The sequence below is a fragment of the Carcharhinus amblyrhynchos genome, chromosome 7, assembly GCF_965287045.1.
Source record: "Carcharhinus amblyrhynchos chromosome 7, sCarAmb.v2.hapA, whole genome shotgun sequence".
In the NCBI taxonomy this organism is placed as follows: Eukaryota; Metazoa; Chordata; class Chondrichthyes; order Carcharhiniformes; family Carcharhinidae; genus Carcharhinus; species Carcharhinus amblyrhynchos.
The window spans coordinates 19,290,776-20,275,153 of NC_137330.1; the positions used below are offsets into that span (position 1 = coordinate 19,290,776).

Here is a 984,378-nt window from a genome sequence, read left to right on the forward strand (position 1 = left end):
TGGCTGGGCACTGTTACATCTGGATTTATGGCGAATTCCTTGCGTCAGTCTGGAAGTCGGCCAGAGCCGCCAGACCGGTGATAACCCTGATTCTTGGCGATATGAGTACATGCCTTCATCAAATATAATCACCAACCTGGATCTGAAAATCACCCGCGTGGATGCCACACACCTCCCGCGCTCAAATCAATCCCGCCCCCTTCACAAAATAAATCATCGTCGAATCTGAAACTTCAGGAAGGGGAATGACACCGACTGTCCGCCCAACGCCCGCTGTTCCATCCCTCCTTTTGCCCACAAAATAAAACCACCGATCCTAATATGAAATCCCACACCGGCCGCAACTCCACCCCACAGCTTATAGAAAATAAAATCACCGACCCGAAGTTCAAAGCTCACGATAGTGGAAGTGCGATTCTATTCCGTTCCTTCACAAAATAACTTCCCGGCCCGACCCCGGAGATAGCACCAGGAACCTGGCCACAGCGCGCAACTCCAACCCACTGCCTTCAGGAAATAACATAAACGACCCGATTCTGAGAGCTCAGGCTTCGGGAAGAGACGCAGACTCGGAAGCGCCAGTAAATCCATCGCAGACGTTATCGTTTTCTTTCAATTTAGGGTTAGTGATTTTATATTGAGAGATGATGGGATGAATTTGAGAGATGATGGGAAGAAAGTCTTGGAAATTGTTAATTTCGACGAGATAAGCATTTACTCAAAAGTAAATCCATATCAATTTTGAAAGTCTTGCTCAGTCATTGAGTATTTTGTTTCCAAGAGTCCAGTCAAATCTTTGTCGCCACGAGGCTGATATTGTAGCACAGTGAATTATTGATCAGTGCATTTTAAGTTCATTCGAATTTGTTTTCGCCCACTTGGCGGTTCTGAACAATTTCCAGAGGGATACAAGGAAATCGCCTTCCGTGCCCGCTGGGCACCGCAGGGGCTGGAGTTTGTTATAGACCCTTACAATCACATTTTGATTTAATGTTTTAAGTTTCCTTTTGACTTCGGTTTCTGTTTGGGCCGTCCCCCCTTCCTTTTTGCGGGGGCTTCCCCTCTTAATTTGTCTCTAAGTTAATTTGAGTTTGTTTTACTTCTTGGGTGCATGAAAGAACTACAAGGAAATCGCCACACCTCTGTTTAAGAGTGTCCAGACGTAGACGCAGGGTCTTCTTCGCGGGTTTGTGAAGAAGGGTTGGTACTTTCAAAGCTCAAAAAAGTTCTGAAGGACGTGTTCCCGAAGATGTCCATGCAACCGCCAACCTGCAATACTCAAAAATGCAAATAGCGTGAGCTCTCAGACGAAGGTGGGTGTTTGTTATTTTGTGAAGGCACCGGGCTGGATTTGAAAGCTGTGGTTCCTGTTGAGAGATTTCACACTCGGGTCCATCAGTTATTTGCTGAAGGGGATGTTTGTGCGGCACTGATTGCGTTGCGGGTGTGTCGACTGTGTCGATCACTTATTTTGTGACGGGGGCGGATGGTGGACAGGCGTCAGCTTTCAGATTAGCGTCGGTGTTTTTACTTTGTGAAGGCAATGGGGGTGGATTCACAAACCGCTGGTAGAATTCCGGGTGCCTACCTCGGGTGTGGGATTTCATATTAGGATCGGTGGTATTTTGTGGGCAAGGGAAGGGATGGAACAGCGGGTATTGGGCGAGCAGGCCGTGCTTGTTCCAAGACATTTCTTGGCGCTGCCAAAGTGACACCACTAGCCACAAATATTCTAAAAAATGTTCTCCCGAAAATCTCGGGCACCTTGCCAAACTACGATGCTCAGAAATGCACGTGGCCACTTCGTCGGTAGTCATGAAGCCCTTGCTCTTCAATGGGCTTTGGCCGGGCAATGCCGGCTGCCACTTGGCCACCGGCAGAACAACTCGAAGCAAGGCCAAAAATACGAAACATTCTTGACCGATCGGACCAGACGATCGTCCAACAGGCAGCGCGGATGGATCTCCACAGTCCTGAAGGCTCGAACAGCCTTCTATAACAAAATGCCAATTTTCGATTTTCCACCAATTCTGCAGATTTGTACAGATATTCTGCAACCTATTGTGCTCATGTGGGTGGCCACTTCGGCGGGAAGTTATGGATCCGAATCTGAAAGATCGCGCTGGGAGAAGGCATCCAGAACATGTGCAGTGTCCACAAATCCAACCAGCTCCCTTGGGTCACGGGCTCGAATCTGGATGCCTGAATCCGGCCACAGCCCGCAAACCCACCACGCCCCCCTCACAAAATAAATCTAAAAGGTCACCAGGGAACGCACCCGGAACCCAGAACCATAACTCAGCAAACCAGATCCCTGGCTTCACAGAACAGAATCACTGAACCGAATCTGGAATGTCAGGATCAAAGGCAGCCAGCATTGCGGAATGTCAACCGCCAAGCGTCAACAACCAGACCTGCATTACTTGTGTGTTCTGAACCTTCAACACTTTTTTTTAAACATATATGTGTCGGGGTGGATTTGCGGGCGGTGATCGTTGTCCGCATGTCCTTCCGTGTCATTGAGGTGCCAGATATTAGACACAGGATCTTCGGCCCACCTTTTGTCCGTTTTGTTTAAACCCCGAAGCCAGCCAGTCCCAATTGCCCATATGGCCCATATCTCTCCAAAGCCAGTGAAGCATTTTAAAAAGCATTGAATTTGCTTTTGCACTTTCTATGTTGTATAAGTCTATCTACATTTATTTCAAAATTTGCGTCTCGCCAAAAATACTAAGTGGCATTGATGCGAAAATTTTCACCAAAATGCCGCAATATTGGCTTTTTGCAATTGACGAAAATTTTGTGCATTGACTACACTGAGTATGAAATCAAATTTGGACGCACTTAAAATGCTTCATTCATTATGATCTGCACCTTTTCACAATACCGGTCTCTTGGCATAAATAATCAATGATATTGGGCGAAACTTTCGAAACGAATGTGAATGTGCTCAAAATGCTTATGTTATCCCGATAGCAACTCTGGTGTTATTACGGCGTTGACGGAAGGTGTGAAAACAAACGAAAACATACAATGTTTCATTCATCGAGATAACCTGGCGACAAAATCAGATTCTTCGAAAAAAGGTGCCTTGCCAAACGACACTCAATGGCATTGAGGGAAACTGACCAACTTTCCAAATTCGCACTGAGCTATCAACTTTGACACAATGTCAGCATCTTGGCAAAGAGGATTGAGTGGTATGGACCGAAAGGTTCGAAACTAAGAACATAAGAAATAGGAGCAGGAGTAGGCCATCTAAATCTTCGAGCCTGCTCTGCCATTCAATAAGATCATGGCTGATCTGATCAGTTCCACTTTCCCGCCAGAACATAGAACATAGAACATTACAGCGCAGAACAGGCCCTTCGGCCCACGATGTTGCGCCGACCAGTTACAAAACAATGACCCACTAACCTAAACCAATCCCTTCTCGTCCATAAACCTATCCACGGATCTCTTAAACGCCCCCAAACTAGGCGCATTTACAACTGCAGCAGGCAGGGCATTCCAATCCCTCACCACCCTCTGGGTAAAGAACCTACCCCTGACATCTGTCCTATAACTACCACCCCTTAATTTAAAGCCCCTCGTGCTAGATTTCTCCATCAGAGGAAAAAGGCTATTACTATCCACCCTATCTAAACCTCTAATCATCTTATATGTTTCAATAAGATCCCCTCTTAGCCGCCTTCTTTCCAGCGAAAACAACCCCAAATCCCTCAGCCTCTCCTCATAAGACCTCCCCTCCATACCAGGCAACATCCTGGTAAACCTCCTCTGCACCCTCTCCAAAGCCTCCACATCCTTCCTGTAATGTGGGGACCAGAACTGCACACAGTACTCCAAGTGCGGCCGCACCAGAGTTGTGTACAGTTACAACATGATGCTGCGACTCCTAAATTCAATCCCCCTACCAATAAACGCCAAGACACCGTATGCCTTCTTAACAACCTTATCTACTTGACTCCCAACTTTCAGGGATCTATGTACACATACACCTAGATCCCTCTGCTCATCCACACTATTCAAAGTCCTCCCGTTAGCCCTATACTCGACACATCTGTTATTCCTACCAAAGTGAATTACCTCACACTTCTCCGCATTAAACTCCATCCGCCACCTCTCGGCCCAGCTCTGCAACCTGTCTAAGTCTTCCTGCAAACTATGACACCCTTCATCACTATCTACCACACCTCCGACTTTGGTGTCATCAGCAAACTTACTAATCCACCCAACTATACCCTCATCCAGATCATTAATAAAAATTACAAACAGCAGTGGCCCCAAAACAGATCCCTGAGGCACACCACTCGAAACCGAACTCCATGATGAATGCTCCCCATAACCCTTAATTCCCTTGTCTATCAGAAATCTATCTATCCGTGACTTAAATATATTCAACAGGTAGCCTCCACCATTTCAATGGGCAGAGAATTCCAGAGATTCACCACCCTTTGAGTGAAGAAGTTCCTCAACTCTGTTCTAAACTGTCCCCCTCCCCATTTGGTCTTGGCTGGTGCCCCACTTTAAGTTTTATGGGTCCACCAGGGTTGTGTTGCGCGCACGTCATGCATCAGTGACAGTGTCGGGCTATATCTCTTCCCATCCCTTTCCACCACCTTTCCTTTCCTGTACTAGTTATCATGGCCTCTCTACCCACGTGAGAGTCCATGGTGTAGTTCCAACAGGGTGTTTTGTATGCACTCTGGTGCTTTATCTTTCCGTCTCCAAATGTTGTCAGTTCCTTTGACTGCTGTCTGTGCTTCCCATCTCTCCTTTTCCTTTTTCGAGACATCCTGATGCAAGTCTCGGATATTTATCTCATCCCTTGCCTGTTCTATCACTGATATTGGTAGCTCGTCAATTGTCTCCTGTTCTAAGGCTAACTGGGCTACCGTATCTGCGGCTTGGTTTCCTTTGAAATTTAACCAGTCCAGGTTTTAACCAAGTTATCTCTTGGCTTTTTCTGGTGTGCTTTAATTTTAATTACTGCAGCTTCTCTAGGCTTCTTGCTGGCTGTCATCAATGCCTCAATCTTATGCTTAATAGGGGCTCCTCCCGTGGTTATGAACCCTGTTCCTCCCCAAGCTGTCATATAGTCATGTATGACCCCGAACGCAATAGTGACTATCTGAATAGATGTTTACTGTTTTGCCTTTGGCTAACTCTAGTGCCTGTGTGAGTGTCACTAATTCTGCTACTTGTGCGGATAGAATCTCGTCAAATCTTCCTGACCTTACTGTTTCTAATTTGTCATTCACTACTGCCCTGTTCGGGGTGATCCTTCCACATATTTGCGTGACCCATCTACAAAAAGTGTCTCCTCAGTTGTCCTACCCTCTCCTTCATCCATATCTACATCCTCACAATTGTGTGGCTCTCCCGCATCTAAAATCTCTTCTGCTGGGTTATCCCCTGTATCCGTTATTATTGTTACAGACTTGCTTGGAGGTAGGAGGGCAGCTTCCCACTTAGCCCTTTTCATGTTTGAGACTGACCTTAGTTTTTCCGTGTTCACCATCTCCACCAGGGTGTGTTTTGTGTGAAGGATTATATTCCCTGTTATGATTACTGGCTCGCTAACCTTTACAGCCCAGGCAGCGCAGTCCAAGGCAGCTATGCACCTTGGCAGTCCAGTGACTGCCCTTCTGCTGTGGAATAATACCCTATGGGTCTCTTTCTGTCGCCATGGTCCTGTGTTACCACTGCGGAATAGAATCCTCCCTCACTGCTACAATAGATATGGAAATCCTTATTAGAATCGGGTAATCCTAGTCCAGGGGCTGATATTAATACCGTTTTTAGTTTACTGTAAACCTCTTCCTGCTCAGGTCCCCATCTAAAGTTGGTTTTCCCCCTTTGACTAATCTCTGTTTGGGTTCTGCTAGTTTTGCGAACCCTGGGATGAAACTCTGGCTATAGTTGAATAATCTTAGCACCTTTCTGACCTCTCTTACGGGGATGGGTCGCGGCATTTGTTGTATTGCCTTCTTTTGGTCCGTTGGCATTTCTTTAAGTCCTTGGGATATAAGGTGTCCTAGGTACAGGACCTGTGTCTTCCCGATTTGTGCCTCTTTGGGGCTCACCTTTAACCCTGCGGTTTTTAATTCGCTCAGTACCGAGTACAAGGCTTCTTGATGTCCCGACTTGGACTCCGAAGCTATTAGGATGTCGTCGACATATTGTAGAATTGTACTACCCTCTGGCAGTTCTACCCTGTTCAGGATGTCACTCATTGCTCTGTGCAAGATAACGGGGCTGATGTCAAATCCTTGTGGTAAACCAATCCAAAAGTACTGTCTGTCTCCCACGGTAAAGGCAAATTTGTCTTGGGATTCGGGATCTAATGGCCAGGACCAGAATCCATTGGCTATGTCCAATACTGTGAATATTTTGTGCTCCTGTGACAGTGTTTGCTGGAGCAGAGAGACAGATAAGAAATTACCTGTTAAAAACCTGTTTAAATAAGTTTAAAGCACTTTGTAGTAAGAACTTACCTTGTAGAACTGTTTAAATCATTTAAAAGCATTTTTGCAGGCTTTTTGTATTTACCACTTTAAGAATTCTGAGGGAGTGGTTAGAAGGAGTTGTGGGGGAGCAGGCTTTAAAACAGCGCCAGGATTAAAAGGAGGCCTGGTGTAGACAGCGGGCAGCGTTGGAGCGGGCAGCGGAGTGAGAGGGAAGCAGAGTGAGCTACTAGGGCTTAAGATCAAAAGGGCTGGTGAGAAAAAGGGCCAGGTAAGTTCGTGTGGAAATTTTCAATACTACTAACAGTGAATAATGGAGGGGCATGTGATGTGTTGTTTCTGCATGATGTGGGAACTGGTGGACCCCAGGGTCCTTCCCGGTGACCATGTCTGCAGTAAGTGCAGGTTGCTGGAGGAGCTTCAGCTCAAGGTAGATGAGCTGGCCTCTGAGGCTCATCAGGGGGAGACAGGGTGCCATTGTCAATGGGGTGCAAGTGACATCCACCCCCCCTGGACTGGCTAACTCTAAGGGTCAGGAACAAGAGGGGGCTGCTGAGAGGAGGAAGGGGGGTGGGGAGCGGAGGCCTCAGCCTCTCAATCTGCATAACAGGTTTGAGGTTCTTGCTTCCAGTGTGGACGAGGATGAGGGAGGTGTGGTCGGTGAGCAAACTGCACACGGTACAGTGACGCAGCAGGACATAGGCAAAGAGAAGGTGAAAAGGAACGTGGTAGTGATTGGGGATAGTGGGGTGAAGGGTATTGACACTGTCCTTTGTTGCAATAACGAAGTGCACAGAAAGGTGTGTTGTCTGCCTGGTGCTCGGGTCCGGGATGTCGCATCTGGGCTGCAGAGGAACCTGGAGTGGGAGGGTGAGAATCCGGTCGTTGTGGTACATGTGGGTGCCAACGACGTAGGCAAAATGCGAAGTGAGGATCTGGGGAGGGAGTATGAAAAGCTGGGAATGGAATTAAAAAGTAGAACCGACAAGGTGGTTATCTCTGGGCTACTGCCTGAACCGAGTGCAGACGGGCGTAGGGTTGATAGGATTAAGGAAGTGAATGGGTGGCTCAGGGATTGGTGTGGGAGGAATGAGTTTGAATTTATGGGGCGTTGGCATCAGTATTGGGGTAGGTGGGACCTGTTCGGGTGGGATGGGGTTGGTCTGAACCGTGCTGGGACCAGAGTCCTGGCGAATCATGTAAAGAGGACTGTAGACAGGGCTTTAAACTAATTGGGGGGGGGGGGGGGGCGGCGCGGCAGGGAGGGTGTGAGGGTAAGTGACATTACGAGGCCTAAAGTAAAGGAGAGGGTACAGGTAAGGGTGGAGGCCGAGGATGTCCGAGTAATAAAGGGAGTAGGGGGCGTGGGTGTGGTTGGTGGCGTTCCGGCAAATAGGGTCCAGGTGAAGGCTGGGATGAAGGCACTTTATCTGAATGCACGAAGCATTCGGAATAAAAAGTGGATGAGCTGGTGGCGCAGATCAGCACAAATGGATATGATCTGGTGGCCATTACAGAGACGTGGCTGCAAGGTGACAGGGACTGGGAGCTGAATGTCCAGGGGTATCAAGTATTTAGGAAGGATAGGCGGGAGGAAAAAGGGGGGGGGGGGGGCGTAGCTCTGCTGATTAAGGATAGCATCAGGGTGGTAGCAAGGGATGATATTGGAGCCAAGGAGCAGAAAGCGGAATCATTGTGGGAAGAGATTAGGAGCAGCAAAGGGAGGAAGACGCTGGTGGGTGTCGTCTATAGGCCCCCGAATAATGATCTGGAGGTGGGGCGGGCTGTTAACGCGCAAATAAGTGCGGCGTGCAGGAATGGGACGGCCGAAATTATGGGGGATTTCAATCTACATATTGATTGGTCGACCCATGTTGGACGCGGTGGGCTCGAGGAGGAGTTCTTGGAATGCTGCCGGGATAGTTTCCTTGAACAGTGTGTGTTGGAGCCAACGAGGGAGTGAGCTATCTTGGATCTGGTGTTATGTAATGAGGCGGGTAGAATTAGGGACCTTGCGGTGAAGGATCCTCTTGGGGAGAGTGATCATTGTATGGTGGAGATTCTGGTGCAGATGGAGGAGGAGAAAGTGGGTTCCCGGACACGCGTCCTTTGTTTGAACAGAGGGGAGTACGGTAGGATGAGAGAAGAATTGGCGAATGTGGACTGGGGGAGCGCGTTGGAAGGTAGGTCTGCTGAGGAGCAGTGGAGGATCTTTAAGGAGATCTTTCTTGGTGCTCAGCAGAAATTTATTCCGATGGTCAAAAAGGACCGTAGGAGGAGAGGTAATAAGCCGTGGATAACGAAGGAGGTGAAGGAAAGTGTTAAATTAAAAGCGGAGGCGTTTAGAGTAGCTAAGAGTAGTGGGCGAGAAGAGGATTGGGAGAGGTTTAAATGTCAACAAAGATTGACAAAGAAGTTGATAAAGAAGGGTAGGAGAAACTATGAAGCTGGGCTAGCGCTTAATATAAAAAAGGATAGCAAGAGTTTTTATAAATATATAAAAGGAAGAGGCTGGCTAGAGTGAACGTTGGACCCTTAGAGGATGAGAAGGGGGACTTAGTGGTAAGGGATGGGGAAATGGCTGAGGTCTTGAATAACTTTTTTGTTTCGGTCTTCACGGAGGAGGATGTGAATAATTTGCTGGGTGTTAGAGATGGAAAGGTGGTAGGACTGGAAGGTCTCAATGACATTATTGTTACTAGAGAGGCGGTGCTCGACAGACTGGAGGGACTGATTGTGGACAAGTCCCCAGGACCGGATGGAATGCATCCGAGGGTTCTGAAAGAAATGGCAGAGGTGATAGTGAATGCCTTGGTGGTTATTTTCCAAACATCGCTGGATTCCGGGGAAGTGCCGGAAGATTGGAAAGCGGCTAATGTTACGCCGTTGTTTAAGAAGGGTGCCAGGCAAAAGGCAGGGAATTATAGGCCGGTTAGTTTAACGTCTGTTGTAGGTAAAATGTTAGAATCCGTCATCAAGGAGGAAATAGCGAGGCATCTTGAGGGGAATTGCTTGATAGAGCAGACGCAGCACGGTTTCGTTAAGGGGAAGTCGTGTCTGACAAATTTACTGGAGTTCTATGAGGATGTGTCTAGGGCGGTGGATAGAGGAGAGCCGGTGGATGTGGTCTTTCTTGATTTTCAGAAGGCGTTTGACAAGGTACCTCACAAGAGGTTATTGCAGAAGGTCAGGAGACATGGAGTTGGGAGTAGGGTGTTAGCGTGGATAGAGGATTGGTTGTCAAATAGGAGGCAGAGAGTGGGGGTCAATGGATGCTATTCGGATTGGTGGTTGGTGACTAGTGGAGTGCCCCAGGGGGGTCGGTGCTGGGGCCTCAGCTATTTACCATTTATATAGATGATCTGGAGGAGGGAACCGAGTGTATGGTGTCGAAATTTGCTGATGACACCAAGATTGGTGGAACGGCAAATTGCGCGGAGGGTGTGGAGAGTCTACAGAAGGATCTAGATAGGCTGGGCGAATGGGCCAGGAACTGGCAAATGGAATTTAATGTTGGCAAGTGCGAGGTGGTCCACTTTAGTAGGAATAATGGTAGGAAGGATTATTACTTACGTGGCGAAAAACTGCAGCAGGCGACGGTGCAGAGGGACCTCGGGGTCCTTGTGCATGAGTCGCAAGAACCCAGCTTGCAGGTGCAGCAGGTGGTCAGGAAGGCGAATGGGATGCTGGCCTTCATCGCGAGGGGGATTGAATATAAAAGTAGGGAGGTCTTGCTGCGGCAATATAGGGCATTGGTGAGGCCGCAGCTGGAGTATTGTGTGCAGTTTTGGGCGCCGTACTTACGCAAGGATATTTTGGCCTTGGAGGGAGTGCAGAGGAGGTTTACTAGGCTGATGCCGGAGTTGAAAGGGTTGAGCTATGAGGAGAGGCTGAATAAACTAGGCTTGTACTTGTTAGAGTTTAGAAGAATGAGGGGAGATCTCATTGAGACATACAAGATGATGAATGGGATGGATAGGATAGAGGTGGAGAGACTCTTCCCGCTCAGAAAGGACAGTAGGTTTAGGGGGCACAGCCTCAAGATAAAGGGGGGGGGGGGCGGTTTAGAACGGAGTTGAGGAAGAACTTCTTCACTCAAAGGGTGGTGAATTTCTGGAATTCTCTGCCCATTGAAGTGGTGGAAGCTACCTCGCTAAATATTTTTAAGACGCGGGTTGATGGGTTTTTGATAAGAGTTGATTAAGGGTTATGGGGAGAGGGCGGGAATGTGGAACTGAGCCACGACAGATCAGCCATGATCTTATTGAATGGCGGGGCAGGCTTGAAGGGCTAGATGGCCTACTCCTGCTCCTATTTCTTATGTTCTTATGATTGTTGAAGGGTGCAACTTGGGTGTCATATTAAAGTCATATTGAGTCCGGTGTAATCTATCCTGACCTGAGAGCTTTCATCAGGCTTGCTCACTGGCCATGTTGGGGAATTAGTGGTGCTTGTGGTTTATCTCAGAATCCCCCTTTCCACTAACCCTTTCACTATCTCCACTACAGCTTTCTCTGCTTCTGGTTTTATTGGGTATTGTCGGTATGGTTTATGCTCCTGTCCCGGTACCTTTATCGGGTCCGTTTTAGTGAAGCCGCTATCTAACTTGGTTTCAGCCCACACTGTGGAAGCACAGATGGCTCCGAACCCTCCTGTCTCTAATTCCCAATTTCTAGTGGTGACTTGTAGCCACCTTAATGGTTTCGAGGTGACTTGAGAGTTTCCCTATTCTAGTTTTCCAACCGTCTTTTGCGGGTTTTATGGGCGTCTTTTCCGGGCGTGAACCTTCAGATTCGGGTCGGTGATTTACTTTGTGGGAGGGGGGTGGGGATGCAGAATAAATTTGCGGACGTGAACGATTTGAGGGCGTCTTCCCCGGGCTTTCAGGCTCCTGTCTGTGATTAATTTAGTGACAAGGGTGGGATATGTTTTCCGTGGGCTTGAGCGGTCAGATTCAGGTCGATGATTTCATTTCGTGAAGGGGTGGGGAGGATTTTCGGGAGGTAGTCGGGTTCTGGGGACTTCCCACGGGCGAAAGCCCGTTGAGGTCGGTGCTTTTATTCTGTTAAGGGTCGGGGTGGATTTACTCACAGCCTTCACGAAACACAGACACCGACTTCAATGCTCAAGCCCCGAGAAGGCGCTCGGAAGCCAGACAGTGCCTGCAAATCAATCCCGCCCCCTTCATAAATTAATTCACTGATCCTGTTCTGAAGACCTTTGGCCAGAGAAGTCATCTGGGACCTGGCCAGAATCCAGAAATGCACCCCGCTGCCTTCACAAAATAGAAACACCGACCCGCAACCCGGCCACCGTCCACAAATCCACCCCACGGTCTTCACAAAATAAAATCAAACCGAATTGAAAACTCTCACGCCCAGTCAACACACTCCGGTCACCGCTCAGAACTACATCCCGCCCACTTCACAAAAATCACCAATCTGAAGGCCTATACTCAGACAAGGCGGCACGGTAGCACCGTGGTTAGCACTGCTGCTGCACAGCTCCAGAGTCCTGGGTTCGATTCTCGGCTCGGGTCACTGTCTGTGTGGAGTTTGCAAGTTCTCCTCGTGTGTGCGTGGGTTTCCTCCAGATGCTTCCGGTTTCCTCCCACAGTCCAAAAATGCGCGGGTTAGGTTGATTGGCCATGCCAAGTGTCCTTAGTGTCCAGGGATGCATAGGTTAGAGGGATTATTGGGTATAATATGTAGGGATATTGGGGGTAGGGCCTGGATGGGATTGTGTTCGGCAGACTCGATGGGCCGAAGGGTCTCTTTCTGCACTGTAGGATTCTATGACTCTATAAGGCATGCAGCTGGCGGCCACTGTTTGCAGTTCCAACACACGTTCACAAAATATCTCATGCCCCCGAATCTGATAGCTCTTGCCCCGGGAACGGCACCCGGCCACAGCCGACAACTCCATCCCACTGCATTGACAAAATGAAATCAATGACCCGAACTTGAGCGCTGACGCCGTGGGAAGACGTTCAAAGCAATATCCCGCCCCCTGCTCACAAACGTATATCACCGACCCGAACATAAAGGCTCATGCCCGGAGAAGGCACCCTGAACCCGTACAGCATCCGCAAAGCCATCTTGCGACCGTCTGAAAATAAAATCAACGACCCGAGAAGGTCCCCGGAACCTGGCCACTGCTCGAATCTACAGTCCGGCCCCTTCCCAAAATGAATCATCGACATGAATCTGGAAGTTCACGCCTTGGGAAGGCATGCAGATCACGACCCCACCCCATGAACCACCGACACGAATCCTGGCAATTAATTTTGTGATGGGATGGAATGTAGTTTGGAGCTCTAGCGGGTTCTGGCTGTCCTCCCTGGGCGTGAGCTCTCAGATTCGGGTTGGTGATTTTATTTTGGGAAGGGATGGATTTGCGGACGCTAGCAGATGCCATTCCTGGACGTGATCATTCGTATTCGTGTCGGTGGTTCATTTTGTGAAGGGTGATGGAACTATAGGGTCGTAGCGGCGATCTGCATGTCTTCCGCGGGCATGACCTTTCAGACTCGGGTCCCTGATTTTTGGGGAGCCAGTGGGGTGGATTTGCGGGTTGTAGCCGTGTTTCTGGAAACCATTTCTGGGCGAGAGCTTCCAGATTCGGGTCGGCGACTTAACTTTGTGAGCTTCCAGCCCGCTGCTCAACCCAAATCAACCCAACTCTCTTCAGCAAATAAAACCGTATCTGAGACCTCATGCCCAGAATTCGGCCACCACTCCAAACTGCATCCCGCCTTCTTCACTAAACCAATCACCAGCATGAACCAGAATGCTGATTCCTGTGAAAAGCACCCGGAATACATCCCGCTGTCTTCACAACATAAAATCACCGACCCGAATTCAAAAGCTCACGGCCAATAATAACATCCGCTGCGGCCAGTGAATGCATCCCGCCCCTTGCTCACAAAATAAAATCACCGAACGTAATTTGAAATCATATAACGAAGGTAGGTATTCGCAACTCTTCGCAAATCCACCCCGCTGCCTTCAGAAAATAAAATGAACGACCCGAATCTGAAGGCTCAAGACCAGAACCAAGGAGAGCGCCCGCAAATCCACCCCACTGGTTTCACCCACTCGAATCGAAGAGGTCACACCCAGGGACACTGACACGGTCCGCAATTCCACATCGCCAATTCACAGAATAAAATCACCGACCAGAATCTGGAAACTGGCGCTCGCGGAAGGCACCCGCAAATCGGCCACTGTCCGCAAATCCACCCGGCCCCCTGCTGACAAAGTAAATCATCCACCCGAATCTGAAAGCTCTCGCCCGGAGACGGCAACAGAAACCAGGCCACAACTTCACCCCACAAAATTAATGAATGTTGACGCCCGGGGGAAGCAGCTGCAAATCCTTCCCGCCACCTGCTCACAAAGTATATCACCGGCACGAATTTAAAGGGTCACGCCCGGAGAAGGCACTCGGAACCCGGTCGCAGCTCCACCCCACTGCCTTCACAAAATTAAAACACTGACCCGATCTGAAAGCTGGCACAGCTCACACTGCCATCAGAAAATAAAATCACCCACCCGAATCTGAGAGCTCACCCAGAAATAACCACCGCTCGAAACTACATCCCGCCCCCTGGACAGAGTTTATCATCGACATGAACCCTGAAGGCTCACGCCCGGTAAAGGCACTCGGAATATGGCCACAGGCCGCAAATCCCCGCTGGTTTCACAAAATAAAAATCATCGACCGATTCTGCGAGCTCACACCCAGATAAGGGGCAAGAAACACGGCCACAGCCCGCAACTCCACCCTTCACAAAATTAACCACCGACATATACCTGGAATCAGACACAAAGCACCGACCCAAATCTGAGAGCTCACGCTCTGGAAGGCACCCGGAACACGGGTACCACCCGGACTCCCATCCCACTTCTTAAAATAAAATCACCAATCCGAATCGGCCATGGTCCACAAATGCATCCAGTGCCTGCTGACCCGAATCTGAATACTCCTGGCCGGGGAGTCACAGAATGAACCATCGATACGAATCTGAAAACTCACGCCCAGGGATGGCATCTGGCCGCCGCCGCCGGCGATTGCATCCCGCCCCCTGTTTATAAAATAAAATCACAGAACCTAATTTGAAACAACACACCCAAGGAATGCACTAAAAACTCTGCCATCGTCGGCAAATCCACCCGGCTCCATTCACAAAACCCCTCCACCGACCCGAATCTGAAATCTGTTGCCCAGGGACGGCATCCGGAACCCGGCCATCGTCCGCAAATCCTTACCACCGCCTTCAAAAATAAAATCAACGACCCGAATCTGAAGGCTGATGCCCGGAAAAGGCACCCGGGCTCGGCCACCGCTCGAAACTACATTCCGGCCCGTTCATAAAATTAATCATCGGTATGAACCCGAAATCTGATGCCCGGGAAGGCTCCCACAAAACTACCACTATCCACAAATCCATCCCGCCCACTGCTCACCAAACACCGACCTGAACCTGAAAGCTCAGCCCTTGGGAAGGTTTGCAGATCACAGCCCCCTCATCAAATAAGACAGCGACATGAATCCGGTGATGAGTTTTGTGAAGGGGAGGGATGTAGTGTTGAGTGGTGACTGGGTGTCTCTCCTGGGAGTTAGTTCTCAGATTCTGGTCTGTGTTTTGATTTTCTGAATGAAGCGGGTGGATTTTCGGGTCTTGTTCCGACCGCCTTCCTTGGGTGTGTGATTTCAAGTTAGTGTTGGTGATTTTACTTTGTGAGCAAGGGGCGGGATCAGTTCGCTGGCAGTGTCTCCTGATCATTCGGATTCGTCTGGGTGGTTTATTTTAAGGGGGGAGGAAGGTGATGGAAATGCGGGCGGTGGTCGCGATCAAACGCCTTGCGCTCCGATTCAGGTCGGTGATTTTGTTGTGAAACCAGTGGGGTGGATTTGCGGGCGGTGGCCGTATTCCGGGTGCTTTCTCCGGGCGTGAGCTTCAGATTCGGGTCGGTGATTTACTTTGTGAGCAGGGGGCAGAATGGATTTGCAGACGGTGGATGATTTGAGGGTGTCTTCCCCGGGCGATAGCTTTCAGGCTCCTGTCGATAATTAATGAAGAGGGCGGGATGAATTTTCTAGCAGTGGCCGGACCTGGGTGTCTTCCGTGGGCTTCAGCCCTCAGATTCGGGTCAATGATTCCGTGCAGGAGACGGGGAGGATTTTCGGGCGGTGGTCGGGTTTGGGGAATTTTCACGGGCCTCAGCTTTCAGATTGGGGTCGGTGCTTTTATTCTGAGTGGCGGGGTGGATTTGCTCTCTGCCTTCATAAAACAAGTATAAATCCTCACGCCCCGAGGAGGCGCCCACAAATCAATCCTGCCCCTTCACATTAATTCACAGTTCCTATTCTGAAAACCTTTGGCCAGAGACGTCACCCGAGACCCGGCCAGAGTCTGCAACTGCACCCCGCTGCCTTCACAAAATAATACCGACCCGAATTTGAAAGCTGACGTTCGCGGAATGCACCCGAAAAACATCCACCGTCCGCTAATCCATCCCACCCCCTGCCCACAATGTAAATCACCGACCCTAATCTGATAGCCGACGCCCGGGGAAGGCATCCGCAACTCCTCCACACTTGCATCAGAAAACTAAATCACTTCCAGATTGGGATGGTGATTTTATATTGTGAAGGGGTCGGGGCGGATTTGCGGGCGGTTGTCGGGTTCTGAGCTCTCAGATGCAGGTTCAGTGCTTTTCTGTTCAGTGGTGGGGTGGATTTGTCCTCCAGCTCGCAGCCTTCACAAATTACAAACACCGATTACAAATTACAAACACCGATAGGAATCTGAAAGTTGAGGGCCGGGAAAGGAATCTGCAATTCAGCCACTGTCCGCAAATCCATCCCGCCCCCGGAACAAATCACTGACCCGAGTCTGGAAGCTGATACCCGAGGAAAACACTCCAAAATCGGCCACCGTTCGCAACTCCTTCCCGCCAACTGCTCCCAAAGTATCCAACCGACCCGAATCTGAAAGGCTCATGCCCGGGGAAGGCACACGGACAGCTCCACTCTGTAACTCCACCTACACAAAATAAAAACACCGACCCCAATCTGAACACTGACGCTCGCAGAAGGCCACTGTTCAAATTCCAACCCTGTTCACAAAATTAATCACCGACCGAAACTTGACTGCTGACGCTCGGGTATCGGAAATTCACACCGCTGCTTTCACAAAATAAAATCACCGAATCTGAACGTAGACTCCTGGAGAAGGCACCCGCAGGCTCCACAATATATACACACCGACCCGAATCCGAGAGCTCACACCCAGAGAAGGAACACAGTCACCGCCCGCCAATCAAAAACTCCGCTGCCTTCACAAAATAAAAATACCGACCCGAATCTGAAAGCTGACTCTCGCTAAAGGCACTCGCAGAACGTCCACAAATCTAATTCGCTCCCTCGGGGCCCACTTCTGGAGAAGGCAGTCGGAACCCGGCCACTGCCCGCAAATCCACCCCACTGCCTTCAGAAACTAGTCACCGATCCGAATCACTGACAACCCTGCCACCGCGCGAAACTACATCCCGTCCTTCACAAAATGAATCATCGCGAGGAACCTGAAAGCTGACGCCCCGAGAAGGCACCCAGAACCCGGACACCGCCTGCAAATCCACCCTACTGCATTCAGAAAATAAAACCACCGATTGAATCTGCAAGCTCAATGCCAGTGAAGACAGCCAGAACCCAGTCACCGTTCGCAAATCTATCCCACCCCGTTCATAAAATCACCGGCCTGAGGTAAGCACTTTGCTGCAATATCAGCCTTTTGGGGAAAAAATAAATCTCAGGCATTCAAGGCACTTTTGAATCAAAATGCTGAAGTTATCGAGGTAAGTACTTTGTTGCAATATCAGTCAGGCCAAAAGGCATTTTAATTGACTCCACAGTGCTTCCAAAGATGCACACGAAAAGAAAATTTTATTAAACATGTTTACAAATGAGTCTGAAGTTCATTTAAAAGCACAGGGGAATGTTCAGACAACTGCTGCAGTTGGGAAAGTACAACCCAAATCATGGCAATTTTTGTGGCATTTGGCCACAATAAATGGAATGGGACCTATCTGAACCAAAACTTCAATTATTCGTGCCCAAGTTAGGCAGTCTTATTCAATCAGGAGGACAACAGATGATCTGGTCAAAGATGCGCTCAATGCTTTAACTGATACTTCAATTGACCTTTTGAGCACTTTTTGCCAGAGAATCATTACTTTTAGCAAAGTCACATTTGTGTTTAGCAAATTACTTTGAATCGGTGCCCTATTGTTTTACAAAGAGGAATATTTTCTGTCTGGAAAAATACTTCCTACCCACTGAAGGAGGTGTTTAAAAAGTCTTTATTTAATTTTCAATTGTTTATAAATATCTACCATCTCGACCCAGTCCCAACTTCTCCAATCTATCCTCATAACTAAAATTCTCATCCCGAAACTTTTCTTGTCAGCCTCTTCTGCAATTTTTCCAATGCATTCACATCCTTCAATGCATTAACACCCTCTGCTTCTGGAGCTCTTTAAGAATTTTACACATTTCCTATTGTTTTTCTACCAAAAGGCATCACCTTACCCTTTTACACATCTGCCACTTCATCTGCCAACTACCTGCCCATTCCACCAACTTGTCCTTCTGAACTTTTCTCTTTGCTCTCTTTCCTGTTTTATTCAATTTCCTCTGTACTTTCCACATAGAACTTGATTAATGAAAAAAGAAAACGTCTAAAGCTGACATGAAAAGTAAATTTTATTAAACATGTTTACATAATATGAGTCTGAAGTTCATTTAAAAGCACAGGGGAATGTTCAGATAACTGTTGCAGTTAGGAAGATACAACCCAAATCAGCTGCATTTGGCCACAATAAATGGAATGGGACCTATTTAAACCATTTCTTCAATTATTCCTGCTCAGCAGGTCAGGCAGTAATCAATCTTATCCACCCTGGAGGACAACAGATGAATTAAAGATCTGGTCAATTCACTCTATGCAGGCAGAGTACCTAAAGGTCCATTTTTTGTGTATACATAATGCTTCTAACATCTGTTAGTGAGAGCTTACACCAAAATCCAAATAGGGTTATTTTTCTGTACTACATCAGCAATTATTTTTCAGAGAGGGTACAAAAAATTATTTCAATAAACATTCATACCAGACCTGAGCCTAGTCCAAATCAGCAAAACTTTGTTAACATAAATTAATGGCTTTGATTTCTTAATTATTTCTTTATATTAATAACAAGCAAACTGTACAAGTACATGCAACATACAAGCTGGCCTATGTGGAACTAACATACATATTAATTAACTCCTGTGTTGTTTCCCCCCTACAAAACATGCATGCAGTAATTGAACAGTTCCAGAGTCATGCTGTTCCACATCAGTGATCCGAAAATCAAAATGGCCCATGAGAGCAGGAGGAAGAAGGAAGAGAATTACCATCTGCATCAACGGGATTTCAAGGCTAATGGGACTTAAGGAAAAATGATTTTTTTTAAAAAAAGCAAATCGAAAGTTTGCTTTTCTTTCAAAAAATAATACATCTCACTGTAAAAAAATCAAGCACTGTGCTTGCAGTAATTCTGAAATAATGTAAACTGAAGTCAGATTAAAAAACACTAACATGTGCAGGAAACTTCAACTGTAATTTCCAGCAATTATCAAACTACTTGCATCATGCTCTAACTGGGGCAAATCAGAGTGCCTTGTGACACGTGATCAGGAAAATTCCCAGGTACAGCTCAAACAGCTTATCCATTATTGATCAACACTTTGGGAAGTCAAATATACAATTTTATACAGAGGTTATCTCGACTGCTTGTAATTATAGGAAAAGAATTGCATTACAAGAAACATCTTAGTGCCACAATCTCTGCAGAATATCAAGTCTGAAGCTGTTTTTAAACAGTCCCCAGCACTGATCGCAGTTTCAAAACTTGTATTTTCATGCAAAAACATCAGAAAACATAAAAATATTAATTCATAATGCAAACATGTACCTGTTTTACAAAGAGAAAACCAATGGCAATTATGTGGCAAATGGCAAACAACAATTTGAGAATCTTTGCTTACAAGTATAATTGGTGCTGATCAAATTTGAATTTTTGAGTTTTCTGTAGTAACTCAAAATAAATCAATATTAACTGAGAGTCAGTGATATCTAGACACCGGCATTTTTTGCACTGTTCTGTTGAACATCTTTTGTGAGGCTCACATAACTATGCACCCTTTAATAAAGGGGCAATAGAAAGGGACCCTGCCAGCATTGGAGTGGGGGAACAGTTGCAGAAGTTTGGCAAGGTTGTCAGTTATATCTAGATACTGACATTTTTTTGCACTGTTCTGCTGAACATCTTTTGTGAGGCTCACATAACTATGCACCCTTTAATAAAGGGACAACAGGAAGGGACCCTGCCAGCATTGGAGTGGGGGAACAGTTGCAGAAGTTTGGCGAGGTTTCAATACAACAGACAGCAGTGGACAAAGTGTGCGCAGAGAAACAAAATGTAACACCGTGAGGGTAACACTGTTTAAAGTTTCGACAGAAACATCAATGAACAATTCATTTTTTCTGATTCTTATTATCTTTCCAGTTTGCTGTTATCTAATTGAAAACATTTAACATTTTTAAGGTCAGAGTTCTGGTCTCAATCATTTCGCCTCTTACGGTTCCATTCAGTATTTAATGTAATGTGTGTTTGCCAATTCATGCCAGCATACATAAATACATACACAGATACCTATGTACCTTTTAGGAGTTATGAAGCCCTATTTTTGTTTTTGAAACAGTACTATTGGCAAAACAAGAGTGATTGTCTGGCATCAGCAGTGACTTGATCATATCTATAGTCAGCTTGTGATTTTTGTCCTGTTTGTGATCAGTTCACTATGATCTAACACAAGGAGGTCCACCTGAACTCTCAAGAGATGACTGGGAAGCTCTACGTGTGAGGGGAGTCAAGGTGGGGTCCACCAATGAAGATGTTGGAAACAGTTTGTACCAACCAATCACCATGCTGGATAGATCTAACTCTTCCAACAGGATCTGTGCCACTCCCATAAAACATTTGTGGTCCATACGGCCATAATCTCCCCAGACTATCACCTGTAAAATAATGAAGAAACAAAGTGAGGATACTCAAATAACTTTCCAATATTCATTTATTCACAGACCTATATATTTTGGTTGCTGTGCAATCTTACATGATTATAAATAAGATGTAACAATTTCAAGTACTCCAATAATAAGGATGTCATTTAAATTTACTACTGGCAATGGCCAACATCTGCAAATAAAGGGACATTGGATTCAAGATATGTCAAAGGGTACAAAAAACCCTTTGCTTCCATAGCCCATTCAAATTACTGAAAATGCCCAACAACAGCTACATATCAGTTAAAAATAATTTGTTAGAATGGATTTGTCTGAATATAGGCAACAGAGCCTTCAAAATGTCAGAAAGTGAGAGTAGTGAAAAGCAGGGAAACATGGTTTTTACAAAAAACAAAAATGGCGTTGGCAACTTTTTCTACTTGACAGCTGAGAAAGATGCAGCATTTAGGAATGTAAATGTTCTCTCTGGTGGTAATTACAGAGAATTTTATCTGATGGTATAGAGAAAACAAGGATAAAAGTCAAAGAGGGTGTGAAAGGAAACAATTCAGAAAATATATAGGATGGGTATGTTGCCAGTTATGTTTAATAAGAATATTGCTGTTAGCCTGAGTGGCATGCATAGCCATTTTAGAGTGAAACACATTGCTGCGGATGTGATTTTCCAAAAAAAACTGATTTGCCCAACGGGCAGAGGAACGGGAGATATTACTGCCTCAGGCCCCACCCTTGAACCACTGCCTGGTGCGCACTGGAGTGTCAGGATGCCAGGCTGGCAGTGCCAGGGTGGCACTGCTCAGGGGCACAGCCCACCGCACCCACTGACCACCCAAGGGGCCTCAATGGTCTCTACCCCCACCAGTGAGGCCAACATGCCTGGCTCCCCCTAAATGCTTTAACCCCCAGTGGTGGGAACCTCCCTTAGCAGGATCAGAAACATGAGCGAGCCCAGATGATACAGACCTGAGCTTGGGTACGATAGGTATAGAGGGATATGGGCCAAATGCAAACAATTGGGATTAGTTTAGGGGTTTTTAAAAAAATGGCAGCATGGAAGTTGGGCTGAAGGGCCTGTTACCATGCTGTAAACCTCTATGACTCTATTAATGTATGGAAGCAAGCCAACCTGAGGAAGACTCAATTAGCGTTCCTGCAGGAACTGACAAATTAACAAGCATAGGTGTACCTTAAGATGAGAGTCCAATTTCTGAAAATCAAACTGAAACCACTTCTGCTGTGAAGACACCACTTATATCACTCCCAGAGGAAGAGAAAGACCTTTGACAGATTGAACTAGTTACGATGGACTGTGTTAAAGAACTCGTTTATTGTTGTTTTATTGTAAATAAACTTTTGTTTGTATGTGGACTTGAGGGGCAGGGATGTGAGCCTCTTTTAAGGAGTGAGGTTTGGGTTTGTCATGTGACTTTCCCAGCCAGTCTGTGGTTGCATGTGGTTTGTATCACGTCTTGCACACTGTACATAGTTTATTTGTTACAATAAGTAGTTTGTTCAGTTACATAAGAAACATAAGAAATAGGAGCAGGAGTAGGCCATCTAGCCCTTCGAGCCTGCCCCACCATTCAATAAGATCATGGCTGATCTGTCGTGGCTCAGTTCCACATTCCCGCCCTCTCCCCATAACCCTTAATCCCCTCGCTTATCAAAAACCCATCAACCCGCGTCTTAAAAATATTTAGCGAGGTAGCCTCCACCACTTCAACGGGCAGAGAATTCCAGAGATTCACCACCCTTTGAGTGAAGAAGTTCCTCCTCAACTCCGTTCTAAACCGCCCCCTTTATCTTGAGGCTGTGCCCCCTAGTCCTACTGTCCTTTCTGAGCGGGAAGAGTCTCTCCACCTCTATCCTATCCATCCCATTCATCATCTTATACATCTCAATGAGATCGCCCCTCATTCTTCTAAACTCTAACGAGCACAAGCCTAGTTTATTCAGCCTCTCCTCATAGCTCAACCCCCTTAACTCCGGTATCAGCCTAGTAAACCTCCTCTGCATTCCCTCCAAGGCCAAAATATCCTTGCGTAAGTATGGCGACCAAAACTGCACACAGTTACTAAACTTGGTGATTGCCAATCCCTTGAGATATCACTGCTGCATCACTGGAGGTGACAAAACCTACTGTTCAGATGAACATAAAAGATATCAACACCACCAAAAACAAAACTTGTTGTTTATCTAATTTTTGTTGAACATTGCCAGTTATCCATATGTCTGGCCACAAAACAACTTAAGTAGTAATACTTTGTGAAGTAATTTGACTTGCCCTCGCTCGTCAAGTTGACAAGGGGGGAGCTAGTCAATGAGGTCTCTTTGGACTTTCAGAAAACGTTTGGCAAAGTCCCTCATAAGAGATTGTCACGTAAGATTAAAGTAAGATGAAAGGGTTGGGGGAAGTGTATTGAGATGGATAGAAAACTGGTTGGCAGAGAGGAAACAAAGAGTAGGAATGAATGGGTGCTTTTCAAATTGGCAGGCAGTAACTAGTGGGGTGCCACAGGGATTGGAGCTGAGACCCCAGCTAGTCACAATATGTATTAATGATTTGGATGAAGGAACAAAATGTAACGTCTCAAAGTTTGCAGATGATACCAAGTTGGATAGGAGGGTGATCTGTTTCTATGTTTCTCACAGCAAGAACAGTGCCAAGTAAACGTTACAGCACGAAACAAACCCTTCGGCCCAACTTGTCCATGCCGCCCCCTTTTTAATCATTAAGGTAGTCCCAATTGCCCACATTTGGCCCATATCCCTCTATACCTATCTTACCCACATAACTGTCTGGATTCTTTACTTAGAGAGTGATTGGGGTGTGGAATACACTGCCTGCTGTGATAGTGGAGTTGGACACTTTAGGAACTTTCAAGCGGTTATTGGATAGGTGCATGGAGCACACCAGAATGATAAGGAGTAAGATAGCTTGATCTTGGGTTTGGACATAGCTCGGCACAACATTGAGGGCCGAAGGGCCTGTACTGTTCTATGTTTTTATGTAACTCATCAATTTAATCCGGAGTTTATACTTGTTCCTGCAGCAGGTTTGCTGTTGTCGTCAGAAATGGAATGGAATGTTGTGAAACACAGAGAATTGAATGAAGAATTGAATGATTTCATTAAATCTTACTCTCTATAAAAAAAATTCTAGAATACTGAAGTTGCTTTTTAGATGCAAGTTTCTTCTTTAAAGAAAAAACCATGTGGCCATGTAAAGATGATTGGTGATCAGATTTCCAAGTTGAGTTCATATATTGTTACCTACATATCCATCCCAAAGTGTTCTTTAAGATTTTAAATCCAGTGGATTGGAACTATCCAAGACTTACTGTGACTTTCAGGAAGACATTTAAAATGAACATAATTTTGAGGGTTGAGTATTCACTGACTTTGGGTAATAGTGGCCAAAGCATATCAACAAAATACTGACCTGCAACACTTTACCCTGTGGACTTTCTTCAAACAGTAATGACTGTTGATAGAGTGGATCAAGTGTTTTCCGTGCGATTTTTGTCTTCTTTTTGGCTATGCACACACCATTCTCCAGCAGGTATACTTTGACATAAGGAGCTGTAAAATAATTAAATATATATTTTAAAAATGCCCCATTTAATAGCCAAAACCAAATCAATGGTGACATGGCCCTGTTATCACCAGGGGAAAGCGGTGAACTGGCTCCCTTCTGCACAAATTTCTGAAAAATGGCCACTGAACCATGCTTTCAGGATTTATGTGTAAACAAAAGAGTGAGGAGCAAGAATAGGCCATCATCCTCTCACACCTGCTCCATCATTTAATAAGATCATAACTTGTCTGATATACTAACACTGCAGCTGCATTCTGCCTATCCTCGATTACCTATTAAATTATTAATTATTAGTTGTAAATGCGCCTAGTTTGGGGGCGTTTAAGAGATCTGTGGATAGGTTTATGGACGAAATGGGATTGGTTTAGATTAGTGGGTTAGTGTTTTTTTTTAAAAAAGCTGGTCGGCGCAACATCGTGGGCTGAAGGGCCTGTTCTGCGCTGTAATGTTCTATGTTCTATTACCCCCTTGCTTACCAAGAACCTACCCACCTCTGCCTTAAAAATATTCTAAGACTCTGCTTTCACCATCTTTCCAGATAATGTTACAGACACTCACATCCCTCAGAGAAAAGATTTAATCTCATTTCCACTTTAAATGGGTGACCACTTTGTTCAGTCTGGGAGGTGTTTTGTCAATGCCAGTTTTTCTCTTTGTGGTCAATTTAAATAGCCACAAACAAATAGGTTGTTTATCCTCCTTCTGGTTGAGCTTTGCATTAGATTTGCTACCTAAAAATATAGTTTGTTTGTAGCTATTTAAATTGACCACAAAGAGAAAAACTGGCATTGATAAAACACCTCCCCTGGCCACAGAATGTCAGTAGCACTTTAGTCAACATACACTTTAGCAATGCAATTGTAGCTGTAAAGTTTATTTGATACAGCTCTCCAACATCAAACCTGTGCGTTCATAGAAAACAAAGTAAGATTCTAAATCTTGTTTACTTTCTGATGATTATCTCAGAGCAGAATTCCCAATATACTTGATAAGTACCCAAGTCCACCCCGACATTGGAGAGAATATAGAGGAGATTTACAAGGATAGAATTGGGGATTAGAGATTTCAATTAAGAACAAAAGAAATAGGAGCAGGAGTAGGCCATTTAGCCCTTCAAGTCTGCCCCGCCATTCAATAAGATCATGGTTGATCTGAAGTGGATCAGTTCCACTTTCCTGCTCTCTCCCCATAACCCTTAATTCCCTTGTCTATCAAAAACTTCTCTACCCGTGACTTAAATATATTTAGCGAGGTAGCCGCCACCACTTCAACGGGCAGAGAATTCCAGAGATTCACCATCCTTTGAGTGAAGAAGTTCCTCCTCAACTCCGATCTAAACTGCACCCCCCTTATCTTGAGGCTGTGCCCTCTAGTTCTGCTATCCTTTCTAAGCAGGAAGAATCTCTCTACCTCCACCCTATCCATCCCCTTCATTATCTTATACGTCTCTATAAGATCCCCCCTCATCCTTCTAAACTCCAATGAGTACAGACCTAGTCTATTTAGTCTCTCTTCATAGTCCAACCCCCTCATCTCCGGTATCAGCCTAGTGAACCTCCTCTGCACTCCCTCCAAGGCCAATATATCCTTCCTCAAGTGCGGCAACCAAAACTGCACACAGTACTCCAGCTGCGGCCTCACCAGTACCCTGTACAGTTGCAGCAAGACCTCCCTGCTTTTATATTCTATCCCCCTCGCTATAAAGGCCAACATTCCATTCGCCTTCTTGATCACCTGCTGCACCTGCAGACTGGGTTTTTGCGACTTGTGCACAAGGACCCCCAGGTCCCCCTGCACCGTCGCATGCTGCAGCTTTTCGCCTTTTAAATAATAATCCCTCCTACTATTATTTCTGCCAAAGTGGATAACCTCACACTTGCCAACATTATACTCCATCTGCCAGGTCCTCGCCCACTCGCTTAACCTATCCAGATCCCTCTGCAGACTTTCCACACCCTCCACGCAATTTGCTTTTCCACTCATCTTTGTGTCACCAGCAAATTTCGTCACCCTACACTCAGCCCCCTCCTCCAGATCATCTATATAAATGGTAAATAGCTGTGGCCCCAGCACTGATCCCTGCGGCACTCCACGAGTCATCAACCGCCAATCAGAATAGAACCCATTGATACCAACTCTCTGCTTCCTATTAGGCAGCCAATCCTCTATCCACGCTAATACCTTACCCCCAACTCCGTGCACCCTTTTATGAGGCACCTTGTCAAATGTCTTTTGGAAATTTAAAAACACCACATCCACTGGTTCCCCTCTGTCTACCGCACTAGTCACATCCTCATAGAAATCCAATAAATTCATCAAACACGACTTCCCCTTAATGAATCCGTGCTGCGTCTGCTCTATCAAACCATTCTTTTCTAGGTGCCTTGCTATTTCTTCTTTGATGACGGATTCAAGCATTTTTCCAACCACAGATGTTAAACTAACTGGCCTATAATTCCCTGCCTTTTGTCTGCTACCTTTTTTAAACAGCGGCGTTACATTAGCCGTTTTCCAATCTTCCGGCACTTCCCCGGAATCCAGCAAATTTTGGTAAATAATTACTAAGGCATCCACTATCACCTCTGCCATTTCTTTCAGAACCCTGGGATGCATTCCATCCGGTCCTGGGGACTTGTCCACCTTCAGTCCCATTAATCTATCAAGCACTACCTCTCTAGTGACAGTAATCGCATTCAGGCCCTCAACTCCTACCATCCTTCTATCTTTAAGATCCAGCAAACTATTTGTGTCCTCCTCCGTGAAGACCGAGGCAAAAAACTTATTTAAAGCCTCATCTCCCACCAATAAATCCCCCTTCTCATCCTCTAAAGATCCAACATTCACTCTCGCCAGCCTCCTCTTCTTTATATATTTGTAAAAACTTTTACTGTCCTTTTTTATATTTAGCGCTAGTTTAGCTTCATAGACTATCTTTCCTTTCTTTATGAAAAGGAGAAAAGCTGGAATTGTTCTCCTATCACAAAATTCAATTATGATTATTGTGCACAGTTTTAAACAGAAATTGAAATCATTGAAAGAATATGGAAGAGATTTTCGAGGGAATGATTTGATAGTGGTGTTCAAAATTATCAAGGATTTTGCCAGGGTAAAATAACTGTTTCCACTCACAGAACAATCAACTGAACACAGATTTAACATAATTGGTAAAAGAAGCCAGCAATTTGTTAGGATCTGGAATTCACAGACTGAGAGGCTTAGGGAAGAAAATCTGCCATCCCTATCTGGTCTGGCCCACATGTGATTCCAGACCACATTAATGTGGCTGATTCTCAAATGCCCTCTGAATAAGGACAATTAGGGATGGGCAGGAAATTCAAGCCTAGCTGTGACACCCATATGCTATAAACAAATAGAAAGGATGTTCAACAGAAAAATTCAAAATGGATCAAAATGAAGGGGGAATATCTCAAGCACATAGTGAAAGAATGAGAGAAATCAGAAGCTCTGTCAGGACCAAGAGATTCTATGATTCAAATGTTGAACTGAAGAAAGGAAGTTGTACAGTGGAGTAATGGACAATGGTAAAGTTGTATGATAGTTGTTGCATTATATTTTATAGAAAACGCACCTACTCTCTTAGGAGACTAGGGAAATCTGGCAAGTCTGCTACATCTCTCACAAACCTTTACACAGGCACCATAGAAAGCATTCGTTTTGGATGTATTACAGCTTGGTATGACTCTTGCTCCGACCAAGACTGCAAGAAACTACAAACGGTTGTGAACAAAGCCCAGCCTCCCATCGTGCAAACCAGCCTCCCATCCATTGTCTATGTCCACTCTTTCCACTGCCTCAGAAAAGCAATCAGCATAACCAAGGACCCCACACCACCCCAGACATACTATTTTCCATCTTCTTTCACTGGGAAAAAGATATAAAAGTTTGAGGTCACATAACAACCAACTCAGGAACAGCTTCTTCCCTGCTGCCATCTTATATTAAGTTCATCTTTCTCTACATTAGCTATGAATGCAACTCTACATTCTGCACCCTCTTCTTTCCTTCTGTGTAGCTTTGTGGTGGTGTTCCCTGGGGGTTGGTTTTGGGAGCCTTTGCTTTTACTGATAGCTTTAATGATCTAGATCTTTTTTTTCTTAATTTGTGGGATATGGGCATTACTGGCTGGCCAGCATTTATTGCCCATTCCTAATTGTCCAAGGGCAATTGAGAGTCAACAACATTGTTGAGGCTCTGGACAAACATGTAGGACAGACCACGTAAGAATGACAAAATGGGGACAGAAAACAAAAGGCAGTAAGGGGAAAAGTGGAAGGCAGAGAAACCAAAGACAAAAATCAAAGAGGGCCACATTACATCACAATTCTAAGAAGACTGAAAATGCCAAAAGAGCAAACCTGAAGGCTCTGTATCACAATCCAAATGATTTGTAATAAAGTGGATTTTTAATTTGAGAAAATATTCCAAAATATATATCCCCCCAGCCATATTTTGGAATATTTGCCCAAATTTTTAACTGTCGGGTTTTTAGTTCCTGCGATTTTAATTTTGACATTATCTTCCAAAGGGAGTTCCTCTAATTTTGTGCAATGTTCAGATGAAAACAAGATGAAAGAAAGGATCCAAGGCTACTCCAGAGGCAGATTAGCTGCACCCAACGTTGTCCATGCAAATCACATTCGTAAGTAGGGGCACATCTGCCATGGAATGTGAGAGAAGAGTTGCCAATACAAACTCCTTTTCACTATGGCTGACTTCCCAGATTTAGTAATCTCCTTGAATCTTATTTCCAACCAAGTTCCACCACGGGGACAAATCTTCCAAGTTCACCACATGACTCTGAATATTTGAGCACCTGGCTCATAACTACAGGGATATACAGGTCACTAATTGCTCACTAGGACACTGCAGTTTATTTACCTTTCCCATAGATAATTAGGCAGCACAAAGAAGATGCTACATTATTTTCAGTTTGCGAGACTCTCCCAAGTCCATCCTCTCCCCACCCTCCACTACCCCCCCCACAAACCAGAGATCCATCTGAGCGCTCCCCGCACCCCCCCCCTCCCCCCCCCCCCGCCGCCGCCCCCACCACCTCCTCTGGCAGATGCCAGCAGAAGGCCAGGAAGGTGCTGCAGGCTCTCGAAGGACTGTAGGTCGGAAGGATGGTGGAGGGAGAGCAGCGATCTGCTGATGGGCGCCTACCTCCCACGGAGGTCTGATCCGGGGGAGGGGGGTGGGTTTGCCAGCGAAGGATGTTCGAGGAGGATGGGCTTCAGAGTTTCCCCTCCAGAATAAAAATCAGCTTTGGATTTTTATTTTGCAGATTGTTTACAGCTTGGATCTGGAACGGATCTGAAGATGGTAAAGTGGGATTTGGCAGTAGAGTTGGGTGTATGGTTCACTAAGTTGACTTAAATTCATGCTAATGCATTCAAATCGTCGAGCCACCTGATTCGGGCGCGGACTGGACCCTTGCTGAATCGGCTGTTGGTAAAGTCACGATCTGATCGGATTCGGATGCAGATCGTGTTAAAGACCCGATGCCTAAATTTACTGTGATTTTGCGCAAATTTTTGGTAAAATCAGGCCCAATAAGTCTACATTTGGAAAGCAATGACAGGATCGGTCCAAGCCAGCATGGATTCACTAAAGGAAAATCTTCTGGAATTTTTTGAGGATGTGACCAGTAGAGCGGACAAGGGTGAACCAGTGGATATTGTGTGTCTGGACTTTCAAAAGGCAAGGGCCCACACAAGAGATTAGTGAGCAAAATTAAAGCTCATGGTATGGGGGTAATGAATTGACATGGATCGAGAACGAGTTGGCAGACAAGAAGCAGAGAGTGGGAATAAATGGGACCTGTGGTACCGCAGGGTTCAGTGCTGAGACCCCAGCTATTCACTATCCATTAACGATTTGGACAAAGGAATTGAGTGCAATGTCTCCAAATTTGCAGACAACATTAAGCTAGGTGACAGCGTGTGCTGTGAGGAGGATGCTAAGAAGCTGCAGGGTGACTTGGACAGACTGGCTGAGCGGGCAAATACCTGGCAAATGCAATATAATGTGGCTAAATGTGAGGTTATCCATTTTTGTTGCAAAAATAGGAAGAAAGCTAAAGGCATGGTGGCCTTCATAGCACGAGGGTTGAGTATAGGGGTAGGGATGGCTACTGCAGTTAGGCCACACCTTATTGTGTGCAGTTTTGGTCTCCTAGTCTGAGGAAGGACATTCTTGCTACTGAGGGAGTCCAGAAAAGGTTCACAAGACTGATTCCCAGAATGGCAGGACTGACATATGGAGAAAGACTGGATCGACCTGTGTTCACTGAAATTTAAAGGAATGAGAGGGAATCTTATCGAAGCACATAAAATCATGAAGGGACTGCATTTGCTAGTTGTGAGAAGAATGTTCTCGATGTTTGGGAAGTGCAAAACTAAGAATAAGTGATAAGCCAGTCTCTACCACTGTTGGGCCAGTTCATTCAATATGTTCAAGGGGAAGCTGGACAGGGATCTTGTGGCTAAAGGGATTAAGGGGTATGAAGGGAAAGTGGAAATGGGGTATTGAAAGTGTATGATCAGCCATGATCATATTGAATGGTGGTGCAGGTTCAAGAGGCCTATTCTTGCACCTATTTTCTACATTCTATGTTTCTAATGGACCAGATGGGTTTTGCCGTCAATTGACAATGATTTAATGGTCATTGGTAGATTCTTAATTCCAGATTTTAAAAGAATTCAAATTCCACCATCTGGCTTCGCATGATTTGAACCCAGTCCCTAGAACATTAACTGAGTTTCTGGATTAATGGTCAATGATAATATCACGAGTGAGTGAGGGCTCACTTTGGAACCAGTGACCATAATTCCATTATTTTAAGATAGCTATGGAGAATGATAGGTCTGGCACAAAAGTTAAAATTCTAAATTGGGGTGAATATTGATCTTATGAGAACTTTCAAAAGTTGATTGGGAGAGTCTGTTGGCAGGCAAAGGGACATTTGGTAAGTGGGAGGCTTTCTAAGTTGTATTAACCACGGTTCAGGGTAAGCACATTTCTTATAGAGTGAAGGGCAAGGCTGGTAGAAATAGGCAACACTGGTTGACTTAGGATATTGAGGCCCTGGTCAAAAAGAAGAGACATGCATAGGCAGCTGGAATCAAGCGGATCCCTTGAAGAAATCATAGAAACCCTATTGTGCAGCAAAAGGCCATTCAGCCCATCAAGTCTGCACTGACAACAATCCCACGTAGGCTTACCCGTAACCCCACATATTTATCCCCCCAATCCCTCTAACCTACACATCCTATAATTACCCGAGTTATCCTTGCTATCCTTCTTAAATAATGGGACCACATTTGCAATCCTCCAATCCTTGGGACTGAAGTTGAGGAGTAGATATGTAAGGAGATTCTGGACAGGTATAGAAAAAATAGTGTTGTTGCAGTGGGAGACTTTAATTTCCCTCATATGGACTGGAAATCCCTTAGGGCAGGGGGTCTGGACAGGAAGGAATTTATAAAATGTGGCCAGGAAGGTTCTTTGGAACAATATGTTGATAGTCCAACGAGAGAGGGAGCTATACTGGACCTAGTACTGGGAAAAAAGCCCGGTCATGTCATCAAAGTTTCAGTGGGGGAACATGTGGTGAAAAGTGACCACAATTCTGTAAACTTTCGAATAGTCATGGAAAAGGATGAGTGTTGTCCTGTGGGTAAGGTGCTGAATTGGGGGAAGGCAGATTAGGCAGGATTTGGTTCCTGTTGATTGGGAAAGGCTGTTTGAGGGTAAATCCACATCTGGCATGTGGGAGTCTTTTAAGGAGCAGTTGATAGGAGTGCAGGACAGTCATGTGCCCGTAAAAAAGGAAGGATAGGAAAGGTAGGATTCAAAAGCCGTGGATAACCAGGGAAATTGTGGGTCTAATCAAAAAGAAAAAAGAAGCATACATAAGATCCTGGTAGCTAAAAACAGATGAAGCAATGGAGGAATACAGAGGGAGTAGAAAAGAACTTAAACAGGGAGTTAGAAGGGCAAAAAGGGGTCATGAAATGTCCTTGGGAGACAGGATTAAAGAGAATCCTAAGGCATTTTATACAAACGTTAGGAACAAGAGGGTTGTCAGAGAAAGAGTTGGACTTCTCAAGAGCAAAGGAGGGGAATTATGCTTAGAACCCAAGGAAATAGGTGAGATCCTAAATGAATACTTCGTATCAGTATTCATAAAGGATAGGGACACGTTGATTGGTAGTGTCTCAGAGGGATGTGTAGACCCGTTAGAACAAATCGCAATTACAAGAGAGGAAGTGTTAGGTGTTTTAGGAAGCATGAAGGTAGAAAAATCCCCAGGGTCAGATGGCATCTGTCCTAGATTACTGAGAGAGACAAGAGATGAAATTGCTGGGCCTCTAACAGAAATCTTTGTTTCTTCACTGAACACAGGTGAGGTCCCAGAGGACTGGAGGATAGAAAATGTTATTTAAGAAGGGTAGCAAGGATAACCTGGATAATTATAGGCCAGTGATCTTGACGTCCGTGGTAGGGAAATTGTTGGAGAAGATTCTTAGAAATAGGATCTATACACATTTCGAACTGAATAGTCCTTTTAGTGATAGAGAACATGATTTTGTACGAGGGAGGTCATGCTGCACAAATTTGGTTGAGTTTTTTGAGGTGACAAAAATGATTGACGAGGGAAGGGCCGTGGATGTCGTCTACATGGATTTTATTAAAGCATTTGACAAGGTCCCTCATGGCAGGCTGGTGCAAAAGGTTAAGTCTCATGGGATCAAAGGTGAACTAGCTAGATGGCTACAGAACTGGCTTGGTCATAGAAGACAGAGGGTAGCAGTGGAAGGGTCTTTTTCTGATTGGAGGTCTGTACTGGGACCTCTGCTGTTTGTGATATATATCAATGATTTGGAAGAAGATGTAGCTGGTCTGATTAATAAGTTTGTGGATGACACAAAGATGGCTGGAGTTGCGGACAGTGATGAACATTGTCAGAGAATACAGCAGGATATAGATAGGCTTGAAAATTGGGTGGAGAAATGGCAGATGGAATTTAATCCAGATAAATGCGAAGCGATGCATTTTGGTAGATCTAATGCAGGGGGGAGCTATACAATATATGGCAGAAGCATCAGGAGTATGGACACACAGAGGGATGTTGGATGTGCAAGTCCACAGATCCTTAAAGGTGGCAGCACAGGTGGAAAAGGTGGTGAAGAAGGCATATGGCATGCTTGCCTTTATTGAATGGGGCAGAGAGTATAAAAGTTGGTATGTGATGTTGCAGTTATATAGAACGTTGGTTAGGCCACATCTGGAATACTGCATCCAGTTCTGGTCGCCACACTACTGGAAGAATGTGGAAGCTTTGGAGAGAGTGCAGAAAAGGTTTATTAGGATGTTGCCTGGTATGGAGGGTGTTAGCTATGAGGTGAGATTGAGTAAACTAGGGTTGTTCTCCCCGGAAAGACGGAGGTTGAGGGGTGACCTAATAGAAGTTTATAAAATTATGAAGGGCATAGATAGGGTGAACAGTTGAAACCTTTTTCCCAGGTCAGAAATGACAAACACAAGGGGTCACAAGTTCAAGGTAAGGGTGGGCAAGGTTCAATACAGATATGTGGGAGACATACTTTACACAGAGGGTGGTGGGAGCCTGAAATGCACTACCAGGTAAGGTGGTTGAGGCAGACACGTTAGGATCATTTAAGACTTATTTAGATAGCCACATGAACAGACTGGGAATACAGGGATACAAACGGATGATCCAATTAGGAACACATGATCGGTGCATGCCTGGAGGGCTGAAGGGCCTGTTCCAGTGCTTATTGTTCTTTGTTCTTTTATCCTAGGACACTAAGGGGCAACTTAGCATGGCCAATGCACCTAAATGGCACATCTTTGGACTGTGGGAAGAAACCGGAACACCCAGAGGAAACCCATGTAAACATGGGGAGACCATGCAAACTTGATAGTGACCCAAGCCAGGAATCATCACTGTGCCTCACCCGTGAGTATAAAGGGTGTCGGAGTAGAGTTAAGAGAGAAATCAGGAGGTCAAAAAGGGGAAACAAAATTGCTTTGGCAGATAAGGCAAAGGAGAATCCAAAGAGCTTCTACATAAAGGGCAAAAGAGTAACTAGGGAAAGAATTGGGCCGCTAAGGCTCAACAAGTGCAACCCACAAGAGATGGGTGAGGTCCTAAATGAATATTTCTCATCAGTATTCACTATTGAGAAAGGCATGGATGTTCGAGGAGGAGGTGTTGGAAGTCTTCTAGTGTATCAAGATAGATAAATCCCCAGGACCTGATGAAGTGTATCCCAGGCCATTGTGGGAGGCTAGGGAGGAAATTGTGGGTCCTCAGCAGAGGTATTTGAATTATCGACAGCCACAGGTGATGTGCCCAAAAATCGACAGGTGGCAAATGTTGTGCCTTTGTTTAAGAACGGCTGCATGGAAAACCCTGGGAACTACAGGTCAGTGAGCCTAATATCTGTACTGAGTAACTTAGAATAGAATTGAATCTCTACAATACAGAAGGAGGTCATTTGACCCATCGAGTCTGTACCCACCATAATCCTACCCAGGCCCTAACCCCATGACCCCACACATTTACCCTGCTAATCCCCCTGACACTGGGATAAATTTAGCATGGCCAATCCACCCAACCCACACATCTTTTGGACTTGTTGTTAGAAGGTATTCTGAGAGACAGGATCTATAGGAATTTAGAGGGGCAAAAACTGATTAGAGACAATCAGCGTGACTTTGTAAGCGGAAGATGATGTCTCACTGAACTTGAGTGAATTTTTTGAAAGGATAATCAAGAAGGTAGATGAGAGAAGTGCAGCTGACGTTGCCTACTTGGACTTTTTTGACAAGGTACCGCATTAGGTTAAACCTCATGGGGTCCATACTGATGTAGCCAATTGGGAATTGGCTTCATGACGGAAGACAGAGGATTGTTGTAGACGGTTGTTTTTCAAATTGGAGGATTGTGATCAATGGTGTGCCTCGGTGCTGGGTCCACTGTTATTTGTGATTTATATTAATGATTTGGATGGGAATTTAGGAGGCATAATTAGTAAGTTTATAGATGACATCAAGATTGGTGGCATAGTGGACAGTGAAGAAGGTTATCTAGGATTGCAATGGGACCTTTACAAATTGGGCCAGTGGGCTGATGAATGGCAGATGGAGTTTAATTTAGATAAGTGCAAGGTGATGCATTTTGGTACAGTGAACCAGAGCAGGATTTACTCAGTTATTGCTCGGGCATTGAAGAGAGTTGTAGAACAAAGAGATCTAGGGACTTAGGTTCATAGTTCCTTGAAAATGGAGTCAGGAGTGGATAGGTTAGTGAAAAAGGCACTCAGCATGCTTGGTTTCATTGGTCAGAACATTGAATACAGGAGTTAAGACATCTTGTTGAAGTTGTACAAAGACATTGGTAAGCGCACACTTGGAATACTGTGTACATTTCCAGTCAGCCTATTATAGAAATGATATTACTAAACTAGAAAGAGTGCAGAAAAAAACTACTAGGATGTCACTGGGATTTGATGGTTTGAATAATAAGGAGAGGCTGGATAGACTGGGACTATTCCTCTGGAGCATAGGAGACTTAGGGGTGATCTTATAGAGGTCTAGAAAATAATGAGGGGCATAGATAAGGTAGATAGTCAACATGTGTTCCCAACAATAGGGGAGTCTAAAACTAGACAGCATAGGTTTAAGGTGAGAGGGAAGAGATACAAAAGGGTCCAGAGGGGCAAGTATTTTACACAGAGGGTTGCGAGAATCTGAGACGAGTTGCCAGATGTAGTAGTAGGAGGAGGCACAATTTTGTATTTTTAAAAAGCATTTAGACGGTTACAGTTGGTGGAGAGGGATATTGGCCAAACATGGACAATTGGGACTAGCGTAATGGTAAAAACTGGGTAGCATGAATATGTTAGGCCAGAAGACCTGTTCCCATGCTGTAAACATCTATGACTCTAGGCCATCCCCTCTCCTTACAGTCTTGGTGTGTAGGGGACAATTTCAAAGTCTGTGGAGGATACAAAACTTGGAAGTATTGTAAAATCATGAGGAAGACAGACTGGAACTTCAAAAGGACATAGATAGGCTGATGGCAGATAAAGCTCTATCCAGAGAAGTGTGAGGTGATATTTTGATAGGAAGAACATGGAGAGACCATACAAGATAAGTGAGCGAATGTATTTGGGAATTTGGATAAAATGGTGCTTATTTGGTTTCTAACTACTTCACTCTTCAGAAAACAGTCTTGTCCTGCTGCAGGAATTAGCAGTTTAGCATACATGTATCTAATAAGTTTTTCAGATTTCATAGAATCCATATAATCATTTAAATCTCTGGAGTTCAGAAGTAGGTCATTCAGCCCACAGAGTCTGCACTGACTCTCTGACAATATCTTATCTGGGTCCTGTCCTTACCCCATCCCTATAGCCCCATGCATTTATGATGCCTAATCCATAGGCATTCTATGGATTGTGTGAGGAAAACTGGAGGAAACCCACACAGACATAGGGAGATTATGCACACTTCATAAAGACAGTCAAGCAAGCCAGAATCAAACCCGGGTCCCTGGTGCTAACTGCTCTGCCACCAAGCCGCCCTTTCCGTTTCTAAAATTTAAAATAGTACTGAAACTGTTCGTTTGTAAGTTGAAAATATATAAAAAGCACCATAAAGAATTTAAGAATTAAATTCAGTAACTATTTAAAACACATTTAGGATGGCAGGATAGGTGGTGTGTCAGATGTGATCCAGGACATACATGTCTGCAGTATGATTCTAAGCTGAAGCTCCTCAAGCCTCAGGCACTTACTGCAGAATGAATACTTCATATCATTCTTCACCCAGGTGAATGAGGATAATGGTGTGGGATTCAGGGAGAGGGACTGAGAGATTCTTGAGCAAATTAACATAGGCAGCACGGTGGCACAGTGGTTAGCACTGCTGCCTCAGGCGCCGGATTGTGGTGACTATGGGGATTTCACAGTAACTTCATTGCAGTGTTAATGTGAGCCTTACAATCACATCCTTCCGATAGTGAGATGACCAGAACTGCACTTAGTAATCCATCTGTGCCTGAACCAATGTTCTGCATAGTTCATTATTCTCTTCATGCTCTCATTTTCCATGCTGCAACTGATAAAAGCAACTACTCCGTATGACTTCTTAACTATTCCGTTCAGCTGATCTGTTGCCATCAGGGATCTGTGAATAAGTTTACCCACTCAGATATGTGGTGGGTAAATTGCTGGAAGGCATTTTATAAGAACATAAGAACATAAGAAATAGGAGCAGGAGTAGGCCATCTAGCCCTTCGAGCCTGCCCCGCCATTCAATAAGATCATGGCTGATCTGTCGTGGCTCAGTTCCACATTCCCGCCATCTCCCCATAACCCTTAATCCCCTCTCTTATCAAGAACCCATCAACCCGCTTCTTAAAAATATTTAGCGAGGTAGCCTCCACCACTTCAATGGGCAGAGAATTCCAGAGATTCACCACCCTTTGAGTGAAGAAGTTCTTCCTCAACTTCGTTCTAAACCGCCCCCCCCTTTATCTTGAGGCTGTGCCCCCTAGTCCTACTGTCCTTTCTGAGCGGGAAGAGTCTCTCCACCTCTATCCTATCCATCCCATTCATCATCTTATACGTCTCAATGAGATCTCCCCTCATTCTTCTAAACTCTAACGAGTACAAGCCTAGTTTATTCAGCCTCTCCTCATAGCTCAACCCCTTCAACTCCGGCATCACCCTAGTAAACCTCCTCTGCACTCCCTCCAAGGCCAAAATATCCTTGCGTAAGTACGGCGCCCAAAACTGCACACAGTACTCCAGTTGCGGCCTCACCAATGCCCTATACAGCCGCAGCAAGACCTCCCTACTTTTATATTCAATCCCCCTCGCTATGAAGGCCAGCATCCCATTAGCCTTCCTGACCACCTGCTGCACCTGCAGGCTGGGTTTTTGCGACTCATGCACAAGGACCCCGAGGTCCCTCTGCACCGTCGCCTGCTGAAGTTTTTTGCCATGTAAGTAATAATCCTTCCTACCATTATTCCTACCAAAGTGGACCACCTCGCACTTGCCAACATTAAATTCCATTTGCCAGTTCCTGGCCCATTCGCCCAGCCTATCTAGATCCTTCTGTAGACTCTCCACACCCTCCGCGCAATTTGCCATTCCACCAATCTTGGTGTCATCAGCAAATTTCGACACCATACACTTGGTTCCCTCCTCCAGATCATCATTTTGAGAGACAGGATCTACAGGCATTTAGAGATGCAAGGACTAATTAGGGACAGTCAGCATGGGTTTGTGAGTGGAAAGTCATGTCTCAAATTTGATTGAGTTTTTTGAGGGGGTAACAAAGAAGGTAGTTGAGGGCAGTGCAGTTGATGCTGTCTACATGGACTTTAGCAAGGCCTTTGACAAGATACTGCATAGTAGGTTGTTGCATGAAGTTAAATCTTACGGGATCCAGGGTGAGGTATCTTAATGGATACAAAATTGGCTTCTTGGTTGTAGAGGGTTATTTTTCAAACTGGAGGTCTGTGACCAGCGGTGTGCCTCAGGGATCACTGCTGGTTCCACTGTTATTTGTCATTTATATTTATGATTTGGATGAGAATATAGGAGGAAAAATTAGTAAGTTTGCAGATGACACAAAGATTGGTGGCACAATGGACAGTGAAGAACGTTATCTCCAATTGCAACAGGATCTTGATCAATTAAGCCAGTGGACTGACAAATGGAAGATGGAGTTTAATTTAGACAAATGCGAGGTGATGCATTTTGGTAAATCGAACCAGGGCAGGATTTACTTAGTTAATGGTAGGGTGTTGGGGAGAGTTACAGAACAAAGAGATCTAGGGGTACATGTTCATAGCTGGTGGACAGAGTGGTGAAGAACGCATTTGGCATGCTCGGTTTCATCAGTCAGAATATTGAATTCAGGAGTTGGAACATCTTGTAGAAGTTGTACAAGACATTGGTAAGGCCACACTTGGAATACCGTGTATGATTCTGGTCACCCAATTATAGAATGGATATTATTAAACTAGAAAGAGTGCAGAAAAGATTTACGATGGTGCTACTGGGACTTGATAGATTGAATTATAAGGAGAGGATGGATAGACTGGGACTTTTTTCTCTGGAGCGTAGAAGATTGAGGGGTGATCTTATAGAAGTCTATAAAATAATAAGGGGCAGAGATCAGCTAGATAGTCAATATCTTTTCCCAAAGGTAGGGGAGTCTAAAACTAGAGGGCATATGTTTAAGGTGATACAACAAGTGTCCAGAGGGGCAATTTTTTCACACAGAGGGTGGTGAGTGTCTGGAACAAGCTGCCAGAGGTAGTAGTAGGTACAGTAGTAGGCAGGTACAATTTTGTCTTTTAAAAAGCATTTAGATAATTACATGGGTACAATGGGTATAGAGGGATATGGACCAAATGGGGGCAACTGTGATGAGCTTAGGGGTTTTAAAAAAAAAAGGGTGGCACGGACAAGTTGGGCCAAAGGGCCTGTTTCCCTGCTGTAACTCTCTATGACTCTAATAAATAAACTTTAAATTTTACTTTAACAGAAGGAAGGACAAGATATTGGAGGTGTTGGCAACCTTAAAAGTGGACAGATCTCCAGATCCAAATGAATTGCACCCCAGGCTGCTCTGGGAGGCAAGGGAAGAGATTGCATGTGCTCTGACCCAAATTTTCAATTCCTCTCTAGCTACAGGAAAGGTGCCAGATGACTGGAGAATAGCTATTATGGTTCTGCTATTTCAGAAGGGTTGTAGATATAAACCAGACAACTTCAGACCAGTAAGTCTCATATCAATGATAGGGAAGCTATTAGAGAAATGTCTAAAGGAGAGCATCTACCTCCACTTGAGAGGCAAATCTCAATCAGGGATAGTCAGCATGGCTTCATCAGATGGAGGTCATGCCTAACAAATATAATTAAACTTTTTGAGGAGGTGACCAGGTGTGTAGACGAGGGTAGTGCAGCCAATATAGTTTAGAGGATTTCAGCAAAGCCTTTGACAAGGTTCCACGTGGGATACTTGTAAAAAACGTATGTTCACATGGGATAAGGGTAATTTGATCAAGTGTGAGGTGATACACTTTGGAAAGATTAATTTTACAAGGAAGTATTCAATGAATGGTAGGGCACAATGACCTTGTTGTCTTTTTCCACAGATCTCTGAAAGTGGAAGGACATGTTAGTAGGGAGGTGAAAAGGACACATGGGGTATTTGCTTTTATCAGTTGAGGCATAGATTGAGGCCACAGCTAGAGTACTGTATGCTGTTCTGGTTGCCATATTATAGGAAAGATGTGATTGCACTGGAAGGGGTCCAAAGGCAATTCACCAGGATAGAACATTTAAGTTAGGAAGAGATGTTGCATAGGCTTGGTTTGTTTTCACTGGAGCAGAGATGACTAAGGGGTAACGTGATTGAGGTGTACAAGATTATGAGAGACATGGACAGAGTGGATAAGGAGCAGTTGAAGGGTAAATCATGAAGGGACTTAGGTTCAAGGCGAGGGGTAAAGGTGTTTCAGGGGGAATGTTAGGAAAAACATTTTTACTCAGAGGGTGATGATGGTCTGGAAATGCGCTGGCTGGCAGATTGGTAGAGGTGGGTTACCTCACATCCTTTAAAAAGTACCTGGATGAGCAGTTGGGATATTCAGGGCTATGTGCCAAGTGCTGGCAGATGGGATTAGGTGGGAGTTCAGGTGTTCCTAATGTGTCAGTGTGGACTCGATAGGCTGAAAGATCTCTTCTGTGCTATAAGATTCTATGATGGAAGGTTGTGATGAGAAGCCTGTGACCAGTGATGCACCACAGAGATCGGTGCTGGACCTTTGCTGTTTGTTATATATATTCATGATTTGGATATGATTGTAGAAGGTATAATTTGTCAGCTTGCAGATGACATGAAAATTAATGGTCTTGTTGATAATGGTCTTGGGCTACAGACTTATATTGATCAGCTGGTAAGTTGAGCATAGTAATGGCAGATGAAATTTAATCCTGATTAAGTTTGAAGTGATGTATTTTGGGAGGCTTAATATGGATAGGATATACACAATGAACTGTAGGTCCCAAGGGAATGTTGAGGAGCAAAGGGATCTTGGTGCACAAGTCCATAGATTCCTGAAGAAGGCAGCATCTTCAGGAGTGGTGAAGAAGTCATATGCACTGCTTGCCTTCATTAGCCAGGGCATAGAATATGGGAGAAAGGAGATTGTGGTACAATTGGTTAGGCAATAGCTGGAATATCATGTCTGGTTCAGGGCATCACACTTCGCAATGCCATGATGGTATTGGAGAGAGTGAAGAGGATGCTGCATGGGATAGAACGTTTCAGCTATAAGCTGGATAGGCTGTGTTTGTTTTCCCTGATGCTGGCGTTGGACTGGGGTAAGCATAATAAGAAGTCTCACAACACCAGGTTAAAGTCCAACAGGTTTATTTGGCAGCACAAGCTTTCAGAGTCTCAGACTCCTAAAGAAGAGTAGGGCAATGGATATTGTCTACATGGACTTCAGCAAGGCCTTTGACAAGGTCCTCCATGGCAGACTGGTGCAGAATGTGAAGTCACATGGGATCAGAGGTGAGCTGGCAAGGTGGATACAAAACTGGCTCGGTCAAAGAAAATAGAGTGCAGTGGAAGGATGCATTTCTGAATGGAGGGCTGTGACAAGTGGTGTTCCTCAGGGATCAGTGCTGGCATCTTTGCTGTTTGTAATATAGATATATAGATATATTCTATATATATAAATGATTTGGAGGAAAATGTAACTGGATTGGTTAGTAAGTTTTGGGTGACACAAAGGTTGGTGGATTTGTGGATAGCAATGAGGACCATCAGAAGATACAGCAGGATATAGATCGGTTGAAGATTTGGGCGGAGAGATGGCAGATGGCGTTTAATCCGGACAAATATGAGGTAATGCATTTTGGAAGGTCTAACACAGATAGGAAATATACAGAAAATGGCAGAACCCTTAAGAGTATTGATAGACAAAGGGGTGTACAGGTACACAGGTCACTGAAAGTGGCAATGCAGGTGGAGAAGGTAGTCAAGAAGGCATATGGTGTGCTTGCCTTCATAGGCTGGGATATTGAGTTTAAAAATTGGCAAGTCATGTTGCAGTTTTATAGAACCTTAGTGAGGCTGCACTTGGAATATATTGTTCAATTCTGGTCGCCACACTACCAGAAAGATGTGGAGGCTTTGGAGAGGATACAAACAAGATTTACCAGGATGTTGCCTGGTATGGAGAACATTAGCTATGAGGAGAGGTTGGAGAAACTTGATTTGTTCTCATTGGAGCAACGGAGGTTAAGGGGAGACCTGATAGAAGTCTACAAGATTATGAGAGGCATGGACAGAGTGGATAGTCAGAAGCTTTTTCCCAGGGTGGAAGAGTCAATTACTGGGGGCACAGGTTTAAGGTATGAAGGGCAAGGTTTAAAGGAGATGTACGAAACAGATTTTTTACACAGAGAGTGGTATGGGGGGGAGGAGGGGGGAATGGGGGTGAATGAGGGGGGAGGAATGAGGGGGTGTTGGACGGTGGGGTGGGATGGGGGGTGGAGGGGGAGGGGTACCGGGGAGGTGCCGGGGGAGGTAGTGAAGGTCATGACTTTTAAAGGGTGTCTTGACAAGTACATGAATAGGATGGGATTAGAGGGATATGGTCCCTGGATGGGTTTTAGTTAAGTCGGGCAGCGTGGTCGGAAGGCTTGGAGGGCTGAAGGCCTGTTGCTGTGCTGTAATTTTCTTTGTTCACTTGTTGTCCCCATGTCTGTGTGGATTTCCTCGAGATGCTCCAGTTTCCTCCCACAGTCCAAAGATGTGCGGGTTTGGTGGATTGGCCACGTTAAATTGCCCTTTAGTTTCAGGGGTACTAGCTAGGATGAATGCATGAGATAGGGCCTGGGTGGGATTGTGGTCAGTGCAGTATCGGTGGGCCGAATGTCCTCCTTCCACACTGCAGGATTGTACTATTCTATACATCTCGCAGCAGAAGTCCTGGAAGAGTAATCAGCAGTAAAATTCCTGACTATTTCCTTTACATGTCATCCCTATTAATTACTAAATATCTCAGTTATCTGCACTGTGTTTTCATAAAGAACCATTATTCCAAGCATTATTTTGTAAATTGAGTTTGTGTCTATATATGCCCTGTTTGTGAACAGAACTCCCGCTTACCTGATGAAGGAGCAATGCTCCGAAAGCTAGTGGCTTTTGCTACCAAATAAACCTGTTGGACTTTCACCTGGTGTTGTGAGACTTCTTACTGTGTTTTCATGAAGAAACCCTCCCCCTCCACTAGATTTCAAGAACAGGGTTAACATGTACATCATTGCATTTGTGTTTAGCCTTTCAACATCTACAGCAAAGGTCAAACTGGTTATTTACCTGGGAGTGATTTAGAACCTGTTTTTTGATTGAGGCCTCGGGCTCGAATTACTTCAACTTCCAGCTGCCCTTTCCGATCTACCATTCCAATCTGAATGTCACCTGGGGAGATAAAGGAAATTTAAAATTTAAATAGATATATTCTTTGGCTTCATTCACCTATACCAAACACAGGAAAATGGAACTGTTTCCAGACAGTCTGAGGGACACCAAAATTTACAGCAGGCATTACAGCCAATTTTCCCAACTTTGTTATATATAAAATTGATCATATATAAAATATTGATGCAGGATAAATCACATGAGTGTTCTCAACAATGAAAATTTACTTGCTATCAGAGGATACCGATAATACAATGACACCAGCATAAATGATTATCACAGTTATTCTAGAGATGTGTCTCCAGTTACGTAAGCAAAAGATTTAACTTTGCGGTCTCTGACTGCTTCAGGGAGCAGAATACTGAGTATAAAAACTAACTTGCCTCGGGGTTTTGTGGCCTAGTCTCCAGGAAGTAGTTGGAGGGTGGATCAGCAGAACATTGAGTAAAAAACTAAAAGAAAACCTGAACAGGTCAGAGGCTGGAAATACTATGTCGAGTAACTCACCTCTTGACTCCCCACAGCCTATCCACCATCTATAAAGCACAAGTCAGAAGTGTGATGGAATATTCCCCACTGGCCTGGATGAGCTCCAACAAAACTCAAAAAGCTTGACACCATGCAGACAAAGCAGCCTGCACCATATCTACAAACATTCAATCCCTTCATCACTGACGCAAAGTATAGCAATGTGTACTATCTACAAGATGCACTGCAGCAATTCACCAAAAATCCTTCAACAGCACTTTCCAAACCATGACCACTTCCATCTAGAAGGACTAGGGCAGCAGAACATGAGAACACCGCAAGTTCCCCTCCAAACCTCTCACCATCCTGACTTGGAAATATATCGCTGCCATTCCTTCGCTGGGTCAAAATCCTGTAATTCCCTCCCTCACAGCATTGTGGGTCAACGATTCAAGAAGGCAGCTCACCAATACCTTCTCAAGGGCAACTTGGAATGGGCAATAAATGGTGGCCAGCCAGTGACACCCATGTCCCACGAATAAATAAAAAAAAAGACCTTCTGCAGTGATGTAGGGGTGCTAAATTAGGCTAACAGAAAACACATAATCTTGGTTAGAAAACATTAACGCAACACTGATTGAAGAGTGAATGATCTTAGAAAATGGACAGCGCTGACAAAAGCAGTCATTATAAAAGACAGCTAGTAACAAGTATTCTTCATTTAAAACATGTATTTTGAATTTATAAAATTAATGCAGTTTGCTTTTAGAATACATTTTGTGAAACTTCAGCCAACAGCAAGATAGAGCAGGGTTTGATGGGATGAGTTAGTAGATGGAGCCTGCATTCCGAGGGACAATAGTTTTACTGTGTGCAGCTACTTTATCAGCAGTTGTCAGGAACAAAATGGCTACCAACGTCAGTTTGATATAGCTCAAAACTGATAATGCAGGTGCAAGGCAGACGTTAGGATTTTCTCACAGTTGGACTCGTGTCACATGGGTTTAAGTCTGCAGGAATCATTTTTCCATTTCATAGTCCAGTGTGTTGCTGGGCAACACAGGAAGGTACATCTAAAATTAAGGACATGAGCCCAGAATGTAAATTGTTACTGGTCGAAGATGGTGACAGAGCTGATTATTGACTGATTTGTATTAATGTTTATTGGATAATGCCTATCGGAAAGGTGGGAAAAATGATTTTGAAAATGTATAATTGCCCTCATTGAGGCATTGTTCTTCACAGTGATATTGGGCCGTCCGTATTCTCTACCTGGAGTGCTGAGCTACTTTACATCATTCTCCTTTTGGTTAACAAAGTCGTGTTTTAAAATCTGAATTTCATGAATCTCTGTATTTGGTTTAAGTTTAGCAATGCATTACTTTAAAAGTAAACCCTTGTCAACATGCAGGTTGATGATGCATGCACGATCAAGAAGGAAAAAAGTAGAGATCTCTGCATAACAAGAAACTAGGCTCATTCAAAGTGGACTGCTTAAAAAGAAGCACTAAAATATTCCTCTGGCAGTAAAATGACTGAGGCAACATATCAACATTGTGTGGATTTGACAGTAAAAGAAACTCCACCTTTGCATCCCTCTCTTCCTCCGCAACACTCCCACCTCAGGGAGGTTATTCTGTGGGTCAAATTGTGGGAAACAGAGAAGTTACACACAAGTTCTAACGATGGACTTCATACGCTAAATGGCAGAATTGGGAGATGGTGATGCTGTGGTAATGTCACTTGACTAATGATCCAGAGATCTAAAGTAATGGTCTCAGGTTTGAATCCATGGCAGATGGTGAAATCTGAATTCTGTAAAATTCTGGAATTAAAGATCTAACGATCACTATGAAACCATTATCATTTATCATAAAAACCCCTTTGGTTCACTAGTGTCCTTTAGGGAAGGAAATCTGCTGTCCTTACCAGGTCTGACTTAGAAATCAAAGAAATCATATCATAGAAATCCCACAGTACAGAAAAAGGCCATTTGGCCCATCGAGTCTGCACCGATTACAATCCCACCCGGGCCCCACCCCCATATCCTTACATATTTAACCCATTGATCCCTCTAACCTACACATCTCAGGATACTAAGGGGCAATTTTAACATGGCCAGTCAACCTAACCCACACGTCTTTGGACTGTGGGAGGAAACCGGAACACCCAGAGGAAATCCACGCAGATACAAGACTACTGTGCAAACTCCACACAGACAGTGACCCAAGCCGGGAATCGAACCCAGGTCTCTGGAGCTGTGAAGCAGCAGTGCTAACCACTGTGCTACTGTGCCGCCTGTGTGGTACAACAACGTAGTTGACTCTTTTTCAGAGTTAAAGTTTATTTATCTGTCACAAGTAGGCTTACATTCACATTGCAATGAAGTTTCTGTGAAGATCCCCTTGTCACCACACTCCAGAACCTATTTGGCTACATGGGAGAATTTTAGCATGATCAATTCACCTAACCTGCACATCTTGGACTGTGGGAGGAAACCAGAGCACCCGGAGGAAACCCACGCAGACAGTGACCCAAGCCAGGAATCGAACCCGGGTCCCTGGGGCTGTGAGGCAGCTGTGCTAAGCACAGTGCCACTGTGCCACCCCGCCACCCCTTATATGCCTTCAGGAATGGGCAATAAATGTTGGCCCAGCCAGTGATGTCCACATCCTATAAATGAATAAAGGGAAAAAAAAAGTTTTGAATCAGAATGGTCATCACAAAAGAGATTCAGGATAGATCAAAGTGCCTGAGTACCAATTCCTTCTGCACAAACAATGTTGCACACTATTGAGGAATGCCCCTTCTGCATTCTGAGGACTTAAAACTCAATAAATGAGGAGGATATAGTTACTGTGAAAATCTCTGAGTCATCACATTCTGACACCTGTTTGGCTACACTGAGAGAATGTTAGCATGATCAATTCACTTAACCTGCACATCTTTGGACTGAAGGAGGAAACCAGTGCACATGGAGGAAACCCACACAGTGACTGTATAAAGAGGATGTAGAGGTTTGTTTCTCAAACTGGAGGCCTGTGACAAGCGGTATGCCTCAGGGATCAGCATTGGGTCCACTGTTACATGTCAGTTATCTTAATGATTTGGATGAGAATATTGGGGGCATGGTTAGTAAGTTTGCAGATGACACCAAGATTGGTAGCATAGTAGATAGTCAAGAAAGTTATCTCCGATTGCAACAGGATCTTGATCAATTGGGCCAGTGGGCTGACGAATGGCAGATGGAGTTTAATTTAGATAAATGAAATGTGATGTATTTTGATAGATTGAGTCAGGGCAGTATGTAGTTAATGGTAGGGAATTGAGGAGAGTTACAGAACAAAGAGATCTAGGGGTACATGTTCATAGCTCCTTGAAAGTGGAGTCATGGTGGACAAAGTGGTGAAGAAGGCATTCAGTATGCTTAGTTTCATTGCTCGGAATATTAAATACAGATGTTGGGATGTCTTGTTGAAGTTGTACAAGACATTGGTAAGGTCACATTTGGAGTACTGTGTACAGTTCTCGTCACCCTATTACAGAAAGGATATTATTAAACTAGAAAAAGTGCGGAAGAGATTTACTAGGATGCTACTGGGACTTGATGGATTGAGTTATAAGGAGAGGCTGGATAGACTGGGACTTTTTTCTCTGGAGCGTAGAAAGTTGAGGGGTGATCTTACAGAGCTCTATAAAATAATGAGGGGCATAGAGTAGCTAGATAGTTAGTATCTTTTTCCAAAGATAGGGGTGTCTAAAACTAGAGGGCAACGGTTTAAGATGAGAGGGGAAAGATACAAAAGTGTCCAGAGGGGCAATTTTTTCACACAGAGGGTGGTGAGTATCTGGAACAAGCTGCCCAGAAGTAGTAGTGGGGTTGGGTACAATTTTGTCCTTTAAAAAGCATTTAGACAGTTACATGGGTAAGATGGGTACAGAGGGATATGGGCCAAATGCAGGCAAGTGGGATTACCTTAGGAGTTTAAAAAGGGCGGCATGGACAAGTTGGGCCCAAGGGTCTGCTTCCATTGCTGTAAACGTCTATGACTCAGTATCACTTGGCTTCAGGGATTTTCATTCATTAAGTAAATAAATCAAAGTTTGTTAGAATTGAGAAGGTTTATCAAGTTTTATCCATGTTGTAAGTTTATTAGCAAGTAGTAAGATTTACTAGCAAGGCTATTAACTGATGCAGGGCTCTAACAACCTCCATGCGCCAAATGCAAACTCCAGATGCATCCCATGACCTGGACTTTTATGCAGGAAGTGGCAACAGTTGCAGCCACTTGAATTTCAGGTTTTGGAATTTCAGCAGCAGCTGACATCACTGTGATGTATCTATGAAGTTGAGAGCATGGATAGCATAATTATAAATCTGGTCACCCCTCATCTTAAGCGGTTGCAATGAAAGGGTGAACAACAGATAGTCAAATAGAAACTGACAGATAGTGCATCCATTCTCTGACCAGTATTCAGTTCTGAAAATTGATGAGTGATGGTTCATCTGGGAAGTGAAACCAGATCCATGTCCATGGAACTTGGTACAAGGAATAGCGTGAAAGACCAATGGAGATGATTTGGCAGTTAGAGAAATAGACAGTTAGGGGAATAGAACATACAGATAAGGGAATAAACAGTTAGGGGAATTCAAAAACCTTCAGAGTACTCCCAGTCCCACAGCACAAGTGAATATAGAAATAGAAGGGTAAAGCAAATGGTTATGTGGCTAGAAAGATGGTGCAGGAGGGAGGGCTTTCGATGCTCAGGACATTGGGATCTGCTTTGTGGGAGATTCAACTTGTACATTACTTAAATAGGACCAGGAATAATAACCAGAAAGGAAAGCCAAGGATGCACAGAACACTGAAGAAGACAAACAGCACTGATGGCCCCAGCTTCCTCGGTTAGTTTTGGATATCATGTTTCATTTCCTGATGCACAATCAACAACGGGTTAAAGCAGGGCTGCTTAGTGCCACTTCACTTTGACAGATGCTTCTATTGTATGCTTTAGTCAACTCAAATGAGGGTGTCTGCATCCTATAGCTGAGGGAAAGCTGTTCAACTTGGCAAGGCTGCACGCCAAGGCCAAAGTGCCTAATGTGCCAGTCTGTAAGTTGCTTTTTGTTGATTTTTTTTGTTCATTTATGGGATGTGGGCATTCTTTGGCTGGGTTAGAATTTATTGCCCATCCATAATTGCCCTTGATCTGTGTGGTTTGCTAGGCCATTTCAGAGGGCTGTTAAGATTCAACCACATTGTTGTGGGTCTGGAGTTACATATGGGTCAGACCAGGTAATGACAGCAGATTTCCTTCTTTAAAGGAGATTAATGAGCACAGTTGGGTTCAATCAATAATGATTTGATCATCATAGATTTTAAATTTCTACTGAATTAAAATTTCATCATCTGCTATGGTAGGATTGGAAACTGGGTTCCCAGAGCATTATGCTAGATTTAGGCTACTATTCCAGTGACAATACCATTACACCACTGCCCTCCCGTAAATGAATTGGATGCCATTATGGAGTCTGGACTGACAATCAGTGTCAGGAAGACCAAAGTTGTGCACCAAGACTTTGATCAATATTGATAACCTCACTCTAGATGCCACCAACAGTTTCACATACCTTGGATGAACAATTGCTAGTAATCTGTCCCTTGATGCTGAAATCAGCAGCAGGATTGCCAAGCCCACAGCTATCCTGATAAATTTGAAAAGTTGAGTGTGGACCAACTACAAATTACTTCGTATATTCTTGTGTTTATTGCCTTGTGTTCTCAGTAGCAAGTCATGGTTAACCAAGAAAAGCAGCTAAACACCTTCACCCTTCAATATCTCAGGCACCTCTTGGTGAATATGGAAGTACATCAGCATTTTTGCTTTTCTGAGTCTGTGATGATTCCATTGACGACCTATTGGTTGAAGATTTTAACTTCCCCTATATTGACTGGGACTCACTTAGTGCTAGGGGCATGGATGGGGCAGTGTGTAATGGTTTGTAAGGAGCTTCCAGCTTCTTGAAACAGTATGCAGATAGTCCAAGTAGGGAAGGGGCCGTACTGGACATGGTATTGGGGAATGAGTCTGGCCAGATGGTCAACGCTTTAGTAGGGGAGCAATTTGGGAACAATGACCACAATTCAGTCAGCTTTAACGTACTGGTAGATAAAGATAAGTGAAGTGCTAAATTGCGGGAAGGCTTTATAATATGAGGCAGGAACTGAAGAATTGGGGGCAGATGTTTGAGGGCAAGTTAATATCTGGCATGTGGGAGGTTTTCAAGTCTAAGCTGATAGGAATTCAGGACCGGCACATTCCTGTAAAGATAATGGATCAGTATGGCAATTTTTGGGAACTTTAGATAACAAAAGATATTGTGAGCCTAGTCAAAGAGAAAAAGGAAGCATTTGTCAAGACTAGGAGGATGGGAACACATGAAGCAAGTGTGGAATACAAGGAAAGTAGAAAGAAACTTAAGCAAGGAGTAAGGAGGGCTAAAAGGGGTAACGAAAAGTCATTGGCTAGCAGAATCAAGGAAAATTCCCAGGCTTTTTATACATATATAAAGAGCAAGGCCCACTCAAGGTTAGGGAAGTGATCTATGCATGGAGCCAGAGAAAATGGGCAAGGTATTAAACGAGAAGGACTTGGTGGATGATGATTCTGGGGAAGGTTGCGTAGATAGTTTGGGTCATGTTGAGATCAAAAAGGAGGAGGTACTAGGGTTCTTGAGAAGCATTAAAGTAGACAAGTCCCCAGGGCCTGATGGGATATACCCCAGAATACGGAGAGAGGCAAGGGAGGAAATTGCTGGGGCCTTGAGAGAAATATTTGTATCCTCACTGGCTTCAGGGGATGTCATGATGTGGAGATGCTGGTTTTGGACTGCAGTAAACACAGTAACCTGGTGTTGTGAGACTCCTTCAAGTCCAGCAGGTTTATTTAGGCCATTCCCACCCCCTCACTTCTTGCCTTCAACCAACCACACAATCTCAAACAGACTATTGTCCGCAGCAAACTACCCAGCCATCAGGAGAACAGTGACCACACAACCCTGCCACAGCAACCTCTGCAAGATGTGCTGGATCATCGACATGGATGCCATCATCTCACGTGAGAACACCATCCACAAGGTACACGGTACAGATTCTTGCACTCGGCCAACGTTGTCTATCTAATAAGCTGCAGGAAAGGATGTCCCAAGGCATGATACATTGGGGAGACCATACTGATGCTACGACAGTGGACGAGTGAACACCGCTCGACAATCACCAGGCAAGAATGTTCTCTTCCTGTTGGGGAACACATCAGCGGTCACAGGCATTCGGCCTCTGATCGTTGGATAAGCGTTTTCCAAGGCAGCCTTCACAACACACGACAGCGCAGAGTTGCTGAGCAGAGACTGATAGCCAAGTTCCGCACACATGAGGACGGTCTCAACTGGGATCTTGGGTTCATGTCACACTATCTGTAACCCCCACAACTTGCCTGGACTTGCAAAATCTCACTAACTGTCCTGTCTGGAGACAATACACATCTCTTTAACCTGAGCTTAAACCTCTCTCCACTCACATTGTCTATATCTTTGAGATTTGACTACGTGTGAAGACTCGCATTCCAACCATTATTCTGTAAATTGAGTTTGTGTCTTTATATGCCCTGTTTGTGAATAGAACTCCCACTCACCTGATGAAGGAGCAGCAAGCGCTCCGAAAACTAGTGGCTTTTGCTACCAAATAAACCTGGTGTTGTGAGACTTCTTAAAGGGGATGTCCTAGAGGATTGGAGAATAGCCAATGTTGTTCCGTTGTTTAATAAGAGTAGCTAGGATATTCCAGGTAATTACAGGCTTGGGGGACCTATTGGTTTTCTCTTGTTCCTATTCCTTCTCGTATACCGGCTTGTAAAAAAACTAACAACACTGGAATGAGACAGAAAAGCAAAATGCTGGAACCACTTAGCATCTGTGGACTGTTCAACCATATAGCTTCCTATCAGAATAGGGGAAAGAATCAAAGGTAAGCAACTGATTTAGTAGAATGAGCAGCGAGTCTTCCATCAGTGGTGGGAAAATTATTGGAGAGGATTCTTTGAGACAGGATTTACTCCCACTTGGAAACAAGTGGACATATTAGTGAGAGGCAACATGGTTTTGTAAAGGGAAGGTCGTATCTCACTAACTTGATTGAGTTTTTTGGGAATTGACAAAGACAATTGATGGGGGATGTTGTTTTCAGCATGGCCTTTGTTCCCTCATGGCAAACTGATACAGAAGGTGAAGTCACACAGGATTAGAAGTGAGGTGGCAAGATGGTCATAGAAGACAGAGGGTAGCAGTGAAAGGGTGCGTTTCTGAATGGAGGGCTGTGACAGATGGCGTTCCTCAGGAATCAGGGACCTTTGCCATTTGTCATGTATATAAATAATTTGGAGGAAAATGTAACTGGTTTGATTAGTAAGTTTGCTGACAACACAGGTTGGTGGAATTGTAGATAGTGATGAGGACCATCAGAGGATACAGTAGGATATAGATTGGTTGGAGACTTGGGCGGAGACGTGGCAGATGGAGATTAATCCAGACAAATGTGAGGTAATGCATTTTGGAAGCTCTAATACAGATATGAAATATACAGTTAATGACAGAATCCTTAAGAGTATTGATAGGCAGAGGGATCTGGATGTACAGGCACACAAGTCACCGAAAATGGAAACTAGGTGGAAAAAGTAGTCAACTGGCAAATGGCATGCTTGCCTTCATCGGCTAGGCACTGAGTTTAAAAATTGGCAAGTCATGTTGCAGCTTTATGAAACTTAGTTAGGCTGACTTAGAACATAGTGATCAATTCTGGTTACCATACTACCAAAAGGATGTGGAAGCTTTGCAGAGGATACATAAAACATTTACCAGGGATGTTGCCTGAAATGGAAGGTATTAGCTATGAGGAGATGTTGGAGAAATTTGGTTTGTTCTTACTGGAATGCGACAGAGATTGCGGGCCAACCTGACAGAAGTCTACAAGTTTATGAGGGACATGGACAGAGTGGATCATCAGAAGCTTTTTCCCAGGGTGGAAGAGTCAATTACTAGGGGTTTAAGATGTGAGGGCAAGGTATAAAGAAGATGTATGAGGGAAGTTTTTTTACGCTAAGGATGATGGGTGCCTGGAATTTGTGCCGGGAGAGGTACTGGAAGCAGATAGGTCAGTGAGTTTTAAGGGGCATCCGGACAAATACATGAATATGATGGGAATAGAGGGATATGGTCCTCAGAAGAGTTTTAGTTCAGTTGGGAAGCATGGCTGGCACAGGCTTGGAGGGCCTGTTCCTGTGTTGTAACTTTCTTTGTTCTTTGTTCTAATGTGAGCTGAGTGGATGACAGCAACATCCTCTGGTGAGCTTGTGTAAGAGCAATAGGATACCTAGGTCTACAATGACAAGGATATCTGTCAGTGAGATTTCAAGTTTCTGGGGCTTTATGGACAGTCAGTAAGGGCATGGAAAAAGCAGATAAAAGAAATGGCCAAATGGCAGAAAAAAGAGTCCACATCTATCAAAAATATAATTCAACTTCGGACCTACGCTATTCATCTGTGCCAGCAGCAGAAGGGACTGCCTTTAAAAAACTGGCCTCAATAGCCACAATAAATGATGTTCAATCTTGGAGTGACATATACTGTGACAGACATCTGTCCTGGGACAGATGTATGCCATTACCTAGAGGCCAAACATTTATGTCTGAAAGATATGACTGAAAGAATGTCTCAACAATAGAAGCCCCTATTAAATTAAATATCAAAAACATTGGAAAAGAAAGAAAAATATTGCAAATGCTAGAAATCTGAAATTAAAATAAACAAAATCTGGGAAACACGACATCACATATGGGAAAGAAACCAGGAACAGATTGAATTCTGGATTTGTAGATGGTACAGCACATTAGAAGCTGCAAGAGTAATTCAGCTGGCCCAATTCCTCTAACCTAACTTGTAGCCCTATAATATTTTTTACATCTAATTCCCTTCTGAAATCATGATTGAATCTCCCTCCATCACACTCCGAAGCAGTGCATTAATTATTTGCTGCATAAAAGGTTTCCCTCATATTGCCTCCAGCTCTCCTCTGGTTCTCAATGGGAACAGCTTCTATGTCCTGTGTTCAGACCCTTCGTATTTTGAACATAGATCTCCTTTCAACCTTCTCTTTGTGAAGGAGAAAGTTACAACTTCTCCAATCTACCATTTAGAAAGGCACAGATTAATCAAAGATGGATTTGTGAAAGGCTGTGTCTGAAGAACATCATTTAATATTTATGAGGTCACAACCTATGGTTGATGAAGGTCATGTATTTGATGTAGCCTATATGAATATTACCAAAGCATTTCATAAAATATGGCTTACCTTTTCTCTATTTTCAATAGACCCCAGCATATTTTGTGAATTTATCCAATTTATCAGACTTGATAATGTCTCCAATATTGCCAATTTTCTGTAGGGATCACATCAGCTCAAACTGCCTCAGCTTTTCACCAGTTCATTGTCATCTTTACTTTATTTAGTTTCTTTCTGTTCTCAAATTTAAAGATCCACCATTGTTTGTTTTCATTTTACAGCAGGTTATTACATGGTATTTCTTGTATTATTCTCCTGCTGCTCATTCTACTAAATCGCTTGCTTACCTTTGATTCTTTCCCCTATTCTGATAGGAAGCCATATGGTTGAACAGTCCAAGGATGCTAAGTGGTCCCAGCATTTTGCTTTTCTCATTCCAGTGTTGGTAGCTTTTATATAAGTCAGTATACGAGAAGGAAAAGGAGCAAGAGAAGACCAATAGGTCCCCCAAGCCTGTTGCACCATTCAATACAATCATGCTGATCTTCTATTTTTACCTTCTCCCTATATCTATTAATCCCCTTAGTGTGCAAAAATAAAGATTTTTTGCAATGTGCAGGGGTGTGGGGTAAGGGCAGGGGAATGGCACAAAATCACGATGCTCAATTAGAGAGCTGATGTGTAATGAGCCAAATGGCCTCTTTCTGCGCCGTAACAATTCTATAAATTGGAGCAAAGTGTTTGAAGGGGGCATCAAGAGTGCTATCAGCACTTGCTTAGTATTGATGCTCAGTTTAGATTTCACCAGATTTCATTGCAGCCTTGGCCCAAATATAGACAAAATAGCTGAATGCGAGACGTGAGGTGAGAGTGACTGCCCTTGACATCAAGATAGCATTTGATCAAGTGTGACATCAATGAGCCTTTGAAAAACTATTGTCAATGAGAATCAGGCAAAAACTCTCCACCGGTTTGAATCATGCCTGGCACAAAGGAAGATGCTTGTGTGGTTGGAGGTCAATCATCTCAGGTTTAAGACATCACTGTAGGAGTTCCTCAGGGTAGTGTCCGAGGCCCAACCATCTTCACCTGCTTCATCAATAACCTTCCTTCCATCATAAGGTCAGAAGTGAGATGTTCGCTGATGACTGCACAATGTTCAGCATCATTTGTGATTCCACAGATACTGAAGCAGGGAGGTCTTGCTGCAACTGTACAGGGCACTGGTGAGGCCGCAGCTGGAGTACTGTCTGCAGTTTTGGTCACCGCACTTGCGCAAGGATATTTTGGCATTGGAGGGAGTGCAGAGGAGGTTCACTAGGCTGATACCGGAGATGAGGGGGTTAGACTATGAAGAGAGACTAAATAGACTGGGTCTGTACTCGTTGAAGTTTAGAAGGATGAGGGGGGATCTCATAGAGACGTATAAGATAATGAAAGGGATGGATAGGGTAGAGGTAGAGAGATTCTTCCCGCTCAGAAAGGACAGCAGGACTCAAGGGCACAGCCTCAAGATGAGGTGGGGGACAGTTTAGAACGGAGTTGAGGAGGAACTTCTTCACTCAAAGGGTGGTGAATCTCTGGAATTCTCTGCCCGTTTAAGTGGTGGAGGCTACCTCGCTAAATATATTTAAGACACTGGTAGATAGGTTTTTGACAGACAAGGGAATTAAGGGTTATGGGGAGAAAGCGGGAGAGTGGAACTGAGCCACTTCAGATCGGCCATGATCTTATTGAATGGCGGGGCAGGCTCGAAGGGCTAGATGGCCTACTCCTGTTCCTATTTCTTATGTTCTTATGAAGCAGTCCATGTCCAAATGCAGCAAGATGTGGACAATATCTAGATTTGGGCTGACGAGTGGCAAGTAACAATTGCATCACACAAGTGCCAGGCAATGGTCATCTCCAACAACAGAGAATCTAACCATCGTTTCTTGTCATTCAATAGCAGTACTATCGCTGAATCCCTCGCTACCAACATCCTGGGGGTTACCATTTACCATAAACTGAACTGGACTAGCCACATAAGTACTGTGGTTGCTGTTGTTGTTCGTCCATTGTCATTGATGAGGACCTCGACAACATTAGTCATTTTGAGGCTGGTTGCAGTGTGTCCGAAGATGACTGATCAAGCCAATTTGGGCACGGAATGTCCTGGCACATGTGGTTGCAACAGCAGGTCAGAGGCTGGAAATCCTGACTCCCCAAACCCAATCCACAAGGCATTTGCCTGGATGAGTGCAGATCCAGCAACATTCAAGAAGCTCAACACCATCTTGCTTGACTGGCACCCCATCCACAAACATTTATTCCCTCCACTAGCTACATGTACCATCTGCACGTTCTGCCCTAAGTCACTCATCAACAAGGATGTGACTGCACTAGAAAGGGTGCAAAGGAGGTTTAAATGAGTGTTTCAGCTATGAAGAGTTAGAATCGTAGAATCCCCACTGTACATTCGGCCCATCCAGTTTGCACTGACTCTCCCAAAGAGCATTTCACCCAGGCCCACCCTAAGAAGGCAAATGTGAACCTAGCCAGAAATGCCCACATCCCATAAATTATATTTTAAAATATTTAAAATTTTTGCACACAATGGATGCTACAGAACTTCTCGCTAAATTCTGTGTTGAGTGTGGGTGGCCAAAGATAAAAACTAGGGGTGGAATTTTCCCAACCCACCTGCCATAGGAATCGTAGCAGATGGCACAGAAAGCAAGAGCGTTCACCTCAGGTTGCGAAATTCTAGTCTTGAAACTCACGTGGCCAGAAAATCCTGCCCTGGGACTTTTTAACTTGGGAAAAATTGCTTTGTAAAAGGTTTCTGAGGGAGACCACGCCATATTATGAAGAACTTTCTTTCATTCTGTGCTAAGCCTGTATTTAACAACTTTGCAATATTCATCTAGTTAATCTCTTCTTCAATTATCAGGACATTCAATTTTAAATACAAAAATTATGAACAAGAAAAAAGAACTTTCATTTTAAAATAACATTAAAAATAGTATCATTGAAAAAGATTAAACAAAACATGGAAAGACTTGCAGAGTTAAATTAAACACTTAGCTCTTCCATATGTGCTCTATTTTGGCTAAGAGATATTCAGAGATATTCAATGTAATTCTGATAACTCTTCACTTACCCATGGCAGGTGTTGCTAATGTCTGTCTCCCAACAAGTTGTGCTGGTCCCAGCCCATCAAGGAAGTCGCTGAACTGATTGTCAGCTCCCAGTCTCATCCCAGGAAATAAACTGAAGCAGACAACAGGACAATTAGAGCTGATGAAAATATTCTGGTAAATGGCAGCTTAAAATTAATTGAGCACTCTACACATGGGCAACACTCACAAGTACGAGTTGGGAAATTGCAACTTCCTGGGCGAAAACCATTGGCAACATTCTCCAGTATCCTGAGCTGCCTTCTCTGGAATCAGGCCATTAGTTCAGGATACCTTTCATTGTCTCAGTTATTCTCCTTTTACCCCTTCAAATTTTCCTTCCCACCTCTCTCGAGGATACCAGTTAGAATTCAACACCAAACCACATTGGAGCTTACATTCAACTGTATCTTTAATGTTGAAAAATAACTCAAGACAAGTGCAAGGAAAAGAGACAAAAGAAGAGTATGGTGATCAAAGTCTTGGACAAAGGTGAGATGGAGAGTCAGAAAGATAGGGCAAGGGACAGGAAGAAGGAGGTGCGAGTGATAGGAACAGAAAATCCAGCTAGACAGTTAGGTATTGTCTGTCTCCCAACAAGTTGTGCTGGTTCCAGCCCATCAAGGAAGTCACTGAACTGACTGTCAACTGCCAGTCTCATCCCAGGGAATAAACAGAAGCGGTCAACAGAATAATTACAAATACTGGAATTATTGGAAATATTCTACTAAATGGCTGCTTAGAATTTCTTGTTAGCAAAGTCAACATGGTTTTGAATGTGGGAGGTCATGTCTCAATAATGTAATTGAGGTTTTTGAAGAGGTGACAAAATGATTGACAAGGAAAGGGCAGTGAACGTTGTTTATGTGGACTTTAGTAAGACATTTGACAAGGTCCCTCATGGCAGCCTGGTGCAAAAGATTAAATTGCACAGGTTCAGGGATGAACTAGCTAGATGAATTCAGAACTGGTCTGGCCATAGAAGACAGAGGATAGTGGTGGAAGGGTGTTTTCCTGAATGAAGGTCTGTAACTCATGGTGTCCTGCAGGGATCAGTACTGGGACCTCTGCTGTTTGTAATATATATAAATAACTTGGAAGAAAATGTAGCTGGTCTGATTAGCAAGTTTGCGGATGATCCTAAGATTGACAGTTGCGGAGAGTGATGAAGATTGTCAGAGAATACAGCAGGATATAGATAAGATGGAAAATTGGGCGGAGAAATGGCAGATTGAATTTAATCCAGACAAATGAGAGTGATGCATTTTGGTAGAGTCACTTCAGGTGGGAGCTATAAAGTAAATGACAGAACAATCAGGAGTCAAGACACATAGAGAGATCTAGGAGTATAAGTCCACAGTTCCTTAAAAATGGGAGCACAGATGGATAAGGTGGTGAAGAAAGCATATGGCATGCTGGTCTTCATCGGATGGGGCACTGAGTATAAAAGTTGGCAAATTATGTTACAGTTGTATAAAATATTGGTTAGGCCACATTTGGCGTATTGTGTCCAATTCTGGTAACTACACTACTAGAAGGACATGGAGGTTTTGGAGAGAGTGCAGTAAAGGTTTACCAGGATGTTGCCCGGTATGGAGGGTATTAGCTATGGGGAGAGATTGAATAAATTGGGATTGTTCTCCCTGGAAGGACGGAGGCTGAGAGACAACTTGATAGAAATTTATAAAATTATGAAAGGCATAGATAGGTTGAACAGTTGGAAGCTTTTTCCCAGGCAGAAATGACAATTACAAGGGGGCACAAGTTCAAGATAAGGGGGGAAAGGTTCAGTGGAGATGTGCAGGGTAAGTTTCTAACACAGAAGGTAACAGGGGTCTGGAATGCATTGCCAAGTGAGATGGTTGAGGCCACATTTAAGACTTATTGCGATAGGCACATGAACAAATGGGGAATAGAAGAATATAAGCGGTAGGTCTAGAAACCAGGCGGCACAGTGGTTAGCACTGCTGCCTCACCGCGCCAGGCACCGAGGTTCAATTCCTGGCTTGGATCACTGCCTGTGTGGAGTTTGCACGTTCCCCATGTCTGTGTGTGTTTCCTCTGGGCGCTCCGGTTTCCTCCCATAGTCTGAAAGATGTACTGTATAGGTGTGTTGACCCGAACAGTTGCTGGAGTGTGGCGACTACGGGAGTTTCACAATAACTTCATTGCATTGTTAATGTGAGCCTTACTTTGACTAATAAATAAACTTTACTTTTATTTTAGATAGGACAATGTGATCGGCACAGGCTTGGAGGGCCGAAAGGCCTGTTCCTGTGCTGTACTGTTCTTTGTCCCTGTTATGAATAGATCTGAGAGAGGTGACAGAGGTAGAGAAGTTCAAGGTGATTAAGGGATTTAAAGGGATTGGAAGTCAATACAATAAGTGATTGGTGATGTAGATCTGAATAAGGATATAAAGGCCTGAGATGAGAATGGGCTAAAGGGTGGCACAGTAGCACAGTGATTAGCACTGCTGCCTTACAGCGTCAGGGACCCCAGTTCAGTTCCTGGCTTGGGTCACTGTCTGTGTGGAGTTTGCAATTCTCCCTGTGTCTACGTAGATTTCTTCAGGGTGCTCCATTTTCCCTCCCACAGTCCAAAGATGTGCGGGTTAAGTGGATTGGCCATGCTAAATTGCCTTTTAGTGTCAGGGTAAGTGCATGGGTTATGGGGATAGCACCTATGTGGGATTGTGGTCGGTGCAGACTCAATGGGCCAAATGGCCTCCTCCTGCACTGTAGGATTCTATGAAGCTTATGGAGCATGGAAGAGAACTGGAATAATCAAGGCCTAGAGATGACAAAGATACGTGAGAGGATCTCAGTTGCAGATTGCATTTTACACAGAATTCAACAGCACAAAAACAGGTCACTGTGATCCACACAAAGCTCCTCCCTCTTTGCTTAATGTCTCAATGCCTCTATTCTCTTTTCGATAGAGACAGCACAGCTGAATGTCAAACAGTCTGAGCCTGGCACAGGTTGCTGCAGTCTTGAACCAAGGTATGAGGACTTCATGGTGGCCAGTGGTTAGCACCGCTATCTCACAGCGCCAGGGACCTGGGTTCGGGTCACGGTCTGTGTAGAGTTTGCACGTTGCCTGCATGGGTTTCCTCCGAGTACTCAGGTTTCCACAGTCCGGAAGATGTGCTGATTAGGTGCACTGGCCATGCTAAATTCTCCCCCAGTTTTCCTGAACAGGTGCCAGTGTGTGGCTACAAGGGGATTTTCACAGTAACTTCATTGCAGTTTTAATGTAAGCCTATTTGTGACACTTTAAAACATACTCTAACTATAGGTGATGACATAGTCCAGTTCTAATCAACTTTTTCATCTGGGTTTTATCATTTGGCTTTCATTGCTCAAAGACACTATTTGCTCTTTTTTAATGTGAGATGTTCTCTTACTGATTTCTACAGCTCAGTTTAGCCATATTTTCTCCAGCTAATTTTTCCCATCAGGCTTTTTTTGCTCCAACGACTACAAATGGCAAATAATAGATACATCATCATATTCCACTTTTGCACTGGGATACTGTTATTGGAATAAGTAGTTAGTTTCAGAGACCTGGATTTTTGCTTCAAGATCAAATGTGCAGAGTTTTGGCATTTCCTGGCTCTGTGAACCTCATGCAGGGAAAAGGGGAAATTTGGGACTGGTGTTCCGTGGGGGTTTGGAGATCGGAGAATGAGCTGTATTGGAAGTTGGGCCCTCTGCCTCTGAGTGTGAAGATGGGCAGGCATAAAGGCTGGCCTCTTTTCAGGCACTGTGTGAAAAATTTTAAAGAATGAAACAAAAAAATCCCTTTAGACCTCACCACCTCAACGGCCCACACCTCCCCTTTGACAGCATTGTTACTGGACTAGTAATCTAGAGATCCAGGGTAACGTTCTGCGGACCCGAATTCAATTCCAGTCATAGCTGACGATGGCATTTAAATTTAATAAAAATATGGAATTAAAAGTATAATGATGACGATGAAAACATTGTTGATTGTTGTAAAATTTTTCAGGTTCACTAATGTCTTTTAGGGTGGGGGAGGCAATGGCAATAGTAACATTGTTGCTGGACTAGTAATCCACAGACCCAAGGTTCAGACAGAATCCAGGTTCAAACTCCACAACATCAGAGGGTGAAATCTGTCAGCTCAGTGGTACCAAGATGGCTGGGTCTTAAAGGACATAGTTGCTAAACTGAGACTGTGGTAAGCGATGAGGGAATCAGTGACAAGAAAAGGCATTGTCCTAAACAACCTGTCTGTCACAGGTGCATCTGTTCGTGACAGTAAGAGTTACCACCGCACAGGTCTTGTCTTCACATTAAGGATACCCTTTAATTGTGCTGTGTGGCACTACCACCGCTAAATGGGATAGATTTCAAACTGGTATAGAAACATAGAACTGGACATCCATGAGGTGTGATGGGTCACCAACAGCAAAATTGTATTCAAACACAATCTGTAATCTCATGGCCCCGCATATCCCCTACTCTACCATTACCACCAAGCCAGGGGATCAACCCTGGTTCATTGAAGAGTGCAGGAAGGCAAGAAGAAACACTAGACTTTGTGGTACTATTGTGATACCTGGTCTACAAAGGTTAGAAAACATGTAGTGATGTCTGGAGAGGTCGTATTGGACAATACACTTACACTGTTAAAACTGGTAGATTAATGACAGTCTCAACAGGCTGACAAGGGATAAATCAGAACAGTTGGTTCCAATATTGTGGAAGGTATTATGGACAGTGAGGACGCACATGAATGTGAGGAAATTGTCACTTCAGAAGACCCCAGCAGGATCCACAAGGAGACCCTGGAAGATGCTGACCTAACCCTGTTTATGGATGGGTGAGAGCCCTGGGTCAGGACAGGCAATGGTAGACAATGGGAGCAAATTGTTGTTGATCAAAGTTTCTAGGAGGAGGTTGCTGAACTTACGCTCCACGCTGAAGCCTTCAAATTAGCTGAAGACTGCACCTTGAATATCGATAGTGACAGAAGGTATGCTTTTGTGGTCGCTCATGACGATGTAACTGCTTGGTGAGGGAATATGACCTCTTGTGAGCAACACACATAGCATAGGCTGCACAATTACCCTGACAAACCATGGTAATAAAAGTTAAGGCACACCAGAAGGTCTATCCAATAGGGAAACAGTGGGCAGATAAAACAGCAAATGAGTGCAGAAGTAGGGACCTTGGAGCTAGTGGCAGCCTACATCACAGGTCCAGAGAAAGTAGATATGAAAAGAATACAAAATGAGATGACACCCCCCCACCTCAAAAAAAGGAAGAGTGGGAAAAAAGGGGATTAAGTAAAGATGAGTATGGAATCTGGAGGAAGGGTGGATGAGTAGTAGCCCCTGAGTCTATGAGACAAAACCTGCACAAGATGAATCATGGGAATCATCATACTGGAAGGAAGAGCATGTCTGGGTATTTGAAGTGGTAATAATGGTAGCAGGAATGGGCAGGTAAAGCAATGCCAGCGACCTGTCAACTGTATCCAGTTTAACATTGGTGAGGCTATAAAAATGAAAATGCCTCACTGGCCTCAATCTAAGGGGCCTTAGAAGAATGAGGGGTGATTTCGTTGTCGCATATCAAATTCTCATACAGCTTGACATAATGGCTGCAGGAACATTCTGCTGGATGGGAAACAGGAATCCATAACCAGGGGTCTCAGGATAAGGGGTATGCTATTTAGTAAGTAAAATTCATGCCACATAAATGCCAGACAAGGACAATCTGCAAGAAGATAGGATCTAATCTTTATTCCTTGAATTCAATGACATTATAATTGCTGACTCCCCCAGTATCAACATCCTAGGAGCTACTATTGGCCAGAAACTGAACTGGACTAGCCATATAAGTACCTTGGCTACCAGCGTCAGTCAAAGGCTAGGAATCCTGTGGCGAGCAACACCTCCTCGTTTGGCACCCTTTCCACAAATATTTAATCCCTTCACCAACAATATGCAGTAGCAGCCATGTGTACCATCTGCAAGATGCACTGCAGGAATTCAACAAGTTTTCACAGGCAGCACCTGTCAAACTCACAACCATCTCGAAAGACAAGAGCAGCAGATACCTGAGAATATTTTAGCCTGGAGGTTTCCCTCCAAGTCACTCACTATCCTGACTTGGAAATATATCACCATTGGAAATATATCACCATTCCTGCATTGTCAGATTCCTAGAACTTTCTTCCTAACAGCACTGTGGTGTACCTACATCTGAGGAACTGCAGCAGTTCCAGAAGACAGCTCATCACCACCTTCTGAAGGTTAATTAAGAATGGGCAATAAATGCTGATGCCAATGGTCCCCATATCCCATAAATGAATAAAACAAAATTTAGGACTGAGGTGAATTCACCTGCACAATTCTCCTAAACTTGCACATGGCACTGGAAGCAATCCATACATTACAACCTTTGAGGTCCTGCCTTTTAATCTACTGCCTAGCTCCATGAATTCTTGATGCAAGACCTTATTTTTCAGTTTATCAATACCGTTAGTACCAACGATGTTGAACAAAGAACAAAGAAAATTAGAAAATTGGAGGGTTCTTCGGCCCTCCAAGTCTGCACCAACCATGCTACCTGACTTAACTAAAACCCCCTACCCTTTAGGGGACCATATCCCTCTATTCCCATCCCATTCATGTACGTGTCTAGATGCCCCTTACAAGTCACTATCGTATCTTTTTCCACCACCTCCTCTGGCAACGATTTCCAGGCACCCACCATCCTCTGTGTAAAAAATCTGCCTCGTACATCTCCTTTAAACGTTGCCCCGTGCACCTTCAACCTGTGTCCCATAGTAATTGACTCTTCCACCCTGGAAAAAAGCTTCTCTGTCCATGCCTCTCATAATCTTGTAGACTTCTATCAGGTCACCCCTCAACCTCCACCTTCCAGTGAGAACAAACCAAGTTTCTCCAACCTCTCCTCATACCTGATGCCCTCCATACCAGGCAACATCTGGTAAATCTTTTTTGCACTCTTTCCAAAGCTTTCACATCCTTCCTGTAGTACGGTGACCAGAATTGAACACTATATTCCAAGTGCGGCCCAAGTTCTTTTACCAACCAACTCAACATGTCCCTTACTGATACTTATCTGATACTTCTGCTATTGTAAAGCAGTTCCTCCACAAAGAAGCATGGTGTTAAAAGCAGCTCCTGGGGAACATCACTGTACATATTACCTTCCTGCTTGTAGGTCAACTACCCAGTACTATTCTTTTTGATCTATCCCTGAGCCAATCTTGTCTCACTGTCCTAGGAATCCTTTGGGCTTCTCTATTTTGTTAAGTCTATTGCGTGGTACTTCATCAAAGAAGTTCAGAAAGTCCATATAAACATCAACTACATGAACTGTTGCTTAAAGTCATTGGACTGTTTGTAATAGTTCCAGCACATTTGGCCTGCAATGTCTGTCCCGGCTTTTTGGAGTAATCCATCTGACTTCCCCATCCTTTCCCCACAGACCTGCATGGTTTTTCTCTTCAGATAACAATCCAATTCCGATTGACTCTACTCTTACCACACACTCAGACAGATCCTAACTACGCCCTGCAATCAAAAACCTCATGTGGTAATTTCTTCTTTGCAAAGCACCATTAACCAGGGTCTTTTGTCAAAGAATTCAGTCAAGTTAGCCAAACATCTTTAATATGCCCACACTAACTCATTATTGTCCATTTTTATTTTTCAAATGCCAGTTAATTTTTGTCTTTAATTATTGTTTTTTAAAAGTTTCCTCTGACATAAGAGTAACATTAGTTCCAGGTTTATCATATTGTTAAATCATATTCCTCGGTTATTCAGAAACTGGAAATTTTGGTGATAATTATATCCTATAACCCAGGATCAATGATTACGGATTTCAATTCTCTTGGAGCTTACCCAGCAGTGTACTTACTTTCCCTCTGAACTGTAGCTGTTCATGCTACCGTCAGTGGATTCACGGCTAGCTTGTCGTGTCATGCGTCGCATTTCTACTGCCATGCCAGTCTCTGTGCTTCTTTGGATGACATTTTTGGATTTCCTCCCTCCAGCTTCTGTGAACAAATAGAACTTTGAAATAACTGAGCAATGTTTTAGTATCTGCTTCATCCAATAACAGCACAGGAATAAAAACAAAGTCTAGAAAGATCTTTGATGAGCCAATTGCTGCTTTGGTACAAAGTTACCAGACTGTGAAATTTCAAGCCAGGTTAAAGCAGCCTCCTGCAAATATTCAAGTTAAAATACTGATAGCTGATACCCTACTTGGATTACTACTCTCTCTTTAACCTTATTTTTATAACTACAATTTCAGTCTATTTTTGAGGTGCTGTGGTACAGTCTCTACTGGTACTTTGGCCACATCCTGCTACTTTACTACTGAGTGACAATTTCCTGCTCTCAAACTGCACTTACTAGAACAAAGAACAAAGAAAATTACAGCATAGGAACAGGCCCTTCGGCCCTCCAAGCCTGCACCGACCATGCCGCCCAAATTAACTGAAACCCCCTACCCTTTCGGGGACCATATCCCTCTATTCCCATCCCATTCATGTGCTTGTCTAGATGCCCCTTACAAGTCACTATCGTATCCTCTTCCACTACCTCCCCCCTGTAATGAGTTCCAGGCACCCACCACTCTCTGTGTAAAAAATCTGCCTCGTACATCTCCTTTAAACCTTGCCCCTCGCACCTTAAACCTGTGCCCCTTAGTATTTGACTCTTCCACCCTGGAAAAAAGCTTCTCACTATCCACTCTGTCCATGCTTCTCAGTCTTGTAGACTTCTATCAGGTGTCCTGTCAACCTCCATCCCTCCAGTGAGAACAAGCCAAGTTTCTCCAACCTCTTCCCAGAGCTAATGCTCTCCATACCAGGCAACATCCTGGTAAATCTTTTCTGTACCCTCTCCAAAGCTTCCACATCCTTCTGGTAGTGTGGAGACCAGAATTGAACACTATATTCCAAGTGCGGCCTTACAAGCTTCTATAAAGCTTCAACATGGCTTGCCAATTTTTAAATTCAATACCCCGACTGATGAAGGCAAGCATGCCATATGCCTTCTTGAGTACCTTCTCCATCTGCATTGCCACTTTCAGTGACCTGTGTACCTGTACACCCAGATCCATTTACTTATCAATACTCTTAGGGGTTCTGCCATTTACTGTATATTTCCTATCTGTATTAGACCTTCCAAAATGCATTACTTCACATTTGTCCGGATTAAACTCCATCTGTCACCTCTCTGCCCAAGTCTCCTGCTATGTCCTTTAATAGTCCTCATCGCTATCCACAAATCCACCAACCTTTGTGTCATCTGCAAACTTACTAATCAATCCAGTTACATTTTCCTCCAAATCATTTACATATATTACAAACTAATCACTAACTCCAGCAATACAGTGTAATATCTGTGTGTATCTGTTGGTATGTATGCAATACCAAACCAACTACAGCAGATGATTGAGGTAATTTCAATGAAAGCAGCTTATGGCTAAAACTACTTTGATTAATGTTATAGCCTGGTTCAATTCGCCAAATCATGGCCTGTCACACGAGTCATATCCCAAGTTCACAGAACCATAGAATCCCCACAGAAAGAGGCCATTTGGCCCATCAGGTCTTTACTGACTCTCCGAAAGAGTATCTCACCCATCCCCCATCCTAACCCTGAACCCCATGCATTTACTATGGTTAATCTACCAAATCTGCATATCTTGGACTGTGGGAGGAAACCAGATCAACTGGGGGAAAACTATGCAGACACAGGGAAAATGTGCAAACTCCACACAGATAATCGCCCAATGCTGGAATTGAACCTGGATCTGTGAGGCAGCAGTGCTCACCTGTGCCACCATGCCACCCTTACATTGTGAGATTCTGCTGGTTCTGATAGGCTCTTCAAATTCCTCAAGTAGTCCCAAATCTCCACTTGTTATCCATAGACCTATAAGTTCTTCATTATCAAGTATCCTCATCAACTTCCTTTAAAAATTATTTATGGAATCAGCTTCCACCACCTTTCCAGGTAAATCATTCGAGACTACTTAAATGAATAAAAGTTTCTCACCCCCATTCTAAATCACTTACTAATGATTTTCAATCTAATGATCTATGACTGTTGATCCAACTAGCAGAGAGAATTGTCTCATCTATTCTCGCACCTTAAACCTGTGCCCCTAGTAGTTGACTCTTTCACCCTGGGAAAAAGCTTCTGACTAACCACTCTATCCATGCCTGTCATAATCTAGTAGACTTCTATCAGGTCTCTCCTCAACGTCCGTCACTCCAGTGAGAACAAACCAAATTTCTCCAACCTTTCCTCATAGCAAAGCTCTCCATACCAGGCAACATCCTGGTAAATCTTTTCTGTAACCTCTCCAAAGCCTCCACATCCTTCTGGCAGTGTGGCGACCAGAATTGAACACGGTATTCCAAGGAACTGGAATGAATAGTGAATCTGGGATCGTTGGAACGAGTAATCACCAGTGAATGGGCCATCCAATTATTCCAGAGATAGTGAAAAACAGATGGTACTGTGAGGATTTGTGGTGAATTTAAAGCCATTCATATCAGCCCCGTGAATGGATCAATACCCACTTGTCCTCATTGAAGATCTATTTAGTAGACTAGCAGAGGAAAGCAATTCACAAAAATGGATCTGTTGCAGGCTGATTTACAGATGGGGGTCGTAAAGCATGATGATAGTGACACACTTTTCCGTTACAAGTGACTTATTTTGGCATCACGTCACCACCAACTGGCCATGGACCGATATTAAAGTTTTTAAAAAAGTTTATTTATTAGTGTCACACATTCATGGCTTACATTAACACAGCAATGAAGTTACTGTGAAAATCCTGTTCAGGAACACCAAGGGAGCATTTTAGCATGCCATAGATGTATATTGGACCGTGGGAGGGAACTGGAGCATCCAGAGGAAACCCATGTAAACATGGGGAGAATGTGTAGACTCCACACAGACAGTGACGCAAGCCAAGAATTGAACCTGGAACCCTGGCACTATGAGGCAGCAGTGCACCACTGTGCCATAGTAAGTGGGTTGTCAGGAATCCACTGCTATCTGGATGATATTTTGGTTACTGGCTCCACCAAAGAGGAGAATTTGAGGAACCTAGGAGAAACCCTCAAGAGCTTACAGGAGCATGGTCTATAAGTATAAAGAGAGAAATGCAAGTTCTTTAGGGACTCAATCGAGTCACTGGGCATTATAATTGATGGTGATGGACTACACAAGGCGCCCAAGAAGATGGAGGCCATCATGAAGGCTCCTAGACCATATAATGTGTCTCAACTGAGATTCTTCCTGGGACTTATCCTGGATCTGGCAACCATGTTAAAACCCCTGCATCGGTTGCTGGGTAAAGGGCAGCCAAGGGAATGGATCTTGGGTCATGAAAAGATTACTGGGAGGTGAAGCATGTTAACTTGCTTCATGTTAAAGCATGTTAAATGTTAACTCATTTAATTCAGTTGCCATTACATTTAGCACGTGACATCTTGCCTTATGGGGTCGGATCTGTACTGTCACACATCTTGCTCAATAGAGAGGAAAGGCTCATCACTTTCACATTGAGGCCACTGATGAAGACAGAGGAGAATTATGCCTAAATTGAAAAAGAAGGATTGGGCATTGTTTTTGGTGTCAAGAAATTCACCAATTTCCTTTATGGCAGATGAATCGTCTGACGATTCACCACAAACTTCCATTTTTGGCCCGTATCTGGGAATACCTCCCATGCTGGCTGCACACCTGCAGAGAGGGGCACTGGCTCTGTCAGTCTACTTATATGAAATCAGATACTGACAGTCAGAGAATTATGGCAAGGCTGCCTCTGGAGCATGAAGATGTTCCTGGCTGGAATCTGAAAATTATGTACTTCTTCTAGGAAGTCAAGATACCAATATCATGAAGCAGTCACAGAACACTACCTGAAACGACTCAACTTTGAGCCAAGTGGTGGAATTAATCCTGAGAAGGAGGACCAGTCACAGAAACCAACCAGAATTAGGCTGTACCTGACCTGGGGTTGTCTGTATCGGACAGTATTTAATGTGGGGGATGAAAGTTATTATTCCTTCCCCATTAAGAGGAAAGGTGCTGCACTGCCAGATTGAGGAGAAAGTGGAATCATGCGAATAAGGAAGGTGTTACTGTAGTTGCCCCTTCATCCGTGGGAATGGCCCAATGTCTGTGCCAGCAGATTCAGGTTGATTTCACAGATCCAGAAAGAAGGACAGTGCTCATAGATGCCCATTTCAAGTGACCCGAGGTGGCAGCTATGAAGTTGATATCAGCAGAAGCAACAATAAACCAACTGGGTGAAATATTTGCCAAGGCTCTCAACAAGTCGAGACAATGGGCTACAGTTGGTAGTGAAAGAATTCTGGGAGTTTCTGGAATACCACTGAGTCAGACAGGTGTGATTGGCTCTGTACCACCTGGTTACAAATGGCCAGGCAGAAAGATTTGTGAATTGAAGCAAGCCATAAGAGCTTCACAATGGGAGGGTTCATGAGGATGGCGAATCAACAAGTTCCTCAGCATTTACTGTAACATGCCACATGCAACTATCTGGTGTTTGCTGGCATCCTTAATGTTTAACCGTCAGCTTGGAACCATGCTGCGACCAGAAGAGACCAAAAGAGGTGGTAGGAAGAAACCAAGAAAGACAGATGGCCAGAAGGGCTGGAACCTGCAGGTTGAGAACATTTCAAAGCGGAGAGACATTCTTGGCCAGAAATTATACATCTGGGGAAAAGCAGATTCCAGCAATAATAGTGGCTCAAACAGACCATTATTGTATTCACTAGTCTGGAGGAGGCATGTGGACTTGCCAGGAGTAGAGGGGACGGGGAGGGGGGACAAAGATGGCCGGGGGTGGGGGGTGGAAACGGAGACACGGAGGGGACGAGGATGGGTGGGGAGGATGAGGATGGGGGGACAAAGACAGGCGGAGGGAGGATAAGAACGGGTGGAGGGGGGGCGAGGATGGGTGAGGGGGATGAGGACGGGGGGAACGAGGGCGGGGGGATGATGATGATGGGGGGAACGAGGACGGGGGGAACGAGGACGGGGGGGAACGAGGGCGGGGGGATGAGGATGGGGGAATGAGAACGGGGAGGAATGAAGACGGGGAGGCGGACGAGGATGGGGGGCGCAGATGAGGGTGGGGGGCACGGATGAGGATGGGGGGGGGAATGAGATGGGGTGTGGTATGGGATGGGGGAACGGGACAGGGTGGGACAGGGAGAGCTGAGGGGGGAGATGGTGAGGGGCCGGGGGTGGATGGGGGCAGGGACAGGAAGCAATGGGGATAACGCCCGCAAAATTCAGGGCCAGTCCAGATTGAACCAGGGTGTCAGCCAAGTCACGTTTATCCGAGAGGCTGTTCACTCCTGGGCAGCATCACGGGACAACAGCAACCAGTCTGAAAGGGTAGCATCCACTAAACATCAGGAGTTCCCGGATGTTTGGAAGACTACACCAGCAAAAGGCTCCTGAGATGAGGTGATGATTTTCGAAATGCCGCGATCTCCCGGAGAAACTGATCAGATCGAAGTAAGTTGTTAATTGGATGTCTTGCTTCAGGTGGGGTGGGGGGAGAGGGGTTATTCTTCTGTGTTTTTCCACATTTTTCCATGTTTCTGTGTAAAAAGTCCTCTGTACATATGTTGGCAACAATGCCTGTATAATTGTTGCACAGAATTTGTTTGTAAATGGGAGTTTAGAAATAAAAGGGGAGAGGTCTTATGGAGGGATAATTTGGAAGTGGGTACTACACCTTTAATTCTTTGAGAACATTACATGTGCAATGGACAATAGGGATGTGGTGCATCTGGATTTCCAGAAGGCATTTGACAAGGTGCCACACCAAAGACTGCTACATAAGATAAAGGTGCACAGTGTTACAGGTAATGTATTAGCATGGATAGAGGATTGGTTAACTAACAGAAAGCAAACAGTGGGGTAAATGGGTGTTTTTCTGGTTGGCAATCAGTGACTAGTGTGCTTCAGTGATCAGTGTTGGGATCACAATTGTTTACGATTTACAAAGATGATTTGGAATTGGAGACCAAGTGTAATGTATCAAAGTTCGCAGACCACACTAAGATGGGTGGCAGAGCAAAGTGTGCAGAGGACGCTAAAAGTCTGCAAAGTCTAAGTGGGAGGGCAAAGGTCTGGCAGATGGAGTACAATGTTGGTAAATGTGAGGTCATCCGTTTTGGTAGGAATAACAGCAAAATGGACTATTATTTAAATGGTAAAAAATTGCAGCATGCTGTTGTGCAGAGGGACCTGGGTGTCCTTGAGCAGGAATCTCAAGGAGTTGGTTTGCATTTGCAGCAGGTATTAAGGCGGCAAATTTTGTCCTTCATTGCTAAAGGGATGGAGTTTAAAGACACGACGTTCTGTTGCAACTATATAAGGTGCTGGTGAAGCCACACCTAGAGTACTGTCTACAGTTTTGGTCTCCTTACTTGAGAAAGGATATATTGGCACTTGTGGGGGTGCAGAGGAGATTCACTAGATTGATTCCGGAGTTAAGAGGATTGGCTTATGAGGAAAGACTAAGTGGTCTGGGGCTATACTCATTGGAATTCAGAAGAATGAGGGGAGATCTGATAGAAAGATATAAGATTATGTTGGGAATACATAAGATAGAAGCAGGGAAGTTGTTTCCACTGGCGGGTGAAATAGCCTCAAAGTAAAGGGAAGCAGATTTAGGACTGAGTTGAGGAGGAACTTCTTCAAACAAAGGGTTGTGAAACTGTGGAATTTCTTGCCCAGTGAAGCAGTTGAGGCTACCTCTTTGAATGTTTTTAAAGCAAGGATAGATAAATTTTTGAACAGGAAAGGAATTAAGGGTTCTGTTGAGCGGGCAAGTAAGTGGAGCTGAGTCCACAAAAAGATCAACCGTGATCTTACTGAATGCGGAGTAGGCTTGAGGGCCCAGATGGCCTACTCCTGCTCCGAGTTCTTATGCTTCACCCAGGGTGAAGCTGGGGAGTTAGCCTAGACTGAGTGTAAAGATCTAAAAAAAATTAAGTTATATAGACCTACCTTGATCATTTATAATTAGACCCAAACAGAATTGGAGGTTGTGCCTAACAAATTTGATACTGAATCACTTTTTTGAAATATTATAAATGGATGAGAGAAGTGCAATTCATGTAGTTTATATGGATTTTGACAAGGTCCTACATGGGCAACTGACTGAGAAGGCTGAAGTACAAGGAGTTTAGGGAAACTTGGTGAGATGGATCCGAAACTGACTTAGCAATAGGACACAAAGAGTGCTGGTAGAAGGCTATCTGAGTGACTGTAGGCCAGTTTCCAGTGATGTACAACAAGGTTCAGTACTGAGTTCTTTTTGTTTGTTATGTACATAAATGATATGGAAGAGAATGTGGGGGAATAATAAATAAGTTTGCAGATCATACCAGGATAAGTAGTGTGGTTAATAGTGAAGAAGGTGGTCGTAGTTTACAGGCAGATACAGACAGATTGGTCAGATGGGCAGAGCGTGGCAGATCGTATTCAATCCTGATAAGCATCTTGGAAGACAAAGAATAAAGAAAAGGACAAAATACAGCACTGGAACAAGCCCTTCAGCACTTCAGCACATACCAATCACAATGCCCTAACTAAAAACTTTCTGCCCTTACTCAATCCATATCCCCCAATTCCCTCCCTATGTACCCATCCAGATGCCTCTTAAGTGTTGTTAATATACCTTCTTCCACCACCTCCTCTAGCAGCACGTTCTGGGCATCCACTACTTTCTGCATGAAAAACTTCCTCCGCACATCTCCCTTAAATTTTCTCCCTCTCACCTTGAACCTGTATCCCCTTGTAAGTGACACTTCCATCCAGGGAAAAAAAAATCTCTGACTATCCATCCTATCTATGCTCTCTATCAGGTCTCCCCTCAGCTTCCATGTTTCCAATGAAAACAAACTGAATTTATTCAACTTCTCCTCATAGTCAACACCCTTGAGACCAGGCAACATCCTGATGAACTTCTTTACACCCTTTGCAAAGTCCTTCCGGTAGTTTGGCGACCAGAACTACACACAATCCTCCAAATGCAGCCTAACTATATATAATTGCAATATGATTTGCCAACTCTTGTACTCAATGCCCCAGCTGATGAAGGCAAGCATGCCATATACCTTCTTAATCACCTTGGCCACCTCTGTTGCCACTTTTGGGGAACTGTGGACCTGCATATCCAGATCTTTCTGTATGATAATGTTCCTAAGGATTCTGCCAGTGTCCTTAAGTATACTTAAATTTGATCCTCCAAAATGCATCACTCGCATTTGTCCGGATTAAACTCCATCTGCCATTTCTATGCCCAAGTCTCAAATCTATCTATATCCTGTTGTGTCCTCTGACAATCTGTGGCACTATCAGCAACCCCACCAATCTTCGTGTTATCCAGAAACTTACTAATCGGACCATCCACATTTTCTTGCACATCATTTATATATACTATAAATAAGAGGTCTCAGCACTGCTGCATGCAAAACACCACTAGCTACAGATCTCCATTCTGAAAAACAACTTTCCACTGTTATTTTCTGTCTTCTGTGAACAAGCTAGTTCTGTATCCATCTAGCCATTTCACCTGTGTGATTTTAATTTTTGTACCAGTCTGCCATGTGGGACCTTGTCAAATGCCTTGCTAAAGTCCATATAAACTACATCCACAGTCCTTCCCTCATCAATTATCTTTGTCACCTCTTCACAGGACTCAATCAATTTGGTGACACGTGACCTTCCTGATACAAAACCATGCTGCCTGTCACTAACTAGTCCATTTTCTTCCAAATGTGCATATATCCTGTCCCTAAACATCTTCTCCAACAGCTTCCCTACCACTGACATGAGGCTCACCAGCCTCTGATCTTCTGGACTATTCCTGCTTCCTTTCTTAAACAAGGGAACAACATTGGCTATTCTCTGTTCTCTGGAACCTGACTTGTGGTCAAAGAAGACGCGAAGATATCTGTTCCGGCCCCAGCTATTTCTTCCCTTGCCTCCTGCAGTAACTTGGGATAGATCCCATTCAGCCCTGGGGATTTGTCTACTTTAATGCAATTAAGGATATCCAACACTTCCTCCTTTGCAATATTGACATACTCCAGAACATTCACACATCTGTCCCTGACCTTAACATTCCTTCTCCTTGGTGAACACTGGTCCCACATAGCAGACTGGTACAAAAATTAAAATCATACGGGATTCAGAGGTGAGCTGGCTAGATGGACACAGAACTACCTTGGTCACAGAAGACAAAGAGTAATAGTGGAAAGATGTTTTTCAGAATGGAGATCTGTAACTAGTGGTGTTCTGCATGCAGCAGTGCTGAGACCTCTTGTTTGTAGTGTATATAAATGATTGTAGTATATGTAAATGATCCAGTAAGGATCTCACCCACTTCCTGCGGCTCCATGGATAACTTCCCTCCATTGTCTTTGAGTGGGCCTACTCTTTCTCTTGCTACCCTCTTGCATAAAGAGCCTTAGGATTTCTCCTTGATCAAGTTTGCTAAAGACATTTCATGGCCCCATGACAGTTATTTCATGAATGGCAGGACACTCGGAAGCTCAGAGGAACAAATGGATTTTGGGTACTTACCGACAGATCTCCAAAGGCGACAGAGCAGGTGAATAGATTAGTTAAAAAGGCATATGGGGCCTTTATTCGTCAAGGCATAGAATATAAGAGCAATGAGGTAATGTTGGAATTGCACCGAATGTTTGTTAGGCTACAGCTGGAGTATTGAGTGCAGTTCTGGTCACCTTGTGATTGCATTGGAGGGGGTACAGAGGAGATTCACCAGTATGTTGTCTGGGATGGAGCATCTGAGCTTCAAGGAGAGACTGAATAGGCTTGGATTGTTTTCTTTAGAGCAGAGAAAGCTGAGGGAGGGACATAAGGATATGGACAGTGTGAATAGGAAACAGCTATTCCCCTTGGCTGAGGGGTCAATCATGTGGGGCCATAGTTTTAGGGTGAGGAGCAGGAGATTCAGAGGGGACTTGAGAAAAAAAATCAGAGGGTGTTGTCTGGGAATCTAGTGGAGTCCACAAACCTTACAAATTTAAAAAAGTATTTTGATAAGCACTTGAAATATTCAAGGATTCAAGGATATTGGACAAGTGCTGGAAAATGGGATTAGTGTGACTTAAGTGGTAGTTATTGTTGGTGCAGACTTGATCAGCCAAACAGCCTTTCCTGTGCTGGTCAAAGTGTCATGCCTCACACATCTCTGTATAAAATTCTTCTGCTACTGGTCTGCCCATTCTGCGAGCCTACTCACATCATACTGGTATCATTTTCACTGCCCAGCACACCTTTAAGGGTATCACTGATGGATTTTGAAATTTTACTTGTATGGGGAAAGGAAATGTAGACTTAATGGCACATTTCTTAAAAATGTACAGGAACAGTGGGATGGCGGTACATATGCATCAATCTTTGAAGGTGGCAGGACATATTGAGATAGCTGAGTACAAAAGCAGTAAAGTTGTGCCTCAATTAGAGTATTATGGCCTTAGGAAGGATATGTGGGTGGAGAAGAGATCTACCAGGATAGTTCCAAGGATGAGGGATTTTAGTTACCCTCATCCTAACTAAATGAGAATGGCTGGAATTGTTCCTCTGGGAGCAAAGGAGATTGAGGGGAGATTTGATAGAAGTGTACAAGATTTTGATAGGTACAGATCGGGTAGATAAAGAAAAAACTGTTCCCATTGGCTGATGGATGACAGATTTAGGGTATTGGTGTGCAGGGAAATAACAAAAAACATTTATTTTATATAGTGAACTCATTGCCTGCAAGTATGTTTTGCCCTGGATAAATCCCCTCTCATACTACTGAAGTCAACCCATATCCTAGAAATAGTTCCTTCCTCTTAGAATCATAGAATCTCTACAAAGCAGGAGGAGGCCATTCAGCCCATTGAGCCTGCACTGGCAACAATGCACCCGGTCCCATCCCCATAACACTACATATCTACCTTACTAATCTCCCTGATACCAAGGAACAATTTAGCATGGCCAATCAACCTAACCTGCACATGTTTGGAGTGTGGGAGGAAACTAGAGCGCCCAGAGGAAACCCATGTAGACATGGGACAATGTGCAAACTTAACACAGTCACCCAAAGGCAGAATTGAACCTGGATCTCTGGCACTGTTAGGCAGCAGTGTTAATCATTGTCCCACCCCTACTGCTGTATTGCCTCAGCTCCCTGCCTTTTCTCAAATCTTTGTATCCTTGAATATTAAATATCCACTCCTCACCATTTTAACCTGTTTTCATTTTTTGCCTTATCATAAGCATTCCCCCGACCCAGAAAATCCAGTAACAATACTGAAATCTGACTGACAATATGGAAAATTGTCCAGGTATGTCCTGTTCATGAGCAAGGACAAATCCAATACAGCTAATTCCCACCTCCAGTCTAGACGCAGTCTGGAAAGTGATGGAAGGTGACATTGTCAGCGTGATCAAGCGGCAATAACCTGCTCACTGATGTTCAATTTGAATTCTGCCAGGGTCACTCTTTGTTTGACCAATGCCTTGGTTCAAATATGGATGAAAGAGCTGAAGTCCAGGCATCAATTAAGAGTGACTGCTCTTGACATCAAGGTGGCATTTGGCTAAATCCAGCATCAAGGAGCCCTAGCAAAATTAAACTCAATGAGAATCAGGGGAAAACTCTCCACTGGCTGGAGTCATACCTGGCACAAATGAGGATAGTTGTGATTGTTGGAGGCCAATCATCTCAGTTCAAGAGCATCACTGCAGGACGTTTTCAGGGTAGTATCTGAATATTAACTAATAATCTCAGCTGCTTTACCAAATCCTTCCCTCTATCATAAGGTCAGAAGTATGAATGTTCACGAATAATTGTGCAGTATTTAGTACCTTTTGCAACTGCTCAACACTGAATTCAAGAACACAAGAAATAGGAGCAGGACATCTGGTATGTTTAAGCCTGCTCCATCATTCCACACAATCATGCCAGACCAAAAATCTGCCCATCCTAACCTTAACTGTATTCAACAATGGAGTTTCCACAACCCTCTGGGATACAGTTACAAAGACTTTCAACTCTTTTTGTGAAGAAATTTATCCTCATCTCAGTTCCCTTATCTTGAGACAGTGCCTCTGCTTTTTAAATTTTCTAAGCTGCCTATCAAACCCCTTTAGAATCTTGTAGGTTTCAGTGAGATCACCACTCATCTTAACTTCAGAGAATATGAGCTCAATTTACTCAGCCTCTCATCACATGAAAAATCTCCTCATCCCAGGGATCAATCGCCTGAACCTTCACTGTATCATCTCCAATGCAAGTATATCCTTTCTTAAAATTGGCAACTAAAATTGCACTCAGTAATCCAGATGTGGTCTCATCAAAACCCTTACTGTAGCAAGAATACTTTATTCTTGTACTCCAATCCTCCTGCAATGAAAGCCAATATGCCATTTGCCTTCCGAATTGCTTATTGCACGACTACTAATTTTCTGCATTCCTAGAATAGGCAAATCCAAGTTTCTTTGCGCATCAACACACTGTAGGCAGGATTTTACGACATCGCTCGGGCGAGGCTGGTAAAATCCGAGGGCAATGGAAAATTCTGTTCTGCGAGTCTTGCTGTCCTATTTCCAGGGTGGGTGAGTTGGTAAAATTCCGGCCTTATAAGTTTCACACCTTTTAAAAATACTTTGCTTTTCAATTCTTATGACCAAAGTGAATAACTTCACATTACCCTCCATTATAGAACATGGAACAATACAGCACAGTACAGGCCCTTTGGCCCTCAACGTTGTGCCGAGCTATGTCTGAACCCAAGATCAAGCTATTCCACTCCCTATCATTCTGGTGTGCTCCATGTGCCTATGCAATAACCGCTTGAAAGTTCCTAAAGTGTCTGACTCCACTATCACAGCAGGCAGTGTATTCCACACCCCAACCATTCTCTGAGTGAAGAATCTACCTCGGACATCCCTCCTATATCTCCCACCATGAACCTTAAAGTTATGCCGCCGAGTAACAGCTACATCCACCTGAGGAAATAGTCTCTATCCCCCTCATCATCTTATAAACCTCTATTAAGTTGCCTCTCTTCCTCCTCCGCTCTAAAGAGAAAAGCCCCAGCTCCCTTAACCTTTCCTCATGAGACCTATCTTCCAAACCAGGCAGCATCCTGGTAAATCTCCTCTGCATTCTTTCCAATGCTTCCACATCCTTCTTTATAGTGAGGTGACCAGAACTGCATGCAATATTCCAAATGTGGTCTCACCAAGGTCCTGTATAGTTACAGCATTGCCCCACGGCTCTTAAACTCAAACCCCCTGTTAATAAACGCTAACACACTATAAGCCTTCTTCACGGCTCTATCCACTTGAGTGGCAAGCTTCAGAGATCTTTGGATATGAACCCCAAGATCTCTCTGTTCCTCCATATTCCTCAGAACCCTGCCGTTGACCCTGTAATCCACATTCAAGTTTGTCCTACCAAAATGAATCACCTCGCACTTATCAGGGTTAAACTCCATCTGCCACCTTTCTGCCCAGCTTTGCATCCTATCAATGTCTCTTTGCAGCCTACAAGAGCTCTCCATCTCATCCACTACTCCAGCAATCTTGGTGTCATCAGCAAATTTACTAACCCATCCTTCAGCCCCCTCTTCTAAATCATTGATAAAAATCACAAATAGCAGAGGATATTTATTCCATTTACCATTTTGTTTCCACTCACCAAACCCATATTTTTCTCTTTGCAGCCTCTCTGTATCCACCCCAAACTAACTTTCTCACCCAGCTTTGTATCATCAACAAACTTACGTACATTATTCTTCATCTAAGTCATTAATATAGATTGTAAATAGAGACCTCCAACACTGATCCTTGCGGCATTCCACTTTTCAAACTCTACCAACTTGAAAAGTCCTCACTTATGGCCACCTTCTATCCATTAATCAATCCTTCACCTTCATGTGGCTTTATCTTGACTGATAGTCAAGTTCCACAGACATGAAGGCAGCCACAACTGGGATCTTGGATTCATGTCACACTGTCTGTAAAGCCCCACAACTTGACTGGGCTTGCAAAATCTCACTAACTGTCCTGGATGGAGACAATACACAACTCTTGTCCTGACTGGAGACAATACACATCCCTTTAACCTGTGCTTAACCCTCTCTCCACTCACATTGTCTGTACCTTTATGACTTGATTACCTGTAAAGACTTGCATTCCAACCATTATTTTGTAAATTGAGTTTGTGTCTTTATATGTCTTGTTGTGAACACAACTTCCACTCACCTGATGAAGGGGCAGTGCTCTGAAAGCTAGTGGCTTGTGCTACCAAATAAACCTGTTGGACTTTAACATGGTGTTGTGAGATTTCTTACGGTATTTCCTCAGTCCCCATAATAATATCTCTTGTCTAAAGGGCGAACAGGGAGGCGGTGGCTTAGTGATATTGTCATTGGACTAGAAAGCCAGAGACCCAGCATAATGGGAACCTATGTTTGAATCATGCCATGGCAGATGGTGAAATTTGAATTCAGCAAAAATCTGGAATTAAATGTTAATGATGACCACGAAACCATTGTCAATTGTCTTAAAAACACTGGTTCACTTTAGGGAAGAAAATCTGTAGTCCTTACCTGGTCTGGCCTGTATATGACCCACAGAAATGCGGTTGACTCCTAAATGCCCTCTGAAATGGCCAAGCAACTCACTCAGTCCATGGGCAATAAATGCTGTCCTAGTCAACGACACCCACATCCCATGTGAGAATGAGAAAAACATTTACATCAGCTACTCTCTCTCTCTTTATATACCAGAGTCTATTATAAAATATTGTGGGGTGCACAGTGGCACAGTGGTTAGCAATGCTGCCTCTCAGTGCCAGGGACCTGGGTTCAATTTTGGCTTGGGTCAGTATCTGTGCGGAGTATGCATGTTCTCCCCATTTCCCCTTGGTGCTCTGCTTTCCTCCCACAGTCACAAAAATGTGCTGAAGCCAAAAGGCAGGTAGCTATAGATTGGTTAGCTTAACTTCTGTAGTGGGAAAAGGGGTTGAATCTATTAACAAGGTAAAAATAGCGAAGCATCTGGATAGAAATTGTCCCCATTGGGAAGACGCAGCATGGGTTCAGAAAAGGCAGGTGAATTCTTTGAGGACATTACAAGTACGGTGGGCAATGGATTTCCAGAAGGCATGTGACAAGGTGCTATTCAAAGGTTGTTGTGTAAGATAAAGATGCATGGTGTGAAGGTGCTGTATTACCACGGATAGAAGATTGGTTAACTAACAGAAAACAAAAAGTAGCAGTAAATGGGTGTTTTTATGGTTAGTGATCAGTGATTAGTGGTGTGTCTGTTGGGACCGCAATTGTTTACAATTTACATAGATGATTTGGAGATGAGGATCAAATGTAGTGTGTCAAAGTTTGCAGATAACACTGAGATGAGTGGTAGAGCAAAGTGTGCAGAGGACACTGAAAGTCTGCAGCGAGATATAGATAGTTTAAGTGAATTGGCAAGGATCTGGTAGATGGAGTACAAAGTTGGTTAACGTGAGGTCTTCCATTACGGTAGGAATAACAGCAAAATAGATGGTTATTTAAATACAAATTGCAGTATGCTGCTGTGCAGAGGGACCTGACTGTCCTTGTGCATGACTTGCAAAAAGTTAGGCTGCAGGTACAGCAGGTAATTAAGAACGCAAATGGAATTTTGTCCTTCATTGCTAGAGTTTAAAAACAAGGAGGTTACATTGCTGCTATAAAAGGTGCTGGTGAAGCCACACCTGAAGTGTTGCTTAAAGTTTTGATCTCCTTACTTGAGAAAGGATGTACTGGCACTGGAGGGGACTGCAGAGGAGATTCACTAAATTGATTCCGGAGTTCAGAAGATTGGCTAATGAGGAGAGACTGAGTAGATTGGGACTATACTCATTGGAATTTAGAAGAATGGCGGCATCTTATAGAAACAAATAAAATTATGAAGGGAATAGGTAAGCCAGAAGCAGGAGGTTGTTTCCACTGCTGGGTGAAACTAGAATAACTGGCCATGGCCTCAAAATAAGGGGAAGCAGATTTAGGACTGAGTTGAAGGAAATTTCTTCACCCAAAGAGTTGTGACTCTGTGGAATTCCTGCCCAGTGAAGCAATTGAGGCTATCTTCTTGAATGTTTTAAAGCAAACACAGATCTTTAAATAGTTAAAAAATTAAGGGTTATTGGTGAGTGGTGGGTAAGTGGAGTGAGTTGACAAAAAGATCAGCCATGACCTTATTGAATGGTGGAGTAGCCTTCAGGGGCCAGAAGGCCTACCTGTGATCCAAATTCTAATGTTCTTATTTGACAAGGTCCCTTATGGCAGGCTGATACAAAAGGTAGAGTCTCATGGAATCCAGGTTAGATGGATGCTGAACTGGCTTGGTCATAGAAGACAGAGAGTAGCAATGGAAGGGTGCTTTTTAAAATAGAGATCAGTAACTAGTGGTGTTCCGTAGGGATCAGTGCTGAGATCTTTGTTATTTGCACTGTATATATAAATGATCTTGAGAAAAATGTAGATGGTCTTATTAGTAAGTTTGCAGATGACACAAAAATTGGTGGAGTGCCAATAGTGACGAAGATTGTCAAAGGATACAGCAGGGTATAGGTAGATTGCAGATTTGAACAGAGAAATGGTAGATGGAGACAAATGCAAGGTGATGCATTTTGAAAGATCAAATTCAGGTATGAATTATACAGTAAATGCCAGAACCCTTTGGAGCACTGATATAGTGAGGGATCTAGGCATAGAGGTCTACAGATCCCTGAAAATGGCAACATAGGTGGATAAGGTGATTAAGAAGGCATATGGCATGCTTTCTTTCATCGGCTGGGGTATCGGATATAAAAGTTGGCATGTTACAGACATGTAAAAATTTAGTTAGGCCACATTTGGAATATAGCATGTAGTTCTGGTCAGCACACTACCAGAAGAACGTGGATGCTTTAGAGAGGGTGGAAGAAAGGCTTACCAGGATGTTGCCTTGTCTGGAGGCTTTAAGGTATGAGGAGAGGTTGGATAAACTCCAATTGTTTTCACTAGAAAAACAGAGGCTGAGGGGTGATCTGATAGACGTCTACAAAATTACAAGAAGCACAGATAGGGTGGAAGCTTTGTCCCAGGGTAGAAAGGTCAACTACAAGAGGGCACACGTTCAAGCTGAGAGGGGAAAGGTTTAGGGGAGACATGTGGGAAAAGTTTTTTTACACAGAAGTGGATGCGCGGAATGCATTGCCAGTGGAGGTGGTGGAAGCAGGCATGTCAGCAATGTTCAAGACTTACCTTGATAGACACATGAATAGGAGGCGAATAGAGTGATAGAAACCACATATGGACAATAAGGCGTGGATCTAAATAAGGATTAAGAATCAGCGCAGGCTTGGTGGGCTGAAGTGCATGTTCCTGTGCTGTATTGTTCTTTGTCTTTCTTACTTAGATTTGATGTGGAGATGCTGGTGTTGGACTGGGGTAAACACAGTAAGAAGTCTGACAACACCAGGTTTAAGTCCAACCGATTTATTTGATCAAATAAATCGGTTGGACTTAAACCTGGATGTTGTCAGACTTCTTACTTAGATTTGCCATTTCTTGGCCCACTTCCCCAGCTAACAAGACCCTGCTACAATTTTTGTATTCTATTTGTTGAATTTTTGGTGGTGTGGGAACCCTTGTGTCACAGTGGTTAGCACTGCTGCCTCACAATGCCAGGGACCCGGGTTCGATTTCTGGCTTGGGTCACCGACTATGTGGAGTTTGCACATTCTCTCTATGTCTATGTGAGTTTCCTCTGGGTGGCCCGGTTTCCTTCCACAGTCCAAAGATGTGCAGGTTAGGTAGATTGGCCATACTAAATTGCCCCTTAGTGTCAAGGAAATTGGCTAGGGTAAATGCATGGGGTTATGTGGATAGTGCCTGGGTGGGATTGTGGTCAGTGCAGACTGGATGGGCTAAATAGCCTCCTTCTGCACTGTAGGAATCTATGATCCATGAAATCACACCCATTCCTCAAATTTGCTACATCTGCTTTTACAGCATCATATGCCTTTTTTTTAACTTAATACTATCCTTAACTTCCTGAGCCACAAATAGGTCTTTAGATTTCTTGTTGATTGCTTGGTTTTAAATGGAACGTATTCTTATTTAAGGTTTTGAAGTGTTCAATATTTTTCACACTGTTTTCAATATCTTTTAACCAACTAACCTCAGCCAGCTTTCCCCTCATACTGATGTATATCCAAGAATACTGTGTGAGGTGAGAGAAGAAATTGCCTGAGATATGTGCATCGTTGTTGGCCATGGGTGAGGTAGCAGAAGACTGGAGGGGAGCAAATGTTGTGCCCTTATTTAAGAAGGGCTGCGAAGAAAAACCTGGAAATTACAGACTCATGAGGCTAACATCTGTTGTGGGTAAGCTAATAAAGACGATTCTGAGGGACAGATATTTGGAAACACAGGGTTTGGTTAGGAGAAGTCAGCATAGCTTTGTGCATTGGAGATCATGCATTACAAACTTGTTAAGAGTTCTTTGAAGAAGTGGCCAGGAGGGATGATGAGGGCAGGGTGGTAGAATAGTTTATACGGACTTCAGTAAGACCTTTGATAAAGTTCCACATTGTAGGCTGCTTTGGAAAGTTTGATCTCATGGAATCCCAGGGAGAGCTGGCAAATTGGATATGCAGCTGGCTTAATGGTAGAAAGTAGAGGGTAATGTTGGAACGATGCTTGTCAGACTAGAGGTCATGGCTGGGAGTGTGCCTCAGGCATCAGTGCTTAGCTGGTGCTGTTCACTATGTATATCAACGATTTGGATGAGAATGTACAAGGCATAATCAGCAAGTTTGCAGATGGCGCTAAAATAGGTGGTATTGTAGACAGTGAGGAAGGTTACCAAAAATTGCAGTAGGATTTTTGTAGGGAAATATGTAGGGATATGGGGGTAGGGCGTATGGGATTGTGGTCGGTGCAGACTCGATGGGCCAAATGGCCTCTTTCTGTACTGTAGGGATTCTATGATTCTATGATTTGATCAGCTGGGGAAGTGGGCCGAGGAATGATGAATGGAGTTCAATACAGATAAGTGTGAGGTGTTGCATTTTGGAAAGTCAAATCGAGTGTTATAAAGTGAAGTTGGATCCCTCCCTCTGAGAAGTAACACTGAAACACCCAAAGAGAAGTACTTCACCCTATAATCTGTAAGAAGTGTATGAAGTGCTGTGACCTGCTCTTCAGCAACTTCTAACAGTTAAAAAAAATCCCTGACACTCTCTCTAAAATCAATACAATTTATCTTATCTAATTAACCAAGAGCAAATTAACTAAGCTATTAACAAACTGAATAAATCCCTTTGATTAACTATTCCCAAATAAAACAAGATTCAATGGTATGCTATTCAAATAAATACAATTCCCGCTCATTGACAAAATAGAATTTAGTCACTCTTTATATTACAACCAGGTTTTGTGTCTTCCGGAATATTCAGGGCCTTCTCTGTTGATTCTATCTAGAAATACTTTCTTCCTTGATACCTTTGCGATCTAGATGGTGCTTTCTATAAAACTTTGATGAAACTATGAGATTCAGCAATTCTCTCTCTCTCTCTTTCGAGAGAGCTGAGAGCTGTTAGCTCTAGCAAGTGGCAGTTTCTCTTCCTCTTTGTGCCACAGCCTCCTTTTTTTATACCCGTGATGACATATCAATATTTCCCTCAATAAGATTGTTTTGACAACCTAGAACCAATCAGATTTAAATTTAATAGGTTTTTGGTATCTAAGTGCCTGATTCAAATTGATTGACTAAATTCAAACTCATGTTGTCTTGGTAAAAACTGCTGCTTGGCCTTTTGCTACTAATGTTTCAATCTGGGCTCTCTATGTGCTTGCATTTTAAATCTCTAAGCACAGAAAAAGCACCACCTTTTAACGGGACCATGTAATGTCTTCCCCTTAGCATTTTACAATTTTCCAAACACCAAATTCTAAATTCCTACCTCCCAATTTACAACTACTCTCCCCAACTTTGCCACACAAGTTAGGGCTTTCATGGTGAATGGTAGGACCTTAGCGGGTATAATGGAACAGAGGGTTCTTGGAATTCAGGTGCACTGTTCTCTACACGTGGAGTCATAGCTAGATAGGGCAATGAAGGAGGTTTTTGGCTTGCTGGCCTTCTTCAGTCAAGGCATTGAGTATAGAAATTGAGAAGTTATGTTGCAGTTGTACGGGACGTTGGTGAAGCCGTATCTGGAGTATTGTGTTAATTTTTGTCACTTTGCTATAGGAAAGATGTTATTAAACTGAAGAAAGTGCAGAAGAGATTTACAAGGATGTTGCCAGGACTCAAGGGACTGAGTTTGAGAGAGGTCAGACAAGCTTGAATTTTTTTCATGAGGTGTATAAGATCATGAGAGGCATGATAGGGTGAATGCATTCAGTCTTTTTCCCAGGGTTGGGGAATTGAGAACTAGAGGGCATAGTTTTATGTTAAGAAGGGAAAGAATTAATGGGAACTTGAGCAATGTTTTACTCAGAGAGTGGTACATATGTGGAATGAGCTACCAGAGGAAGTGTTTGAGGAAAGGGCATTGGCAACATTTAAAAGTCATTTGGGCAGACACATAGATAGGAAAATTTAGAGGGTCTAATCTAAATACATGGGTCTAATGCAGGCAAATGGGGTTAACTTTGATGGGCATTTTGATCAGCATGGACCAGTTTGGAGCCAAAGGGCCTGTCTCCGTGCCATAGATTCTATGATAATTGACTTTGTTTAAGCTTAAGATTCTTGATTGCGATTGCAATATGTCACTTTCAACCTTAACGTGGAACTCAATAGTATTATTTCCCAGAGAACCTTTTACCATGAGATCACAAATCAGTGCTGCTTTGTTGCATAGTATTAGGTCTAAGATAGCTGTATCCCTTGTCAGTTCCACATGTTGCTCCAAGAAACTGTCACAAAAAATTCGACAATATTGAAGTCCCCACAATTATTACATTTCCTTAGTTGCAAGCTTCAATAGGGTGGGACAGTGGCATAGTGATTAGCACTGCTGCCTCACAGCGCCAGGGACCTGGATTCGATTCCCAGCTTGGGTCGCTGATTCTGCAGAGTCTGCATGTTCTCCCCGTGTCTGCATGAGTTTTCTCCAGGTGCTCCAGTTTCCTCCAACTGTCCGGAAGACTGCAGATTAGGCGGATTGGCCACGTTAAATTTTCCCTCAGTGTACCCGAACAGGTGCTGGAGTGTGGTGATGAGGGATTTTCACAGTAACTTCATTACAGTGTTAATGTAAGCCAATGTGACACTAATAAGCTTAAAAAAACTTAAACTTAAAAGCTTAAAATCAATAATTTTTTTGTTTAACAACTTTAGGGAGTCTATAAATTATTCCCACCAGTATCTTCCTAATTTCTGCCATATTGATCTACTGAGGCCAGATTCTTTTCACTAATATCCCAAAGTCATCTTTTACTACCAGGGCTATTGCTCCTCCTTTACCATTCTTTTGTCATTTGAAATATTGGGGGTGATTCATTGGGGCCAGTAGTCCAAGGTGGGATTCGTGATTGGCCCTTTGATTTGGGCATGAGAGCCAAATCAATATTCTTGATAGGCGTGATACCCATTGCAAGTTGGCCCCAATCAGGTTATTGGCCACTGATCACCACACATTAACATTCATTTTAATATCATTACCAATTCGAGGCCAGATGTTCTGGACTCCTGCTATGCTTGCTCCCCCCACCCACCCCCTGTCCCAGTGGGAAGTGGCACAGGTCCTGACAAGTGGGGACCTCAATGCCTTAGACTCTAAGGGGGGGCAAGGAAGTAAGTACTGTGCCAATGGGCTCCTCCACCACTTCAAGGGCCCTGGGTTTGGGGAATACTTGGGCTTGGGGTAAATTATTGACCTTGGGACTCTCCTAGGATGGTGGCCTTGGCTGGATTTAACATAGACACATAGAAAATGGAAGCAGGAGTAGGTCATTCAGCCCTTTGAGCCTGCCCTGCCATTCATTTTGATCATGGCTGATCATCAAATTCAATATCCTGATACCGCCTTCCCCCCCACATCTCATGATCCCTATAGCCACAATAACTACATCTAATTTCTTGTTGAATTCACACAATGTTTTAGAAACATAGAAAAACTACAGCAGAATACAGGCCCTTTGGCCCACAAAGTTGTGCCGAACATGACCCTACCTTAGAGATTACTAGGCTATAGAACTACTATGTATGTTATATACTATTATATATATAGAACTATTATTTTCTGTGGTAGTGAATTCCACAGATTTACCACTCTCTGGGTGAAGAGATTTCGCCTCACTTTAGTCCTAAAATGTATATCCCTTATCCTAAAACTGTGACCCATAGTTCTGGACTCCCCCCACCATCAGAGCATTTTTTTTAAATCTACTGTGTCCAATCATGTTAGAATTGTATAAGTTTCTATGAGATCCCCCTCTCACTCTTCTAAACAATGAATACAATCCTATCTGACTTAGTGTCTATTCATATGACAGACATGCCATCCCAGAAATCAGCCTGGTAAACCTTTGCTGCACTCCATCCATAGCAAGGACATTCTTCCTCAGATAAGGACCCCAGAACTGCACATAATACTCCAGGTGTGGGCTCAATAATGATGTGTACAAGTGAGGTAAAACAACCTTATTCCGATGCTCAAATCCTCTTGCTTTGTACCTCTTAAGAGCCTCTTGATTGACAAGTCCAGACTATTTCATGATAGCTTTGTTTTTATTTCCCTTCATGGTCGATTAAATCTGGCGTACTTCCTCTTTTCAGCTGCTGCTGTTTCTAACTGCAGTTTTTTAAATAGACTTTTTGTTTGATCAGTTTTTAGAAAGGTCAGGTGAACAGTCTGACTGTTTTTCTTTCATAGAGGGTATTTTTCAACATTTAATGCAAGTCCGAATAGAAGGTTGTTTTCAGTCACAGAAGAAGCTGGCACAACTCTCCCTGCCACCCTGGCAATAACACTTTGTAACAGTGTCACAGTGATACCCTGACAACCAGGGTGGCCCTGTCAGAGTGTCACTGCCAGGGTATTACTGGCAGGGAGATTTATCAGGATGTTGCCTGGTATGGTGGGAAGGTCTTATGAGGAAAGGCTGAGGGACTTGAGGTTGTTTTCGTTAGAGAGAAGAAGGTTAATTGAGGCATACAAGATGATCAGAGGATTAGATAGGGTAGACAGTGAGACCCTTTTTCCTCAGATGGTGATGGCTAACACGAGGGGGCATGGCTTTAAACTGAGGGGTGATAAATATAGGACAGATGTCAGAGGTAGGTTCTTTACTCAGAGGGTAGTTAGGGCATGGAATGCCCTGCCTGAAGCAGTAGTGCACTCACCAACTTTAAGGGCATTTAAATGGTCATTGGATTGGCATATGGATAATATTGGAATAGTTTAGGTTAGAGGGTCATTAGATTGGTTCCACTGGTCAGCGCAACACTGAGGGCCGAAGGGCCTGTACTGTGCTGTAATGTTCTATAAAGACTGGTTGCCACCAATGGGCAAGAATGGATATTTGAATAGGAATGAATGATGAAAAGTTCAACATAACATTCAACATAATAACTGGTTGCCATCAATGGGCAAGAATGGGTCTTTGTGGCCTCTCATGTGTCTCTTATTGGAGTGGGGTGAACCCTATAATTGGCAGAGGTGGGTGTGAGGCCATTGACTGGCATGTGGTGGTGTTGAGGTCCCTGATTGGAAGGGGTGGAGGTGGGGCCTCTGATTGGGGGAGGTGAGAGTGAGGCTTCTGACTGGGGAGGTGAGAACAATATCACTGACTGAGGGTAGTGGTGAAAGTTAGGTACCTGATTGGTGGAGGTGAGGCCTCTGATGAGGGAGTGGTGGAGGTGAGGTCATTGACTGGGGGAGTTGGGAACAAGGCTTCTGATTGGAGGAAGTGGGCATGAGGCCTTTGACTGAGGGTTGTGGAGGTGAGGTCCCTGGTGGGAAGGGGGTAGAGGGAGGCCTCTGACTAGTAGTGCACACTGAGATCATCGTGCAGTTTAAAAAGGGTGTTCCAATCTCCATGAAGCCGGGCTTGATGCCGTGTTTTTCATTGGGGAATTTTTTTGCTACAAAGGGTGGTTGAATCCCACCTGGCTGGCACTGCAGCACCAATGGAAATAACTCCCATCTCCTCACTGGCAGCAGCACTTAGTTTCTCATCTGGAGAATCGCAGACAGTCCATACCCTGGAATATTTATTTCCTAACCTTGATCACCTTGTAACATGCCTGTGTAATGACAGATCTAAACAATTTACCTTTATTTGTTCCATTGGTACATCTATCTTATTGTGATAGCTTTGTGCATTCAAATAACAAAACTTTAATTTCACTTTTAAAAATTTTTATTCCATGCAATTTCAGTCCATATTGGCTGGTGACAATTTTATTTAAGTTCTGATCTTTCCTGTCCTGCTTGTCTTTATCCCTATACTGTTCTTTGAATTTCTAAATCTCCCTTCACTTGAGCCATCCCCACCCCTCTATCAGTTTAAAGCTCAGTCCACAATCTGTCCCAGATCAGTTCAAGTGAAGCCCATCCCAGATTTAATTCTTTAAACCCCATGCCAATTAGCATGTGGCTCAGGTAACAATCTAGAGATAGTTACATAGAAACTAGGAGCAAAAATAGGCCATTTGCTCCTTTGAGCCTGCGGTGCCATTCAACATAATCATGGCTGATCTCCGATATCTATCTCCTTTTCAAAATACATTCAGTAATTTGGCCTCCACAACCTTCTGTTGTAGACAATTCCACAGCTTCACCACACTTTAGGACAAAGAACAGCACAGGCTCCTCAGCCAATCAAGCCTGCAAAGAACCTTTTGCCTCTACATGGTCCGTATTTCTTTATTCCCCGCATATCTGCCAAGATGCCATTGCATCTGCTTCTACCACCTCCTTTGGCAGTGCATTCCAGGCACTTACCACCTTCTGTGTAAAAAAACTTGCCTCTCACATATCAGAATAGAATCACAGAATCCCACACTGTAGAAGAGGCCCTTTGGCCCATTGAGTCTGCATCTATGTATGAAATGCTCTGAACTGCCCACCTAATCCCACTTACCAGCACTTGGCCCATAGTCTTAAATGTTATGGCATGGCATGTACTCATCCAGGTACTTTTTAAAGGATGTGAGGCATCCCACCTCCACCATCCTCCCAGGCAGTGCATTCCAGACTGTCACCACCCTCTGAGTAAAAATATTTTCCTTCAAATCCCCCCTAAACCTCCCATCCTCACTTGTATTCTCTCATAACTGACCCTTCAACTAAGGGGAACAGCTGCTTTAAACTTTAAATCCCCTTTAAACTTTCCCCCTTTTACCCTAAACCATTGACATTTCTGTGCCGCTTGAAGAGCAGTGTGAGAAAGAAGGTGTTTCGATTTACAAGATGCTGGCATCACTACTCTGGGAAAAGTGTGTTTTAACTGTTGGGATGGGCTTCACTAAAACTGGTCTGGGACAGAATACGGACTCAGCTTTAAGCTGACAGAGGGGTGGGGAATGGCTCAGGTGAAGGGAGATTTAGAAACCCAAAGAAAAAGGCCAAGCTGGGAAAAAGACTCTGACCATCCATTCTATCCATGCTTCTCATAGTTTTGTAAATTTCAATCAGGTTGCCCCATCAGCCTCTGACATTCAAGTGAAATTAAAACAAGATTGTCCAATCTCTCCTTGTAGCTAATATTCTCTAACCAGGCAACATTGTGGTAAACCTTTTCTGTACCAGTAGTGCGGTGCATATTACCTATATGCAGTATTCCAAATGTGGTCAAACTAAAGGTCTATTCAGCTGCACATGCCTTGCCAATTCTTATACTCTATGCCCAGCTGATGAAGGCAAACATGCCATATGCATTCATGACCACTTTATCCACTTTTGCTGCTACTTTCAGGAAACTGTGGACCTGCACGCCCATATTCCTCCATATGTTAATGCTTTTAAGGATTCTGCCATTTACTGTATACTTCCCTCCTGCACTAGATCTTCCAAAATACATCACTTCACATTTGTTCAGATTAAATTCCATCTGCCATTTCTTCGCTTAAGTCTCCAGCCTATCTATATTCTGCTATATTCTCTGGCAATTCTCCTCACTATCCGCAGCTCCCCCAATCCTTGGGTCATCTACAAACTTACTAATCACATCACCTAAATTCTCCTCCAAATCATTTAGATACATCATAAACAACAGGGGTCCCATCATTGATTCCTGTGGAATACCACTGGTCACAGATTTCCAGTCAAAAAAGCTCTCTTCCACTGCCACGCTCATCACAGATGCCATTCACCTTCTGTATCAGCTTGGCATGAGAGACATTACTAAAATCTATGTAGACAACATCCACTGCCCTGCTCTCATCAATCATCTTTGTCACTTCCTCAAGAAACTCAATCCAGCTTGTGAGATACAATATTCCCTGCACAAAGCCAAGCTGTATTTTGCTAATAAATCCATATTTTTCCACATGAGTAAATCCTGTTCCTAAGAGTCCTCTCCAATAATTTCCTTATCATGATGTAAATGTTTTCTCATCTCAGTCCTAAATGGACTACCTTGTTTCCTGAAACTGTGTACCCTGGTTCTAGATTCTAGATTTTTAAATAGTATTTGCCATCCTCCAATCTGTAGGAACTGCTCCAGAGCCTTTGGAATTTTGGAAGATGACACCAGTGCATCCAATATTTCCAAGGCTACTTCTTTTAATAATCTGGGATGTAGATTATCAGACGCAGGTGATTTGCAAGGCCTCCCAATAGCCCACGGGAAGTTGAAGAATGGATATGTAAGCAGATTTTGGACAGATGTATAATAGGGTTGTTACAGTGGGAGACTTTAATTTTCCTCATATTGACTGGAAATCCCTGAGACATCGTGGCCTGGATGGTGGGTGAGGAATTTGTTAAGTGTGTCCAGGAAAGTTTTTTGGAACAATATGTAGATTGCCTGACTAGAGAGGGTGCTAGGGAATGAACCCAGCCAAGTTATCAAAGTTGCAGTGGGGGAACATGTGATGAACAATGACAATAATTCTGTAAGTTTTCACATACTCATGAAAAGAGACAAATGTTTTCTTAGGGTTAGTGTGCTAAACTGGGGAAAGGCAATCCTGCCAGATTAGGCAGGATCTGGAGGTTGTTGCTTGGGAGAAGCTATTTGAGTATAAATCCGTATCTGGCTTGTTGGACTCTTTTAAAGAGCAGTTGATTGGAGTGCAGGACAGGCATGTACGTCTGAAAAGGAAGGATCAAGAACCATGGATGACCAGGGAAATTGAGAGTCTAGTCAAAAAGAGAAAGGATGTATACATAAGGTTTAGGCAACAAAAAACAGATGAAGCACTTGAAGAATACAGGGAAAGTAGAAGAGAACTCAAAAAGGGAGTTAGGAGGGCAAAAAGAATCATGAAATGTCCTTGACAGGCAGGATTAAGAAGAATCCCAAGGCATTTTACCATATGTTAGGAACAAGAGGGTAGCGAGAGAAAGAGTTGGTCCACTCAAAGACAAAGGAGGGAAATTATGGGTAGAACCAAAGTGAGTGAGATCCTTAATGAATATTTTGCATCAGTATTCACAAAGCAGATGGAGACATTGATTGATGGTGTCTCGGAGGGGTATATAAACCCTTTACAGCAAGTCACCATTACAAGGGGGGGAAGTGTTAGGTGTATTAAAAAGCATTAAGGTAGACAAATCTCCAGGGCCAGATGACATCTTCCCAGAATACTGAGGGAGACAAGCGAGGAAATTGCTGGGTGTCCAACAGAAATCTTTGTTTCCTCATTGGTCACAGGTGAGGTCCCAGAGGATTACAGGATAGCTAATGTTGTCCCGTTATTTAAGAAAGTAAAGTTTATTTATTAGACACATGTAAGGCTTACGTTAACACTGCAATGAAGTTACTGTGAAATTGCCCTAGTTGCCACAGTCCGGAGCCTTTTCAGGTCAATGCACCTAATCAGGGTAGCAAGGATAATCGGGGAAACTATAGGCCAGTGAGTTTCATGTCAGTGATAGTGAAATTGTTGGAGAAGATTCTTAGGGATAGGATCTATACAAATTTGGAACTGAAGATCTTATTAGTGACAGCGGCACAGTGGTATAGTCGTTAGCACTGCTGCCTCACAGCACCAAGGACCCGGGTTCAATTCTGGCCTTGCGTCGCTGTCTATGTGGAGACTGCACGTTCTTCCCATATCTGTGTGGGTTTCCTCTGAGTTAGCACTCAAAGGAAAGTGTGTTTCCTCCCACACTTCAAAGATGTGCGGGTTAGGTTCATTGGCAATGCTAAATTGCCCCTTAGTATCAGGAGAACTGGCAGCGTAAATATGTGGGGTTGCAGGAATAGGGCCAGGGTGGGATTGTGGTCAATGCAGAATGGCCTTCTTCAGCAATGTAGGGGTTCTATGACAGATAGCATGATTTTGTACGAGGGAGGTCATGTCTCACTAATGTTATTGAGCGTTTTGAGGATGTTGTGGATGTTGTCTATATGAACTTTGGTAAAGCATATGTTAAGGTCCCTCATGGTACACTGTTACAAAAGGTTAAATCACAAAGGATCAAGGGTGAACAAGTTAAATGGATTCAGAACTGGCTTGGCCTTAGAAGGCAGAGGATAACAGTCGAAGGGTGTTTTTCTGAATGGAGGTCTGTAATAGTGATGTACTGCAGGGATCAGTGCTGGGACCTCTGTTGTTTGTAATATGTATAAATGACTTGGAAGAAACTGTAACTCATCTGATTACAAGTTTGCGGATGATCCAAAGATTGCTGAAATTGTGGCTAGTGATGAAGACTGCCAGAGAATATAGCAGATATACATAGGCTGGAAAATCGGGCAGAGAAATGGCAGATGGAATTTAATCTGGATAAATGCGAGGTGATGCATTTTGGTAGATTCAATTGAGGTGGGAGCTATAAATAAATGGCACAGCCATCAAGAGCACAGGGACACAGAGAGATCTGGGAGTACAGATCCACACATCCTTAAAAATGGCAGTACAGATGGAAGAGAAAGTGAAGAAAACATATGGCATGCTTGCCTTCATTGGCCGGGGCTTCAAGTATAAAAGTTGGCAAATTATGTAACAATAACATAAAATGTCGGTTCGGCTATATTTGGGATATTGTGTCCATTCTGGTCACCACACAACCAGAAGGATGTGGACGCATAAGAGGGAATACAGAAAAGGTTTACCAAAATGAATTAGCCATGAGGAGAGATTGAATAAACTGGGATTGTTCTCCCTGGAAGGACGAGGTTGAGGGGTGACCTGACAGAAGTTTATAAAATTATGAGGGGCATAGACACAGTTAGAAGCTTTTTTCCCAGGGCAGAAATGACAATCACAAGGGGGCACAAGTTCAAGGCAAAGGGGGAAAGGTTCAGTAGAGATGTGTAGGGGAACTTTTTACACAGAGGGTGGTGGGAGTCTGGAATACACTGCCGAGTGAGGTGGTTGAAGCAGATAAGTTAAGAGACATTTAAGGCTTATCTGGATAGGCACATGAACAGATGGGGTAGAAGGATACAGGCTGTTAGTCTAGGTACGACAACATGAATGGTGCAGGCTTGATGGGTCGAAGGTCCTGTTCCTGTGCTTGTACTGTTCTTTGTTCTTTAAACCCACTCTTTTCCCCAGCATTATTTTCTTACTGACACCTATTTCCTTCAATTCACCTTGGTTCCCTAAAATCTCTGGGAGGTTATTTGTGCCTTCTTTGTGAAGACAGAAGCAAAGTATGTGTTCTTCTGCCATTTCTTTTTTTCCCATTATAATTACCCCAGCTTCTGACTGACATTATCTTTACCAAAGTTTTTCTCTTTACTTCTTTATTTATAGAGGCTTTTATGTTTCAAGTTCCCTGCAATTTTACTCTATTTTCTATGAATAATTGTTGTAATTCATTCACACTCTCTTTACATACGCACCATTACCTATCCACCATCAATCCCTTTATTAGGCTTCCCCAATGGAGTTGGGGGTAGGGTGTTAGCGTGGATAGAGGATTGGTTGTCAAATAGGAGGCAGAGAGTGGGGGTCAACAGGTGCTATTCGGATTGGCGGATGGTGACTAGTGGAGTGCCCCAGGGGTCGGAGCTGGGGCCTCAGCTTTTTACCATTTATATAGATGATCTGGAGGAGGGAACCGAGTGTAGGGTGTCGAAATTTGCTGATGACACCAAGATTGGGGGAACGGCAAATTGTGCGGAGGGTGTGGAGAGTCTGCAGAAGGATCTAGATAGGCTGGGCGAATGGGCCAGGAAATGGCAAATGGAATTTAATGTTGGCAAGTGTGAGGTGGTCCACTTTGGTAGGAATAATGGTAAGAAGGACTATTACTTACGTGGCGAAAAACTGCAGCAGACGACGGTGCAGAGGGACCTTGGGGTCCTTGTGCATGAGTCGCAAAAACCCAGCTTGCAGGTGCAGCATGTGGTCAGGAAGGCGAATGGGATGCTGGCCTTCATAGCGAGGGGGATTGAATATAAAAGTAGGGAGGTCTTGCTGCAGCTGTATAGGGCATTGGTGAGGCCGCAGCTGGAGTACTGTGTGCAGTTTTGGGCGCCGCACCTGCGCAAAGATATTTTGGCCTTGGAGGGAGTGCAGAGGAGGTTTACTAGGCTGATACCGGAGTTGAGGGGGTTGAGCTATGAGGAGAGGCTGAATAAACTAGGCTTGTACTCGTTGGAGTTTAGAAGAATGAGGGGAGATCTCATTGAGACGTATAAGATGATGAATGGGATGGATAGGATAGAGATGGAGAGACTCTTCCCGCTCAAAAAAGACAGTAGGACTAGGGGGCACAGCCTCAAGATAAAGGGGGGCGCGGTTTAGAACGGAGTTGAGGAGGAACTTCTTCACTCAAAGGGTGGTGAATCTCTGGAATTCTCTGCCCGTTGAAGTGGTGGAGGCTGCCTCGCTAAATATTTTTAAGACGCGGGTTGATGGGTTTTTGATAAGAGAGGGGATTATGGGTTAGGGGGAGAGGGCGGGAAAGTGGAACTGAGCCACGACAGATCAGCCATGATCTTACTGAATGGCGGGGCAGGCTCGAAGGGCTAGATGGCCTACTCCTGCTCCTATTTCTTATGTTCTTATGTTCTTAATCTCTCCTTGCCAATTCACACCTTCCCTTTATTCAGATTCAATTACTTACTCTCCATCCTAAGGAAGCATTCTATCATATTATGATTGCTCTTCACCAAGGGAAGATTGTTAATTAATCCTTTCTTGTTGCATAGTACTCAGTCTGGAATAGCCTTTTTTGGGGTGTTTTTTCTGTTGGCTATTCAATGTATTGGTTTAAAAAAGTAATTAAGTATACGGTCTAAGAACTCCTCCTCAACTATAGCTAGGGGATCTCATGGAAACTTAGAAAACTTTAACAGGGTAGATTCAGAAAGAATTTTCTCAATGGTGGGGGAGTCCAGAACTAGGGGTCATAGTTTGAGGATAAGGGGTAAACCTTTTAGAACTGAGGTGAGGAGAAATTTCTTCACCCAGAGAATGGCAAATGTGTGGACTCCCAAAGAACATCCTACCTATGGCCTTTCCCATAATCTCTTGCATTTACCTTACTAATCTTGGGACTGTAAAGGGTAATTTTACCATGGCCAACCCACCTAATCTGCACATCTTTGGACTGTGGGAGGAAACCAGAGCACCCAGAGGAAACCCATGCAGAAATGGGGAGAATGTGCAAAGTCCACACAGACAGTTAAGTCAGAACCCAGATCACTGGCTCTGCAAGGCAGCAGTGCTAATCACTGTTACACCATGTTGCCCTGGTCCTGCCCAGACGCAATCCATTATCCTGCTTGTACCAGTCCCATCTTCCCCAGGAGTCTCATCTTCCCCAAGACTGGAATCTGAATCCCTCCCTCTTACACCATTTCTCCAGCCGTGCATTAATTTGCATATCCTGTTATTTTCACTCTCGCTAGCATGTGGCACTGGTATTAATCCTGAGATTACTATCTTTGAATCATAGAATCATAGAACCCTACAGTGCATAAAGAGGCTCTTCAGCCCATCGAGTCTGCACCGCCACAATCCTACCCCCATATCCCCACATATTTTACCTGCTAATCCCTCTAACATATGCATCTCAGGACACTACGGGGAAATTTTAGCATGGCCAATCAATCTAACCCCCAGATCTTTGAACTGTGGGAGGAAACCCACGTAGACCTGAGGAGAATGTGCAAACTCCACACAGGCAGTGACCTGAGCCGGGAGTTAAACCCAGGTCCTTGGAGTTGTGAAGCAGCAGTGCTAACCACTGTGCTAACAGGCCGTCCCCCCATATTGGGTGTTACATTTTACTTTACATCTGAACTCTCTATATTATGCTTGTAGGACCTCATCCCTTTTTAATCTATGTTGTTGGTACCAATACATACAATGAAGATGTTGACAGTGGGGGATTCAGCAATGGTAATGCCATTGAATGTCAAAGCAGTGAAAGTTTGATTATCCCTTCTTGAAGATGGCTACTTATAAATATTGCTTGCCACTTGTCAGCTCAAGACTGAATTGATGGCACACACTGAAGTAAATCAGATCAGATAGTCATTATGAAGACATGGCTACAGGAGGACAACGATTGGGTCCTGAATATTGACAGGGATATGACATTCAAGAACAATAGGAGACTAGCTTAAAGTAGAGGGGTAACACTCTTGATCTTGGTAATCGTAAGACCATTAAAAATAGGAGCAGGAGTGGGCCATTTGGCCCTTGAGCCCTCTCCACCATTCAATAGGATCTGCCACCACAAATCGCTGTGGCAAGGAGTTCATAAAGACTCACAACTTTCTGAGAGGAGAAATTCCTCGTTATGTCAGTTTGAAATTGGCACCCCTTAATTCTGAGACGATGTCCTCTGGTCCAAAAGGAAAAACATTCTCTCAGAATTTATGTTGTGAAGTCGCCCAAGAATCCTATATGTTTCAATCAGATCACCTTTCAGTCTTTTAAATTCCAATGAGTAGAGTAGCAACCTTTTTAAACTTTTCTCATAACATGATCCCTCCGTTCCGGGGACTTTTCTGAACTGTCTCCAATGAAATATCTTTCCTTAAATAAGGTGACCAGAACTGCTCACAGTATTCCAGATGTGATCTCACGTGTACTTTGTACAGTTGCAGTAAGACTTTACTACTCTTATACTCCAACCCCTTTGAACTAAAAGCCAACATTACATTAGCCTTCTTGATGGCCTGCTGTACCTGTGTGCTGGCTTTCTGTGTTTTGCGCACAGGTACCCCCATATTTCTTTGTGTTGCAATTTTCTGCAGTTTTTCTCCAGTTAAATAATACTGTTCTCCCTTCTAAAATGAACAGCTTCACATTTTCACACATTATATTCCATTTGTCAACATTTTGCCCACTTACTGAATCTATAATATCTTCTTGCAAACTGTTTGTATTCCTCTCACAACTTGCCTTTCCATCTACTATAGGTGTAAATAATGCAGCTATATAGACAAAATTGTTAGCTAAATCAAAATTAACTTTTACAAAAGCATTCGAAATGGAATCAGCCATGGAGGGCACCAAGAAGAGTGCCCAGAAGCTACAAAGTGCAAACAGTGATGAGGGCAGGAAGCTGTGAGCAGTGGTAGCACTAGGAGTGAAGGCACTGGTCTCAGATAAACACAGAAACCAAAAATTGTCACAAATTATATACAATTTAAACAACAGGCTTGGAATAATACAGTTTTATCGAAGCCACTCCCCAAAAACATTTAGAGAAACCTAGTGCTTCACCTGCAAGGAAAATGACATTTGAAACACCTTTAATAACAAGCAGGGCTTGCCAAGAATCAACAAAGTAAATAATCCAGCCCCCAGGCATAGTATAGAGAACATTTTGTTGCTAAGTAATGTGAAAACAGGCGAAGTAGGCATTGGTGGCATTGTTAGTGAATGGTACAGTGGCACAGCAGTGGTTAGCGCTGCTGCCTCACAACACCAAGGACCCGGGTTCAATTACAGCCTTGGGTGACTGTCTATGTGGAATTTGCACATTCTCCCTTATGTCTGCATGGGTTTCCTCTGGGTGCTCTGGTTTCTTCCCACAGTCCAAAGGTGTGCAGGTTAGGTGCATGTTAAATTAGCCTTTCGTGTGCCAAAATGTGTAGGCTAAGGGGATTAGCAAGTTAAATAGATGGGGTTATGGGGGGAGAGGGGGTAGGCCGGTAAGGTGCTCCGTTGGAGAGTCAATGCAGCCACAATAGGCTGAAAGCCTCCTTCTGTCTATAGGAATTCTATGAATGGCAGTCACTGGAGACGGAAGTAGACATAGGGACATCAGCTGTTGTTGTGAACAAGCCTATATCTCCAAGAAGGAGATCAACCCCTGAAATTGAACAACACAGCAGCCAGAATTGCCACATTTACCAGAGAGGGCATCAAAATAGTCAGGATGACCATCACCATAGTTGGCACAGGTACCTTTGATAGTGGTGTTGGGCAAAGGACCGAGTTTAATAGGGCAAGACTGGCTCCAGGAAATCAAGTTGAACTGTTTGGAAATTTTTTAACTAAAAGAGGGGTCCTACACAAGGCCATTATGAAGTACCAAGAATTATACCAAGAGGAACTTGGAAAAATTAAAAGATTGCAAACCAGGATCCATGTGAATCCTGAAGCCACACCAAGATTTTTTAGAGCTAGACCTGTGCCCTGTGCAGGAGGAGAAGAAAAACGAGACAGAGCTAAAATGATTGGAAAGCTTGGACTTCAACAGGTCTGAACAATTTGCAGAGTGGTCAGCACCCATTGTGCTGCTAATTAAATCAGGCATGACCATCTGTATCTGCAGGAACTACAAATTGATAGTAAACCAGGCTATGAAACTGGATAGGTACCTATCCCCAAAATAGATGCTCGGTATGTAAAATTGGCTGGCATTTGACATATACCAAATTGGACATAAACCATGCTTGCCAACAGCTAGAACGAGATGACACATAAAGATATCTCACCATAAATACACATAAAGAGCTGTATCAATGTACATGTCTGCCATTTAGGATTTTGTCAATTTGTGCCACCTTTCAGTAAACTATGGAAAGTTTGCTGCACAGTTTGCCCAGAATTGCTGTTTATTTGGATGATGTCCTATTAACAGGGTCCACTGAGGAGGAATATTGGGAAAATTTGGATGAAGTTTTAAAGAGATTCCAGAAGGCAGGAGTATGACTAAAAAGAAAATAAGTGCACCTACTAAGTGGGTTGTACACAATGGAGGACAAAATCATGGAGTCATATGACTTTGTCCTCCATTGTGTATAACAATGGACAAGAGTCCATTGGGCCTTCAGCACAACTTGTTCATGCTGCCCTTTTTTTTAAACCCCAAAGCTTGTCCCAGTTGCCCGCATTTGGCCCATATCCCTCTATATCCATCTTACCCATGTAACTGTCTAAATGCTTTTTAAAAAACAAAATTGTACCTGCCTCTACTACTACTTCTGGCAGCTTGTTCCAGACACTCACCACCTTCTGTGTGAAGAACTGCCCCTCTGGACACTTCTGTATCTCTTCCCTCTCATCCTAAACCTATGCCCTCTAGTTTTAGACTCCCCTATTACAAAGTGAAAATTATTAGGGAGGCATTGGCCCTTAGAAGCATCACAGAACTCAGATCCTTCCTTGGGAAGGTCAACTATTATGGGCAGTTCCTCTCAAACCTACTCATATTACTAGCACTGTTGCATTTGTTGGTAAAAGAAACGCCAGTGGTGTTGGAAAAAAAGAGGCACTTTACATGCTTATTAGTACATTCCCACCCCTTTAAGAAGATAGTACATGTGTGTGATGCATCATCGTATGGAGTTGGGCTGTGTTATCCCATACAGTGGATGATGGGTCTGAGAGACACATATCAAAAAACCCTATTAGACATGGAAAGGAGATTTTCCCACATAGATAAAGAAGGCCTAGCTGTTATCTATGGCATCAAGAAGTTTTATTAATACATATATAGGAGACATTTTACTCTCTTCACAGACACAAGCCAATTTTAGGGCTTTTCCGGGAAGACAAAACAACTCCACCAATTGCTTCTGCTAGAATACAACTTGTTAGCCTTTGAACATCATCCAGGGGCTCACATAGTCAATGCAGACTCTTTAAATTGTCCTCTGTTACCAGAGTGCACACCAGCCCCTCTAGCACCACAAGAGATTGTAATGGCCCTAAAAATTCTGGACTCTGCCTGTCACAGTCAAGTACTGGACTAACAGGGACTCTTTGTTGTCAAAGACTAAGTGTATGGATATTACATGGTTGGCACAATGAGAAAGCTTCGGAAAAAATGACATTTTATTAACTCGGAAAAGATGAGTTTAGTTGTGACCATGGTGTCAACCTTTGAGGAGCTAGAGTGGTTATCCCCAAACCAGGAAGAGGGTTTTTGCTAGAAGAATTACAGAGTGCCCATCCAGGCATAGCGAAGATGAAAATGCTAACGAAAAGCTATGTTTGGTGGCCTGGCATTGATGCTGATATAGAAAGTATCGTTAAAAACTGTGACCAGTGCCATTTACAGCAGGAGCCACCTGCCACTGCTTCCTTGCACCCATGGCCATGGGTGAGAGTTCATGTAGATTATTAAAATCTATGAGTATGTTGGCCCATTTATGGGAATGATGCTCCTTTTGCTCATGGATGTCTATTCAAAATGGATGGAGGTATTCAAAAGTAGGTCCACAACTTCATACTGTTACTTAAGAAACTGCACCACTCATGGCGTATCAGAAGTACTGGTCTCAAACAATGGAATGTCATTCACAAGTGTCCAGAGTTCATGGCCTTCAATGGAATAAAACATATTTATGTGGCACTTTACCACCCCTCATCAAATGGGCTGGCTGAATGTATGGTTTAGACTTTCAAGGCTGGTATGAAGAGGGGAAAATCTGCTTCATTTGAAACTAAAGTGGTACATTTCCTGCTAGCTTATAGAAGCACGCCACATGTTATTAGTGGAATAGCTCAAGTAGTGCTGCTCCCAATGAAACAGGAAAATGAGACACAGATTCCACAAGAGAATCCTCGTAAAACAAATTCAACCAAAACTATCTTTACAGTCGAATCTCAACCAGTTGAGTTACATCGTTCCCAGAGAAAATCCCTGACGGATTCAATTTCTGTAAACTGTTTGAAGTGTTTCTTCATACTAATGTGAAAATTTTATAAATTATTTATGTATTGTATAAGAAGGGACTTAAAGGTAGAGGGACGTAGTAGCTGGCCCCTTTCAGGGGTGTGTACGAGGAGGATCATGCGACCTGACTGTCCAATGAGGAACGAGTGTGGGAGATTTTGGTGCAGAGTGCAGACTTTTTCAGCCAGAGTTGATCCAAGAGTTGGAAATGATAACATCATGAAAGTATGTCTGTTTGTAAATAAACCATTATAGTTTGTTCTGCACTAACTGGTGGTTGCCAATCCTTTCAATAACTACAAATGTGTAGATCATCTGCAGAGATGGGAACCCTTCCAAAAGATGAAGTGGCTGATTAGCTAGTGGCCAAAGTGCTGCTCCCAATGAAACAAATCATGTTGAAGAGCTACTGCTTTCTCTGGAGCGTGTGAGAATCAGGGGTGACTTTACAGACGTTTATAACATCATGAGTGGGTGATATTGTTGAACAATATCAGGTCACAAATATTCTGATATGATAACCTGTTTGCCTTTAAAAATGACTTACCGAATAGAATCCCTACTGTGCAGAAGGATCCTATTTGTCCCATTGTGTCTGCATTGACCACAATCCCACACTGACTCTATTCCCATAACCCCTTATATTTACCTTGCTAATCCCCCTGACATGGGGGTTAATGTAGCATGGCCAATCAACCGAACATGCACATCTTTGGACTGTGGAAGGAAACTGGGGCACCCTGAGCAGACACAGGGAGAATGTGTAAACTCCACACAGTGACCCGAGACCCGAATTGAACCCAGGTCCTTGGTGCTGTGAGATAGCAGTGCTAGCCACTGTTCACCCCAAGTAATGACTAGCTCATCCCAATAAGACCAAAAATAGTCTCAGCTGTTGATGGAATGGAATCAGACATCCATGAGTGACGGTTTTCCATGGTTTCTGTTAGGTAGAATCTTTTGCCATTTCTGTGGTGAAGAGCCAAGATCTTTTTGCCAAGGTAGGGGAGTCCAAAACTAGAGGGTGTAGGTTTAAGGTAAGAGGGGAAAGATCTAAAAGGGACCTGAGGGGGCCTTTTCACACGGAGGGCGGTGTATATATGGAATGAGCTGCCAGAGGACACAGTAGAGATGGGTACAATTACAACATTTAAAAGACATTTAGACAGGTACATGGATAGGAAAGATTTAGAGGGATGTGGCCAAGTTCGGTTCAGGAAACCAGATGAGTTGGGCCAAAGGGCCTGCTTCCGTGCTGTATATTTCTTTGACTCTATACAAGGATAGATGTGAGCACGAAGTGATTCTCAGGTTGATGACAATCTGACCTGAGATATCTGACACTCCAACTGTTGACGCACTCACAAAAGAACTCAAACCCAGAAAGTTATGTGACCTTCTCCATGCACTGAAGAAATGCCCAGCTTGTCCTGTCAGAAATATATACGCAAGGTGACTGACAAACTGACAAGATCCTGATGGGTCTTGACCAAGTGGATATGGAGAGAATGCTTCCTTCCTATTGTGGAAGAATCTAGAATTAGGATGGCACTGTTTAAGAATAAGTGAATGCTGATTTAAGACAGAGATGAGAATTTTTGTTTTATCTTGAATCTATGTTACCTGGTTCTAGAATTCTCCACCAAGGGAAACAATTTTATCCTGTTCACTCTATCTCTTAGAGTATCCATGACATAGGTAGAACAGGGATGAGGTCTTGCATAAAGAATTCAGGGAGCTAGGCGGTAGACCTGTCTGGTTGTAATCTCTGGATTACTGCCAGTGCCATGTGCCAGTGAGCAGAGAAATAGGAGAATAGTATGGTTTAAGAGCAGGTGCAGGAGAGAGGGTTTCTGGATCACTGAGACCGTTTCTGGAGATGGTGGATCCTGTGCAAGTGGGACTGTCTATATCTGAACCAGAGTGGGATGAACATCCTTGCAGGTGGGTTTGTTGGTGCTGCTGGGAGGGGTTCAAATTAATTCAGCAGGGGGAATGGGCACAAACTCTTATAGGGACACAGTATAATACATTAAAACAATCAAGTCAGTGGGAATACAGCTGAATTAAGTTTCAAGGGAGTAAGGTAAGGCTAGGTTGTTTCTACTTTAATGCCAGGAGTATTGCAGGCAAAACAGATGAATTAAGAGCAATGATTGACACATGGAATGTGACACAGCATATATCACAGGTGGATGAAGGAGCAGCACTCCAAAAGCTCGTGATACCAAATAAACTGTTGGATTTTAACCTGGTGTTGTGAGACTTCTTACTGTGTCCAACCCAGTCCAATACCATCATCTCCACATCATCACAGACTTGTGGTTGAGATGATGGGTATGATTGGCAGCTCAATATTCCAGAACATAAAATTTTCAGGCGAGACAGAAGGGGAAAAAGGAGAAGGAGGCATTGCATTATTTGTGAAGGAGTTAATTACTGCAGTAAGGAGAGATGATATTGTGGCAGGGGGCATCATATTAAGCTTTGTGGGTAGATAAGGACAGCCACATTGCTAGGTATTTATTATAGACCCCCCAAATAGTCAGCAGGAAATTGAAAGCAAATGTGTGCATAACTTACGGAGGAATATAAAAAACAGAGACTATTGGGTGATTTCAACTTTCCCAACATAATTGGGATAGACATACTGTTAAGGGCTTGGATGGAGTGGATTTCTTGAAATACATACAGGAGAACTTTTTCCGTAGTATGTAGAGGGTCCAAGGGAAGGCGCTGTGCTGGACCTAATTCTAGGTAATGAAGCTGGTAGTGGGGGAGCATTTTAGTGTAAGTGATCACAACACTTAAACTATCTATCAAGATAGATAAGTCTCTGGGACTGGATGGGATGTACCCCAGGTTACTGTGGGACGTGAGGGAAGAGATTGCAGAGCCTCTGGCGATGATCTTTGCGTTGTTGATGGAGACGGGAGAGGTTCCGGAGGATTACGGATGTGGTTCCTATTTTCAAGAAAGGGAACAGGGATAGCCTGGGAAATTACCGACCGGTGAGTCTGACCTCAGTGGTTGGTAAGTTGATGGAGAGGATACTGAGGGATGAACATTTAGAGAAGTTTAGTATGATCAAAAGTAGTCAGTACAGCTTTGTCAAGGGCAGGTCGTGCCTTATGAGCCTAGTTGAGTTCTTTGAAAATGTGACTAAACACATTGACGAAGGAAGAGCGGTGGATGTGGTTTATATGGACTTCAGCAAGGCATTTGATAAGGTCCCCCATGCAAGACTTCTTGAAAAAGTGAGAGGGCTTGGGATCTAAGGGGCTGTTGCCTTGTGGATCCAGAACTGGCTTCTCTGCAGATGGCAGAGAATAAGTGGTTGTGGATGGGTCTTTCTCTGCACGGAGGTCGGTCACCAGTGGAGTGCCCCAGGATTTGTTCTAGGACCCTTGCTGTTTGTCATTTTCATAAATGACCTGGATGAGGAAGTGGAGGGATGGGTTGGTAAGTTTGCCGATGACACGAAGGTTGGTGGTGTTGTGGATAGTCTGGAGGGATGTCAGGAGTTGCAGCGAGGCATAGATAGGATGCAAGACTGGGCGGAGAAGTGGCAGATGGACTTCAACGCGGATAAATGTGTCATGGTCCATTTTGGCAGGTCCAATGGGATGAAGGAGTACAATATCAAGGGTAGAACTCTTAGCAGGGTTGAGGAGCAGAAGGACCTTGGCGTCCAGGTCCACAGGACTCTTAAATCGGCCACACAGGTGGAGGATGTGGTCAAGAAGGCGTATGGTGTACTAGCCTTCATTAATCGAGGGATTGAGATTAGGAGTCGGGAGAGAACGCTGCAACTTTATAAGGCCCTTGTCAGACCCCACTTGGCGTACTGTGCACAGTTCTGGTTGCCTCACTACAAGAAGGATGTGGAAGCTATTGAAAGGGTGCAGAGGAGATTTACAAGGATGTTGCCTGGATTGGGTGGCATGCCTTATGAGGATAGGTTGAGGGAGCTAGGTCTTCTCTCCCTGGAGAAACGAAGGATGAGAAGCGACCTGATAGAGGTTTATAAGATGTTGAGAGGTATAGGTAGAGTGGGTTCTCAGAGGCTATTTCCCAGAGCTGAAATGGTCACTATGAGAGAACACAGGTTTAAGGTGCTGGGGAGATGTCAGGGGTAAGTTTTTCACTCAGAGGGTGGTGAATGAGTGGAATCAGCTGCCATTGGTGGTGGTGGAGGCGAACTTGTTGGGGTCTTTTAAGAGACTTTTGGATGAGTACATGGGATTTGATGGGATTGAGGGTTATAGATAGGCCTGGTAGGTATGGATATGATCGGCGCAACTTGTGGGCCGAAGGGCCTGTTTATGCTGTAGTTTTCTATGTTCTAACATGGTACAACTTAAGCTTGTTATGGACAAAGAAACAGATATGTTGCAAAAAGGTTTTGGATTAAGGGGGAGTGGAGCTTAGTAAAATAAGGCATTTATTTTTGGTTAAATAAATTAGGATTGTTTTCACTGGAAAGACTGACACTGAGGGAGACCTGATAGTGGTGGACAAAATGATGAGAGAGTGGATAGTCAAAGGCTTTTTCCAAGGGTGAAAGTGTCAATTACAAGGTGAGAGCAGGGAAAGTGGGGAGAAGTGCCGGGAAAGTTTTTCACGCAGTGTGTGCTGGGTGCTGGAATGTGCTGCCAAAGGAGATGGTGAAAGCAGGCACATTAGCAACACTTAAGAGTCATCTGGATAGGTAGATAATAGGGAAAGAGTAGAAGGATGTGGACTGAGTAACGGCAGATTTTTTTTGTAGTATGGTTAGGGCATCATGATTGGCACAGGCTTGGAAGGCCGAAGGGTTTGTTCCTGTGCTGCACTTTGTTCTTTTCTAATGCAGGATCTGGTCAAGGTAGAAGGGGAACAGCTGCTAATCTACAGAAGATCAGTGGCGGGAAGGGAGAGGCATTCAAAAAGGAAATGGAGGGGGTACAAGCCCAGCATATTCCCTCTATGGCAATACGAAGGAATGACAAGCCCAGCGAACCATGGATAACCATATTCAGGGTACAATGAGAAGGAAAAGAAAGGCTTTTAGCATGGGGCACAAATCAGCGTAGAAAGTGCAAGGTGAAGTTTAAGAAAGCAATTAGGAGAGTAAAGAAGGATATGAAAATACTCTGACTGATAAAAGTAGGGAAAATCCCAAGATACTCTATAAGGATAATCAGTGAAATATAGAAAGTGCAGGGTGCAGTTTAAGAAAGCAATCAGGAGTGAAAAAAGAGAGGATATGAGAAAGCTCTAGCTGGCAAAAGTAGAGAAAATCCCAAGATATTCTATAAGTATATTAATGGAAAGAAGATAACCAGGGATAGAGTAGGGCCCATGAGAGGCCAAGGGGGCAATCTGTGGGTGGAGACAGAGGATATTGGTCGGGTGTTGAATGAATACTTCATATCGGTCTTCACCCAAGAGAATGGGGACAATGGTATGGAATTCAGGGAGAGGATTGTGAGAGTCTTGAGCAAATTGACATAGGGAAGGACAAGGTATTGGCAGTCTTAACTGGCAGTGGATAAATCCCCAAGTCCAGATGAATTGTGCTCCAGGCTGTTGTGGGAGGCAAGGGGGGAGATTGCAGGGCTCTGACCCAAATTTTCAATTCCTTTCTGGCCACTGCGGACCTATGATGTGGGGTGCCGGCATTGGACTCGGGTAAGCACAGTGGGAAGTCTCACAACATTAGGTTAAAGTTTAACAGGTTTATTTGGTAGCATAAGTTTTTGGAGCACTGCCCCATCATCAGGTGAGTGGGAGTTGCGTTCACAAGTAGGGCATAAGCTCAATTTACGAGATAATGGTTGGAATGCGAGTCTTTACAGGTAATCAAGACATAAAGGAACAGACAATATGAGTGGATAAGAGGGAGCTGCCAGATGATTGCAGCACAGCTAATGTGGTTTCGCTATTTAAGAAGGGTTGTAGAGGGTACTACAGACCAGTGAATCTCATGTCAGTAGCAGGGAAAATATTAGGGAAACCTCTGAAAGAGAGCATCTTGTCTCCATTTGGAGAGGCAAGACTATCAGTGATAGTCAACATGACTTCGTTGGAGGGAGGTCACGCCTAACAGATTTGATTGATTCTTCTAAGGAGGGGACCAGGTGTGTAATCGACAGTAGTGCAGTCAATGTAGTTTATTTGGATTTCAGCAAAACCTCTGACAAGGTCCCACATGGGTTACTTGTAAAGACGGTAGATTCATGTGGGATAGAGGGTAATTTGACAAAGTGGATTCAAAACTGGCTCAGCTGTAGGACACAAAGGGTGATGACAAAGTTGCTTTGGTGACTGGAAGCCAATGTTCAGTGGCATACCATGTTGTGGGTCTGTGCTGGGTCCCCTATTATTCATGATTTTTATAAATGTCACAGATAACTACGTGGGGAGGAGGGGCAGGGTGTGTAATGTCGAATTAGTAAGTATGCAGATGACACAAAGATTGGCTTGATGATTAACAGTGTCTTGGATTACAAAAAGATATAGACAGGGTGGTCAAATGGGCAGGTTAGTGGCAGATGGAATTTAACCCTGAAACGTGTGAGGTAATACAGTTTGGAAGGAATAATTTGACAAGAAAGTATTCAATGAAAGTACGATGTTCTGTGGAGCAAAGGGACCTTGGCGTGCTTGTCCACAGATCTCTGAAGGTCCAAGGGCATGTAAAAAGGCATATGAGGCACTTGCTTTTATCAACTGAAGTAGTCATGATGTGGATATGCTGGCGTTGGACTGGGGTAAACACAGTAAAAAGTCTGACAACACCAGGTTTAAGTCCAACCGATTTATTTGATAGTAAACTCACTAGCTTTCGAGGTTACCCCCTTTGTCAGGTGAATGGAGAGTTCTGGCCTCAGACAGAGCATATAAAGCACCGACAGTTTACAGATTACTGATTAGAATGCGAATACTGATTCGCATTCTAATTAGATGCTGAAAGATGCCCTCATAAGAACAGGATATGGCGCTCGACTCATAGATCGACAGTTCTGATGCGCCACAGCGAAAAACCGCACCGATCTCCTCAGAAGACAAACACAGGACACAGTGGACAGAGTACCCTTCGTCGTCCAGTACTTCCCCAGAGCGGAGAAGCTATGACATCTTCTCCAGAGTCTTCAACATATCATTGATGAAGACGAACATCTCGCCAGGGCCACCCCCACACCCCCACTTCTTGCCTTCAGACAGCCACGCAACCTCAAACAGACCACTGTTCGCAGCAAACTAGCCAGCCTTCAGGAGAACAGTGACCACAATACCACACAACCCTGCCACAGCAACCTCTGCAAGACATGCCGGATCATCGACATGGATACCATCATCACACGTGAGAATACCATCCACCAGGTGCACGGTAAATACTCTTGCAACTCGGCCAACATTGTCTACCTGATACGTTGCAAGAAAGGATGTCCCGAAGCATGGTACGTTGGGGGGACCGTGCAGACGCTACGACAACGGATGAATGAACATCGCTCGACAATCACCAGGCAAGACTGTTCCCTTCCTGTTGGCGAACACTTCAGTGGTCATGGGCATTCAGCCTCTGACCTTCGGGTAAGCATTCTCCAAGGCAGCCTTCATGACACACGACAGCGCAGAGTCGCTGAGCAGAGACTGATAGCCAAGTTCCGCACACATGAGGACAGTCTCAACAGGGATCTTGGGTTCATGTCACACTATCTGTAACCTCCGTGACTTGCCTGGGTTTGCAAAACCTCACTTACTGTACTGTCTGGAGACAATACACATCTCTTTAACCTGTGATCAGTGCTCCTTCCACTCACATTGTTAGCTACTTTAAGACTTGAACAGCAGGTTAGGTGTAAAGATTTGCATTCTAATCAGTAATCTGTAAACTGTCTGTGCTTTATATGCTCTGTCTGAGGCCAGAACTCTCCATTCACCTGACGAAGGGGGTAACCTCGAAAGCTAGTGAGTTTACTATCAAATAAATTGGTCGGACTTAAACCTGGTGTTGTCAGTCTTTTTACTTTATCAACTGAGGCATAGATTACAAAAGCAGGGAAGTCAAATTCAAGTTTTATTGAACTTTAGTGAGGCCACAGCTAGAGTACTGTGTGCTGTTCTGGTTGCCACATTACTGGAGGGGGTGCAGAGAAGATTCACCAGGATGCTGCCTGAGATGGAACATTGAAATTATGAAGAGAGGTTGGAGCAGAGAAGACTGAGGGGTGACCCGTTTGAGCTGTACAAGATTATGAGGGGCATGGACAGGTTGGGTAGTTGTTTTTCTTATCTGGAGGGTCATTCATGAGGGGACACAAGTTTACAGTGAGGGGCAGATAGTTTAGGGGCGATGTAAGGAAAAACCTTTTTACCCAGGGGGTGGTGATGACCTGGAATATGCTGTTTGGGAAGGTCATGGAGGGAAGTTGCTTCACAACTTCTAACAAGTACCTGGACAAGAAGCACTTGGCACATCATAACATTCATGGCTCTGGGCCAAATACTGGTAAATGGGATTGGGTTGGAGGTCAGACGTTTCTCATGTGTTGGTACAGACTCAATGAGCTGAAGGGCTCCTTCTGCATTCTGTGATTCTATGATTTCACATGAACTTTCTACACCATCCTTGGCCAAAATTGCATCCAAGCTTTTTCATGTCCAAGGCATTGACTTCATCAACCCTTTTCCAAATACTCCATTTTTTGTCAATTGCACAGTGCATCATTCACGACTATTGCACACACTCAAAGTCCTATTTTCAGCTTATTTTGTATGACTAGAGAGATCATTATGGAGAACATTTCAATGTTACATTGGAGAGCACTTCTGTCAGACATAATTTATCATCCAAAAAATAAGGAGAGAGATGGTCAGATGGCTAAAAGTTTGGCCAGAGAAATTGATTTTAAGAAGTATTTTAAAGAAGGAAGATGGTAAAGGGAGGGAATCCCAGAGTTTAGGGCAGCTGAAAGCAAGGTGGGGTGGATGCTTAAGAACTTAGGAATGTAGGAATGCAGAGACCTCAGAGGATTGGAGGTGATTATAGAGGTATGGAAGAATGTGGTGATGGAAAGATTTGAAAACAAAGATTAGAATTTTTAAAAAATAAGTTGTTGGAACTGAATCCATAGTAAGAACAAAGAAAATTACAGCACAGGAACAGGCCCTTCAACCCTCCAAGCCTGCACCAATCATGCTGCCTGACTGAACTAAAACCCCCTACTCTTCTGGGGAGATCTCCTTTCATTCCCATCCCATTCACATATTTATCAAGATGGCCTTTAAAAGTCACTGTCGTATCCACTTCCACGACTTCCACCCTCTGTGTAAAACAAACTTGCCTTGTACACCTCCTTTAAACCTTGCCCCTCGCACCTTAAACTTATGCTCCTTTGTAATTGACTCTTTCACCCTGGGGAAAAGCTTCTGACTATCCACTCTGTCCATGCCCCTAATAATCTTGTAGACTTCTATCAGGTCGCCCCTCAACCACTGTCATTCCAGTGAGAACAAACCAAATTTCTCCAACCTCTCCTCATAGCTAATTTCCTCTATACCAGCCAACATCCTAGTAAATCTTTTCTGTATCCTCTTCAAAGCCTCTACATCTTTCTGGTAGTGTTGCAACCAAAATTGAACACTATATTCCAAGTGCGGTCTAACTAAGATTCTATAAAACAGCAACATGACTATTTAAACTCAGTTACCCAGCAGATGAAGCCAAGCATGCCATATACCTTTTTGACTACCTTCTCCACTTGCATTGCCACTTTCAGTGACCTGTGTACCTGTATCCCCAGATCCCTCTGTCTATCAATATTCTTAAGGGTTCTGCCATTTACAGAATACTTCATATCTTTATTAGACTTTTCAAAATGTATTACCTCACATTTGTCTGGATTAAACTCCATCTGCCATCTCTCCGCCCAAATCTCCAACCGATCTATATCCTGCTGTATCCTCTGATGATCCTCATCGCTATTCACAATTCCACCATCCTGTGTCATCAGCAAACTTACAAATGAAAACAGTTTCGTAACTTTGTGGATGACATATAAATTGGTGGATTGTTAAAGGATACAGCATGACATAGATAGTTTGCAGACTTGGGCAGAGAAATGGCAGATTGAATTTAATCTGGACAAATGTGAGGTGATGCATTTTGGAAGGTCAAATTCAGGTGCAAATTATACAGTAAATGGCGGAACCCTTGGGGTATTGACATACAAGCGGTCTGGGTGTATAGGTCCACAGTTCCATAAGAATGGCAACACAGGTAGTTAAGGTTATGACGAAGGTACATGGCATGCTTGCCTTCATTGGCAGGGGCATCAAGCATAAAAGTTGACAAGTTATGTTATAACTGTATAAAACTTTAGTTCGGGCACATTTGGAATATAGCCTGCAGTTCTGGTCACCACACTAACAGAAAGACATGCATGTTTTGGAAAGGTATAAGGAAGGTTTACCAGGGTGTTGCTCAGTCTGGAGAGTTTTAGGTATGAGGAGAGATTGGATGAACTCCAATTGTTTTCACTGGAAATACAAATATTGAGGGATGACCTGATAAAGTCTACAAAATTATGAGAGGCATAGATGGGGGGATAGTCACAGGTGTTTTCCCAGGCTGAAAAGGTCAATTACAAGAGGGCACAGATTTAATATAAGAGGGGGCAGGTTTAGGGGAGATGTGCAGGTAAAATTTTTCAAACAAAGCGTTGTGGGTGCCTGGAATGCACTGTCAGTGGAGGTAGTGGAAGCAGGCATATGAACAAAGTTCAAGATGGATCTTGATAGACACATGAATGGGAGACAAACAGAGGGATAGAAATCCTGTATCGGCACAAGCTTGGTGGGCTGAAGGGCTTGTTCCTGTGCTGTAATGTTCTTTGTTCTCTTCGTTTATGATCATATTGAATGACAGAGCAGGCTTGAAGGGCTAAATGACCTAATCCTGCTCCTAGTTTCCATGTTTGTATGTTTCTAACCCACTAGCATGCCATTCTCAAGCATTCATTCCCTCTACCAGTGAGTACCATAAGATGCACTGCAGCAACTCACCAGGGTTCCTCAGACACACCTTCCAAATCTATGGTCTCTACCATCTAAAAGGGCAAGGGAACACCACCACCACCTCACCACACTGACTTGGAACTTTATTGCCGTTACTTCGCTGTCATTAGGTCAAAATCCTCGAGCTCCTTCCCAAATAGTAATGTGGGTGTACTACACCACATGGACTGCAGCAGTTCAAGGAGGCAGCTCATCACCACCTTCTCAAGGGCAATAAGGATGGGCAATAAATGCTGGCCATGCCAGTAATGCCCACCCCAAGAATGAATAAAGATTTGCTAAATCTTTATTCAGCTCATGTGGAAATGGTGTCTCTGTCACGAATTAAATGCTGGAGCGGTTGAGATATGGCCCCTAATTTACAAGTTAAATGATTTGAATTGACTGTCTGTCACCATGTCACTGAGAATAATCCTGTAGCTATAAGACGATGTCGCTTTCCCCACCATTTTCTCCAATGAATGGCAGAGCCTTTAGAATTATTAGCATGCAGAGGGATCTGGACATGCAGATCCACAGTTCCCTGAAGGTGGCAAAGGCTTGTTCAATCCAAGTTTGTTCAGCCTTTCTTCATAGTCAACATCCTCCAAAGCAGGCAACATCCTGGTAAATCTCTTCTGCACCCTTTCCAATGCATCAACATCCTTCCGGTAGTGTGGTGACCAGAACTGTTCACAATACTCCAAATGCAGCCTGATGCAGCTGGATTGATGAAGGTCAGCATGCCATATGTATTCTTGACCACTTTTCTACCAAGTTGCCACACATTAGTGCCTGTTGGGTATACTGAGGGTGAATTTAGCATGCCAATACACCTGAACAGCTCAAAAGTTAAAATTCTACATTGGAGTAAGGCCAATTTCGATGGTATCAGACAGGAACTTTCAAAAGTTAACTAGGGGAGTCTGTTGGCAGGCAAAGGGACGTTGGGTAAGTGGGAGACTTTCAAAAGTGCATTAACGAGAGTCCAGGGTCAGCACATTCCTCTACAAGTGAAAGACAAGAATGACTCAAGATATTGAGACCCTGGTCAAGAAGAATGAGGCACATGACATGCAAAGGAAGCTGGAATCAAGTGGATCCCTTGAAGAGTACAGAGGGTGTAGAAATAGAGTTAAGAGAGAAATCAAAAGGGTAAAAAGGGGACATGAGATTGCTTTGGCAGATAAGGCAAAGGAGAATCCAAAGAGCTTCTACAAATACATAAACGACAAAAGAATAATTAGGGAGAGTGTAGGGCTCTTAAAGATCAACAAGGTCATCTATGAGTGGATCCATAAGAGATGGGTGAGATTCTAAATGAATATTTCTCAACAGTATTTACTGTTGAGAAAAGCATAGATGTTTGGGAACTTGGGGAAATAAATAGTCTTGAAGAGTGTACATATTACAAAGGATGAGGTGCTGGAAGTCTTAAAGCGTATCAAGGTAGATAAATCCCTGGGACCTGATGAAGCATATCCCAGGACATTGTGGGAGGCTAAGGAGGAAATTGCGGGCGCCCGAGCAGAGATATTTGAATCATCGACAAACGCAGGTGAGGTGCCTGAAGATTGGAGGGTGGCAAATGTTGTGCCTTTGTTTAAGAAAGGTTGCAAAGAAAAGCCTGGAAACTACACACTGGTGAGCCTCACATCTGGTGGGTAAATTGTTGGAAGATATTCTGAGAGACAGGATCTACAGAGATTTAGAGACGCAAGGACTGATGATGGACAGTGAGTGGCTTTGTGAGTGGAAAATAGTGTCTCACAAATTTGATTGAGTTTTTTGCAGGGGTAATCAAGAAGGTTGCTGAGGGCAATGCAATTCATGTTGTGTACATGTCTGCAAGGCCTGTTACAAGGTACCCCATGGTTGCATAAGATTAAATCTCATGGAATCTAGGGTGAGGTAGCCAAATGGATACAAAATTGACTTAGTAAGGGTGGTTGTAGAGGGTTGTTTTTCAAACTGGAGGCCTGTGACCAGCAATGTGCATCAGGGATCTGTGTTGGGTCAGCTGTTATTTGCCATTTATGTTAATGATTTGGATGAGAATTTAGGAGGCATGGTAAGTATGTTTGCAGATGACACCAAGATTGGTGGCATAGTGGACAATGAAGAAGGTTATCTTGGATTGCAACAGGATCTTTATCAATTGGGCCAGTGGGCTGACGAATGGCAGATGGAGTTTAATTTAGATAAATACAAGATGATGCATTTTGGTAGGTTGAACCATGGCAGGGCATACTCAGTTAATGGGGAGAGTTATAGAACAAGGAGGTCGAGAAATGCATGTTCATAGTTCATTGAAAGTGGAGTCAGAGGTGGACAGAGTGATGAAGCAGGCATTTGGCATGCTTGGCTTCATTGGTCAGAACATTGAATACAGGAGTTGGGGCACCTTGTTGAAACATAGAAGATAGGAGCAGGAGAAGACAATTTGGCCCATCAATCCTGCTCCGCCATTCATCACGATCACGGTAAGTAGTTTCACAACACCAGGTTAAAGTCTTACAGGTTTATTTGGTAGCATGAGCTTTCAGAGCGTTGCCCCTTCCTCAGGTGAGTCACTCACTGGATGAAGGGGCAATGTCTGAAATCCTGTGCTACCAAATAAACCCATTGGACTTTAACCTGGTGTTGTGAGACTATTTACTGTGACTACCCCAGTCCAACGCCGGCAACTCCACATCATCATGATCATGGCTGATCATCCAATTCAGTAGTCGAATCCTGCTTTTTCCCCATAACCTTTGATCCCATTCGCCCCCAAGTGCTATTTCCAGCCACCCCTTGAATACATTCAATGTTTTGGCATCAACTACTTCCTGTGGTAATGAATTCCACAGGCCTACCACTCTTTGGGTGAAGAAATGCCTCCTCACCTCTGTCCTAAATGGTCTCCCCTGAACCCTCAGACTTTAACCCTGGTTCTGGACTCCCCCACCATCCTCCTTGTCTAGTCCTGTTAGAATTTTATAAGTGTCTATGAGATTCTCACCCCCACCTTCATTCGTTTGAGCTCCAGCAAAAACAATCCTAACCTAGTCAATCTCTCCTCATACATCAGTCCCACCATCCTTGGAATCAGTCTGGTAAACCTTCGCTGCACTCCCTCGAGAGCAAAAACATCCTTCCTCAGAAAAGGAAATTGTACAAGACATGGGTAAGTTCTGGTCACCCTATTACAGAAAGGATATTAAGATCGCTGTAAAGATTTACTAGGATGCCACCGAGACTTGATGGTTTGAGTTATAAGGAGAGGCTGGATAGACTAGGACTTTTTTCTCTAGAGTGTCGAAGGCTTATGGGATGATCGTATAAAGGTCTATTAAATAACGAGGGGCATAGATCAGCTAGATGGTCACTATCTTTTCCCAAAGGTAGGGAAGTCTAAAACTAGAGGGTATAGGTTTGAGGTGAGAGGGGAGAGATACAGAAGGGTCCAGAGAGAGGATGGCCACACAGAGGGTGGTGAGTGTCTGGAACAAGATGCCAGAGGTGGAAGTAGAGGCAGGTACATATCGAAGGATATGGGCCAAGCGCATGCAATTGGGACTAGCTTGGTTGCTAAAAAAAAGGGTGGCATGGGCAAGTTGGATTGAAGACCTGTTTCCATGTTATAAACCCCTATGATTCAATGACTAAATAGCATGCCTTTTGGACCGTGGGAGGAAACTGCAACACCCAGAAGAAACCCACGCAGACATGGGGAAAATGTACAGACTCTGCACAGACAGTGACCCAAACCAGGGAGCAAATGTGGGTCCGAGGCGCTGGTGAGGCAGCAATTCTAATCATTGTGCTGGACATAGCCTGTAATCCCACGTATTAACATAGAAACTAAAAACAGGGGTTTCGATCATGGTTGATCATCAATAGGTGGAATTTTACGACCGCATTACACCCAATTGGTGGGGAAGGATGGGAGGGCTTGCTGCCACTCTGCAGCGGTTGGGGGAGGACAGTGGGGCCATGATCGTAGGGGGTCCATGATTAGTCTGGGTGTGGGGGGCTGCATCTTGGGCTGAGGGGCTGCATCTTGGGCCAAGGACCCCTGTGGGGGTTGGGGTGGTGTGGGGGTGTTTGAGGCAGCCTGCACTCGGAGCCTGACAGTGCTTCTGTTAATGTGCATGTGCAGCATCAAAGGTCTGCACATGCGCAATACCTCCCTCTACAGGCTGTCGGCTGCATTAAGCCCCACCCACAGACTTTTGCAGCGAGCAACAGACTCGCTCAAAATTTTGCAGCCAGAGTGAGTTGGGTGAGGGGGGCCTGAGAACACGTCCAAACAATGGATCTCGAACTCTCACAGTTCCACGCTCATCTGACACTTAGACAAGACCTGAGTTCAATTCCAGCTTTGTCTATGTGGAGTTTATATGCTTTCCCTGTGCCTGCCTGGGTTTCCTCCGGGTGTTCCATTTTCATCCCATACTCCAAAAATGTGAAGATTAGGTGGATTAAGCCATGCTAAATTGCCACTTTATGTCCCAAGATGTGTAGGCTAGTGGGAATGCTAAAGGGATCAAGGATATGGGGGTGGACGAGGGGGAATCAGGATTCTCTATCTTTCCTGTCACCTTTACTGCTATACAGATATATACCCAGGTCTCTACTGAAGAATTTTTGTCCTTATTTTATATTGTCTCTCCATGTTCTTCCTACCAAAATGCATCACCTCATATTTCATAAGAACATAAGAACATAAGAAATAGGAGCAGGAGTAGGCCATCTAGCCCTTCGAGCCTGCCCCGCCATTCAGTAAGATCATGGCTGATCTGTCGTGGCTCAGTTCCACTTTCCCGCCCTCTCCCCATAACCCTTAATCCCCTCGCTTATCAAAAACCCATCAACCCGCGTCTTAAAAATATTTAGCGAGGCAGCCTCCACCACTTCAACGGGCAGAGAATTCCAGAGATTCACCACCCTTTGAGTGAAGAAGTTCCTCCTTAACTCCGTTCTAAACTGCCCCCCTTTTATCTTGAGGCTGTGCCCTCTAGTCCTACTGTCCTTTCTGAGCGGGAAAAGTCTCTCCACCTCTATCCTATCCATCCCATTCATCATCTTATACGTCTCAATGAGATCTCCCCTCATTCTTCTAAACTCTAACGAGTACAAGCCTAGTTTATTCAGCCTCTCCTCATAGCTCAATTCCCTCAACTCCGGTATCAGCCTAGTAAACCTCCTCTGCACTCCCTCCAGGACCAAAATATCCTTGCGCAGGTGCGGCGCCCAAAACTGCACACAGTACTCCAGCTGCGGCCTCACCAATGCCCTATACAGCTGCAGCAAGACCTCCCTACTTTTATATTCAATCCCCCTCGCTATGAAGGCCAGCATCCCATTCGCCTTCCTGACCACCTGCTGCACCTGCAAGCTGGGTTTTTGCGACTCATGCACAAGGACCCCGAGGTCCCTCTGCACCGTCGCCTGCTGCAGTTTTTCGCCACGTAAGTAATAGTCCTTCCTACCATTCTTCCTACCAAAGTGGACCACCTCACACTTGCCAACATTAAATTCCATTTGCCATTTCCTGGCCCATTCACCCAGCCTATCTAGATCCTTCTGCAGACTCTCCACACCCTCCGCACAATTTGCCTTTCCCCCAATCTTGGTGTCATCAGCAAATTTCGACACCCTGCACTTGGTTCCCTCCTCCAGATCATCTATATAAATGGTAAATAGCTGAGGCCCCAGCACCGACCCCTGGGGCACCCCACTAGTCACCAACCGCCACTTCATCTGCCACCTATCTGCCCATGCAATCAACATGTCTATAGAGTCACAGAGCAATACAACCCTTTGGTCCAACCAGTCCATGCTGACCACAGTGCCTTCCCAGCTAGTCCCAATTGTCCACATTTTGCCCATATCCCTGTACTCCTTTCCCATCCATATATTTATCCAAGTATTTATCCAAATACTTTATAGAGTTCTCTTCACAGTTTACAATGTTTCCAAGTTTTGTATCATTCACAAACTTGGAACTGCACACCAAGATCTAGATCATTAAGGGTCCCAATAAAGAACTGTAGTCCTTTTGGTAATAAAGAACCCAGGGAAACACCACTACAAGTATAATTACCTATGTATCTTGGAATACTCAACTTTGCTAGAGATGTGAATGTAGCTTTCCAATGTTCTTGCATTAAAACAGCTGTTGAAGGGAACTCTGTGATTTGTTTGGCTATTTGAAGGGTAAAGTTATAATCAATTAAAAGGCTGACATCAAAACTCGCAACAAGGGTGGAACATGTGCAATTCTCCAGTCCTCTGATACATTCCCTGAGTTTATTGAAGACGGGAAGATTACAGCCAGTACCCAAATTTCCATTCCCATTTTCTTCAATATTCTTGAATGTACCTCACCAAATCCTGGTGCCTTGCCAACAGTTCAATCAATATTTCCTCCTTATCAAGTTTGAGGACAGAGTTTCCTTGTTTGTCACCATGTTCAGGGTAGCATCTACCTCCTTGGTGAAGACAGATGCAAAATATTCATTAATACCTTAGCTATGCCCTGGCCTCCATGTGTAATCCCCTTGTAGGTCCCTAATCAATCCTACTCCTTTTTACACTCTTTTACTATTTATATGTCGATAGCAGACTTCAGAATTCCCCTTTATGTTGGCTGCCTGTCTTTTCTCATAATCCCTCTTCGCTTCTCTATTTTGCTTTTTCACTTCCCTTCTGAACCTTCTGTATTCATAGAACATAGAACATAGAACATTACAGCGCGGAACAGGCCCTTCGGCCCACAATGTTGCGCCGACCAGTCTTATTTTTAAAAAAAAACATTGACCCACTAATCTAAACCACTCCTTTTTCGTCCATAAACCTATCCACCAATCTCTTAAACGCCCCCAAACTAGGCGCATTTACAACTGCAGCAGGCAGGGCATTCCAGTCCCTCACCACCCTCTGGGTAAAGAACCTGCCCCTGACATCCGTCCTATAACTACCCCCCCTTAATTTAAAGCCATGCCCCCTCGTGCTAGATTTCTCCATCCGAGGAAACAGGCTATCACCATCCACCCTATCTAAACCTCTAATTCCTCTTGGTTCTCTGCTTCATTATCTACCTGACACCTGTCAAAAGCAAGCTTTGTTTTCCTTATCTTAATTTCTACCTCCCTTTTCATCCAAGAACTCTGGATTTATTTAATAAGAACAAAAGAACTAGGAGCAGGGTAAACAATTTAGACCCTCAAGCCTGCTCTGCCATTCAATACGATCATGGCTGATCTCATCTCGGTCTCATCTCCACCTTCTTGCCTGATCCCCCTTACCCTTCATCCTACTTCTAATTAAAAACATATCTATCCTCCTCCTCAAATTTGTTTTGTACAGCAGTGTTCACTGAACTCGGGTTAGACAGTTTCACAGATCTTGACTCTTTGAGTGAAATAATTCCTGTTTATTTCTGTTTTAAATCTGCAACAACTTATCCTGAAACAATGAACAGTGTTCTACGATGTCCAACAAGTGGAAACATCCAGTCTCGTCTCCATTGTTAAGCCCATTTAGCATCTTATATATCTCAATTAGGACTCCACTCATTGTTCTAAACTCCAGTGAGTATAGGCCTGAACTGCTAAATCTCTCTTCATAAGATAGATCCTTCATTCCTGGAATCAATCTAGTGAGACTTCTTTGCATTGCCTTGTGATATCTCAGAGAATTGGTGACCACCAGTTTGGACGGCATGATGGCAGAGTGCTTAGCACTGCTGCCTCATAGTGCTAGGGACCCGGGTTCAATTCCAGTCTCGGTTCACTGTCTGTGTGGAGTTTGCACGTTCTCCCTCTGTATGTGTGGATTTCTTCTGGGTGCTCTGGTTTCCTCCTGCACTCCAAAGATGTGCAGGTTAGGTTGATTGGCCATATAATTGCCTCTTAGTGTCAGGGGAACTAGCTGGGTAAATATGTGGGTTAAGGGGATAGGGTCTGAGTGGGATTGTGGTTGGTGCAGACTTGAAGGACAAAATGGCCTCCTTCTGCACTGCAGATATTCTATGATTCTAAACTATTTATTGTAACAAATAAACTTTGTGCAGAGTGCAAGAAATGTGTTAACAGCATTTCAACTCTAGTCCCAGACTGACTGGAAAGGCCACGCTCAGCTCCAGGTTTTGCATACTTCACCCTGCTTTATCATCTCATCCCCTAAAACCTCGCCCGTAAAAGGGGCACGTTGCTGCATGCCTCTAATTAATTTACATCCTTCCTCAAGTCAGGGGAACAAAACTATACGCAGGTTTCGTTCCAGGTACAGTCTCACCAATGTCCTATACAGTTACAACAGTACTTCCCTACTTTTATACTCTATTCCATGAGCAATGAAAGCCAAAATTCAATTTGTCTTCCTTATTACCTGCTGACTTGCATACTAACTTTCTGTGATTTATGCATGAGGACACCCAGATTCTAGCATGGAAAGATTTTGATTTTTCCTTCCATTTAGATAATAAGTTAAATTTTTATTCCTCCAACCTTCTTCCGACAAGCTTGTCCACTGAAGTCATAGTGGTAGTGGCAGGGTATTTTTCTGGCTTGGAGGTCTGTAACTAGTGATGTTCCACAGGGATCTGTACTGAGACCTCTGCTGTTTGTGGTATATCATAGAACCATAGCTGCCCCATATACATAAATGACGTGGATAAAAATGTACATGGGTGGGTTAGTAAGTTTGCAGGCGACAGAAACATAGGTAGAGTTGTGGATAATGTAGAAGGTTGTCAAAGGATATAGATCAGTTGCAGTTATGGGTAGAGAAATGGCAGATGGAGTTTAATCCCTGTAAGTATGAGAAGCTGCACATTTGAAGATCAAATGTTAAAGGTATGTGTACAGTTACTCTAACCTTCACGGCCACCGGGAGTGGGTGTCCCCTTTTCCTCGATAAAAGAAAATCATCATAAAAGGCCTGTAACAGATTTGGCGATGAAGTTGAGATTTTGCTTTGGACAGCTGTGAATAGGGGTGAGTATGAATAATCCTTGATTAATAGTCTCAGCTGAGTGCTATCGTCAAACTTGCAGCTGATTTAACGAGTGAATTCTGAACCAAAAGTAAAGTGGATCAGACAAGGGGAGTGAAAGGGTGATGCAGCTCCCCCAAGTTTTTTAAAAAAATATGTGAGCATTCGATGGTCAACAAGACCACGGGCCGCGGCCAATGCCAACAAGGCAAATACCAACAAGATGGCAACCGAAAAGCCGGAATTTGAATTTATTATTGAATAGGGAGGAGATGCAGTAAAAATACTCAAAACTGCTTTTTAGGATCAAATCTGAGAAAGACAAGCTCCCTCTTAAATCAAGTACCAATTAATATCTATCTAAAGGAAAGGTTGAAGCCTTAAAGTAAGGAGTTCTGCTTGGCTTACCTGAACATTCACATATTTGTTTATTTTCCATCTGGGGAGATAACTTCAAGGGTTTTAATAACAGGAATTTAAGAGGTTAAAAACATAACAAAGAACAAGAACAGTACAACACAGGAAACAGACCCTTCGGCCCTCCAAGCCTGTGCTGCTGATTGGTCCAACTAGACCATTCGTTTGTATCCCTCATTCCGAGGCTGCTCATGTGACTATCCAGGTAATTCTTAAACGATGAAACCATGAGAATTCTTACAGAAATGATTGTTGCTTTAATGTGGGTGACAAGTTTCTCTGCTTTAATGTTTTCTGCACGATTTTCTGATCATAGTTTGTGATTTAAGTCGAATAGATTAAAAAAGAGGAAGTGTAATTGATGAAGTTTATTTTCATAGATTACCTGGATTCATGTTTCAATAGCCATGATTCCAGGATATTTTGAGAAACATGGGAATTTTAAACTGGGTACAAATTGACATGTGAGATTGAGGTAGTTTTAATTGTATTGGTTGATTAAAATTTGGGATGTATGAAATGATTATGACAAATCCTGTGTTGGATTGGTCTCGAATTAAAACTTCTTGTCAGGTTGATAGATTTACTCATGACGCAATTAAAACCATGAAAAGGACAATTTTGAATTGAGATACTGGGGAATAAAAAGAGAGAGAGTGTTGAATAGAAATAATTCCTGGACCATAGATGATGATGTAATGATGTCCTTTGAGAACATTACTCCACCCCTTCTGAAACTAGCAGAGAATTAACCCTTGACTGTTAACAACTGAAGATTTTTTTTAAGCAGGAAATGTCACTTGCAAAACTTTAAAGTTTTGAATTGTCAGATGTGTTCAGACTAATTAACCCAAGCAAGATGGATCTTTGTGCTTTTGTTTTGCAGGTAACTGCAAATAAAACAAAATTTGCAGCAGCTTCAGGATATTTGAGAATTTATTTGCAGGTTTTCAATATAGCAGCAACTATCAGCCTGAATCGAAATCTGATAAAAGGGGGAGGGCATCTACTGAGGAGTTACAAAGGACAGAATGAGTGAGAGAGTACAAGGCTGCATTCACTACGACTGAACAACTTTTAGCAACGGCACCAGCTTTAGGACTGTCAGATAATGATTTGAATTATTACACTGTCATAATGACCCAACAACATTCTAGTTGGATGTATGGTGTGGGTGTTCAAAATTAGTGTCCGATCACGATGGGAGAAATGGTTCTAAACACAGAGCACACCCTAGTGAAAATTTTGAATATAGGAAGGTTGAAAACTGTATCAAGAAGCGAGGCGAGCTCAATGGGAAAGTCTCTCTTGTCACCAACTGTCAGATTATTATAGTTAGGGATGTAGGAAATAACCCAGTGGGATAGATGAACATTCAAGGAAAAGACCATGAATGGGATGTGGAGGTGAGATGTGAGGAAGTGAACAGGGTATCAGAAGAGCCATTTTAGGGGAGCTGATAGGAGAACAGGGCAGGACAGAATTAAAGGTGGGATTTATTTGATGGGTAACAAGAACGACAATGGTGAAAAAAAGGGACATTTAAAAGAATTCTAAGAAAAAAATAAAAACACAGTTTGGGGGTAGCTATGGATGTAGGAACAAAGTTTTTTTTTAAAAGAAGAGATAAACTGGGCACTCCATGAAATTTGAAAGCCCACAATGCTGTTGTCTGAATTTGGGATAATTCTGTGCTGCTTAAAAATGATACTATTTAACACAAAGAACAAGCAATCAAAATAGGTTACTTGCCTGGATTCAGATAGAAAGGTGTGATTTCTGTTTTAAAGATGTCATGAAGAAACTGAATGGAATTAAGTCATTCAGAATATAAAGACTGGAACTTAAACAACAAAAGGGGAGTTCTGATGTTGAGTGTAATTCAATTAACTGGAATATTTTGACTTGGCACTGACGTATATTCTAGCAAAAGAAAAGTATAAATGAGCTAGTAAATCAATAGCTTTGTCTTGGTAATATTTGTGTCCTTTTCTATGTTTTTAAGGGAGCAGAATTTGATACTCTGATCAGCACACAAGGCATCTGGATCATATGTGGAAAGATGGGCAAAAACTTCAAAATCTTTTGACAAGATTGCCTGAGGATCAAGAAGGAGTTGGCATGATACTGAGATACTGTATGAAGTATGCAAATAGGTTATATGAGAAGTAACTAATACGTAGAAAATCAATCCAAATTAGAGACCTTTTTAAGGGTTTGGAAGAGCTTGCATTATACATTGACAAGCAGGTCTCACACTACTTGACAGACAACATGGCATGAAATGGTTAATGGGGCCAGTACCGTCAAACAGCACCATTAAACGATCATGGCACTGACACATACTCCATAGAGAAAATAACTTCAAAACATTTGGGACAGAATTCGACACAAAAAATGTCAACGAAAAGGTAAAATTGCAAAAACAGTAAATAATTTTGGTTGGAACAATTTAAGGGCCCAGTATCCAGGAAACCTGGTAAGGAATATCCGTAAGATGGATGCAGATAAATGAAGAACTGGGGAATATTTTAAGTCCATGCATGATGTTATTTTGAATGATATTGATTGAGGTGATCTGTATGTGGGGAGTGTCAGTAGAAAGGAGTATCAATCTAATCATTCAAAAGTACGACAAATGGGCAACAGGGTAAAGATGGGACTGGAGCATAGCGGTCTCAAACCACGGTGGCATGAATCATATGTGGTAGTTGTGACAGGTGATACATGAGCACTTGTATAGTCAGGAAGTCAGTGGAAACAGTTAAATATGTCTGAGGACCCTAACAAACCTGACAACCGCCCGATTGGTGGGGGCCAGCATTAATATTTTCACAGGTTCCAGTTTACTCTGATGAACGTCTATGACTCTATGACTATTGTGGAATCATGTATGTTCTGCTACCCAGTGGAGGATCAGAAGAGTGAATAAAGAAACCAAAAATCTGGATATCAGATCAAGTGACCCCCCCCCCTCCAGTCATCAGACATAAGTAACTATCGCATCATGGGGAGGACCTGAGACAGAGCACAAGGTTTTTGTGCCCCTAAAAAGATCAGGCATACCAATCCAAATCATTGATCTAGATTCTGGATTGTCTGAGTAAGGATGGGACAACAGAATGGGGAACCTGATACTATAGCCTCCTTATAGGATGCTGATTCAAATGGGAAATAAAAGTGTTAGCCTGTTCATAACACCCTCTGAGATGGGACTCAGAGATGAAAAAGACTCAGAGGGCAATTTGGATATTGAAAGAATGTACAATTCAAATTCTGGGTATGTGAAAATATTTATTCAATGTCATGGATCGTGGCCTTGAGGATCAGTATTGTCAAGAACTATGTAAACATGTAAAAGGTAAGACTTGATAGTTGAGATATGAGATGTTACCACCTTAATACCTGTGGATTTGTTAGTAGGGCAACGGAAAAGGCACATAAGACACTTGTCTTTATCAATCGAGCTTACAAAAACAGGGAAATCATGTTGGATTTGTATAGAACTTTGGTGAGGCCACAGCAAGAGTACTGTGTGCAGTTCTGGTCACCACATGATGGAAAGGATGTGATTACACTGAAGGGGATAGACAGGAGATTCACCAGGATGCTGCCTGGGATGGAACATTTAAGTTATGAAGAGAGGTTGGATAAGCTTGGGTTGTTTTCGTTGGAGCACAGAAGATTGAGGAGTGACCTAATCAAGGTATACAAGATTATGAGAGATATGGACGGAGTGGATATAAGGAGCAGCTGTTCCCTAGTTGAAGGGTCAGTCATGAGGGGACATAGGTTCATGGTGAGGGGTAGGAGGTTTACCGGGGATGTGAGGAAAAACTTCTTTAACCAGAAGCTGGTGACAGTCTGGGATGCGCTGCCTGGGAGGGTGGTAGAGGCAGGTTGCCTCACATCCTTTAAGAAGTTTTTGGATGAGCACTTGGCACATCGTAACATTCAGGGCTATGGGCCAAGTGCTGCCAGATGGGATTAAGTGGAAGTTCAGGTGTTTCTAATGTGTCGGTGTAGACAAGATGGTCCAAATGGTCTCTTCTGCATTGTATATGATATCAAAAACCTACCCAATGTCCAAAAATGGTACAGCCTCCCCCAGGTGGGTTAGTTAAGATTGAGAAAGCTACAACTTAACTTCAAGATATGACAATGATGTCCCTAGAGGTAACCTACAATGTTTCGGGCCTATTAACAATGCTACATTCAATATGCCACAATCAGCCAAATGCTATTAAATAGGCTGAGGTTCAATTGCAGAGAACAGCGATGATAATAATTACAGAATTGCTCTGAATCATGGATATGAGATAAAAGAAGTATACCAGAAGATATCAGGGGATTGATTGGGAGTGCAAACTCAGTAGTTAATTCAGTATAACTGCCTGAACTGAATAGCTATTTGTCCTGGGTTGCCGCAAAAGTTGGAAAGGAACTACACTATGGAGCCAAGAATGCACTCACCGCTGTCGATCTACAGGGTGAGAGACTCCTAGATAAATTAGTCATGTAGCCAAAGGATCAATACCACTGAGGCCCAGGTCAAAGGATGGGAAGGTGACAATCTTGCCAGAGATCTGATAGACGAGGTTAGATCCAACTTTGAAGATTTGAGATTTGGAGCCATTTCCTGACATGTATTTATCTCCCAGTACAAATTAAACTTTCTTAACATTCACTGGAACAGTCATTTGGGCAAGAGGAAGTGCAGTGAAGAGGGCTATAAAATTCATTATGGTGGTACCACAGGAAAGTACGTCCAATGAGAGCTTTAAGGATAGAACAAAGAACAAAGAAAATTACAGCATAGGAACAGGCCCTTCGGTCCTCAAAGCCTACATCAACCATGCTGCCTGACTTAATTAAAACCCTCTATACTTCTGAGACCATATCCCTCCATTCCCTTCTCATTCGTGTACTTGTCAAGACGCCCCTTAGAAGTCACTACCATATCCACTTCCACTACCTCCCCCGGCAATGATTTCCAGGCACCCACCACTCTCTGTGTAAAAAATCTGCCCTGTACTTCTCGTTTAAAACTTGCCCCTCACACCTTAAACCTATGCCCTCTAATAATTGACTCTTCCACCCTGGGAAAAAGCTTCTGACTATCCACTCTGTCCATGCCTCTCATAATCTTGTAGACTTCTATCAGGTCTCCTCTCAACCTCTGTTGCTCCAGTGAGAACAAACCAAGTTTCTCCAACCTCTCCTCATAGCTCATGCTCTCCATACCAGGCAACATCCTGGTAAATCTTTTCTGTAGCCTTTCCAAAGCATCCACATCCTTCTGTTAGTGTGCGACCAGAACTGAACACTATATTCCAAATGCAGCCTCACTAAGATTCTATAAAGCGTCAACATGACTTGCCAATTTTTAAATTCAATGCCCCGGCTGATGAAGGCAAGCATGCCATATGCCTTCTTGACTACCTTCTCCATCTGCATTGCCACTTCCAGTGACCTGTGTACCTGTACACCCAGATCCCTTTGCCTATCAATATTCTTCAGGGTTCTGCCATTTACTGTATACTGTATATTTACTGACCTTCCAAAATGCATTACTTCACATTTGTCCAGATAAAACTCCATTTGCCATCTCTCCGCCCAAGTCTCCAACTGATCTATATCGTGCTGTATCCTCTGATGGTCCTCACTGCTATCCGCAAATCCACCAACTTTTGTGTCGTCTGCAAACTTACCATCAATTCAGTTATATTTTCCTCCAAGTCATTTATATATATTACAAAGAGCAAAGGTCCCAGCACTGATCCCTGAGGAACACCACTTGTCACAGCCCTCCATTCAGAAATGCACTCTTGCACTGCTACCCTCTGTCTTTTTTGACCGAGCCAGTTCTGTATCTACCTTGCTAACTCACCTCTGATCCCATGTAACTTCACCTTCTACACCAGTCTGCCATGAGGGACCTTGTTAAAGGTCTTACTGAAGTCCATGTAGACAACATTCACTGCCCTATCCTCATCAATCATCTTCGTCACTTCCTTGAAAAATTTGATCAAGTTCATGAGGCATGACCTCCCCTTCACAAAACCATGTTGTCTCTCACTAATACGTCCACTTATTTCCAAGTGGGAATAAATCCTGTCTCAAAGAATCCTCTCCAATAATTTCCCTACCACTGATGTAAGTAAGGCTCACCATCCTATAATTACCTGGATTATTCTTGCTACCCTTCTTAAACAAAGGAACAACACTGGCTATTCTTCAATCCTCTGGGACCTCCCCTGTAGCCAGTGAGGATGCAAAGATTTCTCTCAAGGCCCCAGCAATTTCCTCTCTTGCTTCTCTTGGTATTCAGGCCCTGGAGACTTGTCTACCTTGATGTTTCTCAAAAACCCCAATACCTTCTCCTTTTGATCTCAACATGACTCAAAGTATCTATGCATCCTTTCCCACTCATCATCCACCAAGTCCTTCTCTTTGGTGAATACTGACACAAAGTACTCATTAATACCGTGCCCGTTTCCTCTGGCTCCACATATAAATTCCCTCCCTTGTCCTTGAGTGGGCCAACCCTCTCCCTGACTACTGTCTTGCTCTTTATGTATTTGTAAAAAGCCTTGGGATTTTCCTTAATCCTGCTGGCCAATGCTTTTTCATGACTCCTTTTAGCTCTTTTTACTCCTTGCTTAAGTTCCTTTCTACTTTCCTTGTATTCCACACTTGCCTCGTATGTTTCCAGCCTCCTAGCTTTGACAAAAGCTTCCTTTTTCTCTGACTAGGCTCACAACATCTCTCGTAACACAAGGTTCCCAAAGCTTGCCATACTTATTCTTCATCCTTACCGGAATGTGCCGGTCCTGAATCCCTGTCAACTAACACTTGAAAGCCTCTCACATGCCAGATATTGAGTTGCCCTCAGAAATCTGCCCCCAATCTACATTCTTCAGTTCCTGCCGAATATTGTTGTAATTAACCTTCCCCCAATTTAGCACCTTAGCTTGAGGACTACACTTATCTTTATCCATCAGTACTTTAAAACGTACTGAATTGTGGTCACTGTACCTGAACTATTCCCCTACTGAAACATCCACCACCCGGCTGGGTTCATTCCCCAATACCAGGTCCAGTATGGCCCCTTCCCTAGTTGGACTACATACTGTTTCAGAAAGCCCTCCTGGATGCTCCTTACAAACTCTGCCCCATCCACGCTCCAGGACTAAGTGAGTCCCAGTCAAATTAAATTCTCCCATCACAACAACTCTGTTACTTTTACACCTTGCCAAAATCTGCCTAAACATGTTTTTTTATATGTACAATATAAATATATATATTGTATTTATATCTTTATCTGTTACAGAGAGGTCATGCCTCACAAATTTGATTGAGTTTTTCGAGGATTTGACAAAAATGATTGATGAGGGAAAGACCGTGGATGTTGTCTACACAGGTTTGAGGTGGTAGGGATTGAATAGACTGGGTCAGTACTCGTTAGAGTTTAGAAGGCTGAGGGGGGATCTTATAGAGACTTACAAGATAATGAAGGGGCTCGATAGGGTAGAGGTAGAGAGATTCTTCCCGCTTAGAAAGGATAGCAGAACTAGAGGGCACAGCCTCAAAATAAGGGGGGGACAGTTTAGAACGGAGTTGAGGAGGAACTTCTTCAATCAAAGGGTGGTGAATCTCTGGAATTCTCTGCCCAGTGAAGTGGTGGAGGCTACCTTGCTGAATAAATTTAAGTCATGGGTAGATAGATTTCTGATAGACAAGGGAATTAAGGGTTATGGGGAGAAAGCAGGAAAGTGGAACTGATCCACTTCAGATCAGCTATGATCTTACTGAATGGCGGGGGTGGCTCGAAGGGCTAGATGGCCTACTCCTGCTCGTATTTCTTATGTTCTTATGTGTGCAGGTTGGGGGAACTGGGATCTATTGTGTTATAAAACAGCACAGTTTATTCAGTTAAAAAGAGGCCAGCAAATTATGTATCTTCTCAGCCACTGTTTTCCTCTGCAATAAATGAGGCAGAGAGACTGCATGCCAGAGTGAGGTTCCTGAGCCACACCAGGTGACATTTGACACAGGGTTGCTCATCATGGCACAAACCTTTGTCTTACGAGACAGAAAGCTGCTACAGGCCCATCCTACAATGTAATACAAAGAACAAAGAACAACCCAGCACGGGAAACAGGCCCTTCGGCCCAATGAGCTCACGCCGCCATCTTAGTATGAGTATGGTACCCCCATTTGAAACCAATGTGTTTACAAAGGCTTTGTGAAACTTTTAACATAACTACGGATGGCCATATGATAGAAGATATTGTGAAGGCATATAAATTGTGAATAAAAGTACTGTTCATACCAGTTCAAATTTTGAAGTTTGAACATATTTGCCATCTTTTAAGAACAAAAGGACAAAGAAAATTACACTGCAGGAACAGGCCTTTCAGCCCTCCAAGCCTGCACCGACCACGCTACCCGACTGAACAAAAACCCCCTACCCTTCTGGGGACCATATTTTGCAACACATTATTCACTTTGAGTTTCCAACAATTCACCTGCTCATCTTCTGTAATCATTTTCAATCAGTATCAACATTTCAATAATGTTAGCATGAAAAAATCTTGATGAATTATGTTCTCAGATGCCATTTACAGTCAGCTATCATATGAACGTCCACACTTATTAATGTTTAAAGTTACGTAATGTTGTTACAAACACTGTGCATTCAATAAATTTCACTTTGCAGACCCATGATGCTCACTTGTCATAACTGCTCATACTATTATGATGCTTCAAGAAGGACAGACCCATTTACTTCCTGCTTTTTATTTCCTCACCTTCTCTCCTTAAGATGCTGACTCCTGTTTCAGTACAGGTTGCAGGGTACTGGGCACCCTCCGGTACCTCGCCCAAATGGCTATTCTTCATGTGTGACCCTAGGCAGTGAGCACAGACAGTCAGTGTTGGCAAACGAATTGAATGTGGAAGGCACCACAGCCAATTACCACCCTCTTCTCACTTACATCCATGCAGATGAATCTTTCAGCAAGGGCCACTGGATAGTGCTGAACAGCAGTACTCCTTTTTAATCTTTCCCTTGCTCAAGCTCAGGGGCATTCAGCTTGAAGTCAGGGAGCAGATTATTGGATTTTCTAGATCCATAGTCTTGGTATCAGGCTGATACAGGAGGGACAATGGAAGTATGGATACAGAATTGGCTGAGTGACAGAAAAGATACTAAAAGTGAAGGTTTGTTTCCCAGACTGGAGGAAGGCATACTGGGATTCCCCAGAGATCAGTATTAGCACCCCAACTTTCCTTAATCTATATTAATGACTGAAACTTGGGTGTACAAATTTCAGATGACAAAAAACTTGAAACTGTAATGAACTGAGGAGGAGGGTAGTGATAGACTTCAGGAGCACATCGACAGGCTAGTAGATGGATAGATACATGACAGATGAAATACAATCCAGAGAAGAACGAGATGGTAAATTTTGGTAGGAAGAATGAGGAAAGGCAATACAATTCTAAAGAGGATGTAGGAATAAGGGGACCTGCAGGAATATGTGCACAAATCACTTTAAGAAAGCAAAGCATTTGGGATCCTGGGCTTTATAAATGCCCTCCTGAAATCTGTTGCTATCCTCCTTATTGTTTACGAGATTTCCCAATTCTGTGTCATTGGCAAACTTTGAAATAATGTCCTGGATACCTCAAGCCCAGATCATTTGTTTATATCCGAATACTGACCCTGAGGAACATCACTGCACATTCTCCAATCTGAAAAACAACTCTTGAAAAACAACCATTCTGTGACTCCTTTCTGTTTTCATCTGGTGATTAAGCCTTCAGTTTCCCAAACGCTCCAAAAGCTAGTGGCTTTTGCTACCAAATAAACCTGTTGGACTTTAAACTGGTGTTGTGAGACTTCTTACTGTGTTTACCCCAGTCCAACGCCGGCATCTCCACTTCAGTTTCCCAACCAGATCTGGAATATGCTCCCTGAGGGTATTATGTTTCGACCAGTTCACCACTCTACTCTTTGACCTTGTATTTCCTTACTTGGCTCAGTGATTTGGTTTTTCTGATGAACCTGTCAAATGCCTTGCAATACTTTGTTATGTTAACGGGCTATTAAATATCAGTTGTTATTGCAGTATCAATTTCAAATCCATGCTGTTACATGTGATCCTATAGTTTCAATTTTGCTGACAAGTCTATTATGTTATACTTTATGACAAGCCTTTTGAGAGTTCATGTACAAAACATCTAATCTCATCAATCTCTGTTACCACATTAAAGAACTCAATTAAATTAGTTAAACATAATGTGCCTTTAATAAATCCACTGACTTAAATTAATTATCCCATATTTTTCCATATACCAATTGATTTTGTCCTGGATTACTATCTCTCAAAATTTCCTCATCATTAATATTAGGCTATAGTTTTGGGGCTATTTCCCATCTTCTTTAATAAGAATGAATCCCAGAAACATTTTATTATCTTATGTGAACATGGCAGCATTTAAACCATTATTAATAACTGCAATCTTTATCATGCAAAGTGGTCTTGTGGATCAGTGGGGAGTGTTCCGATCTCTGGGCTAAAGGCTTCAGATTACAGGAGTTGATGATATTGGAAGGTGCATTCATAATATAGCCAAACAGAATGATTGTAAAAGCTTGTAAAAACTTCTGGGAGCAGGTCATAAGAATGAGAACATTTCAAAGAACAAAGAACAAAACAGCCCAGGAAACAGGCCCTTCGGCCCAACGAGCCCGCGCCACCATTTTAACATTATGAGTCCCCTCTCCACCCATGACCCTTGTCTATGCTTCTATATTTCCCGGTCAATCATACTGTGGAAGACAATGGCAAACCAAGCTTAATAATGGACCAATCCAAAAAAAGTCCATGGGGCTCAATCCTCTCTTAGGACATGATATCTGAAGGAGGAGGAATCTTAATCACTCCTTAACCTGTCTCCGATGACAAATAGGACAAATATCCTAAGATATTCTTATAGATCATAGAACCGTACAGTGCAGAAAGAGGCCCTTCGGCCCATCAAGGCTGCACCGAACACAATCCCACCCAGGCCCTACCCCCATATCCCTACATATTATGTCCACTAATCCCCTCTAACCTACACATCCCTGGACACTAAGGGGCAATTTCTTAGCATAGCCAATCAACCTAACCTGCACATCTTTGGCCTGTGGGAGGAAACCGGAGCACCCGGAGGAAACCCACACAGACACGAGGAGAATGTGCAAACTCCACACAGACAGTGACCCGAGCTGGGAATTGAACCCAGGACCCTGGAGCTGTGTAGCAGCAGTGCTAACCACTGTGCTGCCATGCCGCCCCACATAAATGTATGAAGGGAAGGAGGTTCACCAGGGAAACAGAAGGGCCCATTAGAGGCCAATCTGTTTGTGAAGTTGCAGAATATCGGAAGGGTGTTAAATGACTACTTCTCATTGGCCTTCACTCGGGCAAAGGGGAACTTTGGCACAAAATTCAGGAGAAGGGACTTTGAGGAACTTTACAGATAAAATCGAACAAAGGCCCTCCAAGCCTGCACCGACCATACTGCTCGATTGAACTTACACTCCCTACCCTTCTGGGGATGATATCCCTTCATTCCCATCCTATACATGTATTTGTCCAATTGCCCCTTAAAAGTCACTATTGTACCTGCTTCCACTATCTCCCTGACAGCAAGTTCCAGGCATCCACTATCCTCTGTATAAAAAAACTTGCCTCATACATCTCCTTTAAAACTTGTCCCTCACACCTTAAACCTATGCCCCCAAGTAATTGACTCTTCCACCCTGGGAAAAAGCTTCTGATTATCCATTCTGTCCATGTCTCCCATAACTTGGTAGACTTCTATTAGGTCGCCTCTCAACCTCCGTCGTTCCAATGAGAAGAAACCAAATTTCTCCAACCTCTCCTTATAACTAATGCCCTCCATACCAGGCAACATTCTGGCAAATCTTTTCTGTATCCTCTCCAAAGCCTCCACATCCTTCTGGCACTGTGGAGACCAGAATTGAACATATATTCCAAATGCAGCCTAACAAAGGTTCTATAAAGCTGCAACATGACTTGCCAATCTTTAAACTCAGTGCCCCGGCAGGTGAAGCCAAGCATGCCATATGCCTTCTTGACTACCTTCTCCACCTGTGTTGCCACTTTCGGTGACATGTGTAGCAGTACACTCAGATCCCTCTGCCTATCAATATTATTAAGGGATCTGCGGTTTACTATATCTTTATTACACCTTCCAAAATGCATTACTCATATTTGTCCAGATTAAACTTTATCTGCCATCTCTCCGCCCAAGTCTCCAATTGATCTGTATCCTGCTGTATCCTCTGACGGTCGTCATCACCATCCACAAATCCTCCAACCTTTGTGTCATCTGCAAAATTACTAATCAAACCAGTTACATTTTCCTCCAAATTATTTATATATACCACAAACAGCAAAGGATCCAATACTCATCCCTGAGGAATGCCACTTATCACAGCCCTCCATTCAGAAATGCATCCTTCCACTGCTACCCTCTGTCTTCCATGAGTGAGCCGGTTCTGTATCCAGCTTGCCAGCTCACCTCTGATCCCACGTGAATTCACCTTCTGGACCATTCTGCCATGAGGGACATTGTCAAAGGCCTTACTGAAGTCCATGTAGACAATATCTACTGCCCTCCCCATATCAATCATCCTCGCCATTTCCTTGAAAAACTCGATCAAGTTAGTGAGACAAATGATGTAATGGAGGCTCTAACGGGCATGAAAGTGGACAAGTACCCAAGCCTGGATGAATTGCGTCCCAGGCTGCTGTGAGAGGCGAGGCAGGAAGTTTCAGGGGCTCTGACACAAATTTTCAATTCATCCCTGGCCACAGGGCAAGTCATGATGCCAAGGAGACAGTCATAAGCCAAGTTCCGCATACATGAGGATGGCTTCAACCGGGATCTTGGGTTCATGTCACACTATTTGTAATCCCCATGATTTGCCTGGGCTTGCAAAATCTCACTTACTGTCCTGTCCGGAGACAATACACATCTCTTTAACCTATGCTTAATGCTATCTCCACTCACATTGTCTGCACCTTTAAGACTTGATTAGCTGTAAAAACTTGCATTCTAATCAGTATTCTGTAAACTGAGTGTGTGTCTTTACGTCCACTGTTTGTGATCAAAACTCTCCACTCACCTGATGAAGGGTCAGAGGCCTGAAAGCTGGTGGCTTTTGCTACCAAATAAACCTGTTAGACTTTAACCTGATGTTGTGGGACTTCTCACGGGAGAAGTACCAGAGGACATAGGACAACTAATTAGTTCCACTTTTCAAGAAAGGTGATAAAGATGAGCCAGGAAATTACGGACGTCAGTGATCAGGAAACTATTGGAGAAAATTCTAAAGGAAAGAATTAATATCCACTCGAAAAGTCATGGATTAATTAGGGATGGTCAGCATTTTGTTGGACGGAGGTCATGCCTAACGAATATGTTCAAATTTTTTGAAAATGTGATCAAGTGTGTAGATGAGGGAAGTTCAGTTGATGCAGTTTACATGGATTTTAGCAAAGCTTTTGACAAGGTCCCAATGGGAGACTGATTGAGAAGATGAAAGCGAGGTGATGCACTTTGGAAGAAGAAACAATACAAGGGTGTATTTAATGAATGGCAGGACACTGGGTCGTTCAAAGGAATAGATCGATCTTGGAGTACTTATTCACAGATTTCTGAAGGCGGCCGAACACGTGAATAGGATAGTTAATAAGGCATATGGGACACTTGCTTCTCTTGGAAGGATATGATAGCACTAGAGGGGATCCAGAGGAGGTTCATCAGAATGTGGCCTGGGCTGGAGCATTTAATCTAACAGGAGAAACTGGATAGACTTGGATTGTTTTCTTTAGAACAGAGAATGCTAAGTGATATGGTGGAGGTGTATAAAATTATGAGGGAGGTGTATAAAATTATGAGGGATATGGACAAAGTGAGCCAGGAGAAACTGTTCCCCTTGGTTGAGATCTCAATCACAAAGGGGCATAGTTTTAGGGTAAGGGGCAGGAGATTCAGAGGGGATATATTCCTATGTAAAAATGATACAACAATTAACATGGGGGATTTCAATCTACATATCAATTGGTCAAACCAGGTCGGTCAAGGCAGCCTTGAGGAGGACTTCATAGGATGTATCCGCGATAGCTTCCTTGAACAGCATGTAATGGAACTGACAAGGGAGCAAGCTATCCTCGAACTGGTCCTGTGTAATTAGATGGGAATAATTAATGATCTTAAAGTTAGGGATCCTCTTGGAAGAAGTGATCACAATATGGTAAAATCCAATACCAGTGTCTTGCACTTAAACAAAGGAGACTATGAAGGGATGAGGGAGGAGTTGACTAAGGTAGACTGGGAGCAAAAACTTTATGGGGGGACAACTGAGGAACAACAGAGGACTTTCAAAGCGATCTTTCACAGTGCTCAGCAAAAGTATATACACCTGTGATAAGGAACGACTGTAGAAAAAGAGATAATCAACCATGGATATCTAAGGAAATAAAGGAGGGTATCAAAGTAAGATGGATTATGAGAGTAAACTAGCTCAGAATATAAAAACAGATAGCAAATGTTTCTACAAATATATAAAACGAAAAACAGTGGCTAAACTAAACATTGGTCCTTTACAGGATGAGAAGCGGGATTTAGTAAATGGAAATGAGAAAATGGCTGAGGGACTGAACACGTACTTTGTGTCGGTCTTCACAGTGGAAGACACAAATAACATGCCAAAATTTGATAACAGGAAGGCTGTGGCAGGTGAGAATCTAGAAACTATCATTATCACGAAAGAAGTGGTATTGGGGCAAGTTAATGGGGCCAAAGGTAGACAAGTCTCCTGGTCCTGATGGAATGCATCCCAGGGTACTAAAAGAGATGGTGGGAGAAATAGCAAATACATTAGCGGTAATTTAGTAAAATTGCTGGACTCTGGGGTGGTTGCCGCAGATTGGAAAATAGCAAATGTGACGCCACTGTTTAAAGAGGGGGGTAGACAAAAGGTGGGTAATTATAGGCTGGTTAGCTTAATTTCTGTAGTAAGGAAAATGTCTGAATCTATCATCAAGGAAGAAATAGTGAGACATCTGGATATAAATTGTCCCATTGGTAAGACGCAGCATGGGTTCATAAACGGAAGGTCGTTTTTGACTAATCTGGTAGGATTCTTTAAGAACATTACATGTGCAGTGGACAATGGGGAACGTGTGGATGTGATGTATCTGGATTTCTAGAAACCATTTGACAAGGTGCCGCACCAAAGACTGCTACATAAGATAAAGGTGCATGGTGTTATGGGTAATGTATTAGCAGAGATAGAGGATTGATTAACTAACAGAAAGAAAAGAGTGGGGGTAAATGAGTGTTTTTCTGGTTGTCGATCATTGACTAGTGGTGTGCCTCAGGGATCAGTGTTGGGACCGCAATTGTTTACAATTTACAAAGAACAAAGAAAATGACAGCACAGGAACAGGCCCTTCGGCCCTCCAAGCGTGCACCAACCATGCTGCCTGACTTAATTAAAACCCCCTACCCTTCTGGGATCTCTATTCCTGCCCTCTATTCCAATCCTATTCATGTATTTGTCAAGATGCCCCTTAAAAATTACTACCGTATCCACTTCCACTACCTCCCCCGCCAATAAGTTCCAGGCATCCACCTGGAACTCTCTGTGTAAAAAATCTGCCTCGTACATCTCCTTTAAACCTTGCCCCTCACACCTTAAACCTATGCCCCTGAGTAATTGACTCTTCCACTCTGGGAAAAAGCTTCTGACTATCCACGCTGTCCATGCCTCTCATAATCTTGTAGACTTCTATCAGGTCTCCCCTCAACCTCCATTGCTCCAGTGAGAACAAACCAAGTTTCTCCAACCTCACCTCATAGCTAATGCCCTCCATACCAGGCAACATCCTGGTAAATCTTTTCTGCACGCACTCCAGAGTCTCCACATCCTTCTAGTAGTGTGGCAACCAGAATTGAACACTACATTCCAAGTGTGGCCTCACTAAGGTTCTATAAAGCTGCAACATGACTTGCCAATTTTTAAACTCAATACCCCGGCTGATAAAGGCAAGCATTCCATATGCCTTCTTGACCATCTTCTCCCCCTGCATTCTCACTTTCAGTGACCTGTGTATCTGTACACCCAGATCCCTTTGCCTATCAATACTCGTAAGGGTTCTGCCATTTACTGTGTATTTCCTATCTGTGTTAGACCTTCCAAAATGCATTACCTCATAGGTGATTTAGAGTTGGGGACAAAGTATAATGTGTCAAAATTCACAGATGACACTAAGATGGGTGGCAGAGCAAAACGTGCAGAGGACGTTGAAAGTCTGCAAAGGGATATAGATAGTCTAAATGAGTGTGCGAGGGTCTGGCAGATGTACTACAATGTTGGTAAATGTGAGGTCATCCATTTTGGTAGGAATAACAGCAAAATGGACAATTATTTAAATGGTAAAAAATTGCAGCATGCTGTCGTGCAGAGGGACCTGGCTGTCCTTGTGCAAGAAACTCAAGGAATTGGTTTGCAGGTGCAGCAGGTAATTAAGAAGGCAAATGGAATTTTGTCCTTCATTGCTAGAGGGATGGAGTTTAAAAACAGCAAGGTTATGTTGCAGCTGTATAAGGTGAGGCCATACCTGGAGTACTGTGTACAGTTTTGGTCTCCTTACTTAAGAAAGGATATACTGGCACTGGAGGGGATGCAAAGGAGATTCACTAGGTTGATTCCGGACTTGAGAGGGTTGGTTCAGGAGAGACTGAGTAAACTGGGGCTTTACTCATTGCAATTCAGAAGAATGAGGGAGATCTTATAGAAACAGACAAGATTATGAAGGGAATAGATAGGAAGATAGATAGGAGCAGGAAAGTTATTTCCACTGACGGGTGAAACTAGAACTAGGGGGCATAGCCTCAAAATAAGGGGAGGCAGATTAGGACTGAGTTAAGGATGAACTTCTTCACACAAAGGGTTGTGAATCTGTGGAATTCCCTGCCCGATGAAGCAGTTGAGGCTACCTCGTTGAATGTTTTTAAGGCAAGGATAGATAAATCTTTGAACAATAAAGGAATTAAGGGTTACGGTGAGCGGGCAGGTAAGTGGAGCTGAGTCCACAAAAAAGATCAGTCATGATCTTATTGAATAGCTGAGCAGGCTTGAGGGGCCAGGTGGCCTACTCCTGCTCCTATTTCTTATGCTCTTATGTTCTGATATTCTGTGTCCCAAATGATAAAAGCAAGTGTCCCAAATGCCTTCTAAACTATCCTATTCATCTGTTCTGCTGCCTTTTGGGGTCATTGATTAAGTACTCCAAGTACCCCAAGCAGGGTAGGATTAATAAGTTTGTGGATGATACAAAGATTGGCCAGGTGGTTAATGGTTGAATATCTTGGGCGACAGGAAGATATAGATGGGATGATCAAATGGGCAGGCAAATGGCAAATTGAATTTACTTTGAAAAACGTGAGGTGATACACTTTGGAAGGAGTAATTTGACATGGAAGTGGTCAATGAATGGCATGACACTAGGAAGTTCTATGGAACAAAGGGACTTTGGCATGTTTGTCCATCGATCTCTGAACAACTAATGGCGCGTTAGTAGGGTGTTGAAACATGCATATGGGACACTTGCCAATATCAATTAAGACATAAATTACAAAAGCAAGGAAGTCATGTTGGAGTTGTATAGAACTTTGATGAGGCCACAGCTGAGGTACTGTCTGTAGTTCTGGTTGCCACATTTTAGGAAGGATGTGATTGCACTGGAGGGGTGCAGAGGGGATTCACCAAGACGCTGCCTGGGATGAAACATTTAAGTTCTGAAGAGAGTTGGGTAGTCTTGGGTTGTTTTCGTTGGAGCAGAGAAGGCTGAAGGGTGACTTGATCGAGGTGTACAAGAATATGAGTGAAATGGACAGAATGGATGGGGAGTGGATGCCTTTCCCCTTAGTTGATGGGTCAGACACGAGTCGACACAAGTTCAAGGTGAGGGACAGGTGGTTTGGAGGGCAAGTGAGGGAAAGTTTTTTTACCCAGAATATGGTGATGGTTTGGAATGTGCTGCTGGGATGGCCCCTCTCCTTAGTGAACACTGAAGAAAAGTATTCATTCAACGCCTCACCTATCTCTTCCGACTCCATGCACAAGTTCCCACTCCTATCCTTGATCGGCCCTAACCTCACTCCGGTCATTCTTTTATTTCTCACATTTCTCACGTAACAGCCTTGGGGTTTTCCTTGATCTGACCTGCCAAGGACTTCTCATGCCCCCTCCTAGCTCTCCTAAGCCCTTTTTTAAAATTTATTCCTTGCTATCTTTTAATTCTCAAGCAACCCAACCTTATTTATTCATCCTTACATATACTTTTTCCTCTTGACAAGACATTCAACCTCCTTTATGAACCATGGTTCCCCCACCCGGCCATTTCCTCCCTCCCTGACAGGGACATATCTATCAAGGACACGCAGTATTTGTTCCTTGAACAAGCTCCACTTTTCACTTGTGCCTTTACCTGACAGTTTCTGTCCCTATCTTATGCTCCCTAATTCTTGCCTAATCGCATCATAATTACCCCCATCCCAATTATAAACCTTGCCCTGCCATGTGACCATATCCCTCTCATTGCAATAATGAAAGGCACCGAATTGTGGTCACTATCTCCAAAGTGCTCTCCCACAAACAAAGCTAGCACCTGGCCCGGTTCATTATCCAGTACCAAGTCCAATGTGGCCCCACCTCTTGTCGGCTTATCCACATACTGTGTCAGGAAACCCTTCTGCACACACTGTACAAAAAGTGCACCATTCAAGCTATTCAACTTATAAAGGTTCCAATCAATATTTGGAAAGTTAAAGTCACCCATGAGAACTACCTTGTGACCTCCACACCTATCCAGAAATCTGTTTTGCCATTTCCTCCTCCACATCTCTATTACTATTTGGGGGCCTATAGAAAACTCCTAACAACGTGACTGCTCCTTTCCTATTTCTAACTTGAGCCCATATTATCCCCTCGAAATGCCTTTCAGCAGCCATTATACTATCCTTGATTAACAATGCTATTAACCACCTCTTTTACCACCTTCCCTACTCTTACTGAAACATCTATACCCCGGAACTGCCAACAACCATTCCTATCCCTGTTCTAACCATGTCTCTGTAATGGCCGCAACATCATAGTCCCAAATATGAGAGTTTACGAGAATACGGCCTGGGTGGGATTGTGGTCAGTGCTAACTTGATGGGCCAAATGGGCCTCCATCTGCACTGTAGGGATTCTATGATTCTAACACTTCCCCACATTAAACTTTATTGGCCAGGTTTTTGCCCAGTCACCCAATTTATTGTTGCAAAATCACAATATCCTCGTCACAACATGCCCTTCCACCTATCTTCATTTCATCAGCCAATTTGGAATCCTTACATTCTGTAATGACTTACCTTCCACAAAACCATGTTGACTAGATTTGATCATATTCAGCTTTCCTTAAATGGTTAGCTATTTCCACTTTGATTATAGACTCCACCATCTTGCCAATAATAGATATTAAACTAACTGGCCTATCATAGAGGTATACGGCACAGAAAAAGGCGCCTCAGCCCATTTCATCTGCGTAGGTTAAAGACAAACCAGCCACTGATCCAATTCAATTTTCCAGCACTTGGCCCATAGTCCGGTATAATTTACCATCACAAGTACATTTCCAAATACTTCCCAAATGTTTAATGGTCTCCACCTCCACCACCACCTCATTTGAGTGTCAGATGCCCAGCACCCTCTGCACGAAAAAGTTCTTCCTCCCATCCCCTCAAACCTTATCTCAAATCCATTCCCCCAGTCCCTATTGTTATGTCCTCATATCATCGCTAGTCTTCTCCCTTTTTGAACAAAGACATCACATTGACTGTTTTCCAATCTTCTGGTAGAAGAATTCAGCGAGTTATGAAAAATTTCAACCAATGGGTCCACAATCTCTGCAGCCACTTCCACTAAAACCCTTGCATGCAATTCATGGAGTCCTGGCGATTTGTCCACCTTTCATCACTTGAGTTTCTCCAACACTCTATCCCCTGTGATTGGGATTTTTGTAAGTTCTACCACGTTATTGAAATCAGCCCAACTGATATCTCATGGATATTTGCAATGTCTTCTACACTGAAGACTGATGCAAAAAATTTTTATCCACCTTTTTCTGTGTGCTGTTATCAATTCACCTGCCTCGTTCAGTTGGGGTCCGACATTTACCTTAGCTGCCTGCTTCTTATTTATATATCCATATTATGTTGTATTTATGCTGTATGGAAGTTTTGTCTCAAAATTCATTTTCTCTGTTATGAGTTTTTTTAGTCTTTTGTTGCTGGATCCTAAAAGCTTCCCAATCTACCACTATCACTTGCCATTTTGTTTGGCATTTCAACTTAACATTATCCTTGACCTCCTTTGTTAATCATGGATTTTGCCTCTTTCTCGTAGAATCCCTCTTTTTGATTGGGATAAAGTCCTGTTGAGCATTTTGGATCAGCTGTTTGAATGTCTGCCGCTGCGCATCTAATGACCTGTAACTTAGCTTGTTTACAGTTCACTTTCGGCAACTCCTTTCTCATACCATTATAATTGCCCTTACTTAAGTCAAAGACACTGGTTATAGACCTATGGCATTCACCCACAAACTGCATCGGGAAATTTATCATGTTATGGTCACTACCCCCTAGGGAATAATTAACCACAAAATCCGTTATTCATCCTTCTTCATTATACAAAACCAAATCTAAAATAGCCGTTTCCTAGGTGGGTTCCACAGCATACTGCTCTAAAAAACAATCCCTGATGCACTCCACAAATTCCTGTTTTACACACCCTTGCTGGTTTGGTTTGTCCAATAATATGAAAGTTAAAATCTCCTATGATAATTGCAGTTTCCTTCAGGTATGCCATTTACGGTCAGATTTTTCAAGGGGTTGCATTTTGGGATCTAGAGATTATCTCCACCCTTGATTTCCTTTCCCTGCTGTTTTTGATATCAATCCAAACCAAATATACATCATTATCCTTTAAAGAATCAGAAAGAATCGGAGTCGAATGGTGCAGGAAAGGCCCTTTGGCATCGACACCCACCACTGAAATAATGCTAATCTAATTTTCCAGCATTTGTCGCATATCCATGAATGTTACATTCATCCAAATGCTTTTTAAAAGTTGTAAGGTTTCCGGCCTCCACTAACTTCCCAGGCAGTGCAGTCCAGATTCCCACCACTCTCTGAGTGAAAATACTTCTCTCAAATCCCCTCTGAATCTCCTGCCACTGACTCTAAACTTTGCCCCTTTGTCATTGACCCCTCAACCAGCGTGAACAGCTGCTTCCTAATCACCCTGCCCATACCTCTCATAATCTTATACACCTAAATAATGTTCCCCTCAGCCTTTTCCATTCTAAATAAAACAATTCCAGCCTATCCAGTCTCTCTTCATAGCTCAAATGCTTCATAGCACATAGAACATTACAGCGCAGAACAGGCCCTTCGGCCCACGATGTTGCGCCGACCAGTTAAAAAACAATGACCCACTAACCTAAACCAATCCCTTTTCGTCCATAAACCTATCCATGGATCTCTTAAATGCCCCCAAACTAGGCGCATTTACAACTGCAGCAGGCAGGGCATTCCAATCCCTCACCACCCTCTGGGTAAATAACCTACCTCTGACATCCGTCCTTAATTTAAAGCCATGCCCCCTCAGGCAATATCCTGGTGAACCTCATCTATATTCCCTCTAGTGCGTGCAATCTTATCTTTCCTATAGTGAGGTGACCAGAACTGCACACTGTATTCCAGCTGTGACCGAACCAACATTCTGTACATTACCTCATTGCTCCTAACTCTATGCTATGACTGATACAAGTCCCAAGTACTTTCTTAACTTCCATGAATGTGCTTTGCTGCCTTTAGAGGTCTTTGAATAAGTACCCTGAGATCTTCTGCTCCTCTGAGCACTCACGACTCAGCACTGCTTTGAATCATTCCTTGATTAACAACACTACCCCACCTCCTTTCCCTCTGGCTTGTTCTTTTGGCACGTTGCATATCCAAGAATGTTGAGCATCCAGTCCTGGTCACCCTGCAACTTCATTTCTCTTAACAGCTCATACATCAGACCCATCTGTTACAAACTGTATTATCAACTCATTTACCTTGTTGCAAATGTTTCATGAATTCAGATAAAGACTATTTAGCTTTGATTTTTTACAGTTGTTTACAACTCTGGATTGGCTCTGCGTTGCATATTTTTGTTTGTTTCCTGTTCCAGCCTGTCACAATACGACAGTCATGTTCCCCCTCACTATCCTGTGCCACCTCTCCCTCAGATACCCCTGATTTTTTTAAACCTTTCATTTTTGGAACCCTCCTAGTTAGGCCTCATGTCTGAGCCCTTGATGTAATATCATGTTCATATGATCTGTCCCTACCTGTAGTTTTCCGTTGATATTCAGTGTGTGAGTGTATGTAATGTTTGTGTTTGGGTGTGTGTATTTGAGTGCCTTCTTGATTCCTTTCCAAACCTGTTCATGACATATTAATGATTTGTGAACCTTGTTTTCACTGTTCCTAGCTTTTAACCATGTAAATATGAACAAGGGATTATTGCGGGCCCTGTTCATGTCCCAGACATGATGCAAGACAGAAAATATTATTGTGAGAGGAAGTTCAAAAGGTACCAATCTGAAAATTCTTTCAAGCATACTTATTGTGAAAAATGATAAATGGGTTTAGTTGCATGAATGCTATCATTAGTTAAAATGCTTGCTTATTTTATAGAAATATTTTGCTGTGCTCCATTCCTGATTTGTATCCTCATCACTCTTTTCTGCAACATGTATTCCAATCTAATGAGGCTGCATCACAACATATCACCTTTCTGATTTCAAATCTTGAGGCACAACATTTCTTTTGAAGTCAATCAATTTTGCTGTTAAATGCACAAGAGGACAGTTCACTGCCAAACTAAGGAACTATTCATTAAAACTAGAAAGGCCTCACACACTGTCAGACAGATGAGGAGTTGGGGTTATAAAGATCAGAACTCATTTCAGCTTTACTGTATCAGACCATGGCAGGTGTTCCAATTTAGATTCTAGTGCTTGTTGAGTTTGTTAATTAAAGCAGGGCAACAGTGGAAATTCTATACAATGACTTTCACTTTAAACCCAAAGAGAAAATGCTGGAGAAGCTCAGTGGGTCTGGCAGCATCTGTAAGGAGAGAAAACAACTGACGTTTCGAGTCCAGGTGACTCTTTGTCAAAGGTGGACTTTCATCTGGACTCGAAAGGTCAGTTTTGACAAAGGGTCATTTGGACTCAAAACATCAGCTCTTTTCTCTCCTTACAGATGCTACCAGACTTGCTAAGATTTTCCAGCATTTTCTCTTTTGGTTTCAGATTCCAGTATCTGCAGTAGTTTGCTTTTATCCAGACTTTCATCTTAACATGCCCTAAAGATGTGATTTGATGAAATTTTCACTTTATTTCTATTGCAATAAATAGACAGGACAGTTCAGGTACACATTTCAGATATAAACATAAAATTAACACTGTCCTATGCAAATATCACTTTGCTTCCATGTCACTCAGTCAGCTCAATATTTTTACTGGGAGTCTTGTTCAACGTTATGCACAAGCTCTGCTAAAACTGAGGCATAGCTTTGCCATCAAAAGTGTACCCAAATGAATAAAACATTGTAATTTACATTTAACTATTTTCAACTGTCATTTTCCAACTTGTAAAATGGGAATTGATGATTTGTGACCACAAAATTGAACACTCACCAGTCTGGCTGAGCTGAGATGTACTTCTGCTCCTTCTTGTCAATCCAACAATGGCCACCATCTTGGCACCTAGACTTGATCTTCGTTTCTTGCCTCCTGATCCTATTGTTCCCACGGCAGTATCCGACTGACTGCCGTCGTTATTTTCCAGACTATACATCTCCTCACTTACACTTGTGCTCTTCATAATATTTCGCCCTGACGTTCCCATTTGTCTGCTTTGCATTTTGGAGGTAAATGCACTTTTATCCACAACCAATTCATCATGGGAAAACATGAAAAGGGAAGAAAACAGATTGAAAATAAATTGGTACACTTGCACAATCCTGCTGATTGAAAAGAAATAAAGATTTTACACTGAAAATTTCTGAGGATCTTGGTTGTGTATGATCAGATTTGCTGAGACATCTTATAAACACAGTTTGATGGAGAACTTGATGCTCAATTTATAGATTGATGATCAAACTGAAAGAGACATTTCAAGGTATCTATATGAAAGGGTATTGCTCACTTTGGGAAGAAGCCACACTATTGAGGCTGTTTCTAGATCCTGTTCAAAGTCTGCGCTGAGTTATTTAGTTACTTTCAGCTGATTAGGAGTGTTAATTAGATTAGGGAGGGAAAACAATGTCAAGGTTCCTGCACAAGCTCCAGTATTGATCCCTCCAACAGGAATCTCGGACAGTAGGTACGGCTGTGATGTTCCATCACACTGAATTCACTGCCTAGGTATAGAGGCTGGCAACAGTGGACATATGGGAACCATACCCAGTATGACTGAACTCCCTCAGGAGAGTAAAGAACAATTTCACAGTGGCACATTTAGACATAACACTCACAACTCACCAACATCTTGAAAATACATGAATTCTAGGGTTTCAATTAGATTTTGTAGAAATTGGTGATGAGAAAAGCTAAATCCAAACTAGATTGATAAGGGATTGGGAGCCAGAGCAGCAGGTCAGCAAGAGAGGGATTGAGGAGAAGGCAGATGTTAGGACCAGTAAGGAAGGAACTACAGGCAGGTGCATATTAATAAACACGATGGGGCTGATGGGCTGAATTTGATTTGATTTGATTTATTATTGTCATATGTAATAGTGTACAGTGAAGAGCATTGTTTCTTCATGCTATACAGACAAAGCATACTGTACATAGAGAAGGAAAGGAAAGAGTGTAGAATGTAGTGTTACAGTCAAAGCTAGGATATAGAGAAAGATCGACTTAATGTGAGGTAGGTCCATTCAAAAATGCTATGGCAGCAGGGAAGAAGCTGTCTTTGAGTCAGTTGGTATGTGTCCTCAGACTTTTGTATCTTTTTCCTCATGGAAGAAGATGGAAGCGAGCATTCCTGGAGTGTGTGGGAAGTGTAGACAACATCAATGGACAGGAGGCCAGTTTGAGTCATGGACTGGGTTTCATTCACGACCCTTTGTAGTTTATTGTAGTCTTGGACTGAGCAGGAACCATACCAAGCTGTGATACAACTGGAAAGGATACTTTCTATAGTGCATCTGTAGAAGTTGGTGAGACTTGTAGCAAATATGCCAAATTTCCTTATTTTCCTGAGGAAGTAGAGGCATTGGTGAGCTTTCTCTGCATGGAAGGGTCAGGATAGATTGTTGGTGATCTGGACACCTAAAAACTTGAAGCTCTCAACAGGGAAGTTGAAGTGCAGATAGGCAAACAGATTCTGGAGAGATGTATTAATAACAGAGTTGTCGTGATGGGAGACTTCAATTTCCCAAACATCGACTGGAATATCCCTAGGGTAAGGGGTTTGGATGGGGAGGAGTTTGTTAGGTGTGTTCAGGAAGGTTTCCTGACACAGTATGTGGATAAGCCTACGAGGGGAGAGGCTGTACTTGACCTGGTACTGGCGAATGAACCAGGGCAGGTGATGGATCTCTCGGTAGGAGAGCATCTTGGGAATGGTGACCATAATTCTATCTCCTTCACAATTGCATTGGAACGAGATAGGATCAGGCAGGCTAGGAAGGTGTTTGTCTGGAGTAAGGGGAGATACGAAGAAGTCAGGAAGTTACTTGGACAAATAAACTGGAAGGAGGCGTTCTTAGGGAAAAGTACCGAAGGAAGGTGGTGGATATTCAAGGAATGTTTGTCTGGAGCTATGCATGACAACGTTCCGATGAGACAAGGGGGTTTTGGTAGGTCGCGTGAACCGTGGTGCACGAAGGCTGTGTTGAACCTAGTCAGGAGGAAAGGGAAGGTGTACAAAAGGTTCAGGGAACTAGGAGAGGTTAAGGATCTTGAGGAGTATAAGGACTGTAGAAAGGAGCTTAAAAGGGAAATTAGGAGAGCCAGAAGGGGTCATGAGAAGACCTTGGCGGGTAAGATTAAGGAGAATCCCAAGGCCTTCTATAAATATGTGAAAGGTAAAAGGATGAGAAGAGAAGGGATAGGACCCATAAAAGGTGAAGGGGGAAAGGTCTGTGTGGAACCGGAAGAAATGGCAGAGGTGCTTAATGAGTACTTTGCCTCAGTATTCACGGTGGAAGCTGATCTGGGAGATTTTGCTACGGATTTGTAGCAGATGGAAAAGATTGAGTTTGTGGATATTAAGGTGGAGGATGTGTTAGAACTTTTGAATTCTATCAAGATAGATAAGTCGCCGGGACCAGATGGGATGTACCCCAGGATACTGTGGGAGGCGAGGGAAGTGATTGCAGAGCCCCTGGCGATGATCTTTGCGTCGTCAATGGAGACGGGAGAGGTTCCGGAAGATTGGAGGATTGTGGATGTAGTCCCTAGTTTCAAGAAAGGGAACAGAGATAGCCCGGGAAATTACCGACCGGTGAGTCTGACCTCAGTGGTTGGTAAGCTGATGGAGAGGCTTCTGAGGGACAAGATTTACGAGCATTTGGAGAGGTTTGACATGATCAGGAATAGTCAGCATGGATTTGTCAAGGGCAGGTCGTGCCTTACGAGCCTAGTTGAGTTCTTCGATAATGTGACTGAGCACATTGACGAAGGAAGTGCCGTGGACGTGGTGTACATGGACTTCAGCAAGGCGTTTGATAAGGTCCCCCATGCAAGACTTCTTGAGAAGGTGAGAGGGCATGGGATCCAAGGGCCTTTGGCCTTGTGGATCCAGAACTGGCTTGCCTGCAGAAGGCAGAGAGTGGTTGTGGATGGGTCTTTTTCTGAATGGAGGTCAGTCACCAGTGGAGTGCCCCAGGGATCTGTTCTAGGACCCTTGCTGTTTGTCATTTTCATAAATGACCTGGATGAGGAAGTGGAGGGATGGGTAAGTAAGTTCGCTGATGACACGAAGGTCGGTGGTGTTGTGGATGGTCTGGAAGGATGTCAAAAGTTGCAGCAGGACATAAATAGGATGCAGGACTGGGTGGAGAAGTGGCAGATGGACTTCAACGCGGATAAATGCGTAGTCGTCCATTTTGGCAGAACCAACGGGATGAACGAGTACACTATCAAGGGCAGGAGTCTTAGTAGTGTTGAAGAGCAGAAGGATCTTGGGGTCTGGGTCCACAGGACTCTTAAATCGGCCTCGCAGGTGGAAGAGGTGGTCAAGAAGGCGTATGGTGTACTGGCCTTCATTAATCGAGGGATTGAGTTTAGGAGTCGGGAGGTAATGCTGCAACTTTATAAGACCCTTGTCAGGCCTCATTTGGAGTACTGTGCGCAGTTCTGGTCGCCTCACTATAGGAAAGACGTAGAAGCTATTGAAAGGGTACAGAGGAGATTTACAAGGATGTTGCCTGGACTGGGAGGCATGCCATATGAAGTTAGGTTGAGGGAGCTGGGTCTCTTTTCCCTGGAGAGACGAAGGTTGAGAGGCGACCTGATAGAAGTTTATAAAATGTTGAGAGGAATAGATAGGGTGGATTCTCAGAGGCTATTTCCCCGGGTTGAAATGGTCGCTACGAGAGGACACAGATTTAAGGTGCGGGGAGGAAAGTACAGAAGTGATGTTAGGGGTAAGTTTTTCACTCAGAGGGTGGTGAGTGAATGGAATCGGCTGCCGTCAGTGGTGGTGGAGGTGAACTCGCTGGGGTCTTTTAAAAGACTTCTGGATGAGTATATGGGGTTTTATGGGATTGGGGGTTATAGATAGGTCTATGGATTGGTAGGTGTTGATGTGATCGGCGCAACTCGTGGGTCGAAGGGCCTGTTTGTGCTGTGGTGTTCTATGTTCTAACCATTTATACCACCATGGGTGCACAGTGGTTAACTGCTCCACAGTGCCAGGGACCTGGGTTCAATTCCCGGCTTGGGTCACTATCTGTGTGAACTTTCTCCATGTGTCCGCGTGGATTTTCTCCAGGTATTCCAGTTTCCCCCCACCGTCCGAAAATGTGCGGGTTAGGTGGATTGGCCACACTAAAATTGTCTCTTAATGTCAGGGGGACTAGCTAGGGGAAATGAATGATTATGGGGGATAAGGCCTGGGTGGGATTGTGCTCAGTGCAGACTCGATAGGCCGAATGCATATGATTTTGTGATTGTTACTTTGTCCTCATTGATGTAGAAAGAACATTCTCCTCGTGTCTGTGTGGATTTCCTCCAGGTGCTCCAGTTTCCTCCCACAGTCCAAAGGTGTGAGGGTTAGGTTGATTGGCCATGCTAAAATTGCCCCTTAGTGTCCTGATATGCTTAGTTTAGCGGGATTAGTGGGTAAAATATGTAGGGATATGGGAGTAGGGCCTGGGTGGGATTGTAGTCGGTGCAGACTTGATGAGCCAAATGGCCTCTTTTTGTACTGTAAGGATTCTATGATTCTGTGACATGCTCTCCACTACACGATAAAGTCTTTGTCCCAGTGATCATCAGCTATGCATTCCTTTGTTACTGGCCTGCAAAGTCCAGCTATCCTGTGGCAAGATGATACAATTAACCCTGGCATGGCACAAAAGGGTTTCAGAATTCTTTAAAAAAGCTGTTTTTTAGTAAGCAATTTAAATGTTATTATAGAACTGTGGAGACAGTGAAATCTAAAAAGCTTTTACTTTACAATGTCTTTTGAGTAACGTTTTTTTAACCCTTCTTTTCTGAAATGGCATCACTGCATGTACTTGTGATGCAAACAGGTTCTATGCTTCCAAATTTCACTGAGAGGACACTGGGAGACACAACTCTTCAATGTCAGAGGTGGAATAATCATTGCCCTCCTTCTCAATGGTCTTAGGCACTGGCCATTTGTCTTTAATTACAGTGTTTGGTTAGGTAGGTTTTGGATTTCACAGGCTTATCTTTCGGTCTCTGTTCCTCCCCATTCAGACAGCTGACACAAAGAAATGGATGATGAACTAAAACACAAACAGGAAGTAAAAGAAAATCCAAATGATGTGGAAAGGAAAATTAATGAAAATGCAAAATACATAAACAGGCTAATGAAGGGACAGGAATAAATGAAAATCATGCTTATATGCAAATAAGACTAGTAGGACAAAACCAATATGAACCGGAATTATTCTGGAAACTAAACATAATTTTGAAAGAGTTAATCTGCCTTTATCTGGTTTAATATTCAGTATTTAAAGAAACCAAGCTGAGCTTGAGAAAGTGATATTCACCTTAGCAAATTTTATGTGACTTCGCTACAGTGATGGGTGGAGATGAGTTCAAAGGTTCCGTGCAGCATAGCATATGAGAAATGTTTGTGAAACATTCAGTTCAATAAGCAGCAACCAGATAGGCAAAAGGACACAAAGTACTTATCTGCGAGAGTCAATTGACATGGGAGGATGTTCTCACTTGTAGCAGGACAGAGACCTATTATCAACAGTTTCTGGGTTGTTTAATGCCTTTATTAGTACACCTTTAACAGAGTAAAACACCCAAGGCATTTCACAGGATTGTTACCAAATCAAGTATGACACTGAGTCACAAATGAGGTCAGATAATCAAAAACCTGGTCAATGGTGTAGATTTTTAAAGGTAGAAAGTGAAGTAGAGAGGCCAAGAGATTCAGGAGGGGATTCAAAAGCTTAGGGCCAAAGCAACTGAATGCACAACCACCAGCCATGGAGCGATTAAAGCTAGGGATGCAGAAGAGGCAGCATTAGGTAAGCACAGAGACCTCAGAGGGTTGTGGGGTTAGAGGAAAATATAGTGATAGAAAGGTTTTAGATAGATTGCAAAACAAGATGAGACTTTTAAAAGTTGAGGCATTGTTTGACTGGAAGGTGATGTAATATTGGAGCACCCGGAGGAAACCCATGCAGACACGAGGATAATGTGCAAACTCCACACAGACAGTGACCCAAGCTGGGAATCGAACCCAGGTCCCTGAAGCAGCAGTGCTAACCACTGTGCTACCCACTGTTCTTGAGTTGATTGGTACCTGACCTCAGACTTTTGTATCTTTTTCCCGGAGGATGAAAGTGGAGGAGAGAATGTCCGGGGTGCCTGGGGGCCTTAATTATGCTGCCTGTTTTGCCAAGGCAGCGGGAAATGTAGGTAGAGTCAATGGATGGAAGGCTGGATTGGGCTATATTCACTAATTTTTGTAGTTCCTTGCAATCTCGGCAGAACAGGAGCCACACCAAGCAGTGATGCAACCAGAAAGAATGCTTTCTATGGTGCATCTGTGAAAGTTGGTGAGAGTCGTAGCTGACATGCCAAATTTTCTTCATCTTTTGAGAACGTAGAGGCGGTGGTGAGCTTTCTTAACTATAGTGTCAGCACAGGGGAACCAGGACGGGTTGCCAGTGATTTGGACACCGAAAAACTTGAAGCTCCCGACCCTTTCTACTTCTTGTCCATTGGTGACGACAGGGGCATATTCTCCTTTACGCTTCCTGAAGTCAATGACAATCTCCTTCGTTTTGTTGACATTGAGGGAGAGATTATTGTTGCCGCACAGTTCACCAAATTCTCTATCTCATTCTTGTACTCTTCTCATCATTGTTTGAGATCCTACCCAATACGGTAGTGTTGTCAGCAAACTTGAAAATTGAATTGGAGGGGAATTTGGCCATATAGTCATAGGTGTAGAAGGAGTATAGTAAGGGGCTGAGAACACAACCTTATGGGGCACCAGTGTTGAGGATGATTGTGAAGGAAGTGTTGTTGCCTATTCTTACTGATTGTGGTCTGAGAGTTAGGAAGTTGAGGATCCAGTCACAGAGGGAGGTGTCGATTATTCTTGAAATTTGTAATGTTTCAACCATTGAAGATTTCAAAAGAAGCCAAGATATATAAATTGCCTTTGTAAAATTCCCTTGGAATTTGTGAACAGATTGTGGAAGAAGTGAATACCTCATTATATCAAATGACTACAGAAGCCAAATTCCAAGGGAATTCTACAAAGGCAATTTATATGGCTTAGCCAGTGGAATCAATCAATCTGTTAGAACAAAAGACTATGAAACCTCTTTTGAAATCTTCAATGATTGAAATATTACAAATTTCAAGAATAATCTCAGACTAGATAATATACGTTGCAAACCAAAGTGGAGAGGTCCCCAGTGGAAAATATAATGCTGCCTTGTGGACTGCTGTGTTCTATTTAGTCTGAATGCTTCGCCCATTTCACACTACTCCTACCGGAACATTTGTATCAACGCCGAATTTGGTGCATCAACTAATTTGGTGCATTAGCTAATTTGCCTCTGCATGCCCATCTCATTGTGGAACTCGTCTGTATTAGAAAAATAAATTATCCAGCAAAAGTCTTCACCCTGCTGTCACTATGATAGAATACACCCTTGGATTTTGATTCAGGACTCTGGACACGTGAAATCATAATTCCTTACTCTCTGGTTTTACTCTATGGTTTTTGTCCTATAAACCTATTACTTGCTATTCCCCCTTTGTTTTACTGTATGAGTGAAAAAGGAGCTTATGTTGCAACACCTTCTTTTGTGTTTGATTGGTGCAAATAAACTACACCTCTGAATTTACCCTATCTTGCATGTGTTGTGGAGTTGTTAATATAAATTGGATCACACCAAAACAGAGGGGTTGTGAAATATACTTATAAAGAGGGATATGAAAATCGAAGCACCCTTTTGTTCATGCACAGATGGTGAAATGACAAATCCATGTTTTTAAAATTAAACCCCTTCCCCAGAGGAAAAAAAAGATAAGAATTCCAAATCTTAAAGGATAGAATTGATCATGCAGTATAATATGTTGTTCTGTTTAAAATTTGGTATTCTTTCACCTGTCCTGCTGAGTACAAGATGAAAAATTTTGACAGGATGTCTCTTTTTACAATTACTTCAATTCTTTATTACATATTTATAATAAATTTGTTTATTACTTGGGATTTGAAACATTTCATGTTTCAGTTGAAACCTGTCAGTTTCAAATAAATGAGACAATGAGATTTTTGAAAGAATTGCCTGGAAATTTCTCAAATGCAAACTAAAAAGTATTTCTTTAGTTTTGGAACTGTAAACTAATTTCTTCCATCTGTTTTTGTACTATCAGTTACCAGGTATAATGCCTATAACTTAATTAGGTATGGGATGTTTCCAGAAGTTTCCCTTGGAGTGGGAGTTGTTTGGATGATTGTATGTAATTTATTTGAAAAACTGACCAACAACATAGGCACGTCAGGAATAAAAGAACTACAAGGGTAAAATTAGAGCCAGTCAAGGACAGTAGTGGGAAGTTGTGCGTGGAGTCCGAAGAGATAGGGAAGGCGCTACATGAACATTTTTCATCAGTATTCACACAGGAAAAAGACAATGTTGTCGAAGAGAATACTGAGATACAGGCTATTAGACTAGATGGAATGGAGGTTCAAAAGGCGGAGTTGTTAGCAATTCTGGAAAGTGTGAAAATAGATAAGTCCCCTGGGCCGTATGGGATTAATCCTAGGATTCTCTGGGAAGCTAGGGAGGACATTGCAGAACCTTTGGCTTTGATCTTTATGTCATCATTGTCTACAGGAATAGTGCCAGAAGACTGGAGGATAGCAAATGTTCAAGAAAGGGCGTAGAGGCAACCCTGGTAATTATTGACCAGTGAGCCTTACTTCTGTTGTGGGCAAAGTTTTGGAAAGCATTACAAGAAATAGGATTTATAATCATCTAGAAAGGAACAATTTGATTAAGGATAGTTTTGTGAAGGAGTTCTTTGAGAAGGTGACCAAAGAGGTAGATGAGGGTAAAGCAGTTGATGTGGTGTATTTGGATTTCAGTAAAGTGTTTGATAAGGTTCCCCATGGTAGGCTGTTTCAGAAAATACAGAGGCATGGGATTGAGGGTGATTTTGCGGTTTGGATCAGGAATTGGTTAGCTGAAAGAAGACAGAGGGTGGTGGTTGATGGAAAGTGTTCATCCTGGAGTTCAGTTACTAGTGGATCTGTTTTGGGGCCACTGCTGTTCGTCATTTTTATAAATGACCTGGATGAGGGTTTAGAAGAATGGATTAGTAAATTTGCGGATGACACTAAAGTCGGTGGAGTTGTGGACAGTGTGGAAGGATGTTGCAGGTTACAGAGAGATATAGATAAACTGCAGTCTGGGCTGAGAGGTGGCAAATGGAGTTTAATGCGGGAAAGTGTGAGGTGATTCACTTTGGAAGGAGTAACAGGAATACAGAGTACAGGGCTGACGATAAAGATACTTGGTAGTGTGGATGAGCAGAGAGATCTCGGTGTCCATGTGCATAGATTCCCGAAAGATGGCATCTGGGATGATAGGTGTAGTGTGTTAGCTTTTATTGGTAGAGGGATTGAGTTTTGGAGTATAAAACTCTGGTGCGGCCGCATTTGGAGTATTGCATTCTATTCTGGTCACTGCATTATAGGGAAGATGTGGAAGCATTGGAAAGGGTGCAGAGGAGATTACCAGAATGTTGCCTGGTATGGTGGGAAGATCTTATGAGGAAAGGCTGAGTGACTTGAGGCTATTTTTGTTAGAGAGATGAAGGTTAAGAGGTGACTTAATAGAGACATACAAGATGATCAGAGGATTAGATAGGGTGGACAGTGTGAACCTTTCTCCTTGGATGGTGATGGCTAGTACGAGGGGGCATAGCTTTAAATTGAGGGGTGATAGATATAGGACAGATGTCAGAGGTAGGTTCTTTACTCAGAGAGTAGTAAGGGCATGGAATGCCCTTCCTGCAATAGTAGTGGACTTGTCAATATTAAGGGCATTTAAATGGTCACTGGATAACCATATGGATGATATTGGAATAGTGTAGGTTAGATGGGCTTTCGTTTCGCAGGTTGGTGCAACATTGAGGGCTGAAGGGCCTGTACTGCACTGTAATGTTCTATGTTCTATTAACACTGACTTGACCCCTTTGTTTCAGTCAGGTTATTTATTTGGGTGAAGTGCACACCTGCAGTATTAACCCGGTAACTGGGACACATATCTCACAAAATATCCATGGTGCCTTGTTATAGGCTAAAGGCAATTACCTGAAGATGTTGAGCTGTTTTCTGTACTGAAATGATCATAATTATGCTATCTAATTTGCACTCAATTTGCTTAGACTGCATAATCTTTTCTTCCACCCTCTAGTGGAAGGAAAGGTTGATCGATTAGCGCTAAATAAAGAATGGCAAACAGGTAAAAACAGCCTAAATATTAAACTCTGAATATCAACAAACTTAAAAGGGGTGGGAACCCATTGAATTGTGTCCAGCCTTAATTCCCAATTCTACCCATCTGTACTAAATTTAGATGGAGAGTCAGATCCAACATGTTTTGAAGCTCTCAAAATCTTCACTAGTTCATTTTAGCAAGGCAAATTAATAATGAACACAACAAAGGCCATTATTCTCATAATAAAATCCAAAGACAGCCAGATAAATCTCAGAACTGGAGTACTGATTGCCAATCTTGTTAGCTACATCTGAAGAGATACCACCACCTGAACACCCAATGAATTATCAATTGCATTTCTGTACAAATTAACTAACCTCTTCGCCAAATATTATTTACTTTTAAAAATCTTTTTACTCTGGTCACCATCTCCTCAAATTTCCATACAATTAATTTGTTTTCTTTTTGACACCAAGCTCTTCTTTTCACTTAAACAATTCTTAACTTTTTAGATATGTTAGTTTCTTTACATGTACCAAACCTCTTCATTCAACCCCTGTGCTGGCAACCAGTTAAGCAATGCTTCTCAGGATAGGGGCACCCCTGAGGAAAGGCAGATCCTGTATGGTCTTCCGATTTGATCAGTGGTCAGGGACTGGCAGTAAGGTAGTTATGGGACAGAGAAAGTTAAAGTGGAGGAACCTCAGCCTTTGCAATTATCCAACAGTTTTCTAGAGTCAAGATGGAAGTCCAGTTGTCTGCCCAGTGTGAGGGTTTAGGACATCTGTTGTGGGCTGGAGAGAAAATTGCAATAAGAGGGAGAGGATAGATTGAAGAAAGAAATCCTGCTGATGGAGTATGTCCATTTAGGGCTTTAATTAAAAAGCAAAGCTTTAAAGATAATAATTTCTGAATTCCACAGGCTCACCACTCATTGTCTCCTCATCTCCACCCTAAATGGTCTACCCTGAATCCGCAGACTGTGACCCCGGTTCTGGACTCTTCCACCATCGGGAACATTCTCCCTGCATCTACCCTGTCTAATCTCCTCTGCACCCCTGCAAATCCTTCTGATAATATTGTGACAAAACTGTACATTGTACAGCTGTGGTCTCACCAAAGTTCTATACAATTCCAACATGTCTTCTCTGTTGTTGTAATCTATGCCTTGATTGATAAAGGTAAGTGATCCATATGCCTTTTTCACTATCCGACCAACATGCCCCTCCATCTTCAGAGGTCTGTGGGCAAATACACCAAGGTCCCTTTGCTCCACAGAACTTCCAAGTGTCATGCTGTTCATTGATTACTTTCTTGTCAAATTACTCCTTCCAAACAGTATCACCTCACACTTTTCATGGTTAAATTCCAACTGCCACTTATTTGGCCATTTGATCATTCTGTCTATAATACTCTTGTAGCCCAAGACACTCAGCCTCACTGTTAACCACCTGGCCAATCTTTGTGCCATCCGCAAACTTACTAATGTTATTTGCCACATAGTCATCAATGTTATTTATAAAACGATATATACGGCAATCAACAATGATATTCATGACTGTAACAAATAATATGATCAATTAAATCAAATAAGATTTGCTTTGAATAAATCTGTGCTTGCTGTGGCTGTTTTATTGGTACTATGGTCACTGAGATCTGCTGCTTCTTATTAACAGGTTTCGTTTATACACAATTTTGCGTAATTCTGACTCTCTGCAATTAGCAACACTCACAGAGATAATATCTGACCAATGATTTCCTAAAAGGATTCTGCCAAAAAAAGAACAATGACAGAATCTTGGCTATTATCCCCAGAGCAACTCCAGGATCATGATTCTCATCCACTAAACTACGGCAGAGTTGTTGCACATCAGTTCGTCCAAAAGTGCACGTATCTCTCACACAAAGGCATTCATGTGCAGAAAATTATCTGCATTGGGATAAGTGAAGGCTGTGTGACCATTTTGTTTCCACGTTCTTGGGTTATCTGGAGCTTCTAAATCCCATAGGCTATTATTATAACAGGATACATAGCATCAAGGAAGAGCAGGAAGTACTACATGTGAAGGATGTGGGCCAATGTTGAGTAGTAAGGATATTAGGGAAAAGGCAACAGGGTAAGGCAGCTGAGCTTTACCTCAAGTCACCAGAAGCTGAATGGCGTCTCCTTTTCAGTTCTTCTTTTCCTGGCTTCTTTTCAGTATTATTCTCTCCCTTGTCTACTAACACCCACGATATCCTCCTTTCCTTTTTATTTGCCACATCCCTGTTGTTTTCTAAGGATTTCGACCTTATCCACAATCACAGCATGCAAAATAAAATCGAAACAACTTAAATGGAACCTAAATAATTAAACAGAATGGTGACAGAAAGCTCAGTTGACAAGCTGATGATAAAAGAACTTCTTTGCTTACTTATTCTAAACGGTGAATGCACATGCCAATTTTATTCAAAAAAATGAAAAATCAACAAGGTTCAACACAATTTGGTGCCTCTACAGATGGAACTGAAGTTATTGGTCACATTGCTTAGACAACAGCTCTAATCAGAGAAATGTTCCCACTGGTCCTCAAACATGAAGTAAAAAATAAAAATTCAACCATCAGAACTGTACTGGAACACTGGAATCACAAAATATAAGATTGTTAGGGTTAAGTAACGTTTATTAAACACAACAAACAAGTCAAATTGATTTTCACATTTTCAAAATGTGCTTCTTAAATTTTATCTGCTGAATAATCTTCTTTGTCCGACTGATTGCCCAAAATATACTTATTTTCAGGACACTGCAGCTTATTTTGAATGAGACTGTGCATGAAATGTAAAGCTGCATAAAGCGAATTGTACATTGTTCAGAGGTGAAACTCACCTGATCTTGCGACTGCCTCTTGGCCTCTCTGACTGTACTGACATGTAGCTTGTGCTGCTGAGGCGTGAAGCGCTGCTGGTTCGAGAGATGGCTGAAACATCACTGGCATCACTGTCCGAAGATTTGATTGAAACATTATCAATGCTTCTATTCTGATCTTTGTATGGTAGATGCTGGAAGTGAGGGAAGTGTTCGAACATCATTAACCCTTTCTAACAAAGTATCAACAGACATTCTGTCTACTACATAACTGGATAAAATTGTGCATTAATTCCAGTGGTAGTGTGGTACTGGGTGTGTAGGCCACACATCCCAAGATCTAACTAATCAAATCAAAAAACATGTTCGTAATAGGCAGAATACAGACTGTACTCAACCAGTCTGTGCTAGCAACACACAAGACATTGACTGTTAGATGTGAGTCCATTATTGGGCAGCACTTTCTTCGTGCGCTTATAGCGAATCCAGCTTGTAACATGGTTCATTTATGCTTGCCAGAAGTGAATTCTCCATGGCAACGCCTTGGTGAATCAGTTCACTAGACAGATTCCTGGAATGGCAGAAGTGACAAAGGAAGAGAGACTGAATCGAGTGGGCTTGTGCTCACTGGAATTTAGAAGAATGAGAGGGGATCTCATAGAAACATGTAAATCCTGATAGGACTGGACAGGCTAGATATGGGAAGAATGTTTCCAACGTTGGGAAAGTCCAGAACGAGGTGTCACAGTCGAAAAATAAAGTCATTCAGGACTGAGATGAGAAAGAACTTCTTCACTCAGAGCATTGTGAATCTGTGGCATGCTCTCCCACGGAAAGCTGTTGGGGCCAGTTCATTAGATAAGTTCAAGAAGGAGGTGGACATGGCCCTTGTGGCTAAAGGGATCAAGTTATGGAATGAAAGCAGGAGTGGGATACTAAAAGTGCATGATCAGCCATGATCATATTGAATGGTGCAGGATCAAAGGTCCTACACTTGCACCTGTTTTCTATGTTTCAATGTTGATTGTCACTTCCCAAAATTCTGGAGTCCTGGCAGATTGGAAGGCAGCAAATTAATTCCCACTATTTAAAAAAAGGAGGGAGAGTGGTTAGCTTAACATCAGTAGTAGGGATAATGTTTGCTGACTAAAGTTGAAGTGAGTAAATGTGAGTGGTTTAAAAGTACTAGTGTCACAAGTAGGCTTACATTAACACTGCAACGAAGTTACTATGCAAATCCCCTAGTCACCACACTCTGGGGCCTGTTTGAGTATTCTGAGGGAGAATTCAGCATGGCTAATGCACTGTGGGAAGAAACTGGAGCACCTGAAGGAAACCCTCGTAGGCACCTTTCCAGAATATAGGGATGTTGGAATATAGGGATGACAACCACTGTCTGCGCAGATAGGAGCCACAGCTGTCGGTAGAAGTTGAGAAAGGCAGAAATATCAATACAGGAAGTCAGTTGCCATCTACACATCTGTTGCAGGACAAGCTCAGAAATTAGTTTTCTGCCTTCTTGGATAGTTTTGTGTGGAATAAAATTTTAACAATCTCAAAACAGGGTGCCAGATTGGCACTGCCAGGATCCTACCCAGAGGTTTCAATAGCTCCTGGTCTCATCAGTGAGGTCATCACGTTAGGTCCCCATTAACAGGGACCATTTGTATTCCACTTACCAGCATTCAACCTGTCCACACCGGAGCATGGTCTTGATTTTTTTATTCATTTATTAGTCACAAGTAAACTTACATTAAAATTACAATGAAGTCACTGTGAGAATCCCCTATTTGATCCCCTACACATTACGGCGCCTGAGGGAGAATTTAGCATGGCAAATACACCTAACCAGCACATCTTTTAAATGGTTTTGTCAGAGGGAGGTCATGCCAAAAAAATTTGATTGAATTTTTTGAGCATGGAACCAAGTATGTGGATGAGGGTAGTGTGGTTAATGTAGGTTACATGGATTTCAGCAAAGCTTTTGACGAAGTCCCACATCAGAGACTTACTACTCATAGAGTCATAAAGGTTTACAGCATGGAAACAGGCCCTTCAGCCCAATTTGTCTATGCCCATCCTTTTTTAATCTCTAAGCCAGGCCCAATTGCCCTCATTTGGCCCATACCCCACAATAGCCATCTTACCCATGTAACTATCTAAACACTATTTAAAAGACAAAATTGTATTCAGCCTCTCGTTATAACTCAAACCATCAAGTGCTGGTAGCATTCTCGTAACTCTTTTCTGCACTCTTTCTAGTTTAGCAATATCCTTTCTATAATAGGGTGACCAGAACTGTGCACAGTATTCCAAGTGTGCCCTTATCAATGTCTTGTACAACTTTAATAAGACGTTCCAACTTCTGTATTCAATGTTCTGACCAATGAAACCAAGCATGCCGATTACCTTCTTCACTACTCTGTTCACCTGTGACTCCACTTTCAATAAGCAATGAACCTGTATCCCTAGATCTCTTTTTTCTATAACTTTCCCCAGCACTCTACCTGGTTTGATCTACCAAAATGCATCACCTTACAGTTATCTAAATTAAACTCCATCTGCCAGTTGTCAGCCCACTGGCCCAGTTGATCAAGATCCTGTTGCAATAACCTTCTTCACCGTCCACTATGCCACCAATCTTGGTGTCATCTGCAAACTTACTAGCCATGTCTACTATTATTAAGAAGACTAATGCTAATGGAATACAGGGTGATCTGACAAACTGGATTCATAATTGGCTTAGCAATAGGAGACGCAGGGTGGTGACAGACAGCTGCTTCAGTAATTGAAGGCCAGAAGCCAGTAGTGTACCACAGGGATCCATGCGTTTAGAGTAGCTAAGAGTAGTGGGCGAGAAGAGGATTGGGAGAGGTTTAAATGTCAACAAAGATTGACAAAGAAATTGATAAAGAAGGGTAGGATAAACTATGAAGCTGGGCTATAGTTATCTGGAGAGTAATGAATTGATTAGAGACAGTCAGCATGGTTTTGTAGCAGGTAGGTCGTGCCTTACTAACCTTATTGAGTTCTTTGAGAAAGTGACCAAAGAGGTGGATAGGGGTAAGGCAGTTGACGTGGTATATATGGATTTTAGTAAGGCGTTTGATAAGGTTCACCATGGTGGGCTTCTGCAGAAATTGCAGATGTATGGGATTGGGGGTAATCTAGGTACTTGGATCAGGAATTGGCTGGCAGATAGGAGACAGAGGGTGGTGGTTGATGGTGAATATTCGTCATGGAGTTCGGTTACGAGCGGTGTGCCTCAGGGATCTGTTTTGGGGCCACTGCTGTTTGTAATTTTTATTAATGATCTGGATGAGGGTATAGTTGGGTGGATCAGTAAGTTTGCTGATGACACCAAAGTCGGTGGTGTGGTAGATTGTGAGGAAGGGTGTCATAGTTTGCAGGGTGACTTAGACAGGTTGCAGAGCTGGGCCGCGAGGTGGAGTTTAATGTGGAGAAGTGTGAGGTAATTCATTTCGGTAGGAGTAACAGATGTGTTCAGTATAGGGCTAACGGGAGGACTTTGAATAGTGTGGAGGAGCAGAGGGATCTAGGTGTATGTGTACATAGATCCCTGAAAGTTGGGAATCAAGTAGATAAGATAGTTAAGAAGGCATACGGTGTCTTGGCGTTTATTGGTAGGGGGATTGAATTTAGGAGTCGCAGCGTCATGTTGCAACTGTACACAACTCTGGTGCGGCCGCACTTGGAGTACTGTGTGCAGTTCTGGTCCCCACATTACAGGAAGGACGTTGAGGCTTTGGAGAGGGTGCAGAGGAGGTTTACCAGGATGTTGCCTGATATGGAGGGGAGGTCCTATGAGGAGAGACTGAGGGATTTGGGGTTGTTTTCGCTGGAAAGAAGGAGGCTAAGAGGGGATCTTATTGAAACATATAAGATGATTAGAGGTTTAGATAGGGTGGATAGTGATAGCCTTTTTCCTCGGATGGAGAATGCTAGCACGAGGGGGCATGGCTTTAAATTAAGGGGTGGTAGTTATAGGACGGATGTCAGGGGTAGGTTCTTTACCCAGAGGGTGGTGAGGGATTGGAATGCCCTGCCTGCTGCGGTTGTATATGCGCCTAGTTTGGGGGCGTTTAAGAGATCTATGGATAGGTTTATGGACGAAAAGGGATTGGTTCAGATTAGTGGGTCAGTGTTTTTTTTTAAAAAACTGGTCGGCGCAACATCGTGGGCTGAAGGGCCTGTTCTGCGCTGTAATGTTCTACGTTCTAGCGCTTAATATAAAAAAGGATAGCAAGAGTTTTTATAAGTATATAAAAAGGAAGAGGCTGGCTAGGGTGAACGTTGGACCCTTAGAGGATGAGAAGGGGGACTTAGTGGTAGGGGATGGGGATATGGCTGAGGTCTTGAATAACTTTTTTGTTTCTGTCTTCACGGAGGAGGACGTGAATAATTTGCCGGGTGTTAGAGATGGAAAGGTGGTAGGACTGGAGGGTCTAGATGACATTACTGTTACTAGAGAGGTGGTGCTAGACAGACTGGAGGGGCTGATTGTGGACAAGTCCCCAGGACCAGATGGAATGCGTCCGTGGGTTCTGAAAGAAATGGCGGAGGTGATAGTGGATGCCTTGGTGGTTATTTTCCAGACGTCGCTGGATTCCAGGGAAGTGCTGGAAGATTGGAAAGTGGCTAATGTTACGCCGTTGTTTAAGAAGGGTGCCAGGCAAAAGGCGGGGAATTATAGGCCGGTTAGTTTAACGTCTGTTGTAGGTAAAATGTTAGAATCCGTCATCAAGGAGGAAATAGCGAGGCATCTTGAGGGGAATTGCTTGATAGAGCAGACGCAGCACGGTTTCATTAAGGGGAAGTCGTGTCTGACAAATTTACTGGAGTTCTATGAGGATGTGTCTAGGGCGGTGGATAGAGGAGAGCCGGTGGATGTGGTCTTTCTTGATTTTCAGAAGGCGTTTGACAAGGTACCTCACAAGAGGTTATTGCAGAAGGTCAGGAGACATGGAGTTGGGAGTAGGGTGTTAGCGTGGATAGAGGATTGGTTGTCAAATAGGAGGCAGAGAGTGGGGGTCAATGGATGCTATTCGGATTGGTGGTTGGTGACTAGTGGAGTGCCCCAGGGGGGTCGGTGCTGGGGCCTCAGCAATGTACCATTTATATAGATGATCTGGAGGAGGGAACCGAGTGTATGGTGTCGAAATTTGCTGATGACACCAAGATTGGTGGAACGGCAAATTGCGCGGAGGGTGTGGAGAGTCTACAGAAGGATCTAGATAGGCTGGGCGAATGGGCCAGGAACTGGCAAATGGAATTTAATGTTGGCAAGGGCGAGGTGGTCCACTTTGGTAGGAATAATGGTAGGAAGGATTATTACTTACGTGGAGAAAAACTGCAGCAGGCGACGGTGCAGAGGGACCTCGGGGTCCTTGTGCATGAGTCGCAAAAACCCAGCTTGCAGGTGCAGCAGGTGGTCAGGAAGGCAAATGGGATGCTGGCCTTCATAGCAAGGGGGATTGAATATAAAAGTAGGGAGGTCTTGCTGCGGCTATATAGGGCATTGGTGAGGCCGCAGCTGGAGTACTGTGTGCAGTTTTGGGCGCCGTACTTACGCAAGGATATTTTGGCCTTGGAGGGAGTGCAGAGGAGGTTTACTAGGCTGATGCCGGAGTTGAGGGGGTTGAGCTATGAGGAGAGGCTGAATAAACTAGGCTTGTACTCGTTAGAGTTTAGAAGAATGAGGGGAGATCTCATTGAGATGTATAAGATGATGAATGGGATGGATAGGATAGAGGTGGAGAGACTCTTCCCACTCAGAAAGGACAGTAGGACTAGGGGGCACAGCCTCAAGATAAAGGGGGGGCGGTTTAGAACGGAGTTGAGGAGGAACTGCTAGCTGTGCAGATACATGGATTTGGGCCTGTATCTGTGGGAGTTTGCGCATTCTCCCTGTGGTTGCGTGGGTTTCCTCCGGGCGCTCCGGTTTCCTCCCACACCCCAAAGATGTGCTCTTAGGCTGATTGGTTTTACCAAATTGACACTATTCTCCCCTGAATCTGGCTAAGTCAGGGGTTCTAATTGTAGATACGCAGGGTAGAATAGGTGTAGGGTGATGCGGCAGCGCGGGCTTGTTGGGCCGAAGGGCCTGTTTCCCGTGCTGGATTGTTCTTTGTTCTTTGAACTTCTTCACTCAAAGGGTGGTGAATCTCTGGAATTCTCTGCCCGTTGAAGTGGTGGAGGCTGCCTCGCTAAATGTTTTTACGACGCGGGTTGATGGGTTTTTGATAAGAGAGGGGATTAAGGGTTATGGGGAGAGGGCGGGAATGTGGAGCTGAGCCACAACAGATCAGCCATGATCTTATTGAATGGCAGGGCAGGCTCGAGGGGCCAGATGGCCACTCCTGCTCCTATTTCTTATGTTCTTCTGCTGGGTTCCCTATTGTTCGTCATTTGTATCGATTTGTAAGTTTGCTGATGACACAAAGATTGGCTGGATGGTCATCAGTGAGGTTGAGTGCCTTGGGTTATAGGAAGATATAGATGAGATGTTCAAATGGGCGGATTGTTGGCAGATGGAATTTAACCTGAAAAGTTTGGAAGGAGTAATTTGACCAGGAAGTATGCGGTGAAAGGGCTGACACTGGGAAGTTCCAAAGAACAAGAGCATGTTGTCCAGAGATCTCAGAAAGCAGAAAGGCAGGTTAATAGTGTGTTGAAAAAGGCATATGGCAAGCTCGCCTTTATCAGTTGGGGTATAGATTACAAAAGCAGAGACGTCATGATGGAGTTGTATAGAACTTTGGGGAAGCTACAGCTGGAGTACAAAGAACAAAGAAAATTACAGCGCAGGACCAGGCTCTTCGGCTCTCCAAGCCTGCACCGACCATACTGCCCGACTTAAATAAAACCCCCAACTCTTCCGGGGACCATTTCCGTCTATTCTCATCCTATTCATGTACTTATCAAGATGCCCCTTAGAAGTCACTACCTCCCCGGCAGTGAGTTCCAGGCACCCACTACTCTCTGTGTAAAAAATCTGCCTCATACATCTCCTTTAAACCTTGCCCCTTGCACCGTAAACCTATGCCCTATGTCACTGACTCTTCCACCCTGGGAAAAAGCTTCTGATTATCCACTCTGTCCATGCCTCTCATAATCTTGTAGATTTCTATCAGGTCTCCCCCAACCTCCATTGCTCCAGTGAGAACAAATCAAGTTTTCCCAACCTCTCCTCATAGCTAATGCACTCCATACCAGGCAACATCCTGGTAAATCTCTTCTTTACCCTCACCAAAGCCTCCTCATCCTTCAGGTAGTGTGGCAACCGGAATTGCATACACTACTTTGTAGAACCTTACTTAGGCCGCACTTGGAATATAGTGTTCAATTCTGGTTGCCACATTATCGGAAGGATGTGAACGCACTGGAGGGGATGCAGAGAAGATTTATCTGGGATGGAACATTTATGTAATGAAAAGAGGTTGGATAGGCTTCGGTTATTTTCATTGGAGCAGAGAGAGGGGCGACCTGATACATTGTTCAAGATTATGAGGGGTATGGACCAGGTGGATAAAAAACAGCTATTCCCCTTAGCTGAAGGGGAGGGGACGCAAGTTAAAAGTGAGGGGTGGGAGGTTAGGGGGGATTTGAGGAAAATCATTTTTATTCAGAGGGTGGTGACGGTCTGGGATGCATTGCCTGGGAGGGTGAGGGAGGCGGTATGCCTCATATCCCTTTAAAAAGTACCTTGATGAGTACTTGGAATACCATAACACTCAAGGCCAAATGCTGGGGAAGTGGGATTAGGTGGACAGGTCAGGCCATTTCATGCATCGGTGCAGACTCGATGGGCCTGTTCTATATTGTATAAATATGTGATCTTTCAGACTGCGGGAGTAAACCAGAGCACCTGGAGGAAATCGACACTAGCACAGGGAAAACATGCAAACTCCACACAGACAGTAATCAGGATCCATAAGGGCAGTGTTTCACACAGAGGCTGGTGAGTGTCAGGAACAAGCTGCCAGAGGTAGTAGTAGGGTAGTAGTATAATTTTGTCTTTAAAAAGCATTCAGACAGTTATATGGGTAAGATTGGTATAGAGGGATATGCGGGCAATTGGTAAAAACTGGGTTGCATGGACAAGTTGGGCCAAAGGGCCTGTTTCCATGCTGTAAGCCTCTATGACTCTATGATGTGCCCATTGTTAATGCAACTAAGCACTCCTTGTTAAACACAACAGCACGATCCTTGTTAAAAACACTGTCTTCACCTTAATAAAACAATGCTTTTCTTCTGAATTAGAACAATGCATTCCAATTGTTAACACCACAACATACTCCTTGATAAATACAAGAATGTGCTCCCCTTGTTAATGCAATCACACACTCGTAGTTGAATGCATCAACACACTCCTCGTTAAAAGCAACAACGCATTCCTCGTTAAAAGCAACAATGCACTCCCTCGTTAAAAGCAACAACACACTCCTTGTTAAAAGCAACAACACTCTGCTCCACTTGTTAATACAACAATGTGCTCCTTGTTATAAAAAAAGCTATGCAGGAAGTTTTTTAAAATATTTAATGACGAGATATGGAAGTCACTGGCTAGGCCAGCATTCATTCTGCATTTCTACTCAACCCTGTGAATGTGGTAGTGAATGAAGGATGTCTTTCAGACTATGAAAGAATTTTCTAAGGTACATGCAGAAAAAAATGGGTCCACTTGTGGAAGAGACTAAAATGAAGGCTCTAATATATAAAGCTGTCATCAATAAATCAATGACAAAAGGGAAGTATAGAGGTCCAGAGGGATCTTGGGTGCATGTCCAAAGATTGCTGAAGGCAGCAGGACAGGTAGATAAGATGGTTAAAAAGACGAGCGCATAGAATGTAAGAGTAGGGTGGTTATGATGGAGCTGCATAAAATGTTCATTAGGCCACAGCTATCATATGATACACAGGTCTGGTCACCACACTAAAAAATCATAGGAATCATAGAAATGCCACAGCACGGAAAGAGGCCGTTTGGCCCATCAAGTCTGTACTGACCATAATCCCACCCAGGCCCCATATCCCTACATATTTACCCACTAATCCCTCTAACCTAAGCATCTCGGGCATTAACGGCAATTTTAGCATGGCCAATCAACCTAACCCACACATCTTTGGACTGTGGGAGGAAACCGGGGCACCCAGAGGAAACTCACGCAAACACAAGGAGAATGTGCAAACTCCACACTGACAGTGACCCAAGCCGGGAATCGGCTGGAGCTGTGAAGCAGCAGCACTAACCACTGTGTTACTGCACTGCCCAAAGGAAGCATGTAATTGCACTTGAGAGAGTACAGAGGAGATTCAGTAGGATGTTGTCAGGGCTGGAGTGCTTCAGCTACAAATAGAGGCTGGGGTTGTTTTTCTGTAGAGCTGGAGGGCTGAGGGGGATCTGATCGAGGTGTACAAAATTATGAGGGACAAAGGGAGAATGGATAGGAAGAAATGGTTCTTCTTTGTAGAGGGGTCAACAACCAGGGGGCAGAGATTTTAGCAAAGGGGTCGGTGATTTAGAAGGGATTTGAGATTTGAGAAATCCTTTCTTACCCAGACGGTGCTGAGAATCTGGAACTCATTGCCTGAAAGAGGGGTACAGGCAGGAACCTTCACAACATTTAAAAAACATTTAGATGATTACTTGAAACATCATAGCATACAAGGCTACAGATCAAGTGCTGGAAAATGGGATTAGAATAGATAGATGTTTGATGGCTGGTGCAGATACAATGAGCTGAAGGGTCTCTTTCTGCGCTGCAAAACTCTTGTCACTAAAATCAGGAGAAATGTATTTACCCAGGGAGTGGCTAAAGCTTTGAACTTGGTTGGAGTGTGAGGTGAACATTATATTTGCAGTTAAGGAGAACTTAGAAAATGACACGGTGGGGAAAGGATCCAAAGCAGATGTTGATAGGATTGAATGAAGTGTGGGAGGAGGATCATGTGCTGCATGTTTGATGTCATTCTTACCTTTGTATATTGCTCACATTCTTGTTCCATCGGGTGCATTTTTCCCTTCATCTGTTTTGTTCGCTCTTCTACCACTCGGTTTCCTGTAGAAACAAGGTGTTTTTGATTGTTCAAAGAAACTGTTGCATGGAATAAAATTAAAGCTGTCTTAAAAATACATTTTTTTGTTATTTGATTGCAGAATTAAAGAAGCTCACAACACAGGAGGGGCTATCTGACCATTCAAATCTCAATGAACAACAAGTCATTTTCAGTCCCATATCTCTACTTTTTGTTCAGAAGCCTGCAAGTTCCTCTAAAACCTGCCCAGCTCACTTCAAAATTATTTCTGGTATTAGCTTCCATCATCTTTTCATGTCAACCAATCATGGATAAGGTGAGATTGAGATTTAAGATTGAGATAAGAAGAAATTTATTCATGCAAAAGATTAGAAATCTTTGGAATTCTCTTCTCAGAGGATTGTGGATGCTCCATCACTGGATATATTTAAGACTGGGATAATTAAGTTTTTGATCTCTTAGAGAATGAAGAAATATGGGGACTGGGCAAGCAATTGGAATGGACATTACGAATCAGCCACCATCTTACTAAATGTTCGATGGGCCATATGGTCTATTCCTGCCCCTATTTCTTATGTTCTTACCTTCTTACTCACCAGCGAGTTTTGGAGATTTGCTATTCATGACTGAACACTTTTTTCCCTCAAACTTGCAGGTCAGTTTGTGCATTAATGATACCATGGGCAAGCTTTTCCAGTTCCACCCACTGCTACGATTGACTGCTCCTGCTGAAAGCCAATGGAATTTTGGCTGTCCTGCAGTGGGTGGGTCCTGCTACAGAGGCGGAAAATCCCAGCTCTCATCTTGTAAGCTCACCATTCGTTCCAAGGGGATTCAATCCATTATTACCCTGCAATCATGGTCAATTATTGCATTTTGCCATATCACTTCGTCACTTAGTTATCATTAAGGTTCAGTTTTAATCCATTGTGGTAAGGCACGGCACGGTGGCACAGTGTACTTCTGCCTCACTGTGCCAGGGACCTGGGTCCGATTCCTAGCTTCCACACACAATCTGTGTGGAGTTTACACATTCTCCAGTGCCTGCATGAGTTTTCTCTGGGTGCTCCGGTTTCAAAGAACAAAGAATAAAGAAAATTACAGCACAGGAACAGGCCTTTCGGCCCTTCAGGCCTGCACCAACCACGCTACCTGACTGAACTAAAACCCTCTATTCTCCCAGGGAGCATATCCCTCTACTCCCATCCTATACATCTGTTTGTAATGACACTATCTGCTTCCACTTCCTCCCCTGGCTGTGAGTTCCAGGCAGTGAGTTTCCTTCCACAGTCCAAAGATGTGTGGGTTAGGTGGATTGGCCTTGCTAAATTGCCCCTTAGTGTCAAGGAGACTAACTGGGGGTTTTGGCGATAGGGCCTGGGTGGGACTGTGGTCGATGCAGACTCGACAGGCCAAATGGCCTCCTTCTGCACTGTAAGGTTCTATGACACAGGCAGTCAAATATAGTTTCAAAGTTCCAATATGAAATACTTAGACAATTAACAGACAAGTCAAAACATTTCAGAATATGGAACTAATCTCTTTTAGAGGCACAGATATGAAAGCAGCTCATGATGGGCATAGTGGTTCACTCCAGGGGCTTGGGTTCGATCCCTGGCTTGGGTCCCTGTCTGTGTGGAGTTTGTACGTTCTCATCCTGTCAGTGCGGGTTTCCTCTGGGTACTCTGGTCCCTCCCACACTCCAAAGATGTGTGCGTTAGGTGCATTGGCCATGATAAATTGCCCCTTAATGTCCCTGGGGTGCGAAGGTAAAAGTGATAAATAAACATGTGGAGTTACGGGGATAGGGCCGGTGTGGGATTGTTATCAGTGGAGCCTCGATAGACTGAATACCCTCCTTCTGCACTGTAGGGTTTCTATGATTTCTATGATTACCTGCCACTAATGGAATAGAAATGTTCTTTCCTGATGGTGTTCAAGGCAAGCAGCAACACAGGTATTAGGCAATGATACAGTTATTACCTTGTTCCACACAGTAGCTTTTAACTGGGACTTGCGGGAGCTGTCTGACCCTCCGAGCAGACAGTGGTACTCCTGATGTTGATGACTGAATTGGGCTTCCCTGTTGGTGCACTCTGTGAAAATAGAACACAAGTTACTGAACACTGTAATGACTTTAATGAGGCTCATGATATGGACCTCTTAGAATTAGTGCTTTTTGATTAAGATGTGGATATGCCAGTGTTGGACTGGGGTAAACACAGTAAAAAGTCTGACAACACCAGGTTTCAGTCCAACCGATTTATTTGATAGTAAACTCACTAGCTTTCGGGCACTGCTCCTTCGTCAGGTAAGTGGGAGTTCTGTTCAGAAACAGTTCTGTTCATAAACAGAACTCCCACTTACCTGAAGAAGAAGCAGCGCTCCGAAAGCTAGTGGCTTTTGCTACCAAATAAACCTGTTGGACTTTAACCTGGTGTTGTGAGACTTCTTACGTGTTTACCCCAGTCCAACACCAGCATCTCCACATTATAATGTGGAATGTCAGGGTTACTGGCACTCCACATTATAACACATCCAACCCTCCATCTACAAGCCTGCCCACACCAAAAACGCTCCCATGAATTCTTCTTCGACATCCAAGCTTGTTCACTCACTGGCTATGTCTATCTCCTCCTTTGAAAGCAATTCTCTCTCTCAGCAAATGTGACTCAAATTGCCACAACTGCTGACTGACCCGATTCTAAATGAGATCATTTGAGAGGTTTTCCAGGAATGCACAATCTGTTTGACACTCTTTCCTGGCACAACCAGGAGTCTATCCATCAGAAATCCTTAATTTAATGATTTCTTGCACATCTTTTGACAAGTTCCCCTTGGAAATTGTCAGGTATTGTTACAGAATATAGCAAACCCCTCCACTGCCCCGCAGACCTGCCCCTATCCAGCCATGAATCTCTCCCCATCCCCCCACTGACCCATCCCCATTCCCCTGCAGACCTTCCCCCGCCCTAAAACAGATCACATTTATGAAGGATTTGTCATACTTTTAGAACTAAATTTTCCTGAAATATTTAAATATTTGTAAATTCAAGAAGTTGCATTACTATGGTAATGACAAGTGCACTAAAACCTATCATGAAGAAAGCTTCTTGACTGCATTGTTTACTTACTTGGAAAACTATACTTTTAAAAATATTTTAATAAATATTTTAGGTCGGGTGGCATGTGGTTAGCACTGCTGCCTCACAGCACCAGAGACCCAGGTTCAATTCCAACCTTGAATGTGTGTCTGTGTGGAGTTTGCACATTCTCCCCATGTATGTGTAGGTTTCCTCTGGGTACTCCAGTTTCCTCCCACACTCCAAAGATGTGCGGGTTAGGTTGATTGCCCATGTTAAATTACTCCTCAATGTTGGGGGATTAGGAGGGTAAATATGTGGGGTTAGGGGGATAGGGACTGGATGGGATTGTTGTTGGTGCAGGCTCAGTGGGCTAAACAGCCTCCTTCTGCATTGTAGGGATTCTATAACAAAAAGTTAAAAATAAATCCTTAATATCATTCAGCCAGAAATTTCTTCTTTGAGAAAACAACCAGAATCCATTTTTCTCGATTAACCAGTGACTATGCAAGTTCGAAACAGGTAATTCTCATAATATAAAATGGAGAACAGAAATACATTGATCACCAAAATGTTATGAGAGCCGAAAGGGTTAATTGTGACAGATTGATTAGAATAGGCTTGAATATTCAAGAACATCTAATAATATTCAAGGTGATCTAATTGAGGTGTTTAAAATGATTAAAGCATTTCATAAGGTAGACGGAGAGAAATTATTTCCCATGGCCGCAGAGCCCAAGCAACCTTAACATTCGAATTGGACTGTTCAAGCTGATGTCAGTAACACTTCTTCATATAAAGGCCAGCTGAAATCTGGAACTCTCCCCATTAAAAAGCTACTGAGGCTCAACTGAAAATTTCCAAACTGAACTACTATTCAGCAAGGCAATGAAGACTGCAAGAAAAACAGCAGGTTGATAGAGTTGAAATACAGATCAGCAACTATCTCCTTGAATGATACACGCTGAATGATCTCAGTACACACTGAAAATAAGAAGGACTAACTCTGCATTACCTTGATGTTTGCTGTCCAGCTTTCCTGTCCCAGATTCCAGTGCGGCTTAGTTCTGGCATACTGTGATAAACAGAACACAGAGAAAGCAGGTTAAAGATCACAAATTACAGCCTCCACTTGGATTAGGGTAAGGGGAGGATTGGGAGGGGTGATTAAGTTGACAAATTGATTCAGTAAAGCGAGTATTCACTGATGACTGAGTGAAAACAAATTAATTGTCGCAACTCATATTATAATTGTTCTTTACATGATATGAACCAATAATGAAAATTACTACACTGTTCTATCTGATGTCATTTCCTGTTGCTCCTCTCCACATCTGTATTAATGATATCATTTGGTACCATTCAGGAATTATGGATTGCCAGAGAATTACCAAATGGCATCTTTGGAATTGGAGGAGTTGAATTTAAAAATAAACTTTCGTCTCTTGCTAATTAATAGAAATGCCCTGTTGAATATCTTGGAGACAGTTGCCAATGATAGTCTGTGATTCACTGTTGCAAACGCTCTTAAACCAGGGCAGAAAAATTGATCAGATTCTCTCACCCCCAAACCCAAATTATATTCTTGGAGGGACACTGACACATATCTAAAACTAGTCATTCCACTGTTGGGTAGTTGTTCCAGGTCTCAGATTAGGTGATAAATGGACAGGGCTTCCATCTTCCTACATCGTACAACAAATAAGTGATTACAGCCAGGTTAAAAACAACATCTTTTCACAAAATGACCATTTTGCAACATTATTACTTAAATCCATGACAAAACCTGAAGAAAAAGCACAGAAGGCAAAAGGCAACAAGTCTGACTTACATGATCACAACCACAAAGTATTTTTAAAAGCATTGTTTTCCAAGTAAATAAACAATGCAGTCAAGGATGACCAAACTATAATCCTCCCCATCTCGGCTTTCTTCATGAAAAATCAAAGAAACCTTGATTGGTTTTAATGTATTTGTCATTTGCCTCATTTAAAAGCAAACTTTAAAGCCATTAGTACAAACCCAATCCTTCGCTCTCCATGGTTTACCAGCGGTTTTACTTCCACTAGGGTTACTTACAGTCTCAATGCGCTTTCCACATGCTACATAAAAGCTGACAATGCAAACTAACAGTGACCCAAGAAAAAATAATTAGTTGAGCAACCATGGGCTCCAATAACCCCACCTGGCTGAACCTGACTCACTGCGCAAGGGTCTGTCCAGCCCACACTGTCTTTCTAATGATCTGAGGCATCTCCTGTTATGGATTGGCCGAGTGACAGGAGGAACAAGAATTTAACAAGGTATGATGGAATGTGATCTGCCCAGCAACAGGTAGAAATCTGCCTACTGATTGTGGTACTCATCATTCAAATGATTTTCCCAGTTAGCAGGCATCCAGACAAAACCAGGTGTAAAACGCCCTATTAGCAGAAAACAGTTTACCTAGACAAGAGATTATCCCTTAGTATCCAAAGATGCGGAGGTTAGGTGGATTGGCCATGCTAAATGTGCAAGGTTACAGGAACAGAGCGGGTTAGGGCGGGTTGGATAAGATGTTCTTTCAAAGAGTCAGTGCAGACTTGATGAGCTGAACGCACTGTAGGGATTCATTGGTTTTATTTAATTCCAGTTTTATTCTAGCTGCACCAGAATTTGTTTCCCCTTGCTGATTTCAGTTTACCTCACCCACTAAATTGTCCCATCCACATGCCGATCTTCCATGAATAGTTTTTGACCGGATTGCTAATAGGGCACTTGAGCCAAATCTGGATACTGTTCTCATCTAACATCCACACGCATGAACTTCCAGTTGGAATAAGTGGATTATGGTAAGAATTGGGAAATCTGCAGATTGCCTTCTTTATGATGCGCCAAAATTGAGAACAGCTAATCTAACAGAGACCTTATAGAAACATAGAACAGTACAGCGCAGTACAGGCCCTTCAGCCCTCAATGTTGTACCAAGCTATATCCAAACCCAGGATCAAGCTATCCCACTCCCTGTCATTCTGGTGTGCTCCATGTGCCTATCCAATAACTGCTTGAAAGTTCCTAAAGTGTCCGACTCCACTATCACAGCAGGCAGTGTATTCCAAATCCCAACCACTCTGAGTGAAGAATCTACCTCGGACATCTTTCCTATATCTCCCACCATGAACCTTATAGTTATGCCCCCGAGTAACAGCTACATCCACCCGAGGAAACAGTCTCTGCACATCCACTCTATCTATGCCCTCATCATCTTTAAACCTCTAAACCTCTATTAAATCACCTCTCATCCCCCTCCGCTCTAAAGAGAAAAGCTCCAGCTCCCTCAACCTTTCCTCATAAGACCTACCCTCCAAACCAGGCAGCATCCTGGTAAATTTCTTCTGCACTCTCTCCAATGCTTCCACATCCTTCTTATAGTGAGGTGACCAGAACTGCACACAATATTCCAAATGTGGTCTCACCAAGGTCCGGTATAGTTGCAGCATAACCCCCACGGCTCTTAAACTCAAACTCCATTGATAAACGCTAACACGCCTTCTTCATGGCTCTATCCACTTGAGTGGCAACCTTCAGAGTTATGAACCTCAAGATCTCTCTGTTCCTCCGCATTCCTCACTGGCCTGCCATTGACCCTGTAATCAGCATTCAAATTTGTCCTACCATAATGAATCACCTCGCACTTATCAGGTTTAAGCTCTTTCTGCCACTTTTCAGCCCAGCTCTGCATCCTACCAATGTCTCTCTGCAGCCTGCAAGAGCCCTCCACCTCATCCACTACTCCACCAATTTTGGTGTCATCAGCAAATTTACTAAACCACCCTTCAGCCCCCTCTTCCAAGTCATTGATAAAAATCACAAATAGCAGAGGACCCAGCACTGACCCCTGTGGTACACCGCTGGTAACTGGCCTCCAGTCTGAAAATTTTCCTTCAACCACCTCCCTCTGTCTTCTTTGAGACAGCCAGTTACTTATCCAATTGGCTAAATTTCCTTCTATCACACACCTCCTTACCTTTCTTGTGAGCCTACCACGGGGAACCTTATCAAACACCTTACTAAAATCCATGTATACGATATCAACTGCTCTACCTTCATCTACACACTGAGTTCCTCCTCAAAGAATTCAATCAGATTTGTGAGACAGGACTTACCTCTCACGAAACCGTGGTGACTATCCCAGATTAAACTGCATCTTTCCAAATGGTCATAAATCCTATCTCTCAGGACCCTTTCCATTAACTTACTGACCACCGAAGTAAGACTAACTGGCCAATAATTACCGGGGTCATTCCCATTTCCTTTCTTGAAGAGAGGAACAACATTTGCCACTCTCCAGTACTCTGGCACAATCCCTGTGGACAGTGACGACCCAAAGATCAAAGCTAAAGGCGCCACAATCTCATCCCTTGCCTCCCAAGGAATCCTAGGATGTATCCCATCTGGCCCAGGAGACTTATCCACCCTCACGTTTTTCAAAATTGCTAATACATCTTCCCTCAGAACATCTACCTCCTCTAACCTATCAGTCTGTATCATGCACTCATCCTCAAAAACACAGCTCCTCCTTAGTGAACTTTGGAGAAAAGTATTCATTCAATGCCTCGCCTATCTCTTCTGACTCCATGCACAAGTTCCCACTACTATCCTTGACTGGCCCTAACCTCACCCTGGTCATTCTTTTATTTCTCACATAAGAATAAAAAGCCTTTGGGTTTTCCTTTATCTGACCCGCCAAGGCCAGTTGATAGTTTGTTATTGTTAAATTAACATTATGTCAAATGGATCCCTTGAAGAGTATAGACGGTGTAGGAGTAGAGTTAAGAGAGAAATGAAGAGAGCAAAAAGGAACACGAGATTGTTTTGGCAGATAAGGCAAAGGAGAATCCGAAGAGCTTTTACAAATACATAAAGGGCAAAAAAGTGACTAGGGAGAGAGTAGGAATTTTTAGGATCAACAAGGTCATCTATGTGTGGATCCACAAAGATGAGTGAGATGATAAATGAATATTTCTTATCAGTATTCACTGTTGAGAAAAGCATGGATGTTAGGGAAGTTAGGGAAATAAATAGTGATGTCTTGAGGAGTGTACGTATTACAGAGAAGGAGATGCTGGAAGTCTTAAAGCACATCAAGGTAGATAAATCCATGGGAACTAATGAAGTGTATCCCAGAACATTGTGGGAGGAAATTGCGGGTCCCCTAAGAGAGGGGGTGGTGAGGGGAGAAGGGGGCGATGGGGGGAGAGGAGAGGGCGGTGGGGGGAGGAAGGGGGTGGTAGGGGGAGGTGGGGTGGCGGGCGGGGGCAGTGGGGAAGGAAGGAGTAGTGGCAGCGGGAGGAGGGAGTGGTGGTGGGGGAGGAGGGAGTGGTGGCGGGGGTAGGAGGGAGTAGTGGCAGAGGGAGAGGGGAGTAGTGGCAGGGGAAGAAAGCAGTATTGATGGGGGAGGGAGCAGTGAAGGGGGGAGGGAGCAGCGACGGGGGAGGCATAGCGATGGGGGGAGGGGGTAGCGACGGGGGGGAGGGAGTAGCGACGGGGGGGGAGGGAGTAGCGACGGGGGGGAGGGAGTAGCGACGGGGGGGAGTAGCGACGGGGGGGGGGAGGGAGTAGCGATGGGGGAGGGAGTACCAATAGGGGGAAGGGGAAGGGGGAGGTGGCAATGGGTAGAGCAGTGATAGGAAAGAGGAGGAGTGGTGGGTGGGAGGGTGGAGTGGCATGGGAGCGGCAGGGGTGGGGGCAAGCAGCGGGGGTAGGGGACCAGTAGGGGAGAGAGGAGCAGTGAGGGAAGGGGGGAGCGGGAAGCAGAGGGATGGGGGAACAGAGGGGGAGGAAGAGCAGGGGGGAGAGGGAGCAAAAGGGAAGGGGCAGCACAGGGGGAGAGCAGCAGTGGGGGAGGGGAGCAGAAGGGAGCAGAGAGGGAGGGGGAGCAGATGGGGTGGGGGAGCAGAGCAAGAGAGGGAGCAGAGGGGGGAGCAGAGGGGAAGGGGGATCAGAGAAGGAGGGAGTAGGAGGGGAAGCAGGAGCGGAAGGGGGAGCAAAGCGAGAAGGGGAGCAAAGGGGGAGAGGTAGCAAAAGGGGGAGGGGGATCAAGAGGGGGGAGGCAGCAGAGGGGGAGGGGGAGCAGAAGACGAAGAGGAGCAGAAGGGGAGGTGCAACAGAGGGTAGGGGGAGCAGCAGGGGAGGAGGAGCAGAGGAAGGGGGTGCAGAGGAAGGGGGAGCAGTGAGGAGCAGGGGGGAGGGGGAAAGAAAGCAGAAGGGGAAAGGGAGCAGTGGGGAGGAGGAGCGTCGGGGAGCAGAGGAGGAGCGGGGAGGAGGAGCAGGGGGGAGCAGGAGCAGAAGAGGGAGAGGAGAACAAGGGGGAGTGCAGCAAGTGGGGGGAGGGGGAGCAAGATGTGCGGGTTAGGTTGATTGGCCATGCTAAGAAATTGCCCCTTAGTATCCAGGGATAAATAGGTTTGAAGGATTAGTGGGTACAATATGTAGGGATACGGGGGTGGGGCCTGGGTGGGATTGTGTTCGGTGCAGGCTCGATGGGCTGAAGGGCCTCTTTCTAAACTGTAGGATTCTATGAGTAAATGGGAGGGGTAGCAAGAGGGGGAGGGGGAGCAGAGGGGGAGGGGAACAGGAGGAAGGGGGAGTAAAGGGGGGAGGGGGAGCAGAGTGGGGAGGGGGAGTGGGAGCAGAAGGGTGCAGAGAGCAAGGGGGAGCAGAGGGGTTGGGGAGAGCAGAGGGGGAGGATGAGCAGAGGGGGAGAGGGAGCAGAGGAGGAGGGTAGCAGTAGGGGGTTGGGGAGCAAGAGGGAGGGGGAGTGCAGCAAAAGGGGAAGGGGAGCAAGAGAGGGAGGGGTAGCAAAAGGCAGAGGGGGAGCAAGAGGGGGAGGGGGAGCAGAGGGGAAGGGAGCAGAGGAGGAAGCATGGGGGGGAGGGGAGAAGAGGGGAGGGTGAGCAGAAGAGAGCAGAGAGAGAGGGGGTTGGGGAGCCAAGTGGGAGGAGGAGCAGAGGGGGAGTGGAGCAGAGGGGGGAGGGGGAGCAGAGGAGGAAGACGAACAGAGGGGCGCGGGAGCAGGAGGGGGAGCAAGGGGGAAGGGGAGTGCAGCAAAAGGGGGAGCAAGAGAGGGAGGGGTAGCAAGAGGGGGAGTGGGAGCAAGAGGGGAAGGGGGAGCAGAAAGGGAGGGGGACCTGAGGTGAAGGGGTAGCAGAGGGGAAGGGACCAGGGGGAAGGGGAGAAGAGGGGAAGGGGAGCAGAAGGGAGCAGAGAGGGAGGGGGCAGAGGGGAGTCGGGGAGCAGAGGGGGAGGGAGAGCAGACGGGTGGAGGTGCAGAGGGGGAGATGGGGCAGAGGGGGAGGGAGAGCGGAGGGGGAGGGGGATAAGAGGGATAGGGGGAGCAGAAGGGCAAGGAGCGGGGGGATCGAGGGTGAGGGGGAGCAGAAGGGGAGGGGTAGAAGAAGGGAGGGAGCAGAGGGGGGCAGGGGGAGGGGCAGAAGAGGGGAGGGGGCAGAGGGGGGCAGGGGGAGGGAGAGCAGAGGGGGAGAGGGAGCAAAGGCAGTAGGGGAGCTGAAGCAGAAGAGAGCAGAGGGGGAAGGGGAAGCAAAAGGGCAGGGGAACAGAGGGGGAGGGGTACAGAGGGGGAAGGGGAGCAGAGGACGGAGCAGAGGGGTGGAGGGGAGGGGGAGCAAGGGGGAGGGTAACATAGGGGGAGTGGGAGTAGAGGGGGAGGGGGATGTAGCTATTACTAGGGGGCATAACTATAAGGTTCATGGTGGGAGATATAGGAGGGATGTCTGAGGTAGCTTCTTCACCCAGAGAGTGGTTGGAATACACTGCCTGCTGTGATAGTGGACTTGGACACTTTAGGAACTTTCAAGCGGTTATTGGATAGACACATGGAGCACTCCAGAATGATAGGGAATGGGATAGCTTGATCTTGGATTTCGACATAGCTCAGCACAACATCGAGGGCCAAAGGGCCTGTACTGTGCTATACTGTTCCATGTTCGATGTAATCCTGATGAAACGTATCCCAGGACGTTATGGGAGGCTAGGGAGAAAATTGCGGGTCCCCTAACAGAGATATTTGAATCAGGCAACATCCTGGTAAATCTTTTCTGTACCCTCTCCAAAGCCTCCACATCCTTCTGGTAGCGATCAGAATTGAACACTATATTCCAAGTGCGGCCCAACTAAGGTTCTACAAAGCTGCAACATGACTTGCTAATTTTTAAACTCAATACCCCAGCCAATGAAGGCAAGCATGCTGTGTGCCTTCTTAGCAACCTTCTCCACCTGCATTGCCAGTTTCAGTGACCTGTGTACCTGTACACCCAGATCCCTTTGCCTATCAATACTCTAAAGGGATCTGCCATTTACTTTATATTTCCTATCTGTGTTATACTTCCAAAATACATTACCTTACATTTGTCCGGATTAAACTCCATCTGCCACTTCTCTGCCCAAGTCTCCAACTGATCTATATCATGCTGTATCCTCTGATGGTCCTCATCACCATCCGCAAATCCACCAAACTTTGTGTCATCCACAAACTTACTAATCAATCCAATTACATTTTCTTCCAAATCATTTATATACATTACAAACAGCAAAGGTCTCAGCACTGATCCCTCAAGAATACCACTTGTCACAGCCCTCCATTTAGAAACACACCCTTCCACTGCTACCTCTGCTTTTTTGACTGAGCCAGTTTTGCATCCACCTTGCCAGCTAACCTCTGATCCCATGCAACTTCACCTTCTTCTCCAGTCTGCCATGAGGGGCCTTGTCAAAGGCCTTACTAAAGTCCATGTTGACACATCCACTGTCCTTCCCTCTTCAATCATCTTCGTCATTCCCTTGAAAAACTCGATCAAGTTTGAGAGACACAACCTCCCCTTCACAAAATCATGTTGCCTTTCACTAATGCATCCACATATCTCCAAGTGGAAATAAATCCTAGCTCGAAGAATCCTCTCCAAAAATTTTGCTACCACTGATGTAAGGCTCACCGGCCTGTAATTACCTGGATTATTCTTCTCTACCCATGCATGAAGTAAAATACTATATAGAATTTTGCAGAGGAGAAAACATTGGAAGAGAACCAAATAGAAAACAAAGAGAAGCATCCCAAGTTATGGACCACCAAAAGACAAACTACACAAAGAGAAATGGACAATGGAGTAAATTTTTCTTTGGTGATAAGCGTCAGATAATGAAGCTCCATCACTCAGGTACTGGGACACTGAATACAAATCAGCTCTTACTTTCTCATCACCTTCTTCAATTACCCGCTACAAGAATGATTTTCTCCATTGTTGCAGCATGGCAGCACAGTAGTTAGTACTGCTGTCTCACAGCGCCAGGGATCTGGGTTCGATTCCCAGTTTGGATCACTGTCTGTGTGGAGTTTGCATGTTCGCCTCATGTCTGCATGAGTTTCCTCCGGATGCTCCGATTTCCTCCCACAGTCTGAAAGATGTGCTGGTTAGTTGCATTGTCAATGCTAAATTCTCCGTTAGTATACCCAAACAGGCGCGGAGCACGGCGACTAGGGGATTTTCCCAATAACTTCACTGCAGTGCTAACGTAAACCTACTTGTGACACTAATAAACTTAAAACTTCAGATATTTTGGCCTGATTAAATTTCATTTTGATTTTACAGTAGGTCAGAACTAATATTAGCCTTGAGAATGTGTTATTTAAAATTGTTTGATGCATAGCACAAAAATCAGATTCGAGGTACATAAAATCAGGTTACTAAAAAAAACATTTACAGGAATCTGAGATTAAAGGCCACTGCATAGGCCACAGTTCCCATTGAGAAAGGTGCCAGAAAACATTTCATTGAGAGGTGAAGGGGAGCTGTGCTTATTCCTCATGTGGTGAAGCAAAGATGGATTTCATGTTTTGGATTGATTTTTGGAACGTGCAGCAAAATAAAACAAAGTCTGGACAATTTTGTCATGGACACTCTGACCCCTCCTAGAAAAAACAAATGGTCAGATTTCATTACTAATATTGGGACTGGTCGTGTGTACTGGTCAATTTAATTTAATGCTTTTTTTAAAAAATTTGGGTCGACGCACATGATGAAATCACAGGGTACACTGATTTGATTTAATGGCTGTGCCCTATGCGATGAAATTAATTAATATAGAACCTTTGATTAAAATATTGATAACAGAATAGGTGGTAAGCATCAGATAATGAAGCTATGTCACCTCGGTACTGGGACTCTTAAGATAGACCAGCTTTTACATCAGTCCTCACTTCCCCATCACCTGCTTCAAGAGGTTTAATTATGTTTTTGCTTTTTGGATTCTATGATAATCTGCATTCAATATTCAAATCAGCAGAAACGAAAAGGAAGTCAATATCAGAAAGGTGTGAAATTTAATTTTCAAACTGGGTCTGATGGTGAAATTCCCTTTTTATATCATAAAATGGGACATTTAAAAAGCTGTATGTAAACTGGGAGCATTATTGCTATGGTTCATTCTGAAAGTATTGGAAATATCTTGGAACATACTATTCCAACTAAATACATGTAACTGTTCCAATTGAGCCTGCGTACACTGTTTTACATAAACTTTCACAGACCTTTTCATTAACCAGTACCTGTCATCCTCTGGAGGGGCATGCTAGATGTGAATCCTGGGCTAGCAAGTCGCTTGCTATCTATGGCGTGAAACCAATGAAACAGGAAGATACATAGACAGGTTAAGCAGAGACTGGGAGACAGGAGCTGCTATAAGTGGCTTAGCAGTAGATGGCTGACCAGGAGTGTACCCCAGTGTCTAAACAGATGGAACAGGTAGACTAATTTAATGTAGCTCTCAGAATGATAATGCTTCACATGTGAGAATGATCCAGAGCTGGAGAATGGTGATGGCAAATCAACAGTCAAAGTTTCAGTACATAGTTGGGGGGAAACCTTGTAAGTTATATATATCTGATGCTGTTTCTCTAATCTGTGTTATCCCTTCCTATGTGCGAAATGACTTACCTTGATCGATCTGTGTGTTTCCCACTGCACAGGCACAATGTTGCTTGTCTCATATATGGTGAGGCCACCTATTAAACTCCTTCTATGGCCTTGTCTCTTTACAGACCAAGCATAAAGCATGTTAGCATTCTGGTCTAATGAACACAGAATCATGTAGGTTGGTGCATCCTACCAGTCAGCAATTAAGGAGACCTGTGCATTTTTTTTTGAAGGTTTTACTAGTGTTATCTGAGGTGGAATTAACATCCCACACCTGTTCAGTGGCACACGTCACACTTGAGAGTTTCTAATCTTTTAAGTCCAAAGATGTGCAGAATTAGGTGGATTGGTCATGTTAAATTGATCCTAGTGTTGAGGGATTAGCAGGGAAAATGTGTGGAGATACAGGAATACGGCCTGGATGGGATTGTTGTCGATACAGGCTTGATAGACCAAATGTGTCCTTCTGTACAGTAGGGATTCTATGAAATCAATTTGTCAGCACATCCTCAGGATAATCTCATTTCAGATAAATGATCTGTGCATATGCCATTGCTGTCACCATTGCAAATCAGTTCTGTGATGCTGGTGAACTCAAAAGAAACGAAGTGAGTTTGAAATGTGGTAAGGAAATGTTGAAATCTTTCTGAATATAGACATTTAAATGGAGTAACAAATTGACAATGAATATTTTTCTTTATCAGAAGCAAGCAAGTTAGATAGGTGAGTTTAAGAAGCTGTGCTTATAGACAGAGCATGCAACAAAGAGAGTGGCAGTTTGGCAAGTGGGGGATTTTGGTAAGTGGGGGACTTAGGTGAACTGAGGGAGGGAGGTAGGTGTGCTTTTCTTTTTCAGAAGAAGAGATTAAGTGAAAAATAACACAAAGATTTTGTGTGTGGCAGATATTAGGTGTGGCAGCACCCGATTGGGCTTAATCGATCAGGGTGATCAAGTCCTGATCTATTGATTGGCAATGGCCAAAAGGAGCATGAAACCCAACGGGGTATAAAGGATGCTGCGCAACCAAGAATCTCTCTCTCTCTGACCCCATGAATGAGCTACAACGATGGTGAACATTGCCAGCGACGACCAGCACGAGGAAAGCCACCACATCTAAGAAGAAAGGAAGGAAGACCAGAGCCAGAGTGCCAGACCAGACTACGCAGAAGACGACCGAGACCAATGCACAGATAAAGGCCAATATCTGCTTTGGTACTTACCAGTCATGCAAAGTTAGGTTAAGGTCTTATATTGGACTTTGTAGGATAACTTATTGTTGGTTGGGTGGATGATTATTGATTGTGTGTCTTAAATAAATATTGGTTGTACTAACAAGACGTCTACTCGCAGTTATTTGTCCATCTTATAAGGATTAAAACAGCCTATGCGGCAGGCACAACATCTCGTAGTACTTGACTTTTCTACCCTAGGAAGGAGTATCTGACTATTCACTCTGTCCAGGCCACTCGTAATCTTGTAAACCTCTATCAAGTCACTCCTCAACCTTGATCGTTCCAGTGAGGACAAACTGAGTTTATCCAAGCTCTCCTCATAGCTAATACCTTTCAGACCAGACAACATCCTGGTAATCCTCTCCTGTACACTCTCCAAAGCACCCACATCCCTCTGGCAGTGTAGCAATGAGAATTGGACACAATATTCTAAATGAGATATAACTAAGGTTCTGTACAGCTGCAGCATGACCTGCCAATGTTTATACTCAATGCCCCGATCAATGAAGGCAAGCATGCTATACGGTTTCTTGACTATCTTAGCCACCTGCGTTGCCATTTTCAGTGATTGGTGGACAGGTACATCTAGATCACTTTGCCTATCAATACTCCTAAGATTTTCCCACTTACTGTACAATTCCTTCATGCATTGAATGGGCGGCATGGTAGCACAGTAGTTAGCACTGCTGCTTCACAGCTCCAGGGTCCTGGGTTCAATTCCTGGCTTGGGTCACTGTCTGTGTGGAGTTTGCACATTGTCTGTGTGGGCTTCCTCTGGGTGCTCTGGTTTCCTCCCACAGTCCAAAGATGCGTGGGTTAGGTTGACTGGCCATGCTAAAATTGCCCCTTAGTGTCCTGGGATGCTTAGGTTAGAGGGATTAGTGGGTAAAATATTTGGGGATGTGGGGTAGGGCCTGGGTGGGATTGTGGTCAATGCAGACTCAATGGGCTGAAGGGCCTCTTTTTGCACGGTAGGGATTTACGAATCTTCCAAAATGCATGATCTCATATTTGTCTGGATTAAATTCCATTTGAAATTTCATCGCCCAAGTCTCCAACCGAACTGTCTCCTCCTACAACCCTCTTCACTTTCCACAACTCCACCAATTTTTGTGTCATCTGCGAATTTATTAATCAGACCAGCCACATTTTCCTCCAAATCATTTATATATACAATAAACAATAAAGTTCCAGAACCAATCCTTGTGGAACACCACAGCATGTAGTAATCTCTGGATTCACTCCAGCGTCACATGCCAGTGAATACAGAAAGGGGAGGTTAGTTCAGATGAATATATGACTGGGCAGATGGTGCAAGAGCGAGATTTCTGGGACATTGGGACCATTTTTGTGGATGGTAGAACCTGTACAATGGATGCGGGATGCACCTGAACCAAAATGGAACAGATACCCTTGCAGGGAGGTTTGAGAGTGTTGTTGGAGAGGGTTTAAACTAACTTGGGAAAGGGGGTGGGATCATAGAATCCTTACAGTACAGAAAGAGGCCATTCAACCCATCATGTGGGTTTCCTCCAGGTGCTCTGGTTTCCTCCCACGGTCGAAAGATATGCCATGCTAAATTGCCCCTTAGTATCCCAGGATGTGCAGGTTAGAGGTATTAGTGGGATAAATGTGTGGGGTAAAGAGTATAGGGCCTGGGATTGTTGTTAATGTAGACTTGATGGGCCGAATGGCCTCCTCCTGCACTGTAGGGTTTCTATGATTCTATGTCTGCACCAACAACAATCCCTCCCAGAGCCTATTCCCATCACCTCCACCCTGACTTCACATAGATCTTGCAAGAAGGTTTGGCAGGAGAAGACGCACAGCAAAAATTAGAAGTGACTGCAAGTAAGTCAGGAAGACATTGAGGTAATAGGCCAATTAAGGCATGAAGCATTTTGGCAAGAATGGATGGTATTTATTTTAATGCAAGAAGTTTGATGAACAAGACAGATGAGCTGAGGGCACAAATTAAAACATGATCTGAGGATATCCTTGCTACATAGGGAGTACAGCGAAAGTTTACCAGTCTGATTCCTGGAAAGACTAAATTGGTTAGGATTATATTCACTGGAATTTAGATGAATGAGAGGGATAGGAACCTATAAAATTCAAACAGGGTTAGACAGGGTAGTTTCAGGAAGAATGTTCCCAATGCGGGATAGTCCAGAACTGGGGGTCATAGTTTGAGGATAAGTTTTAGAACTGAGGTGAGGAGAAATTTCTTCACCTGGAGGGTGGTGGAAGTGTGGAATTCATGACCACAGAAAGTAGTTGAGTGAGGTGTTGACATGTGTTGCATACAGCAGGTTGCAGAAAAGGCAAATGGTATGTTGGCCTTCATGGCAAGTACAGGAGCAGGGATATCTTGATGCAACTATTGGCATTTGGAATACTGTGTGCAGTTTTGGTCTCTTTATCTGAGGAACGATGTTCTTGCTCAAGAGGGAGTGCAGCAAAGGTTTACCAGACTGAATCCTGGGATGGCAGGATTGATGTAAGAGGGCAGATTAAGATTGTATTCATTGGAGTTCAGAAGAATGAGGGGGATCACACAGAAACATTGTCTGATTGGCTCTTGGGACTAAACGGGTCAAGGGATATGGGGGGAAAGGGGGAATCAGGAGATTGAATTTGATGATCAGCCATGATCAAAATGAATGGTGGGGCAGAGTCAAAGAGCTGAATGGCCTACTCTTGCTTCTTGTTTCTAAATCTATAAAATTCTAATTGGACTAAACAGGGATATGTGCAAAAGGATGTTCGTGATGGTGGGAGGTGTCCAGACCAGGTTTCTCAGTCTGAGAATACAGGGTTGACAGATTAACACAGAGATAAGGAGAAATTTCTTCACCCAAAGGGCGGTCAGCTATGGAATTTGCTCCCATAGAAATTGCTGAGGCCAAAACATCCCAGGGATCAAAGGTAAACTTGCTCGACAGATACAGAACTGGCTTGACCATTGAAGGCATATGATAGCAGTGGAGGGGTCTTTTTCTGATTGGAGGTCGGTGACTAGTGGTGTTCGACAGGGCTCAGTATGGGACCTCTGCTGTTTGTGATATATGTATATAAATGATTTGGAAGAAATGTAACTGGTCTGGTTAGTAAGTTTGTGGATGACACAAAGGTGGCTGGAGTTGCAGCTGGTGATGAACATTGTCAGAGAACACAGCAGGATATAGATATGCTGGAAAATTGGGCAGAGAAATGGCAGATGGAATTTAATCCAGATAAATGCGAAATGATGCATTTTGGTAGATCTAATGCAGGGGGGAGCTATACAATAAATGGCAGAACCACCAGGAGTATAGACACACAAAGGGATCTGGGTGTGCAAGTCCACAGATCCTTAAAGGTGGCAACACTGGTGGAAAAGGTGGTGAAGAAGGCATATGGCATGCTTGCCTTTATTGGACAGGGCATAGAGTAGAAAAGTTGGCATATGATGTTGCAGTTATATAGAACGTTGGTTAGGCCACATTTGGAACACTGCGTCCAGTTCTGGTCGCCACATTACCAGAAGAACGTGCAGGCTTTGGAGAGAGTGCAGAAAAGGTTTACCAGGATGTTGCCTGGTAATGAGGGTTTTAGCTGTGGGGTGAGATTGAGTAAACTAGGGTTGTTCTCCCTAGAAAGACGGACGTTGAAAGGTGACCTAATAGAAGTTTATAAAATTATGAAGGGCATAGATAGGGTAAACAGTTGGAAGCTTTTTCCCAGGTTGAAAATGACAAACACAAAGGGTCACAAGGTCAAGGTAAGGTTGGGGGGGGGGGACAAGGTTCAATATAGATATGCGGGGGGCGTATTTTACAGGGAGGGTGGTGGGGGCCTGGAATGCACTACCAAGCAAAGTAGTTGAGGCAGACACGCTAGGAACATTTAAGACTTATCTAGATAGCTACATGAACAGACTGGGAATAGAGGGATACAAACAGATAGTCTAGTTCGGAACATTTGATCAGTGCAGGCTTAGAGGGCTGAAGTGCCTGTTCCTGTGCTGTATTGTTCTTTGTTCTGTGTTCAAAAAGCAGTTACATATAGCACTTAGGCAAAGAATCAAAGGATATAATTTTTTAAAAGTTTATTAGTATCACAAGTAGGTTTTACATTAACACTGCAATGAAGTTACTGGGAAAATTTCCTGGTTGCCAGATTCTGGTGCTGTTTGGGTACATGAAGGGAGAATTTTGCATGGCCAATGCACCTAACCTGCATATCTTTCAGACTGTGGGAGGAAACCTAAGCATCCGGAGAAAATTCATGCAGATACTGGGATATGTGCAGACTCTCCACAGAGTGACCCAAGCCAGAAATCGAACCCAGGTCTCAGGCGCTGTGAAGCAGCAGTGCAACCATGCCCCCTATATGGGTGGGTGGGGGGGAGAAGGTGGGATCAGACTGTTGCATTGGCTGATCAGCAATGACCATAATGAATGGAACATAATGAATGGAAAGGTGTCCAGGAGAACTTCTGAAGCCAATATGTAGAAGGACCTACAGAGGACTTATATTTAGTAATGAAGCCAGGCAAGTTGTTGAAGCATCTTGCACACAGCGTTCAGCAGGGAAGATGCTGTTACCAATGTCAATGTGTTCCAATAAAGAAAAAGGGTGGAACCAACAAATCCAATGAACCCGGAATATTGAGGGGCTTGCAGGAATCAGTCCTTGCTGTTTGTGGTTTATATAAATGATTTAGACTTGAACGTAGGAGGATGATCAGTAAATTTGTGGATGATATGAAAATTGGTTGAATGGTAAATAACAAGGAGGGTAGTGTTTGATTACAGGGGGCCGGTAAGAGGGGCTGATCAATGGCAATCTGAATTCAACTCAGATAAGTGTGAGGTAATGTACTTGGGAAGGACAAACAAGGCAAGGCAATAGATGAATGCGAAGCACTGAGAATCAAATGGACTTTGGTGTGCACATATATTGGTTCCTTAAGTTAGCAGGACAGGTGAATAATTTGGTTAACCAAATTAGGTGGAGAGATGGCAGATGGACTTTAATCTGGACAAATGTGAGATAATGCATTTTGGAAGGTCTAATATAGATGGAAATATACAGTAAATGGCAGTATCCTTCAGAGTATTGATAGGCAGAGGGATCTGGGTGTACGAGTACATAGGTCACTGAAAGTGGCAACGCAGATGGAGAAGGTAATCAACAAGGCATATGGCATGCTTGCCTTCATTGGCTGGGCACTGAGTTTAAAAATTGGCAAGTCATGTTGCAACTTTATAGAACCTTGGTTAGGCCACACTTGGAGTATAGTGTTCAATTTTGGTCGCCACACTACCAGAAGAACATGGAGGCTTTGGAGAGGGCACAGAAAAGATCTACCAGGATGTTGCCTGTTATGGACAGCATTAGCTGTGAGGGCAGGTTGGAAAAACTTGGTTTATTCTCACTGGAATGACAGAAGTTGAGGGGTGACCTGATAGAAGTCTACAAGATTATTAGGGGCATAGACAGAGTGGAGAGTCAGAAGCTTTTTCCCAGGGTGGAAGAGTCAATTACTAGGGGGCATAGATTTAAGGTGCAGGGGGCAAGGTTTAAAGGAGATGTACAAGGCATGTTTTTCACATAGAAGGTGGTGACCGCCTGGAACTTGCTCCGGGGAGGTAGTGGAAGCAGATACGATAGTGACTTTTAAGGGGCATCTTAACAAATACATGAATAGGATGGGAATAAAGGATATGGTCTCTGGAAGAGTCGAGGGTTTTAGTTCAGTCCGGCAGCATGGTCAGTGTAGGCTTGGTGGGCCGAAGGGCCTGTTCTTTGTTCTATCATGGAAGTACTGAGAGGGGATATATCCAATGGTTCGCCCACCGAGTCTGTATAGGTAGCTATCATATGGAGATGCCGGTGTTGGACTGGGATGAGAACAGTAACAAGTCTCACCTGAGGAAAGACCAGACTCCGAAAGCTTGTGATTCCAAATAAACCTGTTGGCCTTTAACTTGGTGTTGCAAGACTTTTTTCTATATGGCTAGAACTGAGAAATATGAAGGAGAGATCACTTTGATAGGATTGTCCTACAGGCCCCTGAATAGCGGGAAATTGAGGAGCAAATATGTAAGGAGATTACAGATAGCTCCAAGAAAAACAGGCTGGTAATAGTAGGGGACTTTAACTTTCCCAACATTGACTGGGACAGCCATAGTATCTGGAGCTTTGATGGAGAGAAATTTGTTGCATGTATTCAGGAGGAATTTCTCATTCAATAGGTGAATGGCCTGACTGGAGAGGGGCAAAACTTGGCCTCCTCTTGGGAAATAAGGAAAGGCAAGTGACAGAATTGAGGGATCACTTTGGGACAAGTGACCATAATTCCATTAGCTTTAAGATAGCTATAGAAAATGATTGGTCTGGCCCAAAAATTGGCAAGGCTAATTTTGATGATATTAGTCAGAAACTTTCAAAAGTTGATTAGGGAAGTCTGTTAACAGGCAGAAGGATCTCTGGTAAGTCGGAGGCTTTGAAAAGTATGTTAACCAGGGTGCAGGGTAAGCACATTCCTTTTAGAATGAAGGCCAAAGCTTGTTGAAGTAGTGAACCACGGATGACTCGGGATATTGAGGCCCTGGTCAAAAAGGAATAGGAGGCCTTTGACAGTCATAGGCAGTTGGGATCAGGTGAATCACTTTAAGAATATGGAGGTTGTCCGAGTTGAGTTAAGAGAGAAATCAGGAGGGCAAAAGGGGACATGAGATTGCTTTGGCAGATAAGGCAAAGGAAAATCCAAAGAGCTTCTACAAATACATAATGGACAAAAGAGTAATTAAGGAGAGCGTAGGGCCTCTTAAGAATCACCAAGGTCATCTGTGTGTGAATCCACAAGAAATGGCTGAGATCCTAACTGAATATTTTTCATTAGTTGAGAAAGGTATAGATGTTAGGGAACTTGGGGTAATAAACAGTGATATCTTGAGGAGAGTACATATTATAGAGGTGGTGGTGCTGAAAGTCTTAAAGCACATTAAGATAGATAAATCCCTGGGACCTGATGAAATGTATCCCAGAATGCTGTGGGAGGCTAGTGAGTAAATCACAGGACCCCTAATAGAGATATTTGAATCACTGAAAGCCACAAGTGAGGTGCCTGAAGATTGGAGGGTAGCAAATGTTGTGCCTTTGTTTAAGAAGAACTGCAGGGAACTACAGACTGGTGAGCCTAATGTGTGTAATGGGTAAGTTGTTAAAAGATATTCTGAGAGACAGATTACAGGCATTCAGAGTGGCAAGGACTGATTAGGGGCAGTCAGCATAGCTTTGTGAGTGGAAAATTATGTCACAGGAATTTGATTGAGTATTTTGACAGGGTAACCAAGAAGTTAAATGAATCATTGTGTCATAGAGGTTTACAGCATGGAAACAGACTCTTGGGCCCAACTTGTCTATGCAGCCCCCCTTTTTTTAAACCACTAAGCTGGTTCCAATTGCCCACATTTGTCCCATATTTGTCTATACCCATTTTAACTATGTAACTGTCTAAATTCTGTTCAAAGACCAAATTGTACCTGCCTCTACTACTACCTCTGTAGCTTGTTCCAGCCACTCATCACCTTCTCTGTGAACAAAAGTGCCCCTCTGGACTCTTTTGTATTACTCCCCTTTCACCTTAAACCTATGCCCTCTAGTTTTAGTAACCCCAGCTTTGGGAAAAGATGCTGATTATCTAGCTGATCTGTGCTCCTCATTATTTTATAGGCTTCTAAGAACCCCTAAGGTTCCTACACTTCAGGGAAAAGAAGTCCCAGTCTATCTAGTCTCTCCTTATAACTCAAACCATCAAGCCGGTGGCATCCTAGTAAATCCTTTCTGCACTCTTTCCAATTTAATAATATCCTTCCTACAACAATAGGATGACCAGGAGTGCACACAATATTCCAAATGTGGTCTTACCAATATCTTATACAACTTCAACACGACGTCCCAACTACTATATTCAATGTTCTGACTAATGAAACCAAGAATGCCGATGAGGGCAGTGTAGTCGGTGTTGTCTACATAGCCTTTCACAAGGTATCACATGGTAGGTTGTTGCACAAGGTGAAATCTCACGGGGTCCAGGATGAGTAGCCAATTGGATACAAAACTGGCTTGATGACAAAAATACAGAAGGTGGTTGTAGAGTGTTGTTTTTCAAATTGGAGGCCTGTGACCTCAGCAGTGTGCCTCAGGGATCAGTGCTGTATCCAGTTATTGATCATTTATATTCATGATTTGGATGAAAATTTAGGAGGCATAGTTAGTAAGTTCGCAGATGACACCTAGACTGGTGGCACGGTGGACAGTAAAGAAGGTTATCTAGGATTGCAACAGGATCTTGATCACTTGGGCCAGTGGGCTGAAGAATGGCAGATGGAGTTTAATTTAGGTAAATGCAAAGTCATACATTTTGGTAGATTGAACCAGGGCTGGACTTACTCAGTTAATGGTAGGGCACTGGGGAGAGTTACAGAACAAAGCGATCTAGGGGTACAGGTTCATTGATCCTTGAAAGTGGAGTCAGAGTGGTGAAGAAGGCATTCCAGCATGGTTTCATTGGTCAGAACATTGAATACAGGAGTTGGGAAGTCTTGTTGAGTCATACAAAACATTGGTAAGGCCACACTTGGAATACTGGGTACAGTTCTGGTTACCCTATTATCAAAAGGATATTATTAAACTAAAAAGAATGCAGAAAAGATTTACTAGGATGCTACCGGGACTTGATGGTTTGAGCTATAACGACATGCTGGACAGACTGGGACTTTTTCCCCTGGTGCACAGGAGGCTCAAGGGTGGTCTTATGGAAGTCTACAAAACAATGAAGGGCATAGATAAGGTAGATAGTCAACATCTTTTCCCAAAGGTTGCGGATTCTAAAACTAGAGGCCACAGGTTTAAGGTGAGAGGGGAGAGATACAAAAGGGTCCAGAGGGACAGTTTTTTTCAGAGTGGTGAGTGTCTGGAACAAGCTGTCAGAGGTAATAGTAGAGGTAGGTACGATTTTGCCTTTTAAAACGCATTCAGGCAGTTACATGGGTAAGATGGGTAAAGAGAGATATGGGCCAAAAGGGGGCAATGGGGAATAGCTTGGGGGTTAAAAACTGGGCAGCATGGACAAGTTGGGCTGATGTGCTTGTTACCACATTGTAAACCTGTATGAAATGAAATCTGTCTATGCAGATGTATCAGATAGGGTTATAAGTTTTTGGGACATGCAGAATCATTGCAAAGCTGAAAGCCGTACTCATTGCAACTGGTGGAATTTATGTTTAATTAACATATCTAGAATATAGAGCTAGTTAATAACATCAATTGTTGTAAAAACCCATCTGGTTCACTGATATCCTTTCGGGAAGGAAATTTGCCCTTCTTACCTGGTCTGACTCCTGACCCACTGCCCTCTGAAATGGCCAAATGAGACACTCAGTTCAAGGACAATTAGGGATGGGCAACAAATGTTGGCCTTGCCAGTGACATCCCATGAATGAATATAAAGCAAATTAATTTTGGAATGTGGCCTTTGAAATAAAAGTCTGCATGTCTCTGATATATATATATAAAAATAAATAATAAAAGCAAATTACTATGGATGTTGGAATCTGAAACCAAAACAGAAAATCTCACCAGGTCTGAGATGTCCCAAAAACTTATAACCCTACCTGATTCATCTGCATAGACAGATTTCATAGAGGTTTACAACATGGAACCAAGCCCTTCAGCCCAAATTGTCCATGCTGCCCAGTTTTTAACCCCCAAGTTACTCCCAATTGCTCGTGTTTGGTCAAAGCTTTGACAAAGGGTCATCTGGACTCAAAACATCAGCTCTTTTCTCTCCTTACAGGTATTGCCAGACCTGCTGAGACTTTCCTGTGTTTTTCCTTTTGGTCATCTGTAAACGACTTGGATGAAAACATAGATGGGTGGATTAGTAAGTTTGAGGTGACACAAAGATAGGTGGAGCTGTGGATGGTGTAGAAAGTTATCAAAGGATACAGTGGGATATAGATTAGTTGCAGAAATGGGTGGAGAAATGGCAGATGGAGTTAAATCTGGGCAAGGGTGAGGTGTTGCACTTTGGAGATCAAATGTTAAGGGTAAGTATACACCCTGAACACATTGGTATACAGAGGGATCTTGGGGTTCAAGTCCATAGCTCCCTGAAAGTAGCCACACAAGTGTTTAAGGTGGTAAGGAAGGCGAATGGCATACTTGGCTTTATTAGTTGGGAAGTGAATACTAAAGTCAGGATGTCATGTTGCAGCTTTTATAAAACTTTGGTTAGGTCGCACTTATTGCGTTCAATTTCTGGTCACCACATTACAGGAAGGATGGGGAAGCTTTGGTGGGAATCAGAAAAAGTTTACCAAGTTGCTGCCTGGATTAGAGTGTGTGAGCTATAAGGAAATGCTGGACAAACTAGGGTTGTTTTCTCTGGAATGGCAGAGGCTGAGGGGAGACCTGATGGAAGTCTACAAAACTATGAGAGGCATAGATAGGGTTGATGTTCAGAATCTTTTTCCCAGAGTTGAAATATCTCATACCAGGAGGCACTTATGGTGAGAAGGGCAAAGTTCAAAGAGATTTGAGGGGCAAGTTTTTTTTTACAGAGTGGTGGATGTCAGGAATGTGCCGCCAAAGCAAGGACTTTTAGATAAACAGCTGTATATCATAGGAATAGAGGGATACGGACCAAGGGCAGGCAGAAGAAATTATAGAGTCATAGAATCACAGTCATAATTTGGCATCATGTTCAGCACAATGTTGTGGACCAAAGGGCCTGTTCTTCTGCCGTACTGTTTTGTGTTCTCTGTTTTATTTCTCTCCATTGTGTCAAAAACTCCTTCCCGTAATATGTGGTCAGTTTAAATCAATTCAAATGAAAATTAATTTAAAGCTGTGTCTTCTTATGACATCTTGTGGCACCTGTTAGGAGGCAAACAGACGCTGCAACTTCTTCTGGTTCCATTCTGAAGTGCCAGAAGGTGTAAAACTTCTGTCCTTGCCAGGACATTTTTCATCTCATTCTCTCAGGGATAAAGGAAATTCAGGGTGATTGATTCCTTGCTGGGGAGCAGTCCCTCAATACGGGACAGTTGGTTAGTGATGCAAAGTGATACGAACAACGTGGGTTCAATTCCCTGAGGATATTTTTGATGGCTCCGCCTTCTCAGCCTTGCCCCTCACCTGAGAAGAGGTGATCTCAGGTTAAACCACCACCAGTCAGTTATCCTCCTCAAAGGAGAAAGTAGCATATGGTCATCCGGGACTGTGGCAACTTTAGCTTTTTAATTCCACACAAATTGTGGTCCTTCATGATATCCAGATACGAATGTTTGTAGCTTTTCTAATACATGAGCATCATTTGTTCAACTTGATCCTGTTGCTCTACTGCAATTCAGTTACACATTGACATAATTTCACACACATTTATATACCTCACACACCCCTTCACACACACACACCTTTACATACATGCATCCAAATCTAAATATAAACTCTCGCACATGCATGCATGCCCACACACACACTTAGATGCACAAACACACACACCTTTGCAAACATACACACATACATCTTTGTGTGCACGCACGCACACACACACACCCCTTCACACACACCTCTACACATGCAAACACACCCCTTCACACACACATCTTTACACATGTAGACACACAGCCATAGCTTTACACATGTAGGCATACACACACCTTCTCACACATACACACATGTTGCCACACATACACACACTTTCACACACATACAGGCATCCACACAAACATGCATGCCTCGACATACTCACAGACACATTTACACACTCACAGATACACATGCACACACACCTCTTCTCACACACACACACGTTTAGACACTTTTGCAAACCTTTAAACGCGTACACACACAACACATACATTCACACATAAACACACCACTTCACACATACACCTTCGCACACGTTAACACACATAACGACATGGCAAGACTCCACATACATACAAGCCCACATACACACTTACACATGTTCACAAACATGCATACACATACACACTCCTTCACACATGTACCTTTGCACATATACATACACAGAACATAGAACACAGCACAAACAGGCCCTTCAGCCCACAAGTTGCGCCAATCACATCTATACCTACCAAGCCATAGAACTATCTGTAACTCCCAATCCCATTAGATCCCATATACTCATCCAGAAGTCTTTTAAAAGACTCCAGCGAGTTCGCCTCTACCACCACCGATGGCAGCCGATTCCACTCACTCACCACCCTCTGAGTGAAAAACTTACCCCTAACGTCTCCTCTGTACTTGCTTCCCAGCACCTTAAACCTGTGTCCTCTCGTTGAAAACATTTCAGCCCTGGGAAATAGCCTCCGAGAATCCACCCTATCTATTCCTCTCAACATTTCATAAACCTCTATCAGGTCGCCTCTAAACCTTCGTCTCTCCAGGGAGAAGAGACCTAGCTCCCTCGACCTATCTTCATAAAGCATGCCTCCCAATCCAGGCAACATCCTTGTAAATCTCCTCTGCACCCTCTCAATAGCTCCACATCCTTCCTGTAATGAGGCGACCAGAACTGCACACAGTACTCCAGGTGGGGTCTGACAAGAGTCTTATAAATTTGCAGCATTACCTCCCGACTCCTAAACTCAATCTCTCGATTAATGAAGGCCAGTACACCATACGCCTTTTCGACCACATCCTCCACCTGCGAGGCCAATTTAAGAGTCCTCTGGACCCGGACCCCATGATCCTTCTGTTCTTCAATACAGCTAAGACTCCTACCCTTGATATTGTACTCCTGCATCCCATTGGTCCTGCCAAAATGGACCACTACACGTTTATCCGCGTTGAAGTCCATCTGCCACTTCGCCGCCCAGTCTTGCATCCTATCTATGTCACGCTGCAACTTCTGACATCCCTCCAGACTATCCACAACACCACCAACCTTCGTATCATTGGCAAACTTACTAACCCATCCCTCCACTTCCTCATCCAGGTCATTTATGAAAATGACAAACAGCAAGGGTCCTAGAACAGATCCCTGGGGCACTCCACTGGTGACCGACCTCCATGCAGAAAAAGACCTATCCACAACCACTCTCTGCCTTCTGCAGGCAAGCCAGTTCTGGATCCACAAGGCCAAAGCCCCTTGGATCCCATGCCCTCTCACCTTCTCAAGAAGTCTTGCATGGGGGACCTTATCAAACGCCTTGCTGAAGTCCATGTAAACCACGTCCTCCGCTCTTCCTTCGTCAATGTGTTCAGTCACATTTTCAAAGAACTCAACTAGGCTCGTAAGGCACGACCTGCCCTTGACAAAGCCGTGCTGACTATTTCTGATCATTCTAAACTTCTCTAAATGCTCATAAATCTTTACGCGTACTTTCACACACAGTCTCACATACATGCATGCCTACCACATACACGCACACTCAGACACAATTATACACACAAATTTGCAAACACACACACACACACACACACACAGAATCATACACTCATAGGAACATAGGAATTAGGAGCAGAAGTAGGGAAATTCAGCCCTTTGAGCCCACTCCGTCATTCAATCAAATCATGGCTGATTTTTCCTGGTTTCAAATCCATCTCTCCAACCATTCCCATATCCCTATTTTTTATTAGAAATATATCTATCTCCTTCTTGAAACCATTCAACAATTCAGACTCCACTGCGCTATGGGAGTGAGTTACTCAAATTCACCACCCTCTGTGAGACGTAGTTCCTCCTCATCTCAGTTTCAAATCTACCACCACTCAACTCATACCTGTGCCCCCTCTTGTTCTAGATTGCCCCATAAGAGGAAATATTTGTTCTACATTTACTTTATCAATCCCTTTTAAAATTTAATAAACTTCATGCAGATCCCTTCTCTTCCTTCTAAACTCTAGTGAGTATAAGTCCAAACTGTTTAATCTATCCTCATACATCAACCGTTTCATTCCCAGCATCAATCTGGTGAACCACCTCTGGACTGCCTCCAATGCTATCACATCCTTCCTCAAATAAGGAGACCAAAACTGGACACAATACTCCAGATGTGAGCTCATCAATACCCTTTCTGATTGCAACAATGTTTCTCTTTGACACTCCAGTCCCTTTGCAATAAATGCCAACACCTCATTTGAGTGTCACACACACTCACACACACACACACACACACACACACACACACTCTCTCTCTCTCTCTCTCTCTCTCAAGAATCCTAAACCTCACTGAAGAACGTTTACTAATAACCCAATAACAACCCTGAATTATCCGCATAGATGACATATCAATATATCTGGCTTCATATGATTCAACTATTCACTGCCTTACCTGCCGCAAGAAAACTGTTGATAAACCACATCGCTGCTTGGAATTTTGATTCCAATATTGTGATTCTAGTTAAAGCTCTGGTAATAAAGGAAGGGACAGCACAATTACCTACTGGTTTTCTAAAGCTTTTTATTCTGAAATTTGATCAAGGATGCCAATGATGAAGGATGGGGCATATTTTATCACCACCACTCAGTGTCAGAAATGAGTCTAGTTAGATCCAGAGTAAGGATTCCACCACTCTGCCACAACCTCAGAACCACCCATCAGTCTTAATAAATTTAGTTATGGCATGTTTCTCTACTGGATGATGATTTTAGTGTAATGATAATGTAATTGGGCGAGTAATTCAGAGACCCAAGCCTCTTATTCCTTCTTGTCTTGTGGACAAGGGTTCAAATCCCATCACAGCAACTGGTAGAATATAAATTCAGTTAATAAGCTGGAATAAAATGTTTGTCTCAGTAATGATTAACATGAATTGATTGCCATAAAAACCCATTTAGTTCTTGTCAACCTTATCTGGTTTGGCCTACATGTGACTCGAGACCAGCTGTTGACTCTTAACTGCCCTCTAAAATAGAATGGCAAGCCACTGGGTTCAAGGGCAATTATGGATGGACAATAAATGCTGTGATAAAGGCAAAATACTGAGGATACTGGAATCTGAAAGAAAAACAGAAAGTGCTGGAAAATCTCAGCAGGCCTGACAGCATCTGTGGAAAGAGAATAGGGCCAATATTTCGAGTTAGGATGAGCCCAGCTCTGATTAAGGATCATGCAGACTCAAAATGTTGGCTCTGTTCTCTCCATAGATGCTGTCAGGCCTGCTGAGATTCTCTAACATTTTCTGTTTTTGTGCAATTAATGCTGGCCTCGCAGATTCTTTTTTTTCAAATACTAGTGTTATTGTCATTTCTTCAAATAAATGTATTTGAACGTATGATGTGTAGGTACTTGTCGATCTGAAAGATTGTAACTCTGATTGTTCATTGGATGAATGAGTCAGTGGGAATTTAGTCTTGTGAACTGTCACTACTCGATAAGAATATAAATATTAAAGGAGACTATGGATTATGCAATAGAAACAGTCTCAGAAAATTTGGGTCTACTTGTAACCGATCTGAGCAAGTCAAGGTCCTGGATTAGGTCAGACTAGTAACAAAAAAAGGCTCCAAAACAATAGTTGATTAAAGGTGACAGAGAACACAGTTAAGTAACAAGGAAAATGTTGAAAAGGAAAATGTTGAAAAGGAAATTACTAGCTTGACATTGTTTGACATGGAGTTGTTCTTTTCAGTAGATAGACTGCGTCTGAACAGGTCACCATCATATTTTACAAAACCACTCCCTCAGTGGGGCATTGTTCCAGTTGGTTGTTTTCTACTGAGCAATAAAAGAAAGTATTAAAGCCCTGTCTACCTTGCAAAGCATCAGAAAAGTGATCAATTGAAAATAGCTGAGAGCGAGGGGGAAAAAGCTGCCACGGTGCCTGTACATTGATCAGGTGCTGGGTGGCTTCCATGCATTCCATCTATTCAGATTAAAGCCAAATGTTGCCTTTGAAAGGAAATCACACATCTCTTCACACAAGCTCATTGCTTCTGAATTGCTCTGTTCAAGAATGAAGCACAGCCCAACGTAGAATAAAAACTCCACAGAACATGGAGGAAGTGAAGCCTTCATTATGGTGACAGACTGCAATTAGTCCAATAATAGAGACTGACATGTTTTCAAATGCATATCTTGTTTACCTCCTGTGAAATTATTCTCCTGTACTAGGAGATTAGAGTTTATTATTTTTGGAATATAGTGCTGGACAAAGTAATGTCACAAAGTAAATATCCATTTGAATTTCTCCTTGCTAATTACTTTTCCTTGTCTCTTGAAGTTGTTGAGCACAGTATGTTGCTAATGATGCTCCAGTGCCTCAGCCAAGAAGCTGTTCTTGCTTTTTACAATGAATGTCAGCAAGTTTTCACTGTGAAGTCTGATGCTGCTTGGTGTAATGGGTAGGATCTTCTTGATTCTTCCACCAACCCTTTCATATAATTATTCTGGATCATTGATTATTTTACTAGTTACCTATCTGGTCTTAATTTTCATTTGGCATCATGATGCAAGATATGGATACAAAATAAACGTGTGTATCATTATATATGAATCTGGCAGATTACACATGATCTATGAGTCAGAGTCGTAGAGGTTTACAGCATGGAATCAAGCCCTTCAGCTCAACTTTCCCAACCCCTTTTTTTAACCTCTAAGCTAGTCCCAATTGCCCATGTTTGGCCCATATCCAAAACTGCCCCCTGGACCCTTTTGTATCTCTGCCCTCTCTCCTTAAACCTATGCCCTTTAGTTTTAGACTCCCCTCCCTTTGGGAAAGATATTGACTATCTAGTTGATCATTATTTTATCGACCTTTAATAACATCACCCCAAAGCCTCCTATGCTCCAGAGAAAAAAGTGCGAGTCTATCCAGCCTCTCCTTATAACTCAAACCATCACGACCTGGTAGCATCCTAGTAAATCTCTTCTGCACTTTTTCTAGTTTAATAATATTCTTTCTATAATAGAGTGACCAGAACAGTACAAGTTCCAAGTGTGCCCTTATCAATGTCTTGTACAACTTCAACAAGACGTCCCAACTCCTGTATTCAATGCTCTGACTAATGAGACCAAACATGCTGAATCCCTTCTTTCACCACTCTGTCCACCTGTGACTCCACTTTCAAGGAGCTATGAACGTGTTCCCCAAGATCTCTTTGTTCCATAACCCTCCCCAGTGCCCTACCACTAACTGAGTAAGTCCTGCCCTGGTTTGATCTACAAAATGTATCACCTCGTATTTATCTAAATCAAACTTCATCTGCCATTTGACAGCCCATCGGCCCAATTATCAAGATCCCATTGCAATCCTAGATAATCTTCTTCACTGTCCACTATATTAGAATACAACCTACCCAGACCTCTGGGGCTGAACCTTTGCTTTGTGGTGGGGAAGGATTTAGGAGTTGGGAATCTTTCCGGATCTCAAACTCACCCCTAGGGGGAAACAGTCACTGGCCTGGAATTCTGACTGGGGTGTCCAATCAATTGTCAGAGGCAGGTTCTCTGTCCAATTACGAATGGTGGATAGGCTCTGGAAGGTGGAGGGTCATTCAGAAACCTCCCTTGAGGAAAATTAGTTGAAGCCAGTTGGGAAAATTAACTGGTCGTGCAGAAAAAGCAGTTCACAGTTGGTTTTAACTGAATTCAACTGGAATAACTGGATCTCTGCTCATCCCACTGGCTTGAATCATAGAATCCCTACAGTGCAGAAGAAGGCCATTTGGCCCATCAAGCCTGCACTTATGACAATCCTATCCCCACAGTACCAGCGAGGCAACATGCCATCCTTGTGGCCACAGAAATGTCTATCTATTCCCCTAACATTTGAATCCCCTATTACTCTTGCAAATCTCCTCCTTTTGCTTCTCCCCTGTGAAGCAGAGCCAAACATGGTGCTACAAGCGCGGCTGTTGTTATTTTCCCCTGAGAGGTCATTCCCCTTAACAGTATCCAAAGTGATTTTCAGGGGAATGGCCACAAGGAATTCCTACACAGCCTGCCTAGTCCTCTTGCTCTGTCTGGTGGTCACCCATTTCCTTCCAGCCCGTGGAGTCTTAGCCTGCAGTGTGACCACCTCTTTATATGTGCTATCCATGATACTTTCTGTCTTGCGAATACTCCACAGTGGCTCAAGCTCCAAAACTCAGGCTTCCAAGAGTTGCATGTGTTGTACCTGTCCTGATAAAGGCAGTGTCATAGAATCAGAGAATTTGTAGTGTGCAGAAGGAGGTCATTTGGCCCAACAATTCTGCACTGATTTACAGTTAGAGCATCTTAACAGTACCACCCCCCCATCCTTTCCCCATAGCCCCAGTGTATTTATCTCACTAACCTTCCTAACCTACACATCTTGGGACACGAAGGGGCAATTTAACATGGGCAGTCTACTAAGCTGCACTTCTTTGAACTGTGTTAGGGAACATATTTACCCACGAATCCCTCTAACTTACGCATCCTTGGACACTAAGGAGCAATTTAGCATAGCCAATCCACCTAACCCGCACATCTTTGGACTTTGGGACGAAACTGGAGCACCCAGAGGAAACCCATGCAGACACAGGGAGAATGTGCAAACTCCACACAGACAGTGACTGAAGCCAGGAGTCGAACACAGGTCCCTGGAGCTGTGAGGCAGCAGTGCTAACGACTGTGCCACCATCCCATCCGAGCGGGGACATTGGAGTCTTAGTGGAATTAATTGACTTGTTTCTGGTCCAACTGAAATTAACTGGAAATAACTGAAAATTTCACAAAGGAATTAAATACAGCTCTTAGGGCTAAAGGGATTAAGGGCTATGGGGGAAGACAGGATCAGGATATTGAATTTGATAATCAGCCAGGATCATAATGAATGGCAGAGCAAACTTAAAGGGCCAAATGGCTTACTCCTGCTTCTGTTTGCTATGTATGTTTCCATATAGATAGAGCGTAACACCCCCCACCCCGCCCCCCAAACCCCCACACACTGTCCTCATCAAACACTCTCAGAACAAATACAGCACAGGGTTAGATACAGAATTAAGTTCTTTCCGAACTGTTCCCATCAAACACTCTAAGGACAGATACAGCATGGGTTTAGATACAGAATAAAGCTCCTTCTACACTGACCCCATCAAATGTTCCTCGACAGAACAGCACAGGATTAGATTCAGAGCAAAGCTCCCTCCACACTGTCCCCATCAAATACTACCAGAACAGGTACAGCATGGGATTATATACAGAGGTAAGCTCCTTCCACACTGTTCCCCCCAAACACTCTCAGGGCAGGTACAGCATGGGGTTAGATACAGAATAAAGCATCTTGTATACTGTCATCCAGCCTGACAGGAGCAGTTGGCTGTGATAAATAGTATCGTCGAATCATAGAACTCTACAGTGCAGAAAGAGGCCCTTTGGCCCATCGAGTCGGCACCGACCACAATCCCACCCAGGCCCTACCCCCAAATCCCCACATATTTTATCCGCTAATCCCTCTAACCTAAGCATCTCAGGACACTAAGGGGCAATTTTACCATGGCCAATCAACCTAACCTGCGCATCTTTGGACCGTGGGAGGAAACCGGAGCACCCAGAGGAAACCCACGCAGGCACAAGGAGAATGTGCAAACTCCACACAGACAGTGACCTGAGCTGGGAATCGAACCCAGGTCCCTGGAGCTGTGAAGCAGCAGTGCTAACCACTTGTGCTACTGTGCCGCCCGTAACATGTCCTTCAACATGTCCTTTCAGCAACTTCTTAAAAGTAGTTAATTTAAAAAATACATAAAACACCCACAACTGTGGAGCAGATGGGAAAAGTGTGAAATTGCTCACATTGGTACGAGTAAAAAATCAGAGTATTACTTAAATAGAGATCGACTGTAGAATGCTGATGTGCAGAGGGATTTGGGCGTTCTCATATGTGAGTTGCAAAGTTAACATGCAGGTACAGAAAGTAATAAGAAGGCAATTAGAACACTATATTTTATTCCAAGATGAATTGAACGTAAAAGGATGTTATGTTTCAATTATGCATGGCATTGGTGAGACCGCATCTCGAATACTGTGTGCAGCTTCTGTCTCCTTATTTAAGGAAAGGTGTAAATACATTTACAGAAGGTTTAATGGATTGATACCTGGAATAAGTGGATTGTTTTATGAGGAATGGTTAGACAGACTGAGATTGTGTCCACAGAAGTTTAGAAGAGTGAAGGGTGACTTCATTGAAGTGTATAACATCCTGAACGATCTTGAAAAGGTGATTGTGGAAAGCATATTTCCTGTTATGGTGAGATCAGAACTAGGGGGCATGATTTTAAAATGAAGGGATGCTCTATAGCACAGAAACAAAGAGAATTTCTTTCTCTCAGAGGGTGTGCAACTTTGGAATTTTCTGCCTCAGAAGGTAGTAGAGGCAGGTCACTGCATATTTTTAAGGTGGAAGTAGATAGATTCTTGTTAGGTAAGGGAATCATAGGTTGTGGGTGGTAGATGGAAAATTTGAAACATAAACAATTCAGAGATGATTGTATTGAATGACAGAGCATGCTTGAAGGGCCAAATGGCCTATGCCGATTTTATATATTTGTAAGCCCTTTACAGGAAGGCTTTGGAAACATCTTACCCAGGCAGGCAGAGAGAGCCTAAAAACTTGACAAGAATATGACCTCCTCCCCATTCCAGGCTGCCACAGATTGTCCACCTCCAAATGGTTGCCCTATACTGCATTGGGAAACTGGAGGGAAATTATAAAAATCCATTTAACAAGGCCCTTAACAGGCTTCATTGCCCAGCCTGTTAGGGTCAAGAAACCGATAGGCTGGCTAATATATAAAGAAAGACACAATTGCAAGATAATGTTGGAATCCATTATCTTGCCAATCATGTCTTTGTCTATATATGCCATTTTTGTGAAACCAACCTCTTCACTCACCTGAAGGAGCAATGCTCTGAACCTGTTGGACATTAACCTGGCGTTGTGAGACTTCTTACTGTGTCCATTCAGTAAGATTGCCTATTTTCAGGATTCTTATCCGGCCAGAGGAATTAGATTCATCTCTTAAACAACATCTTTTGAGACAATGACATTTTAAGAACATTTATGTTCAAATAAAAATGTTACAGATGAGACATTCCCGGGTTATCCTAGTAGCTAAGGAAGTATTTATTTGCATTCCAATTGAAATGTGACCGTGGAACACCATGAGGATGGAGATGCAAAGCCATCAATGGCAGGAGTGCAGGGGCAGGACAGTGGGAGATTATGTGATAAAACCTCTCAGAATGCATCCAACAAGAGTTTGGAATCCTACCTATAATTGGGACACCGAGCCAATCAAATCAGTGAGCTTTGTTGGTGTTTCTGCAGGGGTTTGTGCTTCAATTATATTGGGAGTTGATGGGTGTAGTGCCCTGTGGAAACTGTCTGTCACTGAATCTCACTCGGCCATAGTTACTGCATTAAAACACACACTGTTGAGATAACTAAATGGCTGTTTAGAATTTGTGAGGCTAGACAGTCACCTACTAGACAGTAGTTGTGAAATATTGAACTTGAAAGTTTATTTATTAGTCACAAGTAGACTTATACTAACACTGCAATGAAATTGCTGTGAAAATCCCCTAATTGCCACACTCCAACACCTGTTCAGGTACACTGAGAGAGAATTTAGCATTTTTTTCTGGATATTATACTCCCACTCTGTTTTCACCTGGCACTCAGACGTACACTTTCTAGCATAGGTGAACAGGAGTTGTCAGGAGCAGAAAACCTGACTAGCTATTCCACTCTATTGCCTCATCTGAGGTCAGCTAAGTTCAGACCAAGAATAGTGGCTGGGACTTCGGCTGAAATTCTCTGACCTCACCTGTGGCTGGGATTCTCCAGTCCTGTTGCAGTAAATGGAGTTTGACTGAACACTAAATTCTCTGTTCTTACTGGCAGTGATGGTGGGTCAAATTTGGCGTTTATTGGTAGGGGGATTGAATTTAGGAGTCGCAGCGTCATGATGCAACTGTACACAACTCTGGTGCGGCCGAACTTGGAGTATTGTGTGCAGTTCTGGTCCCCACATTACAGGAAGGATGTAGAGGCTTTGGAGAGGGTGCAGAGGAGGTTTACCAGGATGTTGCCTGGAATGGAGGGGAGATCCTATGAGGAGAGACTGAGAGATTTGGGGTTGTTTTCGCTGGAAAGAAGGCGGCTAAGAGGGGACCTTATTGAAACATATAAGATGATTAGAGGTTTAGACAGGGTGGATAGTGATAGCCTTTTTCCTAGGATGGAGAAAGCTAGCACGAGGGGGCACGGGGTTAAATTAAGGGGGGGTAGTTATAGGACTGATGTCAGGGGTAGGTTCTTTACCCAGAGGGTGGTGAGGGACTGGAATGCCCTGCCAGCTGCAGTTGTAAATGCGCCTAGTTTGGGGGCATTTAAAAGATCTGTGGATAGGTTTATGGACGAAATGGGATTGGTTTAGATTAGTGGGTTAGTGTTGTTTTTTTTTAAAAGCTGGTCGGCGCAACATCGTGGGCCGAAGGGCCTGTTCTGCGCTGTAATGTTCTAAATGAGATTGGAGAATCCCAGCCTTTGTCTTGCTCAGTAGAACAGTAAATGCTTAATGTCATGAGCTCAAGAACTGTTATATATCAAATCTTTTTAAAACATATCTTGCAAAGTCAGTTAAATATGCTGGGGCAGAAACAGGAAGCATTTAATTTTTCTTTTAAGAGAACTGTCAGGGCAATAAGATGATAGAAAACGTTTCAAAAAAGGTTAAATTTCCAATTCCTATTTTCTGGAATTATAGTCACTGAGATTTGTTAATCAGTGTCACTGTCAACATATGAAAGGCTCTCAATGAAGCACGATCACAAAACTGGAAGAAGACAGGAAAGTCAAAACTGCTGGAATGATAAGCACTCAATGCAAACAACGGCAAGAGGTTAAATGGTTCAGGCCTGACGATTGGTTTAAGCAAAAAGGCAGAAAACATTGCAAATACTGTTTTAGTGTGAACATGACACAAATCCAAGAGTCCTGCAGGGTCTTGCGAAAGAAACATGGAATCATCGTCACAGATGACAAGGATAATAAAGGGTTGGATATACCTGTCTCGTTCTCGTGACTGTAAGCTAGAGTCTGGTCTCAAACAGTTGGTGCTAGCACTCCTAGCCCTGTCAAGAGAGTGCTGTATTTCACTAATGCCAGTACATGGTATCCAATGGTGGAAGAGAAAGAGGATAGAAGAGGAAAACAAAGAAAGAATATAATGTTAGATTGTAAATCATAAAGGCAATGCACTCTTAAAAACATGAATCAGAAAACAGTTAATGATTGCAACCATTCAGTAATACTGAAAAGTTGGCTGGATGAATGTTAAAACAATTCATTCAAAAACAAAATCATTGTATAGTTAAATATTAAATATTTGACAATTATTTACTAATGCTATATACAGAACAATAAACTATTTCATTAGCACAGATCAATATAACAATCAGGAGTTGGTTTGTGTGTTGTGGAGTGAGAGTGTTGACACGGTTACATGGTTTACAACTGACATGCTGATGATTTTTGAATGGGACTGGACAAACTGCAGAAGGAATTCATGGAAGGTGACAGTTTGATTTTGGTGATTTTAATGTTGAAAAATATCAGTCTTTGTTCTAGCCCTATTTCAAGACCTGCTGAGTGTTAGGCTGCTGACTTTTTGGGAGTTAGCTGCTGAAAGGGCAGAGGACATTCCTGCAAAGATTTTGGAAAGTTAAAGTTAATTTGTTCAACAATGTATTAATTTAAGATTATTGTGAGCACTGTAACAAATCAAGGATCAGGACTTAAACAGGGCGGAATGGTGGCACAGTGGTTAGCACTGCTGCCTCACAGCTCCAGGGACCTAGGTTTGATTCCCAGCTTGGTTCACTGTCTGTGTGGAGTTTGCACATTTTCCCCATGTCTGCATGGGTTTCCTCCGGGTGCTCTGGTTTCCCCCCACAGTCCAAAGGTGTGCAGGTTAAGCTGATTAGTCATGCCAAACTGCTCTTTAATTTCCCAGGATGCATAACTTAGAGGGATTAGCAGGGAACAGTGGGGTAACAGGGATAGGGTCTGGGTGGGATTGTCATTGGTGCAGGCTCCATGGGCCAAATAGCCTCATTCAGTGGATTCTACATCCAAATCCCTTTCAGTAGATTCTGTGATCCTAAGCAGATAGATAAAATCTTTATGCTAAGAGCATTACAGGCTTCAAGCAACTTGATTTCCCTAGAGTGTCTGTTATGTAATCTATGGTGATGTACCTAAATTTACATTCATATTTCATCGAGCTATTGTTTCATAATTTATTTCAAGGTAAATCTTCCAGACACAATAGTTAATGAGTTCCCATTTAAATATTGTTAACATGTTTACTTTAATACAGGCTTCAGTTTCACTGTAATACAGCAGACAATGGTTAACAACAGTGCACGAAGATGAACAAACAATCTGAAGCCTCTTCTTTCAAAAGCAGCTATTTTACAACATAATGAAACATCCCAAGGCACTTCAGGGGAACATGAAAAAACAAAAAATTACACTGAGTCACATTAGGACACAGGGCAGGTGACAAAAAGCTTGATGAAACAAGTAGGTCTTGAAGGAAGAAGGTTAGATAGAGAGGTGGAGAGATGTACAGAGATTATTCCAGAGTTTGGGAACTATGCAGCTGAAGGCACAGTCAATTTTGGAGGACTGATTAAAATTGGGGAGCTCAAGAGACCAGAATCAGAGAAATCATAGAATCCCTACAGTGCAGAAGGAAGCCATTCAGCCCATCAAGTCCACACCGACAACAATCCCACCCAAGCTCTATCCCCGTAACCCCACATATTTACCCCGCAAACTCCTCCAATCTTTGCATCCCGGGACACTAAAGAGCAATTTAGCAAGTCCAATAAACCTAACCTGCACATCTTCGGGAGGAAATCGGAGCACCCAGAGGAAACCCACACAGACATGGGGAGAATATGCAAACTCCACACAGACAGTGACCCAAGCCAGGAATCGAACCTTGGAGCTGTGAGGCAGCAGTGCTAACCACCGTGCCGCCAAACGTGGAAATCCGAGAGGATCGTGGGGACAAAGAGATTATAAAGGGCGGGGCAAAGACATGGAGGGATATGAAAACAAGGATTTAAAATTCAAGACATTTCTAAGAGGTGCTAATATGTCACTGAGCACAGAGGTGATAGTTGAATGGGACTCATTGTGAGCAAAGACACAGACAGAAGAGTTTTGGACGATCTCAAGATTACAAATAGTAGAATGGGGAAGACCAGCCAGGAGTGCATGGAAATATTCAGATCTAAAGGATGAGGGTTGAAGGGTGCACAGTCAGTCAGTCAGATACAGAGGTCAGGGCAAGCGGAGTTATGGAAGTGGAAATGGACGGTCTTAGAGATGACATGTATATGAGGTCTGAAACTCAAGACACAAAGTGAAACCAAGTTTGCAAGTAGTTTGGTGGAATTACAGGCTGTTGCCAGGGAGAGGGACCGAGTCAATGGCTTGGAACAGAGCTGGTGATTTGGACTAAGAATACCTAAAGTTTTCCAAATATTTATCTGGAGGAAATTTCAGGTCTGCAGATTAACAATTGTATTTTGGATATTATACCAATATTCTTCTCTAATGAAACACTGCAATGGCAGAATAACTCAACAAAATGACTGACAGCAAAAAAAGCAACAACTGTCAGATCTCAAAATGACTTTCAAATATTTTTTCAAGCTGTTTACAAACAAGTTTCTAATCTACTGATTGCGAGTTTCAACAAAACACATATTCACTAGTGACTGTGTCACTCCAACCAGGTATAGCACTCCAAACCTGACAGTAACTCTCTAACCCTGGCTGCAACACTGGTGCACAGCCAGTGTTGGAAACTGTACAGTCAGAGATGGAGGTTTAACAGCCAGTATTGGAAAGTATACAGCCCAGAGTTAGAAAGTGTACAGTCAGAGATTAAAAATGTACAGAGACGCAAAGTGTACAGAAATGGAAAGTGTGCAGTCAGAGATTGAGGGTGCAGGGTCAGAGATGGAAGGTGTACATTTAGAAATAGATGGTGTACAGTCAAAAGTAAGTGGTGTACAGTCAGTGTTTGAGAGTGTAACGTCAGAGGTGCGTGCAGAGTCAAAGATGGAGGGTGTACAGAGATAGATGGTGTACAGTCAGAGGTGGAGGGTGCACAGTCAGAGGTGGAGGGTGTACAGTCAGAGATGGAGGGTATACAATTAGAGACAGAAGGCGTATAGTCAGTGTTTGAGAATATACAGTCAGAAATGGAGGGTGTGCATCAGAGATGGAGAGTGTACAATCAGAGTTGAGAGTGTACAGTCGGTATTTGAGAGAGTAAAGTCAGAAGTGGAGAGTGTACAGTTAAAAATAGTGGCTATACAGTCAGTGTTGGAGAATGTACAGTTAGAAATAGGGGGTATACAGTCAGATGTGGAGGGTGTACAGTCGGATGTGGAAGGTGTACAGTCGGATGTGGAAGGTGTACAGAGACGGAGGGTGTACAGTCAAAGATGTGGGGTGTAAAGTCAGAGATAGAGGGTGTACAGATAGACAGAGGGTGCACAGGCACAGATAGAGAACATGCAGTCAGTATTGAAGAGTGTACAGGGACAGAGGGCATACAGTCAGTGCTCGAGAATGTAGTCAGAGATGTGGATCTATACTCAGTTTTGGAGGGTGTATAGTCAGAGTTGGAGAGTTTACAGTCTGAAACAGTTGATATATAGCCCATGTTCGAGAGAGTACAGTCAGAAATGGAGGCTGTACAGTCAGAGATGGAAGGTATGCAGGCAGACGTGGATAGTGTACAGTCAGAGCATGTAAAGATGGAGGGTGTGCAGTCACAGATGGAGGCTGTGCATTCAGATAGGGAGGGTGTACAGTCAGTGTTTGAGAATGCAAAGTCAGACATGGAGGATATGCAGTCATAGATGGGAGGTGCACGTTCAGATAAGAAGGGTGTACATTCAGATATGGAATGTGCATAGTCAGAGATAGAGTGTGTACAGAGGAGGAGGATGTACAGTCAGAGATGGAGGGTGTACAGTCAGAGATGGAGGGTGTACAGTCAGTGTTTGAGAGTGTAAAGTCAGAAGTGGAGAATTTCCACAGTACAGCTAGAAATAGAAGGTATACAGTCAGTGTTGGATAATGCACAATTAAAAATGGGCGGACAATTAAAGATGGGCGGACGCAACACGGTTTCATTAAAGGGAAGTCGTGTCTGACAAATTTACTGGAGTTCTATGAGGATGTGTCTAGGGCAGTGGATAGAGGAGAGCCGGTGGATGTGGTCTTTCTGGATTTTCAGAAGGCGTTTGACAAGGTACCTCACAAGAGGTTATTGCAGAAGGTCAGGGGGCATGGAGTTGGGGGTAGGGTGTTAGCATGGATAGAGGATTGGTTGTCAAATAGGAGGCAGAGAGTGGGGGTCAATGGGTGCTATTCGGATTGGCGGTTGGTGACTAGTGGGGTGCCCCAGGGGTCGGTGCTGGGGCCTCTGCTATTTACCATTTATATAGATGATCTGGAGGAGGGAACCGAGTGCAGGGTGTCGAAATTTGCTGATGACACCAAGATTGGGGGAAAGGCAAATTGTGCGGAGGGTGTGGAGAGTCTGCAGAAGGATCTAGATAGGCTGGGCGAATGGGCCAGGAAATGGCAAATGGAATTTAATGTTGGCAAGTGTGAGGTGGTCCACTTTGGTAGGAAGAATGGTAGGAAGGACTATTACTTACGTGGCGAAAAACTGCAGCAGGCGACGGTGCAGAGGGACCTCGGGGTCCTTGTGCATGAGTCGCAAAAACCCAGCTTGCAGGTGCAGCAGGTGGTCAGGAAGGCGAATGGGATGCTGGCCTTCACAGCGAGGGGGATTGAATATAAAAGTAGGGAGGTCTTGCTGCAGCTGTATAGGGCATTGGTGAGGCCGCAGCTGGAGTACTGTGTGCAGTTTTGGGCGCCGCACCTGCGCAAGGATATTTTGGCCCTGGAGGGAGTGCAGAGGAGGTTTACTAGGCTGATACCGGAGTTGAGGGGATTGAGCTATGAGGAGAGGCTGAATAAACTAGGCTTGTACTCGTTAGAGTTTAGAAGAATGAGGGGAGATCTCATTGAGACGTATAAGATGATGAATGGGATGGATAGGATAGAGGTGGAGAGACTCTTCCCGCTCAAAAAAGACAGTAGGACTAGGGGGCACAGCCTCAAGATAAAGGGGAGGTGGTTTAGAACGGAGTTGAGGAGGAACTTCTTCACTCAAAGGGTGGTGAATCTCTGGAATTCTCTGCCCGTTGAAGTGGTGGAGGCTGCCTCGCTAAATATTTTTAAGAAGCGGGTTGATGGGTTCTTGATAAGAGAGGGGATTAAGGGTTATGGGGAGAGGGCGGGAAAGTGGAACTGAGCCACAACAGATCAGCCATGATCTTATTGAATGGCGGGGCAGGCTCGAAGGGCTAGATGGCCTACTCCTGCTCCTATTTCTTATGTTCTTATGTTCACAATGAGAGATGGAGGGAGTATAGTTAGAAATGAATGGTGCACAATCAGAGATGGATGGTGTACAGTCAGTGTTTGAGACTGCAAAGTCAGAGATGGAGAGTGTACAGTCAGAGATGGAGGATGTAAAATACAATGAGAGTTGGAGGGTGTTTAGTCAGTGTTTGAGAGTTTAAAGTCAGAAATGGAGAGTGTACAGTAAGAAATAGAGGGTGTGCAGTCAGTTTTGGAGAATGTACAGTTAGAAATAGAAGATGTACAGTCAGAGATAGTGGATGAGCAATTAGAGTTGGAGAGTGTACATTCAGTGTTTGAGAGTGTAAAGTCAGAAATGGAGAATTTCCACAGTATAGTTAGAAATAGAAGGTACACAGTCAGTGTTGGATAGTGCACGATGAGAGATGGAGGGGGGATAGTTAGAAATGGATGTGCACAGTCAGAGATGGATGGTGTACAGTCAGTGTTTGAGGCGACAAAGTCAGAGATGGAGGTTGTACAGTCAGAGATGGAACGTATATATTCCGTGATGGAGTGTGTACAGTCAGAGAGGAAAGGTATGAAAGATATATTTTCAGGTATGGAGGCTGTACATTCAGATAAGGAGTGTGCACTATAAGAGTGGGAGGGTGTATATTCAGAGATGAGGCTGTACTGTCAGATATAGGATGTACAGCTAGAGATGGGAGTGTAATTGGAGATGGAGGGTGTATGGTCAGAAGTAGAGGGTATATAGTCAGAGGTAGATGGTGTTGTATAGTATATTGTCAGAGATGGAGGTGGTATAGCTGTAAATGGATGGTGTACAGTGTTTGAGGGTGCCAAGTCAGAAATGGAGGGTGTACAGTCAGAGATGAAAGGTTTACAGTCAGAGATGAAGGGTCTACAATCAGAAAGAAGGATCTACAGTCAGATGTGGAGTGTGTACAGTCAGAGATGGACTATGTACAGTCAGAAATGGAGTGTAGACAGTCAGAAATGAAGTGTAGACAGTCAGAAATGGAGTATGAACAGTCAGAATTGGAGTGCACATAGTCAGAGATGGAGTGCGTACAGTCAGAGAAGGAAGGTGTACATTCAGATATGGAGGGTGTACATTCAGATAGAGATGCAGGGTGTACAGCTGGAGATGGGAGTACACAGTCAGAGATGGAGGGTGTACAGTCAGAGATGGAGGGTGTACAGTGAGGGGTGGAGGAGTGGAGATGGATGGCATACAGAGAGATGAAAGATGTACAGAACTGAAGGGTGCAGAGTCAGTGTTTGAGAGTGTAAAGTAGGAATTGGGGAGTATACAGTTAGAAATAGAGGGTATTCAGTTAGTGTTGGAGAATGTAGTTAGAAATACATGGTGTACAGTCAGAAATATAGGGTATGCTGTCAGTGTTTAAAAGTGCAAAGTCAGAAATGGAGAATGTACAGTTAGAAATAGAGTCAGTCTTGGAAAGTTTATGGTCAGAAATGGAGGTTGTACAGTCAGAGATGGCGGGTGCAGTCAGAAATAGATGGTATACAGTCAGAGATGGATGGTGTACAATCCGAGATGGAGAGTATACAGTCACAGATTGGGTGTAGAGTCAGTATCGTAAAGTCTACAGTGACACAGGATGTACAGTCAGTGATGAAGAGTGTACAGTCAGAGATAGAGGTTGTGCAGTCAGAGATGGATGACATACATCCATCTCTAGAGGTTGCACAGTCAGTGTTTAAGAATGCAAAATCAGAAATGGAGAGTGTACAGTTAGAAATAGAAACGTTGGATAGTCAGTGTTGAAAAATGTATAGGCAGAGATGGAGGGTGTACAGTCAGAGATGGAGGTGGAGAGTCAGAGATGTTGGGTGTAGAGTAAGTTGACCAGCTCTTTCCTTGAAATGCTCCAATACTGGCTGTTCCTTCCATTGCTAACTTTTAACTGTTCAGAAGTTGCACTGCTATGTCTGAGACAAAATGCTGTGGGTCACAGTCACACAGCAAGGACCTCAACACATGAACTAGGTGCCATTTCATTGTGGGACTAGAGGGTGCTGCATTGTTGGCAATACTCTCTTTTGGATGTAATGTTAAACTGAGCATCTCCTCATGTGGATGTAAAAGATATTGCTGTAGAATTCAAAAAGAGCTAAACCTCCCTCAACCAACAACGCTTAGAAACAGATAAGCTGGTCGATGTACCAAAGCCATTAAGAAAAAGATTATTGAAATAGAACAAAAGAAGAATGAAGGATCTTGCATTTATATAATGCCTTTCCCAATCTTAGGCCATCCCAAAACCTTTTCAGACAAATCATTAGTTTAGGAAGAATAATTTGTGCTGTGATGTCAGAACTGCAGAATACAATTTGAGCTCAGCAAATAGTAATGAAATGATGGGCCCAGAAGTTCCATCCTCTGGAAGGTCGCACTTTGATGGTACCCCAGAAAATGTGGTCGGGGCCCACCGGATGTCCCTTTGCAAGGACTGCAGGGAGTTGCCTGGGATATTTCAACTTCCACTGGGCAATTACCATGTACCCAGAACCATTCAACATTCCTCATCAACACCCTATACAATTGCAGTAAAACATCTCTATTCCGGTACTCAAATCCTCTCACAGGCCAACATGCCATTTGCCTTCTGTACTGCCTGCTTACCTGTGCGCTTACTTCCAGCATCTGATGCATGAGGACACCAAGGTCTCGCTGAGAATCCAACTCTCTCAACTTACAGCCTTTCAAGTAATAATCTGTCTTTCTATTATTGCTACCAAAGTGGATAACCTCACATTTATCCACATTATACTGCATCTGCCATGCATTTGCCCACACATAAAGCCTGTTCAAATCATGCTGAAACATCTCTGCATCCTCCTCACGGCTCACTCTCCCCCCACCCAACTATGTAGCATCTCCAAATTTGGAGATAATGCATTTAGTTCTCTTGTAAGGGTCCTTGCACAGATCCCTGTGGAACCCCTCCAGTCACTGATTGCCAATCAGAAAAAGACTCTTTGTTTCCTATCTGTTAACCAGCTTTCTATCTATTTCAAGGTGTTTCCTGCAGTTCCATGTGCTTTAACTTTATATGCTAGTCTGTCACGTGAGGCCTTATCAAAAGCTTTCTGAAAGTCTAAATAAGCCACATGCACTGCTTCTCCTCGGTCAACTCGACTAATTACCTCCTCAAAGAATGACAATATATTCGTTTAACGTGATTTCCCTTCTGTAAATCCATGCTGGCTTTGTCTGATTATACCATTACCTTCCAAATGCTGAGATATGAAATCTTTGATAATGGATTCTAGCATTTTCCCAGTACCAACATTAGGCTCATTGGTCCCTATTTTCTCTCTACCTCCCTTTTGAATCACAGGCTTACATTAGCTACCCTCCAGTCCAGAGTTCAAAGAATTTTGGAAAATAACCACCAATGAATGGATCTACTATTTCCAAAGGGACTTTTGGGGAAATTGATAGGGATGAAGATTATCAGAACCTGGAGACTTATTCATCTTTAATCCTATCAATTTCCCCAAAACACTTTCTCTCCTAATGCTGATTTCTTTTAGCTTCTCACTAAAACATGTTTCTCTTTCAAACTTATACACTTAAATAGTTTTTCAAGAGAGTTACAAGAATTATAACCACTTCTAACTCCTGTGTAAGTATACCTGACTACCCCACCCTGCCCTCACTCCCCTGACCACATGACTAAACTCTCTATCCCCTGAATACCTAACATACCGCTCCACTGTCCTGATCTCCTGACACACCTCACTTTCCCTCACCCTGATCACCGTATCTTCTCACCTTTTCTACTATCAAAGTAGCTGGAACCTTTGAACTTATTGCTTTATAGTAGTTCATGTTATTAACACCCTATGATCCTGCATTAAAGAACTCTGGGTGCAGCTGTACTACATACAGATCTCGTAGATCTTTATTTTACTCTATTTCAACAAGGACTGTGCATAGTGGATATTGGATGAGTTGGTACGAAGGGCATAAGGAAAAAAGGAAGTAGTGGGGGCATGGGTAGGCATGAATTGCCATGGATGGGGGCATGGAGAGTCTGTTGGGGATGATTGTGTGTGATGAGTGAGATGTTAGGGTCTGATGCTTCACAAAACAACTGGGACAAAGTCCCAGAGAACCGATTCGGTAAGAACAGCTCATCTTGGCACTTCGCATCCTCTATGGCCACTTCAGATCTTTCAGTAAGGACAGCTGGCCCGAGCCTATCCTGCACCTATCTGCCCAGAATGAAAATTGGGTCTGACTGTGCACTTTTTCTCATGGTGGATAGGCAATTCAGGAAATTCTCAAATTGAGCTATCTGTCTTGGGAATGAAAATTTGGCCCATTCACATTGTATCTCTCCACAGATGTTATCAGACCTGCTGAGTATTAACAGAATTTCCTGTTATGCATCTTGACCCATCAGCATTTCTCAACTAGAGACACCAGTGAGGCAATGAAAATCAAGATTTCTGTCTGATTTCACTCTCTTGCTGGAAAACCAGCAATAGAATCAACATTCAGAAAATAGCGAAATCAACAGACAGACAATAGGATTTTCCCAATCCTTCAAATGGGCAGGATCTTCAGGTCATGCTGAAGGAAGCCCCTGCATCAGTTTCCCTGGCACCAGGGCTGGTGAGCCATGCATAATTCCATAGACTTTGATTGGACTGGAAGATCCTCCAGTGGCTAATGGCAAGCTGTCTCAGCTGTGGTAAAACGCATCATGGAAAGGCTGGAAAATCCTGGCCTTCTGGTTATTGGTGAGGAGGATATGCAGAAATGCTTAGGGGCCAAAGTACAGAATCACTAAAAATTAGTACAGGTGTGGAAAAATGTTTAAAATTCTAATAAATTGTTAGCCTCCATCTTATAGACATTGGAATCTGGAGATTACGCTATTTTGACACGACCCCACCTGGACACTGTTCAGTTCTGGGTACTGATCTTAGAAACAATATATTGGTTTTCAAGAGGGTGCAGCACAGATTCACCAGAATGATATAGTTACTAAAAATGTTAAAGTATAATGCAAGGTTGCAAAAATTCAAATGATTACAAAGATGGCACAGTGGTTAGCACTGCTGCCTCATGGCGCCAGAGACCCAGGTTCAATTCATGCCTTGGGTGATTGCCTCCATGTGGAGTTTGCACGTTCTCCCCATATTTGCGTGGGTTTCCTCCCGGTGCTCCTGTTTCCTGCCACACTCCAAAGATGCGCAGGTTAGGTGGATTGGCCATGCTAATTTGTCCCTTGCTGTCAGGGGGATTTGTACAGTTTACATGGGTTACGGGATAGGGCCTGGGATTGCAGACTTGATGGGCCGAACTGCATTCTTCTACATTATAGCCATTCTATGGATTCTGTGATTAAGTTTGCAATCCCCTAAGTATTGATGATTAAGGAGTTAATATAATTGAGGTGTAAGTGACTAAAAAAGCTGAAAGGGTGAGTAAGCAACTGTTTCCTATGGCCGCGTTGGGGGAAAGGGGGTGTTTAGACAAGTGGACAAAATTTTAAAACTAAAGTCAAGATTCAGGGACCAAGCACTTCTTCACAAAGTATCACAGAAATCTGGAACTCACTCTCCCAAAACGTTATTGAGGCTGGGCGTCAATTGAAAATTTCAAAACTGGGAGGACTAGGGTTTTTGTTGGGTAAGGTTTAAGGGTTACAGAACTAATGCATAGAAATTATGCTGAGACACAATTAAGCCATGATCCAGGAATGAATAGCATATTCCCTGTTCCCATGGAGAGCTTCTCGGTCTGTGTAGTTAAGTGACATGCAATTATATGATTGCTTGCTGTTTACATACATGATGGTTATGTTGCTTTGAGAAGGCATCTTACAATTAAACCCAGCTGAGAAGCCTAACAAAGTTCTGTTTTTCATCCTGCAGCACCAGGAAAGTGACTGGACAGATAGATATCCATGCATTTTGCACCCCTTCTTACCTAACCAAGAGTTCTGTAAATGACAATGTCCGTGATTCCCGTGTCTGAGAACTGTCCTGTGTAATGCTGGATGTAATGCATGCAGGCAAAATAAAACTTCAGAGGCAGTTTAAAAATTAAATATTACCAACAAATTATTAATTCATGCAGCTATATTTAATAATATTACATGATAAATTAAAATCAAATTAATTGAAATAATTAACAATTATTATGAATTCTGACACCATCTAGAAAAGTAATAAAAAAAAGTTAAACATAATTCAGTGGAAAACACATCAACAAGTTAAAATAACCAAATATCATTTGAATCCTGAACTCAGAGGATAAAACCAGTGCCTCATTCCAACTAGAAATGCATATAAAATGTTATTAATAAAAAAATGACAAAAGTGGAGCATAAAATAAAAATGGGCTGAGTGTATTTTTTCTTAAATTATAAATAAATCTGATTGAAGGAACAATGTTCATTAAGCAAGGCAGGCTTAATGATACTTTGAAATGATCTGTTTCAACGGAAAGCATAGATCGAGGAAGCAAAGAGCTGGAGAAAGATGAGCAATAATGTTGTCCATTGTTTAATGCTGTTGTTTCGAGGCTTCCATGGTCTGTCCCAAGTTCTATGACCAACATGTGTGCTATATCCTTCCCCACCCTTTCCCTTTTAAGAAACCTGTAGATAGTACAAAAAATACTATGTGGGTGACAGTGAGGAAGAAACTTGTAGACGTTAGGGAGATAGCAATGGAATTATAAATTGTGCAGAAAAAAGCAAATTGAGTTGAACCTGGAGAAGTGTGAGGTAAAACATTTGGGGAAGACTAATAAGAGAATACACAATAAAGAGTGAGACACTGAAAAGTATTCACCTCTCATACTAACTTAAGGGTCTGCAGAACCTCCAGATCTACAGTCCTGTAAGCTAGTATGAGAGTGGATAAATTAAAATCATAAGCTTGGATTTTCAGAGTCGGAAAGGTTCATGAGCTATTTAAAAATGATGGGGGCAGGACCCAATTCCGGGATTCCCACCCCCTAATCTTTGCTGGATGTGAGAAGTGTTTGGGTATTTTGCTTGCCCTTGCATTCCAGATCTGGCTGGCCCAAGGCAGGGAGAGGCATTTCCTGCTTCTTGCAATTTTTGTGGCACCACTCTAGTTTCTGGATGATTGATAGTTCACTGCCTCTTAGACATGCCATGAACCAAAATCTTGATACAGTAACCTTTTTAACGGTAAGGTCAAAAGATCTTAGCCGGGAACTCATATCCCTTTTGTGCTCCCCATGAACTGACAAGGGGGCAAAGGTTATGGTTGTGGCTGTAGGCCTGAAATAGCTATGGGGAGTGGTTGAACAGTGTGGAGGCACATAAGGGGGGAATGCTAAAAGGGCCATCAACCTTGAATATAACCGAGAGTAAGTCCCACAGAACTGAGCGGTCTGCAAACCAGCCCAACTTGGCGTTTGGCTGCCTCTTTGGCTGCTTATGCTTTGCTGACAGGTTTGACAACTGCCTCCCAACCTCTTTCTCTCACAGCCTTATCTCACACCCACACCTGTTTCTCTGGCATTGTTTTTTGAAAGGCACCGTTGAATATGCCTCAACCACACTTGCACTGTAAATTGCATGAAAAGGTTTTCCTCATTTATTTTTATCCCATTTAATTTCTATACTACCTGTTGCTTTGCAATGAGATCCTTAGATTAGGGAGCATGGTGGCAAAGTGACTAGCACTGCTGCCTCTCAATTCCACTGTCGGGTTACTGTCTGTGTGGGATTTTCATGTTCTCCCTGTTTCTGCATGGATTTCCTCCGGGTGCTCCGATTTCCTCCCACACTCCAAAGATATGCGGGTTAGGTTGATTGGCCGTGATAGTGTCAGAGGTCTAGGAGGGTAAATGTGGTATTACGGGGATAAGACCTGTGTTGGATTGTTGTCGGTGCAGACTCAATGGGTTGAATGGCCTCTTCTGCACAGTAGATTCTACGATTCTTAGATTTATTTTGATTTCTGGAATGCAAAATCCTCATTTATTAACTTCGTCATGTGCTCTTTCTCTATAGTTTTATTTCATTTTTGGTCCTTAAATGGCTCCACACCTTTCCCTTAACAATACTCTAAGTAATTATATATTTACAAAGATATGTAAATATATTTTTTTCTTGTTACTTGTTCATTTTTTGCCATGCACTCTCTTTGCCCCTTTTATATCCTGACTCAACTGTCCTTTGCCTTTCCTTGTTGCTTGTTTTCCTGTTGTATTATGGACCCAATTTATCATACATCTTTTTTTGATTCAATTTAATCTCAATATGCTTAGTCTTCTATGGAGTTTCTGGTGATTTTCCTTTTCCCTTCACAGGATATGTTCAGAATTATTAGCATATCTGGGATTATTATATCTGGAATTGACAAGGATAGGCGGAATTAACATGAATAACAATAAACCAACCACTGTTTATTTATTCCTTTCCTCTGTCTCAGAGCAATCTTACCTGTAGAGATCCTGGTGAAAACCATTTACTAGTAATGGCATCTTGGGTGGCAAAGTTTTACTGTTGTTAATTGAGCTTCTGGTGCAGATAGAATATAGCAATGGACAGAAACAAACAGAAAGTGTAAAGAGAAACAAAAACCCTATCAAACATATAACAAAAACGAGAACAATGTGAGTTCAGTAAGTTCCTTTTGTGAGCGATTCAATAATTCCTTTATCAAGAGGAATAGCAGAGAAGTTTGGATTATTGCAAACAGAATTTCATCACAAAACCAGAATGGGAATATTGATCCTGGTGAAATAGAACATAGAACATAGAACATTACAGCGCAGAACAGGCCCTTCGGCCCACGATGTTGCGCCGACCAGTTACAAAAACAATGACCCACTAGCCTATACCAATCCCATTTCGTCCATAAACCTATCCAGAGATCTCTTAAACGCCCCCAAACTAGACGCATTTACAACTGCAGCAGGCAGGGCATTCCAATCCCTCACCACCCGCTGGGTAAAGAACCTACCCCTGACATCCGTCCTGTAGCTACCCCCCCTTAATTTAAAGCCATGCCCCCTCGTGCTAGCTTTCTCCATCCGAGGAAAAAGGCTATCACTATCCACCCTATCTAAACCTCTAATCATCTTATATGTTTCAATAAGATCCCCTCTTAGCCGCCTTCTTTCCAACGAAAACAACCCTAGATCCCTCAGTCTCTCCTCATAGGACCTCCCCTCCATACCAGGCAACATCCTAGTAAACCTCCTCTGCACCCTCTCCAACGCCTCCACATCCTTCTTGTAATGCGGGGACCAGAACTGCACACAGTACTCCAAGTGCGGCCGCACTAGAGTAGTGTACAGTTGCAACATTACACTGCGACTCCTAAATTCAATCCCCCTACCAATAAACGCCAAGACACCGTACGCCTTCTTGACAACCTTATCTACTTGATTCCCAACTTTCAGGGATCTATGTACACACACACCTAGATCCCTCTGTTCATCCACACTATTCAAAGTCCTCCCGTTAGCCCTATACTCGACACATCTGTTGCTCCTACCAAAGTGAATTACCTCACACTTCTCCGCATTAAATTCCATCCGCCACCTCTCGGCCCAGCTCTGCAACCTATCTAAGTCTCCCTGCAGACTATGACACCCTTCCTCACAATCTACCACACCTCCAATTTTGGTGTCATCAGCAAATTTACTAATCCACCCAACTATACCCTCATCCAGATCATTAATAAAAATTACAAACAACAGTGGCCCCAAAACAGATCCCTGAGGCACACCACTCGTAACTGCACTCCATGATGAATATTTACCATCCACCACCACCCTCTGTCTCCTATCTGATAGCCAATTCCTGATCCAACTTCCTAGATTACCCACAATCCCATACATCTGCATTTTCTGCAGATTAAATCCTGATTAAATTGAGAATATTGTTCCTGGTGAAATATCTTGATCAGATTGGAAATATTGTTTTCCAAGTGGAGGTAGTGGAAGCAGATATGACAGTGACTTTTGAGAGGTGTCTTGACAAATACATGAATAGGGATGGGAATAGAGGGATATGGTCCCTGGAAGAATAGAGGGTTTTAGTTCAGTTAGTCTGCATGGTCAGTGCAGGCTTGGAGGGCTGAACGGCCTGTTCCTGCGCTGTAATTTTCTTTGTTTATTGTTCTATATAAAATGTGTTTGGTGCCCTCACAACCCCGTGTCATAGCTCCTTCATCATAGCCCCCACTCAGGCCCCATCCTCTTGACACTGCCCTGGCATACTGGCAGTCATGATGTGCAGATGCCGGCGTTGGACTGGGGCAAACACAGTAAGAAGTCTGACAACACCAGGTTTAAGTCCAACGGATTTATTTGATCGTAAGTTCACAAGCTTGTGAGTTTACTGTCAAATAAATCGGTTGGACTTAAACCTGGTGTTGTCAGACTCCATACTGGCAGTGCCCAACTGCCACTGCCAGGATGCCAGGTGAATGCTTCCCAGCCATATCTCTGACTACCCAGGGGCTTCAATGGTCTCTGAGCTCCTCAGTGTGGCCATCATGCCTGGTCTCTACTGGTGGAGACCAGTAATGATTCTCGCCAGACTTGCCTGAGAGTCAGAAGGTCGCGGGTACTGGGATAATCCGGCGTCAACTGGGCTAAGCATACTTAAATGCTACTTTCAATATGATAATCAACCTTTTTGGAAATGATCCAGTTTGCACCAGTAGAAAGTGTTTGATGCTGCATGGAGCTGTTTTTCAGAATTGGTGCGATCTGCACCAGGCACAGCAAAGCTGGAAAATCATCTCCCTGACTCTATTTTGCCCCTTAATACATGCAGCTTGGATGGAGAACTTAGAAACACGTGATGGCGCTACAAGAATAAAATTAATAAAATATTGATTCATGACATTTACATAAGGAAGCCCCAAGGGAGTATTACAGATAAACCATAGAGCTACAATGTGGCAAAACAATGTTGGCAGTTTAATCTGATTGCTACAACCTACTTGGAGCTGGTGAGAAAGAGTAACCTCTGCAGCAGGTAATACAACTGCTTGATGACATATTTGCTTTGGTTTGTCTCCTTCTCAGTCAGCAACATTCTGATTGGAAAGGATGGTTTAAGAACTGGGGAAAAATATTTCCTTATAGACATGAAATAATAATAGTTCTACTGTATATGCTAATTGAAATCATGCTGAAAATGTAGATGCAAATTGGGGCATGGTACAGGCATAGAATAAATTTCATTTGTTTAATAATGTTCTCTTTTCAGGAAATTAGGCAAAAGTCTGTTTATTGACGTAGTTTACAAAGATTAGCGAAGTCACAGTAGTACAGAGATTGGGGTTGTTTTTGTTGACACTGCAGCTGTTGGCAAGGTCTTCCACTTGTTAGTAATCTCAGTCATGGAAAAACCAAATCAATTTACCTCAGATATTAGGTTAAAATCAATGAAAATTGCTTCAGAACATAGAAAAAGTGTGGGACACATGTAAACATAAGGAGAGTCTTGGTTGTTAGAATTACCTAAAACATTATCCACAGTGATTAGTACTGTGCCTCTCAGCGCCAAGGATCTGGGTTCAATTCTGGTCTCGGGTGACTGTGGAGTTTGCACATTCTTCCCATGTCTGCCTTGGTTTACTCTGGGTGCTCCAGTTTCCTCCCACAGACCAAACATGTGTGAGGTTGGTGTATTGGCCATGCTAAATTGCCCCTTAGTGTTTCAAGATGTGTACGTTAAGAGGATTAGCAGCATAAATACTTGAGGTTCCAGGAATTGAATATGGGTGGGATGCCTTGTCAGAGAGTTGGTGCAGACTCTGTGGGCCGAATGGCCACCTTCTGCAATGTAGGGATTCTATGATTCTATGAATATGTGTTGGAGATTAATGGGGTAAATATGTGTCATTACGGGGATAGGGCCTGAATAAGATGTTCCGTTAAAGGGTCAGTGCAGACTCTATGGGCCAAATGGCCTCCTTCAGCACTGCAGGATTCTATAAAACAGAAGAACATTATGAAAGGTATAGAAAGAGAACAAGTCAGATTTGAAATAGCCAGGATATTCAAATTACGTTGTAATGTCATGAGGGAGAGAGAGGGGGAATAAACCAAGGAAGCAAAGTCAATTTCAAAAGTACAATCAACATATTTACTGCTCTTATGTTTAATGCAAAAACCCACACAAAGCAGAATGATTTGACATCAGTGGAGGACTCAGCCATGGAAAAATCCATTGTAAAAGAGGTGGATATAAATGATTTATTCAGTGGAAATAGATTGGAGGACACAGACCCAGAAACAGGCAAGGTATGAAGAACTAGTAGTGTATTATGCAGGATAAATTTTGAAAACTCAAAGCATTATGTAAATTTCCACCCACCTTTGCAGATTTTGGGTCAAGGTGAGGTATCATCCTAGATTCATCATTGTGGGCCCCATTCACCATGAAGAGCTTAACATTGCTCTCCAATACTAATTAATCAATATCAGGGACAATAACAAGGAAAGTCCCGAATGTAAACTGTATATTGTAATGCCCACTGAAAGCTTGTCTCAAGTACCACCTCTTCCCCTGATTCCATCATTGACTACCCAACTCTCCTTCCTGATCCTGATGCTCGTTGACTATTCCAACATTTAGCTCGACTTTCCATCATCTGAAACTTTGTTACCTGAGGCTCGAATCATACCAAATATACCCTACATTGGTTCTTGGTTAAACAATAGATCAACTTAAAAATTCTCATTCTTGTTTTCAATTCTCTGCATGGCCTTTTCCCTCCCTATTTCTGTAATCTCCTCCAGCCCCACTCTGAAATATCAGTGCTTCTTCAGCTATAACCCTGTGAGCATTATTGCTGTGTCATTGATGGTCATGCTTTCGTGGCCTTGGCTCCAAGCTCTGAAATTCTCTTTTGAAATCTTTCCTCCTTTCAAAATGTTCCTTAAAACCTATCTCTTTGAGCACATTTTTGACCATCTCCTTTCATGGACCAATAACAAACTTTGTGTGATAATGCTCCTGGGGCACCTTAAAGGTACTATATAAATACAATTACTGTTGTTGATATTGTATATAATTCCTGCCCTCAGTCACTTTTATGCATCTTTCACCATTCTCGTTGGAGTCTTCTCCTCAATTGTCCAGCTCAACAGCCTTTTCCACTCTTACCAAATCACCAACCACACCAAAACATTTCCATTGATGGCTTCTCTTAAACTAAAACCTGCACCAACATCTTCAAAGTCTTGGAGTCACTTCTCCTTGAGTTTCCTCATCAGTTGTACCTTGGCAATGTCATTTGCAAAAACACAGCCAGCTTCTACATGGTGCTGATGACACCCAGTCCTCACCACTCTTTATCATTCTGCTGCATTGTTATAGTGGAGGAAGAGGTCAGCAAAGCAGCAAGAAAACTGATATTGGGAGGATATATTGACATTGGAGGAGTGCAGCATAGAAATAGTATCTGGATTTCAAAGCTTAAAAATACAAGGGAACAATCTGTGAGAGGCAGATTCTGCCAGAAGTATCATATATGAGGTGTCATTGTGTGTTATCATTTTAGGTGTTGACACTGACGTCAATCAGTTGTAATAGTCTGATATTAAAACTCAATCTCCTGACTTAGTATCAAAATAAGATTATGAGAAAATACTTTAGCATCAATTCTTAAATACAATAGTGTAAACTAAGAACATTCAAGTCATATCCATTGCTTTGTGGATCTGACCAGGATCATCCTTGATGTTCATAAAGATACTTTACAGCCCAGCAATTTTCCAGATACATTTCTAGTTTGTACAGATAGAGCACAAATTGAACACAGCCAGGTCAGACCAAAAAAAGGAGAATAAAAGGGACAGTGCTTGGAGAGGCTGTGAACTGAGGCCCTGTGATGTGGGTTTACTCTGCGATATAGACTGAAAATCTAATTTTTTTCTTGCACATTTTAGAAACAGTTTTGGTTTAATGGGAATCAATCTTCTGGATGCTTTTAAATGGTAATCTATCTTCTAGATGCTTTTAAAATGGTTACAATAGGGGTACCATTAGTATACACACGGGGCAAGGTAGGTGTAGGAAAATGTTTTGTTAAGATGGCGGCATGGGCTCATTGGGCCGAAGGGCCTGTTTCCCGTGCTGGGTTGTTCTTTGTTCTTTGTAAAAGGAAATAATTAAGGGAAAAGTGATTACCTTTGAGACCAACACTTTGACAAAAACACTTTGAGACCAACATCATTTTTTGTAATTTGAACATAAATGCAGTTTTCAGCACAATCCAACTGATTTTGTATTAAAGAAAATATAATTAACAATGAATTAAATGCAACAGCACACAGTATGCCATGGTATGTTTATTAAGTGATTTTATAAAGGTTTACCTGCAGATGTCTAACACTTTACAAGGATATGCTTTAAATGTGAAGCGATGTTAGGAAGGTGGTTACAGGTGCATGTTGTGATAAACTAACAGCTGATAAGGGTATATCATTGAGTTCAAATTCTGTTTTCATAAATTTATATCTTAATAGTATTGTCGAAAGCACACAAATACAATCGATGAAAATGATTGCTGCTTAATACGATTCGTCATGAAAATGGAAGACAAATAGCAAAAACACAATGTGCAAGTGCTTTCACAAGATAACAACATGTCTGGCAAACTACATATTTTGCAACTAAAAACCATTATTTCAGGAAGAATACTAAAGCAATGTTTTAGAAAAAGCTCATTCACAGATTACCTTCATTTACAGAATGAGAAAGATTTCTTGAATGTTATTAGGCTGCTATATTTACCTGGCAGTATACAGGCACTCTGCACTCCTTCCGCGTTTTGCTCTGGGCAGCATTAGGAACTCACTGCACAGACAGGATGAATGGGGAGCAATGCAGTGAGGAGAAAAGATGGAGCAATGAAAAAGAAAGTGAGATCTGATGAAGATGCCACTGATAGTGAACAAATCAAAACCTTTTCACTTTACGTTTAAATAATACAGGCACTTAAAATCTGCAAACTAAATGGCCAACATTTATTCATGCTGCAGGGAGAATGCACTTCAATGCACCATAGCACTAAATAAAGAACAGCCAATGAATTAATATTCTGTTTAAATCAATTGTTTATCTAAAGCTATTCCATTCTCCAAGGAAAGGAATCAAACATTATCATCCCAGGTCAGATCGCAAGGGATAAATAAAAGGATGTTGCACCTTCAAAATCATGTCCCATTAGGTTCAGAATTGTGCAAGTCAACTTGTTACCTAATATAAGTAATTTTTTAAATAAGAATAACCTGCAGAGTGCAGTAGTCTAAGCATGGAAACAGCAGGGGGTTCATCTGCAGATCAACATTTATATCAGTCCATTTCCTCAATAGGAGCACAGTATAAATATTCAATATTGTCACCAAGACAATAAAACAGCTACCACACATGGTTTGCCCATGGTTTGTTGAGATAGTGGGTTGTAGCATAATTTCAATTTACCAGCAATAATAAAATATTAATTAGCAAATAAGTGTTACTCATAAAATTTGATCTTTATGTTTTCTATTTGCAAAAAAGAAACAAGGATATTAAAAGTGAAACTTGAAAGGACAGCATTTATTCAGACACAACACTAAAATGATCAATTATAAAGTTGAGCTATAAATTGGAACTCAGCCTTTAAAAAAAGCAGTTCCTACTTTTGTTTGAAATAAACCTGGTGACAACAAGATTATATTTCAAGGAACCTGTCAAATCCAGTCTATATGCTATTTGAATTACATCATGGGTTTTCAGTCACTTTGCTTGGTTAACTAACTTGTTAAAACCTAAAAAGCATTCTCTGTGCCAAATTTGAAACTTTGCAACACTAACAGCAGCACAGTGGTCATCAAACATAGCCAGCGAATCTGAAACCAAACCTTCCCCAAGAGGAATTTCAGTGACTCACAGATCATTCTCTTCTGCCCCCTTCATTAATGTTAAGAACAAAATATTAATAGAGGTGAAAATGGACTGAGTTGATGGAGGGATGTGTGAACCTGATGATGTTCTGTTATTAATTTTGAATTTATATGGCTATCGGAAAAATCTCAGCATATAAACTAACCATTGTAATACTGTTCCTTCGCCCACACACTCTAAATGGGAGACCTCAATGATTCTAAGGAGAAGTATTAGCACAAACAATTGGCATAAACTGTTGTTTACAGACCTCAATACTGTTGCATTGTAATACTTTACAAAACAAATATATATGGAGCCCAAAAGGAGGCTCATCAGCCTATTGTGTCTGTGTTGGTGATTAGATCCTGTTATTTCCCCCAGAAGTCCAGAAACTACTTTTATTTTCAATTATCTTGTTACAATATAATAAATTATTGCACATTTCCTTTTGAAAGTTGCACTTAAGCAAAGTATTTTAAGTTATAACAACAGTAAAATGAATTCTCCACATATACATTTCTTCACAACACTATCAACTCAGAATAAATCTGTACCAGAAATTCAGAAAAGGCTCGCAGATCCAAATAAGCCATACAATTCAAATGATGATACACTGAGATTTTGTTCTGATTCAATGAACAGTGGTATCAACTTTAGGCAATGTCTTTGTCATTCACATTGCTTTAGACAAGTTTAAGAATAAGTGTTTCCCCAGCAGGTTAAAATTTTTACCTTCATTACTTTAAGAAACAAGATGACACGAATTAGTGGCTGCATTTGACCACTTTCACTCATGAACTTACTAAACTTGAAAAGAACAATTTAACGTATGTTCTTAAATCTCTCCATGTATTTGGAATCCCTTCTTTGACAGTCATTGATCTCACAAGATTTTCAATGATCACTGCAGGTGTAAACTTCATGCCAGTCGATGCAGTGTAATGCTGACCTACGTGAATCTTTGAGAGCAGTGCTTACCACACAAAGTTCCACCTGAGATCTATCAGCCTGGGTAGACTCAAAGGTGAAATTTCCAGTTCTACACCAGCTCTTAAAAAGGAAGGGAGATATTTTACTTTGCACTCACATAATTTGGGAAAGTTTTTCCTTATTCTGAACTCTTACAGAATTAAGAAAAGAATGAAGTCATTCAGCCCATTGTACCTATGTCAACCCTTTGAATGTAATCTCTAATTTTGTACTCTGGCTTTTCCTCCATAACCCGATAAATTAGATCTCTTCAAGTAGATGTCCAATGGCCTTTTAAAAATTACTGTGAAATCTGGTTTCTCTAGCCTTATAGATTGTGCATGCCAGGCCTTAATAACTCTTTTGAATTGATGTTCATCTTCCAACATTCTTTGCATGTCATGTGCCTCTTTCTTCTTCTTGACCAGGGCCTCAATATCCCGGATCATCCAGGGTTCCCTGCTTTTACCAGCCTTGCCCTTCACTCAAAGATGAATGTGCATCAGTATTCACAAAGGAAAGCGACGTGTTCACTGGGAGTGTCTCAGAGGGAGGTGTTGACCCATTAGAGAGAATCTCCATTACAAGGGAGGAAGTGTTAAGTTTTTTAGGGAACATTAAAACTGACAAATTCCCAGGGCCTGATGGCATCTATCCTAGACTGCTCAGGGAGACAAGAGATGAAATTGCTGGGCCTCTGATGGAAATCTTTGTCTCTTCACTGGACACAGGTGAGGTCCCTGAGGATTGGAGGATAGCAAATGTGTTACCGTTATTTAAGAAGGGTAGCAGGGATAACCTGGGTAATTATAGGCCAGTGAGCTTGATGTCCGTGGTCGGGAGGTTGTTGGAGAGGATTCTTAGAGATAGGATGTATGCGCATTTAGAACAGAACAATCTCATTAGTGACAGACAGCATGGTTTCGTAAGAGGGAGGTCGTGCCTTACAAATTTGGTGGAGTTTTTTGAGGAGGTGACAAAAACGGTTGACGAAGGTAGGGCCATGGATGTCGTCTATATGGATTTCAGTAAAGCGTTTGACAAAGTCCCTCATGGCAGATTGGTTAAGAAGGTTAAGGCTCATGGGATACAATGAGAGGTGGCTAGATGGATAGAGAACTGGCTTGGCTACAGCAGACAGAGGATAACAGTCGAAGGGTCTTTTTCCGGCTGGAGGTCTGTGATCAGTGGTGCTTCTTCTTCTTGACCAGGGCCTCAATATCCCGGGTCATCCAGGGTTTCCTGCTTCTACCAGCCTTGCCCTTCACTCAAAGGGTACTCTAGTTAACACACTTTTGAAAGCTTCCCACTTACCAGATGTCCCTTTGCCTTCCCACAGACTCCCCCAATTAACTTTTGAAAGTTCCTGCCTGATATCATCAAAATTGACCTTGCCCCAATTTAGAATTTTAACTTTTGGGCAAGACCTATCATTCATCATAGCTATCTTAAAACTAATGGAATTATGGAAATTGATCCCAAAGTGATCCCTCACTAACACTTCTGTCACCTGCCCTTCCTTATTTCCCAAGAGGAGGTCCATCCACATTGTCGGACCATCCACGTAGTGAATGAGAAATTCCTCCTAACCCTAACCCTCAACAAATTTCTCCCTATCCAATCCTCTAATACTATAGCTGTCCCAATCAATGTTGGGAAAGTTAAAATCCCTGATTATGACCACTCTATATTTCTTGGAGCTTTCTGTAATCTTATATATTTGCTCCTCAATTCCCTGCTGACTATTTGGGCCAATAGTACAACCCTATCAAAGTGATTTCCCTTTTCTTATTCTCAGTTCTATCCATATAGACTCAGTAGGCGAACACTCAGATATATACCTTCTCAGTACTGCTCAGATTGAGTTGGTTAGGATTATATTCACTGGAGATTAGAAGAATGAGAGGGGAATTGCATAGAAACCTATAAAATTCCAACACAACTAGACAGAGTAAATGACGGAAGGATGTTCTTGATCATAGAATCCTTAAAATTCAGAAAGAGGCCATTCAGCCCATCAAGTCTGCACTGATAACAACCCCCCCAGGTCCTATCCTCGTAACTCCGTTTATTTACCCTACTAATCCCCGTGACACTAAGTGACAATTTAGTATGGTCAATCCACCTAACCCGCATACCTCTGGAGTGTGGGAGGAAACTGGAACATCTAGAGGAAATCCACACAGATATGGGGAAGACGTGCAAACTCCACACACACCTGAGGCTGGAAGTGAACCTGGGTCCCTGGCACTGCGAGGTAATTGTGCTAACCATTGTGCAACCGTGCTGTCAAAAAAGTTGGGTCACAGACTGAGGATATGGGATAAATCTTCTCAGACTGATATGGGGAGAAATCTCTTCAGCCAGAGTAGTCGGCTTTGGAATTTGCTACCACAGAAAGCAATTGAGGCAAAACATTGTACGTTGTCAAGAAGGAGTTATGTATAGCTCTTGGGGCGAAGGAGGGTCAAAGGCTATGGAAGGGAAAGTGGAATCATGATATTGAGTTGGATGATCAGTTATGATCATAATGAATGGTAGAATAGGCTCATTTTCTATGTTTTGGGTGGAGCAATGTATTCTAATTTCCTCCATAGTTATTTCAACAATTATGATAAACTTGTGACCTCTGAATTCTGATACACGTATAAGACAGTCTCTTTTCACTGACTTTATGACAACCCCCCAATTTTCAGCATCTCATTTAAATTTCCTCTTCTCTATTCGAAGGAAAACAATTTAACTTCTCCACTCAAACCTAGCTTCATCCTGGTTAAACCTCCACTCTACCCTTTTGAAAAACCCTCCTAAATGGGGTGCCCAGAATTGTACACAACACCCTAATTTGTAGAGCTTAGCCTGATTTTTCTTGACTTAGCATTCCATGCCATATACTTCCTTAATGTCAAATGCAACTTAGTCTGGCACCTTCAAAAGTTTATGAATAGGCAACCCCAAGTTTCCTCAACATAAGACAGACCCAATGTTGAATGGGAGACTGCTTTGTGGAAGACACTGTCCAGTCTGCAAGCATGATCCCAAGCCCCAGTTGCCTGCCATCTTAATTCTCCATCTTGCTCATAATCTGAGCTTTCTTTCCTTCATCTATTTCATTTTCTGCACATAGTGGTGCACCAGGCAGACTTTCATCTGGAACAGGCCTGTTGCCAGAGGCTTATATGTCACTCCACATCAAAAATGGCTGACCAGAAGTCTCTCCTGCATTGTGAATGCACCTTCCTTGGCCATTAAGCCCTGGGGTGGCACTCAAATTCTCTGGCTACTGTGCTCTCTGGTCATTGATCCCTCCACCAAGGGGAAATGCTTATTCCTGTCTACAATTTTATACATCTCAATCACTTCCCCCCTCATTCCTCTCTGTGCCAAGGAAAATAACCCAGTTGATCCAATTTCTCTTGATAACTAAAACTCCCAGCCCAAGCGATATCCTGATAAATCTCCTCTGCACTCTTTCCAATGCTATCACATCCCTCATGTAATGTGGATTCGAAAACTGCACACAATGCTAGTTGTGGTCTAACCAAAATTCTATACAGTTCTAATAAAACCTTGCTGCTCTTAAATTCAATGCCTCATCTAATAAAGGCCAGAATACCTAATGTCTTCTTATAGCCACTTTATCCACCTGTCCTACTACCTTAAGGGACCGATGTACAGGCACACCAAGGTCTCTCTGACTTTCGGTGCTTCGCAGGGACCTGCCATTCATCACACATTCCCTTACTTTGTTTGTCCTGCCCAAGAGCATTATCTCACACTTAACTGGATTGAATTCCATTTTCTACTGATCAGCCCATCTGACTAGCCCGCTTAGATCCTCCAGTAATCTGAGGCGATCTTCCTCACTATTTACGATATATATGTGCCTTTAAGAGAGTGGGTCAGATGACTCGGGGCACAAACTCCACCCTGGGTGGAACTTGCTAGGTCAGACGTGTACTGACTGTGCTACTGTTGCAACAATGAATAAACTGTACCTGTTTGATTTGCAGCTACTTAAATCATGATTTCTTTGAAGCCCATAGTTAGACCTCAAAAATAATAACTGGCGCCAAGGCTGAGTCACGGCCCATGGACTGCACGTCACCGCCAGTTTTTTGGAAGAAGGGAGAAAGATCAGACATTGCCCAGGCTTTGAAAATGGAGGGAAGTGGTTGCGAGGTGTCCTGAGATACATTCAATGCAGTGAGAAACCTACTTGCCAAGAAATGGGCCAAAGGCAGTGGGGTCGTGAGACGACTCAGGCTACGGTCATGGCCAGAATAAGTCAGTTCTAAACTAGGAGCACTGAGATTGTCATGGGGAAGCAGTCATGAAGGGACTCGGACTGCATTCGACGGGAAGTGTAGTGACAGCACAGTCAGTGAGGGAATGACTGAAGCAAAACCATGAAATGAGGGGATTCGGGCTACGAGCAGTGACTAAAATGTAAGTGGCAAGAAAAGTTCCCACTGGCGGGAACAGAGAATGGCAGGCCAATTTGGACCAATGTGACCATTCAATGAAGAATCAGAGAACTGGACGTTATATCCAGAGCATCTTCATTCATATTCAAAAGCCACTAAGGTTTCCATGGAAGCCTTAGCGCCAGTTATTATTTCTGAGGTCTAATTAGGGGCTTCAAAGAAATCATGACGTAAGTAGGTGTATTTCAAACAGGTACAGTTTATTCACTGTCGCAACAGCAGCACAGTCAGTACAAGTCTGGCCTAGCAAGTTCCATCCAGGGCGGAGTTTGTGCCCTGACCCACTCTCTTAAAGGCACGTATGCCCAACTATATACATCATAGTGAGGAAGATAGCCTCAGAGGATCCAAATGGGCTAGTCAGATGGGCTGATCAGTAGCAAATGGAATTCAATGTCTTCCTGAGCATCATAGGGAGTAAACTTTTTGCTGTGCTAAGAAGTCTGGTGCAGCCTAAAAGACTGTAGACAAAGTCCTTGTGAATTTGTGCGAGGTGTTAGGGAACCATTTTGCACCAAAGCCACGATTGATAGTGGAACGTTTCTGATTTTACAAAAGGGTACAGCTGGAATGAGGGTCCATTGCTCAATGCGGGGAAGATTTGCATCAGGCAATCAGTGTTTCCGGAAAGTGGACCTCAGCAAGACATTCTCCATGTTTGAGTGAAGGCGAGCGTCAGGCAGAGACCAGCACAGCAGTGACACTGATTGGCTGTTACGGGGAAGATTTGCATTGGCAGTCAGTGTTTCCAGAAAGTAGTTTGTGGATGAGCTGTTGTCGGGGGACATGATAGGCAAAAGCACACCAGGGAGTGGATTAAATTGCATCTATTTCAATGCAAAAGGGCTGACAGGTAAGTCTGATGAACTCATTGCTTGGATAGGTACGTGGGACTGAGATACTATAGCTGTAACTGAAACATGGCTAAGGGAGGGACAGAACTGGCAACTTAATGTTCCAGGGTACAGGTGTTTTAGGCAGGACAGAGGTGGAGGAAAGAGAGGGGAAGAGTTGCATTTTTGATTAAGGGGAGCGTCACAGCAGTAGTCAGAGATAAAATAACCAAGGGATCATCCAGCGAGGCTTTGCAAGTGGAACTAAGAAATAAGAAGGGGAGGTGACCTTGCTGGAGTTGTACAACAGGCCCCCAAATAGTCAACGGAAATTAGAAGAAATATGCAGGGAGACTTGCATAAGTCATAAGGCTATCATAGTAGAGGATTTTAATTTTCCTAACATAGACAGGGAATGCCATAGCGTTAAGGGCTTAGACGGGGTAGAATTTGTTAAGTGTGTACAGGAAAGTTTCTTCAGGCAGTATGTGGGGGTCCTACTCAGGAAAAGGCAAAACTTGACCTACTCTTGGGAAATAGGGCAGAGAAAGTGACTAAAGTGATGATGCGGGACAACTTTGGACCAGTGACCATAGTTATGTTAATTTTAAAATAGTTACGGAAAGGGACAAAACTGGTCCACAGGTGCAAGTTCTAAATTGGGGCAAGGCAAATTCTGGCAGAATTAGACAGGTGCTTGCAAGGTTGATTGGAGCAGCTTGTTTGAGGGCAAAGGGACCTCCAGCAAGTGGGAGACCTATAAAAGTGAAATAGTTAAAATTCAGAGTCTCTATGTTCCTGTTAGGGTGAAGGGTAAGCAAGACTGGCAGGAGTAGGGAACCGTGGATGAATAGAAAATAGAAAAACTACAGCACAATACAGGCCCTTTGGCCCACAAAGTTGTGCCGAACATGTCCCTACCATAGAGATTACTAGGCTTACCTATAACCCTCTATCTTACCAAGTTCCATGTACTTATCTAAAAGTCTCTATCGAATCCGCCTCCACCACTGTTGCCGGCAGCCCATTCCACGCACCCTACACGCTCTGAGTAAAAAACTTACCCTTGACATCTCCTCTGTACCTACTCCCCAGCACCTTAAACCTGTGTCCTCTTGTGGCAACCATTTTAGCCCTGGGAAAAAGCCTCTGACTATCCACTCGATCAATACCTCTCAACATCTTATACACTTCTGTCAGGTCACCCCTCATCCTTCGTCTCTCCAAGGAGAAAAGGCCGAGCTCCCTCAATCTATGTTCACATGGCATGCTCCCCGATCCAGGCAATATCCTTGTAAGTCTCCTCTGCATCTTTTCTATGGCTTCCACATCCTTCCTGTAATGAGATGACCAGAACTGAGCACAGTACTCCAAGTGGAGTCTGGCCAAGGTCCTATATAGCTGCAATATTATCTCTCAACTCCCAATCTCAATTCCTCGATTGATGAAGGTCAGTACACCATACGCCTTCTTAACCACAGCTTCAGCCTGTGCAGCTGCTTTGAGTGTCCTATGAACTCGGACCCCGAGGCCCTTCTGATCTTCCACATTGCCAAGAGACCTACCATTAATATTATATTCTGCCATCCTATTTGACCTGAACCACTTCACACTTATCTGGGTTGAACTCCATCTGCCACTTCTCTGCCCAGCCTTGCATCCTATCAATGTCTCGCTGCAACTTCTGACATCCTGCCACACTATCCACAACACCTCCAACCTTTGTGTCATCAGCAAACTTATCAACCCATCCCTCCACTTCCTCATCCAGGTCATTTATAAAATTCATAAAGAGCAAGGGTCCCAGAACAGATCCCTGGGGCACTCCACTGGTGACCGACCTCCATACAGAATATGACCCAACTATAACCACTCTGCCTTCTGTGGGCAAGCCAGTTCTGGATCCACAAAGCAATATCCACGTCCCCTCACTTTCTCGATAAGCCTTGCACGGGGCACCTTACCAAATGCCTTGCTGAAGTCAATGTGTTTAGTCACATTTTCAAAAAATTCAATCAGGCTCGTAAGGCATGATCTGCCTTTGACAAAGCCATGCTGACTATTCTTAATCATATTGTACCTCTCCAAATGTTCATAAATCCTGCCTCTCAGGATCTTCTCCATCAACTTACCAACCAATGAGGTTAGACTCACTGGTCTATAATTTCCAGGGCTATCTCTACTCCCTTTCTTGAATAAAGGAACAACATCCGCAATCCTCCAATCCTCCGAAACCTCTCCCGTCTCCATTGATGATGCAAAGAGGCTCAGAAATCTCCTTCCTTGCCTCCCAGAGTAGCCTGGGGTACATCCCATCCGGTCCCGGCGACTTATCTAACTTGATGCTTTTCAAAAGCTCCAACAATATCTCTTTCTTAATTGATATCTACATGCTCAAGCTTTTCAGTCCGCTGCAAGTCTGCACTACAACCACCAAGATCCTTTTCCATAGTGAATACTGAAGTGAAGTATTCATTAACTGCCTCTGCTATTTCTTTCGGTTCCATACAAATTTTCCCACCATCACACTTGATAGGTCCTATTCTTTCATGTCTTATCCTCTTGCTCTTCACATACTTGTAGAATGCCTTGGGGTTTTCCTTAATCCTGCCTGCCAAGGCCTTCTCATGACCTCTTCTGGCTCTCCTAATTTCCTTCTTAAGATGCTTCCTATTAGCTGTATACTCTTCTAGATCTCTAACATTACCTAGCTCTCTGACCTTTTGTAAGCTTTTTTTCTTGACCAGATTTATTACAGCCTTTGTACACCACAGTTCCTGTAACCATAACTTCCCTGTCTCATTGGAACATTGCTATGCAGAACTCCAGATAAATATTCCCTGAAAATTTGTCACATTTCTTCCGTACATTTCGCTGAGAAAATCTCTTTCCAATTTAAGCCTCCAATTTCCTGCCTGATAGCCTCATACTTCCCCTTACTCCAATTAAACACTTTTTTAAGTTGTCTGATTCTATCTCTCTCCAATGCTATTGTAAAGGAGATAGAATTATGATCACTATCTCCAAAATGCTCTCCCATTGAGAGATCTGACACCTGACCAGGTTCATTTCCCAATACCAAATCAAGTACAGCCTCTCTTCTTGTAGCCTTTTCCACAGACTGTGTCAAGAAACCCTCCTGAACATACCTAACAAACTCCTCCCCATCTAAACCTCTTACCCTAGGGAGATTCCAATCAATATTTGGGAAATTAAAATCTCCTATCATGACAACTCTTATTATTACACCTTTCCAGGATCTGCTTCCCAATCTGCTCCTTAACATCCCTGTTATGATTGGGCGGCCTATAGAAAACACGCAGTAAAGTTATTGACCCCTTCCTGTTCCTAAATTCTAACCCACAGAGACTCCGTAGACAATCCCTCCATGGCGTCCATCTTTTCTGCAGCTGTGACACTATCTCTGTTCAACAGTGCCACTCCCTCACCTCTTTTGCCTCCTTCCCTGTCCCTTCTGAAACATCTGAATCCCGGCACCTTAAGTATCCAGTCCTGTCCCTGAGTCATCCAAGTCTCTGTAATGGCCACCACATCACATTTCCAAGTCGTGATCCATGCTCTAAGCTCATCTACTTTGTTCACAACACTCCTTGCGTTAAAATAGACACATCTCAAATCTTCGGTCTGAGCGCTCCCCTTCTCTATTACCTGCCTATCCTCCCTCTCACACTATCGACAAGCTTTCTCTGTTTGTGAGCTAACCTCCTCTCTCCTAGTCACTTCAATTTGATTCCCAGCCCCCAATTTTTCTAGTTTAAACTCTCCCCAGCAGACTTCGCAAACTTCTCTGCCAGGATATTGGTCCCCCTTGGGATTCAAGTGCAACCTGTCCTTTTTGAACAGGTCACACCTGACAAAATATATTGAGGTTTTAGCCTGGAAAAAGGAGGCCTGGATCAGGTACAAGCAGCTGGAATCAAGGGATTCCTTGGAGGTACAGAGGGGATAAGGGGGTATACTCAAGAAGAGAATTAGGAGGGCAAAAAGGGGACATGAGATAGCTTTGGCTGAGAAGATGAAGGGGTTCTTTAAGTATATTAAAGGAAAGAGAGAGAGAGAGAGGACCCCTCAAGGACCAAAGTGGATACATATGTTTGGAACCATAGGAGATGGTTGAGGTTCTCAATGAATATTTTTCCTCTGTTTACCATTAAGAAGGACATGAAGACTTGGGAACCTGAAAAACTTAGTGGTGATATATTGGAGACAGTGCACATTGCAGTAGAGGAGGTGATGGATTTATTAAAATGTATGAAGGTGAATAATCTTCTGGCTCTGACCAGATATATCCAAGAACAGTGCATGAGGCTAGAGAAGAAATTGTGGGAGCCCTGGCTAAGATATTTGCATCATCATTAGCCACGGGTGAGGTACCAGAAGACTGGAAAGGGCAAATGTTGTGTCCTTATTTAATTAGGGACGTAAAGAAAAACCTGGGAATTATAGACCTAACATCTGTGGTGAGTAAGTTACTAGAGAGGATTCTGAAGGATAAGATATACAGCATTTGGAAAGACAGGGTTTGATTCGGATAGTCAGCATGGATTTGTGCATCGGAGATCATGTCTTACAAATTTGTTAGCGTTCTTTGATTAAGTGACCAGGAAGGTTAATGAGGGCAGAGCGGTAGATATAGTTTATATGGATTTCAGTAAGGCCTTTGATAAAGTTCCACATGGTAGGCTGCTCTGGAAGGTTAAATCACATGGAATCCAGGGAGAGCTGTCAAAATGAATATACAGTTGATTGATGGTAGGAGGCAGAGGATAATGGTGGAAGGGTGCTTGTTGGGCTGGAGGCCTGTTATGAGTTGTGTGCCTCAGGAATCAGTGCTGGGCTCATTGCTGTCTGTTATCTATAACAACGATTTGGATGAGAATGTATAAGGCATGATCAGTAAGTTTGCAGATGACACTAAAATAGGTGGTATTGTAGATAGTGGGCTAGGTTATCAAAAATTGCAGCAGGATCTTGGTCAGCTGGGAAGTGAACTGAGAAATGGCAAAGAGAGTTCAATTCAGATAAGTGTGGGGTGTTGCATTTTGGAAAGTCAAATCAAGGTCGGACTTTCATGATGAATGGTAGGTCCTTAGGGAGTTTTGTGGAACAGAGGGACCTTAGAGATCAGGTACACGGTTCTCTAAAGGTGGAGTGACAGACAGATAGAGCAGTGAAGAAGTCTTTTGGCATGCTAGCCTTCATCAGTCAGGGCACAGTATAGAAGTTGGGAAGTTATGTTGCAGTTGTTGGTGAAGCCACAGTTGGAGTATTGTGTTCAGTTTTGGTCACCTTGCTATAGGAAATATATTGTTAAACTGGAGAGGGTGCAGAAGAGATTAACTAGGATGTTGCCAGGACTCAAGGGACTGAGTTATGGGGAGAGATTGGACAGGCTAGGACTTTTTCTTTGGAGTGTATGAGATTGAGAGATGATCTTATACAGGTATATAAGATAATAAGAGGCATGGATAGCATGCACTCAGTTTTTTTCCCAGAATTGGGGAATTGAGAACTAGAGGGCATATGCTTAAGTTAAGAGGGGAAAGAATTAATGGGAACCTGAGGAACAACGTTTTTTACACAGACAGTGGTACAAAGAACAAAGAAAACTCCAGCACAGGAACAGGCCCTTCAGCCATCCAAGCCTGCCCAGCTTAACTAAAACTCCCGACCCTTCCTGGGACTATATCCTCTATTCCTATCCTATTCATGTATTTGTCAAGATGCCCCTTAAAAGTCACTACCGTATCCACTTCCACTACCTCCCCTGGCAATGAGTTCCAGGCACCCACTATTCTCTGTGTAAAAAATCTGTCTCGTAGATCTCCTTTAAACCTTCCCCCTCACACCTTAAACCTGTACCCCCTAGTAACTGACTTTTCCATCCTGGGGGAAAACTTCTGACTATCCATTCTGTCCATGCCTCTCATAATCTTGTAGACTTCTAACAGGTTGTCCTCAATCTCCGTCATTCCAGTGAAAACAAACCATGTTTCTCCAATTTCTCCTCATAGCTAATGCTCTCCATACCAGGCAACATCCTGGTAAATCTTTTCTGTACCCTCTCCAAAGCCTCCACATCCTTCTGGAAGTGTGGTGACCAGAATTGAACACTATCTTCCAAGTGCAGCCTAACTAAGGTTCCATAAAGCTGCAACAGGACTTGTCAATTTTTAAATTCAATACTCCGACCAATGAAGGCAAGCATGAAGCCTTCTTGATTACCTTCTCTACCTGCATTGCCACTTTCAGTGCCCTGCGTAAGAACATAAGGAATAGGAGCAGGAGTAGGCCATGTAGCCCCTCAAGCCTGCCCTGCCATTCAATAAGGTTATGGCTGATCTGATAGTGGTTCAGTTCCACTTACCCGCCTGCTCCCCATAACCCTTAGTTCCCTTATTGACCAGAAATCTATCTACCTGTGACTTAAACATATTTAACGAGGTAGCCTTCGCTGCTTCAATGGGCAGAGAATTCCAAAGATTCACTACCCTCTGAGAGAAGTTCCTCCTCAACTCTGTTCTAAATTAACTCCCCTTTATTTTGAGGCTGTGCCCTCTAGTTCTTGTTTCCTTTCTAAGTGGAAAAAATCTGCCTCTACCCCGTCTAGCCTGTTCATTATCTTATATGTCTCTAAAGATCTCCCCTCAGCCTTCTAAACTCCAACGAGTACTGGCCCAATCTACTCCTCATAAGCTAACCCCCTCATCTCCAGTATCAACCTGGTAAACCTCTGCACTCCCTCCAAGGCCAATATATCCTTTCGCAAAAAAGGGGACTGGAATTGCACACAGTACTCCAGTTGTGGCCTCACCAGTACCTTGTATAATTGCAGCAAGACCTTCCTGCTTTTATATTCTAACCCCCTTGCAATAAAGGCCAACATTCCATTTGCCTTCTTGATCACCTGCTGCACCTGCAAACTGAGTTTTTGTGATTCATGCGCAAGGACCCACAGGTCCCTCTGCATGTTGTAATTTTTCACCATTTAAATAATAGTCCATTTTACTATTATTCCTTCCAAAGTGGATAGCCTCACACTTGCCAACGTTATACTCCATCTGCCAGATCCTCGCCCACTCACTTAGCCTATCCAAACCTCTCTGCAGACTTTCCGCATCCTCCACGCAATCTGCTTTCCCACTCATCTTTGTGTACCTGTACACCCAGATCCCTTTGCTTATCAATACTCTTAAGGGTTCTGTCATTTTCTGTATATTTCCTATCTGTATTAGACCTTCCAATATGCATTACCTTACATTTGTCTGGATTAAACTCAATCTGCCATCTGTTCGCCCAAGTCTCCAACCGATCTATATCCTGCTGTATTCTCTGATGGTCCTCACTGCTATCCGCAAATCCACCAACCTTTCTGTCGCCCACAAACTCATTAATCAAACCAGTTATATTTTCCTCCAAATCATTTATATATTATAAATAGCAAAGGTCCCAGCACTGATCCCTGAGGAACATCATTTGTCACAGCCCTCCATTCATAAATGCACCCTTCCACTGCTACCCTCTGTCTTCTTTGATCGAGCCAGTTTTGTATCCACCTTGCCAGCTCACCTCTGATCCCATGCGACTTCACCTTTTGCACCAGTCTGCCACGATGGACCTTGTCAAAGGCCTCACTGAAGTCCATGTAGACAACATCCATTGCCTCACCCTTATTAATCATTTTCATCACTTCCTCGAAAAACTCAATCAAGATTGTGAGACACGACCTCCCCTTCACAAAACCATGTTGTCTCTCACTAACATGTCCACTTATTTCCAAGTGGGAATAAATCCTGAATCGAAGAATCCTTTCTAATAATTTCCCTACCACTGATGTAAGGCTCACCAGCCTGTAATTACCTGAATTATTCTTGCTACCCTTCTTAAACAAAGGAACAACATGGCTATTCTCCAATCCTCTGGGAACTCCCCTGTAGCCAGTGAGGGTACAAAGATTTCTCTCAAGGCCCCAGCAATTTCCTCCCTTGCCTCCCTCAGTATTCTGCAGTATATCCCATCAGGCCTTGGAGACTTGGCTACTTCAATGTTTCTCAAGAACCCCAATACTTCCTCTTTTATGATCTCAACATGACTCAAACTATCTACACATCTTTTCTCAGACTCATCATCCACCAAGTCCTTCTCTTTGGTGAATATTGACGTAAAGTACTTAGTTAATACCTCGCCCATTTCCTCTGGCTCCACACATAGATTCCCTCCCTTGTCCTTGAGTGGGCCAACCCTCTTCCTGGCTACCCTCTTGCTCTTTATATATGTATAAAAAGCCTTGGGATTTTCCTTAATCCTGTTGGCCAATGCTTTCTCATGATCCCTTTTAGCCCTCCTTACTCCTTGCTTAGGTTTCTTTCTACTTTCCTTGTATTCCACACTTGCTTCGTGTGTTCCCAGCCTCTTAGCTTTGACAAATGCTGCCCTTTTCTCTTTGACTAGGCTCACAATATCCTTTGTTATCTAATGTTCCCAAAACTTGCCATACTTAGCCTTCATCCTTATTGGAATGTGCTGGTCCTGAATTCCTGTCAACTTACACTTGAAAGATCTCACATGCCAGATATTGATTTACCCTCAAACATCTGTTCCCAATCTACATTCTTCAGTTCCTGCCTAATATTGTTGTAATTAGTCTTCCCCAGTTTAGCATCTTAACTTGATGACTGCACTTATCTTTATCCATCGGTAACTTAAAGCTTACTGAATTGTGGTCACTGTTCCTGAACTGCTCCCCTATGAAACATCGACCACCTGGCTGGTCTCATTCCCCAGGTCCCGTACAGCTCCTTCCCTAGTTGGACTATCTACACACTGTTTCAAGAAGCCCTCCTGGATGCTCCTTACAAACACTGCCCCATCCACGCCCCTAGCATTAAATGAGTCCCAGTCAATAAGGGAAGTTAAAATCTCCCACCACAACCCTGTTACTTTTACACCTTACCAAAATCTGCCTACATATCTGTTCCTCTATCTCCCGCTTTCAGTTGGATGGCCTATAGTAAACCCCCAACATTGTGACTATACTTTACCTATTCCTGAGCTTTACCCATATTGCCTCACTGTATGAGCCCTCCGAGATGTCCTCCTGGAATACAGCTATGATATTCTCCTTAACTAGTAGTGCAACTCCCCCGCCCCTCGTATGTATGTGGAATAAGCTGCTGGAGGAAGTGGTTGAAGCGGAGACATTGACAGCATTTAAAAGGCATTTAGATAAGACACATGGGTAGGGAAGATTTAGAGGGATATGAGCCAAATGGGGTTAACTTAGATGGGCATTTTGATTGGCATGGACTAGTTTGGGCCAAAGGGTTGTCTCTGTGCCATAAGTTCTATGATTCTATGAATTTGTGGCCTTTTAAAACAATTGGCTAAGCACTGTAAATTTGGTGGGTTTCTTCAAGATGCTCTATGGGACCATTTAGGTTGTGGCCTTTGTGACAAAGCTATCCAATGAAAACTTTCATAACAAAAAGGCTTTTAGACTTCAAAGTAGCCAAAGCTCAGCAGAACACAATGCCAACCGCAGAATGCTGCTGGTGTAGCAAGTCTGGTCATAAAAATTCAACATGCTGGACTTGTGAAGAAAAATGCCACGGATGTAAGCGGGTGAGGCACAGAAACATTGAAACTAGAAGCAGGAGTAGGCCATTCGAGGTGAGGTGACAGTGACAGCCCTTGACATCAAGGCCACATTTGACCGAATATGCCATCAAGGAGTCCTAGCAAAACAGGAATCAATGGAAATTAGGAGGCAAACACTTTGCTGGTTGAAGTCATATCTGGTACATAGGAAGATGGTTGTGGTTGTGGAAAGTCAGTCATCTCAGCTCCAGGACATCTCTGCAGGAGTCCCTCAGGGTAGTGTTCTAGGCCCAATAATCTTCAGCTGCTTCATCAATGACCTTGCCTCCATCATAAGGTTAGAAATGGGAATGTTTGCCAATGATTGCACAATGTTCAGCACCATTCGTGACTCCTCAGATACAAGCAGTCCCTGTTCAAATGCACCAGGATCTGAACAATATCCAGGCTTGGATTGACAAGTGGCAAGTAACGTTCGCACCACACAAATGCCAGGCAATAACCATCACCAATAATAGACACTCTAACCACTGCCCCTTAACTTTCAATGATATTACCATCACTGAATCCCCTAGTGTCAATATCATTGGGGTTAACATTGGTCAGAAATTCAATCGGACTAACCATGTTAACACAGTGGCTACAAGAGCGGGCCAGAGGCTAGAAATACTGTAGTGAGTAACTCACCTCCTGACTCCACAAAGCCTAATCTTTACTCAGAGGGTAGTAAGGGCATGGAACACCCTGCCTGCAGCAGTTGTGGGCTTGCCAACTTTAACAGCGTTCAAATAGTCATTGGATAGGCATATGGATAATATTGGAATAGTTTAGGTTAGAGGGTCATTAGATTGGTTCCACTGGTCGGTGCAACATCAAGGGCCGAAGGGCCTGTACTGCGCTGTAATGTTCTAAGTTCTATGTTCTAATCACCATCTATAAGGCAAATATCAGGAGTGTGATGACACTTGCTGATGACACCAAGATTGGGGGAAAGGCAAATTGTGCGGAGGGTGTGGAGAGTCTGCAGAAGGATCTAGATAGGCTGGGCGAATGGGCCAGGAAATGGCAAATGGAATTTAATGTTGGCAAGTGTGAGGTGGTCCACTTTGGTAGGAAGGACTATTACTTACGTGGCGAAAAACTGCAGCAGGCGACGGTGCAGAGGGACCTCGGGGTCCTTGTGCATGAGTCGCAAAAACCCAGCTTGCAGGTGCAGCAGGTGGTCAGGAAGGCGAATGGGATGCTGGCCTTCATAGCGAGGGGGATTGAATATAAAAGTAGTGAGATCTTGCTGCAGCTGTATAGGGCATTGGTGAGGCCGCAGCTGGAGTACTGTGTGCAGTTTTGGGCGCCGCACCTGCGCAAGGATATTTTGGCCCTGGAGGGAGTGCAGAGGAGGTTTACTAGGCTGATACCGGAGTTGAGGGGATTGAGCTATGAGGAGAGGCTGAATAAACTAGGCTTGTACTCGTTAGAGTTTAGAAGAATGAGGGGAGATCTCATTGAGACGTATAAGATGATGAATGGGATGGATAGGATAGAGGTGGAGAGACTCTTCCCGCTCAAAAAAGACAGTAGGACTAGGGGGCACAGCCTCAAGATAAAGGGGAGGCGGTTTAGAACGGAGTTGAGGAGGAACTTCTTCACTCAAAGGGTGGTGAATCTCTGGAATTCTCTGCCCGTTGAAGTGGTGGAGGCTGCCTCGCTAAATATTTTTAAGAAGCGGGTTGATGGGTTCTTGATAAGAGAGGGGATTAAGGGTTATGGGGAGAGGGTGGGAAAGTGGAACTGAGCCACGACAGATCAGCCATGATCTTATTGAATGGCGGGGCAGGCTCGAAGGGCTAGATGGCCTACTCCTGCTCCTATTTCTTATGTTCTTATGTGATGGAATACTCCCCACTTGCCTGGATGGGTGCAGCTCCAACAACACTCAAGAAGCTTGACACCAGCTAGGACAAAGCGGCACACGTGATTGGCACCACATCTACAAACATTCAATCCCTCCACCACTGCTGCTCAGTAGCAGCAGTGTGCTATCTACCTGATGCACAGAAGCAATTCACCAAAGATCCTTAGCCAGCACCTTCCAAACCCATGACCACTTTCGTCTCAAAGGGTAAGGGCAGCAGACAAATAGGAACACCTCCAAGTCACTCACCATCTTGACTTGAAATTACATCGCAGTTCCTTTGCAGTCGCTGGGTCAAAATCCTGGAATTCCCTCCCCAACGACATTATGGGTCAACCCACAGAACATGGACTGCAGCAATTCAAGAAGGAAGCTCATCACCACCTTCTCAAGGGCAACTCTGGATGGGCAATAAATGCCGGCCAACTTGTGACACCCACGAATAAAAAAAATTTGACTATTCAAGCCTACTCCGCTATTTATTTTGGTCATGGTTCATCATCAAATTCAATATCCTGATTCTGCCTCCCCGCTAAATCCCTTGTTTGCTTTAGCCCCATGAGCTACATCTAATTCCTTCTTGAAGTCACACAACCTTTTGGCCTCAACTAATTTATGTGGTAGTGAATTCCACACGTTCACCACTCTCTGGGTGAAGATATTTCTCCTCACCTCAGTTCTAAAAGGTTTACCCTAATCCTCAAATTATGACCCCCAGTATCCACCGTTCTCAATTAACAATCATTCAAATAATAATCTGTCTTCCTATTTTTGTTACCGAAGTGGATAACCTCACATTTATCAATATTATACTGCATCTGTCATCATATGCTCACTCACTCAGCCTGTCCAAATCATGCTGAAGCATCTCTGCATCCTCGTCACAGCTCACCTTCCCATCCAACTTTGTATGATTTGAAAATTTGGGGGTAATACATTGAGTTCCCTCTTCCAAATCATTAATATATAATGTGAGCAGTTGGGGTTCTAGCACATATCCTTGTGGTTCCCCATTAGTCACTGCCTGCCAATTGGAAAAAGACCCATTGATAGCAAGCCTTTGCTTCCTACCTGCTAACGAGCTTTTTATTCACTATTTCTTGAAATTGTAGGGTGTAACTTAAAAAGGAAAGAGGAGTCACAGAGTGACTAACTTGGAGACAAGACATGCTGCCAGCCAGGAAAGGGACAATGAGTCAGTCAAATCTGTGGAGTAAGCAGAAGAGCCTAACTCTATGGAATTTCACCTAAATATCTTCTCAGTCCAAGGAGAAACCGACCGGTTCAAGCTCCTTCTCAAGACAGAAGGGAAGACAATCAAAATGGAGATGGATAGGACACAGCAGTGTCACTGATTGCTGACTGAGTGTACAAAGATAAATTAAAAGCACTGTTGTTGAAGGCTGCCAAGATTACTCGATGTACCTAGACAGAACAAGTGGTGCCACTGAAAGGGTATGCACTGATGAAGGGACAGCTAAGGGATCAGTGCGCGGAATTACCATTGAACATGGTCAAGAGCAACTGCCCTGCTTTATTTGGATGTTCCTGGTTGCAGAAACTGAAACTAAATTGGGGTGCAGTGTATAGGCTGACATGATGTCCTACAGAAGTATAAGGACGTGTTCAAGGGAATCCTAGGAGAGATGAAAGAGATCAAAATTAAAATTCAGTTGAAGCCAGCGTCTCAGTCAAGGAATGTGAAGGTATACCCGGTAATGTATGCCATCTGGCTGAAAATGTAGTAAAAAGTCTGACAACACCAGGTTTTAGTCCAACCTATTTATTTGATAATATTCTCACTAGCTTTCGAGGGGACAGCCTCTTCGTCAGGTGAATGGAGAGTTCCAACTCTCCATTCACCTGACGAAGAGGCTGTCCCCTCGAAAGCTAGTGAGAATATTATCAAATAAATAGGTTGGACTAAAACCTGGTGTTGTCAGACTTTTTACTGTGTTTACGCCAGTCCAACGCCGGCATACCCACATGCTGAAAATGTAAGCAGAACTAGAATAGCTTGTGAGCATGGGAACATTGGAACCAGTAACCACTAGCGAATGCCCATCGTTCCAGTTTTAAAAACTGATGGCATAGTTAGAATCTGTGGGGACCTCAAATTCACCGTCAATCCAGCATGAACCAGTGGATCAATCCCTACTTCCTCTCATTGTGAATCTATTTACCAGATTGCAGGAGGGAAGAAATTTTCAAAGGTGGACTTGTCACAGGCCTATCTTCAAATGGGTTTCGAGGAAGAGTCCCATCAACCACTGATGATAAGAGCTCATTGGGGACTTTTCTGCTTTCTGATTTGACATCGCCTCAGTGGCAGCCCTTTTCCAAAATGAAATGGATCAAATATTTACTGGGTTACTGGGTGTCCAGTACAACCTGGACAATATCTTGGTGGCAGATTCCACTGAAAAGAAGCATTTCAAGAACCTAGAAGACATCCTTGAAAAAAATTACAGGTGCATAGCCTGCAAGTAAAGAAAGAAAACTGCCAATTATTTAGAAATTCAATTGAATACCTGGGCCATGTCATCAATAGGGAAGGACTTCACAAGACACCAAATAAAATGGATGTCATTATGATGGCTCCTAGATCAGAGAATGTATTGCAATTATGATCATTCCTGGGATTGGTAAACTATGATGGCAAGTTTGCGCAAGATCTGGCAACCATATTAAAGCCTTTCCTCCAGCCGCTTGGGAAAGGCTGGCCATGGAGATGGACCCATGGTTGTGAGGAGGCTTATTGGGAAGTAAAACAAGCCTTATGGAGAACAGAAGTGCTAATGTATTTCAACCTGAAGTTGCCATTGTAATTAGCCTACGATGCCTCACCTTATGGGGTTGGCACTGTATTGTTGCATAGCTTATCTAACTATCAGTCACTCCTATGACACACAGTATTGACATTCAGAGAAGCATGGCAATGCAGATGCTTTTTCAAGACTACCTCTTCCTGGAGGAATGGATGTTCCTGATTGGAATTTAAAAATCATGTATTTTAATCAACAAAATAAAGTACCAGTGTTTGCAGCCCAGATGCACAGTGCTATTTGTAATGACCCAATCTTCTGTCAAGTCATGGATTTAGTCCTGAGATGGAGGACCAGCCATAGAAATCAGCCAGGTTTATGTCCTTATCTACCCAGGAGGAGGGAGTTGTACGTATTGGACGGATGTCTGTTATGGAGGCTGAGAATGGCCATTCCTCCCATGTTAAGAGGAAAGGTGCTGGAACAAGTGCACCAAGAGCACCCAAGAACGATGCAAATGTTGGAGATTGCCAGGAGCTATTTTTGGAGGCCTACTGTAGAACCCCAGATCGAGGAGAAGGCAGGTTCTTGTGAATCATGTGCGCTCGTGCAAAAGGCGGTGCCATTATTGCTCCTTCATCCATGGGAACGGCCTTAAGTTCCTTAGCAAAAGAGCCACAAAGACTTTGGTTATAATTAACTATACAGGGACTATATAGCTAATCATAACCTAAATTTTTAAGTGTTTTATTTGTAAATAAATTCATTTATGGTATAAATGTCAGTCAGTGGGGTAAAGTGCTTCATCTGTGAAATGATCTATGAGGCTTAGTGCGTTCCGGACAACTACATCTGGAGGAAGTGCACCTAATTGCAGCTTCCACCCAGACTGCATGGATCGGTTGGAACAGCAATTGGATGACTGAGGAGCATGGAAATGGTAGAAAGCGTCATTGACAGGAGCTACAGAAACCTGATCACACCCAAGGTGCAGGCAGATAGGTGGGTGACTGCTAGAAAGGGCAGGCAGTCAGTGCAGGAATCGCCTGTAACTATCCCCCTCTCTAACATGTATACTGTTTTGGATATTGTTGAGGAGGGTGGCCGATCAGAGGAAAACAGCAGCAGCCAAGACACAGGGACCACGACTGATTCTGTTGTTCATCAGGGAGGGTCAAGGCACAGAAGAACGATAGTTACAGGAGTTTCTATATTCAGGGGCACAGATGGGTGTTTCTATGATCAGGAAAGAGACTCCAGGATGGCATGTTGCCTCCCTGGTGCCCAGGACCAAGGATGTCTCTGAACGAGCATGGGACATTCTGAAAGGGGAAGGTAAGCACCCAGAGGTTGTGGTACACATTGATACTAACGACATAGGCAGAAAGAGCGATAAGGTCCTGCAAGGGGTGTTTAGAGAGCTACGTAGTAAGTTAAAAAAGCAGACCTCCAGGGTTGTAATCTCAGGATTACTTCCTGTGCCATGTACCAGTGAGACTAGGAATAGGAAGATAGTGCAACTAAACAAGTGGCTACAGAGCTGTTGTAGGAAGGAGGGGCTCAGATATCTTGATCATTGGGATTTCTTCCGGGACAGGTGTCCAGTACAAGAAGGACCTGTTACACCTTAACTGAAGAGGCACCAATATCCTGACAGGTAGATTTGCTAGAGTCGCTCAGGAGAGTTTAAACTAGTATGGCAGGGAGGTGGGAACCAGGGCAGGAGAAATAACTGAGAGAGCTACAGAGTAAGGCCAGCAAGATTAAGAAGAGCAGTCAGGGAGTAGAGATTGAACACAACGGGATTGGTGGTCTGAAGTCCATTAATTTCAACGTAAGGAGAATAACAGGTAGAACAGATGAGCTTAAGGGCTTGGATTAGCACTTGGAACTATGTTGTTGGTGCTATTACAGAGACTTGGCTGGAAGCAGGAGAGGATTGGCAGCTAAACATTCAGGATTTAGATGCTTCAGGCAGGATAGAGGGGGTTGTAAAAAGGGTGGGGGAGTTGCATTACAGGTTAAGGAGAATATCACAACTGTACTGAGGGAGGATACCTTGAAGGGTTCAGGCAGCGAGGCAATATGAGTCGAGCTTAGGGATAGGAAGGGTGTAGTCGCAATGTTGGGGGTTTATCATCTCCCAACAGCCAGCAGGAGATTTGGGAAGATGCAAAAGCAACAGTGTTGTTGTGGTGGGTGATTTTAATTTTCCCTATATTGACTAGACTCATCCACTGCTAGAGGTTTGGATGGGGCAGAATTTGTAAAAAGTGTCCAGGAGAATTTCTTGAAACAGTATATAAATAGCCCAACTCAGCAAGGAGCCATATTAGACTTGGTATTGGGGATGAGCTGACCAAGTGATTGAAATTTTAGTAAGAGAGCATTTCAGGAACAGTGATCATGCTTATGGATAAGGACAAGAGTGGTCCTCGGGCAAAAGTATTAAATTGGGGGAAGACTAATTACAACAACATTAGGCAGGATCTGGAGAATGTAGACTGGGAAGGCTGTTTGAGTGTAAATCAATATCCAACATGTGGGAATCTTTCAAATGTCAGTTGATTGGGATTCAGGACTGGCATGTATCTGTGAGGATGAAGGATAAGTGTGACAAGTATTAAGAACCCTGGATAACAAGGGATATTATGAGCCTTGTCAAAAAGAAAAAGCATTCATAAGATCTAAAATGTTTCGGACAGCTGAAGCCATTGAAGAATATACAGAAAGTAGAAAGGAACTTAAGGAAGGAATTAGGAGGGCTAAAAAGGTTCACTGGATAGAAAGATCACAATGTGTGGAACTAGGCTCTTCATTCACTGGACAGCAAGAGGGAGAGATCATTGCATTTGGAACTGGACTCTGTTTTCACTTGAGGAAGAGAGAGATCAGGGAGTGGAACTGAGCTCTGTATTCGCTGCAGAGTGAGAGGGAGAGATCACAGTTACTGGAATTGCATTATTCGATGGGGAGAGATATCACTCTGTGCAACTGTGTTCAGTATTTACTGGAGAGGGAGACCACAGTTTCTGGAACTGAGCTTTGTATTCTGGAACTGGAACTGAGCTTTGTATTCACTGCAGAATGAGAGGAGACGGAGAGGTCACAGCAATTGAAACTGGGCTCTACATTCATTGGCGAGAAAGAGATGGTCTGGGCAGTATGGTAGCACAGTGATTAGCATTGCTGCTTCACAGCTCCAGGGACCAGGATTCGATTCCCAGTTCAGGTCACTGTCTATGTGGAGTTTGCACATTTTCCTCGTGTCTGCGTGGGTTCCTTCCAGGTGCTCCGGTTTCCTTCCACAGTCTAAAGATGTGCAGGTTAGGTTGATTGGCCACGCTAAAAAAGAATTTCCTCTTAGTATCCAGAGATGCGTAGATGAGGAGGGATTAGTGGGTAAAATATGTAGGGATATGGGGTAGGGCCTGGGTGGGATTGTGGTCGATGCAGACTTAATGGACTGAATGGCCTCTTTCTGCACTGAAGTGTTTCTATGATTCCTATGAGATCACAGTGTGTGTCACTGACCACTATTCAGTAGAAAGTGCGATCACAGTGTGTGGAACTGGGTTCAGTATTCACCAGCGAGAGATCACAGTGTGTGTGCAGAGAGTGAGATTACAGTATGTGGAACTGGATCAGTATAACTGGGGAGAGGGAGACATCACAGTCTGTGGAATTGGACTACTCCTGCTCCTACTTCTTATGTTCTTATATTAGGTGATTTCAACTTTCCCAACATTAATCACAGAATACAGAAGGAGATCATTTGGCCCATCAAGTCTGTACCGACCACAATCCCATCCAAGCCCTATTCCTGTAACCTCACACACTTACCCTGCTAATCCCCACCCCGACTAGGGTCAATTTAGCATGGCCAATCAACCTAACCCACACATCTTTGGACTTGGAGGGAAACTGGAGCACTCGGAGGAAATCCAGTGAGTCTCACGTCAGTGGTCGGGAAACTATTAGAGAAACCTCTGAAAGAGTGAATCTATCACCACTCGGAGAGGCAAAGCCTGATCAGAGATAGTCAGCATGGCTTCATCAGAGGGAGATCAAGCCGATCAAATTTGATTGAATTTTTTGAGGTGACCAGGTGTGTAGATGAGGATCGTGCAGTCGATGTAGTTTATACGGATTACAACAAAGCCTTTGACAAGGTCCCACATGGGAGACTTGTAAAGCGGGTAAATTCACATGGGATGCAGGGTATTTTGATGAAGTGGATTCAAAACTGGCTCGGTTATAGGAGACAGAGGGTGATGACAGAAGGCTGCTTTAGTGACTGGAAGCCGGTGTCTAGTTGGGTACCAAAGGATCTGTGTTGGGCTCCCTATTATTCATCAGTTATATAAATTACATTGATTACTGTGTCTGCGGATGACACAAAAATTGGACAGGTGATTAACAGTGAGGCAGAAAGTGTCATGGGCTACAAGAAGTTAGAAGGGTCAAATTGGCAGATAAGTGGCAGATGGAATTAAATCTTGAAAACTGTGAGAGAGTAATTTAACAAGAAAGTACTCAATGAATGGTAGGACACTTGGAAGTTCTGTGGAACAAAAGGGCTTTGGCATGTTTGTCCACAGATCTCTGAAAGCGGAAAGGCATGTTAGTATAAACATTTGCCTTTATCAGTTGGTGTAAAGATTACAAAAACGGGAAAGTCATGTTGGGAGTTGTATAGAACTTTGGTGAGGCCACAGCTAGAATCCTCTATGAAGTTCTGGTCGCCACATTATCGTAAGGATGTGATTGCACTGGAGGAGGTGCAGAGGAGATTCATCAGGATGCTGCCTGGGGTGGAACATTTAAGTTATGAAGAGCAGTTGCGTAGACTTGAGTTGTTTTCTTTGGAGCAGAGAAGACTGAGGGGCGACCTCATCGAGGTGCACAGGATTATGAAAAACTTGGACAGAATAGATAAGGAGCAACTGTTCCCCTTAGTTGAAGGGTCAATTGTGAGGGGGCATAGGTTCAAGGTGAGGATTAGGAGGTTGAGGGGGGAGTGTGAGGAAAAGGTTTTTTATCCAAAGGGTAACCATGATGTGGAGATGCCATGATGTGGACTGTGGTGGGCACAGTAAGAAGTCTCATAACACCAGGTTAAAGTCCAACAGGTTTATTTGGTAGCATGAGCTGTCAGAGTGTTGCTAATGAAGGAACAGCACTCCAAAAGCTCGTGCTACCAAAATAAATCTGTGTTGTGAGACTTCTTACTGTGGCTACTCAGAGGGTAGTGATGGTCTGGAATGTGCTTCCTGGGAGGTTGGAGAGGCAGGTTGCCTCACATCCTTTAAAAGGTACCTGAATGAGTACTTGGCATATCATAACATTCAGGGCTATGGCCAAGTGCTGGCAGATGGGATTAGATGGGAGTTCAGGTGTTTATGTGTCGATGCGGACTTGATGGGCCGAAGGGTGTCTTCCGTGCTGCATGATTTATGATTCACTGCAGAGACAGAGAGATCACAGTGTGTGGAAATTTGCTGTGTATATGGAGGGGATAGATCACTGTATGTGGGACTGGGCACAGGATTCACTGGAGAGGGAGAGGTCACAGTGTGTGTATCTGGGCTCAGTGTTCACTGGAGAGGGAGACAGCACAGTGTGTGGATCCAGAATTTGGTTTTTCATCTTTGTGTTCATTAGGCCAGGACTTTCTGGGGCTGTAAATTGATAATTTTTAACAGATCTTGGGATGTACATCATTTATCTCACAAATGTGAAGTCAACAGGAAATTGGGATGTTGTTAACTATTCAAAGCATCTGCTTATTTCCTGAGGCAATGAAAATGAAGATGGAGAAACAAATTGGTGTAATGGAGGGGATCCGGTCAGTTGGAATCAAACTCAATCTATGAAGAGGAGAGTGGGAGAGCACAATACGATTAAGGGAGAATGGAAAAAGAGAGAAATGCTGGAAAATATTTTTTAAAATGCCTCTTGGAGCAATGACTACCTGCAGGCATGCAATTGCAGTTAGAAGTGATCCCAATGTTATTAAAAAGCTGTCCTAATTCTTTGGGGCGTCGTTAATTTGTAGTTATAATTGTTATATGAACCTTAGTTCTGGAGGCTGATGGTGTTTCACTGACTCGTCCCGTAGCAATTGAACAGCTTTTAAATAGTTTATGGCAAAACCTCTACCCTCACCTGAGCAGGTAGTACTGCCTCCGATAGCTGCCAGCCTATCAAATTTCCAGCAGCTCCTGCTTCCAGTAGTGCCATTAGAGTGGTGATCATCCTTGGGAATGATGAGGAACCATGAGGTAAATTGCAGTTAACTGAGAGACGATTTCACAAGAAGACCCAGGTAAAGGAGATGGGGGCTCAGATAGACAGGCTTCAGGAGAGGCAAGCCAAGGAGGGAGGGAAAGCCTAAAAGCTCGATGTTAAGTAGATTCCTTCCTCGCTGCCTACCACCAGCTAGTTGTGTAACAGTTATCAGGCTTGAATGTTTGGCTTGGACTTCTCCCACTGTTAGTTTAGTTCCAGCAGCAGTAGGATATGGTCCTTAAAGGCCTTTTAGCTAGAAGGCCTCTACAGATGGACAAGGTCTCTTGATGCGTCCCATTCCACTGGACATGTCCATGATATGGTGCCCAACTTTATGGGTCCTCCTGCCTGCCAACCCATACTCAGGCAGTTGTGAAATACAGCCCATAATGTTGTGTTCATTCAAATCACTGTTATTTTACCAGCAGATTCTTAATTGTGTGTTGAATCTTGATTTAACAGGATAATTGGAGAATTGGAAAGTACGTCAAATGGTGCATTGGAGCTTACAGCAAACTGACACCAAAGTACAGATTTGAAATGATCATTGGAAAATTCAGCTACCAAATGATTCACAAACATTATGACCTTATCATTTTGCAAAATATTATTGCAGGAATGGAAGATTAGATCGGTGGGATTATTTTCAAACACTAAAAAGAAAGTAACATTGATAATTTTGCATTTAAAGTTTGCATCAAGAAACCAAACAGAGACAAGAGGAGACTAGAATAATTTTGCTTAACACTGTACCTGTCTCTTTCATATGTGTAATAACTGTCTATGTGCTTAGGCCTATGTTCGACTGGACTGCGAGACACATCTTGGTAACGGGTAGGAGAACGAGATCGTCGACTTTGATGGATTTCATCCAAACTCCTGTTGAATAGAGAAAGTTGCCAAAACTATATTACATGTGGAAATTCTGTCTCGAAAATGACTCATCTCGATGGAAAACTGTTTAATACAAGAAATTTATACACCTAATATAGATGAACATATTTTGCCATTTCCCCCAAAGTTCCTTTAATTCCGTGCAGGTAACAGCCTGTTTTCAATCAAAACAAATCTTTAACTGACATACAAAAGAAGTGAAGATAAAACATGAATAAAGTTCTGCCCAAAATTTAATAAACTAAAACAAGTATTGTGAAGAATGAAAACACACCTCTGTAGTGGGACATTGGGTAAACGTGACCGGGTCCTGCCCTGGTCGTCACCACGGTGAGGGGAGACAGAACGAGAACGATGCTGTGGGCTTCTCTGCTGATCTGGAACAGTTAGTGTGCTTGATCTACTTTCTCTACTGCTAGTCCTATAATCTGTTGGTATAAATGCCAAAAATAACAATAAAATGTTTGCTTCTAAGAACATTAGTCAATAATAGCACTTGCAACTACAAAGCTGAACTTTAATGTAACAAGAACTTAAAAGTGTGATTCCATTCAACTTCCCTTTTTGGTCATCACTTTTATGTCTTTTAATTATGAGGCACTCCTTGAAATGCATGCAAACCATGAGCATTAAAACAGCCTATAACAAAAATGAAGTGTTATGGGACTATTATAGTTGTATGATATAAAATTATTATCAAAAACAATGGGAAAGGCACCAACTTTCGCTTCACACATGGACAAGTTCAGAGGCCATGCAAACATCTACGTTAGGTAAAGCAAAGCCATGCAGGTTGCAATCACTCAGAAATCGTGTTTCTAAGGGTGTGTGCTCTACAGCAGTTCACCTGTGGAGCTCAAGCAGGAAGGCAGTTAGGGAGTAAGTATGTGTTGAAAACTATCTAAGTGTCACTTCCTTCATAAAGAATATGATTACTACTAGTTACTGTGTGACAATGTTATTTGAGCAAGCAATGCTGTATTAAATGTAAGTACAGGAACAGTATTATTAAACAATATAGTATTTGAAACTACAGTTAACTCATGCGAGAGATTTCATCACAAACTCATCTTTCTGTTGTCTGAGTGAAGTCCTAAGCAGCCATATAATGCAATTTATTTTAAGAAGTTTGATTTATTTTACATAGCGCATGATGCATTTAGTGAACGTAAAAGTAGTATATTAAAGGGGCTGTTTAAGATCAGAAAGCAGTGGGATGGACCAGTTTTGAGTCCCAAGACAACGGGAGTGTCAATGAAAACAACAGGCAGAATTCTTCCATTTTGAGATGTGTGGTGGAGGGCAGCTCGGTGGTGCCTGAACTGCTGGTCAGACTAACGGGATCCTGCACCAGATCCTGTGCTTGGAAATAATTATGTACAGGCCAGGTGGACCTCCTGACGTGTGGCAGCTGATTTGTCTGCCTGCCCTTAGCTGGCAGGTTTGAAGGTCTCAATGCCATATTTAAATACTAATCCAGAACATTCGTATGACTTTCTCCAGCCCAGCTGTCTTCACCAGGCCCTGCAGGATATCAGCAGCTCAGAGGGAAAAGGCAGCACCAGCTTTCACCACGAGGGCTTTCATTTGGGAAACCTGGGCCCACTGGCATTTGCTCTGCCCCAGGTACAGTGCAAAGACAAACATCAACCTCATGTCTCTGGCCTGAAGTCAGTGTGGCTGTAACATGCTCGTGAAATGTCATTTAGTGCAGGAAGCAGAATGATCTCATCCATTCTGCCAGAATAAGCCCCCTCTCAGTTCATGCCACTATCAAACTCTCAGCATGGCATCATGTACTCAAATGGCCGCTCCCTTTATGGATTTCATACATTCAATGTCGGGGGCACATAATCAACAGTCAGTCTCTCAACAAGACTTTCACAACATCACCATCCCATCTTTCTTGTTGCTCCCACTCCAATCTGTCCATTCTGGACAGGGTTCACCACACACACACAAACATGCATTTCACCCAACCTCTGCTCCATCCCGTTACCATATTTCTTCCTTTTGTCCCCTTAAAGGCCAAACCTGGGGGGCCCTTTGGTGTCCAAAGATGTGTAGCTTAGGTGAATTGGCCATGGTAAATGTGTGGGTTTACAGGTAAGATGTTCTTTCTGAATCAGTGCAGACACAATAGACCAAATGACCTCCTTCTGCATTGTAGGGTTTGTATGGATTCTTATATGGACTAAGAGCATTCGTTTGCTCAAGAATGGCATTAATTGTTAACACATGACTTCCCTGGAAGTTTGATGTAAGAATTGATGCAGCTATGCCCCCTTCACTCCCCAAACCTTCTTTCCTGTCTTCCACTGCATAGCTTTTCAAGTTGTGACCTGAAGCTATTGAGTTGTGTTGATTCCCTTCAAAGGCTAAATTAAAAATTTGGCTTTCTATAGCTTCCTGGACAATGAGGCATGCATCCCGTATAATAAATCTGAACCCTGTCTGCCGTCGCAGCACCAACAAGTGAGCATACATTCCGAGGAGCCCCAGAACCCAGCTTAGCGTGCCTCCCACACTTCATTATACCCCTCCAATACAGAACTGATCTTACTCTCAGTTTTGAAAGATTCCAACTTACCTGCACGTCAAAGTGGTTGTGCTGCACCTGTCTTACAGCTCAGAGTTCAACCCTTCCTCACTGTATGCATGTTTCTGAGGTGTCTCTTGTTATTCTTAAGCCTCCCCCACCAAACTAGATGGTCATTGTGATGGCGGACTCCTCACCACAACCATCACCTGTGAGGTGTCCGTGCCTCACTTAGACCAGCACCCATCCCCTCTAGGGGCTGTGTGCACCATCACTTCCAGAGGTTTCCATTGTTCATCATTGTTCGAATAGCCAATGTTGTTCCATTATTTAAGAAGGGTAGCAAGAATAAACCAGGTAATTACAGGCCTACGAGCTCTCATCAGTGTTGGGAAATTATTAGAGAGGATTCTTCAATTCAGGATTTATTCCCACTTGGAAATAAGTGGACGTATTAGTGGGAGGCAAATTGGTTTTGTGAAGAGAAAGTCGTGTCTTACGAACTTAATCGAGTTTTTCGAGGAAGTGACGAAGATGATTGGTGAGGATAGGCAGTGGATGTTGTCTACATGGACTTCAGTAAGGTCTCTGACAGGGTCCCTCGTGGCAGACTGGTGCAGAAGATGAAGTCGCATGGGATCAGAGGTGAGCTGGCAAGGTGGATACAAAACTGGCTCGGTCAAAGAGGACAGAAGGTAGCAGCGGAAGGGTGCATTTCTGAATGGAGGGCTGTGACAAGTGGTGTTCCTCAGGGATAGTGCTGGAACCTTTTCTGTTTGTAATATATATAAATGATTTGGAGGAAAATGTAACTGATTTGATTAGTAAGTTTGCGGACGACACAAAGATTGGTGGATTTGCAGTTAGCGATGAGGAACATCAGGGGATACAGCAGGATGTAGATCGGTTGGAGACTTGGGAAGAGAGATGGCAGATTGAGTTTAATCCAGACAAATATGAGGTAATGCATTTTGGAAAGTCTAATATAGATAGGAAATATACAGTAAGTGGCAGAATCCTTAAGAGTATTGATAAGCAAAGGGATCTGGGTGTAGAGGTACACAGGTCACTGGAAGTGGCAATGCAGGAGGAGAAGTTAGTTGAGAAGGGATATGGCATGCTTGCCTTCATTGGCTGGGGCATTGAGTTTAAAAATTGGCAAGTCATGTTGCAGCTTTAAAGAATCTTAGTTAGGCCGCACTTGGAATATAGTGTTCAATTTCGGTCGCCACACTACCAGAAGGATTCGGAGGCTTTGGAAAGGGTACAGAAAAGATTTACCGGATGTTGCCTGGTATGGGGGGCATTAGTTATGAGGAGAAGTTGAAGAAACTTGGTTTGTTCTCACTGGAACGATGGAGGTTGAGGAGTGAACTGAATGAAGTCTACAAGATTATAAAAGACATGGACAGAGTGGATAGTCAGAAACTTTTTCCAAGGGTGGAAGAGTCAATTACTCAGGGGGCACAGGTTTAAGTGTGAGGGGCAAGGTTTAAAGGAAATGTACGAGGCAGATTTTTTACACAGAGAATAGTGGGTGCCTGGAACTCGTCATCAGGGAAGTTAGTGGAAGCGGATACGATAGTGACTTTTAAGGGGCGTCTTGACAAATACATGAATGGAATAGGAATAGAGGGATATGGTCCAACAAGGGGCGTACACGCGATGGATCGTACGAGGGCTGCTCTTGGTTGTTTTAAGAATAGCCTAGTACTTCACGTCATTAGTGTACGCTTAAACTGGACCAGATGCTGGGCAACACGACAGCTCAGTGACTATCACTGTTTGCTGTGCAGATACATGGATTTGGGCCAGTGTCTGTGGGAGTTTACGCATTCTCCCCGTGCTTGCGTGGGTTTTCTCCGGGTGCTCCGGCTTCCTCCCACACCCCAAAGATGTGCTATTAGGCTAATTGGTGTAACAAATTGTTCCATAGCGTCACTGGCTGGCCAGCATTTATTGCCCATTTCTAATTGCCTGCGAGTAGTTAAGAGTCAACCACATTGCTGTGGCTCTGGAATCACATCTAGGCCAGACCGGGTAAGGATGGCAGATTTCCTTCCCTAAAGAGCATTGGTGAACCAGATGGGTTTTTTTTGACAATTGACAATAGTTTCATGACCATCAGTAGATTTTTAATTCCAGATATTTTTTATTGAATTCAAATTTTACCATCTCGCATGATGGGATTCAAACCAAGGCCCTCAGAACAATAGCTGGATCTCTGAATTAATTGCCTAGTGATAATACCATTAGGCCATCGCCTCCACACCACCTGCCAGTGGGAAGACCGTCCCATAATTAACCCTTCTTTGGGAGAATTGCAATGGGACTTTACACCAGCAGATTTGTGATTTTTTTCACTCCCGCTAAGATTCTCTGCTTCCACCCAGCACCAAAGCCACTGTGGGTGGGATGGGAGAATTCTGCCCATTTATCCAGGCCAAGTCAAAACTCTCCAGCCCTGTCAGGCTGATTATCAATAGGAGAACATGCCTGGGTGTGTTGCAAAGCAACTTCTACAACAGTCAAAATCAAAGGTTTCATGAATGGTTTCTTCTCTTTCTAAATTACTCTTTAATGTTTGAGTATTGGATTTTTTAACCCATTCCTGATATTCAATATTTTACAATTAACTGACCTTAGTTCTCTGTTATAATCATTGAATTGTGGCAGTAGGAGGCCAATAGGCCCACAATGCTGGCTATCCTAGGGAGGAATTCAAGTACTGCTATTCTCCTACCCATCTACTCACATTCTGTATATTGCTCCTTCTCAAAGATTTAGAAAAGTTAGAAGTGTAGAAAACCTCATGGCACAGAAAGAGGCCACTCTGCCCTTAAGTCTCTAACAGCTGAGAAAGAAGTCTTCTAGTGTAAACCCATTTTCTGACTCTTGGTCAGTTGTCCTGACATTACAGGACTTGAGGTGCACACCCAGGCATCTTTTGAAGGAGTGAGAGTTTCTGCCTCCACTCCAGGCAGTGAGTTCCAGGCCCCCATAATCTTCTCGGTGAAAAATGTTTCCATACTAATCCTTCTCCCAATCACTTTCAATCTATGCTCTTGAGTCACTGATCTTTCACCAACGGTGAAAGATTTTCCTTTCCATCACTCTACCAAGCCTCTTAATCAGTCATAGAATTCTTACAGTGCAGAAAAAGGACATTCAGCCCATCAGAAACACACTGACAACAATCCCACCTAGACTCTATCCCCATAACCACACATATTTACTCTGCTAATCTCTCTGACACTAAGGGGCAATTTAGCATAGCCAATCAACCTAACCCACTTTGGACTCTGGGAGGAAACCAGAGCACCTGGAGGAAACCAACACAGATAAGGAGAGAATATGCAAATCCCGCACAGACAGTTACCCATGGCTGGAATTGAACCTGACGCTGTGAGGCAACAATGCCATCATGCTGCCCTTTCTATCCACTCTATCCTTTCCATCCACTCTATCTTAGCCCCTTACAATTTGGACATTAAAATTAAACCTCCTCTCAGTCTTCTCTATTCTGAGGAGAATAACCCAAGCCTATCTAATCTCATAGCTGCCACTTTCCAGTTCTGGCAACATCCTTGTCGGTTTGCTCTGTACCCTCTCTGGTGCAAGTACAACCTTTTATAAAGAGGTGACCAGAACTGCACACAGTACTCAAGTTGTGGCTGATCTAATGGTTATACAGTTCCAGCTTAATTTCCCTGCTCTTATTCTATACCTCGGCTAATAATGAAATGATTCCAGACACTTTCTTAACTATGTCAACTTGTTCTGCTACCTTCAGGGATCTATGGGTATTCATAGAATCCCTACAGTGCAGAAAAAACCATTTGGTCCAACGAATCTGCAGCAACTCTACAAGTGTATCTTTCCCAGGCCCTCTCCCACACCCTATCTCAGTAACCCCACAAATTTACCAGGATGAACCCATCTAATCGACACATCTTGGGACATGAAGGAGATAGTCATCAGCTTTAGGAAGCATAGGGGAGAACATACTTCCGTCTACATCAATGGGGACTAAGTAGAAATGGTGAAGAGCTTCAAGTTTTTATATGTCCAGATCACCAATAACCGATTCTGGTATCCGCCCCCTGGCCAACACTATAGTTAAGAAAGAAGACTTCTACTTTCTCAGAAGACTAAGGAAATTTGGCATGCCAGTGATGGTTTTCATCAAGTTTTACAGATGCATCATAGAAAGCATTCTTTCTGGTTGTATCACAGCTTGGTATGGCTCCTGCTCTGCCCAAGATTGCAAGAAACTGCAAAGGATCATGAATGAAGTCCAGTCCATTACACAAACCAGCCTCCCATCCATTGACTCTGTCTACAGCTCGCGCTACCTTGGAAAAACAGCCAGCATTATTACGGTCCCCACGCACTCCAGATATACTCTCTTCCACTTTCTTCCATCGGGAGAAAGATACAAAAGTCTGAGAACACATACCAACCGACTCAAGAACAGCTTCTTCTCTGCTGCCATCAGACTTTTGAATGGACCTGCCTCGCATAAATTGATCTTTCTCTACACCCTAGCTAAAACAAAATCAAATTGAATTAAATCAGCTTCCTGTTGCACGAGTTCTCAAGTATCTGACATAAGCTTTCTGTTTCCACTTTACCCTCCTCAGTCAGCTCTTAGATATCCAGAAGGCTCTAGATTTGGCTATGCCACCATTTTTCTTGTTGGAAACATGTTTACATTAAACCCTGTAAATCTCCCTTTTTAATTTCTCTCACTGATTTACCTTTAAATAGCTGTTTCCAGTCCACTTTTGCTCCTCAGTTTAGTAAAGTTGCCCTTGGCTCAATTTACAACTTTAACTTTGTTTTATCTTTGAACTTTTCATAATTATGTAAAAACTGACTGAATTATGATCACTACCAACAAAATTCTCTCCATGGACACTCCACTATTTGCCCGGCTTCATTTAAATGAACGATGCCCAAGTCAGCAAATCTCACATCCTATGAATGAATAATTTTAAATAATCCTAAAATGAAGACTGTTTATAATACATATAAATGACTTGGAGGAAAACGTAACTTGGAATGATTAGTAAGTTTGCGGACGACACAAAGGTTGGTGGATTTGTAGATAACGATGAGGACCATCAGAGGATGCAGCAGGATACAGACCGGATAGATGCAGATGGAGGTTAATCAGACAAATGTGAGGCAATGCATTTTGGAAGGTCTAATACAGATAGGAAATTTACAGTAAATGACAAAACTCTTAAGAGTATTGACAGGCAAAGGGATCTGGGTGTACAGGTACACAGGTCACTGAAAGTGGCAATGCAGGTGGAAAAGGTAGTCAAGAAAGCATATGGCATGCTTGCCTTCATCGCTGGGATATTGAGTTTAAAAATTGGCAAGTCATGGTGCAGCTTTATAGAACCTTAGTTAAGGCCGCACTTGGAATATAGTGTTTAATTCTGGTCACCACACTACCAGAAGGATGTGGACGCTTTGAAAAGGGTACAGAAAAGATTTACCAGGATGTCGCCTAGTATGGAGGCCATGAGCTATGAGGAGAGGTTGGAGAAACTTTGTTTGTTCTCACTGGAACAATGGAGGTTGAGGGAGACCTGATAGAAGTCTACAAGATTATGAGGGGCATGGACAGAGTGGATAGTCAGAAGCTTTTTCCCAGGGTGGAAGAGTCAATTACTAGGGAGCGTAGATTTAAGGTGCAAGGGGCAAGGTTTATAGGAGATGTATGAGGCAAGTTTTTACACAGAGGGAGGTGGGTGCCTGGAATTCGCTGCCATGGGCGGTAGTGGAAGTAGATACGATAGTGACTCTTAAGGAGCGTTTGGACAAATACATGAGTAGGATGGGAATAAAGGGATACGGTACCCCGAAGGATAGGGGGTTTTAGTTCAGTCGGGCAGCATGGTTGGTGCAAGCTTGGAGGGCCGAAGAGCCTGTTTCTGTGCTGTAATTTTCTTTGTTCTTTGTTAAGTCCAGAACCCATGCCCTTCCTTGGTGCTACTCACTGGCCAAAGAGGTTCTCCTGAATGCACCTTAAGAAATTTGATTCCTCATTGCTTTCACACTAAAATTATCCCAGTTAATATTGGAGTTGATAAAATCCCTGCATATTGCTGTTCCACTGTCTTTGCATTTCTCAGCGATTTATGCAGCGAATGGGATGCTGGCCTTCATAGCGAGGGGCATTGAATATAAAAGTAGGGAGGTCTTGCTGCGGCTGTATAGGGCATTGGTGAGGCCGCAGCTGGAGTACTGTGTGCAGTTTTGGGCGCCGCACCTGCGCAAAGATATTTTGGCCTTGGAGGGAGTGCAGAGGAGGTTTACTAGGCTGATACCGGAGTTGAGGGGGTTGAGCTATGAGGAGAGGCTGAATAAACTAGGCTTGTACTCGTTAGAGTTTAGAAGAATGAGGGGAGATCTCATTGAGACGTATAAGATGATGAATGGGATGGATAGGATAGAGGTGGAGAGACTCTTCCTGCTCAAAAAAGACGGTAGGACTAGGGGGCACAGCCTCAAGATAAAGGGGGGGCGGTTTAGAACGGAGTTGAGGAGGAACTTCTTCACTCAAAGGGTGGTGAATCTCTGGAATTCTCTGCCCGTTGAAGTGGTGGAGGCTGCCTCGCTAAATATTTTTAAGTCGCGGGTTGATGGGTTTTTGATAAGAGAGGGGATTAAGGGTTATGGGGAGAGGGCGGGAAAGTGGAACTGAGCCACGACAGATCAGCCATGATCTTATTGAATGGCGGGGCAGACTCGAAGGGCTAGATGGCCTACTCCTGCTCCTATTTCTTATGTTCTTATGTCTCTATATTTGCTCTTCTATCTCCTTCTGACTATTTGAAGGTCTCTCAGTCGTGTGACTGCACCTTTATTGTTCCTTAGTTCAAACCATATGGCCTCATCTGTTGATCATTCCAACATATTATCTCTTCTCACAGTTAAAACTGTATCTTCAACCAGATTTTTATCCCCCTCTCTATCTTGTCAGAAAACCCTGCAACTGGGAATGTCAAGTGGCCATTCCTGTCCCTCTGTAAGCCATGTTTCTGTAATAGCTATGATATCATCTGTGCCCTCTGCTCATCTGTTTTATTTGCTTTACTCCTTGTTCTGAAGTGCTTACTCTTGAGCACTGTCAAACACTCTTTTGTTCTAATTTTTGTTTCCTTTGTCTTTCAGACTCATGCACTCACCTTTAACCTTCCCTTTGAAATCTGTGCTTACGCTTACATCATGTAACATAAAGTTCCAGGCTTGTTTTCTTCTTGGCAAAGAGAAGGTCTTGAGGTTTTCAGAATGATAACAGAAATGTAAAAAGTTGATCCAAGAAAGCTGTTGGGAATGCTAAAGGCTTCCTATGACAAGCAGCTCAAGTCAGAAAGATGTATAAACTAATGTCAGACGGGTATTTAAAATTTTCAGCTGGTTTTATTCTTAAGTCAACTACCATTGGTTAAACATATTGGGAATTAGAAAATCTGTGTCAATATTTTGACAAATTGAAAAACAAGTTGTCAAGAAAGGCCATGGAACAAGACTGCATACGAGTTCAAAAGCATTTCAATAGTTTCTAGAGATTGCAAGAAGGGATATGGTGAGAAGCTTACATTTTCATGTCATTAAGTTTAATTCCTTTTCAATGCAAACTTTTATGTGATGAATCTTTAATCTGCTCTCTATTATACAGTGAGGTTCCGATCACAATCAAAGTCCTTTGCCACTGGAGTGGCAGAGAAACAGAATCTGCTGTAGTGCACTGCCCAATGACGACCTACCTAGACAGAGGGATGGCAGGGTGAAACCAAAAGATTCCTCAAATTGGAATTAATGATAAAAAGAAACAGACAACGAGAAACGATTTGTTATGGGTAATCTTTGTGTTCTTTAATCCAAAACTCATTGCTTTGTATAGGATGTAATTCTTAAATTGCAGGTAGGCATCATGATTTTAAGCTTTAACCAAATAAAGTACATCCGATTGATAATCCTAAAGTTATCCAGAAATTTCAACATAATTGTTTTTGTTTGATGCATGTAACTATTTTCTCTTCAGATCCTGGTAGGTCCCATCATTGTTCTAATCTGTATCATGCACAAATGATTGAATGAATTTTGTAACAAAATTTGTTTTTATTTTCTTCAATTTCTTTCCAATCAGAAAGTCTAATCAATTATATCTCTTTAAAGTTCAGAACTTGTTTAACAATATCAATTTAACTGCACCTAACAAACTCAGTTATTTCAGATCACTGTGTTCAGCGGCATTTTTATTTTGCAAGGTCATTTTGCAGGGCTTTGCTCCAGATGTGGATTCTCACAGAGTAGTAGTGTAAACCACAAAAATCCATGCTATAGCCGCATTTCCAAAGCATACCCCTTGCTAGCAAGTTGCCACATCTCAAGCGCAGCCTTGCAAACTTACAACTAAATTCTATATGATGAGTGACATGTCAACAAAGAACAACAAGTATTCTCGCACATAAACCTCACTAACAGTTTACGTGTGGGAAAGAGACTGTGTTAACCATTGTATTTACAGTTTTGAGATAGTTTAGTTGAACTTGTATCACAATCTCTCTGTGCCTATTGATAGTGCCAGTTTATTATATGGTATGGTATTCTTTTATCAATCCAAGCTAAATCAAAAAACCCTGGACTGAAATATTGTATGCTTGGTTTTGCTTTGATTTTTAGTAATCCAAAATGCAAATCTTAAATGTGTTCAGCAAAATTCTGCATTATGCATGATTTGTACATCTTTAAATGTGTCTTGAAACAGTGAAATACTCTTCATCTTCAAAGATTCAAATAACTTGTGAAAAAGTATGATTTGCGGAATGAATGTATTTGTTAATAACTATTAGTAAATCTCATCCAACTAAAATGTGCCTTTATATAACTAATTTTAAAATGTATGATAGCTGGCAGATGGATGGTATTTGCTCTTGGAACTATTTCTGACATCCTGCTAGAGCCCCACATCAAAAGCAATTTCTAAATGTGAATAGCATTCATAAATTAGAGTATGTTCCACCACCCCACCCACCTGACAAGACCACTCCAATACCATCATCAACATCATAATCTGAGATGTCACTATCACTGATTCGATGGGATCCTAGGTAATGATGGAACAAACAGACAAAACAGCTATGCATGTGGTCTCATTAACACTTATGGTAAAATCTTTAATCAGAAATGTTTTATTTATAACATATAAATGAGTTAGAAAAATAGCAACCTAGAAAATTAAAATTGGTGAATGAATCTATATTTTCAATAATGCAATTTTTATTGCTTTCTCTGTAATCAAAACGGTAGATCAGGTTTTGCAGAGTGGAAAAGCCATTATCCAATTCACTTAAAGAGTGGACATGTGATGAACTAATGTTTGTATGGAGTGAACATGTCATTTTCTGAAGGTTATATGGAATGGGTGCATCATTATCCAATGTACACATGGAATGGATATGTCATTAACTAATATATATATAGAGTGGGACACATCCATAAGTAATATTTAAAGAAAGCAGACAATCTATTAATTATTTTGGTAGCAGACTGGCACAGTAGTTAGCACTGCTGCCTCACAGCACCAGGGACCCGGTTCGATTCCTGGCTTGGGTGACCATCTGTGTGGAATTTGCGCATTATAGAACATAGAACATAGAACATAGAACATTACAGCGCGGAACAGGCCCTTCGGCCCACAATGTTGCGCCGACCAGTCTTATTTTTAAAAAAAAACATTGACCCACTAATCTAAACCACTCCTTTTTCGTCCATAAACCTATCCACCAATCTCTTAAACGCCCCCAAACTAGGCGCATTTACAACTGCAGCAGGCAGGGCATTCCAGTCCCTCACCACCCTCTGGGTAAAGAACCTGCCCCTGACATCCGTCCTATAACTACCCCCCCTTAATTTAAAGCCATGCCCCCTCGTGCTAGATTTCTCCATCCGAGGAAACAGGCTATCACCATCCACCCTATCTAAACCTCTAATCATCTTATATGTTTCTATAAGATCCCCTCTTAGCCGCCTTCTTTCCAGTGAAAACAACCCCAAATCCCTCAGTCTCTCCTCATAGGACCTCCCCTGCATACCAGGCAACATCCTGGTAAACCTCCTCTGCACCCTCTCCAAAGCCTCCACATCCTTCCTGTAATGTGGGGACCAGAACTGCACACAGTACTCCAAGTGCATTCTCTCCATGTCTGCGTGGGTTTCCTCCAGGTGCTCTGGTTTCCTTCCTACAGTCCAAAGTAGCGCAGGTTACGTGGATTGGCCTTGCTAAATTGCCCCTTAGTGTTGGGGGGCTAGCGAGAGTAAATATGTGGGGTTTTGGGAATAGGGCCTGAGGAGGATTGTGGTTGGTGCAGACTTGATGGGCTGAATGGCCTCCTTATACACTATAGGATTCCATGATTAAGTAATGTATATGTGAGCAAAAATGACATGAACTAATGTTGACATGGAGTGAACACATCATCATCTAATGTACATATGGAATGGACACATGATTAACTAATGCTTATATGGCACGGACACGTCATTAGCTAATGTGCAGATGGAGTAGATACATCATGAACTGATGTTTATATGGTGTGGAGTGTACATGCCATTAACTGATGTTATATGGAGTGGACACGTCATGAACTCTTGCATATAGAGAGTGCACATATAATTAACTAATGTTTGTATGGAGTGCACATCATTAACTAATTTTTATAGAAAGTAGGCAATCCATTAAATAATTTAGAGGCAGAGTCGACAAGTCATTTATGAATCTTTATATGGAGTGGACACATCATTAGCTAATGTATATAATGAGTTGACACGTCATTATCTAATGTTTTATGGAGTGGAATGGACATATCATTAACTAATATTGATTTTGAATGGACATGCCATTAACTAATGTTTATATGGAGTGGACACTTCATTAATTAATGTATATACAGAATTGACATGTCACTATCTAATGTTTATATGAAATGCATGTCATTAACTAGTGTTTATTTCGTTAATGATGTGTCCATTCTAATGCTTATATGGAATGGACAAGTCACGAACTAATGTTTATATAGAGTGGATGCATCATTGAATGTTTATACCAAGTGGACAGGTCAATAACAAATGTACATAGTGAGGGGACACATCATTACCTAATGTTTATACAGAATGGATAATCGACAGCCATGAACTAATCATGGTATTTTCCTTTCAGTTTACAAAATAATAACAAGAATTAAATTATGAACATAATAAACAAACTACACCTAAACCACACATGGTGTAGACCTTAAACCTCTGGGAGGGTATGCTGGAAAGTTGCACACACATTATAATCACCTAATGTGATAATTTGATAATCTACTGAAACGTGTGGAGGAAGTACTCAATTACTTGCATCTGCAACAAACAAAGCTCTTTGGCAGGACACCACATGTTAAATTCACCCAAACATCTTTAATATCTTTTGATTTTTTGTACTAATTCCAACTGACTGATGGTTAACAATGTCAGGTCGAGAACATGTTGGCACTAGCACTGAATGAGTTAAACCTAAAAGGATAAGACAGTTCAGACCAGTATTCTGATTTCCCAGTTTATGGTGTTCATTTTAAGGTATCAGTTTGGACCACATTTTTACTTACCCATTTCCTTTTTGCTTTGTTTGAATCATCAATATTATTTTATAGTGCTTGCAATTCTACTGCTACTTGCACTAAGGTAAATTGATTAATGCCTTGAAGTAAATCATGCATTTAAAAAAAATACAATACATAAAATCATAGAATCCCTACACTACAGAAGGAGGCCATTCAGCCCATCGACCCTGCATTGTCAACAATCCCACCCAGGCCCTAGCCCCACAGCTCCCTGTATTAACCCTGTTAATCCCCTTAACACTCAGGGGCAATTGTGCATGCCAATCAACCTTACCTGCACATCTTTGGAATGTGGGAGGAAACCAGGGCACCCAGAAGAAACCATGCAGACACAGGGAGAACATGCAAACTCCACACAGATAGTCATCCAAGGCTGGAATTGAACCCAGGTCCCTGGTGCTGTGAGACAGCTAACCACTGTGCTTTCATTTAGTTTGTGGTGCTTTCATTTAGTTGGTATCAGTCAGAGTAACCCATGTGAAAACAAATAGAAAGCACAAAGCAAGTCAGACATTGATAGAACAGAGGTTCATGCTATGGGAGGTGACCGTTGAAAATTTATCTTCCATTCTTCCGTTGTTGTGCATTTTTAACACCTTTCTGTTTGTATTTTCAATTAATTAGCATTTTCTCCCAGAGACCAGGAGAACTTTTCCTTGGTTGGTTTCTTATGGGAATTGTGAATGATTTCTATGTGCCCAGAGCCACAATTTTGATGCAAATGGAATACATGGACACCTAATCCATTTCATTTGAGCAATTTTCCATTCTGGACCTTGGATACTGACAAACAAACTTCAGGCAACTGTCTTCTGACAAACTCACTCACATCCAGCAGTATAGAATAGGGATGTATTTCTGCCCTAACATGCAGAAAAATGCATTTTAGTACTGATATGGTCAAATAATTTGCTACATCAACACTTCAATTCCAACTGTGTAGTGCACTGTGAAGTCCAGTCTGCTTTCTATTTTTCAATGTGAGTGCTAATAGGTGGATTGGCCATGCTAAATTGCCTTTCCGTGTCCAAAGATGTGCAGATTAGGTGGATTATGAACACTATAGCTATCTTAAACAAAAGTAATTTATATAATTCCTACAGTGCAGCATTTTGTATTACAGCCTGGATTATGGTTTAAGACAGTAATTTATCTTAATGATGACAATGAAGTTAACAGCTCAGGCATACCAAAGGAAGGGCGATATTAATGGGTATAAAACGATCAGATAGTCCCAGCAACTTGCATCCACCAATCTTAATGAAGATGAGGGCTAAAATCAGAATCAACTTTTTTTTTAAGTAAACTGCTCAGCCAAACTAATGCCTCAAAGTAAAAAACAAACTCTTCTGGTGCTGTAGCTCATAGGGGACAGCTAATTAAGACAACCAGTTAAATCTGGTTCTTGAAGGAGGACAGGCCAAAGGGACATAAGTCCAAAGATGCAACCAGCAGAGTGCAAGCTGCAGAAAGTGAAAACTGAAAGTTGAGTTAAGTATGGGAGGGAGGTGTTGTGTCTTGTGTCATTTACTACCTCCACTGGTCCACGGATCAGATATTGCAGTTCAAAAAGTGAGGTGGAACCAATAGAAGCAGCTGATTGGTGACTAAGTCCTGATGGGTATTTCCAAACCATATTAAAATGCGAGTCACTTTTTTAAGAAAGGGTAGTGAGTTATTTAATTAATTAATTTTTTATACAGGTCCTTTACAGTTTTTAAACTTAAAAGGGTTTATTCATGGCAAGAGGGCTTGAAGCTGCTCTTGCACTATGTGAGAGGTCAGGCACACGTGTGGTGCAGCATGTGTGCAGGAAGTGTCAGTAGCTCCTGGAAGCTTGAATTTTGGAGCTGGAACAGCACTGGGGATACTGTGGGGCATCTGCAAGTCTCAGAGCATTGTGAATAGCATGTTTAAAGAGGGAGTAACACCACAGTTGAAGGAACTTGAGAAAGGAAGGGAATGGGTGACTACCAGGCAGTCCAAGAGATACAGGCAGGGAGTTGAGGAGTTTCCTAGGGTCTCACTCGCAAATCGGTATTCCATCTGAATAGGTAGAAAGGGGGATGAGGTCTTGCATCAATAAATCAGGGCGCTTGGCAATATACTAAAAAGCAGAATCTGGAGGCTGCTGAGGGTGCTGGTACCTCCAAGGAATACAGACAGAGCCAAGCTTCTGCCACCACTAGTAGTCTGTCAGTCCATGGGGAGAGGAAGACAGGCAGGGCATCTTGAAGGGGGAGTGTGATAAGGCAAAGGCAAATGACATAGGTAGAAAGGGGGAATGAGGTCTTGCAACAACAACTTAGAGCTGGGCAGTATGCTAAAAGCAGGACCTCATGGTTTGTAATCTTACAGATTTAGGTGAATAGTGCAGATGAATGTACAGTTTAAGACTTGGTGCAAGTGGGAGGGTTTAAGATTTCTGGATCATTGGGACAATTTCTGAGAAAGTGAGACATGTACAAGTGGGATGGTCTACATCTGAACCAGAGTGGGACTAATGTCTTTGCAGGACATTTTGCTAGTGCTGTTGGGAGGAATTCAAACTAATTTGGCAGTGGGAAAGGACATGGATTGTCAGCAGAATAAGAACACAGAATCAAACACAGTAAAACAATCAAGTCAGAGGGAGTACAGCTGTATCAAGCTTCAAGGGATTAAGGCAAGGCTGGATGGCCTCAACTTTAATGCCAAGAGTATCGCAGATAAAACAGAGTGAAGGGCGGTGATTGACACATGGAAGTGTAATATAGTAGCCATCACAGATATGGTTGAGGTAGGATTAGCAATTCAACATTCCGGGATGTAGAATCTTCAGGCAAGACAGAGGAGGAGGGAAAAGAGGCGGCGGCATTGCATTATTAGTTAAGGAGTGATGATATTTTGAGGGAACATCGAATGACAGTCCCCTCACCTTGCCAAATTAGTTTGAATTCCTCCCATCAGGGACAGCATGGTGACACAGTGGTTAGCACTGCTGCCTCACAGCGTCAGGGAGCCCAGTTCGATTCCTGGCCTGGATCACTGACTGTGTGGAGTTTGCACATTCTGCCTGCGTCTGCATGGGTTTCCTCTGGGAACTCCGGCTTTCTCCCACTGTCTGAAAGACATGCTGGTGAGGTGGATTGACTCACACAGATGTCGGTGTGTAGAATTTCACAGCAACTTAATTGCAGTGTTAATGTAAGCCTCATTTGTGACCAATAAATAAACTTTCCTTTATGAAATCTTTGTGGGTCCAGCTTAGGAGCAAACAAGGAGCAGCCACATTGTTAGGTGTTTGTTATAGACCCTCAGGTAATCAGTAGGATATTGAGAAGCAATGTGTGCACAAATCGCAGAATTGTGTAAAAACAATGTGGTTATTATATGAAGTGATTTCAACTTTTCCAACATTAACTGGGATATACATAGTGTTAAGGGCTTGGCTGAAGCAGCTTTCTTGAAATGTGTACAGGAGAACATTTTAGGTCAATATATATGTATAACATGCTACGCTGGGCCAAATGAAGCCAGACAGATGGTTGAGGTGATGGTGGGGGAGCCTTTTAGTGACAGCAATCACAACATGATATAATTTAAGCTTGTTATAGGTAAGGAAATAGGCAAGTTGCAAAAAAAGTTTTGGATTAGGGGAGAGCAGAATATTGAAAAATAAAGCAGGAGCTGGCCAAGGTGGACTGGGAACAGCTACTAATGAGAAAATCTACAGAAGAGCAGTGGAGTGGGTGGTGACATTTAGAAAGGAAATGGGGAAAGTACAAGCCCAGCATATTTTACTAGGATGCTATCAGGACTTGACGGATTGAGTTGTAAGGAGAGGCAGAATTGACTGGGACTTTTCTCTCTGCAGCGTAGGAGGCTAAGGGGTGACCTTATAGAGGTCTATAAAATAATGAGGGGCATAAACAAGGTAGATTGTTAATATCTTTTCCCAAAGGTAGAGGAGTCTAAAACTAGAGGGCATAGGTTTAAGGTGAGAGGGGAGAGATACAAAAGTATCCAGAGAGGCAATTTTTTCACACAGAGGGTGGTGAGTGTCTGGAACAAGCTGCCAGAGGTAGTAGTAAAGGTGGGTACAATTTTATCTTTTAAAAAGCATTTAGATAGTTACATAGGTAAGTTGTGTATAGAGGGATATGGGCCAAATGAGGCAACTGGGATTAGCTTAGGGGTTTTAAAAAAAAATAAGGGCGGCTTGGACAAGTTGGGCCAAAGGGCCTGTTTCCATGCTGTAAACCTCTATGGCTCTATTCCCTCTAGAGTGATAGGAAGGACTAACAAGCCCAAAGAACCACGAATGACCAGAGATATTCAGGATAAAATGAAAAGGAAAAGAAAAGCTTTTAGCAGGTGCAAGGGGAGCAAATCAGCAAAGGCATTAGAGAAGTATAGAAAATGCAAGGTGGAGCTGAAGGAAGCCACTAGAAAAGCAAAGAGGGGAAATGAGAAAGCTCTGGCTGGTAAGGAAAATCCCAAGATGTTCTACAGGTAATCAAGAAGATGGGTGATTGTAGGGCAGTAGATGTTGTCTTCAGCAAGGCCTTTGACAAGGTCCCGCGTGGCAGGCGAGTGTGGAAGGTTAGGTTGCATGGGATCCAGGGACAGCTAGCTAATTGGATTCAAAAATTGGCTCAATGGTAGGAAGCAGATGATGATGCTCTATGTTTGTTTCTTGGCTAGTGGTGTGCCTTAGGGGTCACTTTTGGCACCCTTGTTTTCTGTTATTTATACAATTGACTTGGATGCGAATATACAAGGCACAGTTAATAAGTTTGCAGGTGATATTAATTTAGGAAGTATTATTCATAGTGAACAAAGCAAATTGCAGCACAGGAACAGGCTCTTCAGCCCTCTAAGCCTGCACTGGCCATGCTGCCCAACTGAACTAAAACCCCTACTCTTCCAGGGACCATAGCCCTCTATTCCCATCCTATTCATGTATTTCTCCAGACGCCCCTTAAAAGTCATTATTGTGTCTGCTTCCACTACTCCCCCAGCAGCGATTTCCAAGCACCCACCACCCTCAGTAAAATCTTGCCTCGTACATCTCCTTTAAACCTTGCCCCTTAAACTGATGCCCCCAAATAACTGATTCTTCCACTCTGGGAAAAAGTTTTTGTCCATGCCCTACATAATTGTGTAATCTTCTATCAGGTCGCTCCTCAACCTCTGTCGTTTCAGTGAGAACAAACCAAATTTCTTCAACCTCTCCCAATAGCTAATGCCCTCATACCAGCTAACATCCTGGTAAATCTTTTCTGTACCCTCTCCAAAGCCTCCATATCATTCTGATAGTGTGGCAACCAGAATTGGAATACTATATTCCAAGTGCGACCTAAGGTTCTATAAAGCTGCAACATGACTTGCCAATTTTTAAATTTAATGCCCCGGCTGATGTATGTCGTATACCTTCTTGACTACCTTCTCCACCTGCGTTATCACTTTCAATGATTTGTGTACCTGTACACCTAGATCCCTCTGCTAATCAGTACTCCTAAGGGTTCTGCCATTTACTGTATGCTTCCCATCTGTATTAGACCTTCCAAAATGCATTACCTCACATTTGTCTGGATTAAATTCCGTCTGCCATCTATCCACCCAAGTCTCCAACTGATTCTGCTGTATCAATAACTCAATAACTGGCTAAACAGCAGGTTTAAGATGAAAGGTTTCAATATCTGTACCATTGGGATCTCTTCCGGGGCAGGTGGGACCTGCTCAAGAAGGATGGGTTGTACCTAAACTGGAGGGGCATAAATATTCTGGCCGGGAGGTTTGCGAGTGCAACACAGGAGGATTTAAACTAGTTTTTCAGGGAACCAAAGTAAGGTGAATTAACTGAAGGGGAACTAGAGAGTAGGGCCAGTAAGACAGAACAGGAAGAGCAAGCAGGGTGTGGTTACAAATCAAAGAGGCACTGGTGAACAGAAGTGCATCTGTTTTCAATGTGAGAAGTGTAACAGGTAAGGCAGATGAGCTTGGATTAGTACTTGGAACTATGATATTGTTGCCATTACAAAGACTTGGTTGAGGGAAGGACAGGATTAGCATCTTTATATTCTAGGATGCAGATGTTTCAGGCGGGAAAGAGGAGGATGTAAAAGGAGTGGGGGAATTGCGCCACTGGTTAAGGAGGATATTACAGCTGTACTGCAGAAGGACATCTCGGAGGGCTCAGAGTGAGTCAACATGGGTAGAGCTCAGGAACGGTGTAGTCATAATGTTGGGGGTTTACTATAGGCCTCCCAACAACCAGCGTGAGATAAAGGAACAGACATATAGGCAGATTTTGACAATGTGTAAAAGTAACAGGGTTGTTGAGACTGGAGATTTTAACTTCCCCAATGTTGACAGGGACTCACTTAGGGCTAGGGGAATGGGTGGGGCAGAGTCTGTAAGCAGCATCCAGGAGGGCTTCTTGAAACAGTATATAGATAGTCCAACTCGTGCTCAATTCTGGTCATCAAACTACCAGAAGGGTGTGGAGGTTTTGGAGAGGGTACAGAAAAGATTTACTAGGATGTTGCGTGGTATGGAGGGCATTAGCTATAAGGAGGGGTTGCAGAAACTTGGTTTGTTCTCACTGGAACGATGGAGGTTGAGGGGCAACCTGATAAAAGTCTACAAGATTATGAGGGAAATGGATAGACTGGAGAGTAAGAAGCTTTTTCCCAGGGTGGAGGAGTCAATTACTAGGGGGCATGGGTTTAAGGTTCGAGGGGCATGTTTTAAAGGAGATGTTTAAGGCAAGTTTTTTTTTAAAAAAGGGTGCCTGGAACTTGCTGCTGGGTGAGGTGGTGGAAGCACATACAATAGTGACTTTGAAGTGGGCGTCTTGACAAATATATAAATTGGCTGAGAATAGGGGGAAATGGTCCTTGGAAAGGTCACGGGTTTTAGTTCAATCGGTGCAGGCTTGGAGGGTCAAAGGGCCTGTTGCTGTGCTGTAATTTTCTTTGTTCTTTGTATCCTCTGACAGTCATCATCGCTATCTGCACTTCCACCAACCTTTGTGTCATCCACAAACTTACTAATCAAACCAGTTAGGTTTTCCTCCAAATCACTTATACATATTACAAACAGCAAAGGTCCCAGCCTTGATCCCTGAGGAACGCCACTTGTCATAGCCCTCCATTCAGAAGCGCACCCTTCCATTGCTGCCCTATGTCTTTTACGACCTAGCCAGTATCTATCTATCTTGCCAGCTCACCTTGGATCCTGTGCGACTTCACCTTCTCAATCTGCCATGAGGGATTTTGTCAAAGACCTTACTGAAGTCCATGTAGACAATATCCATTGCCTTACCCTCATAAATCATCTTCGTCGCTTCTTCAAAAAACTCAATCAAGTTAGTGAGACACGACCTCCCCTTCACAAAACCATGTTGTCTCTCATTGACATGTCAACTTATTTTCAAGCGGGAATAAATCCTGCCTCGAAGAATCCTCTCCAATAATTTCCCTACATAAGGCTCACCGGCCTGTAATTACCTGGATTATTCTTTCTACCCTTCTTAAACAAAGGAACAACATTGGCTATTCTCTAATCCTCATCCCCTGTAGCCAATGAGGGTACAAAGATTTCTCTCAAGGTGCCAGCTTCTCTCAGTATTCTGGGGTAAATCCCATCAGGCCCTGGGGATTGTCTACCTTAGTGTTTCTCAAGAACCCCAAAACCTCCTTTTTGATCTCAACATGACCCAAACTATCTACACACCCTTTCCCAGACTCATCATCCACCAAGTCCTTTTCTTTGGCAAATATTGACACAAAGTACTCACCCATTTCCCCAGGCTCCACGCAAAGACTCCCTCACTTGTCCTCGGGTGGGCCAACCTGCTCCCTGACCGTCTTGCTCTTTTTTTATATATGTATATATACAGCCTTGGGATTTTCCTTAATCCTTCTGACCAATGACTTTGTGACTCCATTTAGTCCTCCTCACTCCTTGCTCAAGTTTCTTTCTCCTTTCCTTATATTACACACATGCTTTATGTGCTCCTAGCCTCCAAGCCATGACAAATGCTTCCTTTTCCTCTTTGACTAGGCTCTCAATATCTCTTGTTATCCAAGATTCCCAAAACTTGCCATACTTATCCTTCATCCTTACAGGAATATACTGGTCCTGAATTCCCATCAATTTACAACTGAGAGCCTCCCACATGCCAGATGTTCATTTGCTCTCAAATATCTGCTCCAATTCATATTCTTTAGTTCCTGCCTAATATTCTTCTAATTAGCCTTTCCCCAATTCAGGACTACACATCTTTATCCATCAGTACCTTGAAGCTTATGTTCCCTGTTCCCGAACTGCTCCCCTGCTGAAATGTCAACCACCTGGCAAGAATTGCCTCTCTAGACACTTCTGTATCTCTCCCCTCTCACCTAAACCTAGTTTTAGACTCCCCTACCTTTGGGAAAAGATATTGACGATCAAACTGATCTCTGCCCCTCATTATTTCATAGACCTCGATACGATTACCCCTCAGCCTTCTGTGCTCCAGAGAAAAAAGTCCCAGTCTATCCAGCCTGGCCTTATAACTGAAACCATCAAGTCCCGATAGCATCCCAGTAAATCTTTTCAGAATTCTTTCTAGTTTAATAATATCCTTTCCATAATAGGGTGACCAGAACTGTACACAGTATTCCAAGTGGGACCTTACCAATGTCTTGCACAATTTCAACAAGACGTCCCAACTCCTGTATTCAATGTTCTGACCAATGAAATCATGCCAAATGCCTTCTTCACATTAGAACATTCAAGGTTCATAGAATCATAAGGGCAGCACGGTGACACAGTGGTTGGGCGGCACAGTGGTTTACATTGCTGCCTCACAGCGCCAGGGACCCAGCCTTGGGTCACTGTCTGTGTGGAGTTTGCACTTTCTCCCTGTATTTGCGTGGGTTTCCTCCAGGTGGTTCGGTTTCCTCCCACAGTCCAAAGACGTGCAGGCTAGGTTGACTGGCTATGCTAAATTGACTGCTACATAAGATAAAGGTGCACAGTGTTATGGGTAATGTCTTAGCATGGATAGAGGACAGAGGGTAACAGAAAGCAAAGTATGGGGGTAAATAGGTGTTTTTCTGGCAATCGCCTCAGGGATCAGTGTCGGGGCTGCAATTGTTAACGATTTGCATAGATGATTTGGAGTTGGGGATCAAGTGTGGTGTGTCAAAATTTGCAGATGACACTAAGATGGGTGGAAGACCAAAGTGTGCAGAGGCCGCTGAAAGTCTACAAAGGGATATAAATAGTCTAAGTGAGTGGGCGAGGGTCTGGCAGATGGAGTATAATGTTGGTAAATGTGAGGTCATCCATTTTGGTAGGAATAACAGCAAAATGGATTGTTATTTCAATGGTAAAAAATTGCAGCATGCCGCTGTGCAGAGGGACCCGGGTGTCCTTGTGCAGGAATCTCAAGGAGTTGGTTTGCTGGTGCAGCAGGTAATTTAGAAGGCAAATGGAATTTTGACCTTCATTGCTAGAGGGATGGAGTTTAAAAACAGTGAGATTATGTTGCAGCTGTATGAAGTGCTGGTGAAGCCACACCTGGAGTATTGTGTACAGTTTCCCTCTCCTTACTTGAGAAAGGTTGTACTGGCACTGGAGGGGGTGTGGAGGAGATTCACTAGGTTGATTCCGGAGTTGAGAGGGTTGGCTTACAAGGAGAGACTGAGTAGACTGGGGCTATACTCATTGGAATTCAGAAGAATGAGGGGAGATCTTATAGAAACATATAAGATTATGAAGGGAATAGATAAGATAGAAGCTGGGAAGTTGTTTCCACTGGCGGGTGAAACTAGAACTAGAGGGCATAGCCTCAAAATAAGGGGAAGCAGATTTAGGACTGAGTTGAAGAAGAACTTCTTCACACAAAGGGTTGTGAACCTGTGGAATTCCTTGCCCAGTGAAGCAGTTGAGGCTATCTCATTGAATGTTTTTAAGGCAAGGATAGATAAATTTTTGAACAGTAAAGGAATAACGGTTATGGTGGGCGGCAGGTAAGTGGAGCTGAGTCCACAAAAAAGATCAGCCATGATCTTATTGAATGGTGGAGCAGACTTGAGGGGCCAGATGGCTACTCTTGCTCCGAGTTCTTATGTTCTTATGTTCCTTCGGCCTTCCAAGCCTACTCTAACCATGCTGCCTGAATTAACTAAAACGCCCTACCCTTCCAGGGACCATATCCCTCTACTCCCATCCTATTCATATTTTTGTTCAGACACCTCTTAAAAATCACTATTATATCTACTCCCAATACATCCCCTGGCAGCAAGTTTCAGGCACGAACAACCCTGTTTGTACATCTCCTTTAAAGCTTGCCCCTTGCTCCTTAAACGTATGCCCCCTAGTAACTGACTCTTCCACTCTGGGAAAAAGCCTCCGGATATCCACTTCGTCCCCTCATATCCTTGTCGCCTTCTATCAGGTCACCCCTCAACCTCCATCATTCCAGTGAGAACAAACCGAGCTTCTCCAACCTCTCCTCATAGCTAATGCCCTCCGTACCAGGCAACATCCTGGTAAATCGTCTCTGTACCCTCTCCAAAGCCTCCAAATCCTTCTGGTAGTATGACCACCAGAACGGAACAAAGAACTTGGTTCTTTAACTTTAGCCCAACTTTAACCCAATTATTTTGAAGAGATTAGAACCTCACTGTTAAAATAGCCAAGAGAGGAATCTGCAGATGAACGTATGAAGTGTGTGGATACTGTTACCCAATTGTATTATTTTAAAGGTTAAATATCTTCTCACGAGTCCCCTAATTTAAAACTTTGCAAAAATGAATTAAAGCAATCCTCCTGATGAGGAAAGAGAGCTCATTTTGAGGACACTGTATAAACTGTAAATGACACCCTATTTTGAATGGTGATTTCAAACATACATTACAGTTAACTTAATTCACAATCCATATGTATAGGTCTTTGTTATGCTGTGAATTTAGTTCAGAATTTAGCCTGATAGCTGAAAATACTAAAATGACCAATGACTTACTTTGTAGCCTTTTACTGGGACTTTCTCCATGAACATGTCGGCGTGGCATGTAGGGTGATGGTTGAGGCAGAGGTAGAGATGATACATCATGTGTCTGAAGTTTGTACCAGTGAGGCTCATCATCAAGCAATGCCGTCTCCAGCTCGATAAGGATCTGAAAAAGTACAAAGTCATCTATATTCAACAACAAAACAACAAAGTACAGCAAACAAACCTTTAGCCCTCCAAACCTGTGCCAATGATGATGCCCTAGATAAATTAAAAAAAATTTCCGCTCTTATTCAAACCATAGCCCTCTATTCCCTCCCTATTCATGTATCCATCCACGGGACTCTTAAATGTTGCTAGTGTGCCTGCTTCCATCACCTCCTCTGGCAGCCGGTTGTAGGCACCCAACACTCTGTGCAAAAGCCTTCCCCCGCATATCTCAATTAAACTTCCTCCCCCTCACCTTAAACTTGTGCCCCTTGTAATTGACACTTCCACTCTTGGAAAAAACCTCTGGTTGCCCACCGTGTCTATGCCCCTCAATTTTATAGACCTCTATAAGGACTCCCCTCAGCTTCCGTCTTTCCACTGAAAACAATCAGTTTATTCAACCTCTTCTCAGTCAATACCCTTGAAACCAGGCAACATCCTTGTAAACCTTCTTAGCACTGTCTCCAAAGCTTCCATGTCCTGGTACTGTGGTGACCAGAGCTGCACCCGACATGCGGCCTAACCAAGGTTTTATATAGCTGCAACATAATTCCCATTTCCTGTACTCAATGTCCTGGCTGGCAAAGGCAAGCATGCCATATGTCTTCTTAATCACTTTGGCCACCTGTCTTGCCACTTTTAGGGAACTCAGATCTGCATGCCCAGATCCCTGTGTTTGTTAATGTTTCTAAGGGTTGTGCCATTTGCAGTATAATTCACACCTAAATTTGTACCTCCTAATGCATCACCTCCCATTTGTCTGGATTAAACTCCATCTACCATTTCTGCACCCATGTCTCCAATCTATCTATCCTGTTGTGTCCTCTGACAATCCCTGGCACTATCAGCAACTCCACCAATCTTCATGTCATCTGCATACTTACTAATAAGACCACCCACATGTTGCTCCAGATCATTTATATGTACTACAAACAGAGGTCCTAGCACTGATCCCTGTGGAACACCATGAGATATAGATCTCCATTCTGAAAAACACTCTTCCACTGCTACTCTGTCTTCTATAACCAAACCAGTTCTGTATCCATCTAACCAACCCACCCCGAATCCCATGTGATTTTAGTTTTTGTATCTGTCTGCCATGTGAGACCCTGTCAAATGCCTTACTGAAGTCCATATAAACTAAACACACAGCTCTCCTCTCACCTCTTATCTTTGTCACCTCTTCAAAAAACTCAATCAAGTCAGTAAGACATGATCTTCCCCATACAAAACCATGCTGCCTGTCACTAACCAGTCCATTTTCTTCAAAATGTGCTTATATCCTGTCCCTCAGTATCTTCTCCAAAAGTTTACTCATCACTGACGTCAAGCCCACCGGTCTATAATTTCCTGGATTATCCTCGCTTCCTTTCTTAAACAAGTGAACAACATTTGTTATTCTCCAGTCCACTGGAACCTCGCCTGTGGTCAAAGAGGATGTGAAGATATTTGCTAAGCCCCAGCTATTTCCCCCCGCTTACGTCTTGCAGTAACCTGAGACAGATCCCATCTGGCCTTGGGAACTTGTCTACCTGAATGCAATTTAGGATATCCAATACTTTCACCTTCAATATACTGACATTCTTGAGAGCATTCAGACACCTATACCTGACTTCAACAACCGTCATGTCCTTCTCCTTGGTGAAAGCCGATACAAAATACTCATTAAGGATCTCACCCGCTTCCTGTGACTCCATGCATAACTTCCTTCCATTGTCCCTGAGTGGACCTACTCTTTCTCTTGCTATCTCTTGCTCCTAATATATGCATAAAAAGCCTTGGGATTCTCCTTGATCTGGTTTGCTAAAGACTATGTTCATCTAAAATTGCAGATAAACAACTGGCAATCAGGATAGTTCTCCAATTTGGAGTAGGACAGAGGAAAAGATGCAAGACAATCTAGGAAAGTTATTTAATTGTTGATTTTGACAACATCCAATGGCTGACAAAATTGCCAAAAAGGTGACTTAGCCTTTTACCAGTACGTTGTTTGTATAGCATAGGTAGAGGTCAGGGATAGGAAGGGTGTAGTCAAAATGTTGGGGGGTTATTACAGACCTTCCAACAGCCAGCTAGAAAAGATAGAGGAACAGATATGTTATTTTATCTTGATCTCTATAATAAATAATTAGAACCTTTTCTTTTCACAGCTCCTGAAGTCTGCCCATCACAGATACTAGGTAAGCTGGCATTGAGGCAGTAACGGCAAAAGGTGGTAGATGGAAAGTACTCATTGGCACTAAGTCGGCATAGGTGCTATAAAGGGCCATGAGGGTAGTTGTGGGCATGTGTTCACATGGGTTGCATGAACAGGCAGGGGAAGTGGGTGGGATGAGGGCGAGTGAGGGTTGGGACCCAAAGAGTCAAATCAGAGGATCAAGTCCGAGAACCAAGGCAGGCATTTTAACCAGCCCTCCATGGCAACCCTGACTGCCACCTCCAATCAGTGTCAGGGGTGTGGTGGGCCCAGCTCCATCCTGCTGTTGCCCTCCTGAAGTGAAGATCCTGCCATCTGGGATAATTTCTCCGAGATGTGCATAGCAAGCTGGGAAATTTCCTTTGTGTACTCACCTTGGGAATGAAATCCAGGCCTATGTTCAAACTGAATTTCTTTGAAAGGCTGAGGATAGTTATGTCAAAATTTACATAATCAGAAATTGATCCTCAATCTTCACATCCAAGAAGTTGTAAATTAAAGTTGCTCAAAAACTAGTGGTCTTATCTCCGAGGACCCACACTTGCTTTATGGATGATAATATCTCCTCAAGAAAAGCCTTGCTCATATTTACACAGGATAGATGTATGGAAGGATCTCTAATTTATTCTTGTTGTAAGATCTGAAGGGCATCACCCAATATCTGATTCCCAATGTTTGGATGAAGGCCTGGCCTTGTAAATATTATGAAGTTGGATATTAATTTCTATTCAATACTCTGCAATCAGATAGTTTTCTGAATGCCTGGAGTATTTTTATAGCAAAAATGGTAACATGTTAAGGTGTATTTTTACCTCACCAAGGAATTCACTTTCTTCTTCCTGTACTCGAGGTTGATCCCACAAGGTGATTTCCAACATCCGTTCTCGAAAGTCTCTCCGATGTACATGAGAATAGACGAATGTTTGATTCCATTTTGGCTCTAAACTTCTCTTGATTGTTCTGGTCCTTCGTTTACTCTTGTCACTGACCGTTAAAACATACAGTTCAATTACTTCACACTCTAGTTGACTTTTTTAAATGAATAGTCTTAACTTCACCTTCATTGAATAACAGAAGTTTAAAACAAGTCAAAACAACAGATAACAGTTTTTCTTATTTTAGTAACGTTTTACGGCACAGCACGGTGGCACAGTGGTTCGCACTGCTGCCTCACAGCGCCCGAGACCTGGGCCCGATTCCAAGCTTGGGTCACTGTCTACGTGGAGTTTGCACATTCTCCCCATGTCTGCATGGGTTTCTTCCGGGTGCTCTGATTTCTCTCCCACAGCCCAAGGATGTGCAGGACAGATGGACTGGACATGCTAAATTGATTCTTAATGTCAGGTGGACTAGCTAGGGTAAATGCACAGGGTTATGGGTGTAGGGCCTGGTTGGGTTGAGATGGGTGCAGACTCGATCGGTTGATGTCATAGCGGACAGTGAAGAAGGTAATCTCGGATTGCAATAGGATCTTGATCAATTGGGCCAATGGGAGATGAATGTCAGAGGGAGTTTAATTTAGATAAATGCAAGGTGGTGAGGACCAACTTAGTTAATGGTAAGGCATAGGGGAGAGTTACAGAACAAAGAGATGTAGGGATACAAGTTTATAGTGCTTCGGAAGTGGAGTCACAGGTGGACAGGGTGGTGAAGAAGGCATTCGGTATGCTTGGTTTCATAGAACATAGAACAATACAGCGCAGTACGGGCCCTTCAGCCCTCGATGTTGCGCCAACCAGTGGAACCAATCTAATGTTCACCCTATCCAATCTTTTGATCATCTTGTATGCCTCAATCAGGTCACCTCGTAACCTTCTTCTCTCCAATGAAAATAACCTCAGCCTTTCCTCATAAGACCTTCCCACCATACCAGGCAACATCCTGGTAAACCTCCTCTGCACCCTTTCCAATGCCTCCACATCTTTCTTATAATGCGGCGACCAGAACTGTACGCAATACTCCAAGTGCGGCCGCATCAGAGTTTTGTACAGTTGTAACATGACCTCACGGCTCCGAAATTCAATCCCTCTACCAATAAAAGCTAACACACCGTACGCCTTCTTAACAACCTCATCAACCTGGGTGCCAACTTTCAGGGATCTATGCACATGTACACCGAGATCTCTCTGCTCGTCGACACTACCGAGAGTCCTTCCATTTGCCCTATATTCTGTACTCCTGTTATTCTTACCAAAGTGAATCACCTCACACTTTTCCGTATTAAACTCCATTTGCCACCTCTCAGCCCAGCCCTGCAGCTTATCTATGTCCCTCTGCAAACTGTAACATCCATCCTCACTGTCTACAACTCCTCCAACTTTGGTGTTGTCAGCAAATTTACTAATCCATCCTTCTACACCCTCATCTAGGTCATTTATAAAAATGACAAACAGCAGTGGCCCCAAAACAGATCCTTGAGGTACACCACTTGTAACTGAACTCCAGGTTGAATATTTCCCATCAACCACTGCCCCCTGTCTTCTATCAGCTAGCCAATTCCTGATCCAAACTGCTAAATCACCCTCAATCCCATGCATCTGCATTTTCTGCAATAGCCTACCATGGGGAACCTTATCAAACGCTTTGCTAAAATCCATATACAACACGTCAACTGCCTTACCCTTATCCATCTCGTTGGTCACCTTTTCAAAAAACTCGATAAGGTTTGTGAGGCACGACCTACCCTTCACAAAACTGTGTTGACTATCCCTAATCAATTTATTTCCCTCTAGATGATTATAAATCCTATCCCTTATAATTCTTTCCAAAACTTTGCCCACAACAGAAGTAAGGCTCACCGGTCTATAATTCCCAGGATGGTCTCTACTTCCCTTCTTGAACAAGGGGACAACATTTGCTATCCTCCAGTCTTCCGGAACTATACCTGAAGCCAATGACGATATGAAGATCAAAGCCAAAGGCTCTGCAATCTCCTCCCTAGCCTCCCAGAGAATCCTAGGGTAAATCCCATCCGGCCCAGGGGACTTATCTATTTTCACACTCTCAAGAATTGCCAACACCTCTTCCTTATGTACCTCAATCCCGTCTAGTCTACTACCTAGTATCGCAGTATTCTCTTTGACTACACTGACATTTCCTGCGTGAATACTGATGAAAAATACTCATTCAGTGCCTCTCCTATTTCTTCAGGCACAACTTCCCACTGCTGTCTCTGACTGGCCCTAATCTTGCCCTAACCAATCTTTTATTCCGTAGAAAGCTTTAGGATTTTCCTTGATCCTATCCGCCAAAGTCTTCTCATGTCCTCTTCTAGCTCTTCTTAACTCTCTCTTCAGTTCCTTCCTGGCTAATTTATAACGCTCCAGTGTCCTAACTGAGCCTTCACGTCTCATCTTTACATAAGCCTCCTTCTTCCTCTTCACCAGAGATTCAACTTCCTTAGTACACCACGGTTCCCTCGCTCGACCACTTCCTCCCTGCCTGACAGGTACATATTTATCAAGGACTCGCAGTAGCTGCTCCTTGAATAAGCTCCACATTTCAGATGTTCCCAGCCCCTGCAATTTCCTACTCCACCCTATGTATCCTAACTTTCGCCTAATAGCCTCATAATTACCTTTCCCCCAGCTTTAACTTCTGCCCTTTGGTATATGCCTATCCCTTTCCGTCACTAAGGTAAACGTAACCGAATTGTGGTCACTATCACCAAAGTGCTCACCTACTTTCAAGTCTAACACCTGGTCTGGTTCATTACCCAGTACCAAATCCAATGTAGCCTCACCTCTTGTTGGCCTATCTACATACTGTGTCATGAAACCTTCCTGCACACATTGGACAAAAACTGACCCCTCTAACGTACTTGAACTATAGCTTTTCCAATCGATATTTGTAAAGTTAAAGCCCCCATAACAATTACTCTGTTACTTTCGCACCTATCCAGGATCATCATTGGTCAGAACATTGAACTCAGGAGTTTGGACGCCTTGTTGAAATTGTACAAGACATTGGTAAGGCCCCACTTGGAATACTGTGTACACTTCTATTATAGAAAGGATATTATTGAATTAGAAAGAGTGCAGAAAAGATTTCCTGGGATGCTACCGGGACTCGATGATTTGAGCTATAAGGAGAGGGTAGATGGACTGAGATTTTTTTTCTACAGCTAGAAGGCTGAGGGGTGATCTTACAGAAGTCTATAAAATAATGAGGGACATAGATATTCAACACCTTTTCTCAAAGGTAAGGGAGTTTAAAACTCCTACAGGGCATAAGTTTAAGATGAGAGGGGAAGAGACACAGAAGTGTCCAGAAGAGCAATTTTTTCACACAGACGGTGGTGAGTGTCTGGAATGAGTTGCCAGAGGCAGTAGGTGGGTACAATTTTGAGGGATATGGACCAAATGTGGGCAGTTGGGACTAATGGTTAAAAACTGGGTGACATGGACAGGCTGAGCCAAAGGGCCTATTTCTGTGCTGTAAACCTCCATGACTCTTATTATTGAGGCTTCCATGGCGGATGACATCCTCTTGCTCAAAATGAGTATCCAGTGCATTGAGCTCATTGGGCAGGGGTGCACTGTTGTCGGTGATTCTGCCCCTCTTCATCTTGTAACGTGTAATGTCATGTTGACCTTGCCATAATCAGTGATTGTTTGTGAGGATAGCCTGGGACTCTAGCTGGGGTCAGTATTGTCTCTTGGCATCTTGATGGTTCTCTGGAGGTTGTACTTGGATTCGTTGTATTGGTCAGGGTCAGCCTCAGCTCTGGACTTCAGTAGGCAGTGGGTATCAATGTTCATTCATGGCTTCCAGTTGGGAAACATTTGGGTTGGCTTTGGCTCACAGTGTTCATGGCAGGTTTGAATAAAATAGACAAGGTAAATCTGCTCTCTTTGGTAGTAGAAGGAAGGCAGGGGTACAATTTTTTGGTTTCAGACATGGGGATGAAGAAGAACTTTTTTGCACAGCGAATGATAATGATCCAAAACTTTCTGCCACAAGACTGGTGGATGCAGACACAAAAAATGATCGCAAAATGAAATTGATGGGCACCAGACAGAAATAAAGTTGCAGGGCTACATAGATAGGGCATGCTGGCAGTGCTACTGACCGCATTGATCCATGGAAGGTCAGCACAAATTCAATGAAACAAATGGCCTCGTACAACAAATGACTGGTAAGTTACTCTATGGTTCTATAAATAACTGCAGACCTAACATGCTGAGCACTGAGACGAAATTCATTGCAGAGAACTGTGAAGTGATACATTTTGGTAAAAGGAACATAATGAGACAGTACAAAATAAGAAACAGAATTCTTAAGTGGACACAGGAGCAGAGGGACCCTGGTATACTTGTGCACAGGTCATTGAAACTGGCAGGATAAAGAGCAATTAATAAAGCTGATGGCATTCTGGGCTTTATTAATAGGAGCATGAACATAAGAACTAGGAGCAGGAGTAGGCCATTTGGCCCCTCAAGCCTGCTCTGCCATTCAATAAGATCATGCTGATCTTTTCGTGGACTCAGCTCCACTTACCCTCCCACTCACCATTACCATTCAAAAATCTATCTATCTTTGCCTTAAAAACATTCAACAAGGTAGCCTTAACTGCTTCACTGGGCAGGGAATTCCACAGATTCACAACCCTTTGAGTGAAAAAGTTCCTCCTTGAGTCAATCCTAAATCTGCTCCCTCTTATTTTGAAGCTATGCCTCCTAACTTTGGCTTCACCTGTGAAAGGAAATAAGCTCCCTGCTTCTATCTTATCTGTTCCCTTCATCATTTTATATGTTTCTATAAGATCCCTTCTCATTCCGCTAAATTCCAATGAGGATAGTCCCAGTCTACTCAGTCTCTCCTCATAAACCAACCCTCTCATGTTGGGAATCAACCTAACCAATCTCTTTTGCACCCCACCCAGTGCCAGTATATCCTTTCTCAAGTAAGGAGACCAAAACTGTGCACAGTACTCCAGGTGCGGCCTCACTAGCACCTTATACAACTGCAAGATAACCTCCCTGTTTTTAAACTCCATCCCTCTAGCAATGAAGGACAAAATTTCATTTGGGGGAGGACCCACTTTACTTAGACTCTTGCCCACACACCTAAACTATCTATATCCCTCTGCACAAGTTCAGTGTCCTCTGCACACTTTGCTCGACCATTCACCTTGGTGTCATCTGTGAACTTTGACACACTACACTTGGCCCCCAACTCCAAATCATCTTTGTAAGTTGTAAACAATTGCGGTCCCAACACTCATCCCTGAGCACACCACAACTCACTGATCGCCAACCAGAAAAACACCCATTTATTCCCACTCTTTGCTTTCTGTGAGTTAACAAATCCTCTATCTATGCTAATACATTACCTGTAATGGCATGCACCTTTGCCTTATGCAGCATCCAGATACATCACATCCACTGGTTCTCTGTTGTCCTCCATGCTCGTAACTTCCTCAAAGAATTCTTCTAAATTAGTTAAACATGACCTGCGTTTCATGAACCATGCTGTGCCTTTCCAATGGGACAATTTCTATACAAATGTCTTGCTATTTCTTCCTTGATGATAGATTCAAGCATTTTTCCCACTATAGAAGCTAAGCAAACAGGCCTACTTATTCATAGAAGACTTCAGCTAGAATGCTGGGCACAGTTTTGGGTGCCACACTACAGTAAGGATGCAACCGCATTGGAGTGAGTGTAGAAGAATGGTTTCAGGGATGAGAAACTTCAGTTACAAGTACAGATTGGAAAGGTTGGGACAGTTCCCCTTGGTGAGAAGAATGTTAAGAGGAGATTTGACAGAGATGTTCAAAATCATGAAGGAGCTTGACAATGTAAACTTTTGTTTCCACGCAGCGAATGGTTTGGGTCTGGAATGCACTGCCTGGAAGTCTGGTGGAGGTGGTTCAATCAAGGCATTCAAGAGGACATTAGATGATTAGTTGAATAGAAACAATGTGCAGGGGTACTGGGAAAAGGTAGGGGAATAGTACTAATTCTTGTTGCTCATGTGGAGTGCTGGTGCAGACACAATGGGCTGAATGGTCTCCTTCTGCACCGTAACAATTCTGAGATTCTGAGTTAGTGGTGATAAATGTTTCCAAGAGCTCGATTGAATATGCACATGTCTAATTACCTCATGATCCATCACAAATACTTGTTTGATGTTGCACCCATTAATTTTTGTTCGGGTTTAGTTCAGGAGGGGATTTGGTCTTGTCTAAAATTGTAAAGACATTCATTCCTATTGCTCAGCAAAACCAAGAGATATGAAATTAAAAGATGAAATTGCTAAAACTTGATTTTGATGTTCACCTTCGATCTGGAAGGAAGTACATTTTTACATAGGGATTCCTGGGTCGTCCATCTCTTCGGGAAGGCAGTTCCGTGGCTTGTAACACATTAACTATCAGCTGGTGGCCGACTTTATCATACCAGAGCTTCACCTGTGAAAAGAATGCATTATATAAACCCCAGGCATATTGTGGAAATCGTAGTATTTAAGTAACATCAAAATGAAGACACAATACTTGAATGAATGGCAGACTACTTGTGGCAACAGAAGCTGTGCTTTCAAGGTTAAAAAGGAGGGAAAATTCTATTGATGCCACGTGGACCTTACCTCTAAATATGTAACTAATTAAAACCTAACTTCAAGCATCAGTTGAAATTCAGGTTTACAATAAGAAAGTCATCTTAGTCCCCGGTGACCAACTGCTGCTCTCCCCTTCAAAAGGGGAGAAGTTCATATCATCACAGGTGAGAGCCAAGGTTGAGAAGGCAGGGCAAGATTAAGAAGATTAATAACCTCAGCCAGTGTGAGAATTGAACCAATGCTGTTGGCGTTGTTCTGCACTATTAACCAGCAGGCCAGACAATTGAGTTAACTGATCCCCTTCAAGAAGAAAATAAATTATCCAAAGACATTTTCTCATTTCACTCAAAGAACGTGTTTAATTACAATTCCAAAAGTGTTCCATTATTCAGAATTTAAAATATACTCATCAAAGAGAAGAAAAGCTACATGGGGGCAGCACAATGGTTAGCATAGCTGTCTCACAGTTCCAGGGACCCAGGTTCAAGTCCAGCCTTGGGTGACTGCCTGTGTGGATTTTGCACATTCTCCCCATATCTGCATGGGTTCCTTCCACAGTGCTGCACTTTCCTCCTACAATTCAAAGATGTGCACAGTAGGTTGACTGGCCATACTAGATTGCCCCTTAGTGTCCTAATATGTATAGGTTTTGAGAATTACTGGGGTAAGTATGTAAGATTATGGGGATTGGCACTGGGTAAGACTCAATGGTCTGAATAACCTGCTTCAGAGCTATAGGGATTCAATGTCTATGCTTTCAATTATGGATGATCATCTAATATCTGATCTAGCAATCACAATAGATCATCCAATTTCAGATCCATTACTACTAACATCAAATATCAGACTCAGTACTAAACATGGATCAAATATCATAATAGATCATCCAATTTCAGATCCATTACTACTAACATCAAATATCAGACTCAGTACTAAACATGGATCAAATATCAGACCCAGTACTAATAATGGATCAGAAGATAGCAGACCCAGTACTGAAAATAGATCATAAAATATCAGACTCAGCACTAATAATAGATCATCAAAAATCAGATTCGTACCAATAATAGATCAAATATCCAATATCAGACAGCACACACATAATAGATCATCAAATACAGGGCCAGCGTAGAAAGATAGAAAAGGACTACGATTAGACTGGCAGACTCTGCTAGGATTTTTATTTTATCAACTTAAATGTAGAATTCACTTTATCAATGGGGGATAAGTTGGTTAGTAATTGTAATGAGGTATTTTAAATACTTTGTCGCTTTAAAGGTGCATGTAATACCTTTAATTAGTCCATACATACAAATATATCTTCTATACATTTTTAGAAATTAAACAAAGAAACTTAGATGCAGTTACAGAGTGCCCCTCTGATACTAAACATACGTTAGGTACATTCCTTTAAAGCACCCAACTGTTGGAATCACAAGACCACAAAGGAGACTTAATTGCCTCACCAGACACCTTATCAGAAACAACTGATACAAGAGTGAGTGTTAATGAAGCTGCCTTCACAGTTTCTCATCAAAACAGTCAGAGATATTTATGTCTTAGCTAACAAAAGTTATGTTAGGGGACTTAGTGGGAACTGACAAGGATTAATGGTAACATGATGATACCTTTGAAACTGTAGATAACAATAAAATGCTCAATCATTGAATTGATAAGCAATATATACATATGTTTCATTATGTTGGCAATAAACAAAACTTAACAGGGCTATAATCAGGGAATATCCTGAAGGCAAGTTGAGTTGACCACATCCCTTAGAGATTCAGTCAACTTCACTGACAAGGACGTAAAATACTAATGGCTTTTGTAAGGCTTTATCAATTAAAGATGCCGATGTGAGACTGTTTTAGTGAAGATGCTTTGTAAGGCTGCTATCAAAAATAGGCATGATGTCTGACTAAGAGACTAGAGGATAGGCTTATGGATGATATATTGGGGTAAGCCTCGAGGTATCATAGATCAGGATGGTTCAGTATTTTTTTCTGTTGGATCAATACATAAAGTACGTCATTTGTAACACTTTTGATTGGATTGTGTTCAACAGACCGAGTTGCTGAATTGTATAAACCAGGATTATTTTCTTTGTTTGGTGGAGTGGTGTCTTGGCCGTGTTGGGAACTGGCCCCCTTGCTAGTAAGTAAAATAAAGTCAATCTGTAGGTTAAGTATCTTGTGTTAATGCATGTTTGTGTTAAAGTCAAACTTGGAAGTCGAGATTTCAACATCAATGCTAAAAATAGATCAAATATCAGATCTAGTCCTAATAATTGATCAAATTTCAGATCCAGTCCTAATAATGGATCATAAAATTTCTGTCCCAGTACTATTAATAGATCATCAAATATCAGATGCAGTACTAATAAATCAGCAAATATCAGAATCAGCACGAATAAGACATCATCATAAATCTGACCCAGCATAAACACCGGATCATCAAATATCAGACTCAAAACTAATAGCAGATCATCAAATATGAGACCCAGTGCTCATACTAGATAATCAAGTATCAGACTTCCTACTAAATATAGATCGTTATCAGACCCAGCACTAATAAATCATCAAATATCAGAACAAGCACAAATATGACATCATCATAAATCTGACCAAGTTCTAATAATAGATAATCAATTATTAGACTCAGTACAATTAACAGATCATCAAATATCAGCCCCAGTATTAATAACAGATCACCAAAAATCAGACATCAGAACTAATAAAAGACCAAACACCAGACCTTGTACCCAAAATAAATCAAATAACACACAGCACTAATAAATCAAATATCCCACTCAACACAAATAATAGTTCAAGTGCCAGACACATTACTAATAATAGATCAAATATCAGATCCAGATGTAATAATAGATCATCAAATGTCAGACCAATTAAAGGTCAAATATCAGACTCAGCCTTTATAATAGATCATCAAATATCAGACTCAGTACTAATAACAGATCAATCATCACACCAAGCATTAATATTAGATCAAGTGTTTGACAAATACTAATAATAGGTCAAATATCACACTCAGAACGAATAACAGATCAAATTTCACACTCAGCACCTAATAATAGATGAAATGTCAGACTGAGCACGAACAATTGATTATCCAATATCAGACAAAGCACTCATAGTAGATCAAATATCAGATCCAGCAGTAATAATGGATTATCAAATGTCAGACCTAGCACTAATAATAGATAATCAAATATCAAACTCAGCACTAATAATAGATCATCAAATATCAGACCCAGTACTAATAACAGAGCAAATATTGTATGAAGAATTAATAATAGATCTAGTATCAGACTCAGCAATAATTATAGATGATCAAACATCAAGCGATAGTGTACAAATGAAGCAGTGGCATGATGGGAAAAATGGTCAAGTATTTGGTCTAAAATAAAGGAAAGCTGACCAACCTATTCCAAAAGGCCAGACCCCCTGCAAAACTGACTCTGAATAACCTAAGACATGACTAACACCAGAGAAGGCCAAATGCCTGACTTCAGTCTGTCTTGATATGGTTGACTCTGTATACCCTGAGGTAACATACAGGAAATTAGATAAGATTGGATGAGGGAATCACAGAAATTTTTATTCCATCGGGAAACAAGACATGATCAGAGATCACAGAACCTTCTCATCCCCTCAAGGGACAAGATAATGATATTATTGATGAGACAAAGAGGTCTCAGAGGTCACTGAATCCTAAAACAATTGATGATGTACTACTGTTTGTATTACTAATTGACCTCCTGAGGTCATGTAAGCTGATAAGAAAAAGGTATAACTATTGAACTGATTCTTGTAGTTGGCGCGGTCTTGGGATAGAATCAGCAGTTTGTACGGACTGCTCTCTGTTTCCAAGATTCTGCCATATACTGCATGCAGTTTTGTGATAATAAAAGCTAGCTGTTTTTTCCAAAGCAAACTTTGTTGAGTCTTACTACCACAGCTCGGAAAACAAGAAATTTTCCAGGACGCTTCGACAACATTTGGCACTGTGAGAGCAGAAACCAATATAAGAACATAAGAAATAGGAGCAGGAGTAGGCCATCTAGCCCTTTGAGCCTGCCCCGCCATTCAATAAGGTCATGGCTGATCTGAAGTGGATCAGCTCCTGGGTGAACAAGGGATCGAGCCACGACCCAGAGGACAGAGGTGGACACCGGCACAAGGTAAGATTCACCTTGGTCTCTCTCTCGGATCGGTGCTACAGCCCCTTGTCCCTAACGGAGGACACTGACAGGTGACGGTGTTTGAATCTAAATTATACTGTGAGTAGAGGTTAGGATCTGGGACCCAGTTGTTGTCGGCCTACAATCAGGGACCCCTTGATCTTGTTTTGGATCTGGATCAGGGTTATACAGGCTTCATTTGGGTCAGGGACCTGTGATTTGATTTCGGTACCAGGAAATTTTTTTAACCGTTTTGCCGGGGCACAGTATACTGATGTTATGGGACAAATTTTAGACAAGACAGAGAACAACTCTCCTTTGTTTTTTACGTGTTCTGAGTTTCCTGATCAGGAACGTAATTTACGTCAATTATCTGCTGCTTTGAATAGTAAATTGGGTAAAGATATTTGGCCACTAGGCGGCACATGGAACCTAGAAAATTGCACTACCGGGGAAATAGCTATTTGGATGAAGAAGGCGAGTTCTAAATGGAAGACATTAATTTCAAATTGGGAAAAAGAATCAGCAAGGTGCCACGAAAAATCACTATTGATGAGTTGGAGGGATAATGCACATAGAAGAGGGATTGATGTATGTGTAGATGGAAAGTCGAAGGATTGGGAAACTTTGAAATTGGAATGTGAAATTTGGGAAAGGAAACATGATAAGACAAAAAGACAGGTTAAGGGTATGAAGCCATTGGCTGATAGGCAGATTGGGCTAGCCCATCAGGTAAAACAACTGGAGGATCCTCCCAGTTGCTCTGGCATGCCGATGCTTCCCTATTCAGGTGATACGGAGGAACAGGAGGGGTTAACCCCTGGACCCTCCCTTTACCCACCGCTCCCTCCTGCTCCAGCACAACCGTCTCAATCCCAGCCTCCCCCTTATGACCCCACTGCCACTGATTCTGCTGCTGATTCCGTAGCATTGCGTACCCGTTCACGAATGCAAGTGCACTTCGTGGGACAGCCTGTCACCTCTCTCAATCAGGCTCTTCGTGGTTTATCTCTCCAACCTAAGGAGGAAGAGGCTTTTCCTCCGCAATCACCCCCCGCCAATTACCCTACTGGGAGTGTCGTTAACCCCCGAGCTGGTACTGCTGAAGACCAATTCATTGAAGTTTGGCAGGCCTTTAAGCCCCAGGAACTATGTCTGATCATGGCCCACTGTCCATCCTATAAAGATGACCCAGAAGGATTTATTGAATATTTGAGACGCACTGCCACCATGTACAGTGCTACCGCTCGAGATCAGTATTCATTGATTTAATACCTCACTTCCCCCGGAGTTAGGTGAGAAGTGGAAGCTTGAGTTGGGAATTCATGGGTCCACGTGGCCAGCATTTAGCGCAGCACATCAGGCGGAGGCAGACCAGCACACGTTAATGTTCCCTGCGCTGAAATGGGCTCTTCGTAAGTCTGTTGACATCTCTAAACTCCTTGACTGTATGCCCGCTCCTAAGGAGGACAGTGCGGACTTTTTTGACCGCTTCTGTGGCCTCTACACTCTCTATTCCGGTGATGATGCTTTGAATGCTGGAGAGAAGTCGCCCCAATTTAATGCGTTTTTAATGCAGGTTTTGCCCGAACGTATAGCGTCCAGTATCAAAACGAATAACATGGACTGGTCTGACAGTTCTAAGTCTCAGATGCAATGTGCTGTTTCTTATTACTGGAGCAATGGCCGCAACTGTGAGGCCAGTCCTAAAGATAGTACACCTAGAATTAAGTCCAAATTAGTCCAAAGACCCTCTCAGAGGAGACCTCCTGAACATTCAGCAGATGCATATTCTCATCTAGATCTGCACCACTGTCGCCCTGGTCGTGCAGACCCTCCGGACTACGGCTGTCACTGTAATCACTCCTGCAATTCACGCTCTGAGCGTTTTGATTGCGCCCCGCCTCCTCGTTTTGAAGCTAATAATAATGTTTTAACTGCCAACGCACAGGTCACTACGCTAGAGATTGTCCGGCTCCCTGCCGAAACGGCAGATCTTGTCCCCATCGGCGAACTCTCTTCACTACCTCTCAACCCTATTGACTAGCTCACTTGAACTTTCCAGTCCTCTCGGGGGACTGCTCTGACGAACCTGTGGCCACTATTCATGTCGAAGGCATCCCTATCAACTTCCCGACTGACACTGGGGCAACTTACTCTACATTAGATTTGTCATTAATTCAGAGGCATCGATTTCCCCTTTCTAATAGGCATGTGGAACTTGCTGGTTTCATGGGGGAGGGTGCTGGTTATCCCCTTACGGAACCTCTCTCTTGTCAATTTGAGGGCCGGGGATGTTGCATCCCTTTTACGGTCACCCGTTCCCTCGGTGTTAACCTGGCGGACCGCGATTTACTGTGTCTCCTGCAGGTGGAAATTGTTTGCCTTGACACTATCGATTTGCATTACACTATCAATTCTCCCGCATGCCCAGCCTCAGAATCTCTCCATTTTCACTACTCCACAGTGGTGGTCGATTGACTTTGATCCCTCCCATTTTTCCCCTCCCTTAGATATTCGTTGTCCACATGTGACTCTTTGCTATGATCACACGGGATGCTCAGCTGAGTTGGAGGACATTTACCGGCACACCCTTGGAACTAAACTAACTGTTCCCTTTGTTGGCCGGACTGAGGGAAAGGAAGGTTCTGCCTTCCTTGTTGATGTACCCAAGACACTCTGGCATCAGTTGGGACTCGTGTCACCCCACGTAACTCTTACTATTAATGAGGGTTACAGTGCTAAATTCCTGGGATTTTTGGTCGCAGCCCTATGAGGAAAGGCTGATCCTTTCTTCACTGGACAGCAAGCCTTCCCCGAAGGACGTTTACAATATTTTGTCAATCCATTGTGTCTCATTGGTACATTGAACCACCAAAGAATGGCCCAGTCTCTGGTGCCGGAGATCCCCACAGATTTATGGGCAGCTACTAAGCACGAAGTCGGTCTTACCAATGTGTCTCCCATGTTTATTAAAATCAAGCCTAATATGCCCTTGCCCTCCATTAAACAATACCCTTTATGCCCCGAGGCTGAGGAAGGGGTCTCGACCATGATCCAATCTTTCCTTCAGCAAGGGATTTTGGTGCCTTGCCAATCGCCCTGTAACACCCCGATTCTTCTGGTTCTGAAACCTGGGCGACTGTCCGAATGGCGTTTGGTCCAAGACCTTCGCCGAATCAATCAGATCGTGGAGCCCTTACACCCTATTGTCGCAAACCCGACTACAATCCTTAGTAATAAGAACATAAGAACATAAGAAATAGGAGCAGGAGTAGGCCATCTAGCCCTTCGAGCCTGCCCCGCCATTCAATAAGATCATGGCTGATCTGTTGTAGCTCAGTTCCACTTTCCCGCCCTCTCCCCATAACCCTTAATCCCCTCTCTTATCAAGAACCCATCAACTCGCTTCTTAAAAATATTTAGCGAGGCAGCCTCCACCACTTCAACGGGCAGAGAATTCCAGAGATTCACCACCCTTTGAGTGAAGAAGTTCCTCCTCAACTCCGTTCTAAACCGCCTCCCCTTTATCTTGACGCTGTGCCCCCTAGTCCTACTGTCTTTTTTGAGCGGGAAGAGTCTCTCCACCTCTATCCTATCCATCCCATTCATCATCTTATACGTAATGTTCCACCTGATGCGACTGTTTTTACCCTTGTGGATTTACAACATACCTTTTTTGTGATATCCCTCACATCTGAATCACAGTATTTGTTTGCCTTTAGGTTTAGGGGCAAGCAGTAAGTATACTTGGACTAGGCTCCCCCAGGTCTATTTTCACAAGCACTGCACTCAGTTAGAGACATTAACGCCTCCGGGGGTGTCTACTGTCATTCAATACGTTGATGATTTACTCCTCACTAGCCTTACCCTCGTCACTAAACAAGAACGACACTGTATCTACATGCCCATCTCCATTCATGGGGATATGTGATCCTGTCCACTAAAGTCCATGAAGGCCAATGGCAGGTTAAAGTTCTGGGTGTCTTAATAAGTGCTACTGATCGTTCCCTTACGCAGGAACGTATTACTTCCATATTGCAGACCCCAGCTCCTACCTCGCCGAAACGGATGAGGGCTTTCCTAGGACTGGTGAACTTCTGCAGACAATGGATTCCGAATGTCACTGCCCATACTAAAGAACTGACTCCTTACTCCTCTCAAAATGCTCCTCTTAAGTTTGAGCTATCCGATTCGGCAAAACAATCTTTTGATGCCCTCAAGGATGCCTTGGCTGCCACCCTGGCGCTAGGACGACCTCTGTATGACAGGCCCTTTCAGTTATATGTTAATATTCTTGACGAATGTGCCACTGGTGTTCTGATGCAAGAGCACGGTGACCGGCGTCACCCAGTATTCCATTAAATTGGATCCTGTAGCTTGAGGCCTGCCTCCCTGCACCCAAATTCTTACAGCAGTCCATTTGTTAACACAGGCAGCCCCTAATTTAACCCTTCATCAGCCAGTACAAGCATATACCTCGCACTCGATTGTGGCTCTCCTGACGTCTTGGCAGACCCAGCATCTATGAGGTGTCACTGCTGCAGAATCCCTCCCTATCTTTTCATTACTGTTTGACTTTGAATCCTGCTGTATCTCTTGAACAGCCCCCGATGACCTTGCTGACCCACCACATGACTGTTTGCTTAGGAATCACTTCTTTACTGTGCTCTGTCCGGACTTGACGGACTGGCCTATTGATAATCCAGATCTCGTCTTTTATGTTGATGGCAGTTCCTCCGTTTCCTTAACGGGTATCCCACAGTCGGGATACGCCGTCGTCACGGACACTGAAGTCCGGGAAGCAGCCGCTTTCCATACCCCTGTCTCTGCGCAAAAAGCTGAGCTGTTCGCCCTTACCAGGGCTTGTATTCTGGCCACGGGTAAACGCGCCAATGTGTACATTGATTATGTCTTTGGCGTGGCCCACAATTTTGGCCACCTCTGGCAACAATGAGGTTTTCTCACCTCTGCAGGGACTCCCATTCAGAACACCCTTTGGGTTAAGAATCTCCTCGATGATGTTCAACTTCCTCATCAATTGGCTATTATCAAATGTGCTGCGCACACAAAGGGGGACACTCCTGTACAATTAGGGAATGCCCGTGCTGATTCGGCTGCTAAGGCAGCAGCCAAAACGGCCGCTACGATTGATCCCACTGGGGGTAATCAGTTTCTAAATCGGGTACCTGCATTGGGGACGGAGGGCATGCCAGAGAAAACTGAGGTACAACAATTACAGAGGGCCGCCTCTGAGTCTGAGCACAAACTATGGAAGTCAACGGGGTGTTCGTACTCCTTGGCAAGGGACCTCTGGCTGACACCAGTTGGTCAAGTTTGTATTCCGGATTCTTTATTACTGATACTTACTGATTATTTGCATTCTTGTATGCGTTTTGACAAAGAGGGAATGGTACAGCTACTTCTAAAGATTTGGTCGCATCCAGGTTTGAATACAGCAGCACAAACGTGGCTAGATCGATGCCTCATGTGCATGAAAAATAATAAGGGTAAAGGTATTAAATGCCCCCCTGGAACCACTCCCTTGCCAGATGGTCCTTTTGCCTGTATACAGCTTGATTTTATTGAATTACCAAAAGTACAGTGCTATAAATATTGTCTAGTAGTAATTGATGTGTGTAGTAAATGGATTGAAGCCTTCCCCACCACAAATTGTACTGCACATACGGTGCTGAAGTTATTGTTGACAGAAGATATTCCCCGTTTCGGGGTACCCAAAATGGCGAGCTCAGATAATGGACCACATTTTGTGGCTCAGATTAACATTGCATTATGCGAAGCACTCGCAATTAAACAACAGCTGCACTGCGTGTATCATCCGCAGGCAGCAGGAATTGTGGAAAGAGCTAATGGGACCTTAAAAGAGAAATTATCTAAATTGACTGAAGAAACTGGATTAAATTAGCTAAAGGTATTGCCCTTGGCATTGCTTCACATGCGAGTGACTCCCCATTCGCGGACTGGACTGTTAGCTGCAGAGATAGTCTATGGTCGGCCAATGAGGACTCCCTGGGATGCCCATGAAAAGCCCCTGGAGGGCGTAGACCTCCATGTGATGGGGGAACAGATGCAGGATTACTTGAAGCAATTAACCCTCTCTCTGAAGTTTCTCCACTCACAGATGAAACAGGCACATCTTCCAGAGACAGCAGGGACAGCCACCTCTCGATACCCAGTGATCGAACCTGGAGACTACGTATTGGTAAAGAACTGGGATAGAAAGAAATTAGGACAGTGCTGGAGCGGTCCTTTTCAAGTGCTACTGACAACACCGACTTCCGTCAAGATTGAAGGACGTTCAAGTTGGGTGCACTTGTCCAGTTGTAAGAAGATTATGTCCAACCCAGATACAAATAGAAGATGAAGATTCTCATCATACTTTTCGAACTTTGTGGACTATTTGGACTTAATGGACATGTAGTAGTAAAAAAAAGAGTTACCCAAAGACTGCATGCTAATACCTATTTACCTATGTCATACATTCTTTCTTTCAGCATAAATGTAAGTAACTGTTGGGTTTGTACCCATATCCCCGTCCATTCAAAAGAAGGAATACCTCTCCAATCCCACCCATTCCATTTAGCAGAGACCGTGGAGTAGATTTTATGTCAAAATCAAACAGGAATTGGGGGAGATATGATAGAATAGGAATTGGCTGGCTACAAAATGAGAAGGTTTTCAACCTGGTACCAGCCTGCATATGAACCTTCTCTCCACCCTCCCTTGTCATCCCCTCAAGTGACATGCAAGGTTCCCCATGTTTTAGTAAATCAGGGACAGGAAGGAGGGTGGGACAAAGTAAATGCAACTTTACAACTGAATGGCAGAGACCAGTAGCAGGCTTATCTGACAAGGGTATGTTTGTCCTTGATTTTTCCAGGGTATGGAATATCACCTCTAATAGCTCTTGGGCACATAACACCTCCGTACCCTGGATGACATTGGCTAATGATTTTACGGCCTATAATGGGGCATATTTTATACGTGGCACTAAAGCCTACCTGTGGCTTCCTACCAATTGGATAGGATCCTGTTACCTGGGATATGTCGCACCTTACATGCACCACCTACCCTCCCTTCAGCATCATCCCTTGTGAGCCAGAAGGTCCATTAGCGGAACTGAATGGTTCTTTATGCTAGCCTTTCCACCATATGGAAGAGCCAAGGCTGCAAACGAATTGATTGTTATGGCCTCAGCATTGGAACAACTGGCAAATGTAACAGCGGCAGAAGCTAAGGCGACTGGACAGGCACTAGCTGAGGCCTCGGCTGAGCTGGCGGATGTCCGGACCATGGCATTACAAAACTGAATGGCTTTGGACTATCTATTCACCTCACAGGGAGGAACGTGTGCTATTGTAGGTCAGGAGTGCTGCACTTGTATCCCAAATGCCCCTGAAAATATCACTAACCTGGCCGGCTACATCAAGAGGTAGGCTGATCAGCTTCAAGAATTTGGCCAGGAATTTCATGATTATAACCCACCGGGTTGGTTAGGATGGTTGGGTCACAAATTATTCGATTGGATCTTTAAGGCTTTTATTTTACTACTATTACTGTTACTTGGGATAGGATTGCTTGGTTGCTTGTGTAGATGCATTATTAATTGAGTCATGGATATACCTATTTAGTTAGTTGTCATGATATGACAAAAGGTGGGAATGTGATAGTGTACAAATGAAGCAGTGGCATGATGGGAAAAATGGTCAAGTATTTGCTCTAAAATAAAAGAAAGCCGACCAACCTATTCCAAAAGGCCAGACACCTGTAAAACTGACTCTGAATAACCTAAGGCATGACTAACACCCGAGAAGGCCAAATGCTTGACCTCAGTCTGTTTTGATAAGGTTTACTTTGCATTGCCTAAGACATGACTAACACCAGAGAAGGCCAAATGCCTAACCTCAGCCTGTCTTGATACGGTTGACTCCATATACCCTGAGATAACATACAGGGAATTAGATAAGGTCGGATGAGGGAGTCACAGAAATTTTTATTCCATCGGGAAACAAGACATGATCAGAGATCACAGAACCTTCTTGTCTCCTCAAGGGACAAGATAATGATATTATTGATGAGACAAAGAGGTCTCAGAGGTCACCGAATCCTAAAACAATTGATGATGTACTACTGCTTGTAATACTAATGGACCTCCTGAGGTCATGTAAGCTGATAAGAAAAAGGTATAACTATTGAACTGATTCTTGTAGTTGGCGTGACCTTGGGATAGAATCAGCAGTTTGTACGGACTGCTCTCTGTTTCCAAGATTCTGCCATATACTGCATGCAGTTTTGTGATAATAAAAGCTAGTTTTTTTTTCAAAGCAAACTTTGTTGAGTTTTACTATCACAGTTTGGAAAACAAGAAATTCTCCACTACAACAATCAGGCCCAGCACTAATAATACACCATCAAATATCTGATCCAGAATGAAGTTTAGATCAAACATGAAACCCAGTAAGAATAATAGACCATCAAATATCAGGTCAAGGACTAAGCAAATATCAGTTCCAGTACGAACAAGTGATCATCAATTATCAGATCCATTGAAGAAATAGATTAAATATCAGATCCAGCACTAATAACAGGTCATAAAATAACAGTTCCAATCCAAATAACAGATTATCAACATCAGACCCAGCACTAACAGCAGATCACCAAATATCAGACTCAGCGCTAAGAACAGATCATCAAACATCAGACCCAGTACTAAGAATAGTTCAAATTCAGACCCAGTACTAATGATAAATCAAATATTAGATCCACAAGTAATAACAGATCCACAAATGTCAGACCCAGCACTAATAACAGGTCAAATGTCAGACCCAGCAATAATAATAGATCAGATATTTGACCCAATACTAATAATAGATCAAATATTATACTCAGCATGAAAAATGTATCAAATATCTGATCCAGTACTAACAAAAGGTTATCAAATATCAGATCCAGAACTAAATATAGATCAAACATTAAATTCAATAAGAATAATAGATCATCAAATATCAGGCCAATGACAAATTATAAATCATCAAATATCAGATCCAGTATAATAAATGATCATCAAATATCAATCCTAGTTCTAAGAATAGATCTTCAAATTTCAGACCCAGCACTAATAACAGATGAACAAATATCAGACCCAATGCTAAGAACAGTTCATCAAATATCAGACTCACCACTAACAAAAGATCAAATATCACACCTAGCTTTAGTAATGGATCAAATGTTTGACCTAGTACTAATAATAAATCAAATATCACACTTAGCATTAATAACAGATTAAATATCACACTCAGCACTAATAATAAATCAAACTTTACACTCAGCACTAATAATAGATCAAACATTACACTTAGCACTGATAACTGATCAAACCTCACACTCAGCACTGATAAAATGTTAGACCCAGCACTAATAATAGATCATCAAGTATCAGAGCCAGTACTACTAATAGAGCAAATATCACACCAAGCATTAATAATAGATCAAATACAAGACCCAGCAATAACAACAGATGATCAAACAACAGACCCAGCACTAATAATAGATCATCAAGTATCTGATCCAATACTAATAAGAGATCATCAAATATCAGGTCCAGAACTAAATATAGATCAAAGATCAGACCCACTAAGAATAATAGATCAAATGTCAGGTAAAGGGTTAATAATAAATATCAGACCCAGTGAAGAAACAGATCAAATATCAGATCCAGCACTAATAACAGATCAAATGGCAGTTCCAGTCCTTATACTAGAACATTAAACATCAGGCCCAGCATTTACAACAGATCATCAAATATCAGATCTAATTCTGATAACAGATCTTCAAATATCAGGCCCAGTGCTAAGAACAGATCATCAAATAAAGAACCCAGTACTAATAGATCATCAAGAATCAGACACAGCATTAAAAATAGATCAACAAACATCAGACTCGGTACTAAAAACAGATCAGATCCAGTCCTAATAATAGATCAAATATCAGATCCAGATCATCAAATGTCAGACCCAGCACTAATTATTGCTGGGCAGCACAGTAGCACAGTGGTTAGCACTGCTGCTTCACAGCTTCAGGGACCTGGGTTCAACTCCTGGCTTGGGTCACTGACTGTGTGGAGTTTGTACATTCTCCTCGTGTCTGTGTGGGTTTCCTCTGGGTGCTCCGGTTTCCTCCCACAGTCCAAAGATGTGCAGGTTAGGTTAATTGGCCATGCTAAAATTATGTCCTGAGATGGGTAGGTGAGAGGGATTAGCGAGTGGATATGGGGGTAGGGCTTGGGTGAGATTGTGGTTGGTTCAGACTCGATGGGCCAAATGGCCTCTTCTGCACTGTAGGGTTTTTGTGATTCTGTGATAATAATAGATCAGCAAATATCTGAATCAGCATTAATAATGGATCATCAAGTATCAGATTCTGTACTAATAATAGATCACGCATCACACTCAGCATTGATAACATAAAATTTTAGACCCCGCAATAATAACAGATCAAATGTTTGACCCAGGACTAATAATACATCAAATATCACACTGCACTAATAATAGATCAAATATCAGATTCGGCACTAGTAATAGATCATCCAATAATAAACACAGTGCACACAATAGATCATCAAATATCAGATCCAGTAAAGAAATAGATTAAATATCAGATCCAGCACTAATAACAGGTAATCAAATTTAAGTTCCAGTCTCAATAATAAAACATCAAACAGCAGACTCCTCACTAACAACAGATCATCAAATATCAGACCTAGTTCTAATAACGTATCATCAAATATCGGACACAACACTCATAATAGGTCATCAAATATCTGATCCAGGACTAATAAGAGATCATCGACAGTGAAACAGTAATGTCAGGAGTTTTTGTGGGTTATTCGGGAGGCACAACAGAAATTCATCCCAAGGAGGAGGAAACATCCTAAGGGGAAGACGAGGCATTCGTGGCTGACAAGGGAAGTCAAGGACAGCATAAAAGCAAAAGAAAAAATATATAAAGTGGCAAGGATTAGTGGGAAGCCAGAGGATTGGGGAGCCTTTCAAAGTGAGCACAGGACACCTGAAAAAGCAATAAGGGGGGAGAAGGTGAAATATGAGTGCAGGCAAGCTAATTACATAAAAGAAAATAGGAAGAGGTTTTTCAATATATAAAGGGTAAGACAGGGGCAAAAATAGACATTGGACCACTGAAAAATGAGGCTGGAGAAGTAATAATAGGAAACAAAGACATGGCAGAGGAACTGAATAGTTACTTTACATCAGTCTTCACGGTGGAAGACACCAGTGGGATACCAGAGCTCCAGGAGAATCAGGGGGCATCAGACTCAGCACTAACAATAGATCACGTATCAGACCCAGCATTAATTAAAGATCAAATATAAGGCCAGTGATAAAAATAGATCAAATATCAGATTCAGCACTAAAAGCAGATCATTAAATATTAGACCCAGTACTAATAATAGATCAAATATCAGACCCAGTAGTAACACATGCCGTGTTTGTGAACTAATGTTCTTATGTTCATCTGATGAAGGAGCAGCGCTCCGAAAGCTTGTGATTTCAAATAACCTGTTGGATTTTAACCTGGTGTTCTGAGACTTCTTACTGTGCCCATCCCAGTCCACTGCCTGTATCTCCATATAATAATAGATAAAATATCAGACCCAGTGCTAATAATAAATAATAAGAATATAAGAACTAGAATCAGGAGTAGGTCCCTCGAGCCCGCTCTGCTATTCACTAGGATCATGGCTGATCTTTTCGTGGATTCAGCTCCATTTACTCATCCGCTCACCAAAACTCTTGACTCCTTCACTGTTCAAAAATCTATCTATCCTTGCCTCAAAAACATTCAATGAGGTAGCTTCAACTGCTTCTTTGGACAGGTAATTCCACAGACTCACAACCCTTTCCGTGAAGAAGTTCCTCCTCAACTCAGTCCTAAATCTGTGTCCCCTTATTTCAAGGCCATGCCCCTAGATCTAGTTTCACCTGCCAGTTCAAACAACCGCCCTGCTCCTATCTTATCTAGTCGCTTCATTATCTTACATGTTTCAATCAGATCTCCCCTCATTCTTCCGAATTCCAATGAATACAGTCCCAGTCTACACAGTCTGTCCTCATAAGCCAACCCTCTCAAATCTGGAATCAACCCAGTGAATCTCCTCTGCATGTCCGCACCTGCCATTACCTTCTTCTCATCAATTTTTGGCATGATATTTGGGTCTTCCACTGTGAAGACAGGCACAAAATACCAATTCAATGTCTTGGCTATTTCCTCATTTTCAGTTATTTAATCAAATATCAGGCAGAGTAGTAAATATAGATCAAAAATCAGAGCCAACACTCATAAATCATCAAATGTCAGAACCAGCACAAATAAGATATTATCATAAATCTGACTCAGTACTAATAAATCATCAAATATCAGACCCAGTACTAATAATAGATCATCAAATACCACACTCAGCACTAAGAACAGATCATATATCTGATCAAGAACTAATAAAAGATCATAAAGTATAAGACCCAATAATAAAAATACATCATCAAATATCAGATCCAGTAATAATAGATCAACTATCAGACACAGCACTAATAATAGATCATCAAAAATCTGACCTATTCATAATATGACCATCAAAAATCAGACCCAGCACTAATAATAGATCATCAGATATCAGACGCAGCACTAAAAATAATTGATCAAATAACAGACTTGGCACGAATAACAGATCACCAAATAACACACCCTGCCCTAATAAGAGATCATCAAATATTAGACCCAGCACCAAAAATACATCAAGTACCATACCCAGTACTAAAAATAGATTGTCAAATATCAGACCCAGTACTAATAATAGGTCAAATATCAGATCCAGACCCTTTGCTAACAACACATCATCAAACATCAGACTCAGCACTTTTAATGGACCATCGAATATCAGACGACTAAATATGAATCAAACATCAGACCCAGTAGCAATGATCACTCATCAAACCTTTTAAATACTTCATTCCTGTCTATTCAGTGAGTTGTGTTTAGGCAGGGGCAGAGTCACATGATTGCAGCAAGCCAGTTAATTCACATAGAATTGCATTTCCAAAGCTCAAAAAGCAGTTAACAAATGAGTTTATTCCTTTTTTTTCAAATTCACTCACTGAAAGCTGTCCAGGTAGAACTTGAGGTGCATCTTTCAATGCCCCAGGGCTTGTCGGAGAAATCACAGAAATGCAAGGCCGTTCCATCTTCTGTGACTCAAAAGAACTGGAACCTGTAAATAATAAAAGACCAAACACTGTTATTACATGCAGGTATCTGTCATTCATAAAAATATTGCATTGTTAATGTAAGTATAAATATATTTTATATTACGTCAAATATTTAGTAAATTCTATATTTCAAAGCCTGACAAAGATTGTGACTAATCTGTGGAATAATAAGGTGGAATCCTCCCAAAAAAATTCTAAGAGCCGAATGTGTGTGAAAACTGGAGTAAATCCCATCTTGCTTTTCAGCAGGACTTGTGAAATGAATCTCTCATGCACACATCAGCGGGTAGGGTTTATTCCCACTGGAAAGGCCAGCAGCATAGTGCTAGCGGGCCACTGTGCATGTGCTGATTTGTCAGAGCGGAGATTGGCAAATGTGCAATAGCCCCACACTGCTGGCCTCCAGATCGCTGGCCAACCTCTCTACCCCACAACACTGCCCCTCTGAACCCCACCATGTCCCGATTGCTGGACTCCCGGATGTGTTCCCCCTCCCCATCTGCTGCCCCGACCCCTCTGGCAGGCCGACCACCTCAACCCCCATGACCAACCCCGATTGCTGGCCTCACTCTCTCTGTCACGGACCCAAAGTGCAGAGTGGCAGCAGGACTCCCTCCACGCCTACCAATCTCCCTCCCAAAGGCCCTGCGCTCCCAATAGGCCCCACCCCTTCTGGCCCTATCCCTTGGCACTGCCCAGTAGGAAGTGCCAAGGTGCTCCCTGAGCATTGCCACTTTGCCCCTTGAGCAATGCCAATGGACCAGGCTGGTACTGTCAAGCTGGAAATGCCTGGGGAATGTCTCCTTACCCCGCAGTCTTCTGGGGGTCCTCCATAGTCCATAGTGGAGAGCTGTTGTAAACTCTGCTGGAGTGAAACACTCCTGGGGAGGAGGGAAGAAGGGGTGGGGTGCAGACACCAGCAGGCCCAGAGACTTCAGTTCTGGGCCCTAATGGATGCAAATGCTCAGTTCAATAATTTATTCAGCTCTGCGCCAGAAGAATGGCACTGGAAATCCGGAGATGTGTGAAGGCCATGACACCCATCCGGAAACCCACTAAACGGCCTCCACTTGAGTCTCCTGGCTGGGAGAATTGCCTCCATAAGCTTCTGTTAAGCTTCCAGAAATAAGTGCATTAATTGAGTGCCAGGAAATAAATTAATTAATGTCTTTACTTTGCAAGCGAGCTCTGATTTGCCTCTCAGAATGTCATTTATAGTGAGTCATCTATATTTTGTATAACAGGTAAAATACATCTTGGAAACTTGATGACACGACAGGTTAGACAATCTTTCACCTCTCGGATCTGAAATTACATTCGTCCCAGAATAATGGGATGGAAGTCTCCCTTATCTGTTTGCTGTATGGGTCCTATGAATGTGAAATGAATCTGGGACAGATTTTTTCAACATTGCCAATGTAACAATTATTTTCATGTAACATTTGAATTCAATATTGTTCCCAAAGAAATGTTTAAAAAGTTCTCAGGCTACACCAGGTTCTTACCATCCTTCCTCACTGTTTTGCATTCATTAAAGAACTAGCTCTTGCTCACCTACTCATTCTTAAATAGGTTCTCAATGCTGTTTTTATCTTTCAATAGCCTTGACCCATTTGCCTCTATCATTCTTGCACCTTTTGAATTCCACCCCTGAACTCTTTCATTCCTTTGAGTGCAGCCTCTTGTGCACCCCAGTCCTTCCTGGGGCCAACATTGCTGGTTGCACCTTCACTCACCCAGGGCATAAAGCTTTCCATGTAATCTCCTCCATCTCTCAACCTGCTTCCCTAACGTGAAAGAGTTTTGGGAAAAATCTTTGTTCAAATATTTAACCATCCTTCCCATGGCCTTTCTTTGCCTTAAGGTCTATTTTTCGTCCTATCTTTGAGCTGAATGAGGGGCTGGGGGCAGGCATCAACGTGGGGAGGGCAGGGTGAAGAGCGATTTTGGGATAGGCTGAGTGGAGTGGGGTTATGAGGCAGAGATTGGTGAGGCATTTTGGGACAAGAATGGTGTTGTTCAGTGGGCATAGTTAAGTGGAATTTTCAAGTCGGGAACCAGCAAGAGTTATAAGATGGAAATTGGTGTGGAGTTATGGCGTGAGGTAGTGTGTGGTTAGTGGTGCAGTAGCTGTCAGGGAAGAGGGGTAATTCATGGGATGGGGTGGGGTAGTTTTTGGGGTGGGAGCAGGATAGAATGTGGGTGAGAGCTGGCTAGCTGTGAGGGCAGAGAGCTAGTTTATGGGGTAGTTTGTGGGGAGGGGTGGTAGTTCTTTGGGTGGGAGTGGGGTAGTTTGTCAGGTAGGAGTGAGGTGATTTATGGGGTGGGAACGGGGTAGTTTTTGGGGTGGGAGTGGGATAGTTTTGGGTGGGACTGGCGTAGGTTTTGGGGTGTGAACGGAGTAGTTCATGGGATGGGCAGTGGGGCGGGGGGAGTGGTGTAGTTTGTTGGGGGGATGCAGAAGGTAGTTGGTGGGGTGGGAAAAGGTTAGTTTGTGGAATGGGAGCAGGGTAGTCTATAGGGAGGGACAGGGTAGTATGTGGGGTGTGAATGGGGTAGTTCCTGGTGTGGGAGTGGGGTAGTTTGTGGTGGGGAAGGGGTAGTTTGTGGCCGGGGGGGTGGGGGTGGGCGATATTTTGTGGGGTGGGAGCAGTGTACTTTATGGAGTGGGGCCGGGTGGTGTGTACGGCACAGTTTTTGGTGTGGGAGTTGGGTAACTTGTAGGGTGAGTGCGGGGTAGTTTGTTGGGTGAGAGCGGGATAGTTTGTGGGTTGGGAGTGGATAGTTTGCGGGGTGGGAGCGAGTGAGTTATTGGGATGGGAATGAGTCAGTTTGTGGGCTGAGAGTGGAGTAGTATGTGGGGTGGGGCGCGTCTGTTTGTGGGGTGGGAGCCAGGTAATGTGTGGGGTGGCAACGGGGTAATGTGTGAGGTGGAAGTGGGGTAGTTTCTGGGGGGGTGCGGAGGAATTTCTGGGGTGGGAGCAGTGTTGTTTATGGAGTGGGAGTGTGGTAGTTAATGGGGTGGGAGCGGGGTAGTTTGTGTGGGTAGTTTACGCAAACTTAGGCCACAATCAATTCACATAAATGGGGGATCAATTCCTGAACCAAACTCTAATAACCCATCTTCACTAACATAAGGCAGCATTTCGTACTCAAACAATTATGGACAAGTAACATAACAACATTGTGTGATATAGAAATGCAATATGATATTAAATACTATATGGTACTGTACATTGTATAATACCTACCAATGACATTAAAAACAGACAAAATGAAAAATGTTTCGTTATCATCCCTGAGCTCATATGTGCATGTGACTGGGTTTGATTTGATTTTATTTATTCTTGTCACATGTATTGGTATAAAGCGCAAAGTGTGGGTTCTTACGCGCTGTACAAACAAAGCATACCATTCACAGAGTGCATGGGGAGAAGGAAAGGAGAGGGTGCATGATATAAGGTTACAGTCATAGCTAGGTTACAAGGAAAGATCAACTTAATACACCTTTGGTCCATCTTCAAGCAGGATGTGGACCTTCCTGTCGCTTGTAACTTCAACACACCATCCTACTCTCCTGCCCACATGTCCATCCTTAGCCTGTTTGTGGAGTTCTAGTGAACCCCACAAACTGCAAATAGCAAACTGGAGGAACAGAATCTCATCTTTCAATACGGCACTTTACAGCCTTCTGGACTGAACATTGAATTCAACTGCTTCACAGCATGAACTCTCCCCTCCACCCCATTTTTATTTCATTTCATCTCATTCTCCATTTTATTGCTCTTTTTTTCCACCCTCTCACCCCTCCCCCCTATTCAGGCCAATTGCCACATTTCTCAGACAGTCCTTTAACTAACCCTCTAACTCTACCTTTGTTTTGCTATTAACATATTGTGAGCATTTTTTGGACACTTTCAACATACTCAGTCTTCTGCATGCTCATTTACACTCCCTTTGTCCAATTCCATTATCCCTCTCTACCCTCATGGTATAAATCACTGCTGGCTCTCTTTCCCCTCAGCTCTGACTCGAAACTTTGGCTCTACTCTCTCTCCAGAGATGCTATCAGGCCTGCTGGGATTTTCCAGCATTTTTCCATTTTTCTTTCAGATTCCAGCATCCACGTTATTTAGTGTTTATCTTAATATAAGGTAGGGCCATTCAAAAGTCTGATGGCAGCAGGAAAGAAGCTGTTCTTGAGTCAGTTGCCACATGGTTTCAGACTTCTGTGTTTTTTTCCCCAGCGGAAAAAGGTGGAAGAGACTGGCTGGGATGCGCGTGGTCCTTGATTATGCTGGCTGCTTTTCTGAGGCAGTGGGAAGTGTAAAGAGAGTCATAGAGTGATAGAGGTTTACAGTATGGAAATAGGTCCTAAGGCCCAACTTGTCCTTTTTTTAACCACTAAGCTAGACCCACTTGCCCGCATTTAGACCACATCTCTCTATATCCATCTTACCCATGTAACTGTCTAAATGTTTTTTAAAGACAAAATTGTTCCCACCTCTACTACTACCTCTGGCAGCTTGTTCCAGACACTCACCACCCTCTGTGCGAAAAAACTCCCCCTCTGGACACTTTTGTATTTCTCCCCTCTTACCTTAAACCTATGCCCTCTAGTTTTAGACTCCCCTAGCTTTGGGAAAAGATGCTGATTATCTAACTGATCTATGCCCTTCATTATTTTATAGACCCCTATAAGATCACCCTTAGCCCCCTATGCTCTAGGGAAAAGAGTTTCAATTTATCCAGCCTCTCCTTATAACACTAACCATCAAATCCCGGAAGCATCCTTGTAAATCTTTTCTGCAATCTTTCTAGTTTAATAATATCCTTTCTATAAGAGGGCAACCAGAACTAGATGCAGTATTCCAAGTGAGGCCAACTTCAACATGACATCCCAACTCCTGTATTCAATGTTCTGATCAATGAAACCAAGCATGTCAAACGCCTTCTTCTCCAAAAATAAAGCAGGCAGCTATCTGGCCCATCAAGCCTGCGCTGGCAGCAAAGTAGCTTCAAATCCAGCCACTGCTTTTAAGACTAAGACATATTGCAGGTACAGGGAAAACACATCCCATCCAGGTTCGAGCCCCCATATCCCTTTGACACTAAGGGGCAATTTAGCATAGCCGATCAACCTAATCAAACTATTCAATTTATGTCCAGTCAAAAGAATCCTTAAATTAACATGATTTTTCAACTAATCCTTGAGCTACTTCAGGCATAATTGCAAAGAAATATCAAAACAGCAATATTAAAATTACAGTCTAGAGGTTGGGAAGCAGAGTTTGATCGGAATATTCCTGCAAATGATGAGTAGTATCTTATCTGTCGATGTGATGGACATAGATGAACCATAGCCTGGTATGGTGGGGAGGTCCTATGAGGAGAGACTGAGGGATTTAGGGTTGTTTTCGTTGGAAAGAAGGCGGCTAAGAGGGGATCTTATTGAAACATATAAGATGGTTAGAGGTTTAGATAGGGTGGATAGTGATAGCCTTTTTCCTCGGATGGAGAAAGCTAGCACGAGGGGGCATGGCTTTAAATTAAGGGGGGGGTAGCTACAGGACGGATGTCAGGGGTAGGTTCTTTACCCAGCGGGTGGTGAGGGATTGGAATGCCCTGCCTGCTGCAGTTGTAAATGTGTCTAGTTTGGGGGCGTTTAAGAGATCTCTGGATAGGTTTATGGACGAAGGGATTGGTATAGGCTAGTGGGTCATTGTTTTTGTAACTGGTCAGCGCAACATCGTGGGCCGAAGGGCCTGTTCTGCGCTGTAATGTTCTATGTTCTATTTGATGTAAATTATGTGCAGGCTATTACTTTGTGTACCTCTGTTCCTATCAATTCTACCAACATCAAACTCATAAACTGCACACCAGTTTTCATCAATTAATATTCACATAGAACATCGTTTCTGTTAACCAAGTGAAGCCTTAGGACAATTCAAACTCATAAAATGTCAAATTTGCCTCTCTTACTAACATTAATCCCTGTTCTACAAGGACATAAGCCTGAAAAAAGTAGCCCTTGAGAATGAGAACTATTTTGTCAAACATCTTGTTCCACTGAAGTCTTTGAGCTTCTGCATGGCTCACCCACCCTCCAAGCAGGGACCTGCTGTGATGTGTCAATTTTGGCAGGTCCAGTAGGAAGAGCCCCAGAAAAAGAGGATATTTCTATTTTGATGTGGAGATGTGCCAGTGTTGGACTGGGAGCATAGTAAGAAGTCTCACAACACCAGGTTAAAGTCCAACAGGTTTATTTGGAATCACGAGCCTTCGGAGCGCTGGTTCTTCATCAGGTGAGTAAAGAGGTAGGTTTCACAAACATGGTATATATAAACAAACAAGCTAATAATTGGAATACGAGTCTTTACAGGAAATCAAGTCTGATGGTGCGAGTGGCAAGAGGGATAATCACAGATTAAAGGTGAATTATCTTAAGCCAGGACAGTTAGTAGGGTTTTCTAAGCACAGGCCAAGTGGTGGGGGTTACAAGTAGTGTGACATGAACCTAAGATCCTGGTTCAGGCCATCCTCATCCATGCGTAACTTGGCTATCAGTCTTCGCTCGGCGATTCTGCGTTAGAGAACGCTAACCTGAAGATCGGAGGCTGAATGCCCTTGACTGCTGAAGTGTTCCCCGACTGGAAGGGAGCACTCCTGAGTGGCGATTGTCATGCGGTATCCGTTCATCTGTTGTCGTAGCATCTGTATGGTCTCGCCGATGTACCATGCCTCGGGGCATCCTTTCCTTCAGCATACGCTGCAGACAATGTTAGCTGAGTTGCATGAGTATATACCATGTACCTGGTGGACAGTCACCTCAGTACTTCACTCTACCACAAGCCCGCGAATAGCCTCACGACGCTTGCTTCTCCAGCTTCCATCCTGAACACTTCAAAGAAGCCATCGCTTATGGACAAGCCCTCAGTATACATAGGATTTGCTTAGATGAGGAGGAACACAATAGACATCTACAGAAGCTGAAAGACTCCCTCATAGGAACAGGATATGGCACTCGTATCATCGATCAACAGTTCCGATGTGCCATAGCGGAAAACCGCTCCGACCTCCTCAGAAGACAAATACGGGATGTGACTTACAGAGTCCCCTTCGTCATCCAGCATTTTCCCGGACTAAAGAAACTACATTTTCTTGGCCAATGTTGTCTACCTCATACGCTGCAGGAAAGGATGAACCATGTATGCCAATGGATGAATGGACACTGCGCAATGGGGAACACTTCAGCAGTCAAGGGCATTCGGCCTCCAATCTTCAGGTAAGCGTTCTCCAAGGTGGCTTTCAAGACACACGACAACGGAAAATCACCAAGCAGATAGCCAAGTTCCGCACGCATGAGGATGGCCTCAATCAGGATCTTGGGTTCATCTCACAATGCATGTAACCCCCATGCCTGGGCTTGCAGAACTGTCCTGCTTTGAGACAATTCATACCTCTTTAACCTCTGATCATTCCTCTCCCCATGCGCATTGTCTGTACCTGTAAAGACTTGATTACCTGTAAAGACTCGTATTCCAACCATTATCTTGCAATTGTGTCTCTGTCCATATATTCCATATTTGTGAAACCTATCTCTTCACTCACCTGATGAAGGAGCAGCACTCCGTAAGCTCATGATTCCAAATTAACCTGTTGGACTTTATCCTGGTTTTGTGAGATTTCTATTTTGTTCATTCCTTCACCTGAACTTGAAGGAAAATAATTTATCAGCATGTATATATAATTGAAGTGAAATTGTTCTTATATGCAGCAGGAGTTATCCAGAGATAATAAAGAAAGGCAACAAAATTCAAAAACTCAAGTAAAAATCCAAGCTTTTCCTTTTTTGCAAGTACTTACTAGACTCCAAAGGAGGATGAGAACTCTCTGGAATTCTAGGTATATCTCTGTAAACAGAAAAATAATAATTTTATTTAAACAAGCAATATGACGCTTTATTTAAAAATAATCCAGTTAAAATACACTAAACATTTCATATTAACATTAACCATAAGCGAATTACTGTGTCTCATACACATGCTCTAAAGATATTTCAACAGGAAATTGAAATTGTAAAGGAATTAAATAAAATGCCAAATTCAGACAGTTTAATATTCTGCTGTCTACCTGATGTTTACACATTTTTCTAAATTGCTTCTAACATGAATATTCCTACTTCAAACAGAAATTCTGACAAGGAGAAACACTGAGATTCACTTTGATACTGCTTACATTTGATTCTGTCACTTCTACTATATTTGTCGTAATATTTTGTTTGAACGATACATCAAGAGAAGATTTTGGTACATTTATGAGTCAATTTCATGACAAGTGGAGTTTTGTGGTTCACAGGAAATTATGCTGGAAAATTAATGATGGGAAAATATCTTAATCTATTTGGCCTCATCCATAACACACAGTATTTCTTGCTGTCCTCCATACTATAGTGGACAGACAGTGATTTAAAGTTAAAATTTTTCAAGAATGTATGTTGTCTGAGATTTTCATTTTTTGAAATACATTTTATTTCGGCTTGGTCTGTTCTGCTGTTAACAACAATTGATTTCCACTCACAAGCCAGTTTCTCAATGATTATATAAATGATTAAATTATATAATTGAAGCAACACCTGAAAATCTACATCTCCAAAGATTAAAAACAGCATATAGCTTATTTGCCTGGTCTTGTAATTAAAAATTCCTCACCATCAATTGAACTGAAATTCCTGCAAACATTTCCAAGCCAAGGCTTGTCTTTGACTTTTGGAGCTGGATTTTGACAGAAGACACTGCAGACCTTTATTGAGGAAGTATTTAGAAAGGACCAGCAAAGTGGAAAAGTGGACTGTATTACTGGTTAAAGAGAAAGTTAACGCAATAGAAGTAAAGATATTAGCTCCATGATGTGTGGAATCTGTATGAGGAGGGCTGAGAAACATTAAGTGACATAAAACTTGAGTGGGGGTTGAATGTTGATGTTGAGAATGGCAGTAAACAGGAAGTCAAAGACGCATGTGGTAAAGGATCATCTGTAATTATGGGTGACTTTAATCTGCACATCAACTGAGTAAATCAAATTAGTCACAATACTGTAGAGGAAGAATTCCTGGAGTGTATATGGGATGGTTTTCTTGACCAATACATTGAGGAACCAACTAGAGAACAGCCCATCCTAGATTGGGTATTGGGTGATGAGAAAAGGATAACTGGCAATCTAGTGGTGCAACACTCCTTAGGGATGAGCGACCATAACATGACAGAATTCATCATCAAGGTGGAGAGTGATGTAGATGATTCTGAGATGAGGGTCCTGAATCTTAATAAAGAAAACTATGATGGTATGAGGCATGAGTTGATAATAATTGATTGAGAAATGTTACTTAAAGAGATGATGGTGGATAGGCAACAACAAACATTCAAACAGCACATGGCTGAACAAAAACAATTGTTCATTCCAGTCTGGCATAAAAATAAAACTGTAAAAGGTGCAAGCCATGGATAACAAGGGAAATCAGAGATAGTGTTACACTCAAAGAGGTTTACAACTTAATCAGAAAAAAAAAGCAGACCTGAGAAATGGGAGCAGTTTAGAGTTCAGCAGAGGAGGACAAAGGGGAAGAAGGTGAGAAGTACCATAAGGGTCAGTGCAGGGACCCCAGCTATTCACTATATATATTGATTCAGATGAAGGAACAAAATAAAGGTGAAGATAGAGTATGAGAGTAAACATAAAAACTGACTGTGTGAAGAGAAAAAAAGTTGGAGGAGAGAAACGTGGAACCCTTACAGTCAGGAACAGGGAAATTCATAGCTGGGAACAAAGAAATGACTGACCAGCTATATTTATACTTCGGTTTTGTCTTCACAACGAAGGACACAAATAACATGCCAAAGATGTTAGGGAACGCAGAATTTAGTGAGAAGAAGGAATTGAAGGAAATCAGTACAAGTAAGGAAATGGTGTTAGGAAAATTGATGGGATTGAAGGCTGAACTGTCCCCAGGGCTTCATAATCTGTATTCCAGAATACTGAAGGAAGTTGCTCTTGCAATAGTGGATGCATTGATGGTCAACTATGAAGTTTCTTTCAACCCTGGAACAAATCCTACAGATTGGAGTACAGTTAATGTAACCTTTTCAATACAGAGAAAACAGGGAATGATAGACCAGTCAGCCTAACACTGGTATCGGGGAAAATTCTAGAGTCTATTATCAAAGATTTTATGGTACGGCACCTTTTTTTAAACAGTGAGAGCATCAGGCAGAGTCAGCATGAAATTATCAATCATACTTGACAAATCTACTGGAATTTTTTTGAGGATGTAACTGGTAGAATTGATGAGGGGAAATCAATGGATGTGGTTTATTTGGGCTTTCAGGAGGCTTTCGGTAAAGTCCCACCTAAGAGATTAGTGTGTTAAGTAAGTGCATAGAAATACACATGATGTATTTAGATAGATAGAAAACTGGTTGGCAGACAGGAAACATAAATAAACAGGAAACATAATGAATAGGTCTTTTTCTGAATTGTAGGCAGATTACATGGACCAAATGGCCTCATTCTGCTCTGTCAGGATTCTATGATGTGGAGATGCCAGCGCTGGACTAGGGTAAGCACAGTAAGAAGTCTCACAACACCAGGTTAAAGTCCAACATGTTTATTTGGTAGCCCAAGCCACAAGGATTCTATAAAGTCCTGTACACCAAGCTGTGCATTCTTTTGAAGCACCCAGCCCTTGCCCCTCCCTGCAGTTGGGGGTACACCATGCTCCCAATGATTGCTCCTGCTGCATAGCTGTGCTTTGCAATGTCTTTTACTGCTGACTTCAGACTGTGTGGTACACGTAGCCCCTGGATTGCCTGTTATCTGTGACTCCTTTCCATTTCACAGCAGGAATGTCTACTCTCTCTGACTCCTATCTGCCAGCTCCTTGAGGTTGGTCCTGTTTCCAAAGAGGACTATTGACAACAGTAACCTTCACAAAACACTACCTGTTTAATCATCTTTAATGTGCCACACTAGCAGGTCTCCACTCCATAATCTGCAATCTGTGTGCATTCAACTTCAGTAATAAATGTGCTAGCGCTTAGACTGTCTTCCTTGTGAGCTGTTCAGGCAGCCTTGTTATGGTCCAGCTTCCCTTCGGTCCGTCTTTCCTCTAGCATCCACTGTTCATCATCTTCATTCATCTTCTCGTCCCTCTGCCTGCTATTGTGAGACTTTGCCCTCCCTCCTCCGCTTTGCACAGCCATCCTTCCAATTGATCCCCTTTGTCTTTGTCAGTCCCCTCTCTGCACATCATTCTTTAGCAATCGGATTTCAGAATGATATAATTTACTGCTGACATGACAGCAGATTGAAAGGACTGATGGACAGCTGTTTAAATAAGATGCAAATAAATGCAAATGACCTTCACACCACCCGCCTTTGGGAGACTTGCAACTGAACTTTACGCCAGCAGGTTTCTGACTGTTTCACTCTCATTAAATTCTCTGCTCCCACTCAGCACCAAACCCGCCATGGGTGGGTTAGGAGAATTCCACCTGATGATCTCCTTGTGCTGGCAGTCTGAAACCTTGAAACAGGAGGGAAAAACAAGAAATAGAGACTTTTAAACAAAAGGCTCCAAGCACAGGTTTTCGCCAGCATATCTAAAAAAATCCAGTGAGGTAAGTGGATGCTAGTTTAATTTGAGCAAGTTGATTCACTGAGGTGGGGAAGCAATAACATGTTTATTATTTTGTATTGAAGACAAGTTAAACTGATTGAATTAGTCATGTAAATCTGATCAAACTGATCAATTTTTGCCTCTGAAATAACATAGTTTAAAATCATTCTCATTTCACTTGGTGCCACTTCCAAACATTTTCGGAAAGTATCAGTTTTCCAGCAGATTCCAGTTGCATGTGAAAGAGATAAGAACATAAGAACTAGAAGCAGGAGTAGGCCATCTGGCCCCTTGAGTGTGTTCCGCCATTCAAAAGGATCATGGCTGATCTTTTTGTGGACTTAGTTTCATTTACCTGCCTGCTCACTAATTCCTTTACTGTTCAAAAATTTATCTATCCTTGCCTTAAAAACATTCAAGGAGGTAGCCTCAACTGCTTCACTGGGCAGGAAATTCCACAGATTCACAACCCTTTGTGTGAAAAAGTTCCTCCTCAGCTCAGTCCTAAATCTACTTCCCTTTATTTTGAGGCAATGCCCCCTAATTCCAGTTTCATCTGCCAGTGGAAACAACTTCCCTGCTTCAATCTTATCTATTCCCTTCATAATCTTATATGTTTTTATAAGATTTATTATTATTAAGAATTATTCCTACCAAAATGGATGACCTAACATTTACCAACATTGTAATCCATCTGCCAGACCTTCGCCCACGCACTTAGACTTTGCAGACTTCCAGCGTCCTCTGCACACTTTGCTCTGCCACCCATCTTAGTTTCATCTGTGAATTTTGACACACTACACTTGATCCCCAACTCCAAATCATCCATATAAATCATAAACAATTGCGGTCCCAAGACTGATCCCTGAGGCACACCACTGGTCACTGATCGCCAACCGGAAAAACACCCATTTACCCTCACTCTTTGCTTTCTGTTAGTTAACCAATCCTCTATCTACGCTAAGACATTACCTGTAACACCGTGCACCTTTACTTTATGTAGCAGTCCTTGGTCCTTGTCAAATGCCTTCTGGAGATCCAGATATACCACATCCACAGGTTCCCCATTGTCCACAGCAATATGCAATGTTCTCAAAGAATTCCATCAAATTAGTCATACATGGCCTTTCACTCATGAACCCATGCTGCATCGTACCAATGGGACAACTTATATCTGGATGCCTTGCTATTTCTTCCTTGATGATAGATTCAAGCATGCTAACCGGCCTATAGTTACTTGCCTTTTATTTACCTCCTTTTTTTAAACAGTAGTGTCACATTTGCTGTTTTCTAATCTGCAGGAACCACCCCAAAGTCCAGCGAGTCTTGGTAAATTACCACTTGTGCATTTGCGATTTCTCCCGCCATCTCTTTTAGTACCCTGGGATGCATTCCATCAGGACCAGGAGACTTGTCGACCTTTAGCCACATTAATTTGCCCAACACTACCTCTTTCGCGATGATGATAGTTTCTACGTCTCACCGGTAGACCGAGGGAAACCGGTGGATATGGTGTTTTTAGATTTCCAAAAGGTGTTTGATAAGGTGCCTCACAAAAGGTTGCTACAGAAAGTTAGGGTGCACTGAGTTGGGGGTAAGGTGTTAGCGTGGATAGAGGATTGGCTGTCTAATAGGAAGGAGAGAGTTGGTATCAATGGGTGCTATTCTGGTTGGCAGTTGGTGACTAGTGGAGTGCCGCAGGGATCAGTGCTGGGGCCTCAACTATTTACCATTTATATAGATGATCTGGAGGAGAGGGCTGAGTGTAAGGTGACGAAATTTGCTGATGACACGAAGATGAGTGGAAAAGCAAATTGCATAGAGGGTGTGGAAAGTCTGCAGAGAGATCTGGAGAGGCTGAGCGAGTGGTCTCCCACAGAATTGGGAGCCTGCGACCAGTGGTATACTGCAGGGTTGGTGCCAGGTTCACTGTTGTTGCCATTTATACAAATGATTTGGATAAGAATATACAAGGCATGGTTAGTATGTTTGGAGATGACACCAATCTTGGTAGTGTAATGGACAGTGAAGAAGGTTACCTAAGACTACAATGGGATCTTGATCAACTGGGCCAGTTGGGGAAGAAATGGCAGATGGAGTTTAATTCAGATAAATGCAAGGTGTTGCATTTTGGAAAGACAAACCAGGGCAGGACTTCTATAATTAATGACAAGGCCCTGGTGAGTGATGTTGAACTGAGAGACCTAGAGGTGCAGGCAACTAGTTCCTTGAAAGTGGCGTCACAGGTATATAGGGTATCCCCTCTGTCCCCGTCCCTCATAATTTTGCACAACTCAATCAGATCACCCCTGCTCTAAAGAAAACAAGTCAATGCAAACTCTCTTCATGACTTAAATGTTCCATCCCAGGCAGCATCCTAGTGAATCTCCTCTGCACCCCACCCAGTGCAATCAGATCCTGTCTATAATGTGGTAACCAGAACTGCACACAGTACTCCAGCTATGTCTTCACCAAAGTTCTACACAACTCCAACATGCCTTCCCTGCTTTGATAATCTATGCCTCAACTGATAAAGGCAAGTTTCCCATATGCCTTTTCCACCACCCTATTAACATTCCCTTCCGCCTTCAGAGATCTGTGGACAAACACACCAAGGTCCCTTTGATCCATAGAACTTTCTAATGTCCAACCATTCACTGAAGACTTCCTTGTCAAATTCCTACTCCCAAAGTGTATCACCTCACATTTTTCAGGGTTAAATTCTGTCGCTTATCTACCCATTTGACCATTCCATCTAAGTTTTCTCTGCCTCACTGTTAATCACACGGCCAATCGTTGTATCACAGTTCACTTTACGAAACCTGGTCGGCAATCTTTGTGCTATAGTTCAGTTTAGGAAACCAGGTGGGAATGGATGAGTTAGGCCGAAGAGTCTGTTTCCATGCTGTACATCTCTATGATTTTATGAGGATGAGGATCCACAAATATCTCTGTTCCCAATGATGGAGGAGTGCAGCACATCAGTACAAAAGATAAGGCGCAGGCATCTGCAGTAATCTTGAGCCAGAAGTGCGAAGCGGGTGATCCATCTTGCCTCCTCCGGAGGCCCCCAAAATCCCAGATATCATTCTTCAGTCAATTTGATTCATTCTACGTGATATCAAGAAGATCTGAAGGCACAGAATATTGCTATCAAACTTAACATATTTGCCATTTATACAAATGATTCAACACTGAAGTCATGAGCTACAGGACTTGTTGAGCCCCTAGCCAAGCTGTTCCAGTTCACCCACACACTGCCATTGACTTGACAATGTGGAAAATTGCCCAGGTATGTCCTTTACAGAAGAAAGAGGACAAATTCAACCTGGCCAATTACCACCCCATTGAGACAATTACTCTCAATCACCTTGATGGGAAGCATGATCAACAGCATTATCAAGCAACACCTAAGCACCTAAGTAATTTACTCACTGATGCTCTGTTGCGTTCTGCCAAGGTCATTCAGCGCCTGGCTTTATTCCATCCTTGGTCCAAATACAGAAAAGAGCTGAATGCCGGAAGTGAGTTGAATGTGACTATTCTTGAGATCTTGATTTGATTTGATTTATTAGTGTCACATGTATTAGTATACAGTGAAAAGTATTGTTTCTTGCTCGCTATACGGACAAAGCATGCCTGTTCATAGAGAAGGAAACGAGAGAGTGCAGGATGCACTGTTACAGTCATAACTAGGCTGTGGAGAAAGATCAACTTAATGCGAGATAGGTCCATTTAAAAGTCTGATGGCAGCCAGGAAGACCTCAGACTTTTGTATCTTTTTCCCGACAGAAGAAGTTAAAAGAGAATATGCCAGGGGTGCGTGGCTGCCCTGTTTTCAACCATTTCTACGTCGTCCCCATTTATGTAGACAGGGACATGTTATCCACTTCGCTTACTGAAGTTGAAGACAATCTCCTTTGTTTTGCTGACATTGAGGGAGAGATTATTTTCATTGCATCAATTCACTAAATTCTCTATTTCATTTCTGTATTCTGTCTCATCATTGTTTGAGATTTGACCCACTATGGTGGGGTCATCCGCAAACTTGAAAATCGAGTCAGAGGGAAGTTAGGCCACACAGTCATAGGTGCAAAAGAAATATCATAGGGGGCTGAGAATGCAGCCTTGTGAGGCACCGGTGTTGAGGATGATCGTGGAGGAGATGTTGTTGCCTACCCTTACTGATTGTGGTCTCTGAGTTAGGAAGCTGAGGATCCAGTCACAGAGAGAGGAGCGAAGCCCAGACCACAGAGTTTGGAGATGAGTTTCGCAGGAATAATGATGTTGAAGGCTGAGTTATCATCAATAAATAGGAGTCTGATATAGATGTCTTGGTTATCTAGGTGTTCCAGAATTAAGTACAGGGCCAGGGAGATGGTGTCTGCTGTGGACCTGTTGCGGTGGTAGGCAAACTGTATGGATCCAGGCAATCCGGGAGCCTGGAATTGATTTGTGCCAGTACTAACCTTTCAAAACACTTCATAATGATGGATGTCAGAGGCACCAGACAATAGTCATTAAGACACTTCCTTCATAATAGCACTGTGGACATACTCACACCACATGGACTGCAGTTATTCAAGAAGGCAGTTCACCAAATAGCAATTATGGCTGTATAACATTTGGTGTCCTCAGGAACACCCACATCATGACACCCACATAAAATAATATTTGTCCTTGAAGGGAGTCACAGAAATCATAGAAACCTTGCAGTGCAGAAAGAGGCCATTCAGCGCATCAAGTCTGCACCGACCACAATCCTACCCAGGTCCTATCCCCATATCCCTACATATTTACCCGCTAATCCATCTAAGCAATGCATCTCGGGACACTAAGGGCAATTCAGCATAGCCAATCAACCTAACCCGCACATCTTTGGACTTTGGGAGGCAACCGGAACACCCAGAGGAAACCCACACAGATACAGGGAGAATGTGCAAACTCCACACAGACAGTGACCTAAGCCGGGAATTGAACCCGAATCCCAGGAGCGGTGAAGCAGCAGTGCTAACCATTGTGCTACCGAGCCCACAGGAATGCAGCACAGATTTATCAAAATGAGACCTCAGCTCCCAGAGTTAAATTCTACAGAGAAATTATGCAAACTCAGGTTGTACTCCCAGCAATTTACCAAGTTGAGAGGTAATTTGATCCAAGTTTTAAAGATATGAAGGGGACTGATCGTACAGGGAGAAACATTTTTGCTGGATGGAGATTTTAGGACTGGGGGCAGACACATAAAAAATCAGAGCCAGACTTCAGGAGTGAAATTAGGAAATACGTCTGCATAAAAATCTATTCCACAAATACTAACTGATGATGTTGTTCAAATGCGACTTAGTTCTGAGGTTGATGAATTTTTATTAATCAAAGGTATTAAGGGATATGGGACAAAGATAAGGAGGTGGAGTTGCATCACAGATCAACTATAATCTCATTAAATGGATGAATGGATTCAAGGGACTTAACACTCCATTCCTATCCTGATGTTCCTCATTCAAATTACACGCATTGCTCCTCTGATTTCCTTTATCTTTTATATTCAGTCTGGCTCTCCATTGAAATAAACCTGACATTTATCATAAACTGGAAATAACCCCGGAAAAGCTGATAGGAAATCTGAGAATAAAACCTTCACTTTCAATTAGGCACTTGCAGTGTTCCAAATTCAACAACTGAGTCCAACAATTTCAGACTGCAAACTGTGTTTCATTTTCTTTGCACATTTCAGTATTTTTCTTGTGTTTTGGTTTCTTACAGAGGCACACCCTCTCTGCAGCTCCATTGTTCCTATTTTTGCCCCATCTTCATTTGGCTCTGGAAGAATGCCTTTGGTCATTTAATCTCTCCTGTCTTTCACTCCAGCAGAGATTGTCCTGATCCCACCCACCTTCAACTCAAAACCTGTTACATCTCAAGCTCTTTCCAGTTTGGACAAGGTTATCATCCTGGAATGTGAATTCTGTTTCTTTCCACAGATACTGCCTGAGCTGTTGAGAATTTTTACATCATTTGGGTGAGATCCTAAATGAATATTTCTCATCAGTATTTACTGTTTAGAAAAGCATGGATGTTAGGGAACTTGGGGAAATAAATAGTGATGTTTTGAGGAGTGTACATATAATAGAGGAGGAGGTGATGAAAGTCTTAAAGCACATTAAGGTAGATAAATCCCTGGGACCTGATGAAGTTTTTCCCAGGACAGTGGGAAGCTAGGGAGGAAATTGAGGCTCCCCTAGCAGAGATATTTGAATCATCGGTAGTCACAGGTGAGGTGCCTGAAGACTGGAGGATGGCAAATGTTGTGCCTTTGTTTAAGAAGGGCTGTAGGGAAAAGCCTGGCCAGTGAACTTCACATTTATAGTAGGTAAGTTACGTAGAACATAGAACAGCACGGCACAGTACAGGCCCTTGGGCTCTCGAAGCTGTGCTGAGCTATGTCCGAACCCAAGATCGAGCTGTCCCACTCCCTGTCAATCTGGTGTGCTCCATGTGCCTATACAATAACCGCTTGAAAGTTCCTAAAGTGTCCGATTCCACTATCACAGCAGGCAATGCATTCCGCACCCCAACTGCTCTCTGAGTAAAGAACCTACCTTGGACATCCCTCCTAAATCTCCCACCACGAACCTTACAGTTATGCCCCCTAGTAACGGCTACATCCACCCAAGGAAATAGACTCTGCACATCCACTTTATCTATCCCCCTCATCATCTTATAAACCTCTATTAAGTCGCCTCTCATCCACCCCAGTTCCCTCAATCTTTCTTCATAAGACCTACCCTCCAAACCAGGCAGCATCCTGGTAAATCTCCTCTGCACTCTCTCCAATGCTTCCACATCCTTCTTACAGTGATGTGACCAGAACTGCACACAATATTCCAAATGTAGTCTCACCAAAGTCCTGTATTGTTGCAGCATAACCCCATGGCTCTTAAACTCAAACCCTCTGTTAATAAACGCTAACACAATATAAGCCTTCTTCACTTGAGTGGCAACCTTCAGAGATCTGTGGATATGAACCCCAGTTCCTCCACATTCCTCAGAATGTTGACCCTGTAATCCGCATTCAAGTTTGTCCTACCAAAATGAATCAAAATGAACCAAAATGAAGTTGTTAGAAGGTATTTTGAGAGACAGGATCTACAGGTATTTAGAGATGCAAGGACTGATTAGGGACAGTCAGCATGGCTTTACGAGTGAAAAATCATATCTCACAAACTTGATTGAGTTTTTTGAAGGAGTAACCAAGAAGGTAGATGAGGGCAAAGCAGTTGATGTTGTCTACATGAACTTTAGCAAGGCCTTTGACAAGGTACCACATGGTAGGTTATTGCACAGGGTTAAATCTCATGGGATCCAGGGTGAAGTAGCCAAATGGATACAAAATTGGCTTGATGACAGAAGACAGAGTGTGATTGTGGAGGGTTGTTTTTCAAGCTGGAGGCCTGTGACCAGCAGATACAATTTTGTCTTTTAAAAAGCGTTTAGACAGTTTCATGTGTAAGATGGGTATAGAGGGATACGGGCCACTGGGACTAGCTTTGGGTTAATAAAAGGGGTGCCATGGACAAGTTGGGCTGAAGGACCTGTTTCCATGGAGTAAACCTCTATGACTCTATGATTTCCTGTCTTTACTTCAGATTTCCAGCATCAACAGTATTCTGCTTTTAAGTTTATCATAAGCTTTGTTTCATTGTTTTCTTTCCACTCTGTGTCCATGAACATTAAGGGAACTCTAGATTGTTATTATTTACCCCTATAGGTTCACTGACCTTATTTACCATGCTACATTCAGGTACATGCAGTCCAAACCCATTCTTGACTGCCTTGTAATTCCTCTGTGGTCAGGTGACCTATGACCTCCAGGAACCTAACTGGGCTGTGCCATTTGCAAGCTGCAGAGTTGGAACAGATAGTATTCATGCAGCCAGGCCTGGAACTGCCTTGCCAAGTGTGAATGGCAACATTGTTCACACCTCTAGTGGACCTACTTTGTTAGAAGAATGCTATTTTCATTCGCAGGTTTTAAGTCGGTCTGCCTTGTTGTCCAACGAGGGGCATACATGCGATGGGTCGTACTTGGGCTGCTCTTGGTTGTTCGAGATTGGCCTAGTGCTTCATGTCGTTAGTGTGTGCTTAAACTGGACCAGATGCTGGGCAAGATGACAGCTCAGTGCCTATCACTGTTTGCTGTGCAGACACATGGATTTGGGCCAGTGTCTGTGGGAGTTTGCGCGTTCTCCCCGTGCTTGCGTGGGTTTTCTCCAGGTGCTCCGGTTTCCCCCCACACCCCAAAGATGTGCTATTAGGCTGATTGGCAGTAATAAATTGTCCCTAAATTAGTTTCCCTCAATGTGGATGGCCATAAAACAATAGGTAAGGGTCATGGGTGGAGGGGGGGACTGGTGGTGTTAAAATGGCGGCGCGGGCTCGTTGGGCCGAAGGGCCTGTTTCTTGGGATGTTTTGTTCTTTGTTCTATAGACTTGGTGGCACCCAGTTCAGTAGGAGGCCAGAAAAACAGCTTTACAAGGACAGCTCTTGACAGTTGAAGGTTCAAAACCTTGTTCTGTAACCTCCAAACATGGGAAGTAATTATCTCATTGGATCTTTCTGCCCCGCCCGGTATTAGTATTGGAAAAAAGGCTACAGAATCTAAGAAGAATACCAAGAGGGGGAATAAAGGGTGTAACCTGGAGGCCTAGCTCTCCCTACTTTTGCACCTTCTCCAACAGCATCTCCAGAGAGCACCTTCAATTGGCAGCTGAGCAGCACAGCACCTCCAGCTCCTTATACCTTGTTTTGAGCATCATCAGATTGATCAGACCCAGAAAACAACCCCGATGAGATATCCCGAAGGCCAGATTTAGCCCTAAACAATAGGTGAAGTCCAAATTGACAAATGCAGATCCTGAAACATCAGCCAACCCAAAGACCAAGGAACAAGTTTTGGCCTTACTGAATAGGTATTACCAGTCTTTTCAGACAAACAGTTCACATGTATTATCGGGATCTGTGAATAGAGTGTAGCAAATCCTTGGAAGCGTGTGTCAGAAGTAGCTAGCTAGTACAAGTTAGAAACTGTTTACTTAGAGATTTCAGACTGTTTACTAAAGAGTCCTGTGAAGAGCTTGATAGAGTTTAATTAAAGTACAATAGTGGAGTCTGTTGTCTTTTTTCCTTGATAAATTGTTCTTATCTATTGGCTCTTATCGCCTTTGTCTATCCTCTTTGCTGTTTGTCTCTCCCAGTCCTCTTTGTACATTATTTTTATTCTGTAATGCAGGGGTTCCCAAACTGAAAGCTCCAATAACCTTGTGACAAGAAGATGTTTTTTTAAAATCTGGAAATAAATAGTGCATGATCTAAAGTGTATGCATGAGTCTGATGAAAAAGCAAAGGTTTGAGAAACAGCAGCAGCCACAAATCAAAGAAAACTTAAGAATAAAATTGACCAATCAGAGCCCACCTTCTCTGGGCTTATCAGTAACCAACGCTCAGAGAAGCAATTTTGGCATTCTTACTCAGTAAGAGAAATAGTTAGCTTGGTAGTGTCAACCATATCCTGAGAAGACATTAAATCTTGGCAAAAAACTAAATACAATGTGAAGGGGACCATGGGAAGGGGAATTTGGGAGGGGACTTATTGGGGGACTTCAGTAGGTGACTCATGTGAAGGGGGCGATGGAAGGGGGTTCATGGGAGGAGGGAGTTGAAACAAGTCATCAACATGATAAGCATATTTGAGGTTCCCCAAAGCTCTTGGAAGGTCATGGGGGATTCTGTGACTCAAAGCCCTGCCCTATTATTTCAGACTAGAACCCCACCCTCTGCCAACTTAGTTTTCACCCTCCCCTAAATAATCCCAGCTCTGCCCAAGTGCACCTTGTCCACCTTGTCCACCTTGCACCCTTGACCTCACAATTGGCTACCCTCCCTCCTGCACCATTTCTTCAGCTGGATGTTAACTGTCGTATTTCATTGCTACTGCGTTCATAAGCATAAGGCATGGAGTGATTCAGAAATTATTACCTTTGAGGTCCATCTGTAACTTGCTCCCAGTCTACAGGAGTCTTGGCATGGGATTTTCCTGCCGGTTCTGCAGGCGGAATCTTCCAGTCTCGCTGATGCAACCCCTCCCACCTTGGGTTCACCAGTGATGGAGGGCGAGAACAATGGGCAACCACATTTATAGCACTGGGGCCAGAGGACCTCACGGCCTGCCAATTGTGGGCACCTCCGCAAAACACAGAGGGGCTGTTGGGATAGGAAATCCTGCCTGATTTCCATAAGGACCACAACTTCTGACTGTTCCCCTTCCCCCCCCAAAATGTTCTCCTTACCTTTATCCTTTCCGGGACCAGCACCTATCTATGGAATTCTATTACAATTTCATTTCTGTACTTCACCGTAATCCCCTGTTGTAATTTACCTCAGTGTTGTAGATGTGCTGTCAACTGCATTCCTCCAAGACATTGTCACCATACTGAAAACCAAAAAGCTCTCATGGAAGGTCACAGACTTGAATAACAAGTGCTTTTCCTTCCACAGATGCTGCCTGACCAGCTGAGTATTTCCAGCATTTTATTTTCTATTTATATTTCTTCAATTTTCTAACTTCCTTCTCTAAAATGTGTGCCTTCATAAATGCAAAATCAGGAGGCCATGGTAATTAGGAGGACAATTTAAATGTAAAAACACTTTCACCAATTGCCCTGATACTTATAACATTGGACTCCATTTCTTCCTTCTCTTCTAGGTCCAATGGCGCATGAAATGGTTTTCCTGGGACAGGTCACCAGCCTGTTGCTTGAGGCTACAGCTTGATGGGTGCCATTCCAATCTTATTGCCTGCCACAGGTATGTTGGAAAGGCTTAAATTTGGTCACATCATGAATTTTCCTTGGCAATTAAATTTTGGGATAAACTTGAACAAGCAGCTTCTGGCTCAGAGACATCACAAGCTCTCCTATATTCTAAACAGTGCTTCAATAAATACAGGCATACATTTATCACTGATCATGGTGCAGAGCTCTAAGGTGTGCACGGTAGTTTTGCTGGATCTTAAATGACAATATAGCTACATCAAAGAATCTAACTAAATATTGCAGCATGATGTTTCCTCAACTCAAGGGAATTGTGCAGAATTGCATGATGATAATCTCAATCTTCTTTCATTCTGCATTCCTTTTCCACAGTTGTGGTTTTGAATTAAAAAGATTCACACATTATGGATGTGAAATGGACACACGTGTCCTGTCATCAAGATTCCTAGAAAGCATGACCACTGTTGTACATCAACTAGCTCCTTGCTTCATAAGTAGCATTAGACAAGATTTCAAATCTTACCCAATTGGCCTTGAAACAACTATTTCAACCTGAAGTTCTGATTTTGATTCCAAAATGATATTGTACACTTCTTCATTTGTAGCTCCTGGTAATGGTTTACCATTCCATTCAAGAACCTCATCACCTAGAAAAAAGATTGCACAATTATTATATCTTTTCTAAATTTGCAACTTTTATACATTTTCATACTGAGAAAAAACTGCAATATAAATAACCCATTCTGATATTTTACATTTTTCACAGAACACTAGTAATAGTCAATACACTTCTTTAAAGTTTATTTATTAGTAGAAATCATAGAATCCCTACTGTGCAGAAGGAGGCCATTCAGTCCATTGAGCCTCACCAACAACAATCTCACCCCAGGCCCTATCCCGACAACCCCACACATTTACTCTGCTGATCCCTCTAATCTACACATCCCAGGACACTAAGGCACAATTTAGCATGGCCAATCAACCTAACCTGCGCATCTTTGGAGTGTGGGAAGAAACCGGAGCACCCGGAGGAAATCCATGCAGACACGGGGAGAACATGCAAACTCCACACAGGCAGCAACCGAAGCCAGGAATCGAATCTGGTTCTCTGGAGCTGTGAGGCAGCAGTGTTAACCACTGCGTCACCATGCCACTGTGTCACAAGTAGGCTTACATTAACACTGCAATTACTGTGAAAATCCCTTAATTGCCACACTCTGGCGCCTGTTCGTGTACACTGAAGGAGAATTTAGCTTGGCCAATGCATCTAAGCAGCACATCTTTCTGACTGTGGGAGGAAACTGGAGCACTCAGAGGAAACCCACCATACGCGGGGAGAATGTTCAGACACTGCACAGTCACCCAAGCTAGGAATCAAACCCAGGTCCTTGATGTTATGAGGCAGCAGTGTGTCACTGTGCCGCCCACAACAGATATCTAACAGCATGCACTAACTCTGATATTGTTGTGCATGCAAGCACGCTGGAAGTACATGAAATAATGTGATGATTTCTGTGCTGTGATTGGAAAAACAAAAATCAAAAGATAAAAAGTTAGATATTTGTGACTGACTGAGGCTGAGCAGTGAAATGCTATTTGTGCATCATTTAAAAATACTGCCATAGGAATATACCTTATTTAGCCTAACATCCAGATGGATGAGCCACTCACATTTATCCCTCTTGATATGACTGCTAGAAAGTATGTATATGTTCTTCGGAGAATCATTGCTTGACACATCATCCACTGTGGCCTAATTTGGATTTGAGTAGTCCATCATTTTCGTGGCCAGTTTCCCACAGTCTGAGAACCTGAAGTCATCGAAAACTCTCCTCTTTTTGCCCTTAATCATGCCAAAACCTTAGCGGTAGGAGACAGTGGATGATGACAGATGGCTGCTTCAATGACGGGAGGCCAGTGACCTGTGGCGTATCACATGGCCCATGCTGGGCCCCCTACGGTTCATCATTTATATAAATGACATAGATGACTGTGGGACTAGGATCAGTTTGCTGATGACATAAAGATTGGGCAGATGGTTAACAGTGAGGTTGAATGTCTTGGGCTACAGAAAGATACTCCAAAGATGTGCGGGTTAGGTTGATTGGCCATGCTAATTGTCCCTTAGTGTCCCAGTTAGAGGGATTAGTGGGGTAAATATGTGGGGAGACAGAGATAGGGCCTGGGTGGGATTGTTCTTGCTACAGACCAGATGGGTAAAATAGCCTCCTTCTGCACTGCAGGGTTTCTATGATATAAATGGGATAGTCAAACGGGTGGATAAACAGCAGATGGAATTTAACCCTGAAAAGTCTGAGGTAATACACTTTGGAAGGAGTAATTTGACAAGGACGTATACAATGAAAGGTCTGATACTGGGAAGTTCTGAAGAACAAAGTGACTTTTGTCCATAGATCTCTGAAGGTGGAAAGGCAGGTTAATAGCGTGGTAAAAAAGTCATATGGCCCACTTGCCTTTATCAGTCAGGGTACAGATTACAAAAGCAGAGAAGTCATGATGGAGTTGTATAGAACTTTGTTGAGGCCACAGGTGGAGTTCTGTGTGCAATTCTGGTCACTACATAAGAGGAAGGATGTGATCGCACTGGAAGGGGTGCTGAGGAGATTCACCAGGATGGTGCTTGGGATGGAACAGTTATGTTATAAAGAGAGGTTGGATAGGTTTGGGTTGTTTTCTCTAACCTGGTGTTGTGAGACTTCTTATGTTGTTTTCTCCTGAGCAGAGAAGACTGAAGGACAACCTGATTGAGATGTTCAAGATTTTGAGGGGCATGGACAGGGTGAATAAGGAGCCGCTGTTCCTCTTCGTTGAAGGGTCAGTTACAAGGCGACCCAAGTTAAAAGTGAGGGGTGGGAGGTTTAGGGGGGATTTGAGGAAAAGCCTTTTTACCCAGAGGGTAGCATCGGTCTGAAATGTGCTGCTTGGGAAGGTGGTGGTGGAAACAGTATGCCTGACATCCTTTAAAAAGTACCTAGATGATGCTTGCACATTATTCAAGGCTATGAGCCCCAAGTGCTGGCAAGTGGGATTAGGTGAGCATGTCAGGACCTATCATGTGCTGGTGCAGACTCGATGGGCCGAAGGGCTTCTTCTGCACTGTGGTGAAAATCTGTTCATTCAGCACACAGACTTAAAATAGCTCCCAGTTAAGGAATGTTTCATTTTTAAAATTCTGAAGCTTGTTTTCAAATCACTCCATCGCCTCTCTGCCAGTTCCATGCCCCTCTGAGATCACTGCACTCATCTCATTCTGGCCTCTTGTGTAACTTCAATCCTAATCGCTCCACCACTGGAAACTGTGTGTTCAGTTGCCTGAGCCCTAAGCTCAAACCTCTCCATCTCATATTTCTTCTTTACGATGCTCCTTAAAATCTCCCTCTGAGACAGAATTTTTGGTTATTTCCAAATGTAGCTTGGTGTCATTTTTTTTAATGAGGCTCCAGTGAAGTAACTTGGGATGACGTTAACATTGGGAGGAAAGGCAGACTTGTAGGGCCCATACATTCCTGAATCAGGTGAGAGACTGGGAAACTCATGGATGGCATTTCCCAATTGGAGGACAATGAATGGAAACTTAAGGGCCTCATGCTTTCACCATTTTCCACCATGTGGGACAGCTCAGTAAAATCTAACCACCTCCTAGCTGGCTCGGGGGTGAGGGGACTCCTCCTGATCAGGTATTCTGTGGCTTATGAAGGGTACCAAAGGCATCGGGTCACCCCCTCCCCCCACCCCCTCCATCCCCTTCAATCCCCAACACCCTCAGCAACATTTCCCTCATTCCTTCTTACTTGCATTCCAGGGCATCCTCTCTGGTCACCAATCCAATCCAGCTGAAATACTAGCAGTGACACTGCTCCCAGTGGCACATCTGGGACCGAAGAGCTGAAGAGTCTCTTCTAGACTGGCCCTCATCATTCTCTGTGACTTCCTCTTGTCCTATAGCTCCCCGCTAGCTTAGCCTTCTGCCATCTATGCCTCAAATTAGAATTATTTTCACTAGAAAGACAGAGGCTGAGGGGAGACCTGATAGACATCTACAAAATTATGAGGAGCATACGCAGGGTGGATCGTCAAAGGCTTTTTCATCGAGTGGAAGTGTCAATTACAAGGGGGCACAGATTCAAGGTGAGTGGGGGGGAAGTTTAAAGGAGATGTGCAGGGGAAGATTTTCACACAGAGAGTGGTGGGTGCTTGGAACATGCTGCCAGAGGAGGTGGTGAAAGCAAGCACATTAGCAACATTTACCAGGCATCAGGATGGGTACGTGAATAGGGAAGCAATAGAGGCATCTGGCCCAAGAAGGTTTTTTTTAGTTTAGTGAGGGCATTATGGTCAGTGCAGGCTCGGAGGGTTGAAGGATCTGTTCCTATGCTGTATTGTTCTTTGTTCACCATCTGGAATTTTCCATAAAGATCACAAGACGTAGGAGCACAAGTAGGGCATTCGGCCCATCAGATCTGCTCTGCTATTTAACGAGAACATAACTGATCTGATAATCCTCAACTCCATTTTTCCACCTTATCACCACAACTTTTGATTCCCTTACTGATTAAAAATCTGTCCATCTCACATGGAACTCACATAATGAGTCAGTCTCTATAGGTTTCTGTGGTAAACAATTCCAAAGATTAACTTTGGGAGTCAGTTAGTTTAGCTGTCTGGGTGGCTGATTTGTGATGTGAAACAGTGCCAACACTGTGGGTTCAAATCCGATACTGGCTGAAGTTATTTATGTAGGCCCTATGTTCTGAACCTTGCTCCTCGCCTGAGGTGTGGTGATCCTCAGGTTAAATCACCACCAGTCAGCTCTGGTCATCTGGGATTATGGTGACTTTACCTTTACCCTCAGACAAGAAATTCCTCCTGATCTCTGTCTTAAACGGGTGACCTGTCACTCTGATATTATGCTCTCAGGTTCTTGACTCTCCCACAAGAGGAAACATCCTCTCCATTTCCTCCATTAAAGTATCCTTGAAAATTAATCTTTCTGATCAAGCAGTTTGCTACTATTCCAAATATCTCCTCTGTATATATCCTCCTTTGTACATGGGATTTAATGGGATTAAGAGTTATAGATAGGCCTGGTAGGTAGGGATATGATCGGCGCAACTTGTGGGCTGAAGGGCCTGTTTGAGCTGTAGTGTTCTATGTTCTTCCTTGGAATTTTCACAGTAACTTTTTGTTTAACATGACTTTTTGTATGCCACAATGAAGCACCTTGTAACTTTTGTAAAGTTAATGAACCATTTACGAACGTGTTACTGTGATAAGCGCTGCATCCAGAAACAATAGAACATAGCACGGCACAGTGGTCAGCAATGCTGCTTCACAGCATCACGGACCCCAGTTCAAATCTGGAGTGGCTGTGTGGAGTTTGTAAGTCCTATCCATAACTGCGTAGGTTTACTCTGGGTGCTCTGGTTTCCTCCCACAGTCCAAAGATGTGCAGCTTAGGTGGATTAACCATGTTAAATTGTTCCTTAGTGTTCAAAATTGTGTAAATTAGGTGGATTGGGCATGGTAAATGCTAGAGGTCATGGGAATAAGGCAGGGCTGTGAGCCTGGGTAAGGTGCTGTTCCAGGGAGTCAGTGCACTTTTGATGGGGCTACACTGTTGGGATTCCAAGATTCCATAGTATCAATCATGCTCTACATCCTCTGCCAACTAGGTTTATGGCATTTTGCCTTCATTTAGTTGGGAAATCAGTAACAAGCTTTTACTGTTAATAAAAATTTCATATAACAGCGCCTGATTCAAGTGCCATGTCATAAGGAACATGTTCTAATAAACATCAGTATAAAAACATTTCTTCTTCCTGCGCACCACCATTTAAAGCAGCATGGAGACAAGGATGGAGAGTGGGAATATGGAAGACAGCAAGGGCGAGGGAACGAGTAAGAGGGGGGAGAGAAAGTGGAGGTGAGCGGGGGGGAGGTGACAGAGCGATGGGGGGGACAAAGCGAGAGGAAGATAAATGGAATTTTGGTATTTATTGCAAGAAGAATGGAGTGTAAAAGTAGGAATGTTTTATTGCAGCTGTATAGGACTTGTCCATCTGGAAAACTGTCTATGTTTTGGTCTCTTTATTTGAGTTCAGAGAGGGTTCACTCAACTCATTCCTGGGACGAAGGGATTTAGCAAAGAACGGTTGAACAGGTTGGGCCAATACCCAGAAGAATTAGAGGTGATCTTATTGAAACAGTTAAGGTCTTGAGGGAATTTGATTGGGTGGATGCTTATTTGGGAACATACAGTAAAAATACGAGGTCACCCTTTTAGGATGAAAATGAGCATTTTTTTCTCTCAGAGGTTTGTTAATCTATGAAATTCACCCAGAGAAAACAATGAAGGCTGGGTCATTGAGTGTATTCAAAGTTGAACTAGATAGAGTTTTCATTAACAAGGGAGTAAAGTGTTATTGGGATAGACAGGAAAGTGAAGTTGAGACCATAACCAGATCAGTCATGACCATATCAAACTGCAGAGGAGGCTCAATAGGCTGAATGGCCTACTCCTGTTCCTAATTCCAGTGTCATTATCTCCCTCTTGATAACAGTTTAGAATACTTTATTGGCTGTAAAGCACTTTTCCAAATCCTGAGGTCATGACTCTCTTGCCTTTCTCCTAATGATAATGCTCAATCTCACCCACTTTGTATCAATTTGTGAATCATATCCTCTGACAATAAGAAATTGATGAGAAGGGAGGATTTCCTCTGGACACTGTAATCCCATCATTAATCATGTACATTTTTGCAATTTTTACACTTAGGAATTTGGGAAAGTCCAAACAGGAAACCTCTCCAAGTTTCCTTTATTTATATAATCGACAAGTATGTGTTCTACACAAACAAAGCTTATAAAGCTATTAGATTGCTATGCATTTACTGGACAGCGAGAGATAATAGGGAATGTCACAACATAGAAAAAATAATTTTACAGAGCTAGCCATGAAGATAGATGTGCAGAACATTTACTTACCAGCTCTTAAATGGCCAACAACATCAGCTAAGCTGCCTTTTTTAACTTTAGTGATGAAGGCCCCGAGTTGCCCTGTTTCTGTTATCTTTCCTCCAACCACCTGGGTGATAAGAATATCAAATTAACTCCACCAGAAATCAATCACTGTTTAAATGTGATTGAAGGAAGCATTATTCATACTCAGTAGCCATTCTCAATAATCACACTACTGTACACAGTAAGGAGTTAAATAGGTGATGCATTGTAAATGACACCAAAGCCACATCTTAGTCACTGCCCCATTATATAACTGTAGGACAAGATCTCCAGTTTAGTTTATTCATTCACAATCTGGAGTGAAACGGAGACATTCAAACCGGTGGAGGTCTGGATTTGATTCCCAATCTATATTGAGCTGATTGGCCACGCTAATTTGGTATGGAAACTTTTTTGCTTTTGTCCCTTTGTGTTTAGTAAGGTAGGACCTGGAGAAATCGTAACATTTAGAGCACAGGATTCTTATCATCTTGTCTAATAACAAGGGTAGGAGCAGTTGCGTTGAAGTTCAAGGTCAACGAAGAGCAGTTCAAAGGTCAGGTTTTAGTCAGACAGAGTCAGAAGCAGGAGAAGGTGACTGAGGTCTGCTGTCATCTCTGAGGGGTGGACTGGCAAGCTCCTGGCTGTAAGGGATTTGGAGAAGCCATGAGATCTGAAAAGGCATCAGAAGGTAAATAAGGTGGTTAAGGAGACCTATGGGGTACTTGCCTTTATTAACTGAAACATAGAATATAAGAGCAGGGAGGTTATGATGGAGCTGTATGAAGCACTGGGTAGGCCACAGGTAGAGCACCTCGTGCAGTTCTGGTCACCACGCTGTAGGAAGGTAGTGATTACACTAGGGAGGATGCAGAGGAGAACCACCAGGATGAGGGGCACAAATCAGCTAGAAAAATCAATATCTTTTCCCAAAGGTAGGGGAATCTAAAATAAGAGGGCATAGGTTTAAGATGAGAGGGGGGGAGATACAAAAGGGTACAGAAGGGTATTTTTTTCACACAGAGGGTGGTGAGTGTCTGAAACAAGCTGCCAGAGGTAGTACTAAGGCGGGTACAATTTTGTCTTTTAAAAAGTGTTTACACAGTTATATGGGTAAGATGAGTATAGAGGGATACGGGCCAAATGCAGGCAACTGGGACTAACTTAGGGGTTAAAAAAAGGGCAGAATGGACAAGTTAGGCCAAAGGGCCTGTCTTCATGCTGTAAATTTCTATGACTCTATGTTGCCTGGGCTGTAGTGCTTCAGGTATCAGGAGAGGCCGGATAGAGTGGTGTTGTTTTCCTTAGAGCAACGAAAGTTGAGGGAACACCTGGTTGAAGTGTGAGGGGCATAGATAGGATGGATAGGAAGAATCTTTTCCCTTTAGAGAGGGGTCAATAATCAAGGGGCATAGATTTAAGTTAAGGGGGCAACGGTTTTTAGAAAATATGAGGAAAACCTTTTTTCACCCAAAGGGGTGGCAATACAGAACTCACTCCTAAAAGGGTGGTAGAGGCAGAACCCTCATAACATTTAAAAAATATTTAGATAAGCACTTGAAAGTTATATAGCATACAAGGCTATGGACCAAGTGCTGGAAAGTGGGATTAAAATAGATAGTTGCTTGATGGCTGGCATGGACATGATGGGCCAAAGAGCCTCCTTCTATGTTGTGAAACTCTAGGAGAGGCAATCTCATCAAAAAAAATCAAACAACTGTGAAAACCCATTTTTCGGTGAGCTCTCACTCACAATTTTATGCCACCCAGTAGAAAAGAAAGGCAAAGCATGATTCCCTCCAGTAGGCGGAATCTGTTCTCACCAGGAAGCCAGCTGATGAAAATTAGTGGGCACCATTGTATATGCACCAATCTCAGAGAGATGTCACTCCCCCCAACCTCCTGGATATTGTCCCCTCCAATCCTGGATATCACCCCCCTGACCACTCCCCACCATCGCTGGCCTCCCTATGTGATCAATGGCCTGATGCACTCCACCAGCTGATCACCAACCTGATCCCCAACCCACTGGTCGATCGCCACCCCAGCTGATCCCCAAGTGCAAAGTTATCAGCTGCCTCCCTCCTGCCTCCCCTTAGGACACGTCTTCAGGTCCGCCTCTTCATCTTAGGCCTCACACCTTGGCACGGGGCTCAATATGCTGGGGATTATATGTGATCCTCGCCAGTGAGGACTTCTAACAGTAAGGCCATTACGGCAAGTGAGCCTGGACAATTCCATCCTGAGCTCTCTATGAGAAACAAACATAAAGAAAAATACAGCACAGTAACAGACCCTTCAGCCCACCAGCCCCGTGCCCATCATGATGCCCTAATTAAACTGAAAAACTAATAACATTTAAATTCTGATTTTAATATTTAAATCAACTTTACATCCTTTCTGGGTGCAAAGCTGAATTATGTTGGCTTCACAGGATCAGCGGTATTGCGAGAGGCAAATTGCCTCTCTCACAATCTTACCGGCTCATCCCGTGGTTGCCAGTAAGATCGACCACTATGACTCCAGGTTGGTGAATCCATGTTAGGCAAACTCAACACTTTGAAGCAGTGGCACTCTTCTGTTTATGGCTAAAGAGCTGGTTTTGCCTGTGAGTCAATGACGGAGTGCAGACTTGGGAAATAAGGGGAAAATTGCTTCAGGGGCCTCTAGAGGTGAGCAGTTATCAAGGCTGATTTGGAGCTACTTTTGGAAGAAATTCCAAGAATAGACCTTCAAAAGGAAAGAATGAAGAATTGCAATCTCTCATGAGGGAAGCAGGTTTTTAACAAGATTTTTTATTCATAGTAAACATTCAGGTCTGGGTAGTTTGCTGAGAAATCTGTGGAATCCGCCTAAATTGCATCTTGACAAAGGAGCAGCGAGCTCTCCAAATGCTACTGGCGTTTGCTAACCAAATAAACCTGTTGGCCTTTAACCCAGTGTTGTGAGACTTCTTACTGTGTTTACCCTAGCCCAACGCTGGCATCTCCACATCACATCACACACGCCATTTATGGTACTAAGAATTGTGTTTGACCAGTTTGCCTGTGTTTTCAAATTGATCCCATATTAATTTTGAATATTAGAATATAAGATAGATAATGTAAATTGCTTTACTTTTCTGACCTTGTATGGGAAATTCTATTTTGCTTGTTCAAAACCATGGAATTTCATTGCTTCATTGTCTTAGCAAGCATCAAACCTTGTCTGCTTAACACAAAAAATGATTAGTCCCTAGCCAGATCATAACATAAATTTGAGGGTGTGGTTCAGCTTCATTACAAAATGAAGTTGGGAAGGAAAAAATGAGGCAGAGTTTTCACTGAAAGTGGCATGCTTTCTGCTTTCGTATCTCAGGAGAGGTAATGTCCTAACTTTGAGATTATTAACACAAATGTTCTACAGCACAAAGCGCAGGTTTTCTGTTGGAAGAAATCTTTCATCACAGTGAAATTACTAAAGAAGTCATAACTTGACCAATTCCAATGTATCCCTGAGAATGCCAATATAACTTAATTAACAGGGATCAAGCTCGAATCGTTGGGCTCTATTTTACCATTTTGATTCTGAGTGTTGGGCAGACTTGAAATTGGGAGTGTTTCAGATCTGATTTTAGGACCTGTTTTCAGGCTCAATTTGGAACTGAATTGTCTTACATGCTCTGCCTGCAAAAAATATCAGCAATTCCAAATCTGGCGTTCCAATCAGTGCCTCCAACTGCGCATGAGCAGAGAAAAAAAGATAGAATGCTGCTCCCCTGCCACATTTCTCCCGGGCCGAATAATGCAATGTCAGTTTTTCTGAGATGACTGTTCATCATTTAAAACAAAACTTCATTTTACTGGTGGATTTTACACAGATACCATTTTCAAGAACTCACTTTCAAGCGAAGGAGAGTTCCCAACTCTTTGGGCATACTTGTTCTCTTGTTTGAAATAATACATCTACATCCTTCCCGGGCCAGATAATACCTCCCCCGGCCCCCACAGACATTGCCCCACCTCCACAACATTGTTGACCCCCTTATCCTGCCGCCACCCAGACCTATAGCTGGCCCCTCCCCCTTTCCCACCACTGATCTCAAGCACAGTGGCAGAGGACCCACCCCCCTGCTCCATGTCTGATTTTACCAAGTTTTCGCACCCAAAAACGGGCACAACGCAATGGTAAAATCGGGCCTATAGTGTCATGCAGTGCAGAAAAGGCCCGTCAGCCCACCGAGTCTGCACCAACAGTAACTACCACCAAAGTGATGCAAATCATCATTTCTAACACTTGTTCTATATCCTTGAATGTTACGATATTTCAAGTGCTCATCCAAATACCTTTTCCTCAATACAATTTGGAACTGAACTGTCCTAAATTGAAATTTGTATCCAGGAGTAAACTGTGTATGACACATGGTAAAACCTACAATATTGAATGGTTCATTGCTCATCTATGATGCCTGTGTCACACCTTTTGCAATGCAGAATTGAAACAAGATGTGTGCTTCGAGTAACCTCAGCTGATGACAAGGCTGATGTTATTTCGCTCACATTGTGCTTTCAGTCACCAGCACATTTCTTAGATTTAACAAGTAACGTGTAGCATGAAAGTTGATGGAACCCAGCAAATACTTTGCACAGACTTCAGTACATATTTACAGGAATGCTAGTTTTTCCTAAAGAGATGACTGTTCATCATTTTAAACCCAACTTCATTTTACTGGTGGGTTTTACACAGATACCATTTTCAAGAACTCACTTTCAAGCCAAGCAGAGCTCCCGACTCTTTTGGCATACTTGTTCTCTTGTTTAAAATAATACGTCCAATAAGACGATCTCCTTCTTTGGATGGTTGCCATGTAACAGGATGCTGTCAATTAGAAAGCACTGATTAAATCATATTAACCAGAAACCAGACATGCAGTGGCTCAAATCATCTAATCTCCAGATATTTGAAAATGGGACGCAGGTTGGTTGGGAGACATAGGACCCTACGGTTATCCTGATTCTCAGGATCGCTGTAGTAATGTAGGAAGTTTAAAATTCCAAGGAGCTGATTTTCACTGTCTGGGGTCCTCGTAATAGTTTCTATCACTAAGATCAGGGTCAGTCACTTGGGCCAGATATGTGGGACTTACCCACATACTTACTCAGCAAATGTAACATTGGTAAATATCTGGTCTAACTCAGGGATCAGGCTGCATATCATGACAGATCACCACAAATTATAGAAATGTAGAGGTTTACAGCATGGAAACAGGCCCTTCAGCCCAACCTGTCCATGCCAACCAGTTTTTAACCTTAAGTTAGCCCCAACTGCCTGTGTTTGGCCCATATCCCCCTATGTAACTGTCCTTACCCATGTAACTGTCTAAAAATACTTTTTAGAAGACAAAATTGTACCCGCCTCTACTACTACAATGTATGCTATTGGAGATGATCCCCTCAATCATCCTTACCCACCACCAGACAACCCTGCCTGATCCAGCCCAATGAACCACATTAATCCCAGACTATTCAATTATACCCCACAACCACCTAATTACACCCTGATCAGAGCCAATGATCCCATGACCAGATGACTACCCAGCCACCCACTCATTGTCACCCAACCACTGCCCACTCACTCATTTGCCTGCCCACTCACTCAATTAGCCATTCACCAATTCGCTAACGTATTCACTCATGCACCCAAGCACTTAAACGCTCGCTCGGCTGAACTCCTAGTTCGCTTGCCCACTCACCCACTTACTCACTCACTCCCCGCTCGCTCACCCACCCACTCCCTCACTCACTCATCCATGCACTCGCTCCCTCACTTACCCATGTCGAGAGAGACAGAGGGACGGAGAGGGAGAGGGTGAGTGAGTGAGAGTGAGTGAGTGCACATAGGCAGGCAAGGGGAAAGCGAGCGGGCGGAGGGCGGGCAGGAGAATGAGAGGGCGGGCGGGTGAACAGATAGGAGAGCGGGTGGGAGGGAGAGCAGACGAGAAAGCAGGAGGTAGGCAGGAGAACGGGTGAGAGAGCGGGCGAGCGGGCGGGCAGGCGAGAGAGTGAGCGGGCGGGTGAGAGAGCGGGCGGGCGGGCGAGAGAGTGAGCGGGCGGGTGAGAGAGCGGGCGGGCGGGCGGGGAGGGAGGGCAGGCGGGCGGGCGAGCAGTCGGGCGAGCAGTCGGGCGGGCAGCGGGGAGAGCGGGTAGGCAGCAGGATGGCAGGGTGAGCTGTTGGATAAGTGGATGGGCAATGGGGCGAGCGCAGTGGGACGAGTGGGCGGGCAGCTGGCCGGTAGGGCGGGCGTATGGGCAGCGGGGCAGGCACAGTCACCCACTCACTCACTCACCGGTTCGTTCACCCACCCTCTCACTCATCCAACTGCCTGATCACCCACCCGTGTGCTCGCTCATTCACCCGCCAGTGCATTTGCTCACCCACTCACTCGGGCGCTCTCTCACTCGCTCACCCACACGCTCCCCTGCCTGTGTATCCTTTCGCTGCTTACCCTCCTGCTGGCCTGCCCCCTCACTCACTCGCCCGCCCCCTCACTCACTCACTCGCCCACTCGCAGTGATCACAGGATCTGCACTGACCTTCTTTCTACACCTGCTGCTCCAGGAAGCGGCACAGGGCATCTTTAATAGGATTGCACAGGACATGGCTGTATGATCCAATCAGCCCATGCTGGAAACCCATGCTCAACCCGAGCCACCTTCTATCTTTCTTCATCTAAATCAATCCTTGCAACTATCAACTCTCTTCTCCTTCATATACCTAACAAGTTTCATTTCAACCACTCACATTTTCTCTGGATGAAGAAGTTTCTGTTCTGAATTCCCCCTTTGGATTTCTTGGGACGAACTGATATGAGTTCTGCTCTTCCCCACAAAAAAAACATTCTTCCTTTATCCATTGCTTTATCCAAAACCTCTCACCATTTTAAAGATCTCACTTCCATCACCCCTCAAGAGAATAGAATCTTTGTCTCCCCCTTCTCCTATTAAGTATCTTACTCCAATTTGCCTGCTGTAAACAGAGTAGTTTGGGGTTGGAAATCAGTTTTACATGCCACCTGATAGACCCAAAAAAAGACCCAAATCATGGCATGTGTGAAACAGGCATCCAACTCAAATCCAGCCAGTGCTTGCTGGGTAAAACAGGTTAAACATCAAGGTTAAAATTTCTTGCAGCAGCACTGATGCTAATTCAATTCACTCCACATGACATCCAGAAACAGCTGTACTTCAACCCAAACAACTAAAATGACATGCTGACTGTGTAGTACAAAAGATATGAATTCAAAAACTAGCCATGCCTCTGGCCAAGCTGGTCCATTACAGCTGCAACACCTGCATCTACCCAGTAAAATGGAAAATTGCCTAGATATATTCTAGCCACAAAAAGACAGACAAATCCAAATGGACTAATTAGTGTCCCGTCAGTCTACTCTCAATCATTCGGGAGTGATTGAAGATGTCGTCAATAATGCTATCAAGCGGCATTTGCTTAGCAATAATCTGCTCATCAATGCTCAATCTGGATTCAGCCAGGTCACATCGTCCGATAAATTATTTCACCCTTGGTCCAAACATGGGCAAAACAGCTAAAATTAACAGTTGAGAGTGACTGCCCTTAACATCGAGGCAACACATTTGTGACATCAGTAGCCTTAACAAAATTGAAGGCGTGAGGCATTCGTTCAAAAACACCCCACTGGTTTGACTCATACCTAGCACAAACAAAGATAGCTCTGGTTGCTTCAGGCCAACCATCTCAATCCCAGGGCATCACTGTAGGACATCACTGTCTTAGGCACAACATGTCCAGCTGTTTCATCTATGATCTTCCTTTCACCATAAGGGCAGAAGTGGGGATGATTGTGCAACAATTTTCCATTTTACTGGGTAGATGCAGGTGTTGGAGATGATTGTGCAACATTCAGCACCATTTGCAACTTCTCAGATTCTGAAGCAGTTCATGTCCATCTGTAGCAAGATGCGGACAATGATCAAGCAAGTGACATGTTTTAGAAAAAATTATTAGGGATAGGATTTATAGTTATTTGGAGAGTAATGAATTGATTGGAGATAGTCAGCATGGTTTTGTAGCGGGTAGGTCGTGCCTTACTAACCTTATTGAGTTTTTTGAAAAAGTGACCAAAGAGGTGGATGGGGTTAAGGCAGTTGACGTGGTATATATGGATTTTAGTAAGGCGTTTGATAAGGTTCACCGTGGTAGGCTTCTGCAGAAAATGCAGATGTATGGGATTGAGGGAAATCTAGGAAATTGGATCAGGAATTGGCTAGCAGATAGGAGACAGAGGGTGGTGGTTGATGGTAAATATTCGTCATGGAGTTCGGTTACGAGTGGTGTGCCTCAGGGATCTGTTTTGGGGCCACTGCTGTTTGTAATTTTTATCAATGATCTGGATGAGGGTATAGTTGGGTGGATTAGTAAATTTGCTGATGACACCAAAGTCGGAGGTGTGGTAGATTGTGAGGAAGGGTGTCATAGTTTGCAGGAAGACTTGGACAGGTTGCAGAGCTGGGCCGAGAGGTGGCGGATGGAGTTTAATGCGGAGAAGTGTGAGGTAATTCACTTTGGTAGGAATAACAGATGTGTTGAGTATAGGGCTAACGGGAGGACTTTGAATAGTGTGGATGAACAGAGGGATCTAGATGTATGTGTACATAGATCCCTGAAAGTAGGGAATCAAGTAGATAGGGTTGTTAAGAAGGCATACGGTGTCTTGGCGTTTATTGGTAGGGGGATTGAATTTAGGAGTCGCAGCGTCATGTTGCAACTGTACACAACTCTGGTGCGGCCGCACTTGGGAGTACTGTGTGCAGTTCTGGTCCCCACATTACAGGAAGGATGTGGAGGCTTTGGAAAGGGTGCAGAGGAGGTTTACCAGGATGTTGCCTGGTATGGAGGGGAGGTCCTATGAGGAGAGACTGAGGGATTTGGGGTTGTTTTCGCTGGAAAGAAGGCGGCTAAGAGGGGATCTTATTGAAACATATAAGATGATTAGAGGTTTAGATAGGGTGGACAGTGATAGCCTTTTTCCTCGGATGGAGAAAGCTAGCACGAGGGGGCATGGCTTTAAATTAAGGGGGGGTAGTTATAGGACGGATGTCAGGGGTAGGTTCTTTACCCAGAGGGTGGTGAGGGATTGGAATGCCCTGCCTGCTGCGGTTGTAAATGCGCCTAGTTTGGGGGTGTTTAAGAGATCCGTGGATAGGTTTATGGACGAAAAGGGATTGGTTTAGGTTAGAGGGTCATTGTTTTTTAATTGGTCGGCGCAACATCGTGGGCCGAAGGGCCTGTTCTGCGCTGTAATGTTCTATGTTCTATGTATGCCACACAAGTATCACCGACAAGATGCACTGCTGCAACTCACCAAAGCTCCTTTGACAACACCCCGTGATCTCCATCACCAGAAGGACAAAGGCAGCTGATACGTGGAACACCACCACCTGCGTAGTTCCTTCCAAGCAACTCACCACCCTGACTTGGAAATATATCACCATTCCTTCACTGTTGCTAGGTTAAAAATCCTGGAACTCCCTGCCTAACAACACTATGGGTTTACCTACACCACATGAACTGTAGCAGTTCAAGAAGGCAGCTCACCACCTCTCTTGCAATGCCACATCCCATGAATGTGCAAAATATTTATCTCAATATCCATACACACACTGTTCAATTTCACAATTGTGGGCGTACAATCATCATACAATCTTAAAATCCTTACAAATGCAGAAAGAGTCCATCTGGCCCATCGAGTCTGCACTGATTCTCCAAGACAGCACCCCCCACCCATGCCCTCCCCTCTGCCCTATCTCTATAACCAATGCATTTATGTTGGCTAATCCATCTAACCTACAGACACACACCCACAGGCACACACACACACAGACACACACATACACACAGACACACACACATAGGCACACACACACACAGACACACACATACACACAGACACACACACACAGGCACACACACACACAGACACACACACATACACACAGACACACACACACAGCTCAATCTTAGCACATTACTGACTGTAATAACACCAACTATATTCAGATCACATTGCACTGTTGGCTGTTGTATCTCGTGCATTCCTGACTTTATATAACTATCTGTAAATTAATCCTGATTCAACACCTTGTTAAAAATTAGAATCTGCTCTAAGTGCTGCATTATTTAATATTAACTGTACTGTCTTTGTTAGTAACAGCATTTTAACTGTACATCTACAACAACTGAGAAAGAATTTGATGTTAAAAAAAATGTTTCTTACCGAGCTGACAGGTAATGTCTCACTGCTGTGCCATGTGACTGGGTCCAACCAATAGTAATCTAAATCACCTTAGAAGGGAAAGAACACAGCTGTAAAGTACATATAGCCAGAACATCAACAAAAGCATCCCTGTCTCAATAAGCCTGAAATTCTTTAATAAATCAACTGTACCCAATTGTGTATGCAGCATGCTTTCCAAACCATACTCTCTGAAAAAACAGCTGATTCATTCTTCAACGCAATTCTTTCTTCCATTTTCTTGCACTCTGATGAAACATCCCTTTTCTGGCTCACCATTTTACTCACCAATTTAGACAGTTTAACTTCTGCCCTCAATCTTTATAATCTTTTATCTTGGTGGGAAATTTTATTTATTTTGCCAATGCTTTTACTGATCTTGAAAATTGCAAGCTGTTCACCCCAGCCTGTATATTCCGTGCCAACAGATGTGCCAGGGTAAAATCTCATTCTGCCAACTGATGCTTCTGTTTCTTGAGGTCAGCCTCAATCAAATGTTTCAATGAGTCAACAGCAGTTGAAAGTCTCCAAACCAGATGCTCGAACTGAACAATGTAGAAGCTGAGGTATCTGAATTTACACATGAATTTGAAGCTTTCAAGGACTAAGGATTATTGTCAGCTAGGTCCATACCTGCTGACTCCACACTTGTCACCAACTTCCAGTTGTCAGCCAATAATCGTATATCATTGATCATGTTACTTAGTAATGCTGGATTCCTGTTTAGCATGAATGTTAAGTGATGTCCAGCGCTACATAGAAGTTAACAATCAAAATAATTACACATGAATTAACTCCTCATTATCATGCTACTTAAACATGTTCTTGGGGAGCAAAGACTTTTGAATCCATGGCTTAGTAATGTACCATGTCACACCCTTCAAATTTAATTTGCCTCCATTTGGGAACTTCCCAGCATTTACTAGTTTTAAAGTCTTTGTGACAATTCTTCTACTGAATCTGTTTCAACCCTGGTCCCTGGCTCAATGGCACAGTTCCTTCTTGTCCAAGCAGTGTCCCAGGAAATACAGCTCTCTCCCATACCACTCTTTCAACCGCAAACTCAACCCCAGAATGTTTTTCTTTACGTCAATTTGCACATTATGTGGCGAATGATCTGGAGATTATAACCCTGAATGCCCTCTGAGATTGCCCAGTAACTCATTCGGTTGTATCAAATCAATGCAGAAATGATAACTAAGAAAATGACGAGACAGAATGTCTGGCATTGACATCAGCTCTGTGACAATACTGTACCTTTAAGAAATGTTTTTCAAGTCTTTTTTACACAGAGGGTGGTGGTTGCCTGGAACTTGCTGCCAGGGGAGGTTGTGGAAGCAGATACAACAGTGACTTTTAAGGGGCGTCTAGATAAATACATGAATAGGATAGGAATGGAGGGATATGGTCCCCAGAAGGGTAAGGGGTTTTAGTTCAGTCGGGCAGCATGATCAGTGCAGGCTTGGAGGGTTGAAGGGACTGTTCCTGTGTTATAATTCTTTTTGTTCTTTGAGTCATGTTTTTGTGTAGGATTTTCTCTTAAACAGTCCATCCAAACACCAATGCCACTGGGATTGTATCGGACAGCCCTATATTGTTACTACAACAGCATAATTGCTCCCAGTTGCTCGAATGTTTGCTTTAATTTATGATATTCTGTTGTTTTCAGTGTTTTCTCCTGGGGTTTGGCGAAGTAGAACTTGATTAGATTGATTGACAGAAAAATCAGGTGACTCGGCTTATACAGAAATATCAAACTCAGTCTGCTACTTGGGAATCTTTAGACAGAACACCCAGAGGAAACTCACACAGACAAGGGGAGACTGTGCAACCTCCACATAGTCACTGAAGGCTGGAATCAAACCTGATTCCCTGGCACTGTGAGGCAGCAGTGTTAACCACTGTGCCACTGTTTCTGGACTGCTTCACTCTGATATTACATAGAACATAGAACATAGAACACTACAGCACAAACAGGCCCTTCGGCCCACGAGTTGCGCCGATCACATCAACACCTATCTATAACCCCCAATCCCATAAAACCCCATATACTCATCCAGAAGTCTTTTAAAAGACCCCAGCGAGTTCGCCTCCACCACCACTGACGGCAGCCGATTCCATTCACTCACCACCCTCTGAGTGAAAAACTTACCCCGAACATCACTTCTGTACTTTCCTCCGTGCACCTTAAACCTGTGTCCTCTCGTAGCGACCATTTCAACCCGGGGAAATAGCCTCTGAGAATCCACCCTATCTATTCCTCTCAACATTTTATAAACCTCTATCAGGTCGCCTCTCAACCTACGTCTCTCCAGGGAAAAGAGACCCAGTTCCCTCAACCTAACTTCAAAAGGCATGCCTCCCAGTCCAGGCAACATCCTTGTAAATCTCCTCTGTACCCTTTCAATAGCTTCTACGTCGTTCCTAGAGGTGACCAGAACTGCGCACAGTACTCCAAATGAGGCCTGACAAGGGTCTTATAAAGTTGCAGCATTACCTCCCGACTCCTAAACTCAATCCCTTGATTAATGAAGGCCAGTACACCATACGCCTTCTTGACCACCTCTTCCACCTGCGAGGCCGATTTAAGAGTCCTGTGGACCCGGACCCCAAGATCCTTCTGCTCCTCAACACTACCAAGACTCCTGCCCTTGATAGTGTACTCATTCATCCCGTTGGTTCTGCCAAAATGGACGACTACGCATTTATCCGCGTTGAAGTCCATCTGCCACTTCTCCGCCCAGTCCTGCATCCTATTTATGTCCTGCTGCAACTTTTGACATCCTTCCAGACCATCCACAACACCACCGACCTTCGTGTCATCAGCGAACTTACTTACCCATCCTTCCACTTCCTCATCCAGGTCATTTATGAAAATGACAAACAGCAAGGGTCCTAGAACAGATCCCTGGGGCACTCCACTGGTGACTGACCTCCATTCAGAAAAAGACCCATCCACAACCACTCTCTGCCTTCTGCAGGCAAGCCAGTTCTTGATCCACAAGGCCAAAGGCCCTCGGATCCCATGCCCTCTCACCTTCTCAAGAAGTCTTGCATGGGGGACCTTATCAAACGCCTTGCTGAAGTCCATGTACACCACATCCACGGCACTTCCTTCGTCAATGTGTTCAGTCACATTATCGAAGAACTCAACTAGGCTCGTAAGGCACGACCTGCCCTTGACAAATCCATGCTGACTATTCCTGATCATGTCAAACGTCTCCAAATGGTCGTAAGTCTTGTCCCTCAGAAGCCTTTCCATCAGCTTACCAACCACTGAGGTCAGACTCACCGGTCGGTAATTTCCCGGGCTATCTCTGTTCCCTTTCTTGAAAATAGGGACTACATTCGCAATCCTCCAATCTTCCGGAACCTCTCCCGTCTCCATTGACGACGCAAAGATCATCGCCAGGGGCTCTGCAATCACTTCCCTCGCCTCCCACAGTATCCTGGGGTATATCCCATCTGGTCCCGGCGACTTATCAATCTTGATAGAATTCAAAAGTTCTAATACATCCTCCACCTTAATATCCACAAACTCAATCTTTTCCATCTGCTGCAAATCCATAGCAAAATCTCCCAGATCAGCTTCCACCGTGAATACTGAGGCAAAGTACTCATCCTTTTACCTTTCACATATTTATAAAAGGCCTTGGGATTCTCCTTAATCTTACCCGCCAAGGTCTTCTCATGACCCCTTCTGGCTCTCCTAATTTCCCTTTTAAGCTCCTATTGACAGCTTTGTCCTCTTTACTAACAAGGTGCTCATTCAATATCTCAGCCCTGTCCTTTGTTTTCGTGTAGAATGGCACACTTTGCTGCTAACCACCTTTTCACCATTTATATGTTTATAAAATACTTTTGGTGCTCACTTCCATGTCAAATCATTGTTGAAAATAGGGCAGAGATAATCAGATCAGTCAGACCAGTGAGTTCTGGAAAAGCCTTCAGAGACAATAATCTGAGCAGAACTAATTGGTAGTTGGGAAAGTATGGGTAGATGAATGAAACCATGTTTGAAAAAGGTCTTTGACGGGGTATTGGAGAGAGCTAATAAGGAAGGAGGACAGATGTTATCTATTTGGTTTATCAAAAGACATTTGACAGACTCAGTAGCAAAATTAAAGCTCAAAGTAATAGTGTGAAAGAAAAAAAACTGGTGAAGCAGAAAGCGGCCAGCTTGGTGGCATACTGGTTAGCACAGTCCCAGGGACCCAGGTTCAATTTTGGCCTCAAGTTACTGTATAGGGTTTGCACATTCTCCCCATGACTGTGTGGGTTTCCTTTGGGTGCTTTGGTTTCCTTCCACATTCCAAAGATATACAGATTAGATTGACTGACATGGTAATTGTCCCCTTGGCATCAGAAGGATGGGCAGGATAAATATTTGGGGTTAGGGGATAGGGCCTAGGTAGGATTTTTGTCAGTGCAGGCTTGATGGGCCAAATGGCCTCTTGGGCACTGTAGGGATTCTACGATTCAAAAACAAAAAGCACGGTGAGTGTTCAATTTTCCCACTGATGTAAGACATGCAGTGGCATCCTGCCAAGAGAACACCAATCCATATATACCAAAAGCATGAACTTAGGCATCCAGGGCATAATTTAAAAGCTGGCAGATGACACAAAATCATACCTGCATCCCAGACAAGGGGAAGCAATGGCTCAGTGGTGCTATTGCTAGACTATTAATCCAGAAACTCAGCGAATGTTCTCGGAACCTGGATTCGAATCCCGCCACAGCAAATGGTGGAATTTAAAATCAATTTAAAAAATTGGAATTAAGAATCGACTGAATTAAGAATCGACTGATGACTATGGAACCATTGTCGATTGTTGGAAAAACCCATCTGGTTCACTCATGTCCTTTAGGGAAGGAAATCTGCCATCCTTACCTTGTCTGGCCAACATGTGACTCTAGAGCCACAGCAATGGGGTTGACTCTTGGGCAACTAGAAATGGGCAATAAGTGCTGGCCAACTAGCAACGCCCATGACCCACAAATGAATAAAAAAAACGCAAAAAAGGAATTTAAAAATTCAGGAGAATAAAGGAGATGCAGATGTATGGCAGCTGAAATTTGATAGAATGAAGTATGAAATTATACATTTTGGAAGGAAAAATGTGGGGAGGAAGAAACTAATTTTAAGGTTGGGTGAAGGAATGAACAGAGAGGCACTGGATGCACTGCAGGGAACTCATTAAGTCCCCTCAGACAGCACACTCCAAACTCATGAGTGTTATCATCCAGAAGGAAGTCTCACAACACCAGGTTAAAGTCCAGGAGGACAAGGGCAGCAGACACGTGAACACCACCACCTTGAGGTTCCCCTCCGTGCGATTGACTTGGAAATATATCACCATTCCTTCACTGTCACTGGGTCAAAATCCTGGAACTCTGTCTCTAACAGCATTGTGGGTGTACCAATGCCACATGCATTGCAGTAGTTCAAAAAGGCAGTTCACAACCAATTTCTCAAGGGAAATTAAGGATGGTCAATACAGTGATGTCCTCATCCCACGAATGAATGAAAGTAATGCATGTACGGAAGTCATGAAATATGGCTGAACAAAGCTATTAAAGGCATATCGGATACATGATAGAGACACTGAAACCAACTCTGGGCACTGCACTTTAGCAAGAATGTCAAGTGCTTTACTAGGTTGATGACAGGACAGCAGTAATGCAGACAAGGTGAAAGAAGTAATCTTCTTTAAGAAAAGTTTAGGAGATTTCACAATCATGAAAAGTTTAAGCAAACTAAATAAAGAGAAACTGCTTCCAGTGGCAGACTGTGATAAAAATAAAATATTGCAGATGCTGGAATCTGAAACAGAAGTAGAAAATGCTGGAAAATCTCAGCAGGTCTGACAACATTTGTAGAGAAGGAAAAAAGCAAACGTTTCGAGTCAGGATGACCCTTTGTCAGAGCTGGGTTTATCCTGACTCGAAACACTGATTCTATTCTCTCCCCAGTGGCAGATTGCTCAGTGACTAGAGGACACAGATTGGTGTATACAAATCGCTCTATAACAGGACACAGGTTATTGTGTACAGACCGTTCAGTAACTATTTTATTTACTAGGTTTCTATGAGATCCTCCCTTATTCTTCTAAACTCCAGTGAATATAATCCTAACCAACTCAATCTCTCCTACGTCAGTCCCGCCATTTCTGGAAACAGTCTGTTAAACCTTCTCTGCACTTCCTCTGGAACAAGAACATCCTTCCTCAGGAAGGAGACCAAAACCGCACACAACATTCCAATTGTGGTCTCACTAAGGCCATGTATAATTTCAACAAGACATACCTACTCCGGTACTTGAATCCTCTCGCTTGAAGGCCAACATACCATTTGCCTTCTTAACTGCTTACTTACAGCGATTGGTGCATATCATGCGTCGGCCCACCTACTCAACTTGTCCAAATCACTCAGAAGCCTCTCTGCATCCATTCCACAGTTCACCCTTCCTCTCACCCAGCTCTTACATTCCTGATTACATCGGAAGAATATGGAGTAACCCTTGTTCTGCAACTTGGCTTAATATGGAGGTATGTTGTTCCAGATAAATTAAAATAATATCCTAAATGACCTTAAATTGAGTTCCAGATTTCCGACAAGTGATTGAATAGACTTTAATCAGACAGTAGAGATAAGTGAAATCAGAAGTGACATTTATTCACCTCTGACAATTCAGCAATGCTAAAGATTTGTAGCAAGTAATTTATCTACAGATCAACTAAAAAAGTGCATGGCACTTACAGATCCAAAGAGTAGAAACAATCATAATTAAAGAGCAGCGAACACAAGTATTATTTTATCTTGATCATGTTACATGATGGAACATATTTTCCAATATAGTTATATGACTTAGTTTAATTTTAAATCACAAATCCAAATTTACCATCTTATGTTAGGCCCATCCTGTCCCAGCTATTGACAATATGAGGATTTCAACAAAGGCTAGATGAAGTATTCGTTTAGTATATTTAATAGAACATAGAACATAGAAAAGCTACAGGACAAACAGGTCCTTCGGCCCACAAGTTGCACCAATCATATCTCTACCTACTAGGCTTACCTATAACCCTCAATCCTATTAAGTTCCATGTACTCGTCCAGAAGTCTCTTAAAAGACCATACTGAATTTGCTTCCACCACCACCGACAGCGGCTGATTCCACTCATCCACCACTCCCAGAGAAAAACTTATCCCTGACATCTCCTCTGTACCTACTCCCCAGCATCTTAAACCTGTGTCCTCTTGTGGCAGCCACTTCAGCCCTGGGAAAAAGCCTCAGAGAATCCACCCAATCAATACTCTCAACATCTTATACACCACTATCAGGTCACCTCTCATCCTTTGTCTCTCCAAGGAGAGAAGACCAAGCTCTCTCAACCTATCCTCATAAGGCATGCCACCCAATCCTTGTAAATCTCCTCTGCGCCCTTTCAATGGCTTCCCCATCCTTCATGTAATGAGGTGACCAGAACTGAGCACAGTACTCCAAGTGGGGTCTGACCAGGGTCTCATACAGCTGCAGCATTATCTCCCAACTCCTAAACTCAATTCCTCGATTATGAAGGCCAGTACACCATATGCCTTCTTAACCACGTCCTCTACCTGCAAAGCCAATTTGAGAGTCCTATGAAACCCGGACCCCAAGATCCTTCTGATCTTCCACACTGCTAAGAGTCTTACCCTTAATATTATATTCCGTCATCGCATTTGACCTGCCAAAATGTACCACTACACATTTATCCGGAGAAGTCCATCTGTCACTTCTCCGCCCAGTCTTGCATCCTATCTATGTCATGCTGCAACTTCTGACATTCCTCCAAACTATCCACAACACCACCAACCTTCGTGTTGTTGGCAAACTTACCAACCCATCCCTCCACTTCCTCATCCAGGTCATTTATGAAAATCACAAACAGCAAGGGTCCCAGAACAGATCCCTGGGCCACTCCACTGGTGGCCGATCTCCATGCAGAAAAAGACCCACACACAACCACTCTCTGCCTTCTGTGGGCAAGCCAGTTCTGGATCCACAAAGCAACGTCCCCTTGGATCCCATGCCCCCTCACTTTTTCAAGAAGTCTTGCATGGGGGACCTTATCGAAGCCTTGCTGAAGTCCATATAAACCACATCTACTGCTCTTCCTTCGTCAATGTGTTTAGTCACATCTTCAAAAAACTCAACCAGGCTCGTAAGGCACAAACTGCCTTTGACAAAACTGTGCTGACTACTTTTGATCATACTATACTTCTCTAAATGTTCATATTTCCTGTCCTTCAGGATCTTTTCCATCAACTTACCAACCAATGAGTTTAGACTCACTGGTTGGTAATTTCCTGGGTTACCTCTAATCCCTTTCTTGAATATAGGAACCACATCCGCAATACTCCAATGCTCCGGAACCTCTCCTGTCTCCATCGATGACGCAAAGATCATCGCCAGAGGCTCTGCAATCTCTTCCCTCGCCTCCCACAGTAACCTGGGGTTAATCATCATGAAATATGATACTTAAGGCACAGATGAGCATCATTTACTATCTGAGAGTTGAATTTGCAGCTCAGCAATTGAGCTTTCAAATTAAACTAGGTCCTTTTAGGGATAATAGTAAAGTCAGATCACTCAAGAATTTTTATCTGAAAACTGTATATGAAGGAATACTATAGGATTACCAGAGTTACTACACAGCATGATACAGGGGAAGCAGGGCACATCAACTGTCTTCTCTCGAATAGAGCTTCTGTAAATAACCTAGAAACATCAACAATTGCTAATTCTTCCTAAAAAAAAAACAAACTTCATACTTTAGATCAATAATGGAAGATGACTCGTGACATTACCAACTATCTCAAACAAAGCAAGTTTTTAAAAAATCATGAACGAGGAAGGTCAGTTACCATCAACACTTTTAGATCCTCAACTTGAGTTTTAATTCACATACAAATGATAAAAAGTTTTGGAAAAAAAAAGTGCAAACCATCTGCATTCAGGACTTTGCCACACTATTAATTTTTATCTGTCCCTGAGTGTGAAGTTTTATGAAGAATCTGCAGAAATCCAGCAAACATATCATCTCACACAATCGCAGCTGAGCGCTGAACCCCATCAACAGTACTCACTGTGCAACCTGATCTCCAAAGTTCTGTTACTACCGGAATTATGGCAATGGAAATCTCTGCCATTTTTTGTGAAAAGCACAGTCTGCATTCACAAGCTACAGTCCTGAATTGCCAAAGCAGCAGCATCACATGACAAAGTCGAAAATGCTCTAATCATCAGTTTAAGATTCTGCAGGATGTTAGTCATTAGTTACATTTGCTAACTACAACCTCAACTGAACAAACTGGGATTGATTTGATGAGTCCTATTATTAACTGCCTGAAGAAACAGAAAGTTGTAAATTCTGTCCCAGCAAGACAGGTGATTAATAGCCTGAAACTGGTGCAATAAGATTGACTAGAAAGCCTACACAAAATCAGTCCAGTCAACAGCATTGCTGAGGCTATTCCTACCATTTACCAGTGCAATTCATAGTTTGTGTATATGCAACATATTATGTTTTAAAACAAAAAGATCAAACAAAATTCACTATATCATACCATCTGCACACGCACATTAGAGAAAATATAATCTTCTTCCAAAAATGTATTCTATTTACAAGATTAATAAAAACATTATATGATTGTTCAGAGTCAACATCACAAAATATGAAGTGAAAATATTTTCTTCTAATGTTGCATGTACTCACTTCATTTACCAATATTTATTCATATTCAATTCCATGTCAAATATTCAGCCCATGAGGTTTACAGTTTCCAGTCCCTTGAAACACTTAGACAATGACCACTGTGGTTTGCAATGGCTGGCCCAAGCTTTAATGCATTCCTCAGCACGCAATCCTGGACCGTGCAATGCACTGGTCTGCAACACACAGTTGTCAAAACTGTATTCGCTGGAAAACTAACACTAACACTAACACTAACTAACACTAACACTGGTCGCCTCACTATAGGAAAGATGTAGAAGCTATTGAGAGAGTACAAAGGAGATTTACAAGGATGTTGCCTGGACTGGGAGGCATGCCTTATGAAGTTAGGTTGAGGGAGCTGGGACTCTTTTCCCTGGAGAGACGAAGGTTGAGAGGCGACCTGATAGAAGTTTACAAAATGTTGAGAGGAATAGATAGGGTGGACTCTCAGAGGCTATTTCCCCGGGTTGAAATGGTTGCTACGAGAGGACACAGATTTAAGGTGCAAGGAGGGAAGTTCAGAAGTGATGTTAGGGGTAAGTTTTTCACTCAGAGGGTGGTGAGTGAATGGAATCGGCTGCCGTCAGTGGTGGTGGAGGCGAACTCGCTGGGGTCTTTTAAAAGACTTCTGGATGAGTATATGGGGTTTAATGAGATTGAGGGTTATAGGTAGGTCTGTAGGTTGGTAGGTGTTGACGTGATCGGCGCAACTCGTGGGCCGAAGGGCCTGTTTGTGCTGTAGTGTTCTATGTTCTATGTTTCAGGTTGACCAAATAGCATCTTCCACTGAGTCGATGATCTTTCAACAGCAGTTGATATTTGTTGTTTGAGGGTGTAATGGGTAGAGTTGATCAAGGAGAACCAGTGGAAGTGGTTTATTTAGACTTTCAGAAAGCTTTCGACAAGGTTTCACATAGCAGACCACCATGTAAAGTTAAACTGCACAAGATTGCGGGTAGGGTCTTGAGATGGATAGAAAGCTGGTTAGTAGGTCAGAAGCAAAGAGTTGGCACAAATGGGTTTTTTTCTGATTAGCAGACAGTGATAGTGGAGTAGTGCAGAGAGATGTGCTCACATTATATATTAATAATTGGAAGGAGGAACTAAATGTATTATCTCCAAGTTTGCAGACGATACAAAGTTGGTGAAGAGGATGCAGGGATGCTTCAGCATGATTTGGACAGATTGGGCATATGCATGGCAGGTAATATCATGTGGATAAATGTGAGGTTATCCACTTTGGTAGCAATAATAGGAAGGCACATTATTATTTGAAAGGTATAAATTGGGACAGGTGGACACTCAGTGCAGGTACATCAGATAGTAAAGAAGGCAAATAGTATGTTGGCCTTCATAGTGAGAGGATTTGAGCATAGGAACAGGGATGCTTTACTGCAATTGTATAAACCACACCTGGATTATTGTGTGTAGTTTTGGTGTCCTTATCTGAGGAAAGATGCCCTTGCTATAGAGTGAGTACAGCGAAGGCTTACTAGGCTGATTCCTGGGATGGCAGGTCTGTCATATGAAGAGAAAACAAGTCCATTTGGATTATACTTATTGGAACTTATATGAATGAGAAGGGTTCTCATAGAAAAATCTAACAGGAGTTGACAGGGTAGATTCAGAAAGAATGTTCCTGATGGTGAGGGAGTCTAGAACTCGGGGTCATAGTTTGAGGATAAGGGGTAAACCTTTTAGAACTGGGGTGAGGAGAAATTTCTTCTGGTGAATTTCTTATGGAGAGTGGTGAATCTGTGGAATTCACTACCACAGGAAGTAGTTGAGGTCAAAACATTGTGTGATTTCAAGAAGAAAATAGATATAGCGGAGAGCTAAAGGAATCAAGGGATATGGGGGGATCAGGATATTGAATTTGATGATCAGCTATGATCAAAATAAATGGTGGAGTATGTTTGCAGGGCTGAATGGCTACTGCTTCTATTTTCTATGTTTCTTTGTCTCCGTGTGCGTCCCTGGGAACAGCCCATAGAGCACAGAATCCTATGATACGGAGCTGCATTGTAACAAAGTGAGATTCTTTACCAACAGAATGCTACCATCAAGCCAAAAAGATAAACTTCTTACCACAACAATGAGTAATGTGGAACATGAATTTCAATGTCGGTGATGCGATGCAGGTCATATATGCTGAAGACTGGTGTCTCATGTCAAACAGCACATCCCTTCGGCTGTTGGCAACAGGCAAATAGTGACCATATACAAGCAGCTGTGTATGCAAAACTCAAACACCACTGTCCACATTAACTGTGATTCCACAATTGGACGGAATTTACTAAATAATCCTAAGTGTGCTAAGAATTGCATTCGCAATCAATTTAATGTTATCAGTGGGACTCTCAGTGTGGTTCACTTACTCCTGTCAGAAGTAACATATAATCTTCACACACATAGCCCTGTCATCTGTGGATGCCTGTGCATTGCATCATTTTCAACTGAACAAAATCAAGAGTAGCAACTTTCCCTGGTACCTTGCTCAGAGTTATAGAATTATAGAATCTAAGGCAATGGAGACAGGCCCTTTGCCCAAACTGGTCAAAATGCCCATCTAAGCTAATCCCCATTTGCCTGCATTTGGCCCATTTCCCTCTAAACCTTTCCTATCCATGTATCTGTCTAAATGCCTTTTGAATGTTGTCAATGTCCCTGCCTCAACCACCTCCTCAGGCAGCTCATTGTACATACGTACTACCAATTGTGTAAAAATGTTGCTCCTCAGGTTCCCATTAATTCTTTCCCCTCTTAACTTTAACCTTTGCCCTCTAATTCTCAATTCCCCAACCCTGGGAAAAAGACTAAGTGTCCCATCCTTATCCATGCCTCTCATGATCTTATACACCTCTAAAAGATTATGCCTCAGTCTCCTACAATCCAAAGAAAGAAAGCCTAGCCTGTCCAATTTCTCTCTAAAAATCAGTCCCTTGAGTCCTGGCAACATCTTTGTCAATCTCTTCCGCACTTTCTCCAGTTTAACAACATCTTTCCTACAGCAAGGCGATCAAAACTGAACACAATACTCCAGATGCGGCTTCACCAACATCCTGTCCAACTGCAACATAACTTCCCAACTTCTACAGTCAATGCTCTGACTGATGTAGGCCAGCATGCCAAAAGCCTTCTTCACTGCCCTATCTACCTTTGATTCCACCTTTTGAGAACCATGCACCTGAACTCCAAGATCCCTCTGTTCCACGATACTTTCTAAGGTCCTATCATTCACCGTGAATCTACTTTGATTTGACTTTTCAAAATGCAACACCTCATACTTGTGTATTGACCTCCATTTGCCATTTCTTGGCCACTTCCCCAGCTAATCAAGATCCTGCTGCAATTTTTGATAATCTTCCTCATTGTCTACAATACCATTTTTTTTGTCATCTGCAAACTTACTGATCAGACCTTGTACATTTCTATCCAAATCACTGATATAGATAACAAATGCAATGGGCCCAGCACTGACTCCTCAGGCACACCAGGAGTCACAGGCCTCCAGTCGACAAGCATTCTTCCACCATTACCCTCTGCTTCCTACCACCAAGTCAATTGCATATCCAATTTGCCAGCTCTCCCTGGATTCCACGTAATCTAACCTTCCAGAGCAGCCTACGATGCAGAACTTTATCAAAAGTCTTACTGAAGTACAGATATACTCCTTCTACCACCGTGCCCACATCAACCTTCCTGGTCACTTCTTCAAAGAACTCTAAAAAATTTGTAAGGCATAATCACCCATGCACAAAGCCATGTTGACTACTTCCAGTGTACATCTTATCACTCAGAATCCTCTCCAGTAACTTACCCACCACAGATATTAGGCTTACTGGTCTATAATTCCCAGGTTTTTCTTTGCAACCCTTCTTAAATAAGGGCATGATATTTGTTACCCTCCAGTTTTCTGGTACCTCACCCACAGCTAACGATGATGCAAATATTTCAGTCAAATTTCTTCTCAAGCCTCACACAGTGATTTTGGATATACCCAGCCAGGGCCAGAAGACTTGTCCACCTTCATACATTTTAATGCATCCATCACCTCCTCTACTGTAAAGTGAACTGTCGCCACTAACTTTCCCAGGTTCCCAAGGGTTCATGTCTTTTTCTATGGTAAACACAGGAGAAATATTAATTGAGAACCTCGACCATTTCTTGCGGTCCCACACATGTCCACTTTTGTCCTTGAGGGATCATATTCTCTCTCTAGTTATTCTTTTTCCATTCATGTACTAAAAGAATCCCTTCGGATTCACCTTAATCTTCTCAGTCAAAGCTACCTCATGCCCATTTTTGCCCACCTAATTTCCTTCTTGAGTATACTCCCGTATGCCCTCCAGGGAATCCCTTGATTCTAGCTGCTTGTACCTGAGCCAGGCCTTTTTCCTGGCCAAAACCTCAATATGTTTTGTCATCCAGGGTTCTCTACTCCTGCCAGCCTTGCCCTTCACCCTAACAGAAACATATAGACCCTGAACTCTAGCTATTTCACTTTTAAAGGTCTCCCAGTTGCTGGAGGTCCCTTTGCTCTCAAACAAGCTACTCCAATCAACCCTTGCAAGCTCCTGTCTAATTCCATCAAAATTAGCCTTGCCCCAATTTAGAACTTGCACCTGTGGACAAGTTTTGTCCCTTTCCATAACTATTTAGAAATTAACAGAACTATGGTCACTGTCTCAAAGTGGTCCCCCACAATCATCTCAGTCACTTGCTCTGCCCTATTTCTGCATCAATAATGGGTCAAATGGCCTTCTTCTATGCTGTAATCATTCTGTGATTCTATGATAAAATGTGCAAGCTGAAAGATGAGGGGAAAGGTGTAAGTAATGTGGTACACCGCAAGATACCCTGTTCAACTAAAATCTGGGTCAATGTTTGCCAAAAGTACAGAACTTTCAGGGGAATCTTTAACCAGCAAAACACAATTTACAGACAGCCTCCTTGCATCCTCCTTATAGCTTATGTTCTCATCAGTTTGGTGTAATCAGCAAATTTGGAAATATTACAATCTATTCCCACATCTAAATCCTTTATATGGACTGAACAGTTGTTGACCTAGCACTGATCCCTGTGGTATTCCACTATTAAGAAGTCTCACAACACCAGGTTAAAGTCTAACAGGTTTATTTGGTAGTAAACGCCACTAGCTTTCAGAGCGCTGCTCCTTTGTCAGGTGAATGGGGGTTCTGTTCACAAACAGGGCATATAAGGACACAAACTCAATTTGCTGAATAATTATTGGAATGCGAGTCCTTACAGGTAATCAAGTCTTAAAGATACAAACAATGTGAGTGAAGAGAGCGTTAACCACAGGTTAGAGATGTGTATTGTCTCCAGACAGGAAAGGTAGTGAGATTTTGCAAGCCCAGGCAAGTCGTGGAGGTAACATAGTGTGGTCTCTGCAGAGACTGATAACCAAGTTCTGCACATGTGAGGACAGCCTCAACCGGGATCTTGGGTTCATGTCACACTATCTGTAACCCCCACGACTTGCCTGGGTTTGCAAAATCTCACTAACTATCTTGTCTGGAGACAATACACATCTCTTTAACCTGTGTTTAATGCTCTCACCACTCACATTGTCTGTACCTTTAAGACTTGATTACCTGTAAAGACTCGCATTCCAACCATTATTTTGAAAAGTGAGTTTATGTCTTCATGTGCCCTGTTTGTGAACAGAATTCCCACTTACCCGACGGAGGAACAGCACTCCGAAAGCTAGTGGCTTTTATTACCAAATAAACCTGTTGGACTTTAACCTGGTGTTGTGAGACTTCTGACTGTGTTTACCCCAGTCCAAGGCCGGCATCTCCACATCATGCATTCCACTAGTGACAGCCTAGCATCCTGAGAATGATCTGTTTATTACCATTCTCTGCTCTCTAACTGATAATCATTTCTCAATCCATACCAGAATGATGAGCTTAATGGCTTTCTCCTGTGCTGTAACAATTCTGTGATTCTGATGGTCTGATAATGAAATGTCCCATGGTACTTCTATAACTTTAAACTGAGCTATCAAAGGAAATATGAGGCCAGACGCTCAACTGCATTGTCGAAAGGCATATTTTAAGAATTTAATTAAAGGGGAAATCAAGTTAGTGAGGTGGAGAATTTTAAGGAGGGAATTCCAAAGCTTCGAGTCCAGGTTGCTGAAAGTATCTCCACCAATGATGCAGTGATTAAAATTAAAGAGGACAGAATTGGTGGGGCGCGATGATCTCAGAGGGCTGGAAGAGGTTACAAATATTTGGAGGGGTGAGGCCTCAGAGTAATTTGAAAGCAAGGATAAAACAATATTAAAATTGTGTGATTTTAACTGGGAGTCAGTGTAGGGGTCCAAGCACAGGTATGTGTCACTTAGGCAGCAGTGTTTAGAGATGACCTCAAATTTACAAAGAGCAGCCAGAAAAGCCTCTTCAAGTTTGGACGTTAAAAAAGGCAGGATAAGAATTTCAGATGACCTGAGGTGCAGTCAGGTGATGTTATGGAAGTGGAAATAGGCCTCCTAGTGCAGTTAATGGCGAACAAGTGCAGTTGGTGGCAAACAGAGTTTGTAGCAAAAACAATGGTTTCAGTCTTCCCAATTTTTCTGTCTATTTGACACCTCATGTTGGATAAACATTCTCACAATTTCAAACCAGTGGATGGGATGAGAAAGCTGGAGGTGGGTGTCACCATATACATGTGAAAAGTAAAAATGTACATTTGAATGATGTGAAACAGGAGGTAGCCAACGACCACAAGTTGGTGACACAAAAGAGCGGAAAGAGAAGCCATTGATGGCAATTCTTGGTGTACAATTTCACTTTACTTTCATTCTTTGTTATTGTGCTGTATGTTGATTCATGATGTCATTCCAGCAGGTACCATTTCACTTGCCTCCCCATATTCAGGGAAAGGAAATAAATATGATAATTAAGTTTTCTGTTTAAATACAATATGTACCTGTGAAATGCACTAAACATCAAACTAATCTCCACACAATTCTATGGAAAGCGGTTTCTGTTCAGCATAATAATAGAGCAATTATCTGTCATCTACATAAATGAACAATAGATTTGTCTTCTGTAAATGCACATTAAGATAATGTATAATGGATATAATCGTATCTTCTATAAGAATAACGTGGCAATTTTCTAATGTTGCATAAAAGAGGGTAATTTTCTCTCAGGGTATAATTGAGTACCATTTGAAAACATATAAAATTGTAATTCCTCATAAATATATAATCATCTATCAATGAATAAAAGTATCCACCTCCTTTCACTGTATCTTGATGACAAGAATTTGTGGTTCCTTCGATGCTGTATGCCACCGTGCCTTAGAGAAAACACGTAAACATATCAAAGTAGCAACTCATAATCAAGTCAATGATTCTCTGTTGGTCTTTATACTCCACCCTGTTAGGTTCTGACCACATTTCTACATGCCAGCAATTCATGGATTTCACAGTATTCAGAGTCTCTGGGTTTCACTGGGATTTTTTCTTCACTTCTCTAATGGTACAGGACGTTTTACAAATATTTATTTTAGTTTGAGATTTTACGATGCTATTGTCTGTCACTAAAAATGGCCTGCATGAATATTGTATAAAACTGTGTTCCAGTTAGAGTTTCAGAACTATGAGATTGCTCCACATTTGTTGCTGATTTACTGAAATGTGCAGGAAGCCATTTCAGTACAGAATGGCTTAAAATAAAAGATTAATTGTCTGGAAGGGTCAACCCAATTGCAAATGCTGTGTAGAAGGGAGTGAACGTCTGAAAAAAGCAGGCACATTCCCCAGAAATTTCTACTCATTTTAACAAAATAATGTCCTTTATTTGCAGAAGCTCATTTCCCTGAAGACCTGTTACAGGACACATTTGTAACTGTGGTAACCCTATGGTGTAACATAGAGACCATAACCAGGACATCTAACATCTTGGTAAGCCTCTTTTCACCCTGTCCAAAGAATCCATGTGGTGTGGCAGAACGGCATGCTATCCTCCAAATATGGCTTGACTAAAGTTTTATACAACTGTAATTTAAATTGTCAAATTTTATATCTGTTGCCCTGGCTGATGAAGGTAGGCATGCTGTATGATCGTCACCTTAAGCATCTGCATTGTCACTTTCAGGGATTCGTGGGCCTGTAAGGCCAGATCACACTTTATTTCAATGCTCCTAAGGATTCTACCACTCACAGTATAATTCACACTCGAATTTGATATTCCAAAATGCATAACCTCGCATTTGTCCGGATTAAACTCCATCTGCCATTTCGCTGACAAAGTTACCAGTCCAACTATATCCTGCTGCATTCCTTGACAATCCAAGGATTGTCTGCAATTCCACCAATTTTTCTGTCCATTTCATTACGGATCCTAATCTCCTCCATTTCCATTCCTAATCCCCTCGCAAGATAGGCCAAAATTTCTTTCATCCATTTACAAACCCTATTCTCCTTTTACAGACACTTAACTCCACCCACTGCGAGCCTAATCTCCTCCCTTTACAGACCCTAATCTCCTCCATCCACGGACTCAAATGCTCTCCATCCACTGACCCGAATGTCCTCTCTTTGCAGATCATAATCTCCACATGTGACAGACTCTAATCTCTACCCTACGCAAACACAAATCTCCCTTTATGAACCCTAACCTCCTTGATTTACCGACCCTAATCTCCTCCCTTTATGGATTCCAATCTGCTCCCCTTGTGGATAATAATATTGGGGGCTCTGGTCTCTTGTCTTCATTAACCCTAATCTCATTTCTTTGGGGACTCCTTTTTCCTGCATGGAGGTCGGTCACCAGTGGACTGCCCCAGGGATCTGTTCTGGGACGCTTGCTGTTTGTCATTTTCATAAATGGCCTGGATGAGGAAGTGGAGGGATGGGTTGGTAAGTTTGCTGATGACATGAAGGTTGGAGGTGTTATGGATTGTTTGGAGGGATGTCAGAACTTGCAGCGTGATGTAGATAGGATGCAAGACTGGGTGGAGAAGTGGCAGATGGACTTCAGCCCGGATAAATGTGTAGTGGTCCATTTTGGAAGGTCCAATGGGATGAAGGAGTATAATATTAAGGGTAAGACTCTTAGCAGTGTGGAAGATCAGAAGGATCTTGCGGTTCGGGTTCATAGGACTCTCAAATCGGCTTTGCAGGTAGAGGATGTGGTTAAGAAGGCGTATGGGGTACTGGCCTTCATCAGTCAAGGAATTGAGTTTCGGAGTCGGGAGATAATGCTGCAGCTTTATAAAACCCTGGTCAGACCCCACTTGGGGTACTGTGCACAGTTCTGGTCACCTCATTACAAGAAAGATGTGGAAGCTATTGAATGGGTGCAGAGGAGATTTACAAGGATGTTGCCTGGGGTGGGTGGCATGTCTTATGAGGATAGGTTGAAGAAGCTCGGTTTTTTCTCAGAGGTGACCTGATAGAGGTTTATAAGATGTTGAGATATAGATAGGGTGGATTCTCAGAGACTTTTTCCCAGGGCTGAAATGGTCGCTACAAGAGGACACAGGTTTAAGGTGCTGGGGAGTAGGTACAGACGAGATATCAGGGGTAAGTTTTTCACTCAGAGGGTGGTGGGTGAGTGGAATCGGCTGTCATCGGTGGTGGTGGAGACGAACTCGTTGGGGTCTTTTAAGAGACTTCTGGATGAGTACATGGGATTTAATGGGATTAGGGTTATCGGTAGTGCTAGTAGGTAGGGATATGATCAGCGCAACTTGTGGGCCGAAGGGCCTGTTTGTGCTGTAGTTTTCCATGTTCTATGTACTCCATTCTCATCTATTTGCAAACTCTAATCTCCTCCCATTACATTTCCTTTTCTCCTCCCTTAGTGATCTCATCACTAAGCTTTATGGTCCCTAATCATCACCTGTCTTTGCACACCCTCATCTCCCTGCTTTGCGCATCCTCATCTTCCCCCTTTAGAACATAGAACATAGAACATTACAGCGCAGAACAGGCCCTTCGGCCCACGATGTTGTGCCGACCAATTAAAAAAGCAATGACCCTCTAACCTAAACCAATCCCTTTCCATCCATAAACCTATCCACAGATCTCTTAAACGCCCCCAAACTAGGCGCATCTACAACTGCAGCAGGCAGGGCATTCCAATCCCTCACCACCCTCTGGGTAAAGAACCTACCCCTGACATCCGTCCTATAACTACCACCCCTTAATTTAAAGCTATGCCTCCTCGTGCTAGCTTTCTCCATCCGAGGAAAAAGGCTATCACTGTCCACCCTATCTAAACCTCTAATCATCTTGTATGTTTCAATAAGGTCCCCTTTTAGCTGCCTTCTTTCCACACCTATCTCTACCTTTTCTGGACCCTCATCACCTCCCTTTATGGAACATCACCTCTACCCCTTACGGACCCTCATCATCTTTAATGCATCCTCATTTCCTCTCCTTACTGACATCAATCACTCCTCCTGAAGTGCAACAATCTCCACACTTTGTGGAACATCACTTTCTTCCTTTGACGAAATTAATCTCTTCGAGGTCACTGATCTCCCCTGTTCAAGGACTCTAATCTCTTCCCTAATGTTCTCTCTTTTTGAACCATGAAGTCCTCCCTTTAGGATCCTTAATCTCCTACCTTTGCAACTCCAATCTTTATAGGCATGAACCTTCTTCCTTGACGCACACGAACCCCCTCGCTTGACGGACATGAACCTCCTCCGTCCTTGATGGACACAAACATCCGCCACCCTTGACCGATGCGAATATGCTTTCTTGACGGACATGAACATGCTCCCGTGATGGACACTAATCTGCTCCCTTGACGGACAAAAATCTCCACTGATTGTAGACGATCATCACCTGTCTTTGCGCACCCTCATCTCCCTGCTTTGTGCATCCTCATCTTCCCCCTTTGCACACCCTCATCTCCTCCCTTAATAGACCTTAAAAGCCTCAATCTGCAGATCCTAACCTCCTCCCTCTGTGGATCTTAAACTCACCCTCTGGGGACCCAAGTCTCCTGTCTTTCTGAGCCCATAACCTCCAGTCTTTATGGGCACAGTCTCCTCCCTTTATCGAACATAATCACCAACCTTTATGGTCGCAGATCTCTGTCACTAATGTCCTCCCTTTATGGACCATCATTGCCTTGTTTTATGCACTGTAATCTCTTCCCTTCACAGATAACAATCTTCTCTCTTTGCAGACCAGAATCTCCTCCATTTCTGTTCCAAATCTGCTCTATTTTTGGACCCTAATCTCTTCCTGCAGATTCTAATCTCTTTCATTTGAGTACACTATTCTCCTCCCTTGACGGACTTTATGGAGCCTAATCATTTCCCTTTGTGGACTATAATGTCTTTTTAGACACAAATCGCCTTTCTTCTATATCCTAATCTTCTGCATTCACAGAATCTAATTATCTCCCTTTATGGCCCTGAATGTCCTGAGTCCGCGGAACCGAACGTCCGCCGTCCACGGAACTGAATGCCTTTCATTCACACACCCAAATGTCCTCTTTGTGGATCATAATCTTCACATGTGACAGGCCCTAATTTCTTCCCTATGTGAACCCTAACCTCCTTGATTTACGGACCCTAATCTCCTCCCTTTATGGTTTCTAATCTGCTCCCCTTGTGGATTATAATATTGTCAACTTGTGGGTTCTGGTCTCGTCTTTATTGACCCTAAACTCATTTCTCTGGGTACTTCATTCTCCTCTGTTTGCAGTCCCTAATCACCTCCCATTACATATCCTTAAGTCCTACCTTAGTGACCGAATCACCAAGCTTTATGTTCCCTAATCTCCTCCCTTTCCACACCTATCTCCATCTTTTCCTGACCCTCATCACCTTTTCCCATTATGGACCCGCATCTCCTTCTTTAACAGACCCTCATCTCTTCTCCTTACTCCATCAATCACTCCTCCTGATGTGCAAAAATCTCCACACTTTGTGGAACAGCACTTTCTTCCTTTGACAACAGTAATCTCTTGGTGGTCACTGATCACCCCTGTTTAAGGATCCTAATCTCTTCCCGAATAGCCTCCCTTTTTGAACCATGAAGTCCTCCTGCCTCTAGGATCCTTAATCTCTTCCCTTTGTGACTCCAATTTACACTCTCTATAGACACGAACTTCCTTCCTTAACGGACAGGAACCTCCTCCTCCTTTGACGGGCACAAACCTCCTTCTCCCTTGACAGACACCAACCTCTATCCTTGACGGACACCAGCCTCCTCTCTTAATGGACATGAACCTGCTCCCTTGACGGACACAAGCCTGCTCCTGTGACGGACACTAATCTGCTCCCTTTACGGAATTAGTCTGCTTTCTTGATCGGCATGAACCTCCTCCCTTGACCGGACATCAATTTCCTCCCTTGATGGCCACAAATCTCCTGCCTTTAAAGTTTATTTATTAGTGCCACCAGTAGGCTTACATTAACACTGCAATGAAGTTACTGTGAAAATCCCCGAGTCACCACACTCCAGTTCCTATTCAGGTACACTGAAGAAGACTTTTAGCATGGCCAAAGTATCTAACCAGCACATCCAGTCAGACTGTGGGAGGAGACCGGAGCACCTGAAGGAAACCCATGTCCGACATGGCGAGAATGTGCAAACTCCCCACGGACAGTGAGTTAAGCAGGAATTGATCCCAGGTCGCTGGCGCTGTGAGGCAGCAGTACTAATCACTGTGTTGTCCCATAGAGTCACAGACATAGAGTTGTAGGGTCATAAAATGCAAAAAATGCCCTTCAGTCCATCAAGTCCGCACCTTCAACAACTATCACAAACACGCATTAATCCCATTTTCCTGCACTTTCTCCACATCCTTGATTGTAATGATGTTTCAAATGCTCATCCAATAAATTTTTCAAGGTTGTATGGTTTGCATCATTAGTACCTCTGCAGGTAGTGGATTCCAGATCCCCACCACACTGAGTGAAAATGTTTTTGCTCAAATCCCCCAACTCTAAAACTATGTTCCCTTGTCATTGACCCATCAACCAAGGGGAACAGCTGCTCTCTATTTATCCTGTCCATACCCCTCATAATCTTATACACCTCAATTGTGTCCCCCCAAAGTCTTCTCTGCTCTAAAGAATACAACCCAAGCCTATCCAGTCTCTCTTTAGAGCTCAAATGCTCCATGCTAGGCATCATGGTGAACTTTTTCTGTACCCCTCCAGCGCTATCACATACTTCCTACAGATGACCAGAACTGCACACAGTCCTCCTGCAGGGACCTAACCAATGTCCTGCACTGCAACATTACCTCCTTGGTCTTATAGTCCATACTACTGATGAAAGCAAGTGTCCTATATGCCTTCTAAACTACCCTATTCATCTGCTCTGTCACCTTCCATGATCTGTGAATCATTACTCAGTACAGCGGCCTCAGGCAAGGCCAGGGGAGGTGGGCCTACCTTCTAAACAACACCTCTTGCTCAGACATATCAACTCTAGCAAATTTCTGCTCCCCAGCTGAAATGCTACCCCTACTGCCTTCTGCTTATTCTGATAGCAGTTTACATCCCACCTCATGAGAACATAACAACCACGCTGGACGAAATATATACCACCACAAATAGCTTCGAGATGAAACATCCCAAAGCCTTGTTCATTGTAGCCGGGGACCTCAACCATCCAAGCTCAAGACTGTCCATCCAAAATACTACCAACACACCTCCTGTGCTATCAGGGGCCTTAACATGCTCGACCTATGCTAAAAGAACATCAAACATGCTTATCACTCTATCCGCCATCCACATTTTGGCAAATCAGACCACAAGGCTGTGCTCCTACTCCCAGTTTACAAACAAAAACGGAAGCTGGAGAATCCAATAAAGAAAGTCGTACAATGCTGATCTGAGGAATCGGATGATCTCCTACTTGATGGGCCGAATGGCCTCCTCCTGCACTGTAGGGATTCTAAGACGTGCTTTGAAAGGTTAGTCACGGCACAGATCAACTTTGGTCTCCCAGATTGGTGAACTGTGCTTGATTCAGACAATCACCACAACAGGTCCATAGCAGATGCTATCTCCCTGGCCCTACACTCAACTCTGGAACATCTGGATAACAAAGACTTGGATAATATCAGACTCCTGTTTATTGACTACAGCTCACTTTCAACACCATTATTCCTACAACAACTCATCTCCAAACTCTGTGACTTAGGGCTCAACTCCTCCCTCTGTGACTGGATCATAGACTTCCTAATCCACAGATCACATTCAGTAAGGATAGGCAATGACACCTTCTCCACAATCATCCTTAACACTAGTGCCACACTAGACTATCTCCTCAGCTCCTTACTATACTCATACGACTCCACTCCAACTTCATTTTCAGGTTTGTTGATAATACCACTGCAGTGGTACAAAAGACTGGCATTCCAATCATTATCTTGTAAATTGAGTTTGTGTCTGTATGTGCCCCGTTTGTGAACACAACTCCCACTCACCTGATGCAGGGGCAGTGCTCCGAAAGCTTGTGGCTTGTGCTACCAAATAAACCTGTTGGACTTTAACCTGGTGTTGTGAGGCATCTGACAGTATTTGTTGCCCATCCCTAGGAGGGCAGTTGAGAGTCAACCACATTTCTGTAGCTCTGGAGTCACACAGAGGCCAGATTAGGTAAAGATGGCAGATTTCCTTCCCTAAAGGACAGTGGTGAACCAGATGGGTTTTTCCGACAATTGATAGTGGTTTCCTGGTCATCAGTAGATTCATAATACAGATGCTTTTTATTGAATTCAAATGGGATTTGAACCTGGGTCCCCAGAACATGAGCTGAGTTTCTGGATTAATAGTCCAGCAATAATACCACGAGACCATTGCCTCCAATATCTCTCTGATTGCTATGTCAAACTGCAATTTCCTCACAGTCCCATTTCCTGAATTCCATACTTACATTCTCTTGTTCCAGAGTGAAAGTTGAAGAGAGGTATTCAATTAACACTTTTTTAATATCCTGTAGGCCCTAGTGAGCTTCACTCTTTCCCTGGTTAATGTTTTCCTTTTAATGTATTTACAAAATATCTTAGGACTTTCCCTAATCCTGTTTGCAAGTCATTTTTCATGTCCCCTTTTAGCTCTTCCAATTGCTTTCTCAAGTTCCCTTTTGCACTTCCTGTATTCCTCTAGGGCCACAGTTGAATTGCTTCCTTTGGATTTTCTAAAAGCCTTTCTCTTCTTATTCATCCAGTCTTGAATTGTCCTAGACATCCAGGGTTCCCTGAACTTATTGCCCCTGCATTATCCCTAAAAGCGAGGTGATACATTTTGATTGATTGAACCAGGGCAGGTCTTACTCAGTTAATGGTAGGGCATTGGGGAGAGTTACAGAACAAAGAGATCATGGGGTACATGTTCATCACTCCTTGAAAGTGGAGTCACAGATGGACAGAGTGGTGAAAAAGGCATTCAGCATGCTTGGTTTCATTGGTCAGAATATCAAATACAGGAGTTGGGACATCTTATTGAAGTTGTACAAGACATTGGTAAGGCCACACTTGGAATACTGTGTACAGTTCTGGTCACCCTATTATAGAAAGGATATTATTAAACTAGAGAGAATGCAGAAAAGATTTACTAGGATGCTACCTGGACTTGATGGTTTGAGTTAAAAGGAGAGGCTGGATAGACTGGGACTTTTTTCTCTGGAGTGTAGAAGGCTGAGGGGTGATCTTATAGAGGTGTATAAAATAATGAGGGGCACAGATCAGCTAGGTAGTTAATATATTTTCCCAAAGGTAGAGGAGTCGAAAACTCGATGGCATAGGTTTAAAGTGAGAGAGGGGAGATACATAAGTGTCCAGTGGGATAACTTTTTTCACACAGAGGGTGGTGAGTGCTTGGAACAAGCTGCCAGAGGTAGTAATAGGTACAATTTTGTCTTTTAAAAAGCATTTAGACAGTTACATGGGTAAGACGCGTAGAGAGGGAAATGGGCCAGATGCGGGCAAGTGGGATTAGGTTAGGGGTTTAACAAAAAAAAGGGGCGGCATGGGTAAGTTGGGCTGAAAGGCCTGTTTCCATACTGTTAACCTCCATCCCCCTAAAGAACAAAGAACAACACAGCACGGGAAACAGGCCCTTCAGCCCAACGAGCCCGCGCCGCCATCTTAACAATGTGTTTTTCCTCCTCCACCCTTGACCCGTGTCTACGCTTATGGTACCACTGGAAACCAGTAAAGGTACATGTTGGGCCTGTACTCCTCCCAGTTCCTTTCTGAATGCCCGCTGGGGCATTCCCAGTCAATTTTGGCAAGATCCTGCCTTATTTTAATAAAATCTGCCTTCCCCCAATCCAAAACCATCTTCTGCAAGTCACCTTTCTCTTTGTCCGTAATAAACTTGAACCATACCATGTTGTGGATGCTATCACTAAAATGCTCCCCCATTACCACATTGAACACTTGCCTGGCATCATTCCCCTTTATGGACCCTAACTTTTCTTTGATGTGATCGGTACTTGGACCCCAGCTGTTCATAATATACATCAATGAATTAGATAACAGATGCAAGTGTAATATTTTCACTATAAATAGAAAGCAAATCATTGCGGATGACGGATTCTGAAACAAAAGACAAAAATACTGGAAAATCTCAGCAGGTCTGACAGCATCACTGGAGGGAGGACAGAGCTAAGGTTTTGATCAATGTGTTTTAATATTTCTAGGAGGATGTTAAAAGGCTTAAGTTTAAAGTTTATTTATTAGAGTCACAAGTAGGTTTAGATTAACAATTCAATGAAGTTATTGTGAAAATCCCCTAGTTGCCACACACTAGCACCTACTTGGTACGCTGAAGGAGGATTCGGCATGGCCAATGCACCTAACCAGTATGTCTTTCAGACTGTGGAAGGAAACCGGAGCACCCGGAGGAAAACCATGCAGACATGGGGAGAATGTGCAAACTCCGCAGAAGGCCAGAATTGAACCTGGGTCTCTGACACTGAGAGAGCAGCGCTATCCACTGTACTGCCCTCTTTTCAACGTGATTTAGACAATTTGATGGGAAATGTTGACTTACAAAGGGACCTAGGTGTCCAAATACAACAGTCAGTAAAAGCAAACATGGAGGTAGCAGCTAGCTTACTTGCAAGAGGATTTGAGTACAAGAACAAGGATGTCTCACTGCAGTGGCACAGGGTTTTGATGAGACCACACCTGGAGCACTGAGTGTAGTTTTGGTCTGATTATCTAAAAATACATTTGCCATGCAGAGTGTGCAGTGGAAGTTCACCAGAATGACTTCTGGGATTGCAGGATTGTCATATGAGGAGGGATTAGGTTAACTAGGCCTGTATTCACTGGAGTTCTGAAAAATGAGAGGGGATCTCTAATTGAAACATATAAAATACTGACAGAGGTGGACAGATTGGTTGCAGGAATGTTGTTTCCACTGGTTGGAGGGTCCAGATCAAGGGGTGATAGGGGGTAGGACTTTAGGAATGAGACGATGAGCAATTTCTTCACGGGGAGTGGTGGACCTTTGGAACTCTCTACCACAGAGGATATAGAGGGAAAATCACTGAAAATATTTCAGAAGGAAATAGACAGATTTCTAAACTCTAAAGGTGTGAAAGAGGAGTAGGTCAGTTACCATGAACCTTGAGTCTCTGGTTCTTTCAACAGTGACCTTAAATCGGTGTCTTCTGATTACTGGCCTTTCTGCACTGGAAACATCTCTATTTTCACAATTAAAATGCTTCATGAATTTGAACACCTCTATCAAATCTCTTAACATCTCTGCTCGAAGGGGAACAACAGCAATTCCACTCAAGTCTCTGCTTAGCTGAAGTCCTGATCCCTGAAAAATCTTGTAATTATACAGAGCCTTGTTGAAATTATACTGGGTCTTGGTGAGGCCACATCTTGAGTACTGTGTGCAGTTTTGGTCTCCTTTTCTGAGGAAAGATGTTCTTGCTTTCAAGGGGATGCAGGAAGGTTTACCAGGCTGATTCCAGGGATGCCGGAAGTGATGTATGAAGAGAGATTGATTTGGTTAGGATTGTTTTCGCTGGAGTTCAGACAAATGAGGGAGGATCTCACAGACACCAATAAAATTCTAACAGGATGAGACAGGACAGATGCAAGGAGGCGATTCCTGATGGTGGGGGAGTCCAGAACCAGAAGTCACAAGTCTGAGGATTCAGAGTAGACCATTTAGGGCGGAAGTAAGGAGACATTTTTTCACCCAAAGAGCGGTGAGCCTGTAGAATTCATGACCATGGGAAGTAGTTGATGCCAAAACATTTAATGTATTCCAGAGGCAGATGGATATAACACTTGGGGCAAATGGGATCCAAACTTATGGGGAAAAAGCAGGATTAAGCTACGGAGTTGGATGATCAGCCATGATCATAATAAATGGCAGAGCAGACTTGAAGAGCCAAATGGCCTCCTCCTGCTCCTGACTTCTATGTTTCTACATTTCTAAGTTCACTACACTCCCCTCTAAGGTCTTGACACACCTCCCAATGTGATTTGTAGAACTCAATTATTCCAGCTGAGGTCAAACCAATGATATCTATAAACTGTACCAAAACTTGTAGAACATAGAATATAGAATCCTACAATGCAGAAACAGGCCCTTCGGCCCATCGAGTCTGCACTGACCACAATCCCACCCAGGCCCTACCCTCCATATCCCTACACATTTACCCGCTAATCCCTCTAACCTACACATCCCAGGACACTAAGGGGCAATTTTAGCATGGCCAATCAACCTAACGCCAACATCTTTGGACTGTGGGAGGAAATGGAGCACCTGGAGGAAACACACGCAGACACGAGGAGAATGTGCGAACTCCACACAGACAGTGACCTGAGCCAGGAATCGAACCCAGGATCCTGGAGCTGTGAAGCAGCAGCGCTAACCACTGTGCTACCGTGCCGCCCATTTGTCTGCTTTTGGAGTTTGCCTGTGTAATAAAGCTATGGTTGAATCTGCCCTAACACCTTCAAACAGCTTGTCAGTATGTAGCCAATGCTGCATAACAATCCACTGTGTCCCATTGGGACTTCCTACCTGGGAGCTACACTCAAAGAATTCTGCCAGTCCTTCAGGGAGTAGGTCATTGGTTTATTCTTTTATCCATGATGTTAAATTAATTTTAGCAGAAAGCATATCAGATTTATTTAACAGTTGTTAATAATATGACAGCTGCTTCATTTCAAATATCATCGAAAGAACAATAAGCCCTTTCCATTTCCGGTATCACAACTATTGCAGTATTAGTTTGATATGCAAAGACTCATATGAACTATGAGTGAGAAAACTATCAAATGCTTGACTGAAAAACTACAAGATGCTATTTTATTATAATCTCTCAATCATTTCTCCCAATTCATATTTATTATTCTTACTTATTGCAACATATTGTTCATATTACATACAAATACTTGGTCATCTAAGAATGACAATTCAGGAGGAATAGAAACACTGCATCATAGAAAATGCAGCAAACACAAAGATTATCTTGGACTCAAAATATTCTTCATGAAGGAGAAAAATAGTTGCGTCAGATAGTGTTCAATAAATGGGATGTATGAGTACAATATCAAGGGTAGGACTCTTAGCAGGGTTGAGGAGCAGAAGGACCTTGGGGTCCGGGTCCATAGGACTCTTAAATTGGCCTCACAGGTGGAGGATGTGGTCAAGAAGGCATATGGTGTGCTAGCCTTCATTAATTGAGGGATTGAGTTTAGGAGGCGGGAGGTAATGCTGCAACTTTATAAGACCCTTGTCAGACCCCACTTGGAGTACTGTGCGCAGTTCTGGTCGCCTCACTACAAGAAGGATGTGGAAGCTATTGAGAGGGTGCAGAGGAGATTTACAAGGATGTTGCCTGGACTGGGAGGCATGCCTAATGAGGATAGGTTGAGGGAGCTAGGTCTCTTCTCCCTGAAGAGACGAAGATTGAGAGGCGACCTGATAGAGGTTTATAAAATGTTGAGAGGTATAGATAAGTGGATTCTTGGAGGCTATTTCCCAGGGCTGAAATGGTCACTATGAGAGGACACAGGTTTAAGGTGCTGGGGAGCAGGTACAGAGGAGATGTCAGGGGTAAGTTTTTCACTCAGAGGGTGGTGAGTGGAATCAGCTGCCGTCGGTGGTGGTAGAGGCGAACTCGCTGGGGTCTTTTAAGCGATTTCTGGATGAGTACATGGGATTAAATGGGCTTGAGAGTTATAGATAGGCCTGGTAGGTATGGATATGATCGGTGCAACTTATGGACCGAAGGGCCTGTTTGTGCTGTAGTGTTCTGTGTTGTATATTAGGGTCTCCCATTCATTAATTATCCAGGATATAGTCCCTGTGTCAGTCCCAGTGCATCTGTCAGACACTTTTCCTGCTATGTCTGTCCCCCACGTTTCATGTTGCATAATCAGAGGCTTTTTCCAATTATGTGTGCCAGCGTTTTTCCCCAATTCATGTATCCCAGTGTTTTTCCAGTGTACATATCCCAGTGTATCCAACTGCATGGGTCCCAGTGTTTCCCCAGTGCATGGGTCCCAGTGTTTTGATGTGGAGATGCTGGCGTTGGACTGGGTTAAGCACAGTAAGAAGTCTCACACCAGGTTAAAGTTGAACAGGTTTATTTGGCAGCACAAGCCACAAGCTTTCGGAGCATTGCCCCTTCTTGAGGTGAGTGGGAATCATGCCCACAAACAGGGCATATATAGACAGAAACTCAATTTACAAAATAATGGTTGGAATGTGAGTCTTTACAGGTAATCAAGTCTTAAAGGTACAGATGATGTGTGTGGAGAGAGGGTTAAGCACAGGTTAAAGAGATGTGTATTGTCTCCAGACAGGACAGTTAGTGAGATTTTGCAAGCCCAGGCAAGTTGAGGGGGTTACAGATAGTGTGATACGAACCCAAGATCCCAGGTGCGGCCATCCTCATGTGTGCGGAACTTGGCTATCAGTTTCTGCTCAGCGACTCTGCATTGTCGTGTGTCATGAAGGCACCTTGGAGAACGCTAACCTGAACATCAGAGGCCAAATGCCCGTGACCGCTGAAGTATTCCCCAACAGGAACAGAACACTCCTGCCTGGTGATTGAGAGCTGTTTTCATTCATCCGTGTTGTGGATATGCCAGCGTTGGACTGGGGTAAACACAGTAAAAAGTCTGATAACACCAGGTTTAAGTCCAACCAATTTATTTGATAGTAAACTCACGAGCTTTCGAGGTTACCCCCTTCGTCAGGTGAATGGAGAGTTCTGGCCTTAGAGCATATAAAGCACAGACAGTTTACAGATTACTGATTAGAATGCAAATGTTTACACCTAACCTGCTGTTCAAGTCTTAAAGTGGCTGACAATGTGAGTGGAAGGAGCACTGATCGCAGGTTAGAGATGTGTATTGTCTCCAGACAGTACAGTAAGTGAGGTTTTGCAAACCCAGGCAATTCACGGGGGTAACAGATAGTGTGACATGAACCCAAGATCCCTGTTGAGACCGTCCTCATGTGTGCGGAACTTGGCTATCAGTCTCTGCTCAGCGACTCTGCGCTGTCGTGTGTTGTGAAAGCCACCTTGGAGAATTCTTACCCGAAGGTCAGAGGCTGAATGCCCGTGACCACAGAACATAGAACATAGAACATTACAGCGCAGAACAGGCCCTACGGCCCACGATGTTGCGCCGACCAGTTAAAAAACAATGACCCTCTAACCTAAACCAATTCCTTTTCCTCCATAAACCTATCCACGGATCTCTTAAACGCCCCCAAACTAGGCGCATTTACAACTGCAGCAGGCAGGGCATTCCAATCCCTCACCACCCTCTGGGTAAAGAACCTACCCCTGACATCCGTCCTATATCTACCACCCCTTAATTTAAAGCCATGCCCCCTCGTGCTAGCTTTCTCCATCCGAGGAAAAAGGCTATCACTATCCACTCTAAATCTCTAATCATCTTATATGTTTCAATAAGATCCCCTCTTAGCCGCCTTCTTTCTAGCGAAAACAACCCCAAATCCCTCAGTCTCTCCTCATAGGACCTCCCCTCCATACCAGGCAACATCCTGGTAAACCTCCTCTGCACCCTCTCCAAAGCCTCCACATCCTTCCTGTAATGTGGGGACCAGAACTGCACACAATACTCCAAGTGCGGCCGCACCAGAGTTGTGTACAGTTGCAACATGACGCTGCGACTCCTAAATTCAATCCCCCTACCAATAAACGCCAAGACACCGTATGCCTTCTTAACAACCTTATCTACTTGATTCCCTACTTTCAGGGATCTATGTACACATACACCTAGATCCCTCTGTTCACCCACACTATTCAGAGTCCTCCCGTTAGCCCTATACTCGACACATCTGTTATTCCCACCAAAGTGAATTACCTCACACTTCTCCGCATTAAACTCCATCCGCCACCTCTCGGCCCAGCTCTGCAACCTGTCTAAGTCACCATGCAAACTATGACACCCTTTCTCACAATCTACCACACCTCCGACTTTGGTGTCATCAGCAAATTTACTAATCCACCCAACTATACAACTGTATATATATATAAATTATAAAAATTAAATTATACCCTCATCCAGATCATTAATAAAAATTACAAACAGCAGTGGCCCCAAAACAGATCCCTGAGGCACACCACTCGTAACCGAACTCCATGACGAATATTTACCATCAACCACCACCCTCTGTCTCCTATCTGCTAGCCAATTCCTGATCCAATTTCCTAGATTACCCTCAATCCCATACATCTGCATTTTCTGCAGAAGCCTACCATGGTGAACCTTATCAAACGCCTTACTAAAATCCATATATACCACGTCAACTGCCTTACCCCCATCCACCTCTTTGGTCACTTTCTCAAAAAACTCAATAAGGTTAGTAAGGCACGACCTACCCGCTACAAAACCATGCTATCTCCAATCAATTCATTACTCTCCAAATAACTATAAATCCTATCCCTAATAATTTTTTCTAAAACCTTGCCCACAACAGAAGTAAGACTCACCGGTCTATAATTCCCGGGGAAGTCTCTGTTCCCCGTCTTAAACAATGGGACAACATTCACTATCCTCCAATCTTCCGGTACTATACCTGAGACCAACGACGACCTGAAGATCAGAGCCAGAGGCTCTGCAATCACCTCTCTTGCCTCCCAGAGAATCCTAGGGTAAATCCCGTCTGGACCAGGGGACTTATCTATTTTCAAACCCTCAAGAATATCCAGCACATCCCCCTTATCAACTGCAATACTGTCTAGTTTACACCCCTGCAACCCAGTGTTCTCCTCAGCTACATTCATGTCCCCCTGCGTGAACACTGAAGAGAAATATTGGTTCAATGCCTCACCAATCTCTTCCGGTTCCACACACAACTTCCCTCTGCTGTCTGTAACTGGCCCTAATCTTGCCCTAACCAACCTTCTGTTCTTAACGTACCTATAGAACGCCTTAGGATTCTCCTTAATCCTATCAGCACTGAAGTGTTCACCAACAGGAAGGGAACAGTTTTGCTTGGTGATTGTCGAGCGATGTTCATTCATCCGTTGTCGTAGCGTCTGCATGGTCACCTCAGCACCTCACTGTACTGCAAGCCCACAGACAACCTCTCAATGCTCCACTTCTCCAGCTTCCACCCTAAACATGTTAAAGAAGCCATCCCCTATGGGCAAGCCCTCCGTATACACAGGATTTGCTCAGATGAGGAGGATCGTGACAGACACCTCCAGATGCTGAAAGATGCCCTCATAAGAACAGGATATGGCGCTCGACTCATAGATCGACAGTTCCGATGCGCCACAGCGAAAAACCGCACCGATCTCCTCAGAAGACAAACACAGGACACAGTGGACAGAGTACCCTTCGTCGTCCAGTACCTCCCTGGAGCGGAGAAGCTATGACATCTTCTCCGGAGTCTTCAACATATCATTGATGAAGACGAACATCTCGCCAGGGCCATCCCCACACCCCCACTTCTTGCCTTCAGACAACCACGCAACCTCAAACAGACCATTGTTCACAGCAAACTATCCAGCCTTCAGGAGAACAGTGACCACAATAACACACAACCCTGCCACAGCAACCTCTGCAAGACATGCCGGATCATCGACATGGATGACATCATCTCACGCGAGAATACCATCCACCAGGTACACGGTAAATACTCTTGCAACTCGGCCAACATTGTCTACCTGATACGTTGCAAGAAAGGATGTCCCGAAGCATGGTACATTGGGGAGACCATGCAGACACTACGACAACGGATGAATGAACATCGCTCGACAGTCACCAGGCAAGACTGTTCCCTTCCTGGTGGCGAACACTTCAGTGGTCACGGGCATTCAGCCTCTGACCTGCGGGTAAGAATGCTCCAAGGCGGCCTTCACAACACACGACAGCGCAGAGTCGCTGAGCAGAGACTGATAGCCAAGTTCCGCACACATGAGGACGGTCTCAACAGGGATCTTGGGTTCATGTCGCACTATCTGTAACCCCCGTGACTTGCCTGGGTTTGCAAAACCTCACTTAATGTACTTTCTGGAGACAATACACATCTCTTTAACCTGTGATCAGTGCTCCTTCCACTCACATTGTCAGCCACTTTAAGACTTGAACAGCAGGTTAGGTGTAAACATTCGCATTCTAATCAGTAATCTGTAAACTGTCTGTGCTTTATATGCTCTGTCTAAGGCCAGAACTCTCCATTCACCTGATGAAGGGGGTAACCTCGAAAGCTAATGAGTTCACTATCAAATAAATTGGTTGGACTTAAACCTGGTGTTATCAGACTTTTTACTTCATTCATCCGTACACTGGGGAGACCATGCAGACTCTATGACAATGGATGAATGAACACCGCTCAACTATCACCAGGCAGGAGTGTTCCCTTCCTATTAGGTAACATAAGAACATAAGAACATAAGAACATAAGAAATAGGAGCAGGAGTAGGCCATCTGGCCCTTCGAGCCTGCCCCGCCATTCAATAAGATCATGGCTGATCTGTCGTGGCTCAGTTCCACTTTCCCGCCCTCTCCCCATAACCCTTAATCCCCTCTCTTATCAAAAACCCATCAACCCGCTTCTTAAAAATATTTAGCGAGGCAGCCTCCACCACTTCAACGGGCAGAGAATTCCAGAGATTCACCACCCTTTGAGTGAAGAAGTTCCTCCTCAACTCCGTTCTGAACCGCCCCCCCTTTATCTTGAGGCTGTGCCCCCTAGTCCTACTGTCTTTTTTGAGCGGGAAGAGTCTTTCCACCTCTATCCTATCCATCCCATTCATCATCTTATACGTCTCAATGAGATCTCCCCTCATTCTTCTAAACTCTAACGAGTACAAGCCTAGTTTATTCAGCCTCTCCTCATAGCTCAACCCCCTCAACTCCGGTATCAGCCTAGTAAACCTCCTCTGCACTCCCTCCAAGGCCAAAATATCCTTGCGCAGGTGCGGCGCCCAAAACTGCACACAGTACTCCAGCTGCGGCCTCACCAATGCCCTATACAGCTGCAGCAAGACCTCCCTACTTTTATATTCAATCCCCCTCGCTATGAAGGCCAGCATCCCATTCGCCTTCCTGACCACCTGCTGCACCTGATGTAACACATCAGCAGTCACAGGCATTCAGCCTCTGATGCTTGGGTAAGTGTTTTCCAAGGCAGCCTTCACGACACACAGCAACAGAGAATCACTGGGCAGAAACTGACAGCCAAGTTCCGTCCACATGAGGACAGCCTCAACTGAGATCTTGGGTTCATGTCACACTTACTAACGTTCCTGTCAATCTTACTAACTGTCCTGGCTAGAGACAATACACATCCTTTTAACCTGTGCTTAACCCTCTGTCCACTCATATTTTCTGTATCTTGAAGACTTGATTACCTGTAAAGGCTCGCATTCCAACCATTACCTTGTAAATTGAGCTCGTGACTATATATGCCCTGTTCATGAACACAACTCCCACTCACCTGATGAAGGGGCAGTGCTCTGAAAACTTGTGGCTTGTGCTACCAAATCAACCTGTTGGATTTTAACCTGGTCTTGTGAGACTTCTTCCAGTGTTTCCCCAGTGCACGTGTCCCAGTGTTTCCCCAGTGCACGTGTCCCAGTGTTTCCCCAGTGCACGTGTCCCAGTGTTTCCCACGTGTGCTCATGTTTTCCCAGTCCATGTGTCCCAATGTTTTCCACAATGCTTGTGTCCCAATGTTTTCCCTGTACTTGCGTCCCAGCTTTTTCCCCAGTGCGTGTCTCAGCGTTTTCCCCAGAGTGTGTGTCCCAGTGTTTCCCCAGTGCGTGTCCCAGTGAACAAAAAAATTACAGCAAAGGAACAGGCCCTTCGGCCTTCCAAGATTGCACTGAACGTGCTGCCTGACTGAACTAAAAACCCCTACCGTTCCAGGGACCAAATCCCTCTATTCCAATCAAATTCATGTATTCGTCCAGATACCCCTTAAAACTCACTTATCGAATCTGCTTCTGCTACCTCCCTCTGCAGCGAGTTCCAGGCACCCACTGTGTAAATCTCATACATCTCCTTTAAACCTTGCCCCTTGCACCTTAAACTATGCTCCCTAGTAATTGACTCTTCCATCCTGGGAAAAAGCTTCTGAATATCCATTCTATCCATGCTCCTCATAATCTTGTAGACTTGTATCAGGTCACCCCTCAGCCTTGTTGTTCCAGTGTGAACAAACCAAGTTTCTCCAATCTTTCCTCATTGCTAATGCCTTCCATATCAGGCAACATCCTGGTAAATCTTTTCTGTACCCTCTCCAAAGCCTCCACATCTTTCTGGAAGTGTAGTGACCAGAATTGAACACTATATTCCAAGTGCATCCTTATTAAGGGTCTATAAAGCTGCAACATGGCTTGCCAATTTTTAAACTCAATGCCCTGGCTGATGAAGGCAAGCATGCAGTATACCTTCTTGACTACCTTCTCCACCTGCATTGCCACTTTCAGTGACCTGTGTATCTGTACCCCAAGCCCTTTGCCTATCAATACTCTTAATGGTTTTGCCATTTACTGTATATTTTCTATCTGTATTAGACCTTCCAAAATGCATTACCTTACATTTGTCAGGAATGTGATTCCCACATGTATGTGTCCCAGCGTTTCCCCCAGTGCATGTGTCCCAGCGTTTCCCCCAGTGCACGTGTCCCAGTGTTTCCCCCAGTGCACGTGTCCCAGCGTTTCCCCCAGTGCACGTGTCCCAGCGTTTCCCCCAGTGCACGTGTCCCAGCGTTTCCCCCAGTGCACGTGTCCCAGCGTTTCCCCCAGTGCACGTGTCCCAGCGTTTCCCCCAGTGCACGTGTCCCAGCGTTTCCCCCAGTGCACGTGTCCCAGCGTTTCCCCCAGTGCACGTGTCCCAGCGTTTCCCCCAGTGCACGTGTCCCAGCGTTTCCCCCAGTGCACGTGTCCCAGCGTTTCCCCCAGTGCACGTGTCCCAGCGTTTCCCCCAGTGCACGTGTCCCAGCGTTTCCCCCAGTGCACGTGTCCCAGTGTTTCCCCCAGTGCACGTGTCCCAGTGTTTCCCCCAGTGCACGTGTCCCAGTGTTTCCTCCAGTGCACGTGTCCCAGTGTTTCCCCCAGTGCACGTGTCCCAGTGTTTCCCCCAGTGCACGTGTCCCAGTGTTTCCCCCAGTGCACGTGTCCCAGTGTTTTCCCCAGTGTGTCCCAATATTTTCTCAGCTGTGTCCCCCCCCATTTGTTTCCCGAGTGCCTATCCCAGTATATTTGTCTCAGTGTTTTCCCCAGTGGGTCTGTCCCAATCTTTTTTCAAACAAAGTACAGTATAACAAAAGGCCCTTCAGACCTCCTAGCCTGTACCAACCACTTTGCCTGAGCTAAATTAAAAATTCCATCTGCCCTTACTCGGTCTGTATCCCTCTATTACCATCTTAACAATGTTGCCATCCGGATGCCTCTTAAATGTTGCTAATGTGCCTGCTTCCACCACCTCCTCTGGCAGCATATTCCAGGCACCCACTGCTCGGCATGAAAAACTTCTGCCGCACATCTCATTTAAACTTTCCTCCTCACATCTCCCTTAAATTTTCCCTCTCTCACCCTGAACCTGTGCCCTCTTGTAATTGACATTTCCTTCCTGGAAAAAAGCCTTTGACTATCCATTCTGAATATGTCTCTCTGTCGGGTCTCCCCTAAACCTCCAACTTTCCAGTGAAAACGATCCTTGTTTATTCAACCTCTCTTCATAGTCAACACCCTCGAGACCAGGCAACATCCTGGTGAACTTTCTTTGCACTCTCTCCAAAGCTTCCATGTCCTTATGGTAGTGTGGTGACCAGAACTGTGTACAATATGGGCAGCACCGTTTTCGTTGGAGTGGAGAAGACTTGAGGGGTGACCTGATCAAGGTGTACAAGATTATGAGGGATGTGGACAAAGTGGGTAAGGGCCATCTGTTCCGCTTACTTGAAGGGTCAGTCACAAGGGGACATAGGTTCAAGGTGTGGGGCAGGAGGTTTAGGGGAGATGTGAGGAAAAACACTTTGTTACCCAGACGGTGGTGACAGTCTGGAATGAGCTGCCTGGAAGGGTGGTAGAGGCGGGTTGCCTCACATCCTTTAAAAAGTACCCGGAAAAGCACATCATAACATTCAGGGTTATGGGCCAAGTGCTGGCATTTGGGATTGGTGGGAGTTCAGGTGTTTCTGATGTGTCTGTGCGGACATGATGAGCTGAAGGGCCTCTTCTGCGCTGTATGATTCGCTGTTCTATCCAATTGGGTAGTTCTCCCTGGATCCCATATGTTCCAACCTTAACAATCCACCATGTGATACCTTGTTGAAGGCCTTGTTAATGTCCATATAGACAACACCTACAGCATTGCCCTCATCTATTTTCTTGGTCACTCCTTCAAAATACTCTATCAATGTGTTGGCTATCCCTAATCAGTATTTGCCTTCGATCCTGTCTCTCAGAATCCCATCCATCAACTTACCCACCACTGATGTTAAGCTCACCGGTCTGTAGTTCCCTAGCTTCTCCCTGCCACCTTTAGAAACATAGAAACTAGAAGCAGGAGTAGGCCATTTGGCCCTTCGAGCCTGCTCCATCATGCATTTTGATCATAGCTGATCGTTGAATTCAATGTCTTGATCCCCCTTTTCCTGCAAATCCCTTGATCCCTTTTGCCTCAAGAAATCAGGCATTTTGGCCATTCACCACCCGCTGGGCAAAGAAATTTCGCCACACCTCTGTTCTAATTATCCCTAGTTATATTCTAGTTACCCCCTTATCCTCAGATTCTGACCCTTAGTTCTAGAATCCCTCACCGTTGGGAACATTATTTTTGAATCTACTCTGTCTACTCTATTAGAATTTTGTAAGTTTCTGTAAGATTTCCTCTCACCATTCGAAACTCCTGTGAATATAATCCTAACCAATTTAGTGTCTCCTCATATGACAGACCTGCCAGTCCAGGGATCAGTCTGCTAAACTTTCTCTGTACTCCTTCTATAGCAAGGGTATTCTTCCTCAGATAAGGACACCAAAACTAAACACAATACTCCAGGTGTAGCCTCACCAATGACCAATACAACTGCAGACACTCAAATCTTCTTGCTATGAAGGCCAAAATACCATTTGTCTTCTTTATTGTCTGTTACACAAATGCCTAATTTCAGTGACTGATGCACAAGGACTCCACAGTCTTGCTGAGTAACCACTTCTCTCAATTTACATCCATTCAAGTAAAAATCTGTCTTCCTACCAAAGTGGATAACCTCACATTTATCCATTTAACACTGCATCTACCATGCATATGTCCACATACTCAACTATCCAAATTAAACTGAAGCACCTCTGCATCCTTCACTCAGTTCACCCTCCCACACAACACTGTATCATCTGCAAATCTGGAGATAATACATTCCAAGTTCCTGCTTGACTGCCGATCAGAAAACCCTTCCTTAAATAACAGCATAGCATTTGCTTCCCTCTAGTCTTCCTGCATCTCACCTGTGGCTGTCAATGATACAAATATCTCTGCTGGAGGCCTCACAACTTCTTCCCTAGCTTCCCACAATGTCCTGGGATACATTTGGTCAGGTCTCGGGGCTTTATCAATCTTTATGCATTTTAAGAATTCCAACACCACCTCTTCTATAATGTGGAAGCTTTTCAAGACATCATTATTTACTTCCCTGAGTTCCATAGCTTCCATGTCTTTCTCCACAGTAAATACTGATGAGAAATATTCATTTAAGATCTCATTCATCTCTTGTGGCTCCACATATAGATGACCTTTTTGATCTTTATGGGGCCCTATTCACTCCCTAGTTATTCTTTTGCCCTTAATATACTTGCAGAATCTCTTTGGATTTTCCTTTACTTTATCTGCCAAAGCTATCTCATGTCCCCCTTTTGCCCTCCTGATTTCCCTTTTCAGTGTACTCCTACATCCCCACTATTTTTCTAATGCGTCTGTCTCTCCTTGTGCCTATCCCAGTGATTTTCCCAGTGTGATGATCTCAGTGTATATGACCCAGTGTTTTCCCCAGGAGTCTGTCCCTGTGCTTTCTAATGTTTCATTCCCATGGTCTTTCTAGTGTATTTGTCCCAGTGCATCTTTTTTTCCCCAGCATGTCTACCCTAATATGTCTATAGATGTGTTTTCTTAGTGTGTAGTCCCAAGCTGTGTCCCAGTGCTTTCCACAGTGTGTCAGTCCCAGTGTTTTCCCCAGTGTGTCCTTCCCAATGTTCTCCTAGAGTGCCTTTCCTAATGTTTTCACAGTCTGTCTGTCCCAGTTTTTCCATAGTGTGCATCTCTCCCAGTGATTTCCCAATGTATGTATCCCAGTTTATTAAAATGCGTTTAAATCACATCTATATTCAGAGAGAGGCATTGTTAATATAGTAGAAAATTATAGTGCTTACCCTTCTCACTGACACTTTCGCTTTCAATTTCCACATCTTCACAGCTGGTATATTCTGGTGTTGATGCCCCCTCTTCCTCAGAACTACTGACTGACATTTGTCTTTTCTTTCCAACTTTTTTCATTCGATGCGGTTTTGGTGGAGGCGGTCTGATGGATTCTGACTGGTCAGAACTAAGCGAATCATTCCGTAGCATCGTTTCATTTCTCTCTCGCTTTGTTCGAACTGCAGCAGAACTAGGATCCAGGTGCTTTTGGTAATTGTCGTAATCCTTTACTTCTAAGTGTTCTGGGCTCCGTCTAGATGTTGGTGGGCTTTGACTGCTCAAATGCTGCTGCCTAGAAACAGCCATTTGCACATCTGCAGCTTTTTCAACAGGGGACTTCCGCTCTTGTACCCCCTGTTGCCGAGTCCTTCTTGACGATAGGTCTTCTGTCACCTGACCTTCCTCAACCTCGGTGTGAGGCATGGAGACATCGCTATGCCTTCTTTCATGCCGTGCTCTAGACACTTTAGCATGAATGCGCATCTGTTGTTCCTCAGGCTGGGGTTTAACAGGATATCTTGCAAGGTTAGGGTCACTTTTGTACAGATTCTGATAATCCTCTTCAGTCCTTTGTTTTTCCTCATCTGCAACTTTGTCAACTTCTGATTTTTCAACCATATCCTGATAGCCCTGTGAACGACCTTTCTCTAAACGTCGGCTTTCTCGCCGTTCTCTATGAGCCCTTTCATCAGCTAACCTCTCACCTTGCTGAAGGGATGCCTTTGGTACAAATTTCCTTTCACCTTTCTGTCCTTTTCCATTCAGTTCTGAAACTGATGAACTTTTCTTCCTACAAAGAGAATCATTATTAACATGTAACTATTTTGCATCCAATATTTTAGTTGAAGATTTCAATAAAATTGAGATGTTAAAAGGCAAAGGAAAGAATATTAGCAAGTAAAGGTAGCTGGTGCTGACAGATGCAAAATCATGAAATAACAGTATGAATGTGAGAAACCAAGTCAAGTTCACATTTAAAAATCTATAAAATAAATCTGAAATGAACAAGGTTCATAGATTTCTCTGTAGCAATAGCACATGTAAGTTGACATACCTTACCTAATGTAAAATCTAACAATTCAAGGCAGAACCAACCAGGATGGCAGAATTTTATAGTCTCACTCATGGAGGTCGTGAGGGGATTTAACCTTATTTCACCAAAATTTAATTCAGGGCAGGATGGCTTGATGTCAGAAATCCAGACCTGCCACCAACTGACCCTTGGTGACCCTTCAGTGGCCAATTAATGACCACTTACAGGCCTCATCAGATGTTAGGCATGGCAAGAAAACCATTGCAGCCTGCTTCTCATCTTGTAAGCTAGCCTCCCTCCTTCAAAGCACTTGGTGCCAGATCAAAGGTCTTGACAGCAGGCCCTTTTCCTGAGAAGATGGCCCGCTGAGAGCCACACAGTACCTTTGCTGTTGATCTTTCCCCCTCTCCTGTACTGTCACTCTGTGAATTCCCTCCCACCACTTGGACTGATCAGAATCCTGGTCCTCTGGTGGGTGTATTTTCTGCAGCAGCTGCCACAGAGCTTGTGACGCTGCTAAATAAAGAGCTGTGGTTTCTGATTGGCTATCATCTCTCGGTGGTTAGGGTCCTCAATCCCAGAAAAATTCCACTGTTGATAGCCTGAGGTGTCTGATTGGGTAAGGCAATCCGGGATTCTGATTGGTTGTCTAATCAGCAGGCAAAAACCATAAAACATCACCAACAGAAATCTGATGTTAAATTAGAAGAAAGCTAAAATTAACTTGGAATCAAGTAAGGTATCGTTTAAGGAAGCAGGTTTGTGGGGTAAATGATATTTCTCTGCTCCTATGTACCCAGAGTTGGGAAATTGGGCAATAATCACCTTGGTTTGTATTCAGTGAAGTCTAGAACACTCAATCCTATCAGATCTCAATTACCTTGCAGGAGCCCACTTCTTGAGTCCTCAGTAATCACAACATCACTGTCTTCTACTTGGACTTACTGTCACTGTGCAGGTTGATGACTGGCCTGGCCAGCTAAATTGCAAAGGACGAGGTCATGCTCTTGGGGAACTGGGTCAATTGATCCTCTATCCCCTTCATGGTCAGGTCAGCCTGCCTGAAAGTGCTGAGGACATGGTTCAGACGGGTGGGATGCGCACAAAAAAAAACTGCAAGTAGCATGTAGCCATGGAAAAATAAAAATGTGCAACCTTCCTTCTCCATTGCCATTCAGAACCTGGTCATCAGATATGAAGCACTCTGGGTACAGGTCTACCCCATACTCTACATCGGCTCTGACAATTACCTGAGCCATTTCCACTTTGTCTGGAGATTGCAAATGGATTGTGTTCACAGGGACACAACTCTAAATCTCTAAATTTAAATTTTAAATGCAAATCTCTAAATAAGAGGGAAATGCACCCAACATCACCCTCACCCCAATGGCCATCTTTGTGTGTGGTTGTAACAAGCTGTGCACAGATCCTTGATACACAAACACCAAGTGTCATTTCATAATGAGTTTCTACCTGTCCCTGGTGTTGTGAAGGATGGGTCTAGCCATGCTGACACAGAATGCTTCATCCAGCTGGACTGTGCTGTACCACCTGTCCCTTGTAGAAATGTTTAGACAGAAAACACCATTCACCACAAGTCTATCAGGCAGTGGTGCACACACAACATCCTCCAGACTGTGCAGAAAAATGGGACGATGGTTTCTGCCACATGATTCTCTGAGCAGACTGTGAAGGTCATTTGGCAGAACACTTTATTGCTATAACTTCTAAACAGCACCAAGATATAGCCTGGCTTGTGTGTCGGATCCTTCCGACACACTTGGAGTCTTAATCTTTCCACACATGGTGTGGAAGTTAAAATGCTCAGATTAGAAAAAAATCATGTCTTCTCTAAAACAGCTTGAGAGAATGTTATTAGTTGCAGACCTTCAAGGGAGCCTGTCCGCTTTAGTCTAATCTTTTCCTTGCCTACACATCAAAACATTCTGCTTTTTGACCTTCATCAGAGGGCGAACAAGACCAGATATTTTCCATAACAAATACCAAAGGCAAGATATGGAGAAATGCTATGCAAATGAAGGATTAGCAGAAGCGAATTTTTCATTGAATGAGAAAGGTAAAAGCCAGGATTTGATTGGCAAATATGTATGTCAATGAAAGATGTGAAAAATCTCTCCTTCCTGGTTTGCTGTAATTGACTGTAACTGCTGAGTTGTTTCTCTGTAACGGCAGAACTACTCCAGCCATATGATGGAGGGAGGGGAGTTCTCCTTGTGCACAAGTAATTAAATTGAATGCATAGTGGCCAGCCCTGTTTGCATTGAGAGCCGACTAAGTGTGCCTAAGGTTACTGGTACCCAAGGATCCCTGACAATGGCTGTCATGGTGCCTGCAGTGTGGAAGAGTACATCATCCGCCTCCTTCTGATATGTGGGTTTGGAAAGAAAGGCTTTTGTTGAGGTTTATCCTGAGCAGGACTCAGTGTTTGATGGGCTGTTTCCACAAATTCAACACATTAAACATCAACTGTGGCTCAGGGACAATAAGCTTGGCAAAATATAGTTTATGGTCTGTTTGAAACAAGTTACATTTCCAATGCTCCTATATCTTATGAACTTATGAAGTATGATTTTCCCTCTTGTTGATTCACTCACCACCTGCCGTAGTCTCAGTTTAGCAGCTATGGTTTTTAGGTCTTCAAGGCCAGGCCAGCTTGGTCTGTGGTTGTATTACCAAGCCATTCTTGGTAATGGATATTGAAGTCCCCCACCCAGAATACAACATGTGCTCTTGCAATCTTTTGTACTTCCTTTAGGTGGTGTTCAACATGGAGGAGTACTGATTCTTCAGCTGAGGGGGAACAGTGCATGGTAATCAGCAGGAGATTTACTTGTCCATGTTTGATCTGATGCCCTAAAGACTTCTTGTGGTCTGGAGACGATGTTAAGGATTCCCAAGGAAACTCCTCCTGATGGTATACCATTGTGCCACCTCCTCTGCTGGATCATAAGAACATAAGAACTAGGAGCAGGAGTAGGCTATTTGGCCCCTCGAGCCTGCTCTGCCATTCAGTAAGACCATGGCTGATCTTTTCATCGACTCAGTTCCACTTATCCACCCACTCACCATAACCCTTAATTCCTTTGCTGTTCAAAAATGTATCTATCCTTGCCTTAAAAACATTCAATGAGATAGCCTCAACTGCCTCACTAGGCAGGGGATTCCACAGATTCACAATCCTTTCTGTGAAAAAGTTCCTCCCCAACTCGGTCCTAAATCTGCTTCCTCTTATTTTGAGGCTATGTCCCCTAGTTCTAGATTCACCCGCTACAGGAAACAACTTCCCAGCTTCTATCTTATCTATTCCCTTCAAAACCTTATATGTTTCTGTAAGATCTCCTCTCATTCTTCTGAATTCCAATGAGTATAGCTCCAGTCTACTCAGTCTCTCCTCAGAAGCCAACCCTCTCAACTCCACAATCAACCTAGTGAACCTCCTTTGCACCCCCTCCAGTGCCAGTACATCCTTTCTCAAGTAAGGAGAGCAAAACTGTACACAGTACTCCAGGTGTGGTCTTACCAGCACTTTATACAGCTGTTACATAACCTTGCTGTTTTTAAACTCCATCCCTCTAGCAATGAAGGACAAAATTCCATTTGCCTTCTTAATTACCTGCTGCACCTGGTCTTTGAAATTCCTGCAAAAGGACACCCAGCTCCCTCTGCACAGCAGCATGTTGCAATTTTGTACCATTTAAATAGTAGTCCATTTTGCTGTTATTCCTACCAAAATGGATGGCCTCACATTTACTAACATTGTACTCCATCTTCCAGACCCTCGCCCACTCACTTAGATTATATATATATCCCTTTGCAAACTTTCAGCATCCTCTGCATACTTTGCTCCGCCACTCATCTTAGTGTCATCTGCGAATTTTGACACACTATACTTGGTCCTCAACTCCAAATTATCTATGTAAATCATAAACAATTGCGGTCCCAACACATCATTAGTCACTGATCGCCAACCAGAAAAACACCCATTTACCCTGCTTTCTGTTAGTTAACCAATCCTCTATCCATGCTAATACGTTACTTCTAACACTGTGCACCTTTATCTTATGTAGCAATCTTTGGTGTGGCACCTTGTCGAACTCCTTCTGGAAATCCAGATACGCCATATTCACAGGTTCCCCACTGTCCACTGGACGTGTAATGTTCTTAAAGAATTCCACCAAATTAGTCAAACATGACCTTCCCTTCCTGAACTCGTGCTGCATCTTACCAATGGTTCAATTTATATCCAGAGTCTCACTATTTATGGATTCAAGCATTTTCCCTACTACAGAAGTCAAGCTAACCTGTCTTTGTCTACCTCTTTTTTTAAACAATGGCATCACATTTGCTGTTTTCCAATCCGTGGGAACCACCCTAGAGTCCAGCGAATTTGCATTTGCTATTTTTCCCACCATCTCTTTTAGTACCCTGGGATGCATTCCATCAGGATCAGAAGACTTGTCTACCTTTAGCCCCATTAGCTTGCCCAACAACACCTCTTTCATGATAATAATAGCTTGTAGATCCTCACCTGTCATAGCCTTCCTGTCACCAATTTTTAGCATGTTATTTGTGTCTTCCACTGTGAAGACCGACACAAGATACCTGTTCAATGCCTCAGCCATTTTCTCATTTCCAGTTATTACATCCCCCTTCTCATCCTCTAAAGGACCAATGTTTATTACATGCAACAAGGGACTCAGTACTGATACCTGCAGTACATTACTGGACCAGGCTTCCAATCACAAAAACAGTCTTTGAACAAAACACTCTGCCTCCAGCCAGAGTCAATTTTGGATCCAATTTGTCAAATTGCCTTGGATCTAATGGGCTCTTACTTTTTTTGATCAGTCTCCAATGTGGGACTTTGTCAGAAGTCTTACTGAACTCCAAGTAGAGTATTGTAGATGCAGTATAATGTGGATAAATCTGACATCATCCACTTGGTTAGCAATAATAGGAAGGCAGATTATCATTTGAATTGATGTAAACTGAGGGAGGTAGATATTCAGAGAGACCTTGATGTCTTCATGCAACAGCTGCTGAAAATAAGTGCACAGGTATAGCAGGTAGTTAAATAAAGCAAATGTTGGCTCGATAGCATAAGGATTTGAGTATAGGAATAAGGATTGTAAGGGCGTTGGTGAGGCCACACCTGGAGTACTGTTTGCAGTTTTGATGTCCCTATTTGAGGAAGGATATTTTGGCTGTAGAGGAAGGAGTGCAGCAAAGGTTTACCAGGCTGATTCCTGGGATGGCAGGTCTGTCATATGAGTAGAGACTAAGTCAGTTAGGATTACATTCATTGGAGTTCAGATGAATGAGAGAAGATTTCATAAAAACTCATAAAATTCTAACAGGATTAGAAAGGGTAGATTCAGAAAAGATGTTCCCAATGGTGGGAAATCCAGAATTAGGCATCTTGGTTTGAAGATAAGAGGTCAATCTTTTAGGACCAAGATGAGGAGAGAGTGGTAAATACGTGGAACACACTACTCCGGAAAGTAGTTGAGGTCAAAACATTGTGTGATTTCAAGAAGAAATTGGATATAGCTGTTGAGGCTAAAGGGATTAAAGGAAATGTGGGGTGGGGAAAGGCAGGATCAGATACTGAACTTGATGATCAAAATGAATGGCGGAGCAAACTCAAAGGGCCAAGTGACCTACATTTGCTTCTATTTTCTGTGTTTCCATGTTTCAATAATAAATGTTAAACTAAATGGCCTATAATTCCCTGCCTTCTGCCTTTCTTCCTTTTTGAACAAGGGTGTCACATTGGTTGCTTTCCGATCTTCTGGTACTCTCCCAGAATTTAGAGAGTTATGAGAAATTTCAACCAATTGGTAGGCTAACCACATGGCAGGCTAATCTGCAAGGTTAGGTTGCATCGGATCCATGGAGAGCTAGCTAATTGGATTCAAAATTGGTTCTATGATAGGATGCAGAGGGTGACACTCGATGGTTGCTACTCGGACTGGAGACCTGTCAGTAGTGGTGTGCCTCAGGGGTTGGTGTTGGGACTCCTGTTATTCATTATCTGTATAAATGATTTGGATGTGAACGTACAAGCATGGTTAGTAAGTTTGCGGATGATATTAAATTAGGAAGTATCATTGATAGCAATGAAGGTTATCAAAAATTACAGGAGAATCTTGATCCGTTCAGGAATAGACCAAGGACTGGCAATTGGATTTCAATGCAGATAAGTGCACGGTGTGGAATTTCGGTAAGTCAAACTAAGGTAAGACTTGTACAATGAATGGGCAGGCTCTGGGGGGTGTTGAGGAACGGAGGGACTTCGGAGTACAAGAACATAGTTTGTTAAAAGTGGAGTCAGAGACAGACAAGGTCATGAAGAAGGCATTTAGAACACTGGCCTTCATCAGTCAGGGCACTGAGCATTGGAGTTCGGCAATCATTTTCCAGTTGTATCAATTGTTGGTGAGGCCGCACTTGGAGTATTTTGTATGGCTTTGGTTACCCTGTTACAGAAATGACATTGATAAACTGGAAAGAGCACAAAGACGACTTACGAGGATGTTGTTAGGACTAGAGGGCCTGAGTTATAGGGAGAGATTGGCCAAGCTAGGGCTTTAATCCTTGGAACCTCGGAGAATTAAGGGTGACCTTATTGAGGTGCATAAAACTATGAGGGGCACAGATAGAATGAACATACATAGTCTTTTTCCCAGGGAAGGGGAATTGAAAACTGAAGGTTTAAGGTGAGAGGGGAAAGATTTAAAAGGGACTTGAGGGGCAATTTCTTCATGCAGAGGGTGGTGCGTACATGGAATGAGTTACCAGAGAAAACAGTTGAGGGAGGTTCAATAGCAACATTTTAAAAGCATTTGGATAACAACATGGATGGGAATGGTTTGAAGGGATATGGGCCAAACATGGGCAACTGGGATGAACTGGAAGGGCACCATGGTCAGCATGAACCATTTGGACCAAAGGGTTTGTTTCTGTGCTGTCTTGGTCTAGGACTCTATGGTTCTTCCTTTGTTAATCACACTATCTATAATCTCTGAAATTGCAAGCTCTTGTCATTTCATTAAAACTTCTTGATGTATCTCACCTCTGTCTGAATTTATCGTGTCTTGATGGTCTCCTTCAGAATAAGGTTTGTTCTCTTTTCTTAATTAAAATAAACACAAAGTAAGCACGCAAGTAGAGTAGGCAGTAAAGAAAGCAAATGATATGTTGGTATTCATAGCAAGAGGATTTGAGTAAAGGAATAGGGATATTATCCTTCAATTGTACAGAGCCTTGGTGAGGCCACACCTGGAATATTACGTGCAGTTTTGATGTCCTTATCTGAGGAAGGATGTCCTTGCTATAGAAGGAGTACAGCGAAGGTTTACCAGTCTGATTCCTGGGATAGTAGGTTTGTCATATGAGGAGAGACCATGTTGGTTAGGATTTTATTCCCTGGAATGTAGAAATTTATCATAGAAACTTATAAAATTCCAACATGATTAAACAGAGTAGATTCAAAAAGAATGTTCCCAATGAAGGGGGAGTCCAGAACTAGGAATCATAATTTGAGGACGGGGATAAATTTCTTAAAACTGAGGTGAGGAAAATTTCTTCATCCAGAGGGTGATGAATGTATGGAATTCACTACAGCAAAAAGTAGTTGAGGTCAATAAGTTGTGTGATTTCAAGAAGAAATTAGATATAGCTCTTGTGGTTAAAGGGATCATGGGCTGAGGGAGGAAAGTGGGATCATGGCATTGAATCTGACGACTACCTATGATCGTAATGAATGGCGATGGCGGTGCAGGCTCGAAGGACCAAAAGGCTTACTCCTGCTTTTAGTTTGTATGTTTCTAGTAGGGAATAAAAGGATGATATATGTTTACAACCGCAGGGCAAAGTGAACACGTTTAAGTGCTTTGTATTAATATTTATAAAGAAAGATGATATTAACAACATATCAGAAAAAGACATTGTAGAGGTAATGGATGAGATGAAAATTGATATGGGAAGGTTGGAAAGGTTGGCAGGTGTTAGAATTGGAAAGTTACCTGCTCTTGGTGGTTTGCATAGCAGGTTACTAAGAGAAATAGGGTTGGAAATAGAGGAAATGTTTGTCTTAACCTTCTGATGTTCCCATAGGTAGCGTAGGATTGGAGAATGGCAAAGGACCACTCTATTGACGAAAAGATGAAACGACAGCCCGAGTAACTCCAAACCAGTCAGTTTAACAGCAGTGGTGGGTAGGATCATGTACAATTCTAGTCATCACATTTTTGAAAGGATGTTAGGGTTCTCGAAAATGTGCACAGACTGAATGTGCCATATTGTCTCCTCCAGTGCCTTAATGATTGAAAAACACAATAACCTCGTGCATTCTCTGGTGTTCACAGTACATCCTACTGAATTATGTTTCATGATTAATTAGTATTCTTGAATCAATGAAGCTGAGTTAGAAAATCTCAGGGATAAAATTGATCTTTAAGGTTTACATTGTCATATCTTGTTTAGTCTACAAGAACTATTAATATTACAGTTCCTCGAAGGGATAGAACCAACAGTGCAGATGGAGGACATTCAGCCCATCGAGTTAGCACCAACTCTCCTATAGAGCATCTCACCAAGGCCCACCCCATTTATTTCACTAATCCCCCTGACCTTACACATCTTTGGACACTAAAGAGGAATTTAGCATGGCTAATTCACCTAACCTACGCATCTTTTGACTTTGGATATATGAAATCAAACACTATAAATTGAGTCATAAATAGTATATTTTTCGAAACATAGAACATTACAGCACAGTACAGGCCCTTTGGCGCTCAATGTTGTGCCCAGCTACGTCCAATCCCAAGATCAAGCTATCCCACTCCTTATAATTCTGGTGTGCTCCATGTGCCTATCCAATAACCACTTGAAAGTGCCTAAAGTGTCCAACTCCACTATCACAGCAGACAGCCTATTCCACACCCCAACCACTCTCTGAGTAAAGAATCTACATCGGACATCCTTCCTGTATCTCCCACCATAAACCTTACAGTTATGCCCCCTAATAACAGTTACATCCATCCGAGGAAATAGTCTCTGCACACCCACTCTATCTATCCCCCTCATCATCTTATAAACCTCTATTAAGTCGTCTCTCATCCTCCTCCACTCCAAAGAGAAAAACTCCAGCACCCTCAATCTTTCCTCATAAGATCTTCCCTCCAAACCAGGCAGCATCCTGGTAAATCTCCTCTGCACTCTCTCCATTGCTTCCACATCCTTCTTATAATGTGGTGACCAGAACTGAACGCAATATTGCAAATGTGGTCTCTCCAGCGTATGGTGTGGTTGCAGCATAACCCCACGGCTCTTAAACTCAAACCCCCTGTTAATAAATGCTAACACACTATAAGCCTTCTTCACAGCTCTATCCACTTGAGTGGCAACCTTTAGAGATCTGTGGATATGAACCACAAGATCTCTCTGTTCCTCCACATTCCTCAGAACCCTGCCGTTGACCCTGTAATCTGCATTCAAGTTTGTCCTCCCAAAATAAATCACCTCACACATATCAGGGTTAAACTCCATCTGCCACTTTTCGGCCCAGCTCTGCATCCTATCAATGTCTCTTTGAAGCCTGCAAGAGCCCTCCACCTCATCCACTACTCCACCAATCTTGTGTCGTCAGCAAATTTACTAACCCACCTTTCCAAGTCATTGATAAAAATCACAAAAAGCACAGGACCCAGCACTGACCCCTGTGGTACACCGCTGGTAACTGGCCTCCAGTCTGAAAATTTTCCCTCCACTACCACCCTCTGTTTTCTATGATACAGTAAAAAGTCTGACAACACCAGGTTTTAGTCCAACCGATTTATTTGATAATACTCACAAGCTTTCGAGGGGACTGCCTCTTCGTCAGGTGAATGGAGGGTTCTGGCCTCAGACAGAGCATATAAAGCACAGACAGACAGTTTAGAGATTACTGATTAGAATGCGAATCCTTACACCTAACCTGCTGTTCAAGACCTGAAGTGGCCGACAGTGTGAGTGGAAGGAGCACTGATCACAGGTTACAGAGATGTGTATTGTCTCCAGACAGTACAGTAAGTGAGGTTTTGCAAACCCAGGCAAGTCATGGGGGTTACAGATAGTGCGACATGAACCCAAGATCCCTGTTGAGACCGTCCTCATGTCCTCATGCGCAGAGTCGCTGAACAGAGACTGATAGCCAAGTTCCGCACACATGAGGACGGTCTCAACAGGGATCTTGGGTTCATGTCGCACTATCTGTAACCCCCATGACTTGCCTGGGTTTGCAAAACCTCACTTACTGTACTGTCTGGAGACAATACACATCTCTGTAACCTGTGATCAGTGCTCCTTCCACTCACACTGTCGGCCACTTCAGGTCTTGAACAGCAGGTTAGGTGTAAGGATTCGCATTCTAATCAGTAATCTCTAAACTGTGCTTTATATGCTCTGTCTGAGGCCAGAACCCTCCATTCACCTGACGAAGAGGCAGTCCCCACGAAAGTTTGTGAGTATTATCAAATAAATCGGTTGGACTAAAACCTGGTGTTGTCAGACTTTTTACTGTGTTTATGCCAGTCCAACGCCGGCATTCCCACATCATGACTTCTATGATACAGCCAGTTATTTATCCAATTGGCCAAATTTCCTTCTACCCCATACCTCCTTATCTTCTTCATGAGCCTACCATGGAGAACCTTATCAAACGCCTTACTAAAATCCATGTATACGACATCAACTGCTCTACCTTCATCCGCACACTTAGTTACCTCCTCAAAGAATTCAATCAAATTTGTCAGGCAGGACTTACCCCTCACAAAACCATGCTGGCTATCCCGGATTAAACTGAATCTTTCCAAATGGTCATAAATCCTATCTCTCAGGACCCTTTCCATTAACTGAAGTAAGACTAACTGGCCTATAATACCAGGGTCATTTCTATCTCCTTTCTTGAAGAGAGGAACAACATTTGCCACTCTCCAGTCATCTGGCACTATCCCTGTGGACAGTGAGGATCCAAAGATCAAAGCTAAAGGCTCCACAATCTCATACCTTGCATCCCAAAGTACCCTAGGACGTATCCCATCTGGCCCAGGGGACTTATCCACCCTCAGGTTTTTCAAAATTGCTAATATATCTTCCCTCAGAACATCCACCTCCACCATCCTATCAGCCTGTATCACACACTCATCGTCAAAAACATGGCCCCTCTCCTTAGTGAACACTGAAGAAAAGTATTCATTCAATGCCTCACCTATCTCTTCGGACTCCATGCACAAGTTCCCACTACTATCCTTGACTGGCCTTAATCTCACCCTGGTAATTCATTTATTTCTCACATAAGAGTAAAAAGCCTTGGGGTTTTCTTTTATCTGACCCACCAAGGACTTCTCATGCCCCCTCCTAGCTCTCCTAAGCCCTTTCTTTAACTCATTCCTAGCTATCTTGTAACACACAAGCGACCCAACTGAACCTAGTTTTTTCATCCTTACATATGCTTCCTTTTTCCTCTTGACAAGACATGCAACGTCCTTTGTGAACCATGGTTCCCTCCCTTCCTGCCAGCGACATATTATCAAGGACATGCAGCATTTGTTCCTTGAAAAAGCTCCACTTTTCATTTGTCCTCATACCTGTATACTAGCTCTAGCTCTCGCTCTCTCCCCCCCCCGCTCTCTCTCTCTTTCCCTCTACCCCCTGCTCTCTCTCTCCCCCTCACATTCGCTCACTCTCCCCCCTCACTCGCTCACTCTCTCCTCACTCACTTGCTCACTCTCTCCCCCCTCACTCACTCTCTCCCCTCACTCACTCGCTCACTCTCTCTCCCCTCACTCACTCTCTCCCCTCACTCACTCGCTCACTCACTCTCCCCTCACTCACTCACTCTCCCTTCACTCACTCGCTCACTCTCCCGCTCACTCTCCCCCCTCACTCGCTCACTCTCTCCTCACTCACTTGCTCACTCTCTCCCCCCTCACTCACTCTCTCCCCTCACTCACTCGCTCACTCTCTCTCCCCTCACTCACTCGCTCACTCTCTCTCCCCTCACTCACTCGCTCTCTCTCCCCTCACTCACTCACTCTCCCCTCACTCACTCGCTCACTCACTCTCCCTTCACTCACTCGCTCACTCTCCCGCTCACTCTCCCCCTCACTCGCTCACTCTCTCCTCACTCACTCGCTCTCTCCCCTCACTCACTCGCTCACTCACCCTCCCCTCACTCACTCGCTCACTCTCTCTCCCCTCACTCACACGCTCACTCTCTGTCCCCCTCCCTCGCTCACTCTCTCCCCCTCCCTCACTCGCTCACTCTCTCCCCCCTCCCTCGCTCGCTCTCTCCCCCTCCCTCGCTCGCTCACTCTCTCCCCCTCCCTCGCTCGCTCTCTCCCCCCCCTCGTTCGCTCACTCTCTCTCCCCCCTTGCTCGTTCACGCTCTCCCCCTCCCTCGCTCGCTCACTCTCTCCTCCTCCCTCCCTCGCTCGTTCACTCTCTCCCTCCCTCTCTCTCCCCCCCCCCCTCGCTCTCTCTCCCCCTCCCTCCCTCGCTCTCTCTCCCCCTCCCTCCCTCGCTCACTCTCTCCCCCTCCCTCCCTCACTCACTCTCTCTCCCCCTCCCTCCCTCGCTTGCTCTCTCCCCCTCCCTCGCTCGCTGTCTCTCCCCCCTCCCTCGTTCGCTCACTCTCTCCCCCTCCCTCGCTCGCTCTCTCTCTCCCCCTCCCTCGCTCGTTCACTCTCTCCCCCTCCCTCCCTCGCTCTCTCTCCCCCTCCCTCCCTCGCTCTCTCTCCCCCTCCCTCCCTCGCTCTCTCTCCCCCTCCCTCCCTCGCTCTCTCTCCCCCTCCCTCCCTCGCTCTCTCTCCCCCTCCCTCCCTCGCTCTCTCCCCCTCCCTCCCTCGCTCGCTCTCTCTCCCCCCTCCCTCGTTCACTCACTCTCTCCCCCTCCCTCGCTCGCTCACTCTCTCCTCCTCCCTCGCTCGCTCTCTCTCCCCCCTCCCTCGCTCGTTCACTCTCTCCCCCTCCCTCCCTCGCTCTCTCTCCCCCTCCCTCCCTCGCTCTCTCTCCCCCCCTCCCTCGCTCTCTCTCCCCCTCCCTCCCTCGCTCGCTCACTCTCTCTCCCCCTCCCTCCCTCGCTCGCTCACTCTCTCTCCCTCCCTCCCTCGCTCGCTCACTCTCTCTCCCTCCCTCCCTCACTCACTCTCTCTCTCTCTCCCTCCCTCACTCTCTCTCTCTCTCCCCCTCCCTCACTCTCTCTCTCTCTCCCCCTCCCTCACTCTCTCTCTCCCTCCCTCACTCTCTCTCTCTCCCTCCCTCACTCTCTCTCTCTCCCCCTCCCTCACTCTCTCTCTCTCCCCCTCCCTCACTCTCTCTCTCTCCCCCTCCCTCACTCTCTCTCTCTCCCCCTCCCTCACTCTCTCTCTCTCTCCCTCCCTCACTCTCTCTCTCTCCCTCCCTCACTCTCTCTCTCTCTCCCTCCCTCTCTCTCTCCCTCCCTCACTCTCTCTCTCTCTCTCCCTCACTCTCTCTCTCTCTCCCTCACTCTCTCTCTCCCTCCCTCCCTCTCTCTCTCTCTCCCTCCCTCACTCTCTCTCTCTCCCTCCCTCACTCTCTCTCTCTCTGCCCCCTCGCTCTTTCTCTTTACCCCCTCTCACTCTCTCTCTCCCCCTCCCTTTCTCTTTCTCCTCTGCGCACTCTCTCCCACCCCCCACCTCTTTCTCTCTTCCCCCCCCTCCACTCTCTCTTCTATTGCTTTATTTATTTTTGAAAGCCCATATTTGCACGAGTTCAAGTCATGTTCCTCTTCGCAAATGGTCTAAAATCTCAAGGCAAACCTTGAAGTTCATAAAGATGAAGACATTTTGGTTGTAATGAAGGGCAAAGAAGAGAGTGGAAGTTAAAAACATATTTTAAGGACTAGCAATTTGACATAGAGAGACAAAGGTTTGAAACATCTGATCAGTTGCAACATTTAACATGATTTGGTATCATACGAGCATAAAGAAAAGTCGATTTTCAAGTGTTCAATTTACCTGTCTCTCGGAGGTTCACTCTTCGATCTTGCTGAAGATTGCTTTTGTTCAAAACCCATTTCTTGCCGAGTAAGTTCAGACACTCGAGTCTTGTCAGATGGTGTCGCCTCGTTTGTTGCTACTGCCGTACTTAAAGGGGTCTGGGATCGTGAACGCTCTTGCAGCCTTGCTTTCTTTTCCCTGGGTGCATCAAAACCAGCCCCTGTTGCCGTGTCACTCAGTGTTCCATCCTGATTGGGCAGCTGTGATGTCCCACTTCCAAAGAACCACGCTCCTGATTTTGTGAGAATTTCTTGTTGTTTACGACATAAATTGCATACCCACATTACCTGGTCAAAAACAAAAAAAGAAATTAATTCAATTGCCTCTGATTCTTCAATCCAAAATCTTCAATGTCTGCTTATCCTTTTACATAACAAAATATCGTAACTCTAAATCTGCATGCAAGCCTAGTTGTCAGGTTCAACTTGAGTTTTTGTTAACATAATGGTGATCCATGTATTATTTTAATCTCACATCTTTCACAACTCAAAATGAGTTACAAATGATTATTACAAAAGATCATGGGTTTTTTTTTCATTTCAGTATTTGAGCAAAAGTAGCTATTGATGACAACAGAATTGGCTCACTGTGAAGTCTAAATAGACACCAGTTTCATTTCTGGTCTGCCTGTAGTAGCTGGATTCAACTGCAGCAGCAATTAGGGAGCTCCAGTTAACCTCAACCCCTTGGCTTGGGGAGTAGTTAAAACAAAAGGCTATCGAACAAGACCTGCCATAAACAGCACATTTGCGGATCTTGCATGAGAACAGAATCATGTTCAGCAATCATTCACTATTCACTTGATTAGCTTGGTAACACTCCCTGCCTATGCTTACACACTAAAGGACTGGTGCTGGTAAGACACTAGACAGCTCAAACATACGCAGAGGCATTCAAGAGGTTAGAAAGTGGCAAAATCCACAGATAAAGCTGAGGACAACAGGCCTATAATTTAAAGATTTATATTCAGTTATGAGGGCTGGGCAATGTAGCTCTTCTACCAACGAAATTAAAATGACACCTCTCCCATAAAAGCATTCCATTGATGATGATGTGGCTGTAGACTCCAAAAGCTAGTGCCAAATAAACCTGTTGGACTTTAACCTAGTGTTGTGAGACTTCTTACTGGACTTAAATAATTCCATAAACTGAATACGACCCAGGTACAAGTCAATGGTGAGTGCAATATATGCTGGAATTACTCAACCCAATAGAAATCAGCAACTTCCCTCCAACTAAATAACACAGTATGGCTGGATGATCTCACTCAGGTTAGAATTGAGTTGGCAAGTTACTTATCTGCTTCACTCTGCAGGAACTGTTTTATTATTAGTTACCATTGGTTAATACATCAAATGTTAACATTCCTTCAGCAGCATAAATTGAAATTGTAAACACTTCACCATCAGTGTCAGGCCATCCATGATCTAAATTAATATCCCAAGTCTTATGAGAGTAAACTGAAAACACTCAGTAAAGAAAAACCTACATTTATATAGTGCCTTTTGTAATTCTCAAAGTGCTTTCAACCTCATGAGTATTTTTGTATTATTACTATTGTGATGTTGGAAAGACAACAAAGAACAAAAGAACAAAATCAGCCCGGGAAACAGGCCCTTCGGCCCAACGAGCCCGCGCCGCCATCTCAACACCACCAGTCTACCTCTCTACCCATGACACCTATCTAATGTTTTATGGCCATCCAGATTGAGGGAAACTGATTTAAGCACAATTTATTCCTGCCAATCAAACAAGTTGCACCCAGCAAACTCATACAAACAGCCAACGTGACAATGATTTTATAGTGAAATGAGAAATATTGGCAGGGACAATAACTTCAGCAGTTTATTAGCATCAAGCTGAGTGCTTTGGTTCAATATCCCATCTGAAACATAGCACTGCTGATAGCACAGCTTTCCCTCAGAACTGCATTGCAGTGTTTGAATCCTGCAAATCATGCTTGACAAATCTACTGGAATTCTTTGAGGATGTAACTTGTAGAGTTGATGAAGGGGAGCTAGTTGGACCTTCAGAAGGCTTTTGACTAAGTCCCACATAAAAGACTAGCATGGAAAATAAAGCATGTGGGATTGGGGATAGTGTATTGAGATGGATAAAAAAAGGTTGGCACACAGAAAAAAAAGAGTAGAAATAAATGGGTCTCTTTCCAAATGGCAGGCAGTGACTTGTGAGTTACCACAGCGATTAAAGCTGGGATCTCAGCTATTCCCAGCAAAGGCATAAATTACTCCTTTGTATCCAAAGATACGTAGATTAGCAGCATTAGCCCTGGTAAATGGTTTGGCCATAGAAAACAGAGGGTAGCAAAAGAGGGGTGCTTCTCTGAATGGAAGATTGTTACGACCAGTGTTCCACAGGGATCAGTTCTGCGACCTCTGTTATCCGCAGTATTTATAAATGATTTGAACAAAGAAAATTACAGCACAGGAACAGGCCCTTCAGCCCTCCAAACCTGCACCAACCATATTGCCCGACTGAACTAAAACCCTCTACCCTTCCGGGGACCATATCCCTCTATTCCCATTCTATTCACATCTTTGTCAAGACAACCCTTAAAAGTCACTACTGTGTCTGTTCCACTATCTCCCCAAGCAACGAATTCCAGGCACCCATTACTCTCTGTGTAAAAAAATCTGCCTCATACACCTCCTTTAACCTTGTCCCTCGCACTTTAAACCTGTGCCCTCTAGTAATTGATCCTTCGACCCTGGGAAAAAGCTTCTGACTATCCACTCTGTCCATGCCCTCTTTATCTTGTAGACTTCTATCAAGTCACCTCTCAACTTCTGTCGTTCCAATGAGAACAACCCAAGTTTCTCCAACCTCTCCTCATAGTTAGTGCCCTCCATACCAGGCGACATCCTGGTAAATCTATTCTGTACCCTCTCCAAAGCCACCACATCCTTTTGATAGTGGTGACCAGGACTGAACACTATATTCCAAGTGTGGCCTAACTAAGGTTCTATAAAGCTGCAACATGACTTGCCAATTTTTAAGCTCAGTGCCCCAGTCGATGAAGGCAAGCATGCCGTATGCCTTCTTGACTACCTTCTCCAACTGCATTGCCACTTTTAGTGACCTGTGTATCTGTACACCTGGATCCCTTTGCCCATCAATAGTCTTAAGGGTTCTGCCATTTATTGTATATTTCCTATCTGACCTTCAAAGTGCATTACTTCACATTTGTCTGGATTAAACTCATCTGCCATCTCTCCACCCAAGTCTCCAACTGATCTATATCCTGCTGTATCCTCTGATGATCCTCATCACTATCCACAAATCCACCAACCTTTGTGTCGTCCACAAACTTACTAATCAAATCAGTTACATTTTCCTCCAAACCATATACATATATATTACAAACAGCAAAAGTCCCAGTACTGATCCCTGAGGAACACCACTTGTCACAGTCCTCCATTCAGAAATACACCCTTCCACTGCTACCCTCTGTCTTCTTTGACTGAGCCCAGTTTTGTATCCACCTTGCCAGCTCACCTCCAATCCCATGCGACTTCATCTTCTGCAACAGCCTGCTATAAGGGACCTTGTCCAAAGGCCTTACTGAAGTCCATGTAAACAACATCCACTGCCCTACCGTCATCAATCAATCTTTGTCACTTCCTCGAAAAACTCAATCAAATTCATGAGATACGACCTCCCCTTCACAAACCAACTAATACGTCCAGTTACTTCCAAGTGGGAATAAATCTTGTCTCGAAGAATCCTCTCCAATAATTTCCCTACCACTGATGTAAGGCTCACCGGCCTGTAATTATCAGATTATTCTTGCTACCCTTCTTAAACAAAAGAACAACATTGGCTATTTTCCAATCTGCGACCTCCCCTGTAACCAGTGAGGATACAAAGATTTCTCTCAAGGCCCGAGCAATTTCCTCCCTTACCTCTCTCTGTATTCAGGGGTATATCCCATCAGGTCCTGGCAACTTGTTTACCTTAATGTATCTCATCATCCATCAAATCCTTCTCTCTGGTGAATACTGACGCAAAGTGTTCATTTAATACCTCGCCCATTTCCTCTGGCTCCACGCATAGATTCGCTCCCTTGTCCCTGAATGGGCCAACCCTCCCCCGGCCAATTTCTTGCTCTTTACGTATATATAAAAAGCCTTGGGATTTTTCTTAATCCTGCTGGCCAATGCTTTTTCGTGACCCCTTTTAGCCCTTCTTACTCCTTGCTTAAGCTTCTTTCTTTGGAGGAAAATGCAGCTGGTCTGATTAGTAAGTTCACAGACGACACAGAAATTGGTGGACGTAAGAGCATAAGAAATAGGAGTAGGCCATCTAGCCCTTCGAGCCTGCCCCGCCATTCAATAAGATCATGGCTGATCTACCCACAACTGGTGGCGTTGCAGACAGTGAAGAGGATTATCAGAGGATACAGCAAGACATAGTCCAGTTGGAAACTTGGGTGGAGAAATGGCAGATGGATTTAATCCATACAAGTGTGAGATAATGCATTTTGGAAGGTCCAATGGATGTAGGAACTATACAGTAAATGGTAGCACCCTTTGGAGTATTGACAGGCAAAGAGATCTGGGTGGACACGTCCACCGATCACTGAAAGTAGCAACGCAGCTGAATAAGGTAGTCAAGAAGGCATACCTTCATGCTTGCCTTCATCGGTTGGGGCACTGAGTATAAAAATTCGCAGGTCATGCTGCAGCCATACAGAACCTTAATTAGGCCTCATTTGGAATATTGCGAACAATTCTGGCCACCACACTACCAGAAGGATGTGGAGCATTGGAGAAGGTACAGAAGAGCTTCACCAGGATGTTGTCTGGTCTGGAGGGTATTAGCTATGAGGAGAGGTTGGATAAACTTTGTTTGTTCTCACTGGAACGACAGAGGTTGAGGGGGTGACCTGATAGAGGTTTACAAAATTATGAGTGGCATGGACAGAGTGGATAGTCAGATGCTCTTTCCTAGGGTAGAAAAATCAAGTACTAGGGAATGTAGTTTAAGCTTGTTGGGGAAAAGTTTAGAGGAGATGTGCGAGGCACGTTTTTTACACACAGAGTGGTGAACGTCTGAACAGACTGTCTGGGGAGGTGGTGGGAACAGGTACAATAGTGGTATTTAAGGGGCAACTAGATGAATACATGAATAGGATGGGAATGAAAGGATGTGGATTCTAAGTGCACATGGTTTTAGTTTAGGACGGCATCATGATTGATACCAGCTTGGAGGGTCGAAGGGCCTGTTCCTGAGCTTTACTTTTCTTTGTTATTTTGATTCTTTGTTTGAAATGCATGGAGTTATGGGGATCATGCTCTTTCAGAGAGTTGCTGCAGGCTTAATGGGCCAAATGGCCTCCTTCTGCACTGTAAGATTCTATGGTTCTATGGTTGATTCTACATTCTGGCAGCATCTGTGAAGTTCATATGACTCTTGATGGAGTTGGTGGCATAGACTGAAAATTTTAGCTCAATAATCTGGAGCTGGAGGAAATAATAAGCTAATAAGCTGGAGGAAATTTCTGCTCATCCAGTATGAAGTGCTGGATAATTCAGAGACAGTGCATAAAATTATGAGGGATATACATAGAATAGATAGGTAGAAACATTTCCCCCTAGCATCCACAACATTCAAAGCTGGTAAATGGGATCAGGTAGGTAGGTTAGGTGTTTCTCACATATTGTTGCAGACTTGATGTGCTAAAGGGTCTCCTCTACACTGTGTGATTCTGTGATTCTTAGGAAAGGGGTCAATAACAAGGGGGCATAGCATAGATTTAAAGTCAGGGCAGGAAATTTAGAAGGAATTTGAGAAAAAATGTTTTCATTCAGAAGGTGATGGGAATGTGGAACTCACTGCCTAAAAGTGTGGTAGAGACAGGAAGCCCCACAACATTTTCGAAGCATTTAGACGAGCACTTGAAACACCATAGCATACAAGGCTACGGACCAAGTGCTAAAAGATGAGATTGCAACACACACACACACACACACACACACACACACACACACACACACACACACACACACACACACACACACGGGTGGGGTTATGATCCAAGTGAATAACTGAAAATTTCCCCACATTATACTCCATCTGCAATCTTGTTGCCCACTCACTTAAGCTGCCCATGTCCATTTGTGTTTTCTTTACAGCTCACATTAACCTGAGCTAATGACAAAAATCTGAGCTCCACATGAACGCACTGAGGTCCACATGAACTCATCCATTGACGATGTTAATATTATTCTTCAGCATTTTCACCAATCACTATATATCCAGGATGTTTCTGAATTAATGATTGTACTTCAGGGCAAAGCCCACAGAAAAGTAGCAAGTTTCAGTTCCACTCAACATTTTGTGTCTTTTTCAATGCATTCCCTTTGGCATTACAAATCTTTACTTTTTCAGTAGTGCCAATCTCCAGGGATTTGGGTTCGATTCCCAGCTTAGGTCACTGCCTGTGTGGAGTTTGTACATTCTCCCTGTGTCTGCATGGGTTTCCTCCAGGTGTTCCGATTTCCTCCCACAGTCCAAAGATATGGGTTAGGTTGATTGGCTATGCTAAAGTTGACTCTAGTGTCAGGGGGATCAGCAGCGTAAATGTGTTATGGGAATAAGGCCTGGGTGGGATTATCGTCTCAATGGACTCAATGGACCTAATGGCTTCCTTCTGTACTGTAGAAATTCTATAATTCTTATAACTGTTCTTATTCTGACCTACAAATGTTAGGTCACAGTAGTGCAGGTTTCAAATGTGGTATATTTATTAAAATCAACATTAACCCTTGGACAGAAGCTTGATTGCTGATCAAGATTTAAGCAAAATGTAAAAACAAAATATGAAGTCATTTACCCAAAATTTCTCTGTGGAGAAATTATTAAACCTGTGCAGGTTTAATAGGGCAGATTTTGCTGCAGTGGGGCGTTGGGCTATTGCAGAGTGTGGTACACGGAATTTTGTAAAAGGAATGCTTCGTAAACAGTATGCTACAGCCCAGAATTTAGTGTAAATGGTCTCACCGATGACTATTCCTGAAACTGAAATTTATTTAATATTTACAATTGAAGTTTATAAATGAAACTACAAACTAGTTAAAGCTACTTAGTTATCAGAAACAGTCATTTAACTGTGAATCAGCTGGATGTGTGTACCACAGAAAGGAATTTGGTGAAAGTGGGAACTTGATGCCGAGGTGAAGGAAGCCTACTTTTCATTTTTTTTAACTTCAAGTAGATGGGAAGTGTTTTCCTTGGTATTTAGCTTCCCCCTGGAATGGTTCAATTTCAGTGCTCGCGGTTGATTGGCAAGTTACTGACAATTATTACATTATTAAGTTTTGTCATTATGAGCCCTAAATAACTGCAGCTGGTAAATACAGCAACTTCATAACATTCAATGCATGACAATGGCAAGGCACTTCACAAAACTCGAGGTAGGGGCAGACATTTTCCTGAATTGTGAATCTACTTGTCACCTGAAGTTGCGATGGCATTTATGCATTCACACACCATTAGCTTCATTGTTATTTTGACAGCAACATTCTTTTGATTCCTTTTAGATAAATCCAAATCAATGCAGAATACTGCAACTCTCATTCAAGTTGGTCCATTTTAGTTAAAGTAAAGCAAGATAATCAGCAGTGATTGATTAGCTTTACAGATTAGCAAAACCCAAACTAACTGCCAGTTTTTAAAGTCATTGCCAGTCTGAAACTGAAGATCTCTTCAGATAATATCTGAGGCTGGAGTAAACAGCAGTTGTAGAAGAATGAATTAAAAGGAAATAAATGGCTTCCAACCAAAGAGAAGGAATAATTGTCTCAGTTACCTTCAACCCAGCACCAGTACAAAAAATAATGAAGCATGAACACAGATTTGCAACATTCATATTCATGCTTATTAACATATTTCCGGCATCGTAACTTATCTTTTTATTTTCAAATTTTAAATTTTCTTCTTACCCCATCATGAAAAACTTGAGCTCCCTCTTCACAACACACTTATGAAGTTGTTAGAATCAAAGGCCATTCAGACAAATAGATTCCTGATCTCTGATCAGGTTGTTAGCTAGCTATCGGTCACGATGTACAAAGACAGATTCTGAAGTAAATTTCTTTCCAGAATATCTTCAATACAGAAATATATTCTCTCTTCTTCTGGGGAGGCTGATCTTAGGAATTCTCGACTTGACGTCAAGAAATATACTTAATCCTCCTAAGAAGTTCTATTATTTAAGGTAGAAATTGTATCCCTGACTAGCAATATCAATAACAAAAGCTAATTTAAAGTTAATTAACATAAATATTGCCATTCAGCAGTTTTACTTAGTCAGCAATCACAGTTTTCTCCTTACACATTAAGGTGGCAAAATTGTTCTTCTTGTAAGCACTTGAAATCTGCAGCACAATCAAAGGATATCTGCACCCACATTACGCGACACTAATAATTACATCCACACTTATACACACACAGCAACTCCAAATAATACCATAATTTAACCTTTCATCCTCATGATTCAAAGTGACTCGTTCAGCAGTAAAATTCTGTCGAATTAAAAATCAATTCAAAAACATTCAGCATAAACTGACCCTCAGACACAAAGAAAAGGTTCATTTCTGAGAGCTTGACATACATCCAACGACCTGAGCACGATTGCAAGGATTCGGATTCAGTCCAAACTAATCCAAACTCAGTGTAACAATCCACAGATGTCAGGCTACCAACAAAAATGCTCTGCTGAGGATTAAGAGAATCAAATTTGGCATGAAGCATCATCCAAATGCAGCACAATGAACAATGAAAACATTTTCACAAATCCTTATCCCTAGAGGATTATTAAATGCTTTCTCCCAAGCTGATCTGTGTAATATAAAATGCACCATTATTAGAAAAAAGCAAATGAAAAGCACTGAGGCTTAGAAGTTTATGTTAAACTGCATTTGCGTACAGTCTCTTGGTGAATTAATTTAATGAGGAGCTTACACATATAGATCAGAAAGGTTCCACAAATGACCCTTGTGCTGTGTGTCACTTAGGCAGTAATGTGAACACGAAGTCATCGCATCATAGAATTATCCAGTCATAAAGCACATAAAAGGACCTTTGGCCCATCAAGTCTGAACCGAAAATAATTATCACTTTCCTGCATTGTCACATATTCTTCAAAGTTATGATATTTCAAGTGCTCATCAAATAACTTCTAAATGTTGTAAGGCTTCTGGCCTTCACAACCTTGATCTGGAGATGCCAGTGTTGGACTGGGGTAAACATAGTAAGAAGTCTCACAACACCAGATTAAAGTCCAAAAGGTTTATTTGGTGGCACAAGCCACTAGCTTTCAGACCACTGCTCCTTCATCAGGAAGTGATGAAATCCCAGTTCACAAACTCAAGACACAAACTCAATTTACAAAATAATGGTTGGAATGCAAGTCTTTACAGGTAATCAAGTCTTAAAGATACAGATAATGTGAGTGGAGAGAGGGTTAAGCACTCGTGATGGACTCCACAACAGCTGCTTAGTACTCACATCATCCATACCTCTCATAATCTTATACACCTCAATCAAGTTGTCCCCTTGGGCTTCTCAGCTCTAAAGAAAAGAATCCAAGCCTATCTAATCTCTCTTTCTTGCTCAAGTGCTCCATCCTAAACAATATCCTGACAAATCTCCTCTGTGCCCCTTCTAGTACAGTCACATCCTTCCTATAGTGGGATTATCAGAACTGCACACAGTACGCCAGCTGTGGCATAACCCACATGGGAGACTTATTAAGAAGGTTAATGCACGTGGGACACAAGGTGATCTGACAAGGTGGATAATTTGCTTCGCGGTAGGAGACAGAAGGTGGTGATAGACAGCTGCTTTAGTGATTGGAGGCCAGTGCCTAGTGGCGTACCACAGTGGTCCACGCTAGGCCCCCAATTGTTCGTCATTTATATGACTGACACAGATGACTATTGGGGGCAGGGGGCGGGGGGCGCGAGGGAGGAGGAGGAGGAGGGGGCAAGGAAGTATATATAAAAGGTCTGACACTGGGATGTTCAGGATGCATTTGTCCATCGATCTCTGAAGGCAGAAAGGCAGGTTAATAGAGTGATGAATAAGGCGTATGACATGTTCAATGGCCTTTATCAATTGGGGTATAGATTACAAAAGCAGAGAGGTCATGATGAATGTGTACAGAACTTTGATGAGTCCACAGCTGGAATATTGTGTGCAATTCTGGTTGCCACATTATAGGAAGGACATGAATGCACTGGAGGGGATGCAGAGGTGATTCACCAGGATGCTGCCTGGGATGGAACATTTAAGTTATGAAAAGAGGTAGTGGAGCAGAGAAGACTGAGGGGCAACCTGATTGAGGTGTTCAAGATTATGAAGGGCATGGACAGGGTGGATAGGGAGCAGCTGTTCCCCTTAGTTGAAGGGTAAGTTACGAGGGGACACAAGTTAAAAGTGAGGGATGGGAGGTTTAGGAGGGATTGACGAAAAATGTTTTTACTCAGAAGGTGGTGACGATCTGGAATGCATTGCCTGGGAGGGTGGTGGAGGCAAGATGCCTCATGTCCCTTAAAAAGTACCTGGATGAGTACTTGGCATGCCATAACATTCACGGCTATGGGCCAAGTACTGGCAAATGGGATTAGATGGGCAGGTCAGGGCATTTCATGTGTCAGTGCAGACTTGATGGGCCAAAGGCCCTCTTCGGTTCTGTAGTAATCTGTGATTCTGTGGAAACCAACACTCTGCACTGCAACATTACCTCCGATCCTATTCACTACTCTGTGCTGTTTCCTTCAGTGATCTGTGAATAAATACTCTGTTACTTATTCACTACTCTGTGCTGTTTCCTTCAGTGATCTGTGAATAAATACTCTGTTACTCTGAGCTACCCAGTGTCCTGCCATTCATTAAATACATCCTGTTCTTCTTACAAAGAGTATCACCTCACACTTATCAGAGCTAAATACTATCTGCCACTGCTCTGCCCATCTGACCAGCCCAACCATATATTCCTGTAACCGACAACCATCTTCTTCACTATTAACCACCTGACCAATCTTGGTGTTGTTTGCAAACCTGCTTATCATTTATGCATATAACAAACAATAAAGGTCCCAATATCGATCCTTGTGGTAAATTGGCCTCCAGTCACTCAAACAGCCTTCTATCACTCCCCTTTGTGTATTTTATTAAACTAGTTTCTGATCCATCTCGCCAAGTTTCCCTTAATTGCACGTGCTTAACCTTCTAAATCAGTCCCCTATGTGGGAGTATGTCAAAAGCCTTGCTAAAATCCATATAAAACACATCAACTGAACTTCCCTCATCCAGATGCTTGATCACATTTTCAAAAAAACTAACAATTTTTTTAAGGTATGGTCTCTCTCTGACAAGCCATGATGACAATTCTTAATTAACCTGTGTCTTTCTAAGTAGTTGTTAATTTTTTCCTTCAGAATTTTCTCCAATAGTTTAGTTACCAGTGACATGAGACTCACCAATCTGTAACTTCCTGCTTCATCTCTACCACCCTTCTTGAAAAGTGGAATCACATTCGCTGTCCTCCAACACTTCTCTTTTGGCCAAAGATGAATTCAAAATTCGTGTAAAAGCCCCTGCAATTTTCTGCCTTGCCTCCCACAGCAGCTTGGTATGCAGTTCATCCAGGCCAAAGGATTTGTCTGTTTATAAGCCTGTCAGAGCGTCCTCAGAGTACCTTCACATTTCCGCTGTCAAACAGTGCAATTTCTTCACAGTCCCTTTCCCTGAATTCCGAACCTACATTCTTCTTTTCCAGAGTGAAGACTAAAGAGAAGTAATTATTTAACACCCTTCCAATATCCAGCGGCTTCACACATAAAATTGCCCCCGGGTCCAGATTGGCCCTGCTCTTTCCCTGGTTAACCTCTTTCTATTAATGTATTTATAAAATATTTTAGAATTCTCCCTAATCCTGTTCACATGTCCTTTTTTATGATCCTTTTTTCTCTTCTAATTGCTTTCTTAAGTTCCCTTTGCACTTCCAATATTTTTCTGAGGCTACAGCTGAATTGCTCCTTTTGAACTTGCGAAAGGCCTTTCTCTTCTTTCTCATCCAGTCCCTATCGGCCAGTGGCTCTGACATCCATCATTATGAAGTGCTTTGAAAGGTTAGTCATGGCATGAATCAATTTCAGCCTCCTGGACTACTTGGATCCATTACAGTTCGCCTATCGCCACAACAGGTCCACAGCAGACGCCATCTCCCTGGCCCTGCACTCAACCCTGAAACACCTAGGTAACAAGAACACCTACATCTGACTCCTATTTATTGATTACAGCTCAACCTTCAACACCATTATTCCCACAAAAACCATCTCCAAACTCCTTGGCCTTGGCCACGGCACCACCCTGTGACTGGATTCTGAACTTCTTAACTCACAGACCACAATCAGTAAGGACAGGCAACAATACCTCCTCCACGATCACCCTCAACACCGATGCCCCACAAGGCTGTGTTCTCAGCCCCCTGCTATACTCCACATACACCCATGACTGTGTGGCCAAATTCTCCTCATTCAATTTTCAAGTTTGCTGACAACACCATCATAGTGGGTTAGGTCTCAAACGATGACAAGACAGAGTACAGGAATGAGATGGAGAATCTGGTGAACTGGTGCGGCAATAATAGAACATAAAATATTACAGTGCAGTATAAGCCCTTTGGCCCTTGATGTTGTGCCGTGTGAAACCAATCTAAAGCCCATCTAACCTTCACTATTCCAATATTATCCATACGGTTATCCAATGACCATTTAATCTCTCCCTCAATGTCAACAAAATCATAGAATCATAGAACCTCACAGTGCAGAAAGAGGCCCTTCAGCCCATCAAGTCAACACCGACCATAATCCCACCCAGACCCTACCCCTATATCCTTACATATTTTACCCGCTAATCCCTCGAACCTGTGCATCTTAGGACACTAAGGGGCAATTTTAGCATGGCCAATCAACCTAACCCACACATCTTTGGACTGTGGGAAGAAACCAAAGCACCCGGAGGAAACCCATGCAGACACGAGGAGACTGTGCAAACTCCACACAGTAAAAAGTCTGACAACACCAGGTTTCAGTCCAACCAATTTATTTGATAGTAGACTCACTAGCTTTTGGGTTAGCCCCTTCGTCAGGTGAATGGACAGTTCTGGCCTCAGACAAAGCATATAAAGCACAGACAGTTTACAAGATTACTGATTAGAATGCGAATCTTTACACCTAACCTGCTGTTCAAGTCTTAAAGTGGCCGACAATGTGAGTGGAAGGAGCACTGATCACAGGTTAAAGAGATGTGTATTGTCTCCAGACAGTACAGTAAGTGAGGTTTTGCAAACCCAAGCAAGTCACGGGGGTTACAGATAGTGCGACATGAACCCAAGATCCCTGTTGAGACAGTCCTCATGTGTGCGGAACTTGGCTATCAGTCTCTGCTCAGCGACTCTGCACTGTCGTGTGTCACGAAGGCCGCCTTGGAGAATGCTTACCCGAAGGAATGACCTTCCAATGACCTGGTTTACCCCAGTCCAACGCCGGCATATCCACATCAAACTCCACACAGACAGTGACCCGAGCCAGGAATCGAACCCAGGTCCCTGGAACTGTGAAGCAGCAGTGCTAACCACTGTGCTACCATGCCGCCCCATGGTAACACAGTGGTTAGCTATGAAGGAGCTTGTCACTGACTTCAGGAAGCATAAAAGGGAACATGCCCCTGTCTACATCAATGGAGACAAAGTCAAAAGGGTCGAGAGCTTTAGTTTTGAGGTGTCCAGATCACCAACAATCTGTCCTGGTCCCCCCTATGCTGACACCATAGTTAAGAAAGCCCACCAACGTCTCTACTTTCTCAGAAGACTAAGGAAATTTGGCATGTCAGCTACGACTCTCACCAACTTTTACAGATGTATCATATAAAGCATTCTTTCTGGTTATATCACAGCTTGGTATGGCTCCTGCTCTGCCCAAGATCGCAAGGCACTACAAATGGTTGTCAATGTAACCCAATTCATTACGCAAACCAGCCTCCCATCTGTTGACTCTGTCTGCACTTCCCGTTCCCTCAGCAAAGCAGCCAGCATAATTAATGACCCCAAGCACCCCAGACATTCCCTCTTCTATCTTCTTCCATTGGGAAAAAGATACATAAGTCTGAGGTCATGTACTAACTGATTCAAGGACAGCTTCTTCCCTGCTGCCATCAGACTTTTGAATGGACCTACCTTGCATTAAATTGATCTTTCTCTGCACCCTAGCTATGACTGTAACACTACATTCTGCACTCTCTCGTTTCTTTCTCAATGAACAGTATGCTTTGGCTGTATAATGCGCAAGAACAGTACTTTTCACTGTATGCTAATACAGGTGACAATAATTAATCAAATAAAATGAAATCAAAATGTAAAATTAACTGAGTGTGCTGCTTGAACAGAAGCCTCATCTCCATGCTCTCCTTTACCCCCACATGTCCCCCTGTTCTTTATCCTCTCACCGTCCCCATGTTCTCCTTTATCTTCTCCTCGTCCCTGCACTCTCTTTTATCCTCTCCCCATCCCTGCACTCTTCTTTACCCTCTCCCCATCCCCGCGTTCCCCTTTATCCTCTCCTGACGCTGAGTTCCTTGCAGGTCTGGTTTGTGGAGGCCTCGTCCCCATGCTCTCCTTCATTCTCTCCCAATGATGGTTGTTAAAAACTTAAGATCATCAGATATGGGAGCAGAATTCGGCCATCAGCCTATCGAGTCTACTCTGCCATTCAATATGGCTGATAAGTTTCTCAACCCAATTCTCCTGCATTTTCCCCATAACCTTCGATCTCCTTACCAATCAAGAACCTCTCTATCTCTGTCTGAAATGTATTTAATAACCTGGCCCCCACAGTCTTCTGTAGGAATGAATTCCATAGATTCAACACCCTCTGGCTAAAGAAATTACTCCTCCTCTCAGTTCTAAAGGTACCCTTTACTCTGAGGCTGTTTCCCCATATTCTAGTCCTACTAATGGAAACATCTTCCCCATGTCCACTCTACCAAGTCTTTCATTATTTTTTCAGTTTAAATGAGATTTCCCCCTCTTTCTTCTATACTCCACTGAGTACAGACCCAGAACCCTCAGAAGCTCCTCATTCATCAAGCTTTTCATTCCCGAGATTATTCTCATGACCCTCTTGTGGACCCTCTCCAAGGTCAGCACGTCCTTCCTTATATACAGGGCCCAAAATTGTTCGCAATATTCTAAATGTGGTCTCACCAGAGTCTTATAAAATCTCAGCAGTACATCCCTGCTTTTGTATTCTAGTCCTCTTTGAAATAAGTGATAACATTGCATTTGCTTTTCTAACTACCAAATCAATCTGCAAGTTAATGCAAACAGAATCCTAAACTAAGACTCCAAGTCCCTGAATTCGCTCCCCATTTAGAAAGTAGTCTACACTTCTATTCTTCCCACCAAAATGCATAACCTCACACTTTCCCACATTGTATTCCATCTACCTCTTCTTTGTCCACTCTCCTAACCTATCCAAGTCTTTCTGCAGTCTCCTTATTTCTTCAATACAACCTGTCCCTCTACCTGTCTTTGTATCATGTGAACTTAATGACAATACCCTCAATTTCTTCATCTAGATCATTTATGTATATCTTGAAAAGTTGTAGTCCCAACATGGAGCCCTATGGAATGCAACTCGTAACTGGCTACCATCCTGAAAAGGACCCCTTTGTCCTCACTCTCTGCCTTCCACCAGTCACCCAATCTTCTATCCATGCTAGTACCTTGCCTGTTACACCATGGCTCCTATACAGCACCTTAGCAAAAGCTTTCTGGAAATCAAAATAGATAAAACCACTGATTCCCCGGTGTCGAACTTCCTCATTATTTCCTCAAAGAATTCAAATCGTTTTGTCAGACATGACCTCTCGTTGATGTAGACATGCTGACTCAGCCCTATTTTACCATGCATTTCCAAGGACTCCGCAATTTTATCCTTAATAATGGGCTCCAAGATCTTACCCACAACTGAGGTCAGCCTAACCGGCCTAATATTTACCATCTTCTGCCCTCCTTCCTTTTTAAACAGGGGTATTACATTATCCTTTTTCTAGACCTCTGGGACCTTCACTGATTCCAGTGATTCTGAAACGATCACTTCTAATGCCTGCATTCTCTCTTCAGTATCTCCTTTGGAAGTCAGGGGTGTAGTCCATCTGGCCCAGGCGATTTATCCACCTTCAATTTCCTTAGCATCTTCTCTTTTGTTATGGCCACCATACTTATCTCTGCCCCCAGGCGGCACGGTAGCACAGTCATTAGCACTGCCGCTTCACAGCTCCAGTGACCTGGGTTTAATTCCTGGCTTGGGTCACTGTCTGTGTGGAGTTTGCACTTTCTCCTCATGTCTGCGTGGGTTTCCTTTGTGCTCTGGTTTCCTCCTACAGTCCAAAGATGTGCAGGTTAGGTTGATTGGTCATGTTAAAATTGCCCCTTAGTGTTCTGAGATGTGTAGGTTAAAGGGATTAATGGGTAAATGTGTAGGGATGTGGGGGTTGTGCCTGGATGGGACTGTGGTCAATGCAGACTCGATGCAGTGCCAGATGGCCTCTTTCTGCACTGTAGGGTTTCTATGATTCTATGATTCAGACTGGCTGGAATTTTTGGTATGTACCTGGTGTCTTCCACAATGAAGACTGATACAATGTACCTATTCAGTTCCTCCGCCACTTCTTTGTTCCCCAGCTTCTACTCCTACCGGATCTACTTCTCCAGCATCATTTTCCAGTGGCCCAAGGTCCATTTTTGCCTCTCTCTTACCCTTTATATATCGAAAAAAAATCCTGGCTAGCTTACCCTCATATTTCTGCTTCGCCCACCTTATTTAGTTTTTCATTGTCTTCTGTTAGTTTTTAAAAGCTTCCCAATCCTCTAGCTTCCTACTAATCTTCACTACGTTGTATGTTTTTTATTTTGCTTTTATGCTGTCCTTGACTTCTTTTGTCAACTATGTTGCCTCATCTACCCTTAGAACAGTTAGTCCCGAGGGGGCACAAGTTCAAGGTGAGGGGCAAGAGGTTTGTGGGGGATGTGAGAAAAATGGTGGTGATGGTCTGGAATGCGCTGTCTGGGAGGGGCGGTAGAGGCTCACATCCTTTAAAAAGTACCTGTATGAGCGCTTCCACATCATAAAATCAAGGCTATGAGTCAAGTGCTGGTAAACGGGATTAAATGGGAGGTCAGGTCACATGTCCGTGCAGACTCAATTAGCCGAAAGGCCTCTTCTGCACTTTATGATTCTAGTTAAACTGGGAAAACAGTATAGGTCACACTTGAACATCAACTGTCCATTCAATCCTCCCAGTCTGCTCCACCACTCAATTAGCTGACAGTTTATTTGTTTCTTAATTCCACCTCTCCCTGCCTTCATAGAATCCCGAAGGAGGACATTCAGCCCATCAAGTCTGCACTGACAACAATCCCATCCAGACCCTATCCCCATAACTCCACATATTTATCCTGCTAATTCCCCTAACACTAAGGGACCATTTAACATGGCAAATTAACCTGACCCTCAAATCTTTGGACTGTGGAAGGAAACTGGAGCATCCAGAGGAAACCCATGCAGACACAGGGAAAATGTGTAAACTCCACACAGACAGGGACCGAGGTTGGAATTGAACCTGGGTCCTTGGCGCTGTGACGCAGCAGTGCTAACTACTGTGCTATCTTGGATCCATAATGCTCAATGCCCTTCACTGAATCACAGAACTTAGCATGCAGAGAGAGGACATTCAGCACATCACAACTGTGCTGGATATTAAAGAGAAAAATTCTCCCAGTCTTGTCAATGGTGGGAGGGAGGGAGAGGCGATACTTAAGACAGGGCTAGTGTTGGGACCAGGAGAAATACTAAAGTCAGGACAGTGGATTGAAGTATTTATTTTTCTGGTGTCTCTCGCAATAGCCAATATCTAATTTGGACAATTGCTGCCCATAGGTCAGTTGACTCCAACCAGGATCTTCACAGCAGTGGATGGACCTTCCACTGAGGCTAAATCCAGCAGGCTGCTTGCAGATCCCCTACTCTCACTTCCCTCTCCGTGCTGCAGCCAACACCAGATTATAATGTTGGCTTCCTATGGAAAGGATTCCTCTTCACAGCAGCAGCCGGGCAGCTGTGGCCAGAGTTTATATAAATTTTAAATCAATCCAACTCAGAGGCCACCATCTGTTGGGACTGTCATATTCCTAATGCTGCAAGATCGCCAAACGGGCTAAAAGGGGTCATGAAAAAGCATTGGCCAGCAGGATTAGGGAAAATCTCAAAGCTTTTTATCCATATATAAAGAGCAAGAGGGTAGCCAGGGAGAGGGTTGACCCACTTAAGGACATCTATACACTGAGCCACAGGAAATGGGCAAGGTATTAAATGAGCACTTTGCGTCAGTATTCACCAAAGAGAAGGACTTGGTGGATGATGAGTCTGGAAAAGGTTGTGTAGATAGTTTGAGTCATATTGAGATCAAAAAGGAGGAAGTATTGGTGCTCTTGGGAAAACACTGAGGAAGACAAATCCCCAGGGACTGACAGGATATACCCCAAAATACTGAGATAGGCAAGGGAGGAAATTGCTCGGGCCTTGAGAGAAATCTTTGTATCCTCACTGGCTATAGGAGAGGTCCCAGAGGATTGGAGAATAGCCAATGTTGTTCCTTTGTTTAAGAAGGGTAGTAAGAATAATCCAGATAATTACAGGACAGTGAGCCTTACATCAATGACAGGGAAATTATTGGAGAGGATTTTTTGCGACAGGATTTATTCCCACTTGGAATAAGTGGGCATATTAGCGAGAGGCAACATGGTTTTGTGAAGGGGAGATCATGTCTCACTAACTTGATTGAGTTTTTTGAGGAAGTGACAAAGATGATTGATGAGGGTAGGGCTACATGTCTACATGGACTTCAGTAAGGCCTTTGACAAGGTCCCTCATGGCAGACTGGTGCAGCACGTGAAGTCACATGGGGTCAGAGGTGAGCTGGTAAGATGGATACAAAACTGGCTCAGTCAAAGAAGACAGAGGCGAGCAGTGGAAGGATGTGTTTCTGAATGGAGGGCTATGACAAGTGATCTTCCTCCAGGATCCGTGCTGGGACCTTTGCTGTTTGTAACGTATATAAATATAAAGAACAAAGAACAAAATCAGCCCAGGAAACAGGCCCTTTGGCCCAACGAGCCCGCGCCGCCATCTCAACACCACCAGTCTCCACCCACGACCCCTATCTAATGTTTTATGGCCATCCAGATTGAGGGAATCTGATTTAGGGACAATTTATTCCTGCCAATCAGCCTAACAGCACATCTTTGGGGTGTGGGAGGAAACCGGAGCACCCGGAGAAAACCCACACAAGCACGGGGAGAATGCGCAAACTCCCACAGACACCGGCCCAAATCCATGTGTCTGCACAGCAAACAGTGATAGTCACTGAGCTGTCGTCCTGCCCAGTATCTGGTCCAGTTTAGGCACACACTAACGACATGAAGCACTAGGCCAATCTCGAACAACCAAGAGCAGCCCCAGTACGACCCATCGCATATATGCCCCTCGTCGGACACGAGGCGGACCAACTTAAAACCTGTGCATGAAAAGAGAAATAAGTTGGAGGAAAATGTAACTGGATTGATTAGTAACTTTGCGGATACATAAAGGTTGGTGGATTTGCAGATAGCGATGAGGATCATCAGACGATACAGCAAGATATAGGTTAGTTGGAAACTTGGGCAGGGAGGTGGCAGATGGAGGGTAATTCGGACAAATTTGAGGTAATGCATTTTAACTCTTAAGGTTCTGCCATTTACTGTATATTTCCTATCTGTATTAGACCTCCCAGAGTATTGATAGGCAAAGGGATCTGGGTGTACAGGTACACAGGTCACTGAAAGTGGCAATGCAGGTGGAAAAGGTAGTCAAGAAAGCATATGGCATGCTTGCCTTTGTCGGCCAAGGCATTGAGTTTAAAATTTGGCAAGTCATGTTGCAGCTTTATAGAAATTTAATTAGGCCACACTTGGAATATAGAGTTCAATTCTGGTCGCCATACTACCAGAAGGATGTGGAGGCTTTGGAGAGGGTACAGAAAAGATTTACCAGGATATTGCCTGGCATGAAGATCATCAGCTCTGAGGAGCGTTGGAGAAACTTGGTTTGTTCTCACTGGAACGACGGAGGTTGATAGAAGTCTACAAGATTATGAGAGGCATGGACAGAGCGGACAGTCAGAAGCTTTTTCCCAGAGTGGAACAGTCAATTACTAGGGGGCACAGATTTAAGATGCGAAGGGCAACGTTTAAAGGAGATGTACGAGGCAGATTTTTTTACACAGAAAGTAGTGGGTGTCTGGAACTCATGGCTGGGGAAGGTAGTGGAAGCATGTATGACAGTGACTTTTAAGGGGCATCTTGACAAATACACGAATGGGATGGGAATAGAGGGATACGGTCCCCGGAAGGGTAGGGGATTTTAATTAAGTCGGGCAACATGGTCGGTGCAGACTTGAAGGGCCAAAGAGCCTGTTCCTGTGCCGTAATTTTCTTTTGTTGCTTGTTCTAACCCACCACCTGTACATAACAGGCTGTGGAAACTTGTCAACAGCCTTTTAGTAGCTGCCACCAAGAAAATCGTGGCCTGACAACCAGGCAGAGCCTGGAATGATCTTGGCCCTCAATTCGATTTAAAGAGATCATGATTTTGCCCAGAAATACAGGTCATTTTTAGACCCACTCCCACAAACTGTCCAACTTCATTTTAAAATAATTAATGAAAATAAAACACTATAACCATCTTCCTTTGTGACAGGCATTAGGTTCAGAGTTAATGAGGGTTCTCTCAGGGTAATCTGGTGTTTGGTGGTTTACGTTGGCCGTGTCCAGTCATTGAAACAGGATACAACCAGGGATGATGATAGTGGCATTTTTTTATAATTCATTCATGAGACCTGGGCGTTGCTGGCTGGCCAGCACAAATTCCCATCCCTAAATGCTCTTGGAGGGCAGTTCAGAGTCATTGCTGTGGCTCTGGAATCACATGTAGGCCAGACCAGGCAGATTTCCTTCCTGAAAGGACATTAGTGAACTAGATGGGTGGCACAGTGGTTAGCTCAGCTGCCTCATAGCACCAGGGACCCAGGCTCGAATCTGCCTTGGGTGACTGTCAGTGTGGAGTTTGGCTGCGTGAGTTTCCTCAGGATGCTTCAGTTTCCTCCCACAGTCTAAAGACGTGCAAATTAGGTGGATGGCCATACTAAGCTGTCACTTAGTGTCCAAAAGTGTGCAGGTTAAATGGATTGGCCCCAGGAAATGCACAGGGTTACAGGAATAGAGTGGAGAGGAGGGCACGGAGACCCTGCTCTTTCAGAGAGTCAATTCATGCTCAAGAGGCTGATGCCCTATTTCTGCACTGTGGGGATTCGATGGTTCTATGGGTTTTACAACAATCAACAATATTTTTATAGTCGCCATTATTGACGCTAGCTTTTACTTCTAGATTTATTAACCAAATTTAAATACCATTAATTGCTTTGATGGAATTTGAACTTCTGTCCCCACAGTACTCACCTGGCACTCTGAATTACTAGTTCAGTGTGCACCACTATGCCAGACCCTCCCACACCCAAGTCTGGGTCATTTATGAAAGATTGAAGAGTAATGGATAAAAAACTGAAACTTGACCTTGCAAACATCTTGACTCCTGCAATACATTCACTACACTTCTTTACTGAGCCAATTCCACATCCATACTGCCACTTCCATTGTGCTTCTAGAGGAATACTGGATTAGCCTTCCTATGAAACTTGAATGTTATCCAAAAATCCAAATAGTACAACATCCAGTGCACAACCTTGATAAACCTTCTCTGGTACCTCATCACATGATTCAATTAAGTGGGGCTCTAACACACTCTTCCGAATGGTCGGTTACAAATTCACTCATGGTGATCTATCTCCTCAACAACAAAGATTTGGTTTACTTGGAGACTTCTTGAATTGCAAAAACTTTGTTTTCTGTTTAGTTGGCTGCTAATTCCAATTTCACATTTTATTTTGGAATTATGGAAAACAAAATATTTCACATCTGACCGTCACTAAACCATTAACAATAGATCACCATTAGGTCATTACTCATGATCCACAATGTTTTCAACAAATGTCTAAAAACATTTATGAATCTGAAGACTTAAATTGTTTCTTCCAGTCTGCATTATTATTGTCACAATAAGTATAAGCATCTCAATAAATTGTGCTCTCCACAGGTGACCAAATAGGGCTGGATAACAGATGGGTATGTTAGTCTCCCAGTCTCTGAGATATTACATGCCTCTGCTGTTTATTGCTCTTGCTCCCTTCAAGATAGGAATACAAAGATCAGCAGCTCTGCTAACATTCACGCTACAATTCTGAAAAAAACTATAAGCTAAACATGGTGCCAGTTAAACTTATTGTTTTGGAAAAATGTTATGATAGTTTTGGCACCAAAACTACTTTTAAAAGCATCACTCTGTGTGCTGTGAAACGTACAGGCCAAGTACTGTACCATCAGATTGTATGAGAGCATATCATACACTCCCTACAAGTATTCTTAATTTTATCCTTTTGCTGAGCTTACGGCTCATATTATCAGTATTTACAAAATAGACCTCGACATTTTTCTGTAGGGTTATTAGAACACGTGGAAGAGGCATTCATTTTCCACCAACAGGACAGATATCTTATGGATAGAACAATACTTTACAGATAATGTCCCAGACACCACCATCACCTTTCCTACACAGCCCACATTGTGGGCTTCACTCCTCCATGTTGAACACCACATAATAAGAACATAATAATAAGAACATAATAAGAAATAGGAGCAGGAGTAGGCCATCCAGCCCTTCGAGCCTGCCCCGCCCCCAATCTTGGTGTCATCAGCAAATTTCGACACTCTACACTCGGTTCCCTCCTCCAGATCATCTATATAAATGGTAAAAAGCTGAGGCCCCAGCACCGACCCCTGGGGCACTCCACTAGTCACCATCCGCCAATCCGAATAGCACCCGTTGACCCCCACTCTCTGCCTCCTATTTGACAACCAATCCTCTATCCACGCTAACACCCTACCCCCAACTCCATGTCCCTCGACCTTCTGCAATAACCTCTTGTGAGGCACTTTGTCAAACGCCTTCTGAAAATCTAGAAAGACCACATCCACCATCATGTTGGAGGAAACACTGAGGATGGCAAGGGCAGGAAATCTATGAGTGAGGAACTTAATGTCCATCACAAAGAGTGGCTCAGTAGCACTGTTATTGACTGAGTGGACTAAGACCTAAATCACAGAGCTGCTAGATTGAGTCTGCAGAAGATGATGAGGGAACCAACAAGAGGAATCAATAGCAAGAAGAGATCAAGCAGCTTCAAACTGATCATTCATGAAGTGCTGTGGGCCATCAGCAACAGGACTGCATGCAACTCCAATCTGTAACTTCCTGATCCACACAGCATATCCCCCACGCTAACATCACCATCAAACCGCAGAACAACCCCAGTTCAGTGAAAAGTGCAGGAGGGCATTGCCAGCAGCAGCACCAAGCATACCAAAAAATTAGGGGCTCAGCAACTGCCCAACAGTAAAAACATCCCTTTGAAAATTTCCCAGCACCAGGAACCATCTGAAAACGTATTTTAAATATTAAACTTCAGAGGATTTCGACAGGGTTACCTCAATAGTTATCCAGAAAATGTTGGAAGAATAAAAAACTCTCCAAACTTCTGAGCAGCATCATGGCTAGCACTACTGCCTCACAGCATCAGGGACCAGGATTCAATTCCCACCTTGGGTGACTGTCTGTGTGGAGTTTGCATATTCTCCCCGTGCTTGGGTTTTCTCCAGGTGCTCCAGTTTCCACAGTCCAAAGATGTGCACATCAAGATAATCATTCTGGGAGTCAGTGCAGACTTGATGTGTTGAATGGCCTCCTTCTGTAATGTAGGGATTCAACGCGATTCCATGTAAATAATGCAGAAACTGACACTGACCCGCACCCACCATCTCTCCCTGATATCCTAAAGTGCAGGGGACTCTCCTCAACCCTGAATACACCTCCACAGGATTCCCACCACACCACCGAATCCCGAGGTAACTCCCCTTACTCTCCCCAACATTCAGGAGACTATGTAGACACTACGATAACAGATGAATGAACACCGCTCAACTATCACCAGGCAAGACTATTCTCTTCCTGTTGGGGAACATTTCAGCAGTCATGGGCATTCGGCCTCCGATCTTCAGATAAGCGTTCTCCAAGGCGGCCTTCACGACACATGACAGCGCAGAGTCGCTGAGCAGAGACTGATAGCCAAGTTCCACGCACATGAGGATGGCCTCAACTGGGATCTTGGGTTCATGTCACGCTATCTGTAACTCCCATGACTTGCCTGGACTTGTGAAATCTCACCAACTGTCCTGTCTAGAGACAATACACATCTCTTTAACATCTCTCCACTCACTGTGTCTGTAACTTAAAGACTTGATTACCTGTAAAGACTCGCGTTCCAATCATTATCCTATAAATTGAGATTGTGTCTTTCCCAGGGAAGGGGAATTAAAAACTAGAGGGCATCATTTTAAGGTGAGAGGGGAAAGATTTAAAAGGGATCTGAGGGGCAACTTCTTCATGTGGAGGGTGGTGCATGTACGGAATGAGCTGGAATGGTTGGAGCAAGCATAATAACAACATTTAAAAAGTATTTGGACAAGTACGTGGATGGGAAAGGATTAAAGAGATATGGGTGAAAAATGGGCAAATGGGACTGGCTGGGAAGGCACCAGGATCATCTGAAAGGATTTGAAAGGATTTGAAAGTGGATCTGAAAGTTTCTGTGCTGTATTGCTCTATGTCTCGATGACTCTAAGAATAATGATTTTGTTTGGTTTATTGTCACACATATTAATACACAGTGAAAAGTATTGTTTCTTGCGCGCTATACAGACATATACCATACATAGGAAAGTAAAGGAGATGGTGCAGAATGTAGTGCTACAGTCACAGCTAGGGTGCAAAGAAAGATCAGCTTAGTATATGATATGTCCATTCAAAAGTCTGACAGCAGCAAAGAAGAGGCTGTTCCCCAGTCGGTTGGTATGTGATCTTTTTGTAACTTTCTCCTGATGTAAGAAGATGGAAGAGAGAATTTTTGAAGTCTGTGAGGTCCTGGATTATGCTGGCTGTCTTTCCAAGGCAGCAAGACGGATTGGGCTTCGTTCACAACCCTTTGTAGTTTCTTGCAGTCTTGGACAGAGCAAGAGCCATAGCTGTGATACAACCAGATAAAACCAGAATGAATTCTTTCTTTGGTGTATCTGTAATAACTGGTGAGAGTCATGCTGGACATGCAAAATTTCCTCAGCCTTCTGAGGAAGCAGAGGCATTGGTGGGCTTTCTTAACTTTGCATTGGGTTGGGAGAACTGAGAAAGGTTGTTGGTGATATGGACACTGAGAAATTTGAAGATCTCGACTATTTCCACTTCATCACTGTTGAAGTAAACAGGGACACGTCCTCCACTACATTTCCTGAAGTTGATGACCAGCTCTTTCATTTTACTGATATTGAAGGGGAGATTATTGTCATTGCACCAGTTCACCAGACTCTCTACTTCTTTCCTGTACTCTGTCTAATCATTGTTTGAGATCCGACCCACTATGGTGGTGTAATCAGTAAACTGGAAAATTGAGTTGCAGCAGGATTTGGTCACTAAGGGGCTGAGTACACAGCCTAGCGGGGCACCGATGTAAACGATAATCATGGAGGAGGTGTCATTGCCTATCCTCACTGATTGTGGCCTATGGATGAGGAAGTCGAGAATCCAGTCACAGAGGGAGGAGCAGAGTCCGAGACCATTGAGTTTGAAAATGAGCTTTGTTGGAATAGTGGTGTTGAAGGCTGAGTTGCAGTCAATAAATAGAAGTTTGACATAAGTGTCTTTGTTATCTAGGTATTCCAGGGTTGAGTTAGGACCAGGGAGCTGGCCTCTGCCAGATATGTTGGGATGATAGGTGAAGCGTGGTGGATCAAAGCAATCTGGGAGACTGAAGTCAAAATGTGCCATGTCTAACCTTTCAAAGCACTTCATCATGATAGATGCCAGAGCCACTAGAAAGCAATCATTCAAGCACGCTGCTTGGCTTTGCTTTGATACTGCGATGATGGTCATCTCCTTGATGCAGGTAGAGACCTCAGATCGGAATAAGGTGAGGTTAAAGATGTCTGTGAATACCCTCACCAGTTGGTCTGCGTAGGGTGCAAGTGCTCAGCCAGGGTCCCCATCCGGGCCAGTCACTTTCCATGGGTTAACTTTCAAGAAGGCCAATCTGACATCTGCAATGGTGACCCGAGTACCATTGGGACTGAGGCTGTTGGTGCGGATAACATCCTTTTGCTGACCCCTGACTCAAAACAAGCACAGAATATATTGAGGTCATCGAGCATTGTTGCCAGCAACTCTACCCACCTTCACCGTGTAGCCTATTATATCGTGTAGACCTTGCCACAATTGATGAGTGTTTGTGTGGTTAGTTTGGGACTGTAGCTCAGTTCAGTATAGTCTTTTGGAGTTTCTGTTGGTTCCTCGTAGATCGTATCTGGATTTATTGGGTAGGTCAGGGTCACCCGACTTCAGTGCCTCAACCCGGACTTCAGCAGGCAGAGGTATCCCTGTCCATCCATGATTTCTGGTTGGGAAACACTCATATTAGCTTCTTTGGCACACAGCCTTCTACACCTTACTAACGAAATCTGTTTCTCTACTGACATAGTCACTCAGGTTGGTCAGTGAGTTCTTGAATATTGACCAGTCCACCAAATCGAAGCAGTCCCGTCGGAGATCATCTATTGCCTCAAACCAACATTGCACAACTTTCTTTACTGAATTCCCCCATTTCAATTTCTGCTATAAGCTGGGAGCAGAAGCACAGCTTGTGGCCTGATTTACCAAAGTGCAAGTGGGGATAGAGAGGTAGGCATGTTTAATGTTTGTGCAGCAGAGGTCAAGAATGTTTGGATGTCTGGTGGGACATTTCTTCTACAAATACATAAAGGCCAAAAGAGTAACAAGGGAGAGAGTAAGGCCTCTTAAGGATCAACAAGGTAATCTATGTGCGGATTCACAAGAGATGGGTGAGATCCGAAATGAATATTTCTCATCAGTCCTTACTGTTGAGAAAAGCATGGATGTTAGGGAACTTGGGGAATAAATATTGATGTCTTGAGGAGTGTACATATTATAGAGAAGGAGATGCTGGAAGTCTTAAAGCGCATCAAGGTAGATAAATCTGCGGGACCTGATGAGGTATATCCCAGAATGTGGTGGGAGGCTAGAGAGATGGTAGATGGAGTTTAATCTGGACAGATGTGAGGTAATGCATTTTGGAAGGTCTAATACAAATAGGAGATATATAGTAAATTACGGGTCCCCCAGCCAAGATATTTGAATCATCAATAGTCACGGGTGAGGCGCTTGAAGATTGGAGATGTTGTGCAAATGTTGTGCCTTTGTTTAAAAAGGGCTGCAAGGAAAAGCCTGGGAACTACAGGCCAGTGAGCCTCACATCTGTTGTGGGTAAATTGTTGGAATATATTTTGGGAGACAGGATCTATGTGCATTTGGAAATGCAAGGACTGAGTTTTTTGAAGGGGTAACCAAGAAGGTAGATGGAGGGCAGTGCAGTTGACATTGTCTACATGGACTTTAGCAAGGCCTTTGACAAGGTACCGCATGGTAGGTTGTTGTATAAAGTTAAATCTCACAGGATCCAGGGTGAGGTATCTAAGTGGATACAAACTTGGCTTCTGGTTGTAGAGAGTTGTTTTTCAACGTGGAGGCTTGTGACCAGCGGTGTGCCTCAGGGATCAGTGCTGGGTCCACTGTTATTTGTCGTTTATATTAATGATTTACATGAGAATATAGGGGACATGTTTGCAGATGACAGAAAGATTGGTGGCATGTGGACAGTGAAGAAAGTTATCTCCAATTGCAATCGGATCTTGATCAATTGGGCCAGTGGGCTGACAAATGGCAGATGGAGTTTAATTTAGACAAATGTGAGGTAATGCATTTTGATAGATTGAATGTTAATGATAGGGCATTGGGGAGAGTCACAGAACCAAGAGATCTAGGGGTGCATGTTCATAGCTCCTTGAAAGTGACGTCACAGGTGGACAGAGTGGTGAAGGCGGCATTCGGCATGCTTGGTTTCATCGTTCAGAATGCGGGAGTTGGAATGTCTTGTTAAAGTTATACAAGACATTGGTAAGGCCACACTTGGAATACTATGTGCAATTCTGGTCACCCTATTACAGAAAGAATATTACTAAACTAGAAAGAGTGAAAAGAAGATTTATTAGGATGCTACCGGGACTAGATGGATTGAGTTATAACGAGAGACTGAATAGACTGGGACTTTTTTGGAGTGTAGGAGGCTGAAGGATGACCTTATAGAGATCTATAAAATAATGAGGGGCACAGACAAGGTAGATAGTCAATATTTTTTCCCAAAGGTAGGGGAGTCTAAAACTAGAGCGCATAGGTTTACGGTGAGAGGGAAGAAAGACAAAAGTGTCCAGAGGGGCAATTTTTTCAGACAGAGGATGGTGAGTGTCTGGAACAAGCTGCCAGGGGTAGTAGTAGAGGCAGGTACAATTTTATCTTTAAAAAAGCATTTAGATAGTTACATGGGTACGATGGGTATAGAGGGATATGGGCTAAATGTGGGTAATTGGAATTAGTTTAGGGGTTTAAAAAAAAGGGCGGCAAGGACAAATTGGGCTGAAGAGCTCGTTTCCATGCTGTAAACCTCTATGACTTTAGGACATGGCATGGTGGCACAGTGGTTAGCATTGCTGTCTCACAGCAGCAGGGACCCAGGTTCAATTCTGGCCTCAGGTCACCACCGTCTGTCTGAAGTTTGCATGTTCTCTGCATATCAGCATGGGTTTCCTCTTGTTTCTTCCCACAGTCCAAAGATCTGGTTGGTTGGCCACGCTAAATTGCCACACATTATCGGGGGGATTAGCAGGTTAAATACGCGGGTTTCAGGGGTGGGATTGTTGTTGGTGAGACTTGATGGACTGAATAGTCTCCTACTGCACTGTAGTGATCCTATGATCCTACGAGATGTGCTGATGGTATCTTGGAAGGACACTCTTAAGATTGGCCTGGTTGAAGCTGTTATGGCTCAGATCAGAAACTCCAAAGTGTTTTATGGAGCTTGCCTGGATCGTAAGTTTTGCATCTTGAATTTGGCTGGGATAAGCATGACAGGCTTCAGTTTAGGTATGATTCAAATGATCCACTAGGGAGCTTTTATCAGACAAAGTTTAATTAAGAATGTAACTGACATGTATAGTAAAACTTTGAGCAATAAGTTCAATTACAACAACAACACAAAATAACCACAATAATATTTAACCGTTAATAAATATAGAAGCTGTCCCAATCAAACCAACCACATAAACAAGACCCTTCAAGCAAGACTAGTGCAGTATATACTAATGCTCACATGATACTGGAACTGAGTCCTTTAGATGAAGTCTGCACTTCTCTGGATGGACTCAGAACACTTTGAAGACACAACAGGTTCCCAAAACACCAGGACTCTCAGCAAGCCACCAACAGCAGACTCCCACCTTCAGAAAGGCAAGACCTTCTTTTCAGATGACCAGCAGAATTTCCAAAACCAGAACGAGAGAGAGAGAGACAGAAAGAGAGTGAGACTTCTTTCCATCTTCTAATGCCCCTTCTAAATTCAAACCAAACCGCAGCTCAAACTGAAAACGAAGAGTTCCTGTTACCTGACTTGCCAACCAGTTTTCCTCCTAACAATGCAGAATCGTAAACATCCCAGTAAAACTAAACAAACCTCCTTTAAGCAGCAATAAAATACTCTGTAATGAGGAAACAACTAAAGCCAAAAAAACTTGCTTACAACTGCAGAAAGCATGATTTAGAAAAAAAAATCTCTTAAAGGTACACTAACATCACAAAGTCACCTTGGATGAGCAAAGCCTTGGGATATTTCAACTCAAGGCTATTTGCAGTATATATATCTCATCAAACACAGTCTTCACATCCACATGGGGTGGGATGTAAGTTGCTGTCAGGATAGCAGAGGTGATTCTCGCTGCAGATAATAGGGGCAGCATTTCAGCGTCAGGCACTCTTGGTCCAGGGAACAGAAACCTGACAGTATTGCCACGTCTGCGCACCAAGAGGTGTTGATTGGAAGGAAGACTCCACCTTCCTTTGCTTTTGCCTGAGGATGCCATGCGGTGTACATGCAGAGCACTATTTAACCCCAATAAGTTTGGAAGAAGAAACAAGACGAGAGAGTATTTAATGAATGGCAGATCAGGGGTAGCTCAGAGCAACAGAGGCATCTTAGGGTAATTATGCCCAAATCGCTGAAGTCGGCAGAACATGAGAATAGGATAGTTAAGAAGGTATATGGGTCACTTGCTTTCATCAGTTTGGTATAGAGTGTAAGAGTAAGGAGATAATGTTGGAGTTGTACAGAGCATTGAATAGGCCACAGCTGGAGTACTGCATGCAGTTCTGGTCACCCCACTATAGGAAGGATGTGATTGCCCTAGAGGGGGTACAGAAGCGATTCACCAGGATATTGCCTGGGATGAAGCATTTGAGCTATAAGGAGAGTTTAGATAGGCTTGGATTGTTTTTCTTAGAGCAGAGAAGGTTAAGGGGAAAATGATTGAGGTGTATAAAATTATGGAAAGGGCAAGTAGGAAGCAGCTGTTGCGAGGTCAATCGTGAGGGGACTTAGTTTTAGGGTGAGGACCAGGAAATTCAGAGGAGATTTGAGAAAAATCTTTTTCACTCAGAAGGTTATGGGAATCTGGAATGCAATGCCTGGGAAGGAAGTGGAGGCTGGAAACTTTACAACACTTCAAAAATATTTCGATAAGCACTTGAAATATCATAACATTCAAGCATATAGACTAGTGCAGGAAAATGGGATTATGGCTCCTTCAGTGGTCATTATTGTCAGTGCATACTAGATGGGCCATAGTGACTTTTTTGTGCTATGACTGCACTATGGGTGTACACCACACGGGCTGCAGTGGCTCAAGAAGGTAGATCACCACCGCCTTCACAAAGGCAACTAGGGATGGACAATAAATGCTGGCCCAGCCAATGATGTTCACATCACTTGATTACAGACAGAAGGATGTTGATTGCATGGTTACGTGGACACTTTTTATTGATTTCATCATAACTTTAGAAAGGGATAGGATGAATATTTGAAGGAGAAAAATTGTAGAGATAAGAGGAAAGTGTATGAGAGTGGGACTTACTAAATTGCTCCTTTAAACAGTGAATGCAGATTCAATAGGTCAAATGGCCTTCTTTTTTCCTGAACGGTCCAATTATTATCTGGAGTTAAGCTGCAGAACAGCTATGATATAACTAAGTGGTAGACAAGCTGGATGGCCTGCTCTTGTTCTTGTATTCCGATGAAACACTTGAAATTTAAGCCTGGGTTTTGACCCTGATTTTCTCTAGTCTCAAACAATAATTGGTCATCATGAGTTATTGCCAAATATCTGCATAACAATGCATAGTCTCCTATGCTCGCACATAGCCCACACTGCATAAAGCATTCCAGTTTTTAAAAAATGTAAACAAAATGACTAAAATAAATAGCATTGACGTAATTTACATGCTTTAAAATAGACCAGGCAAATCTCAGAGCGATGCCTTATTTAAACATAGAGTGACAGATTCTGCAGTTTCAGTCAATTCCACAATCTCAGCCATTAACTGCAGAACATAAGCAGAAATTTCCTTGAAGCTGGAGCTCCTCTGGCTGGAATGCATCCACTGGAATGATGGTAGAAACTCGTGTGTGTGTGTGTGTTATTGTTCTTTCATGGATTTGGGCATCGCTGGCTAAACTAGCATTTATTGTCCATCCCTAATTGCCCCCGAGAAGGTGGTGGTGAGCTGCCTTCCTGAACTGCTGCAGTCAATGAAGTGTAGTTACTCCAACAGTGTTGTTAGGGAGGGAACTCCAGGATTTTGACCCTGTAACAGTGAAGGACGGGCAATATATTTCCAAGTCAGGATGGTAAGTGACTTGGAGGGGACATTGAAGGTGGTGGCGTTCCCAAGTGTCTGCTGCTCTTGTCCTTTGGGTTGTAGAGGTTGGGTTGGAAGCTGGAACCCTGGTGATCTGCTGCAATGCATCTCGTAGCTGTATGGATGATGGAGGGGAGTGAATGTTTAAAGTGGCAGATGGGGTACCTGTCAAAGTGGGCTGCTCTGACATGGATGGTGTTAGGCTTCTTGAGTATTGTTCGAGTTGCGCTCAACCAGACAAGTATTAGAACATAGAACATAGAACACTACAGCACAAACAGGCCCTTCGGCCCACGAGTTGCACCGATCACATCAACACCTATCTATAACCCCCAATCCCATAAAACCCCATATACTCATCCAGAAGTCTTTTAAAAGACCCCAGCGAGTTCGCCTCCACCACCACTGATGGCAGCCGATTCCACTCACTCACCACCCTCTGAGTGAAAAACTTACCCCTAACATCACTTCTGTACTTTCCTCCCCGCACCTTAAATCTGTGTCCTCTCGTAGCGACCATTTCAACCCGGGGAAATAGCCTCTGAGAATCCACCCTATCCATTCCTCTCAACATTTTATAAACCTCTATCAGGTCGCCTCTCAACCTTCGTCTCTCCAGGGAAAAGAGACCCAGCTCCCTCAACCTAACTTCATAAGGCATGCCTCCCAGTCCAGGCAACATCCTTGTAAATCTCCTCTGTACCCTTTCAATAGCTTCTACGTCTTTCCTATAGTGAGGCGACCAGAACTGCGCACAGTACTCCAAATGAGGCCTGACAAGGGTCTTATAAAGTTGCAGCATTACCTCCCGACTCCTAAACTCAATCCCTCGATTAATGAAGGCCAGTACACCATACGCCTTCTTGACCACCTCTTCCACCTGCGAGGCCGATTTAAGAGTCCTGTGGACCCGGACCCCAAGATCCTTCTGCTCTTCAACACTACTAAGACTCCTGCCCTTGATAGTGTACTCGTTCATCCCGTTGGTTCTGCCAAAATGGACGACTACGCATTTATCCGCATTGAAGTCCATCTGCCACTTCTCCGCCCAGTCCTGCATCCTATTTATGTCCTGCTGCAACTTTTGACATCCTTCCAGACCATCCACAACACCACCGACCTTCGTGTCATCAGCGAACTTACTTACCCATCCCTCCACTTCCTCATCCAGGTCATTTATGAAAATGACAAACAGCAAGGGTCCTAGAACAGATCCCTGGGGCACTCCACTGGTGACTGACCTCCACACTCCTGTCACGTGCCTTGTAGATGGTGGACAGGCCTTGGGGAGTCAGGTGGCGAGTTACCCACTGCAGGCCTATGACCTGCTCTGGTAGCCAAAGTATTTATATGGCGAGTCCAGTTCAGTTTTTGGTCAATGCTGACCCCCAGAATATTGATAGTGGGAGATTCAGTGATACTCATGCTGTCAAGGGATAATGGGTAGATTCTCTCCCGTTGGAGAGGAGATTTAATTTGATTTATTATTATTACATGTATTGCGGTACAGTAAAAAGTACTGCTTGCAAGCTACACAGACAAAACAGAGTTCATGGGGAGAAGAAAAGAAGAGGGTGCAGAATATAGTGTTGCAGTTACAGATAGGGTGTAGAGAAATATCAGCTCAATACATGGTAGGTCCATTCAAAATTCTGATGGCAGCAGGGAAGAAGTTGTTCTCAAGTCGGTTGGTACATGTTTTTAGACTTTAGTATCTTCTTTTCAACGGAAGAAGGTGGAGGAGAGTCTGTCTAGAGTGCGTGGGGTCCTTCATTATGCTGGCTGCTTTTCCAAAGCAGCGGGAAGTGTAGATAAGAACATAAGAACATAAGAACATAAGAAATAGGAGCAGGAGTAGGCCATCTAGCCCTTCGAGCCTGCCCCGCCATTCAATAAGATCATGGCTGATCTGTCGTGGCTCAGTTCCACATTCCCGCCCTCTCCCCATAACCCTTAATCCCCTCGCTTATCAAAAACCCATCAACCCGCGTCTTAAAAATATTTAGCGAGGTAGCCTCCACCACCTCAACGGGCAGAGAATTCCAGAGATTCACCACCCTTTGAGTGAAGAAGTTCCTCCTCAACTCCGTTCTAAACCACCCCCACTTTATCTTGAGGCTGTGCCCCCTAGTCCTACTGTCCTTTCTGAGCAGGAAGAGTCTCTCCACCTCTATCCTATCCATCCCATTCATCATCTTATACGTCTCAATGAGATCTCCCCTCATTCTTCTAAACTCTAACGAGTACAAGCCTAGTTTATTCAGCCTCTCCTCATAGCTCAACCCCCTCAACTCCGGCATCAGCCTAGTAAACCTCAATGTATGGGAGATGGTCGAAGCCTTCCTCTTGGATGGCATGAATGGTAATGTAAATAATATGTCCAGCTATGTTATAATGACTGAGCAGTAGCAGCTCCATAGAAACATGAGGCCTGCATATTCAAGAACTGAAGTGGAACAGAGACCCCATTTGTGTGTGTGAGATATCTCGCAGAGGGATTTCCCAGACAAAGTTAATGACTATTCAATGTTGTTACTTGTAAATTCAAATCAAAGCTTCACTAAATGCTGGATCATTGTATAATTTGTTATGCTCCATTGCATTACAAATAATCTGGCAATATTTTACAATTCTAAACACAGTCTATTCAAATAAACACTGCAAATTTGTAACCCTTCGCAATTTGAGCTTCAGACATCCTTGAATCTCAAATACCTAATTAAGTATGAGCACTCATTTCCAGCTGGGGAATTCACAAACCCTTTGTTTAAAGATGGACAATCAACAGCAGAACAATTACATTCCAGTCCCCTTAGTTTCCTGTTTTACCAAAGATAAAAGAAAAAGAGAAACTCTGTGTGTTAAATGTAAGGGATCCAATTGATCTTCCATTGTATTATGTTGGTTTCTCATCAAACCTAGATGGGATGAATTTTAAAGTGTCAAATGTCAACACAAGATGTGCAATCAACATTCCACCTTGCTTTGGACAAAGGATTTTTGAATTTGCGCAAGTCCAAACCACACACATAGCCAAGGTATTAAAGATCAATACCTTGAAAGTGAGAGCAAGATTCTTCCCAATCTGTTCCAACTATGAATTCAAGAAGCCTCACAGCTTACTGAGAATCCTCTGCTGAGATCATCACTTCAACTAAAAACATCAACTTATCTAAGCTGCCACAGGCCTACCCAGAATGAGATACTGAGACAATTATACTTTGTAACCATATTGTTTTTTTTTCCTTCATCTGTAACTAACCTTTGTGTAAATAATTGGACGCAGGAAGTAAGCGAGATCTCACATTTTATTTAGAAATATCCAGGGTCAATTAATAACGTTAGTTACTTTTATTTCCCAAAAAAGCATGCTGCTGGAATTATTTCAACTGGGCAGTCATTCTGAGGATAAAAAACAACACAAATCCCTGGCATACAAAGTACAGACAGTAAGAAACAACACCAATTCTGTCTGAGACAAATTACACTGTATTGTACCTTAAAATTTTGTTTTAACATTTGCCACTGCTAAGTATACTTTTGGGGTGGGTTTTTTTGGCCCTGTCCAGTCCTGCCCCAAATGACCCCCCATCCCCTGCAGTGGGTCCCTGGAGGTGGGAAGGTGAGCTAAGCAAAACACAAGAGATAACGGTGGGACCATAAGATTCTACCATCGGCCAATTACAAGTGTCTCCATCATCGGAAAACACTCAGCAGGAGGACTGTAAAATCCCATCCTTGGTAAATGCTACATTGCAACAAACTGGAAGTGTATGTTTTAATAATTTTACCTGTATGGATGGATTTGATTTGATTTATTATTGTCACAAGAATTAACAGAGTGAAAAGTATCATTCCGGCATCTCCACATTATAAGATACAGAAGCAGAGTTAAGCCATTTGGCCCACCGCGTGTGTTCTGCCATTGAATGATGGCTGATGGGTTTCTCAACCCCATTCTCCTGCATTTTCCCCATAACCTTTGTTCCCCATACCAATCAAGAACCGATCTTTATCTTAAATATACCTGATGACCTGACCTCCACAGCTTTCTAAGGCAATGAATTCCATAGATTCACACCACTTGCTGAAGAATTTCCTCCTCATCTCAGTTATAAAGGGTCATCCCTTTACTCTGAGGCTGTAACCTCAGATCCTAGTCTCCCCTACTAATGGAAACATCTTCCCCATGTCAACTCTATTTAAGCCTTTCAGTATTCCGTAAGTTTCGATGAGAGCCCATCCTCATCCTTCTAAACTCCATCCACTGCAGATCCAGAGCCCTTAAACATCAAGCTTTACATGCACGGGAGAATTCTCCTGAACCTCCTCTAGACCCTCTCTAAGGCCACCACATGCCTCCTTCAACACAGGACCCAAAATTGCTCATAATAATCCAAATGTGGTCTGACCAGAGCCAAAGAAAGCCTCCGCAGCACATCCCTGTTTTTGTATTCTAGTCCTCTTGAAATGCATGCTAAACTTGCACTTGTCTTCCTAATCACCAACTCAATCTGCAAATTAACCTTAAGAGAATCCTGAACTATGACTCCCAAGTTCCTCTGAGCTTCAATTTCCTGAATTCTGTCCCCAATTTAGAAAATAGTCTATGCCTCTATTCTTCCCACCAAAGTGCACAACTTCACACTTTTCCATATTGTATTCCATCTGTCCTTTCTTTGGCCATTCTCCTAATCTGTCCAAGTCGTTCTGCAGCTTCCCCGCCTCCTCAATATTACCTATCTCCCTGCCTATCTTTATGTCATGTGCAAATTTAGCCACTATGCCTGCAGTTTCTTTATCTAGATCGTTGAGGTATAGAGTTAGGAAGTCCTGTTTAAGTTGTACAAGACATTGGTACGGCCACACTTGGATTACCGTGTGCAATTCTGGTCATCCTATTATAGAAAGGATATTATTAAACTAGAAAGCGTGCAGAAAAGATTTACTAGGATGCTACCAGGACTTGATGGATTGAGTTATAAGGATAGAGTGGGACTTTTTTCTCTGGAGCAAAGGAGCTGAAAGGTGATCTTACAGAGGTCTATAAAATAATGAGGGGCACAGATCAGCTAGATAGTCAATGTCTTTTCCCAAAGGTAGGGGAATCTAAAACTTACGGTGAGAGGGGAGAGATACAAAAGTGACCAGGCAGGCAATTTTTTCACACAGAGGGTGGTGAGTGTCTGGAACAAGCTGCCAGAGGCAGTAGTAGAGGCGGGTACAATTTTGTCTTTTAAAAAGCATTCAGATAGTCACATGGAGAATTTGAGCCTTGGGGGATATGGGCCAAATGTGGGCAATTGGGATTAGCTTAGGGGTTTTTAAAAAAAGGGCAGCATGGACAAGTTGGGCTAAAGGCCTGTTTCCATGCTGAAAGCATCTATGACTCTATGACTTTAACATAGTCCCAATACTGACCCAAAGAACATAGAAAATTATAGCAGAGGAACAGGCCCTTCAGCCCTCCAAGCTTGCACCAACCATGCTGCCGGATTGAACTAAAGCCCTTCACCCTTATGGGGACCCCATCCCTCCATTCCCAGCCTATTCATGTATTTGTCAAGATTCTCCTTAAAAGTCACTTTCGTATCTACTTCCACTACCTCCCCGGCAGCGAGTTCCAGGCGTCCACCAACCTCTGTGTAAAATACTTCTATCAGGTCACTCCTCAACCTCTGTCGTTCCAGTGAGAACAAACCAAGGTTTCTCCAACCTGTCCTCATAGCTAATGCCTTCCGTACCTGGCAACATCCTGGTAAATCTCTTTTGTATCCTCTCCAAAGTATCCACATCTTTCTGGTAGTGTGGCAACCAGAATTGAACACTATATTCCAAGTGTGGCCTAACTAAGGTTCTATAAAACTGCAACATGGCTTGCTAATTTTTAAACTCAATGCCCCAGCCGATGAAGGCAAGCATGCTTTATGCCTTCTTGACTACCTTGTCCAACTGCGTTGCCACTTTCAGTGACCTCTGTAGCTGTACACCCAGATACCTCTGCCTATCAATACTCTTAAGGGTTCTGCCATTTACTGTATCTTTTCTATCTGTATTAGAACTTCCAAAGTGCATTGCCACACATTTGTACGGATTAAACTTCATCTGCCATTACTCCACCCAAGTATCCAACCGATCTATAACCTGCTGTATCCTCTGATGGTCCTCATCGCAATCCGCAAATCTACCAACGTTAGTGTCGTCCACAAATTTACTAATCAAACCAGTTACATTTTCCTCCAAATCATTTATATATGTATTACAAACAACAAAGGGCACAGCACTGATCCCTGAGGAACACCACTTGTCACAGCCTCCATTCAGAAATGCACCCTTCCATTGCTACCCTCTGTCTTCTATGACCAAGTAAAAAGTCTGACAACACCAGGTTTAAGTCCAACCGATTTATTCGATAGTAAACTCACTAGCTTTTGGGTTAGTCCCTTCGTCAGGTGAATGGAGAGTTCTAGCCTCAGACAGAGCATATAAGGCACAGACAGTTTACAGATTACTAATTAGAATGCAAATCTTTACACCTCACCTGCTGTTCAAGTCTTAAAGTGGTCGACAATGTGAGTGGAAGGAGCACTGATCACAGTTTAAAGAGATTTGTATTGTCTCCAGACAGTACAGTAAGTGAGGTTTTGCAAACCCAGGCAAGTCACGGGGGTTACAGACAGTGCGACATGAACCCAAGATCCTAGTGAATTTACTAGTAAATAAATCGGTTGGACTGAAACCTGGTGTTGTCAGACTTTTTACTGTGTAAACAACTTGAACCTCACATCTCCCTTGAAATTTCCTATCTCACCTGAAGTGCATGCTCCCTCATATTAGACATTTCAACTCTGGCAAAAAGGTTCTGATAGTCAACCCTATCTATGCCCATCTTTCCCAGAACAGAAATGACAATTACAAGGGGACACAAGTTCAAGTTCAAGGGGGGAAAATGTTCAGTAGAGATGTGCGGGAGAAGATTTTTTATACAGAGGGTGGTGGGGGCCTGGACTGCACTGCCAAGTGAGGTGGTTGAGGCAGACATGTTAGTGACATTTACGATCTATCTGGATAGACATATGAACAGGTGGGGAATAGAGGAATGCAGGCGGTTGGTCTAGATAGGACAATGTGATTGGCGCAGGCCTGATGGGCCGAAGGACCTGTTCCTGTGCTGCACTATTCTTTGTTCTTTGAACCCAAGATCCTTCCGTACATCAATGCTATTCAGGATCCTGCCATTACCTGTACACTTACTGTTAACATTTGATCTCCCAAAGTTCAGCACTTCACACTTGCCTGGTTTAAAATCCATCTGCCATTTCCCTGCCCATTTATGCAGTTGAACTATACCCCGCTGTATCCTGTGACAATCTTCTGCGCGATCCACAACTCCGCCTATCTTTGTGTTATCTGCAAACTTACAAATCCACCATCCAAGTCATTACAGCAGAGCTCTCAGTATGGATCCCTGTGGAACAGCACTAATCACAGACATCCAGCCAGAAAAACACCCTTTCAACATGGATATGGTATGATAATAATGTTTTTTCTCTTTTCATTCACAGGTTTTAAGTCAGTCCACCTTGTTGTCCAATGAGGGGCATACACGCGATGGGTCGTACTTGGGCTGCTCTTGGTTGTTCGAGATTGGCCTAGTGCTTCATGTCGTTAGTGTGTGCTTAAACTGGACCAGATGCTGGGCAAGAAGACAGCTCAGTGACTATCACTGTTTGCTGTGCAGACACATGGATTTGGGCCAGTGTCTGTGAGAGTTTGCGCATTCTCCCCGTGCTTGCGTGGGTTTTCTCCGGGTGCTCCGGTTTCCTCCCACACCCCAAAGATGTGCTATTAGGCTGATTGGCAGTAATAAATTGTCCCTAAGTTAATTTCCCTCAACGTGGATTGCCATAAAACAATAGATAGGGGTCATGGGTGGAGGGGGGGACTGGTGGTGTTAAAATGGCGGCGCGGGCTCGTTGGGCCGAAGGGCCTGTTTCCCGGGCTGTTTTGTTCTTTGTTCAACACTATTCTCGGACGTCTATGGACAAACCAATTCTGGATCTAAGTGGCCAAGTCACCATGGATCCCATGCATCTTAATCTTCTGGATGAGCCTACCATGAGGAACTTTGTCCAAAGCCTTACTAAGATCCACAACATCCACTGCTCTCCCTCATTGATCACCCTCGTCGTCTCCTCAAAAAAATAACAATCAAGTTAGTAAGACAAGACCTGCCCCGCACAAAGTCACGCTGACTTCTCCTAATTAGGCCATACTTTTCCATATCTCCTGTCTCTGACAATCCTTTCCAATAGCTTCCCAACCACTGATGTGAGACACACCGGTCTATAATTTTCCAGATTATCCCTTTTGCCTTTCTTGACAGAGGAACAACATGAGCTATGCGCCAATCCCCTTGGTCTCTCCAGTGGTTAACAAGGATACAAAGATCTTTGTCATGGCCCCAGCAATCTCCTCTCTTGCCTCTCTCAACAACGTGGGGTAGATCACATTAGGCCCTGGGGACTTATCCACCTTAATGCTGTTCAAAAGACTCAACATCACTTCTTTCTTGATCGCAAAATGCCCAAGCTTATTAGCATGCTCCAAACTAATCTCCATGTTCTCCTCATTGGTGAGTACTCATTTAGGATCTTGCTTCATAGCCTCTGCTTCCAAGCAAAAGCTCCCTCCATTATCCTTAAGTGGTCCTACCCTCTCCCTAGTTACTTAAGTAACATGTGACTCCATGTTTTCATACACACGTGCATGCATGCTCCACCACTGACTAAGATAATTTCTGATCTGATAATGGCCTTCACCCTACTTACCTGTCACCTCCCCCGCTCTCCCTCCCCAGCCCCCATAATCCTTTCTAGATCAGAAATCTGTTTATTCTTAAACTATGCCTCTTAACTCTGGATTCCCCCAGGAGGAGCAACTTCTCTCTGCATCTACCCTGTCTAGACCCGTCAGAATTTGACATTTAAGAAGGTGCCTCACCACCACTTTCTGATGGGTAACTGGCCTTGCCAGTGATGTCCATATCTGTGAATGAATAAACTAAAAGATCCAGGCATCAAAGTTACAAACAGACCTTTGTTCGTAATCAGATGAAAGAGCAGTAAAGCTCTGCAAGTATTTAAAATGAAGATGGTGGTGTACAGAATTATTTACATTGCTTCAACTCTCAAGACTGAGCTCAAATCCAGCTCAGACAGATGGAACAAAAGTGTCTGCTGACTGTAAGTATCCAATGTAAAATACATTTACACAGTTTCAGTCAGGACTAAAGCAAAAATTATACCTGACCGCAAAGCTCCTGATGGGTGTCTGAATTACAAAAGTGATACACACTTTCCAACACCAACACTCACACCGATCAGCACAACTATTCGAGCAAGCACATTTTTGACCCTCACTTTGAATTAACAAACATTTCTTAATAAGAAGTGTATTTTGGGATTTTAATAATGACTCATTTAAGTGCTTTTAAACACATTACAGTTAGTCACTTTAACCTTTAACATTCCTAATTTAACAACAGAAAAAATACTAAGATAGAAAAAACATGAAATCTAACCACTTTGTCCTCCTTTTAGAGAGAGCATCCAAGGAAGCATAGCAAAAGGAAAGAGAAACAAGGAAAGAGGAAGAAAGGTAGGCAAGTGTTAATCCAAAGACTGGAAAGAGCCATAACAGTTTTATCAAAGCACATGTCATCAGCAATTTTAATAGAGCCAAACACGAAACAACATTTTGTACTTGATAAATAAATCACCTCAAAGAAACCCAACTGATAATGAAAGAGAAATACAACCAATGACATTATAACTGATGTCTGAACTACTGACATTTTCAATTCAAGCACAGACTGCATCAAAACATTTGTACTGAACATTCTAGTAGTCATGATGTGGATGTGCCAGCGTTGGACTGGGGTAAACACAGTAAAAAGTCTGACAACACCAGGTTTTAGACCAACCGATTTATTTGATAGTAAACGCACAAGCTTTCGAGGGGACTCACCTGACAAAGAGGGAGTCCCCTCGAAAGCTTGTGAGTTTACTATTAAATAAATCGGTTGGACTAAAACCTGGTGTTGTCAGACTTTTTACTGAACATTCTAACCAGTATTGTTAAAAGAGGCATCCTCCATACACCACGAAAGAGTTGAGAGGTTAATATGTGAGCCATCTCTTTAAATCATCTTCCAGAAATCTCCATGTTGTTAGTGGATGTGATATACTCTAAATCTCCAAGAGAAACAGGTTTGATATGTAGGCCCTCAACATCTTGTTATCTATGTAACTGGAAGAATATGTGGAGATCAGAGTGGACATACTATGTGAAGAAAAGGGTAATTAATTTAACAGAATCATCAGCATATTTATTTTAGCATCCAAAAGCTGCAATCTAGTTATCCTGTATGTATGGTCTGGTCAAGCCATGTTATTCATTCAGATATTACCCCCCCCGCCCCCCAAGCCAAATAGTGCACAAACTTGTAAGACAGGCATAGGATGGATCTGACTCTAAGAATCATCTTTGTATCATTGTTTGGGACTACAATTATGTTCTTGCAACTGTACAACAAAAAAACTGGTAGGGGGAACATGGATTCAGTTAAGCCTGCATTCGAACAAAGTGGCTGTTTTTAACATCAAGACAGCAAAACTGAAGTCAGTGGGAATCAGGAGGAAAGTTCTCCCACTGGTTGGAATCACACCTATCATAAGGGAATGTGGTTGCGGCTGTTCGAGGTCAATCATTTCAGCTCCAAGACATCACTGCAGTTCCTGAGTTCCTCAGGGTAGTGTCCTCAGCCCAACCATTTTCAGTTGCTTCATTAATGACCTTCCTTCTATCATAAGGTTAGAAATGGGGAAGTTCATTGATGATTCCACAATGTTCAGCACAATTTGTAATTCATCAGATACTGAAATAATCCATGTCTAAATGCAACAGGACCTGAACAATATCCAGGCTTGGACTGACAAGTGACAAGTAACATCTGCACCACACGATGCCTAGCAACAGAGATCACCAACAAGGGAGAATCTCAACATTGCCCCTTGACATTCGTCAGCATCGTTAAATCCCCCACAAACAACATTCTAGGGGTGACCACTGATTAGAAACTGAACTGGACCAGCCAGGAATCCTGTGGCGAGTAAGTCACCTCCTGATTCCCAAAATCTGTCCACAGACAACAAGGCACAAGTCGGGAGTTTGATGGAATATTCTCCACGTGCTTGGATGAGTGCAGCTCCAACAACACTCAAGGAGCTCAACATCATACAAAACAAAGCAGCCCACCTGACTGGCACCCCTTTCACAAACATTCACTCCTTCCACCACTGACAAACAGCGGCAACAGTGTGTACCATCTACAAGACATAAAGCAGGAATCTACTGAGGTTCCTTAGACAGCACCTTTCAAACCCATGACCACTGCCATCCAGTAGCACAAGTTCAGCAGATAGCTGGGAACACCAGTTCCCCTCCACGACACTCACCATCCTGAATTGGAAATATATTGCCATTCCTTCACTGTCACTGCGTCAAAATCCTGGAATTCCCTCCCTACCAGCAGTCTGAATGTATCTACACCATATAGATTGCAGTGGTTCAAGAAAGCAGCTCACTACCACCTTCTCGAGGGCACTTGACAAGGGTGTAGCCAGCCACAAATAGGCTGCATCCCTTGAATCAATTTAAAAAAATCTATTGTGCAGTAGAAGTTGAAGCTTGTATTTCAATGAGAAACAAAAGATGAGAATGGAACGACTGTTGCTATAAATACATTTTCCCAGCACTTTGAGTTGGAGGAATGTCATATATTGTATACAGATCAAAGCAAACAGGGGTGAAAGTGGGTGTGAAAAATATAGATAAAAGTAAGGTAGTTTCTGAATATCACGATTATTTCCAAGTGTTTATAATGCTGATGCTAGAGTCCATTCTCAAGAATTTCATAACTCAGCATATGGGAAGCAGTGTTATAATCGGACAAAGTCAGCATGAGTTTACAGAGGGGAAATCATGCTTGATGAATCTATTGGAACTCTTTGAGGATGTAACTAGCAGAGTTGCTTGAGAAGAACATGTGAATGTGGCTTATTTAGACTTTCAGAAAGCTCTTGACAAGGTCTCATCTAACAGACTACCATGTAAAGTTAAAGCACATGGGATTGCAGGTAATATCTTGAGATGGTTAGAAAGCTGGTTATCTGATAGAAAACAAAGAGTTGGAATAAATGGGTCCTTTTCTGATTGGCAGTCACAGGTTTACAGCATTGATTCAGCCCAACTTGTCCATGCCACCAAGTTTTTACCATTAAGCCAGTCTCAATTGCCCGCATGTGGCCCATATCCCTCTATACCCATCTTACCTATGCAACTATCTAAATGCTTTTTAAAAGACAAAGTTGTATCTGCCTCTACTACTACCTCTGACAACTCATTCCAGACATTGACTACCCTCTGTGTAAAGAATTGCCCCACTTTGTATCTCTTTCCTTTCACCTTAAACCTATGCCTTCTAGTTTTAGACACTCACAGGTGGGAAAAGATGTTGACTATCTAACTTACCTATGCCCCTCATTATTTTACAGACCTTTATAAGATAAACCCAAATTCTCCAATGCTCTGGGGAAAAAAGTCCCAGTCTATCCAGGCTCTCAAACTATCAAGTCCCAGTAACATCCTAGTTAAACTCCATCTTTTCTGCACTCTCCCTGGTTTAATAATATCCTTTCTATAATGGGGTAACCAGAACTGTACAAAGTATTCCAAGTGTGACCTTACCAATGTCTTGTAAAATTTCAGCAAGGCGTCCCAATTCCTGTATTCAATGTTCTGACCAGTGAAACCAAGCATGCCGAATGCCTTCCTCACCACCCTGTGCACCTGTGACTTCACTTTCAAACAGCTATGAACCTGTGCTCCTAGATCTCTTTGTTCTATAACTCTCCCCAATGCCAGTCCTACCCTGGTTCAATCTACCAAAATGCATCACCTCACATTTACCTAAATAAACTCCATCTGCCATTTATCAGCCCATTGGCCCAACTGACCAAGATTCTGTTGCAATCCCAGGTAACTTTCTTCACTGTCCACGATGCCACCAATCCTGGGTGTCATCTGCAGACTTACTAACCATGCCTCCTAAATTCTCATCCAAATCATTCATGTAAATGACAAATAACAGTGGACCCAGCACCAATCCCTGGGGCACACCACTGGTCACAGGACTCCAGTTTGAAAAACAACCCTCTGGCTTCTGTTGAGTATAGATACGCAGAGAGACCTGGGGGTGCAAGTGCATAAGTCCCTGAAGGTGTCGGTACAGGTGCAGAATGTGATGAGGAAAGCGTATGGTATGTTAGCCTTCATAGGAAGAGGTATAGAATATAAGAGTAGGAGTTTGATGTTGCAGTTGTATAGAACGTTGGTTAGGCCTCACTTGGAGTACTGCGTCCAGTTCTGGTCGCCGTACTACCGGAAGGATGTAGAGATCCTGGAGAGAGTGCAGAGGAGATTTACCAGGATGTTGCCTGGTATGGAAGGGCTGTCTTACGAGGAAAGATTGGATGAACTTGGGCTGTTTTCCCTTGAGAGACGTCGGCTGAGGGGGGATCTAATAGAGGTTTATAAGATTATGAAGGGGATAGATAGAGTAAATGGTGGTAAGCTTTTTCCGCTACAAGAAATGGATAGAACGAGGGGTCACGGGCTTAGGGTGAGGGGGGCTAGGTATAAGACAAATATTAGAGGGCAGTTTTTCACGCAAAGGGTAGTGGGGGTGTGGAATGCACTGCCAAGTAAGGTGGTGGAAGCAGGCACGCTAGGGTTGTTTAAGAGTCACTTAGACAGCCATATGAGCGGGCTACATATAGGGGGATATAGTAGGCCTTACTGAACATTGTAGGCTTGGGAATACGTTTTGCCTCAGGAATGTTAGTCTTTGCCTGTTTAATAATGAATTTTTTTGTCTCCACAGGCATTTAAGTCCAGCAAGGGGCATGCAGGCGGCAGGTTGTAGTGGGCTGCTCTTGGATGTTGCTTCGGGAGTTGCCTATTGCTTCATGTCGTTAGTGTGCTTAAACTGGACCATCTCGAGGGCAACATGACAGCTCAGAGACTATCTCTGTTGCTGTGCGGACACATGGATTTGGGCCTGTGTCTGTGGGAGTTTGCACGTTCTCCCCGTGGTTGCGTGGGTTTCCTCCGGGTGCTCCGGTTTCCTCCCACATCCCCCAAAGATGTGCTTTTAGGCTGATTGATTGGGTACTAAAATTGTCCCTAAATTGGACCTCCCTGATCCTCGCACGTTAGGCGTAGACTAAAATCATGAATAGGTCACTGAGATAGTAGGACGGCGGCGCGGGCTCGTTGGGCCGAAGGGCCTGTTTCCCGTGCTGTGTTGTTCTTTGCTCTTTGTTCTTTGTTATCATCCTGCGATATTTAACCTTATGCAACAACCTACATTGTCAAATGGACCTTGTCAAAATTCTTGCTAAAGTCCATGTAGACAAAGTCGACTGCATTGTCCTCATCTACCTTCTTGGTTACCCCTTCAAAAAACTCAATCAAATTCATGAGACATGATTTTCCACTCACAAAGCCATACTGATTGTCCCCAATCAGTCCTTACTTCTCTAAATGCCTCTGAATCCTATTTCTCAGAATACCTACCAACAACTGGCAGAGGGTCTGACAGATGGAGTACTATCATTATCATGAAAGAAGTAGTGTTGGGTAAGTTAATGGGGCTAAAGGTAAACAAGTCTCCTAGTCCTGATGGAATGCATCCCAGGGTACCAAAAGAGATGGTGAGAGAAATAACAAATGCGCTAGTGATAATTTACCAAAATTCGCTGGACTCTGGAGTGGTTCCAGCAAATCAGAAAACATCAAATCTGACGCCACTGTTTAAAAAAAGGAGGTAGACAAAAGGCAGGTAACTATAGGCTGGTTAGCTTAACTTCTGTAGTCAGGAAAATGCTTGAATCTATCATCAAGGAAGAAATAGTGAGACATCTGGATATAAATTGTCCCATTGGTAAGACATAGCATGGGTTCATGAAGGGCAGGTCATGTTTGACTAATTTGGTGGAATACCTTGAGAACATTACATGTGCAGTGGACAGAGGGGAACCTGTGGATGTGGTATATCTGGATTTCCAGAAGGCATTTGACAAAGTGCCACATCAAAGACTGCTACATAAGATAAAGATACACGGTGTTACGGGTAATGTCTTAGCATGGATAGAGGATTGGTTAACTAACAGAAAGCAAAGAGTGGGGGTAAAAGGGTGTTTTTCTGGTTGGTGATCAGTGACTAGTGATGTGTCTCGGGGATCAGTGTTGGGACCGCAATTGTTTACAATTTACATTGATGATTTGGAGTTGGAGACCAAGTGTAGTGTATCAAAATTCGCAGATGACACTAAGATGGGTGGAAGAGCAAAGTGTGCAGAGGACGCTGGAAGTCTGCAAAGGGACATAGATAATCTAAGTGAGATGGCCACAGTCTAGCAGATGGAGTACAATGTCGGTAAATGTGAGGTCATCCATTTTGGTCGGAATAACAGCAAAATGGGCTATTATTTAAATGGTAAAAAATTGCAGCATGCTGCTGTGCAGAGGGACCTGGGTGTCCTAGGGCAGGAATCTCAAGGGGTTGGTTTGCAGATGCAGCAGGTAATTAAGAAGGCAAATGGAATTTTGTCCTTCATTGCTCGAGGGATGGAGTTTAAAAACAGCGAGATTATGTTGCAGTTGTATAAGGTGCTGGTGAGGCCACACCTGGAGTACAGTGTACAGTTTTGGTCTCCTTACTTGAGAAAGGATAGACTGGCACTATAGTGGGGGTGCAGAGGAGATTCACTAGGTTGATTCCAGAGTTGAGAAGGTTGGCTTATGAGGAGAGTGTGAGTAGACTGGGGCTGTACTGTTTGGAATTCAAAAGAACGAGGGGAGATCTTACAGAAACATATAAGATTATGAAGGGAATAGATAAGATAGAAGAGGGAAGTTGTTTCCACTGGCAGGTGAACTAGAGGGCATAGGAAAGCCGATTTAGGACTGAGTTGAGGATGAACTTCTTCACACAAAGGGTTGTGAATCTTTGGAATTCCCTGCCCAGTGAAGCAGTTCAGGCTACCTCATTGAATGTTTTTAAGGCAAGGATAGATAAATTTTTGAACAGTAAAGGAATTAAGGGTTATGGCGAGCAGGCAGGTCAGTGGAGCTGAGTCCACAAAAAGATCAGCCATGATCTTACTGAATGGCAGAGCAGGCTCGAGGGGTCAGATGGCCTACTCCTGCTCCTAGTTCTTGTGTTCTTATAACACTCAACACTATGGGCCAAGTGCTGGTAAATGGGATTGTCCTATGTTGGCGCAGACTTGACAGGCCGAACAGCCTCTTCTGCATTGTAAGATTCTATGATTTTATTTATGATCACAGAGTTTCAACAAGTATTTAAAGAATGAGTTGTCTGAGGCAGTAACAAGCAAGTTTGACCAAGGGGAATCTGTAGGGAAGCACAATCGAGGTAAATGGATATTTGTCAGGTAGGCATGATACAGCTGGGAAGTGCTACAGGGATAGTGTTGGTTCCTCAACAATTTCTAATCTATATCAATGACTTGGATGAAGGAGTTCTTAATTCAGAGAAGGGGGATGTGCAACAAGACCTGGGTGTCCTCGAATATCAGTTATTGAAGGTAAGCATGCAGCATGTGGCAAACAGCACAAACAGCATGTCAGCTTTCAAACTGAGAGGGGCTTGGTGAGATCACACCTGAAACATTGTGTGTAGTTTTTGCCTCCTTATCTGAAGATAGGATGCCTTTCCTATAGAAGAAATGCAGCAAAGGTTTACTCAATTGTTTTTTGAGATGGCGGGACTGACGCATGAGGAGAGATTGAGTCGGTCAGGATTATATTCACTGGAGTTCAGAAGAATGAGGGGGGAATCTCATAGAAACCTTTAAAATTCTAACAGGACGAGACAGGGCAGATGCAGGAAGGATGTTTCTGACGTTACTTGGGAATGAGCTCAGCCAGGTCATCAGAGTTGCAGTGGGGGAACAAATGGTGAACAGTGACGACAACCGCGCAAGTTTTCAGATACTCATGGAAAAGGACAACTGTTGTCCGAGGATTAGGGTGCTTAACTGGAGAAAGACAACCTGCAGCCAGATCAAGAAGATTCGGAGGCTTTTGTTTGGGTGAGGCTGTTTGAGGAGAAATCCACACCTGGCATGTGGGTGTCTTTTAAGGAGCAGTTGGTCGGCATGCAGGACAGGCATGTGCCTGTGAAAAGGAAGGACAGGAACAGCAGGATTCAGGAACCATGGATGACCAGGTAAATTGCAAGTTTAGTCAAAATTACAAATGATGCATACATAAGGTCTAGGCAACTAAGAACAGATAAAGGTGATAAGCACAGGGAAAGTAGAAAATAACAACTTAGGAGGGCAAAAAGGGTCACAAAATGTACTTGGCAGGCAGGATTAAGGAGAATCCTAAGGCATATAGATAGAAGTCTACAAGATTATGAGAGGCATGGAAAGAGTGGATAGTCAGAAGCTTTTTCCCAGGGTGGAAGTGTCAATTACTAGGGGGCATAGGTTTAAGGTGTGTGGGGCAAGGTTTAAAGGAGATGCAGATGCAGATTTTTTGCACAGAGAGTATTGGGTGACTGGAACTCGTTGCCAGGGGAGGTAGTGGAAGCAGATATGGTAGTGACTTTTAAGGGGCGTCTTGACAAGTACATGAAATGGATGGGAATAGAGGAATATGGTCGCCGGAAGGGTAGGAGGTTTTAGTTAAGTTGGGTAGCACGGTTGGTGCAGGCTTGGAGAGCCAAAGTGCCTGTTCCTGTACTGGAATTTTCTTTGTCCTTTGTATATGTTAGGGACAAGAAGACAGCGAGAGGAAGAGTTGGTCCACTCAAAGACAAAGGAGAGAAATTATGCGGAGGACCAAAGGAAGTCAGTGAGATCCTTAATGAATACCTTCCATTGGTATTCACAAAGGACAAGGACACATTGATTGATGGTGTCTCGGAGGGGTATGTAAACCCTCTAGAGCAAGTCATCATTATGAGGGAGGAAGTGTTTGGTGTTTGAAAAAACATTAAGGTAGACAATATTGGAAGAAAACATAATTGGTCTGATTAGCAAGTTTGCAGATGATGCTAAGATTGCTGCAATTGCAGATAGTGATGAAAATTGTCAGAGAATACAGCAGGATACAGATAGGCTGGAAAATTGGGTGGAGAAATGGCAGATGGAATTTAATCCAGACAAATGAAAGGTGATGCATTTTGGTGGATCCAATTCAGATTGGAGCTATAAGATAAATAGCAGAGCCATCAGGAGACACACAGAAAGATCTGCGAGTACAGACCCACAGATCCTTAAAAGTGGCAGCAAAGGTGGAAAAAGTGGTAAAGAAAGCATATGGCATGCTTGCCTTCATCGGTCGGGGCATCGAGTATAAAAGTTGGTAAATCATATAAAACACTGGTTAAGCCACATTTGGAATACTGTGTCCAATTCTAGTCATCACACTACCAGAAGGATGTGGTGGCTTTGGAACAATGAAGAAAAGTTTACCAGGATGTTGCCTGGTATGGAGGGTATTAGCTATGAGGAGAGATTGGACAAACTGGGATTTTTCTCTCTGGAAAGACGGAGGCTGAGGGGGTGACCTGATAGGAGTTTATAAAATTATGAGGGATAGAGATAAGGTGAACAGTTGGAAGCTTTTTCCCAGGGCAGAAATGACAATCACAAGGAGGAACAAGTTCAAGGTAAGAAGGAAAAGTTCAGTAGAGATGAGCAGGGGATGATTTTTTTTTACACAGTGTTTGGTGGGGCCTTGGAACGCACTGCCAATGCAATGGTTGAGGCAGATACATTAGAACATAGAACATAGAACATAGAACACTACAGCACAAACAGGCCCTTCGGCCCACAAGTTGCGCCGATCACATCACCTACCAACCTACAGACCTATCTATAACCCTCAATCTCATTAAACCCCATATACTCATCCAGAAGTCTTTTAAAAGACCCCAGCGAGTTCGCCTCCACCACCACTGACGGCAGCCGATTCCATTCACTCACCACCCTCTGAGTGAAAAACTTACCCCTAACATCACTTCTGAACCTCCCTCCCCGCACCTTAAATCTGTGTCCTCTCGTAGCGACCATTTCAAACCGGGGAAATAGCCTCTGAGAGTCCACCCTATCTATTCCTCTCAACATTTTGTAAACTTCTATCAGGTCGCCTCTCAACCTTCGTCTCTCCAGGGAAAAGAGTCCCAGCTCCCTCAACCTAACTTCATAAGGCATGCCTCCCAGTCCAGGCAACATCCTTGTAAATCTCCTCTGCACCCTTTCAATAGCTTCTACATCTTTCCTATAGTGAGGCGACCAGAACTGCGCACAATACTCCAAATGAGGCCTGACAAGGGTCTTATAAAGTTCCAGCATTACCTCCCGACTCCTAAACTCAATCCCTCGATTAATGAAGGCCAGTACACCATACGCCTTCTTGACCACCTCCTCCACCTGCGAGGCCGATTTAAGAGTCCTGTGGACCCGGACCCCAAGATCCTTCTGCTTCTCAACACTACTCAGACTTCTGCCCTTGATAGTGTACTCGTTCATCCCGTTGGTTCTGCCAAAATGGACGACTACACATTTATCCGCGTTGAAGTCCATCTGCCACTTCTCCGCCCAGTCCTGCATCCTATCTATGTCCTGCGACATTAGCGACATTTGAGACTTACTTGGATAGGCACATGAACAGACAAGGTACAGAGGGATACAGGTCTAGGTTGGCCAAAGGGCCTGTTCCTATTCTTTGTTCTTTGGCGGAGGTGTCCAGAACTAGGGGTCATAGCATATGGGGTAAACTTATTAAGACTGAGATGGGCATAAATTTCTTCATCCAGAGAGTGGACAGTCTGTGACAATAATTCTCTACCATAGAAAGCAGTTGAGGCCAAAACACTATGTTTTCAAGAAGGAGTAAGATATAGCTCTTGGGACAAAACAGATCAAAGGATCTTGAGGAAAGGTCAGATCAGGTTACTGAGTTGGATGTCAGCCATAATTTAAGTGAATGGTGGAGCAGATCAAAGGGCCAAATGGCCGACGAATGATTCAATTTTTGATTTTTAGGCATGAAAGCTAAATTTGGCAATGAAACCAAGATAGGTAGGAAATTAAGTTGTCGATTGGATCTGATCTTATCTGTTGGAACAGATTCGAGAGGCCAAATAACCTATCCCTTGCGCTCGTGTTTAGTCGTGAATGGCAATGCAGCTATTCTCGGAATTCCAACTGCTGATGGAGATGGGGAATGGAGGGTAATTTCCAAAAGATGCAGGAAGTCCAGGTGTTAACTGAATCACAGCTATGGAGACAGCTGCACACAATGACACATTGAAGGACTGCACCACAGAACAAAGGAGTAATAGACATGGAATCTTCCGAAGTTCAGTTGACTGAGGTCCCCTTTAAAACTGGTTGGCAGGTCTTGATCCAGGATTCCTGGGCTTGCCAATTTTTGAGATTGCCCATACCTGGCTATCTCAAGCAATTAACTATGAGGCTAATTGTCTTGGGCTACAAAAAGATACAAGAACATAAGAACTAGGAGCAACAGTAGGTCATCTGGCCCCTCAAACCTGCTGCACCAATCAATAAGACTTTTTCGTGGACTCAGCTCACTTAACCGCCCACTCACCATAGCCCTTAATTCCTTTATTGTTCAAAAATTTATCGATCCTTGCCATAAAAACATTCAAAGAGGTAGCCTCAACTGCTTCACTGGGCAGGAAATTTCACAGATTCACAACCTTTTGTATGAAGAAGTTTTTCCTCAACTCTGCCCTAAATTTGCTCCTCCTTATTTTGAGGCCATGCCCCCTAGTCCTAGTTTTACCCGCCACAGCAAACAATTTCCCTGCTTCTATCTTGTCTATTGTCTTCATAATCTTACATGTTTCTATTAGCTCTCCTCTCATTTTTCTGAATTCCAATGAGTATAGTCCCAGTCTACTCAGTCTCTCCTGATAAATCAACCTTCTCAACTCCAGAATCAGCCTAGTGAATCTCCTCGGCACCCCCTCCAACGCCTGTATATCCTTTCTCAAGTAAGGAGACCAAAACTGGACACAGTACTCCAGGTGTGGCCTCACCAGCACCTTATATAGCTGCAGCATAACTTCGTTGTCTTTAATCTGTCCTCTAGCAATGAAGGACAAAATTCCATTTGCCTTCTTAATTACCTGCTGCACCTGCAAACCAACTCCTTGTGATTCCTGCACAAGGACACCCAGGTCCTTCTGCACAGTAGGATGCTACAATTTTTTACCATTTAAATAATAGTCCATTTTGCTGTTATTCCTATCAAAATGGATGACTTCACATTTACCAACATTGGGCGAGGATCTGGCAGATGGAGTACAATCACTTAAACTATCTATATCCCTTTGCAGATTTTCAGTGTCCTCTGCACACTTTGCTCTGCCACTCATCTCAGTGTCCTCTGCAAATTGTGACAGTCTACACTTGGTCACCAACTCCAAATCATCTATGTAAATCGTAAACAATTGTGGCCCCAACACTGATCCCTGAAACACACCACTAACCACTGATCGCCAATCAGAAAAGCACCCACTTACCCATTATGAGCAGAGGAGGATGAGAGTGACTTAATAGAGGTTTATAAGATGATGACAGAGATTGATAGAGTGGACGTGCAGAGACTTTTTCCTCAGATGGATGTAGCTGTTACTGGGGACATAACTGTAAGGTTCACTGGCCTATAATTAGCAAGGATAACCCGGGTAATTATGGGCCGGTAAGATTGACGTCCGTGGTAGGGAAATTGTTGGAGAGGATTCGTAGAGATAGGATGTATGTACATTTAGAATGGAATAATCTCATTAGCGATAGACAGCATGGTTTTGTAAGAGGGAGGTCATGCCTCACAAGTTTAGTTCAGTTTTTTGAGGAGGTGACAAAAATGATTGACGAGGGAAGGGCCGTGGATGTTGTCTGTATGGATTTTAGTAAAGCGTTTGACAAAGTCCCTCATGGCAGGTTGGTGCAAAAGATTAAATCTCACGGGATAAAAGGAGAGCTAGCTAGATGGGTGGAGAACTGGCTTGGCCATAGAAGACAGAGGGTAGCAGTGGAGGGGTCTTTTTCCGGCTGGAGGTCTGTGACGAGTGGAGTTCCGCAGGGCTCCGTACAGGGACCTCTGCTGTTTGTGACATATATAAATGATTTGGAAGAAGGTGTAACTGGTGTGATCAGTAAGTTTGCGGATGACACAAAGATGGCTGGACTTGCAGATAGTGATGAACATTGTCAGAGAATACAGCAGGATATAGATAGGCTGGAAAATTGGGCAGAGAAATGGCAGATGGAATTTAATCCAGATAAATGCGAAGTGATGCATTTTGGAAGTACTAATGTAGTGGGGAGCTATACAATAAATGGCAGAACCATCAGGAGTATTGACGCACAGAGGGACCTGGGTGTGCAGGTCTACAGATCCTTAAAGGTGGCAACGCAGGTGGAGAAGGTGGTGAAGAAGACATATGGCGTGCTTGCCTTTATAGGATGGGGCATAGCGTATAAAAGTTGGCATACGATGTTGCAGCTATACAGAACGTTGGTTAGGCCACATTTGGAATACTACGTCCAGTTCTGGTTGCCACACTATCAGAAGGACATGGAGGCTTTGGAGTGCGTACAGAAAAGGTTTACCAGGATGTTGTCTTAGCTATGAAGAGAGATTGGGTAAACTGGGGTTGTTCTCCCTGGAAAGATGGAGGATGAGGAGCGTCCTAATAGAGGTGTATAAAATTATGAAAGGCATAGATAGGGTGAACAGTGGGAAGCTTTTTCCCAGATCAGAGGTGACAAACACAAGGGGTCACAGGTTCAAAGTGATGGGGCAAGGTTTAATACAGATGTCAGAGGGATGTATTTTACACAGAGGGTGGTGGGGACCTGGAATGCACTGCCAAGCAAGGTGGTAGAGGCGGACATGTTGGGATCGTTTAAGACTTTTCTGGATAGCCACATGAACAGACTGGGAATGGAAGGATACAAACTAATAGTCTAGTTGGAAGCATGAGCAGGGCAGGCATGGAGGGCCGAAGGGCCTGTTTCCTGTGCTGTATTGTTCTTTGTTCGTGGTGGGAGATATAGGAGGCACATCCGAGGTCGATTCTTTACTCAGAGAGTGGTTTGAGTGTGGAATGCACTGCCTGCTGTGATAGTGGAGTCGGACACTTTAGGAACTTTCAAGCGGTTATTGGATAGGTGCATGGAGCACACCAGAATTATAGGGAGAGGATAGCTTGATCTTGGGATTGGACATAGCTCGGCGCAACATTGAGGGCCAAAGGGCCTGTACTGTGCTGTAATGTTCTATGTTCTACCCCCACTCTTTGCTTTATGTTATTTAACCAATTCTCTATCCATGCTAATACATTACCCGTAATAGTGTGCACCTTTATGTTATGCAGCAGTCTTTTGTGCAGCCCCTTGTCAAATGCCTTCTGGAAATCCAGATATACCGCATCCACAGGTTCCCCTTTGTCCACTGTGCGTGTAATGTTCTCAAAGAATTCCACCTACTTAGTCAAACATGACCTGCCCTTCATGAATTCATACTGGGTCTTACCAATGGGACAATTTATATCTAGATGTCTCACTATTTCTTCCTTGATGATAGATTCAAGCATTTTCCCTACTACAGAAGTTAAGCGGCATATAGGTACCTGTTTTTCGTCTACCTCCTCTTTTAAATAGTGGTGTTACATTTGCTGTTTTCCAATCTGTGGGAACCATCTCAAAGTTCAGTGAAGTTTGGTAAATTAGCACTAGTGCATTTGCTATTTCCTCTTTTAGTACCCTGGGATGCATTCCATCAGGGCCAGGACATTGGTCTACCTTTAGCCCCATTAGCTTACCCAATACTACCTCTTTCATGATAATGATAGTTTCTAGATCTTCACCTGCCATCGCCTTTCTGTCATCAATTTTTGACATGTTATTTGTGTCTTCCACTGTGAAGACCAACACAAAACACCTGTTCAATGCCTCAACCATTTTCTCATTTCCAGTTATTACGTTCCCTTTCTCATCCTCTAAAAGACCAATGTTTACTTTCGCCACTCGTTTTTGTTTTATATATTTGTAGAAACTTTTGTTATCTGTTTTTATATTCTGAGCTAGATTACTTTCATAATCCATCTTACTTTTCTTTATAGCTTTTCTCATGGCTTTCTGTTGACCTTTAAAAATTTCCCAAACCTCTAGTTTCCCACTAATCTTTGCCATTTTGTATGCATTTCCTTTCAATTTGATAGTCTCCTTTATTTCCTTAGATATCCATGGTTGATTATCTCTTTTTTGACAGTCCTTCCTTATCACTGGTATATACTTCTGCTGAGCACTGTGTAAAATCGCTTTGAAAGTCCTCCACTATTCCTCATTTGTCCCACCATAAAGTTTTTGCTCCCAATCTACCTTAGCCAGCTCCTCCCTCATCTCATTGCAGTCTCCTTTAAGCACAAGGCACTGGTATTGGATTAGACCTTCTCACACTCCATCTGTATTTTAAATTCAACCATACTGAGATCGCTTCTTCCAAGAGGATCCCGAAGTGTAAAATCATGAATTATTCCTGTCTCATTACACAGGACTAGATCTAGGAAAGCTTGCCCCCTCATAGGTTCCATTACATACTGTTCAAGGAAGCTATCGCCGATATATTCTATGAACTCCTCTCAAGGCTGCCTTGACCGACCTGGTTTGACCAACTGACATATAGATTAAAATTCCCCATAATAATTGCTGTACCAGTTTTACATGCACCAGTTATTTCTTTGTTTATTTCTCACCCCACCATGATGTTATTATTTGCTAGCCTATAGACTATGCCTATCAGTGAGTTTTTCTCCTTACTATTTTTAATTTCCACCCAAATGGATTCAACCTTTTTTTCCATAGAACCTATATCATCTCTCACTACAGCCCTGATGTCATTCTTCAGTATCAGAGCTACACCACCTCTCTTGCCTTCCTCTTGCTCCCTCTGAACAGTCTGATACCCCGGGATATTTAACTCCCAGTCATGACCATCCTGCAACCACGTCTCTGTGATGGCCACCAAATCATACTCGTTCACAATGATTTGTGCCATCAACTCATTTACCTTTTTTTTGAACGCTGCGAGCATTCAAATAAAGTGCCTCTATGCTAGTTTTTGTACCTTCTTTTTGAGTTATAGCACTTCTATTAATAACATTTTCTGAGTTCTCCTTCCTGTTAACATTTTTCTGATTTTTGATGTAGTTGGAACATTTTCCCCCACATTTTGTCCTTGCTCCTTCCTTCTCAGACTCCTTAAATAGGTTCTCATATAGGTGGAATGTCAAAAGGGCAGATAAGTGGCAGATCGAATTTAAACCAGACAAGTGTTAGGTGATCCACTTTGGAAGGAGTAATTTGACAAGGAAGTATTCAATGAACGGCATCACACGAGGAAGTTCTGATGAACAAAAGGACCTTGGTGTGTTTGTCCACAGATCTCTGAAGGCCAAAGGGCATGTTAGTAGTGTGGTGAAAAAGGCATATGGGACACTTGCCTTATCAATGGAGGCACAGACAAAAGCAGGGAAGTCATGTTGGAGTTGTAAAGGACTTCAGTAAGGCCACAGTTGGAGGACTGTATGCAGTTTTCATCGCCACATAATAGGAAGGATGTGATTGCACTAGAGAAGGTGCAGAGGAGATTCACCAGGATGCTGCCTGGGAAGGAACATTTAAGTTATGAAGAGAGGTCGGATAGTACTGGGTTGTTTTTGTTGGAGCAGAGAAGACTGAGGGACTACCTGATTCAGTGTACAAGATTATGAGAGGCACGGACAGAGAGGATAGGGGCAGCTGTTCCCGTTAGCTGACGGGTCAATCATGAGGGACAGAAGTTCAAGGTGAAAGACAGGAGGTTTAGGGGAGATTTGAGGTAATACATTTTTACCTAGTGGGTGGTGATGGTCTGGAATGCACTGCCTGGGAGAATGGTAGAGCCAGGTTACCTCACATCCTTTAAAAAGTATGTGGATGAGGATCTGGCATATCATCACATTCAAAGCTGTCGGCCAAGAGTTGGTAAATGGGATGAAGCGGGAGTTCAGGTGTTTCTTGCGTGTCAGTGCAGACTCGATGGGCCAAAGGGACTCTTCTGTAACTCTTCTGCACTGTATGATTCTTCGATTCATAGCAGGAAGATTATTGTGCATTAAAACAATGCAGAAAAGTGCAATATTGTGTTTGTCGAAGAAGTCAAGGAGTTCGCTATAAGGAAAGTCCATACGTTACTGGCAACTACTTATAAACTGAGGGAAATCAGAGAGATTGAAAAATCAGACGTGGAACATAAGCGGACCAAAAAAATATAACTGGAAAAGAAAACACAATAGGGAAAGAAAAGAAAATATAACTGGTTTGATCTGTAAGTTTGCAGACGATACAAAGGTTGGTGGATTTGCTGATAGTGATGAGGATCATAAGAGGATAGAGTAGAATATAGATCGGTTGGAGACTTGGGCTGAGAGGTGGCAAATGGGGTATAATACAGGAGTGTGTACAGTTTTGGTCTCCTTACTTGAGAAACATTATACTGGCACTGGAGAGGGTGCAGAAGAGATTCACTAGGTTGATTCCAGAGTTCAGAGGATTGGCTTATAACAGACTGAGTAGACTGGGGCTATACTCATTGGAATTCAGAAGAATGAGGGGAGATCTTATAGAAACATAAAATTATGAAGGGAATACATAAGACAGAAGCAGGGGAGTTGTTTCCACTGGCGGGTGAAACTAGAATTAGGGGGCATAACCTCAGATTTAGGACCAAGTTGAGGAGGAACTTCTTCACAGAAAGGATTGTGAATCTGTGGAATTCCCTGCCCAGTGAAGCAGCTGAGGCTATCTCATTGAATGTTTTTAGGCAAAGATAGATAAATTTTTGAACAGTAAAGGAATTAAGAGTTATGGTGAGTGGGCGGGTAAGTGGAGCTGAGTCCACGAAAAGATAAGCCATGGTCTTACTGAACAGCGGAGCAGGCTTGAGGGGCCAGATGGCCTACTCCTGCTCCTAGTTCTTATGCTCCTATGTTAATCCGGACAAATGTGAGGTAATGCATTTTGGAAGGTCTAATACAGATTGGAAATACCCATAAGCGTATTGATAGGCAGAGGGATCTGGGTGTACAGGTACACAGGTCACTGGAAGTGGCAACGCAGCTGGAGATGGTAGTCAAGACAGCATACAGCATGCTTGCCTTCATCGGCCAGGGTATTGAGTTTAAAAATTGGCAAGTCGTGTTGCAGCTTTATAGAACGATAGCTAGGCTGCATTTGGAATATAGTGTTCAATTCTGGTTACCACATTATCAGACGGATGTGGAGGTTTTGGAGAGGGTACAGAAAAGATTTACCAGGATGTTGCCTGGCATGGAAGGCATTAGCTGTGAGGAGAGGTTGGAGAAACTTGGTTTGTTCTCACTGGAACGACGGAGGTTGAGGGGCGATCTGATCGAAATCTACAAGATTATGAGGGGCATGGACAGAGTGGATAGTCAAAAGCTTTTTCCCAGGGTAGAATAATTACTAGGGGGCATAGGTTTAAGGTGCAAGGAGCAAGGTTTAAAGGAGATGTACAAGGCAAGTTTTTTTTTTACACAGAGAGTGGTAGGCCTCTGGACCTCATTGCCAGGGGAGGTAGTGGAAGCAGATATGATAGTGACTCTTAAGGAGCATCTTGACAAATACATGAATAGGATAGGAATAGAGGGATATGGTCCCCATAAGGGTAGAGGGTTTTAGTTCAGCCGGGCAGCATGGTCGGTGCAGACTTGGAGGGCCAAAGGACCAGTTCATGTGCTGTAATTTTCTTTGCTTATATCTGAAAACATTAATGTTTAATCAGAGACTTGGAGAAATGGCAGTGTAATGGAGTATGTTAGAGTATAGACTAGATGGCATGGCGTCACAGTGGCTAGCACTGTTGCCTCACAGTGCCAGGGCCCAGGGTTCAATTCCAGCCTTGGGTCACTGTCTGTGCTGAGTTCACAATTTCTCCCCATGTCCGCGTGGGTTTCCTCCCAAAGTCCAAAGGTGTGCGGGGTAGATTGATTGACCATGTTAAGTTGACCCTAGTGTCAGGAGGATTAGCAGGTAAATGAGAATAGGTTATGAGGTTATGAGAATAGGGCCTTGGTGGGATTGGGGTTGGTACAGACTTGGTAGGCCAAATGGCCTTCTTCTGTACTGTAGGGATTCTTTGATTCTACATCCCACAATGATTAACTATTATAGTCTGTGCTGTCATAGAAGGAAATTACATATACTCATGTGAACTGAGGGAGTCTAGCTGGATGGAAACTCAGTGTAAGGGAGTGCTCTATTACTGTAAACGTGTTACAATAATGTGGTTGCCGCTAACAGTTTTTGGCAGTTACTGAAATTATTGCAACAAAACACAACAATACAGTCCTGATAAAATTTATTCACTGATGTATGGAGGGCACCAAACAATACATTTATGAACATAGTATGGGTATTATTTCCTAGACTTGCTAACATTAGAAAATATTAGGTGGGAGCATAGGACAAGGAAACAAACATATTTGCTTGCATAACAATTGGAGAAAAATATACTCCATTAAGTTAGACTATGTTCGATTGAAGAAATAGGTCTTTATCTTGCTAACTAACAAAGGACTTATCCAAAATAATGAAGCAATGGTAATACAGTCAACCAAGCAAGGAAAAGTGATCAGACCCTCAATTGCACATTGCTGAGTGTACTCACGTTATTTGAGCGAAGAATAACCCGACCCCCACAACGGGCACAGAATTTGGTCTGGCAGTAAGAGCAGATATGGCCACAGCCATCAGCAAACTTGGTTTTGAGGCAGATTCCACAGGTTGGAGCATCATCCTTGTGCTCCCCTTGATAACGACGTGCTTCGCCACCTATTTTTCGTATCTGTTCCTTGTAGCTCTCAAATTGTTGGTGTAAACGCCTGTGGGAAAGTTGAGGAAAACATAATCAACCCTTTGATATCAGTCCCATGCTTGTAAGAGAGCCATACGCTTAACTCACTAAATCCCAACAAGAAAGTGTTCTGGGCATATTGCCTGCCTTTTCCCAAGAGGACAATCTCGTGCTGAATATCAACAGAAATATCACCCAATAATTGTGTGAAATATTTACCGAGGACCACCTCTTTGTAAAAAAAAACTTGTAAATGTTCCTAATGTTTTGCTACATATTTGCAGCCTTTGTCTCTCATTGGATGAGGTTCAGAATTGGCTTGACTATCAAAAACAGAGGGTATCAATGGAAGGATGTGTTTCTAAATGGAGGTCTGCAATTAGTGCTGTTCCCCAGGGATCAGTGTTGGGACTTCTACTGTTTATAATATATATAACTGACTTGGAAGAAAACGTAACTGGTCTGATTAGCAAGTTTGCGGATGATATTAAGTTTGCTGGAGTTGCGGATAGTGATGAAGATTGCCAGAGCATTCCATCTGCCATTTCTCCACTCGATTTTCCAGTCTGGAAAGTTGGATGGGGAAATGGCACATGGAATTTAATCCAGACAAATGTGAGGAGATGCATTTTGGTAGATCCAATTCAGGTGGGAGCTTTAAAATAAATGGCAGAACCATCAGGAGCATAGACACAGAGATCTGGGAGTACAGGTCCATAGATCCTTAAAAGTGATAGCAGAGGTGGAAAAGGTGGTTTAAAAAAAAGCATATGGTGTGCTTGCCTTCATCGGATGAGGCATCGGTATAAAAGTTGACAAATTATGTGACAGCGATATAAAATGCTTGTTAGGTCACATTTGGAATACTGTGTCCAATTCTGGTCACCACACTATCACAAGGCTTTGGAGAGAGTCAGAAAGGGTTTATCAGGACATTGCGTGATATGGAGGCTATCAGCTCTGAGGAGAGGTTAAATAAACTGGGGTTGTTCTCCCTGGGAAGACGGAGGCTGAAGGGTGACCTGATTAGAAGTTTCTAAAATTATGAGGGGTATAGATAGGGTGAACAATTGGAAGCTTTTTCCCAGGGCAGAAATGACAATTACAAGACGGCACAAGTTTAAGGTAAGGAGGCAGACGTTCACTGGAGATGTGCAAGGGAAGTTTTTCTACACAAAGGGTGGTCGTGGCCTGGAACACATTGCCAAGTGAAGTGGTTAAGGCAGACACATAAACGACATTTAAGACTTATCTGGATAGACACACAAACAGACAAGGAATAGAGGGATACAAGCAGTTATTCTAGATAAGCCCGTTCCTGTGCTGTTCTTTGCTCCCATTTGCTTTATATTCAGCTATGAAGATAAAGATCATCTGGAAATATTAAGGGTTTCCAGAGCTTTTCAATCTGTAAGTATGTAGTTAGCGGTGTCTCTATCACTTGAATAGAAACAGAAACATAAATCTTCAAAATTTGTAATTTAAGTCAATTGTGAAAAGGTGTAACTTAGCATCTGCAATGATCACTGTGGAGGTTGATCTATTTTAATAAAAAATTTCAATTTCTAGTGAGGAGTGAAAAGAATGATGATTTAGATTTTCAGACATTTACTGTCACAAAAGACAAAAAGCTCTATTAATACTAGCTTTATCGCCAAACATTACTTTGAACCAGAGGACATATTACCCTCATTTTACTTCAGCGCAAGCAAAGAACCAAACTTCACAGGTATATATTACATTGTCCTTTAAGGAGACATTCAGTGTCCCTGAATGTCTACACCAGACTTTTCCCACTTGGGACAAAAATGAATTGCACATTTTCACATCCAAGGAGCCAATGAGCAAATTTCATTGAATAAAACCAGTTTAGACCAGTATTCTTATTTCCCTGTTTTACTGTTCATTTTCCCTTCTAGATTAAATATTTATCATTAGCACATCTGGCTCTTGCTGCCCAGAAAATGTTCACCCTCCTTTGCTTTTATATATTTTGTTCCTTTGCAATATTGGGACTTTAACTTTACGAATATTGATTGGAGTTGCTATAGTTCTAGCTCGCTAGAGGGGTCAGTGTTTGTACAAAGCGTGCAGGAAGGTTTTTTGTCTCAGTATGTAGACAGGCCAACTAGAGGTGAGGCTATATTGGATTTGGTGCTGGGAAATGAGCCAGACCAGGTGCTAGACTTGGAAGTTGGTGTGCATTTTGGTGATAGTGACCACAATTCGGTTACGTTCACCTTAGTGATGGGAAGAGATAGGCGTGAACCTCGGGTCAGCAATTTTAGCTGGGGTAAGGGCGATTATGAGGCTATCAGGAGTGAATTAGGAAGCATGGATTGGATTAGGGGATTACAGGGACTGGGAACGTCTGAAATGTGGAATTTTTTCAAGGAGCAGCTACTGCGAGTCCTTGATAGGTATGTCCCTGTCAGGCATGGTGGATTTGGTAGATCTAGGGAACCGTGGTGCACTAAAAGAGTTGAGTCGATGGTTAAAAAGAAAAAGGAGGCTTATGTTCGGATGAGATTGGAGGGCTCAGATAGTGCACTAGAAAGCTTTAGATTGGCTAGGAGGGAGTTGAAGAGTGAGTTGAGAAGGGCTAAAAGAGGACATGAGAAGACTTTGGCTGATAGGATTAAGGAGAATCCTAAGGCGTTCTATAAGTATGTCAAGAACAGAAGGTTGGTCAGGGCAAGATTAGGGCCAGTTACAGACAGCAGGGGGAAGTTGTGTGTGGAACCGGAGGAGATTGGAGAAGTATTGAACCAATATTTCTCTTCGGTGTTCACGCAGGGGGACATGAATATAGCTGAGGAGGACATTGGGTTGCAGGGGTGTAAAATAGACAGTATTACGGTTGATAAAGAGGATGTGCTGGAAATTCTTGAGGGGCTGAAAATAGATAAGTCCCCTGGTCCGGATGGGATCTACCCTAGGATTCTCTGGGAGGCTAGAGAGGTGATTGCAGAGCCTCTGGCTCAGATCTTCAGGTCGTCATTGGTCTCTGGTGTAGTCCCGGAGGATTGGAGGATAGCGAATGTTGTCCCATTGTTTAAGAAGGGGAACAGAGACTTTGCCGGGAATTATAGACCGGTGAGTCTTACTTCTGTTGTGGGCAAGGTTTTAGAAAAAATTATTAGGGATAGGATTTATAGTTATTTGGAGTGTAATGAATTGATTAGAAATAGTCAGCATGGTTTTGTAGCGGGTAGGTCGTGCCTTACTAACCTTATTGAGTTTTTTGAGAAGGTGACCAAAGAGGTGGATGGGGGTAAGGCAGTTGACGTGGTATACATGGATTTTAGTAAGGCGTTCGATAAGGTTCACCATGGTAGGCTTCTGCAGAAAATGCAGATGTATGGGATTGTGGGTAATCTAGGAAGTTGGATCAGGAATTGGCTATCAGATAGGAGACAGAGGGTGGTGGTGGATGGTAAATATTCATCATGGAGTGCAGTTACGAGTGGTGTGCCTCAGGGATCTGTTTTGGGGCCACTGTTGTTTGTAATTTTTATTAATGATCTGGATGAGGGTATAGTTGGGTGGATTAGTAAATTTGCTGATGACACCAAAGTTGGAGGTGTGGTAGATTGTGAGGAAGGGTGTCATAGTCTGCAGGGAGACTTAGATAGGTTGCAGAGCTGGGCCGAGAGGTGGCGGATGGAATTTAATGCGGAGAAGTGTGAGGTAATTCACTTTGGTAGGAGCAACAGATGTGTCGAGTATAGGGCTAACGGGAGGACTTTGAATAGTGTGGATGAACAGAGGGATCTAGGTGTGTGTGTACATAGATCCCTGAAAGTTGGGAATCAAGTAGATAAGGTTGTCAAGAAGGCGTACGGTGTCTTGGCGTTTATTGGTAGGGGGATTGAATTTAGGAGTCGCAGTGTAATGTTGCAACTGTACACTACTCTAGTGCGGCCGCACTTGGAGTACTGTGTGCAGTTCTGGTCCCCGCATTACAAGAAGGATGTGGAGGCGTTGGAGAGGGTGCAGAGGAGGTTTACTAGGATGTTGCCTGGTATGGTGGGGAGGTCCTATGAGGAGAGACTGAGGGATCTAGGGTTGTTTTCGTTGGGAAGAAGGCGGCTAAGAGGGGATCTTATTGAAACATATAAGATGATTAGAGGTTTAGATAGGGTGGATAGTGATAGCCTTTTTCCTCGGATGGAGAAAGCTAGCACGAGGGGGCATGACTTTAAATTAAGGGGGGGTAGCTACAGGACGGATGTCAGGGGTAGGTTCTTTACCCAGCGGGTGGTGAGGGATTGGAATGCCCTGCCTGCTGCAGTTGTAGATGCGTCTAGTTTGGGGGCGTTTAAGAGATCTCTGGATAGGTTTATGGACGAAAAGGGATTGGTATAGGCTAGTGGGTCATTGTTTTTGTAACTGGTCGGCGCAACATCGTGGGCCGAAGGGCCTGTTCTGCGCTGTAATGTTCTATGTTCTATGTTCTAATATTCTGGAAAATGATTTTCTATTTTACTTATTTAGGCAAAATAAAAATTCACATTTTTCTTTTATGAACATATTGCATTGAGTAAAGCCAAGTTAAGTCAATATTTTTGATTTTCATAGAATCCCTACAGTACAAGAGGCTGCATTTGGCCCATTGTGCCTGCGGCAACAATGATCCCATCCCTCCTGCGTAATCCGACATATTTACCCTGCTAATTCCAGCAAAACTAGGGTCAATTTAGCATGCCAATCGATCTAATCCGCACACCTTTGGACTGTGGGAGGAAACTGGAGCACCCAGAGAAAACCCAAGTTGACATGGGGGGAATGTGCAAACTCCATGCAGACAGTGACTCAAGCTGGGAATCGAACCTGGGTCCTTGGCGCTGTGAGGCAGCAGTGCTAACCACTATGCTATCCCAAAATCAAATCTCACTCCAAATGATGCAGGCAGGCCTGTTGTGTATTTCGACTCAGATTGGTCAAATCATTGTTCCCTGACCAGGAATCGAACCCAAGCCACGGCAGTGAGAAACTCGAGCCCACCAAGCAGCTGTCCCTTTATTCTCATGTTACTTGGTAAAATATTGGTCCAGATGTTATGGATGGTAAGGAAGGATGGTGTTTGCCGCTAACCTTGACAAAATCTGTCCCTGAAACTGGCTATAAATTTAATCTGATGTGATTTTGAATCTGGCACCACCTGGTGTCTGGCAACAGTCAAGATACTGACTTGATTAGCTGATTAACCAGTTTTCAAAGACAGCAACCCCAGAAGTGACTATAAATCACTTCAGAATCATTTTACAGAAATAAAAACTTTCAGCATAAACATGGGATTAAAGTAGGAGTTTGAATGCCTTGATAAACTGTATGAAAGATTATAGAGTTTATAAATGGTGTTTTCGGAAGGGACATTCCACACTTAGAGAAAAAGCCTTGATGTATGAGTATGTGCTGCTGTCAGAAACATAGCTAATCCAACAAAGCTTGCTCCACTAATAAGAACATAAGAAATAGGAGCAGGAGTAGGCCATCTAGCCCTTCGAGCCTGCCCCGCCATTCAATAAGATGATGGCTGATCTGAAGTGGATCAGTTCTACTTTCCCGCTTTCTCCCCATAACCCTTAATTCCCTTGCCTATAAAAAATCTATCGACCCATGACTTAAATATATTTAGCGAGGTGGCCTCCACCACTTCAACGGGCAGAGAATTCCAGAGATTCACCACCCTTTGAGTGAAGAAGTTCCTCCTCAACTCTGATCTAAACTGCCCCCCTGCCTCTTATCTTCAGGCTGTGCCCTCTAGTCCTGCTATCCTTTCTAAGTGGGAAGAATCTCTCTACCTCTACGCTATCCATCCCCTTCATTATCTTATACGTCTCTATAAGATCCCCCCTCATCCTTCAAAACTCCAACGAGTACAGACCTAGTCCATTTAGTCCCTCTTCATAGTCCAACCCCCTCATAGAACATAGACGTAGAACATTACAGCGCAGAACAGGCCCTTCGGCCCACGATGTTGCGCCGACCATATCATCTCTGGTATCAGCCTAGTGAACCTTCTCTGCACTCCCTCCATGGCCAATATATCCTTGCACAAGTGCGGCGACCAAAACTGCACACAATACTCCAGCTGCGGCCTCACCAGTACCCTTTACAGTTGCAGCAAGACCTCCCTACTTTTATATTCTATCCCCCTCGCTATAAAGGCCAGCATTCCATTCGCCTTCTTGATCACCTGCTGCACCTGCAGACTGGGTTTTTGCGACTCGTGCACAAGGACTCCCAGGTCCCTCTGCACCGTAGCATGCTGCAGCTTCTCGCCTTTTAAATAATAATCCCTCCTACTATTATTTCTGCCAAAGTGGATAACCTCACACTTGCTAACATTATACTCCATCTGTCAGGTCCTCGCCCACTCACTCAGCCTATCCAGATCTCTCTGCAGACTTTCCACACCCTCCAAGCAATTTGCTTTTCCACTCATCTTCGTGTCATCAGCAAATTTCGTCACCCTACACTCAGCCCCCTCCTCCAGATCATCTATATAAACGGTAAATAGTTGAGGCCCCAGCACCGATCCCTGCGGCACTCCACTAGTCACCAACCGCCAACCAGAATGGCACCCATTGATACCAACTCTCTGCTTCCTATTAGACAGCCAATCCTCTAACTACGCTAACACCTTACCCCCAACATCCATGCACCCTAACCTTCTGTACCAATCTTTTATGAGACACCTTATCAAACGCCTTTTGGGAATCTGAAAACACATCTGCCGGTTCCCCTGTCTACCCCACTAGTCACATCCTCATAGAAATCCAATAAATTCGTCAAACACAACTTCCCCTTAACGAATCCGTGCTGCGTCTGCTCGATCAAACCATTCTTTCCTAGGTGCCTCACTATTTCTTCTTTGATGACAAGTTCTAGCATTTTTCCAACTACAGACGTTAAGCTAACCGGCCTATAATTCCCTGCCTTTTGTCTGCTACCTTTTTTAAACAGCGGCGTAACATTCCAATCTTCTGGCACTTCCCCGGAATCCAGCGAATTTTGATAAATAATTACTAAGGCATCCACTATCACCTCTGCCACTTCTTTCAGAACCCTGGGATGCATTTCATCCGGTCCTGGGGACTTGTCCACCTTCAGTCCCATTAGTCTATCAAGCACTACCTCTCTAGTGACAGTAATCGCATTCAGGCCCTCAACTCCTATCTTTAAGATCCGGCAAACTATTTGCGTCCTCCTCTGTGAAGACCGAGGCAAAAAACTTATTTAAAGCCTCAGCCATTTCCTCATCTCCCACCGCTAAATCCCCCCTCTTATCCTCCAAAGGTCACTCTAGCCAGGCTTCTCTTCTTTATATATCTGTAAAAACTTCTACTGTCCTTTTTTATATTTGGTGCTAGTTTAACTTCATAGTCTATCTTTCCTTTCTTTATTACCTTCTTAGTCATTCTTTGTTGATTTTTAAATTTTTCCCAATCTTCTAATCGCCCATTACTTTTAGCCACTCTGAACTCATCAGCTTTCAATTTAATACTCTCCTTTATTTCCTTAGGTAACCACGGCTGGTCATCCCTTCTCCTACAGTCCTTCTTTACCATTGGAATATATTTCTGCTGAGTACCGAAAAAGATCTCCTTAAAAATCCTCCACTGTTCCTCAGCCGTCCTACCAACCAATCTGCACCCCCAATCTACATTCGCCAATTCCGCTCTCATCCTATCATACTCCCCTCTGTTCAAACAGAGGACACAGGTTCGGGACCCTACTTTCTCATCCTCCATCTGCACCAAACATTCAACCATACAATGATCACTCGTCCCAAGAGGATCCCTCACAAGGAGATCCCTAATTCCCTGCCTCGTTACACAACACCAGCTCTAAGATAGCTCTCTCCCTTGTAGGTTCCGTCGCATGCTGTTCAAGGAAACTATCCCGACAGCATTCCAAGAACTCTTCCTCAAGCCCACCGCGTCTGAATCCTGGAACAGGTAGAGTTTATTCCTAAAATATAACTTGCCACCCAAGAACATCAGCACCAAGAGGCTGCATTAGCTCTTCGGAAGCGAAAATCATCATCTTGAACAATTTCTGAGGCTGACAACTACTATAGCTAACGTTGTTGAGTACTTTATATAAATAATAGTGCTGGAGACTGGGGAGAGATTGGAGTCAGCTTTCCATGTTTTACTGATCATATTAGAGTTTAGTCTAAGGTGAATAATCTGAAACCAATTTAAGTGCCAGTGATTACTGCCCTGGTGAAAAAAGCATGTGTCAAGACCTTGTGTTGGGGAATATTTCCCTCGAGTTAAGTAAATTATAATTCATTTCAATACAACAGTAACTACACTTCAACAATATTTCATAAACTGTGAAACATGAGGATCTGCTGAGGATGCAAAATGTATACAGATCTATTTCTAGGGTTATTGGATATGTTGGAAGTGACATTATATTCAACTGTACAGGACCCTGCTCAGATTTCACATAAAGAGTACAGCGCATAGCTCTGGTCTTCATCCTGTAAATAAGGCATTGAAGAACTGGTGCAAATGCAAAACACATGTCCAGGGATAATGTCAAAATTAACTGATTACAGATATCTCGAAAGATTGAACAGATTGTTTATTTCCCTTTAGTGCAGACCTGGTAGATGTCTTTTGGATTAGGAATGGGTTGTACAGTGTGGATGTGGGAGAACGTTTCCATCTGGAGAATCCAAAACCATGGGTGAAAATTACAAGATTGTAACTAATAAATTCCATAGGGAATCAAGAGAAATTTCTTTACTCACTGGGAGGTTCGAATGTGGAATTCATGAATATAAGAAGTCATTTAACGTTTCCAAAAGGAAACCAGATGAGTGTATGAGGGGAAGGAAATTAAAAATTTCATGAGAGGCTGAGATGAGGTAAATGGAATGGGAACAGGCTCGTGTCAAAAAACAAATACTGGCACAGGCTGATGGGCCAAACGGCCTATTTCTCTACTACATTTTCTACGTAATTTTAAGGAGCTTGCTGAGAACCATGTCTTCCTTCCTTCAGTTTCTCCTGCAGCTCCCATTTCCTTTGGATCATGGTTGACAGTCAGGCCTTCAGCTGCCTGAACCCAAAATTCTGGAAAAAGTCCCTGGCTTTCTCCTCAAAATCTCTTTGAGAGCACAAGGGAAAGAAAGATGAGGTTCTATTTTTCTTCAGTGCACTTCTCAATCTCACGGTACCTAAAACCACTTTACAGCCAATGAAAAGCTTCTGAAGTGTGGTCAGCTGCGAAATGTAGGAACCACATCAGCCAATTTGCACATAGAAAGATCCCCTCAACAGCAATGTAATAATGGCCAGACAACCTTTCTCTTGAAGTTGATTAAGGGCTAAACATTGGCCAGGACATGAAGGAAAATCTCCCTTCTCTTCTTCCAAACCACCCCTTGGGATTTTTAATGTTCACCTCAGAGGACAGACGGACTTTGGTTTAATGTCTCATTTGGAAGGAGGCACTTCCAACAGGGCAGTCCTGCAGTATTGCACTGGAGAGGAAGAGAGAGATAGAGAACACACATATCAAACAGCAAAATAGAGATAACATGAGCAAAGGAAAATAGAAGGCAATTGAAAAAGACAAAGGAGGGAATGTTACAGGGTGGGCAGGAAAGTGTCAAGGGAAAAGAGGGCACATGGATGAAATAAAGACCCAAGCACAAAGACAAGAGATGGTGTAGAGAGAGACAAACTGCAAGGGAGTGAAAAAGGGAGTAAACCAAAATGGACAAACGGACCTTTATTTAAGAAGGGTATCAAGGATAATCCAGGTAATTACAGGCCAGTGAGCCTTACATCAATGGTAGGGAAATTATTGGAAAGGATTCTTCAAGAAAGAATTTATTCTGATTTGGAAATAAGTGGACATTTTAGCAAGAGACAATATGGTTTTGTAAAGGGGAAGTCGTGTCTCATAAACTTGATTGAGTTTTTCGAGGAAGTGATGAAGATGATTGATGAGGGTAGGGCAGTGGATGTTGTCTACAGGACAAGGGAAGGACTTATCTTTTAAAAAGCATTTAGACAGTTACATGGGTACGATGGGTATAGAGGGATATGGGTCAAATGCGGGCAATTGAATTAGCTTAGGGGTTTCCGAAAAAAAGGGCGACATAAACAAGTTGGGTCGAAGGGCCTGTTTCCATGCAGTAAACCTCTATGACTCTATAACTTCAGTAAAGCCTTTGACAAGGTCCCTTATGGCAGACTGGTACAGAAGATGAAGTTGCAGGGGATCAGAGGTGAGCTGGCAAGGTGGATACAAAACTGGCTCGGTCATAAAAGTCATGATGTGGATGTGCCGGCGTTGGACTGGGGTAAACACAGTAAGAAGTCTGACAACACCAGGTTTAAGTCCAACCGATTTATTTGATAGTAAACTCACAAGCTTTCGAGGTTCCCCTCTTCATCAGGTGAATGAAGAGTTCTGGCCTCAGACTATGGGCGTTAGTGCATGTCGCACTATCTGTAATCCCCATGACTTGCCTGGGTTTGTAAAACCTCACTTACTGTACTGTCTGGAGACAATACACATCTCTTTAACCTGTGATCAGTGCTCCTTCCACTCACATTGTCGGCCACTTTAAGACTTGAACAACAGATTAGGTGTAAAGATTCGCATTCTAATCAGTAATCTGTAAACTGTCTGTGCTTTATATGCTCTGACTGAGGCGAGAACTCTTCATTCACCTGACGAAGAGGGGAATCTCGAAAGCTTGTGAGTGTACTATCAAATAAATCGTTTGGACTTAAACCTGGTGTTGTCAGACGTCTTACTTGATCATAAAAGACAGAGGGTAGCAATGGAGGGTGTGTTTCTGAATGGAGGCTGTGACAATGGGCAGGAATCAGTGCTGGGACCTTTGCTGTTTTTAAGGTAAAGAATAATTTGGAAGAAAATGTAACTGGTTTGATTAGTAAGTTTGCGGACGATACAAAGCTTGGGTAGAACTGTGGATAGCGATGAGGAACTTCGGAGGATACAGCAGGATGTAGATTGGGTGGGTACTTGGGCAGAGAGATGGTAGATGGCGTTTAATCCGGGCAAATATGAGGTAATGCACTTCGGAAGGTGTAATACAGATGGGAAATATACAGTAAATGGCAGAACCCTTAAGAGTATTGATAGGCAGCGGAATCTGAGTATACATGTACACAGGTCACTGAAACTGGCAATGCAGGTGAAGAAGGTAGTCAAGAAGGCATAAAATCATAGAATCCTACAGTGCAGAAAGACACCATTCAGCTCATCGAGTCTACACCGACCACAATCCCACCCAGGTCACATCCCCATAGCTCCACGCATTTCCCCAGCTAGTCCCCCTGACACTAAGGGACAATTTAGAATGACCAATCCACCTAAACCGCACATCTTTGGACAATGGGAGGAAACTGAAGCACCTGGAGGGAACCCACACAGAAACGGGGAGAACATGCACGAAAGTCTCCGCACAGACAGTGACCTAAAGCTGGAATTGAAACCGGGTAGCTAACAACTGTGCCACCATGCCACCCAGCATATGGCATGCTTGCCTCCATCAGCCAGGGCACTGACTTTAAAAATTGGCAAGTCATGTTCAAGATTTATGGAAACTCAGTTAGGTCACACTTGGAATATAGTTTTCAATTCTGGTCGCTACACTACCAAAAGAATGTGGAGGCTTTATAGAAAAGATTTACCAGGATGTTGCCAGGTATGGAGGACATTAGCTGTGAGGAGAGTTTGGAGAAACTTGGTTTGTTCTCACTGAAACGACAGAGGCTGAGCGGCAACCTGATAAAATTCTACAAGATTATGAGGGGCATGACAGAGTGGATAGTCAGAAGCTTTCTTCCAGGATGGAGGAGTCAATTACTGGGGGGCATAGTTTAAGGTGCGAGGGGCAAGGTTTAAAGGAGATGTCCGAGGCAAGATTTTTTACATAGCGTATGGTAGGGGAGCTACCAGGGGAGGTAATGGAAGTGGATGCGACACGGCTTTTAAGGGGCATCTGGACAAATACATGAATAGGATGGCAACAGAGGGATACGGTCCCTGGAAGAGTAGAAGGTTTTAGTTCAGTTGGGCAGCATGGTTGCTGCACGTTTGGAGGGCAAAGGGCCTGTTCCTGTGCTGTAATTTTCTTTTTTTTTGCTCTTAAACAAAAAAAGAGAACAGGATAGAGTAGCGCGCACACAGAATCTGAGAGAATGAAAGGTATGGAATCAGATTGGGTGAAATTTGAGAGAGGACACAGAGGAACATACAATGCAAGAATATGAAAAAGGCAGAAAATAAAAAGGTGGAAAAATGATCTTCAGGGGTCTTGACAGGGTGGATGCGAACTAAGGGTCTCTGCTTAAAATTAAAGGGTTTAGAACAAAGAACAAAGAAAAATACAGCACTGCAATAAGCTCTTTGACCCCCACCAAGCCTGTGCCAATCATGATGCTCTAACTAAACTAAAAAAAACTTTCTGCCCTTACTTGGTCTGTATCTCGCTATTCCCTCCCTATTCACGTACCCATCCAGATGTCTCTTATGTGCATGCTCCAACCATCATCTCCTCTGGCAGTGCACATAAGCGACATCTGGATGGGGTACATGAATAGGGAGAGAACTGAGGGATACAGACCAAGTGAGGGCAAAAAGGTTTTTTTCACTCCCAGGCACCCACTACTGTCTGCTGGAAAAACTTCACCCTTAGATAGACATAGGACAGATGTCAGAGGTAGGCTCTTTACTCAGAGTAGTAAGAGTGTGGAATGCCCTGCTGCAATGGTAGTGGACTCGCCAACATTAAGGGCATTTAAATGGTCATTGGATAAACATATGGATGATATTGGAATAGTGTAGGTTAGCTGGACTTTAGATTGGTTTCACAGGTCAGTGCAACATCAAGGGCCGACGGGCCTGTACTGCGCTGTAATGTTCTATGCTCTATGTTCTAAACTTCCCCCTCTTACCTTGAACCTGTGTTCTCTTGTAATTGACACTTCCATCCTTGGAAAAAAAACCTCTGACCACCCTGTGTATGCCTCTCATAATTTTGTAGACCTCTATCAGGTCTCCCCTCAGCCTCCGTCTTTCCAGTGAAAGCAATCCTAGTTTATGCAAAGTCCCCTCATAGTCAACAGCCCCCGAGACCAGGCAAACCTTTGCACTCTCTCCAAAGCTTCTACATCCTTTTGGTAGTGTGGTGACTGGAACTGCATGCATTACTCAAAATGCAGCCTAACCAAGGTTTTATGTAGCTGCAACATGATTTCCCAACTCTTGTACTCACTGCTGATGAAGGCAAGCATACCATATATTTTCTTAATCACCTTGGCACCTGTGTTGCCACTTTTAGGGATCCCTCTGTGTGCTAATGTCCCTAAGGGTTCTGACATTTACAATATAACTCGCACCTAAATTTGATCCTTGCGTTTGTCCAGAATAAACTCCATTTACTATTCCTGACCTCACATTTCGCATCCTTCAACAATCCTGGGCATTATCAACAACTCCACCAATCTTTGTCTCATCCCCAAACTTCCTAATCAGACCACCCACATTTTCCTCCAGATCATATATATATTATACAAACAACAGAGGTCTCAACACTGATCCCTGGGGAATGCCATTAGCTACAGATCTCCATTCTCCAAGCATTGCAGAGGGACATAGATAAGCTGCAGAGCTGGGCCAAGAGGTGGCAGATGGAGTTTAATATGGAAAAGTATGAGGTGATTCACTTTGCTAAGAATAACAGGAGTACAGAATATAGGGCTAATGGAAGGACTCTTAGTAGTGTTGACGAGCAGAGAGATCTCGGGGTACACGTGCATAGCTCCCTGGAAGTTGGCACCCAGGTTGATAAGGTTGTTAAGAAGGCGTACGGTGTGTTAGCTTTTATTGGTAGAGGGATTGAATTTCGGAGCTGCGAGGTCATGTTACAACTGTACAAAACTCTGGTGCGGCCGCACTTGAAGTATTGTGTACAGTTCTGGTCGCCGCATTGTAAGAAAGATGTGGAGGCATTGGAAAGGGTGCAGAGGAGGTTTACCAGGATGTTGCCTGGTATGGTGGGAAAGTGTTATGAGGAAAGGCTAAGGGACTTGAGGTTATTTTCATTGGAGAGAAGAAGGTTATGAGGTGACCTGATTGAGGCATACAAGATGATCAAAGGATTGGATAGGGTGGACAGAGAGAGCCTTTTACCTCGGATGGTGATGGCTAACACAAGGGGACGTAGCTTTAAATTAAGGGGTGGTAATTATAGGACGGATGTCAGAGGTAGGTTCTTCACTCAGAGGGTAGTAAGGTCGTGGAATGCCCTGCCTGCAGCAGTTGTGGACTCGCCAACTTTAAGGGCGTTCAAATGGTCAGTGGATAGGCATATGGATAACATTGGAATAGTTTAGGTTAGAGGGTCATTAGATTGGTTCCACTGGTCAGCGCAACATCGAGGGCCAAAGGGCCTGTACTGCGCTGTAATGTTCTATGTTCTATGAAAAACACCCTTCCACCACTACTCTCTATCTTCTATAAGCAAGCCAAGTTCTGTATCATCGTGCCAGCCCATCCCGAATCCCATGTGATTTTGGTTTTTGTATCATGGCTGGCTTTGTTGTTAAGCTGAGAGGGACAAAGAGGATGAGAACAATAGTTGTAGGGGACTCTACAGTTAGGGGTACAGATAGGCATTTCTGTGGACATGAAAGAGGCAGAATGGTATGTTGCCTCCCTGGTACCAGGGTCCAGGATGTCTGTGAACCGACAGAAAGCATTCTGAAGGGAGAGGGTGAACAGCCAGAGATCGTGGTACATATTGTACTAACAACATATTTGGGAAGAGTGATGAAGTCCTGCAGCAGCAGTTTAGGGAGTTAGGTAGAAAGTAAAAAAGCAGGACCTCTAGGGTGGTAATTCCAGGAATACTCCCTGTGCCATGTGCTAGTGAGGCTAGGAATAGGAAGTGCAGCTCAAAAACTAAAATCACATGGGATTCGGGGTGGGTTGGCGAGATGGTACAGAACTGGCTTGCTTATACAAGACAGAGAGTAGTGGTGGAAGGGTGTTTTTCAGAATGGAGATCTGTAGCGAATGGCATTCCGCAGGGATCAGTTTGGACCTCTGTTGTTTGTATAATATATATATATGATCTGGAGGAAAACGTGGGTGTCTGATTAGGAAGTTTGTGGATGAGACAAAGATCGGTGGAGTTGTTGGTAATGCCCGGGATTGTTGAAGGACACAGACAGATTGGAAATGTGAGGACAGAAATAGCAAATGGAATTTAATCTGGACAAAGGCAAGGATCAAATTTAGGTGCGAATTATACTGTAAATGTCAGAACCCTTGGGAATATTAACACACAGAGGGATCCCTAGAAGTGGTATAGGAGGGAGGGTTTCAGATATAGAACACAGAACATAGAACAGTACAGCACAGAACAGGTCCTTCAGCCCTCGATGTTGTGCCGAGCTATATCTGAACCCAAGATCAAGCTATCCCACTCCCTGTCATTCTGGTGCGTTCCATGTGCCTATCCAATAACTGCTTGAAAGTTCCTAAAGTGTCTGACTCCACTATCACAGCAGGCAGTGCATTCCACACCCCAACCACTCTCTGAGTAAAGAATCTACCTCGGACATCCCTCCTATATCTCCCACCATGAACCTTATAGTTACGCCCCCTAGTAACAGCTACATTCACCCGAGGAAATAGTCTCTGCATGTCCACTCTATCTATCCCTCTCATCATCTTATAAACCCCTATTAAGTCGCCTCTCATCCTCCTCCACTCTAAAGAGAAAAGCCCCACCTCCCTCAATCTTTCCTCATAAGACCCACCCTCCAAACCAGGTAGCATCCTGTTAAATCTCCTCTGCACTCTCTCCAATGCTTCCACATCCTTTTTATAGTGAGGTGACCAGAACTGCACACAATATTCCAAATGTGATCTCACCAAGGTCCTGTATAGTTGCGGCATAACCCCACGACTCAAACTCAAATCTCCTGTTAATAAACGCTAACACACTATAAGCCTTCTTCATGGCTCTATTCACTTGAGTGGCAACCTTCAGAGACCTGTGGATATGAACCGCAAGAGCTCTCTGTTCCTCCACATTCCTCAGAACCCTGCTGTTGACCTTGTAATCCACATTCAAGTTTGTCCTACCAAAATGAATCACCTCGCACTTATAAGAACATAAGAAATAGGAGCAGGAGTAGGCCATCTAGCCCTTCGAGCCTGCCCCACCATTCAATAAGATCATGGCTGATCTGTCGTTGCTCAGTTCCACATTTCCGCCCTTTCCCCATAACCCTTAATCCCCTCTCTTATCAAAAACCCATCAACCCGCGTCTTAAAAATATTTAGCGAGGTAGCCTCCACCACTTCAATGGGCAGAGAATTCCAGAGATTCACCACCCTTTGAGTGAAGAAGTTCCTCCTCAACTCTGTTCTAAACCGCCCCCCCCCTTTATCTTGAGGCTGTGCCCCTGAGTCCTACTATCCTTTCTGAGCGGGAAGAGTCTCTCCATCGGGGTTAAATTCCATCTGCCACTTTTCTGCCCAGCTCTGCATCCTATCAATGTCTCTTTGCAGCCTACAAGAGCCCTCCACCTCATCCACTACGCCACCAATTTTGGTGCCATCAGCAAATTTACTAACCCACCCTTCAGCCCCCTCTTCCAAGTCATTGATAAAAATCACAAATAGCAGAGGACCCAGCACTGATCCCTGTGGTACACCGCTGGTAACTGGCCTCCAGTCTGAAAATTTTCCCTTCACCACCACCCTCTCTCTTCTATGAGACAGCCAGTTACTTATCCAATCGGCCAAATTTCCTTCCATCCCATATCTCCTTACTTTCTTCACGAGCCTACCATGGGGAACCTTATCAAACGCCTTACTAAAATCCATGTATCCATCCATGTATCAATGGTCCAGATATCTGGACCATTGGGATCTCTTCCGGGACAGATGGAAACTGTACAAGGAGGACAGGTTGCATCTAAACTAGAAGGGTATATATATTCTGGGAGGGAATTTTGCTCGTGTCACATGGGAGGATTTAAACTAGTTTGGCAGGGTGGTGGGACCCAAAGCAAAGGTGAATTAGCTGAAGAGGAACCACAGAGTAGAGCCAGTAAGACTCAGAGAAACAGCACGCAGGGTGGAGCTGCTAATCAAAGAAGGTCTGGCGGATTGAAGTGCATCTGTTTCAATGCGAGAAGTGTAACAGGTAAGGCAGATGAACTTAGAGCTTGGATTAGTCCCAGGAACTACAGTGTTATTGCCATTACAGAGACTTGGTTAAGGGAAGGGCAGAATTGGCAGTTTAACGTTCCAGGATACAGATGTTTCAGGCAGGATAGAGGGGAATGTAAAAGGGGTGGGGGAGTTGGAGCTTGGATTAGTTCCAGGAACTACAGTGTTATTGCCATTACAGAGACTTGGTTAAGGGAAGGGCAGAATTGGCAGTTTAACGTTCCAGGATACAGATGTTTCAGGCAGGATAGAGGGGAATGTAAAAGGGGTGGGGGAGTTGCACTACTGGTTAAGGAGAATATCACAGCTGTACTCTGGGAGGACACCTCGGAGGGCTCATACAGCGAGGCAATATGGGTAGAGCTCAGGAATAGGCAAGGTGTAGTCACAACGTCGGGGGTTTACTACAGGCCACCCAACTGCCAGTGGGAGATAAAGGAACAGATATGTTGGCAGATTTTGGCCAGGTATAAAAGTAACAGAGTTGTTGTGGTGGGAGATTCCCTTGTATTAACTGGGATTCACTTAGTGCTAGGCCGTGGATGGGGCAGAGTTTGTAAGGAGCATCGAGGAGGGCTTCTTGAAACAGTATGTAGATAGTCCAACTAAGGAAGGGGCCAAACTGGACCTGGTATTGGGGAATGAGCCCAGCCAGGTGGTCGATGTTTCAGTAGGGGATTAGTTCAGTAACATAGAATATAGAAAAACTACAGCACAAACAGGCCCTTTGGCCTACAAGCTGCGCCGAACATATCCCTATCTACTAGGCTTACCTATAACCCTCTATTTTACTAAGTCCCATGTACTCATCCAAAAGTCTCTTAAAAGACCCTATCGAATCCGCCTCCTCCACCACCGCAGGCAGCCGATTCCATGCACCACCACCCTCTGAGTGAAAATCTTATCCCTGACATCTCCTCTGTACCTACTCCCCAGCACGCTAAACCTGTGTTCTCTTGTGGCAGCTATTTCAGCCCTGAGAAAAAGCCTCTGAGAATCCACTCGATCAATACCTCTCAACATCTTATACACCTCTATCAGGTCAACTCTCATCCTTCGTCTCTCCAAGGAGAAAACACCGAGCTCTCTCAAACTATCCTCATAAGGCATGCTACCCAATCCAGGCAACATCCTTGTAAATCTCCTCTGCACCCTTTCAATGGCTTCCACATCCTGTCTGCAATGAGGCGACCAGAACCGAGCACAGTACTCCAAGTTGGGTCTGACCAAGGTCTTATACAGCTGCAGCATTATCTCCCGACTCCTAAACTCAGTTCCTCGATTGATGAAGGCCAGTACACCATATGCCTTCTTAACCACGTCCTCTGCCTGCGAAGCTGATTTGAGTGTCCTGTGAACCTGGACCCTAAGATCCTTCTGATCTTCCACACTGCTAAGAGTCTTACCCTTAATATTATATTCTGTCATCCCATTTGACCTGCCAAAATGAACCACCACACACTTATCCAGGTTGAAGTCCATCTGCCACTTCTCCATCCAGTCTTGCATCCTATCGATGTCTCGCTGCAACTTCTGACATCCTTCCAAACTATCCACAACACCTCCAACCTTTGTGTCATCAGCAAACTTACCAACCCATCCCTCCACTTCCTCATCCTTCATCTCTCTAAGGAGAAAAGAGCTCTCTCAAACTATCCTCATCCAGTCATTTATAGAAACCACAAAGAGCAAGTGTCCCAGAACAGATCCCTGGGGCAATCCAGTGGTGACCGACCTCCACGCAGAAGAAGTCCCATCTACAACCACTCTTTGCTTTCTGTGGGCAAGCCAGTTCTGGATCCATAAAGCAATGTCCCCTCGGATCCCATGCCCCCTCACTTTCTCAATAAGCCTTGCATGGGGGACCTTATCGAATGCCTTGCTGAAGTCCATATAAACCACCTCTACCGTTCTTCCTTCGTCAATGTGATTCGTCACATCTTCAAAAAACTCAACCAGGCTTGTAAGGCACTATCTGCCTTTGACAAAGCCGTGCTGACTATTTTTGATCATACTATATCTCTCCAAATGTTCATAAATCCTGTCTCTCAGGATCTTCTCCATCAACTTACCAACCACTGAGGTTAGACTCACCGGTCGATAATTTCCTGGGCTATCTCTACTCCTTCCTTGAATAGAGGAACCGCATCCGCAATCCTCCAATCCTCTGGAACCTCTCCCATCTCCATTGATGACGCAAAGACCATCGCCAGGGGCTCTGCAATCTCTTCCCTTGCCTCCCACAGTAACCTGGGGTACATTCCATCCGGTCCCAGCAACTTATCTAACTTGATGCTTTTCAAAAGCTCCAACACATCCTCTTTCACAATTGTGATCACAATTCAGTAAGCTTTAAAGTACTCATGGATAAAGATAAGTGTAGTCCTCAAGTTAAGGTGCTAAGTTGGGGGAAGGCTAATTACAACAATATTAGGCAGGGACTGAAGAATGTAGATTGGGGGGGCAGATGTTTGAGGGCAAATCAACATCTGGCATGTGGGAGGCTTTCATGTGTAAGTTGATAGGGATTCAGGACTGACATATTCCTGTAAGGATGAAGGATAAATATGGCAAGTTTTGAGAACCTTGGATAACGAGAGATATTGTGAGCCTAGTCAAAGAAAAAAAGGAAGCATTTGTCAAAGCTAAGAGGCCGAGAACACATGAAGGAAGTGTGGAATACAAGGAAAGTAGAAAGAAATATAAGCAAGGAGTAAGGAGGGCTAATAGGGGTCACAAAAAAGCATTGGCCAGCCAGATTAAGGAAAATCCCAAGGCTTTTTACACATATGTAAAGAGCAAGAGGATAGCCAGGGAGAGGGTTGGCCCACTCAAGGGCATGGGAGGGAATCTATGCATGGAGCCAGAGGAAATGGGCGAGGTACTAAATGAGTACTTTGTGTTAGTATTCACCAAAGAGAGGGACCTGATAGATGATGAGTCTGGGAAAGAATGTGTAGATGGTTTGAGTCATGTTGAGGTCAAAAAGGAGGAAATATTATGTTCTTGAAAAACATTAAGGTAGACAAGTCCCCAGGGCTTGATGGGATATACCCCAGAATACTGAGAGAGGCAAGGGAGGAAATTGCTGGGGCCTTAAGAGAAATAGCCAATGTTGTTCCATTGTTTAAGAAAGGTAGCAAAAATAATCCAGGTAATTACAGGTCGGTGAGCATTACATCAGTGCTAGGGAAATTATTGAAGAGGCTTCTTCGAGACATTATAGGTCGGTGACTGATGTCAGTACTGGGAAAGCTTTTGGAGAAGATACTGAAGGACAGGAGAAATGCACATTTGGAAGAAAATTTTTCTGGTTCGTGACAGACAGCATTGTTTTGTTCAGAGAAGGTAAGGTCTCACCAGCTTGATTGAATTTTTTGAAAATGTGACAATGATAAATTGATGAGGAAAGGGCTGTGGATGTAATTTATATAAACTTAAGGTAGACAAGTCCCCAGGGCCTGATAGGATATACCCCAGAATACTGAGGGAGGCAAGGGAGGAAATTGCTGGGGTCTTGAGAGAAATCTTTGTATCCCCACTGGCTATGGAGGTACCTGTGCCCCCTAGTAATTGATTCTTCCACCCTGGAAAGTGTGCTTAGGTGTGCGCTTAGGTAGGAAGAATAGAGGCAATGACTATTTTCTAAATGGGGAAAGGCTTCAGAAATCTGATGCACAAAGGGACTTGGGAGTCCTGGTTCAGGACTCTCTTAAGGCTAACATGCAAGTTCAGTTGGCAATTAGGAAGGCAAATTCAATGTGAATGGTCATTTCTCTGGGGCTAGAATACAAAAGCAGGGACGTATGGCTGAGGCTGTAAAAGGCTCTGGTCAGACCCTATTTGGAATATTTTGAGCAGTTTGGGCCCCATACATAAGGAAGGACATGCTGGCTTTAAAGGGGGTCCAGAGGAGATTCACGAGTATGATCCCAGGAATGAAGGGTTTGTCATATGAGGAGCGGTTGAGAAGTCTAGGTCTATACTCAATGGAGTTTGGAAGGATGGTGGGGGATCTAGCTGAAACTTACAGAATATTGACAGGCCTTGAATAGATAGCGTGAACATGAAGAGGATGTTTCCACTTGTGGGACAGACTAGAACTCAAGGGCACAACCTCAGAGTGAAGGGATGTTCCGTTAAATCTGAGATGAGAAGGAATTTCGTCAGCCAGAGGGTGATGAATCCGTAGAACTCATTGCCACAGAAGACTGTGGAGGCCAAGTCACTGAGAGTCTTTAAGACAGAGATAGATAAGTTCTTGATGAAGGAGGGGGCCAAGGTTACAGGGAGAAGGCAGGAGAATGGAGATGAGAATCATATCAGCAATGATTAAATAGCGGAGCAGACTTGATGGGCTGAATGGCCTAATTCTGCTCCTCTATCTTTAGTCTAAGATATCTATTAATGCCCCAACTATTTCTTCCCTTGCCTCCTGCAGCAACCTGGGATAAATCCCATCCAGCCCAGCGACTTGTCTATCTTCATGCAAATTAGGAGATTTAACGTTTCTCCTTCGATACATTGACATTCTGTAGAGTATTCACACATCTATTCCTGACCTCAACATCCATCATGTCCTTCTCCATGGTGAATACCAATACAAAGTATTCATTAAGAATCTCACCCACTTCTTGTGACTCTATGCATAACTTCCCTCTATTGTCTTTGAGTGGGCCTACTCTTCCTCTTGTTACCATCTTGTATTTATATATGCATAAAAAGCCTTGGTATTCTTCTCGACCCTGTTTCTGAAAGACATTTCATGGTGCCTTTTAGTTCTCCTAATTCCACATTTAAGTTCCTTCCTGAACTCCTGAAGGACTTTGTCAGTATTTCCTTTTGATGAAGTTCACAATTCCCGTTGTCATCTATGGTTCCTGAATCCTGCCATTTCTATCCTTCATTTTTGTGGGGACATGCCCGCCCTACACTTCAATCAGCTGGCAGTTAAAATCTTCCCACATGCCAGACATGGATTTGCTCTCCAATAGCCACTGCCAGTTCACATTCCCCAGTTCCTGTCTAATTTGAATGTAATTGACCCTCACCCAACAGTTACTCTTGTCCTTATCAATGACTACTCAAAATCTTATGGAATTATGCTCCCCCATTGAAACATCGATCACCTGGCCTGGCTCATTCCCAAATACTAAGTCTAGCATGGCCCCCTCCCTAGTTGGATTGTCAGTATACTGTTTCAAAACGTCCATCTAACCAATTGCTCTCCATCCGAGCTCCTCCATGCAAGGGAGTCCCAGTAAATATAGGGGAAGTTAAAGTCACCCATCACAACTAGTCTGCTTTTTTTCCAATCTTTTCAGTATCTAGGACAGAGTTAAGGAGAATTTTTCCTCTGAAGGTCATGAGTCTCTGGAACTGTCATCCTCAAAGGAAGCATAGTTTTAGAATGTGTCAAAGACTGGACTAGATAGATTCTAGATTTTAAAAAGAGTGAAAGGTTATTGGGGGAGGCAGGAATGCGGGGTTGAGGTGACATTCAGATCAGCCATGATCTTATTGAATAGTAGACAAGGCTCCAGGGGTCAAGTGACCTGCTCCTGCTCCTAATGCTTGTGTTATCTAAAGAGATGGAATGACAAACAATAGGGAGGAAGCACGGAGGGAAAGAAAAGAGTCAAAGATGCAGAAGGGACAGTGTGAAAAATCACACAGAAAGGAGGCAAGTCTAAGTTGGTCAGTTGAAAGTGAGAGGAGGAGAATTTATATGAGAAAAGAGATAGAGAATGAAACTTTGAGAAGATACAAATAGTTTCAGACTGATTGGCATCTGTGTCTTGTGCCACATTGATGAAAGAGAATGAGAATTTAGAGGGAACAGACTGTGAAAGTCTGAGCAGTATCTGTTTAAATTTAGAACACACACATGGTGACTGTTTAGTGTATTGAACTGAGTGTGATACTGCCACCTCATGGTTCAGAATCAGGAAGCACAGGGCAATACACATCTGCAAGAACGCCAATTTACTGTGTGTGTATCGCTTCTCGGCCTTTTGGCTAAGATCAAGTGTAGTATCGACATGCTGCACTTGGTTGAAGTCATTAGGTTACATTTCAGCTTCATTTGAAGCAATTTTTTAAAGCGGCATCTCGGCCATTTGGCTAAGATGCAAATAAGATCAAGCCCTGGAGGAGGAGCTACACCTACTCCAGTCAGCTTGGATCATGTAGATCAAGCCCAAGACAGGAGGTGAGAGCCCTGTCTTGTCAGCTTGGATCGGGAATGTCCCAACTTGTTGGGACTCTGAATTGGGTTTAATTTGACTTGATTGGATTGGAATAAAGTTTAATTTACTGTGCAAAGTACAGAACACATCAAGTAGCACTGCATAATACATTAGAGTTTATCATATTGTAATACAAAGCTCACTTGCACAATTAATACAGATATCCGCATCTCAATTAATACAGATACGCATATCTCAATCAACGCATATACCCATATCTCAAATAATGTAGAGACACCTATGACAATCAGTATAGATATGCGCATGTCAAATATTAGGTACAGATATCTTGACTAATACAGACACCCTTCCCTCCATTAGTACAGACACCCTTCTCTCCAGTCATACAGACACCCTTCTCGCCATTCATACAGACACCCTTCCCTCCATTCATACAGACATCTTTCTCGCCATTCACACAGACACCCTTTTCTCCAGTCATACAGACACCCTTCCCTCCATTTATACAGACACCCTTTTTGCCATTCAGACAGACACCCTTCTCTCCATTCAAACAGACACCCTTCCCTCCGTTAGTACAGACACCCTTCTCTCCATTTATACAGACACCCTTCTCTCCATTCATACAGACACCCTTCCCTCCGTTAGTACAGACACCCTTCTCTCCATTCATACAGACACCCTTCCCTCCGTTAGTACAGACAAGGGGGGGTAGTTATAGGACGGATGTCAGGGGTAGGTTCTTTACCCAGAGGGTGGTGAGGGATTGGAATGCCCTGCCTGCTGCAGTTGTAAATGCGCCTAGTTTGGGGGCGTTTAAGAGATCCGTGGATAGGTTTATGGACGAAAAGGGATTGGTTTAGGTTAGTGGGTCATTGTTTTGTAACTGGTCGGCGCAACATCGTGGGCCGAAGGGCCTGTTCTGCGCTGTAATGTTCTATGTTCTATGTTCTACCCTTCTCTCCATTCATACAGACACCCTTCTCTCCATTCATATGGATACCCTAGGTGCCTATATTGGTGGAAATCAAAGCAAAGGTGAATTAACAAAAGGGGAACCAGAGAGTAGAGCCAGTGAGACTCAGAGGAAAAGCAGGCAGAATGTGGATGCTGATCAAAGAGGATCTGGTGGATTGAAGTGCATTTATTTCAATGCAAGAAGTGTAACAGGTAAGACAGATGAGCTTGGATTTGTACTTGGAACGGGGGGGAGGGGGGCGGGGAGAACGGTGGGGGGGGGCGGGGAGAACGGTGGGGGGGGCGGGGAGAACGGTGGGGGGGGGCGGGGAGAACGGTGGGGGGGACGGGGAGAACGGTGGGGGGGACGGGGAGAACGGTGGGGGGGGTGGGGAGAACGGTGGGGGGGGCGGGGAGAACGGTGGGGGGGCGGGGAGAACGGTGGGGGGGGCGGGGAGAACGGTGGGGGGGGGGGCGGGGAGAACGGTGGGGGGGGGCGGGGAGAACGGTGGGGGGGGGCGGGGAGAACGGTGGGGGGGCGGGGAGAACGGTGGAGGGGGTGGCGGGGAGAATGGTGGGGGGGGCGGGAAGAACGGTGGGGGGGCGGGGAGAACGGTGGAGGGGGTGGCGGGGAGAACGGTGGGGGGGCGGGGAGAACGGTGGGGGGGGGGCGGGGAGAACGGTGGGGGGTGCGGGGAGAACGGTGGAGGGGGTGGCGGGGAGAACGGTGGGGGGGGTGGCGGGGAGAACGGTGGGGGGTGCGGGGAGAATGGTGGGGTGGCGGGGAGAACGGTGGGGGGTGGCGGGGAGAACGGTGGGGGGTGGCGGGGAGAACAGTGGGGGGGGTGGCGGGAAGAACGGTGGGACGGGGAGAACGGGGAACAGCAAGAATAGTTGGATACAGTGCACGGGAACGGGTGAACAGGCTGAACATTGGTGAAGGGGGGGCTGAACGGAGGGGGTGGGGTCAGGCTGAACGGGGGGGGGCGAAAACAGGGTGGGCGGGGAGAGACAGGCTGAATGGGGGGGGGGGGGAGACGAGCTGAACGGGGGTACAGGCTGAACTGGCTTACAGAAGGGCTGAACAGGGAGGGAACACGGTGGCCGGGGGTGGGGGGGCGGAAATGACATAGCAGAATGGGGGGGCAGGGAGAACGGGCGGGGGGGGGGAACAGGGAGAATGGGGGCAGATGGGGCCAGCAGAAGCAGAACGGGACTAATGGGGCGGGGGGGGGGACAGGGCCAATGGGGGGAGGGGGAAGAGATGGGGCCAATGGTGGGGGGGTGGGGGCGAACTGGGGAGGTGGGCTGAACGGGGGTAGGGACAGGCTGAACAGAGGAGGATGGGCTGAACAGCAGGGGGGGGGCAGCATGGTGGCCAAGGCGGGGGGAAGAGAGACGGTGGCCGGCGGGGACACGGCAGAACGGGGCGGGGGGGGATCGCGGCAGCATGGGGGCCACAGGGAGAACCAGGAGGGGGGATAGGGAGAACCGGGGGGGTGGGGACAGGGAGAACCGGGGGTGGGGACAGGGAGAACCGGGGGGGTGGTGGGGGGAACAGGGGAACAAGGAGGACGGGGAAGAAAGGGAGGGAGAACGGTGGGGAGGCAGGGAGAACTGGGGGGAGGGTGAGGTCTGGGGGACAGAGTACAGGGGACTCACTAGTTAGAGGCATGGTGTTTCTGTGGCCATGATCAAGACTCTAGGATGGTACGTTGCCTCGCTGATACCAGAGTCAAGGACGTCTCTGAGCAGTTGCAGGGCGTTCTTTGGGGAGGGGATGCACAGTCAGAGGTGGTTGCACATTATTGGTACCAATAGCATAGGTAATAAAAGGGATGAGATCCTGAAGTGTGAATATGGAGAGGTATTCAGAAGGCTGAAGTGCAGGACCTCGAAGGCAGTAATTTCTGGACTACTACCAGTGGCACGCATTCGTGAGAGTAGGAATAGGAAGATTAGGCAGATGAATGCTGGACTTGAGAAGTGGTGCAGGGGACAGGGATTTACATTTCCGGTCCATTGGGATCTCTTCTGGGGAAAGGGTGACCTCATCAAAAGGGACGAATTACACCTGAATTGGAGGGAAAATATCACCTGGTGGCGATATTTGCTAGAGCCACTCAGGAGGATTTAAACTAGTTTGGCAGGGGGGTGGGATCCAAAGTAGTAGGGAGACAGAAGAGAAGGTTGAGGACAGCACAGAAGTTAAAGAGAATATATTAAGTAGTAAAGGCAGTGTCAGTAATCCTCAAACCAGGCAGGTCAGATAAAAGCAAGACGGAGAGCAAAGGGAGCCCAGATTAAACTGCATTTACTTCAATGCAAGAGGCCTGACAGACAAGGCAGACGAACTCAGGGCATGGATGGGTATATGGGACTGGGATATTATATCACTGAAACATGGTGAAGGGAGGGACAGGACTGGCAGCTCAAGGTTCCAGCGTACAGATGCTACAGGAAAGATAGAACAGGAGATAAGAGAGGAGGGGGAGTTGCACTTTTGATTCGGGAAAACATCACGGCTGTACTGACAGGAGATATATCTAAGGGTTCAGCCACTGAGTCTATATGGGTAGAACTGAGAAATGCAAAGAGGGAAATCACTTTGATTGGGTTGTACTATAGGTCCCCAAATATCAGCGGGAAACTGAGGAGCAAATATGAAGGAGATTATAGATCACTCCAAAAAAACTGGGTGGTAATAGTAGGGGATTTTAACTTTCCCAACATTGACTGGGACAACCATAGTAATTGAGGGTTGGATGGAGAGAAATTTGTTGGGTGCATTCAGGAGGAATTTCTCATTCAGTATGTGGATGGCCTGATGAGAGAAGGGGCAATACTTGACTTCCTCTTGGGAAATAAGGAAGGGCAGGTGACAGAAGTGTTAGTGAGAGATCACTTTGGGACCAGTAACCATAAGTTCATTAGTTTTAAGGTAGCTATGGAGAATGATAGGTCTGGCCCAAAAGTTAAAAATCTAAATTGGGGCAAGGCCAATTTTGATGGTATCAGGCAGGAGCTTTCAAAAGTTAATTGGATGAATCTATGGGAAGGCAAAGGGACGTCTAGTGAGTGGGAAGTTTTCAAAAGTATGTTAACTAGGGTTCGGGGAAAGCACATTCCTATTAGAGTGAAGGGCAAGGCTGGCAGAAGTAGGGAGCCCTGGATGACTTGGGATATTGAGGCTCTGGTCCAGAAGAAGAAAGAAGCAGGGAATAGGAAGTAAGAGGGGAGAATAGGGAGTACGGGGGGCGGAATAGGGAGTACGGTGGGTGGGGGGGGGGGGCACAGGGAGTACAGGGTGGGGTGGGACAGGGTTTGATTCGTCCCCATTGATGTAGACAAGGGCATGTTCTCCTTTACTCTTCCTGAAGTTGATGACAATCTCCTTCATTTTGTTAACACCAGTTCAATAGATTCACTATCTCATTCCTGTACTGTGTCTCGTCATTGTTCGAGATCCGACCCACTATGATGGTGTCGTCAGCAAACTTGAAAATCAAATTGGAGGGGAATTTGGCTGCACGGTCATGGATGGGGACTGGGAGTACAGGGGCGGGTCGGGGACAAGAGGGACGGGGATGGGCGACAGCAAGCCCGGGGGGGGTGGAGGGGGGAGTGGGGTGTCAATGACAGCGAGCCCGGGGCGGGCAGGTTGAATGTGACGGGCAGGATGAACAGGACGGTGGCGGGGGGGTGAGCAGGGGGAACAGGAGCAATGGGGCACAACAGGGCGACGACGGAGGGAGCAACGGGGGCAACCAGGGGAGAGCGGCAGCGACGGGCACAGTGGGGACGATAGGCACAGTGGGGGCAACGTGCACAGCGGCGGCAACAGGGAAAAAGGGAACTTCTGACTATCTACTCTGTCCATGCCCCTCATAATCTTGTAGACCTATATGAGGTTACCCTTCAACCTTCATCGATCCAGTGAGAACAAAGTTTCTCTGATTGTCCTCATAGCTAATGCCCTCCATACCTGGCAACATCCTGGTAAATCTTTACCGTATCCTCTCCAATCTTTCTGGTCGTGTGACGAACTTTATTCCAAATGCGCCCTAACCAAGGTTCTATAAGCTGCAACATGACTAGCCAATTTTTAAACTCAATGCCCCAGCCGATGAAAGCAAGCATATCATACGCCTTCCTGACTACCTCCTTCACCTGTGTTACCACTTAGTGACCCGTGTACCTGTACACCCAAATCCTTCTATCTATCAATGCTCGTAAGGGTTCTGCCATTTCTGGTATATTTCCCACCTGTATTAGACCTTCCAAAATGCATTACCTCACATTTGTCCGGATTAAACTCCATCTGCCAATTCTCCACCCAAGTCTCCAATCGACCTGTGTCCTGCTCTATCCTTTGAAAGTCCTCATCGCCATCTGCAATTCCACCAACCTTTGTATTGCCCACAAACTCATTAATCAAACTAGTTACATTTTCCTCCAAATCATTTATACATGTTACAAACAGCAATGGTCCCAGCACTGATCCCTGAGGAACACCACTTGTCACAGCCCTCCATTCAGAATCGCACCCTTCCACTGCTACCTTCTGTCTTCTATGGTCCAGTAAAAAGTCTGACAACACCAGGTTTAAGTCCAACCGATTTATTTGATAGTAAACTCACAAGCTTTCGGGGTTTGTCCCTTCGTCAGGTGAATGGAGAGTTCTGGCCTCAGACAGAGCATATAAAGCACAGTTTACAGACTACTGATTAGAATGCGACTCTTTACGCCTAACCTGCTGCTCAAGTCCTAAAGTGGCCGACAATGTGAGTGGAAGGAGCACTGATCACAGGTTAAAGAGATGTGTATTGTCTCCAGACAGTACAGTAAGTGAGGTTTTGCAAACCCAGGCAAGTCACGAGGGTTACAGATAGTGCGACATGAACCCAAGGGTCTTGGGTCATTCTATCTATATCCTTCATAATCTTATACACCTCTATCAGGTCTCCCCCTCATTCTCCGTCTTTCCAGGGAGAACAACCCCAATTTGCCCAATCTCTCCTCATAGATAAGACCCTCCATACCAGGCAGCATCCTGGTAAACCTCCTTTGCTCTCCAAGGCCTCCACGTCCCTTCGGTAGTGCAGCGACCAGAACTGGACGCAGTACTCCAAATGTGGTCTAACCAACGTTCTATACAACTGCAACATTAGATGCCAGCTTTTATACTCTATACCCCTTCCTACAATGGCAAGCATACCATATGCCTTCTTTACCACCTTCTCCATCTGTGCTGTCACCTTCAAGGACTTGTGAACTTGCACACCTAGGTCCCTCTGTGTTTCTATCCTCTTAATGGTCCTACAATTTATTGTATAACTCTCCCCTACATTACTTCTTCCAAAATGCATCACCTCGCATTTATCTGGATTAAATTCCATCTGCCATTTCACCGCCCAATTTACCAGCCTATCTATATCCTGCTGTACTGTCTGACACTGTTCATCACTATGAGCAAGAAAGCTTCCCACAAGCCAGATGTTGACATTGTGCAGTGTTAATAAAGATAAAGTCTCTCACCTTTCTAAATTTCCAAATACAATGATATCAATGATTATAGTTCATGTTCTGAATACAGCTTTGATGTTTGCCTCAATTTGTTGACATCAACGTATGTTGGCACAGTTTCCTGTGCATTCTCATGTTAGTTTATGTTTTTTGATTACTTTAAACTTTTTTTTTGTTTTTATTCCAATTCAATCAAATCAAGAACAATTCAGAGTCTCAACGAATTGAGACATTCCCGATCCAAGCTGACAAGACAGGGCTCTCACTTCCGGTCTTAGGCTTGATCTACATGATCCAAGCTGATTGGAGTAGGCATTGCTCCTCCTCCAAGGCTTGATCTCATTTGCATCTTAGCCAAAAGGCCGAGATGCCGCTTTTAAAAATTGCTTCAAATGAAGCTGAAATGTAACCTAATGACTTCAACTAAGCACAGCATGTCGATACTCCACTTTGGTAGGAATAATGGTAGGAAGGACTATTACTTATGTGGCGAAAAACTGCAGCAGGCGACGGTGCAGAGGGACCTCGGGGTCCTTGTGCATGAGTTGCAAAGACCCAGCCTGCAGGTGCAGCAGGTGGTCAGGAAGGCGAATGGGATGCTGGCCTTCATAGCGAGGGGGATTGAATATAAAAGTAGGGAGGTCTTGCTGCAGCTGTATAGGGCATTGGTGAGGCCGCAGCTGGAGTACTGTGTGCAGTTTTGGTCGCCGCACCTGCGCAAAGATATTTTGGCCTTGGAGGGAGTGCAGAGGAGGTTTACTAGGCTGATACCGGAGTTGAGGGGGTTGAGCTATGAGGAGAGGCTGAATAAACTAGGCTTGTACTCGTTAGAGTTTAGAAGAATGAGGGGAGATCTCATTGAGACGGAGAAGATGATGAATGGGATGGATAGGATAGAGGTGGAGAGACTCTTCCCGCTCAAAAAAGACAGTAGGACTAGGGGGCACAGCCTCAAGATAAAGGGGGGGCGGTTTAGAACGGAGTTGAGGAGGAACTTCTTCACTCAAAGGGTGGTGAATCTCTGGAATTCTCTGCCCGTTGAAGTGGTGGAGGCTGCCTCGCTAAATATTTTTAAGACGCGGGTTGATGGGTTTTTGATAAGAGAGGGGATTAAGGGTTATGGGGAGAGGGCGGGAAAGTGGAACTGAGCCACGACAGATCAGCCATGATCTTACTGAACGGCGGGGCAGGCTCGAAGGGCTAGATGGCCTACTCCTGCTCCTATTTCTTGTGTTCTTGTACTACACTTGATTTTAGCCAAAAGGCCTTTGGGGCTCCCTGCACGGGGAAAAGATGAAATTGAGATTGTTGCAAGTTGTCTTATGAGGTCTTCTGTTGAGCTGGTGACCCCCTGAATAGGTCTTTGTTGCCCTCAGGTATGAAGTCTGACAGCTATGTACTCACTCGCCTGAAGAGGGAGCGATACTCTGAAAGCTTGTGCTACCAAATAAACTTGTTGGACTTTAAAAAAAGGCGTTTAAATATTGAAATAGCAGAAGCAAATATTAAGGGAGCTAAATGTCAAATAATCTTCACTGGATCCCTTTTACTTCCTCAATTTAACCAATATATTTCCTATAACAAAATATCATCCAAAGGGCGCTTTTATACTACTGCATAGGACTCAAAGATTGATGCCTTTTCAAATGGCTGAACAACCCTCATGCAAGGTGGATTTTCAAGTTATTTTTGATTCATGCAGTAGCTCTCCAGCTGTGTATACAAGTATCCAATCACGGAAAGAAAACCTATAATGTCCTTAAAATCTTTATTTTTGGAGAGATAAAGGATGCAATGCTGGTCAGCCTGTTGAAGCAATCTCAGTCTGTGCTTGTAACAGAATATCTCTCTGCTGTCTATTTTATTGTTTCAGACTCTGTGATTCAGACTCTAATGGGCAGAAGTAATGCTAGAGAAATTATCTGAAATGGGTGAAAGGTAACACCTGAATATATGAAATACTCGGATTAGAGGAGCAGACCCATCAACTCACTGCATAAAATAATTAATAGCTTAATGTCTATCTATACTTTTTGACAATTATCTATCTACTCTTTATCAAAATCCCTCGTAACTTTGAACATCGTTATCAAACCTCCACTGAACTTTCTCTGCTGTGAACAGAACAAACCTAGCTCCTTCAATTTCTCCATATATGGGTTTCCTGCTCCCTTGTAACATTCCAGTAACTCGCGTCAACACCCCTTCCAAGGCCTGGACATCTTTCCTGAAAGTATCCAAAATTGAACACAACTGTACAATTGAGATCAAAACAACGGTCACCATTCACCCTGCTTTTGTACTGATTCTTTCTATTTATAAAGTCCAGCATTTCATGTGTATTTTTAAACATCCTCATCAATCTGTCCTGCCACTTTCAATGATTTGTCTACAGATACACCCAGCTTTCTCTTTGAAAATCATATAATTTAGTTCACTTGGGCAGCACAGTGGTTGGAACTGCTGCCTCACAGCATCAGGGAATTGGGGTCAATTCCAGTCTTGCGTGACTGTGTGGAGTTTGCACAACCTCTCTTTGTCTGCGTGAGTTTCCTCCGAGTGCTCCGGTTTCCTTCCACAGTCCAATGATGTACAGGTTAGGTGGATTGGCCATGCTAAATTGCACCTTCGTGTCCCAAGATGTGTAGGTTCGGTGAATTAGCCATGGTTACGGGAATAGGGCAGGGGGTAGACATGGGTAATGCTCTTTCCAAGAGTTGGTGCAGACTTGGTGGGCCAAATTACATCATTCTATACTGTAGGGATTCTATAATATTTTCTCTAATTTTTCCTTCCAAATTGATTTATTTCACACTGATCTGTGCCAAACTTAAACTATCATTTGCTTGTCAATTTGTTGAGTCTACATTCTAAGAACATAAGAACACAGGAAACAGGAGCAGGAGTAGGCCATCTAGCCCCTCGAGCCTGCCCCGCCATTCAATAAGATCATGGCTGATCTGTCGTGGCTCAGTTCCACATTCCCGCCCTCTCCCCATAACCCTTAATCCCCTTGCCTATCAAAAACCTATCAACCCGCGAAAAATATTTAGCGAGGCAGCCTCCACCACTTCAACAGGCAGAGAATTCCAGAGATTCACCAGAAGTTCCTCCTCAACTCCGTTCTAAACCGCCCCCCCTTTATCCTGATGCTGTGCCCTCTAGTCCTACTGTCCTTTCTGAGCGGGAAGAGCCTCTCCACCTCTATCCTATCCATCCCATTCATCATCTTATATGTCTCAATGAGATCTCCCCTCATTCTTCTAAACTCTAATGAGTACAAGCCTAGTTTATCCAGCCTCTCCTCATAGCTCAACCCCTCAACCCTGGTATCAGCCTAGTAAACCTCCTCTGCACTCCCTCCAAGGCCAAAATATCCTTGCGTAAGTGCGGCGACCAAAACTGCACACAGTACTCCAGCTGCGGCCTCACCAGTGCCCTATACAGCTGCAGCAAGACCTCCCTACTTTTATATTCAATCCCCCTCGCTATGAAGGCCAGCATCCCATTTGCCTTCCTGACCACCTGCTGCACCTGCAGGCTGGGTTTCTGTGACTCATGCACAAGGACCCCGAGGTCCCTCTGCACCGCCGCCTGCTGCAGTTTTTCACCATGTAAGTAATAGTCCTTCCTACCATTATTCCTACCAAAGTGGACAACCTCACATTTGCCAACATTAAATTCCATTTGCCAGTTCCTGGCCCATTCGCCCAGCCTATCTAGATCCTTCTGCAGACTCTCCACACCCTCCGCACAATTTGCCGTTCCACCAATCTTGGTGTCATCAGCAAATTTCCACATCATACACTCGGTTCCCTCCTCCAGCTCATCTATATAAATGGTAAATAGCTGAGACCCCAGCGCTGACCCCTGGGGCACTCCACTAGTCACCAACCGCCAATCCGAATAGCACCCATTGACCCCCACTCTCTGCCTCCTATTTGACAACCAATCCTTTATCCACGCTAACACCCTACCCCCAACTCCATGCCCCCTGACCTTCTGTAATAACCTCTTGTGAGGCACCTTGTCAAACGCCTTCTGAAACTTACGAAACACCACATCCACCGGCTCTCCACTATCCACTGCCCTAGGCACATCCTCATAGAACTCCAGTAAATTCGTCAGACACGACTTCCCCTTAACGAAACCGTGCTGTGTCTGCGCTATCAAACAATTCTCCTCAAGATGCCTCGCTATTTTCTCCTTGATCACGGATTCTAACATTTTACCTACAACAGACGTTAAACTAACCGGCCTATAATTCCCCGCCTTTTGCCTGCCACCCTTCTTAAACAACGGCGTAACATTAGCCACTTTCCAATCTTCTGGCACTTCCCCGGAATCCAGCGACGTTTGGAAAATAATCACCAAGGCATCCACTATCACCTCCGCCATTTCTTTCAGAACCCTTGGATGCATTCCATCCGGTCCTGGGGACTTGTCCACAATCAGTCCCTCCAGTCTGTCAAGCACCGCCTCTCCAGTAACAATAATGTCATTGAGACCCTCCAGTCCTACCATCTTTCCATCACTAACACCCGGCGAATTATTCACGTCCTCCTCCGTGAAGACCGAAACAAAAAAGTTATTCAAGGCCTCCGCCATTTCCCCATCCCCTACCACTAAGTCCCCCCTCTCATCCTCTAAGGGTCCAATATTCACCCTAGCCAGCCTCTTCCTTTTTATATATTTATAAAAACTATTGCTATCCTTTTTTATATTAAGCGCTAGCCCAGCTTCATAGTTTATCCTACCCTTCTTTATCAACTTCTTTGTCATTCTTCGTTGACATTTAAACCTCTCCCAAAGTTAATTCACTCCTTACTGTTTGCAAGGCCTCCAAGCTTTGAGTCATCTGCAACCTTGGAAATTATACCATGTTTATCAAGATGCTGTCAAAATATATGCATAGTTATTTTTTCCACAAGTAAAATCAAACTATCATGTATTTTGTAAATCATGTCTGGGCAGTAAAAAGAGAAAAAGAATAGGGAACAGGGTATTCTTTGCAATTGATGTAATTAGTCATCTAAATACTGTGAGCCATGAAGCAGTTTAGACACAGATGTGGTGTTGAAGAAGCAGCAGCAAGAGAGAGAGGGGCAGCCATTCTCAGTTCGGCAAGAGATGAAGTGCTGAAGGCAAACACCAGTTTGTGCAAAAGATTGTATTCTTCACTGAACCAAAACCATTCCCAAGACCTGGTCACTTAAGTTATGTGCTATAGTAATCACCGGCTAGATTTGACCAATAAATTTGTTGCTGTTTGGGAAACGGGCTTTCAGCAGAATTTAGGATTATGGGGAAAACAGCTACTTTTGGATTTTCAGTCATTGTGGGAGTAAAAGTTAAATTTGCAATGTTTTCTTCTATTTTAATAAATATTTGTGTTTGATTGCTTCATGAAAGAGAGATTTGAATTCTCACTGTTTCCACAAACATTTCGCACAAAATATTCAAAAGAAACCAGTATTTCGGGTTGGAACACTTCTACACATAATATCAGCAAGGTATCGTAACAGTTGTTCCACAAGTCCTGCCCAACCAGCTCAATAAAAACAGCAGTGATCTCAATACCAAGCAAGGGATACCACTTATCTCTCTTCCTCTATTCTGAAATACAACTGTTCACCACTGCTTGCTGCTTTCTGAAACTTAGCCAACATTGTCCTTCCAATCCTGAGAGCTCTAGTTTTTGAATAAAATTGGGTTTTATGATTCTCAATGAAATACCTCCTGAAAATTCTTGTACATTAACTGATAATTCTCATCAACACTTTCTATATCTCATTGCAAAACTCAATCAAATTTGTCAACCGCATAATTTGCAATTACACAATATTTGCTATGTATGCTGTCACCATGTTCTTTCAGATGAAAATTAATTTTGTCCCAGGATTATTTTCTCTTCAAAGGCTTTCCACTTGAGGTTGACTGGCTGCCATATTTCCAGCTTTACTTTCCTCTGCTGTGATGAATCTCATCAGGAATGGATAACTCCTCTGAATCACATGTCCCCAACGTTCCAATTATTAATGATGAGAAAATTGGGAAGGCTGCAAATTGGCACATTTATCTCAGGATCAGATAGTCCATTTACCTGTGTCAGATTGTCCAATGAGTCTTTACCTCGAGCAAGACTCCCAACTGAGACTGTTGACTACACAACTTTTAAAGAATTCCATCTGGAAATGCGAATAGATAGAGGGTCTTAAAACATCTGCCGCTAGTTTGCAAACTGCATTTGAAAATGGCTTGGTGGTAGGAGGCAGAGGTTGGTTGTTTTTGTAACTGAAAGCTTGTGCCCAGTGGTGTACCACAGGGATCAGTGCTGGAACCCCTGCTGTAGGTAGTGTACATTAATGATCTAAATAGGAACTTAGGGGGAGAATGACCTTGGTATGCATGTCTATAGTATTCTGAAAACAGCAGGACAGGTGGATAAGGTGGATAAGAAGGTAAATGTAATACTTGCCTTTATTAATTGAGGCATCGATTGTAAGAGCAGCGAGATTATGATGGAGCTATATAAACCACTGGTTAGGCTATAGCTACAGTGCCTTGTGCAGTTCTGGTCATCACACTATACGAGTCAGATCACAGGAATGAGATAGAGAATCTGACAAATTAGTGTGGTGACAATTATCTGTCCCTCCATGTCAACAAAATGAAGGAGACTGTCATCAACTTCAGGAAGCTTGGTGGAGAACATGCATCAACGGGGACAAAGTAGAAATGCTGAGAGCTTCAAGTTTTTAGGTGTCCAGATCACCAACAACCTGTCCTGGCTCCCCCCATGCCTACACGATCGTTAAGAAAGCCCACCAATACTTCTATTTTCTCAGAAGACCAAAGAAATGTCACCAACGTTTACAGATGCACCGTAGAAAGCATTCTTTCTGGTTGTATCAGTTTGGTATGGCTCCTGCTCTGCCCAAGGCCGCAAGAAACTACAAAAGGTCATGAATGCAGCCCAATCACACAAACCAACCTCCTATCCATTGACTCTGTCGACACTTCCCACTGCCTCAGCAAAGCAGCCAGCATAATTAAGGACCCCATGCATGCCAGACATTCTCTCTTCCACCTTCCTCTGTTGGGAAAAAGGTACAAAAGGCTGGGGCCATGTACCAACCAACTCAAGGACAGGTTCTCTCCTGCTCCCATCAGACTTTTGAATGGATCTATTCTGCATTAAGTTGATCTTTCTCTGCACCCTAGCTATGAATGTAACACTACATTCTGCACTCTCTGGTTTCCTTCTCTATGGACAGTATGCCTTGTCTGAATAGTGCTCAAGAAACAATACTTTCCACTGTATACTAATACCTGTGACAATAAAAATTCAAATCAAATCAAACATAGGCAGGATGTGACTATACTGGAGAAGGTGCAAAATAAATTCATCAGGATGTTGCCTGGGATGGAGCGTTTCACCTATCAAAAGAAAGTGCATAGGCTGGGGTTGATTTCCTTGGAGCAGAGAAGGCTGAGGAGGGATCTGATTCATGTGTATAAAATTATGAGGGACATAGATAGGAAGGAACTTTACTCTTTGCAAAGGAAGTTTATAGCAGATGCAAGAAAATCCTTCCCTTTAGTACAGCATTTGCAATTCCATAGTATACAAGGCGACAGGCCAAGTGCTGGAAAATGGGATTAGAATAGATAGGTGCTTGATCTCCAGTGCAGAGCCAAATGGGCCAAAGGGTCTCATTCTGTTCTGCAAAACTCAATGATTTTCTGACTCTAACTCTATCCATGATATAGAAATTACTTGCCTTGGGCTGAGGTCAGTAATAAAACATCCACAAGCATTTCATAGGACTTTTATAAAACAAGGTATGACACATAAGGAGATGGTGGGTCAGATAACTCAAAGCCTAGTCAAAGAGGTACGCTTTGAGGAAATTATTGAAGGAGCAATGTGAGATAGAGAGGCAGGCAGATTTAGAGGGGGCTTTCCCAAACTTAGAGCTGAGTCAACCGAAGGTGTTGCCACCATAAATGGAGCGATTCAAACTAGGGATGCACTAAGCCCCAGAAATGGAAGAACAGAGAAATCTCAGGATCTCTACAATGTAGGAGGCCATTCAGCCCATCAAGCCTGCACCAATAACAATCCCACCCAGGTCCTTTTCCCGTAACTCCAGGTATTTACTCTGCTAATCCCCCTGACACTAAGTGGCAACTTAGTATGGTCAATCAACCTAACCACACATTTTTGGAGCACAGAGCACCCAGAGGAAACACGTGTAGACTCGGGGAGAAAATGCAAACTCCACAGTCACCTGAGGTCCCTGGTACTATTGTGGCAGCAGTGCTAACTGAGTCATGGGCTGAAGGAGTTTGGTGAGATGTCAAGGGGCCACATCATTGAGGGATTTATAAACAAGGATGAGAACTTTAAAACCGAGACAATGAGCATGATTTTCTAGCCCTACTCCCCCACTTGGATCATCCAGTCCTACTGAAAATCAATGGACTTTGGCTGGGCTGCCACAGGTCCCACCACAACGAGGCTGGAAAATCCCAACCATTATCTGAGCGAAAGCCAATGTCGGTCAATGCGCACGGTGGGAGGAGGTGAATGGGATTTTTAAGACACGGGCAGCAAAGATTTAGACAATTTCAAATTTACAGAGGATAGATTGTGGGAGACCAGCCCGAAGTCAAGTCTATAGGTAACAAAGGCATCAATCCGAAAGCAGATATCAGAGGAGGTGATCGCACAGAAGTACTGTCACCGGGCTAGTAATCCAGAAACCCAGGGTAATGATTCCCAGGGGAATCCCACCATGACAGAGCTCAACTAGATTCATCAATTTTTGTTGTTCATTAGGCAAGCTGGTTATTGGATTCTAGTTAATTTTAAGAAAGACTTGTTGAGACCTTGGAAATTCATAGATGCACAACAAGAGCCCAGCAATAACTGCTCATGTTGATTCACACAAGACCCATGAAAATGAATAATATAATGAAGTGGAAACGAATGGAATACTGAACAATCCTTAAATATAGAATGTATCTACAACCAATAATAACAAATCTCGTAAAAACTGGCTTCAATGACAACATGCTAATCATTTATACCAATAATTAATCAAAACTAAATAGCTCAAAATTAATGCTTTACTTCAAGGTTTACTATTAGACAAACAGCTAAACAATTAAATATATAATTCAATCAGTTAACAATATTAATTACATTTCGGTTGTTTGTTTTTAAGTTTCTTATCTATTGTTTGCACAATAGTTTAATGAATATAATTGGCAAAATGTAGAATGGATAAAACACAACATACTGGTCCAGATCTGGAGAGGAATACATCTTGCTGATTCTCTTCGACGAGTTTGTTGGCAATTCGTTCCACTGGGGCAAGCTATAAAAGTCATACGTTGTATTATTATGTTAGCCCAGATTATCTCTTGATACAGGATATACTGCATTCGTTGAATTGGGCGAAAAAAACTATCCCTTGTGCTGCCTAGTTTTAATTAAAAGATCTACTTTGTATGCACAGTTTAATTTATGTCATGTCACTACGTAAGAACAGGATTGTTTTCTCGACTAACAGCTTAATTTCATTTGAAGAAATTAATCTAATGCACTTCAAAATGCAACAAAGAACAATTAAAAAATACTATATGCAACAGAACACAATGTATGTATAGCAAGAAATTTAAAACTACATCCAAAGCAAATATTGTTTGGGGGGTTCAGGTTTCATAATTATGCAGCACTGGATCTTAGAATCATGAAAATACAACAGCACTGAATTTTCTTGTTTTAAATCAGGACATCCCGCTTGGGGTTAAAGGCTCATTTCTTGCCCACGAGATGTCCTACAGACTTCAAATAGTATAGGAAACAAACAGACACAAAATAAGTCAAAGGGATAGAGAGACAGACAATTACAAATTACTGTACAAAAGCAACTAAGTGCCAGTTCGAAAAAGCACAAGAAAGAAACAGACAAAAAATGATTGTAAAGGACCAATTTATAATTTCGCGTTTATGCAATTCTACCAAAATTTTAATCATCTTTTTTATGAAAAAGAAACTTAAATGATCAGCTTTCAACAATGGTAATTTTGCAGAATTGTAAGTAACAATTAAAAATGAATGCATTACTGTCACCTTTAAATAAATTGAGCGCTCTGAAATGCAGGAGAAAATGAAGGAAATATGAGCTGTTTCTGCTGACATTTACTGAATCCTGGCACCAAAGACTTATTCCAAAATCTATTTAAACTCTGCAAAGATAGTTCACTCAGCACTGAACCTTTTTGCAGTTTTCATAAAACATCAAAATTGTTAGATCCAAGTATCATTTTGCAAAGAAATTAGTTCAATCTTCTCCATGTGTGAGGTTACTCGTTCAACAAATATGAGCTTGTTTGAAGTATAAGTTCTTCAAGAAGGTTCTAGAATATTGAATGTGGATCCCCTGATCATAGGGAGAATATTTGTGTCTTCACCCAGCAGCATGAGCAATTCAAGTTCTTTCACAAGCATGAGGACAAGGGAGAAACATAAGTTTGAAGGGAAGATCAGCTGGATGCGCCACATGGCCTCCTTATTCTGTATTTACCTTCTGAGAACAATGGCACTTTGACATTCAACAGCTTCTTTTGTTGGATTGTCTACCCAGCAGAGTTCATGCTTTGAATGTGGGAATCCAGTTTAATTCGCATGGTTCACGACCACACTGGACGGTGTATTTCCCCAATATGCCAGGATTGGGTGGCTGTTAATTTTCCAGATATTGTGGCAATTGAGTGCATGTGCTTGCTCTAATGAAAACAGCTGGTACTAATTGAGAAAAGGTTATGGGACTCTTGGGGGGCAGGTGGGTGGGGTGGTGGTAGTGGTGGTTAGTGGTTACTGTGTGTGGAAACTGTCATGGAGACATATAGCGCAGAAAAGGCCCTTTGGCCCATCAAATCTGCATTGACAACATCTACCACTAAAGGCACGCTTATCCCATTTTCCTGCACTTGTCCCATATCCTTGAATATTACGATATTTCAAGTACTCTTCCAAATATTTTTTAAAGGTTGCAAGGTTTCCAGCTGCCATTACCTTCGTGGGCACTGCTTTCCAGATTCCAACAACCCTCAGTCAAAAAATTTTTTCTCAAATCTCCTCTGAATCTCCTGCTCCTTATCCTCAAATTATGATCCCTCGTGATTGACCTCTTCAAGGGGAACCCTATTCCACTGTCCATACCTCTAATAACCTTATGCACCTCAATCGTGTCCCTTAGGCTTCTCTATTCTAAAGAAAATCATCCAAGCCTATCTAATCTCTCCTTAAAGCTCAAATGGTCCATCCCAAGAAATTTCCTGGTGAACCTCCTCTGTACCCCTGCTAGTATCATCACATCCTTTCTAGTGATGTGGCTAGAACTACACACAGTACTCCAGCTGTGGCCTAACCAACATTCTATACAACTCCAACATTTCCTCCCTGTTCTTGCGCTCTATACCACAAATGATGAAAGCAAGTGTCCCATATGTGTTCTTAACTATCCTATTTATATGCTCTGCCAACTTCAGGGATCTGTAAATAATTACCCCAAGATCCCTCTGTTCTTCTGAGCTTCCCAGTGTCCTGCGACTCATTAAGTAACCCTTTGTCTTGCTTCTTCTTCCAAAGTGCATTGCCTTACACGAATCAGGAGTAAATACCATCTGCCACTGCTCTGCCCTTCTGACCAACCCATCGGTATCTTTTTGTAATCACAACCATGTTTTTCACTATTAACTACGACACCAATCTTGTTGTGGCCTCCAAACTTGCTAATCATTCCTCTCACATTTTCACCTATATTATTTGTGTACAACAAACAATAAGAGTCCCAGTACTGATCCTTGTGATACACCCCTGGACACCGTCATCCAGTCACTCGAACAGCCTTCTACCACTCCCCTTTGTGTTCTATTATTAAGCCAGTTTTGATTCACTTCCCCAAGTTTCTCTGAATTCCAGATGCTTTCACTGTCTCAATCAGTCTCACGTGGGACCTCGTCAAAAGCTTTGCTAAAATCCATATAAACTACATCAACTGAACTTCCCTCATACACACATTTGAGCACATTTTCGAAAAATTCTGACAAATTTATTGGCCTCCCTTTGACAAAGTCATGTTGACTATCCTTAATTAACCCTTCTTATGGATAAGGAAATAGACAAGCTACAAAAAAGAAGTTTTGGATTGGGGAGAGTGGACAGCTACTAATGGGAAAATCTACAAAAGAACAACGGGGGGCATTCAAAAAGGAAATGGGTGCATGCTGAACATGTTCCCTCCATGGTGACAGGTAGAAATAACAAGCCCATGGATGACTAGAGATATTTAGAATACAATGAGAAAGAAACGAAACACTTTTAAAAAGTATAAGGGGAACAAATCAGCGGAGGCATTAATAAGGTATAGAAAGTATAGGGTGGAGCTTAGGAAAGCAATTAGGAAAGCAAAGCGAGGATATGAGAAAGTTCTGGCTGGTAAAAGTAGGGAAAATCCCAAGATATTCTATAACAATTTCAACAGGAAGAGAGTAACCAGAGAAAGAGGGACCAAGGAGGCAATCTATGGATGGAGCCAGAGGACACTGGTAGAGTATTGAATGAATACTTCACATCCATCTTCACTCAAGAGATGAGGACGATGGAATGGAATGAAGGAGAAACTGTGAGGTTCTTGAGTAAATTAACATTGGGAAGGACAAGGTATTGAGGCTGTTGGCATCCTTAAAAGTGGATAAATCTCTAGCTCCAGATGAATGTGCCCTAGACTGCTGAGGGAAGCACAAGAGGAGATTGCAGGAGTTCTGACCCAAATTTTCTATTCCTCTTTGACAATGGGGAAGGTGCCAGACAACTGGAGAACAGCTGATGTGGTCCCACTATTTAAGAAGGGTTGCAGAGATAAACCAGAGAACTACAGACCAGTTAGTCTCACATCAGTGGTCGGGAAACTATTAGGGAAGCTTCTGAAGGAGGGCATCGATCCCTGCTTGGAGAGGCAAAGCTTGATCAATGATCGTCAGCATTGCTTCATCAGAGGGAGGTCACGCCTAACAAATTTGATTGAATTTTTTGAGGTGACCAGAAGAGGGTAGTGCAGTCTATGTAGTTTATATGGATTTCAACAAAGTCATCAATAAGACTTATAAAGAAGGTAAATGCACATCGGATACAGGATAATTTGATAAAGTGGTTTCAACATTGACAGAGGGGGATGACAGAAGACTGTTTTAGTGACTGGAAGCCAGTGCCCAGCGGCATACCACAGGGATCTGTGTTGGGCCCCCTATTATTTGTCATTTATATAATTGAAATTGATGACTAAGTGCGGGGGGGTAGGATTAATAAGTTTGAGGATGACACAAAGACTGGATGGGTGGTTAACAGTGAGGCAGAGTGTCAGCGGGCTACATGAAGATGCAGACAGAATGGCCAAATGGGGAGCTAAGCGGCAGATGGAATTTAACCCTGAAAAACGTGAGGTGATACACTTCGGAAGGAGTAACTTGACAAGGAAATACTCAATGAATGGTAGGATACAAGGAAGTTCTGTGGCACAAAGAGGCCTTGGCGTGTTTGTCCACAGATCTCAAAAAGTGGAAGGGCGTGTTAGTCGGGTGGTGAAAAGGGCATATGAGACACTTGTCTTTACCAATCGAGGCATAGGTAACAAAAGCAGAGAAGTCATGTTGAGTTGAATAGAACTTTGGTGAGGCTGCAACGAGAATACTGTGTGCAGTTCTGGGCAGCACATTATAGGAAGGATGTGATTGCACTGGAGTGGATGCAGAGGAGATTCAGGATGCTGCCTGGGACGGAATATTTAAGTTCTGAAGAAAGATTGTGTCGATTGGGTTGTTTTCATTGGAGCAGAGAAGACAAAGCGGCGACCTGATCGAGGTGCACAAGATTATGAGAGACATGGACAGAGTGGATAAGGAACACTGCTCCCTTAGTTGAAGGGTCAGTCACAAGGTGACATGGGTTCAAGGTGAGGAGCAGGAGGTTTAGGGGGGATGTGAGATAAGATTTTTGTACCCAGAGGGTGGTGACGGCCTTGAATGTGCTTCTTGGGAGGGTGGTAGAGACAGGTTGCCTCACATCCTTTAACATTCAGGGCTATGGGCCAAGTGCTGGCAGATGGGATCAGGTGGGAGTTCAGGTGTTTCTAATGCGTCAGTATGGACTGAATGGGCCAAAGGATCTCTCCTGCGCTGTTTGATTCTATGATTCCATGAACCCATTCCTTTCCAAGTGGATATTAAATCTCTCCTTCAGAATTTTCTCAGTTTCCATGCTACTGATGTGAGACTCATTAGTCTGTAATTTTCTAATTCATCTCTATCGCCTTTCTTGAGAAGTGGAACCACATTAGCTGCCCTACAGTCCTCTGGCACTCCTCTCGTGGACAGAAAGGAATTAAAAATTGTGTCAGAGCCCCTGCAATTTCCTGCAGTAGTCAGCACTTATGTAACACTGGGTTTTGTGAATAAACATATGTTGAAAACAGACTGGCTCCAGCTTCTACATTTGCCAGATCCACATTCATCAAATTAACATGGTAGCAGAGGATTACCGTCAATCTGTGGAGGTTGGAAGCTGTATAAAGGATTTTGTCTCTCTCTTCTAACAAAATTAATGTTCCCAAAACCCTTAGAAAAAAGGCTGAGGCCTGATGTCAATTTTCAAACTTTGATTATGCACCAGTTTGTTTTAGAGTAAGAACCATTTGAGCATTGAAACAATGAGGTGGAAATGTGGACTTGGATTACCTTATCATCCAAGAGGAAGTAAGGTATGGCTTTGACTTTGTCACTGTGACGAAAACATAAGCTTAGAAGTAAAGTATTTTTCGGCATTTGGTGAAACAGAACTTTAGTATTGCTGGGGGCAAAAAAGACATGTTGAAGCTTTTTGTCTTGCAGTCATTCAGATACCACAAGAAAACAAGTATAAGGGGAAAACAACAATTTATTCTATATAAGAGAATGCTGATTGGTTGGTATGTGGACTCACAGAGGACCATGGAGAATGCACCAATTGACAGTTAACTGCCAAAGATTATTTGAAACTTTAAACCAGGCAGCTAGACCCTGATTGGTCAAGGCACTGCCATGGGGAATTATTCAGTGAATGGCTGTCTCTTATTCTGTTTAGTTGAAACAAGTGCAATGTGTGTCTTTCAATCTGCAAATAGTCATGGTTTTATGACTATTAATTAATTAGTGTATGAATTAATATTAGGTTGGGGGATGACAATGCGCTCAAGTCTTCAAAAAGAGTTATCATCTTGTGCAATGATGTGAACATACCAGTGTTGGACTATGGTGGACAAGATGAGAGGTCAGGCTTATTTGAAATCTCAAACATTTGGAGCGCTGCCCCTTCGTCAGGTGAAGTCAATCTGTGCAAAATAGCTGTGAGAAATCTCTTCATTAACTCTGATGTGGTTTTCAGTGAGATACCTTTTATTGCTGAGCAAGTCCTCAATTAAAAGGCACAGATGTAACAAGACATGAAAAATGACAAAGCTTTTCATCCAGGATAGCTGGAGATTTGCATTTCACTGGATCAGGACATTACTATATACCATTGAGGAAATCAGATATTTCTCGTCAAGATCTCTGACAGAATTGATGGCTTCACAGGGTTGAAGTCTCACTGACAGGAAAATAATTACTTGGAAATGATGGAGATAATTTGCAAGACATTCATCACAGAAATTAAAAGCTGTGCTGTGAGCTGCTGGAATGGTTGATAGGGAATATGAAACTTTTACTCAGCAAGTTACATATCAATGTAACATTTCTGACAAATACCAGAGGACACAGATAGTGGTTATGGACCTAAAGGTATGGAGTAAAGATTGAGATTTTTTTGCTACATTTTGTGGATATGGTAATTAGATTCAGCCTATTTATGGTAGTAAATCACAACATTAGGTAAAAGCCCAACAGATTTATTTGGTAGCACGAGCTTTGGGAGCACTACTCCCTCATCAGGTGATGACTACAAAGTAGTAGCAGCAGCGCTCCAAAAGGTCATACTACCAAATAAATCTATTGGACTTTAACCTGATGTTGTGAGACTTCTTACTGTGCCCCCCCCAAGTCCAATGCCAGCACCTCCACGTCATGGAGTAAATGACAGGCATGGACACGGACAAATGGATTGGTACTGGACTCGGAATGGCAACAAAATTTTAGATGAATAATGGAGGATAATTCAAAAATGATACATTTCAAGACATCTGTGAGAAATTAAAGATTGCAGCCATGACTGTTGCAGCTGAGACACTGTTCAGCAATGGTGGCGGGGGGGAGTGCGTTATGTGAGAGGAATCACACAGTAATTGACAAGGTGTTGTATAGGATTCTGCCTGCAATTCGCAAACGGCACTGGTATGGGTGATATATGCAAAAAATGATTTGCAAATGGTTGGGGGTATAGCTCATTCTGATGGTATAGGGAAGGAATCCAAAATTGCCTTCAGTGTTGTTGGATGGTTCCCCTAGCCCTGGAAGGAACTACCATTGTTTTCCCTGACTATTTAAGTACATTATATGCAGATGGGAAAGCTTGTATCAAAGCTGACGTTTCAGAAAGAATTCAAAGAGAATTGCAACATCACATTAGTGTGCCTGAGGTTGACTTTATTTCCAGTGATCTGGTTTATTACAGGAGAGAGGAGCATTGAAAATGGAAAGGTCCAGGGCAGGCTATCAGATATGAGTAAAGAGGAAGAAAAATCCAACATGGGATGCAAGAAATAAAACCTCATTCCTCAAGGGTCATCTTGAATTAGGAATTTTTGTATACAGAATATATGATAGAGGATGAAGCACCTTGTGCATTACACACTCATATACTGTGTGGGATAGGGCAGAGGAACAAATTATAACAACTCAGGGCTGAAATGCCAGTAGAGAAACTGATGGTGATGAACAGAAAAAGTCTATTTTATCTGGAGACTAAAGTGGGTTCCCAGGTGATACATTATCCAGAAGGATCGAATAATTGGATGGATGCATTGATAATAAAATGGGCAGGGATATTTGCTGGAAATAGCAAAACTGATGGAAAGTTTGGGATGATGAGTAACGAGTGAGGGCCATGGACTGGGAGAAGGGAAATAAGAAAGCGCGGCTCGAATTTCAACTATGAGTCAGGTGACAAGTCCCAGTTGAGGAAACAGTCATGTACGGTGGAAAGGGCTTCAAACTGGTATTGCAGGGGATCTAACACTCGGACTCTAGGAAAACGTTTAACAGGCCAGTAGCAGTCACAATCTGACTAGGTAACACAACGTAATGGAGAATGCAGCACCATCCGAGCAAGGTAGTCCCATCCCATGACTGAGATGTGTTTTTAGCAAATTAGGAAAGAAAGCCACATGAAACATAAACAGAAAGATAACGTTGGAGAAAGATAGGCATGCATTCAGAGGTTCCAGATAGGGATAAGCCAGCATTATTGCATAAAAGAATCTGTACAGAAAAGGTCTAATCAGATGGAACTTAGAAGGCCAAGACTTGGTAAGTGGCAAGGCCAAGACTAGATTAGTCATCCAGGGTTTTGAAGAATGCTTAGGAGAGAGAAATATACAGTCCCAACAGTTGCACCAACTCTCTGACAAAGCGTTTTATCCAGGCCCAAACCCACTCCATTCCCTTAACCCCATATGTTTACCATGGCTAATACTTCTAACATTTTGGGACACTAAGGGGCAACTTAACATGGTTAATCTACCTAACCTACACATCTTTGGATATTAAGGGGCAATTTACCAAAGCCAATCCACCTCACCTGCACATCTTTGGACTGTGGGAGGAAACAAGTGCACCCGGACGAAACCTACACAGACACAGAGAGAACATGAGAACTCCACATTATTACCCAAGGCTGAAATTGAACCCAGCTCCTTGGTGCTGTGAGACAGCAGTGCTAACCGCTGTACTACTCTGCATACAGGTCAGAGTGGACTGGTAATATAAATTTTTCTTTTGGCTCTTTTAGGAACATTTTTTTCAATGTACGTTAGAACATAGAACATAGAACATTACAGCGCAGAACAGGCCCTTCGGCCCACGATGTTGCGCCGACCAGTTACAAAAACAATGACCCACTAGCCTATACCAATCCCTTTTCGTCCATAAACCTATCCAGAGATCTCTTAAACGCCCCCAAACTAGACGCATTTACAACTGCAGCAGGCAGGGCATTCCAATCCTTCACCACCCGCTGGGTAAAGAACCTACCCCTGACATCCGTCCTGTAGCTACCCCCCCTTAATTTAAAGCCATGCCCCCTCGTGCTAGCTTTCTCCATCCGAGGAAAAAGGCTATCACTATCCACCCTATCTAAACCTCTAATCATCTTATATGTTTCAATAAGATCCCCTCTTAGCCGCCTTCTTTCCAACGAAAACAACCCTAAATCCCTCAGTCTCTCCTCATAGGACCTCCCCACCATACCAGGCAACATCCTAGTAAACCTCCTCTGCACCCTCTCCAACGCCTCCACATCCTTCTTGTAATGCGGGGACCAGAACTGCACACAGTACTCCAAGTGTGGCCGCACTAGAGTAGTGTACAGTTGCAACATTACACTGCGACTCCTAAATTCAATCCCCCTACCAATAAACGCCAAGACACCGTACGCCTTCTTAACAACCTTATCTACTTGATTCCCAACTTTCAGGGATCTATGTACACACACACCTAGATCCCTCTGTTCATCCACACTATTCAAAGTCCTCCCGTTAGCCCTATACTCGACACATCTGTTGCTCCTACCAAAGTGAATTACCTCACACTTCTCCGCATTAAATTCCATCCGCCACCTCTCGGCCCAGCTCTGCAACCTATCTAAGTCTCCCTGCAGACTATGACACCCTTCCTCACAATCTACCACACCTCCAATTTTGGTGTCATCAGCAAATTTACTAATCCACCCAACTATACCCTCATCCAGATCATTAATAAAAATTACAAACAACAGTGGCCCCAAAACAGATCCCTGAGGCACACCACTCGTAACTGTACTCCATGATGAATATTTACCATCCACCACCACCCTCTGTCTCCTATCTGATAGCCAATTCCTGATCCAACTTCCTTGATTACCCACAATCCCATACATCTGCATTTTCTGCAGAAGCCTACCATGGTGAACCTTATCGAACGCCTTACTAAAATCCATGTATACCACGTCAACTGCCTTACCCCCATCCACCTCTTTGGTCACCTTCTCAAAAAACTCAATAAGGTTAGTAAGGCACGACCTACCCGCTACAAAACCATGTTGACTATTTCTAATCAATTCATTACACTCCAAATAACTATAAATCCTATCCCTAATAATTTTTTCTAAAACCTTGCCCACAACAGAAGTAAGACTCACCGGTCTATAATTCCCGGCAAAGTCTCTGTTCCCCTTCTTAAACAATGGGACAACATTCGCTATCCTCCAATCCTCCGGGACTACACCAGAGACCAATGACGACCTGAAGATCTGAGCCAGAGGCTCTGCAATCACCTCTCTAGCCTCCCAGAGAATCCTAGGGTAGATCCCATCCGGACCAGGGGACTTATCTATTTTCAGCCCCTCAAGAATTTCCAGCACATCCTCTTTATCAACCGTAATACTGTCTATTTTACACCCCTGCAACCCAATGTCCTCCTCAGCTATATTCATGTCCCCCTGCGTGAACACCGAAGAGAAATATTGGTTCAATACTTCTCCAATCTCCTCCGGTTCCACACACAACTTCCCCCTGCTGTCTGTAACTGGCCCTAATCTTGCCCTGACCAACCTTCTGTTCTTGACATACCTATAGAACGCCTTAGGATTCTCCTTAATCCTATCAGCCAAAGTCTTCTCATGTCCTCTTTTAGCCCTTCTCAACTCACTCTTCAACTCCCTCCTAGCCAATCTAAAGCTTTCTAGTGCACTATCTGAGCCCTCCAATCTCATCCTAACATAAGCCTCCTTTTTCTTTTTAACCATCGACTCAACTCTTTTAGTGCACCACGGTTCCCTAGATCTACCAAATCCACCATGCCTGACAGGGACATACCTATCAAGGACTCGCAGTAGCTGCTCCTTGAAAAAACTCCATAAAAGCAACATTTCTGCAGGGGTATCACCTCCAGAGAAATATGTTTCTCCAACTCCTCAGCAGTGTCAGATGTAGAAGGAAAATTCCATAAGTTAAATAAGTGTGACTATGATTTGAACACTGGCTCCTGAGTACGATACTTTTCAGTTAGGTCAACTTTGTTGAAGTTGGGCTGTTTCTAACTGAAAACGTATCCTACCATGTTTTATTGGTATCATATCTGGGAACTCTCAGGAATTTTTGTGATGCATGTTCATGACTTCTTATGCGATGATACTTGTGAGTTAAAAAAACAATATTTGCTGGATTAGGACAGAGTTTAGTGTTGGGAATCAGGCTTCTGGGGCCTTTATATATAATGAGTTTGAAATCAGTTAGAATGGGTCCAATATTACTTTACATCAACAAACTTACTTAGAAAACACTAATCCAACACGCTCACATCTTGTCAGGTCCTCCCAAAAACATGCAGTTGCTTCTAAAACTGAGACATGAGAAGTTTAGTTGGACAATTGAATTGGCTGGGCACACAGGCAAAGGCTGGATGCAAGATTTGATGTCTTAGAACTAAGTACTGGAATGAAACATCCAAAGATTGAGGAAATTTTATGCGCACATAAAACGTTAAAAAAAATTAAAGATGGAGAAATCCATCTTAGGGCTACTCAAAGAATATAGAGTTTATTGCCTCCCATGCAAACCTTTGTAATGGGTTTTTGAACACAGCTGGCTTTCTAATATTACTTATGGGAAAAAGTGGGAAATATTATCTATTGGCTTTGGAAGCCAAGAAAATAAAAAGAGGAAAAAATACTCTGGCTGCTGAAACTCTTGCAATTGGAGAAGTTCATGTGACATCATGTTCCCAAAGATATTAAGGGAAATTCTGTATCAGGGAAAGAGTGAAGAAACCATACCGATAAAATGTTATATAAATAATCGTTCCCTTTGGGATAATGCACGCTTCACAAAATGCGTGAATGAGGAAGAATTAAGAATTCCTTTTGTGAATTTGAAACAGATGTTGAAAAAAAAGAAATCTCCGAGCACAAATGGGAAAATACTGCAGTGAGGAAATCATCTCCCGACTTCCCAAAGCCTATCCACCATCTATAAGACAGAAGTCAGAAATGTGAGGGAATAGTACCCCCCTTGTCTGTTGGAAGGTTTTCTGAGAGACAGGATCCACAAGCATTTAGAGAGGCAAAGACTGACGAGGAACAGTCAGCAGGGCTTTGTGAGTGGAAAATCACGACTCTCAAATTTGATTGAGTTTTTGAAGGGGTAACCAAGAAGGTAGATGAGGGCATTACTGTAAATGTTGTCTACATGGACTTTAGCAAGGCCTTTGACAAGGCCTTTGAGGGTGTTTGTCGAGTGTTGCTTTTCAAACTGGAGGCCTGTGAACAGCCTCAGGGATTGGTGATGGGTTCAAAGTTCCAACAACACCCAAGAAGCTTGACGCCATCCAGGACAAAGCAGCCCACTTTATTGGTACCACATCTACAAACATTTCCTCCACCAAAGCTCAGTTGCAGCAGTTTGTACTATTGACAAGATGCACTGCAACAATTCACCAAAGATCCTTAAACAGCATCTTCCAAACCAAAATCACTTCCATCTAGAAGAACCAGGGTTGCACATACATGGTAACACTACCATCCGCAAGTTCCCCTCCAAGCCACTCAACATCGTGACTTATAGAGTCATAGAGATTTACAGCATGGAAACAGGCCCTTCTGCCCAACTTGTCCATACTACCCAGTTTTTACACTAAGCTAGTCCCAATTGTCCACATTTGGCCCATATCCCTCTATACCCATCTTACCCATGTAACTGCCTAAATGCTTTTTAAAAGACAAAATTGTACCTGCCTCTATTAGTACTTCTGGCAATTTGTTCCAGGCATTTGCCACCCTTTGAATGGAAAAACTGTCCCCTCTGGACTCTCTTGTATTTCTCCCCTCTCACCTTAAACCTATGCCCTCGAGTTTTAGACACCCCTTCTTTTGAGAAAAGATATTGACTATCAACTTATCTATGCCCCTCATTATTTTATAGACCTCTACAAGGTCATCCCTAAGCGCCCTACGTTCCAGGGAAAAAAGTTCCAGTCTATCCAGGCTCTCCTAATAACTCAAACCATCAAGTCCTGATAGCATCCTAGTAAATCTTTTCTGCACTCTTGTTCCATAATATCCTTTCTATAATAGGGTGTCCAGAATTGCACACAGCATTCCAAGTGTGGCCTTTCCAATGTCTTGTACAATTTCAACAAGACATCCCAACTTTATACATTAATGATCTAGATGAAGAAACTGCAAGCATTGTGACTAAGTTTGCACAAGATATAAAGATAGTCGGAGAGACAGGTAATATTGAGGAGGCAGGGAAGCTGCAAAACAATTTGGACAGATTAGGAGAATTGGCCCACTGGCTCAATTGATCAAGATCCCGTTGCAATCCGAGAAAACCTTCTTCACTGTCCACTATGCCACCAATCTTGGCGTCATCTGCAAACTTACTAAGCATGCCTCCTACATTCTCATCCAAATCATTAATATAAATAACAAATAACAGTGGACCCAGCACCAATCTCCAAGGTTGGCCACAGGCCTCCAATTTGAAAAGCAACCCTCTGCAGTTGTCAAGCCAATTTTATATTCAATTGGCAACCTCACCTTGGATCCTGTGATATTTAACCTTGTCCAACAACCTACCATTCGGTAACCTGTCAAAGGCCTTGCTAAAGTGCACGTAGACAACGTTGACTGCACTGCCCTCATCTATCTTCTTGGTTATCCTTTCAAAAACTCAATTAAATTTGTGAGACATGATTTTCCACTCAGAAAGTCAATGCTGACTGTCCCTCATCAGTCCTTGCCTCTCTGACTGCCTGCAGATCCTGTGCGAAGCCAATTTTGTATCCATTTAGATACCTCACCCTGTATCCCGTGAGATTTAACTTTATGCAACAATCTACCACGTGGTACCTTGTCAAAGGCCTTGCCAAAGTCCATGTAGACAACATCTCCTACACTGCCCTCATCTATCTTTTTAAAAACTCAATCAAATTTGAGAGACATGATGTTCTCCCTAATAAAAAATGCAACTCCGCCTCCTCTCTTACCTCCTGTTCTATCTTTCCTATAGCATCTGTACACAGGAAATATTTTGCCAATCTTTTGCAGTTGCTGGGTCAAAATCCTGGAATTCCCTCATTAACATCATTGTGGGTCAACCCAAAGCACATGGTCTGCAGCGATTCAAGAATGCAGCTCACCATCACCTTCGCAAGAGAAATTAAGGATGGGCAAAAAATACTGGCAGCCAGCGATGCCCATGTCCCATGAATGAATAACAAATACCAAATCGCAATGAAAAAAACCTGCCTGTGAGGGCTGTCATGGCTTGTTGGAGAAGTTGCCAACTGCACTTGTCAGCCAATTGAATTAATTTTGTCTTCGTTCAAGAACAATTAGGGAAGTGCAACACACATGATGCCCTAACCCTTAAAATAATTTTTAAAAAATACACTCTCTTCCCATAGTCCTTTGTTTATCCAAACCTGTTCTAACGGAACTGCTCTCTCCCACAGTTTTTATTAATCCAAAATTATTCCCAGTTCCCAGTTTCATGGAATATAGAGTTGTTACAGCACAGGAAGAGACCCTTTGGCCCATCAAAAGGAACATTTCCAGTGAGAAGTTATTGTGAGTCTTTGAAGAAAGACTTGGAAGAGGGGGCTGAAGGGTGGGTTAGTAAATTTACTGATGACACCAAGATTGGTGGAGTAGTGGATGAGGTGGAAGGCTCTTGCAGGCTGCAAAGAGACATTGATAGGATGCAGAGCTGGGCCGAAAATTGGCAGATGGAGTTTAACCCTGTTAAGTGTGAGGTGATTCATTTTGGTAGGACAAACTTGAATGCAGATTACAGGGTCAACGGCAGGGTTCTAAGGAATATGGAGGAACAGAGAGATCTTGTGGTTCATATCCACAGATCTCTGAAGGTTGCCACTCAAGCGGATAGAGCCAGGAAGAAGGCTTATAGTGTGTTAGCATTTATTAACAGGGGGTTTGAATTTAAGAGCCGTGGGGTTACGCTGCAACTATACCGGACGTTGATGAGACAACATTTGGAATATTGTGTTCAGTTCTGGTCATCTCACTATAAGAAGGATGTGGAAGCACAGGAGAGAGTGCAGAGGAGATTTACCAGGATGCTGCCTGGTTTGGAGGGTAGGTCTTATGAGGAAAGGTTGTGGGAGCTGGGGCTTTTCTCTTTGGGGCAGAGGAGGATGAGAGGCGACTTTGAGGTTTATAGGACGATGAGAAGGATTGATAGAGTGGATGTGCAGAGACTATTTCCTCAGGTGGATGTAGCTGTTACTAGGGGGCATAACTATAAGGTTCATGGTGGGAGATATAGGAGGAATGTCTGGGGTAGATTCTTTACTCAGAGAGTGGTTGGGATGTGGAATAGACTGCCTGCTGTGATAGGGGAGTCGGACACTTTAGGAACTTTCAAGCACTTATTGGATAGGCCTGTGGAGCACACCAGAATTATAGGGAGTGGGATAGCTTGATCTTGGGATTGGACATAGCTCGGCACAACATCGAGGGCCGAAGGGCCTGTACTATGTTCGCTATATTAAAGATTTTAAAAAAATATGTACTTATTAATTTTTTTCTTTTGGAATCTGTTAATGTTGCAGATGTGGTAACAATTTAGTGCATGCTGTAGTTATGTTTAAAGGCAGCTGATGCTAGTTGGAAAAGGGTTAGGATAGCAGTTTCCATCTGGGGTGAGCGGAAGGAGTGGATGGGTATACGAGGAGCATATGGAAAAGAAAAGTATTCATTACTTATTCTCTGCTGGGTTTTGTGAAGAAACCTATGTCGAAGGTTGACTGGTTCCACCTTCTTCCTTTGCCGGTTCCATGTTCAGCTCATTAACAGAGCCACCTTAATTCTTACCACACTGTATCAGGGAGAGTGTTGAGGGGCATCTTCATCGTTACTTCTGTTCTGAAATGTTCCTAAAGTAACTAATCTGAAAAGTAATCATCCCTTCTTTTATTTTGTCTTTTAAATTTTGCTGCAACAATCATTTAACTATCGTAGTGGATTAACTGTGTCCCAGATCAGTTGTGCTAATCAGAGTCCCATCTTAACCAAAAAATGATTAACAGTCTTATAAATGTGTCAACATCTCCAAACAATACATCAAACTGAGAGTTGCTCGTTATATTCTATCCCAGAGTTCTTGCTCAAGTGCTGTTCTAAATTTAGCATTTATTTTGCAGACAGTAAAGAAGGCAAATGGCATGTTGGCCTTTATTGCAAGAGATTTCAAATACAGGAGCAGGGATGTATTGTTGCAATTATACAGGGCCATTGTGAAGCCACAGCGAGATTATTGTACACAGTTTTGGTCTCCTTTTCTGAGAATGTTCTTACTCTCGAGGGAGTGCAGTGAAGGTTTACTAGGCTGATTCCAAGATGGCTGGACTGATGTATGAGGAGAGATTGACTAGGTTAGAATTATTTTTGCTGGAGTTCAGATGAATGAGGGCGGGATCTCATAGAGACTTACAAAATTCTAAATGGACTTGACAGGATAGATGCAGGGAGGATACTCCCGATGGTGGGGGAGTCCAGAACCAGGGGTCACAGTCTGAGGATTCAGGATAGACCATTTAGGATGGAGGTGAGGAGGCATTTTTTCACCCAAAGAGTGGTGAGCCTGTGGAATTCATTACCGCATAAAGTAGTTGATGCCAAAGAAGTGGCCGGATATAGCATTTGGGGCAATTGGGATCAACCGTTATGCGGAGAGAGCAGAATTAGGCTATTGAGTTGAATGATCAGTCATGATCATAATGAATGGCGGAGTAGGCTCAAGGGACCGAATGGCCTCCTCCTGCTCCTATCTTCCATGTCTCTATGTTATGCAAGTATCACAATCTGTCTTCTGGGATTTCTCAATGAAGAGATGGAGAAATATATTTTAAGCAATAGCTTTTTGAATGAGGAATGCTTCTGATGTCAGTGTTTGAAGAAGAACACTGAATATTTAGGAGAAGATCAGACAAGTACTTAGTGTACAGGGCACAATTTAAAAATTTTGAGAAGACACAAAACTTGGAAGTATTGTGAACTGAGAGGAGATTCGTGCTAAACTTCAAAAGGACACAGACAGATGGCGGAATGAGCAGACAACTGATGGAAGAAATTTAATGCAGAGAGGTGTAAAGTGATTCATTAAAGTAGGAAGAACATGAAGAGACAATATTAAACAAAGGGTACAGTTCTAAAGGTTCAGGAGCAGAGGGATCTAGGGGTATGTGTACACATTTGGCAGGACAGGTTCAGAGTATGGTTTACAAAAAAACATATGGGATCCTGGGCTTTTTAAATGGGGGTGTGGAATATGAAAACAATGAGGTTTTGATAAACCTGTATAAAACACTGGTTTGGTCCCAACTGGAGTATTGTAGGGTGGAGTGAAGGCAGGTTCAATAATTGTTTTCAAAAGAGAATTGAATCTGAATGTGCAGGACTATGAGGAAAGGGCAGTGGACTGACACGAGGTGAATTGCCCTTATAGACAAAATGGGCCAAAGAGCCTCCGTCTGTGCAGTAACAACTCTATATTCTATGAAACCAAAAAAGGCCTTTGGGTAAAGGTCTGGAATCTGGGAATAATTTTGGATAAATACAAGCTATGGGAAAAAGTAGCTCAGTCAGAACATGTTTGGACAAACATAGGTCTATGGGAAAAAAGTGTATTTTTGAAAATTATTTGATGGGATTTGGGCATCACATGTGTTACACTTCCCTAACTGTTCTTGAACTGAAGCAAAATTAATCTGATTGGTCCACAAGTTTCGTAGTCAATTCCTCCAACAAGCACTGACAGCCCTCACTGGCAGGTTTTCTTCATTGCAATTTTTTTTCAACTGCGTCATTGGATCAGCTTGAAAAATGGTGGTGCTGCTTCTGTCTACAAGATTTATTGAGACACCGAGGTTGAGGCCGTTGGCAAATCTGAGATATTTTCAATCACGTAAGTTATTTAGAAATATAGTGAAAAACTGATGCTCCAGTACAGATCTCTTATGTTGCATCTTCTCACTTTCCTTTCTAAAATACATCACTTCACACTTTTAGGCATGAAATCTGTCACATTTCTATCCATTTCGTTACTCTATGTTCTCTTGACTTTGTAATTATGCCCTCTTTAATAAATTATAGGTTATTAATAGAATAACAATCATTTGTCAATACATTCCACTTTCTGTTCTTTTAGCAATTTTGTATCCATGCTAAAATCCACTGCCTTTTTTCATCCTGTGAGCTTCAGGTTTCGTGATATGTCTAGTAGGAGGTACACCATCATGTTTTTTGAAAAGCTTTATACACAGCATTGGCAGTCCTACATACATCATATTGACTATAATACATATATACATCAACTGTACTGTATATACAACTACAACAATACTATATACATAACACAAATTGTATTAAACATCAACTACACTGTACTGTATATACAACTACAACTGTACTATATACATAACACAAGTTGTATTATACATCAACTACAGTATATACAAATCAACTGTTGAACTGGTTGTTTTAAAATGAAAGAGAAACTGTGTATCTTCCCTGCAAACTTAGCTGCTCCTATTAAGCACATGACTCTGCATCTGAGAATTGATCTAATAAAAAACTCTATTCTGAAACCACAGGGGAAAAAACAAAGTAAACACAAACACACCACGAGCTAAAATGAGTGATTATCCTGCAGTCTCAGCATGGGACTATGTGTTTTTTGAGACAAATTGACTCCTTGCAACAAAACACTGTCTCTTATAAGAAAAAAGATAAATATATTTCTTAAAGGCACAGTATCATCACATTCTCCACACACAACAGGTAACTGTCCCAAAACAGACCCCAACTAAGATGCTTTATCTGGTATAAAAATTAAGGTCAAGATTTAAGCAAAATCCTCAGAAAGTGGTGTCAATCTAAATAGCTTCTCTGCTAATACGTCAGAGTAATCATTCTCCAGGATTAACTATTTCTCAAGTAGTAAACTGGAATACTATAATATTACCTCAACAATTAATAACTATATGATAACATAATTTAAAACAATCTCTGGAGAGAGTTTTCTTTAATAAAACTTCAATCCTTGGCTGCTTCACAAATCAAAATACTTCTGGAGATTAACAATATCCATTGGTTACTTCTTCTGAGTACCACTTGTCTTCTGAAAGCCCCGTCTCCTGCCGCCTCCAAATCCAACAAGCACACTGAGTTCATCAATGAAGTTGCTCAGACCTGTAATGCTGGAGCGGCAAGTGGCACAGTGGTTAACACTGCTGCTTCATAGGGACCCCGATTCAATTCCCGGATTGGGTCACCTTAAGTGCAGAGTCTGCACGGTCTCCCCACGTCTGTGTAGGTTTCCTCCAGGTGCTCTGTTTTCCTCCCACAGTCTGAAAGACATGCTGGTTAGGTACATTGGGCATGCTAAAATCTCCCTCGGTGTACCCAAACAGGCGTCGGAATACGGCAACTAGGGGATTTTCACAGGAACTTTATTGCTGTGTTAATGTCAGATTAGTTGTGAAAGTTTTAAGTTTTTATTTATGAATCACAAGTAAGGTTTACATTAACACTACAATGAAGTTACTGTGAAATTCCCTGAGTTACCACACTCCGCCACCTGCTTGGGTCAACGCACTTAACTAGCATGTCTTTCAGATTGTGATAGGAAACCGGTGCACTCAGATGAAACTGAGAGACAGGGAGAACGTGCAAACTCCACACAGACAGTGACCCAAACCAAGAATCGAACCAGTGCTAGCAACTGTGCCACCATGCTGCCCATATGTGACACTAAGCTCCAGATGGGATTTTCAAGTCCCTCTCACCACAATGCATCAAATTATCCATCCTGCCCGCAGCAACTCCTTCTGCTGGCAGGACCAGAAAGTTTAGGATTTTATTTCTCCCTCAACAGAAGCTGTCAGACCTACTGAGCTTTTCTAGCATTTTCTGTTTAATTTCAGATTTCCAGGGTTGGTATTATTTAGCTGCTGTGCTCCTCCATATAATGGAGGGGAAACTAGAATGTGATCCAGAAGCCCTGCATTCCTCTGGCATTGAGACTTATGGATTCCCACCAGTGCCTGCACCATGCAATCAAAGCCCTGCATCCTGGTGCTCATACGCTGAGCCATGATGTGAACAACTCCTGCCAGGGAGTACACATCCAACACCAAGGTCTTTACTGCAGATGCCAAACATGTAGTATTGGCCTCGGCGTGCTGCAGAGACGGCACCGTCTCCTCGGAGAGAAGGTGACGGGACTTCTCCAATTGGCCTTGCAATCCGAGGAGGGATGCTGTCATTTCTTCCTGATACTCATGACTCTGCCTTTGCAGCTCCAGCAACTGTGGACCAATCGAGCCCAGGGGCATATCATCAGCAAGAGGCAGCAGAATCTTGGACTCTGGCATCCCTCCAAGTGCCGGTTCACTGGGACATCCCTACCACCACCTGCTGTGGATCTTCAACTGTGAAGTGCTCGCCAATGATGACCCAGAAGCCTGTCTGTTTAGTGATCCCACCAAAGTATGAGTATCTGTGCGGGTGCTGGTGCGGATTATAGCTCTGGTGCCTCTTTCATGGTGGCCTTCCCCTCCGAACTGCTGAGGTCTGGTGGATCCAGGGCTGCTGCAAGGATGGTCCAACTTGTTCCACTGGTTGGCCTGCAAGAAAAGGGACATGCATTACAGGGGATGTGGAGGGAATATTGATTGCTCACTTGAATCTCATGTTTTTCCGCTGCCCCCACATCACCAACAGCGCAGGTAAGCTCCTTCTCCTCCCAGGCCAGGTCAAGGGGCTTGCTCCTCAAAACATGTAAGGGTTCTCAGCTCAGGCATGAGTTCAGTTGGATGCTCATGTGTATTGTAGTTGAGATTGTCCTGCAATGACACGGTGAACGGTAGGACCTGAACAGAGGCACCCTGGAGTTCAGGTGCATAGTTCTCAGAGACAGATAGTGCAATGAAGGCAGCTTTTGGCATGCTGGCCTTCATCAGTCAGGGCACTGAACATAGAAGTTGGCAAGTTATGTTGCCATTGTACACGATGTTGGTGGGGCTGTACCTGGAGTAATGTGTTCAGTTTTGGTCGTCTTGCTGTAGGAAAGATGTTATAAAACGTAGAGCATACAGAAGAGATTTACAAGCATGTTGCCAGGACTCAAGGGACTGAGTTATTGGGAGAGATTGGACAGGCTAGGACTTTTTTCTTTGGAGTGTAGGAGACTGAGGAGTGATCTTTCAAGGTGTATAAGATCATGAATGGCATGGATTGATGAATGTCTTTTTCCTAGGATTGGGGAATCGAGAACTGGATGGCATAGGTTTAAGTTAAGAGGGGAAAGAATTAATGGCAACTTAAGGAGCCATGTTTTTACATAGAGGGTGGTACATATGTAGAATGAGCTTCCGGACAAAGTGGTTGAGACAGAGACAACTGACAAAATTTAAAAGGCATTAGTTGGATAGTTAGAAGGTTTAGAGGGCTGTGGCCAAATGCAGGCTAATGAGGTTAGATGGGCATTTGGTTAGCATGGACCAGTTTGGGCCAAAGGGCCTGTCTCTGTGCTGTTGATTCTATGACACAGTAAACGGGAGTGTTCACATTTAAGAAGGTGATGAGATGTAGCAGATGTGGGCTTGGGTGGGAGCTGGAATGTGAGGAGCGTAGCTACTTGGGGGGAACGTGGTGATTGTGGGAGAGAAGGGGACTTGGTGCCTAGTATTGGCAAAGACCAAGGTGGCTGAGTGAGAGAAAGTGTTGGGGTGTGAGGGGGTCCACTGGGAGACTTGAGGTGGTTCACTTACCCTGGTTGAGCAAAGATGATCATTCATCTTCTTCCCACACTGTTATCCCATCCTCTCCTACAGCATGCCTGCACTGACTAGGGCTGTCACAACATTCCAGGTGGGATGGTGATCCTGCTGAAAAGCCATCTCCTGAGGCATGGCTAGGGGTGTCCCACTCTGCTCACTCCATCCAGCATCCTTGTGAGGGCCCAGTCTGAAACGGGCGGTCCGGGCTTCTTGGTTGCCATCCCTGGCAGTCGTTGTGGAAGTAGTGCTGGAGAGTTGTTTACATGGAGCTCCCAATGCCTGCAGCAGTTAAGTTATTGTGGGAAGGGCAAATCAGTGGGAGCACGCTACTGGAGTTGCATGATACTCGTAGTCATAAAAGTTATTCCTAATGAGGCATAAGATTAAGCCCAAAAACACACTGGTGTCATCAGCTGGAAACTCTCCATTTTACATGCCAGAACAAACACGGAAAGATTTCCTTTCTAAAATTACCCTGATTCTTATTCTCTGCCAAATTAGTTTAAACCTTTCCCAATAGCACCAGCAAATTGTTCCACAAGGGAATTTGTCCCTGTTCTATTCAGATGCAACCCACCTGGTCTGTAGTGGTCCCACCTCGAACAGAAATGATCCCAATATTCCAAGAATTTCCTCCAACAAAATACTGACACGGTCAAAATCATTTTCATGGGTTCCATAGGTGTCATAAACCCTCAACCCCACAACCGCCCCAGTGCAAGTTTACATCCTATTCAATATTTAACAAATATTTACCCTCATGACCACAAATACTATCCAGCTCCAAACTTGTCATATCATCCACCTCAGCCCATCTGTTCAAAATGTCATCCATTCCCTTATCACTGCTAGACTGAACTATTTCAATGTTCTCCTGGCTGTCTTCCATCCTCCATCTTATGTAAACTTCTGCTCATTCAGAACTTTGCTACCAACATCTAACTCACACATCACTCCACCTTCACTAATTTACTTTGGCTTTCAGTCTCTTAGTATCCCAAATTTAAAATTTGTACCTTCATGTTCATGGTGTTGGCCTTCCTATCTCCAGCTTTCTCCAGCCCAAACTCCTCTGACTTCAGACTCTGCTCTACTTCCCTTGGCTCACACCATCACAGTTGACCACCACTTCAGCTACCACAATATCACTGACTGTGGTTTCATTCCAACATGCCTCAAACTTCTCTCCTTCTCTAAGTTGTTCCTGAAAGTGTTTGCTCAGGTTTCTTATGAACCATTCCAATGACTCCTGTCGGTGACCATCTAATTTGCTTGATAGCCTCTGAAAGCACTTGACAAAATTAGTGCCATTCAAAAGTTTCTTTACTTGTATTTAACAGCATCTACATAAATGATACAATTAGTAATGTAATTACTGCCCGCGTTGGGATTAGATGTTTACAGGCCAATCTGTGAAAAATGTAACAAAATACTAAATAAAATCATACTATTTTGTGAAAGTAATTCAATAACATTTATTAATGCAATATTTCTATATCACAAAACTAGACATCCTTTTAACCGGAGGACAGGATCAGAACGAAGCAGCATTTTTGGTTCCTCCAGTTGATAAAAAGTAATCGATCCTGCAAATGGTCAATTCAATTTTTGTCTGTGACCAGCTGAGGAAATCTGTGCCATTGATATAACTGGTAAAACTGGTGCATAACTGGTATGAATCAACCCATGTAACTGATATAACTGGTAAAACTGGTATGGATCAATCTGTACCATTGATAGCTTGTCAGCGACAACTGTCACCAACTTTTACAGATGCACCATAGAAAGCATTCTTTCTGGTTGTATCACAGCTTGGTATGGCTCCTGCTGTGCCCGAGTGTCTACACTTCCCACTGCCTCGGAAAAGCAGCCAGCATAATTAAGGACCCCATGCACCCCAGATATTCTCTCTTCCACCTTCTTCCGTCAAGTGAAAGATACAAAAGTCTGTGGTCACGTACCAACAGACACAAAAACAGCTTCTTCCCTGCTGTCAACAGACTTTAAAATGGACATACCTTGCATTAAGTTGATCTTTCTCTACACCCTAACGATAACTATAATACGACATTCTGCACTCTCTCACTTCCTTCTCTATGGAGAGTATGCTTTGTCCGTACAGCACGCAAGAAACAATACTTTTCAGTGTATGCTAATACATATGACAATAATAAATCAAATCAAATAGTTTCCAATGACAGAAGGATTGATAACAAAGGATAAAGCTTTTTGGTTATTGCCAGAAGAACAAAGATGATACAAGGAGACATTCATGAATGCAATGAGTTTTTGCGAGCTTGATGAACCACTTGAAAGGGTGGAAGCAGATTCAGTAGTAATTTTCAAAAGGCAAATAGGTCAATAAGGGTTAAAAATTTAAAGAGCTTCAGGGAAAGAGCAGGGAAAAAGGCAAATTGACAATAGTGACATGATGGGCCAAGTGGCTTCCTTCTGTGCTGCATCATTCGCTGACTTTAACACAAACCTTGACTTCCACACAGTTACAAAGCTTCACTATTATAAAGTCCCATGGAATCTACTTCCTAAGTTCTGGAAGTGTGAACAGGACTGCATGAAATCTCTTGTGCAGAAATGCAAGTAGCAGTGAAGTGGCAATCCAAGTAGGCCAAGTCATAGAACGAGACAAAATTTTAAAGCTTGCATAATAAGACAGCTGAACTATTATCCACACCATTAGCTGAGGCTGTGTGAAACATTGAAAACTTGATTTGCTTTCCCTTCAATTACTGGTAAAGGAGGTAAGACAAGTGAATGCACGGAATCGGCAATCAAGATGTTCCCTATTGTGGCACTGGGAAGAGATTTTATCCCATCCATCTGGGATATTTTGCAAACTAACTTCCCAGACTCAAAGCCCTGGCACTAGCTAGTCAATTCCATTTCTTTGTCCTAAAAGGTTGGAACAAATAAGGATTTTCACCCCATCTAAGTACAGAAAACACATGACTGTTGCAGAACTGTCATTTATGTACTCAGTTCCGGGAAGGTCTTGCTGGTGCTTTGTTGCTAAGATGCAGTTGTCATCAGCAGGATGTGTAAGCCACATGCACTTCTCATCTGTTGGCCTGTGTGAGTTGTTGCCATGACCCATAAAGAAAACACAACACGGTCAGAGGAAACCACAAATCCTTGCAACAAATACTGGAAACCATGGAGATCAGATAATTGGGAGGATTGCACTCTTGCACACTTCATTACATTTGGTGGCAAGCCAAGCTGAAAGGAAACAAATTGATGCTATTACATTGTAGTCTTGTCTCCTTTCTGCCACCTCTACATGGGGCATGCAATCAGTTCTCTTACACTTATGTAGATTCATTTCCTGAAAAACTGACTCATTTATTGTAAACCTAACGAAGGAGGAAGAATCCCAGAACTGAATCCTGTCCATCAATACATGATGCTTCTCCTAGGGATATAATTAAATGATGACAATTTGGAAACAAAAGATTGCTGCTCAGGATGAAAATTGTTGGACATACCTTCAATCTGTAGATTGCTAAATCATTTACTTTATAAGGCATAATGCTGAAAACCTCCACAAATTGATTTATGTCTTGATGACAAAGAGAGTTTCAGGCTTTTTGATGCAACTCTCAAACACTAGCTCTGATGAACAGCTTCCCATAAAACATTAATTCACCTTACCTTTTTAGATGTTTACTGCCCTGCCATTCCCACAATTTTCTGTTCTGATTTCAGATTTCCAACATTCTGTAAACTTAAGACTTCTATATTTAATGACACAGGAAAAATAAAAGCACTGGAGATACAATGCTGACTGGGTCAGTGGGACTAGAACTACATGGACATGAATCATAGAACAGAATCATAGAATCCTACAGCACATAAAGAGGCCATCCGGCCCATCGAGTCTGCATCAACCACAATCCCACCTAGGCCCCATACCCCTACAGATTCACTCATTAATCCCTGTAACCTACGCATCTTGGGACACTAAGAGCAATTTTAGCATGGCCAATCAACCTAACCTGCACATTTTTGGACTGTGAGAAGAAACCGGAGCACCCGGAGGAAACCCACGCAGACACGAGGAGATGTGCAAACTCCACACAGACAGTGACCCAAGCCGGGGATCGAACCCAGGTCCCTGGAGCTGTGAAGCAGCAGTGCTAACCACTGTGCTACCATGCCATTAGTTAATATTATTAACTAATTAATATTAGTTAAGTCTGTCACAGGATCAGTGGCAATGAACAGTACTTTCTCATGTTAACATGTTCAACTCACTTTTCAAATTATTGATGGAATTAACTTTCACTACTTTCAGGCTAAGCATTCCACATCCTAACAACTTGACCAATGGAAAAAAAATCTTCTCATCATCCCTATGGATTTTTGGCCAATAATTTTAAGTATTGAGCCAAATATCAGAGGGAATGGTTTCTCTCTATTCACTCTGTCAAACTATCTCATCATTGTGAATACCTCAATTCAGTCACCTCTTAATCCTCTCTGTTCCAAAAAGAATACATCAAACCTTTCCACCCTCTCCTCGTAACTGAAGTCTTGCATCACTGGTACCATGCTGGTAAATCATCTCTACTTCCTTCACGAAGGCCTTTAAATCTTTCTTGAAGCATGAGCACTCTTACCTCAGAGTCATAGAACATAGAACATAGAACATAGAACATTACAGCGCGGAACAGGCCCTTCGGCCCACAATGTTGCGCCGACCAGTCTTATTTTTAAAAAAAAACATTGACCCACTAATCTAAACCACTCCTTTTTCGTCCATAAACCTATCCACCAATCTCTTAAACGCCCCCAAACTAGGCGCATTTACAACTGCAGCAGGCAGGGCATTCCAGTCCCTCACCACCCTCTGGGTAAAGAACCTGCCCCTGACATCCGTCCTATAACTACCCCCCCTTAATTTAAAGCCATGCCCCCTCGTGCTAGATTTCTCCATCCGAGGAAACAGGCTATCACCATCCACCCTATCTAAACCTCTAATCATCTTATATGTTTCTATAAGATCCCCTCTTAGCCGCCTTCTTTCCAGTGAAAACAACCCCAAATCCCTCAGTCTCTCCTCATAGGACCTCCCCTGCATACCAGGCAACATCCTGGTAAACCTCCTCTGCACCCTCTCCAAAGCCTCCACATCCTTCCTGTAATGTGGGGACCAAAACTGCACACAGTACTCCAAGTGCGGCCGCACCAGAGTTGTGTACAGTTGCAACATGACGCTGCGACTCCTAAATTCAATCCCCCTACCAATAAACGCCAAGACACCGTATGCCTTCTTAACAACCTTATCTACTTGATTCCCAACTTTCAGGGATCTATGTACACATACACCTAGATCCCTCTGCTCCTCCACTCTATTCAAAGTCCTCCCGTTAGCCCTATACTCAACACATCTGTTATTCCTACCGAAATGGATTACCTCACACTTCTCCGCAATAAACTCCATCCGCCACCAGTCAGATGATTATGGCCCAAGAAATCGCTTCCCTTTTTAAAAATGTGGGCAGCATAGTGGCACAGTAGTTGGCACTGCTGCCTCACAGCGTCAGGTGTGCGGGTTACATTGATTGGCCGTGCTAAATTGCCCCCTAGTGTCAGGGGACTAGCTAGGGTAAATGCTTGGTGTTATGGGGAGAGGGCCTGGGTAGGATTGTGGTCAGTGCACTAGATGGGCTGAATGGCCTCCCTCTGCACTGTCGGATTCTATGTTTCTATGAAAGGAATCCAGAACTTAAGGACAAAAAATCTAAAGCGGAGACTCGAGATCAGTCTATTGAGAACTCTGTACTGTTGGAAATGCCATTTGCCTTCTCAGGTGGATATAAAAGATCCCAATCGCACTGTTTTGAAGAACAGCAGTGGAGTGCCCCCCCCCCCCCCCAACATTCCGACTTAAATTTATCCCTCAATCAATATTCTGAGGAAAGGTGACATATGGTGGCAAGTCTCTCTTTTAAGTTTTATCACTTCACACTTCTTGACATTGAACACCACCTGTTAAAATTTTGCCCGAATTAATGGGAACTTGAGGAGCAACTTTTTTTACACAGAGGGTAGTATGTATGTAGAATGAGCTGCCAGATGAAGTGGTTGAGGCAGGGACATTGATAACATTTAAAAGGTATTTAGACAGATACTCAGACATCCTTCCCTTAACCAAGTCTTTGTAATAGCAACAACATCATAGTTCCAAATGGTCAATATCTTTTCCCAAAGGTAGGGGAGTCTAAGACGAGAGGACATAGGTTTAAGGTGAAATATACAAAACGGTCCAGAGGGGCAATTTTTTCACATAGAGGGTGATGGGTGTCTGGGACAAGCTGCCAGACATAACAGCAGAAGTGGGTACAATCTTGTCTTTTAAAAAGTGTTTAGATAGTTACATGGCTAAGATAGCTATCGAGGGAAATGAGCCAAATGTGGGCAATTGGGACTAACTCAGTGGTTAGAAATAGGGGTGGCATGGACAAATTGGGCCGAAAGGCCTGTTTCCATGCTGTAAATCTCTATGACCCTTTAATCTTGTTCATCCAGTCCCTGCTGTCAGTGAGAACAGAGAATTTAGCTTTCAGCCAAATTTCCATTCACTGCAGCAAACCAGAGAATCCCAGCCACGGTGAAGTCGGAGAATTCTGATGAAAGTGTGTAAATCACTCCAATTTCCAGGCAGCTGTTCCAGCGCACACCACCAATGCTGCAGGCACCGTGTTTGATATTCGAAGCTCCTGTTCTGTACCTGACACTAGAATCTGGGCAGCATGCCAGCATTTCCCAGCTTTTACTGATCCTCAAATCACGAACTGTGATGTTATAATGGTTCTAAATGCACCACTTCCGGATTGCTCGCTCCTATTCAGCTGACACCAACAACAGATAAAAAACCCACAACATCACTGTCAAGCTTATTCACCTGAAACACCAAGCTTTGCAGAATTTCAGCAGTTTGCCATGCAAACAACTTAAATAGCACAGATTTAGTAATGTTCACTGATATTCAGTCCACGACTCAGTTATTTCACTCCAATAACATAAATGTTTGGGGGGACATCATTCCACAACAAGATGGATATTATACATTCTGAGCACATGACTGCTCACATTTAGCAGTCAAAAAGAATAATCAATATTTTCAACAACAGAAGAATTCAGTCTTTGAGGATATCAGTTGAAAGTGAAGTTGAAACGTATTCTAAATGTTACACATTATGTGACGTAGTTTGTGACAATTTCTTGTCATTTTCAATTAAAACGGCCGAACAAAATTCTTTCATTACTGTATTCAACTTTATGAAATGCTGCCATTGGCCTCTGTCAATAACAGAATGTTATTGACTACAGCAGTCAATATTTTGATCCCTCACTACCAAATATTCCCTTTAACAACCAGTGATCTTAACCTAAATAGCAATGACCATTTAAGCTCCAACACCACAATCAATTCAAGAATATTTGCAACCGTTGTTATTTGAAATAAATTAGTTTGTGTAAATTTCAAGTTACAATTCAATTCAAGAAGATCAAGATTGGAATATGATAAGCTCTAACCGAGCTCATCACTTAAAATAACATAATCACCAGAATATATTCAATTCTGATTTTTGACAGATTGTACAGATCAGTGATAAAACATCCCAAGGTGCTTCACAGGGCATTAGAAAAGAAAACATGACCTTGCACTTTAAAGAGTAAAAGGGCAGATCACAGAATCACCATAGAATTCTTACAGTGCAGAAGGAGGCCATCTGGCCCATCCAGTCTGTACCAACTCTCTGAGTGTCTTTACCCACGTACTCTCCCCCGCCCTATCCCTGTAACTCCTCACATTTACCAAGCTTAATCCATTTAACCTATGCATCTTTGGACAACGAGGGGCAATTTAGCATGGCCAATTCACCTAACCGGCACATCTTTGGACTTTACATGTCTTTAGAAGGCTTTAAAAGGCTTAGTTTAAAAGGTACAATTTAAGGAGGATCTAAAGAAAGAGTGATAGAAAGTCCGAGAGGTGAAGGGAGGGAATACCACAGCTTCGGGCCAAGACAACAATGCACGATTGTTAATAGTGCAATGATTAAAATCAAGGATGCCGATCGCAGAGGGTTGTAGGATTGGAGGAAGTTACAGAAATAGGGAGGGGCAAGGCCATAGATAGACTTAAAAACAAGGATAAGAAAATTGTTTGATCAGGAGCCAATGTAGGTAAGCAAGCACTGGGGAATGAGGCTTCCTGCAAGTTAAAACGTAAGTGGAAGAGTTTTGGGCAACTTACAGATGGTAAGATATGAGAGACCATTCTGGAATGCCTCTACTAATCAGAGGGACTGCAATCTGATTGGAAGGATTCAAACATGGGAAAAATGGGAGTAGGGATGACAATATATTCAAGGACTTTGGAGAGGAAAGGGAGGCTGGGGATTCTGCAAAGTCAGAGAGGTCAAGGGTGAAGTTATTTCTGAGGACAGCAGCCTTGAAGCAGAGATGGACAGTACTCGATGGGAAGAAATAGCAAACATCAGCTGCATGTTGAGAGCTGAAGTTCCCCTCAAATGTTGCAAGAAAGACAATTCCTTTATTCTATTCTGGTGAATGTCCACTGCAGCTTTGTCAAACCACAGTTTCCATAGCAAATATTAATTCCATGTGCCCGAGCGCACAGTTCAGAAAAGGATACTTCTTGTGGGTTAATTTTTGGAGCTTTCTCTGAAGACCACACTGGAAGCAACAGAGTTCTGGGAAATTCGGCACAGCACAGTGCGTTGATTTCCAGTCACTGATGACAGTTCCAACAGTGCAGGGAGAGAGTTGGTCAGGAAACCAATACTTCCAAATGCAGGCTAATTAAGGCTATTAAAGGGTCAATTTGGAGTTTGGTGAAGAGGAAGGTGGGATATTTAAAGGAATGCACAAGTTTCAGAGACTGTCAGTTTTGGAACAGCTGAGGGGAGGTGGGTAAAAACTGGGATGCCCTAGAAGGTGAGTCACACATTGAAGCAGGGAGCATGACTGCAGTATTAAATGAATACTTTGCTTCAATCTTCCTTGGTTATCCAAGGTAGAAGGTGACCAATTGAGATAATGGTGCAAGAGGAGGAAATTCATAAGGCACCAGAGGAGAAGTAGGCCATTCAGCTCATCAAGTCTGTTCCACTATTTAATGAGATCATGATCGATCTGATATAATCCTCGATTCCCTTACCGATTAAAAACCTGTCCTCCCTGATTGAGTAAGAAGTCTGACAACACCAGGTTTAAGTCCAATCGATTTATTTGATAGTAAACTCACAAGCTTTTGAGGTTTCCCTCTTTGTCAGGTGACGAAGAGGGAAACCTCGAAAGCTAGTGAGTTTACTATCAAATAAATCGGTTGGACTTAAACCTGGTGTTGTCAGACTTCTTACTGTGTTTACCCCAGTCCAACGCTAGCATTTCCACATCATGACTCCCTGATTGAGGCAGTTAACGCTCTCCAATCTGGGAGCTCTGCATATGTATGTAATATGCAGTGCCCAGGTTATTAGCACTCAGGATGTATGCTTAGTACTGAGAAGTATCTGGCTGAGTATTACTAACTATTATAAATAAATTTGGATTTATTTTGGAACACTGACCTTTCAGGAGTTATTTCAGTGGCAATGAGGTAAGCCGTGATTCTTTAAGAACTTGTGTGCCTAAGTTGGGGTAAGCAATTCTTATGCATCATCATGCCATTCTTGAATCCATCGTGTCTAATCCTGTTAGAAACCTTAGTTTCTATGAGATCCCCTTTCACTCTTCTAAACTTCGCTAAATATAATCTTAATCAAATAGTCTCTTCTCATATGACCATCCCAGAAATTAGCCTGGTGAACCTTTGCTGCACTCCCTGTGTAGCAAGGACATCCTTCCTCAGATTAGGACATCAAAACTGCCACACATTACTCCAGGTATGGCCTCACCAACATCCTGCACAATTGCAGCAAAACTCAATTACGAAGACCCACATATCATTTACCTTTTTTACTGCCAGCTGTATCTACATGCTCACATTCAGCAACTGATACACAAGGACACCAAGGTCTTGCTGAGTATCTCCCTCTCCCAATTTACACCCATTCAAATAGTGCTGTGCCTTCCTATTGGTTTTGAAGTGGGTAACCTCACATCTATCCACATTATACTGCATATGCCCACTCGTAATGTGGAGATGCCAGCATTGGACTGGGGTAAACACAGTAAGAAGTCTCACAACACCAGGTTAAAGTCCAACAGGTTTATTTGCCCCTTCATCAGATGAATGGGAGTTCTGTTCACAAACAGGATACATAAAGACACAAACTCAATTTACACAATAATGATGGGAATGCAAATCTTCACAAGTAATCAAGTCTTAAAGGTATAGATAACCTGAGTGGAGAGAGCATTAAGCACAGGTTAAAGAGACGTGTATTGTCTCCAGACAGGATAGTAAGTGAGATGTTGCAAGTCCAGGCAAATTGTGGGCGTTACAGATAGTGTGACATGAACCCAAGATCCCAGTTGAGGCCGTCCTCATGTATGCAGAACTCGGCTATCAGTCTCTGCAGAGACCACATTTTGTTACCTCCACGACTTGCCTGGGCTTGCAAAATCTCACGAACCGTCCTGTCCGGAGACAATACACACTCTTTAACCTGTGCTTAATGCTCTCTCCACTCGCACTGTCTGTACCTTTAAGACTTGATTAGCTGTAAAGACTCGCATTCCAGTCATTTTTTGTAAATTGAGTTTGTGTCTTTACTTGCCCTGTTTGTGAACAGAACTCCCACTTACCTGACGAAGGAGTAGCGCTCCGAAAGCTAGTGGCTTTTGCTACCAAATAAACCTGGTGTTGTGAGACATCTTACTATGCCCACTCACTCAGCCTGTCCAAATCATGCTGAAGCATCTCTTAATCCTCCTCACAGCTCATCCTCCCACCCAACTTTATCATCTGCAAATTTGGAGATAATACATTTAATTCCCTCTTCCAAATCATTAATATATAATGTGAGCACAGATCCCTGTGGAACCCCACTCATCACTGCCTGCCAAGTGGAAAAAGACCCATTTATGTCTATCAGTTAACCAGCTTTCTATCCATCCCAAGACATTGCCTGGAATCCCATGTGCTTTAGCTTTATATAACTCACCGCCACTTCTCTTCCAGGAATGCCTACCCTGAAGAAGTACTGCTCTTCTCTCCCACAGGATGTCCGTATATTTTACTCCCATCCACCTTCACTGCATTCCATTTCTCTAAGTGTTGGACAAGGTATTTACCAAGACTCGCTTCCACAGCCACACTTCCTTCCTCAGTGACTGTCTTCGTCTTCGACTTACCCCACATGGATTTCAACTCAAATTCCACCCCACATGTAATCTCCTGGATTACAGGTACCTCCAGGATACACAACATTCTTTGAACTGCTGTTTTCGCAGTATCCTGAAAGCCACACTCAGTTCCATGTGCCACCACATAAAGACACTCAACATCTCTCTCCAGCAACACTGTCTTACTCTCTCTCAAAGCTGTCCCTGTCCCCAGTGTCATTTCATCCTCCGCATCATTTGATGTCTTAAAAAAACTTTCCTGTTTCTTGCAGATGTAAAGGAACGCAAGCTTCAACAACTTATCAATACCATTGCCCATCCAAGGCCCTCCACCAGTCCATCTCTTCTTACAAACAACAAAAGAACAAAGAACAACCCAGCACGGGAAACAGGCCCTTCGGCCCAACGAGCCCGCGCCGCCGCATCACCCTACACCTATTCTACCCTGCATGTCTACGAATGGAACCCCTAACTTAGCCCCAGACTTTGTCAGGTCTTCACTGTACCCTCCAACTTTTCCCTCTCTGAGGTTGAGCATGCTATTCTCAGCAAAGTACTCAGTTTGTACCCTTACGTCCCCAGTCAATGAATTCCGGGCTCAACATGATATTGAACTCTTCCTCCATCGCCTTCTTCTCCATGCTCACTTTTTTGGGCAAGAGTCCTCCCCTCAGTTCCTCAGATTCTTTCATATGCCCCCAATATTCTACCTCCAATTGGACACCCCCACCGGGACAATTACCTGTCCTCGATCTTTTCATTGGGAACTGTTGTCGGGACATTGGCTGTCTCAATTTTTCTGTGCCCCTCACCCATTCCAATCACTCTCCTTCCGAACCTTCCACTCTTTGCTCCCTCAGATCCAACCCTGACACTGTCAAAACTGCGATGAAGCGGGTGCTGTTGTCGTCTGGCACATTGACCTCTACCACGCAGAGGCTGAGCACCAACTCTCAGATACTTCCTCCTACCTCTTCCGGGCCACGACTGCATCACTGAACATCAAGCCATCATCTCCAACACCGTCACCGGCCTCATTTATCTCTGGATGCCTTCCCCCCACAGCTTCCAACCTCATAGTCTCCCAATCCCAGACAGCCCGTTTCTACCTACTTCCCAAAATCCACAAAAGGACTTTCTGGTGTGTCAGCATGCTCCTGACCCACTGAACTTATCTCCTCTTACCTTGACTCCATCCACAATCCCCTGGTCCATTCCCTCCCCATCTACATCCAGGATTCCTCTGATGCCCTTTGTCAAATTGACAGTTTCCAGTTTTCAGGCCCTAACCGCCTCCTATTTACCATGGATGTGCAATCTCTCTACACCTCCATCCCACACCAGGATGGCCTGAGAGCTCTTCGCTTCTTTCTTGAAAAGAGGCCTAAACAATTCCCATCCACCACCGCTCTCCTCTGCCTGGCTGAACTTGTTCTATCTCTCAGCAACTTCTCCTTTACCTCATCCCACTTTCTCCAAATCAAAGGAGTAGCAATGGGGAGTAGTAATGGGACCTCACTAAACTTTTCTTTTTATGGGCTATGTAGAACATTCCTTGTTCCAGGCCTACCTAGAGAAGAACATAAGAACATAAGAAATAGGAGCAGGAGCAGGCCATCTAGCCCCTCGAGTCTGCCCCACCATTCAATAAGATCATGGCTGATCTGAAGTGGCTCAGTTCCACTTTCCCGCTTTCTCCCCATAACCCTTAATTCCCCTGCCTACCAAAAAGATCCCCTCCCACAACTCCTTCACCGGTACATCGATGACTATCTTGGGGCCGCTTCATGCTCTCACTTAAACTTCAAAAAATTCATCAACTTCGCTTTCAGTTTCCACCCCTCCATCACCTTCACCTAGTCCATCTCAGATACTTCCCTTCCCTTCCTTGACCTTTCTGTCTCTATTTCCAGCAACAGACTATCTACCAATATCCATTACAAGCCCATTGACTCCCACAGCTATTTGAACTGCAGCTCTTCACACCCGACATCCTGTAAAGATTCCATTCCTGTCTCTCAGCTCCTTACCTCTGTTGTATTTGATCCGATGATGCCACTTTCAAAAGTGGTGCTTCTAACATGTGCTCCTTTTTCCTCAATCGTAGATTCCCATCTACAGTTGTCAACAGGGCCCTCAACAGGAGCAGTCATCTCCCACGCCAGTACCCTCACCCCCACCCCCTTCTCCCAAAACAAGAACAAAGAGCAAAAAAAATGACAGCCCTTTGGCCTTCCAAGCCTGCACTGACCATGCTGCCCGGCTTAACTAAAACTGTCTAATCTTCCGGAGACCATATCCCTCTATTCCCAAATGATTCATGTGTTTGTCAAGATGCCCCTTATTGGTCACCTGCACTACCTCCCCAGCAGCAAGTTCCAAGCACCTACCACCCTTTGTGTAAAAAACCTGCCGCGTACATCTCTTTTAAATCTGTAATTGATTCTTCCACCCTGCCTCTCATAATTTTGTAGACTTCTATCAGGTCGCCCCTCAACCTCCATCGTTCCAGTGAGAACAAACCAAGTTTCTCCAACCTCTCCTCATAGCTAATGCCCTCCATACCAGGCAGCATCCTGATAAATCTTTTCTGTACCCTCTCCAAAGCCTCCACATCCTTCCGGTGATGCGGCGACCAGAATTGAACACTACATTCCAAGTGCAGCCTAACTAAGGTTTTATAAAGCTGCAACATAACTTGCCAATTTTTAAACTCAGTGCCCCGACTGATGAAAGTAAGCATGCTGTATGCCTTCTTGGCTATCTTCTCCACCTGCATTGCCACTTTCAGTGACCTGTGTACCTGTACACCCAGGTCCCTCTGCTGATCAATACTCTTAAGAGTTCTGCCATTTACTGTATATTTCCCATCTGTATTACACCTTCTAAAATGCATTACCTCGCAGTTGTCCGGATTAAACTCCATCTACCATCTCTCCAGTCAAGTGTCCAACCGATCTATATCCTGCAGTATCCTCTAATGGTCCTCATCGCTATCTGCAAATCTACCAACCTTTCTGTCATCCGCAAACTTACTGATCAAACCACTTACATTTTCCTCCAAATCATTTATATATATTACGAACAGCAAACGTACCAGCACTGATCCCTGAGGAACGCCACTTGACACACAGCCCTTTGTTCAGAAACACACCCTTCCACTGCTACCTTCTGTCTTCTTTGACCAAGCCAGTTTTGTATCCACTTTGCCAGCTCACCTCTGATCCTGTGCGACTTCACCTTCTGCACTGGTCTGCCATGTCAAAGGACTTACTGAAGTCCATGTAGACAACATCACTGCCCTACCCTCATCAATCATCTTCGTCACTTCCTCAAAAAACTCGAACAAGTTTGTGAGACACAATCTTCCCTTCACAAAATCATGTTGCCTCTCACTAATACATCCACTTATTTCCAAGTGGGAATCAATCCTATCTCAAAGAATCCTCTCCAATAATATCCCTACCGCTGAATAGAAGGCTCACCATTCTGTAATTACCTGGATTACTCTTGCTCCCCTTCTTAAACAAAAGAACATCATTGGCTATTCTCCAATCCTCTGGGACCTCCCCTATGATGTAGAGATGGGGTAAACACAGTAAGAAGTCTCACAACACCAGGTTAAAGCCCAACAGATTTATTTGCAGCAAACTCTAGTGGTGTTTGCTACCAAATAAACCTGTTGGACTTGAACCTGGTATTGTGAGACTTCTTACTGTGACCTCTCCTATAGCTAGTGAGGATACAAAGATTTGTCTCAAGGCCCCAGCAATTTCCTCCCTCGCCTCTCTCAGTATTCTGGGGTATATCCATCAGGCCCTGATGGATATACCTTAATGTTTCTCAAGAACCCCAATACCTCCTTTTTGATCTCAACATGACTCAAATTATCTACACATCCTTTCCCAAATTCATCATCCACCAAATCCTTCTCTTTGGTAAATATTGATGCAAATATTCATTTAATACCTCGCCCATTTCCTCTGGCTCCAAGCACAGATTCCCTTCCTTGTCCTCAGTGGGCCAACCCTCTCCCTAGCTACTCTTTTGCTCTTTATATATGTATAAAAAGCATTGGCATTTTCCTTAATCCTGCTGGCCAGTGCTTTCTCGTGACCTCTTTTAATCCTCCTTACTTCTTGCTTCAGATTCTTTCTACTTTCCTTGTATTCCATGCTTGCTTCGTGTGTTCTCGGTCTTATAGCTTTGACAAATGCTTCCTTTTTTCTTTGACTAGGCTCACAATATCTCTCGTTATCCAAGGTTCCCAAAACTTGCCATACTTATCCTTCATCCTTACAGGAATGTGCTGGTCCTGAATCCCTATCGACTTGCTCTTAAAAGCCTCCAGATGTTGATTTGCCCTCCAACATGTGCCTCCAATCTACATTCTTCAGTTCCTGCCTAATATTGTTGTAATTAGCCTTCTCCCAATTTAGCACCTTCACTTAAGGACTACACTTATCTTTATCCATCAGTAACTTAAAGCTTACTGAATTGTGGTCACTGTTTCCGAACTGCTCCCCTATTGAACCATCAACCACCTGGCCAGGCTCATTCCCCAATCCAGTATGGCCCCTTCCCTAGTTGGACTATCTACATACTGTTTCAAGAAGTCTTCCTGGATGCTCCTTACAAACTCTGCCCCATCCACGCCCCTAGTGCTCAGTGAATCCCAATCAATACACAGGAAGTTAAGATCTCCTACCACAACAACCATGTTACTTTTACATCTTGCCAAAATCTGGCTACATATTTGTTCTTCTATCTTACGCTAGCTGTTGTGGCCTATAGTAAACCCCCAACAGTGTGACTACACCCTTCCTATTCCTGAGCTCTACCCATATTGCATCACTGTTTGAGGTGTCCTCCCAGAGTACAGCTGTGATATTCTCCTTAACCTGTAGTGCAACTCCCCCACCCCTTTTACATCCCTCTCTATCCCGCCAGAAACAACTGTATCCTGGAATGTTAAGCTGCCAATCCTGTCCTTCCCTTAACCAAGTCTCTGTAATGGCAACAACATCATGGTTCCTAGTTCTAATCTAAGCGCTAAGTTCATCTGCCTTAGCTGTTACACTTTTCACGTTGAAACAAATGCACTTCAGGCCACCAAACCCTCTTTGATTAGCAACCACACCCTGCCTGCTCTTTCGGAGTCTTACTGGCCCTATTCCCTGGTTCCACTTCAGCTAATTCACCTTTACTTTGGTTCTCACCCCTCCTACCAAACTAGTTTAAATCCTCCCGTGTGACACTAGCAAACCTCCCGGCCAGAATACTTATGCCCTTTCGGTTTTGATGCAATCTGTCCTTCTTGTACAGGTCCCAACTGCCCTAGAAGAGACCTCAATGGTCCAGGCATCTGAAACCCTCCCTCCAACACCAGCTGCATAGCCACGTATTGAGCTCCACTATCTTCCTATTCCTAGCCTTACTAGAACGTGGCACAGGGAGTAATCCTGAGATTACAACCCTGGAGGTCCTGCTTTTTAACTTTCTACCTAGCTCCCTAAACTGTTGCTGCAGGACGTCATCACTCCTGCTATCTATGTCGTTAGTACCAATATGTACCACGACCTCTAGCTGTTCACCCTCTCCTTTCAAAATGCTTTCTGCCCATTCAGAGACATCCTGGACCCTGGCATCAATGAGGCAACATACATCCTGGAGTCTCTTTCACATCCAAAGAAGCGCCTATCTGCACCCCTAAATATAAAGGATAGAGTCCCCCTTGTTTCACATTTCACCCCACCAGCCTCCACATGCAAAGCATAATCCTCCGCCATTTTTGCCAACTCCAGCATGATGCCAGCACCAAACACATCTTCCTTCACTCCGTCTGTCAGCATTCCGCAGGGAACATTCCCTTCAGGATAACTCCTCCACTATAGTCCATTCCTCCACTATACCCAACCCCTCTCCTGTCACTCATGTCATCTTCCCATGCAATCGTGTCCTTCCTGTCCCTTTACGTCTTCTATGCTTACTATCCAAGGTCCAAGGTTAAGCAGCATTTCACTTGCACTTCCTTCAATTTGGTGAATTGCATTCGCTGTTCACAATGTGGTCTCCTCTGTATCGGAGAGACCAAGCATACACTGGGTGGTCGCTTTGCTGAGCACCTTCAGTCAGGACCCTGACCTTCTGGTTGCTTGCCATTTTAACACATGATCCTGCTCCCATGCCTACATATCTATCCTTTGGCTTGCTGTAATGTGATGTGGAGATGCCGGCGCTGGACTGGGGTATACACAGACAGAAGTCTCACAACACCAGGTTAAAATCCAACAGGTTTATTTGGTAGCACAAGCCACTAGCTTTCACAGCGCTGCCCCTTCATCAGGTCAGAACTCCCACTCACCTGATGAAGGGGTGATGCTCCAAAAGCTAGTGGCTTGTGCTACCAAATAATACTATTGGACTTTAACCTGGTGTTGTGAGACTTCTTGCTGTAATGTTCCAGCGAAGCTCAACGCAAACTGGAGGAACAGCATCTCATCTTTTGGTTAGGCACTTTAAAGCCTAAGGTCTCAACATTGAATTCAACAGTTTCAGATGATTTGTTCCACCCTACCTCAGCCCCCTTTGTTTTCATTCTATTTTAATTAATTTTTTACTGTTCTCTACCTTTTATTTCTTGTCTTTATTTTTCTTCCCCCCTCTTCACTTTACCCCCTTCCCTTCCCTTTTCTCCTCCTTTACTTCCCCCTTTCTAAATTTTACCTTTGTCCCATACATTCTCCTCCCCACCCCCACATCTTCATCTGTCACACCTTACAGCCTCTCTGCCATTTGGCCATTCACATCTTTTATTAGCGTGGATAGAGGATCGGTTGTCAAATAGGAGGCAGAGAGTGGGTGTCAATGGGTGCTATTTGGATTGGCGGATGGTGACTAGTGGAGTGCCCCAGGGGTCGGTGCTGGGGCCTCAGCTATTTACCATTTATATAGATGATCTGGAGGAAGGAACCAAGTGCAAGGTGTTGAAATTTGCTGATGACACAAAGAAAAGTAGAACAGCAAATTGTGCGGAGGGTGTGGAAAGCCTGCAGAGGGATCTAGATAGGCTGAGCGAGTGGGCGAGGACCTGGCAGATGGAATACAATGTTGGCAAGTGTGAGGTTATCCACTTTGGTAGGAATAATAGTAGGAAGGACGACTACTTTACAGGGCGAAAAGCTGCAGCATGCTACAGTGCAGAGGGACCTGGGGGTCCTTGTGCATGAGTCGCAAAAACCCAGCCTACAGGTGCAGCAGGTGATCAGGAAGGCAAATGGAATGCTGGCCTTCATAGCGAGGGGGATTGAATATAGAAGTAGGGCGGTCTTGCTGCAACTGTACAGGGCACTGGTGAGGCCACAGCTGGAGTACTGTGTGCAGTTTTGGTCGCCGCACTTACGCAAGGATATTTTGGCCTTGGAGGGAGTGCAGAGGAGGTTCACTAGGCTGATACCGGAGTTGAGGGGGTTGAGCTATGAAGAGAGGCTGAATAGACTGGGCTTGTACTCGTTAGAGTTTAGAAGGATGAGGGGGGATCTTATTGAGACGTATAAGATGATGAATGGGATGGATAGGGTAGAGGTGGAGAGACTCTTCCCGCTCAGAAAGGACAGTAGGACTAGGGGGCACAGCCTCAAGATAAAGGGGGGGGCGGTTTAGAACAGAGTTGAGGAAGAACTTCTTCACTCAAAGGGTGGTGAACCTCTGGAATTCTCTGCCCGTTGAAGTGGTGGAGGCTACCTCGCTAAATATATTTAAGACGCGGGTAGTCACGTTTTTGGTAGGCAAGGGGATTAAGGGTTATGGGGAGAAAGCGGGAAAGTGGAACTGAGCCACTTCAGATCAGCCATGATCTTATTGAATGGCGGGGCAGGCTCGAAGGGTTAGATGGCCTACTCCTGCTCCTATTTCTTATGTTCTTATGTTCTTATTCTCTCTGTGGACAGCCATTAGCAGTCTTTTCCCCTGGATTCTGTGGCTGTGACTCATCTTCATTCCCTCACCCTGCAGTATAAATATCTCCCACTTTCTATGCCTTTTAGCTTTGACAAAGGATCATCTGAACTCGAAACGACAGGCCTTTTCTCTCCCTACAGGTACTGCCAGACCTGCTGAGATTTTCTCTTTTGGTTTCAGATTCCAGCATCCGCAGTACTTTGCTTTCATTATTACTTTATATAGTAGTCTGTTATGTGAGACATTGTCAAAAGCTTTCTAAAAGTTTAATAAACCACATCCACTGGTTCTCCTTGGTCAAGGCTACTAGTTACATCCTCAAAGTCGTCCAATAAACTTGTCAAGCATCATTTCCTCTTTGTAAATCCATGTTGACTTTTTCTGATTACACCACTACCTTCCAAATGCTGAGCAATGGAATCCTTGATAATTCAGCCGTGGACACAAAAAGACTCCTAGAATCATAGAAATTCTACAGTGCAGAAAGAGGCCATTTGGCCCATCGAGGGGGGATCTTATAGAGACGTATAAGATAATGAAAGGGATGGATAGGGTAGAGGTAGAGAGATTCTTCCCGCTTAGAAAGGATAGCAGGACTAGAGGGCACAGCCTCAAGATAAGGGGGTTGCAGTTTAGATTGGAGTTGAGGAAGAACTTCTTCACTCAAAGGGTGGTGAATCTCTGGAATTCTCTGCCCGTTGGAATACTACACATTACTTATGTTCTTATGAGTCTGCACCGACCACAATCCCACTCAGACCCTACCCCCATATCTCTACATATTTACCCACTAATCCCTCTACCCTATACACCTCAGGACACTAAGGGGCAGTTTTAGCATGGCCAATCAACCTAACCTACGCATCTTTGGACTGTGGGAGGAAACCGGTGCAAACCGGAGGAGACACGAGGAGAATGCGCAAACCCCTCAAGGAAATCAAACCCAGGTCCCTGGAGCTGTGAAGCAGCAGTGCTAATCACTGTGCTACTGTGCCATCCTGAGTCCTTGTGAAACAGTCCTTGTAAAATTGAAACCACCTGTACTGATGGGGGAAGTAGGATGGAATGGAGATGGAGAGAGCAGCTGATTGTGGAAGGTGGCATTCACCTATGGGGCTCAAGTTGTCATCACGAGACAGGGCCATTGTGCCAGTATCCCAGGTATGGTCTAACTCGGCCTTGTATAATTTTAGCAAGGCTTCCCTATATTTGTATTCCATCCCCTTTGAAATAAAAACCAACATTCCATTTGCCTTCTCAATTACCTGCTGAATTTGCATGCTCGTTTTTTGTGTTTCATGCACAAGGGCCCCCAAATCCCACTGTATGGAGTTTCCTGCATTCTATCTCCTTCTAAATTATGGTCAGCTCCTTTACTCTTCCTAATAAATTGCATAATTTCACATTTTCCTACATCTGCCAAGTTTTTGCCCAACCAACCTGTCTGTATCCTGCTGCATATTCTTCATGTCATCCTCACCACTTGCCTTACCGTACACTCACTTCCCTCATCCAAGTCATTGGATACATATTGTAAATAATTCTGGCCCCAACACTGATCTCTGTGGAACTCTACTAATAAAAAGTCTGACAACACCAGGTTTAAGTCCAACCGATTTATTTGATAGTACACTCATTAGCTTTCGGGTTAGTCCCTTCGTCAGGTGAATGGAGAGTTCTCTCCATTTTAACACATTTAACAAATTAGGTTGCAATTTTAGAAATATTACTTACTTTGTACCTATAGTTACCTTAAGCACTTTAACAAGTAATAGATTTAATGCAATAATTATGTAATCCCAGTACCAATTTTAACTGCTATTTAGTGGAAACTATGTGGAGTTGGCACATTCTCCCCATGGCTTGTGGATTTCCTCCGGTGCTCCAGTTTCCAACCACAGCCCAAAGATGTGTGGGTTAGGTTAATTGGTCATGCTACATTGACCCTAGTGCCAGGGGATTAGCAGGGTAAATATATGGGGTTATGGAAATAGGACCTGGGTGGGATTGTCTTTGTGCAGACTCAATGGGCTGACTGGCATCCTTTTGCACTGTAAGGATTCTATGAATATTTTATGTCTCCTCTTTGTTTCCTGTTGCTCAGCCAAATTTATATTGGAGGAAGGCAATGGCCTACTGGTATTATCTCTCTATTAATCCAGAGACTCATATTCTGGGGACCTGTATTTGAATCCAGCCACAGCAGATGGTGGAGTTTGAATTCAATCGAAGAAAATCTAGAATTAAGAATCCACTGATGACCATGAAACCATTGTCGATTGTCGGAAAAACCTATTTGGTTCACTAACGTCCTTTAGGGAAGGAAATCTGCTATCCTTACCCGGTCTGGCCCATGTGTGACTCCAGGGCCACAGCAACGTGGTTGACTTGCAACTGAACGAGGGCTACTCGGGATGGGCAATAAATGCCGATCAGCCAATGATGCCCTATCCCATCAATTAATAAAAAAATTAGTAACTTTTCTCACAGGTCTGTTGTGTCGCACTGTATCTTTTCCAAGTCTTTTTGATGAACACGAACATGATCAACATTGCTCCTCCCATCATCACTCTCTATTACTAATTCAAAATTCAAGTTAGTCAAACATAATTTTCCCTGAAGGAATTTATACTGGCTTTGCTTCATCAAATTGACTGTGACTATTAATTTCTTCCCAAATTATTATTTCTGGATGTTTCCCCATCACAGAGGTTAAACTGACTGGCTCATCTCTATACCTATTTTTGAACAGAGATTTGCAATTCTCCAGTCCTCTGACATCAGCCCTGAATCAAAGGAAAACAAAAATTATGGCTGGTGCCTCTGTAATTTCCACTCTCATTTTCCTCAGCATCTTTGGATGCATCATCCAATCCTGGTATCTTATCAACTTTAAATGTAGACAGCCTACCTAATAGCTCTTCCTGATCAATTTTAAATCCTTCAGCTGCCTGAACTTTCCAAAAAGCATTTGTTAAAATACTACACATAGTAAACAAGTTAACAGGCACTCTCCATTCACCTGATGAAGGGACTAACCCGAAAGCTGGTGAGTTTACTATCAATCGGTCGGACTTAAACCTGGTGTTGTCAGACTTTTTACTGTGTTTACCACAGTCCAACGCCAGCATATCCACATCATGAACTCTACTAGTTACAGGTTGCTATCCTGAAAATACCTCTCTTATCCCAACTGTCTTCCATCAGTTAACCTCTATTCTAGTATACTATCCGCAACACCATGGGCTCATATGTTTATTAAGTAGTCTTTTTGCATAGTATTTTAACAAATGCTTTTTGGAAAGTTCAGGCAGCTGAAGGATTTAAAATTGATCAGGAAGAGCTATTAGGTAGGCTGTCTACATTTAAAGTTGATAAGATACCAGGATTGGATGATGCATCCAAAGATGCTGAGGAAAATGAGAGTGGAAATTACAGAGGCACCAGCCATAATTTTTGTTTTCCTTTGATTCAGGGCTGATGTCAGAGGACTGGAGAATTGCAAATCTCTGTTCAAAAATAGGTATAGAGATGAGCCAGTCAGTTTAACCTCTGTGATGGGGAAACATCCAGAAATAATAATTTGGGAAGAAATTAATAGTCACAGTCAATTTGATGAAGCAAAGCCAGTATAAATTCCTTCAGGGAAAATTATGTTTGACTAACTTGAATTTTGAATTAGTAATAGTGATGATGGGAGGAGCAATGTTGATCATGTTCGTGTTCATCAAAAAGACTTGGAAAAGATACAGTGCGACACAACAGACCTGTGAGAAAAGTTACTAATTTTTTTATTAATTGATGGGATAGGGCATCATTGGCTGATCGGCATTTATTGCCCATCCCGAGTAGCCCTCGTTCAGTTGCAAGTCAACCACGTTGCTGTGGCCCTGGAGTCACACATGGGCCAGACCGGGTAAGGATAGCAGATTTCCTTCCCTAAAGGACGTTAGTGAACCAAATAGGTTTTTCCGACAATTGACAATGGTTTCATGGTCATCAGTGGATTCTTAATTCTAGATTTTCTTCGATTGAATTCAAACTCCACCATCTGCTGTGGCTGGGTTCAAATACAGGTCCCCAGAATATGATGCTCTGGATTAATAGAGAGATAATACCAGTAGGCCATTGCCTTCCCCCAATATAAAATTGGCTGAGCAACAGGAAACAAAGAGGAGACATAAAATATTCATAGAATCCTTACAGTGCAAAAGGATGCCAGTCAGCCCATTGAGTCTGCACAAAGACAATCCCACCCAGGTCCTATTTCCATAACCCCATATATTTACCCTGCTAATCCACTGGCACTAGGGTCAATGTAGCATGACCAATTAACCTAACCCACACATCTTTGGGCTGTGGTTGGAAACTGGAGCACCCAGAGGAAATCCACAAAGGCACAGGGAGAATGTGCCAACTCCACATCGACAGTGACCTGAGGCCAGAATGGAACCTGGAACCCTGGCACTGTTCTAACCACCATGCCATGATTAGTAAGTTTACAGATAACACCAACATTGGTGGCACAGTGGACAATAGGATAGTGAACAGTGAAGAAGGTTACCTTGGACTGCAACAGGATCTTAATCAATTGGGCCAGTGGGCTGATGAATGGCAGATGGAATTTAACTTAGAATAATGTGAGGTGATGCATTTTGGTAGATCAAACCAGGGCAGGATTTACTCAGTTAATGGTAGGTGGCTGGGGAGAGTTGTAGAACAAAGAGATCTCGGGGTACAGGTTCATAGCTCCTTGAAAGTGGAGTCACAGGTGGACAAAGCAGTGAAGAAGGCATTCAGCATGTTTGGTTTCATTGATCAGAATATGGAATACAGGAGTTGGGATGTCTTGTTGAAGTCATACAAGTCATCGGTAAGGCCACACTTGGAATACTGTGTACAGTTCTCATCACTCTATTATAAGAAGGATATTTATTATTAAACTAGAAAGAGTGCAGAAAAGGTTTACCAGGATGCTATTGGGACTTGAGAGGCTGGATAGACTAGGAATTTTTCCCCTGGAGCATAGGAGGCTTAGGGGTGATGTTATAAAATAATGAAGGGCATAGATACCTTTTCCCAAAGGTAGGGAAGTCTAAAACTAGAGGGCATTGGTTTAAGGGGAGAGGGGTGAGATACAAAAATGTCCAGAGGGGCAACTGTTTCACGCAGAGGGTGGCAAGTGTCTGAGACGAATTCCCAGAAGTAGTAGTAGAAGTGGGTACAATTTTGTCTCTCGGAAAGCATTTAGACAGTTACGTGGGTAAGATGGGTATAGAGGGATATAGGTCAGGGGCGGGATGAGGTTAGTGATAAAAATGGGGCAGCATGGACAAATTGAGCCGAAGGGCCTGTTTCCATGCTGTAAACTTCTCTGACTCAAAAAAGTAAGAATGAACAGTTATTTGTTGGACTGGAGGAATATTTACAGTGAAGTTTCCAAAAGGTTGGTATTGATACCCCTCTTCTTCCCGACATGTATTAATAATCTAGACTTTGGTGGGCAGGGGACAGCTTCAAAAATTGTTTACAAGTGGCAGATTAAGTTCAATACAGAGAAATGTGAAGTGATTCATTTTGATAGGGAGAACATGAAGACGCAATGAAAAAGGATACAAATCTAATGGAGGCAAGGAGTAGAATGTCCTTGGTGTATAGTGCATAAATTATTGAAGGTGGCAGGACAGATTGAGAGAGGATATGAGTTTTATTAATAGTGACATAGAATACAAGAGCAAGAAAGTTATGTTAAATTTGGACAGAATATTGGTTAGGTCTCAACTAGAATATTATGCCTGGTTCTGAGCACCACCAGATGTAAAAGCATGATAAAATGCAGAAAACATTCACAAGAATGACCAAAGGGACTATTAACTTCAGTTACAAGGATAGATTGGGAAAGTCGGTACTGTTTTCCTTGGAGTAGGTTGAGAGGAGATTTGATAGAGATGTTCAAAATCATGAGGAGTGGGCCAGAGTAGATAGAGAGAAACTGTTCCGACTGTAGAAGGATTACGAGCCAGACAGCACAGATTTAGGATGACTGGTTAAAGAAAAAATGTTGGAATGAGAAGAAGCTTTTTTCAGACAGCGAGTGGTTACGATCTGGAATGCTTGGCATGAGAATGCAATGGTGGTAGGTTCAGTTGAAAATTTCAAAAGGGAATTTTATTATTATATGAAAAGAGAGAATTCTCATAGCTATGGGGAAAGGCAGGGACATGGGTGATTTGCTCCTTCAGAGGCTCACTGAATATACAACAGCCTCTTTCTGTTGTGATTGTCAGTTATTGGGAGCACAGAATGGAGACTCCAAAGTCTGAATCTGTCAAGGAATGAGTCCTAACTTGGAAATTTAGTGTAGGTAAGATATCTCTGCTAAGATTTTCCTCAAGCTGTAATTTAGATTATCAGATTCTGACTTTAATCACTGCAAGCTTGTTTAAAAGCCTAGTTTGAAAGAAACTTCCTGGCAATGATCTGTCAATTTCATGGAAATAGTTGCCTAAATAAATGGCAATTGTTGTAGCAGGAAAACAATTTAGCAGTTGGAGCTTATGGTCACCAGTCCCTCATAAAAGCAGACAGGTTTTAGTGACAACACAGAATGGGAGAACAGAGTGAAGATGACAAGGATTGAGCAACAATGAGGAACGAATACTAACAAAGAATTTGGTTTTCATCTGAATTTAGTGGGTGGGAGAAGGAGTTGTTACATTTTATACTTTGATTGAGCTTTTAGGCATTGATTAGGTTAATAAGAATGGTTGGTTGGTTAGTTTTAAGATTTTGTTTCCTCTGAATAGTAGTTGAAATTGGTACCAGGATTATATAATTATTGCATTAAATCTATTACTTGTTAAAGTGCTTAAGGTAACTATAGGTACAAAGTGAGTAATATTTCTAAAACTGCAACCTAATTTGTTAAATAATGGTAGCAGGGTTGCAACTCTGGAACGCAGAACCTGGTAGACACCAAAGTGATCTGGAATTTGAGAAAATTTGGGTCTACAAATGACTCCAAGCAGTGATCTTGCTCCCTTGATATTTCTTAGCTCCACCTAAATTGATGCCACATTTTAATCCTCCAAACAAAGATCATTTCTCACTATTATATTGATATCCTGGTTTATTAACAATGTCACTTCACCTCCTTTTCCTTTCGATCCTTTCAAAATGTGAAGGAGCCTTAAATTAAATTCCCAGTCGTCACTTTGCAACCTCACCTCTGTAATCACTCTCAGAATCACAGAATCCTACAGTGTAGAAGAAGCCATCGAGTCTGACCAATGCCCTGACCTACCCACCTAATCCACTTGCCAGCACTTGATCCATAGCCTTGAATGTTACAGTGTGCAAGTACACTTCCAGGTACTTTTTAAAGGATGTGAGGCATCTCACCTCCACCACGCTCCCAGGCAGTGCATTCCAAACCATCACCACCCTCTGAGTAAAAAAGCTTTCCCTCAAATTCCCTCTAAACCTCTAACTGATCCTTCAATTAAGGGGAACAGCTGCTCCCTCATAATCTTAAGCACCTCAATCAGGTCTCCCCTCAGTTTTCTCTGCTCCAACCCCAACCTCTTCTCATAAATTAAATGTTCCATCCCAGGCAGCATCTTGGTGAATCTCCTCTGCACCCCTCCAGTATGTTCACGTCCTTCCTTATAATGTGGTGACCAGAACTGCACATAGGATTCCAGCTGTGGCCTCCCCAAAGTTCACAGATATCATAGAAACTCTGCTCTTGTAATCTATACCCCGATCGATAAAGGCAAGTGTGCCAGATATCCTTTTCACCACACCATTTACCTGCCTTTCTGCCTTCAGAGATCGATGGACAAACATACCAAGGTCCCTTTATTCTTCAGAACTTCCCAGTGTCAGATCTTTCAAAGTATACTTCAATGTCAAACTACTCCTTCCAAAGTGCATCACCTTACACTTTTCAGGATTAAATTCCATCTGCCATTTGACCATCTCATCTGTACCTTCCTGTAACCCAAGACACTAAACCTCACTGTTAACCACCCAGTAAATCTTTGTGTTATTGGCAAACTTGCTGATCCTTACTGATGACATAGTCATCTACATCATTTATGTAAATGATGAACAATCGGGGGCCGAGAACGGATCCATGTGCTATGCCACTGGTTGCTGGCCTCCAGTTGCTATAGCAGCCATCTATCATCACTCTCTGTCTCCTACTGCTCAGCCAATTATGTACCACCTGGTCAGATCACCCTGTATCCCATGTGCAATAGCCTTCTTAGTAAGTCTCCCATGTGGGACTTTGTCAAAGGCTTTGCTGAAATCCATGTAAACTACATCAACCGCACTATCCTCAGACACACACTTGGTTGGTTACATGCTCAAATAATTCAATCAAATTTGTTAGGCATGATCTCCCACTGATAATACCATGCTGACTGGGCCTGAACAAATCTTGCCTCTTCAAATGGAGATTGATTCTCTCCTTCACATCTTTTCCAGTAGTTTCCCAACCACAGACATAAGACTCACTGATCTGTAGTTCCTGGCTTGTCTCTACAACCTTTTTTAAATAGTGGGACAATATTAGCTGTTGTCCAATCCTCTGGCACCTCCCCGGTGGCCAGAGAGGAATTAAAAATTTGGGTCAGAGTCCCTGCAATTTCCTCTCTTGCCTCCCACAACAACCTGGGACACAGTTAGTCTGGGCCTGGAGATCTGTCCACTTTTAAGCCCGCCAACACCTCCAATACCTTGTCATTCCCAATGATAATTTTCTCTAGAGCCTCACAGCCTCTCTCCCTGAGTTCCATAACTACCTTCTCATTCTCATGGGTGAAATATTGATTTAACACCCTTCCAATGTCCTCTGCCTCCACCCACAAATTTCCCCCTTGGTCCCTAATGGGCCCTACTCTTTCCCTGGTTATCCTCTTCCCATCTCATACTGGCCTAATTCTATTTTTGCCATCAATTCATCCATCTTGTTATGAATGCACAGAGATTACAATCCTCTAATACTGTCCTTTCACCATAATTCTCTACTTTGACTTTTTTTTAAACTGATGCACTGTTAAGCGTGTACATGCTGTACCTTCCTGTCACACTCTGGATATCATTACCCGTATCGCAGCCCTTCACTATTGCACTGTCCTTTCTTTTGCACTTTTCAAATTTCTCCCCCTCTACTTCATTTAAAGCCTTCTCTAAAGCCTTAGTTAAATGATTAACCAGGATACTGACCCATCCTTGCTCAAGTTAAGGTCATTGGAAAGTTGGCATCTTCTTTCTCCAGTATTGGTGCCTCATGAATCGAAATCCAGTTCTCCAATACCAATCTTTCAGCCAAGTATTACTGACCATATGCCAATTTGCTTGTGGCTCGGGTTGTGGCTCTGATTTTAAAGTTAGCCCCTAATTGCTCCAATTCCTTAGCAGCCTGGTTCTAAATTATTTCCCTCCACCCATGAATCAAAGTTTCTCTCCAACATTAAGGGTCTAGTCCTGGTACTGAGCAGGCAACATAGCCTTCAGGGCTCATGTTCACAGCTACAGAAAACAATATCTATCCCCGTAACCGTGCTGTCCCCAACCAAAACCCTACATTTATTTTTACTCCCCCCACTTGTATTCCCTGTATTATGGTGTTGTGGTCAATTTGCTCATCCTCCTTGCAGTCCCTTGCTCTGGTCCACACAAGTTATAAGAATCTCAAACCTGTTGGACAACTGCAACAATCAGTGCTCCTCTATTAATAATTTCTGAGTCTGAATTCCTGCCTTACTCATAGTCACGCCCTCCTGAGCATAGAATAATCATAAATACCTCGCCTGTCTCCTGGAATAAAGTGTCCAGTTAGCTTCTCCCACCTCGAATCTTAAGTTCAGCCTCCAGTTCATCGACTCTGGACTAAAGCTCCTCGAGCTGCAGACATTACTGTAGAGCAACAGCACCCACATGCTACATCTCCAACAATTCACTTACCCTGCCATCTTTATTGTGTTCAAGTTAGTTCAGTATCTTTAAAGTTTAGAAGTATGTGTAGATATACCAAGTAGATTGATGAGTTAAGCTATGAATTTAAGGTAATGCTTACAGCTCCCCAGTATCGGTTTAAACGATTGCTCCTGTTCAAAGGAATGAACTCTTAGTTCACTAACCGAACACCTACCTTTCTTGTGTGATTAAAGCCATGAACTCTCACCAGCTTCTGGAGCCTGAAAGAAAAGATATAAAAAGCAGCAACTCCTTACCTCATCATCAAATTCCCACCTGAACCAAATTTTAAAATTGGCATTCAGGCCTCATCACACTCAAGCTCTGGATAGACTGAAGAATCAATAGCGAAGTAGTAAAGACATTTCAGGTCATCAAGATCCAACACAGGCAGAAAGTGGAAAATTACAAAACATGTAAATTAAAATGTAAAGTTGTAAAAATGTAAATTGTTGGAGGACTGGCAGAATATCCTTCAACAACCTTTAACAAAAGCATTACAGTAAGGCTGTTAAGAGTTTTGAAAACTGTGCAAGGGTGTATAGATGAGCTGGATCACTTCAGAGAACTTCAAAGAGGAATGCTCTTTTACAGCAGAGACAGAAAATATGATGTGTGCTATGAAAGGAAAGTGAATATACTACAGGAAACAATCTGCAAAAGCCAAATCACCATGTCTCAATTCCCAGTGCTCCTGTGTTTAAAGAACACAGATTGAATATAACAGATGAACACAGCATGTAACAGGTGGTGCACACCCAGGTGTGAAAGCATTGGCCCCTATATGAAGGAAACAAACAATGGGATTGTTCTAAGGGGAGAGTTTGAAAAGCAGCAGGTCTATGAAGATTGGAATGTAGTAAATACCACATAGAATTAACTAAGTAACATTCATCTGATCTCTAATTAGCATTTTTAAGCAAAGGCTTTTTAAGTTCATTTTCACAGTGGATTAAAAATAATAATTTCTTCAGATTTACTTCTGTCAAAAAGATGAATTCTGCAACTATCTCTGAAATCTAGGGAATTCCTCCTAATATGACCAGGTATCAATGCAGCAGGCATTGCTCCTGACATTTGGAAACCCTCCAAAAACTTAGGGCAGCACCTGAAGACGGTCAGTCAATGTAACTGCTCGATGAAATGAGAAAACATGAATCCACGGGCTGCTGGAAGCAGTTGTCTGCTGTAAGGACTCGCCATAATTCTGTATTGTCATGTGTGATAGGTTCAAAAAAAAGGATTGTTCCTCAATGAAGTTGAAATGATGAGCTTCTGACAAAAAATCATGAAATTGTGAAGACACAAAGTCTAGTCATGTCATCCTGTTCAAATTTTAACAGGAGTTCAAATTAATTTTTAATCATTAATCGGTCTCTATGGAGATTGTAACATAGGTAAGGCACAGTTAATTAAATTATATTCCACATCTGGGCATAACATTAAAATTAGACCTCAGTCATTCATGAATAAAGCAGTTTTTTGCAGCGAGGATTTTCCCCCCAGAGGTTAAGGATGTTAGGTTAGTTAAAATATGAGATTAAATTAAAAATCAACTGATTCTCAACAAAAATGACTGTAGAAGGTAGATGGCATAGAAACAGGCCATACTAGTACTTATCCTCAACTTGAATCTCCTCCTATCCTTTCTCATCTTAATCGACGATCATAACAAAAAAAACATATACAAACATACAAATTAGGAAGAGAAGCAAACCACTGACACTTTGAGCTATTCCACTATTCAAAAAGATCATGTCAGCCATGATCTATAATCTCAACTCTACACTTGGGTCTATCTCACATTACCTCTCACACCATGATATTCCATCTCTTCCTTCCTTGTTTGTTTGTCTAGCTTCTACTTAAATGCAACTACACAATTCACGATGATTTGCGGGAAGACAGTGGCAGTCAAGTGACACACACTCCATAACTGCTGAAATTTAAAGTCATAAATAAATTTGGAATTAAATTTATCATGACCATGAAACCATTGTCAATTGTCAGAAAAATCCATCTGGTTCACTAATGTCCTTGAAGAATATAAATCCATCATCCTTCTCTGGCCTAAATGTGCCTCCTGACCCACAGTAATGTGCTTGACTCTCAGTTACCCTCTGAACTGGTCAATCACACTACTGAGTTATACCAAACTGACAAAGTGACAAAGCTTACAAAAAGGAATGGAAACACTTGGTATCGAACGAAGCATCGGAAACATCAACAGGATACCTACCCCTATCCCTGCAAAGTCCACCAATATTGTACTGGAACAGCTTGGCTAGGGGTGTAGCTAGTTTTGGAGTCTTCAGTACAATTATCAGAATATTTTCAGGGGCGATAACCTTTGCAGTATCCAGTGTCTTCAGCTATTTATTGATATCACATGAAATGAATCAAATTGGCTGAAGACTGACAACTGTGATGCTGGGAATCTCCAGAGGAGGTTAAGATGGACCATCCACTTCTGGCTGAAGATTGTTGGAAGTGCTTCAACCTCTGATCTTTCGCTGTTTAGCATGAAAATATACATGAAAATATGAATTATACAAAAGAATTGCTACAGTGCAAAAGGAGGCCAATCAGCCCACAGGGTCTGCACCAATAATAATCTCACCCAGGCCCCTTTCCCACACCCTCAAGGGCAAATAGGGATAGGCAATAAATGCTGGTTCCCTGTGACTTTTTTCTTGTTATTCGTTTGGCACGGGCAGCACCATGGCATAGTTGTTAGCATTGTGCTGCCTCATAGCGCCAGGAACCCAGGTTCAATTCTGGCCTTGGAATGATTATGCTAGTTTACACATTCTTCCCATGTCTGCGTGGGTTTTGTCCGGGTCATCCAGTTTCATAGAATGATAAAATGCAGAAGCAACCCTTCGGCCTATCAAGTCTGCACTGACACATTAAAAGCACCTGAACTCCCACCTTATCCCATCTGCCAGCCCATAGCCCGGAATATTATGATGTGCCAAGCGCTCATTCAGGTACTTTTTAAAGGATGAGGCAAACCACCTCTAGCACCCTCCCAGGCAGCACATTCCAGACCACCACTACACTCTGGGTAAAAAAGTTTTCCTCATATTCCCCCAAACCTCCTGCTATCTGAACCTATGTCCCCTAGAGACTGACCCTCCAACTAAGGGGAACAGCTGCTCCTTATCCACTCTGTTCGTGTTCCTCATAATCTTGTACACCTTGATCAGGTCACCCCTCAGTCTTCTCTGCTCCAACAAAAACAACCCAAACCTACCCACCCTCTTTTCACAACTTAAACGTTTCATCCCAGGCAGCATCTTGGTGAATCTTCTCTGCATCCCCTCCATTGCTTTTTATCCATCCTTCCTTTGATGTGGTGACCAGAATTGCACACAATATTCTAGCTGTGGTCTCACCAAAGTTCTATACAACTCCAGCATGACTTCCCTGCTTTTGTAATCTATGCGTCCATTGATAAAGACAATTGTTCCAGATGCCTTTTTCACCAGCCTACTAACATGCCCTTCCATTTTCAGAGATCTGTGGACAAACATACCAACAGAACCTCCGAATGTCCTACCATTTATTAAATACTTCCTTGTCAAATTACTCCTCCCAAAGTGTATCAACTCACTTTTCACGGTTAAATTCTATCTGCCACTTACCTGCCCACTTGACCACCCGATCTATATCTTGTAATCCATGATACTCTGCCTCACTGTTAACCACTTGGCCAATCTTTGTGTGATCTCCAAACTTAAAAATCCTACCCCCACATAGTCATCAATGTAATTTGTATAAACAACTGAAAATAGGGGACCCAACACAGATCCCTGTGGCATGCCACTTGACACTGACTTCTAGTCTTCTTTCATCACCCTATGTAACCTACAATTGAGCCAATTTTGAATCCACTTTATCAAATTACGCTGTATCCTGTGTGCATTTACTTTCTTTGCAAGTCTCCTGTGTGGGACTTGTCAAAGGCTTTGCTGAAATACATATGAACTACATGGCGGCACAGTGGTTAGCAGTGCTGCCTCACAGCGCCAGGGACCCGGGTTCAATTCCGGCTTCAGATGACTTCCTGTGTGGAGTTTTCACGTTCTCCTCGTGTCTCCGTGGGTTTCCTCCAGTTTCCTCCCACCATCCAAAGATGTGATGGTTAGGTGCAATGGCCATGCTAAATTGCCGCTTCATCTCCTGGGATGACTAGGTGTAGGGATTAGCAGGGTAAATATGTGGGATTACGGAGAAAGGGCCTGGGTGGGATTGTTTTCAGTGCAGACTTGACGGGCCAAATGGCCTCCTTTTGCACTGTAGGGTTTCTATGTTTTAAGGCAGCGGTCTCCAAACTCCAATCCGGATGCAGCCTGCTGCGGGCCAGATGTGGCCTGCAGGGCATAGTTTGGAGACCCCTGTTTTAAGGGATAGGGCCTGGGTGGAATTGTGGCTGGCGCAGACTTGATAAGCCGAATGGCCTCCTTCTGCGCTATAGGGATTCTATGATTCTACATCGATTGCACTAACCTCATCTACACACCTGGTCACCTCCTCAAAAAATTCAATCTAATTTGGTAAGCGCGATCTCCCTCTGATAAAGCCATGCTGACGATCCCTCACCAAATGGAGACAGATGCTCTCCTTCAGTGGTTTCTCCAAAATTTCCCTACTACTGACACGAGACTCACTGGTCTGCAGTTCCCTGGTTTATCTCTACAACCCTTCTTAAATAGTGGAATCACATTACCTATTCTCCAGTTGTCTGGCACCTCCCCTGTGGTTAGAGGAGAATTGAAAATTTGGGTCAGAGCCCTGCAATCTTCTCCCTTGCCTCCCACAGCAGCCTAGGACACAATTCATCTGGACCTGGAGTTTTATCCACTTTTAAGGCTGCCAAATCTCCATTATCTTGTCTTCCACTATGTCAATGTGCTCAAGAACCTCACAGTCTCTTTTCCTCAATTCCATACTATCATCCTCATTCTCTTGGGTGAAGACAGATGTGAAATATGCATTCAACACTCTACCAATGTCCTCTGGCTCCACCCACAGATTGCTCCTTTAGTCTCTACTGGGCCCTACTCTTTTCCCAGTTATTCTCTTCACATTAATATATTTTCAGAATACTGTGGGATTTCCCCTTTTACCAGAGTGAGAGCTTTCTCATATCCCCTTTTTGCTTTCCTAACTGCTTTCTCAAGCAATTTCTATACCATTGCACCTTCTATACCACTGATTTGCTCCCCTTGTACTTGTACTTTCTTTTCCTTCTCAAACTATCTTGAATATCTCTGGTCTTCCATGGTTTCTGGGCTTGTTACTTCTACCTATCACCATCAAGGGAATATGCCAGGCATACACCTCCCCATTTTCTTTTTGAATGCCTCCCACAGTCCAAAGATATGTAGGTTAGGTGGATTAGCCATGGTTAGTGACTGGGGTTATGGGGATAGGGTGGAGTGGAAGGCGTGGGTGGGATGCTCTTTCAGAGAGTTTCAAGCAAACTTGATAGGCCAAATGGCTTCTTTCTGCACTATATGGGATTCTGTGGTTCAATGATTGATTGTGATGCATCCCTACACTGAATGACAATACAAACATAAATAAAGTGAAACTGATTCCAATGGCAGCAGGACAGAGGACAGAGATTTCAGGTAAATGGCAAAAGAACTAGACAGAACATGTGAATTGTTTTACACAACGAGTTGTTGTGATCTGCAAAGTGCTGCCTGAAAGGGCAGTGGAAGCAGAGTCAATCATAATTTTCTGAAGGGATTTATACAAATACTGGAGGAAGAAATAGTACACAGGGTATTGGGAAACGACAGGAAAATAGGACTGGTAGGGGAGTTTAGTCAAAGAGCTGTCACACATACAGTGGGTCAAATGGTTTGTGCCATTCTCTATGATTCAGAGTACCACAAAATATTTCAGTTCTGAGCAGCCTCCCCAAAGACCAGCAAAATATATTCCCAACATGGGCTGAAGCTGCTGTAGATTTGAAATTGTGACTAACCTGCTGTTAGGAAAATACACAAGTGATCCAGACCACTGGCTCCTTGTTTGCCTGACTTCTAATTATAAAGCCTATGTTTTTTATATTAAAATAAATGCACTGTATCCTTCGAAAGTTGGGTGATTTACTGTAACAGAAAGGACAGTCATTATATAATTACTATGTTTAGTTCATAACCATAAAAAGATTGCCTCAGCCTCCAAGACTATGTTTCTTAATTACGTGCATTAATTAATTGCGATTTATCATATATGTCCTCATTACACTCATTCCACACCAGCTGCACAGCCTCTGTAATCACTTATTATGCAAATCAAGATCTCTTGTAAATGGTCTCAAACGTTCTCATTCCGACTCCTCCTCTCAGCTCTGCAGTTTGTTTTATGAATGAGGAGTGATCAATAGCAGCCAGCTGCCCACTCATCCCAATCCCATCATTTCAGCATGTCTCAGAGAGAGCCTCAAGCTAAATCTCCTAATTTCAAATTGACTCTGAATGTTGGACAAGAAGATTCCACAAATCAGAGAATAAAAAGCAAAGATCTGACAGGCCTGCTTTGCTGTACTGCCTGAAAAATCAGCTTGCTACATTCCATTGGTCACGTTCTCACTCTGATTTTCTCAATGTGAAATCTGTATCAAGGTTAAACAGTCATTGTACAAACTGTCTCTGAAGACCCCTCAGTGGAAAAGAAACCAGCATGAACTGTCACAAAAATAACTGGAATTAAAGTGCCACATTTGATGACACCCAACCCGATTACTTGTTTCTTTCCTGTCGTTGTGCTGGACCATCTCCAATCCACGTGATTTTCCTTTAACACATTTTATAAAATAAGTAAAGAAATGAACTCAGCGCCAGGATTCAATTCCAGCTTTGGGTGACTGTGTAGAGTTTGCACATTCTCTCTGTGTCTGCATGGATTTCCTCCAAGTGCTCCGGTTTCCCCTCATAATCCAAAAATTTGGAGTTTATGGAGATTGGCCATGCTAAATTGCCCTTTCGTATCCAAAGATGTGCAAGTTAGGGAGATTAGTGGGGTAAATACATGGGGTTACAGGGATAGGGCCTGGGTAAGGTGCTCTGTTGGAGAATCATTGTAGGCTTGATGGATCAAATGGTCTCCTTCTGCACTGTATGGATCTTATGCTTATATTATTCTATGATGATGGAAGAAAAAAACTAGCTATTGTCAATCAGTGGGTATGCAGGTAATTTTTGAAAACCTACCTGATTCAATTGCTAACAGAAAGAATGGAGTAAGAAACTGCATTTTCTTAACAAAATGACCACTGTACCCCAATTTCAGCTCTCAGTATTTGAAATCATCATCTTGAAAAGAAATAAACTTAGGGAGGAACGTCCAGTCTTATCTTGATGAAAGAAGTTCATTTGGCACTCTGTGACCAAAAGGACAAAAAAATTAATCAAGGTTTGTCCATAGATGCATTCACAGGAATGACACTGAACGACACATTTATAGAACATAAGAAATAGGAGCAGGAGTAGGCCATCTAGCCCTTCGAGCCTGCCCCGCCATTCAATAAGATCATGGCTGATCTGTCGTGGCTCAGTTCCACATTCCCGCCCAAAACATAATATTGAGAATGCATGAAATCTGAAATCAAAGCGGTAAATGATGGAAACCAAGCAGGCCAGGCAGCATCTGGGCTAAGAGGAACAGATCTAGAAGCAAACAATTTTAGGTAAATCTCTGACAGAATGCACTCAAGAAGAAAATAGGGTCAGTACAGGGTCAACGTGTTCCAACCAAAACAAGAGTGTGATATTGGGCAATAAAGAGGAAAAGGGAGGCTTATGGCAGGAAAGACGTAGAAGCTATTGAAAGGGTACAGAGGAGATTTACAAGGATGTTGCCTGGACTGGGAGGCATGCCTTATGAAGTCAGGTTGAGGGAGCTGGGTCTCTTTTCCCTGGAGAGACGCAGGTTGAGAGGCGACCTGATAGAAGTTTATAAAATGTTGAGAGGAATAGATAGGGTGGATTCTCAGAGGCTATTTCCCCGGGTTGAAATGGTCGCTACGAGAGGACACAGATTTAAGGTGCGGGGAGGAAAGTACAGAAGTGATGTTAGGGGTAAGTATTTCACTCAGAGGGTGGTGAGTGAATGGAATCAGCTGCCGTCAGTGGTGGTGGAGGCGAACTCGCTGGGGTCTTTTAAAAGACTTCTGGATGAGTATATGGGGTTTTATGGGATTGGGGGTTATAGATAGGTCTATAGATTGGTAGGTGTTGATGTGATCGGCGCAACTCGTGGGCTGAAGGGCCTGTTTGTGCTGTAGTGTTCTATGTTCTATATCAAGGGCTGCAAAACAGCATAAGTCCTGGAGCAGTATAGAATGTGCAAGAGGTAACTTAAAAAGTAAATTACAAGAGCAAAAAGAATCCAAAGAGCTTCTACAAATACATAAAGGGCAAAAGAGTAACAAGGGAGAGAGTAGGGCCTCTTAAGAATCAACAAGGTCATCTATGTGTGGATCCACAAAGAATGGGTGAGATCCTAAATGAAAATTTCTCATCAGTATTTGCTGTTGAGAAAAGCATGGATGTTAGGGAACTTGGAGAAATAAATAGTGATGTCTTGAGGAGTGTACGTATTATAGAGAAAGAGATGCTGGAAGTCATAAAGGGCATCAAGGTCGATAAATCCCCAGGACCTGATGTCCTGTATCCCAGGACATTGTGGGAGGCCAGGGAGGAAATTGCAGGTCCCCTAGCCAATATATCTAAATCATTGATAGTCATGGGTGAATTGCCTTAAGATTGGAGAGCGGCAAATGTTGTGTTTTTATTTAAAAACGGCTGCAGAGAAAAGCCTGGGAACTATAGGCTAGTGAAACACGCATCTATGGTGGGTGGGTAAATTGTTGGAAGGTATTTTGAGAGGCAGGATCTACAGGCATTTAGAGATGCAAGGACTGATTAGGGACAGTCAGCTTGGCTTTGTGAATGGAAAATCATGTCTCACAAATTTGACTGAGTTTTTTGAAGGGGTAACCAAGAAGGTAGATGATGGCAGTGCAGCTGATGTTGTCTACATGGATTTTAGCAAGGCCTTTGACAAGATACCGCACGGTAGGTTGTTGCATAAGATTAAATTTCACAGGATACAGGGTGGGGTACCTAAATGGATGCAAAATTGGCTTGATGATAGAAGTCAGAGGGTGGTTGTAGAGGGTTGTTTTTCAAACTGGAGGCTTGTGACCAGCGATGTGCCTCAGGGATGAGTGCTGGGTCCACTGTTATTTGTCATTTATATTAATGATTTGGATGAGAATATAGGAGGCATGGTTAGTAAGTTTTCAAATGATACCAAGATTGGTGGCATAGTGGACAGTGAAGAAATTTATCTTCAGTTGCAACGAGACCTTGATCAATTGGGCCAGTGAGCTGACTAATGGCAGATGGAGTTTAATTTAGACAAATGCAAGGTGATGTATTTTGGTAGTCTGAACCAGGGCAGGACTTACTCAGTTAATGGTAGGGCACTGGGGAGAGTTACAGAACAAAGAGATCTAGGGGTACATGTTCACAGCTCCTTGTAAGTGGAATCACAGGTGGACAGAGTGGTGAAAAGGGCATTCGGCATGCTTGGTTTCATCGGTCAGAACATTGAATATAGGAGTTGGGATGTCTTGTTGAAGTTGTACAAGACATTGGTAAGGCCTGGATGCTGTGTACAGTTCTGGTCACCCTATTATAGAAACAATATTATTAAACTAGAAAGCATGCAGAAAAGGTTTACTCGGATGCTACTGGGACTTAATGGTTTGAGTTATAAGGAGAGGCTGGATAGACTAGGACTTCTTTCTCTGGAGCATAGAAGGCTGAGGGGTGATCTTATGTAGATCTATAAAATAATGAGAGGCACAGATCAGCTAGCTAGTCAATACTTTTTTCCTAAAGGTAGGGGAGTCTAAAACTAGAGGCCATATGTTTAAGGTGAGAAGGGAGAGATGCAAAAGTGTCCAGAGAGGCAATGTTTTCACACAGAGGGTGATGAGTGTCTGGAACAAGCTGCCAGAGGTAGTAGTCGAGGCAGGTACAATTTTGTCTTTGAAAAAGCATTTAAACAGTTACATGGGTAAGATGGGTATAGAGGAATATGGGCCAAATGCAGAATTGGGATTAGATCAGGGGTTTAAAAAAAAGGGCGGCATGAACAAGTTGGGCCAACGGGCTTGTTTCCATGCTGTAAACGTCTATGGCTCTAAAGGGGACATGAAAGGATACTGGCAGGTAGTAGAAAGGGAAATCTTAAATTAATTTATAAATATGTTAAAAGTAACTAGGGAAAAAGTAAGGCCTATTAAGAACCATAGTGGTAATTTGTGTGTGGAGCTGGAGGATGTAGTAGTACAGTCTAAGTGAATACTTTGTGACGTTGGTCACTCGTGAGAGAGACGTTTTGGATATAGAAATCAGGGAGAATGATTGTAATACAATTAAAATAATAAACATCAACAGAGAGAGGGTTCGGAGTGATCTGACAGGATTAAAAGTAGATAAATCTCCAAGTTGGCTGAAATATATCCAAGGTTGTTAAGTGAGGCAAGTGAGAAAATAGCATCTGAATCAAATCTAAATAACAATACTCATCAGTGCAATAGAAAATTTCATCCATTGGAAAGACACTTCTGTTATTCAGATTCATGGGGAAACTATCCTCCTTTCTGAAACATCTTCAGACAAATGTTTAGGCTTCAATTCTGATCAGAGGTGATACCTACATTTCTCAAACCAGAGTCTGGTTCTGGCACTGATATATTGGTGGGGAGCGGTGGATTTCCACTCCTGTTTTTGGAGGGCAGGAACAGCGAAGGAGGCAGAACATCCTATGGGGGTCTCAAAACTGCATTTTCACTGGAGGGATTTTCCACAATCTATAGGTCCTCTGCCAATAGCATAGCGGGAATCCCAAATTCAGGATCCCTATTAGCAATCATTTAAATATCATTACTGGGACTTTATGCCAGATAATCGCCCCATCCATGTTAAATTGTCCATTTATGTCAGCAACATAGCACTTCCTAGATCCAGTGTCACAGTGTAAACGGAGTGGAGTGAAGGAGGTCACACCCCAAGGAAATCCCATGTGGGTGGGGAGTTGCGGGGGAGGGGAGGTGTTGGGAAGTACAGTGCAGTGGGGGTGGGGAGGAGATCTGGAGTCCCCTGCGGAGTCAGGGGTGTCCTCTTTTGGGCTTAGTCTGGCTCTTTAAAATAAATACTTTGAAGTTAGAAGGCTTTTTTTCTTTTAACTTATTCAAAGTAACTATCAGGGTAAAACTGCCAGAAGCATTCGAAGTTAGTGATTTAATAGCTTTGTGGGATAGTTTCCAGCCCAGTGCAACTGTCCAGGGGAAGTTAGTATTTCTGGACAGGTACCGGATAAATCCACACCTGGGAACTTCTGCGAGAGATTTCCCAACACATCCCAAATCCGAAACTGGGGAGCCTGAACGTACAAGCTGACTGCTGTTATCACAGATTGTGTGCAATCTGCCCTCCATGAACTCTACTTCATCCATTTGACAGTTATGGGAAAATTAATTACAGTTTCTTCCTGTCTCACAGAGGTATTGAATAGCTGCTCAATTTTAGAAAGTACATTATTGACCCTCACCTCTTCTCCAGCAATCCAATCTTCAGATTTTGAACACAAGACCCGTTCACTTTAAATCAGACCCAAATTGTCATTGATGATGCTGAAAGTGGTCTAATGTTATTTAAAAACAGAGGCCCAAATTTTTCAGTCTCTGATGGCCGACTCTAGAGATACCCGGAAGATATACTGTGGTTTCCTCAGAAGTATGGACGGCATGGGAATTGGTCAGCAGGTTTCAGCTTCCCCTGCTTTTGAAACACACTGAATCACTGGGTGGGATTTTCCATTCAAAGGCGAGGTCTTGGGGCATTGTTTTCTGCTGTGGAAGGCAATGGGAATTCACATGGCCTTATAAGACTCCGACCTTATGAATTATACAGTCAAATGTTTCTCAACATATTGCATGCCAGGGCAGATAGCGCACACCCCGCCATCATATCCAGCACCATATTTAAAAGGCGGTCGGACAGCAACTCACTTGCAAAGCCGATCGATATGATAAGAGGAGCACAGGGGCCTCTGGTGCCAAAGGTTAGTGACTCACCCGTGATCATCCTAGCCAGGCGGTGGCCACATCTTGTAGGGGAATCAGGTCACTGCCACTGTCAGTGCCTGCAGCCTCCAATACCAGAAGTGAATGAGTGATCTCATCCATGCCACCAGGCAGAGCAAACACTGAACTACGCACACTAGCCAGGATCCAGTTATTGTGGTCGACGTTGGGACAAACAACATAGGCAAGACTAGGAAAGAAGACCTGTTTGGGGATTATCGAGAATGAGGAACTAAATTAAAGAACAGGTCCTCAAGGATTATAATATCTGGATTACTACCTGAACCACATGCAAATTGGCACAGGGAACACTTAGCTAAAGGAGTGGTGCGGAAAGAGGGGTTCCATTTCATGGGGCATTGACATTAGTGTTGGAACAGGAGGGATTTGTACCATTGGGACTGTCTCCACCTGAACCGATCTGGGACCAATGTTCGAGCGGAAAGGATAAATAGGGTGGTCACAAGGACTTTAAATTAGCAAGTGGAGGGGGGAGGAAATAGTAAAACTACAAGAAGTATAATGGTTAATGGGAACCAAGTTAGCATGAGAAGAGAATATAAAGGTTAACAGGGTGAACAAGCAGGACAGTCAAACGACCATCAGAGAAAGAAGTCAAAATGTGTGAAAAATGTCATGCACAAGAAAATCCTGCAAGGGAACGACAAATCAGTAGGACCTATTTAAAAACCTAAATGCACGCAATATTCAGAATAAGGTCAATGAGTTGATGACACAAATGAGGTATGATTTTGTGCGGATTACTGAAACATGGTTACGGGAGGACCGGGACTGGGAGTTGAATGTCCAAGGATACTCACTATTCCGAAAGAAAAGATAGGATGGAACAGGAGGTGGAGTTGCTTTATTGGTTAAAGATGACATCAAAACTGCATTAAGAAATTGCATTGGCACAAAGGGTGGAAATAAAAAACAAAGGAAAAGACATGTACATGCCCCCAAAGTGGGACATCATTTCAACCAAGAAATAATGAGGGCTTGTGAGAAGAGCACAACGGGTTAAAATCACATGGGTGATTTTAACATGCATATTGACTGGATTAATGAAATTGGCAAAGGTAGCCTCAAGGGAGGTTTCATAGAGTGTATGAGAGAATGTTTCTTAGAGCAATATGTTATGTAATCCACCAAGGAGCAGGCTATTTTAGATTTCGTATTATGTAATGAACAAGACTTGATAAATAATCTTGTTGTTAAAGATCATCTTGGAAAGAGTGATCACAGCATGCTAGGATTTTAGATTCTGACTGAGCAAGACAACAAGTGCCTTATTAGAGTTTTGGCATTGGGCAGAGGTAACCACACAGGCCTGAGGAAAAACTTGGCCCAAGTAACCTTTGCACAAATAATTGAGGGCAATTAAGGAACAATGGCGAAAGTTCAGGGAATTTCGAATACCTCTCAATTAAAGTTATTCTTGAGGTGAAGAGGAATTGTAAAAGGAAGAGAAATGTTCCAGCTCTAGACAAGGAAGTCAAAGAGGACATAAAGGCAAAAACTAGGGCACACCAAACTGCAAAAGCTAGTGGTAAGCTGGAGGTTTGAGAGAACTTTAAGATTCAACAAAAGGCAACAATAAATGGAATCAAAAGAACTAAGATGAACTACGAAAGGAAACTAGCAGAAAACATAAACACTATACCAAACGCTCTGATAAGTATATGAGAGAAAGATAATAGCTAAAGTAAATGTTGGTCTTTTCGAGGACAATACTGGTGAGGAATTAATGGGGAACACAGATGATGGAAGCACTAAACAATATTTTGCCTGCCTTCATGGCAGGGAATAATGAAGATTTTCCAAAAACTGCAGTTAATGCAGAGAAAGTTGGTGCAATAACCATTACTAGGGAGAAGGTTTGAATAAATTAATGGGAATAAAGGCAGCTAAGTCTCCAAGACACGATGGCCTGCACCGTAGGGTATTAAAGGTGGTGGCAGCAAAGATAGTGGATGTATTGGTTGTGATATTTTAAAATTACTTGGATTCTGGTAAGGTCCTGGCGGATTGAAAACATGCTAATGTGACACCCCTATTCAAAAAGGGAGGGAGGCAAAACATAGGAAACTACAGGCTGGTTAGCTTTAACACTGTGGTGGGGAAATTGCTCAAATCAATCATTGAAGAGATGATTGAAGATTTGGAAAGGCAAAGCTCAATCCACCATGGTCAGCATGGTTTTATGAAGGGTAAGTTATACTTGACAAACTTGCTTGAGATTTTTGAAGTCACAACTAGCAAGGCGGATAGTGGGGAACTTGTGGATGTGGTATATCTAGACGTCCAGAAGCCATTTGACAAGGTGCCACATAAAAGACTGATCCAGAAGGTGAGATCGCAGGGGATTGGGGGTAGAGTACGAGATTGGATTGAGGATCCTTCTAACAAAGAGTCATCAAGACTCAAAACATTGGCTCTATTCTCTTCCCACAGATGCTATCAGACCTGCTGAGATTTTCCAGAATTTTCTGGTTTTGGTTTGGCTGACTGACAGACTGACAGAAAGCAGAGGATCGGGATAAATGGATCCTTCTCTGGCTGGCGAAGTGTAATTAACTGGGTGCCACAGGGGATCATCCTCCGACCTCAACTCTTCACAATCTATGTAAATGATCTGCAAGCAGGGCAGAATGTAACATAGCAAAATTTATGAATGATACTAAAATAGGCGGGAAAGCAGGCAATGAAGAGAATATAAAGATTTTACAGACGGATATAGGTAGGCTTGGAGAATGGGCCAAAATTTGGCAAATGGAATTTAGTGTGAATAAGTGTGAGGTTATGGAAAGAAGGTCAGAAGATGTTCACCAGATTGAAGGGGTTGACATATGAGGAGAGATTAAACAGTTTGGGCTTGCAATTGCTAGAGTTTAGAAGGATGAGAGGGGATCTGATCGGGGGAAATAAAATTTTGAAAGGCACTGACGAAGTAAATATAGACCAAATGTTTCCTCTAGTGGAGCAACCTCAAACAAGAGGTCACAAGTATAAGTTGAGAGGTGTTAGATTTAAAACTGAGACGAGGAGAAACTATTTCTCGCAGAGGGTGGTGAATTGTGGAATTCACTGCCCCATAAAGTGATGGAGTCTGAATTGTTGAATGGTTTCAAGAAGACGATAGATATATTTTTAATAAAAAAGATAAAGGAATATGGGGAACAGGTGGGGGGATGTGGATTTGAGACCAAGGAGAGATCAGCCATGAGCTGATTGAATGGCGAAACAGGCTTGAAGGACTGAATTTTCCCTCTTCTGCTCCTAATTCCCATGTTTCGATGCTCCTAACCACAATGAATGGTACAGGGGAAATGGTCTTCAGTGGTCTTCATAGTGCCACTGCAGTCCATCCACTTTGCAGCATGAGAGCTCACGTGCTGTCTGGAAGGTTGAAGGATGTGAAGGAAAGGTGGTTGGGTGCGGGAGTGGAGGGGCTCAGATGTTGAGGACACCAGCAAGCTCCACAAATTGCCTTTCTGAACCTTATCCCTTTATCTGGAAGGATCGTCACTTTGAAAGGTGCTGGTCCTGAACCTTTTTGGACAACCTGCAGTGCATCAGTTACAAGCCACTCAATCCACAGGTGTTCTCTAAGACTGGAAACACGAGAAAAACATGATATTGCCATGTAAAAATAGATACTCAATACAATTACTGTCAACCCCATCTTCTCTGTTCTCTTTGAGCACAAGTTAAGCCACAACTAGCAACAGCAGGATAAGATAGAAACGGATCAGCCATACATGAAGAAAATGATGGAATTTGAGAAGTTTGCAGCCCAGCTAGCAGGGCTTGAGTGGGGCCAGGACATTGGAGATGGAAAGACTGGCATGTGGCCTCCAGTCAGTAAGGATCCAGGCATATCACTTCAGGGCCAGGGGTGCCTCCATGTTAAAGGCAGATCCTGCAGTCACTCACTCTCTTCTTGCACTTACAGGTGCTAACAGGAAGAGGGCAAGGGTCAAGCAACAGTTCCAACATATCCAAGCTTGGAGAGGAGTGCAGTGTAACATCACAAAAGAGAGCAGTGTAACTATAGAGCCATCACAACCCTCCACCAGGCCAGAGACACAAACCACATTGTGTCTTAGTTCTAGGTAGAAAGGGTTTCACACACTGGTGGTCACTGTACAGACATTTGTTCATTGCAGGAGGAGATAGGATCAGCCGAGTTCACTGGCACTTAGAGGGCTGCTGGAGAAGAGCCATCAGTGAGATCTGAATCCAATGGCAAGCCTCTGGAATTGTCTTCCAGCTAATGGTAAAGAGGCAGCAAGAGGAAGGGGAATATCACACAGAGTTGGTGGATCAGATCTTCATCCAGACACATGAGCCAGGGATTGGATCTTCATCAAGACACCTTTTTTGATTTTATTACTGTCACATGTAATAGTATATAGTAAAGTATTGATTCCTGCCTGCTATACAAAACATACTATACATAGAAAAGGAAGGTTTCCGGCCTGACTTCAGCGTGCATTGTGTCCCACACCCAGGCAAAGACCCCATTATTTGGGGTACTTTTTCCTGAGCCAGGAAATAACTTGACTCTGCACACCATCCTTGCAAGTGCAAATCTGGCCCCTGTGTTTTAGATTACCCAACCAGAGGGCATGACGCCCTCAGTGCCCACCCCATCAACCCCTTCAGATTATCCTGTCTCTCTACTTCAAAACTCCAAAGAATATAGACCCAATTTGCTCAGCATCTCATCATTCCAGAAACTAATCTAGTGACCCTTTGCTGTATGGCCTCCAATGCAAATATATCCTTTTTTAAATATGAAGATTGTACACAATACTGCAAATACGGTCTCACCAAGTTCTGCACAATTGTAGTAAGACTTCTTTAATCGTGCATGCCAATTCCCTTGCAATAACAGAAAACATGTAATCTGGCTTCAAAATCAATTGCTAACTTTCTGCATTCCAAGTACATCCAAGTCTAATTTATCAGTTTCACAACTTTTAAAATATATTCTGTTTTTCTATTCTTATGACCAAAGTGAATAATCTCTCACTTCCCCAGGTTATACTCTGTCTGTCGCCTTGCTGACCACTCACTTAACCAGTCTGTATCTCTCTCTGCAGCCATTCGTGTCCTCCTCACAGCTTACATTTGCACCTAGCTTTGTCTCACCAGCAAACACAGCAACAGCATTACTCTCTGTTTCTCCAAATTCACAGTGGTTAGCGCTGTTACCTCGTAGTGTATGGCCATGAGTGAAGTTTGCACATTCTCCCTGTGTCTGCATGGGTTTCTTTCAGGTGTTCCAGTTTCCTCCCACAGTCCAAAGATGTAGATGTTTGGTAGATTGACCCTGGTAAACTGCCGTTTATTGTCCCAAGATGTGTAGGATTAACCATGGTAAATGTGTTGGGCTACAGGGATAGGGCAGGGGGTGGGCTTGAGCAAGATACTCTGACAGTGTCAGTGAAGACTTGATGGGCCAAGTGGCCTCCTTCTGCACTGTAGGGATTCTATAAATAGTTGAGGACCCAGCACTGATCTTGTGACAATCCACTAGTCACAGCCTGCCACTTAAAAATGTCCCATTTATTCCTGTCCTCTTTATGGCTTTTAACCAGTCCTCTATCCCTGTTGAAAGGGAAACCATGAAGGTAGATGAGGGCAGTGCAGTTGGACTTAGGCAAGGCCTTTGACAAGGTACCGCCCACTAGGTTGTTGTGTGGGGTGAAATCTCTCGGGATCCAGGGTGAGGTAGTCAAATGGATATAAAATTGGCCTGATGACACAATTTGGATTGATGACCGAAGATAGAGGGTGGTTGTAGAGGATTGTTTTTCAAACTGGAAGCTTGTGATCAGCGGTATGCCTCAGGGATTGATGACTGTTACTTATCATTTATATTAATGATTTGGATGAGAATTTAGGAGGCATGGTTAGTAAGCTTGCAGATGACACCAAGATTGGACAGTGAAGAAGGTTCTCTAGGATTGCAAAGAGATCTCGATCAATAACTGATGATTGGCAGATGGAGTTTAGATAAATGCAAGGCGATGCATTTTAGTAGATTGAACCAGGGCAGGAGTTACTCAATTAATGATAGGGTGTTGAGGAGAATTATAGAACAAAGACATCGAGGGGTACAGGTTCATAGCTCCTTGAAAGTAGTGTCACAGGCGGACAGAATGGTGAAGAAGGCATTCGGCATGCTTGATTTCATTGGTCAGAACATTGAATACAGGGGATGGGTCATCATTGGACTGTATACAGTTTTCATCACCCTATTATAGTAAGGGTATTCTTAAACTAGAAAGAATGCAGAAAAGATTTACCAGGATGCTACCGGGACATGATGGTTTGGAGAGGCTGGATGGGCTGGGACTTTTTCTCTGGAGCACAGAAGGCTTAGGACTGATCTTATGTAGGTCTATAAAATAATGAGGAGTATAGATCAGCTAGATAATGAACGTCTTTTCCCAAAGGTAGGGAAGTCTAAAACTAGAGGACATAGGTTTAAGGTGAGATGGGAGACATATAAAAGGGTCCAGAGGGGCAATTTTGTTTTACACAGAGGGTGATGAGCATCTGGAACAAGCTGCCAGAGGTAGCAGTAGAAGCAGATACAATTTTGTCTTTTAAAAAGCATTTAGACAGTTATATGGGTAAGATAGGTATAGAGGAATATGGGCTAAATGTGGGCAATTGGGACTCGCTTAAATGTTTTTAAAAAAGTCAGCATGGACAATTAAGGCTGAAGGGCCTGTTTCCATGCTGTAGACCTCAATGACACTTTGATCCCCAACTTCATGAGCCCTTATCTTGATTTTTGTGTGTCATCTTTTAAAATGGTGTTCAGAAATGTTACATCTACTAATTTACCTTTGTCTACCCTACTGTTACATCCTCAAAAGAGAATACATTTGTCAAACATAGTTTCCCTTTTTTAAAACCATGCTGACTTTGGCTGATCATACTATTGTGATGCACTTCTTTAGTTTATAAAATCTCCTCAGTTCAATTTACATACATTCCTTTCCCAACAGTTGCACCTTCCCTGGACAGTCTGCACCTTGTTCTGTGTCTAACTATCCACTTCATTTTACATTGGGGAAATGGGTATTATTTCCACAATCTTTGTGGCAGGATTTTCACTATTTATTAACCCTCTCAAACAAAAGAGGAAAATGAGCCTCTGTGGCTTTTGAAATGCTGCCGTCCGCACAGGGTTCTGTGCTATCCTGCTTCAGCAGTTTCAAAACAAATCTGTTCAGGCTGACGTGCTCAGAATATAACAGAGTACAAAATCCATGGAATTTTAGTTCGGCTGAGACTTGGAACACTCATGGATAATGTCAAATTAGTCTAGAGAGAAGAACTTCAGTCATATCATGTGAGCTATCAAGATTCTAAATTGGTATTGCCACCCTCAATGAGCCCAACCTCCAGGAGCAACTGAAGGAACCAGCAGCAGAATGCAGCTACGCCCGGAAAGGAAAGGTTGACAGCAGCCGTCATGTCCATGCAGTTGATTTTGCTATCTGGAATAGGATCATTGCCTGACCTCCCCCAGTCATATAAGTGAAATACTCATGGCACTTCATCAATGGCTTTTCTAAACAAAAATTCATTCTTAAAGTTACAAAGCCAATGCTCAAAGACCTGAATCCATCTCCTTGTTGGCTACAAAAACCAACACATATACAAAATGAATCCAATTCATGGTCCCCACAAGAAAGGCTAACAAGATCCAAGCTGACAAGATAAGGCATTGCACTCCTTTTTAGGCTTGATCTGGTGTTTTATCTTTGCCAAAAGGCTGAGAAGTGATAAACTTCTCAATCACTCTGAAATTAAATGCTGCCTACAGTTTAATTCACGTTTTATCAAATTATCTTGTAAGGTTTGATAGTGTCAATTACATTGTCATAGTTAAGAGAAACACATGATGGTATGAATTGTCTTTCAGCATAAAAACATAGAAACCAGAAGCAAGAGTAAGCCATTCAGCCCTTTGGAGTCTGCTCTGCCATTCATTTTGATTATGGCTGATCATTGAATTCAATATCCTGACTCTACCCCCTCCCTCCCGTATCCCTTGATCTCTTTAGCCCCAAGTTCTATATTTAATTTCTCCTTGAAATCAGACAACACTTTGGTCTCATTTACATTCTGTGGTGAACAGTTCCACACTCTATGGGTGAAGAAATTCTTCCTCACCTCATTTCTAAAATCCTCAAACTATGACCCCTAGTTCTGGACTACCATTGGGGACATTCTTTCTGAATCTATCCTGTCTAACCCTGTTAGAATTTTATAAGTTTCTATGAGATCATCTCTTACTCTTCTAAAATGCAGTGAATATAATCCAGACCGACTTAAATTCTCCTCATATGACAGACCTGTCATCCTAGGAATCAGCCCAGTAAACCTTCGCTGTACTCCCTCTGTGGCAAGAATACCCTTCCTCATATAAGGAAACCAAAACAGCACACAATGCTCCAGGCGTGGCCTACCAATACCCTATACAACTGCAACAAAACATCCCTTTCCCGATACTCAAACCCTCTCTTTATGGAGGCTAACATACCATTTCCTTCTTTGCTGCCTGCGGTATCTGCTGGTTACTTTTAGGGACTGATGCATAAGGACTCCAAGGTCTCTTTGCATATCCACCTCTCTCAGGGCAGAAGGGTCATGAAAAGTCATTGGCCAGCAGTATTAAGGAAAGTCCCAAGGCTTTTTATACATATATATCATATATAAAGAGCAAGAGGGTAGCCAGGGAGAAAGTAGGTGCACTCAAGGACAGGGGAGGAAATCTATGCGTGGAGCCAGAGGAAATAGATGAGGTATTAAATGAGTACTTTGCATCAGTTTTCACCAAAGAGAAGGACTTGGTGGATCGTGAGTCTGGGGAAGAATGGGGAGTCTGGGGAAGTCATGCTGAGATCAAGAAGGAGAGGTATTGGGAGTCTTAAGAAACATTAAGGTAGAAAAGTCCCCAGGGCTGATGGGATATACCTCAGAATATTGAGGGAGGCAGGGAAGAAATTGCTGGGGCCTTGAGAGAAATCTTTGTATCCTCACTGGCTATAGGGGAGGTCCCGAAGGATTGGAGAATAGCCAATGTTGTTCCTTTGTTTAAGAAGGGTTGCAAAGATAATCCAGGAAATTACAGGCTGGTGAATGTTACATCAGTCATGGGGAAATTATTGGAGAGGGTTCTTTGAGAAAGGATTTACTCCCACTTGGAAATCAGTGGAAGTTTTAACGAGAGGCAGCATGGCTTTTGTGAAGGGAAAGTTGTGTCTCACTAATCTGATCGAGTTTTTTGAGGAAGTGATGAAAATCATTGATGAGGGTTGGGCAGTAGATGTTGTCTACATGGACTTCAGTAAGGCCTTTGACTAGGTAGATTGGTACAGAACATGGCAGATTGAAGGTGCACCAGAAAGTGCACCAACATGGTGGATGCTACAGAAGATGAAGTTGCACAGGATCACAGGTGAGCTGGATACAGAATGGATACAGAACTGGCTTGGTCATAGAAGGCAGAGGGTATCAGTGGAAGGGGGCATTTCTGAATGGAGGACAGTGATAAGTAGCATTTCTCAGGAATCAGTGCGGAGACTTTTGCTGTTTGTAATGTATAAATGATTTGGAGGAAAATGTAACTGGTTTGATTAGTAGGTTTGCAGATGACACAAAGATTGATGGATTTGCAGATAGTGATGAGAACCATCAGAGGTACAATAGGATATAGGTCCGTTGGAAACTTGGCCGGAGATAAGGCAGATGGAGTTTAATCTGGACAAAGGTGAGGTAATGCATTTTGGAAGGTCTAATAAAGATAAGAAATATGCAATAAATATACAGTCTCTCTTAAGAGTATTGATAGGCAGAGGGATCTGGGTGTACAGGTACACAGGTCACTGAAAATGGCAATGCAGGTGGAGAAGGTAGTCAAGAAGGCATACACCATGCTTGCCTTTGTCGGCCAGGGCACTGAATTTTAAAATTGGTAAGTCGTGTCGCAACTTTAAAGAACCTTAGTTGGCCGCACTTCGAATATAGCGTTCAATTCACCACACAACCAGAAGGATGTGGAGGCTTTGGAGAGGGAACAGAAAAGATTCACCAGGATGTTGCCTGGTATGGAGGGCATTAGCCATGAGGAGACGTTGGAGAAACTTGGGTTGTTCTCACTGGAATGACATAGGTTGAGGGGCGACCTGATAGAAGATTATGAGGGATACGGACAGAGAGGATCGTCAGAAGCTTTTTCCCAGGGTGGAAGAGTCAATTACTAGGGGGCATAAATTTAAAGTGCAAGGGGCAAGGTTTAAAGGAGATGTACAAGGCAAGTTTTTTTACACAGAGGATAGTGGGTGCCTGGAACTCCAGCTGGGTGAGGTAACGGAAATAGATATGGTAGTGACTTTTCATGGGCACCTGGGAAAATACCTGAATAGGACGGAAATAGAGGGATCTGGTATCTGGATGGGTAGGTTTTTAGTTCAGATAGGGTTTTAGTTCAGTCAAGCAGCCTGGTCACTACAGGCTTGAAAGGCCGAAGGTTCTGTTCCTGTGCTGTAATTTTCTTTGTTCAATTTACACCCATTTGAGTAATAATTTGTCTTCCTATTATTGCTACCAAAGTACATTATACTGCATCTATGATGCATATGCTCGCAAACTCAGCCTGTCCAAATCATGCTGAAGCATCTTTGCATCCTCATTTCAGCTCACCCTCCCACCCAACTTTGTGTCATCTGCAAATCTGGAGTTAATACATTCAGTTCCCTCTTCCAAATCATTAATTTTTAATGCGAATAGTTGGGATCCTAGCACAGATCCCTGCAGAACCCCACTAGTCATTGACTGCCAATCAGAAAAATACCCATTTTTGCCAACTCTTTACTTCCTATCTGCTATCCAGCTTTCTATTTATCTGAAGACATTACCTGCAATCCCATGTGCTTTAACTTTACGTGTTTTGTTTTGTGAGACCTTGTGGAAAGCCTTCTGAAAGTCTAAGTAAACCACATCCACCAGTTCTCCCCAGTCAACTTTACTTGTTACATCCTCAAAGAATTCCAATAGATTTGTCAAGCATGATCTTTCTTTTCCATGCTGACTATGTCTGACTACACCACTGCCTTCCAAATGCCGAGTTATGAAATCCTTGACAATAGACTCTCGCAACTTTCCTAGTACAAACTTTAGGGTCGCTGGGCTATAGTTCCCAGTTTTCTCTCCACCCCACTTTTTGAATGCAGTAACACTCTGTGCCTTTCCATTCAGTGCAGAGGGACTACCTGGCCTGCTGCTGTACAGCCTCTACCAGCTTTTGGCATTCTATTTTGCCTTTTGGCACAAAGGAAGATCCGCAGTGGAGGGCTCTCCATGTGGGAACCTTCCTTTTTCAATGAGGGACCTGGCATGGAAGGTGTTGTATGCCATGCAACCATGGATTAAGGTAGTTCGTAGAGTCACAGGCCGCGTGCCTTTGCTGCAGCCAAGGGAAATTTGGATTCCATGTTTATGTCTATTGCCTGAGGTTGCAACTCCTTTTTAATTAGATGAAGGGGCTGCTCCTTAATGTTTGGTTGAACTTCAGTCCGGTTACTCGGTGTGGAGGGAGCAGGGAGGGACAAGAACCTCCTTCAATGCCTGCTCCTGGGTTGTGCCAAGGTGACCATTAACAGGTCCAGGCAGCAGGCAGTCAAGGTTTCTCAAGGAGGGCGTGTGACCTGACTGACTGCCTGTCTATTGTCACAACTAAGTGGCTTTGGAGAGTGAACACGTAGTGTTCCCTGGTACAATTCAGGTCTTCTATGTCCAGTGGACATTGCAGGGATGCGGTGCATCATCAATCCCAAGAAAGAGATTTTGCTTTAACCATAGAACCATAGAAAATGACAGCTCAGAAACAGGCCTTTTGGCCCTTCTTGTCTGTGCCGAACCATTTTTTGCCTGGTTCCACTGACCTGCACTTGGATCATATCCCTCCACACCCCTCTCATCCATGAACCCGTCCAAGTTTTTCTTAAATGTAAAAGTGACCCCGCATTTACCACTTTAGCCGACAGCTCATCCACACTCCCACCACTCTCTGTGTGAAGAATCCTCCCCCTCCCCCCCGCCTTTTGATTTGTTTGTTTGATTTGTTTCCTTTTGATTTATGTTTCAGTTACAGTGCCCAACCAGGGGTTGTCACCCTCTCTCACTTACTGATTTTTTTGTTTAAATTGTTGATTTTATTTTAATGAAAGAGAATATAATTAGATGATGACTGGCAGACACTGCAGGTGTTGAAATGCATCGTCAGCCCTGGTAACGATATTTTGGTTTATTTAGTCAGGTTGTCTTCAATGTTTTGTTTCAGTTACAGTGCCCCACAAAGGGGCTGTCACTCCATTCAATTAATTCATTTTATTTGTCATTTTGAAAGAAGAATATAAATAGGGATAGCTGGGACACTGGTTTGTGTGTTGGAGAGCTGTGAGGCTGAACATTTCAATAAACTTTCTCATTATAGAGAAACTCTGTGCCTTGGTTTGTGCTCATCAATAACCTACATGCCACCATCATCAGTACTTCTGGCCCAACCCTGGACCCAATGAAGATGTGAAAGAAAAGTTACATTCCAACCTTGATGAAGATTTCCCTTATATCTCACAAGAGGAAAAGATCATCCTTTTAGAGGAACTTTGATTGTGATGCCTGGAGCAAAACTATTTGGGAAAAATGGGATGGGAAAAGCCAATGCATCCTCCTGTTGATAAAGGTAACAATAAAGCTAGTCTGCCCTATAATAACCAGCCTCATTCACCAGAATGACAAATACAAAACCAAATGGATGCATTCTCATCAAAGCATTAGCATTTCTTGAATTTTGTTATTGTTCAGGTCAAAGATCTACGTGATGTCTGTATCGCCCAATCCACGCACGGATGCCTGCTGGATAGATTACTGACTTGTTCAATGCATGATGACATCCACTGGCATTAAGACATCACAGGCTTAAAAGTCCAAAAGAAATCAATGTCTCAGTTTTGAAGCATCCTGACCAAAGAGAGAAATTCTAAGTGCAGCTCATGACCAATCTGAAAAATCTTCACACACTCAATTCAATTTCCAAACAGTGGGGATCAAATACAGTCAGCTGTACTCGGCCCATGTGCCCAGACTATTCAATTCAAGCAATGTCATCTCCAGGGCTCGTTCAACAAAAATTATGCTGAAAAATGTGACTTCCGAGAACAAAAACAAGTAGCTTTCATTGCTTGGCAGAACATCTCATGGTTTCAAGTCAAGAAGACAGCATTCCATTCAGGGTTGATGACCAGAGAAAAATCCAAAGATAAGAACATATAAACATACAAAATAGAGTCATAGAACCATACAGTGCAGAAAGAGGCCATTCAGCCCACGGAGTCTGCACTAACTCTCTGAAAGATTGCCCCATTCAGGCCCTCCTCTCTGCTGTGACCCCAGCAGCCCTGTAACACCATGTATTTAATAAGAACATAAGAACATAAGAAATAGGAGCAGGAGTAGGCCATCCAGCTCTTCGAGCCTGCCCCACCATTCAATAAGATCATGGCTGATCTGTCGTGTCTCAGTTCCACATTCCCACCCTCTCCCCATAACCCTTAATCCCCTCGCTTATCAAAAACCCATCAACCCGCGTCTTAAAAATATTTAGCGAGGCAGCCTCCACCACTTCAACGGGCAGAGAATTCCAGAGATTCACCACCCTTTGAGTGAAGAAGTTCCTCCTCAACTCCGTTCTAACCCTTTATCTTGAGGCTGTGCCCCCTAGTCCTACTATCCTTTCTGAGCGGGAAGAGCCTCTCCACCTCTATCCTGTCCATCCCATTCATCATCTTATACGTCTCAATGAGATCTCCCCTCATTCTTCTAAACTCTAACGAGTACAAGCCTAGTTTATTCACCCTCTCCTCATAGCTCAACCCCCTCAACTCCGGTATCAGCCTAGTAAACCTCCTCTGCACTCCCTCCAAGGCCAAAATATCCTTGCGTAAGTGCGGCGACCAAAACTGCACACAGTACTCCAGCTGCAGCAAGACCTCCCTACTTTTATATTCAATCCCCCTCGCGATGAAGGCCAGCATCCCATTTGCCTTCCTGACCACCTGCTGCACCTGCAGGCTGGGTTTTTGCGACTCATACAGAAGGACCCCGAGGTCCCTCTGCACCGTCGCCTGCTGCAGTTTTTCGCCACGTAAGTAATAGTCCTTCCTACCATTATTCCTACCAAAGTGGACAGCCTCGCACTTGCCAACATTAAATTCCATTTGCCGTTTCCTGGCCCATTCGCCCAGCCTATCTAGATCCTTCTGTAGACTCTCCACACCCTCCGCACAATTTGCCGTTCCACCAATCTTGGTGTCATCAGCAAATTCCGACACCCTACACTCGGTTCCCTCCTCCAGATCATCTATATAAATGGTAAATAGCTGAGGCCCCAGCACTGACCCCTGGGGCACTCCACTAGTCACCAACCGCCAATCCGAATAGCACCCATTAACCCCCACTCTCTGTCTCCTATTTGACAACCAATCCTCTATCCACGCTAACACCCTACCCCCAACTCCATGCCCCCTTACCTTCTGCAATAACCTCTTGTGAGGTACCTTGTCAAACGCCTTCTGAAAATCAAGAAAGACCACATCCACCGGCTCTCCTCTATCCACCGCCCTAGACACATCCTCATAGAACTCCAGTAAATTTGTCAGACACGACTTCCCCTTAGCGAAACCGTGCTGCGTCTGCTCTATCAAGCAATTCCCCTCAAGATGCCTCGCTATTTCCTCCTTGATGACGGATTCTAACATTTTACCCACAACTGACGTTAAACTAACCGGCCTATAATTCCCTGCCTTTTGCCTGGCACCCTTCTTAAACAACGGCGTAACATTAGCCGCTTTCCAATCTTCCGGCACTTCCCCGGAATCCAGTGACGTCTGGAAAATAACCACCAAGGCATCCCCTATCACCTCCGCCATTTCTTTCAGAACCCTCGGATGCATTCCATCCAGTCCTGGTGACTTGTCCACAATCAGTCCCTCCAGTCTGTCGAGTTTAGCATCGCCAATGCACCCAAACTGCACATCTTTGGTACGTGGGAGGAAACTGGGGTACCAAGAGGAAACCCATGCAGACACAAGGAGAACTTGCAAATTCCATACAGTCATGCAAGGCCGAAATTGAATCTGGGTCCCTGGCACTGTAAGGTAGAAGCGCTAACCACTGTGCCACCATGCCACCCCACAAAATAGGGGCAGAAATAGGCCATTCAGCCCCTTGAGCCTGTTCTGCCAATCAATAAGATCACAACTGATCTCCTTGCATTTCTAATTCCACATTCCTATCTATCCCCCAATATCCCCCCTTACCTGACAATAATCTATCTACCTCCTAAAAACGTGCAATGACTCTGCCTCCACCACCTTTTGAGGTAGAGAATTCTGAAGTTGCACAACCTTCTGAGAGAAAAATATTCTCCTCATCTCTATCCTGTAAAGCATCCCATAATTTTAAAATAGCACCCCCTAGTTTGGATTTGCTCACATATGGAAACATCCTTTCTACGTCACCTTTTTGAGATCATTCAGGATCTTATATATTCCAGAGTCAGATCCAACACTGTGCCATCCCTTGTTGGGCCTTCTACATACTGATACAAAAAGCTCCTCTGGATATATTTCAAGAAATCCGTCTCTCTGTAAACCCTTTACACTTTGGTGATTTCAATCTATGTTGGAAAAGTTGAAATCCCCTGGTTTAACTACCCAATTATTACTCTTACTTGGTGAACTGTCTACAGATTAGTTCCTCTATTTCCCACTAACTATTTGGAAGCCTATAATACACTCCCAGTAATGTGGCTGCCCCCTTAACACCACCTCCCTTTTTATACCCTCCCCTATCTCACCTAAAGATTCTACACTGCGGAATGTTGAGTTACCAGTTCTGCCCTTCCTTCAACCATGCTTCTGTGATGGCAACAATATCACACTTCATAGAATCATCGAATTATCCAACGCAGAAGAGGCCCTTCAGCCCACGGAGTCTGCACTGACATATTAGAAATGCCTGAGCTTCCACCAAATCCCATCCCCCAGCTCTTGACCCATAGCCCCCTTGAATGTTATGATGTGCCAAGTGTTCATGCAGAAACTTAATAAAGAATGTGAGGCAACCCACCTCCACCATCCTCCCAAGCAGCACATTCCAGGCGGTCACCACCCTCTGCATAACAAAGATTTTCCTCAAATCCCCCCTAAACCTCCTGCCCCTCACCTTGAACCTATGTCCCCTCATGACTGATCCTTCAACTAAGGGGAACAGCTGCTCTTTATCCAATCTGTCACTGTCTCTCATAATCTTGTACACCTCGGTCAGGTTGCCCCTCAGTCTTCTCTGATCTAACGAAAACAATCCAAGCTTACACAATCTCTCCTCATAACTTAAATGTTTCATTCCAGGCAGCATCCTGATAAATCTCTTCTCCATCCACTCGAGTACAATCACATCCTTCTAACAAAATGGTGATCAGAACTTGCCTCAGTATTCTAGCTGTGGCCTCACCAAAGTTCTATACAACTCCCAACATGACTTCCCTGCTTTTGTAATCTATGTCTTGATTGATTCGATTTATTATTGTCATACAGTGAAAAGTATTGTTTCTTGCTACACAGACAAAACATACCGTTCATCGAGAAGGAAATGAGAGAGTGCAGAATGTAGTGTACGGGTCATAGCTAGGGTGTAGAGAAAGATCAACTTAATGCAAGGTAAGTCCATTCAAAAGTCTGACAGCAGCAGGAAAGAAGCTGTTCTTGAGTCAGCTGGTACGTGATCTCAGACTTTTGTATCTTTTTCCCGAAGCAGGAAGGTAGAAGAGAGAATGTCCAGGGTGTATGGGCCTTAATTTTGCTGGCTACTTTGCCGAGGCAGCGGGAAGTGTGGACAGAGTCAATGGATGGGAGGCTGGTTTGCATGATGGTTTGGGCTACATTCACAACTTTTTTTTAGTTCCTTGCGGTCTTGAGCAGAGCAGGAACCATACCAAGCTGTGATATAACCAAAAAGAATGCTTTCTATGGTACATCTGTAAAAGTGTGTGAGACTCGTAGCTGACACGCCAAATTTCCTTAGTCTTCTGAGAAAGTAGAGGCGTTGGTGAGCTTTCTTGATTTTATTGTTGGCACGAGGGCACCAGGACAGTTTGTTGGTGGTCTGGATACCTGAAAACTTGAAGCTCCCGATCCTTTCTACATCGTCCCCGTTGATGTAGACAGCAGCATATTCTTCTTTACGTTTCCTTAAGTCGATGACAAGGTCCTTCGTTTTATTGACATTTTGGGAGAGATTATTGTGCCGCACCAGTTCACCAGATTCTCTATCTCGTTCCTATACTCTGTCTCGTCTTTGTTTGAGATCTGACCTATTACAGTAGTGTCGCCAGCAAACTTGAAAATCGAATTGGAAGGGAATTTGGCCACACAGTCATAGGTGTACAAGGCGTATAGCAGTGAGAACACAGCCTTGTGGGGCATTGGTGTTGAGGATGGTTGTGGAGGAAAGGCAAAGGCAAAGGTACCATAAGCCTTTTTCAACATCCCACTAACATACCCTTCCACTCTCAGAAATTTGTGGCCAAACACATCAAGGTCAGTTTATTCCACAGAAATTCCAAGTGCCCTACCATTCATTGAATGCTTTCTTGTTAAATTATTCCTTCCAAAGTGTATCTTTTCAGGGTTAAATTCCATCTGCCACTTATCTGCTCATTTGACCATTCCATTTGTATCTTCTCGTAGCCCAAGACTGGCTCACTGTTAACCATCTGGCCAATCTTCATGTCATCCACCAGTTTACTAATCTTACCCCCCACATAATCATCAATGTCATTTATATAAATGAGGAATAATAAGGGGCTCAACACAGATCCCTGTGGTATGCCGCTGGATACTGGCTTCCAGTAAAGCAACCTTCTGTCATCGCCCTCTGTCTCCTACAACTGAGCCAAATTTGAATCCACTTGGTCAAATTATCCTGTATCCCATGTGCACTAACCTTCTTTACATATCTCTCATGGAGACCTTGTCGAATGCTCTGGTAAAATCCCGACAAATTACATCAACTGCACTACCTTCGTTTACACACCTGGTCACCTACTCAAAAAATCCAATCAAATTTGTTAGACATGACCTCCCATTGATGAAGCCATGCTGACTATCCTTGATCAGGCTTTGCCTCTCCAAGTGGAGAGGGATGCTCTCCTTCAAACGTTTCTCCAATAGTTTCTCGACTACTGAAGTGAGGCTCACTGGTCTGTAGTTCCCTGGTCACTTCCATGCATCAATCCAAAGCTTTAATTCATCAGTCCTACCTATTACACTCTTAGCAGTAAAGACCATGCAGCCTTGCCTTACTCTCATGACACTCAACACAGCTGAACTCACTCTGACATGCTTCCTTAGCTATAGCATTGTGTGTCTATGTTTCTCCATTATTCTGTGCTCCTCCCAATTCCAAACTAGTTTAAAGGCCCCCCAATAGCACGAGCAAACCTACCTGCAAGGTCAGCAAGGTAGGTTTGCTCGTGCTGGCCTCATGTTGACCTCAGTGTGGTTCACTTGCAGACCTTCCAGTTTGCACACGTCCCACCTTCCTCAGAAACTGTCCTAGTAATCAAGGAATCTAAAATCCTCCCTCTTGCACCAATTCTCGAGCCACGCATTCACCTACCCTATTTTCCTATTTCTAAACTTGCTAGCATGTGGCACTGGGAGTAATCCAGAGATTACAACCATTGAGGTCCTGCTTTTTAATCTGCTGCCTCATTCCCTGAATTCTTAATGCAAGATCTCATTCCTCACTTGGCCCATATCATTGGTACCAACATGTGCCACAGCCTTGAACACATCATCCTCACCTTTCAGGATGCCCTGCAGCCATTCAGTGACATTCCTGACATTGGCATCAGGGAGGCAACATATCCTCAAGTCATGTCTTTGGTCATAAAAATGCCTGTTTGCTCCCATGATGAAAGCATCCCTATCACTGTCCTTCCTCCTTTCTTTTACCGGCCCCCTCATGGATACAAGCCACATGTGGTGCCAGAGCCTTGGTGCTTATTGCACTCCTCCAAAGCACCAGCTTCCAAAATGGAACCCTGGTTAGAGAACGGGACCTGCATTACCAGTCATTTTTTTATGGACTGTCCAATAGCCATCCATTTTCTTCTTTCCTGGAGTCCCTTGAGTGTGATCACCTCTCTAAACATGTTATTCACATTAGCTCAGTCTTGGGGATACACCACAGTGTCTCCAGCCAAGCTTTGAAACCTGGAGCTCCAGCTTCTGCAGCTGAGAGTATTTCCTGGTCACCTGGAACACTAACAGCATCCAGGGCTCGCCATGGGACATACTGCAAGTTTCATTCGGCTGTCATCTCCTCTTAAATGTAAAATTTACGTCTTAGACTAGAACAATTCTAGATATAGAAAATAAATTTGGTTAGCACTGCTAACCAAAGCACTGCTAATAATTTGGTTAGCACTACTGCCTCCCAGCACCAGGAATACAGGTTCATTTCCGGTATCAGGTCACTGTCTCTCTGGAGTTTATACTTTCTCTCTATGTCTACGTGGGTTTCTTCCAGGTGCTCCGGTTTCTTCCCACAGTTGGAAGATGTGCAGGTTAGGTTGACTGGCCATGCTAAATTGACCTTAGCGTCAGGGGAATTAGTCAGGTAAATGTCAAGGGTTACGGGAATAGGGCTTAGGTAGGATGTGGTCAGTGCAGACTCGATGTGTCGAATGGCCTACTTCTGTACAGTAAGAAGTCTCACAATACCAGGTTAAAGTCCAACAGGTTTATTTGGTAGCAAAGGCTACTAGCTTTTGGAGTGCTGCCCCTTCGTCAGGTAAGTGTTCACAAACTGGTCATATAAAGACACAAACTCAATTTACAAATCTGCTTTCTTGCATCTTTGTAGAAACCTGATATCTGTGTCAATATAATGTCAAATCACAAACTGAGTTTGTGTCTTTATATGCCCTGTTTGTGAGCAGAACTTCCACTTACCTGACAAAGAGGCAGTGCTTTGAAAGCTAGTGGCTTTTGCTACCAAATAAATCTGTTGGACTTTAAACTGGTGTTGTGAGGTTTCTTCCTGTGTTTACCCCAGTCCAACGCCAGCATCTCCACATCATGACTACTTCTGTACTGCAGGAATTCTATGGATATTTTTCACCATAAATCATGTTTAGTTTAGCTATTTAAACATGATCCCTAATATCAGTTACTCACCAACCAACTTACCACTTTCCTGTGAAGTCATTCTTTGTTTCTCAAACTCAGCGAGCTGTTTGAAGAGCCTTATGCCCACATTCACCTTTATCCTCTCCTCATCCCCATGCTTTTTTTCATCCTTTCCCGTCCTCACACTCTCCTTTATCCTCTCCCCGTCCCTGTGTTCTCCTTTATCTTCTCTTCACTCCGGCAATCTTCTTTCATCCCCTCCTCATCTCCACACTCTCCTTTATCCTCTCCTCATGTCCACACTCTCCTTTATCCTCTCCTCATCTCCACACTCTCCTTTATCCTCTCCTCATCTCCACACTCTCCTTTATCCTCTCCTCATCTCCACACTCTCCTTTATCCTCTCCTCATCTCCACACTCTCCTTTATCCTCTCCTCATCTCCACACTCTCCTTTATCCTCTCGTCACAACAAGAACATAATAAGAACATAATAAGAAATAGGAGCAGGAGTAGGCCATCTAGCCCTTCGAGCCTGCCCCGCCATTCAATAAGATCATGGCTGATCTGTCGTGGCTCAGTTCCACATTCCCGCCCTCTCCCCATAACCCTTAATCCCCTCGCTAATCAAAAACCCATCAACCCGCGTCTTAAAAATATTTAGCGAGGTAGCCTCCACCACTTCAACGGGCATTGGTGAGGCCGCAGCTGGAGTACTGTGTGCAGTTTTGGGCGCCGTACTTATGCAAGGATATTTTGGCCTTGGAGGGAGTGCAGAGGAGGTTTACTAGGCTGATACCGGAGTTGAGGGGGTTGAGCTATGAGGAGAGGCTGAATAAACTAGGCTTGTACTCATTACAGTTTAGAAGAATGAGGGGAGATCTCATTGAGACATATAAGATGATGAATGGGATGGATAGGATAGAGGTGGAGAGACTCTTCCTGCTCAGAAAGGATAGTAGGACTAGGGGGCACAACCTCAAGATAAAGGAGGGGCAGTTTCCTACTTTTATATTCAATCCCCCTCGCTATGAAGGCCAGCATCCCATTCGCCTTCCTGGCCACCTGCTGCACCTGCAGGCTGGGCTTTTGCGATTCATGCACAAGGGCCCCAAGGTCCCTCTGCACCGTCGCCTGCTGCAGTTTTTCGCCACGTAAGTAATAATCCTTCCTACCATTCATCCCCATGTTCTCCTTTATCCTCTCCCCATCCCCATGTTCTGCTTTATCCTCCTCATCCCCATGTTCTCCTTTATCCTCTCCCCGTCCCCGTGTTCTCCTTTATCTTCTCTTCACTCCCGCAATCTCCTTTATCCTTTCTTCATCCCCATGTTCTCCTTTATCCTCTCCTCATCCCCGCACTGCCTTTTATTCTCTCATCTCCACGCTCTCTTTCATCCTCTCCTCACCTTCATGCTCTCCTTTGTCCCTCCTTCATCTTCTCCTCATCACTGTGCTCTTCTTTATCCTCTCCTTGTCCCCAAGGTCTCTTTTAAAAAGTAAAATGTATTTATTAGTCACAAGTAAGGCTTACATTGACACTGCAATGAAGTTACTGTGCAATTCTCAAGTCGCCACAGTCCGGCACCTGTTTGGGTCAATGCACTTAACCAGCATGTCTTTTAGAATGTAGCACTAGCAAATCTCCCTGCCAGGATAGTAATGCCCCTCTGGTTTACGTGCAACTCATCCTTCTAGTACAGTCCCACCTGCCCTGTAAGAGATCCAAAAGGTCGAAGTATCTGAATCTCTCTTTCCTATATGAGCTATTTAGCCATATATTCAACTGTACCATCTTGCTATTACTGGCCTCACTCACATGCGACACAGGGAGTAATCCTGAGATTACAACCGTAGAGGTCCTGCTTTTTAACTTCCTGCTGAACTCCCGAAATTTATTTTGCACAGCCTCATCTCCCATCCTGTCTTGGAGGTTCCCTTAGGGTTTTTAATTAGATTGATTGAAAGGGTCATGAGTTATCCCTCAGGTGCTAATATGGTAATGGGAAGAGCTGGGTCTGGAGCAGAAAGTTGTCAGTTTTATTTGCAGCTGAAGCCTGGTTGAAGTTGGAAGGATTTTTGCCGGCTTCTGGAACTTTATCTCGCACTGAAAGCTTCAATTCTGTCTGCACTCATTTAGGAAGTATATTTATGGTTGCTAACTGTAGTTGAAGTGGCATTTTAAGTCTGTAAAAGGAACTGAAACAGTGATACATTAGTATTAAAATAATTTCCTTTTCATTTCAAATATTGTTTCATTTGTTAGCATTTACAGAATCATAGAATCCTTACAATACAGAAAGAGGTTACTTTGCTCACTGAGTCTGTACTGGCTCTCCAAAAGAGCATCTTATTTAGAGATGCCCCCACCCCTCCCCCTCTATTCCTGTAGCCCTGTGCATTACAGGAAGAAATCGGAGCATCCAGAGGAAACCCACACAGACACAAGGAGAACATGCAAACTCCACAGTCATTCAAGGCCAGAATCAAACCCGGGTCCCTGGTACTGTGAAGCAGCAGTGCTTGCTACCGTGCCACCCTTAAAAGCATTTAAATTGTACTTAAACAGTTACATTGAAAACTGCCACAGTTATATTTAAACTGTGTTATTAAATAAAGTTTGTTTTGCTATAAAAGGTCCCTATGGGTGGCATGGTGAGCGCCAGGGATCTGGGTTCTATTCCCAGCATGGGCCATTGTCTTTGCAGAGCCTGCATGTTCTCCCTGTGTCTTTGTGGGCTTCCTCCGGGTGCTCCAGTTTCCTTCCACAATCTGAAAGACGTTCTGGTTACGTGTATTGGCCGTGCTAAATTCTCCCTCAGTGTACCCGAATAGGTGCCAGACTGTTGCGACTCGGGGATTTTCACAGTAATTTCATTGCAGTGCTAATGTAAGCCTACTTGCGACAATAATAAATAAACTTTAAAAATCTTAATTTGTCAGTGGAATAATTCCTGGAAGGAAGTATCGTTTATCACATTTATGCTAAAATAGGAAAACTGTTGAGAGCTAGTCTGATTTAAAAATATACTTTGGACTTCTGGTCCAGAACCCTAAAACTGGATCCAGCAATATTCCATTAATAGTTGAGCAGGCAACATACTGAACAAAAAGATTTTCCTAAATATACTTTAGAAATTTTTTCTCTTCTCCCCGACTAACACAATCCTTTCTCACTTATTACCAAGGGAATTAAAATCTCCCACTATCACTCCTCTGCTGGTACCTTTTAGCCATGAGGAAGATGGAATTAGTTGCTCAAACAAACAAGGTATCCGTCACTTGCATCATAGATTAATTAATATGGAGCTTATTACCAAAGGCACTTGAAATGATTCAAAGGCATAAACTTTTAGTATTGTTGCGATCTTCATAGGTACTGTCTGGGGATGAGTTTGACTGCAGCAGGTGACGCTATTCATTAAAAGCCTCCCTTATGATTCTCAACCTGCAAAAACAAAGTTCCAAAGCTATCAACAGTCTTTCTCAGCAAACTCAAAGCCAATGAGAAGCTTGGAGCTTTTGTTTGATGAATGGAAGACCCACTATGTTTACCAGCACCCTACTCGCGGTGCGCGCATGTACGTGCAATCAGGACCACCCCATTTGCTGCGTGCACACGAGATCAGGACTGCCCCGCTTGCAGCGCGTGCCTGCGAGCAGATTGGGACTGCCACGCTCGTTGTGCGTGCCCGTGAACACAATCAGGACCGCCCTGCTCACTGCGCGCACCCATGACCACAACCGCCACGCTCTCTACGCATGCGTGCGACCACAGCCACGAACTCATCCATGACTGTGACCGCCACGCTCGCTGAACACGCGCGACCACCATGCTCACTGCACGCTCATGATCATGACCGCACTTGCAGTCCGCGCTCAAGACCACACTCGTGTGCGTGCGGTGAGGACAACACAAAGAACATTCGTCTAAATGCTTCATACATACACACGTGAATTTAGGGGCAGGAGTGGACCACTGAGCCCTTCGAACATGTTCCACCATTCAATACATGGCTGACCAGATTTTAACCTCAATTTCACATTCTCGCCACTTAACCTTGCAACCTATTTTTTATTAAGGATTTATTTACCTTTTCCATAAAATAATCAAAGACTCTACTATCACTTCCTTTTCAGGGAGACAGTCCCAGAATCGTCACCCTCAAGAGATAAAAATTCTCCTAATTTCTGTCCTAAATGGGTAACCACTTATTTCCAAACAGTGGCCCCAGTACATGATTTTCCTCCAAGAAGAAACATCCTCTCCACATCTATCCTGTCAATACCCCCTGATGGATCTTCTATGTTTCAATCAAGTTGCCTCTTATATGTCTAAATTCTGGTGGATACAAGCCTAAAATGTCCATCTGTTCCTCATAGGGCAACCCATTTATTCGTGGTATTAGTCTGGTAAATTTTCTCTGAATTGCTTCCAATGCATTTACATTTGATTTGATTTGATTTGATTCATTATTATCACATAGAACATAGAAAAACTACAGCACAAACAGGCCCTTCGGCCCACAAGTTGCTGCTACGTACTAGGTTTACCTATAACCCTCAATCCTATTAAGTCCCACATACTCATCCAGAAGTCTCTTAAAAGATTAGCATACAGTGAAAAGTATTGTTTCTTGCGCTCTATACAGACAAAGCGTATCAGAGAACATAGACATAGAACATAGAACAATACAGCACAGTACAGGCCCTTTGGCCCTCAATGTTGTGCCGATCAAGGGGATCACTGCCTATCCCACTCCCTATCATTCTGGTGTGCTCCATGTGCCTATCCAATAACCGCATGAAAGTTCCTAAAGTGTCCGACTCCACTATCACAGCAGGCAGTGCATTCCACACTCCAATCACTCCTTGAGTAAAGAATCTACCTTCGACATCCTTCCTATATCTCCCACCATGAACATTAGAGTTATGTCCCCTAGAAACAGCTATATCCACCCGAGAAATAGTCTCTGAACGTCCACTCTATCTATCCCTCTCATCATCTTATAAACTTCTATTAAGTCACCTCTCATCCTCCTCCGCTCTAAAGAGAAAAGCCCCAGCTCCCTCAACCTTTCCTCCAAACCAGGCAGCATCGTGGTAAATCTCCTCTGCACTCTCTCCAATACTTCCACATCCTTCTTATACTGAGGTGACCAGAACTGCATACAATGTTCCAAATGTGATCTCACCAAGGTCCTGTATAGTTGCAGCATAATAAGGAGAATAGAGAAGGAAACGAAAGAGTGCAGAATGTAGTGTTACAGGGTGGGGAGAGAGATCAGCTTAATGCAAGGTAGGTCCATTCAAAAATCTGATGGGAGCAAGGAAGAATCTGGTCTTGAGTCGGTTGATACGTGACCTCAGACTTTTGTATCTTTTTCCCAACAGAAGAAAGTGTAAAAGTGTATGCCCAGGGTGTGTGGGGTCCTTAATTATGCTGGCTGTTCGCAACGGGAAGTGTAGACAGAGTTAATGGATGGGAGAATGGTTTGCATGATGGATTGGGCTACATTCACAACCTTTCGTAGTTTCTTACGGTCTTGGGCAGAGAAGGAGCCATACCAAGCTGTGATACTACCAGAAAGAATGCTTTCTATGGTCATCTGTGAAAATTGGTGAGAGTCATAGCTGACATGCCAAATTTCCTTAGTCTTCTTCCTTAAATAAGGAGACCAATTCAATAAATGTATTTCAAGTGCGGTCTCACCAACGCCATTTGGAACCGAAGCCAAACATGCCTATTTTTGTATTCAATTCACATCCCAGCAAATGATAAAATTCTATTAGAGAACAAAGTACAAGGAACAGTAGAGTACAGACACCAAGCCGGCGCCAACACGACACTTTTCTAAACTGAAGACCTTCTGTCCCAATGCAGTCTGTATCCCTCTATTCCCTGCTTATTTATGTACCTGTCAAGATACCTCTCAAAAACTGCTATTGTATCTGCTTCTATCACCTCCTCTGTCAACACATTCCAAGCATTTACCACCCTCTGTCTAAAACCAATTACCTCTCAAATCTCCTTTCAACTTTCACCTTTTTACCTTAAACCTATGTACCCTAGTCAATGACATTTCTAAAAGACTCCAACAATCCATTCATCCATGTCTCTCAACTTTATAAACTTCTATCAAGTCACCCCTCAGCCTCTGATGTTCACGTGAAAGCAAATTAAGTGTGTCTAATCACGCTACACAGCTAATACGCTCCCAATCAGGCAACATCTAGAAAATCTTTTCTGTACCCACTCCAAAGCCTCCACAATCTTGGCGACCTGAACTGTGCGCCATATACCAAATGTGGCTGAATTCAAGTTCTATACAGCTACAACATGACTTGCCAATTTTTATAGTCCATGCCTCAACCAATGAAGACAAACATGCCATCTGCCTTCTTGACAACCTTATCCACTTGTTTTGCCACTTTCAGGGAACTGTGGACCCGTGTGCCTAGATCCCTCAGTCTATTAATGCTTTGAAGAGTTCTGCTATTTACTGCATACTTCCCTCCTGTATTAGACCTTCCAAAATGCATCACCTTGTATTTGTCAGGCTTAAATTCCCCCACCTTTCTTAATTACTTCCTGTACTTGCATATTTGTCATTTGTGATGTATGCACCTCATATGTCTTTGAGCATTGCAATCTTCACCATTTAGATAATGTGCTTTCTTTGTATTCTCCCACATCATACTCCATTTGCAAGATCTTTGCCTACTCACTTTATCTATACACCTTTGTAGTCTCATGTCCTCTTCACAACTTACTTTCCAACTAACTTTCATGTGTAAGATGTAAAAAGTTGAGGTCCCAGCACTGATTCCTGTGATACATCACTTTTCACATCCTCCCTACCACAAAAAGACCTATTTATGCCAATTCTCTATTTAATATTAGCTAACCAATCTTGAATCCATGCCAATATGTTATCCTTACACAATGAGCTTTTATTTTCCATAACAGCCTTTGATCATTGAATCCCTACAGTGCAGAAGGAAGCCATTTGGATTTTCAGCTGTCAAAGAGAGAGAGTAATGACAGAAGGTTGTGTTAATGACTGGAAGCCAATGTCCAGTGATGTACCTCAGGAATTTGTGCTGGGTTCCCTATTATTCATCATTTATATAAACGGCATGGATGACCAGGAGATGGGATTAGCAAGTTTGCAGGTGACACAAAGATTGGCCAGGTGGTTAACAGTGAGGCGGAGTGTCTTAGGCTATAAGAAGATATAGAAGGGATGGCCAAATGGGCAGGTAAGTAGCAGATGGAATTTAACCCTGAAAAGTGAGTGGTGATACACTATGGAAAGAGTAATTTGGCAAGGAAATATCTAATGAATAGCATGACACATGCTATGGAACAAAGGGCCTTGGTGTGTTTGTCCATAGATACTAAAGGCAGAAGGGCATGTTAGTCAGGTGGTGAAAAAGGCATTTAAGACTCTTGCTGTCATCATCCAAGACATCAATTACAAAAGTACATAAGCTGTGTCGGAGTTTTATCGAACGTTGATGAGACCACAGCTAGGGTACTGTATGTCGTTCTGGTCACCACAGTAAAGGATGGATGTGATTGCAGTGGAGTGGGTGCAGAGGAGATTTACCAGGATGCTGCTGGGCTGGAACATTTAAGTTATGAAGGGAAGTTGGAAAGGCTTGGGTTGCTTTTGTTGGAGCAAAGAAAGACTGAAGAGCAACCTGATCGAAGTGTATGAGGGGTATGGACAGAGCAAACAACAAAGAAAATTACAGCACAGGAACAGACCCTTCGGCCCTCCAAGCCTGCACCGACCATGCTGCCCGACTGAACTAAAAACCCCCACCCTTCCAGGGACCATATCCCACTATTCCTATCCTATTCATGTACTTGTCAAGACGCCCCTTAAAAGTCATTAATGTATCCACTTCCACTACCTCCCCCGGCAATGGGTTCCAGGCACTCACTACTGTATAAAACATCTGCCTCGTACATCTCCTTTAAACCTTGTCTCTCGCACCTTAAACCTGTGCCCCCTAGTAACTGACTCTTCCACCCTGGAGAAAAGCTTCTGACTATCCACTTTGTCCACGCTTCTCATAATCTTGTAGACTTCTATCAGGTCGCCTCTCAACCTCCGTCATGCCATTGAAAACAAACCAAGTTTCTCCAATCTCTCCTCATAGCCAATACCCTCCAAACCAGGCAACATCTTGGTAGATCTTTTCTATACTCTCTCCAAAGCCTCCACATCCTTCTGGTAGTGCAGCGACCTGAATTGAACATTATATTCCAAGTGCAGCCTAACTAAGGTTCTATAACGCTACAACATGACTTGCCAATTTTTAAACTCAATGCCCCAGCTGATGAAGGCAAACATGCTGTACACCTTTTTGACTAACTTCTCCACCTGCATTGTCACTTTCAGTGACCTGTGTACCTGAATACCCAGATCCCTTTGCCTATCAAATATTCTTAAGGGTTCTGCCATTTACTGTATATTTCCTGTTTGTATTCAACTTTCCAAAATGCATTACCTCACATTTGCCCACAGACTGGATAAGGAGCAGCTGTCATCCTTAGTTGGAGAGTCAGTCATGAGGGGACATAGGTTCAGGGTGAGGGGCAGAAGGTTAAGGTAGAATGTGAGGCTTTTTTTTAAGCACAAATGGTGGTGATGGTCTGGAATGCACTAGCTGGGGGGATGGTAGAGGCAATTTGCCTCACATCCTTTAAAAAAGATGAGCACTTGGCATGTCATAATATTCATGGTTATGGGTCAACTGCCAGTAAATGGAATTAGGTGTTTCTCACCTGTCAATGCAGAGTCAATGGGCTAAAAGGCTTCTTCTGCACTGTATGATTCTATGAAACCAGGGCACCCAGAAGAAACCCATGCAGACATGGGGAGAACATGCCAACTCCACACAGATAGTCACCCAAGGCCAAAAATGAACTGGGTCCCTGGGGTTGAAAGATTTCAAGTACAAAATAACTATTTGGCTCTGTGAAGCCTTAGCGGTTGCTGTAAATTAACTATTGTTAACCGGTGGGAAGACAAAACAATATTGCCAAAACGTAGCCTGTGCCATTACTTTCGAGCAGTCTTCATGTAGTAGTTGGAATAAAAAAGTTACAAATGCCTTCGGGATAACAAATCTGGGTCCCTCTCACTGACGGGATCTTGTGGTCCTGCCATAATCAATGGCGTTTTGAACGGCTCTCAGCATCATCCAACCCCGCTGCAGTGGGCTGTAAAATTCTGGGCTACATTTCCATTTGAAAATACTTTAAAAATTAACATTTAATTTTGTTTCCTTCAAACATTCAGATTGTTCTTTATCAGGAAGTATATAAAACACACCGAGGCCATTCACAGGAACACAGTGGTGACCAACTCCAGGGCCAGAGTAATCCTCAGATGTAAGAGGGGCATCACATACGTCTTCCTTGTGAGCAACTCATCAGTGAACTTGTTCATAATCAAAATGACAATGCTGTATCTACCCTTGAATTTAACACCACTGTGGAATATACACCAGGGTATCCCTTCCATGTTTTTGAAGTAGCAGTTACTCCGCAGTGTGACAAAGCAAATGCTGACTGCAAACTATTGAAGTATCTGTCAGTGGATTAAAACACTGACATTGAATATCAGTATTTATGTAACCCACAAAGAAATATTTTAGCATAGAGTATTTGGGCGATACAGCTCAGATGACAGCCTGAGTCAGTGCAGTGAGTTGATAATTCAGTTATACTGCATGCCTTCCTGAGCACTTGAATAAATTGCAAACTCACCGTGGGAAATTGCAAGCTCAGGTGGAAAATAATGGTTCAATGAATTAAGCATTCACTAGTCCCATCAGACCATATCTGAAGGCCATTATTAAAACCATAATTTTAGCTTTAATCATTTAATTCATAGCATCAGTACATTTGACACTGAATAGGAAGATCGTACACTGAGGTAATTGTTTTAATTAACAGCTTTTACATGGAAACATGGTTCAGTGTTCTGAAACACAGAGGCCAGAACAATGGCAACAAGGGTGGCCAAAAAGTCAAATCCCAACCAGCTATAACAGAATTATAGCATGAACAATCGTGACTGCAGGAGATCGATGAGTACTTTCTACTAACAATAAGCCTGTTTTCCATTAGTTAGTTTGTGAGTCATTTATCATACCAAGTTTGCTATGTGAAACACTGGTCAGTTAGTTTCCAACTTGTGTAAAATGGGTTCTTTTCTAAAAAATGAACAGAACGTGGCCACAATATCAGCTCTCAATCTTTCTACTAATGTTGTCTCTGGTGATAGATCTCAACTATAAAAGGTCCTCCCGAGTACTGATATTTGCAAGAATAAACTTCCGTTGCACATTTACATGGCAATATTGATTTGAAGCAACTGTAACACATTTGTGCTCAAATATTTATATGGTACACAGATGAAAAGTGATAGATTGATCAAGAGTAATTTCAGCAAATCTAAACAATTCAGAGTTAGAATGAGATATGAAAGCTCAGAGTTTCAATCAGGCCTCAATAATAATATAAACTATCTATACATGCGACTATCAGAAACTGGTGTTGGCAGCTCATTGTAATGATTCCAACATATAATCAGTGCTACCTGTGCTTTTCATTGGCTACCCAATTCTCGAAGCACTCACCTGCCCTGCTGACGCAGATCAGGAAGCGGACTTCTCAACCATATCAGAACTAATGAGCCAGAATGGAAGCAAGTCAACCTCAATCCTGAGAAACAGCCTAAGAAGATGATTCACTGACTGTGTGCTTGTTTGGGGGACTAGTAATCTGGCATCCCTGACACAATTTAAAAGCAGTTTTAGAGAGAAAGCAGCATCTGGCTGTAAACAGGAAGGAAGTCTCAAAACAGAAAAGTATCAGGAAGAGACTAAATGACTAATGAAGAACCACTGACCTGAAGCATTAACTTTCACTTCACAGATTTTGCATGACTTGCTGAGTACTTCCAGCATTTTCTGTTTTGATTTTCCTTGTTCTGTGTTGGAGGCTCTGATTTAGGTAGTGAGAGGAGCAAAAAGAGCAGAAAGCCCCCCAGACAACACTGGCAGCAGTGGGAAGACATCACTGATCTAGAGCACATCAAACCAGGAGCTTAATTCCAACTACATGACTATAACGCTGCCAAAAAGTTTCATGACCTCACCAGAGTTGTCAAGTTAACAACAACCATCTTACACAAAAACAGACAGCATCTGTGGAGAGAGAATACAGTCAACATTTCAAGTTTGGATGATCCTTCTTCAGCGACTCGAAATGTTGGTTCAATTCGTTCTCCACAGATGTTACCAGAATTGCAGAAGTTTCTAGCATTTTCTGTTTTTGTTTCAGATTTCAGCGTCTGCAGTATTTTGCTTTTATAATAACATCTTACTCTATGGTTATCCCTTTGAGCTTACAAATAACAATATTGACCCCCGCCCATTTATCTTCCCTCTTCGACAATCACTGATTCTGATTTATTATCACATGTACTAGCATACAATGAGAAGTATTGTTTCATGCGCTTGATACAGACAAAGCATACTGTTCGTAGAGAAGGAAACAAGAAAGTGCAGAATGGAGTGTTACAGTCATAGCTAGAGTAGAAAGATAGATCAACTTAATGCAAGGTATGATGGCAACAGGAAAGAAACTGTTCTTGAGTCAGTTGGTACATGACCTCAGATTTTTGTATCGTTTTCCTGACGGAAGCAGATGGAAGGGAGCACATGCGTGGGGTCCTTAATTATGCTGGCCACTTTTCCGAGGCAGCAAGAACTGAGGTTACGGTCAATGGATGGGAAGCTAGTTTGTGCGATGGCTTGGGCTACATTGGGTCACGACGTTTTGTAGTTTCGTGCAATCTTGGGCAGAGAAGGAGCCATTACACCAAGTAATGGTGTAATGGTATTGTCACTGGACCAGTAGTCCAGAGACCCAGGGATCTGGGAATCCCTGGAGACCCAGGAATCTCACCATGGCCAATGGTGAAATGTGAATTCAGTAAGTCTTGAATTGAAAATCTAATGATGACCATGAAACTACTGTCAATTGTCGCAAAAATCCACATGGAAGGAAATGTGATGATGCATCCTCTCAGGAATCCTCATACTCCTTCTCAGAGGTGAATTGGGTGGCACAGTGGTTCAATTCTGGCCTCAGTCACTGTCTGTACAGAGTCTGCACATTCTCCCCATGTCTGTGTGGGTTTTCTCTGGATTTCCTCCTACAGTCCAAAGATGAGCCAGTTAGGTGGATTAGCCATGTTAAATTGCCCCTTAGTGTTAGGGGAATTCGCTGGGTCTGGGTGGGATTGCTGTCAGTGCAGACTTGATGGGCCAAATGGCCTCTTTCTGTACTGCAGGGATTCTAATCAAACTGGTAGCCAACAAACCCACAGGATTCCACCCATCAAAGGAGTGTTTAGTGATTAGTTTTGCAGTCAATGTAAACTGAGGGGCTAGGAAGTGAGTGACACACCTCAGACAGTGTGTATATTTCTGTGTGCAACTTCGTTGAAGCACTGTAGAGCGCAACATGACAAATGTATATAGTTTGTAAAGAATTCTTGAACTTTGCAATGAAACTATTGAAATATATGTAATGGTCTCAAACCGAACTCACCATGAATTTTGATCTCAGAAGAAAATGTAAATATCAAACTTTACTGTTGTAATAGTTGGAAATGTTTTGGAATGTGTCTCAGGTTTTATATGAATAAAGCATATTTTTGCAAAAAAAAAGTTTTCAGTGATCAGCAACATTTACTTCAGTGCAAAGAATCTAATGACGGATGAGTTGAGGACACAGATAGACACTTGGAAGCATAATCACAGAATCCCTACAGGACAGAAAAAGGCCATTTGGCCCATCGAGCCTGCACTGACAACAATCCCACCCAGGCCATATCCCCATAACCCCACGTATTTTACCCTGTTAATCTTCCAGACATGAAGGGACAATTGAGCATGGCCAAATAACCTAACCCACGTACCTTTGGACTGTGAAAGGAAACCAGAGCATCTGGAGGAAATCCATGCAGACATGGGGAGAACATGCAGACAGTGACGCAAACTGGGAATTGAACCCAGGCCTCTGGCGCTGTAAGGTAGCAGTGCTAACCACTATGCTACCCTCATTAATATCATAGCTACTAATGAAACATGGATGAAGGAGAAGGGACAGCAGCTTGATATTTCTGATTACAGGGTTTTCAGATGATATAGAAAGGGGGATAGAAACAAAGCAGTTGATTAACATCGATTAAAGAAATATTCTGTACCTGTGATGAGGGATGGACAATATGCCAGAAGGGTCATCAAATGAAATCACACAGTTTAAACTGAGGAACACAAAAGGAGCTGTCACAATGCTGGCGTGTGCAACAGACACCCCAAACAAAAGTGTCCAGAGGAGCAATTTTTTCACACAGAGGGTGGTGAGTGTCTGGAACAAGCTGCCAGAGGTAGTAGTAGGGGCGCGTACAATTTTGTCTTTTAAAAAGCATTTAGATAGTTACATGGGTACGATGGGTCTAAAGGGGTATGGGCCAAATGTGGGCAATTGTGATTAGCTTAGTGGTTTCAAAAAAAAGGCAGCATAGACAAGTTGGGCCGAAGGGCCTGTTTCCATGCTGTAAACCTCTATGACTCTAAACACTCACAGAGAGATACAAAAGCAAGTATGTAGGCAAATCGCTGACAAGTGCAAAAAAAATCAGGAAGCAGTAATCTTCATTTCAAGTGATTTTAACTGGGATGAAACGAATGTAGATCGATATAGAAATCAAATTTTTGAAAATCCTTTTACAGATCTTATTCAGTACATAATAAACCCAAAACAGAAGGGATTGTTTATGACTTTGTTTTAGGTAAAGAATCAAAGCAAGTGGAAGGGGGAGTAATGGGAAAAAAGTTGATGATAGTGATCATAATTCAGTTATATTTAATGGAGCTATAGAAAGAGATAAAGATAGAGGAAGTGAAAAAAACATGTTTGGAAAAGGCCAATTTTACGAAGCTGAGAAGTGATGTAGGAGAAGTGGAGTGGAAGCAGCTCCTTGAAGGTAAATCAGTGTGAAGGAGTGGGAGACATTCGGAGGGGAGATGGAGAAGATTCAGAACAAATTTGTGCCCACAAAGAAAAAGGACAGGACTCAAGACTCAAGACCCCTCCTGGATCTCAAAAGGCAAACACAGTAAAATGATGCACAAATTGCCAAGTGGTTCCTTAGCAGTCGCTAGGTCAAAATCCTAGAATTCACTCCCTAACGGCATTGTGGGCCAATCGACAGAATGTGGACTGCAGCGATTCGAGAAAGCAGCTCAGCATCACCTTTTCAAGGCCAGCCAGCAATGCCAATGTCCCATGAATGTACAAAAAAATGCAGAAAACCTGAGTCATAAAACATAGGGATGAAATTAGAAAAGCACAGATGTGGTGTGAAAACACAATATGAGGGGCTTAATCAAATAGACAGGAAAGGCTTGTTCCCCCAATCTGTGGGGTAAATCACCTAGGGCATAGATTTAAGGCCATTGGTGGAAGGATTAGAGGGGACGTGAAGAAGGTCTTTTCACCCAAAGGGTGGCGGGCATCTGGAACTTACTGCCTAAATTGATGGATCAGGCTGAAATGCTCAACTCATTTAAAAAGTACCTGGGTCTACATCCCAAGTACAGTAACCTGCAAGGCTACAGACCAAATGCTCAAAATTGAGATTAAAATGAGCAGCTAGTTTACTTTATTTCTTTTGTGTTGAATGGCCTCTTTCTACACCACAACTATGGCAAATAAAGTCAAGGAAAACCCAAGGTATCTTGATCAAGAAGATAACAGAAAAAGGAACAAGATCTATGGAGAGCAAGAAGTATAAGATCTATTGGAGACAAAAGCTGGTTGTCAAAGAATAGTAGTTTGGTAGAATAGAACCCGAGTTTTGTTGACGAGGCATGCTATTGAAGCTTTTTATCTTGCACTCATCAGGGCAACTACACAAGACAAACCAACAGCAAAAGAAATAACAATTTATGTTACGTGAGAAGTATGTTGACCAGTTGAAAAATGGAGTCCCACTGCTAGAGTGATTGCCATGTAAAATGGAGCAGAGAAAAGTTAACTGTTAACTGTCAAGTTTCTTTCCAAATTCAAACCAGGCCAGTCAAGGCTCTGGGCATGGGAAATGAATCCAGGAATAACGGGCCCAAGCTTTTGTTTGGTCAAAAAAGGTGCAATGTGTTGGCTCATCCCTTCTGTCTGCAAAGGAAAGGACACGAATATTACAGTGGTGGGAAACCTGCAGCCTGGGGACCACCTGCCAGCCATCTGGGTTCTGAGTGCCACCCATGAGGCATTTTGTTACCCACTACTCATGCGCAGAGTTCCCACATTCTGCTGATTTGCGTCTGTGTATTTTTTTTTCCCCATCAGCATGACTGAAATGATATACAAGTAAAGTGAGGCGTGCGCTCATTGCACACAAAATTGACTCTATGATTCTATGACTGTGAAGACCATGCATCCCTTTGCATCCAAAGTGTAATTTTTTTTTGTTTTTACCATTTGAAGTTGATATAAAATTAATATAAAATTATTAACCATTTTCTATAACTCATTATGACAGAAACATGGCATCTTACTCATAGGATCATGGTGAGTAAACGAGCCTGATTTCAATCATGCAGTCTACTGAGATGAAGGAGGGACACTCATACAGCCCACTCACTAGTCCAGATTGCCCATCACTGCTCAAGCATGTGTTACTGAGCCACTCTGCCAGCCTGACTAATAATCTTAAATGTTCTATTCCCGAAAGCCAGTTGGTGAAGAATAGAATTAGAGCCAATCTTTATCCGATTATATATTTATTTCTAAAATTACACACTGCTTTTACCTCCTAACTTAATAACCACAATTTAAGACTCTCTCTTTTATTAGGGGCTCCAGTGAATCCCCATTTAATGCCCACCGCCTACATGCAATCAAATATGGATATACAATTAATAGGGGAATTGGACTAATTTGATGGGTCCACAAAAGAACTGCCATAGGCGTAATGGGCCTAATGGCTTTGATATATCACTCTTGATTCTAATTTACATTCCAACGTTTTATTTTTCTTTTAAAGAAAACTGATCACTTCACATAGCTGTGCATTAAATTTCATCTACCATGTATATCCATTGCACTAGTCTGTCTATATCCACTTAAATTCTGGAATTATCATCTTCATTGTTCACATGAAAACCTTGAAAGTCTGCCTTATATCCCCAAATCCAGGTTATTAATTCATCAAAAAGAGAAGTATTCTTAATACCTGAACAACACACTGGGTGACATCTTGAGCCCATGTTCACCATCTGCAAGGTTGGCGGCAGGGCCGCAAAGTCTGTAAGTTGCAGTTCTCACTGCCAAGAATATGACTTTGGATCTTCCTCGCCCCTTGCTGGCAATGTCATCAGGTTCATGGCCACAATGGGCGACGGAAACCTAATTCACATACATTTTATTAATATGCCCCCAAGCCAGATATTGACCATCTACCATATCTTCAAACTGAGCAGATGTGAATGTCAGATTGACACAGTTTACAACAGATTGACAGATGTGAACCTGTTCTGGGGGTTTCCCTGGGAGCATAAAGGTAAGTATAGTCCCTGGGGGACAAAGGATATAGCTAGGCAGACCCTAGCAATGCCATTCGGCATTGCCCCTTGGCACTGTCAGGTTGCCCTGTGAAAGCCTTATCGGGGGTGGGTGGAGGGGGCGGGGGGTTGAGAGATGTGGTTGAGAGTCAGGATTGGACAGGCAAGCATGAAATCCCAGCGATGGCTGTTACAGGAGGGGAGGTAAAATGTCAGTTCCTTGTCTGTGTGTGTGTGTGTGTGTGTGTGTGTGTGTGTGTGTGTGTGTGTGTGTGTTGGGGGGGGGTGGCGATGATGGTGAGGCGGGGGAAGGGGCAGGTGAGAGACAAAGGGCTGATGACCACTTGGGGGGATCAGAGTGAATGCTGGCTCTGATCAGGGGTGCAGATGGGGGTTTCTGAAGTTGGGTGGGGGCAGCTTTTGTTTTTGCAGGCATGAAGCCCCACCCCCTCTCTGTCAGTATGAATCATGCCCCTTGACTTTTTTTTGACAGAGTGTGGTAAGATCTGGAGAGAAAGCCAACCAGTTTCTCTGGAGGGAAACATATCAGTTTTCTCTCCAGAAACAACACTTTGTCATTTTTTGGTAAGATTTCGCCCACTATATATTTTCCTCCAGTCTGAAAAACAACCATTGACCAGTACTTTCTGCTTTTTATCCCTCAGCCAAGTTTCTACCTGTGCTGCCAATGTCTCTTTAACTCATAGGCTCCAACTTAGCCAACAAGCCTATAATGTAGCATTTAATCAGACAGCTTCTGAAACTCCTTGATGCTTTGCCACACACAGGTGGGTTGCAAGGGTTGGATGTTAATTCATAGGCTGCCTTCTTATCAGATTACTTCATAAATCCACAAACGTGCTCTTTTCACTACACACGTTTGATGAAAGAGAAAAAGAGAAAACAGAATATTTGAGGGACTGTCTCCTCAAGGCTGAATTGGGTTAAAATGAGCAAATGTCAAACTGTAAAGTACAAAGCAATTTCTTAATTTGAAAATATTTGAAGGTAATTACTTATAAAAGAATAATGAGTCGCATTTTTTAAATAAATATAAGGTTTTACCTCCTACAGTGTTTTCACTAATTAGTTTTCCCAACACAGTAAGGTTGACTTTTATCCCTTCATTTACCAGGAAATCGAAAGATTCAAAGTCATGGCTTTGTGAACTGTATAAAATTAGCTAAAGGTACAGCTAAAAAGCTAATAGAAGCTGGAGTCAGAAGATTGAGCATTAGTTTTAAATCCATGTGTACCCAGCAAGTTTGGAAATTTTATTCAAAATGATAAACTTACCCAAAACCAATCACAAATTCCTTGCACTGAGATTATGGATACATTTCAATATAAACTAACCATAGTGTACAGAATCATAGAATCCCAACAGTACAAGAGGCGGTCATTTGGCTATCGAGCCACCCTGGCTCTATCTCTGTAATCCTATATATTCACCCTGCAAGTTCCCCTGACACGAAGGGGCAATTTAGCATGGCCAATCCACCTAACAAGCACATCTTTGGACTGTAGGAGGAAACCGGAGCACCCGGAGGAAACCCATGCAGGAGAACGTGCAAACTCCACACAGACAGTGACCTGAGACTGGAATTGAACCTGTGTCCCTGGTGCTGTGAAGCAATTGTGCTAACCACTGTGCCACCACGCTGACCTGAGTGTTGCCACTACCTAGGATTGTCACCTTTCTACGACCTGAATCCCAGGTTTGATTCTTAGCTCGGGTCACTGTCTGTGCAGAGTCTGCATGTTCTCCCAGTGTCTGTGTGGGTTTCTTCCGGGTATTCCGGTTTCCTCCCACAATCCGAAAGACAAGCTGGTTAGGTGCTAAATTCTCCCTCAGTGTATACAAACAGGTGCCATCAGAGTGTGGAGACCACAGGATTTTCACAGTAACCTCATGATGACTATAGTGGGATATGGGCCAAATGCTGGCAATTGCAACTAGCTTAGTGGTTTAAAAAAGGAGCGGCATGGATAAGTTGGACCGAAAGGCCTATTTCCATGCTGTAAACCTCTGCGACTCTATGACCCGTTACAGTGTTGATGTAAGCCTACTTCTAACACTACAAATAAACCTGACACCTTTAAGTTCTTTATGACTTTTACCTCAAGGCTTCACAGCTGCTCACAACTCCAACATCAACTCATGGAACATACACAATGAGCTGAGGACATTTTGCGAGTGAAAATGATAATGAGACAGACTGGAATCAAAAATGCTAAAAGAGCAAGAGAGGGAGTGGCAGGAGAGAATAAAAGAGCTTGAAAGAACGAGACAGACTGCAGACGAGGAGGACCAAATAGTGAAAAAAAGAGTGAGACAGAGAGCGGATTCAGGAGGATAAAAGATCAAGAAATAGCAAAACTGAGACAGGAGCCAGGGAGGATAAAAAAGTGAGATATTGCAAGGCTGAGAGCACAGCTGGGAGGATAATTGAATGAGAGAAAGAAAGAGACTAAGAGCAGAACTGAGAGGATAAAAATGAGAAAGAATGTGAGTGGGAGAAAAACAGGGAGGATAAAAAAGTAAAAAAGAGCAAGACTGAGACGCAAAACAGAAGAATAAAAAGACTGAGACTGAAAGCGGAGCAGAAAGAATGAAAGAGAGAGCAAAAGAGGGAGAGTGCAAATCTAGCAGGAAGATAAATATGTGTGAAGAAAGGCGAGACTGAGTGTGGAGCTGGGAGGATAAAGGAGTGCAAGCAAGAGCAAGACTGAGAACGGAAGAGGACAATAAACAAGCAGGGGAGAGAGCGAAGCCAAGAATGGACCTTGAGAAAAAGCAAGACTGAGAAAGGAGCTGGAGGGGGGGAATAATGATAAAGAGCAAGACTGAGATCATAACCGGGAGGATAAAAAAATGAGAAAGAGCAAGATTGAGAGTGGTGCTGGGAAGATAAAAATTATATAGTGCAAGACTAAGAGCGAAGCCATGAGGATGAAAGATTGAGAAAGAGTGCGACAAAAAGAGTCGCAAGGATAAAAGTGCTAAAAAGAATGGGAAAGAGCAAGACACAGTGGAGCCAGGATAAAAGTAGCCAATGTGCTGTAATGTTCTATGTTCTATATTCCTCTGCTGGGAATGTTACACTGGCAGCTAATGCCAAGTCACTTCCACTCACTGTATCCAGAGGTCAGAAATCAATGCAGCACAGTGGTACAGCGGTTAGCACTGCTGTCTCACAGCACCATGGACCGGGGTTCAATTCAGGCCTCGGTGATTGTGTGTGTAGAGTTTGCACATTCTCCCTGCGTCTGTGTGGGTTTCCCCCGGTGCTCCCACAGTCCAAAGATTAGATTAGATTGATTGGTTAGGGTGAATTGCCCCATAGTGTCAGGGGGACTAGCAGGGTAAATACGTGGAGTTACGGGGAAAAGGCTTGGATGAGATTGTTGTTGGTGCAGGCTCAATGGGCTGAACGGCCTCTTTCTGTACCGCAGGGATTTGATGATTTTATGAAATCTTCTAAGAGGCTAATATCGGTTTCACACAGTTGGAAGATCTATTTTGTGGAACCTAAGGATTTTGCCAAACTGTCAACAGTCAGTTCTGGAGCAGTAAAAAGTTGCCCAGAAGCCAAGCACAGATTTTATTAGTTAGCAACATGAATACTTCCCAGGAAATAAACAACCACTTCTGGAAAGTCTGTATCACACAGTAACTGGATACGAAGGGCACAACAAATGTTTATTTTAATAAAGATGAACATTACCGAGAGTGCAAAATGTCAATTTGCTGCAGTTAATGATGCTATGCACTTGGGAAAAGCCATAAAACTTGGCTCTGTTTCTCAAAGTAGTGCTTTGATGTGTGCCAATGCGCTATGAAAAATGGCAGAAATTTAATAGGACAATGAAGGAAATGCTAGGGAATTAAGCTAACCTAACAGCTCTTCAAGACACTTTGGATTGAAAGGTCTCTTTCTACGCTATATGATTCGCAGATTGGCTAAGCAGAGTGTCGGTGTCTGGAAGCACCTTGAAGTCGTGTTATTCTGGCACACAAGGAGGTAATTCATCTTGCTGAATCTGTGCTAGTTTGCTGCAGAGCGACCTCATCAGTCCTATTACCCCACTTCTTCCCCATAGCCATCTAAGTTTATGTTGGCCAAGCCACCCATCCAATTTCCCTTTGAAATATTGCTTTGCAGCTTTGTATCTGTTTACAGAAACAGATTAAAAAGACAGATTCCCAACCTTGTTTGCTATTCATTATTGTGTTCCAAGTCCAGATGGATCAGAAGTGCTTGCTGTAGCAATTGATAGTTTAAAAACTTGTCTTTGATCTCTTAAGCAATGATTTGTCTTTGTTGCTTATCCTCATTGAAGTAATCCAGCTATGAGTAATATCAGTGCTGCATAAAATCACTAAAAGTTGCCTCCTTAAATAACTCCTCCTCTAGTCACATTAAACTCTGCCAACTGTTTTCAATACCTCTATTTTCATTCTATAACACTGAAATGAGTGAATGAAGTTAACTCTGAGTAAAGTTACACATTTTTCTTTAGTATCTGATGTTAAGCAAATCATTAACAATCAAAACTAACTTTAGTGCAAGTTCAGGACATTGATACACATTAGACATTACTCCAGAGTAATTGCTCCTTTTTTTAATAGTAATATGTTCATTTTTTTTAACAGAAATCTGAATTACGTCTATTTTACTCTGGATTTCATGGAGAAATCTGGTCATCGAAACTGCCTAAAAATTGTTAGTTTTATGATATGAACACGTGTGTATTAATCTGGAGAACAGGAAACAATATGAGATTAAGGGAACAATGAAGTTAATGTCGAAGTTCAGTTTCCTATTTCTGGATTGGGAAATACCAAAGTGCATGGTTAGAAGAAAGAAAATGGAATTTAAATTAATATTTGTTTACTTTCAGTTTTACTTGCAAATGTGAAGTATTTTAATAACCAAAGGTTTTGAGATGACTGATTTTGGGTGGAAATATACGATAATAGTTGAAAGTCAGCGCAAGTTGCGAATCTGAAATCATATTTGACAAAACTGCTGGAGTCTTTTGATGAAGTAGTTGAGATGGTGTATGAGGACAGGATAGAATGATGCTGTCCATAAAGATATTCAACTCTTGAGTTAATCAATTAAACTAAATTAAACAAACTGAGGGATAAAGTAAAAGGGGAATTGCCTCAAACAAAACCAAATCACAAATTAAACTTAAAACATCAAACAAAAAAATGATTAAAGAATCGATAAGGCACCCCAAAAAGCTTTTCGTAAAGTACCATATACAAAATCAACTCATTAACACAAATTGAGGACCACAGGATTAAAAAGGTTTTGGCCATGTGGATATGAAATTATTTAGGGAACAGAAAGTGGAGAGAGCAGTGGCAAATGATTGTCAGAATGGTAAAACAACTATGCTGCACAGGGTCAGCATTCGGATACTAACTCTTTAACATGCACGAGCAATCTGGTCATGAATATACAATTTATGATTTCAAACATTTCAGCTGAGATTGCCACAGCTTCGGAAGCATGTCAAACTCTGGCAGGGAGAGTAAAGGGGATTTATTGGAATGGAACCGGCAATGAAAGATCTCAGTAACCTGGAAAGGTTGGAGAACTTGGAGTCGTCTTTACTAGGACGTAGGCAGTAAACAGAAGAATTCACAATGATGTTCACAATTATAAAAGATTTAGAAGGTGTAAGAAAGAAGAAATTGTTTTGAAATGACGGAAAAGTCAGCGACCTAGCAGATTGTAGGAAAAAGAACCAGAAATAACGTGGACGAAAAAAACACAACGTAAAAAGTCTCTCATCCCTGATAATATTCTAGAAAATCAGGTTCCTACTCTTTATGTCTTTCTTGAGGCCCAGAATTGTTTGGAATGCTCCAGCTAAGACCTAACCAGTCATTTAGAAAATTCAAGCATGGTCTTTTTGCTTTTCTATTATATTCTTCTATTTATAAACTTGAGGAATGCACATGTTTTGTTTTAACCACCTTGTTGGCACCTCCTGCCACCTTAGTAGATATGGATTTCTGTTTCCAGACACCAGGGTCACTGCTGAAGCATTGTGAAATTGTGCCATTTATATGGTATCCTGTCTCTCTGTATCAGTTCTCCCAGAGAGCATCCTTGAAAAAACATTAGCAGAATATTATCAGACATGCAACCTGAAAGAAGCTTTCTTTCTCTTTCTTACTTTAGTCAAGCCTTTGGTAAAGTTCCACATGGTAGGCTGCTTTGGAAGATTAGATTACATGGAATCAAGGGAGAGCTAGAAAATTGGATATACAATTGGCTTGATGGTAGGAAGCAGGGGGTAATGGTGGGAGGATGCTTGTCAAACTGGAGGCCTGTGACTAGCCGTGTGCATCAGGGGTCAGTGCTGGGCCCATTGCTGTTTGTTATCTATATCAACGATCGGATAAGAATGTACAAGGCATGATCAGTAAATTTGCAGATGACATTGAAATTGGTAGTATTGTAGATAATGAGATAGGTTATCAAATATTGCAGCAGTTTCTTGACCAGGTGAGGAAGTGGGCCAATAAAAGGCAAATGGTGTTTAACACAGATAAGTACGAGTGCTATATTTTGGAAAATCAAATTAAGATAGGACTTTCACAGTCAATGGTAGGACCTTAGGGAGTATCGTGGAGCAGAGAGATCTTGGAGTTCAGGTGCACGGTTCTCAAAAGGTGGAGTCACAGATAGACAGGGCTTTTGGCACGCTGGTCTTCATCAGTCAGGGCACTGAGTATAAAAGTTGACAAGTTATGTTTCAGTTGTACAGGACATTGGTGACGCCGCACATGGTGTTCAGTTTTGGTCGCCTTGCTATTGGAAAGATGTTATTAAATTGGAGACAGTGCAGAAAAGATTTACATGGATGTTGCCAGGACTCAAGGGATTAAGTTATAGGGAGAGATTGGACAGGCTAGAACGTTTTTTCCTGAGGAGCAACCTTTTTACACAGAGGGTGGTACGTATGTGGAATGAGCTGCTGAAGGAAGTGAGGCAGGGACATTGACAACATTTGAAAGGCATTTGTACAGATACGTGGATAGGAAAGGTTTAGAGGGATATAGACTCAAGGCAGGCAAATTATGTCAGATGGGCATTTGGGTGGCATGGGCTAGTTTGGGCCGAAGGATCTGTCTCCGTGCCTTAGATTCAATGACCCTATGATTCTCCAAAATCTCATTATCAAGGTTTGAACAAGCAATAAACCCATCTTTTGAAAACAGTTTTTCCCAAATTCCGCGAGCATTTTATTGTCTCATAAAACTTGGCAGTAGTAGCAAAAGAAAAAAAAGGTTTTAAATTTGTCTCCTGGTTTTCAGCACACTATAACCTTCATTCTCACTTTAGAACTGCTAAACCATTGGATTACATATGTTAAAATGATTACATCTCAACAGGTAACTTGCTGAACTTGAAAACAGGTGGCATTTTCCCAAAATTGCACAGAGTGCTGGAGCAGGCGAGGAAAGCTTTGTGAAACTCGCTGCTTTCACAGCAATTTTTTCTCACCTGATCAAACACCACTCTGTGCAATTTCAAAGTGCTGCCAGGATGACACAGCCATCTGGGCACTCCCCTGTCCCTTCATATTCTCTATCTTCCCTACCCCAAATACAGGCACAACTTTCCCAAAATCCATCAGCCCTCCCCCCACCCACCCATGGGAAATCCTCCCCAATGTCACAAAACAAAGAGCCCACCCCTGGCAATGCCAGATGGGAATACCTTGTTGGCAGTGCCAGGGTACCAAGAAGGCTGTGGGCGGGAAGTACAGCATCTGACTATCCTGGAAGCAATGGCACTGAGCTGTATAATGATATTTAAATGAATTCAAATTCTTGGAAATCAGATTCATGCCCTTTCTTGGGCGTAACAGAACTTGCACGCGCAGCAAATGAGCCTACGAAGTTCTATCCACATCCCCAGCATGTACACAATTAGAGAATGTCTATTTGAAAAGGATGGGGAAGCCACCCAGGAATTGTGATAATTCCTATGATTGCTAGCTGAAAGTCATTGTAAATCTGAGTCGAGAACAAGAATTATGCAATTATTGGGGTTTAAAAAGTTAGTTGAGTTTCCATGGGTCCAAGCTGAACTGATGATTATTCCAGCTAACTATCCAGCTTTTCCATATTCAGCACTCGGAAAAGTTGGATGATCAACAACCTGAAAAGGTTGAACATGAGACAGCATGGAGCAAGAAATGCTTTCATTACATCTCCACACAGCACGTTCAATTGACTCTACCATGCACCTTTTTGATTGGTTTAAATCTCTGAATGGAATGATTCTGTAAATATTCCACCTTTCCTCCTGACTAAGGATAGAACTTAAGTTGTACAAATACATCCCCGATATGTTACCATAGTAGGAATGAGATCCCATGATTCTTGCACTATTCTTTTAATTATCATCCCATATTTCTCCCTCTCCCAACAGAATTGTAAATGTTTTCAACAAAACAACACAAAGAACTTCAGATCGGCAGCAAAATGTCAAGTGTTAGGTGTTAGGTAAGGTGGATTGTAAGGAGAGAAATGAATGCCAGCATATTGTAAAGGAGATCAATTTCAAAAACATAATGCTTCTGAATGGATGAAGGAAATAATGGGAGGAGTGAACTCTGATTTCTTGGTAGATACCTGCCTCTGTATCGGTAGCCTTTAGTGGGACAGAGCTCAACTCCAACCCTGAATTCCACATGAGCGTCCCCTGTGGCTATTCATGCCAATCACATGTGGGTGCCTCCCATCCCACTCATCACATGGGCTGTCACAGCCAATAAAATACTCTCTCACCACCCCATCTGCCAGCATGAAGATAGTTAAGAACATTGGAGAAGCACTCAGGTCATTTCATTACTTCACAAAAGGGAATCCCTTCACAACAAACAAATCACATTTGAAGCACAAGCATGTATTATTGAACATATATATTTCAATTGTGATTTGAAACCAAGTGATATTCTAAGGGAACACAAAGGAAGAAGTGGGAACTCCATTGCAAAAACAAGCTGAGATTTAAAACTGGAGCCTTATGATGATAGATAGAGCAAATAACAAGAACAAAGAACAGAACAGGAACAGGCCCTTTGGCCATGCAAGGCTACCCGACTGAACTAAAACCTCTTACCCTTCTGGGGACCATATCCCTCCATTCCCATCCTATTCATGTATTTGTCAAGACGCCTCTTCAAAGTCACTAAAAATATCTGTTTTCACTACCTCCCCCTGCCAATGAGTTCCAGGCACCTACCACACTCCATACAAAAAGACTTACCTTGTAAATCTTTAAATCTTGCCCCTTGCACCTTAAACCTATGACCCGTAATAACTGACTCTTCCACCCTGGGAAAAAGCTTCTGTTTATCCACTCTGTCCATAATCTTGTAGACTTCTATCAGGTCGCCCCCTCAACCTCCATTGTTCCAGTGAGAACAAACTAAGCTTCTCCAATCTCTCCTCATAGCTAATGCCTTCCATACCAACCAACATCCTGGTAAATTTTTTTCTGTATCCTCCCCAAAGCCATCCTTATGGTGTGGTGACCAGAATTGAATGCTATATTCCAAGTGCAGACTAACTAAGGTTCTATAAAGCTGCAACATGACTTGCCAATTTTTAGACTCAATGCTCTGCAATGAAGGCAAGCATGCTATATGCCTTCTTGAGTACCTTCTCCACCTGCATTGCCATTTTCAGTGGCCTGTGTACCTGTAGACCCATATTTGTCTGGATTAAACTCCATCTGCCATCTCTCCGCCCAAGTCTCCAATCAATCTATATCCTGTGTCCTCTGACAGTCCTCATCACAATCTGCAATTCCACCAACCTTTATGTCATCCCTAAGCTTATCAATCAAACCAGTTACATTTTCCTCTAAATCATTTATATATACTACAAACAGCCAAAGGTCCCTGAGGAATGTCACTTATCACAGCCCTCCATTCAGAAACACACATATGGTACAGAGGATAGGAGGCTTCATTCAAGTCCCAACTACTGAAATCATAGTTTGCACTCTCTCAAGTAAGTGCTTTTGGACACATTCTGTCTGATTCCCAGCTATCAATGACAAAAAAACCTACCCATAATTCAGGACAGTATTAGCAAATCCATAGGAGACAATCAGGACACTGGGACACAAACTGAAGTATTGAATGTGAACCAAGATAGTAAGATGAGAAAAGTGTGCATTATCTTGGCAGCTGCAAGTATGGCTGCTGTGAAAAGAGCCAATGTCACACAGGGAAGAGTAATGACAGCCATACCTCAAATCCTGCTTTCTTATCCCTGTCTCTGGGGAAAGAAACACTGGGCCTTAACAATGACATTTCAAACTGCAAACAACAAAAATCAAATTAATCAGTTATTCATTTTTGTTTAAATCTTGTTGAGGGTGAACAAAGTGAACTAATCAACTGCATCATTGACAGAATTAATGCCAAAATTGAATATCCCTCATGTATACTGAACTCCTTGTGAAAACTGAACCCCAATCAATCGTTTGACTATTATGAAGTGGAGAAGGTAATCTGGCACATCCTGCTGCTGCATTATTTTTAATACACAATGAGTCAATGTTACTGCATGACATTGCAAATATTTTTAAGAACTGTTTGCCTCTGACTGTAAACATATTCATGAGCAGTTACGATGGAAGCAAAAGAGTGGATAATTGTTTACTTCCAGAGGAAGATGGAGCTACATAATTTACAGAAACAATGATCTGTGGGCTAGAGTAAGTGGCAAAATACAAAAAAAAACCAATGATCTGTGGTAAAGTTAAACAATACAGACAGAAAGCTTGTAAACTATTTAGGGTGTGGGATAATATTTACAATAGTCAAGGCACAATGACAGGGGAATTGGATGCTGTAGCATGTTACCCAACTGCCCTTCCAGTTCTTGGATAGAAGTTCAAATTTGGAGTGATAAAATTAAAATCTTCTCTCTTGTTGCTGACAGCAAGAGTCCTGCATAAAATGGGTTTTGACAGGCTCAAGCTAGTTACTTGCAAGCACAAATCCACAGCATTAAACTGCCCAAATCTGCACTAATTGGCAGGATAATTACCAGTCTCAGTCAGAGAGACTGCAGGGTGCCTGGTGTGGAAAATAGTGCAGCATTAGGACAGTGGGAATCCTCTGCTGAACTGAGGCATAATATTGAAAAGAACTTAACTCTGTAGCTATGTTGTTAGGTATAGCTAACATCAACAGTGAGATGAGAATATTCCCTTCCCTTGATCATTGCTGTCAAACTGAGGAACAAAATAACGAATGAAAATGAAGCCCTCAGATTTTCCATAGCTCAATTGGTGACAATTATAAATACAAGAACACAGTGCTTCAATTAGAAGCATTTGGAGGAAAATGTAACTGGTTTGATTAGCAAGTTTGCAGACGACACAAAGGTTCGTGGATTTGTGGATAACAATGAGGGCCATCAGAGGATAGAGCAGGATATAGATCAGTTGGAGGCTTGGACGTTGAGATGGCAGATGGAGTTTAATCTGAACAAATATGAGGTAATGCATTTTGGAAGGTCTAATACAGATAGGAAATATACAGCAAATGGCAGAACCCTTAAGAGTGTTGGTAGGCAGAGAAATCTGGGTGTACATGTACACAGGTTATTGAGAGTAGTAACAAGATGGAGAAGGTAATCAAGAAGGCATACAGCATGCTTGTCTTCATCGGCTGGAGCCCTGACTTTAAAAGTTGGCAAGTCATGTTGCAGCTTTATCGAACCTTAGTTAGGCCTCACTTGAAATAGAGAGTTCAATTCTGGTCACCACGCTACCAGAAAGACGTGGAGGCTTTGGAGAGGTTACAGAAAAGATTTACCAGGATGTTGCCTGGTATGGAAGGCATTAGCTATGAGGAGAGGTCGAAGAAACTTGGTTTGTTCTCACTGGAACAATGAAGGTAGAGGGGTGGCCTGATAGAGGTCTACAAAATTATGAGGGGCATAGTCAGCGTGGATAGTCAGAAGCATTTTCCCCAGGGTGGAAGAGTCAATTACTTGGGGGTTTAGGTTTAAAGGAGATGTATGAGACAAGTTTTTTTACTCAGAGGGTAGTGGGTGCCTGGAACTTGCTGCAGGGGAGGTCGTGGAAGCAGATACGATAGTGTATTTTATGGGGCGTCTTGATAAATACATGAACAGGATGGGAATAGAGAGAAATGGTCCCCAGAAGGGTAGGAGGTTTTAGTTCAGTCAGGCACCATGGTTGGCGCACGCTTGAAGGGCTGAAGGGCCTGTTCCGGTGCTGTAATTTTCTTTGCGCTGAACCCACTTTCAGAGGAGAGAATCAACTGATGGAATGTGATAAATTCAAACAGTGAGCTTACAAAGCATGTTCTCACAGTCATAATATACTCTGGATCAAAGGTAATGGGCAATAATTCTGAACTAGTCTGTGGTCCAGTGTGTTCAAAATGGAGTTGATTAAAAATTCTGTCACCTGAGCCAATGAAACTCGCCAAGTTATCACCATATTAACCCTCATCAATAAAATAATTAACATTTCTGATATCGATAATCAGAGAACATTGCAGTAGATTTTACAGGGTATTGTTGATGAAGGATCATTAATCCTCAATGCTAACTTTGTTTCTTTCTCTACAGATGCTGCTGAAGTTTTCCGGCATTTCCTGTTTTTTGAAAAATATAATTCTATGTTTTATGTCATTAAAAGTATACATGTGCATCATCCTAACAAATACTGACATATAGAAACCAATGGGGGGAAGAAATCAGAACTGGAGAAGGCCCTTCAGCACTTAACTACAATGGTTGAACTCCCTCAACATTTCCTTTCCACATTATCTCTATCTCCCTTAATTCCCTCATACTCAAAAATGGAGCATCTTCTGGGGTAGAAAATTCCAAAGACTTCAAAACCCTCTGAGGGCAACTAGGGATGGGCAATAAATGCTGGCCAGTCAGTGACACCTGTGTCCCACGGATGAATAAAAACAATACCCCATTCTAGCATTGCCACAAGCCAAGGTTTAACCCTTGTGGGTGGCATAGTGGTTAGCACTGCTGTCTCACAATGTCAGGGATCCGGGTTCAATCCCTGGCCTTGGGTCAGTGTGTGCGCGGAGTTTGCATGTTCTCCCTGTCTCTGCATGTGTTTCCTCCGGTGCTCCAGTTTCCTTCCACAGTTTGAAAGACGTGCTGGTTAGAGTGGATTGGCCATGCTAAATTCTCCCTCAGTGTAACCCGAACAGGCACCGGAGTGTGGCAGCTAGGGGATTTTCACAATAACTTCATTGTAAGCCTGCTCATGACACTAATAAACAAACTTTAAAAAAAGCAGTGAACCGTACTCGACCACAATTTGTAATTTCATGGCCCCCAGGATTGAGAGGGAGGTGATGGCCCACTGGTATTATCGATAGACTATTAATCCAGAAACTCAGCTAATGTCTGAGGATCCGGGTTCGAATCCCACCACGGCAGATGGTGGAATTTGAATTCAGTAAAAAATATTCAGAATTAAGAATCTACTAATGAAACCATTGTCGATTATTGGAAAAACTCATCTGGTTCACTAATATCCCTTTAGAACCATCGAAAATTACAGCTCAGAAACAGGCCTTTTGGCCCTTCTTGTCTGTGCCAAACCATTTTTTGCCTCGTCCCACTGACCTGCACTTGGACCATATCCCTCCACACCCCTCTCATCCATGAACCCGTCCAAGTTTTTCGTAAATATTAAAAGTGACCCTGCATTTACCATTTTAGGGAAGGAAATCTGCTGTCCTCACCCATTCTGGCCTACATGTCACCCCAGAGCCACAGCAATCTGGTTGACTCTCAACTGCCCACGTTGAGCAAGGTTTGTGACAGCTAAACTGAAGGAAGGAAGAGAAAGAAATGGAAGACACAAGCTAACTCAAACAATTGAGTTATCACTCAGAGACAGAAAGCAGTTCAGAAGAATTTTCACTCAGTCAATTTGTGGGATGAAGGGTTTATCTCGTAGAGAGGTTGAGCAGGTTGGACTTTTCTCTCCAGTTTAGAAACATGAGAGGTGATTTTACTGAAATACAAGATTCTGAAGGGGACTTGACAGGATGGAGACTGAAAGTCTGTTTCAATAAGACCAAAAGAAATAGGAACAAGAGTGGGCCATTCAGCCCTTCAAGCCTGCTCTGTCATTTAATAAGATCATGGCTGATCATCATTAAGTCCATTTTCCTATCTTCTCTCTGTATCCTTTAATTCCCTTACTGATTGGAAAAAGAATCCCCTTCTAATTAAAAACCTATTTATTTCAGCTTTGCAAAAGGTTCGACTCAGCCTCCACAGCTTCCTAGGGTAAAGAATTCCAAAGATTCACCAATCTTTGAGAGAAGAAATTCTTCCTCAAATCTGTCTGAAACACGCACCCTTTATTCTACATCACACTCCATGAGTGGAAACATCCTCCCAACATTTACCCTAACTCTCTTACAATCTTATATGTTTTGGTCATATCAACTCTCATTCTTCTGAACTCCAACTAGTACAGGCCCAATCTGTTTAAACTTTCTTCATATGGCAGTCCCTCCATGCTTGGAATCATTCTAGTAAACCTCCTCTGTACTGCCTCCAATTATATCTTTCCTTAAATAAGGGGACCACAACTGTGCACTATTCTAAATGTGACCTCATAGGACCTTGTACAGTTGCAGCAATGCCTCTACTTTTGTACTCCAGCCACCTTGAAATAAAAGCCAGCATTCCATTTGCTTTCCCTATTAGCTCTGCACCTGTATGCTAGTTTATTGGGTTTCACGAACAAGGATCCCCAATTCACTTTGTGCAGCAGCTTTCTGCAGTCTCTCTCCATTTAAATGATAACCTGCCTTCTTCATTCTTTCTACCAAAACGTGCAATCTCATATTTTGTCACATTGAATTCCATTTGTCAATTTTCTGCCCACCCACTTAACAGGTCAACATCTCTCTGAACTACTCGTATCTCTTTACAATCTGCCTCCCACCTTTGTATCATCCCCAAATTGAACATAATGCACTCTGTTCCTTCCTCCAAATCATTAATATATATTGTGAAAACTGTGGTCCCAGCACTAATCACTGTGGCACTCCACTGGTTACTGCCCTCCAATCTGACAAAGGCCCCCTGATTGCTACTCGCTTCTCTCTTATCCATGTGAGAATATTAACTCCAACACCATGAGTTCCTAGATAAAAGCAAAATACTGCGGATGCTGGAATCTGAAAAAAAACAAAAATGCTGGAACATTTCAGCAGGTCTGGCAGCATCTGTGGAAAGACAATAGAACGTACATTTCAAGTCAGGATGGGCCCTCCACCTGTTGGAGTCATCCCTGGCAGAAAGGAAGATGGTTGTGGTGATCGGAGGTCAATCATTCAGCTCCAGGACATCAGTGCAGGAGCTCCTCAGGGCAGTGTCTTAGGCCCAACCATCTTTAGCTGCTTCAATGAGCTTCCTTCCATCATAAGGTCAGAAGTGCAGATGTTCACTGATGATTGCACAATGTTTAGCATCATTTGCAAATCCTCAGATACTGAAGCAGTCTACGTCCAAATTCAGCAAAACCTGGACTATATCCAAGATTGGGCAGACAAGTAACATTTGCGCCATACAAGTGTCAGGCAATGACCGTCTCCAACAAGACAGGATTGAACCATTATCCTTTGATATTCAACAGCATTACCATTGCTGGACGTACTACAATTAAAATCCTGGGAAATACCATGGATTAGAAACTGAACTGGACTAGCCATATAAATACTGTGGCTACAAGAGCAGATCAAAGGCAAGGAATCCTGTGGTAAGTAACTCATCTCCTACCTCCCCAAAGCCTGTCCACCATCTTGGAAACACAGGTCAGGAATGTAATAGAATATTCTCCAATTGCCTGGATGAGTGCGGCTCCATCAGCACTGAAGAGGCTAGGCACCATCCATGACAAAGCAACGTACTTGATTGGCACCCCTTCCGCAAACATTCACCCCCTCCACTACTGACAAACAGTAGCAAGTGTTTACCATATAAAAGAAGCACTGCAGAAACTCAAGGCTCCAAACCCATGGCAGATGGACAAGAGCAGCAGATACCTGGGAACACCATTACCTGGAGGTTCCCCTCTAAGCCACATACTATCCTGACTTGGTAATTAATGCCTCTTTGATTTTTAGCAAAGTTAAATGCTTCTAAAACCATCATAAAGCTTCTTTAATCTTTGTTTTGAGTTCTTACTCAAAAGATTATTTTACTACCTTCAAAATTTGTCTCATTTTCATTCTGACTCATCCTTACATCTCTGCAGTCCTATAGAATCCTGATTTGATCATAAAGTGGTTACTACACACAAGGTGGCTGTTTGATCTGTCATACCTCTTTCCTGTATCTTTGCATTTTTTTTCTAAATAACGATCCAATTATTTTTTGAAAGTCTCAGTTGAACCTCCCACCACCACCACACTCAGATAGTGCATCCCCAATCCAAACCACTTGCTGTGAAGAATGTTTTCCTCATGTCTCCATTGCTTCTTTTGCCAATTACTTGAAATCTGTGCCCTCTGGATTGCGATCCTTCCATCACTATCCAGACCTGCTCATGATTTTGAATTTCTCCATCAAAGCTCCTCTCAACCTTCTCTTCTCCAAGGAAAACTATTCTCACTTATCTAATCTTTAAACATAGCTGAACTTCCTCATCCCCAGAACTATTCTCACGAACTTTTCTGAAACCTCTCTAACATCTTCAAATCCCTCTGAAATTGTGGTGCCCAGAACTGGACATAATCCTTCAGCTGAGATTGAATCAGTGTGTTACACAGGTTTATTGTAACTTCCTTGCATTTGTACTCTACACCCCTATTGATAAACCCGAGGATAGTGAGGCTAGGTATGTTGCTCTTGCAGAGACCTGACAGATAGAATGAACCGAACACACTCCTCCTGTATGGATGTCATTATCTAAAATTAGTATATGCTCTGTCATTAATTAATAGCAGCATATGTGCAGTTGATAGCTAATAGCAGTACATCAGTGCTTTAACTAGAATCAGGCATAAAGTAAAATCAGTATTAACCATTAGATCAGTAAATATAGAGTCATGAAATGGATCTGGGTTCTCCCGGTTTGGGTCACTGTGTGTGTGGAGTTTGCACGTTCTCCCGGTGTATACATGGGTTTCCTCCAGGTGCTCCAGTTTTCTCCCATAATCCAAAAAAATGTGCTGGTTAGGTTGATTGGCCATGCTAAACTTTCCCTGTAGACCTGAACAGGCGTTGGAATGTGGCGACTCAGATTTTCACAGTAACTTCATTGCAGTGTTAATGTAAGCCTACTTGTGACTAATAAATAAAGTTTACTTTAAAATCATCATATCTATAGTCAACAGCCAAATTGGGTGCACATGCCATCAAGGGAAACTGTTGGAGACAGAAGTTGGAAAACCATCAGGGGATACTCTTGATTTGAACCCAGCGAGGTGAGTGCTTTAATCTATGGGACAATAAAGCAGGGTGTATTTCAACACTGTCATACTTGTTAAAGAAACCACAGTCACAAGGGGTCACATTGTGGAATAGCCATGTTTGTCCACTTTTCCGTCTGCAGGAAAAAGGGAGTCAGAAAAGGTAGTGACACCTGTGCCTGAGAAAGGTCTGAAGGATGGAATATTGGAAAATCTTTAACCCAGGTCCATCAAAAGATTTAATCAACACCCTCCTCCCCGCCCCGCATCCCTCCCTTTTGCTCCTACTCCTGTAACAGAAAATGAAAAATTATGTCTCACAAATTTGATTGAATTTTTTTAAAAGGGGAACTAAAAAGGTAGATGGGGCAGTGCAACTGATGTTGTCTACATGAACTTTAGCAAGGCCTTTGACATGGTGCCACATTGTTGCTGTGGCCAAGCAGGCCATCTAAAACGGCGATTTGTAAAGCACTCTGGGACAACTGGGCAAGAACTAAAACAACAGGCTGCAGCCTAAAAGACAGAGATAAACAGGCTGCAACACAGACGGGTGAATACACAGGATATGGGTCATCTCCAAGACAAAAGAGACTTTTTGATTAAACTGGGTTGTTTACCAGACATGAGGGCGCCGTAACCCCTTATTTGGGAGGGAGGTGTGAACGTACGTGCCCCCAGCACCTGCAGACATGGCCGCTGAGGACAAACCCACAGATTGGTGTGGCAGCACCCGATTGGGCTTTATTGATCAGGGTGATCAAGTCCTGATCGATTGAATGGCAATGGCCAAAAGGAGCGTGAAATCCAACGGGATATAAAGGGTGCTGCACAAGCAAGAATCTCTCTCTCTCTCTGACCCCATGAATGAGCTACAACACCAGTGACCATCACCAGCAATGACCAGCACAAGGAGAGCCACCACACCCGAGACGGAAAGAAGACCAGAGCCAGAGTGCCAGACCAGACCAAAAGACCAGACTGCGCAGAGGATGATCGAGACCAGCGCACAGATAAAGGCAAATACCTGCTTGGGTACTTGCCAGTCACGCAAAGTTAAGTCAAGGTCTTGTATTGGACTTGAGCTGTCATATTTTCCGTAAAGATAACTTATTGTTGGTTGGATGGATGATTATTGATTGTGTGTCTTAAATAAATATGGGTTGTACTAACAAAACATCTACTCGCTGTTATTTGTCCACCGTATAAGGGTTAAAACAGACTGTGCGGCAGGCAAAATAATTGGCAACTCTGGTGGAACATCGACAAGAACTAACTTTGTTGCTCCGATATCAAATCCTGCAGAATCTATATTAAATACTATTTAAAACTCAGAGCCAGCAGGTCATTGGACAAAAAACTGCTTTTGGGAAATTGTGTATTGTGCATGCATTGTCACTAACAAGGGGAATAGAACATAGAACATAGAACATTACAGCGCAGAACAGGCCCTTCGGCCCACGATGTTGCGCCGACCAGTTACAAAAACAATGACCCACTAGCCCAATTACGTATAAATGATAAAATATTTCCAATGATTTGTGCTTACTTGATTTCAGTGCCAACCTTTCCAGAGGAACTGTATTACTATCACGAAAGGACACAGCCCTTTGCGATTTTAAGCAATTCCTCCTCTGGAGTACACCGAGACAAAGAAAATGACCTCTCTTTTACGTGTAAATGTTGCTCATTTACTAAACATAGAACATAGAACTATACCAATCCCTTTTCGTCCATAAACCTATCCAGAGATCTCTTAAACGCCCCCAAACTAGACGCATTTACAACTGCAGCAGGCAGGGCATTCCAATCCCTCACCACCCGCTGGGTAAAGAACCTACCCCTGACATCCGTCCTGTAGCTACCCCCCCTTAATTTAAAGCCATGCCCCCTCGTGCTAGCTTTCTCCATCCGAGGAAAAAGGCTATCACCATCCACCCTATCTAAACCTCTAATCATCTTATATGTTTCAATAAGATCCCCTCTTAGCCGCCTTCTTTCCAACGAAAACAACCCTAAATCCCTCAGTCTGTCCTCATAGGACCTCCCCACCATACCAGGCAACATCCTAGTAAACCTCCTCTGCAACCTCTCCAACGCCTCCACATCCTTCTTGTAATGCGGGGACCAGAACTGCACACAGTACTCCAAGTGTGGCCGCACTAGAGTAGTGTACAGTTGCAACATGACGCTGCGACTCCTAAATTCAATCCCCCTACCAATAAACGCCAAGACACCGTACGCCTTCTTAACAACCTTATCTACTTGATTCCCAACTTTCAGGGATCTATGTACACATACACCTAGATCCCTCTGTTCATCCACACTATTCAAAGTCCTCCCGTTAGCCCTATACTCGACACATCTGTTGCTCCTACCAAAGTGAATTACCTCACACTTCTCCGCATTAAATTCCATCCGCGCCACCTCTTGGCCCAGCTCTGCAACCTATCTAAGTCTCCCTGCAGACTATGACACCCTTCCTCACAATCTACCACACCTCCAACTTTGGTGTCATCAGCAAATTTACTAATCCACCCAACTATACCCTCATCCAGATCATTAATAAAAATTACAAACAACAGTGGCCCCAAAACAGATCCCTGAGGCACACCACTCGTAACTGAACTCCATGATGAATATTTACCATCAACCACCACCCTCTGTCTCCTATCTGATAGCCAATTCCTGATCCAACTTCCTAGATTACCCACAATCCCATACATCTGCATTTTCTGCAGAAGCCTACCATGGTGAACCTTATCGAACGCCTTACTAAAATCCATATATACCACGTCAACTGCCTTGCCCCCATCCACCTCTTTGGTCACCTTCTCAAAAAACTCAATAAGGTTAGTAAGGCACGACCTACCCGCTACAAAACCATGCTGACTATTTCTAATCAATTCATTACACTCCAAATAACTATAAATCCTATACCTAATAATTTTTTCTAAAACCTTGCCCACAACAGAAGTAAGACTCACCGGTCTATAATTCCCGGCAAAGTCTCTGTTCCCCTTCTTAAACAATGGGACAACATTCGCTATCCTCCAATCCTCCGGGACTACACCAGAGACCAATGACGACCTGAAGGGTAAACTCCATAGGTTTACATTAGAATCCAGAGGGATTGGACCAGAACTGTGAGCAGTTCTGGTCCCCGCATTACAAGAAGGATGTGGAGGCGTTGGAGAGGGTGCAGAGGAGGTTTTACTAGGATGTTGCCTGGTATGGTGGGGAGGTCCTATGAGGAGAGACTGAGGAATTTAGGGTTGTTTTCATTGGAAAGAAGGCGGCTAAGAGGGGATCTTATTGAAACATATAAGATGATTAGAGGTTTAGATAGGGTGGATAGTGATAGCCTTTTTCCTCGGATGGAGAAAGCTAGCACGAGGGGGCATGGCTTTAAATTAAGGGGGGGTAGCTACAGGACGGATGTCAGGGGTAGGTTCTTTACCCAGCGGGTGGTGAGGGATTGGAATGCCCTGCCTGCTGCAGTTGTAAATGCGTCTAGTTTGGGGGCGTTTAAGAGATCTCTGGATAGGTTTATGGACGAAAAGGGATTGGTATAGGCTAGTGGGTCATTGTTTTTGTAACTGGTCGGCGCAACATCGTGGGCCGAAGGGCCTGTTCTGCGCTGTAATGTTCTATGTTCTATGTTTAGAACATAGCCCAAAGCCGTACCCACAGTCCGATCAACTTCCTACCCCTTGTCGTTGAATACAGAATGGCAGGAAACAGCACAGAGACAGAGAAGTATTCCATATGGGAAGCAAAAATCAGGGAATTTATTAAGAAGAAAGGGTGGCCCCTATGGGCAGAATCTTGTGCAAATCATAAAACCCTACAGTGCAGAAAGAGGCCCTTTGGCCCTTCTGCACCGACCACAATCCCACCCAGACCCTACCCCGTATCTGTGCACATTTACCCACTAATCCCTTTAACCTATGGATCCCAGGACACTAAGGGGCAATTTTAGCATAGCCAATCAACCTCACCCGCACATCTTTGGACTGTGGGGGGAAACCGAGCACCCGGAGGAAACCCACGCAGACACGAGGAGAATGTGCAAACTCCACACAGACAGTTACCCAAGCCGAGAATCGAACCCAGGTTCCTGGAGCTGTGAAGCAGCAGTGCTAACCACTGTGCTACCATGCCGCCCCGATACAAAGACAGGACCGGGATCCCTAGGGCAGAAGTATTGGGGCGATCTAAGGAAGGTTCAGGGAAAACGGGCAGACAAAAGTGAGAAGGTTGCCATTGTGAGCTGCTTAGGACAGCTGCTAGGAACAGAAAAAGAGTTAAACACAGTTTGTAAGGAACTGGAGGAACCAAAGCAAGCACAGGAGGAAAGGGAGGAAGAGATTAAGAAACTAAGGGAACAGCAGCAGGAGAGGATACAGCAGATAAGAGCCGAAAAGGACAGATAAGTGGACGAATTAAGGAGAACCAATCCGACAAATTTATTACATCTGGGCAATCTTCAAACCCAGTATGCGAGAGCCTACCAAGACGTCCACCACGCTGTCTAGGCCAAAGGTGAAGCTGAGGGGGCAGAAACACGATTGGAAGCTAAGTGCACTGATCTGCAGGTGACAATAAAAGCGCTACATCCAGCCAGTAAAGAACAGAGGCAGGCAACCGCTGACCCCTCCAAATGCCAGCAAGAAATTTCATGGCTGGAATCCCTATTATGGGTTCAGAATGGATTTATGTGTACCTTCAGGACAGTAGAGGAAGAGGAGATAGAGGATGTGGATTGGGGAGACTTAAAGGAGGCTTTACCTTATGGAAACCGAGGATTGGGGTCCACCACCATCTTTCCCAGGGAAGTCGTACCCACTGCACCCCCAGATTCACCTCCAGTGCCGATGCACCCAGTGATGACTGAACGTTGAGTCGGAGAGTCTCAGGACCCAGCTGTTACATACATGACCCCGTTTACAATTGGCACAATTGGCTGTAATTGCAAATAAAATCACAACCTTTGAGCCATCGGCTGATCCACACAGTTTCTTTGAGGATGTTAGGCAGCCGAAGATAATGCATGGGCTAGATGAAAGGGAAGAGAAGAAACTGATAGTCATGTGCTTAAGGCAGTCTGTACAGTCTGCCCTGCCAGCCCCTCAAAATGTCGGGGAAGGAACCTCAAACGAAATTAAGGAAGCGATATTGCCTGCGGTAGGGTTTAATAAAGGGGATCCTGTAGATGGGTTAAATAAATGTAGACAGAGGAAAGGGGAACATCCAACTGCCTTTACCGGTCGCTTATGGGTCCACTTCGTGTGAGTATATGGAGAATTAGATCGAGCTAGATTGAATGAAGCTGATTCATACAGATAGGCGAGGACATTAGTCTCGCACACCACGGAGGAAGGAAAGAAAGCCTGTGCTAATTTTGACCCTACAGAGACCACACACAATGAAACATGGGTTCTCCGAAGTTTAGCTAGAGAAGTTCAGGGAGCCCCAATGTCACAGTCAGAAAGGGAGGCGAGAATACTTCCGTTGAGGGCTAGCCAGGGTCCAGTGTGGAGAAACGAGGATAGAGGGGATCACAAATACCAGAGAAATACAGCTCCACCTCACAGCAGCCCCAGGGAGAGATAGAGGGACATGTTTTAATTGCGGGCAGCCAGGACACTTCGCTCAAGATTGCAGGAGACCCCCACCATCATATACATGATCACCGAGACTACCAGGACCACTGGCTCCCCCAGTTAGGGCAGCTCTTTGGTACGAGAGAGAATACCGCAAACCACCGATGGAAAGTCCCAGTCAGCCCATGCATATCATAAGCAGTGGATACCATCACTGTATCCAACTGTCTCCCTCTATGGAACCCTAGATTGACGGTGCCCAGCCTCCCCAACCTGGATCTGTAGCACCAGGTGGGATAGCGTAGGGAGGCCCCTAGTTAACGGTGAGGTAAGAGGCTACCTTGTAGAATTCCTTTGGGATACCGGCGGCTCCCGAACTACCCTGAATGTATCAAAATTAAAAACAGACATCTACGGGCACAATTACACTGAGTGGATTCACAGGACACATGCAGGACGGACGCATTACAAGCCCTGTAAAGGTCCGCCCAGGTAACATGGTGTATGACCATCCGGTGGTGTTAGTTGACCTTCCCCCAAGCACTGAACACATCCTGGGGTCTGATTATATGAATAAATGTAATCTTTCATTCGATCCAGCTAATCGATGCATTTGGCAGATGGCTACGATTAGCAGAGCACCATCAATCATCCCGGTCGGGACATACACTAATAGAGTCAGCACAATAGGGGAATTCTGGTTTGATCCCCTAATGATTAGCAGTGATCCAGCCATCAGGAAGATGCTTCAAAGAAACAATGGGGTGTTTGCGTGGCTTAAATATAATTGTGGCCAGATACCTGGGGAGGTGTTAATTGAAGGACCGGATCCGTATCTGTATCTGGATCACAAAGACAATATGGTTTCCCCAGACAGGCAGAGGGGGAGGTGGCAAAGTAATTGATAGTTTATTACTGCAGGGGGTGTTGAGACAAGTGGCATCCACAAATAATGTGCCAATATGGCCCGTGAAGAAGGTGCATGGATAATGGAGGTTAACAGTTGACTACTGGGAATTAAATAACATTACCCCATTCACGGCCCCCACAGTAGCCACAAGTCCCGTCACCATGATGAGACAGGGAGCCCAGACAAACTTTCTCACGGTGCTAGATATTAGTAACGGCTTCCGGTCCATCCTTTTAAATCGGTCTTGCCAGTACAAGTTCGCTTTTACCTTCCAAGGACAGCAATACACTTGGATTTGCTTACCACAGGGTTTCCGTAATTCCCCATCCATCTTTCACAGGCAACAAGCTACCGGACTAGAAAAGTTTTCCTGATCCGACTGCTTGATCCAATATATGATTTATTGTTATAGACTACCACCAAAGAAGACCATATAACATTGCTGGATGAATTACTCACACTGCTCCACTCATTAGGCTGCAAAGTCAACCCGAAAAAGACCCAAATTTTGCAACCCAAGCTTATATACCTAGGTACAGTGATTAACCATGGGAAGAGGGAGGTTTAACAGAAAAGACTCCATCGTGCACCTCCCACTGCCCCAAGATGCGAGTGCCCCCCGATCTTTCCTCGGGCTAGTAGGGTATTGTCTGAACCATATAGACGGCTTCGCCACCAAGGCAGCCCCACTTTCCAAATTGCTAAAGAAAAACACAACCTGGAAATGAACTGTGCAGCACACAGCTGCAGTAACCGATTTAAAGCATGCCCTCGCCACAGCACCAGCCTGACCCAGATTTACCATACGCCTTAGAGGCTGCAGTTCTGACTACACACTTTCAGCAGTATTATTACAAGACATGGTAGACCAGGCCCAGTAGCCTATGCCTCACGAGTATCAGACCCAATTGAGCAAGGCTTCTCTGGGTGTGAACGACACCTGCTCGGGGTATTTTGGGCCGTGCAGCATTTCACCTATTATCACCGGACTGAACCCAATAACTGTCCTCACTGAACACATCCCAACCCAGCTTCGGCTGGATGGCTGCCTTAAAGATGGCTCAGTAAACCAGGTTCATGCTGCCCATTGGACACTACTACTGGAGGGTAGGGACATCACTGTAAAGTGAACTAAACTGCCCACGTTCCTGAACCATAATTTAAATTATGGGGGAGATCCACATGAGTGTCAGGTTATAGTGACAAAGGGCCTCCACCACAGAGGATGGGACCAGAATCACAGGATGTGGTATTTATGTAGAAAATCAACAGGGACAGCCATAAAACTCGCCCTCAAAGTACCCAGCCATTTGAGTGCTCATGCTGCCGAACTAGCAGCAGTCGCATATGTAGTGAGTCACCCAGGCTATTTCTAAACCCTGCCAACATACACTCCAATAGTATGTACATATGCAACAGCTCGAGTTCCCACCGTCATAGGAAGCCAGAGACTTCGTATCTGTAGGTGGAAAGCCCGTCCCGTCAGCCCCCTTTTTAAAATATGTTCTGCAGGCCATAGAAGGGCACACATATGGGATCATTAAGGTTAGAAACCACCATAGGACCTCCCCACCTGGTAACTGCAAGGCTGATGCACTTGCCAAAGCCAGGGCTCATACGGAACAGTTTTGGCAGCCACCTGTAGGAAAGCGAGGAAATGCTGTGACCATTTGCCAAATTAATATAGCTGACCTGGTCCAGGCGCAGCGCACTGATAGTTCCCTAAAACAAATTTTAGGAGGAGTCTACCCAGCCGCATATGAGAAATGAAAGGACAAAATACAGATTCAGGAAGGTTTGCTATTAAAGACAGGCACATATGTAGTCCCTACCCAGGGCAGAAATCAGCACATCTACTAGTACCATGGCCATCAAGGCACAGAGACAACAATTGAGCGATTAAAAGAATTATGTTGGTGGCCTGAACTGCACGCTGACATTGCCCATTATATCGGCAATTGTTTAATTTGTGCCCAGAACAATCCTGATAGGTATGCCAGAAAAGTGGAGCTAAGACACACACACCCAGTGGGAAGGCCTCTGGACAAATTTCCAAATTGATCATATTGGCCCACTACCGCCATGTAGGAATGGATTTAAATACATCCTGGTAATAATAGACACTTTCACCAAATGGGTCAAGGCGCTCACCACTAGATCCAACACAGCTAAGACCACCGCAAAGATGTTAGCCCAGCAGGTGTTTACACAATAGGGTCTTCCCTGCAGCACAGAGTCCAACCAAGGGGCACATTTCACCGGGCGAGTGATGCAAGACGGCACGGCTATGTTTGGGATCAAGCAGAAATTCCATATTGCCCACCATCCACAATCCAGTGGAATTGTACAGCACGTGAACCGAACAGTAAAAGGGATCATTAGAAAGACACTGCAGCAAAACACAACATGGGATATAGTACTTCCCTTTGCCCTCATGATGGTACGTAACTCCGTTTCCAGTTCTGCTGGATTCACCCCCTACACATTAATGACTGACCGACCTACAAGGGGAACTGAATATTTATTGGGGTTTGACTTAAATGAGCCTGCTATCACAGCGCTAACCCATGAGGAAGCCATCCAGCCGATAACATTAAAGAAGCCCAGTTGGCCACGGCTATCTGATTAGGAGTTAAAAAGAGATAGGGCAAGGCATATTTCAATAAAAGGATACACCTGGTAGAATATACTGCTGGACAGCCGGTGATGATTTCCCTTTACAACCCCAGTTCTTTCTTGTCCCCGAGATATGCAGGTCTGCATACCATGACCGATAAAATAAGCCCTCAGTGTATAAAGTCCTAATCACCAACGGGAAAACTGGTTGGTTCCATGTCAATCAACTGAAAGCTTACGGGACTCAGAATAATCACTTCCACAATTTCTCATTAGGCATAGAGGAGGATGACATGAGGTGAAACGAATGGCCCTACCCAGGAAATGTATTCCCTCGGACATTTTCTCATCCATTTTCAGGTTCAGACCAGACTCTTACTCCTATCACACTACAGCCCAGAGCTTCATCCACAACTGAAGGGCCCCTAGGGGAACTGATCGACCGAGACATAACAGGAGTCTTGCACATCCTAGACGACTGCTGCGACTCACCAGATTTCAGCTCTTGCAGTATTATGGATTTTCCCATAAACATAAACCTTAACAGCCCCAAACCCAATAGTGAAGCCCAGACTAAAAGACACCAGATCATTTTGGTGAGGACACCCGATGCTGCATCCCCCACATGGATAAAGGGACCAGACACATAGGTTAGACTAGGACACGAGGATAAAGGATCCCTGAACCTTAATTCAAACGCAAACCCCACAGTGCAGTCCAATGAACAGATATGGGTATGGAAACCAGGTGAGGAGATAATGATGGAGCCCCATGAGACAAATGATTCAGAAGACGAGTCTCTGTTGCGCAACTGGTGAACAGAAATGCTGAATGAAGGAATCTAACGTGTTCCATATGATGAAATTCAGCCTACAGCACAGATCAATGCAAGGTACAAGAATCTCTGATGGAAGCACCAGTCGACAAGCTGTTTCAGACTACTAGTACAATTGACTGGGTCACTTACACAACTCGATGTCAACTCTTTTGCCACTTTTCCTCGGTTAAGGCCACATTGAACAATTATACATATTTTTGGGCAGCTATGCTACATTTTAAAATCTTTGAGGTAGGCATGCTAAATTTTTATGTCTTCAAGGCAAATATACTAAATTTTAACATCACTGAGGCAGCTGTCCTAAATTTTAAATCTTCAAGGGGACTGAGCTACATTTTCAACAGGAAAGAAATAAACAAACTCTTACAGTGAAAAGCCTGGTACAATATGCAGCTGCTCTGCGTTCCAAGTGACACTGAGGATTTTATTTCTAGTGTTCTAATGATAGAAGGGCCATCTCTTTACCTTTAATGTTAAAAGGACACATCTTCAACTCTTAGAGGCACTTGTGCTAAATTTTACATGCGGCCCGCTTTCAAACTCCAACACACTTATAGAACAGACACTTCTTCAGGTCCTTACCATAGAGCCATAGAAAATTACAGCTCAGAAACAGGCCTTTTGGCCCTTCTTGTCTGTGCCTAACCATTTTTTGCCTAGTCCCACTGACCTGCACTTGGACCGTATCCCTCCACACCCCTCTCATCCATGAGCCTGTTCAAGTTTTTCTTAAATGTTAAAAGTGACCCCGCATTTACCACTTTATCCGGCAGCTCGTTCCACACTCCCACCACTCTCTGCGTGAAGAATCCCCCCCTAATATTCACTTTAATCTTTTCTCCTTTCACCCTTAACCCATGCCCTCTGGTTATTTTCTCCCCTAGCCTCAGTGGAAAAAGCCTGCTTGCATTCACCCTATCTATACCCATCAAAATCTTATACACCACCATCAAATCTCCCCTCATTCTTCTATGCTCCAGCGAATAAAGTCCTAACCTATTCAATCTCTCTCTGTTACTCAGCTTCTCAAGTCCTGGCGACATCCCTGTGAGCCTTCTCTGCACTCTTGCAACCTTATTTACATCCTTCCTGTAACTAGGTGACCAAAACTGTACACAATACTCTAAGTTCAGCCTCACCAACTCCTTATACAACCATACCACAACATTCCAACTTTTATACTTGATACTCCGATTTATAAAGGCCAATGTACCAAAAGCACTCTTTACGACCCTACGCCACTTTTAGGGAATTCTGTACCTGTATTCCCAGATCCCTCTGTTCAACTGCACTCTTCAGAGTCCTACCATTTACCCTGTAAATTCTACTTTGGTCTGTCCTTCCAAAGTGCAATACCTCACACTTGTCTGCGTTAAATTCCATTTGCCATTTTTCAGCCCATTTTCTAGTTGGTCCAAATCTCTCTGCAAGCTTTGAAAACCTTCCTCACTGTCCACTACACCCCCAATCTTTGTATTATCAGTAAATTTCCTCATCCAATTTACCACATTATCATCCAGATCATTGATACAGATGACAAACAACAATGGACCCAACACCAATCCCTGCGGCACACCACTCGTCACAGGCCTCCACTCAGAGGAGCAATCACTCTCTGGCTTCTTCCATTGAGCCAGTGTCTAATCCAATTTACTACCTCCCCATGTATACCTAGCGACTGAACCTTCCTAACTAACTTCCCATGAGGGACTTTATCAAAGGTCTTGCTTAAATCCAGGTAGACAACATTCACCACCGTCCCTTCATCCACTTCCCTGGTAACCTCCTCGAAAAACTCTAATAGATTGGTCAAACATGACCTACCAAGCACAAAGGCATGTTGACTCTCCCTAATAAGTCCCTGTCTATCCAAAGGGAACCTATTCCTTATCACACCTTCCAATAACTTGCCCACTACTGATGTCAAACTTACTGGCCTATAATTTCCCGGATTTCTTTTGGAACCTTTTTTAAACAACAGACCAACATGAGCCACCCTCCAATCATCTGGCACCTCCCCGTGAATACTCACATTTTAAATATGTCTGCCAGGGCCCCTACAAGTTCAACACTAACCTCCCTCAAGGTCTGTGGGAATACCCTGTCTGGTCCTGGGGATTTATCCACTCTGATTTGCCTCAAGACAGCCAACACCTCCTCCCCGTGATCTGTAAAGGTTCATGACCTCCCTACCTGTTTGCCCTGTATCCGTAGACTCCATGTCTGTTTCCTCAGTAAATATGGATGCAAAAAACCCATTTAGTATCTCCCCCATCTCTTTTGGTTCCATACACAATCTACCACTCTGGTCTTCAACAGGACCAATTTTATCCCTCGCTATCCTTTTGCTCCTTACATACCTATAGAAGCTCTTTGGATTTTCCTTCACCCTGTCTGCCAAAGAAACCTCATGTCTTCTTTTAGCCCTCCTGATTTCCCTCTTAAGTAGCTTCTTGCACTTTTCATATTCCTCGAGCATCTGATCTGTTCCTTGTTGCCTGTACGTTACATACAACTCTCTCTTCCTCAATCAGTGTTACAATCTCCCTTGAGAAGAAGATTCCTTATTCCTATTTGCCTTTAATTCTGACAGACCAACTCCAGTGCTGTTCGAATCCCTATAGTTAATGGTGACTGCAGCTGGACTAAAATCTGCCTCCTTGATTTTGCTGGCCAGTTAAATAAGCTCTTTTCCGACAACCCCACGACCCGTCTACTCATCAATCTGAAAAAAAAATTGCTCTGTCGTGCTCCACAATTAGAATTTTTAAAAATTGACGACATGCAAGCAACGCTCGAGATACCCGGATCCTCCTGACCACACCATTGTCAACTAAGTGTTCAAAAAAAAAGGCAGGGGAAGCATGGACACTTTAAATATATGTGTACACATCAAATATTAGATACGGTAACAGCAGAAGTTACATTGATTTTCTCAGGGCAGTGACGGGCGACAACAGAGATGCAACCTATGATCTACCTCATCGGACTCATGATCAGGATAAGCACACAGGACATTCCAAGCAAAATGAACTTGTGGTATCCAGGATATTTATGGTTTGCTCCACCTGTCACGGGGGAATGTGAGGAAGGTGTGTTATGGGTGCAGCCCAAGAAGAGTATAATGTTTGGGTGTAACAACCAGTGATTGGTATACAGAAAACCAAATGGCAGTGCAACTGAATGTTATCTGAGTATCGCCATAGAAGGGTGAGGATTTTCAAATAATGGGTGCCTTGAAATCGGATGTCTGGCCAACAGCCCAGAAAAAGGATTGGAGCTTGGGCAGCGGTGCCCCCAGGACACTCAGAGGGGAACTTTGCATTGTACAAAATGAGAACTGGGCCGATGCCAACCCCAGACCCATCCCACTGTCTGTGTGGAATTTGCATATTCTCTCCATGTTTGTGTGGCTTTCCTCCGGATGCTCTAGTTTCCTCTTACAGTCCAAAGATGTACAGATTAGGTGGATTGGCAATGCTAAATTGCCCCTTGTGTGGATTCGGGGGGATTAATGGAACAGTTGTGAGGTTCCAGGGATAGGGCACGGGTGGGCCTGAGTAGGACGCTCTGTCAGAGGGTTGGTGCAGCCCAGATGGGCCGAATGGCCTCCTTCTGCACTGTAGGGATTCTATGGGATCTATATCTTAGTATACCTTGGGCACCATTTCAAAATTTGCAGATGATGTGAAACTTGGAAGATCTGTGAGGAAGATAGTGCAGAATTTCAGAAAGGTTGTAGACAGGTTGGTGGAGCGGGTGGACGAATGGCAGATGTAATTTAATTTGGAGAAATAAGAAGTGACTGATTTTGGTAGAATACGGAGAAACAAGTAAGGACTACAATTCTAAAGAGGGTGCAGGGGAGAGGGACCAGGGTGTATCTGATAAGTCATTAGAGGTGGCAGGATAGAATAGCATACAACATTCTAGACTTTATTAAAAGAGATATTGACTATGAAGGCAAGGAAATTAAGTTAAATTTGTAATGGAGACTGGTTTAGCCTCAAATGGAATTAGAGGCTGCAGAAAAGATTCATGGGAATGGTACCAGGAATGAGGGAGTTCAGTTGTGAAGATATGTTGAATAAGTTGAGATCATTCTTGGAGAACAGAAGGTTTTGAACAGGGGATTTGACAGAGATTTTCCAAAATCATGAGGGGTCTGGATAAAGTCGATAGGGAAAAACTGTTCCTATTGGTGAAAGACTGAATCAATCAAGGCATTCCAGAGGGAATTGGATCGTTATTTGAAAAGGAAGGATGTGCCGGGCTATGGGTAGAGGGGGAGGTGGGGGAATGATACTGGGTAAAATTTCACCTCTGGAGAGGTGAATCAGATACAAATAGCCTCCTTCTGTACTGTGACAATTCTGTGATTCTGTGAAGAGGAACAGGATTTGATGGTTTGAGTTATAAGGAGAGGCTGGATAGATGAGACTTTTTCCTCTGGAGCTTAGGAGGCTTACAGATGATCTTATAGAGGTCCACAAAATAACGAAGGGCACAGATGAAGTAAATCATCAACATCTTTTCCCAAAGGAAGGGGAGTCTCAAACTAGAGGACATAGGTTTAAGGTGAGAGGGGAAAGATACAAGTGGATCCGGGGGCAATTTTTTCACACAGAAAGTGGTGAGTGTCTGAAACAAGTTGTCAGAGGCAGTATAGAGACGAGTGCAATTTTGACTTTTAAAGAGCATTTAAATAGTTGCGGATAGTTACATGAGTAAGTTACATGAGTAAGGTGGGTATAGAGGGATATGGGTCAAACAGTGTGGACAAGTTGGGCTGAAGGGCCTGTTTCCATGCTGTAAACCTCTATGACTCTATGAGATCCTGACACCTGTGCCTGAAAGCAAATATGAACACATTTTTAGTCACTGAATAGCAGATGGTCAGAGTGATTTGGCACATCAGGCAGGTGGGAGAGGAAGCAAGCGGGCGGGCAGTTCAGCAGGGTTCATTTCTGAACAGTTTGAACTCAATAGCTGAGAACAATAATCCTGAAGGATATGTTATCCAACTTGCCAATTTGGATCCAATGGTCTCTCACCTTTTGATCCAGACTTCCATGTGGAACCTTGCCAAAGGTCTTACTGAAGTCCATGTAAAGCATAGCAACTGCACTAACTTCTTCAATATATTTAGTTACTTTTTCAAACAACTCAATTAAATTAGTTAGACTGTATCTCCTACCAACAATCCATGCTAACTATCCCTGCCTTTTCAAGTGTTGATTAATTCTGTCCCTCAGAACTTTCCCAATTTCCTGATATAAGTCTAGAAGATTATGGGGGGCATGGACAGATTAGATTATCAGAAGCTTTTTTCCAGGGCCGAAGACTCAATTACTAGGGGTTTAAGGTGCAAGGGGCGAGGTTTAAAGGAGATGTACGAGGCAAGTTTTTGTTTACACAGAGTGGTGGGTGCCTGGAATCCGCTGCTGGGGGACGTAGTGGAAGCAGATAAAGTCAGAGTCATAGAGGTGTACAGCATGGAAACAGGCCCTTCAGCCCAAATTGTCCATGCCGCCCTTTTTTTTAACAAAACCCTTAAGCTAATCCCAACTGCCCACATTTGGCCCATATCCCTCTATACCCATTGTACACATGTAACTACCTAAATGCTTTTTAAAAGGTAAAATTGTACCCGCCTCTACTACTACCTTTGGCAGCCTGTTCCAGACACTCACCACCCACTGTGTGAAAAAATTGCCCCTCTGGACACTTCTGTATCTCTCCCCTCTCCCCTTAAACCTCTAGTTTTAGATCCCCTATCTTTGGGAAAAGATATTGACTATCTACCTTGTCTATGCCCCTCATTATTTTATAGATCTCTATAACATCACCCCTCAGCCTCCTACGCTCCAGAAAGAAAAGTCCCAGTCTATTCAGTCTCTCCTTATATCTCAATCCATCAAGTCCCCATAGCATCCGAGAAAATCATGATATCATCATGATTTTTAAGGGGCACCTGGACAAATACATCAATAGGATGGGGATAGAGGGATATGGTCCCAGGGAGGGTAGAGGTTTTAGTTCAGTCAGGCAGCATGGTCAGTGCAGGCCTGGAGGGCCTAAGGACCTGTTCCTTTGCTGTAATTTTCTTTGTTCTTTGTACCTTACCACTGACATGAGACCAATTGGCTTGTAATTATCTGACTTATCCCTGCTGCCCTTTCTGAATACAGGTGCCACATTAGCCATCTGTACCTCACTCAGACACCTGCCCCATCCTGTTTTTAGTAAGGAATTCACAAAACTGAAGAGGAACCAGGAATGAAAATAATAGGGTAATTGTTATGGGGGACTTTAACTTTACTAACATTGATTGGAATTGCTATAGCTCTAGCTCGTTAGAGGGGTCAGTTTTTGTTCAAAGTGTGCAGGAAGGTTTTTTGACTCAATATGTAGATAGGCCAACTAGAGGTGAGGCTATATTGGACTTGGTGCTGGGAAATGAGCCAGACCAGGTGCTAGACTTGGAAGTTGGTGTGCTTTTTGGTGATAGTGACCACAATTCGGTTACGTTCACCTTAGTGATGGAAAGGGATAGGCATGAACCTCGGGTCAGTAGTTTTAGCTGGGGGAAGGGTAATTATGAGGCCATTAGGAGAGGATTAGGAAGCATTGGTTGGACTAGGAGATTACAGGGACTAGGAACGTCTGAAATGTGGAGTTTTTTCAAGGAGCAGCTACTGCGGGTCTGAAATTTGGGAAATTTATTAAATTATTAAATTAAATTATTATTATTTATTAATAATTAAATTATTAAAGCAGGTTCTTTACCCAGAGGGTGGTGAGGGACTGGAATGCCCTGCCTGCTGCAGTTGTAAATGCGCCTAGTTTGGGGGCGTTTAAGAGATTGGTGGATAGGTTTATGGACGAAAAGGGATTGGTTTAGATTAGTGGGTCAATGTTTTTTTTAAAATAAGACTGGTCGGCGCAACATTGTGGGCCGAAGGGCCTGTTCCGCGCTGTAATGTTCTATGTTCTATGTTCTATGTTCTATGAAAGGCGTTAACGTGGGTTCCACGTTGGGACAAACAATATAGATACGGATCCTGCTGAGAGATGATCAGAAATCAGACTCTAAATTAAGATGCAGGATGGAGCATAATAATCTGTGATAATTAGCACAGAAGAAAATTGGTAAAAGGGCTGGTGTAGAAAAGTGGGGTTAATTTTCATTTTCAAAAGTTCTAGGACAGGAAGGGCTGTACTAATGAGATGGACTCCATCTACAGCAGTGTGACGGTGGGGAGCTGCTTTTGTGGTGGGAAGCCTGTGACCAGCGGTGCACCACAGGGATCGGTGATGCAAACTTTGCTGTTTGTTACATATACTATCAACTTTGATGCAGATGCAAAAGGTATAATGAGTAAATTTGCAGATGACACAAAAATTGGTGCTGTTTTGATAGTGAGGAGGATAATGAGGAAGATTGATCATCTGGTAAATTGGGCAGAGCAATGGCAAATGGAATTTAATCCTGATAAGTGTGAGGTGATGCATTTTGGGAGGTGCAATAAGGTAGGATATACACAATGAGTGGTGGGTCCCAAGGGAGTACTGAGGGAAAAAGGATCCTTTCTGTACAAGTCTATTGATCCCTGAAGGTTGCAGCACAGGTCAATAAGGTGGTGAAGGCAGCATACAGAGTGCTTGCCTTCATTAGCCAGCGCATAGAATGTAAGAGCTGGAAGGTCTTGGTATCTTCTTATAAAACATTGGTTAGACCACAGATGGAATATCACGTGCAGTTCAGATTGCCACACTATTGGAAGAACACAATTGCACTGGAGAGGCCACAGAAGGCATTCACCAGGATGTTGCCTGGGATGGAGAGTTGCAGCTATGAGGAGAGACTTAATAGGCTGGGTTTATTTTCGGTAGAACAGAGGAGGCTGAGGGGGGATCTGATAGAGATATACAAAATTATGAGAGGCATAGATCACAAGAATCTTTTCCCCATGACAGAGGTGTCTAAGAGGGCATAGGTTTAAATTGAGGAGTAAGTGGTTTAGAGGGGATCTGATGAAATCTTTTTTAAGTCCAAAAGTAGAAATATGCAACGTGCTGCCCAGGAGGGTGGTGGTGGTAGCAGGTATTCTCAACGTTGAAGATCTGGACAAATGCTTAAATCGCGAAGGCATAGAAGGCTACGGGCCAAGTGCTGGTGACTGGGATTATAACAGATAGGTATTTGACGGTCAGCATACATATGGTGAGCAGAGGGCTTGTTTCTGTGCTATATGAATCATAGCATTCCTACAGTGCAGAAGGGGCATTTGGCTCACCGGGCCTGCATTGACTCGGAGTATCTTATCCAGGTCCTCCCCTCTGTCCTATCACTGTAATCCCACACGTTTACCAGCTAATCTCATTTAATTTACACAAAGGGATAATTTAGCATGTCCAATCCATCTAACCTGCTCAATTTTGGATTGTGGGAGGAAACTGAAGCACCCAGAGGAAATCTACTCTGACAGGAGAAAATATGCAAACTCCACAGTCACCTAAGGCCGAAAGTGAACCCAGGAACTGTATGGAAAAGATAAATACAGAGGTGGCAAATGCTTTAAACTAGTAAGGGGGGTAATCTACAAGAAACATATGCAGCTTAAATGTGAACAAACAGGACAGGAAATATAGGAAAGAATAAAGCAGAGGACACTGATAGGAAAGGAATTAAATCGAATTATAGAACAGGAATCTAAAAAAATGGTTAAACATGAAATGAAAGGATGTCCTATTAAAGTTTAATTAAAATGCCTGTACATCAATGTAAACAATATCCATTCTGAACAAGGGGAGTTAGAGGCGGTCACGCCTTGAGAGGAACCAGATATAATGGGGATTACTGAGACATGGCTACAGAAAAACCAGGAATTAATCATTGCAGTGTAAAATATATTTAGAACAGAAGTGGAGGTGGTATAGTTGTATTTATTCAGGATAACATAATGAATGTAAAAAAGGCACACAGCTATCAGAAAGGCAACAACAGAATCCAGGTAAATAGAGATCAAAGTTAACTAATAAAGGATCAATCACATGAATAGATGTTGTCTACAAGCCATTTCATAGTGGAAGGGAGGGGGAAGAAGAATTATGCAACACAAATTAGGGAATTGACTATAAACATAGGAACATAATCAGGAGGGATTTAACAACCCTGATATAAATTAGACAGACAAGATAGATGAGAGGATAAAGGAATTGAGTTCCTACAACGTGCACAGGACACCTTTCTAAACCAATACGCAAAACACATACCAAGAGAAGATTTACTTTTGGATTTAGTAATAGGGAATATTACTAAATCCAAAAGTAATCAGAATTGCTAAGAGAAGTAAACACAGGGGAACATCTCGGTAATAGTAAGCATAATGCACTACACTTAAAGGTGATGATATAGAAACAGTACGACAATAAACAAGTTAATAGATTGGACAAAAATTGGATTTGAGGGGCTGAGTATAGAATTTAGGGAAAACAAAAAGGGCTTCAATAGTGGTAAAATAACAATGTGCAACAATAACGGGAAACATTCAATATGATGCTTGACAGAGTGCAGGCAAAATATGTTCCATGAAAAAAACGTAAACACTTGTGGGTCTCAATGAATGAATAAAATAAAAAAGGGAAAAAACTGGGGGTTAGGTAAGTATGAGTCTCTCAGGTTTTTGCTTGACTAATCTATGAGATAACTCTTCCCGCACAAAAGCCCTTTAATGTTAGTAAGATGACCTTTACATAGTCAATGGGTGGGGGGGGGTGGGGGGTGCAGCTGACCTGAAACTGAATTGTACCAGGCACAAAATACTGATGAGGAGAGCAGGTCAGATTCTGGAGATTCTGTGGAGAGTGACTCACTTCCTCACTCCCCAAGATCTATTCATTGTTTAAAATGGTAGGAAGGACTACTACTTACATGGCGAAAAGCTGCAGCATGCTACGGTGCAGAGGGACCTGGGGGTCCTTGTGCATGAGTCGCAAAAACCCAGCCTGCAGGTGCAGCAGGTGGTCAGGAAGGCGAATGGGATGCTGGCCTTTATAGTGAGGGGGATAGAATATAAAAGTAGGGAGGTCTTGCTGCAACTGTACAGGGCACTGGTGGGGCCGCAGCTGGAGTACTGTGTGCAGTTTTGGTCGCCACATTTGCACAAGGATATTTTGGCCTTGGAGGGGGTGCAGAGGAGGTTCACTAGGCTGACACTGGAATTGAGGGGGTTGAGCTATGAGGAGAGGCTGAATAAACTAGGCTTGTACTTGTTAGAGTTTAGAAGGATGAGGGGAGGTGTCATTGAGACGTATAAGATGATGAATGGGATGGATAGGATAGAGGTGGAGAGGTTCTTCCCGCTCAGAAAGGACAGCAGGACTAGGGGGCACAGCCTCAAGATAAGGGGGGGTGCAGTTTAGAACGGAGTTGAGGAGGAACTTCTTTACTCAAAGGGTGGTGAATCTCTGGAATTCTCTGCCCGTTGAAGTGGTGGAGGCTGCCTCGCTAAATATTTTTAAGACGCGGGTTGATAGGTTTTTGGTAGGCAAGGGGATTAAGGGTTATGGGAAGAGGGCGGGAAAGTGGAACTGAGCCACGACAGATCAGCCATGATCTTACTGAATGGCGGTGCAGGCTCGAAGGGCTAGATGGCCTACTCCTGCTCCTATTTCTTATGTTCTTATGTTCTTAACTCATTTGGGGGGGGGCAGGCAGGCAGGCTTCCAGTGGCCAATATTATTCCTTTTTGATTTTGCTGTCATGGTTTGATACTACAGAATGGTTTGCTCACCCATTTTAGAGGGCAGTTAAGAGTCAACCTGTGGGTTTAGAATCACGTAGGCCAGGCCAGGTAAGGATGGCAAATTTCCTTTCCAGGGAGTTTATGGTCACAGTTACTGAAACTAGATTTCAATGCCAAATGGGTTAATTAATTGAATTTAAATTCTATCCACTACCATGCTGGGATTTGAACTCATACCTGAAAACTCAGGCTTCTGGATTACTATTCCCATGACATTACAAATTTACTACCATCCCCACATATCCAGTAATTGCTTGCTGCGCAATTGGGTCTTTTAAGAGACTTCTGGAAGGGTACATGGGACTTAATAGGATTGAGGGTTATAGATAAGCCTAGTAGGTAGGGATATGATCGGCGCAACTTGTGTGCCGAAGGGCCTGTTTGTGTTGTAGATTTTCTATGTTCTACGTTCTAATTATACCTGGCTGAAAAATCCCCTCCTAAAGTCAAGCTGTAGATGAGAAATTCAAGATGTCATTATATATAACAGTATTGGGACCATAACGCCTGCACAACCAGTGCCAGGGCAGTGAAGCCAGTGCAAATAATGTCAGGCTCTGACACCTCTACAGTGTCAGGCTGTGGTGCCTCTATAAACAGTGTCCGGTCGTGACACCTGTACAAAGTGTCAGGAATTTGATACCTGCAAATGTTGTACTTTTGCTTTAAATGCTTAACTGTAGTGATGTTCAGTATCCTTTTCTGAAGTTGTGCAATAGGATCACAAGCTGTGATACTAAATCATGCATGTGATCCTCAAAAAGAAGACCTGCAGTGAGGTAACTCATTGAAATAATCATTAAATGGATTGACACGGAAGAATAATGGAGTAAATTCTGTTAGGATACATTTACAGCATAGTGTCAAGAAGAAGAATCTCCTACGGAGATCAGTGCCCACAATTTTCTGGTGAACTAAGTTAATCTGTGGAAATGTACAGTACTGCAAATCAGGCGTACTGACCTTGAGCCCACTTCCCTGTTGAATAAGACTTAGTGTTGAGGACACAGACAGTCATCTAGCTGAAGTGAGCCTTGATTTGACTGTGACATTTGCAGGTATAGTTAATTGCCAATGCTGGACTGTAACCATTTTGTTGTACAACCTCAATCCTTTGAGCTCAGTGTTCCTCAGATAAAGATTAGAACATTCCAACCACAAGTTGTCTTGATCCCTTCTGATTCGCCTGCTTTTGTCTAACTGATTCATCCTCAGCCAGTACCATAATTCTTACAGTCCAAAGGGACTCTGATGTACTCTCTAATACGCCATGTAACATAATTCTGCTGTAACATTACCTAACTCGATTTACAGTTTTCACTTTGAGTTGTAAAATATTGTGAAATACCTAACCAGTGAAGGTAACTGGATCTGCCCCATTCATTATTGGCTAGTTCAGCATTAATAATCATCTCACTATAGAAATATATAAAATTGTGGAAATGAGCTTAAAACTGAAAACATTCTTAACTGGAATCTTCTCCGAGATGTAACTTGGTGTTTGTTTCGTGAAAATTTGTCAGTGAGGTGAGTACGTTGTTCATCTGCTCCTGCAAACCAGCCAGTGGTTGTCAACAGTTTTATAATTACTTGGTTAGAATCATAAGAACATAAGAACTAGACGCAGGAGTAGGCCATCTGGCCCCTCGAGCCTGCTCTGCCATTCAATAAGATCATGGCTAATCTCTTTGTGGACTCAGCTTCACTTACCACACCCGCTCACCACAACCCTCAATTCCTTTACTGTTCAAAAATTAATCTATCCTCGCCTTAAAAACATTCAATGAGGTAGCCTCAACTGCTTCACTGGGCAGGGAATTCCACAGATTCACAATCCTTTGTGTGAAGAAGTTCCTCCTCAACTCAGTCCTAAATCTGCTTCCCCTTATTTTGAGGCTATGCCCTCTAGTTCTAGTTTCAACCGCCAGTGGAAACAACTTCCCTGATTCTATCTTAACTATTCCCTTCATAATCTTATATGTTTCTATAAGATCTCCCCTCATTCTTCGGAATTCCAATGAGTATAGCCCCAAGTCTACTCACTCTCTCCTCATAAGCTAACCCTCTCAACTCTGGAATTAACATAGTGAATCTCCTCTGCACCCCCTCCAGTGCCAGTATATTCTTTCTCAAGTAAGGAGGCCAAAACTGGACACAATACTCCAGGTGTGGCCTCACCAGCACCTTACGCAGCTGCAACATAACCTTGCTGTTTTTCAACTCCAACCCTCTCGCAACGAAGGACAAAATTCCATTTGCCTTCTTAATTATCTGCTGCACATGCAAACCAACTCCTTGAGATTCCTGCACAAGGACACCCAGATCCCTCTGCACAGCGGTCTGCTGCAATTTTTTACCATTTAAATAATAGCCCATTTTGCTGTTATTCCTACCAAAATGGATGACCTCACATTTACCGACATTATACTCCATCTGCCAGACCCTCAACCACTCACTTAGACTATCTATATCCCTTGTCATCTGTGAATTTTGACACACCACACTTGGTCCCCAACTCCAAATCATCTATGTAAATGGTAAACAATTGCAGTCCCAACACTGATCCCTGAGGCACACCACTAGTCGTTGACCGCCAACCAGAAAAACACCCATTCACCCCACTCTTTACTTTCTGTTAGTTAACCAATCCTCTATCCATGCTAACGTTACCTGTAACACCGTGTGCCTTTATCTTATGTAGCAGTCTTTGGTGAGGCACCTTGTCAAATGCCTTCTGGAAATCCAGACATATGACATCCACAGGTTCCCCATTATCCACTGCACATGTAATGTTCTCAAAGAATTCCACCAAATTAGTCAAACATGATCTTCCCTTCATGAACCCATGCTGCGTCTTACCAATGGTACAATTTGTATCCAGATGTCTCGCCATTTTCTTCCTTGATGATAGATTCAAGTATTTTTCCTACTACATAAATTAAGCTAACCGGTCTATCATTACACGCCTTTTGTCTGCCTCCTTTTTTAAACAGTGGCATCACATTTGCTGTTTTTCAATCTGTGGGAACCACCCAGAGTCTAGCGAATTTTGGTAAATTACCACTAGTGCATTTGCTAATTCCTCTGCCTCTTCTTCAGTACCCTGGGATGCATTCCATCACGACCAGGAGACTTGTCTCCCTTTAGTCCCATTAACTTGCCCAACACTACTTCTTTTGTGATAATGATAGTTTCTAGGTTCTCACCTGCCTAGGCCTTCCTGGTATGCAATTTTTGGCATGTTATTTGTGTCTTCCACCGTGAAGACTGACACAAAATTCCTCAATGCCTCAGCCATTTTCTCATTCCTAGTTATTACATCCTCCTTCTCATCCACTAAAGGACCAATGTTTACTTCTGCCACTCTTTCATTTTATATATTTGTAAAAACATTTGCTATCTGTTTTTATATTCTGAGCTAGTTTACTCTCATAATCCATCTTACTTTTTTCATGGCTTTCTGATAACCCTTAAAGATTTCCCAATCCTCTAGGTTCACACAAATCTTTGCCACTTTATATGCATTATCTTTCTATTTGATATCCTCCCTTATTTCCTTTGCTATCCATGGCTGATTATCTCTTTTTCCACAGTCCTTCCTTATCACAGAATCCTGCAGTGCAGAAGGAGGCCATTTGGCTGACTGAAGAGAGCATCTTGGAACAGATAAAATTCAATTTAAAAGATTAAGTGTTGCCATGGAGCTGGTAATGGGGATATTTACAGAGTAATATTTACAGAATACCACAGTGCAGAAGAGGCCCTTCGGCCCATTGAGTCTCGACCGATGCATCAAATGCCCTGACCTTCCCACCTAATCCCGCACAGAAACAAATTGCTTGTTGAGTGCATGCAAACGTTCAGGTAGTAAAAATTGTTTGGATAATTTCATTTTAAAACATTTGCTGATGGAATCCAAGATAAACATTTTTACTGGGCTGGATGAACACTTTTATTAACTTATTTAGATCTACAGAAACAGTAACAAATGATCTCAAGTCTAAGCGTCTTAATATCGTTTGTAAAAAGGAATGCCTCACCTCAATTGTTACAACTATTAGGTTTAGGCAGCTATTCTTTACATGTCAACATACAATTGTGTAATATTTTAGTTACAATGTTGCTCATAAGATAGGCAACGACCACCCCAATTTCTCTAAGTGCTCTTAATAAAGTTTAGCAAAGATCATATGCCACAAAGTCTGGTTTGTGACACTGCAATAAACTTTTGTAAATCAATGGATGCACACTGACCAACCAACCAGATTGTTCCTGATCGTTCAACTAGTGGACACAGTCTGCTCATCATCCTGCCCCATTGTTAAAGTTTTCTTTTAAACACTTTTGTGTTATTACCCCAGAATATAAAGAACAACAAAGAACAAAGAAAAATAAGCCCTCCAAGCCTGTGTCAATTATGGTGACGATCATGATGCCGATCATGATGCCTTAACTAAACTGAAAAAAGCTATTCTTATTCAGTCCACATCCCTTTATTCCCTCCCTATTCATGTACCCAAGCAGATGCCTCTAAAATGTTGCTAATGTGCCTGCTTCCACCACCTTCTCTGGCAGCACATTCCTGGTACCAAAAACTTCCCAGGCACATCTCCCTTAAACTTTCCTCCTCCAAATTTGAACCTGTACCCCTTTGCTATTGACACTTCCAACCTTGGGAAAAGCCAATGACTATCCACCCTGTCTACGCCTCTCAATTTTGTAGACTTATATCAGGTCTCTCACCTTCCGTCTTTCCAGTGAAAATAATGCAGCCTAACCAAGGTTTTATATAGTCACAACGTGATTTCCCAAATCCTGTACTTAATGCACCGGCACTTGAAGGCAAGCATGCCATATGCATTCTTAATCACCCTGGCCATCTATGTTGCCACTCTTAGGGAATTGTGGATCTGCACGCCCAAATCCTTCTGTACATTAATGTTCCTCAGAGTTCTGCCATTTACAGTGTAATTCACACCTAAAGTTGATCCTCCAAAATGCGTCACCTCACATTTGTCCGGATTGAACTCCATCTGTCATCTCCAATCTATGGACGGCACGGTGGCACAGTAGTTAGCACTGCTGCCTCACAGCAGCAGGGATTCGGGTTTGATTGCCGGCTTGCATCACCGTCTGTGTGGAATTTGCACATTCTCCTTGTGTCTGCATGAGTTTCCTCCTACAGTCCAAAGATGTGCGGGTTAAGTGGATTGGCCATGCTAAATTGTCCCCTAGTATCGGGGTAATAGCTAGGATAAATACATGGGGTTATGGGGATAGGATAAGGCCTGGGTGGGATTGGTCAGTGCAGCCTCGATGGGCCGAATGGCCTCCTTCTGCACTGTAGGATTCTAAGATTCTATATCTTCTTGTATCCTCTGACAATCATCAACATTATCAGCAATTCCACCAATCTTTGCGTAATCCGCATTTACTTACTAAACATACAAACAACAGGACTGATCCCTGTGGAAAACCATTAGCTGCTGATCTTCATTCTGAAAAACATCCTTCCACCGCTATTCTCAGTCTTCTACAACCAATCCAGTTCTATATCCATCTAGCCAGCCCACCCTGAATCCTGGGTGATTTCAGTTTCTGAACCAGTCTGCCATGTGGGACCTTGTTAAATGCCTTACTGAAGTCCACATAAACTACATCCACAGCCCTTCCCTCATCAATTATCTTTCTCACCCCTTCAAAAAACTTAGTCATGTTGGTGAGCCATTACCTTCCCTGTACAAAACCATGTTGCCTGTCACTAACCAGTCAATTTTCTTCTAAATGTCCATACATCCTGTCCCTCAGTATCTTCTCCAAAAGCTTCCCCACCACTGATGTTAGGCTCACAGCCTATAATTTCCTGCATTATCCCTGATTCCTTTCTTAAACAAGGGAACAACATTGGCTATTCTCCAGTCCTCTGGAACCTCACCTGTGGTCAAAGAGGATCTGAAGATATCTGATAAGGCCCCAGCTATTTCTTCTTCTAACACAAAAAGGATCCAATCTCTCAAATTTCGTTATTTTCTTCAGGTCTGGCAGTATCTTAGTGAGTCTGAATTGTACTCTCTCTAGATTCTCAATATCCCATTTGAAAGCATGAGTCCTGATACTGAACACAGTGCTCTAACTGGGGACTTTCCAAAAAATCATTATTATCGATTGATTTTTATTTTCTCTTGGGGTGGGGGCAGAGCGACAGTTAAGTTTGATTTAACCCATCAGGCATGGAGATCACAACGTGTGATAACCTGGCATCCAGTTGAGGTGATGCAGCCAGCACACACACTTCATCCTTCCCCTTCTTCACCTGGAATAAGAACATAAGAATATAAGAAATAGGAGCAGGAGTAGGCCATCTAGCCCTTCGAGCCTGCCCCGCCATTCAATAAAATCATGGCTGATCTGTCGTGGCTCAGTTCCACATTCCCGCATTCCCGCCCTCTCCCCACAAAGATACGGGAAGAACATTCAGACTCCACACAGACAGTGATTCATACCAGGAATCGAACGAGGGTCCCTGAAATTGTGAATCAGCAGGATTAATCACTGTGCCACCATGCTGCTCATATATGCTGATGTTAGCTAATGGCTGCACACACGCTGATGTTAGTTAACGACTGTGTATATACTGATGTGAGTTAATGACTACACCTATATTGATGATAGTTAAAGACTGTACATTTGCCGATAAGAGCTATACATATGCTGATGTTACTTATTGTCAATAACTATACTGATGCAAGTTAATGGCTATCTATACTGATGAGAGGTAATGATGTCACATATGTGATACGTCCCATAGATAGTCATTAACTAAGAAAGTTAGTGACTTTACATATTCTGATTTTGGTTAATTACTGCATCTATACCAATGAATGCACATTAGTTAACTACTGTGCATTTGCTGATATTATTTATTAACTGTATGCCTCTATTTTCTCAGAAGACAAAGGAAATTTGGCATGTCAGCTACGACTCTCATTTACTTTATAGATGCACCATAGAAAGCAGTCTTTCTGGTTGTATCACAGCTTGGTGTGGCTCCTGCTCTGCTCAAGACTGCAAGGAATTACAAAACGTCATGAATGTAGCGCAATCCATCATGCAACCCAGCCTCCCATCCATTGATGTTACCTACACTTCTGCTTGCCTCGGAAAAGCAGTCAAAATAATCAAGGTTCCCACGCACCTCATACATTCTCCTTTCCACCTTCTTCCATCGGGAAAAAGACACAGAAGTCTGAGGTTACGTACCAATAGCTTCTTACCTGCTGCCATCAGACTTTTGAATGGACCTATCTCGCACTAAATTGATCTTTCTCTGTACCTTAGCTATGACTGTAACAGTACATTCTGCACTCTCTCCTTTCCTTCTCTATGAATGATATACTTTGTCTGTATAGCGTGCAAGAAACAACACTTTTCACTGTACACTAATACATGTGACAATAAATCAAATCAAGTATCCCGACGTTATTTAATGACTGCTCCTCTACTGATGTTAACTGATGATGGCACATCTGCTACTAGGACCTAGTTTTTGTACATATGCTGATATTAACTATTGATTGAACAAATGCTGATCTAAGTTAATGACTGCACTATACTGATGTTAGTTATTGTCAATAACTATTCTGATACTAGTTAATGACTGCAGCTATACTAGTGTGAGTTAGTGACTGCGCCAAAATTGATGTTATTGACTGTACAATATTCTGTTGTTAATGACTACAAATAGCGGTCAGTTCATGACTGCGTCTATACTGATATTCGTATGTCAGTTAATGACTGCAAATATATTGATGTTATTAATGACTATACATATGCTGATGATAGCTAATGACTGTAGATGTACAGATGTTATTTAATAACTTCAGTTATCCTGATGTTAGTTAATGACTGTACATATGCTTGTTATTCAATGATATAAATACAGTGATGTGAGTTTAACCATGTTATATATTGTGTTTAGTTAACGGTTTCACCAATACGGCTGTGAGCTAATGACTGCACACACACAGTTGTGAGTTAATGACTGTGCCTATAGTGTGCCTATGTTAGTAAATGACTGGACATATGCTGATATTGATTAACACCTGTGCATATGCTGATGTTATTTATTGAGTGAGCTTTAATGACTACACCAATGTTCGGTAACGGCCACACTGATACTGATGTTAAGTTGTGAATGTACATATACTAATTTGAGTTAATGACTGCACATAATATGACATTAGTTAATAACTGAACCTATACTGATTCTGATGTCAGAAAATAATTGCTCATACTAAAATGTTAGTTAATCCTCTGCATATGTTGATGCTGGTTAATGACAATACCTACAGTTACATGAGTTAATGACTGTCCATATTCCAGTGTGAGTTAGCAACATGACTCATTTTGTTTATCAACCTATAGTGATGTTAGTAAACAACTGTGCCTTAATGATGTGACTTAATGAATGTGCTGTTACTGATCTTAATTTATAACTAATGTTAGCTAATGATTGTACGAAAGCTGCTGCGAGTTAGTGACTGTACATTTGTTGATGTTACATAATGACAAGGCTGATGTTAATTCATGATCGCACATATACTGATATTAGTTCATGACTATATCAATACCGATGTTAGTTAATGATGGTATATATATTGATGCTTGTTTATGACTGTGCCTATATGATGTTAGTTAATGACAGTGCATATGCTGATGTTTGTTAATAACAGCATCTGTTGTGATGCTAGTTAATAACTGTACATATTCTGTTATTCGTTAGTGACTGTACAAATGCCAATGTTAGTTAATGACTACCTTTGACAAGGCCCCTCATGGTAGGCTGGTACAGAAGGTGAAGTTGCATGGGATCAGGGGCGAGCTAGCAAGATGGATACAGAACTGCCTCAGTCATAGAAGACAGAGGATAGCAGGGAAGGGTGCGTTTCCGAATGGAGGGCTGTGACAAGCGGCGTTCCTCGGGGATCCATGCTGGCACCTTTACTGTTTCTAACATATATATAAATGATTTGGAGGAAAATTTAATTGGTTTGATCAATAAGTTTGCAGGCAACACAAGATTTGCTGATATCGGTGAGGGCCATCTGAGGATACAACAGGATATAGATCAGTTGGAGACTTGGGCAGAGTATTGGCAGATGGAGTTTAATCAGGACAAATGTGAGGTAATGCATTTTGTAAAGTCTAATAAAGATAGGAAATACACTGTAAATGGAGTACTGATAGGCAGAGAGGTCTGGGTGTGCAGGTGCACAGGTTACTGAAAGTGGAAATGCAGGAGGAAAAGGTAGTCAAGAAGGCACATGGCATGCTTGCCTTCATTGGCTGGGCATTGAGTTCAAAAATTGGCAAGTCATGTTGCAGCCTTATGGAACCTTAATTAGGCCACACTTGGAATATAGCGTTCAATTCCGGTTGTCACACTACCAGAAGGATGTGAAGGCTTTGGAGAGGGTACAAAAAAGGTTTGCCAGGATGTTGCCTGGTATGGCAGGCATTACCTATGAGGGCAGGTTAGAGAAACTTGGTTTGTCCTCACTGGAACGATGGAGGTTGAGGGGCGACCTGATAGAAGTCTACAAGATTATGAGGGGCTTGGATAGAATGGGCAGTCAGAAGCTTTTCCAAGACTGAAAAATTCAATAACTACGGGGCATAAGTTTAAGGTGCAAGGGGCAAGGTTTAAAGGAGTTGTGTGAGGTAAGATGTTGACACAGAGGGCAATGGGTACCTGGAACTCGCTGCCAGGGGAGGTAGTGGGAGCAGACACAATAGTGATATTTAAGGGCCCTCTGGACAAATACATGAATAGGACGGGAATAGAGGGTCTCCGGAAGGGTAGGGAGTTTTAGTTAAGTCAGGCAGCATGGTTGGTGCAGGCTTGGTGGGACTAAGGGCCTGTTCCTGTGCTGTAATTTTCTTTGTTCTTTGACTGCACTTATATTGACTTTAGCTAATAAGTGTGCCTATATTAATGTCAGTTAATGATTGTGCAGACACTGATGTTATCCAATGACTGTACCTATATCGATGTTAATTAATGGCAGAACCTATACTGATGGTAGTTAATGAAAATGATGACAGTTCATGACTAAATATTCTGATATGAGTTTAACGGAATTACATATTGTGTTGTTAGCGACTGCACATACACTGATGTTAGTTAATGACTGTACATACGCTGATGTTAATTCACGACTACAGCTATACTGATGTTAGTATGACAGTTAATGACCGCGCATATCCTGATGTTAGTTAATGGCTGTACATTTGTTGCTGTTAGTTAATGACTATAGATATGCTGATGTGAATTCAATGGTGTTATCTAGAGTGTAATTATTACATATTGTGAATGACTGCAGCTATACTGATGTTAGTTAATGATGGTACATATGCTGCTGAGAGTTAGTGACTGTATATTTGCCGATGTTAGATATTGACTGTACATTTGCTGATGTTAGTTAATGCTGTATTGATACTCAATAACAGGTGTACATACTCTTTTGTTAACATAGAAGCAAAGAAACATAGAACAGTACAACACAGTACAGGCCCTTCAGCCCTCAATGTTGTGCCAAGCTTTATCCAAAACCAAGATCAAGCCATTCCACTCCCTATCATTCTGGCGTGTCCCATGTGCCTATCCAATAACCGCTTGAAAGTTCCTAAAGTGTCCAACTCCACTATCACAGCAGGCAGTGCATTCCACACCCCAACCACTCTCTGAGTGGAGAATCTACCTCTGACATCCCTCCTATATCTCCCACCATGAACATTGTTATGCCCCCTTGTAACAGCTACACCAACCAAGGAAACAGTCTCTGCACATCCACTCTATCTATCCCCTTCATCATCTTATAAACTTCTGTTAAGTCACCTCTCATCCTCCTCCGCTCTAAAGAGAAAAGCCCCAGTTCCCTCAACCTTTCATAAGACCTACCCTCCAAACCAGGCAGCATCCTAGTAAATCTCCTCTGCACTCTCTCCAATGTTTCCACATCCTTCTTACAGTGAGCTGACCAGAACTGCACACAATATTTCAAATGTGGTCTCACCAAGGTCCAGCATAACCCCACGACTCTCAACCTCAAACCCCTGCTAATAAGCGCTAACACGCTACAGGCCTTCTTCATGGCTCTATCCACTTGAGTAGCAACCTTCAGAAGATCTGTGGATATGAATCCCAAGATCTCTCTGTTACTCCACATTTCTTAGAACCCTGCCGTTGACCCTGTAATCCACATTCAAGTTTGTCCTACCAAAATGAATCACCTCGCACTTATCAGGGTTAAACTCCATCTGCCACTTTTTAGCCCAGCTCTGCATTCTATCAATGTCTCTTTGCAGCCTACAACAGCCCTCCACCTCATCCACTACTCCAGCAATCTTGGTGCCATCAGCAAATTTATTGACCCAACCTTCAGCTCCCTCTTCCAAGTCATTGATAAAGATCACAAAAAGCAGAGGACCCAGCACTGATCCCTGTGGTACACTGCTGATAACTGGTCTCCAGTTTGAGAATTTTCCATCCACCACCACCCTCTGTCTTCTCTGAGATAGCCAGTTACTTATCCAATCGGCCAAATTTCCCTCTATCCTACACCTCCTTACTTTTTTCATGAGCCAACCACGGAGAACCTTATCAAACGCCTTACTAAAATCCATGTATATGACATCAACTGCTCGACCTTCATCCACATACTTAATTACCTCCTCAAAGAACTCAATCAAATTTGTGAGGCAAAAAAGGTAACTTCACGAATCCGTGCTGACTATCCCAAATTAAGCTGTATCTTTTTAAATGATCATAAATCCTATCCCTCAGGACCTTTTCCATTAACTTACTGACCACAAACTGGCCTATAATTACCAGAGTCATTCCTATTTCCCTTCTTGAACAGAGGAACAACATTCTCCACTCTCCAGTCCTCTGGCACTATCCCCATGGGCAGCGAGGACCCAAAGGTCAAAGCCAAAGGCACTGCAGTCTCTTCCCTTGCCTCCCAAAGAATCCTAGGATATATCCTGTCTGGTCCAGAGGATTTATCAACCCTCAGGTTTTTCAAAATTGCTAATACATTTTCCCTCTGAACATCTAGCTCCTCCAGCCTATCAGCCTATATCACACTCTCATCCTCAAAAACATGGTCAATCTCCTTGGTGAACACTGAAGAAAGGTGTTCTTCATCGTCTTTCCTATCTCTTCTGACTCCATGCACAAGTTCCTATTAATATCCTTGACTGGCCCTAACCTCAACCTGGTCATTCTTTTATTTCTCACATAAGAGTAAAAAGCCTTGGGGTCTTCCTTGATCCGACCCGCCAAGGACATCTCATGTGCCCTCCTACCTCTTCAAAGCCCTTTTTTCAGCTCATTCCTTGCTATCTTGTAACTCTGAAGCAGCCCAGCTGAACGTTGTTTTCTCATCCTTACATATGCTTCCTTTTCCCTCTTGACAAGACATTCAACCTCTTTTGAGGGCCATGGTTCCCTCACTCGGCCATTTCCTCCCTGCCTGATAGGGATATTCCAAATGTGGCCCGACTGATGTTTTGTACAACTTCAACAAGACGCCCCAACACCTATATTCAATGTTCTGAACAATGAAACCAAGCATGCCGAAGGCGCTCTTCACCACCCTGTCCACCTGTGATTCCACTCTCAAGGAGTTATGAACCTGTACCCTTAGATTACTTTATTCTATAACTCTTCCCAATGCCCTACCATTAAATGAGTAAGTCCTGCCCTGGTTCAGTCTACCAAAATGCATCATCTCGCATTCATCGAAATTAAACTCCACCTGCCTTTCATCAGCCCACTGACCCAAATGAACAAGATCCATTTACAATCCTAGATAGCATCCTCACTATCCACGATGCCATCAAACTTGGTGTCATCTGAAAACTTATCAACCATGCCTCCTTAATTCTCATCCAAATCATTAATATAAATGACAAACAACAATTGACCCAGCACCCATCCCTGAGGCACATCACAGGACACAGGCCTCCAGCTTGAAAAACAACCCTCTACAACCACCTTTGTCATCAAACCAATTTTGTATCCATTTGGCTACCTCACCCTGGATCCCACGATATATAACTTTATGCAACAATCTACCATGCCGTACCTTGTCGAAGGCCTTGCTAAAGTCCATGTAGACAACATCAACTGCACTGCCCTCATCGACTTCATTGGTTACACCTTCAAAAAACTCAATCAAATCTGAGACATGATTTTCCACTCAGAAAACCATGCTGACTTTCCCTAATCGGTCATCTCTAAATGCCCGTAGATACTGTCTCTCAGAATATCTTGTGACATTTACCCACTACAGACATTAGTTAGGCTGAGAGGCCTGCAGTTCCCAGGCTTTTCCCTCCAGCCCTTTTTAAGCAAAGGCACAACTTTTGCCACCATCCAATCTTCAGGTACCTCACCTATGGCTATGATTCAAATATCTCTGCTAGGGGACCCGCAATTTTCTCCCTTGCCTGCCACAACATCCTGGGATACATTCCATCAGGTCCTGCGGATTTATCCACTTTGGTGCACTTTGAGACTTCCAGCACCACCTCTTCTCTAATATGTATACTCCTCAAGCATCACAATTTATTTCCCCAAGTTCCCTAATAACCATGTCTTTCTCAATAGTAAATACTAATGAGAAATATTCATTTAGGATCTCGCCCATCTCTTGTGGAAGCACACACAGATGATCTTATTGATCCTTAAAAGGCTCTATTCTCTCCCTCGTTACTCTTTTATGCTTTATATATTTGTAGAAGCTTGTGGATTCTCTTTTGTCTTATCTGCCAAAGCAACCTCATGTTCCTTTTCTTCTCTCTCAACTCTACTCCAACACCTTCTATATTCTTCAAAGGATCCATTTGATCTCAATTGTCTATGCATGACATATGTCGTCTTCTTCTTGACCAGGGCCTCAATATGCCTAATCGCCCAGGGTTCCCTACTTTCACCAGCCTTGCTCTTCATATTAAGAGGAATGTGCTTCCCTGAAGCCTGGTTAACACTCATTTGAAAGCCTCCCACTCACCAGCCATCCCTTTGCCTGCCAACTGATTCCCCCAATCAATTTTTGAAAGTTCATGTTTAATACCATCAAAATTGGCCTTGCCCCAGTTTAGAATTTTAATTTTTGGGCCACATCTATCATTTTTCCATAGCTATCTTAAAACTAATGGAATTATGGTCACTGGTCCCAAAGTGATCCCTCACGAACACTTCTGTCATCTGCCCTTCCTTATTTTCCAAGAGGAGGTCAGGTTTTGCCCCCTCTCTTGTCAGGTCATCCACATACTGAATGAGAAATTCCCTCAGAATACACTTAACAAGTTTCTATCCATCCAAGCCTCACATACTATGGCTGTCCCAGTCAATGTTGGGAAAGCTAAAGTCCCTGACCATTACCACCCTTTCTTGCAGCTATCTGAAATCTCCTTACATATTTGCTCAATTTCCCACTGGCTATTTGGGGGCCTACAATACAATGCTATCAAAGTGATTTCCCCCTTCTTATTTCTCAGTTCTAACCACATAGACTCAGTGGATGAACCCTCAGAAATATCCTTTCTCAGTACTGCCGTGATTTTTCCCTAATCAAAAGTGCAACTCCTCCTCCTCCTCCTCTCTCACCGATAGCATCTGCACCCTGGAACATTGAGCTGCCAGTCCTTCCCTCCCTCAGCCATGTTTTAGTAATAGCTATAATATCCCAGTCCCATGTACCCATGTGCCATGATGAGATCTATGATTTCAGATAAACTGTTGGACTGTAACCTGGTGTCGTGTGACCGCTCACCTTGTCCAACCCAGTCCAACACTGGTATCCCCATGCATTGGTCAATTAAGAGGTCACAACTGGACCTGTTGTCCTCATGTATGATAACCAAACTGAGAGTGGTGGTATTGTTAAAAATGCAAAAGAAGGAAGGGAGACAGTCTCAAAGGGCCAATCGGAAATGTATAATGTACCAGGGTGCGGCAGTTAGAACTTGGCAATTGGAGGCTGCTGCATATGCTGATGGCATAGGGTTGTTCCGACTGTCTGGTAAAATGACTGTCACTTAGCCAATTAATTGCCTCAGTTGGCCATTGGCCTCTGGTCTCCTGTTACTGGCTCTGAGAATATCCTCCGTAGTATAAATATGTCAGGCTTCCTTCACTTCCTTTTGCTACTGTTTTCTCATTCCTTTCCCCCACCCCTCCCTGCTGCCCAGGCCTTCTCCATCGGAGTTGAGGAGGAACTTCTTCACTCAAAGGGTGGTGAATCTCTGGAATTCTCTGCACGTTGAAGTGGTGGAGGCTACCTCGCTGAATATATTTAAGTCATGGGTAGATAGGTTTTTGACAGACAAGGGAATTAAGGGTTATGGGGAGAAAGCGGGAAAGTGGAACTCATCCACTTCAGATCAGCCATGATCTTATTGAGTGGCGGAGCAGGTTCAAAGGGCTAGATGGCCTATTCCTGCTCCTATTTCTTATGTTCTTCCGGATAGAGAAATCCCGAACAATGACCTTTCATTAGAAGTGGAGTTTCAGGAAACTGCAATATCCTTTGCACCTTTTGGCTGGTAAATTAGAGGAGTTGCATTTACGTCAGTAAATGAAATACAGTCGTGCTCCTTTTAATCTTGTGACAGAGGAACAGAAAACTACAGGAAAATAAACAATTTTTTGAAACCTCCAGGATTTTCCAAAGGGGTTTGATCTCACAATTCAGAATGTTTTGCACGGATTTCTCAACTGGGATTTGTACGGAAGCAGATGGCTAAATAAATTATATATAAAACAACATAAAATAGCAAAACTGCCCTGCAAATGACATAGGTATACGCAATGCAATCACAGCAACTGAAACAGAACTCATTTACTTGGCATGATTTTCCATTGCGGTTCTTGGCATCAGAAAAATGCCAGACAGTGTGCTTGTAGTTATAGATGTGGATTGTGGAAAATAACTGGTGCACAGTGAGCATGTTAATCATTAATTTCCTATTTATATCTGCTGCTACAGTTTCAATAACAAGATCGCAGCAAGTTAGGTATTATGCGTCTACATGTGAGAAAAGTTTGTTCAGTGGAAATTAGAATAGCATGAACCTTTTCAGAGTTACTTTCAGTGAGGGAGGAGTGGAAGTTTGAATAAATCCTGTAATATTTCACATGGATGTACTGACCTGGTGCTGTGATACAGAATGCTGCTTTGTGAATGTGTTTTCCCAAATTGTGAGTAATTTCAGTTATACGCCTCAGCAGAGATGCTGAGTGGCAGATATACACACTTTCCCATAAATAAACATGGGAAATGTGATACTTTGTGCCTCCCACCAGACAGTTAGAGATTGATTCCAGTGAGCAGGGAGCTGAATACAGTGCAGATATTGAAGAATGTGGCGGGGGGATCACCATGTGGGAGAAGAGAAAGGAGAGAGAGAGATTGTGAAGGCAGAATGTGCAGGTGGGAGATGGAGGGAGCACTGATGAATGTGTGTTCAGGATCTTTAGTTAGTGATCCTCAACCCAAAATATTATGACCTCCTTCAAAGGGAATTGTGAACCTTAATTTTCACTTCTCACAGGTATTAACACTTGGCCTTTGTTTATTAGTTCAGAAATGTTAGAAATGCAGGTACATTTTGGGTGTGATTACAACACAAACTTGACATCTGATCCTTTAATTGGAGGGGGGTAATTACCTCAATGTAAGGCTATTAAATGTCACAGCCAAATAGCTATGTTGTCAAGGCTGGAGGGAAAATTGGGTGAGGCTGGAATAAAGAACAGTACAACACAGGAACAGGCCCTTTGACATGCCAAACCTGCGCTGATCATTTTGTCCTACCTGTATCCCTCTACACCCAGCTTGTTCACATGCCTATCCAGGTAAGTCCTAAATGTTGTTAACGTAGCTACATCAACTACCTCATTTGGCAGAGCATTCCAGGCCCCTCCCACCACCTTCTGTGTAAAAGTATTTCCCCCCGCACAACTTCACTGAACTCTTCTTCACTGAAAATTATCTTGAACTTGTGCCCATTTGTGATTGTCACTTCTGCCCTGGGAAAAAGCATCCAACTGTTCACCTTATCTGTGCCCCTCATAATTTTATAAACTTCTATCAGGTCTTCCCCTTCTCTTTCCAAGAAGAAGAACCCTAGTTTATTCAATCTCTCCTCAGAAATTGCCTCCATACCAGGCAACATTCTGGTACACCTTTTCTGTACTCTCTCCAAAGCAATCATGATAGTTGTCAACCAGAATTGGACACAGTATTCCAAATGTGGCCTAACCAATATTTGCCGACTTTTATACTCGATGCCCCACCTGATGAAGGCAAGCATGCCATATGGTTTCTTCACCACCTTTTCCACCTGTGCTGCCACTTTTAAGGATCTGTGAACCTGTACTCCCAGATTTCTCTATGTCTATGCTCCTGATGGTTCTGCCATTTATTTTATAGCTCCCATCTGAATTGGATCGATCAAAATGCATCACTTTCATTTGTCCAGATTGAATTCCATCTGCCATTCCTCCGTCCAATTTTCCAACCTATCTACATCCTGCTGTATTCTCTGACAGTCTTCATCACTATATGCAACTCCAGCAATCTTGGTATCATCCACAAACTTGTTAATCAGACCAGTTGTATTTTCTTCCAAGATATTTATATATATTTACATTACAAACCACAGAGGTCCCAGCACTGATTTTGGTCGATCGAACCAGGACAGCACTTAGTTGATGGTAAGGTATTGGGGACAGTTGTAGAACAAAGAGATCTGGGGGTACAAGTTCATAGCTCCTTGAAAGTGGAGTCACAGGTCGATAGAGTGGCATGCTTGGTTCCATTGATCAGAACACTGAATACAGGAGTTGGGATGTCTTGTTGATTGGCAAGGCCACACTTGGAATACTGTGTATAGTTCTGGTTACCCTATTGTATTACTAAATTAGAAAGAGTGCAGAAAAAGATTTACTAGGATGCTACCGGGACTTGATGGTTTGAGTTATAAGGAGAGGCTGGATAGACTGGGACTTTTTTCTCTGGAGCGTAGGAAGCTTAGGATGATCTTATAGAGGTCTATAAAATAATGAGGGGCATAGATCAGCTGGCTGGTCAATATCTTTTCCCAGAGGTAGGGGAGTCCAAAACTAGAAGGCATTGGTTTAAGGTGAGAGGAGAGAGAGATACAAAAAGGTTCAGAGGGGCAACTGTTTCACACAGAGGGTGGTGAGTATCTGGAACAAGCTGCCAGAGGCAGTAGTAGAGGCTGCTACAATTTTATCTTTTAAAAAACCTTTAGATAGTTACTTGAATAAGATGGGAATAGAGGGATATGAGCCAAATTGAATAAACTGGGGTGGTTCTTCCTGGAAAGTGAGGGGGAGATCAGATCTCAGCTAGCTTAGGGGTTTATAAAAGGAGCGGCATGGACAAGTTGGGCCTAAGGGTCAGTTTCAATGCTGGAAACCTCTGACTCTATCATTCTATGATCCTGTGGACACCACTAGTTACAGACCTCCATTCAGAAAAACACCCTTCCACCGCTACCCTCTGCCTTCTATGGCCAAGCCAGTTCTGAATCCATCTGGGTAGTTCATTTTGATCCTGCGTGATTCAACCTTTTGTACCAACCTGCCAGAAGGGAGCTCGTCAAATGCTTTATTAAGGTCCATGTAGAGAACATCCACAGTCCCTCCTTCATCAGTCATTTTCATCACTTCCTTAAAAAGCTCACTCAAATGAGTGAGATATTACCCCCACCTTACAAAACCATGCTGTCGCTAATGAGATCATTCAGTTTCAAATGTATATACATCGTATCCCTAAGAATGTTCTCCAACAATTTCCCTATCACTGATATCAAGCTCAGTGGCCTATAATTACCCAGGTTATCCTTATTATCTTCAAATAACGGGTCAACATTGGCTATCCTCCAATTCTCTGGGACCTCACTTGTGGCCAATGAGGAAACAAAGATTTCTGTTAGAGAGCCAGCATTTGCCTTGCTCGTGTCCCTCAGCAATCTGATCATCGGGATTTGTCTACCTTAATGCTTTTCAATACACCTAACACTTCTTCTTCCCTTGTAATGGTGACTTGCTGTAGAGGGTTTATATATCCCTCCAAGACACCATCAATCAACATGTCCTTCTCCTTTGTGAATACTGATGCAAAGTATTCCTTAAGGATCTCACCCACTTCCTTGGGTTCTGCGCATACTTTCCCACCTTTGTCTTTGAGCATACCAACTCTTTCTCAAGCTACCCTCTTGCTCAAACATACGTATAAAATGCCTCGAGATTCTCCTTAACTCTGTCGGCCACGGACATTTCATGACCCCTTTTTTTCCCTCCGAACTCCCTGTTTGACTTCATTTCTTTTCCCAAAGAAAATTACAGCACAGAAACAGGCCCTTCAGCCCTCCAAGCCTGCACCAACCATGTTGCCCATCTGAATTAAAGCCCCCTACCCCTCCAAGGACCGCATCCCTCTATTCTAGTTTCACAGGTCGGCGCAACTTCGAGGGCCAAAGAGTCTATACTGCACTGTAATGTTCTATGTTCTGTGTCCAAAATCTGCTTATGTATCCATTTTTCAACATCCCATGGGCTTCACGGTGACTACCCCCTTCTGAGCGTTACTCTCATTATATGATTCTTCCAAGGTGTCCTCCCTCAGTACAGAATGATCTAAAGATGTGTGAGTTAGGTGGATTGGCTGTGCTAAATGCATGGGAATTGCAGGGGTAGGGCAGAAGGAAGGGCCGGGGTGGGATTGTCTGAACATTGGTGTGGATTCAATGGGCCAAATGACCTCTTGTGCCCTGTAGGGATTCTATGGTTCTGCGAGATTGGGCAGATGGAAAAGAATTGAAGGCATAGTGAGGGTGGTGAGGTAGGGGGGGCAAAGATTGGAGAGGCTGTGGGAGTAGTGGGGGTGATGGCGGAGGAAGGGAGATTGGAAAGGCTGTGGGAATTGTGGGTGTGATGTGGGAATTTGTGAGTGCTGTTCCTTTTGATAAGATCATGGCTCTCAACTCCTGGAGGAAAAATTCAGGTTTGGGAATAAGCTGCAGGGAAACCAGAATGGTAATTCCAAAAACCTTCCAGTAAGGGCTAACATCCTCCCCGACCCTACTCCACCATTGAAGCCTCCCACCTCCATTAGCAGCCTCCACTTAACATCACCCTGCCTGTGCGCGCACCACCACCCCCCCCGCCCCGCCTCCTCTACTCCCCCCATCCTGCAGCTTCAACCAGCTTCTCCTCATGCACTCAGCCCCAACACAGGCCTGAGAGGTTTGGGTATCTGACTGAGTGGTAATTGAGACATTGTGAATGGACAAACTTCTCACTCTGTCCTGTCTGGTTCCTCAGCTGATCTGGGTGGGATAGGCCAGGCACTGTTGCTGTTCCTCCCCATTCCACTGCTACATTGATTGATGTACCTCTTTAGGGGGCTGGTGCAGGAGGGCAATATAGAGAGAAACTCATCTTCTCCTCCAATCATAGATTCTTTCTCTCCATAATTTGCTGTGATAGGCTAAGCAGCCTGTCAGCAACAAATGCAGGAGAGAACTGACCTGTTGTTGGAGGAACACCTCCTTCCAGAATCTTCAATTGAACTTATCCATTGTGTGAATACTGGCTCCAATAGCTGAACATAGAGGCCTCAGAGGCATTGTGGTCCTTGGGCATTGGGTTAAATAAGCCTGTTCAAGATGGTGGTGTTTGTGTGTTTGGAAGGTTCTGTCAAAGGAGCCTTAATGAGTTGTTGCAATGCATCTTGTAGATGGTACACATGGCTGCCACTGTGTGTCAGTGGTGGCAGGTGAATGTTAAATTGGTGGACTGGGGGCGGGGTGACGGCTGCTGCTGCTCAAGATACTGTTTTGTGGAGTTGGTGCAAACTCACTGGGCCGAATGGTCTCCTTCTGCACTGTAGGGATGTATTAGCACAGTTAGAGGATTGGTTCGCTAACAGTCACAGAGAATGGGCATAAATGGGAGGCAGAGATAGTGTGACACAGTGATAAAAGAACTGAAACGGTAATCCATTGGCCCAGGTGAACAGGTTCAAAACAGCAAACCCTGGCTTTGATCTTCGTGTCGTCATTGGCTACAGGTATAGTGCTGGAAGACTGAAGGATAGCAAATGTTGTCCCCTTGTTCAAGAAGGGGAGTAGAGACCATCCTGGGAATTATAGACCGGTGAGCCTTACTTCTGTTGTGGGCAAGGTTTTGGAAAGAATTATAAGGGATAGGATTTATAATCATCTAGAGGGAAATAAATTGATTAGGGATAGTCAACACAGTTTTGTGAAGGGTAGGTCATGCCTCACAAACCTTATCAAGTTTTTTGAAAAGGTGACCAAAGAGGTGGATAAGGGTAAGGCAGTTGACGTGGTGTATATGGATTTCAGCAAAGCATTTGATAAGGTTCCCCGTGGTAGGCTATTGCAGAAAATGCAGATGCATGGGACTGAGGGTGATTTAGCAGTTTGGATCAGGAATTGGCTAGCTGATAGAAGACAGAGGGTGGTGGTTGATGGGAAATATGCAACCTGGAGTTCAGTTACAAGTGGTGTACCTCAGGGATCTGTTTTGGGGCCACTGCTGTTCGTCATTTTTATAAATGACCTAGATGAGGGTATAGAAGGGTGGGTTAATAAATTTGCTGACGACACCAAAGTCGGAAGAGTTGTAGACAGTGAGGATGGATGTTACAGTTTGCAGAGGGACATAGATAAGCTGCAGAGCTGGGCTGAGAGGTGGCAAATGGAGTTTAATGGGGAAAAGTGTGAGGTGATTCACTTTGGTAAGAGTAACAGGAGTACAGAATATAGGGCAAATGGAAGGACTCTCGGTAGTGTCAACGAGCAGAGAGATCTCGGTGTACATGTGCATAGATCCCTGAAAGTTGGCACCCAGGTTGATAACGTTGTTAAGAAGGCACACAGTGTGTCAGCTTTTATTGGTAGAGGGATTGCATTTCGGAGCCGTGAGGTCATGTTGCAACTGTACAAAACTCTGGTGCGGCTGCACTTGCGTACAGTTCTGGTCGCCGCGTTATAAGAAGGACGTGGAGGCATTGGAAAGATTGGAAAGTGTGCAGAGGAGGTTTACCAGGATGTTGCCTGGTATGGTGGGAAGGTCTTATGAGGAAAGACTGAGGGACTTGAGGTTATTTTCATGAGAAAGAAGAAGGTTGAGAGGTGACCTAATTGAGGCATACAAGATGATCACAGTGTTAGATAGGGTGGATAGTGAGAGCCTTTTTCCTCGGATGGTGACGGCTAACACGAGGGGACATAGCTTTAAATTAACGGGTGGTAATTATAGGACGGATGTCAGAGGTAGGTTCTTTACTCAGAGGGTAGTAAAGGCGTGGAATGCCCTGCCTGCAGCAGTTGTGTACTCACCAACTTTAAGGGCATTCAAATGGTCAGTGGATAGGCATATGGATAACACTGGAATAGTTTAGGTTAGAGGGTCATTAGATTGGTTCCACTGGTCGGTGCAACATCGAGGGCCGAAGGGCCTGTACTGCACGGTAATGTTCTATGTAAACCCAGCCCTGTTGACCCTGCAAACATCTGGAATATCTGCTAAAATTGGGACTGCTGTCTCACAGACTGGTCACTCATCTCATGGCATCGTATCTTGCATATAATGTACCAGATACCACCATCACCATCCCTGGCGGTCTCCTGTCCCACCAAGGGGATAGATCTACCAGGCACAGTGATATACATAGCCAAGATGAAATTGGGTCCTCAATATTGACTCCAGACCCAATCAAGTCTCATGACTTCAGGTCAAGCATGAGCATGCTGATGACCATCTACCAAAACATCCCCAAACTGTTCTCCACCCAGATTCAGCTGATGAATCAGTACTCCTCCATGTGGAACACCACATGGGGGAAGTACTCAAGGATGACGAGGTTGCAGAATGTACGCTGGGAGCGGGTCAATATCCCATCACCAAGAGTTGCTCAGTTAAACTAGTACAGACTAAGCTGATTGGGTCCTAAAGGATGTAACTGCTAGTCTGGGTCAGCGTGTGGCAGGTATTGAGGGAAGCAACAAGAGGGAAGGACATCCTTGACGCCATCTTCACCAAACCTGCTTGTTGCAGATGCACTTGCCCATGACAGTATCAATAGGAGTGAGCACTGCACAGTCCTCGTGGAGACAAAGTCTGGTCTTCACAGTGAGAATACCCTCCATCGCGTTTTGTGCCACTACCACCATGAGGATGAATGTACAATGTTCAGCGTTGTTCGCAACTCCTCAGATTCTAAAGCAGTCCATGTATATCTGCAGTCAGACTTGGATGATATTCAGGCTCAGGCTGACAAATGGCAAGTAACATTTGTGCCACACAAATGCCAGGCAATGACTATCTCCAACAAGAGAAAATCTGATGATTTCTCCTTCAAATTAATTGGCATTACCATTGCTGAATCCCTCACATCCTGGATGTTACTACTGAGCAGAAACTGAACTGGACTAACCATATAATCCCTACAATATCGAAGGTGGCCATTCAGCCCACTGAATCTGTACCAACCACAATCCCACCCAAGCTCTATTCCCGTAACCCCACGTATTTATCCTGCTAATCCTCCTGACACAAGGGTCCATTTAGCATGACCAATCAACTTATCTCACACATCTTTGTACACCACATGGCCTGCAGTGGTTCAAGAAGGTGGCACACCATCATCTTCTTAAGGGCAACATAAACCATAAGTCTCTGAAGCTCTCTTCCCCAAACAGCGGGTCATTGAATATTCCTCAGGCAGAGATAAACATGGGAGGAACTTCTTCACTCAAAGGGTGGTGAATCTCTGGAATTCTCTGCCCGTTGAAGTGGTGGAGGCTACCTCACTAAATATTTTTAAGATGCGGGTTGATGGGTTTTTGATAAGAGAGGGGATTAAGGGTTATGGGGAGAGGGCGGGAATGTGGAACTGAGCCACGACAGATCAGCCATGATCTTATTGAATGGCGGGGCAGGCTCGAAGGGCTAGATGGCCTACTCCTGGATAGATTTTTGATAGATAAGGGAGTCAAAAAACATTGGAGTAGGAAGGAAAGTGGAGTTGAAGCTATTATCAGATCAGTCATGATCTTATGGAACAGATTACTCTTTCTCCTAATTTGTATGTTCATATGTATGGATGCTGTTTAAGCAGGGCTGCTTTGTGTTGGATGCTGGATGGTGTTGAGTCTCCTGAGTATACTTGGAGCTGCACTCATCCAGACAAGTGGCGAGCATTCCATCATACTCCTGACATGTACCTAATAGATCATAGAAGAATGAATCCTATAATTCCTTCAATGCAGAAGGCGGCCATTTGGCCCATCAAGTCTGCACCAACTCTCCAACAGAGTAACCCACTTAGGCCTATCCCCGTAGACCCATGTATTTACCCAGCTAATCCCGCTAACTTCGAAACACTAAAAGGCAATTTAGCATGGCCAATCCACTTAACCTGCACATTTTTGGACTGTGGGAGGAAACTAGAGCACCTGGAGGAAACCCACACAGACGCAGGGAGAGTGTGCAAACTTCACACAGACAGTTCCTGAGGGTGGAATTGAACCCAGGCCTAGGAGCTATGCGGCAGCATTGCCAACCACTGTGCCACCATGCTGCTCTTCAAGCATTATAAATGAGGGATCATCTGGGCCTTGAACCAGGGACCACATGCAAACTCCACCAAAGATGGTGGACAGCCTTTGGAAAGTTGAGTTATTTTGGAATCCCAGCCTCTGACCAGTCTGCATTTGGTCTCCCCAGTGCAGAAAAGACCACAATGTGAACAGCAAATACAGGATGCTAAATTGAAAGAAGTACATGTATCAAGCTGTTTTAAATAGATGGAAAGTTGAGGGAGGAACTAAAAACTGCGAGTATGCAATAGAGTCCTTACATGAAGCAATGAATCATAAAGTATAGCTTTGTGGCTGTGGTTGTTTGGGGAGATGGCGGGGGTGAGGGGGGTGGGGTGGTGGTATGTGTGTATTGAGGGGGGGGGGTGGGGACTGAGTAAGAACAGAAGGTTTTTTTTAACGTTCAGTGAGGGCAACATGATCGGCGCAGGCTTCAAAGACCGAAGGACCTGTTCCTGTGCTGTACTTTTCTTTGTTCTTTGCTCAGGCTCAGTCATCAATATAATGGAAAAAGAGATGTTTTGATTTGATTTATTGTCGCATGTATTGGTGTGCAGTGAATAGTATTGTTTCTTGTACTATACAGACAAAGCATACTGTTCATAGAAAAGGAAAGGAAAGAAGCTTGGGTGTAGAGAAAGGTCAACTTAATGTGAGGTAAATCAATCTAGAAGTCTAATGGCAGCAGGGAAGAAACTGTTCTTGAGTTGGTTGGTATGTGACCATAGACTTTTATATCTTTTTCCTGACGGAAGAAGGCGAAAGAGAGAACATGTGGGATGCGTGGGCTCCTTATTTATGCTGGCTGCTTTTCCAAGACTGCAAGCAATGTAGCCAGTGTCAGTCGGGGGAAGGCTAGTTTGAATGATGGACTGGGATTCATTCACTACCCTTTGTAGTTTCTTATGGTTTTGGATTGAGCAAGAGCCGTACTCAGCTATGATATAACCAGAACGAATGCTTTCTATGGTGCACCTGTGTATCAGGCATGGCATGATGGCACAGTGGTTAGCACTGCTGCCTCACACCGCCAGGGACACAGGTTCAATTCCGGCTTGGGTCACTGTCTGTGTGGAGTCTATATGTTTTCTCCGTGTCTGTATGGGTTTCCTCCGGGTGCTCCGGTTTCCTCCCATTGTTCGAAAGATGTGCTGGTTAGGTGTATTGGCCATGACAAATTCTCTCACAGTGTGCTTGACCTTGGGTTTGGGCATAGCTCAGCAAAACATCAATGACCGAAGGACCTGTGCTGTGTTGTACTGTTCTATGTTCTATGAGTGTTCCCTTCCTTCAGGGAACACTTCAGCAGTCAAGGGCATTCAGTCTCTGATCTTTGGGTAAGCATTCTCCAAGGAGGCCATCACAACACACAACGCAGAATCACTGAGCAGAAACTAATAGCCAAGTTCCACACACATGACGATGGCCTCAACCAGGATCTTGGGTTCATGTCAAACTATCTGTAACCCCCATGACTTGCCTGGGCTTGCAAAATCTCACTAACTGTCCTGGCTGGAGACAATTCACATCTCTTTAACGTGTGCTTAACCCTTTTTCCACTCATATTGTCCTCACCTGTAAGGACTTGATTACCTGTAAAGACTCACATTCCAACCATTATCTTGCAATTGAGTTTGTGTCTATATATGCCCTGTTTGTGAACCAAATCCTGCATTCACTTGATGATGGGGCAGCGCTCCGAAAGCCTGTGCTACCAAATAAATCTGTTAGATTTTAACCTGGTGTTGTGAGACTACTTATTGGATCTGTAGCAAAGATGTTTATTTGGAGGAAGTTAGTGGAATTGAAGGAGCCATTGTTAACGTGAGAACGGGTTTAGCCAGGACGACTGTTACCCAATCAGTGAGCTGCTCAATCTGTAGGCTTGCTCCAAATTCTAATTCTATACTTCCATCATGTTGCAGTTCAATGTGAAATACTTTCTAAGTAAAAATATTATTTGTTCTGGTATGACAACATCACAGTGAAATTGCAGATGTTCTATTCCAGAAAACCAGTTGGTAAAAGGTGGGACTGGAGTCAATGTTTACACTCTTACAATATTTCTTTATAGAGTCACACATCACAAGCATTGAGCTCTAAACACAACAACACAGTTTTACCCTGTCTATTTTACTACTTGAATAGGACCAATTAAACTAATAATCAGTTAAACTAAATCCAACAAACTGAGAGCCCCTTAAAAAATACTGCATCAAATGAAAACAAATCACAGAGGAAATTTAAAACATCACACTGAAATGCAATTAAAAATTGGGCGGCACAGTAGCACAGTGGTTAGCACTGCTGTTTCACAGCTCCAGGGACCTGGGTATGATTCCTGGCTTGGGTCACTGCCTGTGTGGAGTTTGCCCATTCTTTCTGTGTCTGTGTGGGTTTCCTCTGGGTGCTCTGGTTTCCTCCCACTGTCCAAAGATGTGCAGGTTAGGTCAATTGACCATTACTGTCCCAGGATGAGTAGGTTAGAGGGATCAACAGGTAAATATATGGGGATAGGGCCTGGGTGGGATTGTGGTCGGTGCAGACTCGATAGGGCAAATGGCCCCTTTCTGCACTGTGGGGATTCTATGATAAAAGGGCCAAAAAGACATCCCAATCCGCATAGGTCACACAGGGCAAATGTGATGCTGTCCCCTTTGACAAGAAGAATGATGAAACATTGTAGAGCTCTGAGATACGGAGTGATCTGGGTATCTTCATGCATGAATCAAAAAGCATTTGATGAAGAACAACATCAAAAGTTATTGTGGAAAATAAAAGATCATGTGTTGGGGGCAAACAGGAACAAAGATTGGCTAACTAATAGGAAACAGAAAAATGATGTAAATGGGTCCTTTCCTGTTGGCAGGCTGTGATAAGTGTTGTGTCACAAGGATCAGTGCTGGGGCCTCAACTTTTCAAAATTTATATCAATAACTCAGATTTATGGTTGCTAAATTTCCTGGTGACACAAGGATAGGTAAGGAAGTAAATTGTGAAGAGGACATAAGGAGGCTGCAAAAACATATGAGTAGGTTAAGAGAGTGGGCAAAAATCTGGCAAATGGATTATAATGTGGGCAAATGTGAAATTCTCTTTTTCACAGTAAGAATAGCAAAGGCATATTATCTAAAAAGTGACAGACTGCAGAGATCTGAGATGCAGAGGGATCTGGGTGTCCTAGTGCATGAACACAAAGGCTAGTATACATGTACAGCAAGTAATTAGGAAAACTAATGGAATGTTATTGTTTATTCTAAGCGGATTGATTACAAAAATAGAGAAGTAATGCTTCTAGTTTAGGGTACTAGTGAGACTGCATTTGGAGTATTATGTACAATATTGGTCTGTTTGTTTCAGGAAAGATGCAAGTCCACCTTAAGCATTTCAGCAAAGCTTTACTGGACTGATACCAGGTATAGGCAGACTGTCTTATGAGGAAAGGTTGGAGAGGTTAGGTTTGCATTTACTTGAGTTCAGAAGAGTAAGAGGCAACTCGATCAAAACATTTAAGATCCTGAGGAGTATTAACAAGATCTATGTTGACAGTGGGGCAGAATTGTCCATCCATTTAAGCCAGCAGGATTCTCTCACTGCAGTGAATGAAGATTTGGCTGAGCACCAAATTCTCAGTCGTCTCTGACAGCGGCGACAGACATGAATGGCCGGAGAATTCCATCTGATGTTTCCTCCTGTGGGAATCTAGAACTAGCGGTCACTGTTTAAAATAAGAGATGAGGAGAATTTTTTTTCTTTCAGAGGGTAGTGAGTCTCTTCCTCAAAAGGCAATGGAAGTAAAGTCTTTGAATATTTTTAATGCAGAGCTAGATGGATTCTTGATTAACAAGGGGATGAAAGGAGGTAGGTAAGAATGTGGGGTTGAGGTTGCAATCAGATTAGCCATGATCTTGTCGATTTGATTTGATTTATTATTGTCACATGTATTAACATACGGTGAAAAGTATTGTTTCTTGCACGCTATACAGACAAAACATACCATTCATAGAGAAAGAAACGAGACAGTGCAGAATCTACTGTTACAGCCATAGCGGTTTAGAACGGAGTTGAGGAGGAACTTCTTCACTCAAAGGGTGGTGAATCTCTGGAATTCTCTGCCCATTGAAGTGGTGGAGGCTGCCTTGCTAAATATTTTTAAGACGCGGGTTGATGGGTTTTTGATAAGAGAGGGGATTAAGGGTTATGGGGAGAGGGCGGGAAAGTGGAACTGAGCAGCGACAGATCAGCCATGATCTTATTGAATGGCGGGGCAGGCTCAAAGGGCTAGATGGCCTACTCCTGCTCCTATTTCTTATGTTCTTATGTTCTTATGTAACTAGGGTGTAGAGAAAGATCAACTTGATGCAAGCTAAGTCCATTCAAAAGTCTGACAGCAGCAGGGAAGAAGCTGTTCTGAATGATAGAGCAAGTTCAACCGGTTGAGTGGCCTACTCTTGCTCCTAACTCATACATTTGTATGGAAAGTCTGGGTCGTGTTGGTGCCTGTGTCTATTTTAGAGGCTCCATTAAATCCCCATTAATGCCCACCAGCTGCACGATTAAACACAGCCAAGTGCAATTAACAGTTGAATGGTGGGAGTTGCAAGGATAGATGTTGTTTATCTGTAGGAGGCAGAGAGAACGTTTAAAGAGTTTTTGCTTTGGGAAGAGAATATTCATGGGTGAAATGACCTTTTTGCATTCCCTTCTTTGTTTCAACCAAAAATGTACCTTATTTTGAACAGAATATGAAATTCTAAATGATAATTCAAAAGTTATTTAGAAAATCAGACATGTGGAGATGCTTAGCATATTCCAAAGCTTTGCATGATTTATCTTTTATTTATCAAAGCACTTACATTAACATACCATCTGCTACAGGAAGGTGGGATTGAACGTTGCACCCCCACATTACAGAGCAATCAAATCTAATAGAGACAGAAAGAAAGGCTTATCTAGCACCAAGTAGAGATATACAGTAACAAAGTCGCTAACTCTCTCCTTTATTCGTGGTGTTTCCAATATAGGAATGAGATGCAAAATGCTATGTGACCATAGGGGGGGGGGGGGGGGGGGGGTGTGTGTGTGTGTGTGTGTGTGTGTGTGTGTGTGTGTGTGGTCTTGTGGCACAGTGCACCATTGGACCAAAAGCTCAGGTTCAAATCCAACACCAGGACTTAACCAGGGAAGGAGCATTCAACAGCTGATAATCAGCTCAGGGCAGCATGGTGGCACAGTGTTTAGCATTACTGCCTTAGTGCCAAGGACCCGGGTCTGATTACGACCTTGGGTGACTGTGTGGAATTTACATGGTCCCCCGTGTCTGAGTGCATCTCCTCCCACAGTCCAAAGATGTGCAGGTTTGGATTGGTCATGCTAAATTGCCCCTTCGTGTCTGAAGATCTGCAGGCTAGGTGAATTAGTGGGGTAAATATGTGGGGTTGCAGGTCGGGGGGCAGGGGGTGGGCCTGTGTTCTGTCGGAGAGTTGATGCAGACTTGATGGGCTGGGTGATGGCCTCCTGCACTGTAAGTATTCTAAATCCTTCCAATACTTCCCCCATTACTCCCTAAAGGGTGATAAACAGTGTGGGTGTGAATATACACTAACAGCCACAACCACAGTCGTTTGTTTTGGCAGTATTAGATGATCTGACTATGCGATAATAAATAGTGTTAACTGTCTGCTACTCTTGTTTTTAAAACAATTCAAAGAAAAAAATGAAAGGACTTAAAAAGGCAAGTCTGAAAAAGACCTTGGTTCAAAGAAATCTGTGATCACCCAATGTTTTTTCTCCAAAAAATGTAATATAAAAATATTAATAGTCAAGGCTATGGGCTAAGTGCTAGTGGATGGGATTAAGTGGGAGTTCAGCTGTTTCTCCAGTGTTGGTGCAGATTGATGGGCTGAAGGGCTTCTTCTGCACTGTATGATTCTATGATATACTTGATTCTTAAAATTCATAAAAGCACTTTACATGGCATTGAAAGCTTCAAAAAGTTGCCCATCCCTCATAGCCTTTGAGAAGTGGTGGTGAGCTGCCTTAGTTATAAAGTCAAACTGCAAGGAAAGAGGCCCTTCAGGTCATTGTGTTTGCCCCAGCCATCAAGCACCTATCCGATGCTTCAAGAGGAACTTCCAAGTTGTGGGTTTTGAAGATATTATTGAAAGATCTTTGGTGAGATACTGGAGTGAATCCTGTAGACTGTGCACACTGTTGCCAGTGTGTGTTTTTTTTAATCCAATTCAATCCAATCAAGTCCAATTCAGAGCATCAACAAGTGAGACATTCCCAATCCAAGCTGACAAGACAGGGCTCTCGCCTCCTGTCTTGGGCTTGATCTACATGATCCAAGCTGACTGGAGTAGGCATTGCACTACCTCCAAAGCTTGATCTCATTTGCATCTCAGCCAAAAGGCCGAGATGCTGCTTTTAAAAATTGATTCAAATGAAGCTAAAATGTAACCTAATTACTTCAACCAAGTACAGCATGTTGATACTACACCTGATCTTAGTTAGTGGAGGAGAGAGTGAATGTTTAAGGAGCTGGAGGAGGGGGCCAATCAAGCTTTGTCCTGGATGCCGTCGAGCCTCTTGACAGTTGTTGGAGTTGCATTTATCCAGATAAGTATAGAATATTCTATCATAGTCCTCACTTGTGTCTTGTAGATGGTAGATAGGTTTTGGGGAGTCTGGAGATGAATTCCCAGCCTCTGACCTGCTCTTTTAGCCCTAGTCTTTATATGGCTGGTCTAGTTCAGTTTCTGGATATTAATCATGGGGGAATGCAGTAGTAGCAATGCCACTGAATTTGAAGCGGAGACATCAGATTTTCTCTTGTTGGCGATGTCATTATTTAGCATTTGTTAACAAATGTTACTTGCCATTGACCAGCCCAAGCCTGAACACTGTCCAGGTTTTGCTGCATTTGGACACTGTAATAATCCCCACAAGGGGATTACTTGATTGATCTCCCCCAGGGCTCGTTGAACACAAGTTCCCTTGGTAACAGGCAGTGGCCTACCCAGCTGGAATCATTACCTGAGGCTTTTCTGAGACAGGCTTGCTGAACTATAGTCCCAGGTAGGGAATTCTGTATATACAGTGTAGTGGTTTAACTCTGCATTCTGTAATAAACTTAGTTCCTTTACAATCAGGCTTCCTGAGTCATTACATTGGTGACAATTCAACAATTGCCTTTCAACAAACCAAGAGAGACAGTGCTGGGGAGATATTGAAAATGGTGCTGTTCGGGAAACTGGAAACTTATAATGCAGGTGTGGAAGATTGATTCCAGTTTGTCAAAAGAATGAGATATTTCTTCCAGGCAAACGGGATAGAAGGGGACGACAAGCAAACAATCATCGTCTGGACTGCTTGTGGGGCCTAACTTTTAACACGATAAAAGGTTTAACCTAACAGTCAGCCCAGGAGATTCGTATTTTTTAATGGATGGGTAGATATGGTATTGGACTACTAAGACCATAAACCATCTGTTACATTGCAACTCAGTAAGAAGTCTCACAACACCAGGTTAAAGTCCAACAGGTTTATTTGGTAGCAAAAGCCACTAGCTTTTGAAGTGCTTTTGCTACCAAATACACCTGCTGTGAGACTTCTTACTGTGTTTACCCCAGACCAACGCCAGCATCTCCACATATTGCAACTCCACAGGTTTAACATGACAAATAGACTCACTGGGGAGCCAGTCACTGAATTCTTAACAAGACTGCGGAAATAGGCAGAATATTGTGAGACCGAGTCAGCACTTGCAGAAATGTTAAGGACTCTTTTATTATGTGGCATTAATAATGTTGCCCATATAAGCTACTGAGTGAACCAATCCTGGACCTTAAGAAAGCCACAAAAGGATCCCTTTGTTATAAAAATGCAGAAAAAAACACCCAGGAGCTTCAAGATCTGTCGACGGCACCATCAGTAAGAAGTCTTACAACACCAGGTTAAAGTCCAACAGGTTTATTTGATAGCAAAATCCACTAGCTTTCAGAGCGCTGCCCCTTCGTCAGGTGAGTGGAGTTCTATTCACAAACAGGGCATATAAAGACACAAACTCAATTTACAAAATAATGATTGGAATGCGAGTCTTTATAGGTAATCAAATCTTAAAGGTACAGACAACATGAGCGGAGGGAGCGTTAAGGTTAATGGGATGTGTATTATCTCCAGACGGGATAGTAAGTGAGATTTTACAAGCCCAGGCAAGTCATGGGGGTTACAGATAGTGTGACATGAATCCAAGATCCCGGTTGAGGCCATCCTCATGTGCGGAACTTGGCTATCAGTCTCTGCTCAGCGACTCTGTGCTGTCGTGTGTCGTGAAGGCCACCTTGGAGAATGGTTACCCGAAAATCAAAGCCGAATGCCCATGACCTCTGAAGTGTTCCCAACCCAAAGAGAACAGTTTTGCCTGGTGATTGTCCAGCGATGTTCATTCATCCATTATCATAGCATCTGCATGGTCTCCCCAATATACCATGCCTCGGGACATCCTTTTCTGCAGCGTATCAGGTAGACAGCATTGGCTGAGTTGCAAAAGTATGTATCGTGTACCTGGTGGACGGCTTTCTCACATGAGATGATGGCATCTGTGTCGATGACCCAGCACGTCTTGCAGGGGTTGCTGTGGCAGGGTTGTGTGGTGTCATGGTCACTGTTCTCCTGAAGGCTGGGTAGTTTGCTGTGGACATTGGTCTGTCTGAGGTTGTGCAGTTGTTTGAAGGCAAGAAATGGGGATGGCCGTGGTGAGATGTTCGGCTTCATTAATGATACGTTGAAGGCTCAGGAGAAAATGTCATTGTTTCTTTGCTCCGGGGAAGTACTGGGCGATGAAGAGTACTCTGTCCACCGTGTCCCGTGTTTGTCTTCTGAGGAAGTTAGTGCAGTTTTCTGCTGTGGCACGTCGGAACTGTTGATGAGTCGAGCACCATATCCATATGAGGGCATCTTTCAGTTTCTGGAGGTGTCCGTTGCAATCGTCTTCATCTGAGCAGATCCTGTATATACGGAATGTTTGCCTGTAGGGGATGGCTTCTTTAACGTGTTCAGGGTGGAAAACAGTATTTCTGTACAGAAACTCAGCACACATGGAGCAGTTAAACCAGGAGCACTCCTCGTTACGATGACTGTCTCCAGCATCCCCCATGATGATGGCACTGCTGCAACTGCCTCAGTATTCAACGCCGACAACTGCATGTTTCCAGATGCAATTTTACAATTCATCTGCTTCATCCTGGACCACAATATCTTCACCTTCAACAACCAGTTCTTCATCCATACACACGGAGCAGTCATGGGGACCAAATTCGCACCTCAATATGCCAACATCTTCATCGAACATAGAACATAGAACACTACAGCACAAACAGGCCCTTCGGCCCACGAGTTGCACCAATCACATCAACACCTACCAATCCATAGACCTATCTATAACCCCCAATCCCATTAAATCCCATATACTCATCCAGAAGTCTTTTAAAAGACCCCAGCGAGTTCGCCTCCACCACCACTGACGGCAGCCGATTCCATTCACTCACCACCCTCTGAGTGAAAAACTTACCCCTAACATCACTTCTGTACTTGCCTCCCCGCACCTTCAATCTGTGTCCTCTCGTAGCGACCATTTCAACCCGGGGAAATAGCCTCTGAAAATCCACCCTATCTATTCCTCTCAACATTTTATAAACTTCTATCAGGTCGCCTCTCAACCTTCGTCTCTCCAGGGAAAAGAGTCCCAGCTCCCTCAACCTAACTTCATAAGGCATGCCTCCCAATCCAGGCAACATCCTTGTAAATCTCCTCTGTACCCTTTCAATAGCTTCTACGTCCTTCCTATAGTGAGGCGACCAGAACTGCGCACAATACTCCAAGTGAGGCCTGACTAGGGTCTTATAAAGTTGCAGCATTACCTCCCGATTCCTAAATTCAATCCCTCGATTAATGAAGGCCAGTACACCATACGCCTTCTTGACCACATCCTCCACCTGCGAGGCCGATTTAAGAGTCCTGTGGACCCGGACCCCAAGATCCTTCTGCTCTTCAACACTACTAAGACTCCTGCCCTTGATAGTGTACTCGTTCATCCCACTGGTTCTGCCAAAATGGACGACTACACATTTATCCGCGTTGAAGTCCATCTGCCACTTCTCCGCCCAGTCCTGCATCCTATTTATGTCCTGCTGCAACTTTTGACATCCTTCCAGATCATCCACAACACCACCGACCTTCGTGTCATCAGCGAACTTACTAACCCATCCCTCCACTTCCTCATCCAGGTCATTTATGAAAATGACAAACAGCAAGGGTCCTAGAACAGATCCCTGGGGCACTCCACTAGTGACTGACCTCCATGCACAGGTTCAAACAAGACCTCTTCACTGCACAGGACCTTCAACTGATGCTATACACTAGGTACATTGATGACGTTTTCTTCCTTTGGACTCATGGTGAACAATCACAGAAACAACTATATGATGACATCAACAAGTTTCATCTCACCATCAGACTCACCATGGACTACTCTCTGGAATCGGTTGCATTCTTGGACACACGCATCTCCATTGAGGGCAGTCACCTCAGCACTTCACTGTACCACAAGCCTACAGATAACCTCACAATGCTCCACTTCTCCAGCTTCCACGCCAAACACGTTAAAGAACCCATTCCCTGTGGACAAAACCTCCGTACACGCAGGATCTGCTCAGATGAGGAGGATTGCAACAGACACCTCCAGACACTGAAAGATGGTCTCATAAGAACAGGATTTGACGCTCCACTCATTAATTGACAGTTCCGATGTGCCGCAGCAAAAAACTGCACTGACCTCCTCAGAAGACAAGCATGGGACACGGTGGACAGAGTACCCTTTGTCGTCCAGTACTTTCCTGGAGCAGAGAAGCGACGACATCTTCTCTGGAGCCTTCAACATATCACTGATGAAGACAAACATTTCACCAAGACCATCCCCACAGCCCACTTCTTGCCTTCAAACAACCGCATAACACCAAACAGACCACTGTCTGCAGCAAACTACCCAGCCTTCAGAAGAACAGTGACTACGACACCACACAACCCTGCCACAGCAACCTCTGCAAGATGTGCCGGATCATTGACACGGATGCCATCATCTCACGTGAGAACACCATTCACCAGGTACAGGGTACATACTCTTGCAACTCAGCCAACATTGTCTGCCTGATACACTGCAGGAAAAGATGTCCTGAGGCATGGTACATTGGGGAGAACATGCAGATGCTACGGCAACAGATGAATGAACATCGGTAGACAATCACCAGGCAAGACTGCTCTCTTCGGATTGGGAAACACTTCAGCAGTAACAGGCATCAGGCCTCTGATCTGTGGTTAAGCATTTTCCAAAGTGGCCTTCACAACATACGACAGCGCACAGTCACTGAGCTGAGACTGATAGCCAAGTTCCACACACGTGAGGACGGCCTCAACCGGGTTCAGCAGAAATATATTCCGACGGTAAAGAAGGACTGTAAGAAAAGGGATAACCAGCCATGGTTATCAAAGGAAATAAAAGAGAGTATTAAATTAAAAGCCAATGCGTAATAGAGCGGCTAAAAATAGTGGGGAATTAGAAGATTGGGAAAGATTTACAAAACAACAAAGAATGACTAAGAAAGCGATCAAGAAAGGAAAGATAGAGTATGAAGCTAAACTAGCTCTAAATATAAAAAATGACAGTAAAAGTTTTGACAAATATATAAAGAAGAGACTGGCTAGAGTGAATGTTGGACCCTTGGAGGTTGAGAGGGGGGATTTAGCAGTGGGTAACGAGGAAATGGCTGAAATTTTAAGTAAGTTTTTTTGTGTCGGTCTTTACAGAGGAGGGCACAAATAGCTTACCGAATATTAAAGATAGAGGGATGGTAGGAGATGAGGTCCTTAATACAATTACTGTCACTAGAGAGGTAGCGCTTGGTAGACTAACGGGACTGAAGGTAGACAAGTCCCCGGGACCGGATGGAATACATCCCAGCATTCTGAAAGAAATGGCAGAAGTAATTGCAGATGCCTTAGTAATTATTTATCAAAATTCGCTGGACACTGTGGAAGTGCCGGAGGATTGGAAAACAGCTAATGTTATGCCGCTGTTTAAAAATGGTAGCAGACAAAAGGCAAGGAATTATAGGCCAGTTAGCTTAACGTCCGTAGTTGGAAAAATGCTAGAATCCATCATCAAAGAAGAAATAGCAATACGCCTAGAAGACAACTGTTTGATCAAGCAGACGCAGCACGGATTTGTGAAGGGGAAGTTGTGTTTAACGAATTTATTGGATTTCTATGAGGATGTGACTAGTGCGGTAGACAGAGGAGAACCGGTGGATGTGGTGTTTTTAGATGTCCAGAAGGCGTTCGATAACGTGCCTCACAAAAGGTTGCTGCAGAAGGTTAGAATACACGGAGTTGGGGGTAAACTGTCAGCATAGATAGAGGATTGGCTGTCTAACAGGAAGCAGAGAGTTAGAATTAATGGGTGCTTTCCTGCTTGGTGGTTGGTGACTAGTGGTGTGCCGCAGGGATCGGTGCTGGGGCCTCAACTGTTTACCATTTACCTAGATGATCTGGAGGAGGGGGCTGAGTGTAGGGTAACAAAATTTGCTGATGACACAAAGATGAGTGGAAAAGCAAATCGCGTGGAGGGCGCGGAAAGTCTGCAGAGAGATCTGGATAGGCTGAGTGAGTGGGCGAGGACCTGGCAGATGGAATGTAACGTCAGCAAATGTGAGGTTATCCACTTTGGAAGAAATAATAGTAGGAGGGATTATTATTTAAAGGGTGAAAAGCTGCAGCATGCTACAGTGCAGAGGGACCTGGGAGTCCTTGTGCACGAATTGCAAAAACTCAGTCTGCAGGTGATCAAGAAGACAAATGGAATGTTGGCCTTTATAGCGAGGGGGATAGAATATAAAAGCAGGGAGGTCTTGCTGCAACTGTACAGGGCACTGGTGAGGCCGCAACTGGAGTACTATGCGCAGTTTTGGTCCCCTTATTTGCAAAAGGATATATTGGCCTTGGAGGGAGTACGGAGAAGGTTCACCAGGCTGATACCAGAGATGAGGGGGTTAGCTTATGAAGAGAGATTGAATAGTCTGGGCCTGTACTCGTTAGCGTTTAGAAGACTGAGGGGGGATCTTATAGAGACATATAAGATAATGAAGGGGATGGATAGGGTAGAGGTAGAGAGATTCTTCCCACTTAGAAAGGAAAACGGAACTAGAGGGCACAGTCTCAAAATAACTGTGGGGGGGCACTTTAGAACGGAGTTGAGGAGGAACTTCTTCACTCAAAGGGTGGTGAATCTCTGGAATTCTCTATGCATTGAAGTGGTGGAGGCTACCTCATTGAATATATTTAAGTCACGGATAGATAGATTTCTGATAGATAAGGGAATTAAGGGTTATGGGGAGAAAGTGGGAAAGTGGAACTGATCCACTTCAGATCAGCCATGATCTTATTGAATGGCGGGGCAGGCTCGAAGGGCTAGACGGCCTACTCCTGCTCCTATTTCTTATGTTCTTATATTCTTATGTTCATGTCACACTATATGTGACCTCCAAAACGACTTGCCTGTGCTTGCAAAATCTCACTAACTGTCCTGCCTGGAGACAATATATATCTCATCAACCTGTGCTTAACACTCTCTCCACTCACATTGTCTGTACGGCTTGATTACCTGTAAAGACTCGCACTCCAATCATTATTTTGTAAACTGAGTTTGTGTCTTTATATGCCCTGTTTGTGAATAGAACTCCCACTCACCTGACGAAAGAGCAGCACTCCAAAAGCTGGTGGATTTTGCTACCAAATAAACAAGTTGGGCTTTAACCTGGTGTTGAGAGACTTCTTACTGTGTTTACCCCAGTCCAATGTTGGCACCTCCACATCATGACAGTACCATCCCCAGCCTTGAGTGACCCCCATACCACAGAACCAAGTCCCCAGCAGATTAAGCTAGCATCTCTCATTTGCTGCCAAGAGAGGGCGATGGAAGTCAGAGGCCACAAGATTCGAGAATTAGATGGGAAGTCTCTCCACAATATAGTGAGGAGCAAGCACATACATGTATGCACTTGTAATCAATTATAGGGTTCGCCCCAAACAATGTATCCAAACAGACAGAACGCGCACCACCCAGGTTGAAGGTGAAGCCACTTCAGAACAGGGCTATGCAAATTGACTAGCCTGAGAATGAGAAATTGATGCAGCTAAATTGTACTGCTGCACCCAAAGTGGCTTCAATCAAGATTAAACTCCAGGTAAACAGCCATCCCTAGACATGGAGGTAAACATAGGGGCTGCTGTGTCTATTATTGGGAGGAAACCTTCATCATAAAATGACGAAGGTGCAGAAGAAGCCCTTTGAGTCTGCACCGATATGTGAGAAACACCTGGCCTCCCACCTAATCCTATTTACAAGCACTTGACCCATAGTGTCAAATGTTATGATGTGTTAAACACTCATTGAGGTACATTTGAACCAACTCCTACCAACTCCCAGGCATTGCATTCCAGACCATCACCACTCTCGAGCTGAAAAAGGTTTTCTTCATACCCCCTAAATGTGGCCCTCCTGCCCCTCACCATGAACCAAAGTCCCCTCATGATTGATCCTTCAACAAAGGGCAATAGCTGCTCCCTGTCTACTCAGTCCATGCCCCTCCTGATCACCTCAATCAGGTTGCTCCTCAGCCTTCTCTGCTCCGACAAAAACAATCCAAGCCTATCTAACCTCTTTCCATAAATTAAATGTTTCATCCCAGGCAGCATCCTTGTGCATCTCCTCCTGTGCAATCACATCCTGCCTATAATGTGATGACCAGAACTGCACAAACGACTCTAGTTGTGGCCTCACCAAAGTTCTATACAATTCCAACATGACTTCCCTGATTTTGTAATCTATGTCTCAGCTGTTGAAGGCCATATGCCTTTTTCACCACCCTACTAACATGCCCTCCCACCTTAAGAGGTCTGTGGACAAAGACACTAAGGTCCCCTTGTTCTGTAGAATTTCCCAGTGTCTTACCATTCATTGAAAACTTCCTTGTCAAATTACTCCTTCCAAAGAGGATCACCTCTCACTTTTCAGGTTTAAATTCCATCTGCCACTTAACTGCCCATTTGAAAATGCCATCCATATCTAGTGGAGACTGAAGAGTGAAATGTATGATGTTGGGGACCTCAGGAAGAGACTGAGATGGATCACCCCTTTGGCACTTTTGGCTGAAGGTTGTTATTAATGCTTCAACCTTATCTTTTGCAGTGATGTGCTGGACCCCTCCATCATTAAGAATGGTGATATCTATGGAGGCTCCTCTTTCAGTGAGTTGTTTAATTATCCACTCACATTCACAACTGGATGTGGCAAGACTGCAGAGCTTTGATCTGATCTGTTAATTATAGGATTGTTTTGAACACATACCAGCTATAGGAAGCTTTAAAAAAGTCTACAAAGTTGCAACTCCTTTCACCATTGCACTAAATTCCTATCTGAACAAGTTAGTATTCATACCTTAAAGCACTTTTATTGGTTTACTTCCATATACAGGGTCCTTCCAGCATGTATTCCCATTCCTTTCACCCACCACCCTCCACTCCTGTTACACTTTCTGTTACCGAACTACTGGATTTTCTGCCTTCACAAATCAGTAAGCTCGTCATCAGCTTGCTGATCTAATGCCATGGACATCGGCTGTATTGGTCAAGTTGATGCAGAAATTTTATCTGCACTTCAAAAGAGATGTGATTATGTTATCTGATTCTTCGGCACACCAAAAGCAAGACTTGAGACTACTTGCAGGCATTTGTTCCTCACTTTTTGATTTTAATACTGGCTCTAATCTAACTGAGTTTTGTGCTAAGAAACTTGTTTAAAAGTTCCCAGAACTTCCAGAGCTTCACTATCCATTGGGAAAGGTGACCCAGAATGCAAGACAGGGCTGCAAGTTTCAAGTCGGTCTGAGTGAAATCTGTGTATATTGCATGTCAGCGCAGCCTAATGCAGACAGATGTTGACAAACACTAAGTGTTCCCTTTTAACTCAGCAATTTTTGCTTCAAATTGTGGAAATTTTCAAGTTTCTGGTTGAAATCAATTAGTGAGCTAAGAAGACTTCTGTTTTGTGATGTAGGTGGATAGGAAGTTTCTACGTGTTATGCTTCAGTGGGTTGGACATGCTTCTCAAGGTGTTGTCACAGAGATCTGACATTGTTTGAACCAGTTTAAACTCACTGTGTAGCTTTACTGATGAATGATGGAACCTACTGTGGAACACTGTATGAGAACTGCACCTTTTGGGCATTTAGACTGCCTTAGAATCTCAGCTGACTTAGTTACACTGGTGATGTAATTACTTAGGGCGTAGGTAATGCATAGTCAGTAATGCTGATGGAAGGGGAATGTTCTGTGTATTGGTAAGCTACTAATCACTCAGAGTTTTACAACCATACAGTGGATGTATTTTCCTGGGAGGTCAAACTACATAAGCATTGATTAATAACCAAGATTCCTGTGGCAGCTCAAATATAATTGTATAGTGTGAATAAAATCCATACCAGTTGTGAAGTCAAAACCAAGACAGAGCTTTTCTTTACTGAGAGAGTTTATTGACTTTGTTCCGCCTCATACGTGCTCAAGGTACTTCATTAAACAATGCCCTTCACCTGTGTATCTTCTGAATATAATTAACATACTATTAACATATAATGTACGCCTGCCCTATTAAAGAATCAACCATATTCCAATAAGGAATATTTTTAAATCCTTGCTGTTTTTGGAAGGATGATGTTTTTTGCAAGAATTGATTCAGTATGTGCTCATACTAAAGAATGCTAAATGGGTCAAACCCACAATGTCCCAGGACACTCCAAATTTGTAATTCCATACTACATCGCTGCAGTTCAAGCATACTTTTTCCAGAAGTACACTATACATAAAATGCATGAACGTACATGACGTGACTATTCAAACTTGATGTTACACAAGGCAGAAACCAAATCAGTTTCTTCCAATACAATGCTCACTGTTTACAATTATAGTTAATATTTACAATATTCATGTCAAGCATGCAGCCTTAGAGCATTTCCCCAATTTCTGACCCCTTGGTCTACTATGATGGGTATACCTCTGACAGTGCCCTTTTCTCCATTGCACTTGTGTGACTATCCCAAGTTTTTATGCAGTCTCTCAGCACTTAGTTCTGGATTTTGAAAATGCCAGTCTGCAACACTCAGTCCTGGACAAGTCTTTGCACTAAACGACAGGCAGTTTTCAGGTATTCCAAAGTGCATCTTTCACCAAACTGATGGTCTTTCAACCATAGTTGATATTTATCTTGGTGTGTATCCCAGGGAACAGTGCATGGATCAGAGAGTCACAGAACTGCTTCAGACGATCCTTGACAAAAAACACTGCATCTCTTTCCAGTCTTTTTTGTAAAGAAACATTCCAGAAGGAGGTGGACAATGGTCTCTTCATCACCACAGCCATCTTGAGACTCCAGCATGCAGGAAAAATTTGACAGGGAATACACTTCTCACCATTAACCAAGTTCTGTCTTGGTGCCTGTTTTGAAGTTCTGGAAACGCAACATTCTGCTAAATGATTTTGATAGTCTGCCCGAGGAACCATCTAACAAATCCAGCATCTTTTCCCACAGAATCTTGAGGATTTTACATGTGGACCACTGCTTGATGGACCTGGTCGAAGATATTTCTCTTTTCCATGAGGGATTAATGACATGACCCAGTCCAGTTGAATGGACAGATCCATCATTCTCAACATTAGGCCAGGGAGAATCTGAGCACACAGTAACACTTTGGTGTTTATATACTGAGAATCCAAGCACAGCTGCTGCTCATGATGATGGCCATCATGTTGGGTACGTTTTCCTTCTGGGTATGGCTCATTTATAACGTCCATATAAAACAGAAAATGGTTTGGATGATCACCACCATGCAGGAGTTTTGTATATGCCAGGGCCTGTGTCATATACAGCAACACCGAAAGCTCCTTGCACTTCTTGCATAGGTCTTTCCCACAATGGAGAGGCAGTGTCACTTCCAGATGTTCAGATTTTGCTTTATAATGCTTACATGCTCTTTAGTTTCTGCTACACTCTCCAACACTTCAACTAGTGTAACCTGATGAAGAGGACAATGGATTGATCGGTTCACTTCCCAAAGAACTGGTCTCGCTTTTGCTACAGTTTACTTTAGTCCCCGAAGCCAGTTCAAACTGGCAGGCAATGTTCACTGACTTCGCCCTGACAGCAGATCTGAGCTGACGACAGCGATGGCCACCATGTACAGGGAGGTTTCACCCAAGTGCCTCCGTTGGCTTGGATCGTTACCTCCCTTATGTCTGTATACTTCCTAAAGGACTCAGCAAAAGGTTCAACACAATACACAAACAGGGCAGGGGAGAAAGGACAGCTCTACCTGACTCCAGATTTGTCTGGAATGCTTTCTGTTTTTTGTCATTGGTTAAAAATGTGCTCCTGATGTTTGTGTATGTTGTGGATTCATAGCAACATAGGACTTTGGAGCAGGAGTAAGCCATTCAGCCCTTCAAGCCTGCTCCACCATTTGGTTGTGGCCTCTATTCCACTTTTCTTGACTGTCCTTTGTAATCCTGACTCTCTTGTTGATCAAAAACTTGTCTCACCCTTGAATAAATTCAATGATTCAGCTTTCTGGGAAAAATAAATTGTTCACCTTAAAAGGAAGACGTCTATTCTTAAACAGTGACCCTTGTTCTGGTCTCTCCTACAAGAGGAAACATTGTTCCGGTGTCTACCCTGTCAAGTCTCTTCAGGATCTTACGTGTTTCACCACTCACTCTTTTAAACTCCAATGGATAGAGTCCCAACCTGTCCAACCTTTGATCACAAGATCAGCCCCTTGTTCTAGGCATGAATTAATTGAACCTTTTATGAAATGCTTCTAACTGTTCCAATTCAATTGCTCCATTTTCAAATAAGGTGACCGAAACTGTAGACAGTATTCTCGATGTGGTCTCATTAACACTCTGTACAGCTGCAGTAAAACTTCCCTCCATTTTTATTTAATTCTCCTTACTATTGCCTTATAAATGGCAACATTCCGTTTGTCTTCCTAATCACTTGCTTTACCTGCATACTGACTTTTTGTGATTCTTGTGGCAGCACACCATTTGTACACCAAGTCCTGCAATCTTTCTTAATTTAAATAGTATGCTGTTTTTCAATTCTTCCTGCCATCATCCCCGTACCAAAGAAAAGCTAGGCTTGCCTTAATGATGATTGCCGGTGGCTCTGACATCCATCATAATGAAGTACTTCGAAAGGTTGGTTATGGCACGGATCAATTCCATCTTCTGACTGGGCACTTCACAGCCTTCCAGGCTGAACACTGATTTCCACAATTTCAGAGCATGAACTCTCCCCTCCACCTTCACCCCATTTCCAATAATTTTATTTCATTTCTTCTTTCCATCTCATTCATCTTTTTTTTATCGCTTTTCATCCTTATTTCCATTTTTTTACAACTGAAATCTTGCTCTCCATCTTGTCTCCAAACCAGCTGCCACATTCCTTAGATAATCCACTAACAATTTGTACCTTGCGCTGCCATTTGTACGTTCCAATCACTTAATGGATACTTGTAGCACTTCCTCAGCCTTTATCATCACCACTTACATTCCTTTTGTCCAATTACACCCCCCTGCCCCCCATCTTTTCTGATTTTCTTTGCCTCTAGACTCCAAACATTGATTCTATTTGCTTCCACAGATTCTGTTAGACCTGCTGAGTTTCTCCAGCATGTTTTGTTTTTGTTCCATCTATCTGTCGCCTGCAAACTTAGAAACCCACCCATCTATGATTTCATCCAAGTCATTTATATCTTTCACAAACAGTAGAGGTCCCAGTATGGATCCTGCAGAACACCACTAGTCATGGACTTCCAGCGAGAAAAACATCCTTCCACCACTACACCCTGACTTCTATGGGTAAGCAAATTCTGAATCCAACCGTAGATCCCATGCATCTTAATCCTGTGGATGAACCAATCACGAGGGACCTTGTTGAAAGCTTTAGCATTCTACCCTCAGTGATCACCTTCATCACCTCCTTGAAAAAAATCAGTCAAGCCAAGACCTGCACAATGCTGTGCTGACTTTCCCTTAATAGGCCATGCTTTTCAAATGCACGTAAATCCTATCTCTAAGAATACTCTGCAACAGTTTTCCAATTACTGATATGGACTCACCAGTCTATAATTTCCTGGATTATCCCCGTTACTTTTTTTCAACTGAGGAGGATTGGTGTGGGAGATGTCAAGTACTGTTCAATGTTTGTTCCTACTGTTTGTCACTCTGTAACCTTGGCCCCAAATGACTATCAGGTCACACATATTTATTTCTACCTGTGTTAACAATTCATCCATTTTATTATGAATTCTGCATGCAATCAGATATGGAGACTTTAATTGTTTGCACTCGAGGATGTTATCTGTAAGTGCTCCCTGAAGTTTGTTCTTCTGTTCCTTCCTGACACATTCTGACACTTGTTACCCTGCTCTATTATTTCTCCTTGTGCATGATTCCTCATCCCTACTAGTTTAAAACCCACTCTACTGCCCTGGTTACACGATTTGCTAAAACGCTGTTCCGAGCACGGTTCAGGTGAAGACTGGCCCAGTGTTACAGCTCAACTTTTCCCCAGTACTGTGCCAGAGTCCCAGGAATCGAAAGTAATTTCTCCCACACTAATCTTTAAGCCACATATTGGTCCCTCGAATTGTATTTGCCTTAAACCAATTTACTTGCAACTTAGGCAATAAGTCTTTGGGAACATAAGAACATAAGAAATAGGAGCAGGAGTAGGCCATCTAGCCCTTCGAGCCTGCCCCGCCATTCAATAAGATCATGGCTGATCTGTCGTGGCTCAGTTCCACATTCCCGCCCTCTCCCCATAACCCTTAATCCCCTCTCTTATCAAAAACCCATCAACCCGCGTCTTAAAAATATTTAGCGAGGCAGCCTCCACCACCTCAACAGGCAGAGAATTCCAGAGATTCACCACCCTCTGAGTGAAGAAGTTCCTCCTCAACTCCGTTCTAAACCGCCCCCCCTTTATCTTGAGGCTGTGCCCCCTAGTCCTACTGTCCTTTCTGAGCGGGAAGAGTCTCTCCACCTCTATCCTATCCATCCCATTCATCACCTTATACGTCTCAATGAGATCTCCCCTCATTCTTCTAAACTCTAACGAGTACAAGCCTAGTTTATTCAGCCTCTCCTCATAGCTCAACCCCCTCAACTCCGGTATCAGCCTAGTAAACCTCCTCTGCACTCCCTTCAAGGTCAAAATATCCTTGCGTAAGTGCGGCGACCAAAACTGCACATTGTACTCCGGCTGCGGCCTCACCAATGCCCTATACAGCTGCAGCAAGACCTCCCTACTTTTATATTCAATCCCCCTCGCGATGAAGGCCAGCATCCCATTAGCCTTCCTGACCACCTGCTGCACCTGCAGGCTGGGTGTTTGCAACTCACGCACAAGGACCCCGAGGTCCCTCTGCACCGTCGCCTGCTGCAGTTTTTCGCCACGTAAGTAATAATCCTTCCTACCATTATTCCTACCAAAGTGGACAACATCGCACTTGCCAACATTAAATTCCATTTGCCAGTTCCTGGCCCATTCGCCCAGCCTATCTAGATCCTTCTGCAGACTCTCCACACCCTCCGCGCAATTTGCCGTTCCACCAATCTAATTTTGGTCTAATCGTTTTCGCACCACCTATTCTCTGATGATGGCAATCGTTTTAAATTCCTCCAATGATTACCTTTGAGAATTTGTTTTCTAATTTAGCTCCTAGGTCCTCGAAGCAGAATCAGTTTATGGTTAATAACTCTACTAATTAATAAACCCTATTTATCTATTTAAGTAAACCTTACTACAACTAATGAAACCTTAGTTATTTGTAAATTGTTTGAACTTTGAGAGACAAATAAGAAAGAAGTTCATCAACCAATTACCATTTTTCTTGTGATGTCACACTTTGAGTTCTGAGGAAAATCACAGATTGAGCCCAAGCTGCTTTGTTTGCTCTTTCCTCTCCTGCTGTTTTATCTCCTCCAAACGCCATTTTGGAGAGCACATCTGTTATGTTGGAGTACAATATTCTTTCAAAGGCTTTCTGGTTCAGGCTGGTGCGAGTTGTGTCCAGCCCTGTCCAGCACATAGGTGATTATATCCCTGAGTCCTAAGTGACTATGTGAGATCATCCTGCCAGCTGTAGTGCAGCTTGGATCAGGATGGAACACCGACTCCAGCACAGACATGACCTGATTGGTGGTGATCTTGGACAGAATTTTTGTCCATGTTAAGCAATGAAAGATACTGCTTTTACAGAGGCAATGGTGGCACGGTCCTTCACTGGCTTGGGACCCCGTCTGTGTGATGTCTGTACATTCTCCCCGTGCCTTCATGGGTTTCCTCCGGGTGCTCCAGTTTTGTCACCACAGACCGAAGATGTATGGATTGGTCATGTTAAATTGTTCCTTAGGGTTGGGGACCAGCTACGGTAAATAAGGAGAGGAAAGGGGATAGGTGGGTTTGTTGTCGATGCAGATTTGATGGGTGAATGGCCTCCTTCTGCATTGTAGGATTCTATGATTCTATGAAATCTGTTGCCAATTTCTGATTTTCTTCCTCTTCCAGCTTCAATATTTTGATGAGTATAATACACTTCCTGTATGGGCGGCATGGTAGCACAGTGGTTAGCATTGCTACTTCATAGCTCCAGCAACCTGGATTCGATTCCTGGCTCGGGTAACTGTTTGTATCGAGTTTGCACATTCTCCTCGTGTCTGTGTGGGTTTCCTCCAGGTGCTCCGGTTTCCTCCCACAGTCCAAAGATGCACGAGTTAGGTTGATTGGCAATGCTAAAAATTGTCCCCTAGTGTCCTGAGATGTGTAGGTTAGAGGGATTAGCGGGTAAATGTGTAGGGATATGGGGGTAGGGCCTGGGTGCAATTGTGGTTGTTGCAGATTTGATGGGTCAGATGGCCTCTTTCTGCACTATAGGGTTTCTATGATTCTATGATTTCCTTATGGGTTCTCTCATGCTGATGGCTAGAAGCATACTCTCATACACTCTCAGCAGATCTGGGCTGATCCAGTTCCAAAGAGTTAAATACAACTCCACCAGTCAGCTATTACTTCCAGCCATTTTACTTATCTTGAAGAACCTGACAGCCTTTGTCAGCTCACCCAGCATTAATGGTTAATCCTGACTCTTCTGTGTACTGTCATCTATGACCTCCATGAGCTAGGGCAGGAAGGTCTGCGAAGCTGGGCTGTCTGTAAGCGCGATGTCAAACAGTCCCGCATAAAAGGATTTGCTGATCCTTAGTATGTCAAACTGTGATGATATTACCCAGCCATCATCTTTCTTCAGGCTGTAATCACAGTGCTCTTCTTCTGTATAACACGTGAAGAAGAAATATGAGCGCTTTTGATTCTGCTTCACAGATTGTACAGATGTCCATAGATACCAAATGATTTCAATATAGTGACCTCATTGCTCAGGGACCATGTACCAGATGTCACTTCCTGGTCATTCTAGTCAGCTGTGGCTCAGCAACAGCAGTTTCATGTCTGATCAGTGTTGTGGGGATGAAACACAGAACAGTACAGCACAATACAGGCCCTTTGGCCCTCAATGTTGTGCCGAGCTATGTCGAAACCCAAGATCAAGCTATCCCACTCCCTATCATTCTGGTGTGCTCCATGTGCCTATACAATAACCGCTTGAAGGTTCCTAAAGTGTCCGACTCCACTATCACAGCAGGCAGTGCATTCCACACCCCAATCATTCTCTGAGTAAAGAATCTACTTCAGACATCTCTCCTATATCTCCCACCATGAACCTTATAGTTATGTCCCCTAGTAACAGCTACATCCACCCGAGGAAATAGTCTCTGCACGTCCACTCTATCTATCCCCCTCATCATCTCATAAACCTCTATTAACTTGCCTCTCATCCTCCTCTGCTCTAAAGAGAAAAGCCCCAGCTCCCTCAACCTTTCTTCATAAGACCTACCCTCCAAACCAGGCAGCATCCTGGTAAATCTCGTCTGCACTCTCCAATCCTTCTTATAGTGAGGTGACCAGAACTGCACACAATATTCCATGTTGGTGTTGAGTTTGTTATAGAATCATTCCCTTCTAGTAGCCAAAGAATTTCAGAGTTTAAAATCAGCTATTTATTTACTAACTAAAGCAAGGGCTCAAGCGCACCAGATAATGGCACAGTCCAGAGCACTGGACAAAGAAGTTACACAAACAGATGTACTTCCAGATTTGATTACAAGTATACCAATATATATATATAAGAATATACCAATCCGAGATGTAAGTTTCCACTCTCCCCCGCTGTGTCCGCTACTGTCCCCTCTCCCTCACTGTGTCCGCTACCGACCCCTCTCCCTCACTGTGTCCGCTACCGACCCCTCTCCCTCACTGTGTCCGCTGCCGTCCCCTCCCCCCCACTGTGTCCGCTGCCGTCCCCTCTCCCTCATTTTGTCCATTACTGTCCCCAGAAAAGATCCCAGTGATCCAGACTGAGGTCCCATTGAGGCTGTTCTCTTAGAATATGAACTCCTTGAGGCTCAGTGGGCTTTTGTTACTTACATAACTGGGAGTGTCAGGTCTCCTGACTCTCAAATTGTCTTACTGTATGAACTTCAATAGAGTTTGTAAATAAAAGGGAATCTAGTGAAGGGATATTGGCCTTTGCTGACTTATTTCACTATCCCATCTCCCAATATATACATTACCATCCCCTCTCCCACTATATCCATTATCATCCTTTTCTAAAACTCCCTTTTGCACGGGGGAATTACTTTCCACAAAATAGATTGTGCCGCAGTTACTCCAAAGAAAGCATATTTACATTTGCCAGTGGCTGAGAGAGGTGTTAATACGAAAAGGTCCTGGGTCAATTTGTTTGTGTGCTGATTTGATCAATCGTTGCAGAAATCTCTCTGTAAGTTGGCAGTAATGTATTGTACTGAATTGAAGTTGCTGTATGACCTCGAAAAAAGTGGTGCTGTTTTCACACTTGATGACAGAAGCTAGAGGGTGGTGAAAGAGGGTTGTTTTTCAAACTGCAGGCCTGTGATCACTAGTGCGCCTCAGGGATCAGTGCTGGATCCACTGTTATTCCTCATTCACTTAAATGATTTGGATGAAAATTTGGCAGGCATGGTTAATAAGTTTGCACATGACACAAAGATTGGTGGCATAGTGGACAGTGAAGAAGTTTACCTTGGATTGCAAATGGGTCTTGATTAATTGGGCCAGTGGGCCAATGAATGACAGATGGAGTTTAATTTAGATAAATGCAAGATGAAGCATTTCAGTAGATTGAACCGGGGCAGGACTTACTCAGCTAATGGTAGGGCTTTGGGGACAGTTACAGAACAAAGATGTCAGGGTACATGTTCATAGCTCATTGAAAGTGGAGTCACAGGTGGACAGATTTGTGAAGAAGGCATTCGGCATGCTTGGTTTCATCAGTCAGAACATTAAATACAGCACTTGAAAATTCTTGTCGAAGTTGTACAAGACATTTGTATGGCCACATTTGGAATACTGTGTATACTTTTGGTCACCCTATTATAGAAAGGATATTATTAAACTAGAAAGATTCTCTAATAGGGTGACTGAACTGTAGAGAGACGGCAAATGGAGTTTAATCTGGACAAATGTGAGGCAATGCATTTTGGAAGGTCTAATACAGGTAGGAAATATACAGTAAATGGCAGAATCCTTAAGAGTATTGATCGGCAAAGGGATCTAGGTGTACAGGTACGCAGGTCACTGAAAGTGGCAATGCAGGTGGAGAAGGTAGTCAAGAAGACACACGGCACTTGGAATGTAGTTAGGCCACTCTTGGAATATAGTGTTCAATTCTGTCACCACACTACCAGAAGGACGTGGAGGCTTTGGAGAGGGTACAGAAAAGAATTACCAGGCTGTTGCCTGGTATGGAGGGCATCAGCTATGAGGAGAGGTTGAAGAAACTGAATGGTTCTCACTGGAATGATGGGCAACCTGATAGAAGTGTACAAGATTATGACAGGCATGGACAGAGTGGATAGTAAGAAGTGGATAGTAAGAGTGGAAGAGTGGGTGGAAGATGGAACTCACAATGTTAAAATGGCGGCGCAGGCTCGTTGGGCCGAAGGGCCTGTTTCCCATGCTGTGTTGTTCTTTGTTCTAATCAGTTACTAGAGGGCAAGGTTTAAAGGAGATCTACGATGCAGATGTTTTACACAGAGAGTGATGGGTGCCTGGAACTCTTTGCCGGAGGAAGTTGTGGAAGCGGATATGGTCATGACGGTAGTGACGATACTGGATACGGTCTTAACAAATACATGAATAGGATGGGAATAGAGGGAAATGGTCCCTAGAAGGGTAGGGGGTTTTATTTCAGTTGGGCAGCATGGTCGGTACAAGCTTAGAGGCCTGTTCCTGTGCTGTAATTTTCTTTGTTCAATCATTATTTATTTCCCCAAGTTCCCTAATATCCATGCCTTTCTCAACAGTCAATGATGATTCGAAATATTTATTTAAGATTTCACCCATCTCTTGTAGATGCACATATAAATGACCTTGTCGATCCTTAAGGGATCTTTATTCTCTCCCTAGTTACTCTTTTGGCCTTTATGCATTTGCAGAAGCTCTTTGGATTCTCCTTCGTCATATCTGCCAAAACAATCTCGTGTCCCCTTTCTGACCTCCTGATTTCTATCTTAACCCCTCTCCCTGTAACTCTTCAAGGGATTAATTGATCTCAGCTGTCTACGCATGCCATGTGCCTCCTTCTTCTTCTTGACCAGAGCCTCAATATCCCAAGTCATCCAGGGTTCCCTACTTCTATCCCCCCTGCCCTTCACTCTAAGAAAAATGGCCTCACCTTGAACCCTGGTTAACACACTTTTGAAAGCCTCCCGCTTACCAGACATCCCTTTGCCCTCCCACAGACTTCTCCAATTAACTTTTGAAAGTTCCTGCCTGATACCATCAAAATTGGCCTTGCTCCAATTTAAAATTTTAATCTTTGGGCCAGACCTATCTTTCTCCGTAGCTATCTTAAAGCTAATGAAATTATGGTCACTGGTCCCAAAGTGATCCCTCATTAACACTTCTGTCACCTGCCCTTCTTTATTTCCCAAGAGGAGATCAAATTTTGCCCCCTCTCTAGTCAGGCCATCCAGATACTGAATGAGAAATTCCTCCTGAACACATTCAACAAATTTCCCTCCATCCAACCTTCTAATACTGTGGCTGTCCTAGTTGTTGAGCATGTTAAAATCCCCTATTACCACCCTACTTTTCTTGGAGCTATCTGTAATTCCTTACGTATTTGCTCCCCAATTTCCCACTGACTATTTGGGAGGCCTATAATACAACCCAATCAAATGTGTGGGGACCAATACGAGAACTTTTCTCTTTTCCCTCTCACTCTCTTTCTTCTCCTTCACTGTTCTCTTTCTTCTCCTTCACTGTTCTCTTTCTCTGTTTCTTTTTTCCCGCTAGTTTATAGCTTGGGTTGTTTAGGCACTCAGTCGGTTCCCCAGCGTGTGCCTGCCTTTTTGTTTTTATATTATCGCTATCACTACTGGTGCAATTAGACGGGACTTGGATGGGATGGGCGCTGGAGATACCAGGGCTTTTCCACTGATCATGCGGAGCCCTGAAGCCAATCAGATTGGAAAGTGCACACGAGCACTGTGTGGATCTGTATCTGTCTTTGTTTGCCATGTAAAATAAGAAAATTTTCAATAAACTTCGAAGAAATAACACTGAGAAACTGGCCTGAGTTTGCAGATTTGTAAAATGTTCCTGAGATTGCCACTTCTAAGTGACAGAATTAGTGGGAAGGGAACACATTTTTATTTTTTAAATCATTGTAATGGTAACCTCCTTTGAGTGTATTCAACATATTAAGACTGCTGGTAATAATGATATGGCCAATAGCCAAATGCTGTTTGTGTCTTGGCTGTAATTTGTGATCTAATCGAGGATGTGTGTCCTTGACAGGAAATCTTTAACCTCGTTAAAAATAATTCAGTCAGCAAATCACAGAATGTTTGTGGAGTCTCTCTGATTTGTCTCATCTTTGACCACACTGTTGTGGTATTTGAAATAATTGATCAGATCCTCTGCCTCATTCATTTATATATATGTATGCATCTGCAGATATATCTGGATCACATTGCTTATTATAACTTCAATGAAATCTTGTTTTAGTGTGCTGTTAAGGAAGTGCCATTACTCTTTCTAATTTTGGAGCAAACAGAATCTTAGGCCATTCAGGCTGTTGATATATAGTCAAGGATCTTGAGAAATTGTCATCATCTTGCCAGTTTCAGGTTCAAACTGAGCAAAATAAGATTGTTTTGTAACAAATGTGACATTTCTCATGCAATATCTGGGTGTGGATGTACAACTTTTAATTATATATGTCTAATATGTTAGAAGGAAAGATAAATTTGATTTATTATTGTCACATATTAGTATACAGCGAAAAGTATTGTTTCTTGTGTGCTATACAGACAAAGCATACCATACATATAGAAGGATGCAGAATGTAGTATTATAGACATAGCTAGGGTGTAGGGTAAAATCAACTTAATGCGAGGTAGATCCATTCAAGTCTGATGGCAGCAGAGAAGAACCTGTTTTTGAGTCAGCTGGTACATGTATCAAGCTTTTGTATCTTTTTCCCGATGGAAGAAGGTGAAAGAGTATATCGGGGATGTGTGGGGTCCTTCATTGGCCGAGGCAGCAGGAAGTGTAGCCAGAGTCAATGGGCGGGAGGCAGGTTTGCCGATGGACTGAACTTCATTCACCATCCTTTGTAGTTTCTTGTGTATTGACAGAGCAGGATCCATACCAAGCTGTGATACAACTAGAAAGAATGTTTTCTACGGTCCATCTGTAAAAGTTGGTGAGAGTTGTAGCGGACATGCCAAATTCCCTTAGCCTCCTGAGAAGATAGAGGTGTTGGTGGGCTTTCTTAAGTGAGCTGGATACCTAGAAACTTGAAGCTCTCGACCATTTCCACTTCATCCCCATTGATGTAGACAGGAGGGGACTTCACTTGAAACAAAATTAAGAGTTCAAAATTTCTGAAATAAAGAACAGTTAGCACTGTTGACAGGTCCCTACACCGACTGTTGAGCAAGAGTCTATAAGAACATAAGAAATAGGAGCAGGAGTAGGCCATCTAGCCCTTCGAGCCTGCCCCGCCATTCAATAAGATCATGGCTGATCTGTCGCGGCTCAGTTCCACCTTCCCGCCCTTTCCCCATAACCCTTAATCCCCTCTCTTATCAAAAACCCATCAACCCGCGTCTTAAAAATATTTAGCGAGGCAGCCTCCACCACTTCAACGGGCAGAGAATTCCAGAGATTCACCACCCTTTGAGTGAAGAAGTTCCTCCTCAACTCCGTTCTAAACCGCCCCCCCTTTATCTTGAGGCTGTGCCCCCTAGTCCTACTGTCTTTTTTGAGCGGGAAGAGTCTCTCCACCTCTATCCTATCCATCCCATTCATCATCTTATACGTCTCAATGAGATCTCCCCTCATTCTTCTAAACTCTAACGAGTACAAGCCTAGTTTATTCAGCCTCTCCTCATAGCTCAACCCCCTCAACTCCGGTATCAGCCTAGTAAACCTCCTCTGCACTCCCTCCAAGGCCAAAATATCTTTGCGCAGGTGCGACGCCCAAAACTGCACACAGTACTCCAGCTGCGGCCTCACCAATGCCCTATACAGCTGCAGCAAGACCTCCCTACTTTTATATTCAATCCCCCTCGCTATGAAGGCCAGCATCCCATTCGCCTTCCTGACCACCTGCTGCACCTGCAAGCTGGGTTTTTGCGACTCATGCACAAGGACCCCGAGGTCCCTCTGCACTGCCGCCTGCTGCAGTTTTTCACCCCGTAAGTAATAATCCTTCCTACCATTCTTCCTACCAAAGTGGACCACCTCACACTTGCCAACATTAAATTCCATTTGCCATTTCCTGGCCCATTCGCCCAGCCTATCTAGATCCTTCTGCAGACTCTCCACACCCTCCGCACAATTTGCCGTTCCCCCAATCTTGGCGTCATCAGCAAATTTCGACACCCTACACTCGGTTCCCTCCTCCAGATCATCTATATAAATGGTAAAAAGCTGAGGCCCCAGCACCGACCCCTGGGGCACTCCACTAGTCACCATCCGCCAATCCGAATAGCACCCGTTGACCCCCACTCTCTGCCTCCTATTTGACAACCAATCCTCTATCCACGCTAACACCCTACCCACAACTCCATGTCCCTCGACCTTCTGCAATAACCTGCAATAAATTCTGCAATATGCTGCTGAAGTGACCAAAGCTAAAATAGGGAGAACAGAGGGCAGAGAACAAAATCTCTGGTGTGTTATCTGTTCTCACCTGATGGATTTACAAGGAGCTTTGGTGCAGTTGCACAAATATTTAAGTTACATTTGAGTGGTTTCAAGAAAGAATTTTAACTTCCATAACTGGCATATATTGGAAAGTGGGTAAGTGTCTTGTTTGTGTAGTTTTTGTCCTCCGCTACCCTGGGGGAGACTTTTAATGCAAGGCACCCCTTTAACTTTATTTAACTGCAATCTTTGTATCAACTTGGAAACCATTTGCTTATTCAGCTTCTTTACTGATATCTTTGAAAGTGAACTATTTTGTGCATTCCTTTTGTTCATTTGATTTAAGATAGGAACTATGTTGGGAACCAGGGTAGGCCAATAAATGCAATGAGAATTTTGCAAAAGACCTTTGGGGCTGTAACAGGAAAATCCTCTGAGGAATGAGGAGAGGGGGTTTTGGACCAAGTGTTTGAGAGGGAGCCATACTGATCAGAGATAGGGAGCAGACAGTAGAACATAGAACATAGCAGCACAGTACAGGCCCTTCGGCCCTTGATGTTGCGCCGACCTGTGAAACCAATTTAAAGCTCATCTAACCTACACTATTCCAATATCATCCATATGTTTATCCAATGACCATATAAAAGTCCTTAATGTTGGCAAATCCACTACTGTTGCAGGCAGGGCATTCCATGCCCTTACTACTCTGAGTAAAGAGCCTACCTCTGACTATCCGTCCTATATCTATCACCCTCAATTTAAAGCTATGTCCCTCGTGCTAGCCATCACCATACAAGGAAAAAGTCCACCCTATCTAACCCTCTGATCATCTTGTATGTCTCTTTTAAGTCACCTCTTAGCTTCCTTCTCTCTAACAATGAAGGATCCTCCTTTCCTCATAAGACCTTCCCACCATACCAGGCAACATCTGGTAAATCTCCCTTGCACCCTTTCCAATGCTTCCACATCCTTCCTCTAATGTGACAACCAGAACTGTACGCAATACTCCAACTGCAGCCGCACCAGAGTTTTGTACAGCTGCAACATGACCTCATGGCTCCGAAACTCAATCCCTCTACCAATAAAAACTAGCACACCGTACGCCTTCTTAGCTGGGGTTGGCAGAGTTACGGACGGTGCAGAAGGTTGTTGCAGGTTACAGAAGGACATAGGCTGCAGAGTTGGGCTTATGGGTGGCAAATGGAGTTTAATGTGGAAAAGTGTGAGGTGATTCACTTTGGAAGGAGTAGCAGGAATACAGAATACTGGGCTAATGTTAAGATAGAAATCATCATATAAATCATTGAAATCATCATAGAAACCCTACAGTACAGAAAGAAGCCATCTGGCCCATTGAGTCTGCACCAACCACAATCCCACCCAGGCCTACCCCTACATCCATACATATTTTACCCACTAATCCCTCTAACCTACGTATCTCAGGACACCAAGGGCAATTTTTAGCATTTGGCCAATCAACCGAAACCGCACATCTTTGAACTGTGGAAGGAAACCAGAGCACCCGGAGGAAACCCACACAGACACAAAGAGAATGTGCAAGCTCCACATAGACAGTGACCCAAGCCAGGAATCGAACCCAGGTCAGTGGAGCTGAGAAGCAGAAGTGTTAACCACTGTGCTACCGTGCTGCCCACGGTACTATAATGGCTCAAGGATCAGATACTTGATAGTGGGTAATGCAGAGAGAGCTCGGTGTCTATGTGCATAGATCTCTGAAAGTTGGAATCCGGGTTGATAGCGTTGTTAAAAAGGCGTACAGTGTGTTAGCTTTTATTGGTAGAGGGGTTGAGTTTCGGAGCAACGAGGTCTGTTGCAGCTGTACAAAACTCTGGTGCGGCCACACTTGGAGTATTGCGTATAGTTCTGGTTGCCACATTATAGGAAGGACGCGGAAGCATTGGAAAGGGTGCAGGGGAGATTTACCAGGATGTGGCCTGGTATGGTGGTCGTAAGAAGGTCTCATGAGGAAAGGCTGAGGGACTTTAGGCTGTTTTGGTTAGAGAGAAGGTGGTTAAGAGGTCACTTAATAGAGGCATACAAGATAATTGGAGGATTAGATAGGGTGGGCAGTGAGAGCCTTTTTCCTCGGATGGTGATAGCTAGCACGAGGGGACATAGCTTTAAATTGAGGGGTGATAGATATAGGACGGATAGTCAGTGGTAGGTTCTTTACTCAGAGAGTAGTAAGGGCATGGAATGCCCAACCTGCAACAGTAGTGGACTCGTCAACATTAAGGGCATTTAAATGGTCATTGGATAAACATATGGATGATGTTGGAATAGCATACGTTAGTTGGGCTTGAGACTGATTTCACAGATCAGCGTAACATCGAGGGCCAAGGGGCCTGTACTGCGCTGTAATATTCTATGTTTATGTTCTATGTTAACCCTATTGACTTGGGTGCCAACTTTCAGGGACCTATATACATGGCCTGAGATCTCTCTGTTCATCCACACTACCAAGTATCTTACCATTAGCCCAGTACTCTGTATTCCTGTTAATCCTTCCAAAGTGAATCACCTCACACTTTTCTGCATTAAACTCCATTTGCCACCTCTCAGCCCAGCTCTGCAGCTTATCTATGTCCCTCTGTAACCTGCAACATCATTCCGCACTGTCCACAACTCCACCAACTTTGGAGGAGGAAAAATGCTCTCCAGCCATCCTTCTTGTTGTCTGTAGGAATAAAGGTGGAAAAGAGAGATTAGAAGAGGAGTTCCTGGAACATTTTATGACCGCAAACAGATTTGAAATTCTAGTTTATACAGGGGAATGAAGTTTTAGGGGAGATTCTAAAATGAACATTATTGGCAGCAGCACATAAAACATGGCTCAAGGGTCAGATATAAGCAACACAGCTAGGAAATTAGTGATGATCAATATGAGTTTAAGAGAGGCTAATATGGTCTTTTGGAGGTGTAGTTGAGACCAATTAGTTAACTCCGGCAATTTTGGTAAGTGAGGAAGTTTGAAGGGTTGATCTCTTTCTAAAATCTAATCAAGATTGCATTTAGCATTTAAAAAAGTAAAGTTTATTTATTAGTCACAGATAGGTTTAAATTAACACTGCAATGAAGTTACTGTGAAACTCTCCTAGTCGCCACACTCTAGCATCTGCTCAGGTTCACCGAGGGACAATTTAGCATGGCCAATTCAAATAACCTGCACATCTTTGAACTGTGGGAGGAAACCAGAGCAACCGGAGGAAACCCATGCAGACACGAGGAGAACGTGCAATCTCCACACAGACAGTAACCCAAGCCAGGAACTGAACCCAGATCCCTGGTGCTGTGAGGCAGCAGAGCGAACCACTGTCCCACTGTAATCACTAACCATTGTACTTAACTGAACTATAACAGTAAACTGTAACTTCTTCCAATCTTAGTCATTGATAAGCTAGTTCACTGGTAGAATCAGCTGTAGATAGTTCCAACTAGCTACCTAATGAATTATTTCACAAGCCAGCAGTGAGTCTGAGGTCACGTACCAACTGACTCAAGAACAGCATCTTCCCTGCTGCCATCAGACTTTTCAATGGACCTACCTTGCGTCAAGTTGATCTTTCTCCCTACCCTAGCTGTGACTGTAACACAACATTCTGTATTCTCTTGTTTCCTTCTCTCTGAATGGTATGCTTTGTCTGTATAGCACACAAAAAACAATACATGTGGCAATAATAAATCAAATTAAATCAGTGACTGATTTAGTTCGCTGTAAATTTAGGTTTGTATCAATGCAGACACGCAGACACACAAAGTAAGTTGCACAAAGGTACAGCTTGAGATTGAGTGCAGCAAGGCTGAGTGCTTAACTCGAGGATTTTATTAACTCAGGGAAGTGGTATTCTTCAGGCATTTTACAAAACGTTATCCCACAGAGGGAACTGGAAATCATGAGTCTGGAGACCTGAAGCATGAATGAGGTGAGTAGGTAGGTAATTGGTGGGTTCTGACATTTGTTTTATAAAAGGGGCAGTACATCAAAGAGGCACTGGGGAGATATAATGTTAGACTGAATTTATAGTTCAACCAACTAAATTCCATAATATAATAATGTAACTATGGACGGGTTACACCTGGGCAGGACCAGAACTGATGTTTTTCAAGGGATTTAAGTGTGTGTGTGTGTGTGTGTGTGTGTGTGTGTGTGTGTGTGTGTGTTGGGGTACTCTCTGCAGTGCTTGTGGAGGGTTTAAACTAATATGGCAGGGGGTGGGAACCTTCGCAAAGTTTCCGAACAAGAGAAATTAAGAACGAGAAGAAAAGACAGAAAGGGAAATCAGAAAAGTGACAGACAAAAATCATAGATAGCCAGATTCAGCACTATGGCAAGCACTGCTGCCTCACAATGCCAGGGACCCAGGTTTGATTATCGGCTTGGGTTACTGTCTGTGCAGAGACTGCATGTTCTCCCTTCGTGGGTTTCCTTCGGGTGCTCCAATTTCCTCCCACTATCCGAAAGACGTGCTGGTTAGATGCATTGGCCATGCTAAATTCTCCCTCAGTGTACCCAAACAGGCGCTAGAGTGTGGCGACTAGGGGATTTTCATTGGGGGTGTTAATGTAAGCTTACTAGTGGTTAAGAAATAAATTTTAACTTTAACAGATTAGGACTAAAGAATAGCAGGAACAGGACAAGAAATATTAAAAGGGTTCACTTCAAGGTTTTGTACCTGAATGCTTAGAGCATTCAAAACAAAATGGATGAATTTGTTGCACATAAAGAGGTATGATAAAGTTGGCATTATGGAGACTTGACTCTAAGGTGATCAAGGATGAGAACTAAACATTGAGGGCTATTCAGTGTTCAGGAAGGTCAGACAGAAAGGAAAAGGTGGTGGAATTGCATTGTTGATCGAAGAAGATATTGAGCAAAGAAATTAGCATAGATGATGTGGAATCTGTATGGTTCTGTTAACAAACAACAAGGGGCAAACAACATTTGTGAGGTGGTATACAGACCACCAGACTGCAGTGGTAATAGACAGGAAATAAGAGATGCATGTGTTAAAGGAACACCTGTGACTATGGATTTCAATCTGCATATAGATTGGGAGAGTCAAATTAGTACATCACCCCCACAAATGTTTTTTTGCACCTTGTTGTTTCTTAACTGGACCCATGTAGATTCCACATCATCTATGCTAAAAGTAGATAAATCTCCAGGTCCTGATAATCTTCATCCCACAGTACTTAAGGGAGTGGTACTGGAAATAGTAGATCCATTGGCTGTTATTTTCCAAAATTCTTTGAACTCTGCAGTGCAGATTAGAGGGCGGCTAATGTAAGCTCATTATTTGAAAAGGGAAGTAGAGAGAAAAGAGGATACTATAGACCTGTGAGCCTCTCGTCAGTACTGGGGAAGTCCATCATCAAAGATTTTATAACTCAGCATTTGGAAAGCAGTGATATAATCAGACGAAGTCAGCGTGAATTGACAAAGGGGAAATCATGCTTGACGAATCTATTGGAATGTTTTGTGGATATAACAAGTAGAGTTGATAGAGAAGAACCGGTGGATGTGGTTTATTTAGACTTTCATAAGGCTTTCAACGAGGTCTCACATAACAGACTATTATATACAATTCAAGCACATGGTATTACAGGTCTTGGCAGGATAGAAGGCTGGTTAGCAAATAGGAAGCAAAGAATTGGCATAAATGGGTCTTTTTCTGATTGGCAAGCAGTGATGAGTGGGATACTGCAGGGATTTGTGCTAGTACCACAACTGTTCACACTATATTGATTTGGAGAAAGGAACTAAATGCACTGTCTCCAAATTTGCAGATGATATAAAGTTGGGTGGGAGGGTGAGCTGTGAGGAGGATGCAGAGTTGCTTCAGTGTGATTTGGAAAGGCTGAGTGAGTGGGCATGTGCATGACAGATGCAGTATAATGTGGGTAAATGTGAGCTTATCCACTTTGGTGCAATAATAGCAAGACAGATTTTTACTTGAATGCGTGTAAATTGAAAGAGGTGGATACTTAGCGAGACCTTGGTGTCCTCATGCATCAGTCGCTCAAATTAAGCATGCAAGTGTATGTTGGCCTTCAGAGCGAGAGGATTTCAATACAGGAATAGAGATGTTTTCTTGCAATTGTATAGGACATTGGTGAGGCCATACCAGGCGTACTGAGTACAGTTTTGGTGTCTTTATCTAAGGAAGGATGTCCTTGCTGTAGAGGGAGTGCAGGTTTAGCAGGGTGATTTTGGGGATGGCTGGTCTGTCATGTGTGGAAAGACTAAGTCAGTTAGGATTATATTCACTGTAGTTTAGAAGAGTGAGAGGGGATCACACAGAAATTTATAAAATTCTAACAGGGTTAGACAGGGTAAATTCACAATGTTCCTGATGGCGATGGAGTCCAGAAGTAGGGGGTCATAACTTGGGGGTAAGGGTAAACCTTTTAGAACTGAGATGAGGAGAAATTTCTTCACCTACAGGATGGTGAATGTGCGGAATTCACTACCACAGAAAGTAGCTCAGGCTACTTTCTGATTTGTCTGACTTCAAGAAGAAATTAGATATAGCTTTTGAGGTTGAAGGGTTCAAGGAATATGGGGGGGGGCGGAGGGGGGAAATCAGGATAATGAATTTGAGAATCAGCCATGATCAGGACGTAGAATCATCCAATCAGGAGGAATACAGCTGTATTGTTTCAAGGAGTAAGGCCAAGCTGGATGGCCTCTACTCGAATGCCAGGAATATTACAGATAAAACGGATGAGTTAAGGGCAGTGATTGACACATAGTTGCCATCATAGAGACATGGTTGATGGAGGGGCACAATTGGTAACTCAACATTCTGAGATATAGAAGCTTCAGGCCAGACAGAGGAGGGGGTAGAAGAAGAGGAGGAGGCATTGCATTATCAGTTAAGGTTCTGCAGTAAGAGGAGATGATAGATTAAAATTGGGGACATTGAATGACGCTTTGTGAATTGAGGTTAGGGATAAAAAAGGAGCAGCCACTTTGTTTGGTGTTTATTATAGACCCCCAGATCATCAGCGGGATATTGAGGCGCAAATATATGCGCAATTCGCAGAGCTAAAACTGTAACAATAGGGTAATTATATTCAGTGATTTCATTCTTCACAACATTAACTGCGATATATATATTGCGTGAAGATGGAACAGATTTCTTGAAATGTGTACAGGAGAACTTTTTAGATAAAAGCAGATCCTAGGGAAACAGATTTTAGGGAACCAGATCCTAGAGAGATGTAGTAATAGCAGAGTTGTCATGATGAGAGACTTTAATTTCCCAAACATCGACTGGAACATCCCTAGGGTAAGGGGTTTGGATGGGGAAGAGTTTGTTGGGTGTGTTCAGGAGGGTTTCCTGACACAGCACGTGGATAAGCCTACGAGAGGAGAGGCTGTACTTGACCTGGTGCTGGCTAGTGAACCAGAACAGGTGATGGATCTCTCGATGGTAGAGCATCTCGGGGATGGAGATCATAATTCTATCTCCTTCACGATAGCACTGGAAAAAGATAGGATCAGGCAGGCTAGGAAGGTGTTTGTATGGAGTAAGGGGAAATATGATGACATCAGGCAGACAATTGGACGAATAAACTGGAAGGTGGTGTTCTTGGGGAAAAGTACTGAAGGAAGGTGGCGGATTTTCAAGGAATGTTTGACTGGAGCTCTGAACGACAACGTTCAGATGAGACAAGGAGGTTTTGGTAGGTCGCAGGAGCCGTGGTGCACCAAGGTTGTGATGAACCTGGTCAGGAAGAAAAGAAAGGTGTATAAAAGGTTCAGAGAGCTAAGAGATGTTAAGGATCTAGAGGCGTACGAGGCTTGTAGAAAAGAGCTTAAAAAGGAAATTAGGAGAGCCAGAAGGGGACATGAGAAGGCCTTGGTGGGTAAAATTAAGGAGAATCCCAAGGTGTTCTACAAATATGTGAAGAGTAAAAGGATGAGAAAAGAAGGGATAGGACCTATAAAAGGTGAAGGGAGAAAAGTCTGTGTGGAACCGGAAGACATGGCAAAGGTGCTTAATGAGTACTTTGCCTCAGTATTCACGGTGGAAAGTGACCTGGGAGGTTGTACCACAGGTTTGCAGCAGACTGAAAAGATTGAGTACGTGGATATTAAGAGAGAGGATGTGTTGGAACTTTTAAATTCTATCAAGATGCATAAGTCGCCGGGGCCGGATGGGATGTACCTCAGGTTATTGTGGGAGGTGAGAGAAGTGATTACAGAGCCCCTGGTGATCATCTTTGCATCGTCGATGGAGACGGGAGAGGTTCCGGAGGATTGCGGATGTGGTTCCTATTTTCAAGAAAGGGAACAGGGATAGCCCGGGAAATTACCAACCGGTGAGTCTGACCTCAGTGGTTGGTAAGTTGATGGACAGGATTCTGAGGGATAAGATTTATGAGCATTTGGAGAAGTTTAGAATGATCAGGAATAGTCAGCACGGCTTTGTCAAAGGCAGGTCATGCCTTACGAGCCTAGTTGAGTTCTTTGAAAATGTGACTGAACACATTGACGAAGGAAGAGCGGTGGACATGGTTTACATGGACTTCAGCAAGGCGTTTGATAAGGTCACCCATGCAAGACTTCTTGAGAAGGTGAGAGGGCATGGGATCCAAGGGGCTTTGGCCTTGTGGATCCAGAACTGGCTTGCCTGCAGAAGGCAGAGAGTGGTTTTTTTCATGGGTCTTTTTCTGCATGGAGGTCAATCACCAGTGGAGTGCCCCAGGGATCTGTTCTAGAACCCTTGCTGTTTGTCATTTTCATAAACGACCTAGATGAGGAAGTGGAGGGATGGGTTAGTAAGTTCGCCGACGATACGAAGGTTGGTGGTGTTGTGGATAGTCTGGCGGGATGTCAGAAGTTGCAGTGTGACACAGATAGGATGCGAGACTGGGCGGAGAAGTGGCAGATGGACTTCAACACGGATAAATGCATAGTAGTCCATTTTGGCAGGACCAATGGGATGCAGGAGTACAATATCAAGGGTAGGTGTCTTAGCTGGGTTGAAGAGCAGAAGGATCTTGGTGTCCGGGTCCATAGGGCTCTTAAATTGGCCTCGCAGGTGGAGGATGTGGTCAAGAACGCATATGGTGTACTGGCCTTCATTAATCGAAGGATTGAGTTTAGGAGTCGGGAGGTAATGCTGCAACTTTATAGGAGCCTTGTCAGACCCCACTTGGAGTACTGTGCGCAGTTCTGGTCGCCTCACTACAGGGAGGATGTGGAAGCTATTGAGAGGGTGCAGAGGAGATTTACAAGGACGTTGCCTGGATTGGGAGGCATGCCTTGTGAAGATAGGTTGAGGGAGCTAGGTCTCTTCTCCCTGGAGAGACGAAGGTTGAGAGGTGACCTGATAGAGGTTTATAAAATGTTGAGAGGAATAGGCAGGGTGGATTCTCGGAGGCTATTTCCCCGGGCTGAAATGGTCGCTACGAGAGGACATAGGTTTAAGGTGCTGGGAAGCAAGTACAGAGGAGATGTTAGGGATAAGTTTTTCACTCAGAAGGTGGTGAGTGAGTGGAATTGGCTGCCGTCAGTGGTGGTAGAGGCGAACTTGCTGGGGTCTTTTTAAAAAGACTTCTGGATGAGTATATGGGATCTAATGGCATTGGAAGTTACAGATTGTTCTATGGCTTAGTAGGTATAGATGTGATCGGCGCAACTTGTGGGCCGAAGGGCCTGTTTGTGCTGTTGTGTTCTATGTTCTAAATTTGTAGATGATCCAGCAAGGGAAGAGGCTCTACTGGACGTAATTCTGGGGAATGAAGCTTGGCAGATGGTCGAGGAGATGTAAGGGGAGCGTTTTAGTGATAGCAATACAGCATGATGCATTTCAAGCTTGTTATGGACAAGGAAATAGACAAGTTAAAAAAAATTGGATTGGGTGAGAGCTGAGTTTAATAAAATAAGGATGGATCTGCCCAAGGTAAATTGGGACCAGCTACTAACGAGAAAATGTACCAGTGGGGGGCATTCAAAAAGAAAATGGGGAGGGTACCAGCCCAGGACGTTCCCTCTGGGCGATGGAGAGGAAGAGTAACAAGCCCAGAGAACTATAGATGACCAGAGATGTTCAGGATATAGTAAAGTACAAAGTGAGCAAATTACCAGGGTACAGTAAAGTAGAGAAAGTGCAGGATGGAGCTGAAGAAAGCAATCAGGAAAGCAAAGAGGGGATACAAGAAAGCTCTAGCTGGTAAAAGTAGGGAAAAGCCCAAGATATTCTGTAAGTATATCAATGGGAAGAAGAATACCAGGGAAAGAGTACGGTCCATGAGGGACCAAGTGGGCAATCTGTGAGTGGAGCCGGAGGACATTGGTGGAGTGTTGAATGAATACTTCACATCCCTCTTCAACCAAGGGAATGAGGAAAAAAGTATGGAATTCAGGGAGGGAGACTGAGAGATTGCTGAGTAAATTGACATAGGGAAGCACAAGTATTGGAGGTTTTGACAGGCTTAAAAGTCGATAAATCTCCAGGTTTGGATGAATTATGCCCAGGTTGCTATGGGAGGCAAGAGAGGAAATTGCAGGGGCTCTGATCCAAATTTTTAATTCTTCTCTAGCCATGGGGGAGGTGCCAAAGGACTGGAGAATAGCTAATGTGATTCATCTCTTTAAGAAGGGTTGCAGAGATAAACTGCAGACCAGTGAGTCTCAAGTCAGTGGCAGGGGAACTACTGAAGAAAATTCTGAAGGAGAGCACCTATCTCAAGAATGGCTCAGGGATAGTCAGCGTGGCTTTGTAAGAGGGAGGTCATACCTCAGAAATCTGATGGAATTTTTTTTGAGTAGGTGATTAAGTGTGTAGATGAAGGTGGTTCAGTTATGTAGTTCATATGGATTTCAACAAAGCTTTTGATAAGGGAAACTTGGAAAGAAAACAAATGCACAAGGGATACAGAACAATTTGATAAAGTGGATTCAAAATTGACTCAGTTGTAGGAGAGGGTAACGACAGAAGACTGCTTCAGTGACTGGAAGCCAATGTCCAGAGGGGTACCACAGGGATCTGTATTGGGCTCCTCGTTATTTGTCATTTGCAAAAGTAGCAGGTGGAATTTAACCCTGAAAAGTGAGGTGACCCACTTTGGATGGAGCAATTTGACAAGGAAGTATTCAGTGAAGGCACCACACGAGGAAGTTCTGTGGAACAAAGGGACCTTGGTGTGTTTGTCCATAGATCTCTGAATACTGAAGGGCATATTAGTAGAGTGGTGAAAAAGGCATATGAGACACTTGCCTTTATCAATCAAAAGGTACAGATTACAAAAGCAGCAGAGTTATGTTGCAGTTGTATAGAACTTTGGTGAGGCCACAGCTGGAGTACTGTGTGCAGTTCTGGTTGTCACATTATAGGAAGGATATGATTGCCCTGGAGGTATGTGATTACCTTGGAGGGGGAATAGAGGAGATTTACCAGGATGCTGCCTGGTGTGGAACATTTAAGTTCGGAAGATAGGTTGGGTAGGCTTGGGTTATTTTTGTTGGAGCAAAGAAGACTGAGGGATGACCTGATTGAGGTGTGCAAGATTATGAGGACTTGGACAGAGTGGATATGGAGCAGCTTAGTTGAAGGGTAAGTCACGTGGGGACACAGATTCAAGATGCAGGGCAGGAGGTTTACTGGGGACTTGAGGAAAGATGTTTTTACTCAGAAGGTGGTAAAGGTCTGGAATGTGCTGTTGGTAGGGTGGTAGAGGTGGGTTGCCTCACATCCTTTAAAAAGTAGCTGGATGAGCACTTTGCATGTCATAATATTCAAAGCTATGGGCCAAGTGCTGGTAAATGGGATTAGGTGAGAGTCAAGTGTTTCTTGCGTGTCAGTGCAGACCTGATGGACCAAAGGGCCTCTTTTGCACTGTTTGATGTTGTGAGAGAGACTGCAGGATTTGGAGTCACAGGCATCTGCGTGCCCTTGTGCATGAATCACAAAAAGTTAGTCTGCAGTTATCGAAGGAAGACAAATAGAACGCTGGTGTTTATTGCAACGGGACTTGAGTTAATGATAGGGAAGTCTTCATACAATTGAATATAGAATTTGAGACCACATTTGACATACCGTGTACCATTTCGTTCACCTTATTTAGGGAGGAATATTCTTTCATTGGAGGTCATTCAGACAAGGTATATTCGGCTGATTCCTGGGCTGAGGGGATTACTGACCAGGTTTAGCTTACTGGAGTTTGGAAGAGTGAGAGATGATCTTTTGAAATCCCCATGTTTGTGAGAGTTTCTTTGGGCCACTCTGGTTTCTTCCCACAGTCCAAAGATATGTGGGTTAGCTGAATTGGCCATGCTAAAAAAGTTACCCCTTAAGTGCCGGGGATTAACAGGGTAAAGATGTAGGGATTGTTGTTGGTGCAGACTCGATGGGCCAAATGGCCTTCTTCTGTACTGTCAGGATTTTATGATTCTATGATTCTGTGAAACACGTGAGATTCTGAGAGAAGTTTACAAAGACCTGAGGGGACATTTCCCCTTGTGAAGAATCTAGAACCGGGAACATATTTTCAAATTCATGATCCCCCCATTTAAAACAGAAAGGAAGAGGAATTTCTTCTCTTGCAGTGGAGGGGCGGCGGGGAGGGGGGGGTTTATTATTTGAAATTTTCCACCCCAGAGAGCAGTGGGGACTGACTGAATGAAAAGTTTGAAGGCTATTGGTCTACAAAAGAGTTGAGACCACAATCAAATTAACCAAAATCTTGTGACACAACAAAACAGTTTCAAGGGGCCAATGGTCTTCTCCTGCTCCCCAATATTGTCTTATGTTCTTCTTTCAGAACTCAGAATAAAAATTTTGGGATTTGCTGGTACTATCAACTTTTTAGGTATAACATTACTGGTCAACTTAGAAAGTATTGCCATAGCACAACAGATTCATGTGCACTGATCTTTGAAGATTCCAAGATGTATTGAGAGTGTTGTTAGCATAGCATACGGGATCTTGGGCTTCAGAAATACAAACATTGAGTACGAAAGCAAGTTTTGTTGATTCTTCATAAAGCTCCGGTTAGGCCACAGCTAGAGTATTGTAGAACAGAATCCTTCAATGGGCCAGCTGGTCTCTTTCTGCACTGACTTTCTGAAAGAACATCCCACCGAGACCCTCTTCTCTGTTCTATCCCCATAACCTTGTACCATAACCATAGCCAATCCACCTAACCTGCACATATTTGGACTATCAGAGGAAACCCATACAGATATAGGGTGAACATGCAAACTCCACACACTGACCCAAGGCCGGAATCGAACCTGGGGTCCCTGGCACTTGAGGTAGTGCTAACCACTCTGCCACTATGCTGTCCCACTGCGTTCAGTTCTGGCCACCATGTTTTAAGAAGGATGTGAGGGTCCTTGTGAGATTGAAGAGGAGATTTGCCAGAATGGTTCCATGTGTGAGGGATAGGCTGGAGAAGCTGAGGTTGTTCTCCTTGGAGCAAAGGAGTTTGAGGGGAGATTTATCAGAGGTCTACAGCGATATAGGGGTCTGATAAAGGGTCATCTAAACTTGAATCTCTGTTTTCTCTCCACCAATGCTGTCAGACCTGCTGAGATTTTCGAGCATTTTCAGTTTTTGTTTCAGATTCCAGTATTCACAGTAATTTGCTTTTATAGCAAGATAATGCCAGGTTTAGATAATTTAGACTGGTGCTGAAAGGATGTTTCTCCTCATGGGAAAGTCTAGGACCAGAGGGCACAGTCTCAGAATAAAGGAGTATCAATTTAGAACAGAGACGAGGAAGAGTTTTTTCATTCAGAGGGTTCTGAGTCTTTGTAAACTCTTTGCCACAGAGAGTTGTGGAAGCAGTTTCCTTGTGCATATTTAGGGCCGAGATAGATAGATTTTTAATTAGTAAAGGAATCAAGGTTTACTGGGAAAGGGCAGGAAAGTGGATGTGAGCAATGTTGGTTCACCATGATTCTACTGAATGGCGGAACAGGCTCAAGGGACTAAATGGCTTACCAAATGTTCCCATTAGCTGATGGCACAAGGACTAAGAGGCATTGATTTAAATCTTAGGCAAAAAATGCAGGTGGACTTTCAGAAAAAGCAATGAGTGATGATGACCTGGAACTTGCTGCCAATGACAGTGGTGAAAACAGAAATGGTCAATAATTTTGAAAAGGTAATTGTCTGGTCACCAGGGGGTAATAAATCTGCAGGGTTGCTGGGGTACAGCAGGGCAAGACTGCCTGGACTGCTCAGAGAGCCCGCATAGATTTAATGGACCAAATAGCTGCAATGACTTGATGATTTCACCTGCATATTTACAATGAAATATGTTAGCTTGTCAAGCTGGGAATGTTGTAGTTATTGCAAAGACTTGGTTGAGAGGAGGACAAGACTGGTTGCTTAATGTTCCAAGATTTAGATATTTCAAATATGAGAGAGAGAGATGTAAAAAAGGTGTGTTACTGATTAGGGAGAATATCACAGCTGTCCTGAAAGAGGATGCTTTGGAGTGCTCATCCAGTGAGGAATAGGAAGGGTGCACTCATCTTGATGGAGTTGTACTACAGGCCTTTCAACAGCCAGCGGGAGATAGAGAAACACAAATGTGAACATGTTATGAAAAATATTATGGCGGGTGATTCTAACTTCCCCTGGGACTCCCTTAATGCCAGGGGCTTGGAATTTGTTAGGTCCAGGAGGGTTTCTTGAACCAAAAGTCAACAGTTCAACGAGGGAAGGGGTCATACTGAACCTGGTATTGGGAAAGGTGCCCTTAGGAGGTGATCAAAGTTTCAGTGGAGGAGCATTTCAGGAACAGTGACTATAAATACTAAATTGGCGGAAGCCTGATTATGACAGTGCTCTACCAGGGGTGCTGGTGGAGGTACATACCATAGAGGCATTTAACGGCTTTTAGATGGGCAAATAAATATGCAAGGAACGGACCAAGGGCAAGCAGAAGGGATTAGTTTAATTTGGTGTCGTCATGTTCGTCACAACGTCGTAGGCCGGGGTGGGGGGGCCTGTACCTGTGCTGTACTGTTCCATGTTCTATGTTCCAATATTAGGCAGGAACAGGGGATTGTAGATTGGGGACAGCTGTTTGAGGGTAAATCCACATTTCTCATGTGGAAATCTTTTAAAAGCCAGTTATTAGAGTTTAGGACCAGCATGTTCCTGGTAAATGAAGGATAGGGATTGCAAGATTTGAGAACCTTGGATGATGAGAGAAATTGTGACCTTAGTCAAAAGGAAAAAGGGGAATACATAAGGTTTAGGAAACCAAAGACAGAGCCCTTGAAGAATATAAAGAAAGCAAGAAAGAACTTAAACAAGAAGTTAGGAGGGCCATAAGAGCCTATGAAATGTCCTTCACAAACAGGATTGAGGAAAATCCCCCCTGCCCCTCCCCCCAGACTCTATCCCCATAACCCGATCTATTTACCTTGACACTCAGAAGCAATTTAACATGGCCTATCAACCTAGGCCGCACATCTTTGGACTATGGGAGGAAATTGGAGTACCTGGAGAAAACCACGGGGAGAACGTTCAGACTCCTTACTTAAGGCCGGAATTGAATCCAGGTCCCTGGCATTGTGAGGCAGCAGTGCTAATCCCTGTACCAGCATGAGTTTATGCATGGAGCCAGAGGAAGTGGGTGAGGTCCTTAATGAATACTTTGAATCGGTATTCATAAAGGAGAGGACAGAATGGATAGTGAGTTTAGAGAGCGGTATGTCGATATTCTAGGCACATCGATATAAAAATGAGGCGGTGTTCGATATTTTGAAAAGCATTAAGGTCCTCAAGGCCTGGTGGGATTTATTCCAGAATACTGAGGGAGGCAGGGGAGAAAATTGCTGGAGCTTGGTTGAAATCTTTGTATCCTCTTTAGTCAAAGGAGATGTCCCAAATGACTGAAGAATAGCCAATGTTGTTCCTTTGTTTAAGGGCAACGGATAATCTGGAAAATTACAAACTGATGAACCTTATGTCAGTGGTAGGGAAATGATTGGAGAAGATTCCGAGGGTCAGGATTTACTCACATTTGGAAAAATATGGATTTATTAGTGATAGGTACCATGGCTTTGTGCGGGGATGGTTGTTTGTCACAAATTTGATTGAGTATTTTAAGCAAAGGTGATTGACGAGGGCTGGGTGATGGATGTTGTTTACATGCGCTTTAGCGAGGCCTTTGCTAAGGTCCCTCATAGCAGGCTGATACAAAAGGTGAAGTCACGTGGGATCCGCAGTGAGCTGGTAAGTTAGATACAGAATTGGCTTGGTTATCGAAGACAGAATAGCAGTGTAAGGGTTTTTTTCTGACTGGAGATCTGTGATCAGTGGTGTTCCGCAGTCATCAGTGCTCGGACTGCTGTTGTTTGCAACATATATATAATTGATTTGGAAGTGAATGTAGGTGGCCTGATTGGTAAGTTTGCACACAACACAAGATTGGGGAGCTGCAGATAGTGAGGAGGATTGCCAGAGTATACAGCATATATAGATAGGCTGGAGACTTCGAAGGGGAAATGGCAGATTGAATTTAATCTGGCCAAATGTCAGGTGATGCATTTTGGAAGGTCTAATGCAGGAAGGAAGTGTACAGTAGACGGCAAAACACTTGGAAGCATTAACATAGAAGGCTTTAGGTGTACAGGTCCACAGTTTCCTGAAAGTGGCAACGCAAGTGGATACGGTAGTCAAGAATGCATGTTGCACGCTTGCCTTCAGGGCATAGAGTATAAAAACTGGCAAATCTTACTGCAGCAGTATAAAACTTTAGTTAGGTCACATTTGGAATATTGCATATTTCTCTTCGCCACACAACCAGAAGGTTCTGGAGGCTTTGGAGAAGGTACAAAAAAGATTTACCAGGAGGTTACCTGATTTGGAGGGTATTAGTTATGAGGAGAGATGGGACAAACTTGTTTTGTTTTCACTTGAACGTCAGAGGCTGAAGGCAACCTGATAGAAGTTTACAAAATTATGAGAGGCGTGGATAGAATGGATAATTGGAGTCTTTTTCACAGGGTAGAAATGTCAATTACTAGGGGACATAGTTTTAAGGTAAAAGGGTGAAAGTTTAAACAAGATGTGAAAGGCAAGTTTTTTTTTACATGGAGTGTGGCAAGTGCCTGGAATGTGCTGCCAGAGGAGGTGGCAGAAGCAGATACAATAGCAATATTTAAGAGGCATCTTCATAGATACAGGAGTAAGCAGGGAATAAAGGGACAGTGTAGAAGAAAAAGGTCTTTAGTTGAGACAGGTGTTACGTGTTGGCGCAGACTTGGTGGTCGCAAGGCCTGTGCTGGACTATTCTTTGTTTTTTGATTTGCAGGAAACACTGCCATGGTCTTCATAGAACCCCTACAGTGCAGAAAGAGGCACCCATCAAGCCTGCGCCGAAAACAATCCCATCCAAATCCTAGCCTAGACCCCCACATATTTATTCTGCTAATCCCCTGACACTAAGGGTCAATTTAACATGGCCAGTCAATATACCTGTGCATCTTTGGAGTGCAGGAGGAAACTGGAGCACCCACAGGAAATCTATGCAGACACAGGGAGAATGTGCAAACTCCACAAAGTCACCCAAGGCTGGAATCGAACCTGCATCCCTGACGCTGTGAGGCAAACTCCATACAGACATTCTGTATGGAGTTGACTGTGACGACTGACGCTGTGATGACTGTGCAAACTCCATACAGACATTCTTTAGGTGTCTGCATGGGTTTCATCTGACTGTTCCCGTTTCCTTTCATAACCCAACCTGCACACCTTTGGACTATTTGGCCATGGTAATTTTCCCCTTCGTCTCCCAAGATTTGTAGGTGGATTAGCCATGATAAATATGAGAGGTTATGGGTATAGGGGACCTGTCAAAGACCCAATGGACCAACTGGCCTCCTTCTGCACTGTAGAGATTCTATGATTCTAAGACTGATGAAGGAGCCAGAGAAATGCCTCATCAGAAAGGGATTCCACTTCCAACTAAATGTTCAGCTGCTACACGACCACAATAAGTGCTGCATGCCAGTGTCAGAGCACTATTCTGAAAGCTGACATGTCTGTTTCATCCTTTGGCAACTGCACGTGCTACAGTTTTTCATTGAGCCATCAGTAATCAATGGAATAAGTTAGCGAATAAGACTTATCCTGTGAGCAGATTCCAGGGTTGAATGAAAGTAGGTGAAAAGAATGTCAATGTCCTAACTATAATCTTCCGAACTTCCTTTGATTTGGGAAACATTTCTTTTGATTGAAAAACTACACAGGTCATTTCACTATTTAAACAAAGAGAGAGACCAGGAAATTATAGACCAGTTACCCTCCTATCTGCTGTTGGGAAATTGCTCAAGTCTATAATTAAGGAAAGAGTGATGACCTTTTCCAGCTGATCAGAGAGAGTGACAGTGAGGATTCAGAAAAAAAATCAGTCCTTCTTGGTGAACCTGATTTGAAAAGTTGACTAAAGGATAGGCAAATGTTTTCTATATCCATTCAAACATCACAACTATAGCTCCTAAACCTAACTATTGCCCCATTTCTCATTTCTTCCATGTGGTGATGATATTTTGGGTGTGATCTTACTGGTTCGCTGTACTGATTGGCCTGTAAGATTGTGTGCGGAATGAAAAATCAGGTTTGTGCCGAGTTTCTTGCTGCACGTAGTTAGCGGCATTGTTTTGCCAGCGGGATTGGCTTCGTGACCAAAATATGCACAAAGCCGATTTAAATATTAATGACATGCTTAGCAAGTCATTAACGCATCCAGAACAGCCGTTTCTGGCCCCAGTTGTATTTCCCTCATTGCCAGTCAGTTCACCCGCTGGCAAGAATCACAGCTAGTCTCAACCAGCAGAGACCAGATATGATGACCTCACCAGGGATTCTTTTGGGGAGCTGGCAGACAAGTCAACGGCCATTGAAGGCCCAGGTGGTCTGGGCAGTGCCCATGGGGTATTACCAGACTGGTATGTCTGCTTGATACCCTGGTGCTGCCCACCAGGCACCATAACTCTGCCAGGGCAATACCAAGGAGGTGGAGCCTGAGTTAGGATAGAGCCTGTGGAGGTGGGGCTTTGATGGGGGAGAAGTAAGAAGGTAGATTTACAGGGTGTGGAGAGTGCTCTGAAGGGTGGAGGCAAGGGGGAAGCTCTGCACAGAAGGGATGCCAGGAGGAGGGGGGAGAGGCGAGAAGGGGGTTCTATTGACAGGGGTGTGTGCAAGGAGGTGGCAGGAGATATCCCAGTAAATTGGGAAATCAGAGCACCTGCATAATGGTGCCCGAGCAGTCTATAGCTGACTTCATTGGCAAGCTTAGCCCCTGCCTCCTCCCAATTGGTGAGAATCTCATTTCTGTCCAGAAAAACGAAGAGAGTAATGAATTGATTGGAGATAGTCAGCATGGTTTTGTAGCCGGTAGGTCGTGCCTTACTAACCTTATTGAGTTTTTTGAGAAAGTGACCAAAGAGGTGGATGGGGGTAAGGCAGTTGACGTGGTATATATGGATTTTAGTAAGGCGTTTGATAAGGTTCACCATGGTAGGCTTCTGCAGAAAATGCAAATGTATGGGATTGAGGGTAATCTAGGTAATTGGATCAGGAATTGGCTAGCAGATAGGAGACAGAGGGTGGTGGTTGATGGTAAATATTCGTCATGGAGTTCGGTTACGAGTGGTGTGCCTCAGGGATCTGTTTTGGGGCCACTGCTGTTTGTAATTTTTATTAATGATCTGGATGAGGGTATAGTTGGGTGGATTAGTAAATTTGCTGATGACACCAAAGTCGGAGGTGTGGTAGATTGTGAGGAAGGGTGTCATAGTTTGCAGGAAGACTTAGACAGGTTGCAGAGCTGGGCCAAGAGGTGGTGGATGGAGTTTAACGTGGAGAAGTGTGAGGTAATTCACTTTGGTAGGAATAACAGATGTGTCGAGTATAGGGCTAACGGGAGGACTCTGAATAGTGTGGATGAACAGAGGGATCTAGGTGTATGTGTACATAGATCCCTGAAAGTTGGGAATCAAGTAGATAAGGTTGTTAAGAAGGCATACGGTGTCTTGGCGTTTATTGGTAGGGGGATTGCATTTAGGAGTCGCAGCGTCATGTTGCAACTGTACACTACTCTGGTGCGGCTGCACTTGGAGTATTGTGTGCAGTTCTGGTCCCCACATTATAGGAAGGATGTGGAGGCTTTGGAGAGAGTGCAGAGGAGGTTTACCAGGATGTTGCCTGGTATGGAGGGGAGGTCCTATGAGGAGAGACTGAGGGATTTGGGGTTGTTTTCGCTAGAAAGAAGGCAGCTAAGAGGGGATCTTATTGAAACATATAAGATGATTAGAGGTTTAGATAGGGTGGATAGTGATAGCCTTTTTCCTCAGATGGAGAAAGCTAGCACGAGGGGGCATGGCTTTAAATTAAGGGGTGGTAGTTATAGGACAGATGTCAGGGGTAGGTTCTTTACCCAGAGGGTGGTGAGGGATTGGAATGCCCTGCCTGCTGCAGTTGTAAATGCGCCTAGTTTGGGGGCATTTAAGAGATCCGTGGATAGGTTTATGGATGAAAAGGGATTGGTTGATGTTAGAGGGTCATTGTTTTTTAACTGGTCGGCGCAACATCGTGGGCCGAAGGGCCTGTTCTGCGCTGTAATGTTCTATGTTCTAAAAATGACAGTGTCATAAGATTGCATTTTCAAACTCTCCCAAAAAGCAGGTCTGAAACTATCCTGTTTTCTCGCTCGTTCGGCATTTAGAATTTTTTTGTAAGACCACATGCTCCAATTTTCCATGAGGCCGATAGTGAACCAACTCTCACCGTCTGTGCGAATGTTGGCAAGGGCCTTGAGATTCACAAGGCACAGTTCTTGTGATTTCACATAGGATTGTACAGTGCAAATAATGGCCCTCTGGCTCATCGAGGCTTTTTATACACACGTAAAGAGCAAGAGGATAGCCAGGGAGAAGGTTGGCCCACTCAAGGAAAAGGGAGGGAATCTACGTGTGGAGCCAGAAGAAATGGGTGAGGTATTAAGTGAGTGCTTTGCGTCAGTATTCCCCAGTGAGAAGGATTTCGTGGATGATGAGTCTGGAAAAGGATATGGAGATAGTTTGAGCCACGTTGAGATCAAAAAGGAGGTGGTATTGGGGTTCTTGAGAAACGTTAAAGCAGACAAGTCCCCAGGGCTTGATGGGATATACCCCAGGATACTGAGAGAGGCAAGGGAAGAAATTGTTGGAGCCTTGAGAGAAATCTTTGTATTCTCACTGGCTATATTCAGGGGAGGTAAAAACAGAAAGAAGTCTTGAGGACTTTGAATGGCCTACTCATTTCTACAGTCCTATGTTCAACTGCTGGAATAATGAAAATCCAAAACACTTTGCCAAGACCTCACCAAGAATCAAGTAGCATTTATTCCAGATTTCAGCTCAATAGATTAAGTGCATATCGTAGAAGTCACCAAGAGAAAGACAATAATATTTTGTTCTGGGCATCTTGCCAGGGATGAGTAGGTAGAAGGCAGGGGTGGGGGGAGATTCCCATGGCCTGGAGTAAGAAGAGGAAATAAGACCAAGCAAAGATTCACTAACTGCTGCAGGGAGAAGAGCTAGGACAACCAAGTAACATTCTTCTCCACTGTTGATACAGGACATCTTTCCTCCTCTGGGTCCCCTCCACAGGGCCTCTTGTACTGTATCCAAGAACCTATGCACCCTCTCCCTCAACCACGATGCAATCCTGAAACATGCATCAGTTGGAATATTCTACGCCCTCAATGGAAGCGGATAAAAGGAGCCTACGTCATAAAAACAGCACTTTGTTACTGAATCTGCAGACTTCTGATTACTAACTCCCATGCCTGGAGGTGCACAATGTGGAAAAGGACAATGTGTGAAATCCAGACCTTCAAAACAGGCTAGTATTATTTACAGTATATAAACACAGTATCTGGTTTCATCCAGTGCCTAAAATAATTCTCTAATATCAGTAAACATCACATTTCGCACCATGTCTCATATCACTTTTTGATTCACTGACACAATCAACCCCTCACTGCCTCCCTTGCTCATTTCATACACTTCTGGTTCCAACTTTATTTTTATGTCAGGTCTTACAACTTCATTCAGCATTGGTTCCTGATCATCACTGAACAGAATAGAATCCCTAGAGCGCAGGAGGCAGCCTTTCAGCCCAGCAAGTTTGCACCTATTCTCCAACAGAGTATCTTATCCAGGTCCATCTCTGATTCTAACCAACCCAACCTGCAATTTCACCAGCTCTGAAAGTGAAGGAGTTGACCGATGACATGACAAGCAGCCGTGTAACAGTTTCCCAGTTTTTTCTGAAAATTATCCCTAACATTCCCCCCACCTCCCCCTTCCCCTTACAATATGGTCAGTGGCAAGTGCTATAGATGAGAATGGGAACAAGAGAGGAAGAAGGTGGTAGCAGGAGGAAGGAATATTGGTGATGAAGAGAACGTCGGGGCAAAGGATGGGAGAGAAAGGCAGAGTGTGCAAGAGTCCTTTCAGATGCAGCCTGCAAGCATTGGATTAACTTTTTCCTGTCACAGAACCACCGTTTCCCACATGAAGGTAAAGCAAGAGGGGAAAAAAGCCAATGAGAAACGTGGTTCTCAAAACGGAGATCCAGGCAGATTTTCCAAGGGCCCTTGAAATAACGTTAAAGTAACACAACACCAGGTTCAAGTCCAGCAGGTTTATTTGGTAGCATGAGCTTTCTGAGCACGGCCCCTTCATCAGGTAAGTGGAGAGTTGGGTTCACAAAAAGGGCACATAGGGACACAAATTCCCAATTACAAGATAACGGTTGGAATGCAAGTCTTAATAGGTAATCAAGTCTTTACAGGTGCAGGCGATGATACAAGTAGAGAGAGGGTTAAGCACAGGTTAAAAGAGGTATGAACTGTCTCAAGCCAGGACAGTTTGTAAAATTTTGTAAGCCCAGGGAAATCGTGGGAGTTACAGGTAGTGTGACATGAACTCAAGATCAGCTCAAGGTTGAGGTCATCCTCATGCATACGGAACTCGGCTATCGGTTTCTGCTCGGCAATAGCAAAGTGGCTAGCTCTGCTGCTTCACAGCTCCAGGGACCTGGGTTCGATTCCCGACTTGGGTCACTGTCTGCGTGGATTTTGCACATTCTCCTCGTGTCTGCATGGATTTCACCCGGGTTTTCCGGTTTCCTCCCACAGGCCAAAGATGTGCGGGTTAGATTGATTGGCCATGCTAAAAATTGCCCCTTAGAGTCCTGAGATGCGTGGGTTAGAGGGATTTGTGGGTAAATATGTACGGATATGGGGCTGGGGCCGAGTGGGATTGTGGTCAGCGCAGACTCAATGGGCCAAATGGCCTCTTTCTGCACTTTAGAGTTTCTCTGATTCTGCGTTGTCATGTGTCTTGAAGACCGTCTTGGAGAATGCTTACCTGAAGAGGCTGAATGCCCTTGACCGCTGAAGTGTTCCCTGACAGAAAGGGAACACTCCTGCCTGGTGAACGTTGAGCAATGTCCATTCATCCATTGCCGTAGCACCTGCATGGTCAAGCTGATGTACCATGCCTCAAGATATCCTTTCCTGTAGCGTATCAGATAGACAACATTGGCCGAGTCGCTAGAGTATGTACCGTGTACCTGATGGATGATGTTCTCACGTGAAATGATGGCACGTGTCAATGATCCGACACATCTCGCAGAGGTTTCTGCGGCAGGGTGGTGTGGTGTCATGGTCACTATTCTCCTGAAGGCTGGGTAGTTTGCTGCGAACAATGATCTGTTTGAGGTTGCACGGTTATTTGAAGGCAAGTAGTGGAGGTGTGGGAATCTTGGCGAGATGTTGGTCTTCATTGATGACATTTTTAAGGCTCCAAAAATGATGCTGTCGCTTCTCTGCTCTGGGGAAGTATTGGACGGCGAAGGACTTTGTCCACCATGTCCCGTGTTTGTGTTCTGAAGAGGTCGGTGCGGTTTTTCGCTGAGGCACGTCGGGACTATTGATCGATGAGTTGAGCACCATATCCTGTTCTTATGAGAGCATCTTTCAGCGTCTGTAAGTGCCTGTTGTGTTCCTCCTCATCTGAGCAGATCCTGTGTATACAGAGGGCTTGTCCATAGGGGATGGCTTCTTTAACATGTTCAGGGTGGAAGCTGGAGAAGTGGAGGATCGTGAGGTTATCCATGGGCTTGCAGTATAGCGAAGTTCTGAGATGATCGTCCTTGATGGATTTGCGTGTCCAAGAATGCAACCAATTCTAGAGAGTAGTCCATGTTGAGTCTGATGGTGGGATGGAACTTGATGTCATCATATAGTTGTTTCAGTGATTATTCGCTATGAGTCCAAAAGGAAGAAAAAGACATCGATGTATCTAGTACATCGCGTCGGTCGAAGGTCCTGTGCAGTGAAAAGATCTTGCAAAATCCTATTAATGTCCTGGCTTGAGACAATTTACACCTCTTTACACTGTGCTTACCCTTCTCTCCACTCGCATCGTCTGCACCTGTAAGGACTTGATTACGTGTTAATACATGCATTTCAATCATTATCTTGTAATTGAGTATGTCTATTTGTGCCCTGTTTACGAACCCAACCTTCCACTCATCTGATGAAAGTTCATGCAACCAAATAAACCTGTTGGACTTTAACTTGGTGTTGTGAGACTTCTTACTGTGCCGACCCCAGTCCAACACCGGCATCGCCACATCATAATATGAAAGTGATATGGTCATCCTTTTGAGTAGATGATGTGAGCGATCACCCACATCAGGTTGCCACAAAGCTTTTCCATCTGACATCGCCAGCACGTGGCCACTCAGGATTGCCTGCTGCAGTTAAAACAGCTGAGTTTTTGATTAAAAGACCTGCCCAGGGGTTTATATCAACAGGCTGTAGCCTCTTGTATTGGAGCACTGTGTTTAAGAAGATGTCAGACCAAGGGCAGTACAGTGGCACAGTAGTTAGCACCGTTGCCTCACAGCCCCAAGGACCCGAGTTCGATTCCAGGCTTGGGTCACCGTCTGTGCAGAGTGTGCATGTTCTCCCTCTGTCCACATGGGTTTTCTCCGGGTGCCCGAGTTTCCTCCCACAGTTCAAAAGACGTGCTAGTTAAGTGCATTGGCCATGCTAAATTCTTCCTCTGCGTAGCCAAACAGGTGCCAGAATGCAGTGACTAGGGGATTTTCCCAATAATTTCATCGCAATGTTAATGTAAGCCTACTTGCGACTAATAAATACACTTTAATAAACTTAGTATGATGTTATAATTTAAATAAGGGCGTGTGATTACTAATCCATTTAAAAATGGATACTTCAATAGCCACTGAGCAAGAAGGGCAAAGATGAGTTATTGGAAGGAAAACAGGAGAAGAAAAAAATGAGACAAACAGTTGGAAGAAATTCGTAGCAACTGTGGTAACACAAGGCTGGGATTCTCCGATCCCATTCATCCCGTCACCACTGCCAGCAAGAACGGAGAATTTGACGCTCAGCCAAAACTCGATTCACTGCAGTGGGACTGGAGAATCCCAGCTGAAGGCGAGATCGAGGAATCCTGGCCCGTAACTTCGGACTTGCCGCATATGGTACACTGGATAACACTGAGTAATTTATTAAAAATATTATATCTACACACAATTCCTGAAAACCGTTTCCAACCAAAGTTCTTATATCAACATTAATTGTGGAAATTTTCTGTATAAATTTGTCATTCTGTTTCCAGTCCCTATACGCCTTGGGGGTGCTCAGGTGAGACAGCATTTGCACTTTAGATCTTGTCATGTTAAGCCCACTGACAGAGGGCTCCTGCTGTCTGTCTAGGTGAAACAATAGCACATGTAGTTCATTGCAACTTCACAAGAATGGTTCCATGGATGAAAAATTTCAGTTATTTGGATAGATGTAAGAAACTGAGGCTATTCTTCTTAGAGAAGGTGGAGAGCAGATTTGACAGAAGTGTTCAAAATCACAAAGGGTCTGGACAACATGGATAGGGAGAAACCATTTTCCCCACTGAGGGGAAGGAATGAGAACCAGAGGAAACTGATTTAAAGTGAATGGCAAAAAAATAGCAATGACATGAGAGATTTTTTCACATAGCATGCATTTAGAATTTGAAAATCAGGATCTGACAGAGTTGTGGATGGGGATTCAGCAATGGCACTCAAAAGGGAATTTGATAATTGAAGAGTTACAGGGAGAGGACAGTGAAGAGTGGGACTAGCTGAGCTGCTGTTGCAGAGAAGTAACAGGGACATGAAAGACCAATTAGCCTCTGTCTATGCTGTCACCATTTTACGATTCTAGTTTGGACCCAAAAGAGGCTGTGTGGGAAAGCACAGAAGATAATGAGCAAAGGTATCTGGAAACACAAGTGATTTAAAAACAAGCTTGCAAATGCAAAGAGGAAAAAAATAGAGAATATCAGTCTAGTTGCATCATCAGTACAGAATACAAAAGCAAGGCATTCATGCTGAGTTCAGTTTTAGTCACCTAACCTTTGAAAGGATATGCTTGCCTTGGATTCCAGTGACAATTCATCCTTATAATAACTGACATGAGGAGACTTATCCATAGTCATGTTGAAGAACTTGGTTAATTTGGATTATATTCCCTACAGATAAGAAGGCAATCTAATTCAGATGCTTGAAATAATTAAAGAGCAGAAAAGGAATCACTCTTCCATCCAGAACGGGAATTCAGGACAAAGGAACATAATCTTAAAATTAGAATTAAGCCTGTTAAAACCAAATGCCTTCGAATGAATGTTTTGCCAGGGTCATAGAATCATAGGGATTTACAGCATGGAAACAGGCCCTTCGGCCCAACTTGTTTTTTTAACCCCTAAGCTTGTCACAATTGCCCGTGTTTGGCCCATATCATTCTATACCCACCTTACCCATGTAATTGTTGAAACGCTTTTTAAAAGACAAAATTATACTAGCTTCTACTATTACTTCTGGCAGCTTGTTCCAGACACTCACCACCCTCTGTGGGAAAAAACTGCCCCTCTCACCTGAAACTTATGCCCTCTAGTTTTAGACTCCCCTACCATTGGGAAAAGCTATTGATGACCTAGCTGATCTGTGCCCCTCATTATTTTATAGACCTCTATAAAATCATCCCTCAGCCTTCTAGGCGCCAGAGAAAAAAGTCCCAGACTATCCAGCCTCTCCTTATAATTCAAAGTGGTAGCATCCTAGGAAATCTTTTCTGCCCTCTTTTGAGTTTCATAATATCCTTTCTATAATAGGGTGACCAGAACTGTACACAGTATTCCAAGTGTGGCCTTACCAATGTCTTGTACAACTTCAACACAATGTCCCAACTCCTGTATTCAGGGTTCTGGCCAATGAAACCAAGCATGCTGAATGCCTTCTTCACCACTCTGTCCACCTGTGACTCCACTTTCAAGGAGCTATGAATATGTACCCCTAGATCTGTAGTGGTACATTTTGGCAGGTCCAGTGGGATGAAGGAATATAATATTAAGGGTAAGACTCTTAGCAGTTTGGAAGATCAGAAGGATGTTGGGGTCTGGGTTCATAGGACTCTCATATCAGCTTTGAAGGTAGAGGATGTGGTTAAGAAGGTGTACTGGCCTTCATCAATCAAGGAATTGAGTTTAGGAGTCAGGAGATAATGTTGCAGCTGTATAAGACCCTGGTCGGACCCCACTTGGAGTATTGTGCTCAGTTCTGGTCGCCTCATTACAGGAAGGATGTGGAAGCCATTGAAAGGGTGCAGAGGAGATTTACAAGGATGTTACCTGGATTGGGTGGCATGCCTTATGAGGATAGGTTGAGAGAACTCGGTCTTTTCTCCTTGTAGAGACGAAGGACGAGAGGGTATCTGATAGAGGTGTATAAGATAATGAGAGATATTGATCGGGTGGATTCTCAGAGGCTTTTTCCCAGGGCTGAAATGGCTGCCACAAGAGTACACAGGTTTAAGGTGCTGGGGAGTAGGTACAGAGGAGATGTCAGGGATAAGTTTTTCACTCAAAGGGTGGTGGGTGAGTGGAATCGGCTGCTGTCGGTGGTGGAGGCAAATTCAATAGGGTCATTTAAGAGACTTCTGGGTGAGTACATGGGACTTAATAGGATTGAGGGTTATAGGTAAGCCTTGTAGGTAGAGATATGATCGGCACAACTTGTGGGCCGAAGGGCCTATTTGTGCTGTAGTTTTTCTATGATTCTATCTCTTTATTCTGTAACTCTCCCCAGTGCCCTACTATTAACTGAGTAAGTCCTGCCCTGGTTCAATCTACCAAAATGCATTACCTCGCAATTGTCTAAATTAAACGCCATCTGCCATTCGTCAGCCCACTGGCCCAATTGATCAAGATCCCACTGCAATGGAGATAACCTTCCTCACTGGCCACCATGCCACCAATGTTGATGTCATTTGCAAACTTACTAACCACGCCTCCTACATTCTATGCAAATCATTTATATTAATGACAAATAACAACGGTCCCAGCACATCACTGGTCACAGGCCTCCAGTTTGAAAAACAATCCTCTGGCTTCTGTCATCAAACCAATTTTGTATCTATTTAGCTATCTCACCCTGGATCTCGTGAGAGTTAACCTTATGCAACAACCTACCATGGAGGACCTTGTCAAAGGCCTCACTAAAGTCCAACACCAACTGCATTGCCCTGGTGGGGAATGTACTGCCCCTTAAGGGCTAAAAATGCATAATCAGTTAAGCTTTTAACAAATTAAGAGATGGAACCTATTGAAGAGAATATTGAAGAAAGGTCAATGAACTGTGGTGAAAAAGAGAGTTGCTATGACTTGGCAAATGAGAGAGGGCACGAGGACCTCCTTCTGTTCCTATCAATAGTTACTCCACGCTGGTCCTTAAGATCTGTGTCCATTACATAAGCAAAAGATAGTGTGTACAAAATAGAGAAGTGAAGTGTATGGCATACAGAAGACGAAATAAACAGGAAAAATTGACGAACATAAAAAGGGTGGATCAAAAAGAATCTGCAAATATGGTGATAAGGGTAAAAACATGCACAAAAACCAGAAAGTGGATGATTTTCTAAACTATAAAACATTATGTAAAGCTGTTAATGTATAGAATTTGCAGAAGATCATTGCTTTACAGGGAGTTTCCACAGACAACAGTGTCAATTTCAGGTGAATCATGATGTTAACGACCTTACTTAGCTCAGGCTTCCTCCATTATAGGTGTAACATTTTAAACAAAATAACCTCCTCTCTTTGATTCATTGTTCCATTCAGTAAGTGCTGAACCAAACACATTCCTCTGATTTAATCCTTGTCTGTGCTTATTTTTTAGTTCTCCAAGTCCAGCAGCGTGGACACTAAAATTGGCCTCAATATGCCAAAATATAAAAAAGGAAATACATTAGGATTTAGATTTAGTGAAGGTAGAAGGGGGTTCAGCTACGAAGCTGCACCAATATTAAAATAACAGGACCACATCACTGCCTAGACTTTCATGTGAAACCAATTGTTTGACACACCATCAAAAGGTAACAGCATTTCCACAGCATTGAACAGCATTATTATTGCTTGATAGGGGTTTACCTTGAACAAGACTTACCTATGAGGAATACGCAGAGTGTTCACAAATTTAATCTTAAATTTTCAAATATAATTTAATAATTTGTGGTGCTGCTCATTTATTGTCGACTTGCACTCCTCAAAAATGAGTCAAAATTTTGGATAAACTATGAATCAACTCATGTTATTTAGAAATAGACAGGAGACAAACATTTTGATCAATTTCAGAATTTTTCAGTACCTACTGAAAATTCTCCTTGATTAATGTTAATCCACAGCCCAAATAATTACAACTATTTTACTAAATCGTGAATGATAAATCGCTGCTGCAGTCAAATTAATAGATTCCAGTGAGTTATACAGCATTGGTACTTTTCTGCTAAATGCGAGGCAGAATCTTGTGAATCATCCAGGAGCAGGAAATGAGGTGGGTGAGAACACTTAACTGAGCAAGAGGCCAAATGTCAGCTCTCCAATGGCAGGATAAAAGTTAGCTATGCAGTTGATGGCCAATAGCAGATAGAGCATGCTTCCCCACAGCCAGCAGTGGGAACCTATTTTTAGTTCATTAGTGTGTCACACATCCTCAATACTACACAAGATTAAATGGCATCTTTTTTATTTAGTCTGCAACAGATGAGAAACATGTGCTTTCAGAGTCACAACGTATTAAAGGTGGCTTGCAGCAGGAAAGGTAGTCTTCCCCACCTTCCCTGGACCATGACCACAGCACAGAAGCTAGTATCTTCAACACCAGTGATCCCATTTCTTCTGGATGCCTTCCCCCGCACTGCTTCCATGTCTCCCAATCTCGGACAGCCCACTTCTACCTAATTCCCAAAATCCACAAAAACAACTGTTCTGGTAGGCTCAGTATGTCAGCATGCTCCTGCCCCACTGAACTTATGTCCTCTTACTTTGACTCCATCCTCACTTCCCTGGTTCATTCCCTCCCCACCTACATCTGAGAATACTCTGACGCCCTGCATCATATTGACACAGTTCGAAGGCCCAAATTGCCTCCTATTCGCCATGGATGTGCAATCTCGCTACACCTCCATCCTACACCACGATGGTCTGAGAGCTCTTCGCTACTTTCTTGAGAAGAGGCCTGAAGAATTCCCATCCACAACCACTTCCCTCTGCTTGGCTGAACTCAACAACTTCTCCTTTAACTCATCCCACTTTCTCCAAATCAAAGGACTAGCAATAGGTACCCACATGGGTCCTAGCTATGCTTTTTTTTGAGATACGTGAAACATTCCTTGTTCCAGGCCTACCCAGATCTCCTCCCACAACTCTTTTACCGGTACATCGATAACTATCTTGGGTCCGCTTCATGCTCTCGCCTAGACTTGGAAAAATTCATCAATTTCGCTTCCAGTTTCCACCCTTCCATTGCCTTCACCTGGTCCATCTCAGACATTTCCCTTCCCTTCCTTGACCTTTCTGTCTCTATTTCCGGCAATAGGCTATCTCCTAATATCCATTACAAGTCCACTGACTCCCACAGCTATCTGGACGACAGCTCTTCACACTCCATATCATGTATGGACTCCATCCCTTTCTCTCAGCTCTTTCGCCTCCGTTGCATTTGTTCCAATGATGCCACTTTCCAAAGTGGTGCTTCTAACATACGCTCCTTTTTCCTCAACTGTGGATTCCTATCTACAGTTATCAACAGGACCCTCAAACAGTGTGCAGTCCATCTCCCACGCCACAGCCCTCATTCCCTCCCCTCCCTCCCAAACAAGGATAGAGTCCCCCTTGTTCTCACAGCATGATGCCACCACCTTCCCTTCACTCCCTTTGTCAGCATTCTGCAGAGACCATTCCCTCCGGGATAACCTAGTCCACTTCTTCATTATACCGCAACATCTCTCCCATCACTCATGGTATCTTCCCACGCAATCACAGAAGGTGCAACACCTGTCCTTTCACCTCTTCTATGCTTACCATCCAAGGTCAAAATGTTCATTCCAGGTTAAGCAGCGTTTCAGTTGCACCTCTTTCGATTTGGTATATCGTATTCGTTGCTCCCAATGTGGCCTCCTCTATATCAGAGAGACCAAGCGTAGACTGGGTGATCGCTTTGCTGAGCACCTTCGGTCTGCGTGCAATCAGGACCCTGACTTTCAAGTTGCTTGCCATTTTAACACACAGTCCTGCTCCCATGCCCACGTCTGTCCTTGGCTTGCTGCAACATTCCAGTGAAGCTCAATGCAAACTGGATGAATAACATCCCATCTACCGGCACGGCACTTTGTAGCTTTCCGGTCTCGACATCAAATTCAACAACTTCAGATGATTTGTTCTACCCCACCTCAGCCCTCATTGTTTCCATTCTATTTTTATTAATTTTTTTACTGTTCTCTATATTTTATTGCTTTATTGTCTTTCTTCATTCCCCCCCAACTTTACCCCCACTTCCCCTTTTCTACATTCTACCTCTGTCCCATTTTCGCCTCCCACCAACATCTTCATCTGTCACACCTTACAGCTCCTCTGCCGTTTGGCCATTCACACCCCTTATTCTCTCTAATGGACAGCCATTAGCAGTCTTTTCTCCTGGTTTCTATGGCTATGACTCATCTTCATTCCCTCACCCTGCAGTATAAATATCACCCATTTTCTATGCCTTTTAGCTTTGACAAAGGGGCATCTGGACTCGAATGGACTCTTTTCTCTCCTTACCGATGCTGCCAGAACTGCTGAGATTCTCCAGCGTTTTTCCTTCTGGTTTCAGATTCCAGCATCCACAGTAATTTGCTTTAATTTATAAGGTAGTCTTTCGGGTGGATTTGCAGCGAGTAGGAACAGTTTTGGTAAACAGTCTGATGCCAATCACTGAAGGTAGGGAAAGAGTGATGGAGCCAAGGCCCTCAACACCCTTGTTGCATCCAGATTTCAGCCAGAAATAGGGCTCTGTGAGATTTGCTGATCACCCCATGAAATATTGCTGTCTCAGTGTGGGCAGATCCAGGGATAACAAACTTCTCACAAACAGCTGAACAGATGCTGCTGGATAGCAGGAGAGGGGGAATCCCTATCTAGGCACCTGGACCTTTGAGGTAATAGCGCCAACGTGATTGGCTGAGGCCCTATCCTCTGCATATCTAATTAGGTGTCAGTGTGTGATTGTGTGTGGTCAGTCGCTCTGAGTTTCCACTGCTGTCAACAAGAAAGAAAGATTCTGCCCATGAACAGGCTTGGCGCCAAAGCATGGCAACTTCTTGCAAGCTGTGCCCAGCATACCTTCTAATTTTACCTTTTACTCTCGTTCTATGCTTCTAAAACTTTATTCTCTGTAACACTACACTCTGCACATTCTTCTTTCCTCCTCTATGAATAGTATGTTTTGTCTGTGCAGTGCACAAGAAACAATGCTTTTCACTATATATTAATACATGTGAAAATAATAAGTCAAATCATTATCAAATCAAAATCAGGCTAATGCAGTCTATCCTCGCATTACCCTTTTGCTTCATGAACTTGGATTCAAATATAATTGACATTGATAAGATGTTTTACAGATATTAACAGTCCCTACATAGGTAGAGTGATGAGATCCTGCAACACCAGTTTAGGGAGTTAGGCAGAAGTTAAAAAGCAGGACTTCCCAGCGTTATAATATAGGCCGGTTAGTTTAACGTCTGTGGTAGGTAAAATGTTAGAATCCGTCATTAAGGAGGAAATTGCGAGGCATCTTGAAGGGAATTGCTTGATAGGGCAGACGCAACACGGTTTCATTAAAGGGAAGTCGCGTCTGACAAATTTACTGGAGTTCTATGAGGATGTGTCTAAGGCAGTGGATAGAGGAGAGCCGGTGGATGTGGTCTTTCTGGATTTTCAGAAGGCGTTTGACAAGGTACCTCACAAGAGGTTATTGCAGAAGGTCAGGGGACATGGAGTTGGGGGTAGGGTGTTAGCGTGGATAGAGGATTGGTTGTCAAATAGGAGGCAGAGAATGGGGGTCAATGGGTGCTATTCGGATTGGCGGTTGGTGACTAGTGGGGTGCCCCAGGGGTCGGTGCTGGGGGCTCAGCTATTTACCATTTATATAGATGATCTGGAGGAGGGAACCGAGTGCAGGGTGTCGAAATTTGCTGATGACACCAAGATTGGGGGAAAGGCAAATTGTGTGGAGGGTGTGGAGAGTCTGCAGAAGGATCTAGATAGGCTGGGCGAATGGGCCAGGAAATGGCAAATGGAATTTAATGTTGGCAAGTGTGAGGTGGTCCACTTTGGTAGGAAGAATGGTAGGAAGGACTATTACTTACGTGGCGAAAAACTGCAGCAGGCGACGGTGCAGAGGGACCTTGGGGTCCTTGTGCATGAGTCGCAAAAACCCAGCTTGCAGGTGCAGCAGGTGGTCAGGAAGGCAAATGGGATGCTGGCCTTCATAGCGAGGGGGATTGAATATAAAAGTAGGGAGGTCTTGCTGCAGCTGTATAGGGCATTGGTGAGGCCGCAGCTGGAGTACTGTGTGCAGTTTTGGGCGCCGCACCTGCGCAAGAATATTTTGGCCCTGGAGGGAGTGCAGAGGAGGTTTACTAGGCTGATACCGGAGTTGAGGGGATTGAGCTATGAGGAGAGGCTGAATAAACTAGGCTTGTACTCGTTAGAGTTTAGAAGAATGAGGGGAGATCTCATTGAGACGTATAAGATGATGAATGGGATGGATAGGATAGAGGTGGAGAGACTCTTCCTGCTCAAAAAAGACAGTAAGATTAGGGAGCACAGCCTCAAGATAAAGGGGAGGCGGTTTAGAACGGAGTTGAGGAGGAACTTCTTCACTCAAAGGGTGGTGAATCTCTGGAATTCTCTGCCCGTTGAAGTGGTGGAGGCTGCCTCGCTAAATATTTTTAAGAAGCGGGTTGATGGGTTCTTGATAAGAGAGGGGATTAAGGGTTATGGGGAGAGGGCGGGAAAGTGGAACTGAGCCACAACAGATCAGCCATGATCTTATTGAATGGCGGGGCAGGCTCGAAGGGCTAGATGGCCTACTCCTGCTCCTATTTCTTATGTTCTTATGTTCTTATAATCTCAGGATTACTCCCTGTGCCATGTGCTAGTGAGGCTAGGAATAGGAAGATAGTGCAGCTCAACACATGGCTAATCAGCTGGTGTAGGAGGGAGAATTTCAGATATCGGGACCATGGGGGTCTCTTCCAGGGCAAGTAGGACCTGTACAAGGAGGACAGGCTGCATCTAAACTGGAAGGGCATAAATATTCTGGCCAGGAGATTTGCTAGTGTCACACGGGAGGATTTAAACTAGTTCGGCAGGGGGCTGGGAATCAAAACAAAGGTGAACTAGAAGAAGGGGAACCAGAGAGTAGGGCCAGTAAGATTCAGAGAAAGAGCAGGGAGAGCGTGGTTGCTAATCAAAGAGCGTCTGATGGACTGAGGTGCATTTATTTCAATGTGAGAAGTGTAATAGGCAAGGCAGAGGAACTTGGAGCTTGGATTAGTACTAAGAACTATGATGATGTTGCCATTACAGAGACTTGGTTAAGGGGAGGACAGGATTGGCAGCTTAACATTCCAGGATACAGATGTTTCAGGCAGGATATAGGGGGATGCAAAAGGAGTGGGGGAGTTGCACTACTGATTGAGGAGAATGTCACAGTTGTGGGAGGGCACTTTGAAGGGCTCATACAGTGAGGCAATATGGTAGAGCTCAGGAATAGAAAGGCTGTAGTCACAAGGGGGTTTACTATAGGCCACCCAATAACCAGCAGGAGATACAGGAACATATATGTAGGCAGATTTTGGCAAGGTATAAAAGTAACATGGTTGTTGTGTGGGAGATCTTAACTTCCCCAATATTGACTGGGACTCAGTGCTAGTGTAACGAGCATCTAGGAGGGCTTTTTGAGATAGTATGTAGGTAGTCCAACTAGGGAAGGGGCCATACTGGACCTGTCATCAGGAATGAGCCCAACTAAGTAGCTAATGTTTCAGTAGGGGAGCAGTTTGAGAACAGTGACCACCATTTAATAAGCTTCAAGGTACTAATGATAAAGATAAGTGAAGTCCTGAAGTGACGGTGCTAAATTGGGGAAATCGAATTACAACATTAGGCAGGAACTGAAGAATGTAGATTGGGGGCAAATCAACAGCTGCCATGTGGGAGGCTTTCAAATGTAAGTTGATAGGGATTCAGGACTGGCACATTCCTGTAAAGTATAGCAAGTTTTGGGAACCTTGGATAACGAGAGATATTGTGAGCCTAGTCAAAGAGAAAAAGAAAGCATTTGTCAAAGCTAGGAGGCTGGGAACACATGAAGCAAGCGTGAAATACAAGGAAAGCAAAAAGAAACTTAAGCAAGGATTAAGGAGGGCTAAAAGGAGTCACAAAAAAGCATTGGCCAGCAGGATTAAGCAAAATCCCAAGACTTTTTACACATATATAAAGAGTAAGAGTAGCCAGGAAGCGGGTTGACCCACTCAAGGGCAGGGGAGGGAATCTATGCGTGGAGTCAGAGGGCGAAGTATTAAATGAGTACTTTGTGTCAGTATTCATCAAAGGCTTAGTGGATGATGAATTTGGGAAAGGGTGTGTAGGTTGATCTGAACATGACTCAAACAAAAAGGTGGTGGTTTTGGGGTTCTTGAGAAACATTAAGGTAGACAAGTCCCCAGGGCCTGATGGGATGTACCCCAGAATACTAAGAGAGGCAAGGGAGAAGATTGCTAAGGCCTTGAGAGAAAATTTGTATTCGCACTGGTCATAGGGGAGGTCCCAGAGGATTGAAGAATAGCCAATAGCCTTTGTTTAAGAAGGGTAGCAAGAATAATCCAGGTAATTACAGCTGGTGAGCCTTACATCAGTAGTAGGGAAATTATTGGAGAGAATTCTTTGAGACAGGATTTACTCCCACTTGGAAATATGTGGACATATTAGCGAGGGGCAACATGGTTTTATGAAGGGGAGATTGTATCTCATTAACTTGATCGAGTTTTTTGAGGAAGTGACAAAGATAGTTGATGAGGGTAACGCAATGGATGTTGTCTACATGGACTTCAGTAAGACCTTTGATAAGGTCTCTCATGGCAGACTGGTGCAGAAGGTGAAGTCACATGGGATCAGAGACAAGCTGGCAAGTTGAATACAAAACTGGTTTGGTCATAAAACAGTGGAAGGGTGCATTTCTGAATGGAGGGCTGAGACAAGTGGCACACCTCAGGGATCAGTGCTGGGACCTTTGCTATTTGTAATATATACGAGTCATTTGGAGGAAAATATAACTGGTTTGATTAGTAAATTTGCAGATGACACAAAGATTGGTGGAGTTGCAGATAATGATGAGGATCATCAAAGGATACAGCAGGATATAGATCCTTAAGAGACTTGGGTGGAGAGATGGCAGATGGAGTTTAATCTGGGCAAATGTGAGGTAATGCATTTTGGAAGGTCTAATACAGAGAGGAAATATACAGTAAATGTCAGAACCCTTAAGAGTATTGATAGGCAGAAGGATTTGGGTATACGGTACACAGGTCACTGAAAAGTGGAAATGCAGGTGGAAAAGGTAGACAAGAAGGCATACGGCATGCTTGCCTACATTGGCCAGGGTATTGAGTTTAATAATTGGCAAGTCGTGTTGCAGCCTTACAGAACCTTAGTTAGGCCGCACTGGAATATAGCATTCAATTCTGGTCGCCACACTACCAGAAGGATATGGAGGCTTTAGAGAGGGTATAGTACCAGGATGTTACCTGGTATGGAGGACATCAGCTGTGAGGAAAGATTGGAGAAACTTGGTTTGTCCTCACTGCAGTGACAGAAGTTGAGGGGTGACCTGATAGAAATCTACAAGATTATAAGAGGCATGGACAGAATGGATAGTCAGCTTTTTCCCCAGGGTGGAAGAGTCAATAATTAGGGGTTACAGGTTTAAGGTGTGAGAGGCAAGGATTAAAAGGGGATATATGAGGCAGCTTTTTTTTTAAACACATAAGATGGTGAGTGCCTGGAATTTGTTTCTAGGGGAGGTAGTGGAAGCGGATACAAGTGACTTTTAAGGGGCGTCTTGACAAATACATGAAGAGGATGAGAATGGATGGATATGGTTCCTGGAAGGACAGAGAGCTTTAGTTAAATCCTGCAGCATGGTCGGTAAGCTTGCAGGGCCAAAGGGCCTGTTCCTGACTATCATTTTCTTTGTTCTTTCATGCTAACAATTAGGAAAATTACATTTTTCAATGCAGCTTCCAAAGTGCACAATTTCACAGCTTGGTTTGCAAAATTAAAAATGGATCCTTATGAAAAAAGTGCCATTCTACAAGATAGCATGGGAATTATTAAGAGACATTCTTACTAAAATATATGAGAGTGCGAGACTTTCACATTACTTGTGCTTAGATATGCAGTGGGGAGACAGTGGAGCAGCAGTAAGACTAAGCGACCACCATTCTTTGCTTTCACAGCATCAGGTATCCAAGTACCAGAAGAACAAAGAATATCTTGATTTCGCATTTTCAAGTGTAGTGCAATCAAAAGGAGCACATCATAAGATTAAAAGAACCTTAATGAGTCCTAAACTGTTCCTTCCCAAAACAGTAATTGTGAGCTGCTAACAGCCCAATACCTCAACAGTTACCAACCAAACACTATCCGATCTCACAATGAAGGAGAATGCTCTAACTTTGTTAAAACCAATGTACCTTTTGTAACGATTTCAGTTCTGGATTTGTTAAACCTAGTCACTCCCACCCATTATCCTTGTACCCCCAAGAGCTTTCTCCAGTCACCTTCAGTCAAACTAAGTTTTGGATCCGTTGAACCAAGCTCTTTGCAAACCCTGATCTGCAGCACAATGGAATATGGTAGTAATGCCCTGAACTCCAGCACACCTCAAACACGTACATGAGGAACTCAGAAATTTTTCACCTTCTGCAAACTCTGGTGCACAGGTAGAAAGATAATGGGAGGGTACGAAGCTTTCAATAAATGTCTCATCCTTTGGAATTTGCTTCACTGGAATTGTTTTGCAAAACACAACACTGCTGCTGCTTGTATTTTGCACCATATTAAATATCAACAGCATTCAGCTCGACTTCATTACTTCTGTTAGCCTGGAATATACAGATACAGAGCTAACACTTCGTTTGAGGTTGATTAATGGTATCTTATTGGGTGAGATACTGACAAAGCATCTTACTTCAGTTGGAATAAAAACTGACCACCCATCAGACTCACCCAGTTGACTGAGCTTTAATCCACACTGCCGCTGCAAACAACAAGCGGACATCTATCAAAATCAACGCGAGATGTGTGCCTCCAGGTACCTCATAACTGTATTTTACGAAAATGTAGCAAATATAAATACAAACCTTGTCATAAGTGACCCCACATAAGAGAAACCAATACCAATGCTGCCAGGGGGCATCTAAGACCTAGTATAAAGGCCCTTTACAGATAGCCATGCACGGCAGTGCTACTGGTTGAATACATTCCCACATGGCTCTCATCTTCGACATAAGTTATCTGAAACTCGCAACATGAGCCTCAGGGACATTCACATCCAACATTAATGAGTGGGGTGAAAATTTTCTCACCTTTCAATTTGATTGTCCATTTAAAGTAGGCAATAGAGAAATGCAAACCTGTCAGAACAAAAGAAACATAGCTGTGCTGAATATATGTAGTAAGAAAATTAGCTACACCCTACGAAGCAGATGACCTGTCTCAGTTCATTCACAATCAGACAGAGCAGCTTCCAAACAGGAAAGAAATTTTACATTTGTTTTCTCACCTTTAGAACTCCTTTCCTGAAGATGTTGGATATTGCTGGGAGATGATGCTATGGGGGATGGATTTACAGGGCAATCTGATCCCTAGTTTAAATGTCAGGGCATGGTGCTCACTATGATCCCACTGGTTCTCCCACAGCAATTTAACACTGGGAGAAGTATTTAAGGTGAAACTTCTCTCCCTATCTTGGTAGAAAGTATTGCTGACCAGTCATAAGTGGTGGCCACTGCTGAGACTACAAGCAGTCCAACCACATTGAGATAAGTTGGGATCCTGGAATCTTGGTGAGGAGTGAGAACTGAGAGCTAGCCAGGTTCAAGAGGTAGTTCAAGAAGTCAAGTGGGATGGGTTAAAGGGGAATTACCTGGGGTTGGAGTTATTTCCAAATGATTCAGGAGGCCCCTAAGGGTCGTCCCTGTCCTCCTTCCTTGCCTGACACAAACCCATACAGCTAAGGCTGCTGGGTTACCCACAAAGCATAAGCCTCCCTGTCATAGATAAAATACCATTAATTAGCCATTGAAGGGCCTCAAATACAGCCAGACCTCCCGTAACCCTTCTATAAAATTTCAGAAAGATTGGGGGCCATCCACTGGATTTTATATGCCCTCATCTTCAAACTTGCACGAGGGAGCATAATATCAAGTCCACATGAGTAAAGGCTGCTTGCTATTCCATATTCAGATGGCGCCTTCACTGAAAGTTAGGGCCTGTACAATTTGCTGCAGGATAATTGGGCAGTAACCAAAAGCAAGAACCCAGTTGATTTTGTTTTACCCACTTCTAGTTCACATTCGCAAACACTAAGCCATTGCCCCTCCTGAATTCCTTGCTGAGGCAAGCCAATTCAACAGATGGTCAGTATTGTGTTGACACCAGTTAAAAATGGTAAAAATGGTAAAAATTTGATTTATAGGTTTTTGGTGTTGTGGCATTAGGGGAAATAGAACCAAGACTGGTAAATAGAGCTGAGGTGCAAATAAGCAATGATCTAACTGAATGGTGAAACAGGCTCAGGAAGTTACATGGCCTCCTCCTTTACTGGTGTTTCAATGACTTTCCTGTCTACGTACCAAAATCCCATGTCAACTGCGCATTAACAAGTGAACCATGGGGATTGCTACAGAATATTTGAAAAAACATGGAATCTGTTGATCTAAAGTACTCGTAATTTATACAATTCTAGATTGTTGATTCTCTGAGAGCATATCACCAGGTCAGTCAGTCAAATGAAAAATGCCTGAGATGGAAAGCTAAAAGGAAAGAAGTATAAATACTAACTTTTGGAGATTATAAACTGAATATATCAAACATCTCCAGCAGCAAAATCATTTCTTTAGTTTCACTAATATCAATAACTTGTGTTTTTCACACACTCCAAAAGGTGCACCCAGTTCATGATCCTCTCACTGCAAGTTCAAACCAAACATTTTCATTTGTCTGCTGCTTCTGTCAGACTCCTCCAAAGTCTTTCAAAAACAAACAGCAGTGTTGTATACCATTTTTATGCACTGATTGCTAATCTGGTTATTGTGACCACTTCATCACCAAACACAAACACACAGCAGATATACATCTTATGATTAGCAAATAAACTGGGGAAGGAAACTCTGAGCCCAAAGCTAAAATGTCTTCTGTAAAAAAATTATTGCAATGAGGCTTTCAGGCCTGCGGTTCTTAGCAAACCAAATGAAGACCAAAACCCAAACTTAATTTCCCAATCTAAACATACACTTCAAAGTGTGTATGCCTAGACTGTTACAAATTGTCATTTCAAATTATCCACATGCTCATTTCTGTAGTTACCTTCTAAATACCTCAACAAAAACTGACCTAAACTACTTCAACCGGTTAAACACACTGCTCTCCTCCTTAGAGGAAACAGTTAAATCACAGTGAGGCCAAGGAGCAGCAGTTTTTTTTTAAACATGAAAGGAAATCATAACAAACCAACAAAGGAGAAGTGACAAGTTTCCTCAGCTCACAGCATCATACCTAACAGTCACAAGAGTTCATGAATTAAAGAGCAAGGTAAAACACCAACACTCCATTTAAAATGTCAGCAATTGTAGTTTCCAGTTCAAATTACTAGCATCCTCCCATTATCTGTGCATATAATCGTATATATGGGTATTAAATATATATGGGTATTAAATGTATATATATTAAGCGAATGAAATACACAAAAACTATAATTTGCTATTCATATGATAAGAACCATTCAGAAAGTACAAATTAAATCAGAGCATCAGAAACATAAATGAAAATCATTCCACTTATTGTCTGTTTGTTTTGTGTCCACTGGTTCAGAATGTCTGTATCATTAACTATACCACACCATTTGGGAAAAATGAATGGACATTTTTGTTCTCCAAAATATTAGCATAAGAGTAATTAAATACCATAACTCTGAAGTCTCTAGCAGCAGACATATCATAGTCAGAATCCATGCACACAGAAAAAGCACAGCTAACGTTAATGCACATCAGATATGAGGATGTTAACCACACCCACATACAGTCATGAAGCACACTACACCTGAGACTGCCTTTGGTTTGGGCCCTCAATACTGAATGCTAAACATAGCCAAGTGTCTTTTACTTTGACAGTTACATTTCAGTCACAATGCAGCAACCAATTATGGATCAGCTTTTACAAAATTATTATTCAGAAAGCTGAATTCATATTTATGCTTATTATGTTTTGCAGATAACCCCAAAGCTGGTGATGCAGCATCCCTATTGGTCTAAGAACTGATTATGTAAGTCACTAGCTAAAATCGCTTGTACGAAAAACATGAACAGTTAAATAAAACACAGTTTTAAAATAAAGTAAATAATTGAACTATGTGTTCGGTTGACTGGGTTTATAATTATATATTGAACACACCCTCACCTCATTTCAGTGCCACCCATCAGACTGTGGAAGAAAATGAGATAGCCTGTATGCTAGTGCAATGTTGTGGGAAGCTGTGTATGTGACAGAACAGTAAGGAAATGGGAGAAGGATAAAAAGCTGACTGCTCACACTCAGATAAATCTTAAATCTACATTAGGATCAGGAGTCTTGCTTTATAAAAAGAGAATAATGGTTTTGTAGAGGCGGGTTCCTGTCAGACAGGGCCCTGAGCTTCATCACTGGAATGAAGGGCTACAGAACAGAAATGTCATGTTCCCCTCACTCAATATCCATGGAGGGTTTTTCTTTTGAATAACTACAACTGTGAGAACATTTGAAGAGCACACATACAATAAGGAGGATGACTGACAATTAATCACAACAGAACCAGGGGAGCAACTATAGGCTTTTCCTTCCATCAAAATCATTTCACATCAACAAAAGGTCTGCCTGGAAAAGGAGCAGAGAATGAAGCCTCTTAAAACACCTTCTGCATCACTAAGGGAAGGGCGAGAGGGGGGAAGATGTAAACATTGTGCTTACTTTAACATCGCCTCTTCTTTCTCCTCCTCCTCTCTCTGCCTCTCTAGCACAGCCATGATGATGCTCCTCTCCTCCTCGGTCAGATGGCTCAGGTCGGGCATGCTGGGCGGCGCGGCGGGTGGCCGGGGGCCGCGGGGACCCAGCGACGCCGACATCTTCCCCCCACCCCTTCCCCACCCCCGCCTCTCTCTCTCTCTCTCCCGCTCGCTCGCTCTCTCTCAGCCGCCTCTCAGCACCCTCTGGCCGCAGCCTTTCCACTCCACCTCCATCCGCCTGCTCCTCCTGGCCGGGCGAGCTGCCTACCTTCAGCTGCTCCTCCCTGTCTCTGCCGCTGGAAAAGGATGGAGGGAGAGAGGGAGGAGCGGGGATGGAGGTGGAGTCTCTCTCTCTCTCTCTCGCTCTCTCTCTTTAGTCCAGCTCCGGAACGAGGAGAGCACAGGGAGGGAATGGCCCCACTCGACAGGGACAATCAATGGGCCCCATCCCAATTCCACATCAGCAGCTCCTCTTCAAATCCCTGCTCCACGACAGACTTCGGAGCAGCAGCAACAGGCAACTTTCTTGTCATAGACTGGACCGAATGTTACTGCTACACAAGATTCCCAATTGCTTGAAGACAGTGCTAAAGAGTGTATTTGGGAGGAGAACTATGTCAGAAGGCACATCAAACCTCTCCCTCCCTTCAACTCATCTTACCTGATAACCAACTTCAGTTTCATCTTCCAACTTTGACACCTATACATTACCTGGTTGATCATCACAAATATTAATCTTCTTGATTTTTTTTCTGTTTTTTAAATTGAGGTTTCACAAAGTAAAATCTATCCCCCTTTAAGTATTGCCTGACTAACCTTTAAATAACATTCTGTGTTCACATTCTGCATCATAACATTAGGGACCATTTTCTCTTGCCTCCAACACCCACCAATTTTTCTAATTCCTCTATTTTTCTCTAATCCATGCTATATGAGAAACCCTCACTTGTCACTTTGGCATTGTTAAACTCCAGGTATACAACATATGCACTAGTTGTCCATTTTTTCCACAGATGTTCCCATATTTCTGTCAAAGTTTTGTGCTATATTCTATAATAAACAATTTCTTTTAACATTCTCCCATTGCAAATATTGCTGCACATAGGTATGTAAAGGAAACTTCAAACATAAACAAAGCTTAATTCCAATGCTATTAATAATTCAAAGTGAATTTCAAAATTCAGCACAGTCCCTGATAACCTAAATACATATATTAAGCAGAGGAACTAATGTTGGTGTCCCAAGAGCCCTGATAATGCAAATTCGATATAAGTTTTTAAGAGGATTATGTACAATCACGATGCAAATTTGATAACTTCAGTCTCATTAAGATCAGTTAACAAGTTCCTGAATGAAGTTTCATCAATTTCCAACATTTTTCACTCAATAGTGGTTTTAACTGACTTCTTCCAATTACATAAAAACAGTGCCAACATACTCATAGTGGCAAACTCAAACTTGTAAATCATATGAACTACATATATCCCCAAATTAGCTGCCACTTGTGAGATGACTATAGGTACCTTACTCATGTATTATGATAAATTTTGACTTTAATCATGCTCCTCTTTGTTCTCATCTCTGTTGCTCTGTTATAGAAAATGATCTCAACCACAAGACAATAAACCTCAGAAGCACTTTAAAATAAAGTAATGGAGTCCAGAATGGCCTGTTTAATGCTGATATTTTGGACAAGGAACAGCAGATGGTTGGATTTTCCTGACAGAGTTTCTTGGAGAAATTAATGCATTCTCAATGAAATTAATAAAATGTTATTTTCCTTATTGTATAGAATCACAGCACATCAACTTGCTGTTGAACGAAGTTTTAAATCCACTTGCTTTATAATACTAAAAATACACAAGAATTTAATCAGCATTTCAAACAGAATGTTTGAGGTCTAACGTTTAACGGTTAATAAAACTCAACCTCTTTCGCTTTATGTTACAGTCCTTTATTTTTATTTCACTTCATACAAGACAGTTTTTTTATATTTTACATTTTAGCAGAAAGTTTGATGATAAGAACAATTGGCAATTTGCTAACAAGAGGAGGAGCAGTAATTTACATTACAGCATTTCTGCTAAAATTGGATATTTGGTGTCCCATCATGAAGTAAGGAATAAGAAAAACTGAGTTGCATTCGAGATGCCTCTCGCTCACAAGAAGTCCTTATCTTCTTGTCGGGCAGTTTATGAAAACTAGATCTTCCCCAAATTAGCTGCTAAACCCACAAATGCTGAGTGTTCCCAGCATTCTCTGTGTTTTTAACATGTCCTGATACACAAAAATTTGAAAAATACACATATTTCTATCTAAATGCTATGAAGAATGAGGAACATTTTTAATTAATAAAAACATCTAGAATATACTACAGCGGCCATTACTTTGCAATTGTTGTGTTTTCATTGGCTCTACAGTTGTTAAATGAAATAACTATTAGTTAGCTAGCTCTCAAACATACTTAAACCTTTTTCCATCTTAAAAGTCTCCAATTTATTTAATTAAATCTGAAGCGCCTAAGCACAGATTGGAAACAACTAACAGCTCAGGACTCACCGAGTATGCAATGAATCAGTCTGACTGGGTGGTCATTCATTGTGTGCGTGGACCCAGTTGTATCTAGTATTGGCTGACAAAAGCTATCTCAGAGGATCACCGAGAGCGTCATCTTGAAGCCACATCAAACGCATATCACTGAACACTCCATCCCATTCCCTCCACACACCAAAGACCAAGCAAGGCACCTGCTACTTGTTCAATACTTAACAGGGCAGATTACAGAAGAATTAACCCTGAGCAGCATGGTGAGAGACAGATTTCGACATAAAATGAGGGATTTCTTGTCACCTGTTTTCTGATCACAACACAAATACACACCATTGTCCGATGGACTAATGATTCCAGCTTTTGAAGAGGTTGACCCTAAGCAGCGACTGCATGCTTTGCACCAATTCAGTTGCGGTAACCACCATACCCTGGATATGTAAACATATTTTCACATACCAGCCTAATACTCAAAGCATATGTGAGATGTACATCTGCCAACTCTGACCCAAAGTTATTGTGAAAGATGATATTCATACACAGAACACAATTGATGACTGTGTAGCCAGTCCATTGCTTGGACCTGTAGCTGTGTGGCAAGTGCTGTCACCTTACCATTGCAGCAGTGGGGTGATCATATAGTGGTAATGTCACTGGATTAGAAATCCAGTAATGCTCTGGGGAGACAGGTTCAAATCCCTCAGTATCAGCTATAGTCATTGTTAGGGCAGCATGGTAGCACAGTGGTTAGCACTGCTGCTTCACAGTTCCAGCGACCTGGGTTCGATTCCTGACTTGGGTCACTGTCAGTGTGGAGTTTGTACATTCTCCTTGTGTCTGCATGGGTTTCCTCTGGGTACTCCGGTTTCCTCCCACAGTCCAAAGATGTGCGGGTTAGGTTGATTGGCCATGCTAAGATTGCCCCTTAGTGTCCTGGGATACATAGGTTAGAGGGATTAGTGGGTAAAATATATAGGGATATGGGGGTAGGGCCTGGGTGGGACTGTGTTTGGTGCAGACTCGATGGGCCGAAGGGCCTCTTTCTGCACTGTAGGGTTCTAATCATACCTTACAGATAATGTCCCAGACACCAGCATCGCCATTCCTGGGTTTGTCCTGTCCCACCAGCAGGACAGGTCCAGTTGAAGTGGCAATGACAAAGTGATATACAGTCGGGATGGAATTCTCAACATTAACTCCGGACCCCATGAGATGTCATCGGATGTCATGGCAAGGAAACATCCTGCCCCCACAACCCCCACCACCTCCCCCCCCCCCCCCCCCCCTCACCTCAGTTGATGAATCAACATTCTTGCGTGTTGAATGCCAATTGGAAGAAACACTGAGGGTGTCAAGGTCACAGAATGTACTTTGGTGGGGAATTTCAATATTTATTCCCAAGGTTGGATAAAGGTAAAGTAACCATAGCCCCACATGACCATAGGCTGCTCCCTTTTTTGAGGCGGAGAGCTGACTGGTGGTGATTTACCTGAGGATCACCCACACCTCAGGTGAGGGGGAAGGTGGGCCCTTCACGAATAACCTCAGCTGGTACAGGAATTGAACCCAAGCCAGCTGATTCTCATGAGGGAACCAACAAAGAGGAAAGTCTACTTCACCTTGTTCTCACCAATCTACCTGTCAGAAATGTGTATGTCCTTGACAGTATTAGCAGGAGTGACCACCTGCAATCCTTGTGAAGATGAAGTCCCATCTATGGACTCCCACCATTAGGTTGTATAGCATGACCACTGTGCTAAATGGTATAGATTTTGAATCAATCTATCAAGTCGACTACAGTGTGTAACCTCATATCCCTTTATCCCTTTAAATCTCCCATTCTACCATTACTATCAAGCTAGGATAATCAACCCTCCCCCCCCAAACTTTTCTAAGCTTTTCTCCCCCTTTGCTTTCCTTTCCCTGTTTTTCTCATTTTTACCTCTCTCCCACCCACCTTCCCCCTCTTCTTCATTTGTTACAGCTTGCCCTCTGATTTCAGCTTCTCTGACATTTGGCAATTCACACCTTCTATTCTCTCTGTGGGCTGCCCTTGGCACTTCTTAGCCTTTCCTCTTGCTTTTGTGGCTATGACTCATCTTCTTGGATTTATTAGTGTCAGACAGCATGATTTTGTGAAGAGAAGGTCATGCCTCACTAACTTGATTGAATTTTTTGAGGAAGTGACGAGGATGATAGAGGAGGGAAAGGCAGTGGATGTTCTATACATGGACTTCAGTAAAGTCTTTGATAAAGAATGACATGGTAGACTGGTACAACAGGTGAAGTCACATCGGATCAGAGAAGAGCTGGCACGATGGATACAGAACTGGCTTGGCCATTGAAGATAGAGGGTAGCAGTTCTTTGTTCGCAATATATATCAATGATTTGGAGGCAAACGTAGCTGGTCTGATTAGTAAGTTCACAGATGACACAGAAATTGGTGAAGTTGCGGATAGTGAAGAGGATTGTCAGAGGATACAGCAAGATATAGACCAGTTGGAGACTTGAGTGGAGAAATGGCAGATGGTGTTTAATCCTGACAAAAGTGAGGTAATGCATCTTGGAAGGTCCAATGCATGTAGGAATTATACAGTGAATGGTAGAACCCTTGGGAGGATTGACTGGGAGAGATATCTGGGCTTACGTATCCACCAATCACTAACAGTGACAGCACAGGTGGATAAGGCAGTCAAGAAGGCATACGGCATGCTTGCCTTCATCAGTTGGGGCAGAAAGTAAAAATTGACAGGGCATGCTGCAGCTGTACAAAACTTTAGTTAGGCCCCATTTGGAATATTGTGTACAATTCTGGTCACCACTATCAGAAGGATGTGGAGGCTTTGGCGAGGACACAGAAGACGTTTACCAGGATGTTGCCTGATCCGGAGGGTGTGAGCTGTGAGGAGAGATTGGATTGATGCTGGGACCCCAGTTATTCACAATACATATTAATGATTTGGAGGAGGGAACAAAATGTAACATCTCAAAGTTTGCAGATGATACCAAGTTGGGTGGGAGGGTGAACTATGACGAGGATGCAGAGATCCTTCAGAATGATCTGGACAGGTTGGATGAGTGGACAAATCAATGGCAGATGTATTATAATTTTGATAAACGTGAAGTTATTCACTTTGGAAGAAGAAATGAAAAGGCAGATTACTACCTGAATAGCTGTAAATTGGGGGTGGGGAGTGTGCACTGGGTGTCCTTGTGCACCAGTTACTGAAGGTAAGCATGCAGATGCAGCAGGCTGTGAAGAGACCAATGGCATGTTGGCCTTCATTGCAGGAAGTTTCAAGTGCAGGAGCAGGGATGTGTTGTTGCAATTACACAAGGTCTTGGTGAGGCCACATCTCGAGTATCATGTGCAGTCTTGATCTCTTTCTCTGAGGAAGGATGTTCTTGCTCTCGGGGGAGTGCAGCGAAGGTTTATCAGGCTGGTACCAGGGATGGTGGGACTGATGTATGAGGAGCGATGGACTAGGTTAACATTGTTTTCGCTGGAGTTCAGACAAATGAGAGGGGGAAACTCATAAAAATTCTAACAGGACTATACAGGGTAGATGCAGGGAGGATATTTCTGAGGGAGTCCAGAACCAGGGGTCACAATCTGAGGATTCAGGGTAGACCAATTAGGACAGAAATGAGAATATATTTCTTCACCCAAAGAGTGGTGAGCCTATGGAATTCATTACCACAGGAAACAGTTGATGCCAAAACATTGAATGTATTGAAGAGGTGGATGGATACAGCATTTGGGGCCAATGGGATCAAAGTTTATGGGGAAAAAGCAGGATTAGGCTCCTGAGTTGGATGATCAGCCATGATCATAATGAATTGCGGAGCAGGCTCAAAAGGCCAAATGCTTCCTCCTACTCCTATCTTCTTTGTTTCTAAACTTAATTTGCTCTCACTGGAATGATGGAGGTTGAGGAACAACCTGTTAAAGGCTTACAAGATTATGAATGGTATGGACAGAGTGGCTAGTCAGATGCTCTTTCCTAAGGTAGAAAAGTCAAGTACTACGGGACATAGGTTTAAGGCGCATGAGGAAAAGTTTGGAGGAGATGAGCGAGGCAAGTTTTTTTTACATTGAGGGTGGTGAATATCTGGAATGCGCTGCCCGGAGAGCATTTAAGGGGCATCTAGAAGAATACATGAATAGGATGGGAATGGAAGGATACGGACTCCATAAGTGCATTCAGTTTTAGTTTAGGCAAGCATCATGATTGGCGCAGGCTTGGTTGGTCAAAAGGCTTGTTCCTATGCTGTACTGTTCATAGAAATCATAGAAACCTACAGCGCAGAAGGAAGCCATTTGCATTGAGTCTGCATCAACAACAATCCCACCTAGGCCTTATCCCATAACCCCACATATTTACCCCGCTAATCTCCCTAACCTACAATCCAGGGACACTAAGGAGCAATTTAGCATGGCCAATCAACCTAACCTGCACATCTTTGCTCTGTGGGAGGAAACTGGAGCACCCGGAGAAAACCCACACAGATACAGAGTGTGCGGACTCAGTACATAAGTGACTCAAATCGGGAATCAAACCCAGGTCCCCGGCACTGTGAGGCAGCAGTACTAACCACGGTATCATTGTGCCGCCCTTTGTCTTTCTTCTTTGTTCTTGCCCTGTTCTTTGTTCATTCCCTCACCTACAGTATAAATCTCTTTCTATGCCTTTAGCTTTGACAAAGGGTCATCTGGAATCGAAACATCAGCTCTTTTCTCTCCTTACAGATGCTGTCAGACTTGTTGAGATTTTCCAGCATTTTCTCTTTTGGTTTCAAATTCCAGCATCTGCAGTAATTTGCTTTTATTTTAACTGGAGCAAGAGGCTCCACAAATATCCTCATCCTTAACTATGACGGGGGAGTGGGGGAGCACATCCGTGCAAAAGACAAGGCTGACATATTCTCAATCACCTTCGGCCAGAAGTGGTGAGTGGGTGATCCACTTTAGCATCCTTCTGAGGTCCCCAGTGTTTTGTGCTGTGTTTGGGAAGACATTGATGGGGTGCTCTTTCAGCGAGTCAGTGCCAAGTAAATGGCCCAAATAGCTTTTTTCTGCACGGTAGGGATTCTATGATTCTCCTTCTATACCTTCTGGGGTCTGAGATATTGTGCTCTGGAATATTTCTGAGTGGATACAATTCCAATTGGTAATCTATTTAAGCAAGAACCACTGAATGGTGTTATAAACGTGATCAGCAATCTGGATTCTTTGTCCAGAGGCTACCGCCAAAGTCCGTTGTTTAGAATCATAGAATCTCTACAGTATAGAAGGAGGCCATTCGGCTGATCAAATCTGTACCGATCACAATCCCACCCAAGCCCTATTCCCATCACACCTGACATTTACCCTGCTGATCCCCTGACACTAGGGTTAATTTTAGCACGGTCAAACAACTTAACCTGTAAATCCTTGGGCTGTGGGAGGAAACCAGAGCACCCAGAGGAAGCCCACACAGACATGGGGAGAACATGCAAACTCCACACAGAAAGTGACCCAAGCCTGGAATTGAACTTGGGTCCCTGGTGCGATGAGGCAGCAGTGCTCACCACTGAGCCACCATGCCGGCACAGCATTAGTTCACATCTAATTTGGTGAACAGGACACTGAGCTAGTTTGCAAGACTTTCACCCACTGATACCATTAGGTGGACCTCATGTTCTAATGATTTGTTTAGTTGAGTCAAAAACATGCAGATTCTAATTGAGCTGTTAGGTTTTGAGACCATGACCATTCCAGAACAGCATGTGGTCAATATGGTTACTGAAGAGCTGACCCTTGTTGGTAATATATGCTCAATTTCACCACTGATTTTGCCCAAGAATTGGACAGGGGTCTTTCCTCAGTGCGAAGAAGCTAATTGGTTGAGTACCAGCTCTGAGATAACATGGTGTATGATCTTCAGTTCTCCCAGGCTTGTACATAATCTTGGAAATTCATTTCTGAATGTGCTCCTGTACTGCTCATCAGCAACTTCATAAACTTTATAAATCAATTCACTTATAAACATGCCTCCCTGCTTAATAACAATGATTCTTGTTTTTCAATTATGTAAGTTCAATGATTTTTCTATCCTAGTATTTTAATTTTAATCCAATGACCTACAGTGCAATTCCACATGGATCCTGTAACTTGATAGATCAAGGCTGTAATTTCATGTGCTGAAGCCACTTTACATTGTCAGATAAGACAGAAACCCCTGCCACTGTGTCAAATTTTAATCTCTGTGCAGCAAACATCCATTTCAAAAGTAATATTCCAGTAATTATTTTATTCCATATATTTCCCCAAGAAAAGATATTTCCTTTTGTTATGGTTCTTCAACTTCTTGTATGTAGTTTGGCTTGTATTTTTTCCTTCTCTCGTCAAGATACCTGTGTTTTAAATCGGCCGGCAATTTTAAAATGTCGTTTTGTTGTGAAACTTTGTTCCCCCTGTTGAGCATCCTTCCAACCTGTGCAAATTCTTTCTGCCACATAGAGAGCATTTCAAGATGGCAATCTTTTCGCTGGTTTTGCAGGCTCCTGCTTTGATGTGTTTTTCTTCTGGTCTTGGTATCAAAATGCTTCATGCATTAATGACTACGCTCTAATGAGCTCGGTTTACCTTGCAATTTGTACTGATTAATTAAAATTAAATATCTTTGAGCTTCTTCTGAGAATCCACCCATAGTACAATCAGATATCAATTCATGCCTCAATATTCTGTTGTTGCAATTGTCCAACAGCATGTATAGATTTGATAGAAAGCCATGCTTTCACCCAATCTTTGCTTTCATAGAATCATAGAGTCTCTACAGTGCAGAAGATGCAATTTGATCCATGGAGTTTGCCCTCTCCCCCGCCCTATCCCTGTAACCCCACATATTTATCATGGCTAATCCATCAAACCTAGACATCTTGGGACATTAAGGGGCACTCTGGCATTGCCAACCAACTAGTGTGCACATCTTTGGATTGTGGGAGAAAACCGGAGCACCGGAAGGAAACCCACACAGAACATGGGGAGAATGTGCAAACTCTAAAAAGACTGTCCCAGATCCAGGGCCAGAATTGAACCCAAGTCTCTGGAGCTACGAGGCAGCAGTGCTACTCACTGTGCTACCGTCCTGCCCATTTCAATTGTTAAATTTTGCCCTTTCTACAATTATGCTTTTTCCAACACTGAAATATAAATGCTTGAAAGACTTCCCTTGTGAGAACTTGGAGTCTCATCAATTCCCTGCCTGGCTATTATATTGTCAGTAATAGCTCCAACTGCATAGAGTAAAATACAGACCTGATCCTTTTGTTCCTTTTCCTGCAAACCAGATGTTCCATACCTGGAAAACCTCTTTCTCCAGTTGTCCCAGTGCTGAACCCATTGCTCTAGAAAAGTTCTGGCATGGCAATGTAGAATCCATGCTTGTGCCAAGTTCAAAACTAGTTTCTTCTTCACTGGTGCTCCTTGTCTATTCTGGTTTGTACTCACTGCTGTCCGGACTCCAGGTCTGTGTCTTAGCTTGCATCTGCTTCAACTGTGATGCTCTGATTTTTTTTGCTGAGTCTTTAGTTAGTTCCTTTTGTCCTTCTTTCTGTTGACTTGCCAGGTCTGCCTTTTGGAGATTTGGCTGTGATTTTTACTCACTGTCTACCACCAACATGTTTCATGGTGTGTTTGGGGTTCTTTGCAGTTTGTCTCTAAGTGAGTTGCTTAAGACTGAAGTTTGTTAAAATGTTTACAGCTCAGTGTACACCTTAGGAACTCTGCACAATGTTAGAACATCTCCTTCCAGTCTCTGCAACTCGATCATGTGTTATTACATCCCAGTAACAGCAGCATCAGGTGCTTCTGTTGTTAACCCTTTACTCTATACTCAGCATCACAGTCGCCAGTCTTCAGCTGGTTCAATTTACTCCATGTAATATCAAGAAATGGCTGAAGACATTAGAAACTGCAAAGGCTCAGGGTCATGAAAATATTTCAGTAACAGTACGGAAGCCTTGCGCTCCAGAACTAACTGTGGCCCTTGCCAAGCTCTTTCAGTCAAACTACAACATTGGTCTATAGCAACTAGGAGCAGTAGGCCATTTGGCCACCTGCTGCTATGATCATGGCTGATATTCGATCTCAAAGCCACATTCCTGTTTTCTCCCTATACCTCTTGATGTTGTTAAAGGCAAAAAATTCAATCTCTTTCTTGAATATATTGAGTGACTTGGCCTCCACAACCTCCACAGGTTCACTACCCTCTGAATGAAGAAATTTTTCCGCATCTCAGTCCTAAATGGACTACTCTGTATCCTGAGACTGTGTTACTGGTTCTAGATTCCCAAACCAGGGAAAAAACATCCAACCAGCATCTTGTCTGTCCTGCCCCGTTTGAATTTTATATATTTCAATCAGATCCCTTCTCATCCTTCTACTCGAGTGACTACAGGTCCAGTCAAATCAATCTCTCCTTGTAGTACAGTCCTGCCATCCCAACTTTGACACTGAGCCCCTCTGTACTGCCTGGATCTCACCCAGCCTGAGTTGAAAGGTTGGGCAAAACATGCTTGTAAAAAATTTCACCAAAGTAATTGGGCATGGAGTGGCAATGTGACGCTGGTGTATCCAAATTTACTGAGTTGAATTAAGGGATGCTAATAGCAAGGAAATGCGTGAGAGACAAGGCTACCTCACAAAAAGACTTCCATCCTTGGATGTAGACATGCCAATTCCCAACATATCATAAAGCAGAGACAAATTTTTAAAAATCAAAAGATCCGGCATTAAATCTTGTATTTCTTTTTCTTTTTAGACATAAATCATGTTAATTGATAACTGTTTTGTCAATTTCACCCAATCATTTATTGTAATGGGTTGCTGTTCACACCTACTCAGAAATTTCTTCTGCTAAAAGATCATTCTCTGGAAATATAAGTTTTTGCATGAAAATTTGTTTAAAAAAATGCATTTATTTAGTACCTGTCATGACCTGCAGCATTTTAATGTATTCAGGTTAAATTAAGACCTGCCTCTAACCAGGAGGAAGATCTTTGAGAGCCCTGCACTACTCAGGGATATTTAATTTCCTATGTTCCCCTGTCTTGTTCATGTGCTGAACTGAATGTGTCCATCAGGAAAGACATGGACATGAGAGGGGTAACAATCCCAGGAAGTAGACACATTCAGGTCAAATCCTCCCTGTAAATGGACAATGCCACTATATTCTGCTTGGATCTGCTGTCAATCTGTAGACTGAAGAGCATCTGTGAGCATTTTTAACTAGTCTCTGGAAATCTATGACTCTCTAGCCTTTCCTTATAAGACAACTTGCCCATTCCTGGAATTAGTCCAGTAAACCTAAATCAGTCATGATCTTATTGAATGGTGGAGCAGGTTTGAGGGGCCGAGTGGTCTACTCCTGCTCCTAATTTATATGTTTGTACATCCTTATATTCCCCATACAGCTCACATTCCCACCTAATTTTACATCATCAGCAAACTGTGTCAAACTCATTTACATCTTTCCTTAAATACTGACATAATATTTCAGATGGAGTATTGGCTGAGATTGGATAGGTTGGAGTTATTTTACTTGGAACACAGAAGCCTGACGGGTGACTTGATCGGTGTACACAGTTATGAGGGGGGGAATGTCAGAGTGGACAGGATAAAATTGTTTCCCTTGGTGGAGAATTCTAAAACCAATATTCAAGACAAGTGGCAGTTAGTTAGAGGGAACATGAAGAAAGCTTTTGTGCAAAGGGTGGAATTCACTTTCTGAGTTGGTGGTGGAGGCAAAGACCCTGAACTATTTTCAAAAGTATCTGATCTGCACGCTAAGCTACAAGCTATGGGCCTGGTGCAGGAAGGTGGGATTAGAAAGGGCACCTAGGTGTCCTCAGGTGGGCATGGACAAGATGGACTGAATGGCCTCCTTCTGTGCTATAAGTATTCTATGGTTCTATGGGGTCTCACAAATGCCCTGTACAACTGAAGCTTAACCGCCCTACTCTTGTAATCAATTCTCCTCACAAGAAATTATAACATTCTATTAGCTTTCCTAATTACTTACTCTGTTTTTGTGATTCAGGTACTAGGACATCCAGAGCTGCCCCTCAGAGCTTTGCAATCTCTCACCATTTGGATAATAAGCTTCTTTTCTATTCTTCCTGCCAAAATGGACAATTTCACATTTGCTCACATTGTACTCCATTTTCCAGAGTTTTGCCCACTCGCCTAACCTATCTATGAACGTTTGTAGCCCCTTCCATCCTCCTCACAATTTACTTTCCTACATATCTTTGTGTCGTCAGCAAATTTAGCAAAAAATACCTTCATCCAAGTCATTTGTATAAATTGTAAAATATTGAGACCTCAGCACTGATCCTGTGACACACCACTCATCACATCCTATCAACCAGAAAGAGACCAATTAATGCCAACTCTCTGTTGAAGAGGCTTCAAGGGGAATTGGACAAGCTAAAAGAATGGCAGATGGAATATAATATGGAAAAGTATAAAGCTATTCACTTGGGTAGAAAAAAACAAAGGCAGAAGATTCCTCAAATGCTGAGAAGTTGGGCAGTGTGGGTGTCCAAAGTGAACTGACTTTCCTTATTCATGAGTTAACATGCAGGTACAGCAAGCAATTCAGGAGGAAAATAGTATGTTGGCCTGTTCTGCAAGGGGATTTAAGTACATGAGTAAAAATCTATTACTACAATTGTACAGAACCTTGGTGAGACTTAATGTTGATTATTGTGTACAGTTTTGTCTCCTCACCAGGAGTCTAGAACCAGGAGTCACAGTCTCAGGATACAAGGCAGGCCATTTAAGACAGAGATGAGGAGAAATGTTTTCACTCAAAGGGTGGAACTGTCTACTACAGAAGGCTGTGGAGACAAAATCACTGTTTCTATTGAAGAAGGAAATTGATAGTTTTCTAGTCTCTGAAGATGACAAGGGGCATGGAGATAAAGTGCCATATCGAACAGCAGAGCAAGCTTGAAAGGCTGAAAGGCCTATTTCTGCCCCAAGTTTCTATGTTTTCTAACAAGGGATATATTTTTCATGGAGGGAGTTCAACGAAGGTTCACCAGATTGATTCCTGCAGTGGCGGAACTGAGATTGAGGAAACTGCACCTGTTTTCTCAAGAGTTTTAAAGAATGAGAGGCAATCCCATTGAAATTTGTAACATTGTTACAGGGCGAATGTTGATGGGATGTTTCCCTGGCTGTTGAGCCTAGAAGCAGAGGACACAGTTTCAGAATAAGGGACAGGCCATTAAGGCTGAGTTGAGGAGAATTCTCTTCACTCCAAGGATGGGAAATCTTTGTAGTTCTGTACTCTAGAGGTTCTGTGGAAGCTCAGTCACTGATATGTTCAAGACAGAGATTAATAGATTTCTAGTCCAAGGGATATGGAGATTGTGCAGGAAAATAGTTTAAAGGTACATTGTCAGCCATGATCAAACTGAAGGGCAGAAGTGGCTCAATGGGCCAAATGGTTTACTCCTGTTCTTATGTTCTTGTTGCCTGAGGGTGCTTGGGATATGGTTCAAACGGGCTGCAGCATGTGCCAAAAACTGGAAGGAGAAGGATAGTGATTCAGAACAAGGGCATGTGGGAGCAATTCTCCCTCTCCAGGCAAGAACCTGGTCATCAGGTGCGAGGACCTCTTGATATTTCTGTACGGGGTTCAGATTTGGCCGTATCCCAATCTTTGGTCACAGCAGTCACCCAAACCATTCTTTTGTTTTCTCAGGAATATGCTGAACAAATCTCTAACAAAGAGGGAGAAAATATATCCCATATCACTTGCATCCTGTGACTATCTTTGTGTGTAAGCTGTACATTGACTCACCCACCAGTACACAAATACCAAGTGCCACTACATGGTGAGTTTCTACCTGTCCCTGATATTGTAAACAATGGGTCTGCCCACGTTGCTGTGGAACACTCCATTCGCCACATTATAGGAAGGGGAAGTATTGGAAAGGATGCAGAAAAGATTTACCAGGATGTTGCCTGGTATGGTGGGTAGGTCTTATGAGGAAAGGCTGAGGGACTTGATGTTTTCGTTAGAGAGAAGAAGATTAAGAGGTGACTTAATAGAGGCATACAAGATGATCAGAGGATTAGATAGGGTGGAAAGTGAGAGCCTCTTTCCTCAGATGGAGATGGCTAGCATGAGGCGACATAGCTTTAAATTGAGGGGTGACAGATATAGATATAGATATGTATATAGATATATGAAGCCATCAGGCAGGAAATTAGACGAGTAAATTGGAAGGAGGTATTCTCGGGAAAAAGTACTAAAGTAAGGTGGCAGATTTTCAAGGAATGTTTGTCTACAGTTCTGCACGACAACGTTCTGATGAGACAGGGAGGTTTTGGTAAGTTAAGGGAACCGTGGTGCATGGAAGTTGTAATGAACTGAGTCAAAAAGAAAAGCAAAGTGTACAAAAGGTTCAGAGAGCTAGGAGATGTTAGAGATCTAGAGGAGTATATGGCTTGTCGGAAGGAACTTAAAAAGGAAATTAGGAGAACCAGAAGGGGTCATGAGAAGACCTTGACAGGTAAGATTATGGACAACCCTAAGGTGTACTAAAATATGCAAAAAGTAAAAGGATGAGATGTGAAGGAATAGGAACTATAAAATGTGAAGGTGCAGATGTTTGTACAGAACTGGTAGAAATAGCAAAGGTGCTGAAGGAATATTTTACCTCAGTATTCACGGTGGAAAATGATCTGGGTGGTTGTACTGCAGGTTTGTGGTGGACTGAAAAGATTGAGTGTGTGGACATTAAGAAAGAGGATGTGTTGGAAATTTTGAATAGCATCAAGATAGATAAGTCGCCGAGACTGGATGGGATGTACCCCAGATTACTGTGGGAGGCGAGGGAAGAGATTGCAGAACATCTGGCGATGATCTTTGTGTCGTCAATGGAGATGGGAGAGGTTCCGGAGGATTGGAGGATCGCAGGATTGCAGATGTGGTTCCCATATTCAAGAAAGGGAATAGGGATAGCCCAGGAAATTACTGACCGGTGAGTCTAACTTCAGTGGTTGGTAGTTGATAGAGAAGATTCTGAGGGACAGGACTTATGAACATTTAGAGAAGTTTAGTGTGCTCAAAAGTAGTCAGTAATGCTTTGTCAAAGGCAAATCGTGCCTTATGAGCCTGGTTGAGTTCTTTGAAAATATGACTGAACACATTGACGAAGGAAGAGCGGTAGATGTGGTTTTTATGGACTTCAGCAAGGTGTTCGATAAGGTCCCCCATGAAAAACTTCTTGAGAAAATGAGAGGGCATGGGATCCAAGGGTCTGTTGCCTTGTGGATCCAGAACTGGCTTGCCCGCAGAAGGCAGAGAGTGGTTGTAGATGGGTCTTTTTCTGCATGGAGGTTGGTCATCAGTGGAGTACCCCAGGGATCTGTTCTGGGACCCTTGCTGTTTGTAATTTTCATAAATGACCTGGATGAGGAAGTAGAGGGATGGGTTGGTAAGTTTGCTGATGACACAAAGATTGGTGGTGTTGTGGACAGTTTGGAGGGATGTCAGAAGTTGCAGCATGACATAGATAGGATGCAAGGCTGGGCGGAGAAGTGGCAGATGGACTTCAACCCGGATAAATGTGTAGTGGTCCATTTTGGAAGGTCCGATGGGATGAAGAAGTATAATATCAAGGATAAGACTCAGCAGTGTAGAGGATCAGAAGGACCTTGGGGTCCAGGTCCATAGGACTCTTAAATCAGCCTCACAAGTGGAGGATGTGGTTAAGAAGGCACATGGTGTACTGGCCTTCATCAATCGAGGAATTGAGTTTAGGAGTCGGAAGATAACGCTGCAGCTTTATAAGACCCTTGTCAGACCCCTGTCAGAGTACTGTGCTCAGTTCTGGTCACCTCATTACAGGAGGGATGTGGAAGCTATTGAAAGGGTGCAGAGGAGATTTACAAGGATGATGCCTGGATTGGGTGGCATGCCTTATGAGGAATGGTTGAGGGAGCTTGGTCTTTTCTCCTTGGAGAGACAAAGGATGAGAGGTGACCTGATAGAAGTGTATAAAATGTTGAGAGGTGTAGATTGGGTGGATTCTCAGAGGCTTTTTCCCAGGGCTGAAATGGTTGCTATGAGAGGACACAGGTTTAAGGTGCTGGGGAGTAGGTCCAGAGGAGATATCAGGGGTAAGTTTTTTACTCAGAGGGTACTCAGGTGGGTGAGTGGAATTGGCTGCCGTCGGTGGTGGTGGAGGCAAATGCAATAGGGTCTTTTAAGAGATTTCTGGATGAGTTCATGGGACTTAATAGGATTAAGGGTTATAAGTAAGCCTAGTAGGTAGGGATATCATTGGTGTAACTTGTGGGCCAAAGGGCCTGTTTGTGCTGTAGTTTTGCTATGTTCTATGTTCTATATTGGACAGATGTCAGAGTTAGGTTCTTTACTCAGAGAGTAGTCAGGGCCATGGAATGCTCTGCCTTCAACAGTAGTAGACCCGCCAACATTAAGGGCATTTAAATGGTCATTGGATAAACATATGGATGACATCAGAATAGTGTAGGTTAGATGGGCTTTAGATTGGTTTCACAGGTCGGCACAACATCAAGGGCCGAAGGGCCTGTACTGCGCTATAATGTTCTATGTTCTATATTCAGTACTACTCAATTCCATGCCATACCTATGCAGCAAAACCTGTTTGACCACTAAGCAGTGATCTACAAATAATGTCCTTGAGGCCCTGCAGAAAAACGAGATGGTGTAGTCTGTCAGATGGTTCTTTGAGCAGACAGTTGGCAGAATGTCTCATTGTCAAAAATTTCAAGATGTAGCCTGGCTGGTGGTAAGGAAAGCCCTGCCCATCAGGTCCTTCCTGCACACCGGAGTCCCATTCCCTCAGTCTATTGCTCTCAGCTGGGGGAAGTGGAGGGCAAGAGATAATCACCCACCTCCTTCTGGTATGTGCAAAGTAGGTCTGGAAAAAGATGCAGTGGTTGTTTTGAGGTTTATTCCGTGCAGCTCCTTGACACAGGGCTTTCCATAGATTGTTCCCAGGAATACACATTGACAAAAACATTAACTGCAGCTGAAGGACAATTAACTCAGTGAAGGATGCTCTTTAATGTGCCCAAAACATGCCATCTATGAACCAGTGTGACTGACACATTCCCAGGTCCAGGGCCACATTCAGAGGGATGTATTAAATCTTGCCCACAAAGGTGCAATGGGAAAATGCCACAGCATTAAGGTCTTTCGGGCATGGTACACCATGGTATTGGAATTGAATAAAATCCTTCCAGCTGTTTGATATGTGATGAACATTGTAGATATCAACTTTAATTGTAAATGTTCATAGAATCCCTACAGTGATAGGGATTCTACGAACATAGGCTCGATGGGCCATTTAGCCTATCAAGCCGACAACGATAACAATCCCACCTGGTGTCTAATCCCCATGACCCATATGTTTACCCTGTTAATCCCCCCGACAGTAAGAGGCAATTTAGCACAGCCAACCAACCTAAGCTGCGCATCTTTGGACTGCAGGAGGAACTGAAGCACCCAGAGGAAACCCATGCAGACAGAGAGTTAATGTGCAAACTCCACATCGTCAGTTACCCAAAGTTTAAATTGAACCCAGATCCCTGGTAATGTGAGGCATTGTGTTGTGAATAACATGCAGAATTGGGTGAAAGTGATTTGCTTTATATAATGTCAACTTTGAGCAGTCATGTCAGGTACCTAAGGTGTACGATTAAAGTATATTTTTGGAAAATGGAACAAATATTTCCACAGTCATAGCCTGGCAGATTTAAACTGGGGCTGAAAGCATCAAGAGAGAATCTGTAAAAGTACATTTTAATAATTGACACAAATTTCAAACTCTTTTCAAACTATGAGTTTGTGTTTACATTTGAAGCATTGACATAGTTCAGTGTCAAATCAAAACCCCTTCCCCGTGATTCAGTAACTTTGTAAACAGCATCCTGCATTTAATGGTTAAAGTATCCACATTGAAACACTTACTTTTTTACGAAATCAATGTAAACAGAAAGTCTTTCTGTGCATGATTATCACAGGTATTGAGAATCAAAAGATGAATGTGAACAATGGTTATCACTGCATTGCACAGTGATTCTGGATGTGTACAGGCCTAATTCTGTCTGAATATAGAGTCACTTACAGCTGTTTCTCAAATTGTAGGGAGTATCACATCCAACAACATGTCTGTACTAGTTTTTTACCACTATTCCAATCCAACCTCTCATTAAGTTGTTTCTAACCAGTATTCCCCTCTTATACTCGTTTGTAAATGAGATTTCTATCCAACCTTTTTTTTTATTGATATCCAGGATTTGAACTGAAAGTAAGCTGACAGCAATATAACTCTTACAATTCTAGAGTTTCCCTGTAAAAGACTCAGCATAACAAATATTTGTAAGATTTACTATCAATCTCAGCTATACTTTATTTGCAAATTTCTTTCTCCTCATCCTCATAGTCATACACAATTAGGTCAAGTTGTTTGACTGACATTCCTATAAGTCTGAGGAACTGGAAATTCAGTTTTATACGACCTGCCTTGAAATGCTTCACATTAATGTGACTTGCTGCAGCTGCCAAGATTTCAAAATAAACAATTTTTATTTAGCAATTCAGGTGATATTTCACAGAGGTTCCCAAGTCCAGAACTCAACAAACAGCTGGGTGTAACTGTGGTCTAACAACACACGCACCAAGCTGCATTTCAACAAAATACTTCAGACATAGATAGAGATCTGAAGAGGCCAAGGTTATTTTATTTGGAGACTGGGCTACTCTGTTCTTGGCAAGTATAGTAGTTTCATTTCATTAACTCGTGTTTCAATACATGACCTGTTACAGAACAGGAAGAAGTCTCACAACACCAGGTTAAAGTTCAACAGGTTTATTTGGTAGCAAAAGCCACTAGCTACCAAATAAATCTGTTGGACTTCAACCTGGTGTTGCGAGACTTCTTACTGTGTTTACCCCAGTTCCACACTAGCATCTCCACATCACTGTTTCAGCACCACAGACAGCACTCTGCTTTAACTCATTTCTTTGCAAGTTGCTTCTCCAGTTCCAACAGCTCAGTTTCCAGGGCTTACAAAATTATAAAATAATAACATCTGTTGCACAGTGGAAAAATATCACAGGGTCAACATCTACGTTGGAACATATGCAAAAAAAGTTACAAAATAATGTATATTTGATAATGAAGTTGCAGTTACCTCAACAGCAATGCCTTTGGAATATGAGTCGCAGGTAATGGACCAAGTTTAGCTGTTAGACTTGCCTTTGGGTCAGCACCTAACATCCTCGAGGTCCTGCAGGAAAATGAGATGGTGGTTTCTATCTGATGGTTCACTGAGCAAACTGTCAAAATCATTTGGCAGAATGCCTGGTCACAGAACTTTCAAACAAGCACCAAAATAGAAATTGGCTGGTGGTGTGAGAAAGGCACTGTTAGAACCTCCTGGAGGCTCACCCCCGTACACATTCCCCGTGTTGGGGAAGAGACCATTACCCCCCTCCCTCTAGAAGTGTCTGCAAAGAAGATCTAGAGAGAGATGCAGGGGTATTTGTCAGGATTCTTCCTGAGCAGCTCCATGACGCAGGGCTCTGTACTCTACAGGCTGTTCCCTTGGATGCAAGGCTGTTCCCTTGGCCATGCTAAATTGTCCCTAAGTGTCAGGGGATTAGCAGGATAAATATGTGGGGTTAAGAGAATAGGCCTGATTGGGACTGTGGTCGGTGCATACTCAATGGGCCAAATGGTCTCCTTCTACACCGTCAAGGTTCTATGATTCTACTCTATGATTCTGTGGTGCACATAACTACTGCTGAAGGACCATCAATGAAAGACACTCTTTGGTCTGACTGAAACTTACTGGTCTTGCAGTACAGTCCTTTACTGAAAGTTGTTGACTGACATTTTTCAAGGTTCGAGACTATGTGTTAAGGGATGTGCTGAAGCTTGGGGCAGCTGACTCAGAGGCACAATGGGGCAAGGACTAAAGCCTTTCTGCAACCAAGACACTGGAAATTTCTTGAACTCCTCAGACTCTATGCCTGACAAGGAACGTACATAGTGAATATCAAGAGTATTGAAACGATACTGGGGCATCTCAGAGGACAACCTGCTGTATGTAAAAAGTCAAGTTCTACGGGATTCTATTTTCTGTAATTTTCCATTTGAAATGTTTTTGCTCTCGGATTGTATACTAGACATGGAATTAATATCTTAAATACAGAGAATATTGCAATTTAATTGAGCTACCACAAAGGATGCTGCATTAAGACAAATTGAATTTTATTGCACTCTGTACTACTCAGTTTGAAATGTACTTTTACAAATTTTATGAATAAAGCATTTTTTGGAAAAAAAATGTTAAGACTTGCCTTTGCATATTCAATACCTTTTTTGTGTGCTACATATTGCTGAAGGTAAAAGTTGCTCACAGCATGGTGATGGAAACAAGTGGATCACCTCTATGATACATTCACTTCAATTTTGTGCCATTTAACACACTTCAAGAGACAGCCAGTTACAGAGATGCTGTTTTGCAAAGTTAATAATGAATGGAGTAATTCAGACAACTTCTGGATACCAGTGTTTAACAGTGCATCTGTGTCTTGCCTATAGGCACTATACTATTCACACTTAATGACACACTGCAAGTCTCACCTTTATTTTGACACTAAATTCTGTCCCAGTTTTTTTTGTGTTGGTGCTATACCTGAAGTAGTTCATGCTTGAAGTATAAGTGGTGGTCCTGTACATACTAAATGCTTTGATGAGTTAAAGATTCCTCTGAGAGGTTTTCAGAAGACATAATAGTGTCACAAGCCTTTTCCTTAACAAGAACAATAACAGAATATAGGCCACTCTGATCAGTACCTGATCTTCCTGCATTCTAGTCCACAAAACTGATCTACTAATGGTATTCTTGACACTTTGTTCATTGCCCAGGGCTAACAGCTTAACGCTGCGAGGAGGTTCAAATTAAACCCTCTGGTCCAAGCAAAAATAATAAAGATTATTATTAATTACAATTAGTGCTGTTCGTGTGAGTGGGCGAAACGACCACTATGGACTCAGGGTGAAGTTCAATAACGGCACAGCTTTATTTTCTTTCCGTCGACTGAGAAGCACAGTCAGGACATACAATCGGACTGTCCCAAAAGCGCTCTAACGGTCCCTCGCAGCAGGCTATAGTTACACCTGAACTTCGGTGCAGTATGCGATTCAAATGCTAATACTTTATTTACAGTATTCGACCTTAACCATCCTGTCTCGATGTTTCCAAGTGTTGAGGAAATTGTTTTAAGTGTGTATTAATTGTTTTGTCTGATTGGTTATTTAATCATCTAGAATCTCTGGGGTTTGAACCATAGGTGTGTCATTGATCTCAAAAGAGGTTTTGAGGGGCCAGGAATGTTTCCTTAACTATGCTAATTTTAGGTCTCTCCATGGGTTGTTTGGCTGTTTTAAAAGTGCTGATTTTGATGGGGTGGAGATTTAGTTCCACCCCATCAGGTGTCATCCTGTCCAGCTTCCCTTATGTGCTAGCCCTCATTTGCATTCTAAAAGCATGCTCTTGCCTACTGATCGGTGTCTGTCACTTTGTGATTTTTAGTGGAGAGGCTCTGAGTGTAATTTTAGTCTGCTTCCATTTTGTGTGCCCAATTTCATAAAATTTGTTGTCCGATAACAGTGCAAAAGGTCATGAACTTGTTTACCATGAAGACTGACGCCATCCAATCAATTGTTGCTGCCACATACTTCTTTTCCTCTAGCCCATTGGACTCACTTCCTGTAAAGATGACCAACCTAGCCCTGAACTCACTGGCCTGATTCTCCAGTCCTGCTGCAGTGAACAGAGATTTGGCTGAGTGCTAAATTCTCCATTCCTGCTGGCAACATCAGCAGGGAGTGAACAGCTAGAGAATTCTGCCCCACATCTTTCTTTCATTTCTGTCCTATCTTCACTTATGTATCTTATGAGCAACCTGACAACCCTTGCACCCTTAGCTCTTCTCACCCTTTAACAGCAGTCCTGAATCTCCCCACTCCAGCATTCCTGCTCCCTCGACCTCATCGTCACTAAACTGTTTCTCCTCCTGGTGCTCATGGATATTATCAACCTTATTAACTTTTAGATCTGTGCAGCTGAAGCAGATTGAGGAGAAGGCAGGGCAGAGCAGAACAAAGGGGTGGAATAACTCGTCAGAGGCCAGTACCCCTTCATTTACAAACTCAATTCGACTCCTTCAAGTACAAAGTCAGAATTAGGAGTGCCATTGGACCTGACACTCCTGTATTTATATAAAGTGAAGTTCCTTGATTGGCGGTTTATGCATCTCATAGGTCTCTTGTGACATTTCAGCGCTGGGTCCGAATCCTCCAACTCGCTGTTTGATGTGGGAGGGGTATATCTAATGGTCTACCTGGCCATTCCCACGAGTGTATTGGAGCTGCTGGTGACAGCTTTTGTTCTTGCTGGCATTCCTGGCACCAACCCACAAGCACTGCTATGTCCATTCCGGGCCACCAAACGTAACTTCTGGCCAGCATTTTCATTTTGGACACTCCTGGGTGGTCGTGATGTACTTCAGCTAGCATGGCACGGTGACCCTGACTTGGAACAACTACTCATATCCCCTATATCCCCATCTTCTACCATGAGCTGCTGCCTTCTACTTCAATAAGAGTGGAATTGGGGCTGTGCTGGCCTATTCCCCCATCAGTACTAGGTATTTAACTTTGGTGAAGACACAGTCCTTCTCTGTCCAAAGAAATATATTATGTACAGCCACTGGAAGGGACATTACCTTTCTTCTATTTGTGGTACCATCAGGGGGGTGCCTGCTAAAGGCAGCCTACCTAAGGGTAGGCTGCCTTTAGCCACTTAGCCTCCCAACCAAATAGTTGTAGACTGCCAATAATAAAGCTCGTCGCTAAATACAGGCCGATGTTATTAGTGGCACCACTCATCTTCTCTTAGCAGTCCCAATAGCAGCTTGTGATCATTGACAATCAGAAATTTCTGCCCATGAAGGTACTGATGGAATTTGTTTTATTCCAAATATTACTGCCAGCCCATCCTTTTCAATGTGGGCATACTTCTCTTCTGCTATGGTCAAGGTCCTGGAGGCATATGGTCTTGCGCATTTCTCTCTATTTGGCCATCGGCATGCAAATACCATCCCAATTATGCACAGAGATGCATCGCAATTTCACACCAACACTTTTCTAGAAGCATAACATGCTAAGGCATTCGATGATGACAGATGTTGCTTTATTCTCTTAAAAGTCAGGCCTTGACAGGTGGACTATTCTCAAGCTTGACCATTTTTTAAGAGTTGATAGAACCATAGAACACTACAGCACAGAAACAGGCCTTTTGGCCCTTCTTGGCTGTGCCAAACCATTTGTCTGCCTAGTCCCACTGACCCGCATCTGGACCGTATCCCTCCACACCCCACTCATCCACGTACCTGTCCAAGTTTTTGTTAAATGTTAAAAGTGAGCCTGCATCTACCACTTCATCTGGCAGCTCATTCCACACTTCCACCACTCTCTGCGTAAAGAAGCCCCCCTAATATTCCCTTTAAACTTTTCCCCCCTCACCCTTAACCCATGTCCTCTAGCTTTTTTCTCCCCTAGCCTCAGTGGGAAAAGCCTGCTTGCATTCACTCTATCTATACCCATCATAATTTTATACACCTCTATCAAATCTCCTCTCATTCTTCTACGCTCCAGGGAATAAAGTCCTAACCTATTCAACCTTTCTCTGTAACTTAGTTTCCCAAGTCCTGGCAACATCCTTGTAAATCTTCTCTCACTCTTTCAACCTTATTAATATCCTTCCTGTAATTAGGTGACCAAAACTGCACACAGTACTTTAAATTCGGCCTCACCAATGTCTTATACAACCTCACCAAAACATTCCAACTCTTATACTCAATACTTTGATTTATAAAGGCCAATGTTCCAAAAGCACTCTTTATGACCATATCTACCTGTGACGCCACTTTTAGGGAATTATGTACCTGTACTCCCAGATCCTTCTGTTCTACTACACTCTTCAGTGTCCTACCATTTACCTTGTATGCTCTACCTTGGTTTGTCTTTCTAAAGTGCAGTACCTCACAGTTATTTGCATTAAACTCCATCTGCCATTTTTCAGCCCATTTTTCTAGCTGATCCAAATCCCTTTGCAAGCTTTGAAAACCTTCCTCACTGTCCACTACATCTCCAATCTTTGTAGCATCAGCAAATTTGCTGATCCAATTTATCACATTATCTTCCAGATCACAGATATAGATGACAAACAACAACGGACCCAGCACTGATCCCCTGCGGCACACCACTCATCACAGGCCTCCGCTGAGAAGCAATCCTCCACTACCACTCGCTGGCTTCTTCCAATGAGCCAATGTCTAATCCAAATTACTACCTCTCCATGTATACCTAGCAACTGAAAAACTCTAATAGATTGGTTAAACATGACCTATCACGCACAAAGCCATGTCGACTCTGCCTAATAAGTCCCTGTCCATCCAAATATTTGTAGATCCTATCTCTTAGTAGTCCTTCCAATAATTTACCTACTACTGACGTCAAATTTACCAGCCTATAATTTCCTGGATTACTTTTTGAGCCTTTTTTAAACAACGGAATTTTAAATATATCTGCCAGGGCCCCTGCAATTTCAACACTAGTCTCCTTTAGGGTCTGAGGGAATACCCTGTCCAGTCTGGGGATTTAACTACTCTGATTTGCCTCAAGACAGCAAGAACCTTCTCCCCTTTAATCTGTATGGGTTCCAATGACCTCCCTATTTGTTTGCCTTATTTCCGTAGACTCCAGGCCAGTTTCCTTAGTAAATACAGATGCAAAAAAACCCATTTAATATCTGCCCCATTTCTTTTGGTTCCATACAAAGCCAACTACTCTGATCTTCAAGAAGTCCAATTTTATCCCTTACTATCCTTTTGCTCTTAAAATACCTGTAGAAGCTCTTAGGATTATCCTTCACCTTGACTGCCAAAGTAACCTCATGTCTTCTTTTAGCCATCCTGATTTCCTTCTTAAGTACTTTCTTGCACTTTTTATACTCAAGTATCTTATTTGTTCCCTGTTGCCTACACACGTCATACATCTCTCTCTTCTTTGTAGTGGATGTAGGGGAACCAAGGTGAAGGCCCAGTTTAGCGTAAATTTTCCACAGAATGTCACCAGCCCTAGAAACAATTGTGACTCCTGGATAGACCTGGGAGCCAGGGTGTCTTTAATTGCCCTCACCTAGACCTCCAGAGGATGTAGGCCCGACTTGTCCACTTTGTAGCTCGGATAGGTCACTTGAGGTACCAGGAAGACCCATTTTTATTCGGCCGGCCCTCAAAAATTTACGAAGAACTTCCTCCAGATTCTGTAGGTGTTCCGCCTTTTCATGATGATGAGAATACAGATGTGTATAAAGTGTTGAGAGGTATTGATCAAGTGGATAGTCAGAGGCTTTTTCCCAGGGCTGAAATGGTTGCCAGAAGAGGACACAGGTTTAAGGTGCTGGGGAGTAGGTACAGAGGAGATGTCAGGTGTAAATTTTTTACTCAGAGTGGTGGGTTCGTGGAATGGGCTGCCGGCAACGGTGGTGGAGGCAGATTCAATAGGGTCTTTTACGAGACTTTTAGGTAAGTACATGGAACTTAGTAAGATAGAGGGTTATAGGTAAGCCTAGAATTCTCTAAGGTAGGGACACGTTCGGCACAACTTTGTGGGCCAAAAGGCCTGTATTGTGCTGTAGTTTTTCTATGTTTCTAAGATAAACCTTGGAGGTAAACCTTGGAACATGTTTTCCATTGTTCTTTTGTAGATTGAGCAGGCCTACGCTCCCCCAAAGGTAAACTTGTGTGTTGATAGGAAGCCATTTAGAGTATTGATGGTGGAATATTTCTGCAAATGGTCATCCAGCTGAGACTGCAAATAAGCATGACTTGTACCTAATTTTGAAAATAAGAGTCCTCCTGTGAACTTTGCATATAAATCCTCAATCCAAGGAATCGTTATTTGTCCAGCCGTGAATAACGGTTTATTGTTTGTTTAAAGTCCCTGCGAAGACTGAACAATCTGGCTTCAAAATAGGCACGAACGGAACAGCCCATTCTGCGAACTGGAGAGGTTTATGATACCTTCTCGTCCCAGGCTCTGAATTTCTGTTTCCATTTTTTCCCTTAAAGCCAAGGCATCTTGATTGGCATATAAGGTTGCCTTGGCTTCTTTTATGATTCCTAGCCCTTCTCGGAAAACTTGAGGGTTTTTGAACAGGATTTCACTCAAGTGACCAAATTCTAACTGAAAGATATTTACCCAATCCAGAGGATTTCTTTCAAACAGTTGTACCCCATTAGGCTCAGGCGAGAGCCCTCCACTGCCATTAATGGTAATCAAACCATTTCATAAGAGACAGGAACAAAGGTTGTACGCATAACTCTGAGGTTCCCCTGTATAAATTCTCTGTCTTGCCGAAGTCTTGATTGAAGTTAAAGGTTGGAGCCCAATGTGAATTTTACTGAACACTGACTTCCGTCCACCGATATGGTCGCACCTGTATCGACCTCTCTTAATACTGGACATCCATTTAATCCTACAATTATCTTAATTGGATCCGATTTGGACACTGCTAGACAGTTTAATTGTTCGACATCAGATGTAGGTGGATTTTCCAGGGTGTGCACTCTCCTGCTCACCAATCTATGTGTCATTTCCTGAAATCAGATCTTGAAGGCTTACTTTGCGGCTCTGACTCTGCACAGTGGCAACAATTACAGCGCCTTGTCAGGCAGAATTCAGAAGGCACTGTTGATTGACTGGTCAAAGCTTGGCTCTGCTTTGGGACTGTACTGCAGGAGGACCTGGCTTTACTTGTATCTGGATACTTCCTGAGGGAGACTCTGTAATCACCTGGGCTCAAATGTATTCTCAAACTCAGTCAAACTGGCGTGGGGGTCCACTTCCATACTTTGCAACTCATATGCACACATTTTGGCCTTTTCTGGGTATAAACCCGATTGACTTCTCTTGTTCTCCAGTCTCAGTTTAAAGGTTCCTTTCTTCAGATTTATAACTTCAACAGACTTTCCTTTTAACCCTAGCATAATGATTTGGTGTAATCGAATTTATGACAATGAAAGCATCTGGCTTTTCTCATATTGTTTATTTTGAGATATTGTAATTTTCAACTATTACTCTCTTGGTCTACTGTTTTTTCTCACACCTTCCCATTTTCTATGCTTCTGAGACTTAAAAGTATGTCCAAAAAAAGACTTTGACCCATGAACCCAGCCATCATCGTCAGCAAGCTCCATGGCTTGTCTTCCAATTTTAACACTTTGTTCCTCCACTCAAGTTCTTACCACTGAAGGTAATGAATCTTTGAATTCTTCCAACAGAACTACTTCTCCAAGGGCATCTAAGTTTCTTTTATTGTTAATGCTCTCATCCATCTATCAAAATTGCTTTGTTTAGTCCTTTCAAATTGAATGTAAATCTATCCAGACTGCTTTCTTACATTTTGAAACTTTTGGCTGTAAGCCTCTGATACCAGCTCATAAGAACTCAATATGGTTTTCTTCACTTCGTCTTTCCCCTGACAAAGACGCTCAGAGTTCACTAGCCCGAACTACAAGTTTACTCTGTTAATGCAGCGTCCAGCTATCTTGCAACCATTTCATCTATCTATTTTCTCAAAGTTTTTTGAAAGTTATTTAAAATGATTTTTAAAAAACTCTTTCATCAAATTGGGAAGTGCCTGCACAAATCTAAACATCACCCCACAAAGTTCATGTTGAGAACAACTTCCGTACTTAACTTGCTCTGGCACTCCTGTTGTAACTCGTTGCATTTTAAGTTGAAATTCTCCCTTTATCCTTTTCTCTTTCTGCCATTGTAAACGTGTGCATTTCCAATTCTTTTAAAATGCTGTCTCTTTTACTCTTTCCCTCTGCTTTTCCTGCATTTCAAGTTCAAGAATTTCCATTTCTACTTCTTTCTCTTTTTTTAGAAGTAGGAAAATGTAAAGTTCAATTTGGCAGAAAGAATAAAAAAGCAGAATGTTACTTAAATGGAGAATAACTGCAGAATTTCAGGCTGCAGGGGGAGCTAGGTGTTCTAGTGCATGAGTCAAAAGAAGTCAGTTTGCAGGTGCAGCAAGTAGTCGAGAAGGCAAATGGAATGATATCCTTTATTACGCGAGGAATTAAATGCAAGTATGTTATGCTTCAGTTATGCAGGACGTTGGTGAGACCATATCTCAAATACTGTGTGCAGTTTTGTTCTCCTTATTTAAGGAAGGGTGTAAATACATTGAAGATGTTACAGAGGAGGTTTATTACATTGAAACCTAGAATGAGAGGGTGGTCTTAAGAGGAAAGATTGGACAGACTGGGCTTGTTTCCAATGCTGTTTCGAAGAGTGAGGGGTGACTTCATTGAAGTATATAAGATCCTTGAACGGTCTTGAAAAGGTGGACATGAAAGAGGATGTTTCTCCTTTGTGGCTGAGTCCAGGACATTAGAGGATCTGTTTTAAAATTAAAACTTTAAGTAAAATTTTAAAACCCTAATTTTATATGCAGGGATGAGGAGTTTTTTTCTCTGAGGTTTGCAGACTTTGGAACTCTCTGCTTCAGAAGGTGATGGATGTGGGTCATTGAATATTTTTAAGGCAGAGGTAGACAGATTCATGTTAGGCAAGGATTATCAGGAGTAAGTAGCAATGTGGATTTTGAAACACAGACAGGTCAACCTTGATCTTACTGAATGGTGGACTAGGGTCCAGGAGTTGAATAGCCTACTCCTGCTCTTTGTAGATCTGTGTGATGATTTACCTTCCAGAATGTTGAAAGAGATCATTGCAAAGTTAGTGGATCGGTGATAATTTGACAGAGTTTGCAACAGTTCCTGCAGTTGGAAGATGGCAAATGTAACCCCACTTTTAAAGGGAGGGTGAGAGAAAATAAGAGCTGTTAGCCTGACAACAGCAGTACGGGAAATCCTGGAATCTATTATAAAGAATTTGATAACTGGGCACTTAGAAAATAATGGTAGAATTTGGAAGAATCAACATGGACTGATGTAATGGTATTGGGGCAATCTTCCCCACAAAAATTGTAAGTGTCAAATTAGGAAAACTTGGAGCAAATCACTCTATTTATTTCAGCAGGAATTTCAAAATTAATCTTCCACACTTTGTGCATTTCAGAATGCACACGTGAATCAGTTCAAAAAAAACGTGGGCCTATTCTCGCTGGAGAGACTGACAGCTTAGCGCTGAGAAGGCCACTGCGCGTGCACCGAATTGTCATTGCCGAGATCCATGCATGTGCCAGCCTCCCAATCACTGACTAGCTCCATGTCCCTTCAAAGCTGGTTGTGTGACCCTGCCTGCCCAATCACTGGTCCCCGGATGTGTCCGGGTGGAGACCGCACCCCCACTCGACCTCCAGAAACCCCAATCTCACACTCCCCCTTCCTTCCCAACCTCTCCCCCCAACAACACCAGCAGTCTCAACCTTCCCAACCCCTTCCCAGGCAATGACACCCCCCCACTGCAGCCCCAACCCTCCCAGCAGGCTGACCTTCCTCCCCCACCCCCCAGCCTCAATCTCTGGCCTCCCTCGGTCAATCAGTCCAAATGCAGAGTGGCAGTGGGACACCCCACCCCCACAAATCGCCCCTGGAGGCCCTGTCCCCATCATGCCTGTCCCCATCGGGCCCCACCCCATTGGGCCCAGCTCCCTTGGCACTGCCCAATGCTCCTTTGGCATTGGCACTTTGCCCTTGGGAAATTGTCAGGGGACCCAGGCTGCCACTGCCAAGTGCCAATGCTCAGGGGGCATCCCCTCCCTCTAGGGGGCATTGATTGCCCCCCCTTTACTCCAACAGGATTGGGCCTCCAGCTCTCCACAAGTGGGGAGCTATGCCAAAGTCTGCTGGAGTGAAATACTCCTGGAGGGGATTGAGCTAACGGGCCTGGAAACTTCAGTCCCAGGCCTGCTAATCACATTGTAATAGTATGGTAATGAGCTTGCACATAAATTATTCAACTCTGTGACAATTTCTACCGCAGAGCTGACAGCACCGGAAAAGACGCGCGGAGGCCTATTGAACAGCCTCTGCTCGAGTCTCTTGCTGTGCTGTGCCACAAAAGCAGCTCAGTGGGATGGAAGAATCACCCCATCATCTTTGACAAGAAGGTTTTGAAGTTGTTACTGGTACAATAGATAAAGAGCAACCAGTGGATATGGCGTATTTGGATTTTCAGGAAGTTTTTGGTAAGGTTACACACAGGAGGATACTAAACTGTAGTATAGTGTCTTTGTGAGGATACAATTGGAGTATTGTGCACAGTTTTGGTCTCCTTACCTAAGGAAAGATATACCTGCTAACAGGTTCGAAATTCCTTAGACTTTCAAAGAATGAGTGGCAATCTCGCTAACACATACAAAATTCCTTCAGGGCTTGACAGGGTAGATACAGGAAGAGCATTCCCCCGACTTGTACATCTAAACCACATCTTTCACACTTTCAGCTTAGCAAAAACTCAATCAAGTTAATTAATTTTCTTGTCCATGCTGGCTTTCCTTCAAGAGACAAATGGAAACCACAATCCTGATTTTCTGCACGCTCTTAGTATCACAATCTTGATCTCCTGCGTTCTCTCATTGAGTGATAGAGGTTTACAGCATGGAAACAGGCCCTTTGGCCCAACTTGTCCATGGCTCACATTTTTTTAACCCCTAAGCTAGTCTGATCTGCCCGCATTTGGCCCATATCACTCTATACCCATCTTACCCATATAAGTGTCTAAACGCTTTTTAAAAGACAAAATTGTATCCGCCTCTACTACTGCCTCTGGCAGCTTGTTCCAGACACTCACCATCTTCTTTGTAAAAAAATTGCTTCTCTGGATACTTTTGTATCTCTCCCCTCTCACCTTAAACCTATGCCCTCTAGTTTTAGATTCCCCTAACTTTGGGAAAAAATATTGACTATGTAGCTGATCTCTGCCCCTCATTATTTTACAGACTTCTACAAGATCACCCCTCAGCCTTCTACGTTTCAGAGAAAAAGTCCTAGACTATCCGGCCTCTCCTTATAACTCAAACCATTAAATCCTGGTAGCATCCTAGTAAGTCTTTTCTGCACTCTTCCTAGTTTAATAATATCCTTTCTATCTTAGGGTGACCAGAACTGTACACAGTATTCCAAGTGTGGCCTCAACAATGTCTTGTACAACTTCAACAAGATGTCCCAACCCTGTATTCAATGTTCTGGCCAAGGAAACCAAGCATGCCAAATGCCTTCTTCACCACTCTGTTCACCTGTGACTCCACTTTCAAGGAGCTATGAACCTGTACTCCTAGATTGCTTTATTCTATAACTCTCCCCAATGTCCTATCATTAACTGGTTCAGTCAACCAAAATGCATCACCTTGCACTTATCTATGGCACGGAGGCACTGTGATTAGCACTGATGCCTCACAGGGCCAGGAACCCGGGTTTGATTCGCGGCTTGGATCACTGTCTGTGTGGAGTCTGCACATTCTCCCCATGTTTGTGTGGGTTTCCTCCGGGTGCTCCAGTTTCCTCTCACAGTCCAAACATGTGCGGGTTAGGTGGATTGGCCATGATAAATTGCCCCTTAGTGTCAGGGGGACTAGCTAGGGTAAATGAATGGGGTTATAAATGAATGGGTCAAATAGGAGGCAGAGAGTGGGGGTCAATGGGTGCTATTCGGATTGGCGGATGGTGACTAGTGGAGTGCCCCAGGGGTCGGTGCTGGGGCCTCAGCTATTTACCATTTATATAGATGATCTGGAGGAGGGAACCGATTGTAGGGTGTCGAAATTTGCTGATGACACCAAGATTGGTGGAAAGGCAAATTGTGCGGAGGGTGGTGAGAGTCTACAGAAGGATTTAGATAGGCTGGGCGAATGGGCCAGGAAATGGCAAATGGAATTTAATGTTGGCAAGTGCAAGGTGGTCCACTTTGGTAGGAATAATGGTAGGAAGGATTATTACTTACGTGGAGAAAAACTGCAGCAGGCGACGGTGCAGAGGGACCTCGGGATCCTTGTGCATGAGTCACAAAAACCCAGCTTGCAGGTGCAGCAGGTGGTCAGGAAGGCGAATGGGATGCTGGTCTTCATCGCGAGGGGGATTGAATATAAAAGTAGGGAGGTCTTGCTGCGGCTGTATAGGGCATTGGTGAGGCCGCAGCTGGAGTACTGTGTGCAGTTTTGGGCGCCGTACTTATGCAAGGATATTTTGGCCTTGGAGGGAGTGCAGAGGAGGTTTACTAGGCTGATGCTGGAGTTGAGGGGGTTAAGCTATGAGGAGAGGCTGAATAAATAAGGCTTGTACTCGTTAGAGTTTAGAAGAATGAGGGGAGATCTCATTGAGATGTATAAGGTGATGAATGGGATGGATAGGATAGAGGTGGAGAGACTCTTCCCGCTCAGAAAGGATAGTAGGACTAGGGGGCACAGCCTCAAGATAAAGGGGGGGCCGGTTTAGAACGGAGTTGAGGAGGAACTTCTTCACTCAAAGGGTGGTGAATCTCTGGAATTCTCTGCCCGTTGAAGTGGTGGAGGCTACCTCGCTAAATATTTTTAAGACGCGGGTTGATGGGTTTTTGATAAGAGAGGGGATTAAGGGTTATGGGGAGAGGGCAGGAATGTGGAACTGAGCCATGACAGATCAGCCATGATCTCACTGAATGGCGGGGCAGGCTCAAAGGGCTCGATGGCCTACTCCTGCTCCTATTTCTTATGTTCTTATGTTTATGTTCTTATGGGGATAGGGCCTGGGTGAGATTGTGGTCAGTGCAGACTCGAAGAGCCAAGTAGCCTCCTTCTACACTATAGGAATTCTATAATTTCATTGGGAGGTAAACTCCATCTGCCATTTGTCAGCCCACTGGCCCAGTTGTTCAAGATCCCATTGCAATCTTCACTGTCCACTATGCCACCAATCTTGGTGTCATCTGCAAACTTACTAACCATGTCTCCTAAATTCTCATCCAAATCATTAGTATAAATGACAAATAACACTGGACCCAGCACAGATCCCTGAGGCACATCATTGGTCATAGGCCTCTAGTTTGAAAAACAACTCTCTCCAACCACTATTCAGTCATCAAGCCGATTTTGCATCCATTTGGCTACCTCGCCCTAGATCCTGTGAGATTTAACTTTATGCAACAATCTACCATGTGGTACCTTGTCAAAGGCCTCGCTGAAGTCCACGTACACAACATTAACTACACTGCCCCCATGCAAAGAACAAAGATCAAAGAAAATTACACCAAAGGAACAGGTCCTTCAGTCCTCCAAGCTACACCAACCGCGCTGCCCGACCAACTAAAACCCCCTACCCTACCGAAGAAGTCTAAGACTGTTCCCTTCCTGTTGGGGAACACTTCAGCAGTCATGGGCATTTGGCCTCTGATCTTCGGGTAAGCATTCTCCAAGGCGGCCTTCATGACACACGACAGCACAGAGTTGCTGAGCAGAGATTGATAGCCAAGTTCCGCACACATGAGAACGGCCTCAACAGGGATCTTGTGTTCGTGTCGCACTATCTGTAACCCCCATGACTTGCCTGAACTTGTAAAATCTCACTTACTGTCCTGTCTGGAGACAATATACATCTCTTTAGCCTGTGCCTGATGCTATCTCCACTCACATTATCTACATCTTTAAGACTTGAATAGCAGGTTAGCTGTAAAGACTCGCATTCTAATCAGTATTCTGTAAACTGTGTGTACCTTTTATATGCTCTCTTTGAGACCAGAATTCTCCAATCACCTGACGAAAGAGCAAACCCCGAAAGCTTGTGGGTTTACTATCAAATAAACTGTTTGGACATTAACCTGGTGTTGTGAGACTTCTTACTGCGTTTACCCCAGTCCAACGCCGGCACCTCCACACCAAGCTGACAAGACAGGGCCCTCATTTCCTGTCTTGGGCTTGATCTACAAGATCCAAGCTGATTGCAGTTGGCATAGCTCCTCCTCCATGACTTGATCTCATTTGCACCTTCGCCAAAAGGCCGAGATGCCACTTTTAAAAATTGCTTCAAATGAAGCTAAAACGTAACCTAATGACTTCAACCAAGCACAGCAATTCAATACTACACCTTTTAAGGCTTCATCTCATTTGCATCTCAGCCAAAAGACTTGGATGCTACATTAAAAAAGAACTTCAAAGTAAACCTCAGTGTAACCTCAGTGATTTTCAAACCACTTTCTGGTAGCAGTGACTGCAGCTATGCAAATCTTACCTGAAACAGCCAATCAGCATACTGCTCTGCTGTCCTCACTACTACAATATCACTGCACTCCCTCGCTATTACAAACCCGTCCCTTCACAATAGCTCCTCCACAAACTACTTTCAGCTTGTGTTTGTATATGTCCTGTTTGAGAACTGAACTCTTCACTCACCTGATGAAGGGGCAACGCTCCAAAAGCTCATGCTATCAATGTTTTTATTTCAAAAATACACTTCATTCATAAATATTCTGAAATAAACCATTGCAAAAACAACATTTCTGATAATTACAACAGTGTAAAAAAAGACCAGTCATATTTACAATATTTTACAGTGCCCAGTTACAAGACATTACATTCATTACAGTTCAGCTCTTCAAACTATATACATTCATCACATTTCACTGTGTGCTTTTTTTTACCCTCAGCACATGGTCCTGGATCTTGGAATGTGCCAGTCTGCAATATTCGGCCGAGGACAAATCTTTGCACTGGAAGATCAGCAAGTTTCAGGCAGACCAAAGTGCATCCTTCCCTGAGTTGATGACCCTCCAGCAGCAGTTGATATTTGTCTCAGTGCGTGTCCCTGGAAACAGCCCTTAGAGCACAGAGTCCTGCGTCACCGAGCTGCTCGGGATGAACGTTGACAAATACCACTGCAACTCCCTCCAGACCTTCTTTGCAAAGGCACGTTCCACAAGGAAGTGTGTGACCATCTCATCACCCCCCGCAGCCACTTCGAAGGTAGCGTGCGATGGTATTGAGACCTCAAGCGTGCATGAAGGATCTGATAGGAAGTGTCCTTCTCACCACCAGCCAAACGAGGTCTTGGTGCTTGTTTGTAAGTTCTGCTGATGAGACATTCTGCCAGATGACGCTGACAGTCTGCTCAGGGAATCATCCAATAGGATCCATCATTTCCTTTTCTCTCAGGCCTCAAGGACATTATGCACTGACCAGTGCTTGATCGCCATGTGGTCAGAGGTGTGTTTCTGTAAAAATTTCTCCACGAAGGACAAATGCTGCGGTATGATCCAACTACTTGGAACGTTCCACGGCAGTGTGGTCAGACCGATCCTCCACAACACTTGGGACAGGTAGAAGCTTGTGCAACCAAATAAGCCTGTTGGACTTTAACTGGTGTTGTGAGATTACTTACTATGCCTGCCCCAGTACAACAGTGGCAACCCCACATCACCTTCTGGCAGCAGTGACTACACCTATGCAAATCTTACCTGAGTAAGAAATGTCACAACACCAGGTTTAAGTCCAACAGGTTTATTTGGTAGCAAAAGTCACTTGTTTTCGGAGCGCTGCTCCTTTGTCAGGAAGGATGAAGGAGCAATGCTCCGAAAGCTGGCGGCTTGTGCTACCAAATAAACCTGTTGGACTTTAACTGGTGTTGTGAGATTACTTACTGTGTTGACCCTAGTCCAACACCAGCATCGCCACATCAATCTTATTTGAAACAGCCAATCAGCGTCACCACTCTGCTGCCCTTACTATTACAATATCAATCACCTGCACACTCTTGCTACTACAATCTCGAACTCCTGCCCTCTCTGTACGTTACAATCTCGAACTCCTTCCCTCTCTAAATGTTACAATCTCCTTCTCCTGCACTCTCTGTATGTTACAATCTCCATTTCTTGCGCTCTCTGTATGTTACAATCCCCATCTCCTGCCCCCTCTGTATGTTACAACCTCCATCTCTTGCCCTCTCTGTATATTTCAATCTCCTTCTCCTGCACTCTCTATATATTACAATCTCCATCTCCTGTATATTACAATTCTGGCACACACATATCTTTTGCAATTGCCCTGTTTATTCTGTCCACTCACAGTCAGATTGTAAATGCCATCTTGTTGCACTCTCGCTGTATTACACTTGACCCACAAATTCAATAGTCTTTGTTGGATGTTCTCTGCATTATTTATACTTCCTACCTTTAGCTGTGTTTTTCTACCTGTGATATCACAGAAACTGATAGCTGTAACAAACTCTCTCTGTTGGTTCACTGATGGGTACATTTTTGGACATGATCATCCCAAAGCTTAAGGAAATGCAGTCTGAGAGGGAATGAGTGACCACCAGTCAGAAGAAGAGGGGAGGCAGGTAATTAGGAAAGCCCCATGGTACATCCCACTCAAGAAACATTTTTCTATGTTGGAAAACAGTGAGTGACGATTCCTCTGGGGAGTTTAGTTACAGCCAAGTTCACGAAACTGTGGATGGCTCAGCTGCACAAGATGGGAGGAGTAAGAGTGGAAGAGCAATAGTAATGTAGCAGTAATGAGGGGTGCAGACTGGCATTTCTGCAGCTGCATATGTGACTCCAGGATGGAAAGTTGCCTCCCTCGTGCCAGGGTCAAGGATTGTCACTGAATGGCTGCAGAGCATTCTGAAGGGGGACGGTGAACAGTTAAAGGTCACGGTTCACATTTGTACCAATGACATAGGGATGAGGTCCTGCTTCAAGAATTTAGGCTGCTAGGTAGCAGGCTAAAAGGCAGAACCTCAAAGGTTATCATCTCGCGATTACTTCAAGTGACATCTACTGGTGAGAATAGGAATAAGATAGATCAATGTGTGGCTGAAGAGATGGTGTAAGAGAGAGGGCTTTAGGTTCCTGGATCACTGGGTCCATTTCTGGGCAAGGTGCGACCTCTACAAGTCACTGTAGAGAATTGTACCAGAATTGGACCAACTTCCTTGCAGGGAGGTTTGCTAGTGCCGTTGCAGGGGAAGTTCAAACTGGGTGGATGACAGAGTGGATACTCAGTGAGGGGTGATACACAGCAAAATATAGAAGACTAACCAAGTCAGTCTGGAAGACCAAGCAAAGAGAGACATGTTAAGGCCCAAGGGAATATGGCAAGGCTCCATGGCATTTATTTTAACATCAGGAGTCTTATGGGTATTGCAGATGAACTGAGAGCATTGATTAACACATGGGAGTATGATATTATTGCTTTCATACATGGTTGAGTGAGGGGCAGGACTGGCAGCTCAATATTCCAGGGCATAGAATCTTCAGGCGAGATGGGGGCTGGAGGGGGTGGTGACCAGTGGTGTAAAAGAGGAAGTGGTAATGTAAGGAATCAATTATTGCAGTAAAGAGCGTTACCTTAGCAGACTCCTCAACTGAAGCTTTATAGGTGAAGGTTAAAAACAAAAAGGGGCAATCACATTGTTGAGAGTGTACCAAAGGCCCAAACAGTCAGGGAGAGGTAGAAGAGTGGATATGTAGAATCAGAATTGCTACAGTACAGAAGGCGGCCATTTGGCCCATCAAGCCAGCACCGACAACAATCCCACTCAGGCCCTATTCCCATAACACCACATATTTACCCTGCCAACCTCCTCATATGAAGGGGCAATTTAGCATGGCCAATCAACCTAACCCATACAACTTTAGATTGTGAGAGGAAACTGAAGCACCCGCAGGAAATCCACGCATAAACAGAGGGAGAACATGCAAACTCCACGCAGTCACCGGAGGCTGGAAGTGAGTCCTGGTCCTTGGTACTGTGAGGCAGCAGTGCTAACCACTATGTCACTGTGTGGCCCATCTCAGAGAAGTGTAAAAATAATAGGTTAATAAAATTTCTCCAACATTAATTGGGATAGTCAAAGCGTGAAAGGCTTAGAGGAAGTGGAATTCTTAAAGTGCATCCAGGAGAACTTTTTGAGGCAACACGTAGGAAGTCTGACAAGGGAAGTGATGGTACTGGATCTAATTTTAGGGAATGGAGCCAGGCAGGTATTAGAGGTGTCAGCATTTTGGTTATAGTGACCATAACTCAATAAGATTTAAGGTAAATATGGAAAAGGACAAAGATGGACCGGAAATAAAGGCTCTAAACAGGGGGAAAGCTGATTTTAATAGAATAAGACAGGATCTGGCCAAAGTGGACTGGGAGCAGCTACATGTAGGAAAATCTACATCAGAGCAGTGGGGGTCATTCAAAAAGGAAATAAAAAGAGCGCTAAGCCAACATGTTTCTGTGAAAGTAAAGGATGAGACCAACAATTCCTGGGAACCCTGGATAGCAAGGAAATACAGGATTGGGTAGGGAAAAAAAGGAAGGCAGTTACAGAAGCTCAAAACAGCGAATGCTCAAGAGGAGTATAGAAAGTGCAGGGGCATACTTAAAGAAGCAATTAGGACAGTGGAGAGGGAGCATGAAAAAACATTGGTGAACAAGATAAAGGAAAGTCCCAAGGTGTTTTAGAATATGTTAAGGGCAAGAGGATAACCAGGGAAAGAGTAGGGAGAGCAGTGGCAATCTGTGTGTGAAGCCAAAAGATGTATATGCTGAGGTCTTAAATAAGTATTTTCTTTCTGTGTTCACCAAGGAGAAGGGCGATGTAGATATGGAAAGCAGGGAGGGGGACTATGATCTAATTGAACAAATTATCACTGAGGACGGAGGAATGGTTTGAGTGGGCTTAAAAAATGGATTAAGTCCCAGGCCCAGATGAGATGTATCCTCAGCTGCAAGGGAGGAGATTGCAGAGCTCTGGCATTAATTTTCAAATCCCCTCTGGCCACAGGAGAGGCACCAGAGGAATGATACAAGAAACAAAGGCCAGATAATTTGAGGCCAGTGGTTACAACATCAGTGGTAGATCAATGATTGGAAAAGATTCTGAGGGACAAAATTAATCTCCACTTGGAAAGGCAAAGGTTAATCAAGAATAGTCAGCATGACTTTATCGGGGACGATCGTGGCTAACAACTTTGACTGAACTTTTTGAGGAGATGACTAGGTGCGTAGATGAGGGCAGTGCAGTTGACGTAGACTACATAGACTCCAGTAAGGCTTCTGATAACGTTCCGCATGGGTGACTGATGAAGAGGCTAAGAACCCATGAGATCCAAGACAATTTGGCAAATTGGATCCAAAATTACCTTTGTGGCTGGAGGCTGAGGGTGATGATCAAAGGGTGATTTTGTGACTGGAAGCTTGTGTCTTGTGGTGTACCACAATGATAAGTCCTCCTTCCCTTGCTGTTTGGAGTGTACATTAATAATCTGGACATGAATGTGATAGGTTTGATCAGCAAGTTTGCAGATGATACGAAAATTGTGGTGTGGTAAATAGCAAGGAGGAAATCTTTAGATTAAAGGATGATATACACGGCTGATCACATGGCCAGAACAGTGGCAAAAGAATTTAACCCTAAAAAGTTTGAAGCATTTTGGGAGGACTAACAATGCAAGAGAATACACAATGAATGTTATGATGCCAGGAAGTACAGAGGGACCTTGGGCTGCATGTCCAAAGTTCTCTGAAGGCAACAGAAAAATGGTTAAGAAAGCATATGGGATACTTGCCTTTATTAGCCGAGGCATAGAATATAAGAATAGGGAGGTCATGTTGGAGCTGTATAACATGCTCGATAGGCCGCAGCTTGAGTACCAAGTGCAGTTCTGGTCACCTATAGGAAAGACGTGACCGCACTAGAAAGAGTGCAAAGGAGATTCACAAGGATGTTGACTGGGCTGGAGCGTTTCAGCTACAGGGAGAGGTTGGTTAGGCAGGGATGTTTTCCTCAGAGAGGGGAAGGCAGAAGGGAAACTGCTTGAAATGTACAAAATTATGAATGACATAGATAGGAAGAAACCTTTCCCCTTAGTTGAGGGGTCAACAACTGGAGCACAGATTTAAGATGAGGGGCAGCAGATTTAGAGGAGATTTGAGGAGAGGGTGGTGGCAATCTGGAACCCACTCATTGAAAGGGTAGGAGAGGCAGGAACCCGTAAAACATTTAAGAAGTATTTAGATGAACACTTGAAACACCATAACACCTTAGTAACAAACCAAGCACTGGAAAATGGATTTAGAATAGATAGGTGCTTGATGGCTGCCACAGACACAATGAGCCAAAGGGCCTCTTTCTTGCTGTAAAACTTTGACTCTGTAAATACACTCAAACCACATACTCCTTTTCCTGTAAAATCAAAGTAATTCAACTATGAGGAGACTGAACAGAATCATACAATCCCTTCAGCAGAGAGTCAATTACCCAGGCCCTCCTCCCCACCAAATCCCCATAACCCCCCCCATTGATCTTGATCAATTGGGCCAGTGGGCTGACAAATGGCAGATTGAGTTTAATTTAGACAAATGCGAGATAATGCATTTTAGTAGATTGAAGCAGGGCAGGAGTTAATGGCAGGGCCTTAGGGAGAGTTACTGAAGATCTAGTAGAAGTTAAAGAGATCGAGAGCTACATGTTCATAGCTCCTTGAAAGTGGAGTCACAGCTGGACAGAGTGGTGAAGAAGGTATTCAGCATGCTTGGTTTCATCGGTCAGAACACTGAATATAGGAGTTGGGTGGCTGGGACAAGTTGGGCCAAAGAGCCTGGTTCCATGCTGTAAATCTCTATGACTCTATGACCCTATAACCCCACACATTCACCACAGCTAATCCATCTAACCTACACATCTTGGACATTAAGGGGCAATTTAGCATCACCAATCCACCTAATCTGCACAACTTTGTACTTTGGGAGGAAACCAGAGCACCCAGAGGAAATCCACTCAGACACAGGGAGAATGTGCAAACTCCATGCAGACAGTCACATGAAGCTGGAATTGAACCCGGGTCCCTGAAACAGAACTAACCACTCTGCTACCATGCCATTCCTGGGTTTGTTTCCCCTGGAGACTGAGGGGGGAATCTGATAGAGGTGTACAAAATTATGAGGAGCATGGATAGAGTAGATTGTAAGAATCTTTTCCCAAGAGCAGACGTGAGGAATAAGTGGTTTTGAGGGGATCTGAGGAAAATACTTTTCACCCAGAGGATGGTGGAAATAAGAAACGTGCTGCCTGAGAAAGTGGTAGAGGCAGGGACTCTCACAAGAAGCAACTAGATGAGCACTTAAATCGCCAAGGCCTAGTAAGCTATGGTCCAAGTGCTGGTAAATGTGATGAGTACAGACTGATATTTGATGGTCGGCATAGACGTGATGGTCGAAGGACCTGTTTCTGTGTTGTGCTATGACTCAAAGTACTACAGGTATTGAAATAATGCAAAAAACAGTGGAAAACTCAGCAAGTTTTGAAATGTTGGGCTGCATTCACCAACCTTGCCCGTATCTGGGATTTTCTGGTCCTGCTGCATTGAATGGCAATTTGGCTAGAGGCCAAATTCTCCATTCTTACTGGCAGTGGGTCATGAACAGCTGGAGAGTTCTGGCTGTTAACTCTATTCTCCTCTTCACACTGTCTGCCAGACCTGCTGAGGTTTTCCAGCATTTTTTGTTTTTATTACATGCATCATTGGTCTCCATCTATCTTACACACTGTTCACACCCAGACACCTTTAGCAATCTTTTGGATGCTATCTATATTAAATAGTCTCTGCACTTACAGATACATTTAGCAATCTCCCTCTGTCAATCCACGCACACAGTCACTATTATCAGTCACTCGCAAATGGACAGGATCTCAATTACACTCCTGAGCAAAACAAATCTGCAGCAGCATCATCTGTTGGATTCTGTCTGTAATACACATGTTCAATAAGAAGTTTCGCAACACCAGGTTCAAGTCCAACAGGTTTATTTGGTAGCACAAGCCACTAGCTTTCGGAGAGCTGCACCTTCATCAGGAACAGAGACTTCCCCGGGAATTATAGACCGGTGAGTCTTACTTCTGTTGTGGGCAAGGTTTTAGAAAAAATTATTAGGGATAGGATTTATAGTTATTTGGAGAGTAATGAACTGATTGGAGATAGTCAGCATGGTTTTGTAGCGGGTAGGTCATGCCTTACTAACCTTATTGAGTTTTTTGAGAAAGTGGCCAAAGAGGTGGATGGGGGTAAGGCAGTTGACGTGGTATATATGGATTTTAGTAAGGCGTTTGATAAGGTTCACCATGGAAGGCTTCTGCAGAAAATGCAGATGTATGGGATTGAGGGTAATCTAGGTAATTGGATCAGGAATTGGCTAGCAGATAGGAGACAGAGGGTGGTGGTGGATGGTAAATATTCGTCATGGAGTTCAGTTACGAGTGGTGTGCCTCAGGGATCTGTTTTGGGGCCACTGCTGTTTGTAATTTTTATTAATGATCTGGATGAGGGTATAGTTGGGTGGATTAGTAAATTTGCTGATGACACCAAAGTCGGAGGTGTGGTAGATTGTGAGGAAGGGTGTCATAGTTTGCAGGGAGACTTAGACAGGTTGCAGAGCTGGGCCGAGAGGTGGCGGATGGAGTTTAATGCAGAGAAGTGTGAGGTAATTCACTTTGGTGGGAATAATGGATGTGTCGAGTATAGGGCTAACAGGAGGACTCTGAATAGTGTGGATGAACAGAGGGATCTAGGTGTATGTGTACATAGATCCCTGAAAGTTGGGAATCAAGTAGATAAGGTTGTTAAGAAGGCATACGGTGTCTTGGCGTTTATTGGTAGGGGGATTGAATTTAGGAGTCGCAGCGTCATGTTGCAACTGTACGCAACTCTGGTGCGGCCGCACTTGGAGTATTGTGTGTAGTTCTGGTCCCCACATTATAGGAAGGATGTGGAGGCTTTGAAGAGGGTGCAGAGGAGGTTTACCAGGATGTTGCCTGGTATGGAGGGGAGGTCCTATGAGGAGAGACTGGGGGATTTGGGGTTGTTTTCGCTAGAAAGAAGGCGGCTAAGAGGGGATCTTATTGATACATATAAGATGATTAGAGGTTTAGATAGGGTGGACAGTGATAGCCTTTTTCCTCGGATGGAGAAAGCTAGCACGAGGGGGCATGGCTTTAAATTAAGGGGGGGTAGTTATAGGACGGATGTCAGGGGTAGGTTCTTTACCCAGAGGGTGGTGAGGGATTGGAATGCCCTGCCTGCTGCAGTTGTAAATGCGCCTAGTTTGGGGGCGTTTAAGAGATCCGTGGATAGGTTTATGGATGGAAAGGGCTTGGTTTAGGTTAGAGGGTCATTGTTTTTTTTAACTAGTCGGCGCAACATCGTGGGCCAAAGGGCCTGTTCTGCGCTGTAATGTTCTATGTAAGTGGGACTTCTGTTCACAAACAGGGCATATAAAGACACGAACTCAATTTACAAAGTAATGGTTGGAATGTGACATCTATGGAAAGGGAAAGAGAGTTAATGTTTAGAGACAGGATGGCACAGCGGCACAATGGTGACACTATCTCAGTGCCAGGGACCCAGGTTTAATTCTGACCTTTGGTTACTGTTTGCGCATTCTCAGAGTGTCTGCGTGGGTTTCCCCCAGGTTTTTCCAGGTTCCTCCCACAGTCCCAAGATGTGTAGGTTAGAGGGAATGAGTTGGGTAAATACATGGGTGACAGGGGATAGGCTAGGATGCTGTGTTGGAGAGCTAGTGCAGACACAATCGGCTGTATGGCCTCCATCTGCATTGTACGGATTCTAAGAGTCAGGACACATTCCACCATCTCCCACACCCCTCCATCCCTCTTCTCTTTCCCACTCTCCCCCTCCACCTCTCTTCCCCTCCCAATCTCCCCCTGAATCTTTGGAAAGATTCAGTTTAATCTAGGATAGTCAGCACGGTTTCGTGGGGGGTAAGTCCTGCCTCACAAATTTGATTGAATTCTTTGAGGAGGTAACTAAGTGTGTGGATGAAGGTAGAGCTATTGATTTTGTATACCTGGATTTTAGTAAGGTGTTTGATAAGGTTCCCCATGGTAGGCTCATGAAGAAGATAAGGAGGTGTGGGATAGAAGGAAATTTGGCCAATTGGATAAGTAACTGACTGTATCATAGAAGTCATGATGGGGATGTGCCGGCGTTGGACTGGGGTAAACACAGTAAAAAGTCTGACAACACCAGGTTTTAGTCCAACCGATTTATTTGATAGTAAACGCACAAGCTTTCGAGGTTTCCCTCTTCGTCAGGTGAATGGAGAGTTCTGTCTCGGACATCTGTCCGAGGCCAGAACTCTCCATTCACCTGACGAAGAGGGAAACCTCGAAAGCTTGTGCGTTTACATAAGAACATAAGAAATAGGAGCAGGAGTAGGCCATCTAGCCCTTCGAGCCTGCCCCGCCATTCAATAAGATCATGGCTGATCTGTCGTGGCTCAGTTCCACTTTCCCGCCCTCTCCCCATAACCCTTAATCTCCTCGCTTATCAAAAACCCATCAACCCGCGTCTTAAAAATATTTAGCGAGGCAGCCTCCACCACTTCAACGGGCAGAGAATTCCAGAGATTCACCACCCTTTGAGTGAAGAAGTTCTTCCTCAACTCCGTTCTAAACCGCCCCCCCTTTATCTTGAGGCTGTGCCCCCTAGTCCTACTGTCTTTTTTGAGCAGGAAGAGTCTCTCCACCTCTATCCTATCCATCCCATTCATCATCTTATACGTCTCAATGAGATCTCCCCTCATTCTTCTAAACTCTAACGAGTACAAGCCTAGTTTATTCAGCCTCTCCTCATAGCTCAACCCCCTCAACTCCGGTATCAGCCTAGTAAACCTCCTCTGCACTCCCTCCAAGGCCAAAATATCTTTGCGCAGGTGCAGCGACCAAAACTGCACACAGTACTCCAGCTGCGGCCTCACCAATGCCCTATACAGCTGCAGCAAGACCTCCCTACTTTTATATTCAATCCCCCTCGCTATGAAGGCCAGCATCCCATTCGCCTTCCTGACCACGTGCTGCACCTGCAGGCTGGGTTTTTGCGACTCATGCACAAGGACCCCGAGGTCCCTCTGCACCGTCGCCTGCTGCAGTTTTTCGCCACGTAAGTAATAGTCCTTCCTACCATTCTTCCTACCAAAGTGGACCACCTCACACTTGCCAACATTAAATTCCATTTGCCATTTCCTGGCCCATTCGTCCAGCCTATCTAGATCCTTCTGCAGACTCTCCACACCCTCCGCACAATTTGCCGTTCCCCCAATCTTGGTGTCATCAGCAAATTTCGACACCCTACACTCAGTTCCCCCCTCCAGATCATCTATATAAATGGTAAAAAGCTGAGGTCCCAGCACCGACCCCGAGGCCCCAGCACCGACCCCTGAGGCACTCCACTAGTCACCATCCGCCAATCCGAATAGCACCCGTTGACCCCCACTCTCTGCCTCCTATTTGACAACCAATCCTCTATCCACGCTAACACCCTACCCCCAACTCCATGTCCCTCGACCTTCTGCAATAACCTCTTGTGAGGTACTACTATCAAATAAATCGGTTGGACTAAAACCTGGTGTTGTCAGACTTTTTACTGTGTATCATAGAAGACAGATGGTAGTGGTGGAGGGAAAATTTTCAGACTGGAGGCCCAGTTACCAGCAGTGTACTACAGGGGTCAGTGCAGGGTCCTCTGCTTTTTGTGATTTTTATCAATGACTTGGAAGAAGAGGCTGAGGGTGGGTTAGTAAATTTGCTGACGACACCATGATCGGTGAAGTAGTGGATGAGATGGGGGGCTCTTGCAGGCTGCAAAGAGACATTGATTGGATGCAGAGCTGGGCTGAAAAGTGGCAGACGGAGTTTAACCCTGATAAGTGTGAGGTGATTCATTTTGGTAGGACAAACTTGAATGCAGATTACAGGGTCAATGGCAGGGTTCTGAGGAATGTGGAGGAACGGAGAGATCTTAGGGTTCATATCCACAGATCTCTGAAGGTTGCCACTCAAGTGGATAGAGCCGTGAAGAAGGCTTAAGTGTGTTAGTGTTTATTAACAAGGGGTTTGAGTTTAAGAGCCGTGGGGTTAACTTGCAACTATACCGGACGTTGGTAAGACCACGTTTGGAATATTGTGTTCAGTTCTGGTCACCTCACTGTAAGAGGGATGTGGAAGCATTGGAGAGAGTGCAGAGGAGATTTACCAGGATGCTGCCTGGTTTGGAAAGTAGGTCTTATGAGAAAAAGTTGAGCGAGCTGGATCAGAGGAGGATAAGAGGCGACTTAATAGAAGTTTATAAGATGATGAGGGGGATAGATAGAGTGGATGTGCAGAGACTATTTCCTCGGGTGGATGTAGCTGTTACTAGGGGGCATAACTATAAGGTTCATGGTGGGAGATAGAGGAGGGATGTCCGAGATATATTCTTTACTCAGAGAGTGGCTGAGGTGTGGAATAGACTGCCTGCTGTGATAGTAGAGTCAGACACTTTAGGAACTTTCAAGCAGTTATTGGATAGGCACCAGGAGCTCTCCAGAATTATAGGGAGGAGATAGCTTGATCTTGGGATTGGACATAGCTCGGCACAACACTTAGGGCCGAAGGCCTGTACTGTGCTGTAATGTTCTATGTTTCTATGACCCCATTGTCGGTCCACTGCACTCCACTCCTCACCAACGACCAATTTCTACAAAAGATTCTGCAGGTATTTAAACAGGACAAGAGCAAGTAAAGTGAGTGTTGGTCCCCTCGAAAATGAGAATGAGGAGTTAATCTTAAATAAAGAAATGATGGATGAACAGATATTTTACTGTATTCGCTGCAGAGGATACAAGAAACATTCCAGCAATAGTAGTAAATCGGAAGATGGAGGGGAGAGGGGAACAGTGTGAAATTATAATCGCTAGGGAAGCAACATTGAACAAATTGATGAAGCTGTGGGCTTACAAGTTTCAAAATCTTGATGGATTTCATCCCAGGATCTTAAGATAAATAGCAAGTGAGATAGTAGATCTCACTTAGATCTCAGTAGATGTGGGTGGCACGGTAGCACAGTGGTTAGCACTGCTGCTTCACAACTCCAGGGACCTGGGTTTGATTCCCGGCTTGGGTCACTGTCTGTGTTGAGTTTGCACATTCTCCTCATGTCTGTGTGGGTTTCGTCCGGTTTCCTCCCACAGTCCAAAGATGTGCAGGTTAGGTTGATTGGCTATGCTAAATTGTCCCTTAGCATCCTGAGATATGTAGGTTAGAGGAATTAGTGGGTAAAATATGTGGGGATATGGGGATAGGGCCTGGGTGGGATTGTGGTCGGTGCAGACTCGATGGGCCAAATGGCCTCTTTCTATACTGTAGGGTTTCTATGATTTCCATGATTAGTTGTTAATGTTCCAAAATTCACTTGATCCTGGAAAGATACTATCAGATTAAAAAGTAACAAATATAACCTTTCTATTCAAAAGGGAGGGAGGCAGTAAACGAGAAAATTTCGGGCAGTTAGCTTAACTTCTATCATGGGGAAGGTGCTCAAATGAATTGTTAAAGAGGTTATAGCTGTAACTGAGTGAAATAGAATTAATCTTGACGAGTCAGCACGGTTTATGAAAGGGAAATCATGTTTAACCAACTTACTGAAGTTCTTTGAAAGAGGAATTGAATTAATCCAACTTCTGACTGTCTAAAGTATGTCTACCATCTACAAGATACAAGTCAGGAGTGTAATAGAATATTTCCCACTTGCCTTGATGAGTACAGTTACATCAATTCCAGGCAACCGCCCACACAGACTGCGCATGTGTAACAGGGCCAGAACCGAACGAGAACAAGTGCCTCTGTGGGGGCAGGTCAGACGCTGAGGGAGCGGGGCGCGCATGCGCGGCAGGTCGGAGCGGAAAGAGAGGGCGCTCATGCGCAGAAAGTCAGAGTGTGCACGCGCGGTCGGTGAGAGAGCGCGAGCGCGCATGTGCAGCAGATCAGGGAGGTGGGAGAGAGCAGATGCAGCAGGGAAGAGGGACAGAGAAAGAGCGAGCGCGGGTGCGTGCGTGCAAGGTCGAGAGAAACATAGAGAGCGCGCATGTGCGCCGGGGAATATCCGTTGAGTTATTTCTGCTGCACAGAGCGTCAATGAGGAGGAAATGTGAACGGTGGAATATTGTAAATAATCCGGATTGACAACTCCAGTCAAAAAGGTGACAGCAGAGAATCCAGTAAGTGAGAAACAGCTTTACTGTGTTTCAACACACTCTTGTTTCCATCCTCTGTGAATCATATTTCTTTGATTTGATTATTGTCACATGTATTGGTATAAAGTGAAAAGTATTGTGACTTGCACGCTATACAGATAAAACAAACCATTCATAGGACGGAATTATCCGGCCTTGCTCATCCCAAAACTAGAAAATCCCATCCGAGGTCAACAGACCTTCGTATGGTTTGTCTCTTTCCCGCTCCGATTCCAGTGGCGGGCAGGATGGTAAAATTCACCTCAAGGAGTACGTAGGGGAGAAGGAAAGGAGAGGGTGCAAAATGTAGTGTTACAGTCATAGCGAGGGTGTAGAGAAAAATCAACTTAATATAGTAAGTCTCAAAACACCAGGTTAAAGTCCAACATATTTATTTGGAATGATGAGCTTTTGGGACATTGCTGCTTTGTCAGGTGAGTCCCTGGGGAAAGAGCAGCACTCTGAAAGTTCATGAGGTGAATCCATTCAGAAGTCTGGCAGTAGAGAAGAAATTGTTCTTGAGTCAGTTGGTACGTGATCTCAGGCTTTCGTATCTTTTTCCTGACAGAAGAAGCTGGAAGAGAGTATGTCTGGGGTGTATGGGGTCCTTAATTATGCTGACTGCTTTTCCGAGGCAGCGGTTGGTTTGCATGATGGACTCAGCTCTATTCACAACCCTTTGTAGTTTCTTATGGTCTTGATCATAGCAGGAGCCAGACCAAACCGTGATTCATCTAGAAAGGATGCTTTCTTTCATACATTTGTAAAAATTGGTTAGAGTCATAGGGGAAAAGCCAAATTTCCTTAGCCTCCTGCAAAAGCAGTGTCGGCATGGGGGGGACCACAACAGTTTGGTGATCCTGGACACTGAGAAAGTCTGCAGAGGGATCTAGATAGGCTGAGTGAGTGGGCGAGGAACTGGCAGATGGAATATAATGTTGGCAAGTGTGAGGTTGTCCACTTTGGAAGGAATAATGGTAGGAAGGACTACTACTTAGATGGCGTAAAGCTGCAGCATGCTACGGTGCAGAGGGACCTGGGGGTCCTTGTGCATGAGTCGCAAAAACCCAGCCTGCAGGTGCAGCAGGTGGTCAGGAAGGCAAATGGGATAAGAACATAAGAAATAGGAGCAGGAGTAGGCCATCTAGCCCTTCGAGCCTGCCCCGCCATTCAATAAGATCATGGCTGATCTGTCGTGGCTCAGTTCCACTTTCCCGCCCTCTCCCCATAACCCTTAATCCCCTCTCTTATCAAGAACCCATCAACCCGCTTCTTAAAAATATTTAGCGAGGCAGCCTCCACCACTTCAACGGGCAGAGAATTCCAGAGATTCACCACCCTTTGAGTGAAGAAGTTCTTCCTCAACTCCGTTCTAAACCGCCTCCCCTTTATCTTGAGGCTGTGCCCCCTAGTCCTACTGTCTTTTTTGAGCGGGAAGAGTCTCTCCACCTCTATCCTATCCATCCCATTCATCATCTTATACGTCTCAATGAGATCTCCCCTCATTCTTCTAAACTCTAACGAGTACAAGCCTAGTTTATTCAGCCTCTCCTCATAGCTCAATCCCCTCAACTCCGGTATCAGCCTAGTAAACCTCCTCTGCACTCCCTCCAGGGCCAAAATATCCTTGCGCAGATGCGGCGCCCAAAACTGCACACAGTACTCCAGCTGCGGCCTCACCAATGCCCTATACAGCTGCAGCAAGACCTCCCTACTTTTATATTCAATCCCCCTCGCTATGAAGGCCAGCATCCCATTTGCCTTCCTGACCACCTGCTGCACCTGCAAGCTGGGTTTTTGCGACTCATGCACAAGGACCCCGAGGTCCCTCTGCACCGTCGCCTGCTGCAGTTTTTCGCCACGTAAGTAATAGTCCTTCCTACCATTCTTCCTACCAAAGTGGACCACCTCACACTTGCCAACATTAAATTCCATTTGCCATTTCCTGGCCCATTCACCCAGCCTATCTAGATCCTTCTGCAGACTCTCCACACCCTCCGCACAATTTGCCGTTCCCCCAATCTTGGTGTCATCAGCAAATTTCGACACCCTGCACTCGGTTCCCTCCTCCAGATCATCTATATAAATGGTAAGTAGCTGAGGCCGCTGGCCTTCATAGCGAGGGGGATTGAATATAAAAGTAGGGAGGTCTTGCTGCAACTGTACAGGGCACTGGTGAGGCTGCAGCTGGAGTACTATGTGCAGTTTCGGTCGCCGCACTTGCGCAAGGATATTTTGGCCTTGGAGGGAGTGCAGAGGAGGTTCACTAGGCTGATACCGGAGTTGAGGGGGTTGAGCTATGAGGAGAGGCTGAATAAACTAGGCTTGTTCTTGTTAGAGTTTAGAAGGATGAGGGGAGATCTTATTGAGACGTACAAGATGATGAAAGGGATGGATAGGGTAGAGGTGGAGAGGTTCTTCCTGCTCAGAAAGGACAGCAGGACTCGAGGGCACAGCCTCAAGATAAGTGGGGGGCAGTTTACAACAGAGTTGAGGAGGAACTTCTTCAAAGGGTGGTGAATCTCTGGAATTCTCTGCCCGTTGAAGTGGTGGAGGCTGCCTCGCTAAATATTTAAGACGCGGGTAGATAGGTTTTTGGTAGGCAAGGGGATTAAGGGTTATGGGGAGAAGGCGGGAAAGTGGAACTGAGCCACTTCAGATCAGCCATGATCTTATTGAATGGCGGGGCAGGCTCGAAGGGCTAGATGGCCTACTCCTGCTCCTATTTCTTATGTTCTTAAACTTGAAACTCTCAACTATTTCCACTTTATCGCCATTGACGTAGACAGGGTTATGATCTCCACCCTGCTTCCTGTAGTCGACGAATATCTCCTTCGTTTTACTGATATTGCAGGAATGATTATTGTTATTTGCACCATTTCACCTCATTCTCTATATCTTTCCTGTTCTTCGTCTCATCGTTGTTGGGGATATGACGCATTGTGGTAGTGTCATCAGCAAACTTGAAAATCGAGTTGGAGGAGAATTTGGCCATAGTCATAAATGTATAAGGAGTATAACAAGGGGCTGAGGACACACCATCTACAGCACTGGTATTGAGGAAAATCATGGAGGTTACATTGCGTAACCTTACTGATGCAGTCTGTGGGTTCGCAAGTGTAGGATCCAGTCACGAAAGGAGGAGCTGAGCCTAGGCCATGGAGTTTGGAGGTGAGTTTTGTTGGGATAGGAGTGTTGAAGGCTTAGCTGTAGTCAATAAATAGGAGTCTGCCTTAAGTGTTCTTGTTATTCAGGTGTTCCAGGGTTGAGTGTAGGGCCAGGGAGATGGCATCATCTTTGGACCGGTTGCGGTGATAGACGAACTATAGTGGGTCCAGGCAATCTGGGAAGCTAGAGTTGATGCGTGCCATGACTAACCTTCTGAAGCACTTCATGATGATGGAGGTGGCCAATTCACTCAGTGAATCCTGTTTCAATTCACTCAGTGACTCATAATTTTGAATGGGGTTTCTCTCCAAGGAAAACTGTCCCGACCCCTCAAATCTATTTCATAGATACAGTTCTTGATTCCTGAAATTGTTCTTGTGAAACTTTTCTACTCTCTCCAATGACCAATTGAAACTATCCTTGCATTGAAGACAGGAAAGTGAAAAAACAAAAATTGAAGAAGTTAAACTGGAGAACTGTGGGCTAATTCTCCTTGTAGGTTTAGTTCCAATTGCAGACTTAAGTTTGTTCTCATAGATTGCCATATCAAGCCTCTTGGGAATGCATTGGAAAATCACTAAAACATGTTGAGAAACATGGACGTTACTGAGTTATAATGGTGAGGGTAAGTAAGGGGGAGCTGCCCCCTTTTTCTTTGTCCGAACGTAATTTAAGTTTGTTTACTTGGTTTGACCTGAAAGATCATGACAAACTCTCAATTGCTGCTGCTGGCCAGAAGAGCTTCACAAGAACGATTTCAGGAATGAAAATTCTTGGAGAAAAACCCCATTCAATTCAACCCCAGCACCGAGTGAATTGGCCCCATTGAAACAGGATTCACTGAGTGAATTGACCACCTCCATTATCATGAGTGCTTTGGAAGATTAGTCATGGCAGGCATCAACTCTGGCCCCCCAGATTGCCTGGATCCACGACAGTTTGTCTATCACTGCAACAGTTATAAAGACAATGCCGTCTCCCTGGACCTATACTCGACCCTGGAACACCTGGATAACAAGGACAGTTATGGCAGACTCCTATTTATTGACTACAGTTAAGCCTTCAACACTATTATCCCAAAAAAACTCATGCCCAAACTCCAGTCCTAGTTTCCAGCCTGTGTCCTGACAGGTAAGTCTCCCAGCCTTATATAGATGGAAAAAGATCTCCTTGCCCTGATCTCTCGCTCTTAGTGAACTGCATCAGCACAATTTCTTTCATGTTTCTGTATTAGGTGGAGTTATATGTGTGAAATGTTTCATTGCTGTTACGTATTGCATTACATCTTTTGGAAATATTTATTGTAGTATATTCAAGATGTGCACCAGGAATCCTGTAATTGTCGTTCATGGAGGTTGTGGAAGATATAAGGAAGAGCTTAAGGAAACCTGTCTGCTGATAGTGAAGGAAGCTGCTGTCCAGGCATACCGCCGGGGTCAGCAGGGAGGCAGTGCCCTGGACATGGTGGAAGAAGCTTCAACCATTTTAGAGAATGATCCTCATTTTAATGCTGGTAAATTAATTTCATTCATTTGCATTTAATTCTAACACAACCAATTGGTTCATCCAGTTGTTGGGCTTTTGAGTGGAATTTTAAAATGTAAACATGGCAGCAGAAACTTTCCTTCTCTTAGTAGTTTTTCAAGGTCTAGTTGCAGCAGGCAGGACAGAGACCCATTTTGAAACCATTGAGAGAGCCATTTGCAGCAGAGGAGCTGAATGATTCAATATCTTTTATAAAATTGGTAGGTTGAGTGTCTACCTCTTTGGATACATTTTCATTAAAAATACTAATTCATGGAGCAGTTTTGCAGAAAGTCTTTTGAATCACTGAGTTTTACCAGTATAATTTCAGTTTCAGTAGCATCAATAGCTTTCCTGAAACCACAAGAGATATCGCTGCCTTGTCCACATTGTTTTCTAATAAGAAATCAACATGAAGTAGGAAAAATAGATACCATACCAACAATTACAGGATTGCAAACTAAGGCACATTTTAAATTAGCTCTGTGAAAGGTGTAAATAAATAAATAAATAAAGCTTCTGTCACTTCCATGAAATAATACCTTAGCATTGATCGAACTGTTTGGGGGTGAACCTATGTCATTGGCTGACATTAATGACTGTGTCACCCCTGTGCCCATAAGGACAAAAAATAACTTGCCTGCCTCATCAGACAATGATGAATCTTGCTCCTTACATTTATTGTGGGAAATTACCACTTTGGAGTCAGACAGGGGATGCAACAGTACAGTTTTATTTAACGAAGCTTCGTGGAGAAAAGGCACTGGCACTCCGCAGCACTGGGCAGCTACCTTCTCTCAGTAATACAATAGGAGTCCTTTATTTTTATACCTTTCAGACAATGGATAGTTTGGACATTAGCCATTTAACACATCATTATAGTTGAATAGGATCGATAGTTTAACACACCGTTACAGCCAGACATATACAAACATTGGCATTTAGCATTGCATTGTTTCATAGAATGGATACAATTCCTCTATCAGTGACTGTTAATGACTTAGTCTTGGTCTAGACATACAGTAATTGGTTTTCCTGCATTTGTGTATTCCCATTCCCATTTATGGCTAATCTCCTTATTGTCCTAGGTCTGTCCTTAAAAGTGCCTCAAACTCTCCACTGGCTTCCTGCAGTATCTGATTCCTGCATGTTTAACTTTAAATAACTGTCTGTCCTGGATGTTTTTAGTTTTGAGTAGCTGTCTGCGCTAAAAGTCAGTGCCTGCTTAATGTCTCTCTCCCAGGTAACTTTTTTATGTGACAGGTAGCCATCTTTGTGATTTTTTTTTCCCACTACACAGTCAAACAAAAGACTTCTGTGATTTTGAGTATTGCATGCAGTTCTGGAAGCTTTGGCGACTGCACAAAGGAGGCTCACCAGGATGTTGCCTGGTCTTGAGTGTGTTGACTATGAGGAGATGTTGAATAACCTTTTATTTTGTCCTCATTTAACTTGAGTTTGTTTATTTGGTTTGACCTTAATTAAAAGAGGTCACAACACCAGGTTAAAGTCCAACAGGTTTATTTGGTAGCAAACGCCACTAGCTTTCGGGGCTTTTCCCCTTTGTCAGGTGAGTGGGGAGTTCTGATCACAGACAAAGCATATAAGGGCACACACTCAGTTTACAGAATACTGATTAGAATGCAAGTCTTTACAGCTATTCAAGTCTTAAAGGTGCAGACAGTGTGTGTGGAGATAGCATTAAGCATAGGTTAAAGAGATGTGTATTGTCTCCAGACAGGACGATAAATGAGAAGTGCCTAGTGTTATGAGATGTCTTACTGTGTTTACCCCAGTCCAATGCCGGCATCTCCACTTCATAATTACAAGAAGGCACAGGTTCGAGGTGTGTGGGGGGAAGTTTTTCACACAGAGTGGTCGGTGCCTGGAATGCACTGCTATTGGAGGTGGTGGAATCGGGCAACGTTTAAGAGGCATTTTGATAGGTATATGAATAGGGAAGTGATAGAGGGATACAGAGCAAGTAAGGGCCAAAGGTTTTTTTAGTTTAGTTAGGTATCATGATGGACACAGGCTTGGGGGGCCAAATGGCCTGGTCCTGTCTGTGCAGTACTTTATTCCTGCACCCGGAGAAGCTATCTGTTTGTCATAAGCTTTATCCATTGAGGGCAGAGTTTCCTGGAAGGACATGTATTCTTAAAAACAATCATTGATTCCACTAACATTTCACAGAAGTTACAAATTTCCCTAGCGTGGTGCTTCTGGGTCAAAGGCTGTCACATTCTAACCACAGGTTGTTCTTTATCAATCCTTAAAGTTACATCCTCAAGAAACTTAAACAGATTTGTCAAGCAAGACTTCTCTTTCAGAAAACCATGTTGACTCTGCCAAATCATATGATTTTTAAAATACCTTGTTGCACACCCTGAATAACGAATTCCAACATTTTCCTGATGGCTGATGTTAGACTAAGTGGACCATAACGAGTTCCCTGCTTCCTTTTTCCCTCTAAGTGAATAGCAAATGAAATAAGTCCACGGAGGTGAAGGTCTCGTCACCAAGGTTTCCTTATTGACAAGAGAGTACTATACAACAGAGCTCTCATTCTTTGCCTGCTGAAGCAGGAAGCAACAGAGAGACTGACACACCTGCTTCAGATAGGGAGCTTGAGGCTCCCTGATTGGACCATCAATGAGAACTCATTAGGGATATCTTTTTCTGTTGAACCAAATAAATGAAATCAAACTAACTTGAGGACAACTCAAAAAGGGTAGCTCCTTAAAAGGAAGGGAACCGCCAGAAACAAAAAACAACGCGGATAAGAAACTTAAAACATCAAATTAAAATGTGATTAATGGGATTGATAATACGCCCCAGTCCCTGCGGTGCCCAACGAGCATGGAAGGCATCAATTGTGCCCTCGGACACCGCGTACTCCCTTTCCAGGGACATCTGGCTGTGAATGTAGCCACGGTAGAGGGGCAGTCAGAATGGACTACCCTTTCGATTGCCTGCTGCCTGGACCTGTGGTTAGCACGCTTTGCCAGGTTCACGAAGAGGTCCTCCTCTTTCCCACTCCCCTCCACACCAGTAGATCAGGATCATGGGGCTGAAGTGCAAACAAAACATCAATAAAAGGTTTTTGAGGAAACGAAAAAGGTTGTGCAGCCTAGAACAGGTAACATAGACATGGCTCACTAGCTCCACAAGATTGCAAAAAGGGCACGTTTGGGAGCCCATGATTGTACGGTTATGTTGCATGCAGCATCCTCCACCCAGGTCCCCGAGAAAGTGGGGGAAGATCCCTCTGCCACCCTGCAGAAAGGACTCATCAGGGAATTCATACTCTAGCAGGCCAACCTCATTAGCCTGACTGAAGTCATCACAGCAATGTTACCTTTGCTGGAACCATTCCCAAATTTTGCAATTTTGGAAGATCACAGCATATCTCTGCAGCCACCTTTTTCTGACTGACTGTCCATACTCCATGTCCAAGGGTTTTGTTATTTTTCAATCCCATTCATTTCTCCAATTCTTTTGCTTTAACTTAAAGGAATTAGTAATAGTAATTACTTTAATTAGACCTTTGGTTCACCATATTTTGTTTTTGTTGTGTTTTCTACTGTGAAGGCAAACACAATTTTTTGACATCTCAGCCCCATCCTAATTCCACATATCATCTCCAACTGAAAAGCTGAGGAATCCACATTTGCATTTGTTCTCTTTTAAAATTGGAATCTGGTGAGTTAACTCATTTATAATTTCCCACTCTTTAAAAATTCTTCAGTCAACATTTGTTGGTATCTAAAACCCTTCAAATCCTCAGGTTGATCACTATTCTGGGCAATTTCTTAGCATTATTATTATCCATGATTCTTTATAACATTGTGTTCAGGATAAAACCCCCAGAACTGAGTAGCTGTAAACTTCCAAATGCTTTTTCTGTTTATCATCAATGCATGTATCAATGCACCACTGAGTGCATTATCTGTTCCCTCATCTCAAGTTGGGCTTTGATTTTCTCACAATATGGTGATGAAAATAATAAGCAAGAATTACATATCCTGCCCTTTCACGAGAGACTAAGTAGCATAGCTAACTCCAATGAGTAAACTCTACGAAACTTTGAACTTCATCTATTTCATTATTGCATGCTAAAGTACAAATCCCCAAGGTGAATAAGGTGCAGATTGTTGCTGGGTTTCCTACAACTTTGTATATGAAGCTCCTTTAATGTAATTAAGCATCCTAAAAGACTTTGCAGGAGTATTCTAAAATAAGGCATTATATAGAGATAAAGGCAGAATTAAGGAGCCTCTTAAAGGAGGAAAGCAAGTTGGAGAGGCAGTGAGATGTCGGGAAGGAATTCCAGAGCTTGGGCCGAGGCAGCTGAAGACTTGTTAACTAGTAGTGGAACAATTAAAAATAGTGGGGGAAATGCTCAACAGGCCAAAATTAGAAAGCTCGGAGGATTGTGTGGCAACTGGAGATTACAGAGAGAGGTGAGGTGAGGGATTTGAAAATAAAGATGAGAATTACAAAGTCAGGACATTTTTTTGACTGGAACCAAAAGAGAGAACGCTGGAAAATTTCAGCAAGTCTGGCAGCATCTGTCAGGAGAGAAAAAAGCTGACGTTTCGAGTCCAGGTGACCCTTTTTCCAAGTTCTTGATTGGGAGCTGTTGCAGGTCAGCGAGCAAAGGCGTGATAGCTAAATAGGACTTTGTACAAACTATTTTAGGTCTTGTGCAATAAGGCAGGATTGGTTAGTAGTCAGATCTATATAATGCAATAAAGTAAGGTTAATTAGTAATCTTATAGTAAACGATTCAGTAGAAAACTGGCTATGCTATAATTGAATTCTATTATCAAGCTTAAAAGTCCCAAACAAAAATATTAAATTTAAAGCCAGTTAAATGGATATGATGTGAAGAACTGGCTACAGTTGATCGAGTAAATAGACTAAATTGTATGGCAGTAAATAAATAAATACGCAATTCAAAATGTTCAACAAAAATATATTGAATAAAGTTGAGCAAGAATGATCCATCCAGGGTTACTCAGGAAATTAAAGACATTGTTAAGTTCAATTATTAGTGTCACAAGAAAGCTTACTTTAACACTGCAATGAAGTTATTGTGAAAATCCCCCAGTCCCACACTCCAGCCCCTTTTCGGCTACATTGAGAGTGAATTTTAGCGTGCCAATGCACCAAACCAGCATGTCTTTGGGACTGTGGGAGGAAACCGGAACACCCGCAGGAATCTCACACAGACGTGGGGAGAACGTGCAGACTCCACACAGACAGTGACCCGAGCCAGGAATCAAACCCGGGTCCCTGGCGCTGTGAGGCAGCAGTGCTAATCACTGTGCTGATTAATGGAAGAGATTTGTGATGTTGCGAAGAATATTAGTGAACCTGAGGACTGAGAATGATTTGGTAACCTGTAAATGACCACCAGAAAGTTTGGGGGACAATCTTTTATAAGTATATTAAAAAGGACAGTAACTAAACATTCATCCATTAGCAAAAGAAACTGGAGAAATGATTATGGGGAATGAGGAAACAGCATTAAACAAATATAATGTGGAAGTCTTCACAGTTGCAGACCAGAAATTCAGACTAACAATGGGCTGATATTAATTACTCTATTGGAGAAACTTGAGGGATGAAAATTCATCAAATCTCTGGGACTTAATGGCCTACGTGCTACAGTTCTAAAAGAAATAGCTACACAGAGTGGATGGGCTCGTTATGATTTTCCAAACTTCTCAAGATTCTAGAATGGCCTATATAGATTGGAAGTTAACAAACATAAAACCGATATTCAAGAAAGGAGGGAGAGAGAAAGTAGAAAACTGCAACCCAGTGAGCCAGTCATTGGGGAAAAGACTGAGGAATGCTGAAGGAAGCCTTAATGCACTTCGAAAATCATAGCATGATCAGACAAAAGAAATTCTGTTTGAAAAATAACTAATAGTATAGATCAAGGAGAACCACTCGATATAATAAATCTGGATTTACAAAAACGTTTGATAAGGTTCCATATCAAATGTTAATAGGCAAGATAAGGGCTTATGGAATTGGGGTGATAAATTAGCATGGATAGAAGATTGGTTAATGGACTGGAAACACAATGCAGTGTTGTAACTGATGATCAGTGCTGTGGCCCCAGCTATTTAAATCTATATTAATCTTTCAAACAAAGCGACAGAGAATATTGACCTGTATTTTGCTGTCCTAATAGCAGTGAAAACTGCAAAGTTTGCCACTACATTGGCATTGCAACTTCTGGGGAACCCATTTACACTTCAATCTGGATATTGCGGTGTGGTTGAAAGGGCTCCAGGAGAGCCCTGACAGATGGTCTGTCGGTCCAAAAACTTGGGTTGATTGCCTTGGATATATACTGTTACTCACACTGACGTATTTATGTCTGCTTGGAGCACAGCAGCCCCAGCTTTGCTCAGAAATCCACCTTCCCCACCTGACTCCACTTCCACCACTCCGTCTGTCCTCATTGTAGCAGCTCCTCGGTCCTGGAGGATTTGACTACAGTTTCTATGATTGTCTCAATCCTCAATCTGATAGTTATATTTTCAGTCAATTGAATGACAAGAACGCTTGGAGAATGCTTTTCTGAAGATCAGAGGCCGAATGTCCACGGTCATGGGCATTTGGCCTCTTACCTTCGGGTAAGTGTTTTCCAGTGCGGCCTTCACGGCACATGACAACGCAGAGTCACTGAGCAGAGACTGATAGCCAAGTTCTGCACACATGAGGATGGCCTCAACCAGGATCTTGGGTTCATATCACACTATCTGTAACCCCCTGACTTTCCTGGGCTTGCAAAATCTCACGAACTGTCCTGGCTGGAGGCAATACACGTCTCTTTAACCTGTGCTTAACCCTCTCTCCACACACACTGTCTTACCTTTAAGACTTGATTACCTGTAAAGACTCGCATTCCAACCATCATTTTGTCAGTTGAGCTTGTGTCTTTATATGCCCTGTTTGTGAACAGAACTCCCACTTACCTGACAAAGGAGCAGCACTTCGAAAGCTAGTGGATTTTGCTACCAAATAAACTTGTTGGACTTTAACCTGGTGTTGTGAGACTTCTCACTGTGTTTACCCCAGTCCAACGCTGGCATCTCCACATCTTGATGACAGAAGCCAGAGGGTGGTTGCAGAGCATTATTTTTCCAGCTGGAGATTTGTGACTAGCGGTGTGCCTCAGGATCTGTGTTGGGTCCATTGTTATTTGTCATTTGTATTAATGATTTGGATGAGAGTATGGGAGACATGGTTAGTAAGTTTGCACATGACACCAAAATTGGTGGCTTAATGGACAGTGAAGAAGGTTATCTAAGATTGCAACGGGATCTTGATCAATTGGGCCAGTGGGCTGACGAATGGCAGATGGAGTTTAATTTAGATAAATGTGAGGTGATGCATTTTGATAGATTGAACCAGGGCAGGACTTGCTCGATTAATGGTAGGATGTTGGGGAGAGTTACAGAATAGAGACCTAGGAGACAGGTTCATAGCTCCTTGAAAGTGGAGTCACAGGTGGACAGAGTAGTGAAGAAGCCATTCAGCATGCTTGGTTTCATTGTTCAGAACATTGAATACAGGAGTTGGGACGTCCTATTGAAATTTTACAAGACCACATTTGAACATAAGAACATAAGAAGTAGGAGCTGGAGTAGGCCACCTAGCCCTTCGAGCCTGCCTCGCCATTCAACAAGATCATGGCTGATCTGAAGTGGCTCAGTTCCACTTTGCCGCTTTCTCCCCATAACCCTTAATTCCCTTGCCTACCAAAAACCTATCTACCCGTGTCTTAAATATATTTAGCGAGGTAGCCTCCACCACTTCAACGGGCAGAGAATTCCAGAGATTCACCACCCTTTGAATGAAGAAGTTCCTCCTCAACTCCGTTCTAAACTGCCCCCCCCCACCAGTGTCTTGAGGCTGTGCCCTCTAGTCCTGCTGTCCTTTCTGAGCGGGAAGAATCTCTCTACCTCTACCCTATCCATCCCCTTCATTATCTTATACGTCTCTATAAGATCCCCCCTCATCCTTCTAAACTCCAACGAGTACAGACCCAGTCTATTCAGCCTCTCTTCATAGTCCAACCCCCTCATCTCCGGTATCAGCCTCCTCTGCACTCCCTCCAAGGCCAAAATATCCTTGCGCAAGTGCGGCGACCAAAACTGCACACAGTACTCCAGCTGCGGCCTCACCAGTACCCTTTACAGTTGCAGCAAGACCTCCCTGCTTTTATATTCTATCCCCCTCGCTATAAAGGCCAGCATCCCATTCGCCTTCTTGATCACCTGCTGCACCTGCAGACTGGGTTTTTGCGACTCGTGCACAAGGACCCCCAGGTCCCTCTGCATCATAGCATGCTGCAGCTTTTCGTCCTTATAGTAATCCCTCCTACTATTATTCCCGCCAAAGTGGATAACCTCACACTTGCTAACATTGTACTCCATTTGGAATGCTGTGTACAGTTCTGGTCACCCTATTATAGACCTGTGCTCCCAGATCTCTGTGTGTCTATGCGCCTGATGGCTCTGCCATTTATTTTGTAAGTCCCACCTGAATTGGATCTACCACAGTGCATCACCTCGCATTTGTCTGGATTAAATTCCATCTGCCATTTCACAGCCCAGTTTTTCAGCCTATCTACACCCTGCTGTGCTCTATGACAATCTTCATCACTGTCCGCAACTCCTCCAACCTAAGTATCATCCGCAAAATTCAGAAAAACACTCTTCCAATGCTACTCTCTATCTTCTATGACCAAGCTGGTTCTGAATCCATCTCGCCAGTTAATAAGAACATAAGAAATAGGAGCAGGAGTAGGCCATCGAGCCCTTCGAGCCTGCCCCGCCATTCAATAAGATCATGGCTGATCTGTCGTGGCTCAGTTCCACATTCCCGCCCTCTCCCCATAACCCTTAATCCTCTCTCTTATCAAAAACCCATCAACCCGCGTCTTAAAAATATTTAGCGAGGTAGCCTCCACCACTTCAATGGGCAGAGAATTCCAGAGATTCACCACCCTTTGAGTGAAGAAGTTCTTCCTCAACTCCGTTCTAAACCGCGCCCCCTTTATCTTGAGGCTGTGCCCCCTAGTCCTACTGTCCTTTCTGAGCAGGAAGAGTCTCTCCACCTCTATCCTATCCATCCCATTCATCATGTTATATGTCTCAGTGAGATCTCCCCTCATTCTTCTAAACTCTAACGAGTACAAGCCTAGTTTATTCAGCCTCTCCTCATAGCTCAACCCCTTCAACTCCGGCATCAGCCTAGTAAACCTCCTCTGCACTCCCTCACCCCTGATCCCATGAGATTTAATCTTTTGCACCAGCCTGCCATGAGGGACCTTGACAAATGTAGACAATAAATAAAGCCCAGGCAGACAACACCCACAGCCCTTCCCTTGTCAGTCATTTTTGTCACCAACTCAAATTTGTGAGATCTGACCTTTCTGGTACAAAGCCATGCTGTCTGTCGCTAACAAGACCATTCAGTTCCAAATGTGTATCGATCCTTTCCTGGTTTCCTTTTGAAAACATCCAAGGCATTTATCTCAATGACTTCCTGAGTTTGACATCTTAACCACTCTAAAATTATTGGCCTGTTGGGTTTGTTAGTAATTACTTGTAATAATAGCTGCTGATTTTAGATTATTCCACAAGTGGAACTTTCATTTCAGATCCAATCTGTTCATTTGTTCATAATTTAAGGACCTCTCGGGTCAGCTCTGTCTCTCATCCTTTTTCAAAATGTCCTAATGTCTCCCAGTCACTGTAATCTCTCAATTCCAGGTGTGTTTTTTTGCATTCTGCAGTGCTTCTATGTCCTTTCCCTTATGGAGATCAGAACTGGTCACTGACTATGGTCCTTCATAAACTTGACCCATCACAAAGAAAATTACAGCGCAGGAACAGGCCCTTCGGCCCTCCAAGCCTGCACCGACCATGCTGCCTGACTTAACTAAAACCCCCTACCCTTCCGGGGACCATATCCCTCTATTCCCGTCCTATTCCCTTCCCATCCCATCCCATCCTATGGGCGGTGCGGTAGCACAGTGGTTAGCACTGCTGCTTCACAGCTCCAGGGTCCTGGGTTCGATTCCTGGCTCGGGTCACTGTCTGTGTGGAGTCTGCATGTTCTCCTCATGTCTGCGCAGGTTTCCTCCAGGTGCTCCGGTTTCTTCCCACAATCCAAAAATGTGCAGGTTAGGTTGCTTGGCCATGCTAAGAAATTGCCCCTTAGTGTCCAGGGATGCGTAAGTTAGAGGGATTATTGGGTATAATATGTAGGGATATGGGGGTAGGCTTGGGTGGGATTGTGTTTGGTGCAGACTTGATGGGCCGAAGGGCCTCTTTCTGTACTGTACTGTTCACGTACTTGTCAAAACACCCCTTAAAATCACCTATTTGTTTGGCCCTGAAAGACTCTTCTGTCATTCAATCTCTCCTCACAAACTTTCTTTTTATCCTTGCATTACCAGTCCTACGCTTAATACCTCTTGCATCTTAAGCTTTTCCCAGTTCTGATAACCTGAAATGTTGACTCTGTTTCAATCCCCACAGGTGCTGTCTGACTTGTTGAGGATTTCCAGCATGTTTTGTTTTTATTTTTGCTTAACTACTTTTGAATTCTGTGCCATTTTTGATTGCTTTACTGATCTGTGAAGATATTTTTAATGATTTGTTAATCTGTATCCATAGACCCCTTGCTCTTCTTCCCCATTCAGTTTCTGATTTCTATGTTGTGGGTGATATTTCTATATTTTCTATCAAACTGCTTCACTTTATGTTCTAATGTATTTTTCAGTGATGCTGCAATCTTCAAACCTGTTCTCTCTACCCTAGTTCTGCATCATCTACAAATTTTGATGTTGAGTAACTTGTTCCCAAGTCCAAACTATTAATATAAATTGAGTATCAGTGAACTGAGCACTGATCCTTGTAGAACAATGAATTCTACCTTCCTTCAATCTAAATAACTATCCTTTACCCTCCTCTAATTTTTAATTAAATTTGTTATCCATTTGTCCTCTTGCTCTAACCTTTCAGCCTGTCATATGATGTCTTGTCACAGGCCATTTACAAATCTCATTTTCAGACATCGACTCAACTGCCCTTGTGTAAATTTCCATTATCTTTTCAGAGTTCCATCAAGTTACTTAAGCATGATTTAATTTTTGGAGTCCATGCTATTTTTAACTTATAATTTCTGTGTTCAGATGCTATCCTATCACTTGTTTCTGTATTGATTTTAATATCTTTCCCATGATGGTTTTCTTCTCTAAACCCATCATAGCTTCGTTTCTATCAAATTTTCCCTCAATCTCCTTTGCTCCAAGGACCCTAGCTTCTCCAACCTAACCTTATAACTAAAATACCTCATCCCTGGAACCATTCTGCTAAACCTCCTCTGCAGCCCCTCAAGGACCTTCACCAGAGAACCCCTACAAAACAGAAAGAGTTTGTTCAGCCCATCAAGTCTGCACCAACCTTCCTGAAGAGCTCCCTCTTCCCTGTCCCTGTAAACCTCACCCATTTACCACCTAACTGTGGAGGACACCGGAGCACCTGGAGGAACCCCACACAGACGCAGGAAGAATGTGGAACTCCATACAGTCACCAAAGGTCGGCATTAAACTCATGTCCCAGGCATTGTGAGGCACCATGCCACCTGTTCTTCCCAAAGTTTGGTGACCAGAATTCTAGTTGTGATCTGACCAGAATTCTAGTTGTGATCTGACCAGAGCTTTATAAACAATAGCCCTGTTTAGAGATTCCTCAGGGCGGCACGGCAGCATAGTGGTTAGCACTGTTGCTTCACAGCTCCAGGGACCTCGGTTCAATCCTGGCTTGGATTGCTGTTTGTGTGGAGTTTGCACATTATCCTCGTGTCTGCGTGGGTTTTCTCTGGGTGCTCTCGTTTTCTCCCACAGTCCAAAGATGTGTGGGTTAGGTTGATTGGCTGTGCTAAAATTGCTCCTTAGTTCCTGAGATGTGTAGTTAGAGAGATTAGTGTGTAAATACATAGGAATATAGGGTAGGGCCTGGGTGGGATTGTGGTCGGTGCAGTCTCAGTGGGCCAAATGGCCTCTTTCTGTACTGAAGGGTTTCTGTGATTCTATGATTCTAATGCTTTGCAAATCACTGCTTCTCAATATGTCCTGCCACCTTCAAAGGTTGATTAACTCCTAGGTCACTGAGCATGTATATTCTGTGCCCTTAAGTCTATAGCACCACTCCCTATCCCTTATCCAAATTGTATCTCACACATCTGTGTTAACTTTCATCTGCCATGTGTCTGCCTATTCTGCTAGCCTATCTATGTCAGTTGCAGACAATTAGTATCATCTTCATTGTTTGCCATTCCTCCAAATTGAGTGCATCTGCAAATTTTGAAATTTTACTGTCTGTTCCAATATTTTAAATCGTTTATATCTTTCAAAACAAGCTGTAGTTCCAGCGCTGAACCCCAGGCATCACCACTGTTCACCAGTCTCCAGTCTGAAAAACAAGCATCCAGCAATCAATCTTTGAACTTCAAACTCGGTTGATAATTTATGTGATGAAAACTGCATATCCATTGAAGGTGTAAGCAGACACAAAAATTAAACTTTATTAATTGAGAAAAAAACTGAAACTGGAAGTTTCAACCTTTGACAGCAAAGCCATTTTGAGAGCAGAAATTTCAAATGAGACAATATGACTGAATTTCTTTCCTGTTGGAATTAGGTTATGGAGCTGTGCTCAATGAATGTGGTGAAGTTGAGCTTGATGCATTGATTATGGATGGAAAAAGCCTTGATACAGGAGCAGTTGCTGCTGTCAGAAACATAGCTAATCCAACAAAGCTTGCTCGACTGATCCTGGAACAGGTAGAGTTTACTCCGAAAATATAAATTTCTACCTGACATCAAGTGGATGTGTTAGCTCTTTGTAAGAGAAAATCATTTTCTTGAACAATTTCTGAGACTGACAACTACTACAGCTAAAGCCGTTGAGTACCTTATATAAATGACAGTGCTGAAGACTGGGGGGCGATTAGAATTAGTTCTCCATGTTTTACTGACCATATTGGAGTTCAGTCTGGAACAAAGAACAATACAGCGCAGGATCAGGCCCTTCAGTCCACCAAGCCTGAACCAACATATGAGGTCTTTTTAAACTAAAGACCTTTCTCCTCTACTTTGTCTAAATCCCTCGACTTTGTCTGAATCCCTCTATTCCCTGTTCTTCGTGACTGACGAATGCAAGCAAGCCATCTGTGTTGCCACTTTATGGGAACTGTGGACCTGTATGCCTAGCTGTCTCTGAATGTTAATGTTTCTAAGGGTTCTGATGTTTACTGTATACTTCCCTTGCACAGTAGATTTTCCAAAACGCATCACCTTCCATCTGTCTGGATTAAATTCCACCTGCTATTTCTCCACCCAAGTCTCCAGCCGATTGATATCCTCTAGCAACCCTCCTTGCTCTCTCCAGCTATCCCAGTCTTTGCGTCGTCTGCAACCTTACTAATCAAACCACCTACGTTCTCTTCCTCCAAGTCATTTATATACATTTCAAACAACAGGAGCCCCAGTATTAATCTGTGCGGAACATCACTGGTCACAGATTTCACTTCCTCCAAAAGCTCAATCTAGTTTGTGAGAATGACCTCCCCTGCACAAAGCCATGTAGGCTATCTCTAATAAGTCCGTATTTTTCAAAATGTAAGTAAATCCTGTCCTGAAGAATCTTTTCCAATAATTTCTCTACCACTGACATAAGGTTCACTTGCCTGTAATTTTCCAGGTTATCCCTATTGCCCTTCTGAAACAAAGGAACAACATTGGCTGTTCTCCAGTGCTCTGGGTCTACTTCTGTGAGTAAAGAGGACACAAAGATTTTGTACAAGGTGAACAATCTGAAACCAGGTGAAGTGCCAGTATTGCTGCTCCTGGTGAGACAGGGCTTTGTGTCAGGATCTTATGTTGGGGGAAATTTTCCCTCAAGTTAGTTACGTTACAGTTTGTTTCATTCTGTGTGACTACACTTCAACAATACTTCGTACTCTGTGAAACACAGAATTATCTGAGATTTAAGTGACTTGCTTTGTTGAAACCTGCTTTCGGGATAACAGGTATTCTGTTGTAACTCCACTTTGTTCCTGGAGAGGATCGTGGTACTCTTATCAATGGAAGGAAAGAATAGTTTTGTGTGCTTTCTTCAATGGAATCCACCAGCTGCATCACTATTTTAGCAGGCAGTCCAACTTTAAATGTAAGTAGCATCTCAAATCAACCGCTTATCTACAAATTAAACATCTAAAAGACTAGGGCTATTAAAAAATCCCCCTTTTTTTTGAATATATCTCTACCCTCTTGCAGTGAAATGAAAGACTTATCCTGCAATCCTTCTAAGAAATGGATTTCCTCCATATGACAGCGATTTGTGCAATATCACAGAACAGTTCTGTAGCAATCCAGGCTGCAAAGTTGTGATTGCGCTTAGCTTATGTTACAGGGTGGATTTGACAGTGACAATTATGTTAGAGGGTGGATTTAACAGTGACAACGGTTGAATTAATATGCCTTAAGGCCAACCAGATTTGTCAGTTGCCAGGAACAACGACAAGCTGTGCCAATAGTTGTTGTGTTTTATTCAGCAGGTACCCCTGGTGCTGTCACTCTTGAGATGTCTTTACGTGCCATGGGATGAAAATCCCATTGAAATCTCCCAGTCCATAGTACCATAGAAGCTATACTGTGCAGAAGGAGGCCATTCAGCCCATCTAGTCTATATTGACTCTCCAAAAGAGCATCTTATCCAGGCCCAAACCTCCGCCCTATCCCTGTAACCTTGTGCATTTACCATGGCTAGACCTAGCCTGCACATCTTTGGACTGTGGGAGGAAATCGGAGCATCGGGAGGAAACTCTTGCAGATACTGAGAGAACATAAAAACTCAACACAGTCATTCAGCATGACCTAGAAGGGTACATTGCAGAAATGGTGGAAAAGTTTTAACTGTTTCTGCAAGGTTTTCTCTGTCTTTGAATGATGTAAAACCCAGAAACTGGGTATCTTCAATTACGTGAAATGTCGACGTTGACATCTCAACCATACAGAGTCTGTTCGCCACCTACCCTGAGTTTGGTCAAGTGATGGGTCAGCAGCACGCCAAGACAAAAGATCCTTTCAGACTCTTTGATTTTCCCTCAGCATTTCACAAAGAAACTGTTCTCTTGCCCCTGTATGGGCAGGTAATCTAAGCAGAGGCATCTGCATAGTACTGAGGGTGAAGAACATTAGTCAAGAATTTGCTGCTCAAGTTGGACCTCTCCTTCTGGTCAGTTCCACACTTCTGTTTCAAGATTGGGGGAATATCCTACCCAACAAGATTCTCCTCAATCAACACCACCAAATCAGATTAATGACCAGCCACTATCTTGGGACCTTGCTATGTGCAATTTGACCGTTGTATTTCCCAACAGGGCAATGGTAACTGCAGTTAATCTGTCTGAAACAGTTGGGGCGTCTGAGGATCTACATTAGTGCGAGTTCTTCCTCTTATTTCCTCTTTCGTTTCATTCTCTTCCTACACTCATTCCAAATGGAGAGGCTGAAATCAGGAGTTTCTTTGGGAGATTGTGGTTCAGATTCCCTATAGCGCATAATGTTGTCAGGCCCTCTCACTCAGAAACCAGTCACTGTAACTCACTTGTGTTTTAGAACTAATATTAATGTAGTGGGAGGTAGAAATGATTTCACAAAAAAAAAGTGTTCCAAATGACAGTGAAGCCCCTTCTTGACGGGAGGTTTCAGATATCTGGACCATTGGGGTCTCGTCTGGAGCAGGAAGAGACCTGTACGAGAAGGACAGGTTACATCTAAACTGGAAAGACATAAATATTCTGGCCAGGAGGTTTGCTAGTGTCACACGGTAGGATTTAACCTAATTGGGCAGGAGGGTGGGAACTAAGACAAAGGTGAATTAACTGAAGTGGAATCAGAGAGTACGGTCAGTAAGACTCAGAGGAAAAGCAGGCAGGGTGTGGTTGCTACTCAGAGGGTCTGATGGACTGAAGTGCATTTGTTTCATTGCGAGAAATGTAACAGGTAAGGCAGATGAACTTAGAGCTTGGATTAGTACTTGAAACTATGGTGTTGTTGATATTACAGATACTTGGTTAAGCGAAGGACAGGATTGGCAGCTTAACATTTCCGGATACAGATGTTTCAGGCAGGATAGAAAGGGATGTAAAAGGGGTGGGGGAGTTGCACTGCTGGTTAAGAAGAATATCACCTGGCTAAGGGAGGGACAGGACTGGCAGCTCAATGTTCCAGGGTACAGATGCTATAGGAAAGATAGAACAGGAGGTCAGAGAGGAGGGGGAGTTGCACTTTTGATTAGGGAAAGCATTACAGCCGTACTGAGAGGGGATATATCCGAGGGTTGGCCACTGAGTCTATATGGTAGAACTGAGAAATAAGGGGGAAATCACTTTGATAGGGCTGTAAGAACATAAGAACTAGGAGCAGGAGTAGGCCATCTGCTCCCTTGAGCCTACTCCCCCATTCAGTAAGATCATGACTGATCTTTTGGTGGACTCAGTTCCGTTTACATGCCCATTCACCATAATCCTTTTACTGTTCAAAAATTTATCTATCCTTGCCTAAAAACATTCAATGAAGTAGACTCAACTGCTTCAATGGGCGGGTAATTCCACAGATTCACAACCCTTTGTGTGACGAAGTTCCTCTTCAACTCAGTCTTAAATCTGCTTCCTCTTATTTTGAAGCTATGCCCCCTAGTTCTAGATTACCCACCAGTGGAAACAACTCCCCTGTTTCTATCTTATCTATTCCCTTCATAATCTTATATGTTTCTCTAAGATCTCCCCTCATTCTTCCGAATTCCAAACAGTGTAGCCCCAGTCTATTCAGTTTCTCCTCATAAGCCAACCCTCTCAACTCCGGAATTAACCTAGTGACCTCCCCCAGTATATCCTTTAATGTACTATAGGCCCCCAAATTATTGGTGGGAATTTGAGAAGCAAATATGTAAGAAGATTGCAGATGGCTCCAAGAAAAGTAGTCAGAGATTTTAACTTTCCCAACATTGACTGGGATAGCCATGGTATTAAGGGTTGGATGGAGAGAAATTTGTTGAGTGTATTCAGGAGGAATTTCTGGGTGTACAGGTACACAGGCCACTGAAAGTGGTAACATGTGGAGAAGGTAGTCAAGAAGGCATATGGTATACTTGCCTTCATTGCTGGGACATTGAGTTTAAAAATTGTCAAGTCATGTTGCAGCTTTATAGAATTTAGTTAGACCGCACTTTGGTTCAATTCTGGTCACCACACTACCAGAAGGATGTGGAGGCTTTGGAGAGACTACAGAAAAGGTTTACTAGGATGTTGCCTGGTATGGAGGGCATTAACTATGGGGAGAAGTTGGAGAAACTTGATTTGTTCTCTCTGGAATGACGGAGGTTGAGGGGCGACCTGATAGAAGTCTGCAAGATTATGAAGGGCATGGACAGAGTGGATAGTCACATGCTTTTTCCCAGGGTTGAAGAGTCAATTACTTGGGGGCATGGGTTTAAGATGCGAAGGGCAAGGTTCAAAGAAGATGTACAAGGCAGGTTTTTTTGCACAGAGTAGTGGGTGCCTGGGACTTGCTGCAGGGGGAGATAGTGGAAGCAGATACGGTAGTGAGTTTTAAGGGGCGTCTGGACAAATACATGAATAGGATGGGAATAGAGGAACATGGTCCCCGGAAGGGTTGGGGGTTTTTGTTCAGTTGGGCAGCATGGTTGGTGCAGGCTTGGAGAGCTGAAGAGCCTGCTTCTGTGCTGTAATTTTCTTTGTTCTTTAATACAATGCCATCCCACAGCATGCACTTCGTGAGACTATCAAATTGAGAACTAAATTTCTGCTTTCCAGGATGGCCAGTGAGTCATTCTGACCATCAGACTTTGGCTGAATCTTGGTTATAACTACCAAACCTTAATTGCTGTTTATATTTTTGCGTCGTCTTTCTACACGTTTTTTAGAAATGCCCCTTTCAAACCATGGGTATGAATCAGGGCAAAAGCATGCTCTACGCTGAACTGCTGTTGAAATGCCGTATTCTCTGTCAGTGAGTTTTCCACTTTTAATCTTCGTGGTCTGAACAGTCAGTAGGAATTGCAGGTAGGAAGCTGAGTGAGATGATCCACTCGCTTTTATCAAGTCTATTAAAGCAAGGTACATAAGATTAAGAACTCTGCTAAAACAGAGTGTGGATGTAAATCTGAATCTCTTCAGTCTTATTGGCAATTGTCTAATTGTTAAACGTAAAATGTACGAACAACTTAGGTTTGCCTAATTGTAGAATGCTGCTGTTGGCTGTGACTTTCAAGCCAGTGGTATCTTGATTGCACTGACTGAATCAAAAAGAAATATGTACCTTTCTGAATATTTCAGACATGTTCAAGTGGATTACAAAGAACAAAAACAGCCCGGGAAACAGGTCCTTCGGCCCAACGAGCCCATGCCGCCGTTTTAATACTACCAGTCCCCCCCCCTCCACCCATGACCCTTATCTATTGTTTTTATGGCAATCCACATTGAGGGAAACTGATTTAGGGACAATTTATTACTTCCAATCAGCCTAATAGCACATCTTTGGGGTGTGGGAGGAAACCGGAGCACCCGGAGAAAACCCACGCAAGCACAGGGAGAATGCGCAAACTCCCACAGACACTGGCCACTCCAGAATGTAGTGACTTCAGCGGGGAGCAGCACAGCCGGCTGCAAGACTCAAACGGGTGCAGGGGGCTTTCTGCTGGGGCCACATCTTCCATTCGTCTCTGGCTGCCAGATTTCTGGCATCGTCAGCTCCGCACCAGAAATTGATGTGGAGCTGAATAAGTTATGTTAATGGGGATTTCCATCTGATGTGGGCCCAAGACTGAAGTCCCTGGGTCTGCTTGCGGCCCAGCCCTGCTGGAATGAAGCAGGGCCATGGAAGCCCCCCATGAGTTGGGGGTAAAGGGGGGTGAATGATGAGGATGGGATTCTTGTTGCCATTCTGTACTTGGGCTTACTAACAGAGGGAGGGAGGGAGCTGGAGATCAGGGTGGGCAGGAGGATTCAGGGCTGTGGGGTGGGGGACACAGGGAGATTGGCACTGGGGTAAGTGTGGTGGGGCGGGGGGGGGGATTAATGCTTGCCCAGACACGTCCAGGAGATCAGTGATCAAGTGGTTCGGGGGGAGGCCTCAATGCCAGTGATGTGGGATTGCGGGGTTGGCTGGCGCATGCGCAGTGGCCCACTCAGCGTCCTGTTGCCAGCCTCTTGAGCAGGAATAGGCCATTGATTTTCTACAGTGCACAGAGTGTGGGAGATTCATTTTGAAAACCCCACTGGAAAGAAACAATGGGATTTTCTCCAGTTTCTATGTGAATTCTGCACTTTTGGGAGAATCCCATCTCAATTTTATGTAGCTCCTTTGTCCACTGTTGCTGTTTTCCGATTATAGGGCCCAGCGGGACACCTTTTCTTAAGTTTCACCCTGCTGGTTTGGTTATTTGATTGCACATTCGATGATGTTTCTTAATTTCAATGTTTTCTCCAGTGTCTCCTCCTGGAGACTGAATCCATGGCAACCAGTGACCATTTATTAACTTGCATAGTTCACTCCTGAGCAGCGATAGTCAGCGGGGCATTGAGCCATGGGCTTGAGAGGTTGACATCAGAAGCTGACCCCTGTCATTGCCAAAAGTTCACTTTTCAGCACAAAACGTGCTGATTGGGAACAGCAACATTGCTTTTTTTTTCAGGATGCCAACATTCATGGTGAGGCAGGGACGGTGAGACTGAGCCCTAGATGTTCTGCCATTTAATGCCACTAATTTATTCACATTGTACAAGTCCACATCCCTCCTGACAGCTGGCTACAGGTGAGAGGCAACGCTAGTATCAGGAAACTGCCTGGAGCAATGGCAATCAGAGAAATGTGAGTTGGTGGGGAGGGTGTGGCATTGGGGACATTGGAGATCAGTCAGGATTGGTGGCGGGGGGTTGGAGTCGAGCGAGGTCAGCAGTTACGGGAAGGAGGGGTCAGCAGTCAGGTTGGACGTGTGGGAGAGAGGTCATTAGTTGGAGTTTGGTGGGGGGAAAGAGGTGAGCTGTTGGGCTGGAGGGAGGAAGTGGTCAGAGTTCAGGGGGTTGGGTAGGAGAGCTCAGCAACTGGTGGGGCGGGGGGAGATCAATAGTCAGGTCAAAGGCAGGCAAAGAGGTCGGCAGGTGGGTCAAAGGCAGGCAAAGAGGTCGGCAGTTGGGGTTCATAGAATCATAGAATCCCTGCAGTACAGAAAGAGGCCATTTGACCCATCGAATCTGCACCGACCACAGTCCCACCCAAGCCCTACCCCTATATCTCTACTCATTTTACCCACAAATCCCTCTAACCTACGCATCTCAGGACAGTAAGGGCAACTTTAGCATGGCCAATCAACCTAACTTGCATATCTGCTTCACAGCTCCAGGGACCTGGGTTCGATTCTTGGCTTGGGTCACTGTCTGTGTGGAGTTTGCACATTCTCCTCGTGTCTGCAAGGCTTTTCTCCAGTGCTCCGGTTTCGTCCCACAGTCCAAAGATATGCAAGTTAGGTTGATTGGCCATGTGGAGCACCCGGAGAAAACCCATGCAGACACAAGGAGAATGTGCAAACTCCACACAGACAGTGACCCAAGCCGGGAATTGAACCCAGCTCCCTGGAGCTGTAAAGCAGCAGTGCTAACCGTTGTGCTACCGTGCCGTAGTTGGGAGGGAGAGGTCAGCAATCAAGATGGGGACATGGGGAGATCAGCATTCCGGATCACGGGGAGGGAGTGGTCAGCAGTCAGGGTCGAGGGGGTGTGAAAGAGGTCAGCATGCCGGTCGGGGTGGGGCAAAAGGTCAGCATTCCATGCGGGGCAGGGGAGAGGTCAGCATTCTGGGGTAGGGTGGGGGTCCACAGTCAGAGGTGGAGGCAGAGGCTGGATAGGCATCAGTGGTTCCAGTTGTGGGATGTGGGTGGCCCCCTTCACACAAATGTTGGCAGCTTTTTCCTTTCAGTGAGACGCTCTTTGGGAAACCTGAGCTGCTGCAGGGAATTTTAAATTGGGCTTGATGTCTTCAGGATCTATGATGGGGCAATTAATATCAAAGCTAGACTATTGGCAAGTGTAATATTGATTCTAACCTGATGTCAGAATAGTCTCTTTGCTGCAGTCATATCTTGCAGGTCCAAAGCTGGTGGTCCTTGGTTGATGAATTGAAGTTTATTTAGCATTAAATATTGTCTGATTCCAAATGTCAGATGTGGTGCAATAATCTTTATGTCTAAAATCTGATTTATTACCTACTTCCCATGGCCTTTAGTGTCTCTGTTACTGCTCCAGATTCCTTGATACTTTAGATGCACCTAAACCCATTCATTTGGTTTGTTTAAATCTGATTGTTAAATTCTGATTGGAACCTGCTTCTTTTCTAGACCAATCATGTGATGCTGAGTGACCGAGGTGCTTCGCGTTTCGCTAAATCAGTAGGTCTCCCAGAAATCCCAATGGAAAGTTTGATTACGGAAAGGTCGAGAGAACGATGGAGGACTCAACTCTCAGGAGCCTCTACTCGAAAGGATTCGCAGATGTAAATTCATTTAATTTGAACCTCCTGTTCTAATTGGACAAGGTTTAATTGTCTATACATCAGACAGAATTCTAAACGTGTATGACATTCTTGCCAACTCTGTTGTTAGACAGTTTTCGATTTCATAGAATCCTACAGTGCAGAAGGAGGCCATTCATAAGAACATTAGAAGTAGGAGCAGGAGTAGGCCATCTAGCCCTTCGAGCCTGCCCTGCCATTCAATAAGATCATGGCTGATCTGAAGTGGCTCAGTTCATCTTTCCTGCTTTCTCCCCATAACCTTTAATTCCCTTGTCTACCAAAAACCTATCTACCCGTGTCTTAAATATATTTAGTGAGGTAGCTTCCACCACTTCAACGGGCAGAGAATTCCTTAGATTCACCACCCTTTGAGTGAAGAAGTTCCTCCTCAACTCCATTCTAAACTGCGCCCCCCCCTTATCTTGAGGCTGTGCCCTCTAGTCCTGCTGTCCTTTCTGAGCGGGAGGAATCTCTCTACCTCTACCCTATCCTTCCCTTTTATTATCTTATACGTCTCTATAAGATCCCCCCTCATCCTTCTAAATTCCAACGAGTACAGACCCATTCGGTCCATCGAATCTGCACCAACAGCTATCCTTTTAACATATACATCCTGGGACACTAAAGGGCAATTTAGCATGGCCAATCAACCTAACTTGCACATCTTCGCACTGTGGGTGGAAGCTGGAGGAAACCCACGCAGACACGGGGAGAATGTGTAAACTCCACATAGACCGTGACCCATGCGTTGATTGATTCTAATCAATGATACTTGCTTGATTGAACTTATTCCTGGAAAAGTTGATTTTTGGGTTCATGTTAATAAGGCTGTGCAGAAACTTGTGTTTTCCTTCAGCACAACTCCCAGCAGAATTTCATGTCATAACATTGAAGATTTAAGCAGCTACAAATTTGAACAAGAATTTGAATGCATTTTCTAGTTCAAGGATATGAGCCTGTGAAGTAATTTCGATCAGACTTTCCTGTTTCATTTGTTAAAATGACAATGTAATACTGAAGGATGCTTCACTAACACTTAGTTTAAGGAATGATTAATCATTTAAACTTCATCTTTGATTTCTTTGCTAACAGTGGTCATGAGACTATTGGTGCTGTTGCATTAGACACTAATGGGAATGTGGCCTGTGCCACCTCTACAGGAGGACTAAGCAACACGTTGGTGGGTCGAATTGGTGATACTCCTTGTGTTGGTACAGTATTTCCTCTTGTTTCCTGCTTGGTTTTCCTAAATTTTCTGCTTTCAAGTGCTGTATATATGTATTCACAATGACCCAAGGGAGATGACAGCAATCACATGTCTCTCTCCGTTTATCGGTTTGATGGGATACAGGATGAAGGGTTGGTGGAGAAAGGTAGGAATGGGTGAGGGGGCACCGAGGGGGAAAGACTGAAACCAATTCCCTTCACTTCATCTCTAATTCTTCCACCAATTACCTTAATTCTGTTTTCTGGCTACTGATCCTCCTTTCAGTGGAACTAGTTTCTTTTTCCTTACTCTGTCAAAACCTTGCATGTTTTGAACGCCTCTGTCAAATCTTCCCTCAACCTTCTCTGCTGTAAGTGGAATACTCCAAGCTTCTCTAGTCTCTTTACATAACTAGTCTGTGTCCTCAGTATCATTTTATTGCTTTGACACCATCCTAAAGTATGATTCCACACAGTCAGCCACAATTCTCCAGCTGGTTCCTAACTAATGATTTATCAAGATTTTGAGAATGTCTAAGTTTTATTGTACTCTGTGCCTTCATTTTTCAAGCCACAGATCTCATGCTTTAATTCTTTGTTTGTTTCACTTTCAAAAATTTGTTTGCATAACCCAAGGATCTCTCTCTCTACACACCTTTTCAAATTGTGCCGTTTATTTTGCACTGCCTCTCCTCACTAATTCCATCAATGCGGGCGATTCTACCAAGAACATTCTAAGTGTTGAATTGGCATAAAAATGGAGTAAATCCTGTGGGTTTTTTTTCAGTGGGAGCTTCAAAATGAATCTCCCTTGCTCTGTGAGCTGCAGAGTGCACTAGCATAAATCCTGTTGAAAATCATTGGGGGGGGCTTATTCCCACTGAAGAGGCCGGCAGCGTAGCACTGTGTGGGCCGTTGCGCATGCACCAATCAGTCAGGGTCTCTGCAGTAATTTACTTTTATTTTATCAGCCATGTCTGTTTGCCCATTTTGTCAATTTGTTGGTGATGTTTGTTCCAATTGTACTATTTACTGTTTGCTATTTACACGCTGCCCTTTTGGATAAACACGGTAAGAAGTCTCACAACACCAGGTTAAAGTCCAACCTTTTGGACTTTAACCTGGTGTTCTGAGACTTCTTACTGTGTTTATCCCAGTCCAACGCCAGCATCTCCACATCATGACTACCTTTTGGCTGAATGCAGATATCAATTTGGGCTTATCTTAACTGTACTGCTTAATATTTTAGACACTAATTTTCAAAGGGCAGCAAGAATCTCCCTGCAACAGACAAGGTGAAGTCAGGTTCCACAATCACTGACATTTTAACAGACTCCCTTCTCTACTTGTATCAAAAATAAAATATTGCTAACCCTGGGAATCTGAAATAAAAGCTGAAACTTATCAGGGCTGGCAGGATGTATAGAAACAGAAATAATTACCTTCCTTCAGAACCCTGTTTTTCTCTCACTATACACGCTGACAGACCTGACAGTTGCAGCGTTTTCAATTTCATTGTGTCTTCCTAGATCCATGACTTATTTGGACTCTGGCTGTTTGTGTGAAGGGGAGAGCCCTGAGATGGGAATCTCAGTCAGAGCTGTTGTATCATTTCAGACAGGTTGACTTTTGGGATAATATTTGTATCCTATTGTTTTGTGATTGAATAAACTCTGGGAGTCTGTCACACTGTTGTGTTATGTACGTGTCAAGTCCAGTGGATGGATAAAATCCTCCCTCTCAACTTTACATAGGTTGATTCTGGTCCAATGCAGTCAGCTTGACATTTGCATCTGTTTTTCTGAGCAGGAAGCGGAGGCTATGCTGATAACCTGAGTGGTGCAGTCTCTACCACAGGAAAAGGGGAGGCAATTATGAAGATTACCCTGGCTAGATTGATTACGTTTTACATGGAACAAGGTAGCCCTATTTTTCTACTATCTATTGAGTATTCTATGGTGCGTCAATATAATATACAAATTGCAAAATCATACCTTGGCCTAATTTTAAGATTATGAACTTAAAAATGTTCAGGATGTGATGCCAACAGTAATGTCAGGATTGTGATTTTTTGGTAACCATCCCATGTTGACTGCTTTGCAGTATACTGGGTAAGTAAGAGGCTACCTCATCGGTACAGAGCTAGAGTAAAGATGGAAGTGTTAAATAAGCTGCTTGGATGCATCCTGGGACCCTGCCTATCTTACACAGACTATTAGCTAGCTGTTGGCTAGCTGATAGAAGACAGAGGGTGGTGGTTGATGGGAAGTATTCGTCATGGAGTTTTGTTACAAGTGGTGTGCCTCAGGGATCTGTTTTGGGGCCACTGCTGTTTGTAATTTTTATAAATGATCCGGATGAGGGTATAGAAGGATGGATTAGTAAAATTTCCTGATGACACCAAGTCGGAGGAGTGGTAGATAGTGAAGAGGGGTATCATAGTTTACAGAGAGACTTGGACAAGTTGCAGATCTGGGCCGAGAGGTGGCGGATGGAGTTTATTGCGGAAAAGTGTGAGGTAATTCACTTTGGCAGGAATAACAGATGTGTAGAGTATAGGGCTAACGGTAGGACTCTGAATAGTGTTGACAAACAGAGGGATCTAGGTGTATACGTGCATAGATCCCTGAAAGTTGGAAATCAAGTCGATAAGGTTGTTCGGAAGGCATACGGTGTCTTGGCGTTTATTGGTAGGGGGATTGAATTTAGGAGCCGCAACGTCATGTTGCAACTGTACAAAACTCTAGTGCGGCCGCACTTGGAGTATTGTGTACAGTTCTGGTCCCCACATTATAGGAAGGATGTGGAGGCATTGGAGAGGGTGCAGAGGAGGTTTACCAGGATGTTGCCTGGTATGGAGGAAAGGTCCTATGAGGAGAGACTGAGGGATTTGGGGTTGTTTTCGTTGGAAAGAAGGCGGCTAAGAGGAGACCTTATTGAAACATACAAGATGATTAGAGGTTTAGATAGGGTGGATAGCCCTTTTCCTCGGATGGAGAAAGCTAGCACGAGGGGACATAGCTTTAAATTAAGGGGTGGTAGTTATAGGACGGATGTCAGGAGTAGGTTCTTTACCCAGAGAGTGGTGGGGGAATGGAATGCCCTGCCTGCTGCAGTTGTAGATGCGCCTAGTTTGGGGGCGTTTAAGAGGTCCGTGGATAGGTTTATGGATGGAAAGGGATTGGTTTAGGTTAGAGGGTCATTGCTTTTCTCTTAATTGGTCGGTGCAACATCGTGGGCCGAAGGGCCTGTTCTGCGCTGTTATGTTCTATGTTCTATTAGATCATCCTTCTTGCAATTTGCCCTGTGTTCTACAGAGCCACATTGTCATTTTTGAGGTTAGGGCACCAAAATTCTATGCATTTGGTCTCACTGGTATTTCTAAAGAAAGGTCATTTAACTTTGTTTCCCTCCATTGATGCTGCTTAGTCACTGCTTATTTTTGAACATTTTCTGTTTTTATTTGAGGTCTCACTTAAGCCTTATTACCATGGCTCTTATTTCGTTCTAAATTTAGTCCAGGCAATACAGCTCTGGATCCTGTTTAACTTCAGCTGCAACTTGCTTGGAATTTTAGTCAATGAACTTGCTCAAATCTTCTTCACCTGCAACCTGAAGCCTTCGCTCACTGCAGCTATACCCTGTACCTTTTTACATCTAAGCTTTGCATTTGTATATTTTTTGAGTAGGAAGTAGAGGCTATGCTGATCTCCAAATGCATAACTGCAAACATATTTCTCCATTAAAAGACCCCTCCTCAAGATCTGAAAATCCAGTTGTAATCTATTTTCCTTTCCTAAGCTTCTGTGTTAAACCTGCAATTTGATATCATCCATAGATCTAATTACTGTGCGAGGTAGGTTTCCTCCATATTAATGATGAATTTAAATAAACAGAAGGGGACTCTGAGTCCTGGGAAACTCCACTCATCACCATTGAAAAGCTATTGCTTTTAAAATCAGTCTTTGCTTATGGTCATTTATCCAATTTGTGATCCATATTGTCACCTCACTCTTCATACCCTGGACATAACGTTTGCAAAGAGCACCTCATGAGCCATTTAACAGAATTTTTTTGGAAATCTTTATCTCGTTGAATCACCCAATAACTTCTTCAGAAACCTGGATTTACTTCATCAAATAGCATCGATGACAAAGTGGTGAGCACTTCTGCCCTATCGTGCCAAGGACTCGGGTTCAATTCCAGCCTTGGGTGTCTGTCTGTGTGGAGTTTGCACATTCTCCCCATGTCTATGTCAGTTTCCTCTGGGTGCTCTGGGTTCCTCCCACACTCCAAAGGTGGTGGATTGGCCATACTAAAATTGCCTCTTAGTGTCCAAATATGTGTAGGTTAGGGGGCAAATGCATGGGGGGGTTAGCTTGGGTGAGATGCTCTGTGGGAGAGTCGATGTAGACTAGGTGGGCCAAATGACCTCCTTTAGCACTGCAGAGACTCTTTGATTCTTTTGTCTGTTTTCTGGATCTCTGTTCTTTCTGAGCTAGTGAAAATGTTTACTGTGCTGCCCATAAATAGCCTATTCTTACTGTGCTATCATACTTGAAGTTGCCTAAGATTTGCTTCCAAGCCAGAAGTTTCCTGACTGGAAACTTCTTGATCATGCATTCATTCCTGATCAAGGCATGTTCTGGAGGGTGCTGGGTGCTGAGGTGGGCTGTTTAAAAGGCTCATATCTTTCTCAGTGCAAAGAAAAACAGTATCCCCAAAAACTGCCCTCATGTGACTTCATCAATGCCAGCTCAGTTCCCCACACAATCTACAATACCCCTCATGTTCAGACTCCTTGCCACCACACTTTGGTTTGTTTAGACCTATTTCCTTAAATGTCTACATTCTACAAGTTGTGTTTTGAAACTCACAGTAACAAAAGTTACTTATCTTTGAAGGCAGCTGTAGTTTAAAATGTATTGATGCCTCTTTGAACTGTAGATGTGAAATACTTTCTGCCACCATTCCTCCCAGTGGGAATGTGGGACCTGGTTCAAGATGGCATTTGAGGATTCTGGCCTCGATGCCCTTTTGGCTTATTGGAACTATTGGTGCTTCTAAGCCAAGCTGTTGGAGCACAATGTGACACTCTCGTTGTGAAAAATTGCCAAGGTACATCGTGTTCAGAAGAATGAGGATAAGTTCAACCTGTCCTACTGTCTTATTAACCATTCTCGGTCATCAGCAAAGTCAGAGAATGAGCTATCAGCATTGAAATTACATGTCACATACTCACTAATCCTTGGTGCAGGCTTTTCTTGAAGCACTCTGCTCCAGCCTTTATTGCAGACTTGGACCAAACGAGGACCAAAAACTATTTATTATGAGTTAGGAGAGACTAATGTTGCAATCAGAGCAACATTTGACCAAGGAGCCCCAACAAATAGAAGAAAATGGAGGAGACTCTCCATTGTTTGGGCATTGGGGGAAACTCTTCATTGTTTGGAGTCATACCTACCACAGAAGATGATGGTTGTAGTTGTTGGAAACTAGTCATCATAGCCCAGAAGCATTGCTGCACAAGATATTCAGCTGCTTTAGTAATGAGCTTCTCTCCATCACAACTAACGCTCTTTACGAATAATTCCAAAGTGTTCAGTCCCATTTGCAGTTCCGTAATCACCCGTAAATGACTGGATATTCTGTTTGGTGTCTCAGCAATTGATTTTGCAAAGCCTGTCCACTGCTTACAGGACACAAATTGCCAATGTAGTGGAATACTTGCTTGGATGGATGTAGCTGCCACAACACCCCATAACCTAGTCATTGTCAAGGACAAATGTAGATGCAGTGCAGCAGCTAGCTAAGATTGCTGCTTCTAAGCATGAAATCTCCATCACGAGAGGACCAAGGACATAGATACATGGAGGCACAAGTTCCTCACCAAACTATACCCCATCCTAACTTGGAACTGTCTTATTGTTGCTGGGTCAAAATCCTGGAACTCCATTTTGGAACCCCCTTCAGCACACAGATTGTCGCGGTTGAATAAAGCAGCTCATCACCATCTTTTCAAGGACAATAAATAGAAGCAGGAGTAGGCCATTCAGCCCTTTGAGCCTGCTCCTCCATTCATTTTGATCATGACTGATCATTGAATTCAATATCCTGATCCCTTTAGCCCCAAGAGCTTTCGCTAATTTCTTCTTGAAATCAGACAACTACTTTCTGTGGTAGTGAACTCCACGCATTCACCACCCTCCGGATGAAGAAATTCTTCTTCCCCTCAGTTCTAAAAGGTTTACCCCTTATCCTCAAACTATGAACCCTACTTCTGGACTTACCCACCATTGGAAACGTTCTTTCTGAAACTACCCTATATAACCCTGTTAGAATTCAAGTTTCTATGAGATCCCCTTTCACTTCTCTGGTGAATATAATCCTATCTGACTTTGACTTTGTCTCTCCTCATATGACAGACCTGCCATTACCAGGCCTCTGCCTGGTAAACTTTCCCCTCAGATAAAGACACCAAAACTGCACACAATGTTCCAGGTATCGCCTTACCAACACCCTATACAATTGCAGTAAAACATCCAAATTCCTATCCTCAAATCCTCTTGCTATGAAGGCCAACATACCATTTGCTTTCTTCACCTGCTGGCCTTTCTGGCAATTCCCATGTCCCTAAACATGAATTTGAAAAACTGATGGATGGGTATGATGTGTGCCTAAATCTCCTTCATACAGATGAGGCTTCATATTTGGAGCACATACTTGAACAGTTTAATCTTAAATTGAAGGTCTATGCTGTAAGTATCACATAAGTTCTGTAGCTGCACCATTTAGTTCCTGTAGGAGGCAGCAAATATTCTTGTAATGAAAACAAAAAATGATGTTCTCTTTCATCAATGGAAATTTTCTTCGCCATGCTTTTTAAAGGTAGAAAATCTCAGGATGCTCCCATGATTTTATGTAATGGGCTTTTAAGAATAATTGTTTTGTTTGTTAGTCTGGGCTGTAACGAACCCAAACAGCAATAGCAATCCAATTAAGTAGGTAATCATTTTGCCTGTACTCTAAATGGACACAAGTTACAGCTGAGGTGAAGGGAAAATATGTCCCATGCTGAGAATTTCATGTTAACTGATTAGCTGGTTGTGCCACATTATTGCCTTTAGTTAGGAGTTTTCCAAAATGTTACCTGCATCACACCATTGTGGGTGAGTCTGCACTGATTTCAAACTATCTGAAACGTCTCCACATTTTTGATCACTAATTGCAAAATCTTTGGTCTATACCAACCTTTGTCTTATTTTTCTTCTGAATGCTTCTTGTAGGTGTCAATCTTTCCTGTTCTCAAGGCCTTTCCAAATGCTTATTGTTTTTCAATAAGCTTTTGAGCAAGGGAGTTTTAATACAGCAAGTTAAAATAACGGTTGTGTTATAACTGTAGTTTATCTTGTAGAATACTTCTGTTCCAAATTTTACAGGAAAAGAGCAACATGGGATTCTAATAGTTCACAAAACACTGAACTACTCGGCAGTAATGTGGCACAACCAGTTAATCGGTTCACATGAAATTCTCAGTATTTCTTTGCATCTCAGCTGTGACAAATCCAACAAGCTTTGTGAGGTCCGCAAACTTGCTAATCAAACCAGTTACATCTTCCTCCAAATCGTTTATATATTACAAACAGCACTGATGCCTGAGGAACGCCACTTGTCACAGCCCTCCATTCAGAAATGCAGCCTTCCGCTGCTACCATCTGTCTTCTGTGACCAAGCCAATTCTGTATCCACCTTACTACTACTCCTTGACACCAGATCTTCTACTTCCCACTTCTTGGTAGATGTTGCTGGGTTGACTTCTCCCAGAATGCACCAGTGAAGTCCCTCAGCTGTCTCTACCTGTGGGTAGTTCAAGGTAGGGATTGATAGATTTCTAATTAACAATAATGTAAAGGGTTGTGGGAATAGTGTGGGCAAAAGGTATTGAAGTGTCTGATCAACCATGATAGTGTTGCATGGCAGAGCAGGCACAATAGGCTGAATGTTCTATTCCTTTTCCTATGCTGTCGACCACCCTGTCAAGTCCCCTCAGAATCTTTGATGTTCCAATAAGATCACCTCCTATTTTTGTGAACTCCAATGTGTATTGACCCAATCTGATCAGCCTTTTCCTTTCCTCCCTGGAATCAGCCAAATGAGCCTTCTCTGAAGTGCTTACAATGCAAGTATATCTTTCCTTAAGTAAGGTGACCAAAACTGTAGAAAATTGCAGCTCAGAAACAGGCCTTTTGGCCCTTCTTGTCTGTGCCGAACCAGTTTTTTGCCTAATTCCACTGACCTGCACTTGGACCATATCCCTCCACACCCCTCTCATCCATGAACCCGTCCAAGTTTTTCTTAAATGTTAAGTGACCCTGCATTTATCTGGCAGCTCATTCAGCACTCCCACCACTCTCTGCGTGAAGAATTCCACCCTAATATTCCCTTTAAACTTTTTTCCTTTCACTCTTAACCCATACCCTCTGGTTTTTTTTCTCCCCTAGCCTCAGTGGAAAAAGACTGCTTGCATTCACTCTATCTATACCCAACAAAATCTTATACACCTCTATCAAATCTCTCCTCATTCTTCTACACTCCAGGGAATAAAGTCCTCACCTATTCAATCTCTCTCTGTAACTCAGCTTCTCAAGTCCTGGCAACATCCTTGTGAACCTTCTCTGCACTCTTTCAACCTTATCTACGTCCTTCCTGTAACTAGGTGACCAAAATTGTACACAATACTCTAAATGCGGCCTCACCAATGCCTTATTCTCTTTTCATTCACAGGTTTTAAGTCGGTCCACCTCGTGTCCAATGAGGGGCATTCACGCGATGGGTCGTACTGGGGCTGCTCTTGGTTGTTTGAGATTGGCCTAGTGCTTCATGTTGTTAGTGTGCCTAAACTGGACCAGATACTGGGCAAGACGACAGCTCAGTGACTATTGCTGATTGCTGTGCAGACACATGGATTTGGGCCGGTGTCTGGGAGTTTGCGCATTCTCCCCGTGCTTACGTGGGTTTTCTCCGGATGCTCCAGTTTCCTCCCACACCCCAAAGATGTGCTGTTAGGCTGATTGGCAGGAATAAATTGTCCCTAAATCAGATTCCCTCCATCTGGATGGCCATAAAACATTAGACAGGGGTCGTGGGTGGAGTAGGGGGACTGGTGGTGTTGAGATGGCGGCGCGGGCTCGTTGGGCCGAAGGGCCTGTTTCCTGGGCTGATTTTGTTCTTTGTTCTTTATACAACCTTACCATAACACTCCAACTTTTATACTCGATACTCTGATTTATAAAGGCCAATGTACCAAAAGCACTCTTTACGACCCTATCCACCTGTGATGCCACTTTTAAGGAATTCTGTACCTGTATTCCCAGATCCCTCTGTTCAACTGCACTCTTCAGAGTCCTACCATTTACCCTGTACATTCTACTTTGGTTTGTCCTTCCAAAGTGCAATACCTCACACTTGTCTGTGTTAAATTCCATTTGCCATTTTTCAGCCCGTTTTTCTAGTTGGTCCAAATTCCTGGCTTTGAAAACATTCCTCACTGTCCACTACACCTCCAATCTTTGTATAATCAGCAAATTTGCTGATCCAATTTACCACATTTTCATCCAGATCATTGATACAGATGACAAACAACAATGGACCCAACACCGATCCCTGCGGCACACCACTCGTCACAGGCCTTCACTCAGAGAAGCAATCCTCCACAACCACTCTCTGGCTTCTTCCATTGAGCCAGTGACTAATCCAATTTACTACCTCCCCATGTATACCTAGCGACTGAACCTTCCTAACTAACCTCCCATGAGGGACCTTACCAAAGTATACACCATATCAAAACAATACACCATATTCCAGGTCTCACCAATGCCTTATACAGCTGTAACAAGACTTGACAATTTATGCATTGCAATAAATGTGCAATAAATACCAGCATTGCTTTTGCCCTTTAACTACTTGCTGTACCCAGTTAACTTTCTTGTGCAAGGACACCCAGATCCCTCTGGACTACAATATTCTTCAGTCTCTTTCCTTTTAAATAATAATTTGCTTTTCTATTCCCAAAGTGGATAACCTCACAATTTCCCTCATTATACTCCAAGTGCCAAATTGTTTTGCCCACTCACTTAATCTTTTTTCAGACTATATGGGGGCAATCTTATGAAACAAATGAATCTTAAGTCCAGAACGAGCATGAAAGCGGGAGTTGTAGATCCATTATTCGGCGAGTCCAAATCTGGTATCTTATGCACTCAGTGCATGAGAAAATGCTGAAATAGGATTTCTGCCTGTCAAGGAGGAACGGAGGCATAGACTATTTTCTAAATGGGGAAGTGCTTAGGAATCAGAAGCACAAAGGAATTTGGGAGTCCTTGCTCAAGATTCTCTTAAGGTTAATGTGCAGGTTTCAGTTGGCAGTTCGGAAGTCAAATGCAAAGTTAGCATTCATGTTGAGAGGGCTAGAATACAAGAGCAGGGATATACTTCTGAGGCTGTATAGTGCTCTAGTCAGAGCCCATTTGGAGTACGTGAGCAGTTTTGAGCTCTGTATCCAAAGAAAGATGTGCTGACCTTGGAAAGGGTCTACAGGAGGTTCACAAGAATGATCCCAGGAATGAAGAGTTTGTTGTATAAGGAATGGTTAAGGACTCTGCGTCTTTGGAGTTTAGAAGGATGGTGGGGGCAGGGATCTTATAGGGATTCTGTGAGGTTTGGACAGAGTGGACGCGGAGAGGCACGGTAGCACAGTGGTTAGCACTGCTGCTTCACAGCTCCAGGGACCTGGGTTCAATTCCTGGCTTGGGTCACTGTCTGTGTGGAGTTTGCACATTCTCCTCATGTCTGCGTGGGTTTCCTCCGGGTGCTCCAGTTTCTTCTCACAGTCCAAAGATGTGCGGGTTAAGTTTGGTCATGCTTAAATTGCCTCTTAGTGTCCTGAGATGTGTAGGTTAGAGGGATTAGTGGGTAAAACATGTAGGGATATAGATGTAGGGCCTGGGTGGGATTGTGGTCGATGTAGATTCGATGGGCCAAATGGCCTCTCTCTATACTGTAGGGTTTCTATGATTTCTTCTAAGAGGATATTTCCATTAGTAGGAAAAACTAGAACCAGAGCGCACAATCTCAGGCTAAAGGGACGATCCTTTAAAACAAAGATAAGGAGGAATTCCTTCAGCCAGAGGGTTTTCTGTGCTTAATCCTCTCTCCACTCATATTGTCTATACCCTTAGGACTTGATTACCTGTGGGGACTCACATTCCAACCATTGTTTTGTGGATTGAGTTTGTGTCTTTATGTGCCCTGTTTGTGAACTGAGGTCCCACTCACCTGATGAAGGAGCAGTGCTGCAAAAGCTAGTGGTTTGTGCTATTAAATAAACCTGTTGGACTTTAACCTGGTGTTGTGAGACTTCTTACTGTTAATAAGGGGATCAGGATTATGGGGAAAGCTAGGAGAATGGTAATGAGAAAAATATCAGCCATGATTGAATGCCAGAGAAGACTCGATGGGCCAAGTGGCGTAATTCTGCTCCTATCTCTTATGGTCTCACGACAACGACTGGTGTCCCTTTATTCAATTCCTTGTTCCATCCTCAAACAACTCTAATAAATTTGCCAGATACGATTTTCCTTTCACAAAACCATGTTCACTCTGCTGAATGTGTTGCGATTTTCAGAATGTTCAACTGTTACCTCTTTAATAATGGATTCTAGCAATTTCCCAATGACAGATATTGATCTAACTTACCGATAATTTCTTGCTTTCCCTCTCCCTCCTTTCTTGAACTGAAGTGTTGCATTAACGATTTTCCCAATCACAATCCAGAATTTTGGAAGAATTGTTTGCTACCATTGCTCTGAATAGGCCACTTTCTCTCATGAGGCTGCCGCCGTCTTCTGGGTTCAGATTTCATAAGTGACCGCCTTCCGAGTTCTCAACCAAGCAGCCGTTCTATACGTAAGCCTGGACAGCATCTGTTGATGCATTTTGTGATAAACTCAGCCCCCTCATGTTCCAGCTCTATTCTGCCTCCACAGATGCTGTCTGACAAGCTGAGATTTTCCAGCATTTTCTAATTTTGTTTCATTCCAGCATCCACAATATTTTGCTTTTAACTTTAATTATTTTCAAATTACATTTTGCTGGAACTATGCTGAGGACATCTACTTAGATTTGTCTTTAAAATGAAGGAGTTTGATAGTGTAATCATAGAGAAGATGAAGAGTCCAAAATTAGATGAAATGAATACAAAGTGTTCACTAATAAATCCTATATTGAATGAATTAATCTTTTATCCAGAGTGTTTTTTAGATAATGGAATTATGTCTATGGTGTAGCTGAGATGAATAACATAAGAACATAAGAAATAGGAGCAGGAGTAGGCCATCTAGCCCTTCGAGCCTGCCCCGCCATTCAATAAGATCATGGCTGATCTGTCGTGGCTCAGTTCCACTTTCCCGCCTTCTCCCCATAACCCTTAATCCCCTCTCTTATCAAGAACCCATCAACCCGCTTCTTATATGTCTTTATTGGATGTTAATTAAGTACATGTATAGGAATAGAAGGATATATGAAATATGAGTTCATCGTGGAACATAAACACTGGAGTATTTGGGCCAAATAGTCTATTTTGTAAAATTCTCACTAAATTGTTAACATGGCAGCATGGTGGCACAGTGGTTAGCACTGCTGTCTCTCAGCGCCAGGGACTGAGGTTCGATTCTAGCCTTGGTCACTGTCTATGTGGAGTTTGCACATTCTCTCTATGTTTGCATGGGTTTCCTCTGGGTGCTCCAGCTTCCTTCCACTGTCCAAAGATGTGTGGGTAGGTTGATTGACCATGCTAAAACTGACCCTAGTGTCGGGGGGATTAGCAGTATAAATGTGTGGTGTTACAGGAATGGGGCCTGAGTGGGATTGTGGTCAGTACGGACTCAATGGGCCAAATGGCCTCTTTCTGCAATGTAGGGTTCTATGGTTCTGTCCAAGGAAATGCATATGAAGGTTTAGATAAAAAATAACCATTGTATTTTATCTTACCATAGGCATGTCTCCAGCAGAGGCTGCTGACACTGGCCTCCAGTGCCTGTTGGCCAGATTACACAGTCGTGCTGGAGTAATAGTCGTTAATAATGCTGGGGATTGGACAGCCAAGTTCAACACTGAAAATATGCCATGGGCTGCAGTAGCAGGTGATAAGTTATATTACGGCATTGCTTTGGGTGAGATTCGCAATTGTGCCATTGAAGATACTTCCTTCCAGCACGGGTCAAGAAGTGACATCTAGGTATTCATTCCATTTATTCTATTGCATTGGACTATTGATGAATAACTTCATCTACCAAACATCATGAGTTATTCATGAAATACGTGCTCCCTTATAGTCAATCTTTTCAGTCCTGCAGAGCAAGAAGATTCCTGGTTTGATTCTTGGTATGTGCTGAGTAATCTGATTACTGAGGACACCATAATCAGCTTCAGTCATCATGAGTGAGAGATGAGTGGAAATAAATCAGGCTTTTCAGATCACAATCCAGTGTCATTCGGCCCCTGATCTTCAGGTAGGCGTTCTCCAAGGCAGCCTTCACGACACACGACAATGCAGAGTCGCTCAGCAGAGACTGATAGCCAAGTTCTGCACACACGAAGATGGCCTCAACTGGGATCTTGGGCTCATGTCACACTATCTGTAACCGCCCCCACCCCCCATGACTTTCGTGGGCTTGCAAAATCTCACTAACTGTCCTGGCTGGAGACAACACACATCTCTTTAACCTGTGCTTAACCCTCTCTCCACTCACATTGACTGTACCTTTAAAACTTGATTACCTGTAAAGACTGTAAAATTACCTGTAAAATTTTGTAAATTGAGTTTGTGTCTTTATATGTCCTTTTTGTGAACAGATCTCCCACTTACCTGATGAAGGGGCAGCTCTCCAAAAGCTAGTGGTTTGTGCTACCAAATAAACCTGTTGGACTTTAACCTGGTGTTGTGAGACTTCTTGCTTTATCATAAGCAGTCAAGCAGTAACATTACTGTATTTGTATTGACATGTGTGGTGTTTGGACTCCATGCCTTACAAATTTGTTGGAGTTCTTTGATGAAGTGACCAGGAAAGTTGAGGGCAGAGCGGAAGATGTAGTCTTTCATAAAGTTCCACATGGTAGAATGCTCTGAAAGGTTAGATTTCTTATGCTTTTATGCTCTGCGATGCTAGTCAAGAGTGGGAGAGTGTGGAGAGACGCTGCGGAGGGAAAAAGGACAATTTTAAACCACTCAACACTCGGCTAACTGGAAACTAGGGAAATTTTAAGTTACTGAGGTAATGAATTCCTTGAAAATGAAATGAACGCAGAGACATAGTTTCAGGCTGCATAAGTTCAGGAGCTATTGTAATGGATGTTATTTTAATTTACACTTAATTGGATAACTGAATGCTGAACAATTATTTCATACAAATAATTTGTATTTCTGTCATTACAATCTCAAAAAATTACAACACTAAATTATTTGAGTTGCAGTGACTGTTACAGACAAATATGCAATCGGTTCACATGTACTGAGATCCCAAACAGTAATGGATGGCTTTCACTTTAAAGTCATTTCTCTGACCATAAGACATCTGAGTGTTTCAGGTCAATGAAATACTTTAAAAGTGTAGTCATTGTAATGAAGGAAATGTCATGAAGTAAATGATCAATTAATTTTAGGGAATCTAGAACTTGGATGTATAATCCGAAATTGAGAAATAGATCTTTCAAGAGTGAAATTAGGGAGCACTTCCCCACAAAGGGTGGTAGAAGACTTGAATACCCTTCCACAAAGAGCAATTGATGTTTGGTGAATGTCATTGCAGAGTCAATGATGACATTTAAACTGAAGATTAAGGTCTGAGATGCAATGAAAAGGGTAGTAACTGCCTGGTTAAAATCTTCTAACATTGTGACTATGCAATGAAAACACATTAGTTGCAGATGGGTGTTATAGGATGGTACAGTGCTGATGGTACTGCTGTATTGCAGCGCATAGGTCCCAGATTTGATTGTGATTTTATATATGTGGAGTTTTAACATTTTCCTCATGTGTGGGCTTCTTCTGAGTGCCAGAGTCCAAAGATGTGCAGGTTAGTTGGATTAGCTATGCTAAACTGCCCGTTAATGCCCAAAGATGCATAGGTTAGGTAAATTAGCCATGGTAAATGCAGGGGGGATGTGGGCCTGAATAAGGTTTGATTTGATTTATTATTGTCATGTGTTAACATACAGTGAAACATATTGTTTCTTGCACACATACCATTCATAGAGGAGGAAACAAGAGTGTGCAGAATGTAGTCTTACAGCTAGGGTGTAGAAAAAAGATCAACTTAATGCAAGGTAGGTCCAGTCAAAAGTCTGGCAGCAGGGAAAAAGTTGTACCAACCGACTCAAGAACGTGACCTCAGACTTTTGTATCTCTTTCCCGATGGGAAAAGGTGGAAGAGAGAATGTCCAGGATACGTGCTATTCTTAACTATGTTGGCTGCTTTTCCGAGGCAGCAGGAAGTGTAGACAGATTCAATGGTTGGGAGGCTGATTTGCGTAATGGATTGGGCTACATTCACAACCTTTTGTAAATCCTTGCAGTCTTGGGCAGAGCAGGAGCCATAACAAGCTGTGATACAGCCAGAAAGAATGCTTTCAATGGTGCATCTATAAAAGTTGGTGAGTGTCATAGCTAACATGACAAATTTCCTTAGTCTGAGAAAGTAGATATGATGGTGGGCTTTCTTAACTATAGTGTCATCATTTGGGGATCAAGACAAGTTGTTGCTGATGCGGACACCTAAAAACTCGAAGCTCACAACTCTTTCTACTTCACTGTTGATGTAGACAGGGACATGTTCTCCTCTACGCTTCCTGAAGTCGATGACAATCTTCTTCTTTTCGTTAACATTGAGGGAGAGAATATTGTCACTGCACCAGTTGACCAGATTCTCTATCTCATCCCTGTCTCGTCATTGTTTAAGATCTGACCCATTACTGTGGTGTTGCCACCAAGTTGGAGGGGAATTTGGCCACACAGTCATAACTGTACAAAGAGTGTAATCACGGCTGGAGAACACAACCTTGTGGGGCATCAGTGTTGAGGAGAATCGTGGAGGAAGCGTTGTTGCCTATCCTTACTGATTGTGGTCTGTGGATAAGATGCTTCTTCAGAGTTGGTGCAGATTTGACAGGATGAATAGCCTCCTTCTGCACTAAGAGGATTATATGTGTTTAGGGTGATGTCTTTATCTGTAGAAGTGCAAATCTGTTATTTGTGAAAAAAAAACCCTTTGTTGCTACTTATGCCCATTATCTTGTGCCACTTCAAATCCTGCACTGTGTCTAAGCAATTAATGCTTTTCTTTTGTGTTGCATTGACAATATTGGTGAATGCTTCCAATTCTACTTATTGGAACATAAGAACAGGAGTATGCCATTCAGCCCCTTTGCCCACTCTGCCACTCAATGTGATCAGCCATAATTTGTGGCCTAATTCCATTTACCTGTTGAGGCCCACATCATTTGATACTTCTCTGCTCAGTAAAAAATTGTCTCTCTCAGACTTAAACCTAACAATTGAACCAGCAGCAACTGTTGTTGAGGAAGAGTTCCAAACCTCCATCACTCTTTGCATGGGGAAGTCTTTTCTAACTTCTCTGCTGAACGGCTTGGCCACATTGTCCTTCCCTGTAAATATTTTGTGGACTTCTAACAGATCGCCCCTCAACCTTCTGAAAGAGAGAATAAAGGCCTAATTTGTCTTCCCTCTTAAAAATTAACACTTGAAGTCCAAGTATTGTTCTTGTAAATCTGAGTTGAATTCCTTCCTACGGTCTAGCACCCATACCTGCTCACAGTACTCTAAGAGGGGTCTAAGGAAAGTTTTGAAGAACTGCAGCATAACATCTGCACCCCTATACACCAGCTCTTTAGATATGATGGCAAACATTTTGTTGGCCTTTTTGACTATTTTCTGTATCAGTTCATGGCATTTTAAGGAGCTATGCACTTGAACACCCAAATCTTGGACATCCACTGAATTTAACTTTCTGCCTTCTAAGTACCCTGATCTATCCTTTTCTGATCCTAAAGGGATAACCTCACACTTGTTTATATTAAAATCCATTTGCTACAGCTTGGCCCAATCTATCTATGTCCTGTTGAAGTTTAATGCCGTTCTCAACATCATCTATAACACTGCCCGATTTTGTGTCATCTGCACATTTGGATATTTGATCATTTAGGCCATCATCGAAGTTGTTGCTCAATAATTGAGGTCCCAAGACAGATCCCTACAGGATATCACTAATCACATCCTGCCAAATTGAGTACTTAGAGACATAGAAACCAGGGCAGCACAGTAGTTAGCATTACTGCTTCACAATGCAGGGACCTGAGTTCAATTCCAGCCTTGGGTGACTGGCTGTGTGGAGTTTGCACATTCTACTTATGTCTGCACAGATTTCCTCCAGGTGCTCTAGTTTCCTCCCACAGTATAAAGATGTGCAGGTTAGGTTGCTTTGCCAAGCTCAATTGACCCTCATGTCTGGGGCATGAGCATGGTAAATATGTGGGACCTGAAAGGGATTGTGGTCAATGCAGATTTGATGGGCCAAATGACTTCCTTCTGCACTGTAGGGATTCTATGTCCACCATCTTTGTCACCTCTTCAAAGAATTCAATGAAGTTTTTCAGGAATGACTGATTCTTCATGAATTCATGTTGACTCTCCTTAATTAACTGAAATTTCTTGAGCTAATCAGTTACTCTTTCCTTGATTAATGACTCCAGCAATTTCCCCACCACAGACGTCAGGCTAACTGAACTGTAATTCCCGGATCCCCCTGTTACCTTTCTTAAAAAGCTGATTGATATGAGCTGATTTCCAATCCATCTCTTGCGTACTTTCGCAAGGATATTTTGGCCTTGGAGGGAGTGCAGAGGAGGCTTACTAGGCTGATACCAGAGTTGAGGGGGTTGAGCTATGAGGAGAGGCTGAATAAACTAGGCTTGTACTCGTTAGAGTTTAGAAGAATGAGGGGAGATCTCATTGAGACATATAAGATGATGAATGGGATGGATAGGATAGAGGTGGAGAGACTCTTCCCGCTCAGAAAGGACAGTAGGAAGAGGGGGCACAGCCTCAAGATAAAGGGGGCGCGGTTTAGAACAGAGTTGAGGAAGAACTTCTTCACTCAAAGGGTGGTGAATCTCTGGAATTCTCTGCCAGTTGAAGTGGTGGAGGCTGCCTCGCTAAATATTTTTAAGACGCGGGTTGATGGGTTTTTGATAAGAGAGGGGATTAAGGGTTATGGGGAGAGGGCGGGAATGTGGAACTGAGCCACGACAGATCAGCCATGATCTTATTGAATGGCGGGGCAGGCTCGAAGGGCTGGATGGCCTACTCCTGCTCCTATTTCTTATGTTCTTATGTCCTGAATCTAGGCAACTCCGAAAGATTATAGTTTGGGCACCAGCAATGTGTTTTCCTACTTCCTTTGACATGCATGGATGGGAACCATCAGGTCGTGGGGATTTATCACTCTTCAATTCCATGCGTTTCCTCATCATTGATGATTCACAGGCTGATTCTATTTAGAGCCTGTCCCTGTTCCTCTTTTAGTTTCCTTGGGACTCCAGGCGAGCTATCCTCCCTTTCTATTATAAATACTGAAACAAAATACTCGTTAGCAAGTCTGCCATTTCCCCATGGTCATTGACAACATTCCCACCCTCAGTCTTCAGTAGGTAGATTGTGCTTTTAACCAGTTGCTTCCCTTTATATAACTAGAAAAACTCTTATTGTCATTTACATCCCTTGCAAGTTTCAAAGAACAAAGAAAATTAGAGCACAGGAACAGGCCCTTCAGTCCTCTAAGCCTGCAACGACGATGCTGCCTGACTTAACTAAAACTCCCTACGCTTTTGGGGACCATATCCCTCTATTCCCATTTTGTTCATGTACTTGTCAAAACGCCTCTTAAAAGTATCCACTTACACTATCTCCCCCAGCAACAAGTTCCAGGCACCCACCATTCTGTGTAAAAAATTTGCCTCACACATCTCTTTTAAAACTTGCCCCTCGCACCTTAAACCTATGCCCCCTAGTAATTGACTCTTCCACCCTGGGTAAAACCTTCTGACTATCCACTCTGTCCATGCCTCTCATCATCTTATAGACTTCTATCAGATTGCCCCTCAACCTCCATTGTTCCAGTGAGAACAAACCAGGCTTCTCCAATTTCTTTTCATAGCTAATGCCCTCCATTTAGGCAACATCCAGGTAAATCTTTTCTGTACCCTCTCCAAAGCCTCTATATCCTTCTGGTAGTGTGGCGACCAGGATTGAACAGTATATCCCAATTGCAGCCAAACCAAGGTTCTATGAAGCTGCAACATGACTTGCCAATTTTTAAGTCCAATGTCCCAGCCAATGACGGCAAGCATGCCATATACCTTCTTGACTATCTTCACCTGCATTGCCACTTTCAGTAACCTGTGCACCTGTACACCCAGATCCCTTTGCCTATCGATACTCTTAAGGGTTCTGCCATTTACTATATACTTCCTATCTGTATTAGACCTTCCAAAATGCATTACCTCACATTTGTCCAGATTAAACTCCATCTGCCATCTCTCCACCCAAGTCTCCAACTGATCTATATCCTGCTGTATCCTCTGATGGTCTTCATCGCTATCCGCAAATCCGCCAACCTTAGTGTCGTCCGCAAACTTATTAACCAAGCCAGTTACATTTTCCTCCAAATCATTTATACGTATTACGAACAGCAAAGGTCCCAGCACTGATCCCTTTCCATTCATAATCCCTTTTGTTATTCGTATATGCTGCTCTTTGGCTCTTTGTTTTGACTGCAATAGGGCATTGATGAAGCCACACCTGGAGTATTGAGTTCAGTTTTGGTCTCCTTTTCAGAGGAAGGGTCTCCTTGCTCTTGAGGAAGTACAGCGAAGGTATACCAGGCTGATTCCTGGGATGGCAGGTCTGTCATTTGAGGAAAGACTAAGTCGGTTAGGGTCATATTCATTGGAGTTTAGAAGAGTGAGAGGGGGTCACATAGAAGCTTAAAATTCGAACAGGGTAGATTCAGTAAGAATATTCCTGATTGTGGGGAGCCCAGAGCGAGGTGATAAGTGTGAACCTTTTAGAACTGAGGTGAGAAATTTCTTCATCCAGAGCGTGTTGAATGCTTTGAGAAAGTAGTTGAGGCCAAAACATTGTCAAGAATAAATTACATACAGCTCTTGGGGCTAAAGGGATCAAGGGATATGGGGGGGAAGGGAGGATCATAGTATTGAATTTGATGATGAGCCATGATCATAATGAATGGCAGAGCAGGCTCAAAGGACCAAATTGCCTACTTCTGCTTCTCCTTCTCCGATGTTGGTCTTTGTACTCATCCCATTCTGTGAGATCTGTACTATTCTTTGCATTCCTATTAGCCCTTTCTTTTAACTCTATGCTGTCCCTCACATCATTAGAAATCCATGCTTTTTCTTGTGAGATGGAGTTTTTCCTTCTCATGGGCACCATCTGCTTCTGAACATCATTAAATGTTTCTTTGAATACCCTCCACTGTTCTTCAGTTCTTTTACCATTATTTGGGTGTGTTCGTGGTTATCATGGAATCACAGAATATTACATTGTAGAAGAGGCCCTTCAGCCCATTGAGTCTGTACCACTGCATGAAATGCCCTGACCTGCCCACTTAATCCCACTTGCCTTATAGATTTAAATGTTATGATGTGCCAAGTACTCATCAGGTACTGTTTAAAGGATGTCAGGCATCTCGCCTCCACCACCCTCCCAGGGCAGTGCATTCCAGACCATCACCAGCCTCTGAGTAAAAACATTTTCCTCAAATCCCCCTAAACCTCCCACCCCTCACTTTTCACTTGTGTGCCCTTGTAACTTACCCTTGAATGGAGTAGCTGCTCCCTGTTCACCCTGTACGTGCGTCCCATAATCTTGAACATCTCAATCAGATCACCTCTTAGCCTTCTCGACTCCAGAGAAAACAACCCAAGCCTATCCAACCTTGGGATACAAGGACAGGTATCTAGATGGATTGAGAACTGGCTAGGTAACAGGAGACAGAGAGTAGTAGTCGAAGGGTCCTTTTCTAGCTGGAGGTCTGTCACCAGTGGTGTGCCGCAGGGCTCAGTACTGGGACCTCTTCTATTCGTAATATATATAAATGACTTGAAAGAGGGTGTACGTGGTGTGATCAGCAAGTTTGCAGATGACACAAAGTTGGCAGGACTGGTGGACTGTGAGGAGGAATGTCAGGCAACACAGCAGGATAGAGATAGGCTGATATATTGGGCAGATAAATGGCATTGAATATTGAAGTTGGGAAGTTATTTTGCAGTTGTACAGGACGTTGGTGATGTTGCACCTGGTATCGTGTTGGGTTTTGGTTGACTTGCTGTAGGAATGATGTTATTAAAATGGAGACAGTGCAAAAAAGATTTACGTGGATGTTGCCAGGACTCAAAGCACTGAGTTATAGGGAGAGATTGGACAGGCTAGGATTTTTTTCTTTGGAGCATAGGAGACTGAGACGTGATCCCATAGAGATGTATAATACCATGAGAGGCATGGATAGGATTAGTGTACTGTCTTTTTCCCAGGATTGGTGAATCAAGGACTAGAGGATATAGGTTTAAGTTAAGAAGGGAAAGAATTAATGAGAACTTGAGGAGCAACTTCTTTTTTACACAGAACGTGGTACATATGTGGAATGAGCTGCTGGTGGAAGTGGTTAAGGCATTGACAACATTTAAAAGGCATTTAGACAGATACGTGGATAGGAAAGTTTTAGAGGGATATGGGCCAAATGCAGGCAAATGGGTTTGGTTTAGATGGGCATTTTGGTCACCATGGACTAGTTTGAGCCAAAGGGCCTGAGTCCGTGCCATAGATTCTATGATTAATAGGAATACGAGAAATTCCTTTGGCTCTTTCAGCCTGCTGCGCCATTCAATAGAATCATCCAACATTCCTCATGTCCACTTTCCTGCCCTTTCCCTGTAACCCTTGATTCTCTTACTGAACAAAAATCAATCTATCTCAGTCTTAAACATACACAAGGACTCTGCCCCTACAGCTCTCCATGGCAAAGAGTTCCAAACACTCTCATCTCAGAAGAAATTTCCCGTCATCTCAGTCTGAAGTTGATGCCTCCTTATCCCAGAATATGCCTTCTGGTCCTCAATTCTCCAATAAGAGGAAACATCCTCTCAGCATTAGCCCTGTCAAGTCTCTTAAAAATCCTACAGGTTTCAATGAGACAACCTCTCATTCTTCTAAGCTCCAATGAACACAATCCCAACATGTTTAACCTTTCCTGATAGGACAATCCCTCCAATTTGGGGAGTATCCTAGTGAGCCTTCTCTGTTCTGCCTCCAATAAAGTAATATTTTTACTTAAATAAAGGAACTCTTTCTTCCTCCACGCCACCCCAGGCAGCTTGTCCTCCCTTCACCTTCCCACTGCCTCCATCTCATCATTTCTCTCCTGTTTTTGTTGCACTCATGAGCCTATCAGCAGCAAGCATGGAGAAGAAGCAGTTTGTGATTGGTAGAGCAACTCCACACAGATTTTATCTTACTCTCACAGGGGTCAAATTTCCTCTCATTGGTCGACCCCTGTGATTGCATTTTCCAGGGCTTTCGTCATTTCAGTAATGAAGGAATGCTGCGTTAGCAAAGTTGCCACCTTTTGGATGATGCATTGAACATAAGCTTCATCTACCAAGTTAAGACTTCAACGTGTCCACCTGGAACAATGAGTTCTCTTGATAATCAAAGCTGCGTTCATCCTTTCATCAAGATTAGTAAAACTGATTATCGCTTGCTGTGGGATTTTGCCATGTGAAAATTGGCAGGTATGTTTTGCATGTATAGCAGTGACTATAGCTGAAAAGTAATTAATTAACTATAAAGTAATTTCAGGGTATGCTGAAATGGTGATTAGCACCATGATTACATTATTCTGCTTTTCTTCTTGTTTATTCATGGGATGTGGGCATCACGGGCTGGGCCAGCATTTATTGCTGCTCGCTTGAACTGACTAGTTGCTCGACCATTTCAGAGACCATTTAAGAGTCATCCACGTTGTTGTGGATCTAGAGTCACATGTAAGCCAGAACAGGGAAGGATGGCAGATTTCTTTATGGACATAAGTGAATCAGATGATTAAACTTGAGACTTTCTCAAGGAACATCTTTCTAAGTAGTCACCATTAGATTTTTAATTCCAGATATTGTTGGATTAAAATTTCACCATACTCTGTGGTGGGATTTAAATCCGGGTTCCCGAAACATTCATAGAATCACAGAATGGCCCATCAAATCTGCACCAGTAACAATCACACCCAGGTCCTGTCCCTGTTACCACACACATTTGTCTTGCTTATCCCCCTGGTTTGTGAATTATTAGTCCAATGATGATACCACATTACTACAGCCTCCATTTCCTATCCAAGTCAAAGTTTTTTGGTTCTTTTGTAATACCGGTTGAATCCTAGCATATAGTCCATAGGTACTGAGTTGGTTTCCTTTGGGTTTCTCAGATGTTTCCGTGTATTTTAGGTAAATAATATATTGGTATTGGGTTTTCAGAATTTGTCTTTCTGAAATGGTTTTCTGTGAAGAATTAAAGTTATTACGCCAAATCGGCATGAACTTCAGTTGGAATCAAATTTATGTCCAGCAAATTTGGAATGTTTACCCTTAAAAGCAGTGTAGGTACAGATTTTAAAGGTAGCTTAGGCCAGAACAGAAAACAAGTTACCGAAAAGCCCCAAAAGTTGTCAAAAAATGCACTTGTTACATAGGATGCTAAATTTCTAAACCAGAAGGTACTCACGTGGAATGAAATTGACATTGGCTTGAAGATGTCTGATGTTACAGTGATCAAATATGTCCATGTTGCAATTACATTGTTCTTTGATTACAATATACATTGCCCATAAGTCATTGAGGCACAAAAACAAATGGTGTCCAACAGATGTTTGTTAACTCACCCTTGTCTGTTTAATATCCATATTTTGCATGGCAATAAAGAAAAGGCCCTAGTCACCTCAGAAATTGGTCAGATGAGAAGATAAAGGCCCTAACCAAACAATTGATTAAATTAGTAACTTGAAGATTAATTTATCACAGGTTCAAACCAGGAGCTGTGAAAATTGCTGAGCATAAAACAAACAAAACAAGGAGCGATGCGCAATTTAAAATGCACAAGTTCATAATCAATCATAGAGTTGTAGCAAATAAGCAATGGACTTGATTGTATAAAAAGAAATAAGTTGATTCAAGCTAATTCAAGTTACTGTCACAAGAGTTTGCGCTTGGGCCTGCATGTTGTAACGTCAAATTGAAATCAAGTCAAGAAACCAGAACTGAGCACACCTCTCATTTTACATGCTGCATTTAACTCCAGAGAGTTCCTGATTTTCTGTCAAGTTGAAGGTCATTTGGTATCAATCCCGAATGAATGTCATCAACTGAATTGTTGGGATGATTGGCTGCCAGTTTGTGATATGGGGTACACACTAACTGGGACAGTTTGCGATCTGGAGCACACACTGACTGGGACAGTTTGCGATCTGGGGCACACACTGACTGGGACAGTTTGTAATTGGAAGCACACACTAACTGGGACAGTTTGTGATCTGGAGTATTCTATCAGCCTTCAAATACAGAGAGAGACAGTACAACAAATCTGTAGGGAAATCACAGAGATGTGGGGCAGAATGGTGGCACAATGGTTAGCAACGGTTTGATTCCTGGCTTGGGTCACTGCCTGTATGGAGTTTTCACATTTTCCCTGTGTCTGCATGGGTTTCCTCCAGGTGTTCCAGTTTGTTCCCACAATCCAAAGGTGTGCTGGTTTGGTGGATTGGAATGCTAAATTGCTCCTTATTGTCAGAGGGATGGGCTACGAAAACTGCGTGGGATGATGAAGATAGGGCCTAGATGGGTTGTGGTTGAGGTAGATCCAATGGACTGAACAGCCTCCTTCTGCACTATCAGATTCTATGATTCTACGTACATTTGGCACTCCTTTCCTTCTCTATGAACGGTATGCTTTGCCTGTACAGTGCACAAGAAACAATATTTTTCACTGTGTACCAATACATATGACAATAATTAATGAAGTCAAAGCAAGAACAATTAGGTGGTGGTATTGGGGATTCGATTGGGATAATGTGAAAGTAAAAGGAACCTATTTCAGAACATGTTTCTGAAATATGTTCACATATTGACTGATGTGCTCTCAGTTCATCTGGTGCTGGGAATGAGCTAGGTAAAACACTGGACTGTGTTTGTGGCAGACTCAATACTTAGAATGGGGAAGTTGCCTGGTTGGGGTAGATTGCAATCTAGTTTGCTGAAGGAAGTGACAGTGTTGATAGTGGAAAGGCTTACCATAATATTCCAATATTCCGTAGGAATGGAGAAAGTGCCGGATAATTAAAAGTGATACCCTTGTTCAGGAAAGAGTGTCAGGATAGTCCTATAGTCCTAGCAATCACAGAGCAGTTAGTTTAATATCAATGATGGGTAAGGATTTGTAAACAATAATCAGAACAAATCAACAAGCACTTGGAAAGGTTTGAATTAATTTAGGAGAATTAACAAGTATTTGTAAAAAGGCAGATCATATTTGACTGACTAAATTTTTTGATGAAGTAACCGAGAAGATTGATGAATGGAATGTAATGGATGTTGTCTACGTGGATTTTAAGAAATCTTTTGACGATGTACCACATAAAAGGCTGGTTAACAAACTGAAGCTCACGGAATAAAAGGGTCAATATCAGTTTGGGTAAAACAAAAACTGGCTTATGAGCAAAAAGCACTGAGTCATCTTAAACAGTTATTTATTGAACTGGGCAGTGATAGACAGTGATTCTCCCCAAGGATCAGTGCTAGGGCCACTCCTTTTTTGATAAATGACTTGGACTTGACAAATTTTGAAATTTTATTCCTTATTACAATGATACAAAACTTAAAGTTGTGACAGACAATGGTGATAATACATGTGCGCTGGGCAGACACAGGAGAGATGAAAATTATTGCAGAGCAATGCGAGTTGATACAGAGAGACAGTATAGATTTAATGGCACAGCTCTAAATGGTGTGCAGGGACAGAGGGGTTTTGGTCAGCAAAACATATGGGAACCCGGGCTTTATAATTAGGGGTATTGAGTACAAAAGCAGGGAAGTTATGCTGAACCTTTATCAAACCCTGGTTAGGATGTGGTGGGTGCAGAGATGTGGCGGGGGGCGGGGTGGGGCTCTGAGTGTCAGTAACCTGGAATCTGCTGCCTATGAGAATGATGGAAATGGCAATGAACAATGATTTCAAAAGGACATTGGAGAAATGGCACAGGGCTTTGAGCACTCTAGAAGTTGCTGACAGTTTCACCGTCATTCCAACGACAACATTCAGAGCACAAAGTCCAGATCTGTGGGCTGACAAATTTCCGGATTCAGTTAGATTTTATCCTGGGACTTAAAAAAAAGTAATAAAATTGTAGATGTGTTGGCATTCCAAAATTTGCTAGATTTTGGAAAAGATCCATCAGGGCACTTAGACAAACTCAAGATAATTGGGAAAGGCAGCATAGTTTTGTGAAAGGGAAAATATATTTATCCAATTTATTGGAGATCTTTGAAGGAATAACATATGCTGTGGTAAAGGAGGACCTATAGACATACTTTACTTAAATTTCCAGAAGACATTTGATAAGGTGATACATTAAAAGTTGTTCTGGAAAATAGAAGTTCAGGTGTAGGAGATAATGAATTAGCCTGGATAGATGTTATGTAAGTAAAAGGATTGCAGGTTGTTTTAAGAGCTGATCATATGATTTGACGGTGATGTCATTAGGGTGTTTGCAGAGGCAACTAATTGTACTTTCATCATAGAAACCCCACAGTACAGAGAGAGGCCATTCGGCCCATCAAGTCTGCACCAACCACAATCCCACCCAGGTCCTACCCCCATATACCTACATATTTTACCCACTAATCCCTCTAACCTATGCATATCAGGACACTAAGGGCAACTTTAGCATGGCCAATGAACCTAACCCACACATCTTTGGACTGTGGGAGGAAACCGGAGCAAACCCACACAGACACAAGGAAAATGTGCAAACTCCACACAGTAAAAAGTCTCACAACACCAGGTTTAAGTCCAACCAATTTATTTGATAGTAATCCCACAGGTTGGACATCTGGTGTTGTGAGATTTCTTATTGTGTTTACCCCAGTCCAATGCCGGCACCTCTACTTCAAACTTCACACAGACAGTGACTCAAGCCGAGATGCAAACCCAGGTCCCTGGAGCTGTGAAGCAGCAGTGCTAACCACTGTGCTACCATGCTGCCAAAATCATCTTTGTTTTCTGTGCAGAGCAGTGAACATCTCTGTCAGTGAAACCTGTTGCATTTCATCTGGAATCTATGTTTGCAAACATATTTTTCTTTCCGTCAAAACCCACAAGTCTTACCATAGTTAGGACATTACAATAAAAGATCGGCTGGCTGATAGAAAACAGAGAGTATGCATAAATAATTTGCCTGATAGGCAGGATATGACAAGTGGAGCCCCAACTTTTCACAATTTATATCTGTGATTTTGACCAGGTAATTGAAGGTATGGTAGCTAAATTTGAAGACTTGCAGATGACACAAAGATGGGTAGGAAAACATGTTATGAAGAGGATATAATGAGTTGCAGACAGATATGGATATGTTGAGTGCGGGACAAAAATCTTGCAGATGGGTATGATATAAAAAAAATGAAGTTTTCATTCTGGCAGGAAGAATTCAAAAGATTATAAATGGAGAACAATTGCAGAATTCAGCAGATTTCTTCTCGTGCATGGCTCAGAAAAAGTTAGTATGCAGCTATAGCATGTGATTAGGAATGCTAATGGAATGATGTGGTTTATGAAATTAATTGAACATAGTTTTTACTCATTCGTGGGACATGAGTGTTGCTGGCTGGCCAGCATTTATTGTCCATCCTTAGTTGCCCTTGGAGGGCAGTTGAGAGTCAACCACATTGCTATGACTCTGGAGTCACATTTAGGCCAGACCAGGTAAGGGCAGCAAATTTCCCTCCCTAAAGGACATTAGTGAACCAAATGAGCTTTTCCAACAATCAACAATCGTTTTATGGTCATCAGTGGATTCTTAATTCCAGATCTTTATTGACTTCAAATTCCACAATCTGCCATGGTGGGATTCTGAACCCAGGTCCCCTGAAACATTAACTGAGTTTCTGGATTAATTGTTAGTGATAATACCATGAAATGATTGCCTCCCCTATGCAAGTAACTGTTTTATGCTTCAAGGTACACAGTGTATTGGTGAGATCACATCTCAAGTGGTGTGTGCAGTTTGGGTCTCCTTATTTAAGGTAGGATGTAAATGTGTTGGAGGCGGTTCAGAGAAGTTTGACCAACTGATACTTGGAATGAGCGGGTTGTCTTAAGAGGAAAGATTGGGCAGACTGGGCTTGTTTTCACTGGAGTTTAGAAGAGTGAAGGGTTACTTGATTGAAGTACATAAGATCCTGAATGGTCTTTACAAGGTGGATAGAGAAAAGATATTTCCTGTTGTGGATAAATCCAGAACTAGGGGACGCGGTTTGAAAATTAGAAACACCATTTTAGGGCAGAGATGTGGACAACTTTTTTTCCCTCAGATGGTTGTTTGATTGGAATATTCTGCCTCAGAAGGTGGTGGAAGCGGTGTCATTGAATATTTTCAGTGAGGTAAATGGATTCTTCTGAAGTAAGGAAATCAAATGGGGCACCACAGTGGCAAGCACTGCTACCTCACAATGCCAGGGAACCAGGTTCAATTCCAGCCTCGGGTCACTGTCTGTATGGAGTTTCCTCCGGAGCTCCGGTTTCTCCCATAGTTCAAAAATGTGTGGGTTAGGTTGATAGGCCACTCTAAATTGACTCTTGTGTCAGGGGATTAGCAGGATGGGATTGTGGTTGGTGTACACTAGATGGCCCGAAAGGTGGTCTTTTTCTCTGAGGTGGCAGGGCCGCTTGCCTTCTTCACTCCACCTCCGGTGATCTGGGCGTAAGTGACCTTCCGCTTGGGGCAGGCTCTGTAAATATGGCCAGCTTCCCCGCACAGGTTGAAACATTTGCTGTCTTTGCAGTCCTTTTCGCATGCCCCTCCTTCAAGCAGTTTTTGCAGAAGGTGATGCTGCAGCTTGCGGCAAAATGGCCGGTTTTGCCACAAATGCGGCACGCTCGTGGCTGTCCCACATAGTACAGGAAGCCTCGATTCCCCCCCGATGGCAAAATTGGAGGGCGGGTGCAGGAGGCCTCCTTTGGAGTCAGTCTTGAGAGTCACTCTCACCTGTCTCTTACAGGTCCAGATCCCATATTTGTCCATCACATCCATGCTCTCACCCTTCACCTCCACGTACCCGGAGAGGAACATAAGCCGCAGGGACATAGGGGTTATACATTTGGAACATGAGTTGAGATTATTTTATCCTTTCACCTATATAAGCACTGTATGGTAGTTAGGATAGTGGTATGCTCTTCCTGCTAGATGTGGAAATCAGGGAGCAATCTAATCTCCCTGACAACTTTGTCTGCAGGAAGTGACTGCTTATACAAATCTTACCTGCAATAGCCAATCAACTTCACCACTCTGCTACCCTCACCTGTACACTTGCCTTCACTCAAACTTGAAGTGTGCCTTTTGGAGATATACCATCTGGTGGCAGTGACTTCACCTATGCAAATCTTACCTGCAACAACCAATCAGCTGCACTGCTCTGCTGCCTTCACCTGGACATTATTGATTTTAAGCTAACCAGCCTATAATTTTTAGGCTCATGCCCTGTTGAATATTGAAGCCCCATTTCCCATGATGTAGGCCTTGGAGTTTGTACAATATTTGTGGAATTCTGCAGGTTGCATGGTGGCACAGTGGTTAGCACTGCTGCCTCACAGCGCCAGGGACCCAGCTTCGATTTCTGGCTTGGGTCACTATCTGTGTGGAGTTTGCACGTTCTCCCTGTGTCTGTGTGGATTTCCTCCGGATGGTCCAGTTTCCTCCCACAGTCTGAAAGATGTGTTGGTTAGGTGCATTGACCGGAACAGGTGCTGAAGTGTGGTGACTAGGGGAATTTCACAGTAGCTTCATTGCAGTGTTAATATCAGCCATGCTTGTGCCAAATAAATAAACGTTACTTTTTCTGGACTTTGTTTCAAGTGGGCAACAGACAACTTCAGGGTTTCCACCATACTACCATGACTATAACATAGAGCTTAACATCTGCTGTGCTTAATGGTTCCCTCTTCATGTTGGAGGGGGCCAAGTAACATTCTGCTGATAGCAAATAGTTGTAAGGGATTCAGGCCTCTCCCTGCATATGTTTGTTGATAAAATGTATTGAGATATGTCCGTTTTATTTATAAAATTTCAAACAGGACAAAGACTGAAAATGGCTAAAGTTATGTCTGTCTCTGACCCCGAACAAGTTTACTTATTAGTGTCACAAGTAGGCTTACGTTACACTGCAGTTCTATGTTCTATGTTCTATGTTACACTGCAGTGAAGTTATTGTGAAAATCCCCCAGTCACCACGCTTAGGCACCTGTTCGGTTACACTGAGGGAGAATTTAGCATGGCTGATGCACCTGTCTTTTGGACTATGGGAGTATAAGAGGAATTTTCTGGGGTGCCCTCTGTGGGGGTATTGTACTCAGCTGAACTCAACCAATCCGAGACCATGAAAGACAGCATGTAGTTCAAGAGCGAAGTTTATTGTTAATGTATGCGTCAGGAGAAAGGATAGTAAGCAAGCACCAGCTATCCTTTCTGATATAATAGTACAAGTGTGAGATTGATGTACTCCTCTGAACACATTGATTTCCTGCCCAGTTTGTCACCCAAACTAGAGGGTCCAATTACAATATAACATATTATCACCTGAGCCAATAACGATATACCTATCAGTGCCATCTGATGCATAATATTCTGCAAAGACAAGTCATGTGGAAATGATTGAGCTGTCTTGCATGGCTTCGATACACAGTCCTTGTTTCACAGGCATACAGGAGGGTAGTGAGTACCGTGGCACTGTAGACCTTCAGTTTTGTTGCTGGACTGATTCCTCGATGCTCCCATACAGTGGACCGCAGTCTACCGAAAGCAGAACTCGCCTTTGCTATTCTGCAGTTAACTTCTGTATCAATAGTCATTGCTTGGGAGAGGGTGCTGCCAAGATAAGTGAACTGGTCCACTTCCTGTAGTTTCTGCCCTTTGATTGTGATTATGGGTTCTATCAGATGGCAAGACAAAGTACCAGACACTGAAGTTCTCTCTAGAGCAGGTCTACCATCAGTCCACACACTGCTGATGAGAGCGCAGACCTGGTGGGCAGGTGATGTCATCTGTTTGTCAGATGAGTGCATACCCAAGCAGCTCCTTTTTGAGGAACTCTCTGCTGGGCAGGCTTAAATGGATCTCTGGTTGGGGAGGGGTGGTGGAGATTCTCCCAAGTCCGTCCTCCCCCACTTCCTCACTACCCCCTCCCAACCAGAGATCCATCTGACCCCGCGTCCCCCTCCTCCGGCAGATGCCAGCGGAAGACCAGGAAGGTGCTGCAGGATGTCCAACGAGTGCAGTAAGTAGTCTCACAACACCAGTCCAACAGGACTTTAATCTGGTGTTACACCTGATGAAGGAACAGTGTTTCCGAAAGCTTGTGGGTTTACTATCAAATAGACTTGTTGGACTTTAACCTGGTGTTGTGAGACTTCTTGCTGTCTTTACCCCAGTCCAAAGCCAGCATCTCCACATCATGATACCAAAAATGTGCAGGCGAGATTGATTGGCCATTCTGAATTGTCCCTTAGTGTCCTGAGATGCATGAATTAGAGGGATTAGTGGGTAAATATGTAGGGATATGGGGATAGGGCCTGGGTGGGATGGTGGTTGGTGCAGACTCGATGGGCCGAATGGCCTCTTTCTGCACTGTAGGATTGTATGAAACTTCTGTGCTCTCATATGGCTGACCAGGTATCTCTTACAGCCTGCCACTGATGTGTGTTGGATGGATTTACAAGTTGATAACCTCTATAGACTGTGGGACAAGTGCTGGTAAATGAGATTTGATGTGGGCATGCCGGCGTTGGACTGGTGTAAACACAGTAAAAAGTCTGACAACACCAGGTTTTAGTCCAACCTATTGACAAAGGGGCTAACCTGAAAGCTTGCGAGTATATTAAATGAGATTTGGTCAGGGGTCAGGTGTTTCTCATGTGTTGGTGCAGACTCGATGGGCTGAATGGCCTCTTCTACTATGGAAGATTCTTTGATTCTCTTTGGCTGTGTGATGAACATACGTTCTTTGCCCGCAAGTCCTGGGGTGGACTGGAGTGTTTGACTCAGAGACCAGGACATTACGCACTGTGCCACAAGATCTCACTGCCTGCTATTTTCGTTAATGTATGAGTTAATACCTGTGTTAATGCCATCCAAATGTGCAAAGCACTTCTCTGTATATATTAGCAACAGTAATTTCTAGGCTTCTAATTCTCATCAACAATGACCTGGTGGTGTAAATTCTGAGTTACTGTGTACAGAATGCAGTGTGGTGAGCATGCTAACAACTCTCTTCTCAGCACAATCTAAATATTTACATTTTAAAGGAAGTCCCACACTTGTCTGTCTGTCCAAGTGCGCAGACCCATCTTGAACAGGGCAATTCAAAAGGCAGGCAGGAGCCAGACAAAGTAAACAGATTTCTACCTGTCTGCTCTCTGCCGTGTAAATGTTTCCTCAAAAAGCTTCCAATTCTCTGTTCAATTTTTAACTGCAATTTCCCATTAGTTTCAAACTCATTTTCTCACAGTCGTGTACCACAACATTGCTAACTATAATATAACAATGCAAAATCTCTGACCTCACTATCTCCAGGATATTAACCATCTCGGCTACTTTGTTGATCACCATGGGGAGAATGTTCCCAAGTGGCTTTGGCAGCCTACAGAGATTTAAATCTCTGAAAGTGGTGTAACATCAAGACCCCAACACCGTCTCACTTCGTGATTTTTCAAGCAAGGGGAGACCTGCTTCATAGAATCCCTACAGAAGGAGGTTACTCGGCCCATTGAGTCTGTGCCAACTCTCTGACAGAACATCTTATTCAGATCTTACTCCATAACCCCACATATTTACCTTGTACATCTTGGGACACTGAGGGGCAATTTAGCATGGCCAATCCACCTAACTTGCACTTTAATTAGCTGCATTTGGCATATTGCATGCAGTTCTTTCTGGTTGCCCCACTACCCAGATAGATGTGGATGCTTTTGACCAGTTGCAAAGAAGGCTTACCGGGCTGTTGCCTGGTCTGGAAGGTTTTAGATATGAGGAGAAGTTGGATAAATGTAATTGTTTGCACTGGAAAGATGGAAGCTGAGGGATGACCTGATAGAAGTGTACAAAATTATGAGAGGCATAGATAAGGTGGATAGTCAGAGGCTTTTCCTGAGATTGGAAGGGCTGACTACAAGAGGTTACAAGTTTAAGGCAAGACATGATAATGTTAGGGGAGAAGTGCGGGGAAAGTTTTTCACACAGAATGTAGTGGTTGCCCAGAATGCACTGCCAATGGAAGTGGTGGAAGCAGGCACAGGCGAAAAGAGGGAAAGAAACCATGTATTGGCACAGGCTTGGTCAGCCGAAGGGCCTGTTCCTGTGTTGTATTGTTCTTTGTTCTTTGGACAATGGAAGGAAACTGAAGCACCTGGAAGAAACCCACACAGACACACAGAATGTGCATACTTCACACAGACAGATAGCCAGTGCAGGAATTGAACTTGGTTCCCTGGCACTGTAAGGCAGCTGTGCTAACCACTCTGCCACCTGTGCTGCCCTTGGACTGTCTGGTAAATAATTTCAATATTTAAACTCCCAATTACCTGAGGATTTAACCCAGCATGCTGACTTTAACAATAGTGCATGAATTTCCCAAGCTATCTGTAATTTCCCAAATTCACCAAGGCAAGATCACAGTGAGGAGACATTCTTCAGTGAAACTGAAGACTGAGTAATCTTTGATCAGTGAAAAAGCTCACTGAAGATGTCCAACTATGGCCAGGTGAGAGGTTGATGCTCAGAACGTTTCTTCGCTGAATGTATTACCACTGCTTGATGGCTGATTTGCCAACTTCTTGGAAGATCAATTGATTTGCTTGCATTTTATTCACCTTCAGCTGAACCTCCCGGCTGTCAACCTTCACTGCATTATGGGAACAGTTTATACAGGTTAACCTTACACCTCTGCTAAGGACAGGAAGAAGTCTCATCTGGCTCGATATGTGTGATCTTCTTGGAGAACCCCTCCACTTGGAGCTGGCAGTTTGCGGTGTCAATGGTACAGGAAGGACAGCAACAGACCATCAGGAACATTTCCAGCTAGATTCTCTCTGCTTACATTGCATTCCACAGGGTAGAGGGAGTGAACACTAAGATCCAACTGGAAAGAGACAAGACTCCATGCACCACAGGGTCTACAGGCTGTGCATTGGCTCCCTCCACATGTGGGGACACCAGTGCCTCCGGGTGCTCAGATTCTCAGGGTGTGTCATTGCTAATATTTTCACTGCTGATCCCATCCTTTTAGCCTCAGCTTCCGATTAGTCCCTTAAACTTTGGCTGTGTGAGGAAGTCATCCATTTGTTTGGATTCCACTCTTTCCTTTAATTTTTAGATTGAATTGTGTGGTGCTGATGGTGCTGATGTTAACATTGCAGGCATGCGGCTCCTTCTGAAGAAGCTGAACTGATGCAACAGGCTACAGAATATTGATACTCAGAGATGTGTGCTTTTGCTGGAAGCTTTGCAGCACAGAGTGATGCTAATGTTTAAAATGAGAGTCATGTTAAATGCTGTTATGATCTGTAGGGAAGGTCTGAGATTATAAATGTGATTTATTTGATGGTAAACATCACAAGCTTTCGGAACGCTGTTCCTTCGTCAGGTGAGTGAAAAGTTCTGAAGATTAGTGATAGACAGGGAGGAAATGGCCGAGTGAGGTTCACAAAGGAGGTTGAATGTCTTGTCAAGAGGAAAAAGGAAGCGTATGTAAGGATGAGAAAACAAAGTTCAGTTGGGTAGCTTGAGGGTTACAAGGTAGCAAGGAGGAATGAGTTAAGAAAGGGCTTAGGAGAGCTAGAAGGGGCATGAGAAGTCCTTGGCAGATGGGATCAAGGAAAACCCCAAGGCTTTTTACTCTTATGTGTGAAATAAAAGAATGACCAGAGTGAGGTTAGGGCCGATCAAGGATAGTAGTGGGAACTTGTGCATGGAGTCAGAAGAGATAGGTAAGGCATTGAATGAATACTTTTCTTCGGTGTTCACTAAGGAGGGGCCATGTTTTTGAGGATGAGAGTGTGATACAGGCTGATAGAACGGAGGAGGTAGATGTTCTGAGGGAAGATGTATTAGCAATTTTGAAAAACCTGAGGGTCGACAAGTCCCCTGGGCCAGATGGGATACATCCTAGGATACTTTGGGAGGCTAGGGATGAGATTGCAGAGCCTTTAGCTTCCATCTTTGGGTCCTCACTGTCCTCAGGGATTGTGCCAAAGGACTGGAGAGTGGCAAATGTTGTTCTTCTGTTCAAGAAAGGAAATAGGAATGACCCTGGTAATTATAGGCCAGTTTGTCTTACTTCGTGGTCGGTAAGTTAATGGAAAAGGTCCTGAGGGATAGGATTTATGACCATTTGGGAAGATGCAGGGATAGTCAGCACGGATTCGTGAGGGGTAACTCTTGCCTCACAAGTTTGATTCAATTCTTTGAGGAGGTAACTAAGTGAAGATGAAAGTAGAGCAGTTGATGTCGTATACATGGATTTTAGTAAGGCATTTGAAAAGGTTCCCCATGGTAGGCTCATGAAGAAAGTAAGGAGCTGTGGAATAGAAGGAAATTTGGCTGATTGAATATGTAACTGACTATCTCATAGAAGACAGAGGGTGGTGGTGGAGGGAAAATTTTCAAACTGGAGGCCAGTTACTTGCGGTGTACCACAGGGATCAGTACTGGGTCCTCTGCTATTTGTGATTTTTATCAATGACTTGGAAGAGGGGGCTGAAGGGTGGGTTAGTAAATTTGCTGATGATAAATTGGTGGAGTAGTGAATGAGGTGGAGGGCTCTTGTAGGCTGCAAAGTGACATTGATAGAATGCAGAGCTGGGCCGAAAAGTGGCAGATGGAGTTTAACTCTGATAAGTGCGAGGTGATTCATTTTGGTAGGACAAACTTGAATACGGATTACAGGGTCAACGGCTGGGTTCTGAGGAATGTGGAGGAACAGAGAGATCTTGGGGTTCATATCCACAGATCTCCTGAAAGTTGCTACTCAAGTGGGTAGAGCCGTGAAGAAGGCTTATTGTATATTAGTGTTTATTAACAGGGGCTTTGAGTTTAAGAGCCGTGGGGTTATGCTGTAACTATACAGGATCTTGGTGAGACCACGTTTGGATTAATGGGTGCAGTTCTGGTCACCTCACTATAAGAAGGATGTGGAAGCTTTGGAGAGAGTGCAGAGGAGATTTACCAGGTTTGGAGGGTAGGTTTTATGAGGAAAGGTTGAGGGAGCTGGAGCTTTTCTCTTTAGAGTGGAGGAAGATGAGAGGCAACTTATGTGCCAGGTATAAGGTTTATGGTTTCAAATACAATCACCAGCCTCTCAATTCAAAGACTTTAGCCCTATAATCCATGCCCAAATCCCCGAATGCAGAGGGCATGTGTTGCACCGTTGGCGAACACAACTGAGAGAGTGCCGCACTGTCGGAGGGTCAGTGCTGAGGGAGTGCCGCACTGTCGGAGGGTCAGTGCTGAGGGAGTGCCGCACTGTCGGAGGGTCAGTGCTGAGGGAGTGCCGCACTGTCGGAGGGTCAGTGCTGAGGGAGTGCCGCACTGTCGGAGGGTCAGTGCTGAGGGAGTGCCCTCATATGGATAAACATATGGATGATATTGAAATAGTGTAGGTTAGATGAGCTTTAGATTGGTTTCACAGGTCAGTGCAACATTGGGGGCTGAAGGGCTTGTACTGCGCTGTAATGTCCTATGTTCTATTAATGGAAGTTTATAAGATGATGAGAGGGATAGATAGAGTGGACATTCAGAGACTATTTCCTCGGGTGAATGTAGCTGTTACTAGGGGGCATAACTATAAGATTCATAGTGGGAGATATAGGAGGGATGTCCGAGGTCAGTTCTTTACTCAGAGAATAGTTCGGGTGTGGAATGCACTGCCTGCTGTGATAATGGAGTCGGACCCTTTAGGAACTTTCAAGCGGTTATTGGATAGGCACATGGAGCACACTGGAATAATAGGGAGTGGGATAGCTTGATCTTGGGTTCGGACATAGCTCAGCACAACATGGAGGACTGAAGGGCCTGTACTGTGCTGTACTGTTCTATGTTCTAAGTTCTATGTATTCAAGAGATGGCTGGATGTAACACTTGGGATCACAGGTTATGGGGAAAAAGCAGGATTAGACTATTGAGTTGGATGATTAGCCATGAACGTGATGAATTGTGGAACAGGCTCGAAGGGCCAAATGGCTTCCTCCTACCCCTATCTTCTATGTTTCTATGTCAATATGGTTCTTTTAAAGAGCTATTTAATTAGCCCTGATGTCTTCATCATTCCCCAATGCTAATGTCTCATTTTCAAGAACTTATCCAATTCTCTTTTGAATGTTACTGTTGAACCTTCTTCCAATGCCCTTTCATGAAATGAACTCCAGATCACAAGAGTCTGCTGTGTTAAAAGAATTCACTTCATCTCCCAATGGATTTTATGCCCCCTCATCATCGACCCCTCAACAAACGGGAACAGCTATTTTCTGTTCATCCTATCCATACCTCTCATTATCTTATACACCTCAATCATGCCTCCCCTCATTCTTCTCTGTTCTGGAGAAACCAATCTAATCCTATCTAGTCTCTCCTCATAACTCAAACACTTCATCCTAGGCAATGTTTTGGTGAATCTCCTCTGTACCCCCTTAGTACAATCACATCTTTCCTACAATGAGGTGACTAGGATGCCATATAGTATGCCAGCTTGGCCTAACCAACATCCTGTCCAGCTCCAACATTACCTCCTTGCTCTTATGCCATGACCGATAAAAGCAAGACCTGATGGGATTTTCCAGAATTTTCTGTTTTTGTTTCCTCCGGCAGACGTTCCTCCAGCATGGTGACACAGTGATTTGTGCTGCTGCCTTACAGCATCAGGGTCTGGGTTCAATTCCAGCCTTGGATCAGTGTCTGTTGGAGTTTGCACATTCTCCCCATGTCTGCATGGATTTCCTCCAAGTGCTCTGGTTTTCTCCCACAATCCAAAGATGTGTGGGTTATGTTAATTGCTCATGCTAAATTGACCCCAGTGTCAGAGAGATTAACAGGGTAAATATGTGGGGTTATGGGAATAGGGCCTGAGTTGGATTGTTGTCGATGCAGACTCGATGGACCGAATGGCCTACTTGTGTAAAATAGAGATTCCATGATCTCCAGCATCCGCAGCAAAAATGTTTATTAAGTAAACCAAGAGTCTGCTAATCCTACCAGTTTGAGGATCTTCCAGGTTCTTCAAATTAAGTGGATTTTTTTTTGAAGGTTGCAGAACACCAATGGGCTTTTAGATATTAAAAGACATTTGATTTATTAAGTTTTCCTTAGAGCAGAGAAGCTTTAGAGGAGATTTGATAAAGGTGTGAATGGTTGTGAAAAAGAAATATAGAAGAAAATCTTTCAGGGATATTTTTAGATGTCTTGCTAAAAATGTCCATCAGGTTAACTCTTAAATATGAAAGAGAATTTTTTTTAACAGCTTTGCACATGATTTTCTGCACGTAATTATACAATTGGATTTGGATGGTAAATCAATTAGCACAATTTTGAGTGGGATTTGTCCTATTGCATTCAGGGCAGAAATTCAACTTTACCTTGTGCACTCCTCATTGGCTGCATCATCAGCTCAAACTGGGCACACCGATTCTGAAAATGCCAATTGGAATCCTACTTACATCAAGGTCAACTCAGAGATGTCACATTGCCCAGTCATTAGGATAAGGGAACAAAGTCTTGCTCCATTGCAAGTAGGCAGGAGACCTTAAAATCTCACCCAACAGGATGCAACCTAATTCCATAGGTGCACTCCTACACTCCACTAATGTGGGAATTTTCATTTCCCATTGAAAGCAGTCAGTGAACTCTTGGCGTGAGAGCAAGTGAAGGTTATCTCACTCCTGCAGACACAAGCCAGGAAAAAACTAATCTGACACTGACCAACTCTGAATGCTAAGACTGTAACAAATCAGGTTGGATCTTATATCCTATTGGTTGATTTTGGGCTGACTTGTGATCAAAAATTTCCACAGCAGTTTGCTGATGGACGTGAACAGTTAAAGACTTCTACCTCAATGGTTTGAGGAAGTAAAGAGAACAGAAGGCAAGTTCACCACCAAAACGGCTGAAATTGCTTATGACTCACAGATTGAACTATCAGTCATTTGGTGATTGGAACTGATGCTTTATAGAGATCCCCACTATGCAGATTTCAATCTGTTTGGTGCTGGTTAAATTTATGTTTCCTCAGGAACCTCAATACTGCATTCAAGAGACTAATCTGTGTTCTAAACGTTCTCTTCTGTCCACCGTTCTGCTGAAAATGGTTTCCCTTGGTTCACCAACACTGGCTAATTCCTCCTCATGTACTTCATTAAAGTAGGTACTTGTGCAGCATGGACATTTGGACAATGTGTTGTGGCTATTGCACTGTTGAAGCCATCGCACCTCAGCCCATTCATCACCTCATCTGATATCCTCACATGTGCACATTTAGCTAAGTCGCTGAAAATTGGGGATCCTCATCAATTCCCCCAGCCTAAGACATGGGGACAATTACCTAAGCAACCGGAAGGGTTAATAAAATTGAAGCTGTTTCCAATGCTGATGTTATGGGAAATGGCACAGAAAAGGAGTTGCAGCAGGTATGGATCAGCCATGATCATATTGAATGGCGAGGTAGGCTTGAAAGGCCTGGTTGCCTACTCCTGCATCTATATCTTTAGTTCTTGTGTAAAGGTGGGTTTCTGATTCCTGGAGGCAGCTTCACCTGTCAGCTATGCCTGCAAATTTTTATTATCACGCTCTCATGGAATGTGAGGATGACTGGCAAGGCCACCATCTGTTGTCCATCTCTAACTATATACAACACACAGACATACAAACAATGAGCAGAAGTAGGCCATTCAGCCCCTCAAGCCTGCTCCTCCATTTAATAAGATCATGGTGGCACAGTGGTCAGCGCTGCTGCCTCACAGATAATACTCCAAATGTGGTCTCACCAATGCTTTCTACATAATCTCCCCTCTTTTGTACTCAATTCTCCTTGTGATAAATTAAGACATTCCACTAATTTTCCTAATTACCTGCCTTTTTGTGATTCATGCACTACGATACCCAAATCCCTCTGTATCTCAGGGCTCTGCAATCTCTCACAATTTAGATAAAATGTTTTTTTTATTCTTCCTGCCAAAATGGACAATTTTACATTTGCCAAAATTTTGTCCACTCATTTAACCTATCTGTATCTGTATTTGTCCACTCATTTAACCTATCTGTCTCTAGAGAACCTATCTGTCCTCTTCACGACGTACTTTCCTACCTACCAAATTTGGCAACCAACACCCGATCTCTTCATCCAAGTCATTTATATAAATTGTAAACAGTTGATGTCCCAGAACTGATCCCTGTGGTACACCACTAGCTACATCCTGCCAACCTGAAAAAGACCCATTTATGCTCATGTCCTGTTTCCTGTTAGCTAACCAATCTTCCATCCATGCCAACATGTAACCCCCTACAATGACCACAATAACCTTTCATGTGGCACTTCTGGAAATCTAAGTATAGAACATACACTGGCTCCCTTTATCCATAGCACAGGTTACTTCCTCAAATAACTCAAATAAGTTGATTAACATTATTTCTTTTTCACAAAACCATGTTGACCCGTGATTGCCCTTGCAAAGGTAGTGGTGAACCACCTTCTTGAACTGCTGCAGTCCATGTGTTGTAAGCACACCCTCAGTGCTGTTAGAGACAGAGTACAAAGTCTTACAACACCAGATTAAAGTCCAACAGATTTATTTGGTAGCACGAGTTTTCAGAGCATGAACCCATGTCATATCACACTGTCTGTAGTCCCCACAACTTGACTGGGCTTGCAAAATCTTACTAACAGTCCTGGCTCGAGACAATTCACACCTCTTTAACCTGTGTTTAACCCTCTCTCCACTCGCATTGTTTGCACCTGTAAAGACTTGATTACCTGTTAAGATTCACATTCCAACCATTATCTTGTAATTGAATCTGTGTTTATATATGCCCTGTTTGTGAATCCAGCTCTTCACTCACCTGATGAAGGAGTAGCACTCGGAAAGCTTGTCCTACCAAATGAACCAGTTGGACTTTAACCTAGTGTTGTGAGTCTTCTTTCTGTGCCTACCCCAGTCCAATGCTGGCATCTCCACATCATGGTTAGAGACAGAGTTAGGTGAGGCAATAGCATTCAGGTATTGTCACTGGACTAGTAATCTAGTGTTCCAGGGTAATGCTCTGGAGATCTGGGTTTGAATCCGTAGAACCACAGAATCCTTACTGTGCAGAAAGAGGGCATTCGGACCATCAAGTTTGCACTGATTCTCCTCCGAAAAAGCATTCTACCCAGGCCCTCCCCCCTGCCCTATCCCTGTAACCCCATGAATTTATCATGGCTAATCCGTCTAACTTATACATCTTTGGACACTAAGGGCAATTTAGCATGGTCAATCCACCTACCATGGAAAATGGTGAAAGTTGAATTCAATAAAAATCTGGAATTAAAAATCTAATGATGGCCACAAAATCATTTTTGATTGTTGCAAAAACCCACCTGGTTCACTTGAGGGAAGGAAATCTGCCATCCTTACCTGGTCCAACCTACACGTTACTCCAGACCCACAACCATGTGGCTGACTCTGAAATGGCCTCTCAAACCATTCAATTCAAGCACAATTAGGAACGACCAATAAGTGCTGGCCCAGCCCAGGTCCCACAAATACATTTTTTAAAAAAGTTCCAGGATTTTGACCCAGTAACAGTGAAGGAATGGCAACATCTTTCCACATCAGGATAGTAAGTGATTTGGAGGGGAACCTCAAGGTGATTGTGTTCCCAGGTATCTGCTGCCCTTATCCTTCTAGATGGCAATGGCCATGTGTTTGGAAGGAGTATTTCTTCCTGCAAGCATTGGAAAAATCAGCCCATAGCAACTCAAAGGTGTATAATAAATGGCAGAGCAGAAAAGGAGGCTATTGAACCCACTATGGTTGTCCTGATTCTTTGGTGGAGTATCCAATTACTACCACTTCCCTGTCCTTTCCCCAGAGCTTTGCAAGCTTTTACTCTTTACCTAGTTCCCTTTGAAAGTTATCGTTGCATCTGTTTCAGTTTCAGGCTGTGCATTCAATATCAAAATAATCTATTGCATTAAAAATATTTATCCTTATTCTCTTGTCAGTCATCTTCCTGTTACTGACCCTCCTAGCAGTTGAAATGTGGCATGGTGGCACAGTGGTCAGCACTGCTGCCTCACAGTGCCAGGGAGCAGATTAAATCCCTGCATTGGGTGACTGTGTGGAGTTTTTGCACATTCTTCTTGTGTCTGTGTGCGTTTCCTCTGGGTGCTCCAGTTCCTTCCCCCAATCCAAAGATGTGCAGGTTAGATAGATGGACTATGCTAAATTGTCCATTACTTTCCAAACATGTGTTGGTTAGGTGAATTGGCCATGGTAAGTGCCTGGGGTTACGGGGATAGGGTGGAAGGGAGAACCTGGGTGGGATAGTCTTTTGGAGAATTAGTGCAGACTCACAGAATCCCTACAGTATAGAAGAAGGCCATTCAACCCATCGAGTCTACAGCTACCACAATCCCACCCAGGCCTTATTCCTATAACAGCACACTTTTACCTTGCTAATCCCCAACACTGTGGTCAATTTAGCATGGCCAATCAACCTAACCCACACATTTTTGGACTGTGGGAGGAAACCAGAGCACTCGGAGGAAACACATGCAGAAACGAGGAGAATGTGCAAACTCCACACAGACAGTGACCCAAGCCGGGAATTGAACCCAGGTCCCTAGAGCTGTGAAGCAGCAGTGCTAACCAATGTGCTACCAGGCCTGATAGTCTCTTGCTGCACTGTAGGGATTCCACGGGCATGATTTTCAATCTGTGCTCACCCCAAAACTGGAAAATCCACTTGAGGTCAACAGACTTTTGCATGGTCCGTCACCCACCCACTATGATTCCGGTGGTGAGCGGGATGGGAAAATTCCCCTGAATGATTATATCAAACCCCTCATATCTTTGAATAAATCAATAAATCTCCCTTTAAAAATGCAAGAATTTTTGTCAATGTATTGTCATGTTAGCAGAAGATTGTGGAGCCCAGAGAATGGTTGTAAACAGCATTTTATCCAGCATTTTTTCTGCACTTTTATCCCAAAGTTATCACAGAAGTTGTGACGACTTTTGACCCAAAAGTACATAAGGAAAATTTGTAATTTCTTTAAAATTTCCAGGGGAACTATAACTTTATTGTAAAATATTTGAAAGGGAATTTTAAGTGTTTGCATCACTTGAAAGGGATCAATTCTTGGATAATAAGAAATACCATGTGACCTGGTGACCCTGGAAGCAGTATCTAAAGGAAATTAGTTTAAAAAGATGCCAACTCTTGGGGGGGGTGGGGTGTGTGTGAATAGAAATAATCAATATAACATATGGATGAAATAAATATAAGTGATTTTAAAAATGATTAATACACACTCAGCAAATTCCCTCGAACAACGAAGTGATAATACTACTATTATTGTGTGCAGTGATGTTCACCACCAGTGCTAGATGTTAAATTTGAAATTCTTTAGTCAGTTGGCAGCCTTTTCAGCAGCCTGGTATAGAACAGTAAGACCACCACTGAAGCACAGGTTGGGGCACTTATCGGGGTCAATTATCTGCACGTGGTTTGTACTTTGCCACAGGTACACATGGGTGAATCATGGTGTCCCCATTGGAAGGGGATGTGGCAGGCTGCGACCCCAGTGTGAAACCCATTCTGTTTGACCTACTCGCCACAGGGGAGGTTGAAGTCTGGGATTTCCAAGGGATCATCGACCACGTGCTGATTCTGTGTTGTTGGTGTTTGTGTCACAGGTACCTCCATTGATTCACAGCAGAACTGTCTGGCTTGACAGGTTGGTCCAGATTTGTTACCTTGAGATTTGAAATGCCTTTTTGCTGGGTGGGTGGACGATGAGGTCTGGAGTTTTGTCCACTCTTTCTAGCAATTGTGCTGTGCTAGCTACATGACAGATTTGTGGTGGCGCAATGTTGTACAGCCAGACAACACATTTATGTTTGTTGACCGAATTGCCCCTGAGATGTTCCTCATGGTTTCATTTAGTTGGGCATCGATCAGTTTGCAGTGTGGTGTTCTTCCAAACAGGCATGATAATGATTTATTTTTGCGATGTTGATTCTTATAAGAGTGTCTCTTATTGGTGATGGTCATTGACTGGCATTTGTGTGGCACGAATGTTTCTTGCCACTTGTCAGCCCAAGCCTGGATATTGTTCAGATCTTGTTGCATTTGAACATGGATTGCTTCAGTACCTGAGGAGTCGTGAATGGTGCTGTAGGTTGTGCAATCATTGGTGAACATCCTCACTTTTGACCTTATGACGGAGGGATGTCATTGATGAAGTAGTCATTGATTGTTGTGCCCAGGATAATACCCTGAGGGACTCCTGCAGAGATGTCCTGGAACTGAGATGACTGACCCTCCACAACCACAACCATTTTCCTACATACCAAGTATGACTCCAGTGGAGCGTTTCCAGTTTTGCTCGGGCTTCTTGATGCCACTTTCAGTTGAATGTGGCCTTGATGTCAAGGACTGTCACTCTCACCTCACCTCTGGAATTCAGCTCTTTAGTCCATTTTTGAACCAAGGCTGTAATGAGGTCAGAAGCTGACTGACCCTAGCGAAACCCAAACTGGGCATCACTGAGCATGTTATTGCTGAGCAGATGCTGCTTGATAGCACTGTTGATGACCCTTTCCATCACTTTACTGATGAGCGAGAGTGGACTGAATGGGCAGTATTGGTTGGGTTGGATTTGTCCTGCTTTTTGTGTGCAGGAAAATCCTGGGCAACTTGCCAGATTGTTGGGTAGATGCCAGTATTGTAACTGTACTGAAAGAATTTGGTTCAGGAGCGGCAAGTTCTGGAGCACGAGTAGTCAGTACTATTGCCAGAATGTTATCAGAGTTCACTGCCTTTGCAGTATCCAGTGCTTCCAGCCGTTTGTCGATAACAGGTGGAGTGAATCGAATTGGCTGGAGGCTGGCATCTGAAATGCTGGGGACCATTGGAGGAGGCTCAGATGGATCCACTTGGCACTCCTGGCTGAAGATTGCTTGTGAGTAATGTCAGTGAGTGTGAACAAACTGGTATGTCTCTGAGTAATGTTGGTGAGTGTGAGCAGACTGCAGTGTGTGTGAGTAATGTTGGTGAGTGTGAGTAGACGGAGTGTGAGGCCAAACGGGGAAGGTGCAGAGCCGTTCCTGGTGTAAGAGCGCTCTCTCCTCTCTCCACAGGGTAACCTAATCAGTGCAGAAACTTTTCCATTCGTGTACGGAGTTTTAATGGCGGCGGTTGTGAAGTCTGCTCCAAGCCCCCACGCTCCCCCCCCGAGGGAGTTGTACACCTTAAAGCAGAGTCTCTCTAGAATAGCTGCACATTAATCTCTGAGATTTCACTCTTTTGCAAATTTGTTTTCATGCTCCTTAATTGAAGAGAATTGTTGTGTTCAAGTCGTGAAGTTTGAGAATTTTAATTGGTTTTGTTTCGACTTTTTGAAAATATCTCTGATGCATAGCTCTGTTAATCGGCTGTGCCAGAATGCGACGTGGACTGAACGCTCCAATTCAAGCAGTAATGCGGTGAACGGTGAAGCTGATGGCGGAATAGTTCCTACTGGGAGCGTCTGTCACAAGGCAGCGTCCACTCAGAGCTGATCCCGGGGAGCAACACACTGCGGAGAAACCTCCCAGAAGATGTGTAACGTTTCACTGGTGTTTTGTTTGGCCTGAAGTTTATTTGTGTGTGTTTTGCTTTTGAAGTTCTCGGAATCTCAGGAGGTGACTTTGGCAGTAAAAAGTTCGATTCCAGATCTTCGCAGATATAGGAGCAGGTGAGAGTCGTACTTTATCTGGAAACATTTCAGCAACAATTTCTATAAATTGCAGAGCGGACAGTCTTATTCTATTCTTGCCTGGTCTCAAATTCTGAAATCTTGTTTGAAGTAGTACTGCATAAATCATGACATATCCAGCGTAACTATTGGCTCACATTGTATAGTGTATTAATTTCAAATCATGGAACCTCTAATGGACTGTTACCACCATGGGTGTAAATCATGAAGTAAATCATGAATCATTTAAATCATATGATCGTGCCTTCATTCTGATTCTGTTGAATGAAGGATTGCCAAATCAGGGGAGTATAACTGGATGAGGTTTTCTAATTTGCATGTTGAACTCTGGAAGGTGGGATGATAAATGATCAACGCATTTTCCTTGCAGTTTTCATTGAATTGCTGGCCCTGCCCTTTGTTTTTTTTTAGTGGAAGATTGAAAATCCTAAAGCATTGTAAGAGTACGTGTAACCTGAACCTGCCTTTTGAGTGAGTGAAATGGACCCAGAAAATGTGATAAATGTGTAAAAATTTCCATTTAAAAAATACTGAAACCCACTAAGAATTCCACCAAGAGAAGGGCATTGGTTTAAAAAAAGAACTCAGAGTTTAATATTTTCTCGTCCATGTTGCTCATTCTTCTTCTGAGATCAATTCAGTGACTTGGATCTGACCCTGAAAACACTTGTATATTTGAAAGCAGCAGCTTCAAGTGGATTTAGCATCTGTTGGAATTATGCCTTTGCTATTGGAAGGTTAGAGAGATATTCAAGATAATATGAAAGATTAAAAAGCTGAGAAACATTTTCTAGTTACTGGAGAGTCAGAAGACATTGATTTTAAAATAATTTGGCAAAAAGACATGAATATTTTTTCAGAGTGAGTTATGATTGGAAATGCACTGTCTGAAAGTGTGGTGGAAGTAAAATCAATAGGAACTTTCAATTTGACTGTTTAAAATGGGAACAGTTATGGGGGATAAAGCAGAGCAATGGAATTAGAATCATAGAATGGTTGCAACATGGAAGGAGACCATTTCGTCCATTGTGTCCATGCTGGCTCGCTGCAAGTGCAACTCACCAAGTTCCACTTGCCTCCATTTCCCTCCAATCCTGCAATTTTCAATTCCCTTTTGCAAACCATGAATGAATCTGATCACACCACACTGTCAGGCAATGCATTCCAGGACCTAACTACTCACTGCGCAAAAAATCATCTTCCTCATCTTGCCATTGCTTCTTTTGCCAATCACCTTAAATCTGTGCCTTTTGCTTCTTGATCCTTCTGCCAGCGCGTAATGCTTTCTTCGCATCTTCTTTGCCCTGAGCCCTCATGGTTTTGGACCCTGTCAAAATCTCCATTTCTGAGTTTGACTTTGACTTTAACACAAACACACATTAACACAAGATACTTAAGCGACAGGGCATATAAAGGCACACACAGTTTGCAGAATACGGATTAGAATGCGAGTCTTTACAGCTAATCTGTTATTAAAGGTGCAGGCAATGTGAGTGGAGACAGCATTAAGCATAGGTTAAAGAGATGTGTATTGTCTTCAGACAGGACAGTAAGTGAGATGTTGCAAGTTCAGGCAAGTCATGCGGGTTACAGATAGTGTGACATGAACCCAAGATCCCAGTTGAGACTGTATGTCGTGAAGCATACGACAGTGCAGAGTCGCTGAGCAGGAACTGATAACCAGGTTCTGCGCACGTGAGGATGGCCTCAACCGGGATCTTGGGTTCATGTCACACTATCTGTTAAACCCCCATGACTTGCCTGACCTTGCAACATCTCGCTTACTGTCCTGATTGAAAACAATACACATCTCTTAAACCTATGCTTAATGCTATCTCCACTCACACTGCACCTTTAAGACTTGAATAGCAGATTAGCTGTAAAGACTCGTATTCTGTAAACTGTGTGCCTTTATATGCTCTGTTTGTGATCAGAACTCTCCACTCATCTGACAAAAGAACAGCGTTCTGAAAGCTAGTGGCGTTTACTAACGAAGAAACCTGTTGGACTTTAACCTGGTGTTATGAGACTTCTTACTGTGTTTACCCCAGTCCAACACCAGCATCTCCATATCTCGAGTCTCTTAGTCAGACATCATGTCTTTATTTTGGTCGTAGCTATACAAAGCATCTTTGTGAAAACAGTCTCACATGGGCATCCTTTAATTGATAAAGGACGCTACAAAAGCCATTAGTGTTTTATGGCCTTGTCAGTGAATTTAACTGAATCTCTAAGGGATGTGGTCAACTCAATTTGCCTTCAGGATATTTCCCGATTTATAGCCCTGATAAGATTCATTATGTTGACAAATAACCATATGTATATATTGTTTATTAATTGAATGACTGAGCTTTTTATCACTACCTATGATTTCAAAGACTGTAATCATGTTACCATTAATTCTTGTCAGTTCCCTCTGAGCCCTTACCATAACTCTTTTGTTAGCTGTGACATGACTCTGTTTTGATTAGAAACTGTGAAGGCAGCCTCATTAAAACTCACTCTTGTATCAGTTGCTTCTGATAAGGTGTCTGGTGAGGCAATTAAATGTCCTTTTTATGGCGTTGTGATTCCAACAGTTGGGTGTTTAAATGGAATGCATCTAAGGTATGTTTAGTATCAAAGGGCACTCTGTAACTGTGCATTTAAGTTTCTTTCTTAACTTCTAAAAATGCATTGAAGATTATGTATGGAGTAATTAAAAGTATTACATCTATCTTTAAAGCTAGTTTCTGTTCTGGAGTTGCTATGTTGTTTTGTATTTTAGTTATTGGGATAGTGGATATTGCATATATAAAAGACTGAATGTGACTGTTTGCATGTTTTACTTAGTCCTGCAGAAAACTTGCATGTCATTACTCAGATTTGTTGCATTCTGATCTATTGGAGCAGTCTTCATGGGCATGTTAAAAAATTCCTCCAAACACCTAATTACAATTACTAACAAATTTGCTCCCCATTGACAAAGTGAATTCTGATTAAACAAAAAAATCCTAGCAGAGTCTGGCAATCTTTTAGGAGCTCTTTTCTATCTTTCTACAACGTCTCCATCAAATTTCCTTTCAACCATCTTGGAGAAGGAGAACTGTACCAGCTTCTCAGATCTTTCTACTTGCCTCAAGTCCCTTAACTCTGGAACCATTCTCATGAATCTTTTCTGCACTCTCTTGAATGTCTTTGCATCATTTCTAAAGTGTGGTGCCCAGAGCGAGATGAAATAGCTGAAGCTGAGCCCACGTTTTATACAAATTTAACCTAATGTCTTTGCTTTTGTACTCTCAGCCCATATTAATTGGGCAGCTCTCTCAAAAGAGACCCTGCACCTATCCATGGTGAAAAGTTGAAAGTTCTTGGTTCAAGGAGAAAAGTACTGGCATAAGTAAAAAAGAACCAAATGACCTTATTCTTTGCTGTGAATTACTTCACGGAAGCTGAATTTTTACCAAGGAATCTAACACAAACATCAGACAACAAGAACTTTTTAATTTTGTGTCCAGTTGTTATCTTAATGACCCTTACTGTCATTATGGAAATATATGAAAATTACTAATGTTTACTGAATAAGCTTAACAGCTCCCAATCTCATATTTTTGAGTGGGTAAAACTCTTTCATGCATTTGTCATATCAAAGAGGAAGTATCTCCTTGTGCACAATAAGTCAATTGAATTATTTGAAGAAGGCATTCACTCACCTGATTTAATACCTGTGTTATAATTTTATTTCCTGCTCAGACTCTATCCCCTCCTTTTCTGAAAGCCCAAATTGTTGTTGAGTTTGTTATTTTGTGTCTCGTGCTGGGGAAGTTTAGCATTTCAACTACTCAAACTTGGTATGAGTTATGACCAGTTCAGTTATGGAACAGCAGAGATCATTGGATTGGAATCAGTTGTGGGTTTTTTTTTGTTTGGCAAAAACATACCTTACTCATAAAATCTGAAAGACGTGTCACAAAGATTTCAAATTGTTCTAATAGTAAAGTGCAACGATATTGACATTTTCTGCAGAGATCAAACTTCATTCTGAGGTGCTTCACTTCAGTAACAGGAACATTACATATATTTCAATATTTTCATTACTGAGTGTAAAATTCTTTTACAAACTATACACATGGGTCACGTTACATTCCATACATGCGTGCTTCAATATATTTGCACAGAGTAAGGATTAAGCACGCAGTCCGAGGGGTTTTACCCAGTTGCCACCCTCTTGTATCATGGCTGAAAGGTCTTTGGAATCGATTGTGGGCATTTTACTCACTCTGGTTTGGAGGTGGTAAAGTCAATAATTTTCCATGGCTGTTTCACATATTGATTCAGTTGATAGCCCTCCAACTTTCAGTCAGATAGTCTTGGATTTGGGCCCTGTACCAGGACCACATGATTTCAAGTGGAGTACTCGGATTCATGGCTACAGTCTTTTGATTGAGATGTTAAATTGAGCATTAAAGATCCAAGAGAACTTGTCAAAAATGAAAGCATGGAATGACCTGGCTGGAAGAAATATTCAGAATATTATTCATAAACATAAGAACATAAGAAACAGGAGCAGGAGTAGGCCATCTAGCCTTTCGAGCCTGCCCCGCCATTCAATAAGATCATGGCTGATCTGTCGTGGCTCAGTTCCACATTCCCGCCCTCTCCCCATAACCCTTAATCCCCTTGCTTATCAAAAACCCATCAACCCGCGTCTTAAAAATATTTAGCGAGGCAGCCTCCACCACTTCAATGGGCAGAGAATTCCAGAGATTCACCACCCTTTGAGTGAAGAAGTTTCTCCTCAACTCCGTTCTACACCGCCCCCCCCTTTATCTTGAGGCTGTGCCCCCTAGTCCTACTGTCCTTTGTGAGCGGGAAGAGTCTCTCCACCTCTATCCTGTCCATCCCATTCATCATCTTATACGTCTCAATGAGATCTCCCCTCATTCTTCTAAACTCTAACGAGTACAAGCCTAGTTTATTAAAAAATCATCAATCTCATTATTCTTGTTTCTGTTCTGGAACTGCTGTGTTGTTTTGTACTTTAGTTACTGGAATAGTGGATATTGCACATACAAAAGACTGAGTGTGACTACTTGCATGTCCTACTTAGTCCTGCAGAAAACTAATATTCCATTACTCTGATTTGTTCCCTTCTGATCTATTGGAGCAGTCTTCATGGGCATGTTAGAAAATTCCTCAAATTGTAAGAAGTAAGAGCAGGAAATGTCTGCTTTGCCCTGCTTTACAATTTGAAATGCATTCAATACTAAATGTCAGATCGAAATGAATTAGTCGGGTTATGTTTCTTTCCACTGTGGTTGAGGGTGAAACATAGCATAACTCACATGAAGGTGAATAATGGATGTTCTGCTAGAAATAACTTATTCAAGCTTTTCATGCTACACTTGAAATCTGTGTTGCACTGGCAAACCCTTAATGAGTTATATTCCCTTTAACAGTCTGCAGTGACTTTTATGGTGATCTGTTTTGCTGAGATTGTCAAGCTGAATCCTCCAAATCTCTGATCTTGACCATGGACCATTACAGGAGTGTCCACGTCACACTCTGTGGGCCATGTTTGCTTTTGCGAACTTGGGAAACTAACCCATGAGATCAAAGCAATTCACTCCTTAAAATGCTGATACTTCATTCTGCAAGCCTCTGGTTCCATGAAATACGAAGGATTGGCCTTATTCGTGCTGCTGCTTCAGTTGGGAATTTATCTGAAAACAGCTCATTTTGTGTACATGGATATTATGGAACATTCCAATTGACATTTTAGATATGGGCTTAAAGTTCAACAATCTGTAAGTGATCTACACCCTCAATCTTCAGCTACACAGCCCTGTGGATTTTTGTGGCAGTAATTTGCTGCTTACTATTTAAATCCAGATTTTTAACAATGACACATTCAGGCAGATTCACATAAGTTGTTTTTGGAATTGGGCTAGAACAGCAGGCTAGAATTTTAACACAAAGGGATTTTTCCATCCACAACTGAGTTTATAGATCAAACAACTAAAATGTGACCAGCTAAAATATTGCATATATGCACTTGCGAAATGTAGTCTGGCCAAAGCACCTCAATGAGCAAGTGTTGGCTGGTTATTGAATGAACAATCAGATGAATAGCAATTATTGCATAAAGTCTGTATAAGAATGGAATATATTTGATTGGGAAAATCAGGAGAAGGACTGGCAGCATCAAGGTTGCAAATAGCAGTACGGTAGGAAAAGTAAATCCAGAGTAATGATTAAGTGATGGAATAATGGAAGTTTAAAAGTCTGCAGATTGCCTGAACAAACAATGGTTGAAGCTAGGAAGCAGGGACCCAATTTAGGGGATTGGGAGAGAGTGTGCTGTTTTTAGTGCGACATTCTGAGGATACTGAGTGGTGGTTACATGGCTTAGAAAGAACTATAGAAGAAAACTGAGAGGAGCCATATTTTTGTACTATTGCTAAAGCAACAAGTTTGTCAGGAAGACAGTGACTGGAGATTAGATTGCCTTTTGAGTGTGTTTGTCATGCCTGAATGTAACATTTTGTGAAATCCTGGATTGAGAAGGAATACCTGAGGTATGAGAATTGTAAATGGCAATCCTGCTGCTTTTAAGGTGGTGTCATCAGAGTTTCTTACAGTAGTCAAGAATTATAAATTGTTAGATCTTGCAAGAACAAAGCGAAATCTCTGAATTTCAGAATCCTACTGGTGAGTCAGTTATTTTGCAGATTAGATAGGTGAGGTGATACTACAGACACAGCATTACACTTGTCATGTTTGGAGGTGAATGTCTGTAAATCATAAACACTTGTTAATGTAATAGTTGTATTTTGGACTTGACACTCGCTGGCCTCTGTTCTATTCCTGGGCTCTGAAATGTGTGACAATAAGTGATATAACCTCCCTTTTTAACTTGACCTAGTAGAAAATAACGATGACTTTTGATCAGCTAGCTGGTGCTTGAAATTGAGCATTTCATTTAATTGTGTTAGGCTGTTACTTCCACTGTGAGCTGAGTTGATTAAGTCCAGTGTCCACTCTTCACTTTGCTGTCTTCCTGACATTATCACTGCTGATAAGTATAATGGTAAAACTGTGGTTTATTTTGACATCCAGATATATATTTATGAAGAAAGAACTAGCATTTATATAATGCATTTCACATGCTTGAGACATCTGAAAGCCAATTATAAATGTTTGAAGCTATTATGTGGGAATTGTGGCAGCCCATTAATGGATAAGAGCATCCTCAAACAACTCAGTTACAGTGGTGCTGGTAGAGAAACACATATTTGTTAAGAAAAGGGGAGAACTCCAGCTTTCCCACCAGCAATGTTGTGGGATCCTTTTCTGTCCATCTGAGGGGTGGAATTTTTCACTTGTTTTTCGGGCCTCAGGCAGGAAGAGCAGAGGACATTTTGCCAGCTGCCTCGCTGGGGTTTCCTGTCATATCTTTACACACTTTGATTTTTAAACAAGAGGTGGGTCCCACAAGATCATGCTGGAGGAGCTTATCCAAGCGGCTACATTGGCTCCAAACAGATCAAAATTTAAAAAAAACCTCGCCTATGGAAGATGCTGTGGCATCACCATTGTCCAGCCCAGGCATGATCCCTCTTGCCCACCCCCAACAATCTTCTACCCCCACACTTTCTGGGGCTGTACTGGTGGGTTCTGTTTGTGTGTTCTCTGTTTTATAAAACAGGTTGTAAACCCCATTGATGTGACGTCACGCTGATAGTCGGTGGGAGAGAATACCCAATGTGGGAGTATAAGAGCAATTTTCTTAAGTGCTCTATATATAGTTGACCTCACTCAACCAATATATAGACTACGAAAGACATTATATAGTTAAAGAATGAAAATGAATTTATTTGCTCATGTGTGCGTCAGGAGGCAGACACAGTCAGTGAGGGTTGACTGTCCTCTCTGAGCTAATATTGCAAGATAAAATTATTAAATTCTGAACATTTCAGTATCCCACCTAGTTTCATCAGTTAGACTGGAGAGCCCAATCACAACATTACCTTAGCCAATTATGTTCCACCTGTCAGCAGGAATAGGAGATGATTAGCTTATTGCCCATGTAGGTTTATTCCCTTTTACTTAGGAAACCTAACCCACATCATTACCCAGTGTCCAAGGCCATAGTTAACATCTGTGATTTTTAATTGATTAATGGAGTCACTCTTTTGCTGGAACCGGGGCCTCCTTTATCAGCTTGAGAGGCTGCTTCAACTTCATTACCCATGAACAAATTTACTGCCTTAAATAGTAGGCCTATTAAACTTGCCTTTTGTGCATCCAAAAACAAATACCAGAAGCTCCCTTTCCCTGTTCCATTGTATTAAAAGAATTCGACCTGCCTGCCACTATTTCCCAGTATGCTGCATTGAGAACGAAATTGGCCAAGATGCACATATATTGAAAATACAGTTTAAGCTTATAATACTTGGTAAATTTGTGACTACACAATTTGTAATACCTTTGCAGTTTATAGTACCTTTGCATATTTTGTTCCAGGCACATTTTGAATTCTCGCTACATATGAGACACTTTATAATTGCCTTAACCGAGTTTACTTATAGTAAAACTAAAATGAAGTGCCTCATACTAAGAATTCTGTAACACCCCCCATCAGAGAGGTTGATACAGTGGGGAGGCCCACTCCATTATAATAAATGGGGTTCCCAGTCTTTCATGGCTGGGGATGGAGACAATCTCAACAGGAAATCTAACATAGAAGCCACTTGGGACTCCTGCTGGCTTCTCTGCCCCTTCCACCATTCTACCTTCTAAAACCAGGGTGGAAATTCCCTCCGAGAGGTCTAACATCTCATCTGAAAAATTCACCTTTGAATGTCTTTTTTTTATCCATTTGTGGAACAAGGGTGTTGCTAGCTGGGCATCCCTAATTTCTCTTTTTAAGAGGACAGTTGAGAGTCAACCATGCTGCTGTGGCTCTGAAGTCATATGAAGGTCTGACTGGGTAAAGAGGGTAGAATTCTTTACCTAAAGGACATTAGTGAACCAGATGGGATTTTCCAACAATCAACAATGGTTTGATGGTCTGATTCTTAGTTACAGATATTTATTATTGAATTCAAATTCCACCATCTGCCGTGCTGGGGTCCCAAGAACATTAGCTGAGTTTCTGGATTAATAGTCCAGTGAGAAAAAAACACTCGACCATCACCTTCCCCTATGGACTTGGTCTGATGTTAGCTTTGAACGCACCATGTATGAGTGTTATGTCCGAATAAAGAATTTTATACTTTGCTGTTGGAATCACAAGTTCTCATTTCACTATAAAATGTTTGAAATTAACAGGATTAAACGTAGAAACAGAGAACATAGGTGTAGGAATAGACCATTTGCCCCCTTGAGCCTGCACCATCATTTAATATGATCACGGTTGATCATGCATTTTCAGTATCCCATTCCCAATTTCTCTCCATACTCCTTTATCCCTTCAGCTGCAAGGGCTACATCCAGCTCCCTCTTGAACATATCAAATGAACTGTAGGATTCTATGATTCTGCGGTCGAGACTTCCACAGGCTACATCTCTGAGTGAAGATGTTCCTCCTCATCTCAGTTCTGAATGGCTGACCCACTTATTCCTTAGACTGTGACCGCTAGTTCTGCACTTTCCCAATATTGGGAACATTCTTCCTGCATCTAGCCTGTCCAGTACCATCAGGATTTTATATGTTTTTAAGAGATCCCCTCTCATTCTTATAAATTCCAGTGGGTATAAGCCCAGTTGATCCAGTGTCTCTTCATATGTCAGTTCTGCCATTCTGGAATCAGTCTGGTGAACTTTTGCTGGATTCCATCAATCGCAAGAATGCCCTTCCTCAGATTAGGAAACCAAAACTGCACACAATACTCAAGGTCTGGCCTCACCAAGGCCCTGTATAAGAACATAAGAATGAGGTGCAGGAGCAGGCCATCTGGCCCTCGAGCCTGCGCCATCATTTAAGAAGATCATGGCTGGTCTTTTCGTGGACTTAGTGCCACTTACCCACCTGCTCACTATAATCTTTAATTCCTTTACTATTCAAAAATGTATCCTTGTTTTAAAAACATCCAATAAGGTAGTCTCAACTGCTTCACTGGGCAGGGAATTCCGCAGATTCACAACCCGTTGTGTGAAGAAGTTTCTCCTCAACTCAGTCCTAAATCTGCTCCCCCTTATTTTGAGGCTATGCCCCCTAGTTCTAGTTTCACCTGCCAGTGGAAACAACTTCCCTGCTTTTATCATATCTATTCTCTTCATAATCTTGTGTTTTCATGGGATCTCCTCTCATTCTTCTGAATTCCAATGAGTATAGCCCCAGTCTATCCAGTCTCTCCTCATAAGCCAACCCTCTCAACTCTGGAATCAACCTAGTGAACATCCTCTGCACCTCCTCCAGTGCCAGTATATCTTTTCTCAAGTAAGGAGACCGAAAATGTGCACAGTACTCTAGGTGTAGTCTCGTCAACATCTTGTATAGCTGCAACGTAACCTCACTGTTTTTAAATGCCATCCCTTGAGCAATGAATCACCTTTGTTTAAGCACAAAACACTGGTATTGGATTTTACCTTCTCACACTCCACCTGTATTTTGAATTCAACCATAGTGTGATTGCTTCTTCCGAGAGGATCCCTAACTGTGAGATCATTAATTATTCCTGTCTCATTACACAGGATGAGATCTAGCTTGCTCCCTTGTCAGTTCCATTACCTACTCTTCAAGGAAGCTATCGCGGATACGTTCAATGAACTCTTGCTCAAGGCTGCCTTGACCGACCTGGTTGACCAATTGATATGTAGATTAAAATCCCCCGTGATAATTGCTGTACTATTTTTACATGCATCAGTTATTTCTTTGTTTATTTCTTGCCCCACCATGATGTTATTATTTGGTGGCCTATAGATTATGCCTATCAGTGATTTTTTTTTCTCCTTTAAATATTCCTAATTTCCACCCAAATAGATTCAACCTTTTTTCCATAGAACCTATATCATGTCTCAGTATCGTCCTGATGTCATCCTTAAATTTCAGAGCTACACCACCTCGCTTACCTTCCTGTCATCCCTCCGAACAGTTTGATATCCCAGTCGTGACCATCTTGCAACCATATCTCTGTAATGGCCACCAAATCATATTTGTTCGCAATGACTTGTGCCATTTACCTTGTTTTGAACGCTGCGAGCATTCAAATGAAGTGCCCTTATGCTAGTTTTGTACCTTCTTTTTGAATTCTAACACTTCCATTAATAACATCTCCTGAGTTTTCCTTCCCTTTAACTTTTTTTTCTGATTTTTGATGTAATTGGAACCTTCCCCCAACATTTTGTCCTTGCTCCCCCTTTCTTGGACTCATTACATAGGTTCCCACCCCCTGGCTTATTAGCTTAAACCCTCCCCAACCACTTTAGCAAACACTTGCCTTAGGACATCAGTCCCAGTCCTGCCTGGATGTAACCTGTCCAATTTGTACAGGTCTCACCTCCCGCAGAACCGGACCCAATGCCCCAGGAATCTGAAACCCTCTCCCTGTCTGTGGGAGTTTGCGCATTCTCCCTATGGTTGCGTGGGTTTCCTCCGGGCGCTCCAGTTTCCTCCCACACCCCAAAGATGTGCTCTTAGGCTGATTGGTATACCAAATTGACACTATTCTCCCCTGAATCTGGCTAAGTTAGGGGTTCCACTCACATACACACAGGGCAGGGTAGGTGTAGGAGGATGCGGCGGCACGGGCTCGTTGAGCCGAAGGGCCTGTTTCCTGTGCTGGGTTGTTCTTTGTTCTTTGTTCTTTGACACCATCTCTTCAGCCATGTATTTACCTGATATATTCTGTCATTTCTACTCTGACGAGCAGATGGCACCAGTAATAATCCTGAGATCACTACGTTTTGAGGTCCGATTTCTTAACTTTCTTCCTAGCTCCCTTTTAGGACCACATCCTTTTTTTTTAACCTGTGTCGTTTATACCAACATGTGTTACGACTGTTCGCCCTCCCCCTTTAGAATGTCCTGCAGCTGCTTCAAGTCATCCTTGACCCTAGAACCAGGGAGGCAACATACCATCCTGGAGTCTTGTTTGTGGCCACAGAAACGCTTGTCTATTCCCCTTATAATTGAATCACCTATAACTATTGCACTGGCACACTTTTTACCCCTTCCCTCTGCATCAGAACCAACCATGGTGCAACGAGTTTGACTGCTGCTAATTTCCTTAGAGAGGTCATTCCCCTCAACAGTATCCAAAGCCGTATATCTGTTTTGCAGGGTAAGAGCCACAGGAAATTTTTGCACTACCTGCCTATCTCTCTTGCTGTGTCTGGTGATCACCCATGCCCTTCCTGCCAGCAGAGTGTGAGTCTGCAGTGTGACTACCTCTCCACATGTGCTATCCACAAAACTCTCTGACTCCTGGACGCTCCACAGTGTCTTCAGCCCCCACTCCAGCTCTGAAACTCGAGCTTCCAGGAGGTGTAGTTGGAGACACTTCCTGCACACGTGCTGGCCCAGGAGACTGGAACTGTCCCCAGCCTACCGCATGGAGCAAGAGGAGCAAACCATGGCTTGGAGCTCTCCTTACCCCTTTGAATTAAACTTTTGAAAGACGTTTTGTTTCAGATTACATCCAGTTTTCTAGGGCCCCTCTTTCCTACCTTCTTTACTACTGAATTTAACCTTTGCAAAATATAAACCACAGAAATTACACTAACATATTTTAGTGTACAGTAACAATAGCTATAATGCCAAGAGCAAAAAGGCAAAAAATAACACTTACTTACCAATTAACACTCTTCTTTGTAGTCTCTGCTGCCTGTTTCACCTAACTCCCTGTTTTCCTCCAACTCCAAAAGCACTCCCCTCAGTCAGGCAGCACTCACTGTATGACTGCAGTAAAACACCCTTATTCCTATATTCAAATCTGCACAGTGGCACAGTGATTAGCACTGCTGTCTCACAGTGCCAGGGACCCAGGTTTGATTTCTGGCTTGGGTCACGGACTGTATGGAATTAGTGTATTTTCCCTGTGACTGCATGAGTTTCCTCCAGGTGCTCTGGTTTCCTCCCACAATCCAAAGATGTGTAGATTAGGTGTATTGGCCATGCTAAATTGCCTCTTAGCTAGCCCCTGACACTAGGTTATGGGGTTATGGGGATAGGGCCTGGGTGGGATTGTGGTCAATGCAGACTCAATAGGCCAAATGGCCTCTTCCTGCACTGTAGGATTCTATGATTCTCTTGCTATGAAGGCCAACATGCCTTTAGCTTTCCTCACCGCTTGCTGTATCTGCATACTAACCTTCAGCGACTGTTCCACCATGACATCCGGGTCATGTTGTACTTCCTCTTTTCCTAGACTGCCACCATTCAGATAATAATCTTCCTTCTTATTTTTGCCACTGCAGTGGATGACCTCACATTTATCCAAATTATATTGCATTTTACAAGTATTTGCCCACTCAGCCAGCCTGTCCAAGTCACCCTGCAACCTCTTAGCATCCTCCTCATAGCACACATTACCACCCAGCTTAATGTCATCTGCAAATTTGGAGATATTGCATCCAATTCCTTCATCCAAATCATTAATGTATAATGTGAGTAGCTGAGGTCACAGCACTGAACACTGTGGTACCCCATCAATCACTGCCAACCACTCTGAAAAGGACCCATTTATTCCCACTCTGTGCCTCCTGTCTGCCAACCAGGTCTCTATCCACATTAATAATTACCCCCAATACCATGATTTTAATTTTGCTCACCAATCTCTTGTGTGGGACTTTGTCAAAAGCTTTTTGAAAATCCAGATACACAACATCCTTTGGTTCAGATAAGAATATAAGAACATAAGAAATAGGAGCAGGAGTAGGCCATCTAGCCCTTCGAGCCTGCCCCGCCATTCAATAAGATTATGGCTGATCTGAAGTGGATCAATTCCACTTGCCCACTTGCTCCCCATAACCCTGAATTCCCTTATCGATCAGAAATCTATCTACCCGTGACTTAAACATATTGAACGAGATGGCCTTCACCACTTTAATGGGCAGAGAATTCCAGAGATTCACCACCCTCTGAGAGAAGATGTTCCTCCTCAACTCTGTTCTAAACTGACCCCCCCCTTATTTTGAGACTGTGCCCTCTAGTTCTGGTTTCCTTTCTAAGTAGAAACGATCTCTCTACCTTTATCCAATCTAGCCCCTTCATTATCTTGTATGTCTCTATAAGATCACCCCCTCAGCCTTCTAAACTCTGAGTACAGGCCCAATCTACTCAATCTCTCCTCATAAGCTAACCCCCTCATCTCTGGTATCATCCTTCTCTGTACTCCCTCCAAGGCCAATATATCCTTTCGCAAATAAGGGGACCAAAATTGCACCCTTGTCCACTCTACTGGTCACATCCTTAAAAAATTACAGAAGATTTGTCAAGTATGATTTTCCTTTAGTGAATGCATGCTGATTTGGACCGAACCTGTCACTGCTTTCCAAATGCTCAGTAATTGCATCCTTAATAATTGACTGATACATCAGGCTAACTGGCCTATAATTCCTCGTTTTCTCTCTCCTTTGTTTAAAAAGTGGGGTTACATTAACTACCCTCCAATCCACTGGAACTCTTGGAGTTTATAGAATGCTGGAAAATGATTACCAAAGTAGATTTGATGGAATTTGAAAAGAAACAAAACTTCAAAATTGACATATTGTTCTTCAAAGGGAGGAGATGGGGGGAGAAAATAACCTTAAACAAGTTGACATTTAATTGACCTTTTGAAAGTTCATTCTGTTAATCATACTCAAAAAAATGCGAGGATATGGTTGGCTGCTTCAGTGGTGTTGTATGTGATCGTGCTTGGCATTTAAATTCTTCAACATAATTGCTGCCTACCTGGATGTAGTCTTCTAGTTTTCAGCTCATGTCTCTGTTGTAAAGTTAGTGAAGCCCCTTAGGCTGGTTATAGGTTGCAATTTGTTGTTTTTCTACTGAATGGAAGTGATTTGCTGTCATTAGAGGGCTGCAGGGGTTTGGTTATAAACTAACTGGAGTAGAAATACATTTGACCCTGGAGTTAAGAACATATGAAATAGGAGCAGGAGTAGGCCATCTAGCCCTTCGAGCCTGCCCCGCCATCCAATAAGATCATGGCTGATCTGAAGTGGCTCAGTTCCACTTTCCCGCTTTCTCTCCATAACTCTTAATTCCCTTGTCTGTCAAAAACCTATCTACCCGTGTCTTAAATATATTTAGCGAGGTAGCCTCCACCACTTCAACGGGCAGAGAATTCCAGAGATTCACCACCCTTTGAGTGAAGAAATTCCTCCTCAACTCCGTTCTAAACTGCCCCCCCCCCCCCCCCCCCCCCCCCCCCAGCCTTATCTTGAGGCTGTGCCCTCTAGTCCTGCTGTCCTTTCTGAGCGGGAAGAATCTCTCTACCTCTACCCTATCCATCCCTTTCATTATCTTATACGTCTCTATAAGATCCCCCCTCATCCTTCTAAACTCCAACGAGTACAGACCCAGTCTATTTAGTCTCTCTTCATAGTCTAACCCCCTCATCTCCGGTATCAGCCTAGTGAACCTCCTCTGCACTCCCTCCAAGGCCAAAATATCCTTGCGCAAGTGCGGCAACCAAAACTGCACACAGTACTCCAGCTGCGGCCTCACCAGTACCCTTTACAGTTGCAGCAAGACCTCCCTGCTTTTATATTCTATCCCCCTCGCTATAAAGGCCAGCATCCCATTCGCCTTCTTGATCACCTGCTGCACCTGCAGACTGGGTTTTTGCGACTCATGCACAAGGACCCCCATGTCCCTCTGCACCGTAGCATGCTGCAGCTTTTCGCCCTTTTAAATAGTAATCCCTCCTACTGTTATTTCTGCCAAAGTGGATAACCTCACACTTGCTAACATTGTACTCCATCTGCCGGGTCCTCGCCCACTCGCTCAGCCTATCCAGATCCCTCTGCAGACTTTCCACACCCTCCGCACAATTTGCTTTTCCACTCATCTTTGTGTCAACAGCAAATTTCGTTACCCTACACTCAGCCCCCTCCTCCAGATCATCTATATAAATGGTAAATAGCTGAGGCCCCAGCACCGATCCCTGCAGCACTCCACTAGTCACCAACCGCCAATCAGAATAGCACCCATTGATACCAACTCTCTGCTTCCTATTAGACAACCAATCCTCTATCCATGCTAACACCTTACCCCCAACTCCATGCCCCCTAACCTTCTGAAGCAACCTTTTGTGCGGCACCTTATCAAACGCCTTTTGAAAATCGAGAAACACCACATCCACCGGTTGCCCTCTGTCTACCACACTAGTCACATCCTCATAGAAATCCAATAAATTTGTCAAACACGACTTCCCCTTAAGCTGCATCTGCTCTGTCAAACTATTCTTTTCTAGGTGCCTCGCTATTTCTTCTTTGATGATGGATTCAAGCATTTTTCCAACTACAGATGTTAAACTAACCGGCCTATAATTCCCTGCCTTTTGCCTGCTACCTTTTTTAAACAGCGGCGTAACATTAGCCTTTTTCCAATCTTCTGGCACTTCCCCGGAATCCAGCGAAGTTTGGTAAATAATCACTAAGGCATCCACTATCAGCTCTGCCGTTTCCTTCAGAACCCTGGGATGCATCCCATCCGATCCTGGGGACTTGTCCACCATCAGTCCCGCTAGTCTATCAAGCACTACCTCTCTAGTGACAGTAATCGCATTCAGCCCCTCAACTCCTACCATCCTTCTATCTTTAATATCCGGCAAACTATTTGCGTCCTCCTCCGTGAAGACCGAGGCAAAAAACTTATTTAGGGCCTCAGCCATTTCCTCATCTCCCACCACTAAATCCCCCCTGTCATCCTCTAAGGGTCCAACATTCACTCTAGCCAGCCTCCTCTTCTTTATATATTTGTAAAAACTCTTACTGTCCTTTTTTTATATTTAATGCTAGTTTAGCTTCATAGTCTATCTTTCCTTTCTTTATCAACTTCTTAGTCATTCTTTGTTGGTTTTTAAACCTCTCCCAATCTTCTACTCACCCACTACTTTTAGCCACTCTAAATGCATCCGCTTTTAATTTAATGCTCTCCTTTAGTTCCTTCGATAACCATGGCTGATTATCCCTTCTCCTATATTCCTTCTTTGCCATTGGAATATATTTCTGCTGAGCACCGAAAAAGATCTCCTTAAAGATCCTCCACTGTTCCTCAGCCGTCCTACCGACCAATCTTCAACCCTTTCTGCTTTTCCCTTACTCATTCTTCAGAATGAGGAAGGACAAATTTGAGTCTGCGGAAGGCTATTTGTGAAGGTGGCTGGTGAGCGTTAACTGCCCAGTATGGGCAGTGGGGAAGGCGCTTGGCTCAGTTGGCTCGCTAAACACGTGAGTCAAATATCAGATTAGTACCAGGAGTATGGGGCTTGACCTCCTTTTGTGGGGGCCTTGCTCTTTTCTCCCCCCATACCCAGTAGTAAAATCACAATATACGATAAAGTTTGGTCATGATCAAATCTAGGGTGCTGCTTAGAATCTGATCAATACAAGAATATACGAATATGAATGGGGCTTTAAAATATTAAGAAAATATCTTATATCTGTCTCAATTTATACTACTAGACAGTGTAGAATATATTATTTTGCACTGAACAGTTGGAATAACAATAATAATTGATTAGCTGTTTCACACAGAATACTAGATTGTAATCTAATCAGTGTCAGCATTACCAACAGCAGAATCATTACTTGAGCAATTTATCAACACTGATCTTATTTTCATTGCAGGCATATTTGTATAAAAGCAGAAAATTTTTTGTAGTTTTCGTATGTTTGCATGCTTCAGAGATGTACCATGAGGACACACATGCAAAGGGCTTTGTGCCAGTTAAGTGTTGTTGCCTTGGAATATTGCAGCACTGTTTAAAGTGCCAGTGTGCATGACCTTATAATGTGGCATAAATTCTTCATTAACCAGTCACAACATGGGATGTTGACTATTTCTTGGTAAACTTATGGAAGTAACATTGGGGACCTTCAGCTTGATTTTAAATGATATGCTGAGGGCAAATAGATCCAACATTTGAGGGGAAAGAAACTCAACAAATTTAAGTACTTTGCAGTGTTTAAAAAATAAATGGAGAATAATTTGATGTTAAATATTTGTGGTGTTGATTTCAATCTTTTTATTGTAGTTTTCCTACACAATAAAAATATAAAACATTGTAAACACTCAGCAGATCAGGCAGCACAAGCATTTCCAGTTTTTATCTCTGGTTCTATTAGCTTGCAGAGTAATTGTCCTGCTTCTCTCTGGCTTCAGGCTGACATGCTTTGGTGCCCGAACACTTGACTGAAGATGCCAAATTTTTCTGCTTATAATCACTGTCACAAATTTATGCAATTGGCATCTTTGAATCCAGTTTTTTCATCTGCATTTGGAATTTTAAGCAATTGTATGTTTACCATTCTGCCACAAGTTTTGGTATTTTGAAGATAGTAGAGTTTGTTTATTAATCATTTATCTTGTTATGATCTCCGTTAACTTAAAGAAACACAAATTCAAACTTCTAGTGAATAGATGAAAGGAATGCGTAACAAGATTTCATGTTTTGAAGTGAGGAAATATTTCTTCACCCAGAACATAGCGAATATGTGGGATTCACTACTGTAAAGTGGTTGGGGCCAAAACATTGTCTGATTTCAAAAACAAATTAGAAATATCTCCTTGGGGCTAAAGGGATCAAGGGGTAGGAGGGGAAGGGGGGTCAGGATATCGAATTTGATGATCATTACTTGAGCAGTTTATCAACACTGATCTTATTTTCATTGTAGGCATATTTGGATAAAAACAGCAATTTTTTTTGTTGTAAGATTTTTCATATGTTGGCATGTTTCAGAAATGTACCATGAGAACAAACATACAAAGGGTTTTGTGCTACCTAACATTAACATTGGTTGCCATTTAACATTAAATTATTCTCCCATTTATTTTTATTATTTTTTTAAACACTGCAAAGTATTTAAATTTGTTGAGTTTCTTTCCCCTCAAGTTTTGGATCTATTTGCCCTCAGCATATCACTTAAAATCAAGCTGAAGTTCCTCAATGTTACTTCCATAAGTTTACCAAGAAATAGTCAACTGAAGAATGCCCCTCAACATCCCATGTTGTAACTGATTAATGAAGAATTTACTGGCGGGCTCAATGGCTTACTCCTGCTTCTAGTTTCTATGTTTCTATGTAGTAGACTTCAACTGTAACAAATAGACTAAAAGCACTGTTGACTAAACAGTACTGCTATTAGTGATTTCTACTTTAAACTGCAGACCACAACTTTTACTTTTAGTACAGTGGAAAAACCCACTCCAAAAGATATACCTTTACACGTCCTTTAAGTAATCATTCAATTTTCCTACACCTAGTTCAGAGTGAATCTTAACTCCCATGGGATTGCTTCCATTCCTTTTCTTTCCCAGCCTGATTGTCAGTTTGTAAGACACGATACATCACACTCAAAGCCGTGCTCACCATCTCATTCATATTTGCCTTTCCAAATACATGTAGATTCTGTCTCTCAGAATCTAACAACTTATGTTAGGTTCACCGATCTGTAGATCCCTGGCTTTTCCCAGCTGCCTTTGTTAAATAATAGCACAACATTTGCCTTGCTCCAGTCTTCCCGCTCCTCACCCATAGCTGTTGATGATACAAATATCTCCACTATGGGGCCCTGCAATTTCTTACCCCACTTCCCTCAATGACCTGGGATACATTTAGAATTATGGAATCATACAGTGCAGAAAAGGTCCTTCAGCCCATTGAGTCAGCTCCAGCATGCAACAAGCACCTTCATATAAGTGACATTGATGGCTGTGGGGGGGTAGGATTTGTAAATTTCAGAAGGACACAAAAGTTGGCCAGGTGGTTAACAGTGAGACGGAGTGTCATGGGCTACAAGAAGTTATAGATGGAATGATTAAATGGGTAGATAAGTGGCCGATGGAATTTAACCCTGAAAAGTGTGAGGTGGTGCACTTCTAAAGGAGTAATTTGACGAGAAAGTATTCAATGACTGTTAGGACACTTGAAGTTCTGTGGAACAAAGGGACCTTAGCGTCTTTGTCTACAGATCTCAATGTTGAAGGGCATGTTCGGGTGGTGAAAAAGACATACGGACACTTGGCTTTGTCAATGGAGGCATAGATTACAAAAACAGGGAAATCGTGTTGGAGTTGTACAGAACTTTGGTGAGGCTTTTAATGTAATGAAATGTCTTAAGGCACTTCACAGGGGAATTATAAAGGAGATATTGGATCAGATAATAAAAAGCTGCATTAAAGTAAATTTTAAGGATCGTTGGAAAGGAGGAAATGATGAAGAGGCAGAGAGAGATAGGGAAGGAATTCGGAAGTTGAGACCTAGGCAGCACAGCCATGCATGGTGGAGTGATAGAAATTAGGGGGATATAAGAAATGTCAATTAGGGAAGCAGATATATGTTTATCTTTATCTTTGTCATAAGAAAGCTTACATTAACATTGCAGTCAAGTTACTTGAAAATCCCTTAGTTGCCACACTCCGGCATCAGTTCGGGTACACCGAGGGAGAATTTGCACCTAACCAGCAAATCTTTCAGACTGTGGGAAGAAACTGGGACACCTGGAGCAACGCGTGCAGTCATGGAGAGAACGTGCAGACTCCACACAGACGCTGACCCAATCTGGGAATTGAACCCTGGTGCTGTGAAGCAGTAGTGCTAACCACTGTGCTGCCCCGTCAGAGGCTTGTGGGAAACGAGGCAATTACAGAGCGAGGGAAGGTGGGTGAGACCATGGACAAATTGGAAAGCAAAGTTGCAAATTTTAAAATAAAGAGGTTGTTTAATCAGCAAGCAGTCAGGAGCCAGTGAACACAGGGTTGACTGAGGAATGGAATTTGGACACAGACAGAAGAGTTTTAGATAATCTTAAATGTTGTAGAGGGTAAAATGTGGGAGAGCACATTTTACCAAATGTGTTGCAATAGTCAAAGTCTGGAGGTCCTAGAAGGCATGCATGAGGATTTGAACAGCAGGGGAGCTAAAACATAGAAACTTAGAAAATAGGAGGACACTATTTGGCCCTTCAAATTTGCTTCATTTATGATCATGGCTGATCATCCAACTCAATAGCCTGATCCTGCCTTCCCCCATATCCTTTGATTCTCTTCGCCCCAAAAGCTAAATCTAATTGCCTCTCAAACATACAATGTCATGGCATTAATTGTTTCCTGTGGTAGCGAACTCTACATGTTCATCACTCTGTGGATAAAGAAATTTTTTCTCATCTCAATCCAAAAAGGGTCAGCCCATACCACGAGGCAGGGGAGAAGTCAGTCAGACAGAGTTACAGGGGTGAAACTAGGCAGTTTCAGTGATGGTGGGAAGCTTATCAGATTCTCTGAATATCCCCTTTAAAATCACTTCTGAAGTTTCATCCTCCAGTCTTCTTGTTGCTGACATGTTAACCATGTTAACAGGTGGGATAGCCTTGTGGTTATGGTAATAGACTAATAATCCTAAGATCATTGCAAATTAGATCACAGAATCTACAATCCAGAGACAGGCTTTTTGGTCCAAACTGGTCCATGCTGACTAAAATGCCCATCTAAGCTAATCCCATTTGTCTGCATTTGGTCCATATCTTTCTAAATCTTTCCTATCTATGCATCTGTTCAAATACCTTTTAAATGTGTCAATATCCCTGCCACAAGCACTTCCTCCGGCAGCTCATTCCACATACGTACAACCTCTGTGTAAAACAAAAAGTTGCTCCTCGGGTTCCCATTAATTCTTTCCTCTCTTAAGCCTACGCCATCTAGTTCGTGATTCCCCAACCTTGAGAAAAATACTGAAAAACTCACCCTATCTGTGCTTCTTATACAGCTCTAAAAGATCACTCCTCAGTGTCCTATGCTCCAAAGAAAAAGTCCTTGCCTGTCCATGTAACTCAGTCCTTTGAGTCCTGGCAGCATTCGTATAAATATCTTCTTCTTTCTCTCCAGTTTAATAACATCTTTCCTATAGCAAGGCAACCAAAACTGAACAGAATACTCCAGATGTGGCCTCACCAATGCCCTCTACAAACTGCAGCATAACTTTCCAACTTTTATACTCAGTGCCTGACTGATGAAGGCCAGCATGCCAAAAACCTTCTTTACTGTCTAATCTATTTGTGACTCCACCTTTAGAGAACTGTGGATCTAAATCCCTAGGTCCCTCTGTTCCATGAGACTCTGCAAGGTCATACCGTTCACCGTGAACGTTCTACCTTGATTTGACTTTACAAAATGCAACACCTCATAATTATCTGTATTGAAATTCATTTACCATTTCTCGGCCCTGTTTCCCCAGCTGATCAAGATCCTGCTGCAATTTTTGATAACCTTCCTAACTGCATACAATGTCACCTATTTTATTGTCATCTGCAAACTTAGTGACCATGCCTTGTACATACTCATTCAAATCATTGCTGTTTGTCATCTATATCAATGGGCCCAGCACTGACCACTGAGGCACACCACTATTCACATACCTTCAGTCCACAACCAACCTTCCATCATTACCCTCTGCTTCCTACCATCAAACTCCCCCTGAATTCCTTGTCTGTCCTGCAAGCTGTACAGTGACATATATGCCAGTGTCCTGCAGGTTGTACTGTGCAACGTGTGCCTCTGTCCTGCAAGCTGTGTATTTTCTTTGTTCTATTCATCTATCTGGACTTCAACTTTGTTGAGATTTTCATAGCTTATACTTTCTAGACAGCGCAATGCTTTCATGTGAATGTGCATTCAAAGAAAAGATTGTATTTCTATATCACCGCGCCCAACTTCTGAACTCAGGATAGATAGCACAGAAACAGACTATTTGACCCCCCCCACGTCATGCTCAGTTATGCATTCAGTGTTTTTTTTAAAGTAATCTTGCTTTGATTAAATTAGTAAAATATAGGAATGGTTCTGATAGTGTGAAGGAACTTACATAATCACAGTACGTGAATGTTAATTAGTCTCTCCTGCTTGGTTGGGCTAAAGATCTCTAAACTAAAGATGATTTAATCAGCATCTGCAACATAGATTTCTTTTGAAATTGAGGATAGATCATTGATTTGACTTTCGTAACACTGGATTTACTTGATATGTTCCTCATGTTGAATTGGAGGCTGAGTTTAAAGGTAAGTGATCATGTGATCTTGCTGCTATATTGTGCTAATTTTTTCCTCAAATTTAGTTTTTTAACTGATTGAGCCTTTTGCATTCTGCTGATTTTTAAGAGTGAAATGTTAATTTTTGATGCTTTTTCAGTTGGCAACTCAAGTGTTTTACTTTACAGAATAAGACACCTCATTGAGAATTGGGTAGTTTTATATATGTGTATTTTATAAAATATATTACCCACCCCTCCCCCCACTAACCTTGGATTAACATGCCAAGTGTTAATGAATTCCTGGAATGCCGGGTTGTTTAGCCGTGATAAAGCTTTGCTTTGTTCTGCTCCTGACTGGATCCAGTGAGAATATGTGGGTTGCCAGGAAGTTGTAATAGAGCGAAGTCAATGGCATTGAAGTCAACTGCTGCAGAATTCTTCGTCTGTTTCACCTGCTAAGAAGTTAGTCTCTTACTCCAGTTCTAAAGAAATACTGGTTAGGGGATGTGAACGAAGGTTTTTATTTAAAAGTCTGAGAGCTTAATTTTCTCAGGATTGGAGCTTTCCTAAAATAAGGACATAAGAACTACGAGTGGCCATTTCCAGCTTGCTCTGCCATTCAAGAAGATCGCGATATGAAGATGCCGGCATTGGACTAGAGTGAGTACAGTAAGAAGTCTCTTAACACCCCGTTAAAGTCCAACAGGTTTATTTGGAATCAGAAGCTTTTGGAGCACTGCTCAGGTGAGGAATAAGAGTGATCTTTCCATAGAATCAGCTCCACTTACCTGACCACTCTCCGTAATTCTTAATTACTTTAAAAATCTATCTTTGCCTTAAAAACATTCAATAAGGTTGCCTCAACTGCTTCACTAGGCAGGGATTCGCAACCCTTTGGGTGAAGAAGTTCCTCCTCAACTCAGTCCTAAATCTGCTCCCCCTTATTTTGAGGCTATGCCGTCTAGTTCTGGTTTTGCCCATCAGTGAAAACAACCTCCCTACTTCTAATCTATTCCCTTCATAATTTTATATGTTTCTGTAAGATTCATTCTTCTAAATTCCAATGAACATACTCCCAGTCTACTCAGTCTCTCTTCGTAAGCCTAAAGTCTCAACCTCGGAATCAACCTAGTGAATCACCTCTGCACCACCTCCAGTGGCTGTATATCCTTTCTTAAGTAAGGAGATCAAAATTCCACACACATTCCAGGTGTGGCCTCACCAGCACCTTAAGCAGCTGCAGCATAATCTCCCTGATTTTAAACTCCATCCCTGTAGCAACAAATTACAAAATTCCACTTGCCTTCTTAATTACCTGCTGCACACGCAAACCAACTTTTTGTGATGCGTACACAAAGACACCTAGGTCCCTCTGGACAGCAGCATACTGCAATTTTTTACCATTTAAATAATAGCCCATTTTACTGTTATTCCCACCAAAATGGATGACCTCACATTTAGCAACATTGAACTCCATCTGTACCACAGGCCTGAGTTTGATTCCCACTTTGGGTCACACTGTCTGTGTGGAATTTGCATTTTCTCCCCGTGTCTGTGTGGTTTCCTCCAGGTGCTCTGGTTTCTTTCCACAGTCTGAAAAATGTGCTGGTTTGGTGCATTGACCTGAATAGGTACCGACTAGGAGTATGGCGACTTGGAGAATTTCACAGCAACTTCATTGCAGCGTTTATGTAAGCCTTACTTGTGACTAATAGATAAACTTTACAACTTTAAACTTTAGACCCTTGCCCACTCACTTAAACTATCTATATCCATTTGCTGTCATTCAATGTCCTCTGCACGCTTTGCTCTACCACTTATCTTAGCGTCATCTGCAAACTTTGAAACACTACACTTGATTCCCAACTCCAAATCATCTGTGTGAATTGCAAACAATTGCGGTCCCAACACTGATCCCTGAGGCACATCACTAAGTGCTGATCACCAGCCAGAAAAACACCCATTTATCCCCACTCTTTGCTTTCTGTTAACCAATCCTCTATCCATGCTAATATATTACCTGTAACACCATGCACCCTTATCTTTGGTACGACACCTTGTCAAATGCTTTCTGGAAATCGAGATACATCACATTCACGGGTTCCCTGTTGCCCACTGCACTCATAATGTCCTCAAAGAATTCCACTATATTAGTTAAATATGACCTGCCTTTCATGAACCCATGCTGTGTCTTCCCAGTGGGACAATTTCTATCCAGATGTCTTGTTACTACTTCCTTCAAGCATTTTCCCCCTTACAGGAGTTAAGCTAACCAGCTAATAGGTATCCGCCTTTTTGTCTACCTCCTTTTTTAAACAGTGGCAGCACATTTGCTGTTTTCCAATCTGCTGAAACTGCCTCAGGATCCAGCGAATTTTGGTAAATTATCATGAGTGCGTTTGCTATTTTCCCCGCCATCTCTTTCAGTACCCTGGGATGCATTCCATCATGGCCAAGAGACTTGTCTACCTTTAGCCCCATTAGCTCACCTAACACTGCTTCTTTAATGATAATGATCATTTCTAGGTCCTCACCTGCCATAGAATTCTTATCAATTTTTGGCATGTTATTTATGTCTTCCACTGAGAAGACCGATTTAAAAAAATTACCTGCTCAATGCTTTGGCCATTTCCTCATTTTTCATTATTAAATCCCCCTTCTCATCCTCCAAAGGACTAATGTTTACCTCAACCACTCTTACTCTTTTTAAATATTTGTAGACACTTGCCATCTGTTTTTATATTCTGATCTAGTTTACACTCATAATCTATCTTTCTTTTCTTTCTAACTTTTATCTTGGCTTTTTGTGGACCTTTAAAGATTTCTCAATCCTCTGGCTTCCCACTAATCTTTGACACTCATAGAACATAGAACATAGAACATTACAGCGCGGAACAGGCCCTTCGGCCCACAATGTTGCGCCGACCAGTCTTATTTTTAAAAAAAAACATTGACCCACTAATCTAAACCAATCCCTTTTCGCCCATAAACCTATCCACCAATCTCTTAAACGCCCCCAAACTAGGCGCATTTACAACTGCAGCAGGCAGGGCATTCCAGTCCCTCACCACCCTCTGGGTAAAGAACCCGCCCCTGACATCCGTCCTATAACTACCCCCCCTTAATTTAAAGCCATGCCCCCTCGTGCTAGCTTTCTCCATCCGAGGAAACAGGCTATCATCATCCACCCTATCTAAACCTCTAATCATCTTATATGTTTCTGTATGCATTTGTTTTTTCAATTTGACACCCTCCTTTATTTCCTTGGATATACATGGCTGTTCATTCCTTTTTCTACAGTCCTTCCTTATCATTGGTATATACTTTTACTGAGCACTGTGAAAAGTTGTTTTGAAAGTCCTCCACTGTTCCTCAATTGTCCCATCATAAAGTTTTTGCTCTCTCAACCCATTGTATTCTCTGACACTGAGACAAGACACTGGTATTGGACTTTACCTTCTCATACTCCATCTGTATTTTAAATTCAACCATACTGTAATCGCTCCTTCCAAGAGGATCCCTAATTATGAGATCATGAATTATGCCTGTCTCATTGCACAGATCCAGATCTCGGATAGCTTGCACCCTTGGTAGGTTCCACTACATACTGTTTGAGGAAGCTATGAACTCCTGAAGGCTGCCTTGAGCGACCTGATTTGACCAATCGACATGTAGATTAAAGTGCCCCAAGATAATTGCCATACCATTTTTACTTGCATCAGTTATTTCTTTGTCTATTGCTTGCCCCACCATGATGTTGTTATTATTATTTGACGGCCTATAGACTACGCCTATCAGTGACTTTTCCTCCTTACCATTTCTAATTTCCACCCAAAAGGATTCAACGCTTTTCTCCTTATAACCTATATCATCTCTCACTGCCATCCTAATGTCACCCTTAAATATTAGAGTTACGCCATCTCCCTTACTGTCTGTCCTTCCGAATAGTCTGATATCCCTGGATATTCAACTCCCAGTCGTGACTACCCTGCAAACATGTCTCTGTAATGGCCACTGAATCATACTCATTTGTGATGTCTTGTGCCATCAACTGATCTACCTTGTTTTGAATGTTACGAGCATTTAGATAAGTTGCTGTTTTTTTTCATAATTTTTCATGTAGTTGAAACCTCCTCCCCATATACTAACCTGTTACTTTGCTTCTTATGAACCATTATGCTTCCCATACTTTTACACTTCCCTTTCCCCACACTTACTAGTTTAAAGTCTTTGTGACCACCCTATTTATCTTTTCTGCTCATGCACTGGTCCCTGATTGGCTTAGGGACCAGTGCTCCATCCAATACAGCTGCCAATGTCCCATGAAATGGAGCCTGTCTTTCTCACGTTACTCCTTTTAGCAACATGTTCACTTCCCTAATTTTCTCATTCCTCTGCCAATTCACACGTGGCTCAGGTAGTAATCTAGGGATTATAACCCTTGTAGACCTAGAGTCATAGAGGTTTACAGCATGGAAACAGGCCCTTTGGCCCAACTTGTCCATGCTGCCCTTTTTTCTTTAAACCCCTAAGCTAGTCCCAATTGCCTGCATTTGGCCCATATCCCTCTATACCCATCTTAACCATGTAGTTGTCTAAACACTTTTTAAAAGACAAAATTGTACCTACATCTACTACTACCTCTGGCAGCTTGTTCTAGACACTCACCACCCTCTGTGTGAAACAATTGCCCCTCTGGACACTTTTGTATCTCTCCCATCTCAACTTAAACCCATTCCCTCTAGTTTTAGATTCCCCTGCCTTTGGGGAAAAGATGTTGACTATCTAGCTGATCTGTGCTCCTCATTATTTTATAGACCTCTATAAGATTACCCCTCAGCCTCCTATGCTCCAGAGGAAAAAAAAGTCCAGTCTATCCAAAGAACAAAAAAAATTACAGCAAAGGAACAAGCCCATTTGCCCTCCAAGCCTGCACTGACCATGTTGCCCCCTATCCTTCTGGGGACCATATCCCTCCATTCCCATGCTCTTCATGTATTTGTCCAGATGCCCCTTTAAAAGTCACTATGGTATCTATTTCCACTACGTGCCCCAGGAGCAAGTTCTAGGCACCCGTCACTCTGTGTAAACAAATTTGCCTCGTACATCTCTTTTGAACCTTGCCCCTTGCACCTTAAACCTATGCCCTGAATAATTGACTCTTCCACCCTGGAAAAAGCTTCTGACTATCCACTCTGTCCATGCCCTCATAACCTTGTAGACTTCTATCAGGTCGCCTCTCAACCTCTGTCATTCCAGGGAACAAGCCAAGTTTCTCCAACCTTTCCTCATAGCTAATGCCCTCATAGCAGACAACGTCCTGGTGAATCTTTTCTGTACCTTCTCCAAAGCTTCCACATCCTTCTCGTAGTGTGGCAACCAGAACTGAACACTATATTCCAAATGTGGCCTAACTAAGGTTCTATAAAACTGCAACATGACTTGCCAATTTTTAAACTCAATGCCCTGGCTGATGAAGGCAAGCATGAAGCCTTCTTGAATACCTTCTGCACCTGCATTGCCACTTTCAGTGACCTGTGTACCTGTACACCCAGATCCCTTTGCCTAGCAATAGTCCTGAGGGTTCTGCCATTTACTGTGTATTTCCTATCTGTATTAGACCTTCCAAAATGCATTACCTCATATTTGTCCAGATTAAACACCATCTATCATCTCCCCACCCAAGTCTCCAACTAATCTATGTCCTACTATATCCTCTGATGGTCCTCATTGCTATCCGCAACTCCACCAACCTTTGTGTTGTCTGCAAATTTACTAATCAAATCAGTTACATTTTCCTCCAAATCAGTTATATATATTACAACAGCAAAGATCCCAGCACTGATCCCTGATGAACGTTACTTGTCACAGCCCTCCATTCAGAAATGCACCCTTCCACTGCTACCCTCAGTCTTCAATGACCGAGCCAGTTCTGTATCCACCTTGCCAGCTCACCTCTGATCCTGAGTGACTTCAGCTTCTGCACTAGTCTGCCATGAGGGACTTTGTCAAAGGCTTTACTGAAGTCCACGTAGACAACATCCACTGCCCGACCCTCATTAATCCATCTTTGTCACTTCCTCGAAAAACACAATCAAGTTAGTGAGACATGATCTCCTCTTTACAAAACCATGTTGCCTCTCACTGATTTCCAGCCTTTCCTTATAATTCAAACCATCAAGTCCCAATAACATCCTAGTAAATCTCTTCTGCATTCTTTCTAGTTTAATAATAATAAGGTGACTAAAACTGTGCACAGTATTCCAAGTGTCTTGTACAACTTCAACAAGACATCACAACTCCTGTATTCAATGTTCTGACCAATGAAACCAAGCATGCTGAATGCCTTTTTCACCACTCTATCCATCTATGACTCCACTTTCAAGGAGCTATGAACCTGTACCCTTAGATCTCTGTTCTGTAACACCCCAACACCCTACCATCAATTGAGTGAGTCCAGCCCTGGTTCAGTCTACCAAAATGCATCACCTCGTATTTATCTAAATTAAACTCCATCTGCCACTCGCCAGCCTACTGGGCCGATTTGATCAAGATCCCTTTGCAATCCAAGATAACTTTCTTCACTGTCCACTATGCCACCAATCTTGGTGTCATCTGCAAACTTGCTAACCATACCTCCTATATTCTCATCCAAATCATTAATATAAATGACAAAAAATAGTGGACCCAGCACCGATTGCTGAGGCACACCGTTGGTTGCACGTCTCCAATTTGAAAAACAACTCTCTGCAACCACCTTCTGGCTTCTGTCATCAAACCAATTTTGTATCCTGTTAGATACCTCACCCTGGATCCCGTGAGATTTAACCTTATGCAACAACCTACCATGCAGTATCTTGTCAAAGGCCTTGCTAAAGTCCATGTAGACAACATCAACTGTACTGCCCTCATCTACCTTTTTGGTTACCTCTTCAAAAAACTCAATCAAATTTGTGAAAATGATTTTTCACTCACAAAGCCATGCTGACTGTCCCTAATCAGTCTTTGCATCTTTAAATGCCTGTCTCTTAAAATACCTTCCAACAACTTACCCACCATAGAAGTGAGGCTCACCGGCCTGTAGTCCTCAGGCTTTTCTCTGCAGCCCTTTTTTAAACAAAGGCACAACATTTGCCACCCTCCAATCTTCAGGCACCACACCTGTGACTATCGATGATTCAAATATCTCTGTTAGGGGACCCGCAATGTCCTCCCTAAAAGGCCACAATGTCCTGGGATACACTTCATCAAGTCCCAGGGATTTAGTTACTTTAATCTTTAGATTAAGACTTCGAGCACCACCACCTCTAATATGTATACTCCCCAAGTTCCCTAACATCCATGCTTTTCTCAACAGTAAATACTGATGCGAAATATTCATTTAGGATCTCGCCCATCTCTTGTGGATCCACGTAGATTACCTTGTTGATCCTTAAGAGCCCCCATGCCCTCCTTTGTTACTTTATGTATTTGTAGAAGCTCTTTGGATTCTCCTTTGCCTTATCTGCCAAAACAATCTCATGTCCTCTTTTTGCCCGCCTGATTTCTCTCTTAACTCTATTCCTGCACCCCCTATACTCTTCAAGGGATTCATTTGATCACAGCTGCCTATGCATGTCATGTGCCTCTTTCTTCTTCTTGTCCAGGGCCTCAATATCCCGAACATCCAGGGTTCCCTTCTTCTATCAGCCTAAGAGGAATGTGCTTACTCTGAAACCTGGTTAACACAATTTTGAAAGCTTCCCACTTACTACATGTTCCTTTGCCTTCCCACAGACACGACACCTCCCCCCCGCCAATAGTTCCTGCCTTATACCATCAAAATTCACCTTGCCCCAATTTAGAATTTTAACTTTTGGACCACATCTATCATTCTCCTTACTTACCTTAAAACTAATAGAATTATGACCACTGGTCCCAAAGTGATCCCTCACTTACACTTCTGTCACTGTTATCTGTCACTTTTGTCAAATTATCTCCGATTGCAACAGGATCTTGATCATTGGGCCAGTTGGCTGACGAATGGCAGATGGAGTTTAATTTAGATAAATGCGAGGTGATGCATTTTGGTAACTTGAACCAGGGTAGGACTTAATCAGTTAATGGTAGGATGTTGGATTGAGTTACAGAACAAAGAGATCTAGGGGCGCAGTGAAATTTATAGCTGTGAAATTGAAGTCACAGATGGACAGATTGGTGAGAAGGCATTCAGCATGCTTGGTTTCATCGGTCAGAACATTAAATACAGGAGTTGGGACATCTTGTTGAAGTCGTACAAGACATTGGTAAGGCCACGTTTGGAATACTGTGTGCAGTTCTGGTCACCCTATTATAGAAAGGATATTATTAAACTAAAAAGAGTGCAGAAAAGATTTACTAGGATGTTACTTGGACTTGATGGTTTGAGTTATAAGGAGAGGCTCGGTAGACTGGGACTTTTTTCTCTGGAGCATAAAAGGCTAAGGGATGATCTTATAGTGGTCTATAAAATAATGAGGGGCACAGATCAACTTGAAAAGTCAATATCTTTTCCCAAAATTAGGGGAGTTTAAAACTAGAAGGCATAGTTTTAAGGTGAGAGGCGAGAGATACAAAAGTGTCTAGAAGGGCAATTTTTTCACACAGAAGGTAGTCAGCATCTGGCACAAGCTGCCAGAGTTGGGAAGTGGAGGCGGATACAATTTTGTCTTTAAAAAGCATTTAGACAGTTACATGGGTAAAATAGATATAGAGGGAGATGGGCCAAATGCAGGCAATTGGATTAGGTTAGGGGTTTTAAAAAAAAAGGGCAGCGTGGACAAGTAGAGCCAAAGGGCCAGTTTCTATGCTGTCCCTGGCCACTGGTCGAATTTGAGGTACTTGATCTACTGGGTGTGACTGCCTTCTGAAACAGGTAACTCTACCTCCCGGATGTCTTGCAGTGTCTTAAGATCAGACTCCAGCTTATTAATTCTGAACCGAAGTTCTCTGAGCAACCAAGACTTTCTGCAGATATGGTCACTGCAGTATGCAGTGGGATCTGCCAGATCCACATTGTAGAGCTAAAGCACGTGCTCTTTCTCTTTTAATTGTTGGGGCTCAGAAGTTTCTAAATTCACAAATGTGTTTTACAATATGCTAACAGAAAAAAACCTTGTTTGTTCTGTCTCCTAATGTTGAGGCATTATGCTTTTTAAAGCATTTGAGATTTAATGGGCTGAAAGGAAGAACTCTCCTCCCTATTTTGAACTCGGTGAAAGTCAGTCTTAAAAATGTCTCAGGAAGGAATATTATAATACGATTCCTTCATAATATCTAAACAGCAAAAAGATTGATTTTATAAATTTAGAAGAAGGATGATGTTTATCTAGAAATACAATGTGAAGGGACCAGTGCCTTCAAACACACTTCCAAGGTTTATCACCAGTACACTTTGTGTATTCTCCTCTTGTCACAGGTGACCCATGTGTGAAACATGAATCTGGTCACAGGGCTGCCTCTGGTCAGAAGAATGAAGGGCTCTGTGATTCTACTTCCCACCATTTGTTGGGATGTCGGTGGTTCAGTTGGGACACACTGCTTGACAAGTTTTGCCTTGCTGGTTGGTTGAGCAGTTTTAAGGGTGGTGTGGGACATTTACGAAGTTCCATTTTGAGTGCTGGGAGGGACTTGGAAAGCAATTGTGGTGAAGCTGAGTTAAGATAAACATTTTTAACAGGAGACTTTGGAGTTGCCAAGTCGGGTGTTTTATATGAATTTGTTTTGCTTAATTCTGTGTGGTAAGTGGATTTTCCAGCTACCTTTGGTATCTATACCTATTAATATTCTGTATTTGTTAAGAGAGGCATGTGTTTTGATTTCTGCATTGTAATATAAGTAACTGGTGAATGATGTCACAAAGTTACAGAAGTCTGAACAGTATGTTGGTTTGATTGTGACACCAGCAGTTTATATCCATCTGACATTTTAACCTTTTTAATTGTAAGTTCTCTTTCTTTTTATTGGACCTCTGGAGCTGCTAGGTTGCCTTGCCAGCTGTGTGTTTGGATGGTACGCTAGCATAGAACAGGAGCTGTTCTCGATGTTTAACAGTATGTGCTACTGTAAACATCCTCGACTGGAAGTTGTGAAACAGCAGATTGACCTTTCAGTCAGATGTTTGCAGCTGCCAGCTGTCACACACCACCAAAGGAAAGTTTGCTTTTATTCCAGTGCCTATGGATGACTCGTGCAGTTCAAGCATTCATTGATCTTTTGAATATTTATTAAAGAACAAAGGACAACACAGCACAGGAAACTGGCCCTACAAGCCTGCGCCGCCCATTTTAACACTCAGTGAGTGCCTCATTCCAATCCTCCTCCTACCTACGACTTTTGTCTACATCTCAGGGACTCTACAATAAAGGGGTACAAATTTAGAGAATTATATGTGCGCCAGGTTAAGGGAGATCCAATTTAGGGACAATTATTAACACCAATCAGCCTAAAAGCACGTTTTTGGGGTGTGGGAGGAAAACTGAGCACCCGGAGAAAACCCACGCAAGCACGGGGAGAATGTGCAAACTGCCACAGACACCGACCCAAGCCGGAGATCCGACCTGGGTCCCTGTAACTGCACAGCAAAGTGATTGTCACTGAGCTGTCGTGTTGCCTGTCAATTGGTCCAGTTTAAGTGTACACTAACGACGTGAAGCACTAGGCAACTCTCGAAGCAACATCCAAGAGCAGCTCTTGCACGACCCACCGTGTGTATGCCACTTGCCCCTTGTCATCATATAACAGCAATTCAAAGAATGGAAATCTTGGCTGGTTTCCCAGAAACAACAACAAACACTTATATCGCACCTTTATCGTAGTAAAACATCCCAAGACATACTCAACCAAAACTTGACTAGATCAAATATTAGAACAGGTGACTGTAGCTTTGTTGAAGCAACATTTAAAGAGCATCTTTGGATGTGTGGTGAGGAGGGGGTAGAAGGGGTAGATAGATGGAGAGGCTTAAGCAAAGAATTGGACAGGTTAGGAATGAGGCAGCTGAAGACAAGGCCAATGACAGATTAGCTGGGATATTGAAGGGTTAATGGATTGCTGAAGCTGAGGGGACAGCCCAGGTCATAGAGGAATTTGAAAACGGAGATAAAGTACAGGTGCAAAAACAAAAAATGCTGGAAAATCCCAGCAGGTCTGACTATCTGTGGAGAGAGAACAGAGTAAGACGTCTCTCAATGCCAGAGAGAACAGAGCCAGTGTTTCAAATTCGGATGTCGGACCTCTGACAAAGGGTCGTCCAGACTTCTAATGTTAGCTCTGTTCTCTTTCCACAGGTGCTGTCAGACCTGTTGAGATTTTCCAGCTTTTGCTGTTTTTGTTTCAGATCCCAGCATCTGCAGTGACTTGCTTTTTATATCAAGTACAGGGGGTTTGAATAGCCTCCTACCGATGAGCTGAATCCAGCTTTCAAAATGAGAATGAGGTTTTCTGCTGGAGCATGGCAGAGAGCTCACTTCCAATGAATGAATCTGTTGCTGTATTTTATTTTGGAGCATTGTCTGCTGGATAATCCATGCTGGATTGTTTGTATATCGTGGGGATCAGGATCCTGAACACCGAACGCCCAGGAGAGCTGGCAGCTGAGAGTGCGATTTCCCATTGTGTTGAGTGCCGTTTTGCCTCAGCTGGTTTCTGTGGTGCGCGTTCACTTCTGCTATTAACTGTGCCATTTTGACAAAGATGAGGATGTGCTGATGCTACAAATAGGCAGAATAGGCACACTGTGGTGTCAGTCAGTCATGATGTGGATTTGAAGCAAGTGCTGCCACTTTTGAGCTCAGTGCTCCAGCTAATGCCCTCTCTTAACCTCACAGAGTTCAACTTTCCAGGACGGATCTTGAGTTTCAGAAGCTGCATTTAACCCCCCCCTCCACCCACCCACCATCACTACACTTTTCTACCCACCCACTCTAGTGATAGCACCAGAGGGAGTACAAAGGAGATTCACCAGAATGTTACCTGGGATGCAGCATTTGATTTATAAGGAGAGACTGGATAGGCTTAGATTGTTTTCTCTAGAGCAGAGAGGCTGAGGGGGGTGGGGGGGGGGGTACATGATTGGAATGTGTTAGATTATGAGGGGTATGAATAGAGTGAATAGGAAGCAGCTGTTTTCCTTGGTTGAAGGGTCATTCTTGAGCGGGCACAGTTTTATTATGAGAGGCAGGAGATTCGGAGGGGATTTGAGAAGAAAGAAATTCGCTCAGAGAGTGTGGGAATCTTGAATGCACTGCTGGGGAAGGTGATTGTGGCTGAAAACCTTTAAAAATTATTTGGATGGGCACCTGAAACATAATATTCCAAGATATGAGAAAGGTGCTAGAAAATGGGATTAGCACAACATTAGGAGGAGTTATTGTTGGTGCAGACACGATGGGCTGAAAGGCCTTTTCTGTGCTGTAAGACTGTATGACCACCCCACATCTCTATCTCCCACCATCAATGTTCTTTAAATGGATCATTAACTAGGATAGTTGCTGATTTGATTTCTGTTCACTGTTGCTGCGATTACAGAAATGTTTGGTGCCCTGAGTTGTTTACAAATGAAGTCTACAGCAAGTGGTGTGACATGTGCTGAAGTACTTGTTCCTAACGTCAAGAATTCTGCATAAACTGCTTGCTATTTGCCATGGGTGCCTCCATCTAAACATGACAAGTTTCTGGAAGAAGGAAGAGGAATATGGGAGAATGCTTCTTAACAGGAGTCCATATTGACCCAGGATGTTCTGTTACCTGAACCTCAGGAACAGTGTGTGGTACATCTCTGTTGCATTAATTACATCCCCACTGAAATCTGTTACCCATTTGCACTTGTACCTTCAACCTCAGAGCAGAAAGAAAGTGACAATACCAGTAACTATGAAGGTGATTGTGACCATGAATGTTTTTGCATTTGGCTCTTTGAAGGCTGGGACAGGTAATATTTGTAAGTTCTCCTCATTTGCTCTTCATTGTTGTATAAGGGATGTTCTCTGTGCAGTACAGTTCAATCACTCTTGTCAGAAGGAAACAAATGGAGTGAACTCACAGCTTTGTGAGGAATGAAGACTTCTGCATAATTCAAGGTGTCATTGACCACACACGCATGCACTATACACCACTCCCTTGATGGTGAATGGCCATTCACAGGCACATTATCATTTGGCATCCTATCAATACCCACACTGCTTTTATTCAGGTACTGTCTGTTGTACCAATTACATTTGAGCTACTGCTACAAACCAAAGGGTGACAAAGGACTACCTCTGATCACATGGCTCATGACTCTAATCAGCAAGTCATGGATACATGGGCAGCATACACACAATGACAGAGTGTGATTGAGCAGGCTGCTTAAGCCACACTTCCACAGCCAGACTGCTCTGGGGGAGCAGTCTGAATACTCTAGAGTATATGTAAGAATTGGTTGTGGCCTGCATTTCATCATCTTTGGATTGAAGTAATTATTTGTGTCATATCTTGAACAATCAGTAAAATATCCAAACTGAAATAATCCTAATTATGGGAAGAAAGACAAGTTTAAACGGGCCTTGAAAAAGATCGAAAGCAAGTGTCCTAGCAACCATTTCTGGGAAGGGTCAATCCGCTTAAAGTCTTAGAACAGCTGGTGGAAAAAGACCAAAATCTGCCATATAACAAGTCAAATAAATGCTCCCTTGAAAGCTTTTTCTTTCTATAGCGCTGGTAAATATCCAGCTAAGACAGCTGTGGATCTGATTTTTTTATAGAAGCTGTCGCTTAATATGAATTAATGCATGATTGCTGCTTGCTTTTGGAACACCAGATAGCAACTCTGTATTTGAGTCTGTAAATTTACATATGGTTCTAGCTAATGGTCAAGTTGTATCAGTAATTATGTATAATGCATAAAGAACAATGAATGGAATTCTCCCAAAAAAATTTGAAGTGCTGAATTCATGTAAAAACTGGAGTAAGTCATGCTGCATGTATCAGTGGAATTTTCAAACGAATTTCCAACACTGAGTATCACAGAGTGCATGATAAAAATCAGTGAGCTATTCCCACTGGAGAGGCCAGCAGCATAGTGCTGAGCGGGCCACTGTGCATGTGCTGATCTTGGCGCTGATAGATGGGCACATGTGCAATGGCCCATGCTGCCAGCCTCCTGATTGCTGACCAGCTGATTACTGGTCAGCCCTGTGATGGTATCGCTGTCCCTCTGACCCCTCCTTCATGCTTAAATCACAGGCCTCCTGGACATGTCCGAGATAGCCCCGACCTGCCTCAATCTCCCTCCACTGCCGGCAGTCCCGATTTCCCTGTAAATGCCTAACTGACAGGAAAGCGGAAACATTTCCCACCCATTTTCTGGGCATACCTGTTAGAGTGAATCTCTGACAGTCTTGTGCAATGTAGAGTGCCATAGCACAGTGACACAGTGGTTAGCAGAATTGAACCCGGGTTCAATTCTGGCCTCAGGTGACTATCTGTGTTTTGCACAATCTCCGCATGTCTGTGTGGGTTTCCTTGGGGTGCTCCAGTTTCCTCCCACACACCAAAGATATGCGATTTAGATTGATTGGCCATGCAAAATTTACACTTTGTATCAGGGGAATTAACATGGCAAATATATGGTGTTATGGGATAGGGCCTGAATGGGTCTATTGTTGGTCCAGACTTGATGGCTGAATAGCCTCCTTCTGCGTTTGTAGGGATCCTATGATTCTATCCTATGATTCACTCTGGAAAGTGGTGGGTGGGTCTTATTCCCACCTGAGAGGCCGGCAGCATAGTGCTAAGTGGGCCACTGCGTATGTGCTGTTCTGTCAGTGTTGAGGTCGGAACATGCGTAGTGCCCCCTCCCTTCATTGCCGGCCAAATCCAGCCATGTAATGCCCCCCCAACCCCCCCACCCCATACCTCTGCCATGGCCAGCCCTGATCACCCTCACTCTGTACCTCCCCCACTGATCCCAGTCATAAACACCACTGGACTGAACCATTCCGTGCAGGCTGGACACACTTGTGAGCTTGGAGAATACTGTCCTGGGCCTGCTAATCATATTGATATTCTAATTTTAAGATGATGATCAATTCTACTGATTATAATCAGTCCTCATGTCTGAGGACATGTTGAATAGGGTCAAGCTTGTATTTCCTGAATACACTAAGAGTGAAGGCTGATCCAGTGGAAGTGTTCAAGATGGTTAAAGAAATTGATAGGGTACTTAGTATGTCTCTGTCTTTGCAAGGTGGCGTAATTTTAATATTTGAGCCAGACCATTCAGCGCTAAGATTAGAAAGCACTTCTTCACACAAAGGGAGGTGGAACACTCTCTCTTTCAAAAGTCTGGGAATCAATTGTAAATTTTAAAATTGAGATGAATAGGTTTCTGCAGATTGATGCATACTTGGCTCCACATTGGTCCTGAAATTCATACCCCACATTATTCATTTGTGTGATATGCAGATGATCTTTCAAGATCAACAGCATCATCCTGAGAAAAAGATTGGTGAAGACAAATGTAGTTCTCTTTATAGTCAGAAACAGAGAAGTTTATAATGGGGAACAAAGAAATGGCTGACCAACTAAATACATATATTGTTTCTGTCTTCACAAAGGAGGACACAAATAATGGACCAGAAATGTTGGCAAACACAGGGTTTAATGAGAGTGAGTTATTGAAGGAAATCAGTATTAGTCGGGAAATGGTGTTGGGGAAATTGATGAGAGCCTGATAATTTACATCCCAGAGTTACATCTGGAAGTTGCTTTGGAAATAGTGGAAGCATTGGTGGTCATCTTTGAAGATTCTGTCGACTCTGGAAGAGTTCCTACAGATTGGAGGAAAGCTAACATAACCCACTATTGAAAAAGGGAGGTAGAGTCTATCTGTGTGGAGTTTGTACATTGTCCCTGTGTCTGTGTGGGTTTCTGCCAGGTGCTCCAGTTTCTTCCCACACTCCAAAGATGTGTGGATTAGTTTGATTTGGCCATGCTAAATTGCCGCATAATGTCAATTGGATGAGCAGGGTAAATATGTGGGGTTACAAGGTTAGGGCTTTAATGGGATTGTGGTCAATACAGGCTCAATGAGCCAAATGGCCTCCTTCTGCACTGTAGGAATTCTATGAAACTCTGTGTAATGAGAGAGAAAACAGGGAATTATAGACCAGTCAGTAGTGGGGAAAATTCTAGGATCCGTCATCAAAAATTTTATAGCAGGGCACTTAATAAACAGTGGCAGAATTGGACAGAGTCAGCATGGGTTTACGAAAGAGAAATCACGCATGACAAATCTACTGGTATTCTTTGAGGATGTAATAAGTAGAAATGATGGGGGGGACCCAGTGGATGTGGTTTATTTGGATTTTTGGCTTTCAAAAATGTCCCACAGAAGAGATTAGCATGTAAAATTAAAGCATATGGGATTGTGGTAGTGTGTTGAGGTGGGTAGAAAATTGGTTGGCTGACAGGAAACAAAGTGCTGGAAAAAACAGTTTTTTTTCCCCAAACAGCAGGCAGTGACTAGTGGGGTACCACTGAGATTGGTGCTGGGAACCCAGCTGTTTACAATATATAGTAATGATTTAGATGAGGGAACTAAATGTTACATTTCCAGATTTGAAGATGGCACAAAGCTAGATGGAAGGGTGAGCTGTGAGGAGGATACAACGATCCTTCAGTGTTATTATGGACAAACTGACTGAGTGGGCAAATGACCATAAGACATAGGAGCAAAGTCAGCCCTTTGAATCCACTCTGCCATTTGATCATGGCCAATCCCATTCTCCCCTACTTTTCCCCATAATCTTTAATCCCTTCACCGATCAAGAACCTATCTATCTCTGTCTCAGTGAACACTCAGTGACCTGGACTCCACAGCATTTTGTGGCAATGAATTCCACAGATTTATCACCCTGTGGCTGAAGAAATTCCTCCTTACCTTGGTTCCAAAGCATTGTTACTTTGAGGCTGTGCCCTCAGATGCCAGTCTGTCCTACTGATAGAAACATCTTCTCCATGTCCACTGTAATATAAACGGGGCCTAGTTTTAAGGCTGATAAAATTGGATATCCTAAATTAAAGAATTGGGCATATTAAAAATTGAACACAGTCAAATCTCGGGCAGGCCAATTGTACAATACACAAACATAAGAACATAAGAAATAGGAGCAGGAGTAGGCCATCTAGCCCTTCGAGCCTGCCCCGCCATTCAATAAGATCATGGCTGAACTGTCGCTGCTCAGTTCCACTTTCCCGCTTTCTCCCCATAACCCTTAATCCCCTCTCTTAATGTCTGGGCCTGATTCATCCATCTCCCATCAAAGATCGTTGCACCCTACTGATACTTAGCAGGAGATCATTGGACCCCATTGAAATGCACCGACCTATTCTTAGAAGCCCAGATCGGGCCAGACTTTCTGTCACCACAAGTTCCTGCAGTTGGTTTAATCTGATAACAGGTTACATGTAAGCAACTGCATGGAGATGGACACCTAGGAGCGGACCCTGGTGTCCTGTCAGGCAGGCATCAAGAAACCCACTGGATATTGGAACCCCCTCCTAGGACCTCATTGGCCAGTAGCCAGAGAAGTTTCTGGAAAGGCAAGCAGACAGGGGATAAAGGAACACATTTTTCAGACACCAGGAGCAAAGCCTCAATGGAGGAGGCGACCCTTGACCATTCGAAGACTGACCAGAGGAGGAAGGAAGAAGCTGCCATCGAGACTCACCTTCGTGATGACAGACCAGAGGGATTCAGAGAATCAAGCCTACAGTTTTAACCAAACTATCTTTGCAGGTAGTATTCTTGAATCTGGGGTATCCTCTTGCGTTATGTGGTAATTTAAGGGTTAGTAGTGTTATTAATAAACTTGTTGAATCTTTACTTGTGTTTGTCCTTTGTCCATCTTGCAAATAAGGGCACTGGGGTAAAACATTGGAGTAAGCAAACTGGTCAAAAGTATCTGAGATTTAAATCACAAAACTACTCTACTCTATTCAGACATTTCAGTATTCTGTAAGTTTTGGGTGACACGGTGGCATAATGGTTAGCACTGCTGCCTCACAACGCCATGGACACAGGTTTGATTCCGGGCTGTGTGGAGTTTGCACGTTCTCTCCATGGGTTTGGTCCGGTTTTCTCCCACAGTCCAAAGATGTGGGGTTAGGTGGACTGGCCCTGCTAAGTTGCCCCTGTGTGGCTGGGAGAATAACAAGGGTAAATACATGAGATTATCGGATTAGGGCCTGGGTGGATTTTGGTCGGTGCAGACCCAATGGGCCGAATGGTCTCCTTCTGCACTTTTGGATTCTATGATTCAAAGAGACCCTCCCCCACCCATCCTTCAAAACTTCATTGAGTGCGGATCCTGAATTCTCAAACACTGCTCATACGTTAAGCCGATCATTCCCTCTAGACCCTCTCCAAGGCCAGCGCATCCTTCCTTAGGTATGAGGCCCTGCTGTGGAGTGATCCAGACAGTTCCACTGGCCAGCTGTAACCCTGTCACTTGGTTAGTATATTTCCCTCAAGTGCCGTCCAATTCTATTCTGAAATGATTAACTTCCTTCGCTGTTGCCACGCTTAAGGGCAGCACATTCCAGGTCATTATCCAGAGGGGAACCGATGGATGTGGTGTTTTTAGATTTCCAAAAGGCATTTGATAAGGTGCCTCACAAAAGGTTGCTACAGAAGGATAGGGTGCACGGAGTTGAAGGTAAGGTGTTAGCGTGGCAAGAGGATTGGCTGCCTAATAGGAAGCAGAGAGTTGGTATCAATGGGTGCTATTCTAGTTGGCGGTTGGTGACTAGTGGAGTGCTGCAGGGATCAGTGCTGGGGCCTCAGCTATTTACCATTTATATAGATGATCTGGAGGAGGGGGCTGAGTGTAGGGTGACGAAATTTGCTGATGACACGAAGATGAGTGGAAAAGCAAATTGCGTGGAAGGTGTGGAAAGTCTGCAGAGAGATCTGGATAGGCTGAGCGAGTGGGCGAGGACCTGACAGATGGAGTACAATGTTAGCAAGTGTGAGGTTATCCACTTTGGCAGAAATAATAGTAGGAGGGATTATTATTTAAAAGGCGATAAGCTGCAGCATGCTACGGTGCAGAGGGACCTGGGGGTCCTTGTGCACGAGTCGCAAAAACCCAGCCTACAGGTGCAGCAGGTGATCAAGAAGGCGAATGGAATGTTGGCCTTTATCGCGAGGGGGATAGAATATAAAAGTAGGGAGGTCTTGTTGCAACTGTACAGGGTACTGGTGAGGCCGCAGCTGGAGTACTGTGTGCAGTTTTGGTCGCCGCACTTGCGGAAGGATATATTGGCCTTGGGAGGGAGTGCAGAGGAGGTTCACTAGGCTGATACCGGAGATGAGGGGGTTGGCCTATGAAGAGAGACCAAATAGACTGGGTCTGTACTCGTTGGAGTTTAGAAGGCTGAGGGAGGATCTTACAGAGATGTATAAGATAATGAAGGGGATGGATAGGGTAGAGGTAGAGAGATTCTTCCTGCTTAGAAAGGATAGCAGGACTAGAGGGCACAGCCTCAAGAAAAGGGTGGGGGCGGGGCAGTTTAGATCAGAGTTGAGGGGGAACTTCTTTATTCAAAGGGTGGTGAATCTCTGGAATTCTCTGCCCGTTGAAGTGGTGGAGGCTACCTCGCTCAATATATTTAAGTCACGGGTAGATAGGTTTCTGATAGACAGGGGAATTAAGGGTTATGGGAAGAAAGCAGGAAAGTGGAACTGATCCACTTCAGATCAGCCATGATCTTATTGAATGGCGGGGCAGGCTCGAAGGGCTAGATGGCCTACTCCTGCTCCTATTTCTTATGTTCTTATTATCATGGTCTCCGTTTTTAAAAAAAAAATCTTGCTCACATTCCGCCCTGCAGGACTTGCTCAAAATCTTAAATCTGTGCCTCCCTGGTGCAGGTATGCTAAACAAATGGGAGTAACTTTTCTTTGGCTGCCTTATCTAAACCTGTCAGAATCTTGTCCACCTTGATCAAATCTTCCCTCAACCTCCTTTGCTCCAAGGAGAACACCTCAGCACTGTTTCTCCAACCCTAACCTTGTAATTGCAGTCCCTCATCCCTGAACCTGTTCTAGACCCTCTCAAAGACCTTCAGATCCTTCCCAAAGCATGATGACAAGAATGTAGACACAGTGTTCCAGTTATAGTCTAACTGGAGCTTCAGAAAGAATCAGCATAACTTCCGTGCTTTTGTACCCAATGCCTCCATTTGTGAAGTCCAAGATCGCACAAATAACCACTGGCTCAATATATTCTGCCATCTTCAAAGATCTATGCACATGAAGTCCAGTCCCTTGATATACCTGCATATTTTTTCGAACTGTTTCTGAGAAAGTTAGCAGACCATGAAGTGACTAAATCACCACTGTACTGATAGTATGGACCACAGATATTGACCAAAGGTAGGATAGAGACAGAGACTCTGTTCAGTTTGTTAAATACTCCACAGTGAAACAGAGTGAGCTCCAACTGTTTCCTTCCATTTAGATGATTCTGAGTTAGTTACATAATCATGAAATTTGCTGAATACACAAAAGTCTGAGATTTTTAACATAGCCAGGAGAACAACATAATCATTTCTGAAGATGTTACCAGGTGCATTGAATTGGAAGACAGGTGGCGGAGTTAATTTACAGTGAATAGGTTTGAAAAAAAATTGGGGACATAGAGTCATAGAGGTTTACAGCGTGGAAACAGCCCTTCAGCCCAACTTGTCTGTGCCACCTTTTTTTTTTAAAAGTCCCTGAGCTAATCCCAATTGCCCACATTTGGCCCATATCCCTCTATACCCATCTTGTCCATGTAATTATCTAAATGCTTTTTAAAAGACAAAATTGTCCCTGCCTCTGGCAGCTTGTTCCAGACACTTACCACACTCTGTATGGAAAAAATTGCCTCTCTGGACATTTTTTTGTATCTCTCCCCTCTCACCTTAAACCTATGCCCTCTAGTTTTAGACTCCCCTACCTTTGGGAAAAGATATTGACTAGCTGATCTGTGCCCCTCATTATTTTGTAGACCTCTGTAAGATTACCCCTCCGCCTCCTATGCTTCAGAGAAAAACGTCCCAGTCTATCCAGCCTCTCATTATAACTCAAACCATGGAGTCCTGGCAGCATCCTAGTAAATCTTTTCTGCACTCTTTCTAGTTTAATAATATCCATTCTATAGTAGGGTGACCAGAACTGCACATAGAATTCCAAGTGTGGCCTTACCAATGCCTTGCATAACTTCAACAAGACGTCCCAACTCCTGTATTCAATGTTCTGACCAATGAAACCAAGCATGCTGAATGCCTACTTCACCACTCTGTCCACCTGTGATTCCACTTTCCCCTTTGCCCTACATTAACTGTGTAAGTCATGCCCTGGTTCAATCTAACAAAATGCATCATCTCACATTTGTCTAAATTAAACTCCATCTGCCATTCGTCAGCCCACTGGCCCAATTGATCAAGATCAATTGCAATTGGAGATAACTTTCTTCACTGTCCACTATGCCACCAATCTTGGTGTCATCTGCAAACTTATTAACCATGCCCCCTATATCCTCATCCAAATCATTAATATAAATGACAAATGATAGTGGACCCAGCACTGATCCCTGAGGCACACCACTGGTCACAGGTCTCCAGTCTGAAAAACAACTCTCTACAACCACCCTCTGGCTTCTGTCATCAAGCCAATTTTGTATCCATTTAGATACCTCACCCTGGATCCTGTGAGATTTAACCTTATGCAACAACCTACCATGCAGTATCTTGTTACAGGCCTTGCTTAAAGTCCATGTAGACAACATCAACTGCACTGCCCTCTTCCACCTTCTTGGTTACCCCTTCAAAAAACTCAATCAAATTTGTGAAAATGATTTTTCAGCCATAAAGCCATGCTGACTGTCCCTAATCAGTCCTTGCATCTCTAAATGCCTGTAGACTCAGTCTCCCAAAATACTTTCTGACAACTTGCTCACTGGCTTGTAGTTCCCAGGCTTTTCCCCGCAGCCCTCTTTAAACAAAGGCATGTCATTTCCCACTCTCCAATCTTCAGGCACCTCACCTGTGGCGATTGATGATTGAAATATCTCAGCTAGGGGACCTGCAATTTCCTCCCTAGCCTCCCACAATGTCCTGGGATAGATGTCATCAGGCCCCGGGAATTTATCTACCTTGATGTGCTTTAAGACTTCCAGCATCTCTTTATCTGTAATATATACACTCCTCAGGACATCACTATTTATTCCCCCAAGTTCCCAAAGTCCATGCTTTTCTCAATAGTAAATACTGATGAGAAATATTCATTTAGAATCTCACACATTTCTTGTGGATCTGCACAGAGATGACCTTGTTGATCTTAAGAGGCCCTACTCTCTCCCTAGTTACACTTTTGCCCATCATGTATTTGGAGAGGCTCTTTGGATTCTCCTTCGTCTTATTTGCCAAAACAATCACTTAATAGGAAAACATTGTACATTGTCAAATGACCAGTGATTTAAGTACTAAACTTTCTTGAAAGTGATTGATGAAACCAAAAAATGCCAGAATTTTAGGATTAATGAACATAATGCACAGAATATTGGGTTTGATTCCATTTGGAACATCATGACCAGCTTTGGGTGCTCCATTCTAGAAAAGCCACAAAATCCAGAAAGTGCAGAGTTGCTCGGATGATGCATGATAACTGTTGGGTTTCTTGCTGCTGGAACAGTTAAGTCCAAGAGGAGATTTAATGGCAAGGTTGAAAAAATGAACAGCAAGAATTATTTTCCCCATTTGGGGAGGGGGCTGAAGATGAAGCACCATCAAGTAATAATTGTCATTAAGAAAGTAAGGAGAGAGAGTTGAAAGAATTTCTTAGGAAAATAGTTAGAGCTGTACCACAGGTTATGGTTGAGACAGACCTTTTAAGAGACATTTGAGAAAAAGAGAAAGATAATGAGGTACTTTTGGAGACTGATTATACAAAGAAAAGCACAGCACAGGAACAGGCCCTTCAGCTCTCCACGCCTGCGCCGATCATGATGCCTGCCTAAGCTAAAACCATATTCACCTATGGATTCTGTATCCTTCCATTCCCATTCTATTCATGTATTTGTCTAGTTGCCCCTTGAATGCCACTATCATACCTGTTCCCACCACTCCAGGCAGCATGTTCCAGACATTTGTGTTTAAACCTCTGTGTTTAAACCTTGTGTGCTTCAAAAAAAACTTGCCTCACACATCTCCTCTAAACTTTTCTCCATGCACCTTAAACCTATGTCCCTCTCGTACTTGACTTTTCTACCCGAGGGAAGAGCATCTGACTATCCACTCTGTCCATGCCACTCATAACCTTGTAGACTTCCATCAGAGCACCCCTCAACCTTCGCTGTTCCAGTGAGAACAAACCGAGTTTCTCCAACCTCTCCTCATAGCTAATATCCTCTAGACCAGGCAACGTCCTGGTGAACCTCTTTTGTACCCTCTTCAAAGCATCCACACCCTCCTCTTAGTGTGGCAAACAGAATTGCACATAACTTTCATACTAAAGTTCTGTGTAGCTGCAGCATGACCTGTCAATTTTTATACTCAGTGCCCTGATGGATGAAGGCAAGCATGCCATATGTTTTCTTGACTATCTTATCTATTTGCATTGCCACTTTCAGTGATCGGTGGACATGTATGCCCAGATCTCTCTGCCTGCCTATACTCTGAAGGGTTTTATCATTTACTGTATAATTTCTACATGTATTGAACCTTTCAAAATGCATTATCTCACCCTTGTCCGGGTTAAACGCCATCTGCCATTTCTCCACCCAAGTCTCCAACCAGTCTATGTCTTCCTCTTCACTGTCTGTGACTCTACCAATTTTTGTGTTGTCTGCGAACTTACTAATCAGACCAGCTACATTTTCCTCAAAATCATTTATACATATTACAAACAACAAAAGTCCCAGAACTGATCCCTGTGGAACACCGCTTACTTGATGAAGGAGCAGAGCTCCGAAATCTAGTGGCTTTTGCTACCAAATAAACCTGTTGGACTTTAACCTGGTGTTGTGAGACTTCTCACTGTGAATACTGCTAGATGAAGCCTTCCATTCAGAAAAGCACCCCTCTACTGCTATCCTCTGTCTTCGATGGTCAAGCCAGTTCTGTATCCATCTTGCCAGCTCTTCTCTGATCCTCTGTGACTTTCCCTGTTGTACCAGTCTACCATGAGGTATCTTATCGAAGGCTTTATTGAAGTCCATGTGTACACCATCCATTGCCTTTCCCTCATCTACCATCTTCGTCACTTCCTCAAAAAACTTGATCAAGCTAATGAGGCACGACCTCCCCATCAGAAAACCATGTTGTCTATCACTAATAAGTCAATTTGTTTCCAAATGTGAGTAAATCCTGTCCCTATCATTGATGTAAGGCTCACCAGCCTATAGCTTCCTGGATTATCACTGCTGCCCTTCTTAAACAGTGGAACGACGTTGGCTATCCTGCAGTCCTCTGGAATTTCACCTGTAGCTAATGAGAATATAAAGATTTCTGTCAAGTCTCCAGCAATTTCCACCCTTTCTCCCTCAGTATTCTGGGTAGATTCCATCAGCCCCCTGGGGATTTATCATTTTAATGCTTTTTAAGACGCTCAATACCTCCTTTTTTGATAATGATACCACCCAGAATATCTACACACTCTACCCTAGGCTCCTCATCCATCCGGACATTCTCTTTGGTGAATACTGCTAGGCAAATATTCATTTGGTATCTCATCCATTTCATCTAGTTCCATGCATAGATTCCCTCCATCATCCTTGAGTGGACCAACCCTTTTCCTATCTACCCTCTTGCTCTTTACGTATGTATGAAATGCCTTAGGATTTTACCTTAATCCTGTTTGCCAGGATTTTTCATGACCGCTTTTAGCCCTCCTAATCCTTCCTTAAGTTCCTTCCCCAAGGGCTTCATCTGTCCTAAGCCTTTTAGACCTTATGAATGCTTCCTTTCTCTTTTTGACAAGGCTCATAATATCCCTCGTTTCCCAGGGTTCCTGATACTTGCCACACTTATCTTTCACCCTCACAGGTACGTGCCAGTCTTGAATTCCAATCAATTGACATTTGAAAAGACTCCCACATGTTGGATGTTAATTTACCCTCATTATGTCATCTTATATCATCACTCCAATGTGTGGCTATAAAAATGTAAACTTTAGTTGGACTGATGGGTAAGAATGAGAACAGTTATTCCTTGTGGTATGAAGTCCCACCTTTAGTGTTGTCTCTGATTCTTTACATGGGTCATTGAACTCTGAAATCTCTGGGATTTGAAAATGGGATGAATGTTCTGAGTAATTGGTAGCTGGGGGTTACACTGTGCTGTACTGTGCCCAGGGCTGGAGCAAAATCCCAGCAGGACTGAATGTGTCAACTGCAAAAATAAAACCCCACAAACTGTCAACAAAAACAAGTACCAGATGGTCAGGAACTGAAAAGAGACCAACATTTTTGTTGTCTTTTAATAAAAAGTCCCGCTGTAAACAACGATTCAGGTACTGACCAAGCTGTTAATTTTGACCTTTGCTGTCTTTATTCCTGAAATTGATGTTTACTTTAATCTGAATTGTCACAAGATCCTAATCAATACATCTTGAATTTCAGTTGACAGCAAAACTTTTCTCTCCCCTTTTCCTGGGAATGTAGACAATTGTTTGACCTCTTGTGATTTTCATTTTCTGTCTGTAAATGATGGATTAGTGAGCTGACCTTCTCCATTTGTGGGACTGCTTCATCAACTAGGAATTGGAGTTCATGTTCCAATGTGTTATTGTCTAACTGGCCTTCTGTGGAGCTGGAAATCCCGGGATGAAAATTTGATATTGCATTCAGCATTTGGAGTTTCAACAGCTGTGTTTTTACTCTTGATCCTGAAACTTGGCAAATTATTACAGAATTACACTTTATACTGAACGCTCACTCATGCAACCAAACCCTTACAAATGAAAAACAGGGGCTTGAACCCAGAAACTCTAGACAGTCTCTCACAATCTAGAATTGTGAACTTCCGATTAGGTAATGATCAAGATTTTATATTTACCAAAGTGAAACACTGCAGATGCTGAAAATCTGAAATAAAACTGTGAAATTATGAAAGTATTCAGCTGGCCATGCAGTATCTATGAGTAAGCAACTTCTATGTTTCAGGTCATCAAAACTCTAGTTGGCAGGATTTCAATTTGTTTCTTTTCCCTTGTTCACCAGTTCCAGTGAAAACTCAGTGACTGGAAAAGTTAACCCTGTCCCCCTCTCCTGTCTGATCTGCTGAGGATTTCCAGCATATTGTTATATTGAGAACTCAACCTTAATATCTGTCCAGATTCAGGGGATTAGTTGTACACGATTTTTTTTGAGTTTGTGTGAACATTCACTGCCCCTCCTCATAAATGATTGCTATCAGTAAGTGGTTAGTATATCTCCAAATACCTGCTTTCTCCTCACCCTGCCCCATACAATTCTTACTGCTTCTCCCCCACCTCCGCCCCTTACAGATAGGCTGCTGCTAACTTCTCCCTTCCATCAAGTTGTATATCTTGGACAGAGTGCTGTTGTGAATGTGACAGTGAGTGATCATGAGTCGGACACAGATGACCCAACATTCTGAGTTACGATGAAGTCTTCAACCATTCCTGCTAACAGATTAGTAAATCCAATAGAACAATCCCAGTGACGAACTGAAATCCCATACTGGTAAATCCGGACTAGCCAAACTTCTCTAAGCTTGGCATTGACCAATCGGAGTGGAGTTCGTCCAACCAAGCGGATTAAATTGTGGAGCCTGAAGCCAGTGACCCTGAACACTCTGATGAATGCCCATTCTTTCTAGTCAATGAAGATCTACCCAGTCATAGAATCATTGAATCCTTCCAGTGCAGAAGGAGGCCATTTGGTCCATTGAGCTTGCACCAACAACAATCCCACCCAGGCCCTATCCCTGTAACCCTATGTATTTACCCTGCTCATCGTTCTAACACTAAGGCACAATTTAGAATAGCCAATCCACCTAACTTATATATCTTTGGAATGTGGGAGGAAACTGGAGTGCCCAGAGGAAACCCAAAGATAGGGGAATCTAAAACTAGAGGGCATAGGTTTAAGAGGAGAGGGGAGAGATACAAAAGTGTCCAGAGGAACAATTTTTTCACAGTGGGTGGTGAGTATCTGGAGCAAGCTTCCAGATGTAGCAATAGAGGCGGGTATAATTTTATCTTTTAAAAAGCATATAGATAGTTACGTGGATACAATGGGTATAGAGGAATATGGGCCAAATGCGGGTAATTGGGATTAGTTTAGAGGCTTAACAAAAAGGGCGATATGGACAAGTTGGGCCAAAGTATCTGTTTCCATGCTGTAAACCTCTATGACTCTGGTAGGAAACAGTGATGCAAGCAGTGCTCAAAGGGATTGTCTTGGAAAATAAGACTCCACCTATTTCTGGCTATCCCTTTAGAGGCGTGAGCATTACATTGGCATTGGACAACGCTCTCTCACATCAGCAGTGTGGGTACTGTGTAAACACAAAACGTAGATGGTTTCCACATTTCTACTTGCTCAAGAGACCACAGGAGACTCCTTCATCAATAGAGGAAATGACCTTATGAATGTAAAATACACTTAGTACCAGCTGATTGAAATCCACGCAGAAGGAGCCGCATCCTACAGAACAGCTAGTCATCCAGCAGAATGGTGATGTTAATTGGTGGGAGGTGATGCAAAGATATTTTGCAGCGTTTGTGCCAATTTTTCTGCAATTTATTTGACACTGGCTGGAGGTTGAAACAGAAACAAGCAACTTATAAACAAGGCTTTCCAGTTGCAGCACTGCTTGATAAAAATCACTCGCTGGTACAAAGAAACTTTTGTCTTTTATTCAGATTTAAATATCTTGCATTCAATGGAATCCCACGAGGGAAATCCATTTAATTTTTCCATTTTATCTCACGGTTCGAACACAAAAGGGACTGTTTCTCCTCTGATCCTTTTTTTCTGCAGTCTCAAGATGCAGATGAGAAATGAGGCTCAATTTCTAAACCATACTTTGCATTTTCCCTGCTTGGTTTAAAACAGTATGTGTAGCTTTGTCTACTGGAATTTTAGGTGCGAGAAGTAAAGATTTTTTTTTAAACATTGCTTACACAAAGTCTTACGAAAAATGCAAGACAACAATAACAGTTACTTCAAAGTATAGGTTCCCATGGTTTGTGTTCAAATCTCACAGAATGTTTTGTAAGGCAGTCCTTCGGGAGGAATATACTTGACCTCTTGAACTGAATCTGAATAGCGTGTTTACAGTGTAGTGGAAAACGTATCTGATAAATTGTTAATGTCCAGTACATAAAGTGGTTGCTGGCACTCCAAGGGGAAGTTAGTTGCTTAATTGCTATGAGATTATTTTCTTCCCTTCCCCAGGCTACTCGCTGTTACTGCAAGGTCTGGTTTCTCTTTCTCTTCTGTGCTTGGCACGGGAAGGAATTTCATACAACTTTGTAATTCTTAGTTGATGCCAGGACAAACTTTGCAGCAATTTGCTTCTTTGAACACATCCCCTTGGATTTTTCTAATTTATGTGGTTAAATTAATTTAAATCTGCTGTTTAATTTGGGATTCCTGGTGTTTTTTATTTCAAAAATGTACTTTATTCATAAATACTCTGAATTAAACCATCACAGAAACAATATTTCCAATCAGTACAAACAGTGCAAAAAACAGGCATATTTATAATAATTTACAGTGCTCAGTTCCAAGAATTATATTCATTCCAGTTCAGTTCTTCAACAAACTATATACATTTGTCACATTTCACTGTGTGCTGCTTTTATGGAGTTCCACATAGTTGCGCAGTCCAAGAGTTCTTTTTTTACAATTACTGGCCCCTCGTCGGCCTTGGTTGAAAGGCTTTAAACAGTGGCCTTTTCCCACCATGCCTTTGCGGTGGCTGCCCCAAACTTGAAAGCATCCTCAGCACATAATCTTGGACCTTGGAATGTGCCAGTCTGCAACACTTGGTTTCCTGGTGCTTTGGTGTAAGCATACCAATGGGAGCTCATTGTGTACAAATTTACTGCTGCATTTCCTACATTACAATGACATTTAAAAGTGCACAATGCACTGTAATGCAGTTTTCAAAATGCTGAGGATTTGAAAGGACTTTATAAATGCAATTTTTAAAATGTCACTTTCCAACCAGGAGTTCTGCTATAATTTGTTTTTTTACAACTGGATATAAGTTTCATTTATATTAGTTCTTATTTACATGTTTTGAATGTTGGCTTGTATGATTTAAGGAAGCTAAAGCTACAAATGCTTGTTTTGAATCTAGTTAATTAATTGTGTGGGGTGGTGGGCATTAATTGGGTGTTTACTTGAGTCTCTATAATTAGACAGAGATAAAAGTTGGTTCTTGGGCTCGGTCATGTATGCTTATAATGTGTAACTCAGTAAATAAATATAAAGATGTCCAAAAACTAACTCCAGTTCTTTCCTTCATCAGTTGCCTTTCTCCGTTCTGTGCTGGAGAAGGGTAGATATTGAGTTATGTGAAGGAACATAGAAGATTGGCTTGGTACTCTCACCCATAGAGGCCATGAAAGCCAGTCAGTGTGAGCAGCCAGGGGGAGGGCAGACGATACAGAGGAAGAGACTGCTACCAGTGAATCAAGGCGGAGGAAAGGCAAGACAACCAGGGGTAAGGGGTAACTTTAATATGAACGTGAATCAGAGGGCGACTGAGGTTAAGCCAGACACTTGTCACATGATCCAGCAACAACTTGAGTAACATTCATATGGCCAAAACCCTCCCCATTATAAATGTGGGCCTCATCATACACAAACACACACAGTAATAAGTCATTCACAACCTGGCCCCTCACATAAATGCCAATAACTGTAGATGAGGGCCCTTGCTGGTAAATTATCCATAATCATCCACAATGCTGAGAGTGACACATCAGAATTCAAACCCTTTATATGTTGACAGGTTAGTATCTTGTGGCAAACACACAGAGAAGGCAGCTCACACATGAGGAGCCTGTAACTGTACAGCAGCCCTTTGAAAGAACGTATGCAGCACCTATTCTGAAAAATTATCCAGTTTCTGCCGTGTGCACCACAGGCAGCATTCCTGGCTTCCAGATACCACAGAGCACATCCAGACACACCTACAAAACAAATGCAACCAAAGTAGGCACAGCAGGCATCCAGTATTACCTGGCTGATACATGACCTCTTGAACTGCAATGCCTACAGCTAGGCCAATGTGTAACACTGCAGTGCAGACGAACGCCTTGTACCGAATACTCCTGCTCGAGAGGCTCCCTAGCATCTCCCCATGGAGTTTGATCATTAAACCACCCCTAAAGTCAAGCTTGGACAGACAATGAAAGCAACTCGATGCTTGGGGAGTTTTTGACCTCTAGAATCTTACGTGATATGGTCAGAGAAGGAAGAAGACCTCCCAGAACATCGCAAACCATTCAACAATCTTGCGGCACGGTGGCACAGTGATTAGCAGTGCTGCCTCTCAGCTCCAGGGATCTATGTTCAATTCTGGCCTGTCCTCCCATAGTCCAATGAATTGCAGATTTGGTGGATTGGCTATGCTAAATTGCCAGTTAGTTTCCCAAAATGTGTAGGTTAGATGGATTAATCATGGTAAAATGTGTGGAGTTACAGGAATAGGGAAAGGAAAAGTAACATACTCTGTTAGAGAGACTCAATGGGCCAAATGGCCCCTTCTGTACTGAAAGGATTCTATGATCCCGTTGACAGCACATTGAGATTAACCTCAGCATTACTCAGAATCGCTTCATAATGTTACCATTCTTTGTGAGCTTTCCCATATACCAACATACACCAAGTTATATACAAGTGTAAATAAATATATTAAATAAGGGCTCAAGTCCATACAATGTGGAAAGTGGAGCCATAGTGAACCCATTAGTGCGCTAAGCAGGATGATGCCTGCAGGAACGAGGGTTCCTGCACATTCTTACGAAGCGCCCTCGGTTGACCTTGGAGGAGGTGGATACGGACTGTTCATTCTCTGTTTGTTTAGCAATGAGAAGTCTGGTGGATGGACCTTGTCAAGGTGGGAGCTCTCTTTCAGACTGTGACCTCTGCTTCTCTGCATTGGCATGATGTGGAGATGTGACTCACCTGACGAAGAGGCAAACCCTGAGAACTTGTGGGCTTACTATCAAATAAACTTGTTGAACTTTAACCTGGTGTTGTGCGACTTCTTTCTCTGCATTGGCAGCCAGTGAGGTCTCTAGTGGAGGGGCTGAGGATGTGGAAGAAAGTGAAGATGCTGAGGAGCTCTCTGTACTTTGAATCTCTGCAGTGACCTGCACAGGCTTGAATCGGCCTTCAGATCAGGATGGCTGCTGGTGTGCTGGAATCATCCAGTCCAGAAAGTACTGGGGCTAACAGTGTGATGGTCCTGTTGAGAGTACACAGTTCCTTGCATCGTCCAGTGATGTCAGTGCTCATGCTGCAAGTGGACTGATCCACTCACTACCCAGGGAGGCTGCAGCCTTTCCTTGCTGGGATGTTCTCTCGTCTCCAGTGTTGCTGCATATGTTTCTCCCTGAGACTGACCAATCTCTCATGGTCATAGTTCATGAGGTGGGCTCCCAGGACAAAATGGAGCTCATGGTGGTGATGGACCCCTCCATTCACAGTCCAGCATCTCCCACTGATTTGAACTCTTGTCAGATTTCCAAATCTCTGTTCCTGATAATCTCAATATGGTGCCCCAAAAGGTGACCCCCGAGGAACCCCCTCCTGCATTCTGCTGTGGTGACTTTCACCCCATGCCACTTACTCAACATGTATATTACCTGCCTCTGAACTGCTAGTATCTGAGTTGGTGAAGTATGGGCCAGTCAGATGTGACACTCCTCAAATATTTCTTCCTTCTCTTAGGATTTGACTTGGGAATTGGGGACTTTGTGAGGGAACTGAGCTGGAACCTGTGTGAGACTGAGTCCTTTTTGATTCCTGCCTGGCTGGGTAGAGCACGAGACTCCTCTTCCACAAACTGTGATTGTCATGGTCAAAAATCGTGGGACATCTGGACACATCCTTTCCTCTGCATTTTTTCTGTGTCTCATTCTACCAATAGTAATGTGAAGTGAAAAGGGTCATGAGCTATTTAGATTACAATGCTCCAATTCACGTTTGTGTGCTCGCATTCCACTAACCATTTTCACTTTTTCATCAATGATTAGTGGGATGGTCTGGAGAAATTGGCTGTGTGCAAGTGTTTGGTGCTATCTGTTTTGAGTTGTGATTCCAAGATAACATGATGCGTTCTCTGACCACTATTGGTTTACTCTGTTAGTCACATTGTTATATTGTGATAATGTGAAGCTGAGAGAAACATAGAGAGGTCAAGGGTCTACAATGTGGCCGTATCCATATCATGTGAGAGATGGGTGGCAAGAGGGAATTGGCTGTGACTGTCAGCCTGGCAGTGTTCATTATTCATCTACTCAAGTCTTGGCAGTTAACTATATGACTCCTATCATATCTGTAGCAGGTAGTAGTGGCAAGACAATGACATACTCGGGCTGTGAATCCACTCCATCCTTTTATGAGTTGGTAGAACACACTTTGGGTAGCAACAATGATAAGTTCTCCTACAAGTAAAGCCCATGATGGGCTTTTCATTCCAGGGTCGGTTAACAATTGGATAACATTTACAGCTTTGACATTCGCCTGTCAAGACAATGACATCTCCTCTTTGGCATAGAGACTTCACCAATGAAACCTAATTCTTAAATGGGCCTTCCTGAAGATTTTATCTGTGTTTGAGATGCCTGATCAATGTTGGATCCACCTTCAACCTTTGCTACATCCAGAGTTCCAACTCCTATTCTGATTGAAGATTGGAAATTCGGGGCAGATGTTTATAGAGTTTGGTTTTGCAGAGCTTGGAGTGTACACCGAACCCAGAGTGAAAATGCAGACCATACTGTCCCCATTAACAACAGGATTATTTCTCCATAAACCTCATTGATAGTATTTCACATGTGGATAAGATCAATCCCAGTAATTTAGAGCAGAGTTGTCTCCAGGTATGATTGGGAGTATTTATTCTCCCAACATCTGCATTCTAAACAGGAATTATGCAGTAACTTGATGAAGCTTTTCCTTTTCACTATAGACCTTCTCTTAGATTATGTATTGGGTCCATTTGAATGTAGAAGTATTCAGTTGACAGTATCGGACAGCATGGTGCGGCTACAGAGAAGACATTAGTTTCAGGAGGAGGTGGAGAAATATATCATGAAGCAGTTAACTGTAGACGTCCATGGTGAACATTTGAATGGTTGACATGTTTATTTTTGATAAGATATGCAATCAAACTATGATGATAAAAGAGATGTTGTTTAAGTTTTTATACCTGCTCTGAAATAGTTACCTTCAAGTAGAGTCAATATGGATGTACTTCGGAACCCATTCTCATAACTGTGTCCATTATGACTTTCAGGAACCCAAGTTCCAGTTAGTGTAAACATCCTACACTCTCAGTTGTGACAATTGGAAAAGCTGGGAGAAGGTTGTTTACTCTCATTGGCTTGGATATGCAGAAACACCATTTAAACATGGTGACTTCTAAGCTATTTCACGCCCTCAATCCACAGAGCTCCCTGAGTGCTAATGCCAAACATTCTGCTTTGAGCATTTTCAATCAGTGGATCTATTGCTAACTCTAACTTTCACTCCAAGTATATCATTGTACTCAGATGATTACGAGTTTTTATTTATGAAGCAACTGGTATCTGGAGAAACTCGAGTAGCTTGGATTGTTCTCCTTGGAGAGAAACAGTTATTAGAAAATTTAATAAGGGTGTTTAAAATTCTGAGGAGATTGTGAGGGAGTAAATGAGGAGAAACTGATTACTGATACTCCATGTGCTGGAGATTATAATAACTGGCAAAATGTTGGACAGTGTGGGGGATGACTTTTTTATTTACTTAGTAGCCCTTATGATCTGGAATACATTGCCTGAAAAGGTGATGAAAATCTCAGCAGGTCTGCCAGCATCTGTAACGAGAGAGAAGAGCTGCCGTTTTGAATCCAGCTAACCCTTTGTCCAAAAGGGATTTGGATCAATATGTGAAAAGGAAGCATTTGCAGGGTGAGTGTGGCTTCAGCTCAGCAAAGCGAGCTGGTACAAATTGCCACTTCCATAACATCTGAGACACCAGCCTTTGGCAGTGAAACTTTTAATTACTTTGCTAGTCTAGGCGGGTTAAAATGAATTGCCAATGAAGCGTCTCAGACCAACAGCCAACATTGTTCCAAGTGCGTAACATCCATTTTAACTCTCTGATCAATAGTTTAAACACTTCCACTGTACTGTGTGTCAGTGTAAGCAAATACCCCTACCTTCCTAGTCATCAGATGCAACTTAACTTATATTTCTAACCTTAATATCATTCTAACTCTTCAAAGGCAAATCTGGCATCCTTCCATTTGTTTGAAGCACTTGTCATCATCCACTCACGCAGTGTCTAATTGTACCTGCATTTCCCACAGTGTCAGCATTATATTTCCAGAACTGGATGATTACAAAAGGGAGACCCTGAGAACAGCCATCGTGTCCACGCTGATTGCAGTCAACAAGGAGTTGGTATATTGGTCACTAACAAGTGATCAATGTGGAGCCAGATGGTACTTTGTCTGAGGATACTCAAGCCAGTCATCATAGTTTCTTGCACATGAAACTGCAATCTATGGCAGGGCCTTAAGGTGTCCTTTAATCTAGTCATGGGATGTGGAATCATTGAATCCCTACAGTGTAGAAGGAGGCCATTCAGCCCATCAAATCTGCACCGACAACAATATCACCTAGCCCTATCCTTATAACCCAACTTAATCCCCCAGATACTAAGGGGCAATCCCACCCCAGACCTGTTCCCCATAATCCCAAGTATTTACCCCGCTAATCCCCCTATGCTACATACCTTGGGCCACTAAGGGGTAATTTAGCGTGGCCAATCCACCTAACCTGCATATCTTTGGAGTGTGGGAGGAAACTGGAGCACCCGGATGAAACCCATGCAGATACGAGGAGAATGTGCAGACTCGGGCCAGTAGTTTTAGCTGGGGGAAGGGTAATTATGAGGCCATTAGGAGAGAATTAGGAAGCATAGGTTGGACTAGGAGATTACAGGGACTGGGAACGTCCGAAATGTGGAGTTTTTTCAAGGAGCAGCTACTGCGAGTCCGTGATAGGTATGTCCCTGTCAGGCAAGGAGGAATTGGTAGGGCTAGGGAACCGTGGTGCACTAAAAAAGTTGATTCGTTGGTTAAAAAGGAAAAGGAGGCTTATGTTCGGATGAGACTTGAGGGCTCGGGTAGTGCACTAGAAAACTTTAGATTGGCTAGGAGGGAGTTGAAGAGTGAGTTAAGAAGGGCTAAAAGAGGACATGAGAAGACTTTGGCTGATAGGATTAAGGAGAATCCTAAGGCGTTCTATAGGTATGTCAAGAACAGAAGGTTGGTTAGGGCAAGATTAGGGCCAGTTATAGACAGCAGAGGGAAGTTATGTGTGGAACTGGAAGAGATTGGAGAGGCATTGAACCAATATTTCTCTTCGGTGTTCATGCAGGGGGACAAGAATATAGCTGAGGAGGACACTGTTTAAACATTGTTTAAGAAGGGGAACAGAGACTTCCCCGGGAATTATAGACTGGTGAGTCTCACTTCTGTTGTGGGCAAGGTTTTAGAAAAAATTATTAGGGATAGGATTTATAGTTATTTGGAGAGTAATGAATTGATTGGAGATAGTCAGCATGGTTTTGTAGCGGGTAAGTCGTGCCTTACTAACCTTATTGAGTTTTTTGAGAAAGTGACCAAAGAGGTGGATGGGGGTAAGGCAGTTGACGTGGTATATATGGATTTTAGTAAGGCGTTTGATAAGGTTCACTGTGGTAGGCTTCTGCAGAAAATGCAGATGTATGGGATTGAGGGTAATCTAGGAAATTGGATCAGGAATTGGCTAGCAGATAGGAGACAGAGGGTGGTGGTTGATGGTAAATATTTGTCATGGAGTTCAGTTACGAGTGGTGTGCCTCAGGGATCTGTTTTGGGGCCACTGCTGTTTGTAATTTTTATTAATGATCTGGATGAGGGTATAGTTGGGTGGATTAGTAAGTTTGCTGATGACACCAAAGTCGGAGGTGTGGTAGATTGTGAGGAAGGGTGTCATAGTTTGCAGGAAGACTTGGACAGGTTGCAGAGCTGGGCCGAGAGGTGGCGGATGGAGTTTAATGCGGAGAAGTGTGAGGTAATTCACTTTGGTAGGAATAACAGATGTGTTGAGTATAGGGCTAACGGGAGGACTTTGAATAGTGTGGATGAACAGAGGGATCTAGGTGTATGTGTACATAGATCCCTGAAAGTTGGGAATCAAGTAGATAGGGTTGTTAAGAAGGCATACGGTGTCTTGGCGTTTATTGGTAGGGGGATTTGGGGTTGTTTTCGCTGGAAAGAAGGCGGCTAAGAGGGGATCTTATTGAAACATATAAGATGATTAGAGGTTTAGATAGGGTGGACAGTGATAGCCTTTTCCCTCGGATGGAGAAAGCTAGCACGAGGGGGCATGGCTTTAAATTAAGGGGGGGTAGTTATAGGACGGATGTCAGGGGTAGGTTCTTTACCCAGAGGGTGGTGAGGGATTGGAATGCCCTGCCTGCTGCGGTTGTAAATGCGCCTAGTTTGGGGGCGTTTAAGAGATCCATGGATAGGTTTATGGACGAAAAGGGATTGGTTTAGGTTAGTGGGTCATTGTTTTTTAACTGGTCGGCGCAACATCGTGGGCCGAAGGGCCTGTTCTGTGCTGTAATGTTCTATGTTCTATGTTCTATTTCTCCCCAGGCTAGAATTGAACCCGGGTCCCTGGTGCTGGAGACAATACACATCTCTTTAACCTGCGATCAGTGCTCCTTCCACTCACATTGTTAGCCACTTTAAGACTTGAACAGCAGGTTAGGTGTAAAGATTCGCATTCTAATTAGTAATCTGTAAACTGTCTGTGCTTTATATGCTCTGTCTGAGGCCAGAACTCTCCATTCACCTGACGAAGGGGGTAACCTCGAAAGCTAGTGAGTTTACTATCAAATAAATCGGTTCGACTTAAACCTGGTGTTGTCAGACTTTTTGCTGTGAGGCAGCAGTGCTAATCATTGTTGGCAAGGCCAACATTCATTGGCAATCCCTAATTGCCCTCAAGAAGTTTGAAGGGAGCTCCATTTTGCCCATGCATCTTAATGTGACCAGTGCAGCAATTTCCATCCATACTCTGGCTTCTCTGCATGGGAACTCACTGGCTCTCAGTCAGGACCTGAAATAGGTTCGCTTCTAACTTCTGATTTCATTTTCTTTACATTTTGTTGAAATATGTCTGTTTCTAACAAACCTCTTGAATTAGCAGAAATCCAATCATCATGATGAATCAGTTTGTGGAGCCAGAAACCTGATAGAAGTTTACAGAATGTTGAGAGGAATAGATAGGGTGGACTCTCAGAGGCTATTTCCCCGGTTTGAAATGGTCGCTACGAGAGGACACAGATTTAAGGTGCGGGGAGGGAGGTTCAGAAGTGATGTTAGGGGTAAGTTTTTCACTCAGAGGGTGGTGAGTGAATGGATCGGCTGCCGTCAGTGGTGGTGGAGGCGAACTCGCTGGGGTCTTTTAAAAGACTTCTGGATGAGTATATGGGGTTTAATGAGATTGAGGGTTATAGATAGGTCTGTAGGTTGGTAGGTGATGTGATCGGCGCAACTTGTGGGCCGAAGGGCCTGTTTGTGCTGTAGTGTTCTATGTTCTATGTTCTAAACTAAGTTAATGGGTTGCATTCTCCTGGCCTCTCAAGGCAGCTTTGGGGCAGATCACATGATAAGGTGGGTGTCATGTTGTTGAACTCATAACTGCGATGCCCAGGCTAATGTGTGGACACAGGTTAAGATCGCACCACAGCACCTGGTGGAATTTAAATTCAGTTAATAAATCTTGTTGTCCTTGGGAGATCCCCAGCGGAGGTCTCTCTGTAGATGTGTGCTGCCCCTTAACATCAGGGTGGAGGGAGTTGCACGCAGTAATCCCATAAAACCACAGATTGTACTGGTTCGTGGACTCCCTTGTATGTAACTTCTTGCTGATCAGACCTCAGACAACTAAGAATCTCCACCAGTGGAGACCAGATGTGATGTGGGGATTGGAGGCCAATGAAAGCATCAGATGGTCAGGGGCATGGCTGGACAGTGTCCATTGAACAGTACCAGCCTGGCATTGTCCACCAGGTACTATGTTACAGCCCACTAGGCATCCTGGCATTGCCCACCATAGCTGTGAGGAGATGCCGGCGTTAGACTGGGGTAAGCACGGTAAGAAGTCTCACAACACCAGGTTAAATTCCAACAGGTCTATTTGGCAGCACTAGCGTTCGGAGTCTCAGGCTCCTTCATCAGGTGAGTGAGGACTTGTATTCTCAAACAGGTCATACACAGACACAAACTCAGTTTACAAGATAATGGTTGGAATGCGAGTCTTTACAGGTAATGAAGACTTAAAGGTACAGACAATGTGAGTGGCGAGAGGGCCAAGCACAGATTAAAAGAGGTGTGTATTGTCTCCACCCAGGACAGTTAGTGAGATTTTGCAAGCCCAGGCAAGTCGTGGGAGTTACAGATAAGATGACATTAACCCAAGATCCTGGTTGAGGCCGTCCTCATGTGCTATCAGTTTTTGCTCTGGCTATCAGTTTTTGCTCAGCGGTTCTGCATTGTCATGTTTCGTGAAGGCCGCCTTGGAGAACGCTTACCCGAATCATAGAGGTTCACAGCATGGAAACAGGTCTTTTGGGTCAGCTTGTCCATGCCACCCAGTTTTTAACCACTAAGCGAGTCCCAATTGCCTACATTTGGCCCATATCCCTCTATACTCATCTTACCCATCTAAACGCTTTTAAAAGTCAAATTTGTACTTGCCTGTACTACTACCTCTGGCACCTCTTTCTGACACTCACAGTCCTATGTGTGAAAAAATTGCCCCCCTGGACTCTCTTGTATCTGTACCCTCTCACCTTAAACTTATGCCCTCTAATTTTAGACTCCAGTACTGCTGGAAAAAGATATTGACTATCGACCTTATTTATACCCCTCATTATTTTATAGACCTCTGTAAGATCTAAGTCTCCTATGCTCCAGGGAAAAATGTCTCAGTCTATCCTGCCTCTCCTTTTAATTAAAACCATCAAAACCCGATAGCATCCGAATAAATCTTTTCTGCACTCTTTCTAGTTTAATAATATAAGAACATAAGAACATAAGAAATAGGAGCAGGAGTAGGCCATCTGGCCCTTCGAGCCTGCCCCGCCACTCAATAAGATCATGGCTGATCTGTCGTGGCTCAGTTCCACATTCCTGCCCTCTCCTCATAACCCTTAATCCCCTCGCTTATCAAAAACCCAATCAACCCGTGTCTTAAAAATATTTAGCGAGGTAGCCTCCTCCACTTCAACGGTCAGAGAATTCCAGAGATTCACCACCCTTTGAGTGAAGAAATTCTTCCTCAACTCCGTTCTAAACCGCCCCCCCTTTATCTTGAGGCTGTGCCCCCTAGTCCTACTGTCCTTTCTGAGCGGGAAGAGTCTCTCCACCTCTATCCTATCCATCCCATTCATCATCTTATACGTCTCAATGAGATCTGCCCTCATTCTTCTAAACTCTAACAAGTACAAGCCTAGTTTATTCAGCCTCTCCTCATAGCTCAACCCCCTCAACTCCGGCATCAGCCTAGTAAACCTCCTCTGCACTCCCTCCAAGGCCAAAATATCCTTGCGTAAGTACGGCGCCCAAAACTGCACACAGTACTCCAGCTGCAGCCTCACCAATGCCCTATACAGCCGCAGCAAGACCTCCCTACTTTTATATTCAATCCCCCTCGCTATGAAGGCCAGCATCCCATTCGCCTTCCTGACCACCTGCTGCACCTGCAAGCTGGGTTTTTGCGACTCATGCAGAAGGACCCCGAGGTCCCTCTGCACCGTCGCCTGCTGCAGTTTTTCTCCATGTAAGTAATAATCCTTCCTACCATTATTCCTACCAAAGTGGACCACCTCGCACTTGCCAACATTAAATTCCATTTGCCATTTCCTGGCCCATTCGCCCAGCCTATCTAGATCCTTCTGTAGACTCTCCACACCCTCCGCGCAATTTGCCGTTCCACCAATCTTGGTGTCATCAGCAAATTTTGACACCATACACTCGGTTCCCTCCTCCAGATCATCTATATAAATGATAAATAGCTGAGGCCCCAGCACCGACCCCTGGGGCACTCCACTAGTCACCATCTGCCAATCCGAATAGCACCCATTGACCCCCACTCTCTGTCTCCTATTTGACAACCAATCCTCTATCCACGCTAACACCCTACCCCCAACTCCATGTCCCCTGACCTTCTGCAATAACCTCTTGTCAAATGCCTTCTGAAAATCAAGAAAGACCACATCCACCGGCTCTCCTCTATCCACCGCCCTAGACACATCCTCATAGAACTCCAGTAAATTTGTCAGACACGACTTCCCCTTAACGAAACCGTGCTGCGTCTGCTCTATCAAGCAATTCCCCTCAAGATGCCTCGCTATTTCCTCCTTGATGACGGATTCTAACATAGGGTGACCAGAGCTGTACACATTATTCCAAGTGTGGCCTTACCAATGTCTTGTACAACTTCAACAAGATGTCCCAACTCCAGTGTACAATGTTCTGACCAATGAAATCAAGCATGCTGAATGCCTTCTCACCATTCTGTCCACCTGTGACTCCACTTGAAGTTAATGATCAGGAGGAATCAAATATGATGACACAGGATATACAGCACAGAAATGGTGGCACAGTGGTTAGCACAGATGCCTCACAGTGCCAGGGACCTGGGTTCAATTCCCAGCTTGGGTCTGTGTGGAGTTTGCATGTTCTCCTTGTGTCTGTGTGGGTTTCCTCTGGATGCTCTGATTTTCTCCCACATTCCAAAGATGTGCAGGTTAGGTGGATTAGCCATGCTAAATTGCCCCTGAGTGTCAAGGGAATTTGAAGATAAATACGTGGGGTTTCAGGGATAAGGCTGATGGGATTTATTGTCGACGTAGGCCTGATGGGCCAAATGGCCTCCTTCTGCACTGTAGGGATTCCATTTTATTCTATGATAAGAAACAGGCCATTCAGCCTAACCAATCCATATGAGTGTTTATACCCCGCTCAAGACTCCTCCTATCTTTTTTCTTCTAAATCTAAATTGCAATGCTCTGTTTTCTTCTTCCTCATCTAGTTGTTTAGTTTTCCCCTTAAATACATCCATATTATTCTCTTCAACCACTCCCAGTGATAGGGAGTTCCACATTCTCCCCACTCTCTGGGTAAAGAAGTTTCTTCTGAATTCAGCCTCGGATTTCTTGGGCACCATCTGATATTGAAGGTCTCAAGTTTTGCTCTCCCTAACAAGAGGAAACATTCTCTCTGTATTCCTTCCATCGTTTTAAAGGCCGCTATTAAGTCACCCCTCAGCATTTTTCTTTACAAAAGAGATCCAGCCCCTCAATCCCTTCATGATGTGTATACCTTTTTGGCATCATCCTTGTAAATTTTTCCTGCATTCTCTCCATGGCTCATATCTCCACTGTTTCTAACTATACACATTACTCTCCCTATCAAAAATCTTTTAAAAATCCAGCTAATTACTTTTACTACACTACCATTGTCTACTCTCTCTGTTACTTCCTTAAAATGTGGGAAGTTAGTGGTATTGTCACTGGACTAGTAATCCAAAAACTAATGCTCTGGGGAACCCAGGTACAAATCCCACCATGACAGAGGGTGAAATTTGAATTCAGTAAAAATCTGCAATTGGAAGTCTAATGATAACCATAATTGTCATAAAATTTATTTATTTAAAAGTTACTGTGAAAATTCCCTTGTCAACTACACGCAGATACTGCATCACTCCACTGCTGGATGGACAACCAGTCAGAACAGACGTTGAGACTGGGGCAGAGTTTCACTGGTGCCGGATACTATTATAATAAGAAATTCCAATTTCCTTAAGGCCATCGAGGATAGTACAGGAGAAGTTATTTTGAAGGGCCACTTTGAAATGACTGTGCAACTATGTGGGCAAACAACAGATTTGCCTTGTCATGTAGTGAAGGGAGAACTATGCAGTGACAATGGAAGCCAAGCAAAATGCTTGAAGATATGGTCTGTATCATATGCTATTAGGCTGAAGGTGGAGGCTGACTTGGAGTGACTGGTGTTCTGAATCCTGTCAGCATCAGTGAATGGGCCATGCCTATTGTTCAAGTTATCCAAAAAGATGTAACTGTAAGGATTTGCAGAACTTCGAGGTCATCATAAATCCAGTATTATGTAGTGAACGGCACCCATTATCTCACATTGAAGACCCGTTTGCAGGATTGGCAGGAGGCCAAAATATCAGCAAAATTGACCTGAGCCAGGCCGACTTGCAGACAAATGCGGACAGGACATCATAGGAACTTCTGACAATCTGAACACGAAAAGGCTTGTTCTGGTACCGATGACAGAGATATGAGTGATTCAGAGAGGCACCAGCAGATGGAGACACAGATGTGTCGCTATGTGGAATAACACAGGCAAACACCCACCAGAGGGCGATAGACATATGTCACTGAGTACAGCGATGGAGATGAATTACCAGAGGATGATAGAGATGTGTCACTGAATGCAGTGATTCAGAGAGATACCGACAGAGGGTGAAAGAGATGTCACTGAATGCAGCGACATGGGGAGATACCACCAGAGTTGATAGAGATGTGTCATTGAGTGCAGTGATAGAGAGAAACCACCAAAGGGTGATAGAGCTGTGTCCTGAATGCAATGATACAAGGAAATACCATGATAGAGATGCATCACTAAATGCAGTGATAGAGAGGCAGTGCCAGAGAGCAATAGAGATGTGTCATTCAGTACAGTGACAGAGAGACATCCCAAAAGGGCAGCAGAGATACGTCATGGAGTGCAGTGATACAGAGAAATACCACTGGAGGGTGAAAGGGACGACACTGAATGTAGTGACATGCGGCAATGCCATCAGAGGGCGATAGAGTTGTGTCTTTGAGTGCAGGATGCACCATCAGAGGGTAAAAGGGTTGCCTTAACTCAAAATGTCACTTCTTTTCTCTCCTTGCAGATGCTGCCAGACCTGCTGAGATTTTGCAGCATTTTCTCTTTTGGTCACCATCAGAGGGTGATAGTGATGTCACTAAGTTTAGTCATACTGAGGAATACCACCAGAGGGTGATAGAGATACATCACTGAATGCAGTCAGAGAGGCAGCACCAGAGGTCATGCAAAAATGTGTCACCTTTTGTGCAGTAATAGCAAGATACCACCACAGGACGATAGAAAAGTTCCACTAAGTGCACTGATACTGAGGGACACTGGCAGAGGTGGGTAGAGCTGTATCACTGATTGTGTTGAGAGAATGGCACCACTAGGGCAAAAAGGGTGTGTCTCAGTGCAGTGATAGAGAAAACCACCAGAGAATGATAGATGTGTCACTGAGCCAGTGAGGCTGTAAAATACCAACAGAGAGTGATAGGGATAAATCACTGAGTGTAATGATGCTGTAAAACACCAACAGAGGTTGATTGAGTTGTGTCATTGAGTGCTGTGATAGAGTGGAACCAACAGAGGCAATAGCAACATATCATGGAGTGCTGTAACAAGTCACATCCTCACAAGTGCTGGAGATGCAATACTGAATGCAGTGATATTGAGAGTTACCGGAGAGACGGATAGTGATGTATCATTCTGGGCAGCGCTACAGCAACACCAGTAGAGGACGAATGATCACTGAATGAAGTGCTAGAGAGACACCACCATAGGGCGATAGAAAAGCCAGAATGTAGTGATCGTGGGTTATCCGCACAGGGCAATAGAAATGTGTCACTGAGTGAAGTGATACAAGGCAATACCACCTGAGGGCGCTAGAAATGTGTCACTGAATGCAGTGATGCAGAGAGATATCGGCAGAGTTGGATAGAGATGTATCATTGTGGGCAGTGATAGAGCAGCACCACCTGAGGTGGTAGCAATGTATCTTTGAGTGCAGTGATACTGAAAGACACCAGCAGAGATGGATAGAGAAATATCATTGTGTGGGCAGCGATAGAGCGGCAACAGAGATGATAGAGATGGGTGGTGATGGTCTGGAATGCACTGCCTGGGAGGGTGGTCAAGGTCGGATGTCTCACTTCCTTTAAAAAGTACCTGTATGAGTACTTGGCACGTCATAACATTCAAGGTTACAAAAAAAAAGTTGGCAGCACAATGGTTAGCACTGCTGCCTCAGCTCCAGGGACCTGGGTTCAATTCCTGGCTTGGGTCACTGTCTGTGTGGATTTTGCACACTCTCCCTGTGTCTGCATGGGTTTCCTCCAGGTGTTCTGGTTTTCTTCCACACTCCAGTGATGTGCAGGTTAAGTGGATTGGCCATACTAAATTGCCCCTTGGTGAGCAGGGATGCGTAGATTAGAGGAATTAGCAGGGTAAATATGTGAGGTTCCGGAGATGGGGCTTGGGTGGGATTGTTGTCAGTGCAGACTTGATGGGCCAAATGGCCTCCTGCACTGTCAGGATCCTGTGTTTCATTGAGTGCAGTAATACTGAGAAGTACCACGACAGGGCGATAGAGATGTGTCACTGAGTGCTGTGATACTTGGAAACAATGGTAGAGGTGGATAGATATTAATTATTGAATGCAGTGATAGAGAAACACCACCAGAGGGCGCTAGAGATGTGTCACGGAGTGCAGTGATAGAGAGAAACCACCAGAGGGCGATAGAGATGTCACTGAATGCTGTGGTCGACATCATCATCGGGCGACAGAAACCTGATGTGGAAATGCCGGCGTTGGACTGGGGTAAACACAGTGAAAAGTCTGACAACACCAGGTTTTAGTCCAACCGATTTATTTGATAGTAAACTCAAAACCTGGTGTTGTCAGACTTTTTACTACGACAGAAACCTGTCAGGGTGAAGTGATTGAAAGAAACCACCAGAGGGCGATAGAAACGTCTCCCTGAATGCAGTCACACAAGGAAATACCACCAAAGCGCGATAGAGACGCGTCACTAAATGCAGTACCAGGGGGCAGAGAGTCACCAAGTTCAAAAATAGGGAGACACCACTACAGGGCAACAGATGAATTGACACTGACTGCGGTGATGTTGTCAGACTTCTTACTGTGTTTACCCCAGTCCAACGCCGGCACCTCCACATCAAAGAAACACCAGCAGAGGGCGATAGAGATATGCCCCTGAGTGCAATGATAGAGAGAAGCCACCAGAGGGTGATAGATATCTGCCCCTGAGTGCAGTGATACAAGGAAATACCACCAGAGAGCGATGTGGATGCATCACTAAATGATAGAGACGCAGTATCAGAGCGCAATAGAGATGTGTCACTATGTGCAGTAATGGAGAGACACCACCAGAGGGCAAAAGAGAAGTGTCACTGACTGTACTGACGCTGAGAGACACTGGCAGAGGTGGATCGAGATGTTTCACTGATTTTATATATATATATATATACCTATAGAGTGGCACCGTGAGGTTAATAGGGTGTCTCTGACTGCATTGATAGAGCGACGTCACCAGGTTGATAGAGATGTATCGTTGTGGGCAGTGTTAGAGAAAACCACCAGAGGCGATAGAGATCTATCCCTAAGTGTAGTGACAGAGCGGCACTATCAGAGATGATAGAAATGTGTCATTGAGTGCAGTGATGTGGAGATGCCAGCATTGAACTGAGGTGGGCACAGTAAGAAGTCTCGCACACCAGGTTGAAGTCCAACAGATTTATTTGGAATCATGAGCTTTCAGAGTGCTGACATACATACTCTGTCTATCACACACACACACACAATTTCTCTCTCTCTCACACTTATACTTGCTTACCTCTCTCTCACACATATACACTCCCATCTATCCCTTTAACACACATTCTCACCTCTCTCCCTCCCACACATGCACTCACCTCTCTCACACACACACACTCACTTGTCTCTCTCTCACACACTCAAACTCACTTTATAGGGACTTCATAGCTAATTATAACCTAAATTTTTAAGTGTTTTTATTTGTAAATAAATTCATTAGTGGTATAAATGTCAGTCAGTGGGGTAAAAAATTTTTTTTTAACCAAAAATATACTTTATTCACAAAAAAAAACTCGGTTAATCTATTTCAAGTATACAGGGCTTTGAATAGCAAACACAACGTGGAATCAAAATATTTTTTACAGATCTGTACAAATTACAATGACTACATTTCAAAACTTAAAAAACTATATCCATGCCTCAATATTTACAGATTTGTGCTGATTACAATGATTACATTTCAATACCTAAACCTTTCTACATGCCTCAATAAATTACTGTGTGCCGTTAGTGCTCAGGTTGGCACACAGCTCCGCAGGTCGAGGGTGTTCTGCAGTTCCCGGGCCCTCGGTCTGCCTCCGTTAAAAGTCCTGATCGTGTGGCCTTTCCCCATTGTGCCTTTGCGGCCGCTGCCCCAAGCTTCAGCGCGTCCCTCAGCACGTAGTCCTGGACCTTGGAATGTGCCAGTCTGCAACACTCGGTCGAGGATAGTTCTTTCAGCTGGAAGATCAGCAAGTTTCGTGCGGACCAAAGTGCGTCCTTCACCGAGTTGATGACCTTCCAGCAGCAGTTGATATTTGTCTCGGTGTGCGTCCCCAGAAACAGCCCGTAGAGCACAGAGTCCTGCGTCACCGAGCTGTTGGGTACAAACCTCGACAAATACCACTGCATCTCACTCCAGACCTTCTTTGCAAAGGCACATTCCATAAGGAGGTGTGCGACCGTCTCATCCGCCCCGCAGCCGCTTCGAGGGCAGCGTGCGGTGATGTTGAGACCTCGAGCGTGCATAAAGGATCTGACGGGGAGTGCCCTTCTCACCACCAGCCAAGCCAGATCTTGGTGCTTGTTTGTCAGTTCTGGTGATGAGGTATTCTGCCAGATGAGACTGACAGTCAGCTCAGGGAACCTTCCGACAGGATCCGCCGTCTCCTTTTCTCTCAGGGCTCCAAGGACGTCGCGCGCTGACCACTGCTTAATCGCCGTGTGGTCAAAGGAGTGTTTCCGGAAAAATTTCTCCACGAAGGACAGGTGCTGCGGGACGGTCCAACTACTCGGAGTGTTCCGCGGCAGTGTGGCCAGACCCATCCTTCGCAGCACTCGGGACAGGTAGAACCTCAAAACAAAGTGGCACTTGCTGTTAGTGTACCAAGGATCTACGCACAGCTTGATGCAGCCGCTCACAAAGGGAGCCATCAGGATGAGGGCGGCGTTGGGAACGTCTTTCCCTCCGTTCTCTGGAGATTTGTACATCGCTTCCCTCCGGATGCGATCCATCTTTGATCTCCAGATAAACTTGAAGATGGCTCGCGTCACTGCTGCAGCGCAGGATTTGGGGATAGGCCACACCTGCGCCACGTACAATAACCTGGACAGCATCTCGCACCGGATCACCAGGTTTTTCCCTGTCATGGAGAGCGAGCGTTGCTCCCACAAGCCCAGTTTCTGCCTGGCTTTGGCGATGTGCTCCTCCCAGTTTTTGATGCATGCCCCTGCCGCTCCGAACCATATCCCCAGCACCTTCAGGTAATCTGCCCTGACGGTGAAGGGGACAAAGGATTTGTCGGCCCAGTTCCCAAAGAACATGGCCTCGCTCTTACCCTGGTTGACTTTGGCTCCCGAGGCCAGCTCGAACTGCTCGCAGACCTGGAGGAGCCTGCGAACAGACGAGGGGTCCGAGCAGAAGACAGCCACGTCATCCACGTACAGGGAGGCTTTGACCTGCGTACCTCCGCTCTGGGATGTAAAATGCGTTGTCTGCGAGATGTGGGAGATCTGTAATGCTTCAAGTGTTCCGGACAACTACATTTGTAGGAAGTGAACCCAACTGTAGCTCCTCACAGACCACATGGATAGGTTGCAGTTGGATACACTTAGTAACATGCAGGTGGTGGAAAGCGTCATTAGATAGGAGCTTTAGAGATGTGGTCACACCCAAGGTTCAGGCAGATAGATGGGTGACTGTCAGAGGAATCCCCTGTGGCTATCCCCCTCTCTGTTTTGGTTATTGTTGGATGGGATGGCCTATCAGGGGAAAACAGCAGCACCCAGGGCAGTGACACCACCACTGGCTCTTTTGTTCAGCAGGGAGGGTCAAGGCGTAGAACAACAATAGTCATAGGTGACGCTATAGTTAGAGAGAGGGGTGAGTGTGTGTGAGAGAGAGGTGAGTGTGTGAGAGAGAGGGGTGAGTGTGTGTGAGAGAGAGAGGGGTGTGTGAGAGAGAGAGGGGTGAGTGTGTGTGAGAGAGAGAGAGGGGTGAGTGTGTGAGAGAGAGAGAGGGGTGAGTGTGTGTGAGAGAGAGGGGTGAGTGTGTGAGAGAGAGGGGTGAGTGTGTGTGAGAGAGAGAGAGGGGTGAGTGTGAGAGAGAGAGAGAGGGGTGAGTGTGAGAGAGAGAGAGAAGGGTGAGTGTGTGTGTGAGAGAGAGAGGGGTGAGTGTGTGTGTGTGAGAGAGAGGGGTGAGTGTGTGAGAGAGAGGGGTGAGTGTGTGTGTGAGAGAGAGAGGGGTGAGTGTGTGAGAGAGAGGGGTGAGTGTGTGTGAGAGAGAGAGAGGGGTGAGTGTGTGTGAGAGAGAGAGAGGGGTGAGTGTGTGTGAGAGAGAGAGGGGTGAGTGTGTGTGAGAGAGAGAGGGGTGAGTGTGTGAGAGAGAGAGAGGGGTGAGTGTGTGTGAGAGAGAGGGGTGAGTGTGTGAGAGAGAGGGGTGAGTGTGTGTGAGAGAGAGAGAGGGGTGAGTGTGAGAGAGAGAGAGAGGGGTGAGTGTGAGAGAGAGAGAGAAGGGTGAGTGTGTGTGTGAGAGAGAGAGGGGTGAGTGTGTGTGTGTGAGAGAGAGGGGTGAGTGTGTGAGAGAGAGGGGTGAGTGTGTGTGTGAGAGAGAGAGGGGTGAGTGTGTGTGTGTGAGAGAGAGGGGTGAGTGTGTGAGAGAGAGGGGTGAGTGTGTGTGTGAGAGAGAGAGGGGTGAGTGTGTGAGAGAGAGAGAGGGGTGAGTGTGTGAGAGAGAGGGGTGAGTGTGTGTGAGAGAGAGAGAGGGGTGAGTGTGTGTGAGAGAGAGAGAGGGGTGAGTGTGAGAGAGAGAGAGAGGGGTGAGTGTGTGTGTATGTGAGAGAGAGAGGTGAGTGTGTGTGTATGTGTGTGTGAGAGAGAGAGGTGAGCGTGTGTGTGTGAGAGAGAGAGGTGAGCGTGTGTGTGTGTGAGAGAGAGGTGAGTGTGTGTGTGTGTGAGAGAGAGGTGAGTGTGTGTGTATGTGTGTGTGTGAGAGAGAGGTGAGTGTGTGTGTGAGAGAGAGAGAGGTGAATGTGTGTGTATGTGAGAGAGAGGTGAGTGTGTGAATGTGAGAGAGAGGTGAGTGTGTGTGTATGTGAGAGAGAGAGAGGTGAGTGTGTGTGTGAATGTGAGAGAGAGGTGAGTGTGTGTGTATGTGAGAGAGAGGTGAGTGTGTGTGTATGTGTGTGAGAGAGAGAGGTGAGTGTGTGTGTATGTGTGTGAGAGAGAGAGGTGAGTGTGTGTGTGAATGTGAGAGAGAGGTGAGTGTGTGTGTGAATGTGAGAGAGAGGTGAGTGTGTGTGTATGTGAGAGAGAGAGAGGTGAGTGTGTGTGTGAGAGAGAGAGAGGTGAGTGTGTGTGTATGTGGATATGTGTGACAGAGTGAGATGTGTGTTGATATCCCTTCCCGGTGCTCGTGACTCTGCCTTTGAAGTTTCAACCACTGTGGGATGATCAATTTCAGGAGCACGTCATTAGCAAGGGGCCCGCGGAGTCCTGGGCTCCGGCATCCCTTTAAGTGCGAGTTCCCTGGGACATTGCTGCCTCCACCTACTTCAGCTGTGTGGTGCTCACATGTGAGTGACACAGAAGCCTGCCTAACTTATTGAACTGACCAAGATGTGAGTATGTTTGCTGGTGGAGGGTACAGGTGACAGCTGTGATGTCTCCCCTATACTTGTCCCTGAATTGTCCCCCTCAGAGCTGCTCATGCCTGTGGTGTCCAGAGGATGCAAGGATGGTGTGGGCTAGTTGAGTGGTTGTCCTGCAATGGAAGGGAGGTGGCGTGAGGGGATAACTGACGGGAGAAAGGTTACTGACATGAGGCTTGAAATATGGCTGCATGTCACTTTTATCTGCTGCACTCACTTTGCCATTTGCGCAGGGTTCAGTCTTCCTCCTCTCTGGCCAGCTCAAGGGCTGTTTCCTCAAAGGGCGTGAGGCATCTGAACTCAGGCATTACTCTGACTGGCTGTAATCATAACTCGTACTGGTTATGATTGATTTTATTCTGCGAAGAGAGAGAGCAGAGAGTCTAGGTGGGACTTCTGCCAGTTCAGATGACAACGTGGTGGGGCATGTGTTAGACTTGATTGGGAGCCAGAATGTAAGGAGCAGAGTAGATACTTGGGTGGCGGGGGGGGGGCGGTTGGGAGGTGGTGGGGGCTTAGGGATTGGAGAGGGCCGCATGATAGGTGGCTCAACTAATACTGGAATAACACTTAAATCTAGTGTAATTGCAGGGTCTCGTTTGCACTGAATGACATGGTTCAGTCCAGTGGGATTATAGGCTCTCGCTTGTACTCAATTATATGGTTTGAGTCCAGTGTGATTATAGGGTAGCGTCATAGAGGTTTACAGCATGGAAACAGGCTTTTCGGCCCAACTTGTCCATGCTGACTTTTTTTTTTGAAAACCCCTCAGCTAATCCCAATTGCTCGCATTTGGCCCACATCCCTCTGTACCCATCATACCCATGTAACTAAATACTTTTTTAAAAGACAAAATTGTACCTGTCTCTACTAATACCTCTGGCAGCTTGTTCCAGACACTCTCACCACCCTCTGTGTGAAAAAAATTGCCCCTCTGGACACTTCTGTATCTCTCCCCTCTCACTTTAAACCTATGCCCTCTAGTTTTAGAATCCCCTCTCTTTGGGAAAAGATTATTGATTATCTAGCTGATCTATGTCCCTCATTATTTTATAGACTTCAATAAGATCATCCCTCAGCCTCCTACGCTCCAGAGAATGAGGGTAGAACAAGAACTGGTAAAATAAACTCAATGATGGAAATGAAATTCTTTGGAGTCATCACCAATGTTTTAGGATTGCATTCATCACTTGTTTTAAAGGAGTTGGGGCACTAAGAAAATGTCAAGGCAGCACAATGGTCATGATGCGAGCTACCTCCAGCTCTCCTGACAGCACCAGTACTGATGTGGAGATGCTGGCGTTGGACTGGGGTAAACGCAGTAAGAAGTCTCACAACACCAGGTTTAAGTCCAACCAGTTTATGTGATAGTAATCCCACAAGCTTTCGGAAACTCTGTTCCTTCCTGATGAAGGAACACATCTGACGAAGGAGCACCGTTTCCGAAAGTTTGTGGGATTACTGTCAAATAAACTGGTTGGACTTAAACCTGGTGTTGTGAGACTTCTTACAGCACCAATACTGGCAGATTCCACTCTCCATTTGTAAAGAACTGTTTTATTGTGGGTGTTTTTTTTTTCAAATTGCGTGATAACAATAATTTTATACTGAAAGAACTGCATTAAAAAAATTTAATTGGCTCTCATTTGTTAAATGACTGTAGCTAATGTTACTAATGTGGAATGTGACTGACTCCCTGGAGGAGGGACGTGTGGATGAATATAAGAACAAAGAACAAAGAACAACACAGTACAGGAAACAGGCCCTTCGGCCCAACGAGCCTGCGCTGCCATTTCAACATTTTGAGTCCCCTCTCCACCCATGGCCCTTGCCTATGCCTATGGCACTCCACATTGGAAACCAGATTGAGGGGAGACTAATTTAGGGACAATTTGTTACACCAATCAGCCCAAGAGCACATCTTTGGGGTATGGGAGGATATAAAGCTGCTTTCCTGAGCACTAGTCAAAGACTTGGACAGAATTGATCCATTGTCACAAAAAATGGGGCAACTGACTATTCTGCTGGTTGTAGTTGTTAGTGTTCCTGGTAAATTATTGGAATCTTCTTATTGTTAATCTGTATTAACATTCTCCCTGTTCGTGCTGCTTGTTTGGTAAACTTGTGTGTCCTGGAAGTCTATGCCACACAGTCAACAATTATCAGAACTAGCTGGTGAACTCCCTTAATTATCTCACTGAGGTTACAGTGATTTTTAAAGACTGCATGCAAGTATTCTAGTGGATTTCTAGACCATCTTGTCATCCAGTACTGGGTTGAACATAAGAACATAAGAAATAGGAGCAGGAGTAGGCCATCCAGCCCTTCGAGCCTGCCCCGCCATTCAATAAGATCATGGCTGATCTGTCACTGCTCAGTTCCACTTTCCCGCCCTCTCCCCATAACCCTTAATCCCCTCTCCTATCAAAAACCCATCAACCCGCGTCTTAAAAATATTTAGCGAGGCAGCCTCCACCACTTCAACGGGCAGAGAATTCCAGAGATTCACCACCCTTTGAGTGAAGAAGTTCCTCCTCAACTCCGTTCTAAACCGCCCCCCTTTTATCTTGAGGCTGTGCCCCCTAGTCCTATTGTCTTTTTTGAGCGGGAAGAGTCTTTCCACCTCTATCCTATCCATCCCATTCATTGGTTGGGGCAATAGCAATCTATTATGATGAAATGACAGGGATTAAACAATAATCTTGTATGGGGTTCTTTAGGGAACTGTGACCATAACCTGATTGAATATTTAATTAGTGTGGAAAGTGAAGAAGTCTGATTTGAAACTAAGGTCTTAAATCTAAATAAAGGAAACTACAAAGGCATAAGGCACGACTTGGTTAAGTAGACAGGGGAAATTCATTAAAAGGCATGATGATGGATAGGCACTGGCTAATAATACCCTTTCTGGCACAAAAATGCAACAGGAAAAGTAACCCAACCATGGCTTACAAAATAAATTAAGGATAGTATTAGATCCGAAGAGCAGTAATATGAAGTTGCAAGGAAAAATAGCAAGCCTAAGGACTGAGAGAAGTTCAGTCATCAGCAAATGAGGACAAAGATTGATTGAGATGGGAAAAATAGAGTATGAGAGTAAACTTGCAAGTAATATAAAATTGGACTGTAAAGCTTATATAAAAATAAAAAGACTTGTGAAGATAAATTTCGGTCCCTTACAGTCTGAAACAGGAGAATTTATAATAGAGAACAAGAAAATGGCAGAGCAATTAAAATACTACATTAGTTTTGTCTTCAGGAAGAAGACACAAATGTTTCCAGAAATGCCGAGGAATAAAGGGTCTAGTGAGAAGGAAGAAGGTAGAAATTAATGGGAGTGAAAGCCAAAAAACCCTAGGGAATGATAAACTGTGTCCTAAGGAGGCCTGGAAAAAGCAGATGCTTTGATTGTCATCTTCTAAAATTCTGAAGATTCTGGAATAATCCTGGAAGATTTAGAAGGTGGCAAATGTAACCCTGCTATTTAAAAAAGGAGGGAGGGAGAAAACGGGGAATTACAAACTGATTACCAAACATATGAACTCGGAGCAGAAGTAGGCCATTTGGCCCGTGAGCCTACTCCATCATTCAATAAGATAATGGCTGATCTTTTCATGGACTCAGCTCCCCTAATTTGCCCACTCACATTACTACTTTTACTGTTCAAAAATGTATCTATCTTTGAACAAAAGAACAAAAACAGCCCGGGAAACAGGCCCTTCGGCCCAACGAGCCCGCGCTGCCATTTTAACATTACCAGTCCCCCTTCCACCCATGACCCTTATCTATGCTTATGGCATTCCACATTGAGGGAAAACTAATTTAGAGACAATTTATTACGTCCAATCAGCCTAATAGCACATCTTTGGGCATTCTCCATGCAAGCACGGGGAGAATTTGTAAACTCCCACAGACATTGGCCCAAATCCACGTGTCTGCACAGCAAACAGTGATAGTCACTGAGCTGTCATGTTGCCCAGCATCTGGTCCAGTTTAAGCGTACACTAACGACATGAAGTACTAGGCTATTCTTGAACATCCAAGAGCAGCCCTTGTACGACCCATCGTGTGTATGCCCCTCGTTGGACAACAAGGCGGACCGACTTAAAACCTGTGAATTAAAAGAGAAAAACATTAGTATTTTGCCTTGAAGACATTCACCGCAGTAGCCTCAACCTGCTTCACTGGACAGGAAGTTCCACGGGCACCTCACCAGCACTTGATACGGCTGCAACATAACCTCCCCGTTTTTAAACTCCAACCCTCTAGCAATGAAAGACAAAATTCTATTTGCTTTCTTAATTACTTGTTGCACCTGCAAACCACCTTTTTGTGATTCATGCACAAAGACACCCAGGTCCCTCTGCACAACAGAATGTTGCAATTTTTTACCGTTTAAATAATAGTCCGTTTTGCTGTTATTTCTACCAAAATGGATGACCTTACATTTACCAACATCGTACTCCAACTACCCCCAGACCCTTGCCCACTCACTTAAACTATTCATATCCCTTTGTAGCCGTTCAGTGTCCTCTGTACACTTTTCTCTACCACTCATCTTAGTGTCACCTGCGACACACTATACTTGGTCCCCAACTCCAAATCATCTATGTAAGTTGTAGATGATTGCAGTCCCAACACTGATCCCTAAGGCACACCACTGATCACCAACCAGAAAAATACCCATTTATCCCCACTCTTTGCTTTCTATTAGTTAACCAATCCTCTATCCATGCTAATACATTACCCATAACACTGTGCACCTTTACCTTAAGCAGCAGCCTTTTGTATGGCAGCTTGTTGAATGCCTTCTGGAAATCCAGATACTCCACATTCACCGGTTCCCTGTTGTCCACTGTGCTCATAATGTCCTCAAAGAATTCCACTAAATTAGTTAAATATGACCTGCCTTTCAGGACACTTTCTACCCAGATGTATCACTATTTCTTCCTTGATGATAGATTCGTGCATTTTCCCCACTACAGGAGTTAAGCTAATTGTCTATAGTTACCCACCTTTTTGTCTATCTCCTTTTTTAAGAAGTGGTGTCACATTTGCTGTTTTACAATCTGCTGAAACCACCCCAGAGTCCAGTAAATTTTTGTAAATTACCACACGTGCATTTGCTATTTCCCCCTGCCATCTCTTTTAGTACCCTGGGATACATTCCATCAGGGCCAGGAGACTTATCTACCTTGAGCCCCATTAGCTTACCTAACACTGCTTCTTTAGTGATAATCATTTCGAGATCCTCGCCTGCCATTGCCTTCCCCTCATCAGTTTCTGGCATATTATCTGTGTCTTCCACTGTGAAGACTGACACAAAATACCTGTTCAATGTCTCAACCACTTCCTATTATTAAATCCCCCTTCTCATCCTTAAAGGACTGATGTTTATCTTAGCCTTTTTTCTTTTATATATTTGTAGAAACTTCTGTTATCTGTTTTTATATTCTGAGCCAGTTTACTCTCATAATCTAATGTTTTTTACTGCCTTTTTTGTGGCTTTCTGTTGCCCTTTAAAGATTTTCCCAATCCTTTCATTTCCTACTAATCTTTGCCACTTCTCTTACAATTTGACACCCTCCTTTGTTTCCATTAGACCATAAGACATAGGAGCAGAATTAGGTCACTCGGCCCATCGAGTCTGCTCTGCCATTCAATCATGGCAGATTTTTTTTTCTCATCCCCATTCTCCTGCCTTTTCCCCTTAACTCCTGATCCTCTTATTAATCAAGAACCTATCTATCTCTGTCTGAAGACACTCAATGACCTCGCCTCCATAGCCTTCTGTGGCAAAGAGTTCCACAGATTTACCACTCTTTGGCTGAAGAAATTCCTCCTCATCTCTTTTAAAGGATCGTCCCTTTAGCCTGAGGTTGTGCCCTCTGGTTCTAGTTTTTCCTACTAGTGAAAACATTCTCTCCACATCCACTCTGTCCAGGTCTTGCAGTATCCTGTAAGTTTCAATAATGTCCCCCCCTCATCCTTCTAAACTCCAACGAATACAGACCCAAAGTCCTCAACCGTTTCTCATACAAGCTCTTCATTCCAGGGATCATTCTTGTGAACCTTCTCTGGACCCTTTCCAAGGCCAGCACATTCTTCCTTAGGTAGGAGTCCAAAACTGCTCGCAATACTCCAAATGGGATATGACCAGAGCCTCATACAGCCTCAGAAGTCCCTGCTCTTGTATTCTAACTAACATTACATTTGCCTTCTTAACTGCCGACTGAACCTGCACATTAACCTCAAGAGAATCTTGAACAATGACTCCCAAGTCCCTTTGTGTTCCTGATTTCCTAAGCATTTTCCCATTTAGAAAATAGTCTATGCCTCCATTCCTCCTTCCAAAGTGCGTAACCTCACACTTTTACACATTGTATTCCATCTGCCACTTCCTTGCCCACTCTCCTAACCTGTCCAAGTCCTTCTGCAACCTCCCTGCTTCCTCAATACTACTTGTCCCTCTACATATCTTTGTATCATCTGCAAACTTAGCAACAGTGCCTTCACTTCCTTCTTCCACACCGTTAATGTATATTGTGAAAAGCTGTGGTCCCAGCACTGACCACTGAAGCACACCAGTAGTCACCAGCTGCCATCCTTTATCCCCACTCTCTGCCTTCTGCCAGTGGGTCAATTCTCTATCCATGCCAGGCTCTTACCCTTAACACCATGGGCACTTAACTTATTTAACAGTCTCCTATGCGGCACCTTGTCAAAGGCCTTCTGGAAATCTAAATAAATCATGTTCACTGATTCTCCTTTATCTAACCTCCTTGTTTCCTCTTCAAAGAACTCTAACAGATTTGTCAGACATGACCTCCCCTTGACAAAGCCATGCTGACTCAGTCCTACTTTATCATGCACCTCCAAGAATTCTGTGATCTCATCTTTAATAAGGACTCTCAAATCTTGCCAATGACTGAAGTCAGACTAACCGGCCTATAATTTCCCATCTGCTGCCTCACTCCCTTCTTAAACAGCAACTGTTACATTTGCTACTTTCCAGTCCTCTGCTACCCTTCCTGCCTCCAGTGATTTTTGAAAGGAATCCTTAGACATCCGTGGCTGATTATCCCTTTTTCTCCAGTCCTTCCTTATCACTAGTGCATACTTTTACTAAGCACTGTGAAAAATCAATTTGAAAGTCCTCCACTGTTCCTCAATTGTCCCACCATAAAGTTTTTGCTCCCAATCCTCTTTGCCAACTTTTCCCTCATCTCAATGTCGTCTCCTTTGTTTAAGCACAAGACACTGCTATTAGATTTTACCTTCTCATGCTTCATCTCTATTTTAAATTCAGCCATACTGTGATCGCTCCTTCTAAGAGGATCCCTAACTGTAAGATCATTAATTATTCCTGTCTCATTACACAGGACCAAATCTAGGATAGCTTGTTACCTCGTAGATTCCATTACCTACCGTTCAAGGAAACTATTGCAGATACATTCTATGAACTCCTCCTCAAGGCTGCCTTGATCGACCCGGTTTGACTAATCAACATGTAGATTAAAATCCCCCATGATAATTACCAGTAGTAGGGAAAATATTATAAAGGATGTGATGACAGGAAACTTAGAAAATATCAACAGAATTAGATAAAATCAATATGCATTTATGAAAGGGAAATCATATTTGGAAAATCTAGGGCTCAAGGGACCAGACTACTCCTGCTCCTAATTCTTATGCTATGTTCTTACCTCTTGAAAGTTTTTGAGGGTGTAATAAGTAGAATAGATAAGGTTAAACCAATGGATATGGTATAACTGGATTTGCAGAAAGCTTTTAATAAAGTCCTACATAAGAGGTTAGTATGCAAATTAAAATACATGGGAGTGAGGGTAATTTATTGCAATTGATAGAGAATTAGTTAGCAGACAGGAAACAGAGAGTAGGAATAAATGGGTTTTCTCCCAAAGTAGCAGGCAGTGACCAGTGGGGACCTGTTGGGGTCAGTACTTGGGCCCGGCTATTCACAACATGAAGGAACCATGAAGGATGAAGGAACCAGAAATAATATTTCCAAGTTTGCTGATGACACGAATCTATGAATCTTGGTGGGAAAGTGAGTACTGAGGAAGATGTTAAGCAACTTCAAGCTGATTTAGACAAGCTGAGTGAGTGGGAAAATCCATGGCAAATGCCTTATAATGTGAATAACTGTGAATTTATCCACTTCAGATGGAGAAAAGGAATGGCTAAGTGTTATTATAGATTGAGAGATGTTGATGTGCAGAATGACCTGGATGTCCGAGTATATCAGTTACTGAAAGCAAACATGCAGGTACAGCAAGCATTTAGGAAGGAAAATGGCATGCTGGTCTTCATTGCCAGAGGGCTTGAATACAGAAGCAAGGATGTCTTACTGCGGCTGTATGGGGCCTTAGTGAGACTACACCTGGAATATTGTGTGTAGTTTTGGTCTCCTTATCTAAGAAAGACTATACTTGTCATTGAAGGAGTGCAGTGAAGGTTCACCAGACTGATTCCTGGGGTGACAAGATTGTTGTATGAAGAGAGATTGAGTCAATTATGGCATGTGCTCAATGGAGTTCTGAAGAATGAGAGCGGATCTAATTGTAACATCTAAAATTCAGGTTGGATGTAGGAATTTTGTTTCCTCTGGCTGGAGGGTCAATAACAAGGGGTCACATTCTCAGGATATGAGGTAGGCCATTTAGGACTGAGATGAGGAGAAACTGCTTCACTCAGAGGGTGATGGACCTGTGGAATTCTCAACCACAAAAGGCTGTAGAGACCAAATCACTGAATATTTTAAAGAAGGATATAGCTAGATTTCTAGACTCTAAAGGTATCAAGGGGTAAGAACATAACATAAGAATTAGGAGCAGGAATAGTCTGGTCCCTTGAGCCCGCTCAGCCATTCAATAAGATCATGGCTGATCTTTTCATGAACTCAGCTCCACTTACCCGCCTGCTCACCATAACCCTTAATTCCTTTACTGTTCAAAAATTTATCTATTCTTGCCTAAAAAACATTCAATGAGGTAGCCTCAACTGCTTCAGTTGGCAGGGAATTCCATAGATTTACAACCCTTTGTGTGAAGAAGTTCCTCTCAACTCATTCCTAAATCTGTTTCCCATTATTTTAAGGGTATAGGGAGAGCATTGAAGCAAGGACTAGCCATGATCATATTGAATGGCAGAGCAGGCTTGAAGGGCTGCATGTCCTACAACTGCTCCTATTTTCTATATTCTATTATACGATGTTGGTAGGTTTCCCAGATAATGGCTCCAATGTTAATCCTGTCTCCATGGCTCCGTGTTAATAATCACACGGAATAGATTAAAATGCTCTCAGCCAGGATCTTCATATATATTTAAATTAGATTGTAGTGCTTATGTTCTCTCTCTAATAACAAACATAATCTCGATTGTGACACTCTTCCGAGGAAACTGTGGCCTTTCCAAATGTATCCCTGGCTATTTGATAGCCATGGCAACAGCAGATTTACTGATCATTGTCATTAATGCAATGGTGTATTATATTTTCAGTTATCATTTTCCATGTTCATTCCCGTCTCATACTCCAGTGTGTATGTTTATTCTCTACATGGCTACTGCAACCTTTGATTTGACTGTTTGGTTCACTATTTCCTTCACACTTGACCATTTTATAATTATCTGCTACCAGAAGTTTAAAGCAAACTATTGTACTGAGAGAACTCTGGTTATAACAATAATCTCTATCCTGATCGTGATAAAACACATTCCCATATTTTTTGCCTATGAACCTGTGAGCAGATCATTAACAAATTGTGTTGGGGCTGCTGGACAAATCTGGCATTTTTTTTCTCACCTTTTGGTGGTGAGCATCTGATTTCACAGCATTTGGTATGATTGGCTCTCATTTGCTTTATTTGTCTTATTTTAATACGTTGACAGTCAGATGTATTTTAATAGCCAGCAGAGCCCGTATGGGACTCCAGGGTCACAGCAGTGAGAATCATGTGATTTAGAAATGGAGAACAGAAGAAAATGCATCATTTTACACTTCACTATCTCAGGCAGTTTACATTGTTGTAGCTGAAGCCAATGCGAGCTTTGTAACTACAAGTCTGACAAACACAACTTACTATGGAGGGGACCACACAACCCCTGCATATATCGTCACTGAAACCGAAGCTATGCTGCAGCATTTGAGTTCCTGTCCAAACACACATATTTATGCAATCACAAGAGGAAATTCAGAAGGTGCTGAAATCTCCCTGGATGCTGATTAAAAGATTGTCTAAAAATAAAACAAAACCTATCTAGAATTGACTTTGGGACATGTAAGGAAAACAAAGGCAATTTTAGGGTGGAAAGACTTTGACTGAAAAGTGCAAGTTAAGATCCTGGAAGCGTACAAGCCAACAGAGCATTGCATTTTATTCCAAAATAAACTTATAGATATTTTTAAATCAGTTTTTGAAGTTTAGAGATTAATTTTTGCCATTGGAGGCAAATTGAACTTTAATATCATAGACATTCGTAGAATCCCTACAGTGCAGGAGGCCATTTGGCCCATTGAGCCTGCACTGACAACAATCCCACCCAGGCCATTTTACCTTGCTAGTACTCTTAGGTTAGTATCCAATCCACCTAACCTGCACATCTTTGGAATGTGGGAAGAAACCAGAGTTCCCAGAGGAAACCCATGCAGACACGTGGAGAATGTGCAAATGCTACACAGTGACCTGAGGCCAAAGATGAATCTAGGTCCCTGGCGCTGTAAGGGAGCAGTGCTAACCACTGTGCCACCTTACTGCCCTAAAATTAATCACTGATAGAGGAATAATTCTTAGCTGCAAGGGAATGAAGGCAAATTTGTGTTTGTGTATTTAGTGATGAATTAAGCTCAGCGGATTTGCGAGATTGAAGACAGTTAGACAGTGTCACATGCAGTAGGATATTCATGCCACCAGAGGGTGGTCTTGGTTCTGTATGTTCATGCTGCCTTCAATCAGTAATCTTTCCACTTTACACTCCTGCATTCAGGCAATCTCACTTTCTTTTGTCTCATTCTTTTGCGGGTAAATGATGGCACAATGATCCTATAAGAATGAAAATTGGAAACAAAATTTAATTTCATAAAAGATAGGCAAAACAGGACATCTTTAAATGAAAAGAATGAGAAGAATGATCACCCAGTTTCATGATGTATAGTCGTAGCTGCAGAGTCAATAGAGTTTTACAGTACAGAAAGAGACTCTTCAGCCCATTGTGTCTTGTGCTGGCTATCAAGCAATTATCTGTTCTAACCCCATTTTCCAGCTTTTGCTCCGTAGCCTTGTATGCTATAGCGTTTCAAGTGCTCGATTAAATCATCTCATAATCTAAATGCTTCTTTGTTGTGAAGCGTTCCCGCCTTTGCCATCCTTTCAGGCAGTGAATTCCAGATTCCGACCACCCTCTGGGTGAAAAACCTTCTTCTCAAATCCCCTCTCAATCTCCTGCCTCTGACCTTAAATCTATGCCTCCTGGTTATTGACTGCTCAATAAAGGGGTAAAGTTTCTTCCTATCTACCTTATCTATGCCCTTTATGATTTTGTACACTTCGATGAGGTCCCCTGTCAGCCTTCTCCGCACTAAGAAAAACAACCCCATTTAACCAGTAGCTGAAATGCTCTAGGCCAGGCAACATACTGGTGAAGCTTCTCTGCACCCACTCTAGTGCAATCACATCCTTCCTATCTTGTGGCAACTAGAACCGCACACAGCACTCTAGCTGTGGCCTAATGAGTGTTTTATACAGCTCCATCTTAATCTCCCTGCTCTTACATTCTATGCCTCAACAAGTATCCAATATGCCTTTTTGCCACCTTAGCCACCTGTCCTGCTGCCTTCAGGGATCTATGGACAAGCACCCAAAGGTCTCTCTGATCCTCTGTACGTCCTACCTTTTTTTATTCCCTTGCCTTGTTCATCCTCCTAAAACTTCACACTTTTCAGGGTTAAGTTCCATTTGCCACTGTTCTCCCCATTTGACCAGCTCGATTAAATCATCTTATAATCTAAGGCTTTCTTCCTTGCTATTTACCACAATCCTAATTTTCATGTTGTCTGTGAATTTACTGATCATACCCCAACATTCCTGTTTAGATCATTAACATACAATACAAACAGCAAGGGACCCAGCACCAATCCCTGTAGTACACCACTGGAAGAAGTCTCACAACAGGTTAAACTCCAACAGGTTTATTTGGTAGCAAAAGCCTTTAGCTTTCGGAGCGCTGCCCCTATGTCAGGTGAGTGGGAGTTCTATTCACATTATATGTGTTACATAAAGACACAAACTCAATTTATAAAATAATGATTGGAATGCGAGTCTTTACAGGTAATCTAGTCTTAAAGGTATAGACATTGTGAGTGGAGAGAGCGTTAAGCACAGGTTAAAAAAATGTGTATTGTCTCCAGACAACATATGTCATCATCTTACATGAGAACACCACAGTATATACTCTTGCAACTTGGCCAACATTGTCTATCTGATACGCTGCAGGAAAGGATGTCCCTTGGTACATTGGAGAGACCATGCAGAGCTATGGCAATGGATGAATGAACACCGCTCAACAATCACCAGGCAAGAGTGTTCTCTTCCTGTTGGGGAACACTTCAGTGGTCACGGGCATTCGGCCTCTGATCTTCAGGGAAGTGTTCTCCAAGGCGGCCTTCATGACACATGACAGCACAGAGTCGCTGAGCAGAGACCGATAGCCAAGTTCCGCACACATGAGGACGGCCTCAATCGGGATCTTGGGTTCATGTCACACTATCAGTAACTCCCATAATGACTTGCCTGGGCTTGCAAAATCTCACTAATCTGCTTCCAGAAGTTGTGTGATTGAGGGACACCCACAATACTGTTTGGGGGATGACCCATCGACAGTGAAACACCACTGATACATTTAAAAATCTGGAAGGAGTGGAATTTGCAGGAGGTGTTCCCATGCATGCTGGCCTTGTCCTTCCAGATGGAAGTGGCCATGGGTTTGGAAGGTGTTGTTGAAGGGGCCTCAGTGAGTTGTTGTGGTGCATCTTGTAGATGGTACACTGCAGTCACTACAGGCTGGTGACTCAAGGAGCAAGAGTCTAAAGTGGGGATAGAGTACTGATCAAGAGGGGCTGCTTTGTCCTGGATGGTTTTGAGATTGAATATTGTTGGAGCTGCACTCATCCAGGCAAGTGGAAAGTATTCCATCACACTCCTGGCCTGTGCCTTGAAGATAGTGGACAGGCTTTGGGAGACCATAGACTATAAGATATAGAAGCAGAATTAAGCCATTATGCCCATGGAGTCTGCTTCGCATTCAGTAACAGAAACATAAAAACTAGATGCAAGAGTAGGCCATTCAACTCTTCGAGCCTGCTCTGCTATTCATAATCATCATGGCTGATCATCAAATTTAATATCCCGATTTCCCCCCTTCTTTCTATATCCCTTAATCCCTTTGCTCCAAGAGCTATAATTAATTTCTTCTTGAAATCACGTACCATTTTGACCTCAACTACTTTCTGTAGTAGCGAATTCTACCCATTCACCATCTCTGGGTGAAGAAATTTCTCCTCACTTCAGTTCTAAAAGGTTTACCCCTTATCCTGACCCTTGACTCCCCCACCATTGCGGATATTCTTTCTGATTCTACCCTGCCTAATCCTGTTAGAATTTTATAAGTTTCTATGAGATCCCCTCTCACTCTTCTAAACTCCAATGAATGTAATCCTGAAAGACTTAGCCTCTCCTCATATGACACCTGCCATCCCAGGCATCAGCTGGTAAACCTTTGCTACACTTCCTCTATAGCAAGGACACCCTTTCTCAAATAAGGACATCAAAACTGCATACAATACCCCAGGTGTGACCTCACCAATGCCCTATACAATTTGCAATAATAAATCTCTATTCCTATGCTCAAATCCTCTCACTACGAAGGCCGACATACCATTTGCCTTCTTTACTGCCTGCCGTACCTGCATGTTTATTTCTGTGGATGATGCATGTGGACACCAAGGTCTTGTTGATTGTTCACCCCTTTCAATTTACACCCATTTAAGTAATATTCATCTTTCTATTATTGCTACCAAAGTGGATAACCTCACATTTATCCACATTATACTGCATCTCCCATGCATATGTCCACATACTCAGCCTGTCCAAATCACGCTGAAACATCTCTGCATCATCCTCACAGTTCATCCTCCCACCCAACTTTGTGTCATCTGCAAATCTGGTGATAATACATTTAGTTCTTCTTCCAAATCATTAACATATAATGTGAACAGTTAGAGTCTTAGCATAGATCCCTGAGGTACCCCACTAGTCACTGCCTGTCAATCAGAAAAAGACCCCACTGTGCCAACTCTTTGTTTCCTATCTGCTAACCAGCTCGCTATGCATCTCAAGATATTACCTGCAATCTCAAATCCCATGCACTTTAATTTTACATCATAGTCTGTTATGGTATCGTGGCTGATAAATTTCTCGACCACGTTCTCTCACCTTTTCCATGTAATCTTTCATCCCCTTACCAATCACAAACCTATCTATCTCTGACTCAAATATACTCAATGACTGGGCATTCACAGCCTTCTGTGGCAATAAGTCAGGAGATGAATCAATCTCCTCTGCATAACTGACCTTTGACCTGCTCTTGTAGCCACAGTATTTATGCCATAGAGTCATAGAGATATTACAGCACAGAGGCGGAAATTGCCTGGGTATGTTCTGTCCACAGGACAAATCCAATGCAGCAATAACTGTCCCACCAGCAAAGTGAAAGAAGATGTCGTCGACATTGCTATCAAGCAACACTTACTCAACAGTAACCTGCTCACTGGCGCTCAATTTAATTACAGGCTTCAACAAAGAGTACGATCATTATCTGAAGAAAGGATTCATAGTCCTGAAGATGATGAGGAAATTACAGGGTCCTCGGACTAGCTCAGTTTTACTTGCAGAGAGCCAGCATGAACGTAGAAGGCCGACTGGCCTCTTTTTTAATTTAATCATAGGATATGGACATTGTTGGCTGCAGGGATTCTATAATTTTATGGAATTCAGTGGAATGAAGAGAAAGGTGCTATTCATGCCTTTTACAAAGCAGAGAACAGTGTGAGTGATGTAGAGAGAAATACTGAGACTTGGCAGTAGTGATGCCTGAGATAAATCCGAATGGGGAATGAATAGATTTTCCACAGTGTTTGACAAAAAACAGAGAGAGATTGAAGAGGATAGCAGTCAAATGATTGGTTGAGTTTTAAATGATTTTCTTCTGTTTAAACAAGGGTAGTTGATTGGGTTTATCTTAGTGTAAAGGGTAAGGAGGCAGAGAAATTTCTGAAGTGTGTTTATGTTCTTGGACCAATTAGAGAGGAGACATCACTGGATCTGGTGCTGGTTAATGAGATGGGCCAATTGGACCAAGTATCTGTTTTGACCTGAACTCTGATGAAGGGTCATCCAGATTCTAAACACTGGTTCTATTCTCTCCCCACAGATGCTGTCAGACCTGCTGAGATTTTCCAGCATTTTCTGTTTTTGTATAATGGGACCAGTTCTGGGACAGAGGTCGCCTGTTTAGAAGGAATAGATCGAGTTTCAGCAGGATTGGGTCCAATGTGTTCAAGGGGGGTGGTGGGGGGTGGTGGGGGGGTCAAACTAAATTAGCAGAAGGGTTAGAAACCAGCATAGAGATATAGAAAAGAGGAATAAAATTCATAAAGAAATGTGTGTTTGGATGGTACTAGAGATGGAAGTAGTACTACATTGGATGGGAACACACTAAGAAGTACGATTGGACTATGATGAACAGAAAGACAAGTTTACCATGCGGTGTAGTGAATTATATTGGTGAGCTACATGCGAAAAAGACCATGTGGGCCTATGATGTAATGGCAATAATGGAAATGTGGCTTAAAAATGGTGAAGTCTGGACACTTAATATTCAAGTGGTGTGACAGCACTGATTAGGGAAGAATTATAGTGTTGGACAGTAAGAATGTCCTTGAGGGGGCAAATATAGAATCCATTTAGTTAAAATTGAGAAGCAAAAAGAGATGATTACACTACTGAAACTATTCCAAAGATCTGCAAATAATGAGTGAAGGATAGAAGAGCATATCTGCAGGTAAATCACACAAGAGATGTGCAAGAACTGAGTGGTGATACTCGGACCTTTCATTAATTAAATATTGATTGGGATTATGTGAGAGTAATGGATAAGGAGGTGGAAGGATTTCTGACGTGTGGTCTGGAGAACTTCCTTGACCAGTGTGTTCTTGGACCAATTAAACAGGAAACATCGCTGGCATTGATATTTGGTAATGAGATGGACCAAGTGCACCAAGTACCCATGGCAGAACACTTGGGTAAGAGTGATCATTATACCATATGGTTTAGATTAGTAATGGAAAAGAGCAAGAAACATTCAGAAGTAGAACTTATGTATTGGAAGATTGCTAACTTCAATAGGATGAGAGAGGATCTAGTCAGGGTAAAGTGGAACCAAAGATTGACAGGCAAATCTGAAACAGAACAATTAGTGATCTTTAAGGAAGATACGCTTCAAGTATAGGCTAGATACATCCCAACAGGGCAAAAGGCTCCTTGGATGACAAGGGAGATAGAGAATATGATGAAACAAAAAAGAGTCTCTATAAGTCCTGTCAGGTCAATTCTTCAAGCGAGGAGCAGGCCAAATTCAAAAGTTGAGAAGGGAAGTCGAGAGGAAAATATGACTGGCAAAGAAAGATTTTGGGACTATGTGATAACCCCCAGGACTTGCATGGGGAATCACTATTCACCTCCCTTTAGGACTCATTGAATATGAGCTCCCTGGGGATTGTTAATAACTCACCAGGTGGAACTTGTACTAAGCCCTATTTAAAGCATGTTCCTCAGTGGGTCAATTGATGTATTGTCCCAGTTGGGACCAGTTTGTGTTCACCAGAGGCTTGTGGTTTTGTTTTACTTTATTTTGTGCGTTAAATCACTGTTTCTTTACCACTGACTCCTTGGAGTTATTACACTGTTGATGAGGTAAAAGGAATGTTTCAGTAACCTTGCTCATTTGATCCTGGTAAGTCTGTATTGTGCAGTTTTTGCAATGCCGTTTTTCAGGAAATTGAGGACTGGCCAGAATATGCTGACACAATGAGGTACTTCTTTGGGTTAATGAAATAGAAGGAGATAACCAGCAAAAGGACATCGTAGTGACTGCACATGGGGCTGCAATATCCACTATTATACAAAGTGTGAGGTATTCAGCAACACCAGATTGTAAGACCTTTGCATTCATGGAAATGGTAGCAATGGTGGTTGATGATGGTATAAAGACCAGGACCCAACCTTTTGGGGAAGGACTGGTTATCAAAAATCTACTTGGGTTGACGGCAAATTTTCAAAATGGATACTGGTAACTTGTAAGAAGTGATAGGAAAATACCCAGAGGTTTTCCAGATAGGCTTTGGAAAAATAAAAGGAGTCAAGGCAAAAATATAAGTAGACCTGGATGCTCAACTGAGATTTTTTAAAGTTCCATATGCTCTACAAATGAAATATATGGTGGATACAAAACTGGCTCAGTGAAAGAAGGCAAAGGGATCTGGGTGTACAGGTACACAGGTCACTGGAAGTGGCAATGCAGGTGGAGAAGGCAGTCAAGAAAGCAAATGGCATGCTTGCCTTCATTGGCCGGGGTGTTGAGTTTAAAAATTGGCAAGTCATGTTGCAGCTTTATAGAACCTTAGTTAGGCCGCACTTGGAATATAGTGTTCAATTCTGGTCGCCACACTACCAGAAGGATGTGGAGGCTTTGGAGAGGGTACAGAAAAGATTTACCAGGATATTGCCTGGTATGGAGGGCATTAGCTATGAGGAGAGATTGGAGAAACTTGGTTTGTTCTCACTGGAGCGATGGAGGTTGAGGGGAGACCTGATAGAAGTCTACAAGATTGAGAGGCATAGACAGAGTGGATAGTCAAACTTTTTCCCAGGGTGGAAAAGCTAATTACTAGGGGACATAGGTTTAAGTTGCGAGGGGCAAGGTTTAAAGGAGATGTACGAGGCAGATTTTTTACACATAGTAGTGGGTGCTTGGAACTTGTTGCCGGGGAGGTAGTGGAAGTGGGTATGGTAGTGACTTTTAAGGGGCATCTTGACAAGTACATGAATAGAATGGGAATGGAGGGATATGGTCCCCAGAAGGGTAAGTGGTTTTAGTTAACTTGGGCAGCATGGTCAGTGCAGACTTGGAGGGCCGAAGGGCTTGTTCCTGTGCTGTAATTTTCTTTGTTCTTTGTTTTTTGAAAGTAGAGACCATGCTGACAGAATTAAAATCATTTCTTGGTCTCGTAAATTGTTATGGAAAGTTCATACTGGCACCCTTACGTAGCTTGTTGAAATGAAAATGGAAAGAACCACAGGAGGACGCTTTTGTGAGGCATGAATTGCAATCGGATAATGTATTGTCCCATTTGAACCTGGAAAGGCCACTGACCGTAACATTTGACGCATCTCCCTATGGAATAGGTACAGTACTGTCATACTGATTTACTTATGCCTGACCGACATTAGCTGATGCAGAAAGAAGGTATGTGTAGATTGAAAAGGAGGGTTTGGCAATTGTCTTCGCAGAGAAAAAATTCCATCAATATGTTTATGGTCGACATTTTACCATCATAACAGTCTACCAACCTCTGTATAGGTTTTTTTTCCAAGCACAAAACAATTCCTCCAACATCGTTAGCCTGAATTCAGCTATGAGTACTATTATTCGATGTCTATGTGTACACTCTGGAGTGTAGACCAGGACACAAATCACTGACACAGATGCCCTGAGTTGCCTACTTTCGCCCACAAGCTTACCCTCACCACTGAAAATGGATGAAGTTGTGATGGCATTAAATTTTATGGATACCTTACCAATTTCAGCAAAACAAATTAAAACTTAGACTTGGAACAATCCCATATTGACAAAATTAAGTCACACAATATTAAATGGTGGAATGCAAAAATGTCCAGCACAAGACTTGAAGCCGTATGTGCAATAAGCATTATCCTATGGGGAGTCCTGGTAGTTATCCCATGTCTTGTCTAAAAAGTTATCTTTCAAGAAGTTCTTAATAGCCATCCAGGGATATCAAAAATGAAAATGTTAATGAGAAGCTACGTCTGGGGACACAGCCTAGATGGGGACATAGAGAAGATGGTAAAAACATACAGAATGTGTGAAGAAGACCAGGAGACACCACTGGCAGCTTCCCTACACCCCTGGGATTGGCCAGGAAGACCATGAGTTCGGGTGCATGTGGATTTTGCAGGACCATTCATGGGCCCAATGTTTCTGATATGAATTGACGCCCACCCTAAGTAAATGGAGGTGCAATGGATGATGTCCACCACATCATGTAACACGATAGCAAACTTGTAGTACTCATGGAATCCCAGAAGTTCTTATGACAGACAATGGAACCCCATTTACCTGTAGGTAATTTAAGTCATTTATAGAAACAAATAGACTATGAGATATCTGCACAGCTCTGTACCATTCATCATCAAATGGACTAGTGGTGTGAGCAGTCCAAGTTTTTAAAAATGGAATGAAAAAACCGTAGGGGTCTGTGTACACAAAATTGACATATTTCCTTTTTAATTACAGGATGATGCCACACATAGTGACCAGTTTAATCCCAGCCAAGTTACAGATGGGCAGGTGCCTACGGGCCAGGCTAAGCCTAACCTTCCTGAACATAAGTGGAAGAATTGAAGAAAAGCAAGAAGCTCAAAAAAAGGGGCCATAGTAGACTAAAAGCTGATAAAGTTTTCACTAGGAGGCACTGTCTAAGTGCAAAAGTTTGGAGACAGCACCCCACGGACACCAGGAACAATTCTTTCACGAACAGAGCCAGTGTCCTAATATAGTAAAGGTTGGGGCAAGATCCTAAAATAGACCACCTACGCCGTCGAGAGCTGTCAATGAAAGTAACACAGCAAGCATGCCATTAGAGCCCCAAAGTACACTCAGGAACTGCAAAGGAACTCAGCCAACGGGAGGTTCAAAAACAGCCTCTGAGGTTTCCAACTCCAAAATGAAAACAGAAGCAGTGGAATCCCACCTAAAAGTCGCTGTTGAGGAAGAACCATCTCCAGTGATAATTCAATGGTCACCCAGAAAGAGACACTGGCCAATATGATATACCCACATGATCAGGCAGAGAATGAAATAGAGGGAAGTCCGCGGGCCAAAAGATAAAGATGGTCTTGGCGACCAAAGAGCGAGGGAGAACCCTCAGACTAGGAGTGAAAAGGGTGGGATAACCCCCAGGACTTGCATGGGGAATCACTCATTGGTTGATGTGGACATGCTGGCATTGGACTGGGGTGGGCACAATAAGAAGCCTCTCAACATCAGGTTAAAGTCCAACAGGTTTATTTAGAATCACAAACTTTTGGAGCACTGCTCCTTCATCAGGTGAGTGAGTGGTTGGACTTTAACCTGGTGTTGTGAGACTTCTTTCTGCCCTCACTGACCTCCCTGTCAGACTTGTTGAATATGAGTTGACCAGGTGGAGCTTGTGTAGCAAGCCCTCTAAAAGCAGGCCGCTGATTGGGTCCATTACTGTATTGTCCCAGTTTGGATCTGGTTTGTGTTCATCACAGGCTTGTGGTTTTGCTTTACTTTATTTTGTGCAATTCCAAGTGTCTATTGATACAGAAGTTAACTACAGAATAGTAAAGGAAAGTTCTGCTTTTGGTAGACTGTGCTCCACTGTATGGGAACGTCGAGGAATCAGTCCAGCAACAAAACTGAAGGTCTACAGCGGCGTGGTACTCACTACCCTCCTGTATGCCTGTGAAACGTGGACTGTGTATCGAAGGCATGCAAGACAGCTCAATCATTTCCACATGACTCGTCTTTGCAGAATGTTACGCATCAGCTGGCAAGACGAAGTACCAGACACTGAAGTTCTCTCTACAGCAAGTCTACCATCAGTCCACACACTGCTGATGAGAGCGCAGACCCGGTGGGCAAGGGTCATGTCATCCGTATGTCAGATGAGCGCATACCCAAGCAGCTCCTTTTTGGGGAACTCTGTGCTGGAAGACGCTGGCATGGAAGGCAGAAGAACCGTTTCAAAGACACACTCAAAGCCTCCCTGAAGTCGCTTGACATAGACACAAACACCTGGGAAACGCTGGCATAAAACCGCCCTCTCTGGCGCTGCCTCATCCACAAGGGCTGTCAAGCTCACGAAGCAAGGTGTATTGCTGAAGCACAACTTAAGCGCGAGCTGCGGAACAACTACAGTGTCTACACAAGTCTGTACAATATGTGCCAGGACATTCCGTGCCCGAATTGGCCTTATCAGTCATCTTCGGACACAACGCAACCAGCCTCAAAATGACTAATGGTGTCGAGGTCCTCATCGATGGTGATGGACGAACAACATGAACATTTTGTGCAATAAAACATCTGGAATTATTATGGAGTGGCAGTCAATATAAAAAGAATCCAAATAATCTTCTACTAGCATAGAATCATAGAACCCTACAGTGCAGAAGGGGGCCATTTGGCCCATCAACTTTGCACTGACCACAATCCCACCCAAGCCTTATCCTCATAACCCCATGCATTTACCCTAGTGTTAGGGGGACTGGCTAAGGGGCAGTTTAGCATGGCCAATCCACTTATCTGCACATCTTTGGACTGGAGCACCTGGAGGAAACCTACACAGGCAAAATGTGTGAACTCCACACAGACAGTGACCCGAGCTGGGAATTGAATCTGGGTCCCTGATGCTGTGAGGCAGCAGTGCTAACCACTGTGCTACTGTGCCACCCAAAAAAAAACTTCATGTAGAGTAAGGATAGTCAGACGTCAGTTTCACTATATTAGGGACTAAGAGGGTGATACATGCTGATGATGCAGGTCAAGGTTATAATACTTACAAAGCACGTTTTTTCAGTGTTTACTAAAGATGATGCTGACAAAATATTGGGAGAAACAAGGAGGGTGACAATTGGGGTGACAATCGTGCAGCAGGAGGTATTGGAAAGGTTGGCTTTGTCTAGAGCGGATCAGTCAATGGGTTGGGTGGTCTTCATCCAAGGTTGCTAAAGGAAGTGGGAATGGAATAATCTTCTGATCTTAGGTATGGAAGAGGATTGGTATTGCCAAATGAGAACCCATTATTCAATAAATGGTTTAAGGGTATTTTAGTAACTGTGGGTCACTTGCTTTAACGTGAGTGGTGGCTAAGATTTTAGAAACAATAAGCAGAGTGAAAATAAACAAGCACTTGGAGAGGTTTGAGTTAAATATGGAAAGTGAGCATTGTTTGTAAAAGGCAAGGCTGTGCTTGAATCTAATTGAACTTTTCATGACATTTCAGAGAAGGCTGATAAAGGGAATGCAACAAATGTTTATAGAAATTTTAAGGAGGTATTTGGCAAAGTATCACAAGGTAACTAGCAAAATTGAGGTTCACGGAAAATGCGGGTCAGTGTTGGCTTGGATAAAAATTGGCTTAAGGAGAGAAAACAGTGAGTCAAGGCATATGGTTGCCTTTCAGTCTGGAGGATGTGTAGACAGTAATGTTCCCTAAGGATCAGTACAAGGACCACTGCTTTTACAGATATATACAAATGACTTGGATATTAGATGATTTACAGATGATAAGCTTGGAGGTGTCGTTGACAGTGAAGATAGCTTACAGCATGGGCAGACAAGTGGCAAATTGCATTTAGAGAAGTGTGAGGTGCTACATTCTGGCAAAAGAAATGGGGAAAGACAATGCAGACTAAATGTGACAGTTTTAAAGAGTGTAAAGGGACAGAAAGACCTGGAAGTTCATGTGCACAGATCTTTGAAGGTGACAGGACATATTAAGAGCTCAAATAGCAAAACATATGGGACCTTGAACTTCATAAACAAAGTACAAAGGCAGGGAAGTTATGCTGAACCTTAACAAAACATTGGCGAGGTCGCAACTGTAGTATTGCATCCAGTTCTACTCACTATATTTTAGGAAGGATGTGAGGGTCCTTGAGAGGGTGCAGATGAAATTTACCAGAATAGTTCCAGGGATAAATGTTTTAGCTGCAAGGTTTGGTTGAAGAAGCTGAGGTTGTTCCTGAAATAAAGGAGATGGAGGGGAAATTTGACAGAGCTGTACAAAATTATGACAGGTTAAATATCATTCCCATTAGCTGAAGGTACAAGGAATAGAGCACACAGATTTAAGATTTCGGGCAAAAGACGCAGCAAAAGCTGTGAGGATGAATTTTTATAGAAGCCTACAGTGCGGAAGGAGATCATTCGGCCCATCGAGTCTGCACTGACAACAATCCCACTCAAGCCCTTTCCCCATAACCTCATGCATTTACCCTAGCTAGGCCCCCTGACACTAAGGGGCAATTTAGCATGGCCAATCCACCTAACCATCTTTGGCCTGTGGGAAGAAACTGGAGCATCTGGAGGAAATCCACATAGACATTGGGAGAGTGTGCAAACTCCTCACAGAAATGACCCAAGCTGGGAATCGAACCCGGGCCCCTCGGGCTGTGAGGCAGCAGTGCCAATGACTGTGCCACCGTGTCGTGGTGCAGTGAGTGGTAATGAACTCATTGCTTGCAGAGGTGGTAGAAGTGGAGATGATAGATGATTTCAAAAGGAAATTGAATGTGCATTTGAGGGAGATGAATTTGCAGGGTAATGGGGGTCAAATAGTGAAATAGGAGTGATTAGATTATTCTACAGAGAGTCAGCACCCACATGATGGACCAAATGTCATCTTTCTGTTCGGTAATGTTTCTATGAAGGTATGATTTCAACACTTGTGCATGCAGGCTAATGTAATCATACCCAAATGATCTTCTTGCTAAAAGTCTAATTCACAAAAGAGGCTCTGCCATGTCCTGGAATCCAGCCTTACAATCACTTAGAGCCAGGAAGGTGCCTAACGATCACTGCTGCCTTGAATTCTTTTGCCACTTTTTTTCCATGCATCAGCATGAGATGCTTGTCAAATCTCGCAACCAGCAGAGCGCAACTACAGTATGTAGGTGACAGATGCTGAGCTAGGAATTTCAATAGTTTTTCCATGGAAACCAGCCAGAAACAGGAAAAGGCCTGGACTTTTACCATCTGCTGCAGATTCCCTAAGATACAGGACAATATTGATGGGATGCATTGGTCACATCAGGCCCTCTCTCCAATGGTATCTATCCTCTTAATGAACAACGTGTGGAGCTGGTCTGTAATCTTTTGGATACAGAGTCAGTGAATATTGCCTTGGAAGAAATCATAATTCATTTATTTCACATCAATGGATTGTGGCACCGTTATTCCTTGATGGAGCAAACAATCAGGATGATAAAGCCAAGCTTCAGACTCTTCGGACTTTTGACAGAATATCACCACAAGAACAGTTATAGTTCAAAAAGGAGTTGATTGTATTTCCCATTGCTGTGAATGCATTGTTTTTGAACTCTCGAATACAGACACAGGGATGCTATTGGGACAGTTAAAAGCTATCAGGCATTATTGGGTTCTCTTCAGCAGGTCAAAGAGACTCTAAAACAGGCCTGGGACAAGGTGACTGACAAAGTTAAATACAGCAACATCATCCTAGGTATGCTGCCATCCTGAGAGAATTGATTTTGCTCCACATGAAGCCACTGTCACTCCCTCAGGAAGGCACACAGCCGGGTGGGGGGGGGGGTGTGCAGGGGTCTTTCAGGTAACACAGCCAGGAGAACATATTGTTGGATAGCTAGGAGATCCTGAAGGCCCCTTTGACCTTTGATATCTCACACAACAATGGATCCAGCCTGTGCCTCCAGGAAAGTTCAGAGGAGAAGACTGAACTTGCATTTTTTCCTTTAGTTATAATTTGAGGAGGATTTCACTAAGGTAGCAGGGATGAGGCCATCCAGGCAAAGCTGAGAGAAAGACTTACCCTGACATTTCTGTGTCCCTGAGATCTTAATGCGGAGAGCATCTGATTACTTCTCAGATTGCCATAAACTTTGTCAAAGTGTTATCCAAAAATAAGGACAAACGAACCCTGAATATATCTACTTCTGAATATCCTTTGATTTTGTTACCTCTTTTCAGCTGAAGAATACATTGGGCACTGAAATTCTGGAATGTGCCCTCTCCATATCAATGTCAACAAAGGCATGGTTGCAGATTCTCATATCTGGAGTTTCCTCATCTCTAGCAAACAGAGGTGAATTTACAAAGAGTGCTTAAGTACAGGACACCGGGGGGGACTGCTGCAAGCCTAGGCATCAAAAGAAATGATCTTTCCCACATTCTTCTTTGGATCCTGTAGTTGTTGGCTAGGCAGTTTTATAAAGAACTCATGGTGGAAATAGCATAATACTGCAGACGAAAGAAATGGGAGATGAGGGGAAAGGTCAGAAAAAAAGAACAAGCATAACATTGTCAAGGAACATATGGAATTACAAAGTGAGTATAAAATGATTTAAAAATAAAGGGAAAGGATCAATTTATAAAAACAAATAGAATAGCCTATGCGACGTTCAAAACAAAAAGGATGAATGGGAGGAAGTAATTCCGATCAAGGAGCTGGACATAGTAGGGATAAATGAAACATGGTACAGGACAGTAATTATATAGAAAGATATAACATATTTTGAAAGGATAGGTAAGGAAATGTAGATCGGAGACAACATGGCAATGAAAGAAAGAGGTTTAACCAACACGAAGACATCCATATAGACTGAGATAAAGTCTCTGAAGGAGTTAATCATGTGGATAGAGATGTACGGCAAACTATTGGGAAGTGGAGAAAGAAATCTGTGGAATGTAGGAAAACACAGTAAGAAGTCTGATAACACCAGGTTAAAGTCCAACAGGTTTATTTGGTAGCAAAAGCCACTATCTTTCAGACCACTGCCCCTTCGAGTGGGAGTTCTATTCACAAACAGGGCATATAAAAACACAAACTCAATTTACAAAATCTTGATTGGAGTGTGAGTCTTTACAGGTAATCAAGTCTTAAAGCTACAGACAATGCGAGTGGAGAGAGTGTTAAGCACAGGTTAAAGAGATGTGTATTGTCTCCAGGGAGGACAGTTAGTGGGATTTTGCAAGTCCAGGCAAATCATGGGGGTTACAGATAGTGTGACATGAACCCAAGACCCCGGTTGAGGCCGTCCTCGTGTGCGGAACTTGGCTATCAGTCTCTGCTCAGCGACTCTGCGCTGTTGTGTGTCGTGAAGGCCACCTTGGAGAATGCTTACCTGAAGATCAGAGGCCGAATGCCCGTGACCACTGAAGTGTTTCCCAATGGGAAGAGAACATTCTTGTCTGGTGATTGTTGAATGGTGTTCATTCATCCATTGTCGTAGCGTCTGCGTGGTCTCCCCAATGTACCATTCTTTGGGACATCCTTTCCTGCAGCGTTTCAGGCAGACAACATTGGCCGAGCTGCAAGAGTATGTACCGTGTATCTGGTGGATGGTGTTCTCACGTGAGAATCTCCACATCAATATAGGAAAACCCATGGAATGAATAAAAATCAGAATAATAATCAAGGGAGATTTCAACTGCCCACATAAAAACTAACAAGTAAAGGGAGGGAATAGAGCTAAGGGAATAGATTTTTTTTACATTGTGTTTGAGTCTCTTTTCTTACCCTGTACATAATAAATCCAAACAAGAGGAACAATTAATGAGCCAGAGAAACAAAAAGGCGAAGCAGAATTTCAAAATTAAATTATTCAAGAATATTAAACAGTAAAGTACTCTACAGACACACAAATGACACAAAGCAAATCAGAATATAACATCAAACTGGCTGGAGCAACTAAAATTTATGTTACTGATTTAGACTCAGGAATTTCAAGTGCAGTTTCCAAACTTATGGGTAATATCAGGTTGGGTATATAGTTAATTCTCAGGAAAAATGTGGCAAAATACTGGAAAATGTTAAGAAACTTGCAGAATGACAAATTAATTCCAATGCAGTTAAGTGTGAGATGGTGCAATTTGGTAAGAGGGATGAAGCAATGCTCTTTGGAATATGAGAGTCAAAATGGGGTAAAGGACCAAAGGGATCCAGGGGTGCAGGTACACAAGTCCAGGTTAACAAAGCTTAAAAATGCAAACTAATCATTGAGTTTAATTCTAGAGAAATAGAATTGAAAAGTGGAGATGGTGGCTGGGATTCTGAAGTAAAATTCCATTTATTGCAGCAGGACCAGAGAATCCCAGCTCTGGGCGAGCTCAGAGAATTCCGGTCATTGTATTCCACTTTGTTAGACCACAGCTGTGGTTCAGTGAACAGGCCTTCAGATTACGAAATAGCACAAAGGCACTGAAGAAGGTGAAATCTTGATTACACCTTGTCAGAACTGAGAGGTTAACTACCAGGAAGGACTAAACAGGAAATGGTGTTATTCTCTAGAAGAGAAAAGATTGTGCACTGTTCTGATTGAGATCTTCAAAATCACCAAGGGGTTTTGCTGGATAGCTGTCGAGAGAGTTTCCACTTCTGGGTAAACTGCATTTGATCATGGCGTTGCCTTGTCCAGCTGAGTTGATAGAATGATTGGCCTCCTGCACTTAGGGATTCTTTCAGCCCTTCAGACCTGGGTTCGATTCCTGGCTCGGGTCACTGTTTGTGTGGAGTTTGCATGTTCTCCTCATGTTTGCATGGGTTTCCTCTGGGTACTCTGGTTTCCTCCCACAGTCCGAAAATGTGTGGGTTAGATTAATTGGCCATGCTAGAATTGCCCCTTAGTGTCCTGAGATGCGTAGATTAGAGGGATTAGCGGATAAGATATGTAGGGATATGGGGATAGGGCCTGGGTGGGATTGTGGTTAGTGCAGACTTGATGGGCCGAATGACCACTATGATTCTAAGTCTGCACCAACTCTCTGACAGACTATCTTACCCAGGCCCATGCACTGCCCTATCCCCTTAACCGCTCATACTGATACCACTAATCCTCCTAATTTACTAAACTTTAGACACTAAAGTGCAATTTAACATGGTCAATTCACTTATGCTATATGTCTTTGGACTGTGGGAGGGGACCGGAGCACTTGGAAGAAACCCATGTAGGCACTGGAAGACAGTGCAAATTCCATGCAGTCACCAGAATTTTTTTTATTTCAAAAATTTTTTTTATAAAAACCATTGCAAACCGACATATCTAAATATTAAACAGTGCAAAAAAAACATTTTTACAGTCCTATGCAATGCTTATTTACACAATTACAGTCATTACATTTCAAAACTTGAAACTATGTACATACGTCAGATTTGACTGTGTGCTATTATTTTTCAGATTGGCACATGGTTACGCAGGCCGAAGGTATTCTGCAGTTACCGGGCCCTCAGTTTGCCTCGGTTGAAAGGCTTTACAAGTTGGCCTTTCTCCATTGTGCCTTTGTGGCGGCTGCCCCAAGCATGAGCATGTCCCTCAGCACGTAGTCCTGGACTTTGGAATGTGCCAGTCTGCAACACTCAGTTGAGGACAATTCTTTCAACTGGAAGATCAGCAAGTTTCAGGCGGACCAAAGTGCGTCCTTCACCGAGTTGATGACCCTCCAGCGACAGTTGATATTTGTCTCGGTGTGCTTCCCTGGAAACAGCTCGTAGAGCACAGAGTCCTGCGTCACCAAGCTGCTTGGGATGAACCTTGACAAATACCACTGCATCTCACTCCAGACCTTCTTTGCAAAGGCACATTTCACAAGGCAGTGTGCGACTGTCTCATTACCCCTGCAGCCGCTTCGAGGGCAGCATGCGGTGATGTTGAGACCTCGAGCGTGCATAAAGGATCTGACGGGGAGTGCCCTTTTCACCACCAGCCAAGCCAGATCTTGGTGCTTGTTTGTGAGTTCTGGTGATGAGGTATTCTGCCAGATGACACTGACGGTCAGCTCAGGGAACCATCCGACAGGATCCGCCGTCTCCTTTTCTCTCAGGGCCTCAAGAACATTACGCACTGACCACTGCTTAATCGTCATGTGGTCAAAGGTGTGTTTGCAGAAAAATTTCTCTACGAAGGACAGGTGCTGTGGTACGGTCCAACTACTTGGAGCATTTCGCGGCAGTGTGGCCAGACCCATCCTCCGCAACACTTGGGACAGGTAGAACCTCCAAAAAGTAGAGGCACTTGCTGTTAGCGCACTGAGGATCTACACACAGCTTGATGCAGCCTCACACAAAGGTGGCCATCAGGATGAGGGCAGTGTTGGGAATGTTTTTCCCTCTGTTCTCTAGAGATTTGTGTATCGCTTCCCTCCGGACATGATCCATCTTTGATCTCCAGATAAATTTGAAGATGGCCTGGGTCACTGCTGCTGTGTAGGATTTGGGGATAGGCCACACCTGCACCATGTGCAACACAGACAGTAGCTCGCATTGGATCACCAGGTTTTTTCTGGTGGTAGAGAGAGTGTTGCTCCCACAAGCCCAATTTTTGTCTGGCTTTGGTGATGCGCTCTTCCCAGTTTTTGGCACATGCCCCTGCCACTCCACACCATATCCCCAGCACCTTAAGGTAGTCTGCCCTGACAGTGAAGGAGACAAAGGATCTGTCAGCCCAGTTCCCAAAGAACATGGCCTCGCTCTTGCCCTGGTTTTCTTTGGCTCCCAAGGCCAGCTCAAACTGCTCACAGACTTGGAGGACCCAGCAAACAGCCAAGGGGTCCGAGCAGAAGGCAGCCACATCATCTATGTCCCTAGTGTTGTAAGTCAGCAGTACTAACCACTGTGCTGCTGATTAAACCAAATGAGGCTTTCAGTGGTTCCCTTCTGAGGAAGCAATGAATGGGTTAAACTGACTTATTGAAAAGTAGCTTTTACTTGCTTCCTCTTTCAGCTGACCAAAGGCTGTGGACAGATTTTGAAAGGCTACTTCCTGTTGAAGCTGGCAAAAACATTTGACCGCAATCGCCCATGTGCTATGCAAATTAATAAAAACATATGAGGAGATCGGGGGATACAATTATCTCAATTTGACTGACAGCAGCAAAACCAACATAAGTGTTGGAGGAATTTCAAGTTAGGCGGAGCATCAGTTGAGTTTCTGCATTCTTTAACACTCATTAATTGTGTTGTATGCTGGAGCCACATACAACACAGAGTTCAAGAATGTGTTTTTGCCTAGAGGCTGGTGATGATGTGGAACTTGCTACCCCATGGAGAGATTGCAGTGAAAAGCAGATATTGGGATCGATAGCATTCCTGATAATGTCACTGGACAATCACATAGTTATTCCATCAGACCCTATTTGTATCTATCACTATTCACTACTAATAAAAAGCCTTTGTGTTCTGAAGCATCATTGAGTTAACGGTTTCGTTAAGGGGAAGTCGTGTCTGACAAATTTATTGGAGTTCTATGAGGATAAGTCTAGGGCGGTGGATAAAGGAGAGCCGGTGGATGTGGTCTTTCTTGATTTTCAGAAGGCGTTTGGCAAGGTGCCTCACAAGAGGTTATTGCAGAAGGTAAGGGGGCATGGAGTTGGGGGTAGGGTGTTAGCGTGGATAGAGGATTGGTTGTCAAATAGGAGACAGAGAGTGGGGGTTAATGGGTGCTATTCGGATTGGCGGTTGGTGACTAGTGGAGTGCCCCAGGGGTCGGTGCTGGGGCCTCAGCTGTTTACCATTTATATAGATGATCTGGAGGAGGGAACCGAGTGTATGGTGTCGAAATTTGCTGATGACACCAAAATTGGTGGAACGGCAAATTGCGCGGAGGGTGTGGAGAGTCTGCAGAAGGATCTCGATAGGCTGGGCGAATGGGCCAGGAACTGGCAAATGGAATTTAATGTTGGCAAGTGCGAGGTGGTCCACTTTGGTAGGAATAATGGTAGGAAGGACTATTACTTACGTGGCGAAAAACTGCAGCAGGCGACGGTGCAGAGGGACCTCGGGGTCCTTGTGCAGGAGTTGCAAAAACCCAGCCTGCAGGTGCAGCAGGTGGTCAGGAAGGCGAATAGGATGCTGGCCTTCATAGCGAGGGGGATTGAATATAAAAGTAGGGAGGTCTTGCTGCAGCTGTATAGGGCATTGGTGAGGCCGCAGCTGGAGTACTGTGTGCAGTTTTGGTCGCCGCACTTACGCAAGGATATTTTGGCCTTGGAGGGAGTGCAGAGGAGGTTTACTAGGCTGATACCGGAGTTGAGGGGGTTGAGCTATGAGGAGAGGCTGAATAAACTAGGCTTGTACTCGTTAGAGTTTAGAAGAATGAGGGGAGATCTCACTGAGACATATAAGATGATGAATGGGATGGATAGGATAGAGGTAGAGAGACTCTTCCTGCTCAGAAAGGACAGTAGGACTAGGGGGCACAGCCTCAAGATAAAGGGGGGTGCAGTTTAGAACGGCGTTGAGGAGGAACTTCTTCACTCAAAGGGTGGTGAATCTCTGGAATTCTCTGCCCGTTGAAGTGGTGGAGGCTGCCTCGCTAAGTATTTTTAAGACGCGGGTTGATGGGTTTTTGATAAGCGAGGGGATTAAGGGTTATGGGGAGAGGGCGGGAATGTGGAACTGAGCCACGACAGATCAGCCATGATCTTATTGAATGGCGGGGCAGGCTCGTAGGGCTAGATGGCCTACTCCTGCTCCTATTTCTTATGTTCTTATGAGTTGCCCTCAGTTTATTACACATTTGCTATAAGCTTCAGCCAGAAGTGCAGAATGTATGATTCATCTTGGTTTCCTCCTTATGTCCTTATCATCATAGATGCCAGTCTACAGCCAATATCACTGGATGAGGTATCAAGAGTTGTCTGACAGAACTGGATGTAGCAAAGGCCCTGCTCCCTAAAAACATGGCCATTGTATCGCTGAAGACTTGTTGTCCAGAAATAGCCACACCCTGAAGCAAGCTGTTCCAGTACAGCTACAATGCTGGCATCTACCCGGTAATGTGAAAATTGCTTAGGTATGTCCACAAAAAGCCGAACAAATCCAAACCAGCCAATTACCCAATCCATCTACTATTGATCATCGGAAAAGTGATGGATGGCTTTTTTTTGTTCATGGGATATGGGCATTGCTGGCCGGCCAACATTTATTGCCCATCCCTAGTTGCGCTTGTTCAGAGAGCAGTTGAGAGTCAACCCTGTTGCTGCGGTTCTGGAGTCACATGTAGATCAGACTGGGTAAGGACAACAGATTTCCTTCCCTAAAGAACATTAGTGAAGCAGATGGGTTTTTTCCCCACAATTGACAATGGTTTCATGGTCATCAATAGATACTTAATTCCAGATTTGTAAAAAAATTTAATTCAAATTCCACTGTCTTCTGTGGCAGGATTTGAACCTGGGCCCCGAGAACATTAGCTGAGTTTATGTATTAATAGTTTAGTGATAATGCCACTAGACCATCACCTCCCTCAAAGGGTCATTGACAATGCAAAAAACTGCTCTTACAATAACATGCTCACTGACGCTCAGTTTAGGTTCTGCCAAGGGCACTCAGCTCCTGACCTCATTGCAGCCTCAGTACAAATATAGACAAAAGAACTGAAGTGTAGAGATTAGCTGACTGTGACTGTCCTTGAGAGCAAGCAGCATTAAACCAAATGGACATCGAGGGATTCCAGTAAAATTGAAGTAAACAGAAATTGGGGGAAGAATTTCTACTGCTTGAAGTAATACCTGGCACAAAGGAAGATCGTTGTGGTGGCTGGCAGTCAACCATCTCTGTTCCAGGATGTTGCTGCAGAAGTTCCTCAGCTGCTTTAGAGTCATAGAGGCCCTTTGGCCTAACTTGTCTGTGCCTCCCCTTTTTTTAAAGACTCCTAAGCTAATCTCAACTGTCCGCATTTGACCCATCTTATCCATATAACTATTTAAAAGACAAAATTGTACCCGCCTCTACTACTACCTCTGACAGCTTGTTCCAGACACTCACCATCTTCTGTATCTCTCCCCTCTCACCTTAAATCTATGCCCTCTAATTTTAGACTCCTGTACGTTTGGGAATAGACTCCCAAGACTTTATCGATGACCTTCCTACCATCATAAGGTTAGAAGTGACGATATTGATGATTGCACAATGCTTTGTACCATTTGCACCTCTTTAGTGCTGAAGTCCATGTCCATATGCTGAAAGACCTGAACAACATTTAGACTTCAGAAGGAACATTCATGCCACACAAGTGACAGGAAAGGACAATCTCCAGCAAGAGAGAATATAATCATCTCCTTTTGACATTCAATGGCATTACCATCGCTGAATCTACGACTTTGAATATCCTCGCTGCTACGTTTGACGAGAAACTTAACTAGGCTAGTCATATAAATATTGTGGTCAATGAGAACAGGTCAGAGGCTAGGAATTCTGCAGTGAAGTGACTCCCCAAAGCATGTCCACTATCTTAAAAGCACAGGTCAAGAGTGTGATGGAATACTCTTTACTTGCGTGGATGACTGCAATTTCAGCAATACTTAGGAGGCTCAACCCCATCCAGGATAAAGCAGGCTATTTGACTACTCCCTCCACCACTGCCATATGGAGGCAGTATTATTTGCCATATACAAGATCTACTGCAGCAACTCGCCAAAACTTCTTCGATGACATCATCCAAACTACCTACAAAGGCAAGGGCAACAGATACATGTGAACATCACCACTTGCAAGTTCCTTTTCCAAGTCACACCTCATCTTTATTTGAAACTATATCACCATTCCTTCGCTGTCACTGGGACAAAATCCAAGAATGTCCCCCCATACCAACACCATATGGATTGCAACTGTCCAAGAAGTTACTCACCGTCACCTTCAAATGCAGTGGGGAATCCAGCCAGCCAACTGGTCCAGCCAGCAATGCCCACATTCCATGAGTGAATAAAAAAAAGAAAAGCATTGATGTATTTAAGAGAAACCCAGAGAAAGGAATAGAAAAGTTATGCTGATAGGTTGGGATCAAGTACGAAAGGTGGAAGCTCATATAGGGCATAAAACAGCTGCACCAAATGCCTGTTTCAGTAACTCCGCTGTCAGTTCTCTGATACTGCACATTCAGTAGATTGGGCCACTGCATATTCAGCCTTGTAATCTCTACCCATGTGAAACAGCACAACAGATTCACTAGTAATATATTAGATCTTGTTCCTGTTCACATTTCCCACCCTGTAACATTTTATGTCAAGATTTTTAAAATCACACTTTTAATTTCACCATTTAACATTGAAAGTTTCTGTGTAGTTAGTTTCAGTGGGAATTTCCGAGGTAAGCAGGTCTCAGTAATGTTACAGTCAATAGCTGATATCACTAATGACATCCTGTATCCTGTACCAATTAACTTCTGTCAAACACAGTCATCACTGTGGTAGGAGGTATAATATCCATATATATATGTACATACTTTGTCATCTTTCTACACCCACATTTATAATGAGAATCTAAATATGTGATAATTGCACTCCCTCCAATTGGTGCTGCAGAACTTGCAGAACTTTGACTGAATGGGGGCTCTAATTACAACATGACAAATTTACATCGGCATCTTCATGGGGACATGGGAACTGATATACATACTGGAAATATATACAAAGTAGTGAGAACAGAATTTATGATTTTTAAACAAGGGCTGAATTATTTTGCTGCTTGACTTGACTATTCCAGTGGTTTTCTGGCTGGCATTCCAACCTCAGAAAGCACTAGTTCATCCAAAACTCTCCAGCCAGTGTCATATTTCAAGCACCATTCCCCCACAAACCCTGCCCTCACTGATCTACATGTGCACTGGCTTCCCCAGTGCCTCCATTTCAAATTCTTATTCTTTCATGGTCTTGCCTGTAGAGACTTTCATGGTCTCTGTGCACAAATTCATAGAACCATAGAATCCCTACAGTTCAGAAAGAGGCCATTCGACCCATCAAACCTGAACCTACAACAATCCCATCCATGCCCTAACCCCACATATTTACCCTGCTAATCTCCCTGACACTAAGGGGCAATGGAGCCAACCACTTAACCTGCACATCTTTGGATTGTGGAAGGAAAGCGGAGCACTTGGAGGAAACCCCATGCAGACACAGGGAGAATGTGCAAACTCCACACACAGTCACCCATGGCTGGAATTGAATCCGGATCCCTGGCATTGTGAGATAGCAGTGCCAACCAATTTCTCACCCTTCCATCTCTTTGCTTCTCAAACGCAGCCCTCTTGCACATCCCCTCTTTTTTTCCCAATGAAGGGCACTTATGTCACACCAGGAGCAGGTTCCTTGAAGGAATATGCTTGGGGGCCATCTCCTATCTCATTAGTAAAGCATCCAGACAAACACCTAAGCACTCAATTGTGTGGAGACAGACCATTAGACCTACTTACTTGGATAATGGGACTCTGGCGATGAAAGGAGGTTTTCCCATACATAATCTAATAATGTAAGCCAGATAACTGGAATCCACTAGCCATACCCATATTTGGATCATTGGGCAATTAGAGAGAAGGTCATGTGACAAGCTAGATAATCTTTTGTGTGTTTAAGTACATGTTTTTTCTGCAAACCAGCTTAAGGAAATGAGACAGTGAAGAAGCAAAATTTCTGTGTGCATCTCTTTTTCTCTCTCTCCCTCCATACAACTTACATGTTTTTAACCCTGTCTGCTGTTAATTTGACCCTCATGTGCAACAGAGATTTTTAAAACAATGCTAACCTAATATTTTCAAAAGCATAGAGAAGTCATCCATCTACATCTGCATAACCCACTTCGAAACCAAACTCAGAACGACCACTGGATTCAGCCTGAAATCAACCAAGTCACCAACCTTTAAAGAAAACCTATCGGTTTCTTTTAGTCTTTTAGTTACTATCCTTCTGAACCTGATTGTTACAGGCCCTGATTTATCCTGAGTAATGCAGAAGCACTTTTCTAGATATAGAACAGTGAATTCTCTAATTTGTGGTAAATAGTACCAATAGAAAACCCATGACAATGTTATATTTGCTTGCACTTCCATTTTGAATTATTTTGTCCATTTTTGTAAGTGCAGTAGTCTGGATCCTGCTGCTGTGTAGGATGGCAGGATAACAACATGACACATTTACATTTGATGTTCCGCTATAGGTGTGGTCACAGGAACTTTCAATACAAATAAGGACAGAAATTATTATGTTAAAATGAAGATGACGTTACATTTCAGTTATCCTCCACCCAGAAACCAGGTTCACCTGAAGGTTATGTTTGGTCTTGATTCCCCATGTGCTATGCACAGAAGATTTACTGTGCAAGTGATTTCACAGAAACATAGAACAGTTAAAGCTTAAATGAAGGCCATTCAGCCTACACATTCCTCCCAGCTCTCTGCAAGAGCAACACAGTTGGTCCCACTGCGCTGCTGTTTCCCCATAGTTCTGTAAATATTCTTGTTTCAGATAATTATCCTATTTTTTTGGAAACCATGATTGATATACAATACATATCTTATGTATCTCAAGTATCCCTATTTTTGAACTGCTGATAGCAATTCGTTGTCTCCCTCCCCCCATGCTAGCTTCTTCCATGTATAGTATCTGTCTCAGTTGTATTGCTGGCTATGACTAAAAAGATGGTCAACTTTCGTACCCTAGTGTCAGAACTAAGAATGGCCATAATGCAAGGTACTGAAAGGCTAAGGATTCCTGTGGAGCTTAATCACAATATAATTTAGTTTAAAACAAGGAAAATTTCAGAATTTTACTTTTGCAGGTGTAACCACATGAAAAGAACTCCTACCCAAGGCATTTCATATGGGCCATTTGAAAGCCCACAAAACACAGCGCACAATTTAATCATTAAAAGAGAAAATATAGAATTGAGATTAAACAGCATGTCAGAAAATGCCATCTGTTAGGAGCATCAGAAGGTATCTTATTTTGAAGACATTAAAAAGAAAATGTTTTGACAATTAAACATGACATAAACAACATTCAACATCTTAAACCAGAGGCTCAACTGATTTTTTTGGTAACCAAACTAACATTTTTGTGGTTTATTAAAACCTAACATTTTTGTGGTTTATTAAAAATCTCCTTAAAACCACTAAAGGCAAATTATGTTTTTTGTGGCCAGCATTGAGATGTTTTACTTTGACCTTAGCAGTACCGAATAAAGATTTGGTCAATAAACTATTTTGTGCTTAATATTTGGGTATCAAATGTCAAAATGATTAATTTTGTTTTGGAGTTTATGGTTGAAAGAAGTAAAACTTCATAATTTAAAATTATGAAATAATTTGATAAAATAATTTGAAAGTGTAGAAGCAATTCTGGGTCACATATTTTATAGTTAATAAAATGAATGAATGAATACCAACTGTGTTGGTGACCAAGCAAATCATAAATTATCATTCATTGCAGGGATGGCTAAGAAAATTAAGAAAACAGCTGAGAGATAATTCAGCAACTTGAACTGATAATAGATACACTTCTTTCTAAACCTGTGCATGAACTAAAGGCTCAATCTTGTAACTGGGGCTGAGAAGATAGTGTTGAGTGGGATGCGTCGTTCTTGCCCCAGCTTGTTCGTATGAGAAATTGGCCAACATAATTTACAGGGTCCCTTAAATATATTTAAGTATATCAGGCCTGATTGTTGCCTGAATCAGGAGTCAGATATCTGGCAAGATTCAGGTGATTGTAATAGAAGGTTATGGCCAATGACATTGGTAGTCATGATGTGGAGATGCAGGCATTGGACTGGGGTAAACACTGTAAGAAGTCTCACAACACCAGGTTAAGGTCCAACAGGTTTATTTGGTAGCACAAGCCACCAACTTTTTGAGCACTGCTCCTTCATCAGTTCCTTCCTCACCTGATGAAGGAGATCGCTCAGAAAGCTTTGTGCCACCAAATAAACCTGTTGGACTTTAACCTGGTGTTGTGAGACTTCTTCCTGCAATGACATTGGTCCCAGATGGTCAGGTAAATGATGACAGGAGATTAGGTGATTACAATAAAGAATGGAATTTGGGGGTCTGAAGTATTCTGTTCATTCTAGGGCCCAGAAGAAAGCCTTTCTAAAATGGGAAATTATTAACTTTTCATTTCTCTTCTACGCCTGCACTCAATACATCTGCCAAGATCTGTACTGGGCACTGAATGTGGCTCCTACTGTTAAAATATAAACACATGTTAAAATGGGGCATGTCACAAGGCAAATGAGAATTGAGTTAGCTGGTCACTGCGATGACTTTAGATGGTGTGCGTTAAAATTGTAGTTTGTAGATATTACTGAATAGAGAGACATATTTCATCTTGCACGCATTAGGGACAAATGTAGAAATTCAAAATTTCAAATGATCGCAAGAGTTTATGTTACAGGAATAAAAAAAGTGCTGATTGGTTGGCAAGTCAACTCTGATTGCTTGAGGCACTGTCATGGAGAAAGTAATGGGGAACCATAGGCTTCCTGGTAATTCAAAAAAGACATAAGGCTTGAACATGTTCCTTTTGTTTGAGAGAATGGGACCATGCACATGTATGCATATTGCTTCTAGCAAGCGTAAATGAACCAGTTATGAACTTGACTGATTATTTTAAGTTGGTTTTAGTGTATCGGTTAGCATACTGAGGTTCAGCAAGTGCTACCCAGTCACTGAATCACACATAGCAGGGTAGACATTTTGTTTTGGGTTTTGCAAAAGCAGGCTAGTTGACAATGGTGAATCCTTTGCCTATTATGAATGGCTGGAAGAATATGTTGTTCTATCAGCCAGGCATTGGGACATATAGCCGATGTACCTGCCATCTCACTAGCACCAAAATTCGTACACAACTTCGTTCAACTGCATGGTAGGCAGAACGCCTTTTTGGACATCCTATTAGTGGAAAATATTACATGTGACACTACTGAATAGTAACAGCATGACATGGCTTGCTTATCCTGTTATTTAAGTTTTGGAGGTGCCTTTTCCGGAATAATTCTGAGATAGATGGGGCATTTTTCAGGTTTGATAGTGATGCCCATCAACCCATTTGCAAGTTTACATGAACTGATCAGAATAGCCATTGCTCTACAGGATAACTTAGACGTGCTGCATTCCTGTGTGAAGCTTGCAATGTGAGCAAATGACTAGGGCCGTATTTGCAAAATTGTTAATAACGTGTGGAGCTATATGAATCCCAATACATAAATCGACCAGGTGAGTCATCACCTGATGAAGGAGCAGCAGTCTGAAACCTCGTGTTTCCAAATAAACCTGCTGGATTTTAACCTAGTATTGTGAGACCATATGTGGTGGAATTTTTCCTGCTTTTGGCAGAGTCTGATTGTGGGCAAGAAAAACAGCATTGAAACTGTTGGCACCAACAGTAGCTTTCTTCACCATATCATTGGGAACATTGAAAAAAAATGGCCAGGGGCAAGTTGCATGATGTCAGGCTGGCAGGGTGGGCTCCGATTGAACACACCCTGTCGGCAACTTAGATGTTTAAAGATCAGGGTGCATAAATTTTACATGGAATGCCCCCCCATCCCACACACCTGCACCAATGCAATCCCACCCCCAGCACTGTCCTCTGGAACTGCGCATGGGGAAATACCAGGGGTCAGTGCCTGGCTAGTGCTGACATGCATCTTGTGGGCAGACTTCCTGGAGGAGTTCAGGTGAGGGGGTTCTGGTAAGGTCATGACCTGACCCCCACCCTCACCTGAGCTCCTCTGGGAGATCCGCCCACAAGATGTATGCCGTGGCGCTGTGGGAGACCAATTGTAATTCGTGCCGGTCTGATCTCACGTCAACATGAATGGATTTTCTTAATGTTGGGGGGAAGGTAGTTCATGCACGTAGAGGCCTAATAATGATATGTAAATGTATTATAATGATTTCCCAATGTTCAACTTTGGCAATCTCATTAGTTCACTAGCAGAATTTGCAGGGTTAATTGCACCAGACATTTGCGTTGGTGTGAAATGCGATTTGGACATCTTGCAATATTTTCTGATCCCATCGCTGATCCTGCCTGACAAAAATGGGAGCGGAAAATCCCACCACCCCCCCCAATTTATTTTTTGAATTTCCATTCTAATGTCATAATTTTGCAATTTATGCTTCAGTAAGTGTATTATCTTTTCCCATTGCAAAATGTCTATTCCACTCACATTGACATGACATTACCTTTTTAAAGCAAAAGCAGAAGAATGCGCAGAGCATAAATAATCTCATGTCTAATCTACTGAAATGTACACTGACATCAGCACATAATTATATCTGCCCATATTTAGTTAGGCAACTGATCAAATCAACTCTCTAGATCCACCGATCTTAGCCCAAATGTAACATGGTATGAACTCTGCAATGTGCAGCAGAGACCTGTAGTACAGACCAGCATTATGTAGAAAAAGAAAGAAGGAAAATATTGTATTTGTATAGCATCTTGCTGCTGGAGGGTCATCACCTTGGTGAAGGACGCACTTTGGTCTGCCTGAAACTTGCTGATCTTCCAGTTGAAAGAATTGTCCTCGACCGAGTGTTGCAGACTGGCACATTCCAAGGCCCAGGACTACATGCTGAGGGACACGCTGAAGCTTGGGGCAGCTGCCGCAAAGGCACAATGGGGAAAGGCCACACTATAAGGCCTTTTAACACAGGCAGACTGAGGGCCCGGGAACTGCAGAATACCCTCGGCCTGCATAACTGTGTGCCAATCTGACAAATAACGGCACACAGTAAACTTTGAGGCATGTATCTAGTTTTAAGTTTTGAAATGTAATGACTGTAATTTGTATACTACTGTAATAATGTTTTTATTCTGCACTGTTTGCAATTTTTAGACATGTAGATTTGGAAAAGTTTAATTGAGATTTTTATGAATAAAGTATATTTTTGGGAAAAAATTTGTATAGCATCTTTCATGAGCAGCCAATGAAGTAGTTTTGAAGTGTAGTCACTGCTGTAATATAGGAAATGAGGCAGTCAAGGCGTGTATAGCAAACTGCCACAGGCAGCAATGTGGTAATGACCAGACCAGATCTGTTTTAATGATGTGAGTTGAGGAATAAATATTAACCAAGGTACCAGGGGGAGAACTCAGTTGCCCACTTTAAATATTGCCATGGGATGATTCATGTTTAAGGCTTCTGTTTAGTGTCTTGGGTTTGTGTCTTATCCGAAAGACAGCAACTCCAATAGTGCAGCTCTCTCTCAGTGCTATATTGGAGTACCAGCCTGAATCATGTGCACAGATCTTTTGAGTGAGACTTAGATCCATGATTTTCTCATTCTGAGGCAAAAGTGCAACCAACTGAGCCACAGCAGACACTGCAGCTGAGTTGAGACAACCACTTAAAGGAATATTTTGTCTTGAGCGTTTAGCTTGGCATGGCTTGTGCTATTGCATAACTTGCATTAAAAGCATCAATGTCACAAAATCATATGTGCCACTTGTGAATTTTATCACGTGTAACATTTGAGATGCTGGTATCCTTCCACTGAAAACTGACTCTCTTAAGATGCTACATTACAGCCAGGTAGGATTTCAGTATTATATAATGGTGGCAGTGTACAGTTTCACAGTAGCTGAACTGCATTCAGTAATCCCAGTAGAATTATTCAGCTAGTTGTTCATGCTGCCTACTAAATAAGAACATAAGAACATAAGAAGTAGGTGCAGGAGTAGGCCAACTAGCCCTTCGAGCCTGCCCCGCCATTCAATAAGATCATGGCTGATCTGAAGTGGCTCAGTTCCACTTTCCCGCTTTCTCCCCATAACCCTTAATTCCCTTGCCTACCAAAAACCTATCTACCTGTGTCTTAAATATATTTAGCGAGGTAGCCTCCACCACTTCAACGGGCAGAGAATTCCAGAGATTCACCACCCTTTGAGTGAAGAATGTAATGATTACCACACCGATCCCCGCCAACTGTGGCAAGGTCTGCAAGACATAACAGGCTCAAAGACGAAGGCATGTAAAATCACCGGCTCCAACGCACCCCTCCCTGATGAGCACAATGCATTCTACACCCATTTTGAGCAAGAGGTCAGCGAGAGCATGCCCTCCACCCTGAAAGCGCTGGATGAACTTGTATCTGGGATTACCACTGCAGATGTCAGAGCAGCCTTCTCAAAGGTTAACCCATGGAAATTGACTGGCCCAGATGGGATACCCGGACAAGCACTCAGATCCTCTGCGGTCCAGCTGGTAGGAGTTTTAACAGACGTCTTCAACCTCTCTCCGCCACAATCTGAGGCCCCTTTCTGCTTCAAGAAGACGACCATCAACCCAGTACCTAAGAAAAATCAAGCAGCGAGCCTTAATGACTATCGGCCAGTGGCTTTGACATCCATCATAACGAAATGCTTTGAAAGGCTAGTCATGGTACAAATCAATTCCAGCCTCCTGGACTACCTGGATCCACTACAATTTGCCTACCACTGCAACAAGTCCACAGCAGACGCTGTCTCCCTGGCCCTGCACTCTACCCTGGAACACCTAGGTAACAAGAACACCGATGTCAAATTCCAAATTATTGACTATAATTCAGCCTTCAACACTATTATTCCCATGAAACTCATTTCCAAACTCCATGGTTTGGGCTTTGGCATTTCCCTCTGTGACTAGATCTTTCTAACTCACAGACCACAGTCAGTAAGGATAGGCAACAATACCTCCTCCACCATCATCCTTAACACCGGTGCCTCACAAGGCTGTGTTCTCAGCCCCCTACTATACTCCTTATACACCTATGACCGAGTGGCCAAATTCTCCTCCAGTTCGATTTTCAAGTTTGCTGGTGACACCACCGTAATGGGTCAGATCTCAAACAATGATGAGACAGAGTACAGGAATGAGATGGAGAATTTGGTGAACTGGTGCGGCAACAATAATCTCTCCCTCAATGTCAATAAAACGGAAGAGATTGCCATATGTCATATAAGGAAGTGTTAAAGAGAACGTACCCCCGTCTCCATCAATAGGGATGAAGTAGAAAGGGTTGACAGCTTCAGGTTTTTAAGTGTCCAAATCACCAACAACCTGTCCTGGTCCCCCATGCCAACACTATTGTTAAGAAAGCCCACCAAAGCCTCTACTTTCTCAAAAGATTAAGAAAATTTATCATGTCAGCCATGACTCTCACCAGCTTTTATAGATGCATCACAGAAAGCTTTCTTTCTGGTTGTATCACATCTTGGTACGGCTCCTGCTCTGCCCAAGATCACAAGGAACTGCAAAAGGTCATGAATGTAGCCCAATCCAGCATGCAAACCAGCGTACCATCCATTAACTCTGTCTACACTTCCCGCTGCCTAGGCAAAGCAGCCAGCATAATTAAGGATCCCATGCACCCTGGATATTCTGTCTTCCACCTTCTTCGATCAGAAAAAAGATACAGAATTCTGAGGTCACATACTGACCGACTCAAGAACAGCTTCTTCCCTGCTGCTGTGAGACTTGTGAATGGATTTACCTTGCATTAAGTTTTCTACACCCTAGCTATGACTGTAACATACATTCTGCACTCTCTCGTTTCCTTCTCTATGAACAGTATGTTTTGTCTGTATAGGGCGCAAGAAACAATACTTTTTGCTATATGTTAATATATGTGATAATAATAAATCAAATCAAGTCAGGCGTATAGCCCATGCTAGTCACCAGCTGTACACTTCACCAGAGGAATGATATTAGAAATCTGTGATATGACTCAAAGATAATCAGCAAGTCTCAAAGCAGAGCTTCATTCTGGCTACCATCAGCAGGGAGAGTACACAAAGTGAGAAGAAATAGCTGGGAAATATTCAGAAAGGACTGATTCTTCCAAAAATTAAAAAAAAGATATCATAAGGTGCATCCATCACTGCGAAAGATTACTCCCTCTCTATGACCTCAACCTGTTTCTGATCCTTCAGTGCTGCCAGGGATTCTTCTTTATCACTCTCTAGGAACAGTCTGTTTAGGTCCAGCTGGTCATCATGGGGATGGTCACTTAGACCTTACTTCATGAAAAACTGAGAAATTCCTCTTTTTACTCTCTGCCCCAGCTAGTGTGAAAAAAAGGAACTTACTGCTGATTGGATAACCTTCCTCAGCTTCAGAGGGCTGAATTCTCACTGCCTCTAAACAAAAGTTTGAAAATTGTTTCATGACATAAAGTCAGTTGTTCAAATGATGAGCATCATGTGATTTCTCTAGGATTCCTAGAAGTATGCCAACATTGTCACTCAACAAAGATGTACATTGAACGTTGATTCTCTCAATGTTGTTCACATTCAGTCACCCCTTGTAGCAAAGTGGAGCAATAATCCAGTCTTTGGTTGGAAGGTCTGATAAGCATGGACCTGGTAGCTTAATGAAAAGTCATTGACTGTAGCCAGTCAGGGTCATCTGCTAATACATTAACAACAGCAACAATACCAATTTTAGAAGAAGTATCAAAGTTTTGAACTTGGACTATATCTGACCAGTGGCTTGGATTAAGCTTAGGAACTATGTAGGGTTGTCATTTTCTGGACCTTACATTTCTGGAAAGGAATGTGTTTCATTAATATTTGCTGTGCTGTGGCACTTCAATTAAAGTTGCTGGATTTGCAGAAATGCTTGAAAT

General features: G+C 43.3%; 2 protein-coding genes, 2 long non-coding RNA genes and 1 other non-coding gene across 30 annotated transcripts; 4 read left to right on the forward strand and 1 right to left on the reverse strand.

Annotated features, from left to right (window-relative positions):
* Positions 1-16,590: 16,590 nt before the first annotated feature.
* On the forward strand, positions 16,591-20,121 carry LOC145344819 (uncharacterized). Its single transcript, XR_013886984.1, has 2 exons — positions 16,591-17,240; positions 18,837-20,121. It is a non-coding gene; the product is annotated as an uncharacterized LOC145344819 (long non-coding RNA).
* A 97-nt stretch (positions 20,122-20,218) lies between these two features.
* Positions 20,219-763,523, reverse strand: LOC145344815 (regulating synaptic membrane exocytosis protein 1-like). 23 transcript variants are annotated; one of them, XM_080191997.1, is made up of 32 exons: positions 763,493-763,523; positions 507,227-507,304; positions 467,782-467,995; positions 406,589-406,917; positions 391,468-392,303; positions 350,821-350,888; positions 345,276-345,386; positions 340,515-340,614; positions 334,033-334,156; positions 318,872-318,918; positions 310,895-311,007; positions 293,224-293,354; positions 286,753-286,924; positions 283,546-283,699; positions 258,592-258,745; positions 258,177-258,302; positions 229,412-229,474; positions 223,088-223,165; positions 220,591-220,656; positions 209,192-209,281; positions 174,944-175,003; positions 172,829-172,941; positions 170,786-170,868; positions 160,808-160,980; positions 160,076-160,228; positions 147,449-147,690; positions 132,371-132,469; positions 65,664-65,802; positions 57,720-57,829; positions 43,673-43,774; positions 24,047-24,186; positions 20,219-20,595 (listed from the first exon to the last, which is right to left on the reverse strand). In XM_080191997.1, exons 2-32 carry the CDS (start codon positions 507,250-507,252, stop codon positions 20,377-20,379), a joined length of 4,635 nt encoding a protein of 1,544 aa, XP_080048123.1. In that variant the 5' UTR covers positions 507,253-507,304; positions 763,493-763,523; the 3' UTR covers positions 20,219-20,376. The 23 variants fall into 23 exon arrangements, with proteins under 23 accessions (XP_080048123.1, XP_080048112.1, XP_080048111.1 ...); XM_080191986.1 differs by lacking the exon at positions 763,493-763,523 and adding an exon at positions 743,665-743,819 and having other exon boundaries at positions 65,664-65,799; XM_080191985.1 differs by lacking the exon at positions 763,493-763,523 and adding an exon at positions 743,665-743,819.
* LOC145345769 (U2 spliceosomal RNA) lies at positions 491,225-491,416 on the forward strand. The gene has a single exon (XR_013887156.1). It is a non-coding gene; the product is annotated as a U2 spliceosomal RNA (small nuclear RNA).
* Positions 763,524-792,267: 28,744 nt separating the features above from the next.
* On the forward strand, positions 792,268-834,021 carry asrgl1 (asparaginase and isoaspartyl peptidase 1). Of its 4 annotated transcripts, none has more exons than XM_080192016.1 (8): positions 792,268-792,424; positions 796,915-797,120; positions 809,872-810,014; positions 818,650-818,804; positions 819,918-820,036; positions 821,841-821,951; positions 833,084-833,325; positions 833,436-834,021. In XM_080192016.1, exons 2-7 carry the CDS (start codon positions 796,925-796,927, stop codon positions 833,323-833,325), a joined length of 966 nt encoding a protein of 321 aa, XP_080048142.1. In that variant the 5' UTR covers positions 792,268-792,424; positions 796,915-796,924; the 3' UTR covers positions 833,436-834,021. The 4 variants fall into 4 exon arrangements, with proteins under 4 accessions (XP_080048142.1, XP_080048144.1, XP_080048141.1 ...); XM_080192018.1 differs by having other exon boundaries at positions 833,084-833,230; positions 833,943-834,021; XM_080192015.1 differs by having other exon boundaries at positions 833,084-834,021.
* A 56,027-nt stretch (positions 834,022-890,048) lies between these two features.
* On the forward strand, positions 890,049-920,912 carry LOC145344820 (uncharacterized). Its single transcript, XR_013886985.1, has 3 exons — positions 890,049-890,329; positions 919,220-919,414; positions 920,783-920,912. It is a non-coding gene; the product is annotated as an uncharacterized LOC145344820 (long non-coding RNA).
* Positions 920,913-984,378: the final 63,466 nt, after the last annotated feature.

Coding starts and splice junctions, on each gene's coding strand:
- LOC145344815 (XM_080192004.1), bottom strand. CDS start 743,819: ATGTCGGCGTCGCTGGGTCCCCGCGGCCCCCGGCCACCCGCCGCGCCG. Junction 340,615..345,275: donor GAGCTCTGCTTGGCTTGAAA/GTGAGTTCTTGA, acceptor CTTATCACCCAG/GTGGTTGGAGGAAAGATAAC. Junction 170,869..172,828: donor AAGCTACTGTGTGGAACAAG/GTAATAACTGTA, acceptor TTGTTTCTACAG/GAAACCGAGTGGTAGAAGAG.
- asrgl1 (XM_080192015.1), top strand. CDS start 796,925: ATGTGCACCAGGAATCCTGTAATTGTCGTTCATGGAGGTTGTGGAAGA. Junction 797,121..809,871: donor TGATCCTCATTTTAATGCTG/GTAAATTAATTT, acceptor TGTTGGAATTAG/GTTATGGAGCTGTGCTCAAT. Junction 818,805..819,917: donor ACTCGAAAGGATTCGCAGAT/GTAAATTCATTT, acceptor CTTTGCTAACAG/TGGTCATGAGACTATTGGTG.